The sequence below is a fragment of the Oryctolagus cuniculus genome, chromosome 3, assembly GCF_051225735.1.
Source record: "Oryctolagus cuniculus isolate XC-2025 breed Fujian yellow rabbit chromosome 3, ASM5122573v1, whole genome shotgun sequence".
NCBI lineage: Eukaryota > Metazoa > Chordata > Mammalia > Lagomorpha > Leporidae > Oryctolagus > Oryctolagus cuniculus.
In genome coordinates, this window is record NC_142869.1 from 21,059,476 (window position 1) to 22,060,000 (window position 1,000,525).

The window sequence follows — 1,000,525 nt, forward strand, 5'->3', positions numbered from 1 at the left end:
AGGGACAGTCTTGCAGGACTGAGGGCTAACCCTGCCGGCTCTGTGCCAGCTCCTGGAAACTGTTAGGACTGAGTCACATTGGAGGGCACCCAGGGGGTATCTGCAGAGAACTGGGGGAGTTGCTTGTTGTGAAAAACTCACACATTTGGTGTTAGGAGTGCTGGGAGTAGAGAAACAGTGTTTCCTTTTAGGAAGGTTCTCTGGGGGCAGACTTGACATGATTTATCCCCATGTTGAGTCTAAAACTTTAGATGATGCTTGGGAGCCCAGCGCTGGGGTGGCAGCCAATTTTCTGGCTCCTCGGGGAGGCTGGAGGAACTGGGGAGACGAGGGTGTAGGAAAAAGGATGAATGACGGCCCGGAGAGAGACAGCAGCGTCACAGATGCTACTGTGTAAACCTATTGCCCAAGGCGCTGTCACCATCTCTGCTCGAGTTGCCTCATTGCTACCTCGGGCTCATGTGGGGATGACTGAGGCTGGCGCTGGGACGTCTTTCTCTTTGCATCATTTGTCGGCTGTTTCCTGCTTAGGAACTCGGAGAGTGATGAGCCAGACACACCCTGCAGCAGAGGCAATACCGTGTAATGGGGAGGCTGGAGGTTCCTGGCAGGTGTCGGAGAGCAGAGAAAGCTCTAGAAATCTGCACAGGCAGCCCCTTGCATCTGGATGTGTTACTGAATGTCAAATCGGGCATGGATACAGTGAAATTCCACAAAGCTTAATCCACTGAAAACGCATCACGGGGGCCAGCGCAGTGGTGCAGTAGGCTAAGCCTCTGCCTGCGGTGCTGCCGTCCCATATAGGCGCCGGTTCACGTCCTGGCTGCTCTGCTTCTGATCCAGCTCTCTGCTATGGCCTGGGAAAGCAGTGGAAGATGGCCCAAGTGCTCGAGCCCCTGCACCCATGTGGGAGACCTGGAGGAAGCTCCTGGCTCCTGGCTTCAGATCTGCCTAGCTCTGGCATTGTACACACTCTCTCTCTCTCTCTCTCGCTCTCGCTCTCGCTCTAACTCTACCTCTCAAATAAAATCTTTCAAAAAATACATCACAGACTTACATGTAAATATAGAACTAGGAAAAATACACATAGGAAGAAATCTTTAGGATTTAGGGTTAGACAATGACTTCTTGGACTTGACACCAAAAATATGACCCACCAAAGGAGAACTCATGAATCATCAAAATAAAAAGAAAATTTTGCTCTGTGAAATAGTCTTTTAAGAGGATGAAAAGGCAAGATTCAGACTTGAAAAAAATATTTGCAAAACACATATCTGACGGAGGACTATTATCTAGAAATGCACAAATCTCTTAAAATCAAATAGTTCAAAAAACTCAGTGAGAAATGGGCAAAAATTGTGAACAGGTATTCCACTAAACAAAATGAATGAATGGCAAATAATCCCATGAAAAGATGTTTATTAATATTAGCCATTAAAAAGATGCAAATTAAAAATTTTTTAAAGATTTATTTATTTATTTGAAAGGCAGAGTTACAGAGAGGTAGAGGCAGAGAGAGAGAAAGGTCTTCCATCTGCTGGTTCATTCCCCAAATGACTGCAATGGCCAGAGCTGTGCTGATCCAAAGCCAGGAGCTAGGAGCTTCTTCTGGGTCTCCCACGCAGGTGCAGGGGCCCAAGGACTTGGGCTGTCTTCTGCTATCCCAGGTCAGAGCAGAGAGCTGGATTAGAAGTGGAGCAGCCAGGACTCAAACCAGTGCCCATTTGGGATGCTGGTGCTGCAGGTGATGGCTTTATCCGCTACGCCACAGCTCTGGTCCTGCAAATTAAAACTGTAACTAGCTTTTGCTATACACTTAGCAGGATGGATAAAATGAAAAAATAGTGACAACATAAAATGTTGGAAGGATGTGGAGAAACTAGATTGGTCATATGCTGTTGGAGGGAATGTAATTAGTACAGCCACTCTGGGCAACAGATTACACATTTCTTTAAAAATTAAACATGGAACTCCCTATGATCTGGTAATTACACACCCAGGCATTTCCACCAGATAAATGATGATTTCTATTCACACAAAATCTGTATACCAATTTTTAAAAAAAGATTTATTCATTTTATTTAAAAGGCAGAGTTAGAAAGAGAGAGAGAGAGAGAGATCCTCTATCCACTGGTTCATCCCCCAAGTGGCCACAACAGCCTGAGTTGGGACAGACTGAAGCCAGAAGCCAAAAGCCTCTTCCAGGTCCGCCATGTGGGTGCAGGGGCCCAAGCACTTGGGCATCCTCCACTGATTTCCAGGTACATCAGCAGGGAGCGAGATCGGAAATGGAGAAGCCAGGACTCGAACAAGTGCCTATGTGGGATGCCGGCATTGCAGGAGGCAGCTTTACCCGCCACACCACAGAGCTGGGCCCTGCACACCAGTTTTGACAGCAGCTTTATTTATAGTGACCCAAACTGGAAACATCGCAGATGTCCTTTGACAGGTGAATGGCCGACCCCGCTGCGGTACAGCCATACCCCAGAGTGCATTCCTGGGCACCTGTCCCAGAGAAGTGAAAACCTATATCTACACAAGAGCCCGCACATGAATGTTTATAGCAGTTCTATTTTGGAATAATCCAGACTTGGAATTATCTCGGCTGGCCATCAGCAGGTGAGTGGCTATACAAACTGCGATACATACCTACCGTGGAGTTTGTGCCGGATCCGAGGGAGGAATCGTCGCTGTCAGCTAGGGGACTGGGGAACCCAGCTGTTCTGTAGGCTCTGAGAAGCCCCAGGTGGCCACCATCTTGTCACGACAGGTGGAGGAGACCCCCCCCAACACGCTGAGGGCTAGCGCCTCCCACTCCTCCTTCGCGAAGGTCAACAGGGAAGACCACAGATGCTGTGCGTTCCCCCAGTTTCCCCCAGGAGACGCTGGGAGAGACAGAAGAACGTGTGTTGCACCTGAGCGAGTGCTGACAGAGGAGCCCCACACACTGATCAAATCTGACAGTCGTTTATTGCCGGCGGTGGAGAGCGGGCTCATGCCCCAAAGAACTCTCGACCCCGAAGCTCAAAGCAACACGGCTTATCAAGGCAAAAACCATAAGGAGGGGAGGGGGTATCCAAGCCAGCTCCCTGCTAATGGGCCTGGGAAGGCAGTGCAAAGTGACCCAAGTGCTTGGGCCCCTGCCTCTCACATGGGAGACCCAGATGGAGTCCCTAGCTTCAGCCTGGCTGAAACCTGGACATTGCAGACATTTGGAGAGTGACCCAGTGGATGAGTGGATGGAAGATTTCTGTCTTCCCCTTTCTCTATGTCTCTACTTTTCAAATAAGAAAAAAGACCACTTTGAATTCAAGTGCAGCTCAATATTAGCTTCAGTATAGAAACTGTAAATATTTTTGTATAGCTGATAAGATTATTTTCTTTTTTTTAAGATTTAGTTATTGGAAAGGCAAAGTGACAGAGAAAGATCTTCCATCTGCTGGTTCACTCCCCGAACAGCCACAACAGCCAGGGCTGGACCAGGCTGAAGCCAAGAGACAGAAACTCCATTTGAGTCTCCCACACAGGTGACAGGAACCCAAGGACTTGGGCCATCACAACTGCTTTCCCAGGTGCATTAGCAGGAAGCTGGATGGGAGGTGGGGCGGCTGAGACTTGAGCCAGCACTCCAGTATGAGAGTCCAGTGTTGCAACTGGTGGCTTAACTCGCTGTGCCTCAATGCTGGCCCTGCTGATAAGATTCTTTGTAGAGAGAATTTTTTTATTATGCAGGTTGGAGTTTTTTGAGGGGCTACAACCTACAGTTCGCTTTTAAAGCTTCTGACACTGAATGGCCCTAAATACTCACCAGGGTCTTTAACTTCTTTAACTTTCTTTAACTCCTTGACTTGTAGATGGGAAGAAAGCAAATTTTTAGGAGCTGGTATCCTTAGGAAAGTTAGGATGTTTCATTTCAAATTTGTAATAAAATTATGAATGTTAAAATAAGTATCCTCCATGGATCACTCTGCACAGCAAAGAGAAGGAATAAACATTGATATACACCACGGCTCAGATGAATCTTCAGGATATTATGCTGTGTGAAAAAAAGCTGGGGTCGGGGCTGGCACTGTGGCGTAGCAGGTAAAAGCCCTGGCCTGCAGTGCCGGCATCCCATATGGGAGCCAGTTCGAGTCCCGGCTGCTCCACTTCCGATCCAGCTCCCTGCTATGCCTGGGAAAGCTGTAGAAGATGGCCCAAGTCCTTGGGCCCCTGAACCCACATGGGAGACCCAGATGAAGCTCCTGACTCCTGGCTTTGGATCAGCACAGCTCTGGCTGTTGAGGCCATTTGGGGAGCGAACCAGCAGATGGAAGATCTCTCTCTCTCTTTGCCTCTCCTTCTCTCTCTGTGTAACTCTGACTTTTAAATAAATAAAAAGTCTTAAAAAAAAAAAAAAGCTGGGGCCAGTGCTGTGGTGCAGCGGGTTAAAGCCAGGGCCTGTAGTGCTGGTGTCACATGTGGGTGCCTGCCCATTAGCAGGGAGCTGTATTGGAAGCTGGGCAGCCAGGGACTCCAGCCGAACTGGTGCCCATAAAACTTTGGGGTTTAGGTGTCTCCGTGATCTGGGGGAGCCAGAGCCTGCAAAGTCCCTAACACTGGGCTCACCCACAATGGACACTTGGGGAGCTGCCGTTGTAACACTGCTGTGACTTCTGTCTTTTTGAACTAATGCAACCAGCATGTGGACTTCGACACAATCCCACTGATTTTCTCAGATGATCCCACTCATGTGTGTGCGTGGGTTGTGGGTGTGCACGTGCACCGCGGGTAGAGGGTTAAGTTCTGTGCAATTTTGTCCTCTGTGGTCTGTGGCTCCACCGCCACGGTCAGGATACTGAGCAGCGCTGACACTGCCAGTCACTCTTTGGTAACCACATCCACCTCCCTCTGCACCCCACCTCACTCACCCCTACCCGTGGGCAACCACTAATCTGAGCTTCATTTCTAAAGGTTTGTCATTGCAAATGTGTTACATGAACGGAACAATGCAGTATGTAGCTTTTGAGAGCGACTCTAAAAACGATTTGTTTATTTATTTGAAAGGCAGAGTTACAGAGAGAGAAGGAGAGAGAGAGAGAGAGAGAGAGAGAGAATCTTCCATCCCCTGGTTCGCTCCTCGAATGGTCACAATGACCAGGACTGGGCCAGGTCTAAGTTGGGAGCCAGGAACTTCTCCAGGTCTCCCACATGGGTGCAGAGACTCAAGGTCCCGTGCCATCCTCCGCTGCTTTCCCAGGTCACAAGCAGAGAGCTGGATCGGAAGTGGGGCAGCCAGGATATGAACCGGCACCCATATGGGATGCCAGCACCACAGGCGAGGCTAAGCCTACTGTGCCACATCACCGGCCCAGACAGTTAATGATTTAAACCCGATGACTGGGGCCAGCTTTGTGGTGCAGTGCTTAAGCCACCACCTGTGACGCCTGCATCCATATGGGTGCCGATTTGTGTCTTGGCTGCTCCATTTCCGATCCAGCTCCATGTTAATGTGCCCGGGAAAGCAGCGGAAGATGACCCAAGTGCTCGGGTCCTTACCATCCATGTGGGAGACCTGGATGAAGCTCCTGGCTCCTGTTGCAGCCATTTGGGGAGTGCAACATTGGATAGAAGATCAATCTCTTTCTCTCCCCGTCTTTTCCTTTCTTCCTGTAACTTTGACTTTCAAATAAATATATCTTAAAAAAAATGTTGCTAAAAGTGTTGATGGGCTTCAAGGCGGGGACTTGATGGACCCATGACCTGTGAGGGGTGGGCCTGGTGGGAGGTGGCTGGTGGGAAGTGCCCTTGGAGGGGAGTTCTCCGGAGATCATGGTAATGTGAGCCGACTCCATCTGCCTCTCTCCCTGCCCGCCCCCCTCCCCACCTTGGCTCACCACGTGGTTGTTCCTCTGCACCTGAGCCCCCACTGCTAGGCTCCACCAAACGCCAGCCAGACTGGTGGGGCTGCCTGACCTTGAACTGCAATCTGCAATAACCTTTTTCCTTCCCAAGAAGGAATACCCTCTTGGGTATTTTAATCAAAACAAAGCAAAGTTGGCTATTATGAACAGGTAAACAAAAATATGGTATATTCCTATAATGGACTATAATTCAATTTTCAAAAAAGAAGAAATTCTGACACATGCTGTAATCTGGATGAAACTTGAATACATCATGCTAACACAGAAGGGATTAAGCTGTGGACAGATGTTACATGCTTCCACTTCTATGAAGTACCCAGCACAGGCAAGTTTATAGACACAGAAAGCAGAACGGTAGGGGCGGACACTGGCACAGTAGGTTAGGCGGCAGCTTGGGATACCTGTATCTCATATCAGAGCACTAGTTCAAATCTCAGCTCCTCCACTTGTGATCCAGCTCCCTGCTAATGCACCCAGGAAGACAGGGGGTGATGGCCCAACTATCTGTGAACCTGCCACCCATGTGAGAGACTCAGATGGAGGTTCAGGTTCCTGGTTTTGGCCTGGGCCAATCCTGGCTGTTGTGGGCATTTGAGGAGTGAGTCAGTAAATGGAGAGCCCTCTCTCTGTCACTCTGCCTTTCAAATAAATCTATTTGAAAGGCAGAGTGACAAAGAGAAGGAGAGATGGAAAGAGCATGATCTTCCATTCTCTGCTTCACTCCCCAGATGGCCACAATGGCTGGGGCTGGGCCAGGGCAAAGCCAGGACCCTGGAACTCCACCTGGGTCTCCCACACAGGGGGCAGGGCCCAAGCCCTTGGGCCATCTTCTGCAGATTTCCTATTAGCGGGACGCTGGATTGGGAGCCCAACACAGCTGGGACCTGAACCACAGCTCATATGGCATTCTGGTGGAGCAAACCATGGCTTAACCCACTGTGCCACAACGCTCGCCCCGTGATGTGGTGGCCACTGGGAGAAACCATGTGACGTATACATGGCATCTTTGAATTATTAACTATTTCTTCTTTTTTAAAAAAAGATTTATTTGAAAGGTAGAGTTATGGAGGGGGATGGAGGGGGGAGGGAGAGACAGAGACAGAGATAGATAGAGAGAGAGATCTTCCATCTTCTGATTCACTCCCCAAATGGCTGCAATGGCCAGGGTTAGGTCAAGCTGAAGCCAGGAGCCTGGAGCTTCTGTCGGGTCTCCCACGTTGGGGCAGGGGTCCAAACCCTTGGGTCATCCTCCACTGCTTTCGCAGGCCACCAGCAGGAAGCTGGATCAGAAGTGGAGCAGCTGGGTCTTGCCTTCCACTCTGAGTTGATGCAGCCAGAAGGCCCTCAGCAGATGCCGTCAGCTCCATGCTGGACTGCCCAGGCTCCAGGACCGTGAGAAATGACGCTTTGGCGTAAGTCCCTGCTCTGGCATTTTGTAATCAGAGCTCCATCTGCAGCATTGAGCCTGTTGATCTGCTCCCAGCAAGGCTTCCTGTGGCAAGAGAAGCCACAGAGGCAGAGGTGGGGTGGGAGGACATGCGGGCCCTTGCCAGCCCACTTCCAGGCTCTCTCTGTCTCGGGGACAGCAGGAGGTGCTTTGGCTGGGCTCCTGCACGCTGCACCATCTTGTCCTGGGCCCCTTGGGTAGCTCAGAGGTTTAATGCTTGGTCTCTACAGGTACTGGTTCCTCCTGAAGCATCTTCAGCATTCTTTGCCTGTGTCACCTCCTCCAGGAAGCCTTCCTTGTGTTTCCCAGGCCAGACTCCTCTGCCCCTCAGCACAGCACTGTCCCCCTCTATCCAGGCGAAGCTGCTGCTGGTGAGTGCGCAGTAGGAACGAAGCGGTGTCTGGCTGCCTGGAGAGGGGAAAGACGGTGAAATGAAGTCTACTCCGGATGGACAGGCGCAGGAAGATGCCTCTTCTTGGTGCTGGCTCTGTCTTGAGGGTGGATGAGCACAGGAGCCAGCCTCCCTGGCTCCAAATCCTGGCACCACCACGAGCCAGCACGTGGCCTTGGGCCTTAGCCTGAATAGAAAAACAGAGCCCAAGCCGCAGGGCATGCAGGGACCACAGGGTTGCTCTCACCACGATTTACTTCCCTCTGCTTCCCTGTCTGCCCGGACTGTCACACCTGCTGTGCGCGCCCTAGGATTGCAGGTGTAGGTTCCTCTCTTAGGACTTCCCACCCTGTACTTACACATTCAGCCATGGCATTGTTCATGCATTTATCCAAGAGATGCAGAGAGACAGCAGGACAGACAGTCCCATCTGCTGCTTCACTTCCTAAAGGTCTGTAATGGCCCCGGCCACATGGGACCTGAAGCCAGGAGCCAGGAACTCAATCTGGGTCTCCCACGTGGGTGGCAGGGCCCCAAGCATCTGACTCATCCCCTCCCTGGGTCTGCCGGAAGGTGGAATCGGAAGTCAGAGCTGGGAGTGGAACCCAGATCTCGGATTTGGGACTCTGGCCGACTTAACCTCCGGGCCAATGCCTAATCCCATGCATGAAATTATTGAGTGATGCATTTAAAAAAAAAGATTTATTTCTGTATTTGAGAAGCAAAGTTACAGACAGAGAGAGGGAGAGACGGAGAGAGAGGTCTTCCATCTGCTGGTTCACTCCCCAAATGGCCACAACGGCAGGAGCTGGGCCAATCAGAAGCTCCGAGAAATGCATTTTTTTTTAGAAAACCTTTTTACTCACTTATTCTTTTAACACTTTCATTTTTTTTTTCACTTTATTTAGAAAGCAGAGAGACAGAGATGGAGAGATCTTTCATCCACTGGTTCATTCCTCCAAAGCCCACAGCAACCAGGGCTGACCCAGGCTGAAGCCCGGATTCAGGGACTCGAAGCAGGTTTCCCACGTAGCTGTCAGGGAATCCAGTACTCGAGCCACTACCTGCCACCTCCCAGCATGCGCGTTAGCAGGAAGCTGGTTTGGAAGTGGAGCCGAGACTCGAACCTGGCACTCTGCTCTGGGATGTGGGTGTCCCAGCTGGCCTCTTAACCATTGTGCCAAATATGAGAATTATTTAAAAGGCAGAGAGACACACAGATCTATCTGATGGTTCACTCGCCAAATGCCTGCAAAAGTCAGGGCTGGGCCAGGCTGAAGCCGGGAGCCAGGAACTCCACCCAGGTCTCCCTGGTGTACGGCAGGGACCCAGATACGTGAGCCATCACCGGCAGCCTCCCAGGGCCTGCACAAGGAAGAGGGTAAAGTCGAAACCAGGTACTCGGATATGAGAAGCAGGCAGCTTAACTGGCGTGGTAACCACCAGGCCAAACGCCTGTCCAGAGAACTGCGTCTTTTGGTACCACGGAGCAGCAGGCCAGGGTCACAGCTCTGGGGGGAGACATGATTAAATTCTAAAAAGGAGCCAGTTTTGAATGAAGGTCCCAGCGAAGGCAGGGAAGGTGGCCAGGCTCCTCCTTCCTGGGTCATTTGATGCAAGGACGCTAACCCCGGGAAGCCCCTCGGGGCATGGATGTTGTCACCTGCCCCTCTCCTCCCCCTCTGCAGAGAATCTGGACCAAAAGAGGCTCTTAGGATCTCTCCGGAAATGTTCTGGGTGCATGAGTTGGGTCAGCTTAGGTTTGAGTTCTCCAAAGATGGAGACCGCACCAGGGCTCAGGGGGTGCACGGATCCTGCTCCGCCCACCTGACAGTGACTGATTGCCCCGTCTCCTGCCTCTCCTGCCCTGTGGCGCTCTCGCCTCCCACTCTCCTGCTTCTCCGCATGCCTTGCTCATGGCCTCTGCACCTGCTGTTCCCTCTGCTTGCCTTGCTTGTCCTGCCGTTCTCCAGAGTTCCTGATCGTTTAGGTCTCGGCTCAACTGAGATCCTAGGGAGGCCTTCTCTGAAGTCCCCACCCCACCCCCTCTGGCCCCGCAGCCTCGGTCTTCCATCTTTCCTGTCAGCGTCAGAGGTGTTGTGCAGGAAATGGTGACTGCACACTTCCCCAGTACCTGTAAGCTGCACAGTGACCGGGCTCAGAATAATCCTGGCGCACACGAGGAGCCTGCTATCTGTCGGCTGCCAGAGTGAATGAGAATTTACCAGGGGCCAGCGCTGTGGCGTAGTGGGTAGGGCCACCATCTGTGGCACCGGCATCCCATACAGGAGCTGGTTCGTGTCCCGGCTGCTCCACTTCTGATCCAACTCCCTACCAATGCTCCTGGGAAAGCAGTGGAAGATGGCCCAAGTGCTTGGGCCCCTGCACCCACGTGGGAGACCAGCAAGAAGCTCCTGGCTTTGGCCTGGCCCAGCTCTGGCCATTGTGGCCATTTGGGGGAATGAACAAGTGGACGGAAGATAATCTCTCTCTCTGTAACCCTGCCTTTCAAATAAAAATTTAACCTATTGAGTTGTGCCTTCCAATGTAGTAGTTGCTAGCCACATGTGGCTATTTAAATCTAAGATATGGAGTAGGAGATGGGATAGTTTGCAGATGGCAGAGAGGTTATGGGGGGGAACCACTATAATCCTAAAGTTGTACTTTTGTTTTTTTTTTTGTTGTTGTTTTTAAAGATTTATTTATTTATTTGCAAGTCAGAGTTACACAGAGAGAGGAGAGGCAGAGAGAGAGAGAGGTTTTCCATCTTCTGGTTCGCTCCCCAGTTGGCTGCAACGGCCAGAGCTGCGCCGATCTGAAGCCAGGAGCCAGGAGCATCTTCCGGGTCTCCCAGGCAGGTGCAGAGGTCCAAGGACTAGGGCCATCTTCTACTGCTTTTCCAGGCCATAGCAGAGAGCGGGATTCGAAGTGGAGCAGCTGGGTCTTGAACCAGCGCCCATATGGGATGCTGGCGCTTCAGGCCACGGCGTTAACCAACACTGTGCCACAGCGCCGGCCCCTAAAGTTGTACTTTTGAAATTTATATTTATTAAATAAAAGTTTTCTTAAAAAATAAATAAATCTAAGACAACTAAAATGAAATAGAACTCCAATACTCCAATTCCTCAGTCTGGTCCACCATACTTTTTTTTTTTTTTTTTAAGATTTATTTATTTATTTGAAAGGCAGAGCTACAGAGAGGCAGAGAGAGAGGTCTTCCATCTGCTGGTTCACTCCCTAAGTGGCTGCAATGGCCAGAGCTGGGCTGATCTGAAGCCAGGAGTCAGGAGTTTCTTCTGGGTCTTCCACACGGGTACAGGGGCTCAAGCACATAGGCCGTCTTCTACTGCTTTCCCAGGAGCATTAGCAGGGAGCTGGATCGGAAGTGGAGCAGCCGGGACTAGAACGCTCCCATATCGAATGCCAGCACTGCAGGCGGTGGCTTTACCCGCTACACCACAGCACTGGCCTCTTACCACACCTTAGGTGCTCAGTGCCCACACATGTGGGTGCCTACCATACTGGACATCACAGATGTCAAATTCCCATCACCGCAGCTGGACACTGCTGCTCCAGACCATGAGCCTGGGTCACAGCCTCCACTTCTTTCCTTGCTTGCGACATTGCCTCTGCCAGGAATTCTTTATCTGACCCTTAGTAAAAATCTTATCCACATTGAATTTGGCAATCTGGTAACATAACACAAAAGTCTTTTTTTTTTTTTTTTTCCCAAAGGCAGAGTGGACAGTGAGAGAGAGAAAGAGTCAGAGAGAAAGGTCTTCCTTTTTCTGTTGGTTCACCCCCAATGGCTGCTCCAGCAGCGCACTGTGGCCAGCGCACAGCGCTGATCCGAAACCAGGAGCCAGGCGCTTCTCCTGGTCTCCCATGCATGTGCAGGGCCCAAGGACTTGGGCCATCCTCCACTGCACTCCTGGGCCACAGCAGAGAGCTAGACTGGAAGAGGAGCAACCGGGATAGAATCCGGCGCCCCGAACGGGACTAGAACCCGGTGTGCTGGCGCCACAAGGCAGAGGATTAGCCTAGTGAGCCATGGCGCCGGCCACACAAAAGTCTTTAAATCAATTTAACAATCCCCCTTGTCAGAATGAATCCCTGATGAAATAGTGGTTGATAGATGCCAAGATTCAGCCACAAGGATGTTCAATGTATCCATTGCTCCTAACAAGGGAGATTGGTTAAGTTAATGTACAGTCATGAAAAATGGAAGACTGTGTAATGATATGGAAATATTTTAAAACATTGTTAGATAAACACAGCCAGTTACCCGTAGAAGAAGTTACTAAATACAGAGAACTGGGGTGAACTCTAGGGAACCTAGGGTCTAGGGTCTGGAAACTTTCCAGAATGTAACAGAGAATGCAATCAGCAGCCACGGAGGAGCAGCGAGCCTTTCATTTCTGCTAAGAACTAAGGCTTCCTGGAGCTGTAAAGACCAAGGCGATCCACAGAGAAGCGTTTGACAAAGCACCCGCTGGACCACCCCACCGCTTCCTGGCTCAGGGCGGGGTGGCCCAGGGAGGTGGCCCCAGCGCTAACGCTGGCTGCCTCCAGGCAGGGAGACCGACAGACTTCGCTTCCTTCTCTTGCTTTACCTCGCTTTTCTGAGTTTTCTCTAATACGCGCTTCTCTTTGAAATAGGGAGGGGACAACAGGAAAAATTTAAAACTTGCTCTGCATCACCCTTGCGGGCATCCGCGCCTGGGTCCCTTCGCGCACGCGCGCACGGCTCCTCCCGGGTCCCGGTGGAGGGATGGGGGAGGAGGAGGGCGCCCTCTACTCTTTGGGACTGAGCCCGCATCCAGCCCGGTGGAAACAGCCGCTGTCCTGAACGGATCGACTCGAACCAGGAGCCCCTGGAGGTCCGCAATGTTTGGGGGGGGGGGTTCCTGTTTGTGGGAGAGACAGAGCATGAGAGTTGGAGACTTGGGAGACACCCGAGGTGAAGGGCAAGGCCCATGGTGGTCCACGTCCCCTCTCCCACAGCCCCCATCCCGTCATGGGTTCTTTTTTGGGGAGCTGGGAGTGAGGACACCTCGGCATGGCCGCCGGCTTCGCTAGCTGCCGACTGTGTCTCTATACCTTTCTGGGACTCTATTTTCCTATCTATAAAATGGGGATAATGATGACACAAGCGTCTGGAAAGAAAGGCTGTTCCTATTGTTAGCCCAAGACAAGAGCCGCCCCCGCCTAGTCCGCCCCCGCGCCGCCGGCGCCGGGCTCGGGGTCCAGCGAGCGGAAGGGGCTGGGCCGGTGCGAGGAGCGGAAGGCGGGCCCGGGCGGGCGGTGCGGGTCGAAGGGGCCGAAGAACTCGGCGGCGAAGGTGACCACGTCGCGGGGCTGGCGCAGCAGCAGGAAGAGCAGGAAGTCGGAGAGCAGCGCCCGGGCGTCGGGGTGCTGCCGCAGGTAGGCGCTGTGGCTGGTCCGCAGCTCCTCCTGCGGGGGCAGGCCGGGCCTGAGCCCTGGGTGGGCCCACCAGCCCCCCACCCCGAGACAGGTCGGGAGCGGTGCACTTGGTGGCCTCCCGGGGCCAGTGGAGACCCCGGGCTGGCGGCGGCCGCTGCTCACCTTGCGGTGCAGGAACTTGGAGTGGAGCTGCAAGTCGTCCTCCCACACCAGGGGCTTCTTTTCGAACACGGGCGGAGGCTCGATTTCGTCTGGGTGGGGAGGGGGGAGGCTGGGTGTTCCCCACCGCAGAGCCTTCCTTCTGGTCCATGGGGGCATCCGAGGACAGGCCCAGCAGAGGGCCTCTTGCCCTCCCGCTGGGGCCAAGGTCCTGGGAAAAGTCAGCCCCGCCTCCGGGAAAGCCCCACCCCCCCAGCCTCTCCCACGGGTGCCTTTCGCTCACCCTCCTCCCTCAAGATGGGCATCTTGGTGATGATGCAGCAGCCGGCGGAGCCGATCTGGACTCTCTTGGCCAAATGCCTGGGGGCAACACACGGAAGCATCCTCCTGGGCGCATGCTGGGACCGAGCTGTGCCCTCCCCGGCTGGGCTGCGGCTGCACCGCTGGGGCTTGTAGCTCTCTTTGGGGAGGTTATTAAAGCTAAATGAGGTCATGTGGGCAGGGCATTCGAGAGGATTGATGTCTGCATTTAATCAGAGGTCCTGGAGCTGGCTGCGGAAGGCGTGTGTGGCCCCAGTGAGGAGGCGGCCACTGGGGAGCTGTGGCCTGCAACCAGCCCTGCTGGCGTCTTGCCCTTGGCCTTGCGCCCTCCAAAACCGGGAGGACATTCATTTGGGTCGTTTCAGTGGTCCAGTCTGTGGAGTTTTGTTATGGAAGCCTGAGCAGCTTCGTATAGCACCGAGACCTCCTGAGCCCGGGCCTGGGGGCCTCTGTGTACTGCTGCCTCCCTCTCTTGTCTTTGCAGTTCCTGGTATTCATTCTGGGCCCCTAGATAACGGTCCAAGGCTTGCCTTAGGCCTTTGCTTTTTTTTTTTTTTCTTAAAAACTCAGACTGGGGCCAGGGCTGTGGCACAGAGGGTGAAAACCCTGGCCTGTTGCATTTCTGATCCAGCTCCCTGCTAATGAGCCTGAGAAAGCAGCGGAAGATGGCCCAGGGGCATTTCTGATCCAGCTCCCTGCTAATGAGCCTGAGAAAGCAGCGGAAGATGGCCCAGGGGCTTGGGACCCTGCACCCGTGTGGGAGACCCAGAGGAAGCTCCTGGCTCCTGGCTCCTGGCTTCGGATCGGCCCAGCTCTGGCCATTGCAGCCATTTGGGGAGTGAACCAGCAGATGAAAGACCTCTTTCTGTCTACCTCTCTCTGAAACTCTTTCCTTCCTTCCTTCCTTCCTTCCTTCCTTCCTTCCTTCCTTCCTTCCTTCCTTCTTTCCTTCTTTCCTTCTTTCCTTCTTTCCTTCCTGATTTATTTATTTATTTGAAAGGCAGAGTTACAGAGAGGCAGAGAGGCAGAGAGAGGTCTTCCATCCGCTGGTTCACTCCCCAGATGGCTGCAATGGCCAGAGCTGTGCCAATCTGAAGCCAGGAGCCAAGAGCTTCTTCCGGGTCTCCCACGTGGGCACAGGCCCCCAAGGCCTTGGGCCATCTTCTGCTGTTTTCCCAGGCCATAGCAGAGAGCTGGATTGGAAATGGAGCAGCCAGGGCTAGAACCTGTGTCCATATGGATGCCAGCACTGCAGGTGGCGGCTTCACCCGCTACACCACAGCGCCGGCCCCAACTCTTTCAAATAAATGAAGTAAATCTTAAAAAAGAAAAGAAGAACTCCAGCCCTCTTGATGTGTGAGCAGTAAACCATCCCGGACGCCGGTGTTCCACCCAGCAGCTGAGGTGCCTGCATCCCCATCCGGATGCTGGGTCGGGATCTCCGCTCAGGTTTGCTACTGCAGCCTCCTCCTAATGGGACCCCTGGGGGGCAGCCAGCGATGGCTCATTTTGGGTTCCACATGGGGGGAGACCTCCATTGCGTTCCCAGGCAGGAACCAGGGATTGGGAACTCTGTCTCAGTGTCTCTCAAATTAAAAGCAAACACTGCACACGACTCCTGGTGCCTCCTGCTGTGAGGCGCTCAGAGTAGAAGCATGCTAAGCTGTGAAATCAGGAAAGCCAGCAACAACAGGACTTTGTTCCCAGAGTGGTGACCAGCTCGGTGCCTCTTCTGAAATTTCAAGAAACAGATTGCTCTCCCTCACCCACAGGCGCGCACGCTTAGGTGCCAGGGCGCTGCAGGTGCCAACTGGGCAGGGTGCCAGGGTCATGTGGATGTTGGTCAGTCTCCCCCCAAACACCGTGGCATTGGCCTTGGCTCAGCCAGCCAGGGCCGCCTGGTGAGAAAGGGTTGGGAGACGTGGTGAGGAAACGAGGGTGAGTGAGCGAGTGAAGAGAGGGCGAACTGTGTGGATCAAGCCCGGGGGATGCTCGGATCTTAATGGTGACCCTTCCTGGCGGCCTCCCTAGAAATAGCCAGGCCCTTCCCCACTGCTCCACTGAGTACCTGCTGCTGTGCCAGGCACTCCCTCCCAGGCTCCCCCCCCTCATCAGAGCTCACCCATCGGAGAACATGTAGAACTGCCAGGACATGGGGATGCCCTCTTCCGAGTGCACCGTTTGCTCCACAATGAACGCGGGGGCCTGCTGCCGGCCCACCTGGATCGTCTGGAAGCCGAGGGCTTGCTGGCCCCGGCCGAGGGGGAGGGAGACGGCGTGAGATGAAAGCCCTCCCCGTCTCCCCCACCCCACCCCTTCCTCCTCCTCCTCCTCACGCTTCTTGTTCACCACTGGTTAGCAGCCTGTGGCTGCTCAGACCCACAGGAGCCACAAGATTCGAGCTGCACCCCCCAGCTGCGTTGGGGACCCCCTCATGGGGGGGTCATCTTCTGAGTGCTTCTAGTTGGTAGATTCCATTACGGGGGGCGGGGACTAGGGTGGGGTGGGGGTCTGTCCCAGGAAATGGGCTGTTGGGGGGAAGCTGTTGGGCAGCAAGGCTCAGAGGGGTGGGACTAGCTTGGGCTTTGTGACGCCTCTGGCTTGGGCTGCCCTTAGCAGGCTGCCTTGTCGTGAAAGCTTAGCCCTCATTGAGGCTGCAGCCCAGCAGAAAGTCTGGGAGAAGATGGGGGCGGGTGGCCCGGGCTTGTTGGTGTTAAACACATGGCTGGCTGCCCCTTGTGTCATGAAAACAAGACTAGAATGTCATCCACAGGGCTGGTCAGCGCCAGAGAAATTAGCCCCAAGGTGTCTTACTGGAAAAGGCATATGTTCAGAGATGCAGCCCCGAAATCACATAGTCTGAGAAGTCCTAGGCTTGCGGGCTGTGAAGTTTTCCCCCCAAACAAAGGAAAACTGGAATACCCTTTAGGGTTGGGAAATAATAAGAGAATACTGAGGCCGGCTCTGCGGCTCAATAGGCTAATCCTTCGCCTGCGGCACCAGCACACCGGGTTCTAGTCCCGGTTGGGGTGCCAGATTCTGTCCCGGTTGCCCCTCTTCCAGGCCAGCAATCTGCTGTGGCCTGGGAGTGCAGTGGAGGATGGCCCAAGTGCTTGGGCCCTGCACCCCAGGGGAGACCAGGAGAAACACCTGGCTCCTGGCTTCGGATCAGCGTGGTGCGCCGGCCGCAGTGGCCATTGGGAGGTGAACCAATGCAAAAGGAAGACCTTTCTCTTTGTCTCTCTCTCTCTCTGTCCACTCTGCATGTCAAAAAAAAAAAAAAAAAAAAAAAAAAAGGCGAGAATACTGAAGTGGATTGGAGATGTTGCACTTCCTGATGTTAAAGAGTGATGTCTTGGGGTTGGTGTTGTGGGGTGGCAGATTAAACCTCTGTCTGTGATGCCAGCATCCCATAAGGGCACAGGTTTAAAACCCGGCTGCTCATTTCTGATCCAGCTCCCTGCTAATGCACCTGGGAAAGCAGTAGAAGATGGCCCAAGTGCTTGGACCCCTGCACCCTCATGGGAGACCCGGATGAAGCTGCTGGCTTGTGGCTTCAGCCTGGCCCAGCCCCGGCCATTGTAACCATTTGGAGAACGAACCAGCAGATGGAAGACCTCTCTCTCTCTCTGTCTTTAACTCTTTCAAATAAATATTTTTTTTTTTTTGACAGGCAGAGTGGACAGTGAGAGAGAGAGACAGAGAGAAAGGTCTTCCTTTGCCGTTGGTTCACCCTCCAATGGCCACCGCTGCAGCCGGCGCACCGCGCTGATCCGATGGCAGGAGCCAGGATCCAGGTGCTTTTCCTGGTCTCCCATGGGGTGCAGGGCCCAAGCACCTGGGCCATCCTCCACTGCACTCCCTGGCCATAGCAGAGAGCTGGCCTGGAAGAGGGGCAACCGGGACAGAATCCGGCGCCCCGACCGGGACTAGAACCCGGTGTGCCGGCGCCGCAAGGTGGAGGATTAGCCTATTGAGCCACGGCGCCGGCCCAAATAAATATTTTTTAAAGTGATGTCACTTTGAAAACAACCTGCTGCTATGTTTGTGTTTTCTGGACTTTTGTGCAGAGAAGGATTGCTTCCCACTCACTCGCTCCACCCACCCTATGCCTAATCAGCTGACAGATTCCACTGTTGGTTGCTCCTGCCTGTGGAAGGCTCACTCCCCCCCGGCCCCTCCCCCACCGCACAGATGTCTTGTTTCTCTCGCAGCCCGAGCACCCATGCAGGGACACCACTCACGTAGGTGGAATAGCAGAGTTTGCCTTCGGTGTCTAAGGCCAGGAAGCGGGCATTGCTGGGCACGTTCTGCCGCCGTGCCATCGCCCGCAACAGCACCAGGTTGGCGGCCTCGCAGACGAAGCCCTCGATTGAGGCCCAGGGGAAAATGGTCACCCCCGACTTCACTTCCTGTTGAGGACAGTCTGGGTCAGGGAGGGTGGCCCTGGTGGAGTCCCCACTCCAGCTGCTGGCCCGCCACCGCCTGGCGCCTGCCAGTGGCTCTCGGGGGATGTGGCTGCCACCCTCACCTCACCCTCCTTGACACTTCTGGTCATGGTCAGCTGCTCCTCCTGCTTCAGCAAGTTGGTCGTTCGCTCCATGGGGAGGATGAGGTACTACGGTCAGAGCAGGCAGGGGATGATCAGAGACTCCTTGGACACCCCAGGGGCCACCTGTCCATGTCCTTTACAAATGGACAAAAAGGGAACCAACCCCTGCCCCGAACCTTCCACACAAGTCAGACTCGTGTGGTGTGGGATTTAAACAGCAATGCGTTTGCACACACACGTGTGAAAGAGGGGAGTGGCCTCTTTGTCTTTTCCTCTCGGGAAAGGGTCTCAGGCACCAGTGGTTTTCACATTCTAGAAGTTAGTGAACTGGCCAGGGCTTGGTGTGAGGGGGCACAGAGCTGGAGGGTTTGGGGGCCAGGTGGTGAGAGGCCCTTGGGCTTGGCCACAGGCCAGCCTGCATGGACCCTGAGGAGCCATGGGCTCTCCTGTTGGAGGAGCTCCAGTAGGCCGTGGACAGTGTGTGTGCATGGGAGAGCCATCAGTGCACCGTGGCCGCCAGTATCCCATGTGTGTGCTTCCCTGTGTGTGCAGCAGGGGTTGCCGGGTAAGTGTGGGCAGAGTTGGGGTGATAGTCCACTGGGGCACCTGGGTCAGGGGTGGGAGCTCCAGGAGGTACCTTGATGAACTCGTGGCTGTGCTGTTCCACGGGCTCCAGTTTCCACGAGAGATAGCCTGGGTGCGGAGAGACGGGCACCGGTGACCCAGGAGACGTGGGGCTGAGGCAGGAGGGAGCAAGGGCGGCTGGAGCTCAGCGGGAGGGCTAGGCGCCAAGCTGCTCTGGTCTGGGTCTGCGCCTGTGGCGGCCCCTCCGTCCCCACCCCCCACCCCGTCCTGGGGATGGAGTGCGGAGAGCAGAGGCGGCTCCTGCAGGCGGCGGCAGTCTACCCAGGAGGGAGTTTCCGCAGAGCATCTTGTCCAGGAAGCCGTGGCTGGAGGCGTGCACCAGGATGCAGTTGGACAGGATCCCCTGCTGGTCTTTGTACCTCCCTCTCTGCACCTCAATGGTCAGCTCTCCCTGCGGCTCCCCCGTGTCCGAGACCATGGCCAGAGTCTCCGAGAAGAGCAGCAGCTGCAGCTCCTCCAGCCCTGGGGGCGAGGGGCAGGGTGGGGGGAGATCACGCCCCTGCTACTGGGCCTCGATCCTGGGACCCCCTCCCTTCCAGTAACCCCCTCCCCCAGGTCCCTGGGGTTTTCCCTTGAAGATGTCCACAAAGAAGCCTCAACTTGTTCTGAGTCCCAGGAGAAAAAAGCTGAGCACGATGGGACTGGCCTGGGCTTTCTTTCTCCCCCACCCAAGGGTGCCCCCTGCCCCGTGCCCACCGAGAGAGTTGAGGAAGTTGATGGCCTCGGCATTGGCCTGTGGCAGGGGCGGCCCCTCCTGGCCGGCAAGCCTGTACTCCTTGGTTCTGACGCCTGCAGAGGGAGGAGAGGCTGAGATGGAAACCCCTGGGAGGCGCAGAGCCAGGTGCGGCATGGGCACCCTAGTCCTGGCCCCTGGCCCCAGGAGGATTCTGCTCCTCTAGGACGACCCCCAGGTGGACTGTGACGGAGAGGAGCCCCTGTTTCCAGCCCCAGCAGCCCCCTTACCACCTGTGAGGAGAGCTTTGGAGGACATGCTGTCAGCAGCGACCCAGTCTGTGGTCGGCAGTCTCCATGGCAACCGGGAGCCAGCTACCGCCTCTTAAAGGGGCATCAACCCGCTTCCCTACACCCAGGGCTGGGAGGAAGTTGACAGTGCAGGTCCTGAAACTCAGTTTGAGCCTGAGATGTTGTCCAGCAGAGGGAGCGCTTGCCTGCCTTGTGAGAGGCAGGCCCCCTTTTTTTATTTTTTATTTTTTATTTTTTATTTTTTGACAGGCAGAGTGGACAGTGAGAGAGAGAGACAGAGAGAAAGGTCTTCCTTTTGCCGTTGGTTCACCCTCCAATGGCCTCCGCGGCTGGCGTGCTGAGGCCGGCACACCACGCTGATCTGAGGGCAGGAGCCAGGTACTTATCCTGGTCTCCCATGGGGTGCAGGGCCCAAGTACTTGGTCATCCTCCACTGCACTCCCTGGCCACAGCAGAGAGCTGGCCTGGAAGAGGGGCAACCGGGACAGAATCCGGCGCCCCGACCGGGACTAGAACCCGGGCTGCCAGCTCCGCTAGGCAGAGGATTAGCCTAGTGAGCCGCGGCGCCGGCCCCAGAATGGATCCTTAGAGTGAGGGAGTCCCACTGTCACCACCATGGTGGGAATGTGATGTGCCCTCAGTAGAAACTGGACTTCGAATTTGGATCTTTTCCTGGGCTGATTACACGTAGTACCGTCCTCTTTCCCGACGCTGGGCGAGTGGACAGCGTCCCTGGTGTTGCTGAGCTGTGATGGTTGGCTGGCTGGGTGTATTTGATGCATTTTCGGCTTCCAATGTTTTTCACTGGTGATGGGTTTGCCTGAGGACACGACCCTATGATAAGTTAAGGTGCACTGTACGTGTAACAATAATGGTGACAACAGGCCGGCGCCGCAGCTCACTAGGCTAATCCTTCGCCTGCGGCGCCGGCACCCCGGGTTCTAGTCCCCGTTGGGGAGCCAGATTCTGTCCTGATTGCTCCTCTCCCAATCCAGCTCTCTTCTGTGGCCTGGGAAGGCAGTGGAGGATGGCCCGGGTCTTTGTGCCCTGCACCCGCATGAGAGACCAGGAGGAAGCACCTGGCTCCTGGCTTCGGATCGGCGCAGTGCGCCAGCCGTAGCGACCATTTTGGGGGTGAACCAACTGAAGACCTTTCTCTCTCTCTCTCTCTAACTCTGCCTGTCAAAAAAATTTTAAGAAATGATGACAACAGTGATGATCACAGCAAATTCTCACCCACCCTTACTCTTGTTGAGCACTGTTCTAAAGGGCTTTATATCATTAGCTCATTTACCTTCAGACTGTCTGAAGTTCGTCCTTTTAAGGTTTATGTATTTACATGTTTGAAAGGAAGAATTACCGAGAGAAGGAGAGACAATAAGAGAAAGAGAGAGAGAGAGAGAGAGAGAGAGAGAGAGATGCAGGCGCTGTGGCGCAGCAGGTTAAAGCCGCAGCCTGCAGCGCGGGCATCCCACATGGGCGCTGGTTCGAGTCCTGGCTGCTCCACTTCCGATCAAGCTCTCTGCTATGGCCTGGGAAAGCAGTGGAAGATGGCCCAGGTCCTTCTTGGGTCCATGCACTTGCGTGGGAGACCTGGAAGAAGCTGCTGGCTCCTGGCTCCTGGCTCCTGGCTCCTGACTTCAGATCCGCTCAGCTCTGGCCATTGTGGTCATTTAGGGAGTAAACCAGCAGATGGGAGACCTTGTTCTTCCTCTCTGCCTCTACCTCTCTCTGTGACACTGTCTTTTTTTTTTTTTTTTTTTGACAGGCAGAGTGGACAGTGAGAGAGAGAGACAGAGAGAAAGGTCTTCCTTTGCCGTTGGTTCACCCTCCAATGGCCGCCGCGGCCAGCGTGCTGCAGCCAGCACACCACGCTGATCCGATGGCAGGAGCCAGGAGCCAGGTGCTTTTCCTGGTCTCCCATGGGGTGCAGGGCCCAAGCACCTGGGCCATCCTCCACTGCACTCCCTGGCCACAGCAGAGGGCTGGCCTGGAAGAGGGGCAACCGGGACAGAATCCGGCGCCCCAACCGGGACTAGAACCCGGTGTGCCGGCGCCGCTAGGCGGAGGATTAGCCTAGTGAGCCGCGGCGCCGGCCTACACTGTCTTTCAAATAAATAAAATAAATCTAAAAAAGAGAGACGAGAGAGAATGTGTAAGAGTGTGTCAGGGTGTGTGTATAAGTGTGTCAGGGTGTGTGTGTGTCAGGGGTGTGCATATGTGTCAGGGTGTGTTCACTTCCTAGACTGGAATCTCTCCCTCTTTAACTGTCTTTCACATAAATAAACATATACATTTATACATTAAAAATGTATAAATAAAAAACCAAAGTCTCTGTGGGTTGGGCGTTGAAAGACAGAGAGAGGTCTCTGAGCTGCCGGTTTACTCCCCAAATGCCTGCAACATCTGGAGCTGGAACTGAGCTGGGCCAGGCTGAAGCCAGCAGCCTGGAACTCAATCTGGGTGGGTATCAGGGACCGAGGCACTGAGCCCTCACCTGCTGCCTCCGAGGGTGTGCATTTGTGAGAAGCTGGGCTCAGGGCTGAGCCAGGTCCCCAGAGGTGGGACTCAGGCATTCCCAAGTGGCAGCTTAAGCACACGACCAAATGTACACCCCTGAAGCACTTTATGAACAAGAAAAATGAGGCACAGAGAGGTTAAATATTTTCCCAAGGCCACACAGCTGATAACCGGCCTCAGGACTCAGCCTAAGGCGGTCTGGCTCCACAGCCTGGGAGAATTGAGAGGAAAAGGAATGAATAAAGGAGACATTGACTGCTGCATGTGATTGGAGACACAGGTTTGACAATGGAATGCAGAGATGGGCAACCCCAAGCTGTGGCTGCCTCAGCCCCACCGTGTGAGTAGTAGGGAGACCAGGACAAAGTGGCCATAAAAGCCTCAGGGTCATGGAGTCATAAGCAAAGCCTTGGCGTGCAACCAAGGCGTCCCCCGCCCTGCACACTCACAGCACTCGGGGAGGTAATCGCTACATGGCTTCTTATTAGGTAATCATCTTTCATCTTCTAAAGACTTTAAGTCTTTAAAAAAAATTTTTTTATGTTCTCGTTCTGCTTAACAATCCCAGTAAGACTTTAACTAAAAACTACAGGTGTAAATCAATTATCCAGCCGCTCATTTTAAATTAGAATCTCAAGACTTATGTTCTAAGCCCTCTCATGTGCAAAACGATTTTAAGCATTTTAAGAACTTGAAATGTCAAAAATGAACATTGCGGCACACTCGCAAAATACCTGGATTCTCTTACGCACTGCCACGTGCCGCCATCCATCCAGGCGGAAACCAGGACCCGTAAGCTCCGTCTGGATCTCCTCTGGGAGTGGCAGGCACCCAAGCACTTGAGCCACCACCTGCTGCTTCCCAGGTGCATTAGCGGGAAGCTGAATTGGAAACGGAGCTGGGACTCGAACCTGGAACTCTGAAACCAGCCCGGAGCCTGGTCTCTGACGGGCTGGACACTACTGAGTGTGCCGTTCAGCCCTTCCAGCCGCTCTAGAACGAAGTGCAGTGGTGCTGAATCCCGTCAGAGGCAGAACCTGAATTTGCACCCAGATGTCCTGGAGTAAGTCCTCCTTCATTCGCTCCCTTGGTCCCACATTGTCCCACATTTGGCCTGAGGGGGCTTGGGGACTGTGAAGACTGGGTTCCCGCCTGCTTTCACGAGGCTCCGTCTGCGGCTGGCACTGTGGCACAGCCGGGTAAGCCTGTGATGCTTGCATCGATATGGGCAGCAGTTCAGGTCTCTGCCGGGGCCCCTGCGCCCACGTGGGAGACCCGGATGAAGCGCCTGGCGAAGTCATCTGATGACTGGAATCTCTCTTTAACTGCCCCTTCTTCTCTCCTCCCCTCCCCTCCCCTCCCCTCCCCTCCCCTCTCCTCTCCTCTCCTTTTCTTTTTGACAGGCAGAGTGGACAGAGAGATGAAGGTCTTCCTTTACCGTTGGTTCACCCTCCAATGGCCGCGGCCAGCGCACCGCGCTGATCCGACGCCAGGTACTTATCCTGGTCGCACCCAACAACACACATGACACACACATCCCCGACACACACCTTACACACATATGACACACATATCCTGACATACACCCTGCCAAATACACGACAGGCAGAGTGGATAGTGAGAGAGAGAGAGAGAGACAGAGAGAAAGGTCTTCCTTTTGCCGTTGGTTCACCCTCCCATGGCCGCGGCGCACCGCGCTGATCCGATGGCAGGAGCCAGGTGCTTCTCCTGGCCTCCCATGCATGTGCAGGGCCCAAGGACTTGGGCCATCCTCCACTGCACTCCCTGGCCACAGCAGAGAGCTGGCCTGGAAGAGGGGCAACCGGGACAGAATCCGGCGCCCCGACCGGGACTAGAACCCGGTGTGCTGGCGCCGCGGAGGATTAGCCAGACTCTCTGGCACTCTTAAGGCCGCCTACTTAGCCCTCCCCACTTTGTCCTTTTCTGCCCCAAGGAGAACTAGCCCGCGATCTGGGGGAAAATGCTGCTTATTTTTGGAGCTCTGTGTTAATAAAACACCGGGGAGGCCACGCGTCCCCCTCCGTTTCCTCCGTGTGATTGATCACAGCGCAGAAATCAGCCGCAGGGCTTCTCAAAGTGACCGCGTGAGCTTTTTTGCACTGAGCCTGCTGAGAGCCTCCATGGAGCGCCGTCACCGACAAACCTTTACGGTTTTGCTGTCTTGTATCATTTCTGGTACAGACCCACCCCGAAAAACGGGCCCCTTCCGCCCGCCATGGCTTAATGGGTAGGCACACTGCCCGTCCAAGCGTGGTCATATGACCAGGTCTCTCCAGTCAGAGAAGCCCATTCCCCCGTCACCTATGATTGGTCCGGGGTTGGGCACGTGACGCAAGCTGGACCAATGACGCTTAATTCCCGGAACTATTGGCGGTTCCGCTAGGTTGGGTGAACTAGAAGGCGTCATGTTTCTACTGCAGGGAGGCAATGTGACAGAGGCTGATGGCAGCCCGGAGCAAAGCAGAGCTGAGTGCGGATCCCCTTGGAATCCCTGCTTTCAGGCACACCTGATCCTCACACCCAACAACACACCCCTGACACGCACCCCGAGGCCGTCGTGCAGAACCCCACCTGACGGGTTCGTGAGCACATCAGCTCTCCTTTTGGCTTAAGCTACCCTGTCCTTTTTCTTCCAATTTTTATCTATTTATATGGAAAGCAGAGAGACAGGGACAGCTCCTCCGTCCACCGGTTCACTCTCTAAATGCCAGCAGCAGGCAAGGCTCGGCCAGGCTGAAGCCAGGACCCCAGAACTCAATGTGGGTCTCCCACACGGGCGTCAGGGACCCAAGTACATGAGCATCGCCTGCTGCCTATCAGTGTGAGCATGAGCAGGGGCTGGAATGGGAACTGGAGCTGGGACTTGAACTTGAAATGGAAGGCGGGGATCCCAGGCAGTGTCTTAACCTGGACACCAAACGTCCATCCACGTTTAAGCTACTTTGTGTGGAGCATTTTCACTTGCACCCAGAAAGGTCCTTTTTAAAAACAATGGATTCATTTATTTGAAAGGCAGAGTGAGAGAGGGAGAGAAATCTTCCATGTATTTGTTCATTCCCCAGATGGCAGCAACAGCTGGGCCAGGTCCAAGCCAGGAGCCATGAGCACCATTTGGGTCAGGAACCCAAGCACCTGAGCCATCACCCACTGCTTCCCAGGTACAGTAGCAGGGAGCTGGATGGGAAGTGGTGTAGCCGGGGCTCCAACCAGGCCCTGTGATTCTGGATGCAGCTGTCCCCAGGGGCAGCGCCACCTGCTGGACTGCAACACCCACTGCCCTGAAAAAGGTTCTGACTCATTCAGAGTTGCTCTCACCACTGCAAGGAGAGCAAACAGGTCAGGGGAACGACCCGCCCAAGGCCACTTGGCTGCTGAATGCTAGCATGAGGATTGGCACCCTGGTCAGTGACACCTGCCATCCTGCCAGCCGAGAACCTGCAGCCTTCGCTTGCTGGATGTGAGTGGTCAGTGCCAGCTCCAGCAGGGGCTCCGCTCATGAGGCAGGAGGATGGCCAAGTGGGAGGATCACCCACCAGCCCTCGAGGATTGTCTCCAAGTGCCCCTCAAAGCCAGGCCTACTCAGTGGCTGGCTTAGCTCAGGGCCTGGCCCTGGGCTGCACCCACCAGAGACAGCTGGGAACAGACCCATTTCACAGCGCACAGAGCCACTCTTCTTCAGGAACACAGCCCCACCCTCTGGGTCCTCACTCAGGACAGCTGAGGCTGCTGCCAATGTCCCTGGATGAGGGGGCCTAGGACAGGGGCTGGACTGTGGCCAGGGGTGGAAAACTGTGCCCTGGGCTGAGCACCATAAAGTGTGCTGCTGAACCGGCTCTGCAGGTCTCCAGCCACACCAGGGCCAGCTTCAGGGGTTTTGCCATGGCCAAGTGTCTCTGTTGTATATTCCTATTTCACTGATTTCCTTTAGGGACTGGCACTGTGGCTCGGCGGGTTAACTTGCTGCCCAGGACATCTGTATCCCGTATCAGAGTGCTGATTTGCGTGCCGGGTACTCTGCTTCCCATCTATCTTCCTGCTAATGTGCCTGGAAAGCAGATGATGGCTCAAGTACTTGAGTCACTGCCCCCATATGGGAGACCCAGATGGAGCTCCTGACTCTTGGCTTCAGACTGGCCCAGCCCTGGCTGTTGCTGCCATTTGAGAAGTGGGCCAGGAAATGCAAGATCTTTTCTTCTGTCTCTCCTCTGTCACTCTGCCTTTCAAATACATAACTCTTAAAAAACAAAACAAAACAAAAACAAGCCACTAGGGGCTGACATTGTGGTGTAGCGGGTTAAGCTACCGCCTGCAATGCCAGCATCCCAGATGGGCACTGGTTTGAGTCCTGGCTGCTCCATTTCCGATCCAGCTCCTGCGAATGTGCCTGGGAAAACAGGGGGAAATGGCCCAAGTGCTTGGGCCCCTGTCATCCATGTTAGAGACCTGCATGAAGCTCCTGGCTCCTGGCTTCAGTCTGGCCCAGCCCTGGCCATTGCAGCCATTTGGGGGAGTGAACCAGTGGGTGGAAGATTCTCTCTCTCTCTCTCTCTCTCTGTTTTGCTTTAACTCTACTTTTCAAATACATAAATTTTTTTAAAGAGACTCGAGATGTCGAGTTTTTTTTTTTTGAAGATTTATTTATTTATTTGAAAGTCAGAGTTACACAGAGAGAGAGAGAGAGAGAGAGAGAGAGAGGTCTTCCATCCATTGGTTCACTCCCCAATTGGCCACAACAACTGGAGCTGTGCTGATCCAAAGCCAGGAGCCAGGTGCTTCTTCTGGGTCTCCCACGTGGGTGCAGGGGCCCAAGGACTTGGGCCATCTTCTACTGCTTTCCCAGGCCATAGCAGAGAGCTGGACCAGAAGTGGAGCAGCTGGGTCTTGAACCGGCGCCCATGTGGAATGCCAGCACTGCAGGTGCTTTACCCACTAAGCCACAGCACTGGCCCCAAAATCTTTTTTTAAAAAAACCACTTTAATCACTTTCATGAACTAAAATTGTAATTTGTTAAAACCATTGACCTTGAAGATAAATACAATGCAAACAAAATGGTACTGTTAATGTTTAACTGGGGACAACTGCCCAAGATGTGGCCCTGGAGTCTAGTACTTTCCTTGGTTGGTTGTTCCCTGCCCCCCTTTTTGAATTTGAATTTGAGAATGAGAAAGAGAGAGAGAGAGAAAGAGAGAGAGAGAGAAAGGGAGTCAGGGAGCTCTTATCTGCTGGTTCCCTCTCCCAGTGCCCACCATGACCAGGGCTGGGCTTGGCTGAGCTCATGCTGGGGCCTGGGAACTCAGTCCAGATCTGCCCTGTGGGTGGCAGGAACCCAATCACTTGAGCCATCATCTGCTGCCTCCCAGGGTGCACATGGGCAGGCAGCTGGCAGGAACACAGGCGGGTATCAAGCCCAGGCGCCCCAGGGTTGAACACCAGAATTATTCACTAGGCTGCACACCTCCCTCACTCTTTTTAGAGGCATTAAAGACAGGCTAGCACCAAGGCCAAGGCCATGCCCTTGACATGCTGTTATTCACTGCTGGGCTGTGATGGCTACAAACACCGCCTGGGGCCAGGGGCACGGCCGGTGCCTCTGAAGCTTTGGAAAACACTGAGGTTGGCAGACCGTAAACCCTGACCTGAACACACACACACACACACACACACACACACACACACATACGGGCTGTGGAAGGCACCCTGGGATACTCAGGTCGATTTTATGACCAAAGCTTTCTAAGTCATGCTAACTCCAAGTCGTGGGGCAAACAGTGAGACGGTGCAGGGCCACAGTAAAGACCATCTGCCGAGCGACCAGGCCTTGGTGAAATCATTCATTCAACATTTATTGAGCGCCTACTGTGTGCCAGGCACCGTGCTAGGCGCAGAAACAGAGAGATGCATAAGATACAGTCCATGCCCTTAAGGATTCACAGTCTAGAAGGGGAGACAAACATGTAAACAAGTGAAATACGGGGTGCCAGGTGCCAGGGCAGAAGCATTTACAAAGTGCGGAGGTAGCCTGGGGGAGGGAAGGGTTTTGGGGGCTGCCTTCCCGGGCGGGGGGTGGTCTTCGAGGGGCTGGTGAGAGATGAGTAGTTGTGCCAGGCAGCCAAGGCCGGCGAAGCGAGGGAAGGCATTCCAGTCTGAAGGGCAGCGTGAGCGAAGGCACGGAGGCAGAGGTGCGTGTCGCGGGGGCTCTTACTCGTCTGGAGGTATTGCTATAGGGGGTGCCAGGGCCGTGGCTGTAGAGGGTGGCAGAGGCCAGACGGTGAGGGGGCATCTCGGAGCGTGGCCACAGGGAAGCAGAGCCGGAGGAAGCCTTCGAGCCGGGAAGAGACGGCTCTCGGCTGACTCTGAGGGCCTGCCTGCCTCACTGCGTCCCAACGATCCCGGGCCCCGCGACCAGGGGAGGCCGAGCCCGAGGCGCAGCGAGCAGCGGAGGTGCCCAGGCCGGAGCCCCGGAAGCTGCCGCTCCCTGGGCTCCCGGCTCCAGGCCCGCCCGTTTCCAGCCCCGCCCCCAGTCAGCCCGCACGGGGCTGACGAGCCAATGGGAACCCACATGGGCGTGTCCTTGGCACATGGCGAAGGTAGAGGCTGAAAAATAAACCTTTATTAGCTCCCGGGGCCGAGGGGCTGGGGGTGGGGGTGGGGGTGTGGGGGGGTGAGACCAAGGAAGGCGGGCGGCAGCTCCTAGACTAAGGGTCAGGGGGAGAAGCTGCAGCGGCCCTGGCCCTCCGTGGCTCTCCGCCTCGGGGAAGGAGGGCAGGGGCGGAGGCCAGCAGCGGGCAGGACCCGGCCAGGCATGCAGGGAGAGTCTGTGGGTTCCGTGTCCTGCGCGGCTCCACAAGCCCGGGGCCTGAGGCTTCCTTGGCAAACAGGAGACCCCACCCTCGGCTGCTGGGGAGCCACGGCGGCAGCGACAGGCAGGGCAGCCAGACCTGCGGCCAGCCGATTCGGTGTTCTGTTCGCGGAATGGCTCTCAGAAACGCTTTGGCAGGGAGGTGGGGCGGGGGGACAGGGGAGGGCCTGGGGCCCAGGAAACCTGAGTCTGGCTGCCCTGAAGGACACTCTCCCACACCTGAGGCCACCTGGGGGGCTGGATTTCCTCCCCGACTCCAGACCCTGGCTTCCGGGGCCTCCATGAGGCCAGGGAGGGAGGAGTGGGAGGGGCCCTCCTGGCTGGTAGGGTCTGGAGATGTCCTGAGGCCCCCCTTCCCTCACAGCCCTGTCCCTCCCCTGCCCCTGGCCAGCGTGGGGAATTCTGTCCACAGGGGGCCCGATGCAGGGGTGGAGTTAGCCAGGAGGGAGAGCGGGTGAGGTGCAGGTGATGGGCGGCTCCCACCATGAGGTGGGCTGGGCTGCGGGGGCCGGGGCATCACTTGCTCTTGTGCGTGTCTTTCAGCCGGCGGAGCTCCTCCAGGAGCTGGGCCCGGGAGCAGCCGTCGTCCCCGGTGGGGCCGGGGCCTGGCCCTAGAGCCTCCTGCAGTGCCAGGCAGTGGGTCCGCAGGAACGGGTTGTAGGAGCGCTCCTCTCCCAGGGTGGACGGGCACTGCGGGCGCGAGAGGCACTGGGTTGGGGGTGGGGGAGGGCTGTCCCCGCCACCGCCCTGCCTGGGGGCCTGGTCAGTGCCCCGCGGCCGACCCCAGCCCGCACCGTGCTCCTGCGCTCCATCCGCTGCCTCTGCACCCACTGCATCTTCCTCTCGCGGGCCAAGTTCTCGGGCTCCACCACGCCGGCAAAGCCCAGATTCTCCTCGGCGTACTCGTGACCTAGCGCGTGCCGGCGGGGGAGGGAGGTTGACCGGGGTGTGGGGGGTGGGGAGTCAGTCCGCCCAGCTTCCGGCCCCGCCCTGGGGGTGCCCTGGGCACTTCCAGGAGAACCGCAGGCAGCCGGAGCTGCTTCCCCGTCTGTGGGCACAGGCCAGCCGGGAGCGAGGGGGCAGGGCAGAAGCCCCCTCGGTCACTGCGGCTTCAGGTTAAGTCACCGCACCTCTCTGAGCCGCATCTTTCTCACAGGGCAAGTGGAGAAAACTGTAACCCCCTGGAGGCGGAGGTCATGGCTACTTTCTTCCTGCCTGCAGCACAGCCTGGTGCGCCCAAAGCCCTTGTCAAATAAATGAGTGAAGATGCTTTCTGAGGGTTAGCTACCTGGGGGGGGGGGGGGGTCCTGTGATCTCCAGGGCAACGGGCACAGGCAGAAGTCACTGACCCGCTGGTCCCCAGACAAGCCAAGGCTGTTCTGGGCTCCGGGCTCTGGCTCAGCACAGTCAGATCCCATCCTGGGACCCGTGGGGCTGGCATGGGTTCTGGAGGGCTGAGGGCTGGCGGGCAGGGCACAGTGGCAGGCGTGAGAAAAGAGGCGCTAGGCTGCAGCTCTGCCCTCACCCCTCGAGGTGGGGCCCAGGAGTCACCCTGTGGCTGGGACTGGGGTCCACCTGGTCCCTAGGGGCATGAGGGGTCCAGGCGGGGGGGGGGGGTGCCTCACCAGGCCACAGCAAGGTGTCATCCTCCAGCCCCAGCACAGTGTCCAGAGAGCTCAGCATGGTCTCTGCGGTGCCCTCAAAGGTCCGTCCTGGGGGAGTGGGTGGGGTTGGGGAACCAGGGCGACACAGCATGAGGTCCACGGGGCTGGAGGCCAGCTTGCCTGCTCTGGCCCCTGCCACGCCCACCCCCAGGCATCTGCCCTCTTCTCCCCAACCGGGAACTGGGCCCAGTTGGCCATCCCCAGCCAAGCCCACAGGAGTCCAACACTTCCCAGCCGAGTCTCGCCAATCGCTGGGTCAGACAGCCAGGCTCTCTGCACTGGCCGTGTGCACTCTGAGCTCCCTACTCAGTCTGGGATCCTGTCATCGTGTGCAGCCACCAGGGCACTCTTGAGGACGTGAGCCCCCACGCAGGGGGGGGCACTTACCACAGCCAGAGAGGAAGAGCAGGTCCCCCGAGAAGAGGCACGAGGGACCCTCATAGGGCTCCCCATCCAGCAGGTAGACCAGATGGCCTTGTGTGTGGCCAGGGGTGGCCAGGGCCCGGATCTGCAGCCGTCCCACACTGACCACATCTTGATGACATAGGGGACTGGGGAGCAAAGCAGTAGGGGAGAGGAGGGGCTGGGTGATCACAGGAGGTCGCTTCCTTCCCACACGGAAGACACCCCAGTGCCCAGGGTCTCAGATGCAAACCCTCCCTCTTCCTCTTTTGGGGACCACAGCTGGGTCATGTGGGGAGCAAGTGGTGCCAATCTTCCTGTGGGCTTGAACCTGCCCTCTAGGGCCAGCAAGGGCATCAGCAAAGACCCTGCTGCTGCTGACACCGTGACACACACTGACACACACACACCCAGAGGCTGCGGGGGAGGGGAGAGGGAGGGGCTGCCCCATCCCGGCCAGCCTCAGGCACTCACTGGGTGAGGTAGGGAATGCCGTCATCCGGGCTCCCATATACCCGACAGTCCTGGTGCCGCCGGCTGAGGTCACGATTCCCTCCACTGTGGTCCCTGCAGGACAGCAGAGACGGGCAGGGGGCTTCATGGGGCAGTGGCCCTGGGGCTTCCCTCTTCCCCACAGCACATCCAGGCCTTTGAGCCAGGGGCCCTGGGACTGGGCCAGGCTGTCCACACCTCTAGGACCTTGTTCAAGTCTGCCCAGACCCTCACCCCCTCACCTTACCACACCACCCCAACACTCTTCGCATGGCCAACGCTGCCCTGGGCCATCATCTTTAGTCCCCCAAGCGGATCTGGCCACACTGTGCCTGGGCTCCCCCCTGCCCTGTACCACTGCCACCTGTCACTTACAGACCTTTATGCAGGGGCTCTCTCCCTTCATGGAAGAGACCAAGTTTGCCTATGCCCAGTAGGCATCTAATAAATGCCCATGGGACGAAATGATGGGTGAGGGACCTGCTTTTGTCTAGCGCATCAGACACCTGAGAAGTGACAGGGTGGGAGATCCGCCCCTGAAGTGGGTGCCACCCATCCTGAATTCCTGACCCCAGCCCAGGGGGCCCAGCCTGGTCAAGCGTGGTCCAGAGAGGATGTTCTGCACCCAGACCGCCTCCTCAGTCCCTTACCAGTGCTTATGGGTGCAGAGAATGGCGACCAAGGTGACACCCTCCTTCTCAATGGCAGCCTGGGGAGAGAGGTGCCCTGAGAATGGTGGTGGGATACAGAGGAAGAGGGGCTGGGTGCTGCTGGAGAGGAGGGGAGGGGAGTGCTGGGAAAGGAGGCGGGGCCTGTGAGAGAGGGTGGAGAGCAGAGAGGAGGGATCCGCACAGAGAAATGAAGAATGGGAGGAAACCCAGAGAGACCCCGATACTGACTGAGGGGGGACAGTGCCCGGCAACGCACTGGACTCCTGGTACTGCACGGGCACCCCTGCCCAGTGGCCCCGCCCCTAGACCTGTCTCCCCCCATGCAGCCACATCCTAGACACTTTTCCCTGTGCGTGCACGCGCGTGAGAGTGTCAGGGGTGGGCATACATGCACACAAGATGGGGGCACATTCTGTGAGCAGAGGGGTCGGGGACAGCCCCTCCTCTCTAGCAAGGAGAGGCCCCCAGGCCCCCCCGCTCCGCTCACCTGCACAGCGCGAGGGTCTGAAGGGTCCACAGCCACAGCCAGCCGGGCCTGGGTGTCGATGATGAGGTAGCTGTAGTTGTCCGACAGGACGGGGATGGGAAGCACCTTCACTCCTGGGGGCAGACACGGGCTGGGTGCCCAGTCGGCGGGGTACGGAGGGGGAGGAGGCAGGGAGGGTGGGGGGTGCCGGCCAGGGGCGGCCAGAGCTCACCGTTGAAGAGGCGGGGCTGGGTTTTGGAGTGGCCTTTGGGGTAGCGATTCCGAGCCCTGCGCAGCTGCTGCCGGTAGAAGAGGTACCCGAGCCAGGTGCGGGTGTACAGGCTGTACCTGGAGGGCGAGGGTCTGGGGTCAGCCCCTCCCCTGGGCACCCCGGGCCCCTCTGTGCGGCCTGCGGGCTCCACATCTCCACTCCCTTGGTCTCCCCAAGTCAGTGCAACTCCATCGTCACTTATGGGGCGCCTCCTGTTTGCCCGGCTGGGTACTTTGGTCAAGGTAAAGAAAGAGACTGACGCCGGCGCCGCGGCTCACTAGGCTAATCCTCCGCCTAGCGGCGCCAGCACACCGGGTTCTAGTCCCGGTCGGGGCGCCAGATTCTGTCCCGGTTGCCCCTCTTCCAGGCCAGCTCTCTGCTGTGGCCCGGGAGTGCAGTGGAGGATGGCCCAGGTGCTTGGGCCCTGCACCCCATGGGAGACCAGGAAAAGCACCTGGCTCCTGGCTCCTGCCATCGGATCAGCGCGGTGCGCCGGCCGCAGCGCACCGGCCGCGGCGGCCATTGGAGGGTGAACCAACGGCAAAGGAAGACCTTTCTCTCTGTCTCTCTCTCTCACTGTCCACTCTGCCTATCAAAAAAAAAAAAAAAAAAGAGACTGACACACTCGGAGCCAGGGGAGCCGTGAACTGAAGAATTCACAGGAGAGACTCACCCAGGCAGGAGTTTAATCTAGCCCAGGGCTGGGTCCCTGATGAACACTACCAGGAATAGGGAGGAGTCAGGAGGCTGACCTGAGGGAGGAAAAAATCTTCAAGGGCAGTGGCGGGGCCCCGTGTTGTGGTGCCACTTGCTAAGCCAGAGTCCCTATCAGAGTGCTGGTTTGAGTCCCAGCTGCTCCACTTCCAATCCAGCTCCCTGCTAATGCACTTGGGAAAGCAGCAGAAGATGGTCCAAGTGCTTGGGCCCTGCCATGCACATGGGAGACCTGGATAGAGTTCCTGGCTCCTGGCTTTGGCCTGGCCCTGCCCAGGCTATTGCAGCCATTTGGGGAGTGGACCAGTCGATGGATGTGCTTTCTCTCCCTCTCTGTAACTCCGCCTTTCAAGTAAATAAATAAATCTTAAAACAAAAGCAACAGAAGGGTAGTGGTGGTCAAACGTTTACCTGCATCATAATTGGCTGAGCGACCAGATAAAGAGCAGGTGTCTGGTCCTATCCCCAGAGTTTCCAGGAGGTCTGGGGCGGGGCCTGGGAACTGACATTTCCAGCAACTCCTGGGTGCTGCAGGGACCACAACTGTGAGAGCCACTGAGGTAGAGGAAACAGCAGCAGGCAGGGGTCCAGATGCAGCATTCAGGGCTTGTTTGGGGAAACTAGAAACTTCTGTCCATGGCGCTGGCGCTATGGCATAGTGGGTAAAGCTGCCACCTACAGTGCCGGCATCCCACTGGGTGCCAGTTTGAGTCCTGGCTGTTCCACTTCCGATCCAGCTCTCTGCTGGCCTGAGAAAGCAGCAGAGGATGGCCCAAGTCCTTGGGCCCCTGCACCCACATGGAAGACCTGAAAGAAGCTCCTGGCTCCCTGCTTCGGATCAGGACAGCTCTGGCCATTTCAGCCATCTGGGGAGTGAACCAGTGGATGGAAGACACCCCCCGCCGTAATTCTGCCAGTCAAATAAATAAAACAAACCTTAAAAAAAGAAAGAAAGAAAGTTCTGTCCAGCTGCTTGGTGGGAAAAGCAAGAGAGGCAAGGGTGGGTGGGCTGTCGACACGCCTCTCCCCTCCTGTCGTCATTCTAGGCCATCTCAGGCTACCTGGTGCTAGCACAAAGGGGGCACAGGATCAGGATGAGGACACAGAAGGCCAGGACACAGAGCTGGCTTCCCAGATGTGCAGCCACCCAGGTCCCCTGATCAGAAGCTCCCACACTGAGCGTCGCCATCCTGAAATTCGGTGTGGTTTCAGCCTGGGACTTGCGCTGTGCAGGCGGAGTCTGATGGGATGATGGAGCACACACCTGGGCGGACAGCCACACAAGGGTGTGCTCTGTCACTCGCTGCCCACGCACAGACAGCGTTGGTGATGCCCCCGAGCACAGAACTCTGGGGACCCCCTATGCGTGGGAATTCAACAAGACTCAACACGAATACGACGTGGGGAGACATCTGTGACTCGGGGGAGGGCGGTGTGGCTGACCCAGGAGACCAAGCTTTCCAACTCAAACTTCCAACAAGTTCCAGCTGGCATTTGCTTCACAGTTAAGCTGCTTGGACTCCCACATCCCATATTGGACTGCCTGGTTCTCCTTCTTCCTTCTCCTTTTTTTTTTTTTTTTTTTAGGAATTATTTTATTTATTTGAAAGACATGGTTACAGAGAGAGGTAGAGACAGAGACACAGAGAGAGGTCTTCCATTCCTCTGGTTCACTTCCCAAATGACTGCAACAGCCAGAGCTGTGCCGATCCAAAGCCAGGAGCCAGGAGCTTCTTCTGGGTCTCCCACATGGGTGCAGGGGCCCAAGGACTTGGGCCATCTTCTGCTTTCCCAGGCCATAGCAGAGAGCTGGATCGGAAATGGAGCAGCCAGGACTCAAACTGGTACCCATGTGGGATGCCAGCGCCGCAGGCTGGGGCTTTAACCCACTGCGCCACAGCACAGGCCTCTCCTTTTTCTTTCTCCTCCTCCTCCTCTAACTCCTTCCCCTCCCCCTCATTCTCCTTCTTCCCTTTTAAGATTTGTTTCATTTATTGAAAAGCAGAGTGACAGAGAGGGAGAGATAGAAGGGAAAGATCTTCTATTTGCTGGTTCACTCCCCAACTGGCCACAAAAGCCGGGGCTGGGCCAGGCCAAATCCAGGAGCCTGGAACTCCACCTGTCTCTCCCATGTAGGTGGCAGGGGCCCAGTTACTTTGACTGTTACCTACTGCCTTTCCAGGTCCATTAGCAGCGAGCTGGATTGGAAGGGGAGCAGCCAGGGCTCTAACCAGTGCTCTGATATGGAATGCCCATGTTTCAGGCAGCAGCTGAACCCACTGCTCAATGCTAGCCCCGAAGTGTCCGGTTCAACTCCCAATCCAGCTTCTTGCTAATAAGTGATGGCTGAAGTACTTGGGTCCTTGCCACCCACATGGGACACCTGTACTGAGGTCCGGGCTCCTGGCTTCAGCATGGCCCAGCAGGCATTTGAGAAGTGAACCAATGGATGTGAGATCTCTGTCTGCCTTTCAAATAAAATTAAAATAGATAAAAATGTTGGCTTGGTGCAGCCTTTCCACTGTCCTATAGGAACCCAACCCACAGCCACGTGCAAGCTGAGAAATATGAATTATGCCGTTCCAGTGAGTACATGTGAGCGAAGTGTTCTTACATTTGCATTTAAAACTGGCACTGCACGATATGAAAAAGAACGATGAAATTCCTGCTGCTAATTTACATTTTTAATTTTTCTTCACTTAGCAAACTACAAGCAGCCTGACAAGTCGGAATTTCACATTACACCAGACCCTACCAATCACACAGCCAGCCAGCCAGCTCAGCACCCGAGAGGCCTCTCGGGAAAGGGACCTGAGGCTGGGGCGGCCGGGGTGAGGGAGTGGTCAGAGCTGAGGACTGTAGCCCAGGCTGGTCAGGCCAGGAGGGATCCTGGCTGTTCAAGACCCAGACAGAAAAGAGGAGGTGGGGTGCATGGGTGCTGGTTGGGGCAGGGCAGGGGCAGGGAGGGAGCAGGTTGGCCTGTGAAGAGTAACTCTAGGGGGAGCTCTGTGGCACAGTGGGTAAGGCTATGGCAAGGGGCAGGCATTGTGGTGCAGATGGTTAAGCCCTCAGAATGTTGGTCCCAGTCCCAGGTACTTTGCATCTGATCCATTCCCTGAGCAAGTCCTTAGCAGGCCAGGCAGAGACTCGGTGACTTGGTGGCTGCCCCCGGCACGCCCACCCTACCGGAGAGGAAAACTGACGAGCTTGCGCGACTTCCCTGAAGGCGCCCCAGCGAGGACCCTCCCTCTGCCTGGGCTGGGGACAGGGCCCAGCTCAGGTGGGCCACGCATGCATGCACCTGCTGCCCGAGCACCAAGCGCCCGAGGGCCTGGCGCTGAGCTGGTGCAGGGTCCCCACAGGTGGGAGCCCGGGGTGTCTGCAGCCATGGTGGGAGTGCCTCCCTGCCACCACAGCTTCTCCTGAGCACACCCTCACCTGGAACGCTCTTCCCCCTGCTGCTCTAGATGCTGCTGCTGCACCAAGCCCCTCCTCCAAGAAGCCTTCCTTGACCATCTGAGCATCTCTGCTCCCACCCTGGCACCATCTGGAGTTTCTACCACACGGCAGCACAACGAACACCTGGCGCCCTGGGCCCACCGCCGGAGTAGGATGAGCGAAGGGAGGCGCGTGCAGCTTCAGAAAGGCCCGTGCACAGCGAAGGGGCAAAGGCGGCAGAGGGCCCGGGCTGACTGCACGCTAAGCCGGCGCTGAACGTGGGAAGGATATTTGTAGACCTCATTTGCCTCTCAATACAACACGCCCGGGAGGGCACAGTCACTTTGGTGGTGTTTGTGCCAAAAATGCATGGTTCGTTTGGCAGGAAACGTCCTACGAAGCCAGGCTGAGAGACTCAACAAAACACTGGCCAGGACTCTCCCAAGGGGTCCTCGGCACAGACTGCACGAGCTTAGATGCCACGTGGGGTTCTGAACTGGGTCCTGCATGTAGAAGAGGAGATGGGGGGGCACCCAGCAGAAGCTGGGAGGGGCTGGGAGTAGCTGCTGGCAGGCACTGGTGTTCATCCTTTGGTTTGGACAACCGAGCCTCAGCCAGGAAAGATGCTCGCGCTCCTGGGGGCGGGGCGAGGGCTCCATGAGAACTCTCTGTGCGCTTTTGACAAGTCTGGAATGATCTCAAGATGAGAGCTTAAAAAATAGAATGAGAGGCTGTTGCTGTGGCGTAGTAGGTAAAGCTTCCGCCTATAACGCCAGCATCCCATATGGGCGCCGGTTTGAGTCCCAGCTGCTCCATTTCCGATCCAGCTCTCTGCTATGGCCTGGGAAAGCAGTAGAGGACGGCCCAAGTGCTTGGGTCCCTGCGCCCACATGGGAGATCCAGAAGAAGCTCCTGGCTCCTGATCAGCTCAGCTTTGGCCATTGTGGCCCTTTGTGGGGTGAACCAGAGGATGGAAAACCTCTTTCTCCACCTGCCTCTGCCTCTCTGTAACTCTGCCTTTTAAATAAATAAATATATCTTTAAAAAATAAGATAAAATGAAATAAAATCTCCCTTTCCTCTGTGTCTGCTACGAACGTGCACCTGTGCCCAAGTCCACATCGTGCCTCCATGTCTTCCCACAAGAGAACAATCTAGCAACTCGTAGGCCTTTCCGGATGAGGCTGCTCTGGGACTCTGGCCTGCAGGGCGGCGTGGGAGGAAGCGGCACAAGAGGAGAGCAAAGGCAAAGCAACGGTCAGTTCTGGTGTGTACGAGGTGTTTAGCGACTGCGGGTTCCAGGAGTGGCCGGGAGGCCCTGGAGCCTCCAGGCAGGGCGAGAGGAGCAGGGGCCAGGCCACGGCGCAGGCCCTGGTAACGCAGGGAGGCACGCAGCCCGACTTCCTTTTCTAAAGGCTCGGCGGGCATCAGGGAGAGGCAGCAAGAGCAGAGGCGGCTGGAGGGACAGGGTCAGGGTGGGGGACGGCAGAGGTCAAGAGCGGTGGCTGGGCACGGAGAGGACCCAAGACCTGTGCCGGCCTGGATGTGGGGCGGGGAGTGGGGGAGGTGTGGCCGTGTTGGCTTGAGGTCCTGGCTGATGGGCAGAGCAGGGGGCAGGGGAAGGCAGGGCTGAGGTGGGGAGGGAAGGTGTGAGGGGTCCTAGGACCCGATGATGCTGGGACACGGTCCCCACGCCTCCCTGACAACAACTACCACACATCTGCCTGCACCATTGGCCTTGGCCACATCACCTTCCTCCTGCCCCCTCTCTGGGAAAGGCCCTGCCATCCCGCCACCCAGGACACAGAGTGCAACCCCACTTAGCTCTCTCCCTGGTGCACACGACGCAAACAGGATCTCTCTCAACTGCGCCTCCCACTCCCTCCCTGCACGCTGGCTCCCCCCCGCCCCCGAAACGGGCTAAGGAGCTTCTTTCCCCCAGCTCCCGGCTTCCAACCCAAACAGCAAACCATTGGCAAAAACCCGCAGTCCCTAAAGCACTTCATGGAACTGAATCCTGCTCCTGCTCAAGAGCCTTCAGTGGCTCCCTACTGCCTCAGAGAGCACGTCCAACTCCCGACCAGACCCCCTGGGACTGAGACCACAGACTGCCTCCTCCAGTCCTGCACAGTGAAAACCTTGTGCTCCCCGCAGGGCAACAGCCGAGACCCCTAACTGTGCACCAGCAGCAGTACAAACAACGGGCCGTACTCAGACCTGGAAAACCACACAGCCAAGAAAACAAATGATGTAGAGCAATGGCCGTCAACCAAGTTCAAGGACACGGTCGAGAAAACCATCTGAGCGTATTTGCTAAAAAGGCCAAAGGGCAAACTCATCACACGTCCCATGTAGGGGGTCTGGACACGCACAGGACAAAAATGAAGGCAGGGTTAAGCCACTGCTGCAGTGCCGGCCTCCCACACCCCAGGGCTGGTTGGAGTCCCGGCTGCTCTGCTTCCAATCCAGCTCCCTGCTAATGCGCCTGGGGAAAGCAGCAGCAGAGGATGGCCCAAGGGCTCAAGTCTCTGACAGTCCCGTGGGAGACCCGGCCTGAGTTCCTGGTTTGGCCTGGCCCAGCCCCTGCGGTCATGTGGGGAGTGGATGGAAGCTCTCTCTCTCTCCTTCAAATACATAAAATAAATCTTAACAACAACAACAACAAAATAATGAAAGCAGCTGAGGGACAATCCAGCCTTCCACGCTGGGGTAATATTTTATTTCTTAAGCCACTACGGCTGGTGCTGCGCCAATCTGAAGCCAGGAGCCAGGTGCTTCCTCCTGGTCTCCCATGGGGTGCAGGGCCCAAGCCCTTGGGCCATCCTCCACTGCACTCTTGGGCCACAGCAGAGAGCTGGACTGGAAGAGGAGCAACCGGGACTAGAACCCGGGGCCCATATGGAATGCCGGTGCCACAGGCAGAGGATTAACCAAGTGAGCCACGCGCTGGCCCTGGAATAACTTATTTCAATAGCACTCTCCTTGCTCAGGGCCTCCCAGCCTGGTATACCTCCCCACCCCCACCCTCTCTGCTTATGGGGATCCTGGCCACCTGTCAGGGCTCAGCTCACACCCAGCTCCCTCCACTCAACCTGTGTTCCTGGGCCACCCCACCCCCCACAGGAGCTGGCCCCTGGGAGAGGCTGCATCTCTCCGCACAGGGCAGGTAGACTCTCCCATGTGCTCCTTGGTGCAGGCTTGGGGGGTGGGGGACCAAGGCACATAGGTGGAAAAGCGACCCCACATAGGAAGTGGATCCCAGGCCATACCAGCCTGGTGCATCCTGGGAAGTCCAGTGGGGGTGTCTTGTGCAATCTAAGCCCCCTCCCCCCATCCTGTCCCCTCCTGCCCCACGGACCCTGCAGACCTGGGTCAGCAGGATGCTCAGCCAAGCAGGTCACCCACACCCAAGGTCACAGGTATGGCCGTGTCCCTGGGGCACCAAGTTCAACGGTCCAGTCCTGTGGTCTGTAAGCCAGGGCCTCGGGCCAGGAAGAACAGGTGGAAAGCAGCCTGCACAGGGGGTCTGCAGCCTGGGGCTGCCCATCCTTGCTCTGCCCTGCACAGGCTACCTGGCCTCGCTGGGGTCCGTGGCCCGGTCTCCACTAACAATCACCATCACCATTCCCACGCCTTTTGCCCCTCCCCACCGGTGTTCCCTCCATCCTACAGACAGGAAACAGAGCCAGAGGGGGAAGGGCCGTGTCAGGGTCCCAGAGGAGGGGGCAGGCAGAGATTCAACCCCAGCAGCCTGGTGCTGGCGCCCATATTCCTTACCGCTAAAAGCCTCCCCAACCCCAAATGAGGGGGTAGGCTGAGACGAGCAGGCCGGAGCTATTCTGGGCCCCGCTCAGCTCCCTTGAGGGCCTTTTCTGAGCAAACTGCTACGTCAGGGTGGCTCAGCGGGCCCCAGGGACCCACTGTGTGGTCCTGGCGCTTGGTTGCCAGACCCCTTTAAGAACCTGGTGGCCACTCTCAAGCCTCTCCCTGGGGCCTCATTACACATGTAGAACTTTGCAGACAGCCGCACGGGGCAGCAGGGACCCCCTGGGCTCGGGAGAGACCCCTGACCCAGAATCTCATCAGACTCGGTGCGAACTAGGTGGCACATTTAGGTTTGCATGAGCTGGCAGTCCCTGCAAGCCCACGGAGTAACGGAGTAACGTCACCTTCCTACTTGTCAACAAAACGCCCCCTTTCCCGGCAGGCACCTGCTCTACCTGGGACCTAAGGGGGGAAGGGGCATGAAAGCGTGGCTGTTCAGCTCCACGTGGCACTTGTGGTGTGGTCATAAAAGTCCCAGGGGGCTTCACAGACGTGGAGGCACCCCCACACACACACACCGTTAAAGAGCCAACAACAGGGAGAGTGCGCTTGCTCTCCTTCACATCAAATCAGGGCGGGTGGTGCGACACAGGTGCTCTCTCTCTTTCTCCCCTCCCCCACCCCCTCTCTGGCCCACCGCAGTGGGGCAGCCCGCATTCACGTGTGGATGTGTGCTTTCTCTCTCACTTGTTAAATAAACCCTCTTCCTTTTTTTTTTTTTTTTTTTTTTTTGACAGGCAGAGTGGACAGTGAGAGAGAGACAGAGAGAAAGGTCTTCCTTTTGCCATTGGTTCACCCTCCAATGGCCGCCGCGGCTGGCGCACTGCGGCTGGAGCACTGCGCCGATCCGATGGCAGGAGCCAGGTGCTTCTCCTGGTCTCCCATGGGGTGCAGGGCCCAAGTACTTGGGCCATCCTCCACTGCACTCCCTGGCCACAGCAGAGAGCTGGCCTGGAAGAGGGGCAACCGGGACAGAATCCGGCGCCCCGACCGGGATTAGAACCCGGTGTGCAGGCGCCGAAAGGCAAAGGATTAGCCTAGTGAGCCGCGGCACCGGCCTACCCTCTTCCTATCTGTGCACCCCACAAGAGCCTGCAGTAAAATTAATACGCCCCTGCCCGCATCCAGTCCTGACCCCGACTGCTAGACAGGCACCTGGTCGCAGGGTCGCAGGGTCGTGGTCTGGAGCTGGAAGGAGAGGATTTAGGAAAAAGGAAAGGCCCAGGGAAGGGAAAATGCGATGGTGAAGGAGCCCCGGGAGGAAGCTGTGTCCTCTTGTCATCGTCCTCACCCCACGGGGATGGGGCCACTGCCCACGCCACGGCCCCTGGTGTCTTGAGCCTTTCCTGGATACGCAGCCCCTTGGCTGCTGCTGCGGGGGCCAGAGGCAGAAGCTCACTCCCCGAGCCTCAGTTTGCCTTAATGTAGAACTGAGTGTTCTTGGTTCTGAAAGAGCAGCAGGCCTGACACCCCAGGGCCCGAGGCAGGCCCACTCTGCCCAGGGTGCCCGGGCCTGCGGCAGACTGGGACCCAAGGACACCGCTTCTCAAAGGGGCCTCGTGCCACCTGCTTCACAGGACCTGGGGGAGGGGCGCAGCGAGGCTCCAATCTTCTCCTCTCCCTCCCCCTTCCCAGCTTCTGATTCAGCGGTTCTGTGGCCAGGAACTCGAAAACAAAAAGAAAGTTTCTGAATTGGTCCTCTGGGACCCCAGGGGAGACACAGAGAAGCACTTGGCAAGGTGGGGCCGGGTTGGGGAGTAGCCGGCCTGGGTGAGCAGCAGGTGGCCCAGGGCTGCAGGCACAGCGCCAGCCCCGGTGTGGGCTCACTGGGCCAGAGCGTGCTTGCTCTGGTGTCACTCTGAGCGCCTGTGTGGGACAGCTGTGGAGAGTGAGCGGGGCCCCTCCCCCTCCCCCTGGCACGCAGTGGAAAATACACAATGAAGCTCTTCTTCCGTCTCCCCCTCCGCGGGCAGTTTCGCCATCCTGGGCAGCGCCGCAGGCAGGCTGGGGACAGGACCAGAAATGGTGGTAGGGGCGGCGCTCTGCACCCTGCAGAAGGACCTGGAAAGCCCCTTTAGTCTGGGTCACGTCCCTCTGTCCTCCCTAAGTAGCCTGGGACCTGGTGTGGTTCCAGACTGCACTGTGACAAAGCAGGCAAGCCCAGCCCGTGAGACCTCTGGTCTGCCCGTGTCTGCTGGGCCCCCTGCCGCACCCTCTCAGCTCTCTGAGGGCCACAAAGAGGCTGCTGGGGGCTCGGGGTGCACGGAGAGGCAGCAAGCGCCGGCGGCCTCTCCACTGGGCCAGGGCAGCCTCCTGCTTTGCTTCAGTTCTGCTTCGGGTTGTGTCTTTCCACTCTCCCCCTTCTCTCCCTCCTCCCAGCCTCAGGCCCCTGTAGTGTGGTCCTGCTCCCTGGGCCAGGCCAGTGGCAGTGCAGCCACGAGTCTGACCCGTGAGTGGCTGACTCCAGAACAAGCCAGAATACACACTGAAAGCTCTAGTAAGGGAAACGCAGCCAGGGGTCAATCTGGAGGGGGCAGGGATGAACTTGAACTTGAACTGAGGAGGCAGAGCAGGCCTCAGGGAGGACTCTGGGCCAGGCCTCAAAGACACACTGAAATCTACGGCCATCAGGTGAAGCCTCTGGTGAGAGCCACAGACAGGCTGTGACTGTCGTGGTGTGTGCCTGAGGCCAGGTGGGCCAGGTGGAAGGTGGCAAAAGCTGGGGTGGGGACCCAGCAGGCCACAGGGAGCCTTCAAGCCCTTCTGTGACTGGACTTGGCCTTGGGGAGGGGGAAGGAAACCGCTGCAGGGGTGTGGGCAGAGACCCCAGGGTCTCTGAACCTGAACCTGGGGGCACAGGGGCGGAGGGGAGCTGTCATTTTAGGAGGCCGGGTGGGAGCGGTGGATAAGGTGAGTGCTGATTTGGCATGAACACAATCTGAGCAGTAGAGGTGTGGGGAGGGAGGCGGGGGAGGGGGGAGGTGGGGGGGGTCTGCCAGGTCTGACAGAACACCCCCCCACTGTGGGAGGGAAGGGGGGGATGGAATGAGGCAGGTCCTGGTGTGTGGGGGGGAGGGGCAGCACAAAGGCCTGGTGAGGGGTGTGGCCTCATTATGTAGGCAGCTTGGGTTGTTGGGGAAGGGGACACCTGCTCACCTGCTCCGCCATACTTGGGAGCCCAACCGGGTGGCAGAGAGGAGGCTGGGCCAGTGGTGCGAGCAGGGAGGCCGAGAGGCTGCGGGTGCTTGGGCCGCAGCACTCCACGGTCCCCAGGGCCTGCAGCAAGGAAAAGGCCCTGCTCCCCTCTCGCCAGCTGGGTCACTGTCACCCAGGGCCCGGCTCACCGCCTGCTCCTGGCCTTCCCCCAGGCCATTAGCAGGGGCTCACTCGGGCCAGGGCTCCTGCCGCCCTAGAGTTCCAGCCAGCGGGCTGCACGGGCCACAGACAGGGGGTTTCCACCAGCAGAACCAGAGCAGGAAAGGACCATCTGGGGACAGCTGGCTTCACGTGAGTGGGGGGGGGGCACGCCTGGGAATGCGGGTTTGGTCACGGAGGGAGGGAGCTGATGTCAGCTGGGCCTGTCCATCCCCAAAGGCTGGCTGCCAGCCACCTTCTCAGCACTGCGAATGCTCCCAGCCGGCTCACCTGCCCTCCAGATAGGCTTTTCCCAGTGCCCTTAACTACCAAGAGGAAGGCGAAAGGTGAAGTGGGAAACTGAGGCACGCAGCAGGGGGCACCCATGGCAGAGCCCACACTCCTGATTCCTCGGGCCTGCCCTGCTCCTCCCTGGGGCTCCAGGGGTCCCACTTCCGGCCCCGGGTATAGCTGCTCACCTGCGTCTGTCCCCTACTCCCGGACAACAGCGTCCAGATCCTGCCAGGATCTCACAGTGCCAACCCAGGGTGGGACGCAAGGAGGCACGGAAGGAAACTCACAAAGCACTCGGCCCACGCCATGGGCCCTGGCTCCCGCCCACCCCAGACGGCAGCATCTGCGAGCGATAACATCTCCTGAGTCAGCTCTGTGCAATTCCATTTGCTCTCACAGGAGCCCTAGGAAACAGGCACCATTACCGTGCCCATTTCACAGATGGGAACAACCGAGGCACACAAAATTATCTGTAAGGTCACGCAGGTACCACGTCACAAAGCTATGACTCCAAGGCAGATCTGTCCCAGGTCACATGCCATGTGCTGTTTCCCGGAGTGCCCAGTGAATTCCTGTGACCTCAGGTTACCCTCATCCACCCTCCATTGTGCCCAGCCATTCCCCTCCAGAAACAATTGTGCTACCTCGAGGAAAGCCTTTAAGAAAATGAGCAAGCCAAGGCCGCTCATGAATGATCCCATGAGCAATACTCCCCTTGCATTGTTTAGGATTTCCATCTGCTTCCCGGCCCCCAAAAGAATCCCCATTTGCTGCCCTGCAGCCACACCTTCAGGCTGGAGGGTGTCCTGTGCTCTCCCTCCCCATGACGTCCTGTTCCACCCAGTCCCCCTCCCTCCATCCTTCCTGCAGGCGCTGGGGGCTCCCACACAGCATCCACACCTGCCCATCTCCCCCTACAGTTTCCTGCCTGCATCTCCCCTCCCGCCCAGCAGCCAGCAGCCTCTTCCCCAGGGACCTTACTGATTGTTTCTCAGACCTGGGAGGGATGGGGGGGGGGGGTTGGAATTCTGATTCCAGGCACTCCCTTCTGCTCTGCAAATGTGGGGGCTGAGCCCCAGGCCACCCTGAAACCCAGGCACGGGGAAGCCCAGGCAAACACTGGGACCTGCAGGAAGCACGGAGAATCCTGAGTTTGGTCTAGGAACACCCAGGCCTTCACATTCCAGCACGGTGATTCGCGGCCTTCTGATCTCAGAGTTCTGATTTCAGTTCTGGGTGGAAATCCCTATTTTTCACTTCCTCAGGCAGTTGGCATGACTTCACACTTAGCAATTCTGGAAACTAGGAGTAGATTTAAAAATCCTTCCCCAAACAAAGCTGCAAAACATCCACAAACTTTGGGGCAAGAATGTCTTTTTTAAACCCCCAATATTGGGCTGGTGCTGTGGTACAGCAGGTTAAAGCCCCGGTCTGCAGCACTGGCATCCCATATGGGCACCGGTTTGAGTCCCAGCTGCTTCACTTCCGATCCAGCTCTCTGCTATGGCCTGGAAAATCGGTAGAAGATGGTCCAAGTCCTTGGTCACCTGCACTTGCGTGGGAGACCCAGAGGAAGCTCCTGGCTCCTGGTTTTGGATCGGCCCACCTCCAGCCATTGTGGCCATCTGGGGAGTGAACCAGCAGATGGAAGACCTCTCTCTCTTTCTGCCTCTGCCTCTCTGCTTTTCAAATAAACAAATCTTAAAAAACAAATATGAAGATACTCAAATGTTTGGAAATCTTACTATTTTCAGGGCAGTGGTTCACTTGTGGGAGCGTCCTGTAGAGTGGAACTGAGCTCTGGGAAAGCAGAGACGTGAAGGCCCCCAGAGACCACAGGACACTCTCTATCATAGATGGGGTGTGAGTGGAGACCCAGGCTGAAACCCCTGGGAGCTGTGGGGTGGTCTAGGGAGGAGGGGGTGAGTTGCACAAGCCTTCTGGGAAGCTCAGAAAATCCCCAGGCTCAGGCCTTCTCTGCCTGCCAGGCTGCCACAGTTCCCATCCCGACATCTCTGTCCCTCCACGCGGGCTCGAGGTCCTGTCCCACGGCCTCACCGGGAGCAGGAGGGGGCCAGCGGCCCTGGGGAGCTGACTTCTGGCTCCTTCGCTCCTTCCTCGCCGCTGTTTCCGTGCCAGAACAGGGCTGGGTACTACCTGGCCTGGGCCCAGGAAGGAAGGGACAGAGGGCGAGGGGTGGGGGTGGGGGAGGGGGAGGAGGAGGAGGGTCCGACGAAGGCAGACCGTTGGCGGTGAGGCTGAGTCACTCGGATCAAATTTCACAGCCTGGGGCTTCCACACCAACCCGGGACACCCTGGTATTCGGGGTTGGGGCTCTGGTTTAGGACGGAAGGCCCGCCGCAGGAGGGCGAGGAGTTGGAACAAGGACACGGGGGAGGAGAGCGCGGTTTCAGATTCCAGTTAGGCTACCTTCCGCACCTGCTAGCGGGGCCGGGGTCTGCGGACCTCAGCGCCGGACGGCCCGGGCGCCTGCACTAAATCCCCTTTCCCAGTTCCCTTATCTGGCGCTTTCCTCCCTCGCCGCTCGGGACCGCCTCCCCTAACCTCCTTCCCCAGCGCACCCCAATGTCTCAGCCCCCCAACTCCCTCAGCCCCCCCCCCCAGCTCAGTGGCTTCTCCAATCCGTCTCCCGGCCCCTCTTCTTTGGTTCTAGACCCTTTCGCTCAAGCGCTGTCCAGACTAGTCCAAGCGCTGTCCGCACCCCGGAGCCCGCCCCGTGCCCTCTCCCGGCGCGCCCGCCTCTCCGAGCCCGCAGCCTCCGCAGCCCGCACTAACCCGATTCGGAAGAGCAGCCGCTGGCTGCGCGTCATGAGCAGGCCGCGGAGGCCCAGCCGCGCTCGGCAGCTGCGGGGGCTCACAAGCAGGACGCAGGCGACGAGGAGCAGCGCGCAGCCAACGACCCACAGCCACGGCTCAGGCCAGCCCCGCCAGGCCATGCTGGGGGCCGGCGCCCGCAGCCGCCGGGGGCGGGGCTGGGCGTTGCTAGGCGACGCCCCGGCCCGGGCCCCACGCGGGGAATCCGCAGGGTGGGGGCCGGGTTCCGCGCGTCTGCCAGTAGAGGGGCGATCGGGGCGCTCCGGCCACGCCCCGCCGGGGGCCTGGCGCTCGGACCCGCCCCTCGCCGCCCGCTGCAGGGCTCGCGCCCCAAGGCCACCCGCCCCCAAACCTGGGGGCGGGGCGGGAGCCGGCCTGGGACCTGCTCTAATCCCAGCTCTAATCCCAGCCACCGTCGCCGGAGCCCTGGGAGGGCCAGCGGCTCACAGCCCTGCGCGGGGCTCTGAGAGAGGCGGGGTGGGGAGGAGGGTGGCCCTCTGGCGGGAAACCTTAGACTCCCAAACATTCAGCGGGAAGGAAGCTGAGAGATCGTCTTAGGTCAGTTACCGTGTATTCATTGACTAAATGACTTTTCTTGCTCCTCCCACGTGGCAGCCTCGGTGCCAGGTCTGAGAAGGCACTGGTCAGACAGGAAGGAGCCTGCAGTCTAGAATCTAGTGGGCAGATGAACCGAATGAGCAAGCACAGGTAATTGGGAGGATGCGTATATACTTAGGTGCACCACACACACGTGCACAAGGGGTCTTCAGAAAGTTCATGGAAAATATACATATACTGTGGGAAAAGACTGCACTTAGTTTCTTTTCTTTCTTTCTTTTTTTTTGACAGGCAGAGTGGACAGTGAGAGAGAGAGACAGAGAGAAAAGTCTTCCTTTGCTGTTGGTTCACCCTCCAATGGCCGCCGCAGCTGGTACACTGCGCTGATCTGATGGCAGGAGCCAGGTGCTTCTCCTGGTCTCCCATGGGGTGCAGGGCCCAAGCACCTGGGCCATCCTCCACTGCACTCCCGGGCCACAGCAGAGAGCTGGACTAGAAGAGGAGCAACCGGGACAGAATCCGGCGCCTCGACCGGGACTAGAACCCGGTGTGCTGGCGCCGCAGGCAGAGGATTAGCCTATTGAGCCGCGGCGCCGGCCAGTCTGCACGTAGTTTCAAAAACGTTTTTTCATGAAAATGAGCATCTTTTTCCACAGATGTTCTGCAGTCCCCTCACGCATGTGTGATGGGTGACAAATGGTGGTGCTACAGAGGATGCATACTGGGGGACACAGACACAGGACACGGAGCGGACCAGCCTGGGGGGGCTCCCAGAGCAGGTGACACCTAAACTGTGTCCCAAAGGAGAAGAAGAGGCCACAGAGGCTCAGGGATGGCAACTTGGACAAGGTTCAGCAGCCGTGGTGGCAGAGCTGGGGCCAGGGCCAAGGTACCTCCAATTAGCCCAGTGATTCCACATCACTGTCCCACCCCGCTACTGCTGTCTTCCTCATGGGTTCCAGAAGCTGTGAAGGTCAGCGGGGGTGGCCGTGGACGTGAGGACAGGCACACAGGAGCCAGGGCTGGGCTCCTCTGGCTCCAGCCCCAGCCCTGGCCCAGCACAGGAAGGAAGGGAATGCTGCCAGCAGTCAAGTTCACTGTGGCTCCCGCTGGGAGACGATGTTTGGGAGGGAAGCAGGTGAGGCAACACTCCTGTTTGCTTCCCTGCTTCCTGTGATCTGGCCTGAACTGCCCCCCACCCCACCCCCACCCCAGCCCCAGCTCCAGCCCCATTAACACAATTTCAGTCTCCTTCTGAGATACATGGAGTAGATCGTCTGGGCCCCCATAGCTATAGGACCATTATATACAAGGCATTGGAGGCCTCAACCCTCCTGCTCCTCCTCTCCCCCTGAAAAGAGCTAAGGGGCCAGCGCCGTGGCTCACTAGGCTAATCCTCCGCCTTGCGGTGCCAGCACACCGGGTTCTAGTCCCAGTCGGGGTGCTGGATTCTGTCCCGGTTGCCCCTCTTCCAGGCCAGCTCTCTGCTGTGGCCAGGGAGTGCAGTGGAGGATGGCCCAAGTGCTTGGGCCCTGCACCCCATGGGAGACCAGGAGAAGCACCTGGCTCCTGGCTTCGGATCAGCGCAGTGTGCCAGCTGCGGCGGCCATTGGAGGGTGAACCAACGGCAAAGGAAGACCTTTCTCTCTGTCTCTCTCTTTCACTGTCCACTCTGCCTGTCATAAAAATAAAATAAAATAAAATAAAAATAAAATAAAGAGCCAAGGAATGAGATAAATTCTCCCAGGCTGACTTGGAATTCCAGCATCTCCTCCTGAATTTCATCCAGAAAACCCAGACAGATAGGGAGTTTCTCTTCCACCGGTGCATCTGAGTAGAAGGTCGAGGGCTGGAGCCTAAGGCCTGCCTCCTCCCTGCCTCCTCGCTTGCATTCAGCTTCTCCTCTGTGCCTGGCTCTAAGGGGCTGGAGCTGCAGAGCACATGGAGTGGGACTGGCACCCTGATTTGCACAAGGCCCCTGCAGGACGGGGCGGGTTGTGTCTGGAGGCGTGAAGACTGACGGAGCACCACCCAAAGTCAGCGTGGACGCACCTGTCTGCAGCTAAGGCTGCGCCAGGCATTGCAGAGACAAAGAAAGCCAGCCTGCCATCTCAAGTGGGAAATGCAGGCTCAGGCATGAGCCTCGGGACACCAGATGACTGATTCCAAGTCTCACGCCCCACCAGTTAGTAACAAGATGCTAATAAACCCAAGATGCATTGTGCGAAATATACGGAGCCAGGGCGGGGCTGAGGATAAGGGGGGGGGGCGGGTGTTTTAGGGCACTGCTGCAGGCTCAGAGCCACCCTGCTTCCCTATCCCGGACTGTTTGCTACGGAAGACTGGCCACATCTGCTCCACGTGGCTTTAGTTTTACCTCCTCTCGCTCCAGGATCTTCGTCCCAGCCAGACTGATGCCCGACCTTTCACCCTTTTCCCACACTCTGTAAGCTGTCACAGGCAGCTTCTCAGCCCTGCCTGAACCTGTCCTGCTCTCTCATACCCCTCCCCCGCCCCAGCCTCTGCTCACAGGGCCTTTCATCCTTCCCGCTCCAAAGATTCCCGGGGGTGCTCACTCCAGGAAGGCCCTTTGGAATCTTCCCACCCATGTCCCCTTTGGTGCCTACACCTGTCATTCACTGTGATACCCACGCCATGTATCTTTCATTTGTGTCTAGCTCAGATTCTAAAGTCTCAATACTTCCCTGTCTTATGAAGACATTTTTGACTCCAGTCTGGCAAGATACTTGCTAAATATGCACAAATGTTCTTTGAAATGTCAAATTCCTAACAGAGCCCACAAGGCCCCTGCTCAACAGGATGGAGGCTCTCTCTCCAACCCCTTCAGGTGCCATTCTTTGCAGTCACCATGGAGCAGCCACAATGCGCCTCAGTGTGCTAAGCTCATTCCCACCTCAGGGCCTTTGCTCATGCTCCCTGCACTTGGAATGGCCCTACCTTCCCACACCCCAGGAGTTGAGAAACTGTGACACACACAAGTGTGAAAACTCACCACGTTGTATGCTAAAGACTTTTGTGCAGGGGCTGGCTTTGTGCACGCTGGTGACGCCAGCATCTCCTATCAGAGTGTCTGTTTGAGACCAGGCCACTGTGTACTTCCTGTCCAGCTTCCTGCTAATGCCCTTGGGAAGGGAGTGCATAATGGTCCAAATACTTGGGACCCTGCCACCCATGTGGGAGACCCAGATGGAGTTCCTGGCTCCTGGCCTTGGCCTGGCCCAGCCCGGGGTGGCTGTTGCGACCATTTGAAGAGTGAACCAGTGAATGGAAGATCTCTCTTTTTGTCTCTCTTTCTCACCTTTTTTTTTTTGACAGGCAGAGTGGACAGTGAGAGAGAGACAGAGACAGAGAGAAAGGTCTTCCTTTTGCCATTGGTTCACCCTCCAATGGCCGCCACGGCTGGCGCACCGCGCTGATCTGAAGCCAGGAGCCAGGTGCTTCTCCTGGTCTCCCATGGGGTGCAGGGCCCAAGCACTTGGGCCATCCTCCACTGCACTCCTGGGCCACATCAGAGAGCTGGCCTGGAAGAGGGGCAACCGGGACAGAATCCGGCGCCCCGACTGGGACTATAACCCGGTGTGCCGGTGCTGCTAGGTGGAGGATTAGCCTAGTGAGCCCGCGGCACCGGCCTCTCTCTCACCTCTTGCCACACCCACCTCATCATCTCTCTGGCATTCTGCCTTTCAAATAAATAACAATCTTTTTTTAAAAAACACATTTGTGCATTCACTGAATGTAAGTTATGCATCACATTAAGGAGAACAGCTGTCGTCCTGGAAGCCCTCACTCACCACCCAGCGCCCTCTGCCTGCTTCCTGCCCTTCCCAAGCTCACGGGGTTGTGTGACGCCTGCCTGTGACCCCCGCTGGGAGGCAGGGAGGGCCTCCTTGCAGCCCCGCCTTCCCAGCACTGCAGAGAATGTGTGGCCCAGAGCGGGCATTCAGTGAAGTGCTGAACGAAAGGGAATGATAGGAACCAGGAACGCACAGCGTGGGTGACCAGTTAGCTAGGGCCACAGAGCAAGACCAGGGCCCTCTTGCTGTGGTCAGTGGGCAGCACTCAGGAGGGAGTCAGAGCCGATCAGAGATTCCCACATTCCCCAAGTGGTAGCCGGTACTGCGCGACTGATGTCTTTGGAGAGACCGATTAGCAAGCGGAGCCAGTGGACTGGGGGTCCTGCAGGTCTTCCCGGGGTGTGGTGGCTGCAGAGCTTCACTCACAAAGGGTCAGCCCCTTCCCAGCTCCGGGAAGGCAGGTGGAGGTCCCTGTGTCTGCCCCTCGTCCCACCTGCCAGTCTGGGCTGCCTGTCCCAGGTGTCTGAACCTCACCCTCCCAGCTGCCCCGGGGAGCACCGAGGGTCCACCTTCATCTTCGCATCATGGCTCTAGCTGGATGCCTGGCGCTCGGTGGGCAGCCAGGAACTCACTGGCGTTCATGATGATGATGGTGATGGATGATGACAATGATGACGACGACAACACAGTCACCAAAGAGCTGAGATGCTGTTTGAATGTGAGAAAAAAAAAAAAAAAAAAGACATCTTGTTGGACCGGGGTGGAGAAGTCAGTTCAGTTTAGGAAACTTGCAACCAAATGCAGAAGTGGGGGCTGGGATAATGCAGGCCCTGTGCAGCCCAGCCCACTGCCCTCAGTCCAGCCCTGCAGCTGCTGCTGGCACACAAAGCTCGCTCCGCCGGGGACTCCCCTCTGAGCCTTCGGGCTACACCACAGAACCCTGGTTTGGTAGGAGCAAGTCTTTCCACGTACTCTGTTTCCTCACTGCTCCTGCCTTGCCCTGCCCTGACTGAACGGGACCCCTTCTTCTATTCCTTCCGCGCCTTCTGCAGGGGAAACTTGCAGTCTCCGGCCTCGTCACATGTGCAGGTTAGCAAAGGATGAGCTGGCCTGGTCCAGGTCAAGGCCACTGCCTTTCCTGCCTGGCCCCCCCCCATCAGTCCCCACCCCCCACCCCTGACCCAGTCCAGTCTCTCTGAGGAGTTGGATCCCTGCTTTTAGTCTCCTTGCCTGATTCCTGGCCACCAGCTAATTCCTACAAGCCTGGCTCATTCAACAGTTTTTTGTTTGTTTGTTTTAAAAAAAGATTTTTATTTATTTACTTAGTTGAGAGGTAGAGTTACAGACAGAGAGATGGAGAGACAGAGCGAAAGGTCTTCTGTCCGCTGCTTTGCTCCCCACAGCACTGGCTCCTCACTCAACTTCTTAGCGCAGCAGTTCTCAAACTTGAGCGAGTCTGAGAAGGACTCGGGGGATTTATAAAATACGGACTCTGGGGGCCGGTTCTGTGGCGTAGCTGCTTAAACTGCCTTCTGCGGTGCCGGCATCCCACGTGCACACTGGTTCTAGTGCCGGCTGCTCCACTTCCAATCCAGCTCCCTGCTAATGCACCTGGGAAAGCAGTAGAAGATGGCCCAACTGCTTGGGCCCAGAGGAAGCTCCTGGCTCCTGGCTCCTAGCTTTGGCCTGGTTCAGCCCCAGCTCTTGCAACCATCTGGAGAGTGAACCAGCAGGTGGAAGATCTCTCTCTCTCTCTCTCTGTAAATCTGAATTTCCAATAAATAAGTACATTTTAAAGAGAAACGCAGGCTCTGGGGCCCTCCCCCAGAGAGCCAGACTCAGAGCTGGCTGGGGCCTGAGAACCTGCATTTTGCCTGGCTGATCCTGAGCTCTGCCTTGCCCGTTCCTGGACCCAGTCCCAAGGCCTTCACTGCACCCCAGCGGCCTGCTGAGCCCCTGGACGCCCTTGGGAGTTCTCCGCCTCTGCAAGCCTCTGTCCGGGCTCCTCGCCTCCCCAGTACTCATGGTCCTGCATCCACAGCCCCTTCAGCCAGTGGCTGGCTTCCAGCCCCCCAGCCCTCTGTGCTCAGCTTTCTCCCCTCCCAGTCACGACTTGGGTTCCACCCCTGAAATCAGCCCCCAGCCGCCAGCCTCCAGACCTGCCTGGACGGAGCCGCCAATGCAGCTTCTCCGCTCCCCGCTCAGAGAACTGCCGTCCTGCGGGAGCCAGGCCTTCCTGGGACCCCAGGGCAACACCAGCGCTTGGCGGGACTTGCGATGTGTGCAGGTCTCCTCTCAGTGTCCAGAGCTGGTATTCCAAACCTCGGGCCCCATTTGCTTTCGGCAGATATCCTCCTTAGAGCACACTGTCTCTGTGGCCACTCGCGCCTCTACGGATTACGCTGCTTGCACAGGGAGCCCTGTGAGCCTGTCCTGGTCCTGTCTCCCGGCCGCCGCTTTCCCTCACACTGGGAGCAAACCCGAGCATCCCACTGCCTCACAGACTTCCTGCACCTCTTCTGCCTGTGTCATAGCACAACCCGGTTTCCTTCAAGGCCATCATGCACAGAGGTGTGGGCGACTGCATTTCAGTTCTCAGCTCTTTCCCCAGGAACATGCCCGCCGGCACGTGAAAGGTTTCCCCACACCATCGCTGCAGGGCTCCGTCTTGGTGGACATGATATAAGCAGAGGCCGTGGTGCTGTTGTGGGTGGATGTGGGCCGTGTCCATGTCTTTCACTGTGACAGCGTCCCTCTGTTAGGTGGGCCTGCGTCAAAAGACACAAGGAACTGACCTGGATTCCACTCTCATCTTAGGAGCTGGGCCAGCCCAGCGGAGCCCAGCTTAGGTAGGCTGAAAACCCAGGCTTCAACAGCTGGGGCTGGGTCAGGCCAAACAAAGCCAGGATCCAGGAACTGCATCCGGGTCTCCCACATGGGTGGTATAGGCCCAACCACTTGGGCCATCATCTGCTGCTTTCCCAGGCTCATTAGCAGGAAGCTGGATCAGAAGCACAGAGTAGCCAGGACTCTGTGGCCCCTGTACCCACATGGGAGACCTGGAAGAAGCTCCTGGCTCCTAGCTTCAGACTGGCCCAGCTTTGGTCATTGCTGCCATTTGGGGAATGAACCAGCAGATGGAAGACCTCTTTGTCTCTCTCGCTCTCCCTCTAACTCTGCCTTTCAAATGAATACATCCATCTTTAAAAAAAAAAAAAAAAAAAGTTGAGCAGCTGGGTCTTGGACTGGAGCTTCTTAACCCACTATGCCGCAGAGTCGGTGCTGTGGTGTAGCAGGTTAAGCCTTTGCCTGTAGTGCCAGCATCCCATAAGGGTGCCAGTTCACCAGGTTATGAACAACCTGGCTGCTCTACTTCCAATCCAGCTCCCTGCTAATGTGCCTGAGAAAGCAGCAGAGGATGGCCTAAGTGCTTGGGCCCCTGCACCCACGTGGGATAACTGTAAGAAGCTCCTGGCTCCTAACTTTGGCCAGGCCCAGCTCTGGCCATGCGCCCATTTGGAAGGTGAACCAGCAAATGGAAGCACGCTCTCTCTTTCTTTCTCTCTCTTTCTCTGTGTGTGTGTGTGTCCTCCTCTCTGTAACTCTGCCTTTCAAATAAATCTTAAAAAACAAAAACCAAAAAAACCTGCTGTGCCACAACACTGGCCTCAAGCAAACAAATCTTTTTTTTCTTTTTGACGGGCAGAGTGGACAGTGAGAGAGAGAGAGAGAGAGAGAGAGAGAGAGAGAGAAAGGTCTTCCTTTTGCCGTTGGTTCACCCTCCAATGGCCACCGTGGCCAGCGCGCTGCGGCCAACGCACCGCGCTGATCCGAAGCCAGGAGCCAGGTGCTTCTCCTGGTCTCCCATGGGGTGCAGGGCCCAAGCACTTGGGCCATCCTCCACTGCACTCCTGGGCCATAGCAGAGAGCTGGCCTGGAAGAGGGGCAACTGGGACAGAATCCGGCGCCCCGAATGGGACTAGAACCCGGTGTGCCGGCGCCACAAGGCGGAGGATTAGCCTAGTGAGCCGCGGCGCCGGCCCAAGCAAACAAATCTTTAAAAAAAAGAAAGAAAAAGAATTGTGGCAATGTTAATTTCCTGGTTTTCATACTAATACTGTAGTTGAGTAAGATGTGAACCTCTGGGGAAGCTAGATGACATGTATGTATGGGACCTCCTTTTTGTTTTTGCAAGTATTTTGTAAACTGAAATTATTTCAAATTAAGTTTTTCTCTTTTTTTAAATATAACACGCACATAGAGCTGTGTTCCTGTGTTAATAAAAGTTGCTTTAAAAAAAAAAACAACATAGATGTGGTTGATTACTAACCATTCTCTACCCCCTCCCCTTTCCTGGTTGACCCCCGCTTCACCCACTCTCCTCTGAACAGTGGTAGCCTCCAAGTGAGCCCCTCCCCAGCCCTGCTGGGTGGACTTGGATTGGTCCAGGCTAACTGGGGCACTCACCGCCCAGCCAAGCTATAGGTCAGACCCGGAATGTGATGTAACCCTTGCCATCAGATAATAATAGCAAATATTTATATAACACGAGCCATGTGCCAGGAACTGTTCTAAGAGCTTTCCATGGATTAACCCTCAATGCCCACAATGAACCCATGAACCGGCTACGATCCCAATTCTTGCACAGCTAAAAACACCCAGACCAAGTGGATGTCTCCGGGTGATGCGGCTGTGAGCAGGTGAGGGGTCTGGGCTGGGGGCTTCCAGGGAGCCTTCCTTCTTATTCTTGTTTTTTTCCTAAAGATTTTTTAAAATTTATTTATTTGAAAGGCAGAGTTACAGAGAGAGAGAGACAGAGAGAGAGAGAGAGAGAGAGAAAGAGAGAAATTGTCCATCCACTAGTTCACTCTGTTAAATGGCCGCAAAGGCCAGAGCTGAGCTGATCTGAAGCTGGGATCCAGGAGCTTACTCTGGGTCTCCCATGCAGGTGCAGGGCCCAAGGACTTGGGCCATCCTCCACTGCTTTCCCAGGCCATAGCAGAGAGCTGGACCGGAAGTGGAGCAGCAGGGACACAAACTGGCACCCCTATGGGATGCCAGCACTACAGGCAGTGGCTTTTACCTGCTATGCCACAGCCCCCGGAACCTGTATTCTTGAAGCATAACTGAGCCCCTGCCCTGGGCTGGTTATGTGAGAATATAATTGTCTCCTTTGGAAAAAAAAAGATTTATGGATATATTTGAACAGCAGAGCAACACAGCAAAAGGGATAAACAGAGAGAGGGAGAGGGGGAGGGGGAGGGGGAGGGGGAAGGAGAGGGGGAGGGGAGAGAGAGAGAGAGAGAGAGAGAGATCTTCCATCCACTGATTCACTCCTCAAACGACCCCAACAGCCAGGTCTGGACCAGGCCCGGCTGTTGCAGCCATCTGGGGAGTGCAGAAGCACATGGAAGATCTCTCTCTCTCTGTCTCTCTCAGTAACTCAGTCTCTCCACTAAATACAACAAATCTTTAGACAAATATTTTCTGACCTTGTACAATGATAATGCCTTGCTACTTTTTATTTCATTGATCATGACTTTATTAAGAGAGAAAGTAGGGCCTCCTTGCTATCTCTACTTCCGCCTTGCATCTGTTCTCAGGCCTGGGCTCCTGCCTCCACCGTGCCATCCTAATTGGCCCTGCCCCTCCGCAGGTCTGGTCTGAGTGTCCAGTCCTTGTTACTGACGCTCTGGGCGGCAGCTGTGACGAGGGACTATGCCATTGGGCCCTCTGCCTCCCCTGTGCCAGCCTCCTCGGCCACTCAGCCCCCCTCTGGAGCTGCAAACCACCATGCCCAGCTTCCTGCTGGTCCCCCTAACTTGGGTTCCCGGGCCTCCTCAGATTGATTTGTCCAAAGATGATGTCATCATCCTCATGGCTCCCCCCAACTCCCCAGCTCCTTCAGGGCCCTCCATCTTAGCAAACGGCACCACCCTTCTGGTTGTCCACACATGGCATGGACAAGAGTCCTGGCTCCAACACCAAGCTCTGCCACTCCCTAGCTGTGTGACCGTGGGCAGGTCAGTCACCCGCCCTGAGCCCCAGTCTCCTCATCTGCCAGTCCAGACGAGGAGAGGCCCTGCCTTGGCGGGTGTTTCGCAAGGACCCAAGGCGATCACGCGCGCTCTGCGGGCCCTGCACCCTGCCCGGCGTACAGATGTCCGAGAAATGCTGACTCGAAAATAAACCAATGTCTTCCTTTTCCCACACATCCCGCTGACCCCCTTCTCCTGTGACATCACCATCTTCATCTTTCCTGAGTGGGTTTCCTCTCCCCCAGCGCTGTTCTCCTGGCGTGCTTTTTACAGCTCTCTAGCCCCCTCCCCTGCACCCTGGCCACAGCCTTCCCTGTCCGGGAAGCCCCTCCCACTCACCCCCGAGGCTCCGTTGCTGAAGGCGCGGCAGGAGCCCCCTGTTGGCTGTGGACAAACCTGCAGACTGCAGCCCCTTACCATCTAGCCCTGGCTTCCTCCGCTTCTATCCCTGTTAGGAGGCCTCCTCGCCGCTCCCATGGGCCCAGAGAGGGCCAGGTTCTCACTGGCTGCCTGGGCACCTGCTGCTGCCCCTCTCTGGAAGCCGCCTCTCCCCACTGCCAGCTCCCCAGCGAACCCCAGACTCACTACTTACTAACCCTGGGACCACGGGCAAGTCGTTGATCTCTGCCCTGGGCCTCTGTGTGCTCCTCTGGCAGATGAGGTCATGACAGTCCCTGGCTCCTAGGGCTGTGGACGAATGAGGCAAAGCTCTGAGGACAGTGCCTGGGGCGCAGGAAGAACTCAACCCACGTCAGAGATCGCCCTGTCAGCAGCACGGATGACCCGGGGGCAGGGGTTTTGCCCGCTTTCTTCCCAGCGGCATTCTGAGTCCTTCCATCATGTTGTAAGGGCACAGCCGTCCTGGGAGCCTGTTTGTCCACTGAACCAGCCCTAGCTCCCAGGGGCCGTGTCCTCTGGGCACAAACTTCTCTGTCCTCATCCTCATGAGGCTGCGGGGTGGATCCTGGTGCTTCCGCACTTTGAGTTCCTTCTCCTCTCCTGCAGCATCAACATCTGGCCCTGGCAGGTGCCTGGCTAACTGTATCGCGAGTGAGTACAGCAGGCAACCTTCCCTCCCGCTGCCTGTGGCCCTTACCCTAGCCCAGGCCCCTGGCTCATGCAGAGTGCCTCCAGCCCCCATCCACCTTACAGAGTTCACGCGAAAGCCTTTGGAAGTCCAGCTCTGCACTGGGCGTCTGCCTGCTCAAAGCCAGTGCCAGGGCTGGTGCTGTGACGTGGTGGGTAAAGCCACCGCCTGCAGTGCCGGCATCCCATATGGGCGCCGGTTCTAGTCCTGGCTGCTCCACTTCTGATCCTGCTCTCTGCTACGGCCTGGGAAAGCAGTGGAGGATGGCCCAAGTGCTTGGGCTCCTGCACCCACATAGGAGACCTGAAAGAAGCTCCTGGCTCCGGGCTTCAGATGGGTGCAGCTCTTGGCCGTTGCAGCCATCTGGGGGGTGTGTGTGTGTGAGGGGGATGAACCAGCGGATGTAAGATCTCTCTCTCTCTCTCTTCCTCTGCTCTCTGTAAGTCTGCCTTTCAAATAAATAAATCTTTTTTTTTTTTTAAAGCCATTGTCTACACAGCCGGATCCCGGCACCTCACGGAGCACCAGGGGCCCAGCCCGGGTTCCTCGTGTTTCGAGCTCCCACTGCTGCCTCCTCCAGGCTCCCCTTATCCCAGCCTGTGCTGCCCCACCCAGAGAAATCCTCCCCAAGAGACCAGGGACGTTCTGGCCCCCACACCCCCAGGGGCTGTCACACCCAGGAGGGCAGGAACTAATTAGGGCCAGAGTTCTGGGGCCTCCAGCAGCTGTCCAAGGGGAGGGCCAGGGACCAAGTTCAGTCCCCAGGCAGCTGATGTGCCCTTGACTACAGCTCCTTAAAGCTAAAAATAAATCCGGCCTCCTCTGGGAATCCTTTCTCTCGTGGCCACAGTTATTGGCATCCCCTGGAGACTACTCTGTGGCCAGGCCCTGGAGGGAAGCCGAGTCGCAGTCACACAGACACAGGGTTGCAAAGCAGCTGCTTCCCTACTCCGGACCATCTGAAGCCACAAGGTGACACCCCGGGGTGTCCTACAGGCTTTGGTCTCTTGCTCACGCCCAGCACCCAGCACCTTGCTGCACACGTGGCGGAATAAAGTGGCCCGAGGAAGAGGAGGAAGGCCAACAGCGACAGATGCAGAGCCATCCGCCAGGTGGCAGGTGCGCGGAAGCCGTTGCCTGGCTTGCCCGGCGGCCGGGACGGCTCCGTAAGGAAGGCACTGGCTCCACAGGCCAGGTGACTGATCTGGCCAAGGGGACTTAAGTGACAGCATCTGAATCCAGCCCTAACCCCAACCCCAAAACCTGCGCCTTTCCCACCTACAGTAAGCTGCCAGCCGGGGCACAGTCTGCCAGGAGACACTCAAACTGGTACTCGCAGGAGAGTTGCAGGGTTCGAAGGACCCCAAGAGTTCCCCCCACCCAGTGTCTGCTGGGGCCACATTCCAAAACTCCCAGCGGACACGTGACGGTTCTGAGCCCTGAACCTACTGTGTGTTTTCCCTATACTTCACATACCTAGGATAAAGCTTAATTTGTAGTCAGGCACAGTAAGAGATTGACAGAACACATGTAACAATATGCTGTACCGAAAGCTGTTTGAAACTTAAGAGTTGGTTATTTCTGGAATTTTCCACTGAATGCTTTTGGACCGAGGTTGACTGCAGGTCACTGAAACGGGAGAGGTGGGCACTGGCAGCAGTCGGCTGTGTCCCTCACCCGCCCAGCACATGGCTGCCCCTCGTAAATACTCGCCCAACAAATGTCAGAGGTCTTGGGTCTGCATCCCAGCTGAGCTGCTCCTATGAGCCTGAGCAAGACAGTGTCCAGCCCTGAGCTCGGTCACTTTCTTCAATGAGCTGTTTTTAAAAAGCAGAGAATTTATAACATCTGAAAACGGGGAGAGAATAGACCCCCATTGCTTGGCTGTAACACGGACCGATCCCTAGGTCCTGGTCTCTTTATCTGTATGCAAGGGGGATTACAGTGACTTTCAAACTTTAAAAATGTATTTATGGGGGCTGGTGCTGTGGTGTAGCAGGTATCGCCGTTGCCTGTGGTGCCGGCATCCCATTTGGGCACCAGTTCAAGATCCAGCTGCACCATTTCTGATCCAGCCCTCTGCTATGGCCTGGGAAAACAGTAGAAGATGGCCCAAGTCCTTGGGCCCCTGCATCCTTGTGGAAGACCCGGATGAAGCTCCTGGCTCCTGGCTTCAGACTGGCCCAGCACCAGCCATTGCAGCCATCTGGGGAGTGAACCAGCAGATGGAAGACCTCTCTCTCTGCCTCTGCCTCTCTGTAACTCTGCCTTTTAAATAAATAGATAGATATTTAAAAATATATTTATTTGTATTTGAAAAATCAGAGGTGAGAGAGATTTTCCATCTGCTGTTCACTGCCCAGATGCCTGGCTTTGATCTGGCCCGGTCCTGGCCGTTGTGGCCATTTGGGGAATGAACCAGTGCATGCAAGATCTCTCTTGTCACTCTGCCTAATTTTAAATAAATGCATCCTAAAACAGACAAACAGCTGGGCCAGGCTGAAGCCAGGAGCCAGGAACTCTGTCTGGGTCTCCCTCATGGGTGGCAGGAGCTGGGGCACTTGAACCATCCTCTGGTGCCTCCCAGGGTGCACATTAGCAGGAAGCTGGGTCAGTGGAACCCGCACCTCTGACACAGGATGCGGGTGTCCCAAGGAGCAACTTCACACACTGTGCCGCAATACCTGTTCTGATTTTCTTTCAAACTTTTTCACCATGGACCATAAGAAGAAAACATAGTTTACATTGAGACCTATGCATAATAAACCTAGAACCCCGTGTCACGAGGCAATACTCATGCCTATATCTTCATTTGTTGGCCTATGTTTTTTAAATGCCGGTTATGATCTACTCACTGATTTCACAGAGTTGAATGATCTTCCACGCCGGTGTCTGTAAATTGTTAGGCGTCTTTTTTTTTGACAACCAGTAATAGCCATATCCTGCCCCCTAATGGTCATGTCTGGAAACTGTGCCATGCTCTTACCTAGCTCCGCAATTTTGGGGCTTGTTGGAAGAAAATGAAATTCAGTTAAAAGTATTGAGCGCAGGGACCATGTGGCATAGCGGGTAAAGCCACTGCCTGCAGTTCCGGCATCCCATTTGGGCGCCGGTTCGAGTCCCGGCTGCTCCACTTCCTATCCAGCTCTCTGTTAGTGGCCTGGGAAGGCAGTAGAAGATGGCCCAAGTCCACGAGCCCCCTGCACCCACGTGGGAGACCTGGAAGAAGCTCCTGACTCCTGGCTTCAGACTGGCCTAGCCCTGGCTGTTGTGGCCATCTTGGGGAATGAACCAACGGAAGGAAGACCTCTCTCTCTGTCTCTGCCTCTGCCTCTCTGTAGCTCTGCCTTTCAAATATATAAATAAATCATAAAAAAAAAAGTATTGAGTGCAGACCCTCGGTTAGGTATGTGGGGAATGAGACCCAGGATGAATTAGCACCCAGACCTTGATGCCCGGAGTTTCCCTCTTACTGATGACACGGTCACTACAGATCTGTAATGTTTTACGGTAGCCACTGAGTCAGCTGTGGCCTCAGCAGCTGACGTGTGGGTAGTGCAGCTTGCGCTGGCCAATGTGCCGTGTTCTTGCTGAAGATGAACCGCAGCACCAGTGCCCATTCTTCCCTGTCAGCCTTGACTGGGAACTTCTGCAATGGGACAGAAAGTACAACTAAGCTTTAAATTTTCTCTAATCTAATTCATTCACATTTTCCAAAAAAGATTTATTTACTACTTAAGAGGTACATGAGCGAGAGAGAGATTGAGCTCTTAACCTGCTGAGCCAGAATGCCAGAACCTAATTCAGTTAAATATAAAACCAATACTTACTTCAGTTATTGGAAAACACTCAAGTATGTTCATTTTATAAAATGTTTTAGGTTTGATTTAAATACAGATCAAGTATTTCTTTTTGAAAAATTATTCATTTCATTTGAAAGGCAAAGTTACAGAGAGAGAGAAGGAGAGATAGAGACAGAGACAGAGAGAGAGAGAGAGAGAGAAAGCTGGAGCCAGGAGAGTCCTCTGGGTCTCCCACGTGGGTGCAGGGGCCCAAGCACTTCCTCTGCCTCTCCAGGCACATTAGCCGGGAGCTGGATCAGCAGTAGAGCAGCTGGAATTGAACCAGCATCCATTTGAGATGCCAGCACCGCAGGCGGAGGCTTAACCCTCTATGCTACAGCACTGGCCCCACAGATCAAATATTTCTGATGAAAAGTTAATATCCTACTTGTGATGTATTGTGTTAAATATGCACCAGATTTAAAAGGCTTACTGTCAAAAAAAAAAAAATCCAGGGTGGGAGTTTGGTGCCATGGTTAAGATGCTGCCTGGATGCCCACACCCCCTATCACAACATACGGGTTTGAGTCTCAGCTCTGCTTCTAATCTAGCTTCCTGCTAAATGCATACTCCAGGAGGTAGCAGGTAATGGTTCAAGTGCTCGGCTACACATGTGGGAAACCCAGATGGCATTCCTGGCTCCTTGCTTTGGTGTGGCCCAGCTCTGGCTGTTATAGGCATTTGGGGAATGACTCAATGGACAGAAGATCTCTTTCTTTCTCTCTCTTTCTCTCTTTGTCTCTTTCTCTGTTGCTGTGCCCTTCAAATAAATAAAAGTAAAAAAAACATTTTTTAAAAAGCCAGTAATAATATGTTACAGTAATATTTTTGGATGTATTGGGTTGAATAAAGCTATTATTAAAATTAATACACTGGTGTCTTTTTTTATTTTTAAAAATGGTTACTAGAGAATTTAGAGTTATGTGCGTGGCTCATGCCACGTGTCTGTGACTCTCACAAGGCTGGTGTTTCTAATGTGGTCCCTCCTTCCAGCCTCTCCCACACTGCTCGTCCCGCGAATGTTTGAGGGAGAGGGAGGAAGCTGCTGGGGTGAGGGTAGGGGTGTGGACTAGGAGCTAAGCTCTGGACACGCTCAGGGTGTGGTCCTCCGAGCTCAGGATCTCAGCCGCCTGAAGCAGATCCCCAACTGGTTTGCTTGCACATTAAAGTATGAAAAGCCCAAGTGCAGATATGGGTGGTTGTTCTCTGATTGCTTTTCTTTACTCAGTGACACAGGAAGCAAGGTCAAAGTTGAGAATAAGCGGTGAGCATTTGGCACTGGGGGTAAGACATCGCCTTGGTCACGTGCACCCTGCATCAGAGTGCCTGGGTTCGAGTCCTGGCTCCTCCGTTTCTGATTCAGCTCCCTGAATGCACACCCCGGGAGGCAGCAGGTAGCTGGGGCCCTGCCACCCAGGTGAGAGACCCAGATTGAATTCTGGGCTCCTGCCTGTGGTCTGGCCCAGCTCTGTGTGTTGCAGACATTTGGGGAGTGAACTGGAGGATCGAAGATCTCTCTTTGTGTAGCTAGTGAGCAGAGAGGACCTAAAGACGGACACCACCCAAGCCATGTGCACTGCCCAAATCCCATCACCTTCCAGGCCGCCTCACCCCACTCCCCATCTCGCTTCCCGCCAGGCACCAGGCACCCTGACACCAAGCCTTGGCTCCTTTGAACATTCAGTCTGGCCCTGCCCCAGGCACCACCCCCTGTCCTATGAAAAGAAGAACAACTTCTCTCCTGAGGTTGCTGCCCTCACACCTGGGTGTGGACTGTGCGTTGCCTTTCAGTAAAACCCTACTCTCCCGCTCACCTCTTCCCAGAGCTGGGAGGGGCTCTGGGATCCCTGCCGAGAGGCGGGGAAGCAAGGGCCGGCCCCGGTGTGGCCACTGGGCTCCTTCTGCGGCTCGGGCGGGTTCCTCTCACAGAACCTACTTCCATTCCTGCTGGGGCAGCGCCATTCTCAACACCGCCACGTGCCACCTGCAATGCCTCTCCCTTGTAGGACTTCATAGGAGGAAACACGCTTGGAGCTGCTGTTCAGAAAAGAGGGACTTCAGGCCCTTCAGCCCTTCTAGTGGCGAAGCTGGGACGAGCCCCTCACGCCTGGACACCCATGCTCAGTCACTGCTTCCCCTCCCCATTTCTGTAGGAAGAGTGCGGCACCTCGCTGGTGCGGAGAGCTCAGGCTTGGGGGGAGGGGGTTGAGTCCTACCAGCTGACCTCCCCCCTCCCCCACACATCCGCCCCTCGTGCCTGCCTGCCTCCTCGCTGCCACCACCGCACCTCACAGCCCGAGATGCCCCTCAGTCCCAGATGTGGGGTCAGAGCTGGGCTGAGATGGCTGGGGATGAAAGAGACTTTGTCCCTGACCTCCAGGCTGCGTTAAATGCCTCAATTCACTAAATACAGAAAAGGCAAGTTGTTTGACAAAGTTAGTCATAAACACAGAGATCTCACTTGGGTCCGGAAGCCCTTAAAGCTGGGCCATCAGATAGCAACGGCAGGAATTTGTGGAGCCCCAGGGCTGAGCCAGAGCAGCAGGCAGACTGTTCCCTGGAGCCCACCCCTCCCTGCCTCCCCCACCTCCTCCCCTCCAGCACCACACTTTAGCTTTTCCACTCCTAGAATACCCTCACCTTCCCTCAAATACAGGTGCCCAGTTAAAGGTCAATTTCGAAGTATTTCAGGGACCGGCAATGTGGCACAGCAGGTTGTGACACCACTTGCGACGCTGGCATCCCACGCCTGTTAGGGTCCTGGCTGCTCCACTTCTTCGGGTTTTTTTTTTGTTTGTTTGTTTTTTGTTTTTTTTTTTTTTTTTTTTTGACAGGCAGTGGACAGTGAGAGAGAGAGAGACAGAGAGAGAAAGGTCTTCCTTTGCCATTGGTTCACCCTCCAATGGCCGCCGCGGCTGGCGCGCTGCGGCCGGCGCACCGCGCTGATCCGATGGCAGGAGCCAGGATCCAGGTGCTTTTCCTGGTCTCCCATGGGGTGCAGGGCCCAAGCACCTGGGCCATCCTCCACTGCACTCCCTGGCCACAGCAGAGAGCTGGCCTGGAAGAGGGGCAACCGGGACAGAATCCGGCGCCCCAACCGGGACTAGAACCCGGTGTGCCGGCGCCGCAAGGTGGAGGACTAGCCTATTGAGCCATGGCGCCGGCTCTGCTCCACTTCTGATCTAGTTTCCTGCTAATGTGCCTGGGAAGACAACAGGAGCTGGTGCTAGCACCCAGGTCCTGCTGCCCACCTGGGAGACCCAGATAGAGTTCCAGGCTCCCCGCTTTGCCTGGCCCAGCCTTAGCTCTTATGGCCAGTTGGGGAGGGAACCAGCAGAGGAAAGATGGCTCTCTCTCTCTCTCTCCATCTCTCCCTCAGTGTTGATCTGCCTTTCAAAACAAAAACTAAATTAATCTTTATAAAACCCAAAGTGTTCCAAATATCGTATGGGACATACTAATAGCAAATAGCTATTCCTGACGCTCCCCCACCCCGCCGGCTCAGGGCTCCTTTTTCTGGAAGGTCCGACGCTCAGGACTACAAGGATCTGGCCCCTTCCTGGCTCCCTTACACTGTGAGTCACTCTAGGGCCAGGGCTGTGCCTGGCAGCTTTGTCAGCTCTGCCGGGATTCTAATTAACAACCTGCTAAGGGCCCCACAGGTAAGGCCTTGCTCGTTTAGAGAGAGCCCTTGGGAGCTACACTGGGTCCCTGTGCCTGGTGCTTCTGGTGTTATTTTTGGTTCCATAGCCACGCCAGGGACTCGGGCTCTGCATGCGGTGTGCCTGTGTGTGCCCTCCACCGGCTCCCCAGCAGGGGGCTGGATGCAAGGCCTGGTGACTGCCAGCTGGAACAGAGATCTCCTTGGAGACCTGGTAGCTGTAGAAATTGGGTGCGCTTTCTGGGAAAGGGGTCTGCCGGGGCCTGGATGTTGGTGTGTCCCCCCAAAGTCCTATGCTGAATGGGACCCATGCCCTTATGAAAGGGGCCTGTGGGAGCTGGCTGGCTCCTTCCTCTGCCTTGTGAGGATGCTACCCGCTGGGAAGCAGAGACGGCCGTCTCCAGACAAGGAACTGCAGTACCTGCATTTTGGACTCTGAGCCACAAATCTCTGTTTATAAATTACCCAGCCTAAGGGCATCTTGTTCTCACAGCCGGGAGGCCTAGGACATGTCCCAAGCTCCGGGAGCGTGGGAGGGACCACGCAGATGCGGCCCAGTCACCGGGGCGCTGTTCCTCCAGCAATGGGGGGGATGCATGAGGTGCGCAGAGCAGGAGGCCCGGTGAGCCCCTGCAGGAGCTGAGACTACACCGAAGGGTGAGGGAGCTGGGGGGAGCCCAGCACAGCGCCACCCACGGGCCCCTTACATAACTCCCACCTACCCTACTCAAATTCTACCTGTGTATGGTAGAGGGCGATTCAGAAAACCTCTAATTTTAATTGGTCTGAAAAATGTATCCAAGCAGGGACTTTGCTAACTACACTCACTGGGAACCGTGTCACTTTCACTTATTCCTACTATACAAATTCCCAGGTCAGTCCGCGGGCTCCGCCCTCCTACATCTTGCTCTGTGGAAGAGCCGGGCTGGCCGTCGGAGACGATCAAGTCCAAGCGCCCAGGGATGGGTTTGGTACCAGCCGGTGTCCAGGCTGAGTTGCAGGACTGCCATCCTGTCCAGCTGTGCCTTGTTAAGACAATCCCTGCACATCCGACGAGGGAAAGTGTCAACAGGCTGTGGGAGCCGCCTGACGGTGGTGCTGATCTGAGGCTATTAGTGGGAGATAAACACTTTCAACACCACTGGCCTAGCAGAAAGAACGTGGACTTTGGAACCACACAGAGTTGGGCAAGCCCGCTGATGGTTTACTTCTGGGAACCCGTTTCCCCAGCTAAACGGCTTCATTCTTCACTGGGTGGCTACGAGGGCTGTGCCCTTGGGCGCGAAGCCCCCAGCCCAGTGTGGTGCACTAGCGTCTAACAGTGCAGGACCTCTGACACCTGCTGTTCTGGCTGAGCACAGCCATGTGGGGCATCAGGACATGTGAGGGGATCCCATAGCACTACATGGCTGGGAGGGACTGTGGCACAGGATTCTTGAGCCTGGGCTCAAGTCCCAGCTCCACATCCGATCAGCATCCTGTTGTCGCTTGCCTTTCAAATAAACAGACCCTTTGTTAACAAAATCATATATTACACTTTTGTTAAGTAAAAATAAAAGCATAAAACTTGCCACACACTATGCCCTGCTCTAGAAAACAAGTAAAATAGGCATTATCGGCAAAGCAAGACCAGAGCAAGCCCTTCCCCCCGCAGGGGCGGTGACAGACGTTATTTTCTTTCCTAACTTCACTGTTTTCTCAATTTCCAACAGCGTCCAGTATTCCCTTCAAATCGCGAAGGAACCACCCACCACTGTCAGCGCCCCCTAGCGGCGACCCGAGGCCCCGCCCCAGCGAGGGCCGGCGCGACGGGGCGGGGCGCGCAGCCCCAGCCCAGCCCAGCCCGGGTCGGCCCCAGCAGGACTCGCAACACCCGGAGCCCCAGAACGCACCGTCGGGAGCTGCGCAGGCACGTCTCGGGGTCCCTGTGGGCGGAGGTGGGGCGCGGGCCGGTGGGGATCGGGCAGGGCCCCGGGCCGGGGCCCCCAAACTTTCTCTGACCGCGGGGCCGGCCTGCTCCGGCCGAGGGAGCCGGCGCCAGAATGGGGCACTGTGGCCCTGGCCGTTGAAGTTTTCCCCTTGCCTGGGCCGGGCGGGCGTGGGCACCGGCCAGGTCAGCCTCGGGAGCCCAGCGGCGCGTTGTGGGCACCCGGAAGCGGGCCGGGGTCCGGGGGTGTCCTCGTGCCCCCGTCTTCCTGGCTCCAGCGGCTGGTCTGTCGCCAGGCGGGGCCAGCCCCAGGGAGGCCAGCTGTGAGTGGGATGAGGGCTGTCGTGGCCCTTCGCCTGGGGCCTGGCATAACCCCAGGTTGCCCTGGGAGCCCTGGAGCAGGTGCGGTGTTGACAGGTGAATGAGCATGGAAGTGGTGGGCGAGGGCGTCCCAGCTGGAAGTCGGGGGCAGTCTGGGGGGCGGCCGGGAAGTGGCCACCCCGGCCGGTTCTGCGTGCAGCCTGCCCCTCAGGCTGGTTCAGAAGCTTTGGGGCAGTACCCCTGAGTCAGAGTGAAAACAAGACCGGAATGGGGAAGAGGAAAGGGAAAGGGAAAGGCAGGGGGAGGATTCGGGAAGTTTTCCCCCTCTGAGGGAGAAGCAGAGAAAGCTCCCGGGAGGCGGGGCCCCGCCATTTCGTGTCCTGAGGGGTCTCCTCTCTTCTCACTCCCTTGTGGCTTCCATGGGGGACCTGGGGCTTGAGCCATGCGTCCTGGACACGTTGGAGTGGGGCGCTGGGAAGCAGGGGCCGAGCCCGGTGTCACAGAAGGGCCCTCAGGTGTCTGGTTCTCTGGGGCCCTGAAATATTCATCCCACAGCTGAGCTTTGGTTTCAAAGCTGGTGCCTTTGGCCTGGCCAGTGGTGGCAGGGTAGCCAGGCGCGGGCTGCTTTGTCTGGGGCAGTGGGGGAGCCGTACTCCTAGCCTCCTGCCTGCTCTCCCTGCCTCCCCAGCCCTGAGCTTGGGGAGTGGCGTGGCGACTGTGTCCTGGCTTTGATTGTCTTCCTGGGCCATGAACTCAGGGCCTCATTTGTAAAAATGGGCACGTCAGAGAGGTAATGAAGGGTTGTGTGCGGACCCTGATGTCATGAGCTAGGGTAATAGCCACCTTGGCTCGGCTTCCTGCCCTGGGAGCGAGGGCCTCAACACCTCCAATCCCCTTGGGCCTGGCGGAGCAAACACAAGCCCCAGCGAAGGGACACACACCCGTGGACACCCGGAGTGCAGGGCCGGAGAACGGACGCTCCGCCCGCTCCCTGGGCGAGGTGCTGACGGCGGGCCTAACCATGACCGGGCCTGCTGGATGGTCTGTTCGGAAGTGTACACCGAATGACCGTGGCAGTCTGTCGACCCTAAGATTCTGGAATATTCTAGGCCAACACCTGCGCCTTGTATTGAAGTAGAAGAGATGGCCAGGGGTTCCCAGGCCACAGCAGCAGGTCACCAGAGGGTGCTCAGTACATTGGTGGGGAAGGAAGGTAATGAGTCGTCCCCTTGTGTATAATGATCTGTGCTTTTCCCGTGACACGGAGGTGGTGTTAGGGGGTCCGCTTCCCGGTTCTGTGCCAGCTGAGATCTCTGTCTCTTGGCAGTGGCTCCCACCATGGAGGTTAGAGTGGCCGCTTTTGGGAAACACCCCTGCAGAGGATCCCGGTTCTGAGCTGGCCCTGAGGGAGAGGGGCATGGCTGGCGCTCCCAGTGACCCTGAGGAGCAGGCTGGGTTTGTGAAAAGCACAGTTTTGAGACAGGGCGAGTGGGGACATGAATTATTCTCAAGGTTGGGTCTATCTGTGAAACAGGTGCTTTGGGTCCGTCTCCCACGGGCTATTAATAGGTGTGCTTTGATAAAAGGCTTTCAGGCTTACAGAAGGTTGAAAGGACGCTGGGCCAGACGAAGCTGGGCAGGCTGGGTTAGTGCGGGACTTGTCTGAGGCTTAATAGGCCCTTGTGCCTTGTGAATTTCCAGGAAGGGGACTCCTCTCCCTGCCCTCATCCAGTGATGCCTTCTAGGAAGTGTCCGGCGAGGTGATTCTCTCTCTACTCTCTGGTTCCGGTAAAGCAGTCTCCTTCCCCCATGTGGGCTGAGACAGCGAAGGGAAGCTGGGGGCTGCCTGCCTGCATTCCCTCCGCTCGTTAAGGAGCCCAGGCCTCCTGACCTGCCCCGCACTCACTTTTCTCCAGTGTTAAACCGTTTCCCGCAGGCCCTGGGGTAAGTGAGCGCCAGGAGGCTGTAGGGTCCATGCTGGGGGCAGACTGGAGGCGAGGGAGTCAGGGCCACCCACAACATGCCATGCGCGTGTGCCTCTGCCTCCGCAGATGTACCCCCGACCAGCGGCCTCTCTGGGAGGCATGTCACTCTGCCCTGAGACTTTCTCTTCTTTAGGCTCTCCATTCACAATCAAAGGTTGGCAGGGGCTGACCATGTGGCTCAAGCCACCGCCTGGGACCCTCCCGTATCCCAGTGCCAGTTGCAGTCCCAGCTGCTCCACTTATGCTCCAGCTCCCTTCTGATGTGCCTAGGAAGGCAGCAGATGATGGCCCAAGAGCCTGGGCCCCTGCCACCCCCGTGGGAGACCAGCATGGAGTTCTTGGCTCCCGGCTTTGGCCTGGCCGAGACCTGGCTGTTGCAGCCATCTGGGGAGTGAACCAGCAGATGGAAGGGCTCTCTGTCTCTCCCTCTCTTTGTCACTCAAGCCTTTCAAGTGGATAAATAGGTCTTTTTAAAGAAAGAACCAGAGCTAAGCAGAGTGGGAGTGGACACTATCTTCCGGTTCAGGACGCTCGTCTTGCGGATGTGGAGACTGAGTCCAGAGGCGAGGAGGGGCCCGTCTGACTCACGCAGGCCCTGACCCAGGGTGCAGGCTTCACGTGGACTTTTCACTGGGAAGAGGAATCAACACCACACTCGCGAGCTCCCTGGCGTTTTGATCTTTCTGCTCTGGCTGCAGGCGGTTGGCCCACTCACTCAGGTGGCTGTGGGGGGATGGGGGCCAGGATACCTCCCTGCGAGGAGTAGGGCCACCTTAGTTGCTCCTGACCCAGGCTTAGTAAGTACCTTTCCACGCCTGCCACCTGCAGTGGTGTGCGGTGAGTTGTTAAGTCTCTGGCGTTCCTTCCTCTGCCTCACTTCCTGCCTGTGTGGAGGGTGTGGCGGGCTCTTCCAGCCCCTGCAGTGCCTTCCTCTCTCCTTATCTGCACTCCCAGGCTATCCTGACCACTGACATGCCCCGGGCTCCTGGGAGGCAGCCCTGGTGACACAGTTCTGCCCCCAGACACAAGGGCCACGCAGTGGGGGTGGGGAGAGGCCAGAGCCGGCTTTTTGTCTCTGGGGACCGTGGGTCCCAAGAGAGTGGGCCTGGCCAAAGAGGGGGGGTTGGGAGGGGTGCCGGGACCAGGGAGTCGGGGGAAGGCAGCAGTGGGCTGCAGTGGGCTGGCAGCTGACGCACCTGGGTGCCCTGGGTGCGGGAGTGGGTGTGTGTGCTTGCGTCTGCCTGAGTCCTCACAGTGGGCGGGGCCAGGAGGGAAGTTCCAAACCCATGACCAGGAAGGCCACTCCTGGGCCGCAGCGATCGCCTGGTCTCTCAGCTGACCACATGACTTCTAAAGTCCACTCCAACTCTGGGATTCTGCTTTTTAGACTCCCTTGGCCTGGCCAGGCCGATAGAAGTTGCTTCTGGGCCCCCTCGGTCCAGAACTAGGCCTGGGGATCTGCCCAGACACGCCTGGGTGTGTCTCTATCCCTCTGCCCTGTGGCTCTAGATTGGTGATTGGCTGGGGTGAGAGGGGTGGGGGGGTGGGGGAGGCAGACGAAGAGGAGGGAAGGAGACCTGGGCCTGCAGGGTGGGGCTTCCTGAGACGCACCCTCTGAGCCACTCTTTCCATTCTGCTCCAGGCAGCCCTTCCTGGCAGGGAGGAGGGGGGAGGGCAGGCTGCCGGGACCAGTCAGCTGCTCCTTTCTGTCCCTCCCTCCAAAGCACACGCCCTCTTCTTGTAACCCCAGGAGCTCAGGCCTCCTCACTGCAGATTCCAGGGTCTCAACCCTTCCTGTGGCCCTGGGAGAGGCCAAGCCTGGGCCTCCGTGGCCTGGGAGCAGGGTGTCTGCACTGAGCTGCCCCAGGGCCACACTGCTTCCCCAACTCTGTATCTAAAAACTCAGGCCAGCAGCCGGCCTGCTTTTTGGGCCCAGCCACTTGTGCTGCTGCCACGGCTGGGTCTCGGGTCCTGCGGGATAAAGGGGAGGCTCTGGTTCCCTCCTGGTGGGGGCTGAGTCCCTGAGAGGGAGGAGCAGGCTGAGATCTGCTCCGTGCCAGGATGGGGCAGAGTCTGGGCCTCAGGCCTGGTAAGGGGCAGAGGAATGTTCTGCTGATCCGGGCTACCTGCAGCCACAGGAGGCGCACTCCCGGGGCTGGCGCTTGTGCACGTGGAAGCTGAGTGCCTCCCGTATTTTAGGAAGATTCAGGCTTCCAGTGGGGAACCTTAAAGGACCTTTTTATTCCCTGGAGACTGAGCTCATGCAGCAGCTGCCAGTAGAACCCAGAATCCTGATTTCCATGCTTGGGGCACTGCCCGCCCCCCCATGCCTTTTGTTTGCCTTTGTTCCTGTAGACGCGGGGAGGAAATCTTTCCCCTGCTCCCCAGGCAGAGACGGGCCCCACACCTCACCCTAGCTGAGGCCTCGATGAGGTCAAAGTGGCCAGGGTCCTCCTGCAGGTTGGACAGGAGCCTCTGGGAGCTCCTGTGTCTGCCCGACACTCTCAGAGGTGAGTGTGGGCAGGCCGGCGGCTCCCGGCACTGGCACTCACACGAGGGGTCTCCTTGGGCCCAGGCGCTACAGCAGGCAGCAGGAGCTCACCCTGGTGTTGGACTGTCTGCTTGCCAAAGTGGAGGGTGGACTTGCCCTGGGGGAGCGTTTCCTTTCAGCTCTGACCTTATCAAGCGCTGTCCCCTTTCTCCTCATCTTCCTTCACAGGGTGGGGGGCCCACGATGGATGCCCCCACCTGCTGGTGAGCCCGAGGGGACCCAAGCTGGGAAGTCCCGGAAGACAGGGTGTACAAATGAGGGACTCAGAGCCTGGCTCAGGGATTAGTCTTGGAACCCAAGCCTCGACTTCATCACTCCCCAGCTAGGTGACGAGGCCCAGTGACTTCTTTCTTGTAAGCCTCCATTTCTCCACTCGGGAATGGGAGGAATCCTGCAGGGCTTCTGTAAGGGTCTAATGAGGCCACAACTGAAAGTAGTCAGCAGTGGTCAGGCAGCATTGGACCTGCTCGCTGTGCATTTTTCCACTTAACTCTACTGTTAGCATTAAACCCATTGTCCAGATAAAGAGACTGAGGCGTGGTGAGGTGAAGCGGTCAGAGGTGGTTTTTGGAGTGGACGGGCTGCTGGCTGAGGTCCCTGGCAGGCAGGTCTACCAGTGATTCCCTGACAGCAGGGCGTGGCGGAGGATGGGAGGAAGGGCATCTGTGAGTCAGGAGCCCACAGAGCTGGGCCAGAACCCTGGCGGCCCCTCCGAGGCCGGCCCTCACTGCCTGGGTCATGCTGTGCCCTGCGGCTGTGGCAGCCCCTCGGCCAGAAAAGGGACCTGTTTGCCCTGCTTGGCTGCGGGGAGGGGAGGTCAGCCGCTGGCAGGGCTGTGCTCCTCGCCTGAGCTCAGAGCTCATCTGCTCCCCCCCGCCCCACACTGCGTTCTGCACAGGTGCTCACGGAGGAGCTGCTGGGTCAGGAAATGGTGACATCATGGTTTGGTGGCACAGCTGGGGCTCCTGACCACAGGGCCCTTCCTGCTGGTGCCTGTGGGCTGTGTCCCGCCAGCCATCTGCATACTGCACCCCATGGACCTGGGTGTTGGATGGTGGCAGTAGCACTGGACACCCCACTCCCAAGGTGACCTCCCTGTAACCCCCACCCTAAACTGGATGCCATTCTTTTTGTGGAGTCAAGAGGGTGCTTCTGAAGGGGGCGGGAAGAAGGGCGCAGGTGGAAGAAGCCTCTTGCCCTAGGGAGGGTCCTTTCCCTCTTTGCTTTGCTTTTTTGTTCTAGCCCATTAAGGGAACTCATGATGCCAGTACACGGTCATTTTCCTGCCCCTATGAGCCCCAGACATCTGAGCCAGGCCTGCACTCTGTGTTATAAACCCCAGCACTCCTGCTGGGCCCTTCGCTGCCCTCCTGTACCCACATTGCTGTGGGGTCCCACTGCACCTGCCCTCACCATCAGAAAGGCCTTCCTTCCTTCCTACCTGACGCCTACGTGCTCTGCTTCTGCCCTGTCCACATCGGGGACACGAGCACAGCTTTCTCTCGGAGCAGCCCATTGAGCCCTGGCCTGTTATTCGATCTGCGGCCATCCTAAGAGAGGAGATGAGACAGCCCTTTATCTGGTCCCTGAGCTGCCCACGGTGCCCTAAAAAGAGAGCCAGGTTCTGAGGCTGTCTGCTGACTTGGATCTGGGGGGGTGTGTCCTCTGGGGTATGCACTAGGGAGGGGAGGCGTCTACCAGGGACACAGGGACCTCCCTAGCTCTTCCCAGGCCCTGAGGGCACTTCCAGGGCAGAGGAGGCAGTGAGAGCTCGTGGGGGGGGGGGGAGCGCGCGCAGCAGCTCCGGCCTGGTCGTGGTGGTGGTGGGGGTGCTCCGGCCTGGTCCTGCTGCTAACCAGCTAGCTCTGAAGCTGCAGGTCACGCCTGTCCTCATCAGAAGGAGCATCTGGGGCCGTGGGGCCCTGAGCCCCCCCAGCTCTGTTTCCAGGGTCCCCTCTGCCTGGTTCCTCGGCCCTCCCCAGCCGTGGGGCTCTCCCTGCTGTGCAGAAGGTACTGGATCTTCCGCCCTGACACCACAGCCCTTTCCTCCCTCCTGAGGGGGAGACAGGGAGAAAGCACAGCGATGCGAGACCCTGGGTTTGACACAGGAGTCTCCAGGGCTCCTGCGCTCACCATCCACTCTGACAAGGCCAGGGATGACAGCAGCATGGCCGCAGGCTGCCCCGAGCCTAGCTGACGTGCCACAGCTGTGACCTGACGGAGCCAGAAAGGCCTGTGTCCGGCCTGCCCCGTGTACAGTGCCCCAAGCACGCGGCCCAGGCCTCCCAGGCGTCCCCTGGGCCGCCGGCCCCTTCCTTCTGCCACTGCGGCCGGCTTGTTTTCCTCCTCCTCTCTGAGCCCTGGCTCCGCGCCAGCTCTGGCTCGCAGGCCTGGCGTCCCTGCCAGCTGCTGCAGGCGCTGGGCTGACCCCTTAAAGGGTCCCGGCTGGCCCTGTGACTCACCCGCAGGCTCTGCAGGTCATCAGCCTCGTCGCTGGTTCTGCCATGGAGCCACCGACATGGCAGGGGTTCCAGGCTGCCTGTGCCTCGTCTCTCCCTCCACCGGGGCTCAGTGGCTCCTCTGGGCACCTGACTAATCCCTGGTCCCTGCTCTCCTATGGCCAGGAAGCTGCACGGGAGAGAGAGCCTGGGGGAAGGTGGCTGTGGGCAGCGAATGACACGTGGTGATCTACGGAGCAGAGGGTCTTGGCTCCATGGCTGGGCAGGGCGGTAGGGTGGCTGAGCCAGCCGCGGCCTGGCCCTTGTACTCATGACTGCTTCTCTCCGTTTCAGGTCTCAGAGCTGAGGTTCCCTCAGGCCCTGAGTGGCCATGTCCAACCCCAGTGCCCCCCCTCCGTATGAGGACCGCAACCCCCTGTACCCCGGCCCTCCGCCTGTTGGGGGCTATGGACAGCCGTCAGTCCTGCCGGGTGGGTACCCCGCCTACCCGCAGCCAGGCTACGGTCACCCTGCTGGCTACCCGCAGCCTATGCCCCCCATCCATCCGATGCCTATGAACTACGGTGAGTCCTGCCGGGTCGGAGGGAAGCCACTGGGAGGGGCGGCACGAGGGGTGGGCGGAGCGGCCTCCTCTGCCTCCTTCTGCTCTCCCCCTCCCCCTCCCACCCCCTCTGCATCTCCCCTGTGTGGCTCTCTCCTTTGTCTCCTGTCCTTGCTACCTCCTGACCCGACCTTTGCCCTCAGCACCTGGCGTCCCCCGTCACTCACTGGCTCCTACACTCAGCAAGGAGACTGAGTCCCCTGGTCCCAGACAAGAATGCACACACCAGAGGAGGTGGCAGGGAAAAGCCTTGCAATTGGTCACCTAAGGGGACCCTTTCTCTTCCCAGCAAGGCTGCCACCCACCCAGACTCCGTGCCTTCTTGGGAAGTGCCTTGTAGGCCAAAGCACTTTAAAAAAAAATATCCTTCGTGCTAAACCCCAAGCACTCATCCTTTAAGGTCCAGTCTGATTGTTGCAAACATCAGAAGTCTGGTAAACCTCACGGCAGGCAAATGCGGCATCGGGTCAGAAATGAGAGGCAACGAGAACGTAGTGAGATGCTTTTCCTGGGGGGCTCGCCCCTGGGTTTCAAAGTGGTTTCCAGAAAGGCATTCAAGGACTACCCGAGGCCCCAGGAGCAAGCGCAGGGCCACTGTCACCCAGACACGTGTGTGCGGTACTCCCACATTCATGGCTGCCCATGCCTCTGACACGCCTGCTGCCTATGACACCTGCTGTGGCGCGCCGTCCCCACCCGCCTCCCCTCCATACACGCGCACTGTGCTCTCCTCCTTTTCTCTGGCCTCCCTCCCTGAGCGCCCTGCTGTGACACAGGCAGCCCCACTCCTGCCTGGCTTCCTCACCAGATTGTGGCATGCGCTGGGCACGCAGGAGCCCCCCGCAGATGCACACGGCGGGAATGGCACACACCTCAGCCCCTAGGGCGGGGCCTGGCTTGGGAGAGGTTTCTGCCTCTCTCTCTGGCTTTCTCGGCTGGTCCTACCTGAGCCTTTGTTTGAGAGTGTCAGGGAGGCTTTGGGACTGAGGCTGCAGCTCCCAGGCCCTCAGGTGGTCACGTGTGATCTGCCCCCAGGCCCAGGCCACAGCTACGAGGGCGAGGAGAGAGCAGTGAGTGACAGCTTCGGGCCTGGAGAGTGGGATGACCGGAAGGTCAGGCACAGCTTCATCAGAAAGGTGAGCTCTGGGCTGCAAGGGGCCCTCAGGCTGGGGGGGGGAAAGGGGGCACAGGCTCCTGGACTCGCAGCGTCCTGAATATAAGAAGGGTCTTCACAAATTTCCGAGGGGCCTGCACTGTGGCTCAGGTCTGGCTGCCGCTCGCCACGCTGGTACCCCGTGTAGGAGTGCCGGTGGGGTCCCAGCTGCTTCCTACTAACACATCTGGAAAGGCAGCAGATGATGGCCCAGTTACCTGCGGAGATCCTGGCTTCTGGCTTTGGCCTGACTGTAGCATCTGGGGAGTGAACCAGAAGACAGAAGCTGTCTCCCTCCTTCTCTGTTGCTTTGCCTTTAAATAAATACATTCTCTTAAAAAATGTTCATGGAAAATGCATGTAGTGAAGAAACTATGCATGGATTTCAAAAATGTTCTGCACCAACATGAACTTAGCCTGGTGCAGTTTTGAAGTCCCTTGCGCCCTGGCCTGGAGCCCTGCCTGCTCCTCTGACCCTTGTTTCCCTTCTTCCATCTGTTCCTCTCTCCCTTGACCTTGCTGTGGGAGGGAGATTCAGTCTGGGGACATCTCCGGGGTGGCTCTGCCCACGCATCCTGCTGTCGCGGGCCATTGCTTCCCATTAGACCACAGGCGCCGGGGGGTCAATACGGTCACACTGGCTTGAACCCGCCTTTCCCAGGTCACATGTGCACAGCACCCTGCTCAGCCCAGACAGGCACAGCACGTGTCACTCTGGAGCGCCTGCGTGCAGAGCCACACGCAGCAGCGCAGCAGCGGCCAGGCAGGGCGAGTCAGGAGTAATGGGAGGCGGGCGGGGGCCTGGGGCAGGAGTCACAGGAGGCCCGGCAGGTGCCCAGAGCAGGCGAGTGCACCTCTGTCAGGGCAGCTCCATCAAAAGGGAAAGCGGCCCCCTCCCATCACGGGTCCCGTGGTCTCTGGGCTGGCTGCTGCTGCCTGGGGAGAAGCCCACCCTGCTGTCTGTGTTGTAGGTCTACACCATCATCTCCGTGCAGCTGCTCATCACCGTGGCCATCATCGCCATCTTCACCTTTGTGTGAGTCTCTAGCCTGGCTGGCCCACTCTCGCCTGCTCTGGGCACCTGCGGGCCTCCTCTGACTCTTCTCTCTCCCCCTGCCCCGCTGCACAGGGAACCGGTTGGCAAGTTTGTGCGGAAAAACGTGGCTGTGTACTACGTGTCCTAGTGAGTGTGGGCTGCCCTCTGCAGGGGTCACGGGGAGTCCTGAGCCAGCTCTGGCGGCTTCTGGCTGTGCTCAGGGCAGGGGAGTGTGGGCGCTGGGTGCCCAGAGGAGGAAGCAGAATCACAGAGCGGGGGTGGGGGCCCTGGAGGCAACAGTAGACCATGCAGTCCCCTTCTGCACCGGTCTGCTGCGGCCTCCCTCAGCCTCCCTTGAGGCCCAAGCGCCTGTTTCAGAGCCGCTTAGCGCCCTGCCTGGCCAAAACCTTTCCCGTGCTCCCTACTGAGCGGCTTGCTTGCAGACCTCCAGGGGCCGTCTGGGCCCCAGCGCTGTGGGCTGCCGAGTGCCACCAGGCTGGGCTGGGAGGGGCCTGCGGGTGGCTCTGACCTGCAGACGACGTCCCCATCTCTGTCTCCCCAGTGCTGTCTTCATCGTCACTTACCTGACCCTTGCCTGCTGCCAGGGTCCCAGGTGAGTCCCAGACTCAGAGAATGAGAAGGGATGGCTGGGGGTGGCACAGGGGCCAAGTATTTTGGAAAGAAAGGGATTGCTTATAGCAGCTGAATGGAGACTTGGAAGAAATGATGATAAGGGTGGCGCTGGTGGCGGCAGCTATGGTTCCTGCAAGTACATGGTACTGCGTGTGTGGCGGGGGGACCCTCTAGCTGTCAGTCTCACAGGGACCCTGCACGGTATGGAGCTTTTCAGCTGCAGTCACGCAGGTAGTCAGGGAGAGCTGCTCAGGCCCATCCCCTGGCACCTGTCCCCGTGCGGGGCACCCGAGCAGGGACAAAGACTTCAGCGGCCTCCCCTCCCTGGGGTGGGGGCCTGCTCCTCCCTGGCTGGGCCCAGACACCCACAGCGTTTGTCCTTCCCTCAGACGCCGCTTCCCATGGAACATCATCCTGCTGACCCTCTTTGTGAGTCTGTGGGGCCCTTGCTGGGGAAGGACGTCCCGCCCGTGTCCCCCACCTCACCCCGACTGGCCACTCTTAGTGTCACCTGCGGCTGCTGTCACACCTCCCCTGCCCCGGGCGCCAGGGCACTTGCATTCTGCCTGAGCATCTCCCTCTTGTCTCTCTTTCTCTTAGACGTTTGCTATGGGCTTCATGACGGGCACCATTTCCAGGTACGTCAGGGACAACCCATGATGCTCCTGGGAAGGCTGTGTCACGGGGCAGTGGGCGGGTCCTGGCTGCCAGTCACCTGCACGGGTCGGGTCTGGCCAGGATCCTTGGAGAAGGACTGTGAAGTTATTCATACTCTTGTCACTCCTTCCCCCCAAGTATGTATCAGACCAAGGCTGTCATCCTCGCCATGATCATCACTGCCGTGGTGTCCATTTCGGTCACCATCTTCTGCTTTCAGACCAAGGTGAGGCCACGGAGGCCCTGCAGGGCCACTGCACCCTCCTGCTCATGCACACCTGGCCCCCTGGGCTTCGCACTGGAGTAGGCCCCTCCACAGCAGGGATTTCCTTCAGAGACCTGTCGGCACCTGCATAACGGCTTCCTGTGTCCCCTAGGAGGCGACACTAGGGTCCCCTGGCAGGGTGGGGCCTGCCTGGCTGGGCTGCGAGCCGTGATGGTCATCTGAGAGGTGTTCCTTCTCCCTTCCTGGCAGGTGGACTTCACGTCATGCACAGGCCTCTTCTGTGTCCTGGGCATCGTGCTCATGGTGACTGGCATTGTCACCGGCATCGTGCTGTACTTCAAATACGTGAGTGTCCCGGGGGAGCAGTGGTCACAAACCCTGTGCTCGCAGACTCTGTGCGGCAGGGTGCAGGCTCTGCCTTCTGGAACCTTCTGACTGGCTGACAGCACTGATGGGGAGAGCCCATCCTTTTGGGTTAGGGTATATAGAACCCCTCCTTGGGGACACAGCACCCGGAGCCTCTGAGAGACCACGCAGTTCCTACAGGAAGTAGTGGAGCAGATCTGAAGCTGAGACCAGCCTCTTGGGGCAGACTGGGAGAGGAACTGCAGGTGAAAGGAGGACCGCTCTGCTGAGGCTGGCCACAGACAGGAAGGCCACGGTGCTGGGGGAGGAGGAGCTCTTACCCAGCGCATGCCGGGTCTGCCTCTCCAGAATGATTGCCCGGCTGCCTTCTTTGGCCCAGGGGTATCGTGGACACTCATGTACCTTGAACTGTGGTTCTAGATGGCCACTGTGGGATGGCGTCTGCTTTCTCTGCCAATCTTATCACCGTTCTTCCTTGTTCCCAGGACCTAGAAAAGCGGCTCCTTTCAGGGAGAACCAGCTTCCTGGCTCCTCCTACGCTGAGGCCTGCCCGCGGGTGGGGGGCTGACCCTAAGGGCCCGCCCCCTCACGTGTTACCAAGCTTCCTAATGCTGCCTGTCCCCTCCGCCTAGATTTACTGGCTGCACATGGTCTACGCTGCTTTGGGGGCCATTTGTTTCACCCTGGTGAGTATGTCCCTGCCCCTCCTCCCCCGCAGGAGGCAGAGGCAGGGGGTGGAGAGGAGGAACTGAGAGTGGAGCAAGAATTTCAGCTGCGTGGGAGGCAGGGGGAGCCCATGGCTGGTCTCTCCCCCCACCCCCCCAGCATCACAAGGCCCCCCTGACTTTCCGGGGCTGCCTGCTAGCTTGTGTTCACACTGCGGGCTCCTAGAACGCTCTGCAGGCCAGGTTACAGATGACGTGTGCGTCTCCTTGTCTGGGCGGCGAGCCCCTGGCTGCTGGTGAATGTGTCCCCTGAGCACCCTGCATGCCTAGGCTGCCAGGTTCTCACAGGGCCTCCCTGTCGCCGCAGTTCCTGGCTTACGACACGCAGCTGGTCCTGGGCAACAGGAAGCACACCATCAGCCCCGAAGACTACATCACAGGCGCCCTGCAGATCTACACGGACATCATCTACATCTTCACCTTCGTGCTGCAGCTGATGGGGGACCGCAACTGACGGAGCCCACCTGCCCCCACCTGAGCCTGGGCTCCGGCCCCTGGCCCCTCTCCTGCCCCTGTTTCCGTCCTGTCCCGGCTGTGGCTGTGTAGGTGCCTGGTGGGGCTGGAGGAGCTAGGGACTGACTCTTGTCCTGGGTGGGCACGGTGTTTCCTCCCTCCCCCGGCACAGGGCACTGTACTCTTCCTAACAACGAGGGTTGGAGGGCAGGCGAGAAGGTGGAAGTGGTCCCTTCCCCCTCTGCTGCAGGCTTCTAGGCCAGGGAGCCAGAGCTTTGGCTGCAGTACCCTGAGCGAGTAGGCCGTTAGTCTGTACTCCACTGCCTTGGCACTTCTTAGCTTAGGAAGCTTGATGAGATGGTGCCTAAGGAGCCGCCTGAGTGACAGGCACAGCTTGTTTGGGTTAGTGGTGGGGAGGAAGCAGACAGCGAGCAAAGTAAGTACAGAGGCCAGAGCAGAGCAGCGGCGACCCCAGACTCCTCCTGGCGTGTGCCCAGGGTGAGGAGAGCAGGCGTCTGCAGCCAGCGGCTCTCCATTCTCCGAGGCTTCCGACCCCCGGTGCTTCCGCGATCTCCGCTCAGGCCACCGGGAGCAGCAGCTGGGGTGCTCCGGAAGGTCATGACGTGACCAGGTCAGAACCAGGCTGAACTGAGACTGGGGCGGGGGCCACGAAGCTGCCGTGGGGTGCTGTGCCCTGTCTGAGGTCCTGAGGCTCGGTGCTCTTCCCTCTGCTAACCCAGGAAGGGCCCTACGAGGAGGGCGACGTCCTCTCTAACTCCTGCTGGGGGACTCCCCCACGCCCACGCCTCCAGCCAGCCGCTGCTTTCTCTAACGCCAGTGCCTCCAGTGGGAAAGGGGGGCCCAAGGATAATTAGGACTTCTCCATTAAGTACTTGACCCTACGACTATCACACAGAGGGACACAACTAGAGACGTAATAAAGTTTTATGTTCAGAAGTTACACCCGGGGTGGCCCTGGCTTCCTTCACCTGAAGACGCTGGCTCTGGGAGTGGAGGGTCTGGCTCTGCCCGAGGCACCTGCTTCCGACCTCTGTGTTCTGCCTGGGTCTCTCCCACAACCAAATTCGCTTTACCACAGCCCTTCCGGGGGACGGCTGTGGTGGGCTGTTAAGGTGGAGTGCAAACCCGCAGCCTGGAGGGAACCTCAGGGCCGTAAGGCTCGGCTCCCTCCGCGTCACGGGCCCTCTCAGCTGCTCTCCTCCCCACAAAGCTGTGCGGGCACGTGTGGTGTGCTGACGGGGGCGGGATGGACCGTGCTTAGGTTCAGAAGCCCTGTCTTAGAAATCACCAGCCCACCTCGCTCAGAGGAAACTGAGGCCCAGAGAGCTGTCCTGACTCAGCCAAGGTGCTTGCTTGTCTCCACGCCCTGAATGCCTTCTTGAGTCTCCTGACTGTTTGTCTCAAGGCTGCGTGGAACCCCACCCTCCTGGCCGGCAGCTTGAGGGCTTGGTCCCCAGGGTGGGAGCCCTGGCTTGTTGCACTTAATCCCAGGGCTGCCTCGCTGCCAGCCGGGCACACTGAGCTCTTGGGTGAGGGAGCGGAGTAACCAGCCCCACCCTCGGCCCCTCCCCTCCCGAGAGAGTCACAAACCCAGGCCTGGTTCCTTTCCACTCACTTTATTTGCCTTTGGCTGCCTCCCAGGTGGGGCTGGCAGCAGCCTGGGCTTCAGGCGCCCTCTGGCGGACCTCAGAGGCAACGCAGGACCTGGCAGTCAATTCAGTCTAGGGGAGAGGGGCGGGGCTCCTCAGGTCTGCACCGGGGACCCAGCTTCGGGGGCCCGGGCGTGCTGGGAGGAGGCCCTGAACCTCTGGCTCTCATACTCGCCCGTGTTGGACGCCCGCATGTTCTGCCGAGCCTTCATCTGCTTCAAACGGTCCTTGTCCACTTCCCGCTTGGTGAGGATGAAGAGGAGGATACCACAGGGGAAGCCGATGGCCCTAGGGTGGGGAGATGTGCACGGGGTTGGGGCGGGGGCCGAGCCGGAGCAGCGGAGCGGGGATCGCTACAGCTTCATGGGTTCACGAATGCTGCGATACCTCTTGTGTCTGCTGTCCTCTGCGTGGGGAGCCAGAGGGACCCACGCGAGTCAGACCCTGCACTGCCCTGCGGCAAACCCCACCACAGCTCTGCGCCGCTTCCTGGCCAAGTTCACTGTCCTGGGCCAGTGCCTGGGTCTCTGCCCACCTGCTGCCTGTTTCCCCCAGAGCCCCAGCCCTCACGCCTGCCACAGTGCCCGTGCGTGGTTCTCTGGCCAGCCCAGCCTGCTTCCCTCTCCACGTCTTCCACATCCTCTCCCTGACTGCCCCCTCCATCCGAGAGGCACTGGGTGTGGAGCAAAGAGCACCGAGTCACGAGACCTGCTGAGAAGCCCAGCTCTGAGCCTCAGTTGCCCCCTCTGTGAAACGGGCCCGTGACACTGCGGAAGGCCTAAGCCTTACGTGCTAAAGTCCCGGCACACCTCAGGTGCTGGGAGAGAACAGCCCCTTCCTCTTTAATGCTCGTCGATGACAGGCGTTAAGGTCAGGGTCAGAGCCATCCAGCAATGCACAGAACACCTCTCAGCTACCGCACAGTGAACAGAGCCTCCGTGAAGCTCAGGTAACTCCTTATCGGAACTTGGGCCGCACCCGAGTCTGCAAAGGGAGAATCGGCCGGGGACCCAAATCTGCATCGGGGCAGCTCAGCCGACTCCACAGAGTCCACTGCCCCCCACCCCCCACCCCGGTCCACATCCTTTGCCACGTGCCCTGCCCCACTCCTCCCAGGTCCCAGCGCTGGAACCCAGCAGTCTGTTTCCACAACTTGGGATTCAGCTCATCAGCTGAAACTCGAACAGGCTTCTGGGTGCTGCCCGCCCCTGGACAGCACTCCCCCGCGGTGGGCGCAGGGGCAGGTCACTCACCAGGCCAGTCCCACAGCTTTCATGGGGTTCTTGCCCCTCTTTCTGGGGATGTACTCCAGCTCAGCCTCGTCCTTGCACTCCGGGGAGCTCTGGCTTTGCAGGGCTCTGCTCCTGTTCTGGGCAGCCTTGTTAGCTGTGGCTCCTGCGAGAATCCCTGTGGACGGACGGAGGTCGGGAAGGTGGGTCAGCGGGTGAGGAGAAAGCAAGGGGCGGGGGTGGGGTACGGCAGGGGAGGAGTGGTTGAGATCTGAGGAAGGGGAGTGACCACAGTCCGCAGGAACGAGTGCTAGGCGCATCCAAGGGGAACTGGGAAAATCGCCACTGAGGTGGCACCTTTGGAAGCCACTTCCACGTCACTGCGGGCTCGTCACCCCGGTGCCGGGAGAGCAGGCTTCGCCGTTCATCTCAGACGGCGGGATGGGAGAGACCGCAGTGGGGCTCACGCGAGACTCAAGGAGGAAATCCGGGGAAAGGTTTCAACACTGCGGAACGTTAGCCCTGGAAGCGAGCTGCAGGGGACCCTGCTGCATCCCCTCATTTTACAGGAGAAACGGACGCCCTGGAGACCGGCTGCTTCGCCCAAGGTCAAACTGCTAAATATCCGGGGCTAGAACCCAAGCCTCCAGGAGCCCAGGGCTCTTCCCTCTGCACTGCGGTGAGTGTGAGACACCTGGAGCGCGGGAGTCTACAAGGCTTCCTCGGGGCTCCCTCGCAGCAAGACCCCAGCGGTGTCATGTAAGCCGAAGGCAGGGGGATGGACTGAGTGACCTCCACAGAGCATCTCTTCTCCCCCAGACTCTAAGGTCCTGCAGAGAGGTGTGGGCAGGATTCCACAGCCCTGACCTGCCGCCACGTCGGGCGGGATGTGAAGGAAAAGGGATTTCCTGCGGCCCTTCCCTCCCCGGGGTCCCTCTCCTCTCCTTACCCCGAAGGACGCGGGCGTTCCTCGCCCCCCGGCCCTTCAGCGCCGTAGCCGCTACCACCGCCGCCATGTTCAAGTCCCACCCCCCCTTCACCGCGCTCCCCGCCGGGAATTGTAGTTTGCGTAAGGGGCCTCCCCCGCGCCTTCCGTCTCGCCTACAGACCAGAAACTACACATCCCAGAAGCTCGAGGAGCGAACCAGGGAGAACTACTATTCCCAGGAGGCTCCGGGGGCGCGCACGCTCGCTTGTTTCCCTCCTGTCGGGGGCGGAGTCAGAGAGGGCGGAGTTTGGGTTTTCTCCGCCACGCCCCGGCCCCTTCTCCCAACCCTACCCTATGATTGGTGGGCCAGCCAGCCAACTCCAGCCGCTACTGGTGGAGCGGCCGTCGCTCTTCCTGCTGGGGCGTTGCCTTCGCCTACTTCCTCCCGGGAGGAGGGGCTCGAGTTCCGCGTCGTCGCGCAGAGCTGACTCTGGGAGGCGTTTGGGCCCAGAGAAGTGGATCGGCCGCTTGCTCCGCATGGAGTCCGAATCGGAGAGCGGGGCTGCCGCTGACACCCCTCCGCTGGAGACCCTAAGCTTCCATGGTGATGAAGAGATTATCGAGGTGGTAGAACTGGATCCTGGTCCGCCGGACCCTGGTGAGAACCGCCACTCCGCAGGCCGTGGGACAGGAGGCGCTCACCCCTGGCCTCCGACCCCAGCTTCCCCACTCCTCTCCCTGCCCTGCGGGTCATTCCTGCCGACATCCCGCTGCCTGCCTCCTCGCGCACCCCCCGACTTAGTTCTCAGGCCTGGCCGGGGTGGGGGTTCCCTGACGCCTCCCCTGGCCCTTCCCCTCACACACCCCCTTCCCATCATGCCCTCGGGTTGCTTTCCCACTCGGTCGCCGGCCAGCCCCTGGTCCTCAGACGTCGCCCCCGGTTCTGCACGCCCCCTCCACGCTGCGCTTCTCAGCAGTCCGTGACCCCCGCCGTACCCCTGGGCCGCCCGAGCCGCCCCAGCCTCAGGCCTCCCCGTCCTCTTCCCTTCTCCCCAAAGCAGATGACCTGGCCCAGGAGATGGAAGATGTGGACTTTGAGGAGGAGGAAGAGGAGGAAGAGGGCAACGAGGAGGGCTGGGTGCTGGAGCCCCAGGAGGGGGTGGTCGGCAGCATGGAGGGCCCGGACGACAGCGAGGTCACCTTTGCGCTGCACTCAGGTAGCCCCCGAGGAGGGCTTTTGAGTGTTTGCGGCTGCCGGGGTCAGACCTTAGGGGACACGGAAGTGGGCAGGGACGCGCAGGTGTGGGTTGGAGTCATGGCCCAGTGGACGTGCGTGGTCCTTACAGGTGTCTCTTCCCCGGTTTAAATCCTGCTGCTGCTGCTTAACCAGTTTACTACCTTTATTGATCTTTCTGGGTCTGAGTTTTCATTAAAAGAAAAAAAAAAAGAAGGCAGTTGGCCTAACGGTTCAGAGGCTGCTTGGGGCACCCACGTCCCGAATCCGAGTGCCTGGGCTGAGTCCTGGCTCCATTCCTCACTCCAGCTTCTGCTGCGCAGCCCGGGAGGCAGCAGGTGGTGGCCCAAGCGGTGGGGTCCCTGCCTCCCACCTGGGAGACCCAGACTGAGTTCCTGGCTCCTGGCTTCCGGCTGGCCTAGCCCTGGCCATTTTGGCCATCTGAGGAGATGGGAGTTCTCTTCTATCGCTCTGCCTCTCAGAGTAATTAAAAGGAAAGAAAAATTGAAGTTATCTCTAATAAAAATAGTCAGTGTCAGTTAGAAGTCATTTATCCCCCAAAACTTAGCTTTTGAGCTACCTGATATCGTCTCATGGAATGCCAGCTCTTAGTAAGAAGCCAGAAACATGATGGCTTCCCCGCTCTGTTGGTGCTCAGCCCGGTGGCCTCCCACGCTAAGAACTAACCCTGCACGGGTCCCACCTTGCACATGGCACACGGCCCCCCGCTCTGGCCGGCTGGTGAGGGGAGCAGCACCTAGGGCAGGGCACCTTTCCTAACAAGCTGATGCTCGGATTGGACGAGAACTTGGATGCACCTGTCACTTCCGGAGGGAGGATGTGTTGGGGGGGCGGGGAACAGGGTGGGTTTCCTGAGGTTTTGAAGGACAGGACCCTAGGTGACAGCACTGTCCCCTTCCTCCTGGAACTCATTCTCGGCACAGCATCCGTGTTCTGTGTGAGCCTGGATCCCAAGACCAACACGTTGGCCGTGACGGGGGGCGAAGACGACAAGGCGTTTGTATGGCGGCTCAGCGACGGGGAGCTGCTGTTTGAGTGCGCAGGTGAGGGGCCGGGCTGGCGCCCTCTTGTGTTACGCCGGCTCTGCAGTGGGCACAGAGCAGGGAGACCCTCAGTGTCCGAGGCCGTGCGGGGGCCTGAGGAGCTGCACTGGCAGAGGAGGCCCATGCTCCGCTGGTTGGGTGGGGGGCCAGCAGCGTTTCTCCTGGGGAGCCCTGGGGCAGCAGTGAGTTCGGTCACCTGTCTTGCTCCTCTAGCTGAGCCTTGGCGGGGGCCAGGCACCTGGGTGCGGTGCCCCCAGCACGAGGTCCCCCATTTTCCTCTCTTGCAGGCCACAAAGACTCGGTGACTTGTGCTGGTTTCAGCCATGACTCTACCCTCGTGGCCACAGGCGACATGAGTGGCCTCTTGAAAGTGTGGCAGGTGGACACCAAGGAAGAGGTCTGGTCCTTTGAAGCAGGAGACCTGGAGGTGAGACGCTCAGAGTGGGATTTGCTGGGGGGTGAGGGGTTTGGGAGGGGCAAGAGGCTGGGGGGCCGGCCAGGCCCGAGGTGCAGCAAGGATGTCTCTGCCTGTTACCGGGCAACCCCCCCCCCCCCCCCGCAGCAGGGACACTTTGGGTGGGGCTCCTGGGACAGAGTCCAAGGTGGAAGGGGGTGAGGGGCCTCGCCACAGACCCTCCCTCTCTCTCTGCCCAGTGGATGGAGTGGCACCCCCGGGCCCCTGTCCTCCTCGCGGGCACGGCTGACGGCAACACCTGGATGTGGAAGGTCCCCAGCGGGGACTGCAAGACCTTCCAGGGCCCCAACTGCCCCGCCACCTGCGGCCGAGTCCTCCCCGACGGTGAGAGCCGCTGCCTGCGTCCCCTTGCCCCTGTGTGGAGGTGGGGTCTGCGTGGTGCCCCTCCCCACTCTGAGGCTCCAGGGCGGACGGCAGCTCCTCCCTGCCCTGACTCCCTGGGCGGGGTCTGCACCCTCACTGTCTTCCCCTCCCCCTGGCCTGCCCCATCTGGGCTCACCGCGGTCGGCTGTGTATGTGCCCGTGGCCTTCAGGGAAGAGAGCCGTGGTGGGCTATGAAGATGGCACCATCAGGATCTGGGACCTGAAGCAGGGCAGCCCCATCCACGTACTGAAAGGTACCAGCGGGGCCGCGGGTGTTACCTGGGCCGTGGCTGGGAGGGCGCTGAGAAGCGGGGGGCGGGACTCACAGGACGAAGTCTGACCCGCCTCCCCTGCTCCGTCCTAGGGACTGAGGGTCACCAGGGCCCTCTGACCTGTGTGGCCACCAATCAGGATGGCAGCCTGATCCTGACCGGCTCTGTGGACTGCCAGGCCAAGTTGGTCAGTGCCACCACTGGCAAGGTGAGGGCGCCTGGAGCCTTCGCCCTGAGCTCTTGGCCCTGCCTCGTCCCCTCCACCCTCCCCCAGGCCTCGCTCACCCTCTCCTCTCACGGACAGGTGGTGGGCGTCTTCAGACCTGAGACCGTGGCCTCTCAGCCCAGCCTGGGGGAGGGGGAGGAGAGCGAGTCCAACTCGGTGGAGTCCCTGGGCTTCTGCAGCGTGTGAGTGTGAACGGGGACAGAGGCACTGGGGGCGGGGCCTGCGCTGATGGCCCGGCGTGAGCCTTCCTGATGCCCTCTCTTGCCCAGGATGCCCCTGGCCGCGGTTGGCTACCTGGACGGGACCTTGGCCATCTATGACCTGTCCACACAGACCCTCAGGCACCAGTGTCAGCACCAGGTAGGGCAGTTGGAGCTGGGTTCCCCGTGGGTGCCTCTGCCCCAGCCCCGGCTCCTGCAGGGCCCTTGTCTGCGGCTGACCCGCACCCTTGGGGCAGTCGGGTATCGTGCAGCTGCTGTGGGAGGCGGGCACCGCCGTGGTGTACACCTGCAGCCTGGACGGCATCGTGCGCCTCTGGGACGCCCGGACCGGCCGCCTGCTCACCGATTACCGGGGCCACGCAGCTGAGATCCTGGACTTCGCCCTCAGCAAGTAAGAGAGGTGGACGTGGGCCACAGCCTCTGTGCTAGCTGCTGTAGCACGCTGGGGACGCGGGGTCGCTCCTTGGGGTGTTGGAGGGGCTCCCGATGGGAAGCCTGGGGCACAGCAGCGCTGGGAAGGCTGACGGTTCGAGCCCCACCCCCATGGGTGCCCGGGCCCTCCCCACCCTCGCATGTCAGTCACAGGGCCGGGGTGTGGGGGGTGCTGAGACAGGCGGCTCCCACGCCTGGGCCTCTCCTCCCCGGGCCCCTTGCTGGAGGTGTGGCTGCATCAGTGCAGCCCCAGGTGTTGGGGGACCGGGAGGAGCCCACCCAGGCCCCGGGATGGGGGCTTGAGGCCGGACTCTGGGTCCCCCAGCCCCTTCAGCCCCGTGCTTTCTGTCCACAGAGATGCCTCCCTGGTGGTGACCACGTCGGGAGACCACAAAGCGAAAGTATTTTGTGTCCAGAGGCCTGACCGCTAACGGCTGCAGCTTCTGGCTTCGTGTCACCAGCAGGGGTGGCAGGTGCGGAGGGCAGCGGCGAGGGCCTGGGACTGCTTCCCGGCCCCTCGGGCTGGCCTGCCCCTCTGTCCCCTCCTTCCCTCTAGACCCCACCCCGGGCACCCCCTCGCCTGGCACAGACCCAGCGGCCCTGGGCGTGTGGGGGCGGCCTCTTTCTCTCACGCGTTTGCTGGTGTGAGGCACGGGTGCGTGTTTGTATGCGGGGGGTTGGGGGAGGTGTTGGAGGTTCCCGTTCTTTCCCCCCCCCGAGGCTGGGGGTGGAAAGGAGGAAGAGATACTAGCTACAGATTTTAAAAATGTAAATAAAATATACTTCCCAGAGGCGGCGTCTGTGGAGTTTGGGGTGGTGGGGCGTGCGGAGGAAGTGGTAAAGGCCACGGCGGGGTGAGGCGGCCTGGAACCCGCTCCCGCGTGCACGGAGCGGGAATCTCCCTCGGTGCGCGCTCGTCTCCAGGTTCTTTCCGTGACTCGGCCACGTGCCCCTCCCTCCCTGCCACAGGGAATGAGGTCATGGCCAGCAGAGCCGGCGGGTGGCGTCGGAGAAGTGGGCACTAGCAGCGAGGGGCTTGGTGGCCAAGCTGGTGCTTCTGGTGGGAGGCGGCAGAGGCCCCTCAGTTCAAGTCCACGTCCACGCTGCTTTGGCTGCTGGTGTGGTAGGCAGTGCTGGGGCCAGGGCTAGCCTGGGAGCCTCTCCCCCGCAGCCCCCGCAGCCACCTCCGGGCGGCCGCCCTCCAGGGCGCTGTGTAGCGGTGATCACCCAGCCCCATGGCCACGGGCACGGCCGCCGCGCTGGCACTGCCCAGGGAGAGGAGAGACAGCAGAGTTCCGGGCCCTAGAGGTGGGCGCTGCTCATAGGCCAGGACCGACAGGAACAGCGTGGCCACATAGGGCCCCCAGCACAGCCCAAAGAGCAGCGTGGCTCCAGCCTGCGCCCGCGCCTGCCTCCAGGTAAGGGCCCGGGCCAGGGCGGAGGGCGCGTCGCGGCACACGGCCCGCTCCAGCCGGCGGATGTCCTGCAGCTGGCGGTGGGCGGCCAGCAGCACGTGAGCCGAGAGAAGGGCCGCGGCCCCCACGGCCGGCAGCAGGAGCCCGTAGACTTCGAGGTAGAGGTAGGGCGCTGGGAAGACGGTCTGGGAGCTGCAGTTGGCCTCAGGGCCCCAGTGGTTCCAGCCCAGGGCCGGCAGGCTGGCAAAGAGCAGGGGGCCGGTCCAGGTGAGGAGCAGGGCCAGCCGGATGCTCCCCGGAGGCTGGAGTGGCCGCAGCACCGCCACATAGCGCTCCCCGTGCACCAGCAGGAGGTTGGCGAGCAGGGAGAGGAAGGAGAAGTTGGGAGCCAAGTAGACGAGCAGGCAGGACCAATAGCCCCGGTGGCTCTGGCTCCAGAGCCCTGGCAGAGTGGGCAGTGCCAGCCCCGTAAGCAGCCCGGCCAGCAACAGGCTCAGGAAGAAGCAGCCGGCCGGTGGGCTGCGAAGGCGGCGGTCGCAGGCGATGCCCAGCGCCAGGAGCAGGTTGGCTGCGATGATGAGGCTCGCCAGGGCCAGTGACAGCTCCAGGGCGCCCCTGGGGATGGGGCCAGGCACCTCCCCGGTGCTGTTGGGTGTCATCTCAGGCCTTGGGATGGCAGAGGCCTGGAGCAGCGGCTGGCGTGCCTGGGTGAAGGATGGAGACACGTCCAGAGTTAGGCGGGGGCTGCAGCTCCCTGGCCTGGTGGGCTCTGCATTGCCCAAGGTGCTGGCCCATGCCCTGTAGCCCTATCCCGTGTGCTGGTCCACACACACAGATGTTTTTTCAACAGCGGCCAGAGGGAATGTGCATCAAATACCCTATTTTGGGTCTTTTAGAAAAACTGGGTCTGGCAGCATGCACACATTCTCTAAGCTGAGCGGTGGCGGCTGTCTCTGGGTGGGGGCAGCTCACCCCGGTCCCCAGCAGGCCAACTTTGCCCGTTTCTGCTTGGGACAGTGGTGTTTAGACTACAAGGTCAGCCCGGCCAGCCCCAAAGCGCTATGTGCATCCCCGCCTCCCTGTGGCAAAGTTGCCATGAGAGCTGAGAGAGGACAGGGCCGGCTGGGGTGGAGCGATCCAGCCAGCCTTCAAGAGAGCCTCTCCCCTGGGCCAGGTGTGGGGCACAGTGGGGTGTCCTGTCCCCTGCACCCCTCCCCCATCCACCCTTGTAAAGCTGGTCACAGCTCAGTGAGCAGGCTTCCAGGTCGGACTTCCAGCCCATAAACTCGACTCGGCTGTGCCCCACCAGCAACAGCCTTTCCTGGGAGCTGGGGAGGAGAGGGAGGGCAGCGGGAGGGGACGCTTGGTGGTGAGCGTGGAGATGCCAGCTGGTGTCTCGGAGAGAACCCCCCCCCCAACCTGGGGGCTGTGCCTGAACCCCGAGGACGGGAGGGAGGAGCTGGTGGCTCCTCTGTCGTGTGGTCCTTGCCCTCTGTCCCTGTCCTGCTTCTCCCTCGGCTCCCTGGTCTGGCGCCTCTGCGTTCCCGTTGCCACCACCGCATTCTGGGAACAGAGGGAGGGGGTCCTGGGTCCTGTGGGATCTCCTGCTCCTGTCAGTAGGGGAGCACCTGCTGTTGCTGGGATTAAAGTCCACGGGGAAAGGATCCCGGCTCCCCCGGCTCCGCCGCTGCTCCTCAGGTCAGAGCAGCAGGGCCCGGGCCCCCAGAGGTGCGCCCTTTCCTTCCAAGGGCCCTGAGCTGCTGCGCCCTCCCCTGCCCTCGCCTGTTTCCTCTTCTTCAGCCGCCCCCAGCATTCTTCGCGTGGGACAGCTTTCCTTCTGCGGCTCCCCGGGTTTCTGTTTCTCTTCCTCCCTGCACCGTCAACTTTATTAAACCCTGTGAGGCCCAGGGGCCATCACCCCAAACCTGGGCTGAGCTGGAGCTCCCGGCCCTACCCCAGAGCGGGGGCCCCACACCTCACCTCCATCTCCACCTCCCCCGGGCAGCAGGAAAGGCAGGGATCAGTTGCTCTCCCACTCCAGGTGTGGCTGCCCCGAGGGGGTTGTCAGCGCCAGCTGCCCACCCTGAAGGCCTGCGGGCTTGGGTCATGCAGGGGCTTCTACAGGATCTGGGTTGAGGTCTACAGCTGTGGTCCAGGGGGTGGGTCCAGGGGTCTGGGGATGGGAGTGACTACTCACATGGCTGTCGGGGACAGGTGGTGCGCGCTCAGCCTGGGCCTTCCTCGCAGTGTCAGGGAGTCACTGCATCTGGCCCTGCAGGGCTTCAGACCATGTCTGGTGTCCTGGCTGGCCAGCGTGTGGTGCCTCTGCTCTGTGGGGACGGCAGGGGCCAGGCCAGCCTGCCTCGGCTCCCAGAGGGGCGGAGGAGCTAAGGCTGGTGGGGCTTAGCCCTGGCTCCGCCCCTGGGGGGGTGGGACCTCGCACATCCCGAGTTGCTGCAACTGGGAGGCCTCTTCCCTCGCCCCAGTGGCCCCTCCTTGTGCTGGGCCCCCCCTTCCCCAGCACTGGTCACATGGTGCCAACCAGGTGGTGGTCCCTGTACGGTGGGTTGCCCCAGCTTGGAGCCCTGTCGCCTGCTGTTGCCCAGCTTTAGTGAGACAGGCGTTAGTTCATGCATAATGATCTGGTCTGCTCCTCCTGTTTCCAGCCTTAGCTAATATATTTACATTTATGAGCCTTAAGCCCCTGGAGTGGCCCGCTGACAGCACATCAGCTCTGTGCTCCTGCCACCTGCTGAGGGGAGTGTGTGGCACCCTGGATGCTGGTCAGTGATGGCGGCAGTGGAGGGCAGGGGGTGTGTTGGGGCCTTAGCATCCGCCCTTCATCTCACCCCGTGGTGGGGGAAAGCCTATGGGGCAAGCCTTACTTCCCCAAATTGGAGGTCCCTCCACACTTTTCTCAACTACTTTCTGAGGTCAAGTTCTGGGCTGTGAGGTACAAATGGCTCTGGGGATGTGGCTTTAAGCAATCCACTGCTGGGCCTCAGTCTTCCCGCCACCTGGCCCTGTAAAATGGGTGTCAGACCATCTCTCAGGATGGCTGTGGGAAGCACCTTGGCTCGCATACAGAACAGCACACACCTGGTGCTTGGCACTTGGTCAGCAAGTGCCTCGTCCATGGCGGTTAGGGCCCACGAGCCAGCACTGCCATCAGTTAGCTGGGATCCTGTTTTTTAAACCATGTGACTTGGGCAAATGACTAGTTTTCTTGTCTGTTTCCTGATCTATAAAATGGGGCTCACAACTGTATTCAACTATTGTGAGATTTAACGAGATGTGTGATCAGAATGTGGCCCACAAACACTCGGTGAGCTATTAACATTAGCATTTCCGCTCTTGTCTGCACCTGTGCCCTGCACTTCAGAACGCCTCTGAGGACTTCTGGCACAGTGGGCTAAGCTGCTGCTTGAGACGTCTGCACCCCATATCAGAGGGCCTGGGTTCAAGTCCCAGCTACTCCCCTTCCAACCCAGCTTCCTGTTAATGCACCCGGGAGGCGGCAGACTATGCCACAAGTGCTTGGGTTTGGGAGGCCCAAAGGCAGCTCCAGGGTCCTAACTTTGGCCCGGCCCAGCCCTGGTTATTGCAGGCATTTGGAGAGTGAACCATTGGATGGAAGACTTCTGTCTCTTGCCCTTTCAACATTAAAACAAACACAAAACCTCAAAAAAATCCAAAAATCTCCACAAAGGAGCCGGTGTGGTGGTGCAGCAGGTTAAGCTGCTGTCTGTGAGGCCAGCATCCCATGTGGCAGTGCCCTGGCTGCTTCACGTCTGCTCCAGCTCCCTGCTAATACACCTGGGAAAGAGTGGAATGGGCCCCTGCACCTGCGTGGGAGACCCAGATGGAGTTCCAGGGTCCTGGATCCAGCCTGGTCCAGCCCCAGTCATCATGACCATTGAGATCTCCCCCTCTCTCCCTCTGCCTTTCAAATACATAATTAAAACAAAGAAAAAAACCCCAACAAACCCTGCGATGAGAAAGGCACATAGGGAGCCTAGGAGCAGTGCTGGAGACCGACACTTCTGCTCTGCAGGGAGGGAAGTGGGTTCAGGCTGTGAGAGGCAGGTTTGCGGCATGGAAGCCCAAGGCACGGTGCCCTGGTTCCCACCTCTGTCAAGCGCGGCTTTAGGATGAGGGGAGGGGCCCAGCTACCCACAACCTTCAGGCTGGAAGCAGGAGGGAAGCGGCTGGACCTGCAGGTGAGACCTGACACTTCCTGGCCGCAGAGCCCAAGTACACAGGGCAAGAGGACTTCTGTACTCTGGGGACCCTGGGCCCACGGCCTCTCCGTCCAGGTCTCCCACGTGGGTGGTGGGGCTCAGGTGTTAAAGGAAGGGAGAGGAAAACTGCCGGCCTCGCACCCACCCCCCAGGGAGGACGCCAACACCCAGCGCGCGGCCTCGGGCCCACACTGTCTGCTGGGGCAGAGGGCAGAGCTCAGTCTGGGGTCTGGACACAAGTGGGGATGGGCCCCTCGGATAGGGGCCTGCAGCAATAAACAGGCCTCTTCCCGGCAGGATCCGGGAGGTCTGCGTTTCTTCTTTGCTGCTCTGTCTAAACACTGTGTGCGGGCTGACACGAGCAGCGGGGCAGCTCAGGAGGGTGGGAGCCGGGGAGCGGGGCTCTGTCCTCCATCAGCCCTGCTGCCGCTTCTCCAGCTCGTCTGACTCCACTGGGCTCCGCACTCAGGTACTGGACCTGACTCATCCCGACGTCTCCCCTTTGCCCGTGGGGGGCTCTGGTGCGTGTTCAGACGCCCCACCAGCCGGCCCTGCGCCAGGGTGACTGGTCTATGCTCTGGCAGAGAAGGCTCCCCACCTCCTCTGTCCACTTCTGTCCCCCCTTGGAAATCTGTGTCTGCCCCGATGCACAGCCTGGGAGCCCATGATCCTGCGCCAGTGCAGGCAGTGTGCCTGGGGCTTCCCAGACCCTGGCTGGCTCCCTGAGTGGGGGGACAACACTCTGCTCCCCTGGAATGCAAGAGATGAGCCCCCCCTCCCCGGCACAGTCCTGTGACAGTGGCCAGGATCCTGAACTGTGTCCTTCCTGTTGGTCTCCGGGTCACACACTGAGCCACAAGATGCGCAGTGCTCCTGGCAACCCCCGGAAGGGGGCAGCACTGCGTGAACGCTCTATCACCCTGGAGTAGACCCGGGCTGAGTCAGGACAACTCAGGGCTGAGCAAGCAGAATGGCAACTGCACCGGCTCCCAGGAGGCGGCCAAGGCAGCAGCTGGGCCTGCTTCCTTTTCCTTGTTTCAATTCCCTGCCCCCTCCCCTCCACTTCCTGTTGCAATCTTACTGCCTTTCCTGCCCAGCGCCTAGCTCTTGGCTTGTCCAGCTCCTCCTCCATCTACACCTGCAGCTCTCCACCCACCACCATCCCAAGCATCTTGGGGGCGGCCTGGAAACCCACAAGACAGAATGGGGCCTGGCTCACTCTGGACCTCGCCTCTCCCATAGTCACTTCTGATCCCTTGAATGTGCTAAGGGGACTCACGTTAGCCACTACAGATGCCTAGGGTGACAGGCACTTGTTTCCTCTGAGAAACCTGTGGGTAGATGCTATGTGTTCAGCTACAGAGGAGGCTATCAGGGGTGGGATGAAGCCATCTGGGGTCACACAGCTCTTCAGTAGCGGTACCTGGTTTCAGCGGAAGTCTCTGACTCCTTGCCTCTACTGCTTCCACCCATCCTTGGACAGGCCCCTGGTTGGGCCCTCAACGCAGGGGAGCCAACGAGCAGTAAGACCAGCTCACATGCCTCAGTGTGTGTGACCTCCCGACTGAAGGTAGGGGTGAGGATCTCTGAGCTGGCCCACGCTACGTGCAGGTGTGTCCTGGCAGCAGGTGAGGAAGGAGGGAGGGTGGATGGCGGCTGATGCCCGAGCCGATCTAACGCCGACAGTGGTCTGGAGTCAGATACATCGGGGCATACCGCCCTTTGCTTTCTAAGCAGTCTTGGTTTGGCCAGCAACAGTACTTCGCAGAGCTCTGATCCCCTCTGTGCTCAAGAGGGTACAGCGTGTTTCAACTTCCCAAGCAGCTACGTTTTGATGTTACCAAAAAAGCAAAAACTGCTTCTGGTCAAAATTACCCACAAACTCCCAAGGGGACAGAAAACACACGGCAGCTCTTTGTCTCAACACCTGGCTTAGCTAGGTTCTCCCACCAGACATAAGGGAGCATGGGTACCCCACGTGGCCAACCGCAAACCAACACCCTGGGCTTTCTGGGAGTCCATTTCAATGAAGTAAACCAAAGTCTGGTGACAGAACAGCTTGTGGCTTCCAAACTTCCTGACTGTGACAGTAAAAAGACATCTCTACCATCCAGTCCTGGTGCGCTGATGGAACTAAAACTTGTTTCCAAACCAACATCTACCCCTTCATAGGTGTCCTGCGCTCTCATCTACGAAAACGCACAGAAACCACCACACACACAAAGGACAAAGGTGGGTGGACGATGCCAGCGTCGCAACCCTGGAGTGGGACTGTGCACTGTGGTGACACAGGTGCTCCCACAGGAAGAAAGTTTACACAGGGTCTCTGCAGTCTTTCTGACGACCACCTGTGAATCCACGGTTACTTCAAGATCAAAAGTTGAGCAATTGGAATCGCTGGTTGTGATGCAGTCCAGTGAATGCACACTGCAGTACTGGTTCTTGGACCAGCATGAAACACACTGCCCTGGATGGCGAAAACGAAAAAGTAGTAAGGCAGACGCTATTTGATGTTTCTCTTTCAAATAAGGACAAACGTTAGGGCAGCTTTCAGACCATTTCAGGCGCCCCTGACATTCTCCCAGCGCTACCTCTTTTCCACCAAGCAAATTCTCTGAACCAATTCGATTTCTGGGGCCAGAGTCCCGCGGGCGAGAGCGCTCTGCAGGGTGCTGCTTTTCCCAGAGTTCTGTGGAGGGCCGGGCTTGCAGCTGCTGTGTGAGAAAGGGAGACTGGCCGGTCTGTTGGCGTCAGATCCACACCTGATACCCTTCAATATCCCACAGAACCATGCTAATGGGACACGTTTTGGGAAGTACTGGAAAGCACTTTAATTTGCCAACCACCGCCTGTCCAGGTAGCAAATGGCTGTTTACAGCTTGCTAGCTCGTTCTTCTCTCCTGCAGGGCAGTGAGGCTCTAGACCTGATGAGCTCCTGACCCTGAACTCCAGCTCAGGTTTGCAGGTTCAAGTGCAGCGCAGTCTATTTGTCTTTCCTCCCCTCTCTTTTGGACTCAGAGTCCAGAAACCCAGCAAATTCTCACATAAGATAGAAAGATTTTCTTTATTAATGACCCCAACCGTATTTCTTTAGATACAGGAGTTTTGAACTCAAACACTTAGGAGAAAACAAGTTAAGATTGCATTATCCTGCAACTCATTACCAGTAACATATTGCAAAGCGGAAGAGCTTGGAAAAGAGGGTTGAAGGGAGGGGAGTGAGGGAAGGAAGATAAAAGAAAAGGAATTAAGTTGATCAAGTGGAATTCTTTTTTTCCTTTTTTTTTTTTTTAATTCTTGGGAACTATGAAGTCCTTGCAAGCACAGCTCGTTTCTGCAGATTATTTTCCAAACGTGTACAAAATGGAACCAAAACAGAGAATCCCTTAAGAACCTGAAGAGGTGCAACATTAAAAGCTACGATTATCCAGTAGCAAGTGTTCCAGCCTTCAGTCGCCAGCCGCTTCCTCCTCCTGTTCCCAAGAGTTAGCGGGATGAAAACGTCTTCCCCCTTGAAAAGGAGAGTAAGAGTGAAGGCTGGTTTCCGGCTGACCTTTCCTTCCACTAGGGATGGGACCCCAATGACACCGAACAGGAGGTGGAAAGGGCTCGGTGCCTTAGGCAGAGACCCTGGGGCCACAGGCGAGGCTGATCCGGCTTTCACAGACCAGCTTCACGGCCTCTTCCTGCTGACCAGATGCCCTGAGCACCAGGCCCCGTCTCCCAGAAGGAATGAACTGTATCAGTAAGACGGGAGAACCGCATGTCCATTCTGGATGGCGTGGGTGTCCCTGAGTTCCGACTGGACTGGGTTCAACCGTCTTCCTAGTATCTACCAGTCAGCTCGGGCTCCTCCTATGCAGCCTATACCTTTTAGGGCCCCCACAGAGCAGTTCCTGAACCTTCTACCACTGCAATCCTCACAAGCTCCAGGTGGAGGGGGCATTTAGTCTAGCAGTTGGGATGCTCACGTCCCGCACACTGCCTGGTTTGATTCCTGGGTTGACTTCTGCTTTCTGACAAAGCAGACGCTGAGAGACAGCAGTGATGGCTCAGGTAGTTAGGTTCTTGTCACCCTGGGCAGGAGGAGACCTGGATTGTGCTCCAGCTGCTGGCTTAGCCTTGGCCCAACTCTGGCTGTTGTAGGCACCTGAGTGAGCCAGCAGACACACAGCAGCTCTCTCTGCAATACGTAATCAACACAAAGGTCAGCGGCCTTCTGTTGTCCACACTGGCCACACTGGCCCAGGGAACAGTTGCTGGTTTTCTAGGCTGCAGTTGTATCCCATTGCACCTCGTATTTCCGACGGAGGACCAGCTGGTTCCCAGAGCCAGGCTGGTAACTGGTAGCTATGGGTACTTATTAAAGCCGCCTGGAAGTGAGAGCTGAGAACTGAGGGGAATCAGAGCAAAAATAAGGGCATGCCATTCTGCCTGCCCTGGAAGTCTCCCTTGCCCCCAAAGGAAACGCTTGGATTATGCTGCCCGCAGATGAAGAGCTTCCGAGGGTTCCACAGTGGGCAGAGCGCTGACGAGTGCTGACCTAGGCTTAGCTTCTGCTCCAGGGCCCTGGGTCTCCCAGTTTCACCAGGTCCATGCTCCTGCAGACTCCTCTTGTTCTGGTGTTGGAGTCCTAGCTTGTCTAGCCCGGGACCGACATCTATCCCCTGTAAGTAACATGATCTGACCTCCAGGGTGGGTGCCGCTGTTTGCCTCCCTCCTCCTCTTTCCTCTCTGGTTATACAGGCTGCCCAGGTCAAGTTTCCCCCAGGCTATACTGAGCTGTTGGTTCACCGCCTAGGCTCTCCCAGGCCCTGGAATCAGTATGAAAGTGGCTGCCTTCTACTCGAGGCCACCAAAATGGTGCCTAGCAAGAAAAGCACTCCCGTAGGAGCAGGCGGGGAAAGGGGACCTACACATGCCAGGCTGGAGAGAAGGTTCTGGAGGGGCAGCAGGAGTAGGCGGCCCAGGGCGCACCCCCTCGCCTCCCACCCTGGTCCCGGCTTTGGCCATGTTAGGAGATGCCAAGAAGCTGCGGAGGAGGAAGGAAGCTGCCGTGTGTCACATGGCGTGTGGACAGCTCCCTCGGCAGAGGCTCTATCTACCGGCTGATTGCCGTTCCCAAGGCTCTGCGGGGCGGGCACAGAGCTAATACGGAGAAAGGCCTTCGCCTAAAGAAGTCACGGTGACTCCACCTGCTGGGCACAAACGTCTCATGTTTCTGGGGCTGAAAACCCTGACCTACTGCTCAGGTACTCTGCCAGAGCCCTCTCTCCACCTTTCGAAAGGCAGTGGAAACGAGCCTGGTGGAAGAGGCTTCTGGGCCAGGAGAGAGGGCTTGGGCTGTGAGGGGTGCTTTGCTGATCACAAAAGCAAAATAACTTCCACGGGCACAAAAGCAAGGAGGTTTAAGTGCCACTACCGTAGATAAGGAGAGCAGGGCTGTGAATGTCACTACGAGGAGACCACGACATGGCCCTGTTCCCAGAGACTGACCCCTCTGGGCCGCTGGCCATGCTGGCCCCCTGCTTATACAGCCGCACAGTTTACAGCTCTGCCTGTCCTGGGCAGCGCTCCTCGCGTCGCCCCTCCTCTCTGTGTTGATTACCTTCCGGCTGAGCAGCAGGCCAGGAAGAACACTCAGGGGCTGCTGTTCCAGGCCTACTGACTAAGGGACCGAAAGCAACTTCCTCCATTTCTCCAGGAAGACCACGAGGACAAGACTGATCTCTCCACTCGGGCCTAAAGACAAGCTTTTCCTAGAAAAATGAAGCCTCTGTTGTTTTCCTGGCTGACTTTCTCACAGCGCAAAAAGAAGTGGAAACAAGGAAACCCATTCCGGCCAGCAATAGTGAAAACCTGACTCTCCCATCTCCAGTCTGTCCGGGAGCCGTAGCCTCCAGGTACCCACCACCCAGACACCAGCAGGACCAGGCCTCTGACACCCACTATTCACTTCTTGGTGAGCACAGGAGGGGGAGGTGGTCCTGCCCGACTCACGTGATTGTTTTCATTTCTTTCTTCTCAGCATCTGGGCGCGCACGGTTCAGCACCTTGAGGAAGTCAGACGTTTTTGCCCGCATACGTGTGTGAATATAGGCCTGGGAGCAAACACAACAGATACTGAAGCCCAGCCCTGTTCTGAACTGTGTAGCTAAGATTCTTGACTTCAAGGACAACTTCTGCTCTCTGCTCTGGCAGGCAAAGCCCTGGGTCACAGGAACTAAGCCCCTGGTGCCCCCTCACCTTAGAGCACTTGATGTGGTAGTGCAGGTAGTCCCGGAACGTGTGGATCAGGTTGATGGTGTTATCTCGGGCACTGGCGTTGGTGTGGCGAGGGAACAGCACTGGGGGGAGGGGTGACACACAGACAAGGCGTCAGGGTCAGGGTGGGGCCAAACAGTAGCCGCAAGTCAACTGCAGTGTTTCCCTGCTTAGCCACAATCTACCTGTTGCAGTACTCCCAGGCTCTGTCCAGGGCTTTTGCTTGACGCAAGAAGGGATAAGCAGCACAACCAGGGGAGGCACCAATGAGCACAGAGGGGCTCATGGGAGAGAAAAGGCCTGAGCCGCATGTTCATTTTGGGTCTAGATTCTGTGGTGCGTGTACTACAGTGTCTTCCCCGTCTGCCAGCCACCAGGGACGCTCACGGTTTACCCTAGGAGCCAGGGTCCTCACTGAAGTACAGAGAACAGATTCCAGAGGGTATCCCACACCAGGGAAGGAGGACGCAGGGCTTCTTGGCAGGCCAGCTGGTGCTCTGGCTGGTGCCGAGCAGGGCTGCCCACAGGCCCGTGCCGTCACAGCGCAGTCCTCCTCCCCTGTGGCCTCTGGAATGCTCTGCACCTCTGCACTGCTCTGCTCACTGGTCTCACTAACAGCACGCGCCCGAGCCTGTGAGGTTCTGCTGAACTGAAAAGGAAGGCCTCCTAAGAAAGGGTGGCGCTCCTGTGTCACTCTGCCCTGGCCAGCAGAAACCTGCATTTCAAAGAATCTGAGATGCAAGTGACGGGAAGTTTACCGCGACTTCCCGGACCAGAGAGAGAATGCTGCAAGTTACACCGCGACACACCATGAACTGCAAGATGCACCCCAACCTCAAAGATAAAACTATGGAATAAAACCCCAAAAGAGTAAAGATTAAACACAGCATCAAGTCACTCAATCCAACAGACATGCACCCCTGGAGCACTGAGGTGAATTAAGCACAGCTCCCCCAAGGGAGACATTTCCCTGGCATTAGGTGCCGAGTGGGAGTGAGCTATTCTCCCCGGCTGTCAGCTCCAATGATCAGCTCACGAGGCCAAAGCAACCGGAGGAGAGGCTTGAGTCCTTGCCGCGGAGAAGTGGGACAGTGAATCATGGCTGGAGCTCGGGCTTACAAACCAAAAACCAAGAAATGCCAAGTGACAGAGAATTCTCATGCAGCTGCTCAGCAATGCTGACGTGGCACCACCCCAGCTCTCGACATCAGAGGTTACCCTTTTTCCCCTTGAGATTTAAAAACAGAGAAAGGAAGTGATTATCGTACGAAAGCAGGGCCTCATGACATGCTCCTGCAGCGGCAGCAATGGCATGGGACAAGTTGAAGTTGGCATGCCTGCTTCTGCCCACCATCCAACGCTAACCAAGGCTCTGCTCAGATCTAGCCATCCTGCAGGGTGAACTCATTAGAGCCGCTCACCGAAGGTGATGTAGCCGATGTTGTCGCCCACAGCAGCATCCGTGTCTTTCAGCTCCAGAGGAGGTTCCCTGTGGCTAAAGAGGACCTGGGGGGCTGTGTGACTGGCTCTGCGTCCTTCTTTGAACTCCTGCCAAGAGGAAAACAAAACAAAACAAAGACAGCAAGAAGTGAGGCTCGTGTAAAATGAATGGCAACCTATGCGATGGGGTTTGTCTAAGGTGTGACCTTTAATGGTCCTTGGGACAAGCAACAGCTAAAAATGAGCCACACCAAACCAGAAATATGACAAGTGCTGGCTGGGATCAGTGCACTTCAGAATCAAAAGGGAGAGATTACCAAGTATTGAACAAGTCACATCTTCAAATATGGTGGCAAGCATTGTTAATCCTTTTCCTTTTCTCTTATTTTGGACCAACACAGGTTAACAAATTCTAGGTGAGACCAAATAGACGACAAATTATAGAGCACTACTTTGATATATGTACTGTTGCTTTGTTTATTGGTGTCTTTTGATTTAATCTGAAAAGCAGCTACATGTTCCGGGACATCTTTGCACCACCAGGGTGACTGGCATGCAGGTTGTGGCTCAGGTCCGAGCGCCTTGCATCTGCGCACATGAGGCCCTTCCCCCGTTCCCCACTGCTCCCCTTGCTCCCACCACCACTTCTTCCAGTTCCTCCAGTGCCATGCTTTCTCGCGCTGGGCCTCAGGCCCTTGCACAAATCTTCCTTCACTGAGGAATCTGAGACCCTGTTAACTGTTCAGAATTCGTCAATCAAAACTCTAGGAGTGAATTTAAGACCTTCCTGGGAGCAGAGGGGAGCCAGAGAAGCCAAGCTGTCTTGGTTTTCCAGAGGGAGACCGTGTGCCCTTAGAAATAAAGTCTGGTTTTCCATTCGGGTTCTATTCTATACAAGAGCTCATGACCCCTTATGAAATGTATCCTCAACCAACTACAGAACTGTGAGTGAGGATGTCAAAATATCATCTCCAAATGCAGCCTTTTCCATTCCTCTGCAAATAGACAGATGATACAAGGCGCTCCTCTTGCCACCCAGACTTGCAAGAACAGAACTAGATCTTCCAGCAATGTCAGTTCTATAAGATGATTCAAATTTATCAAGTGGGCCTTCCAGAGGAAGGCACAAATGTGGAACGCAGGCATTTCCAAGGTCTCAGCTGAAGGAGTACTGCACACGTGCCTGTGCAGCCAATTTGCTCCTACTGCTGCTCAAATGTGCCACTTCTATTAACACCACCTTCCTCTAGCACTCGGGGGCCAGGGCTGCTCTGCTGAAATGCCATATCTTCTAGAAACGTCTACTCTGATACATTCCCATTCATTAGCGAATCTAGCTTCCTCACCAGGTTGAGTTCCTCAAGCAAAGAACCCTACTTTGCTCCCTTTCTATCCATTCTTCTGTCCTTCAAGCACATGGCTCGGGGGTGGGGGTGAAGAAAGCTTCTAGCTGACTCAGGATCACCACATGGTAAAGGGACAAGCAGTGACTATATTTCCATTTGCAGGCAGAAAGAATACACACTAATTAGTAAGCCCTTGTGAATTAGTGGTAAAGGAAAGAGACAGCACCCAGGACCTTCCTGTTTTAAATTCTGCATGGCCCAGAGCTAACACCACTAGGCTTCTGCTGTTTGGTGGAAGAAAAATGACCACAAATTGGCACAGCCTAGCTCCTTTTGAAAGACAATTTGATCCCCAAAGGAACAATATCTGGGGAGGAAGAGGGGAGTCAAGATTATCCTAAAAGGAGATTTCTAAAGCAAAGCTTCCAAAATGGCCTTTCTCTAGGAAGCATGTTTTACAAATAAAAAGAGGTCAGGAAGTTTTCTGCCCACTATCTGTTTTCCTCTTTAGCCTTAGCAGGTCACACAGAGCAAATACTTGTGTGCATTTTCACGTGTATGGCAGCACCTCCAGGGGCCAAGTCACAGGACAGCAGTGCATATCAGACTCAACAGCATGCTTCCGTTTGGGGCTCTTTATATAATCTGAAGTCTGCTTCTCTTCAGTGTACTCTCTTAAGCACTTAAATATGAAACTGGAAAAATATTAGGAAAACATAGGTAATTTCTTTTATAACCCTGGAGTATGAAGGGTTTTTTCTTTTTTCTTTTTTCTTTTTTTTTGACAGGCAGAGTGGACAGTGAGAGAGAGAGACAGAGAGAAAGGTCTTCCTTTGCCGTTGGTTCACCCTCCAATGGCCGCCGCGGCTGGCGCACCGTGCTGATCCGATGGCAGGAGCCAGGTGCTTCTCCTGGTCTCCCATGGGGTGCAGGGCCCAAGCACTTGGGCCATCCTCCACTGCACTCCCGGGCCACAGCAGAGAGCTGGCCTGGAAGAGGGGCAACCGGGACAGAATCCAGCGCCCCGACCGGGACTAGAACCCGGTGTGCCAGCGCCTCAAGGCGGAGGATTAGCCTAGTGAGCCGTGGCGCCAGCAGGAAGGGTTTTCTATGACTCAAAATCTAGGAGCCATAAAAAACAGATCAATCTAATTATATAAGAAACTTCTGCATGGGAAAACCCCTCACAAAACGCAGCACAACAACTGGGAAAAATATTTGCAACTCTAATCACAGATGAAGGGCCAATCTCCTAAGTATATAAAGAAACAGAGGAAATCAATGACTCAATAGAAATATGGATAAAGGGCATAGAGACATGTCACAGGAAAACAAATGGCCTTCAGCATAAAAAAGATGTTCTGAGCTCACTCTTAGGAGGATGTAGATACCATTTCAGTAGCAACACAAACATGTGACCACACACTCTCGCCCATGGCAGGTGGGAGAGAGAAAATGACAGCCCCCGGGGAAACGCTTGGCCACATCTACAACTGCAGACTGACTCCGTGTTCCCAGTTCAGGAAGATACTATAGCCTTCACAACGACATCTTCAAACTGCCCAAGAGTCAGAATGCTTGTCCCTGAACACTAAGAAACCAGTGGTTTCCGCTTAACTATTGTCAGTTACTTCATTACTGGCCTGACTTTAAGATCTAATACGAAAAGAGCCCTAGTTCATCTTACTCTAACCTCCAAAAGCATAACTCCACCAGACTTTCCCTGGTACTTGGCTGGTCTGCCACCAAGACAACACCTCAATGCCAACAGCAGGACACCCATGTGGGTGGAGAGTGGAAACTCTGTCTCTCCTCGAAATGCATCAAGTATCCTTCAGTGTGCCTGACAAGCGAAGAGACAGGCCCACTGCCGTCATCAGGGTGGACGCACGCACTGGCAGGGGCAGCCCACAATGGCCTGGCAGGCAGTTTAGCATCCAGGAGGAATTTCAGTGTCCCCAGGTGGCGGGTTTCTCTGAAACGTCCATTGTCCTTCCTTCTAGAAAGGCTAAGATTCTAGGCCCAGGAAAACGCAGATAATTTAAACTGGGGAGAAAACCCAGCAAAACTCAGTTTTCTATGGTCATTTCAAACACACTGCCCCAGACTGTGAATTTGTAAGGGTGGCAGCGCAGCTGGTTTCCCAAGCCAGCCTCTTCACAATCCTAGACATCACACGACCTGCACAGCACAGGACAGTCACTAACTGGAGATACTGACAGTGCAAAGATGCTTTATCCTGCCTATTAGGTAAGTGCCCTGCCACATGTATCTTAAGAGGGGAGTGTAAATTCACACACAGAAAAAGAATATACAAAATCCTCCCAAGGAACAAATCTGCTGTAAACTCCTAGATAAGGGCTTTTTAAAGTATAAAAGTAAATTAAGATGTTTCCTGGAATAAAATGGAACAAGACTCGTAAAAACCAGCCAAGTCTAAAAATATACTTTGTAACTTTTAAAATTAGTTCTTGAATCTGGATTTAGCCCAATTTCTGAGCTACTGCATTTAATTCCCTTGTCAATTCTGCATAAAAATACATGAAATGTCTGTCTAGAGGCTTGCTTCTAGGACTCAAGATACATGTGTACAGTTAACGCACACACCACACTTCCATGAAGTAGAGTACTATCAGATGCTGATAAGTCAGTATTTCAATTTTTCTGCCCAGGAGCTCCCAAACTCGAATTTCTGATTAATAAGCCAAAATAGAAAGTCACTGGAGATGGATCAAACTGAGGAGATCCCGTTTGAAGATATCCCTAGCCACTTAGAAGGCTACACATAAAGTATCCTCACTATATTAGGCTTAGCTTTCTTTCAACTCGATTTGGCAAAAAAGTTTGTCTCAGAATTTTAAAATCTCACTTCCCTGCCAAGGAAAAGAAATGAATATATTTAAGATAAAAAAAAATGTAATCACTGTACTAGATTTTGAATGCTATCCCATCCCAGCAGAAACCAGCCTGGTTATCATCAGCCCAGTGAGCTCAAGTCCTAGAGCCAGCAACTGGCTAACAGACATGACAAAGCCACCAATGGGTCTATGACTTGAGTGCGACAAATCCAATTATAAAATGTCTTGCTAAACTCTTTTTTTTTTAAATAAAACTTTCCTATACTTTTGACTTCTTAAAATTTATTATTTCATTTGAAAGAGAAAAACACACTGGTTTACTTCCCAAACGCCTGCAATGGCCAGCACTGGGACAGGTATAAGCCAGGATCCTGGGACTCAAGCCAGGTCTCCCATGTGGAGCCATCATTGCCACCCCTAGGTTGTGCAACAGCAGGAAGCCAGAATTGGAAGTGGAGCCAGGACCTGAACCCACACACTCCAATATGAGACGTGGGTGACCCAAGTGGCTTTTTTTTTTTTTTTAAGAGATTTATTTATTTGAAAGAGAGAGCAAGAGAGAGAAACTTCCATCTGCTGGATCTGCTGGGTCACTCCCCAGGTGGCTGCAATGGCCAAGACTGAGCCAGGCTGAAGCCAGGAAGCCAGGTGTCTCCCATGTGAGTGCCACAGGCCTGGAGATTTGCACATTCTCTGCTGTTTTTCCCAGGCTATTAGCAGGGACCTAGATTGGAAGTGGAGCAGCCGGGACATAGACCAGCACCCACATGGAATGCTGGCATCATAGGCAGAAGCGTTACCCACTATGTCATTAGCCAGTCCCCCTAGTGGCATCTCAATCACTGCATCAAATGTCTGTCCAAGCTCACTTCTCTCTTAAGTAGGTTAGAATCTTCTGAAGGAGTTACTTTATGACTCATTCAAACTCTAGCCAAGTCTCCCTTTGTCAGTAATTTGATAATTCCACCTATTAATGTATTATCCATTACTCAGAGAATTTGCTATACACCATATTGAAGATTCTAGAACTGAATCAAACCAAGAGCAGACCTTACTAAAAAACAAGATAGGAAACTTGACCAAGCTTCAGATCAAAGACCCTATGGGAGGAAATATACTTACTATTCAGTATTAGCATTTTTAAGAGTAAACGTATCCTTTAGTCATATCCTGCAGAAGACCAGAATCACTAAGAAAAAATCCAACATTCAGTGGATCTGGTGTGGCTTGTTCACTAAATCAACAAGTTCCAACATCAACAGAGCTGCTGGTGTTCTTCCCATGCTTCTGATGTTTTCTAGTACAAAGGCATAAATTACCCACAAGATGTTCACTCCATACCTGCATGAACACCTTTCCAATGACCACGTCATCGTCATCCTTAAACACGGTGCTGAAGACTACGGTGACTCTGTCCTTTTTAGACTCAACATACCTAGGGGGAACGAAACCCGTGAGAGTATGTACAGAACCACAATGGGCTTTTGTCAGTAACTTGATCTGTAAGTGAAGAGGGTGCCCAAACTCATAGGTTTCTCAATTCACAGGACAAAAGCCATGCCAAGTGAGGCTCATATTCATGGCCAAGATAGTGCAATAGATGCACGTCTTAAGACAAACAGGAAATGGGAATTACCAGAAGTAGATTCTATTAATTGGTACAAATGACACGGAATCTAGAGTTAGTGATTTTACTTTTCATATACTATGAGACACAGTATGCAGATAATTTAAGAGTTGCAATAATACAGAAACCATGGCCACCCTGTACCTCCTGAGTATCTGGGTGATACTGTTGAAGAGGCTGGCATCCCATATGGGTGCTGGTTTGAGCCCTATTAAAAGGCATGCACTTTATGTATCTGAGAGGGAGAGAGATCTCATCTTTTTTGCTCACCCCTTGAATAACTGCCAGGGTTGAAGTCAGGGACTGGGAACGCCATACAGGTCTCTCATGTGGGTGGCAGGACCCAGTTACTTGGGTCTGTATTAGCAAGAAGCTGGAGCAGGAGCTTGGATGGGAAACCGAGCCCAAGTACTCCAATGTGTGCACCTCAACCCCCAGGGGAAATGCCTGTCCTTGACTAAGCCACATTTCTTTTAGCAAGTGCCACCCTGGTGACAGCCACAGCAAGGCTTCAGGGCCAAGCTATACTCACATGGTCTCATCATCCCTATAATGGATAACTGCCCTGTTCTCGCCTTCTTTTCCTTCTTCTTGGAACTGGAAGTATTTCTCAAAGACAGAGGCAAAACAGTTCCGCTTCAACATGCCAGCTTGATGTACAATGGAATCCTTGGATGCAGGCAGATTCTCAAGGTCATATAGCAAAGAGACATTATATCCTAGAACAGGAGAAAAGATGAATAAGGGAACAGTTATGCTAAAAAGAAAAGCTTACTGATCTCTCCCAAGTAAGCAGGCTAGAGGCATCTTAAACCGTTCGGGTTCTAATGGCATTTTACTTTGTCTCGGAGCCTGCATTTTTAACCCAGGTAGAACACTGTCCATTTCTACCTACCTCATAGGATACAATGAGGTGAAATAACACCCACAAACATTCTCAAGTACCCTGGTACATCACCTCTAGCTATAAAATGAGTCACGTCTTTTCTCTTAGGTTAGTGCCAACGTGGTCAGCAGCAGGGAGGGTAGAAAAACCTAAATATCTATGCATATATGTGAGTATATCTTTCCAACCGGCTTTTATTTGTAGACAATGCAACTTTTTCAAGAACATTTAAAAAAAAGATTTATTTATTTTGAAAGGCAGAGTTATATAGAGAGAAGCGGAGAGGTCTTCCATCCACCAGTCCACTCACCAAAATGGCCACAATGGCCGGGGCTGGGCCAGGCAGAAGCCAGGAGCCTCTTCCAGGTCTACCACATGGGAGCAGGGCCCCAAGGATTTGGTCATCTTCTGCTGCTTTCTTAGAGCACATTGGAAGTGGAGCTGTCAGGACTTGAGCTGGCACTCATACGGGATGCTGGTGCTGCAAGCAGTGGCTTAACCCACTGTGCCACAGTGCCAGCCCCAAGGACTTTTTTTTCGTAAAACATTTTACTTCATTTAATCTCTACAATAATTCTTTGAAGAAGGTAAGCCAGATAAGGTTATTCTCATTACAGAGAGAAAAAGAGGTTCAATAATGTGGCATGAAATACAGGTGTGGCCCACTCTACTATGAACTAAACAGAAGTGAGTCCAAATTGTGACCCTGGAAAACTGCCCAACCTCTGTAATTCCCTCTTCTATTACAAAAGGTGGGGGGAGTGGTGGTGTGGTGGCCTAGTGGGTAAAGCTGCCCCTGTGGTGCTGGCATCCCATATGGGCACCGGTTCCAGTTCTGGCTGCTCCACTTCCGATCCAGCTCTCTGCTATAGCTTGGGAAAGCAGAAGATGGCTCAAGTGCTTGGGCCCCTGTACCGGCATGGGAGACCCGGAAGAAGCTCCTGGCTGCTGTCTTCGGATCAGCATGGCTCCAGTTGGGTAGATGGGAGGCTGTTGCAAGCATGATCAGAATATACCAAGTGCCTAGAACACTTGGGCCACTGACACAAGACCTGGGGCTGGAATACCTGATTCTAAAATCAAATAATTAGTAAATACCAAAGAACTGATGGAGTAATTTTACCAGAAATGTGTGGCTCTCACACTTTCAAACACTTCAAACCTTTATACCATATTATTATTTTTTTAAAATTTATTTGACAGATAGAGTTAGACAGTGAGAGAGACAGAGAAAAAGGTTTTCCTTCCATCGGTTCACCCCCCCAAATGGCTGCTACAGCCGGAACTACGCCGATGCGAAGCCAGGAGCCAGGTGCTTCCTCCTGGTCTCCCATGTGGGTGCAGAGGCCCAAGCACTTGGGCCATCCTCCACTGCACTCCTGGGCCACAGCAGAGAGCTGGACTGGAAGAGGAGCAACCGGGACTGGAACCCGGTGCCCATATAGGATGCTGGCACCACAGGCGGAGGATTAACCAAGTGAGCCAAGGCGCCGGCCCCACCATATTACTATTTTATTTTTTTCCCAATACATTCCTGAGGCCTGTGTTTTTTGTTGATGTACCCTTTTTGAGAGCATAGGCTTCTAAATCCTTGTTGTAAACAATGCTTACCGATTTTCTGACACCCTAATATTATTAATATAAATCACCACTCCATTTTAGGTACCTGAAAACATGATGTGCAAACAGACTATCAGAAGGTTAGATTAAAAAATAAAATTTAGACTCAAGGTTTGTTAATTTTTTTAAAAAAAGATTTATTTATTTGAAGGGCAGAGTTACAGAGAGATCTTCCATCTGCTGGTTCATGGCTGCAAAAGCCAGTGCTGGGCCAGGCTGAAGCCAGGAACTTCATCCAGGTCTCCCATGTGGGTGCAGGGGCCCAAGGACTTGGGCCATCTTCTGCTGCTTCCCCAGGCACATTAGCAGGGAGCTGGATCAGAAGTGGAGCATCCAGGACTTGAAACGGTGACATATGGAATGCTGGCATCGCAGGTGGCATAGCTTAACCTGCTATGCCACAATACTGGCCTCAAGGTTTGCTAATTATAAGAAGCCAAATAAAACTTTGGCTAAAGTTAGAATTCTAAAGTGATCTTGAGGACAGAGGAGAGTGAAAATCCAGATCTGTTGAGTTTGCCAAATCTATCTAGATAAACCAATTAATGGAGAGGCTATTTTCACACCCTGCACTGTATGAACATGGTGCAGAGGGTCTGTGTTGAAGCAGGAAGTGGAAGAAGAGAGAGGCCAAGGGACAGAACCACGAAATGGTTAGGATCTCTGATGTGACACGCACGCCAAAGAATTCTGACAGATCTTTCTGTTCCAGATGTTTCTTTATTTCTCTTTTCCAAACACCTTGGTTTGTCTTTTTTTTTTTTTCTGACAGGCAGAGTGGACTGTGAGAGAGAGAGACAGAGAGAAAGGTCTTCCTTTTGCCGTTGGTTCACCCTCCAATGGCTGCCGCGGCCAGTGAACTGCGCTGATCTAATGGCAGGAGTCAGGTACTTCTCCTGGTCTCCCATGGGGTGTAGGGCCCAAGCACTTAGGCCATCCTCCACTGCAGTCCCTGGCCACAGCAGAGAGCTGGCCTGGAAGAGGGGCAACCGGGACAGAATCCGGCGCCCCGACCGGGACTAGAACCCAGTGTGCCGGCGCTGCAAGGCGGAGGATTAGCCTAGTGAGCCACGGCGCCGGCCTTGATTTGTCTTAAAGTGTCATTTTTACCTTGTTTTCATTTCTAAAACACACTAGTTCCATTAATTTGGGGATTAATATATTTCAGTATTTTTATGAAATGCTGTCAAAGTTTCCACTCACAAATACTCCCGGAAACACGCAGCACAACAAAGGTAGCTTTCTTTGGTAGATGTTTTGTTTCCAGAAGCAAAAATATAGGAGACATGAAGGTATTGTAAGGTGATGAGGAGGTATCATGTTATAAAAATATCAAAAGAAAAAAAAATGGTGAGAGGAACAAATAAGTTAACAAAAGTAAGTGCTACGGAAAGTGACAGAAACAGAGAGAGAGAGGAGAGGGAGAGGGAAAAGAGAGAGTGACCTTCCTTCTTAGAACAGTTTACTCATCAAGGCACCAAAGTAACAGTATCTTAGCAATAACCACATTCAAATGGTCTTCCTGTGTGGGTCTCACTTTGGGGTCCAGCTAAGTGCCTCAGAATCTGAGACATTCCACTGAATCCTGGGTGAAAATCATGTTCAGTTTTTCCACTTTAAACATCTCTTACAACAATATAGCTTGACCATCGCACTCAGCAATGCCACGGTGCCTTTTAATCTCCTGCTAGACGAATGGATTAAAGAGGGGGCTATGGGTTTCGGCACCAAAAAAGAGGGGGCTGGCACTTTAGACTTGAGACTTGACAATATGAGAACAGTATTGCGAAGATTCCTTTTCCTGCTCTGAATCTGCAGGTATAGAAGAAGGTGTTACTAGGGGCTAGGGTGGGAATTAATGTTGCTGTCTTCTCAGAGGTATTTTAATCACCAAAAGCAAACAAAGGTGGCCTTTGGCTGAGAGATTAAGGAAGAATTAATTGGCCCTATCAAGTAAATGTTAAAAATGTGATAATATAAACTCTGCACACCCTACTGTGCACCACACTAGACAGACCAAAGCCCTTAAAAGCTATTTTTATGAAAGCAGTTGAATTGGAAACTGGACTCATGCAGAAATATTTATAAAATGAATAATATTTAAACAAAATCCTTAGGCTAAAGAAAGCACAACACAAACAAGGCATGTTTCTTTCCAGGTCATTCTCAGTTGCTCAGATTACTACGTACCTGATTCTGGATTCACCAAGAAACTCCCGTACACCCTTTTTAATAACTAGAAAAAAAAAACCCAAAATATGTTAATCCAAAGGCCATTACATCTCATTATTTAAAAAAAAAAAAGATTATTGAGTGGCTGGCGCTGTGGTGTAGAGGGTTAGGCCTCCGCCTGTGGTGCCTGCATCCCATGTGGGCACTGGTTTGAGTCCCAGCTGCTCTACTTCTGGTCCAGCTCTCTGCTAATGTGTCTGGGAGAGCAGTGGAGGAGGCTCCTGGCTCCTGGTTCTGTTCTGGCCTGGCCTTAGCTGTTGAGGCTGTGTGGAGTATGAACTAGCGGATGGAGGATTTCTTTCTGTCTTTCTCTTCATTTCTGATTTTCAAATTAAAAAAAAAAGATTTATTCAGAAAGGCAGAGTGACATACAAGGAAAAAGAGAGACAGCAAGTGAGCAAGCGTGCGCATGCTTCCATCTGCTGGCTACTCCTTACATGGCCACAATGGCCAGCCAGGCCTGGGCCAGCTGGAGTCTGGAGCCAGAACTCCATCTGGGTCCCCCATTGTGGGTCACAGAGTTTCAAGTACTTGAGTCATCATCCATGAATTTCCAGGCAAGTGAGCAGGAAGCCGGATTGGAAATGGAGTGGCCAGGACTTGAATGAGTGCTCTGATATGGGATCCAGGTGTCCCAGTGGTGGTTCAACCCATCCCACCAAAATGTCCGCTCACTCTGATTTCATCATTTTAAAGCATTGAATGTGCTAAGCTCTTCTTAGGACACCATTCTGTCTGACTTTTATTTGGTGGGTGGGAAAGTAGAGACAGAAGGGGAGGCAGATTTATCTACGTCACTGCATAGGCTGCTCACAGAACTGAGGTTAAATTTAAAAAGTCAGTTTTGGATTTATCATTTAATCAAAGCCCATCCTGTACTCTTCCAGCTATTAATGCTAGTATGTCTATAGAAGGTCGTAAACTCTATATGGGTCTTGCTGCTGCCTCTTTTCTAGCTTTTAGAAGTAAATGACAAACAAGAGTCCCTTTTACAACTCTCTATTTTTTTCTCTGCCAGAATGACTGCTTCACCCAGGGCAAACTGCTTTTAGACTGACAAAGTTTAAAAAACAAACTTTTGGTGTTGGCAGCATGGCAGAGCAGGTTGAGCCTCTGCCTATAATGCCATTATCCCATGTGAGCACTGGTTCAAGTCCCAGCTGCTCCACTTCCAATCCACCAAAAGATGGTCCAAGTGCTTAAGCCCCTGCCACCGACATGTGGGAGACCCGATGGAATTCCAGGCTTCTGGCTTTGGCCTGGCTCAGACCCAGTTTGGCGATCTGAAGAGCAAATCAGCAGATGAAGATCTTTCTCTGTAGCTATGCCTTTCCAATAAATAATCTTAAGAAGAAAAATAAAGAAAGAAAAGAATCTTTGAGGGGCAGAGAGAGAAATCAACAGAGTTCTCATCTACAGGTTCACTGTCAAAATGCTGGCCGACAGTCAGTGTTGGGCTGCAGCTGGGACCTGAGTCCACATTTCTCGTATGTATGGCAGGAACTGAACCACCTGAGCCATCAGCAGGAAGCTAGAGTCTAGAGTTGGAGCCAGGAATCAAACCCAGGCACTTCTGTGGGATGTGGGCAGCTAAACCCCAAGGCTAACTATCCACTCCTGACTTAAATACTGTAGGGGACACATTAAGCAGCAGAAGGCAGCTATTTGGGGACAGAAACAAAGTAAACATTAAAGTCATTAACAATCGGATAAGCTTATTGGCATACAGTAGTCTTTATACATTTAAGAGGCAAAACAGACATGGCTTAATACTAACCCTCGCTAGAAACTATTCAATAGGGAGAGATGTCATTGCCACTCCACAATAAGGTAAAACTGATATCCACATCCTAAAACTCAGTGGTCTAACAGGCTGCAGAGAGCCAGTCAACTTCTAACCCTATCGCCACAGAGACACTAATAATAGTAATTTTTGGGACATGTCCTGCTGGACACATAAAGCATATTTAAACTACAACAAATTACCAGGTTAAAATGTACAGACTTCAGTTTGAATTGTAAGTAAGTGTTAAACATTTTGCTTTAAAGACTTCCGTTGGGCGGAGAAAAGTACTGTGAACCCGAGTGGCCTCAGAATCGAGATTCACATGGTCAGGATGTGTCTGCTATGTGCTCAGGGTCCACAGCACCGCTGCATGCAGACACAATAACTATGTCAAGGAATCTCTTTTTCCCTCATTTACTTGAAAGGCAGAGAGAGAGAGAGTCAGATAGACATTACTGCCCCCACGTGCCTATTACAGCTGGGGCTGGGGCTGGGCCAGGCCAAAGCCAGGAGCCTGAACTCCATCTGGGTTCCCCGCAAGGGTGGCAGGGACCCCAACACTTGAGCCATCACTTGCTGCCTCCCAGGTGCATTAGCAGGGAGCTGGATGGGAAACAGAATAGCTGGGACTCAACCCAGCACCCCAATAAGGGTGTGAGTGTCCCAAGTAGTGCTTACCTGCTGTACCACCACGTCTAGCCCATGTTTATTTTTAATGTATTCTTTACATAGCTTTTAAAAACAAACCAGGAATAAGCCAAATATTTTATGTCCTATTTGAAAAGATTACCCAATGATGGGACTTTTTTTTCTCTTGTTAAGTGTGGCCTGTAAATAGCCCATCGGACAATCATTTCTTACTATCCCACATGCTTATTTAACCACTTTCCAACAGCTGGAAGGAATCCCCAGCCTGTGAAACATGGGTAACAGTGTGGCCCTCAATGTGTGAATCAGTGATCATGCTAGTTTAAAGGCAAAAGAGAACCAATGCCCCTGTAGTTCCTACTTGGTGTCATACAGCCACTGGGAGCTCTCTTACAGAAGAGGAACTGAAGGGAGGGAGGGGGTCAGGTCAGAGTTGGTTGCTGACACAGAGATCTGACCTTTAGGTATCCCAGATACCACTTCTCCTAAAGGGTCTGGGGGGAAAGAGTAGCATGCACATACCACGAGTTTTACCAGCAGGCTATCTCCGAGCTACAATTCTGTACTGCACGTACTTAGAGGAGGAAGAAACCAAATGTAGCAGAAACCACAGCCCCTAACATTTTATTTAATTCCAAACTTACCCAACAAATATTCTAAACTCTATGAAGTATTTAGAGTCAAATTCAAACCAAGTTCAAGTCCTTTGCTCTCTTCCCTTGGCAAAACCAGATGTTTCCTTATTACTTCGCTTGCACTTTTCATGGTGATTCATTTTCTAATTTGTGCCCCTTCTCCCAACCTGACTTCAGGAGCTGGGTGGAGGCAGCCCACCACTGGTCACTCTCAGACCTTCCCACAGTAACAGCAGAGGTGGTTCTGACCAAGGGCCCCTGACAAAGGAAGGAGCTTCCTGTGGTTATCACAGGCTGGTCACTGTTTAACCGAGCCAGGGAGCCCTTCACTGTGCACTCTGTTCCAATGCTGTTACTCCACCCACCAGAGCAGGTGGGGCTGGTTCTTTGACCCTTGTTAGGGCTGCAAGAACAGCAAGGTGCTCTGGAGGTCCACTGTTAAGAAATCTACCTCAACCCTGCCTTTCCTTCCAGGATTATTATTATTGTGCCCAGATCTTTGTAGTGAGGGCTATCTGGGGAGAATGATTACACAACTGTCAGTTGTCTGCTCAAATGTTTAACACTTTTTTTTTTAAACACTTTTTTTAGGTAGTTATTTCACAGCTACTCCAAAGCAGGGCTGCCTTAGGAGCCACTTGCTTTGTCTTGTTTTATCTGGTAAAAGAAGAGTCAGCCACTATTGTTTATATAAAATTCTTCATGACATTTCTGAAGAACTAGGTCTTCCTCTTGAAGCTTTTCTCTTTCAGGTGGTAAAATAACCAGGATCCAAATTCCCTAAAAACGTTTCTTCTTTCCTTGAATTTGTGGGGCAAACCAAACACATTTGAATAACTAAGGGAAGTGATTTCCTATGGCTCCGTTCTGTTTAGTGAAGACTACCTTTAGAACCAAAAAACCCATCAAGCTTTTCATCATATTCTTCACAAACAGGCTTTTATTACACAGATTTTAAATAATTTCAAAATCTGCTACTCTTTTCAGAAAGAAAATGGCTGTATCTTCATTCAATAGATTAAGGAGAACTTCATTTGTTAAAACTAAGATATCTGAAAACTGATTCAGGAACTGAGTCATACTTCCTGCTCTGAGACCCAACCACAATGTGCACACACTGGTGTAACAGCATTTTCTTTTTTCCATAAATGGCCCTCGCCAGAGCAAATACAGTTCAACAGGAACTAAACCTGCTACTTTAGCTACCCAAAGGATCCAATGAATGGGCATGGACATTACTGCTGTCTCCAATGGCTGTGGCATGGAAGAGCAGGCCAGCTCTAAAGACCATTAACTAAAAAATTTAGAGGGTAGTTATTTGTGCCTTTATTTCCAGAATGAGAAACTAAGACTATAAAATTTAAACAGGCCAAAGTTATACACCTGCTTTGATAATGTTACAATAGTAGTAAAGAACCTCTCTCATTCTTGTGATAGATATTTTTGTATTGGTCAAAGAAAAGCATTCTTTGCTGTGTTTTTGGGGAACAAAAGCTATTTTCATTTTCATTGCCTTATAAAACCTAGGTAGCACATGTAATTTGAAAAAAGGCAAATCATTTTAAGATTTGGATAAAGTTATTAAGCTTCAGTTAGAGAACATCTTTTCTATAAGCTAAAAAGCAAGTAAACGAAGAGCCCGAGCCTCTCCGGGAAACGAACTCCGGAGTGCTGGCTTGATGAGCATGCTGTACCACGCAGCCAGTGCCCGCTGGGGCGGCTTAAGGCCCCAGGTCTCCTGTACATGGCAAGCTGCCGACAAACATAAGGAGGAAACAAGGGTTCCAAGTACAACGATGTTGAACTTACCTCGTCAGCACCATGTGCCTGAAGTTCTTTGTAGAATTTCAAAGAAATACTGACCATCACCTTTGTTTTGTCTCCATTAGGATTTGAAATATGATAGAGGACTCCATCAAAATCTGTGAGAAAGCACAGAACACTGAGTAAGCTCGGAATGGGGATAATTTCTCAAAGCGCCGCCTAGGTGCAGGTCACAAGAAAGACCCCTTAAAAAAAGGCACATCAAATAAAATGGTACTTATTTTAAACCCGTGTAGGGAGAGGGCCCTGTGACATGGCGGTTAATCCTCTGCCAGCAGCGCCGGCATCGCATATGGGCGCCAGTTCTAGTCCCAGCTGCTCCTCTTCCAGTCCAGCCCTCTGCTATGGCCTGGGAAAGCAGTAGAAGATGGCCCAAGTCCTTGGGCCCCTGCACTCACGTGGGAGACCAGGAAGAAGCTCCTGGCTTCAGATCAGTGCAGCTCCGGCCATTGTGGCCATCTGGGGAGTGAACCAATGGAAGAAGACCTTTCTGTCTCCTCCTCTCACTGCCTGTAACTCTCAAATAAATTAAATAAAATCTTCAAAAAAAAAAAAAAAAAAAAAAGCCATGTGGGAAGATGGCAGAAACACTGCACTGCCGACCAGCTATTCTTACCTTTATCACAGTTCAGTGGTCAATGTTTAAAATTTTAAAATTTAAAAGTGATAAGTGATGCATTTCAAACACGTATCAAATTAGGAAGAACAGTGTAACAACCTCTAATCCCTTTCAGAAAGCTTCAGCAATTAGTAACAGGGTCAGATATGGACCATGATCGCCATGATTAGTTTTTGATTCATTTGGAAACAAATTCTACACATCACACCACATCAACCATGAATACCTTGGATCTCAGAATGTTAACTTCAGAGGATTAAAAAGGAGGTCATTTCAAAACATAACCAAAATACCACTATTATGCTTTAATTTTTTTTAAAAAAAGTATCAAATATCTACTTAAATATTTTCTATTTTCCCTCCCTAATTTTTCATTTTATTTCTTTATTTTTATTTGAGAGGCAGAGACAGAGAGAGAGGCTGGCAGACAGCCCCAATCTGCTAGCTCACTCCTCAAATGTGTGCAAAGGCCAGGGCTGGGCCAGAATGAAGCCATGAGCTAGGAACTCAATTCAAATCTCCCACATGGGTGGCAGGGACCCAACTGCTTGAGCCATCACCTGCTGCATCCCAGGGTGTGTATTAGCAGGAAGATGGAACTGGCCCCTCTGAAAAAAAAACTTTTTTGACAGGCAGAGTTAGACAGTTGAGAGAGAGAGAGACAGAGAAAAAGGCCTTCCTTTTCCATTGGTTCACCCTCCAAATGGCTGCCATGGGCAGCGCGTTGCGCCGATCTGAAGCCAGGAGCCAAGTGCTTTTCCTGGTCTCTCACGCGGGTGCAGGGCCCAAGCACCTGGGCCATCATCCACTGCCTTCCCAGGCCACAGCAAAGAGCTGGACTGGAAGAGGAGCAGCCAGGACAGAATCTGGTGCCCCAACTGGGACTAGAACCTGGGGTGCTGGCGCCGCAGGTAGAGGATTAGCCAAGTGAGCCGTGGCGCTGGCCTCCTCTGAAATTTTTTAAACACTGTCATCCATCTTATTTGAATTAGGTTCCAACTAAGATCCACATAATACACACAATATGGTTATCATTTAAGGCCTCTTCTAATTGACAGGCCACCCCTCATTTTGGGTTCCCTATGCAACACACAGAAGACTGACTCAGCCTATAAAATTCCTGAAACTAGGGGGTGAGTGCCATCACATTAGGGAGCTGACATGAGAGGCAGAGGGAGATCTGGCATGGTGAGTTAGGTGGGTCTGGGATGGTATCTGGCCTCTAAGCCACGGCACTTCAGAGCTGCAAAAGTCGCCCATGATCATCTGATCAAGTATTCTCCTTTTATAGAGCGGGGCTGTGCAGGGCGGGGTGGGGGGGAGGAGGAAGTGGGGGCTGAATAATCCCTCAAACTTCACAGAGCAAGTGTCTACCATCAACACGCAATTCCTCACAGGAAATGGAAAGCAAGAAAGCAGTGACATCTCTCAGACTCTCTGAACAGGTCTTCAGCACGCTCATGTCTCCCACTCTTCTAGCGCTAGGTAAACGAGGATGATGTCTACTTGAAGATAATAATGTAATTATTTCCAACTTTTTAAAAACCTTACTTTGGCAGCTAGCACTGTGGTGCAGTGGATTAAGCCGTGGCCTGTGACTCCAGTATCCCATAAGGGCGCCAGTTCAAGTCCTGGCTGTACCACTTCTGATCCAGCTCCCTTCTAACATGCCTGAGAAAGAGGCAGAAGATGCCACCCACCTGGGAGACCCGAATGCAGTTCCTGGCTCCTGGCCCAGCCCCAAGCTTTGCAGCCATTTGGGAACTGAAATCTGTAGATGGAAGATCTCTCTCCCTCTCTGTAACTCTGCCTTTTAAATAAGTCAATACATTTAAGTAAAAAAAAAAGAAAAAAAAGAAAAGGGAGATCAAGGAGACCTCTTGGGCCTTAAAAAACAAAAATGAAAACCTTACTTTATACTACAAAATTAAACTCAAACTTCGAAGATATCAGCAGGTAACTTAAATAGTTTACTCAACTCCAAAGTCAGTCATCAATGGATTAACATGAAATAGTTATCTGAGATAAAGACCTCACATAGGCAGTACTCAAAATGTCAGTTTATTTTAGGAACAATTTCATTTTCCATTTTTTATACTGCGCCCTCTGAACAGGGTTGAAACAAAGACACTTACCTGCAAAGGTTACTTCTACTGCTTCTGGTTTGTTTCTGTAAAACAAACAAACAAACAAAGGCCCTCAGTTGAGCTAATGGTTGCTGCTTGCCTTCAAGAGGGCTTGGAAAGACTCCAGGGCTTCACTTAAGGTCTGGCCACTCTTTATAAATTTTAGGCTTACTGCTGATGAGAGTACACAATTCACTTTCTCGTGGCCCTGAGCTACTGGACTTGCTTAAAGTGAGAGATAAAAAAGGAAGGACAGCTATAGCTTTTGGTTTTCGCTTGCTGGCGAATCTCTTGCCTTGGCTGGCACTCACTTTCAATTCTGAATTCCTAAGAACATGACATATGCATCTGTACAAGTGAGCCCCAAAATGACATCTTTTGGTCAATGCCTGACAGGCCCTACGAGTGAACCTAGCAGAAAAAGGCCTAAGTATAAAGCAGAATAGTTTTAACTTGTTCAAGTGAAAAGACGATTCAGGATGATAAAGCCAAACAGCAAGTCCAACTCTGCTTCAAAGGCTAACTAACAGCAGTTCTCCTACATGTCTTTCTCTCCTGCTTTACAGGAACAGATCATTCACCACGCTCCCTTGAAAGCCCGCTACCTCCTTCTGTTTTGTTTTTAAACTCCAGCTCTGCGTTCATATGGAAGTGCAGCACAAAACAGCACTGTGAAATCACTGAGAAGAGACAACACATTTGTTTTTCAACTTCAGCCTTTTCATCAGGCTTAGGTTTGGGGATAAAGTACCATCCTCACACCTTTGTCGTCTCACCTACCCATCTATAAAACGGGAGAACACACTGAACCTGTCGACCTCATAAAACTGCTACAGATAAAATAAAGGAACAGGCATGAAAGAACTCACACTGGAAGGCAATGACTGCGTAGCACTTTCTGTCCAATTAATTTCCAGCTTAGCCTGTACATGGGCTTGGATAAATATGCTGCCTTACTACCTAGAAAGCAGGACAGTGACTCTACCTACAAAAAATAATGGTGAATTAACCAGCAGTGAACAGTTACTTTGTGTCTTTTCCCCTTCTCAAAGCCAATGGCAGGAAACACAAGGAAGACTACAGCCTTGCCTATTAGCTACATATAAGTCAAATGATTCCACTCTGATGGGTGGCGGACATATACACATTTTCACAATTATTTTTGCCTATCTCGCTCAAGATCTCTCAAGCAAGTCATATCTATCATGCCATCTCTGCTCCTTCACCTGTGAAAGAAACCAAGCCTGTGTTACTCGCCAGAGTTGTTGGGAGAGCAATATACGAAACAGTTTATGACTGCAAAGATGCTGATGCGGAAACTAAGCAACATTTTGCCAGGAAACTGGATTCTATTATACACATGTTGGCCTCACTGAAAATCAACCTATACACATCACATACAAAGTTCCACCCTGGATCTTCAAAGCTGTCCATCTGTGACTTAGGAAAAAGCACACTGGGTGTCTCTAAGAGGGGAAGCATCATGTGGGTTTATGGACAAACACTGGGCTCAGAATATGAGTACCAGAGGAGAATTTAAAACGCTTCCAAGCTTTCATTTTGAAACTATACCAGGAAACAAAGGCAATGCATAGCCAGCAACCAGTCTTTACCTCTAGGAAACAAGAGCAAAGAAATATTAAGAGGATGCTTAAGAGGAAGAAGCACCAAGCTACATTTTTCTGGGGGAAACCCTACTGAACCCACAAGAAAAGCAGTTGATAGAAATCCATATTGCATTACTCAACAGACGTTTTTACAAACCCTTAGGACTGAGTTTCTAAGTTCCACTTCATCAACAGACCTGAGAAAAGCCAACTACAAATAAATAACCTTAGATTCCAAACATTTTGATTCTGAAAGTCTGCATTTCTCTAGGCATAAAATACCCCGAGCACACAGACCCCTAGTGGGAAACATCCTTAAGATCCACCCTAAGTGATTAGGAATATTTGTTAAATCACTGCTATTAATATTCTATGGCTACACAAAAGGGTTAAAGGAGAGACAAAGGCTGTCGAGCATAGCATTAGGCTAAAGGGAATTTCATGAAAAGTCCTCAGAGTTAGAGGTGCAAGAACTCTGTGCCCCAACAAGGACACTGCTGAGGGTGAAACACACCCACCAGGAGTTTGCTCTGTACTTCTATATGTGTCCAAAATCCGGGAGAGAGAGAGGTCAAACCAGTCTGGAGGAAAATGTAGCATTTAACAGGCCACAAAGATAAATGTTATTTATTGCCCTGCCAGCTGCTAGCGTTGCAATTACTGGGGGTGAATTTAATCAAAGAGCAGGTTCTTCAGAGCTGACCACTCAACCCAAGTGCTGTCACTTCCTGGCTACGTGACCACAGGCAATGCTACTCAAATGTCACCGAGCCTCAGGTTTCTCTTCCATAAAATGGGTCTAAAACACCGAACTCATGTGGCTACTGTGAAAACTGACTGAGATGACATTATGTACGGCCAAGTGTCCCAACAGGTGTCTCAAGACAGTTAAGACAAGCTGAGATAATGATCACCACAGCCTTTAGGGAAATCACTGGCAGGATCTGTGGGCGAGGGCATTTACCACAAACATGGTCACATTCTGTGCAGGCCTGGAGATAAACAAGGCTAGGAACCACAGCAATTCATACACACAGTAGTTATTCAATGTCCATCTCCTCTCCAACCATCAACAGTCCCAGTTTTCTTAACTGTAACTGAGATCTGCTATCTGTCACACAGGCACATTTTGAAAATAATTGGAACTGAGCTGAAGTGTGTAGGACAGTTCATGGCTCAGAGAAGGTGATCAGTGCTAGTCCTCTCCCTCCTCCAGAGGAGACCAACTGTGAAGTTATGGTCAGGAGAGGCTTGGGGATTGTGGTAACTCCCAGAATCAGGAACTGGTTAGTGGGAGTATAAAGAGAAATAAGACTCCTAGTAGCGTCAGACTGTTGTAACGTCTGGAATCCTAGAACAAGCCAGCTGGATGGTCCTCAGGGCTACTGACTGAACAGCCTGAGACACTAAAACACTGTCAATTCATTCAGATGGATCTCAAGGGCTATTTTTAAATCTCTTAGAAAAATTTTTCTTCTATCCTTTTTCTGAAGAAGCTTCTGGAATGTCAATAATTAGTCAGTAAAAGACTCCTGGCAACTGCATTATCTAATCTTCTTTCTCATTAAGGAGTTTGGAGTTTTTTAACTCCTGAATGCATTCTGGGATCCAATTACCCACCTGGACACGTATGTTCCTCTTCTAGCTGTCCCTTGCATGTCCTGAAGTGGAGGAACTACTGACTTCTGCTCACTATAAACATTTCTGATCACCCTCCTCTACATCCTCTCTAAGGTTCCCAACACTCTCTCTGAGCAAAGCCCACAAACACAAACCAGATTAGATTAGAGGCAGCCCCAACTTTCTGATATGCCTATCTCAAAATACAAAAATACAGACAGCAAGGATCTCAAAGCCGACTCACGCAAGGTCAGAAGAACTCTAAGCTCCTAGAGAAACCAAGAATCACTCTACCTGATTTCATTCATTCCTTCAAGAACGTTTACTGAGCTGACTATACTCGTACACACAATGGAGACGCGGGGAAACGACAGTGACTTTTACAGACCTAGGCCTGAGAAATCATCACTGCTGGAGCACAGCTCTGGGGCGGCAGGCCCACAGTGGTCCCAAGGAGGCCAGTAATGACCTGTAAAAAGGTCAAGCAAATCTTGGCGAGGCAGGCACTAAATTCCACTTTTTCTAAATGCTTAAACAATGCCCTAATTCTGAATCACTTCAAACCAGTCTGCCTCTCTGAGGACATATGCAGTGTATTTGAGAACGAGAACAAGGTATCAGCAAGATTTAATTTATTCCTTTCTCAAATTTCTCCGCCCACAGCCTTCGCCCACCCAACTGGCACTGCTTGCTTACTGAACTTCACTCCCCCTCACCGAGCCACGGCTCCCTACAATATGCACAGGCCGTGGCAAGGAGCCAGCACGCACTTCCAATCAACAGCAACTAGCATCTGACAGCAGTTCTTCAAGTTTGGACTCCAGGCTCGCCTAAGGTGACAGGCTTTGCTTGGAGGCTGAAAAGGCTCCTGGTGTACACACAGTAATAAAAGAAATTATTTTGCCGGATTATTTCTGCTTTAATTGGGGGTCTGGGTAAGAATTACCAAATGAAAGGGCACTGCTGTTGCAAAGACCTGTGCAGGAGGTTATTTGCAGTGTTGGGTATCGCTTTTTAATCAGTCACATTCCTGGTGTGAAGGCTGTTGGGAAGATAATTTACCAATAATTATTCCTTTGTGAGGATGCATACACAGATAGTTCCAATAAGCCACTTCCCAGGAGTGTGGTAGGAAAAAGCAAAAAGCAGTTTGTTTGGAATGACTCTTGGATTTGTCAGAAGTGCCTCCAAATTAAAAGGTGATTGTGACCAAATGCGCTCTTAGAGAGTCTGGATGGCAGAGCTGCTCCACCCAGACGGCCGCTTAGACCTGCAGTCGGATGTCACGGGCAGGGACTCAGGCGGAGGAGCCACAGGCTTCATTTCAGAACGGTCCTCCTCCACAGGCGCATCAGTGCGACTGCATTCTCAAGTGTATACCACAGAACTACTTTAAAGGCCATCTCGTGCTTTCATTTCCAGAAGCCGGGAGCCCGGTGCTGCCCAGAACTTTCTGCAATAATGGAAACATGCTACATCTGCCTAGTCCAAATTCAACAGCTACTGGGCACACGTGGCAACTGAGCATTCGAAACGGGGCTGCTGTGTAAGAACTCAGTTTGATTTCACCGTCATTTGTATTTCCACACAACCAGCCACATGTAGCTAGTGGCTATCACACGGGATGTGGCAGGGTTGGAAGACGAACTATAGACAAGCCTTCTCCCGGCTGCAACTTCCCCAACTGGTTTCTTCTGAGAAGCATAAAAAACAGGTGGAACAGACCTCTTTCAGCAGGTTCCCACAATGGCAAAGCCTTTTAAATCCCCCACGGCTCTCCTCCAAGCTATTACCTTTCTTTAATGTCTGCACCTCTTAGCTCTGTTGCTAATGTGCTCTCTTAGAAAGACCTCCCGCCGCATCAGTTGCTGCCTGGTGCTGAGCGCTGGTAGAATCCCATGTGTTCATGATGGTCGCCCCCGCCACCCTGGGCTGAGCTCGTGGGCAGCACCCTGACAAACACAGCTTCGTTGCTGCCTCCTCTTACGGGTGCCTGGGAACACACTCTGCTGCACCGTGTTCTGCTGGCGTTGTACTTGCAACCCCAGGAATGCCCGACCTCCTAGGCATGAGTATCACAGAGTATCTCGGCCTCTTTTCAAAAGATTCAACGAAACTTTCCACAGAATGGTCTGGGCTCTTGTATTGAAAGCCAGATCTCAAAGGGGAGATGGGCTGGAATAAAAGCCAACCCCAACCCTTGCCCCCATACAACCTCACCACCAATGTCTGTCTATTAAAAAAGTCCTGCAAGCTCTAATCTATGCCTTCCAAATTGAGGGCCATTTTAATCCCTCTGAAATGATTAACTGCTATTTTGAAAATAATTATAAGAAAGAACTGAAGTTCTGAATGGGCCACACATTTTGGAATCACAGGTTATTAATACACAAATAGATGTGAAAGTACTCTTACACTAAAAGGCATGTTTCTACTTGCAGACACACAGCCATTTATCTTGCAGATCAGCTCATAACCACCCAGGTCTCATTCCTGGCCAGTCTGGACTTGAGAATGCATTGAGATCAGTTGTGAAAATGCAGAAGTGAAGTCAACTTCCTCCTATGTGCAGTGCACTGCTCAGAAAAAGCACAGAGCAATCACCCAAAATGAGATCCCGGACTGAGTCACTTGAGTATTTAAAATGCAAAGAACTGGTAAGAGGGGCTGAGAGTAAGAACTGAGTTAACCTGAAATATCAGCAACTGCAGGCAGGCCCTGGCAGGAAACCGTTCAGCTCACTGTATGCACTGCTTCCAAGGAAAGTAGTTCGTGTTCTTACAAAAAAGAGATGGGAACCACAATCCATTCAATTTAAGCAGTGAGCCAGTACTCAAAAAACAAACAAAAAAAAAAACAAAAAACAAACAAACAAAAAACCTCCCAAGTCACAAGTTCATTATGACCACTTAAATTTCCCTTCCACCAATCCTGTCCCATCTGTGGCTCTCCAAGCATTTACTTTCCTATTACTGGTTCCCAGTTCACCAAAAAGAGTTTGTACTTATTTCCTCAACTGTGCAACCAAGATGTGAAGCCCCATCGTCCCGGATGCGGAAATGAGGCAAAGGGACTGACCACAGGCCACCAAAAATTCGAAGCTAGAATTCAAGTCCTTGGCTCATGTTTTAAAGGTGCTCTGGGGGAGGCGGCTGATCGTCTTCCACTGATTCTGCTCTCTGACAGTGAAGGCTGCCTTGGAAATCAAAGCCCGTCTTTCACAGACAACGGTAAAAAAGAGGTTATCTAAGAACTTCATAGATTCTGGAAGCAGTGAAGTGTGTAACCGGCCAAGGATTGCCACAGAAGAAATCACAGCCCAGGGGTCTTGTATGAGAATTTAAAAGGCCAACAGGCAGATAAAGGCTGCGGGGTGTGCGGGGTGCAGGCTGCAGAGAGAGCCCGACACTCTTGGAAGAGATAAGGAAAGGGTGTGGGTGCAGGACTATTAGCTGTGCTTGAGACATGTGTAACAGAACGGTCCCTGTCGCTCGCAGGAGGGTTCGGGAAGGGAAGCTAGGGAGATGGCTGCAAGGCTGGGTCTGCTTTCCGTCCCCCCTCGGGCTCCCTTTAGGGGTGGGGGCGGGATGGAGAACGCCGGTGGCGATCTAGGCTTGCATCTTCTTCCCTCCTCCAGTCCTGGGAATTCCTGAAAACTCCTTCCAGCCCAGTCGCAAACCGGCTCTCTCCGGGTTCAGAACAATGACGGGGACACGGAGGGCAGTGGGCTCCTCGGGCTCCAGTTCCGGCCCGAGCTGCCCTCACGTCCCACAGGTCCCCTGGCCCTCGGCACGCACACTCCGGTCCACTCGCAGCTTCCGCATCCCTCCTCCGAGCCTCACCCCACGCATCCCTGCCCCTCACCCGCCGCGCCCAATCGCCTCCCACGTCTCTCCGCCGGGGCAGCCCCTACACACTGCCAGGCCTCCCAACTCCCTCCGCCAGGCCCGGGGGGGAAGCTGGACAGCACCGGGGACTAGCGGGGGTCAACTCTGCCTTCCACGCCGCCCCAAACCCCAGCCCCGGGGCGCGCGCTCACCCGGCGGCCGCGTTCTCGAACTTGAGAGCGAGCGTCTCCTCGATGATGCGGTTGTTCACCTCCAGCAGGATCATGGCGGCGGCTGCCCCGGACAGGGGAAGGAGAAACAAGGGCGGGTCAGGGTGGGTAAAGGAGGAAAGGACGCAGGGAGCGGCCCTGTGCCCCCTGAGAAGGGGGGCTGGGTGGGGTAGGTGACGGGAGAAGGGGAGAGGGGAGAGGGGCCGGGGTGGAGAGAAGGGGAGGACGCGCGCCGGCCCGCGCACGCACGGACTGTGGAGACACCCACCCACCCGACAGACCTGGCCCCAGAAGCCTCAACCCGCCTGCCGAGCCGCCGCCGCCACCGCTGCCGCCTCACCGACAAGCCCGGTCCCCGCCCAGCCCCCGGCTCTAGCCGGCCACTTCCGCTCTCACACCCACTTCCGCTCGCCGCCCGGACGCGCGGCCCCGCGGCGCCATTTCCGCTCCGGCTCCCTCGTGCACGCGCACGCAGGCGCGCCCGGGGTGGGGCGAGGCGGTCACACTTGCGCATGCGCAAGGCCTCCTACCGCTTTACTTTCCCACTGAAGCGCCCCACCCCCGCCCCATCAAGTCTCCGCGAGCCACCGAGCGGTCCTTCCCGGAACTTGCCTCCCGCTTGTCCCAGAGTTCCAAATCCACTCTTCCGGTTCTGTCATGTCAGGGGTCCTGCAAGAAGCTCGCTCTTATCTCGCGGCAGGATTCTTTGCTGTCGGCCTGTGCGTCGTGGAGGCTCCTCCTCATTCCAGACGGGTGGCAGTCCGTCGCACCATCGTGCGTTCATTTCCCCAACAGATGGTGGGCTCTTGTCCTGAGCCGCGAATGCGGAAGTGAACACGGTAGACAGGGTCCTGCCCTCGTGGAGCTTATACTGTGGTAAAGGAAACACAATGAACAAATGATCAGTTATGTTGTTTAAAGGCACCGAAGGAAAGGGATGCATAGTCACCTCGGTTAACAGGCAGTTCAGATGGGCCTCCCTGGACCCCTGTGCTGCCTCCATTTCCGTGCCAGGGGCTGCCCCTGGATGCGCAGAACATAATTTTCTCTGCCTCCAACCCTCACCTTTCAGTGCCCCCGCGGGAGACATAGCTCCTACTCATCTGCCTGCGGAATCTGAACTGATCCTTACACCACGTCTGCACCTTCTGCCTGTGTGCCTTGATTTGCATTTGTCCTCCTCCAGAGGAAGTGTAACAAGCTTAGTTGAGTCCCTTCTACATCAATGGTTTTTTTCAGTTATGTGCTGGTGCGGGGTGGGGTGAGTGGGGTGGGGTAGGGACGGGACTGGATCCAAAAAATGAGCAAAGATCCAGCCTTTATCGTCAAGGGGTAGACAGCTTTTAAAAATAGATTTCTTTTTACAGATTTGTTTATTAATTTGAAAGACAGTTTGAGAGAGAGAGATTTTCCATCTGCTTGTTCACTCCCCAAATGGCCACAACAGCGAGGGCTGGGCCAGGCTGAAGCCAGGTGCCAGGAGCTTCATCTGGGTCTCCCACGAGGGTGCAGGGGTCCAAGGACTTGGGCCATCTTCTGCTTTTTCCCCAGGAACATTAGCAGGGAGCTGGATGGACAGCGGAGCAGATGGGACTTGAACCAGTGCCCGTATGGGATACTGGTGTCTCAAACTGTGGCTTTACCCTCTTCTCACTATACCACAATGCTGGTCTCTAAAAATAGATTTTTTTTACGTACAGGCCTTGGATAAACTTCAGGGTACTGTAGATGCCATCCTCCGTCTATATGCTGCTGTTTCAACATTAAGTTCTGTTGAGCTAAAATAATTCATACAAATAGTTTAAAAATATGAGGGGACTCCAAAAAATTCATGGAAAAGTGAAATTAAAAAATAAATTTATTTTTGTGCAAAAATATTAAAATCCATGCATGGCATATCCATAAGCTTTGGGAAGACCCCTCATATGTATACCTACAATACTATAAAGTTTGTAATGGAAAAATAATTCTCACCCACTCTTCAGAAGCAATATTCGCAACTCTTTTTTAAAAATTTATTTTCACTTTAATTGAGAGAGAAAAAGAGAGAGGGATCGTCCATCTGCAGGTTTACTCCCCAAACGCCTGCACAAGGCAGAACTGGGTCAGGTGGAATCCGAGGGCCTGGGTCTCCCACGCCAGCGGTAGGGACCCAAGTACTCAAGCCCTTATCTGCGACCACCCAGGATGCACATTGGCAGGAAGCTGGGTCTCAACTGTTTTAATACTCCTCCTGATAATTACCTTCATATTTCTAAATAAATGTTCATACCACGATTTGTTGATTTGTGAATTTAAGCATTATCTGTTGGCTTCCTTGCCATATCGCTTCTGTCACGTGGTTATATAGCAATTTTTGGTTAAGCCAATAGTCAGTGTTTAAGTTATGATGCATGTAAATATTCTTTATTGATGAGCCCAGAACTGCACTCCAATACAGCTCTTCATTTTTCTTAGGATTCCTTAGTTCCTTTTCCTCTCATTTGTCTGGTTTTCTCTATCTTTGAAGTTGGCTCCTGTACCCTACCTAGTATGCTAAGATTCTGTCAGATAGTCTAGTAATGATATTTACTAAAACAGGTAAGTTTCATTTTTCTCCAGGATCTTTGTTCTAGAGCCTTCCTTTCTGTGTTTTCAGGTTGGGCTGGCTGCTCCCTAGACCCTGTGTACGGTGGTCCTGCTGGCCTTTTCTTTCCTTACCGTTCTGGGCCACTCTTGCCCATTTCCCAGATCCTGTGTCTTCCCTTTCTTGGTTTGCTTCCTCGTTTTGATTAAGCATCTCCTCTAGTAACCTCCTAAGAAAGGGACACAGGGGATATGCTGTTAGAATCGTTGTAGATTTGGGGGCCGGTGGTGTAGTAGGCAAAGCCTCTGCCTGTGGCGCTGGCAACCCTTATGCATGCCAATTCTAGTCCTGGCTGCTCCTCTTCTGATCCAGCTATCTGCTGTGGCCTGGGAAAGCAGTGAAGATGGCCCAAGTGCTTGGGACCCTGCACCTGTATGGAAGACCCAGAAGAAGCTCCTGGCTCCAGGCTTTGGATCCACCCAATTCCAGCCATTGTGGCCACTTGAGGAGTGAACCAGTGGATGGAAGACTTCTCTCTCTGTCTCTCTCTCTGTAACTCTGCCTCTCAGATAAATAAATAATATCTTTAAAAAATCATTGCATATTTGAAAAAGTCTTCAATCTGTTCTGATCCCTGATTTGTAGTTACATTGCAAGTTTCCAGTTGTCTTCCTTTGTCATTTTCAAAGTATTGAGGCAAGAGGGGGCTAAGGGTTTACTAAGGAAGCCGAGAAAAGCAAATTTCAAAACTTTTGTAGTTTATCTGTTTCTCTTAGTTTCCGTCTCCCTTATCCATGGCCTTGAGGCAGGAGACAGAAAAAAAAAAAAAAAAGAGCTAATTGGAAAAGCTGAGAAAGAAAACTGCAAGCTTTAAAAACCTTCCCTAAGAAGCTGAATATAGATACGATAGTGGCCAGATGGCCTGCACACCAGGTAACTTTGAAATCACGTGAAGGGTCTCTCACCCGAGACCAGCTCCTATAAAATCACTGCCCCAATTATCTTAGGGGCCTCAAGTCTCAGCCTCAGTCTTGTCTGATTCTTGGCCTGCTTCTACTCCCTTAAGAAGTGTACTTTCAGGTCTGGCGTTGTGGCCTAGCAAATACAGCCGCAGCCCGTGATGCCAACATTCCATATGGGTGCCAGTTTGTGTCCTGGCTGCTCCACTTCCAATCCAGCTGCCTGCTGCTGGCCTGGGAAAAGTGGCAGAGGATGGCCCGAGTGCGTGGGTCCCTGCCACCCATGCAGGAGACCTGTACAAGCCTCCTGACTTCGGCCTGGCCCAGCCCTGGCCATTGTGGCCGTTTGGGGAGTGAGCCAGCAGATCAAAAATTTCTCTCTCTGTGTCTCCCTCTCTCTCTGTAACTGACTTTCAAATAATGAATGGATGTAAAATATATTTCCTTTTCCTATAATAAACTGTTGCTGTTATACTTATTATCTGTGTGACCTTCATTTAATTTGTTGTCTGAGGCTGAAAACAACCTGTACTTGGTCCTTACGTTCCTACTCTCAACCCTCACAGCAGTGTTACTGCGTTTGCTTCAGCCTTCCAGGGTTGCTACTTAAGAAGTCTGGTTCCTGTTTGTGTTCCTGATCCTTTGTGTGCTACTTTTCTCCCATCACGGGGAGCATTCAATGTTTTCTCTAGCCTACGGCAGGATGGTTTATGAAGGCATGACTTGCTGTGACACTTTCTTAGCTTTTTGTACTGAGTCCTCGTTCAAAATGAAAACATCTACCTAGGTGCGGGTGCTGTAGTGCAGTGGGTAAGCCACCGCCTGCAGTGCTAGCATCCCATATGGGCACCAGTTCAAGACCCGGCTGCTCCATTTCTGATCCAGCTCTCTGCTATGGCCTGGGAAGGCAGTGGAAGATGGCCCAGGTGTTTGGGCCCCTGCACCTGTGTGGGAGACTGGGAGGAGGCTCCTGGTTCCTGGCTTCGGATTGGTGCAGCTCTGGCCGATGCAGCCATCTGGGGAGTAAACCAGAGGATGGAAGACCTCTCTCTCTTTCTCTGCCTCTCCCTCTCTCTGTGTGGCTCTGACTTTCAAGTAAATAAATAAATCTTTAAAAGATAAAAAAAGAAAACGTACTTAAGTTCTAGAAGGAATTTAGTGATTTCATTGATTTCCTCTTTTTGTTTTCTTTCTGTAATACATTATATGGAAATTAGACTTTCTTGATCATTTAATTTTCTATTTTCTATTTTTTTTGTTTGGTTTTTATTGTTAACTGTGGCGTAAGTATACACAACATGAAATGTCTCAGCTTCTTTATTTTTTTTTAAGATTTATTTATTTATTTATTTGAAAGGCAGAGTTACAATGAGGCAGAGACAGAAAGAGATCTTCCATCTGCTGGTTCACTCCCCAGATGGCCGCAGTGGCTGGAGTGGGGCTGATCTGAAGCCAGGAGCTTCTTTCAGGTCTCCCATGCGGGTGTAGAGGTACAACGACTTGGGCCGTCTTCTACTGCTTTCACAGTCGTAGCAGGGAGCTGGATCAGAAGAGGAGCAGACAGGTCTCGAACTGGCGCCCATATGGGATGCCAGTGCCACAGGCGGAGGCTTAGCCCACTATGCCACAGCAGTGGCCCTCTCAGCTACTTTTATGTACACAGATCAGTAATGTTAAGTGCATTCATACTGTATAATGCAAACAACAAGAATGCAATTCTTTTCATCTTGCAAAGCTGAAACGCTAAATTCGTTGTTTGCTTGTAGTTTTGTTGTGTTGTTATTCTATTTTTCTGGGATATTTCTTTGCCATCATCTTCAATCACTTTATTTTTTTTAAAAAGATATTTATTTATTTATTTATTTGAGAGGTAGAGTTACAGACAGTGAGATGGAGAGACACAGAGAAAGGTCTTCCTTCCGTTGGTTCACTCCCCAAATGGCTGCAATGACCGGAGCTGCGTCGATCTGAAGCCAGGAGCCAGATGCTTCCTCCTGGTCTCCCATGTGGGTGCAGGAGCCCAAGGACTTGAGCCATCTTCCACTGCTTTCCCAGGCTGCAGCAGAGAGCTGGATTAGAAGAGGAGCATCCGGGACTAGAACCGGCGCTCATATGAGATGCTGGCGCAGCTGGCGGAGGATTAACCTACTGTGCCACAGGGCTGGCCCCTTCAATCACTTTAAATTTCAGTTTTGTTTTTAATTTCTCAACCTTCGGGGCTGGTGCTAAGGCATAGAAGGTTAAGCCTCCATCAACAGTGCTGACATCCCATTTGGCTTCCAGTTCAAGTCCTGGCTGCTCCACTTCCGATCTAGCTCCCTGCTGGTGCATCTGGGAAAACAGTAGACAACAGCCCAAATACTTGGGCTGCTACATCCACATGGGATGTCTGGATGAAGCTCCTAGCTTTGGCCTGGTCCAGTCCTGGCTGTTGTGGCTATTTGGGGAGTGAACTAGTGGATGGAAGATTCTCTCTCTCTCTCTCTCTCTCTCTCTCTCTCTCTCTCTCTCCCCCTTTCAAATAAATAAATAAAATAAAAACCCAGAAGAATGAGACTAAAAAGTCTGAGTGGAGACTGAGTGTGTGGGCAAGAAGAGTTGACCAGCGCCTTGCTTCTCAAAAAGACCAGCCAGTGGTGGCGTCATCTGGCAGCCTGCTGGGTGTGCAGAGCCTCAGGACTCTCAGGCCACGCTGAGAATATGCACTGAATGAGACCGCCAGGGGAAGCCAACGCACATTCCGTTCTGGGAAGCACTGCAGTAATGGGGGGGGGGGCACTGGGTGGCACACAGGTGTGCCAGGTGGCAAACACCCTCAGCTGTGTTCAGGCCCCATGACCCCACCTGTGAATGCTCCAGGATAGGCTGTGCAGAGAACACTTAGCGTCTCAGCCCAGTGCCCCCACGGGTCTCCAGTGGTGGAGATGGATGAAGCATGGGTGTGATGGGTGGAGGGAGAGGGGCAGTCATTTGTCAGTGTGGGGAGCTAGAATACTAAAGACTTTTTATGCAGATTTTCAACCAAACCTCCCCTTTGCTTGTTTTTGGTTTATTTAATTTTCTGATAAATAGATTAAGTATCTTTGTTCCTACCACCCAGCTTTCTTGAAGCTCAACATTTTATAAATAAACTCGCTTCAGATCTTTATTTATTTTCATTTTATTTGAATGGCAGAGAGACAGAAAGTGAGAGATCTTCCATCCACCGGACATTCCCAGACGCCCTCCAGGCTGAAGCCAGTAGACGACAACTCAGTCTGAGTCTCCCACTTGGGTGGCAGAGACCAATGTACTTGAGCCATCGTCTGCTGCCTCCTAGGGTGCACATTAGCAGGAAGCTGGAATGGGAGGTAGAACAGGGACTTAAACTCACGCATCCGGATATGCGACACCTGCATCCTAAGCTGTGTCTTACTCCTGGGCCAAATCCCTGTCGCACTTCAGATCTTTTTTTTTTTTTTTTTTTTACTTTTATTTAATGAATATAAATTTCCAAAGTACGGCTTATGGATTACAATGGCTTCTCCCCCATAACGTCCCTCCCACCCGCAACCCTCCCCTCTCCCACTCCCTCTCCCCTTCCATTCACATCAAGATTCATTTTCGATTCTCTTTATATACAGAAGATCAGTTTAGTATACATTAAGTAAAGATTTCAACAGTTTGCTCCCACACTGAAACATAAAGTGAAAAATAATAGATGATTTTTTTAAATGATGATGAAATCAGATCAGACCTATTGTCATGTTTAATCCCAGCGAGAGTCAAGTTGGGAATTGCTAATTTCTTCTTCTTTTTTTTTTTTTAACAGAAGATCAGTTTAGTATACATTAAGTAAAGATTTCAACAGTTTGCACCCCCATAGAAACATAAAGTGAAATATACTGTTTGAGTACTCGTTATAGCACCAAGTCTCAATGTACAGCACATTAAGGACAGAGATCCTACATGAGGAGTAAGTGCACAGTGACTCCTGTTGTTGACTTTACAAATTGACACTCCTGTTTATGGCATCAGTAATCTCCCTATGCACCAGTCATGAGTTTCCAAGGCTATGGAAGCCCCTTGAGTTCTCCGACTCTTATCTTGTTTAGACAAGGTCATAGTCAAAGTGGAGGTTCTCTCCTCCCTTCAGAGAAAGATACCTCCTTCTTTGAAGACCTGTTCTTTCCACTGGGATCTCACTCACAGAGATCTTCAGATCTTTTTTAAAAAAAGAAATGCAGGCTGGCGCAGTGGCTCAATAGGCTAATCCTCTGCCTTGCGGCGCCAGCACCCCAGGTTCTAGTCCCAGTCAGGGCGCTGGATTCTGTCCCGGTTGCCCCTCTTCCAGGCCAGCTCTCTGCTGTGGCCAGGGAGTGCAGTGGAGGATGGCCCAAGTGCTTGGGCCCTGCACCCGCATGGGAGACCAGGAGAAGCACCTGGCTCCTGGCTTAGGATTAGCACGATGCGCCGGCTGCGGTGGCCATTTGAGGGTGAACCAACGGAAAAAGGAAGACCTTTCTCTCTGTCTCTCTCTCTCACTGTCCACTCTGCCTGTCAAAAAAAAAAAAAAAAAAAAGAAAGAAATGCTGTTGAAACCTCCCATGAACCCCACCCTGTGACATTCCTTTCTCTCTCTCTCTTTCCCTCCCTCTGAAAGATAACCATCACCCTCATTGGCTGTTTATCCTTCCCTGTCTCTACACTTTTACTACCTATGGGTGTGCCCATAAGTAATGTATAGCACATTTCGCAAGGCTTCAAGCTTTTCTTTGATAGTGCCTTACGATTTCTCCTTTTGAAACACATTTCTTTTACTCAACAGTATGTGTTTCAGATTTGCCCATGTTGTCTCATGCAGTTATTTCAACATATTTCAACGTTTCCAGGGCAGGAGTATACAGTGTGACTACGAAGGCATTTATCGACTCTTCTGTGTTTTTGCTATTACAGGTAATCTAACAGAATTTTTGCCATTACAAACAATGATGCTTTGAATATTCTTGCACATACTTTGTGTAGGTATGGTGGTTTCTTTAGGGTATGCCCCTAGGAATTTGACTGCTGAGATGGGAGCCAGAGATATCTTCAATTTGGTTAGATGTTGCAATTTGCTCTCCCAAGTGGTTGGATCAATTTATACTCCCACTTGTCATGTAAGGGAGTTCTCATTGTTCCTTGTTCTTGCTAGCATTGCTTTGAAATGCATGGATATCAAAAAGTAGCTGATTGTTTTTCAAATAAGAAATAGCCCTGGGGCTGTGTTGTGGCTGGTTAAGCCCCACTTGTGATGCCAGCATCCCATATTGAAGTGCTGGTTCAAGTCCCTGCTACTCTGCTTACCATCCAGCTTCCCTGCTAACACACCTGGGGAGGCAGTGGAGGATGCCCAAGTGTTCGGGCCCTGGTCATCCACGTGTGAGACCTGGATGGGGTTCCCAGCTTCTGGCTTTGACCTGGTCCAGACTTACGCTGTTGCAGACATTTGGGGAACAAATCAGTGGATGAAAGATCGATTTCTCTCTGCCTCTCTCTCCCTCTCACCTCCCTGGAAATTCTGTCTTAAATAAATAAATGAATAAATCTTAAAACACAAGCGCAAAAAAAGAAATAGCCACGTAGATAAAGAAGCACGCATGAAGGTATGACACCCTCCAGAAAGCAACATCAGACCAATCACTGGCAGGGAGAACTGAGACAGAGACACAGTAATAGCTAAGGTCTGTGACTCCTGTGCTAGGTGCTGCTCGAGGTGTCATCCTGCTGCATCCTGGGACAGCCGTGCTGTAGGTCCTTTTAGTTCACTTAGCAGGCGATGAGAGCAGGTCCTGAGAGGCTGGAGAATTACCCGGAGCCATGCCCGTGGCCAGGGGTGAGCTGGGATCTGGATACCAGGTGTCTGTCATGCTCTTAGCCACTGTGTACTACTGGGACCCAGGACTGAACTGGTTACTTCTGTATTTTTTTTTTTTTTTTGACAGGCAGAGTGGACAGTGAGAGAGAGAGACAGAGAGAAAGGTCTTCCTTTTTCCGTTGGTTCACCCTCCAATGGCCGCCGCGGCTGGTGCGCTGCGACCGGCGCACCGCGCTGATCCGATGGCAGGAGCCAGGTACTTATCCTGGTCTCCCGTGGGGTGCAGAGCCCAAGCACTTGGGCCATCCTCCACTGCACTCCCTGGCCACAGCAGAGAGCTGGCCTGGAAGAGGGGCAACCGGGACAGAATCCGGTGCCCCGACCAGGACTAGAACTGGGTGTGCCGGCGCTGCAAGGCAGAGGATTAGCCTAGTGAGCTGCGGCGCCGGCCCTGTATTTTGGTTTTAAGGGTGATAAAATCAGAGGGGGAAGGGGCTGGCACTGTAGCACAGATGGTTAAAGCCCTGGCCTGAAGTGTTGGCATCTCATATGGGTGCCGGTTCGAGTCCCGACTGCTCCTCTTCTGATCCAGCTCTCTGCTATGGCCTGGGAAAGCAGTAGAGGATGGCCCAAGTCCTTGGGCCCCTGCATCCACATGCGAGACCCAGAAGCCGCTCCTTGCTAGGGTCCTGGCTTCGATCGGCGCAGCTCCGGCTGTTGTGGCCATCTGGGGAGTGAACCAGAGGATGGAAGACCTCTCTCTCTGTCTCTACCTCTCTCTGTAACTCTGTCTTTCAAATAAATAAAATAAATCTTTAAAAAAATCAGAGGGGAAAATTGGACCCATTATTATTCATTTCAAAACAATGCAACAAGTTCTTGCTTGATTAAACCTTTGTTCTGCTGAACCATGAGGGTCAACACAGGGAAAAGAACTGTTGTAACACAGTTGGATAAAAGCCACATACTATCCTGAAGATAGAGCGGCTGGAAGTGACTTTGGGGCTGAGTGTCTATCTGGCTATCCGCCATTTAGGCCTCCAGGTCAACCCCCTATTCTCCTTCTCCCCTGTATCATCTGAGCCCCTTACACTGAGGTGCGTGATGCCCAGTAGGGAGCCTCAGCAGGAGGAGGAGGAGAGAGGGCGATCAGGTGTTTAATTCCCTACTTCCTTCTTCCTATGAGATTGTCTCTGACTGGTTGATTCCATTAACCAAAGGTCCCAGCTGCTACCTTGGGGGCAACCTGCACACCCACCTCCTTCCTTCCTCCTTGCTCCTGCTCCTCGACTCTTGGGGTGAGTCCTGTGTTACCACGTTCTCTTGTGGTTTTCCTGTATCCACGCTTTTGGAAGAAATCCTTTGTAAATATACGCTCTTTGAAATGCCCCACCTTGAGAGTGCCACCTGCTGCCTGTGGGGTCAATATGAACCCGGGGGAGGGCGGAGTGACGGACGCCAAGGAAGATGGCGGAGCAGGATGCTCCAGGAGTCAGTTCTTGCGGAAGGCACTATCGAGCTGGCAAAAGCCATCAGAGTCAACTCTTTGGAGCCGTAGAGTCTGGTGGGACACTTGCAGCGTGCAGCGGCGAGCTCAGAGCAGAAGGAGCTGGAGAACTCCTCCCCAGAGCGGGCAGCTTTGGGGATGCTGGGCTATCCCTGGTGTGGCTTGCTGATGTGAGGGTGAGTCACAGGGACCTTGTCCTCCAAGCCAGGACTGTGGGTTTTGATCTGCGTTGCACTTTGCTTAGGGTCACCACTGAGGCTGGCCCTTGTCTCAACGCCTGTGAGCTGGGCCCCTGTGGCTCCTCAAAGGTGGAAGGAACTTAAAGAGACAGAGGAGATATTTTCTTGTCTTTTCTAATCTTTTTGCATTTAAGGAACCTTGTCAGGCCACTGGCTGCAGAGATAACAACACAGACTTCAGTGACTGGGCCACAGCTGCTGCCTCCTTGAACACACACAAGCAGGAAGCTGACTCAGAACCAGATCTGAGACTCGAACCCAGGCACTCCAGTACGGGATGCAGACATCCCAAATAACATCTTATTCTTTTCATTTCTTCTTTTTCCAAGATTTACTTATTTATTTGCGAGGAAGAGTTACAGTCAGAGAGAGGGAGAGACAGAGAGAGAATTCTTCCATTCACTGGGTCACTCCCCAAATGGCCACAATGGCTGGAGCTGGGCTGATCTGAAGCCAGGAGCCAGGAACTTCTTCCATGTGGGTCCAGGGGCCCAGGCACTGGGGTCATCTTCCACTGCTTTCCCAGGCCATCAGCAGGGAGTTGGATCAGAAGTGGAGCAGCCAGGACTTGAACTGGCACCCATATGGGATGCTGGCACCACAGACAGAGGCTTAACCAACTATGCCACAGCACTGCCCCCCCAACCACTTAACCACTTAACCACTTAACCATTCTACCAAAGGCCTATTGCTCACCAGCAGATTTGACCAGAAAAGAATCAGTGAACTTGAAGATAAGGCAATTAAAATTATACAATTTGAAGAACAGAAAGGAAAAAAAAAAAGAAACAGAGCCTATTAGACATATGGGACACCATTAAGCACACCAAAACACACATTATGGGAGTTACAGAAAGAGAAGAGAGGGAAAAGGGAAGAAAAGCTAGTTGAAGAAATAATGACCTGTGGCGCAATGGTTTAAAGCCCCAGCCTGCAGTGCGGGCATCCCATATGGGCTCTGATTCGAGTCCCGGCTGCTCCTCTTTTGATCCAGCTCTCTGTTGTGTCCTGGAAAGCAGTAGAAGATGGCTCAAATCCTTGGGTCCTTGCACTCAAGTGAGAGACCCAGAAGAAATCCTGGCTCCTGGCTTCAGATCAGCTCAGCTCTAACCGTTGCAGTCATTTGGGGAATGGAAAACCTCTCTCTCTGGCTCTACCTCTCTCTTTAACTCTGTCTTTCAAATAAATAAAATAAATCTTAAAAAAAAGAAAGAAATAATGACCATAAACTTCCCAAGTCTTATGAAATACATGAATATACAAATTCAGTATGTTCAACAAGCTTAAAGCAGGATGAACTTACAGGTTGACATTGAGACACATCAATCTACTTATTATTATTCTATTAGTTTTATTATTTAGGAGGGAGGGAGAGGGTAAAGGAGAGGAGGACGAGGCAGAGGAGGATGAGTAGAGAGAGGGAGGGAGGGAGAGAGAGAGAGAGAGAGAGAGAGAGTTCTCATTCACTGTTTTACTTCCTAACCCTGGCCCCTGGAGGTAGTAACTTAGTCCAGTTCTCCTGTATGAGTGGCAGGAAACTGACTACTGGAGCCCTCACCTGCTGCCTGTCTGTGTCTGTTTGCCTTTCAAATAAAATGAAAATAAATAACTTTTTAAGAAAAGAAGGAGAGGTTGGAGCCAGCATTGTGGTGCAGCAGGTTAAACTGCCACCTGCAGCACCGGCATCCCATACGGGAGTCAATTCAGTTCGGGTCCCTGCTGCTCCACTTCCAGTCCAGCTCTCTGCTACAGCCTGGGAAAGCAGCAGCAGATGGCCCATGTCCCTGGGCTTCTGCCACCCATGTGGGAGACCCAGAAGAGGCTCCTGGCTTCTGGCTTTGGCCTGGCCCAGCCCCGGTCATTGCGGCTATCTGGGGAGTAAACCAGCGGATGGGAGACCTCACTTTCTCTCTCTCTCCTCTCTCTATAACTCTGACTTTCAAATAAATAAATAAATCTTTTTTATTATTTTTAAATAAATATTTTATTAAATATTTTATTCATTTATTTGAGAGGCAGAAATAAAGGCACAGAGAGAGAGAGAGCAGAGACAGAGACAAAGATCTTCTATCTACGGTTCACTCCCCAAATGGCCACAATGGCCAGAGCTGGGCCAATCTGAAGCCAGGAGCCAGAAACTTATTCCAGGTCTCCTATGCGGGTGCAGGAGCCCAAGCACTTGGGCCATCTTCCACTGCTTTCCCAAGCCATAGCAGAGAGCTGGATCAGAAGAGGAGCAGCTGGGACCCAAACTGGCCCCCATATGGGATGCCAGCACTGCAGGTGGAGATTTAACCTACTATACCACAACGTCAGCCCATTAACCCAAATATCTATGGCCAAACGATTCTTGACAAGAGTGCCACTTAATGGGGAGAAGGAAGAGTGACACAAAAATTATGGTGGGAAACTGGATGATCACATGCCAAGGAATGAGGTCAGACCCTCCTACATACATACATACGAATATCCATACCTACACGCATACCCTCCACATACGAACAGTGATTCACACTGGATCGGCAGCCTAAATGTCAATGTGAACACTATAAAGCTGTTAGAAGAAAACATAGGAGTTCATCTTCAGGACTGCAGGTTTGGCCCCAAGAACATGAATAATAAAACAAACAAGGTAAGTTGTTCTTCATCAAAATAAACAACTTGGGATAGGCACGGACTGTCCTTCCAAACCTGGCATGAATCAGCCACGAGAGAACTGCCATGGAGCTGCCAGCGGAAAGTCTGACTCTGAATCGTGCCATGGGATTTTAAAGCTTTAAGTGGCTTAATGCACCTCCCAAGAAGTTCTCTGCTTTGGAAAATCATGCCTGTCGAACCTGTCATTTGGGCACAAGGAGAGAGACACATCCTTTTTACTAGTATCGATCCATTTTCTCCTCATCTCTGCTGAATGAATGTTGCACTGAGGAATGCCAAATTATTGGCTTACCTGGGGTGCCCTCACGTCTTGGTCCAATTCTGAAAGGAGGGGGAAAGCGCAGAGGGGACGTTAGGAGTCCTTTCGATTTGTCTGGATAGGAGATGCTGACAGTTTGAGTGGTGCCTGTATGGGATGCCGGTGCTGCAGGCTGTGGCTTTACCCGCTACGCCACAGCGCTGATACTCCTGCTTGAGTCTTATACAACATCATGTTATAAGGGTGGCATCCTGATACCCTTGCTGTCTACGGTACCTTATTCTAGAGCCAATGTCCATTGCCTTGACCATAGGCTACCAATTACCAGCAAGTCACAGGTTCTGCCTAAAGGGGAGGGGATTCTACAAAGGCACCACTCACTGCACGTTGGGGGGTATCTCTTTACCGAGTGTCTTCTGTGGCTGGATAAGGGACAGTGAAGCACCAGTTAGAACATTCAGGTTTCTGGCTGGAGCCATGGGTGGAAGTTGTCGTAATCACTGAGGCGGAGAAGCCGGGGGAGCAGGTGGCTGGCGGGAAGACCGAGAGCCCGGTTCCTGACAAGTTGAGCAGCTCGGGGCATGAGCCGTGCCTCTCGTGTTCTTCACTCTGCGCCCAGTGCTTCCTGGAGTTGCTGCCACACAGTGGGTCCTCCTGTACTTGCTGACACATAGTAGGTCCTCAGCAGAGTGAATAAACAAATGAGATTTGTGAGACTTCAGAGAGACTGATGATGCCTGTATTTCCTGGAGCCTAGTAGTAAGGTGCTGACTGGTCAGACATTTTTATTTTTTAAATAAAGATTTTTTTTTTCTGTACATCCTCTAGTCTCATTTTATTTTTTATTTGAGAGGCAGAGGGATGGAAAAAGAGAGGGAGGGAGAGAGGGAGGAAGAGAGGGAGGGAGGGGGGAGAGAGAGAGAGCGAGCGAGAGAAAGAGAGCTCCCATCTCCTGGTTGCCCACAAAGGCCAAGATTGGGCCAGGCTGAAACCAGGAGTCTGGGACGCAATCTAGGTCTCCCATGTGGTGGCCGGACCCCAGCTAACAGACATCGCTGCTGCCCCCAGGGCTCGTATTAGTGGGAAGCTGGAGCCAGGAGCTGGAGCCGGGGCTGAGCACGCACTGGGGAAGCTGCTGGTGTTTGTGCGGTGATGAACACTGGCTCGGATGAGATGGCATAGGGAGGGAGCTAAGGCCTCAGCACTGAGTGCTGGGACCCCCAACCCTGAGCAGTTAGGCTGGAGAGGAAACTGGCGGAGGGCCCCAAGAAAGGACAGACCGAGGAGTGTGCCGAGGGGGTCGGCTGAGAGGCTGAGGCAGTGCTGGGGGGGGGGTCCCCGGGGGAGAGCAGGTTTTGGTGGACAGGTAGATGTCCACAGCCATCTCCATGGGCTGAGGAAGAGGAGGGTGAGCAGACAGTTCTTTCTAGAAGTCTGGCTGTCGGGGAGAGGATTGAGTGACAGCTGGAGAGAGCTGAGCCGTCCACAACGGAGACGCCCAGGGTTCTAAGCCTGCAGCAGGTGCTGGCCACCGGGCCTGGGTCAGCCCCCTCGGTCAGAGGGTGGGCAGCGCCTTCTCTGCCGAGATCTCTCTGTTGTGCTTTTATTAAACTCAGACTGACATTTCTGTAGGAATGTTTAAAAGGCATCCATTTTTTAAGCTTTTTTATTTATTTGAAAGAGTGACAGAGAGAGAAAGGGGGGAGAGAGGAGGAGGAGGAGGTGAGAGATAGAGATAGAGATGGGGCGGGGGAGAGAGAGAAAGATCTTCCATCTGTTCATTCACTCCCCCAGATGGCTGCAATGGCCAGGGCTGAGCCAGGTCAGAGTCAGGAGCTAGGAGCTTCTTCTGGGCGGCAGGGGCCCAAGCACTTGGATCACCTGCTGCTGCGTTTCCAGGCCATTAGCAGGGAGAGGGATTGGAAGGGGAGCAGCCAGGACTTGAACCAGTGACCATATGTGATGCTGGCGCCCCAAGTGGCAGCTTTCCCTGCTATACCACGACACAGGTTCCCTGCGTCAGCTTGGACAAGAGGCTCTGATGCCTCTTTCCCCCTCCTCTTCCTCTCCTCCTCCCCCTTCCTCCTCACAATTCTGTCCAGAATTTCCTTCCTTCTTCTCCTCCCCCCCCCCCCCCTTATTTCACTTCATTCAGCGTCGGGAAGCCTGGAGCAGTGGGCACTGCTGATCAGGAGACTGCAAGAGAGACGGAGAGGCTGCAGATCAAGTAAGGCCATGTGCGGCTCCTCAGAACATGGGAGGTGGCCGGGCACGCACGGCGGGACTGACTCCAGGGTGCTTGAGGGACAGACTCCTTTGTGGCAGGCAGGTGTGTGAGGGCCCAGGGGCGGAACTGGGTAGGGGTTGGGAAGTGGAGAGAGGCTCCCAGAACTCTGGTTGTCTGTTGTGTTCGCCCAACACTCGAGACTTCACCATCCACGCCATAAACTGTTGATATCTGTTGAATAGAAGAATACACTCATAAACCCTTTAATGGACAGTATGAGTAGATTATTTCTTCCTTGTTTTTTTCCAAATGAAATCCTTATTGATCTTTGTTATCGTACAACTAACACATGCTCCTTTTAAAAGGTTTAAGTAACATAGAAAATATCTCTTAAAAGTCTATCTCACCAAGGTCCCCTTGTTAATGGCAAATGTCTATCTTACTAGTGGGTTATATATTAAACAGAAGACGATCACCTTCTACATGGGAGGTGCGAGCTGTTTTCTCACTTTAGCATCATATGCTTTGTGTCAATACGTAAAGATCTTTCTTATCTGTTCTGACACCTGTCTACTCTCCATAACACATCCAGATCTCATAAATTTATTTAACCCAAACCCTACTGATGAGCATTTAGCTTATTTTTTAAAAAAGATTTATTTGAAAAGCAGAGTTAGAGAGAGAGAGAATCTTCCATCTGCTTGTTCACTCCCCAAATAGCCACAACCGCCAGGGCCAGGTCAGGCTGAAGCCAGGAGCCAAGGACTAGGGCCACCCCCCACTGCTTTTCCAAGAGATTTGGCAGGGAGCTGGATCTGAAATGGAGCAGCCAGGACTCTAACCAGTGCCCATATGGGATGCCAGCCCCCCCTGCAGGCCATGGCTTTAACAGCTGTGCCACAGCGCTGATCCCATGTAGTTTATCTCTAACTTCCACTCCTGCATCGAGGGGGGCTGGGTTAAGGACTTGGGGCGCTCTCATCATGCTGTGGTCCTGCCAGGGAGGATGGACAGGAATCGGAGGGAGCGTACCTGGCGGTGGTGTCAGCCACCTCGGCCCCAAGCTTGGCCCTGCAGAGAGAAGCAGAGATGCAGACCAGATGGCCCCCGAGAGAGAGGCAGGCCTTCCCTCCAAACCCTGAGGGACAACTGTACTTCACTGCCCACTCTTGCAGGCTGGCCGGGGTGCCTGTTCTATCATTTCCATCAAGGCGCCTTCTCCTGGGAGCTCCTGGGAGTTTCTGTTCTCAGAGTTTCAGATACATCTTAAAGCGGCTTTCTCATTTGCTGTTGCTGTTACGCTTACTTTGCAAAGGAAAGAAGGAGAGGTGAAGCCTCCCAAGTTCAAGTAGGCAGCATAGGCAATTAGTCTACTCCCCAGGCATCTCTGTGTCTTTAAATGGAAAGTGTTCCTTAAATAGCGTCAGGGAGCCAAAGGGGATAGCTCTGTAAGAGGTTAGGTTTCCCCCGGGGCTGTCACTGTCCCCCGTTGGCTCCGTCCCTCGAGAAGCCAGGAGGCAGCTTGCTTCTGCTGTGCATCTTGTTTTGGATGTCTAGGAAATGTTTAGCTTTCTGCTGCTCTATTCCCACACTTGGTGCCTGTAATTTATTGTCCTGGTTACAACCTGACATGATTGAAAAATGTGAGACATTCAAGCCCCAGATCTGCACGAGAGAAAACAAGTGCATTTGGGAGCTGTGGTCCTGCTCCCTTCTCACGCCATGGTCTCTCCCTGGGTGACCCCAGCTGGCCATTGGCTCAGGCACCACAGAGGCAGTGCTGGCTCTCTGTACTGAGAGCCGCATTCCCGATCCAGCAGAAAACACTCTCCTCTCCCTAATGTGCTGTTTCTTACAAGGACTGGGTCCTCAACTCCCTTACAACCATCTTTGTAGCCGTGCCAGTGAATTGTTTTTCTTTTTTCCTTAAAGATTTATTTTTATTTATTTGAAATACAGAGTTACAGAGAGAGGTAGAGACAGAGAGAGAAGTCCTCCATCTGCTGGTTTACTCCCCAGATGGCCTCAACGGCCAGAGCTGCACTGATCTGAAGCCAGGAGCCAGGAGCTTCTTCTGGGTCTCCAATGTGGTTATAGGAACCCAAGAACTTGAGCCATGTTCCACTGCTTTCCCAGGCGCATTAGCACAGAGCTGGATTGGAAGAGGAGCAGCTGGGACTTGAACCGGCGCCCATATGGGATGCCAGCGCTGCAGGCCATGGCTGAACCCTCTGTGCCACAGCGCCAGCCCCCTGCCAGCAAGTCTTCACCCTGGCCTGCATCCGCTCCCCATATCATGCAGATTTCTACTTCTAAAGGGCACAGCAATGCGTCCTCTGCTTTGTCCCCAAGTGTCTCCGTCCAGGGCTCCCGTCCCTTTGCAGAGGCTGCCAGGCGAGACTGCTCCGCACGGTGTTTTCTCGGCTGGGGGAACACGAGGGGGTGTCTGTGAACAGATTCCCAGTCCTCCCTGGACTTTGATTCACAGCAGGGCCCTGGAGCCCGTGTACTTAACAGCATGTGCCAGTTCTGAGCAGAGGACAGTGTGTGTGCCCAGCAGGTCTCTCCCTGGCAGTCTAGTCCTACTCGTTGCAGAAGGATCTTCCTAAAATGGGCCAGTGCTTGCTTAACTGTAGCACAAAACCGAGACTTTAGATCATGGCAAGCAAGGAGGGCTTTGGTCCTTACTCCCTGCACAGCCTCATGGCCTGCTTTCCCTGGGGTCTGATATTCAAGCCTCCTGTTAACTTGGAGGGTCCGTTGTCTTTCCCTGCTCAGTGCCTTTGCAAATGTCATTCTTTCTGCAAGGGCAGGCCTCCTTCTCCACTTCCACCTGGAAAACTCCTATTCATTCTGCAACACCCACATCAAGCGCTTCTTCTTCGGGAAGCTTTTTCCCAGCCCTGTAGCTTGAACCTATGTTTATTGCTGCGGTCACTTCATTGGCTCCTCCTGGAGCGGAGAGCACACAGGTGCACCTGGCATTTGTCATAGTAGGTGCTAATTGAACACGATGAAGACGGCTTTTCCTGCGTGAGAGGCAATTTAGTGAGAGTGAATTAGTGAATTAGTTTCTCACTGTGAAAACCGGTTCTCACTTTACCTGTTCATGATTCACTGCGAATTTAAGCATTTATCTGGTGCCCACGGTGTGTTGTCCCCACTGCACTTCATCCTATGGATTTGGAAACAGGTTCCCGATTTGTCCAAGATCAGGAAGCCGGTAAGTAGAGGTGGGATGGGCACCGTGTCCTCACTCTGCCTCGCCCAGAGATCAGGACTACGCAGTGTGTGTCTGGGGTAAAGCACCCCTCTTCCAAGGGGCACAAAAAATGCAGAGGAAGAAAACGGCCCGGGCATGAGGCAGCGAGGAGTGGTGGGGAGTGCGGTCCACTGGAGGGTGCATATCCTCTGTAGAGGAGCTGGCCAACTGAATGCTGGCCGAGCTCCCCCCTGATATTTTATTGTGAAAAATTTCAAACATAAACAAAATTGAAGGAATTCTGCCGTGGACATCTGTGTGTCCCCTGCATCTCTCTCATACCTAGCCATCTAGCCATCCCTATATTCATTAACTCATTTTCTTTTTTGGATGCTTTTTCTTCTTCTTCTTTTTTTTTTAAAGATTTTATTTATCTAAAAAGATTTTATTTATCTGAAAGTCAGGATCACAGAGAGAGAGCGGGGTCTTCCATCTGCTGGTTCACTCCCCAAATGGCAGCAACAGCTGGGGCTGGGCCAGGCCAAAGCCAGGAGCCAGGAGCTTCATCTGGGTCTCCCACATGAATGCAGGGGCCCAAGCACTTGGACCATCTTCCACTGCTTTCCCAGGCACATTAGCAGAGAGCTGGAGCTGAAGTGGAGCAGTCGGGACTCAAACAAGCACCCATATGGGATGCCGGCACTGTAGGCCATGGCTTAACCCACTGAGCCACAGCGCTGCCCCTGGATGCTTTTTTCAAGGTAAATTGCAAACTGGAAAACATCATACTTAGTGAAATAAGCCAGTCCCAAAGGGACAAATACCCTCTGTTCTCCCTGAGCTGTGATAACTAATGGAGCACCTAAAGGTAATCTATAAAAGTGAAATTGACACTTTGAGAAGCAGTGACTGTGAACAGACCTTGCCTCGACTGTTGAGGAACAGATTTTCTTCTATACTGTTTGTTGAACTCTACTTAACATAGAGCTAATCATATGTGTATAAAGTTAATTGAAAATAAATCTTAGTAAAAAATAAGAATGGAAATAGTAGAGGGAGGGCAAAGAGGGGTGGGAGGGCAGGTACAGCAGAAAAATCATGTGAGAAACCAAGTTCCTAGGGTTGCAATTATGAAATGTATGGGGGCCGGCCCTGTGGTGTAGCAGGTAAGGCCAATGCCTGAAGTGCCAGCATCCCATATGGGCACGGGTTCGAGTCTTGGCTGCTCCACTTCCAATCCAGATCTCTGCTATGGCCTGGGAAAGCAGTAGAAGATGGCCCAAGTCCTTGGGCCCCTGCACCTGTGTGGGAGAACCGCAAGAAGCTCCTGGCTCCTGGCTTTGGATTGGTGCAGCTCCGGCTGTTGTGGTCAATTGGGGAGTGAACCAGTGGATGGAAGACCTCTCTCTCTGCCTCTCCTTCTCTCTCTGTGTAACTATTTCAAATAAATAAATCTTTAAAAATGTATGAAGTTTGTATCCTTTAAATAAAAGGTTTCAGGGGATATATATACATACATACATTCATATATATATATAAAGTAAATTGCAAACAGCAGCATATTAAATACAATAGTATATACACAATTACATTAAATAAATGTTATATAAATGCATTAGCATATATGTCATCAACTAAAGTTTTTCTTTTGATGTAAAATTTTCATATAATGGTGCACACAAATCTTTTAAAATTTGATTTTTTAATTTTTATTCTATTTGAAAGACAGACACATGCTCATGCATGTACACACACGCACAAGACAGAGACCTTCCATCTGCGGGTTCACTCCCCAGAGGCCTGCAACAGTTGGGGCTGGGCCAAACCCAAGCCGGGAACTGGGAGCTCAATCAAGGTCTCCCACATGGTGGCAGGGGCTCAAGTCCTTCAGCCATCGCCTGCTGCCTCCTGGGGTCCCCCTCAGCAGGAAGCTGGAATCAGAAGTGCAGCCAAAGCCCATGGCGAGAGCCTCGGATGATCACTGACGTCATAAAAAAGAGTGTTAATTTTTAAAGGAACCACAGTAGTCACTGTGCACTTGCTCCCCAGGTAGGACCTCTGTCCCTATTGAATTGTAATATGAGAATCGACTACAAATTCTCTCCCCAAGCTGTAATCTATATGTTGTGTGTGTGCATGGGTGCAAATTGTTGAAGTCTATGCTTAGCATGGAGTAGTCCTCTGTATATAAAGTCATACTAAAAAGGAACCACAATGAAGAAGGGGATGGGAAAGAGAGAGGGAGGTGGGATGAGAGCTGGGGGTGGGTATCGGGGAAAGAAAGTTGTATCTATGTAAAAATGCATTCATTAAATAAAACTAAAAAAAAAAAGTGCAGCCAAGGCTCCAACCTGGCACTCTGATAAGGTATGTGGGCATCCCAAGTGGGGTCTTGGCTACTGCATGAAATACCAGCCCTGTGTGTTCTAATGTCTCCGGATAGAATTTTTAGGAATTCTAAAATGGTTGATCAGAGAGTAGCAGTATGTTCAGTTTTATAAGAAGCTGATAGATCTGTCACCGAAGTGATTGGACAATTTCACCTTCCCACCAACAGAGTGTGAGGGTTCCAGTGTTTCACATCCCCACCAGCTCTCTTTTGCTCTCTCTTTAAAAGATTTATTTTATTTATTTGCAAGACAGAGATAGAAAAAGACCTTCCATGTGCTGATTCATTCAGCAAATGGCTGCAATGGCTGAGGCTGGGCCAGGCTGAAGTCGGGGGCTGGGAGCTCCATCTGGGTCTCCCACATGGGTGGCAGGTGTCCAAGCGCCTGGGCTGCTTCTGCTGCTCTCCCAGGCACGTTAGCAGGGAGCTGGATCAGAAGCAGAGCAGCCGGGCCTCAACCTGGCAGCATTGCAGGTGGCTGCCTTCCCAGCCGCAATGCCATCCCCACCAGCTCCCGACAGTACCGTTCCTTTTTTATTTTTAGTCATTCTGGTATTTCCACTGTGGTTTTAATTTGCGTTTCCATGATGACTGTACATTGAGTACTTTTTCATAGATATGTTGGCCACTTACGTATCTTCTTTTGTGAAGTGTTAATATCTTTTGTCTACTTTTTTGGATTGTTCATCTTTTATTATTTTGATTATGGTTGGAGTTCTTTATATATCCTGAATGCCAGTTCTTTGTCAGATACATGTTTTGCAATTATTTCCTCCCAGGCTGTAGTTTTCTATTTCTTTTCATAATGGTGTCCTTTTTTTGATTTTAAGATTTATTTGAAAGGAAGAGAGAGGGAGAGACAGAGGGGAAGAGGAGAAGCGAGAGATCTTCCATCTGCTGCCTCACTTCCCAAATGGCCACAACAGCCGGGCTGGGCCAGGTGGAAGCCAGGAGCCTGGAACTCCATCCAGGTCTCTCCTAGGGGTGCCAGGGGCCTAAGTACTTGAGCCTCTGCCTGCTGCCTCCCTGGGTGCACATTAGTAGGAGACCAGAGTCAAGAGTCAGGAGTGGAGCTTGTGTTCAAGCCACTGTGTTTGATGGAGGCTTACCCACTAGGCCAAACATCTGCCCCCAAAGTTCTTATTATATTGAATTGAGATGATGTGGGGTGGTGCGGGTAGAGAGAGACAGACTTTCCATCTGCTGCTTTGCTTCCCAAATGACCACAGAAGTCAGGGCTGGAGTAGGCTAAAGCCCGGAGCTAGGAACTCCATCCAGGTCACCCACGTGAGTGGCAGGGCCCCAAGTACTCGGGCCATCATGGCAGCCTCCTGGAGCTGGATGGGCAGTGCTAAGTGGCTGGGACTTGAACCAGGCGCTCTGCTGTGGCGTGTGAGCGTCCCAAGTGGCAGCTTAACTCTCTGTACCACAACACCTGCAGGTCTTATTCTGAAGGGAGGAGAAGGGGAGCGTTCGCAGGGCAAGGGGGCGGATTTCCATCATCAGTGCAAGCCACGGGGAATTCACTGCTAGGGTGAAATTGGAGCCCACGGGGTGAGGTTTCTTTGGAGCCTAGGAGTGCGGGGTACTTTTGTGGCGCTATTTGGAGCTGCACTTAGAATCAGCGAGGGCAGAGCGGGCTACGTGGGAGCCGAGCAGAGGCTGGGAGGCCCTGGCTCTTAGGGCAGGGACTGAGCAGGGAGGCGGCTGGACAGCCCAGCGAGCCCCAAGTGAGCCAATCTGGATGCAGAGTCGGGAGCCGAGGGAGAGAAAAGGACAGGTGTGCACGCTCGGAGAGATGCGTCTTGGACCTGGCTGCCAGCCCCCCCGGCTCTCTGGGGGGAAGTCGAGGCAGAGCAGCAGAGACCACCACCTGCCGATGCCGCAGCAAGCTGATGCCAGCAAGCAGCCTTCTCAGCTGTGCCCGGCCTGCCCAGCACCCCGCTTATCATGGCACTTTTTGCATTTTCTTTTCTTTCTTTTTTTTTTTTAAGATTTTTATTTTTATTTACTTGAAAGTCAGAGTTACACAGAGAGAGAAGGAGAGGCAGAGAGAGAGAGAGAGGTCTTCCATCTGCTGGTTCACTCCCCGGATGGCCGAAATGACCGGAGCTGTACTGATCTGGTGCCAGGAGGCAGGAGCTTCTTCTAGGTCTCCATGCGGGTGCAGGGGCCCAAGCACTTGGGCCATCTTCTACTGCTTTCCCAGGCCACAGCAGAGAGCTGGATCGGAAGTGGAGCAGCCAGGACTTGAGCCAGCACCCATATGAGATGCCTGCACTCACTGTGCCACAGCGCCGACCCCTCAACATCTAAGATGTGTGATGGGAGCAATGTCACGTCTCAAAACAGGAAACAAAATTAGACGCTATTAATGAGAAGTCTTCTTCCCACCTGTCTCCCCTGCATTCCACCTGCGACCTCTCCGCCCCCCAACACCACTTGTGCAGTTCATTTCGATTGCAACCAAGGACCCTACTTTGACAGTCGTGTCTGTGGGACAGAATGTCGACCTCGCTGGCAGGGCCACATCAGGTGGAGCTCGGTATGGTTGCTGGCATGTAAGAGAAAGAAGCCGGCTTGCGAGCCCCTTCCTCCATGAGTAAGTGAGAGGCGCTGTCAGGGCGGGGGATCGTGCTAGATGCGGTGGCTTTCATGGACACGGGGTTTGTGTGCGCCCCCCTTCCTATGCAGAAGCCCTAAGTGCTCCATATGCCCCCGTGTGGTGAGGCCGCTGAGAGATGATTTGAGTTAGATGATGTCAGGAACAGGTGGCCTTTTCTTTTCCTTATTTATTTTATTTATTTGAAAGGCAGTTAAGAGAAAGGCAGACAGACAGACACAGACACAGAGATCTTCCATTTGCTGCTTCACTCTCCAAAAGGCAGTAACAGCCAGGGCTGGGCCAGATTGAAGCCAGGAGCCAGGAGCTTCTTCCAGGTCTCCCACGTGGGTGCAGGGGCCCAAGCACTTGGGCCAGGCGCATTAGCAGGGAGCTGGATCTGAAGTGGAGCAACCAGGACTTAAACCGGCACCATATAGGACACTGTCTCTGCAGACAGATGCATAACCCGCTGTGCCACAACGCCGGCCCCAGGAACGAGTGTCCTTGTAAGAAGAGGAAGAGACCTGAGCTCTCGCTGTGTCTGACACGTGAGGGAGCGTTTCGAAGGCAGAGCTCAGCCGGCTAGGAAGGCGCCTCCCCATGTCCTGATCAGCGGACTCGCAGCCTCCAGAGCTGTGGGAAGTCCACACCTGCTGCTGGAGCCCCTGCGTCTGCGGTGTTTGGTTCCTGCAGTCTGAGCTGGAGGACCAGGCTGTGAGCAGTAAGAAAACTGAGATGTTGGCCAGTGACGCGGCTCACTAGGCTAATCCTCCGCCTGCGGCACTGGTACCCCGGTTCTAGTCCCGGCTGGAATGCCAGATTCTGTCCCGGTTGCTCCTTTTCCAGTCCAGCTCTCTGCTGTGGCCTGGGAGTGCAGTGGAGGATGGCCCAAGTGCTTGGTCCCTGCACCCGCATGGGAGACCAGGAGGAAGCACCTGGCTCCTGGCTTTGGATCGGTGCAGCGTGCCGGCCGTAGCGGCCATTTAGGGGGTGAACCAACAGAATCCTGACTCCACTCTGCTAAAAAAACTCCCTGGGAAGCAGCAGGGGATGGCTCAAGTGCTTGGGCCCCCGTCACCCACATGGGAGACCTGGGTTGAGTTCCTATTTGCAGCCCCATCTGCTGTGGGCATTTGGGAAGTGAATCAGGATGGAAGAACTCTCTCTGCCTTTCGAACAACATAACTGTATAACTGTGTAACATTGCGCTCTGTGTACCTTTCCATCAGTCTGCCCAACTGCGCTGTATTTGAAGTGTTTTCCTCCAAAGGGGCTGAGAACCTGCTGGAGGCAGCGTCCGGAGGCTGGAACAGGGGCTAGGAGGACTGCTAGGTGCCCGGAGCCTGCGACAAGTTGAGCAGCTTGCGACCACGACCGTGTCGGAGTTGATGTCCAAATGCTCAGTTCACACCCTGCTCTCACCTGGCCCGGCTAAGCTCTTACCCGACTTGGTGGGGAGCGCGTGCGTGGAAGGGCCTGCAAACCTTCCAGGGTGGTGGTAGGTGCTAGATGTGGCCGCCTAACCCCACTGGCAAGTGTGCCCTTCTGTGGCCTGGCTAACTGGCTGGATTTGAGGATAATGCTGCCCTCTCCTGGCCAGGCCTTGCAACTGCCTCTCCTGGCCCCTTTCCCCGGGGCTTGATCTCAGGTGCTGTGGGAGCAGCTGGCACTGTTCTCACGGCTCAGTCACCTCCTTCAGCTCCAGCGGCCTTGGCCTTCTCTCCCGTGTTAGTGCCCAGAACGTGGAGAGCAGCGCAGAGCAAGTCACTGGGGGCTCTCCCCGCCTCTAGCGGTGGACTCCATCTTTCTTTGGCGTTTCTTCCTTCAGCATTTGCTGCACCCTCTCCTAGGCACTTGGGTCACGGTGGTGAAAATGTATGAGGATCCTGCCTTGTGAACTCATATTCCCCAGTGGGCAGAGGCCCAGAACAGCAGACTGTGTTGTGGAGAAGCAAATGACAGTGTCAGCAAGTGGTCAGTGCTGGGGCAAAGAAAAATGTTTAACATAGAGCAATAGAAATAGAAAATGTTTAAAAAATACAGTGGGGTAGGGGGTAGCAGGAAGGCTGGGGGAGGCACACGTGTAAATAGACGGATGTGGGCAAAGCTCAGGGAAGGAGGCACTGAGCACACCCTCGGGGGAGGCGAGGGAGTTGTCTGCAGGGCCGTGGAAGCAGGAGCATTGGGGCGGAGCAGCAAAGCCCGGAGGCTGGAGGCCAGTGTGGCTGGAGCCGAGCGGGCACTGCGGGTTGGATGGAGCCTTCTCCCCCTTCATGCATTGAAGCAGAAATTCCCCCCACCCCCTGGACATCAGGAGGTCACCTCTTTGCAATCAGGGCTGTTGTAGGCGTCATTAGTTGGGGGGAATTCACGGAAGGGGTTTGAATGCAGTGAGAATGCATTCAGACGTGGGAACAGATGGGGAAGGGGCTGAGTGCTCAGGGCCCAGTGGGCTGAACTTCAGAGTCCCGTACGGGGAACTCTGAGAGCGGACAGGGAGATGGCCATCAGACGGGTCTTTCTTTCTTTATAAAGCGAAAATGAAGAAATATGGATTTTTTAAAAAAAATTGCAGAAGTAACATTCATTTTATTTATTTATTTTTTGACAGGCAGAGTTAGACAGTGAGAGAGAGAGAGATAGAGAGAAAGATCTTCCTTCCATTGGTTCACCCCCTAAATGGTAGGTACGGCTGGCGCACTGCGCCGATCCAAAGCCAGGAGCCAGGTGCTTCCTCCCAGTCTCCCATGCGGGTGCAGGAGCCCAAGTACCTGGGCCATCCTCCACTGCCTTCCCAGGCCACAGCAGAGAGCTGGATTGGAAGAGGAGCAACCGGGACTAGAACCTGGCGCCCATATGGGATGCCGGCGCCGCAGGCAGAGGATTAACCAAGTGAGCCACGGTGCCGGCCCAGTAACGTTCATTTTAAAGACTGGGTGGGCCGGCGCCACAGCTCACTAGGCTAATCCTCTGCCTTTTGGCGCAGGCACACCAGGTTCTAGTCCCTGTCAGGGCGCCGGATTCTGTCCTGGTTGCCCCTCTTCCAGTCCAGCTCTCTGCTGTGGCCAGGGAGTGCAGTGGAGGATGGCCCAAATACTTGGGCTCTGCACCCCATGGGAGACCAGGATAAGTACCTGGCTCCTGCCATTGGATCAGCGCGGTGCGCCGGCCGCAGCGCGTCAGCCGTGGCGGCCACTGGAGGGTGAACCAACAGCAAAGGAAGACCTTTCTCTCTCACTGTCCACTCTGCCTGTCAAAAAAAAAAAAAAAAAAAAAAAAGACTGGGTGACACCAAATGACATAAGTGAGGAAGCACACACCTCAGTCCCACTCCCCACGGTCACAGCTGACACCAGTGCTGTCTCCCTGCCTACCCCTGCAGGTGCACCCACGCACATTTGTTATACTGTGTTCTAATGTCTATGTTGCTTGTTTATTTTTGTTAGGAAAAGAGTTGCAGATTGGTGCCTCCTCACATGGGGAACCATAAATGTGAGGAAAAGAGGTGCCGAATAGAGAAGAGGCGGTATACGAATTTACAGCCAGATAGAATTTATTCAGAGAAAATAAATCTGTAGAGGTGGGTGACCAGCTGCCCGCGTGCACATTGACGGAACATGTGGCAGAAGACCCTGACCTCCGGGGGCCGGCCCTTTATATTTTAGGAGGGCTAGGGTGGGGTGGGGGCAGGACAGCAGGTGCAGGGGAATTCCTGGAACTGGTCTTTCAGGTGGCCGTGGGGAGCGGGGTATGAAGGCAACAGGGTGTGAGACCCAACTGAGATTCAGGGGCCAGGAATGAATTCCAGAGTTTATCTATCTTTTGGGCAATGAGCGAGAATGGCTAAGGCTTACATCTATTCCATCAATTTCCATTCCCACTTAGCATTCTATTATGCATAGTGTTCCATAGCATTGATTATGACTGTACATTATTACTTTTTTTTTAAAGTTTTATTTGAATGGCAGAGACAGAGACGGAGAGAAAGAGAGAGGTGGACAAAGAGGGAGTCAGGGCTCCCACCTGCTGATTCATTCCCCAGATGCTCTCAGTGACTGGGGCTGGGCCAGGCAGAAGTCAGCAGCTGGGAGCTCAGATCTCCCACGTGGACGGCAGGGACCTGATTACCTGAGCTCAGGGTGTGCATAGCAGGAAGCTGGAGTCAGGAGCCGGAGCTGGGCATGGAACCCGGGTGCTCTGGTGTGGGATGTGGGTGTCCTAACCAGTAGGCTAAATGCCCGAAGTCGTTATTGCTCTTTTTTTTTTTTTTTTTTAAAGATTCACTTATTTGAAAGGCAGAATTACAGAGATAGGGAGGAACAGAGAAAAAAAAAAAAGGAGAGAGAGAGAGAGAGAGAGAGAGAGAGAGAGAGAGAGATCTTCCACCTGCTGGTTCACTCCCCCAAACAGCTACAACAGCTGGGACTGGATCAGACTGAAGCCAGGAGCCTGGAACTCTGTTTGGGTCTCCCACAGGAGTGCAGGGCCCCAAGTACTTGGTTCAACTTCCACTGCTTTCCCAAGTGCATTAGCAGGGAACTGGATTAGAGATGGAGCAGCTGAGAATTGAACTAGCGCTCGTTTGGGGTACTTAATCTGCTGCACCACCATGCTGGCTCCCATTATTGCTTTTAATAGAAGATAATTTTTATTTTATTTTTTTGACAGGCAGAGTTAGACAGTGAGAGAGAGAGACAGAGAGAAAGGTCTTCCTTTTTCCGTTGGTTCACCCCCCAAATGGCTGCTACGGCTGGCGCACTATGCCGATCCGAAGCCAGGAGCCAGGTGCTTCTCCTGGTCTCCCATGCGGGTGCAGGGCCCAAGCACTTGGGCCATCCTCCACTGCACTCCTGGACTACAGCAGAGAGCTGGACTAGAAGAGGAGCAACCGGGACAGAATCTGGCATTCCAGCCGGGACTAGAACCTGGGGTGCCAGCGCCACAGGCAGAGGATTAGCCTAGTGAGCCGCAACACCGGCCAATAGAAGATAATTTCAAAAAATATTTACTTTCTTTGTTCCTGTTATCTATATTTTTATTAAAGATTTATTTATTTATTTGAAAGGCAGAGTTACACAGAGAGAAGGAGAGGCAGAGAGAGAGAGAGAGAGAGAGAGAGAGAGGTCTTCCATCCATTGGTTCACTCTCCAGATGGCTGCAATAGCAGGAGCTATGCCAATCTGAAGCCAGGAGCCAGGAGCCTCCTCTGGGTCTCCCATGCAGGTGCAGGGACCCAAGGACTTGGGCCATCTTCTATGCTTTCCCAGGCCATAGCAGAGAGCTGGATCGGAAGTGGAGCAACCGGGACTAGAACAGGCGCCCCTATGGGATGTTGGTGCTGCAGGCGGTGGCCTTACCCACTATACCACAGCGCTGGCCCCAACAGAAGATAATTTATATAAATATTTTTTGGAAGGCAATGGACTATCACCAGTTTTATAAACGACTCTGTGATAAATGTTTTTCTCCTCCCTCCCTCCCTCCCTCCCTTCCTCCCTCCCTCCCTTCTTTCCTCTCTTTCCTTCCTTCCTTCTCCTCACGTTGAGGGTGTACAGGATTAAGGGGGAGGGTCTGTGTTTTTTAGTGCATTTGATACACATTCCTTTAACAGGACCGTGGGGGTGGGGGTGGAATCATATATGATGATGGCCAAAAGTGAGTGTGGATGTGCAGTCTTCCAGACACTGCGCTAAGCACTTTCCACGTCCTAACTCTCCCATCTTCAGGACAACGCTATGAGCCAGGTCCCACTTTGATTCCCATTTTACAGATGAGAAAAGTGAGGCACAGAGCGAGCATCTACGCTGCCCGGTGGGGAGCTGGGATTTGTACTTGGGTGATGCGGTTCTGGAGCCCGGGCTCTTCTCCTGCTTCCTCCTCCCAGCAGCTCCGGGAGGCAAGTACACTCAGCGCCATTCCTGTCGATAAGGCTGTGCTGATACACGTGAAGAAACTTGTCCAAGGACACAGCTGACAAGGAGTTGGCTCCAAAGCAAGGATTGCTAGGGCCTTCGTGAGGATCCCGAATGCATGCAGGAGCGAGGCTCAGAGGAGTCCACGCACCTGCTTTTCCAGGTGCTTCTCTGGCTCCCATGGGGGACTTGGCCCTGAGGGGTGGGATGGGGTCTGTGCCCACAGCCTGGACCCTGTGACTCACTTCCTCCTGTCTTCTCCTCCTACGTCTCTTTTGGTTTCCAGAACCCTCCTAGCTGGGCATCGCGTTGGTGGCAGGAACCAGACAACTCAACCTGAATTTGTCTTAACAACAAAGAGAGTTCCTGCTCTCGAGCTGGTTAATGGCACAGAAGGAAGACGGCAGCTGGGCATGATCTGTCTGGGACCCTGGGCTCTGCTTCTCTGTGCATTGCTCAGCTCTGCCTTCTGCGTGTGTGTTGGTTTCTGTCCTTGGACGGGCGTTGTCACCTGCGGTAGCAAGATGGGTGCCGGCTGCAGCAAGACTACATCCTGCTCTCCAGTGAAACCCTGTTTCTTACCACGATGTCAAAGATTCTTCTTCGCTCCTGTTGTCTGGATCCCCACTCCTCGGCCACCTAAGCTGTCCCTGTTGTCATCACCAGGCACATCCCTTTCACTTCCTGGTCCCTCTGGGCCTTGTTGAAATAGCCCTGGATGGTGAACTCACTTCACTGAGGGCTTAGAAAAAGCAGAAGGAAATCATTCACAAAGAAGGACTCGGAGCTGGGCATGTGATGTCGGGTTGGGGTTCTTGGTCCCTGTCTGCCTCCACAGGCCACCTGCGGGAGCTTCCTGTCCAGTGAGTGCTGCCCTCTTGTGGCCAAGACCATCTCTCCCATGGCCGCGGCTCGCCCTGGAGCACCTTCTGCGTGTGCGTGGTGGGGTTTATAGCCTAGGCGCCAGGCACTGTCTTTCCGCCTGTGTCCCCGGTCCCTGCTTTCAGCCTTAGGAGCAGCCCTAGATGGCTCATCGAGGGGAAGGAGTCCTCTCTTCCAGGATTGTCCCATTTTCTAGTCCTTTCTAGTCTGGGCGTCTGGTCAGTGAAAGTCAAGTGCGAGGAGCTCCCTGCCAACCGCGTCCTGACATTTCCTGCTACCGCTGATAAACAAAAAGGCAACGCAGGGACAGCACGAAACTTAAACAACATGCTTTCCAGCGGCACAGCTGTGGGCACCTGTGGCGTGGGAAAGCCGGCACTTCGGTAGAGCCGGGATTCACACTTGCAGTAACTTCCAACCATGGAAGGGTGTCCAGGAAAGAGGTTCACCAGGCAGACCAGCCCAGCTCCTTGGAGGGGCTGCTCCCAGACAGACCTGAAGTATGGGTGTGCGACTGAAGGCGAGAGGCCCTGGACGTGGTGGGAGTCCATGCTCCGTGAAGGCCCCGAGCTCGGTCCACTGTCATCCCGCGCCGGCCATTGCTATATGCTGGCTCTAGTCCTTGGTGGGGGACGCAGGGTTGAATCAGAGAGGGTCCTCGCTCCACAGCAGTTCACGTGCCGGGGAAGAAGGCCGACTCGTGAATGCATGGTTACAGTAAAACAGAGTCCCCGTTTGGAAGGAAACGTGAGTTAAAAGTGGCAGTGGAGTAGAGATGGGGTGCCACCAGCTTCCCCTAGAGACCTTGCTTCACTGCAGAGAGCCGGGGGGCCTTGGTGCTGGCCCACCTCCTCCTGGCCGCTGAGTGCCCAGCTCTCACGTCTCTCTGCCCTCCAGCCAGCCTCAGTCCTGGAGGGCACCTGAGTCAGCTGATTGCTGGCAGCGGTTGTGCAAAAGCATGGCTGGCAGTGGAAGGGACTGATTTCCTTCCTCCTCCCCACCAGCCCACCCCAAAGAGCCCACAGAAGAAGTAAAAATCCCCACCATGGCCGGCGCCGCGGCTCACTAGGCTAATCCTCCGCCTTGCGGTGCAGGCACACCAGGTTCTAGTCCTGGTTTGGGCGCCAGATTCTGTCCCGGTTGCCCCTCTTCCAGGCCAGCTCTCTGCTGTGGCCAGGGAGTGCAGTGGAGGATGGCCCAAGTACTTGGGCCCTGCACCCCATGGGAGACCAGGAGAAGCACCTGGCTCCTGCCTTCGGATTAGTGTGGTGTGCCGGCCGCAGCACGCTGGCCGCGGCGGCCATTGGAGGGTGAACCAACGGTAAAGGACGACCTTTCTCTGTCTCTCTCTCTCATTGTCCACTCTGCCTGTCAAAAAAAAAAAAAAAAAAAAAATCCCCACCAACCTGCCCCGAGTCCCTCCTCCCCACGCCTTCCCGCACATGACTGTCCAAGTGCCTCTTAGAAGTCAGATCCTTTCCCCCTTCAGTCTGGCCAAGCAAGGGGGAAACTTGCAAAGGTGACCTCCGAGGGAAATGGGACAGAAGCCAAGGGAAGCGCGTAGAAGAATAGGAAGAGGAGAGAAAGGCTCGTCTCCCGAGCTGCACCTTCCTACCGGGGCTCGGGAGCCCCTGACCCGCTGGAGCCCCAGACTTCATCTGCTCCTCCCCAAACATGGATGTGGGTGGGGCTCAGCGGGGAGGTGTGGTCTGAAGTAGTTTCTCTATTTCCCTTTATTCGTAAGTTCTCCCTAACCGTGAGCTCATTCTGGTCTCTGGGCCGCAGGCGCCTACGGCTGGACACACCTGGCAGTGCCTCAGGTGGGAAGCCCCGTGTGATAGCCACGATGTTCCTTGGGAGAGGGAGGCTCGAATCGGCTCTGTTTTAGGGCACGCGTTCGCTTCTGCACGACCCGAGGATTTCTGCTGAACCGGCTTCTCTCTTGCTCCTTCCTGGTCACGAATTCAGCTCCGATCTTAAGGTAAGGACACAGTCTCTCCATCCCCTGCCCTCCCACCTCTTCCTTGAGTGGACCAGAGGTTGACGATCCCCCAGCTTGGTGTTCGTCACCGAAGACTTTGTCTTCTGTGAAAATGCAAAGATTGGCAGGGAGAGAACATGGAGAGAACATGCTAGAGTCGGTGGACCTGAGTGACGTTCTCCTGGGAACTCAGACCTGGAGGGAAATTAGAGGGTAACTCCTCTGTCTTCCTGAGCGTACAGACGAGAAAGCAGAAGTCAGGCGCGCAGCTCCTGGTCGTCAGCTGCGGGGAGAATGGAGGCTGGAGGCAGGCGCCCTGCTTTCCTGGCGTGTAGTTTTCTGACTGTTCTCTGGAGATCTCTGGGGGCTGGGGGTGGGGTTGGGGGGCTCTTCAGAGGCTGTGCAGTGAGCAGCATCCCTCCCCTCACAGCTGCTCAGCTTTGATTGGCTTCCCATGTTTGGCTTTTGAGAACATTCAACACAGTGTTTCACAAAGAAAATGTGATGATTCTGTGGGTGCTTAGTGAGGGGGCACTTCAGTGACCAAGACCAAGATGGAGAGTAGCCCCTCAAATGCTTAAAATTCTTCTAACAGAGAACCCAAGAGTTTACTGTCCATTTACAGACAAAGCGTAACAGGCAGATGGTTCTCAGCTTAAGAGTTTTTGACTTTGTGATGGTGCAAAAATGTATCCACACAATCATTCTGCAGTAAAGCAATGAAACAGTCAATACCTTATTCTTTAGTTTCGATTTGTTTTATTTTATTCGAAAGGCAGAGTTACAGAGAGGGAGACAGAGCTCTTCCACCTGCTGGTTCACCCCGCACAGGGCCACAACAGCCAGGCTGGGCCTGGCTTTCCCAGGCACGTTAGCAGGAAGCTGGATTGGAAGTAGAGCAGCTGGGACTTGAACTGGTGCCAGTATGGGGTGCCAGTGTTGCAGGTGGAGACTTAACTCATTACACCACAACCCCATCCCCTCTAAAGTTTGTTGCTATCACTCCCTTCCCCCAGTAGATTTTAAAGAGGATAAACAAGAATCAAGGAGAAGATAGGAGAAATAAGATAGAAAGTGACATGAGTGGGGTGTTGCGGAATTGTGGTGTAGCGGGTAAAGCTTCTGCCTGTGATGCCGATGGCCGTATGCACATCAATTTGTGTCCCGGCTGCTCCTCTTCCAATGCAGCTCCCTGAGTGGCCTGGGAAAGCGGCAGAAAGATGGCCCAAGTGTTTGGGCCCCTGCCGCCCACATGCAAGACCTGGATGAAGCTCTTGGTTCCTGGTTTTGGCCTGGCCCAGTGCTGGCACTTGTGGCTATTTGGGGAGTGAACCAGCAGATGGAAGATCTCTCTCTCTCTCTGTGTCTCTCCCTTTCTCTCTGGAACTCTGCCTTTCAGATAAAAAAAATATTAAAAAAAGAAAGAAGAGGACATATGGGAACAGATTTGTCTCCTTTCACTTTGCTTAACTGCTCCTCCTCCGAATGTTTAAGGCCAACTGGTCCTCCCCTCTGCATGTGCAGAGGCTGAACCTGGGGGATGTTACAGACGGGGCAGAGACAGAGCTGTGGGTTGAGCTGACACAGTGGTAGGGCCAAGAGAGGGGACAGGACTTTTCCATGTTGAGTGTTGTATCCTGGCTCATACTCAGGCCTGGCTTTGAAGATTGGTGATGCTAGGAAGCCACCCTCACAAGGAACCCAGGTTGAAGGTCAAGGGGGTGGGCTCTGGTTGCTGAACCAGCCAAGAAGTAAAGGAGATGCCAAAACCGTTCTTCCACCCTCGATGAGACTGACTTGACTCTGAATTACTAAATCCTGTTTCTTCCCTTCTAACCTTTTGACTAGGTGAAACTGTGGCCGTAATGGAAGTAAACGTATGGAATATGACTGATCTGTGGACGTGGTTTGAGGATGAGTTTGCAAATGCTACTGGTATGCCTCCTGTAGAAAAAGATTATAGCCCCTGTCTGGTAGTCACCCAGACACTTAACAAATATGTTGTGGTCGTCATCTATGCCCTGGTCTTCCTGCTGAGCCTGCTGGGCAACTCCCTGGTGATGCTGGTCATACTGTACAGCCGGAGCAACCGTTCGGTCACCGACGTCTACCTGCTGAACCTGGCCATGGCCGACCTGCTTTTTGCCCTGACCATGCCTATCTGGGCCGTCTCCAAGGAAAAAGGCTGGATTTTCGGCACGCCCCTGTGCAAGGTGGTCTCGCTTGTGAAGGAAGTCAACTTCTACAGTGGAATCCTGCTCCTGGCCTGCATCAGTGTGGACCGCTACCTGGCCATTGTCCATGCTACTCGCACACTGACCCAGAAGCGCCACTTGGTCAAGTTCATATGTCTGGGCATCTGGGCGCTGTCTCTGATTTTGTCCCTGCCCTTCTTCCTCTTCCGCCAAGTCTTTTCTCCAAACAATTCCAGCCCGGTCTGCTATGAGGACCTGGGTCACAACACAGCGAAATGGCGCATGGTGCTGCGGATCCTGCCACACACTTTCGGCTTCATCCTGCCGCTGCTGGTCATGCTGTTTTGCTATGGGTTCACCCTGCGCACGCTGTTCCAGGCCCACATGGGGCAGAAGCACCGGGCCATGCGGGTCATCTTCGCCGTCGTGCTCATCTTCCTTCTCTGCTGGCTGCCCTACAACCTGGTCCTGCTCGCAGACACCCTCATGAGGACCCACGTGATCCAGGAGACGTGTCAGCGTCGCAATGACATTGACCGGGCCCTGGACGCCACCGAGATTCTGGGCTTCCTGCACAGCTGCCTCAACCCCATCATCTACGCCTTCATTGGCCAAAACTTTCGCAATGGATTCCTCAAGATGCTTGCGGCCCGCGGCCTTATTAGCAAGGAGTTCCTGACACGACATCGGGTCACCTCTTATACTTCTTCCTCTACCAACGTGCCTTCAAATCTCTAAAGCCATCTGTGAAAGACTGCCTCCCCCTGATGATGGAAGAATAAGCACAGCTTCGGGGTTGTGTAGGGTGGTCTGGCTCTGGCTTCGTGCTGTCTGCATTTGGGAGGGGGGTTATGGAGTGTGGGGAGTCCAGGACTGGTGTCTTCAGGGTCCAAGCCAAACCTCTGAGGACTTGTGGAGGTGCCTCCAAGGCCTGACCCTCACCCCCGCTGTGCAGAGGAAGCAACATTGTATTTGTTGAGCTCTTGCATCTTCCACCTGCCCACTGGGCAGCTGGCACAGCCATTCATTGAATTAAAGCACCAGGACTGAAACTGTTTCTTCTCGTAGCACGTGGTCCCACCAGCTTGGTTGGAACCTCTGTGTCTCCCTAATCTGAGCTCACGGAGCTCTGTTCCTTCTGCAAGTATGTTGCAATGTCTTCTGGGGACATTGAGGCAGGTGCTGTGGGAACATAAAGCCTCCAGGTGGCCTTGTGATGGAGCTGGACATCACATTTCTCCCTTGGGTTTGGTGGGTGAACGAAGTCGGGCGGGGTGGGGTGGGGGAGTTGAGAATCCAGACCTGTTGTCATAGGGGACCCTTTGTCCCCACGAGCAGCACCACAGGCAGGCCACTGATGTGCTGAGTGCATGCCAAGCCACGTGGGCTACTGGATTAGCAGCTTTTCTCCTGACTCTTGGAACTTCCAGTGTGACGTGGGACATTCTCAAAGCTTACAGACCCACATAGAGTTGTCGATCAGCCAGACCGCCCAATATGTCTAATAAAACTTCTGTGCCACGTTTGTCCCTGTGAATGTATCTCGGACGTGACCGAGAGGAAAATGCGTGTGTGGTATTGCTTGCTGGTCGTCCCTGGGTTGATGGACAGTGTTCCCGGGGGCCTTAGTTCCTCTTAGATCTGCAGCTAGCGGATCTAAGCTAGCTCATCCCCATGCCCCAGGCTGAGGAGGACCCCTTGTTCCGGAAGGAGAAGGAAACACACAGTCTCAGCTTGACCTGCACGTGGACACGGCTTTGTGCTCCGCCCCTCCCCGAGTGCTCACAAGGACCCGTAGTGGTTTCTTTGCTTTGCCTGGGTGAGGACAGGAGTCCTGTTCACTTTATATCCCCAGTGTTGGACATGCTCCCTGGAGCCCATTAAATGCTAAGTAAATATTTATTGAATGAATGAACGGAAGCTCCAAAGACCCAAACTCATTCGCACAGCATCTGTTCAAAGCGGCTTCTTATCTGTACTCTCCCCTTTGCCCTTCTGCCACCCTCGGCAACAACACATTTCCCTCCTGGAGTTTGTCTTCCTGGTTTATAGTGGTTGCATTTGTAGCTGTGTAAAAATGTTGCAAGCCAGCGCTGGGGACGTCAGCGTTGTTTGCATTGCTAATGGTAGGAAATGCACTCAAATCAGCTTACGCAAAACTGAGGCTGGATTGCTTAAGGCGGGAAGTGTCAGGGACGGTGTGACCTTGACAATGGGGTGAATAAGGTGGAAGGTTAGACCACGATGGATGTCAAGCATAGGCAGAGACCCAGAAACAGGGAGAGGCTGCAGCTGGGGTGATGGAGATTCAGGGATGTGTGGGGGGGGGTTGGGACTGCGTGTGAGTGAGGTGTGAGGTGGGGTGTGGGGTGAGTGGGTGTGGGGTGATTAGGTGTGGGGTGGGGTGAGTCTCAGGGAGCAGGTGGTCAGAAATTGGGGATGGGTGAGTAGCTACAAGACTGAAGCAAAAAGATATCATGGGTTGGGTCACCATTCTTGACCCGGGCTTGGTGTAAGAGGACCCACATGATCGAGGGTGGCTCCCCAGCCTGTCTTGCTGAGGCTGACAAAGGAGTTAGACTCAGGCCCTCAGTGATGGATCGGACTCAGGCAGGAAAGAATGCTGGGAGCGTGCAGGGGAGGAAGGCTGAGAACTAGGTCCTCTGCTGCTCCTGGTCTTGTCCCCTCCTCCTGCTGCCTTACACCGCCTACACGTCCTCCTACACCGCCTCAATGTCCTTCTCCCCTCTCCTCTGGGCGCTGCTGCGAAGACAGTGCCACCAGGAGCTTCAGTAAGTAAATAAAGATGCACACTGGGGTTTGGGGGAATACAAATGACTACTAAACCTATGCAAAGATGCCCAGCTTAACTAATCACTTGGGAAATGGAAATCAAACAGCAATAACATAGCTTCCAAGGGTTTCCAACAGGAGAGGGATGGAGAACTCCTTTCAAATAAATGCAATGTTTTTCAATTAGATATATTAATGTGCCATGTGATTCTCTGGGTATGACTCAAGACATGGATGATTTGGATTTGAGGTTTTCTTTTCTTTCTTTCTTTTCTTTTTTCTTTTCTTTTTTTTTTTTTTTTTTTTTGACAGGGAGAGTGGACAGTGAGAGAGAGAGAGAGAGAGACAGAGAGAAAGGTCTTCCTTTACCGTTGGTTCACCCTCCAATGGCCACTGCGGCTGGCGAACCACACTGATCCGAAGCCAGGAGCCAGGTGCTTCTCCTGGTCTCCCATGTGGTGCAGGGCCCAAGCACTTGGGCCATCCTCCACTGCACTCCTGGGCCACAGCAGAGAGCTGGCCTGGAAGAGGGGCAACCGGGACAGAACCCAGTGCTCCAACCGGGACTAGAACCCGGGGTGCCAGCACCGCAAGCGGAGGATTAGCCTATTGAGCCACAGCGCCGGCCTCTTTCCTTTTCTTTGTTCCTTTTTTTTTTTTAAAGATTTATTTATTTTATTTGAAAGGCAGAGTTACAGAGAGGCAGAGGCAGAGAGAGAGAGAGGTCTTCCATCTGTTGGTTCACTCCCCAGATGGCTACAATGGCTGGGACTACTTTGACCCGAAGCCAGGAGTCAGGAGCTTCTTTTGGGTCTCCCATGCTGGTGCAGGGGCCCAAGGACTTGGGCAATCTTCCGCTGCTTTCCCAGGTCATAGCAGAGAGCTGGACTGGAAGTGGAGCAACTAGGACATGAACCAATGCCCATATGGGATGCCAGCACTGCAGGCAGCGGCTTGACCCTCTACGCCACATCACCAGTCCCTAGATTTGAGTTTTTAAAAATGCTGGGACTTCAGTGTTTTAATTAGCATGGTAGCCGGCGCCGCGGCTCACTAGGCTAATCCTCCGCCTAGCGGCGCCGGCACACCGGGTTCTAGTCCCGGTCGGGGCGCTGGATTCTGTCCCGGTTGCCCCTCTTCCAGGCCAGCCCTCTGCTGTGGCCAGGGAGTGCAGTGGAGGATGGCCCAGGTGCTTGGGCCCTGCACCCCATGGGAGACCAGGAAAAGCACCTGGCTCCTGGCTCCTGCCATCGGATCAGCGCGGTGCGCCGGCCGCAGCGCGCCGGCCGCGGCGGCCATTGGAGGGTGAACCAATGGCAAAGGAAGACCTTTCTCTCTGTCTCTCTCTCTCACTGTCCACTCTGCCTGTCAAAAAAAAAAAAAAAAAAAAATTAGCATGGTATATCGAAATATCAAAAACTGGGACACAAAGAGAGAGTCAGAGACAAGGAAAGATCTTCCAGCTGCTGGTTCACTCCCCAAATGCCAACAACAACCAGGGCAGTGTCAGGCCAAAGCCAGGAGCTCAGATCTCGGTCTGGGTCTCCCACATGGGTGGCAGGGACCCAAGCACTTGAGCCATCATCTGCTGCTTCCCATTAGCAGGAAGTTGGATTGGAAAAGGAGCCAGGACTTGAATCAGTCCTCTGCTAGGGGATGCAGGCCTCCCAAGTGGAGACTTCACCACCCAGCCAGACGCCCACCCCCAAAACTGGTGTTTCAGTCACTCGACATTATGAGGGTTAGACGGCTGCTCAAAACCAGAGAGTTGGATTGCCCCAGGGAGGAGCCCAGTGTCCAGAATGAGATTGGGGTTAGGGGTATAGTGCCCATCAGGCTGAGTGGTGCGGTGGGAGGGACAGGAATTGGGATTGAATGTACGTCCTACACAATGCTTGCTTTCCCAGGTGCACTGTTAGGGAGCTGGAAAGGCAGAGGGGCAGCCTGGACTCTGGTGCTCTGACATGGGTGCCAGCATTGCAGGCAGTGACTTAGCCCACTGTGCCGCAACACTAGCCCCTCATCTTTCTTTTTATCAGAGTATGCTTATGCATGTTGCTGAAAAAGTGAAATGACTTTGTAGAGCTTATGATAAAACAAAAACAAAACTAAACAAAACAAAACAAAAACACAGAACCACAGCAGCCTTCCCGTCCCGATCCCTGCAGTGGAAGGCAGCAACCTTCTAGCAGCCTGGCTGTCTGCTCGTGGGCCGCGTGGTTCTGAATATCTCACTTGTTCTGCTGGCTCTCGGTTTTCCCCAAGATTTAAGCACCATCTGTTGACTTTCTATTTTGGTACTTGAGGAAGTGATGCCCTCTTAACCTCCCTTGCTTTCTTCCTGGTCCAAGCAACACAGATGCTGCCTTTCCCGTCTCCCCAGGATGCAGGCTTTTGTTAAAATGACTATGTGAGAGGCCGGCACCACAGCTCACTAGGCTAATCCTCCGCCTGTGGAGCCAGCACCCCAGGTTCTAGTCCCGGTTGGGGCACCGGATTCTGTCCCGGTTGCCCCTCTTCCAGTCCAGCTCTCTGCTGTGGCCCGGGAAGGCAGTGGAGGATGGCCCAAGTGCTTGGGCCCTGCACCCACATGGGAGACCAGGAGGAAGCACCTGGCTCCTGGCTTCGGATCGGCGCAGCGAGCCAGCCGCAACATGCTGGCTGCAGCTGTCATTGGGGGGTGAAGCAACGGCAAAAGGAAGACCTTTCTCTCTGTCTCTCTCTCTCTCTCTCTCTCACTGTCTAACTCTGCCTGTCAAAAAAACAAAAATGACTATGTGAGAAATGATTCGCGGTTGGGTTCGGTGCTTACATGTCTGTCCTCCCTGGACTCAATGGTAGGATTTTCCATGCACTTCTCACTACGTCAGTGCCAACGTGTCCCTTGGTCCACGCACAATCTGTGGACCATTCTTCCTTGGAGACCTCACCCCTGGAGCCCTTCACCGTCTCATTCCTACCCAGACGGGCTCCTCTCCAGGCCTGTTGCTTTCTTCTGAATCACCTGGCTACAATTCCAGGTGCATTTTAGACTCTGCCCATCAGTTTGTACAAAACAGCTAAATGGGATTTGGGTATGGATCTATGCTGACTCCCTAGATCAATTTGTAGGAAATTTATACCGTATTACTTAGTCTTCCAGGCCACGGGCATGGTATCCTTCTCTACTGATTTAGATGTTCTTTATTTTTTCTAAAGAATGTCATGTGGTTTTTAGTACATAGATCTTGTAACTATTTTGGTAAATTTATCTGCGTCTTATGATTTCTTAAAAAAGATTTATTTGTTTGAAAGGCAGAATTAAAGAGAGAGAGAGAGAGGGAAAGACAGAAAGAGAGAGGAAGAGGTCTTCTATCCACTGATTCAGTCTCCAGATGGCCACAAAGCCAGGAGACTGGAACTCCATCCAGGTCTCTCACATGGTGACAGGAGCCCAAGCACCTGGGCTATCTCCTGCTGCCTTCCAAGGAGCATTAGCAGGGAGATGGACTGGAAGTGGAGCAGACAGAGACTTGAACTTGTACCCATATGGGATGCATATGGTACATATGCATCTGGTGTTAACAGACAGCAGCTTAACCCATTGTGCTACAACAGTGGCTCCATTTTATTTATTTATTTATTTTTAAAGATTTATTTATTTATTTGAGAGGAAGAGTTACAGACAGAGAGAGGGAGAGACAGAGAGAGAGGTCTTCCATCTCCCCAAATAGCCGCAACAGCTGAAGCTGGACTGAGCTGAAGCCAGGAGCCAGGAGCTTCTTCTGGGCCTCCCACATGGGGGCCCAAGCACTTGGGCCATCTTCTGCATTAGCGAGGAGCTGAATTGGAAGTGGAGCAGCCGGGACTTGAACTGGTAGCCATGTGGGGTGCTGCTCTGCAGACAGTGGCTTAACCTACTACACCACAGCGCCGGTCCCCATTCTATGGCTTTTTAAATTTTTTTTAAAAAGAAGTACTACTTGTAATGGTGGTTAAATCTTTTTCATTTTTCAGTATGTTAATAATATATAAAAACATAATTGTGCTGTGCATATTAACTTCATGTTCTGGAGTCTTAGTAAATTCACTGTTAGTTCCACAGTTTTTATGGAAAAGATTCTTTTGGGTTTATATGCGCACAATTATGAATTTGAGAAGGAAGACAGCTTTCTTCTTCCTTTTCTTCGTGCCCTTCGCTTCTTTTTCTCACCTGAGTTCCCTGGCTCGGACCCCCAGTACGATGTTGAGTGCGGGCGGAGAGAGGGGACGTCTTACCTTGTGGCTGGTCTTGGGGCAAGTTCTCAGTCTTTTTTTTATTATGTATATATATTTATTTGAAAGAGAGTTACAGAGAGAGGGGGAGACAGAGAGAGAGGTCTTCCATCCACTGGTTCACTCCCCAGATGGCCGCAGCGGCTGGAACTGTGCTAATCCGAAGCCAGGAGCCAGGAGCTTCCTCCAGGTCTCCCACGTGGGTGCAGGGGCCCAAGGACTTGGGCCATCTTCTACTACTTTCCCAGGCCATAGCAGAGAGCTGGTTTGGAAGAGGAACAGTCAGGACTAGAACTGGTGCTCATATGGGACGTTGGCGCCGCAGGCCAGGGCTTTAACCCGCTGCGCCACAGCGCTGGCCCCAAGTTCTCAGTCTTTGTTAACCATGATGCTGGCTACAGATTTTCCACGGAGACCCTTTGTCAGGTTGAGGATGTGCCGCTCCACTGCCAGCTTGCTGAGTGGTTTTAACCTGTAATCATGAGCGGGAGTTCATCATTCTTCCTTCCTTCCTTCCTTCCTTCCTTCCTTCCTTCCTTCCTTCCTTCCTTCCTTCCTTCCTTCCTTCCTTCCTTCCTTCCTTCCTTCCTTCCTTCCTTCCTTCCTTCCTTCCTTCCTTCCTTCCTTCCTTCCTTCCTTCCTTTCTTTCTTTCTTTCTTTCTTTCTTTCTTTCTTTCTTTCTTTCTTTCTTTCTTTCTTTCTTTTCTCTCTCTCTTCCTTTCTTTCTAGGAAGCAGGCTCTGGAGCCAGACAGCCTGGCTTAGGAATCCCAGTCCCGCCACTTAGAGGGTTTGTGACTTAGGATGGGGGACTTAAGTTCTCTGCATCACTTTGTATAACGTGGATAGGAGTAGTGCTCAGCTAATTCCTATGAGGATTAAGTTAAATGAGCACAGACATACACATGCACACACACACACACACACACGCATATGCACATGTGACACATGGGAGAATGCCTAGCATATATCAGGTCCTATATAACATTAGCTATCATTGTTCTTTTAGTTTATTCCTTTATTTTGCTGGATTACTGGGTTTTGCTGAGAACAAATATATAGCAGGTGACATTTTGAGATCTTGGGCTTCCAAAAATGCCTTTCTTGCTTGATGTATTATGGCTGAGTATTTTTTATTTTTTTATTTTTGACAGGCAGAGTGGACAGTGAGAGAGAGAGACAGAGAGAAAGGTCTTCCTTTTGCTGTTGGTTCACCCTCCAATGGCCGCCGCAGCCAGCGTGTGTACCGCGCTGATCTGAAGGCAGGAGCCAGGTACTTCTCCTGGTCTCCCATGGGATGCAGGGCCCAAGCACTTGGGCCATCCTCCACTGCACTCCCGGGCCATAGCAGAGAGCTGGCCTGGAAGAGGGGCAACCGGGACAGAATCCGGCGCCCCGACCGGGACTAGAACCCCATGTGCCGGCGCCGCTAGGTGGAGGATTAGTCTAGTGAGCCGCGGCGCCGGCCATGGCTGAGTATTGACGGAAATTCATTTTATCTCAGAATTTTGCAGGTTCCTCTGCAAATAATTAAAAATAAAAAAAATAAAAATGATTTATGTATTAGAAAGGCAGAGAGAGGGAGAGAAGGAGAGAGGAAGAGAGGGAGAGAGGGGGGGGGGGAGAGAGAAAGGATTGTTCATCAACTGGCTCATTCCCCAGATGGCCACAGTAGCCAGGTCTGGGGCTGGCTGAAGCCAGCAGACAGGAAGTCCATCCAGACCTCCCCTAGGGTGGCAGGGGCCAAAGTACTTGGACTTCCACTGCCTTCCCAGATGCAGTAGCAGGAAGTGGGATTCGAATCAGAGTGCCTGGGACTTGAACTGGCACTCTGATACAGATGCAGGCTTTGCAAATAGTGGCTTAACCCATTGAGACACAGCACCCTGCTCTTGTGGGTTTGTCTGGACTTATTCTAGCATCCTGTATTGCTGTTGAGGGTCCTGATGCTATTCTAATTCTTGATCTGTGGTATGTGACTGAATTTCCTTTTAGGATCTTCTCTTTAGTTTTAGAATGCATCTTGATGCACCTCAGTGCATCGGGGTGGGGGGTCTTTTCTCATTTTCTGTGCTGGGCACCTGGCAAATCTTTTTAATCTTGACACGCAGGTGTAATCTTCTGGTATTATTTCTTTCTTGCTTGCCCACACTTCATTGTCTCCCTTCTCTTTTTTCTCGAATTCACTTTATTTGGCTATGAAACCGACGGTGATAGCCTTATCACTTGTGGCCTGCTTTTCAGTATCGTCCTCTTTCCACTTTTCAGAAAGTGGCCCTTGACGGTGCCTCCTGGCCTCTTTACTGGAATTTAAAATTCTTGTTACTGGGGCCAATGTTGTGGTATAGTAGGTTAGGCTGCCCCCTGTGACCCCAACATCCCATATGATCATCAGTTTGAGTCCTGGCTGCTCCACTTCTGATCCAGCTCTCTGCTCTGGTCTAGGAAAGCAGCAGAAGGTGGCCCAAGTTCTTGGGCCCCTGCACCCACATGGAACACTTGGAAGCTCTTGGCTCCTGGCTTCAGCCTGGTCCAGCCCTGGCCATTATGGTCATTTGGGGAGTGAACCAGAGATGGAAGACTTTTGTCTCTCTCTGTCTCTGTTTCTCCCTCTCTCTCTGTAACTCTGCCTTTCAAATAAATAAAATTAAAAGAAATCTTGTTATATTTTAAATTTCCAATAAACATGTTTCTGTTCTCCGAAATTTCCTTTTGTAGTACACCATTCTTGCCTTACAAACACAATAGTTTTTCTTAGCTGCTTGAAGACATCATAATTTTTGTAAAGATTTATTTGGAACTTAAGTTGTTGTCTCCATATCTTTTCTTCTGATCCAATATAGCAGTTATCACTTTTCCATATACTTTCTGGCTTCCATAAAAAAAAAATCTGTGGGGCTGGCGTTGTGGCATAGTTGTGGCTCTAAACCAGGAGCCAGGAGCTTCTTCCAGGTCTCCCACACTGGTGCAGGGGTCCAAGAACTTGAGTCATCTTCTGCTGCTTTCCCAGGCCACAGCAGAGAGCTGGATCAGAATTGGAGCAGCCAGGACTTGAACTGATGCCCGTATGGGATGTTGGCACTGCAGGCTGCGGCTTTACCCACTATGCCACAGCGTCGACCTCTTTCTTTAATTTTTGCAGAGACATACTTCAACCCACTCTGTAATCACAGGCTTAATGAAGCACTAACCACACTATTCATTAAATAAAACCCAGAAAGACCACAGTTCTACATGAGTATAAACAAGAGTTTAAAAAAACGAATCAAATCAAAAGATGTCCATCTCATTCCTATACATTTTTTGTGTTCTATATTGACTCCCACATATCAGAGGAAATATATATTTGTTTTTTTTGGGACTGAAACTAAGCATAATCATTTCAAATTGCATCCATTTTGTTGCAAAAGACAGGATTTCATTCCTTTTTATGAATGAGTAGTATTTTATAGTATATATGTGTGTGTATATATATTCCATATTTTCTTTATCCAGTCATTAATTGATGGACATCTGGGTTGATTCCTTACCTTAGCTATTGTGAATTGAGCTGCAATAAATATGAGGGTACAGATAACTCTTTCACCTGCTGATTTCATTTTGTTTGGGTAAATTCCTAGGAGTAGTGTGGCTGGGTCATATTATCTTGCATAACAGTTATATAGTTTAAATTCCCACCAACAGTGTATTCGGGTAACTTTTCCCCCCACACCCTCACCAGAATTTATTATTTTTTGAGTTCTGTATGAGAGCCACTCTAACTGGCATAAGGTGAACCTCATTGTGGTTTTTATTTGCGTTTCCCAGATGGTTAGTGATCCTGAACATTAGTTCATATGTCTGTTGGCCATTTGTATTTCATTCTTTGAAAGATGCCTGTTCTGGGGCAGCGCTGTGGCGCAGTAGGTTAATCCTCCACCTGTGCCGCCTGCATCCATATGGGCGCCCGTTTGAGTCCCGGCTGCTCCTCTTCCAATCCAGCTCTCTGCTATGGCTTGGGAAAGCAGTAGGAGATGGCCCAAGTCCTTGGGCCCTTGCACCCATATGGGAGATAGGGAAGAAGCACCTGGCTCCTGGCTTTGGATCTGTGCAGCTCCGGCCGTTGCGGCCATTGGGGAGTGAACCAATCAATGGACGGAAGACCTTTCTCTCTGTTTCTCCCTCTCACTGTCTGTAACTCTGTCAAATAAATAAATAAAATATTTGAAAAAAAAAAAAAAAGAAAAATGCCTGTTCAAGTCCTTTGCCCATTTCTTAACTGGATTGTTTGTTGTTGTTGAGTTTCTTGAGCTCTTTATAGATCCCGAGTATTAATCCTTTATCAGTTGCATAGTTTGGAAATATTTTCTTCCATTCTGTTTGTTGTATCTTCACTTTGTTGAGTGATTCCTTTGCAGTACAAGAGCTTTTCAGCTTGATGTAATCCCATTTGAGGAAAAGACTTCTTGGAAAAGGCCCCAATTTTCTTTTTTGATATAAAATTCCTCTGGATTTTAAAAAGACCTATTTCAGGGTTGACGTTGTGGTGCAGCGGGTTAAGCTGCCACTTTGCAACGCCAGCATCCCATCTGGGTGCTGGTTTGAGTCCTGGTTGCTCCACTTCACATCCAGCTGTCTGCTATTGTGCTTGGGAAGGCAGCTGAAGTGCTTGGGCCCCTGCCACCCACATGAGAGACCTGGATGGGGTTCCAGGCTCCTGGCTTCTGCCTGGCCCAGCCCCTACCCTTTCGGCCATTTGGGGAGTGAACCATGGGATAGAAGATCTCTTTCTCGCTTTCTGTTGCTCTCCCTCTTTCTTTCTGTCTCTCCCTTTTTCTCTGTAGCTCTACCTTTCAAATAAATAATAAATAAATCTTAAAAAACCATACTTACATTAATTGCATTCAGATTGTTCTGTTAACTTTGGTTCCTCAGGTGTGTATTCCCCTCTTTGTGTCAGCTGGCTGTGAATTATGGCTTTTTAATTTTTTTTGCAATGCTTGATTGTGAATTCATCTTTTGAAGAAATTCTTCTTTTTCTCCTGGCCGTCTTGCAGTGCCTTGGATTACACAGGGGCAGTGTCTGATCCTGGGTTTCCACACCACTCCAACTGGCAGAACTGGGGCCTCATCACTTGCTCCTTAAGCTCGGGATGCTGGGTGTACCTCAGGGGGCCCCCTTCCCCCCATGGCCCAGGGCAGGCAGCTCACCTGGGGGTCATACCTCAGAGCTGGCAGGTGTTTTCTGTCCTTATTCAAGGGCAGGCCAGCTCTTTCCTGGTTCCCGACTTCTTGCAAGAAATCTAATCGCAGTCCCTGCTGTATACGGGGCCTGCTGAATCTCTGCTGGTGTTGCTATTCACACCCTTAAGGCCGCCTCTTCCAGAATTTCTCTGAACTTCTGCAGCTTCAACTTCTGTTTCCTGGTAAATCTACACGTCTCCACGTTCCCTCTTCATTTCTGGCCCTTAGAGATTTGCCTCTCTCTCTCTCTGTCTTGCCTTTGACCTTAGAGATTTATTTATTTATTATTTTTAAAAAAGATTTATTTATTTGAAAGTCAGAATTATAGAGAGAGAGAGAGGAGAGAAGAGAGAAGACAGACAAGAGAGAGAAAGAGAGAAGGAGGAGAGAGAGAGAGAGAGAGGGAGAGAGAGAGAGAGAGAGAGAAATCTTCTATCTGAAGTGGAGAGAGAAATCTTCTATCTGAAGTGGAGCCCATAAGGGATGCTGGTGTTACAGGCAGTGGCTTTACCTGTTATGCCACAATGCCGGCCCCTAGAGAGTTCATTCTTAAGAAAGCGTTTCTAGGTGCAATGTGTGTCTGCACACATGTGTGTTGGTGAAGTGTTACTTCCCATGTCTCCCTAGCCCATCGTCATGACTGGAAATCAATAAGACTCCCAAAGGCACACACATGAAAAACCAAAGGTTCCCTTCTTGTTCTTTATTTCTTTCCTTAAAGATAAGCACTGGTAAAACTTTCTCTCAGGGAGTTTGAGATGTCGACCTGGAGGATACGGGCCAGATTTCTGGAAAACGCAGCATGCATGTGTGCACACGTCTGTGTGTGGTGGGGGTGAATGACCTCACTTTATCTCATAACTAATCAACCCTTCTTTTGTCCAGGCTCCAATCAGTGGGCTGGAAGCAGTAAGGATCTGGAAGGTAAGAGGGGAGGGGCCCCTGAAGAAATCCAGTCATTTCTGCAACGGGAAGGAATTGGGTTGCCCAACAGGAACGTGAGCGGCCACATCCGTTCCCTTTCCCCTGGTTCCCATTTGGTAAACAGCAAAGCTGTCTTCCTGAAAGAGCTGGCTCTGCTCCAGCTTTGCAGGCGTGGAGGTGCCACTCAGCCAGGGCAGGCCTAAGGGCTATCAGTGCAGGGCTCCCCGCTCTGCCAGCATCCTCCAGCACGGCTCTCAGCTGCCGTGCGGACCCCTCTCAGCGTGTCCCACCCCTGAGCTCACCATCTGGTCATGTGATAAATGCCCTTGGCCTCCACCTTTTTGCTAGTCCCTTAAGACAAAGTCAGGGGGCTGGCACTGTGGCATAGTGGGTAAAGCCATTGCCTGCAGTGTCAGCATCCCATATGGGCGCTGGTTCTAGTTCTAGCCGCTCCACTTCTGATCCAATTCCCTGCTATGGCCTGGGAAAGCAGTGGAAGACGGCCCAAGTCCTTGAGACCCTGCACCTGTGGGAGACCTGGAAGCAACTCCTGGCTTTGGATCAGCATAGCTTCAGTCGTTGCGGCCAGCTGGGGAGTGAACCAACAGATGGAAGATCTCTCTCTCTCCCTCCCTCCCTCTGTAACTCTGTCTTTCAAATAAATGAATAAATCTTATCATAAATGAATAAATCTTAAAAAACAAAAACAAAGAAATCATGTACTACAGAGATGACACGTAGGGGTCAAATGAAACTTACGCACGCAAGTCATGAGGCTTCCTGTAGGGTGGCTGGGACGGAGCAATCTGTCTGAGGGTCCTTGTGTACCACGAGCTGGACCGGAAGATTTAGAAAAATGTTTCTAATTCATTAAAAGAGAAAGAAAAGATAGACTCAGCAGCCTTGTCACTTGAATATTCACTTGGACTTCCTGAACTTTGGTTTTCTCTTCCAGGAAATGAGGTCTGATTAGGTTCGTTTCCTCCTACATCTATGAAGGTGAAATACTGGGAATCTGAGAGTCCACTAAGGCGCCAGCACTGCACTGCAGCAGGTGCAGCTGTCACTCGTGCCACCGGCATCTCATCCTGAGGTGTTGGTTGGAATCCTGGCTGCTCCACTTCCTGGCCAGCTTCCTGCTAAGGTGCCTGGGAAAGCAGCAGAAGATGGCTCAAGTACCTGGGCCTGTGGTACTCATGTGGGGGACCAGGATGGAGTTCTTGGCACCCGGCTCCAGCCTGACCCAGACCTGGCCATGGTAGCTATTTGGGGAGTGCATCAGTGGATGGAAGATTCTCTCTGGCACTCTGCCTTTCAAATCACTCACTCATGCACTCAATCTAAAAAGAAGAGTCCACTGAGCTGTACAGTGGGAGTGTGGCTCTGTGTGCAGGTGACAGGAGATGTCACCTCTACGCAGACCTTGGTGCTGAGGCCTTAGCTGCTTTGGGGAGGCCAGTCCTCAGGCTACTTAGAAGGTCTGGCAGCAGGAGTTCCGGGGAGGCCTCCCCTCACCCCCTCCCCCTGCCCACACCTCCCTCACTGGTGCCGGAGCCCCTGGTTATTTGGGGGTGGGCAGTCCCCAGACACGGGGCCAATGCTACCGGCCTGGAGGAAGAGCTTGCTGTCAGCCGTCAGGTGTGGACGGAGAATGTGTTTTGGAAATGATCTCTTGCACAGAGGATTCTCTTCTGAACCCCCAAGGTCATGAACCAACTGGCACTCCACAGTCCAGCGTCAGCTTAGCCTCACGAGACCAGCTGTGCCGGGGCTCGCACGGCCATGCTTTGCATTTAGGAAGAGCCTCGTGGACTAACACTGGGCTGCTAGGGAGGTTTTACAAGAAGAAAGAGAGAGAGAGAAAGAGAGAGAGAGAGAGAGAGAGAGAGAGAAAGCGAGAGAGGCCACACAGGATTCCCAAGGGACAAAGAACTGCTGACAGGGACCCAAAGATGAGCTTCTTCCACCCCAATTTCATGAAACTGCCACTTTGAACCCTGCATTCTATTTTAGATTTTTTGCTTTATTTATCTGAAGAGTTATGGAGAGAGATCTTCCATCTGCTGCTTCACCCCCCAAGTGGCCAGAAGGGCTAGGGCTGGGCCAGGCTGAAGTTAGGAGCCAGGAACTCCATCTGGGTCTCTCACAGGGGTGGCAGGGCCCAAGTGCTTGGGCCATCTCCTACTGCTTTCCCAGGTGCATCAGCAGGGAGCTGAATCAGAAGTGGTGCAGCTGGGGGACGCACACCATGCCCACAATGCCAAAACACCAGCCCCCTGACTCCTGGGATGCTGAGCAAGTAACTTAACTTCTCTCAACCTCCGTCTCCTTCGAGGGATGGTGGCATGGCATCAAGGTTCGAGGACACATGTTCCAGGCTCTTGGGCGGGACTCGAGCCTTCCCGAATGGCAGACTTTGATTACTGTAGCAGAGAAGCTTTGAAAAGGTGAGTCAGTTAAGGGATGGAGGCAAATCTTACTGCAAAGGCAGTGCTGGCTCATGACATCACTGGGCCGGGGAGCCAACTTGTGTTGGGACACACTCATATCACGTCCGAAGGCACTGGGCTGCTTTGAGATGAAGAGACACAGAAGCGGAAGGGGATTAGGGGTCTTCCCTCATGTTCCTGACCATCCGTTTTTCCCTCTCCTCCTGGGTCACTCCCATGTGCACGGAAGCCTGGTCTAAGCTCCCACCTCCCAAACCCTGCCCTTGACCCCGTGCTGCACCAAGTGTGGTCCCGTTTCACGGGTCCCAATGCTCAGAGGTGCTTCAAGCTCCGGAATAGAGATGAGTGACATCCAGCAGAGACGTGGAAGCCTGGCATTCCTGGAAGGGGTGAAAGGTCAAAGGCCCTTTGGGGATGAGCTCATCCCTAGCTCATCTCTAGAGTAAAGCACTCAGCCTACAGAGCAGATGACTTGGGGCTGGGGTGGGGCGGGGGAAGTGTGGTGCTGTCTGAGAGCAGCCCTGGCCTGGGCACTGTTGCCTGAGTGGTAGGGAGATGGGGCTGGGGTAAGAGAGGGAAAAAACTGAGAAATTAAAAGTTGTTGTTTATGGGCCTGTGCTGTGGCATGGTGGGTTAAGCTGCCTCCTATGACACCGGCATCCCATGTGGGCATTGGATTGACTGCTGGATGCTCCACTTCCTATCCAGCTCCCCGCTAATGGCCTGGGAAAAGCAGCAGAACATGGCCCAAGAGTTTGGGCCCCTGACACCCATGTGGGAGACCGGATGAAGCTGCTGGCTCCTGGCTTCGGTCTGGCCTAGGCGTGGCTGTTGAGGCCATGTGGGGAGTGAATCAGCAGATGTAAGATCTCCCTTTCTCTGTAACTCTGACTTTCAAATAAATAAATAACTCCTAAGATAGATAGAGCTGGGGTCAGCACTGTGGTGTGGTGAGTAAAGCTGCCGCCTGCAGTGCCAGCATCCCATATGGTTGCTGATTTGGGTCCCAGCTGTTCCACTTCCAATCCAGCTCTCTGCTATGGCCTGGGAGGGCAGTGGAAGATGTCCCAAGTCCTTAGGCCCCTGCACCTACATGGGAGACCTGGAAGAGGCTTTGGGCTCCTGGCTTAGGATCCGCCCAGCTCTTGCCATTGTAGCCATCTGGAGAGTGAACTAGCAGATGGAAGACCCCTCTCTGTCTCTCTGCCTCAGCTTCTGTAACTCTGCCTTTCAAATAAATAAATAAATAAATAAATAAATCTTAAAAAAAATAGAGCTCCCATTTGCTGGTTCACTCCCCACCTGTCCACAGTGACTGGGCTGGGCCCAAAGCCCAGACCCAGGAACTCATCCAAGCCTCCCACCTGGGTGGCAGGGGCCCAGTGATGTGAGCCATTCCTGCTGCCTCCCAAATCTGGGGTCAGGAGCCAGAGCTGGGCATGGAACCCAGGCCCTCTGGTGTGGGATGTGGGTGTTTAAAATGCTAGGATAAGAGCCTGCCCCCACAGCTGGGAGACTTCGATGGTGCAAGCAGCACACTCCCTCAGGGGAACCTGAGCTTGTTCCGTTGCAGGTGGTGAGGGCTGGAGGCCCAGGCGGTCCAGGGGGTGCAGCGGGGGTGGGTCGGAGGGGGCAGAGGATGCCAGCAAGGTTCCCGGAGGTGCTGAGTCACAGACTTGCTCACTGCGTGTTGGAGTACAGACTGTAAACAAGGAACGAACCAAAGCAGAAACAAGGCATAAAACAGCCCCGGAGGAGGCCGCCGCGCTCATTTTTGTTTATTTCCTCCCATTTTTTCAGAGCCGCTTTTAGCTTCCTTGCAAAATGGAGTTGAAATCTTTGAGCATTTTTCAATCACATCTCTTTTTTAATGCTACCAGGTCACCGTATCATGGGTCGCCGTGTCTTGGCAGCGCGGTGTAGATTCTTAGCATTTTCGCTTCATAGAATGCAATTTCCATGCTATGACATGTTTCGCTTTTCCTTGCCTGTTGTTTTCTTCCTACTTTGTAATTTTCTCAGACTTCCTTCTGGCCTCTTGTGGTTTCTGTCACTTTCCTCTCTAGCTCCGGACCCGGGGACTCTGGCTCTTTCTCTCCCCTACTTATCTTGCCCCACTTAAGTGAGGCTCTGTGCGGGTGGTCGGGAACAATTTGACTTCTTGCCTACCCCTGTACGCGCTGTCCTCTCCTCGCCCTGCCCGCCCCCGGATGGCCAGGCACAGGTGGCCTTCTGTCCCCTCTGAGCAGGTGGCGTCCCTGCCCGTGCCTGACCCAGCTGCACCTCCTCTGCTGTGCTGAACTGCCCCTGCTTTCCTGCCCTTCTCATCCCACTGTGGTGCCCGTCTCTCTGAGTCTCCCAGCGCCTTCCCTGAAGTCTGTGCACACGCCATTTCCAGACAACACTTGCTTTGGTAGCATTTGATACTATCCATTTCCTAAAAAAAAATGCTGAGCAGCTGTATGCCTGGCCTGTTGCATGGCTGAAGGAAACGGCAGGTGCAAAATGCTCACAAACCCTTGCCTTCCAGAGCCTGCATTCACATTTCTGTTCTTATTTTTAAAATCAGAGATAATCAGAGCCATCATATAAAAGCGAGGAACTTTATTGCATAGAATATTATGTTGTATAAATATTGGAGAATTCAGATGATAAGCTAAAAAGGACAACAGTTACCATTCCTGGGCTGGGGGTTTGGTCTAGCAGTGAAGACCCCTGTGTACCTCTTGGGAGTGCCCGCGTTTGATTCCTGGGTCCAGCTCTTGACTTCGGCTTCCTGTTAGTGCAGACCCTGGGAGGCAGCAGCGATGGCTCAAGTAATTGGATTCCTACCACCCACACGGGTGGAGTTCCCAGTTTCAGACTTCGGTCCTGGCTGTGTGGCAGCTGGGGAGTGAACCAGTGGTTGGAAGTTCTGCCTGTCTGTGTCTATGCCTCATAACCCCGTCATCCCACTCTGAGACAACTACTGTCAAAAAACTAGTTGCACACCTTTCTGTACCTTTTTCTCTGTATATTGAAAGGAGCCAAGAGCCACCATAAAAAAAAAAAATGGGGCTCTTGAGACAAACTGTTCCAGAGACGGCCTTGGAAAATGGGGAGTAAACCGGTTCACAGAGAAAGCAGTCAGCTACTGACCGGAGATACGCAGAACACCTGCCTTGTAGATAAGCCCCCCTTCCTTCCTCTTGCTCAAGGTTAACTAAGAAAGTTACAAGGCATGTAGCAACCTACTCCTGTCTCCTAGAAACCCCCTCCCCTAATGTATCCCTTTGACCTAGTACTTTTCCACCGACATTAGCACTTCAGACTGCCATAAAAGGCCCGCTACTGAAAATTATCCAATGAACTTATGCCAGTCTTTAATATGTTAATTCTGTGGTTTTGCCTTATAAAAGCTGTAGAAGATAGCTGCTCGGGGCTCCTCTCACTTGCTTGCTGCTTGCAGCAGTAGGGGGCCCATTTGTACAAATGAAATAAATTACCTCCTGTTCTATTGCATCGTTTGGTCCGGAGTCTGTGTTTCTGGGGTCGTCACAAGAGGACACCGCTTTTGGGGTCCAACAATATAACACCCCCCCTTTTTTTAATCAAAGTGAGAATCTGGTATTTTATACCCTGATTTCTTTTTCTCCCGATACAATCTCTGTTTTACTATAATGCCATATGACATTCCTCAGAAAGTGTGGTATTCAAAAATTGTCTTTAAAAAGGACAGAAAGGGTTATAAGCAAGACAGCTCAAATTCACAATGGTAGTTGATGCCTCCAGAATGTGAGTGATGATACTTTTTGAAAAAAATGAAGTCAGTGCCTATAAACCCTATTAAGACTGAGCAAATCCACAGTTGATTATGTATGGTTGCATACTTCTTTTTTTTAAAGATTTATTTATTTATTTGAAAGTCAGAGTTACACAGAGAGAGAAGGAGAGGCAGAGAGAGAGAGGTCTTCCATCTGCTGGTTCACTACCCAGATGACTGCAACAGCTGGAGCTTTGTCGATCTGAAGCCAGGACCCAGGAGCTTCTTTTGGATCTCCCACACAGGTGCAAGGGCCCATGGGCTTGGGTCATCTTCCACTGCTTTCCCAGGCCATAGCAGAGAGCTGGATTGGAAGTGGAGCAGCCGGGACTTGAACTGGTGCCCATCTGGGATGCCAGCTCTGCAGGCTGGGGCTTTACCTGCTACACCATAGTGCTGGCCCCAGCTGTATACTTTATTTATTTATTGACAGGCAGAGTGGACAGTGAGAGAGAGAGAGACAGAGAGAAAGGTCTTCCTTTACCGTTGGTTCACCCTCCAATGGCCGCTGCGGCTGGCACACCGCACTGATCCGAAGCCAGGAGCCAGGTGCTTCTCCTGGTCTCCCATGCGGGTGCAGGGCCCAAGGACCTGGGCCATCCTCCACTGCCCTCCCGGGCCACAGCAGAGAGCTGGACTGGAAGAGGGGCAACTGGGACAGAATCCGGCACCCCAACCGGGACTAGAACCTGGTGTTCCGGCGCCGCAGGTGGAGGATTAGCCTAGTGAGCTGTGGCCATGCTGGCCCCCAGTTGTATACTTCTATTACCCATTGAGTTAGTCCATTTTCTGTTGCTGTAACAGAACACCTGACCCTGAGTGGCTGGTAAGAAGAGAGGTTGATTTAGCTCATAGTTTTGGAGGCTTAAAGTCCAAGGTCGGGTGGCTCTATCTGTGAGGTCTCTGGTGAGGGCCCTCTGGCTACGTCACAACACGGCAGGTGACGTCATGGTAGAAACACTGGCACAAGAAGACACATGATGAGAAGAGAAGAGAGGTTCAGGAGCTTGTCTCACTCTTCCTATAATAACTTTGGTGGGAGTGAACAGATTCCCAGGAATTGCGTGAATCCCTTCTGGGGGCGGGGCTCCCAAGGACCTTAGCATCTGCCACTAGGCCCCACCTCTTAAAGGTCCCATCACCTCAACACCACCACATCGGGGCCCAAGTTTCCAGCACATAACCCTTTGGGGACACATTTGACCAAACCGTGGCACCCATTGTGCTGAAGATGAACTGAGCTGAGGGGCAATGCTTTCCCCTAGTGGCCCTCGAGGACACTGGTCTCCTGCTCTGACTCTGCCAGAATTGAGAGCAATCCTTGCAACTTTTCCCATGCCTCCCTTTCACTCTGCTAAGGTTGGAGAAGACATACCTACTTACCGGGAATCTTTCTTTGTGCTCATGAATATTCATCTACAGTCTCGCCTACAGCAGCACAGGATCTCATTGTCTGGATGGACCATATATCATCTCAACACTCTACTCTTGGGCCGGCACCGCAGCTCACTTGGCTAATCCTCCACCTGTGGCGCTGGCACACCAGGTTCTAGTCCCGGTCAGGGCTCTGGATTCTGTCCTGGTTGCTCCTCTTCCAGTCCAGCTCTCTGCTGTGGCCCAGGAAGGCAGTGGAGGATGGCCCAAGTGCTTGGGCCCTGCACCTGCACGGGAGACCAGGAGAAGCACCTGGCTCCTGGCTTTGGATCAGCGCAGCGTGCCGGCCGTGGCGGCCATTTTGGGGGTGAACCAATGGCAAAAGGAAGACCTTTCTCTCTGTCTGTCTCTCTCTCTCACTGTCTAACTCTGCCTGTCAACAACAACAACAACAACAAAAATCTGAACATTGAATAGAGGCAATGAAATCAGGCTTAAATTCACTGGATGAGTTTGTGATTAAAAAAAAAACACCTCTACTCTTATAAACAATGCTGCAGTGAACATCTTGTACCTCAAACTTGTGATAGGAACTAAAACCTCAGTCATTTTAATAGAACAAATACTTAGAAGTAGAATCTAGGTGAGAGGCTACACATTTTAGGTTTTGGATACATATTACCAAATTCATTTATCCAGTGATAAATATTTTTTGAATTTGATGGGAGGGGAGAGAGAGAGAAAGAAAGAGAGAGAGAGAGAGAGCGAGCTCTCATCTGCTGCTCTGCTTCCAGGTGCCTGCAATGGCTGAGCTAAAGGTAGGAGCTGGGAACCCCATGCAGCTCTCTCCTGTGGGGACAAGAACCCAATCACTTGAGCCATCACTGCTGCCTCCCAGAGTCTGTATCAGCAGGAAGCTGGAGTCAGGAACAGAAGGTGGGCATTGGACCTGGGCATTCTGGTACACGACATGGATGTCTTAACCGCTAGGCTAAACACCTGCCCCACTGAACAGATATTTAATTACCATTAGTTTTCTGTCCCTGCTGTAGGTGCTGCCATCACACAGCAGTGGTCCAAGCAGATACGAACCTTGTCTTTCTCCGGAGATTGTGTTCTGGCACTAGCAAGCACAGGAGCCTCAGTCTGGTATCGGGTGGTGAGCAATGATGTGAACAAAGAATGGCAAAGGAGGGGTGGCCAGTGGGACACCTAGATGAAGGGGGGTTGGGCATAGAGAGAGCTTCCTTGGTAAGGTGACATCTGAGCCGAGACCCAAAGGAAGTGAAATGCGTAAGAGAAGATCACTCCTGGCAGCGGCAACAGCAAGTGCACAGGCTCTGAGGCAGGGCTGTTCTTGGCCTGTTTCAGAATGGGAAGGCGCCCGTTTCGCAGGAGTGCCTTGGGGCAGGGAGGTTTGTGGGGGGTGGGATTAGAGAGGCAGCTCTGGGCCAGCTCAGGTAGGGCCCCCAGGCTAGGAGTAGGGGGCTAAGAGCAGGGTTTTCATCAACCCAGCTGCCCCGTGGACAATGCAGGACACAGTGGTGGCAGAGAGACCAGCGAGGAAGTATTTCAGCCGTTCTGGTAGAGAGAGGACGGTGCTGTGCACCAGGGTGATGATGGAGGAGAGGTTGACCAGCAGCAGATCCGCACGCCACCAGCCGTATGCGGCTGCTGGTTGCTCTTGTGTGCCTCTCTTCCTCCTTCAGCATCTGTCTTCCCAGGGCCCCGCCGGCTCCTGCATCTTTGGCTTTCTTTGGCAGAGGGTCTCTTTTTCCTCCCTTCTGCCCTTTCTCTTTCCTCCAGTGTCCCTGGGTGGCGTCATCTACTCCACTCCTGCTACCCCGAGGAGAGTGAACTCCACGTGTGTGTTCCTGAGCTCCTGGAGCTCGACTTCCCAGTGCACGCCTATTGTGTCCTCACCACGAGTCAGAGAGGAAGCCGGCCCCTCTCCCCCGGAGCCTGCCTGCTTTAAGCCACTTGTCCAAGCACAGGTTGAAAAATCCCCTTTTTTTTAATTCCCTTTTTTTTTTTTTATTTGGCAGGTAGAGTTATAGACAGTGAGAAAGGTCTTCCTTCCATTGGTTCACTCCCCCAATGGCCACCATGGCCGGCGCTGCGCTGATCCAAAGCCAGGAGCCGGGTGCTTCCTCCCGGTCTCCCATGCGAGTGCAGGGACCCAAGCACTTGGGCCATCCTCCACTGCCTTCCTGGGCCACAGCAGAGAGCTGGACTGGAAGAGGAGCAACCGGGACTTGTACCTGGCACCCCAACCAGGACTAGAACCCGGGGTGCTGGCACCGCAGGTGGAGGATCCGCCAAGTGAACCACGGTGCCCGCCGAAGAACCCCTTTTTCGTCTTCCCATTTCTCATTGTCCTATCCCCTGTCCAGCTGGTAGCTAAGTCCCATTGGTCCTCCCTAAAGGTCTCTTAAGCTCATATCCTCATCTCCACGCTCACTGTCCTGGCTTTGTCCATACCCTCACCCTTTCATCTACGGCCTCCTAATTGGAGGCTGCCTTGCACCTCTACCAGCTTTGGGACTCACACACCAGCTCAGGGAGGCATCTGATGGCACTACTCCACTGCCCAAGCTCTCCCAGGGCCATGTCACCTGTGGAATGAAGTCCAAATGTCTTAGCACAGCACTCAAGATCAAACTAAACCTGTGTGGTTTGACCTTATCTGATGCCCCAGGCTGATATCTGATGCCCCAGGCTGGTGTGCTGTCTGATGCCCCAGGCTGCTGTCTGATGCCCCAGGCTGCTGTCTGATGCCCCAGGCTGGTGTCCTGTCCATCTCATCCCTGTGTGTAGCATGGACTTTGCTTTGGTCACCTGGGTTCCTTCATTTCGCCTACTACATCATGCTGCCTGCTTTAGCCTGGATTTCTTCTTCTCCTTTTTAATGCAAATCATTCTTTTCAGTATTAAAAAAAGATTTAATTTATTTGAGAGGCAGAGTGACAGAGAGGGAAAAGCAGAGTGAGAGATCTTCCCCCTGCTGGTACACTTCCCAAATGTCCAAGCTGAAGCCAGGGGCCAGGAGTTCCATCCTGGTCTTCCACGTTGGTGTCAGGGACGTAAGGACTCCGGCCATCGCCTGCTGTCCTCCAGGCACATTAGCAGGTGGCTGGATGGCCAGCGAAGGAGCTGGGACTGCAAGTAGCTCTCCAACATGGGACGGGTGCATCCCAAGTGGCTGCTTAGCTCCCTGCACCACAACACGCTCCCCAGTTTAGATTTCTTTCGTTGTAACTGACAAAAACCTTCTTTGAAGAAGTTGAGGACAAAAGGGAGGTTTAGCAGAAGGATCTAAGGAAGTATGGTGGATTCCAGGGGTCACGAGATTCCAAGAGAGACCAGAACCAGGGGCAGGCTGCTGGCTCCCTTCCCAGGTTCTCTCTCCCTGGGGTCACTGATTCTACATCTCTTTCATTTAGCAGGTCCTTTGCACTCCCCTTTCTAGGCATGACAGCTTCTTCTGCTTTTTTTTTATTATTTTTTTTTTTTATTTTTTTGACAGGCAGAGTGGACAGTGAGAGAGAGAGACAGAGAGAAAGGTCTTCCTTTGCCGTTGGTTCACCCTCCAATGGCCGCCGCGGCCGGCGCGCTGCGGCCGGCGCACCGCGCTGATCCGATGGCAGGAGCCAGGAGCCAGGTGCTTTTCCTGGTCTCCCATGGGGTGCAGGGCCCAAGCACCTGGGCCATCCTCCACTGCACTCCCTGGCCACAGCAGAGAGCTGGCCTGGAAGAGGGGCAACCGGGATAGAATCCGGCGCCCCGACCGGGACTAGCACCCGGTGTGCCGGCGCCGCTAGGCGGAGGATTAGCCTAGTGAGCCGCGGCGCCGGCTTTTCTTCTGCTTTTTTTCTTTCTTCTTTCACTTCCTGAGTTTACAATTTTAAAAAAAGATTTATTTATATATTTGAATAGCAGAGTTACAGAGAGAGAAAGGAAGAGACAGAGAGAGAGAGAGGTCTTCCATCCGCTGGTTCACTCCCTAAATGGCTGCAACAGCCAGAGCCGGGTTGATCCGAAGCCAGGAGCCAGGAGCTTCTTCTAGGTATCCCATGTGGGTGCAGGGGCCCAAACAATTGGGCAATCCTCCACTGCTTTCCCAGGTGCATCGACAGGGAGCTGGATTGGAAGGGGAGCAGCCAGGACTTGAACTGGTGCCCATATGGGATACTGGTGCTGCAGGCGGCTGCTTAACCTGCTATGCCACAGCACTGGCTCCTCTGTTCACAATTGAAAAGCACAGGTAGCAGCTCAGTGTCCAGTTTCTGGGAAAGCATCTCTGTTTGGGCCAGCTATGGCTGGGGAGGGAACACCAGGCAGGACAAACACAGCTTGGAGAAGGGAGGTATGGATGAAAGCCCCCAAACAGTCTCTAAACTTGCTGTGCTGAGACTTTGCACACTCTATGCCCTGTCCTTGGATGTCCTTCCTTGCATCTTCATCTGGCTGAATCCAGCCATCCCTCAAGAGTTAGACCACCCTGAAGGCTCCACAGAGCCGCCCCACATGCTCCCATAAAGCTCTGGTGTGGCTTCTTCCAGCACAACACAGCTGCGTCATGTGGGAGATTTCCTGTCTGTCTGTCCATCAGATAGCAAGATCCTGAGAGGTAGACGCTCTGTGTGGGAGTCAGGGAAGACCCAGGCCTGGAATAGGGGTGGATTCAACTATTTTGTTTTGCCTTGGATCGAAAATGCCACAGCAGGGACTCAAACTGGCACCCACGTGGGATGCGGGCGCTGCAGGGCGGCTTAACCTACTACAACACAGTGCCGGCTCCAGACCCAACTTGTAAGTGAAGGAACTGAAGAGGACGTTGGTGTGCACCTACCACATGTCGGTGATTTTCCAGGCAAGATTCAGGCACATGATGGGGAAAGAAAAAAATACCCCGGCTGGCTAATTCCATTGGCCATGTGTTCCTGGCTCTTTATCAGAGTCCCTGGAATATCTACCCTCTTTAAGGGCTGTGCAATTGAAGAGTAGCTTTCTGCAAGTTTACGGGGCTTCCTGGGTGAAAACTGGCTAATCTAGCTTATTAGGTGTGCGAATAAATGAACAGCTCAAAGTGGGGGAGATAAGATTTTAGAACAGGTTTTAAAATGTCACTGCTTTATATGACAGGCAAGTTGATGATGCCCGTGGCATTTTGTATTAACACTACAGCTAGCCGGGCATTTGAACTTTAGATCAACATTTCTACACATAAAGCTTAACTCCGCTTACCATATCTGTGAAGCTGGGACAAAGTTAAAGATTTGGGAGTGGGGTTTTGTCCAGATGTTAAGGCTGCTTGGAATGCCGCATCCCATATAGGACTGTCTGGGTTCGAGTCTCAGCTCTGCTTTTTTTTTTTTTTTTTTTTTTTTTTTTTTTTTTTTTTGACAGGCAGAGTGGACAGTGAGAGAGAGAGACAGAGAGAAAGGTCTTCCTTTTGCCGTTGGTTCACCCTCCAATGGCCGCCGCGGCCGGCGCGCTGCGGCCGGCGCACCGCGCTGATCCGATGGCAGGAGCCAGGAGCCAGGTGCTTTTCCTGGTCTCCCATGGGGTGCAGGGCCCAAGCACCTGGGCCATCCTCCACTGCACTCCCTGGCCACAGCAGAGGGCTGGCCTGGAAGAGGGGCAACCGGGACAGAATCCGGCGCCCCGACCGGGACTAGAACCCGGTGTGCCGGCGCCGCAAGGTGGAGGATTAGCCTAGTGAGCCGCGGCGCCGGCCTCAGCTCTGCTTTTGCTTCCAGCTTCTTGCATGCTCATTCTGGGAGGCAGCAGGTGATGACTGGAGTACCTGGGTCGCTGTGACCCTTGTGGCAGTCCGAGACTGAGCTCCAGACTCTTGCCTTCAGCCTGGCCCAGCCCCAGCTGTTGCAGGCATTTCAAGAGTGAAGCAGTAGGGGCCGGCACTGTGGCACAGCGGGTTAAAGTGCCGGCATTCCATATGGGTGCTGGTTCGAGTCCCGGCTGCTCCTCTTCCAATCCAGCCCTCTGCTATGGCCTGGGAAAGCAGTGGAGGATGGCCCAAGTCCTTGGGCCCCTGAACCAGTGTGGGAGACCCTGAGGAAGCTCCTGGCTTCAGATTGGTGCAGCTCCGGCCGTTGTGGCCATCTGGGGAGTGAACCAGCAGATGGAAGACCTCTCTCTCTGTCTCTACCTCTCTCTGTAACTCTGTCTTTAAAATAAATAAAATAAATCTTAAAAAAAAGAGTGAAGCAGTAGATGAGAGGGCACTCTTTATGTTTCTGCCTTTCAAGTAAATATTTACAGAATCTCATTTCTTTTAAAAATATTAAGGATTTAGAGAAATATTCACAGCTAACACCCATTTTGATTTACCTTGCTCTAAGTGTTGGTCTAAGTATGTTAATTGATTAGCTCATTCGAACTTTTTTTTTAAAAAGAATTATTTTATTTATATGAAAGAAAGAGTTAGAGAGAGAGGTAGAGACAGAGACACAGAGAGAGGTCTTCTATCTGCTGGTTCACTCCCCAAATATCTAAAACTGCCGGAGCTGAACTGATCTGAAGCCAGGAGCCGGGAGCTTCTTCCAGGCCTCCCACATGGGAGCAGGGGCCCAAGGACCTGGGCCATTCTCTGCTCCTTTCCCAGATGAATTAGCAGGGAGCTGGATTGGAAGTGGAGCAGCCAGGATTCGAACCAGCGATCATATGGGATGCCGGCACTGCAGGTTGGAGCTTTAACCCTGGCCCCTTATCTCATTCAATCTTTAAAACCAACCGATGAGGCTGGTTCTGTAGTCACTCTATTTTCTACAGCAGGAAACTGAGGCAGCACCAGGGCCCAGGGCCTGCACCTTTGATCCCTCTGCTAGACCACTTCAAGGTACATTTTGGTGTTTTTTTTTTTTTCATCCAAATCCTATTTCTTAATTGTTGCTATTTCAACTATGCTTTCCCCCTCATGCTTTAGTAGAATTTTTTCTTTTAACACATCCTCTGTGTTTATGTTTTTGGGTAAAAAAAGAAACTTCTCTTGGTGTGTGTAATGCATCTTGCACTGAGCGCTGTTGCAAGCAGCTCTCATTCTGCCAATGTTTACCACCAAACCAGCTCCAAATGCCTACCAGCCTGGGGCTGGTGCTACGGCAGAGTGGGTAAAGCTGTGATGCTGGCATCCTGTGTGGGCTTCAGTTCAATCTTGGCTGCTCCACTTCTGATCCAGCTCCCTGCTAATGGGCTGGAAAAACAGTGGAAGATGGCCCAAGGACTTGGGCCCCTGCCACTCATGTGGAAGACCCGGAAGAAGCTCCTCCTGGCTTCAGCTTGGCCCCACCCTGGCTGTGGCAGCTGTATGGGGAGTGAACCAGTGGATGGGAGACCTCTCTTTCCCACCCTCTATCACTCTGCCTTTCAAATAAATAAATAAATATTTATAAAAATAGAACACAAAAACCCAAACAACAACAACAACAACAAATGTCTATAGAGGGGAGTGAGGGAAGTGTGGTTGTCTTTTTGGAACTGTACCTATGCAATGCATAAAATCTGTTCTCTTTATATTAATAAAAATTTTTAAAAATCCCAAAGACCAACGGCAAAGGAAGACCTTTCTCTCTGTCTCTCTCTCTCACTGTCCACTCTGCCTGTCAAAAAAAAAAAAAAAAAAATCCCAAAGACCTCTTCAGAGATTGCAAAAAAAAAAAAAAAAAAAAAATGTCTACAGGCCTTGCAAGGTGTATAGGAATTCATGAACCAATGAAGGGTTAGGACTGCCCTCTGCCCTCGGGTCTCTATTCCTGGGTGGTCTTTCCCCCTGAATTGTTCTCTAGAGGGTTTGCAAGAAAAAGTTCATGGGTGCAATTGTATGAACTGGACTCCCCAGAGAGCTGAAAGGAGGCTCTTGGCATAGAGAAGAAGCGATGAGTGGGGAACCAGGAGACCAGGGTCCAGCACCCTTGGTAAGTGCCCGCCTGCCCTGGGCTTCAAGTCGCTCACCTGTGAAAAGGGGAAGTCACAAGTCACCCGAGAAGCTGACCTTCAAGCTCCCTTCCGCTCGGCCATTCTAGATTCAGGGCCAGCACTCACACCAGTGGAGAGTGCAGAGGACCAGATCTCTTGAATGGTACCCAACAGCAGGATCTCCCAGGAATCAGAGGGATGCCCCACAACCGTGACTCTGCTCCCTGGGGGCTGAGATGGCATTGGGACCCCCGGAGCTTTGCAGAAGCTGCCTGGCAGCCATGTTTCCACGTTGTTGGAATTGGGTTAGATCCTTGCGTAGAAGTGGAGCTGGCTGGCTGTGGGGGTGGGTTTTGGGGGGCAGTGGAGGCATCCGAGTACCTTGGTCAGCTGTGCAGTCTAATGCAGTGCTGCAGAGGCCTCTGGGAGTGCTAGCCTGAATTCTAGGCCCCTCGTGGGAACCGAGCTGTTAGCCCTGCCTCTGATTCTGCTTGGCACAGGGCCGGGTTGACGGGAAGCTGGCCTCTCTGGTCACAAGCAGGGGAACACCTCTGACCTCAGGCTTTGCAAGCGTCTGTTGAGAAATCGGCGGTGTGGTCGTCTTCTCCGGGAAGGTGTCTCTGAAGTGGCTGCGGGAGGGGCCTTGAGTGGGGGCCGAGATCTCTGCCCCACCCTCCCACTCTCACTGCTGCTCTGTCCTGGGCAGATGGAATGACCACAGGAGGCTCCAAGGCAAGGCCACCTTCCTTTTGGTTAGGGTCAGCAAGAGCTAAGGGTCTTGGGACCGGAAGTGGACACGGAGTGGGATACAGACCCATAGGGAAAGGATCGGTCTCACAAGAAATTCCAGACCCCAGAGAGCCTCTTCCACCTCTGGTTAGGGTAACTCTGCTTCCTCTGTTTCTGCATCTGTGGGTTTTAAACTTGAATGGTGATCAGAGTCATCTGGGTTCCTGGTTCCCAGGATGCACCCTCAGCTCTACAGATTCAGTAGAATGGGGGCCGTTGAGCTGGGTGGTGAGTTGGATATCTCCCATTCATTCCTCTAGGTCCACTCTCTGCCTTTCTCTCCTGTGCTGGGTGAGGTTGGCCAATATGGACTTCCTCCGTGTTAACAGTTACTGCGTGGGGCTGGTGCTGTGGTGCAGTAGGTAATTCTCTGTCTGCGGTGCCAGCATCCCATATGGGCACTGGTTCAAGTCCTGGCAGCTCCTCTTTTGATCCAGCTCTCTGCTATGGCCTGGGAAAGCAGCGGAGGATGGCCCAAGTCCTCGGGCCCCTGAACCAGTGTGGGAAACCCTGATGAAGCTCCTGGCTTCTGGCTTTGGATCAGCCCAGCTCCTGCTGTTGTGGCCATTTGGGTAGTGAGACCAGTGGATAGAAGACCTCTCTCTGTCTCTTTCTCTCATTGTCTGTAACTCTACCTGTCAAATAAATAAATAAAATCTTGAAAGAAAAATTAGCGCCCACAGTTTTGTATTGTTTCTGTGTATGTGATCAAGGTAGGGTCTTCCCCAAACTGAAGGAGCTGGGGCCTGCCTGTGGGTGGGGCTGCCAGGCCAGCCTGAGAGTTGGCTCCCTGCAGGCAAGGACCCTGTGCTTTGAAGATCGCCTAGATCTGAGGTTCTTCCTCTCAACAGTATCGGTCTTCTTTTTTAAACTTCATTTCCTGGTAACGTTGCTCTCTGAAAAATGGCATCTTATCTAATCTGAGTTAAGCAGTAAGCGGGTTTGTTAACAGTAGACCAAAAGCAGCCAGGCAATGTTGGAGGCCTCCGGACAGTGCTTCTACATGTGCTCTGTGTTCGAAATGGGTCGTTTGCTTAACAGGTAGATTTACGGGCCAGGGTCCTGACAGGAACCAGGGGCACAGTCTGGCGGGGCAAGGGGCTTGATCAAACTCGGTAGGAGCAGAATAAAGGGACCCTTAACAAAGGGGGGGGGGAGTCTGGGGATAATGCCCCAGGGCCACTAAGAGCTGGGAGCTGTTACCATCCCCAGAAGGCACAGGGCAGGGTAAGGGAGCCCTTATAGGATCTCAGAGAGAAGGCGACAGGATGGGAGCTGCCACCCTAGCAACCAGCAGGGACAGAGGTGAGGGGCAAGTGCCCTGGTTTGATCATTTTCCTGCTGGTGTTCTTTCTACATACATTTTTATTGCTTTACTTTCATTTTGTTTGAAAGGCAGAGAGGCAGATGGAGAGAGATCTTCCATCTACTAGTTTACTCTTTTTTTTTTTTTTAAAGATTTTTATTTATCTCAGAGGTAAAGTTACAGAGAAGAAGGTCTTTCCCAAATGGCTGCAATGGCTGGAGCTGGGCTGATCCAAAGCCAGGATCCAGGAGCTTCTTCTGGGTCTCCCACATGGGTGCCAGGGCCCTAGGATTTGGCCATCTTCTACTGCTGTCCCAGGCCATCAGCAGAGAGCTGGACCAGAAGTGGAGCAGCAGGGATGTGAACTGAGGCCCACATGGGATGCTGGTGCTGCAGGCAGAGGCTTAGCCTACCGCACCACTACGCCGGCCTCCTACTGTCTCCTTAAAGGCTGCACCTAGTCACTCTTCTTCCCACGGTAAATGATGATATTTTCCTACTTGGCAACTTCTGATCCCCTAAACACAGGACATAAAATCCTGCACTGGACAGACACTTGACAGTGGCTCCTCAAAGTGACCCAACTTGTCCCTACTCCTGATCACTTTCTCCTGATTTTTTTCCTTTTATTTCGATGATTAAAACATGTTTATGGTGTGTAATCATATTGCGGGTTACAGGGAGCGTATTCCAGTTTAGAGGATGCTAAGGTGATGGCCGCAGGGTGCACCCTCTGGGGTAGGGAGGAGAACCTTGTCAGTGCCTGCAGAAGCCCTCATGCTCCTGGGTGGAGCCCCTCCCTCTCTGGCCGACAGTCAACACTGTTTTCCTTAGCGTTCGCACCCATCTGTGTGGAGGCTTGGTGTTGAGTCAACTTAGCTAGGCTGGACCCGTGTTTTCCCCAGTGCTCTCCTTTTCATACTTCTGGTCTAGCAGAGCCCTGTTACAGGAGATCCAAATGGTGGAAGGGGAGCGGCAGCTGTGTGTTTGCTCAGCGCCAGCAGGTGAACCAGCTGCAAGGCGCCAGCCGCTACTGCACACTGTTGCTTTGTGGCTGGCTCTTCTTGTTGGTCCAGGCCAATGGCTGGGCTGCAGGCTCTCCAGTGTGTATTTACCTTAGTGATGGAGGGCACCAGCATCTCCGGCAGGTCACTGCATACTGAACTTGGCCTAATGCGGGTGTTAGCCTGTCCTCGTAGGTTCCTGCTTGGCCTTGCTATTCCCCACTTATGTCTGTCTTTCCTTCCAGGCAGTCTGTCCTGCCAGCTTCAGGTCTCGGCACCGAAAGCAAAGCTAGTAGCCCGGTGCAGTCTGCTGCACCAGCTCGCACAGTTGCATAGGGGAAAGACCCTGCCCCAAATCCCTGCTTCTCGGGGTTCTGCTCGGCTTGAACCCTGACTGTTATGGCATCTGTCCTCAACAGAGGGGTCAGTTTGTTTTTGAGTTTTGTGTTGGTCTCTTTTACGGTCCTGCCTGCAGTCTGAGCTTGCTCCCGTGGCCAAGCGCAGCTGATCCTTAACCTCTGTTGGGAGGATTGAGACCCCAAACCCTGAGTTCCAGGCACTGATGAGTCCAGGTGTAGAAAAAGTGAACCAAGGGTGGGCATGTGGCCTAGGGGCTGAGCTGCCAGTTAAGGTGTCCATGTCTCACAGTGGGGCACCTGGGCTCAATACCTCGCTCTCATCCTGATTCCCAGGCTCCTGCTACTGCAGACCCTGGGAGGCAGCCATGATGGCTCAAGTCATTGGGTCCCTGCCACCCACTGGGATATCTAGATTGTGTTCACACTCCTGACTTCAGCCCAGCCCAATCCTGGCTATTGAAGGCATTTGGGGGAATGAACCAGTGTGTGGGAGCTCTGTCTGTCTCTCAAACTGATAATTTTTTTTTTTTTTTAAGAGAAAATGTAGACTTGTTCTACTCTTGCAAGTGCAATGTTCTGAGCAGGTCATGCATGTCATTTCTCACCTTTCAGCCCAGTGCTTGAAATGTCACCATGGGGCGGGGCGGGGCGGGGTTCATGCAATGAGTCCATTGTGACCTGTCCCCTGGGGGTGCTTCTTAGTCTCCTGCAGAGACTGGGGGTCATGATGGGGAGAGATGTCATGCACTCAGGGGGAGAGGGTGTAAGAGGCAGGTGCTGTTGGTGTTAGCTGAGGAGCACACGTGGCTCAGGAAGCCAGAGGGGCCTGTTCACACCGAGCAGGCGGATCTAGGCAGAGAGGTGCGGGACGCTGAGACCATGGGACTCAGGCCTGGAACCACAGGGGGAAGAGAGAAATCGCTACTTCAAAGGCAGGCCCTGGGTTTGCCCTGTCTGGGTGATAGCTTGGTTAGTAAATTATGTCAAGATTGTTCTTGTGAGAAAGGGCAAGTCAGAGACGGGGCGGGGGGGGGGGGATTAGAAGAGACAGGGATAAATATTAACAGAGTTCACCTACTGCAATTCAGTCTGGCTCATTTCTCCTGGGCTCACTGCATGCTCTGGTTTTCCTTAGAGAACCGCTGCCCCCAGGCCCTGCTGGAGGAGCAAAGAGCAGAGTCCCAGAACAAGGGTGAGACTGCCTTGGCCTCCTCTCTCTGAGAGCCATCCCCTCAAGGGAGCCACTTGCTCCATCTGCCTTGCCCAGGCGAGCAGCTCCCGTCCCGCTCTTGGGCAAATACCCATCTCCCGGTGTCCCTCCTGCTAAATCCCGAGTGTAGCTCAGCGCCTGGTGCAGAATGAGCGTGCAGCCAGGGCTTACGGTTGCTGAATCACTCCTGTTTGCTAAATGCAGAAGGAGAGGCAGGTTCATGGGTTACGGGTGGAAATCACCTGCTCGCCAGCCCGTGTGCAGGGTTTCACCCCCGCCTCCCTGCCTCCTTGCCATCTCTTTGGCTTAGTGGTCAGATTGTTGCTACCATTAAGGGGATTATTAGGTAACCATGGAAGTCCAAACACTCTTGCTTTCTTACTTATTTTTTGTTTTTAAAAATTTGTTGTTTTGACTTGTTGAATATTAGGATTAGTGGCGATATTTTTAAGCCTGTGAATATCGAATGGATTAAAGTTATGTCCTTGCAAAAACTGATGAAGAGAGGGGAGGGAGGAGGGGGGTTGGAGGGTAACAGGCGAGTGAGGGAGGTGTGGTTGTCTTCTTGGAACTGTACCTATGGTGAATGCATGAGCTGTTCTCTCTATATTAATAAAAAAGTGAAATTATACTTTCTGGTGAAAAAATAGATTTATTTATTTGAAAGGCCAGAGAGAGAGAGAGAGAAAGAAAAAGGTCTCTCTCTCTCTCTCTTTAAGATTTTATTTATTATTTGAGAGGTAGAGTTAGAGAGAGAGGTCTTCCATCTGCTGGTTCACTCCCCAAATGGCCGCAATGACCGGAGCTGGGCTGATCTGAAGCCAGGAGCCAGGAACTTCTTCCAGGTCTCCCATGTGGGTGCAGGGGCCCAGCACTTGTGTCATCTTCCACTGCTTTCCCAGGCCATAGCAGAGAGCTAGATCGGAAGAGGGGCAACTGGGACATGAACTGGTGCCCATGGAGGCTTAGCCTACTACGCCACAGTGCTGGCCAAGAGAAAGATCTGTTATCCCCTGGTTCATTCCCCAAATAGCCACAATAGCCAGGTCTGGGCCAAGCCAAATCCAGGAGCCAGGAACTCCATCCCGGTCTCCCACATGGGTAGAAGAGGCTCAGGTCCATCTTCTGTTGCCTTCCCAGGGAACTGGAAAGGAAGTGGAGCTGCCAGGACTCAAACTGGCACTCTGATGTGGGAGACTCGAAGCACACGAGGCAGCCTCACCCGCTGCGCCGCAACGCTGGCCCCTTTCCTACTTTCTTAGCTGGCTGCTCAGAGCTGGGGCCCTTGTGAAAAAGACCCTTCAGAGACAAGCCCTACGAACACGACCTTGGTTAAGATAAGCCTCTTTTTTTTTTTTTTTAGATTTATTTATTTGAAAGTCAGAGTTATACAGAGAGAGAGAGAGAGAGAGAGAGAGGTATTCCATCCACTGTTTCACCCCCCAATTGGCCACAACGGCTGGAACGGCACTGGTCCGAAGAAAGGAGCCAGGAGCTTCTTCCAGGTCTCCAAGGTGGGATCTTGGACCATCTTCCACTGCTTTCCAGGCCATAGCAGGAAGCTGTATTGGAAGTGGAGCTGCCGGGACTCCCATATGGGATGCTGCATTGCAGGTGGCAGCTCCATCCGCTACGCCACAGCCCCGGCCCCAAGCCTCTTTTTAATATTTGTTTATTTATTTGAAAGAGCTACAGAGAGAGAGAGAGAGAGAGAGAGAGAGAGAGAGAGAGAGAATCTTCTATCTGCTGTTTCACTCCTCAACAACAGCCAGGGACAGGTCAAAGCCAGGAGCAGTATCTGAGTGGGTACAGTGGCCCAAGTACTTGGACCATTTCTGCTTTCCCAGAAGCATTAGCAGGCAGCTGGATTGGAAGAGAGCAACCAGGACTCGAATTGGCACTCTTATAGGATGCTGGCATCACAGGCGATGGCTTAATCCACTGTGCCACAACACAGGCTCCCAGACCTCTGTTTTAACGGTCACTATATCCTAACTCCCTGGGACCACTGGCACTCAATAAATACTGGTGAAGAAATGATCCAAATCCTTTGCTTTCTCTGAATTCCCTATTAGAAATCATTTTTCCAGGGGTGAGCATTTGGCTTAGTGGTTAACATGCCAGCGGGGACACCAGCATTCCATATTGTAGTGCCTGGATTTGAGTCTCCGCTCAGCTTCGGATTCCAGCTTCCTGCTAATGCAGACCTTGGGGGGCAGCAGGTGGTGGCCCAATCACTTGGGTGCTGCTATCCACATGGAAGACTCAGCTTGAGTTCCAGGCCCCTGGCTTTGGCCCTGCCCTGCCCTGGCTGTTGCAGGCATTTGGGAGCTGATGGGAACATTTTCTCTCTCCTCTCTCGAATAAATCATTTTCCCATTCTGCACTAAGTGCTCTCTTGTCAAGCCCCAAACAATGGGGTGTGTGCTGTAGGTGGAGGAGAGGACAGAGTAGGGGGATTGACAGCAGGAGCTGCTGCATGAGCCAAGGAGAGCTCTTTGCCTTTGTGCTACCCAGGCCGGCTGGCTGCTGACCACACGCAGTCCTCGGTGCCTTCTGAGTCCTATCTCTGCTCCTGTCCGGTCTCTGTGGGCCCAGAAGCTAGCAAAAGGATTTGCCAGGGACTTCAAAAGTTCGTGTGGTGATGGATTTCCAAGAGAATGCTCGTGGGAGTCAGTAGCAATGACTGAAGTGCTTGGGGCCTTGCCACCCAGGTGGGAGATGTGGATCACATTTGGGGCTCCTGGCTTCAGCCTGGCCCAGCCGTGGTTGTTGTGGGCATTTAGGGAGTGAAAAAGGGATTCAGAGTTGCCTGACTTGGTTCACAGAAGCAGAATCATGAAATATTTGTTTCTCATATCTGGTTTATGTCACATAACATAATGTTTTCAAGGTTCATCCATGATATAAGGCATATTTCTTTTTTTTCCTAAGGTTGATTAAGTTACCATTGTGTGTATGTACTGCATTGTGTTTATTTTATTATTATTTTTTATTTATTTTGACAGGTAGAGTTATAGACAGTGAGAGAGAGAGAGACGGAGAGAAAGGTCTTCCTTCCGTTGGCTCACTCCCCAGATGGCTGCTACGGCCGGTGCTGTGCTGATCTGAAGCCAGGAGCCAGGTGCCTCCTCCTGGTCCCCCATGCAGGTGCAGGGCCCAAGCACTTGGGCCATTCTCCATTGCCTTCCTGGGCCACAGCAGAGAGCTAGACTGGAAGAGCAGCAACTGGGACTAGAACCCAGGGCCCACATGGGGTGCTGGCGCCTCAGGCGGAGGATTAGCCAAGTAAGCCATGGCGCCGGCCCCTTATTTTATTATTTTTTAATGATTTATTTATTTGGGTATTCATGTGGGTAACAGCCACCCAAATGCTTGGGCCACCACTTGCTGCCTCCCAGGGTCTGCATTAGCAGGAAGCTGGATTTATTTATTTGAAAGACAGGGTTACAGAGAGAGAGAGAGAGACAGAGAAAGACAGAGAGACAGAGAGAGACTGAGAGACAGAGAGGGAAAGAGATCTTCCACCTGCTGGTTCACTCCCCAAATTGCCACAGTGGCCAGGGCTGCGCCAGGTTGAAGCCAGGAGCTTCATTTGGGTCTCCATCTTCTGCTATTTTCCCAGGTGCATTAGCAGGGAGCTGGATTGGAAGGGAACAGCTGGGACTGGAACCTGCACCCACGTGGGATGCGAGCATCACAGGCAGTGACTTAACCTGTTATACCACAGCACTGGCCCCCACATTGTGCTTATCTATCCATTCACTGATGAACATCTGTCTCTCGATTAAATAAAGTCAATGAAAAGAGAAGTAAGCAGAGAATGTGCATTGTCCACGAGCCTTTGGAAGGCTCCTTATGTTTCTTGCAAAGACCTTCGTCCATGACCTCTGCTCACCCTGGCCTGGCCTCTCTGTACCAGTTTGGATGCTGTTGGCTGGAGGTAATGAAATAAATGCCCAGCTAACAGTGGTTGATGCAAAAAGACATTTAATGATCTCACCTTACAAGAAATGATAGGTAAGTGTTTCCAGCACTGGCTCAGTGGTTAAAGTTTTTAAAATTACACTGCAAGATGATCATCTTAACCATATTTAAGTGCACCGCTTTGTGACATTAAGTACTGTCACATCATCGTATAGCTATCGCTGCTGTCCGCCTCCAGAGCTTCGTCACCAATCTGAAATCCTGTGCCCATCACAGGAGACCTCCGCACACCCCCGAGCTCCGCTGTTCCACTTCCGTCTCTGTGACTGTTCCAGGCACTGCACAGGAGCATAATCATAAAATATTTGCCCTTCCTATCTGGTTTGTGTCAGATAATAACATTTTCTTTTCTAAAAAGATTTATTTATTTATTTTGACACTCGAGTTACAGAGAGAGAAGAGACAGATACACACAAAGAGAGAGAGAGACATCTTCCATCTGCTGGTTCACTCCCCAGGTGACTGCAATGGCCAGGGTTGGGCCAGGCCAAAGCCAGGAACCTGGAGCTTCTTCTGGGTCTCCCACATGGGTGCAGGGGCCGAAGCACTTGGTCCATCTTCTGCTGTTTTTCCCAGGCCATTAGCAGGGAGCTGGACTGGCAGTGGAGCAGCCGGGACACCAACCGGTGCTATTAGGGGATGCTGGTGTCGCAGGAAGTGGTTTTACCCACTTCACCACCACGCTGGCCACACATAATGATGTTTTCAAAGTTCATCTGTGATGTAACGCCTGCTCACTCTTTTTAAGGCTGTTGCGCACATGCAGCACATCGTGTGTACCTGTCCCTTCCCTGATGGACGTCTGGCTTGTTTCTACCTTTTCACTACTGGGAATAACGCTGCCGTGAACACTGCCACGCAAAAATCTCTTCCAGCCCTTGCTTTCTGCTATTTCGTGCACACATCTGCAAGTGGGATTATGGGATCACGTAGTCATTCTGCTCCATGTTTTGAGGCAAATTCCCATGCTCTTGTCCAGAGTGGCCGCACCATCTCACACTTCTACCACCAACACTAAGGGTTCCAGTTCCTCCACGTCCTGCTGGCCCTGGCTCTCTCACTCGCTCGCTCCCTCAGTCCTTTCTCGCCCTCTGATAACAGCCATCCCATGGACGTGAAGTGGTAGCTCACTGTGGGTTTGATTTGTTCTTCTCAGCAGGGGGTTTTGGGGTCAGTGGTAGAATGAGAAGATTCCCGTAGTTGGCAGAGTAATTATGGGAAGTGGCAGGGGCCGGGTCAGGCTTTCTAAGCTGTGCACTGGGGGCCTGCTGAGGAAGTGGCCGCCGCTCTTTTCTATAGCCACAGTGAGGGCTGTGTTGACTCCGGGACCAGGATATGAGGCTTGGGATGAGATGTGCAAGGGAGGGAGGAAGCCCGAGAGACTGCAGCCCACATAGGCGTCTTAGAGGGTGGTAGAGGTGTTCCCTGAAGACGAGGCGACAAAGGAAGGCCTGCTCTCCTTGGCCAGGAACTCCTTGCTGATCAGGCCGTGGGCCGCCAGGATCTTGAGCAGGCCATAGCGAAACTTTTGGCCAATGAAGGCGTAGATGATGGGGTTGAGGCAGCTGTGCAGGAAGCCCAGAATCTCGGTGGCGTCCAGGGCCCGGTCAATGTCATTGCGGCGCTCACACGTCTCCTGGATCACGTGGGTCCTCATGAGGGTGTCTGTGAGCAGAACCAGGTTGTAGGGCAGCCAACAGAGAAGGAAGATGAGCACGACGGCGAAGATGACCCGCATGGCCCGGTGCTTCTGCCCCATGTGGGCCTGGAACAGCGTGCGCAGGGTGAACCCATAGCAAAACAGCATGACCAGCAGCGGCAGGATGAAGCCGAAAGTCTGAGGCAGGATCCGCAGCACCATGCGCCATTTCGCAGTGCTGTTCCCCATGTCCTCATAGCAGACCGGGCTGGAATTGGGTGGGAAGATGGCATTACGGAACAGTAAGATGGGCAGAGACAGGATCAAAGACACTCCCCACATGCTTAAGCATATGAACTTGACCAAGTGGCGCTTCTGGATCATCGTGCGTGTGGCATGGACGATGGCCAGGTAGCGGTCCACACTGATGCAGGCCAGGAGCAGGATTCCGCTGTAGAAGTTGACTTCCTTCACAAGCGAGACCACCTTACACAGGGGCGTGCCGAAAGTCCAGCCGTGCACCTTGGAGGCGGCCCAGATGGGCAAGGTGGTGGCAAAGAGCAGGTCGGCGATGGCCAGGTTCAGCAGGTAGACGTCGGTGACCGAGCAGGTGCTCCGGCTGTACAGGATGACCAGCATCACCAGGGAGTTGCCCAGCAGGCTCAGCAGGAAGACCAGGATATAGGTGATGAGCACAACATAGCTGTTGGTTTCCAGAGATTCTGACCGGCACGGAGCAGAGTCTAGCAGGGTAGGGGGTAGGTCAGTGCTGTAACTGTAATTGCTGAAATCGCCGAAAAAATCTTCATAGCTGTAATTCTCCCAGGTAAACTCTTGCATTTCTGAGATAGTCTTAAATCCTGGAGTGGAGAAGAGAGATGAGGGTTACTACACACGAAGAGCTCCCTCACTCCTGCGCACACACCTGAGAGACGGGGCAGGAGGGAAGTGTCTTTGTGTTGGCCGGCATATTACACAGGAGCGATTTTCACTTCTACCATGTAAGTGGTGGGGTCTCTAAGGTTAAGTGACACATTTAGTGATCCATTGCACGTTTTATGAAAAGACTATATCATTCCCTTCAATGTCAGAGAGAGAGCGAGTTTCTGAACAATTTCTATGGCATTGTCGCAACTTCTCTTTGGATAATCCCTAGAGAACCCTTGTATGGGATCCCTGAATGGTGAGCGTCTTTGGATGCTGCGGCTGGATTTCGTGTTTAGATACAGACACGCTGTTCAGTTCCTAATCTGGGGTCCAAGCAGGCCATCCAATTGGGTTGTACTCCAAGAAAAAGATCCAGGCTGGACTGTAAACCTCAGGGGTGAATCCTTGTCTCCTGCTTTCTGGAAGATAGTTTAAAAGAAGTGCCCTGGGGGGGAAAAAACCAGTTTGTGCTGCGGCAGCAGGAAGTTGCAGTGGGCTCAAGCCAGAAGAAACATCAGCCGGCTGACAGGGACAGAAGGAGGCCTGATGCGGGCCTGTTTGTGTGGTCTGATAAGCAGGTGGCTGGCTGATTCTCCTAGCGTGTGTAATGGATTATTTTGGGAGACTGGGGCCACTACATTCTGCTGCAGGGGGGTGAGCAGAGAAAGCCAGTGTGCACCCAGGCTAAGGGGTGGGGCAGCAGGAAGTGTGGTGGCTTTCCTGTCCTGGTGGGGACCCTTCCTGCCTTGCTTATGTGCGCCTTCCTCTGTCCCTGCAGGCTTAGTCTACCTCTGTGGGTTCTGCTCTTGCTACTCCAGTAGCTGAAATTCTGCTTCTGGGTACAGGGGCGGTGACAGCTACTCTGAACTGTTAGCCCAGTTTTCCAAAGAAGAAGCAAAACACCCCGGCTACCAGATCAGCTTCTTCTTCAGGACCCCATCATGTCATTTCTTGGTATTTCAGTCCTCCCGGGCTCTACCCCACCCTGCGTGAAACCCAGTATGAGAGAAGAGACAGGCGGCGTGGGAGGGAGGAGTCAGTACTGTGGTGCAGTGGGAAAAGCAACTGCCTGTAATGCCAGCATCCCTTGTGGGCGCCGGTTTGCATCCCGGCTGCTCTATTTCTGATCCAGCTCCCTGCTAATGTGCCTGGGAAAGCAGCAGAAGATGGCCCAAGTACTTAGGTCCCTGCCATCCAAGTGGGAGCCCAGATGAAACTCCTGGCTCTTGGCTTCAGCCTGGCTCAGCTCTGGGCCTTCCAGCCACTTGGGGAGTGAATCAGAGGATGGAAGATCTCTCTCTCTCTCACTTTCAAATAAATAAATAAATAAATAAATAAATAAATAAATAAATAAATCGTATAAAAAAGAGGATGGGCAGTGACACTGTTAATGAAGACGCAGAGAAATCAGAATCTTCTGCGTGTGCTGCTGGTTGGAATGTGAAATGGCTCAGCTGCTTCGGAGAATGGCCTAGCAGTTGCTTGAAAGGTAGAAGATGGGGTCACCATGGGACTCAGCAATTCTCATCCCAGGGATACAACTGAGAGAACTGAAACTGTATGGCCACAGGGCTGGCATCATGCTGCAGTGGGTTAAGCCACCGCCTGTGACACTGGCAGCCCATGTGGGAGCATAGGTTTGAGCCCCAGCTGCTCCACTTCCTATCCAGCAGCGGAAGATGGCTTAAGTGCTTGGGCCCTTGTACTCACATGGGAGACCCAGATGGAGTTCCTGGCTTCAACCTGGCACACCCCTGGCCTCTGTGGCCTTCTGGGGAGTCAATCAGTGGATGGAGGACCTCTTTCCCTCTCTCTCTCTCTCTCTCTCTCTGTCACTCTGCCTTTCAAATAAATAAAATAAATCCTAAGAAAAGACTGTGTCTTTACAAAGTTTTTTTTTTTTTTAACGAAAATGTATGTCTGCACAGAAACTTGTACGTGAATGGACCACAGCCTTCTTCACAACAGTCCCTAAGCAGAAAGAACCCAAATACCCATCAGCCGATGAGTGGATGACCACAGTCAGGTTCGCAGATACACTGGAGTATTACTCAGCCCTAAGAAGGAAGGAAGTATGGTACACACAGTCAGGTTCGCAGATACCCTGGAATATTACTCAGCCCTAAGAAGGAAGTACTGATACGTGATGCACACAGATGAACCTTGAAACTGACATTCTAAAAGAAAGAAAAGGCTCCATCCTGTGTGATTCCACATCTGTGAAATAATCAGAACAGGCCAACTGGTAGAGACAGACGGTAGATGAATAGTTGCCAGGGACTGGGGGTGGGGGTGGGAAGAGGAATGTTAACAAGTACAGAGTTTCTTTTTTTGGGTGATGAAAGCATTCTGGAATCAGTGGCAGTGACTATACAACTACTAAAAATCACAGGATTATATACTTTAAATGAGTGGAGTGTAAATTATATCTCAATCAAAAAAAGATTAACCAGAGTGCACAACCTTGCAAAGCAAACATAAGTATTCCAACAACAACCCAAGGAGCCCTAGGAAGGCTTTCTCTTTAGCAGAGGGTAATCTCAGTTACTGTCAATCATACATAGAAAGAAAAAGGTTGAATGGGATTAAGAGAACCTAGAAACACAATGCCCTTTCCTGTGAGTGATGGACTCGTTAGCATTCCCCTTCCTGGGAAGGGTTTCCTTTCCTACCTTAGTGGCCAGCCAGACTGCCTCCCAGCACCCTGCTGTCACAGATGGAGAAGATTCCATCCGTTGGTGAACCTAGGAAATGTGATGACCAGGGCGAGGCCCCATCTGGCCAGGAAGATGAGGAGGGAGTGGGAGAAGCAGGTGGAACAGCTGGCTTGCCCAGTGTGGTTGGCAAGGCCAGAAAAAAGTCTCTGGCTCTGCAGTCCCACGGCCAAGAGCACTTTGCTCGGAGGCCCAGGGTTCTGTCCAATCGAGTGACGTCACCTCTGACAGCACTTGACCAGAGCTGCTCTTAAGGGAACAGATGACCTGTGGGAAGCTCCGCCTTTGAGAGTGGGTACAGAACATGGCAGGTGCAGGGAGCGGACAGAACCACGAGTCCCTGAGTGACAGCAGGGAGAAGGCCTGGCTGGGGCAGCTGCAGAAGTGGTCCCACCAGAAAAGACAACAGCAGCAGAGTGGGAGCCACAGGAAGTCCTAATTTTGGATAATCCCGTGTGCAGCTGTGCTGCGAGGGGCGGGGTGGGGTGGAGGAGCTTGATGTTCTACAGGGAGACTGTGCGAGTCAGGACACAAGGTAACGCACTCAGAAAAGAGAACCGGGCTGGGGGCAGAGATTCCTGTGGCTGGTGTTTGCTTTTTAATTTGCCAACCCCTAGACAGCTTGGGTTGGTGATTCAAGGGACAAATGAAGGGAAGGGACGGTGACACAGGTGAGGGCTGTGCAGTACCCTGCCTCGAAGGTAACGTGACCTCCCTCGTCACTACACACAGGTGCGGATTAGTCCCGTTTGCTCGTGAGAACGCTGAGGCCAATACCGGCTCAGCCAGCAGCCCATGAGCACAAAAGCCTGGGAGTGGGTCAGCCAGGATTCCAGCAAGACGTCCACAACTCGACTTGTGTTATTTTCTGTGCATAGCCCTCTTTCTCAAAAAAATAAAGACACCTTGCATAGTAAATACATTTATTCGTAAGCTAAGTGCCCGAGCTATCGGTAAGTCAGCCTACGTGCAGATTCTGCACCTGCTCTGGTCACTTCTCCAGAAGTAAAGAAACAAGCCTCGCAGGGATGATAAACCAAACGCCCTTGACCTGGATGGCACCTGTGCCCCCTGCCCCCGGTCCCCTTCTCAGTTGCCCGAGTGGGGGCATCCCTGGTTGAGCAGAAATGCTGGCCTTTTTACAACTCAGGGCAGTTAACAGGCTCCACAAGTGGGTGGAATTCTAACAGCTTACCCCAAACTGCTAGGCGCCAGCATGGGGCTTGTTTACCAGGTCCCAAGCGTTTTAGGCAATCTTGTAACAACAACAAATGCAAATCATTTGAATGCAATCCTGGTATTTATAATCAACAGACATTTAGGGTGCGTAGGGAAGGAAGAGCCAGCCGTGGCTGGCCCATCCTCAGAGCCGACTCCAGCCAAAGCAAGGGGGCTGGCAGGGCCCAGGGGAGCCCTAGGCCCCGGCTACCCTGAATGGCTGCTGGAGAGGGTTGTGGGAAGGAGGCAAAGTCTCCCTTTGGGGTTAAGGAGGCCTAAGGTGAGAGAATGAAGGGACCCAGGAGTGTGGGCAGGCCCACAGAAGGGCAAGAGGATCAGGAGTTCACACTGGGAAGGGACAAGAGGGGTTTTCCTCCCATTTCACAGATGCAGAAGCTGATAGCCAAAGAAAGTGGTTTGCCCAGGACTACACTGCATTCTCTTATCTTTGCCCTGTTTCCCCAGCCCCACCTCAGCCCCGCGGCATTGCTGCTTGCTCCTCTGCAGGTCCGGGGGTGGGGTGGGGGGGCACATGGAGACCAAGTCCGGCAGCATTCCTGCCCGCACCGTGAGCCTCTCGTTTCCCTCCTTGGAAATCCTTAAAGCCTCGCGACTGTCCCCTCTGTCCCTTCATACCGTGCCCTCTGGGACCCCCAGCCCTGGGGAGGCCCCTGCCTCCCCATTCCACCATATGCTCTGACCATGCCCCCTCTTTGGGCATTTCGCCCAGTTTACTTGCCTGGCATTGGATCTGAGGACCCTAACACTGTAGCAGCCCCCACTGTTGGAGCCAACACCCCTTGGAGCCAAGACCCTTTCCTCCGGAAAGAAAGTCTTTTGTTCAAAGTAAAAATCCCCTGCCCCCGCCCCACCAAGTTCAAATACACTTTTGACAACAGAGTCAAATGACACTGAGAATGTCTTTTGCGACCCTGGCTAGCAGTTACAAATGAAAGGTAAACAGAGGTGGAGCCGTGAACACTGATGTCCTGCTCCCACCTGACCCCTTACCCAGTGGACAGTGCCTCAGTCCCCTCTGCTAGCCCTTGTCAGGCCTCTTGCTCCATGCGTCCCAAGGCCTAGGAAGTTCTCAAAGCCCACAGCAGACTCATTCAAGCAGATGACCCCAAAGAAAGAGTCTGATGGCAACTGTTGGTCACCTCTCTCCTCCCCACACTGGGGAAGAAAGCAATGACACCTGGCCAAATGAAAGTCGGCACTTTCTGGGTGAGGAAATGAAGCTTGCAAGAGGTTAAGCAACCTACCTAGGGTGACACAGCTGGACTGGGGCTTTAGAAGTTTTTAGAAACAGTTTGCAGTCTTCTCTCCAACCCTCTGTTCTGCCCACCAGAAACAGAGGCAGGAGCCCAGCCTCAGGTTTCTGCACTGGGCAAGGTGGGGGTGGGGTGGGGGTGCCCCCCCCCCCCCCGCCAGATCCCAAGGCTGTTGAGAGGGGAGCCAGATTTGGCATTACCCAACCCACCCACTTCTCAGTGTCCGTCAAGGTGAATTCGTTTCGGCAGAGCCCAGGTACGTGGTTGAGTGAAGGAAAAAACTGGCGGCTCCACCTGGATCTGCTGTTGATGGCCAGGTGAGCTTGGACAAGTCACGTCCCCGAGGGCGTCCGCACCCTTCTTTGGTGACTGTCCCACCCAGCATGGGAGCTACTAGCCATAAGCAGCCATTTAAATGGCAATTAATTAAAAGAAATCAAAAAGCCAGGTGCTCAGTCATACCAGCTCCATTTCAGGTGCTCAGTAGCCACAGGTGTCCAGAGGTGCCACATTGGGTGTGCAGACACAGAAGCTGTCCATGGTGGCCAGAGGGTCCCGAGGCACCATGGTCTAGGTGGTTATCTCTAGCTCTAAGCTTCTGCAGTCCCTCACCCAAGTTGGCTATGGCTGCTGAGTCCCTTCCAACACACACCTCCCCGGCTGCCATAAGAATGAGGCTCACTTACCTGCTGTTGCTGCGACAGCCACTGCCTGTGAGCGGGCTGGCCACCGACACCTCCCTGTGACTCAAGGCTCGGTAGCTGTCTGGGCTGTTGGACAGGAAAAAAGTGAAGCAGCCTGGATGGGGAAACTGCTGAGCCAGGCGGCCCCGGGGGAGGTGTTCCCACCCCTCCAGGAACCATGAGGTCTGTCCTGGGACTCTGCACACCGGCCCCGGGGCCTGCGGGGGGTTAGCCCTGGGGATGCTCACGCCTTCCTCCCTAACGGCTTCTGGAGGAGCCTGCCAGTCTGATGGAGGAGGTTTTCCGAGTCCACCTTGTGCATCCTGAACCTGCAGTGCCTTTTGTAATAAGGAAGAGGCACCCAGCCCCTCCCACACCCCACTGCCCATAGTCTTGTCTGAACTTGGAGACACAGTTCCTTCTTCCCTCCCTCCCTCCCTCCCTCCCTCCCTCCCCCTCCCTTCCAGGACCAGCACCAGGGCTGTCCTTGCTTCTGTCCCTGGGGACCCTTTGTGTATGGAGCGGGGGCTCACTGCCTCGGTCGTCCTTGAGGAGCCTCGCAACTGTCCCCTCTGTCCCTCAGCTACCTTCCCCTTCCGCGCCCGAACTTGCCAATGTCTTCCTCTGTCCCAGGACCCCCTCAGCTCCCCACTCTGCTAGCTTCTCCTTTTCACAGGCAGGCTTATTTAAAACATGGTTAACAGTCACTCTCTACTTTTCTCCCCTCCTGCTCACTGTTCCACAAATACTGCAACCGGCTTCCTTCCTACAGCGTGTGGCAGACAGCTGTTGCCAAGTTCACCAATGACCTCTGGGTTGCTAAACCCAGGATGCAGTCCTCCCAAATCAAACGACTTTAACGTTATAAAAAGGGATGTACATATTGCAAAGGATACAAGCAGCGCAAAAACATAGAAAGTAAAACTGGAAGCTTGCCTTCCTTCTTCTGCACACTCATATCTCTCTCTAGAAGAGGGGTCACTGGGGGCAGGCACTGTGGCATAGTAGGTTAAGCCTCTGCCTGCAGTGCTGGCATCCCCCATATGGGCACCGTTTCAAGTCCTGGCTACTCTATTTCTGATCCAGCTCCCTGCTAATGGTCTGGGAAAGCAGTAGAAGATGGCCCAAATGCTTGGGTCCCTGTACCCACATGGGAGACTTGGAAGAAACTCCTGGCTTTGGATCACTCCAGCTCCAGCCATTGTGGCCATTTGGGGAGTGAACCAGCGGATGGAAGATCTCTCTCTCTCTCTCTCTCTCTCTCTCTCTATAACTCTGCCTCTCAAATAAAAAAAAAAAAAAAAGAAAAATAAAGGAGAAAGAAAAAGGAGAAGAAAAGAGTTGACTGCTGCCAACAGCCTAGTGTGTACATCTTTCCATGCTTTTCCCCATGCAAACCCAAGCCTACGTTTTCCTTCCATTTTTTTCCTTAGTAAAAAAAAGATGTTTTACTAATTACACCGTCCTGTGCTTTGGCAGTGTGTTGTGGCCCCGTTCTTGGTCAGTACCTCTGGCTCCATGTTGTTATTTTCAGTGACTCCGTGTGGCCGTATGGTAATTTCTTTGATGGTTAGCTCATGCATAAACATGAAGTGCTTATCTGCAGTATTCTTGGAGTCAGTGTCCGGGAACTTGGACCAGCGTTTCTGTGCCCTCAGGGTTATCTCGCTGGGTGGTGTCTATGGACAGTTCAGTTTTGATAAGTACTGCTAAGTCGCTCTGCAAAAAGACTGTGCCAGGTTCCTCTACCGTCATCAGTTCATGAAAGGGCCTGGCATCCTCTGGATGCACCACAAACATCGTAAGTGACCAGTTTCCTCCCCATCAGGTAGCAGGAAGCAATATCCATTGTCTGGTTTGTTATTTCTTTAACTGTTGGTGAGAATGAGTATCTTTTCCCATAGCTTCCCTGGGGCACTGGATTTCTGTGTTGTTGATTTGCAGTCAATCTGTCCACAATTTGGGAGTATTGCATTTTTTATGAGTCTCTTTGAATTGTTATTTTATTTTGGTTCAAGTGACATATCATAATTTCTCCAACAGTCTTATGCTTAATTTTCAGTTTCCTTAACTCAATTTTATAAATCCAATTCTTTATGGTCAACTGACTTACTGTTAGTTTTAATAAACAGGCTATTTTCTTCTTAAAAAGTATTGACATCTTTTAGAATGTAACTTACAAAATTGAAACATCTTAAAGCATTTTTACTCTTCAAACATTGAACTACATGCATTTTATAATTTTGTTAGAAATTTTGGCAAGATTTACAAATAACTTTTACAGTATATCATTAGTACTACCCAACCCATTGAGGTCCAAATACTTTCCATTATTCATTGGAGCAGCTCTGGTATCTTCAGATATATTTCTTTATGTACAGTGATAGAAATAATTCAAAGATAATAAATTGGTCATTCTCCCTAGAGTGTGTTATAAAGACAAGGCAAAATGTTTTCCAGGCACCTATGAAAGGATGCTTGTTAATCAATGATCATAAAACATTCAATATAATTACCTTTAACTAATGAGTAATCTGTTTATATTACTAATATTATCACTTGTAGCACATTTAAAAATTTATTTTTATCTAAAAGGCATGAAGTAGACAGGCATACAGGTTAAAATTGATTAGGTTTGTGAGCTGGAAGACCACACTTTTGCCACGCCCCTGTGTGACCTCATGCCCTACCTGATACCCTCACCACGCCCCTGTGTGACATCATGCTCTACCTGATACCCTCACCACGCCCCTGTGTGACATCATGCTCTACCTGACCATACCTGAGCACCCACCTGCCACTGCTATCCCAGGCCACAGCAGAGAGCTGGACTGGAAGAGGAGTAACCGGAACTAGAACCTGGTGCCCATATGGGATGTCGGCGCCGCAGGCGGAGGATTAACCAAGTGAGCCACGGCACTAGTCCCGAGTATTACATTTTGAATATTGGTTGATTATATTTTGCTAGCCTGCAATATGTTTTTTTAAGATTTATTTACTTATTTGAAAGGCAAAGTTACAGAGAAGGAAAGGCAGAGGGAGAGAGAGAGAGAGAGAGAGAGAGAGGGATTTTCCATCTGCTGGTTCACTCCCCAAATGGTCGCAATGGCCAGGGTTGGGCCAGGCCAAAGCAAGCAGACAGCTTTATCCAGGTCTCCCATGTGGGTGCAGGGGCCCAAGGACTAAAGTGGAGCAGCTGAGATTCAAACTGGCACCCATATGGGATGCCAGCACTGTAGGAGGTGGATTTACCTGCTATGCTACAGTGCCATCCCCCTTTTTTTGTTTTTTAAAGATTTATTTGAAAGGCGGAGGTGGGGGGGAGATTTCCCATCTGTCGGTTCGCTCCTTAAATGGCCACAATGTCTAGGTGGAAATAAAGCAGCCAGAAGCTTTTTCCAGGTCTCCCATGTGGGTACAGGGGCCCAAGCACTTGGGACATTCCCTACTGTTTTCCTGGGCACTTTAGTAGGGAGTTGGATGGGAAGCGGAGCAGCCAGGACTCAGACCAACACCCATATGGAAAGCCAGCGGCTTTATCCACTATGCCACGGCACCGGTTCCCTGCTGTATGCTTTTTAACTTTATGGGGAAAAGGTGATTATTCAAGTCTTTTTAAACCAAGATTTTCTTTAAAAGGATTTATTTATTTACTTGAGAGGCATAGTTACACACAGAGAGAGGGAGAGACAGAGAGAGAGAAGGGTCTTCCAACTGCTGGTTCACTCCCTAAATGGCCACAATGGTTGGAGATGTGTTGATCCAAAGCCAGGAGCCAGGAGCTTCTTTTGGGTCTCCCATGGGGGTGTAGGGGCCCAAGTACTTGGGCCATCTTCCAGAGGCACATTAGCAGAGAGTTTGATTGGAAATGGAGCAACTGGGACTTGGACTGGTGTCATATGGGATGCCAGTGCCGCAGAGATTCTTAACCTACTATGCCACAGCACTGGCCCCAAAACAAGATTTTTAAATCAAAAATTTTAATGGGCATACAAAAATTTTGCAAGTTTATGGAGTGCAATATAATGTTTCAGCATTTGGCAATGTATAGTCAGCAACTGTATTTGTATCTTCAGATATTTAATGATTTTTTTTTTTTTGACAGGCAGAGTGGACAGTGAGAGAGAGAGAGAAAGGTGCTTCTCCTGGTCTCCCATGCGGGTGCAGGGCCCAAGGACTTGGGCCATCCTCCACTGCACTCCCTGGCCATAGCAGAGAGCTGGCCTGGAAGAGGGGCAACTGGGACAGAATCCGGCGCCCCGACCGGGACTAGAACCTGGTATGCCGGTGCCACAAGGCAGAGGATTAGCCTATTGAGCCACGGCGCCAGTCCTTATGATTTGTTATGGTGAGAAATCCCAAAATCCCATCTTGTCGTTGTTTGTTTTTTAAGAGAGAAATAAGGGAGCTGGCGTTGTGGCCTAGTTGTTTGAGCCACCACCTATGACACTAGCATCCCATATGGGAGCTTGTTCGACTCCCAGCTGCTCTGCTTCTAATCCAGCTCCCTGCTAAAGTGCCTGGGAAAGCAGTGGAGGATGGTCCAAGTGCTTGGGTCCCTGTACCCACATGGGAGACACAGATGAAATTCCAGGCTCCTGGCTTCAATCCCACCCACTTCAATATTTAAAAAATGACAAATTCTACATGACTTGACAAAAAAAATATGCAGTACATTAGTGTTCTTTATAAGAACCTGCCAGTGCAATAGAAACCCAGAACATATTCCTTTTTTTAAAAAATGTATTTATTTATTTGAAAAGCAGAGTTAGAGACAGAGGAAGAGAGAGAGAGAGAGAGAGAGAGAGAGAGAGAGAGAGAGATCCATCTTCCATCTGCTTGTTCACTCCCCAAATGATGGCAATGGCTGGGCCTGGGCCAGGCTGAAGTCAGGAGCTTAAATCTCCATCTAGGTTTCCCACGTGCACTTGGGCATCTTCCACTGCCTTCCCAGGGGCATTAGCAAGGACTGGATGGGACGTGGAACAGCTGGGACTAGGACTTGCACAGGCAGAGGCTTAACCTGCTGCACTACAACGCCCGCCCCGGAACCCCAGAACTTCTTAGTTCTCTGTAGCTGTAATCTGGTTCCTGGCAATCAACCGTCCCCATCTCTCCCTCGCCAGCCTCTGGTAGCCACTGATAGACCTTTAAGCTCTACCTTATCTTGCTTGATCGCTCGATCGAGTCCCACGGCTCCATTCTCTCCTACTTCCTCGTTCTTGCTCCATTGCTCAATCCAGCTGTTCTCCAGGGCTCTCCCTTGGTCCTCTTCACGTCTCACTCCTGCTCTCTGTGAGGTGAGACCCTGTCTCCATGGCTTCAGTTCCCACCCAATGTGTGCAGTGTCTCCCCTATCTGTCGTTCCCAATCAGGTCCTCCCTTAAGCTCCAAACTCTGACACACAAAGATCAACCAGCCCAGGCCCTGCAGATACTGCAGACCCACTGTGGGCCTGGCGTTGTGGCGCAGGGGTGAAGCTGCTGCCTGTGATGCCGGCATCCCATACTGGCAAAGGTTTGAGTCCCGGCTGCAGCAGTTCCAATACAGCTCCCCACTAGCGTGTCTGGGAAAGCAGTGGAAGCCAGCCCCAGCAACTGGACCTATCCCACCCACGTGGGAGACCAGGAACCAGGCTCATGGCTTCCTCCTGGCCCAGCCTGGATCACTGCAGTCATTTGAGGAGTGAACCTGAAGATGGAAAATCTCTCCCTCTCTCTGTAACTCTGCCTTTCAAATAAATAAAAATAAATCTGAAAAAAAGAAAAAATAATCCAGCCCCCTGTCCTCCCAGGAGCGGGTCCCTGTGCTCTGCCTGAGCCAGACCATGCCTCACGCCGCCTTGCTCTTCCTCCCTGAGCCTCATCCTCGGCGATCTGTGTCTTCCCTGCCGTTTGCCCAGGAGTGTTAGGTGACGCTTCATTCTCTCTCGCCTAAACAGCGGCGATGCCTGTGCTGCGGCAGGTGTGGGTTTTGGAGCCGGGCTGTCTGGGTGAGGACATTAACATCAACTATAAGCAGCCTGCCGGGTCCCACTCACTAGCTGTGGGCCTGGGGCTGGTGATTCAGTCTCTCTGGGTCTCAGTTCCATCACCTGGAAGATGGGAATCACGGGAAGACCTCCTGCACGGGGCTGTGTGTGGATGGAAAAGTCTGTGTCTACGCAGCCCTTGGGACCCTGCCGCTCACCGTTAGCTCCTCCTCCTCGGCCCCGTCAAGCCAACCCCCACTCTGCTTCCAGAATGATCTTCCTAAGCTGAATCTGATCCCCATCTTCTCCTCTTAAAACCCTCCAAAGACCCTTCTTGGCCTCAGATAAAGAAAGTCCTCAACTGTCCTTAGGGGCACCTGTGCTCCTCCACCTGGCTGCCCCTGGCACCACTTCAGGCCATGCCCCCAGCCCCCTGATCCACCCCCTGGCAGCCATTTTCAGGGCCCAGCAGAAGAACTGGTGTCCTCTGAGGATCTTGGTGTGCATCTCCCTTTGTCTTGTGCTGTGTTTTTTTTTTTTCTTTTTAAAGATTTATTTATTTATTTGAAAGTCAGAATTGCACAGAGAGAGGAGAGGCAGAGAGAGAGAGAGAGAGACAGAGAGACAGAGAGATAGAGAGAGACAGAGAGAGAGAGAGAGAGAGAAGTCTTCTATCCACTGGTTTACTCCCCAGCTGGCCGTAACGGCTGGAGCTGAGCCAATCCAAAGCCAGGAGACCTAGAGGAGGCCTCCCATGCTGGGGTAGGGGCCCAGGGACTTAGGCTATCTTCTATTGCTTTTCCAGGCTATAGCAGCGAGCTAGATCGGAAGTGGAGCAGCCAAGTCTCAAACTGGCACCCATATGGGATGCTGGCACTGCCGGTAGCGGCTTAACCCGCTATGCCACTGTGCTGGCCCCTGTGCTATGATTTCAGCATGAGTTAGCTCCTGAACCCACACAGGCCTTTAATTCCCAAAGTCCTAAGTTACAGGTGCTAAGAGGGTGCAGACTTAACGCAATCCCTGTGTTGGTGGGTGGGGCCTCTTGAGGAGGGTGACTGAGTTGAGTTGTTAGGGTGGAACCCCCACGATGAAATCCTGGCAGCCTTAGAGATGATGCAGATGTGGCCAGATGTGCAGGCACTCTCGCCACGTGAGGCCCTGTGTGCCCTGGGAACTCTGCTTCTTCATTGACATGCCGTCTGCCATGGCCATCTGCCGCCCTCGCCAGAGGCCAGCCCATTGGGGCTGCCTGAACTTGGACTTGGACCTCCGAAAGTGAGTGCCTGATAAACCTCTCTTTCCTCCATAAGTAGCTTGTCTGGGGCTTTTCATTGTAGTGCTAAAGCTGACCCCCCTGGCTCTGGCCAGTTCGTCCTTTCCAGGCAGAAGTAGCCCACGGTTTGTCACCAGCCCCGTGTTTGGCTGCTTCCTGCCCCCACTGTAAGGCTCCCGAGAGCAGGGCTCTTTCTCTCTGCCCACCCTGCTGAACTGCAGCGTCTGGTGTATCACAAGCACTTCACACAACTTTCTGAACACTGAAGAACTGAAAAAATTGGGGGAAAGTGATGTATCCCACTGACATCTAATTGAAAGAAATACATGAAGTTTTTTAAAAAAGATTTTTATTTATTTATTTGATAGAGTTACAGAGAGAGAGAGAGAGAGAGAGAGAGAGAGAGAGAGAGAGAGAGGTCTTCCTTCCGCTGGTTCACTCCCCAAATGGCCACTATGGCCAGTGCTGTGCTGATCCGAAGCCAGGAGCCAGGTGCTTCCTCCTGGTCTCCCATGCAGGTGCAGGGCCCAAGCACTTGGGCCATCCTCCACTGCCTTCCCGGGCCACAGCACAGAGCTGGACTGGAAGAGGAGCAACTAGGACTAGAACCCGTTGCCCATACGGGATGCTGGCACTGCAAGGCAGAGGATTAACCAAGTAAGCCACGGCACCGGGCCCAAAATACATGAAGTTTTAAAAAAGATTCATTTATTTATGTGAGAGGTAGAGTTAGAGAGAGAGAGAGAGAGAGAGAGAGCGAGCGAGCGAGCAAGAGAGAGGTTTTTCATTTACTGGTTCACTCTCCAAATAGCCACAATAGCTGGAGCTGGGCCAATCTGAAGCCAAGAGCCAGGAGCTTCTTCCAGGTCTCCCAGATAGGTGCAAGGGCCCAAGGGCTTGGGCCATCCTTTACTGCTTTCTCAGGCCATAAGCAGAGAGCTGGGTTGGAAGAGAAGCCAGGACATGAACCAGTGTCCCTGTGGGATGCCAGCACTGCAGGCGGAGGTTTAGCCTACTACACCACAGCACCGGCCCTGAAATACATAGCTTTTTTGCCCAAACACCCCAGGACACGTGCAGCCTATGAATGCAAGTGAAAGTCACATGGGTGGCAACAAGCACCCAGCACAGGTTCAGGCTCCATGTGCTCCTCTGGGCTTTTAGCCCTGCAGGGTGCTCCCCAGGGAGCTGGGAGTCCCCCAGTGGCATCCCCTCCCTGCTCCTCCGGACGTGTGCCCTAGACTCTTGGCTGAAGGCTGGGAGCCCTGCCAGCACCAGGTTCGAGGTGCGACTCCAAATTAGAGGGTCCTCAAAGACCACTGAACTTTTTGTGGGTTCCTTGTAGAGCTTTCTGGTTCTCTGTTGGACGGGGCGGTCGGGGGGACTTCAGGGGCAGTGTTGAGCTTGAGTCTGGCCCCTGGATTTGCCCTTCCTTTCTCCAAACAGGAGAAAATGGTCAAGGTCCCTCACTCTCAGTCCCTGATTTCCTGCTAAGGAGTTCTCTTCAAGGGGCACCTTGTTCCTCTTTGAAAAGAGGCTTCCAGGGGCTGGCATTGTGGTGTGACAGGTAAAGCTGTTGCCTGCAGCGCCAGCATCCCCTATGGGCACCGGTTCAAGTCCCAACTGCTCCACTTCCCATCCAGCTCCCTGCTAATGCATCTGGGAAAGCAGCAAAAGATGGCCCAAGTCCTTGGGTCCCTGCCATCCATGTGGGAGACCTGGATGAAGCTCCTCCTGGCTCCTGGCCTCAGCCTGGCCCAGCCAAATCCCAGCCATTGTGGCCATTTGGGAAGTGAACCAGCAGACGGAAGATCTTTCTTTCCCTCTCTTTCTTCTCTCCGTCTAACTCTGCCTTTCAAATAAATAAAAATAAATCTTTAAAAAAAATAAAAAACGGAAAGAGAAGAGGCTTCGGCTAGCCACCTCCCTGCCCTAGCTCCGATCAGTGTAAGGCCAGGCAGGTCTGACCTCTGTGCCTGCACTGCCTCTGGAAAATTATTCCTTCTGTCCTGAGGAGAGTGTGGGCGAGTGTGACCTCCCAGGGGCTCCAGGAAACCCCGTCTTGTCTTTCCACACCTTGTTCACGTGCTGGCGAAGAAGAAGTTCTCCGTTCTCCAGGGCAGAACTGCTGTTGTGAAACTCTTGCTCCATGCAAAGGCAACAGGCAGCAACTCTGGGCAGCCTTGACCCTACAGGCGGTCCCCCGGCCCTGGTCGGAGCCACAAGATTGCCCAACTACTGCGGAGCTGCACGTGTAAGGCCAGGCGGGCGGCGGGGAGCAGTGCGCATGCGTGGCCCGGCGGGCGGCGGGGAGCAGTGCGCACGCGTGTAAGGGGCACAGCAGGCCGGGCTTGGCCGTAGCCACTCTGTCCCACACTGGGGGACCCAGGCCTTTTCTGAAACAGTGTTCTCAGAAGTGCCACAGCTAGGGGCCCAGGGGATGATCTAGAATCTGTGTCATCTTTCTGGACAGTGCAGAGGAAATGGTCTTATACCACGATCAGCTCACCCACTGTCTATCGTGAGTGAGCACTGCACATGAGCACTGCACAGAGTCCCGAAACTCAGCTGCTCACTGATGGCCTGGGAGTGATGATCCCCCAGAGCTGCTGGAGGGAAAGGAAAGAGAGGTCCAAGCCCCGGGCCTCGCCTCCTCTCCTGCCCACCCAGGCCAGAGGCCTGGGAGCCGCTGGCACTCTCCCACGCAGGCAGTGGGAGCGAACAGCGTGTGGCCTGCTTGGGAAGCACAGGGGGTCCTCTGGTTCCGTGTTCCACGTCCTAGGATTCAATCAAGGGTGGGCTGAGAATGCTCAAAAGACCTCGCATCCACGCTGAGGTTTTCTCATTGTTCTCTAAGCACCGCGGTGCTAACCGCGGCTTCCGGTGTCACGCCTAACCTAGAGGCGATGCGGAGAGCGTGGGAGGACTCAGTGGGTTACATGCCAGCTCAGTCCTGCGCCAGCTCCACGCGGAAATTGGAGGGGTGAGCGCAGTTTGACAGTTTTTTTTCTTTTCAAGATTTATTTATTTATTTGAAAGGCAGAATTACAGAGAGAAGGAGAGACAGAGAGGCAGAGAGAGAGAGAGAGAGGTCTTCCATCCGCTGGTTCACTCCCCAATTGGCTGCAATGGCCAGAGCTGTGCGGATCCGAAACCAGGAGCCAGGAGCTTCTTCCAGGTCTCCCATGCAGGTGCAGGGACCCTGGGACTCAGGCTATCTTCTACTGCTTTCCCAGGCCATAGCAGAGAGCTGGATTGGAAGTAGAGCATCCGGGACTCGAACCGGTGGCCATTTAGGATGCCAGCACTGCAGGCGGCGGCTTTACCCACTATACCACAATGCCAGCCCTTGGCAGTTTCTTTACTTAGAAGAGTTTTATTCCCCATGTAGGACCTCTGTCCTTAATGTGTTGTACTATGAGAATTAACACTAAAACTAGTCTTCAAACAGTACTTTATACTTTGTGTGTCTGGTGGGTGCAAACTGTTGAAATCTTTACTTAGTATAGAACTGATCTTCTGTATAAAAAAATAATTAAAAATGAATCTTAATGAAGAATGGGATGGGAGAGAGAGTAGGAGATGGGATGGTTTGTGGGTGGGAGGGTGGTTATGGGGAAGAACCACTATAATCCAAAAGTTGGACTTTCGAAAATTTTATTTAGTAAATAAAAGTTTTCTATTAGAAAAATTAAAAAAATAAGAAAAAGAAAAAAGTTTTATTTATTTATATTTACTTGAAAGGTGGGGCTGGGGCAATCTTTCACCTGCTGGTTCACTCCCTACATGCCCACAACAGTCAGGATTGGGCCAGGCCAAAGCCAGAAGCCAGGAGCTCCATCTGGGTTTCCCACCTGGGTGACAGAGACCCAAGAAATTGAACCATCACCTGCTACCTCCCAAGGCGCACATCAGCAGGAAGCTGGATGGAGGTGGAGGCGGAGTTTAATCCCAGGCACTCTGATATGGGGTGTTGGGGTCCCAAGCAGCAGTTTAATCCATTGCACTCCAATACCTGCCCCATTGGTTTCCTAAAAGTGAAGCGTGTTGGGGCCAGTGTTGTGGCATAACAGGTTGAGCTGCGGCTTGCAACACTGGCCATATGGGCACCGATTTGAGTCCTGGCTGCTCCACTTCTGATCCAGCTCCCTGCCAATGCACTTGTGAAAGCAGCGGAAGATGTCCAAACTCTTTGGGCCTTTACATCCACATGGGAGACCTGGAAGAGGCTCCTGATTCCTGGCTTCAGCCACTGCAACCATTTGGGAAGTGACGCAGCAGATGGAAGATCTCTGTCTCTGTCTCTCCCTCTCTTTCTTTGTAACTTTGACTTTCAAAATAAATAAACAAATCTTCAAAAAGAGAAATGAAGCGTGCACCTACACATGACCCATTTTATCCCAGGTATTTCCTCAAGAGAAGTGAAAGTGTGTCTCTAGACAGAGAATTGTCCACTGATGCCCCTGGGAGCCGTATTTGCAGTACCCCCAAATTAGACATCGCCCAAATGTCCAGCAACAGGTGAGTATATAAACCCATCGTGGAATACTACTTGGCACTGAAAAGGAACTGCTGAGGGATGAAACTCAAAAGCACCATGCTGCTGAAAGACAGCAGAGTGGAGGCTGGATGACTCCACGGAGACGAAACGCTAGAGAAGGCACCATCATTCCTGGTGACAGATCACTGGTCGCCTGGGTACAGCAGGAGGAACCCCTGGTGGGGTGGTTACCGGGGGCACAGGGTAGCTTTGGGGCCAAGGGATGTGTATGTTACTCTGAATGTGGCGATGGCAACATGGCCCATTGAAGAGTTAAAGCTCAGCCAACCGAAAGATTGAAGTGAGGTTTATTGTACGTCAGCCAAACTGCAATAAAGCCGTTGAAAACATAACGCAACGCAACGCAACACACGACAACACAACACAGCCCCTGCAGCGGATTCCAGACAGGCAGCTACGGAAGAGCCCAGGGTCGTGCAGACTTGGGGCTTTCCTGAGCGCTTATGAATGGGCTCCGCGGTGTGGGGAAGCAGGGTGAGTTGCTGGGTGATGTCAGGGCTGCCCTGGGTCCTACTCCCACGCATGGGTTTGCTGAGCCCAAAGGGACCTTAGGGATGGAGCCCTGAGGGCTGAGGGCCCTGCCCTGCCCAGGTCCCTGGCTCACCGTCTCCGAGCAGCCGGCCTGGCTTCCCCTATCGCAGGCTGTCGTCTGTCTGTGGAAGGGCTGCCTGAGCATGACAGCTTCCAGAAGGCAGGGCTGGCCACGTCAGAGGGCTGGGAAGAGCCGCGGCAGGGAGTGGCCAGGTGGGCTGGGCAGTGGGGTCGAGGGCCAGGCCTGGCTGGCCTGGGTCAGGGGACTTGGGCTTCCGCTCCCTGGGCACAGAGTGGGCAGCAGCGCTCTCTCCTCCTGTAATCCGCGGAGCAGGCGTGGCAAACCAGGCCTCCACAGAGCCTGCGGGCAGAGGCGGGGGCACCCAGGCGTGTGCTGGGGCTCTGTCCATACGAGAAGCCCACCCGCCCATCTCATTCATCCCATCTTCCAGGACCCCATTCCTCAGCTGGCCCCTTCCCATGGCTCTCGCTCCTGGCACTGCTGAGTGCTGGATGCCAGGTGGGGTGAGAGCACTCCCGGCTCCACGCGTCCCTCCCTCCCTCCCTTCCCAGGTACCTGCACGGGTACCGCCGAGACAGGCGGCCAAAGATCTTGCTGCAGCCCACACAGCATCCTGGGGCCACCGCTGACAGGTGCTGGAGCTTCTGCCACAGGAGGTCCTTTTCTCTGATGGGTGGAGGTGGTGGGAGACCCACGCGCCACAGGGACAGAAGGTAGCAGGATGCAAAGATCCCAGAGGGAGGGACAGAAAGAGACACAGGGACACAGAGGTGAAAAGAGGAACAAGGACAGTGAGACAGAAGGCAGAGATACAGAGGGACAGAGAGAGAAGAGAGAGGAAGTTGGAGAATGGGAGAGGGAGGCAGAGAGACACATAGACAGGTAGATAGAAAAATGTAGAGTGAGAGACACAGAGAAAAAGATGCAGCAGGGAGAGAGAGAGAGAGAGAGAGAAGGGAGAGGAGAGGGAGAGGGAGAGGGTGAGGGATGAGGAGGGGCAGGGGGAGGGAGAGGGTGAGGGAGGGGGAGGAGGAGGGGAGGGGGAGGGGAGGGAGAGGGGGAGAGGGAGAGAGGCAGTGAGGGCCAGTATTGTGGTACAGTAAATTAAGGCACCACCTGTGGCACCAGCATCCCAGCTGCTCCACTTTGGATCCAGTTTCTTCCCTGCTAAGGTGCTTAGGAAAGTAGCAGAAAATGGCCTGGGTGCCTGGGACCACGTGGGAGACCCAGATGAGTTCCTGACTCCTGGCTCCTGGCTTCTGCCTGGCCTGGCCCCAGCCATTGCAGCCATTTGGAGAGTGAACCAATGGATGGAAAATCTCTCTTTCTTTCTCTCTCTCTCTCTGTCACTCTGCCTTTCAAATAAATAAATAAATCTTAAAAAAAAGAGGCAGTGAGACACACACACACGAGATGGGTCATTCTCTAGTCTTTGGGGAAGCTGGATGGCACCACACAACACGCTCCTGCCCAGCAGAACCGTGCACTGGGTCCAGGACACTGCTCGATCCCCCCTTCTCTGAGGAGGCTCCCTGGTCTGCTCGATGCCCCCTGCTCTGAGGAGGCTCCCCAGTCACAGAAGCCCCTGGGCAGTTCTCGTGCAGGACCCCCTTCTCGCACATGATGCCTTAGTGTCTTGATCTGCTGTTTGTGCCGATTTAGGATCACGCCCTTGCAAATCTGTGTTCATTGTTTTCTAAAGGGTGTGTGGGAGTATGTGTTTGAAATTTTCATTGAAGTCATGCATGTACCTGATTTAAAAATCAAATAGTACAGGAAAGCTCTGTCAAAAGGTAAGATCCTCCCAACGTCTTCCTATTTCCAGGGGCAAAGTGCTTCTTGCATCTTTTTGCAAGGCCTCCTTGCTATTGCTTCCATATTTAAGTAATAAGCTCTCGATTATTCAACAGGAAGTTAGTTGAGGATGTGCTTATTCAACAGAGAATATTTCCAGAGAGCACATTCCTTTGCCATCAGAGGACACGGCTTATTCATTGTCATTCTCACGATGCCTCCTCTGACCTTGCAGTGTAGTTAATTGTTTTAGGTCCTTTGTTGATCATCATTATATTTTTACAAAATATACTCATGCTTTTATTTCTAGTTCTATTAATTATGCATAGGATCTTACAGCTCCCATTTTATATCAGGATGCTGGACCCCTTCCCTTCAGCTGTGGTCATCTATTCCTGCAGTATCCCGCATAGCAGCCCTAGCCACACCTGCACATGACCAGTGCCCACTACAATGTTTAGTACACATATAGAACATCTCTGCCTTCACAGAACATTCCACTGGGTTCTCTTCTATACATAATGTGCTAAGCTGGTAGCATTCAGTTCAGTTTCTATAATTATGATTGTCTTCCGTGCTTCGTCTTCAGCCACCCATGAACAGTATTTACGTATGTATGTACGTGTATATCCACACAACCACTGCTCCCCAAAGAGGCTAAGATGTGTTCTGTATCATTTCTTAGAAGGCTCATGTTTTTCTAGATGTTTCTAATTGCCCTTCTTTGTGTCCTGCATTGACTTTCACACATTATCCCCCCCCCCCATTCATCAAATCAGGTGTTCTCTTAGACCCTCTCCCTGGAGCCCTTCCCCCAGAGCCCCTCGACTTCCCCTGCGTCTAGACTGCGGGATGCCTGTGCTTGCTGCCCGCTTCTCATCCCGGGAATTCCCTTTCTTCTCTCCTTGGTTAGAACGATGTTTTCCTGCATTCCACATCTTCTCCTTTTTTTGGCTTACTTCCTTGTTTCTCTGGAGCACATCCTCAACTAACTTCCTGACAAAGTCTGTGTGGGAGGTGCCTGTTTGGAAACCTGTCTTTCCTCCACCACCTTCCCCATTTAATTCACAGTCTGGAGGGACACAGATTCCTAGGGTAAAAGCCAGCTTCTCTCAGCACTTGAAAAGCGTAATGTCACGGACTCCTAACATGCATTGGGTTCTATCTCTTTAACGGGTGACCTGTCTTGTATACTAGATACTTTAGGACAGTCTCCTTATCTTTGTTTTTCTCACATTTCACAATGGTGGAGCTAAGCGTGGGTTTTATTTGTCTTGTTTTGCTTTTCATTTATTGTGCTGCACAGTCAGTGAAACCTTTAAACATCTGTGTCCTGCAGAGCTGGGAATTCTCTCATAGTTGTGTGTTGTATTTTATTTGATAATCTCCATTTTATTTTCTGCTCTTTGGGGAGAACGTTTGTCCATTGGAGAGATTACTGGAACTCCCAGACACAACCTTTCTGTCTCTAATTATTCTTTCAAGCCTCCCATTCCCTGTGCTTTTTAGCTCTGCTTTCTGAGAAGTTGTCTCATCTTTCCCTCCCAATCCTTTTTAGCGATCTCTAAAATAATACAACAATTGTATTTTTCATTTCCAAGTTTTAGATCATTGCTTTTCTCAGCATCTTGTGTCCTGGGATGGATCTTTTAAAATTTGTTTGCCTTTATCTCTCTCCTTTACTTCTAAACTCTCTCCAAATGTCAGGGGATCTTGGGTTGCCATTTCAGGCTTAAGAGAGAAGCAGTAAAAGCTGGCTGGAATTCCAACTATCCATCTGGGATGGCTGACCTGTGGCTTCTGCTAAGGGGACTGGTCAGGGAGCTGCTGGCCACACCGGATCCCCAAACGCCAGGACAAATTGGTCTTCTCCCTGGGACGTCTAAATGTCTCTGCAGAAGGACCTTCGATTGCTTGCTTGGGAGATTGGCCACTGCCTGCGGCTGTTCTACAGGTGTGGAGGCAGGGGGTGCCCACTGCTCTTTCTAATGACTTTCTCCCTCCTCTGCCTCCTGCGCCTCTTGCCACTCGTGTCCTGGGCTCTCTGCTTCCTGGAGCTCTAATTTGAGCTTCATGCAGTATCTACTTCATCTGTTTTTCAGCTTCCAGAAATTACCTGAAAGCTCTCACCTGTGGTTGGCTCTTCTCCTTTTCTCTAGGTTGTAAGTTTTATTCTTTTACAATCATTTTAATGAGGTCTCAGGAAGAACAGATGAGGTGTGGTCAGAAGTCAACCTTAGCAGCTTCTTCCTTCTCCCTCCCTCCTTCTCTCTCTTTCTTTCCCTCTTCCCTCCCCCTCCCCTTCTACTCTGCTTTCCCCTTCCCTCCCCTTCCTTCCCCCCTCCCCTCTCCCTCCCATCCCCCCTCTTCTCCCCTTCTCCTCTCCTCTTCCCTCCCCCTCCCCTTCATTTCCCCCTCCCCTCTCCCTCCCACTCCCCCTCTCTCCTCCCCTTCTCCTCTCCCCTCTCCTCTCTCCTCCCCTCTTCCTCCCTTCCTCTCCCCCTCCCCTCCCCTGTCTCCTCTGTCTCCCTTTAACAGCCACACGCATGTTTTGTGTTATTTTATCGTTAGCTACGTGGATTCGTGAGCGAATCATGCTCCTCCCTTCTTGCGAGCTCGGGGCTCCTCAGGGCTCCTTGGGGGCTCCTAGGAGGGCTGCAGCCCTTCAGGTTCTGGCTTGTTCTTTGAGCTCTCCTTTTTCTCACTTTTTTAGCATGCAGGTTTTGTGTAAGAGATTCAGTTCTAGGTGACCGCTCAGCAAACTTCTGATTGTCTCATATTCTGGGGACCCCAGTCCCCTGGGCCACAGGAAGGGAGGCCGTCTCCCCCGCAGACTGCAGGCAGCGGCTCCGGGAACTCAGGGATGGGCAGCTGACCCAGGTGGGGCCCGCAAGCCCGGGGTTCTAAGGAAGTCCTGTGGGCAGGCAGCTGTAGCCCACGAAATGACCTCTCGGCTAACCCTGGTGTCTTTTTTCTCCTTTCTCAATTCTTTCTCCACCCACAGCTTCCTTTCTGTTCATGTAACCGTAGGAGGTACGTGAGCGGTGGCAGTGAGTTGGGGTGGGGCTGTGCATCACCGTCACAGAGCCCCAGGTAATCTATGCGCTGTGTGTCCTTGGTGACCAGGTCAGCGCCTCTGGCCCGCAGTTTCCTCATTGCAAAGTGGGACTCCAGCAGGAGGTAATAGCTGTTCAGTAGTTGCTGGTGGAGCAGGATTGTCATGCCGTGGCCTGGGCCTCCCTTCCCCTCCCCGCTGGCCCCTGCCCCGTGCCTGTCCTTACTGAATCAGCTCCAACACCCGCTTCTTCATGGCCCGGACCAGGTCCCGCTGCCCGCCAAGCTCATCTTCATACAGCGCAGCCCTCCGCCCGGCCTCCTGCTCCCGCTGCTCCAGCTCCGCCTGCAGCCGGTGTCTCTCTTCCTGACTCCTGGGCGCAGAACGAGACGGGTCTCAGGGAGGAGCCCGGCACTTGGCACGGATGCAGGCTGGGCCTCTGCCTGACAAGGAGCCCCTGCAGATGCACCACACAGTCACGTCACACACTCGCACTCACACACTGACACATGCACACACTCACACACTCACACATTCACACATACACTCACACACACATCACACACTCACACACACACTCACATTCACATCACACACTCACACACACATTCACCCTCACACACACTCACACAATACACTCACACACTCACATCACACACACACACATCACACACTCACACACACACTCACATTCACATCACACACGCACACACACATTCACCCTCACACACATACACTCACACACTCACATCACACACTCACACACACTCACATTCACATCACACACTCACACACATTCACACTCACACACATACACTCACACACACTCTCACACACAGCTCACGCATGCTCTCACACCCAACCTCACATTCACACACACATCCCACATTCTCACACACACACTCACACACACAACACACACACAACTCAACGCTTTCACACTCACACCTCACATTCACACATACTCACACACATCTCACATTCATACACACACTCACACATTCACACATACTCACACACATCTCACATTCATACACACACTCACACAACTCACAGTGCTCTCACACCTCACATTCACATACACACACTCACAACTCATACATGCTGTCACACTCACACACACATCCCACATTCTCACACACACTCACACACATTCACACATACACACTCTGCACACACACCCCACATTCACATAACACAACATAAAACACACACATAAACCACACACAGAATGCATGCAGATATACAATGAGTAGCACGGCACACAGATAATACAGTATACACACAACACACAACACACCCAGTGCACATATCACACACCAAACCGCGCATGTGTGTCGTCTGACACCTGTGCAAACATTCAGAGAATGTTTCTTTAGAGGAGGCAAGCCGAGATCTCCAGTTTTCCACTTTTCTTTCATTTAAAAAGTGTTTATTACAGCGAGAGCGAGAAATGAGACACCCTGATAACTGGTTCACTCTCCAAATGCCTACAACTGCCCGAGCGAAGCCCGAAGCTGGCAGCCGGGAACTCAGTGCAGGTCCCCCAGGTGGGCGGCAGGAACCCCGGGACGGGAGCTGTCACAAGTCCCTTTCAGGGCCTGCCTGAGCAGGAAGCTGGTGCAGGGGGCAGAGCCAGGAACAGAACCCGGCGCTCTGGCATGGGACACGGCCATCCTCCCTCCCTCCCTGCCCCCTCCTTTCCTTCCTCCTTCCCTCTCTCCATCCCTCCTTCCCTCCCTTCTCTCTTTCATATTTCCATTTTAAAATGCACTTTTCCAGAAAGGACTGCTCACCATCACTGCAGCTCCCTAGAGAGAAGGTGGATGCCTGGGAACCAAGGCGACAGGGGCTCTGCCCAGCTGGAAACAATTGCATGTGAGGAGGGGCAGTGCAGGATTTGGGCTGATTTCTTGCTTTAAAATATTTTAAAAATTGTACTTCATTGTCTTTACAATTTTAAAAAAAGTAATATTACAAATACGGCTTTCCTCAGTTTGTTTCAGTTCTGGGCTTGGAACCTCCTCGGCTCCATTGTTGCCTATTCTTTTTGTCTTTCGTGGTTTTTCTAGAAGATTCCAAGAAAAGTCCTAGACGGGAACTCAACAGGCCACAGCCCCAGGTCCCAGCCTGTCATTCAGAGGCTCGGTCAGGAGGGCGCCATGATGGCGGGTGGCTCTGGGGAGGGCCCAGGCTCTCAGCGGGTGTGCGTGCTTGTGTGTGTGTGACACAGACTTGAGCATGTTGGCGGGGAGAGGCTTGGGGGGGGGGCTAGGCAGTGTGTTGAGAGCTTCATTTCTCAAACTCTGCCATTTAGTGTGTGGCAGGAAGACAGCTGGGTGGGCCACGAAATGCAACCAACCACAGCCAGCCACTGACATTCCGCAACGGCCAGGCCCTGCAACCTTAAGAAAGTGTTGGGGTGGTCGGGTGGGATTGGGGTCGTGTTTTGACTCTTAATGAACCCTCTCGTCTCGGGTCTTCTGCTTTCTTAGCTTGAAGCCCCACGAGCCAGCCTACTTGCCCGGTGATCCTGAGTCCTTATGTGACCTCTGCGGGGTGTGTGTGTGTGTGTGTGTGTCTCTGTCTGTGTGTATGTGTCTGTGTGTGTGTCTTTGGGCTGGAAGGGAGCACTCATTAAGCACCTACTATGTGCCAGTGGCCGTTTCAGATGCCAGGAAGAGAGCAGCGGCCACAGCCCTCGTGTCGCTGGTGGTGCACTGGGGCACTGGTCAGAGCCAGCGCCAGACCGTTAGGCTCATGGAACTCAGGGTCCTGCTGGGTGAGCGAGGAGCGGAGACAGTTGGGAGAGGGTCTCGGGGGAGGTGCTCAGGCGAAGCAGACCGCAAAGGGACGAGTGCATGCTAGGGGCTGCTGGGTAGAAAGAGCCTGGCTTGTCTGAGGAACTGAAAGACGGCTAGAGACTGCGGGAGGGGCAGAGCAGGAGAGGAGGTGGGGTGGGGTTGGGGTGGGGGTGGGCCGGGCCTGATCTGTCCCCCAGCAGCCCCAGGAGGGGTGTCATGGAAAGCCACTGAAGTGTTTTAAGCTGGGGGGAGGGGGGACAGATACTGCTGGTGCGGGAGGGAATGTGGATAGAATGCACATTTATTTAGCACCTACTGTGTGCCAGGCACTGAACCTAGTTCTCTAGCCTTGTTTCACTTAATTTCCACAATGTAATGAGGCAGGTCGTATGAGCTTCATTATGTGATGGACAAATAGAGGCTCAGAGAGGGTCACGCTGCTTGCTAAGTGGCAGGATGAGGAATCTGGACACAGGCCTGTCCAGCTATAGACTCTGTTTGCCATCCCACACTTTCTTCCACGCAGGACCGTGGTCCCCCGTGACCCCTGGCACCAGTTCCTGGTGGGACAGGTGAGTCCTGGCAGCTCCTGGAGGGCTCAGAGGAGCTCAGTGCTGCTGTGCAGGGGGTGGAGGAGACGCAATGTCTGCCCAGTTCCCGAGCTTAGGCCCGGCCTAATCGCCTTTGCTTGAGGTCTTAGCAGAGGCAGCAGAAATGCACCTGCTTGGGGAGCGGCCCCCACAGAGCTCCTGAGTTGGAAAGAAGGCCCTTAGGGGCCCTTTGTCTGCTTACGCAAATCAGGAACCCGCAGCCCAGAGGGGAGGCCACTGCCCCCACCCCCGGGAGGGGGTTGGCACAGTCAGAAAGCCGTAGAGTGGGTATCAGGATCTCAATGCCAAGGCCACTTTCACAGTCCTTGCAGGCCTGGCCTGGGGCCTGCTGTGGTTCACCTCTGGGTCTGGCCTGGGCTCGGTGCATGGTGGCTTCCCCCACCCCCACTATGTTCTCCACGCCATGGCCAGAGCGAGCCCCTTAAGAACCAAGGTCCGACAAGGAGACTCCAGGTCCAAATTCTGCTCCAGACCCTTGCTCTGGCTGTTCCCTCTGCCTAGAATACCCTTCTGCCCTCTATCCAAATGGCTGGCTCCTCCCTTCCTCCAGGTGTCCACCTCAGAGAGGCCCTCCCTGACTTTTTGAAAACCTGGCTGGTGCAGTAGTTTAAGCCCCACCTGTGATGCCGGCATCCCATATGGGCCCCTGTTCAAGTCCCGGCTGCTCCACTTCTGATCCAGCTCCCTGCTAATGCACCCAGGGAAGCAGTGGAAGACGGCCCAAGTGCTTGGGCCCCTGCACCCATGTGGAAGACCCAGAAGAAGCTCCTGGCTCCTGGCTTTGGATCAGCGCAGCTCTGGCCATCTCTCTGCCCCTCTGTAACTCTGCCTTTCAAATAAATAAGTCAATTTTAGAAAAAAAAAAAAAACATCACGCCCAACAGGAGCCATTCCCTATCCCAGCTTTCTCCTCTCTCCTTCCAGTTTACTGCAGGCTGGCCATCCGCGTGTTTCACATGCTTGTTGAACCTGCAGGCCGCCTGCCTCCCTAGAACGGAAGCTGCACAGGGCAGGCGTTCTGTCTGCAAAACTATTTCCTGTCCACCCAGCAAGCCTGGCTCCCAGTGTTTCCAAAGTAACTGAATGACAGACACCAGGGCCCCCAGTCACAGGGAGCAGCCTGGCCAGGAATTCTCCACGGAGCCTCCCTGCTTCTCCCCCAGCCTGCCTGGATCCCACAGAAGGCTCTTGGGTGGACAGGGCCCCCGCGCTCACTGAGGGCTGCATCACTGGAATCGTTGATGACCCAAGTGGCAGGCGCAGCTGAGTGTTAAGTGGGAAGAGCCCGGGGGAGCGTTCCGGGTTGGCTGCGGGGCTCCTGGGCCTCTCTTGTGCAGCTAAGCCATCAGCAGAGTCCGCAGTGATTCAGCCTGACTCACAGCCCCCACCCTGGGCTCTACTGGGGGACGCACGGGGGGGCCTTTAGGCTCCACAGCAGGTGCCAGCCATGTGGGAGAGGATCAGAGACAGGTGGGCCGACTGGGGCACAGAGACTGAGTCAGACCAAGGAGGATCTGTGCACAGCGGGGGCATTGAGAAAAGTAAATTAGGAAGCAGAGCCTGAGGCATCGAGAAACTAAAGGGGAAAGACAGACAGACAGACAGACAGCAAGCCTGGGGCCCAGTGTGGTAACGAGAACATGAAGGTGCCGGGTGGTGATTCGCTGAGCGGGAGACACAGAGACAGTGGAATGTAGACAGCCCTCACGTCTCCGGGTTCTGCATGCCCAGATTCAACCAACTGCAATCGAGAATGTTCGGGAAAAAATAATAGCTTGCATACTATACAAGCGCTGATTCCCGCCCCCCTTCTCATAATTCCCTAAACAATATAGAGGAACAGCTATGTACATGGCACTTACTTTGTTTTAGGTATGATAAGTAACCTCGAGGTGATGTAAAGCATGCTTGGGCGGGCGTGCGGGTTGGCGGCTAAGACACCGGTTTAGACACCTGCTTTCCCTGCTGGAGTGCTCAGGTTGGGGCCCCAGCTCTGCTCCTGCTTCCAGCTTCCTGCCACTGCACACCCTGGGAGCCAGCAGGTCTAGTACCAGGTCCCTGCTGCCCACGTGGGGAGACCTGGCCCAAGCTCAGCCATTGGGGGAGTGAATCAGTGGATGCGAGATCTCTGCCCGCCTGCCTATGTGTCTCCCTGCCTCTCAAAATAACTAATAATTAAAAAATGAAGTGCATGGGGGGGTGTGCCCAGGGAATAGCAAATACTATGGTGATTTCGGTAAGAAACTTGAACATCTGCGCGGGGCCTGGAACGGAACCCCTCCCGCTAGCGAGAGAAGTCTGTGCAGGCACTCCCGGTGCTGGCTGAGGGGTAGGAGCTAAGCCATTGGCTCTGCAGCCCCCTGCAGGGTGCAGCTCTCTACTCTGCTGCCAGCTGACACTGGTGACCTGCCTCGGGTTCCTCATCTGTAAAATGCAGGTTCTCATACGGTGGTTACAAGGAAGCACCCACAGCAGTGTCCGGGACACAGTGGCCACTCAGGAAGCCAGGGCCACGTTCACAATCATCAGGAGGGTGGGGGACAGACTGTGCCACAGGGAGCAAGGGGACGGAGACAGAGTAAAAGAGGGAGAGAGAACGAGATGGTGCGGGGCATGGGGGGTAGGAGGAATGGGTGGAAAGGACAGAGAAGAAACAGGGGGTAGAAAGGGAGTGGGGTGCAGGGGGGAGGGAAGGTGAGAGGGAGGCAGGTGCAGGACCCCTCCTGGGGCTGCTGGGAGCCCCTTGTGATCAAGATCAATGCCCCTCAGGCCTCAGCATCCACAGCTGTACCCAGCCCGGGGCCTCCAAAAGCCTTGCCCGCGGCCCAGGGAGCATCAGGCAGCCGTTGCCAAGGTTACCTGTGCAGCTGCTCCCGAAGTGCCCGCAGCTCCCCCTCCCGCTCCTTTAGCAGCTGCTCCTGGCACCGGGCCTGCTCCTGGGCCTGTTGGAGTCCATGTCTGAGGCTCTGGGGGGCGGGAGGAAGACCAGGGTAAACTGAGGGGGGGAGCCAGAGACCCCAGGTCCAGGGCTGACTGGCCAGACCTCCCTTGCAGGCAGGGCAGGACTGGTGCAGCGCTGGGAGCTGGGATGCCTGGTTCTGTCCCAGGCCTGGCCTCGGATAAGCCTGAGGCCACCCCTTCTTCCTTCACTGAAGGATGGGGAGTCCGAAGCTCACGGAGCTTGGAGACGCTGCTGGGGAGGGCTTGGTAAGCTCTTGGGCTGCCTTTGGGAGAAGCATCCACAACCAGAATGACTCAGAGGGGTTTGTAACAGTAGGACTTAGACACTGGGAAGATACCTGCAGGGAATATGGACCCTGAAGAACTGTGGGGAAAGGATCTCAAACTCAAATGCCTACAGGGGCTCAGCAGGAGGTACTGACAGAGTGTGAGGCAATAGGGAGAGGTGGGGACTGCGGTGAACTGAAGAATGCCGGGCTTTGAAAAGGCATCCCCAAATAGTAAGCACATGCAGGACGGCAGAAATTGATCTGTGGGTCCCCAGGCCACCACTGCAGACTCCCCACTTGTGGGCCAAGTGACAGAGGGGAAGGCAGACAGGTACGGAGCTCAAGTTGCTCTCACCTTGACCACAGCCTGCAGGGACTTGTCTGCTTGCTCCTCCCTCCGGGCCACACTGGTCACTCCTGTTTGCTCTGGCTGCTTCTCCGTGGTGGGGTCTTCCTCTGTTCCCAGGGTCTCCCTGACAACACCAGGCCCTCCCCACTTCTGCCTGCTCTCTGATGTTGCTTCCCGAGTCCCCTGTGTGGCTTTCTGACCCTCCGCACCTGGCAGAACCCCTCTACCCTCAGCCTGTCCCTGGCTGCTGGCTGCTGACGTCTCCAGGGAGACCCCTGTCCTTGGGGCTCCCTCCCCCTGCTCTGGCCGAAGTTCCTCTCCCTCTGGCTCCCACGTGCTGTGGGGGCAGCCGAGGCTGCTGGCATCTTCTCTCTTTTCCAAAAAGGGGGAAAGATGCCCATGTTGTTGGGGTCTCAAGGGTCCAGCCAATGGGGCATCCCTGGTGGCATTTCTCAGACAGCTGGTGTGACTGGAGTGTGGCTCCTCCAGTGGGACTCCTTTGGGGTCTCCAGGCGTGTCTGGGATCTGCAGAGAAGCCCCCATGCCTGTCACCCCTCTCAGCACCCACACTCCTGCCTCCCGTGCCCTCCCACTTCTCAGCAGCCCGGGAGCCTGAGTTTCAGCCCCCTGGGGATGTAAGCTCCCAGCTGTGACCTCTCCACACCCTCTCCCCCTTGCCTGCAGCCCACCGCCATCTCCCTCCTCCACCTGCGTCTTCCACATTGGCCTGATTCTCCCCGTTCATTCTCGGCCCTGAACTTGACTTCACGTTTCCGTTTTCTCACCTGCAAAGTGGGGATGACACAGCTTGGTTTATAGGGCTGCGATGAGGGTGCAGACGGGCCGACCGTCCCCTGCTCCCTGCTCGTGGGTCTCTCTGTTCGTTTCTCTATCATTGCTCTTTGCATGTGTTGCAGGGAGCGGTCTCCCCACACAGACCTTGAACTCCTGCAGGCCAGAGCCTCAGTCCCAGCAGTATCTGTGCCTGGAAGCTGGCGGGGTGCAGCGTGGAGCTCGTGGGGGTGCTGATAGCCACAGGCAGCCAGGCAAGAGCACGTGGCCAGGGGCCTCGCTCTGTGCTGCTCATGAGTTGGCTCAGTTCACACCCATGACCACTCTGAGGCAGGCCAAGGAACCTGCCCAAAGGCCGTGCTTAGAGAGGGGTGGAGCTGGATTTGATCCAGAAAATTTGGCTCTTTAGTCACTCCCCAAACAGAGCCAGACAGCACGGCGGGAGGGGGGGGAGGGGGGGAGGGGCGGGGCTCAGCAGGGGCTGTCTCCCTCATCTGCTTGCAGTCCCCCTCCCCGGTACCTCCCCCTCCCTGGGGCCCCAGTGCCCCCACAGATGCTCCCCCTACCCCCAACCCCCCAGGAACGTGAGCTCTCGGCTCCCCAGTGGCTCCCAGGCCCCTGGTGCACATGGGGGTGTTCCTCTGTCTGTCCTATTGGGCCAGTGCTCCCTGTACACTCAGCCTGGGTCCCAAGCAGTCAGGGGAAGGAGCCACTCAGAGAGAAGGCAGAGCAGAGGCACCTCTTTGTGCGAATTCTTGGCTTTCCTGGGTCTTCTTCCCTGGGTCCGATGGGAATCGGAGCAGCGTGATCTGAAAGTGGAAGAGGCAGGAAGACCCTGGGCCCCTCGCCAGCAGTGGGCTAGTACACCCCATCTTTCTAACTGCCCACTCAGCCCACCACCCTCTGGCCCCTCATGCATCCTGCTCTCCATCCTTCCACCTGTCAGTCCCTCATCCATGCATTCCATCCCGGCTCCCCACCCTCCATTCTTCCTTGCAACTCTCGCTCCAATCATCCAGCAAATTCCCGGTGACTGTTTGCTGCAGCATCACGGATGGCAGCAGGTCACATGGTGGAAGCAGAGGACCCGAGCTCCAGAAGCAGAAGAGAGAGAGACGCAGGTGGGGCTGGAGGCTGGGCGCTTGGGGCTCGCCTGGGCTGCAGGACAGCAGCAGGAGCAGGCAGTGGAAAGAGGCTTCTCCCCACGCTGCACCACTCACTCTGAGAACATGGGCCAGGCCCCATCCAGGTCCGGCCGCTGCAGGTCCAAGTCGAAGGTCACCCCGTTGAGAGCATAGAGAGAGTCCAGGATGTTTTCCTGGAGTTCAGGGCACAGCAGAGGGCTCCGAGGGCCATACCATTCCCTGTGTTAGCGAGGACCGGCACCCTTGACCTTTGACCTGCTATTGCCATCTCCCCCCACCTCCCCAGAGTCAGCCTCACTGCACACCATGATGGACTTGCTCCCTGGTAGGGCTGGGGTCCTTATGGAGCAGGAGGCAGCACCATGATGCTTCCAGGGCTCCCCCTGCCCTGTCTATCCTGATTTCTCTTCCAGATTCCTTCCCATCATGCTCAGCGTTAAGCCACCCAGTCAGGGTGGAAGAGGACTCTTTCATGAAGGAGGGCACAGGGGCTCAGGTGGCACCCACAGGAAGATGTCCCTGCCCCCTGACCTGGTGAGTTCTGGGCTCAGGAGGCAGAGCTGCAGGGACTCGGCCAGCTGTCCGTGGGCCAGGCAGAAGCGGATGAAGGCACGGCCTTTTCCCAGTGAGCTCTTCAACTGCAGGTGCACGGGGCAAAGGAGGGAGAGGGAGAGGATGAGGGGGCTCTGCCATTGCGGAGGGAGAAGACAGGAGCGGGGCTTGTAGGCGGTGGGAAGAAGGCGAGGCTGGAGGGGTGCTGAGAGCAAGGCCAGCGGGAGCTGAGACCAGCTGGGGCCTCGGGTAGGTTGTTATTCCCCCACCCAGCCATGTCCAACAGGAGCCGGGCGGTGGCGCCCTGTCATGCTCCCGAAGCCGGCCTTCCTGCCCCTGCCCCTGGATACCTTGTTCTGTGAGCCAACGAAGCAAACCGCCTCCGTGTCACCTCGCTGCCGCCGCAGGGCAGTGCAGAGGAAGTCCCAGTAGTCCTTGCGAGGCCCCAGGAAGCTCTTCTGCTCTTTCTGGTCAAACTGGGACCAAGAAGAGGGGAAGGGGAGTGTGAGGGAGCTTCCCTCTAGGAGCCACCTTGCGTTCCAGCACGTGGCGCTCACCTGAGCTAGGGGAAGGGGCGAGTGCACACAGACCCAGCTTCCTGTCCTGGCTCTGCCCTCACTGGGTAACTGGGAGCAACCTGCTCGGCCTGGCTGAGCCTCAGAGTTCTCACCCATTCATCCACGCATTGAGCACTTACTATGTGCCAAGGCCTGTTCTAAGCTCGGAGAGGGGGAGGTTACAGCAGTGACAAAACTGACCCCCAGGAGGCCAAGGGACAAACTGACCTTATCCCCACCTTGATAGGAGAGACAGAAGGAGCAGACCAAGTGAATAAAACATCAGTGTGTTAGATAGTGTTGACTGCAATGGAGAAAACAAAACGGGGAAAAGCATAGCATGTGGGACGCATATGTGTGTGTACACAGTGTGTTGAAAATGTAGATTAGGGGCCGGCACTATGGCTCAATGGGTTAAGCTACCACCTATGGTGGGGGCATCCCATATGGGCATCAGTTCAATTCCTGGCTGCTCTGCTTCCAATCCAGCTCCCTGCTAATGCATGTGGGAAAGCAACCGAAGACGGCTCAAGTGTTTGAGCCCCTACTAGCCACATGGGAGACCTGGCTCCTGGCTTCAGCTTGGTCCAGCCCTGACCCTCCTGGCCATTTGCAGAGTGAACTAGCAGAGGGAAGGTCTCTCTCTGTCTCTCCCTTTCTCTCTGTAACTCTACTTTTCAAATAAATATTAAAAAAAGAGAAAATTTAGATTACGATAGCCAGAGAAAGCCTGTAGACCTGAAGAGAATGAGAAAGTGGGTCATGCAAATTTGGGGGGTGGGTAACAGGTGCAAAGGCCCTGCGGCAGGCACATGCCTGGTGTATTTGAGGAAGATCCAGGAGGCCAGGGGAGCTGCAGTGCAGTAGATGAGGGGCAGCGTGGCAAGGGGTGAAGTTAGAGAAGTAGGAGGGGTGTCCATGTGGGGGGGAAGGTCACCAAGCACCTCCAAGTCTTAGAATGAGGCTTAAATAAGGTGGGTCACAGAAATAGCAAAGCCTGTCATATAGAAAGTGCTCAATAAAAGCTACTGCTAGTTATGATTCAGGCTCCACTCTGCAGCATGAAGGCCACCCCACTTCCCAGGCTGCAAGGACAACCGGTGGGAATGAGCTTAGGTGTCAGGAAGGCCTTGTTGCCTCGGAGGGAGGTGAGGCGTGCAGTCAACCTTCCCTCTGCACCCGGGACAGCTCTCCTGTTATCTGGGCCTGGGGATGGGGCTGGGGAGGGAGCAGAGGGCCCCACCTGTAGCAGCAGCTCCAGGCAGCCGCAGAGTCTGTGCAGCTCAGCACTGGCATCGGTCACGGGCCCCTGGCTGTCCCCGTAGGCCTGGAGGATGGCAGAGACGGCAGCTGTGGGGAGGAAGGCACACGTCAACCATCAGGCAGTGAGGCCCGTGAGGGAGAAGCTCCCAGAAAGCCTCTCAGCACACACTCACCTTAAAAAAAGATTTATTTACTTATTTGAAAAGCAGATTGAAAGGCAGAGATACAGAAAGAGAGCGAGAGAGAATCTTTCATCCACTGCTTTACTCCCCACATGGCCACAACAGCCAGAGCTGGGCCAAGCTGAAGCCAGAGACCAGGAGCTTCTTCCGGGTCTCCCATATGGGTGCAGGGGCCCAAGCTCTTGGGCTACCTTCCACTGCTTTCCCAGGCCACTAGCAGGAGCTGGATCAGAAGTGGAGGAGCCGGGACTCGAACCGGTGCTCATATGCCGGCACTGCAGGCAGAGGCTTAGCCTTCCACACCACAGCGCCAGCCCCCACACACTCACCTTTCAGGTCCCTGGTCACCTTGAGGACGCTCCCTTCTTCTGCCATGGTACCTGGAAACATTAGGATTCCCACGTCTGCCCAGGAAGGACCCTCTGGGCTCTGTCTCTTTATACAAGGAGGCATCAGGGCCCAGAGGAGGAACGTGACTTATCTAGGGTCACAGGGTGAGCTTGCTGGTGGGGTGGAAACCCCAGCTCTTTCCTGGGGCCGCCGTGTGAAGAGGATGGTGTGGCCTCCATGGGTGGAGCTGTTGCTGGGAGCCTGGCTTCCCTGGCTCATTCGATGCCCACAGTAACCCTATGAGATTAGTAACCTCATTCTACACAGGAGAAATGGGCAAGGCAAGGGTGGCTTTGTAGCTGACGTCACAAGGCTGTCAGGGGCGGAGTCAGAACTGGCAGTCAGGTGTATGTACCTACAGGGCTGCGATGTCGGCTCTGGGTTGGGGGGTGGAGTTCAGGAGGGTGCTGGACCACCGAGTGCCCTCAGCCTTGGTGCAGCAGGCACCATCTAGAGACACACACTCATTCTTCCCTCGTTCCCAGCTGAGTGGAAAATGTGTGTTCTTTGAACGAGGGAAGCAGAAGTAAAGCGAGGCTCCGTGGCCTGGACGGGGCCCTGGGCTGGGTGTGGGGTGGGGCAGGGGCCTGGCATTAAGCCTGCCCTCCTCCCAGGGGAACCTCAGCTTCATCCCCTCCTGGGCAGCAGCTGGTGGGCTTGTCCCGAGATCCTGGAGACAGGGGACAAGGTGGGAGTGGGAAGCCCAGAGTCTCACCCCTAGGCAGCAGCTGCTGGAATTTGGGGGAGAGGGGAAGGCGGAGGCCATGGGGGTGGTATTGGAGTGCAGGGAGCAGGAGGTGGGAGTCAAGACACCTGGGTCTGTGTCCTGGCCTGGGCACCTGCTCACTGTGCGTCCTTGGCAAGTCTCACTTTTCTTGGGCCTCAGTCTATCTGTAGACCAAGGGGTTGGACCCAGAGTCTGCAGCCCCCTCTAACTCAGAGTCCTCAGCTGCAGGGACCCTCTCCTGCCCCCACTCCCTCTCCTCCCTCTCCAGTGCCCCCTCTGCATCCTGCCCCTGGCATCTACCCCTTTCCCAGCCATCCCTGAGACCCAGGGCTGTCCCGCCACTCACCTGGCAAGCGTGGCAAGCATGTGAGGCCGGAGCTGGAACCGTCCTAGCGACTGGCATGTCCCCACATTTGCTGCCCAGGAGGTGACTCAACTCTGCCCAGAGAGGGCGGGGCAGAGGCTCCTGGGAGGGGACCAGGCACCAGGGCAGATCTGCGTGAGCGTGTGTGTGTGTGTGTGTGTGTGTGTGAGAGAGAGAGAGAGAGAGAGAGAAAGAGAGAGAGAGAGCTGTTCCCCAAAGGCAGATCGCCAGGGTCTGTGTAGGGGGCACCGGCTCCTCCTCCAAGGTGGCGGCCATGCTTGCAGCTCTGACAGGTTCCTTCCCCTTTTTCATTACTTGCTCTTGAGTTTCTTCCCGCTCACCACCAGGTGGCACAAAGAGGCTGGGGAGCTGCCCCCCTGATGCCTGGGCCATTCTCCACTGTCACTAGGTGCCAGCGAGTGCAGCTGGGGCCGGGGGACGAGGGTCCCGCTGTGTGCCCCCTCCCCCTTTCCACTGCAGCTTGCAGAGGGGTCCCCGTGAGCGCAGGTCACCAGTTTCCTTCGTGCAGGCCTGGGGCCCACTCGTGCAGGATCCGAAGTGAACCCCCTAGTGAGCTGCTGTGTGCAGCAAGGGGCCAGGGAACAGGGGCGGGTGAGCCGTGGTGCCCCCGCTCTGGCTCTGCTCTGTCCTCTTGAGGCTGGGGTGTTTCTCAGCCGGGAACCCGTTTTCCTAGACTGGGCTACTCCAGGAGCTAGGGCTGAGGACAGAGGCGCTGAGCAGGCACCTGCAAGACCCGCACACACGACCCGCGCGCGTCGACGCCCGAGCCTGGCCCTCCCTGCCTCTGCTCCCTGCCTGTCGCCCCGCGCAGAGGCTCCGGCCCAGCTCTGCCGCCCGTGTCCCCGTCTGCCCGTCTCCGACTCTAGTTCTCCCCTTATCTGTTCCCCGCCACTCCCGTCGCGCCGTCCGTCTCCTTCTCGCCCCGCTAACTCTGCCCGCGCGCAGCCAGCCCGGACCCCGGGGCCCTGCCGCCGCCCCTCCCCGCGGCCCCGGTCTCCCTCCGTCACTGGCTGACTCCCCGCGCCGGTGTCACCGCCCCTCGCCAGGCCCCCGCACTCCCCAGCTTCCTGGGAGCGCCCGGACTCTGGCAGGGGCCGGGCCGGGGGCGTCGCCGCTCCGCTCCGGACGTGGCGGGTGCGCTGGGCCGAGTCGTCGCCAAGGCTGGGGGCGGGCCGGCTCCCGGGGCACCCACGTCCCCGCCCCCGGCCCGCCGGACGCCTGGCCCGATGGGCTGCACCGTGAGCTTGGTGTGCTGCGAGGCGCTGGAGCCCGGGCCCACCGGTGGCCCCCAGTCCTCGGGGAGCCCCGCGGCCCCTGTGCGGGCCGAGCGCGGGGGACCCGGGGCGTCCGTACGCGCCGAGAGGAGCCGGCCGCTGCTTCAGGTAGAGCGCAGCGGGAGCGGGTTGGGGGAGGACGCCCAGAGTAGAGGAGCCAGGAGCTGGCAGAGCCCTGCTCACCTGAGACAGGTAAGGAGCTGAGCCAGGAAAGTGCGGGTCAGGCTCGGGAAGCAAGCAGCCAGCCCGGGTTGGAGCAGGACCAGGCGAGGGCGCAGCGTTGGTCTCCTGTGCCCTTGGGAGGAGGGTGGTGTGGGACCTGACCCCTAGACAGGCACGGGCCAGGTGCGGGTGAGGTACCAGCTAGAGTGGGCAGGGCTGGAGTGCTGGGGCCAGGTCTGGAAACCTGTTTCCGGTGAGCTGGTTGGTGGGTGGGGGCGCTGGGGCTATCCTCCTTGACCTGGTCCTATGGCCAGGAGGGAAGGGGCCTTGGGAGCCACGGAGGACCCTCACCCCTGCATTCTCTCTCCTGAGATGTCTTGAGTGTGAGCTGGGAGGCAGGTTTTTGTTCTGGAGGAGAGGTCCCGGGGGGCCTGGAATGGGTCTGGATATGGGAATTCCTGGGGGAGAGGAAGGAGTAAGAGGTACCTGGGGGCCACAGGACTGGTTAACTGTACTGGGGGCTCCCTGCCCACCTCCCTGTTGGGGGCTGGGAAGGTGGCAGCCTCCACAGGCTTATTGTCCATGCTGTGGTCTGGATCATGCTGGGGGCTTACCTTCGTCCACCTGAGGCTCACAGAGGAGGGGCTGGCTCCACCTGCACCCTGTGGCTGCTTCCCAACTCCCTCCTTGCCCGGCTGGGCCTCAAGGGTCTGGGTACCAGCACACTTCACACAGCTTGCAGCAAAGTAGAAGTAAAATATGTTTATTTGCAGCATTTTCTGAAATCCACGCAGAGTATGTGTGTGTGTGTGTGTGTGTGTTGGGGGGGCTCTTCAGAAAGTTCATGGGAAAGGCATATTATGAAAAAAGCTACATAGATGTCAATCTTTGTCACCAAAACAAACTTATCTTTTAATTGCACTTTCCCATGAAGTCCGTGTATGTGTGTGTGTGTGTGTGTGTGTGTGGTGTGTTTGTGTGCCCAGGCCCGAGTGACCCCTGTGCCCTGCGTGACTGGCTGTCTCCCCAGGGCACAGACTGTGGCATGTCTGAGGTTCTATTCTGCAGTGCCAGGTGGGGGCAGGGCACTTGTAACCTGCACACCCGTCCTTGGCCAGCTCTGGCACCAGCCAGCACCCAGAGGGACAAGGTGAGGGGGGTAGTTGTAGCCCGAGCCCTCTTGGTGGCTGGTGTCCTAGGTGCGATTCTGATGGGGCCGTGGGTATATGGGTTGGGCATCCCAGACCACTGCCACTTAGTCCAGAGAATGGGGGTGACCTGGTGGCCCCTCAGAGTCATTGGGATGCCTCCCACTCCTCAGAGCCGCATGACCTGCCCTCCGTCCTGGCAGGTTGGCAGGGAACAGTGGTGGTGGGGGCTGGGGAGAGGCTGCGGCGTCTCTCCCTTATCTGTTGTATCTCAGGTCCTTCTAAGCCACATTTGTTCAATCTCAGTTTTCCCTCTGGGAGCTTGAGGTCCTGGTACCTGGGGGTTGGTGCAGAGAACCCTGGGAGGGGCGTCAGACCTCCAGGCACCGAGATTTGGTTGCCTGGCTCCTGCCCACGGGCTTGGCAGAACTTCTGCTGGCTCGGGCCATGCAGTTCCTTGTTTGCTCTCCTGCTTCTCCGACCTGCCTGAGCCTTCTTTGCTGTCCAGTGTGAGACCTCAGGACTGTCTCTGCTGACCCCTCTGTGTCCCTGACCCCAGCCCCCTGCAGCCAGCTTCGACATGGCTGAGTGGCTGTTGGGCTTGTGGAGGTGTGCAGGACAGGGTGGGGAGGCAGGGACCAGGAGCACTGGAAGTGGGTGATCCAGGAGAGGGGAGCAGGAGGGGGAGGGGTGTGTGTGTGACAGCGGCAGGGACAGGGATGGGGACGGGTGTCTGTCTGCATTCGGATGAGCTGGTTTTGAGTGGCTCTTTGAGAGAGTCTGGCGCTCGCCTGTGACTCACTCCTTCCTTTATCGGCGCAGATAAACCTCCAGCCCAGTCCACGTGCCCTGGCTCCGGCTCCCGGGGGACGCTGCTGCTGGCGGCAGTGCTCTGGCCTCCCCAGACCCCCATTCGCTGTGGTGGGCTGGCTGGGGTCACAGCAGGGGCAGTGGCCTCTCACCTGACCCTCACTGCAGGTGGCTGATACCAGTCCTTGGAGGGGTGGGATGGGGTGGGAGATAAACATCTCTTGGGCTCTCATCCCCCTCTGGGAGCCAGGGCTTAGCAGCTCCCCAGGCGTCTGGGCCAGCAGCCAGGGCACTGTCCCCCACCAGTCATGCTGCAGACACTGCCACTCCTGCCATGGCCCCTCGGGCTGCCTCCTGCCTCATTGGCCTGTTGCCCTCTGCCCCGGCCCTGCTGCCCACCTCCTCTCCCCCCACCCAGAACCCCTGCTGCCCAGACCATGCCTGTAGGCTACCTATCTACCCCGTGCCACTCTCTTCCCTGGCATGAGTCGGCAGCTCCCTCCTCTCTGCTTCGAGGAGGGCTGGCTGCTGCAATGGATTCTCAGAGTGGAGCTGTGGCCCCTGTGCCTTTAAGGTGGCCTTCTCTGGGTCCCCTGCTTGCCCCGTGCTCTGAGCACTCCCCTGGCCCCACGTGCCAGGCTCAGGAGGAAGGAGGGTGGGGCTTGGCACCCCTCTGGTGCATTCCCGCCAAGCCTTCTCTGACCTGGGCGCCAAGGGCCTGGAGGGCACCTCTGGGTGCCAGCTTTGCCTCTTCGCGCTCTGCTGTATCCCAGAACAAGTAGCTGCTTGTCAGGTGGTGGCGGGAGCAGAGGGGAGGAGATTCCAGGCTGCTTCTGTCCTGTCCTATGCCCCTGACGGAAGTTCTGGGTCTGACCTAACTCCGCCTGTGGGTAGAGTTACTGCTGCTTCCTCTCTGGTTGTGTGGAATCGTAGAGCTCTGAGCTGGAAATGTTCTACTTAGTGCCTTTTGGGATCACAGTGCCCTACGGGAATCTGATGAGAGCCATGGATGCTCTTGCTGGGCTATGTGCACGCACACGTGTGCACACGCACACACCATGCAAACATATCATGCACCCCGTCAAGTCTACCTCCTGCATCTCACAGATGAGCACACTGAGTGAGTGGCAGAGTCAGGACCACATCCCAGATGTCCTATCCTCAGACAAGTGGGATTTTCTTCCTAGATGCAACTTTCACTCTTCCCAGAAGCTGCTACCCAGTCATCTGTTAAACAGTGGCTCAAGCCGTTCTGAGCACTCACTATGAGTTAGGCACTGAGTTATTAGGTGGGCCAGGGCACAAAGCTGAGAGCCCCTGTTCTTGTTCTTTCCGGGGCAGGGAGGGGGTGTCAATGGACATCGACCCGGAGAGAGATGCACCAGGTGGCAAATGGGTCATTGTCTTACTGAGAACTGTACAAGGGAGGAAAAGCAAAGGCTGCCCTGGGGGACGATCCCAGAGGGACTTAGATGGGAAGGTGGGGGCAGTGGCGTTCGCGAGAGGAGCAGAGGTGGCAGCATTCTGGGAGGTGGGAACGGCATACAGGGATGGGTGGAGCAGAGTTGGGAGCCCTCGCAGAACTGATAAAAGCCTTCCTCTGGCTGCTCATGGCTCGGCATGAGTCCTCCATGCACGCTATGTGTGTCTGGGTTGGAAGTGGAGCGAGGCAAAGCCAGGAGAGCTGGGGGAGGTGGCCTCGGTCCTCTGGGTGAAAGGCGATGGTGTTTGGGGGAAGAGGTGGCTGGCAGCGTTTGGGCAGAGAGAGGCCAGGACTGATTCAGGGACAGGCTTGGGGGTGGGGAGTGGCTCTGCTCATCTACAAACATGGTGGCAAAGAAGTGGACCCCAGGAATGCCTCCACTTCCGCCCAGGGAGGCATTTCACAACGAGAGAGAAGTGTGCACGCTGTTCTAGCAGCTGACACACCTGGGACCCATGGACCCAGCGCTCAGGGTCAAGGTAGAGAGACTTCCCCGGCTTTGTCTACTCCTTTCCAGTCATCCCTTCTGCCGAGGGTGTTGATGACCCCGTCGTGCACACAGCCCGGCTCTGCCTGTTGGAGGGTGTCTCTGTACACTGCACGGCCGCAGCTGGTACTTCTTCTCATCCATGGAGCGCCCTGCCTGCCTTCTTCGCTGCACCTGCCATGGTCGTAGGTGTCTCTGTGTTGGTGTGTAGTTGTAGACTGCTCCCTCTTGTGCCTGTGCACGGGCTGTGGGTCCTTTCTGGGTGGGGCTGCTGTCACTAGCACTGCTGTGAGCGTTTCCGCCCAGGTCTTTGGTTCAATTGTCTGTTCCAGTGGCCGTTGGGTGTCTGCTTCCCTCCATTTTGCTGGCTGAGTTGCCCGAGCATCTGCAGACTGGGAGGACTTGACCTGGGAAGGGAGCACCTTTAGGTCTCTTCATGGAGGGGACGAGAAATCCTCTGGGGAAGGCCAGAAGGTACTGCCCCTTTGCAGCCATCTTTCTCTTCCTGCCTGCTCTCCTCTGCCCCCAGCGAGGGACTTGGGAGAGGAAGAGGAAGAGGCTCTGGGGGCTGCCCTGGAGGGGGGTGGGGGCCAGCTGAGGGCAGGCCTGGCTCCCTGCTAGGGGCAGGCAGGTGTGAGGCTGAGGCTAGGGACGCTCCCTCTATTTTCTTCCTCTTTCCAGGAGGGCGTGGAGCCAGCCACTGCCTCCTTGCTTGATGTATGAACATGTCAAGGGCCGATGCCAAGGGCAGGCATGCTAAGGCAGCCCCCAGAGTGGGAAGTAGAGGCTGCCATCAGCAGAGAGGCCAAGTGGTGGGGCAGAAAGGGGACCCAGGTGGAGCCAAGGGTCTGATCCTCTTGCTGACTGCACCAGCTCTGAGCCTGGAAGTTACTGACATCTGCTCCAGTGCTCATGGCCAGCTCACCCCACTCACTAGGGAAGGATTAGAGGCACTGGGTGGAGCTCTTCTGGCTGGGAAACAGTGGTCTCCCCTCCTCCTGGGGGCTCCCCCAGGCCTGAGCACCCATGGTCACGCAGCGGGAGGGCAGGTGTGAGGATGGGAGCTAGCCTGAGACCCACGGGGTCAAGCTCAGGCCCAGTTGGAGGTCACAGGGAAGGTATTCAGGGTTAGACAAAGTCAACCGATGACGGGTGTTTCAAGGTTTGAAGGGAGGGAGAAGGGGTGGGGGTGCAGTCACTGGAGCCTGCAGCAGGTGGCCTCGGGCCTTTGCCAGGTGCTCTGGGCATTCCTGCCGGGGCTCCCTCAATCCTATTTTGCCCCGTTCCTCCTGCCACAGAAGGGAGTCGAGGATGGCGCAGCAGGTCCACAGATGCAGTCCTGAGTCTGATCCACCCCACAGTCTGTTCTTCCTCGGGCCCTGGTGCCGAGTTGCCTCTGCTGTCCATGGAGCTCCTCCACCCACCTGGGTCTGCTCCCCCGCCGGCTCCTCTGCCTCCCCTTCCCCGCCCCGTCCAGTCCTCCCCTTATCTGCCCTCTTCTCTTCTACTCTGGGGCTGCTCACCTTTCCTCTCTCCCACCTGTCCACCCTGCTGCCCAGCCACCTTGTCCCAGGTGCCCTGGACCACGCACCGTTTCTCTGTTGTGCCTCAGTCTGTTTTGTGCTGCTGTAGCTGGACAGCGAGGCTGGAGAATTTGTAATGAACAGAAATTTCTATCTCATGGTTCTGGAGGTTGGGAAGTGCAAGATGGAGGGGCTGGCATCTGGGGAGAGAGCAAGGAAGAGAGAGAGAGAGAGAGAGAGAGAGAGAGAGGAGAAGGGGGGCTGAATACTTGATAATGAACTTATTCCCAAGATGCGACATTGATCCATTGATAGGATCCATGCTCTCTCAACCTGCCACCTCTCATGAGGCCCCACATTGGGGATCATGAACTTGGGGGAGCAGCCCCACAGAGGAGGCAGAGTCAAGTGCATCATCCTGAGATGGGGTGCCAAGTGCTCAGACCCTGTGGGAGCTGCCACCTGGCTCTGGGGCAGCCTGGGCTGCACTCACAGAAGTGACGTTTTGAAAAGGGTCCTTGAAGATGAGTAGGCGTTTGCACCAGGGCCCTTGACATGTTCAGCGCTGAGGAGGCTGGGTTGTCTGAGTCAGGCCCGGAGGCCCACAACACAGCAGGTGCAGTGGTTACACATGGGGGCTGAGTGGGGCAGGGGTGGGGAGAGGCGGGATCTGGAGCTGGGAAAGGGCCTTGCCCTTGCACTGGACACCGAGACTTACTGTGCATGGGCCCTGGGGAGCCACTGGCAGGCGCTACCTGGTGAGGGGGTGCTACATTTTACATCGTCCCTGGCAGGGGGTAGGGAAAGGACGGAGGGTGGGCATGGATGACTGGAGCCAGCTGATGGGACTTCCTCACATGGCTGGGCCATGTGGGGGTGTGCGTGTGTGTGTAGTGCCAGCCATAAAGCCCCCCCTTGCCTGTGCCCCCTGGAGCTGCTTTCCCTTCCTTGTCCCTGACTGTCCCTCTCCCGTGCCCCTCACCCCTCAACACTGTGGCTCCTTTCACCTGCTGCCCAGCCCAGGCGGCCCTCCCATGCAGGTTGGGCAGAGGATAGGCCTGGCCTGGTTGGGACCCTGAGACACAGGCTAGGCCTGTGAGTTGAGGAATGAAGGGGTGAGTGGGGATGGGCTTTGGGGAGCAGAGAAGGCTGGGTGCTGCGAGGAGCCTGGTGCAGAGTTCCTGGCTGAGCACCCCGGTGGGCAGGGTAGGTGGAGGTGCGCCAGGGGTGTCTGGCCAAGTTTGTGAGAGTAGGTGGGTGGGAAAGTGCTCTGTGGCCATCTTTTCCTTCCTCTTAGGCTTTCTTTGGCCCAACACCCCCAGTGGCTCTTGCCCTGGGGGGTGGCGCTGCTTCCTCTTGTACAATCAGGATTTTGGGGCTCTCTTTTCTACCCTCTTTCTCTCTGCCAGGAGGGCTGTGTCTCTGTCTCTTTCTGTGTGTGTGTCTTGCCCTGGCCTCGGGAGCCTCGAGTCCTCTTTTCCACCTTCTTGTGGGAGGCAGTGAGGGAGGGCACCTGTAGTCTAGGCGAGGCAGGCTGGGCCTTGGGAGTTACACTGAGTTAACCTCTGGGCTTTTCCACCCGAGGGCTGTGCATTGATGAGCTTATTGTGTAGCCTCTCTGTGCCTTGGTTTCCTCCACTGCCCCAGGTGCATCCTGTTCCGTGCGGAGCATACTGATAGCACTTAAGAGAGGATGGCTCTGTTATTGTTATTGAGTGATTGCATTAGTCCAAGTCCACTGAGAAATCGCACGAGAGCAAATGTGCAAAGATTTCATTAGGAGAAATCCTGCATTGAAAGAGAGGAGCCAGGGGCAGGTGTTTGGTGTGGTGGTTAAGTTGCCACCTGGGATGCTGGTATCCCACATGCGAGTGCCTGGGTTCAGGTCCTGGCTACTCGGTTTCCAATCCAGCTTACTAGGAATGTGCAGCCTGCAAGGCAGCAGGTGATGGCTCAGGTATTTAGGTACCTGCCACCCACAAGGGGTGCCCGGAAGGAGTTCCAGGCTCCTGGCTTTGGCCTGGCCCAGCCCTGACTGTTGTGGGCATTTGGGGAGTGAATCAGTGGATGGAAGATCTCTCTGTCTCTCTCTCTCTGCCTCTCTCTGTACCTTTCAAAACAAAATTAAAATGAATTTTTTTTTTTTGAAAAAGAAAGGATGGATCCCGGGTAGGCTTTGGAACCCCAGACTGCAAGGAGAGAGGGAGGGAGGATTGGGGGAAGCATCCTGTGAAGCCCCCGCTCCTGCCCCAGGAGAGTTCAGTAAAGGTGCAGTTGCTGACCAGGAAGTCCTGGGTCTCCCAGGACTTTGGGTGGCACTGAACTAGGCCAGCAGTGGAGAGCGGCTGCAGGCAGCCTGGCCTCAACTAACACAGTGGGGGATTCCACAGCTCACAGCTGGGGCCTTTGTCGCTCCTGCTCCCTTGCAGCAGGTGCGTTCTTGTAGCTGCTTCAGGACCCTGAGACCTGGGGAGGGCGGGGCCTTAGGCTCAGGTGTTGAGAGGAGTTGGGAATGACCCAGGCCCAGGCTGCCATGCTCCCTTTGGGCCTGGGGCTCCTGGCTGCAGGCTGGCTCCTGCTGTTGAGTGAGTATCCTTGATGGAGAGCCTCTCACCCCAAAGTTCACGCTGCGGGAGGAGGGGCAACCTGGCACCATCCCAACTCTAACCTTGGGTGTCCTCTGGGCTGGCTCGGGTTGGCTGGAGCCTGGTGCAGGGAGCTGCCAAGCTGCAGCGCCATTAGGGGAATGAAGTTGGAGCAGGCGCGAGTATTTCTGGGCGCTGGGGTGAGGTCATCCGTGGGAGGCCAGAGCAGGCTCAGCCTAGCCAGGCTGTCCCCTGCTGCCATTACCCTCGTGGCTGCAGCAGCCAGCCCATTGCATGAGATGTGTGAAGGGGCACCCAGACGGCCTCTTGAACCCTGGCCACTCAATATGCTAAGCAGGGCTAATTTATTCCCTTGCCTTTTAATGGAACTGCTGCAAAGCCGGCAGGGGGCGGGGCGAGGGACAGGGGGACAGTTTCTCTGTGTTTTTCCTGCCTTCTTCCGTGGGACCCCTTGGCTCCCAGGCTGACTTCGTGCCTTCTCTGCAGGGTTTTGGCTCAGCAGGGAAGCTGTGTGGCCCAAGAGATAGGAAATAGAAACGCGATGAATCCCTCCTCCTTGCTGTCTAGCTGGGGGTCCTGGGCAGACTGCTCAGTGTGTCCTGTCCGAGTGTCAGCGTCCTTCCCTGACTCAGGGAGGCTGGAGCCCACCTCCCCAGGTTGTTGTGAGAGCCAGCCTCCAGTGTGTGCCACGCGGCCCTGGTTCCCATCTCCTTTCTGCCTTTTGCCACACTCTGCAGTCTGGAGTCCTGAGGTCGGCTGGGGATGGAGGAGGGAGGAGGCTGTTCTGGGAGAGCCTCCCTGGGGTCCAGGTTCTGGGGGGTGAGGGATGGAGACAGAGGAGCTCACTGCCTTGTGGCAACAGAACAAGTAAGGGTTTGGGGTGAAAAAGCCCAGAACCAGGGGTCAGGCTGATCTGGTTTCAGATCTGGGCTCTACCACTGATGGAGCTTGGGAGCCTCAGTCTCCTTATCTGCGAAGTGGGAACGCTCAGCACCGGCCTTGCAGGGTTAGGTGTTAGTAAGATGGCAAAGGTGTTCCTTGTTCCCGGCACATAGTAGGTGCTCAGTAGACATCAATTTCCTTCTCTCCATGGCTGGCACTTTTGAGGTCATCTGGTTGACCCCGCCACTTCACTTGGCAAATGGGGCTGGGAACGGAGGAGAGCCCCGGGCAGGGGGGTCTCTGCCTGGGCAGGCAGGTCAGAGGTCAGCTATGGTAACACATGCCTCATAGGGCACTTGCAGCAGCCCCGCAAGAGCGAGCGACAAGGCCTTGCTGCCCTGGTGCACGGATGAGAGGTGGGGCCCAGGCCACGGCTGCCCATGGTCTCCCCGTTGTCAGGGCAGAGTTGGGACGAGAGCCAGGGCTGGGAGTCCCAGCCCTCTGCACCTCACCCATCCTCTTGCTCAGCAGGGCAGGCCCCTCAGCCTGGATCTCTCAGTGGATGAGGGGCCCCTGGGGAGTGAGAGGTCATTGTCCTTCCTTTGGGACCACCACTGCAGCCAGGCCTGGGTCTCTCCTCCCAGCTAGGTCTGAGACCGGGGGAAGAACAGGGTGGTGAGTGACAATCACCTTCTCTGTGGGCTGGAGGGTGTAAGCCGGGGGCCCCCTCACTTTCTTGCGTCTGGCAGGTTGCCCCTTTGCCCACCTCCCCCAGGAAGCAACTGCTGGCCCCAGATTTCTCTCCCACTCCTCTGAGAGCCTGAGTCCCATCCCCCAGCCCCTCCTCCTGCCCCCTGCGCTCTCTGGCTGCCTGGGGCTGTGAGAACCGCCCCCACCCTGCTTCCCAGACCCACTGCCTGGGCGCCTCCGGGGTCTCCCCTCTCTCCCTCCCCCATTTCTCTCCCCTCTGGGGGCCACCAGCCCTTTGTGAGGCTCTTTGTGTGGATCTGAGCTCCCAAGGCCAGACAAGGGGACAAAGGGACACCCCTCTCCCCTTGTATTGTCCTCTTTCCTCCCAGGAGGCCGTGTGTGTGTGTGTGTGTGTGTGTGTGTATGCACGTGTGTGCTCACGTGTGCATGCGTGTGTGTTTTATAGGAAACCCAGGGGCAGGGAGGAGACTTGACAGGACTCAGGGATGCCAGGAGTGGGTGGGGCAGCGGCCAGCCCCCGACTCTCCAGCCCCACTGGATGCCAGTTGCTGTCACTTCACCACCACCGCCACCGCTCCCTGGTTCTGCCCTGCCCGTCCTCTCCCTCGCTGACCACCCCTGTGGGGAGCAACTGGGAGCAACTCGGACTAGACTAAGTTACTGGAATTAAGACTTATTCTATGCATCTGCTCTCCCACAATATGGCGCTGGGAGAGGAGGAAACAGCTTCTACACAGCTGCCTCCAGTTCAACCAATAAACTGTAGGACCTGCTCCTGATTGGAGGAGAGCAGTGTACTCGGCGTGTGGGTAGCAGAGTTGGGATTGGTGGAAGAGGACTATAAAGGAGGAGAGAGACGGCATGCACCAGGAACATCTATCTGAAGGAACACCTGTGCAGCCCCCGAGAGAGCCGGCCGGCGGTGTGCCGCTCCCCCGCGGAAGTGGGGAAAGTGGCAGGGGGAACCGCCCTTCCACGGAGGTGGAAGGAACGGTAGCCAACCCGGGAAGAACCAGCAGCAAATCTGGGGAGGGCCGAGCAGACAAAAGAACAGCGCAGGGTCCTGTGTTGTTCCTCCGCGAAGAGGGGGAGCGACACACCCCTACACACAGGCCTGTCCCTCCTGGCATCTGCCCTCCATGGCACCCAGGAGAGAGCAGACATGTCCCCATCTCTGCCCCTCAGGGCCAGCTCCAGGGTGGCCCCTGCGTCCTCTGCCCTCAGTGTTCCAGCCCTACCTGCCTTCTGCCTCTTGGCCCTGGGCCCCCCGTTCCCCCCCTCTGCCCCTACTCTTCAGACCCCCTCCGCCTGTCATGCTGTCTCCCAAACCCTCAACCTCAGCAGTGGCTCCCCGTCCCTGGCCAGCCCGATGACCCTACGGTCCAGAATAACCCGAGTCGCCGGCTGCCCGCTGGGCCTGGCTAAAAATAGCCGCAGGCGGGGTGTGCTTCCAGGGCAGGCAGGGGCAGAGGCAGGGTCCAGCCCACAAGGGCCCTCATGGTCCCCCCAGGCGACATGTTCTGCTGGGGCCTTGCTGCACCCCTCTGTGGGTGCAAGCCTGGAAGGAGGGCTGTGAGCTGCAGCGACTCCTGGGAGGGAACAGGCGGGTGACACTTGGGCAGCCAGCGAGTGCCGGGGTCAACCCAGGACCCTGCCGGTAAGTGCAAGCCCACCCCAGGCGACTGCAGGCAGAGACGCACCAGGCCTCAGCGGCCTCCCTGCTTGCAGGCTGGGTGAAGGTGCAGCTATGGCTGCTCTAGGCTTTGGGCAATGACTCAATGTCTGGGAGCCCCGACTGTCCTCCTCCTGGGGCTACTCTTTGGCCATCTCTGCTGGGTCTGTGGGTGGCAGGAGTCCCGAGGGACCTTCTAGAGGCTGGCAGAGCCCCACCCCCTTCAAGCTTAGCCCCTGGCGCCTCTGCCTCTCCATGTCTGGTTGTCCACATGGTAGCTAAGCCCTCCATCAGGCGCTCCGAGAGCTTCTAGAGGGGAGGGCCTGGTGTCTGGCGGGGGCGGTGAGGAGGGGGTGAAAGGGCGGGGATGAGCTGGTGCCATGCACGTGTTCTGTCGGGGCTCTGCTGGGGACTTGTGGCTCCCCTGCTTCTAAGCCACGTGCTGTTTCTCTGTGTGTGCTTGTCCTTTATCAGTCTGTTCCTATTTCATGCATGCACGTTCTCCTCTTTGGGGATACGAATGATTCTTTTCCTTGCACCTTCTCACTGCGTTGCACCTGCTTCTGGTAAGTCGCGTCCGGGCTCTGTCTCTTGTCTCATGCACTTTCCTCAAAGGCCTGGGAGGCTGAGTGTCTGCTCACGTAGACGGTGAAGGGCAGAGTCCTGGCCCCTGGGCGCTGGTCGGGCTGCTGTGTGCAGGGAACTGCTGTTGGCATCTCTGGGTCTCTCCTCTTGGGCTGTGGCTCCCCAGAGAGGTCTGCTGTCTTCTCTGCTCGGGGCAGGATCGGGCCTGGCTGCCAGCCACACTCGCTTCCCTTTCAGTCCCCACTCCCAGCTGTGCCTGGTGTCCCCGAGTCTCCAGCCGCATGTGACTCACCTTCTGGTGAGCACCCCTTTACATCCACCTGTCTTCCTGTCTGGGGTTCACTTTCACCCTCACGCCCAAAGGTCTGAGCCATGGCAGGGGAGGGGGGCATCTCTGCTGCGGATCTGCTGCCTCTTGGTCTCCCCCAAACCCCAGTTCAGGGTTTGGCTTTCCCAGACTTGCAGTTACCACGCTGCCATGGCTCCCTGGCTCCTAGCATCTGACTGTTGTCAGGGCCAGCAATCAAAACAGCCAGCAAGCGAGCGGGCAGGCTGGAGGCCCCTTTCCTGGCTGAATCGAGGGGGCCCGTGGAGCTCCTGGGGAGGGGCTGGAGGGTTGAGATGGCAGGGAGGGGGGTGCCACGGCTGCTTACACTTTGACAACTGCCCCCTGAACATCTGCTCCGACGGTGATTCCCCACCCTCCCCCCCTTTTCCTTCCAGGATTTGAGCTTTAATTAAAAACAAACAAACCCAAACAGCCACTACTTTGAGTAGGGTTTCAAGAGGGCGCCCAGGTACACATGTGTTGGCGCCTGGGCTCAGGGCCCCTCACCTGCGAAACAGCTGGGTGGTGTAGAGACTGAGGCTGGGGGACCCAGGCGGAGGCCCCTCCCATTCTCTTCTTCATACACCTGCTGTCTTAGCTGTGGCCTTGAGGATGATAGTGAGGTGTGAAGCCAGCTTGCAAACAGCAGGAGGGCGGGCAGTGGGGTCAGGTTTTAGGAAGCACTTCCCAGTCTGCCAGGCCAGCAGGAACCCTCACTGGTCTGGGCTGGAGATCTGCGGGGAGGCAGAGGGCTGGTTGGGATGACCCCGTGGGCCCTGACTTGACCCCATGATTGCTGATGAACTGATTTCCCTTTGCCCAGTTCCTGCCTCTTCACATCAACAGAAAGCTGCTGTGTTCTGTGGAGCTTAAGGATCAAGACCTCTGCAGAAGGGAAGAAGTTTGGGGTGGGCGGAGCAAAAGCATGAGGGGATGTAGAGGCCCAGGAAGAGAGTGGTATGGGGAGAGGTCCCAGGAGGCCTCCAGGGAGCTGGGGGTCCGTGCAGGGGGCCAATTGACAAGGGACTCCCTGCAAGGTTTCCCTGCAGGCACAGGCACTAGGGGCCAGAAAACGGCCAGGAAACTCCTTCAGCGGCTGCTTGCCCTGTCCTGGGGACACCCAGCTCTCCTGGTGCCGCTCCAGGCTGCAGAAGCACGTGTTGTCCCAGAGGCGTGTGTGTGTGTGTGTGTGTGGCCTCTTTTGTCCCTAAATACAAAGTGGCCATCCCCTTTCTATCCAAGTTGCAAATACAGGAACCATAGCGGGGTTCTGTCAGCTCCAGGTGGGCTTCACCCTGTCTCCAGTCTGCCCCCACCTCGCACCCACAGCCTGTTCACCCACAGACGGGCACTGGAGAAAGGGCACAGCCCAGTGCTGGTCAGAGCCAGGTCCAGGTGGCAGTGGATGTCTGGATGAGAAGTAGCCTCATCGTCCAGAAAAAGCTAAGAGGGCTCTAGGTGGTAGGGAACCGTTTTGGGGCTGGGCTGAGTGAGGTTGGAGATCTGGGGACTGGGGGAGCAGGGGCAGCCTGCTTTTCAGCAAAGGTGAGTGAGGACTTCTGATACTGAGATTTTTACACCAAACGATGGGAAACTGAAGACCCCAGTGCCACGTGGGGTTTGGAAGAGGGGTGTGGGGAGCGGTATGGTGAAAACAGAAGCCTCTCTGGCAGTCTGACGCCTCATTGGAAGTTCTGCCTATTGCATAACTTAAGTATTTCTGGCTTTAGTCCTGGCCCATGTGTCTTCAGTGTGCATCCTCCTGCCTGTACCCCTGTTCCATCTCCCCTCTGGCCTGCTCCCAGCACCTCCTAACAAAGCTGTTTTGGTTTCGTCTTGCTGGGACACCTGGCTCTTCTTCTTCAGTGTGCATGCCCTGGACAGCGGCGTGAACTGTGTGTTCCAGACAGGGAGCTCTGGCCGCAGGCTCTGGCAGGGAGTGTCTGTCTGGTGGGTGTGGGGTGGGCAGCACGCAGTGGCAGAGGCACACAGGGCTGTGGGTGAGCTTGCCCAGGATGCCCCTGCAGGCTCCAGGATCTTGAGGCTCCTGGAGGCATCTGATGAGATGAGTCAGATCTGGGGCCAGGCACGTGCACATCCAGTTTAATCCTTCCAGCCGCCCTGGGAGCAGGAGCCTTGTCTCCCCTTCACACCAAGGCGGCAGGGGCTCCCCGTAGGGAAGTCACCTTGCTGAGGTCACAGAGCTCACAGGTGTCCGGCCAGGACTGGGGCTCTGTCTCTTTGGGAGGTGAGGATGGGACATGGAAGTGATGCGTCTCATACATTTTCTCCTGGCGTGCTTGTAACTGCTCTGAGGGGTAAGAGAGCCAAGTACAGCAGAGCCCATTTCCCAGATGCAGACACTGAGGCTCCTGGAGGGGCTCTGCCCGACTCGCCCATCCACAGGGCCTCGCAGGGATGGGGCCGTGTCATGGACCTCCTCTCGGCTCTGCCTGGGCCTGGGCCCATCCTGCCTGACAGGGGATGTGACAGAAGCCAGGCTCAGGTGCATCACAGACAGGGTCTGGGACCTGTGTGGTGGGGAGAAGAGGAAGCCAAATTGTGCCACTGAGGTGGGGGGAGTGGGCGGGAGCCTGGTGGTCCCAGGATGGCCTCCAGCCCTGATTTGAGGAGAGATGGGGATTTCATTCCCAGAGGATGCAGGGGCCGGCCAGGGTGATTGAGGAGTCTCCTCTCCTGGCTTCTGTGGACTGCGAAGGACTCTGGGTAGACTGGAGGCCCCACAGGAGCTTGTTCCAGACGTGACCCCCCTGACCCAGCTGGGGCTGGCTCCTAGCAGGGTGTCAAGTGCAGGGAGGCCCTTGGTCCAGGGCACGCAGCTCCCTGCCCACAGAGGCTGCAGCTGGGCCCTTGGGGTGTATCAGCTCAGACTCCCTTCTGGGTTGGTCCCACCGGTGGCCTGGGTCTGGAGAGGCAGGGGGTCCCGGAGGGCCCTGGGCCTGCTTGCTTCTGGGGTGAGGGGATGAGGCCATGTCTATTTGTTCCGTGCCTCAGTTTCCTGATGGCTGTGTCCTGTGCTTTCTGTCTTCTTTCTTCTACTCCTTTCCTCTCTGGAGGCTGCTCCTGCTCTGCCTCCATGGGCTGCCGCTCTTGACACAATGGTCAGGAGCCTGCCACCTTCCTCCCGGTCCCCTCCTCCCTCTGCCTCCTGCCTTTGGCTTTGCTGCTCCCCTTCATTCCACCCGCAGCCCCGCCCACCTGGGATGGTTCCTGTTGGAGCGCCGTTTCCTTCTCTCGTCCTCATGTCAGTCCTCATGTCAGATGCACACGGCATCTGTCTCGGTGACCTGGACTGGAGAGTCCTGGGGTCCGGCTTGTGGGAGCCCCTCCTCTCCCTATAGAAGCGACAAACCCAGAAGTGAGCTCTGGGAGGGAGCTCAATGGGATGGCTGTGCTGGAGGCCAGGAGGGGATGAAGGGAGGTGGTCGGGTGGAGAATAGGACAAGAGGATGGATCAGGAGTTGGGTGTGTGTGTGGGAGTGTTGGTGGGACCTGATCAGCTGCCCACGCAGTCTCTCCCTCCAGGTCTCTGGCTGTCACTGTCACTCTCTGTCCCCTTCTGTGTCTTCTTGGGTCCTGGGACAAGGAGCTCTGGCCAGCTGTCCTCCTGGGTGCCTCTCACACCCATCACCCGCTGCCCAGCCAGGGGCAGCCAGCCACTGGCTGCTTCCCAAGGAGGCGATGGTAATTGTGTTAACCAGGGCTAATGCATTGGGCTTCCTAGGCCCGCCCTCCCCCTGCCCCTCAGCCTCCTTCCTCCCACCAGCCCTCCCTCTCCATTCATCTGCCTCCCTCTCTTAGTTCCATCAGAGTCAATTAGACAGTCCCCGCTCTAATCTCATTGTGGGAGACTGGGCTTGGACCCAGCGGCCCAGCTCCACATATGCGAGGCCCTGCAGAGTGCACGGCCTGGGGCAGGGGGTTGACCTGGATGACCTCGGGGCCCCCAGTTGTCCAGCAGGGAGTCCAGTCCTGGGGCTCCCCAGAGGATCCACTGTCACTGCAGGCTGGAGGCCCACCCCGCCCCCGCCGTCTATGGTGTCAGCTGCTGGGTGGTGATGGAAGCCACTTGGATAGAGGCCCAGAGGACCACAGCCTGGAGAACAGCGCGGGTAGGGGTGGGGGTGGGGGGCCTGCATAATGAGCTGGTGGGGTCTGAAGGCATTTATTGTGCAGGGGAGAGTGACCAGGAGAGGCAGAGTAAGAGGAAATGGCCTGGAATCTGAGAGGAGAGAAGGGAGGTTAGGTATCAAGAGGGACTTCCTGCTTGTCAGGAATCAGAGACCTGGGTTAGTGGTGGTGGAGGGGAGAGAGACTGTAGGGCTGGCCTCCTCAGGATACCACTGGGAGGAGGAATATCCCTCCCCTCCCTCCTCCCTCCCCCCACTTCCCCCCTCCCCACCCCTCTGCTCTTCTGGCTGCAGTGCTGTGCTATGGGGCAGCATTGAGCCAGGAACCGAAGACCTCCTGGCAGCTCCCGCACTGTGGCTTTGTGGCTGTGGGACCCCTGGCTTCACGCTGGGCCTCAGTGTCCAGTGTAAAACAGGCAGGGGAAGGGGTTGGGCCTCTTGCAGGTTTCCCTGGCATCACTGGTGGATGTTGGGGAGCTGTTTTGGGGCAAAGGAGAGGGGGTCCTGTGTCGGGGGTGGGTAGAGTGGAGGTGCATAAAGACCCCACTGTCCTGGCTGCAGCAGCTCGGGGAGCCCCTACTGGCCTGAAATCCAGGCGGTGGGAGAGACCCAGTGGATTGGGAAACAGGAATGGCCCCATACCCCCTTCCTTCCTCTTTTTAAAAATAAGTTTATTTACTCATTTTTATTTATTTGAAAGGGAGAGAGAGAGGTGGGGAGGGGGAGAAAGAGAGAGAGATTGATTTTCTGTTCCCTGGTTCTCTTCCCAAATACCCACAGCTAGGGCTGGGCCAGATCAAAGCCAGGGGCCTGGAACGCCACCTGGGTCTCCAACTGGAGGCTGGAATCTAGCAGGGCCAGGGCTGGAACCCAGGCACTGTGATATGGGATGTAGGCTTCCCAAGCGGGTTTTTTTCTTTTCTCACTGTGCCAAATGCCTGTCCCTTTTCCTTCTATTATTCTTGCCACCAGCCAACCTGCCCACCCAGTAACTCACATTCCTGGCCCACATGCCAGGCACCATGCTTGCTGCTGGAGATGCAGCCGTGAATGCCTGGCACACCTTCTAGAGCTGGCATTGTGGGAGGGAAGGGCTTGGGGCAGTGAAGAGGTGAGCACTTTTACCAACAAGAGACACTGCTAAGTGCTATGAAGAAATGAATATGCCAGTGGCACTCAGAGACAGAGGGGGCTGGCGGGAGCCGAAGGGCCTGAATGAGCGGTCAGAGGAGGCCTCCTCCCAGGAGCCACTGCACAGGCGCCCAGATGAGACCGGGGTGGGGGTGGGGGGGCGAGCCTTGGCTCTGCAGGAACTCCTGCTCGGTTTACATGGAGAGAGGGCTCAGGGCTTGGGTGCAAATTCTGCACCTGGTCTATGGCTGGGCAGTTCACCTGTGAGTGAAATCTGTTCCTGGTACATGGAGAGGGTGGAGGGAGCTGATTGGCAAAGGGGGACCCTTGGGAAAGCCCCCTAGGGGGCCACAGGAGGGACCACAGTGGCTGGGAGGGCGGGGAAAGTCAGCCTCTCTTGTCGTGAGAAAGTGCAGGTGGGGGTGGGGTGGGGACCTGCTGAGCTGCCCCCTTCTGAGAAAGGAGAAAGGCTGGGAGGGCCCAGGGGAGCGGCAAGCGGTCTCTGTGCCCCTCTCCCCAGGTGTGAAGGCGAGATCTGGAGCCTCTGATCAGATGCCCGGGTGATGCCTCCCTAACAGGAGCCGCCTTTGTCCCCCTGCAGACGAAGCCAGCCGGGGGCACTGTGGCTCTGAGGGCCTGGGACAGACAGAGGAGGCTCTGTGCCAGCGCTGAGCCAGTCGGGCCCCTCCACGGGCTGTCCCAGCGGGCCCGTGGGCCGCCACCTGCTCTCTTGCTTCCCTACACCTGTGCTGCAGCCTCTGGGAAGTTTCACGTTTTGTTCCCTCCGCTTCTCTGGGGAGGAGCCTCCTGGCCCTGGCTCAGGGAAGAATTAGGGACGAGGGCCCAGAGCAGCCCCCTGTCTGCAGATGTAGCCTCCATTGCACCTGGCTCTCGGCTCTGGAACCCGCTCCCTGGCCTGCACTCGGAATCGAAGTGCCTGGGACATTCTTTCTCTTTCCACCCCTGCCAGACTGGCGGCACAGCCTGCTTGCCAGTGTGGACTCTGTAGCAGGGGAGGGGAGGAGGAGCAGGAGGTGGCAGGGCTGGGAGACAGGCCTGAGGGCTATGGCATGGACAAGCGGGCCCCAGAGGATCAGATGACCCCGCCGGTCACCCAGATGGTGACCAGTGCTTCAGAAGCTCCACTGGGGATGGGCGGGGGTGGTGGCAGGCATTGTGACTCAGTGTGTTAAGCCACCGCTTGGAAGGCCTGCATCCCAGCTTCCTGCTAATTCGATCCTGGGTGGCTCAAGTGGTTGAGTACCTGCCACTCATGTGCAAGCTCCCGATGGAGCTCAGGCTTCAGGCTTTGGCCTGGCCCAGCTCTGCATGTTGTGGGCATTTGGGGAGCCGATGGAAGATCCGCTGGGCACCCACACAGGGGGCTGTAGAGAGATCTCTACTCGGGGTCTGACCCTGCCCAGGTGCACCCAGTCCTCCCCCACTCTGTGCTGTAGCCTCTAACAAGGTGCTGCCGTTATCCGAGCATCTGTGTCTGGTCCACTCCCAGCGGCCTTGTGTCCTGTCCCTGATGCTCACAGAGGAGATGGGAGGCAGGAGAGGGGTCCGGTCCCGGCCATGGCTCGATGCAGTTTCTGGTGCTTTGAGGGGCTTCAGGCTGAGAGCAGATCTTTGGGGTTTGGTACTTCTCCCCACTTTCTCATACCCTCACATGAGTTTTTGGTAAAACAGGAAGCAAGGAGGGCCCTTGCTAGAATCTTCTAGGAGATTCTGGAGTGGCTTCGGGATCCTGTACTGTTATCCCCAGGATTCTGACCTCTCCTGGAGGGCAGGATTACTTTGACCTTCAGGAGCTGGCACGGAGCTACCTGGGCTGTGTGTGTGTGTGTGGGGGGGGGGTGGAGCTGGGACGCACTCCAGGGCGTCAGCCTCAGAGGCTTCCCTTCCTGGTCACAGGGTCACGGTTTAGACACCTGCTGGGCAGTGGCTGGAAATGAAGGACTCTGCCTCTGAGCCCCTTCCTGGGATCTTCACATAGTGACAGGTGGGCTCCAGTCCTCACTTGCTCGCCCCGCCTCCCCTCTGTGCTGCGCCAGGTGCCGAGAAGACTTCAGATCCTCTTAAGGGCGAGCCATGGTGCTGTGCCCTCCTGGTCTAGGCAGGGGCACACTTGGGCCGAGCCTGTCTGGAGGGCTTCTTCTTTTTTTTTTATTTTGACAGGTAGAGTTATAGACAGTGAGAGAGAGAGACAGAGAGAAAGGTCTTCCTTCCATTGGTTCACCCCCCAAATGGCCGCTACGGCCAGAGCTACGTTGATCCGAAGCCAGGAGCCAGGTGCTTCTCCTGGTCTCCCATGGGGTGCAGCGGCCCAAGCACTTGGCCCATCCTCCACTGCACTCCCTGGCCACAGCAGAGAGCTGGACTGGAAGAGGAGCAGCTGGGACTAGAACCTGGTGCCCATATGGGATGCCGGCGGCGCAGGTGGAGGATTAACCAAGTGAGCCACGGCACCGGCCCCAGGAGGGCTTCTTCTATTTTCCAAATGCAACTGGTGCTTCTTTCCATTAAACTTGTTCCACGGACCCCATTTCCTCCTGTCTCAGCTTCACCATTCCCTCTGGGATCAGGATGGGGAGGCTAAGGAGAGTGAAGCCCCCAACCAAAGGAGGAAGGCCCCCTTTGTGGGCCTGGGCCGGGGGCTCAGCAGGGCCCAGGCTGGATGGGTGGGCTCACTGCAGTGGGGACCTCATGCTTTCTCTCTACCTGGTTCCCTGATGCCCCCTCCAGCTTCCCCCTGCAGCTCTGGAGGTGGTAGGGGTGGGGGTGATTGGGGTCTTTCTTGCTTGGGGACTATTAGGAGCTGCAGAGCTCCAATGTCTGTCTTTCCCCATCTCTATCCACACCCCAGTAGGAACCTCTTCTTGCTACCTATGCTCCTGCCTAGTCTCCCCAAAGTGCTGGGCCCCACTGTCTCTTCTGGAGCTGCTGGGGGCTTGGGGCTGGGCTAGAGGCCAGCGTGGGGCAGCTCTCAGGTCCTCAGCTCCTGGGAAGAAGGCCCTGGTTGAGGCAGGGAAGGAGGCAGACAAGGAGACAGCAGCACTAGGTCCTGACTTGGTGGTGCCCGGGGCAGGCAGGCCCAGGAGTGCAGGCAGTGGGGATGGTGGAGGAGACACCCGGCCTGTTGCTGCTGGGAGGCCCAGCTGCAGCTCCTCATGTCTCTTCTCTCTCTCTCTCTCTCTCTCTCAGCTTTGCTGGCTGTCCTCCCAGCTTCTCTGCAGCGCTGAACAGGGGCGAGCCTGTCGCTGCTGCCCCTGCGGTTCTCAGTCTCCCTGTGGTCTCCTCCCTCCGCCCCTCCCCCTTCTCTCTGTCTCTGTCCCACTGTCTCCACAGTCCGGTGCCTTGGCCTCTTCGCTCCTCTCTTCCCTTCTCCTAGTTCCGGGGCCCCCATAGGATGACCCCAAACAGTATTCCTGAGAGAATTCCCATCTTCTGTCCAGCGGAGCAGCGCAGAGGCAGGCACCAGGCATGGTTGGGCGGCCACGAGGGGACAGGGCAGCCGGCGAAAGGCGAGAGGGAAGCGTCGGGATCCCTGAGCGCGAGGGCCCTTCCAACCTGTTGGGGCGTCCTCGCTCCCCAAACTGGCTGGAGAGAGCCCAGGGCCCAGGGTGTGGCTAGGTGCGAGGTTGGCGGGGACAGCCTGTGTCCCCGCGGGAGGCCCGGCTCAGGGAAGCCGGCGGCCTCCGTGAGTTAATGACATTATGTCCTGGGGAGCGCTGTGAGGCTGGGCGTGCGTTCTGGAGGGGCTCGGCGCACACGCACACTCGCACATTGACTGCAGCGCGGAGCACAACGCTGCCTCCACCCGCGCCCCGCCGCTGCTCCGGGGTAGCAGGTGGACGCCGCGCGCCTGGCACCGCCCCCGCGGGTCCCGACCCGCCCCTCCGGCGCGGCTCCCCGGGCCTGCGGAGCTGCCGGGGAGCCGCGCCCGCCCCTCTCCAGCTCGCCACTCTAGGGAGGGCGTCCCCTGGCTGAGCGCGCCCGGCCGCCGCCCGCCCCCGCGGGGGGATTCCCGGGACCTGGACCGCTGCCCGCGCCGCGCCGCACCGCCGGCCCCCAGCCCCGCTCCGCCCGCGAGAGGGGGCGGGGCCCGCGGCCGTCTCCTCAGGGAGTGCGGGGCCGGGAGACCCAGCGGGCAGGGTGTTCGCCTTCCTCCTTGCCCGCCTCAAACCCGCGCCCGGGAGCCGCTGGTCCCGGCGTTCCCACCTTCGCGCCCCGGGAGCGGCTCTCGGGGTCGCCATGACTCGGCTGAGCTGGTGCTTCTCTTGCTTGGTGCGATGGGGCAAGTACCTCTTCTCGTGCCTCCTGCCCCTGCGCTTCTGCTTCCGCCGCCAGGTAACCTTCCCGCGCGTCTGGGCCACCCCGCCCTCCGTCTCTCGGCTCCCAGCCCTAATTAGGGACTCTTCGCCTCTGGGCGGCTGTGAGCCCGGCTCTTAGCAGGGTCTGGGAACTCCTTGGGAGGCCCCCTGCATCGGGGCGGGGGAGGGGAAGACTTAGCCGCCCCTCCCCCAGCGCGCACCCTTGGGCGTCTTGGGCTGGGGTCGGGACCCCCGCGGAGCGCGCCAGAGTCTGTGGGAGGGCACTGGAGGCTTGGACGCGAGAGAGCATTTCTGGGAGTTTGACGCGTCTCTCAGATTTCTGTGGGAAGACAATGTCGGTTCCTGGAAATGTCCACCCCCCGCCCCCCCCCGCCCCTAACCCCAGAAGTCCCAGACTGAAGACAGGGAGGTGACAAAGTGAGAAGGATCGGGAGAGCCAAGCGGCCGAGAGACGGGAGGAAGCGGTTCCCACCTGTCTGGGGTATGCGGGCGGGACCCCCAGGAGGAAGAGGCAGCCGGGTCTGCGGGGGAGGAGGGGCCTGGCGGGTCCCGCAGTGCTGTGAGTGGGCGTGTCCTGCGTGCGCATCTTTCTCCCTGGGGTCCTCCCAGAGCGGGTCCGGGGTGGGGATGGGGGTGGGAGCGGGACTCTTGGGCGAGAGGGTGGGGGAGGGGCACTGCCACAGAGAAGGGAACTGGAAACCCTTCAAGTCCTCCCCTGGAGGGGCAGGGAGCACCCTAAGGGCAGGTCCTAGAGCCTGCAGGAGCTCCCCCAAGGGAAGGATCCCAGGAACGGGGCTTCTGGTTCCCCACTCCCCCGGGGAAAGAAAGTGGCTGTGGGGGGTGCGGCCAGCCTGGTTGGGGGAGGAAGGCCGGCCATGGAGCCAGCCTGCCCAGCTTGCAGCTGTGGCTCTACCACTTGCTACCTGTGGACCTTGGCAAGTTGCTTAGTTTTCCAACCTGTACAATGGGGGTGATGGACATGTGTACATCCCTGAACTGCAGCAAGGGCTAACTGAAGTAATGCACTGAACGGGTTTGACAAGGTACCTGCCCCATGGACCATCAGGGCTGTTGTCGTTAGTGTCCCTGTCCAGCTGGGATCTGCCGTGGTGCAGAGCTTCTGGCGGGTCAGGGACGGAGAGATTGCTCCCATATCCATGCTTCCCATCCCAGTACCTGGGAAGGACCCTCCCACTCCATCCAGAGCTTGAATTTCCAGCTCTTTCTGCCAGGGGCTGCTTCTGAGCCTCAGTTTCCCCCCCTGCCGTTCCGCAGTGGGGAAAGGTGCCAGCAAGCTTGGGCTCCCATCACCCGGGGTAAGCTTTGCAGTCTTCCAGCAAAATGCATCGTGCCCAGGGATTGGCTGGGAGGCAGGTACCGCAGCTGCGGGTCGTGCAGGGCTGGCGCCCGGCTGCATTCCAGCGGGCTCTGAGTTCAGATGCTGTGGAGTCCGGAGTTTCCGATTTGGGAAAAGGCAGCCTGCTGTGGGAAATGGCCAGCGAGGACCAGGTCAGTTGGACCCCAGGCCACTTAGCAATTCCCACTCCCCCTTTGCTGAGAGGAGGTTGGTGGAACTGGCTCACCGCACCGTCCACCTCCTCCTGGGCCATGATTTGAGCTGGGGCTGGGGGTGCAGGGTTGGAGGAGCAGCTGCAGCTGCCTCCCTCCAGCCTTTGAGGGCTCTGAGTCAGGCAGGAAATTAGAGCTGGGGACGAGATCAAGATCATGGAGTTGAGCTCTGGGAAGGCTCTTAATAAAAATTGTTGGGATCGGGCCCAGACACTGTCCCCACCTAGGGCACTTGATGGAGGGGAGGGAGGGTAGGGGTGGTCTCTCCTGTGTCAGCTGGGAAAACTGAGGTTCCCTCTCTGGGAGCACTCAGAATTCTGGAATGCAAGGGGTGACTTCAGTCTTGTACTGGAGAGGTGGTGGGTGTGGAGCCGGGCTTCCCCTTGGCCGTGTGGTGCCTGGGTGGGCGTTAGGAGCATAATGCCCTATGCTCCGGCTAGTGTGGCTCATGCCAGGGCTCGGAGAGTGGGGCACGGATGGGACTTGAGCCCCCACACCCACGCTTTTCCTGCACCCCTGTGGACATCCTGCATGGTGACACACAGAGGCTGTGCTAAGGGTCTGAGCAGCCCACAACTCGAAGGCTGAGGATGGCCGTGGGTCAGGGCAGAGGGAGGTGGCATAGCTTACCAAAAGCGAGGCCCAAGGGGCAGCAGGGGCCAGACCCTGTCGCGCCCAGATCTCTTCTTGCTGGCCCTTCTGGAGCCCCTGTGGAGCTCATCCTGACCCACGTGGCAGCACTGTCCGTGGCTTCCCTCTCTGTGTGTTCCCACTGCCCTCCACCAAGCCAGATCTGACCAGGACAGCTGAACTGCTTCCTAGAGCCGCAGCACAAGTCCTTGGACAAGGAGCGAGAGGACAGCTAACATGCCTGCACAACTGGGGCGCGTGATCCCTCATGCCTGGGGGGCTGACTGTGTGGCTACGGGAGCAGCAAGAATGTTCTCGACCCCTGGGAGATGAGGAGTCTCATGCCCTGGGTTCCATTCTCTGCCACATTAGCTGTGTGGGTCTAGGGAGAGCTGCTGACCCTCTCTGTGCCTGTGTTTCTGCATCTGTAAGATAAGGAGTGGTAGGAGGCTTAAAGGTGACACCACAAAGTTCAGGGCTGGCTTAGTACCGATCGGTCTTGGGTTAGGGGGCAGAAAGGTGCAGAGCCAGGAGCCGAGGACTTTGGTACCAGGTTCCTGTGTCTCATGCGTTGGGATCTATGGCCGGGTGTTGGGAAGGGATCCAAGAGGCTCTGTATCTCCTTGCACTGGGAGGTGCAGTGCAGCCCCAGGGTAGCAGAGTTGCAGGGGAAAGCTGAGAGCCGACCCTGGCCTTTCTGTGATGGCTTAGCAGGGTGCATAGGAAAAAGATCTGGGGCCTGGGAGCCACACAACTGGAGCTGTGCACCTGCCTGGCTCTCTGGCTATGGCAGGCCCCACTGATTCCGCTGACCAATGTGTGGTTCTCCAAGGGGCTGGTGGAGGTGACAGATGTCCTAAGGACCAACCCCTCCTGGGGAGATGTTTAATGTGGTTTCATTGAAAAAAGCCGCCTCTCTATGAAGCTTTTCATGTTTTGTGAAAATATGTTGTATGTTCTGTAAAAATGTAGATTTGTGACTTGTCATGCCAGATCAGAAGAGTTGGCACTGTGGGCTGTTGTTGCAGCCACGGGGGCTGGAGCCAAGCCCCGTGTATCCCTGCAGCTGGGGCCTGCCCTGCCCAGGTTCCTGTGGCTCTGCTGCCTGCTGCTCCCACCCCCAACCCCAATGCCTGTCTGGCCCCTGGAGGTGCTTGCTGTGAGTCCTGGCCTAGCTGAGCTCCAAGGTCTTTCCAGCTGTGACAGTCTGTGACCTTAGATGCTGTGACCAGTAGTCCAGTAGTGACACAGGCAAGGCTCAGTGCCATCGTGGGAGATGGGCTAGACCACAGGAAGAACATTTTGATAGACAGGGTCAAAGAATAAAAAGAACAAATGATGGGGCCGGTGCCGTGTTGCACTAGGTTAATCCTCCACCTGCGGCGCTGGCATCCATATGGGCGCCGGTTTGTGTCCTGGCTGCTCCTCTTCCAGTCCAGCTGTCTGCTGTGGCCTGGGAAAGAAGTAGAAGATGGCCCAAGTGCTTGGGCCCCTGCACCCGCATGGGAGACCAGGAAGAAGCACCTGGTTCCTGGCTTTGGATTGGCGCAGCTCCAGCCATTGTGGCCACTTGGGGAGTGAACCAATGGAAGGAAGACCTTTCTCTCTGTCTTTCTCTCTTATTGTCTATAACTCTACCTGTCAAATAAATTAAAAAGAAAAAAAGAACAAATAAGCGGAGCTGGGGAAGCGGGGCCTGGGGAACTTGTGGCGTCCCAGCAGGTTGAGCTGGAAGGGCCATGGGAGACAATCAGCCTGGCCATTCTGCAGGTGGGAAAACTGGGGCCCACAGAGGGACATGTCGGGCTGGGGCCCCAGAGGCTCTTGGCCCTCCCTCACCCTTCTACTTAGCTCAGCCAGCCTCCAGCCCGGAGTCTGCACCAAAGGTGGCAGACCTGCCTCTGTTTCTTCAGCTGGCTGCTGAGCAGGGGGCTGGAGGAGGAGCCAGGGAGGTCGCTGCCAGCAGGGGGCAGGGCAGGGATGAAACATGAACTCTGCAGGGCTGGCTGGGGAGTGGGGCGGCATGGCACAGGGACTGGTGGTTGGGTCCCAAGGCTTCTGGCATGGGGCATGGCATTGTAGAGCACCCGGCCAGTGCATCCCTGATCTGCTGTGTGTGAGACCCGGGGCTGGGCACAGGACCCATCGATGGGTGGATGCTTTCATTCATCCTTTAACCATGTCTGGCACCTGCTGTGTTCCACACTGTGGTGGGAGAGGAGAGATCAGGCTGTGACGGAGGAGCAATGGGTCCTGAAACAGGGTCATTACTTGTAATTAGAGACACTGCAGGTGGCAGGGCTTAACATTCACAAGCAAGGATGGTGGTTAGGGAGCAGGAAGGACAGGAGAGATTAGGATACCCAGAGACCTCTGCAGACTTGGCAGAGAGAGCTGGGGACATCCTCCAAGGGGACCCTCAGCACCAGAGTGCTTGGCTTATTTTTTGAGTTCTAGCCGAAGGGACTGGGGTGGCAGCAGGCCTGGGGGTCGCGTGGGAGGCCAGACAAGTTGGTGTCCCTGTGACTTGGTCTTTGGCCTGTTTTCCAGCCTTTCTGAGATGCTCCAAGGTGATTTCCCAGAATTCTCAAGACAGCTGGCAGGAGGCACATCTAGGGTGATGCCAGCAGCATAGGGCTGGGGGTAGGGGGCGGGCAATGGGTGGGAGAGGGTGCTGGGATGTCTAGGGCATAGCCAGTCAATCTCTCAGGTCCATTAGGGGCTGGTGGGCCCAGCAGGACTGGTGACAGTGCCCAGGAGGGTGGGCTCAGGGACTCTCCAAGGGGGCTGCTTGGAAACCCTTCCCCCAGCTTGCCCTGCATTCCAGCCGGCAGAGACAACGTCCCCAGGGGTGGCTGTCGGCCGGCTCTGTGTGGCTGGGCTGTCAGGTGACCGTAGCAGGTGTAGATGGGGTGGCTGGTGGCAGCAGGACTTTGGCAGGAGATGCAGGCTGGGGGCAGCCCCTTTCCTAGCTCTGTAGCCTGCAGAAGACTTGAAGGAGTATAGAGGGGTGGCCCTGATTGCGGCTCTAACTCCTTTGCCGGAACAGAGACTCTAAACCTAGGCACCTGCTGGAGGGAGGACCTGAATTAGACACCTCACTTTAGTGTCCCTCCCTCAACTACTCAGAACCACCCAATATAATAGGAGGTCAATGCCTTGTGCAGTGCGCAACCTGCATGTCTGGATGTGGTGGGCTTTTCTCAGCTGAAGAGTGAGTGGTTCCCTCTCATTCCAAATGTTCCCAGGAAGATGCCTTTTGGGAGGCTGGTTGTGTTGGTTGCTCTGTATGTGGTGCTAACAGTAGCGCATCAAGGGCATGGCCTTGGGTGGGTGTGGGGAAGGAGGCAGGGGACGTGCACAGCACACTTGTGTCTGCGTGCACAGGAGCTGAGTTCCTTAGTGCCAGAGAATGGGCTGCAAGTGGCTACTCTGGGCAGAGCTCTGTCCTCAGCATCGTGTGTGTTTGTGGGAGCTGGACTCTGTGTGTGTGTGTGTGTGTGTGTGTGTGTGTGTGTCTGTCCACAAAAGGGTGTGGGACTGTGCCTGCTCCAGTCCCTGGACATCTCCAAAGAGCAGTGGTGATTCACCGCTTCCACCCACCGTCACTTGGTCCAGCCACGGCCAGAGCTCAGAGGAGAGGTTTATTTGGGGGGTTGTGGGGGTGGGGTGGATCCAGACCATGAGGACTGGGGAGAGATTTTGCTGGGTCCCTCTGCAGTGTTCCCCGGGAGTCCATGTGAGTTCTGCTCTCCTTCTCTGTCCCACTCTCTGGATGTCTAGCTGGCAAAGGTGGGGAGGGGGCGGGCAGGGCTGGGGGCAGGGGCCACTGTGGGGAAGAAGAAGGCCAGTGGAACGGTGGGCGGTGAGAACTGGGCCAGGGAGGGTGGGGGGGGAGGAGGAGGAGGAGGAAGTGGGGAAATGCAAACCAAATGTTGGCTCAGGGTACAGTCAAGAAAAACAGACTCTCGCGGGAGCCTGGAGCAGGCTCCCTTTCAGAAGGGCAGGAAGGGCTGGGACAGATGTTTGGAGGAGAGAAAGAAAGAAGGGGGAAAAAAAAAGAAAAAAATTGGAAAGAAACATGCAGCCTGGGGGCAGGGCTGTTCCTGCACTGTCCCAGGCCTGGTTTCCCAGTGTTAAGGCCTGTCCTGGGCTCGGAGCTTGGCTGTGGGATCCAGGATCTGTCCCAGCTGCGTGTGCGCAAATGAGTGTGTGTTCCAAGGCCAGGAGCTGGGATCCTGGGTCGGTCTGTCTGTCCATCAAGGTGTTGCAGGGTTCTGGATGGGGTTTGCTGGGGGTGGGGTCTGCAGTGAGGAGAGCAGAGCCCAGGCCTGCCAGCCCTAGCGTGGGAGAAGCTGGGCAGCCTGGGTGGGTTGTCAGGAGCGGGCGGTGGGGGGGGGAGGGGGGAGGGGGGACCGCCTCAGGGAGTCCCTCTGCCCTGTTGCCTTCATGCCTCCTGCAAAGCTGGGTTTCTGACCCCCAGCGCCACCAGTGGAGCCTGGGAGGAGGGAGGAGAGAGAGAGGAGGCTGGGACTAGGGGGTGGAGTGGGGGGAGGAGGAGGCAACGGCGGGAGGGAGGGTGAGCGGAGGCCTGCAGATGCTGGCTGAGCACAGCAGCAGCGGGGCGGCGACTCGGCGCTCCCTTCTGCTTGCTCGGTGGGCGCTGGGAGCTCTCCTTTGGCAGGCCCTGGGCGTGGCCGAGGGACGGCGCCCATTGAAGATGACGTGGATCTGTCTGTCCTGCATGCTCTGGGTAGGTCCGGCTGCTTTAGGGTGGGAGTTGCATCCCCCCCCTCCAACATCCTTTGCTGAGAGCCAGGGGTGGGGGGAGTGTGGTGGTGAAGCTATGGACCCTGTGGCCTCTGCCCTGCAGAAGGACTGACTGCCCGAGGGCCTTCCCTGTCCAGGGGCCCAGCCCTGGCCCTGTGGGTCAGCCGCCCCATCCCCCAGCAACTGTGTCCAGGAACCATCAAGTAGAAGGAAGTCTCTGGGAAGCTTGGGTTTTTCAGAGCTTCTCCTGCTACGTCTCCCTGCCTAAGTGGGGTGAAAATCCTGCAGCCCCCAAGTGGCTCAGCCCAGGAGTTTGAGAAGGGGCAGTGGTGGGGCCAGGGCACAGGAAGCTGAAACCCAGAGCATGAATTCTGCAGAAGCTGGGAGGGGACAGAATTCTCAGATCCCACCACTGTTGCCCCTTCTAGACCCCACGTCGGCCTCTCCCCACGGCCATCACCCCCTCCACAGCCCTCCTGTCCTGACCAGGACCTTCCCCCGACACTCAGAAGGCAGTCATGGCCAGCTCTGTCCCCTATCCCCCACCCCAGGTCCCAGAAGGTGTGTTTTGGGGCGAGAGGACCTGGGATACAGGCAGGCAGGGTCTAGGGGCCACATGGTAAGGCTCCTGGGAAGGGGGGGATGGGAGAGCACTGAGTGGCACCAGAGGGGTGGGGGCAGGGCCAGGAGGAGACCCCTGCTCAAGGGGCTCCTGCGGGGTCTGGGCTGGGCAGAGGCATGCACAGGGGTCAGGAGGGCGAGGAAGTCATCCTGGCTGAGGGTGATGTCGGGCTCCGAGAGTGATGGCTGGTCGGGGGGAGGGGGCTCTGGGCCCGGGATCCAGATGTGGCCTTTCCTGCCCCTTGCCCCATCTGGCTAGTCCTCGGGAGATCCCTCTAGGTCCAGGCAAGCCCAGGCTGGGAACAGTTGGCGGAAATCAGAGGGGGACAGCCAGGTGTAGTTTGGGAGTTGGGGGTGGGTGGGTGGAGTGTCTGGATGGGGACACGGATAGGTCTGAATAACAGTGTGGAGGGGCCTGTGTCCCACACAGTGGATACCTCAGCGATGGCTGGGCTCATGTGGATGTGTGTGAAGCAGGCGCCCTGGCCAAGTTCATCTCTGTGCCGAGGGTAGAGGGGCTAGCAAGGGAGGCCTGCAGCAGCAAGGGCAACAGTTAGACCGCCAGGGAGACCGGCTCTGCTGTGCACAGAGGCCGTTCAGTGGAGGCCCCTCCGGCTGAACTTGCATGAGCTGTGGTTTCCCCAGGGTTGCAATGAGGAAAGAAAGGGGATCGCAGAGGGGTAGGCACGAGATTCTGTGTCCAGTGCCAGTGGCCATGGCTGGCATGTAGAAGGTGCCCTTCTGGAGTCAGAGAGGTGCCAGCAGGTGTGGGCACTGCCTCCCTGGGTCTCCTCAAGACCAGAAGGGGCTGTGCCATCCACCCTCACTCCTTTCCTTCTGCAAGCCGGCCTGGCTGGCTGTCCCCAGGCCGGGCCGGAGCCCGGGGAGTGAAGGCTGCACAGTCCTGGCCGTGCTGGTCCTTGTCCCCCACCCCCGTTGCTTGAGACTATTGGGCTGCCAGCTCCCTTCCTCCTCCTGGTGGGCCTTGGCTGGGCCGGAGTGTATGTGTGTTTGTGTCAGGGCGCAGTGGGGGTGGGTGGTGCCAATCACAGAGACGGTGGAGGCGCTGGAGTCCTTGCCATGGAGTGTCTGGTGCTGGAAAGTGTATGGCAGGCACCAACGCTGACCACACAGTTCCCTTCTTGAGCCTCAGTGGCCTGATCTGTACAGTGGGGAGAACACACACACTTGCATGGCTGGGATGAGGCTAGAGGCAGTGTGTGTCTGTGGATTGGGTTCCTAGGCATACAGTAGGTGCTCAGTAAGTGCTGGCTCTTTCTCCACTCCACAATCTCCTGCTTGGTGTATGGGATCCCCTGTTTCCTGGGCTTGAGAGTGAGGAGGGTCTCTCTGGGAAGGGAGTCCCAGGACAGGGTGCCCCTCTCTGGCTGTGTCCATCCTGACTGCCCAGGGATTCTGCCTGGCTTTTCTGGGACTAAGAACTGTCTGGGTCTGTGGCCTCAGGGAGGTAAACTGAGGCACGGCCAGGAAGAGCTGGCTCTTGTGCTCCTGGAGAGAGTGTATTTGCGTTCACTGCTCCCTCTGTGGGGAGAGTGGCAGAGGCTTGGAAGAAGTGATGTATCGTGTGGTGCATTAAAGTTCCTTTATTAATTAGCTCCAGGGGTGGAGCTGTACACTAGGCAGAGCTTGCTTTTCTCATCAGATGATCCCACTTGCTGTTCCATATTCAAGTGTGCTTTATTGAGAGAAGAATTACACGCCTATTAGTTAGAGGCTTTTTGGTGGTGCCCGGTGGAATTAAGCTGCAGGCTCTCCGCTGGGGACGCTTGCCCTATTCTCAGGAACTGGGACAGGCTCTGTAGGGTGCGACTGGCAGAGCCCCGGGCCAGGCAAAGCCGCCGGCTGGTCACTCGGCTTTTCTGGACCCCACACAATCTTGGACACTGGGCACTGAAGCCACTTCCAGCTGCAGACAGTGATGCGTGCGTTCTGTTTCCTGCCCAGCTCTCAGCACACACTTCGGTCAGAAGTGTGAACTTTATGTGCAGTTCCTGCCACGTGGACCGGATCTGACCCTGGGGTCCCCAGTTCCCTCTCTCTGCAGCCTCCTGCCTGGGGGGTTGGAGCTAGGCTGAGCTGCCTGAGATGGAACAGGGTGTGAAAGAAAACCTTCCTTATGTTGCAAAATGTTTCAAAATGCCTCTGGGAGACGCAAAGTTGCAGAGAAAGGTGGCACGCTTGTCTGCAGGGTGGAGAGGAAGTGCTCCATGCTTTCATTCTGGCTCCGCCCCTTGGAGGCTGTGTGACAGGCAGCCAGCAGCTTTACCTCTCTGTGCCTTGGTTTCCTTGCCTATGCAAAGGGTTGTTAGGGTTTACAAGAGCTAACACACACAGGCATTTAGGAAGTGTCTTGCATGCAGTAAGGGTTCAGTCAATGTTAGCCATTCTACAAGATAGGGTGGCACATTTGCAAGGCAACCCAGCCAGTCAGAGGCGGGACTGGAGCCCCATCCCATCTAAGGCTCTCTGTTCTGCCAGTGCTCCATGGTGGGGCAGGCAGCATAAATGACAGTGGGGTCCTAAGAATGGTGGGAAGAGGGCCCATGCTGTGGCACAGTGGGTTAAGCTGCTGCTTGTGATGCCGGCATCCCCTATCGGGACATGGGGTTCGAGTCCTGGCTGCTTCACTTCTGATTCAGCTCCCTGCTAATGTGCCTGGGAATGCAGCGGAGGATGGCCCAAGTGCGTGGGGCCCTGCTGTCCATGTGGGAGACCCGGATGGAGTTCCAGGCTCCTGGCTTCAACCTGGCCCAGCCCCGGCCATTGTGGTCATTTGGGGCATGAACCAGGGGATGGAAGATCTGTCTCTCTGTTTCTCCCTCTATGGTTCCAAGACCCCCGGAATGGGCAGGTCTTCTCCTGCAGGGTCAATGTGGCCTCCGGTGCGTTCTGGCTCTGCACTGGCTAGCTCTGTGGGCCCAGAGGTTACCTGGCTCTCTGGGCATCACCTGTGTTCATTTCTGCGACTCACACGGTTTCATGTGAACCTTGCTGTGATTCCATGATGTTAGGAAGGGCTTAGGAGTCCCAGATCACAGAGCAGGAGAAGGGGGTCCACGGAGGGAAGTGGCCCTCCTGAGGTCGCCTGACCACTGGGCTCAGTGTTCCCAAGGTAGGGAAGGGGGTGGGGGGCAGAGCAAGAGGGCTCTGGGTTGAAGTAGCCCAGGGACAGGAAGTACTGTGACAGTGACACTGTCCTGTCATTCAGCCACCTGGGGACCCCAGCCACCCACCTGTCCCTCTATTTCACAATTATGCAGGGCCTGCCTTCTCCAGGGAGCTTGTAGATCTGAGACCAAGCAATTACAGGGAGGCTTGGTGCCACCAAGAGAGAACTTGGGGGGCACTAAAAGGGGGACCCCACCTGGCTTGGTAGGGAGAGGAGGTGTCAGGATAGACCCCTCCCAAGGCAGGGGTAGTTTTAAGATAGAGCTAAAGTGGAGCTAAGAACTCAGAAATCCAAGTGAGTATACTTGAGGGTGATGAGACACGGGTCACCGGCCAGGAGAGGACCCTTTGGACAGATGGGCTGGCCAGGCTGCTGGGACTGCCAAGGCCTCCTGAGCTGATGGGCACCCCGCCAGCCCTGGGCATAGGGGCAGTGGTGTGGGCCTTGGAGCCCTGGGGTGGAGCTCGGCTCCATCCTGCCGCACCTGCACAGCCCTGGGCTGGTCTCTCAGCCTCATCCTGGGACACATGGCATCGTGAGGATTACTGAGGGCTCTGTGTCAGTCTTGCCTCCTGGCACTCAGCATCTATGTCTTAGAGCCCTCCCAGCTCAGGACCTTGGGCTTGATGCTGCCTTAGGAGGATGGGGAGAGAGAGTAGGAGAGGGGGGCAGAGAGAGAAAGATGCTGATCGTCCAGATCAGAAAACTGAAGGCTGCTGGGTTGAACTTGGCTCTCGCTGATGTGAAGCCAGGAGCCACGAGCTTCTTCCAGGTCTCCCACTGGGGTAGCAGCAAGCATGCTGCAGTTGTAAGTGGTGGTCATCTGGTACACCTGCACAGAGCATCCCGGCATGGGGGTGGGCAGGCCCATCACAGAGGTATCTGGCTGTCCCACAGGGAGGCGGTCACCAGGAGGCAGTGGTGTGAGGCTGACATCTGGGAGGACTGCATTAAGGAGCTCGGGGACAGGGCATGTAGAACTGGCACCTGTGTCCAGGTGACCGAGCCCTGGCTTCTGGCATGAGAAAATTCAACTTGGATTTAAAATAGGTGCAAGGCACCTGTCATGGGAATTCACTCCAGGAGCTCAAAGAAAGAGCAGGGGAAGGGAAGCACAGGAAACTGAGGCTCTATCCCCCTCCCTGAGGTTAGCCCGAGTAGAATCACAAGGAAAGGACTGGACGAAACCAAACGGAGGGGCACTCTGCAGAGCACCTCCCTGGGCACCTGGGAGAGCACCAATGTCGGGAGACAGGCAGGAAGGCAGGTAATGAGTGTGGACTGAGACAGCCCTTGGCTGAGTGTCGCATGGGCTCCCACGGCTTCCTGGATCTGACAGGGCAACACACCGATCCGGATCCCGCGATGCTGAGAGTCACTGGGGCGGGAGGGGAGGCGAGTGCGCAAGTGTAGGGCAGGTGACGCGGTGCCCTGGTGTGAGTTCCTGGAGGGCGATGCCTGTGCTGTGCTGGTGGCGAGGACAGAGCGTGGGCGTTTGGCTGCTTGACGCGCCTGGGTTTGAATCCCGGCTCTGACTCATGACTCCAGTGTCCTGCTGCTGCAGACCCTAGGAGGCAGCAGTAAAGGCTCAAGTGATGGGGGTCTTTTTTTTTAAACTTGTAATTTATTTATTTTAAGATTTATTTATTTATTTGAAAGTCAGAGTTGCACAGAGAGAGGAGAGGCAGAGAGAGGGAGAGAGAGAGAGAGAGAGAGAGAGAGAGGTCTTCCATCTGCTGGTTCACTCCCCAATTGGCTGCAATGGACAGCGCTGCACCGATCTGAAGCCATGAGCTTCTTCTGGGTCTCCCACACAGGTGCAGGGGCCCAAGGACTTGGACCATCTTCTACTGCTTTCCCAGGCCATAGCAGGGAGCTGGATAGGAAATGGAGCAGCCGGGTCTTGAACGGGTGCCCGTATGGGATGCGGGCACTGCAGGCCAAGACATTAACTCGCTGCACCACAGTGCCGGCCCTAGTCATGCCACTCTTGCATGCAGGAGACCTGGACTGAGTTCCCAGCGCCAGCTTCAGCCCAGTGCTTGTGAACACTGGGGAGTGCACCAGCGGATAGAAGCTCTCTCTGTCTCTTCCTCAAGTAAATAAATAGAGAGGGTGCAAAGTGGCAGAGTGTGAACAAATGGTGTGTCCAGGTAAGGGACATAGGCCTGTTGGTCTTTTCTGAAGCTTTAAACTTTTCGGAATATAACATGAAGACAGATGGGGAGATGGAGCTTGGCCGTGGTCAGGGGGTATCTGGGAAGAGCCCCGAGGAGACCAGGCTTGAATGTGACCATCAAGGAGGCCCAGAAACTGGACAAGCCGTGAGGCAGGAGAGCTGTGGGGTAGGGAGGGGCTGAAACTAGCAGGTGCACGGGTGCCGAGCCAGGCTGCTTCCCCGCTGGCTTGAGGGAAGCAGCTTTATCCTGCACACTCGGGGAGCCATGGGTGCCCTTTGGGGTGTGGGCGTGTCCTGGACCCCACAGAGCTGTGGCTGGGTCTCCAGGAGGCTGTTGCAACAGCCCCAATAGAGCAGAAGCCAAGGGACTGACATGCAGGGGGGGATGATTCACCGGAGAGAGTGAGGAGGCAAAATGCACAGGACCTGGAAGTGCCGGGGGCGGTGGGGGCGTGGCTTGAGTTTTCCACTCCGGGAGACCAAGAACAGAGGGAGGCCGTCGACTGTGGGCTGGCGGGAGAGGAGCCTGTGGTACGTGATGGTGAGGTGGGGGGGGGGCTGCTTGGCTCTGAGGGACCTGTGGGGACCCCAGAAACCAGCCTGCAGCTCCACTGGGGGTCCACAGCTTCCCCGTAGAAATAACGTCCAGCACCTGCTGGCCTTCCAGCCGGAGGTGACGGATGTTGAGGAGTGGGTGGCTGGGAGGCAGAGGGGGAGGGTGGCTCTGGCTGGCCAGGGCTGTCCTAGGCCCTTTCCCGGCCGCATTGCTCCCTGGCTGTTGGACTTCTGGCCTCTCCCCTCTTCACCCAGGGCCAGGCCTGGTTGACCACAGGGAGCCTTGTGAGGGGTGGGAAGGGAGGGGGGCAGAGCTGGGGAGGAGTTTGGCAGCTAGGGGGTCCCTGGGGCCGTCGCCTCCTCTCATCTCCCCTGCCACATTGCTGCTCTGCCCCCGCGGGGCAGGGAGGGGCCGGTGAGCAGCCTTTCCCACCCCACGGCCAAGTCCTCTTGCCAAGGCTGTCCCGAGCCAGATGTGCCGCACCCTCTGGCTGGGCCGCCTTGGCGGGAGGCGCAGCTGCACAGAGCCAGGGGAGGGCCCGGAGCACCCCTGCTGCTGGGTGGGCTTGTCACAGGGGTAGGACCCTGGCGTGGGGGGAAGAATGGCCCCTGGGCAGGGATCCCTTCCCTTGTTCTGGGGGCTGCAGACACCAGGCAGCTCCTGGCTGTGGCCAGGCCGCCTCTGCCCCTGCGTCCTGCCAGCAAGGGAAAGGCAGAGCCTGGGGCTGCCTGCTGCTTGTCAGGGAAGCTGTTAACCTTCAGGGGCCCTTGGCAGGTCCTGGGGCTCACTTCCCTCCCCTTGGTGCACCTGCGGAGCAGCCCCCGGGAGTGGGGCTGACATCTTGCTTTGTTATTTATTTTCCCCCTTGGCTCAGATTTTAGATTATTGAGAGGTCTTGCCCACTGGGGCTGGTTCCGCCCCCTGGTGGCATCTGTCCACTGGTTTTTGTTTTTTTGCTGAAGTACCTTCCCACGTGGCGTCTCTGGTCCGTTATAGTGGTGGCCCCTGCAGACACTTGAAAATAGGAGCCCAATGCACCCTGCGCCCTGGACTTCCTCTGTCGTCCTTGGGGACAGTCAAACCTATGGGGTGACACACGCTTCGCAGCAGGCCAAGCCTGGCCAGCAGTGCTGGTGTCCTGCCTCCCTGCAGCTGGCAGGGGGGGAGGTGGTGGGGAGAGGCAGGCTGGCGGAGGGTGCCAGGGTAGGACAAGGATAGTTCACTTTAGGGTTTCCTGGCTGTGTCCCCAGGGCAGCCCTGAGCTGAACTCCAAGCTCCCTCCTCTCCCCTCCTCGGCCCTGCCCTGATATGCCCATGCCAGAGGTGGGTGGGAAGGCTGCCAGCCAGGGCCAGAGGTGAGGATAAGAGGGCAGGTGACCGCAGAACGGAGGGGACTTATCAGCCCCTCCTATGGGATTGGGGCCCAGTGCTGGGCAGTCTCCCAGTGCCTTCTATCCACCCCCAGCTGATTGCTCAGAACTCTGCTCTCTCATCAGGAGCCCGGGGCTGGACTACTGGGTTTTCCCATAAGAGCCACCAGGGGGCGCTGCTGTGCTCCTGACAGTCTCCTGGCCCTGTGCAGGGTCTCTGCTCTCTGCCTCTCTCCCTCTCCTCTGGGCTTTTCTATCTGCCCCACCCCGCCTTCTCTGTTTTGTGGACTTTGAAACGACGTCTGATTTCAGAAAGGTTGAAAGCACAACCAAAGGGCTTCTCATTTTCTCCCAATAATTTGAGCGTAAATTGTTGCCCCAACACCCCCCCAACCTCACAAGGGCTTCCGCTACCTCAGCCGGCACAGCCGTTGAACCTGCTGCGGCCCTCTGAGCCTCACGGGCATCCCAAAGGCTCAGAAACAGGCGCTGTGTCCGCCAGCCTGGCTTTCAGTCTTGGTCGTGCTGGCGGGCTCTGGTTTATCCTTGACCTTCATGAGGTGTCTGGGGCCAGGGCCCCCGCCCCCAGCACAGCCGCCACTCGCTCCAGTACCCGTGACCATGACTTTGACCCTTGATAGGAGTGAGTCTGCCAGGAACAGTGACTTTGGGTTCTGTGAGTATGACACGGGGAGGTGATTTGAGGCGGTGTGTGAGTATCTCATTCCTCATCAAACTTTTGATGGGTTAGGTTACTTTTTTTTTTTTTTAAGATTTGTTTACTTTATTTGAAAGGCAGAATTACAGAGAGACAGAGGCACAGAGAGAGAGAGAGAGAAAGATCTTCCATCCACTGATTCGCTCCCCAAATGGTCGCAACTGCTGGAACTGAGTCGATCCGAAGTCTCCCATGCAGGTGCAGGGGTCCAAGCACCTGGGCCATCTTTGCTTTCCCAGGCCATAGCAGAGAGTGGGATCAGAGAGCTGGAGCAGCCAGCACTTGAACCAGTGCCCATACGGGATGCCAGCGGCTTTACCTGATACATCATAGTGTCGGGCCCTTTCTACCTTTTCTGCACTTTCTTTCCCCCCAGCCCCCTCCCCCCCACCCCGCCAATCCCCCTCTGCCTCTCTGGTTTTTCTCTGCCTTTCTCTGTCTCTGTCTTCCTCTGCCCTCCTGTCTCTGCCTCTGTTGCACGCATCTGTTTTCCCTCTCTGTTTCTGTCTGAAGAGGGGGTCCCAGACCTGGGGGGACTGTGGCCCCTGCCACTCTGCTCCCAGTCAGCCCCCCGCCCCCTCGGAGCCCGGAGGCCCTGGAGCAGGTGTACAGAGGGAGACTTGGGAGGGTGGAGTCCCCTTTCCCAGCCCCGCGGTGTCTGTGATGTGCCCATGTGTGTGTGTAAGAGGAGTGTCAGGACCACCTGTGCCTGGGAGGCGGGGAAGAGGAGGCCGCTGGTTCTGGGTCCTGCGGGTTCTGGGCCCTCAGCCAGGGCTGGGAGCCGAATCCGGGCAGACAGCAGGGTGAGTACCTGGGCAGGGAGTTGTAGCTTCCCTGGGAGAGTCCTCTGTACAGGGGAGCCCCCGCCAGCAGGTGCCCCACTGTGCCAACAGTGTCTGCACAGGTCTTTGTGTGACTTAGCGTGTGTGCCTATGCGTGGTTATGGAGGACGGATCATCGGAGCTGGAGGGGGTGGTGCTGTCTGGATGGGAAACTGTGGTAGGGGTGGTGCCTGGCCCAGAGACTCCTGCCAGCCAGACGCAGAGGTCAGCTTGGGCTGGCAGCCTGCCCAGCTTCTCAGGACACTGATTCCTGTTGGAGCGCCTGGTTTAAGTCCTGGCTCCTCTGCTTCCAGGCCAGCCTCCTGCGCATGTGCACCCTGGGAGGCAGCAGGTGACGGCTCAAGTACTTGGGTCTCTGCCACCCACATGGGAGACCTGGATGGATTTCCGGGCTCCTGGGTTTGTTCTGACCCAGCTCTGGCTGTTGCAGGCATTTGGAGGAGTGACCCGGCAGATAGAATCCCTCTCTTCTTTCTCTTCCTCTCTCTCGAGTAAAAATGAAAACAGGGCCAGTGCTATGGTACAGTGAGCTAAGCTGCCTCCTGTGATGCTGGTATCCCATATTGGAGTGCTGGTTCAAGACCCACTTCCTCCACTTCTGATCTAGCTCCCTGCTATGCACCTGAGAAGGCAGCAGAGGATGGCCAAGTCCTTGGGCCCCTACCACCCATGTGGGAAACCCAGATAGAGATCCGGGCTTCTGGCCTTGGCCTGAACCAGCCCTGGGCATTGCGGTTAGTTGAGGAGTGGACCAGTGGATGGAAGATCTGCCCCCCAAACCTGTTCTGCCTTACAAACAAATAGATAAAATCATTAAAAAATGAAAGCTGGGGCCGGCGCCGTGGCTTACTTGGTTAATCCTCCATCTGCGGTGCCGGCATCCCATATGGGCACTGAGTTCTAGTCCCGGTTGCTCCTCTTCCAGTCCAGCTGTCTGCTGTGGCCCGGGAGGGCAGTGGGGGGTGGCCCAAGTGCTTGGGCCCCTGCACCCGCATGGGAGACCAGGAAGAAACACATGGCTCCTGGCTTTGGATCGGCGCAGCGCCAGCCGTAGTGGCAATTTGGGGAGTGAACCAGTGGAAGGAAGACCTTTCTCTCTGTCTCCCTGTCTCTCTCTCTCTCTCTCTCTCTCTCTCTCTCTCTCTCACTGTCTATAACTCTATCTGTCAAATAATTTTAAAAAAAGAAAGCCAACAAAGCATTTTTAATAGGACACTAACAGTTTTATAATGCAAAGGAGAGAAAGTAAAAATAAAGTTGTATTGAGCAACAGCTTTGAAATGAGTGCACTTCATGGTGTGCAGCTCCAGTAATAATAAGATGCGGTTGGGAGCCACAGAGGGGTGTTAGATCCCCACGCTCTGGGGTCTTCACTTTCCTCTTGACCCTGCCCGCTGACCCCAGCAAAGGCTGGGAGTCTGGGCTGGGCCCCTGCAGCCCTCACACCTTCCTCTCTCCCAGAGCCCCTGTTCCTCCCTTGGGTGTGTGAAGGAGCCCGCTTCTGCTCCACCACCCCAATGCTGCCCCGGGACACCAGCGGCCTTCGCCTGGGTCTGACCCCTGTGCCTCTCCCTACACAGCCAGAGGACCTGGAGACCCCCAAGACACACCACTTCAAGGTGAAGACCTTCAAGAAGGTGAAGCCCTGTGGCATCTGCCGGCAGGCCATCACGCGGGAGGGCTGCACCTGCAAAGGTGAGTAGTGGGCTGAGGGGGAGGGGCGGCCGGCCCAGGCAGGGGTGGTTGGTATAGGGAAGGCGTCTGGACGGCAGGCAGGGGGTGTGGTTTGTGTGTGGCTGGCACGTGGAAGCTGTGTGAAGGGTTTGTGGAGGCCACGTGGTTGACAGGAGGAGATCATGCGGTGTGGGTAGTATTGGTGTGTGGAAGGGCTGTGTGTGTGGTATGTAGAAGATGTGTAGGATGTAGAAGGCATGTGGGTGGCATGAGGAAGGCATTCATTGGGTAGCATGTAGAAGGTGTGTAGAAGTGTGTAGGAGGCATGTGGGTAGCATGTACAGAGTGTGTGGAAAGTGTGTGGGTGGCATGGGGAAGGTGTGTTGGTGGTGTGTGGAAAGCGTGTGGGTGCTGTGAGTGACATGTAAAAAGCAGGTGGAAGGTATGTGGGTGGTGTGTAGAAGGTTCGTGAGTAGCATGTACAAAGTGTAGTAGAAGGGGTGTGGGTGGCGTGTGGAAGGCGTGTGCCTGGCACCTCCAGGGGTGGCAGATCAGGGTGACTTTCGGGGCTCCCGGGTCAGAGTTCAAGGGAACCTGCTGCCTCCTCTTCCTGACTGTTCTGCGTGCAGCCTGGAGCTTGGCTGTCGCCATTGTCAGGGAGTCAGGGTCCTGTCCCAGCCCACGCAGTGGAATTGGCAGGAGGCCCTGCCCCCAATCTGTGCCCATGCCACCCCCCAGCAGGCTGCATCAGCAGACCCCTCCCCACTTCACTCCTCTTCCCCACCCATTGCAGGGCTGAGGACACCTGTGCCACTGGGCTTCTTAGCCACTGCCCCTCCCTCTCCATTCAGCCTCTGGGGGACTCAAGAGTGCACGTCTGGTTGTGTCCCTTCCCCGTGGAAGCCTTTGGGGACCACTCTCCAGCCAAGACAATGCACCCTTCTGCCCCAGGAGGCTGCCAGGCCCAGTGGGGGCCGTCCCTGCCCCTTGTCCCCCACTCCACACTCAAACCAGACACGCCCTGCAGTCCCAGACCAGGCCAGTGTGCAGGGGAGTACCTGGTGGGCGGAACTCACTCTCTGGTTCTGTCCACCTGCTGCGCTGTTGGCGGGGCAGGGCATCGAGGGCTGGCTGAGTACCAGGCGCTGCCATGTGCTCTCTCATCCAGTGCTCATGGCATCCAGAAGGGGCTGGTGTTGTCCCAGTTCTGCACCCAGGGAAACTGAGACAGAGAGCGCTCAGTGTCTTGCCAATGCACACAGCTGGCTGGGTTGGGGTGGGGTTTTCAGGGAGTGTGCTCCAGGCAGTGGGCAAGGCCTTTCTGCTGGGTGCTGGCGGTGTTCGAGTGAGTGAGAGAATGTGTGTATGGAGGGTAGTCCAGGCTAGGCCTGCAGTGGACGGAAGGCAGACATCTGGCCAATTTAGGAGGCCAACAGGAACTTTTGCAGTGCCCAAACCAACCACATGGTGTCACCCTCGTCCCAAGAGGTCCCACTGGGACTTGCTGGTGGCTTAGGGTAGGAGCCTTAGGGTGGCAGAAGAGGAAGTGCTGAGGGTGGGGTTAGGCATTTTGTTTGTATAGCAACTCCCCACCCGGCCTGAGCCCTGAGGCTGCAAGAGCTAGCCTCTGGCTCTCTGCCTCCAGTTCCTCCCCCTCACCCCAGGGACCCCCAGCGCTGCTGTGATAGGAGGCAGCCTGAGGATGGAGACAAAAGTCCAGAGGACCCTCACACAGGGTGACCTGGGTGCCTCTGGCTGTAGTCTCCCTTGGCTCCCATATTCTGTGGCCTGAGGGCTCAGGTGGATCAGGGGGCCCTATGTGAGTGGCAGGCTCCCAGGTGAGCCGAGATGGCCCCAGTTTCACCCGGATCCCAACCTGGCCCAGCCAGTGAGAACCAGAGGGGAGGGTGGGTGGCCAGGCTGGTTTGGCAGCTCTGGCTGCACGCAAGTGGAGGGCGGGGAGTTGGTTGGAAAGGAAAGTAAAGTCAGGGCTATATTCTGAAGATACCACCAGGTGTCAGGATTGGGCCATGGAAGGCTCAGAGACGAGGCCCAGTGAGGGAGGAGGGACGATTCTTACACACCCTAAGCAGAAGGCTTGGGGCAGGGCCGGGGGCCACTGGGCTCACTTGTGGGAGATGCAGGAGTGGACTAACTCTCTGTGCCATGAGGTGACTAGACCCCCACATCCATCTGTCCATCCGTTTATCCATCCATGCAGTCCTTCCATCCCATCTATCCATCTGTCCACCACCCATACATGCAACCCATCCCATCGATCCATTCGTCCATACATCCACCCACCCATAGATGCAATCCTTCCCATCCCCACCCACTCATGCAATATTCACCCAACAGCCATCATCCCTCCCTCCATCCCTCCATGCGATACATATATACTATCATCCCATTCATCCCTTTCATTCATTCACTCACCCCATCCTTCCTTCTTCCCTCCCTCCGTATAATCATCACATCCATTCACCCCTTCCAGTCCCTTCTTCCCTCCCACACCCATCCACCCATCTGTCCCATCCATAGTCAACAGACACAGTTGGATAGCTTGTTTTCTGGCCGAGAGGCGAGGGTGGATGAAACTGCAGCCTGTGTTCTACTCACTGGCTCCCCTTGGCCTCTGGGTCTTGGCCCCCACATAGCGGGCCTGCACACTGGAGGGTGCAGTGGGCAGCCTGCAGTATCAAGGCCTTGAGGTCACAGTCTCCGCAGGACTTGCAACATGGAGGGAGCTTGTGCAGCGGGTGGGGAGGACACCTGGAGAGCCTGGGATGCTTGGCAGCCCGGCAGCCCAGCCCTGTCCTCGCATCTTTCTTCTGTCCCCTCCCCCCCCATCCTGCATTTCACCTCTAGTGTCACAGGGCTGCAGTGGGAGGGGAGGGAGATCGGGAACCCAGGCCTAGTCCTGGCCTCGCAAAGAGGAAACGAGGCGGACCTGGAGCTAAGGTGGCACGCTATGTGCAGGTGCAGCAGGAGTGCAGGTGAGGGCTTCCGGCAGGCCCTGGTGAGTCGTTGGCTCCTCCCAGCCTGCTGTCTGTCAGGTGGGACGGGTTAACATGAGGCCCCCGTCAGGCTGAGGCTCCGCATGTGACTGTAAGTGGGGGCTGATGTTAGGGACCAGGGCTCCCTTTGAAGTTCAGAGATGGGTGTGACAGCCGAAGGAGAAGGGGCACCAGTCCTTGGTCAGTGGCCCGGGCTCTCTTTCTGGCCACTCCTGGGCGGTCACTCACAGCTTCGGTCTCAGTTTCCCTGTTGGTAGGTGGGGGTGGGCACAAGTGCTCCCCGAGGTGCAGGCAGTGGGAGGACCTGGTGGCTGTGAAGCCCGGGGCCCCTCTGCCCGTGGGGGCTGCCACTTCACCTCTTCCATACACCCGTGCACCCAGCTGGCACTTGTGAGCCGAGCTGTTGTCTGCACCGGATGCTGTGCCAAGTCCTGGTACCCAGAGCCAGCCCCAGACCTGGACAGACATACAGTCAGTCAATCATGGGACACGGTGGCAAGGCTGACACAGAAGGGTTTGCGAAAGGCTGTCTGACTCTGCAGAGATTTCCTTGTTAATGTTAGCAAGGAGGGCGTGTGCAGACTGGGTCTTGAGGGATGTGTAGGAGCTCCTCAGGCCCACAGGTCCCCAGAGCAGTATTCTAGGGGAGTCCCATGAGCACTTGGGGCCCTAGAGGGAGGCCTGGTGGACTCTGAGCTTTGCCCAAGGGCCGTGGCCTCCCAGTAGGATGAAATCCCAGAGAAGAATCCAGAATGCCAGCTCAGGAGCCCTGGGCTGCTGTCTGGGCCTGGTCTGAGGTCCAGACTTGGGCCACTTCCTCATCCATTGCCTCTGGCCCTCCTACAATGCGGGGAGCGGTCACTTGCGGTTTCTGTAGGGCAGGATGCCTCTGGGAAGACAATGCAGCCTGCAACGGGACGAGCCTTCCCAGAAGCCCTCACTGCATGGATTTGGGGGAGACTTGTTCCAGGGACCTCTTTCCCCCATCACCTCCCGGGGACCCCAGCTTCTGCCCTGTTGTCTAAGTTCCTCCTCGGGCCATCGGAGGCAGTGCGTAGGATGGAAGACTCTGGGTTCCTGGCCCTGGCTTGACACTGTCTGACTGTGTGGCCAGCGTGAGACCCTCTGGGGCGCTCTGATGATGATCAGGCACTCTGAGCCATACCTGAAGGAGCAGGAAGATTCTTGGGGGTGATCTAGGGGCCCCAGAGGGCAGGACAGAGGTAAAATCCAAGGGAAGGCTCAGGGGCCACGGGTCTGCAACTCACGCCCACTTGCACGGGAATAAGCCTGGGTTTTGGAGTTAATGTCAGGGTGGTCTTGCACCTGGCTGAGGTGGCCTGGGCTCACGCCCCAGCTCTGCTGCTAGCTAGCGAGAACTTGGGTGGATTGTTCACCTCTCCTGTGTGTGTGTGTGTGTTTAAAGATTTGATTTGTTCTTTTGAAAGGCAGAGCTGCAGAAAGAGAGGGAGAGGCAGAGAGATCTTCCATCCACTGGTTCAGCTGAGCCAGGCTGGAGCCAGGAGCCAGGAGCTTTCGTGCTTGGCAGAGGCCCAAATACCTGGGCCATCCTCCACTGCTTTCCCAGGTGCATTAGCAGGGAGCTGGATCAGAAGTGGAGCAACACCTGGGACATGAAGCGGCACCCTCGTGGGATGTCGACATTACAAGGAGCAACTTTACCCACTATACCACAGCGCTGGCCCCTGCTTCACCTAAGCCTAAATTTTCTCACCTTTAAATGAGACAAATATAGGGGCGACGTTTTGGTGTAGAAAGTTGAGCCTCTGCCTGTGATGCCAGCATCCCATATGCGTGCAAGTTTGAGTTCTGGCTGCTCCACTTCTGATCCTGCTTCCTGCTAGTGCCTGGGAAAGCAATAGATGGCTCAAGTGCTTGGGCCCCTGCACCCATGTGGGAGATCAGATGAAACTCCTGGCTCCAGGCTTCAGCCTGGCCACGGTGATGAGCAGGGCAGGGCGAGCGTTGAGGGGCCCAGGGAGCAGATGGGCAGCTGGGGCTGTCACTTCTTCCCTGGCCAGGCCAGGCGTGCCAGTGGTTATCACTGGGGTCAGGTGCACGCTGAGGCTATGTGCTCATTTTCCGACCCAAGTCCAGGAGGAAAAGGCCATTTAGATCCCAACAATGTCAGCTTCCTGTGTTCCCGAGAGGCAGGAAGCCACCCCAGGCCAGAGCACCGGCAGCCCAGCAGAGGCGGGAGCCAGGGCCAAGGACTGGGCTTGCAGTGCAGTGCTGGCCCCTTGGCAGGTAAACTAAGGCCCCTCCTCACTGGGGGGGGGGGGCACTGTGGTGGAGACAGGCCCCCGCAGGCAGGTTCCCTGGGAGCTGGGAGGCCCCTACCCGCTCAGCTAATCCTGAGATGTGTCAATCAGGAGGACTCAGGGTCTGAGAGATGTCAATGGCAGGGAGGCTGGGGCTGCCCAGCCCAGGGAGAAATGACGCCCAGGCCGGGCTGCAAACCACAGGCTGGGCTCTGCCCCGGCAGCATCTGGCGCACTCAGGTTAGAGCCCAGCATCCCCGTCCCGTCTCGGGGAGGGGGGAGGCAGGAAGAGGTGGGCGGCGACTCTGATGGGCAGCAGTGTCTTGGTCTGTAGGTGCTGCTGTAAGAAAAATAGCAAAGCTGGGCAGTTTACAGACAACAGGATCTTCCTGCTCACGGCTCCAGAGGCTGGAGGTCCAAGGGCCGGGTGCCAGCAGATCTGGGGGCTGTTGGAACCCCGGTCCCTGCTCCCGCGGTGGCCCCTTGCTGCCATGGTCCCTGATGGAGAGGGACTCTGAGTGTGCACCTGGGGCACTCCCTCATCCATCCGCGAGGGTGGAGCCCCCCGAGCCCCTGCTGAAGCCCCGCCTCAAACTCACACCATCGTCCTGGGTCTTGGGGTTCGGGCAGGACGTGGGTAGGCAAAGCCCGGCAGCGGGCCGGCTGGGGTCTTGCCCGGGCTCTCTCGGCTGCAGGAGGACCTAGAGGCCTGGTGTTCCAGGGGTCGCAGATGCAAGGGGTGAGGAGGGCAGATGAGTTGGTGGGTACCCCAGCACCGGAGCCATCTGGAGAGAGCGTCTCTGTCCAGTGCCCTTCCACGAGGAAAAGAGGGTGTGAATGAAGGCAATGGTGCGGGCCCAGCTCAGCTCTCAGAGCAGGGGCCAGGGCCCCAGAGAGACGGGCGATGGCTAGCTTCAGGCCACACAGCTGTGTGACAGCGGTTGGGACTTGTACCCAGCTTTCCTGCCCAGGAGACACCTTGAGGACGAAGGCGATGGGGATCCTGCTGATAGCAGCCAATCCTTAAAAAGAGCCAAGTAACAAAACACTTACTTCTCCTGACACCCTTGCGAGACCCATTACCACCCCATTATACAGGTGAGGAAATGGAGGCTCAGAGGAGTTAAGAAGCTGGCCCAGATCACACAGCGAGTGCACGGGCTCTCTCGGAACTGCAAGCCAGGCCACACGCAGCCAGGGGGTGAGTGGGGAGGTAAATGGCCAAACCCGTGGTGCATGAATGGAGGCTCAATCAACTCCCTCCCCCTCGCACCCCTGCCCGTACCAGGCCTGATCACTGCTGGGGTCGGCATCACAGCAGGGGCTGGAGTGGAAGAGCTGGCCTCACCCCTCCTTACCTGCGTCTGTCTCGTGACCCTCAGTCTTGGGTGCTGAGATGTGGGAGAGTCCTTCCAAGTTGAAGCTTATTCTGCATTTACTGAGCCCCGTCTGTCTGTCCTGTCCCCCCCATGTTAAGGGGAGGGACAGGATGGGACAGGGTGGGAGGCTGTGGCATTGAACTTGAGAATCTTCATTTCTGCTGTTAAGCAGCTGGGAGTAGGGATGGTAGGGGTGGGTGGGTGGGGGAAAGAACAGAACACAGAGGACAGGGAGCGTGCAGGTTTCTCTCTGGGTGTCTGAAGCCCTGGGGACGCCATCCTGGTGGCTCCACGTGGCCTAATGACCAAGTCCAACATAGCTACTTCTTCAAAGGCCCCTCCTCTAAACCCTGACTGAGGGTTGCCCTCTCGCTTCTTAGTACCATTTGTTTATGACCTTGGGGTTTAAGCTCCTGCCTGAATTCAGGAGCCAAGTCATATTCAAACCATAGCAGGAGCTCCACTAGACAGGAAGCACTGTCCCATGGACGGAAGAAGACCTGAGACAGGTGACTTCCAGTGACAAGGGGGCTCCTGGCGAGGCCTCAGCTGGAGGGCCTCCTGGGGGCAGGTGCTCCTGAGGTGTGAAACTGGCCACAGCTTCCCTCCACTTGTGTTTGGTGTGCCGCCCAGCTTTTGGCTCTCAGGCTGGGGGTGGGGTGGGGGGCTCTTCCCCTGCCTCTAGCTGTACGGCTGCCAGGACACGCACTCTGCATTCCGGCGTGCAGGGAACCCTCCGCACGCTGCAGCACGCTTGCCCAGTGATCGTTGCACCCGCCCTGCCCTTGAGGGCATCTGCGAGTGTCTGCCCACGGGGCGACGTGCAGGGCTGTGCCCTGTGGGGTCATGCAGGCCATGCTCTCCGCCAAGGGAGCCACCCCGCCAGAGAACTGCCATCAGCCAGTGTTTGGCTTCCTTGGGCCCAGGGCTGCTGTGCCTGGACATAGGGCACCCTCTGGCCATTCCCCCAAAGATACCTCGCTGGCCCTGCTGTGTGTGCATGGGGCTGATCTGTCCAGAAGGTACACTACCCGCTAATTTGCTCAAAGATGCTGTATTGGTCCATGAGCCTGAAGCTGATCTAGCTGTCGCTGCTGGGATATGGAGAGACTGAGACAGGCCTATGCCCTCCCATGTGACATGGTGTTCACAGGAAGTGAACTGCGCCAGCATGGAAATAAGAGGGAGGGGGACCTGGTGTAATTTGGGTGGGTCAGGGACAGCCTCTTTAAGTAGTTGCTTTCAGTGAATTCCAGAAGGATAAGAGGAATTCCACCTGGGGGACAATGGAGTGTTCCAGGCAGTGGAAGCAGCAAGTGCAAAGGACCTGGGGTAGGAAAGTGCTTGTTGCCTCCTGGGTCCTGCCAGGGCGTGGAGTGTGCTGGGAGAAGATGGAGTCATGGCTGCCCCTGTGCCCCTGGTGTCCAGATGGGGAGGGAAGGCCCAGCATGGACATTTAGGGATGCCTTTGAATATGTGTGTGATGGTGGGGTTGGGGGGGTTAAGGCTGAGAGTAGGGTGGGGATAATAAATGGGGCACAGATAAACTCCAGGGGAGATCTGCAGTCAAGTTCAAGTTGGCAAATGTTTATTAAACCTCTGCTGTGTATCAGGCACTGAGAGGAGTCGGGGGGAGAGAGAGAGAGAACAAGCTATCTTCCGCAAGGGAAGGCTCCTCAAGTTGGAGGCAGTGGCCCAGGGAGGCCTTCCAAGCTCAGGCCACATGCACATTCCATGGCCGGGGAGGCCGCTGGGGCCAGGGCAGGAGCACCTGCTGGAAGGGGAGAGGGAGGCAGGAGGGCTGGACGGACAGCTAAGACCTGGGTGTGTCCTGGTGTGGCCAGGGCTGGAGAAGGCCCAGGGCTGGGCTGGGCGGCTGCTGGGGTCAGGAGAGCCTTGCTCAGCACCAGCTGAACCACGGGACTCTGAGTCCTGAAGGAAGAAGGTCCCAGGCCAAGATCAGAGGTCACTGCCCCAGGTCAAGTCCTAGACTTCACCCAGTTTGCCTCCCAGCCCCTCCCCTCCCCCTCCTGACCTGCCGAGCCCCAGGCAAACCAAGGGCCTGGGTGTGGGTCACCCTGGAGCCTTCCCGGCTACTCTGTGCTTGGTTTGTGTCTCAGCCTCCCCCGTGGGATGTGCAGGCTCAGGCTGGGGTGGGCGGGGTACACAGAGAAGAGAGAAGGGAGCAGCTGGCCATGGCCCTGGGCTGTGGCTGCTAAGAACTTGGGGAGAGAGAGCCTGGCTGCGCTGCCTTCCCCAGTCCACGTCTCTAACCCTGCACTGGAGGGTCAGCCAGAAGGTCCTGAGTGGCTAGCAAGACGCAAGGTAGTGTAGAAACCCCCTCAGGAAGAGCCCCCGGACCCCACCGGTGGGACAGATTCCTCCGTGGAGTCCTGGGCCCCCTGGGGGGTGGGGCGGCAGGGCCAGGGACATTCCAAGCTTTGGGAACCTGATAGGAAATTTGATTCCAGCTTCTAGTAGTGGGAGGAGGGAGCGAGTCTCTGTGTGTGTGTGTGTATGTGTGCATGCGTGATTCTGTGTGCATGTGTGTGTGTGCACGTGTTTCGACTAAGGCACATGAGGTTTGTGTGCAGATCTGAGCTGGGCTGAACGGTGAGGGTAGGTGTCCCCAGCTGTGTGCGTGAGGCTCTGCAAAGCATGCATGGGTGGGAGTGGCTCCAGGCCAGTGTGCACGGGAGTGTGTGTGTGAGTGCAAGCTCGTGCATGGGCCCTCTCCTGCACCCTGATTGGGTCTGTGTGTCTGACCGGGTTCGCGGGTGTCTGCCTGCCTGGTGTGTAAGGGGAGAGGCCCCTGATTCTTGGGCGGGGCTGGCATGGGGCCTGGGTCCCGGCTACTTCTGCCCCTGGCAGGGATCCAACCTAGGAGCCCGCGCCCTCTTGTCCCCTGCCCCTCCCGCTTTCTCGCGCCCGCAGGGGCTCTGGTTTCGGGGGGCCGGGCGCCTCGCCGCCCGCAGGCCCGCAGGCCCTCAGGCCCAGTCGGCCGCTCCCCGCCCCTCCCTCCGCGTCCCTCCTTCCCTCCGAGCGCGGGTTGCGGGCGCGGTGGGAGGAGATTTCGCCGGAGTTTCCATTTCATAGCTCGCGGCTAAAACTTTCTTTCTGTGTCTCGCCCTCCTGCAGTCTGCAGCTTCTCCTGTCATCGGAAATGCCAGGCCAAGGTAGGGGCGGCGGGCCGGCGGGCGGGCAGGCGCGGGGCGCCGGCGGGGTGGGGGCGGCGCCCGGGTCGTCCCTCCTCCTCCTCTCTTTGTTTATGCAAAGCGCCGGGGCCTGGGAGCGGGCGCGGGTCAAGGTGAAGGCTGGGGCGGGGGTGGGGGGCGGGTGGGGGTGGGCGGCGGAGGCGGCTGGCGGGATCGGGCTCCAGGGAGGGGTCTTTTGCGTGTCGCCTCCAGTTCTCTAGAGGGTGTGTGTGTGTGTGTGTGAGGTGGGGTGTATTTCAGTTACCTCACAGCGGCGGCACAGCCCTAGCTGACACCATGGGGCGCCCCTAGTAAAACCTCAGGGCCCCCAGAGCTGGAGCAAGGCCGCTGGGGGTGGGCTGTGGGGACGAGATGGGCTCAGTATCTGGAACCCTCTGAACCACGTCACATCCCACAGCATCGCCCCGCCCCTCCCTGAGCCTCAGTTTCCCCGTCTGCACTTTCTGGCTGCTCTTGGAGGAAGAGAGGAAACTGGGGCAAGCAGCCTGGAGTCATGGCTGGGGCCTGGACGCAGGGGAACCAGTCAACCTCTTGGAGTCTGGGGAAGGGCGGGGAGACCCTGGAGGGTGCTGAGTTTGGGAAGGAAATTTTGTGTGGAGACATGGACTCCGCTCTGCCCGCGGACCTTGCCCTGTGTGTGCGCCACCGTCTCCCACCACTGCCTCTGCACCCTGCTTTTGCCTTTCAGCCTTGAACATTGAGGAAGGAGGCCAGTGAATGGGAGGAGGGGGAGGGAGGCTGCTTCAGCAAGAAGCGCGGAGCAGCCAGGGCCCTGTACCCCATGCACCTTGCGCTCTGCTGCTTGCCTGCTGATGGGTGGCCTTGGGAATGCATGCACCCTGTCTCGTCCTTCTGGTTATGGAGAGGAGAAGCCTGCCTCATGATAGGAGGATTCAGTGAGATACGGGGATGATGTGCCCAGTGCAGTGCCTGGCACACAGTAGGTGCTCAGGAACCCACTGAGCTATCAGCTGGTGGCTCCACGGGCCAGCACTGCTTTGGAGAATGGGTGCTGATGGAGCGGGCAGGTCTGGGCAGGATCTTGCTTAAGTCACACACACACACCTGGCTGGAAGGGCGTCTCCCCACTGGTAACTGCTCGCCTAGCAGAGGTGCAGGGGGCCCGGCCTGCAGCAGGTGCATCTGTGGGGGAGTTTTTGGCTCTTTTCTTGTCTTGTCCAAGCCTTTCCTTCTGATGGGGAGCCAGTTTCTGCTCCTCCCTCCCCGCTTGCTTCATTCAGAGCACAGTTCCCACCTCCAGCCCCAGAGCCTTCCCATTTTCTTGTTCCTCTGCCTCCCTGGGCCAGAGTCTCTTTAGTAACAGGGGAACATTGGTGCTGCAGGCCATTTCACATGCATGGTCAGATTTTATTCTTTTAGTTCCATGAGAGGGTAAGACAGGGGCCAAAAGGGGGAGACAGAGGCTCCGGAGGTCCCCAGGAACTCACAGTAGAGTTCCTCACCTACTCGCTGCCCCTGGGCCTTTGCACGTCTCATGACTCCTCATTGCCTGTTGGTAGACATTTCTCCATCTTCACCTGCCCCTCCTCCTTTTGGCATTCCGTCTCTCAAACTTACTGGCAGCAAAGAGTGTGAGCAGGGGGAATGAGTGGCTCAGAGGGATGTGACGGAAGATTGTGGTGGTGACAGGAGGGTGGGCCGGTGGGAGGTCCCACTCACCTGTGCTGCGGCTCTGAGTGCAGCAGGCTGAGCAGTCCCTGCTCTGCCCAGCCACAGAGCCCCCCGGAGGCGGGGAGGGTGCGCTGGCTGGGCAGTGGCTAGGTAGACAGAAGGGGCTGTGTATAGAGTTTTCCTCTGTAGGAAACGTGACCCACCGGTGGTGGCGTGCACTCCACCCAGCGGCAAGTCTCTCCTTGCAGCCACAGCTCTTACCACAGCCCTGCCCTTTCCGCCTGCCGGGAACAGCAGCAGGAGCCCCAGGGCACACAGCAGGGCCCTGTACTCGGAGTTTATAACCAGTTCAACTCGGAGGTCATCTCGTCCACATCTCCGTTTATTCATCAAACAAGTGTTCTTTGAGCCGTTCCAATGTGCCAGCCACTGTTCTAAGGGAATAAGACAGAGAAGGCCTTTGGCCTCATGGGACTCACATGCTAACAGGGGAGAGAGACAATGAACAGGCAGACGGTTCTGCAAGAAATGAGCTGGAGCAACGTGTTGGAGAGCACCCGGCTAGGGTAGCCCGGAACACTGCCTGGGGAAGTGTGGTGGGACCCAAGGGCTGTCACATGGTGATGTGAGTGATGGGAAGTGCAAAGGCCCTGGGGTGGGATGAACTTGTCATGCTTGAAAGAAGACTGGAGCTGGAGAGTGGTTAGCACTGGAAAGTTCTGGAAAGTTTTTCTTTTTTAAAGATTAATTTATTAATTTGAAAGACAGAGAGAGAGAGAGAGAGAGAGAGACATATCTTCCATCTGTTGGTTTACTGCCCAAATGGCTGCAATGGTTGGGCCTGGGCCAGGCAGAAGCCAGGAGCTTCTTCTGGGTCTCCCACATGTGTGCGAGGGTCCAAGCACTTGGGCCATCTTCTACCGCTTTCCCAGGTACATTAGCAGGGAGCTGGATCGGAAGTGGAGCAGCCGGGATGTGAACCAGCACTCACATGGGATGCCAGTGTCGCAGGCTGTGGCTTAACCTGCTGCTCCACAGTGCCGGCCCCAGCACTGGGAAGTTTTGAGCATTGGACACAAGCTGTGATTTCTACTCTGTCATTCAGCAGGCACGAGACTGGGAGCAGGACCTGGGCCCGAGAGGCTGTGAGAGACAGGCTGGTGTCTTAGCTCACGGTGCCCACGGAAAAGGCAGCGGGAAGAGGCCAGATACGGGATGTACCCCGAGGCAGAGGCCTGAGTCTTGCTGATGCATCCGCTGCTGGGTGTGACAGTACAGGCCAGCGGAGCCAGTGGTTCTATTTCCTGAGATGCATGAAGTGTGCGAGAAACTTCAAAGGCTGGGCTTTGCCTGGTCTCCTTTCACAGTTCTTCTCCCACACACCGGGGTCTTCTTGCTGATGTCGTCTTCTCCATTTCAGCCCACTCTGGCCGTCTCTCTGCTGGGGACCCTTTTCTCTGCCAAGGGCCACTGGGATTTTTGTAAATCATTCGCAGGCCATACGAAGTTATCAACCTACAAATTAGCCTGCTATATAGATTGAATTTCAACTCTGCCTGTGATTGCCTTGGCAGGGTCAGACCCAATGATTTCATGGCCTGTGGGCTGGACATTCCCCATCCCTGTCTGCATGGGCAGCTGCTCCTTCATGTCTGGCCATACCACCCTCCAGAGTGTTCTCTCAGCATCAGCTCCCAGCCCTGAGAGGGGGCTGTACAATTTATAGTAGTCATGTGATGTACAAATCTCTCTTCCCATCCCGCTGCAGTAGCTTAAAGCAGCGACACACAGTATCTCCTACAGTTTCGGGGGTCAGGGCCTTGAGTGTGGCTGAGCTGGCTGGTTCCGGCCAGGGTTCAAACACGGGATGCAGTCAAGATGTTGGCAAGGTCTGTGGTCCTTGGAAGGCCTCCCTGGGGCTGGAGGATCCTCATCCAAAGTGCCTGGCATTTCATGTGCCTGGCCCGAGGGGCTGGCTGTTGGCAGCAGTGTGGACCGGGACATTCAGCTGCTTGAGTTTCCTGCCAGCATGGCGGCTGGTTCCTTCGGACGAGTTACTCATCAGAATGCCAGGGGGCGTTTCTATCCTAGCCTCCTAAGATACACTCTGGGAGTCTCGCCACACCCTACTGGCTACACAGTTGTGCCTATTCAGTGTCAAGGGAGCCCACGGAGACGAGATGCAGCCATCTTGCTGGCCATTTTGAAGGCCGGCTGCCACAGATGCTGAGAGAGAGGGTGGAGTGGACCTGGCTCCTGCGAGGCCAGGGCCTGGCAGGCAGGGTGGTGATGGAGCCTGCAGATGTGCCCGGGTTTGAGCATCGCTCTGCTGCCTTCCAGCTGTGTGAGCTGGGCTGTAGAGCATGAGTACACGTGGGCACAGGGGAGGCACCTTTCTCCTTTCTTGAAACGACAGGCGACCATTGGAAAGGAGCCCAGAAAGTCTGCACCCAGCTCTTTGTCACTTGGATCTGCTTGAGAGAAAATGCTGTGTGTGAGGGAGGGGGAGGGGGAGGGGGAGGGGGAGGGGGGCCTGCATACGGGTCAGTGGCACAGAGAAGGGGCCATCAGGGGCTGTGTGACACCCGGGCTCCTAGAACAGCGCGGGGCCCATGGTAGGGGTGCTGATAAAGGAATAAAGAGTGGGATGCAGAGTGCTGAGAAATGAATGGGGGTGGGGGGGGGCACGGCGAGTGGGAAAGCAGCAGCAGCCCAACCACTTGTTAGTTCCCCTCCAAACCCCCTCCTGCCTCCTGATGTGGACGGTGCTCCGAAGAATAATTCCCGGGATGTTCATTTTCCTAAGTGGGGCATAACTCACCTGCCATCTCATACAGTAACTCACACGTACCGCTTGATAGATGTGTGTGCATCTGGGGGCTGCCTCACGATCTAGAATGCTCCCAGCATCCCAGAGGCAGCCTCGTGAGTACCCCCAGAGGTCACTGTTCTCCTCCTTGCATCAGCAGAGATGACTTCTTCCCACCCTTGACCTTCATGCAAATCAAAGCACATCATATTATTTGCCTTTGCGTCCGGCTTACTTCTCTCAGCGTCAAGTCTGGGAAGGCTGGTCCATGTCTTGAGGGTTGCAGTGGTCCTTACTTTTTTTTTTATTGCTATGTTGTATTCCATTATGGGAATAAGCCATAATTTATTTATCTATCCCACTGTTGAGTGCCATTTGGCTTTCCTCCGTGATTCTGGTCCTACCCTGGGGTACATGGGTGGGGAGAAGAGATCAGGAGAAGTGAGGGGAGGGGCAGATCCGGGCACTAGGACCTCAGTGTGGGTGATGGAAACTCCACTCTCCAGATCTTGCCCAGGAACCTCCTCTGGGAGCCAGTTGAAGCCTCCCTGAGTCCCCACCCCTGTTCCTTTGGGTCCTTATCTGTCCCCGCTCGATTCTCTCCTGCTGAGGGCTGAAAAGGAAGGTCCCGGGATTTCCCTTCCACTTTCCTTTTGCCCAGGCCTGGTGCGTGCGTGCACGTCCCCTGCGTGTGACCCCACAACCTCTGATGGCCTGCATTGATGTCTGCATCATTTGAAGTAAGCTTGTGATTGCAGAGTGGGCCTCCATCCCGCCCCGTGGCACACATGGGCAGTGCAGTGAGCACTGAATCCCAGGTCCTTTTTTTTTTTTTTTAAGATTTTATTTATTTATTTGAGATAAAGTTACAGAGGCGTAGACAGAGAGAAAGGTCTTCCATCTGCTGGTTCACTCCCCAAATAGCCACAATGGCTGGAGCTTGGCCAATCTGAAGCCAGGAGCCAGGAGCTTCTTCTGGGTCTCCCATGCAGGTGCAGGGGCCCAAGCACTTGGGCCATCCTCCACTGCTTTCTCAGGCCACAGCAGAGAGCTGGATCGGAAGTGAAGCGGCCGGTACTCGAATTGATGCCCATATGGGACCGGAGCCGAAGGCAGAGGCTTAGCCTACTAAGCCACGGCGCCGGCCCTATTCCAGGTCTATGTGAGACACCTTTTCTCCAGGGGTGCCTGGTTCTCATCTGGTTTTAGGTGAACTGTCCCAGCTGACACCTGCAGCTCCTTCCAGTAAAACGCCTTCCTCTGTGAAGAGTTATGGGAAGGGACCCGGCCGCGCTCGGGCGGGCTGCTCTTTCTCGATGCCAGGCTTCCTCCTTTAGCTCTCTCTGACCCTCTTTCCGGGCACATCCCTGCCCTGGCGCCACCTGGGTTGGGAGGAGGAAGCTGCAGCCACGACTTGGTCTCCTTTCCTGTACCACAGAGGCTTACGTGGCATCCTTTAAGCTTGAATGGAGAGGAAATCCCACGATGAAGCCCCACCTTTCAGTTGTGTTACGCATCGCCCCTCCTGCTAGGTGCGTAAACACGCCTGCAACCTGCCTTTACAGTGGGCCTTGAGGCTTATACTCTCCTGCTACCGGAGTGACCAAGTAGGGCCAGGTTCATGGCCCCAGGTCCGTCATGGTACTGAGTCTGGTGAAGCGTGTTAGCCCCTTGGCCTCAGACAGACTGTTGAGTTTAAATCCCTGGCTATGTCAATAACTCGCTTGGGCAAGTTACTACACCTCTCTGAGACCCGGTGTCCTTATTAGTAAAAGTAGGACCTGTCCGGTTGGGCATTTTTGAGTTGTAACCCTGCTAAAAGGCCATGCTCAAAATTGAATGGTTGGGGCCAGCACTGTGGCATAGTGGGTAAAGCCACCGCCTGCAGTGCCAGCATCCCGTATGGGCACCAGTTCAAGTCCCAGCTGCCTCCGTTCTGATCCAGCTCCTTGCTAGTGGCCTGGGAAAGCAGCAGATGATGGACCAAGGACCTGGATTCCCTGCCACCCACATGGGAGACCTGGAAGAAGCTCCTGACTTTGGCCTGGCCCAGCACTTGCCATTGCGGCCATCTAGGGAGTGAACCAGCAGATGGAAGATCTCTCTCTCTCTCTCCCTCCTTCTCTCTGTAACTCTGACCTTAAGAATAAATTAATAAATCTTGGCCAGCGCCGCAGCTCAGTAGGCTAATCCTCCACCTGCGGCACTGGCACCCCAAGTTCTAGTCCCAGTTGGGGCGCTGGATTCTGTCCCAGTTGCCCCTCTTCCAGTCCAGCTGTCTGCTGTAGCCCAGGAAGGCAGTGGAGAATGGCCCAAGTCCTTGGGCCCTGCACCCACATGGGAGACCAGGAGAAGCACCTGGCTCCTGGCTTCGGATTAGTGCGGTGGGCTGGCTGCAGCGCGCCGGCCATAGCGGCCATTGGAGGGTGAACAAAGGTAAAAGGAAGACCTTTCTCCCTGTCTCTCTCTCTCTCCCTGTCCACTCTGCCTGTCAAAAAAATAATAATAAATTAATAAATCTTTAAAAACATTAATAAGTCAAAAAATTGGTAATATTGCTTTACTGTTCTTGATTCCACCTACTTTCTCCTGCCTCTTAAAAGCGGTGTGTTTAGGGGGGTGACAGAGGCTGTCATGATTTGCTGGGGCGATAGTGTCAGGACTCGCTGCTTGTATATGTTGCCTGCTCCCCTCCATCTCCATCATCAAGGAATGTGGGATTGCTTCTGTTCTGTGCCTGCCTCTTGACACCTGAGAGCCAGCCCGGTGGGTTCGGCTCTTGTCTGTACATTGCAGTCACCTGGGAGCTTTAACAAAACCCCACTGATGCCTGGTCCTGCTCCTCTGAGATTCTGATTTAATTGGTGTGGGGCATCAGGTCACCGCGTGGGGAGTTTTGAAAGTGGTCACCGATGGCGGGGCCGTCAGAGGGCCCAGCGGCTCAGGAGATGACCAAGTTCAACGTGCACTTGCGTTCATTCACTTGTGTGAGCCAGGAATTCCACTCTGAGATATTTACTCAAGAGAACTAGGAACATGGCTACAAAATGCCCTTAACAAATAGGTGTAGACGCTTCACTCCCAGGAGCCCCGGACTGCAAGGAACCCGGCTGTTCAGCCACAGGTGAGTGGACACGCAGTGATACAACAGTGCAGTGAATCTCAGAACTGCTGTGCCGAGTGACAGCAGCACAGCCCCCAAAAGGGTGCATCCTGGATGATTCCTTTTTTGTGGAATTCTAGAAAAGGCAAAACTCTAGTGGCGAAGAGTGGATCCGTTGTTCCCAGAAGCTGGGGGTGGGTAGCCTGGCTGCAGAGGGCTTGAGGGAGCTTGTGGGGGTGGCAGTGTTCTGTGTCTGATGGCTGATGATGGATGGCCCACGTGTGTCCACCTGTCAGAACCCATTGAACTGCATTCTCAGATGTGACACATTTCATTGTGTGAGCATTCTAGCTGGATCTTAAGAAAGTTTCTTTAAATCAAAGTTTCCCGAGTGAATCTTCTTTGCGGCAAGTTTGAGGACCCCTGGTCTGTAGCTTCTTCAGGCTCACCTCTGCCCTTATTATTTTGGTCAGCAGTGAGTGTAGTACGGTTTCCTCAGTACCCCATGTCTGGGGTTGAGGGCCTCTCCTTATCCCCTCTTATAACAAGTTTATTGATGCATAATTCATATACCATCTAATTCACCATTTAAAAATTAATTTTATTTATTTGAAAGGTGAGGGTGGGAGGGAAGGGAGATTGAGTGAGACAGCAGGAGTGGACACTCCCATCAGCTGTTTCACTCCCCAAATGCCTGCAACAGCCAGGGCTGGGCCGGGCCAAAGTCAGGAGCCACGAACTCAGCGTGGGCTCCCAGCCACTTGAGCCATCACCTGCTGTCTCCCAAGGTGTGCGTTAGCAGGAAGCTGGCTTCAGGAGTGGGGCTGGCACTCAAATGCAGCCACTCCAATATGGGATGCAAGCGTCCCCAGCAGTTTTTTTTTTTTTTTTTTTTTTTTTACAGGCAGAGTGGACAGTGAGAGAGAGAGACAGAGAGAAAGGTCTTCCTTTTTCCGTTGGTTCACCCTCCAATGGCCGCCTCGGCCGGCGCGCTGCGGCCGGCACATTGCACTGATCTGAAGGCAGGAGCCAGGTGCTTCTCCTGGTCTCCCATGCGGGTGTAGGGCCCAAGCACTTGGTCCATCCTCCACTGCACTCCCTGGCCACAGCAGAGAGCTGGCCTGGAAGAGAGGCAACCGGGACAGAATCCAGCACCCCGACCTGGACTAGAACCCGGTGTGCTGGCGCCGCAAGGCGGAGGATTAGCCTAGTGAGCCGCGGCGCCGGCCCCCCAGCAGTCTTAACGGCTGCCTCTAATCCATTCATTTAAAGCATGCAGTTCAGTGGTTTTCTTTTTTCTTTTTTCTTTTTTTTTTTTTTTTGTATATTCACAGAGTTGTGCAACCTAAACTCTATGCACGTCAGCTGCCACCCCTCGATTCCTCTGTCCCCCTCCCTGCCCCACCTCCAGCCCTAAACAACCGCTCATCTGCTTTCTGTCCCTATGTATTTGCCTATTTTGAGAATTTCTTACAAATGGAGTCGTGAGTGGATTCTTTCACTGACAGAATGTTTTCAGGGTACAGCTATGTGACAGCTCCACTCTACTCCGCTACTACTGCATCATCGGAGTCCACCCCATGCTCTCTGCTCCTCATTCAATTTCCGCTTTTTGGTCTTAGGAATCATGCGGCCATTAGCAGTCCCGTGCAGTCCTTGTGGGGCCATAGACTCTCATTTCTCTTGGGTGTAGACCTAAGAGTAGAGTTGTAGGTGTGATGGCCAGTGTGGGATCAGCATTTTGTGGCGCTTCTGGACTGTTCTCTAGAGTAGCTCGTGGGGCTTTCCAGGGCTTCTGTAACAGGGTTCCACGAGCTGGGTGGCTGACAAGAGCAGAAACCGATGGTCCCAGGTTGGAGGCCAGAGCAAGGTGTCGGCAGGCTCATGCTTCCTCGGAAACCGTGGGGGAGTCATGCCCCGCCCTTCCAGAGGCTGGGGGCCTGCTGGCAGTCTCTGGTGTTTCTTGGCTTGCGCCTGCCTCACCGCAAGCCTCCGTGGTCACGCGGCCTTCTCCCAGGCCTTCCTATCTTCCTCTCTGTCTGTGTCCACATTCTTATCAGGATACGTCATACTGGATCAGGGCCCATCCTGATGACCTCATTTTGACTTGATTACCCCTGGGACCCTATTTCCAAATAAGGTCATGGCCCAAGGTTCTGGGGGTGAAGACACCAACGCATCATTTTTGAGGGGTGCAATTGCCCTGTGCCATTGTGGGGTCTCCCCGGCAGTGTGGGCAGGGGTCTGGTTCACCCCATCCTTGGAAGCACACGCCTCCCATCTGACTCTGCTGCCAGTGGCCACTTTGGGGATGTGGACACTATCCGGGTCTGTGTTTCCACCTTTCCCTGCTGACCACTGAAGACGGGTGTCTTTCATGTACGCTGTGGTTGTTTGCGTGTCTGCTTTGGAGAAGTACCTGTTCAAACTGTCCATTTTAAAAAGTGGAGTTGTCTTTTTACGATAACTTGTAGATGTTCTTATATATATAGGCTACAAGTCCCTTAGTCCCTTATTAAAGATAGAGTTTGAGAATTTTTTTTTCAATCTGTGTTTTTTTTCACTTTGAAGCCCCAAAGTTTTAAATTTTGTTGAAGTCCAATCTCCGTATTTTTTCTTTGGTGGCTTTTGCTTTTGGTGTCAAATTTAAGAATTCATTGCCAAGGCCAAGGTTACAAAGATTTCCCCAATGTTTTCTACTGAAAGTTTTCTAGTTTTGGCTGTTATATTTAGGTCTTTCATTCATTTTGAGTTTATTTATCTATACAATGTATTTTATTGAAAGGAAGGGGAGGAGAGAGAGAGGGAGGGAGGGAGACTGAACTCCCCTCTTTGGTTCACTCCTCAAATGCCTGCCACAGCCAGGGCTGACCTGCTCTGGGAACTCCGTCTGGGTCTCCCACTTAGGTAGCCGAGATCCAGCTGCTTCAGCCAAAACTCCTGCATCCCTTGGTGTGCATTAGCAGGAAGCTGGGCTTAGCAACAAGGCTGGGACTGCCACATGGCATGTGGATGTCCCCAGCAGTGTCTTAACAGCCGTGGCGAATGGCTGCGCCGGAGTTTATTTTCATGTGTGGTGGGAGGTCAGATAAATGCTCCGTTTTGCGTGGGGCTCTACAGTGGTTTCAGCACCATTTTGGGGGAAGACGGTTCTATCCCCACTGAATGGTCTTTGTCCCCTTCGTCAGAAATCGGGTGACCACAGATGTACAGATTTGTTCTGTCCCATCGATCTGTGACTACCTAATGCCAGTACTGCACTGTTCTTAATATTGTTGTTTTCTGTTTTGTAATAAGTTTCAAAATTGGCCATTCTGGACCCCTGGAGGGAATTTTACCACCCAGCTGTCCATTTTTATGGCTCTGAGGAGGCCTGGGCTGAATCTGTAAATCATTTGGGGAGCGTTGCCAAATTAACACTTTTCAAAAAAAGATTATTTATTTATTTATTGGAAAAGCAGAGAGACAGAGAGAGAGGGAGAGACATACAGGGCAAGATGTCTTCCATCAAATGGCTGCAATAACCTGGGCTGGGCCAGGCCAAAACCAGGAACCTAGGGACCAGTGCTGTGGTGTGGTGGGTAAAGCCGCTGCCTGCAGTGCCGGCATCCCATGTGGGTACCAGTTTGAGTCCTGGCTGTTCCACTTCTGATCCAGCTCTCTGCTATGGACTGGGACAGCAGTGGAAGATGGCCTAAGTCCTTGGGTCCCTGCACCCATGTGGGAGACCTAGAAGAGGCTACTGGCTTCTGGCTTCGGATCAGTGTAGCTCCAGCTGTTACAGCTAGAGAGAGCCAGCAGATGGAAGATCTCTCTCTTGCTTCCTCTCCTTCTCTCTCTGTATGGATCTGACTTTCAAATAAATAAATAAATAAATAAATAAATCTTAAGAGAAAAAAGGAACCTAGAGCTCTATCCAGGTCTCCCACATAGAGGTCCAAGGACTTTGGCCATCTTTGCTGCCTTCCCAGGCACGTTAGCAGGGAGCAGGATGGGAAGTGGAGCAGCCAGGACTCTAACTGGCAGTCATATCTGCTTAACCTGCTGCACCACAATGCTGGCTCCGTTTAGCTTATTACTAAGTATTTTATTCTATTTGGTGATAGTTTAAATGGAGTTTTAGGATAATTTCATTTTCAAATTATTCATTGCCCTTATGTAGAAATAGTTGATTTTTTGTGTATTGATGGTTTATGTTTTTTTTTTTTTAAAGATTATTTGAGAGGCAGAGTTACACAGAGGAGAGACAGAGAGAGAGGTCTTCATCTACTGATTCACTCCCCAAATGTCTGCAATGGCCAGAGCTGGATTAATCCGAAACCCGGAGCCTGGAGTTTCTTCCAGGTCTCCATGTGAGTGTAGGAGCCCAAGCACTTGGGCCATCTACTACTGCTTTCCCAGGCCATTAGCAGGAAGTTGTATGTGAAGTGGAGCAGCTGGGACTCGAACCGGTTTCCATAAGGGATGGTGGTGCCATAGGCGGAGGCTTAATCTACTATGCTACAGTGCTGGCCCCAATGATTTATCTTGAAAACTTGATGAACTCATTTGTTGGGGCTAATAGTTTTTTTTTTTTTTAGTTTAAAAATGTATTTATTTGAAAGGCAGAGGAGAGAGAGAGAGAGGGAGAAAGAAAGAGAAAGAGAAAGAGAGAGAAAAAGAGATCTTCTATCCGCTAGTTCACTCACCAAATGGCTGTAACAGTCAGGGCTGGTCTGGGCCAGGCTGAAACCAGGAGCCAGGAGCTTCTTCTCCTTCATGGTTGCAGGCCACAAGGACTTGGGCCATCCTCTGTTGCTTTCTCAGGCGTGTTATTGGGGAGCTGGCTCGGAAGTAGAGCAGCTGGTACTGGAACTGGCACCCAAATGGGATGCTAGTGCTGCAGGCGGCAGCTTAACCCATTGCACCATAGCGCCGGCCCCCAGCTAATGTTTTCCAGGATTCTGTGAGATTTCCGCATGCTGTCTGTGAGTGTAGCTTGCTTCTCCTTCCCAACCAGGACGCTGTTCCTTTCATGATTTGCCTGATTGTCTTGACTAGGGCCTCCAGTGCAATGTCCCCTGGAAGAGGCAAGAACAGAACAGAATTTCTTGTCTTGTTCCTGATCTCAGGGAAAAGCATCCAGTCTTGCACCACAGGACATGATGTCAGCTAGGCATTTCTTTGCCTTTTTTTTTAAAGATATACTTAGTGACTTGAAAGGCAGAGTTAACAGAGAGAGACAGAAAGATAGAGATCTTCCCTCTGCTGGTTCATTCTCCAAATGATTGCAACGGCTGGGGGTGGACCAGGCTGAAACCAGGAGCCCGAAACTCCATCCCAGTTTCCCACATGGCCATGGGTGGCAGGGGCCCGAGCACATGGGCCATCTCCCACTGCTTTCTCAGACACGGTAGCAGGAAGGTGGGTCAGGGCAGAGCATCCAGGACTCACTGTTGCTCCACTTAGTTAGGGGATGCCCACATATTGAGCAGTGACCTAACCTGCTGCGCCACATTGCCGGCCCCACGTTGAATATTTTTTTTTAAGTCAGAGTTAGAGAGAGAGAGAGCAAGACACTCACAGAGGGAGAGATCTTCCATCCACTGGTTCACTTCTCAGATGGCCATGATGGCCAGTGCTGAGCCAGGAGCTTTATCCAGTTCTCCCAAGCACTTGGGCCATCTTCTGCTGCTTTCCCAGATGCATTAACAGGGAGCTGGATTAAAAGTGGAGCAGCCAGGACACGAACCAGCACCCATATGAGATGTTGGTATCACAGGTGGCATCTTTACCAGCTATGCCACAGCACCAGCCCTACGTTGAGTGTTTTTAAAAACCATGAAGTACTGTTTGTCAAATGCTTTTAAAATGATCCTGTGATTTTTAAAAAATTCTGTTGATATGGTATATGGCATTGGCTACTTTTCAGTTGTTCAAACCACCTTGCCTTCCTGGGATAAAGTCCCATGTGGTCATGGTGTGTAATTCTTCTCCTTCGCCTTCGCCTTCGCCTTCGCCTTCGCCTTCTCCTTCTCCTTCTCCTTCTCCTTCTCCTTCTCCTTCTCCTTCTCCTTCTCCTTCTCCTTCTCCTTCTCCTTCTCCTTCTCCTTCTCCTTCTCCTTCTCCTTCTCCTTCTCCTTCTCCTTCTCCTTCTCCTTCTCCTTCTCCTTCTCCTTCTCCTTCTCCTCCTCCTCCTCCTCCTCCTCCTCCTCCTCCTCCTCCTTCTCCTCTTCCTTCTCCTTCTCCTTCTTTCTTTTATTTGACAGAGTCATAGACAGTGAGAGAGAGAGACAGAGAGAAAGGTCTTCCTTCCATTGGCTCATCCCTAAATAGCTGCTACAGCCGGTACTGCGCTGATCCGAAGCTAGGAGTCAGGTGCTTCCTCCTGGTCTCCCAAGTGGGTGCGGGAGCCCAAGCACTTGGGCCATCCTCCACTGCCTTCCCTGGCCACAGCAGAGAGCTGGACTGGAAGAGGAGCAACCGGGACTAGAACCTGGAGCCCATATGGGATGCCGGCGCCGCAGGCGGAGGATTAACCAAGTGAGCCATGGTGCCGGCCCCAGTGTGTAATTCTTATTATGAAATATTTCCCGATTCACATTGCTAGTGTTCTGGGGTGGGGAGTCCTACATCTCTGTTTGTAAGTGATGTTGGTGTGCAGCTTTCTGTCTTTATAACTGTCTGGCCCAGCTTGGCCTCACACAATGAATCGGGAAGTGCTGGTGCCCTGTCTCCTTTTGGGGATAGCCTGTGAAGAAGTGATGTTGAGTCTTGAACTGGCTCAGTTTCCCTGTGAGGCCAAGTGGGCCTGGCCTTTCTCCGTGGCTACTTCCTCCATCTTCAATCCAATCTCGTAGTTGATGACAGCTCTCATTCCGATGTTCTGCTGCTCCCAGAGTCAGTTTTGGCCATTCATGTCTAAGAAACGTGTCCATCTCGTTTTAGTTCCTGAATTTACTGGCAAACAGTTGTTCACACTATTCCCTATTCCCCTGAGATCAGTAGTAATGGGCCCTGTCCATGGGCCTGGGGTCACCTGGTGATTTTCCTGCTTCCTCAACTTGGGTGCATTGGGCCCAGGGATCTGCATTTTTTCCGGCCTTCCATTGAGTCTGGTGCTGGGTTCTCTGGCAGCCCCTGAGCCACATGTGTTTGCTCCTGGAGACCCCCCTCACTTCCTCTGGCCTCTGCTATGCCTGGGTGGGGCTGGGGGTCAAGGGTGAGGTGGGCCTTTGGTGGGAGGCCATTCTCTCCCTGCTTTAGAAAGAAGTTGCCAGAACTTGCAACTCTGCCATCTCCACCTCATTTTCCACCAGTTCTCTCTGAAGTAGTCGAGTGCAGGACAAGGGTCCTGGGGTTCCTGCCCCCCCACCCTGGGCAGGGAGGGGCAAGGTGGGGGGTGGGGGAGGAATTGACACTGAGCTGTGACTGGCTTCTCAGTTTCCTGGCATGTGGCTCCCGTGTTTTTCCGTGTTTCTGACTCTGGGGTTATGGAAGTGCGGCGTGGGGTGTCTGCTGCAGAGAGCTTGCAGGAGCCCCGCGGACGTGGGTGGGTTGGGACCCAGAGCAGATGCAGGGCCCTTGGCCATGAGGCTCTGGAGCTGGGGGGAAGGAGAGGCAAATCCTGGGGTCCTGGTGGGACAGGCTGTGCAGTGAGATGGGCCGGAAGGTAGAGAGGCCAGCTGAGGCCCAGCAAGCATGGGTGGTGCTGGTGAAGGCTGTCTGCTGTGGGTGTGGGGGGACCCTGGTAGGGGAGGCCAATAGCGCAAGTTTAGGGGCCTGAGGGGCGGGGTGGGAGGGAGGGGAAGCCTGGTCTGTGCCACTTTTGGATTTTAGTTTGGGCAGTGGTGTGTGTGTGTGTGTGTGTGTGTGTATGGGGGGGCGGGGGTTCTGCAGGGCCTGCTGGTGGTGTGGGCCTGGCAGCCAGGAGGGGCAGCCTCAGACTTAGCCTTAGCTGTTCCCGGAGCTGGACAGGGCGAGAGGTGGCCCAGTGGAGCTGGACCTCGTGGGCCTGGGGCTCAGGTGGCTCCCGACTCTGCCGTCTATACGAGCCTTGGCGTGTCTGGTTTTCTCGTCAGCATAGAAACAGTGGCCTGGCCAGCTTGCTGGTGCCTTGCTGCCCTTGCGAGGTTGGTGTGTGACTTGTAGAAAGTGTAGGTAGACTCTTGGAATGTGGTAGGCTCTTGCTCAATACATAACCCTGATTCTGGTACTCTGGGTCCTAGGACAATAAAACGAAGCGCTCCACAAATCACAAGCCGTAAACACCCCAGAAATCTGCCAGGAAGCAGCTCCCCAGAGTGACCCTGGCCCATCCTCTGTCCCTCACCCCCCTGGCCCCCCCCCCCACTCCTCCGTCTGGAACCACTGCTGGCTCTGGGTCCTCCTCCCTCCTCCCTCCCCCCCCCCCCTTTCTCCCCACTCCTCTGCCTGGAGCCACTGCTGGCCTCCTCCTTCCTCCCTCCCTCGGGTTGAGGGGGTGTGGTTCTGGTCCCTGGCTGATGAGTGACTTGGCCCGTTGTCTCCTGCAGCGGGCAGGTGGTGGGGGGGATGTCAGCGGGGGGCCATTAGGAGGAGAGCAGTGTGTGTCCTGGGGCACACAGTGAGTCACAGATTAACCCCCTGGCCTGTTTCCACTGGCGCTGGCCCGGGGCACCCAAGCGAGGGTATCCTGAGGTGTCTGGGTTCAAACCAGGTTCTGTTCTAGGAAGTGGGGAGGAAGGTCACTCATGGTCACCTCTGCTAAGCTGGCTGTCACCTGCACAGGGCTACTCCCCCCGTGGCGGGGCAGGGGAGGGGGTGCCACCATCCGCATACACCTTCCCGAGGACCCCACCCACCCCATCCTTGCACAGCTGGGACCCATTTAATCTGCTCTTCCCAACAGCATCTTTAAAAAGCTAGGTTTGAGGATGCGGGCTGCGGCACAGAGGAGGAAGTGGGCTCGGATGGCTGAGCAGCATGGTGGGCGGCCAGTGAGGCGGTGGAACCGGGGCTGGTGTGGGAGCCAGGCTCAGCCAGGGCCCCGAGGAGAGGGTCCAAGCCAACCCCCAGCTCTTCTCTGACTCTCAGCAGGCTGCACAGCCTCTTTGTGACTTGAGTAAAAGCCACCAGAATCGCTGTGCCTTGTAGATTATTGCAAGAATTAAATGAATGCATACAAAGTGCTTACATAAACACCAGCAATTACCGTCATCACCGCTCTGTGTGGAGTCTCAGGGCAGAGGCTGCAGAGGGGGTGAGCGGAGGAAGTGAGCACGGGCTGACTGGCCATGTTCTGCTTTACTGAGGCCTCCACAGCCACCAGGGGAGACAGAACGGTCCCCACTGGACTGGGCTATCTCGTGAGGTAGTGAGCTCTCAGCAGCCATCTTGCTTTGTGAGGACTGGAGACAGTTGAGGTCTCTTCTAAGGTCTGGGGGCTGGGGAGTCAGAGCTGATTTGTTTCCTGCCTGCCCTGCATACACAGAGTGGCCTTGGACCCTCTTCTGGTGTGCCTGGGGGTCCTTAGTCCCACTTGCATGTTTTGGGGAAGATTCGGGTAGCCGGACAGCTCAGAGAGGGCTTGTCAGCTCTGGGTGCATGGCAGCCGCCGATTGTGGCAGTCATGGTTAGGGTGGTGGCGCCGTGGTTGTTAGTGCCAGGTACTGAGTCTGGCTGTGTCCAGGTGGTGACCCTGGGTCCCCCGTTCCTGGCGCAGGTCTGTTGGCACACTCCCAGGGTGCTGTGTATTCTTACCCCTCTGCCCTCTGTCTGGTCATCGCAGGTCTGATTCCCTGGGGAGTCCGGGACTTTCCCGGGTTGAACCTCTCTCCCCTAGAAAGGACTCGATTCTTTCCTCTGGCTGTCATTCTGACCCTCAGCCGTGCCCTCCTCGGGAGCCCACATTTCGCTTGGTTTCATGTTTTTCATTTTGTGATGCTGTTAGACTGAGAGAATGGTACGGAGAGTTTCTACGGGTCCGTGACTGAGCTTCTGCTAATGCTGACATCTCATGACTGCTGCACAGGAGCTGGACACAGATCCGATGCTCTCAGCTGACCCACAGGTCGTGGCAGCATTGGGCCAGTTTGCCCCCCCCCCCCCACCTGTTCTGACCTGGGATCTGGCATGTTGTCAGTGGGTTGCTCTCATCACCTCCAGTTGGGACAGCTCCTCGTCCTGTTTCCCAGGACTCGGGCTCTTGGGACAGGGCTGGTCAGTTGCTGTACAGACGGTCCCTCCCTTTGGGTTGGCCTGGTTTTCTATTTTCCATCCCTCCTTCTGCCTGTATTAATTGGGGTTCTGTGGTAAAGATCTGTCCCTTATCTCCCAGGAGTTTATTCAGGTCAGCACTGACACCTAGGCATCTATTTTATTTATAGGCTATAGTCCAATATGATCATTATATTCCTCTAATCAAATTAACTGAGATGTGGCCAGTGGGAGATCCTGGGGCTGGTGTGACTGTTGCTGTCTCACTTTTCTTAATTACTTGCTATGTCAGCCAGGGTTTGTCAGGGAGGCAGAACCAATGGTGTGTGTGTGTGTGTGTGTGTATTATTGATTGAAATGTTTACATGAGATGTGAGTGGTGGGAGTCGGGGGAGGAAGAGAGAGATCTCCTATTGTCTGATTCATTCCCCAAATGCCCACAAGAGCTGAGGCTGGATCAGGCTGATGTCAGGAGCCAGAATTCAGGATCTCCCACATGGGTGACAGGGACCCAAGTACTTGGGCTGCCCCCTGCTGCCTCCCAGGTGCACCTGTGCAGGAAGCTGGGATGGGGAGCAGAGCCAGGACTTGAAGCCAGGCGCTCTGGTACGGAACGTGGGCATCCCAACAGCATGTTAACTGCTAGGCCAAGTGCTCACCCCAGGAGGTTTCTCCCACTCGCATGGTCATGGGGGCTGGCAAGTGTGGGATGTGTAGGGCAGGCGGGAAACTCAGGCAGCGGCTGAGGCCGTACGTTCTGGAAGTGGAGTTTCTTCCCATCCAGGCCTTGGACTGCTGGGGTGGGTGCACCTGCAGGCTCTCCTTTACCTCTGGTCTCTGGTTGTAGTTCTGAGCACCCCCTCCCCCCTCCGGACACCTGGTGTTTGAATCAGCCCGGGGACTGTCACTTTGCCTGGGGACAGACTGTCCCCCGCATTCTTGTATAGGAAGCAGGGCAGGCGTTTCATGTGGCGGCTGAATCGGGGCCCCTCAGTGCTGATTTGGGTGGCAGCATGGAATTCTGGCTCAGGCCTCTTCCTTTTGCAGACCCGACCTTTGGTTCCTGCCCGCGTGAGCGTCTGGGCAGGCCTCTCCTGTCCCTGTTAAACTGGGGGGGCAGTGTTGTTGTGGTTGGTGGGGGTGTGGCAGGGCATGTCTGTGTGCTTGGCCTCAGGTTCTCCCAGGACTCGCAGGGGACACTGCAGCTCCTCTGGGACACACGGGGGCCTTTCCTTTCTGCCGTCAGCAGCAGCGATTCCTCTCTGGTCTGGTCACTTTGGGACAGGGTGATCAGAAAGGCCAGAGTGCATGAGTGTGAGAGTGTGTATGTGTGAGTGCGTGCATGTGTGTGTATATGTGTATTTGTGAGTGCATGCATGTGTGAGTGTATGTGTGTGAGTGTGTGTGAGTGTGTCAGTACATGTGTGTGAGTGTGTGTGAGTGCATGCATGTGTGTGTTAGTGCATGTTAGTGAATGTGTATAAGTGCACATTAGTGTGTGAAAGTGTGTGAGCCTGTATGTGTGAGTGTATGCGTGTTAATGAGTGAGTGTATGTGTGAGTTTGGGCATATGAGTGTGTATGTGTGTGAGTGTATGCGTGTGTGTTTGAGTGAGTGCATGCATACGTGTGAGTGTGTGTATGTGTGTGAGTATGGATATGAATGTGTGTGATTGCATGTTAGTGTGAGTGCACGAGTATGTATGTGTGAGAGTGTGGGTATGAGTGTGTGTCAGTACATGCATGTGTAAGTGTGTGTGAGTGTGTGACTGTGAGTGAATATGTGAATGTGTGTGATTGTACGTGTGAGTGCGTGTGATTGCATGTGAGAATGTGAGCCTGCGGGTGTGTTTGTGAGTGAGGTGGCCATGGGAAATACCTGGGGATGGAGGGCACCTCCTGGGATTGGAGTCAGCGAGGGGGCCACAGTGGCTGAGCAAAGCTCCCTCCCAGGGCGGAGTTCCCTGAAGCCTATTGGGTGGCTGGGGGGTAGGGATGGAGGGAGAAAGGCCTGGCTCACTGGGATGTGAGTTAAGCCGGGAACCCTAGATGTAGCCAAGGACGTCCCCTGCTGGTAGGCCCTTGGAGCCCCCCCCCCCCCCCCCCCGCCTCCCTGTGTGCTGGCTGTCCCTCTTCTGTCCTTGAGGGGAAAGGGAAGCCCAGGGTGGGTGGAGCTTCCGCAGGGGAGTGGGACCCAGGCAGGCAGTGGGCACCCAGGTGACTTTCTTGGCCTTTGAGGAGGAGCCAAGTTGCAGCCACAGAGGCCTGGCTTGGGGTTAAGTAGGTGCCTTGTGGTGGTGGTGGTGGGGCCCTGTGGGCCGAGGGAGCAGCTGGGACCACTTTCCTGGAGCTCTGTTGCCAGGAGAGGGCTGGGCTACCCTGCCCCCTTGCCGCGTGCATCAGGTGAGGAGTGGAGCCACCCGCTGGCTGGGGGTAGGGGTGGGGCTGCAGTCCCAGCATGCCCTACACCGCCCCTCTCCCCCCACCCCTGCTGCACACCTCTTCTTGCCCTCCCTCCCCAGCTTGCACCCCTGTGAGCCCAGCCTGGGGTTTGCTCATCTGTGAGTGGGGTGAGGAGAGCAGCATCTCGCCGACTGGGTGTCTGCAGCGATCCTGGCAGTGGGTGCCCAGTTCCTGGGCAAGTGGGGAGCCCTGTGGTATGAAGTCGGCACTCCTGCCCCAGCTCACTGGGGAGTTCAGGAGGCACTGATGGGGTCTCCCAGGCTCCTGTGCAGGGTGGCCCTGCGGAGAGCTCCTCCCCTGCCCTGGGCAGCTACCACTCCTCCCCCCTACCTCTCCCCACGCCCCCTCCTCCCCACGTGAGGATGATGATAAACACTCTGCCAGCTCCTCTGAATAGGGCCTGACCTCAGCGGCGCGGCATCTCCCCTCCCCCACCCCCTGCCGCCACCACCGCTGCATTCCTGGCCCCTCTCACCCTCCTGCTGCTCGGAGGCGTCCAGCGGCCTCCCATGTCCTGCAGGCTGCTGCCCACCACGCCACTTCCACTTCCCTTGGTGGCCCAGTCTCATCACAACCTGGGAAGCCCCAGGGCCCCCAGGTGTGGATCTGGGCTGGGCATGTTCCTGATAAGGATGATAATGAGAATGATAGGAGCAGGTGTCATTAGGGTGGCAGTTAGGCGCCAGGGGGTGCTGTGACTGTGAATGAGGCTCCGAGAGGTCAGGCTGCTTGTCCACTGTCGCACAGCTGGCCCCTGGGAGGAGCCGGGACCCCTGGGCTGCTGACTTCCCGGCTCCCTCTCCAGCAAGCCAGGATTCTGGACCCCAGCCCTGCCAGGAGCTGCAAGAATGGGAGGCGAGATGCTTAGGGCTGGGCTCCCTGGGCATCTTGGCTGCCGGAAAGGCCAGAGACCTCCGGGTGTAGACAGTGTGGCTGGAGGCCGTGAGCTGCGTCGTTCAGTCCTCATTTCCTGCTGCTGGGGAGTTAGGGGCCTGGACAGCAGGCAGCGCCTCACCGGGCTCTGTCCCCAGGGCTGTCGCAGGCTGTTCGTGGGCCGTGGATGGGTCCCGTCATTGCGTTCCCCTGGGAGCTTCACAGCTGGGGAATTAACCTCAGTTTCCCCATTTTTATTCATCGGGCACAATTGACTCCCAGCCTGGGCTTTGAGCGGGCGTTCCCGCCTGGAGCTGGCGCGATTCCAGCCCGGAAGCTCCGATGTGTGGTGTGCCGTTCTGATCGAGACTCATCTCCTGTTTCTACCTTCCAGTTCCCCTCCAGGCTAACCTCCAGCCAACCTGCTGCTGTTTTCCCTTCCGTTCTGTGTGACAGCCGCCTGTCCCTCCCACAGGCCACGTCTTCCCTTCCAGCTTCCTCATTGCTTCGCTCTCCTCTTGGAATGTCGATGCCTGTCTGCTTGTGAGGCCCAGAAGGCACAGGCTTGGGTGCTAGAGAGATGCAGGTTCGAGTCCTGGCTCTGGCACCCACTACCCTGGGGCCTTGGAAGATCCTTTCCTGATCACACTTTCCCCATCTGTAAAATGGGCATGGTGGTGTCTACCTTGGGCCACTTGGGGACGGGAGATAATGGGAGTAAAGAGCACGAGTAGAGGCATCCTCCACAGGCAGCAGTGTCGCAGGGGTCCTCTCCCAGCGCACTGTCTGTCCCGGCTGACCAGTCCCTGCTGGCGCGGCCCAGCCCGTGCGAGCAATGCCCCAGGTGCAGCAACCCACACACTTCTTGGGTTCCTTAAAAAACAGGATTCTCTTTTTTTAACCTTTCATGCATTCTAAGTGGGAGAATTTCTGGGCGTGGTCTACGATGGTATACTTAAATTTTTTCTAAACCTATCAAAATTAAAATTGCTGAGCCACGTTGTCCCTAAATCGATTTTGACGGTCACACCTGGGGACACATGGGGCCAGGCGACTCTTTCCCCCTCACTGTTGATTTTGCGTGTGTCAGTGCCTTGTTATGGCACTGCTGTTTTGGTTTTGTCTGTTACCCTCACTCTCTTTTTATTTTTATTTTATTTTTTTTTGGTTTTTACTGGAGTGTTTTTAAAGCAACTCCCAGACATGATATCATTTCACTTCAAATACCCCTGAGTGTAGTGTTACAGATAAGGACTCTTTGACATTGCCATAGAACCGTTATCCAGTTAGCATAATTCACAGTAGTTTCTCAGGATTGGCCGCAGCTCTGTGTTTGGTTTTCCCTGGTGACCTCCACTGATGGAGGCCTGATCAGGCCACTGCACTTGGAGCTCGTGCCCTGCCTGGGCCCCCTGCGTGTCTGAGAGTTGCACCCTCCGACTCGGGCCTGCCTTTCTTCAGCCGTGCGTGGGGCTGGGTGGCCCCTTTTTCCGGTGGGTCCTGACGTTACAGTTTCTATGCTTCTCCCCCACCCGCTCCAGGCACCCAACCAGTGATCTCAGGAGCCCAGTGGCTGGCCCCCTCCGCTTCCCCAGCCTCCTGCCTCTGGCCTTGGCCTGCTAGTTCCAGCAGAGGGACAGTGGGAGGAGAGCGGCACCTTGGGGTGAAGTCAGCAGGGAGGGGGGAGCTCCCTGGGCTTTCTCTCTGGATGCCTCATCCGATAAATATGGTGTCCCTGAGATGTCCATGTAAGGCGGCCGGCTTGCTCAGAGCAGGGCCAGCGGCAGCACAGCCGGCGTGGGGTCACTCTGCTAGCCGGCAGGCTCGGGCTGCTCAGGCGGCGCCGGCGTGGGAACACACCCCCTCTTTCAGCTGTGTGCCCACCATGGCCCCGGCGCCCCGGCCCCCGTGCGCCTTGCTTTCATTGCCAGCCAAGGCCCTGCCCTCTGTGATCCTGCGCAGCTGCTCTGCCCTTCGCTGGCTCCGTGGGGCTGGGAAAGTCACGGCCCTGAATCCCGGCGCTGGCCCCGCTTCCATCCTTTCCCCTTAGTCCTGCTGGCTGCTGTGGCTGGGAAACCCAGTGCGGGGGGCGGTCTCTGCCCCCAGCCCGGAGGTCCTTTGCACCTTTGGGGACGCCACAGCCCTTCTCTGGGTCACAGTGCTCTGGACCCCATCGACTGAGCTGCCTGCTGGAAGGGACTTGTGCACGTGTGCTTGCCTTGTGTGTGCCTGTGTGTGTGCACATGTGTCTGTATGCCTGCCTGTGCATTGTGTGTGTGCCTGAGTGCCTGTGCATGTATTCTTGCGGTTGCGTGTGTGTGTCTGCACGTCTATGGATGTGGGTCCGTGAGCCTGTGTCTTGTGTGTATGTGTCTGTGTGTGTGAGTGTGTGTGTGTGTCTGTGCTTATGCATTGTGTGTGTGTCTTTGTGTCTGTGTCTGTGCCTATGCATTGTGTGTGTGTGTGTATGTGTGTCTTCGTGCCTCTGAGTATGTGTCTGTGCCTATGCATTGTGTGTGTGTGTCTCTGGGCCTTTGTGTTGTGTATGTGCATGTACCTGTGTGTGTGTATGTCTCCATGCCTGTGTGAGTGTGTGTCTCTGTGCCTGTGTGTGTGTGCACACATGCAGACTTTGGAGCTGTGGCCTAGAACAATGCTACAGGGGGAGAAAGAGACTAAGTGAGGGCTGCTGCCTGGATTCACCAAAACCCGTGCAACATCCAGCTGCCACGTCTCCCGCCACTGCCTTCCTTCCCTTAGGTGTCACAGATGCCCTCCCTGCCTTGAGGGCTGTGTCTTTCTCTTCTGTCCCTGCCATCACATCTCAGCATCTGTGTCCCAGCCCAAAAATCCAGAGTCCCTCCCTCCTGACCCCAGGGGTGGGGAGTGCCTTTCTCTGTCTTTATAGCTCTCACGTGTCCCCCAGAGCCCTTGCCACTTCAGGGCTTGGGGGCACACCTCCTCCTGCCCACTGGCCCAGGGGTGCCCCAGACACGCCCTCCCCGAGTGGCTGACGCTGTGTGTTACTGAGAGTCGGAATCCTGAGCCCATGCACCCAGGGGGCGCTGCCCTTGATCTCTGCGTGGCAGGACGCACTGGGAAGAGGATAGGCCGAGGTCAGGGCACTAGCCCTGGCTTAGGAGTCGGAGGACCTGGGTTCAGGTTCTGGGTCTCTTCCTTCCTTGCTGTGCCAGCCCAGGGAGCCTCAGCTCCCTTTGCTGTCACTGGCCATGGTAGGTGATATGAGCAGGCTGTGGTGAGGAGACCAAGCAATAAGGGGCCAGCCCCCCCCATGGGAGGGGCTCCCCGGCCTCCTCGCCAGCCCTGGCTCTGCCCTGCCAATGAACACGGGGGACTGGAGGCGGTGCAGCGTGGAGGGTCAGGGCTGGAGGTGGATGTGGGGAAGGACTGCTTGTAATTCAGCCACTTCTCAGGGCGAATGCAACAGCCTCCTCTCTCCTTCCCTGTGTGGGGTACCTCTGAGGGGGAAACTGAGGCCTGCAGGGGGCTCCAGGGGCCCTGGAGAGAGAGGAGACGAGCAGATTAGCAGGGAGAGTGGCCGGGCCTTGGCCAAGGCGTCTGTGTTGGCGGCGCCGGCCCCTGCGGCTCCTCCAGGCTGGCGCTGCGGGTGGGTGGAATCCACAGGGCTGAGACCCCGAGGCTGGAACGTGCCGAGGATGCTTGGGGCCGCTTATCTGGGGCAGGAATGCGCTGTGGTATTATTAGCTGCAGACTTCTCGCCTTGGAGTAACCCTTAAGGGCCGTGGCCGACACCTGTCCAGCTCTGCCTGCCTGGGCAGCCCATGGGTGCCTGCACGCAGCTGCCCATGGGTGCTGCTTCCAATGTGTCTGTGCCTAGTGCACATGCAGGGGAGTGAGTTCGTGCATGGATCTGTGTGTGTGAAGGTGTACACGCGTGTGTGGGCCAAGTGTCAGCAGAGTGTGGCCATCGGGGCCTGTGTGCATAGGCGTGTGTGTGCGCGTGTGTGTATGTGTATGTCTGTGCCTGTGTGTGTGAGCCTGAGTTTGAGAGTGTGGGCCTCGTGTGTGAGTACCTGTGCGTGCCTGCAGGCCCAAGTATGTGTGTGTGAGAAGCGTGCTAGTGCATTTGTGTTTTCCCCGCAGAGGGCTTTGGGAGCAGGACCCCAGCAGGGTGTGAAGGGGAGTTGGAAGCTGGATGATGAGAAGAGGGGACAGCAGGCACAGGGTCCTGTCGGGTGGCAGGGGCTGCCGAGTCTGGGCTACTCCCTGTGACTGCAGTCTCTTGAGAATCCTGGTAAAGAGCCCTGGCTCCGAGTCCTGCCTCTGTTACTCACCCTCTGTGACCTGGGACAAATGGCTTAATCTCTCTGAGGGTCAGGGGCCTCCATGGTGATAGCAACAGTGCTCACTAGACTTGTTGGGAGAAAGAAAATGCAGTGCCTGGTCTCCCAAGGATGACAGCACTGTCACCATCATTATCAGCCTCCTCCTCCTCTTCATCGCCATGAGGACCCTCTGGCTGCCCTGCACCTGGCCTTGGCATCCCCTTCCTGGCAGGGATCCCTGGGTGGGACCAGGGGGCTCCAGCTCACTTCACTCTTGGCACAGTGATGAGATGGAGGCCGGGAGAGGGCGTGAGGCTGGCCCAGGGTCACCAGCTCCTGGCAGCTCTGGCGTCACCTTGCACTCTCTTCCTGGGGTGGTGGGGCCTTGCTAGGCTGGAGAGGCAAGGAGAGTGTGGCAGGTGTTCTTGTTCAGGTCTGCTGCTGCAGGCAGCCCAGCGCCTTCCTGTCTTAGAGCTGTGATACCCCCCCCCCCCCCCCATTCTAGCTGCTGTCTCTCACATCTCCAGCCTTTGAGCCGAAGCCCAGGAAAGGAATTCAAGGTGGGACAGGACCCACTGCCTGGCTCCCTCACCCAGCCCAAGCCGCTGGAGCCGACCACCTGGCCTTTGGCTTTGCTGCTCGCACCAGGTTGGGCTGTGCCAGCTCCCGCCGTCTGCTCTGGCTCTGGCCCGACAGCCATGGAGCGAATTCCCACGGAGCCCTGGCCCTGCTGGGAGCTGGACGGCCCCTGCCAGCACATCCCACATCCTCTGCGCCGGGGGGCAGCAGATCCAGGGTGTCGCCAGGAGTGTGGAGGTGGAAGCGGGCGCAGCGGCGCCGGGCGCAGTGAGGGGGAAAGAGGGCGGGCCCAGGCAGGTGGAATGTGCCAGGAAGCCGGGGCAGGCTGTGGTCGCCCTGGGTGCCGGCCAGGCAAGACTTGTTTTTCACAACCAGCACCACCAATTACCCGGAAGGAAAAGAAAAAAAACAACAACAACAACAAAAACAACCACTGACTTTTATTATTATTTTTTTAAATCTGCAGTTAATGGACGATTGGCTGTACATTATTAAACAGGCAGCTGGAGTTGCGCCAGGGAGAGTTGCCTGAGCCAGGCGACTCGTAGCCTGAACACCATGTTCTAAGAAAACAGTCACCCAAGGGGGCCCCGCTGAGCAGGCCCCCTGGGGAGGGGCTCCAGCTATTGCCCCTGACTCTGCCCACCCGTTAGCCCCTGCCTTTGCTCTGGTCACTGCATGGAAGACAGGACTGTGCTGTGCCTGGAGCTCGTGTGTCCTTCTCACAGGCCCTAGAGGACCCTCCCCACCCAGGGCCCCTCTGTCCCTCCTCCCGGATGTGAGGAAGGCAGGCGACACTCCTGCCACCATCTCCAGATGGGCCAGGCCAGTGCTGCCTCCTCTCCTGGGCGCTGTTGTGGTGCAGGGGCTTGAGCACTGGAGACCTGCTTCCAGGCCTGATGCCCTGGACTTCTTCCCTCTGGTGACACTGGGACCCCGTGCTTGGCCTCTGGGGACCCCATTTTCTACCTCCCTACAGGGAGAGGGTTGGGTGGATCACCTCTGCTTTCTCTTCTGCATTTTGTGAGCCCCAATTGGGTGACTGTGGGGAGAGGCTGGTGTTGCCCCCAGGTGCCGTGTGGAGGGGTGGCCACCAACCCCACTACCGTCTTTCTGGACAGCACCGCCCCCTCCACTTAGAAGTCCACCAGTGCCAAGGTCAGGTGGCTGAAGAGGAGCTCAGGTCATCCAAGGGGGAGAGCTTGCCAGTGGGTCTGGAGACTGGAGACCACTGTGTTGGTGCATCCTGGGGTCCAGGGCATGCCCAAGGTGGGCTGCTTCCTTCTGTGCAAGGCAGGCTGCTGTGGCGTGTGGATGTGTATGCGTCCTTTTCTTTTCTTCTTTAAAATAATGTATTAATTTGAAAGGCAGAGTTAAAGAGAGAGAGAGGGAGAGACAGAGAGAGAAATCTTCCATCTGCTGGTCACTCCCCAAATGGCCACAATGGCTGAGACTGGGCCAGGCCAAAGCCAGGAGCCAGGAGCTTCTTCAAAGTCTTTGATGTGGGTGGCAGGGGCCCAAGCACTTGGGCCATCTTCTGCTGCTTTTCCCAGGCCATTAGCAGGGAGCTGGATCGGAAGTGGAGCAGCTAGGGCCAGAACCGGCACCTATATGGAATGCTGGAGTTTCAGGTGGTGGCTTTACCTGATATGCCGCAGCACCAGCCCCTGCGTGTGTGCCTTAATGAGCCCTCTCTGAAGCTCCAAGGGACGGTACAGCCCAGCAGTTAGGAGAGCAAATTCGAGGGACCAGGGACCAGTCCAACCACCACGGCCTAGTGGCTGCCATGCTGTTGACTTGGGGCAGGGGACTCTGACTTCACTTCCGGTGTCTGACTTCACTTCCCTCAACTGTACGAGGTGGGGATGCCAGAGCACCAACTCCCAGGGTTGGGGAGGGGGTCAAGGGGTTGTGCACAGACCAGCGCGTACGGGTCCGGCGCATGTGTGTTAGCTGCTGGGATGGAAGCGACTCGTTTCGCGGGCCCTCTGCTCTGTGCCTTCAGCTTGCTCGATGCTGTTTGTGTTTTCATTTCTTCAGTGCTCCCGTCTTCTAGACCAAGTGCTGCTTGAGGGCAGAGGCCCCGTAGGGCCTGTCCCACCGTGGGCACTAAGGAAGCAGGTGTGGAATGAAGGCATGAATGAGTGAGTGAATGAACGCAGGCCAGTTGGAAAACAAACCGATCTAGAGCAAGAACAGCGGAGTACCTGGAGCGTGGAAGGATCCGGAAACAGAGAGCCGGGGTGTGGCCTTTGAAGTCCCCTGTGCTGCAGTTAGATGCAGAGCTGGGGTCACAGTGAACGTCCTTGAACTTCTGTAGAATGGAGTTGGTAGTGTTCCATACCCCTAGGGTTGCTGGGAGGCGTATCATCAGCTGACACCCGCTCAGCTCTGAGGATGAAGTGCCTGGTGCCTTGACAGGTCCAGTGCATTTGAGGGAGGGAGGGGTCCGTTGTGAGTCTGGGGTGGGGTGGTGTCGGCATCTAGGACTGAGGAGGAATGGGGGTGGGGAGCTGACCTTTAGGGAGGTCTGCTCAGAGCAGGTAAGTAACCTGCCTAAGGTCACACAGCCAGGAGGGGCTGGCCAGGCACTGGGGGGAGGGTGGTCCTTGCAGCTCCCAGTTCTGGGGGTCTCCTGTCTGCTCCTGGGTCTCCTAGGGTGGTGCCAGGTCTCTGGCTTCTCGTTCCCCTAGGAGGGAGGGAGGGAGGATGCCCAGTTTCAAGGTGGAGCAGAGGGACTCTGGTTGTCCCTGGGGTGGGACAGTTCCTTCCAGCCCTGAGAGCACCCCACAGAGCGCAGGGCGAGTAGTGTCCTGAGTGGGACAGCAGAGGAATGGGGCTAGAGGTCAAGGGGAGAGGGTGGGAGTGGGGAGGGAGCAAGGGACATAGATGGGCTGCAGAATGAGGAGGAGGAGGAAGATGAAGTCAGTGCAGTGATGGGGGGGGCACGGGCTTGGGGCTGGGCCAGTGGGCAGCTCTGGACTTTGGAGAAGGGCTCCTGAGTAGAGTGTGGGGGGCAGGCCTGGGAGTGGGAGACCAGTTGGCCGGCCAGCAGGAGGGCTTTCCCCGGACATCATGTTCGAGTCAGATGCCAGCCAACCTCCCCCTTTCCCCCAGCCTGCCAGTGGCCTGGCTAAAGGTCCACTCTTGCGGTGTGGCCAGCACGCTCTCCCAGGTCAGCACCCGCAGGCCTGGCCGTCAGGATCTGCCACTTCCCTAGCAGCTGCACCTGCTGCTCCTCCTCTGGGTCATTCAGGGAGGAGTGGGCATGGCTTCCACGCGTGCGTAGCTGAAGGCACAGAGGACAGAGGGTGGGTGTGGGCAGTGGTTTACCCTGCTGATTTGCCCAACACAACTTTCGTCTTTGATGGTATCTGTTGTGTACTTTGTCATCTGAAATAACAATGGGGCCCAATTTCTTTTTTTTTTTTTTTTTTTGTAAGATTTATTTATTTATTTGAAAGAGTTACACTGAGAGAGGAGGAGAGGCAGAGAGAGAGAGAGAGAGAGAGAGGTCTTCCATCCAATGGTTCACTCCCAAATTGGCTGCAATGGCTGGTGCTGCACTGATCTGAAGCCAGGAGCCAGGAGCTTCCTCTGGATCTCCCATGTGGGTGCAGGGGCCCAAGGACTTGGGTCATCTTCCACTGCTTTCTCAGGCCATAGCAGAAAGCTGAATTGGAAGTGGAGCAGCCAAGACTCGAACTGGCCCCAAATGGAATGCCGGCACTGCAGGTGGTGGCTTTACCCACTACGCCATAGCGCCGCCCCTGGGCCCAATTTCTTTAACTGTTCCTTGTGCTTTTATTCAACAAATGTTTATTGGTGTCTACTGCCCTCTTCCTCTGGATACGCAACACCTCTGATGTCTGAGAAGCATGGAGTAGGGTAGAACGCTCATCTCCTTTGGTTTAGACTTAATACCTTTATTGATGCAACCCATCAATATGGGGGACAGCCATTTGACTGTCAGGTAAACTGAGTTTCTGTTGTCACTAAGTGTTAGACCCTTTCCAGGATGTTTGTGACTTTTGAACCATCGGACGTTAGCCGAAGATAAATGCTCTCTTGCTAATTCTGTTTTGGAAGTCAATTTTGAGTTTCAGCTCAGTTTAACACCTTTGCTCTTCCCACCTGTGCTTAGTAAGCCCCCCCCCCCCACCCCCCGTATGCCTTAACCTGTTCCTGGTGAGTATGTTGAAGAAGCCGTGGCAGAGGACGGAGCCTGTAGCAGGTAGGGTGGCTGACACGGCTCCATACCCCTTAGCTTGCTGGCTGGAACACTCAGCCCCTGGTCTTGTCTCCAGGGATTTCATCCCAGGCCCTGTCAGCTCCTCCCTGAGGTCCAGCTCATCTGGGTCTGGGGGGCCCTTTGAGGCCCGTCCTTGTTCTGGGGAGGGGATGTTGTGGGCTCCCTGGGAAGGTCCAGGCTGCAGTTGGGGGCTCTGCGGGGCCACACTCCCGTCTCCGCATGCCCTGGGGGCGGCCCAGGATGGCCGTGCCTGTCAGGGGGACGAGGGGCCTGTCAGGGGGATGAGGGGCCCTCGTGTGGTGAACCAGCACCAGTAGCCACCTTCTGCCCAGGACCAGTGTCTGCCTAGAAATGTGTTCGCAGGGGACCCTAGAGGCCAGCAGATGAGGGGACTGAAGCCAAGAGGGACTGAGACTGGACTCTGGTGTTGCCGGGCATTGGTGGCTGAGTAGGGTGGAACCGGGGCCCAGACTCCCAGTCTGAAGGTCTTGGTGCTGGAGGTGGGGGCAGGACCAGAGGAGGGAGGGGTGCCGGTGTGTGGCTTGGGGCTGGGCTCTTGGCAGGCAGTTTGCCCCATGCTTCCTCTGCGCTGGCCAGCCTCTGCTCTCCTACTGTGGTGCAAATGTGAGTAGGAAGCCGGAATGTGGCCGGCCCAGCACTTCTGTCTCCCCGGGGGCGTGTGCAGCAAAGCGCTGGATACCTGCCCATCTCTGTCAAGTGGAGACGATATGGGTGCACGCGGATGAGTCGCAGCTAGAGGGTGCACAGGTGTGGAGCGGGGAGGGCCCTGCTCCTGGCCTGGATTTCAAGGTTGATGGCAATGGGAGGGAGTCCTCGCAAGTGGGGCTTGAGGAGCATCCTTGGGAGAGGGCTGTGGGCAGAAGGCGGCCGGCGCAGCTCCAATGCACAGACGCTGCCCCTGCCTAGGGAGACTCCAGGGCCTGGCTCCCTGGCTTTGTGGGGCCTGGCAGCACTGGGAGCCCCTTCCCTGGGGGCTTCGTGGGAGGGGACAAGAGCTGTGCCCAACCCTGGGGCCTGAGCGTGTGGGAGATGACTCTCGGGAGGGGTGACTCCAGCAACTCCCTTAGTTACTGTCCCTGTGCCCCAGTTCCCGCATCAGAGGAAGATCTGGCAAGCTCCCCTCCCGCCCCCACTCCCGCTGGAGTTTCCCTCTGGCCCCTGGACATGGGGGCCCGTGCCATGGTGCCCTGCCGAGGGAGCACTGGGGCCCAGAGTGCCTCGTCGTGGGGCGTGTGACACGGGTAGAAGACCTCGATTCAAATTCTGTCTCATCAGCTGCTCTGCGATTTTGCTTCATTGCTCTGAGCCCATCTCTGAGGCTGGGGTGAGAAGGCTGATCAAAATGAAACATAGAACAAACACAGGCCTCTCTGGGCTCACGCCCACCCCTTCCTCTCCCTGGCCACCAAGAGGCGAGGGGAGCATTGATTCCGCACCCTCAGCCTTGACCCCAGCTTTCTCTTGCCATCATCCTGACCCTTTCTTCTCGGCCTCTCCGTGCCCCTTGTCCCGCTCCTGCCACGCCCCCTCCCGTGCCAGGGGAAGTGCCTACCTCAGCACCTGGCCCCTGCACACACGCTTCATCCCCCGCTCGCCTCAATGGCCTCTCTGTCGCTGTGCGCTGCTGCCTGCCACCCCCAGCTCCGTCTCTTTCCTCCTTCAGGATCCCTTTCTGACCCTCGCTTTGTCCTGTTCTCTCGCTGCCGCCTTCCCTACCGTCTGTCTCTGCAGCTCACAAGTGGCCACTGAGTGCCTGCTGGATGCCAGGCACTGCTTGGCCCCTTTGTTGGGTCGTGTAAAACAATTTATTGAGAGGAGAAAGGAGGGAGAAAAAGACAGTGAAGGAGAGAGAGAGAGAGAGAGATAGAGACAGAGAGAGAGAGAGGAGAGAGAGAATGTCCTATGCACACACAGCTGGGGAACCAGGAATTCCACCCAGGTCTCCCACGAGGGTGGGGTGTCAGGGACCCAGCTACCTGAGCCATCCCCATGGCCCCCAGGGTGCACATCAGTAGGAAACTGGATCAGAAGCTGGAACTTGAACCAGGCACTTGGTCATGGGACATAGGCATCCGCCCCCACTTCCTGGGGTCTGTGTCTGACTCTTGCTGTCATCCTCTCTCCCTCCCCCACCTTTCAGCAGCCTGCCCTCCCCCTCCCCCTACTCCACCAGGCTCCAAGGCTGGTCTCACTCAGTTTTATGAGAAAGCCCCAGGTCTACCCCTGGATGGACCAACCACAACTGGAACCAGATGTGCAGGCCTGTCCTTGGGTGTGTGAGGGAAGGGGGAGGGGAAGGGGTCTGAGCTGGCTGAAGTGGGGGGGGGGGGGGAGGCGGGGATGGGTGATGGGAAACCCTGGGAATCCTGAGTCTGTGTGTGTGTGTGAGAGAGAGAGAGAGAGTGAGAGAGCAAGAGAGCGAGAGCGAGAGAGAGAGAGAGAGAGACTGACCCTGGGCCAGGGTCTTGGAAATGAAGAGGGGGCTGCTCTTTTTCTCTGAAGTCCTTTGGCTTCCTGGCTTCCTGTTGCTGTGGTTTCTGGGATGTGCTGAGTTCGTGGTGGCGCTGGAGCAGGCAGGCTGGGGTGGAGGACGCTGAGTGTGACCTCCCAAGGCTTCTTCAGGGCCCCTGGTTGTGCACAGACCTTGGAGAGGTTCTGATGCATCTGAGTTGCATGATTCCTGGGTCCTAGCAGAGGCGGTTCCTCTGCCTGCGATTAACTGGCTTCCAAGATAAAAATCCGTCTATAATTATCTTGGTACAGCCTTGTGCAGTATTACGCATTTAAAATGCCCTCTGTTCAATTATTAATTACCCGTCCATCTCTCTGCGATGCGTTTCTTCAGGCCACATTTATTGAGAATCTACTATGTGTTAAGTTTGTGTTGGGCACTGCACAGAGCAGGAGGGGCCAGAGAAAGAAGGATAGAATCTTTCACTGCTCAACAAGTGGGAGCTACGGAAGCATCCGTGCTGGCCAGACTTCCCAGGCTGCCTTGGGGATGGACATGAGCCATGGGTGTTCAGAGGAGGAGACCACTGTACCAAGAGTGGCGGCTGGAGAAGGAGCCACAGACATTGGCTGTTGGGTTGCTCCCTGACTGCCGATGGGGGGGACGAGGGCATGATGGGGTGAAAAGGGGGAATGCTAAGTTGAGGCTAGAGGGAGAGAAAGATCAAGTCACTCTGATCTGATGACCGAGAGAGAATTTTCTGGAAGCAGCTGGCATTAGGAGCTGTGCAGCAAATGACTTTTCCCTCTACTTTCAAAAACAATCCTGTCTGCTTCGTTGTCTTTGTCATTTATGTTGTGCTCTACACCTTCTTCATCACTTGTTTTCATTATAAAAAGGTTCATACCTAGAGAGAAGTTGAAACAATTTTATGTGGCAAACTGCTTAGATTCTATAATGAACACTGTTACATATTTGCTTTGTCACATTTCCAAACCCAGTACCTCTTCATCCATCCATCCATTATACATCCATCCATCTACCATCATCCATCCATCTACCAATCCATCGTTCATCCCTCTATCATGCATCCATCCACCTATCATCCATCCATCCATCCATCCGTCATCCATCCATCTATCCATCCACCTATCATCCATTCATCCATCCATCCATCCGTCATCCATCCATCCATCCACCTATCATCCATTCATCCATCCATCCATCCGTCATCCATCCATCTATCCATCCATCCATCTATCATCCATCCATCCATCCATCCATCACCCATCTGTCCATCATCCATTCATTTTTTTTTTCCACAGAGGGTTGACACATGCATTTCATGAACTAGAGTTCACATCCAGTCACTTTTGAATACAGAGTCAGGAATGCCCTAACTCAGCCCAGAGAGGAGAGCAGGGATGGCTAGCCCACATTCGACACATAAACACAAACAGGTTCAGAAGTTGCACTCCTGGTTTCCACTCACAGTATGTACTGGAAATATCAAAATGCAGAATCCCCTCTCAAAGTTGCGGGCTGCTGTCCGATGCTAATATGATTGTTATCACCATCATCACCCTACACATCGGTGCTGGCCAGCAGCCCTTTGGCCATTTCTCTGCAGCCAGGTTTCCTCTGCCGGTCCTAGACCTTGTGGCATCCTGTCTCCTTTGTGCCTGCTTCCCCTGCTAGGGCCTCTCCCCTCGGGTCTCCAGGGAGGTGGCTGGGCCAGTGGCTGAAGGAGGGGCAGGCCAGACTTCCCAGGCTGCTGCCGCCCTAGGTGCCTGCGTCCTGCCCTAGTCTGGTGGGAGGCTGTCGGAGCGGGCGCTGCAGGGGTTAAGGAGGCGGAGGCCAGCGGGGTGGGGGGCGGCGGCTGCTGGCTGACTCCGGGAAGGAGGCGGTGCGCTGCCTGCCCGCCCCACTGGCTGGCCAGGAGGGAGCCGGGCCAGCAGCGTCCTCCGCTGCTCAGTTGCTCCCAGCAGTGGCCCTGGGACCAGCTCTGCTTCCCCCCTTGCTCCCTGCCTGGGCACGAGACTCACTCACTGCCTTCGTCTGGACCACCAGCTTCTTACCAGCCATAGCTGCTGCCCCTGCCACTGCCCACTGCTCCTGTCCTTTGAGCCCCTTGGTCCAGACACGCACCCCAGCCAGCGACTCCTGTGCCGGAAAGGTGAGTGAGTGTGTGTGTGTATAGGTGCGGTTGGGCCACTATACCCATGCTGTTAAGACTACCGATCAGGGTGTCAGTGAGGGCAGGTGCACTCAGCCCCGCCTGGTCACATGTCTCTGGGTTAGGCAAGCTCCTGAGGACCAACCTGTCAGTCCCCAGTCCTCGCTGTTCTGTGGTTCTGGCAGGGATGCCTGGGGTGCGGCTGTCCCTGTGCTGACACTCAGCGACCAGTCAGAAGCTGTGTTTGCTGGGGAGGTTGCTGGTGTCAATGGCTGCTTGGGACTGAGGCCAGCCCGCTGGACGAGGGAGGGGGAAGCTTAGGGGGCCTCTTCCACTCCCTGCCTGCTGTGGCCTGGGAGAGAGGACCACATTGAGAACACTCCCCGTTTCCTCCCCTGCTCCTCTCTGGAGCTGCTCTTGGGCAGCTTCTTCCTCCTTTGGGGCTCTCTCTGCTCCCCAAAGACTGACCAGTGCTGCAGGGGTGGGTCTGGTGGGCCTGGGAGAGCCAGAGTTAAAGGTGCTTTCCCACTCTGCTCCCCTGGGGTCCATGTTCCTTTGCCCATGGGCACAGCCTGGCACAAGTGCCCCCTGCCGCCCTCCCCCAACCAGCAGCTCTGGCTCCTTCCTCGCCCCTCTGGGCAGAAATGGCTAATCCAGGTGGTTAATGAACAGACAGGGGCAGCTGCTACCCCCTCCTTCTCCTTCCTCTCTCCCCTGCCTCTGATGCCCGCCTGCTACCCTGTCCCAAGTTGGAGAGTCATTCGGAGCTCACCCCAGTGCCTGCCCCCCCAGTCCCCACCCCCATTCAGGCCACAGGCCAGGACTGCCTGCCCAGATGTCTTTGGGCTGGCCACTGTCCTGGAAGAGGAAACTGGGAGGGGGTGGCTGAGGGGGCATGGAGGAAAGGCTGCTGTGCTGTTGGGCTGGGCTATGGGGTGAGGGCAGGGGACAGGGTGGGTGCTGCTGCTGGAGTGGGGACTGGGGACTGGGGAGCCAGGAGGGAGGGAACAGGAGTGGGAGCTGGGGGCAGCTAACCCTTCCATGTGGCAGAGCAGAGGGTATGTTTTGGGGGCACTCTTTCCCCTTCCCGAAGCTGCCTGGGGTGGGGAGGGGGAACCATCATGCTGACTACTTGGCCTTCGGTGGCTCCTGCCCCGGCCAGCTGGCAGCTACTCCTGTTATCTCCCACCTCAGTCCTCCCCCAGGACCTCAAGGCTTGCTACAGCTGAGAGACCCTGGGCCCCCACGCCTCTGACCAGGGACGGAGGAGGGGTGGGGAGTCAGGTGGGAGAGCTGCAGCTGGAATCGATATCGGGATCCCAGCTTGGGGTTTGCATAGACTCTGCTGCTCATGGAGAGGAGGGGCTGGGGAGCCAGGACTTTGATCTGCAGCTGAGAATTCTTGGGTGGTAGACCAGGCAACCTGGGACCCTCTGCTTGCAAACCTCTAGCCTAGAACTCTTCTGGCTTTGCCTGCCAATCCCCTCTCATCCTGTACTTCTACATACTTCACTTCCCTCAAAGCCCCGCTGTCAGAATCTCCCACGGAGGTGGCCAGGTTCAGCACTGGCTGGGGTGGGGCTGGGCTGAGGGCAGAGGAGCTTGAGGTTCCTGTTTGGGGGCTGTCTTCAGGACACTGACGGACGGTGGCTTCGACTCTGGACCCTTCAGTGGTGTCTTACTTCCCCTGACATAGGAGCAGGGAGCGAGGAGGGCAGACGGGCTTTTGTTGGATTGAAGGAAGGGGACGCCCAGAGGTGGGAGCTCAGCTCAGCCTGCCTTGTAAGGTGGTGAGTTTGCCGTCTTGAGGGGGAGATCAGATGGGCTGGACAGCAGTGTGGAAGAATTCCTGTGCTGGGCTGTGGTTCCAGGGCTGACCCTTAAGGTCTCTGGGGACGCTGAGGGCCTGGGATTCTTGGAGTCGGGGAATTCTCTGACACCGGAATGGGGGAGCAGGAAGCTGTGGCCTCTGGCCCCGGGGCGTGGGCATGGGCGGGACTCACAGGGGCCCCCGACACTTGCCCTTGCACGTGTTCCTACGCCACCATGCACTGCACTGTCTCTGGTGCCTCCCATAGAGTCTGAGAGTCTTCCAATGCCTCAGTGGCACGCTCAGCCCTTGCTTGCTGGTTGGCCTGACAGGGCTGCATGGCACCCTGCAAAACGGGGTGTGTGTGGGGTACCAGAAGCACGCAGATCCCAGCCTGTGTGGGGCACACAGGGCCGGTGTGTAAGCCTAGGGGTGAGGGAAGAGTGCTGCGGCGCTGGACAGTGTGAGCCCCTGCCACATCTGGACTCCCGAGAAGGAGGTGGTGGGCAGGGGGCTGTGCCACGCCCCCAGATGCAGAGAACCAGGCATGGCTCTTGTTTGTCAGTAAGTGGGGTTGTTGGGGTGTCACTAACATGGGGTATACACAAGCCCAGGGCGGTATTCTTGGGGCCTCTCAGGAGGGGTGGGGAGGGAGGAGCAGGGCCCTTCCCTTCTGGCCTCTCAAACCTGTCCGGCTCCAGATGGGCAGACAGAGGTGAGGCAGGGTGGGGGTGGGGTTACAGGTTTCCCAGATCCACCTGCGGAAAAGGCTTGGGGTTCCCGAGATGGAGAGGTCCAGGTGGGCTTCCAGAGTGGGCTGGGGGCTCTGTCCTTCTTCTCCCAGCCAGCCTCCCCCTGCAGATGTCCTGTGACTCTGTGACTCCTTTCCTCCTGGTCACAGCTAGGAGCCTGGGGTCATCCCTGTCAACCCCCTGTGTCTGGTCAGGGCAGCCCCTCCCGCAGTCCTGGCTTTGATGGATGGAAAGTCCTTTCCAGTGTCTCCAGCCTGGGACTACACGAGGCTGCTGAATCAGGCCCCTCTGCTCTGGTTTGAAGGAGACCAGTGATGGTCGGGGGCTGTGTGGGGCAGGAAAGAGACACAGGGTGTGCGCCGAGCTCAGAAAAGCAGGCCAGAAGCTGGGGTGGCCAGCAAAGGCCCTTGCTGTAGGCCATCATAGCTTCTTGGCTTATTTCTGGGTCTGTGAGTCTCTCTGACCCCAGAAGGGGAAACTGAGGCTCAGCTGTGGGGTGTGCAGGGGGGAAGGGAGTAGAGGAGACAGGCAGGAAAGCTCTCCCAGTTCTTGGACCCTGCGAAAAGCAAATCAGAAGCAGGTGTGGCAGTGGGTCTCCACTTTGTCCCCACCTTGGCCTCTGGCTCAGTGGCTTCCTGGCTGGCTCTTAGCTTTCCAGAGCTATTAGGCATGCAGAGGTATGGGTGCAAGCCAGCTGGAACGAGGGTGTGGGGGGTGGCAGGGTTGCCAGCCCTGCAGCCGTGCCCACCTCCCCAGGCATCCCTGCATTATGCAAGGTCACACCCTGCCCACCCTTCCCTCTCTGAGACGATCTGAAGCCCTTTCCCACCCCAAGGAGGCTTGAGACTCCCCAGTGCAGCTGCGCCCCAGGCCCGACAGCCCCAGCTTGGTGACCTTGACCCTCTTCTTACTCTTCTCCACCTGGTTTTCCTCCCCGAGTTGGCTGTTGGAACCAGGGTGGGGTGGGGTGGAGGTGGGCCTGAGCCAGGCCCTGGCGCTGCCTCCTTCAGGGTTCGTCTGGGCTCTGTAATCTGCCTTTTTAGGGCTGCAAGCTTGGAGCTCAGGCCTGGGCGTGGGAGGCAGGAGGGACTGGCCCAAGAGGGTGAGATCCCAGGAGCTGGTTGGGGATGAGAGGGTCCCATGAGTTCCTGGGTGGAGTCCTTGCCTTCTGCCACTGTGGGGGTCCCAGTCATGGGTCCAGTTCCCTGAGGGACCTCTCTGGGCCTTCTCCAGCAGAGAGCGTGGGACCCTTCAGCTTTCTCCAGTCTCACGTGTTTTCTGCTTGCTCAGAGGCCTGCGAGCTGGAGTGTAAGCTCCCTGAGGGCAGGCCTGCCCTCTACCTCCTGTCCCTCCTTGCTGTGCCAGGCTGAGCGCTGCTGGCCATGAATGGACTGCTGGATGGGTGAAGGGTTCTCCACGGGGCCTGGGAGAGGGCTTGGGAGGCGGAGAATGTGAGTCTGCGGCCAGACACCTGGAGTCCGGCTCACTTACTAGCTGTGTGGCCTTGGCAAGGGACGCAACCCCTCTGAGCCTCTGTTTCCTCCCTGTCAGTTGGGATAAGAGTAAGCCCTGCTTCCTAGCAAGGTCAAATGAGTGCATTTCGTTAGAGCACTTTGCACAGTGCCTGGTACTCCTAAGAGCTCACTAAATGCTCATGGTTGTTACTGCTGCTGTTACTGGTGTTCTTCCAAGAGCGCAGAGAGTGGAGGAGGTGGTGGTTGGGGGCCCCGTTTGCCCTTAATGGGTCCTAGCATCAGAGCCCAGTGGAGTCTCTTCCTCTCCCCTCTCCCCTCTCCCCCCTCCCCTCCCCCCTTTCCCCTCTCCCCTCTCTCCTCTCTCTCTCTCCTCTCTTTCCCTCTCCTCTCTCTCCCTCTCTCTCCCCTCTCCCCTCTCTCTTCTCTCTCTCCCCTCTCTCCTCTCTTTCTCTCCCCTCTCTTCTCTCTCTCTCCCCTCTCATTCCCTCTCCTCTCTCTCTCTCTCCTCTCTTTCCCTCTCCTCTCTCTCCTCTCTTTCCCTCTCCCCTCTCTCTCTCCCCTCTCCCCTCTCCCCTCTCCCCTCTCCCCTCTCCCTTCTCCCTTCTCCCTTCTCCCTTCTCTCTTCTCTCTCTCTCTCTCTCTCTCTCTCTCTCTCTTTCTCTCTTTCTCTCTTTCTCTCTTTCTCTCTCTTTCTCTCTCCAGTCAGCTAGGGGCAGGCAGGGAGCAGGGGGGACCTCTGGAGTCCCTGCCTGCCCAGGGCGCCCGTGCAGCTCTCTGTTTATGAAGGACTCTGAGAAAGTGGCCATCACTGTAAACAACATGCATTATTATAAACCAGCCTGAGCCGTTCTTCCTGGATCCTGTCCCATCCCCCAGTGAGAGTCCCTGAGTCGGAGACTCCCAGGCCTGGCCCAAACCTCCAGGTAGGCTGCTCTTGACCAGGGGCTGCACCCACAGGGTGGCAGAGCAGGGCCCCCAAATAACCACTGCAAATTGTTCCGCCCTCTGCATCTCCCTGGAATTCAGCCCACAGCCCTCCTGCTGCAGCTCCGTCCAGTCGCTCGTTGGTAGCGGTGTGGGGAACCATGTCCAGCCCTTCTGTGTGCCGTGGAAGCTGGGAGCTTTGAACCCATGGCGGAGGGGGGAGGGAGAGGGCCCTTGGCTATACTCCCTCTGCATCCAGGCCTCTTCCCCGCTCTGGGGTCCTTTGCTTTCCGGTGCCCCTGACATTCCTCATTAGCAGGGGTCAGCCCTCAAGGCCTGCCAAGCTGCACTCCCCACCCTGCCTGGTTCCCACCCAGAGAGGCTGGGGTTGCTCTGGGTCGGGGGTGAGCGCCATTTCCGGACCCCTGGCCCGCCCAGTTGCAGCTGCAAAAGGCATTAGCTTTTTTTGGAGAAAGAATAGGTTTCAGATTGATGATGATGACAGCTGGGGAGGGTTCTTGAGCCTGGCCCCGCCCCTTCTCGCTTCCCCTCTTCAGCCCCTGCTCACCTCTGCCCCATTGCCAGGCAGTTGCTTACCTAGGCATGGGTCTCACCTTTGACCAGCGACCTTGACCAGAGCTAGGCAATCAGCTGCCCATTATGGGAGCAGTCTGCGGGCTTGGGACTGGGGTAGAGGTGGGGGCACGGGGCAGGGGGCTTCAAGAGAGGCATGAGGGGGGTTCTCTATGCTGGGGTCCTGCTCGCCCAGGACTGTGGGAGAGCCGTGCTCTTCAGTGATGAGCAGATCCGTGTCCAGCCCTGGCTGAGTCCCTGCCCTGCCCCCAGCCTTGGGGTCCTCACCTGGAAAGGATGGGCAGCCATCCTCTCACCGGGGCCTCCCCTGGTCCCCAGCTGCGCAACTTCACCTTGGATTGACCTTGCTTCCCGCCCTGCCCCGCCCCCACCTCTGGCAGTCTCTGGCAGGAAGTCCTGCTGATTAGGGCCCTAATCACCGGCTGAGACTCCCAGAAACAGCAGGTCTGGTGGGGGCCGGCCAGGCTGGGAAGGGGGGCTAGCATGGGGAGAGAAGCTGCCACTCAGGGACGTGAGCGGGGAGGGGGCACTTGATGCCCCTCTGTCGTTGGGGAGGGAGGGGTGCACTGACCTCCAGGGCTATGTCCGTGTGCCCACTGTGTGCCCACTGTGGAGGCTGCGTGGAAGCAGCTGAGTCTGGCTGGGCACACAGGACCTCCTGATTCTTCACTTTAAAAGCCTTTTAGGGCATCCATCTTCTGCCAGGCAGGGTGCCAGGTATGGGGCTGGAGGGGTGCGAGACCGGGACCGGGTTTGTGCAAAGTGCAGTGGCAGTGTCAGGCGGGAAGCAGCTCAGGGCCACGGGCCGAGTGGGAGAAGCTGAGGAAAGCGGTGGCCCTGCGGCTGGGTCTTGCATGTTGAAAAGGAGTTTCGTGAGGGGAACTAAGGCTTCCTGCGAGATGGGGGAAGCCATGCACAGGGCACAGAGGCTTGCATGCAGGGATGCATAAAATAAGGGGTCCAGCTCAGACCACCCGGAGCGTCCCTCCCAGCCTTGCCGTTCACTCCCTGGGTGACACTGGCTTGAGCCTCGGTAGCTGCATCTGTAAGCTGGGTGATAGTCCAACCCCCAGTGCTATGATGGGGCTGAAACAAGATGCTTTGCACACAGCGCTCAGCTCAGCGTCTGGCCAGCTGACAGTGGTGCCTTAAACATGGCTTGTGTGGGAAAGGTGGCTCTGCAGAGATCCCGGAGGTGTGCACGGCTCAGGTGGAGGATTTTCTGGGCCAGGTTTAACAGGGAGCAGCAGAGGGTTTTAGCATAAGAGGAACATGATGAGCTGGTGATTACAGCTGTCCTGGGCAGGGGAGGGCCTGGGGACAGGCCACCAGCCAGGACCTCGATAGGACATAGGTGGCAGATATTTCTAAGACACTGAAGCTTCTTCTGGGGGCGTCTTGGACCATCTGGCCTGAGACACAGTGAGCCTCACTGTTTGTTGAATGAATGAATGAATGAATGAGGAATAGGCACGTTCCCCTAGTCAGGGTGGAGAAGCCTGGCCTGACTCTAAGTGGCCTGGTGGGTGTGGGGACAAGGGCCACCTGTCCAGAGCCAGGAGGAATGTTGAGTGTCTCCAAGGCCAGGTGCCTGGCGCGTCGCAGGTGCTTAGGGACTGTGTGTTGACAAAAGAGTGGGCATTTCAGGAGCTGCACTTCCTGGAGCCAGGACCCACCTTGAGGCGGTCGAGGTGGGAGTCGAGATCTGCTTTGTCTGGGTTTGAATCCCACGTCCACCTGGTGCAGTCGGTATAGCTGTGGACAGCTTCTTTAACCGGAGCTGGGTCTGGCACGCAGGTCGTGCTGTGCGTCCTGCGGTTAGTGTTGTCATCGTCACTATTGCTGGTGCAGGGGCAGAGAGCAGGGCTGGGAGCCGGGGTTTCTTGGCTGAGATGAATGCTGCTGGCCAGGAGCGGATGGGAGAGCCCAAGGGCTAGAGGAGGAGGGAAAGAATCTGCCAGTGGCTCCGCAGCTGCCTCCGCCACCACACATGTGGCTCCTCTGCTGGGCTGCGCTGAGCCGAGCGTGGGAGCCGAGGCAGGAGCCAGGCCTGGATTCCAGGCTGGAGCCCTGGGAGAGCAGGGGTGAGCCGGGGAGGAGTGAGGGCTGGGGAGGAGAGGTGATCCAAGAGGAGGCCAGGACTCTCCCAAGTCCCCAGCTGGGACCCAGGCATCCCACCCATCAGCTCCTGCCAGAGGGCCTGGCCTGTTGGCTCCAGAGCTTCTGGACATCCTGGGGTCCCTACCTCCTGGGCAGACTTTCCTGAGTCAGCAGCCGGCGGCCTGATGCCCCTCCGATGTTAAACCCTGGTTCCTCCCCGGAAGCACCTTGCTCCTGTCTACACCTTCACGCCTTCAGAGCTCCCACCTGCAGCGTGGAGGGCGCGAGAGTGGGTGTTAAGGGCAGGGGTCTGTGTGGTGCAGGGGAGTCGGGCGGCCTGCTAGTCCCCATTGGTGCTGTGTGACTTGGGGCATATCAGTCGCCCTCTCTGGGCTTTGGTTTTGTCATTTGGGAAATGAGAGGTTGGACTGCTGAAATTTTGCCAAGTCCCTGGATCTTTTTAGACAGAGCGGCTCCTGCTTGGTGGGTGGGTGGGGGGGTCTTTGGTGAGCTGTCCAGCATGAAAGTGGGGGACTGAGGATCTAAGGGCATCTCCTGGGAGGCCCGCTGAGATGCCATCAGCTCCGTCCCAGCCCGGGATGGGAAGCTTCTTTGCCCATGACCCCTCCTCCGGGCAGCTCGGTTTCTTGGAATGAGCAGTGGGCAACAGCTGTCAGGGCCGAGCGGGCCAGAATGTCCCGTCTCTGTCCAAGTGACTCAGGTGGGGATGCGCTGGCAGGAAGGGAGGGGGAGGGGCCTGGGCAGATCTGCTGGCCACCCCTCAGCCCGCCCTGGGGAACAGAGTGGGAGGAAGGGATGTGCTAGGGGCGGAGGCGCGGAGGCCGAGTGACTAAGAGTTGTGAGTAACGGCTCGGTCTCTGCTGGGCAGGTGGCTCCGAGACTATGCAGAAATGCTCCCGGAGGCCCCGCCACTGAGTCACTGCACAGCCTGAGCTCCCCAGTCCTTGGCCTTCTTAGGAGCTGGGGCTGCAGGCCAGCAGGGGCGCTTGGCTGTGCGCCCCGCCCCGAGTTTGCCTCTGTTCCCCCTGCATCAGCCCCTCCCACCATCCATGAACTTCAAGTCCCTTAGGCCCCACAGCTGCTTGTCTTGTTTATCGGGTGTCGAGGTGACTTGGCTGCAGTGTAGATTTTGCAGTCTGGCCGTCCCTGCTCAGTCACTCTTAGGTGTGTGACCTTGGCCAATTCACTTGTGCTTGCTACTTCTCAGGGGCCTTGCATGGGCAAAGAAGGGCTTGCTTGTTGTACCTGTCGTTGAAAGGCTGAGCTGGGACAATGTGTCTGGTGTGCATTCCCACTGGAGGGGTTCAAATAGTGTGCTGGACCCACAACCCGGAAGTCCCTTCTCCACACCTCACCCCTGGCGTTCCTACTCCCCCTGCTTCCACCCCATTAAATATTCGGGTCATTTGTCCTCTCAGCTCCACCCTGCATGTACACCTACCCCTCTGTTTCTGACCCCTCCTCCTCAGCTTCCATGGCTGCTTCTTATTTCTTTACCTGAGCTTCCGGAAGGATGGCTAGGAAGGGCCCAGGTGGGACAGGCCAGTCCCAGGGGAATTTGTCACAGCTTCTGTGGGTACTCTGGGAAGAACTTGGAGCTTTGAATGTGTGCTTCCGGGACCCAGGATAGCTCTTGTGCCCCCACCCCCGCCCGCTGGCTTGAGTCCTCCCCTCTCCCCATCTGTACACATGGCAGGCTCCCCACTTCCCGGCCCTGCTGCTCCCCCGCCCTCCCCCCACCCCGGAGCTTCCTGAATTCAGCTGTGCCCAGAGCCAGGCTGACCGCCCCTGCCTGTGGGTGTGTTGGCAGGGCTGGTGTGTTCCTGTCTGGGCGGCTCTGCCTGGGGTGGGGCCTGAGCCCCAGGGAGTGACTTTGCATGTGGGTCTTGTGGGGGACCGGGTGTATGCCTTGGGGTGTTGTGTGCTGTGTGCACATGGTTGTAGCGTCTCTCCCAGCCTGAGGGAGCTGGGTCTTCCACTGTGCCCTGGCCTGCTTCCCCGCCCCCCCCCCCCCCCCGGGTGGTTTCAGATGCTTGCATCTCTGAGGTCCTCCCTAGGAACAAGGAAACGTCCAAGGGGGGTGGATATGCGTCAGATGGGCCCGAACAATGCTGGTGACAGCCAGGCCTCCTCGGGCCTATGCTGCTGGCCTCGCTTCAAGTCTGTGCTGCCGGCTAATTGGGACTGAGAGGGGCTTCCTGCGACTTGGCCACAGATGGGTTTAAAGGAGCAACTTGGAGCTGCTTCCGGGGGCTCCTGGTGTAGCCTTGTCCATCAGAGCAGATGGGGTTCCAGAACTAATTGTGCACAACAGTTAGGCCAGCCCCCTCCTGTGGCCAGTTTTCTACTTGGGTGAATTTTCAGATAAGCGTAGCTTATGCCAGGTAAGCGTGGAAAGCTCAGAGAAAAAGGCAGGTGCTTTCTCACAAGTTATTTGAGAGACAGACAGACAGACAGACAGAGAGCTTCATCTGCTGGTTCACTCCCCGGATGTGCACAGTGGCTGGGGCTGGGCCAGGCTGGCATAGGGAGCAGAGAACCTGAAGAGCGCTGGAGCCGTCACGACTCCTCCCAGGGTCTGCACGAGCAGGAAGCTGGAGTCAGGAGCAGAGAGAGACTCGAACCCGAGCACTCTGGTGCAGGCTGTGGCCTCTGAACCGCTAGGCCAAACACCCACCTGGTGCTTCTGGATGGGGGTCTCTTGCGTGGTGTGGCGTTTGCAGCTCTCGCTGACTCACGGTAGGTGGGCTCTCACCTGCTTCCTCTCGTTCTGTTATTGTGCCTCACTTGCTTCTTCTGTGAAGTGGGGATAAGCAGAGAACTCACTTCACAGGGTTGAGGTGAGGATGATGTGAGCCGAGATGCAGAAGAGACCCAGAGCTGAGCCCGGTGCATGGTACACACCTGGGAGTTGTCCGGGAGGTGCGGCAGGTGCTTGAATAGAAGGGAACGGGCATTTGCCATGCATGCTCTGTGTTCCAGATGTTTCCATCCGTGTCATCTGTCAACTTGGCTTGGCCCTCCTGACCTCTCTGCAGACTGGGCCTCCCTACCTCCTGTTTACTGATGGGGAAACAGGCTCAGGGAAGTTAAATGAAATTGGCAGCTGGGCTGTGGCAAGACCTGAGCCCATGCCCGAGGCCCAGCTCAGTGCCTTTTCTCTCCCCTGCCTCCCATTGTCCTGTCAATGGAGCCCCCTGGCCTCTTGGTGTGTTCAGGAGTCTGGAAATGGGGATCTGTAAGCAGAAGGTGTCAGGGGCTTAGGGGACCGGCTCTGCTGCCTGCTGCTGGGTTAGGGTTCAGTGTGAAGCCGCCTGGAGTCAGGTGAGGAGACGCGTGACCTTTCGGGGCGGGGGGGGGGGCTCAGGGAACAGCAAGGCCGTAGAGAGGCTTTGAGGGTCTGGCGTGTCCTTCTGGGTTTGTGCACCTGGCCCTGGATGTGCCCAGTTTGGGCTGCCTTGTCCCCTCCAAAGCTGTTATCCCATTGGTGATGCCCCAGCCCGTCCATGGCATCCTTGAGGTTGGGAGCTAGGACAGCGAATGCCTCTGGTTTGTAAGGAGCTGAGCCAGGTTTGAGGGTGGCCCCAGCCCCAGGGCGCTGGGTCTCAGGCCTGGCTCAGGCCCCCCTTTCGCTCTGCCAGCCTGACACATCCCAGCGGCGGTTCCTGGGACCGTAGCCTCTGTGGGTTTTCCCACTGCTCTTTGAGGTTTTTTTTTTTTTTTTCCTTTTTTCTTTTCCCATGCATCCTTCCTGCCTTACTGTCCTGACACAACTCAGGGTCAAAGACTTTGGTCCCTTCACATTCTCGTGTAGGGACACATGCCCTCTGTGGGGGCGTGAGGGCACTATGGGTGAGGGCCGCCTCCCCCTGGGGATAATTTCTGGAAAACCAGATGAGTTGGAACCCCAGGGAGATAATAGCTCCGCAGATCCCATCACCATCCGGGCAGTTACGGGCCTGGCAGTACTCTCTGTTTACAGGGCTGGCTCCTGTACCGAGGGACAAGCCTCCCTTCCGGGTGGGCCGTCCTTGCTCCTCTCCGCCTCCCTGGGTGGGAGCACGGCACCCAGCGGGCTTGGTCCACATGTGGACTGTCTGCGAGGGGCCTGTCACCTCCTCGTGGCCCTGGTTCCTGCAGGACCTTGCCCACAGCCCACAGACCTTTCCTTGCGTAGCTTCTTCTAGGAACTTCCTAGAAACTGTGTCCCCGTGCTGCAGTCTGTGCTCCTGTCTGCTGCTGCTCCCGGCCTGGCCAGGGCGGCGGGGGGAAAGGGTGGGGCTTTCCTGCTCTCTGGATGTCAGGAGAAGTCTGCAGCCTGCATTCCAAGCTGTGTGTTCATCCCCGCCACTCATCCCACGGAGGCTGGCTCCCTGGAGTGCTCCAGGCCAAGCCGGTGCCTTCAGAGGGTCTTACCTCCCACTTCCCCTGCTCCTCCATCTCCTTCGTCCCCTGGAAGTGCTCCCTTAACCTTTGTCCTCTGTTCAGAGCCTCTTTTCACGTTTGTGGCAGCCGCCGCTTCCAGGCTGGTCTCCTGGCTTCCAGCCACTGGCCCCAGCTCTGGAGGCATTCCCCTCTGAACATTCGCCCCTCCAGGCCGTGCACAGTGGGAGACGAGTTGTCCCTCTACCTTGAGTTCCCCAGCCAACTGCTTTCCATGAAACCCTTCCTGTGGCCTCGTGGTGGACAAGGACATGTGGTCCTGGGCAGAGCTGAGGTTTTGGGCATCGCTAGAGCGGAACTCTGGTTTCAGTTCTATTATTTACTGATTGAATGCCCTTGGGCTGTGGACGTGACCTCTCGGGGCCTCATTTCCTCATCTGTAAAATGGGTTGATAACCCCTACCTCTGAGTACACAGTGTGGACCAGACGTGGGGCTGAGAGTGGTTTTCTTTGGCCGGAGCCCAGCTTTGAGGTGGGCCCTAAGGCCGGGGTGGCCGTATTAGGGCATTTGGACTTTGTCCCACGGAGCTGGGAGCCGGGTGCCGACGCTGTGCAGAGGAGTGCCATGGTGAGATGTGCATTTTAGAAGCAGCCCTTGGGGGTCAAGTAGGGAAGGGAGTGGAGGGGCAGGGTCAAGGACAAGGGGACCCTGCCACCCAGGGGCCTCTGGGAGCCTGGGAGACACGTTCAAGAGGAGGAGGTGCCAGGCTTGGTAGGAGAGTGGGGAGTGCGGAGGGGAGTAGAGTGGCTGTCAGTGCCTAGCCAGGACCCTCCAGGTGGCTGAGGATGGGCCGGACCATGGGTGTGGGTGCTGCCCAGGGCCCTGCTGCCCTGCTGTAGCTGTCTGGTTCATCACCGCCACCCAGCCTCTCTCGTGCCCCCGGCTGGCTCTCCTGTGCTCTGGAGGCCTGGCACCCGGTGGGTTCGCAGTCCAGCTTCGCCAAGCTCACCTGCCCTGCTCCTTCCTTTGCCCACAGCCAGTCTGGCCCTGCACGCAACCTCACCCCCAAGCAGCTCCATGGGGGTGGGGTGTGCACTGAGCGTGGTCTCTGAGCCAGGCCCCTGGGTCTCAGCTTGGATTCCCTGGGTGCAGATCTTCAGAGAAGATGCTCTGAAGTGGGAGGGGCTCCTAGGTGGGCTGCGTCCCAGGCAGGCTCTGATTGGGACTGGCTTTCGTGGTGGGAGGCACCTATCTCACAGCATGCTCTGTGAGCTCCCTTGCGAACCAGTCGGGGCTGCTGTGACCTCCACACTCCATGGACACACCTTCAAGCCCTTCCTCACCCAGCTGCATGGCTCTTGCGTGGGGGTGGGGGGGAAGGATGAGGGGAGGCTGGGCCGCAGAACTGCATGGAGTGGCTGCTGGTGAGTGACACCCAAGATCGTAGGAGGAGGGAGGGCTGCTGAGCACTGGGGGCTTCTGGTCTGGCTCTGGGGTCCCAAGTGACATGGTCCACGACCACTTAGGGGAGGGGGCTGGCACTGGGGCCCTGGGTTGGTGCGCTGGGACTTCCTGTCTCCTGTGTGTTCTAGGTCCTGAGTCCCAGCCTGTGCTGGGTTTAGGGAAAGGGCCTGGTCCTCTCCCTAGGCCTGCTGCCCCCGGCTCTAGAGGGGGCCTCAGGGCTGGGACACGCTGCTCCTGGCTCCAAGTGTCCCTGGGAACAGGCCCCTTCTTGCCTGCAGGAACTTGATGCACTTCCTTTCGGGGCCTGGCAGAACTCTATATAAGGGAAGGAAACAGCCAAGCAGGCCGGGAGCAGCCCTGCTGTGAGTGAGTGCGCGGCGGGGAGGGCACAGGCCTGGGGTGGAAGTGGAGCCAGGGCAGCGGCCACTCCTCCCCGGGAGCCCTCCTGCCCAGGGCCCAAGGCTGTGCCCTGGAGGCCGGTGTCTTGGAGCCATGCTTGGGCCCTCTCTGGCAGGCCTGGACCTTGTGCCACCACCATCCCCTTGGCATTTTGGCAACTTCTGATCTGTTACACATCCTCTGGTCTGACCAGACACCTGCCTCCTTCCTGGCTTCCGGGCCCACAGCTGGTCCACACGGCTGGACCTCCTTCTCTGGTTCATAGGGGCTGGTCAGGGCCCTCTTGATAGAGCTGTGAACTTGAGATGTGAGCTCCCAGGTGCTGGGCTGTCCACAGGTGAGGGCTCACCTGGCTGTAGGCTTGGAGGCATGGATCTTCATCTGGACTGCTCCTGACCTTTTTGGTGTTGCTGGCATGAGCGAGGCTCGGCAGCTGTCTGCCTCCTGGCTGCAGGTTCCTTGGGCAGAGTCCATGGGTGGATAGCAGGCAGGGTGCGGGCCTGAGGGGTCCGCTTGGATAGCGGGAGGATCCTTCCATGTTCCGGGTCGGGAAGAGAACTGGAGGCTGAGGCTGGGCCTGGGTGTCTGCGTCAGTGGGAGTTTCACTGTCGGGGCAGAGGGGGAGAGTAGGGCCCTAGGTCTCGGGGGCCTGGTGGCCTTTTGTCCTCTGCTCCCTCCTGTTGCTGGTAGTGTTGTTCCTGCTGTCCCAGCCCCAGCACCACTGCCTTGTTTAGCCGTGGAGGCTGCGTTACAAGAGGGAAAGGCAGGTGTGTGAGTTGGGCAGCCCTGGGTGGCAGTCCTGCCACTGTCACTTGGTAGCTGTGCCCGCGGGGTGCTCCTGGAGAGTGAGGGGGTTCACGTGGAAGTTTTTGTACTGCCGTGGCAGATGCTCACTCTTCTACTTCCTGCAAGTTGTTTAGTTGTTTAGCTTCTTGGAAGCCATTTACCCCAGCGCCTTCTCAAGGAAAAGAGAGAACGTGGACACACGGGAACCGCAACATGGTGTATCTGTGCAGTGGAATTGCATTTTGGGAGGAAACTCTGGTACAATCTGGGTGAATCAGGGAAACATGATGCCAGGTGCACCTGTCAGCTGGTGCTGCCCCAGCAAAGTGTGCATGCACACATACATGCATGCATATACACATATATATGCACACAGAATACATAGACATACATGCACACAGATATATACACATGCACACACAAACACATGTGCACATATACACACGCACACACAATATACACACATGCACATACATAATGTGCACACACATACATATATACACACATACACATGCACACATATACACACATACACATGCACACATACACATGCATACAAACACATACATATAAATATACATCCAAACACATACACATACATATATGGATGCAGCACACATAGACAAACATGCACACACATATATATACATGCACACATACACATGCACACACAAACACATGTGCACACATACGCATGCACACATAATACAGCATACACATATACACATACATAACATGCACATACACTTATATATACATACACACGCACGCATATACACACATGCACATATACATATATACACAAACATACACATACATATGTGGATGCAGCGTGCACAACAGATACACACATACATGCACATACATGTGCACACATGCATGTCACACACATACACACATACACATACATACACATAGTTGCATGCAGCATGCATAACATAGATACATACACATACACACATATTCATACATGCTGACAAGACGTGTACACATGCACAGACACATCACACACATACACACATACACATACATATAACACACATACATATAGACACACATATACATATACACATATACATATGCATGTACACAAATGCACACACACACAGGTGTTTTCTCACAGTGCTGGAGGCTGCTAGTCTGCAGTGCTAGTGTCTGTGCCTGCCCTCCTCCCCGTGTCCCTCCTGTGTGTGTCTGTGTCCCGTGGACACTGCCTATGTGAGGCCAGGGCCCACCCCAGTGACTGCATTTCACCTTCATCCCCTCTTCAAAGGGCCCGTCTCCAAACGCAGTGCCATTCTGGGGTGCTAGGGGTTAGGACGTTAACACAGGACTTTGGGGAGACCTCCTTCAGCCCTGTAATTAAAGTGACGTGAACCAGACACAACAGGCGGATAGTATGTGAATCCTTTTATGTGAGGCGTGTGTAGCAGGCAAGTCCGTGGAGATGGGGAACAAGGAGCTGACAGGTTTGTGGGGGGAGGTGGGTGGGGGATCACTGCCTAGCAGGTGTGGGGCTCCTTTGGGAGGCTGTGAAGGTTCTGGGGTGGATAATGGCCATGGTGGTCCAACACTGCAGATGCACTCAAGACCACTGAGTTGTGCATTCAGCGATGGTGAATTCTGTGTTATGGACATTTTACCAAAGGGTCTGTCCAGCAAGAGATAGGGAAAAAGACCGTTGTCCACACAGCCTCACACGGTTCTGGTGTGGGCTGGGGTCCCGGCTGCCTTGGCCAGCCTCATGGGCCAGGTGGGTGTGGGTGTGGAGAGCCCCTCTGGTGGGGGGGCCAGACAAGTTCAGGGGTCTGAGATTTTATGTGACCCAGGCCGAGCTCTTAGGTCTTACTCGGGGCCCTGGTGACGAGAGTGCCACCCAGGTCCTGTCGCTTGCAGGGCAGTGCGCCGACAGGTGCCCGCATTTTTCCCTTTCTCTGTGAAGAACGGGGCTTGGAGAGTACAGACTGAGACTTCTGCCCGAGGCGCTCGGCTCTGGCAAGGTCACGACCTGCGGGAACCTCCACTTCTTCACCTGTGAATGGGAACAAAGCAGGATTGCAGGGTCCCAGAGAGATGCGGCCTCAGACCCCGGTACCTGCTGCGCAGTCGGTCCTTCACGGCCAGGCCTGGGGGGCCGCAGGCGCCTCTCTTGAGCCCAGAGTCACTTTCACTCTTTGAACAGATATGTAGTATGCACCTACTGTGTGCTGTGGAGGGAGGGCCCAGCCTGGGGCCAGGCACACAGTAGGCATGCTTCCTACTGTTGTGGGGCTTGCTTTCTCGTGGGGGAAACAGATTATAGACAAGCACAAATACCTGTAATTACAAATTGTAATTAGATCTCAGAGGGGAGAGCCTTGGGAGCAGGAGAGAGATGGTGTGTGTATGTGTGTGTGTGTGTGTGTGTGTAATGAAGTAGATCCTCGTCCAGGAGGGCCTCTCTGTGGCGGTAACGTTTACACCCAAGCCAGAAAGATGGGGAGGACACAGCTTGGCAGACTCCTGGAGCAGCGGCATTCTGGGCAGTGGGAACACAGCACCTGCAAAGGCCCCGGGGGAGAACAGAACTAGGTGTTTGGACTAAGTGGAGCCCAGCCCTTGTGTGTGGCCTTGGGTCCCGGACGAGGGGACAGGCACAGAGTGAAGGCTGTGAGGAGAGCAGAGGCCGGGTGGTGCAGGGGGCTCCCCACCTGAGCTGGCTGCTGCCTCGTGGTTTCAGGCCTTCCTGTGCTGGGGGAGTCTCCTGGCTGTACTTTCTTGTTTTGTGTCCAGGGTGCTTGGATGCTGGGTGGAGGTGGGGGTTAAGGGGCTGATGAGTGCCAGATAGGGGTCCCGGGGTGGTCCGCCAACACCCTCACGTCCCAGCTTCCACCTTGGAGCCAGACCGCTTCACGGCAGAGCTGGGCCTCAGTGTCTTCATCTGTGAAATGGGCAGAATCACATGAACTGGGTCTGAGCAGAGGTTGAGGAGAGACACAGTGCAGGGCACAAGCGTGCCGTGGCCCTGGTTGTGGCTGGCTGTGTGACAGTGAAGTATTTACGGTGAGTCAGCGTTGCACAGTGCTGGGTTTGCACCTTGGCCCCAGGGGCCGGCTTACTCACCTCTAGTACCTTGGCCACTGCGTCGGCAGGATGGTTGTTGTGGGAATTACGGAACCAGGCCACGCAGGGTGCTGAGAGCAGTGCGTGCTGTAGGGCAGGTGCGAAGGGAGCCTACTCCACTCTGCTACTGGGACCTTCTTGCTGTGCTGTCATTTGGAACGGGGGCCGGGGCATCAGCCCTGGCAGTGTCTGACGTCTTCCCGGGCTGTTCTCGGCACGCCGGGGCTGGCGGGGTTGCCGTAAGCAGGCTTCCCGGGCTGCCTGCCTGGGGCCAAGCCCTGGAACCCTGTGCCACCAGCCACTGCTGACCCCCAGGGCGCGGGGCCAGTGGGCACGGGCTGTGGAGTAGCAAGAAGCCCTGGTGTCCCCTGGCTCGCTCCAGGCTCCTGAGATGGTGGCCGAGGGCCAGGGTGCCTGAGGGAAGGAGACAGCCTTTTAAGGAAGCGTTTCTCTGCTTTAAAAAAAAAAAAAAAAAAAAAAAAGGAGGGAGACAAGAAACACTGAAATGCACTTCAGAGCCCGCGGGCTGCGGCCTGGAGCTGGAACGCACAGCTGTGACCAAGGCGAGGAGGCCTCTGGGGGGCAGCAGGTCCCTGGGGAGGCCCCTGCAAACCCGGCTCTTTCAGGGGTGCCGCTTTCTCAAGATAAGGGACCTGGGCTCAGGACACGTGGGCCTCACTGTGCGCATTGGCTTTGGGGGGTCTGGGAGAGAGTCAGGGGCCACCTGTCCATTGCAGTGCACCTGCGACCCCACCCACACCTCCCCATGCCTGTCCCCATATGAAGTAAAGGGCGAGGATGTCAGGACTCCTCCAGGTCTCTTTGCTGGAGGGGCCCTGTCGTGGCAGATGGCTCAGAGAGGCTGATGCACCGGCTGCCACCCCTTCAGAGTTGGCCTGTGAAATCCCCCAGAGCACGGGACTAGCAGGGGTGGAGGGAGGGTCCAGCCCCGGGGGCTGCAGGGGGCTGTGGGCAGGGTGGTCTTGTCCACTGCCTGGGGAGGCTGCTGCCCTCTGGCCATCCACAGCTTGTGCCCAGACTCCCTCATGCCCAAGAAAGAGTCCCCCCACCCACTCTGTCCCCTCTGTGGGCCCCTTGCCTGGTGTTCGGGTCGGGAACTGCAGCCAAGGTTGAGGACTGGGCTCCAAGAAAAACCTGTCCCGGCTGCAGAAGGCTTGCGCCGAGGCCGTGGTCAATGCCCCTGCTGATTGCCAGGGCCATGGTCTGGCCGCCCCGCCTGCCAGGGGAGTGTTTTCTCAGGGAAGGGAGCCGCTGAACCCACCCTGCCCCGCTCTGTGTGGAGGCTCTAGCTGCCATCTCCTGCTCCCTATCCGAGCGAGATGTGAGGATGATGAACTTGAACTTGAGGAAGGTACTAGTTCACCCGTAGGCGGTGCATTTGCCCCTTGGGCCTGAGCTTTGAAAATGCCCAAGCCTGTGGCCCCCTCTACTGTGGGACTTTCCTGGGCACTGGGGAGCATGCGGCGGGCGCCGACTTCTCCTTTCCTAGTGGGTCTTTGTCACCGCTTTTCAACAGTTTAAGCCGCTTCTATCATGTTGCAGGACACAGGGCAGAGTAGAAACGCTGCCGATTCTTAGCACCGTGCTGTTAGGATGGCCGTGTGCTGACCTGCAGCTGGTCAGCGGCTGCATGGCTTTACGGAGTTCAGCTGCCTCTCGCGCCCCTGCCGCAGGCCCAAGTGTTTTCCCCTCGCCACATCTCTTCTGCCCTCACTACAGGTCTCAGTGTGCCCTATGGGCGAGGGTGTCTCACAAGGGCGTGGGGGGCACGTGCAGCTCCCAGAAGGCTGCAGGGGATGCTAACCTGCCCTTTCTCTGTGTCTCCCACAGGTGGCTGCCCCCTGCATTCCTCCATCCAGCCATGAACTGGTGGTGAGTACCGGCCCCCTCTCCTGTGTCCTGGGCCCTGTCCGCAGCTGTGGCAGCTCGCTTTAGGCCCAAGTGTGTTAGGAGGGGGAGGGTGGACATCCCTGGGCTGAAGCTGGCCCTGAAGGCAGGGAACGAGTCGCAAGGTCCCCCCTGAGGAGCTGCAGGGCCTGCTCATTCCTGTCTTGAGCCTTTAAGACACCCATAAAAGGGCATCTCGTGTGTCTCCAGGCCTGGCCAGGTGCCTGTGGTTCCAGAGCTCTGAGACCAGGGATGCTGTGACATCTCCCTAACCTGGCTGAGGCTGGGTCAGGGGCCCTTGAGCAGGAGGCAGGGGGATGGACCACATGACCCCCAGAGCTGCTCACCTGGGGTGTCTCTTACATGCAGGTGACCCCTGTCCTGCCTCTAAATTCCTGGGCTTACCTCTGCCCTCCTGTTCTCTATCCACTCCCCCCACCCCCGCTCCTCTGCCCCTCCCTCCTCCTCCTGGGGCTGCCAGAGTGGCCTGGACAGGGGCAGGACCCCTGTGAGTTGTGGATTGTGGAGAGGGCCCTGTTCCAGACGGATCCCAGCTGGGCTGCCTGCGAGTGAGGGAGCTTTCTTCCCTGCCTCCCTCCCACTTCCACACTCTCCAGAGGCCTGATGTGCCGCTGTGGTGGGGAAGAGGCTGCCCACCTGCATGCGTGTGCGTGTGTGTGTATGTGCCTGTGCATGTGTGCATACACACATGAGTGTGTGCACACAAATATGTGTATGTTCATGTATGTTATATGCCTGAGTGTGTGTGAATGTGTGCATGTGCGTGTGTGCAGGTTGTAACAGGGAGGAAGCACACTTTAGGCCTCATAGAAGTACCTGTGGGGGTCTTGATGTTAGGGGCAGTCTGTGGCTGGGGCGAAGGTATCATAGGGGCCCAGGTGGTCCTAGGTCCCTTACTTGTCAGCCCAGACCTTGGGTGCTCCACTGGGTCACCCAGTCTCCTTTTGGTCTGACACACACGATCCTGCCCTGGTTCTTTCTGGACCTCAGTTTCTCTCCAAAGTGCCTGGCCCTCCCTCCCTGTTCAGGGTGGTGATGGGAGGGCACAGGAGCGCTCAGGGCTCGCAGACTCCCTCCTGGTATGGGGGGGCCCTTCATGCCTAGGTTCTGCCGGACTGCTGGCCCTCTCTGCAGGGGTGCCCTCGCCCGGCTGCGCTCCTCCAGATGTGCAGTGTCACTCGCACAGAGCCCAGGCGAGGGTCATCCGACCACAGCAGGAGCTGGGCGCAGACTGCAGCCTGGCTGGGAGCTGCCAGTGAGGAATCTGTGGGGCTGCCGAGGACACTGGGGGCGGGAGGGGGGCGTGGAGGGCAGTGGGGAGGGCTGAGCGCCCTCTCTCCTCATTCCAGCGGCACCACCACCCTGTGCTGAGAACACAGAGTCCTTGGCCGCGGCTTGAGGCTGAGGGTCCAGCGTGGAAGGATCACCAGGCAGAAGCCAGGTGTCTGGCCTCTGTCATGAGCGCTGTTTCTGGGCTGCAGAGTCAGGGGCTAGGACACAAGGGACTGGCTTGGCATTCCGGCCGGAGGCTTGGGGTCAGGCTCCACGAGGGACTCCGGCCGGCTCCAGGCTGTAGGGTCTTCATGTCTGTGATGCCCCTGCTTTGCGGCCAGGGGCTGCGATCTTCCAGCAGGCTGTCAGTCACCAGGTGATGGGCAGCGACCTCTCCCTATCTGAGCTTCCCATACGTGCGCTGGAACCCACCTCCGCCTTGGATACCGGCTGTCCGACCCCCCAGGCCTGTGACCCTGAATACATTGTCTGACCTTGCTGGTCCTGGCTTTCCCTTCTTTAGCATGGGAGTTAGCAACAGCACCTACCCCATGCGGTTGTCAGCGAGCAAGGTGACAAGTGTATCTAATTAATCTGCGCTCACAACTCCAGCAACTGCTCACTTCACATGGAGCAAAGGCCGAGGTGTACCCACTGGTCTGCACGGCCCTACACGGGTTGCTGTCTCCCTCCCTCACTGTCACAGCCACTTGACCTTCTTGCTGGGCCTTGCACACACGAGGCTGCCTCTGGGCCTTTGCACTTGCTGTTCCCACCCCTTGGCATGCTCTTCCAACAGATGCCAGCAAGGCTCTTTCTCTGGCCCAGGTCGCTACTCAGGTGTTGGCTCTCCCCCTTCCTCTGCTTGCCCGCCCTCACCACCCTCTGCTGCACTGCATTGCGGTTAGGAACCTTGTTCAGGAGCCCGCCTGCACCAGCTTGTCAGCTCCCCCAGCACAAGGGATTTGTGTCCGTCCGTTGCTGTGTGCTCACAGCCTTGTATGCAGTTGGCACTCTATACATGCTGCTTTGACTGGCCGGGAGACAGGCATGCAGCCCATGCCTGGCACACATTAGGTGCTCAATAAAGACTGCTTCTGCTCCCGTTCCGTGGCTGGCCCAGGATAGTGGCCGCCGATTCTGCCGGTGACACAGGGCTCCAGCAGGCAGCTCCATTGCTGTCCCCAGGGAGTGGGAAAGTGGCCCAGGGGAAAGTGAGAGAGAAAGTCTGGCCCCCCACCCCCTACCCCTGGGAGCAGTCAGCACCTGTTTCCTCACCAGGCGGGGCGGGAGAGGCCGGTGCTTTGAACAGGTTCACAAGAGGCAGGAAAGGGCGGGTCTGTGTTTTTCCTTCCTTGTCCATCCGCTGCCTGCCCTTCAGTCTCTGCCAGGCTGGTCTCGGCCTCCCTGCCCCCTCCCTGTTCGCACACGGTGGGTGTCTGTCCATCTGTTTGCCTGTCATGTTTGCTCCCTCTCAGTCTGGCTCCAGCTCTGGCCTCCTCATTGATCTTGCTCAAATCTTACCGGATCCAGGATTAGGACCCCCCCCCCCCCCCAATCTCTGGACACAGTTTCTGCCCAGCCCCAGGCCCTGCCAGGCAAACACATTTTCCAGCCTGTGCCCGGGCAGCTGGGGCAAGGCAGCTTAATCTTCAACCCATGTTTTCATCTTACTCCAGAGACATTGCCCAAGGCCTTGGGTGGAAGGTTCCTGGGGTCACCGCTCTCCCGTGGGGGTCCCCTGAGAGGGTGATGTGGACAGGGGAGAGGACGATTTTGCCGCAGACACTCTGGGTCCTTGGAAAGAGCTGGAGTGGCTTTTCTCAACTGAAAAGTCAGAGTCAAAGGCATTTCCTGGGGGTCCTGCCCTGTGGGAGGCCCACTGAAGTCAGTCGGTTGCCAGGCCCGTGGAAGCCTGTGCAGCCCGGCACCCAGCAGACCCGGGCTGGGGGAGAAATGGCCCACATGGCTTCTCCTGCGGGGGCTCAGGGTGTCCCTGTGGAATGAACCTGAAGCTTGGGGCAGGGAGTCTGGGTGGGGGAGGGGAGTGGGGACCTGGAGCCGGCAGGTTGATTGTCATGGTGCTGAAGGTAGTATGGTGGTCCCCCCTTTTTCTAAGGTTTCACTCTCTGAGATTTCAGCTACCACCTGAAAATATTAAATGGAAAATTCCAGAAATAAATAATAATTTGTACATTCTAAGTTTTGCTCCGTCCTCAGGAACCTGATGGAATGGCTTGTTCTCCAGCCCCAGATGTGTGCACGCTGTATGCCGTCTGGGCCTGAACGTCATCTGGTTGCCATGGCAACGATCAGAGCTTCTGGTCTTACTTAGTGATGGTCCAGACTGCGAGAGCAGTGATGCTGGCTGTTGGGATGTGTGCACGGAGAAGCTGCCAAGGGCTTCCGTGAGGTGGGGAGGTGCAAGCTCTTGACCTGTGGACAGGGCTTGGTACCTGCCATGTTCACTGTTATGGTCTGACTGTTCCCTGTGGATAAGGGGCCCCACTGTGCCAGCCACAGGGAGAGTTCACCCTTCTCTGGAGCTCTACCTACTGTGCTTTGTTCTCAAAGCTTTGCAAACATAACCTCTGCAGCAAGCAGTGTGCCCCTGTGTCACAGATGAGGAACTGAGGCCAGGCTGGGGTTTTGCCCTGGTAGTCTGGCACCAGGGTCCACCCTCCTAATCACCAGCAGTGGCAAATGCCACTGTCACCAGCATAGCATTTGCAGTTTCCAAAGCCCTCCTGTGGCCCTGGGTGGGTGGAAATCCCCCCAGTCCTGGGTTGATAAAAGGAGCATTCGGTGCAGTGGAACAGGTGGGCTCAGAAGACCCTGGCCACGTGGTCTGGCTCTCGCAGCTGGCAGGGCTGCGTCAGGAGGGTCCCTGGTCTGCTTCCTCCCCAGGCACCCTTGCTGGCTGGTTCTGATGCTGCCAGGTGCCAGGCTGCTTCTGGGATCCTCTTTCTAAATAGCCTTCCTGTTGGCTGGGGGCCTGGGATTTGCGGGAAGGTCTGTCCATCCATGCACACCCAACCATCCTCCCAATAAATATCCCCTACACACCTACTGCATGCTGGCCACTGTCCCATGTGCCTGGGCTGCAGGGGTCTCTTTGGCCAGAGTTGTCAGCATTTCCTGAGTGTGCATGGGCAATGGGTGGGCTGAGAGAAGTTTAGACTCCATCTGTCCCCAGCCCCTGCCCTGTGCCTGTTTATGGACAAGGAAACAGGCCCTGAGGATCTTAAGTGACTCTCTAGGCCCCTCAAAGGCACTGGGCAGCCTCATGAGAGATGAGAAGGGCAGCTGCTCGGGCCTGGCTCTGTCTTCTCGCTCGCTGTCCGTCACAGGGGCTGACAGGCCCCGAACCAGTGCATTTTGTCCCAGGGCACTGAGAGGGCCATGAGTACCCATCTTTGGGAAATCCTGGGAAATGGAGCTTTGCCAGGAGGTGTGCCCCTTAGAGGCTGAGGGGAGAGGCAGACGCTGGGCGTTGAGGTCCCCAGAGGGTCCCCAGCATTGGGGGGGGGCGCACATCCCAATTTGTGCATCCCTTCATGGGCTGCTAGGCTTGGAGAAGGACCATAGGGGGCAGCTGGAGAGGGGCAGTGAGGAGGAGTTGGAAGGCGATTGGACTTCTTTCTGTTGCTTTCCAGGGTAGAACCTGGCGCACAGAGGCTGTCACACAGGGAAGGTGACTGAGTGACCAGGAGAGCTTGCTAGCACCTGGAGTCACCCACCCGGGCTGTCTGAGGCTTCGTGTCCTGTCCGGGGGTACAAGTGCCCCCAATTACTGTTAGGTGCAAAGGCCCAGAGCTGCAGAGAGAGTCCCTACCAGGGAGTAGCCTGGGGACTCAGGGCCACCGAGGTCCCACTCTCCAGCTGGGCTGGGAAGGAACATGGCCCCCAAAGGGGACCCTGAGTGCTGGAGGAGAGAGGGCAAGGTGTTGGAGCTGTCTCCAGCCAGAGGGGCAAGGGCCAGACGATGTAGGCCTTCCAGATGTGCTGGGCACTCCCGTGTGTGGCCACCTGCAGTGGGAGAGGACAATGAGGGGGAAGGGCCCTGTCCCCGGGGCACCTCGTGCTCAGTAAGAATGAGAGTGAGCCACAGTGGGGGACTTAATGAGCGTCCCACTCTGGGCTCCTGATCTGAAGTCCTCCTCTTCGGGTTTAGGGGCGCAAGCCATCCCCATGTGCATGATGGCTACGGACATGTGCCTCCCATTCCCAGTCCAGTGTGGCGTTGGAGCGAGCTGAAGAGAAGAGGGGAGGAAGAGGAAGGGCGTCTGGCAGGCTGCATGGCCGCAGCAGTGGCTGGGTAGGGCCTTGGACGAATTGCTGAGTCTGACAGAGGACAAGGCAAATCCAGGAAATGCTCTTGGCCATGCTGATCTTGCTGGGGGCAGGAGGGCATTGGGCAACCTTGTATTCCCTGGGTCTGAACACACCCTTGGTGGCCCAGGCTGGGGCCGCTGGGCGAGCAGGCATGGGGGCAGCTGCTGCTGTTAGCAGAGCTGAGTGCTGGAGGAGAGAGAGCAAGGTGTTGGAGCCGTCTCCAGCCAGAGCGGCAAGGGCCAGACAATGTAGGCGTCCATGGGCAGGTTGGGGAACTTGAACCTGAAGTGGGGCTAAGCACCAAGAGGCATCATGGGCCCTTGAGTGGAGAAGTGACCTGAAGCAGGGTTTCAGAGCTGGGCTTCTGCTGCAGGCAGCTTGGTGGTGGTGGGGTGGATGATCAGAGAAGGGCAGAGCAGACTGGCCGAGGCTGGTATAGACGCTCAGCGTGGGTTGCTGACCCTGTAGGCAAGGGTGGCTGTGGGGGGTGGGAGGAGGACCATGTCCTGGGGCTGGGCATGACAAGAGGGGGTGTGAGCCATTCCAGCCAGGCCCACTGCCAGGGCTGGTGAGTGTGTGCAAACTGGCTGCAGTGGGGGGTGTTCGCGGCCGCCCGGCCTCAGCCAACATTTGGGTGCTGGGCCTCCCCCGTAGGGGGTGCTGGGGGAAGGGACTGAGGACAGGCGTGGGCCTGCCCAGCCCCTCCCTGGGGGTGCAGGGAGACTCAGGGTAACTTTCCACTGCGTCATGTGGAGCTGGTTCCTTCGTTCTGGTGGCCTTGGCCTGGAGCCACTTAACACTTGCACTTTGGGGTCCTGGGCTCCGGCAGCCGGCTCCCCCTGCCACCCTGGCCTGCCCTGGCCTGCGTCCTCACTGCTCTCCCTCCAGTGCCTGCCCCACTTGCTCTGAGCTCCCACAGGGTGGCCACCCTGCCTGGAAACACCCTTTCCTCGTTTACCCAAAGGGCTCAAAGCTCTCTTTCCAGGGTTCTTGTGGCCACTGAGGGAGGCGATACCCAGGCCCCCAGATCCTCTCTGTGCTGGGCTGCTCCCTCCTGGGTTCCTGTTTTTCCTGCTGGTAGCCAGTCTGCCCTGGGGGCGCCCTGCACCTGCCGTCCACCATGAGTCCTCTGCGTGCCCCGTGAATGCCCCTCCCTGTCCTGCCCTCCTGCCTGTAGCCCTCTCTTCATCTGTGCGTGCTCCTATTTTTGGAACAAGTAAGCTGGGAATAACTTCCTCTGGGTCCTGGGTCTGACGCCTTTCCCAGCCCCTGCCTGGTCCTACCCACCCGCCCCCAGCTCCTTCCCCTCCTGATAGGCAGCCCTCCTGCCGTGACCTCACAGTTCATTGCCATGGAGGTTCATGTGATGTCACGGGTGTTTGGGCCCCCAAAACTGCCTGGATTCCAGGCCTCCCAGGGGGCAAGAGGAGGGAGCGCCGGCGGGTGGACGGGGGAGGGAGGGTGTGAGGAATTTCTGGACGGAATGTTCCTCGAGGCTGAGTATGCACTCTGCACCTCCCCCCTCCCCCCAGCCCCGCACCCCTGCCTTTTCCTTCCTCCCAAACAGCAGCTAGCAGATACTTTTTTTTCCCCAGTCTACCCTCCCTGCAGGCCACCTCCGAGTGGTCCTCCCCGATACCCAGGGTCCACCCTGTGGGGAAGGGTCCATTTTTCGGGGTGGGGGGGTCTGGAAATAGAAAGGATGTGCATCTTCCCTTACCCACCCCGTGATTCACAACCCCTCGGCTTCAGGAAGTTCCTTCTGTTATCTGACCCCAGTCTCTCCCATTGCAGCCATTTCTAGTCTTCCCACGGAAGGGTAGTGAAAGCCCTACCCGCCCCACTGAGGACCGGCCCCGGGGACTGCTGCAGCGAGTCTTGATGCCTCAGGAAGCTTGTTCCCTGCGGGCGGTCAGTTGATGAAGAGGAAGAGGGACTGGCTGAGGAAGAGCACCACCAGGGAGTGGAGGGAGGGTGAATGCGTGAGGGATGTGGTACAAGCAGCAGGTTCAGGTGCCCGGGGTTGCGTGACCTTGGACAAGTTACTTGACCGCTTAGAGCCTCAGTTTACTCACCTCGGAAGTGGGGTGAGGCTGAGTGTGAGGCCCTCATGGTCGGGAAAGCGAAGAGCTGCCCTGGAAATCCGGGGGTCTTAAGTACAAGAGGAAGAGGTGTCCTCGTGTTCATGCCCACGCCGTGAGAAGTCAGCTCCAGGCTGGGCCATGAGTCAGGGAGGCAAGGAAGGCCCTTAGTGGGGTGGGATCTGTAAGGCTGAGCTCCCCGGATTCTGCAGGTGCACTCCAGGACCTACGAGCGGCACCTCCTTGGATTCTGTGCCCCCAGCGCCTCACCCCTGTCCCCATCTCGCCATAGATGCCCAGGTTTGGGACGGTGGAGCGCAGGGGTCCACAAAGGGCAGGGCTTGGCCTTCGAGCAGGGCCAGGTGCAGAGCTTGCTGCCTGCCTGAGGTAGTGGGGCCTGGGCGAGCCCTGCTGGGGCCGGGAGTCGCTGCCTCCGCTGGGGAAAGCCTGCAGGTGGGGCCTTGGGCTGGGCAGGGGTGGGTGTGGCCGGGGAGGCTCTGCTTGGTCCTTCACAGCCGAGTTGCCTGCAGGCTGGCTTCGAGATGAGCCTGACAGTGAGCTGCTCCACCCTGGGAGCCAGCCCCAGCCCTGCCACAGACCTCACCCTGAGGTCGGCCCTCTCTGCACCTCGGCTTCCCTGGCTGTGAGACAGGGGATGGAGGACAGGATGTGTCAGGTCTCACTCGGAGCTCATGTTCTGAGGGGTGGCGTGCAAAGGATGTATGTGAGTCTGTGTGTGTTTGTGTCTCTGTGTCTGTGTCTCTGTGTCTGTATGTGTGTCTCTTTGTATGTGTGAATGTCTCTGTGTGTGTATTTGTGCGTATGTCTCTGCCTGTCTGTGTCTGTGTGTGTGTTTGTGTTGCTGTGTGTGTGTCTGTGTCTCTGTGTCTGTTTGTGCCTGTGTGTGTGTTGCTGTGTGTGTCTCTGTGTGTGTGTTTGTGTCTGTGTATTTGTGTCTGTGTGTGTCTGTGTGTGTCTGTGCCTGTGTGTGTTTGTATGTGTGTCTGTCTTTGTGCTTGTGTGTATATGTGCGTGTATATGTGTGTATGTGTGTCTATGTATATGTGTGTATCTGTGTGTCTATGTCTATGTGCGTGTATCTGTGTGTATATGCATGTATCTGTGTATATGTGTGCATGTTTTTATATGTGTGTGCGCTGTGTATATGTGTGTGAATGTGTGTATATGTGTGTGTCTGTATATGTGCGTGTATATGTGTGTATGTGTGTCTATGTCTATGTGCGTGTATCTGTGTATATGTGTGTGTGCTGTGTATATGTGTGTGTCTATATATGTAAGTGTATCTTATGTGTGTCTATGTATATGCATGTATCTGTGTATCTGTGTGTATGTGTGTGCATGTCTATATGTATGTGTATGTGTGTGTATATGTGTATGTATATGTGTGTGTGTGTGTGTGTGTCTGTCTCTGTGTGTGTGTGGTAGAAAAGCCCTGATAGAAAACTACGCAAAGGTGGAGGTCGAGGGCTTGGACTCTGAGGCCCTGAGGCTGCTGGCTGTGGTGTGCCGGGGAGCGTGGGCAGGTGCCGGGGTGGGTGGCAAGGGTCCTCTCTCGGTGTCTTTACCCCACAGAGTGCCTGAGGGCCTGCAGTGTGCCAGGCTCTGTTCTTGGCTCTGAACTTTCAGGGACAGAGGCAGACGCTAAATGAGCTAAGTAAATAAAATAGAGAGAGTTGGAGAGCCGTGGGTACAAGGAGACACAATTAAAAATAGGTAAATATTGAAACAACCTTGGGGAAGGGGTGAACTGTGTGTGTGCGTGTGTGTGCATGTGTGGGTGTACAGGAGGTTGTAGCTGAAGGCAGGGTGAGGAAGGCCACAGCCCCAGGTGATCAGGAGCTGCTGCTGGCCCCACCTCCCTGCAGGGCCTGGGGCCGGGGAGACCCCGCCCTCCTGCTTCCAGACTTTTTCCTTCCGCATAGTCCCAGGACTGACCGCGATTGAGAAACAAACAGGACTCAGTTCCAGGCAAAGTGGGCTGGGGGGCAGCACGCATGCGAGGCTGTGTGTCCCAGCAGCGTGGGGGGTTTCGGTCTGGACGGGCTCGGGGAGTGTTTGGCTCCTCAGAAAGCATCTGGGCATCTGACCGCTGGCCAGTGTCACTGCGGCTGGACTCCAGCTGGCGTGGGGAAGGGGCACAGAGGGCTCGCTGCTGGAGGGTGCTGGCAGGGAGAGTGAGCGGCTGTCGGCTGACACATTGCTGAGGCCTGGGGCCCCCGGGGGCGGGGCATGCGGAGTGCTAGCCCGAGGGTGGAGGTGGAGGGTAACTCACACTGCCCACACTGCCCCTGCTGCTCCAGGTGCCCTGGTGCTTTTTTTTTTTTGCTTGGGCTCCCTGCATTCCTCTGGCAGTGCAGCGAGGACGTGGTGACCTGCTCGAGGTTGCATGGCCATGCTAGCAGCAGAGAGTGGGTTTGCTGCCCAGGCCTGCAGCCCAGAGGCAGGGGGGCCCCTGTTAGAAACGCACGTCCTCAGCCCCACCACGGGTCTGAGGGACTTAGAAGCTCGGGGGTGGACTGAGACCAGCACATGGTCTCCAGGCTGAGACACTCCGCTGACCACTGGGCTTGTTGGAGTCCTGATCCAGAGGAGGGGGAGGAGGAGGAGGAGGAGGAGGAGGAGGGCTCTTGGGGGCTCCTGTGCAGCCTCGTGGCCAAGGGTGGGGTTGGGCCTGGAGCTCTGGCCTTGGCTCCTTCACCAGGTGGACTCTGCACGTGGAAGGGACCTGTGAGCACCGCCCGGAACTCAGAGAGGAGGCAGGTGCACTGCCCCACCCCAGGTGTCCCTGTGGGATTAGTAGGCAGCTGCGGAGCAGGTGCACCGGGCATGCTCCTTGCCTGGGGCAGGGACCCCCGGCACCTCCCAGTGGGCTCATGGACGTGCTACCCAGGGAGCACGGCTCAGGAGCAGGGACTCTGTGCGGTGAGTGGGGTTGAGGGTGAGGGTCAGGGCTGAGCTGGGAAGGACAGAATGCCACATCATTGCTCCTCCCTCACAGCCACCTCTGACTCCTGGTGCCTGCAGAGAGGACAGTGTGCTTGGGGCTCCGTGCCTCCCCCAACCACCTGTGCCCGGACCCTGTCCTCCTGCCTAGGCCCTGAGCGGCTCAGGAAGTCCTCGACCTGGCTTCCAGGCAGTAGGGGCAGGCGTCCCGGGCCATTTCCAGAGACATCACTGCTGTCTTCCATCCAGCCGGCTTCCTTCCTCCAGCCCCATCTCAGCCCCCTGGTCCTCTGGACGTGGGCAGCTGCCCCTCTGTTGGGGCTGGGGTTTGCTCCTGTGAGACCTCCTCCGACCCAGTCCACGTGTGTCTTTGCAAAGGTGGCTTTCTCAGCCTTCCAGTCGTGCTCAGGTCCTTCTGTGTCCATCAAGGGCCCCATGGTCACTCCGCTGAGTGGCAGGTGCAGCCCTGGAGGCTGTGGCTGGAGGTGGCCCCAGGAGAGGAGGTTTTCCTTCCTGTTCCGGGGACCTAGGGATCCCCTGTTCTCAGGATGCCACTCATAGGAAGCCCTCCTGGTGGTGTGGGCAGAGTGAGGGGCGGGGTCAGGCCCCGGGGACTTGTTGATGGCCTACTGTGCGTAAGTCCTAGCCCTGGCTGTAAGGGAACTTTCCATTGACTTTGCAATAATGTGGCTTTGAGTCTTACTCTGGATGCAGGAGGGATGAACGTTTTCAATATGATGGGACCTCAACAAGTTCATGGACAGCGGGATTAAGATGTTGTGGGGATGAGTGTTTAGCCAAGTGGTTAAGCTTCCAGGGAAGGGGGTAAGATGTCCCCATGCCCTACATTGGAGTGTCTGAGTTTGCTGCCTGGCTCTCGCTCCTGACTCTGGCTTCGTGCCAGTGGGGACCCTGGGAGGCAGTGGTGATGGCTTCAGTAATGCGGTTCCTGTCGCCATGTGGGAGACCTGGATTGAGTTCTTAGCTCCTAGCGTTGGCCTGGCCATTGCAGGCACTGAGGGCGTAAACCAATGGATGAGGGCTAGCTTCTCTCTTTCTGTCTCCGAAATAACCAAAACAAATTTTTAAAAAGATTTATCTATTTATTTGAAAGGCAGTGTTAACAAAGAGAGAGAGGGAGAGACAAAGAGAGGTCTTCCATCTGCTGGTTTGCTTCCCAGATAGCTGCTGGGCCAGGCTGAAGCCCAGAGCCTGAAACTGCACTCAGGTCTCCCACGCGGGTGCAGGGCCCGAGCACTTGGACCATCTTCCGCTGCTTTCCCAGGGGCATTAGCAGGGAGCCTATCTGGGATGCTGGCATTGCAGGCGACAGCTTAACCAGCTGTGCCACAGCGCTGCCCCACCCCACCAACAGCTATTTTTTTTTTTAAGATAACATGCATTTTCCCTGAACTTGTTGAAAATCTCTGATAAAACAGCAGTTGGGAAGATGAGGCATACACTCCCATGATGAGGTTATTCACCCGCAAATTAAATGAGTGGCACAGACAGGGATACTGGCTGGCATTCAGAAGTGGGAGAGGGATCTCCATCTGCCGAGGTGGTTAGGGAGGGCTTCATGGAGGGGGAGAGTCGTCCAGGGAGGAAGAGAGGGGAAGACCAGGATGTGGGAATGCGTGGGGGTGTCCAGGGGCCATGGGTGCAGGGACGGAGCTTGTGTGCATGAAATGAGCTGTGCTAGGACAAGGGGTGCCTCTCAGGAAGGGGCACCTGGAAGGCTCCCGCTCCCCGGCCGCAGGGCTGTTACACAAGGGGTGTGAAGGGTAGGGCCCAGCACGGGGGTCCCATCCTGCTGTCCCTGTGACAGCATGGGATTGTTCCCTTAACTGCTCACACCTATAAAGCGACAAAGCAGTGCCGAGACCTGCAGCCTGGATCCTCGGTGGAGTGAGTGAGGTGAGGCTGCGACAGTGCAAAGGTGCAGCTCACCGGGCGCAGCGCCGGGCACGAGGCCCGGGTGCTGGGGGCAGGCGGCCCAGGGCCTGGAGGCGGGCTCCGTTCCCGGTGGGATTCTGTTTCCTTCTGCAAAGCCAAGTTGGGACCGAATCCTGGGTTGGCGTCGCTGTTCCTGTCTCGGAATTCTGGGTCCTTTGCGGCCCCCCCGCCCCCCGGGGGCCACTGTCCTGAGGCCTCTGCCTGTTTTCTCTCTCCACAGCCCTTCACCACTGACAGTGCTCCGAAGAATGTAGTGGACACGGTGAGTGACAGCCTGGGCCGGGGGGAAGGAGCTGGAAACGGAGGGTGGGGACGTGGAGGATGTGAGATGTGGTTGGGGACAAACTTCTGGAGTTGATTTGGGGCACTGGGGGGAAGTCGTGGTGGGTGCTGGTGGCTCTGGGGGCTGGGCATCCGTCCGTGCCCATGTGCTCTGCAGTGGGCTGCTGAGGCACCAGGCAGGTGGAGAGAGAGAGAGAGAGAGCGAGCGAGCCAGCGAGCGAGCTCAGGGTTGAATGTGGACCTCTTTATTAAATATGTAGAACATGAGAGCAGGCAGAGCCATCCAAGGGGGTCTTTCTGACTTAGTAGAGAGACAGTTTTCTCAAGGCTGTGTAGAGAAGGGGAGGAATGCTGGGGGCTGGGAGAGATTTGGGGCTTCAGGGGGAAACTGAGGCCACCCTCCGAGAAACACATCCTGGCCAGCAGGAAATTGTGAGCTTGGAGGCAGAGGTCTTGGGTTCGGATCCTGACTCTGCCAGGTTTCTAATTGTCTGGCTACAGGTGAGGTGTAGTCCTACCTGTGCCCCAGTTTTATTACCTGCAAAATGGGAATAATAGTGTCTGCCAGAGGAGTGATCTTGGAATGCAAATCAAGGGGTTTGGCTGGCTCTGGGGGGGCCCTTAGTAGACAAACGTTAAACACTGGAGCCCCCTCCTTGGCCTTTCCACCCGCCACCCCCTCGCTCTGCAGCCCTGGGTGGAAGCCCTGGTGCCCTGTGGGTGTTTGCCTGACTGTCTGTCTCTGTCTACAGGGGGAAGGAGCCTCCTGGGGTGGAAACGTGCAGAAAAGTGTTGAGGACGTAAGCACGCGTGGCATCGGGGAGAGGGCCGGGGCCTAGCGGGAGGTGGACACCGTCTCAGACCTGCGTGGTAGTGGAGCTGGGCCTCTGGGCAGCCTGGGAAAGGGCAGAATCCTCTCTGTGGCCTCAAGTCCATGGGCTCTGGAGGAAGCTGGTGCCCCCAGGCTCCTTGAGTTTGCGGTGGTGGTGGGCTGGGGGCTGCCAAGGGACAGGCTCTCTGGACGGAAGGACCAGACTGGGGTGCCTGTGCCGCTCTGAGCCGTGTGTGTGTGCACACGTGTGCTGGGCTGACTGCACCCCAGCAAGGTGGGCTTTACTGGTGGCCCCCGGCCCCCCGTGACTGTGCCCCTGAGCTGGCCCCTCCAGCCTCACCCTGGGGCCTGCGGAGGAGCAGGGAGTGGTTTTGGCGGTTGGCACAGGGGGAGCTGTGGGTGGCACGAGGCCCTATCATCTGACAGCTGCCTGACGCATGGCGGTGGGAGGGCCCTGGAGGGAGGTGCCGGGGGGGGGCACACCCCCCGCCCCACGGCTGCGCCGCCCTGGGGCCCCTGGCACAGCCAGCCCTACAGAGCGGAGGTGGCCTGCAGGCCTGCGAGGAGTATGCCCCTCAAACTGGGGAGGAAGGGCCTCTTCAAGGTAGGTGTGGGTTCCCATGGGCACCGAGTCCATGCACTGGGCAGGGGGCTGTGTGCAGGTCTGTGATGTGCCCGGGGCTGGCGTGCAGGGAGAAACTTAACTTTGCACGTGTGCTTGCTGCAGCGGGGTGAGCCAGCTCTGGGCACACGAAGTGTATACTACGTGTTCAGTGAAGTTTAGCTCCTCTTGGTCCTGTTACGGGGGCTAGGCTGGGTGTTTTTAGATTCTCATGACACCCCCGATGGCAGATGCTGTGACCCCACTTCATAGACAAGGAACCTTGGAGTTTTTAATGACCAAAGTCCCTTTTGGGACTGCTGCTTGGGTCTGGGGTCACCCAGGACCCCCAGCCCTTGGCCCCAGGGACAGGTGGTAGCCCATGAGCCAAGCCTTTTAGCCCACAGTCTGGGCATGCTCAGAAGCCACATCCTGGGGCGGCTGCATCCCCCTGCCTCCCCAGCCTGGGCCGGACGGATCCTGTGAGTTAGAGCTGCAGCAGGAGAGAGGGAAGTTAGACATCACGGAGGACTGTCAGCTGTGAGAGTGTGTACGATCTTGCTCCTGGGGAGCAAGTGGAGGCATTTGGTTGTGATCGGTGTGTGTGTGTGTGTGTGTGTGTGTGTGGTCTGCATATGGGAGGCAGGACAAGGTGAGTTTTGGTCCAGTTCTGGTTAGAGGAGTCCATAAAGTGAGCAGATTCCTCCAAGTCCCCTGTACTGCAGGGGCGAGGGAAGACCCGGCGGGGCGGGAGGGGGGGGGAGAGCAACCTGCTTTGGAAGCCCTGCACTTCTCCCCGGCCTGCTGCTTGCCCTGCGCTTGTTTGTGGAGCTGTTTCCCCGGCTCTGGCCCGAGGCCCGAGACTCACAGGGCAGGAGTGGCTGTTTCCCTCCGGCCGACTTGGTGTGTAGACGAGTTTGTGGACAGTGCGCTGGGGCGCGCTTTGTTTTGGAAAAATCCAGGCTGGTGGGCAGGAAGGGGAGAGGAAGGGGTGTGGTTGCAGAGGGTTGGGGAGGGTGGCCACAGCCCCCAGAGGAGATGAAGGAATGGGGACGGGCCCCTGACGTGGGTCGGTGGCCAGCGTCTGGCTGCCTGGTGTTTCCTTCCACACCCCACTCCCAGCTCTGTTCCCCGGGGACTTGGGCTCAGGAAATGGCTTTTCTTTTGGTCAGCACGGTTGTGTTTGGTCTCTGGACCTCAAAGCAACCAGAACTCTTCCTGCAGCGGCATTGCTGGGTTCAGATCCCACCCAAGGCCCAGGGTTCCCGCTGAAGCTGCAAGGGTGGGCCAGGAGGTAGCAAACAGGACAGAGTCTGAGTGACGATCAGCTCCCACCTGTAGGGGGAACCTGGGCCAAAGCAGTTGGCTGAAACTGCAGCAGGAAGGATGAGGGTTAGATAGCAGGAGGGACTTCCTGGCAGGGAGCAAAGTGAAGACGTTTGTTTGTTGGAAGCTGTGGACTTTCCTTTCGTGCCGTCCTGTCAGTGTGTGCTGGTGATGAGGACCGGGGAGGGTCCTGTTTGGTGCCTGGGGAGCTGTATCAGAAGTTCTATTCTTGGCCCATGTTTTGGGAGGAGCTAGGAGAAGTTCAGAGTCATGGGGTGAAAGGGCTCTGACATATCCCCAGAGAGCGAAAGAATGGGTTTAAAGGCAGGCAGAGAGCTTATTTTTCTCTTAAAAGTAGTTTGTAAAGTCCTCTAGCCATTTTTTCCCAGGGGCTCCAAGTGGTGTAGGCAGGAAGTGTTGTGAGCACTGTGCTATACCCATTTCACAGATGGGAACAGGAGGCCGAGACGCCTCTTCTCCCACTAGGTCTGTCGACGAGAGTCTGTGCAGTAGAAGCCGTCTGAGGTCAGGGACTTCCCCTGCTAGGCTCCCCTGTGCCTCCAACGTGGAGGAGTGACGGTGGTGGCGGCCGTGCGCCGGGGATGCCCGCACCCTCGACTCGCTCCCACACCTTTCCTTCGAAGCCTCCTGAGGCGTGGGGCGGGGTGGGGGAGGCCCCCTGTGTTTTATGGGTGGGTGTGTCGGCTCCCACGCACCCCTCCCCCCCGGCCCTGGGTCCTCGCCCTGTGCTCCTGTGTGTCCTGTCATCTGCACTCTGCCAGCACGGTCACACGCCCCTGCGCTGGACGGAAAACAGGAAGCCCTTCAGGGCCAGGGCAGCCGCGCAGTGATTCACGGGGGTGGGGGGTAGGGGCGGGGTGTGGGGATGACACTCCAGCTGCCGGCTGCCACAGAGGGGTCGCTGTCCAGGGCAGCTTCCCCTTTGCGGCCAGCAGGGGGCACCCGAGCGGTCTTGGACTTTGCCTTCTCCCCACTGGAGGCAGCAGTGGGCAGCCTGTATTGGGGCCAAGTTTCTTATTTATCTTCCCTGGCTTTTTTTGGGGGTGGGGAGGCTGAGGAATGCAGAATGTTGTAACGTTTGCAGGGGGGCGGTGGTGGAGAGAAGGCAGCCAGGTCTCCTGCTCTGCCTGCTGCACCTACCAGCAGCCCTGGGCTCCCCAGATCCCCTGCTGAGCCGGGTCCCCCCCCCCACCCCCTGCTGCCCGCACCCTCCCAGGGCCTGGGACCCGTGGTGCGTGGCTGCACCTCGGGCTTGGCTGGCTACGCGGCAGCTTCCAGTTGTTCGAAGCAGCTGTGGCGGCTTCCTCCACAAGTGGCTGTGGATCAGCAGATGAAGCCCCAGCGGGTATTTATAGCAGGGTGGCCCCGGGCCTTGGAGCAGGGCCCACAGCCTGGGGCGAGTCAGTGCCTCCTCGTCAGAGAGCAGCCCAGGGAGATGGATGGGGTGCGTCTGCGTGCCTCTGGGCGGGTGGTGTTGGCACAGGCCTCCTGACCCCCTCCCCGCCCCGCCTGACTCATGCAAACCCCAGCCTGTGGGGGCCCCCCGAGGAGCTGGGAGGCTCTCCCGCCCGGCAGCCCCACTTGGCTCCTTCCTCCTCCCGCTGCTGAGCTGCTCAGAGTGCAGAGGCAGCCCGGGCACAGGGGCCGCCGGCCACACCACCTTCTCCCTCCTGGGACGGCTGCATGGAGAGTCCTCCCCCGGCAAGGGGCTCTGACCGCAGCTGCAGGTGGGAGCAGGGCTCAGAGCCCACCTGCACGCCCCTCCTCACAGAACCCCTGGAGCCAGGAGGGGACTGACGAGGGTTCATCTTCTTCTTGGGGGCCCGGGGATCAAGCGCCAAGTCAGAGTGTGAGTCCTGCTTGGTTGTCAGCTCTCCAGAGGGACTTGGGGGTGAGTCATCTTGAGCCCCAGTTTCTCCCCTCCTTGGCTCACTGTGGTCTGGTCCTCTCCAGAGGTGGCCGAGACCTGGTGGTTGGGATGGGTTGGTTCCTGGGGGGCACACGGGTGTTTGGAAGGTGTCGGTGGGCGCAGAGGGCCCAGGCTGGACTGGGTGTCGATTTTGCACCCTGCGAGGTGCTGCAGAGGTGGCTGGTAGAAGGGATGCAGGCTTCTGCTGTTCTATGGGGTGAGCATTTGGCTGTGAGCACGACTACATCTGTCGTTACTGAGTGCCGGGCAGAGGGCAGAGTGCTCCCTACACACGGTTGATCTGCATCCTCCCCGCAAGCCTCTGAGGGTCGCCCCATTAGACACTGGGTGGGACAAGTGGCTCCGAGGGGCTGAGTCACTTGCGAGGCAGTGCAGAAGGACCCTGGAACCCAGTCCCTGGGGAGCAAGGGACTCGGACCCTGTGTGTTCTCCCTGCTCCATCCCACTGCGCTGGGGTGTTTGGGTCCCTTGGCCTAATGTTGCACAAGTCGACCACCCAGGGACAGGAGCAGGTGATAGACACTCTGGAAGTGGGCTCCCTGCCTTAGTCCTTGTCTCTGTATGTGATATCCCTAGAGGTTCTCGTCTTGAGCCTTTTGACCGAGAGCTGCTGGGGACGGGGATCCAGGCTCGCACTGTCCCGTTGGTCTCCCTGGCCTCTCTCCCGCATGGTCTGCTTCTCCCCTGCTTGTCCACGGGGGGTGGTGTCCCCATGGCGGGTCCTCAGTGTAGGTGACACCAGCAGGTGGGGCGCCTTGCTGGGTCCTGGCTTTCTTCCTTCTGTCCCTCTGGGGGTGCCTGCAGGCGGGCAGGCTCACGTGGAATTGGCAGTGGTTGTTTTTGGCTTCAGGCAGCTGAGGTGCTAGGGTGGTGGGGCTGGAATGTTGGCAGAGAAAGCAGCAGACAATCTGTGTTTGGCCATGGCCCTGGGTGCTCCCGTGGACAGCTCTCTGCTGCTCTGCTGGCCCTCCCAGTAACACTGCCTCTCTCTCTCTCTCTCTCTCTCTCTCGCTCGCTCAGGGCTCCAGCAGAGTCACTCCAAGTGTCCAGCCCCATCCCCGGCCCAGCAGGTATGTATGGCATATGGGGGCAAAGGGTGAGGGTGCAGGCTGTGGGGTGCTATGGGTGTTCCTGTCAAGTCTTGCCTCTTGGTCCCCAAGAGTGAAGCCACAAAGTCACAGAGAGAGAGAGACAGATGCCACTTGGTAGCAGTTGTGTTTGGAGTTTGAACTCCCAGCCAGACCAGCGTTTGATGGTAGACAGAGCACTGCGTTGTGGAGAAGGTGACTTGTGAGAGGTACACAAGCAGCCACCAAGACTTGGGCTAGAATTCAGGACCAGCTGGCACCAGCTGCCCACAGGTGGGAGGTGGCCCTTGAGATGAACCTGCCTTCCCCTAAAGCAGAGAACAGTTTGGTGGGGTGGAGGGGTGCAGAGTGTAACACCGAAATTGTCCAGCTGGTGGCGCTGGTCTGCCTGTTTGGGAATCAGCCCCAGGAGGGCAGGTGGGTGCCTGGGATGGGCTCCTCCTGGCTCATGCCTGTCACTGCCTTGTCCTATGCACTCCCATGGAACTGTGCGAGTGCTGCTTGCTTGCCTTTCTCTCACAGTCTTGGTGCGAGGACCAGAGGGGTGTTGGAGGGTGGGGTTGGGGGATGGTCCACGTTAGCTGAGGCTCCCTGCCCCAAACCCATTTTCTATGAGGGTTGTCTTTGGTTTCTTGTCCCAGACTGCCTGCCACCTACAGAGCTGTCCCTGGGTAGGCTGTCGCCGCCTGAGTGGCCGGGGCTGGGCACTGATTCTCCGTCCCCGCACCCCAAGCCAGAAAAGCCGCACTGCGTCCTTGGCTGCCGCATCTTCATGCCACATCTAGCTAGACAGATAGGCTCAGAGTAGGCCTGCTGGAGATCTGGATTCTTCTAGCTGCCCGATGGCAGGGGGCTCGGTCTCCCCAGTGCCAGTGAGGCCTCCCCGCCTTTACATACTCTGGGCGTGGGTGTTCTTCCCACTGCCTCTGCAGTCTCAGTTTACCCTGCTGCGGGGAAGGGTGAGTGAAACGAGGCCACGGTCGTGCCCCCGTGGATAGCGGGGAAGCAAGGCATGGGTAGGGACATGTGGGGCTGAGGGGGGTTAGAGATGCTCCTGGAAGTGACAGGCGGGCTGCCCAGGGCCTTCTGGACCCTGCCCCTGCAAGTATAGCTGGGAGAGGTACAGAGATGTGAGCTCCTCTCTCTCCTTCCCCCAGCCCAGGGGGCTCCCATCTCTGCAGGTGACACATGGCTCTGGGGGCCACCCCGCCATGGTGGCGGCCAAGACCCTGTGCCGTCTTGTTTCCTGGGTCGTTAGACCTCAGCAAGGCCAAGAAGTAGCCCTGGCAGGTGGTGGGAGCTGCTGGAGGCAGGGAGGGAGCCAGGGCACAAAGGGCAGCAGCCGCTCTGCCTGCCTCCTGGGAGGGCAGGAATGTGCCTCGTGGTCTGCTTACCTGGAGCCCAGGTGAGCGGATCACCTGAGCCGCCCCCTTCCTTCCCCCAAGAGGCCTCTTGCTCAGTGCACAGCTCTGGTGTTGGGGAAGCAGCAGAAGGCTCAGCTCCTGGATGCTGGAGAGCACCCGACCAGGCTCCCCTTCCTCTTCCCGAGAGAGTCCTTGGATCCTCCCGGACACCTGCCACCCTCCCTCTGGCCAGGCAGCCACAGGGTGAGAGCAGGCAGGGCGAGCACCGAGGCTCCTGGACTGTCTGGCCCTGGCTCTGACTTCTGGAATCACAGGGCCAGGCCAGGACTGCTGGGAACCTACAGTTGCTGGGAACATTAGAGTTGGCATCCTTGAAGCCATCCAAGGTCCTCACCAGCCTCTGCCCCATCTGGCTGCCCCGGCCTTGACCCGGGCTGGCTGCGGGGTCAGGCAGGTTGTGTTGGCAGGTGCAGCTATCTGGGGACTTGCCCTGGGGGGCAGGTTCTGATCCGGACACCCCACTGCCCACTGTCTCCTTAGAAACATGAGCGTGGGCCGGACCATGGAGGACGACTGTGAGCTGGACCTGGTGTACGTCACGGAGAGGATCATCGCCGTGTCCTTCCCCAGCACGGCCAACGAGGAGAACTTCCGGAGCAATCTCCGGGAAGTGGCTCAGATGCTCAAGTCCAAGCATGGAGGCAACTATCTGGTGAGGACGGGACCCCGGCCGCTCTGGCCTTCCACCCGCTCGTCACCTGTTGGCCGCAGGTGGCCTTGCACCTGCTCCTGCATCCTTGCAACCACTTTCTTTGCTCAGCCCTGGGGTCTCCTTCCTTCACTTTCTCTCCAGCCCAGCTCAGTTCTAAGGATCCGGGAGAGAGAGAGAGAGAGAGAGAGAGAGAGAGAGAGAGAGAGAGAGACGTGTACCAGGAGAAGAGATTAACAGAAGCTCGTGTTATTGAGAGTTTTCTGTGAGCCCAGCTCTGTTAAACTGCCAAGCACATAGTTCAGCCCTCGAGACAGCTGTGGGAAGCAAGCACTTGTTAAGGCAAGGTGGCGGGGGTGGGGGTGGGGAGGTAGGTTAACAGCCGGAAGTCACAGGTCGGAAAGGGCTGGAGTTGACCTCTGGGAGGTCTCAGGATGGAGTCATGGCCACGTGTGTCTTTGGGGGCCTGTGTTGCTGGCACAGAGGGCTTGTCCAACATGTAGGTGAGGTGCCAGGTGATAGTGGTTTTCTCCAGTGGAGGAAGGCTGACCTGTTCCTAGCCCAGAGGAAGGCTCCGGTCCATCGTGCAGGGAGGCCCACGTGGGCTGGCCCCAGCTGCAGTGACTTCCTGGGTATGCTCTAACTAATGACCACACGCTTGGTGGCCTCGAGCAACAGGAGTGGGTTCTCTCACAGTTCTGGCTCCTGGGGGAGGGAATCCTACCTTGCTCTTCCCGCTGCTGGTGTCTCCCAGCAACCCTTTGCATCCCATGGCTTACAGCTTTGTCCCTCCCACCCCTGCCTCCGTCATCCCACAGCCTTCCCTCCGCCTGGTTCTCTGCGCCCCTCCTCGTGTTAGGGAGCCACCAGCCAGTGGACTCAGGCCCGTCCTCCATCTGGGGGGTCCTCAAACCGAGATCCTTAACTGCTCGCATCAGCCTCTTCATTTGCTTTTCGTTGTTGAATGAGGATAGCTGAGGGGAGCTTCTTGGGAAAGAACGGGTTGACACCATCTCAGAGTCTGGAGATCACAGATCAGGATGGGGCGGCTCCGTAGTGTGAGGTCTGCTGGGGCTCGTCACCGGGGGTGTGCAGGGGCGGTCACGTGACATCTGCTGGGGGCTGGTCACCGGGGATGTGCAGGGGTGGTCACGTGACGTCTGCTGGGGGCTGGTCACCGTGGGTGTGCAGGGGCGGTCACGTGACGTCTGCTGGGGCCTGGTCACCAGGGTGTGCAGGGGCGGTCATGTGGTGAGCCAGGAAGCACAGAGAGACAACAGCAGGTCAGAGCTGGAGCTCCGATAATCAGCCTTCTTGTGGGAGCCCCCTCCCGGGGAGCACACCCCCAGTGACCTGAACCCCTCCCACCAGGCCCACTTCTCAGATGCCATCAGTAGAGTGAGCTCTGTCACCCGTCAATTAAGACAGCAGCAGTCAAACCTCTGTCCCGTTCCATCCCTATTTCTAAAAGGGGCCGCATTCTGAAGTTCTGAGGGCACATGCACCTCTGGGGGAACATTACGCAGCCCCCTTGGAGGCCTGCCTGTCTCTGTGCGGGAGCAATGGTACTCAGGAAGTCCTGGGTTTAGATTCTGCCTCTGGGCCACTTCACTTCCCCAAACCTTGTGTTCCCCATCTGTAAAATGGGTCTGATGGCACCAGGTACCCTGTGGTTGTTGAGGGAATGAGGCCCACATTAGACATAAGGTCCTCAGCCCAGGTCCTGGCTGCGGTGGAATCTTGCTGAGTGGCAGCTGTGGTCAACAGGATGCTCCTTTATGTCACACGAGTGACCTGGAAGCCATCTCTGAGCCTTCCTGGTGTCAGGAAGGCTCTCTCCACCCTGTCCCTGCAAGATTCTGCCGTCCTCTTTTCTCCCCAGGAGACCATGCAGTGGCCTTTGAGTGTCCACCCAGGCAGTGGGGTGCAGTGGGAGTCACAGACACAGGGTGGGGGGGTACCTATGGGATCGAGGGTCGGAGGGGCCCCACCCAGAACAGTTGGCCCGCTCTGGTTGGGTGGGGGGGAGTCTGACAGTAGAGATGCTACATTTCATGGACAAGGGTCTCAAGTCAGCCTGCAAGCTGGTGGCCAGGGATGGCCAAGTGCCACCGCGCACCACCCCTGGACTCCCTCCCTCCCTCCCACCCTGCCTGCCTCAGCTCAGGACGTGGGCCCCTGGGGCAGAGGCCGAGTGTCTGCCCCCTTCTTCCCAGACAGGCTGCTGTGGGTTCCTGTTTCCGCCAGGGGAGTGGGAGAGAGGCAACAGTGAGCACAGGCAATGCGGGTAGGCTGCCCTGGGGCCCGGGCCCCTGGCTGTGAGAACAGTGACACTCTACCTGCCTGGGCCATGGATCTCTCTCTTTTTTAATTTTTTTTAAAGGTTTATTTATTTATTTGAGAGGAAGAGTTACAGACAGAGAGAGGGAGAGACAGAAAGAGAGGGATCTTCCATCCGCTGGTTCACTCCTCAAATGACCATAACGTCTGGAGCTGGGTCGACCTGAAGCCAGGAGCCAGGAGCTGCTTCTGGGTCTCCCATGCAGGTGCAGGGGCCCAAGCACTTGGGCCATCTTCTACTGCTTTCCCAGGCCATAGCAGAGAGCTGGGTTGGAAGAGGAGCAGCCGGGACATGAACAGGCGCTCCTATGGGATGCCGGCACTGAAGGTGGAGCGCCAGCCCTGGGACCGTGGATCTTTAGAGGGGACTAGAGAAGGCACTGCTGTTCGTCATGTCCCCAGTGTGACCGGTGGCTTCCTCGCCAGGCTTCTCTGTGCCTCTGCTCATGGTCTCATCCTGTCTCTCCCTCCAGCTGTTCAACCTCTCGGAGCGGAGACCGGACATCACCAAGCTCCACGCCAAGGTGAACCGATGGTTGTTTTGGGGTGGGGCGGGGGGTTATCTCCCCGCATGGATGATATGAGGACCCGCCCTGAGGTCCCCACATCTGTCTCGGGCACGGCACAATGGCCATCTGCATGGCCCTTGCAAGTTGGAGGGTCTTCTTGTAGCAGGCGGAGAGCCCTGTGTGTGACGCATGTCTGGGAGGCGGGTCACAGAAGCTGACTTCCTGCCTGAGGCTGCCCTGGGGAGCACGTGGCACCCAGGGGGACGCCGTCATGCCCGAGTTGTGCTTTCTGGATTTCAAACGCTGCTTTGGGCGTCCCTGCCACCAGTTTTACTTTGTTTGCTCGTGGGTTTGTGTCGGGGACTGTGTTGTGGATGTTGGCTCCCAGCTCTTGGATTCTGGTCCCTGGGCAGGCCACAGACCTCTGTGGGCCTCCGTGTGTGCCTGTAAGTGATGTGGCTGTATTAGGTGGTTCTCTCTCTCCCCCCCCCCTTTTTTTTTACAGGCAGAGTGGATAGTGAGAGAGAGAGAGAGACAGACAGAGAGAAAGGTCTTCCTTTTTGCCGTTGGTTCACCCTCCAATGGCCGCCGCACTGATCTGGCAGGAGCCAGATGCTTCTCCTGGTCTCCCATGGGGTGCAGGGCCCAAGCACTTGGGCCATCCTCCACTGCACTTCCGGGCCACAGCAGAGAGCTGGCCTGGAAGAGGGGCAACCAGGAGAGAATCCGGCGCCCCGACCGGGACTAGAACCCGGTGTGCTGGCGCCGCTAGGCGGAGGATTAGCCTATTGAGCTGCGGCGCCGGCCAAGGTGGTTCTCTCTTACTCCAAAGCTCAGCAGGCTTCTCTGAGCCAGCTTCGTTTTTGCACTTCCAGGGTCTGGGAATGAGCTGGGAACCACGGGGGAACCTGAGGGAGTCCTAGGCTCCAGAGCTCGAGGGCTGTTGCTCAGGGCTCCTTGGGACATTTTAAGGTCCGAGTCCTGTGCACCTTGGGCTGATTGTTTCCACGCCTTTATTTTACATGCAGAGAGGGAAGCAGGCTGGAGAGGGGTGTGGCTTGCCCAAGGCCCTGCAGAGTCAGTGCAGAGCTGAGCCCCAGGCCCAGGCTCTGTAGTCCTGGCTGGTGGCCTTTACCTCCCAGTGCGGCTGACGGGGGCCTGCTTCTGGTACTGCTCTCCCAGTCCCGGTACCCGTGGGCCCGCTTGGCTCCCAGGGCTTGCTCTGCTCATTCATGGCTTGGGCCACAGGTACTGGAATTTGGCTGGCCTGACCTGCACACCCCAGCCCTGGAGAAGATCTGCAGCGTCTGCAAGGCCATGGACACCTGGCTCACCGCAGACCCCCACAACGTCGTCGTTCTGCACAACAAGGTCTGGGCAGTGTGTGGGTGTGCGTGCACACGTGTGTGTTCACATGTGTGCATGCATTGCAGGCTTGTATGTGCATATGTGTACCTGCATGCATGTATAGGTGCCGTGTGTGCCTGTGTGTGGACACGTGTGTGTGTGTGTGCGTGTGTGTTGTGTGTTTATGCACACATGCCTAAGTGCATCCTCGGAGAAGTGTGTCTAGCCAGAATCTTTGGATTGTGTCGGTGCACAAGTCTGTGTGTGTTCTTTGCAGAGGGCAATAGCTTCTGTTCCTGCAGGCACCCCCGAGAGCTGGTTCTGGGGCTTGTGTCCCCAGCAGCCCTGGATCAGCTGTTTTCTCTGAGACTCCGCCCCTGCCCTGTGCTCCCTCCCAGCCTCACGCCCCTCTGCAGCCCCTGCCCTCTGCGCCTAGGCTCTGGGGCCATAGATGCGACCTCACCATTAAAGGCTTCTGTGTCTGGGGCTCTTGCAGGGGAACCGGGGCAGGATAGGCGTTGTCATCGCCGCTTACATGCACTACAGCAACATCTCTGCCAGGTAAGAGGGCCGGAGCCGCCCGGCCTCTGAGCACCGCCCCACCCCACGGGGCCGCAGGGTGAGGACAGAGTGCATCGGGGTGATAAGGACGGTGAGGTGCTGGATTCCCCGGAAGAGGAGGGGCCTGTGCCTGGCTCTGAGGGGGACAGAGGGCAGCAGAGAGCAGAGTCCACCCTCCTGCCCGCAGGGGGCGGCTTCAGTGGGCCACTCGCCCTTGCCCAACTGCCTTCTGTCTCCCTGGGTAAACAGGGAGGGAGTCAGTAAGAAGGGTTGGGTCAGTCCAGGCCCACCAAACCCATCTGGAAATTCTGTGCTCCGTCCCCTGTCTCTGGCCAGCAGGACCCTCTTCCTGCCCAGGGCTTGTGGAGCAAGGACAGGAAGGAAGCAGCGGGTGAATCCCGTTCTGCAGTGGTGGTCCCTGAGCTGCCCCTGTGCCGGGCAGGGGTCTAGGAGCCGGGAGACACAGAGACAAGTGCCAGCCTCTGCTCCCGTGCACACGAAGGGAGTAAACGTGGCGATGCATGTGGCCGAGGACACGGGGCTGGGGGAGAACAGCGGGTGGTGAGGCTCTGGGACCTCGAGGAGGAGCCAGGAGCCGTTGTAAGGAGTCCAGTGTTGGGGCTTGTAGCAGAGAATGGACAAAGGCCCCAGGAGGGGTGCGGGGAGCTGGGTGGGGGAGGGCAGGGGAGGAGGGAGGACGAGCTCTGGGGCCCAGAGGCCGCGCTAAGGCCCCGTGGAGTTCGTTCTAAGAGTGATGGAAGCTATTGCCAGGGGAGGGCCACGACCTGTCTTGTTTCAAGGTGATCACTGAGTGGGTGGAGCATCTTGCAGAAGGCTCATGGTGGGTGGGGTGGGGTAGTTTTACTGTTTGGAGAAAGTCAGCCCGCCACATCTTTGCCCAACCATGAGCCCTTCTGTGCACCTACTGTGTGCAAGTGGGGGCTCAGCCCTCTATGGCTGCTCCATCCCCCTGATAACCTTTGAGGAAGAATGTGGTTATCGCCCCCATTTGATAGGTGAGCGGAATGAGGTCCAGGTCCGTGGGGTGGAGTCCCACGCCTCAGGACGCAGGGCTAAGTGCTGGGCTTGGGATGGGCTCACTGCAGAGCCGCCAGGGCTGAGTACGATCCGGCACAGGCCATGCAGATGTGCGGGATCACTCTCTTCCTGCCAGCCCTGCCAGCACGGGGTGGTTTATGGTTTAGGTGCAGCGCTGACTGCAGGGCTCTGCAGGTCTAGGGGAGCAGGACATGTTCTTGCACGTGGAGTCGGCGTCTCACACCTCCCGTCTCTCCCCATAGTGCCGACCAGGCCCTGGACCGGTTTGCAATGAAGCGGTTCTACGAGGACAAGATTGTACCCATTGGTCAGCCATCCCAGAGAAGGTGGGTGTCTGGGGCTTGCCGCCCAGGCGCTCACTGTGCGTGGGGACTGGGCTGTGGACTCACAGTGGGTGGGGTGGCTGTGCTGTGTTCAGATGCCAGCTGGGAGGAGCGAGGGTTCGGGGGTGCATCTGAGAGGCCGGTGTCCCTGCTGCCTGCCCTGGGAAGTCACAGACACAGGGCAAAGAGGCCCCAGCTGTTGGGAGAGTTGAAACATCTTAATCACGTGGTCTGCACACAGTCACAGGGTAGCCCAGGCAGGTGGCAAGGTTGAGGCTCTCTAGCTGTGAGCACTGAGCCCTGTAGAACAGGCCACAGGCCCCTCTTAGGGAGCTGATGGGCCACTGAGGGAGACGGACATGACACAGGTAACAATGCAGAGAAGGCGGCGTCAGAGAGCACTTAGTGCTGGGGCAGAGACAGCAGAGTGGTGCGGAGAGTGGGGGAGGGGAGCACGGATGTGCAGGGTGCAGCACGCCAGGAGGTGACTCTGAGCCCAAGCTGGGGTGATGATGAGCTCCCAGTGACCGTGGAGGGCGTCCCCATTTTCCAGACGAGGAGCCTGAGCACGAGGAGGGGATGTGGCCAGGGCCCTCGGTGAGCAGTGGTGGAGCTGGAGTGGACGGGAAGGCCTAGTAGTGACCCCTGGGCCAGGGCAGTGCCCCCTCTGCACCCACTTGGGGATGGTACAAAATCAAGGACACCTCTGGCAATGGAGCTCTGGAGAGTGGACAACTGGGTGGGCCTGAGGCTGGTTCACACTGATGGGAGGGGCATGGGAGGGAGGGCTGAGTGGACAGAAAGAAGCATCCCTGGGCTGAGGGCAGGACAGAGGGAAGAAGAGGGTAAGTGCAAAGCCCCGGAGGTGAGGGCGTGCTCTTGGCTTTTCTGGCCTCGGGGTCAGGAGCTGCTGTTTGCACTGAGGGTCTTTCCTGGGGCCTCGGTCCCTGGCTTCCCATGGATGGCTGCTGGTCTCTGTCACCCTGAAGGGTAAGGGACACCAGCAGGGGGCGTGTGTGATGATGGCACCGTGTGGTTTGGAGAAGGTGGGACAGTGGTCTCGTCTCTGAAGCTGGTAGCTCTCAGTAGTAGAACTCAGGGATTCCAGGGTGCTCAGTGCGTGTGTAGAGTGTGCAGTGGGCGTGTGTCTGTGTGCACGTGTGCATTATCTGTGTCTGCCAGGCGGCACCTATCTGTCCCTGCACGTGCTTGTGGGTGGGCCGTTCCTCTGTGCCTGGATATGAACGTCAACTGGTTTCCTACGCTCTGGTTGCCGCTCTCCTGCCTTCTTGTCAGTGTTGCTTGCAGGGAATGGAGCAGGCCCAGGAGTGGAGGCTGGGAGGGAAGAGGGAGGGGCCTTGCCTGTAGCTCCCGCATTCATTGTTTCCCACCTCCTGCACTCATTGTCCCCAGCACAAGACACATCCTGGCTTGGGTTGTTGGAGGGGGCCCCATCCAGGCTCAGTGACAGCGGCTCATAGGCCTGGAGAGGGTCCAGGGAGCCCAGGGACAGGAGGAGAGTGTGGCCATGATCAGTGGTCCTGGTCCCACCCTCCGGAGAGAGCGAGCTCCTATTGGCTCCTGTGTAGTCTCAGGATGCCTTCTGATTGGCCACTGAGCCTGGTGTCTCCAGCTGGAAGTGCTGCCCCATCAAGGGCAAAAGGACTGCCTAAGCCCAGCCTTCAGCCCCTCCCTGCCCTCTGGCTCCCAGCTTCGTGTGTTCTTCCTATGTGGCTTTGGAAAGCCTGCGTGGCCCTTTCTGGCTCTCATTTTCCCTCAGGGACAGGAGGTGTTGATCTTTCTTCCTATCAGATCTTAAAAAGAATTGTGTGCTCTTGACCCTAGAGATGGGGACACTTACTGGGAATTAGGTATCTCAAGTGCCCAGCGAAGTCACTGCCATACAGGGATGTTATACACTGTAGCACACCATGAAGAGAATAAAGAACTATAATTAGTAAACTCTTTTTGCTGGACTGTTACATAGTTGTTGGGTCTGGCGGGGGTAGAAGGTGGGCTGTGGATGTAGGTGTTGGCGTGCTTTGGGCTCGGTGTTGAGGGTGTGAGCAGCCTCATGGTTGGGCAGTTTGCCTCTTGCAGCAGTGAGCAGCTAACTGAAGCCTGTCTGGGATGTGGGGAGGAATTTTGGTCCGGTGGGCGATTCTGGGCTGACGCTGAGAGAGGTGTCCATGCTCTCCACCAGGGGGCGCTGGAGATCGCTAAGTGGGATGTTTGCCTTGCCCAAGCTGCAGGGCCGGCCAATACCATGGGCTCCCAGCAGCCAGGGTGGCATGCCTGTGCTGGGGCAGGGACCAGGAGGAGGTGGGGGCGGCCTAGGGCAGCGTTCCTGGAGGAAAGAGCAGGCTGGTTGTGCAGCAGCCCTGGCCTCTGCCTGAAGCCGCCCTCTCCTGGCTGCAGGTATGTGCACTATTTCAGCGGTCTGCTCTCCGGCGCCATCAAAATGAACAACAAGCCCTTGTTTCTGCACCACGTGATCATGCACGGCATCCCCAACTTTGAGTCTAAAGGAGGTACCTGCTCCTGGCCCTCTGCCTTCCTGCCCCTCCCCCTCCCTCCCTCCCCCCTTCCATCTCCTTCTCTTAAATAAAAAAGTTAATTAATTTGAAAAAACAACAACAACAACAACAAAAACAAAAACAGGAGGCAGCCTTGGGTGGTAAAACAGCGTAGGAGCTGCAGAGCCCTCAGGCAGGCACTGGGGCCTGAACTTCGGTGTCTCCTGAACTCTTTGTCCGTTTGCAAAACGGGTGCCTGCTTGCAGGGCCTGCTGGCACGTGGTGTTGGCGTGGCAAGTTCTGGTCAGCACAAAAGGCCTTACAAGTGAAAGTATTTCTTCCCTGTTCTTCTTCCCCTTTCCCCTTCCTGCCTCTCCTCCCTTCCTCTCTCTCTGTCTGCCTCCCCTCCATCCCCCTTCCCCTCTCTCCCTCCTCTTGCCACCATTCCTGCTGTCTCTGCTCACTCCACCCCTCCCCGACAGGATGTCGGCCGTTTCTCCGCATCTACCAGGCCATGCAACCCGTTTACACGTCTGGCATCTAGTAAGTGTGCATGGGACAGAGGGCCCAGGGTGGCCAAGGGCCAGGGCCAAGAACTGGGACAGGGGTGAGGGGCAGAAGGTGGTGAGGTTTCCCAGTGGCCCTGCAACAGGGGGTAGCAGGGAGGGGAGGGCCCTCCCCTCCCCCTCCCCTCCCCCTTACCCCCTCCCCCTTACCCCCTCTGCTGCCCCGGCCCACTTCCAGCAGCCCTCTCTTCTCTGCCCAATTCTCTCCCTTAGCAACATCCCGGGAGACAGCCAGAACAGTATCTGCATCACCATCGAGCCAGGGCTGCTGTTGAAGGGAGACATCTTGGTGAGTGTGGCCCTCTGTCTCCAGCCCTGCTGCTGCCCCTCTCTTCCTGCTCCCCTCCTGCCCCTAGGCCAGCACAGCTGCTCCCGGCAGGCGGCCAGACCTGCAAGACCTTGCAGCTCAAACAGTGCTTGTCTACTCCCCTGCGCTGGAGTTGGACGTCCCCTCCCTGGGCCTCTTTCCTGTTCTGGAAATGCTGCCCCCTCCTGGCTTCTGCTGGCTGCTCAGGACTCCTGTGGTCCTAGCCTCATTCATGCCTGCTGCATGAGATCCCTGCTTCCGACCTAGGTGGGGAAACCCCCCGGGAGGACAGTTTTGTCCCCACAGGTCAAGGCTGGCCTCCAGCTCTCTGCTCTTCTAGAAATTTCCCCAGAGATCCCTGGGTGTTGGTGACTTTTCCCCAGCTGGGTCTGGGGTGAACCTCGGGCCCCTGACTGCCTCCCCCGCCTCCTACCAGCTCAAGTGCTACCACAAGAAGTTCCGCAGCCCAGCCCGGGACGTCATCTTCCGGGTGCAGTTCCACACCTGCGCAATCCACGACCTGGGGGTTGTCTTTGGCAAGGAGGACCTCGACGACGCCTTCAAAGGTGGGGCTGGCAGGGCAGAGCCCAGCTGAAGGGGCCGTGGTGGCTGTGGGGCCCGCCCTTCCCGAGCTGTGTGGTCTGCCAGGGCTCAGGTGTACTCTAGGTGACAGTGGCAGAGCACGGGGAGAGAGTTCCGAGGAGCATGGTCTGGAATGCAAGTTGTCAAGTCAAGTGGAGATAAATGGCTGCCCAGTCCCTGGGCCATCACCCTCTCCTGCTGCTTTCTCTGTGTCTCCTCTTGGTTTTCCCCGTCTGTCCCACGGGTCCTGCTGACTCGCAGTCGTTTTGTCCAACAGTCTCTGGGCGCTCATTTTGTGTAAGGCTCAGTGTTGAGTGCTGGGGAACAATGGAACGCACGGCACGGTGTCTGCCTTGGTGAGCACAGCGATGTTGTAGAGCAGGGAGGCAGAGCTGGCAGGGACGATTCTCTCCCAGGGTGGAGAGCAGGAGACGGGCTGCGACAGCAGGGAGGGAGGTGGGGTGGTCAGGGAGGGGCTTTTGCTTCCTTCATCTAGTTGAGGTTTTATCTATATCTCATTGAAGCTTGAGTCATGCAGATATACACATCCATCCATTCACCCACATACCTACCCTACCCATCCACCCACCCATCTCTCTATCCATCCATTCATCCACACGCACAATCATCCTTCCATATATCCATCCATCCATCCACAAATCAACCATCAATCCATCCATCCAGTCATCCTTACATCCATCCATCCATGTGCACCATCATCCATCCATTCATCTCTCCTTCCACTCATCCACCCACCCATTTATCTATCTACCGATCCATCTACCCATCAGTTTGTCTGTCCACTTATCCCCCGACTCATCCATCCATCCATCCTCCCATTCATCCATCCATACACCTACCCACCCTTCCAGTCATCTGTCCATCCATCCATCCACCCATCCATCCATCACTCATCCATCCATCCTTCCACTCATCCACACACCCATTTATCCATCTACCCATCTATCTACCCATCAATTCGTCTATCCACCTATCCCTTCCACTCATCCACCCATTCTTCCACCCACACTCCTACCTACCCATTCATCCATCCACCCATCCATTAACCCACTCGCTCCCTCCGCCACTCCTCACTGTGTGTCCGTATGTACCAGGCATACCCTGGATACAAGGGGAGGAAGTCATGTCCCAGCTGCAGGGAGCGCAGCGTCATGGAGGAGACACACAGATGTGATTCTATGAAGTGACGGACATGTGCACAGCCATGATGAGTGTCCCACAGAGCAGACACCGTCCTTGCTGTAACTCCTCTTCCCACAGGCAGTGGATAGCGATCTGTGCCCAGACTGAGCTCAGACAGAGAGGCATAGAGTAGGGCCAGGCCTCGGAGGAGGGGCTGGATCCCCTCCGTGGGGTCTGGCAGGACTCAGTGCAGGACAAGGATGCTTCTGTGATGAGTCCTCCTAGCACTGGAGCTAGGAGAGCAAACGGAAGACGATGCTGTAATTGCAGAACAGACTGTGAATGTTATCGGTCTTAAGGGAAAGATAAGAGTAGAGCCAACAAAACAAATAACGGGACTGGGAGAGGTGGAGGGAGGGAGGATCGCAGATTTCCGCTTTGTATGTGGCGGGAGTCAGGAGACACCATCGAAAATGGAAAGATTGATAAATAGAGACTTCTCAGTAGTACTTACAATTTCAAAGATAGTCAACAGAAGAAATAGAAATAGCAACCCAACCAGATTTAAGAAAGAAGGTGGAAATAGTATAAGTGAGACAAGTTACTCGTCTTCGTGGTGGTGCACCAAGGGAGATTGATATCTAGAAAAGACACTTTGAGGCTACCTGAAGAGACTTGGCGCTAAGTGGCCAGTGGGACAAAGCGAAGAGATGGTTTGAAGTGGTTACTGCAGGCAGGGCCAGATTCAATTTCATTGTACACCTGTGATTTCGTGCCTGTGTCTATTAATGTAGCTGTAAATTAACTATTATATTATTAAACAGGTCTGCACATACTGTTGTCTAAAAACTGTATCGGGTGTTTTTTTGGGAATTCATTGCCCATTTTTATTTCCCTTGTGTTTTTTCAGATGATCGGTTTCCAGATTATGGCAAAGTGGAGTTTGTATTTTCTTATGGGCCAGAGAAGATTCAAGGTACACACTGAGTTAGGATCTGTTCTCACACTGCTTCTGTCCATCCTCCCCTGGTCTGTCCTGCAAGAGTAGAGTAGCCCATGTTGGGCAGGAAGGCCAGCCCTAAAGGATCTGGGTGTCAGAGTGGACCCCCAGCTAAACGTGAACCAGTGACTTAATCTTTGGATAAGAGAAGCAGACAGGGAGGCTGTGGGTTGGATAAACAGTTCTGGTTGCCTTAGGTCATCATCCTGTTCTATTCTGAGACCAAGAGGGTCATGGTAGGTGGAGGAAGGGGCTGGGGGCCACTCACGGGCGCTGTAGGGACCTGGATGAGTATTTTTGAGAACTGAGGTGTTGTAACCCAAAGGCCATTTAATAATAGCCTTCAGGCAGCCTGTGTGTGGAGACCAGTTGTCCGTGCGTGCAGGCTGTGGGAGATGGAGTGGGCTCCCTGTGCAGGGAGTCTGGGCAGACCAGGAAGGTGGCACACTCTGCCTGCTTGGCATTCCTGGGGTGCCCACCTTGCATGGAGAGCATTTTGGGGTGCAAGACAGGGTGTGCCCAGGGTGACCTTACCATTGAGGTTGTGCTGTCCAGACATCCTGACCCCTTGCAGCCATTAGGAGCCTGCCTCACCCCCCCAACCCTCCTTGTACTGGCTCCGGCACAGATTCTGTCTCCTGGAACCATCCCAGGGGCTCCAGGGATGCAGAGGAGAGGAGGACAGACCCCCCAGTCAGGGAGCCCTCCCAGTGTCCTCCAGGGTGGACTGTGCATTGCCACCCTTCAGCATGTGTCCCGACTGACCCCCCATGACCTTGTATGAGCCCCATCAAGAATGCAGGAAGCCACACCCCTGGGTTCTCCATCCAGCTTCAGCCCCTGGTCCCACCTGCCCGACACGGGAGAAGGAGACTTCCTGGGGGAGCATCCCTGGGCATGGGGCGGGGCTGTGGGCTTGCTCCGAGTTCCAGCTGCTGACTTCTTGCCCCTCTTCTGCCCACCCTGCACCCCTCCCCTCCCCCCAGGCATGGAGCATCTGGAGAATGGGCCCAGCGTGTCTGTGGACTACAACACCTCCGACCCTCTCATCCGCTGGGATTCCTACGACAACTTCAACACACAGCGAGAGGATGGCATGGAGGGTAGGCGGGGACCAGGGCCTTCCAGCCCCTCCCTCCCCCATCGGCACAGCCCTGGCGCCTGTGGCTTCGGTTCTCTTGATTCACTGGGTCCAGAGGGGATGCAAAGTAGTGAGAGTGTGTAGGTTGGCAGAGGAAGGCGAAGCAGACAAACATGTGGATTTGTGACATGGTGAGGGTAGAGCTGCAGACCGCAGCATAGTGGCCACACGGGGTGGGTGGCACAAGAATGCATTGTCATTGCCAGAGAGCTATCGTGGGTGATGAGTGCTCTGAGACTGGTGGGAGAGGGGTCCTTAGGGGCTGGAGTGGTCTGGGAGGAGAGTGCAAATGAAGGGGCAGCTCCAGCCCCTGCCTTGTTGCACATGTTCGCCGTGGGGTATCCGCAGACTTGCCGCTGGGCTCTGTGAGGTCACAGCACTGGGAACGTGGGTGCAGTCCTCGGGCCAACCAGCTTTCATCAAGGGCCAATGAAAATGTTTGACAGCTGGAAGCGAACTGATCGCCTATGAAATGTGCAAAGAAAGCTGCGGAACTGAAATTAATCCGTGTTTCATTTCACTCCCAAACCCAACATCATGGCCAGTGGTGGGCTGCGCCTCAGGCGGCTCCTGCGAGTTTCGTGCGAGCTGTGGTATTATTTATGTGGCTCCCTGGAGTGAGTGTGATGGGGTGAGGGCGGGGGACTCTGTCCGTGAGCGTGCCCGGCGCCCAGGGCTCTTGAGGCCTGATTTGGTTATAGGACCACAGCACTTTGAGCTGGGAGGACGCTGAGGGTGGTCCCGTCCGTCCCCCCTTCATTGTCAGTGGGGTAACGGAGGACCCCTGCAAGACAGAACCTCCTGCTTTACCCCCGTGACCCAAGACGCGTCCTTTCGGGTTCACCAGCTTAGCCTGTAGCCTCCTTTCAGCCCTGTGCAGCCCGGGGTCCCTGGGCCCTGCGGCAGAGCGGAGCAAGGGAGACCAGGCCTGTGGCCCCCTCCGTGCCCCCTGGGCACCACTCTGTCTCCTGCCTCCTGCACCAGGCACTTGGAATTGGTAACTGTACCCTGACAGTCCTTTAAGCCTTCTCTAGGATGAAAATTCTCCCTGTGACCTTGGAGGTAGCAGAATGAGCCGTGGCATTCAGTCAGGTGGGGCACTGGAGAGTGATGGGTGTCGAACTTGGGGGCTTGGTGACGGCAAGTTCTTTAGGCGCCACATGGCAAAGTTGGTAGCTTGTCCCCAGGCTTGCTGTAGCCCTGCTGCCCCCTGGCTGTGGGGCTGTCAGATTTTCCAACAAGTCTCCTTAGGGCCTATCCCACCCCCATAGGGACAGCTCCTCTGTCTCAGCTGGTTGATGTTGCTATGACGAAATGCCTGAGAGGTTCAGGAGCATAGATAGCACTGATCTTGGCTTCTGGTGAGGGCCTCGTGGCTGTTAGCAGGAGGCAGGGCAGAGGCAGGGGGAGAGAGAGAAGCGAGAGGGTGAGCCAGGGAAATCCTAGCCTCTACCAAGCTGCTAATCCCGTCCTGTGAGACCGAACCCTCTCCTAAGAGATGGGTATGGACCCCTTTTGAAGCTGATGCTCCCAGTAATCTCATCACCTCCCAGTGTGCCCCACTTCTTAAAGGTACCACCCCTGGGTGCTGGTGCACTGGGGACTGAGCTCCCGGCATGGGAACCTTTGGGGGAGAAACCGTAGCATCCCTCAATGCACTCGCTTTCCCCCTGCAGCCCCCCGCCCCCCCCCCCCCCCCCGTGCCTGAGGGGAACGTGGAGGATGCAGTGGTGGATTAGCTGGGAGGCATGGTGGCTGCCGGCCCCCTTGCTCCTCGCTCCTCCCCGTTCTGGGGATGTGTGCGTTTTTACCAAGAGCACTTGGCAACTGGGAGGAATTCCTAATGTCTTCCCGGCTCTCCCTGGGGCAGATTCTGTGTGCTGATAAATGTAAAAACGTTTAGTAAACCAGAAAGCGCCAGGCAAATAGAAGGCAGACAAACGAAGGGCAGGAAGGAGTAGAGGCGGGGAGGATGGGGCTGCGGGCAGGAAGGAGCAGGACGAGGCCAGGAGACGAGAGGAGGGGCTGGCGCCGGAAGCCCTGGACCGTCCTCCTGCCCCCTGGTCCTTCCTCCTCTCCCTTCCGACCCATTCCCCAGGGCAAGAGGGATGGAGCCGGCGAGACCTTTGGGCCAGTTAAAGGTCACCAGGGACAGAGGGGCTCCTGTCTGCGGGCCGAGAAGCTGGCCGTGTGCCTGGAGGGGAGCAGCTCCAGGTTCTCCTCTCCTCTTCCCTGGCCTGGCCTGGCCATGGGCTGGGAGCCGTGCAGTTGGGGTGAGCCTGCTGCCCGCCCCTGGGCTGCATCCCCCATAGGGACCAGAGAGAGAGAGAGAGAGAGAGCGTAGCAGTCTTGCTGGCTGCCTGTGGCACTCCTGGAAGGCTCTAGGTGAAAGCATTTCCTCTGACTGACAGTGATGAGAGGGAAGCGGGAGGCCCGTGTCTGTCTCGCTGGTTGTGGGCAAGTCTCTGTGCCTCAGTTTCCCCACATGCTAGCTGAGACAAGGGCACCTAACCCCCAGGACTGCAGGGGTTTGGGAGTCGGCCTGAGCTCTTGTTCATCTGTAGGAGGGATTGTGGAGGGGGTAGACGGCCTCATGGGGTGTTGTATGCCCTGGCAGGCTGACCCAAGGCGCCGTGGGCAGCGGGTGAGGGTGGGCGCTCCAGAGCCGGGCTGCCTGAGTCCAGATCCCAGATCTTCCTTGGTAGCCGTATGTGCTTGGTGCAGGAAGTGAGCAGTTCTGTTGTCTTAGTGAAGTTGGGACGACGTGGTCACTCACTTAACCTGATTGCCGGTTGTCGTGGCAGTTCAGCACAGCGGCTAAGCATTCGGCCTTTGACAAGATGCCGTTCCTTAGGGCCTCAGTTTGCTGGGCTGTGTAATGGGGATCCATTTGAGCACTCAGACAGAGCCGAGGAGGGGCTGCCCGTGGTGTCTCCTCCTGAGTCTCCAGCCCGTCCGTGGGGACTCTGGTCAGCCTCTCAGGGTTCTGCCGACATGGCTGAGGAAGGTCCTGGAAGTCGCCATGCCCCGGCTGTGGTGCCAAGGCCTTGATGGGCACCATCTCTTCTGAGGCTCACAGGGACCCTGAGAGAGGGCAGTGTGGGGAGACGGGGGCATGGAGGGGCTGAGACCCTGCCCACAGCTGCAGGCTCACTGAGGGCCAGTCTGGGTGTGGAGCTGTAGCGCTAACCACTGTGCCATCTGGAGAGGGTGATGTCGCCAGGGGCCTGTTCTGGGCACCTGCCTGGGTGCCCCTTTTGGGGAGGGGGTTGCTGTATGCCCCTCTTTGACTCTCGCCCCCAGTCCCGGCAGAGCACTGTGAGGGTGAGGAAGGGGCTGGAGGCAGTAGATGGTGCAGGGAATGGAGCACCCTGGTGACCGTGGGCTCCCCTGTGATAGGCAGGTGCGCAGTGGGACTTCAGGGCAGGCAGCAGCTGAACCCCACAGAGGCAGCGTCTCTGCTAGGGAGCCAGCCTCTCCCAACAGGTAGGGGGACACAGTGTCCAAGGTGAGACGGGGCCATTTCTGGAAGGGGCCCACCTCTTGCCTCTTCTGTTTGAGGCCCGCTGCAAGGAGCCGGTGGGAGAGGCCAGGCGAGGCCCTCCAGGGCCCACTGGGGGACTCAGAGGGGGAGGGCAAGTGTCCCTGAGCTGTGGCCTGCATGGTCCTCAGGAACCTGTGTCCCATGTCCGTACTTCTGCCTTGCCCAGCAGTGAGGAGAGACCAGCTCTGGTCCTGGAACTCCTGGTCCGCATGACCATAACTTAACCATGTCTCCACGGTGGCTCTGTGTTTAGCCCTACCCTGCCATCTGCCATGCACCCCCCCCCCCCAATGGTGAGGTTTACTGTGTGGATGCTGGGGCCCAAGAGGGAAGGGACTTGCTAGAGGGACAGGAAAGCCCCCTCCTCACTGTGTATGGAATACATATAGACTCTGGCATAGCTCTGGCCACCCCAGCCCCAGCATGCGGTAGTCGGTGGAGTCGGTGTTGGAATCCAGGTGCGTCTGACTCCTGGTCCCTTTGCATCCGCCGGAGCCCAGCCTACCCCCTCCCCCTCAAACACACACACTGCAGGCGGCTCCTTGGGGATGCTCTTCCAACTCCTCACAGCTTCACGGCCACGGGTCCAGGAGATAGACTGAGGGGAAGAGGGAAAAGGGATAGTTGCAAACCAGAGTCCTGGGGTGGTGATGGCTGCATAGGGACCGTTTGGCTCATTTGTCCTAGACCAGAAGACAGGGGAGTGGTGACAGGCACCTGTGACCAGACAGGGCTCCAGCTGTGGATCGGTGGCCCACAGGGAGCCGAGGTGCACCTGCCACCAGGGGGACTCCCTTCTTTCAGAGCACCCCATGGCCTGGGGGGTGTGTCAGCTCCAGCAGCCTCAGCGCAGCCCACGGACGGGGCAGCATAAACAACAGCACCGCACTCTTGCACAGCTCTGAGGGCTGCAGGTCTGGGATGGCAGTGTCAGCAGATTGATCCCTCCTGAAGCCTCTCCCTGCGGCTGGTCCGTGCCGTCTTTGCCTTCTCCCCTGTCCTCCCACGGTCTTCCCCCATGCCTGTCTGTGCCCTGGTCTCTTCTTAGGAAGACATCGTGGGTCATGCTGGATGACAGCCTGCCCTAGTGACCTCGTGTCACCTTGTCACCTCTGTAAGGCTCTGTGTACCAATACTGTCATGTACCAAGGCTGTGCGTGCAGGCTGCACATTCAGATTTGGGGTGCTGTGGTGGCTGGGGGGCTGGTTTTACTCCTCCCATCCTTGCTTATGTGCAAGCAGATGCCTTGGGCCTGGGGTCCTGACCCCAGAGGAGGCGAGCATCCCCTGTGGGTGGTGGGGAGAGGTCTGCGCCCCCACCAGCCTCCTCCTGGGCGCTGCGCCTGCCTCTCCAGCTTGGTGTGCAGCCTGGCGGCTCTGCATTCTGGCTGACTGCATGGTTTGCGGCTCCAGGAGCCCCATTAGCTCTCTGGCAGGAGTTCTGAAGCCCCATGCCCAGCTCGCAGCTCCCCAGGGGTGGGAGTGGGGCTGCGCTGTGGCCTGGGCTGCCCAGAGCAGGTTCCAGATTCCTCCAGAGTGTTTATTCCAGGGCTCGGCTTCTCAGAAGTAAGCACCGGGACCAGGGCACACAGGATCCTTCTGCCCCTGAGAAGACCAGAGGCTGGCCGGGCCCAAGTCACTCACTGCCCGCCTATTTGCACCTTCCCGATGCCGAGTGGTGTAGGGTTCCATGTGACTAAGAGAGCAGGGCTGTTCTGGGCAGGTGAGGGGCAGACAAGCAGGTTGCCTGGGGCCAAAAGACAGGGAGATGGGAGAACAGCACAAGGCCCACGGGGGGTCCTGCTTGGTCTCCAGGGGCTGCCGACAAGGTGGCTTGGTGTTGGGCCTGAGCCTCAGCCCTTGCCTTCCTCAGGGGGCATGCAGCTCCGTAGGGTGCCTGTCCTCACAATCCCAGCCTGCACCGGGGATCCCAGGTCTGGGCTTGTGCAAGCACTCCCTGGACTTTATTTATTTATTTATTTATTTTTTTGAAGATGGGAGGGGGAGAGGAAAAGAGCTTAGCAAAGAGGAGGGTGAGGAGGAGAGAAAAGTAGGTGAGTGTCATGGAGAGATAGACACACGCACACCACGGCCTGCAAAGCAGGTGACTTGAGAGGTTTATGTATTTGAATGACAGAAGGAGAGAGAGAGAGAGAGAGAGAGAGAGAGAGATCATTTCTCAAATGCTTGCAACAGTCAAGGCTGGGCCAAGCTGAAGCCAGGAAGCAGGTTCTCCATCTTGGCCTCCCAAATGCTTGAGTCGCCCTCCAGTGCCTTCCTGGGGGTTGTAGTAGGCAGCTGGGTGAGAAGTGGAGCAGCTGGGGCTAGGAGCACCGTCTGATACAGGATGCGGGTACCCCAGGCGGTGGCTTCACCCACTGTACCTTGACACCTGCCCCGAGATCTGAGTTCTAGGTGTCCCGCCAGCTCCTTCCCTGGGTGGGTGGGTGGGGGGGGTCATCTTTCCTTATTCCCTGCTGAATGGGCCATGGGAGGACACAGTGTTGCTTTCCACTACTTCCAGCCCCAGTCACCATTTCTTTCAGGGAACTCTTGAGGAGCCAGAATGGGCCTGGGAGCTTCCCCTGAGAGGTCCCAGCTGCCTGTGATAACAAGCCCTGCACCCTCGGTGCCCGTGGCAGGTGCGGGGGAATGGGGGTAGGCATAGTGTGGTTCATGGTGGTTACTCCAGGCTCAGGGTGGCTTCAGCTCATAGCGGCTTCCGTAGTTGCTGCAGCCGTGGGGAGAGGACCTTGCACCTGCATGGAAGGCACCCGCTTTCCTTCTGCTCCCATTTCAGCATCCACGCATGGGGGCTGGGAAGCTGGCCGTGGGCACTGAGACTCGGGGATGTAGACTCAGAAGACCTGGCTCCACGCTCTGATGTTTATAGCTGTGTTGCCTCTCTGCGTCCCAAATGCCTCATCTGTAAAATGGGTACAAGAACAGGATGTTCCTCATAAGATCGCCATTCGAGATTCAATGTGGTGATATATGTGATGTGATAAGTAAAATGTTTGCTATGTGCTGTGCCGGCAGCAATTCGCACCCCCTTTTGTTAGTGGTGTGTTGGAGGAGCGATGATACAGGTGTGGTTTGTACACAAGGCTTCACGTCTCTCCTCTCTGGGGAGCTCTCTACAGCTGGCTCTGTTCTGGGAGCCCCATGCCTGAGAGTCAGGAGATCTGTCTCTGATACCAGATTACTGTGTGACCTGGGAGAAGCTACTTTGCCTCTCTGGTTCTCGGTTTCCTTGGCAGTGACTTGAAGAAGAAACCCTAACAATGATGGTGACACTGGTGATGGCATGTGTGCCTAGCAGGTGCTGGGCTACCGCTGTGTACACTCTCTTGGCTAATCCTCCCCAAACACCTCCAGTGGGTACTATTTTGTGAGACTCTTGGTTTGGACAAATGGATGTGTAGGATCTGATTTTGCCACTTTGCTTTCTTTACCACAGCCTTTCCTTCTGCCCTGTGCTTTAGGGGTGTGACCCCAGGGCAAGGCCCACCCTCTTCTGGTCACTCTCAGACTAGAGAGGTCTGAGACTGAAGGTCCTTTGGTCAGAAACAAATGTGCCCAGTGCCAGTGAACTTGGTGTTTCATTCAGAGTTAGCTCCTCTCTCTTGTTGGCTTCTACCTGTGTGCGTGCGTGTGCGTGCGTGTGTGTGCATGTGTGTTTCCCAGACTTGATGCATTTAGGCTTAGGGAGACAGGAAAGGAGGAACATCCCAGAACATTCTTGCTTGCCTGGCATCACTGAGGGCTGCACGGGCATGTTCTGTGTGGAGATGGAAGCAGACAACGTGACTCGAGTTCTTTGCCAGTGGAAAATTCTGGAAAATTCTGGAGGTGTGGCATGCTGCTTGGGTCTCCCATAGTTCTTTGGGGGGTGCTCTGGAGACACCCCCCCCCCCTGCTGCTCCCTGCAAGTCACGGCTCCCTCTGGCTGCAGCTCTGTGTATGCACACAGCTCTCCCTGCAGCCCAGGCTGCCCTCACTCCCTGCAGCGTCCTGCTGCAGCCTTGTACCCTGCTGGTCTCGTGGGTGGGATCTGAGGCCTGCTGTCCTGCACCTGCTCCACAGGAGATCTTTAGCACTCTGGGTGCTAGCAAAGCTGGCACGGAGGTGACCCTTGTGGCCCGTGCAGCTCCCTTCTCATAGCCAGTGTTCTCTGTGGCTGGCAGAGCCCTGTGGAGTGCTCCAAGCAGACCTGCAGCCTAACAGCATGCTCTCCTGCATGCCTCCTATCATCTCTCCCTTCTTGAACTTTCTACAACCTTGGTGTGGACACATGCACAGGTTAGAGCCACAGAACAGTCCCCAGCCTCCCCCTCCCCCCACCCCTGCCACCTCCAAACATTTAACAGCCAAGTTGATATAGGCTGATGTTGTAGCTTCACCTGTTGAAAGTATTCAATTCATTAGGTTGTAGTATCTTTAGGCTTATACACTTACTACCATGATATTAATTGTGTTTATTTTATTATGATCTTTTTAAAGAGTTATTTATTTGTTTGAAAGGAGAGAGAGAGAGAGAGAGAGAGAGAGAGAGAGAGAGAGAGAGAGAGATTCCATCTGCTGGTTTACTCACTAAATGGCCACAAAGGCCAGGGCTGGGCCAGGCTGAAGCCAGTAGCTTGGAGCTTCATCTGGATCTCCCCTGTGGGTGGCAGAGGCCCAAGCACTTGGACCCTCTTTTGCTGCTTCCCCAGTCTCCTTAGCAGGGAGCTGGATCAGAAGTGGAGCAGCCAGGACTCTGATATGGGATGCAGATTCCCAAGCAGTGGCTTAGCCTGCTGTGCCACGATGCCCGCCCCTGCATAATTTTAGAGCATTTTTATTACTGGCAAAGGAAACCTCTTACCCACTAACAGTGGCTTCTGATTTCTGCCCCCACCCCCAGCCCTGCTCTGCTTTCTGGACTGACCCATCCTAGACACTGCCTGTGCATTGAGCCATCTGATATGTGGCCCTTTGTGTCTGGATTCTTTTGCTTAGCTTAGTGTTTTCAGGGTTCATGTGTGTGGTAGCACGTGTCGGTCCTTACTTCATTTTTGTTGCTGGATGATATTCTGTTGTGTGGTCGTACCACATTTGGTTATCCATCCGTCAGTCAATTGATGAGCATTTGTACTGTTTCTGCTTTTTGGTTCTTGAGAGAAATGCCGCCATGAACATCCATGCGCAGGTCTTTGTGTGGACCTGTGTTTTCTTCTCTCTTGGATGCATAGCTAGGAGTGGAGCCTTGGGTCACGTGGTAGCTCCGTGTCTAATCATTGAGGATTCTCCAAAGTGGCCGCTCCATTTGCACTGCCCCTTGCTACGTGGGAGGTTCCAGTGTGTCCCCATCCTTGTCAGCACTTGCAATGTTCTGTCCGCGGGATTCCAGCTGTCCCAGCGGCATGAAGCAGTAACTCATTGTGGTTTCGATTTCTGTTCCCTGACCGTGATGCTGAAGGTCTTTTCACTGATAATTGGCCAGTATGTATGGTCTTTAGAAGAGTGTCTCTGTCAATCCTGTCTGTTTAAAAAAATTTTTTTTTGGTCTTTTTATTACGGAGTTGTAAGTGCTGTTTATATGATCTGGCAACAAGTCCCTGATTGGCTGATATTTTGTCCTATTCTGTGGGTGGTCTTTTCACTTTTCTTTTCTTTTCTTTTTTTTTTTAAATGGAGAGGCAGAGAAAGAGGAAGAGCTCCCATTCACTGACTGGTCCACTCCCCAAATGCCTGCTCTGGCCTTCGGCTAGGACTGAAGTCAGCAGCCAGGGACCCAGTCTAGATCTCCCCTGTGGTAGCAGGAGCCAGTGACTTGAACTGTCACCTGTAGCCCCCCAGAGTCTGCACCAGAGGGAAATCGGGGTCAGGAGTGGAGCTGTGTCTTGATGTGGGCATGGCAGCTGCTGGACTAACAGCCTAACTCACAGCAAGTCTTGTTCAGGGAAGGATCCTGAATGAGTGATGAAGTGGGGTGCTGGGCCAGGCTCCCCGGCCTTTGGTGATCTTGATGTAGAAGGCCATGTGTTTTAGTCTCCAGTGCTTTAGGCTTTTGAGTCTGATCTCTTTCCAGCCTTAGTCCTGGTGCCTGCACTGGTTGGAGAGCCTGACCCTGTGCACAGCAAAAGAAAAATCCCCAAGTTCTGCCTCCCAGTCGGCACAGCTGTTGGCGTGACCCTCTCTCCCACCTCCCCCATCTGGGTGGGATGGATATGGGGCTGCGGGAAGGAGGCCCTGGGCTCATGAGTGAGGCAGCCGAGCAGCCGGGAACGTGCTGTGGGTGACCCCTGTGGATGGGGCAGTGGGAGAGAATGCGCCGTGTGGAATGTGACATATTTTCTCAGGGTTTGACATTTTTGGATTCTGGACTTTGGCATGAGATATGGGAGGTCCTCCTAGCAGAAGAGGGCAGTATAACATTGCAGGTGGTCCCAAATAATTCGGGGCAAGGGTCCGAGGGTCTCGGAGCAGTATCTGAGCAGAGACTTTAGGGGTAAGTTGCTAAGCATGAGTGCTGAGAGCCTCATGTGTCCTGGGAAGTCCTGACCCGGATGTTGGTCTTGACAGTGGTCTCTGGCTTCCAGGTGGAGAGGGGAAGGGTGGGGAGGGGAGAAATTCCAGATTGCTGCTGAACTCCATCTATCAGATCATAAAGGAGGAAGGGCTTAGAGAGCAGCAAGAGGGGTGAAGGTTAGCCACATACTGGAACTGCCCATCTGAGAGGCTGGATCAGCTGTGGAGACCCGGGCGATGGATCTCAGTGTGGCGTGGCCACCTGGACATGGCTGCAGAGATGTGGATGAGGCGTGGCTGGCTTCTTGAGGAGGATCCCAAGTTCTTTCTCCTCCCCCAGGAGGAGCGTCCACTCCTGACTCGCCAGAACAATTAGAGTGCTGGGAATTCAAGTACAAGGTCACTCTGACCTCGTGAGTGAGGAAGATGCCCCCCCCCCATACATACTAGTATTTGCTGGCCACATGCCTAGCGCTGCACTCTCTCCATCAGGCGTGGCTGTGTTTGTCCTGAGGCCCGGGACCCTGAGCTGGCAGGCAGGGGGCGTGGGCCCTGCCCCTGGAACTCACCGTAAGCCAATACCCTGCTGTGTGATGGTGCCTTTGGCCTCTGTAATCTGCCATGGAGTGCTTGGTGAGGGGCTGCACAGAAACCAGGAGAGATGGCATTGAGAACAGAAGGAATTTTCAAAAAAAGTTTTTGAAATTTATGTATTTGAAAGTCAATGAGAGAGAGAGAGAGAGAGAGAGAGAGAGAGAGAGATCTTCCATCTGCTGGTTCACTCCCCAGATGACTGCAATGACCTGAGCTGGGTCAGGCTGAAGCCAGGAGCCAGGAGCTTCTTCTGGGTCTCCCACACAGGTGCAGGGGCCCAAGCACTTGAGTCATCTTCTACTGCTTTCCCAGGCACATTAGCAGGGAACTGGATTGGAAGTGGAGCAGCCGGGACTCGAATCAGTGCCCATACGGGATGCCAACGCCACAGGCAGTGGCTTTACCCACTATGCTGCAATGCTGGTCCTGGGATTTTCAAACATGAGCGTGGCATAGGGACGTTGCTCGTGTCTGGAAAGTGGAGGAAGAGCAGGGCCGTTAGGTGTGCCCAGCTTTCCTCTGGTAACTGTGGCGCTGCTCCAGGTTCCAGTGGAGGCAGAGGAGGTGCGGGTGTGCCGCGGGGCAGCGCGGGGCCGAGGGAGGGGCTGTTCCCTTGCTGCTGTTGGGGGGGGGGCAAGGGCCTCTGCCCCGCTGGTTTAATTTTCAGCTGTTTGGAGACCCCTTTGCCAGGAGCTTCTGAGAAAAGACAGCACACAAAACCCTGAAGCAGATGGGGCCCGGGCCCGTGGCTTCTGCCCTGGTAGACTTGGCCTTTGGTGGCTGTCCTGCGTGGCCACTCAGCCTGGCCACTGTTCCTCTCCTCGGCCCCAGGTGATACCAGCAGAAGCTCCAGCTGGCACTCAGATGCTGCCTGGGCAGGGGACAGGAGGGTGCGTGGCTCCAGGGCCTGCCCAGCTCTCCGGTCTCCCCATTCATCCCACACCGGCATCCAGCCCTTAGAGGGAAAGGATCTCCTTCTGGATTGTTCCGGGTCATTCCTTGCTGCACCTGTTCAGGCCCTGGACAGGCCCCTCGTGCCTTGGGAGGCTGGGCCATCGCCCTCCCTCTCCCCCTGCACCTGGAGCTGCTGCCCGCAGGCGTGGGCCGAGCCTGTGTGGCTCTTTGGCAATCCTCAGCTCCTTCGCTGATGGTCTGGGCCTGGCTTTGGGGTCGGGCTCTCCCAGCAGCCTTTGAGAGGCCACGTCCTCCCTGGAGCCAGTCCACCTCTGCCTGCTCCCCGTCCTGCCTGCTGCTCCCTGCCGCCCTCTCCCCCCGCACTGGAGCCCCTGCTTTCTGTCCAATGGACAGTGCTGTTTGCGGGAAGAGAGTTCAATGGCTCTGGGGTCTGGCAAGTGATCAGTCCTTCTTCCCTTTTATGATCTCCCTCCCTCGCCTTCCCCAGCTGCTCAAGGATGATTCATCCCCTATAAATCTCTTTCTTTCTACCCTATGCCCCTCTCCCTGGCAAGAGACCATCTAGTGTCCTGCCAAAGTCACTGAGCTCACACAGCTTCAGCCGAAGGCCGCCTGCACCAAGGAGGGAGCACAGGGTCTTAGGCTCAGAAGGGTCTGACCCATATCCCTTGGGAGGCACCGCAGGGGGAGAGAACATGGACTCCGGACTCAGGCTGCCTGGTGTCGGGCCCCAGCCCTGCCTCTTGCCTTCTGTTCACCTTGGATGCATCCCTTAGCCTTTCTGAACCTCAGTGTTGTTATCTGTAAAATGGGGAGAAGGATAAAGCTTGTCTTATGGGGTTCAGAATTACATGAGTTAATCCACAGTGTTTAGCTCAGTGCCTGCTAAGTAGGAAGTTATAGCTTACATAGTCAGCGTTAGCGCTTACTGATACCATTGCCTCGCCGTGGGCGCAACTTCCCCGAGCGTGAGTCGCTGCGCCTTTCATCCCGGCTCTCCAGCGAGGCTCTGAACCAGGTGTGTGTGTCTGTGTGCAAGTTGTCCCTGCCACCATCCAGAGGCCCGGCTCCGTCCCCTGCTGTGTGACTCATGCCCCCTGCTCGGGGCAGGGCCGTTAATCTCCATGGCTCCTGCATCCACACACGTGGCATCGGGATGGCCAGCCTGGGGCTTCTGGCCGCTTGCATTTGAGCAAACGGAATGCAAGAGCATAAGGACGGCGTGCTGACCGGCACAGCCTTGAATCACTCTGTTGGAGAGGAAGAGAGAAAGCCCACACCCTCTGCGCTCTGTGGCGCCCGGACTGTCCTTGGCCCTTGCCTTCATGGGCAGGCAGATATTTGTTGAGTGCCTACTGTGTGCCGGTCACTCACTGTTCAGCACACTGGGGCCGCAACGGTGAATAGAACAAAGATCCCTGCCTTCGGGTTGATGCTGTTCCAGCAGAGGAAGACAGAGGAGAAAAAAACGTGAAGACATTGTAACAAAGTGAATGAGGATGTTACAAGGTGACAGATCTCTGGGGACTAGTAGAGCAAGTAAGGGGGAGTGGCAAGGGGGGTTAAAATTTAAAACAGGGCAGTTAGACTAGACCCTATTGAAAGGGGCACAGATGTGAAAGTGGTGGGGGTGTTCAGCCCAGCAAATGTGGGGGTGGGGAGCATTCAAGGCTACAGGAATAGCATGTGCAAAGGTCCTGAGGCAGGAGCATACCTGAGACATTTGGGAAGCAGCAACCCAAGGGCCAGAGTGCCTGAAATGGAGATTATTTCAGGAGATGAGGTCCCAGGTAATGGGGACCAGATCTTGTGGGGCCTGGCTGCCATTGTAAGGATGCGGTCTTTACTTGGAGCTTTTTTACAGGATGGTATTGTCTGACACTGCCTAGCGGCTCTTTCCAATTTGTCGTGTATCATATCCCACTGTCGTATATACTGGATTTTATTAAGTGGTATTTTTGGAAACTGTAAGTCACAGAGACGCTTAGGTCTGTTCTGACCTTTTTGCTGCTTCCAAAAGCCACATTTTCATCTGTGCAAATGTGTCTAAGACCGATTTCCAGAAGTGGAGTTGCTGGGAGGGAGAAGGTGTGCATATCCGGTGTGGGTAGATGGTGCCAGACTGGGCTCTGAGAGGGCTGCGTCAACTGCCAGTCCCCGCCAGCCACCTGGCAGCAGCCAGGGGGAACCCACGTGCCGCCACCTTCTATCAACACTGCTGTGCAAGGGCTGTCGGGTGCTCAGGACTCCCTTTCATTCCCGTGGCTCTCCCGTGAGCTGAAGGGTCTCGCTCCTATTTCGCAGGTGAAGCGGCAGGCTCGGAGAGGGTAGGTAACGTGCTGTGTGCTTACACAGCGTGGGTAAGCGTGGATGATGTCTTCACAGGCGGGAGGCCTGAGCAAGCCTGCCTCCTGCCCCAGCGGCCTGGCCTTTGACAGCCTCCGCTGGTTCATCCCTGCCTACCGCTGTGCCTCGCAGGACGGTGGCAGGGTGGAGAGCACCCCACCTGTGGTACCTGGAGCCTGCCAAGCCTGGCTTTCCCTCGTGCCGCCTCCCCTCGCCAGCCTGGGGGCTGTGGGCGGGGAGCCTCGCGCCAGTGTCTGCTAGGCAGCTAGCTGCCGGGATTGGGTTTCAGCAGCTTCAGGGATGAAAATAAAGCAGCCTCTTTATTGCCCCGCGTGGCCCTGGGGACCACTGCAGGCTGGCGTGTATTTACAGACTTCCTGTAAGTCCTCGCTCCTGTCCCCACCCTGCGGGCTCCGGGGCTGCTGCAGAAATAGCCCTGGATGCATTTGGAACCTGGAGCCAGGCAAACAGGAGAGGGGAAAGGGGCACACCGAGTCCAAGGGCTCCGGGACCCCAACAGGGCCAGGCTGAGCTGCTTCTCTGAGTTGGATCCTTGAGCACTGAGAGCTGGGCTGGTGACTGTACTCTCCCATTGCACAGCAGGGCAGACTGAGGCCCCTCCAAGCTCAGCCCTCAACTCTTCAGTCTGTTGCTGCCAGACCACACTGCCTCTAGGTCTGTTGGATGCATGGTGGCTGCCTAGAGATACGAGGCCAGGGCCGGAGAAGGGGGGTTTTGGCGGTAGCTGGAGAGGTGGGGGTCCCCAGGGGAAGGCACTCGCCTTCCACAAAATGAGAGCAGGAACAGGTGACAGCATCAGGCCTTCCTGGAGTGAGATCCCTTCCTCCCCAGGTACCTACCTGTCCAGTGGGATGGGTGTCCACAGGTTGTGGATGTGGGAGAACAGGCAACTTCTAGAGGGTTCTGACAAGGCCCTGACACATTCTCTGTGGAAAGGGGACTCAGAGGTCTTGCCCCAGACTCCCTTTTTTCTCGCCACCCCTGTTGTCAGCTCCAGCCCCGTTTGTACCCATTACGCTTTCTTGCATGGATGTGGGGCATCCTGCCCAGATTGCAGACCCATGGACCGCTCCCCGAGTCAGCGGGCTCCACGCTCGTTCAAGCCCTCGGCCACCGAGCTCTCTGGTCTGGGGAGTGGAGCTGTCGTTGGTTGGGCCTGGAGCTGCTGATGAGCCGGTGTTTCTGTCTTTACGGCAGTCAGTGCCTGTGTTGCTTTGATTGCTTTTTAAAATTGTCCACAGCACAGTGTTCTCCGGGGGAGGGCAGTGAGATCAGATTTGGATATGAATGCTCATAGCTTCCCATTTCCCCTCCTCCCTCCCTTCCTCCCTCTCCTGTCTGTGCATTGCTTGAGAACTTTCGAGAACCCCTTGGTGCACCTCATGCAGTACAGGGAGGAAAAGGCCCGGGACTAGCACCCTCCTCCTGCCTTCCATGCAGGCCTAGGCTCCGTGTGTTGCCAGTTCTGTGGGGCAGGGACGGCCACTCCAGCCTCTCCCTGGATGGGCCTGTTTGAGAAACAAAACGGAGACACCCCCCTCCTCCCAAGACCTCTGCCCTGTCTGTGATGGGAGCTGTGTTACAAAACTCTTGGCCCATTTGGGGGCAATTAGGTTTGGCTGCTAAGGGAATGGGCCCGTTCTGGGTCAAGTGCAGAGATGGGCTCGCTCACGTGAATGATGCACCTGCTCTGAGTCAGTGCCCTGAGTGTTTGCGGAAGTGCTTTGGGTCCTGAATGCATCTGCCTGAATGCATACAATCCCAGGGGGCTGCACGGGTGGGGCAGCCCTCACTGGCCACGGGCAGGTGGTTCTGTGTCAGCCTCATGATTTTCTTGCTTCTCTTCATTCCTCTCTGCTGTTGAGTCCTCCAGTCCCTAACCTTTTGCCTCCTCTGTGTCCTTTCTTGTTCCTCCTTCCTCTCTGACAGCATCAGACTGGCGTTGTGATCATGAGCAAGCCACAACCCCCAACCCTCAGCATCTTTCTGAAAAAGATTTATTTATTTGAAAGGCAGAGTGACAGAGAGAGAGGGACAGGCATCTTCCATCTAGTGCTTCACTCCCTAGATGGCTGCAAGGGCTGGGGCTGTCCCAGGCCGAGGGCCAGGAGCTTAGAACTCCATCTGGGTCTCTCATGTGGGTGGCAAGGATCCCAGTACTTGGGTCATCATCTACTGCTTTCCCAGGTACATTAGCAGGGAGCTGGAGCAGAAACAGAGCAGCAGGGACTTGAACCCAGCACTCCCATGTGAGATGCTGTTGTCACAGGTGACGGCTTAACTTGCTGCACCACGCCAGCCTGAGCCTTGGTTTCTTAATCAGGAAGATGGGTATAATGATTTCACTTTAAAAGGCAATTGTTGCAGCCAATGAGAAAACATCCATATGGATCAGTCCCAGAGCCAGTGGCTCCAGTCCCCACTCCCTGACCATTCTCTCCAAGTGAGAACTGCTATTGAGACGGTGCCCAGGCCCTGGGCACGAGGGTGGAGAGGCGGGAGGGCAGTGAGTGGATCTACCTGACTTTTGCATCTGCCTGGGAGTGGGCAGTTCCCTATCTGAGTCATTCTTCTGGCACCAGGCTCCTGTCCTGCTCAGGAATCATGCCCCTGAGCCCAGCCCCATCTGCTGCCTCCTGGGGTGGGGTGTGGAGAGCTGGAGTGCTGGCTTGCAGGGATGCCCGAGGCCAGCCTTGCCCCTCCAGCCCTGAATTCCGGTCAGCTCTGCGTCTCCTTAGAGCCAGAAGTTTTAGAGTTCAACGCTCTTCTCCTCCTCGCTCATTTTGCCTCTCCGGAAGCTGAGGCCCAGGAGGAGGGAATGGCTTGCCCAGGTCTGGCAGGGAGTGGGTGGCCGCATGGGATGGGGATCCAGGGCCCTGGAGTCCGAGTTGCAGCTCTGTCTGTGCCCCAGGCCCTTCCTCCCTCTGTGGAGCTCAGGACTGCCCGGCTGTGCGGGCCGTGCAGGCGGGCTAAGCACTTGCCAGGGGCTGCTTCGTGCATGCTGGATCTTCCCAGTGTCTCCGCCTGCACCCACGAGACACTAGCTGCATGGCTTCCAGATGGGATGACACACATGTCTGCAGACATCGCCACGTATCTCGGGGCCGTCGCCCTGGGTGAGGATGTGCAAGTGCTCCTCGCCACCCCCATTCCTGCCACCTTACCTCCCCCCCCCCCCCCAGCCCGCCAGTGCCTTGCAGGGCATGGAGTGGCCCTTCCCTGGGGACACGCATGCCACTTCCTGCTTCTGTTCTACAGTTGTGCTGCTTGGAAACCAAAACACTCTTGAATCATTTTGTTCCTTAAGAGGCAAAATAAAGAGCCAGGCTAGGAAAGATGCTTCCACCCTTGCCAGTGGAAAGAAGGAACTTGACAGGTATGGCTGAGCCTTGGCCTTGGCGCAGCTGGGAGCCGAGGGAGGCTGAGCTCTCCGTGGGAGTGGGGTGCCCCAGGGCTGCCACGCACCCACTATAGATTGGCCTGCCCGCAGCGCGAGCTGGTAGGGACGGGAGTGTGTGCGAGCCGCCCTTGGAAATGTGTCTTCACCATGCACTTGCCTGCCCATGGTCCACCTTTGCACAGCTCAGCCTGGAGGTATCTCTGGCTCTTCAGGGCTGGGGGGGTTCAGCTTGCCCCCAGAGACCGCACCCTCCAGGTGTCTGACCCAGATCTGGCTGGGGGGTGAAGGGGGGGGGCAACTCCCGTGGGAGCCAGGGGCTGTGGGTGGCGGTCTCAGCTGCAGCGCTGACCGCCTGCTACTGTGGGAAACCAGCTTCTCCTCCCAGAGTGGGATGGATGGAATCAGGTGGGTGGCAGGCTTGGGCCGGATGAACTCAGGACGTCCTCTGGGCTGAACAGATTGCGATCCTAGGAAGTGGCCTGGGCTGGCTGCCCACGGCAGTAGCGGCTCTGGGGTCTGGAAGAATCCTGGGCTCCAGCTGTGTCTCTCGAGCTCTGCATCTGGGGTTTCATGACCCCGCTGCTTGAGGTCGTCTGAGGGTGCAGGAGACACTGCGCCGGCTCTCAAGACGGAACGACACTTCAGCTCTTGAGCTGAGCTTGTCCCAGCCCCGAGTAGGAAAGATTTTCACTCCAGTTGTCTTCTGCAGTTTATTTAAGGGGGAAAAAAAAGCATCTGTCTGTATTTTTTTTGAAGTAGAAAATAAGGGGAAACTGAGCACATCCTTTTTCCGACTGGCTCTGCCAACTTGCCCGTGCCTGGTCCTCAGGGAGTCCTCTGCTGTGCGTGGAAAGGTGCTAAGGTCTTCCCCACCCTGCTGTCTCCTCCCGGTCCTCCGTGTTGATGCCATCTTTGCAGGTGGGGGGGAGGCGGGAGCATTTTCAGGCATGCTGTTGCCAGCAGCAGATGCTGGGACAGCCCCAGACTTTCTTCATTGAATGACACTTGGCTGGACATTGGATATCATAATTCTTTATAAAAATGAATTAATCGGAAAGAGGGAAACACCTACACACATGCATGCATACACACACACACACACACACACACATCTTTCCATACACTGGTTCACTCCCCAAATGCCCACAAACAGCCAGGGCTGGGCTAGGCTAAAGCCTGGAGTCAGAAACTCCATCTAGGTCTCCCACGTGAGTGGCAGGGACCCAAGTACTTGAGCCATCATCTGCTGCTTCCCAGGGCGTGCGTTGGCCGAAAGCTGGAATTGGAAGTGGAGCTGGGACTTGAACCCAGGTCCTCTGATTGATGTGGGATGCAGGTGGCCCACGGGGTGTCTCAGTTGTTACACCAAACACCTGCCATGGTGCTGTGATTTCTGAGCAGTGAAAGGGCAGGCCCAGTGTGTGTTCTGAAGCTTAGCCTTGGGTATGACACAGATGGGTATGACATAGTAGGGTGGGGCAGGGCTAGGGAGGGAGAATGGGAGGCTGCTGGCACAGCGGGGTGTGTATTATACATGTGGCCGCCTCCCTGGCACACCCTGGCACTGCCCGGTGTGCTCAGTGTTAGCCAGGTTCCATCCATCTTCGTACTGCCTGCACTGCCTGAGACCAGAAGTGTTTCGAGTTTTGGATTTTTTGGGGTTCTGGAATATTTACAGGTATGGTTGTGAGGTGTCTTGGGGGTCAGACCCAAGTCTAAATGTGAAATTCACTTTTGTTTTGTATGCACATATACACACAGCCTGCAGGTAATCTGATCCAGTGTTGTGAGTGTGCCTGTGTTTTGACTGCACCCCGTCACATGAGGTCAGGCGTGGACTCCTCCCCTGTGGCATCATGTTGGCACTCAAAAAACTTAAAAACTTTGGATTTGGGAGCATTTGGAGTTCAACCTGTATCAATGTACCCATTTTACAGATGAGAAAATTGAAGTTCAGAAAAAATTAAGTAATTGATTTGGGGTTATGCTAAGCTAGGAGTGGTTGTGTCTGATTCAGACCAGTGTCTCCTTGACCCCTAGGCCTGTGTTCCTCACTAGTGTGTTCCTGGCAGATGCTGTAGTGGCGTGAGTCGTCAGGGCTAGGTACCAAGGTCCCAACTCTGGCTGTGTTGTCAGAAGCGTGGTTTCCAGAAAGTGGAAGGTGGTTGGTTGGCTTGCTGTGCTTCTCACGGGTCAGAGTGCCTCCCAGGCTGCTTCTGGGACCCTGGATCCTGAGCCACACAGCAGTACTGGCAGCAGGTACTCAGTGGGTGAAGGGAAGCAAGGGTGGGGCTGACAGGCTCAGGGACCTGGGGAGACAGGGAGGACCTGCTGCCCACAGTCAGCCGTTCCTGGCCACCCCAATGGGCTCTGTAAAGCTAGCTAATGGAAAAGAACTTACACAGGGCTGAAATCCACCTGTTGGGGTGGGGGACCTTTTTTTCTGCCAAGGGCCATTTGGGTATTTACAGCATCATTCACGGGCCATACAAAATCACCAACTTAGAAATGAGCCTGCTACCGATGTGTTGCGTTTCGAGTTCTGCCTGTGGTTGTCTTGGCAGGAGCAGACCAGGTGATTTCGTGGGCCTTAGATGGCCCATGGGCTGGCTGGATGTTCCCCCGTCCTGTGCAGGCACAGAAAGATGAAACAGGCTTTTGGGGGGAAATACAGCAAGGTCCTCGCGACTGGACTGGAAATGTTTGGGTGCAGCTGAGACCAGCTTTGGCCATCTCACACTCTCCTCTGGGGAGCATTTAGAATTCAGATTCCCAGGCTCCCCCCCACCCCCTACTCTCCAGGACAATTCTGCTTCTGGCCCTGTAGGTCTGGGGTAGGACCAGGGGAGTCTTATACAGCTCATGCAGTCCCTGGATGGTGGCAGAGTGACATTGGATTGGAGCCACTATGTACTGTTTCTTATGAGAATCCAAAGGACATACTTTGCACACCAAGTCTTTGATATCACGAATATTGGTGTGCACCATGGCTTCCTCAGCTTGGAGCCTGAGGCATGGAAGTCCCCCTCTCTCTCAGCCCTCCTCTACCTTTCCAATTTTTGGTGATTTCTCTGAAGTCTCTAGCCCTGTGGGCGTGGGGCAGCCGTCAAGCGTCCAGGGCCATGGGTACCCTTTTGTTCTTCCTCTTGTTTTCCTCCTTTGCTCTCAAAAGGAAGCAGCCAGCAAGTGGTGCTGGCCATGGGGTGGGGCTGAAGGATGAGATGTCTGGTTTCCAGGGGCTCAGGTGCAGAGCTGAGAAACAGGCGGCCTGCACCTCTATCTCGCCAGCCTGTAATACTGGGCCGGCTGCCAAGGCCTGGGCAGGGGGCTGAGGGTGGGAGTGCTGCAGCCTGGGCAAGCTATTTCCGTAGAAGCCTCTGCAAGGAGATACAAGGTCACTGGGATTTGTCACCACCTCCTGTCAGCTCTAAGATTTGGGTTGGGAGATGCAGTTGAAGTGCAATTAAGTCACAAACCGCATGCCGGTGAGTGGGGACATGGTGTCTCCCTGTCCATTGGGGCACACTGGGAGCAGGCTGGGAACGTGAGGGCAGCTGCCTGGTTGGGGCGGCGTGGTCTGCCTCAGACCTGGGTGGCCGGTGGAGGCCGTCCTGAGCTTCGCGAAAGTCATTCTCTCGGCCATTCATGATTTCCACAGATGAGAGCAAGTCGGATGCCAGGAGCCAGTCAACTGGAGGCCTCTCAGGTGGCCTGGGCCAGACACCCACTGGCTTTCTCGAAGCCAGGCCTCACAAAGTGCCGAGGCTGCTGGGCCAGAAGCCAAAGCTTTGCACTGAGAACCCTTCTTGCCTCTCCTCTTCCTGCAAGAGGCCTGCCCCAGGGACATCCTAGCCTCTCTCTCCAGGTCCTGTGCCGGCCCCTGGACGTCCATGGGCTCATGGGTTTTGCTTTGTTTTCCTTTTCCCTTTTCCCAGCCAAGGAAGTGTCCTGGCTGCCAGACTCTGCCCCGTGTGTGTGCGTGTGTGTGTGTGAAGTGGGGAGAGAGAAGAAAAGTTTTCCACCTTCGTGTTCAGCAGCTGGAAAATTGTTGTCATCTGCTCTGCCTTCCATTTGCTGAGAATGGAAAAAAAAATGTGGAAAAATTGCGGAACTAAATCGCAACACCCTCACAGGAGCCCCCTCCTGGTCCACGCTGGCCCTCGTGTCGCTGCTTGGCGGGGCTCAGTCCCATTTGGCTCCCCGCTTGTCCTCTGGCCATTGGGCTGCCATGAGTTTGGGACTGGAGCTGTGCCGGGCGGTGCCGGGCCACCCTGGGACTGGACGGGACTGGGCTGGGCTGGGCTGGGCTGGGGTGGGTTGTCCCTGAGCGAGGCAGCTGACCTGGGGCTGGGGCTGGGCCCGGTGCTTCTCCCCACTGCTGGCTGGAGGGCTCGGAAAGCCGCTGTGATGTCATCCGAGCAGTGCATAGCTGCAGGATGATAAGTGAAGCCCTCGGGACCCAGCTGGCTGAAATTACAGACAGACTTTTATCCCAGTGGCTTCCTACAAGCCAGGGGGAGGCAGTGCGAGCCGGAGAGAGGGAGAGAACAGGAGCGGAGGGAGGAGAGAGAGAGAGAGAGAGTGTGTGTGTGTGTGTGTGCACGCCGGCGCGCACAGGGTGGGCAGGCAGGCGGCACTGGCTCCTCCTACCCCTGACAGTCCGAGGGAGTCTGAGCGGGACACAGCCAGTGCTCCGAGCCGCAGCCATGGAGGAATTATTTGAAACTTGAAGCACACGGAGCAAATCAGAGCCGTTTTCCCCTCCTCATCCTCCCTCTCCGTCTGGAGCGTAAGTGTCTGTAAGCTGTCTCACCTGTGTGTGTCCTTGCCATGGCTCTGTGTTGGGTGGGGGTGAGGCAGGGGCGCCTGTGCGCCCTGGGAGCCGAGAAGGGCGTGTGCCGAGTGGGGTGGGACCGCTGTGTTGCCGTTGGATGTGAGTGTGGCAGAGCTCGCCCGTCCCCTCTTGGAGCACTCCTTGGGACGTGTGTGAACTGCAGATTGCTGGCTTGGTAGGGGAGAGTGGTTCGTGGGCTTTTGTGTGCGTGGGCTGAGGAGTGGGGTGGGCAGCAGCGTGGGCAGCCTCAGTGAGACTCATTTCTGTGGCCGGAGCTGTGGGGGCCCCAGCGCTGACAGCTCCCTGTCAGCCTCCCCATTCACCGCTGGCTCCCGACCTACATTGGCAATGCTCTTGGCAGCCCTCCCCGGGTGCCCAGGCAGGCGCCCTGGCCTGGCAGAGAAGGGCTTGGGCTTGTTGTGGCTTGGGAGCTATTTTTACTGTCCAAGTGTGCCCGGGATATCTGGTGCCCGGATAGGCACGGGCGGGGAGTGGGAGTGCCAGGCTTGGGGGCAGAGCACCGTGCTGGGGAGCTGCAGGCCAGGCTGGGGTCAGCCCTGAGAGTCCGCATTTGTCCTGCAGGCGTGGGCTGGTGAGTGCCGGGCAGGTCACTCACCCTCGGGCCCCGGTCCCTCGGGTCTGAAATACAGACCGCAGTCAGGTTCTCAGCCCTGCTCCCTTTCTTTGGAGGGCATGGCATGAATTCAAGAACGGTGTCTGGGAAAAACACCGTGGGTGCCTGCTAAGGAGGCCCTGGGGACATATCCATCATCGTCACTTGACCAGAGCCCCCACATCATCTCTCCTGAAGTTCTCAGTGTGCAGTCATAGCTGGGGACACTGTCTTCCCCCAGCCCCCTTTTCCAGCCGCTGCAGCCATCTTCACCTTGAAGCTCTGCACTTGGGGCCAGGAGGCTGTTTTGCTCGTCCTTGTGGGTAACCTTGGGTGGTCCCCTGAGCCTGCTGAGCTTCCCTGGGAGCCTGTAAAATGAGGGGTGTGGGGGGGATCCCCTAAGACCCTCAGCTCTAAAAGCCCCCAGCCTTTCCAAAAGTCCTCTTGGCTCAGTGCACCTGCTGGTTCCTGGAAAATGTCAGTTCTGCCGCCCTGGGCAGCCAGGGGCAGGAGTGGCCAGTATGAGGGGTTCCATTTGGGGTCTCCAAACCATTCATGGAAAATGCTATTCTGAGAAAATTGGGTGTAGATTTCAAAATTTCTTGCATCAGAATAAGCTTGTGTTTTAATTTCACTGTTTCCACAAAGTTTTCGAAGTCCCACTGCATTTTGCATTTCACCTTGAGGCTGACTTTGTCCATCTGAAACTCAGAAGCGGGGCCTCATGCCTTGCTCTCTCCTTGCTGGCATGAGTGGAAGCGGGGAGGTGGCCGGGATAAGTCTCCCTGGGTCCACAGAGGCAGGTTTGTGGGCACCATGGGCTAGGTCATTTGTGTAGCGGACAGAGCCACCTGGGAGAGACAGGCTCCCGACGGGAGCCCTGAGGAGGGCCTTGCTCTCTTCTTGGAAGCACAGGGGTCTCTGCTGATGCATGCTATTCGGGGCGGGGGGAAGGACAGGTGTCTCTGCTGCCTCTGTGGGCACACCCCACGTGCACTCAGTCCCCAGGGCTGCTCAGAGGCCGGGTCTCCTCTGTGGGGACCCCTGTTGCAAGCTCGGGAGCTTCTCTTCACTTCCTGGCTTTGCTGATCTTCAGAGACCCCCCAAGGAAGCAGTTCCCTTCTAGAAAATTCCAGAGCTCTCAACAGGCTGTGGGATGGAGGTCGGCACAGGTAGGGACCAGGACTGCCCCTGGAGATCTCTGCCGCCAGTGCCAGGAGACACCAGGTCTGAGGGGCTGTGGGCTGGGGTTCTCTGTGCCCCTTGTGGGCCTCCTCCCCTTGTCACAGTCACCTTGGCAGGTGGTGGGGTGCTCTGGGCAGGGCTGCGTCTCAGCTCCTCCAGCTGGGAAGCTTCCATTCTTCAGCCCCTCCTCTTTCTCCAGGCTGCAGCCCGGCATTCCTCATAGAAGTCCTGGATGACGGAGAGCCCCCCCGCCCCCCACTTGTTGATGAGTGTGTCTTAGCTGGGCTCCTCTCTCATGGTATTATGGCTGAGGGTCTGTCTTTTCGCTTTCCTTTGGGAGAAGCTTAGGATCCACCGAGAACCCCTGATTTTGACTGACAGGACCATATGAAGCTTTCTGGACTACTTAAGCTAATGCAGGCAGTATTTATGGAGCACCTAAGGTGTTCCAGGCACTGTACTGTAATGGGCCATCCTGTACAGCTGTTCAGGTTGCACACTGAGACTCCAAGAGGCACGATTTTCAACAGCCCACATTGAGAATGGCACCAAACCCTTTCCTCCAGGAACACTCAGTGGGGAAGACTGACACGGACACGAATCGTGGCGGTCAGCATCACCGTGCATCGTGACCACGGGGCAGCAGGAACACGGTAGGGGGTTCCCAAGTCCAAAGCATGGCAGGGAAGGGGGTGGGTTAGGAAGGGCTTCCAGAGAAGCCCCAGCTAAGTTTCAAGGAGGAGGATGAGCTTGCCGTGGCAGGTTGGGGGTTCAGGTGCAGAGCGAGGAAGGGCGTTTCAGGAGAGGGAGCAGCAGGTGCTGCGGCACCGAGGAGGGACGCACGTGCAGGGAGAACAGAGGGGAGGGTGTCGGGGTATCCAGGACACAGCAGTTCCGGCTTCAAAGGCTAGCAGGGACCAGGTGACAAAAGCTCTGGCCTGGCCAGCACCGGGGTTGGGCTTTGCTTGTGGTTGATGAGAGCCGCTGGAAAACAGAATGCAGGGAACGGAGAGGGGATGGGTGTGGAGAGCTCTGATGGGCCAGGCTAGCGCAGGTCCCTAGCTCCCGAAACGTGGGACTTAGCAAACCTGCACGCCAGCACTCAGCTCTGCACCAGGCAGGCTCGGAGGCTGGGCTCTGAGTGCTAAAGTGGTTGATGCAAGCTGACCTGGCCATTAAGACGGGGACCATCCTTCTGAGTGATGGGTGTGTCTGGCCATGGGGGTGGGTTATCAAGGTGCATTTCCCCCATGTCTCCTCTCCTGTCTCCTCTGCTGTAGCTTCCCTGGGACTGAGCCTCATCCACAGCTCCCGCGTGTTTACCCTTAACCGCCCAGCCCCAGCCTCTCTCCCTGTGAAACCCCACGCAGCCTGTGGCTCCAGGGGTAACAGCTCCAGAACCCGCCCTCCTGGCTGTCTCTTGGCTCGCCCACTTCCTGCAGGCTCATGACCTTGGGTTCCTCCCTCTGACTTCTATGGGGTTCCGACTCCCTCCTGCTTGGTCCACAGTTGCTTTAAATCGCCTGTGTCCAGAGTGGCACTTCTTGGCACTGCTTTGGTTGTCCTCCGGGTCGGCTGGTCCCCGCGGCTCCCGGGAGTGTGTTTCAATGAGATGTTATTCCGTTACACGTGGACATGGAGGATGTCTTGTTGTGGAGGGCCCATCCCACAGACCTGCACGGCTCACTCGCTGTTCCAGACATCTGCTGGCTGGACGGGGAGGGGTCCCTGCTCCTTGACTCATGCCAGCAGAGGAGATGCCTTTTGTGCCGTCCACCAGCCTGGCACCTTCCATCCCTCGCGGTGGGACTGTCCGTCCTGGCATCCATGTAATCTCAGTGTGCAGATGCTGGTGGCCTGGGGCTGGGCTTCTTGCTATGTTTTTTTTTTTTTTTTCTTTTCTTTCAAGATTTACTCAGTTGAAAGAGCTATATATAGAGAGAGTGAGAGATATCCTCCATCCGCTGGTTCACTCCCTAAATGGCCACAAAGGCCAGGGCTGAGCCAGACCGAAGCCAGGAGTCAGAAGCTTCCTCTGGGTCTTCCACATGAGTGCAGGAGCCCAAGGACTTGGGCCATCTTCTGTGCTTTCCCAGGCCCATTAGCAGGGAGCTGGATCAGAAGTAGAGCAGCCGAAACTCGAACTGGCGCCCACGTGGGGTGCTGGCACTGCAAACAGCAGCTTAACCTGCTGAGCCACAGTGCCAGCCCCTCTTGCCATGCTCTGTACCTGCTGGTAAAATGCTGGTTCTTGGCCCCACTCTGGGCCTAGGGTGAAAATCTTTGGGGACAGGGCCCCGGAATCTGCATTCTTAGTCCCCAGGGATGTGGCTTTTTAATGAACATCAAGATTAGCAAACAGCTGCCCTAAAACCATGTAACTGCAGCATCTCCTGTTTATTTCTTTTTCTTTTTGTTTTTTAAATATTTATTTATTTGAGAGAGTTACAGAGAAAGAGGGAGGCCACAATGGCCAGGACTGGGCCAGGCTGGAGCCAGGAGCCACGAGCTTCATCAGGGTCTCCCATGTGGGTGCAAGGGCCCAAATACCTGGGCCATCTTCTGCTGCTTTCCCCAGGCCATTGGTAGAGAGCTGGATTGGAAGTAGAGTAGCTGAGACACGAACCAGGGGCACGTATGGGATGCTGGCATCGCAGGCAGCAGCTTTACCTGTGGCACCATAGCACCAGCCTCCTATTGTTCTTTTTCAAGGGTAGCCACTGGGTGTGTGTTGACCTCCCTGCATCCTGGGCTTTGTGGGCGCCAGAGGGAGCCTCAAGGAGCGGGTCCACATCCCAGGCAGTTGGGGGTTGTCCTGAGATCCCCCCAACAAAGCATGACTCGCTTATGGCGGGTACAGGTGCTGTGCAGTCATGGCGTGTGCAGCCAAGCTCGGCGTGGAGGTGGGGGCCAGGCCACCCAGCTGCTGTGGGGAGAGTGGGGAGACGTACCCGAGTGGCACCCCGCAGAGACTGTGCACTTTTCAGCTTCCCTGGAGAAATGGGCAGGATATGACCCGTGACGTGGGCCTGGACAGGGGCCTGGGGCTGTCCACCTGGGCCTGAAACCAAGGTTTCACTGCAGTCTCATTCATTGTCCCCAGGCAGCCCCCTCCAGGCAGCCCCCTCCCATTGGGAGGCCCAACTCCTTCTTATGTCTGGTGGCTTGACCTGAGCTGGTCACTGTCTTGGCAGCTGCTGGTGGCCCCTTGGTTAGGTGTCTTAAGATGGCTCCTCTCCCAGCCCCTCCAACCCTCTCCACCCTCCCCCACCTGCTCTCCCTCCTGCCCTTGCTCCGCCTGCCTCTCTCTTTCGTCCTTCCTGCCTTGATAGATTGAAACCCACATTATGTTCCGGGCTCTTGCGGTCCACGGAAATGGCTTATAATGTGGCCATGGAGTTGGAGTTGGGGGAGGGTGGGGCAGGGGTGCCTGCCCTGCAGGCCGTGCCCGGATGCTGGGCTCAGTAGGGCCCTCAGGGGGCCTGACCAGGCCTGGGTGGCCTCTGGTTCTCCCAGTGAAGAAGAGCAGGGCCACTGTGAGGTTGCTGGATGGCCCCACAGCATGGGGTCAGGAGCAGGGGCCCCTTGGGTGGTAGCAAGAACCACTGCTGTTTGGTTTAGGGAACCCAACAGTTTCCACCCCCTCCGTTCTCCCCCTAAGCTGCAGAAGCTCTGGCTGTCGTCACCTCAGGGATGGTTGACACGGGGACCAGAAGAGGTGGCCGGGCCTGGGCCTGCATCTCAGCAGCCATGAGGGGCCCAGGCACAGGGGCAGGGGGGATTCAGAACATGTCTCAGCCAGAGGCCTGTCCAGTCCTGACCAGCCCCTGGCCTGTGAACCACTGTAGCTCTCCGGCCCCGGGCACTGAGGGCAGCTGCTGGCTGAGGTTCCAAAGCCTCAGGGAAACCTGGGGCAGAGAGTGGTTCTGGGGAATTCAGAGCATCGGCCCCTGGGGGTGCAGGGGACGCCGCTGTGCCCGCTCGAGGGTGACATCGCTTGGGCAGCCTGTGGGGTGTGTGTGTGGATCAGCATGTTCCTGTGTTGTGGTCATCTGATGGCTTGCTGTTGGCCACTTCTGTTGGAGTGTTTATTTTTAGAGGCTGCCACTTCTGGCCTAAGGGCTCAGCCTTGGGCATGGTTGCCCATTTATATTTTCTGAAATGTCTGTGGCTTTCAATCTCAGTATTTATTTTGAGGTGTTCCTGTCTTTGATGTGCTTATTCTAGTCTCTGTGTGTGTGTGTGTGTGTGTGTGTGTCTGTGTGTGTGATGAGTTACATAAGAACAACTACATGGTCTTTGAAGGGAATTAGTTCTGATCTCAAATCCTGGCTGCACCAGGGGCATGTGTTTGTAGATGCACTTGCTGGCCTCTCAGCCTCAGTGTATCCATCTGTATAACAGGCACAGAACCGCCTGGCTGCCAGGCATAGGTCTCCTGTGTGGCTGCGGCTGTGGAGGTCCCCATGTCTGCACTGCACTCCCGTTCTGGGTGTTATGGCACCTTGCGAGGGCATGTGTCTGGGCGTTTCTGATGTGGGGGACTTCCGATTGGCGTGTGAGCCTCGGCCGTCTTTGTGTCTGGCTGTGTGTGGCTGCTGGGGTCTGGGCTGGAGCTGCAGCTGCCTTGGGAGGGGATTTCTCCCCTTGCCAACCAGAGGCCTGGACTGGAGTGCGGGGCGGGGTGGGGCTTTTGGGTGTGCGTGCGTGTGTTCTCGTGGTGCTGGGGCCTGAGGCCGGGCTGCTGACTGTATGGGCTGTGGAGTCACAGCGCTTTGCCAGGCGGGGCAAGTTCTTCATTCCTGAGTCAGCCCTTTGGCTCCCAGCCACCCAGCGCTCACTTTTTCCTCTCAGAGAAAGCCGAGCCCCCCGGGGGTCCCTGGAGGGCCTGCAGACAAACAACCCCCTCCTTGATGAGAACCTCTGCCCCTGTGCTGGCCCCACCTCCTGGGTCCTGAGCTCTGACCCAGTGCCCCACCTGGTCTCCCTCATGCAGAGGGAAAGAGAGCCCCTCTGGCACAGGGGGCTGCACTTGGGGTGCTGTGGGGATCTGGCCGCTCATCTGGCGGTCCTGCTCCCCTCTTGGGGTGTGGTGTGGGTGGGGCTCCCTGGTGCTGGGTAGGGGTCCATGAGGAGTGGGCAGTGCTAGGGGAGGAACTAGGAGAGACCTCTGGAAATGCGGTAGTGGGTGGGATGAATGGCATTGTTTGGATGTTTCTAGAAAATTCATGATGCTGAGCCAGAATGCAGCTGTAGAGGCTCAAGTCCTAGACCCGTCTTAAGTCTCCTTATCTGCACCCCTCACCTTGGCCGGAGGGGGGTCCCTTCCTGTGCTCCTGCTTCCCTGTGCTCCGGGAAGCTCCGGGTCTCCACACTCATGCCTCCGTGGGCACTCGAGGCGACGCCTACCTCTCCCGCCTCTCACCCGGGAGGGAAGTCCGGTAATGCCGTGGGTACCGTCACTCGGGAATGAATGTCACCGAGGAGGTCAGGGTTAGGGCTCCCAGCTGTTGACCTTTCCCTCGGTAGTGATCTCGGCACACGACGGTCATCAGCTCATCTCAATTTGAAGTTTGTGTTCCTTGAGTACCGAGGGCTCAGCCTGATTCCATTGTTAGCCCCATTGCACAGGTGAGAAAACTGAGACCCCGAGAGGAATGCACTTTTCTGTGCCCAGCACCCTATGACACTGCTGGGCTTGGAACTGGGGCAGTTTGTCCCTAGAACCCTGTCCTTGCTCAGTCTCAGGTCCTGGAGCCTGGTGCTGGTGAGGGCTCTACCCCTGGGCCTGAGGGAGAGGCCCCACCCTAGGAGCAGGAAAAGAGGTGGTCATCTGTGGGGAGTGGGGGGCCCTCGCTGAGTCTTGGCCTTGCGCTGACCTCTGCTGTCTGTGTCTCCCCCCCGCCGTCTCCCTGCAGAGGTGGTGGGACACATGCAAGGGCCGCTGGACGGGAGCCTGTATGCCAAGGTGAAGAAAAAGGACTCCCTGCACGGCAGCACCGGGGCCATCAATGCCACACGCCCCGTCCTGTCGGCCACCCCCAACCACGTGGAGCACACGCTGTCTGTGAGCAGCGACTCCGGCAACTCCACAGCCTCCACCAAGACCGACAAGACCGATGAGCCCGGGCCTGCGCCCGGGGCCCCCGGCGCACCCGCGACCCTGAGTCCCCAGGAGAAACGGGAGCTCGATCGTCTGCTCAGTGGCTTCGGCTTGGAGCGAGAGAAGCCAGGCGTCATGTACCACATCCAGCAGCTCCGGTCCCGCCCGGCCGGGGGTCCGGCCGCCCCCGCCGCTGGCCGCCACGTGGTCCCGGCCCAGGTCCATGTCAACGGTGGGGCCCTGGCCTCTGAGCGGGAGACGGACATCCTGGACGATGAGCTGCCCAACCAGGACGGGCACAGCGTGGGCAGCATGGGCACACTCTCCTCCCTGGATGGGGTCACCAACACCAGTGAGGGGGGCTACCCGGAGGCCCTGACGCCCCTGACCAACGGCCTGGACAAGCCCTACCCTGGGGAACCTGTGGTCAATGGCGGAGGCTACCCATATGAGTCTGCCAGTCGGGTGGCGCCTGCCCCTGCTGGCCATGCGGCCCCCGTGCGGCCCTCCTACTCCGCCCAGGAGGGGTTCGCCGGCTTCCAGCGGGACGGCCCCCACCCGGCCTGGTCACAGCCGGTGACCACGTCCCACTATGGCCACGACCCTAGCGGTGTGTTCCGCTCTCAGTCCTTTCCGGAAGCCGAGCCCCAGCTTCCCCCAGCTCCAACCCGTGGGGGCAGCAGCCGGGAGGCCGTGCAGAGGGGTCTGAATTCATGGCAGCAGCAGCAGCAGCAGCAGCAGCAGCAGCAGCAGCAGCCTCGCCCACCTGCTCGCCAGCAGGACGGCCTCGTGGCCAGCAGGCCCAGCCCCCAGCCGCCAGCAGAGACCTCCGCCCCCAGCATCCCTGAGTTCCCGAGGGCGGCTTCCCAGCGGGAGATCGAGCAGTCCATCGAAGCACTCAACATGCTCATGCTGGACCTCGAGCCGGCCTCTGCCGCCGCCCCCCTGCACAAGTCCCAGAGCGTCCCTGGGGCCTGGCCGGGGGCTTCTCCACTCTCCTCCCGCCAGTCCCACCCGCTCACCCAGTCCAGGTCTGGCTACATCCCGAGTGGGCGTTCCCTAGGAAGCCCCGAGCCCCTCGCCCAGGCCTCGCTGGAGCCTGTGCCCCCTGGAAGGTCTCACTCCCCTTATGATTATCAGCCGTATGCGGCTGGACCTGGCCAGGGTTTCCGTCCAAAAAGTCCAGCCTCCTCCTCCTCCTCCTCGTCTGCCTTCCTTCCAAACGCCGGTGGCGTCTCCAGACCTCAGCAGCCCCCGGTCTCTCTCCCTGGCCTCACTGGTCAGGCTCAGCTCCCGCCAAAGGAAGCCCCTGCAGACCCCTCGCGAACACCAGAGGAGGAGCCGCTGAACCTGGGCGGGCTGGTGGCCCACCGGGTGGCAGGTAAGAGTCTTGGGCCAGCAGTCCCCAGTCGCCCCTCCTGAGCCCCCTCCTCCCCTCCCTTCTTGGTCTTGGTTGGTCTTTCTGGGGAGAAGCACAAACTCAGCAGGGACCCCCACGGCAGGCGCTGCCTTGGCTTGGGGAAGGGGCTCTCCGAAGCATGCACCCTGCCACCCCTTCCTGCCTTCACTGTGTGGTGGGCATCAAGCCCGGCACTGAGATTCTGACACTGGTGTCTGTCAGGCCCTCCCTTAAGGAGTGTACTGTCTGTACTGGGGACAGGTCCACGGACAGATAAGTCTAACAGATTGTGGGAAAGCATAGCATACCACCTAGGGCAGTCAGGGTAGGCTTCCTGGAGGTGGTGAAGCGCTCAGCCCAGCAGAGCATGGGCCCATCTTTCTGCTGCGAGGAGAGGCAGTGGACCCATCACGGGAGCGGAGGCAGCCTGACCAGGTCCGAGCTGGGGCTGACAGCTGTGGCGCTCCCTCCCTTCCTGCCCCATGCCTCAGCCACGCTGGGTGTGCAAGGCTGTGTGTGCAGTTTGTTGTGGAGAAGCCGGGGTGGGGCAGCGGGGGAGAGACTGTGCAGCCAGGAAGGCCCTGTGCCCAGCCCCTCTGCTGACGGGGTGCTGAGAGCTCCGCGGGGGGACAGGGGGAGCCTGGACAGCTGGCTGTGCCCTCCGCCCTTTTCCTAAATATAAGAGAAGCTGAGTCACCGTGCCAGCTGCAGGCAGGGAGGGGCCGTGGGCTTGGGGAAGCAGCTCGGGGCAGGCCAGCTGGGTGTGGGGCATGGGTGCCCTGCTGCTGGACTCCAGAGCGGGCCCAGCCTGCCCTTCCACCGTTGGTGGCTTGCAGGTGGCAGTAGGAATGTTTGCACCAGGGCAATCGGCAGTCACTGCTGTGCTTCCTCCAACACTGACCACGGCAGGGGGGAGAGGGAAGCAGACTGGGGCGGGGCAGGGGGAGAGGTGGAGAGTGGAGGTGGGGGCCGAGCTGAGGACATGACACTCACTGGTTGCTGCAGCAGCACAGCCCATCTCCCTCTAGGTTTTGTCCAGGGGAGGGGCTGCAGCTACCTGAATTCCTGGGAATCTAACTCTCCTCCCAGTGTTTTACTAAGTGGGGACGGAGGACCAGAGGACAATGGTGCTGTAGCCTGGCACGGGGCAGGGTTCAGGGAATCCTCTTGTCTGCAAGGAGCAGAGGAAATCCCTCACCCTATGGGACCCCTTCCATGTAGCTCTGTGGAGCCGGCACAGGAGGAAGCCACAGCCCTGTGGGCCTGGGGGACTGCCCGCCTTGTAGTGGATCTCCCCTCAGCCTTTTCTTAGCTACCAGCCACTGAGGTCTTGATCATCAGCATCCATCCTGTAGCCTCCCAGGAAGGGGAGGGTATTGTGGGCATAGTGTCCCTATTCTCTTACCCTGTTAACATCTCATCCTGCAGTCAGAAGGAGTGAGATCTTGCAGGGGAGGGGGGTGGGCAGTACGATTTGGTTCCCACGGCTGTGAGCTCACCCTCGGGGTCCATGCACGTCGTGAGCAGACTCTGTGATGTTAGCAGTCTTGCTTGCATAGCGCCCTCCAGGTCCTTATATAGACGCACACGGGCGGGAGCAGTAGGTAGATCAGCTTGGGAGCCAGGGAGGCTGACTTCTAGTTCCACCTCTTTCTGCTCATCCTACTTTCTGCCTCAGGAAGCTGCTGCAAGACGAGCTGTTGAGATGAGTAACTTGGGAGGCCCAGGTCTGCAGGAGGACCTCTGTCTCCTGACGTTCCTCCTTTGTGTGTGCCTTTGGCTCCTTGGCTAGTCTCTGTCCCTCAGTCCCATGTCCCTGGTTCATTCCACTTCCATGCAACCACCCTTCATGTCTCATTTGATTAGACTTCAGAGAAGGTAGGGATGGCAGTTTTCTTAACTTGATGAAGGGTAGGCACCAGAAACCTCTAGCAGATGTCACCCTTTCTTATGCAGGGACAAAATAAGGACGCCTGTTATCACCACTATCATGTAGCATTGAGTTGGAAGTCCTCGCCAGTGTAATAAGACAAGAAAAGGAAATAGGAGTCAGCCGCACAGTCCAAATGAGTTATCTCGTGTTCCTGCTTCTGTGACTGCGCTGATCTTGGGTGACTTCAGAGGTGGAGACCTCAGTGCATGTTGGAAATCAGATACGGATCGTATCCTTAAGGAGTCTAAAGTTCAGTAGGGGGAGAAAGAATGAGAACTTTGCAATGAAGTCATTTGTAATCTGAGAGGCATGGAGAGAGTTCTGGGTGAGAAGTGGGTTGATTGCCATCAGCTGGAGAGGCTGGAGTGTGGTTGGAAGCCCAGCCTTGGCGGGTGGTTGGGTGAAGAGCAGTGAGTGGATTAAGGATGTCATGGAGGCTGTGAGAGGGAGACTCAGAAAAGGTAGCACGGGATCTGTCTGCACGGTCTTAGATACCAAGGACAGAGCCTGAGTTCTAGCCGGCAGCCGTGTGTTTTGGTCAGGGCAATGCGCCCTGCCCAGAGCTGCAGATTAGGTGGGTCTGAGCTGGAAGGTTGCAAGACAGGAGAGGTATTGGGCTGGGAGATGCTAGGAGCTTGATAGGTAGCCTTGCTGAGGGGACCAAATTCAGGGGCTGTCCGTGGGAGTGAAGAAGAAGAAATGGGAGTAGAACCAATGCACTGAGAAATTACAGGGCTGTAGTAGGTGAAGGAGAGGGAGACCTTGAATGTGCTCTGGGGCTGGCTCCATGGATAGGAGCAAAGCAGTGGTTCCTTGGGAGTACCCCATGTGGTAGAAGGTGGAGCGCAGTGCTGGCTAAGTTGCACCTGACATTGCAGTGCAGCTCCAGCTGGAGAGATGTGTGCAAGGCAGGTGAACCCCTGGAACTGGAACTGAAGGAGTGAGACACACCGTGGAGTGGGCGGTCATTGGCACAGGTGAAGGTTAAAGCTCTGGACATGGAGGAGATGAGAACACAGGATGGAATGACCATGAGTGGAAGTGGAGGCTGAGAGTGAGGGGACTGGGAGTGAGTGGTCAGGGTGGTGACTGTGCCATCACAGAGGCCAGCACAGTCCAGGGTCCTGGGAGGTGAGTAGTGTCAGGGTGGTGACTGTGCCATCACAGAAGCCAGCACAGTCCGGGGTCCTGGGAGGTGTTCAGGGTCCTGGAGGCGAGCAGGGTCAGGGTGGAGAGATAGTGAGGTGGGGTCTGAGAGGGTCACTGGGCTGGCCGGCGAGGTGGCCCTGTGGTCTTCAGAGGTGCAATTTCAGTAGTGTGCTGGTGACACGAACCGGATGGGGAGGGGCTGAGGGCAGGTGAGAAGCAGTGAGGAGCCTGGCGGCTCTGGCGAGGGCTTCTGTGATAAGAGGACGGGCAGCTGAAGAGGGCAGGAAGAGGTCGGGAACTTTCTGTAAGGATCCGAGCCACCAGGGTGGTTTTAGGTACAGGAGAGGGAGAGAGAGAAGATCAATGGAAGGGGAGGAAGGAGAGAGAGAGAGAGAAAGAGATTGATAGGACAGGGTCCCCCAGGAGGTTAGAGATAGGCTTGGAGCCCAGGGGCACCTTTTCGGCTCAAGCAGGAGGTGAGCTTCCTCTTCCCGAAATAAGAATGAAGGATGATGGGTAAAGATGTGGGTAAATACTGGTGTCAAGTTTTGAGACTTTTTTTTTTTTTTTTTTTTTTGCATTTCATTATAGAAATAGGAGGTGAGCTCAAGGCGAGTTCACTCATTCATTCAACACGCACTTCCCATCTGGGCTACTTGCTAGTGTGAGCTCTGGGAGAATGGTGGTAAGACAGGTGAAAGTCCTTGCATCCTTGCCCTCATGGCAGAGATGGACACTACACCAGTAAGCACGCGCCTGTGCAGTGTGTCAGGTGGGCGATGAGGCCGAAGAGGACAGGCTGTGAAGTGTGGGGGGAGGGGATGGCTTCACTGAGTGGAGAGGGAAGGCATCATCGGGAGCAGCCAGTGCAAAGGTCCTGGGGCAGGGGTGTGTTTGGTATGGCTAGAGCAGAGTGTGTGAGGGGAGTATAGTGGGGTACGGCATCAGCAAGGTAGCAGAAATGGGTGCCAGCTTGCAGAAGGTTCTGTAGGTGGTCCTAAGAACTTTGGCTGTTGTTTTGTGTGGTGCGAGAAGCCTTAAGAAAGATTTAGGCTGATGAGTGACATCATCTGATTTGTTTTAAAAGGATCGGAGCAGCCAGGGTGGGAGGAGGGAGACCGGGGAGGAGGCCACTGTTAGCGGTCAGGTGGCAGCCGCGGAGATGGGAGCAGTGCTCAGAGTGCGCTTAGAAATTTGGGAGGTGGAACCAACCAGACATGAAGGTGAGAGAGGAGAGAAGCCAGGGATGCCTTTCGGGTTTCCAGCCACCTTAAGGTGCTTAAGGATCTGGGAAGAGGAGGCTTTGGGGAGCCACGAAGTGTGATCGTGGACGGGTTGGGTTTGCGATGGCCACGCAACAGTGGAGAAGCTGGACACATGCACTGGGGGTCTCAGGAGAGAGGCTGGACTCAGACACGAGGGAGCTGTCAGCCCACGGAAGCCACGCAAAGCACGGCCCTGGGTGATGTCGGGTGAGGAGTCAGGACAGGGTGAGTGTTGGCCATGCCTGTGGCCCTTGGGGGTGAAGGCGGGGGCTGGGAGGCATCAGCAAGAGTGAGAGGAAGGACGGCATGGCAGGTGCCCCGAGTGCGTCCCGCAGCTCCATTCTAAGGATTTTTCTGGTGGTGCCCAGCAGCTCTGGGCAGGGCAGCGAAGGGGGAGGGGAGCCCCAGCGAGAGGGTGGCCCAGGTGGCCGTGACCAAACAGCAAAGACCTGAGAGACGCTTGAGGGTCGGGGTGTGACTTTTGGGTTTGCACTGGCAGGGCCCCCACCGGATCAGATGCGGCAAGTGCCCTAGCGGAGGAGCAGGTGTGGGGTTCACAGGACTAGGCCTGTGGGTCCCAGAGCAGCGCCGTATTCCTCCTCTTGGTGCTTAGAGAAGAGGTGGCAGCGGACCCCTGCTCCCCGTCCGCCTGCCATTTGGAGAAGTGAGGCCCTGGACCCACTCTCTCTTCCTGTCAGAGACCCTCCCATCTCCCGCCCGTGTGCGACCAGACCCCAGATCCGGAGCACCGACTAACCGTGATTTTTTTTTCTTTGTTTTTGTTTTGTTTCGTCCTGTTGAATGCCTCGTGCCATGTGTCCTCCGTGTGTCCCGTGTCTGCCTGTCCCCTGTGCCATTGGTGGGGTGCCGCCCCTCCCGCCTGCTGTCTCCTCCCTGCCGGCTCCCCTGGGGTGGGGGTGGGGGTGGGCAGCGTACAACGCCAGGCTGCAGGGCATGGGGCAGAGCGGCAGCTTCTGGCCCCCTCCTCTCCACCGGCTCCGATCTGCCTCCCTCACTGGTGGGTTCCTCCCCCGACCCATCCTTCCTTGGGCCTCTCCGTAGCTCCCAGTTCCTCTTTCCTGCCATCCCCTTGCCTGCCCTGCCCGCCTCCTCTCTCCCCTTTCCCCCTCGCTGCTTCTTTCCCACCCCCCTCTCCTGCTTTTCTGACCGCCCCCTCCTCTCTCTGCACTCACGCTGGCCGTCTCACTGCCTCCCCTCCTCTCGCTCTCCTTTCTGCATGGACACAAGCCTGATGCTTCTAGCCTTGGCCTTGCCTGCTGGGAACAGGGTCTGGCACAACTTCCAGGGCCCCCCACGGAGAGGCAGGCCATGGCTATGAGGGTCTCAGTGAGGGCTCTGGGGAGTCCAGCCCTCTGGCCACTGACCAGGCCACCCAGCTGCAGAGCCAGGTCTCAACAGGAGCCTGGGCATGAGACAGACAGCGGCTCCCCCATCACCTGCTGTTGGGCTGGTTCCTGGGCACACCCTGGGAACGGAGTGCCGCCTCCGGCCCCGGCCCCATCTCATCTGAGCACCCGCGGCTGAGAGGCAGAAGCTCTGGTTTTGGTCCTGGCCCTGCCTGTGACTGCTTCTGTGACTTGAGCTAGTCTTAACTCCTCGGAGCTCGATTTCCCAGTTTGTGAAATGAGAGGTGGCGGCCCTGCCTTGTGTGTCTGCCCGGTGCATTGGCCATCCCCAGACATGCTGGACCCTTTAGCTATGGTCATGTACTTGAGCTGTGGATGGAGCAGTCCTCTGTCATCCATCCCTAGCCTCGTGGACATGTGAGCCTGTGGACTTTTTTTGCCTCCCCCTGCTCTTCTGAGCCTGGAGGCCAGGGGCAGGGCGAAGATGGTGCCATGGCCATGAGCAGCACTGGGAAAAAGGCTCAGGAGTGGTGGGAACTGTGGATTCCCGAAGGCAACTCCTAGAACCCAGGGACCACCTTCTCCCAGTCCATGGCTGGTGGGGAGATGACTCTAGCAGACTGCTCCTCTCCTCCTCCTCTCTTGCCTCCTGCCCTGTCCTCGGCCCAGTGGTGGGGAGTGCAGTGGCCAGCCGGCCCTGGGGATTTGGGCAGGTTTTGGGGTCGTGGGCCTGCCCCGAGGGAGCTGGCATGGCTTGCCCTAGGGCTGCTGGTGTGGTTGCCGCCGTGTGGCTTTCTGGTGCCCTGGCCCAGCAGGTGGCCTTCCACCCGGATGCCCTCGCTGCGGAGCCCCAGGCGTGCAGTTGGACACCCAGCCTGGCCACCTGGAGCTGAGGAACCCAGGCTTTTGGAAATCGGAAGGCTGGAAAGAAGAGCTGGGTCTGCGGGCGTGGAGGTGGCCAGTTTGGGGGTTTTGGGGAGGCCTATGCTGCAGCCTGACCCCGGGAGCTTTGTTCATGTGACCTGGGGGTGGGGAGCAGCAGGGCTGTGCCAAAGAGTTTTGTGTGTTAGGGCTACAGCTCCCAGAATGGCCGGTGTGCATGTGTGCGTGCATGTGTTTGCACACACATGTGTACATATGTGTGTGTGCGGCCTGAAAGGCCTCTTCTTGCCACGGTGCCCCACTCCTTCTCAGTCTCCTCACTCTGCCTGGATGGGAGGGTGGCCTGGACACCCTTGCCCACATCCTGTCTGTCTCCATTGGCTTCCTCTGGCCATGTGTGTCCTGCTGAGGAAGGCAGGGGCTCACTGTGGCCCCACTGAATACCCCAGCAGCTGTCCCAGGGCCCTGCAGCCATTCCTGTGGGGTCCAGGCTGTGCATGTGTGTGTGTGTGTGTGTGTGTGCATGTGAGAGGAGAGAGTGCGCACCTGCCTCTGCCCGTGTGCATGTGCACGTGTGTGTGTGTGTGTGTAGGAGTCACAGAGAGGAGACCTAGTCCGGGGTGGAGGGGTAGGCCTGATTCTATCGTGGCTGGCATCTGGGACGAGAGAGAGGCTGTTCTCTGTCTGGCGCTGGCTGGCTGCTTGTGTCCAGACGTCCCCACTTGGCAGGGGAACAATGGGGCTCTCTTCTCTGCCCTCCGCTGTGCCCCTCTTCCCGCCTATGGAGAGACACAGAGAGCGGGAACATGGCTATCCAGGCACTTGGGGGCTGCTCTGGGCCTGCCAAGGGCGACAACAGTGGGACACTGTGTTAGAAGAATGTGAGTGGCCCTGACTGGCCGCTGGTGCCATGGGGTGCTTCACAGGGGAGGGGCTGGCCCTGTGGGAGTGGAATGTGGGGGTCTTTCCTCTCTGGCAGAGGGAGGCTGTACCCTGCGGCCCCCTAGCTCTGTGATGGTCACTCCCCTGTTTCTGGTCAGCACACCACTGTGCACCTGTGTGCTGGGGATCGGGAGGCAGGTAGATGACCTCCGTGGGCCCAGTCTCGAGTCCTCCAATGTGAGCGAGCTGTGCCTGTGGGCAGCCCTGACTCCTGGGCTGCTGTAACCACCTGGGACCTCTTTGACATAGAGGCTGCTCTGAGCAGGTTGCAGGGGGTGACTCCAGGCTCCCAGGGAAGCAAACCCAGGTCTCCAGTGCAAATGGCAGACCCCCAACAGGGAGCATGCCAGCCCTTGAAAAGGCAACAGGATCTGCCAGCCGGAAGCTGCCAGGCGGGTGAGCCCGGATCCGAGACCCGCCCTGCTGCATTTCTTTGACCTTGGGGCTGAACTCAATGCCAGACCTCGACAGCCTCTCCCCTGTAGACCTCCTTTGTCATGATATTCTTAGAAAATCAGTGGCTACGTCTGTTTTTCTCTGAGATTTTTGCAAAGAACAAAACCACAGCGGCTCTGCTCCAAGCTGCCCAGGAGGCCTGAGTGGTGCAGGGGAGCCAGGGGCTGCTGTGGGGTTGCAGGAGGTTGCCTTGCTCCGCCCTTTCAAAGCCACGGCCTCCTTCCTCCCCTCTGCTATGGTGGTAAGCAGGGCCCTTGGCGGCTGAGGGCCTGGTGGCTGAAAGCAGAGTGGTTTATGGGTGGCAGTGAGGTGTGTGCCCACCCAGGGTTCACTTGGTTGTGCAGCGCTGTGCCAGGTGGGCAGCCGGGCAGGTATAAGGCCGTGTCTCTGAGAGCCTGTGTGTGTGTCCACCCTTAGTCTGGGCTGCGGGAAGCCTGTTGCTTGTGACAGGCACAGAGCCTTCGTGACGGGCACCATTTGTGGCAGCTGTGGACGGTGGGGGATGAGTCACTGGGCTGAGGGTGAATTTTATTTGGCTGAACTGGCACAAGTGGGGGACTGACGGTGTGTGTGTGGGTGTGCGCGTGCGCATGCTCACGCGTGGGCAATGGGGTATGTGTTCAGGGGCACAGCCCCTTGTGGCCTGAGACCTTCGGTAAGTCCTGGTGGGAGTGAAGGCAGGAAAGTTGAAAGTCTTTCCCCTAGAAGATTGTTGGGGCTGGGAGCCCAGTGTTTGGGCTGGGTCTTGGCCCTGGGGACCCAGGAAATGTGTGTTTTCTGGGATTCTGGAAGGCAGCTCAATGAGGCAATGGATTCCGTGCCCAGCCCAGCTGTGGGAAGAGGGAGTGGGCAGGAAGCAGGGTGAGGTTCACACCCCTGGCCTGTGGGAGGGGAAGTACAGAAACGCAGATGGAGCTCTTGACTCCCCTCTGCCTGCCCTTCAGTCGGGGGGGGGGGGGGGTGGGCAGGCAGGACCCTTGACCGTCTTTGGTGGTAGTGGTGATGCAACGGGAGGAGAGGCAAAGGGTCCTGGGATGAGGCAGGCTGGCAAGAGGTCTCAGAATGCTCTGGGGGAAAGGCCCGGGAACCCGAGGGGAAGCCAGAGGACCCCAGAGACCCCCAAGACAAGGCTGAGTCATTTCTTTGTTTCTTCCTGGACACACCATTTGCAAAATGATGCAATTCAGCTCTTTCCAAAAGTTCTTCCCCGGGGCTTGGTGTTGCTGTTGGTTGATGCAGTTGCCTTGGAGACGCGCTCTCCCCTCCAGCTTCCCTCCCTTGTCTGGAAGCTCGGGCCTCTGCCTCTAAGGGCTGGAAGGAGCTGACATCTGTTTCTTGTGTCAGGCCTTTGTGCTCTGGGCCCCAGCCCTGCGTGCAGTAGGGATTCTTGTCAGGTCTGAGCAGATCCCTGCCCTGCAGAGGGAGCCCCGAGTGTGAGCAGAGTTGGGCCCAGGAGGGCAAGGGAGGAGGCGTTGAGAGCTGCTGCCTTCTCTGGGGGGCTCATGCTGATGGTTTCCCGCACGATCTGCCGTTCCTCCCAGGCGTGCAGGCTCGGGAGAAGCAGCCTGCAGAACCCATTGCCCCGCTCCGGAGGCGGGCAGCCAGCGATGGACAGTACGAGAACCAGTCTCCAGAAGCCACATCCCCCCGGAGCCCCGGGGTGCGCTCCCCCGTCCAGTGTGTCTCCCCCGAGCTGGCTCTTACTATCGCTCTCAATCCTGGAGGGCGGCCCAAGGAGGTGAGTCCTGGAGCTGCAGCCTGGGGCCCCAGAGGGCCGTGGAGCCCTCCTTCTGTCTCCAGGAACTTGACCTTCAACTTGGCGCTATCAATAAATATAGGAGTTCTTCCCTCCCTGCATCGCCACCCATGGTCTTTCCTGGGTGTGGAATTTGGACCCCTTCTCTTCCTTAAATAACTTTTATGACCCTTCCCGCATTTCTTACATTAATACTGAAGTTGAAATTCCCTTGATTCCTCGAGAGGCTCCCTTAGTAGGACGGTGAGGATCCTCGGGATGTCGTAGATGGGCATGATCTCTAGACCCCAAACCAGGTCCTATAGACCAACAAAAGGGTTTTGAGTCCTTTTTGGATAAGGGAGATTTCTTAGGAGTTTTACTTTTCCTTCCGGAATGCTTATATTTCTGAGACATTTCAGTAGTTGGAGGCAGAGGGTCCCTAACTTTGGCATGCATGACAACCCCTGGGGAGTTTGTCAGACTTGTAGATTCCCACACCCAGTGCCTGTGACTCGGGAATCCTTGGGGTGGCTCCCAGGAATCTGCATTTAAAAGCTCACCCTGGGAGATTCTGCTGCAGGTGGCCCAGAGGCCACCTGGAAGGAGGTATTGCATTGGCTTAAAGTCCCAGGAATCTGGCCGCTGTGGCCAACTTTTCTCTCCTACCTTCTGGCAAGACCCAGTCTCTTCTCTTTGGCTCTGGAGTGAAATATTTCCAAGGCAGGTGCTCCCAAGCTCTGCCTGGACTTGACCATGGCCCTGCCGCTAGCCATTCCTAACTCTCTCAGCTACAAGGAGTTGTTGGGGCTCTTCCTGCGGCCGCTGCCCTGTGAGAACAGCAGGGAGCCATCGGCCAGGGGTCGTACCTTACTGTCCTCAGGCCCTGGGCATGGGAAGCAGAGACCCCTGCATCTCAGGCTCCCCCACCCTGCTGCCCCCTGTTCTCCTACAGCCCCACCTGCACAGCTACAAGGAGGCCTTCGAGGAGCTGGAGGCATCGTCCCCGACCAGCACACCGCCCAGCGGGGGTAAGAGCACCTGCTAAGCTTGGCTTCCCCCATCCTCTCTTGCCTCTCATCTCCACCCTGGCCCGTGTGAGTGCCCTAGATTTGGGGGTGGGCTGGAGAGGTTGGGAGCTTTCTCCTCTTCATGGGTCATTAACCTCCCCTTCCACCCCACTTCTTTTGCACTGCTCCTGGGCCAGGCTCACACATCTATGGGTCTTAGGATGCAGGCCAGCTGACAAAGGTTCCCATGGAGTTTTCCTGCTTGTTCAGACTGTTGATTTCTAACCCCAAAGATGCCCCATCCCTTGACCTTGACTTTGTTTGGGAGCCCCTTTCTTGTCTGCATCCAGGCACTCTCTTCCATTTCAGGTGTCCCATTTAGCTCCCACCAAGGAAAGAAAGGCCCGGGACCCTTAGGCTGGCCAGAACCCCCCTGTCATGCATCCTTGGCCTCCCAGGCAGAGCTTTTAATCTGCAGCCCCCCATACACTCACCCGAGAGGCCAGTCCCCAATGGGTAGGAGACATGTCCACTCAAAAAATACCCCAATGTCCCGAAGTGGAGGCCGTGTCCCCTTTTATAGCAGAAAAGCCAGGAGGAGGTAGTTGTGGGGGAATGCAGTGATGAAGACACACCAAGCCACGAGGGACACAGGGTCCCAGGGAGGGGCCTGGGCAGTGGAGGAAGAGGAGACTGGGGATGCTGGGGTTAGTTGGGCGGGGCCTGAGCTGTCCATTTGCCCCAGTGATGATGGAGCTGGCTGTACATCCCGGGGGGCACAGGAGGAATGAGACGGCCTGGCCCGGGGACCAGCAGGGCTTGTAACAGTGACCATCGTGGGTGCGTGGGGGGCTGCAGTTGTAACCAATCGGTGGCCCCGGGATACCATGGACAGTCCATAGAATGGCAGTGCCCGGTGGAAAGGGACAGGAGCAGTGCTGTCATTTCAACTTCACAAGTAGCCGTGCTAAAAAGCATGACAGGACATGGGAGATGTTTATTTAAGTAATGTATTTTTTAAAAAGATTTATTTATTTATTTGAAAGTCAGAGTTACAGAGAGAGAGAGGAAGAAAGAGAGAGATCTTCCATCCGCTGGTTCAGCCCCCAAATGACCACAACAGCCAGGCTGGGCCAGGCCGAAGCCATGAACCAGTAGCTTCTTCCGGGTCTCCCACGTGGATGCAGGGGCCCAAGGACTTGGACCATCTTCCACTGCTTTCCCAGGCCATAGCAGAGAGCTGGATCAGAAATGGAGCAGCGGGGACTGAAACTGGTGCCCATATGGGATGCCAGCACTGCAGGTGGAGGCTTAGCCTACTAAGCCACAGTACTGGCCCAATCTATTTTACAACTTTTAAAAAAATGTGAAAAAAATTTTTAATCTAAAATTTAAATTAATTTTAATCAAATTCAAATTAAGTTAATCAAATCAATTTAGATTAAGTTAATTAAATTGATTTACATTAGATTATTTTAAATTAAATTAAAGAGATGTGCTCACTAGGCTAATCCTCCGCCTGCGATGCTGGCACCCCAGGTTCTAGTCCCGGTTGGGGCACTGGATTCTGTCCCGGTTGTTTCTCTTCCAGTCCAGCTCTCTGCTGTGGCCCGAGAAGGCAGTGGAGGATGGCCCAGGTGCTTGGGCCCTGCACCCCATGGGAGACCAGAAGGAAGCACCTGGCTCCTGACTTTGGATCACCACAGTGCACTGGCGGCAGCGCGCCAGCCGTGGCGGCCATTTTGGGGGTGAACCAACGGAAAAGGAAGACCTTTCTCCGTCTCTCTCTCTCTCTCACTGTCTAATTCTGCCTGTCAAAAACAAAACAAAAAAATATGAAAAGGGACTGATGAAATTAATCTATTTTCCTAGAAAGTATTATTTCATCATGTAATCAGTATAAAAGTGAGGTATTTTGTGGGTTTTTTGGTCATGAAATGTGTGTACTTTGCTCACGTCAGTTCAGGTTGGCTACACTACATGCTTGGGACCCACATGAGGCTCACAGCTGCTCTGCTGAGCGGTGCGAGCCGGGAGGAAGCCACTCGAGAGCCAACTCGGTGGCCTTTGATTACTTGATGGACTCTCCTAGGTGTTAACCTTGACCTTCACGCCTGCCCCCATTCGCCATGGGGTCCAGATGGCCAGGGGTTGGACATGAGCCTCTTTGCGGTGGAAGGCATCCAGCCTATGCTGGAGTTGGGTTCTGCTGCCTTCTCTCCCCGCTGCTGGCCAAACACGAGTGCCTCAGGGAGAAGGAGAAGCCGAGGTTTCATCAGTGCACAGGGCTGGGGTCAAGGATAGAAGGCGGAGAAATGCAAGGAATTTTCCCCGAGGAAGCAGCAGGCCGCCCGGCTTCAGTGCCACCCCCTCATCTGTCTCAGCAGAAGGGCCATGCTGCCTGGTACCGGGCAGCTGGAGGCAGGGCAGGGGGAACCGAGAGAGGCCACCACCACTGCTCATCCTCTGGCCCCCTTCCACCTCCTTGCCCAGGTCCCCGTCTCTGCTGTGCCTGTTGGGCATGCACGTGTGGACTTGAGGGCTGGAGCAGCACAGTGGTTATGCCACGGACAGCAGTCTCTAGGCTGGGCTCATGCTTTCGTAATTAATGATGCCCAACCGTCCATTCATTTGATGAATGCTGAGAAGTGTCTGTGAGCAAGGCCCATAATGGGGCATGGGCCGAGTGGAGGCTGTGGAAATGGAAGCTTGGGGTGTGTGTGTGTGTGTGTGTGCACCCCAAGAGAGAAGGGGTGAGAGATGATAGCGGGAAGGCCTAGCTTTATTCTTCTGCATGTGACTTTAGTTTTTTAAACAAAGGTTTATTTTATTTGAAAGGCAGGGTTACAGAAAGAGAGAGAGAGAGAGAGAGAGAGAGAGAGAGAGAGAGAGGGAGCTTAGATCTACTGATTCACTGCCTGAATGGGCACAATGGTTGGGGCTGGGCCAGGCTGAAGCCAAGAACCTAGAACTCCATCTGGGTCTCCCATGTGGATGTCAGAGGCTCAAGCACCTGGGCCACGTGCTGCTGCTTTTCCCAGGCCATTAACAGGGAGCTGGATCGGAAGTGGAGCAGCCGGGACTTGAACAAGTGCCGGTATGGGATGCTGGTATCAGCTTAACTTGCTACATCACAACTGGCCCTAGTTTTCCCAGCACCGTTTATTGAAGAGGCTGTCCTTTCTCCAATATGTGTTCTTGGCGTTTATGCCAGAAATCAGCTGGCTGTAAATGCACCGTTCATTTCTGTGTTCTTAACTCTCTCCCACTGATCCATGCATCTGTTTGCATGCCAGCACCACACTGCTGTGGTTGTGAGAGCTTTGTGGTGTGTTTTAGAGTCAGGCCGTGTGATGCCTCCGAGTTCTGCTACGTTTGTTCGCAGTTGCTTTGTGGCCTCTCATGGTTCCTTGTGAAGTTCAGCCCTGTTTCGTTGTCGTTGGTATTCCGGGCCACTGGTATGCTGAGAGGGAATGCACTGAGTGTGTGATTGCTTTGGGCTGTGTGGGTGTTTACACAGGGGGAAGCCCTGGTCCGTTGCATAGCAGGGGACTATGGCTGCTAGAAGGTAGTGTGTGTTTCAAAACAGAAGAGAAGCTTCTGACTGTTCTTCCCCCAGGAAATGTTAACTGCTCTGATTTGATCATTATACCTGTATGTAAACATCGCACTATACCCCAGACACATGTATCGTTATGGGTGCCAACCAAAGTTAAAATCAAACGTTAGAGAGAGAGAGGGAGGGAGGCAAGGCAGAGACACACAGGCCTGGGCCTGCCCAGACCTGAGCTGTGTGTTTGTGAGAATGTGTCCCCTGTGTTGTGTTTGTCCATGAGGGTGAGGCTGGAGGGCTGGGCCTGTCCCCCATCTGCACCCGTGTGATGTCCCACTCGTCCCACGGGCCCGTGTGCGCACACCTGCACATGCACGGTTAGCTGTGTTGCCTGCATGGCAAGATTGTATTTTGTTGTTCACTTCCTGTGGGTCTCAGTGTCTTTTGGGGGTGTGAAGCAGGATGGCCCAGAGAGGGCCATGGAGCTTCTGTGTGGCTCATGGGGGCCAGGGGTCAGGGCAGGATGGTGGAGGCTGCTGTGCAGGCAAGGAGTTTCCCTGAGTTCCCTGGCAGGAGGCACAGGGCTCGTTTCTGTACTTCTCTGAGGTGTGTTAGGAGACGTGGCAGCTGCCACCGAGACAGCTCGTGACTGGGCATTAAACCACGTCCTTGGCTGATGGGCGAAAGCTGAGGGACAGCCCTCTGTGACCTTGCGTGTTACATGACACTGGTAACCCAGATGGGTGGCCTGGGAGGAGCCCGAGGCAAGCACAGGGAGAGGGTGCCCTTGGCAGGGCATGGCGACTGCTTCTCCTTCCACAGCCCTGACGTGGGGCTGCAGAGGTGCACCCCGAGAGGGTCTTTCCTCCTGGGATTCACATACACGTGGGTCAGGGTGGGCGTGGTCTAGTCTGTGGCTCTTTTCCCTCTGTCCTTTGTGTGGGTTGTGGCTGCAGAGGACCCACTCTCTTCTGTTCTCTTCCAAGTCCACCCAGGTGCATGGTTTTACAGTGTGTGTGTGTGTGTGTGTGTGTGTGTAGGGGATGGGCATGGGAGAAGAGGAGGAAGATGGAATAGTGAGGGGAAGTCGAGGACAGCCCAGGAGCTGCCTGTGTCCCGTGCACCTTGGTGATGGACAGGAACTGGAGTGGGACACAGAGAGCCCAGGAGTAGAGATGATTCTCTCAAGGTTGGGGACAGGGCCAGGACAAGGGTGTCGCTCCCGACTCTTCCCCTGGGTCCTCTCAACTGCTGCACCATGGGCAGAACAGAGGCAGGAGAGGGCAGCAGGAGCTCCGGGGCTGGTCCCTCGTGGGGGTGTGTGCCAGCCGCTGCCCCCACCTGTCTCACGCTCCCATCCTCATCTTCTTCCCGGCACAGTGCGCTCCCCTCCAGGTCTGGCCAAGACGCCCCTGTCTGCTCTGGGCCTGAAACCCCACAACCCTGCGGACATCCTGTTGCACCCCACAGGTGGTGAGTGACTGGCGGGGCTGCAGGAGGTGGGGTGCAGTGGGGGAAGGAGGTCTCTGTGCTCAGAGTCTCACAGCAAAGCACCCAGTGTGGGAGAAGAGGTGGCCATTGGGCTCGGAGCCTGCACTGTGCTTGGGCCTGGGTGGGACCCTCTACAGGACTTGGGAGTGACCGGTCCCTTTGCTGCCTTCCTGCCTGTTGACTTGTGGGGTCAGTGCCACTCCCAGGCTCCTGTGATTCAGAGATTGGGGGCCTGGCTTCAGTGTCCCTGGGGTTGCTCATTCTTTGCTAGCAGCGTGGCTACCCCCCTGTCTCCAGTGTTCAGGCACTTGTGTGCACATGCACACATGTGCACACAGTGCATACACACTTGAGCACACATACACACCTGCACACATTATACATGCACACACGTGCACACACATGAATACGCACCTACACACATGCACTCAGTTGCACACATGCACACATGTGCACACACATGCCCTTTGCCAGGGTCCCACTCGTAGCCCAGCTAGTCCAGGTCTGAGCATCCCCGAGATGTCGAGGCCCGGCCACGGTCAAGCCAGGGGCCCTCCTGGCCTCACTGGGCACTCTGACTCTTGCCTAAGGAACTCTTGGTGCAGCAGCAGCCACCACTGTCTGCTGCCCCCTTGACCCTCTCACCCTCCACTTGGGGTCTCCCTGCTTGTTGAAGGTCCCTGGTGCTCCTGACCTGTCCCCTGGCTCTGCTTGTCCCCTCATCCGCCCTGTGGCACTGGCAGCACTGGACTCTGCTGCTGGGCCCCGGGCTGTCCCCAGCCTCCCCGCAGTAACACAGCCTGCGCCTTCTGGGGAGAGGTTCGTCCTCCACCATGGACGGCCACCCGGGGTCATGCCCTCCAGCATCTCCTCTGCAGGCCCCAACTCCCATCGTGCCTGTGCAAGGAGGGTGTGAGGGGCCCCGGGTCCTCAGTGGTGATTTGGAGCCAACTGGGCCTGGAGTGCTGATCCCTGGAGTCCGGGGCTGTGCTGGGGCTCTTGGGGTCACCTGTACCTTTTTCCCTTAGTCCCCAGGAGGCTGATGCGGCCAGGTAGGAGGGCACTGCATGCACGTGTGACCATGCAACCACACGCCGGGCACAGCCTCCCGCTCAGGAGGGGTCGGCATGACCGGGGCACTGAGTCACCAGCAAGTGGCGGGGGCTGGGGGCTGCCTCTCACCAGCCAGCGCACTCCTGCTTGAGGCTGGGCTTACAGGAGCCCCCACGCCAGGGCTGCGAAAGGTCCAGTCTCCCGAGCACCAGTCCCACGTGTGTCACAGCCCCAGGGTCCCATAGAGAGGGACCTCAGCCCCCCTCCATGGGCTCTTCCCAAGCCTCCCTCCAGCTCCCACTTCCCCCTTTCTCAGCGAAGTCTCTTTCCTGTGAAGCAATCCTTGTTAATCTCTCTCTCTCTCTCTTTCTCCTTGGGCTCTCCTGCCATGTCCATCTCCCGCCCCTCTGTCCTGCCTCTCCTTCCTCCCACCTCTCTTTTCATCTTCCCTCGGAGGAAGATGAAGGCAAAGTGGTGGCCAAGCTCCCGGAAGGTAAGTGCAGGCTGGCGGCGGCCGCTCCGCCCCCGGGTCTGGCGATGGCTGGCCCCTGGCAAGGCTGGCTCAGGACAGCTCCCCTTTCTGACCGGGTCTCAAGTGACCAGACGCATAGCCTTCCTGTCCCCGCGCCCTGGCGATGAGATATCACCCTGGGCAGCACCCGAGTCCCGCCTGGGGAGTTTGCAGCCGCTGGGCACTGGGTCAGGCGCAGCCGGAGTCCAGGCGCCGCTGCCACCTTGTTGACAGAAATGGCGACATCGGCGCCAATCCTGCCAGGTGTGCGGCCACGCACAGAGGGGACAGGAAGGGGCTCGTGTTCCCCATCCCCCATGCGTCTCTGCACAGGGGTCTCAGCCTTTGAACTTGACACTTCCGTGGGGGCGGGAGAGGGAGCTGCCCTGTGCACTGTAGAGTGCCCAGCATTGGAAATGGCCCCAGTGTGGCGGACGTCCCCGAAGGGGACATCGCCCCTCACCCTACCCCGCCCTGCTCTGGTCACAGATTGGTGCCAGCCGGGGTCCCTGGGTGTTGGTGCTGGGCACGAGCATCCGCTTCTCCCCCAGGAGGGATTGTCCCCTCCAGAGCTGACTGTCCGGGTGCCCTGACTTCCCACCTGGGCCCTGCCTTATGTGGCCCCTTCCACCTCGGCTCTACGCTCAGCACCTTGATTTCTGCCCCCAGCACAGGCATGGCCTGTGCCTGGCTGCAGCCACCACCGTCACCCAGGCGAGATGGTTGGAGCACCCCAGAGGCCTTGCCTGAGCCTGAGCTCCATCAGGCTGCCTGGGGTTACTGACCAAGGCAACCCAGTGGGCCGCAGCGTGTTCCGTCTGCCAGCCAAGCCCCTCCCTGCTCCTCCCCAGGTCGGAGGCCAGACTGCTGGCTCCCCCAGCAGGGCAGTGAAGCTGGGAGAGGTGTGTAGAGCAAGCTGAGCCAGCCTTCCTGGCCTTCAGGTGCCGACCACGCAGTGGACTCTCAGCTCTCCTTGTGCCTGGTTGATGCTCTCCAGGGCAAGGGGCACAGGGTATCCCGTGGGTGGACAGGCTCGGCCTCACATGTGGCTCTGAGCTCCCCAGGCCTCCACCTGTCCCAGAGCTGCAGAGTCTGGTGGGGAAGGGTCGCAGGGGGTGACCTGGCACACGGATCCTCATCACAGGTCCCTGGGTGGCTGGGGAGAGGGATCTGCCCACAGGTGCAGTCTGGAGTCCGTAGAACCACACCGGAGATGTGAGTGCCCTTTCTCCTCATCCAGGGGCCATCGCCCTCCCCTCCTCCTCCAGGCAGCCTGCCCTGGGATTCCAGCGTGGGCGTCGGCATTGCTGCCTGGGCAGTGAGGCCGGCCAGGGCCAGGGAGCATGGCTGTGGGCAGCCAGGCCCAGATTTCCCGACTCACACACCACCTCCCGGGTCAGGCGAGAGCACATTTTCTTTTGCTGACATTCAGAAGCTGTGCTTGATTTTCCTGCTGATACTTTGATGGGAAAGTCAGAAAAAAAAATTCATTTTTTCCTGTGAGGGGAAATGATAGAATTATTCAGTGGGAACAAAGAAGAATTTGGGAGGTGTCAGTTGTGTTCAAGGCCTTGTGCTAAATGCTTTATGCACAGTCATCCTTTTCGTCATTGCTTTGTTTACTCAATAAGTGTTCTGTATACCTACTGTGTGCCGTGCACTGTGGCAGGCTGTGGGATATAAGGATAAGCAGTATGTATGAGATGTCTCACAGATCATACATGGGGACAGGGGCTTCAAATGGTCACTCAGAATTAGGCACTGAGTTAAGTACTTTGGAGGGAAGTGACACAGTCGTATGCAAAGATACAGCAAAGAATGGACTTGGGCTGAAGATGAAAGAGGTATGGGGGAGTGACATTAACTTGTTGAAACTGAGATGGAAGGAGAGCATTCTCTGTGAAGGGAGGGTATGTGCAAAGGCCCTGGGTGGAAAGGCGCTGTGTTTTTGATGGCGTGTGCAAAGGCCCTGCAGTGAGAGAGAACAGTGTGCCTTTTCCAGCAAAGTCAGAGTGTGTGGCTTGTAGTGAGGTTAAATGGGCAGGGACCATGTGAGGTCCTTGTCACATCGCCTAATTTAGGTACCACAGGTACATCAAGAGGAAGGCAATAGAGATTCATTTTTATTTAAAGATGTTTTTAATTTATTTGTCAGAGTTACAGAGAGAAAGGGTGAAGCAGAGAGAAGGATCTTCCATCTCCTGGTTCACTCCCCAGACGACTGTAATGAAGCCAGGAGCCTGGAACTCTATCTGGGTCTCTCAAGTGGGTGCAGGGACCCAAGAGCTTGGACCGTCTTCTGCTGCCTTCCCAGGTGCATTAGTGGGGAGCTGGATCAGAAGTGGAGCAGCTGGGACTCAAACTGGTGCCCATATGGGATGCTGGTGTCACAGGCTGTGGCTTAATGCGCCACAATGCTGGCCCCAGGAGCCCAGTTTTGCCAACAAGGAAATGATGTTTGGGAAAGTTTGGTGACTTGTCCAGGCAGGAGCATGGCCACGAGCCTGCATGGGGTGGGCTTCCCCTTTCCCTGTGACTGCACTGGGTACCAGGGCGGGTCCACAGTGACCTGACTGGGTATGGGGAGCCACGAAGGATTAAGAGGACGAAGCCTGCAGCAGCAAGGGTGTGAGGCCCGCGTTGGGCCTGTCTCCCCACCGCAGGGAGCATTCAGGGCAGGTTGAGTGTGGCCCAGGTGGTCCGGACCACACAGAGCTGGGGTAAAGGAAGCCGCTGCACTAGCCATGGCCTCTCTGGGGTCCTCCTCCTCCAAGACGCACGGCGGGAGGTTTCTGAGGCTTCTGGGGTTTCGTGCAATGCATGTTCATTGCACATCTGTATGTATCAGACCCTGTGCTGAGCACTGAGGACAGAGAGGTGAGTGGGGCAGCCTGCGGAGGGGAGATGCCCATAGGTATTTCAGCATCAGGCGCAAGTGCTGAGTCGGGGTGGGATCGGGGCATACGGGCGCTGAGAAGTTTGAAATGACAACCTTTCATCTCCTGGTTCCTGGACTTGGGGGACTTGGGTATTTCTGCCCTTTTCCCTCTCCCACGTGCCTTCTTACTCAGGGTGGGCACCCTTCTCCCTGGACCAAGAGCCTTTTCTAGGAGGCAGAAACTGTGTCTGGGGTAGGGATGCAGAGTGATGGCACCCTGGGGTGGAGACCACAGCACCACTTCTCTCCTGTGCCACAGCCTCTTGGAATGGGTCTGGGACCCTGGAATGTTGTACAGGAAGCGCTCTCCCTAGCCCCACCTCCCTCTGCCTCTGGGTGCACCTGCCCTAGGATTGGAGGGGGCGAGGGAAACCGCAGCAGGGAGGGTGAGGGGAAAAAAGGTGGAGTCAGGAGCAGGTGCCACTGGAGACATAGGATGGCCATGGCGGAGGGGAGGGGGAGAGGCCTGGTTCTGATCCCTGGGACTGGAACTGGCAGGAAGGAGCTAGAGGCCTTTGTTATCAGGCCATCCTAGCCGGGCAGGTGGGCACGCGTACTCCAGTTTCACGGGTGAGCACAGTGAGTCCCAGAAAGGCTGTGGTAAAGGAAAGAAGGGGAGCCCGTGCTGTGAACATGCCCTGGGGTGGCGCGGGGACAGCACGCCCAGGGACAGGCAGACAAAGCAAGCAGCCCAGTGAGAAATCTGCACCTGACAAGTTGGGAGTACTGGCCTGGGCCCCACAGGCTGGGTTGGGTTTCTAACAGATCTGGAGACAAACTCAGGAAATGGGCAACTTCCCAAAGGCCGCTGCTGCTCAGGCTGCGGGTGGTGGAGACTGCCCGGAAGGGCTGCACTCAGCTCCACCCCCTGACTTGGGACTGGAGGGGCAGGGAGGGTGCACCTGCTCCCTGCAGGAGGGCATGGCATGCGAGAGGAGAAGGGAGGTGCGTGGTGGGGTGAGGGCAGGCAGGCAGCCTTCAGCTCGGGCTGTTATGTTTAGACCAGAAGAGTTGTAGGGACTCAAGCTTTGTCTGATGGCAAACAGACCAGATAGGGGTCAGTACCCATGAGCCCTTGGCTCGGCCCAGACTGCCTGTGGGATGGGGTGGTGTGGGCCCTATACCTCAGTTCCCTGTTGGCAGAAGGGGTGCAATGCTTTTTAAAGGGTGCGAGCTGCCTGCCCAGCATGTGGGTCAGGCTCCTGGTGGTAAACCAGCAGCTCATATCTGGGGGGCCATCGAGAATGTGATGGACTTTTTTTTTTTTTTAATTTATTTGTTTGAGACGTGGAGTTACAGGCAGAGAGGGAGAGACAGACAGAAAGGTCTTCATCTGGCCATAGTGGCCAGAGCTGGGCCGATCTGAAGCCAGGAGTCAGGAGCTTACTCTGGGTCTCCCAAGTGGGTGCTCAGGCCCAAGCACTCAGGCCATCTTCCACTGCTTTCCCAGGCCATAGCAGGGAGCTGCATGGGAAGTGGAGCAGCTGGGATTTGAACTGGTGCCCATATGGGATGCTGGTGCCTCAGGCAGAGGCTTAGCCTACTGCACCACAGCGCCAGCCAGCCTCATGAGTGGACTTTTAAAAGGCCTGGCAGATGGAGGAGGAATGGTGGAGGCCACCATGTGCTCCCTAGCAGGGGCAGAGAACCACCCACCCCAGGACTGAAGGAAGCAGGAGAGAGCAGGTGGGGCCACTGGCCAGAGCTGTGGCCTTGGGGAGAGGGATGCAGCCATCAGTCATTCCCCGCCAGTGGCCAAAGGCCAAAGCCATCTGGAGCCACAGGGCCAAGGGGTCTGGGTGACCCAGCAGGCACCTGTGGGCCTCTAGGGGTGCAGGTCAGAGGAGAAAGTGGTCCAGCAAGACCTCCACCAAGGGAAGCCAGTATGGGCCTGCAGGGTGTCATCTGTACCAGTTTTAACTTGAAAGAAACAAACGTATGCTTCCCAGGCTGTGCCCTAGGTGGGGCTGTAGGTGAGGGTCGTGTGGCTGGTAACTTGCAGGACAGACATGCTGGAGGCCTGGTGTATGCCAGACCGGGAACGCAGCTCAGCCAGGTGGGCTCTGGGCACCGTGGGAGGCCCCATTGTTGTCCCTGGGTGGGGGTAGGTAGAAGTGGGTGGTGAGCATTGCAAGGAACTGGTAAGGCTGAGTCTGGCTCCTGGAAGAGCCCAGGGGGCGCTATTGGAGAGAGTGACCCTGGACAAAGTGTGTGGTGTGTGATGGTGGGGGGTCTCTGGCCTTGTGTCAGTCTTATGTGGGTTTCTGTGGGTCAGTGTTCCTCTGAGAGTGCCACTGGGTGTCCCCCCAGGGCAAGGAGCCAGCTCCTCAAGACTGAAGCCATCAGCTCCCAGATGGCTGTCTGTGTGGTGGGCACTGGAGCTCTGGGCCAGATCACCTGGTTCCTGGCAACTTGGTGCTTGCCTTCCTGGGATCTTGCTTTGCTCCCGGATCTTTGCCATTGCTATCACTACAAAGAGCCCGGAGGAGCTGGCTCATGGGCTCTGGGTGCCCCCACAGGCCGGGGTTCCACTCTGGGCCGCCCAGAGCCAGCCTTGTGTATCTGGACACTGGTGTCCACTGCGATAGAGTGTCCAGCTCTGTGTGGGCATGGGCAGTCCCCAGGGAAGCCGAGGGTGTCAGGTGGAAGGGGTGGGCCTGGAGCCCACTGAGCAAGCCTGGATTCTGGGTGTGGGGAGGAGCCTCATTGAACCCTGGCACTCTCCTGAGATCTGAGCGAGGGGGCAGGGCGGGCGGAGAAGGGGATCCTTGAGGGCCCAGGGGCTGGGTGGGAGGGGTGTGGAAGAAAGAAGCAGCTGGAGACGTGCCTGCAGCGAGAGTCCCTGGCGGCCTGTTTCGGGAATGCATGTCTGAGCGTGGGCCTGCTGAATTAAAGTCACAGTGGGGCAGGGCAGGTATGGGGGGCTGGCGCTGGGACAGGTTCCCCTTGCATCCTTTGGGGACATTTCTGAGCTCTGTGTTCCCTGTGGGAGTGGGTGGGGCCCACACTGCACCCCTTGGGGAATGTGCTCAGAGTCTCTACTCTTTGCCTCCCGCAGAGCCCCGGAGCTACGTGGAGTCTGTGGCCCGGACGGCAGTGGCCGGGCCCCGAGCCCAGGACCCTGAGCCCAAGAGCTTCAGCACTCCGTCTGCTCAGGCCTATGGCTCCGAGGCAGCCCTGAGGAACGGGACCCCGGGCGGCTCCTTTGCCTCCCCCAGCCCCCTGTCCACCGGCAGCCCCATCCTCACTGCTGACAGGTGAGCAGGGGTGCGAAGCACGAGGGGCTGGGGTCCAGGTCTGGGGCAGCACAGTGTTAGGGGAAGAGTGGGCCTGTTAGATGCGTCTGGGGTGTCGACAGCAGGAATCAGCCGGGTGGTGCACCTAGGGAACCCCGCGTCAAGGCACGTTGCGAGGGCACCTCTGAGGGCTGAATCTCACGGGGAGCCCCCAGGGTAAGTGAGCTGGGGCTCCCAGGCTGCGCTCTGGCCCACCTGCCCACAGCTGTGCTGGAAAGAGGACAAGATGAGCAATACGTAGTAAATGCTCCCGGGGGCCAGGCACTCCCCTCGGTGTAGTGACCCTCGGCGGTCCACGCTCTCGTTATTCCCGCCCTTGAGCGAGGCAGCCGGAGCGCAGAGGTGAAGGGCTTGTTCCAGGTGCTGCGGCTAAGCAGCCTCTGGAGCCGGATTCACGCCCAAGGCGAGTGGTTGGCAGAGCCCCCTGTGTCTTATCTTCTCCCCAGACCTGCGTCCCAGGGCCTTCCCTTCGCAGGGTGAGCGCCAGCTGGGCCCAAAGCTGACAGATGAGGAACGTGCTTGGAGCACAGAGAAGGGCCACTAGTTCTGGCCAGGGATATGGCCAGGGTTTCTGAGGACAGGCAGGATGCTGGAAGATGAGGAAAGACAGGGGACACTCCTGAAGGCCAGCACGGCCAGGACCGGGCACTGGGGGTGTGGCCAGGTGCCAGGTGCTAGGAGCCTGAGGCCTGCCAGCGAGAATGTCTGGGTGGCTGCACGTCTGGCATCCGTCTGTCTGGGTGCATCTGGGTGCCCAGGGTCGGGCAGCGGAGGCTGGGCAGCCCCTGCTGACAGGCCCCAGGCTCTGCTGGGGTGGTGAGGAAGACCTTAGGACTCAGAGAGGAAAGTTGACGTAGGGAAGGGAGGTTAAGGTCAGCTCCGGCCAGGCCTGGAGTGTCAAGTGAGAAAGAGGACCGGAGCAGCCTGCACTGACCAGAACTCCTGTCAGAAAGGGACACTGAGTCCTGGCCATCCCTTCCTTCCCAAGCCCACCCTGTGTGCAGCCGGGGACACCACAGGCCAGGCCTGCACGCCCTATTGTGGCTCAGGCCCTGAAGCCAAGCTTGCACCCCCTCCCACCCCCGTGCCCCATGCCATCTGGGCCGCACTGCATTGGACATCTGACTGTCCCCTGTTTTCAAGGAAGAGACTTTCCCTGCCTCCACCCCACCAGCCACTGCTGATGTTCCATGAACCCTGGCCTCACTGTTTCTTATCTCATTGCCATGCAAGGCAGCTAGCTCTGTGAGTGGCCAAAGCCAGTGCTTGGCAAGCTGCCCTCACAAAGGCCCAACCCCCCTGATTTGAAACTTCCCCTGTGAGCTGTTTCTTGGCTTGTCTAGAGCCACTCAGAAGTGAAAATCCAGCGTTGGCATTCACAGGGCTGAAGGCTGACAGTGCCCTGGGGCACCTGAGTCAAGGCAGGGGCAGGATCCGGGTGGTTTGATTCCTTTTGCAGCACTGGTCGATTCCAGGGCATTTGGCTTTGCTTTGTGTGACACAGGAGTCTGTTGGTGCAGTGGACAAAATGTGGCTTTGGAGTCAGACGCAGCTGAGTTGGAACCTGGTCCCTCTTGAGCTGTGTGGTCCCGAGTCTACTGCTTCACCTCTGGGTGCCTTGGTTTCTTCTGGCAGTCCCATAACGTGATGCGTTAGGGTGCAGGTGTGGTCCTCGCTGGGAGGCTGCCTTCACTTCGTATCACCCCCTGACCGCTCCACCTGCCGTCTCTCACCAGCACTTCCGTAGGGAGCGTGCCATCAGGGGAGAACGGCGACCAGGGCCGCCGGACACCCACACAGCCTTCGTTGGATCCTGGCTTCCGCTCCGGCAGTCTGATGCAGCATGGCGGGTCCGGCCGGAGAAGTTACCAGAGCTCGTCTCCTCTCCCCGCCGTGGGCAGTGGCTGCAGCCCTGACTACTCACTTCAGCAACTGAGTTCCTCTCCAGAAAGCCAGGCCCGGCCTCAGTTCAGTGTGGCTGGTGTCCACACAGTGCCAGGCAGCCCCCAGGCACGCCACAGGACAGTGGGCACCAACACTCCCCCTAGCCCCGGCTTCGGTCGGCGGGCCATCAACCCCAGCATGGCTGCCCCTGGCAGCCCCAGTTTAAGCCACCGCCAGGTGATGGGTCCATCGGGTCCTGGTTTCCATGGTAACGCAGTCTCCAGCCCCCAGAGCAGTGCAGCAACCACTCCGGGGAGCCCCAGCCTGGGCCGGCACCCTGGGGCCCACCAAGGCCACCTGGCCTCTGGTCTCCATGGCAACACAGTGGGCAGCCCTGGAAGCCCCAGCCTGGGCCGCCACCTGGGGGGGTCTGGATCTGTGGTTCCTGGCAGCCCCAGCTTGGACCGGCACGTAGCCTACGGGGGCTACTGTACCCCTGAAGACGGGAGACCCACGCTGTCCCGGCAGAGCAGTGCCTCTGGCTACCAGGCTCCTGCCACGCCCTCCTTCCCCGTCTCCCCCGCCTACTACCCAGGCCTGAGCAGCCCTGCCACCTCCCCGTCTCCAGACTCTGCAGCCTTCAGGCAAGGGAGCCCAACTCCTGCCCTGCCAGAGAAGCGGAGGATGTCCATGGGCGACCGGGCCGGCAGCCTCCCCAACTATGCCACCATCAATGGGAAGGTGTCGTCCTCGCCCGTGGCCAGTGGCATGTCCAGCCCCAGTGGCAGCAGCACTGTCTCCTTCTCCCACACTCTGCCCGACTTCTCCAAGTACTCCATGCCAGGTGGGTCCACCTCTCCTGCTGGGCGACCGGGTCCCCGTCTCTGTCCTGACACTCGCCTGGCACCTGGCCTTGGGTGCACCACTGACTTCCGGGCCTCGGTTGCTTCGTCTGTATCACAGGAGTGGGAGGCGTGCTCTGGTTGTGGATGATGAGGGCGAGAATCACGGTGGGCACTGGCGTTCCTCTTAGGATCACCATCGCCGTCACAGCCACTCCTGCTTGTGGAGCACGCGCTGTGTGCCAGGCTCTTTGGGCGTGGCTAAGTACTGTCTCGTGTGACCCCCACAGCCACCTGGCGAGCAGGTGCACCTGCCCCATTTTACACACAAGCAAACTGAGGCTTAGAGGCTCTGCTGTCTCTCTGGTGTCACATACTTAATAACCGGCAGAGCTAGGCTTCCAATCCAGGCCCCAAACCCAAGCCTTGCTGGAGTTGTCTTTATCATTCCAAGGGTGATTTTAGCATAACCTTGAAAACATGGCTTCCAAACCCTGTGTATATGCACCTTGCCAGTTGCTGGTGAACACAGCCAGGTGCCTTTTGGCCAAGGCCGAGGGTTGGAGGTTGGTTTTTATGCACATGGCCTCATGGAAGTCCACGCAGGTTTGTATGTTGAATCCCCCCCCCCCCCCCCCGCCAAAACCAGAGCTCAGCATCTTTGCCTCCACCAGAGAAAGCTCGTTATTTTCACACAAGCGTCACACCCTGAGCTGGCCCCCAGCTTCTTCGCCAGACTTCTAACCTGACTGTGTGCAGAGCGGTCCTACAGCCCTGGGCACATGGGATGTTTGTTTCAGATAGCCAGCCAGGCATGGGTCCTAGGCGCCCAGATTCTGCCTAGGTCACTCCCAGGTCCGACCCTGAGCCTGCCAGGCCCGGACACCTAGAGTGACCCCGCACCACCCCTCCCTGCTTCCTGCCGCCCACCGGGGACATCTGGTTCCCAGCCCCTCTCCTTGAAGGATGTGAGACTTCTAGGAGTTGGGATACTTCCTGTTTCCCACCATCTTCCTTGCTTAAAATAGCCTGTGGAGTCAACACAGGAAGGCACATGGGACTGCAGCCGCCTCTGACAGCTCATTAAACAGGAACAGGCGCTGTGGCAGGGGCCTGGGGCTTCAGCTTGCAGCACTTGCATGGCCCAGCTGCCTGGCCCCAGGCCCTCTTCTGCACACAGCTGCCGGGAAGGGGAGCTGACTCCCAGAGACAGACCCCAGGAGCCTCAGGGGGTGTCATCCACAAGCTGAAACTGCGGAGGAGGCTGGGAGGGCCCAGCCTGCCCCCTGGTCCTGCCCCGCTCAGCTTTCCAGCACCTGCGGCACTGGCTGCCCCGCTTGGGAGGGGGACTGATGGCTGGGGAGGCTGCTTTGGGCTCCTGCCATTGTGCACGGGGAAGTCTGAGGACCCCAGCTTTCTGGGTGTTTCCTGGGGCTGGCTGCCTGCACTGAGTCCCCCGCCAGTGTGTTCTGCAGGCTGGACATCTGAAGGCAAGGGCCCAGCAGGAGGGCACGTGGCCCAGTCCTTGTCCATGCTTCTCTGGTTGCCGGCCATGCTCGGTGTCCTCATGGACACATTCCCCCCAGCCCTCCCTCCTCCATGCCTCTTTCTCTCCCCCTCTTCTTCTGAAGACACCAGTGAGCCTGGGTTAGCCCTGCTCTGATTCCCGTCCTCACCTCACTTTGATCCCAGCTGCAGCGACACTGTTTCCAAATAAGGCTACATTCACAGGTATTGGGAGTTAGGACTTCAGCACAGTTCAACCCAGAACACCTTCTCTTCTCCTTTAGACAATAGCCCTGAGACACGGGCCAAGGTGAAGTTTGTCCAGGACACTTCCAAGTACTGGTACAAGCCCGAGATCTCCAGAGAGCAGGGTGAGTGCTGGGGCCTTGGGGACACACGGGGTGGGGTCTTCCCTGGACATGGAGCAGGGACACACCCATGTTGTTTTGCTGTAGCAGACAGCCACACTGGGGGAGCGGGGCTGAGATCCAAGTCAGACAACAAGAGGCACTTCCTGCAGCCAAGTGTGGGAGGGCAGAAGCAAGGGCTGGAAGCATCCTTGGAAGTGGCAAAGCCCCTGGCAGCCCCAGTTTAAGCCACCGCCAGGTGATGGGTCCATCGGGTCCTGGTTTCCATGGTAACGCAGTCTCCAGCCCCCAGAGCAGTGCAGCAACCACTCCGGGGAGCCCCAGCCTGGGCCGGCACCCTGGGGCCCACCAAGGCCACCTGGCCTCTGGTCTCCATGGCAACACAGTGGGCAGCCCTGGAAGCCCCAACCTGGGCTGGCACCTGGGGAGGTCTGGATCCGTGGTTCCTGGCAGCCTTCACTCTCTGTGTCCTCTGGGGAGTTTTGCATTTTAACAAAATTTAAATAAGGAACCCAAAGCTGGGAATGGGAACATGGAGATGAGGTCTGCCCCAGGGTGGCGAGAAGAGCCGTGTAGGGGTGGGGCAGAGGTTGGCACCATAGCCCGGGCTCGAACCTGCTGCTGCCCGGGGCTGTGGAGAGTACTTTGCTGTGACACAGGGACACCTGTCAGGGGCCTGCCTCTTTAACGCTCTTTAACGCAGCGGCCAGGCTGAGTGGTGGCCGCAGGGACTACTGTGTGGCCTGCACAGCCCGAGATATACACTCCCCAGGCAATTACAGAGCTCGCTGGCTTCAGCGAAGGGACTTTAGTGAAGCCAGGCCCACCAACGTCTTGTCTCTTCTCTCCCTGCCCCTCCCAATCCAGCCATCGCTCTTCTCAAGGATCAGGAGCCAGGGGCCTTCATCATCCGCGACAGCCACTCCTTCCGGGGGGCCTATGGGCTGGCCATGAAGGTGTCTTCCCCGCCTCCAGGCATCATGCAACAGAATAAGAAAGGTGAGCTCGGGACTCGGTGGCGCTCACTGGCTCTGTAAGCCGTGGCGAGCTGATGTCACGGCTGTGCAGGAGAGCCAGCCTCGGCCTCCCTGCAGGCTGGGTCTGGGAAGCAAGGTTACTGGGACCCCGAGTTGTGTTTCCTTGAGGGGTGGGGGAGAAGGCGGTGGTGGGCCCTCTCTCCCATGTGGTTCTTGCCGCTTTATCTCCTCGACCCCTTCTGCCCTCCTGGCCAAGTGCTCTCGGGAGGAGGTGGGGGCGGGGTGGGGAGGCGTGCCACCAGAAGTGACCGGGCTTTGTCCCTTGCTCTTCTTCCCAGGGGACATGACCCAAGAGCTGGTGAGGCATTTCCTGATAGAGACCGGCCCCAGAGGAGTGAAGCTCAAGGGATGTCCCAACGAGCCCAACTTTGGTGAGCTGCACCTGCCTGTGTCCTTGTGGGATGGCCGCAGAGAGGCTTTCTTGGCCCTGTCCCGGGCTCCTCCAGGGGCGCGACCCCAAGTTCTTCCCAGCACAGCCTCTGCCGGTCCCTCCTCCAAAGACTGAGCAGAGAAAACTAGGAACCATGCTTCCCTCCCTCTGTGCTGCGGCTCCTTAGCTCTGCCACCTTCCTGTCTGTGTGTGTCCCGCCCAGCCCAGACTGGTTACGGTTGTAATTGTGGTGACAACTCGGGCAGCTGCCTTGGTGACCTCCTGCTATGGGAAAGCCTCTGTTTGGGTCCCGTACGTTGTTTCTGGGTGGTCGGGGTCACGTGAGGCAACCGGGCTCTGAGGACTTAGACTCACCCAGGAGCACATTCACAATAAGTGACTGAGCTGGGACTTGCTCCCACAGTGCCCTGACCCGTCTACAGCAGTGTCCCAATAGCTGGGGGTGGGGGAGGGGAGCTCGGCACAGGGGTTAGGAAGAACTTTCTGTAAAGGGAAACCTTAGGTCACCTTATGACTGCTAAGCGAGCCTTTGGAATCTTTTCCTTTGGGTCCTGCTGAGAAAGAGAGGGGGTGAGCTTGGTTGGTGGGATCCAGAAGCTTCAGGTTATGTGTGTGTGTGTGTGTGTGTGTGGGGTGCAGTGGGGCGTGGCTCCCAGGATCCCTGCTCCTGATGCACTCCTGCCCCGCTCCCTGCAGGATCTCTGTCAGCCCTGGTCTACCAGCACTCCATCATCCCACTGGCTCTGCCCTGCAAGCTGGTCATTCCAAACCGAGGTAGGCACGCGAGGCTCCGACCGGCCAAGCACACCCCTGAGCTGGCCTCTTCAGGTCTCAGCCGTGCCAGCCGCTCCAGAACACCTGCCAGGGTTGGCATCCTCGGGTCATTCTTCCATTTTGGGGAACCTCAGAACCAGCCTCCTTCTCCCCGATCCCCTATTAAAAAAGAAGGAAGAGTTCATTAAAAAGCTTAACTCCGGGAACATTCATAATTGACTTGCCAGATTGTTCTAGAAAGTTCTCTAGAGGCTCCGAGAATTTCACATTAAATCTTCAGAGTAAGCCTCATTCCAGAGGAGCACGACAAGTGGAGGCAGCCCCAGGGGCCTTGTCCTGGGTGAGGGGGCCATCAGTGGGAGGGCCGGGGCAGGCAGGCTGAAGCTGTGGGCATCCAGGGGGATTGGCTGAATGGGGGGGGGGAAGGCATGTGCTCCACGGGGGGTGGGTGGGAGGTGCAGGGCCCACCTGTGCCTGGGGTTTCTGGTCTGTGTAGCTGGGGGGTGGGGCGTGCTAAGCTGGCCAAGAAGATGTGAGCTGCTCCAGGGCGATGTCCCAGCTCTGGAGAGTGGCGATGGGCCTGTAATGCCTCAGTGCAGGCTTCTACCACCCACCCACAAGTACACGGGCACAGTGCAGGGGGAGGTTCGTACTGCTGACGCTGAATGTGAGGCCTGGGAACTGGGTGCCTCCTCCCCACCCTCCCTATTGGGTGATAGGAACCTCGGGTGTGCCCCTAGACTCATGGCCAGGGACTCCATTCTGGTCTTCCTTGGAGCTGCAGAAGTTATAATTTAATAGTACTTGCCAATATCCATTTCACCAAAGTGAGTCATGGAAATATTAATAATTGACCAAAAGTCAACTACATCTTTTTTTTTTTTAATTTAAATTATGCTCCTGTTTTAAAAAGATTTATTTTATTTATTTGAAAGACAGCATTACAGGGGGAGGTAGAGACAGAGAGTTCCTTTTTTTTTGACAGGCAGAGTGGACAGTGAGAGAGACAGAGAGAAAGGTCTTCTTTTTTGCCGTTGGTTCACCCTCCAATGGCCACCGCGGCCAGCGCGCTGTAGCGCTTATCCGAAGGCAGGAGCCAGGTACTTATCCTGGTCTCCCATGGGGTGCAGGGCCCAAGCACTTGGGCCATCCTCCACTGCCCTCCCGGGCCACAGCAGAGAGCTGGCCTGGAAGAGGGGCAATCGGGACAGAATCCAGAGCCCCGACTGGGACTAGAACCTGGTGTGCCGGCGCCGCAAGGCGGAGGATTAGCCTAGTGAGCTGCAGTGCCGGCCCAAGACAGAGAGTTCTTCCACCTGCTGGTTCACTCCCCATTTGGTTGAAATGGCTGGAGCTGAGCTGATCCAAAGCCAGGAGCCAGGAGCTTCTTCCAGGTCTCCCATGTGGGTACAGGGGCCCAAGGACTTGGGCCATCTTCCACTGCTTTCCTAGGCCATAGCAGGGAGCTGGATTGGAAGAGGAGCAGCTGGCACTCAAACTGGCACCCATATGGGAAGCGGGCAATAAGGACCGGGGCTTTAACCCATTGCGCCCACAGTAATGGCCCCAGTCATCCACATTGTACAGAGCATCATTCATGGCATACTCTAGCTGCCTAATCAACTTCTGTTTCTATGGAATTTAGTAAAATAGTTCACCAGAAACTGCTTGATATTTAAATTGTATCAACCATGGCTCTCAATGTGTGGTCCCAGGACCAGCCGCATTAGCCCCTCCCAAGAACTTGTTAAAAAATGCCCCAGACCCACAGAAGCTCAGGGCTGGGCCCAGAAAGCTGTGTTTTTATGAGCCTGCATACCAGAGGGTGAGAAACCCTGCTATAACAGATACTAAATCCCCTCCTGATTTTTCAAAGGTTTAGCTATAGTTGTCAGATAGAAGTTGAATTCTGTGCAGTGCGCAGTGTCTTGATGTCTGCATACATCGTGAAATGGTCAGACCAAAGCTAATTAACAAATGCATGGCTCAGTTCTGAATTCTTCCTATTGAAGTTCTAGTTGTGCTATATTAGAGGTGTAAAGAATTAGGCACTTGTTGATCTACACAAAGACTCATCCGTGCAAAACACCACCACCACCACCATCACCGCCGCCCAGTCACTGCTTGAAGGTTTGCTTTGCCAGACACTGGGCTAAACGGAGTGCATGGAAGATCTCAAGCACTCAGGGATGGGTCGGCTGTCATCATCTCCCTTTTGTAGGGACTTAGCAGGTGCTGGGGGGAGGCTGTGAGCCCGGCTCTGCCTGCCGAAGAGCTCTCGCCCCGTGTGCCAGGTACTTAGAGTCATGCACATTCATACGGAACATGACCCGGCGCCGACTGCCAGGGCCTGTTATGCAAAGCCGAGTCCGTTGCACAGAAGTATTTGTGGAGCTCACCTTAGGCCCAGCCAAGCGCGTGCTGCTTTCCAGCTCCAGGGTTTTAATTACCAGCTGAATTTTTGTCTCAGACCCCACAGATGAATCAAAAGATAGCTCTGGCCCTGCTAACTCAACCTCCGACCTGCTAAAGCAAGGAGCTGGTGAGTGGTCCCCTGACGCTGCACCCCTGCCCAGGCCTTCCTTTCTGCCTTCCTGGCCTGTCCCCTCCTGCAGGTGCAGGCTGGAAGCCTCTCCCAGACCCAGATGTCTCTGGGCAGATCGCATGGCTGGGTGCAGGTGCTTTGGCCCAAGGCTACTTGAACTTGCCTCTGCTCCCTACCCCCTGAGAGCGGGCCTGCATGTGGCCCCACCTGCTCCAGCCCCGTGACTTCTCCTTGGGTCGCTTTCTTCCAGCCTGCAATGTGCTCTTCGTCAACTCTGTGGACATGGAGTCACTCACGGGGCCACAGGCCATCTCCAAAGCCACATCTGAGACGTTGGCTGCTGACCCCACGCCAGCTGCCACCATTGTTCACTTCAAGGTGTCTGCCCAGGGAATCACACTGACTGATAACCAGAGAAAGTAAGATTCTTCCACCTGCTTCTGTTTGGGTCTCCCTCCTGTGATCCAACTTCCCATCCACTGCTCACCCACTTACCATCTGACCTGTTTATTCACACATGTCCATTCTACCTCCATTTACCCTCTCCCATTCACTTGTCCCTCTGCCCACCCATCTATCCATCCATGCACCATCCATCCATGCATCTACCTCTGTCCTTCTACCCTTCCATCCATCCATCCATCCATCCATCCATCCTTCATTCCATCCTTCCATCCATCCATCCATCCACCCATCCACCCATCCATACAGTCACCCACCCATCTATCCATCATCCATCCATCCATCCATCCAGTTACCCACCCATCCATCCATCCATCCAGTTACCCACCCATCCATCCATCCATCCATCCACCCATCCAGTCACCCACCCATCTATCCATCCATCCATCCATCCATGCCTCCTTCCACCCTTTCAATCACCCCCTCTATCCATCCATCCATCCATCCATCCATCCTTCATTCCATCCTTCCATCCATCCATCCAGTCATCCACCCGTCACTCACCCATCCATCATCCACCCTTCCACCCTTCCTTCCTTCCATCCATCATCCATCCACCCATCCATCTAGTCACCCACCCATCTATCCATCATCCATCCACCCATCCACCCATCCATGCCTCCTTCCACCCTTCCAATCACCCCCTCCATTCATCCCATCCATCCATCCATCCATCCACCCTTCCACCCTTCCTTCCATCCATCCACCCATCCACCCATCCATGCCTCCTTCCAATCACCCCCTCTATCCATCCATCCATCTTTCATTCCATCCATCCATCCACTATCCACCCACCCATCCATCCAGTCACCCACCCATCTATCCATCATCCATCCACCCTTCCTTCCATCCATCCATCCATCCACCTATCCATCCTTCCTTCCACCCTTTCAGTCACCCCCCACCCCCTGTCCATCCATCCTTCCACAAGGATTCGCCTGCACTGGCTCTGCAGCTGTGCATACAGCTGGTAAGAGTGCCTACGTCCTGGAGCGGAGCCCTTTCTCTTGGGCTGCCTCCTGACAGTGTGCCCAGCTGCTTCCCTCTCCCTCCAGGCTCCTTTCTTTCCTCATTCCTCAGTACCAATTTCTCCCCTCCTTCCCCAGTCCCTGCACTTGGGACATGTTTCTGGGGCACACCTGTGTGTTGCTCAGGTGCCCGTGGGAGCACATCAGGCCATTTGCTCATCTGCGAGGGGCTGAGCAGCACCGTGGGAAGCAGCCTCGGCTGCAGGTGGAAGGAGGGAAAAAGCACTCATTCTGTCTCTCTGATGTGTGCCACAGGCTCTTCTTCCGACGACACTACCCCCTCAACACTGTCACCTTCTGTGACCTGGATCCACAAGAAAGAAAGTAAGTCCTGGAGCCGCCTGGCCGCCCGCCCAGCTCTATGGTGCTGGGTCTGTGTGTTCCTGGCTCTGCGGGACCATCGGCCTGAGTCTCCCACCGCAGACATGAGACATGAGACATGAGACCCCTCAGGGGCTAACTAGCCACTCCCACCCACTCTTCCATGTCGCTGACCCAAGTCTGCTCCTCCCCACACTGGGGCAGGTGCCTGGGAGGCAGCCACAGTGCTGTCCCCACCTCGCATGCCCCCTGTGCCTGATCTGCACGGGCGACTGTCTGCTGGGGACCAGGGTTTCCTCTGCCTTCCGCCCAGCCAGGTCTGGGCCCCTGGGGAGAAGGTGTGTCACTCACATTGAGCCCTCTTTCTTTCCACAGGTGGATGAAAACGGAGGGAGGCGCCCCTGCTAAGTGAGTGTGGCTTCTTTTTTTTTGCTGCCCAGCTGGCTGGGAGGGGGGCTCCTTGGTGAGGGGAGCAGGGGCAAGTCTGGAACCCGGGCCCAGGCGAGGGAAGGGGGCAGCGAGGACCTTCGGCCCAGGTCCCTCAGTTTGGGAGGTAGAGCTTGATCCCTATCGCAGGGCCAGGGACCCAGGCCATAGTCTGCTCGCCTCCCTACCCTCTCTCAGTCTCGGAACCAGCAGGGGTCCAAGGCAATGGACAGAAAGCAGAGCTGCGTTAGAGACTGGGGCCACGGTTGTTCAGATGGTTCTTTCTGCCCAACTCCTGGCTGCTTTTATCCCCGTTCTGGCCGTATGGTGGGCTTCGTGTGTTGAGAATTCAGAAGGCCTGAATTCTGGACTTTGGTCAAGTCCTCCATCAGTTCAGCACACCCTAAGTGCTTCTGAGGGACTCAGAGACCTCATGGGGGCGCTGACTCCACCCTCCGGGAGCCCATTGGCCCAGCACACAGGACAGGTGGCTCAGGGGTTTGCAGGCTGGGGGCTTCCGGTTGCACCTGCGCTGTTGGGAAGGGAGAATTGCCTGGCAGCCTATGGCAGTTGTTTGTCAGTACAAACCAGGGAGTTCCCAAGCTCACAGAACCAACGCCACGCACAGGAATGCCCTGGGAGCTGAAGGCGACATGTGGCATCCCCATGGCCACACCTAGCTGTGTGTGCTTGCCCCGGTCGCCCCGTGTCTTCACTGGTTGGCTGAGTTATGATTTATACCCTAGAATGCTGCTTTGACCTTTGTAGCTTCCGACTTCATACCAGATTGTTCTAGAAAAAGAGCACCTTTTCTGCGAAAATGAAAACTGGGAGCCAAGGTGGTGCGAGGCTGGGCTGGGGGTGTGCCCCACGGCTGTGCGTGGTGTTGAAGGGAGCGTGTGTCCAGACAGTGGAAACTCGGGGTGGTCTTGGGAAAGGGGGGTTATTTTTATTTTTTAAAGATTTATTTATCCATTCATTTGAAGGAGTAACTAAGAGGGAGAGAGAGAGATAGAGAAAAGGAGAAAAAGATCTTCCATCCATGGTTCACTCCCCAGATGGCCGCAACGGCCAAGGAGCCAGGAGCTTCTTCCAGGTCTCCCATGTGGGTGCAGGGGCCCAAGCACTTGGGCCATCTTCTACTGCTTTCCCAGGTGGAAGAGGAGCAGCCAGGACTCACACCAGCGCCCATATGGGATGCCTGGTGTCACACAAGGCAGGTCCCAGGAAGGTTATTTTTAAATGACTCTTCAAAGACAAGTGCACTTGGGTGGCGGGGGTGGGGGGTGTGGTGGGGGACACGACACTTCGGGGCAGGGGCAGCACAGCACCAGATGCAGAGCCCTGTGGCAGGGCCCTGGGAATCCCCTGGGCAAGCTGATGAATATTTGTTGAATGAAGCCATGGGAGAACTGAGGAGGGGAGTCAGGAGAAGGCTGTAGTGAGGCCCCTCAGTGAACCCCTGAAGTCTGTGGCCTCACCTGTGGTGGGGGCTCCCACAAGGCCATGGGGACGAGGGGGGCCACGACCTTCTTGGGCCTCGTGGGGTCATCAGGGCCTGTAAGCCCCTGCTTCTCTTTGTGTTGCTACATCTCCAGGCGGGGCCAGTACTCACAGATGGGGCAGGAGGCGATGCTTGGTTGCCCCGTGCTGGGAGCCTGGTGACACGCCCTCACTCAGCCCAGAGCACCCATGCCATGGGCCCAGCCAGGCTGTAAGGGGAGGTGCAGGGGCTGCTCCACGGACCCCGGCTTCCCCAGCACCAGGGCACTACCCCAGATCCTGGGCCCTGTCATTCCCCACCCCTGAAACAAAGCATGGAGAACAAAGTTAGAGGAAATGAGGGTTGTGCACACACACGTGTGTGATCTGTACATCGGTGCATGCACGTTGTGTGTGCTACATATGTGTATAGGTGTGAGAAGTGTGTGGTATGTATGTGATGTGTATGTGTATGGAGGTAAAAGGTATGTGTGGTTGTGTGTTGTGGGTATGGGGTGTGTGATTGTTGTGTGTGTGGTTGTGTGTTGTATGGCTGTGTGTCTGGTGGTGTGTGTGGAGTGTGGGGTGTGTGTGTGCTGTGTGGCGGTGTGGGGGTGGATGGGCACTTGCTCACAGAGGCAGGCAGGACCCAGCTCTGCTAATTTTGGCCGTGGTGGTGCAGCCCCGGCGACCGAGGGGTTTCCATGGGTGGCATCTCCAGCTGTCCCGACGACCAAGTCCCTATCCTGCTCTAATTAGCAACAGGCCGCTGGGAGGGGACCTGGGCGCACATTCTGTTCTTTACCCCCGTATTTTTAACTCTGTTTTGCAAGGAGAGGGTGCTTGGTCCCTGGATCCTGGCAAAGATTGGGACAGGTGTAGGGATCCCCTCCCCCCTCTATTCCCAGGGCTCTCGGGCCTTGGAGCCAAGCAGGACTGTGTGTGTGTGTGTGTGTGTGTGTGTGTGTGTGTGGCGGGGGGCTGCCCGTGCCTTTGCCAGGCAGGCAGGCGCCATTTTGTTCCCTTGCTTATTTCTGTGTAAGAACATTCGGGTGGGGTGGAGCTGGGAGGGACCAGAGACGCTTGTCTAGGAATGTCCCTGCTTTATTTCTGGTCTCATCCCCACCCCTTACTGTGCACAGCTTGTCTCTGGCCCTCACAGGGTGGAGGTTCTGTGGGGCGCCTCCCCAACCCCTGACCCCGGGGAAGACTGGGGGTGGGGCGGAGAGGTTGGCCTGGCCAGCTGTGCACCTGCACTGCCTCCAGACCCCTCCCTCCCCCTCCCCCCACAGCTGTCACTCTCCCTGCCCCCTCATATCTGTCACTCTCCCTGCTCCCACAGGCTCTTTGGCTTCGTGGCCCGGAAGCAGGGTAGCAGCACAGACAACGCCTGCCACCTCTTCGCTGAGCTTGACCCCAACCAGCCAGCCTCTGCCATCGTCAACTTCGTCTCCAAGGTCATGCTGAGTGCGGGCCAGAAGAGATGAGCCCCGCCCCTTGCCCAGGGCCAGGGCAGTGGGCTGGGGCGTAGCGGGAGGGGACCGCGAATCCTGACCACCCTTGAATCCAGAAGGAGGACTTTGGGCTGATTTTGGAGAAGGAGAGAAGAAAGTGCATCGTGGGGAGAGGGAAGTGAATTACAGCGGGAGCGGGAAAGAGAGAGAGAGAGAGGAAGAGACTGAGGGGGAGATTCCCCTGGGGAGATGGAAGCCGCCTCCCGGAAGAACCAGGGCCCCCATCTCCCCCCGCCCTGCTTCCCAAGAATGGAGCTTCCCGAGGAGACTGCCGGCCTCCCAGAGAACCCGTGTTGGGGAGTGGAAAAGCTCCGTCTCCCTCACTCAACTGCTCTGCAAGGAGCAATCCAGAGGAGAGCATCATCTTACTTTTCCTGGCCGCCTGTAGGGGGCAGGACTTTCTCACTGGCCCCTATGCTCCCTCTGGTGGGCCTCGGATGTATCACGTGGGCGTCTGCACTGCACCCTCACCTGTTGGCCTAGAGCTGCCTCGAGCGGCTGCAATCAGAATCAGCCCTCCAGGTCTGCACACGAATGTGCGTGCTATCCAAAGAGTAGGGCTGGGGTGACCGGGCAGCGGGGAGGGGACAGAGGCGCCTTTGGCAGGAGCACCCAAGGTGCTCTCTCACCCTGGTCCCCGCGCCTGCACCCTGGTGGCCCTGGGCACCTCCAGTCCCTTCTCCCCTATAGAGGTCACCCTTGCGGTGTCACCCCTGCCTCCCCCAGGAGCTGGAGCGACGCGGAGCCGTGGCCTAGGGGAAGGGACTCGGGAAGAGCCCAGTTGAGCTCTGTGCCGGCTCTTGCTCTCACCGCGAGGTGCCCGCCTGTGCCTGGCACTCTGCCTTAGCGCCCACCGTCGGCCCCGTCCCTGGGTTTCTTGTCCAGAACCAGCCTTATCTCTGACTTGCTTCTCTGCATGATGCCTTGTAGGGGCTGGGGGTCGAGCCCATGTACTCTGCCCAGCCCTGTTGTTGCCCCAGTGTGGGGCTTCATCTTGGACCACCCTCTGCCCAAAGCTCTGCTTGGCCAGGCCCGGGGGGAGGCCTGCACACTCTGTCCTCCCTTTGGGTATCGTTTTGGGGTCTGCCTGCCACAGGCAACCTTCCAGCCAGGCTGCCCAGTGCCCAGTGTCCACCAGTGGACCTGCCTACAACGCCAAAGCCTCGCTGCTCCCCCTCTGCCTTGGTTTCCCCAGCAGAGCCACGCTGCCCCAGGAGCAGAGGGCAGAAGGAGTGCATTTAGACCCAAGGCCCTAGGGTCCACGTGGGCAGTTGTGCAACCCCTGCCCACCACCCAAGGACTTGGAAGCTGGAGTGCAAGTTCACCAGGACTCCGTTCTTAAGCCTGTGGAGTCCCTGAGAGCGAGGCATTGACTGATATATAAATATATATAATATATATGTGAGACATACTGACAGATCTGTAAGCTAATAAAATATAAGAAAAGATTAAAAAAAAAAAAAAAGAATAGGTAAATTGCCCAGAAGTATTTATTGTTCCCCTCCACTGCTTTTTTTTTTTTTTTTTTTTTTTTTTTTTTTTTTTTTTTTGCCTCCCTGGCCATGAATTGATTCCCGTCCCTTTCAATCTGTTAAAGTCATGAGATGTAGGAGGCCTTTCTCCTTGGGGCTGCCAGGATGCTCCTTGCCCTGGCCTTGGCCTGTCCTGGGCTCTGTCCGGGGCCTGGCAGTCAGCTCCCAGGGTACGTGGGGAAGCTGCAGCCTGAGCGAGCCACAGAGTGGCGGAGGCGTGGGTGCACGTGGTGGACGTGGGTGTGTGTGTGTCTTGTATTTCTTCTCCTCCAGGGAGCTGTATCTGTGTGGACAATTGTGTTTCAGGGAGCGGAGAGTGTCTGAAGTCACGGGGCGGGTGGAGTGGGGCCTCCCACTTCCCCAAGAGCGAGGTCCCTCCAAAGTGCTCTTTCTTCTGAGATATTCAACCCAAGTGCCTGGCTTGGCCAGTCCCCTCATTGCATGGTTAACCCCGTTCTCTGCCAAGGCCAGGGCTATTGTAAATATCTTCATCAGCCCCCAGCCAGATGGTCACTCCACACTTGAGGCTGCCCGGCCTCCACACCTGGCCCTCATCCCTGCCTCCCACCTCCCCACCCCACCCCAACAGCCCCTCCACCTCAGCCCTGAGCTGTGCGGGAGGGAGCCAGGTCCATGCTGGGAAGCCCAGGGCCTGGCTTTGCCGGGAGAACCAAGGGGAAGGGGACCCCAGCCTGCAGCAGCCCAGTCCCCCACGTTGGGCCTGACACCATAGCCCCCACGTCACACTCACGGGTGGGCCTGTGGACACACGTGCACGCACATATGGGTACACACGCACCACACAGCACTGCAGTCTCTTGCCAAAGACTTCCTGGAAAAGAAAGCACTTTGTACTCACTGTTGTTACTTTGTGGACGTGTATCCGCTTTTTCCTTCCCCTCCCTCCACCTGTTCGCTGTGTGTTGTTGGGTCTGTTCGTCAGGACAGTGCTCACTGGTCTGGAAAACGGGTTTGCAGGGACCCCAGGCAGGCCGAGGCCCCGCCCAGGCCCCCTCTCCAGCTGTCCAGCAGGCGTCTGAAGCTGGCCCAGGGCCTCTCTGATCTGATGGTCTGGAGGCGGCTGGGGGAAGTGGGCCCAGAGGCCAGCGGCAAGGAGCTGGGCTGTGAACAGTGCCTGGCTCCCTCCGCTAGACGGTGTGTGAGGACAGAGACCTCAAGTCCTCGCCTGGGGCTTCTGACCCTTCTCTCCCCCAGCAGCTGGGAAAGCTGGGACCCTGTCGGGACTTGGGCCCGAGCAATTCCTGGGGGTGGTGGCCCAGTGGCCAGAAGGGGCTCTTGGGACGCAGGAGGGCAGGGCGTCCTTCAGCCCTGTTCTGCTGGGCCTGAGCAGTGCTCCGGGGCTCCCAGGCCACCCAGGGGCACAGAGCATGAACAGCCTCTTTCCTCCTGCTGGGCTGCTGCCCTCTGCCCTGTGCCCCCGTCATCTGCCCCTTGTTTATTTTTTCCCAGCTTCAGAACAGGGGAGATCACAGGGGCAGTGCTCCAGCCATAGGAGGTGGCTGACCCCCAAACCCCACACTTGGGGTCATTGAAGAGGCTGGGGGCAGAGTCCCAGGCCCACTTCCTGCCCCGAGTCCAGGCCCTGCAGCACTGAGACCCTCGTGTCCTTGAGCAGTGGTAACACAGGACGTCTGTGTGTGTGTGTGTGTGTGTGTGCATGTGAATGGGTGTATGTTTTGCTCACATCCCTTTAAGGAACTTGGCAGTGGGGGGTGGTCAGAGATGATGAGCAATGGATGTCAAGGTCAACATCACTCAGTGGAGAGAGGGAGCAGGAAGCGGGGCCCGTGGGGCGGCTGCTGGGTGGAGGCTCAGTGTTGGGCTGGCGAGGACCACCCGTGTGGCGTGGGGCTCGGGCACACGTGTTCCTCCCTGGCCGCTTCGTCCTCAGGAGTCCTCGAAGCTGGAGGACCTGTGGGTTTCCTGACCTCTTCCCCGTGGCGAGTTGTTACGGAAGGAGGTCCCACGCTTGTTTTCTAGCCAGCGTTAGATGGTTTGACAGTCTCTTGTGTATCCACGCTGGGTTTGTGTGCGTGGTGTAGGTGTGTGTGTGTGTGTGTGTGTGTAAGAGAGTACCTGACTGTGCTTGTGTCTCCCCATTCTCTTGCCTCCCTTCTGACACGCCATTCAAAACAAATGTTAAGATTCCTCACCACCCGGCCCCCTGCAGGAAGAACCCGGCTGTATTTATATAGATGGAAATATACTTTATATTTTGTATCATTGTGCCTATAGCCTCTACCACCTTGTATAAACCGCAGCCTGTGCTACCTGTCCCGGGTATGAATGTACGTTCACTGAGGCTGTCCCCACTTCTGTACAGCGGCTCGGTTTCTTTGCGATCCATTGTATGGCTTTATAAAATGATAAAGTTAAAGAAAATCCCGTGCTCGCATCCAGCTGTGTTGTTGTGACTGGGGTCTGCCAGGGGTCTCCAGTGGGCAAAGGGGCCTCTCTCCGAGGCATCAGATCTGTGGTGGGTGACTCACCCCAAACCCTCCAGGGGCTTCCCCACCACCCACGTCTTGGTCTGGTCCCTGCGACTCATTCATCCCGATTCATTCAGCTGCAAAGAAAACTCAGATTCTTTTAACAACAACAACCAAAAAAATGTGTCTGGCCCAAGTGCCAGGAAGGTCTCGGCATGGCTGGATCCCCATGGTGGAATCGGGGATTTTCCCCATCACTTGGTTCAGTCCTGGCTTAATCCTCAGGCCAGCCCTATCCACGAGATGGGGACACCTGCTGCTCCAGGCTTTTGTCCACCTACAGGGCAGCCCCAGTCGATTGAGGGCTCTTTCGTCCCCATGTGCACCCCGGGCACGAGCTAAAGGGCCCAGAGTCAACCTGCCTGGCTTGTCTAACACAGAACCCATCACTCCATCAGGGTCTGGACCACACACCTGCCTCTGGAGCCTTCTGAAGCCGTGGGGACTGACAGGGGGGAGTGAGGAAGGGGAAGCGGAGGCTGTAGTATAGCCCACCCGGATGCCAGGCCCAGGGGTCCTGGGTGAAGTCCTTGGAATTCAGAAGGTTTGGGCATGACGCCTAGGGAGTCGTAACCAGCATGGCGCAGGTGGGCCAGGGATGGGGACTCGGGAGGGCTCAGTGTGGCTGGGAGGGGTCAGCCGATCCGAGCACGTGTTTGTGGGGACCCTCTGCAGCCGGCACGGTGGGTGCCAGGAGACAGCCTTCTCAGACATCTTGGTCGGGACCCCTGTACTTACACCACACCCAACAGTTACGGAGGACCCCCTCCCCACCAAGGGCTTCTGTGCAGGTGGGCTCTTTGCTGTTGTTAAAGATTTATTTATTTTTTGAAAGAGTGGCAGAGAGAGGCAGAGGCAGAAAGAGAGCTCTTCTATCCACTGGTTCACTCCGCAGATAGCCAGGAGGTCAGGGCTGGGCCAAGCTGAGGCTAGGAGTCAGGAACTCCATCTGGGTCTCCCATGTGGGTTCAGGGGTCCAAGGCCTTGGGCCATCCTCTGCTGCTTTCCCGGGTGCATTAGTAGGGAGCTGGATCAGGAGTGAAGCAGCTGGGACTCAAATCAGCACTCTGATACGGGATGCCTGTGTCGCAGGCCACAGATCAACCCGCTAAGCCAACACTGCTCCTCCTTGTGTTTCTAGAAGATTCCATGGCTTCTGCATTCAACCTGTTGTGATGTCACACATGGGCATCTGGGAAACACCACGCTTGTGGGAAAATGAGTGAGAAAGAAAATAATGCCTTAGGATCACTAGGAAAAGAATTCAGGCTTCATAAAAACCCCCAGACAATAGCCTGAAACGCTGTGTAGGAGACCTGGGACACAGACCCTGCTTGCAGTGGAGACGTAGGGTGTGGGATCTCCCAACAAGCCCACGAGGTAGAGGGAGACGTTGCTGGGCCAGGGGACAAGTAAGGAGACACGGGATCCGGCAAACACTTGCTAAGCTAAGCGCCAGGGCTGAGCACTCGGGTGCATGGTCTCAAGCACCTACCTATGAGTCAGGGTCCGGTCCTCATTTACCGGATGAAGAAATCGATGTTCAAAGAGGTTCAGACCTTTGAGCTGGGGTCTGTGGTGGAGCCAGAAGCCCAGGGGCGCTGGGCTTCCCTCTGTGCCCCTCCCAGCTCCTGTCTCTCTCTGCTGGGCATGCAGCCAGCCAGAGTCACACCGTGGGTCAGAGCAGGGGGTGGGGGCTGAGCACACCGCCCCGCCTCCCAGTGGTGTGGCCCAAGGCTGCAGGAGTGAGGGGAGGCTGAGCCTGGTGCAGGGGAGGATCAGCAGAGCAGCAGGCTTGCACCCCGGAGCTGAGCTGGTCCAGCCCGTCTGGGAGGGACTCAGTGGGGGAGGTGGGGTGCCCAGCTGTGCCCTGCACACCCCAAGGAGGAGCAAATGGACTGGGGCTGCAGCGGGAGGGCTGGGTGAGGGAGATGAGCCCTCCTGATGCACCTTGCTATGTAGAAGACCCAGGGGGCCCTGGCAGGCTAGGTGTCACCTGCAGCGTTAGGAAGGGGGAGGAGCCTGGGAGTGGAGGTCGGGGGTTTTTCTCGGTGCCTGGCTGGGCGGGCAGCATGGAAGAGCTGTTCTCAGAGTGGACTCTTCTGCCATATGGGTGTGCAGGGACACGGACACACCACATGCAGGGCCCAGCACGGGAGCCAGGGAGGAGGGCCCAGGGCGAAGAAGCCCTCTGGACTGGCTCAGGTTCCCCACTGCCAGCGACCTTCCCATGCTCTCCTGGGAGTGGGAGAATGCTGCTCCTGGCCCTTGGTGAGTGCAGCCCAAAGCCCAGCCTGGAAGAGACCTTGAAGGCCCCTGCTCCTGCCGTGAGACCTGAAGCGGTGGCCATTTCTCCCTCCAGGGGAACTCACTCCACAGGGGAAAGGCACTGTGGGGGAGGGGCGGGCCCTGAGGATTTGGCCTGGTGTGTCTGGAATCCAATCGTGCATTTCCCTTAGGAAGACCTGGCCTTCCTTCATTAGTGGGAAGAGCTGACCGCCGATGGGGGCACCGCAGTTCTACAGCTCTGACCACAGGTGCACTAATGCCGGTCGGTGTGTGCGCGCGCGCACCGCCTCTCCTCGCAGGTGCACACGACCCAGTCCCAGGGCATGTGCTGTGTCCTTATGTAGGATCCCCTTCCCTGCTCCGTGCAGCCACTGAGGAGCCAGTCGCAGGGTCGTGGGGCCAGGCAGGGGCCGGGAAGGGGATCTGGCTGAGTGACCAGACCACAACAGGGGCGGGAGTGTCCCGTGAGCTCTGCGGGTCAGAGGCAGTGAGGGGCCTGGTGCCCCCTGGCTGTTGGGCGGCCTGGGGAGGCGGGGCTTGGAGAAACGGGGGTGTGGGAGGATGGGGCGCTCTGGAGGGCGGGGCGTTCCCCGGGTGGGCCGGAAGTGGCAGGGATGGAAAGGCCGGAGTTTCCCTTCCCGGAAGTGTCTGACGCCCAGCTGGGGGCTGCAGAAGGCCCTTCGCAGGCTCCGCGCGGCCTGGGTGTGGCTGCAGGTGCCCTTAGGTGGCCTCCCGGTGCAGCCCTGCGACCTGGGACCTGGCAGCCCGGCTGGGGTTGGTGCTGACTTTGCTGGGAACGTTCCCTGGGAAGTGTTTCCCCTCTTCAGGCTCCCCTTCAGTCATCTGTGAAATGGGCTCACGGCAGCCCTCTCCCCTGCCCTGGGGCCGTGTGAGGACCGAGGCCACAGAGTACTCGCCTGGCGCTGTGGGCCCTTCAGAAACTCCTGCTTCCTTTCTCTCTCTGATGCCGCTGGCCGGTTCCTAGGGCCTCCGGGGAGACTTGGCAGCAGAGGGAGTCAAAGCTCCCCAGCGATATCGATCAGCTCGGCTCCAGGTGCCAGACCACAGCCCGCGGGGACGGTGCGCAGCCGCCTCCGCGGCTCCAGCCTCTCTGGGCTTTGAAAGATCACCGCTGGCCATCGACACAGGATGTCCGGCCTCTGGGCCCCTCCGCCATGCTGGGAAAGCAAGGGTCCTGAGGTCGCCAGCCCTCCCTCAGTCCCCCCATCCTGTACCTGCAGATTCTGACCTGGGCAACGCCACCGCCCCTCCCCCAGGGGACCGCGGGGCTGAGATGGCCGCAGCTGGGAGGCCTTGAGGTGCTTGAAGAGGGTGAACACCACCAGCTAGAGAGACCTTGAGAGCCACGGAGACCTCGGGCTGCCTCAGAGTGAGCCAATCAATCAATCAATCAAGGCAATTGCTATTTGCTGGCCACCTGCTGTGGGCGGGCTGAGCGATTGTGACTCCTGTGGCACCAAACGCATCACTGCAGTGCTGCAGGTGCCCTGGGTGGGATGCTGGGGGTCCCAGAGGTGGACGGCGGCATAGTGGGCAGAGAGGAGAGGCCGGTGTTTCAGGCCGCCCAGGCCACGGCCCACGTGCAGGAGGAGGCTGGCGTGTCAAACCCACGGAGCTCCCCAGGCAGAGACCAGTGACGAACCGCACCTGCTGCAGCCTGGCACGCCAGGGTTCCTGATCTGGCTGCGCCTCTCCCGGCTGTGTGGCCTCAGCCGGCCGAGCTTCTGTTTCCGCACCCGTCAACACGGGCCGGGCCGGGCTTCGTGGTGCCTGGTGGAGGGCGGCTGTCCCAGCTGGGAGTGCAAACCCGTCAGGACGGCTTGGAACCGCACCGGGCAGAGTAAGTGCTCAGCAAGCAAGCAGGGGCTTTGCTTGTTGCTTCGGAACTTTTTTCTTCCTTCCCTCCTCGCTGGACGCTGAAGTCCCCAAGAGCAAGGAGCCAGGTGTGTGCTGGAGCCCCAGCTCAGAGGCTGCCACTGGGGAGCCCTGTGGCCACCATCATGGAGGGAGGAGGTGACTGCGAGGTGACCGAGGTCAGTGGTGCCGGGGGAGGCAGGGCTGTGCCGGCGGCACGACGGGCTCGGTGCTGCCAGTGAGGGCAGTGGGAGGGTCTGGAAGTTCTGAATCCAGGAGGCCACAGGCTCCTGTTGGCATTTTGTGGCGGCTCCAGGGCCGGCAGTCTCTGCACCGACTGACCGCACCTGTCAGAGTCGGTTTTCGTGCACTTGTTAAACGCCATCTCATTCATCTAGTGAAACGCTTCCGCGACACAGGTGTGCAGCCAAGGAGGTCCAAGCTTCGCGAGGTCAAGTGCTTTGCTCAAGTTCTCATAGCTGGAAAGTGCTGCAGACATGGATGTACCGTCTCTTTGGCTTGCTATCAGACTACTGTCTGGGTTCTAGAACACAGATTTCCAATGACCAAATACTTAGGTTGCACAGTTCATTTCGCGATCAAGCCAGGTCTCTCCCTTGCATTGCAGCTCTCCCCCACCTCCCGCTGCCCCAGCCAAGTTGTTCAGGGACCCAGCGTCCTTTAGTTTTGTTGCTCCGCCACCCTCAAAATGTGGTCCATCAGGGTTGCCCCAGCTCCTGCCATTACAACTGCATCCCAGTAAGTGGAAAGAGGAAGGAGCAGACATGTCCTCTTCTGGGATCCCACACATTGTTTGCATGGTTTCCACTGCTTCTGCTCCGATGCCGATGGCTCAAAGCAGCTCCTGGGAAAGGTTGCTCTGTGCATGCAGCCATCCTTTCTGGGAACTCATTGCCAAAGGGGAGGGGAGAGGGTGCTGGGAGCCCCTGGAATTTCTGACTCCAACTCCAGTACCAGTGGGGAAGAGAGTGCCTCAGTCACTCCAGGGGCGGGAGGTGAGGACTACACCAGGCTGCTTCCTGGGGCCCCGCTCAGCCAGTGCTGAGGAGGTAGCCAGGCTCTTCCCTGGCCCAGAGGCAGGCGGGCAGGCAGAAGGCGTGGGGGCTGGGAGGGCGGCTGTGCGGCTTTTCAGGGTCATCTCCATGGAGGTGAGCCTGGCCTGTGTCTGTGAGCTGCGCCCCTCAGCAGCAGGGCGCCCCCTGCAGCACCCCCCATCTCAGGCAGAGGGGACAAGGACTGGGGCCACACTGCATCCAGGGGACATCTCAGGGGGCTCCGGGGACACAGGACTTAGGGGTTGGGTGGGCCTGTCTCAGTGCCTTGCCCCACTCTGGGCGGCTGCAAGTATCAGGCACAAAGCATCTGCAGCTTGGAGGAGGAGGAGGCTGGTGGCGGAGACAATGAGTGGAGTCCCAACACCACTGTGCACCTGTGGGCTGTGGAACATCTGGTCACAGGGCTGAGAGGGGCCGCGGGCAGGAGGGGAGGGCAGGGGCTGGTGCCGGGGGGAGGGAGAAGGGCACTGAATTTGACCACAGGAGGTCATTCTGTCTTTTCCTTGGGGACAGGAGTGACGCAGGGTGGAGGGGACCGTGTCTAGCGTGCAGAGGGGGGTGTAGGTTCGGGGTCCGCAGCGGTCGGGCAGGGGGAGGGTGTTCTCTCCGGGTGCCCCCGTTGCCTTCCTGGTCCTACTCTTCCCAGTTCAGCCCCTTCCCCTCCCCTTGGCCCTGTTTTCTGCCCCCTCCCTTCCCCTCTGCTCTGTCCCCACCCCTAAGGAGGCACGGCTCTGGGGCTCTGGCTGCAGCTGTTCGGAGCAGAGGCTGGAGGCCGCTCCTTTTCCAGGGCCTCTAAGGACAGCAGGGGCGAAGCTTGCCCTGGGGAGAGCCAGGGGCGGCGGGGATCCTCCACCCTACCAGGTCCTCCGACGGCTTCCCGCCGCTGTCACGGCCCCCGGGCTCCCTCCAGTGTCCACTTGAGGAACTGCAGCGCATCCCCGCCCCTCGCGAGTGGGCTGCAGGCAAGGGCCTGAAGCCCAGAGTAATTGGGCACTTAGAGGCAGGCTGCTTATTAAAAGCTCCAGGGGAGTGGCGAGGACAGAGACCTGGCGGCCTCAGCGCCATCATCAATCACCCTCCTGGAGAATCGGAGACGGCTCAGACCTCCTCCCCAGCTACACCTGCCTGGGGGTGGGGCAGGAGCCAGCGAGGCCCTGGCGTGGCTCCCTGGGCACACTGGGGATGCCCCTTTCAGCATGTCTGTGCCCACTTGTCCAGCCTTTGGGACAGGTGATGGCTTTGGGTGTCTTCTCCCAGCTGTGTGTGTGGGTCCCTGGTGATCACCCCTGGGGCTGCTGTGGGGCTGCTGCCGCCCTCTGGCGGGGGGGTAGGTGAGCGGTGTTTGGTTCCATGGGACCCTAAAAATGACACGACACCCTGCAGGAGCCAGCGTGCAGAGGTGGGAACAGTCTGAGAACGTGGCATGTGGGCATCTCGCTTCCCTGTGTACTTGCTTAACTTGCCCTGCTCTGAACTTTATTTAGTTGACACACACACACACACACACACACACACAGAGAGAGAGAGAGAGAGAGAGAGAGAGATTCCTTTATTTAGTTGAGAGACAGGAGAGAGGGACACACACACACACATACACACACAGATAAGACAAGTGACAGAGAGAATCCCAATAACTGGTTCACTTCCCACAAGCCAGCATCAACCAGGGCTGGGCTGTCGATGGGAGCTGGGAACTGTCCAGGCCTCCCATGTAGGTGGATCAGATGAGCATGGAAGTGGCAGAGTTGGGATTAGGGCCACATGGGGAGAGAGTTGCTGCTGCCGCTCCTACCTGTGCATGCTACCTCGGTGCTCACACACAGCTTGAAGGAGTGTTTTGTAGTCTTTGTTTTCCAAGTGCCGCTGCCTTGCCCGTGCCATCCCAGGCCAGTCACTTGACCCTCCGTGCCTCAGTGTCCTTGTCTGTAAGACGGCCCGCTAGCAACCAGCTGACGAAGGAGCCATGTGCAGCCCAGTGCCTGTGTACAGCACCAGGAAGGAAGTGGGGTTCATTCATTGATGGCCTGTGACATGCTGGGCCCTGTTTGGGATGCACAGGGTCTCATGGACAAAAGCTCCAAGTGGCAGCCGTTACCACCCCCATTTCACAGATGAGAAAACCAAGGCTCAGAGAAGGCAGGCGACAATTCAGTTTGCAACTGCCGGCATGAGGATTTGAATCTGTGTCTGCTTCCCAAGACTGGGCTTACCCAGAAAGATGCAGGTGGCTGGGGGCTGGGGCAAGGGCAGACAGGAGCTCCAGAGAAGGCGGAAGTCCCTGTGAGGTCAGAGCGGAGGGAGGCAGGGGCCAGGCTTTGCAGAGAGGAGGTAGCTTGGCACTCACGGGATCTGCCCCACCTCAGAGCACCCTCTGCAGGCAGCACCTGGTGCCTCGTCCAAAGGTCCTGTGACAACAAACTGGTGAGGCTGGCACCCTCTCCCAGTGCAGCTGGGAGGCATCCCGGGCCTGGCCAGGGGCTGCACAGGGGAGCAGCACCTCCCAGAGCAGGTGTGGTGTTGGGGAGCCCAGGGTCAACACGGGCCTTCCTGCAAGCCCAGAGCTGGAACAGGTCTGGGCCCTGGAGGGAGACGGGAGCCCCAGGGAGGCCTCCAGGGCTCCAGCCTGTCCGGGTGTAGACCCTGGGTTGGCCACACGTCCCATGGTGTCCAGGGAGGCTGAACACCCCAAGGCAGAGCCCCTGTCTCCTCCCCTTTTTCAACCTTTGCCGGTCTCTGTCCTGGAGGAACGTCCTGGTGGAGGCGTGGGAAGGGAGACAGCGCCCCCTAGTGGCTGTAATAGAGGAAGCATCCGCTGCACCCCTGGGCTGGCTCTGTGGGTGGGAGCTCCTCCTGGGAGGGCCTGGTTCCTCTGGACAGAGTGGGGACCGTAAGGCCTGCAGGTGCAGGGCACGAGTGGGTACCCTGGTGACAGTGGACATCGGTACCTCCCGGTTCGAGCAGAGCTGCAGAATGGGCAGGACACAGCCGTGCCCTCCGTGGCCTGTGCAGGAGACAGACCAGGGACAATGACATCTATTAGGCCTGCGGTGCTGGTGCCGTGGCTGTTCCTCTCTCTTGGGGAGTGTGGTGTGGCGTGGGGGGCCTCGGCCTCTCCCCTCACCCTGCTCAGGAAAGTGAATCAGAAGGCAGGCTGAGCGAGCGGGAGCTGGGGAGGAGACGCCCTGGGAGGGGCCTCTCCCCTGCCAGGCCCTGTCTGGGGCAGGGGCTCCTGGGTTGTGCTGCCCTACTTGTCTCTGGGATGGGCCGGTTTTGTTTTAAGGGAGCAAAGTCTTAAAACCTTGGTCTATGGGCACTGTTATCATTGGAACACATTTCAGCTCCCATGCTCATGCAGACAGTAGAACCCCAGAGTCCTGTGGATTAGGGTGGAGGTCTTGTGCCTGAGCGAGTGCTGACAGAGGAACCCCACGCTGATAACATTTGATGTCCTTTATTGCCGGCGGTGGAGAGCGGGTTCATGCCCTAAAGAAATCTCGGCCCCGAAGCTCAAAGCAACAGGGTTTATCAAGGCAAAATCCACAAGCAGGGGAGGGGGAATACATGCTTGCTAGGGTCAAGCTGACCCAAGGCCCAGGTGAAACTAGCAGCAATTACAGTCTTGACCATAGATAGGCAAGTTACAGTCTTTTTTTTTTTTTTTTTTTTTTTTTTTTTTAAACTTTTATTTAATGCATATAAATTTCCAAAGTACGACTTATGGATTACAATGGCTTTCCCCCCATACCGTCCCTCCCACCCACAACCCTCCCCTTTCCCACTCCCTCTCCCCTTCCATTCACATCAAGATTCATTTTCGATTATCTTAATATACAGAAGATCAGCTTAGTATACATTAAGTATGGATTTCAACAGTTTGCAAGTTACAGTCTTAACATTACTCCAGCTTGAGCCATCCTGCTAGGGATGCTGTGTGCTCTGCCAAGCGGGATGCAGTGGACTGTTGTTGTCTGAGTACTGTTGTTGTCTGAGTACTGTTGTTGTCTGAGTTTTTGACCGTAGTGAGTTTCAGACCAGAGTCTCATGGTGGGGGGTGCTTTCTCAAGATGGAGTCTCGGGTGCTCTCAAATGGAGCCCCAGCTGTCAAGGTGTCACTTTAGAGGCTTGGTCCAAACGGGGTGCCTGAAGCCGAGGCCTTTGGGAAGTGGTTGGCTTGGTGCTGCCCCATGACCCCTGTGTTAGGAGACAGCGCCTCACAGGCAGGTGCAGTGTGTGCTCCCCGTGTCCCTGCTTCCTGGCTCACCGCGTGAACCTGCCCCACCTCCTCCTCCTCAGACACCGGACCCATGGGCTGCCTGACCTGAAGACTGTGAACTCCCTAACCTTAAAGCAAAATAAAAAATAAACCTTGCTTCCCATGTACTTTAGTTAGAGAGAAGAAAAGCTGACAGATACAGTCGCACTTTCCAATCTGTTCAGTCACTGACTTTTTAAATTTTTTAAATCTCTCCGACTTTGGCTTAATATCTCAATTGTTGCTGACCCTGGGTGTGGAGAGGAGATGCTGTCGGTTGGTCGTCAGGCACTGGAGTGATGAGTGTCAACCAGAGGACAGATTTGGCTGCCTGAGGGACACCTGTCCCTTCTGGGGGCAAGGGTGGTGGGTACGATGTTGGCATCTCCCGTAAAGGCTAAGGATGCTAAGAAGACTCTTCAACACACAGGAAAGTGCTCTTAGCAAGGATTGTCTAACCCTGAATGTTGGTACCGCCAAGCTTGATCAACCAAGAGTGTTGGTAGAGATTAAACTAGAAGGGTTGAATCCAGCCTTGCAGGGGTGGGGGTAGGAGCTCAGAGGAGGCTTCTGGAAGGAGGTGATATCTGGCTTGGGTTTTAGAGTTCAGGTTGGGGACAGCCAGGTAGAGGAAGAGCGTCAAGGTTGCCCATGTTGGCAGATACCTGGGCAGTGGGAACAGCATGGGCGAGAGGCTGGAGTATCTGGATGGGCGTCTCCAGGACAGGTTCTGAGCTGGGAGGGTGGGTTGGTGGGGTGGGCAGGGCTGTGCCTGGTCTACTATGGGACATGTTTGTATAAAGTATAAAAAAGCACCATATACCTTCAGAAAAGTGCACACAGCGCTATGGGGCATAAACGCTATTGTGTGTGTGTGTGTGTGTGGTCATGTAAGTTTCCATTTCTCTGGAATAAATGCCAGGACTGCAATTCCTAGAGCCCATGACAGTTGCGTGTTTAGCTTTCATGCCCAACACATCCATGGTTGCTGTGCCATAGGTATGTCAATACTCCAATTTGTCCACACTCTCACCCGTATTAGGTATTGTGATTTCTTACTTTAGCCATCTGTCTGAGAGGTGTAGGGTGCTATCTTATTCTGGTTTTAGCTTGCATTTTCCTAGTGCCTGGTGATATTGAACATCTTCTCACGAGCTTATTTACCATGTCTTCATCCTTTCTGGTGCAGTGTCTATGCCCAGCTCCTCATTAAGAGCTCTTTCTAAGCTCTAAGACTAGTCCTTTGTCAGATATGGGTTGTACCAAGTTCTCCCTGGACCGAGGCTTGTCTTTCATGCTGTTGATAGGGTCTTTCACATCACAAAAGTTTTCTTTTTTAAAAAGATTTACTTATTTATTTGAAAGTGAGAGTTACATAGAAAGAGGAGAGAGAGGCAGAGAGAGGCAGAGAGAGGGAGATCTTCCATCCATTGGTTCACTCTCCAGGTGGCCACAATGGCCAGGCCTGGGCCAAGTTGAAGCCAGGAACCAGGGACTTCTTCCAGGTCTCTCACCTGGGTATCAGGGGCCCAAGCACTTGAGCCATCTTCTGCTGCCTTCCCAGGCCTTTAGCAGGGAGGTGGATCAGAAGTGGAGCAGCCAGGACACGAACTGAACCAGTGCCCATATGGGATACCAGCGTTGCAGGCAGTGGATTTACCTGCTACGCCACAGCATTGGCCCCAGCAAAAGTTTTCAATTTTGATCAAATCCAGTTTACTGGTTTCTTTTTCTTCTGTGGCTCAAACTTTGACTGTCACAGCTGAGCTTTCTTGGTCTAGCTGTAGATCCTGATCAGTTTCTCCATTTTTTTCTAAAAGGTTTATGTTGAACATTCTCTCTGTGATGGCTATGAGTTCATTTTTGTGTAAGGTGTGAGTCTTAGGTTGAAGGTCAGTTTCATTTCATTTTCTTTTGCACAGGGATGTGTACTTGTATCAGTGCCATTTATTGGAGAGGCCATGCTTCTTCTACTGAATCACCTTTGCACCTATGTAAAAATCAGCTGGGTGTTTACGTGGCTCTGTGTGTCAGTCTCTCCTGACTACTCCGGCTGTGTGTGTGTGGGGGATCTTAAAAAGTTTATGGAAAACGCCTTTCATGAAAAAAAAAATCACATACATATTTAAGAATTTTTGCACCAAAATAAACTCATCTGTTAATTCCATTTTTTGGAGGGCACTTCAAGAAAATACATGGAAATGGGATTAAAAGATAAATTTATTTTGGTGCAAAAAAATGGAAATTTGTACATACTCATATAACCTGTGTTGAAATTGGGTGGACTAATTTGTCTTTATTCTTTTTCAAGATTGTTTGAGGTATTCCACTTCCTTAGCCTTTCTGTGTACATGTTAGAATAACCTTGCCTATATCTGCAAGAGAACTTGTTAGGATTTTGATAAGAATTGCATTACACCTACCTGACTTAATCTGAGGAAAACTGACATCTTTATTATGTTGAATCTTCCAAAGCATGAACACAGCCTGTCTCCCCATTTTATTCGTGTCTTTGATTTCTTTCTTCAATATTTTGTAGTTCTCAACATACAACTTCTGTCCATGTTTTATTGGACTCAGGCCGTGGTAATTTTTTTTTTTAGCAATTGTAAAATACTTTTGTATCTCTATAGTTAATTTGTGTGTCCCCGTTTTTGTTGTTAGTGCATGGAAATACTGTTGATTTTGTGTGTGTGTGTGTGTGTGTGTGTGTTTGTCTTGTAATTGGAAATCTTTGCCAAGTTCACTTATGACCACCCACGTCATCCTCTTCAGGAATCTTTGTTTGTTTTGTGGACTCCATGAGATTTTCTTCATGACCAATCATGCCATCTGCAATAGGGACAGTTTTATTTATTATTTTTGAATCTGGGTGCCTTTGATTTCCTCTTCTTGCCTTGTTGCTCTGGGTAAAACTTGCAGAAATTGGTTGAATAAGAACAGTGACAGTGAGCATCCCTGTGCTGCTCCTGAGCGTAGGGTGGAAGCCTGAGTCTTTCGCCATCAAATGTAGCAATGCTGTGAACCACAGGTGCCTTATAGATGCTGTCTGTCAAGCAGAGGAAGCTCCTCTTATTTTAGAGATTTTTCTGAAGGGCTTTCATATTTATCATATATAAATGTTGAATTTTGTCAAAGCTTTTTGTGCATTGACTGATATTATTATGTGGTTTTTCTTCTGTTTTTAAAGGTTTATTTATTTATTTGAGAGTCAGAGTCACAGACATAGTGAGGGAGAGACAGAGAGGTCTTCATCTGATGGTTCACTCCCCTAATGGCAGTAACAGCCTGAGCTGGACTGATCCAAAGCAGGAGCCAGGAGCTTGCTCTGAGTCTCCCACATGGGTTCAGGGGCCCAAGCACTTAGGCCATCTTCCACTGCTTTCCCAGGCCAGCAGCAGAGAGCTGGATCAGAAGAGGAGCAGCTGAGACATGAACAGGTGCCCATATAGGATGCTGGCACCGAAGGCCGAGGCTTAACCTACTACGCCACAACACTGGCCCCGTGGTTTTTCTTGTTTGACTGTAATATAGTGAACTATATTGTTTGATTTATGAATATTGAACCAGCCTTGCATTCCTGAGATAAACCGAACTTGGGTTGCTATACAGTTCTTTTGGTTTTTAAAGATTTATTTATGTATTAGAAAGTCAGAGTTATGGGGGCAGGGAAGAGATCATCCACCCGCTGGCTCACTCCCCAGATGGCTACAATGGCCAGGGCTGAGCCAGGCTGAAGCCAGGAGCCTGGAGCTTCATCTAGGACTCCCATGTGTGTACAGGGTCCAAGGGCTTGGGTCCTGTTCCGCTGCTTTCTCAGATGCATTAGTAGGGAGCTGGATTAGAAGTGGAGTGACCGGGACTTGAACCAGCACCTATATGCAATGGCAACATGGCAGGTGGCAGCTTAACCCATAGTGCCACAACACCAAACCCTGTATAGTTTCTTTTAAGTATTGCTGAATTCTAGTTGCTAGTATTTTGTTAAGGATATTTGCATGTATATTCATGAAGGATATTGGCTTGTGATTTTCTTTTAATGTTGTATGATTTAGGTATCGGAGGACTACTAGCTTCATACACTGGATTGGCAATGTTAGTTTTTTTTTTCTTTTTCAATGTTTACTTTTGTTCTGTTTTCTAGAAAAGATTAGAATTGATGTCAAATCTTTAAACATTTGGCAAAGTTCTGGGTTGGGAGAGTCGAATCCTTTTTCAGAGGTTAAATTATAAATTGACTTTCCTTAGTAGTTTTTGGGCTATCCACATGATCTCTTTCTTAGTGGGTGAGCTGTGGTGGCTTGTTCTCAGCGACTTGGCTCGTGTTACCTACTCTGTTGAATCAGAATGTGTGCTGTTACTCATAATATCTTCTTCTTATCCTTGTGATGTCTGCAGGATCTGAAGTGACATCGCCTGCTTCATTCCAGGTAGTGGTGATTTGTATCTTCTCTGTCAGTCTTGTTACAGTTTTGTCAAGTTTACTGATTTGTTAAAAATATACTTATCTTGGGGCCGGCGCTGTGGCACAGTGGGTGAAGCTGCCACCTGCAGTGCTGGCATCCCATGTGGGCATTGGTTCTAGTCCCGGCTGCTCCATTTCCGGTCCTGCTCTCTGCTGTGGCCTGGGAAAGCAGTGGAGGATGGCCCAAGTCTTTGGGCCCCTGCACCTGCGTGGGAGACCTGGAGGAAGCTCTTGGCTCTTGGCTTCGGATTGACACAGCTCCGGCCGTTGCGGCCAATTGGGGAGTGAACCAGTGCATGAAGACTCTGTCTCTCTCTCTCTCTCTCTCTCTCTGCCTCTCCTTCTCTCTCTGTGTAACTCTTTCAAATAAATAAATAAATCTTTTATATATATATATGTATGTGTGTGTATATATATACACTATAAATATATATTTATAAATACATATAATACATAATATATATTAATATATTATATTATATAAATATATAATATAATATAATATATATTATATAGATATATAATATGATATAATATATAATATATTATATAAAATATATTTATATATATTTATCTGAGGGGCAGAGAGGCAGAAAGAGAGCTTTCCCATCCACTGATTACTCCCCAAATGCCTGTTGCAGCTGGGGCTGGGCCACGGCTGAAGCTGGGAGCCAGGAACTCAATCCAGGTCTCCCACATGGGTGATAGAAACTCCATTACTTGAGTCATCACTGCTACCTCCCAGGGTCCGCATTAGCAGGAAGCTGGAGTCAGGAGCCAGAGGCAGGATTTGAACATAGAATTCTGATATGGGATGTGGGGAATTCTTACTGGTAGGCCAACTGCTCACCCCCATTGATCTTTTTATTCCATTTATTTATTTATTTTTTAAGGATTTATTTTTCTATTTATTGGAAAGGCAGAGCGAGAAAGAGAGTGGGGGAGGGGGAGGAAGGGAGGGAGGGAGGGAGGGGGAGAGGGAGAGAAAGGTCTTCCATCTACTGATTCACTCCCCAAATGGCCACGATGTCCAGGGCTAGCCCAGCCCGAAGCCAGGAGCCAGGAGCTTCTTCCAGGTCTCTCACGTGGGTGCAGGGGCCCAAGCACTTGGGCCATCTTCTACTGCTTTCCCAGGTGCTTACCTCCACCCATATGGGATGCCAGTCCTGCAGGCCAGGGGGTTTAACCTGCTGTGCCACAGCACCAGCCCACCAAGTATTGATTTTTTTAAAGAATTAAATCTTTGGGGGTATGTGATTAGCGTTCTGGTGCAGCTGGTTAAGCTGCCACTTGCAATGCCCAGACCTCACACTGGAGTGCTTGCGTTAGCGTTCCTCCTCTGCTTCCGTTATAGCTTCCTGTGAATTCACACCCCGGAAGGCACCAGATGGTGGTGCAAAGAACTTGGGGTCTTGACACCCGTGATAGACCTGAATGGAGCTCCTGCCTCCTGGCTTTGGCCCATCTCAGCCCTGGCTCTTGTAGGCATTTGGGGAGCAAACCAATGATGCTGGCTCTGCCTTTCAAATAAAATAAACTAAACTGGAAATCTTTGTTTTGTTGATTTTTTTTTTTTTTTGCTGGTTTCTGTTTTCAGTTTCATTGACTTCTGTTTTTATTTCCTTCCGTTTGGTTGCTTGGGGCTTATTGGTCTCTGGGTTTTTGAGGTTGTGGCTTAGATTAGAAATTTGAGATTTGAGATTTTTCCTTTTTCAGTTTTTTTTCTGCTTTCCTGTTGGATTAATTGCACATTTTGGGGGAGGAATTCCATCTGTATTTATCTTTAGCATTTTTAGTACATCTATTTTTTTAAGTGATTGCTGTAGGTATTACCTTATAGATGCATAACTTACCACGATCTGCTGGTGTTAGCAAGTTCAAGTGAAGTGTAGGTAACTTTCCTGTATTTCTGCCCTTTTACCTTTCCCCCTCTAGAATAGAGTTGTTCTCACTTGTTTAAGTAGAATTGTTCTTTCATGTGCATTGACAATCACCTGAGAGAATGGTGTGTGTTTTGCTTCAACAGTAGAAAAGGCAGGAAGAAAAGGAAAATCCATTGTGTTCACCCACATTTTTACTCTTTCTGTTATTTTTCTGCATTCTGGATGTTCCAAGATTCCTTCTTTTACCATAGCCTTTCCGTCTAGACAACTTTCTTAAGCTCTGCTTTTAGAGTAGGTTTCCTGAGGCGAATTCTCTTCATTTTCCTTCATTGGAGAATATCTTAATTTCCTCTTCATTCCCAAAGGATATTTTTATTGCATACAGGCCAACAGTTATTTTCTTCCCACACTTGAAACACGGCGTGCCACTTCTGTCTGGCCTGTGTGGTGCCTATCGGGAAATATGCTGCCATACAAATGGTTTCCCCATGCATATTTTTCTTTGTCCTCACCATTTTGACTATGATGTATCTTGCTGTGGCTATCTCTTTCAGTTTATTATGCTCGGAGTTTGGTTGGCTTCTTGAGTCTGTAGGGTCGTGCTTTTGCCAAATTTAGAAAGTTGTCACCCTTTATTTCTTTCTCTTCTTCTGAAACTCTGCTGACGTGGATGTTAGATCTTTTGTTAGAGTCTCTCAGGTCCCTGGAAGCTCTTTTTTTTTTTTTTTTCAGTGTATTTGCTCCTTGTCATTCAAACTGGGTAATTTCTGTTGTTCTACCTCGCAGTTGACTGATTTTTTTCTCCTCTGTCCCTTCCACTCTCCTGTTGCGCCCAGCTGCTGAGTTTTAGGATTTCAGTTACTGTGTTTTTCAGTTCTAATATTTCCATTTGTTTCTTATTTATATTTTCATCTTTCACATGTTATACATTCTTTTTTTTTTTTTTTTTTTTTTTGACAGGCAGAGTTAGAGAGAGAGAGACAGAAAGAAAGGTCTTCCTTTTCCTGTGGGTTCACCCCTCAAATGGCTGCCATGGCTGGCGTGCTGCACCAATCCAGAGCCCGAAGCCAGGTGCTTCCTCCTGGTCTCCATGTGGGTGCAGGGCCCAAGCACTTGGGCCATCCTCCACTGCCTTCCCAGGCCAAAGCAGAGAGCTGGACTGGAAGAGGAGCAACCGGGACTAGAACTGGGGGAGCCGGTGCCACAGGCGGAGGATTAGCTAAGTGAGCCGCAGCGCCGGCCCGCATGTTATACATTCTTAAATACCCCTTGAAGGATTTTATTAGAACTTCTTGAAAACCTTTGCCAGGTAATTTTAATGTCTCTTTCATCTTGGTGTTGGCATCTGTTGATGATCTTTCTTACTCTGGTTAAGATCTTTCTAATTCTTGGTATGATTTTTGATTGAAACCTGGATATTTTGGGTATTACAATATGAAACTCTCAATACTATTGAAGTTTTATGGTTTAGCTGATCTGTTTTTTTTTTTTCTTCTTGACATGGTTGCTGTGGGGAAAGAGATGACCTTGTCATTAAGTTACTGCCAGGGGGGTGGAAACCCAGGACCTCACATTAGTTTGAAATCTGAAGGGGTGGCTCCTTGTTCCTAGTGGGCAGATTGGGAATTCTGCCTACTCACTGGGACCCTGATGATAGCTCCCAGGCTGGGAGGGGTGGGAGTGTCTCATTGCTCCTCTCTGGTAGGGTTGGGGCTTGCTGTAGAGGTAACAGAAGTTCCATCTCTCCCTCCTGCCTTCTCTGGCACTACTGGGGTGAGGCTGTCTGCTCAGCCCTTGCTGTTGTGGGGGATGGTGGGACCGTACTTGTCCTGCTGTGCTTGGCTGGAATAAAGTCACATGGTCTTAAGGTTCTCTCTATCCGGGCTATCCATTTCCCAGTACTTTCCACAGAGATAGCAGGTGTCTGTAGCAGGTGGGGGATTTTTTTGTCTATGCACATTGTTGTTTCTGAGTTGCTGGCTTCTTCAGCTCCAAGTCTGCAAATGTGAGGCAAAAAGAGAACCAAGGGATCCTACTGCTCTGTCGGTGCTTGGGTTCTGAGACACCTAACTGCTCTGCCTTCCTCTCCACCTCTGAAGAGAGTCATGTATATTCATTCCAGGATTTTTAGCTATAATTGATAGAGAAAAGTGTATATTCTCCATTCTCCAAGAAGCACAAGTGTCTAGCTTAATTTGTACTTTTACAAAATGTACACATCTATTTTTAAAAATTGTCAAAGTTACACAAGCACATGTGGAAGCAATGTACCACTGTAGGAACTGCTATGAAGGGCAACTTACGTAAATCTCAGGGCCCAGGAGCAAATCTAAATACAGGGCCCCTTGTACCTACTGCAGAAAAGAAAAGTGGCATTAAAAGTACTAGAATATAAGCCTTTTTCTCTTTTCCCGTGATTGCTTCCTGACTTGCTATGGTGTCTTATATTTGGTATTCAATATCATTGTAAGAAAAATAAAAAAACTATTAGTGACGCTGTGTTCCTGTTTCTTGATGAACAGCTTTAGGGATTACTCAGCCATTTTCTGCTGTGATAGGTGAGAACTGCTAACTCAGTCTTCTCCCTTCACCTTCCACTTCCTACGGATACACCTGCTTTCACTTATTCTCTCTTATTTTAGAATTTTGTATAAAGAACATTTTTATTTCCTTCTACACAATTTATAAAAATGTATCTTGACTGTCTATTTTACAAGTTGAAGATATTCAGAGTTCTTTCCTTCAATTTTTCTTTTTCTTTTTTATTTATTTTATATTTAGTAAATATAAATTTTCAAAGTACAGTTAATGGATTACAATGGCTCCCCTCCATAATTTCCCTCCCACTCACATCCCTCCCATCTTCCGCTCCCTCTCCCATTCCATTCACATCAAGATTCAATTATCTTTATATACAGAAGATCAATTCAGTATATATTAAGTAAAGATTTCATCAGTTTGCACCCACACATAAACACAAAGTGTAAAATACTGTTTCAGTACTAGTTATAGCATTACTTCACATTGGACAACACATTAAGGACAAATCCCACATGAGAAGTAAGTACACAGTGACTCCTGTTGTTGACTTAACAATTTGACACTCCTGTTTATGGCGTCAGTAATCTCCCTAGGCTCTAGTCATGAGTTGCCAAGGCTATGGAAGCCCTTTGAATTCGCCGACTTCGATCTTATTCTGAGAGGGTCATAGTCAAAGTGGAAGTTCTCTCCTCCCTTCAGAGAAAGGTACCTCCTTCTTTGATGGCCCCGTTCTTTCCACTGGGATCTCACTTGCAGAGATCTTCCATTTAGGTCTTTTTTTTTTTCCTTAGGGTGTCTTGGCTTTCCATGTCTAAAATACTCTCATGGGCTCTTCAGCCATATCCAACTGCCTTAAGGGCTGATTCTGAGGCCAGAGTGCTATTTAGGACATCTGCCATTCTGTGAGTCTACCGTGTATCCTGCTTCCCATGATGGATCGTTCTCTCCCTTTTTGATTCTATCAGCTAGTATTAGCAGACACTAGTCTTGTTTGTGTGATCCCTTTGACTCTTAGACCTATCAGTGTGATCAATTGTGAACTGAAATTGATCACTTGGACTAGTGAGATGGCATTGGTATATTCCACCTTGATGGGATTGTATTGGGATCCCCTGGCATGATTCTAACTCCACCATTTGGGGCAAATCTGATTGAGCATGTCCCAAATTGTACATCTCCTCCCTCTCTTATTCCCACTCTTATATTTAACAGGGATAACTTTTCAGTTAAAATTTAAACACCTAAGAATAATTGTGTGTTAATCACAGAGTTCAACCAGTAGTACTAGAACAAAACAAAGAGAAAATACTAAAATGGATAAAGTATTACATTGTACATCAACAGTCAGGACGAGCTGATCAAGTCACTGTTTCTCATAGTGTCCATTTCACTTCAACAGGTTTCCCCTTTGGTGCTCAGTTAGTTGTCACCAATCAGGGAGAACATATGATATTTGTCCCTTTGGGACTGGGTTAATTCACTCAGCATAATGTTTTCCAGATTCCTCCATCTTGTTGCAAATGACCGGATTTCGTTGTTTTTGAATGTTGTATAGTATTCTATAGAGTATACATGTCCCATAATTTCTTTATCCAGTCTACTGTTGATGGGCACTTGGGTTGGTTCCAGGTCTTAGCTATTGTGAATTGAGCTGCAATAAACATTAATGTGCAGACAGCTTGTTTGTTTGCCAATTTCATTTCCTTTGGGTAAATTCCAAGGAGTGTTATGGCTGGGTTGTATGGTAGGGTTATGTTGAGGTTTCTGAGGAATCTCCAGACTGACTTCCATAGTGGCTTAACCAGTTTGCATTCCCACCAACAGTGGGTTAGTGTCCCTTTTCCCCCACATCCTCGCCAGCATCTATTGTTGGTAGATTTCTGAATGTGAGCCATTCTAACCGGGGTGAGGTGAAACCTCATTGTGGTTTTGATTTGCATTTCCCTGATGGCTAGTGATCTTGAACATTTTTTCATGTGTCTGTTGGCCATTTGGATTTCCTCTTTTGAAAAATGTCTATTGAGGTCCTTGGCCCATCTCTTAAGTGGGTTGTTTGTTTTGATGTTGTGGAGTTTCTTGATTTCTTTGTAGATTCTGGTTATCAACCCTTTCTCTGTTGTGTAGTTTGCAAATATTTTTCTGTTTTACATTCATATGAAAGATTATGTATGTATGTCTGTGTTTATGAAAGAGAGAAGGGGGGGGGGATACAGACAGAGGGAGTGAGGTCCCATCTGCTCGTTCATTCCCTATCCATACACAGCAGCCAGGGCTGGGTTGAGGCAGAAGCTGGGGACTGGAAACACAATCCAGGTCTCCTGCATGGGTAGCAGGAACACAATTCCTTGAGCCATCACTACCGTCTCCCATGGTCTGCACAAACAGGAATCTGGAGTCCAGAGCTGGAGCTGGGACTTGAACCCAGGTACTCTAGTGTGAGATCTGGGTGTCTTAACTTCTAGGCCAAACTCCTACTCCCTTCATTCACATTTTTCTTTTTTTGACAGGCAGAGTGGACAGTGAAAGAGAGACAGAGAGAAAGGTCTTCCTTTTCCATTGGTTCACCCCGCAGTGGCCGCCGCGGCTGGCGCGCTGTGGTTGGTGCACCGTTCTGATCTGAAGCCAGGAGGCAGGTGCCCCTCCTGGTCTCCCATGCAGGTGCAGGGCCCACGGACTTGGGCCATCCTCCACTGCACTCCTGGGCCACAGCAGAGAGCTGGACGGGAAGAGGAGTGACCAGGACAGAATCCGGTGCCCCGACCGGGACTGGAACCCGGTGTGCCGGCGCCACAGGCGGAGGATTAGCCTACTGAGCCGCGCACCGTTCACATTTTTCATGCATGCGTCTACTTCCTGTGTTTGTTAGAGTAATACTAGATGATGGCACAAACATGTTTCAAATACAATAAAATCTTATTGATTGCTCACCAAACAGTACTAGGAGAGTGAATACGTTGGCAGGTCATTCACTGATTTAGCCTGAAGGAAGCCTGATGAATTCAACCACAAATCAGTGTTGTTTCATGGTAATTCAGCTGCCTTTTGGCCAGTTGTGAAAGGTAAGAGGCACAGACAAGTATCTGTGGCAGAGGTTTAAGGGCCAGGCCTGGAGGTGGTCCTTCTCGCTGCACTGTCATTCCTTTGGCTGTAACTCAGTCACGTGGACACACGCAGCCAGGGAGTACTATTGGAAATTGGGGTCTTCTTGGGTCCCCAGGAGACAGAAGGAAACATTTTGGTTAATAACTAGCAGTCTTTGTCACCCTTGTGTTGTCAAATATTTTAGTCTTTATGTTTTATTTATTAGTTTATCAGTAGGTTGATTCTTAAAGCTGCAAGCCAGTATGCAAGGTTTACATCAGGACAAGTGTATGGTCAGGATGTGGTACAAAACAAAGCCCACCCTAGTTTGAAGAGGAAGGCGCTGTGGTCGGGATGTTTGTGTTTCCCAGAATCCATTTGTTGAAACTTAATCGCCAAGGTGATGGTGTGGGGAGGTGGAGCCTTTGGGAGGTTACTAGCTCTTGTGGGTGGAGCCTTGTGAGTGGAATGGGTGCAGTTATAGAGGAAGCACCGGAGTGCTGCCTTCCCTTTCACCATGTGAGGTCATTCTAACTGGGGTGAGGTGAAACCTCGTTGTGGTTTGGATTTGGATTTCCATGATGGCTAGTGAGCTTGAGCATTTTTACAAGTGTCCGTTGGCCATTTGAATTTATTCTCTTGAAAAGTGCCTATTCAAGTCCTTTGTGCATTTTTAAACTGGATTGTTTGTTTCATTTTTGTTTCTTGAGCTCTTTATAGATTCTGGATATCAGTTGTGTAGTTTGCAAATACTTTCTCCCATTCTTCACTTTACTGTGTTCCTTTTGCAATGCAGAAGCTTCTCAGCTTGATATAATCCCATTCATCAATTTTGGCTTTGATTGCCTATGCCTCTGGGGTCTTTTCCAAGAAGTCTTTGCCTATGCAAATATCTTGCAGAGTTTCCCCAATGTCTCTAGTAATTAGATGGTATTGGGTCATAGATTTAGGTCTTTGATCCATTTTGAGTGGATTTTTGTATAAGGTGTAAGGTAGGGATCTAGTTTCATGCCTCTGCATGCAGAGATCCAGTTTTTCCAGAGCTATTTGTTGAAGAGTGTCCTTGCTCCAGGGATTGATTTCAGTTCCTTTGTCAAAAATAAATTGGTTGTAGATGCATGGATTTAATTCTGGAATTTCTGTTCTGTTCCACTGGTCTACATGTCTGTTTTTGTTCCAGTACTAGACTGTTTTGATTATAACTGCCCTGTAGTATGTCTTAAAATCTGGTATTGTGATGCCCCTGGCTTTGTTTTTGTTGTGTAAGATTGCTTTAGCTATTTGGAGTCTCTTGTATCTCTACTGATTTTTTTTTTTTAGATCAGAGAAGAATGTAGTTAGTATTTTGATTGGGATCACATTGAATCTATAAATTGCTTTTGGTAGTATGGACATTTTGATGACATTGATTCTTCCAATCCATGAACATGGAATATTTTTCCATTTGTTATGTTTATTCTATTTCTTTCTTTAATGTATTATAATTTTCATCATAGAGATCTTTGACACCCTTGGCTAAATTTATTCCAAGGTATTAAATTTTTGTTGCTTTTGTGAATGGAATTGATCTTAAAAGTTCTTTCTCAGCCATGTCATTATCTATGTATAAAAGGCTATTTATTTTTGTGTGTTAATTTTATGTCCTGACACTTTATGAAACTTTTAATGAGTTCTAGTAGTCCCTGTGGAGTCTTTTTTCTCCTATATATAGAATCAGGTCATCTTCAAATAGGGATGGTTTGACTTGCTGTTTTCTAATTTGTATCCCTTTGATTTCTTTTTGTTGCCTAATGGCCCTGGCTAAAACTTCCAAGACTATATTGAATAGCAATGGTGAGAGTGGGCATCCTTGTCTGGTTTTGGATTTAGGGAGAATATGTCCAACTTTTTCCCATTCAGTAAGGTGTTGGCTATGGGTTTGTCATAAATTGCCTGGATGATATTGAGGAATGTTCCATCTATACCTAATTTGCTTAAGGTTTCATCATGAAAGTATGTTGTATTTTATTAAATGCTTTCTATTCATCTAATGAGATAATGATGTGGTGTTTGTTTTTCATTTTCTTAATGTGATATATTACATTTTTTGATTTGTGAATGTTGAACCATCCCTGCATACCAGGGATAAATCCTGCTTGGTCTGGATGGATGAATGATCTTTCTGATGTGTTGTTGGATTTGATTAGCTAATATTTTGTTGAGGATTTTTGCATCTATGTTCATCAAGGATATTGGTTTATAGTGCTCTTTCTCTGTTGTATCTTTTTCTGGATTAGGAATTATGGTGATGCTAGCTTCATGGAACGAGTTTGGGGGGATTCCTTCCCTTTCAAGTGTTTTGAATAGCTTGAGGAGAATTGGAATTAGATCTTTGTTAAATGTCTGGTAGAATTCAGCAGTGAAGCCATCCAATCCTGGACTTCCCTTTGTCAGGAGGGTCCTTATTACTAATTCAATCTGTGTTGGTTATTTGTCTGTTTAGGTTTTCTATGTCTTCATGACTCATTCATGGTAGTCCAGGAATCTATCCATTTCTTCCAGATTTCTCAATTTGTTGGCATATAGCTCTTTGTGGTAATTACTTATGATTCTTTTTTATTTCTGTGTTATCTGTTGTTACATTTTTTTTTCATCTCTCATTTCATTGATTTGGGTCTTCTCCCTCCTTTTTCTGGTTAGTTGGGCCAATGATGTATCAATTTTGTTTATTTTTTCAAAAATCCAGCTCTTCATTTTGCTGATCTTTTGTATTTTTTTGGTTTCAATTTTGTTTACTTCTTCTCTAATTTTAATTATTTCTTTCATCCTACTAATTGAGTTGGTTTGTTCTTGCTTTTCTAGGTCCTTGAGGTGCATTGAAAGCTCATTTATTTGGTGCCTTTCCAATTTATTCATGTAGGCACCAATTGCTATAAATTTCCCTCTGCACACTGCTTTTGCTGCATCCCATGTTTTGATATGATGTATTGCTGATTTAATTGCCCCCGCATTTTTTGATTTATCTTTTGATTTCTTCTCTGACCCACTCTTCATTCAGGAGCATCTTGTTCAGTCTCCATGTGATTGCATAAGATCTAGAGATTCTTGAGTTGTTGATTTCTAGCTTCATTATACTGTGAGCAGAGAAGATGTGTGGTATGATTTTGATTTTTTTAAAATTTGCTGAGGCTGGCTTTATGGCCTAGCATGTGGTCTACTCTAGAGAAAGTTCCATACGCTGATGAGAAGAATGTGTATTCTGCAAATGTGGGGTGAAAAGTTCTGTAGGTATCAGTAAGATCCATTTGATCCATGGTGTCAATTAGCTCTATTATTTCTCTTTTTGATTTCTGTCTAGTAGAGCTGTCCACTGATGAAAGTGAGGTGTTAGAGTCCCCCATTACCATTGTATTGTAGTATGTCTCCCTTTAGATCCATTAACATTTGTTTTAAATAGCTAGGGGCCCTGTAATTGGGTGTATATAGATTTATTATAGTCACACCTTCTGTTTTATTGATCCCTTCATTATTACATAATGTCCTTCTTTGTCTCTTTTAACAGTTTTTGTGTTAAAGTCTATTTTGTCTGATATTAAGATGGTTATGCTAGCTCTTTTTTTTCTTTCAGTTAGCATGGAATATCTTTTTCTATCCTTTCACTTTCAGTCTGCATGCATCTTTGTTGGTGAGGTGTGTTTCTTTAGGCAGCAAGTAGATGGGCTTGTTTTTTAATCCATTCAGCCAGTCTGTATCTTTTAATTTAAGGATTTAGGCCATTTGCATTTAAGGTTATTATTTATAAGTAATGACTTGGCCCTGACATTTTCCCATAAATATCCCTATTGTTTACTTGGGATTTCCTTTGTACTTTTACTGGGAGATTTTCTGATTTCACCTTCTTTTATAGTGATGACCTTGTTTCTGTTTCTGTGTGTGGCATATCCTTAACCATCGATTGTAGGTCTGGATGAGTGGTGACAAATTCTTTTTTTTTTTTTCTTTGACAGGCAGAGTTAGACAGAGAGAGAGAGACAGAGAGAAAGGTCTTCCTTCTGTTGGTTCACCCCCCAAATGGCCACTACGGCTGGTGCGCTGTGCTTCCTCCTGGTCTCCCATGCAGGTGCACGGCCCAAGCACTTGGCCCATCCTCGACTGCCCTCCTGGGCCACAGCAGAGAGCTGGACTGGAAGAGGAGCAACCAGGACTAGAACCCAGGGTGCCGGTGCCACAGGTGGAGGATTAGCCTAGTGAGCCATGGTGCTAGCCAGACAAATTCTTTTAATTTCTGTTTGTTTCAGAAGGTCATTTATTTGATCTTCATTTATAAATAAGAGCTTTGCAGGGTACAGTATTCTGGATTGACAGTTTTTTCCTCTTAAGACTTGAACTATATCTCACCATTGTCTCCTAGCCTGTAGGATTTCTGATGAGAAATCATCTGTGGGTCCAATTGGAGATCTTCTGAAAGTAATCTGGCATTTTGCCCGTGCACATTTTAGAATCTTTTCTTTATGCTTTCCTGTGGAGAGTTTGACTACAATGTGTTGTGGTGAAGATCTTTTCTGGTCATGTCTGTTAGGAGTTCTATGTGCTTCCTGTACTTGGGCTTCCCTTGTTTTCCCAAATTAGGGATGTTTTCTGTAATTATTTTATGAAAAAGGCCTTGTAATCCATTTTCTCTTTCCACACATTCAGGAACTCCTAACATCCATATGTTGGGTCATTTGATAGTATGTCATAAATCTCCTACACTCTTTTTAATTTTTTGATTTTCTTTGTTTTTTTTTTTTTTTTTGATCTGACTGAAAAATTTCCAAAATTTGTCTTCCAACTCAGACATTCTTTCTTCTGCTTCACCAAGTCTGTTGTTAAGGCTTCCCACTGCATTTTTAATTTTCTCTATTGAATGCTACATTTCTAATATTTCATTTTGATTTCTCTTTAAAAATCTAAATTTCATGGGAAAAATTTTCATTCATGTCATGTATGGTTTTCTTTAGTTTGTGCATTTGCTTCTGATTGCTTTTGAGTAATCCTACAATCAAATTTTCAATTCCATTTCCATCTTTTTATCAATCTCTTCATATTCATATTCTAATATTGGAATGTTGTCTTCCTTTGGGGGCATCATTATGTCTTCCATATTCTTGTTTCTTGAATTTCTGCATTTGTTTTTAGGCATTTGTGGAGATACTTGTTGGTTTTTTCCTCTGATGGCTTTTATCTTTGAACTATGCTTCTATGACTTAGTGGGATGTTTTCACTTTCAATGAATACCAAGAGGTGGTGCTGGTTGTGGCCAGAGAGCTCTGGTCAGTGCTCCAAGGTGGGGGAAGTATCCAGGGTAACACCCAAGCTGGGCGTGATAGATCTTCTCTTGGAAATAGAAGGGGGTAATGGGTCACCTCTGTTGGTGTGATCACCACCTCACCTCCCCTCCTCCAAGGTGAGCAATGCCCAGGTGTTAGTCCCCAATGGGTTCAACACTCAACCGTGTTGCTGTATGATGAACCACACAAATGATCTGCATAGTCCTCATTCTGAGCACAGTTCTCACTGTGATGACCCACCCCAGGCAACAAAGGGGCTCTGAGCATGTGGAGTTGCACCCAGTGATAGCCCAGTGACCAAGCTACACCCTACATCCTCTCATGTAGCCACCAAGTCCCTGCAGTCTCAGCACACCAGGCTCCCAATCGTCACTGGGTGCAGAGGTTCTGCTCTGCCCTTCCAACCTGTTTGGTCCACAGAGAAGCAGATGTTCCCCGAGCCAGCTCTGCCTAGGTGGCTTGAGCCCCAGAGCCTGTGGTAGGTTGGGAGGCTGCTGGCGCCTCACAATCTTACATGGGTGTCCAGCCTCTTGTCAGTCCTCCCACCCAGGCTCAAAGTCAGTGGTTTCATGGATTTTTCCTTCTGCTAGAATCTCTGGATCACACGTATATACTGGAGCCACTGGCCAAATGTTGCCCTCTCCCCACTGCTGTCACAAGTACTGCTAGGAAGATGGCGTCCTGTTTCAGCCAGTTGCTGTGCACACACAGGGATTCTGCAGTTGCTGCTTATGCCCAAAATGGCACCTACCCTCTCAGCTTGGAGCCGGGCACTGTTGTGAGAAGGATGGGGTGAGAGAAACGTGCTCCTTTTACTTCCACTGGGTCTGTGGGTGCCTTCTAGTCTCTAGGGCTCCAGGCCAGACTCACACCATGCTCTCCCTCTAGCTATATCACCATGGGTTGCTCCAGTCTGATCTCACCTCCATCTCCATGTTGACGCCCTCTCCAACTCTCGGCTGCTGGAGTCATGTAATGTGTCTGTGTTTGTGCTGCGCATCTGCACCTTCCACACAAGTTCATGGCGTTTCCACTGCAGTTGTTCTCTCTCATTCTCCCCTGAGACTGTACTTCCTACACTTTTTTTTTTTACTATTTATCCCTAGCCTTGTGCAGTACATCGTTCCCCATTCTGCCATCTTGCATCTCCTCTTGTATTATTGAACCATGTTACATAAAGTATGGGAATCTTGCAGTAGTATAGATGATGAATTTGTAGTCTTACCTATTTTTATGTTATAGTTATTTGTATTGTAAATCCCTCAAGAGAATTTCATAGCATTTCTTTATTTGTATATATTTGAAAGAAATTAATAGAAAAAATGGACCTTTTCATTTACTCAGTGCAATGATTTGGTGCCTGAACTCATGCAGAATTCCACCCTACAGTCATAAGTTAATGGCACTAAGATGGTAGAAACTTCACCCAGTACCATGTCTAAAGGTGGGGCCCTTGGGAAGGGCCTTGATTGGATTACATCACTGTGTAGAGACCCCTGCTTGGATCCTGGTGGCTCCACAGGGAGAGAGATGTACAGACCAGTGTGCTCTCTGTCTCTCCATGTGATGCTCTTGCTGCCTTAGGATTCTGCTAGCAGGAAGGCCACCACCAGGTGGGGCCCTTAGACTTATCGTGTACAGAACCTCTTTTCTTTATAAAGTTGGCCTGCTTCAGGTATTTTGTTATAGGAATGAAGAGCTAATGAATACACTTGGATATCCATGCTTCCTCCATTTATTCCTAAGGAATAAATATTTTTCCCTCTGTTATCATCTCTCATAAACCGGAAGTGACTTTAGCATTTTTTGCAGTGCATATTTGTGCAACAAATTCACTAGTTTTTCTTTTATCTAGAAATATGTTTTGCGTTCAATTTTGAAATTCATTTTAACAGGTATAGAATTCTGGGCTGGTAGGTGTTTCTTTCAGCACTTTAAATGTGCTGTTCTGTCCTCTGACCTCCATGATGTCTGCAGGAGATGTCTGGTGTCAATCAGGTTGTTGTCACAGTGAATGTTTCATTTTCCTCTGGTTGCTTTCTAAATCTTTTTCTCCAGCTTCATCAGGTTCACCATGATGAAGCCAGCAATGGTTTAATTTTGAACATTTCTGGTTTGGTGTTTGCTGAATTTCTGGAATCTGCATGTTCATGTCTTTTGGCAAATTTGGGAAGGTCTTCTTCTTCAAATACTTTTTCTGTTGCATTCTTTGTCTTCTGTCCTGTGGGAACTTCACTGCTATTAGGCCTTTTGAAACTGTTCTATAAGTCTTTGAGGACCTGCTAATTTTCACTAGTCTCACCCCATCTTCTTCAGATTGGTTGGTTTCTTCAAGTCCATTGACTTCTTCCACCATTATGTGCGTTTTACAAATAAGCCCACCTAGTGAGTTTTTAAAATATTTAAAATTTTGCTTATTTTTGTTTGAAAAGTAGAAACATAGAGACAGATATCTTTTAATCTGCTGATTTACTCTCCAAATGCTTCCAATGCTGAGGCTGGCCCAGGACAAATCTAGGAGCTAGGAATTCAATCTTAGTGTCCCACGTAAATGGGAGAGACCTAAGTGTTTGAGCCATCATCTGCTGCCTTCCTGGGTGTGCATCAGCAGCAATCTGGAACTGGAAGTATGGGACTCAAATCCAGGCACTCTGATATGGGAGGTGGGTGCCCCAAGCCATGGATTAAACCCTGTGTCCAGTGGCTGCCCCAGTACCCATTGAATTTTAAAATTTCAGATACAGAATTTTTCCAATAAAATTTATTTCTGGTTAGTTTTTATTTTTCTTCTGTTTTCCTTTATTTCTGATCTTTTCACATATTTTGAGCAGGTTTCCATTTTATCAACTGAGCATGGTTATAACGGCCACTTCGGGTCCTCATCTGTTCATCCCAGTATCTGGTCCTTCTCAGGACTGACCTCCAGTTTATTGCCTTTCCCCTTCAGAATGGGGTCTGTTTTTTCGCTCTTTTCATGTAACTTACTTGAAATGGTATCCCAGGCATTTTGATTGCTGTGTTGTGGCAGCTCTGGATTTTGTTACGTTGTCCCAAATAGTGTTGATGTTTGGTTTCCTCAAGCATTTAACTTGGAAAAGTCCCAGTCCTCTGTCTTGCTGGGTGTGAGTGGAATTGAGATCTCAGGGCAGACTCCCACTAGTTTGCCCTGAGCACTCTCGTTTCAGGGGAGCCAGAGACTTGGGCAGATTTAGGCACAGATTTTTGGGGTCTTTCTTTGGTTTTATCCTTGCTGGGGATGCTCCTCACTCTCTGGCAGCCCTGGTTTCCCAGAGCTGCTTCTGGCACCTTCTGTGAGAGTGTGGTGTGCTCTTCTAGCAGACTTTGCTGCCCAGAGCCACTGCTGATGGTGGCAGCTACTTGAGAATAAAGTCACAAAGTACGAAGCTCACCTGTGTCTGCCACTTCCTTCTGCCTCTGTTCACTCGTCAGATCCTCCAGGTAGTTGGTTTATTTTTTATTTATATAAGATAATAAGTTTCATGTAATTCATGTATACAGATTTAAGAGGATAATGATACTTCCTGTACTACCCTCCCTCCTGCCCTTGCTCCTACCCTCCCTCCTTCTTCCTTTATTGTTTCTTTTTAATTATTAAAAGATTAATTTTTATTTATCTCAAAGGCAGAGTTACTGATAGGAAGAGAGAGAGAGAGAGAGAGAGAGAGAGAGAGAGATTGATATTGATTTTCCATCTACTGGTTCAATCTCTAAATGGCCGCAATGCCCAGAGCTGGGCTAGACTGGAGCCAGTAGCCAAGAGCTTCATCCGAGTCTCCAACATGGGTGGTAGAAGTCCAAGCTCTTGGACCATCCTCTGCTGCTTTTCCAAGTTCACTAGCAGGGAGCTGGATCATAAGTGGAGCAGCTGGGATTCTACTTGAACCAGCACCCATATGGGCTGGGTGTCACAGGCAGCAGCTTAACCCATTATGCCACAAGGCTGTACTCTCCTTTTAATCTTCACAATGACATCCTTTCAGTTTATTTTATAATTATAATTACAAGCTTAATGCTTCACTAAATAAAGAAATCAAAAGTATTAAGTAGAAAAACCACTGTTCCTTAAGAGTATAGACAAGGGCTGTAAACAGCAATCAAATTTCAAAATACAGATTTCACTCATATACATTACTTTTTGTACTCTGTATATTAGTTACCAAAAATCAGGGAAAACATGATATTTATCATTTTAGGAATGGATTATTTCACTAAGCATAGTGGTTTCCAGTTACATCTATTTTGTTGCAAAAGACTGGGTTTTGTTCTTTTTTATGCTTGAGTAGTATTCCATAGAGTATATATTAAACATTTTCTTTATCTAATCATCAGTTGATGAACATCTGGGTTGATTCCATATCTTAGTTATTGTGAGTTAATGTGCAATAAACATGAGGGTACAGATAACTTTTTCATATGTTGATATAATTTCCTTTGGATAAATTCCCAGGAGTGCGATGGCTGTATTTCATATTTCTGAGATATCTCCATAGTGTCTTCTCAGTAGCTGGGCCAGTTTACATTCCTACCAACAGTGGGTTAGGGTACCTCCCCCCTATACCCTAGCCAGCATTTGTTTGTTGATTTCTGTATGAAAGCCATTCTAATGCGAGTGAGGTGGAACCTCATTGTGATTTTGATTTGCATTTCCATGATGGCTAGTGATCCTGTGCATTTTTTCATGTGTCAATTGGTCATTTGGATTTCCTCTTTTGAAAAATGCCTGTTTAAGTCCTTTGTCCATTTCTTAACTGGGGTTTTCTGTTTGTTTTTGATGGGTTTATTGAGCTCTTTATATATTCTGGAAATTAATCCTTTATCAGTTGCATAGTCTGCAAATAATTTCTCCCATTCTGTTGGTTGCCTCTTCACTTTTCTGGGTGTTTCTTTTGCAGTGCAAAAGATTCTCAATTTAATGTAATCCCATTCATCAATTTTGGCTTTGATTGCCTGTGCCTCTGGGATCTTTTCCAAGAACTCTTTGCCTATGCCAATGTTTTGCAGGATTTCCCCAATGTTCTTTAATAATTTGGTGGTATTGGGTCATAGATTTATGTCTTTGATTCATTTTGAGATTTTAGTTCCTTTGTCAAAGATAAGTTGGTTGTAGATTCATGGGTTGATTTCTGGAGTTTATTTTCTGTTCTATTGGTCTTTTCATCTGTTTTTATACCAGTACAAGACTGTTTTGATTATAACTGCTCTGTAGTGTGTTTTGAAATCTGATATTGTGATGCCCCCAGCTTTGTTTTTGTTGTATAAGATTGTTTTAGCTATTCAGGGTCTCCTGTGTTTCCATATCAATTTCAGCATTGTTTCTTTTACATCTAAGAAGAATGTCCTTGGTATTTTGTTTAGTATCACATTGAATCTGTAGATTGATTTTGGTAGTATGGACATTTTGATGATATTGATTCTTCCAATCCATGAACATAGAAGATTTTCCCATTTTTTGATATCTTCTATTTCTTTTTTAATGTTTTGTAATTCTCATCATAAAGATCTTTGAAATCCTTGGTTAAACTTTTTCCAAGGTATTTGATTTTTTTTTGTAGGTATTGTAAATGGGATTGATCTTAGAAGTTCTTTCTCAGTTGTGGCATTGTCTGTATATACAAAGGCTATTGATTTTTTGTATTGATTTTATATTCTGCTACTTTACCAAACTCTTCTATGAGTTCCAGTAGTCTTTTAGTGGCATCTTTTTGATGCCTTATATATAGAATCATGCCATCTGCAAATAGGGATAGTTTGACTTCTTCCTTCCCAGTTTGTATCTCTTTGATTTCTCTCTCTTGCCTAATGGCTCTGGCTAAAACTTCCAGGATTATATTGAATAACTGTGGTGAGAGCAGGCATCCTTATGTGGTTCTGGATCTTAGTGGTAATGCTTCCAAACTTTTCCCCATTCAATAGGCTGTGGGTTTGTCATAAATAGCTGTGATTGTATTAAAGGATGTTCCTTCTATACCCAATTTGCTTAAAATTTTCATCATGAAAGGGTGTTGTATTTTATCAAATGCTTTCTCTGCTTCTATTGAGATAATCATATGATTTTTGTTCTTCAGTTTCTTAATGTGCTGTATCACATTGATTGATTTACAAATGGTGAAACATTCCTTCATACCTTATCATAGGGATAAATCTCACATGGTTTGGGTGAATGATCTTCTAATGATCAATTGGCTAGTATTTTGTTGAGGATTTTTGCGTCTATGTTCATCAGGGAAACTTGTCTGCACCTGCTCACGCAGCCACACAGCTACAGTGTTTTCACAGTCCCAGCACACTAGATTCCCACAGTCACAAGCATCAAGCCCCCTGTCAGTTTTCCCAGCCATACTCAGGCATCTCCTCTTGTCTGGTTACTGGGTATGCAGATATGAGCTGGTGCAGCTTTTACGAATGTCCAAAATGGCGCCTGCTCTCTCTTGGCTAGTGACAGGATGCAGGTACTGGGTGGTCATCGAGAGAGAAATGTGCCCCCTTTTTTTCCCTCTGGGTTGGCAGGTTCACTGTCCCTCCACAGTGCTCCAAACTGGACTTACACCAAGCTCTCCCCACAGCTTTATCTCCAGTGACTTGACTGCTTGCTGTCTGGTCTCACCTCACTCTCCAAAGTTGGTGCTGCGTCTCTCAGCTGCTGGGGCCTGAGTTGTATGTATCCACAAACTTCATGTGTCCTTCTAATTTGTCCCTGTAATTTGTCCCTCTAATTTGCATGGAATTTCCTCTTTAGTTTTCTCCCTAACCATTATCTGAGATTGTACTCCTTCCCCCCCTTTTTAAACTATCTTCCCTTAGACTAGAGCAGTATGCTTCTTCCCTATTCCACAATCTTGGAATCTTCTCTCTCTCTCTTTTTTTTAAGATTTATTTATTTTATTTGAAATTCAGAGTTACGCAGAGAAGGAGAGGCAGAGAGAGAGAGAGGTCTTCCATCTGTTGGTTCACTCCCTAGATGGCTGCAATGGCTGGAGCTGCGCTGATCTGAAGCCAGGAGCCAGGAGCTTCTTCTGGGCCTCCCATGTGGGAGCAGGGGCCCAAGAATTTGGACCATCTTCTACTGCTTTCCCAGGCTATAGCAGAGAACTGGATCGGAAGTAGAGCAGCCAGGACTTGAACTGGCGCCCATATAGGATGCTGGCACTTCAGGCAGTGGCTTTACCCATTAAGCCACAGCACTGCCCCGTGCTCTCTGTCTTTACATTCTAATATTGAAGTGTTTTTGTGTTCCTTTTGGCATGTCATATTGTCTTCCTTGTTCTTGTTTCTTGTATTTCTACATTTATTTTTAGGCATTTATGGAAACGCTTGTTGGTTTTCTCCTTTGATGGTTTTTACATTTGAAATGTGCCTCTGTGGCTTAGTGGAGTGTCTTCTCCTTCTGTGGATATTCAGAGGTTGTGCAGGGTGGGGCCAGAGAGCTCTGGTCAGTCTTGGATGTGATGCAGAAGTCCAGGGTGACATCCAAGTATGGCATGGTAGGTCTCTGTTATTGTCAGCAGGGGGATCACATCTGCTGGTGTGATCACAGCCTCACCTCTCTGCCAAGGTGGTCAATGCTTGGGGCAAGCCACAGTGGCTATAAACCCCACCCACATAGTTACATGAACTGCACAAAGGATCTGTGCAGTCCTCAGTGTGAGCACGGAACTCCCCGCAATGTTCCACTCCCGGTACTGAGGGAATTCTGAGCCTCTAAATCCAGACACAGCGTTTGCCCAGAGACCCAGCTCCATCCCATGCCATACTGTGCAGTCAGGATTCCCACAGTCATAATGCACAGGGCTCCCACAGTCACAGGGAGAAGGGGATCAGCTCTCATCTGCATGAGCCTGCTCTGCACAAGGAGAGAGCAGACATGTTCCAGAGTCAACTACCTGTTGGTGTTCTGCCTTTGGCAGTTTGAGTGTTCGTGCCTGTGATAGAGTGAGGGGTGGGGAGTGCCTCCCAGGCTTAAGTGGGTGCCCCATCTCCTGCCAGCTCTCCAGACCGGTCTAAAAGACAGCAGAGACCACAGATTTGTCCCTTTGATAAAATCCCCTAATTGCATGCACGTGTGTTCCAGCTGCCGCAGCCTGTATACCCCTTATTTATATGGTGCTTCCTCCCTGCTAGTCGCTGGGAGGCACCCTTGTGGCGGGATGGGAATCAGGCACTGTGCTCTCTCTTCAAGGGGCTCGGTGGGCACCCTGCCCACCAGATTGGATTCAGAGTCAGAGTGGTCCACAAGGTTCTCCCTCTGGCAGTGTTACATGACACCGGCTGCCACAGGCTCCTCTCACCTTACTCTGACAAGATGGCATCTCCTCCAGCCCCTCAGCTGGTGGGAGTTGCTGGTGATGTCTCCTCTTGCTGCTGTGTGTTTGTACTGTCTGCAATGTTCCATGATGTTTCTCTTCTTTCTGTAGAATTACTACTGCAAATTTCTCTACAACTCTCCGCTGGGAATGCAGTTACTCCACTTTTCTTCTGTTGTCTTCCTGTGGTCAAAATCATCACGTCTTTTCCTTATTCAGCCATCTTGGATCCTGATTTATTTTATTTTTAAAGGTTTGTTTGATTTTTTTTTTTTTGAAAGGCAGAGTCACAGAGGGAGAGAGAAGAAAGGTCTTCCATGTGCAACCACCAGGGCTGGAGCACGCCAAAGCCAGGAGCCTGGAATTCCATCCAGGTCTCCGCACATGTGGCAGAATCCAAGTGCTTAGGCCATCATCCACTGCCCTCCCAGGGTCATTAGTAGGAAGGTGGATTGAAAGAGAAGTAGCTGGCACTTTGCCAGGGGTGCTGAAGTCCCAAGTGGTGACTTAACCAGCTGTACCACAACACCCATCCCAGTTGGTTTATTTAAAAAACTTCCCCCAGTTTAGAATTACTATTTATAGAAGGATTAATTTCTTAGTGCTTTATTCCCTTACCAGAAGTGGAAATGTTGGTGTTTTATTTTTAATGTGCTCATAATCTTCGTCAATTTTTCATTTCCAATTTTGGTATCTATATTATGTTTATGTCTATATCTATCTCTGTATCTATATCCATGTCTATGCCACTATCTTTGTCTATATATCCATATTCATATCCATCTATATCTGTATATCAATATTCTTATCTGTATCCAAATCCATATCTGTATCTCTGTCCATATTTATGTTTATATCCATGTCTATGTCTATTGTATCTCTATATCTGTATCCATCCATAGTGAGATTGATATAAAGTTTTCTTGCATGTGTGTGTGTGTGATTTTTATCATGTTTTCTTTTTTTCTCTTTAGGATTTATTATATTTATTTGAAAGACAAAGAGAGGTAGAGAGAGAGAGAGAGGTCTTCCATCTGCTGGTTCACTCCCCAGATGGCCACGACGGCTGGAGCTGCGCAGATCTGAAGCCAGGAACCAGGAGCTTCTTCCAGGTCTCCCATGGGGGTGCGGGGCCCAAGGACTTGAGCCATCTTCTACTGCTTTCCCAGGCCATAGCAGAGAGCTGGATCAGAAGAGGAGCAGCTGGGACTGGAACCGGTGCCCATATGGGATGTCGGCACTTCAGGCCAGGGCTTTAACCCTCTGCACCACAGCACCAGCCTCTTTATCATGTTTTCATACCAATGTTATATAATCTTCATAAAATGAATTTGAAGAATTTCCTTTTTTAAAAAGTTAATTTATTTTTGTTTTATTTCAAAGGCAGAGAGACAGAACGATCGACAAGAGACAGAAATCTTCCATTTGCTGGCTTACTCCTCAACTTTTTATCCTGTATCTTTACGGAATTTATTAGTTTCAACAGCTTTTAATTGGAGTCCTTGGGTTTTTCTATATTTGATCATGTCATCTGCAGATAGTAATGGTTTGAATTTCTCCTTTCCAATTTAGATACCCTTTATTTCTTTCTCTTGCCTAATTATTCTAGCCAGGACCTCTAGTACTATGTTGAATAAAAATAGTGAGTGTGAGCATTTTTGTCTTGTTCCAGATCTTAGAGGAAGCCTTTAGCTTTTCCCCATTCAATATGATGTTAACTCTGGCTTGTAATATATGGCCTTTATTATGTTGAGGTATGTTCCTTCTGTACCTAATTTGGTCTTGAAGAGATGTTGAATTTTATAAAATGTCCTCTCTGCATCTGTGTAAATGATTATATGATATTTTGTCCTTCATTCTGTTGATATAGTGTGTCATATTTATTGATTTCTATGTCTTCAACCATCCTTGCATCCCTGAGATGAATCTTCCTTAATCATGGTGAGTGATCTTTTTAATGTCATGTTGGTTTTGGTTTGCTCGTATTTTGTTGAGAATTTTTGCATTTGTGTTCATCAATGATATTGACCTATAGTTGTATCCTTGTCTGGTTTTGGTATCAAGGTAATGCTGGCATCATAGAATGAATTTGGAGGAATCTCCCTCTTCTGTTCTCTGACATAATTTAAGAAGGTTTGGAGTTAATTCTTTAAATGTTTGGAGGATTCAGTAGTAAAGCCATCTAGCTGGTCCTGGGCTTTTCTTTGTTGGAAGATTTTTAAATTATCGATTCAGTCTTGCTACTTGTTATATCTTTAGGTACTCTATTTCCTTATGATGATCAAATCTGGGTAAGGTATATGTGTCCAAGAATTTCTTCTTTTCTTCTAGTTATCAAATTTGTTGCCATATCATTGTTTATAGTAAGCTCTAACAATCCTTCATTTTTTCTGTGTTGTCAGTGGTAATGTCTCCATTTTCATTTCCAATTGCATGTATTTGAAACTTGTCTCTTTTTTCTTGGTTAGTCTAGCTAAGGATTTATCAATTTTGTTTATCTTTTCAAAGAATTGTTTCATTGATTTTTTTCTTTTTTTTCTTTTTTTTTGGTTTAATTTCTATGTCATTTATTTGTGCTCTGAGTCTCATTTCTTTCCTTCTATCAATTTTGGATTTTATTTTTGTTTTGCTAGTTCCTTGAGGTGAAATGATAACTTTGATATAGGCATTGATTGTTATAAACTTATAAACTTCCATCTAAGTACTGCTTTTGCTATATCCCATAGGTTTTGGTATGTTGTATTCCCATTTTATGTTATTTCAGTAAAATTTTAAGTTTCCTCTTTGATTTCTTACTTGATCCGTTGGTTGTTCAGGAGTAAATTATTTAATTTCCATATATTTGTGGTTTGCATTTTTCTTGTGGATTTCTAGTTTTACTGCTTTGTGGTCAGAAAAGATACTTTTGTGACCTGCTATATGATCTATCCTGGAAAATGTTCCACATGCTGTTGGGGAGAAAGTATTCTGCAGCTGTTGAATGGAAAGCTCTGATGATGTCTTTTGGTCTAATTGACCCAGGGTGCACTTTAACTCTGCTGTTTTTTGGTTGATTTTCTCTCTAGGTGATCTATCCATTTCTGTAAATGGGGTGTTATTATTTTATAGAAGTCTCTCTCTCCCTTTAGTTCTATTAATATTTGCTTTATATATTTGGGTGTTTCATTTTTGGGTGCATATGTGTTTACAAGTGTTATTTCCTGTTACTGGATTGAACCCTTTATCATTATTTGATGACCTTTCTGGTCTCTCTTTACTGCTTTCAATTTAAAATCTATTATCTGATAGAAGTATGGCTATTTGTGATTTGTTTTGGATCCCTTTTGTGTGGAATATCTTGTTCCATCTTTTTACTTTCAGTCTGTGTGTGTCCTTGGAGGTGAAGTGAGAGTCTTGTAAGCAACATGTAGTTGGGTCCAGTTTTTTTACTCCACTTAGTTATTCTTTTAGTTGGAGAGTATAGTCCATTGACATGTCAGGTAATTATTGATTGGGGAGATCTTACTACTGCAATTTTGATACTTGTTTCTTATTTTTTATAGTAGTTCCTTTCTTTCTTTGTCCCTAAATTACAATCTTCATTTGTGGTTATGTGATTTTCTCTAGTGGCATACTTTGATTCCTGGCTTATTATGTTTGGTGAGTCTGTGTATATGTTTTGCTTTGTGGTTACCTTGAGGTTTAAAAAAATTTCTTTTGGCTCGAAAGAAATATTGTGAAATGATACCATTGATTATAAAAATAAGAGAGAAGCAGAACAAAGAGATAAGAAATTGTGATAAGCCACCCTACGGTTGTGCTCCATTTTGTTTTTGATGTTACATTTGACCTGTTTTCATATTGCCAGTCTCAACATTTTAGTGCAGTAATTGCCATTTTAAAGTCTTCACGGTAAAGATATAAATGATTTATTTACCATGTTTGCAATAGTGGGTCATTCTGCATTTGTTGGGATACTCTTACCTTGAGTGTCCTGATATTTTCATTTTACTTTTTAGCATCTCTTTCTTTCCATTTGAAGAGGTCTCTTTAAAATTTCATGTAGCACAGGCCTGATGGTGTTAGTCTCTCATTTTGTTTGTCTCAGAATGCCTTTGTGTCTCTCTCATCTAGAGATAGCTTTGCTGGATCCAGTATTCTTGGCTGGCAAATTTGTTTTCTCCTAATGTAAGTCTCATCCCACTCCTTCCTGGCCCATATGGGTTTTGCTGAGAAGTCCTCAGTCAGGTGAGTTGCGACCCCTTAATGTATTATTTTCTTCCTTTCTCTTGCAACTTTGAGAACCCTTTTTTTGTCTTTTAACATCGGAGAGCTTGAGTATAGTATATGTTGGGGTAGAGTTGGTGGGGTTGAATTGGACTAGTCACCTTTGACCTTCCTATACCCAGATAATTCCATCTTTCTTCAGGTTTGGGAAGTTTTCTGCCATCGTCTCTGTCTTTAAAAATATTTAAAGGGTGGGGGAGAACTTCTATCTGTTGGTTCACTCCCCAAATGATTCTAACAGCTGGAGCTGGGTGAGTCCAAAGCCAGGATCCTGTGGGTCTCCCATGTGGGTGCAGGGGCCCAAGGACTTGGGCCATCCTCTGCAGCTTTCCCTGGCACATTAGTAGGGAGTTGGGTTGGAAGCAGAGCAGCCGGGACTCAAACTGGCACCCATATGGGATGCTGGTGCCGTGGAGCAGCAGTTTAACCTGTTGCACCACAGCACCGGCTGCTAACTACTTCCACCTATCAGATTTCCCTTAGAATATTGGATTATTTTTCTGTGTTCCCTTGAATTTTGTTGAGTTTCCTTAAAACAGCTATTTTGAAATCTTCATCTGAGAATTTAGAAACTTCAGCTACTGGTTTCTGGCACTTTATTTTGGTCTTTAGGTGACACCATGGTTCCACAGAAATTCCTGATGACTGTTAGAATACACTGAAGCATTCGTCTTAGTAGTCTGGTTTCGTTTGTAGTTGTGCTTCCAGAAATTCTAAGCAGTGTTTTGCTGCGGTACTTATCAGCCACCGGTGATGCTGGCTGGGGTATAAGACTGCTCAAGCAAGATCATGGAGCTCTCCCCTCGGCACTGAAGCAGGTCACAGGCTCTGTCTGCAGGCGCTAGCCTGGGGACAGGGACCCTTGGGATCTGCCTGGTCTTGGTTTTTATCATCCTGGCACCGAGTTCCCAAGAGTCTTGTGATTCCTTACTGTCTGCCCAAGGTTGTAGGAGTGGGTATAGAGGCAACTTCTCAGCTACTCACAAGGCCCTGGGTGAGAAACACCAGGGTCTCATGTCACCAAGTCTGTGCAGTCTTGGGGTTACACACCAGGCCCATGAGAGGTTAGTGGTGCTACACACCAAAACTGATGTGTCTCACCAGGGTACAAATCCCCACCTGACAATGGAGCAGTGGAGACTCTGTCCACAGGCAGTGACCTGGCTTCTGTAGCTCTTGTGCAGGTGACTCACACTGGGGTCTCTGTTCACACTGCGGTCTCTGTTCACACTGGGGTCTCTGTTCACACTGGAGTCTCTGTTCACACTGCGGTCTCAGTTCACACTGGGGTCTCTGTTCACACTGCGGTCTCTGTTCACATTGGGGTCTCTGTTCACACTGGAGTCTCTGTTCACACTGCGGTCTCAGTTCACACTGGGGTCTCTGTTCACACTGTGGTCTCTGTTCACACTGGGGTCTCTGTTCATACTGGAGTCTGTTCACACTGCGGTCTCTGTTCACACTGGAGTCTCTGTTCACACTGCGGTCTCAGTTCACACTGGGGTCTCTGTTCACACTGCGGTCTCTGTTCACACTGGGGTCTCTGTTCACACTGCGGTCTCTGTTCACACTGCAGTCTGTTCACACTGGGGTCTCTTCAGGGTGGGAGTTGGCTGCTGTCTAGGCTCTGCCGGTTATATTCTTTATTATTCTCTGTATTCCTCTTTTTTTAATTTTTTTTTTATTTATTTATTTTGACAGGCAGAGTGGACAGTGAGAGAGAGAGACAGAGAGAAAGGTCTTCCTTTTGCTGTTGGTTCACCCTCCAATGGCCGCCGTGGCTGGTGCACTGCGGCCAGCACACTGCGCTGATCTGAAGGCAGGAGCCAGGTGCTTCTCCTGGTCTTCCATGGGGTGCAGGGCCCAAGCACTTGGGCCATCCTCCACTGCACTCCTGGGCCACAGCAGAGAGCTGGCCTGGAAGAGGGGCAACAGGGACAGAATCTGGTGCCCCGACCGGGACTAGAACCCAGTGTGCCGGCGCCGCAGGTGGAGGATTAGCCTATTGAGCCGCGACGCCGGCCTCTGTATTCCTCTTAGTGGATTGAATTTACTCTTGTTCTCTAGTGTGTGTGTGTGTGTGTGTGTGTGTGTGTGTGTGAGAGAGAGAGAGAGAGAGAGAGAGAGAGACTGTCTCCCATCCACTGGTTCACTCCCCAAATGCCCACAACAGCTCAGACTGAGCCTGGCTGAAGCTGGCGGCTAGGAATTAAATCCAGATATGCCTTATCTAAGGTCTGCATTAGGAAGCTAGAGTCAGGTGCTGGAGCCAGCCAGGTATTGAATCCAGGTGGGACGCAGAGGTCTTAACTGTTGTCATAAATGCTAAGTGAGATGCCACCCTTCTAGTTTCTTAATGTGGAAGATGAATGAAATAATTGGCTTGAGACCTATCTTTACTAATATAGCTTTTAGTGCTGTATATTTCTCCCTAAATATAACTTAGTAATCACATATGTTATAATATGTTGTGTTTTCATTTTCATCAGCAAAAAGTGTTTTATAATTTCTCTATTGATTCATTCTTTGACCCATGGATTATTTAGATAAGCAGTATTTAGTTTCGAAATATTTAGGAATTATATTGTTACTCTCTAGTTTTGACTGATTCCATTTTGGTCATAGTAAACACTTTGTATTTCTCAGATCCTTTTAAGACTTACTTTTAGGGGCTCAGAATATGGTCCATCCTGATAAATTTTCTGTGCACAATGTGTTCCATTAGTGAAATCAAATCATGAAATAGAAGTCAGAAATGCATATAAAATACCTAACTTCTCGAACACCATAGCTTAGCCTCCCTTACCTTACATGAGCCCAGAGCACTTATGTTAGCCTACAGGAGGGCAAATGTGAGCCCATTTTGTCTTAAAGCATTGAATATCTCATGTACCTTATTAAGCACTGCACTGAGAGTGAAAACCAGAAGACTCTAGGTTTGCTTTCACACTGCTGTAAAGTCAAAAAATTCTAAGTCAAACCATCAAAAGCTGGGGACTGCATATTTGAAGATTATAAAATAATGCGTGAATGGTGTATTATTTCAAGAAAAAGGTTGAAAAGGTAAGGATGCAAGGCCGGCACTGTGGCGTAGTGGGTAAAGCTGTTGCCTGTAGTGCCGGCATCCCATATGGGTACCAGTTCGAGTCCTGGCTGCTTCACTTCTGATCCAACTCTCTGCTGTAGCCTGGGAAAGCAGTGGAAGATGGCCCAAGTCCTTGGGCCCCTGCACCCGCATGGGAGCCCTGGAAGAGGATCCTGGCTTTGGATTGGCACAGCTCTGGCTGTTGCAGCCATCTGGGGAGTGAACTAGTGGATGGAAGACTTCTCTCTCTCTGCCTCTTTTTCTCTCTCTGTGTAACTCTGACTCTCAAATAAATAAATCTTAAACCAAAACCAAAAACAAAAGTCATATGTTGGAGTTGTAACCGCCAATGCAACTGTATTTGGAGATTGTCAGGTAATCGCGGTTACATGAGGGCCCTGGAGTCTGACAGGATGAGAAGAGGCGGAGGCTCTCAATCTCCCTCCCCTGCCCAGCCTCTGTCTCCCCAGAGGAAGCACAGTGGCCGGCCACAGGGAGGCCTCACCAGAAACCAGCCCTCGGGCACTTTGATCTTGGGCTTCTGGCCCCTACAACTGTGAGCATTTCTGAAGCGAGAGCAGCCCAGCAGGGGTATTTTGTTACAGCAGCTTGAGTAGACCAGTGCGGATGATAAAGGCGTGGATTCCTTCGGAAGAGATAGCAATGTGAATAAACCTAATAATGATAGCTCTTCGAAATCCACGAAGGCAAACATGAAGGGAGCAAGGGGAGGAGCAGGAGTCATGGGTGGGTATTCTGACACTCGTCACTCGCTTGGTGACTGACAGCGCTTTTTATACTCTGCTCTTAGAAGTGGCCACTTCTGCAGAGTTCTGGTTTCTCTGAGTACAGGATGAGACTTAGAAACCCAGGTGTGTGCTCATTGTTGCTGGGGTGTTGCTACTCCAAAGCCTCCTTGGTGGAGGTGGGGAATTTGTGTATATCCATTCAGGCAAACAAATGCACAAGCAAACGACACACACACACACACACACACACACACACACACACACAGTCGGTGGTCATTTTCTCAGTCACTTCAGGCTACTGTAACAGACCAGGTGTCTTCACTAACAGATTGATTTCTTACCGTTCTGGAGGCTGGGGAGCGTGAGCACAGGGTGCAGATTCCTCCTGGTTCCTCCTCTGCTCTTCTCCATGGTCCTCCCAGGAGACAACCTTGAATCTCCCTCTTCTTCCAAGGACACAACTCCCATCGCAGGGGCTCCCTCCTCATGACCTCAAAGACCTTAATCACCTTTCAAAGGCCGCACCTCCCACTACCTTCCCCTTGGGATTAGGGATCCACCCTATGGATTTTGGGAGGGGACAAACAAGGAGTCCCTAATAGCCATATACATACATATTTATATCTCCACTTATTTTCCTGTCTCTATATGGGAGTGTGCACCAGTTCTAACTCCACAGAGCTTATTCTTGTTTTGCCTCCTTCCATATTTCCTGCTTCCATGTGCAATAATAAAAAACCTGGCTCCTGTCATCCTTAGTGTGTTACCTGCTTGTTCTGTCTCCCTCCGTGTAAACAGTGCCCATCACTGCATTCTAGCAGTTTTTATTTTTTTTTTAAAGATTTATTTATTCATTTGAAAGTCAGAGTTACACAGAGAGAGGCAGAAAGGCAGAGGGAGAGGTCTTCCATCTGCTGGTTCATTCCCCAGATGGAAGCAACACCTGGAGCCGTGCCGATCTGAAGCCAGGAGCCAGGAGTTTCTTCCGGGTCTCCCACGCGGGTGCAGGGGCCCAAGGACTTGAGCCATCTTCTTCTGCTTTCCCAGGCCATCGCAGAGAGATGGATTGGAAGTGGAGCAGCCAGGACTTGAAATGGCACCCATATGGGCTGCCAGTGCTGCAGGCGGCAGCTTTACCTGCTGTGCGACAGCGCCAGCCCCAGCTTCTGCTCTTCTGCTCAGGCGCCTTCCTCTCCTTGTGTGGGATGTACTTACGCTAGATGAATATTCACTGCTCACCTGAAATTCCAGTTAAATTGGCCGGCCTGCATTTTATGTTAGCCCTGAGGAGTTGTCACACTTTTCAGTGCTCCTGGCTGGGTCCATGGAGGCCTGCAGGTGACTGTGCTGTGGCTCAGATTCTCTCTCTGCCCAGCGCTGCTGTGTCTCTTCCCAGAACAGGCATTTCTCTCTCCAGTAAACTTCCTGATTGTGACACCAAGGTTCCCCTTTGTTCTTGCCCTGATCCTGACCCCAGACATCCTGATCCCAGAGCAGCTTCCATCCTGGTCCAGGACCTGGAGTCTAAGGAGAACCTGCAGGTCCCGAGAGGGCCCCCATGCCCACCAGGGGGCAGTCTTTGTCCGTGCATGAGCAGGCTCAGCATTGGGAAGGGATGGGTGACAGAGGATCTTGTGATACGTGCGGGAGTGCACGTGCAGGCTGTGCAGGCCAGCACAGCATGTGTAAGACCAGCATGCAAAGTCTCACATGGTGTGCACTCAGGTGCCTGACCCTGGGCAAGTGGCTTCTATCATCCAGATTTATAGCTTTCTCGTTTGTCTGATGAGGGTGTCTTTCCATCTCTGACAGTCTGAGCCTAGAGGCTCAGCACACTGGGTCTCCCCTTTAGAAACCCCTCTGCTCACGTCAAAGAGTTAAGGATTCCAGGCCGTGGATCTGAGGTGGGGCAAGGTGGGAGGAGACCAGGAGGAATGGAGAAGCTTTGTCTTGTGTTTCCCAGAGCACCGCTGAAATTTATTTCCAAACATTTCCACTTTCATGTTGATTTCCACATCCTCTGAGTACTTGAGTCCTAGGCAAAGCCACGAGTGTCCTTGGCTGGTGCATCTCTGCTTGTTAGCTGGAAACCGGGCAGACCACCAATTCTCAGGCCTGGTGGGACTTTCCACTGATTGCGCCTTGTGCAGGGCCAGGAAAAGGAGGTGGGAAAAGAGCTGAGGCTTCAGGGTCAGCCTCACAGGTCAGTTCATGCTGTGGCTCTGAGCCTCCCCGGGGAAGGGGACTTGGTCACTGATATGGAACAGCGGGTGAGTGTGCTTGTCTTCCCGTGGCTGGCAGTGTGGCTCTGTGGCTTGAACCCTGTCCTCCTGGGATTGCTGTTTCCTTGTCAGTAGCAGGGTGCAGCAGTACTCATTCTTCATGATGGTTTTCTTTCTCTCTCTCTCTCTCTTTCTTTCTTTCAATAAAGCTTTTATTTAACAAATAAATATAAATTTCATAGGTACAGCTTTTGATATAATGGTTCTTCCCCCCGTACGCACCCTCCCACCCCCACTCCTGTCCCACTTTCTACTCCCTCTCCTATCCTATTCTTCATTAAGATTCATTTTTAATTATAAACAGAATAGCAACTCTATATTAAGTAAAGATTCCAACAGTTTGTACCCACACAGACACACAAAGTATAAAGTACTGTTTGAAGACTAGTTTTACCGTTAATTCTCATAGTCCAACACATTAAGGACAGAAGTCTTACATGGGGAGCAAGTGCACAGTGACTCTTGTTGTTGATTTAACAATTGACACTCTTATTCATGACATCAGTGATCACCCAAGGCTCTTGTCATGAGCTGCCAAGGCTATGGAAGCCTCTTGAGTTCACAAACTCTGTCATTATTTAGACAGGACTGTGAGCAAAGTGGAAGCTCTCTTCTCCCTTTGGAGAAAGGTACCTCCTTCTTTGATGGCCCCTTCTTTCCACTGGGATCTCCCTCACAGAGATCTTTCATGTAGGCCACTTTTTGCCACAGGTGTTGGCTTTCCATGCCTGAAATGCTCTCATGGGCTTCTTAGCCAGATCTGAATGCCTTAAGGGCTGATTCTGAGGCCAGAGTGCACGATGGTTGTGATACACACAGAGGCTGGCTGTGAAACCACCCGCTTCTGAAACTTCTGAAAAGTTTCCTTTCTTGGGTCAGCACTGCCTCCCCATCAACACTGGCCCTGGCCTTAGCATAGTGGTGGGGACGAGTCTCCTGATCTCCCTTGGCCAGGCCTCTCCAGGATGTCTGACCTCAGGGGATAGCGTGAGTGCAGGTGTTCAGGAGCCTGGATGGTGGGAGGTAGATTTGCTTCATGCAGGGTGTTCTGTCACTCTTGAGATGTTGCGTGCTGTCCACCCCGGTGGGACACAGTGATGTGCTGTCTGTTCTCCTCATGCTTCTGCCTCCACTGCCCCCCAACTCCCATGTGGGTGGCCTATGTCCTGGGGGCCCTGCTGTGGAGGCTGTGGGTTGGGAGGAAAGGAGGCGCTTGCTTTTCTGACTTATCTTTTTCCTGGAAGCTGGAGTTGTTTGAGAGGCAAGTGCCTTTGAGAGCAGTGCTCAGGTAGACTGGACCTGAAAGTGGACTGACTGTGTGATGTATTTGGAGTGGGCTTTGTCTGCTTCTGGTTAGCAATGGGCTCCGGGGGACCATGTGGCTGGGATGGGGGCATGTTTGTGTAGTCAGTAGGGACAAGTGGCTGGTGACCACACAGAACTCTCTTCCCATGATGCTAGAGGGAGACAGGCAGGGCTAGTATCTGGTCAGAGACTGAGACTGAAGTGCCTGCGTCTGAATGGGGCGGGGCTCAGTGGCCATGTGGACTGCTGACAGACAGCACCTGTTACTCTGCCAGGCTGCCCGCTAAGCTCTCCCCGAGGCTCCAGGCCTACAGCAATCAATGGGCCCTGGGCAGGACCACGTCAGCCTTGGACACATTGTTGGAGGGAGTGACAGCTGTGGGAGCCACAGGTCTCAGGAGCTTCTGCCATGCTGGGTGTGGTCCTGAGACTGGGCCTATGTTATCTCATTCAGCCTCTGGGAGGTCATCACTGCATTGTTTCTGTTATGAAACAGAAACAATGAAAACTGAAGAGAAAACTGAAGCCCAGAATGCAGAGCCAGGATGCTAGCCCAGGTGTTTGGGTCCCAGAACCCCTCACTCGAAGCACACACAGTCAGTGACTGATTAACTCAGCGTAGAAATCAATAAGTCGGTCCAATCAGGGAGGATGATGTCCCGCCTTTGACACCTGTCCTTGGCCACCCGTTCCCTCCCTGCTGACCACACCCTCAGATGCTGATTGCCAGGCTGTGGGGTTCAGAGGAGGGGGGTATCCTGGTCTGTCTCTGCTGGGCCTCCTGGGGCCCTCGGTCCTGCCGCTGGACCTGACTCGCCATCTTTTCTGCTGAGAGTGGACAGTGACGTCCTTTCTCATTTTCTTTCCCCAGTGCCATTCTGTTAAGGCCCCGAATCCCTGAGGGGTGAAGTCACATTTTCCATGTCCCCGAAAGCTCGGGAGAGCCAATGAGTATTCTGGTAACCAGAGGCGACTGGGGACAAAGGAAGCTTATAATTTTGTAAACAGAGGCTTGGGAGAGCTCTGCCTGCCATGGGGCAGAGGCGGGATTTGGGAAAATCTGACGGCAGGGGAGGTGTAGGACTGGCCAGCCTCGAGCCTGGCATGTGGCTGGAGCCCTCCTGGGGGCCTAGTCGGGGTGGGGAGTCTGAGTCTTCCATGCCCCTCCTCCAGTTGCTGCCCCCAGGAGTCCCCTGGTGATGTTTGCTGAGCTCTAAGTTGACTGCTGATGCAGCAGGATCTCTGTGCCGGGCATTGACAGCCTGGGGTTCCTGTGCTGTCTCTTCCACCTCAGTTTCTTGATCTGCAAAATGGGATGGGGAAGCATCTACCCCTCCTGTCCCCTGCCCCAGGGGTCTCCCCGCAGCCTGGTAATGGGGCCAGACTCTGTTCTTGCTGCCGGAAGAGTCTGCCTTGTTCATTGTCTTCATTCCAGAGTAAGGGGCTGGTGGCAACTGTCATTTTTCTGGGAACCCTGGAGGCTTCCTGTTGCCCACAGTCTGACAGGTGATCATAGGTAATGTTGAGCACTGGGTGCTAAGTAATGACTCATAAATCTCATTTAACGCTTGCAACAAACATTCAAAGCGGGCACTGATTGTTATTTCCTGTTTATGGGAGAGGAGAAGGCAGGGGCCGGAGCCTGCCCAATGTCCAACTCAGAGCTGTGCATGTCACGGCAGTGAGGCTCTGCACTTCCAGGCCCAGGGGCTCCCAAGTGCTCTGTGCGAGCCTGGACACTCATTGTGGAACTCAAAGGTTCTTGAACACAGCTCCAGAAGCCTGGACTGGGGACCTCGGCTACTAATTAGCTGCTGCCTCACTGTGTAACTGGACCCAGGAAAATCAGGGGGTGGGAGGAGATTGAGAGGGACAGAGAGGTGGGGATAGTGATAGAGAGAAGGAGAGGGAGACACCGAAAGGGACAGACAGAGATGCAGAGACAGACGCAGAAAGATAGACATAGACATGGAGAGAGACACAAGACAAAGAGACACAGACAGACATACTGAGAAAGCCTGAGAGTGAGAGGGAGGGGGGACTGAGACACACACAGAAAGAGAGAGGGAGAGGACAGTGCAGGGGCACAGGCAGGAGAGAACAATGCAGGGTGGCCACCGACCGTGAGGGCAGGTGACGTGAGTGAGGCAGGCCTCCATGGCGGCTGCGGCGGGCCAGGGGCTCCCTGGACGTGTGCTGAGAGTCTCCGGCTGGAGAGAGAGGCATCTCGCGGACCAAACGCGGGCCCACCCGCATGCCCAGGTGGAGCCTGGGAACCCTGCACCTGCCTGGGGGACACATGGCACTTTGAGGCCAAGGACTGCAAGGAGGACCTGGGCCAGAGTTGAGGAGGGCAGGGAGCCCATCCTGCTCACGGACGTCTAAACACACCCCTTCCCCTCCAGCCAAGGCGACAGGACCCCGGCCCAGCCCCTCGTGGAGAGAAGACCTCAAGGCTAGGGGTAGCCAGTGCACAGGGCCGTCCATCCTTGTCTGGGCGGTCATCTTTGGAGGAGCATTCTCTGTCTCCTCTCCATTTCTGGGTGACTCTACAAGGAGCTGCATGGTAGGAAGAGGAAGCAGCTGGCCCTGCCTGAGAGGGGCTCCATGGCCACCTGTCCTGAGACTCCCCTCCCACACCATGGCCTGTCCTGGCCCCCGGCCGCTCTGAGAGGCTCTGAGAGCGTTGGGGATGGAGGAGATGTAAGAGCCTCACCTCCAGGTGGCGTGATCCAGCCCGAGGGCTGTGGTGGGGGTGGAGGTTAGGAATTCCCACACTGGAGTCAGACTGCCTGCCACTCGCCATCTGAGAAAGCCGCACCTGTTTTCTCTGTCTATAAAATGGGGTTCATGGTGGTGCCTCCCCCAAAGGCCTGCTGGGAAAGTGTTTGGAGTGAGTGTAGAAGGAGACCGCTCATGGACGCAGATCTAACGCATCGCCCAGTGCTTTACTGCCTCCGAGCCTCCTCCTGGCAGGATCCCGAGAAGACAGGGCTGCTGGAGTCCCCCTGGGGGATGGGATGAAATCAGACTGCATTCTGGGAAATGCTACCATCTCATATGCTAATCCAAACCTCTTGTTTTTACAGCCCAAAGAGAAGCAGAGGCCCCCACCCCAGCCCTGTCACCAAGCCCTTGGGACCAGCTGTGGCCCAGGAGCAGGCTGACCCTGGCCCCAGGATGGCGTCGTGGGCATCGTGGGGTGGACTCCCCTTGTGTAAATGGCCCTACTGTGGACAGCAGGGCCTGGTGGTGCTCAGCACACATGGGTTTCTGACAGCCCATGCGTGTGGTTGTTGGGGAGGGTCCTTGGGGGCTTAGCTGGCAGCTCTTCCTCCTGGGGGCTGGGCTCTGGGGAAGAGACCACCGTGCAAAGGTGGCGCACATCAAAGTCAGGAGGACCCTGCTGCAGCCTCGAGTCCTTAGACTGGCTTTGAGCCTGGTGACTTTTTCTTTGAATGAAAGCCAAAATAGAACCTCAGTAAAGAGGAAACAAGAAATGGACATAAAGTAGCCTGGTTGAAGCATGCACAGGAGGTCCAAAGAATGCTGGTGTCAGTCCGCCCCACGCTTCTGGGGACAAGGGTGGCACTTGGAGCCTTGTGTGTGGTCCCTCTGCTGGGCTGTAAGGTGCTGTGAGTGTCAGGGCTCCTGTCCTGGGAGGTACTGCTGGGCCCTGTCTGTTGGGGGTCGGGGGTGACTGAGGCCAAAGCGAAGGGGCTGGCCGCACCCTCACTGTGTTCTCTGTGAGGCAGGAGGACCGACCAGCCCCTCAGTGTCCCGCACGCATCCCTGGCCTGCAGGCTGCACTCTGGAAGCTGGCATTTCTCCCTTGCAGGTGCACGTGGTGCTTTGTCTGGGCCCCAACCTCTGGGAGGCCTGCGTGATGTCTGCCCACTCTGGAAAGCGCCTCCGGCCCTGGAGCTGCCCCTCAGCCATGACCTCTGCCCACCGCTGGCCCCCTCTTCTGTTGACCTGCCTAGGTCTTATTACCAAGGTCAGTGGAGCCATCTCCTAACCCTTTCTCCTTCCAGGTCAGCTGGTCTCCTAAAGCCATTGCTCCCTCCTCAGCTTCTGTTTCTGAGCTACAGATCTGAGTGATTTGTGCCTTGGCCACACCGTTTAGTTCCAAACTCTCCTAACCCGGAGAGGAGAGAACTGGGAGGGACGATCCCGTCACACTGCAGTCTGTCTTCCACAGGCGTCAGGTCCCAGCACTGGGAGGTCCCCTCAGATTTCTGCAGCAGCCCTCCCTCATCCTCACCCTGCGTGCTCCACTTGCAGGGTGTACTCTGAGATGGACTGGGTGAGCTAGCCAGGCAGGGTTACAGTCCTGGGAACAGGGTGGCTGGGCGCTAGTAAATGGAGGGCCCTGGGTACAGCGACGTGGCCCAAGAAAGTCCAGATCCTGGCAGGCAGGGTGGGCTAGCACCAGCTGTCCACCCACAGGGAGCTGGGATCTGACGGGTCACTTTGCCTGTGAGGGTGGATGGCTGTCTTTCTGAGTGCATGTGTGGAAGACAGGTGAGGAGGCTGGGTCTTGCTATCCATGCCAGGGCCATGTGACCCTCAGAGGGGTCAGGTCACACAGAAGGGCTCCCTGTGTGAGACAGAAGAGCCAGAATGGCCCATAGCCCTGCAGATCTCAGTCCCTGTCACAACCTCCGAGCTCTCGGGAGGCCTTTGGCTGCCCTGTGACACAGGGGTCCCAAGCACCAATACCTTGGCCCTGGTGGGTTGTGCACCAAGTTCACGTGGGGCGCCTGTTGGGTCCACTTCGGTGGAAGGGGCCAGGTCTTGCTCTGCAGAGCTTGCAGGCTGCAGGGCATCCACGGTCCTGTTTACCATCCCATATGCCCTTTACAGAGTGGATGCCAGCAGCTTGCGGAGGCTGTGGCTCCCACTGGAAAGCCAGGCGCTGGGTCCAGGAAAGTTGATTTTCATCTCCTGAGACGCTTGCTCGGGCCCCAGGCCAAGTTCTGCTGAGGGCTGGCGGCCGACTGGGAAATGTTCAGCTCCCCTGTCATTGTGGACTCCAGCAGCAGCCTCTGGGGACGAGAAAATCTTCGCGGAGAGCAGTGCAGGCTGGCCATGCTGATGAGACAAAACAAAAGGGACTGCTTGCCCTCCCAGGGTGGGGCGGGGTGGGGGGTTGGGTAAAAGCGCTGACTAATGAATCTGATCCAGGAGGAGGAGGGGTGGGCAGCGGCTGTGGCAGCAGGGGAAGGAAGGGCAGTGGGGATGCTGGAGGAGAAGCAGCGCTGCCTTGCAGAACAGCACGGGGCTTGAGCTTGAAAGAAGGCAACAGTGGAACGTCATGCGTTGGGGTTCAAGATGGCAGCACCAAAAGAGTTGGCTCCACTTGGGAGGTGGCGAGGCCTCAGGACAAGCAGAGGAAGTTCTCTGGATTTTGGCTGTGTCTCTGTGGGGCTGTCACCAGAATGCAAACCCACCAGGGCAGGGGTTCCTGTCTGGTTTGTTCTTGCTTTGATCCCGGTGCATGAAACAGAGGCCAGCACAGTTCAGAGTCTCGGGAAATTTTGTTGAATCATAAATCATTAAGGCACGGAGATGTAAGAAAAGGGAGATTCCATCTTAGGGCAAGACCCGAAAGTCTCTTCCAGATCTACCCCAGGGTCCTAGAAATGCTTGATGAAGGAATGTTTGGAGGGTGGGGGAGACATTTTGGTTCGTTCCATTGTAGGAGCAAAGCGGGGTTGGGGGTGAGGACTGAAGATAGAACGTGCTGGGAGCCCTCCTGGCCTGAAGACGGTGATAAAGGCTGTGGCCCAGATGGGTGGATGACGGCCCGGGGAAGGGGCCAGGTGCTCTGAAGGTGGTGCCTTGAGAAGTTCAGGCAGGGCTGCTTGCTCCCAGGTGGTGGGCCTCAGAGCAAGAGCAAGGGCAAGACAAGGACTCTGGACTGTTGGGGCTGGGTCTCAGGCCAGGGGTCCTCAGCAGGAGGGGGGCTCAGTGCTTCGTGGCTACGAGGCTGGCAAAGGAGGCTGCATCCCCAAGGTGGGCGGGAATGCCCTCTGCTTCTCCCTCCAGCTTCCTGCAAGGATTCATGCCAGGCCTTGCTGAGTACATGAGCTGCAGGTGCGTGTGTCGCGATTCTCGTGGTGGGAACAGGAGAGCCTCAGACGCCAGGATGCAGATGGGGTGCGAATGATCACCAGGCATGCCAGCAGCAGGCATGGCAGTGGGCAGGCTTGACCCAACGAAGTCAGCTGTGTGCATGGGAAGGCTGAGGAGGGCGATTGTGGCGCTCATGGGCAACACCAGGGGCCTTCATGTGATGTGAGAAGTAGCTGTCTTCCCTCCGAGACTTGGATTTTTGTGCTGAGCTCAGAAGCAGAGCGCAGTCTTCCCAGGGAGGAAGAGGCCTCTCTGTGTGAAGTGTCCTCAGCCTCGGAGAATGGCTGCGAAGGAGATGAAAGAAGTAACTGGGGGACAGTGGTGGACATAGAGTGGGGGGCCCTTGCACCCTTGCAGGAGGGAGCAGGTAAAGTTGGAGTTTATTCTCATAAAAAGAAAGTGATTTGCCCAGGACCACAAGCAAGCAGGTCAGTAGCACAGCTAGCAAGCCGGGTGCATGCTCTCTCTGCCACTGAGTTGTCCCTGCCTTGGCCTGGACTTAGAAGAGCTGAGGGGAGAAGCAGTCCTAGAGAGGTGGCTGAAGTTGGGTCAAGAGGGAAGCTAAAAAGAGAATGAACATGTTTCAGATCCTGATTTCAAAGAGGCCTGTGGAGGAGAAGGCCAGAGACTTGGACCGCTGGCGAGCAGTCTCCAGGAAGCCAGGCAAATATGAGTCTTTCAGGCATCTGAGAAGGTCACAGAGGAGGCCCATCCATCACTTTCTCAGAGGTGTGGACAGCCCCAGCCGGCCCAGAGCGAGACAGGAAGCCCCCTGTGGAGCTCCCAGAAGCGGCTGGTACCTGTTTCTGTTTATCCAGGCGAGGGCGCTGAGCTGCCCGGCTAAGGAAGATCTTGATGCTCCAGCACCTCTAGGGCACGTGAGGAGTGAGGAGGCAAGCTGTGGAGGGCGGGTCCTTTCTGTCCCTGGACCTGGGAACCCTCACCGTGAGCACCTATGGGAGGAAGAGCATTTCATTATCCATTCCACAAATGCTTGTTGGCAGCTGACCCTGTGCCAGACACTGGGGTGGAAGCTGCGTAAGCACTTGGGAGCCATGGTGGGTGTGGTCTCTGCTGCCATAGAGCTGAGTGTGCGGGGGGAGGGAGAAGGATGAATTGAGTAATCACAGTCTGTGCTGTGTGTTCAGAGGTCAGAGAAGGTTTCCTTGGAAAATATCACGAGCTGAGATTGGAAGGATGATCAGAATTCATCTAGGTGTTTTGTCTAGGCTAGAGAAACAGCGTGAGCAAAGGCGCTGTGGTAGACAGGGGGCAGGAGTGTTCGAAGATGTTCTGAAGAGCAGGAGGAGGGGCCCTTGCAGGCAAGAGCCAGGCTTTATTTTCATTTCTAGAGCAATGGAAGCCTTTGGAGGTCTTTGAGCAGTGGGGATGGAGGGCAGTTGCTGAAGAAGATCAACTATGTGCAGCCAGCACTGTGGCACAGTGGGTTAAGCTGCTGTCTGCAGCACCGGCATCCCCTATGGGTACTGGTTTGAGTCTTGGCTGCTCTGCTTTTGATCTAGCTCCCTGCAAATGTGCCTGGGAAAGCAGCGGAGGAGGGCGCAAGTCCTTGGGCCCTTGCACACAGGTGGGAGATATGGAAGAAGCTCCTGAGTCCTGGCTTCAGTCTGGTTCAGCCCTGGCCATTGCAGCCATTTGGGGGAGTGAACCAGTGCATGGAAGATCTCTGTCTCTCCCTCTCCCCTCCCTCCCCTCCTCTCCCTTCCCCTCCCCTCCCTTCCCCTCCCCTCCCTCCCCTCCTCTCCCTTCCCCTTCCCTCCCCTCCCCTCTCCTCCCCTCCCCTCCCCTCTCCTCCCCTCCCCTCTCCTCTCCTCCCCTCCCCTCCCCTCCCCTCCCCTCCCCTCCCCTCCTCTCCTCTCCCTCTATAACTCTGACTTTCAAATAAATAAATCTTAAAAGGAAGATCAATGTGCTCTTTGTGGGGCCTGTGCTGTAGTGTAGCAGGTAAAGGTGCCACCTGCAATGCCAGCATTCCATATGGGTGTCGGTGTGTGTCCCGGTTGTCCCACTTCTTATCCCACCTGCTAATGCACCTGGGAAAATAGCTTAGGATAGTTCTCTCCCTCTCTCTCTAGCTCTGCCTTTCAAATAAATAAATATTAAAAAACAATGTATACTTTGCCAAGCTCCCTTTGGTTGCTCTGTGGCAACCATAGCTGGGAACAGTGGATTTAAGGAGAATGACAAAAGGGCCATGTAAATCATCTTGGTGAGAGGCACAGAGGAAGAGAGACAAATCCAAGAAACCCAGTAGTAGCAAGCACTTTTTCAGCGTTTATTAGGTGCCAGCCATGGCTTTATGTGGAATGTTCCATCCTTACCACGTGGCAGGTGCTGTCATGGTCATTTAAAGATAGGGAAGTAGGCACAGGAGGTTTTGTAGCTGGAGCCAGGGTTCCATCATGGTCTGCTACTGTGTGGATGGAGTGATGGGAGATGAGAAGCAGAGGACTTGGTGTTCTGTTAGTTTGAGAGAGGAGGTGTCCCGGTCTCCTGACTATCTTCAAGCTTCCATTTACTCCAGTAGGCCCCAGTGGAGGGGGGCTGGGTTTTAGGGAAGAACTCAGAAATCTAGTCTTAGCACGGTGGTTTTAAAATAGATCCACACATTCTCTGATGCTTCTGTCTGAACGAGGTGGAGCTTGATTCTCCTCCCACTATGGCCTGGGTTTAGTAACTCACTCCTAACGCACCCAATAAGGCGATGGTGAAGCCTCAGGCTTCCATCTTGGTTACTCTCCCGCAGATGAGTGGCCATGTTGGGAGAGGTCTGTGCCACAAAGCCACCACCAACCTGCCAGCTCCGTGAGTGGGGTGAGCCATGTCGGAAGTGGGTCCTCCAGCCCCAGTGGACACCTTGACTGCCACCAGAGGAGAGAACTTGACCCAGAACCCACAGCCCTGACACTCTGTCCTAATTAACGTTTGTTGTCTTCCAGCTGTAAGTTTTAGGGTCAGTCACACAGCCATGGACGTGGCATACCAGTGAACAAGCATAGGCGTTGGGCAGGCATTTCATGTGCCTTGGGGTTAAGATTTGGGAGTTGATGGCATTTGGGTGGCGACTGAACCTGTGGGATGACTTGAGGAGACATGGGCGGCCCTCATTCGGCTTTGAGAAGGTCTTTCCTTAGTGGCCCTGTGCAGGAGGACTAAGCCTCCCAGGATACTGGACAGCTTGATGGCTTCCCAATGGCATCCAGCATTGCCTTTGGTCCTGTGCAGGGTCCCAAGGAACAACGGGAAAGTTGATGAGCAGCTGGCCTGCCAGGCTTGTGCTCTGAGCCGTTGGGAATGGCCCGATGTTCTGTTTACCCAGGGCTTCAGTGAGATTCGTGCGAGGAAAGCAAGAATCTGATTCTGCCACACTGGAGACTGCTGACCTAGTGTCGCTCCTGTTTTTGATAGGTGAGACTCAGGCCGGTGAAGTGATTGGCCCGGGGCTGTAGCCTCAACCACAGGGCTCCTGGGGCTCTGGTGAGCATCCTTACTACTGGGAATCTCTGTCTCCAGCACCTGTCCATGGGCCCTGGGTCAATAGAGTTGGGGGCTCCCAGAGGATGAGGTGGGGTCTCTGCTCTTGGTGTTCTGCTTTCCTCTCCAATCAGGCATATGCTGGGGGGACAGCGGCTACTTTCCTGGGGCCCAGATGTCCCCAGGAGGCTGGGGACAAGGGCTCACTCCTGCCTCTGCTAGCCATGTGGCTTACTACCGTGAATGTGTCCTCTGAGCCTCAGTGTCACCATCTGTAGAGTGGGAACAAGGATTGATCCTTGCTCCTGAGGTTGCTGTGAGGGTCACCTGAGGTCATAGAGGCCAGCGGGCTAGTGACCAGCAGAGAGCTGTACAGACTGGAGCAGGCCGGCCACTGCTGGCTGGGGGGATCTCAACTTCTTCAGGCTGCCCCAGTCAGGATGGGGCCCTCAGGGCCCTGGAGACACAGAAACCCCCACGTCTAAATCTTCTGCTAGTGTAAAAACAGGCCAGCTGCTCAGCACTGAAGCTGCCAGACCCGGGACCCCCGCCAGTCGGGATGCTCCCTGCGTCACATTTGCAGTGCAAGTCGCCTCTGGGCTGGTCCGGATTCTCCTGGCTCTACAGTACCCCAGCTCCAGACTCCCACACCACCCCCGCACGGTAACGCCACCCCTCCCCCAGTCAGCCCCCCCCCCCCCATCTTTTGAAATTGCCAGGAAGGGATGTTGGAAGTCACACAGTGTGCAGGGAGACTGAGCAAGGTCCAGGGAGGTGGCGTGGTTTGTCCTCTGCCCACTCACCTGCTTCCGGGGGTTCTGGGAAGCGACACGTCTGATCCCCACTTCGTTGTCCTCTTTGGCCTCCCCCAGCCTGCTCCTCCCTGACCATCGTGTCCACGACCAAGGACCTCGTGGATTTCGCCTGTATTCTGCCCCCGCTGCCCTTAGTGGCTCATTCCCACAGTGCACTTGGACTTAAACCTGGGCCTCAGCTTCTGTGATTTCTCCCCACGGGCTGGCAAAGCCCCTTCCACGTGTGAGATGCCACCGCCCCGCCCTCAGAGGACGGGCAAGGAGCTCACAGCAGGGGAGCCAGCCAGCCCCCCCCCCCCCCCCCCGCTCCCCAGCCTTCCCCTCTCCCCCCCAGGCCTCCAGGCCACCGCTGAGGTTTGGAAGCAGCAGAGAGTTTCCCCCGACCCTGCTTCTCTGTACTTGAATCCGACCGTAAGCGAAAACCCGTGGGGGGTGTTGTGTGTACGTTTCCCTCATTGCACGGGAAATTACTCAGAATGTATAAGGACGTGTTTTCCTTAGGAAACAGACCCTTTACATTTTGGCTTTGTGGTTTCCCAGGCCAGGAGGCCCACAGAAGCCCAGGCTGCCAAGAGCACTGTCCCGCTCAGGAATCCCCCGGCCTCCGGGGTTGCACTCGTCTCCTCTGTGAGCACCGGCCACCCGAGAGCCCCCTTCAGACCCCACAGGGCTTCTGCTCACGTGACCCCATCCCGTCATCAGATTCTCCCTGCTTCTTCACCCCCTAACTCCCTCTGATTTGTGAGGATGTTGAGGCAGACCGGGACTTGGGGATGTTAACCCTCCCCTGTGAGGGCCAGGGGAGTCTCTGTAAGGGTCTCCAGCATAGACTTGATCTATGTTCTTTTTTTTTTTTTAAGTTGTATTTATTTGAAAGGCAGAATTAAATGGAGCGGGGGGTGGCTATCTTTTCTATCCTCTCTTGTTCACTCCCTAAATGGCTGCAATGGCTGCGGCCGGGCCGGGCTGAAGACAGGATCCTGGACCTCCATCCGGTCTTCCACATAGGTGGTAGGGGCCCAAGTACCTGGCCCATCCTCTGCTGCTTTCCCAGGCATATTAGCAGGGAGCTGGATTGGAAGTAGAGCAGCCAGGACTCAAGTCAGCACACATATATGGGTTGCCGGCGACTTAACCACCTGTACCACAAGGCCAGCCCCTTAATCTATGTTCTAATCCCGGCTCTGTCTCTTGCTAGCTGGTGACATGAGAGACTTTTGCACCTCTTGGGCCTTGCTTTCCTCTTCGGTAAGATGGGGGTGTCAGCAGTATTTGGGCAGAAGGCCTCCTGAGGACTAAGGGCATTAGCCTGTGTAGAGTGTTAGGATGCTCTCAGCTGCGCATGTGTCTCGTCCTTGACTGGATTTGTTTCAGTCCTTGCTGGAGTCACCACACATGCTTCATGAGCAAAGCGTACAGAAACAGGAGGGGGTGGCTGTGGCTTCTCTTCTCCCTGCCCCAAGTTGGAGGACCCCAGCCTCTGTCCCTTGGTGTGGCCTTGTTACCCAGAACTCTCTCTGCCCATTCCCCTTCAAAAAGTTGCTTTTCTGTGTGCATACTGTGTTCATACCATGTTACTCCCAAGAGCCCAGTGGTGGAAGGAACCCAAACACCTATCAACAGGTAAAAGGCTAAGCAAAGCTTATTTCCATAGAGCTGTAGTACTTTTTAAAAAAGATTTTATTTATTTATTTGAAAGGCAGAGTTACAGAGAGGCAGAGAAAGAGGTCTTCCATCTGCTGGTTCACTCCCCAACTGGCCGCAATGGCTAGAGTTGTGCCAATTTGAAGCCAGGAGCTTCTTCTGGGTCTCCCACTAGGATGCTGAGGCCCAAGGACTTGGGCCATTTTCCACTGCTTTCCCAGGTCATAGCAGAGAGCTGGATTGGAAATGGAGCAGCCAGGACTCAAACTGGCACCAATATGGGATACTGGCACTGCAGACAGTGGCTTTACCTGCTATGCCACAGCACTGGCCCTGATACCCCTGTCGTGTTATTCTGGCTGAGAAGGGAAGGAGATTCTGACACCTGCCTCAACATGGATGGACACTGAAGATGGTATGCTCAGTGAAGTAAGCCAGATGCCACAGGAGAAATAGTACACAATTCCATGTATATGAAACAGTCAGATTCAGAGTCAGAAAGCAGAACAGTGATTACCAAGGGACTGGGAGGACATTTTTTGGTGAATAAAAGATTTCACTTTGGGGTGATGAAAAAGTGTCTGGAGACGGAGTGAGGGTAAGAAGGATCACCCAGCAAGGTGAGTGTGCTTAGTGTCACTGGGTGGTACATGTGAGGGTGGTTATAGTCAGAGAGTCTATATCATGTATGTTATGCATATATCACAAAGGGCAGAAATAGATCAAGCTATATAAATAATTAAAAAACCCAGCTTCCCTTTTGAGTCCTCTGGTGGGGGTGGGACAATCGCAACAAAATGTTTGTGCCCTGTAGGGTGCATGGAGTCGAATTAGTCTTTAAGGCAAGCTAAATAGACACAGTGCAGCACACTAAAGACTCCCTCTAGTCCTGAGAACTCATTTTTTCAGAGGATTTATTCATTTGAAAGAGTTACAGAGAAGGAGAGGCAGAGGCAGGAAGAGAGATTGTCCCTCTGCTGGTTCACTTCCCAAATGGCTGCAATGGCTGGGGCTGGGCCAGGCTGAAGCCAGAAGCCAGGAGCTCCTTATGAATCTACCCCATGGATGCAGGGGCCCGATGACGTGGGCCATCTTCCATTGCTTTCCCAGGTGCATTAGCAGGGAGCTGGATTGGAAGTGGAGCAGCTGGGACTTGAACTGGTACCCATATGGGATGCTGGCATGGGAGGTGGTGGCTTTACCTGCTAAGCCCACAGTGCCAGTCCCCCCAAGAACTGATTTTTGAGGAGTGCAAGGAGAGTTAGAACGTTTGTGTGGAGCAGGATGATGATGTCCGGGCTGGGCTTTGAAGGGTGAGTAAGAGTTTGCTGTTCAGGCTCACGGGGCAGAGGGAGGACAGCGTGAGGAGTGTGGAGAGAGTTGAGGGACATGGACTCCCCCAGCACGGCTGCACTGCACGAGGGAGGCTGGGGTCGTGGGCCCTGGGGCCCGTCCAGGGCAGTACAGCACAGACACCTCCAAGGATCTGTGGACTGGGCTGATGGCTGAAGTCCAAACCTCTCCTCTGTCCTTGGCTCCAAGGACATGCTGTTCTGGGCTTAAAGGGATACTTTTTTTTTTTAAATGGGGCAATTCCAGGTGCCAGAACAAGCTTATGGGGTGATGTTGAGGAACATCCAAGTCCTGGAATCTCTCTCGCCCGTCTGGGCATCATTGCTGAGTCCTGCCCTGGCAGCCTGCTCCTGGCTCCTCTGTATCTCACCTGGCCTTCCTCCTGCACAGTGCCCTCCTCGGCTAAGCCAACGGCAGGTACCTGGATCTGCGTCACTTGTGTCAAGTCAAGCTCTCACCTTCTTGGGCAGGAGCACGGTGTTAGAGGCCTAAGCTCTGGGCTGGCACTGAGGCTCAATAGGCTAATCCTCTACCTGCGGCGCCGGCACACTGGGTTCTGCCCCGGTCTCTCCTCTTCCAGGCCAGCTCTCTGCTGTGGCCCGGGAGTGCAGTGGAGGATGACCCAAGTGCTTGGGCCCTGCACCCCATGGGAGACCAGGAGAAGCACCTGGCTCCTGGCTTCGGATCAGCGCGGTGTGCCGGCTGCAGCAGCCATTGTGGGGTGAACCAACGGAAAAGGAAGATCTTCTCTCTGTCTCGCTCTCTCTCTATCCACTCTGCCTGTAAAAAAAAAAAAAACCCACACCTTCCTAGAGCTGGGGCCCTACTGCTGCTGTGAGTGTAACCCTCCTGGGGTCCCCTGGTGCTTGACTCACCCACAAGGCAGTACTTGGCATCTATGTAGTCTTAATTAGGCACCACTGGGTGCCAGCAGAGTGACAGACTCTGGGGATAGAGATCCAGGCAGTGCCCTGTCTACAGGGTGCTTTTGTGTTAAAAGTCAGTTCTGAGTGCATGGCCCCGAGCTCAGAGCCTTGCAGCCCTGGTTTTCCTTAATCCTGACAGCAGCTTCTTGCCCTGGGGAAGTGCTGGTGTCTGCTCGAATGGGAAGCAGGGTGGTCCCATAACGAGAGCCTCCATCTTGCGTGGTCCCATGATGAGTCTCCATCTTGCCCACTTGGACAGGAGATTCTTGCCTGGAAGACCTTGTGACATTTGAGTGCCTCCCCTGGGGCCAGCAGGAGACCCTTGGCACCCCTTCCTGCAGCCCCTCATGGTCTCTGTGTTAGCTCAGAGCCCTCAATGGCATTTCTGAAAGAAGTCGTGAGCTGCTCAGTTGCAGAGGCCCTGGGGGGTAGGGGGGAGGCCAGTGCCAACCTGCCAGGTCACCATGCCCCGTGCCCGTAACTCAGCAGTTGGGTGCCTCATTTGTGCTGGGGAGCTGCAGGTTGGATTCAGGCACGGTGCTGGGTCTCCAGGGGTTGCCTGTGTGGAAGCCGCGATCTCCTTCTAGTTCCGAATGCTGGCCTTCTGTTTTTACTCGCTCTGCATCCTGCTAAGTTTCCTTCCCAGGCTAAAAGTTTCCATCTCTGGGCTTGGCCCCAGAGTGAAATTCTTTGGAAACTTTCAGCTGAGTTTACTTAGCTATTGTTGAGCTGGGGGGAAGGTGGGTGACAGAGGAGATGACTTGGTCTTGCTTGTTATTGATTCTTCAAATGTTGGCATGGTGACACCCAGAGCTCCCCTGCGGGCTGCCCAGGGTCCCAGTTGGGATGAGGGGGGCAAGTGGGGTTGTGGAAACAGCTTAAGGCCGGGAGTTGGTGTGGGGTGGTGGCCGCCTGTTGGCTAAGCTGCTTTATCTGTCTGGCTAATTTCTATTTATTTTAAAGAAAGAAGAGTCAGAGAGAGAGAGGGAGAGAGGGATAGAGTGAGAGAGGGAGAGAGGGAGAGGTCTTCCATCTGATGGTTCACTCCCCAGTTGGCTGCAATAGCCGGAGCTGCACCAATCCGAAGCCAGGAGCCAGGAGCGTCTTCCGGGCCTCCCACATGGCTGCAGGGGCCCAAGGACTTGGGCCATCTTATTTATTTATTTATTTGAAAGTTAATCTAGTGACTAGACCACCACTGGGCTCTTGGGAGTAACATGGTATGAACACAGTATGCAAACAGACTAATTTCTAAAGCTAGGTCTTTTGAATGAATTGCTTCTAAGGTTCTTTATACCCAGCCTGATCCTTGCTGATAAATGCCTGAAATCAGGATACAATTTTTGTTTGAAACAAGTCCTATTTCTCTCTGTGTGTCGGCAGCCTTCAGAAGGTTCTAGCTTCTGCAGATAGCTGTGTCTGCCTCCAGATCGTAGTCAGTCACATGGCTGGACCCCAAGCTCTCAGGCTTGGTCTGAGGGCAGCAGGCAGCTGGCCCTGAAGGAAGGAGCTATGGACTGCCTACCCTTCCTCTCCTGTTTGTTTGGTTTTGCTTATGTTCTGTGTCAGGGATGAGCTGCTTGGGACAGGGTATGAAACTTAGAGCCTGAATCTGTACATGTTTGCTTTGGGAAATTAAGAACAAAACATTTAGTTGATTTTGGTCTGATAAATCAATTTTTAGACAGGCTATTGACCTGGATTTAGCGTATGTGTTTATATTTTTAAATATAACATAAAGAGGTTAGACAAATCCAGCAGTTAAGAAAAAAGATTTGCAAAATGGTCTCTGTGAGTTAATGCACATTAAAAGGCTCTTCTGTAGGTGTAACTATAAGATGCAAGTTAAAAAAGTTTATTCATTTTCACTTCTTTGAAAGGCAGAGAGAGAGAGAGAAAGAGAGAGAGAATTTTCCATCTGCTGATTCATTCCCCAAATGCCCAAACAGGGCTCTGCCAAACTGAAGCCAGAAGCTAGGAACTCCATCTGGGTCTGCCATGTGGGTGGCAGGGACTCAGGACTTAAACCGTCATCTTCTGGTTCCCAGATGCATTAGCAGGAAGCTGGATTGGAAGCAGAGACAGAGGCAGGACTCGATCCCGGGCTGTCTGATGTGGGATGTGGGTTTCCCAAGCAGCAGCTTACCTGGCTGCACCACAACACCTGCTCCTAAGGGGCAAGTTTGGTGGATGGGGGTGATGGAGGCAATGCCGGGCTTTTAGATCACCAAGAAGCTCTGCGGTTTGATGTCATTTCTGAGACATGTTCATGGGAGAGAAGGGGCTGTGATGTCCCTCTTCCCTAGAGACTGGAGAGCAAGAATGTCCCCATGTGTCCCTGGGTTTCTCAGCAGTCCTTGCTGGTGGAGGGTTGGAGAAATGACCTGTGCGTGGATCCAGCCGTGTGGCCGAGTGCCCGAGATGACAGATCACCGCACCTCTGGAGTGGGGACCTTTGCATGCTGTCCCCCACTGGGTGGTGGCCCAGCTCCTCACTTCTCTTATCCTTCTTCTCCGATCATGGACTGGAAGTATTGTTTGGATTATTCCAGAAGCCCTAGCCCAGTGCTTTTTACGCTTCCCAGATGAGCTGCTGGGCAGCAGGGAGCTCTGTCCGGCTTCTGCTCTGAGTCGCCTTGTCCCTGAACTCATTGCCATATGTTGTCCTGAGAGTCTTGTCTCCATCTTAACAAACAGGAGTTTTAATGGGCAGATTTGAAGATGTGAGGGACAGACAGAGGACGGGAGATATTTGAGGCTGGGCATTGCCTCTTGTTACTCATGGGTACTTGCCTTTTTTTAAAAAAATATTTTATTTATTTGAAAGGGGAGGACCAACTTGCTGCACCACAGTGTGAGCCCAGGTCTTGCCTTTTGACTGGTCCTAAAATCATCAGTTTCCATGGTGACTGTTAACTGAACAGTATTATGAGTGGGACTCTGTGGGGAGCAGCTCGGACTAGACTAAGTTACTGGAATTAAGACTTATTCTATGCATCTGCTCTCCTCTGTGGGGAGCAGCTCGGACTAGACTGGGTTACTGGAATTAAGACTTATTCTATGCATCTGCTCTCCTACAATATGGCGCTGGGAGAGGAGAAAACAGCTTCTACCCAGCTGCCTCCAGTTCAACCAATAAACTGTAGGACTTGCTCCTGATTGGAGGAGAGCAGCGTACTCGGCGTGTGGGCAGCCGAGTTGGGATTGGCGGAGGAGGACTATAAAGGAGGAGAGAGACGGCATGCACCAGGAACATCTATGGGGAACATCTAAGGGGACCCGTGCAGCCCCCGAGAGAACCGGCCGGCGGTGTGCCGCTCCCCTGCGGAAGTGGGGAATGCGGCCAGGGGGAACTGCCCTTCCACGGAGGTGGAAGGGATAGTAGCCAACCCAGGAAGAACCAGCAGCAAACCCGGGGAGGGCCGAGCAGATGAAAGAACAGCGCAGGGTCCTGTGTTGCTCCTCCATGAAGAGGGGGAGCGACAGGACTCTGTCCTGCACTCCAAGCATTGCTCACATTTGCCAGATAGAGCAAATGGAGTTCTAGCCCAAAGTCACCCCTTTGGTGAGATGCAGGGCACACATGGGCTTCTCTGACTTCAAAGCTTATGCTCTTACCCAATGCTGTGGTTGGAAAGTCAGATGTCCCCCAAAGGCCCATGTGTTAGAGGCTTGGTCCCTCAAGTGCTACTACTATGGGGAGGCCGTGGGACCTTTAGGAGGTGGGACTTAGTGGGAGGTCCTTAGGTCACTGGGGGTGTGCCCTCGGAAGGCTGTTATAAAAGCCTGAGTTGGGCCCAGTCTCTCTGCTTCCTGGCTCACCCACGTGCTCCAGCACCCACAGTGGCCCTGACCGACAGCCAAAGCCTGCACCTGTCGGCCTCCTGGGCTACATAAACTTCCTTTCTTTCTAGAGGTGGACTGCCTCAGGTGTCTCGTCATAGTAATGAAGAGCTGACTCATAGCCCGGTAGACTAAGCCATCTCTGGTGGCCTGTGTCCATGAGCACTTACCAGCGATTCCCAGTATTTACTGGTGCTCCTGGGAGCCACGGCTGGTGCTGAGTGCTTTGTCTGGATTCCACGTTCCCTCTGCTACTGTGGCGCTCACACTTTGCTGGAGTTGCCCAGCACTGAGGGAGTTTCCAGATCTGAGCCGAGGCTTCCCCATGGGGCTGCAGCTCCCAGAAGGTCCTCACTGCCAAGACCACAGGAGAACTTCTACAGGCCCAGGGTGCTTCGGCCTAGTGAGCCTTTTCTCCATAGATGAATGTGAAGACACCCACTTTATGAGTACACTGGGATAAAGGCAAAGGTTGTTCAGGCTGGGTTCATGATTATACATTTTTATCACCATCCTTTTTTTTATTTTAATTTTTAAAGATACAAAAATAGGGCCGGCGCCGCGGCTCACTAGGCTAATCCTCCGCCTTGTGGCGCCGGCACACCGGGTTCTAGTCCCGGTCAGGGCGCCGGATTCTATCCCGGTTGCCCCTCTTCCAGGCCAGCCCTCTGCTGTGGCCAGGGAGTGCAGTGGAGGATGGCCCAGGTGCTTGGGCCCTGCACCCCATGGGAGACCAGGAAAAGCACCTGGCTCCTGGCTCCTGCCATCGGATCAGCGCGGTGCGCCGGCCGCAGCGCGCCAGCCGCGGCGGCCATTAGAGGGTGAACCAACGGCAAAGGAAGACCTTTCTCTCTGTCTCTCTCTCTCTCACTGTCCACTCTGCCTGTCAAAAAAAAAAAAAAAAAAAGATACAAAAATAGCAGCATTTCTGAGAGGCCCTGAAAAGAGCTTAGGCCCTAGGTGCTGTCCCGTGCTCAGTGGGGAGGCCAGCCCCATGAGCTGGAGGCCAGAGGGCAGCCCCGAGAGCCTTGTCCTGATAGTTTCCTGAACCCCACTGTCTGTGCATCACCTGGCCAGCTCCAAGGTTGGGAAAACCAGGAATGCCCCCTCTGCCTCCACCTGATCCACTGTCTCTCCAGATCCCTCCAAGCTTTGCAGACAATGAACACTCCACAGAAGTAACGTCTCTGCACCCTTCCGAGGAGCCTTCAGGTTGCCCCGCCCCCAGCTCTCTGTCACTCTTTCTCTTCATCTTTTGGAAATGGCTGATTTCAGAGCTGCAGTGACTTAGAAAACTCACTCCATTTCTCAGGAAAGTGCCTCTTTGCTTCTCTCAGAGGGAGGCTTGTGGCTTCTGGACTTTGTTCTCTGGTTCTCTGCTCCGTCCCTCCAGGTATTATATCCCACAGCTGTGGTCTTGATAGGGAGGGAGACCCAGCCCCCGGTGGGGAGTAGAAATGGATGTCCCCCCAGTGTATAGCTAAGTATTCAAGACTCATCAATAGGGGCTGGTGTCCTGGTGCAGTGGGTTAAAGCACTGCTGGCATCCCATAGAAGAGCTGGTTTGAGTCTTGGCTGCTCCACCCCAATCCAACTCCTGATAATGCACCTGGGAAGGCAGCAGAAGATGGCTCAAGTGCTTGGGACCCTGCCACCCACGTGGGAGTCCTGGATGGAGTTCCTGGCTCCTGGCTTTGGTCTGGGCCAGCCAAGGCTGCTGTGGCCATTTGGGGAGTTAAACAGAAAATGGGGCATCTCTCTTGGCCTCTGTCTGTCTGTCTGTCTGTCTCTCTCTCTGCCTTTCAAATATGGATAGATGGATGGATAGATAGGTAGATAGTTAGTTAGCTAACTTTAAAACAGAGTACAAGATGGGACTGAGTCTGGTCTCTCCCTCTATTTAAAAAAGACTTATCAACAAAGCTGTCAACCTGTTTCCTGTTTCCTCTTCCCTTGTCAAAATACCATTTCCAAAGCACGTGGCATTTCAGCTTCTCCTGGGGAACATAGCTTCTCACAGAGTTCTGGGCTGGAATACACTGGAGCAAGGACAACTACACGAGACCCTGGTCCACCCTCTGCTCCTCCCACCTCCAGCCCAAACCTGGAGCTTCTGTGTGCCCACGAGAAGTGGCACCTGGCACTGCTCCCTTGAACTTAGACTCGAGTTTTTGTGCTCTTGGGGTGGTTTGTGCCAGTCTTGGAGGAATCCTGGGCAGAGGGCTACACAGGCACCTGAGTGTGGTTAGGAAGGAAGCTCTGAGCCTTGGGCTGGCATCTTCCCCGGGCTCTGAGAAACCATTTCCCTGGGAAGAGCCAGGAGGCCACTGTAAGCCTAGAGTCGAGCATTTAACAAACGGCGAGGGGCAGGGTCTTCTTTGGTCTGGGCGTGGGAGTAGCAGCACTCTGCTGGGCTTTCTCTGCGCTGCCTGCTGTCTGCCTGGCTATTTAGATTTGCTGACTCAGCTTCTCAGGGAGCTGGGTGACTTGAAGGACATGAGCTGCTGCTAAGGCACGTGGCAGCCATGGTCGGGGACTGACGCCCACATCTATGGCAAGGAATAAAGCCTGTTCTGAAAGCCATCTCTGAGCAAACTGAAGTGTTAGGCAGCAAGTTGAAAAAGACAGACTTGTAAGTCTAGGAAGGTGGTTTTCTCCCTGTTGTTGATAGCTATTAGAAAATAGGCAGAGCTGCATCATCAAAGCCCTCTTAGGCCCTTTCTCGTGATGGAGCCACTGCAGTCCCAGCCTGTGAGGGCATGAGTAGCTCCACAGGTTTCACATTAATGCCTCTTGCTGTCGAGAGAAGCACCATGAGTGCTGAGTGGTGAAAACTGTTGCTTTTGAATCCAGAACGGAACTGTTGAGATCAGGGAAGCCCTTAGTCTGTCGTCCTGCTGCTGCAGTCATCGGTCTACATAGAAAGGCTTCCTGCATCTGCCCCCTGCGTGTGTGCAGAGCGGCTGAATCAGCCCCCTGGACAACTCTCCCAGCAGGGCGGTCACTTTCCTGGCTCCTTCACCCATTAACTCGACCCTAATTAACAGGTGTCTGCCATGTGCCTGCCTTCTGCTAGGTGCTTGGAATGCAGTGGTGAATCAGGCAGGTGTGGTCCTTGTCTCACGATGTCTGCAAAACCCAATTTTTTTTTTTTTTTTGGAAAGAGAAAATTCTCGAACTCCTGATGCATCGCTTCACTGCTTTACATTTAAATCCAATGAAGCTTCTTTTCGAAGCCAGGCCTCCCCTTAACCATACTGGAATGCAGATTTCTCCGTCTGCTCTCTGGAGTACAAGAGTCCCTGGGAACAAATCCTCTAAGCTGCTGAAAATCTAACGTTGTCTACAAGTCACTGGTCGGGGAGCAGACTTGGCCACCAACTGGCCATGTCACTTGGGAAAAACGCCGTTTGCGTTCTCTGAGATAGGTCTTCCTAACCTGCACAGCAAGAGAGTGTGCCTACAGGATTTCCAGTCTCTGCTTCCAACCTGACAGTCTATGACAAACACTTTAAAAATAGAACACAGGGGCCAGTGCTGTGGTACAGCAGGATAAGCCTTGTCCTGCAGTGCAGGCATCCCACATGGGCTCCAGTTGGAGTCCTGGCTGCCCCACTTCCGATCCAGCTCCCTGTTCATGTGCCTGGAAAAGCAGCAGAAGGTGGTCAGAGTCCCTGGTCTCCACCCTGGCTTCAGCTTGGTCCAACCCCAGTCCTTTCAGCCATTTGAGGAGTGAACCAGGGGATGGAAGATCTCTCTCTCTGTGTCTCTCCTTCTCTCTGTAACTCCACCTTTCAAATAAATATACACATTTTTTTAAAAAAATAGAACATAAGTAGGTTTTAAGCCCAGGTCCTAAGTGGCTTCACTGTGCTGCCTTGAGGCTCACCTTGCACTGTCGGGCTGCTCTCCGTCAGCTGTCTCAGACGGAAGCTTTCTGTCATTCTGGCACTGCTTGTGCATCTGCAGGCAGGATGGGTGCCACATGCTTAGGGCTTCCACGGCTTCCCGGACCTGTGCGGCCAGAGAACCAAACCCAACACTCTTGCTCTTACATCTGTTTCAGCTTTTGTCATACCGTGGTGAACAATCTGCCCCCCACTGAGGAATCCATTGCTCAAGCATTTACTGAGAAGTTGCTAGTGCCAGGCATTGTTGTAGCTACTGTGGGGAAAATAACACAGGCCTTTGCTGCATAGAGTTTGCATTCTAATGGGGAAAGAGAAGTGCATGGCATATCCATGTGCATGCACACATATGCACATACATGTGCACACACCCTACATAAATGCACACATACAAACATGCACACACACAAATGTGAATGCACACCACACACACAGCATTTGCACACCCAGATACATGTTCATGCATGTACACACACACACCCCATGCCCCATGTACTCTTTGGCCTCCGTGAGTGATGGGTGTTGTCAGGAATAGGGGAAGCAGTTAAGGGGAAGAGAGTGACACAAGGTGCTGCTGGAGCTAGGCTGATCAGAGAAGCCTTTCTCAGAAGCTGCCTTTGGGTACAGACCTGAAAGAAGCAAGGGCGTGAGCAGCTGATATCTGGTGGCGGAGTGAATTGCTGAGAGGGGAAGAGGAGCGAGAGCAGGGGCCCTGAGGTAGGAGCCTGTTGGTTATGCTCCAGTGTGGCCACAGCGAGGCAAGTGAAGGGGAGAATGCTGGGCAGGGAGCCACAGTTCCAGGAGTCAGAATAAGCATGGATTTAAAGTGTGGTAGGGAGTTTGGGGAGGGGGGATTGAAAAATGGGACAAATGATGATCTGATATGGGTTTTTAAAGGTTCATTTGGCTGCTGTGCATGGAAGAGACTGAAATGAAGCAAAGATGGACAAGCAAGGGGCAGTTAGGGAAAGTCATGGGGGACCAATGAGAGATGCTGACGGCTTGGTCCAGGTGGGGCAAGTGGGCAGTGCTGGATTCCGATGTATGAGTGCAGGCATAGACACGGATGGTCCTTGGCACAGAGCAGGTGCTCAGAAGAGGGGAAGAATGAGAGCAGAGGCAGTTGTCGAAGGTTGAAAGAGTGGAGACAGGCGGAGAACAGTTATGTGGCTCCAGCAAACCACTTGGAGGCTCTCTCTGTGTCTCCACACCTGCTTGTTTTGTGTGCCCTTGATGTGTACATCATGTAAATGCCCTGTACTGGTTCAGTCTTCAGTGTTCATCCTGGTGGGCTCCTATCTCTGAATCTATTGTTTGTCCTTAGATGACCCCTTCCGTCCATTGGGATACCCACTCCCCCTGCAGACCTGTTGTCTTGATGTCTGTATAGCCTCAGATCAGCTTGGTCTCTCCTAGAACTCGTGGAGATCACCAACTGCTGCCGTCGTGACCATACCATTGCCTGGGGTCTCTCCCTCATGGTGAGTTCTGGGATCCAACATTGTCTCTATTGCTCCTGTCACGGTGCACCTGGCCTGCCCTGATCCTTGGAGCCTCCTGTCATCCCCATTCTGGTCCCTGGTGAAGCACCACGCAGCAAGGTGTGGCATCTGGCTTCACCAGGGGCTGTCCTGAGATGCTGGGTGAGGCAGCACCAGCAGCGTTGGGGAGATAGTGCCTTGCATGGGCAAAGCTGACCTGTTTGAGATGGGAGGGATCCGGCAGACAGAGTTTCGTCCCCTCCCCCTCCCCCCATCTGGTGGGATGCTCTCAGGCACAGGGAGTATGCTAGGATGTGTGAAGACACCCTGTGTGAATGAGAAACCGGCTGTGAATGGCTTGATAATGCAGTCTGCATATTTGCGTCTCTCATTTTGCAGTATTTGCTGCATTCCTTTCCTTTCCCTCCCTCTCTTTGCCTTGAGATTGCACATCCCAATATACCTTATCACTTCCGAGGTGCCTCAGGCCCCAGTTTCTTAGACACTCTCCCAACTAGCCATGAGGTTCTAGCAAACTGTCAAGTTTTCCCTGGTCCTTTGACCATTGTGGTGGTGATGACCCAAGATAAGCCAACAGGAGGCCTTAGCCAGTGTTTTCTTAATTGCAGTTGGAGAAAAGGAGTGTTTGCTTATGGCACAAACCTGAAGACGTGAGTCTGCAAGCTGCTGGGGACCACTTCTCATGGAATGTAGAGGAAACTCCTCTGGTGGAAGGACGCTGGGCTGGGCGATGCAAAGGCTTCTGGACCCAGGTGCTCCTGGGACCCAGCTGCACTCCTGTCTTTCCCAGAGTTTCCTTCAGTCAGACAACAAGTCCCTCTTCTCTTTGCTGGCTGGCTTGAGTTGGATTCCTGTCATTTGCCGTGTGAGTCAGGGTCTAGACAGAAAACAGAAACCACTTGAGTGTATTACAAGGGACACAGGGAATTGGTTACACAAAGATGGGGGAACTGAGCAACCAAACTAAGAATTAACAGCTGCAAGGACCAGGGGTGTATTAGTTAGCTTTTCCTGTCTATAGCAGAGTATCAGAGGCAGGCTACTGCACTAAGAAGAGAGAGTGACTGTAGTCCACAGCTCTGGAGCCTCTGAGTCCCAACCGCAGGACGCAGGTGGGCTTTGGTGAGAGTCCCCCTTGGCTGTGTCATTTCATGGTGGGAGAATGTGTCTATATCAATCTGTGACTTCCCTTTCCTGACATAGCCCCCAGTGTTCAATCATAGAGCTCCACCCATTGGACCTGGTGCAATCCTAATCACTTCCCAAAGACCTTATCTCTAAACACCATTATTGGATTGTCACCTTATCAGTACTGTGAACTTAGGGCTTTGGGGTTTCAACTCCTGCATGAGTTCAGGAGCAAATAATAAAAGTATGGCAAGGTGGGGAGGTAGCATTAGTAGCACCCAGGTATTGGGACCTAGGGCATGGGGTGAGGCTGCCACTGCCTGGATGCTACTAAGCAGAGAGAGAGGGGTAGAAATGGTGTGGACTTGCTCTACCTTCTGGCTTCCAGCCTTCTGCCCATTGGGCAGAGCTTTCCCACTGCCACTGGGCAAGGCAGCCTGGAAATGTGGTTTTCTGCAAAGTAGAGCGTGGCAGGAAGGAGCCAGAGAGGGGAGCATGAGCAGGGAAGTGACCGACGTGCTGGCCATCTGAGTCAGTTTGTTTTACTGTGTCTGCTTTTGATGCTAAACCCTGGGAGCCAAGACTTCCAGCCTGGACCCCTATCTGCTGCTTGAACACTGTGCCATACCCAGCAAGCTCTTTGCAAAGGACAGGTGATGGCAGCAGTTGGGTCGCCCTTCCCTGAGAAGCCCTGCTCTCTTGGAGGTGTGAACTGATGCTCCCAGTAGTCCACAGGGAGCTGGGTGCACTCAGCTGAGCCACAGAAGAACCAGGATTTCCTGTGGTGAGAGTCTGCTGCTTGGAGCTATCTGTCCATCAAAGGGGGTGTATTTAGAGATCTCTCTGGTATCAATCTACATTTCCTTCCCTGTATTGTCACATCACTCTTGGGAGTCCTGGGATAAGACTGGCCCCTGCTATCAAAAACATATTGCAGGTTTTTAAGGGAAAAAAGGAAAAATACATCTCTGAATGCAAACTGAGTGTGGACTTGGCGGATGCTGGTGATGTGGCAGAGGAGGGGCAGGCACGGGGGTCATGTGAGGGATTTCAGCCTCCGAGTGACCGGAATGACTTTGCTGGAAGTGGGCCAGGCGGTGGGGTTTGAGGTCCAGCGGTGCTCGGCACAGAAGTTCCTGAGACCCTAATGGGGACAATTTGGGGTTTTGCAGATCATCTGAGCTGGGCTCATTTCACATATGTTGGAGGGCACGCGGCTCTCTATACGTCTATATTTTAAAGTAAATAAAAGGTTCTCTGAGCCAACCACATGGTATTGGATGGACTCAGACTCCAGGGCTGAAGCCTCTGCTTTCTGGCTTTCCAGGAGCCTGCGGTGACCATGCTGGGCTCCGAGTCCCGGTTGCTGGGTCAGCTTCTGGCTCCTGCTGATGATTCACAGCAGCTCCAAGGGGGATGGGCAGCTGACCATCCCTGGGCCTCAGTGTGGCCTTTTCATGAAACAGGCGGAGGGCTGCGGCCAATGAGCACTGTGAGAACAGATGAAATCTTTGCGCAGGGCTGGTGCTGTGGTGCAACAGGTTGGGCCACTGCCTATGATGCCGGCATCCCATATCAGGGTTATCACTTGAGTCCTGGCTACTCCACTTCTGATCCATCTGCCTGCTTATGTGCCAAAGAAGGCAGCAGATGATGGCCCGAGTGCTTGGGTTCCTGCCATCCACCTGGGATAATAGCATGGAGTTCCTGGCTCCTGGCGTCAGCCTAGACCAGCCCCAAGTATTGTAGCCATTGAAGTAGTGAACCAACAAATCCAACAGATGGAAGATTCTCTCTCTCTCTCAACACCCTCCTGCCACTTTAAAAATCGTACAGAGTTGCTAACCCCATCCCAGACCTACTAAACCAGAATTACCAAAGGCAGGGCCCGGGAATCTGTATTTAACAAGTTCTCCAGGGGATTCTCTGCAACCAGAGGGCAGAGCACACCCGTGGGCGGAGCCAACAGAGCTGTGGGGGCCTTCTCCCCTTCAGGACCAGGCTTCATGCAGACAGCCAGGCTCTTGGCCTGCCCTGTTTTCTTTCCTTTCTTTCTTTAAAATATTTATTTGTTTATTTGGAAGGCAGAGTTATAGAGAGGCAGAGGCAGAGAGAGAGAGAGGTCTTCCATCTGCTGGTTCACTCCTCAGGTGGCTGCAATGGCCAGAGCTAAGCAGATCCGAAGCCAGGAGACAGATGCTTCTTCCAGGTCTCTCATGTGGGTGCAGAGGCCCAAGGACTTGGGTATCTTCTGCTTTCCTATGGCCATGGCAGAGAGCTGTATTGGAAGTGGAGCAGCCAGAATTCGAACCAGCACCCATATGGGATGCTGGCACTGCAGACAATGGCTTTACCCACTATGCCACAGTGCCAGTGCCCTGCCCTGTTTTCTAAGGGAGCACCATGTCACTGTTGGCCTGCTGGTGCCAGCCTGGGAAAGGAGGCATGGCCAATTGAGCAGCTGGGTCTGAGAGTCCCCAGGACATAGGGGCTGCAGATGGCCAGAGCTGGGTGAACCTGTGTGGACAAGAGGGAAGACAGACAGCGGCTGTCATTGGGAAGAGCTTAGTGGAGTCCCCTGTAGCAAGATCTGGGGAAATGAGAATCACCCCTCCCAGCCTCTGACTTCTCAGACAAGCTTGTCTTCCCGCTAGACAGCAACAACGCCTGACCTCCTTCTTGGTTACTGTGTTTCCAGCACTTTTCTTCCTCCCTAGTTAAGTGATCTTGAGCCAGTCACCTTGAGCCTTACTTTCCACCTCTGCAAAGTGCAGCTGGTCCTGTCTTGTATTTTGTTAGCACGTTTATGGGAATCAAAGTTCACCACTGTCCCTGCAAGAGCTCTGGGACACTACAAAGGTTTCCATCCCACCCATCCTTCAGTGATCGCCGTCTCTGGGGATCCCACCCTTCCATGCCAATCCGGAAATTCTCACCTTGTAGCTCCTCCTCCTCTCAAGGATTACATCACAGCCTCCTTGAAATGGTAAACATTTGCTTCCAGTCTGGGAGCCCTGTGAGGGCAGCGAAAGTGTTTCATTTACTCAGGATGCATCTCCAGTGCCTGCTCATCGCGGATGATTGGCACGTGTGTTTCCCACTGAGCAGTGAAGACTTCAGGCAGAGCATGGCCCTGATGAACCTCCAGTGGCCCGGGCTGCAGAGCTGAACCCACAGAGAGCCCATGCTTGGGTGGGAAAAGCACAAGTTGGACCTATGCATTGCACTTGGGCCTGTGGGAACCCCTGCTTCATTTGGCTCTGTCCGATAGGCAGCACGGTCCTCCCATTTCAGCCAACTCCCCGCCGGCCCCCTCCTACAACCCAGTCCACTGTGATTCGAAGGCAGCAGGCTTGACTTGCATGTCCACTTCAGAAGGCAAACATATAATTTCAGGTTATGTCCGGTGCCATTTGGAAGGAAGCTCAGGTTTCTCTAAGTGGAAACAGCATGCTCTGAAAGTAATTATGGGCCAGGAAGCATGTTCTGGATCGAGAGCTGGTATTTATAAGCAAAGGTTACCCTTCCTGACTGGTGACAGGACAACCTCAGGAGGACATCATTGGTTTTAGTGAACCCCAGTCGTACCTCAGGAGGGCCCACATCACCCCTGACTGGCACCGGATGTGCGCCCGAGTTCCAGATGCCAGTTGGTCTGGATGTTGCTTTCCAAAGCATTCCCAGGACAACACTTTCCTAAGCTAAAACCTCAGGAACAGAACAGGATGGGTCCCTGGCTAGGAATGGTGGGAAATTGGACAATGACTTTTTCTCCGTGGTTTTTGCACCGAGAGGGGATTGACCAGGTGGTTACTGACCAGTTGTGTGCTGGTAAAAGTTTAAGACCAGTTCTTTGGGAAAATGAGACCTGATTAGTAGCAGCTGCTGATTTTTGTAAATACTTTCACCATGACCAATATCAAGCTACAGCGGGATGTCATGGGATGCAGGCTTGGGGGGAGATGTGCGTACTTGACTGCTGAGAACAGATACAAGCCAGCCCCAGCATAGCACCACTTCAAGGGCTGACACCTGTTATCTAGATGGGTGGTACCCACTGTTCACTTGCTATATTGCCAGTGCAGTATAGCATCTATGTCACATCGATAGCTATCCATCGTTACCTGTGTAGGTATGCGCAAAGCTGGCTACATAATTTTCTGGTCCCAGTACAAAATGAAAAATGAGAGTCCCTTATTCACACAGCAAGAAAAATTACAACACTGGAATTATTAAAATATATAGTTTTTCTTTTCTTCATGGTGTTTTAAACTTGCTCTGTATTTAATGTAATTTTAAGGATATGAATAGTTTTTTTTTATTTGACAGGTTGAGTTACAGACAGTGAGAGAGGGAGACAGAGAGAAAGGTCTTCCTTCCATTGGTTCACTCCCCAAATGGCTGCTATGGTCAGCGCTGCGCCAATCCGAAGCCAGGAGCCAGGTGCTTCTTCCTGGTCTCCCATGTGGGTGCAGGGCCCAAGCACTTGGGCCATCCTCCACTGCCTTCCCAGGCTACAGCAGAGAGCTGGACTGGAAGAGGAGCAACCAAGACTAGAACCCAGGGCCCATATAGGATGCTGGCGTCATAGGCGGAGGATTAACCAAGTCAGCCACAGTGCCGGCTGATGAATAGTTTTTTTTTAAAAATGGTTTCATTTGAGAGGTAGAGCGATCTTCCATCTGCTGGTTCACTCCCCAAATGGCTGCAATGACTGGAGCTGGGCAGATCTGAAGCCAGGAGCTAGGGGCTTCTTCCAGGTCTCCCACTTGGTTGCAGGGGCCCAAGTACTTAGGCCATCTTCTGCTGCTTTCCCAGGTCATATCAGAGAGCTGGATTGGAATACGAGCAGCTGGGACATGAACCTGTGTACATGTGGGATGCTGGTGCCGCAGGAGAAGGCTTAGCCTACCATGCCACAGTGCCGGCTCCGAAGTGATCAGTTTTAAAACATATAATATGTAAATATATAATATGTATTGGGGGGAGAGAGATTGGGGTGGGAGACTCCCATCCACTGATTCACTTCCCAAATGCCGGTGATGGCTGAGGCTGGGTCAAAGCTGAGAGCTGGGAACTCCATCCAGGTCTCCCACAAAGGTGGCAGGGACCCAACTACTTAAGCCATCATTGCTGCCATCCTGGGTCTGCATTAGCAGGAAGTTGGAATCAGAGGCCAGAGCCAGGTCCTCTGATGGGAGACACGAACACCCTAACTGGCAACTTAACCACTAGGCCCAATGCCTGCCCAGGAAATAACCATTTTAAAATTTAATTATTGCCATCAACATTAGTGTTCTTTTTGATGTACCATGTCAGTTTTAGATGCATTCTGAATGGCATCACCAATGTTACACACTCATATTTTTTTAAAAAATTTATTTATTTGAAAGGCAGAGTTACAGAGAGGCAGAGGCAGGAGTTGTATAGAGAGGCAGAGGCGGGGGGGGGGGGGAGGGAAAGAGAGAGGTCTTCCACCCTCTGGTTCACTCCCCAGATGGCTGCAATGGCTGGAGTTTCACTGATCCAAAGCCAGGAGCCAGGAGCTTCTTCTGGGTCTCCCACGTGGGCGCAGGGGCCCAAGGACTTGGGTCATCTTCTGTTTTCCCAGGCCAATAGCAAGGAGCTGGATTGGAAGTAGAGCAGCTGGGACTTGAACCGGTGCCCATATGGGATGCCAGCACTGCAGGCAGTGGCCTCATCCACTATGCCACAGCGCCGGCCCCTCACACTCATATTTCATAGCTTATGCAGGACACAGTGGAGACTCTCACAAAAACTAATTCTGCTTTGAATTTCACTTCTTGATATGTACACGTTCTACCCACTCTGCTTTAGCTACAGAAGCAGTGAGAGGGAAAGACTCTCTGGCTTCTCCTTTCCTTCGATGTCATCATACGGGGCATCAGTGCAAGAGAGAAAGGGTTCCTGTTCCCTGAAGCCTCTTCCATTTTCTGTGCTCAAAGCCAGTTCTGGTTTTGAATGGCAAGTGTGGCCTTTTGGGATTGTCAGACATAACACACTCCCCTGTGCTTGCTTTGGGGCCGGCTGAGCTGCTGTGCACTGTGAACGCCTTGGAATTCTGTACTCCCAGGGCATTGCGAAGGCTCTGTCAGTCAGGGTGGCAAAGAAGGGTGAGCACGCCCACTCCTTCATCTCCCTCTGCTCATGTGCAGTCAGTCCAGGGTCCCCCTTCATTTACCAAACACAAAAATATAAAAGCTCATTAAGGATTTCAGGATAGTGACGACAGAGCATCAAATGGAGTACAGGATGCTGGCGAGGGCGGGCACTTGAGTGATTGATTGCACAGTTGTCCACACAGACATCAGGATTTGGGAGAAGCACTGTTTAGGTCTGGGCTTCATTTGCTTGGCCATGACTTGTGCTTGACTACTTATTAAATATTTTTAATAGTCAGCCTTGTCCAGGAATTTTTTTTTCAAGGACCTAGAATACTATTAGAAACGCACTCTCGTCTCTTGCTCTGTGTCTGGTTTGGGTTCTGTGCGAGAGGTATTGTTCTGGTCTACATGTTGTGTCTGCTTCCAAACTCGTGTTGAAATCCTCACCCCTGATGTGATGACACAGAGACGGGACCTGTGGGTGGTGCCACAGGCTCTTGCCAGATGCTGAGTCTGCCTTGGCCTTGGCCTCCCTAGGCTCCATCATGGTGAGAAGTACGTTTCTGTTGTTGCTTCGCAGCCAGCACGCTATATATAGCACCTGTTAGAGCAGCATGGACAGACCGAGACAGTTATCCCAGGGGAGAAGATGAATGGGGCCGGGGCCTGGCCCTGCCCTGTGGAAATACTGAGCTCAGTTGGGCTGGCAGAACTAGCTTGAGTGGACACGAGAAGCAGCATTTTGGGACAAAGCAAGCAAGGAAGTTTAGTGAGAAAGTAACTCAACACCAGTGGTTAGATGTAGAGCTTTATCACACTTCCCTGCAGGACTGGCTCATGCCCCAGATTTCTGTGGGATTCTGACTCAATGTAGGGTGGGCGTGGGGGGAGCCCTAGGAAACTCCTTGTGCTCCTGGGGCAGAAGCTTGTCCTGTCTCTGTGGCAAAGAAAGCAAATTTTGGAAGGAGGGAGAGACCACAGGTCTAGGAGTGTGGGGCCTCAATAAATGTTTGTTAAACAAGTGAGTGAGTCAAGGCACATTACAGAAAGAGGATGCAAGGAGCCTGGGGTCGTTAGGGAGAGGTGTTACAAGAGGTGTGGTTTGAGCTTTCCATCTGGTTCTGTGCTCCCTGCCAGCACCTGTGCATGCTGGGCAGTAGAGGGGCCCAGCTCCTGCTTGTTGCATGAGTGGGGCTTGAGAGAGGCCTCCCTGCCTGCAGAGCTCAAGGGCTCACGGCAAGTTGAGGGCAGAGGAGGTAAGGCGTCAGGTCCCCCATGTACCCCTCACGGGGCCAGAGTCCCCTTCTAGGCATGCTTATTCTGAGTCACCACAGGTCCTGAGCAAGACTGCATGGTAGGAAAACCCAGCCAGGCTGTGTCTGGAAGCTGTCAGGTGAGTGTGAGGAGCACTGGGGTCTGAGGCTGCCGTAGGGCAGAGGAGGGCAGCTCAGTTTTCAGCCCTGCCCTCCCTTCTAAGGTCTCCAGGGCATGTGCTCCCAGCTGCCTCCATCACCTGTTCCTGCAGCTCACCAGGGAAAGTCAGGAGCTAAATCTCCATGGATTTGGCTGTCTGGGGCACAGAAATGTCACCTGGGTCAAATGCCTGCTCCCTTCTCTCCAGCTGGAAGGCTCAGCTCTCTTCTTGGAACTCCCAGAGCCTTTTATCTATGTCTCTGCCACTAAGACACTTTCTGCAGCCAACCTTGTGACCGGCGTGGCTTGTTTGCTTCGGGTAAGCAGGACCTGGGTGATTTATTTCCCAGCACCTTTCTGCACTCCCATGGCAAGTGCTTATTTAGCACTGAGCTGCCCGTGGAAGTGTTGCAAGGTGTGGTAGGGAAACGAGGACTGTACAGGCTGCATCCTTGAGTGTGTAACTCAGGTGCTGGGGTGCACTGCTGGGCTTTGGAGGACTCTCCTGTCCCAGGCTTTCCTTCCTCAGGGTGTCAAGGTGCAGGCATCATCACACTCTCACAGGTGCCCTGGGATGGAGGCCAGGGGTGAGCTTGGGCAAGTCAGGTGTGAGCTGAGCTGTGCTGGCCAGGGGGTTATGGGAAGTCACATCCTGTCCCCAGCCAAACTCCCGATGGGAAGGGGTCCAGTCTTGACAAAGGGCGGACAAGAGACCACAGGAACCGGGGCTCACGCTGAAACCGGAGCTGCTGTGGGGTCCTGCCATGCCGCCGGCGGAGTCCCAGCTTTGTCCTCTGCCAGATGAGGACAGTGTTGAGAAAATAGAAGAAGGATGTAGGGGATTTGGTGGCCTCTGATGTCTGCTTTTAGCATCCACCTGCTCTTTCCTGGCTCCTGTGGTCTCAGGTCTCCCGGGCACTCATTGTACCCACTTCCTCCACAGAGATCCATCTGGAAAACCACCCACAGCCTTCCCTCTTCTCCCTACAATAGTCATAACAGTGTGCAGTTAGTAGGCACCTACTGTGTCCTCTGCCCTTCCTGAGCTCTTCTTATGCATGTAGTCCTCATGGAAACCCAGTGAAGTAGGCATTTATAGCACTTTCTCTCATTGTTGAATGCAGGGGCTGAGACTCAGAGGCCACATGACATGCCTGGGCCACCATCAGGTTGCTGAAGGCTGGGTCTGAATGAAGGTTTGTCTGACACCTGGGCTTATGATCTTAGCCACCATTCCCCACCAGCTTCTTGAGTTACTCCTCGTCTTGACTTCCGGAGGTCCCTGTTGTTGTCTGCTTGGTTAGTTTTCAAGTTGTTTGGAGATAGGGGCCTGGCACTCAATGTGCTGGCTTGAGGCTTTCCTGTAGGGACAAGAACCTGGAATGTTTGAACATCAAGGTGGGAAGAAGTTCCTGGGTCACTCTTGTGAGGTCAGAGCCACCTTTTCCGCTTTTCTCCTGGAGCAGCCTGCCATTCTTGGCTCCTCCTCTCTGAGCCCGCTCCCACTGCGGTGGGGCGTAGGAGGCATGCTCTTTTCCTTGACCAGGGCTCTCGACACAGGTGCTGTCTGAGATGTGTGTGAACTGTCTGCTGGCTTTGGGGACGCTTTGGCTTCCAGACTCATGGACTCTTCTGGCCCCCTCAGTCAGCAGATTCAAACCCTTTCCCAGCTGGGTGAGTAGAACATGGGCCAGCATCCCATAGAGTTGAGGATACTGTAGCCTTGGGGCTCCTATGGCTGGCCTCCCAGGAGAGTTCCCTCTGACACCAGAGAGCTGGCTGGAGGCCGTGACCCTCTACTCACTGTGCTGGGAAGTCATGAGGTCGGCCGTGTGAGCAGCAGGGCCGTCAGCCTGCCACTCAGTCAGATGGCTGAGGACCTGTGTTTCTCAGTGGGCTCCTGCCTTGTAGAACTGGGCAGATCCCTCTACTTGGCCATGCCCCAGAAGCTGGGGATCAGGTGTCTGCTCTCTTGCCTCTCACAGGGTTGCTGTGAGAATACTTGTGAGATAAGAAACACCTGTCGGTGAGTGGAAACTGCTTTAAACATACAAGAACATCCAGAGGGAGTCGTGGATACAGAGTCGGGCAGTGGACCCTGAAGGGGCTATCTGGGGGATGAAACGTCCCGCCAGTGCGAAGTGCAGTTGTCTGTGTGCACTGCTAAGGGCCCCATGCAGGGCAGGTAGGAGCAAGCAGCTCGCCCATGTGTCCTGCTTGCCCCATCGTGCTTTGGTGCTTCCATTGTTGGGGATGAACACTTCCATTTTTAGCCTCAGTAAGGTATTATGCTGGGATAAAAGGCATACTTTATATAGATGATATTTCCCTGCTGGAAATCCACACACATTCTCACTCCCTCCTGGAGATTAATTAAATGACCTTGGAGTGAGTGTGCAGTCAACTGGAGGCCCTGGGAAGTGGTGTGGAGAGAGGGCGGGTGAGCCCTGGGTTACAGTGGGGGCAGGCCAAAGGGCTGTGGTGCCGCCTCCTCCCAGGATCTTTTATTTTATTTTATTTTTAGAAATATTTATTTCTTTGAAAGACAGAGTTACAGAAAGAGAGGGAGGAACAAAGAGGTCTTTCATCTGCTGGTTCATCCCCGAAATGGCCACAAAGGCCGGGGCTGGGCCAGGCTGAAGCCAGAAGCCCAGAGCTTCTTCCAGGTCTCCCAAATGCATGGCAGGGGCTCAAGCAGTTGGCCCATTTTCTGCTGCTTTCCCAGGTGCATTAGCAGGGAGCTGGATCAGAAGTGGAGCAGCCAGGACTCAGACCGGTGCCCATATGGGATGCTGACGTTGCAGGCAGTGGCTTAACCCACTGCACCACAACACCAGCCCCTGCATAGTGTTTTTAAAAGAGCTCATAGGTGTTTCACACTTAAAAATTAAGAGATATTATGCAAAAGCATGGGTTCTCTTAAACATAAAAATAGCTCAGGATACCTTGCATGATTGCCATTTCTGCTGGGGAAGGGTGAGCTGAGGGCTGGCCTCTTCAGATGGAGAGTGAGGGCCTCATATGCCCCCATATTGACATTCTGTCATAGGCCGCTGTAGGCATTGTAGTCTGAGGTCCGTGTTGTCCATGACCAGTTTTCCTGAGGTAGTCCTTGAGAGTAGTATCGGTGCATCAATGATTTCTAACAAAGCACTCCCAGGAGAAACCTGGAAGTGAGGAGGGCCTGAGGGTAAGAGGATGGGCAGAAGTCCAGCAAAAGAGGAATTCCAGGCAAAGGCTCCTAGGGGAGACTTTGAACCTGCAGAGGAACCATGGAACTCAGGCTATGCCTGGCATTTGTCCTAATCAGAGCTAAGGGAACTCAGCTTCAAACTTCTGCACCACTCACTCAGATAGGGCCCCACCACCTGGCAAGGTGAACCAAACAGGAAGGGCCTTAGCACTCCTGGTCCCATGCTTTTTCAGAGGGGGCAGCATGGGCTGTGCAGGAGCATGTGGGGAATCTCCTATGCTGGGATACTACACAGCAATAAAAAAAAAAGAAAGAAATCTTGCTTTTGCAACAAAATGGATACAACTGTACAACTGGAAACTGTGATACTTAGTGAAATAAGCCAGTCCCCAAAAGACAAATACCATATGTTCTCTCTGATCCGTGGTAACTAAGAGTACCTAAAAGGTAATATACAGGACTGAAATTGACACTTTGAGATGCAATAATTTTTTTTCTTTCTTTTTTAAAATTTTTAATTATTTTTTAATTTATTTTTTAAGGAATACAAACTTCATAAGTACAACCTTAGGAATATAGTTATTCTTCCCACCATATCTGCCCTCCTACCCACACTCCCACACCTCCACTTCCTCCCTCTCCCCTTGCCAGTCCCATTCTCCATTAAGATTCATTTTCAATTAATTTTGTACACAGTAGACCAACTCTATACTAAGTAAAGATTTCAACAATTTGCACACACACACAAAACTGAGAACTGATTGTGCAGTTAATTTTCAATATAACTGATTGAGGACAGAGATCCTGCATGGGGAGTTAGTGCACAGTGACTCCTGCCTGTTGTTAATTTAACAATTAATACTCTTGTGTATGATGTGAATGGCCACCTGAGGCTCTTGAAATGAGCTGCCTAGGCTATGGAAGCCTTTTGAGTCCACAGTCTCCATTAGTATTTAGACAAGGCCATAAGCAAAATGGAAGTTCTCTCCTCCCTTTAGAGAAAAGTATATCCTTCTTTGATGGCCACTTCTTTCCACTGGGGTATCTCAGAGATCCTTCATTGTAGAACATTTTTTTGCCACTGTTTTTTGTCTTTCCATGCCTGAAATGCTCCCATGGGTTTTTCAGCCAGACCAGGAAGCCTTAGGGGCTGATTCTGAGGTCAGAGTGATACTTAAAGTGATCGTCATTCAATGAATCTGCTGTGTGGATGAAATGCAATGATTTTTAACAGCTCATGTCTTGACTGTTGAGGAACAGTGTTTTTTTCTTCATACTTTTTGTTGAACTCTTTACTTAGTATAGAATTAATATTATGATCATAAAGTTAACTGAGAATAGATCTTTGCAAAAAACATAAGAATGGAAATAAGAAAGGGAGGGGTAAGAAGTGTGGGAGTATAGGTGGGGAGAATCACCATGTTCCTAAGTTTGTATATATGAAATGCATGAAGTGTATGCCTTAAATAAAAATTTAAAAAGCTTGTGGAAAGGCTGGCGCCGCGGCTCACTAGGCTAATCCTCCACCTAGCGGCGCCGGCACACTGGGTTCTAGTCCCGGTTGGGGCGCCGGATTCTGTCCCGGTTGCCCCTCTTCCAGGCCAGCTCTCTGCTGTGGCCAGGGAGTGCAGTGGAGGATGGCCCAGGTGCTTGGGCCCTGCACCCCATGGGAGACCAGGAAAAGCACCTGGCTCCTGGCTCCTGCCATCAGATCAGCACGGTGCGCCGGCTGCAGCACGCTGGCCGCGGCGGCCATTGGAGGGTGAACCAACGGCAAAAGGAAGACCTTTCTCTCTCTCTCTCACTGTCCACTCTGCCTGTCAAAAAAAAAAAAAAAAAAAGCTTGTGGAAAATAAATAAATAAATATGGGTGAGGGGAAGGGACCAGAATGGGTGCTGTAGCCATGGGAAGGAGGCTGAGATGCCTTCATCCTCATCACATCCCAGCCTCATGTGGGAGCCTCACTGGGAGGAGGCTCAGTTTTGGTCATTGGTGGAGGCTGCAGTTTTACACACCAGGTGATGTGTGTGCAGGGACGTGAGGGGCTTTCAGGAGGACAGAGGTCTCTGCTGATGCCACCTCATGCATTTCCTTACATTCAGGAAGGATCACTCAGATTAAGTATTGTTTTAGTCCTTGGAAATCGCTAGGGGAGGGGTCCTGATAGTCTCAGATTCATTCATTTACTCATTCACCCATATTCACTCACTCATTCCCCCACTCATCATTTATTCACCCGTGGACATTCATGAGTCATGTGCCAGGTCTGAAGAACTACGTGCATGAGGGCACTTGAAGACAATAGGAGAACTGAGTCTCACCAGCTCCCTGCCCTGCTGCTGCTCTCAGGAGGGAGTCAGACATCTACTGTCTTGGCTCACATCCATTCAGTGGCCACAACTGGGGGAGGCAAGCCTGCATTCTTGACTGTGTCCAGGGAGGAGCAACGTTTGTGCCTGAAGACGAGGAGAAGCCCTGAGGTTGAGCACCTTTCCTCTGACTTCCGGAGCCTCCCTCCATTTCCCCTAGCTCTCTAGAGCTTGGACTGCTCCGCGGTAGCTGTAGGCACCCAGGCGGGAAACAAGGCACCTGTTGTTCTTTTTCATGTGTGCCTTGGAGGGGCAAGCAAGGGAAGCAAAGAAGCACAAAGGCCTCCCCAGAGCCTTTGAGATGGGTACGTGAGACACGTCTCCCCTCAGGACTGCCGCAGTAGGCTGGGGCTGCAGAAAGTGAAGAGGAAGCTGTTGGGGGAGGGGGTTGCCCTGATAAATGTCCAGATACAGATGCTGCTGGGAGCTAGGGACCTGCAGGAAAGGGGAAGAGGGCGATGAGGAAAGGAGGAGGGAGAGACCAAAGACAGAGAGGTGAGGGAGGTAGAGAAGGAGGGTAGAGAAGCCATGGGATGGGGATAAAGCTACGGAGAGAAAGAAATCAGGGGAAAGGGGGAAAGAGAGACAGAAGAGAGAGATAGGGTGTGTGTGTGTGAGAGAGAGAGAGAGAGAGAGAGGGAGGGAGGGAGAGGGAGAGAGGGGAGGCTTGGGGGTGGTGGGAGGACTACTGCCCAGGGGGTGCCCTGGTTGGAAATTCTAGGGGTGTTGCGATTCTGGAGTGTGGTAAAACGGCCTCAGGGTCCCAAGAAGCGAAGGGCTCCTGCCAGGCCATAATAACAGCCTCCCACTGGCTCTAACCGGCTCTGGCCTCCCAACTCCCAAGAACACTAAATTCGCACAGGCGCAAAATGTAGCCCTGCTTCAGGCCTCGCAGCCTAATAGCTACCATCCTGTTTGCACCGCGGCCGCAAGCATCATGGGCAATTAAGGAAGTCATCCCTTGCCATTGCAGGCTGCCATTTATGGCTTGGAGTCTGGAGCCCCTCCAGGCACAAATGAGTGGGGGAGGAGTGTTGTTTCCCGGGAGAGGGGCCCCCTGCCACTAGCTGGCAGATCCTAAGGGGAGCCAGACAAAGGCTGCTATGGACTCCCAGAGAGGGAGGAGGAGATGCGGCAGACCAGGGGGTCTGTTTGCCTGGATGGACACATGGACACACAAACTCAGCTTCTCACACTTAGGCTTGCACATGTATGCACACCCATGCAATTCTAAGCACAGTGTTAGAAATGCATTTATGCACACTTGGGCACAACTTCATGCACATGCCGACCTCCATGGGCTCAGACAGGCAGTTGTACCAAGTGTCTGTGTTATGCAGATATGGATTTATGTAAACCCATGCTCCCACACTGGCCGGGACTCTCCCAAATGCAAATGCACGCACAGGGGTGACAGGCGGGAGAAATGCAGGCTCTTTCCTGCACATAGGCACGCACACACGGACACATCTTCATCTTTTAATCCACAAGAAGGCAGCCTCAAAGACCTTTAAATTATGCACACCTGAGACTTCAAACTACTTTCATGGCCAAGAATAAAAATGGATTTGGGGATGGGGGCTGATGGATTTTTCTTCCAGTAGAAGACAGAAGAGAGTTGGAAGAGTGTTTCCCTTTCTTTCTCTGCTTTGAGCCATGGCCAAGAACATTTAGGTGGCTGAAGAATCTTTGCTTGGGTATGGCGTCTTTTCCTTGGGTATGGCCCTTGCTGCTGGCTACTTGACCCTGTCCCCAGCCTGTGCTACGACGTTCAGGCTCTCGGGCAAGGACATTTCAATGGTGCTCACGATCCCGTGACACAGATAGCACACTCCTTGTTCCAGAAAGTGTCTTCTCTTTGCTGGCCTGCCCGGTACGGAGGGGACTGGATTGAGTGACTGGAGGGTTGTGTTGTGTGACTTGGTGATTTTAACCTTCTCATTTTTGAAATGGAGTTTAGAAATGTTTTCATCCTTTTTTGAGGTTTGGGTTTTTTCCTCTCTCTGCCTCCATCACCCCTATTTCCTGCACTGTTATTAAGGAAAGAAAATTGGAGCCCATGTCCCCTTGGAGCCCATCTCCCAGAATAATTGTGCCGTGACACACGGAGAACGCAGAGGAAAAACAGGAAGCCAGGCTGCTAGGGCTCGTTGAAACTGGCAAACGTTGCCACAAAGCCTTTAGCTAGCAAATCCACAGACGGCAGCTGTTTCCCACAACACCACTTCCCTCCGTGTCTGGTTCTGAACTGAGGCTGTGATTGGTCTGATCTGTCTCCTGTGGTGGGGGTGGTGACCTTCCCGCCCAGACCCCAAGACCAAGTTCAGTGCATTTGCCATTCGCTCCACGTGGCACATGCTGGATGCCAGTAGCCTCTGACCACCTTCCCGCTGCTGCAGCCCATGGAGCCAGGGCTCCATTCGAAGCCTGCCAAGGACGTTTGTTTTGGAGGCCTTTTGGCAGTTTAGATTTGGGTCAAAAGTGGCTTCAAGAAGCCCAATTGACTTAAGTATTTTCATTGTACTTTTAGTGCCCTCCTCACCTCAATCTTTCAATTTCTCTTGATTTTCAACAAAATGGGCTGGAAAGATTGGACAGTTGGAGGGCTGGGGCTGTCAGAGTGCCTGGTGAGCAGACAAGAAGCCACCAAAGGATTCTGACCCCGCCTGCAAGTCTTCTCCTGTGGCTCCTGGGTTGGTGCTAAGTGAGACAGAAGAGGCAAAGGGTGCCTTGATGTGTGGGTTGCCTCAAAAGCAGGGGCTCATCTGCAGGAGCACCCCAGAAGCAATGGTAGTCATTTCAACATTTAAAGGGCTGTCCCCATGTTCAAGGAATCAGGATTGTTCTGTATAGCTCCAGAGGGCTTTTACGGGGTGCATCAAAAACTTAGTGACTTAAAAACAACAATCACTGATTTAGCTTGCATTTCTGACAGCCAGCAGTTCAGGCTGGGCTCAGCTGGGCGGGTCTGCAAATTTGGGCCAGGTTTAGCCAGTCCCGCCTGGGGCTTGCTCACGCATCTGCAGTCAGCTGGCAGGTGGGCTGTGGCCCGTGTGGTCTCAGATGGCTGCAGCTGCAGTGACTCAGCTGTGCTCCGTGCATGTGTTCATCCTCCAGCAGCCTATCCTGATCTCGCTCTTATACCTGTGACAAGGTTTAGAGACAGAGCAGAAGCACATGGGGCTCTGTAAGGCCCAGGCTCAGTAATGGCAGGATACCACTTTTGGTCAAGGCAAGCCATGGGATTAGTCTTAGGGCATGGATAGAGAAGGGGGCCATTGTTGGGGGACGGATCTTGATCTGACAATCAAAGCTGTTGCTCTCTCTTTGTCTTTCTCTTTCTTCCTTGCCTTTCTTCTTCTCTCCCCTTCCTCCATTCGTTCTAGATTTGCTTATTTATATTTGAAATGCAGAGTTACAGAGCGAGAGGGAAAGACAGAAAGAGAAAGAGATCTTTCATCTGCTGGTTCACTTCCCAAATGGCCAGACCACAGCTAGAAGCCAGGAGCCAGGAACTCCATCTGGGTTTCACACATGGGTGACTGACAGGAGCCCAAGTACCTGGGCCATCTTCTGCTGCTTCCCCAGGCACATTAGCACCCAGGACTCGAATAGTCCCTCAAGTGGGATGCTGGCATCACAGGCTGCAGCTTAACCTGCTGTGCCACAATGCTGACCACCTCACAGCACTTTCTGAGTTGGGCTGCTCTGGGGTGAGGCAGATGAACTTGCCTGCAGGGGGTCCGCTCTGGAAGAAAGCCCACTGGAGAGGGGATCAGGATGGCCTCTAAAATCCCATACAGTCTCAAGAGTTTATCAACTAGGAGCTTGTTTGCAACAATCCAGAGCTGAAGATTTTCATGATTAGAGAATCAGAAGAATTGAAATAATAATTCCTGATTGCTCCAGTCTTGGTCACAGCTTTTCACCCTTTCCCTCCCAGCCTCCTCTCTTTCCTTTTTAGCAATAATTACAACCCCCCACGCCTCCCTCACCCCTGCACCTGCCCCGTTTCAGCCTTGCCCACTTGGACCTCTGATCATATTCACCTGTCTGTGTGTGCGGAGTTCAGTTGGGTCTAGGGAGCAGAAGAGAAAGTATAAAGCATGCCCCCGAAGGATAAAGTTTGCTGGACTGTGAATGTATATTATGGTTTCTAAAGATTGATGTGTTTTGGAAAAGAAAAAAAAAAAACAAACCCCAGCACGTGCATATTTTTCAAAGAAATGCACATTTGCAGGGAATGGAAAAATGAAGGAAGCCAGCAACCCAAACCAAAGGCGGCTCTAAAGGAGGGCAACGTGAACTTGAGCTGCAGAGTTGGAGCCAGGACAGGAAGTGGGCTTGGCCAGCACGAGGTGCATATGCTGCATGGAAAACCACCCTACAGCCCGTTCCCTGTCTTCCTAATTCCCCTCAGTCTCCAGCCCCTCCTGACCCTGGGAACAATGCAGCTCTGTGCTGACTCCGTGCCTTTTGTGATGCCTGGGAGAGGGCGAAGGGAGAAGCTGGTCGGGCGTCTGCGTGTGTGAATCACTGGCGTCACGTGGCTGGGCCGGCTGCACTGGGGCACACAGGGAGCGTGGCCTGAGCCCACGCTTGGAGGCCGGTCAGCCAGGCGCAGGGCCCTGGCTCTGTTCTGCCTGGTCAGGGACAGGACAGAGGGCAGCTTGGGGGTGGGGGTGGGGGGTGGCGGTGGTGGAGGTCTGGCACAGTGAGGACACTCTCATGGTGTCGTGTGCAAGCTCTGGCCCCACCATATCCTCTGTGTGTGATGCTTGTGGAGTCACAGAATTCCTGGCTGACCCCTTGATTCAGGCGGGACATGTTTCCCTGAGTCCAGGAGCTCTTCCCAGGCCCTGGAATACGGGGGTGTAGAGAGGAGCAGAGAGAATACTGGGAGTTGGGCCAGAGTTGGGGGGCTGCTCTGTTTTTCTGGAATCTTCTAATTTCTAGCTTCGGAATGAGTGGTGAGAGATGCTAGGGCAGGTTCCTCCTAGTGCAGGTTGGCAAGTGTGGGTGTGGGGACGGGAGGAAGACCTTGATCAGGCACCGAGGGAGGGAGGACAGACACAGCAGATAGCTGAGGGTTGGAGTGGTCCCTGTTTCTCTTTCAGCCAGGAGGGGGCTTGCCCTGCAGGAGTCTGTGACCCTGCGCAGTCTGTGTTCCCGGGATCCCTGTACAGCCTAGGTGCCTTCTCCTGGGTGCCCTGCAGAGGGCAGTGTGGCTCTGCGGGCAGGACTTTGCTGCCTCATCAACTTTTCTTTCCACTCCACCGCCCTCCTAATCTTTTAAAAGCAAAGCTGCTTAGACACAACCGGAGCCCTGCTTGAATGACACGGATTTAGCCTGGTGCTCTGGGCCCCCTTAGCTGGGGAGAGCCCCTGAGCCTCAGATCTGTTCAGAGTGCCTTCCTGCCCCCTGCCTTGCTGGCCCCCTACACCCGGCGCAAAGCCTGGGGGACAAGGGCAAAAGGGGGTTGTGCACATCCTGAGTTGTTGCAGTTTTCAAGACGCATACTATCTGCCCCATGAAACCTTTCCAGGAGGTGGAGGGGCTGCTCTGTTTTATAGTTGAGAACTGAGACCCAGAGAGGTGAAGCAAGAGTCTGCAGTGGGCCCACTGGTCTTTTAACCCCAGTGTTCATTGCAGTCCTTTGTGATGCCCCCGGAATCCAGCTGAAATCCTGCATCCACCACTTGGTGCTTCTGTTTTCTCCCAAGTCAGAGTGCAGATGCCTGCAGCCTTCCCCTGGACTCTTGTGCTACTCTCTGGTCAACTGTGCAGTCTCAGGCAAGCCACTCCCCTTCCTGGGACTTGTGAACCCAGCAGGAGGATGAAGGTGTTGGATCAGATGATCTTGACCTCTCGTGGTTGCTCACTGGCGCTCTGTCCTCACTCACAAGTTATCTGGGGGAACGGAACAGTCAAATCTTGCAGGATGGTGGGGTGGTGACTTCGTGTGAGCACTAATGAGGAGCCTGACTCATTTCTTGATAGCTCAGCTGGGTGTCTCCACGTGGTGGGTGCACCCCTGTTCCCCGGGAGAGTCAGCTCGAGCCAGACAAGGGCATCTCTGGTGCTGACAAATGATGTAGATAGACATGGGTGTTAGTGACGGTGACAGTGAACTGGCCTGATGGAGCTCCAACACGTGGAAGCTCCCTGCCAGGCGTGTGTCCCTCCCGGGCCTTCCTCTTCTTGCGCCTTCTCTGGAGCAGCGTTTGAAAGTCGCACAAGCTCTGTTTCTGAACTGGCTGGCTATCTTGGGAGGTCTGCTCTTTGCCAAGAGGTGGGCGTAAGAGAAAGAAGAAGGAAAACTCCCCGAGGGCAGGGTCAAAACTACAAAGTATGCTTGAGAGTTGGAGATGGGGCGGGAGGGGGGGAGGGTTGGAAGGACAGAATGAGACAGATAAAGCCTGAAAGTCAGAAGTTTCCTTTACAGTATCAGCAATCAGCATTCACAGGAAATACATGTGAGGCTCTAGGTACCTCCAAGAGGGTGAAGCCATTTATTTCCTCATGGTACTGATGAAGAAATGGAGGCCTTGAGAAGCTGAGTATCTCATCCACGTCTGCACAGCTCAGCAGAGATAGGATTGGGACTGCAAAGCCCGCACACAGCTTCACTCTGTAGGCTGTTTCATCTCCTGGGACTGGGTTATCTTCCCTCGTCTCTGACCAGCAGTCAGGACAGGTGTGAATGTGTCTACCAGGGAATGGGGGAAGAATCTCTGCTACCCAGACTTTGCCAGAAATCTGGGAGATTACCTGTTTGTCTATTGATCGTCTCTCTGCCTTCCCCTCCACCCGGTATCCCATCAAGCAGGAAGTTGGCTATGATTCCAACATCTGTGTTCATTTTTCTAACAGCCTTGCAGTGCAGGGAGGCTGGTGGAGAATCCTCAAGACGAGGGAGCTGAGGCCTGGCGCAAGTCAGGGGCGTACTCACGGCCCCAGAGCTGGTGGGTGATTGTCCTGGGCAAGGACTTGGGTCCGCTCACTGCTGCTCATGGTGCCCCGTTCATATGACAAGGCTACTGGGGAGAGAGCCTTGGCCAGTGGGACCCAGGGGCGCTGCCTTCCCAGCTGCAGGGGTCTCTGCCTCTGTGTACTTTAAGCTCCTAGGAATTCCCTTTGCCCAGGGACTCAGCCCTGCCCTCTGCCAGAAATAGTCCAGGGGGCTTACTCTCTGGATTTCAGTTCTAATGGTGGTTTGGGTGGGAAAGCACGTGGGATTTGGCTTGCACTTAAGGCCTGGTTGGAGAGGCAGGGGCTTTCCCAAGGAAACCACAGCCATGCACCGTGTCACGGCTGGTTCTAGTGAGAGTGCAAAGTTTTGTGTTGCAAACCAGCACTGCTCACCCAGCCATTGCTGCAGCACAGCTGTCCTGGGCAGCTGGAGACAAGGAGTGCTCATGGCAGGGAGCCCCGGGGGAGGGTTTAATGGCATTTCATGGAGTTTCATACTGCATAGGCATGGGGTGGCTTAGATTTCTGAGAAGCCGTTCCAATCTGTCTGGAGGGCTTAAGGGAAGGCTTTTGTGGAGGCAGGGGCTAGACATAGGATTTTTAGACCTTTTTGTCTGTATCAGTTACCCTGGCCTCCCCCTAGTATTGTTTTGGTGATTAAAAACTGCTATGGTTAAATGCCTGCAATGTAGAATTTCAGTTTACCTTGACAATAACCTCTTCTTAGCTGGTCTCAGCTATTCCCTTCCCTCGGCCCTGCCCTTTCTCTTGTTTCTATTTTTCTAACCCACTTGAACATCTGGGAAATCCCAAGTACATTCCCTGCGTTACAAGCTGCCCTGGCCTGGACTTGGGTTATCAACCGATCTGAGTTTGGCTCTTAGTAGGCCAGCTCCAGCCAGATGAGTGAACACAGGCAACCTCTATGAGCCTCAATTTGCTCCCCTGTCAAATGGGAATGATGGAATCTTAACTCATCTAGGTGTTATGGAGCTCTAATGAGGAACTACATGTTCTTAGAACAGGAGGGGAGTCTCTGAAGCTGTAGGGATGAGGCATTTTGGTGAATGAGGAGAAGAGAATCTATGGACTGCAGGGAGATGAGATTTCTGGTCTTGATTTTAGCCACAAAGTAATTGAGTTCCTGCCATGTGAAGTATGAGACTGTTGGCTAGCAGATGTGGCTTTGGGACATTTGTGGTGACTGCCTGTCCTGGAAAGTGAATTTGACTGCATGGTGAAGATGGCAGTGGGGTGAGCCGGCGGGATTAAGGAGGTACCTGAGAAGGTCCCTGGAGTTGGAGATTTGGTTGACTTAAGCCCACGACAGCAGGATTCATGCAGGCTATTGTGCTATGTGGGATTGTCTGGGAAAGGCCCAGTAGGCTGGAGAATGGAGTGATGTGGCATTTGTCTTTGAGGGAGTTCAGGCAATATTTTGTGAGCTTTTAAAAGAAATTCAAGCAAGTGGGGAGGCCAGGAGATGGAGCCGGATGTTTTACTTGGGCTGCAAGAGGCTTTGGCTAAAAGCAGAGGATTCTGCCAAGTGTTGGGAGAGTGGGCTGCAGGGGAGGTGCACAAGGTGATAGAATCCTACCAACATTTGCTTACGAGAGCTTACCCGTCTCGGAGAACAGCTCACCATGGTTTATTTGTTTAAGTTTTTGCAGTGCTTTGATGTTGCAGCCCTCAAACCAACATACCAGACTCTCCTCAGCCTTGACAAACACTTAGCACCAGATGATCTGTGTCTTGATGTCGTGCTCCCCCACCCCTCAGCCCTATTTCCCAGGCAGATGGGCAGCTGGAAATGCTGTTGAGGCTGCTCTGGATGGGAGCCCCATGGGGTCATCAGGGAGAGCCCTATGGGTACAGCAGGTCAAGGGATGCTTCTGGTGAAGCTCAGGGACCGTCTTTCCTGTCCTCAGCAACATCTGGTGGCCATGAACTTCTCAAAGTCTCTTGGTAGAAAGCTGCTGAGCTGCTGAAGAAAGGCAATTGACTCCTGCCATTTGCATCCTGTGTCCCTGTGTGATCTTGTGGATTTTCTAAGCAACTTACCCTAAGCAAGGTGGACCTGGGATAGGTTTTTCCAGGGAGAAGCAGATCAGGTGTTATTTATTTAGATTTATCTAAAGGGATTGATTTTTCAACACCTCTCGGAAGTCCTATAAGCCTTGGAGTTCATCCCCAATAAGACAAAAACAAGAAATCTTTCTCTTGTGCTCAGAACCCAAAGGGGCCTTGGATGTTGTCACTGTTTTCTTTCTTATCAAGTGCAACAGGAAGAAGTTTGGCCACCTCTGGGCTCTTCTTTGAGCTTTTGCTCAAACTGTACTAGAAGTTACTGTTGCTGTAACCCTGCCAGCAGCGATAGCATCAGTTGGGATTAGATCAGGGTGGGAGGATATAGATTCAAGTTCTAGCTTTGCCACAGAGGTCTGAGCTACAGCTTTTTCGTCTGCAGAGTGGGAAAAATAGCTCAATCCATGTAAACATGTGGTGCTAATGAAAAAGAGATTATTCTTGTGAAATGTGAGAGAAAGGAAATCAGAAATGTCATTTCTCTCATGTGGAGCCCAACATGTCTTTACTGTCTGGGGTTGGGGCTCTGGCTGTCTTGTGAACAGAGTTGCTAATGGGTGGAAAGACCGGGGGTCCCATACTGGGTGAGCTCCCTTTCTCTGGATTCTTGAGTGCTGTTCTTTTGTAGAATGGGCTAATACAATTCTGTGTAAACATATGGAACCTGTCTGTTGGCTGTACATACCACCTGAGGAGCAACATCAAATGCACACGTGGGTGTTAAAGACCAACCAATGGCACAGGTCCTCATACCATGGTACTAATTGGCAAAGGCACAGGAAATTATCTAACCCTATGTCGGTTTCCAATGCTTCCAATGCTGGGATTTTGTTTTTTTTTTTTTTATTTTTTCTGTGTCATTTCTAGTTCTTATTTACTTATGCCAGTGGGCTCTACCCTGTCTCCTTCCTACTCTTCTTTTCTTATTAACTGGCAATGATTAAGGTTGATTTTATCTCACAAGTGCAACAGAAAAAGGAATTCTCATTATTCTTTTTAGAGCAAGTGAAAACAGTTATCAAGACAACTTGGATATAGTTAAGAAATAAAGAAAAGAATGAAAACACTCATAATAATGAGGATGTAGGGGAATAAGCATTTATGGCTTTGGGAAAGTGTAATTTGGTTCAACCCTATTGACATTTCCAGTTATCCCTTGTTATACCTGGGAGATTGGTTCCAGGACCCCCCACGGATGCCAAAACGCAAAAATTCTCATATCCCTTATATAAAATGGTATAGTATCTGTAGACAACCTACTTTATGCTTTAAATCATCTCTAAGTTATTAGCAATACCCAATACATCATAAATGCTATATAAATAGTTATAATACTGTATTGTTCAGGAATAGTGACAAAAATCTGTACAAGTTCAGTACTAGTGCAACCATTATAGGCCCAATTACATTTTTAATCTGTAGTTGGCTAAATATACAGATGCAGGTTCTACAGATAGATGGGTTGACTGTCAAGAATTAATAAGTAGAGGTAGGAGTTTGGCTCAGTAGTTAAGGTGCTGCATGAAATGCCTACATAATATATTGGAACACCTGGCTTGAGTTCTTCCCACTCCACTTCCAATCTGGCTTCTTGATAATGTGCATCCTGGGAAGCAGTAGGTAATGGCTCAAGTGCCTGTGTCCTTGCCACCCATGCAGGAGATCTGGATGGAATTCTGGAATCTTGGCTTCAGCCTGGTCCAGTCCTGGCAGTTGAAGGTATTTGGGTAGTGAACCAGCAGATGAAAGATCTTTATCTGTCTCTTTGCCTTTTAAATAAAGTGAAAATCAAAATCAATAAATATTTTAGAAGAGTTATTTATTTGAAAGTCAGAGAGAGAGAGAGAGATCCTCCATCTGCTGGTTCATTCCCCAGATAGCCTCAATGGCTGGGGCTGGGCCAGGCTGGAGCCAGGAGCCAGGAGCCAGGAGCTTCATCTGGGTCTCTCAAGTGGGTGCTTGGGATATCTTCTGCTGCTTTCCCAGGAGCATTAGCAGGGATCTGGAGTGGAGCAGCTGGGACTTGAACCAGAACCTATATGAGATGCTATCATGGTAGTCGGTGGCTTTATCAGCTACACCACAATGCCTGCCCCCTAAATAAATATAATTTTAAAAATCAATGAATAGTATATGGTAATTTCACAACTAGAAATGTATTTTAAAGAAATTACTAAGCAAATTCATATAGTTCTATATGAAAGAGAGCTTGTTACAATGTTTTTTAATAATGCCAAAAAGTGGAAACATAGTAAATTTTCAAGAATAAGAATTTATTGAATGGATGATGGAATATTCATATGATGACACATTGTTGCAATTTGAAATAGCCAAGATTCCAGAATTCCATCCACATCTCCTACATGGGTGGCAGGGACACAGGTACTTGAGCCATTACCCACTGCTTCCCAGGATGCACATTATCAGGAAGCCAGATTGGAAGTGGAGTGGGAAGGACTCAAGACAGGTGTTCCAATATATTATGTAGGTTAGATTTTGTTGATATAATCAAGAGACAAGAGGATAGCAATGCATGATTCCCTTTTTATAAAAACAAAGCATGAATAACTGCAAAGAAAACAACCTGGATTTATGCACATCCTATGGAAGAGAGAACTAAATGGAAGTTTACAAAAGCTTTTCTATTGAAATTTTCTCCCCAATAAGAGATATTGTTTCCTTAATAAGGAAATCACAATACTGCATTTTCAAGAAAATCATGACTTAACTTAGAATCTCAGTGAATGTTTATCATTCTCTTTCAACTCTACTTGCTTACCAGGACCCTAGAAATGTAAAAACCAAACCAACAAATATTTCTTAATATTATTGATTAATCCCAAGCTGATTGATGTCATATTTGTATCATACTGCTAATGTTGACTACTTTTTTTTTTTTGCTGACTTCTTTTCTACTTTGTTTGGGTTGAAAGAAAGTTGAAGAGGGATTCGTAGTCCTGTTTTCATTTTGCATGGCTGTCCTTTCCAGCAGCAGCTTTGGAGAGGAAACCAACATTGCAACCCCACCAGGGAGACAGCTGTATGCACCCCAGTCAGTCTGGCTGGAAGGAGCCGCTCCTGGAAATTAACCCAAGGGCAGAGCTCCTTTCCTGTCCTCTGGCACCCGCCCAGCTCTGCCACCCCATTTTCTTCCACCTTCCTGACTTTCTTTGAGCCTGTTCCCGGAGGGCTTTTGGAATTGAGTTTAGGGGTTTAACTTGTCCATGATAAATGAGTCAGCAGGAATGGCCTGGAGCTATGAGACACTTCCGTTCTGAGATCTGGAATCTTCTGGACAACCCAAAATACTTGTTTTGGTGGGTGAAGATGTGAGGCCAAGGATGGGATATTTTGGTTTCCGGCTGGGTCAGGCGTATTTGGTAGAGCAAACAGAGTTCTCATGTTAAAAACAGGAAGGTGCCTTGGTGTGGCATTTCCAAGGTGAAAGTAAAGATGGAGCCTTCTCCCCAATTTTCCAGGCTCCGTACTATTGGGTGAACCCAGGATTAGGACACCGGCTAAGATTCTAGATTTCACTGGGGGCTTGATCTGTGGAGGAGATCAGTAGGATGGGGCAGCAGGCTGGGAGGTAGAGGTGAGGAATTTGAAGGAGTGGGGCAAATGAGCAGGACAGCATCAGACAGAGTTAGAGGTCTCAGTCTGAGTCAAATGGCCAAAGAAGGCTGAGTGGGACCACTGTGGAAGGCTGCTGGTGGGGGTTTTCCTGATGCTCAGTGTCCACCTGCCGTACAGAAGAGATGAAGACGGCAGGAAGGAGTTCCTCTCTCTGAAAGTCGTGACGCTCAGATTCTGTCCTATTTTCCCAGTGGTGAGGTAAGCTTCTGAGAGGCTGGGTGTTATGAGTCATGTATTTTAGGACCCCTAGAGTTTTGTTTATGGGGGAGGGCATTTTTGTGTTATGGCAATAGGTTAATCATAATTTGTCAACATCACTGACCCTTCACCAAAGAGTAATGTTTAGAAACTGGCCATGGGTCATTTAGAATTCTACGTTGCACCCAGAGTGCAACAAAGAGCTGATTTGATCAAAGAGATATTCCAGCTCCTCCTTGGATGGTACCATCTTGCATTCAGGCAGGGCCTTTGACTTCTGACTTTGATTTAGCTGCTCTCTTGTTGGATCTGAGAGAGAGGTAAGCATGGATCAGTAGTTGCTATTATCCCTCTATGAACCTCAGTACCACATCTCTGTCCTGGGACTAAGTGTGAGAGACTGGATCTTGTGTTTAAGCAATTTCCTTTATCCTGAAGAATGTGAACATGATCTTCACAAGGGCATACACACATTGCATCTTCCAAGCTAGGAGTCTGAGAAAATTTATATGTGAGAGACTTTAGTGGAGGCAATTTCTCACAAGGGAGTATGTGTGACTGTTCTGTCAGGAGGGGAGAATATTCAGGACTGAAGCCATGGAACATGGCTGTAATTCCAGCCTTCTTCCCCTTCCCCTTCAATCCAGTCTGCTCACAAATATGCTCCCCACTCAGCTGTGTCCTTGCCGTCTTTCTCACCGCTGTGGTCCCACCACCAAGAACAATTCTTGGTACATTTTTGTTATTGAAAAAATATTTAATTTTGCTTCCTCCTGCCCCTGGTGGAGCTGGTGATGGCCTTGACATTGGGAAAGTGGCCCATGGAAGCAACATGGAGAATGGAAAAAAGCTGACTTTGGATCAGACCAGCCTCGGTTGCTAACCAGTTCGTGCTTCTTACTCACAGTAAGACCTTGAGCACATGACTTAGAATATACTTGGAACTTTTGTGGTTGCAGGTGACAGAATCCCAGCTCAAAATGATTTAAACACCAAAGAAAATTTGCTGGATTGTATATTTTAGAACACAAAGGTGGGGTTCACACTGAGCACATCTTATTTGAGGAGGTCAGTGTTCTCACTAACTTGCTTTTTTCAGTTGAGTTTTTGTTTTCTCGTGACTTGGGTAAAAAGTCATCCTTAACAGCCTGCGAGTTTGTTCTCGCATATCTGAGCCTTCTTCCAAATGTTCCCCTATACTTTGCTATTGACTGTTACTTCTCTTCCATCTTGAGGCTATCAGAGGATCCTGCTATGAGCCTAGAGCCATGTCACACACAGAGATGGGATGGCCTTTGATTCTTCCACCATCTTCCCCTCTTCCTTCCCTTCTGTGTACGCAATACATGCTCTTCTACCTGGTTCAACTCCCAGTGACCCGAGAAGAGTGGAGCTTGATTTCTTATGTGGTGATTGGAAACAGAGATGGGGTGGAGAGTTGGGGAAGCAGGAGCTGGCTGATCTGAGAGAAACAGCCCATGCTGTAGGCCAGCTTGCTGGCTGGGGTGATATCTAAGGCTGGGATCTAGAGACAACTCTGTCTCCCATCCAGATTCCCAAAGCAAGAACAAAGTGACCTGGGCCTTGTCTCTCCAAGCCCCCCACGCAAGCAGTTTTCCATCAAGTTTTGTAACGTGAGAACCTCTCTGGAGGCCAAGGCTTTCATGCTTAACTGCAAGTTGTTGAGATGCTGTTTCCAATCTTTTTAGCAAGTGGATGGCTTCTGGATTGACAGCCTTGGAAACTGGACTCCTCTGTTTGTCACACAAACAGGTATTGTCTGTGAGTGGCAAGAGGAGGCAGAACATAGTGTTCGAGGGCAGCTCCTGCTTTTCTATGGTTTGGGGTGGGTGTGGGAGAGAGCCCCAGAGAAATGAATTCTGTAACCTACAATTAATAATGATCATGCAAAATCAGCTCCTGTATTTACTTCTCCTGGTGACATGTGTCTAAAGTCAAGTAGCTGAATAGCAGTCAACCCTGGGACAATTTCAGTTCCAGCCAGTGCATCACCCTGAGGCATGCACTCCAAGCATGAAGTTGATGACGAGCAAAGAACCTGTCCTTGCCCCGGTTCAGAACTTGAGAAAAGTTCATGCACATGAGCCCAGCTCTCACCCGCCTTCCCAGTCATCAGTCTGGAATCTGGTGAAACTAGTGCTGGGGTTTCAAGAGGGTTGTCGTATTTAATTTTTAGAACAACAAGGAAGACAACAACAATAATAAAACTAGTTTACTAAGTGCCTAGTATTTGCCAGAGGCTTTAAATGTATAACCTCTAATCTCCAAAATAACCTTGTGAAGGAGTGTTACTACTCGCATTTTATATAAGAAAAGCCTGGACACTGAGTCTAGGAGATGTCTCTTGGCCAAGTTCTCTGGATTCGGACACAGTGTAGCTGGGACTGAAGTCCACTGTGCTTCTTACAGCGATTCTCTGAGCCGACTCTCACTCTTCCATCTGTGCTGAGACCCAGGATAGATCAGGTCCAGGGAGAGAAGATACCCACTGCTCACTCAGCTCTTGGCATTTCATGGCATGGTTTTTGGCTAGAACCACTGTCCTGGTCTCCCACATGGCTGAGAGAGGAAATGAATTAATTTGTTCTCCAAACCTATGAAAGGTGAGAGTGGTTGGGAAAAGGGATGTGTTGGGAGGTAGAGAATTAGCTGTGTTGGTTCAGAGACTGTTTATAGACATGTCTCAAGATGAGAGCATAGCTTTTTCTTTTCCATGCTCACAGACAATGAAGGTCTGGTTTAGGGAAATCTCTTTACAAATAAAACCCCCAGGTATGAAAAGGTACTGATTTCTCTGACAAAGACTGGTGAATAGGGCCCAGTCATATCCATTCACTGTCTCAGGGCTGTAAGAGAAAACCATCTCAGAAGTGCTTGGTTGCCTTTCTACCCAACACTGGTGGTCCTGTGTTCCCAAAGAGTCTGGAGGAATTCTCTTTCCAGGACCCACTGTGGCCTGGAGGAGTCCAAGAGGCCTGGGAGTCATAGATACTTGAAGTGCAGTGCCAAGAGCTGAGAGACAGCCCTGGAAAGGGATCCAAATCTAGAATCCAGGGCCAGACTCACCATGAGCAAGCAACCTCTCTGATGCTTGCTGCTGGACCACTGCCTCTGGGCCACCATGCAGACCCTCCTGTGAGTGGATCCTGATGTTTGCTCTTTCCAGCACTAGACCGAGATGGCCACTGTCTCCTCAAGTGGCAATGGGAGAGGGATAGATTCAGGGACATCAGAAGCAAATATACTCCTCGGGGCATGTACTCTGTGCCAGGCACTATGCAAGGTGCTTCATCTACATGAAGTTTCTGCAGAGGAAACCCATTCTACCAAGATTCAAAGGAGCTCTGTGACGTGCTCTGGGCCACATAGCAAGTCAGAGTTGGAACCCAAATTCAAAGCTGTCACACTCCAGTTAAAGCCATCTTTCTGGTCATGGTGACCCGTGTCACTGCCCCGTTATTCCTGTTCTTGGAGTACTCTGCAGGCTTCTGAGGGCTAAGTCTCATCATCCCAGAAGCTAAAGAAGAGAACTGGGGAGTGAAACAGTTACAGTGCCCAACAGGTCAGCAGATGAACCTGAAACAGAATGTAGGTGGTCCATTTATTTACTATTTCTTCTCAGAAACTGCTAACAGGTCCAACTGATTGCACAGAAAATATCAACTCAGGGAAGCACATCTGTCAGACTGATAAAGACGTCAGCCATTGAGATATGCATTTGTCTGGTGAGTCAAGTGGTGAGAAATGTGGAAGGTGGGGTCAGGAATTAGAGCAGGGTGCCGTTCACCTTCACAGCCTCACAGAAACCCGGGCTGGACGAGATCTGGAGGGCCGATTTGTCCATCCCCATCACATGCCTCACCAGCAGTTGCCCGGCCCCCTTTGGGATACTCACAAGGGCAGGCGGCTCACTATTTCCAGAGGCTTTGAATTCCATCTCTGGGGATTCTGGCTCCCTGGACACTGGACCAATAGAAGTGGAACTTCAGTGTCCTCAGGCTGAGCTCCTGGCAGTGCAAAGTAGAGCCCTGTGATGGTCAGACATGGTGGGATGTCAAATGGTCTAGATACTTTGGAAAATAGTTTTGTAGTTTCTAATAAGTGTGAATATTCAGTACTAAGTGATCCAGAAAGCCCACTCCTAGATATTTACCCAATGATAACTCATGTCCATGTAAAATCCTATGTGCAAATCCTTCCTTCACAATCATCAAAGACTAGGAACAAATCAAATGTCCATCAACTGGTGAAAGAATAAACAAATTGTGACATATCTATACCACGGACACTGCCAGGACAGTAAGAGATTACTGCTCATATGTGCAACATCATGGATAAATCTCAAATGCCTTATCTCAGTGGAGGGAACCAGGCTCCAAAGACTACATATGTTATGACTTCATGACTTCAACCTTCTGGAAGAGGTGATAAATAGAACACACACACACACACACACACTTTGTATGTGTAGAGAAAGTTTTGTATACCATATATATATATTGTTTGTGGCTGGGGCCTGGGAATTATGGGAGGCGTTGAGTGCAAAGAGGAATAAAAGATGTTTTGGGGTGGTGGAAATGTTTTATATCTTGATTGAAGAATGATTTTACACCTGTATGTCCTTGTGAGAATTTGTTGAATTGTATACCTAAAAAGAGTCATTTTACTGTATGCAAATTATATCTTGATAAATCTGATCTTGCAAAAACATTGAAAAAAGATATGAAGACACAACAGTTGACATTTGATGAATGTCATCTGTGCAGCTGCAGGATTTTGGTCCTCATGGACACGATGGTGAATGGGAGGACTCTCCGCTCTCCCCGACTCAGGAGATCAAGGGCTGCCTGAATGGGTACCTGAACCGCTGCAGCCACTGGCAGCTTGGATCCCTGCTCTTGAGCCAGTAGTTCTGATGTTCTAGTAAGTAGTCCCAGGCCCTGTCTCTGCTTTTGTACTTGGTCTGCAGCCTGCGGCAGAGCCTTTCTGTCCCAGGTGATGATGTGCTCTGTGCTACTCCAGGCTACTTGAAGGTAATCTTTCAGACCAGGACAGAAATGGTTCCCTTTCCTGGGGGGCCTACTCTTCCATGGTTCTCTCTGAAGAAGAACTGTTGGATCCTTAAATATCATGGCTTTTTAAATATTTATACATGGCCCCTTTCTTTGGGTGGGATGCACATGTCACTAGTACCTGGGACTAGAACAGACCAAAGAAGGGCCACTGTCTCATTATTCCCAGAACCAGACCCAGACTCTGTTTTTCTGGCCTCATTGCAGTCTCCTTTGCTTCTCTTGGTTCTACTCAGATACTCCAGATTCATCATGCTTGTTTCTATGCCTTAACCCAAAGTTTGGACATAATTAAAGTTCTTTTCCCAGGGCATTCTAACACCCAATGCAAATCAGTGCTATAAATAAGTTTTGGGGATGGGAAAGCTAGGATAATACCTAACTTGAGATGTTCAGAATAGCTCAATTCTAGTTTTGGTCTAAAATTCTCTTTTACATAATGATTTTTTTTGCTTTCAAGCAGTTTCTATTTATTGTTCCTAATTTTCTCCTCTAGCATGGTGCTGAGTAAATCAGAGGCCTCTTCTAAGTGAGAGGCCTTCAGCTATTTGAGGACAATGATCATGTCTTCCTGGAAGCCTCTAACTAGGCTGCCTTAGCAAGAATGCCATGTCTTTGGAGAGATGGTGTATGGAGTCCTGAATTGAGGTGCAGCCTGCATATGTAAGAAGGCCCAGAGGAAAGAAAGGAGGAGGTGGCACGAGCAGGGACTCCCTCCCACTCCAGGTCAGAGGCAGTGCCCCTCACGCCCTGTATCTTGCTTCTCTCCCTAGGCAGTAACGCCCAATGGCGCCTCTTGGAGTTGCCATGTCATGCCTGAGCAAAGCCTCTTTCTAATCAGAGAATCTGGAGTGGAATTATCCTTCCCAAGAACATTCTCCATGGAGCTGTTGGCTTTTTAAAACGAAATTATTTCTATGCTTTGTCTCCAAAATGGATCGAGCACCTCCTAGGGGTATGGATTTGGGCTGGATTCTGCACGGTGGCTCAGAGGGAGGAAAAGTCCTGGTTTTAGGAAGAAACATCCCAGACACATGGAATAGAGACCCAATAAAGCATAATGAAAGCATAATGCACCCAGGCCCCATGAATGCACACGAGAGTTGGCGCTGTGCACTGCTCTGATTCCCAATCAAGGTTGAAACATAACCCAAACATTGGCAAGTCCGAGGGCCAACTCCCTGCATTTCTGGAATTAGAACTACAGCTCATCTACAGAATTCCCTTTACTCTGTACCACCCGGACGGCCTCTTCTGTCTTGTACTAGATGAGACCCATCCCATCCTGAGCGCAGCTTTGCCATCTGAACGCGGATGGAGACTCTCCTGCCTCCCTCCCACCCAGAAGTCTTTTTGGGGAGGGTTCTGTGTTTATTCCGAAGAAACATTTTTCAGTGAACTCCGGGTGGAGAGTGACACCTGAGGGTCTGCTCAAGTAACAAAAGATGCCACCAAACTGCCTTGCTTGGGGCAAGGAGTGGAGTTTGTGTTGCTTCTGCAAGAGATGGGTGAGGAGAGAACCAAGGAAGAGGTGAGGAGAAGCCAGGAGAGAGAAGAGACCTTGCGGAGATCCTGACTCTTGAGAGGCGGGACATAAGTTGTTACAACCTGGTGGCTGGTGTGAATGGCCTTGGGGGCAAGTGTGCTGGGAAGGGGGCTCTCTGCTGTGCCTGCACTTGAATGGGGAGGACCAGGCTGCATTGGTCAGCAGCTGAGGGAGAAGGAGTTCTGAGCCTGAGTTTGTTTGTTTCTCCATTGAGCTGTTTCTTTTGAGGGCTCTATTTTCCTTGTCTTTGTATTTCCAGTGCCTGGCGTACCCCATCAACGTTTCACCCTCAGTCAATGTTGTTCAGAAGAAATAAGGATGGAAAGATAGATCTGTGTAAACTCTCCTAATTTTGCAAGTAACAAAGGGTCAGAGATAGTTGAGAATTCCTTGGAAACTGTAAAATTCCAATATTGATTTTTTGTGAAGCTTTCTGATTCATGGGAAGAAAAATGCAGTCAGATAAATTCCTTTGAATGTGGTCTTCCTCATCTGGACATGTCTAGCCGGGATGGGTTGGTTGTGCCCAGATGCACCTGCCGCATGAAGCCTCTTTTGTTTTTGTAATTGGGCATCATGGTACATGACTTAAAATTGTGAATGATCAGAATTGAGGAAAGACATTGAAAGTCATTTACGGATAACCTGATTCCTGGACCTTTCTTATGCCACGTAACACTTTCTGCCTTTGCTTCCTTGTTTTATAAAACATCTTTTACTTTAAAATGAGGTCTCTCTGGGCCTGTCAACATAGATGTTTCTTTTACACAGGAATAGAGTGAAGTTAAAAGCATGAAACGTGATTGGCATAAAATCAGTGCTGGAAATCACTTTGTACTTGTTTTAACGTGAAATAAATATTCCAATTTCTAAACACAGAAGCTTCCTAGTAAACCAAAGACTCTTTTGTAAAGCTAGGTATGTTGAGATAGGACGTGAAAAGTGGATCCGAGTCTTGGGGCAGGAGTTGGGAAAAGTCGAATTGTAGGGGTGGAGGGAGAGGGGGTGGGGTGGGGGGCGGTGATGCAGAGATGACTGCTGAGGAGGTGAAAGGTTAAGGTGGAGGTGATCTGGCCAGGGTAGTTGTGCTGTGACAATATCTGAGCATCAGAATGGTGGTTGTGCATGTCATCGAGATGTAACCCTGCCCCCCCTTCCATCACTTGCAAATCTTGAGCTGAATCTTTGAGCAAAGTGATTAGTTTCCCAAGGAATATATAGAAATATTGATAAAGGAATGGGGTCTTCAATGGGGCGTCAGGGTGTTTGAGGAAGCCCATCTGGAGCTTAAGCAGCAGGGAGACTCCAGAAGATATCAGGGTCACACAAGACTTTAATATCATGGGAACTTAACATATGCACATAAACAACACCCCCTTGAAATTCATGTCTTTTATGATAGCAGGTAGAAATAGAGACAAAAGTCATACATAAATGGTCAACTCTCATCAGTTGAGTGCCTTTCATACAGTTTTTGTCTTTCTTTGGCACGAATTTTGATGATGTCATTATTGCCTAAGACATATCACAGACAGCAGTCAAAAGATGACGATCACATCAAACGTGAAGTTGGGGACTTGGGGAAAAATGGCCTTAATGAGACATTATCCCTGCAATATAGCCTGATGAAAAGTTTTCACATTTTCATTGAACACCCAGATAAGAATGACACAAGGGGCAAATGTTGCTGGCTTCTCAGGGAAGTAGGATAGATAACTCGTTTGCTCAGTGGGTAAGATGCATTTTGGGATGCCCTGTGTTCCTTATTGGAGTGCCTGGGTTTGAGTCCCAGCTTGACTATTGATTTGGCTTCCTGCTAATGTGCACCATGGGAGGTAGCAGGTGGTGGCTCATGTGCTTGGGCCCCTGCCACCCATGTGGGAAACCCAGATTGGGTTCCAGGTTCCTGACCTTGGCCTGGCTCAGTCCTGGAAGATGCAGGCGTTTGGGAGAGAGAACCATGGGATGGCAGATTTATGTCTGCCTGTCTCTTTCTCTCTTTGTGTCTCTCTGTCTTTCAAATAAACAAAAATAAATAAATAAGAGTGGAATGTAATATATCCATAAGCCAATCCTGATCCAGGGGCACAGTGCAACTTAGTACTGTGACACTCCCAAGTATTTGAGAAATATTAATGCTATGATATGTCGCTCCCCCTCTTCGCGGAGGAACGACACTAAACCCTGCCTAGGCTTCATATCCGAGTCACGGCACCATTATGTCGCTCCCCCTCTTCGCGGAGGAACGACACTAAACCCTGCCTAGGCTTCATATCCGAGTCACGGCACCATTATGTCGCTCCCCGTCTTCGTGGAGGAACGACACAGGACCCTGCGCTGTTCTTTTGTCTGCTCGGCCCTCCCCGGGTTTGCTGCTGGTTCTTCCCGGGTTGGCTACTGTCCCTTCCACCTCCGTGGAAGGGCGGTTCCCCCTGGCCACTTTCCCCACTTCCGCGGGGGAGCGGCACACCGCCGGCTGGCTCTCTCGGGGGCTGCACAGGTGTTCCTTCAGATAGATGTTCCTGGTGCATGTTGTCTCTCTCCTCCTTTATAGTCCTCTTCCACCAATCCCAACTCTGCTACCCACACGCCGAGTATGCTGCTCTCCTCCAATCAGGAGCAGGTCCTACAGTTTATTGGTTGAACTGGAGGCAGCTGTGTAGAAGCTGCTTCTCCCTTCTCAGCACCATATTGTGGGAGAGCAGATGCATAGAATAAGTCTTAATTCCAGTAACTTAGTCTAGTCCGGGTTGCTCCCACAATGATAATCTACCCACGAGGCAATCTCTACCCAGGTGGCTTTACTTAAAGACCTCTATGGAATATAAAATTTCTCAGGTCTTCTAACGATTAGGTGTGTTACCTTCTGGGTCATAATGCCACCAAGGGTGCCATGTAGCTGACAATTCTAGGTATTCCCTTTGGTACTTTTCCTATATTCATCATAGGTCTCTTCCAAGTCATTCATGCTGTCCTTTCCCTGTTCAACCCAGAGGTTAATGAGAGTGTGGGGTCTAAACCCTTCCCCTGTACAGATAGTGACACAAAGAACCAAATCTCCCAGTGAGGAAGATGGAGGGGTACAGGGCACAATGCCTCCTGGACACTGTGATGATGAAGAAAGGCTGCTGAAGACGGCCACTCTTGCTATAATTCAAGCAATGTGTTTGATCTCAGTGACAACAGATTTCTTCCTATTTCTCACTCATGAAGCCAGTGAGGCCTCCTTGCCATTGTCTGTGTTGGTGACTGTGCCAGGTGCTCTGCCTTTCAAAGAGTTTGTTTAATAGAAGCCAGTACTTTGGGGCTGGTGCTGTGGCACAGCGGGTTAACGCCCTGGCCTGAAGCGCCAGCATCCCATATGGGCACCAGTTTAAGACCTGGCTGCTCCACTTCTGATCCAGCACTCTGCTGTGGCCTGGGAAAGCAGTAGAAGATGGCCCAAGTCCTTGGGCCCCTGCACCCACGTAGGAGACCTGGAAGAAGCTCCTGGCTTCGGATCGGTGCAGTTCCCGGCCATTGCAGCCAAATGGGGAGTGAACCATCGGAAGGAAGACCTCTCCCCACCCCCCTCTGCCTCTTCTCTCTCTGTAACTCTGACTTTCAAATAAATAAATTAATAAAATTAAGCCAGTACTTTGTTTCCAGAGGACTGTCATGAGTGACTCACAAGAGCAGGATTCTTCCCTGAGAAGCCAGCAATCTGATATCCATAGGTATCATATCTAATCTCCATTATTTCCTAACTACCAGCTATTCTGTAGGGGTGGGCATTCATCTCTGACCATTATGTTGGTGCCTTTTGCCTCTTGGTAATAACCAAAGATACCTACAACCAGAGAAAGTGCAGAACTCAGCATGCACATTGCTAGGGATGCAGACTCTCTCCTGCAGTAGGAAATACTGAGGGTAGCACAGCACAGGAAAACCACAGAAGGATGAAGAACCCCCGCACCATCTGTTGAGGAACTCGATCATCTTTGATGTTTCTTTGTGAGTCCTGAGGGTGCTGGGGCTGTCCCAAGACCGGAGCTCTGTAGCTCTCATGCTGGAGAGAACTGAATAATGTTTGCACCAAGTTTCTTTCTCAATTCCTTTTTGATGAATTGTGGTCACTCAGGTTAAGTTCTTTCTTATGTTTCTCATTCTTTCTCTGAGTTCTAAACATTTGTTCTTTAGTCCCCTGGACTTCTCTTTGCCACTAGACCTTCCATAGATCCTGGATCAACAGAGCTGAAAGCGCTTCTGATTTTATGTTCTCTGCATTTTTCAATCCACTGAGCTGCACAGAGCAAATTTTTAGTGTTGTTTTGGCTGTGATTATATAACATGAGTGCTGGTAGATTGAGTTGGGCAGAGGGTCTTAGGCCATAAAATGGTGCAACTCCAAGGTATGAGCCATACATAAGGGCGTGGGGCCCAGGGACTCAGTCCTGGGAGCTTTAGGCAGGACTAGTGGGCCAAGTGCCAATGTCAGCCTGGACACTGTGCTGGTATCTTACAAGCCCATTGGGTTCAGTACTTGCTACTTGTTTTCTATCATATTTCTTTCCACTTATCTCTGTGAGACTGTTTTCTGAGGGTATAACCTGTATTTTTCCTCATTGTGTCCTTACTACATCAGAGTTCCAAATAGATCATTGTTGAGTGACTAAATGATGTCACAGTTTAGGGTTTGTGGCTCTTACGTTGCTGAGAAATATAGCTACTAATTAGAAGACACAAATCTGGAATGAATGGACTTAATAAAGCAAGGGACTTAAATCAGATCAGCAGTTCTGACTGGGGTCACTGGAAATCTTTTCAAGGAATAAGCAAAGTACACAGACAATCCTAGCCTCAGTTTCTGTATCTGTAAAGTCAAGTCAGAACTGAAACAGGAGAATGATAGTATTTACTTACCAGCATTATGAGAACATATATACATATATGTATATATATACACACACACACATATATATATATGCGTATGTATACACACATATACCTCTTAGAACTGCTTCTGATATATAGTAACCACTCAAACTTAGTTATCAATATTATGAGTAATTATCAGAAAAACCAATATATCTATCAATAGATCTGCCAGTATCCATAACATGGTCCCTGCAGACAGGGTTCTCAATACAGCTAATGGTGACGTTTTTGACAGTTACTGACTTTGAAAGGTTCATATAGTGATTTTTTTCACCCTGTCTTCTCAAAAGAAATAAACCAATGCATTACTCTAAAGAGAATTCTTTGAAGCAAGGAGCATGTCTTAATCATTTCATTACCCCACATCTCCAGTGTGGTACAGTATATGACACACACAAATGCTAACTACATGTTTTGAATGAACGACTCCTACTTAGAGAAGAACTTGACACTGGACATTGGTTCAAAAATCATCCAAATCACTGGTGACTTAATATTTGAGAGAACTCTTCGTATTAGGACAGCTCCATTGTTATTGTTCATCCCGTGATCAACAACCCTCCCCACCCTGAAGTCCACTCCAGATTTGGATCTGCTAGCTGTCCCCACAGTGAGGAAGGCGTTAACCTTCAGACCTGTCCTAATTAACAGTCACTCAATCTGGGCTTTGGAGGGATGTCTGATGTAACTCTCATCACCTCCATCAGCAAGCCATGATTAATTTTAAAAGCTGAGCTGATGAGGCTTATCAAGGGACCTTAGCCACTCTGACGCCATGGTTTGGCTTGAAGCCCTTGGCCAAAGACAAGCATGGGTGGGTAGCTTGGCTCTTTCCGGAGCCTGCCTGGCCCACTCTGGCAGTGTGTGTCAGGACAGCAGGAATGCATTGCCTAAGCTAGGAATGTGGCCTCTCTCTGAGGGCTGGCGGAAGAGGGGAATGGAGGGAGGGAGTTCTGATTCTGATGGTGGAAAAGAGAACAGGTTGTTCAGAAGGACGGGTAAACAGTCTTTGGCTCCAGAGTTCTTGCTCTTATCCCCAGTTACTCATAGTCAATATATCTTGGGTACTGTTCTAGGGCAGTGAAAGGGTGGAGCCAAACCAGGAGCAGATGGCAGGGCACATTCCAGACTTCATGTGCCTAGATGCAAACTTGACCTTGGAGTAAGGTGCATATTACTGGGATACCATGACCTCAAAGGAAGCCTCTACTCTTAATTTCCAGAAAGAGATCAATTCATTCCCAGGGATATCTTCAAAGACATCTTCTCCAAGATACACATCCTGATCTGATAGTAGCAAAGACACTAGAAGTCCTGTGTTCTCCCCATTCTAACCTGTCTCCATCCATTAATCTCATTTCTCTTCCTCTGCTGGTTGTTAAATAATTTTAGCACATGGAACATTTTGAATTCGAACAGGTTCACCTCACTGAGTTGGAATTTGAGTTTGGAAGGCAGGGCCTTAGGGCTTTGAAATGTTTTTGAAAGGGCAATGCTGTGTGGAAGTTCCTCTGTTACCAAGTACCCTTCCTGTTGGAGCAAACAAAAGCACCTCACTAGAGTGGCTCACCCCCGACCCCCGGTGATAAAGTGGCTGGTGCAGTGGACTTGAGAGTATGAAAAGCTGTTTTTTGCCCTCTTTGTTTAGCCTTCTGCCATTCCTGGAATATAGTAGGCTTGTTCCTGCATTGGGCCTTCATTTTTGTCTTTGTATGCCTTTTTCCTTCTTGAGAGTCCTGTCCAATGTTGGTTTCTCGACAGGTCTTCCCTGGTCACTGTTTGTGCCAAGGTGTCATGCTTTTAGCCTAGGTGGGAAAGTCAGGTTGCAGGGCTGTGATGTGTTGGATTTCCTGGGAACATATGTTGGAGAGAGAGAGAAAGCCTGGGACCAGACAGGTGAAGAGGTTTTCCCTAGGTCACCCAGCAAGGTTGTGTCAGAGCGAGGAGCAGAACCCAGGTTTCTAGATTCCCATGTTTGAGTTTTTCCCACCTCATCTCACAATGCACAACTTGAGTGTGTGCATGTATGTGTGTGTGTTGTGTGTGTGTGTGTGTGTTTCCTGGCCAGGAGGCCAAGCTATTTCATTGGAGCTTTGACTTCTAGCTTGGAGCTTCCAAAACATGAAAGAAAGGAGCTATGCTCCTCCAGTTGTGCATTTTTTGTCAGTGAGTTCGGGAATCTGCAGTTTAGCCGACCTGTGGGAATGGTGCCTTGCAGCATAGCCCTTCATCAGCAATATCCAGGTCCTGGTCATTGAATGGAGGCAGCATCCGGGCTGAGCATCTGGAGCCCTGCATTAGGGTGGAAGTTCATCAAGTGAAGATGCAGGTAGGATTTAGATCGAAACTAGAAGGGCTGAGGTCACTAAGGTCGAAGGCCCATGGCAGTCCCCAGGCCTCAGGCAGGCCCAGAATCCAGAGTTCCAGCCTGGGATGAGTTTGAGATTTCTAGTTAAGCATCAGGAAATTACAGTGAGATACTAGGATCACACTCTGGATCTGGGAAAAGCATGTCAAACTCTGGTGCAGAGTGCCCTGGGTTTAATCTTGTCCCCCTGTTTCTCCATCTGTGCCTGTCTCTCCCTTGCTTTCTGGCTGGCATTTGAGGCTGCTCTGTAGGCGACGAGGGTCAACAACAGCTGAGCCTGGCTTCTCAGGAAATCCCCACTGCTCTTGCAGAAACTCGGCAATAGGAGAGTCTAAGCAGGTGGTCTCTGCACAAAACACTGAATGTAGCAAAATGCAATGTGATGTGTATGGCAATGCCTTGGAGAGGCTGTTATGGAGTTTGGTCTGCATTTTATCAGTTTCTATCTAGTCGGTGAAATCAGATACCTGTCATAGCCACTCGGTGCCAACTTCCCAGATGGTAAAGAACAAGTCATTGTCCCTTTGACCCAGTGATGCTCTGGGGAGCAGGAATTCCCCGGCTTTCAAAATCTACGACATGCAAGCGACTGGACTTGCAGTTTTCTCTCCTCTACTACTGCTGCTATGTGATGTGATTTCATATGCTTAGCTCAAGACGTTTTGAATTTATCTTAGTATGAAGGAACTTGGAACTCCACAGGGGTCACTAATGAGGGCCGGGGAATCAGTGTCATTGCAATCACCTTGAGAAAGACTACATCGATAGCCCATGCCCTGAGCACCACACAACAGAAACCACAAAATGGACAAAATGCACTTGGCCCCAGGACCCTGGGTGGTAGGGAACATGCAAACTCGTTTTTAAGAGTATGGTAAATGTTTGGAGGTTGAATCCAAACAGGATCCCTCCTTCCCTCTGTGCCAGAGCACCCACAGAAAATAAGACTGTGATAGCCAAAGGGAAAGTACAAAAGCCTGGGAAGGGAGAGAGGCAGTCCTGGCTGAGACACCAGCGCTGCAGACAAAGAAAGAAAAATCAAAACCGTAAAATGGGTGGGCGGAGGACGGGTTGGTCCTTGTTTCCACTGTTCTGTTTCCATCCACAGAATTACTCAATAATTGGATGAAAGGAGTTCTGTCGATGTTATGGACTTGGAATTTTAGGAAAAAATGTGATTAAGACTCCTTGTAAATTTCAACTGGAGCTGTGTGCAGATTCTTCTGGGAGACACGGCAGCCAGTTCCCTGCTGGAGAACTGGGCAGGAGGTCAGAGGGAGGGGTGGTGGCAGTCCCTGCTGCTGGTTGCCAATGTGGATGTGTATTGTGGGGTGGGTTGGCTGGATATTTGCAGCCTGAAGCATTGAACAGCAGAGTTTCACCTCTGCCCAGCCTCTGCTCTAAGTCGTGTGGATTCCGGAGTAGGAGGTGCTGGTGGACAGCAACAAAGAATTCGGGACAGACCTTTCCAGATTTAGAGATCCTTCCTTGGTGGGAAGGGAACGGAACTTAAAGTCCAGCCTGGAGTCACACAAACAAGTACATCTGTGAGACAAGAATCCCAGATGCAGCTATCTGAGCAGTAGGGAGAAAGCTGGAAACAATTAGCACTTAGAAAGACCTGGCGCAGGAGAGAGGACTGCAGATCTGTTCAGTGCTTGCCCTGTGACTTATCACTAGCTGATCCAGGGCTGGGGGCCTAGGGGTGGTGGTGGGACTGGGGCCGAGAGGCAGTAGTTTAGACTGGGAAGCCAGTGCTATTTAGGGCTGCAAACAGATACAGCTACAGGTCATGGGGAAGGGCAGCCAGGGACCTTTTTGCGTATGCTGAGACCGTAGCTGTAAAGAACCTGCAGACCTGAGTTTGTGTCTTTGTCTATGGTAGACGTTGTAAGTCTGAAGAGAAGAGGATCTCATTGTCCAGTGGGAGGTCATTTTAGCGTCAATCTTGAGCTCTTTCTGCTTTGTTCAGGGATAACTATTCAGCTCTGCTGTTAGTCTGCTGAGAATCCAAGGGAAAATGTAGGAAAAAGCCAAATGGACAAGGAGAGATGAGTGTTGCCCAGGTAGAGGCTAAAGAAGTGAGAATTAGGAGGCATCTCACACAATGTCCACAGTAGAGGATGAAGGGTGTAAAGAGGAAGGGAGGAGTGATTTTGGCCTCCATGATTTTCTTGGAGGCTTTATAACAGAATGGGGGTGGGGACTTATGTTAGGTTCAAGATTGACCCCATTGCTTATGGCACCAGCTTGGCCAACATCCCCAGTGGGGCTGGGAAATACCGAGTTGGTGCAAACATCCACAGGTATACTTGTGGAGCATGCTCAAGTTGCTCTCCAGAGAAATCCTGAGTGGTCTTCCAGGATTCTACTTTCCCCTCGTGTCCACAGGGAGCTCACAGATGGATGGGCAGCCTGGGGAAAGGCGGGGTGGGGGAGGAGGCTGACACTATCAGAGGAAGCAGGGAGAACTGATCTCCATCCTGACTGTCTTTTGAGGCCTTGGCTCAAGAAGTATCTCCTTTGAGACCTTTTCTAGCCCCAGGGCCTGTAGAGTTTCCCTGCCATAGCTCTCACAAGTGCTCTGGGGAGTAGTTGCCCTTTGAGAGGTCTGGAGCTTGGCAGGTGTTGCTCTACCCAGAGGACCCTGCTAACGTCCCCAGATGCATTTGCTGGGCTGTGCATCTTTTTTTTATTATTTTTATTTTTTGACAGGCAGAGTGGACAGTGAGAGAGAGAGAGAGACAGAGAGAAAGGTCTTCCTTTGCCGTTGGTTCACCCTCCAATGGCCGCCGCGGCCGGCGCACCGCACTGATCCGATGGCAGGAGTCAGGTGCTTCTCCTGGTCTCCCATGGGGTGCAGGGCCCAAGCACTTGGGCCATTCTCCACTGCACTCCTGGGCCACAGCAGAGAGCTGGCCTGGAAGAGGGGCAACTGGGACAGAATCCGGCGCCCCGACCGGGACTAGAACCCGGTGTGCCGGCGCTGCAAGGCGGAGGATTAGCCTAGTGAGCCACGGTGCCAGCCTGGGCTGCGCATCTTAACTCCAGACCAGCACTGGGCCTGAGCTGGCTGCTGCTTATCACCGGGGATGAGGTTACAGACACAGGTTCTAAGGACCTCCAACCCCAAGATCTTGATTCAGAAAACCACAGGTGGAGCTGGAAAGCAATCTTTTTTTTAAAAAAAAAACTTTTATTTAATAAATTCCCAAAGTACAACTTTTGGATGATAGCAGCTTTTTCCCCCCATAACTTCCTTCCTACCCGCAACCATCCCATCTCCCACTCCCTCTCCCATCCCATTTTTCATCAATTCATTTTCAATTATCTTTAATATTATCTTTCAATTATCTTTATATACAGAAGATCTACTTAGTATTTACTAAATAAAGATGTCAACAGACTGCACCCACACAGACACACAAAGTATAGAGTACTGTTTTAGTAGTAGTTTTACCATTAATTTACATAGTTTAACACATTAAGGACAGAGATCCTACATGGGAAGTAAGTGCACTGTGACTCCTGTTGTTGATTTAACAATTGACACTCCTATTTCTGATGTCAGTAATCATCCAAGGCTCTTGTCATGAGCTGCCAAGGCTATGGAAGCCTCTTGAGTTCACAAACTCCAACCTTATTTAAACAAGGCCATAATCAAAGTGGAAGTTCTCTCCTCCCTTCAGAGAAAGGTACCTCCTTCTTTGATGGCCTATTCTTTCTGCTGGGATCTCACTCAGAGAGATTTTTCATTTAGGTCATTATTTTTTTTTCCAGAGTGTCTTGGCTTTCCACGCCTGAGAAACTCTCATGGGCTTTTTAGCTAGATCTGAATGCCTTAAGGGCTGATTCTGAGGTCAGAGTGCTGTTTAGGACATCAGTCTTTTAAAACAGCTTTCCCGATGGATTTGATGTGCAGTTGGAGTTCGAAACATCTACCATGGGGGTCATTGTTCAGAATTGGGGTTCTTTTGACATAGAACTGATAGTGTTAGCATTGGCAATACTCTAAGATGGTTGTAACGGTAATGGCAGTACATGTCAAATGAATGTGTAAGATTTATATATCATGGAGTAGAATTCAGAGAAGAAAGTATTCATATTGTGGAATGTAACAATTATTCTAGATGGTGACACAGTAGGTAGGTATTGAATTGAAACAGATCTTGACTTTTTTTTTTTCAAAAAAAATTTTTTTTTTTGGACAGGCAGAGTGGACAGTGAGAGAGAGACAGAGAGAAAGGTCTTCCTTTGCCGTTGGTTCACCCTCCAATGGCCGCCGCGGCCGGCGCACTGCGCTGATCCGACGGCAGGAGCCAGGTACTTATCCTGGTCTCCCATGGGGTGCAGGGCCCAAGCACTTGGGCCATCCTCCACTGCCCTCCTGGGCCACAGCAGAGAGCTGGCCTGGAAGAGGGGCAACTGGGACAGAATCCGGCACCCCGACCGGGACTAGAACCCGGTGTGCCGGCGCCGCAAGGCGGAGGATTAGCCTAGTGAGCCGCGGCACCGGCCCAGATCTTGACTTTTAATCTATACTGCCATCTTGGTTTGATCAATTTCCAAAGAACTTTCTCTTAAAGCATAGCCCTGGCCGGCACTGCGGCTCAATAGGCTAATCCTCCGCCTGTGGTGCCAGCACCCCGGGTTCTAGTCTCGGTCGGGGCACTGGCTTTTGTCCCGGTTGCCCCTCTTCTAGTCCAGCTCTCTGTTGTGGTCCAGGAGTGCAGTGGAGGATGGCCCAAGTGCTTGGGCCCTGCACCCCATGGGAGACCAGGAGAAACACCTGGCTCCTGGCTCCTGGCTTTGGATCAGCGTGGTGTGCCGGCTATAGCGCGCCAGCCGCGGCAGCCATTGGAGGGTGAACCAAGGCAAAAGGAAGACCTTTCTCTCTGTCTCTCTCTCTCATTGCCCACTCTGCCTGTCAAAAAAAAAAAAAAAAAAAAAAAACCCAACCAACCAAACAAACAAAACAACAACAAAAAAACCACATAGCCCTGTGCAGCTTGGAAGGGCTTCCTGGGGGGAAGCAAGACTTCACAATTTGCAGGTTTTGTTTGTGTGTACGTATGTGATACAGGATGAGTCTCCAGACATTTGACTGAGATGCCTTTATTTACCCAGCATCTATTATGAGGAGTATTTGTATAAGACAAATGGACAGGGCTACCATCAACATGTGGACAAAATCTGTAGGATCAGGTGATAGGATTAAATCGACAATGGCAGTGAGGAGGCTACTGGCAGAGCTGGAAAGGAGGTTCTCCCCAGTCCTGTCCTCTACCTGCAGAAGGGCGTGTTTGGTCCATTCAGAAAGGCAGGAGTAGGGAGGCTTGGCAGCCTTTGATGCTTCTGCAGATCCCTATAGCGAAAGTTGATTTTGTCAGCTCCTCAGGCGGGTTAGCAAGTCACCAGAACAGCTGCCCCAAAGCCCAAGCTGGAGGCAGTCTTAGCTGCACTGCAGTTGTTTGCTTGATAAATAGAGCGAGCCCCTGGAGAGTGTTGAAAGATAGGGGCGTGGCCAGTGCCTCTGGCTGACAGCACACTCAAAGAGCTGAGAAAACAAGGGCACAAGCTCTAACAATCCTCAGGTTTCGTTTACTCAGGCAAAAAGCAGTGGAGACTATGGGCATGGGCGCAGCCTGATGAATAGATACAGCTGAGCTGGCACAACGTGGCTCGCAGCACCCCCTTTTCCTTAGCAGTAGGCTCTGTGGTCTTTGTCTCCATGCCTACCCGCCCTTCCCTCCTCACTTCAGCCCCCAACTCACAAACATATTCTTGCTGTTGTGAAGACGCATTTTACTTTTTCACATGCACAGTGTTTTTCATAATAGGCATTTTCTGTGAACTTTTTGAAGACTTCTCATATGCAGAGATTTCAAATTGTTTGCACCAAAGTTAACTTAGCTCTCAGTTCCCTTTTTTTCTTTAAAAAAAAAACTTATTTATTTGAAAGGCAGAGTGACAAATATATATATATATATATACACACACACACACACACACAGAGGAAAGGAGGGAGGGAGGGAGGGAGACAGAGAGAGAGAGAAAGAGAGAAAGGAAGAAGCATGCAAGTGAAAGAGGTGTCTTCTATTGGTAGTTCACTCCTGAAGTGACCGCAATGGTCAGCGCTGGGCCAAGGTGAAGCCAGGAGCCAGGAACTCCATCCAGATCATGCATGTGGGTACAGGGGCCCAAGCACTTGGGCCATCTTTGGCTGCTTTCCCAGGCACATTAGCAGGGAGCTGGACTGGAAGCAGAGCAGCTAGGTCTTGAATGCTGGCATCATAGACAGTGGCTTAATCTATTGCACAACAATGCCATCCCCCTGAATTCCGTATTTCAACAAGCTTTTACACAATGATTTTCATGGTTCCCCAATTATTTCATGAAGGAAAATCTTACCTTCTTGAAATGCCAGCTGTGTGTTATGCTGCTGCTTCCTTCCCTTTTCCCTTGTCTTCCCTCACTCCTCCCAGTTCTGAGTTTTATCTTGAGGCTTCATTGATGGTTTCCTACATTCACTAGACTATCTTTGTCATGCACTTGCTATATGTCAGTCACAATATTGGGCTTGAGAGAAACAGAGATAGATGCCATGTGTTTTGTGTTCAGGTTTAGTCTCAGGTTCTAGACAATCAAATGATAAACTGTACTCAGTTTGTTGTGAGCTACTCAATATTGAAATACACAGTTTTAAAAACAGGTAGGCTGAAAAATGTTTGAAAACAGATTTTAAAATCACCAAAAAGAGCAAAATAATGGAGCCATTCAACCTGACCAAGGGAGTTTGCATGTCTCTGTGCACCTCTAGAGCATTCCAGCACTCAAAAGCACTGGTTTCTAAAGACATCAGAAGTCTCCTGCACATTGGTGGTGGCTCAGATGTAGGAAACCCAGAATGCAAGAAAGTGAAGCAAACCTGGCCACCCAGTTCTAGGCACGTATGAGTCTTCTTTGAGTGAAAATTTTCTATAACTCTTCCTGGGCTTGACACATGTCCCAAGTCAAGAAAACTTTGCCTTGTTTCTCTGATCTTTGAGAATAACTTTCTTCCTCTAGGAAGAGTGAAGGAAAAACAGAAGGCAAAAAAGAAATAAAAGAAAATATCAGATTAGCAATCCCTTAATTGTAAGAATGAACACAATCAGCTGGGGAAATGAACATGATTAACAAAGGAGTCTGGTGGTGCAGGTATGTCTTTGATATGTTGTGTTCATGTGTTTTGGGTATATACCAGTAGTGGGATTGCTGAATCATGTGGCAAATCTATTTCTAATTTTTAAAGAAATCTCCATATTATTTTCTGCAGTGGTTGCAATAATTTTCATGTTTATCGCAACACTGTTCACAATAGCCAAAGTATGGAATCAACCAAGGTGTCTTTCATTAGGTAAATGGATAAACAAAATATAGTGTGTTTATATATGTACACATACACAAGCACACATATATGTGTATACACACACACACACAATGAACTATTGTGGAGCTATAAAGAATGAAATTCTATCAGTTGTATCAAAATGGTTGGAAGTGGAGGGCATCCTGTTGAGTGAAATAAGCTGGACACAGAAAGACAAATACTGCGTGTTTCCCCTTATTTGTGGGAACTAAAATTTGAAAGAAAGAAATGCCTGTATGTGTCAGTTTTGCTGAAAATATAGTGTTTTGTCAATGTTTGTTTAAAGTCTTTGTTCAATAAATTGCTAGATATAATATACTACTATAATTTTAAGGATTTGTGACTATTTACTTTATGTGAGTGAAATTGGACATCTTTTCATTTGATTATTGTTTATAGCCCTTGCCTATTTTGCTGCACTGTGGTCTTTTTACTTTTCATTTGTTGACCTTTTTGTTTAGTGGAGCATCATGCCTTTGAGATTAATGTTAAGTATAACTATATTATCTCAAAAATAATAAATAGAACATGAAATTAATAAAAAAAGAGTAGAGTCTGGGCATTTGGAAACAGTAGTTTTTCTCATTGAGCAATGTCCCTGCTTAATGCTGAGAAGCTCAGAGGAGCGTCGTTGTGAGTGGAAGCACATGGCTGTGGAGTAAATTGTTTAATTTGATCTGGGGATGGAATGTACCTTGTGCACCTCCTTTTTCAAGGAACTGACGCATTTACAGTTTGTAATTCGTTTACTTAATATGAAGACAAAACAGATCTTGGCATTTCCAGAAAGTAAAGGATGGCAAAATTTCCACTTATCCCTCCAAGTAGCCCCCACCCCCACTATTGTTATTGAGAATCTGTTCTATATGGGTGGGGTTCCATTAGCTTAGATTTGTGTCTATTTAGCTGTTCTGCATGAAGAGGACTGGCTGTGGGGCAAAGTGGTTGGTTAGATTCTTATCTGGAGAAGTGGCAGACGTGCAGTGCTCACACTTGGTGAACACTGAGTGCTTGCTTTCTTGGTTAAGTGCATATTTTATGGAGCTGATTTTGTAGACCTCTCTCATGTAAGGAGGAGGAGTTTCTGAGCTTATAACTCACACCACTGGACTTGAGGCTTTGAGACTTAAGGAATACACTGGACACAGTTGTGACTATTAAAAAGGATGTGGGGGGCTTATCCCTCAAAATATGGGGAAAAATGGCGTTTGTAAAAAAATTTGACCTGTGGACATTTGCAAGTAATGGACAACACAGTTTGAAGAATTATATAAGCCTTTCTAGTCTCTGAATTGTTTTTAGGTCAAAGATTTTGGTGGGCTATTATTTATTTATTAGGGGACTTTCCCTTTTCTTCCAAAAGGAGGAAATGGATTGAGTCAGAAACAAAAATATTCTTGATGATATCCTTAAGGGATAAATGCATTAGATGACTGCTAGAAATCTATTCTTGGTTTTGTTTCTTTCCTATTTGTTTTATGCAGGTTAAATTCTGGTAGGTCATAATATCTTCTTAAATTTTGTTGTATTGATATGCCCAATAAATTGTCATCACCTTGAACTTGGAAAGTTCACACAAACATTTATGTATCTACATTGTACCAGGCACTGGGAACTAGGGATAGATAAGACCTCATATCCCCTTAGGTGAGTCAAATTGATGACCTATTGACAGAGGCACTGAAGTACAAATTATACAACTGCCCTGCCAGGTGTTCTAACCAAGTATGGCAGTGGGCTTGAGCCAGAGAAAGAACCAGAATGTTTTCAAGGGTGAAGGAGAGTGGTTCTTCTGGATTGAGTTGATCATTCACATCATCATGATCATGGTCATTACCACATATTTCATCTCAACGTTAACTCCATCTTTGCAAGATGGTGGCATAGAAATATAGAAATATGGAAATATAGGAAGGGAGATTCAAGAATCCTCACCATTTGCAGGCATTGCAACTGAAAAAGATGGTCTTGCCATTTTTCATGGGGATGACTGGGGTTATGAGACTCAGCTGGGCAGCCACAGGGGGTAGCGAGACTCTGTAAGATACATGTTCTCCCACCAGGAAGCCTTTAATGCAAACCAAGGAAAACACCCAGAAGTGAAAACAAACAAAAACAGAACATGGTCAATGTCTTGTCTTCTACAGCTTCTCTTGGAGAGCTCTCCTTAGACTCTGTTGTGGTAGGGCCTGGTGTTGAGAGACAGAGGTTATCAGGGCCGTAATTTTGGTATCAAAGATCACTGTCCTTCTTATTGCAAATCACAAAAGAACAGGATTGGGGGTTGCCCCTAAATAGTCCAGTTTTCCTTAGTTGGGGGCCTGCCCTTCCAGAATCTGAGAATTTTTGGATTGTAAGATGAGATACTTTTTATAGAACTGGCTTCCTGGATACGGAGGTCAGTGCTTTCCTTGGCTTTCCTCAATTCCCAGAGCAGAAGGGTCCTTGATGAACAAGTCTCCATTTCCTGAGCCCAGGTGAGGAGTTAATGATGGGGAAGTGGGCTGGGATGAGAAGGGACACCCCCCACCCCCAGTGCTTTCCAGGTGTCTGCTACTCAGGCATAGAGAGGCATTGCTGCTGGTCAGCAAGCTACATTCTCTTCCCCCTTATCCCCTGCTTTGTGCAGCTGAACCCAGCTGGGAATCTTGCCTGAGGCCTCATTCTGAAAGGCTCAGCTGGAAGTGAGGACAAAACATTGTTTAGAGACCCCCAGTGGGCTCTCTAATCTCTCAGTAAGACACAGGGAACCAAAAATGTCATCCAGTATTCAAGGGACCTAAAGGTCATGATTATATATAGGGGCTAATGGCTAATGACCAGTGGCAATGTGCAGAAGCCCCAGAAGCGGAAGTGGCTCACCCAAGGTCACTTGGTGGTGGTGGATGAAGCAAGACCCCCTGTATTGTGAGCTGGATCACCATGCCTCAGTTAGATTTTGAAATTTGCTACTGTTTCTTAAAATCATTTTTCTGGGACCTTGCCCTATCAGCGTGCCTTATCTTGCACTCAAACCAGCTTTTGGCTATGATTTCCTTTCTTCTTGTTAGAATTTGCATTGACTAACAGACTTATTGTTTTAAACAATCTAATTTGGTATGAATTGGTTTTGGGTCTTGAGCAGGGCCTGGGCCCAGGTAAAATTGCGAAATCGTTTTCTTGTTTGTCTCTGTGAGCTGTGTCTTTGGCAGCCCCCACCCACCTTCCTTTCCAGACACATCTTCTCTGGGTTTGCTCTGTGATAGCTGTGCTCCTTGGAAAGCGTTTGACAAATACAATCATTTTGTGTGATTAATCAGTTGCATGTGCATTGTAGCAGCATTTCTAAGACAGTTTTAGCGATCTTCCTACTCCATCCCTTTTCAGTTTGTGCTAGACGTTAGTGGTCTCTAACTAAAATTAGCTGATCATAGACTACTTGGCTATTTTTGTTCCAAATACAGAATTCCAGGTCTCACCATGGAACAAAAGAACAGAATACCTGAATTGGTATTTTAATTTTCTAAAAAAGGATTTATTTATTTACTTGAAAGTCAGAGTTACACAGAAAGAAGAGAAGCAGAAAGAGAGAGAGAGAGAGAGAGAGAGAGAGGTCTTCCATTTGCTGGTTCACTCTACAGTTGGCCACAATGGCTGGAGCTGTGCTGATCTGAAGCTAGGGGCCAGGAGCTTCTTCTGGGTCTCCCATGTGGGTGCAGGAGCCCAAGGACTTGGGCCATTTTCTACTGCTTTCCCAGGCCATAGCAGAGAGCTGGATCGGAAGTGGAGCTGCTGGGGCTCGAACTGGTGCTCATATGGGATGCTGGCACTGCAGGTGGTGGCTTTACTTGCTATGCCACCATGCTGGTCCCAGTATTTGAATTTTTTTAAAAAAATTATTTGAAAGGCAGAGCTAGAGAGAGAAAGAGAAAGAGAAAGAGGAAGAGAGAGAGAGAGAGATCCTCCATCTGCTGGTTCACTCCCCAAATGACCTCAATGGCCAGAGTGGGACCAATCTGAAGCCAGGAGCTTCCTCTGGGTCTCTCATGTTGGTACAGGGGCCCAAGTACTTGGGCTATCTTCTGCTGCTTTCCCAGGGTATTAGGGAGCTGGATGGAAGTAGAATAGCTGGGACTCGAATTGGCACTCATACGGGATGCCTGTACCACAGGATGCTGCTTTACTTGCTATGCCACAGCACCAGCCCCATGAAGTATATTTATTTGTTTGTTTATTTATTTTCCCCCAGAGAAAACTTTTACTTAATGAGTATAAATTTCATAAGTACAATTTTAGGAATATAGTGATTCTTCCCACAATACCCATGTTCCCGCCCCCACCTCCTTCTCCTTTCCCCATTCCCTGTCTCATTCTCCATTAAGATTCATTTTCAATTAACTTTATACACAGAAGACCAACTCTACACTAAGTAAAGATTACAACAGTTTGCATACACACACACAAAAGTGAGAACAAGTTTTACCGTTAATTCTCATAATAAAACTCATTGAGGACAGAGGTCCTGCATGGTAAGTAAGTGCATAGTGACTCCTGTTATTAATTTAACAATTAACACTCTTATGACATCAGTGATCACCTGAGGTTCTCAGCATGAGCTGCCATGGCCATAGAAGCCTTTTGGCCGGCGCCGCGGCTCAATAGGCTAATCCTCCACCTAGTGGCGCCAGCACACAGGGTTCTAGTCCCGGTCGGGGCACCGGACTCTGTCCTGGTTGCCCCTCTTCCAGGCCAGCTCTCTGCTGTGGCCCGGGGAGTGCAGTGGAGGATGGCCCAAGTGCTTGGGCCCTGCACCCCATGGGAGACCAGGAGAAGCACCTGGCTCCTGGCTTTGGATCAGTGCGGTGCGCCGGCTGCAGCGCTGGCTGTGGCGGCCATTGGAGGGTGAACCAACGGCAAAGGAAGACCTTTCTCTCTGTCTCTCTCTCTCTCACTGTCCACTCTGCCTGTCCAAAAAAAAAAAAAAAAAAAAAAAAAAAAGAGAGAAGCCTTTTGAATCCACAATCTCCATCAGTATTTAGACAAGGCCATAAGCAATGTGGAAGTTCTCTCCTCTTTTTAGAGGAAAGTACATCCTTCTTTGATGACCACTTCTTTCCACTAGGGTCTCACTCACAGAGATCCTTCATGTAGGACATTTTTTCTTTGCCACAGTGTCTTGGCTTTCCATGCCTGAAATGCTCTTCATGAATTGTATTTTAAAAAAAGCAAGTCCCCTACGTGGCACTGATGGATGGCCTGGTCTTGCAGGTACAAGACAGCTTTCTGAACATCTCTGGCATCTTGGCAGTGCTTGTTGGAAGGCTGGACCCAGCTGAGACTCCTTGACTGCAGTGCCAGCATGGGGTGATCTCAGGTGGTCATATTTGTTACTTGGAGATCAAGGTATCAAGAGCGAGTGTTCCAGAATATGAAGCGAAAACAGTATAGCCTTTATTGGCGTAACCTTGGCACTCACACAGTGTCACTCCATGGTCAAGGCAGTCATGATCCTTCTGAGATACAGAGAATGGGAACATAGACCCCGATCTCTCAGAGGAAGGGGTGGCAAACAGTTTGCAGTCATGTTTAAAAAAATTACCTTAGGAACTTTCTGTGGGCTGATGTAAATGTTCTATATTTTTATTTGAGTGGTGGTTACATGAGTATAAGCAAAATAATGAGTTACGTAGTTAAGATTTGTGCAGTTTATGTAAAATATGGTACAATTTAAAAAAACTTCAGTGTGCATAACATATTTTTTATTATTTTTACAACTATGTGAGTCAGCAATTATTATCTCATAGATATTTAATTTTATGCAGTAACTTGGTCAACATCAGACAGAGCCAGGGTTCAAACCCAAGTTGTCTGACTTCAGAATGTCTTCTCTTTCCAGTTGCATCCAGTGACAAGGACAAATGGTTGATTCATTTATTCCTCAACTTGTACCTACTGGGAAACCACTCTATGTTATGTACTGGAGTATGAACTGGGAATAAAGAGAAACATACTCATATCCTTGCATTCAAGGGCTCATGGCTTTTAGGGGAAGAGATAGCGATAAAAGTATCTCTCCTACAATGTCATTAGTATTTTATTATGTTGAACACATTTTCTGAGTTCCTAAATTAGGACTCCATGAAATGACTGGTGCCCACGAGTATAAAGGGATAGAATAACTTAGAACTTGTTTTAGAAAACATATGATCACAATAAGGTAGCACATTTACAAAGCTCTCATGGAACCCAGAAGGGGGAGACAGGAATTATTGGATGAGGGTGGAGTCATTGCTCAGGGCCTCCTAAGTGCCCACCACTGTGCTGGGAGCTTTATGTTCATTATCTCTCTAGATCCTGACAGTATCTCCCCCCCCCCCCCCATCAGTGTCATTTGCATTTGGGAAAGTGAAGCTAGGTGAGATCAAGGAATTTTCCTAGGTCATGTTGCCAGTGGCCGCCAGAGTCTGCATCTGATCTTAGCTCTGGTGTTGATTTTGTGGGGTAGGGTTTGGAAGATTCTCGACCTCTTAGCTTCTCCTTTTGACTCCTGGTGACCCGCTGGGGGCTGCATGTGGGCTATGCTTTTGTTTTCCTTTGTGCTGTCAAAATCAGCTTCCTTCCACTGGTGTATTGGGGTGTGGCTTGCACTGCTTTTGCAAGAACTCATGTTAAATTTCTTCCCAACTGAATTCAATGACAGTTGTTTTGGTAGCTTCAAACTGGCTTCAGTAGAAATGTCCATGCCATGGAAATCAGCAAGTGCTACAAATCAAGGATTTTTTTATGTGGAGAGGGATGAGAAAGGCCAACTTTTCCCCAGCATGTGACTATTTCACATCTTCAGAACTAGATCCTGAAAGTCTATGTTATAAGTGTAACCTTTTGCTTCTGCATTTCAGAAATGTGCCTTATCAAGTTAAATTCTTTCCCTGTATATAAATTTAATTTGCTCAAATTTTATTCTTTTAAAAATTTTTTGTTTTGTGTTTTAAATTCTATTTGATTTTTATCATTTATCTTCCTAGTCATTTAATTGCAATTGTGATCAATTTTGTCCAGCTTTGAGCTGACACAACTTTGGCCTTTGACCTTCTTATTGGACCCCACAGGTGAGCTACTACCTTCAGCCCCCACCCCAGCCTTGGGACTGTGGAAAGCCATCAGCTATCTGTCTCTGTGGCTGCCATCCCCCGTCTATCTCTCATGCCTTAGTCTCTCTTTGCTCATGGGCTGCTGGAATTCAGCTCGCTTTGACTAAAGCAAGTGTTAATGTGTGGATCTCTTGAAAACAGCCCGTTCTTCTTTGTCAGCTCCACTGCGTGTCTCAGCATCGTCACTGGCCAGCCTGAAATAGGAGGGCCTTTGCTGGTGGCTCTGAGGGTTGACTCTGGAAAGCGTTGGGGGCTCCATCTAACAATAGAAGACTTGGAAGACCTGCAGTGTTGTGCTGGATTGGGTTGATAGAGACAGGTCAGTGGCCTGACTGCTGGCTGGGAGTGCAGGGAGGTGGGATGGTGAGAGAGGGCAGATGTACTCTGCGTTGCTTATTTCAACGGGTGTGGTGAGGGCTGACTTTCTAGTTTTTCTGGTCACTTGAATTTATGAGCTTCCCCCTGCTTAGGCTGTCTGGGTACCTGAAGAAAGAAAACTGAGAAGCTCTTGAATGTGAGAGTGCTGTATCCACAGCCTAATCCATGATATTGGCGTGGGTTCCTGCCCTTCCTTGACAATTATTGAGTGTTTACTGAATGCTGAGTGCTCTGCCAGAAACTTCAATGGTGCTGTGTCATTTAATTCTGACAACTCACATGAGGAAGCTAAGCCTCAGAGAGATTAAATAATTTTTTCACGGTCACAAAGCAATTAAGTGTGTGAGTCAGAATTTGAACTCAGGATTGCCTGTTTTTAGTCAACTTTTTAAATCCATCTCCTAATCTCTCAGCTATGCTCTCCTGGCTCTCAGGAGGCTGTAACAGTTGAACCATCAGTTAGTAACACCTGTCCATGTGCCAGACTCAGGACCAGGAGTGAGGACGAATGAGACATTTTCTGTCTTTGAGTTCTCAATCTAACGGTAAGACACGATCTGGAACACAAATAACTCTAATCAGGGCATCAGTAGGAGTTTGGGAAGTTGATGTGGAATCAGTAAGTGCATGGTCTCCTGAGTGTGGGAGTGGAGTGAACCGGGGGATACACTTGAAGGGGTGGTGGGAGGTGGGAGTTGAAGCAGGGTCTGGGAAGTACAGGACCAACCTCCCTTCACTGAGCAGAGTCTCTATGTCATGGGAACAGAGAAAGCAGATAAACCACTCTTCACCTTGAGGTCCTTATGACCTGATGGGAGATGGGGTCTGGTGAAATGCCTTGAAGACATCTGCCTGCCTGTCTAGGAAGGAATGATTGGAGCCCCTGCCCTGGGATGGGGTGGGAACAGGGAGCTCTGGCCGGATGCCAGAGGAGTCTGTAGAGAACCAGGAGACCAAGTTCAAGACACAGAGTCAGCAGACCATGCACTGGCTTTGTGACTTTGATTTTTCTCTCCAGAACTTAGTGTCTGAAGTTGTAGGGTGAAAAGCATGACAGAATGGTCTTACAGTGGTTTTGGACTTCTGCGGTTCCATGAGACTGTGTATTATCTCTGAGTCGAAATTCAGCGGGAGATTCTGACCAGATGCGGGGCCCTTGGTTGAGTCTTGGACAGTTGACCCAGCTGTGCTCTTTCACGTGTCAGATTGGCTGTTCTGTGTCATGTGTTCTTCACCCAGGGACTAAGGTTCTTTAACTCCTTCCCTCCTCCACCCACCGGGGAGACAATGTTGAATCTTGGGATGTGACCTGCTCTCTGGAATGTGGTTTTCCTCCTGTTTGGTCTGCCTCCTTTTCCTCAGGTGCAGTGAAGCACACATGAATCTAAACCCACCAGTGAGGACATAGTCAACTATCTGGTTTGTGTTCTTGTTCAAATCATCCTGCCTTCTTACTAATTTTTTGCCTACACCGAGGCTTATCGGCCTGATTTGAGCTCCTTCCACCCTGGGATACCCCCGATTTCTGGAACCTGCAATTCTTTCTTATCCCCTAAGACTTAAGCTACTTATTCTCTGTCTAAACACTTATATTAGAGAATTAATACTTAGTTTGGGTCCTGTTACCAACCAGTTTGGTGGTCTTGGAAATGCCACACCAACTCTGGCTCTCACTTGCAAAATGAGGGTGTAAGACTAAAGTAGTGGAGAGCAAACTATGACTCTGGCGCATTATCTATTTTCATAAATAAGGTTTTATTAGAAGTCGGTCAGGCAGGCCGGCACTGTGGCTCACTTGGCTAATCCTCTGCCTGTGGCACCGGCACCCCGGGTTCTAGTCCCGGTTGCTCCTCTTCCAGTCCAGCTCTCTGCTGTGGCCTGGGAGGGCAGTGGAGGCTGGCTCAAGTGCTTGAGTCCCTGCACCCACATGGGAGACCAGGAGAAAGCACCCGGCTCCTGGCTTTGGGTCGGCACAGTGCAGGCCGTGGCTGCCATTAGGGGAGTGAACCAACGGAAAGAAGACCTTTCTGTCTGTCTCTCCCTCTCGCTGCCTATAACTCTACCTGTCAAATTAAAAAAAAAAAAAGTCGGTCAGGCCGTTTACCTATCATCTGTGGCATCTTTCATAGCACACGGCAGAGTTAAGCCATAATGGCAGACACTTCAGCGCCTTTACAGGCTAGAATCTTTATGGTTGGGCACTTTCAGAAGTTTGTCAAGAGGAGTGCTGTTAAGTTCCCTCTCAGTTTTGACTTTCTTATGGTTTTAAGAGGAGATGAAGTACGATTTCACTTACCTAACACGTTTGAAGTTAACTGGAAGTCTGCATGTGTGAGGTGCTGGGGACATGTCTAGGGATGGGCATCCCTGCTAACACTTAGATTTTGGGCGAACACAGAGATTCCATTTCACGTGAGCATTCATGTTCCTCCCACCTGCAGTGCTCTTCCTTGTTTCACAATTCCAAGCCCATCCTTTATGATTCTCCAGGAATCCCTTCTCGACCTCTGTAGGCCAGGCTGACTGCCTACCACTCTCTCCACTTAGATAAAATCATAGCTACCATTTACCTTATTGGTAATCACACTTATCTCACATTAAAACTGGGTATTTAGTCTTCCCTTCCTCCCTCTCTCCCTCTCTTCCTTTCTTTCTCTCTTCCTTCCTTCCTTCACTGTAAATGATGCCAGGTGCTCTTCTAAGTCTAGGGATTCAAAGTCAATAGATTATGACCTGAGAGGCTCTGAGACTGTAGAACGGAGAATGTTGGAACCCCCTCTACCAGATATGGCAAACATCACTAAGATGTCCAAATTACTGGAGAGTATTGTACAACCAGAATGGACTACTTTTTTTTTTTTTAAGATTTATTTATTTATTTGAAAGTCAGAGGAGAGGTGGGGGCGGTGGGGGGGAGGTCTGCCATCCACTGGTTCACTCCCTAATTGGACACAATGGCCAGAGCTATGCCAATCCAAAGCCAGGAGCCAGGAGCTTCCTCCGAGTCTCCCATTCAGGTTCAGTGGCCCAAGGGCTTGGGCCATCTTCCACTGCTTTCCAGGCCATAGCAGAGAGCTGGATCAGAAGTAGAGCAGTGGGGATTTGAACTGGCGCCCATATGGGATGCTGGCACTGCAGGCAGTAGCTTTACCCGCTACACCACAGTGCCGGCCCCTGGACTTTCTCTTTATTATTCCAACTACTACTGAGGCTGGACTAGCCAGCAGATGGGCAGTGAGATGGAGACAGTCTTGAACTTAGATATGGGGTGCCTGGTCCCAGATCTCACACGTACAAAGGCCCTGCACTGTTTCTCACAACTCTTCTCAGGGAGTGAGACCAAGGGAAGTGCCTCCCTGGATTTGTGGTTTGCGTCTGCTTCTAGAACACATTCCTGGTACCTGATCTACTGAAATTTCCTGCCCCGATGGGCTTGAACCTTCTCTGATTCTCTTCATCCAGGGGTGAGCCACACTGCCATTGTGTACACTTCCACACCGCAAGGATAGCCAAGGAGGCTGTTTATGGGGTCTGAGGTTTGTGCACACAGCTTGCATGAGCAGCCCAGGTGATCACATGTGAATGCATAGGTCTCTAAGTTGTAGGGGAAGCAACCAGGAGAGGGGAGAGAAGATAGGTGAATCATTGGCTAGGGACTGGGAACCTGGCCACTGATGGACTTCTGAATTCAATTTGGCCTTTGAGATTATTTGAAGGGTTCTTTTTATCTTAAAAATAATTTTGTGGAGTTGTAACAATAGAATAGATAAGTCTTTGATATCTTTTGCTGGGCTTCCCCAAACTTTAACATCTTACATCATCATGATACCATTATCAGAAACATTAACACTGTTACAGTACTACGGAGTGAATAACAGAGTGAAAATCATAACTAATGCCTAAGCTAGAATGCCTTCATCTTGAGGAGGGTGATTGATTCATCCTTGCAAAATTGGAGCTGGGGTCCAGCTTCTGTGAGCACACTACCACCCTGGAAAACCAGTGAGTCAAGGGGCTTAGAGGTGCACTCAGGGGTTAGGCAATAGCTCGGTGATATGTTGTCCCCTTTACCTTCTGTGACTCCGTTACTTTCTGGTGAGGGAGCACATAGTGTCCCCCAGGTCTGAGATGTATTTCATGAGTAGCTCCTCTGGTTCCAGAATCACAAAGCTGAGTATTAGATGGCCAGGTTTTAGCATATTAGATGATATGCATATGTACCCACAGGCAAGTTCCCATCTTTTCTTCTTAATTCTCCCATCTCTTCACCTTGTTCTACCTACTGCAGACTGAAGAGCCTTATGCTGGAGTCATGAGGTCCTGGTACTCTGCTCAGAGCTCTCTGACCTTGGCCAAATCACTGCAGCCCTTGGCCTCCTGCCTGACACTTGAGAGGAGACTAAGATCTTAACATCTCTTTCACCTTGATCCTCTCCTCTCCTCTCCTCTCCTCTCCTCTCCTCTCCTCTCCTCTCCTCTTCTCTCTCTCTCTCTCTCTCAAAGATTTTATTTATTTATTTGAGAGGCAGAGTTGTAGACAGAGAGAGGGAGAGACAGAGAGAAAAGTCTTCCATCCACTGGTTCACTCCCCAGATGGCTGACAGCCAAAGCTGAGCCGATCCGAAGCCAGGAGCTTCTTCCAGGTCTCCCACGCAGGTGCAGGGGTCCAAGCACTTGATCATCTTCCGTTGCTTTCTCAGGCCATGGCAGAGAGTTGGATTGGAAGAGGAGCAGCTGGGGCACGAGTCAGTGCCCATATGGGATGCTGGCGCCGCAGGTGGAGGCTTAGCCCACTATGCCATTGGGTCGGCCCTGCCTCTTGCACTCCCGCTTGTTTATGGGGTTTTTATTCTACTCACGGGCCCTCCTCCTTACATTCTTCTCATTGTTCTCTGCCCTCCTGCTCTTAGTTTTTTGCACTTCTCCTTCCCCTTCTCATTCTGTTTCCCTACCTGTTCCCGTGATCTCGGCACCCCATTCCTCTATTTGGACCTCCCCTTTCCCTTTATATTCCTTTCCAACCTGCATTTCCCTCCTACCCAATTCAGTATAACCTCTATTATGGCCCACCAAATGCTTGTGGCAATTATTTAAAATGAGGGGGATTGGAAAGAGGGAATTAAATCATAGTATTGGCAGCTGGCAATTTGCTCCAATCACAGAAAAATGTCCCCGGCTTCCTCGAATATTGAAATATTGATGAAGAACAGATTTCCTCGGCAGTGCGAATTCCCCTCTGTCCAAGCTTGGCAGAGGGACTGCCTTACTTGCTATTATTACAGGCGTTTGGATGGATTCTCTGTTTAGCAAAGTTGGAACATATTTCAATCAACCCCTGTATTGAAGTAAAACTCTTTTTATTTGTAATGAGGGCATATGAAAAAATACATATACATTTCCACTGATTTCTGGCAATCCTGGGAGGCTGCGATCTGGTGATGTCTAGGCAGGAAGGCCTGGGTTTTTCCACTCTGTCTCCATGGGGAGAGTGGTGGAATTTTGATGCTCTCCTTGTCCCCACCCCCTTGTTAGACTTCACTGATTTTAATAAACCTTTTCCTTCCTTTGATTTTGTCTGTGACATAGAATCAGATGGACGTCAGTTGGGCAGGTCTTACAGAGGTCATTTCTCTATCCTCTGCACTCATTGACAAGGGGGCCTGAAGGCAAAGAGGAGAGGTCAGACATGTGCTAAAAAGACACGGATACAGGGATGTGGCTGCTTCATTGTGATTCTGTTCATGCACTGAGAAAATGGGCAATGAGGGGAAGGGACACAGAACCCAGTATGGGAGTTTGGTGGAGAAGCTATAAAGGAGAGAGAGGCAGCTTGATAAGGAGGAACCCTGGGATATTCAGGAAGGGCAGAAGTGATGGCTAATGACAGATTCTTTTTTCTGCCAAGACCTGCTATGCCTTCTGTTAGGGTAGATCCACCTTTTTATTGTCCAGTGACTTTACTCCCTAAACCTCCCCACTTAAGTCTGGATGCAAGATTTTTGGGTCAGAACTGTGGCAGTTATGGTCCTAGAATTCCACAGTTGTCAGAGACCTTAGAAATCACCTAGCCCAGGGGTCTTAACCTGCAGATTCTGAGAGTCCTGAGAATGCCTGGAAATGAAAACGAAGTTGCATGCTTGGCCATTTTCCCAAGGCATGAAAAGAAGGCATAGCTTTTCTAGTGGACATTCCTCAAGGATATCATGGCCCCCAAAATCTTCAAACTACTGGTCTAGTTCCATCTCCACATTGAATATCTTGGGGGAACTGAGGGCCAGGAAGGTGCTTTGGCTTAATTAAGACCTTGGAAAGAGTTATTGCAATTCTTTCCATTTACGGATGATGCAACGAGCTTGGGGAATTCCAATGAATCAGATCCTTTGCCTCAGAGCCAGGCTCTCAGTCCAGAGGTTTGTTTGGGATCTCATCATCTTTCCCTCTGTGCCTCTACTGCTTCCTGTGTCTTCATCCGTAGCATGCCCTGTCAATGGCTGGCTGCCTCAGGTTCCACCATCTGCATCTGAGATTTGATAATCTTAGAAAGATATTGAATGGGGTTCATTTTCATGAGACTGCTGCTTATTGTGATCTCCTTAACACTCAGCATTCCGATCTGCAAACATCTTCCTTTTAGCCTCCTGAGTGGGAACTTTGAAACTTGAGTTCAGTAGTATATAACGTAGCCTCCGTCAGTCTTCACTTACTATACTGGTAAGCCATGCTCAATTTTTTCCAAAGTGAATTCAGATTCAGAATCAGTTGAGTAGAGTAGAGAGGACTTAGCAACAGTTTGGTTGAATGTTTCTGGCTTTTTCACTTCTTACTGTGGACTCTCAGCTCCAGCTCCTCTGATCAGTTTTCTGTTCTTTGAATACCTCATGCTATTCCACATTTTTTTTTTTAACTTTTATTTAATGAATATACGTTTCCAAAGTACGAATAATGGATTACTATGGCTTCCCCCCCATACCGTCCCACCCACATCCCTCCCCTTTCCCACTCCCTCTCCCCTTCCATTCACATCAAGATTCATTTTCGATTATCTTAATATACAGAAGATCAGCTTAGTATACATTAAGTAAGGATTTCAACAGTTTGCTCCCACACAGAAACATAAAGTGAAAAATAATAGATGATTTTTTTTAATGATGATGAAATCAGATCAGACCTATTGTCATGTTTAATCCCAGTGAGAGTCAAGTTGGGAGTTGATAGTTTCTTTTCTTTTCTTTTCTTTTTTTTTTTTTTTTTTTTTTTTTACAGAGGATCAGTTTAGTATGCATTAAGTAAAGATTTCAACAGTTTGCACCCCCATAGAAACACAAAGTGAAATATATTATTTGAGTACTCATTATAGCATTAAATCTCAATGCACAGCACATTAAGGACAGAGATCCTACATGAGGAGTAAGTGCACAGTGACTCCTGTTGTTGACTTTACCAATTGACACTCCTGTCTATGGCATCAGTAATCTCCCTATGCTCCAGTCATGAGTTTCCAAGGCTATGGAAGCCCCTTGAGTTCTCCGACTCTTATCTTGTTTAGACAAGGTCATAGTCAAAGTGGAGGTTCTCTCCTCCCTTCAGAGAAAGGTACCTCCTTCTTTGAAGACCTGTTCTTTCCACTGAGATCTCACTCACAGAGATCTTTTGCCAGAGTGTCTTGGCTTTCCATGCCTGAAATACTCTCATGGGCTTTTCAGGCAGATCTGAATGCCTTTAGGGCTGATTCTGAGGCCAGAGTGCTATTTAGGGCATCTGCCATTCTATGAGTCTGCTGAGTATCTCACTTCCCATGTTGGATCACTCTCCCCTTTATTTATTCTATCGGTTAGTGTTAGCAGGTACTAGACTTGCTTATGTGCTCCCTTTGACTCTTAGTCCTTTCATTATGATCAATTGCGAACTGAAATTGATCACTTGGACTAGTGAGATGGCATTGGTACATGCCACCTTGATGGGATTAAATTGGAGTCCCCTGGTATGTTTCTAACTCTACCATTTGGGGCAAGTCAGCTTGAGCATGTCCCAAATTATATATCTCTTCCCTCTCTTATTCCTACTCTTATGTTTAACAGGGATCACATTTCAGTTAAATTTCAACACTTAAGAATAACTGTGTATTAATTACAGAATTGAATCAGTCATATTAAGTAGAACAGACAAAAAAACTACTAAGAGGGATAATGTATTAAGTTGTTCATTAACAGTCAGGGCTATGCTGATCAAGTCACCGTTTCCCATAGTGTCCCTTTCACTTCAACAAGTTTCCATTTTGGTGTTCAGTCAGTTGTCACCGATCAGGGAGAACATATGGTATTTGTCCCTTTGGGACTGGCTTATTTCACTCAGCATGATGTGTTCCAGATTCCTCCATTTTGTTGCAAATGACTGGATTTCGTTGTTTCTTACTGCAGTATAGTATTCTAAAGAGTACATATCCCATAATTTCTTTATCCAGTCTACCGTTGATGGGCATTTAGGTTGGTTCCAGGTCTTAGCTATTGTGAATTGTGCTGCAATAAACATTAGGCTGCAGACTGCTTTTTTGTTTGCCAATTTAAATTCCTTTGGGTAAATTCCAAGGAGTGGGATGGCTGGGTCGAACGGTAGGGTTATCTTCAGGTTTCTGAGGAATCTCCAGACTGATTTCCATAGTGGCTTAACCAGTTTGCATTCCCACCAACAGTGGGTTAGTGTCCCTTTTTCCCCACATCCTCGCCAGCATCTGTTGTTGGTAGATTTCTGTATGTGAGCCATTCTAACCGGGGTGAGGTGGAACCTCATTGTGGTTTTGATTTGCATTTCTCTGATTGCTAATGACCTTGAACATTTTTTCATGTGCCTGTTGGCCATTTGGATTTCCTCTTTTGAAAAATGTCTATTGAGGTCCTTGGCCCATCTCTTAATTGGGTTGTTGGTTTTGTTTTTGTGGAGTTTCTTGATCTCTTTGTAGATTCTGGTTATTAACCCTTTATCTGTTGCATAGTTTGCAAATATTTTTTCCCATTCTGACGGTTGTCTCTTCACTCTCCTGACTGTTTCTTTTGCAGTACAGAAACTTCTCAATTTGATGCAATCCCAATAGTTAATTTTGGCTTTGACTGCCTGTGCCTCCCGGGTCTTTTCCAGAAACTCTTTGCCTGTGCCAATATCTTGAAGGGTTTCTCCAATGTTCTCTAGTAACTTGATGGTGTCAGGTCGTAGATTTAGGTCTTTAATCCATGTTGAGTGGATTTTTGTGTAAGGTGTGAGGTAGGGGTCTTGCTTCATGATTCTGCACGTGGAAATCCAATTTTCCCAGCACCATTTATTGAATAGACTGTCCTTGCTCCAGGAATTAGTTTTAGATCCTTGATCAAATATAAGTTGGCTGTAGATGTTTGGGTTGATTTCTGGTATTTCAATTCTGTTCCATTGGTCTATCCATCTGTTTCTGTACCAGTACCATGCTGTTTTGATTACAACTGCCCTGTAGTATGTCCTGAAATCTGGTATTGTGATGCCTCCGGCTTTGTTTTTGTTGTACAAGATTGCTTTAGCTATTCGAGGTCTCTTGTGCCTCCATATAAATTTCAGCACCAATTTTTCCAGATCTGAGAAGAAGGTCTTCGGTATCTTGATTGGTATTGCATTGAATCTATAAATTGCTTTTGGGAGAATGGACATTTTGATGATATTGATTCTTCCAATCCATGAGCATGGAAGATTTTTCCATTTCTTGGTATCCTCTTCTATTTCTTTCTTTAAGGTTTTGTAATTTTCATCGTAGAGATCTTTAACGTCCTTGGTTAAGTTTATTCCAAGGTATTTGATTGTTTTTGTAGCTATTGTGAATGGGATTGATCTTAGAAGTTCTTCCTCAGCCATGGCATTGTCTGTGTATACAAAGGCTGTTGATTTTTGTGCATTGATTTTATACCCTGCTACTTTGCCAAACTCTTCTATGAATTCCAATAGTCCCTTGGTAGAGTTCTTTGGGTCCCCTAAATAAAGAATCATGTCATCTGCAAAGAGGGATAGTTTGAGTTCTTCCTTCCCAATTTGTATCCCTTTAATTTCTTTTTCTTGCCTAATAGCTCTGGCTAGAACCTCCAGAACTATATTGAATAGCAGTGGTGAGAGTGGACATCCCTGTCTGGTCCCAGATCTCAGTGGAAATGCTTCCAACTTTTCCCCATTCAATAGGATGTTGGCTGTGGGTTTTTCATAGATTGCTTTGATTGTATTGAGGAATGTTCCTTCCAAACCCAGTTTGCTTAGAGTTTTCATCATGAACGGGTGTTGTATTTTATCAAATGCTTTCTCGGCATCTATTGAGAGAATCATATGGTTTTTCTTCTGCAGTCTGTTAATGTGGTGTATCACATTGATTGTCTTGCGCACATTAAACCATCCCTGCATACCAGGGATAAATCCCACTTGGTCTGGGTGGATGATCTTTCTGATGTGTTGTTGCATTCTATTGGCGAGAATTTTATTGAGGATTTTTGCATCTATGTTCATCAGGGATATTGGTCTGTAATTCTCTTTCAGTGCTGCATCTTTTCCCGGCTTAGGAATTAAGGTGATGCTGGCTTCATAGAAAGAATTTGGGAGGATTCCCTCTTCTTCAATTGTTCTGAATAGTTTGAGAAGAATTGGAGTTAGTTCTTCTTTAAATGTCTGGTAGAATTCAGCAGTGAATCCATCTGGTCCTGGGCTTTTCTTTGTTGGGAGGGCCTTTATTACTGTTTCAATTTCTGTCTCAGTTATGGGTCTGTTTAGGTTTTCGATGTCTTCCTGGTTCAATTTAGGTAGGTTGCATGTGTCCAGGAATCTATCCATTTCTGGTAGGTTTCCCTGTTTGCTGGCATACAAGTCCTTGTAGTAATTTCTGATGATTCTTTTTATTTCTGTGGTGTCTGTTGTTACATTTCCTTTTTCATCTCTGATTTTATTGATTTGGGTCTTTTCTCTTCTTTTTTTAGTTAGTTGGGCCAATGGGGTGTCAATTTTGTTTATTTTTTCAAAAAACCAGCTCCTCGTTTGGCTGATTTTTTGTAATGTTTTTCTTGATTCAATCCTGTTGATTTCTTCTCTGATTTTAATTATTTCTCTTCTCCTACTAGATTTGGGTCTGGTTTGCTGTAGGTTTTCTAGATCCTTGAGGTGAATAGAAAGCTCATCTATTTGGTGCCTTTCCAATTTCTTGATGTAGGCACCTATTGATATAAACTTTCCTCTTAACACTGCTTTTGCTGCGTCCCATAAGTTTTGGTATGTTGTGCTGTTATCCTCATTTACTTCCAGAAAGTTTTTGATTTCTCTTTTGATTTCTTCTATGACCCATTGTTCATTCAGGAGCATGTTGTTCAATCTCCATGTGTTTGCGTATGCTCTAGGGATTCCTGAGTTGTTCATTTCCAACTTCATTCCTTTATGGTCTGAGAAGCTGCATGGTATGATTCTAATTCTTTTGAATTTGCTGAGACTTGCTTTATGGCCTAGTATGTGGTCAATCCTAGAGAAGGTTCCATGTACTGCTGAGAAGAATGTATAATCTTTAGCTGTAGGATTGAAAGTTCTGTATATATCTGTTAGATCCATTTGGGCTATAGTGTCGTTTAAATCTACTGTATCCTTGTTGATCTTCTGTCCTATTGATCTGTCTATTTCTGAGAGTGGAGTATTGAAGTCCCCCAGTACTATTGTATTGGGGTCTAAGTCTCCCTTTAAGTCCGTTAACAAATCTTTTAGATAAACCGGTGCCCTGTAGTTAGGTGCATATACATTGATAATTGTTATATCTTCCTGTTGAATTGATCCCTTAATCATTATGTAGTGTCCCTCTTTGTCTCTCTTAATGGTTTTTGTGGTAAAGTTTATGGTGTCTGATATTAAGATGGCTACGCCTGCTCTTTTTTCATTTCTGTTGGCATGGTATATCTTTTTCCAGCCTTTCACTTTCAGTCTGTATGGATCTTTGTTGGAAAGATGTGTTTCTTGTAAGCAGCAAATAGATGGGTTTTGTTTTTTAACCCAATCAGCCAAACGGTGTCTTTTAACTGGACAGTTCAGGCCATTCACGTTCAATGTGACTAATGATAAGTGGTAACTTTGCCCTGCCATTTGCCAAAGATAAGTTCTAATATATGCTTTGAATTCCCTGTGATCTTTTGCTGTGAGCTTTCCTTCCTTGGTTTCCTTCCTTTACCTTCTTTCATATTGATGACCGTGTTTCTTTGTTTCTGTGTGTAACACATCTTTAAGCATCTTTTGTAGGGCTGGACGAGTGGCAACAAATTCTTTCAATTTCTGTTTGTTATGAAAAGTCTTTATTTCACCTTCATTCACAAATGATAGCTTTGCAGGGTATAATATTCTGGGCTGGCAGTTGTTCTCTCTTAGTACCTGGGCTATATCTTGCCATTCCCTCCTAGCTTGTAGAGTTTCTGATGAGAAGTCAGCTGTGAGTCTGATTGGAGATCCTCTGAGAGTAATCTGACGTTTCTCTCTTGCACATTTTAGGATCTTTTCTTTATGTTTCACTGTGGAGAGTTTAATTACAACGTGTCGTGGTGAGGGTCTCTTTTGGTCGTGTTTATTAGGGGTTCTGTGAGCTTCCTGTACTAGGATTTCTCTGTCCTTCTCCAAACCTGGGAAATTTTCTGCTAATATCTCACTAAAAAGGCCTTCTAATCCTTTCTCCCTCTCCATGCCTTCAGGAACTCCTAGAACCCGAATGTTGGGTTTTTTAATAGTATCCTGAAGATTCCCGACAATATGTTTCAGATTTCTAATTTCCTCTTCTTTTCTTTGGTCTGACTGTATCCTTTCCTGTTCTCTGTCTTCTAAGTCCGAAATTCTCTCTTCTGCTTCTCCCATTCTGTTTGTAAGGCTCTCTATTGTGTTTTTCATTTGATCTATTGAATTCTTCACTTCAGTCACTATCCCAGTTTCCTGTTGTACTAGTTGTTTTGTTTCATTTTGATTCCTCCTTAATATTTCATTTTCACGAGAGAGATTTTCTATCTTGTCCATTAAGGATTTCTGTAGTTCAAGAATTTGTTTTTGAGAACTTCTTAATGTTCTTATCAATTTTTTGAGATCTGCTTCTTGCATTTCTTCTATGTCATCATCCTCATAATCTTGAATTGGGGTGTCTTTTTCATTTGAGGGCTTCATGGTGACTTCCTTGTTTTTATTACCTTGGTTTTTGCGTTTGTTATTTGTCATATTGGAGATATTTGGTTTCTTCACTGTGGTGCTTTTTCTTGTTATACTATGACTCTAGATTAAGTGGACTATCTGTTTTTGATGGAGCCTTAGGGCTTGAGATGGGTGTGGCCTGAGAGCTCTGTTTGGTGTGCCAAAGGTGACACTCCCAGGTTAGGCGTGGTAAACCTCTCTCTCTCTCTCTCTCTCTCTCTCTTTTTTTTTTTTGATTCAACAGGGAAGTTATTCTGCACAGCTCGCGTTCCAGTGCTGGTGTGTTGAGTCTGCCGCTGATGTCCCGAACTGTGGGCTCCCACGCTCTCCACGCAGGTCTGCTCCCCTTCCAGCGCCGATGTGTGGACTCGGAGCCCTGGACTTCCCAAGTCTCCCCGCTGTTGCACTCCCCTTCGAGCACTTGCGCGCAGACCCTGCAGCTTGCGCAGCTCAGTCCCGCGGCTCGGCTTCCACGGCTCAGTCCCGCGGCTTGGTCCTGCGGTTCGGCTTTCGTGCGCGGTGGGCGACCTTGTTCTCCCAGTAGGTCCTCCGATTCACGCCCACTGGATCCAGAAGAGTTTTGTCTGCAATATTTTCCTGGTTCTTTTTTCTGAGGCTACCGTAACTCCCCTTTTATTAAACTAAATTTTCCCGGACTATCGGTGCGCGCCCTCACTATTCCGCCATCTTGGCTCCCGCTATTCCACATTTTTGATGCGAGCTGTTCTTTTGCCTGGAGTCCGCCTCCTGTAGAGGTGCCTCCTTATTTCTTAAGACTTGCCACCAAAGTTGCTGTCCTCTGCAAAGACTCTCCCAGGCAGAACTGGGGGCTCCCTCCTGTCAGTGTGCCTGGTCCAGGGTTTGGTGAGCATTGGTGTATATGTGAATATTGCAGATGGACTGTGAGTTTCTGCGCAGCACTGCAGAGTGGTGATTCCTTTTTAGGGCAGGGAAAGGCGGGAACAGAGTGGGGGTGGTTACAATGACTCTGCAGAGTCTCGGGGATGGAGAACAGTTCTTCAAGTAGCAGTAAACCCACCTGTGAAAGATACTTTGGGACAAGGACCTTTCAAAAGCTCAGTTCTTTCATTGTTTATTTGACAGGCATAGCAGTAGAGGGAAAGGGAGAGAGGTAGAGGGAGGGGAGAGAGAGAGAGAGAGAGTTTTCCATCTACTGGTTTACTCTCCAAATAGCTGCAATGGCCAGGGCTGGGCCAGGCTGAAGCCGAAAGCCAGGAGCTTCATATGGGTCTCCAGTGTGAGGGATAGGAGCCCAACTACTTGAGCCATCATCTGCTGCCTCTCAGGATGCACATTCGCAGGAAACTTGATCAGAAGCAGAATTGGAGGCTGGACTCAAACCCAGGCACTCTGATTTGGGATGCAGGTGTTCCAAGTGGCAGATTAACTTGTTGTACCACAATCCAGTGTCCACTCCAAAAATTTAGTCCTTAAGACTGACTTAGTTTTGCCAAATCAGGCTTTCTTTGCCTTATCTCTAGATTTTAAAATTATTTTAAAATTTATTCTTATTTTTTGACAGAGTTAGACAGTGAGGGAGAGACAGAGAGAAAGGTCTTCCTTCCAATGGTTTGCTCCCCAAATGGCCACTACAGCCGGAGATACACCGATCTGAAGCCAGGAGCCCGGTGCTTCCTCCTGGTCTCCCATGTGGGTGCAGGGACTCAAGCACTTGGGCTATCCTCCACTTCCCAGGCCACAGCAGAGAGCTGGACTGGAAGAGGAGCAACTGGGACTAGAACCCGGCACCCATATGGGATGCCGGCACCACAGGCGGAGGATTAACCAAGTGAGCCATGGCACCAGCCCCAAAATTTATTCTTAACAACTAATAATTGTGTCTATTTATAGGGTACAGTGTGATGTTTTGATATATATATACATTGTGGAAAGAGTGAACCAAGCTAATGAACATATCCATCATGTTATCAACTTTTTTGTGTGGTGAGAATGTTAAAATATCTATTCCTTTTAGCGTTTTGAAATATCCAATATATTGCTATTATGTGGTCACCATGCAGTGCAGTGGATCCCTAAAACTTATCCCTGGAGTCTAACTGGGTGTTTATGCCCTTTTCTCATGTCTGTGCCCAAGGATCTAGTGACACCTTTCTGTGAGGTTGACTTTTGTGGATTCCAGCTGTGTGAAAGGATTTGAGATCCTGATGGGACCATCCAATGCTTGTCTTCAGTGACGCCTGATTTCACTTAGCTCAGTGTCCTCTGCTCCATCTGTGACCTTTATACCCTTTTTGTTTCATTGCTGATCTTCTTGCCTTCCCCCCAAACACTCACTCAAGATACTTCTAAATTTTTTTTCAAATGTTGGGGATGAGCAAAACACAATAAGCACATGAATGTCTCAATTTCTTTCTTTTTTTTTTTTTAAGATGTATTTTTCATTTACTTGAAAGACAGTTACAGAGAGAAGAGGAGGAGGAGGAGGAGAGAAAGAGAGAGAGAGGCAGATAGCGAGAATATATATTTTCCATCCACTGGTTCACTCCCTCAAAATGGCTGTAATGGCTGGGGCTGGGCCAGGCTGAAGCCAAGAGCCAGAAGCTTCTTTGTGTCTCTCACATAGGTATAGGGGCCCAAGCACTTGGGCCATCTTCTGCTGCTTTCCCAGGTGCATTAGCAGGGAGCTGGATTGGAAGTGGAGCAACTGGGAATCGAACCAGGGCCAATATGGGGATGCCAATGTCACAGGCAGAGGATTAACCTACTGTGCCACAACACCAGCCCCTATGGTCCCAATTTCAAATATTCTGTCCCATTGTCACTGCTGGTTGACTCATACCTGATAGATATTGTGTCTCTGTTTCTCATTTGGAATACACGCTAATAAAGCTATTAATGATAATTTTTTTTGGACAGGCAGATTTAGACAGAGAGACAGAGAGAAAGGTCTTCCTTTTTCCGTTGGTTCACCCTCCAAATAGCCGCTACGGCCGGCACACTGCGCCTATCCGAAGCCAGGAGCCAGGTGCTTCCTCCTGGTCTCCCATGGGGTGCAGGGCCCAAGGACTTGGGCCATCCTCCACTGCCTTCCCGGGCCACAGCAGAGAACTGGACTGGAAGAGGAGTGACCGGGACAGAATTCGGCACCCCAACCGAGACTAGAACCCAGGGTTCCAGCACCACAGGCAGAGGATTAGCCAAGTGAGCCGTGATGCCAGTGATAATTTGTTTTCAAGTTAATAATAAAATTAAGCAAATTGCCTGAAGATACATAGATGGTAAATGGCAATGCTGGGACCAGTGCAGACAGTCTGACCCCAATCTCTGCCCTATTTATGAGCACTTTACCCAGCTAGTTCATTGTAGACAATACAGTGTCATTGTCTTCCAGGAGAAGGAATGGAAGAGTTTTTATTGACTAGTGTTTCCACTTCTTGTGCTAATATATTGGACATATGCCATCTCAATCAATTCTTATTTCCTACTGAAAGACACACATATGACCTTCTTTTTACAAATGAAAGAGATGCTGCATGAAATAGCTGCTATGGCCTCACAGCTGGTACAGTAGGTCGTCAGATGTGAAGTGTCTTTCCCAGAGTCTAAGGGTTTCCATCACAAGTGTGAACTGGCTTTTGAGAAGCTGGTGTAAGGAGGGTGCGAATGGGCCACATGTGAGCAGCGAGATCATAGAAAACTTACCTCTCCCCGGAAAAGCACAGCATTTCAGCTCCTGTGACACAGCTGGAAGACAGTGGTTAGGCTGTATCTGCAGCTGAGGCGCCATTGATTCATGCACTTGAGAACAAACAGTCTGCCCTGAGCTTATGTGTTTATGTACAAAGAATCTGAGAGAGTCGCAGGCCAGGCAAGCAGTGGTTACTGATGCATCAAAAATCATCTGTCCCCTTTGTACAGTAAGACACAGAGCTGTCCTATCACGGTGCCCTTTTAGCTTAAGCTACTGTCCAGGTGGTAAATGCCATCTGCAGGGTCATGATTGGATCTACAAGGGGGACAGGAACTCAACTTCTGTGATTTTGGAAAATCTGGTTACTGTATTGTATTCCCTTCTTTTCCTTTTTTTTTTTTTTTTTTTTTTTTTTTTTTTAGATGGGAGAGGAAATAGGCAGGGAAGGCAGAGATAAAGGGAGACTTCCTAATGGGATTTGCAGCTCCAGAGATTTTAGAGCCGAGACTGCTGCCCCCACTTCCAGAGGTTCTGACTCAGTAGATCTGGGGTGGGACCAAGGATTTGCATTTGCAACCATCTCCAGGTTTTGTTGCAGGTTTGGTGGTTTGGGGACTCCACACTGAGAGCCCTTGTTCTAGAGCCATCTCCAGTAAACATTTGGGATGACAGCCTAATTCTAGCCAGAATTTATGTTTTCTCCCAATCTCAATGGGACCTGTGGGGTTACTCCCACCCCCCTTCTTTTATCTGCACACTTGCATTGAACATAGGGTACACCAAGCAAGGTCCTGGCAGGACACAGTATTCATTGCAGATGGTTCTGACAAGAAGACTTTAAAGTGAAGAGGCTGATTATAGAAGTACAGGCAAGATGTTAAAGAAGCAGAAGGAGAAGTTGGGGCATCAGAAATAAGCAACATCAGGAAACTGTTGCCATCCCTAGGGCTGCAGAGGCAAGTGGAGGGAACAGTGTTCATCAGAGCTCCCTGAGGAGCTGGGGTGGTGGAGGCACACGGCCCCTGCCAGGAAGAGGCAGCGCAAGCCACCCTCTTCTGCTTTCCAGTTGCCTCCTGGAGGGTCCCATTGGTCGTATCCTTCTAGGAGCAAGAAAACAATGGGAGAAGTAGTCTTCAGGGGTCAGCCTCCCAGAGCTTAGGAGAGAGCAGAGAATAGATCTGGGGTGTGGTAGGTGACCAGTGGAGAACAGCCAGATCTCAGGGAAGACACTGCTCAGTCGTCTTACTGCGTCCCATCTCTCCACTGGATAGCTTTGCTTCTTCCAGAAGCTTAGTAGGGACCAGCTTGTGTGTGTGTGTGTGTGTGTGTGTGTGTGTGTGAGAGAGAGAGAGAGAGAGAGAGAGATTGTACAAGATGCCTATGTTTATCCTCAGTCTCTGCTTCATCAGCTAGGATCCTGGTCCTGCCTGAAAGGTGTGCTGAGATGTTGGGGCCTCTAGAGAGGCAGTTAGGAAGGCCCTGCCCCTCCCTCCCTCCCAGCTCCTCTGCTCCCCAGGAAGCCTCATTGCCTATTTCCAATAGGAAGGTGATGTCTACCAGCCTCCCCTGGCTTCCAGATGGTCAGGGTGGATTGGCAAAAGGACCTCCGTTGCTGCAGCAGCCTCATGCTCTCTGATGGGAGCATTCAACTCCGGGGTGTTGGGGGTACCATGTGGGATGGTTGGCAGAGGAGAGGACAGAGCGTTTCCAAGCCTTAGGGAACACACAGTGCTTGGCGCCGGCCCAGAAAGACCTCACTTTCCATCTATGGAACAGTAAAAATGAAGTGTCTTAATCCTTAGGAAAGAAAACAAAGAGGGAAGCAGGAGGAAGAGGAGACGTGTTTACATTTGAGAGGTATCCCAGAGCTGCTGGGCAAGGGGCTGTGTTGCTGCTGGCCCTGCTGGCATGAGTTGGGGGTCTCTACTTACCTTTCTGTGGCTGTCAGGATATGCTTCCTGAGCTATGCAAGATCTCTGTGTCCTCGGTAAGTTGATACTTGAGCACGCTGAGGGAAACTGGGCAGGCTGCTGTTGTATAACCTGACATGAAAGCTCGTGTCTGGCAGACAAGCTGGGATGGGGGTGGGGGAGGGCTTTCACGCCCTCAGTACAAGGCAGGTTTCCTAGGTGGGAACTGATGAAGTGGTCTGGGCTTCCCTGGGTCAGTTGAAAGGATCCTTGTCTCACTGAAGCTTCCAGTTCCTTTTTTTGTTTGTTTGAGCTCAAGAACCAACACAAGAACTAGAAGCCAGAGTCTTGGGAGAGATTCCTGAGTTCTGAAAAAGGGGCTCCCATGAATTAGGCTCAGAATTCTAGCTCTGGCTGGAGATAGAGAAACAGATGTCCTGCAGTTCACTGGGTTCCCCACCACGGCTGTTCAATTCCCAAAGCTCTGCCCAGAGACCTGGGCCTCCCCGATCCTACTCTTTGGGCCCTAACTCATCACTTTGAGCTCCACTCATCACCCTGCCATTTTGAGTCTTTCACCTCAACACAGTCTTCTTTCTGCCTCCTTCGATTCAGGAGGCCTGGAAAACATGGAACATCGGGAAAGAAGTCAGGTGTAGGCTGTGCATTTATGATGATGAAGATCTGGAAGGGAAGCAGGTCCTCTGGCTGGAACCCTTGGGAGAGATGGTGTGGGAGTGAGCCTGGCGACATTGGGCAGGGTGGGCAGGGGCTTCTTTCCTAGGTAGGGTGAGTGCCTGGGTTTGTCATGGTGTCCAGGGTCAGCCACTCCTACTGCTCCCCAGCACTGCAGAGCTGGAAGGGCACCTAGAAAGCTCAGAGACAGTGTGCTTTTAGATGAATTGGATCCCCTTCCTTATCCTTGAACCACATGGGCTTTAGCTAAAGTTTCCACTCAGCTACCTCATCTTCTGGAATCTTCTGCCATAGTCTCATGTGTAAGTCTGACCCTGGAGCTGGGGTTATGGTGAGTCTTCTGAGTTGGGTACATAAAGATGTTTTCGCTTTATGCTCAGCTCTAAAGGAGGCCCTCAGACCAGTGGCAGGGCTGAAGGAGCATGGTAGGGGGGCGGGGCATGGGGGTGATCAGGGCTGGAAGAAGAGACTCAAGGCTACTGGAGCAACCATGACAGCTCTGTCTTAGGGCTCATCTGCCAATGTTCATTTACTGTGGTGAAGGGCAACTCATTTTATCTCCTTGTTTCCTACCCTTTGGTTGCAATGTTACACCCAGGTTTGAGGGTGGCTATGAAGTAGGCAGGCATACAGGTTAAAATTGTTAGATTTGTGAACTGTCAGATCATGCCTTTGCCACGTCCCGTGTGACCTCATACCCCTACCTGATGCCTTCGCCACGTCCCTGTGTGGCCTCATTCCCCAACCTGGCCACACCTGGGTGCCCACCAGCCAATCAGGTTAATTAACCACTCCCCTCTGGAGTGGGTTAAAAGCCAGGACATGGTGTGCCTAGCCTGCTCTTCTTCCCTGGCCTCTTGCCAAGACAGGGCTTGCTGTAGCCCCGCGCCTCCAGATGCCCATGGCCTTTGGGCCATGTGCTCCGGCATCCTGGCCTAGATGCTCATCCACATGGCTGGTTCCTGGTGCTTGGTATGAACCCTTATTCACCTCTCTCTCCCAAATAAAGCTCTCACTCTCTTATGCATTTTCTTACTAAATAACAGCTTAAAATGTACCATGCTGCCTCGTTTATCTGTGCTGGTATTTAGAATTCTTCTCTAAATATTAGGCAAGAACCCTCTCGGGCTTATTAATATCAGGGATTTAGTAATAAGCCTGTGGTGAAATCGTAAGGCACCCCAAATTCCAGTAGCACATGTGGCACCCTGGATAGCATTTCTAGGGAACTTTAAGGGGCCACATTTCAGTGTGAATTTTAGGGGGTCTTCTCCGATTTCAGCTAGGGAAAGAAAAGGAAAGTCTTTATGGGAGGCATTTCTCTCCTTTCCTAGTTCAAGTTAGACATTCACTTACTGGGTCTCCCCTCTCCCTCCTTTAAGACTTCTGGGAGGAAAGTGGAAGCAGAGAGTGCCTTTTTGGAGATAATTTGGAAGTGACCTTGACATATAGGAAGGAGTATTACATGTATGATCCACAAGGATGCACACTGTGCTCTGCAGGAGAGAGCAGCTGGAGGCTGTCACAGGATGAAAAGAGTTTTATAGGACCACAAACTCCCAGAACCTGGGTGTGGGAGGGCAGTGACAAGGGCCACCTTGCCTGTGGAACTCTTTCAGCCCATAGATTGCCAGACTTGAATGGTTGCCTAGGAGTGCCCCCTTGCACTTACCTCCATTCTCCCCCCCCCCCCCCGGGCCCCCTCCCTGCCTGCTTCCTTACCCCTCCTGGCTGCTGTGAGCCCCGGGGAACTGCTTGGATCTAGGTGGAAGGAGGCTCTGCTAGTTCAGGTTTCTCAGTGTGGAGCCCTCATCACAGGCCCAGACCTTTCCCTTGCTGGTAGCTGTGGCTTCTCAGTGTCATCATCATAGGGAGTTAGTTTTCCAAAGGAATCTCTGCTCAGATGGCTGGGTGTGGGGAGTCAAAGCTGGGAGGAGCCTGTTGACCTGGTCAATCACATTAAAAGCTGCCCCACTGGCCTTTTGTGGGTCTCTGTAGACTCCTCTTATGAAGAAACCAGGGGCATTTAGGCTGGATATGAAGAGGAGCATTCTACTAATGAGAATTAAAGGCTTAGATCAGAGAGTAACACAAATTGCACACCCCTTCCAACTCAGCGTATTTTCCAAAAATAGTGAAGGAGACCCTTTTGAAAAGACTGGTTTTCCAGGATCAGAGGGGTGGGAGACAGAAGCACTCGAGGCACCTTTCCCTATAGGCTCCCATAAATCAGTTCAGACATGGCTGGGTGTGATGGGAGCCCAGCTGAGCACTCGGGGTAGGGAAGAGCTTAGTTCCTGCTGACCCCATCCTTGAACTTCCCAAGACCCCAGTCCCCAGCCCCCTCCACACGTGGGCCCAGACCCAGATTCGCAGCATGGGTTCTCCCCTGCCCAAGTACTACAGAAACCGGCCTTTGTTCTGTTGCCCACTCCCAGTTTTGTCTGAGAACAAAGAGGAAGTCCAGTGACAAACTGTCCTCTTGCAAAGTAATTAAGCTCACGGCATGGGGGCCAGTACTCCTCAGGGCTGGCCAGCGTGGGAGGGCTGGAGCCTGCAGAGGTCTGCCAGGCGGGACCTGCCAGTTCTCACGTCCCTCCATCCCCTAGTGGAGGTGGTGCTCCCACACGTGGCTGTCCAAACGGTGACGTAGGACGCACAAGGGACTCCTGACGTGTCCTGGATCATGCTGGCACCGGGTACAGAGCGGCGACTTCCTGGCTGCTTTGGTCCCTGGGATGGAGCAGGCTCACCCACACGTGGCAGTGGAGGGTGCTTGAGGAAGGGCTTTGTTCACTCAGAGCCTGTGAATCAGCTCATAAAAGAGAAGGCTGGGCTGCCAAGGGCATGGGTTGGGGGAGGAGGGGAAGAGGGGAATCAATTCATCTTTGTGGAGTTGACAGGGCCAAAACTTCTCTTTCTTCTGAACGGGGAGACCTCAAAATACACATATACATATTTAGAAGTTGGAATTGAGAACCAGGGTGTCTCAGCACCAGGATAAAAAATAGAGGAATGGACTGGACTTCTTTTCTGTGGCTAAGCTTCAGAATGGACTAGGGTGGGTACTGGAGAATCCCAGCTAGAGGCAGGAAAATGAAGTTGGTGGATATGCATGATGCTTGCTGGGAGTCATAGGCCTGAAATGATCTGGAGTGGAGGGTTGTGGTGTCTTGTAGAATCTCTGTTATGAATTGGAAGCATTTTAACAACAAGCAGACAAACAGAACCCACAGAGAAATTATCACAAGGAAGGTGAAGGCTGATTAGAAGGAAGAACATGTTAACAATCTTACAGTGGGATGGGCAGTTTTACTAAGGCAATAAACTTCTTTTCAAACTCATTTATTTGTTTATTTGAGAATGGGAGAAAGAGAGAGAGAGAGAGAGGGAGAGAGAGGGAAAGAGAGAGAGAGAGAGTGAGAGAGTGAGACAGTGTTAGAGTTCCTATCTTCTGGTTCATTCCCCAAATTCCTATAACAGCCGGGGCTGGTCTGGGCCAAAGTTGGGAGCCAGAAACTCAATCCAGGTTTCCCATGGGGGTGGCAAGGAGTCAATTGCTTGAGCCACCACTACTGCCTCCCAGGTTGTGCATTAGCAGAAAACTGGAATCAGGAGCTGGAGCCAAGATTCAAACCCAGGCACTCTGATGTGGGATGCAGGCAGTTTAAGCCAAATGTCCATCCTAAGCTAATTCTGGTTGCAGGAAGTATTTTCATCCAGAGTTTGAATCTGGAATCCTTTGAAGGGCTTTCCCTGCACTGGTAGGGTGGAATCAGTGTCCTCTGGGGCTCCTTTACAGTGCTAAGACACCACATTTCTTATTCTTCTAATTGGAGTAAGACAAGTTTCTGTGCTTAGAGCTATACTTCTTTTTCATGAGAAGATTGCTCTGTTAGGCGAGGGTTTGTTCATTAATTCATTTCCTTGTCCTTTGAATACTTATTAGGTACTAGGCCCAATGATACAAGAATGAAAAGACATAGTGACTTTGTATTGGAGGAGCTGTGTTTGGGGAAGGGAGACAGGGAAATAGGTAAGTTGCAACTCTGCATGGTGAGGGCTGAAAGAGCAGCACTAAGAACTGTGGGTTCTTGGCGGAGGGAATAAAAGGCAGCTCTCCCTGGGGAAACAGGGGCAAGGTTCCCAGAAGAGGGGACTTTTCAGCTGGCACCTCTCTCTCATTCCAATTCCATTTCAACCCAGTTCTCATAGGCTCACTGGGTGTCTTCTGTGTGTAAGGCAAGGAGAATGGGTGTGAACATGTATGCTCTAGAGAGCCATTCAGACGCAAGTTCATGTTTATGCCTTCAGAACTGTGTGCTTTGGGATGGGGTCACACAGGCGAACAAAACCAATTCTAAGGAGCTTCCAGTCTTATAGTAGCCTCTGTTCCTAGGCTGTGTGTTCCCCACTCTGAGTGTCCCCCCTCTCCCCCGTCTAGATCAGAGTCAGGAGATAGGGTAGCCTTCTGGAAGCAGGTGTCAAAGAGCTGCGGTAGGGACTTTGTTTCTGAAGCTCCCCCGTTTTCCTTGTTATGAAGGTGGTATTTCAAGATGTGGCTGTCCAAGTGATGTCCTTGTGGACACAGGGACAAAATGGTCTCATATCTACAGTTTGAAGCATTAGGGGAGGTATGTTTAAGCTAGCCAAAGGCAGGGATGTATTTTGAGGCCTGCTTCTTGACTGGGTGTTGCAAAAGATAGGGGAAGCAAAGGAGTTAGATTCTGTGGTGTTGGCACCATGGAGGTGCTGCTAGTGTATCAGCCAGGGCCAGCAATGAGACAAAATAATTGTGGGTTTTGGTAAATGTAATTTGACTTTAAGAATGCTTAATCAGGGCTTGGACATAAAAAAGAAATACTATGGCACTAGAGAGTAGCAACAGTAGGAAGTACCCCCTTCAGGAGGGCTGGGTTCACAAGAGAAAGAGGTTGGAATTATCAAAATTTAAAAATCTGGAACTGACCTTATGGTGCAGTGGGCTAAGCCATTGCTTGTGGCACAAGCATCCCATATCATAGAACTGGTTCAAGTTCTGGCTGCTCTGCTACTGATCCAGCTTCCTGCCAATGTGCCTTGGAGGGCAGTGGTTGATGGCCCAAGTGCTTGGGACACCCATGTGGGAGACCAGGATGGATTTCCTGACTCCTGGCTCCTGGCTTTGGCCTGGCCTAGACTGGGCTTTTGTGGCCATTTGAGGAGTAAACCAGTAGCTCTCTCCTTGTCTTTCTCCCTCACTCTCTGGCACTCTGCCTTTCAAATAAGTAAACAAACAAATTAAAAAAAACAAAAAACCCTCCAAAGAGAGACTGAAACTCGGGCCTCTGAGGAAGGAGCGCTGGTCTCCTTGAGAGAAAGAGGCTGGTGCTTTGAGTGACAGCTAAGTTGGTTTCTACTGGGACAAAGTGGCATTGGCAGACTGAAGGCTGTGTGCTGTCTGATGGCACCACCAGTAGCAGGCAGGAAGGAGCAGGCTTCCCCTATCTTGCAGCTTCTCTCTGGTGCCCCCTCCTGGAAGAACTTCACATGGCACCAGGGGGCAAAACATTTCGTTTGCGGAGTTTCAGCTCAGGGATGCACAAAACCAAGAACAGAAGGATGGATTTGCAGCTGAGGTCACTGATTTAATAATTGGCTCAGTTAGGCCGCTGAAGAGGTGTCAGTGCAAAAAATTTGCCAAAAGCGATCAGGCTGGGTTCTGAGTTAGTTAAGGTACTACTGGCTATTAAAATAAACACAAGCTCAAAAGTATGAGCCCAAATACATTCTGATATTTTTCTAGCTTCCATAAAGCCTGCTATGGCTTTTGCTGATCTCTGGGTGGCTCTCCTCTAGGCAAAGATTCAGAGATCCAAGTTCTTTCTATTTTATGATTTGGTAGTATCAACCCCTAGCTTCCAAGGTTGCATATCCATCTGCTTCCAGACAGCAAAAGCAGACACACCTTGAAGTGTGTGAGCTCTTTGTGTGCTCTGCCTAGAGATGGCACTTGCACCCACATTTCATTGGCTTGACATTGGCATGTGAACTCCTAACTGCTAAGAGAGGCTTGGAAGTGTGGTTGAGCTGCGTGCTCAGGAAGCCAAGGAAAAAGCAGAGACCATCAGCAGTTATGACACAGGTTCAGCACACCCCACAGGTTAGCCTGTCAGCAGTCCTCTCCTATGATGCTGGCCAGCCTTAGCTCACTCCACAGGTGTATGCATGGAATGACAGCTCGAGTGTGTGGGGAAGATTGAGGAGTAAATGCCCCAGGAAGCAATAATTTGTTCTTTCCTTCAATTAAAATTAGCCTGTGTTCTCATGGTGCTTTGGGTTTCAAAGAAGTTTGCCCTGTTCTGAATCCCAACTCCTGGGAAGAAGATGGTAGAGGGGATAGTAGAGAAGATTCTTTCTACTTTTTTTCTTTTTGTTTTTAATTAATGAAAGATGCTCACTGTTACGGAAAAAACTAAAACAAGAGAATTTTAAAAAATTGAGTATATATGTTGCAAATGTTTCTCCCATTTTGATTGTTCTTTTTTATTTTGTTTATGGTTTCTTTTGCATACAAATGGTCTGAATTTTATTATTATAAACTATATAATTTATTAATATAAACTGTTATAAACTTTCCCTTCCTATTCCAAGGTCATGAACACATTCTTCCATATTTTTCCAATACATTCATGTATATATTGTTAAAGCTTATAAACCATGGTGAATTTATTTTTGTGAATGCCAATGGTACAGAAATCTGATTTTATTTATTTAGTTTAATCAGATGACTAGCTCATTGTGTATCTATTACTGACCAATATGTCCTTTTCAAGTTATTTGAAATGCTACTTTTATCAGATCTTAATTTTCTTTATATACATTATGTATTAGCTTTTGTTGCTGTTGTAACAGATACCCAAATATAGTGGATAAAAACAATACACATTCATCATCTTACAGTTCTGGAGCCACACTCTGAAGTGGCCTCACTTGGCTAAAATCAGGATGTGGCATTCCTTCTGGAAACTGTGGGGGAGAATTCCCTTTCCTTGTCCCGGCTGTCCATGTTCCCCAGTTCATGGTCCCCTTACATCGTTTAAGCAATGGAGACTCAAATCTTTCTCAGGCTGAATCATGCTGAAGTTGACACTCATGGCTTCCTTTCCCTTGGGAAACATCTTGTGATTACATTGGTCCCACTGACATCATCCAGGACCATCTCCCCATCTCAGCCAGGGCCAGATATCCATTCTGTCTCCAACCTTACATCTCCCTTGCCTCGTATTATGGACTGAGTTGTGCCTTCTCCTAATTTATATGTTGAGGTTGTAGCCACAAGTTCTTCAGAAAGTGACTGTCATGGAGTATGGGATGTTTATAGAGGTCATCAAGGTTGAATTGTGTCAAATGGACAAATGGAGACCCTATAAGGAGACACCAGAGATGCGGAAGTACAGAGGAAAGACCTTGTGAAGAAGCAGGAGTAGGTGGCCATCTGCATGCTCACAAGAAAGATCTTAGAGCAAACCAGCTGGGACTGAACCTTGATCTCAGACTCTCAGCCATTAGCAGTATTGAGGTCCCTTTAAAAACTAAGAATAGAACTATCATAGGAGTCAGCATTCTCACTACTGGCTATATATCCAAAGGAAGTGAAATCAGCATATCAAAGAGCTGTCTAGGCTCCCAATAATCAAGTTTTGCAATCACCCAAGGTGTCTAAACAGTTATTGAGCCATAAAAGAATGAAATCCTGTCACTTGCGGCAGTATGAACAGACCTGGAGGACACAATGCTAAGTTAAATAAACTAGATACAGAAAGACAAATATCACATATTCTCTCTAGTATGATGAAGATACAAACATTGGTCTCATAGAAATTGAAAATGGAATAGTGTCACCGGCTGGGAAAAGCAGGAGGGAGGGGACATAGGAAAATTTGGATAATGGTTCACAAAGTACAGTTTCGTAGGAGGAATTAGTTTAAGTGTTCTGTCGCACAGAAGGGTACCTACAATCTACATCAGGTTATTATATTTCAGAATAGCTGGAAAACTTTCCAAACATAGAAATGGCAAGTGTTTGAGAGGATGGAACTGCTAATTACTTGATTAGTTACACATTGTGTATATATGTTGAATAATCATATTCTCCATAAATATGTGCAAATATTTAAAAATTGAAAAATATAAGATAAAAACAAGTTTGAATTGAAATTTTAACCTTGAAAAGGAAAAATTCTGATGTTTAGCTCACCTAGACTATGTTATTTTATAATGGCAGCCCTGGTAAATGAATCCAACAGGTACTAGCATATTCCCAGGGCTCATAGTTTAGGGCAAGGATTCGTCTTTGGGAGGCCATCACTAACTATTACATGTTAGTAGATTTGTGTGTTTTTTATATTCTCTTACATTGATCTAGTCATTTATTCCAAAGATGATATCATATTTTGAAAATTATCAAGGTGTTATAATTATTTAATCTTGTATGGGTAGACTTTCTTGTTCATCATTTTAATTTACTCATTTTTTTCTTGATTATTATGTACCCTTATTCTTCCATATTAGTCTTTGAGTCATTTTGTCCTTTCCTGAAAACTGTGATTGCATTAAATTTATAGGTTAATCTTGGCCAGTTAGCATCTTTACACAAACAATGTTATTCTGTTTAATCATTGCTGTATAACAATTTTTAAAAAATTTAAAAAGATTTATTTATTTGAAAGGCAGAATTACAGAATAGGAGAGGGAAGGGAGGAGAGACAGAGATCTTCCATCTGCTGGTTCACTCCCCAAATGCCACAATGTCTGGGAGTAGACCAGACTGAGAGAAGAGATCTTCCATCTGCTGATTCATTCCCCAAATGGCTTCAATGGCCAGAGCTGGACCGTGCTGAATCCAGGAGCCCAGAGCTTCCTCTGGATCTCCCATGTGGGTACAGGGGCCCCAGAACTTTGGCTATAGTCTGCTGCTTTTCCAGGCACACTAGTAGGAAGCTGGATTGGAAGTGAAACAGCTGCGTCTCTCAACAGTGCCTTTATGGGATGCCTGCATCAAAAGTGGAGGCTTAAGCTGCTACACCAAAATGCTGGCCCCTAAAATTTATTTTTAATTGATACATAATAATTGTACGTATGTATGGGGTAAAGTGTAATGTTTTGATACCAGTATATGATGTTGAATGATCATAATTAATAACCATATCTGTCACTTCAAACATTTATTATTTCTTTGTGGTGAGAACATTTTAAAAGTCTTCTAGCTATTTTGAAACATGAATATGCGCTCATTCATAATGTTCTCATTTATTTGTAGGCTTTTCCCCAGGTGCTTTCTAGTTTTTGTTGATGTTGTGAATAGGGTGGTTCTTCCTCCTTTATAGTAGAAAAACAGAGCTCTGAGGCGGGAAAGGCCTCATCTGAGACCATGGAGAATCAGGGTGCAGGCTCTAAGTAGACATGAGCCTCATCCCAGGGGTCTGTTCTTGGCCACAGGCAGCCTTCAGCCAACTTCCATGAGACCCACAGTGCCAAGTTCTGTTTTGGGTCAGTGCTCGTGTGTTTGGTGGAGCGGCATGGAGCCAGGTTTGGGAAAAGGCTGCCTTGGAGTCAGGGCTGGTTGAGAGGTCATGTAAGGGTTGCTCCTATTCCACAGATGGAATCAATGTAGGGTAGAGAGTGGGCAAGGGAAATTCTGGGGAGCAAGCAAGGGAGCATCTATAGAGTCACTTATTTCTTAACTGTGACTCATTAAGCCAGTATCATTGGGGAAGGAGTATGCACCAATAAAAAGTAGTAACAATTGTTCCTAATTCATAATAAATAAAATCCAACTCCTGCTCATTGAAGAGAAGTAAATAGTCTCAGGGCTCTTCATTAGGATGACAAAAGAGATTAAAGGTGAGAAAAGAGAATGTGTATGTGGCCCAGAGTTATCAAGGTCGAGGAATCCAGAGTGGGGAATAAAAGACTGTCTCAAGTTGCGTAGATCGATCCCTCCAACTGGCTCAGCTGTAGGAGCAGCAGGAGGTGGATGGTTGAGTTTTTCTTGACCATCTACATGACACCTCAGAGTCCCTCTCAAGAGCTGCCCAGTTTGGACTTTCCCAGTCTCCCATGCAACTTTGGGCGGGGTTCATGATCCACTGGCTACACTCAAGGACACAGCATTTATAAATACATTGGGGGACTTTCCAGATCTCTTTCAGTGGCTGTACTTTTGAGGTGGAGAATATCTGAAAATTGGAGAATGTTGCTTATTCCCAAACAAGGGAGTACTTTTCTGAGCTGCCATCTCTGATTGCACCTGAGGATATTGATTTCACAAGCCAGGAATGAGGCATGAGAAAGATGTGCTCTTACTTGAGCAACTTTGTTTCTTAGTCCTAGAATTCCTGGGGCTGGGGTTCCAGGACCATTTATGTTTTAGGGTACAGCCCTTTATCTGCTCCTTTAAGCTGGTGGACTATAAGCCCTAGAAACAATAGAGACCTAAATGTCAATAGTCATAGAAGATGTGTGTGTGGAAGGAAGAAGAGGTACAAGAAAAGGGGATGAAGGCCCTCATTTTTCTAAGAGGCAGATGGGAGACTGTTGCTCCTTCTTGGATACAGAGAAAATGTTTTGTCCATTGATTGGTCCACCCATCCATCCATCTACCCATCCATCCACCCATCCATCCACTCATCCATCCATCCATCCATCCACCCATCCACACTCCATCCATCCATCCATATATTTATGCATGCACTGTCAGGATAGTGTTTGGATGGCATGGAATCATGACATGCCAGGCTGAGAAAGGTTCTTGGCTGAGATAGTCAAGATACAAAAAGTGATTGAGGGACTGATAAAGAGATCTGAGGGGTTGGGGCCTGGCGCCGTGACTCACTTGGTTAATCCTCCACCTGTGGCGCTGGCATCCCATATGGGCACCGGGTTCTAGTCCTGGTTGCTCCTCTGCCAGTCCAGCTCTCTGCTGTGGCCCAGGAAGGCAGTGGAGGATGGCCCAAGTGCTTGGGCCCTTGCACCCACGTGGGAGACCAGGAGGAAGCACCTGAGCCAGCCATAGCGGCCATTTTGGGGGTGAACCAACGGAAGGAAGACCTTTCTCCCTCTCTCTCTCCCTCTCTTTCTCTCTCTCTCTCTCTAACTCTACCTGTCAAATAAATTTTAAAAAAATCTTAAAAAAAAAAAAAGATCTGAGGGACAAAGTCCTGATGTGTCTTTTCCTAGGAGTTAAATGTGTCTCTTTTCCATTTGGCAAACTGAACCAGCTTTTGGCCATAGCTGAAATGGGATTAGACAAAAATGGGAAAGATTCACTATTGGCTGAAAGCCTGAAGAACAAGATATCTGATGTGATGTGTACACTGGACTTGTGTGGGAAATGGTTAGTTTAATATTTGCTGGGTACACTCTCCTCATTTTTACCCCTTCTTCCAACCCAAGGGGGTCCTGTCCTTCCTAGAAGAACCACCAGAAAGGAAGCAAAAGGGCTGTGGCAGTGCATGGTATCTTTTCCATGTTTTTGTCCACCCTAAGAAATTCAGCAGTCTGGCAGGTAGGTTAGGTTTTAATGTTGAGGAGAGGACTTGGAATGTGGAGAGACAAAGGGAAGGAAACATGAGGAGTGGTGGTCTTTAGTGAGCAGTTGCCTGCATAAATCTCCATGTTGAGGCCCCCCAGAGTGCAGTGCTGGCTCCCACCCTCCTGAGGATTACGGCAGAGGGCACCCACACCTGCTCCCCAGCTGGGTGACCCGGGTCCTCCAGCTCTCTGAGCTTCAGTTTCTTCAACTGGAAGACAAGAATGATGATAATATCACATGACACGTTGGATTGTTTTTGAGGGATGCATACAATAATCATGTGAGAGTTATTCTGTTGAATGGCAGTCTCTGGTTAATCTGAATAATAAGAATTTTTCCAACGTACCTTGCATTGTCTTTGAATGCCAGCACACATGAACCCTTTTCCAAAATCCTCTGGGGTGTTCTATCTGCAGGGGCTACTGTCCAGGAGAAAAAGGATGACCTGAACCCTTTGGCATGTACAAGTGAAGCTGAGTTCTCAGCACATGAGTCAGGGATAGAGCATTGTGCCTTTCTGGGAATGCATGTGTGTCCCAATTTTAGATTTCATGACCTTGTGCTGGCTTTTAAAGTATAACTTGTGGGGCCGGTGCTGTGGTGCAGTGGGTTAACGCCCTGGTCTGAAGTGTCTGCATCCCATATGGGCGCCAGTTCCAGGCCTGGCTGCTCCACTTCCGATCCAGCTCTTTGCTAAGGCCTGGGATGGCAGTAGAAGATGGCCCAAGTCCTTGGGCCCCTGCACCCATGTGGGAGACCCCGAAGAAGCTCCTGGTTCCTGGCTTCGGACTGGCGCAGCTCCAGCTGTTGTGGGAGTGAACCATCGGATGGAAGACCTCTCTCTCTCTCTGCCTCTCCTCTCTCTGTGTAACTCTGACTTTCAAGTAAAATAAATCAATCTTTACAAAAAAAAAAAAAAGAACAAAGCAGAAAACAGAACAACAACAACAAATGTATAACTTGTGTTATCATGTCTAGTTGAACTTATTTTTTTAAACAGAGATATTTATTTAAAGCAGCAAAATTGGTATGTACAGGCATTTATTTCTTTTCTAGTTTTTTTTTTGATTTTTAAAATTCATCTCCCATATATAAAGGAGAACATGCTCTTTTACTATATAAATTTCAAGAAAATTTTCTTTGAATATTTATTTATTTGAAAGACAGAGTTACAGAGACAGAGACCGAGAGAGAGAGGTCTTCTATCTGCTGGTTCACTCCCCAGATGGCCATGATGGTGGGTCTGGGTCAGGCCAAAGCCGAGCCAGGAGCCAGGAGCTTCTTCCAAGTCTCCCATGTGGGTGCAAGGGTCCAAGCACTTGGGCCATCTTCTGCTGCTTTTCCCCGGTGTGTTAGCAAGCAGTTGGATTGGAAGTAGAGCAGCTGGGACATGAATTGATGCCCACAGGGATTCTGGCATCGAAGGCAGTGGCTTTACCCACTACAACACAATATTTTTAGAAAGATTTTTTTTATTAATATGAAGATAACAGATGTCATGTATTTCATAGACACAATTCTAAGAAGATAACTCTACTTGCCTCCCTTCCTTCCTCCCTCAAATTGCCTTCCTTCTTTCATTTTTTCCCCCCTTCACTTAAAAAAATCACAGTTGGATAAGTAAAACATTAGCTTCAAATGGCTGTGGTCTGAGAGAGTGGGGAAGAAGCATGGCCCCAGGTTGAACCTAGGGAGACTGCGAGCAGCAGACTCCTTAAGTTTCTGGAAATATGGCCGGCACTTGCCACTTGACCCTTCTCTGGGATAAAAGCCCTGCTGTTTGTCAGTTTCTGGCACAGTGCTTCTTCCTTGCCCTAGGGAGAAGCCACCATTCATTGATTTCAGGAAGGGGGGATGCTGCAGGGGCCACGGCTGGGAGCCTGTCCGATCGTCCAGACAGCAGGGACACTGGAGAGGCAGCATGGAGGGTGCACGCCGCGTGCGTTTTTCCTGGGACTCTGCGTCTGGGGTAATGATGGATGTGAAGACGTCCTGTTTAGTTTTAGTTTTTCCTGTTCAGCAGCTGATAATCTCCCCCTATGTTGAAGGCATGGGTTCAGTTAATGCTGGGGCTTTTTGCCTGTTAAACTGTTACAACGCAGAACGACAACCCCTGTGCTGGTTAAGGATATTTATTTCAAGCCCTAAATCAATTTTGAGCCCCCCTTCTCTTTTCCCCTCCTGGTGCACCCCATCCCCTTTGGAACTTGGGAAAATCCAATTTCCTTCCTGCCTTAATCTCTCTCCAGTTTTGCACAGACTCTGCTCTGCCTGCACCTGCTCCTTCCAGCTGTGAGATTCCTTTTGGTAAAATACTTTGTGTCCTGCCAAGTTGTCGATGGACAAGACCCCCATGGCCGCTTCCTGGCGCTCTTAATGAACACAGTTGTTCTGTTTTCCAGGTCCCCGGGAGCTCCCCCATTCAATCTAGGAGCCAGCAGTGGATTCCGCTGTTAGAGTAAAACCTCTGCCCGGGGCCTCCAAACGCCTGCTCTTGAATGAGGAAAAAATTTGAAATCCAGCACTCCCTATGCTGGTACTAAGTGCTTTGAGCATTATAGCTCCAACTCCTATATCACAGGAATGGTCAGGCTAAGTGAGAGAGCTTGCAGACCTGCCATCTCCCCAGGCCCGGGGCTAAACCCTCATTATTAATGACAGCAATCACCACCCAGAATTCAAGTCATAAATAATAAGTGTCTTTCAGCAGTCACAAAAATGGCTGCAAACATTCATCATCTGCACACCTCTTGAAATAGCCATGGGAATAAGCACAGAACTATTATGGCCAATCTCTATCTCTGTTCCAATGCTAGCACTTAGTTTTATTTAAAAAAGAAATGTCCAGAGCAGTACAAACTTTAGAAGGTAGAAACATTCCACAAAAAAATTAGTTCTCTGATGGAAGAAGTTTGGAAAACTGTTTATTATATACAAACAAAGTTAAGTGGATTTTTTTCCTAGAAAGACCTCTCTGAGTCTTCAATATACTAATATACATTGGGAATCTCCAAGAGTGGTAAATTGTGTTTTCCAAAAGTAGTTGACCTTAACCTTTCTCCCCTTCTGGCATAACCTGTCTATCTTGCAGAACACTATTCAGTGGTGTGTTGGACGTATTTAACAACTGGCTCTCCAGGTGGGAATAAAGGGCAAAGGGCCATAGTTAGTGCTTGTGGATTCTCGTGCTGTGAATATGCTCTCCATAACCAATTTCAAGCTACCAACTTGAAGTCACTGCACAGAGTTGGGGAGATGTGGCCGTAATCAGATCTCTGAGCTGCAGGAGGCTGGTGTGAGCTGGCTCAGGGTGGCTCAGCACTCCACTGTGACAAACCATTGAGGAAAAGCTGTTCTTCCTTGCGCTCCTCTTGTTTCCACTGAGAACAGGGAAGAAATGAAAGCCAATGGATATGAATGGTGTTGGACTTCATAGTAAAACAATAATAGAATATGGTAGGTGGCCGGCCCCGTGGCTCACTAGGCTAATCCTCCGCCTTGCAGCGCCGGCACACCAGGTTCTAGTCCCGGTCGGGGCACCGGATTCTGTCCCAGTTGCCCCTCTTCCAGGCCAGCTCTCTGCTGTGGCCAGGGAGTGCAGTGGAGGATGGCCCAAGTACTTGGGCCCTGCACCCCATGGGAGAACAGGATAAGTACCTGGCTCCTGCCATCGGATCAGCACGGTGCGCCAGCCGCAGCGCACTGGTCGCGGCGGCCACTGGAGGGTGAACCAAGAGCAAAAGGAAAACCTTTCTCTCTGTTTCTCTCTCTCACTGTCCACTCTGCCTGTCAGAAAAAAAAAAATATGACAGGAAATTCTCAGTGCTTGGAATCCTTGCTCACTCGTCTAAGTAATGATCCAGTGAAGTTTCTCTGTCTACGACCGATTTATGATGGGGGTTGGGGTCTGGTGATGATTCCTGGCCCTCTCAACTGGCAGAAGAGATGGCAGAGCTGTCCTGACTTTTCTCCCACTTTACTGGCTTCTTGTCTGCACAAGGGCAGATGCCCCAGTGTCTATGCACTATCTGGACAGCTCTGTAATCTCAGAACAACCTTCCTGACCACCTATCCTGGAGGTCCTTGAGCAGCTCTCTTTGGCCCTAACCTGTGCGCACTGGACGCATTTATTCACGTAGGTCATCTGATAACACAGAGCGGAAAACTTAGATTTGTATTTCATTAGCATTTGACATGGTAGAACACTTTCTTCTTTTATTGTTTAGTTATTTTCTTCTCCTGGACTCCAACATAACACTTCCTCCTGCTTCTCCTCTTACCTTTGGCCACTTCTGCCCTTGCTAAATGCTTGGATTCTTTTTGTTTCCCTTCTTTCCCCACCCCCCTCCTCTTCCCTTCCTTCCTTTCTTTTTTCTTCTTTAATTTTTGCAATAACATACTTCCAATTTTCTTTATAATCAAAGGCTTAAGGTACCACTAACCCAAATGTTCCACAAGTAAGAAGTAGAAAGCCACTGTTCCATAGGAATATAGACAGGGACTGTAAACAATGATCAAATAATAAGATGTCAGTTTCATTCTTATACATTTTTTATTCTATATTAACTATCACACATCAGAGAAAACACATGGGATTTATCATTTTGGGACCTCCCTTCCCTGCCTTCCTCTGTTTCCACCTCTCTCTCCCTTCCCTTTGCCTTCTCTCTAGATGATCTAATCTATTCTCATGGATTTCAATGTCACTGTTATTATGATGACTTTAAGTTTTATCTTTTAAAAGCAGGACTCTCCCAGGAGCATTAGACTTGTGGAAGCAGAAGTCTACTTGGTACCTCCATCTGGATGTCCTACAAGTTTCTCCGCCTCAACTTGTGTGACAAGGACCTCGATGTTCCTCGTGCCTCCCCCCATCTCTCCCTCCGCCTTCCTTATCTCAATAACTTACATTTCCTTCCATCCAGCTGCAGAAGCCTGAAGGCCAGAATCATTTATTTATTTATTTTTTTATTTAGTAAATATAAATTTCCAAAGTACAGTTTATGGATTACAATGGCTTCCCCACCCCCCCATAATTTCCCTCCCACTTGCACCCCTCCCATCTCCTGCTCCCTCTCCCATTCCATTCACATCAAGATTCATTTTCAATTATCTTTATATACAGAAGATCGATTTAGTATATATTAAGTAAAGATTTCATCAGTTTGCACCCACACAGAAACACAAAGTGTAAAATACTGTTTCAATACTAGTTATAGCATTACTTCACGTTGGACAACACACTAAGGACAGATCCCACATGAGAAGTAAGTAAACAGTGACTCCTGTTGTTGACTTAACAAATTGACACTCTTGTTTATGGCATCAGTAATCTCCCTAGGCTCTAGTCATGAGTTGCCAAGGCTATGGAAGCCTTTTGAGTTCGCCGACTTCGATCTTATTCCAACAGTGTCATAGTCAAAGTGGAGGTTCTCTCCTCCCTTCAGAGAAAGGTACCTCCTTCTTTGATGACCTGTTCTTTTCACTGGGATCTCACTTGCAGAGATCTTTCATTTAGGTCTTCTTCTTATTTTTTTTTTACAGAATCATTTTTGACTCGACTTTCGTTCTTAGCTTGCCTTGCCAATCTATCAATCTTGAATGAATTGATTTCATTCTACCACCTTGTTTTATCCCTGAGGGTGGTACCTTCTGCTACACCCAAACTTGGCAATGGTCTGTTGGGGCCATAATCTACTGCTTTACCTACAAAGAAGGAAGATCTAGGAGAGGGGCCTCAGCTCAATTACTCTTCATTAAATTTTCTTTTGCTCATTCTCCAGACCAACAGGACCCCAAGAAACACGAAGGGTCTTTCTTATTCAAAAGATTCCACATTGACGTGTCCTTATTCAGTGTATCTAAGCCCCACCTACTTCGCGTTTCCTTGTATTCAGTCATTATCCTGTGTCCTTTGCTATTCCATGACAAACTCCATTACCAAACATAGATGAGTGGCTCAGTGTTACGACGTACCTTGAGAAAATTCAGAAAAATCAAGTCAATTCCTCAGTGAGAATTGGTTTATTCTTTCTTTTATGGTTTTTGGTTTCTAGGGTACATTTGATTTCCTGTATATATAAATCAAAATACCCTCATCTCACCTGTGGGAAGCAGAGACTTTCAAGTAATTTTTTATCATTTATTGTTTATTTTTTTGACAGGCAGAGTGGACAGTGAGAGAGACAGAGAGAAAGGTCTTCCTTTTTCCATTGGTCCACCCCCCAATGACCACTGCGGCTGGCGCGCTGCTGCGGCGCACCGCGCTGATCTGAAGCCAGGAGCCAGGTGCCTCTCCTGGTCTCCCATGTGGGTGCAGGGCCCAAGCACCTGGGCCTCCTCCACTGCACTCCTGGGCTACAGCAGAGAGCTGGACTGGAAGAGGAATGACCGGGTCAGAATCTGGCGCCCTGACAGGGACTAGAACCCAGAGTGCCGGCACCGCAGGCAGAGGATTAGCCTATTGAGCCGTGGAGCTGGCTTTTATTTTTTTTTTTTTTAATCATTTTTAAGATAGAGGAACTGATGTCCAGGTTGTGACTGCATGAAGTGAAGTTCAAACAGGCAATGGCGTGGTCCTGTGGTTCTTTGGCTCCATTTCCATTAGAAGTAGATAAAGACCAAAGTGTCCCCAAGAACACTGCTGAATTGATCACTGGGCACAAGGAAAGACAGATCCTGGTTCTGAGGGGCCTCATACATGGACTACTGGGGTCCCTGTGTAAGAAAAAGAATACAGAATTTCATGCAGAAGGGAACAGTTAAGTTAGAATGAGAAAATAATCACAAAAAATGATATTAAATGCTTTTGAAGTATCACAAACATAATAGAATCCAGAAAATTATATTCATGCTTTTGTTAATTAATTAATGGACAATTGTATAATGATTCTTCCTATATTTTTTGTCTACATACTCTTTTATTGCTTTTTTGTATGTTAATAATTTGGTAAGATTTTCTATAGTGAGAACAATGATAATTCAGCCTTTCTTTTATATTGATTGGAATTTGCTTTTTTTTTCAAAACTATTTGTTACTTAATATGTTTTCTGTCAGTTTTATATCTTGTTGTTGGCAATGTCATGAATTTTTAGGATTATCAAACCCTTTGGGAAAACCTCAATCACTTGTCTTTTATATGTGAGCTGTAATATTTAAGGCATTTCAAGTTTTCTCTCATTTTTGAGATTTAAAATTTTAATTGTCATAAATACATACAACATAAAATTTACCATCTTAACCATTGTTGCATACAGTTCAGTAGCATTAAATCCATGTACATTGTTGAGTTCAAATCCCTGGAACTCTTTTCGTCTTGTAAAACTCTAAACTCTACAGCCATTAAAGAACTTCCCAGTTGTCTTCCCACCCCATTCATGGTAACTACCATTCTACCTTAGGTCTCCTGGAATGTGACAATCCTAGAAATTTCACACAGGTGGGATCATGCGGTGTTTGCTTGTCAGTAATTGGCTTATTTCATAGCCGGATGTCCTCAAGGTTCATCCACATTGTACCATGTGTCAGAATTACTTTTCCTTTCCTTTAAATAATAATATTTCAGTGTATGTGGAAGTATATGTCTTATTTTGTTACCGATTCATTTATCAATGGACACATAGGTTGCGGCCAGCTTTTGGTATAGTGAATAATGCTGCTTGAACGTGGGTGTACAAATACCTCTCCAAGACCTTGCTTTCCATTCTTTTGAGTACGTTCCCAGAAGTGGAGGGCCCTGCTCATGTTTATTTAAAATGTTTGAGGAACTACCACAGTGTTTCCTAGAGGCTATACCACTTTGCATTCCCAACTGTGCATAACTCCCAATTTCTCCACATCCTTGCCAATGTCTGTTGCCTGCCTGCCTTCCTTCCCTGTTCCCTCCCTCCCTCCTTCCTTTTCTTCCTCTCTCTCTCTCTCTCTGCTCCCTTTTCTCTATTTCTCATTTGGGTGGTACTATTCTAACAGGAGTGAGGCAGTACCTCCTTGTGGTTTGGACTTGTTTTTCCTGAATGATTAATGCCATTGAACATTCATGTGCTTATTAACCATTTGCAAATCATCTTTGGAGAAACAGCTATTGAAGGTCTTTGCTGATATTTTAATCAATTCAGTTTTTTGGTTGTTGTTGATCAAATTTCTTGAACAGTGACTAATTTTCAGTGCCCCTTGAATTGATTTCATTCATTCATCAATTTGCTCTCCATGGCCTTGTAGTGGCATATTGTATTGTTATTTTTTTACCACCAGTACAATCAGTTGGAAATTAAGCTCTTTCCTCCAGTGTCTTTATTATACACCTTTCTTCTCTTTTTAAATTGAACTGCCAGAGGTGGGCATTGTGGTGCAATGAGTTAAGCTGCCCCTTGACACCTGCATTCTGTATCAGAGAGCAGATTCGAGTCCCAGCTGCTTTGCTTATGATCCAGCTTCCCTCTAGTGCTTCCTAGGAGGAAGAAGATGATGGCCCAAGTGCTTGGGCCCCTGCCACCTATGTGGGTGAGAGACCCAGATGGAGTTCTGGAATTCTAGCTTTGACCTGACCTAGCCTTGGCTATTGTGGGCATCTGGGGAGTGAGCCAGTGGGTGGAAGATTCCTCCCTTCTCTCTCTCTCTCCCTCCCCCTCTCCCTCCCTGTGTTTCTCCTTCTCTCTCTGTAAGCCTACCTTTAAATAAATAAATAAACAAAAAACAAACAACTGCTTCTAGAATAACTTTTTTTTAAAATTACAATTTACTTGTTGGTGTCAGAGTTATCACTTTTGATTTTATGTAGAAATCTCTGAAAACCACTTTCTATGTGTGGCATGTTTATCCTTGTATACTTTGAGTTACCAAGCATATTTCTGGTAAGAGAACGATTCCATTTTGCCTCAATATTGATGAAAATTGAATCCTGCATTTATAGTTCTTTGTTTCCATGACTGAACAAGTTTCCACATAACTAGCTCCTGGCTTCTTATATTTTAAAGCTTGGCTTTTCTTCAGTATGCAGATACATTTATGCCACAATTGGCCCTCTGGTCTGACACCTTTTATGCTGTGACACTGGATGAGTCAGTCCAGTGGGCAGTAGGACTATTTCTGGAAGTCATTATGACAATGGGAATGCTAGAAGTATAAACAGAAGTCACTGATCCATGTAAATATGTGCCACTGAGCCCGGATGAAATGTACCCTAGATGCAACTCTCTCTTAGCTACCCCATGCCCCAGACACAAATACCCCCTGAACACAAGGGACTAGAGGGAAGTCGGAGTGCAAACAGACAGTGGTCTTTATGCTTTAAGGTTGAAATATTCTTTTGCAAATTTTTCAAGAAAAGGTCTGCCATGTACCAGTGTTGTTGGGACTCTTTCTGGGCTTTGGACCTGGGCTGTGCAAGCGAGGACTCCTGCAGCCTTCAGTTCACCAGCTTCAGGGTGAGTGCATCTGCGTGGGTGAGCAGAGTCCCGATCTTCAGGAAGGGTGAGGTGAGGAGTGTGAGGAAGGACCCAGGACGTTTGCTAACCTCCCCAGGCTTCTGCAATCACACACCACATGTTCAATATTCCTGGAATGTCCCTTCTTGGCTGGGGACCATGGACTTCCTGGTAAGATGACAGCAAGCTGTGATATTTTTATTTTACTATCCCGCCAGTCTTCACCTGCAAGAAATGTCCCCTTAATTGCTTCAGCATGGACCCCAGCTGACATTCTCCATTCCTAAGGGTCTCCCAGTCCCAACCTCACAGTAAACTCAAGACATCCAAATGATGCTGCCAGACATGGCAGCTGGAAGCCAGACATCACGGCCGATTTGAGCAATTAGCTGAGCTCCCATCCTGGGCTGGCCTCATTAGGGGAGTCCAGATGTCCACGCTGGAGCTGCCTCCCATCCCTGGGGTGGGCTGTCTCCCAGGTGAGGGCCAAACTGGCGTCTGTGGGAGGCGTGTCAGAGCCCAGAGAGTCCTTCCTAATTTTCAGGGCTGCTAATTGAAGTTGAGTGAGAATCGCAGAGGTGCCGGCCATTGCTGTCTGGTCCCGAAGGCTCTCTGGTTTCCCGTGCATAATCGCCGTCTGCACACAGCTCAGCCCATCTGGGGCAAGCACAGCTGCCACGGCTCAGTCGATTGTGAAGGGTGTTCAGGCACAGTCATGCTGTTCCTCTGCTGCTCAGCTCCCACCGTGACTAAATGGTAACATCTGGAAAAGGGCAGGGCAGGGCGAGGGCAAGGAGGAGGAGGAGGGCGGGAGAGGATTAAACCTGCTCCATCTTTATGGGAAGATTTTCTCTGATAATGTGAGCCTTTTCTTTCCCATGTAGTGGGAGGTGGGGAAGGAGAATCTCATCTGACAACAAACTGACAGAGGGGCCAGACAGAGATACCAGCTGTTGTTAGGGCCTGCAATGCTGTCCACTTAGGGAGTTCATTTGCCTCCTAGGCTATGTGAATGGAGTTTGGGGTACACAGCATGTATGGTCAGAGTGCACTACCCCCACCTCAACGTCTGCCAGCTTGACACAAACTGGACCATGGGATTGTCTTAGTTTATTCCTAGGTTGACCCTGAGATAAGATTTTGGGCACAAGTAATGGGAAAAAGAGCCGAGAAAAGAAAAGAAGAAAGCTGTGAGTGGATTGTGTTTGGGGCAACTGATCCTGCCATGTATCTTAGACTAAGGTGTGCCCTAGGGCAAGAGACTGCCAATGTTAAATGGGGGCATGTTCTAGGTATATAGTGGCAAGTTGGTTACCCTAGTTGTGGGTGTGACTAAGATTACGGCTGCAGGTGCCTGGCTCTATCAGTTCCCTGAGTGTGTAGACCATACCTGCCTTAAATTGAGTTGTCCCACTAGGGACACTTGTGGGTGAGGGCTGCTCCCACAGGTGTTCATTCTCTGACGGTTCTGACCTACCCAGTAATGAGGCAAGCATACTCCAACAGCCAGAGGGAGAACAAGATGGGAATCCAAATATGACTGCCATACAGATCCTGTCTTTCCCTGAATGTAAGTGGAAGGAAATTTTAAAGGTGGCCATTGTTCCCCTTTGAATGTGTCTTTTCACCCTGCGTTCTCAGTACACCATGAATCGCCATTCCCATCCCATCTAGGTTCTTCTGCTCTTGTCTCCTTGCACTCTTGGGAAGGCTGCCTCTTAGGGGAAGGATATGACTATAGGTGTGGTGGTAGGAGGCAACTGGTAGCTCTGTCTTTTTGAACTGGGTGGGCAGAAGAGCCAGCATTGATCCCTGCATAGGCTGCACACAGGAGGATTTCTCTTCATGACTGCAACTCAGCTTTTGCATAGTCTGGTCATTGCAGGCTGGGGTGGATTGGACCTTACTGTAGGCAGAGCAGTGGTCCACAAAGATGCCCGCATCGGAATCTCTAGACCTGTGTGTTTAGTCACACAACAGAGGGGGGTTAAGTTTGCTAGTCAGCCTGACCTTAAAACAGGGAGATGACCCTGGCTGAGGTGGGCCTGATGTAATCATAAGGATCCTTAAAAGTAGACGTTAGAGACAGAAGAGGAAAGTCAGAGTTGGAGACGTGCTTCTGGTAGAGTAGCTGAGGAGATGCAGGGTTGCTGGCTTTGAAGATGAAGGAAAGGGGTGGCCAGCCAGTGAGTGGGGGTGGTCTGTAGAAGTGAGAAAAAGCAGGGAAATGGATCCTTCCCCAGAGCCTCCAGAAAGGAGTGCAGCCCCTGTTGACACCTTGGTTTTGGATCGATGACACCAGTGTTGGACTTGCAACGAGAAGTAGAATTATAAATCTGTGTTGTTTTAAGCCACTCAGGTTGTGATGATTTGTTACAACAGTGCATGGAGGACCTGGCCCTCTCAAAAACAGTTTTTGCTCCATTTTACTCACTTGCACTTCCAAGTCAGATTTCACTGAAACTTAGAGTTCCAGAGCTACCGATCTGAAAGCCAATGAACTGGGTCACCGCAGTCCTTGTCTTTGTAGGGCTGCCAGCCTGGTGGGGGACACCGAGAATGCAGAAAATTGTGTATGGGGGCTACAGAGGAGGTAATGCCTGACCCTCACGAGAGGAACTACAGCTCTGGCAGTGGAGCCCAGCCTTCAAGTTTTCAGCTTGGTTTGATGCAGGGGGATGATGCTATTCAGCCTCTCAGGAGGGCCCAGGGCTTGTTTGTTGAATGCACTTGATTCAAGTTGAACTTGGGAGTGGGCTCTTAGATTCTGTTCCATTTCCACCTATACCTTGAAGAAGGCCCACCCTGATTTTATCCAAGAAGGGTTGTCAATGGTGCACCCTTAGGGGCTTTCAGGAGCAGCAGAGCCTGCCGGTATGCCGCACTTGTCTCTGACAAAGCTGGGTCTCTCCACACATCAGTCACATAATCCCCAAAGCCCTTTCCAGACAGGGTCTGAATTAGCTTGCTTGTTGAGTCCACATATCATTGGTCTCAGTGCCTCCTCGGCTCCAGCATGTTATATGCATGTCCACTAGAGCAATCCTCATGTTATACTGTGGCTTGTGTTCTTTTTATCTGACTGTTAGACTATGGACAGCTGGAAGGCCCAACCGTGTCTTATTTAATTTTGTAGAATGACAGCCCTGAAGGCTTGACATACTCTAGGAGCTCAGTAGATGCAGCTGAATCAATTAATGCATGCGCCTTTACCCCGATGTGCTCTTCAATGTGTGTTTCCTTCCTCGGCAATGCAAAGGTAGGAGTTATTACTTCTGATGGACAGTGGGATGCTTCATGGAGCATGTGACTGTTGAGCTGGTGGCTTAGTGAGGAGTTACAGCACAGGGGTAGCAGAGGTATCGAAGGTGAGAAGAAACAGCACAGGCCCAAGTGCAGAACACCTTTGGGAACTGCCGACCAGATTGGCATGGCTGTGGCCCTGAGTGCGAAGCTATGTGAAACAAGAACAGAGTTTAGGGTTAGAGGTTTGCTAGATCACGAAGGGCTCTCCATGAAGGGTCAGGGGTTTGGAATTAATTCTTCAGCTGATGGAGGGACCACAGAAGGGTTGGGGGAAAAAGGAGGTTTTATAAAGATTTAGATATTTTGTAGTTTTTTTTCTCCCAAGGCTAATGAGCCTGAGTTATTGATCTCTTAGGCCTTTCCCAAATGGTTATAAATAACTTTCCTGGGGGATGTTTTAAGGTGTGACCCTGGTCAGGGCCCTAGGGAAGTCTCTGAGCTGTCTCCAACAGGCTGAAACTCAGGCTTGTGACTTTTCCTTTGAGACATAGGCCTGGGGGGCTGTCCTGCCCTGTGGGGCTCTGGCCTGGTATCTCTATTAGAATAAGTGAGAGGTCTCCTGGCCTGCAGGGGATGTTAATTATCCATCCACATGCAGCCTTTTGAGTCCAAGCGGTGATGAATTGCATCCGAGCTCTGTGCAGCACATCATCATTTGGATCAGGGGTGCAATCTCTGTGCCCCGCGTGACATTTCTTGAGAGTAATTCACAGTGTGTTCCAGGCAGCTGCCAGGAAGGATGCTGGGAACCTTGTGCAGTTAGGGCTGTGTTCTCCCCCAGTCACTGCAGTGCCCCTGCAAAGAGGCTTCTTAATCCCAGGAGTCTGGACCGTAAGCCCACATCCAAGTCTTCCTTCTCTTCATTTCCTGGCTCTGACCTTGCATCCTGCAGGTGAGAAAGGAGCCTGATCCTTCTGCTGGCTCAGGGCAGCCTGTCTTACTCATAGGACGAGTAAAGCCCACGGCTGCTGGTGAGGGCTTGGCTGAGAGAGGGTGGCCTGCTGGTTTGTGGCCAGAGTGGAGCCTTAGAGAGGTCAGGCAGGCCAAGAGGAATTTGTGGGTTCTTACAGATGAGGATGAAAGACTGAGACCACTTGTCTGTGCTTACAAAAAAAAAAAAAAAAAAAAAAAAAAACATGTGGGGCAGCAGAGTCTGTGCCCAGTTTGGATGGGCTTCCAGCATTCCCTAAATCTTTCCCACTTGTCTTGACCTTCCTTCTCTCAAGAGTTGGTATGGACTTGGACAAACTTGATCATCAGGCATTCACTAAGGGGTTGGGATATCAAGGGGAGACTTTCTCTCAGAGACTTTTCTTAGTCCCAGGGCATGAGGGCACATGGCAGTTTAGCAGCTTCGTGGAGCTCATGTCTCCTGGGCTAAGGTGCATACAAACATGCATACATGATAGATAGTGTGCACAGATTTTTTGTTGATGAAACACCCTGAGAGGTGTGGGTCTATCCTGTCTTGTTTGCCATCAAATCATAGACAACAGAGTCCTTGAAGCCCGGAAGAGAAGGCACTAGGACAGAGACCACTTTGCTCTGTCCTGGCCCAATGTATGGACTCTGTGAGACACTGAAAAGGGGTGCTCCTTCAAAGCACCACTTGGGAGTTTCAGGCTAGGGACTGTGTTGAGAGGAGGCTGGCTTGGCAGAAGGCTATTCTGTCTGGCCGTATTTTTCCAAAAACCTGAGATGAGAGGCTCTTCTGAAAGCCAGTTTTGCAGGAGGACAGGAAGTCAGAACTGACACTGGAACAGCTCTCCCCCGAACACGCCTTCACTCTGAGCTATCACTTTCACTGGCTGGGGAGCACCTTCCATGCTTGGCTTGTTCTCGGAACACCGCGTGCTGAGTTTGTGTATCTGGGCTTTGCAGATCGGGCAGGCTTTCCAGATCACTGGGATCTGAGGGACTCTTTGGACCCTGCAGATCTTTCCCGTCAGCGGGGGTATGGGCTACCCACAGTGTGCCACTGTCTTCCCCATACCCTGCTGAGCTAAGGGAGAAATTACATTAAAACATGAAGTGCATAGATGTACTCCCCTCTTTTAGGGTTAGAGTCTCGGGTGCTGGCCTGGTTTCCAGGAGAACCTCCAGGTCCCTGAGTGTTGAAAGGGAGACACGTTCTGCTTAGTTAGGCCAGGGAGGAATTGAGTTCAAAATGCCTCTTACTTCTCCTCTCCTCTCCTCTTTGTGCTACATTCCAACAGTTATTCCTTCTAATTAAAGTGTTAAATCAGGTTAGTTATCTGGCTGTGATGGGAGGACTCTGAATGCAGATTGTCTTCCATATTTCCTCCTTTTAGGCTGTTAGCATGAGTTTTCCATTTAAGTGTTGTCCACTCCCTGCCTTTGAAGAAGAAGAAACACAGACATTAAAAAAAAAAGAATTAAAAAAAATCTCCACTCTCCAGTTTTTACTCCATTGCTGACAACACTGGCTCCCTAGGCATCGGTGGGTACACATGAGTACCCCAGAGACCCACAGATAAACTTCGTCCAGAACGACTTGGCTGAGTTGCCCTAGACTTTGCCCTGGGAAGATTCATTGCTAACTCAGCCCCTAACTCATGCTGTGGTCCTGGGCAAACAAGTTGAGTTCTCTGGACTCTGTCTCTTCCAGGGTGAAGCAAGGGGACTGGTTTTGGTGGTTTCTGAAGACCCTTCCCTTCTGGACATGCCCAGCTCCATGCTCATCCTGCCCCTCCCTTGAGCCTTCCCCCAGCATGCTCTGCTGCTCTCACAGGCAGGCTTGCTAACACATGGATTTATGTGAGGCACTGACTTCCCCCTGCAGCTCATTTCCGCTGCTTATTACCAGAGGGACGGGATTCATTAGCCTGCTTTGCTTACTGAAGCCTTCACTCCTCAGATTTTATGTAGTGATGGCAGCTTTAACCCCTAGGGCTAACAGCAGCAACATTTCTGGTTGCACTTTATTAATCCTAGGACTGAAAAGTGAGGACTGGAGGGTGGGGAGGAGAACAGAATGCCTCGAACCTTCAATAACTGCGGGTCCCAGTTGCATTGGGGGCATGTGTGGGAATACACAGGCCAGGAAAGTGAGCTGTGGTTACTCCTTCTGCTGGGACATGAAGAGTTAGGTTGACAGTGGTTGTTAGTGGTGCTGGGGGATAGCTGTACCTTGAGGGAAGGAAGTGGGAGAATCATGAAGAAAAACCATTCTAGGGATGAAGGAGAGTAGAAAGAAGGGAGTGGGCTTTGCTTCTAGTTAGTTCTTGGTGGTTAACCTCTGCCTTTATTCCAGAGTCCTGTAAGAGAGTAGACTGAGGAGTCAGAAGAGCAAGGTTGACTCTACACAGCTCTGGTCTTTGGAAGAAGGACTCAGTGACTATGGAACTTGAAGTTGGAAGAATGGAGAGCCTTTGTCCTGGGGACTGGTACTTCTGGAATGTTGGCCACATGAGTAACCATGGAAACTGTGTATTTTGGGTAGCATCAATTCCATGAGGTGTTCAAGATAAAAGTGTTGTGTGCCAGTGAACTCTGACAATGCTGCAAACTCTTTCTCTTGGAAAGTAACAGTATCACTGCTATGGTAATGTCTCTGAGAGCCTATGGGGTAGAGGAACAATTTAATTTTATTTATTTAACTTTGAGGCACCCAATTGGATTTGAGAACAAAAATCATTTAATTTTTGGAATGTCTACTAACCTTATACAACTAGTGCTCTATTAATCAGACTTTGTGCAATGCTACCCCTGGGTGACTCCTGCTGGTGGAAACTATTGGCTTGGGTCTGCTTTGCTGCAGAGTTGCAGCTCAGAGTGCACATGAATGTGATTTAACTTCTCTTTAGATTCTGAGAAATGCACATATATAGATTTATATTTTACTTTTGGTGAATCAACCAAGGACATCCCAAAACTCCAAACTGAAGCCATAAACCAAAAATAAGTGAAATGAAGCTACAGTGAATATAATTGGTGTAACAACTGAAGAAATAGACCACACTACATCCATTTGGGAGATAACAGGATTTGAGGAGGGGGAAAATACAGATGCTAAGTGGGTAGAGGGAGAAGCCTGCCTAAATTAATTCCTCCAGAGGAGGACATACGCATACATACATTCACACAGAGGGAGGGTGGGAGAAAGAGGAGGGAGGGAAGGAGGAAGGGAGGGAGGGAGGGAGGGAGAGGGAGAGGGGCCATAATGAAAGCTGTCTTAGGCTGGCTTCTTGGAAGCAGAGAGCCTGTTAACCTGCTAACATTTTATGGAAAAGTGTGACCCCGGGGCATCAACAGTAGGGAACAGCAAGATGAGGTAGGGAAGGAGGGGAAGCAAATACAGAGGGGTGTATTCCCCGTTGACCAGTCTTTCAAGAAGATCCACATTGAGCTGTTTGGTCCCAGGGGCAATTTTCAGAGACACTGTAAGGAAGAGTCTTGGAATGTCTTGGAACAGTGCTTTGGAGGAGTAGAGAGGAAGAAGACTTCAGCTGCAGGATGGTTCCATATTTTAGGTTAGCATTTTGGGCAGCTGCTGGGAAAGCCCGAGCATCCATGAGTTCACACGGGTGGGATCTGGGTGCCCGAGTTGCTGAGGCACACACCTCACGGTCATGCTGGAGGCCACATCCTGACCCAGCTCGTGCTCCGTGGGGAGGTTGAGCTGTCTGCTGGTTTGAGGAGATGAGGTGATGGTGTTGGCTGCCTTCCAGAGTCTCCACAGAACAAGCCGTCAAGGTCCAGAGGCAGATGGGAGCAAGTGTATCTGGAGAGAAGACAGAGTGATCCTGGTGGAAGGACCATCTAGAGAAACAGTAAAGGAGAGAATCCATCTGTGGGAATGCAGTACATTTTTTCTTCTAGGGCCAGACCTTGAGACCTAAGCATGATGGAGAAGTCTGGCCAGGTGGTCAGAAAGCCAGCCTGCTGACAGTTGTCTTGTGAGGATGTGCAACTGAGGATGGGCATGGCCTCTTTTATGCTTTCTCATCATCTGGGAGCCATTCTTGTCTGGCCTTGGAGATGGAAATCTGTGTTTTGGGGGTTGGTTTTGCCTGTTCTTGCACTCAGCCTGTGACAAGTTTATTTTGGTTCAACTTTGGATCATCTACCCCAGAGACCCTGCCTCCTTTGTGTGGAAACCTTCCTCCTCTCTGTGGGCTCCAGCCTGACACTTGGCAGGCCTGGCTCAGTTGGGAGGCCATCTAGAATTACATGTTCACAGGGGCTCACAAAGATTGTTTTCCTTAAGCTTCTCAAATGTTTTTGCAAAAGAAAAACAAAAGACAAAGTAAAACAATCCCCTGCCTTGGGCAGAAACCCAGAGTGGTTTCTGAGTCTCTGGTCCACAGGCTGTTTGTACCCTGCCTCTCAGAGGTAGATCACCCAGCAAGGTGCTTTAGATCCATGGGGACAAAGTGAGGCTGAGTGGGGATCGGAAGCTGGGGACTGGGCGAGACATCCCTGATTTGGATCCTGACTTTAATCTCAGGTTGCCACTTTCAACATAATAAGTTGCTAGCAGGGTCAGAATAGTTACATAACTTTCCCAAGTTCATGCTGCAAGATCTTGGGTTCAAATGCAGGAATGCCTGAATCCAACATCTGTTTGAGTCTCCCCCTTACCTTGTGGGGTAGATCTGCCCTTCAGAGCTCTTAGGCTTGGCAAGGAATGATGTTCCAAGGCTCTCCTAGGGCCTTCAGTTCTCTGCAGACTGATACCTGTCCTTGGAGGTGAACACTATTAAGATAAACTTGGAATCTGGGGCACTTGGACATAACTCAAGGCTTTCCACACTGTTCTCTTCATGTTCCCTTCAAGGACAGGTTCTCGTGTACTCCCAGAGGCCCTTGTTAGGAATGGGTTTGCTTTTGACATGGCTGAGTGTTTGATCCGTCTGAGCATGTTCACAGCTGCAGCTGCCCACTGCAGAGGTCATTGTGGCCATTCTTTAGGTTCTGGGTGAGGTGGCTCCTAAAGGAAGACCGTAGCAAGAGGAAAGGCTCTTGCCTGCTTTTGTTCTGGTTAATACTTTGGAGATTCATTGAAGTACTGTTTATTAATGCATTTGGCTATAAGTAGAATGCATGAAAGTGTTACTTTAATTATTATTTTTTTGACAGGTAGAGTGGACAGTGAGAGAGAGAGGCAGAGAGAAAGGTCTTCTTTACCGTTGGTTCACCCTCCAATGGCCACTGCAGCCGGCACACCATGCTGATCTGAAGCCAGGAGCCAGGTGCTTCCTCCTGGTCTCCCATGTGGGTGCAGGGCCCAAGGACTTGGGCCATCCTCCACTGCACTCCCGGGCCACAGCAGAGAGCTGGACTGGCAGAGGGGCAACTGGGACAGAATCCGGTGCCCTGACTGGGACTAGAACCCAGGGTGCCGGTGCTGCAGGCACAGGATTAGCCTAGTGAGCCGCGGTGCCGGCTGTGTTACTTTAATTGTGACTTTACTTTCGAGGCATGTGTGCGTTGCTTGACAATTTGGGCTATTTTTTAGCATAACCATTATTTCTTTTCAGAGGCATAATATTCTAGACCCAGAGTTCTCTACAGAAGGCCTTTACCCCCTAAATGTGTAACAATTATGCTAGATATTTCATGTATGTCCCTTTTATTTCTAAAGCACAGGGGTATTCTTCTTCTTTATCAAGGCCATTATAACTTCCCTTTGGAAAATTAGTAAAATATTCAACAAGAAAACACTGGAGCTGAGAAGGATCTTTGAAAATATGTGGTGATCTTCAAATGTGTTACATGCAAACTGGGGCTCCATGAAGAAGTTTCATGAATACCACAAACATTGATTTTATTCACATTTCATTATAAAAACATGCAAACTATTTTGAATGCTCTAATTAAAGCATGTTAAATTCATTTCAGAACTTCAGAAAGTTAACCGGTGTTGCTAGGTGGTTGGGGTAGTATTAATTTCTGTGAAAAGATACACAGTGGGTCAAATACAGTAATAGAAGAAAGCTAAAATGTGGAGTCTGCAAGCAGAGATGTGGGCACCAAGACTCTTTCCAGCTGTGGCTCTGCCATCTTTCCCTGGGGACTTCGGATTTCTCTGTGTTCCTTTGCACTGAGCTGGCAGAAGTACAGTAGGCAGGGAAGGCTGTGTGTTAGAAGAAGCACATCCTTCCTCTTCCATGCTAGTTAAAAATCTGCACATGGCCTCAGTAACTGGGACGAGTTCTGGGAAATGTAGTCTAACTTCCTGGGCAGAAGGAGCTGGGATGGAAAAGAAGGGGGGGTGGTAATGGGCAAGGAAAGGAAGAGGGAAATGGAAGAGGAAGGGGAAGGAGTAGGGGGGTGACGAACAAGAGGAGGAGGAGAAGACATGGGTTTGGTAAAGAACTCACCAGTCCTTGCATTGTCAGCTCATCTTTTTTAGGCACATTGTTGAAAACCTGACCGGTTGAGCTGAGAGGTAACCATTCTTAGACCATTTAACTGTATGAGTCTGAATTTTGAGACTGTGTGATTAAATTTAACTCAAGGTGTCAGCTCTGGGTCTGATATTTTTGTTTTCATGAAAATAACTTTATTAGTCTTATTGTTCATATAAATATCAAGCAAACATTTTACATTTGACTGTAAGAACTGTTTTATGCTAACAAAATGGTACTTTCTACTCCATAAATTATGAAACTCTGCTAAAAATCCTTGAAGAATCTGATTAGTAATCAGGAGCAATGTCTTTATTTATAGGAACGAAGGCCCAGAGAGAAAGGCTGCTTGCCCAAGGTCGCACATTGATAAAAAAACAACTGGTATTTGTGCTTCGACTTCTAGTTCTTAGTCCAGTGCTTTTTCTGCTATTTCAACTTGTTCCAGGGCTTCATGGCCCTCATAACTTGGATGCCTTCAACCTGTTTTTATTGTCTCGGTCTTCAAGGGAGAGGGCAGCTGAAGACAGAGGGTTGTTAATTCTGCCCTGAGATGCAATATCTTGCAATTTTGGGTCCAGTTGCTTCATGAATCAAAATTCAAAGCATTTGTGGGGCATTTATTATTTGCTGACCATTGTGCTGGGAGCTGAGGGTGCAATAGTGTTAAGGGCATCTCTCCAGGAGGATGGTACAGTCTAGAAGAGAAGAGAGGGAATAAATAATGAAATAGAAGTAGAGAGGAATACATTTGTGAATAGGTACAGTGTAGGAAACACACAAGTGACTGAAATAGGGGAATACTGGGTGAGGTGAGCTCGTTCAGATGGAAGAATCAGGTGGCAGTGGACTCCTTGGGCTGATCCTGGGTACATTCGAGGGCTGACTGTGTTAATGAACTATGACCCTAGCAGGAATGGCTTCGTTCCTCCCTGAGCATCACCAGTGAGCTCCTGGGTCTGGGAGTGCAGGTCCTATGCGTTTTGTGTGGTAGCAGCCGCATAAAACTGTTAGAGGCTGCAGAATGTGTACAGAGGTTAAAATAAGTACAAATAATTAAAAAATGAAAGTGAGTCAAGATTCCTCTAACAACTAAAAAAGAAGAGAATTTTCCCTCCTGACTGATGAAGAGGCTAAGCAGAATATCAAAGATATATAGCTTTCCTATTCTTTTTGAAAGGGATAGATAGGTTGGGGAATTTTTAAAAATTAAACATTCAGTGACATATTTGCTGGTGGCTTTCCCTTCTTTCTGAGTTTTGATGGCTATAATCTGCTCTGGAATCTTCCCACATAGGTAAAAATGAAGACCAAGGAGGCAGTCATGCATGGAGTGTGTATTGAAGTGGACATAGAGTGCAGAGCATGGGACAAGGGGTATATGAATGAGGTGTGTGTTGGGCTAGGTGTCTAGCAGGGCACATGGAGGTTACTCCCATTTTGGCAGCTAGGGGGTGCAGTGCTGTGAGCTTCAGGAGCACCTGATTCACCTCCCTAGTTTTCTGTTCAACAAGACTGAGACCAGAGAGGGGAAGCAGTGTGCTCAGGGGTGCACAGTGGATCAGTGACAGAAGCCAAGACTGGAACCCCAGGATTCCCATTCTCACATCAATTTGTTCCAGAAGTCCAGAGGCTCTTCCATTGAGAAGTCCTAGAGTAGGGCTTAGTCTCAAATGAAACAAAATTATATTCCAATTGAGAAGGCCTTACCTTCCATCTTCTTTGGGGGCTGAGTGTGATATGGCTCACATGATAAAGGGATAGGGATTGAAAGTACAGCCCAGTGTGACCACATAGCCTCGTGGATGCAGAATACTCTGAGATCAGATGGGAGAAAAGTGATAGAGGGCAATTGTTTTTCACCATCTCAAGTTGAAATTGTGCCCCTGCTGAAACCCATATATGTCCCCATTACTTTATGGGTGCAATGATACTTTATTTAATTTAGCAAGATTTTCTCTTTTTTCCCTTTCCTCTTCTCAAAATATTTGGATAAGTTTATATAAAGAAGCTGTGAGGACAAGGAATCTAGTATAATTTTCTGAGCTCTTGGAGGGTTTATGTCATGTTTCCTTTTACTCGATACATTCTCCTGGCTTTAGGTGTCCTTGACATGTGGCTGAATCCCAAGTCCACATCCCTGTGGTGAGTATCCCCCCACTTGGATACCTACCTTCACCTCATTGTCCCACAGAAAAATGTTGAACTCAACATCTTTTCCCTGTTTTGGGCTGAGTTCTCCAGAGAGCAGACAGAGGCTGAGACCAAGACTCCTGTACTGAATTTGTCCCAGTTCTCAGAGAAATAGAAACACTAGAAGTGTGTGTGTGTGTGTGTGTGTGTGTGTGTGTGTGTGGTGGGTATAAATATGTATAAGGAGAATTTTATCTTAAGGAGTTGCCTCCATGATTACAGACTGGAAAGTCCTGAATCTGTGGGAGTGAGCAGCAGCTTGGAGCTGCAGGAAGGGTTGATGTTGCGGATGGAGTGTGACTGCTGTCGCCTGCTGCAGAATTCCCTTTTGCTTGGGGAATGTCAGTCTTTTGTTATGGGTGGCCCTTCAGTTGCGTACTCACGGAGGGCAATCTGCTCTACTTGAAGCTCATGTTAACCTCATGGAAACATCCAGAACAGCGTTTGATTATGGATCTAGGTACTGTGGCCTAGCCTCGGTGATGAATAAAATTGACCATCAAGTGTGTGAATAGCATGTTCGGGAAAATGATCCCAAGGAGGAGTAAGGGAAACAGAGAAACAAGAAAGGAGAGCATGAGATCACCACAGAGGTGAATGACCTACCCAGATGCCCAGCCAGGGGACCTGTGTTTTTCTCTCCCAGTCGCCCCCTGGTGCTACCCCGCGCACATCTGGGTTGTGCATATGTGAAACCAGTGTCTCCCTCAGGCACACTGGTAACCACAGACCAGGGTCACCGTAGGCAAGTGCTCAGGCTGGGGCTTAGCCAGGTCTTCTCTGTTCACAGTGAGTGGCATTGGCAGTGAAAGCCATGGTGAGGCACAGCTGAGAGGCTGGGGAAGGTGGCCAAGAGGTGGCAGGTACCTTCTCCCAGTAGCATTTTCCTCCCTGAAATCCTTTGTTGTGGGGCCTGAAACTGCATCATTCTTGCCCCCAAGCCTTGGAATCTTTGTAGATTCCTCTGTTTCCTTCCCCGTTCACATCCAAGTCAGATCAGTTGCTTCCACTTTTTCTCTTGTTAGTATGTCTTATGTGTGTGTGTCTCCTTTGCAACTCTGGTGCTGTCTGCCTCCCATCTAGTCCTCATCAACTCTTCTCTAGGTTCTTGAAATAATTCTTCAACTGGTCTCCCTGCCTCTGGCCTTGGACATCAGCCCTAGTAACATCTACACAATGTGTGCCTGACCATGTAGTGTTTCTTGTTTAAAATCCCTTTTACAGCTCTGAAGTCTGAAGAATACATTTCTCCCAGCTCCTGGGATTGGCACACAAGTCCTCTGATGCCCCACCTCTATGCTGTCCCACTGTCTCTTGCTCCTTGGTGCTCTGTTCCTTCAGGGGGGACAGCTTGGCGGCTACTCAGGTTAATGTGCTTTTTTTGATAGGCAGAGTTAGACAGAGAGAGAGAGACAGAGAGAAAGGTCTTCCTTTCATTGGTTCACCCCCCAAAATGGTCACTATGGCTGGCACGCAGTGCCAATCCAAAGCCAGGAGCCAGGTGCTTCCTCCTGGTCTCCCACGTGGGTGCAGGGGCCCAAGCACTTGGGCCATCCTCCACTGCCTTCCCAGGCCACAGCAGAGAGCTGGACTGGAAGAGGAGCAACCGGTGCTCCAACCAGGACACAAACCCAAAGTGCCAGCTGCCAGCACCACAGGGGAGGATTAGCTTAGTGAGCCTCGGCACCGGCCAATGTGCTGCTTCCTGCTCTGATGCCTTTGAGCATGCTATACCCTCTCCCTGGAATGCCCTGCCCCTCTTCAAGTTCACGTAGTAAACATCTATTGTCCCAAGACTAAGTTCATGTGTCACCTTTTTTTTTATTTAAATATTTATTTGAAAGGCAGAGTTACTGAAAAGCAGAGGCAGAGAGAAAGAAGTCTTGCATCTACTAGTTCACTCCCCAGATGGCCACAATGTCTGAAGCTGTGCTGATCCTAAGCCAGGAGCCAGGAGCTTCTTGCAGGTCTCCCATGTGGGTGCAGGGGCCCAAGAACTTGGACCATCTTCCATTGCTTTCCCAGGCTGTAGCAGAGAACTGGATGGAAAGTGAAGCAGCTGGGACTTGAATCAGCACCAATACGGGATGCTGGCAAGGCAGGTGGTGGCTCTACCCACTATGCCACAGTGCTGGCCCCACATGTTATCTTTTAAAATGATGTTTCCAGAGCCTTTCAGATGGAGAATGGACCACCTCTTCTTTGGTACCCTTCCTGCATCCTTTCAGACATCTTTCTTGGGTCTGTATCACACTTAATTGCACTCACTGTTAATGTGTCTGTGTTTCTCAAACGCACAGGAAGTGCCTTGACACCAGGGTCCCATCCAGGTCATGTCTTTGTATCCACATCATGTAAGGATTAGCCTGACACAAAATAGGTGCTCAATCAGACGGTTACAGGGGAGGTTCCGTGCTGAAACGGCTGATGCAGGAGGCTGTCTAGGACCCTGAGATCCTGATGTGGGAGGCTGGGAGATGAGCACATTACATCTTCCGGCAAGGCTGAAGCACAGGTGAGGGCCTGGCGTATCTGGATTGTGTTAGGGACAGACCTGCCCAGTGCAGGGGGATGGATTCTTCCACCCCTGTGGAGCCCCTTTCTCCTGCAGTGTGAGCCCTGAGATGCCCAGCATCTGGAGGTCTTGCCAGGGGAGGTTACGTGTTGGCCCATCTCCCAAAGAGCCAGTGCTTGTAGGTCCTGAGAATTTGTTTCCTAATCTCTGCTTACAGGACTCAGAGAGCCTGGAATTCTCATGAAAGGAGCCTTTGTCTGATATGGGAATGGCTTTGGAGCTAATCTCTCCTTGGATGCATTTTAATTCACTTTAATGACTCTGCCTCCTGTCAGGCTTTTCTTCTGCGAGGGGGGTTTGTTAAAGAGATTAGAAGGAGCGAACATGAGCCCCCCCAATCTAGCCTTCCCCAGAGGGAGCTGGGGCAGGGAAAACTGTGTTCTGCAGAATGTATTAGGATGCTCTGGGGGTGAGAGACGGAGCAGAGCCAGAGCAGGGAAGCTATATATCTAAGAAACACACTCAGGGCTAAACACCCTGCATGTGCCACGCCAGGCACGTTCAGCCTGCTGTATCCGCCCCCTCCCAAGTGGTGGAGGTCGAAGCAGACAAGACAGGATGATGTCATCCCTAGGCCACTGTCCTTTCTCTTGTATCTCTCCCTACCGCTCCTCCAGTTTTGTATAAACACAGCTGTTTGTGAGGAATGCTGGCTTGGGAAACCATAAACCGTCTGCATTAATGACCTTTCCTCCCCACCGCACACCCCTTCCTACTGAATGTGGGAGACTGGGATGCTTTCAGTCCAGCAGACTCATTGTCCTCGTGGCTGCCCCCCCAGGCCTTTTGGTTTTCTAGTTGGGGCTGTGGGGACTGGATTCCAGGACTGTGCAAAGCCCAGCAGGCTGTGGCCAGAAGTTCATCAGCACTCTGGTTGCAGGGGACACTCATGACCACCTGTGGAAGAGCCTGGGGGAAGCAGAGAGGGGAGGAGGGCTTCTCTGCTCCAGGCGAGGGGGTGCTTGGAGGAGACTGGAGGGCAGAAAGAATCCACAGTGGCTGCAGGTGCTCCTGGATCTGTCGACTTGGCCTCAGAGCTGCCCACTTCAGGGAAACCAGAGGAACAAGGGGCCACTGTGGGCTTTGGGCTCCCCCTTAGTGTTGAGCTATTGAAGAGAGAGAGTTAGAATAACTCCACCCTCGTCACAACAGCCCAGCCCCACTGCCAGAGCATGCACAGCCATGACTTGGGACCAAGCGCCTTCATCCTTCCAAACATTAGGGGGCAACTCAGGGGAGAAATGAAGCCTGAATTCCTTCAGTCCAGCTTCTTTTGAAATCCAGCAGCCCTGCGGCCACAATCTGTTAGTAGTGGTTTCCTGCTTCCAGATGGCGACCTCTGGGCCTTGGAGGTTAGGATGGATTTCATTCAAGCTACTGAACTTGGCATTTTGGCTGGGAACTTGCTTCCTGGCCCTGTATCCCCTCCCAGGCTACTAATCCTCTCTTAGTACCCACTCGCTCACATGGTTTTGTGGTCACAGCTGCAAAGGAGGAGTAACAAGTGCTTCCCAGGCCTCTCTTCCCAAAGACCAGGCACCATAGCAAGGGGCCCAGAGCAGTCGTCATTGTATAATGAATAGGGGGCTGTGCTGGAGAAACAGGGATGTGTGGAGAGCCTGCAGTCTTCTGACATCTCCTGTTGGGTTGTCACAGGGAGAGAAGACAAGCCTTCATCCACTTCTCTATGTTACGCGGAAATCATAAAAACATGGCATTAGGCTACTGGTTGCCTCTCTTGCCTATATTTTTCTGAGGAAAATATAGTCTTCTTACACTTACTGGCTACTTGCCATGTGTTGGGCAGGATGTTAGAGGTCTGCGTCTGTTCCAGTGTTGTCCTTGCCACAACACAGTGTTGTTGGGCGGTGCTATTTTATGGTTAACAGCAAAGAAACCAAGACAAAAGTTTAAGAAACTCTATCTGAGTCGAGTGTTTGGCCTAGCAGTTAAGATGCTTGTATCCCTTGTCTGAGTGCCTGGGTTTGATACCCTGCTCTGGATCTTGCTTGCAGCTTTCTGGGAGGCAGTGGTGATGGCTCAAGTAGGTGGGTTCCTGCCTCCCACATGGAAGACCTAGATTGGGTTCTTGGGTCACAGCTTCAGCCCTGGCTCAGCCCCAGCCATTGTGGGCACTTGGGGAATGAGCCAGTGGATGGGAGCACTTTTTCTCTCTCCTTTCTTTCTCTTTCTCTCTTGAATATAGATATAAAAAAGGAAACTACCCATCGGGTTAATGGGATGGAGTCAGGATTCATATCAGTTTGCATTTTAATATCCATACCTCCCAGGAATTCAGAAGAGAAGCAGTAAGGGTAATCAGAACTGACAGAGTGCTTCCCAGGCACTCAGAAGAGGGGTGCAGTCAGACAGAGGGGGCAACTGTCAAGCTGAAGTGGTTTCAAGGATCCAAAATCACATCCCTCACCTCTGTAGATATTCTCTGTATAGGCTGAAATTGGACATTACAGAGCTATTCCTTTGAGTTAAACCTTGCCCACTGCCCCTTCCACCCCTGTCTTGCTCTGTTTCTGAATGCAAATATTTTTGGGAGAGGAAGTCATTTAGCTATTAAAACACTCTATTTAAAAAACCCTTCATTTTCTCTATAAATGTTTTACTTTAAGTTAATTGTGTTCCTTGTAAAGTAGTACTTAACAAGCAGTTCACATCAGAATAAATGTCTGGAAGGGGATCTCTTAAGGAAGTTGAGGAGTGTTAATCTTTGACATTTATTGTAAGTGCATTTTTAGTAATTCCTAGACATTGATAAAAATCTGTTAGCAGAAAAAGATCTCTTTTTTTTTTTTGTAAGCAGTAGAAAATTTCACTCTCTGATCCCAAAGAAAAGATATGCTTGGTGTTAACTTTCTGACATAATTTACATAATTGTAATCTCAGGATTCTGCTTCAAAGAAGGCGCTAGGAAGATATGTTGCACTGAAGCTTCAAATATAATATGGGTTTATATTTGTAAAAGCACTCAGAAAAACCCTAGCGTTAAGTGAGCGGAAGCTATCATTATTTCTCCCAGGAATTCCAAGGAAGGAAGAGAGTTGGCAGCAGTGGACGGGGCGGGGTGGGTGGGGAGTGATCTTCTAGGACAATGTTTTTCGAATATCTTCTGTAGACCTCTGAGCCTTGAGTTGTTAATGGCTTCTGTGTTTTCTGGTTCAATGTACTTGAGAAACACTGGGTTAAACAATGTAAAGCATGTTTCCTTACCATTGAAACTATCAGAACTTGTAATATATAACTATGGGTGGTCATTCTCCCAGGGGGTGGACACTGTAGTACAAGGGGTTTCCAAAACATATTTGACCACTACAGAATCTTTTTTAGAGAGGGTGGAGGGGAACTTGGGGATTGGTGTGGCATTTCATGAGATCAATATTCCCTGGAACACAGTTGGAAAAATAAAACCCCCATCAATAACCATATTGGCTCTAAGACTCTAGATGCTAACATGAAGTTTAAGAAAAGCAGGGATTTTGATTCCTGGTGAAGGAGACAGAGAGGTGTAGATTTACAGATGGACATGCAAATTCATATCGAAGACTGAGTATGAGGACTTGAAAATGAAGATACTTTGACTTGGCCATATTAGGTGCTTTTCATCTTTAAGATCTGCCAAGGTCCCAAAGTTTGATAGAGTTTGTGTGGAAGAGACAAGCATTGGGTAGTAAAAAGACCAGTCATCCTCCCTGATAGCCTAGGGCCAGCCTTCAGGTCTGGCTACCCTCCAAGCCATTCTAGTCACTGCTGTGAATCTTGGCATGTCTTTGGTTTTGTCACATTCCAAGGTACAGAGAGTTCAGTGCAACCTCTTCTGTCTGGCCCTGCAGTTATGACATTGTGGTTCAGGTTGTCTGCCTTCAAATCCTAGCTTCACCACTTACAAGGAACCCAAGCTTGGGCAAATTATTGAACTTCTCCATGACTCAGTTTACTCCATCTGTAACGCAGGAGTGGTAACCTCTCTTGATTAGAAATCATGAGGACCAAATGAAGGCCACCTGCCAAATATTAAGAACTCCAGGCAATCTTAACTATTGTTTTAATGATTAAGGAAAATTTACTGCACCTCTCTCCATCTTTGTTTCATGTCACAACTTCCACTTAGAATGCCTTACCTATCCCCATCTTTACCTGCCCTAAACGCAGCAAGATACACCTCAGTTCTACTCACTCTATTAGTACTTACTGGGTCCTTCCAATTTTCCCTCTAAATCCCCAACATGCAGCTTTGATTTCTGTGCAATTTGTTTCATCATTGGGAAGATTTCCAATTCATCTTTGACTTCCTGGTACCCAATATGATACTTCCATCGACTGGGTCTTCACTAAGGGTCGGCTGAACTGTTAAATTTCAGAGCCTTCTGCTGAGATAGACATTCCTTGAGAGAGATTATCCCTTAAGTACTTATCTGTATGCACATCCCTAAACATTGGTAATTTAGTACAGATTAGTGAAAATGGAGCCTCAGACAGGCTAGGCATAGAGGTTGTAGAACACAGAGAAGGGGATTGAGCGTGTTCAGTGCTTACATGTTTTAGATCATTGTTTCCAAGAGCTTCCCAAATGAAAATATTCTGTCCCACTTTTCCTATTGTCCACTGTGTATCTGGATTTTCACTTGCTTTTTGTATGGTTAGAGAGAGTAGAAGAAACTCGGAGACAACTCCTGCCTGCAGCCACAAGTTCACTAGTATGGCTTCAAGGCTATAGGTCTCTGTAGCTGCCACCTCATTTCCCTTTTTCATGTTGCAGATAGTCTGAGGACCTGCCTTGCTGAGCACTGTGCTGGAGTGTGGGAGACAGGGACTTGGCAAGTCAGACCTGATCTCTTGCCCTTAAGAAGCAGCTTGCAGTCTGATGGAGGCTACAATCAAATAAATAAAATATGCAATCGCCAACACCAATCCATCTTTGATACACAGTAGACATGTCATCAGTGTTAATTTATTGATGGGTGACTGGATAAAAGAACAAAGACAATTCTTGCTGCAGGCTTTCCCTGCAGCAGGCAGAGCTGCTTTGCTATGTTGGGTCTCATAGATCCAGGAAGTCCATTCACAGAGGTGAGACCTGAAGTTTGACCACCATCAGGGCCAGGCAAAGATTGCTTTAGAAATCCTATCTGATACATGTACTGTTTCTCTTTCTGGGGGAAGAGAGCCGCCTTACTTTCTCTTTTTTTTTCAGCCTTTGAAATGGTGCATAACCCTGACACGTGACATGCCCACTGTCATCTCTCATAGAGCTCTCTGAACTCTTTGCAGAAGCCATGAGCTACTCCTAGCACACTTGCCACCATTGGTATGTCAGTGGCTTCAGTGTAGGCCCAGTAGGGCACATCCTGGTATTCTCAGGACTAAGACACAGCAAGTGATTGCTGGGGGAGTGAGAAAATGTCCTGCTTGATGCCTTTAAACAGAGGCTCAGCTATTACCTCCCAGCTCCTTGTGTGTCTGAAATCCAGACCCTGTTAACAACCCCTTTGCCCTGACCCTGACTTGAACTTTAGTCTGCTAAGCTGAAAAGAGAGAAGGACATGGAATGGGAAGAGGGGCAGACATTTCCCTGGCTCCATTGGCCATTCCACCCCCCTTGCCCACACATTCCAAGGCAGGTCAGGAGCCAGGTGGAGCTGGCTGTCATACCTCCAACCCCAACAAGCAGGCAGGAAGGCCTGGGCCGGAACTTCTGCAGCCCATGGAATTTTTGGGCAAGGTCACAGTGTGACCTACAGCTGAACTGCTGAGGCCAGGTCTCATATCCTAGCAGCTGCTCCCTGGGTGGGAGACTCTGGGAGGAAGAAAGACCACGTGGAAGACACAACCCCCAGAGCACCTGGGCAGACTGCTTTTCTTCAGTTTAGAGTCATTTCTGCAGAGCTGCATTGTTTTTTCCAGCTGGAGAGAGCTGTGGAAAGAGGTCCCCCAAATCTGAGAATACTGAGACTAGAGATGAAGCTCAGGAGAAGATCAGGAATGGGAAGTCACCCCCTTCCTGTGATCCCTGGAGAGAGTGGGGCGATGAGAAGAGGGGAGGGGAGGAGAGGGAGAGAAGAAGAAAAGGGAGAGAGAAGCACCAGGAAATATTTCCATGATATTCACCTGTATGCATATGAGACAAGTGATGATGCTTCATGATTCTGGATAAACCCTGGAGCAGGTAGAGCCCCACAGAACTGCTGAAGACACTGAGGCCAGGCAGAAGCCACTTGGCTCTCATCTTAAATTCCAAGAGTCCCATGAATTCCTTTCTAGGAGAAGTGAGAGAATGCATGGTCTGAAGTAACTTAGGTAATTCTCTCTTCCACCCTCCTTGTTTTTCAGCTCAAGCCTCTGAATGTAGTCATGTTTTGTCCCAAGGTGCTGTAGTTTGAATGCATCTCCCAGAAAGCATGTGTTGGTAATGTAATTCCTGATGCCACAGTGTTGGGAGATGGACCCTAATTAATGCCATTATCGTGGGGGCAGGTTTGCTGCTGCTGGAGTGAGATCTCTATAGAAGGAAGAGCTTGGCCCTTTCTGGCTCTCTCTTGCCCTTTTTCCATCCACCATGGGATGACACAGCAAGAAGACCATCTCTAGATGCTGGTTCCTTGATCTTGATTGACTTCCCAACTTTCAAAACGTGGGGAATAAATTTCTCTTCTTTATAAATTACCTAGTTTGTGGAGTTTTGATATAGCAGCACACAAGACAAAACAGTATTGGAGGTGGAGTCCTGGCAGTCCAGGAAGAGTGATTGAGAGGAGGAGGTCCATGGTGCCATTTTGCTTGCTCTCTCATTCCCTACTTGGTGGCCAATGTCTTCTCTGTGAAGCAGGGATTGCTGCTGCCATGTTGTGGTGGAGAAGTTGGTGGTACTGAGAAGCAGGAGGCTCATAAATGCAACCTGCTATCCCCTTCCTACTCAGGAATGCTCCCGTCCTCAGAACCTGGTCCAGTCTTTAAGTGGCAGAAATTCTCAGGCAGAGGCCGGTGCTGCGGCTCACTAGGCTAATCCTCCGCCTAGCGGCGCCGGCACACCGGGTTCTAGTCCCGGTCGGGGCGCCGGATTCTGTCCCGGTTGCACCTCTTCCAGGCCAGCTCTCTGCTGTGGCCAGGGAGTGCAGTGGAGGATGGCCCAGGTGCTTGGGCCCTGCACCCGCATGGGAGACCAGGAAAAGCACCTGGCTCCTGGCTCCTGCCATCGGATCAGCGCGGTGCGCCGGCTGCAGCGCGCCGACCATGGCGGCCATTGGGGGGTGAACCAACGGCAAAGGAAGACCTTTCTCTCTCTCTCTCTCTCTCACTGTCCACTCTGCCTGTCAAAAAAAAAAAAAAAAAAAAGAAAAAAAGAAATTCTCAGGCAGGGACAGAGTGGTTTGCTGAGTTCTGGAGCTGTTTTGGACCTTGGCATGGAATTCACAGCTTCGAAGGTAACAAGGACTGGCAGAGGATACACCAAGTTGAGGCCTCCTAGGAAAGAGAAAGGGCTGAAAGATGCCTGATAGATACTCAAGAGCCCGCCTCACCTAGCAACTAAGCATCCCATAGAGGGTTGTCAGTACCTGTGTGCCTCCTGGGTAGATTTTTTTTTGACAGGCAGAGTGGACAGTGAGAGAGAGAGAGACAGAGAGAAAGGTCTTCCTTTTTGCCGTTGGTTCACCCTCCAATGGCTGCCACGGCCAGCGTGCTGCGGCCGGCGCATCGCACTGATCCGAAGGCAGGAGCCAGGTGCTTCTCCTGGTCTCCCATGGGGTGTAGAGCCCAAGCACTTTGGCTATCCTCCACTGCACTCCCAGGCCACAGCAGAGAGCTGGCCTGGAAGAGGGGCAACCGGGACAGAATCTGGTGCCCCAACTGGGACTAGAACCTGGTGTGCCGGAGCCGCAAGGCGGAGGATTAGCCTATTGAGCCACGGCGCCGGCCATCCTGGGTAGATTTGACATCGAGGCCATTGCCCTTCTCCAGCCTCAGCTGACATGTGATTGCCTTTGTCTGTTCCCTTCCCTCTGGCCCCTCAAATTGTGATAAGGTTGCAGGATAGGTTTTGCTTCACACCCAAGGCATGAGCTATAGAAATTTTTGCAGGAAGTGACTGCATGATGCCATCTTCCTCTGAAGCAATCCAAATAACTGGATTCGTTCAGAAAGGTTAAACCCCTGGCTTAAGGTCCTGCACTGCTGTTGAATGTCAGCCCCTGTGCTAGAAACAGGTCTTTCCGCTAGACAGGGAGAATGTCAGTGTAGTGGAAATGATGTCAACCCTTTGTGGGTGGGGCTATGTGTAAAGTAGGCAAATTTTACCCTTAGGCAAGTCCCTCTATTTCTTTAGACCATGGTTTACGAACTAATATAGTAAAGGAATCTTATTATAAGATACTGAAACACCTTCCAATTCTAAGAACCCATGAATAGCTTTAGATCATGAGTCTCTTCCAAGAACCTGACAACACTTGTTCTATTAGATCATTTAACTACAGATTACTTGTTTAAATAGTTTCCCAGGAGTGACCCAGAACATCCTACATAATAAACCAGTTGTTAAATCATAAACAATATGGACAGGATTCATCATCATTGTGCTTCTCAGCTGAACATCCCTGGGGCCCTCTGGTTGCTTGGACACTCTGCTTCATGGAGTGCTGTCAGGGATTCCCTGTGTGGGTGACCACTTTTCCAAGAATCAGAAAACAGACTGTAACAAACACTAGAGATGTGGAAAAAATGTGCTCCTTTGTTGGATGCAGTAGGACTATGAAGAATCAAAGACATTTGTGTGATTATTTTTCAACCTCCTGTCTTCATGTTCCTGTGCACCAATCCCACACTCCATTACTATCATGCTGTCAGCTTATGGATCACAATTCCCACTTAACTACTTGTTTAGAGTATTGTGTTTCCTGGAGTTGTTCACAGGAAATCTTGAAGCCTTCAGATTCTTTTTTTATTTTATTTATTTATTTGACAGGTAGATTTATAGACAGTGAGAGAGAGAGACAGAGAGAAAGGTCTTCCTTCCATTGGTTCACTTTCCAAATGGCTGCTATGGCCGGTGCTATGTTGATCCGAAGTCAAGAGCCAGGTGCTTCTTCCTGGTCTTCCATGCAGGTGCAGGGGCCCAAGCACTTGGGCCATCCTCCACTGCCCTCCCGGGCCACAGCAGAGAGCTGGCCTGTCAGAAGAGCAGCCGGGACTAGAACCTGGCGCCCATATGGGATGCTGGTGCCACAGGCGGAGGATTAACCAAGTGAGCCACGGCACCAGTCCCTGAAGCCTTCAGATTCAAAGGAATATATAAGGGAATATGTAAATAAACTTTACATCCCTTATAGGGCATTTCTATTGTCTTTTTTTTTTTTTCCCAGCAGTTTCACCTGAGAACTCTTGTCCTGAGTCTCTTTGGGGAAGTGCCAATCACTATAATGTTGATCAGACTTGAGTCATGGGAGCATCCAGGAGAACAGTGGAATTAGACACACCCAGCCACGGACCTGAGTATGTAGTAGGGCAGTGATCCTCCGAAGGACATTTACAAATGGAGGAGGTGACTGTGTATCCCACTGTGACAGCCCAGCAGACAAGGAGTTCCTGTCAGGACGATCTTTCAGAGCCTGTGGTATAACCACAGGAATGTAGCCACATGCCTGTGTGGGACCAACCTGCTGCTCTGCTTTCTGAGACGAGAGACCTCTGGAAAGGTGTCTATGGCGAGGTGGGGTAGGAGTGCCGGGAAGGCCTGGGGAACTGAGCTAGGGAGGCGATACCTATGTTGAACTGAGTTTAGGCTGTGTATATGGAAATACCCACTGCAGCTTGAGTCATTTTCACATTGAGAGCTCAGGAAGGCGGAAGAGGACCCAGCAGGAGCCAAGATCTGCAAATAAAACTGCCATCAGGTGAACTATGTCCTAGTGCTGTCCTAATGAGAGAGTGTGGCGCTGTGGTCAAGCTGGCCTCCAGGGCACTGTGGGGCTCTGAATTTGCCGATCCCTGCTGTTCGCTTTACCATGGCATATGTTGGCCTATGCAGGCTGACAGTGTGCCCCAGCAGGTCTCCACGATACTTATAGAGGCTGTCCTCCTTCTGAGCCCTCCTGGTAGCATGGCTACCTGTCCTCAGTGCTACGTACTTCACAGTGCAGGAACACCGGGGTGCTGCCCACACTGGGTCTCCCCTGTGGACATAGGAGACCCTCTCAGAGAAATCTGAGACCACCTGTCACCTGTGGGCCTCTCTAGATGGGACAGTGGAGATGGCTCCATCCCTTAATTTCCAAGAGAAGCTCAGAGACTCTTGCCTTTTCCCAGTTAGAAGGTCAGGGGACCTATCAATACCCAGAGCTTGAGTCACAACCCATTGATGGACACAGAGCCTGGGTCAGGTGGCCAGAGGGGAAGCAGTAACTAGACTTCATGAAGGCCACACAGTTAGTTTCTTAGCTTTTTGGTAGACTGAGGGCACCAGAACCTAGAACTTCACGTGTCAGTCATTTTTTTCCCCTGTTATTCCATCTCTTTATTGATGTTCTCTGAGTGAAGGGAACAGGCAAAACAAGATGGTGATAGTACAATGAGCGTGGGCTACCTGCTGTGCATGATTTTAGGTTACGTGAGTATTCCTCCAGTGTTTCCTTGTCATTCATAGAGTGAGAACATAGTCATAGGTCATGACTGCAGTTTGTTGCTTCTCTTTAACCTTGTTCCCTGGAGGCTGCTAAATAGAGCTGCAGAGGAGGCATATCCTGGGTCACAAGTCATGTTCTGGCAGTACTGAGGTGGGAGGCAGTGTCCATGCAGGCATTTGATTCTAGAACACTACAGAGAGGGCATTGTTTAGACTCCTTGGAGGTGGTCTGCATTCAGTCTATGGAGGTTTGTCTCTTCGAGAGCCGTCCCACAGTGAAAGGGGCTATGCATGCCACTGGAAGTAGTTGAGCAGAGGCTGAAGGGCCAGCAGACAGGGAAAATGCGGAGGAAATACCTTGTAACTGTGAGCTCTAAGTTCTCAGCGGAATCAAACTCCTCTGAGCCCATGATCTACTGTGGTGCTCTGCTGCTGTCCTTTCACTGTGGTCCTGGTCTGACTTGGACGCTATGGCTGAAGTCCAGGAAGGGCAGACACCAGGCTAGACCAGGAAATACCTTGCAGAGGCTGTGCACCTGCTGGGCCCTCCTCCCAGGTCTCCATCACCACCACTCGGATTAATCTCCAGGATGATAAGCATTCCCCATCCTTCTGACACCCACTTCTCTGTGTGGCTTTCTCCATTGCTCACTGCCCAAGTCCACAGTGTTATTCATTTTATTTTTACCCTCAGAGGAGACACATGTGAAGAGAAAGAGTACTTGATTTCCTCTCCTCTATAATGGGAAAAGGAGGAGATAGTTTGGAGTATCTTTTGCAGCTTAGACATTCTGGGGTCTGTTCAGCCAGCCCCACTGAGGCAGTTCCTCATTTGCCATTATGTATGCAGCTTGGTCCATGTCATTCAACAAGTCACAGTGTTCAATGCATCTTCCTGACTGGTGGCTCTTGGAGCAGGTAGGAGCCCCTGCATGATGCTATAGTTTTGTGACTTCTCCTGGGGTCTTCTGGAGTTCCACATCTTCATGGCTGTCCTGCTTCTACCCACATCCTTCTCCCTTCCCTTCCTGAGTTCCAGATCCCCGAGCAACAATGACACCTCAGCCCTCCTTGGTGGCAATGTGGTGTGGGAGATACACATACAGACACAGACTGAGCACATGCAAGGCAGACAGTATCGTAAGGCAAAGAGAGATGAACAGAAAGACCCATAAGTAGAGAGACAGGAGAGATTGGGTAAGAGTATTGGAAACGAAGAGTGGAGAGGTGAAAACGGAGGATAGAGAAGCAAGATTTGAGCTCTGGAGTCATAAGTCCAGGTCCTATTTCTTTTTTTTTTTTTAAAGATTTATTTATTTATTTGAATTACGAGAGAGAGAGAGAAACCTTCCATCCACAGGTTCACTCCCCAAATGGCTGCAACAACCAGGGCTGAGCCAGATCGAAGGCAGCAGCCAGAAGCTGCATCCGAGTCTCCCATGTGAGTGGCAGGGGCCCAAACACTTGGGGCATCTTTTGTTGATTATCCCAGGCTTTTAGCAGGGAGCCGGATTGAAAGTGGAAGAGCCAAGATATGAACCAGCACTCATATTGGATGCCGGAGTTGCAGGCCATGGCTTTACCCACTATGCTAAAATGTTGGCCCCCAGGCCAGCCACTGTGAGTCACTCTGATCCTCATTTTCTCATCTGTAAAATGTGCATTGTTTATTTAATCTAATAAATATTCATTAATTTCCACTTTTTAGGTAACTGGGATACTTCATTGAACAAAATAATTTTTAAAAATCGTGCTTTCTTGTGAGTGGAGATCGCAAATAAAAATTAATGTAGTGAGGCTGGCTCTGTGGCGTAGCAGGTAAAGCTGCCACCTGCAGTGCCGGCATCACCTATGGGTGCCAGTTCGAGTCCCAGCTGCTCCATTTCCGATCCAGCTCTCTGTTATGGCCTGGGAAAGCAGTAAAGGATGGCCCATGTCCTTGGGCCCCTGAACCCACATGGGAGACCTGGAAGAAGCTCCTGGCTTCGGATGGGTGCAGCTCTGGCCCTTGCGGCCATCTGGGGAGTGAACCAGCGGATGCTCGCTCACTCTCGCTCTCTCTCTCTCTGCCTCTGACTGTGACTCTGCCTTTCAACTAAATAAATAAATAAATAAATCTTCAAAAAATATAGAAAACGAAGGATTTGGTAGATTAGAAGGAAGATGCTATAGGATGTTCGTCTGGGTTGGTAGCAAATTAGGGTTGAACTTTGAGGAGTTTGTTGGAGGAAGTGCCTGTGTAGGGGAATATAGATGATGCTGGAGAAGGCTCCAGGAGCCACAATATGGCCTTGCAGATGGGACTCTGAGTGACGAGAGAGGGAGTGAAGTTTGGCTGGAGGCACACTTATTTATTTGTCAAAGCCATCAAGGAGTCTCCATGGCAAGCATGGACATCAATGGTCTCACATGTTCTTGACATACTCAGTCATTGGTTGGAGACAGCCATAGATCGTATGGTATAATTTAATGCAGAATTTCAGAGTGACAGCTTGGACACTTGGCCAACTCTGCTGCCTGGAGTTGGAGGCCTGCAGGTTGCATTCCCATGGCTGCTACAAATGAGAAAAGAAAACCCCAAAGAATAGAGCAAGGGAGGCTGGGGAGTGCTGGGAGGTGGGCAGATTATGACTTTAATAGGGTGGCTGATAGCTGAGCAGAGATTTGGAGGAGGTCATGGAGAGTCATGCAATTGTCATCACCATCATTGTTGTTGCCATCACCGTGCTGCCAGACTTGTAGGAGTGTTGTGAGGATGATGTGAGTTCCTGCAGAGGAAAGCATTTGATGGTGGTATAGACTTCACTGCCAGAGGACAAACAAACAACAAAGCCATTTGTCCTGGCATCCTGGGCTGACATGTTCCCAAGAAAGGAGATGCTGGCCTCTGTCCCACATCATGTTCGTCTCTTCTGCTGGGAAGGAGCAGCCTGGAGGACCTTGCAACTATCGGGAAAGTGAGGCATCCTGTTTCCAGAGCACACCATTCCCAGGGATCCAGAAATCTCTGAAAGGCCAAAACAAATAGCTGCCAAGGTCCCCAGAGGATGGAATCTTATTTTCAGTTCAACAATGGGATATAAAACAAAATCTTCTTTTTCTCAGACAACCAGATAAATTTGTCATTCTCTTTGACAACTAGAATTAACAATAGCTCCTGATAAGAGATCACTTTTGTCTCTCTGGCATCCTGGCAAAAAGTTTCACTGGGAGAGTCCAAGGGCAAGAAGGAAGGAGTTGGTAGTCTCCAAAGATCTGCTTGCTGTGTGCCAGCCTCTGTGCTGGGTGCAGTAACTCACTTAATTTTCATGCATACCTGACTGTCCAGTCCATTTTACAAAAATGGGAAACTAAGATGAGGGCCACAGAACTCCATAGTTGCTAAGTGCAGCACGAGGATCCAAACCCAGGCATGTGTGTTTCAAGGTCGTCTTTCTTCTCTTGCTCCTTTCCACACTGATTTTATTGCTCCATCTTACTCATTCATGTCTCATTATACCTCTTGGAGCTGTATTTTAATTACTTGTCTGAGGGCCTGTGTTCCCTGCCCCCCCCCCCCCATTCCTTGGCTACATACTGCATACCCATTAAAGAAACATGAGTGAAACCCTACTACTCATCTGTGGTTGACTAATGCATGAGCAGGGTCACTCTTCAGGCAAGCTTTCAAGTTGGGTGATAGATGGTCAAGCCATGTCATACCACCTGTCTTTAAGTTCTGGGTGAGGGGATGGCCACGCACTTTGGGATTCTTTGGACTGGGGTTCTCAAGTAAGTCTCCACATTGATATCGCCAGAGGGAGAGGGTTAAGTTACAGATTCCCAGGTCTTGCCATTGCAAATTCTGAGTTGATAGGTTCAAAATAGGCCCAAGAGTCTGCATTTTCATAAGTGTCATGCTTACAAGCCAATGTTCTTACTCTATAAGAACATGCAGCCAGGTGGGTACCAGTTTACTTGGTAACATTGCCAAAGGAAATGATCACTGCCCTCCCTCTTGTCTCCTGGAAAAGAGATAGGGACCAGTGACTCTATTGACAGCTGAGAAATGCCCAGCTATGTCCTCTCCCATTCAGGGCAAGGACCTGAATCAGAGTAGAGGAGAATTTGAAGTTCTGGCAGAGAGGGAGGGGTCACACACATATTTTATGCTTTCAATCTCCCACTGCCTGCTCAAAAATGCCTCTAAAATCTCTTAGATAAAAGTGAGTGAGCATGCCCAGAACTTGATCCTGTCCTGGAGATGGACTGTGTTAGGTGGTAGAAACCTCAGAGACCTTGCCATCCTGCTCCTCTGGTTGGCTGGCGGACTGGAAAGTGCAGGTTTATGGTTCCATGGCTACCCCCAGATATGCTGCGCATGTCTCCTGATGCCCATGTCAGGCCTCACACCCCACTTTAGCTCATTAAGGTCTCACTAGTATGTCATGGATATGTTCTGCTCTCATGCTCAGCTTCTGTCCAGACCTGCTAATGCTCTCTGAGGACATACATGGATGCATGCTGGGCCTGGCAGGAAGACCTTGAGGTGTTTGCACCCCCAGAGCCCAGATCCTCAGTGTGAAACAAGGCACTGCCCGCTGCTACAGCAAAAGGGCCCCTGATGCTGCCCTTATCTCTAGACCCCTCCTGCTCTTCTCCCCCTCTCTGCTTCTCGTTAATGGGTGGGAACCCATCCCCCTTGTTTGTAGGGTAGGAACCCATCCCCCATGTTCGTAGGGTGGGAACCCATCCCCCATGTTTGTAGTTTCCCAAGGCTAGGTGTATGTGATGTGACTTCAGATGGCACTGGGTGAATATTTTAATAGTAATGTGTTGTCCAATGTGAAGTAATGTTATAACTAGTACTGAAACAGTATTTTACACTTTGTGTTTCTATGTGGGTGCAAACTGATGAAATCTTTGCTTAATATATACTAAATCGATCTTCTGTATATAAAGATAATTGAAAATGAATCTTGATGTGAATGGAATGGGAGAGGGAGTGAGAGATGGGAGGGGTGCGAGTGGGAGGGAGGTTATGGGGGGGCGAGCCATTGTAATCCATAAACTGTACTTTGGAAATTTATATTTACTAAATAAAAGTTTAAAAAAAAAGACAAATAGTTAGCATCTATTACTCACCATATGCCAGGCCTCACAGGACTCTGGATGTATTAGCTCACTAAACTCTCACAAGAATCTCATGAACTGCATGCTAGTGTAATCTTCATTTCATTTATTTTATCCGCCCCCCCATACATACTTTCCATTGAAAAACACGAGACATAGTACTACTCAGAAAAGTTTGCAAAGTCCTGGAGCCAGTGCATTGTGGAGATACGTTTCACACCCAAGATTACTGAGCCTGGGTACTGTATATGTCCCAGTGAGATTTTTATGTCAGTGTAAATTAGAGAATCAAAATAAATCAAAATGCCAATTGAGAGAAAATGACTCCAGCTCCAGCTTCTTGAATCTTGGCTATGAGAAAGGAAATTTCTAAAAGGGGAGGAGCTTGAAAACAAGAGTCCAAATGACTCCCCCAACATTCAGCTGTGAGTTAATGGCCAAACTGGAGCTGGAATCCCGTTTGCCTGACACCTGCCACATATCTGTTGCTTTTCCTCTGCAAGCTCATTTACTTAGATTTGATTGACATCAAATTTGTCATAAATGATTTTTTTTTTTTGACAGGCAGAGTGGACAGTGAGAGAGAGACAGAGAGAAAGGTCTTCCTTTTGCTGTTGGTTCACCCTCCAATGGACGCCGTGGCCGGCGCGCTGCAGCCGGCGCACTGCAGCCGGCACATCGCACAGATTCGAAGCCAGGAGCCAGGTGCTTTTCCTGGTCTCCCATGCGGGTGCAGGGCCCAAGCACTTGGGCCATCCTCCACTGCACTCCCAGGCCACAGCAGAGAGCTGGCCTGGAAGAGGGGCAACCGGGACAGAATCTGGCGCCCTGACCGGGACTAGAACCTGGTGTGCTGGCACCACAAGGCAGAGGATTAGCCTATTGAGCCACGGCGCCAGCCCAAATTTGTCATAAATGATTTAAGATTCATGCAAATCATTTGGAACCAGGCATATGCTATAGTTTTCTGCCTATGAGAACATTTTTTTAAAATTTTTTATTTAGTAAATATAAATTTCCAAAGTACAGTTTATGGATTACAATGGCTTCTCCACCCCCCCATAATTTCCCTCCCACTCACACCCCTCCCATCTCCCGCTCCCTCTCCCATTCCATTCACATCAAGATTCATTTTCAATTATCTTTATATACAGAAGATCGATTTAGTATATATTAAGTAAAGATTTCATCAGTTTGCACCCACACAGAAACACAAAGTGTAAAATACTGTTTCAGTACTAGTTATAGCATTACTTCACATTGGACAACACACTAAGGACAGATCCCACATGAGAAGTAAGTACACAGTGACTCCTGTTGTTGACTTAACAATTTGACACTCTTGTTTATGGCGTCAGTAATCTCCCTATGAGAACCTTTATAACTGATTTCCCAGCTGCTGGTTGGCCTGCTGGTTAGGATGCCAGCCAAGATGCCTATGTCCCGCATTGCAGGGTTGGATATGTGGCTCTGGCTCCTGACTCCAGCTTTCTGCTAATGCAGACTTTGGATTGATTGATCTAGATGGGTCTCTGCTACTCGTGTGGGAGATCTGGATTGAATTAGTGGCTCCTGGACTCAGCCCAACACAGTTCTGGCTGTTGGGACATTTGAGGAGCGAACCACTGATTGGGGAGGTCTCTCTCTCTCTCTAAATATCTCGGTGTTTCTGTCTCCCTCCATCTCTTTCTTCCTGCCTCTCAAGTAGGTAAAAAAAATTGATTTGCCAAAGGCATTTGACCAAGGATACAGTTCTGAATCTGCTGCGCCCCCCTCGGAGCCTTCGTTTAAATATTCTAATCAAGACACAGCTGAGCTGGAAAGCACCATGACAAGTAATCTTTAAGCAGAGAGCCCTTCTTCTCCCATCCATCACTTTTCGTTCCCAAGGCCTCTACTCCCTAAAGAGGCTGCTCATCCATTCTTTCTTCCCTTTCTTCAGCTCCATTCCTAGCTCAGCAGCATAGACCACTAGGCCACTCCTTACAGCTCTTGTCTCAAACTCGTCTCTGCTTCTCTAGGACCTGTCATCTCAGGTTCCTAACAGGCCCCTTGGCATACCTACAGCTTCATCCTGTGCCCTCAGTGGCTGATAGCCAAGATATATGATACCTTAGCAACTTTGCTTATGATGCTGCAAGCTTTCTGAGTCATGATCTACCTTCCCTTTGCAATGTCTCACTTACAGATTTGATGGCCACTGATAACACATTATTGACCCAATTGAGTTCACACTGAAGGCATATTTCTTTCCCTTCCCCCAATTTTATTTTCTGTTCTCCCCAATTCAGCTATTCCAAGCAAGAAGTTCCATTTCCCATTCCCCAGGAAGTCCCCAAGTAAGGTTTATTTTTCAATGGGGATGGGAGAAGTTGTATATTATTCTTTTTCAGAATAATGACAAGAGAAGAAAAAGAACCAAAAAAAAAAAAAAAAGCCCTGAAACAAATCAAAACAGGAAAATCCACCCTTGAAGGAGGAGGTGGAGAGGAAGGCCAGCACCCACCACATTCCGAGGCTCCTTCAGCCCCTGCCTTGTGCTTTTATGTATTTATGTGTTATTAGAGATTTCGCCACAAATAAATGAGGAGGAGAAGCTGGACGGTGCTGACAATTGTGGTGGGAAGTCACTGCTGCCTGACGAAGGCCCTGTCTAAAAATACCCAGCCAGGACCTCACTGTTTCCATAAACAGATGGACACCACGGGCCTGGCGGAGGGGCAGAGGCAGTGGGAGGAAATTGTATCTGACAATGATAACAATCTGGCATCTCCCAGAGCTTCACATCCTGGAGAGTCCAGCGAGCTGTCCAGATCGCCACTTGTGCAAATGTGGCGGCTGTAAATAGAATTCTCCCAGGTTCCAAGAGAGGCTGCACTCTTGGGGGTCCATGGAGTAGCTCTCCTGGCCCCACTCCCCAGTGGTGTCCATGGAGGGGGTGCAGACGAGGTGTGGAAGCTGCTGGAGGGGTGGAGGAGATGAAGTTGTGACCCTAGGGGACTCCAAGGCTGCTTGCAGTCCTAGCTGCAGGCCAAGGCAGATGACATCTGTTTGTGTGCCTGCCCATGTGACTTGCAGGAAGTCTTGCCTAATCTCTTTGGATCTAGGCTCCTAGATTTGTAACAAGGGATGGACGTGATTCCAGAACGAGTGTGTTCATTTCCCAGAGACACCCATTAAGAGGGACAATAACCACCACACAATGGGGTCAAGTGGAGAAAGGACCACACATGGACGCTCTGGGGCAGACCAGTATGTTGAAGGACTCTCATGGGAAAGGATGTGGTTTGTTATGCACAGTTGCAGAGAGCAGAAAGAGAATCACGAGGGGAAGGTACAAAAGTCAGTCCTTCTATTCCCCAGGAGAATGGTTGCCTTAGAATTAGAGTTGCCTGGATGGAACAAGGGCATCAGGAGTTTCTTGTCATTTAGGCAGAGCAACACAGGCTGGGGAATCATGGCCAGATCCTTATGAGAGCTTATTCCTTCCTTTGTGAGATTTGCCTCCAGGATGATTGAAGAAACACTGCACAATCAAGGGAGAAATCATATTGGAGAGAGGCCATAGATACTGGCGTTAGGAAGATGAGGGTTGGACCCTCAATATTCTATAAGTGTGCGACAGACAGGTGGTTCACTGGTGGTGAGTCACAGATACCCACAGTCTCTTTCCTGGATCAGGCAAAGTGTGGTCGTGATGGGGTTGTGGCTGAAGGTACAGGTTTTACAATAGGCATTCCTGGGTTTGAGGCTTGCCTCACTCAGTGGCTGTGCATCTACATGCATGTTACTTAATCTCTCTGAACCATCATTTCTTCATTCAAAATAGGGTCAATGAGAATTTCAATGTCAAAAGTTATTGGGAAGAGTAATTGAGTTACTACACAGGAATTTAATGCTGGATAATTTCTGTGTACCTCTCCAGATCTGTTCACTACCCTTCTCCACTCTGCTTCCTGCCCTGGAGCCCACTTCCACGGGCCAAGTCCATGCATTCTTATGCCCCCAGTTTCCCACTGTCCTGGCTACTGGGGCAGGGGGTGCAGCAAGAGATCAGAAGTGGGAAGGAAAGTGACCTGGGTGTTTGTCCTCCTGGCTCCTCTCTGTGGGGCTGCCAGGGTCAGAGCTTCTGTCAGAGGGTCCTCTACACATTCTCACTGGGTCTGATAACAGCTAACTTGCATTTGCCCTTCAAAGCCCTGGGCTGGAAATGGAGCCCCACTGTCCTTTGCTACTTTCGTGCCCTCTGCCCATGCCCTAACCTCTAATAATTCCAAGTTATTGTGACTTTCATTCCCCATAGGGCCTTATGGCTACAGAGTGACTACCACACAATAAACATTGAACTTATCCCTTCAGTAAATAATAACCAAGTGCCCACGCCCACAGCGTTCTGGGGACTACTCTACCTAGTTCTCTGATGAACAAAATGAAGATTCCTTGGCTCTTGGCTCCTGGCTTCGGATCGGCACAGTGCCGGCTGTAGCGGCCATTTTGGGGGGTGAACCAATGGAAAAAGGAAGACCTTTCTCTCTGTCTCTCTCTCACTATCTAACTCTGCCTGTCCAAAACAAAACAAAACAAAACAAAACAAAACAAAAAAACAAAAATGAAGATCCCTGTCCTCTCGCAGTGTTCCTCCTGGTGGTGTCCTTGCTGATACTACTGACCACCTGTTGTGTGGCAGATACTGTTAAATGTGCTCTGTAGGTATTAACTCTCACAGTCTTAACAAAACCTTATGATGTCGAGACTATTGTCACCATGTGAGAGATGAGAAACCACATGGATTACCTTGAGCTGCTTCCCAAGCTAGTAAACAACAGAGCCAAAATTCACATAATGAATGTCAAAATAATTTGAAGAGTAAACATCAACTAGTAATAAGATAGTAAAAAGGGGTCTTTTTATTAACTCTGCAGCAGTCATTATGCTTGGTCTTTCCTGTGACTTGCCTTGCCTGATTCTTACAGTGAACCTATAAGGTTGATGCTACTATGAGGATTCTGACTTATAGATAGAGACCCTGAGGCTTTTCTGACCACCTGCTTAAAATTCGCAGGCCCCTCTACACTGTCATTCCATTTTCTTCTTTTTATTTATTTTGTTTTCCAGATAATTTATCACCATCAGGTATGTTTCATGTTTTTTTTCTACTATTTTATTTATTGTCTGTCTCCTTCCCAGGAATGAAGTCACTGGGAGGGTGGACTTTTGCCTTTTTTTTTTTTTTTTTTTGAGACACACATGCACACACACATTCAGAGAGTGTGTGTGTGTGTGTGAGAGAGAGAGAGAGAGAGAAAGAAAGATCCCATCAGCTGGTTCACTCGGGGCTGGCTATGGCCATAGCTGGAAGCTGGGGCCAAAGCCATGTTTCCCATATGGATGGCAGGAACCCAGTTATTTGGGTCATGGTCTGTTTTTAGCAGAAAGCTGGAATCAGGAGACCAGAGCCAGGTCTTGAACCCAGGTGCTCTGATATGGGATGGGACATGGGTTTCTTTTTCTTTTTTAGATTTTATTTATTTGAGAGGTAGAGTAACAGACAGAGGGAAAGACAGAGAGAAAGATCTTCTACCTGCTGATTTACTCCTCAAATGACTACAATGGTGCCAATCCAAAGCCAGGAGCCAGGAGCTTTTCCTGGGTCTCTCATGTGGTTGCAGGGGCCCAGGCACTTGAGCCATCTTCCACTGCTTTCCCAGGCCATAATCAGAAAGCTGAATGGGAAGAGGAGCAGCTGAGACATGTACTGGTGCCCATATGGGATGCCGGCGCCACAGGGGGAGGCCTAGCCTACTGCACCACAGTGCTGGCCCCGTGACATGGGTTTCTTAATCAGCATTTTAACTGTTAGGCCCTCAGCCCATCCCAGCATGAGGCTTTATTTAACAAGAACCAGGACTCCCCCTCTCATTATTCCACAGCACACATTTCAGCTATGGTTCCATTTTCCCTTTGTTTAATTTCAGTTCACATATTTCAGGTATTTTTGTCGTTGTGATGATTATTTGTGCAGTGCTAACAGAGATCTTAGCACCACAGCAGATAAAGAGATTATGTAGTAGGTGACTTCCACTGCCACCATCTCATTTTGTCCTAGAAGATTCTGTAAGCCATATGTTTTCCCAAAGGGAAGAGCGAGCATATACTGCTTACAATAGGATCAGATTCTGAGCCTCCACCTCAGGTCTACTGAATTGCAAGCTGAATGTGCACCAGTTCTCTTAGTTTAGCAAGTTCCCCAGGAGGTTCTTAGGACCAGTGATTTTTGAGACATCCTGTCATGGGAAACTTATTGAAAGAAAAAGAAAAACAAGGGAATACGTAGGATGTAAGCATGGTGTCTGCTCTCTGGCACCTGTCAGGCAAGCTCACAGAGAGAAGTAGTAAGGAAGATTTTGTGAAAAATAATAGGGACCATCAATCTTTGATGTAAGACAGTAATAAGTGGAACAGTAGTGACAAAGCTATTCCTGATAGTGTTTGGTTCTAGATGTCAAGCCATATTAAAGAAAGGGGTGTATGTTAGCGAGGTCTTGTAATAAAACCTTTTAAGCATTCTTTCTAAATTAATGGTAGTTTCCACTGTGTATTGAGTGCGTGCCATGGCCTGAATATTTTTTAAGTGCTCACATGTATCGGGGTGATTTAATACCGACTACTGCCCCAGATGTCTGTAGTGATAACATCCCATTTTTCAGATGAAGAAACTGAAGCAGAAGTAAGTTGCTGTGATTGGGCGAAGGTGCATTTGTTAAAGTGCCTTTGCACTGTTAAACCCAGCATTCATTCAAGAAACTCTGAGTTACCTTCTACGTGCTGGGCTCTTTTATAGTGACTAAGGACATACAGATGTAAAGATGAGGTTCTAGGTCTTAAGAAACTCATAGTCTGGAGTTGGAAGATGGCCAACCCAATTGCATTTATTTCTTGATTTCAGGTGCAGACAAATTTTGACACACTGGATCACTGAGTGGGGCCTTTGAGCTTGCAGTGCAGGTACTGGGGAAGCATGCCAGTTCAGTGGGAAAGAGTTGAGATCAGGGAAAAATGGAAAGGGGAACCAAAGAGCCAGCTTTAAGGTGTGGTAAAAACAAAAACGAAAACAAAACTTAGGTAAGAATGACAAGGACTTGAATTCATAGTAGGGGGCTGAGGATAGAGAATAAATGAAATCGAGTGATTTAGGAAGAAGGATCAACAGCTCTTGGAGACTGATTTGATAGTGGGAGCTAATGAGAAAAGAAGAACATAGGCTGATTCTTTAATTTTTAGGATTGAAAGATGGAAAACGTGGTAATGCTAATGTTAATGTAGAGAATATAGGATTAGGGGGGTTTTAAGGAGGAATAAAGGATTCCTATGGAGACTTGTTGCATTTTAAGGGCCAAGAAATTTGAGTAGGGAACACAGGAAGGAGATCAGGGTTGGTGATACATAAATAAGCTTCACTTTTTATTATGGAAAAAGTTTTTGCTATCTGATGGTTCTACTTGAAATTTTTGTGGACCCTCCTCGCTTATCCCACCCACTCTCAATTGGAGAAAAATTTTTATTTTTAAAGGAAATATTTGTACTTTCCTAGCTGATGAAGAACATATGTATCAGGTAAAAACGTTACTCAATTCAGATGTTTAGAAATGCAACTTGAGTTTTTCCAGTGTTGAACCTAACCACCGTTTTTTGCTGACAGTTTAAAATTTTATTCTTGCTCCTTAAAGTGCCTTACCCACTTCCAGTTTAAAACTTGGTTGATTCTTGATTAATCCTTGTGATACGGAGCTCAGTTTTCCAAGGTTTTTCTTTTTCCTTTTTCTTTTCTTCTACTCTGGCGGCATCTAAAGAGAGAGGTCAGGTTCTATAGTATCACAGTGGTAGACAGACTAATAATGCCTAAATATATGCATTTACTCCTAGTTTGGGACAGTAAATTTTGATTTTTTTTTATGTATCTTTACTCGTATTTTCCTCCTTTAGTTTCAAGGAGGGGGTGGTTTATAAGTGACAAGATATAGATCTTGTCTTTTTATTAAAAGAGATTTATTGTATTTATTTGAAAGGCTGTATGACAGAGCAAGAGTGACAGCGTGTGTGTGAGAGATCTTCTAGCTGGTTCACTCCCCAAATGGCCAGAGAAGCCAGGGCTTGGCCCAGGCCAAAGCCAGGAGCCAGCAGCCAGCAGCCAGCAGCCAGGAGCCAGGAGCCAGGAGCCAGGAGCCAGGAGCCAGGAGCCAGGAACTCTATCCTAGTCTTTCCCACATGGGGGCCGGGGCCTAAATACTTGGGTCATCTTCTGCTGCTTTCCCAGGTACATTAGCAGGGAGCTGGATCAAAAGTGGAGCAGCTGGGACTCAAACCAGCACTCTGATATGAAATGCCAGCATTGTAAGAGGTGGCTTAGCCTGTTGGCCCATGACACTGGCCCCGTAAGTCTTGTCTTTATCATGGCTCATGGGCTTTGGGGACAGACTGAGTTCAAACCCAATTCTGTCACTTCCCAGCTGGGTGACTTTGGGTAAGTTATTTAGTCTCTTTGTGCCTCACTTTCCTTTTCTGTAAAATGGGGGTAACAACAGGACCCATCTTGTAGTCTTTGTGGGAATTAAATGAATCTACCTATGTAAAGTACCTAGAATGGTGCTTAGTATATAACAACTTGTAAATTTTGTAAATTCCTTGCCTTGTGCAAAGGTGGAATATGGAAGCTACATTGAAATCAAAGACTGTCTGTCTTTTGTGGAAGCCTAAACCTACCAAGGCATTTTGGGAAGGAAAGAGACAGGAGGCAAATGCCTTAGAGCAAGGCAGGGTGAGGACATTCCCAGGGCTGGGTTGGAGAGTGTCTGGGTGGTATCTGGAGGAGGCTAGCCTTGGAAGGAATGGCATTCTGGGGCCCAAGGCAGCTGGACTTGAAGCACAGTGACGACTGGACTCAAGGCGTTGTATAAGATGGCTTAGGTGACATCCTAAGTGCTCAGTTGATGCATTGCCCGTGATCAGAGGAGCTGCTTCAGTGTTGGCAGAATTCTGGGCTGCTGACTTCTGGGCAGTGGAAGCTGATTGCCCCACTGGGCTGATCATGAGGTACAAGTAGCCTTAAAGCAATGAGAACCGAGGCCACTGCTTGCCAGTTTTAGGTAGGTGCATAGAAAGGAAAGTGCTCTTCCTCCCTTCTCCTCCCATAGGAGCCAGAAGCAGAGCAGAGTCCTTGGTGTCTGAGTTTAACCAGGACCTCCCAGGGCAGCAGCCAGGCAGGAAGAGTTAGCCCCATTCCCCTCCACGTCCCTCTGAGCTCTCCCGGAGACGCACCGCCGCTCTGCGTTTCACTTCCTGTCCTGCTCTTAACTGCTCCCCAGTGCAGCTGCTCCACAGCTGGTGGCCCTCTAGTCACCTCCCGCCCCCTCCCCCCACTTCCCTGTTGAAGGGGGCTTGGGGAGAGTCAGAAGGTGCTACATCAATGTAAGACATTTCCTCTCCTGCCCCCCACCCCCAGCAGTGCAGCTCAGCTGTGTCCTCTGGCGCCCACAAAATCAAACACCTGCCTTGCAGATGTTTGCACCCACAGGCCGGCAAAGCTGACTGCAGCAAGACCCTAAGAACAGAGACAGGTATTTAGGAGGGGGCAGCGTTACATGGAATTCTTGGCCTGAAAAAGACTTGGAGCGGTTGTCTTTTCCATTTCTCTGCCTCCAGGAAGCATGAAGCTAAACAATTGCATTCTTTCTGCTTTAAAGACATCTAATGGAAGAGTCCACAAGTTCACTTGGGCTCATTGCCAGAGGATTTTCTTTATGACCAACCATATTTCTTTCTAATTTTAAGGGAGGTAGGGTTATACCCTGCAAAACTTACATATAATAACCATTCTTCCTTTTCCCCCTAGGCCTGTGTTCAAATCCAGGCCTATCCACATACTAGTGATGACTTGTCTGAATTCTCATGTTTCAGTTTTGTTCTCTTTAAAAGTTGGATAGTAGCACCTGTCTAGAAGATTTTTGTGGACTAAATGGATAATGCAAACCTAGTGCAGTTGCTGGCTCAGAGTAAGCCCCAAGCAAGTCACTGTTATTATCTTGTTATTATCAGGGGTAGCTTGTTTCTTAATTATGGAAATATATAAAAAAAAACAGCTGTCCAGCTTTAATTACCTTCAGCCTTCTGGGTGCCTGCTGATCCAAGTGTGCAAGGCAAGGCGATCCACTAGCACCTTTTCTTTAGTCCAAAGTTGTTCAGGTTGTGCTTGTGCTCCAAGTGTATCAGAATTACTGAGGACACTTGTTAAAGCTGCAGAATCCTATGCCCTACCACACCTATTAATTCAGAATCTGTTGGCTGGGCTGGGGAGTTAGCATTTTGGCAAGTGCCTGAAATAATTATTATTACCCTGAAGTCTGAGAGCTATGTCTTAAGGTATGTTAGTAAGCTCAGGTGGCTTATAGGTTAAAGGAGGGCTGCCACCTGGTGCTCCCTGCTACACAGAGAAGGAACTTTGCCTTGTGTCCTTTTGTTCTTCCCAAGAGCTGGCAGTCAGCTGGTGCTCACCTTCCTAGAACCACAGGGGCACAGAATCTCAGCATTTCAAACAACCTCAAAAGTCACCTCACCCAATTTATCAACAAACACAAGAATCCCTTTGGTGGAAACCTAAAGAGTTGGCTGTGGGCTCCCCTGGGGGCTGGGAGAGGTGAGATGAAAGGGCAGGAGCCCAGGAGCAGAGAAGCAGGGAAACAGAGGCTTGACCATGGCCTGGGGCAGCAGGCAGTATTTGTGGGATGCTGGTTGCATGGAGAGCCCAGCACTGAGTACAGTGGGGAGATGCACAGGGAGGAGTAGATGGAGCTTGTAGCATCCCAGCACTTGGATGAAAACTGAATCAGTCAGTTATCTCAGATGACCAGATACTGGATGCCAGAGTTTTGAGAAGTTTGGAGTCACACTGGAGGACGGAGTAGGGAGCCAGTGAAAAAATGGAAATATGCGGGAAGAAAGAGGAGAAAAGAAAACCCAACAGATACAGGCCAGTGTTGGTTATGGAGTCACTTATGGATGACAAATCCTAGGTACACCAAGAGTGACCAATATAACTGCTCCCCTGAAGGGGCAGCATAATAGCATAACGTCTGGGGAGAGAACTTGGAACAAGATTCAAATCTGGACTCAACACTTAGTAGCTCGAGGAACTCCCTTCCTCCCTCCCTCCCTCCCTCCCTCCCTCCCTCCCTCCCTCTCTCTCTCTTTCCTTCCCTTCCTCCCTCCCTTCCTTCCTTCCTTCCTTCCTTCCTTCCTTCCTTCCTTCCTTCCTTCCTTCCTTCCTTCCTTCCTTCCTTCCTTTCTCTCTCTCTCTCTCTCTCTCTCTCTCTCTCTCTCTCTCTCTCTCTCTCCACTACCATGATGGCAGCAATGGCAATAGTAGCCTTCAGGAGCCTAAAACTCTGAAGAAGGTTAAGTTTTTCTTCATTCAGAGAAGCTGTGGTTCCAAGAAACTGAGTAAACTTCTAATGAATTATCTCCTCTTTCTGTTCTCTTACTGCTTGGCTGGAACCTTGGCATAATTGTGAGAAATGGGTAGGGACCTCAGGTAGTTAAATCCCCAGCTTTCTGGTCAGAGGATTGGAAAAAGGTGATTCAGAGATCCAGACAGTGCATCTGAAATAGTGGAGGAGTTTGAGAAGGTGCCCCCTTCAAGTGATTTATGAATTCATGGGCTATACCTCATGATCTGTGTATGTATGAACTTGACCTTAGATGGCTTAGATGGGCTTTGAGAACTGAACTATGGGGTATACCACCACCCAGGTTCCAGATATGCCACTGTGGGTATATATGCATGCCAGATGCAAGTAGTGCTACAAAGGTCATGAAATTGGACTGCCACTGAAACCAGAGCCCACAAGTTGGAACTTATGACCTGAAACCAGTTGGGTTACTTGCTTGATCAAATAAAAAATGTTCAGTAAGGATTTAGATATGACTCAGAATCTCTTAAAACAATGTCTAGGATACAAATAAATAGAAAAATCTCAGCCTATACTGAAAAAGACAGCACCCGTCAATGCCTAGTTAACACTGACAAAAGGTTAAAGTTAAAATGGCTCTAATTGGAAATTTATATTTATACAAGGTCTCCAGAACTTGAAGACAGATCCATAGAAATTATGCAATGTGAATAACAAAGAGGAAAAAAATTTGAATATCGAGACTGGACCTCAGAGACCTATGGGTTATTGGAGCCCCAGGAGAAAGGAGAGTATGAGGCTAAAAAAATTGGCTGAAAAGTTTCCCAAGCTGGTGAAAGACGGGAAGCTACAGATTCAAGAAGCTCAGTGAACCTGAAATCACATATAGGCAAAGCTGTTAACACCCAGATATAATGAAACTGCTGAAAACTAAAGGCAGAAAAATCTTGAGAACAGCCACAGACAAGTGACCTGTAGGGGACCAGCAGTTCTGGGGAGTGGTTCTAGTGATGGTTCTTGTGACTATGGGTTTCTCAGTAAGAACCGTGGAGCCAGCATTAATTGGAACAACTGTTTTAAGTGGGGAAAGGAGAGGACTGTGCACCTAAAATTTGATGTCTAGTGACAGTGCTCTTCAGGAATACAGGTGAGAGTGTCTGTTACCAGGAGAACTGCTCTAAAAGAATGCTGAAGGGAAGCCTTCAGACCAACAGGAGATGAGACCATTAGGAAAACTGGAACATCAGGAGTGAAGAAAGGGATCAGAAATCACAAATATTTAAGTAAATTTAACAGACTATTCTTCTGTTAAGTTCTGTAAATATAACGTAATCTGATGGGGATTTAATGTATATAGATATAATATACAAGGTAACTGTGATATAGAATGGGGGAGAATAAATGGGCCTAAATGATGGTGGGGTTTCTACATTCCACTTGGAGTGGTAAAACATTGAACCAAATCGACAGACTGAGAAGGTTAGGTATGTATACTGTAATTCCAAGAGCAGCCCCCAAAAGCCTGTGCAAAGAGGGTAAACCCTAAAAGCAATAGACATGAAAAATGTCCAAATAGTCCCAAAGAGGGCAGTAAGGGGAAAGAAAAATAGGAACAAAAGGGACAAAAAAAAAAAAACAGAGGAAACAAATAAAAAACAAAGAGTAAAATTAAAAGCCTAAGTCCAGGCAGATCAACAATTAGGTTACAAAATGCTTACTTCAAATGATATACAGTCGCATGCCACATAATGATGCTCAGATAACATGCTGTAGGTACGATGGTGGTTCACAAGACCATAATGGAGCAGAATTCCTTTCACCTAATGACACTGCAGCTGTCCTCACATCATAAACTCAAGTGTTTGTGGTGATACTGAAGTCAACCTACCCAGTACATGTATGAACATATAGCACACACAATGTGTACAGTATATAGCACTTGATTATAATTATATATGAGTATGTACTAATATATCTATTTACTATACTATAATCATTATTTTGTAGTACTTTTTTTTTTTTTTTACAAAGTACTATTAAACAGTGTGCTGTTACCCTGGTCCTGGCCTCATGAATCTGAGGTTTATCATGTCTCTTGATTGTATCAGGAGGTCATACTGAGTAATTGATCTAGGCCAGCTGCTTTGTGTAAGTGTACTCTATGATAGTCACACAATGGTGAGTTTGCCTAGTGACACATTATTCAGGATATATCCCCATCATTAAACAATGCTTGACTGTGCATTTGAAAGGAGTATATTAAAGCAAAAGGACAGAAGAGGGCTTACCGGATGAATATGAGCCTTAGGAAAGCTGGAGCAGCTGTATTAATATGAGAGAAAGTAGATGCCACACAAATACAACAATTAAGGATGGGGCCAGTGTTGTGGTGTTGCAGGTAAAGCTATTGCCTGCAATGCTGACATCCCATATGGGCACCTGCTCATGTCCCAGCTGTTCCACTTTCAATCCAGCTCCTTGCTAATAGCCTGAGAAATGCACCTGGGCTGAAAAAAATCCTGGGCCCTGCTACCCATGATGGAAACTTGGGTGGAGCTCCTGGCTCCTGGCTTCAGCCTGGCTCAACCTTGCCCTTTGCAGCCATCTAGGGAGTGAACCAGCAGATGAAAGGTTTCACTCTCTGTCTCTCCCTTTCTCTCTGTAACTCTAACTTTCAAATAAATAAATAACTCTTTTAAAAAAAATCAGGGATAAAGAAGGGTGTAATGCATTATCTAATGACAAGAGTCAAATCGCAAAGAAAGCACACCTATCCTAGATAACACTGTCTGTAACAGCAGAACTCCAAAATGCATGGAGGAAAAACCGTCAACTCAGTGAGACATAGACAAATCCTCAATTGTAGTTGGAGACTTTAAACACTGTCTCTTTGTAATTGATAGAACTAGGAGACACTCAGCAAGGACATAGAGCAGAACACCACCATCAACCAGCTGGACACAGTTGCTTCTGAAAGAGCACTCCGCAGAGTGACAGTGGCACGCATCGTCTTTTCAAGCACACATGGACCGTATCCTGAGTCATGAAATAAGCCCTCACAGCTTTATTTTATTTTTTTAAAGACTATCTATTTGAATGTCAGAGTTACGGTGACAGAGGGAGAGACAGACAGAAAGAGGGGAGAGATTTTCCATCTGTTGATTCACTCCCCAAATGGCCTCAATGACCAGGGCTGGACCAGGCCAAAGCCAGGAGCCAGGAGCTTCATCTGGGTCTCCCACGTGGGTGCAGGGGGCCAAGCATTTGGGCCATCCTCTGCTGCCATCCTTTGCTGGCATATTAGTAGGGTGCTGGATGGGAAGTGGAGCAGCTGGGACTTAAACCAACACCCATATGGATGCCAGCACCACAGACTGCAGCTTACCCCCCTGTATACAGTACTGGCCCCAGCCTTCACAGATTTTCAAAGATTGAAATCACACAAAGTATGTTCTTTGATCATAATGTAATCAAATTAGATACTAAAAAAGTTTCCAGAGCAGAGGAGAAAAAGTGAAGAACTTTGTGGCTGTGGGCCAAGTGAAGATGTCTTAGATACAGTTTCAAAGCATGGTGAAGAAAAGAACATGCTGATAAATTAGGCTTTGTCGAAACTGAAAATGCCTTCTCCTTAAGACACTAGTAAGAGAATGACAAGTCAAACCACAGACTGGGAGAAGATATTTTCAAAGCATTTATCTGATAAAGGACTTGTGTACAGAATATATATAAAGAACTCTCAAAACTCAGTGATAGATAAAGTACAAATATGCCAAGAATCTGACCAGACACTTCACAGAAGAAGATGTGCAAATGGAAAATAAACATGTGAGAATATGCTCAACATTATCAGTCACTGGAGGAATGCAAATTAAAACCACAGTGAATTAAGACCACAAAGAGTACACTCCCATGAGAACGGCTAACATTAGGAGAGACTGAGGACAGTCAGGAGGTTAGCACAGCCCTGAGTGGGGGAGTGATCAGGTATGATCAGATTAGAGTGGACCCACGATTCTAATTCTCTCCTGGCTCCGTGGTTTGCTTGAGGTGGGCTGCATTCTGATCCATAAAATCTTATATTTTCATCAGGGCCAACAGTGCTTTATTTTGAGATGATTGCTTTCATCTCTAAGAAGCTCCCTAGACTCTTAAGAAATAGACAATGCAGGACCCTTGCATGTTTGCTTCAAGAACCACATCATGTTCTTCTTATAGGAACTAACAGTCTTCTCCCTTCTTCTTTTTTTTTTTTTTTTTTTTTTGACAGGCAGAGTGGACAGTGAGAGAGAGAGAGAGACAGAGAGAAAGGTCTTCCTTTGCCGTTGGTTCACCCTCCAATGGCCGCCGCGGCCGGCGGGCTGTGGCCGGCGCACTGTGCCTATCCGAAGGCAGGAGCCAGGTGCTTCTCCTGGTCTCCCATGGGGTGCAGGGCCCAAGCACTTGGGCCATCCTCCACTGCACTCCCTGGCCACAGCAGAGAGCTGGCCTGGAAGAGGGGCAACCGGGACAGAATCCGGCGCCCCAACCGGGACTAGAACCCAGTGTGCCGGCGCCGCAAGGTGGAGGATTAGCCTATTGAGCTGTGGTGCTGGCCTCTCCTCCCTTCTTTTTGGCCCAGCCCTGTCCATCCCAGACCTACCTCCTAAAGGAGTTCATTCCTAGTTTGCATATACAGACTCACTCTTACATCTTATTTTCAATTCTGGAACCTTATATAAAAGTCCCAAATCTTGGTGGTGTTTGGAATTTTGGGATTTTTTTTTCTGCTTTGACTTCCTTTTAGGCTGCATCTAGTATCTCCAAGTACAATTTCAAGTACTTACACAGTAATTACCCCCTAAGATGGTGCATGAGAAAAAATTGCATGCAGAGTTAAAGCCCAAAGCTATGAAGGAAACAGTTGAAGAGTGTCTACACAGTACATTTATTCATTCAATAGATATGGAGTACTTTCCTTATTCCTACCATTGTTAAGTTTTGTAATAAAATATAGAGGAGCCTACATTCTAGCCAATAAGACATAATAACCAAACCAGTAACTAGATAATATGTCAAATGATAAAAACTATTATGAAGACAGTGAGAGTAGGGGAAGGGTGACAGTGACAAGTGTAAGAGAATTGGGGTTGTAAGAAATACATCTCTGATTAGATCACATTTGAACATAGACTTGAACGAAGTGATAGGGGGAGGTGGAGAGCAATTCAAGAGATAAGAATTTCAAGGAAATGGAACAGAAGGTGGGGGGTCCTGGCTAGAGTGTTTTTGTAACACAGCAAGGAACTGAGAGTGATAAGAAACAGGCTTGGTTTGGACAGGAAAGAGACCCTAATGAAGATACCACTTAAGGAAATGAAGTCAGGATAGTAAGTTTTTAGAAACAGAGGGAGAGGGACAGGGAGAGGAAAAGGGAGAGAGAGAGAGAGAGAGAGAGAGAGAGAGAGAGAGATCTAGATCTAGATCCCATCCTTTGGTTCACTCCATACCCAAACACCTGCAAAGGCTGGGCTGGACCAGAAATGGAGCTGGGAATTCAATCTAGATCTCTTGTGTGGGTGCAGGAACCCAATGACTTGAGCCATCACCACTGCCTCCCAGGATCTGCATGCGCAGGAAGCCGGAGTCAGGTGCCAGAGCCAAGTATCAAACTCAGGTCCTCTAATGCAGAGCACAAATGAATGTCTTCACTGGTAGTCTAAGCACCTGCCCCAAGGATAGTACATCATTAAAGGACAAAACAAAAGAAAGCAACAACAACAAAAAAACATGGAGTGTCAAGGCACTCAGAGATGAGCAATAGCAGTGAGGTGTCACCATCTGCTCGGCTAGGAGACAAGGTGTGGGAGGAAGACTTTTTTTTTTTTTATAGGAACTGTGCTAGGGGAGGGTCAGAACCATGCTAAAGTGGTCAGGGAGGATATCCCTGCCATCCTCTCCTCCTGCCCTCTGATCAACTAGAGCCATCCAGTAGCCACGAACCCCCCTGGAAATGGTGCCTTCAGGACCAGCCACCCAAGGCACAGGGCAGAAAGGCAGAGATGGGACTGGGATGGGGGACAATGATCAGAGTTGATTTAGCACTGAGAATGAGAGGATGAATGGCTACTTGGCATAAAAAGAGAACGAACAAATAATTTTTAGTTCAGAGGCATTCATTCAAACTGTCAAACCAGAGCTTCCAGCTAAAAGGCAGTGCTTGTGGGTCTGTTGGTGCACAGCCTGGATGGGTGGTCCTTGCAGGGGAGGCTGAGCAGTCCGTGACAGTGCAGTGGCTATGTGTGTGGTCATTAGAATCAGCTTCCTGTCCTGTCTTGACTTTCTAATGGGTAGTAGGGGGTTCTGTTGTGCCATTTTCTGTTTTCCTCCAATTCTTATTATACAATTAGACATGGATTTTCTTCTGTTGAGGTTGCTTTCCTATACACTCAGTTAATGTTAAGGGATTGATTGAAATTTATTCTTGACATTGACAGAGGACCAGAGCCCTTGCAAGGATGAGACTTTTGAGACTCCAAAGTTCTACTCCACGACAGAAGCATGGAAAGGGTGCTTTGTACAAGCCCCCATTCACCCAGAGAGGTGATAGCTCTCTGAACAGTCCAATTCCCAACCAAGATTTTGCCTGACACTCCCTCCAAATACAGCATCTCCTCAAAGCATGTTGTAGAGTGGGAAGAGACTTCCTTGGTGACTGGTTCCCAGGGTCTCTAGAGGGACACCCTGGCAGGTGTCCAGAGAGCCTCTGGCTTCAGACCTGGGGGCCAGCACATCCTGCAGATACTAGGCAGCTCACCTCCCTCTTGGCCTGGTACCCAGCAGCTTGGAGTGGTCATGGAGGGAATGAGGTCTCATTGGACCATGAAGTTTGGGGGGACTGGAACAACAGGAAGGGTGAGAGAGCAGAAACAGGAAAGATGAGGACTGGAACCCTTTCCAAGACTTCCCCTACCTCAAGAAAGAAAAGAGATGGCTTTCTTGTAAGGGAAGGTGGGTCAGGGTTGCCATGGATAGCCAGATAGCCAACAGGAAGTTCTTGGGTCCTAGGCAGACAGTTTGTTAACACAATAGTGCTCATGGAGGCAATGATCTGCCATTTAATATTTAAATGCTTATAAAATTGAAAAAGTCAAATTGGTTAACTGCTTTGATGTTAGTTCCACTTGGATAATCTCTCTTTGTAACAATCCCATGGGAATGGTTTGGCATATTCTGGAACAGATTATCTCTTGGGATTTGGTGAGCTGGGCTGGTGTGTGGAGAGTGAGTGGAAAGCTTTCGTCTTTGTTTATTCTTGCAACTTATTACAAGAGAGGTAAGATGCTGGTGGCAGGTTTCTAAGAAACCCCACATTCAGCTGTGCTTTCCTTTAACCATGGTTTAGGGCTTCTGGAAGGAATCCCACAGTGACCAAATGAAGAAAAGAAATTCTGAATCATTTATTCTTTCACAAGAACTTCCTGTCTCTCCAGTACAATCTATTCAATCCTCAGTGGAAACCTCTAAATTTCAGGCACTTCTGATGTGAAGTGGAGCTGATCATATTGCCACACTGGATGGTTGTTGGGAATTGATAAAAAATTAGCAACAGAGGGTTCTTCATTAATGTTTACCAGACAAGAACACGTGGAAGTCAGGTCCTGTGGCAGAACCTTTCTAGGGGAGACAGACATGGGGAACCATAAGGAAGGAAATAAGTAAGATTCTTGGCATGAGCTCAGACTCCTAATTTTTTTTTTTTTGTCTTTTCAAAAAGTGAATTAGATGTCAAGGCTAGAATAAACAGCTAGAATAAAAGGGGATAAAAATGACCAGAAAGACCAATGGCAGAAGATCTGCTAGAGAAAATCAGGTGCGCAGTTCTCTGAAATGATGGATAAAGAGTGACCAGCAAGTTAGTTGTGGATTTTGCACATCCCCAAACACTGGGGCCAAGAGAGCTTTCATTTCAAATGAGCCATTTCGTTTTATGTGTTTGTCCGGATGATATTTTATTTCATCATCAATTGTGGAGAAATGTCTCAGATGGCCCAAATGTGCTATAATAGTAAGGGATATATACCGATATGCATGTTAAGTTTTATGTTAGGAGCTTGATAGTAAGAAAGAAAAGAGCAGCAGACGAGTTCTCCATGATTTGAAATCTTTTTGAATTGATGCTTTATTGTATTTAATGTTTTACTTGAGCATTTCCCAGACATCTGCTAAAATGGAAAGAATAGTATCAAGAGCCCTCAAATACCCATTCCAGCAATCACCAATTCATGCTCACTTTGTTTCTTTTGTGTCACTTCCTCTCCCATCCCATATTATTATTATTATTTTTAAAAGATTTATTTATTTATTTGAAGTCAGAGACAGAGAGATCTTCCATCCATTGGTTCATTTCCCAGATGACTGCAAAGGCCAGGGCTGAGCCAGATCAAAGCCAGGAACCAGGAGCTTCATCTGGGTCTCCCATGTAGGTTGTGCGGATCTAAACACTTACACCATATTCATTAAATAAAAGTTAAAAAAAATCATATTGCAAAGAATAGAGTTCTTTTGCTTTAATTTAAGATTTGAAATAATTACACACTCACAAAATTTGCAGAAGCTGTAGAGATGTCTTATATACCCATCACTCAGGTTCCCCCAATGGTAACATTATATGTAGCTGGAGTACATTACCCAAACCAAGAAATTGGCATTGACACAAGGTAATGAACAAAGCTACAGATCTTGAGATTTCGCTGCTCTTCACATGCACTTATCTTTCCTGTATATCCTTGTGTATAATTCTATGACCTTTTAACCCATGCATGGTTCATATAACCCCTGTCCCTACTGAGGAATTCTTCACGCTGGTCACACCCTGCAATAGTCACACACTTGCCTGCCTCTTCTTTAAGCCCTGGGAACCTCTGATCACTTCTACATTTCTACACTGTGTTTTTTAAAAATGGTATGCAAATAGAATCACAAAACATGTGACCTCTGTAGTTTTAATGGCTTTTTAAACAAGTTTCCATATGATCCAAGAATATGGAAATACACATTGTAGAAAAATGCCAACCTACCAACTTTGAACAAGTTGATGCTTATTGATTCAGTACGTAAACCTTTGCTGAGGCTCTATGATGACGTGCTGGTAACTTAATAGGGGATACAAACTCATGCTCTCTTGTGGTAGTGGCTGTGATTTGCTTGGTAAGGTCAGGGTAGTGTCTGCAAGTCATAAAACCATTAGTTCTTTCAGGAAGGGGATGTTAGGTTTGGCATAGGGTTTAGTCTTTCCTCCCTTTTCTTCCCATGTCTGGGATCTTCTGACTCCACCCATAAAATCAAGTTGTTTTAATTATTTTGGGCTTCTCCAACAAAATGCCATAAACTGGATGGGTTATAAACAATAGCAATTTATTCCTTCCATTCTGGAGGCTGGGAAGTGCAAGATCAAGGCACCAGCAGAGTTGGTGTTTGGGAAGAGCTTCCTTTTTGGCATCGTAGATGAAGCTGTCTCACTGTGTCTTCATATGAGGGTAGGGACTGGCTGATCTCTGTGGTCTCTTTAAAAGGGAACCAAGCCCAGTCATGACGACTCTGCTCTCATGACCTGATCATCTCCCAGTGGCTCCACCTCCTAATGCATCACCTTGGAAGGTAGGATTTCAATCTATGAATTTGGGCAGACAAAAGCACTAAGTGTGCCTTGCAAGTTCTATACCGTTCTTTAGAAGCAAAACAGAAGTGATTTCAATCTATCCTGGAATCATGGGATTCAGATTTTCCTTATTCTGGTCTCCTCACTTGGAATTTGCGCTCTAGTTCTTATAACTGAACCCCTACCTTGCGTACAAGCAAGAATTCACTTTGGACTCCATTCCTGACAAGTAGATTTCTAGTACTTGGTTACAACTGAGTGATTTGATTTGTGACCACATCCCTTTAGGGTTGTGCCATTGTTTTTCTCTTCCAGCCTAGAATCCCAGAGCTCCCTTGCCTGTCTGCCCCAGCCTCGTCTGTTTTGCTACCTAACCGAGTTAGTCTTGCTTGCTCCTGAATTTCTGGTGATCATTATCCAGTCTGCCAGTTGACTGTCAACCCTCATGTCCCACATCTCCCTGAGCTGTCACCTATGTCCTCATGCTTTTCCTCTGCATACCAAATGCTTCCTGTCAGATTGTACTTAATTCACATGCAGTTCTGTCAGACCCTCTCTCTAAACATAGAAGAGTATAATTTCCAGGTTTCAGTGCTCTGATATGCTTCATACTACATGATTAGGTCTTGGTCTACTATGTACAAAGATATGATATGGTGACATGATTATTTTGTTCTTCACAAGTACGTTTCCATGAACAAAGCCCACAAGAAGAGGGAACCAGGTCAAATCAGTTTCTCCCTGACTAGCAGTGGCATGGTGCAGAGAAAGAGGCAAGAATCCTGCTGGTGCAATGAAGACCATCTGGAGGACAAAAAGACAGGCTCTATCTCAACCTACTAGCTGGTGATTTTGGAAGAACACACCCTCTCTGGAGCCACAATGTGCTCATCTATAGAATGAGGAAACTGGTCTCAAGACGCTCCCTAATTTAGTCTCTGGATTTGACACTTTATTTTTTTAGCAGTGAGCATGCTATCCAAATTTAATGAAAAGAGTGCACATTATAGACCTGGCAGGCATCTCAGGGAAGGACTGAGCACCCAGTCCAGTCTATGTTCAGGCTAGGGTTTTTATGGTCATGGGTGTGAGCCCTCTGTTTCTTCTCCCCTCTACTCTTCCTGGGATGTTGCTGGGTGGAGGGCTTCCTGGGTGTGGAATTCCTGAAATCCCTCCCAGAACTTCCTCAGCACAGTGGTAATGGGTCTGATAGCCCCCTTGGGTTACCCTAAATAAACCCCAGGAGAAGTCTGGAACCCATCCAAAAAGGTTATCAAGCAAGGACAAGACTTCTGATGTGAAATGTTGGTCTGCTTCCGAGGTTCGCTTCTGCATTTCTTCCCTCATTCAACCCACAAAAATTTCCATTTTTGTTTTACAGGTCTACAGCCCCTCATACATATGTAGGATAATGCCTGCTTTGCTACCTAACACCCATACCCCCACCCTGAGAGAAGTAACCCATGACATTATGGGGGTAGAAAGGGTGAAGGTCTGTCTTCTATATCTTCTTTAAGCTGTCATACGGGTGTAGAGCTGGTTACAGGTATTCTGCTCTTGATGTCTGTCCTGTGGTGTTTGGAGATGGCCTGGGAAAAGATTGTCCTGTGTGGTCCAGAGAGCTGGTCATTTCATCCAGTGGGGTAGGCTGGAAGCCCTGTCTCATGGCCATCTGGAGCTGGACAGCATTTATTCTGTTAGAGACAAAGCGAACAAGTGCAGTGAAGACACATGGTCCAAAGAGAATTAGTAAGAGAGTATGGAGGCCAGCACCATGGCTCAATAGGCTAATCCTCTGCCTGCGGCGCTGGCACACCGGGTTCCAGTCCCGGTCAGGGCACTGGATTCTGTCCTGGTTGCCCCTCTTCCAGGCCAGCTCTCTGCTGTGGCCCGGGAAGGCAGTGGAGGATGACCCAAGTGCTTGGGCCTTGCATGGAGACCAGGAGAAGCATCTGGCTCCTGCCTTTGGATCAGCACGGTGCGCTGGCCCCAGTGTGCCGGCTGCGGCGGCCATTGGGGGGTGAACCAAAGGCAAAGGAAGACCTTTCTCTCTGTCTCTCTCTCTCACTGTCCACTCTGCCTATCAAAAAAAAAAAAAAAAAAAAGAGTATGGAAGAGTATGGAAGATATAGGGTCGAAGAGAGACAACAGTCAGGATTTTCCTGACCCACCCTGCTCATAACTTATACTTCCACCATCCAGATATCTGCAGTTCCCTTCCTGTTACATTAGACCAGGCTACAATGATTTTTTTTACTATACTTATGAGACCTTACATTTTCATTCTGAAGCCAGATTTGCCAAAACTGTAAGTCTGAGTAGGTCACTTCATTCAAAACTTTTTAATGCATATACCTCTCCCTCGTCTTCACCCCTGCCGTTGACTCTAGGGTGAACTCTAAGCTTGTAACGTGCTCAGGAGGAGCTTCCCTTGCCTGTCTGCCCCAGCCTCATCATCACAGGCTGCACTTCAGTCTCTCTAAAATTGTTTCAGTTCCTTAAAGACTCTGCCTGCCCAGGACAACTCATTGTTTTAAACTCCTGTCTTCCCTGTAAGGACATGATATTGTGTCCTTGCTGCTATATTTCCTACACTTGTCACAGCACATGGCAAAATTACTATTTATTTCAAGAATGAATAAATTGGATTAATCAGGGCTATTCATCCATTTGTTTTTATTTTTTATTCATGTATCCATCGCCCAACAAACAAATATGGTGGTTTTACTTGTGAGGGCATATTTTGATGCAACAGAAAATCCAAGCCTGGGAAGACTTTCAGCTACCCCTGCACGCAGGGATTTAAAGAAGATTGTCATTTCTTTCTGTGTCTGTACCCACCTCTTAATACTACTTCTCGCTGGTGCTGTGGTGCAGCTTGTTAATCCTCTGCCTGCAGTGCCAGCATCCCATATGGGTGCCAGTTCTAGTTCCAGCTGTTCCTCTTCCAATCCAGCCCTCTGCTATGGCCTAGAAAAGCAGTAGAAGATGGCTCAAGTTCTTGAGCCCCTGCACCTGTGTGGGAGACTGGGAAGAAGCTCCTGGCTTTGGATCAGCACAGCTCTGGCTGTTGTGGCCATCTGGGGAGTGAACCAACGGAAGGAAGGCCTTTCTTTCTGTTTCTCCCTCTCACTGTCTGTAACTCTACCTCTGAAATAAATAAATAAAATCTTTTTAAAAAAATACCACTTCTCTCCTTCTGTGAGCCTTTGTTCTCTCCTACAGGAGATAGATTTCCCCTCTTTCAGTCCTAGAATTTACTTCCTTCCTGATCCACTCCTCCAAAGGCAAAGAACTCCAACTTCAAATGGAAAAAATCTCAGGGGTGGATTTTAACTGACCTACTTGAGTCCCATATGCACAGCTGGGACAGTTGCTCTGGCCAGGGAGATCCTATGATCCATGTCCTGTGATCCATGGCGTCCAGTCCAGTGCACAGCCCTGTGGCTAGGTTGAGGGTGGCCTAATGCAGAGACAGCATAGCATAGGGTTAGGAGCACGAGCTCTGAACCTAGATAACCTGGGTTCAGACTCCAGCTCTGCCACTTATGGAGTGAACTTTAGCAAATTACTTAATTTTTTCTGTGCCTCAGTTTCCTCATCTGTAGTGTGGAGATACTAATAGTACTTTTCTCTCAGGGTTATTATGAGAGTTAAATGAGCTATCATTATTGTAAATCACATAAAATAAAATAATGTAAATGACTTGCGCTTCCCAAAAAAATAATCACTTTATTCATGTTTATAAAGCATCTATCAGCACAAGGCACTGTTATTAGGGATTGAGATGCACCAGAGAAAAAGACAAAATGTCTTCCATTATTACATGCCAAAGTGCTACACAGAGTGCAGGTGGCATGGGCTATACCCTTCAAGAGCCTGTCACAGGGTGCCTGCCTTATGATGTACCACATGTGGCGAGATAGACAGGTCTGAGCCTTAAGCCCACCTGATTATTTTCAAGCACTCTCTGTCAGTTGTATTTGCCTCTTAATGAAAAAAACTTGCTCATGGTTTAGACACTTTTCTTAGGGCTTTTTTTTTTTTTTTTTGGACAGGCAGAGTTATAGACAGAGAGACAGAGAGAAAGGTCCTCCTTGCGTTGGTTCACCCCCACAAATGGCCGCTATGGCCGGCACTATGCCGATCCGAAGCCAGGAGCCAAGTGTTTGCTTCCTTCTGGTCTCCCATGCAGGTGCAGGGCCCAAGCACCTGGGCCATCCTCCACTGCACTCCCGGGCCACAGCAGAGAGCTGGCCTGGAAGAGGGGCAGCTGGGACTAGAACCTGGTGCCCATATGGGATGCCGGCACCGCAGGCAGAGGATTAACCAAGTGAGCCACAGCGCAGGCCTCTTAGGGCTTTTAATAATGACTCTGTTCTTGGTTTTAGATCCTGTGATTTTAGATCCCGTGAGTTTAAATTGCTTGTTAGATTTGTTTTCTCCGGACTTAAAAAATAAAATTCTAGGTGGCCATGCACCTGAAACCTCAGATGGAGGTAGGGGTGTTCTTAGGGTTTATGAGGGCGATGTAGGCTCTTTGTGACCCAGTCTCAGCAATAGGGGAAATTCAACTATAAACAGAATGGGATATTCTTTGAGGAAAAAAAATTCTTCGTGTTTTTTCCCCCTGGGGCCAGTGTGAATGAGGATGAATGAGGGTTAGGTGTCAGGAGATTGTGGGTTTGCTAGAACTGGAATTCAAAGGACGCTATTTCTGTCAATTGGGACTGAAAGGGACTTTTACTCACCTACAAAAGATAGCATTTTCTTCAGTAACATCTATGGAAAGGAGAAATGTGTTTTTTAATTTTTGTAACAGTATTCTAGTATTAGTAAATTTGTAATAGAATTCTATCTGGAATACCTCTAAATTATAAGTTGGAGCAGAAACAAGTTATTTTGCCAAGTGTTACTGACTGACTGTTTTACTTAAGCTTTACAATAAATGTATCTTACAAGATCTTTGTCGCCTAACAAGTCTTGATTTTTATTTTGATGGGAGGGGGTGGCCATAGAACATGCTGTATCATGACACACTTGACGTGTGATCAAAATTGTACCTGAACAATATTATTCCTTAGTCAGATTATATATTTTTTTCTTCCTGTCTCCTCCTATTGTATACAGGATTAGGGGAATAATTTGTGGCCACTGGGAGGAATCCACTAGATTTGTTTCTCCCATGCAATAAGAAACGATGTCAGCTTTGTCCACCTCTGTCTCACCAGAAACTGAAGTTGATAACAGCTAATTTTTATTGCACACATATTATATGCTGGGTACCTTGCTAAGCAGTCTCCTTAATAACTGTATAACAGACATTCAGTTGTTTCTTCCATCAGTCAGGGGAGGAGCCTGTGTGTTGCTTCCTTCCCCAGATTGTGTCATTGACAGGTGGTACGGCCAGATTTGAACTCAGGAAGTCTGAGGAGAGAGCCTGAGCTCAAGCCATTGTGCTAGGCAGCCTGGTGCAGCACTAACCAATGGGCAAAAGTTCAACTTTTGTTGAATAAATAAGTTGGAGGGTGGTTGATCTAGGACTCAGATATTAAATGGCTGTCCACTGGATCTTCATCTGCTGAACTGACCAGGACAGACCTCCAGCCTCAGAAAGGTGGCTCCATGGCATGCACAGTATTTGTCCATGACAAGTGAAAGAAGCAGGGAGATGTGGATGCCCTGACTGCCCCATAGGCCTGAGAAGAGCTGGGGTCTGGGACTCTACATGTGCTCCCTATACCTCCTGCTTTGTTCTAATACAGGCCCAGGGACAGAGATGATGAAGGTATTCTTTGTCTGCCTTTGGAGGTTGGGGCATGGATGGAGTTCCCAGGAATCATTTGGAATTTGTTCTTTTCACCTGGATGTGATCCTTCTCTTTAACTAGCAAAGTACATGCTTTGTATCACAGCTTTGCCTTGTATGCTGCTGGTTTGGACTATTGTGTTTTTCTTCAAGGGTAGTCTCTGGCTTAAATAAATAAAATTAATTAATATTCGTGTTATATATTTTAAAAATAAACTTTTTATTTTAGTATAGTTTCAAATGTATAGTAGCTAAAATAGTACAGAGACTTCCTGTATACCCCATAGAGTTTCCTCTTTGTTGACATCATGTATTAATATGGCATATTTGTCACAACTAATGAATTAATATTTGATAGGCTAACTAAACTCTATAATTTGATTTTATAATTAATATAATTTATAATATAATATAATTCAGATTTTATTTATTTATTTTTTACTAGTATTCTTTTTCTGTTCAAGGAGCTTATCCCTAGAATAATACATTTAGTTGTGTCCTTAGACTCCTCTTGATAGCCTTTTCTTGATTTTTAGTGACCAGGAGTTCTGGTCAAGTATTTTGTAGAATGTGCCCCAATTTGAGTTTCACTTCTGTCTTTGTGTTGGGAGGCTGGCATTAGGGGGTTTTGAGAGGAGGTGAAGCATCATTGTCAGCGCTTGGTATCAAGAGCATATGCTGTGGACCTGATGTACTACTCACGATGGTGGCTTTGGTCACCTGGCTGAGGTCATGTTTTCCAGGTTTCTTTGCACTGTAAAGTCACTTTAGTTTTTCTCCTCTTTCTATGTTGTAATCTTCGTAAGCAGATAACTAAGGATAGCCCACAATTACTGTAAATTATCTGGCATTCTTCCACATGGGATATGCGGGCTTTCTATTTATTTATTCATTCATTTGAGCCAGTGTGGATTCACGGATGCTGACTTTGAGTTATATAACCCAATGCTACATTAATTTGTTCTTCAAATTGCTCTTGTTTTTGTTATTGGGAGTTCTTTCAGTTGGTTCCTGAAAGAACTATGATTTTGTTTTTTGAGCACTCCATTACTGTCTGGCACTAAAAGTTACTTCTGGTTCATCTTGTATTTTCATTGTCTCAGCCTCAGAACCAGCTGTTTCTCCAGGGAGTTTTGATTTCTTTTATTGGAACCAAGGTCTGGGTGCCAGGTATGTTTGTTTCTACTGAAGTGTCAGTGCTTCTAGGTCTTCTCAGTGGTGTCAGAGCCAGGAAATACACGTGTGTAAACTGATCCATGCATACAAACATATGTATAGTGACTATGATATTTAGTCCTCAGTGTCTATATAGAGCTAAACATAAGGTCCCACTGATGTCTCTGAGTTTAATCCGGTACCACATGATACTTTGTGACCTAGTACTCTCCTCATGTGTATCGGTGAAAAACCTGGCTCCACTAGCTACCGCCCACTTACTTGTTTGTGCAATCCTGGTATTCCAGTTGTAGAATTGTTAACCTGTACCACCATGGAAACCAACTTTATCAGCTGGAGTACAGCACAGTGTGTGTGTGTAGATCTATTATACATATTCTAATGTCAGTAGGCTTCTCCTGCCTTCCAAGAATCATTCCTCCCACTGCTAGACATCTAATGGCTCTTTTGTGATATGCTTTTGATGTGAATATACTTAGTGCACTGTACACTTAAACATACTTAAAATGATAACTTTTATATCTTTTACCACATTAAAATATTGTTTTGTCTTTCTCCAAATGTCCCAGTGAAATTCATTTCCAAACCTGGTTAGTTATCAAAATCAAGGTCTTCATAGTATCAACCATTTTAAGAAACTTTTTTTTCCTGCATTTTAACGAGTTTCCCAGGTGACTGGTGATTGTACTAACGTACTTTTTCTTTGAAGGAAAGAAAATTTGCAAGTAGGAGTCCCTGGGATCTCCAGCTGCATTGCCAGGGCCCTCTGGCAGCTGCCACTGGTGCTGATTGTCTCACCTGGAGGATGAGCAGAGATGTGGCCTTCTCCACAGGCTGGCCTGAGGACCTCAACCAAGCCTTGCTCCTCATCAGCATCCCAGCCCTCCTGCAGGCCTGGCTTAGCAGCTCCAGCCTGGAGCTGCCTGGGCATCTCCCACAAGGCTGTGCTGAGTTGCAAACCGTTCAGAGCTCTGCCTCCTCCACCTTTGGCATGATCCAAGCATGTCAGAGTTACCACATGAAAGAAAACTGCTTGTTTCTGAGTGGGTTGCCAATTGGATAACCAGGCATCATCTTCCCAGCCCATAATAACCCTCCCTTAAAACCCATTATTACATTTCCCAGTCTACAGAGCAGGCGTTTGTTGCACTGAGGACTGATAGATGGGGATCCTGCATAGGTCCCCGGCCTCTTGCCTGTGGCCACCTTCTTTGACATCTTGGAGGGCAGTAGCCTCCCTGGCAGTGAGAGGGCTTTTCTACCAAAGCCTGACCTGACCTGTGTAATTGGATGCTCGGGCCAGACCCTATTTCATGGCTGAGTCACCAGAGGAGGTGCAGTTACTCAGTCCTGGCACATCTTGAAACTGTCTGCCAATCCATTCCTTGGTGGTGAGAGCTTGTGTCTATGATGTCTACTTCCTTTGTTTCTATGTGAATTGGTGAATTACCCCTTTGACTGTTGGAAGTCCTTTTATATTCTACTTTGTGCCTCTGAGTGCAGGGTAGGTGAAGGAAAGATATTTTTATGGTGCAAACATTTTTTGAAATCCATGTGTAGTATTTTTCATAATATTCATTTTGTTGAATTTTGTGAAGACCCCTCATGTGGGTGGACTTCAATCTTTTGCACCAAAAAATTGCCTCTTAATTCCATTTTCCACAAACTTTTTGAAGTAACTTTATATAATCTAAATAGTTGACATATATGACCTCATGTATGTGAAGGCATGTAAGAAAAATGGTGGATACATCTTTGTGTTCTTATCTTGCAAATGTTAAGATAGCCATGCGAGGTACTTGGGGGCAGAAGATAGGTTAGCCATTCACCTAGCTCAAAGATGTTGGAAAAGTCATGAATCCTCTGATTTTTTTCTTTGAAAATATAATTTTCAGAAGACTAATGAAAAAACTAAGAAAATCACTATGAAGGCATTTTATAAACTGTGACCCATGAGGTCAATGTGGTGTTATTAAACTGGGAATTAGATAATATGTAATATCACTTTTACCTTCTAATGTGTTCTGAAGTTGTCTCAATCCTTCCCTCCCCTATGTAATTGCTTGGAGTAGTTTCTATTCGCCACTCACAGTATGAATCTCCCCAATCCTACCACAACCTGTAGAATTCTATCTGTCTCCACAGCTACACCTCAGCTTCATTTCCCTCTGAAGTCCACCTTATCAGCTGCTGCTCCCCAGAACTCAGTAATGCACCACACCATTCTAGTAAGCTGCCAGTTAAAAAAGATTTGTTAATATATTTGAAAGGCAGGATGAAAGTGAGAGTGAGAACAAGAAAGAGAGAGACAAAGAAAGAATATCTTTCACCCACTGGTTCACTCCCCAAATGGCTACAACAGCCAAGGCTGGGACAGGCAGAAGCCAAGAGCCCAGAACTCCATCCAGGTCTCCTACCTGGGTTTCAGGGGTCCAAGCACATGGGTATCAGGGGCTCAAGCACTTAGGCTATCTTATACTGCCTTCTCAAGTACATTAGCAGGAAGCTGGATCTGAAGTGGAGCATCTGGGACTCAAACCAGCACTCTGAGGTGCAATGTAATGTGGCAAGTAAGTGGTGGTTTAAGCCACTGCACCACAACACCAGCCCCCTCTGTACTTCTTAATCCCTTCTTTATGGGCATTTTGCCAGTGTCCAAATTGCAAGTCTCTGCACAGATGGGCTCATAGACATCAGCAGCTGCAGGCTGAACAACTGAATGGCGGGGAGGCAGAGAAGAGAGGGGAGAATTGAGACAATTGAGACAATGCAGGTCATCCTTGTTGGAATTCTGCTCTGTGACCAGGAAACAGAAAATGGGCTTCCAGTGTCTTTCTCTGATTAGGTCCACAAACACAAGTCAGGCTACTTCTTTTGGTGTTAAGTTAGCTTCTCCACCTCTGTGGGAATCGCAGGCCCCAGAGGACTTGCAGCTAACTGGATCTTGGTGACAAATGTGGCATCTCTTGGAGGGATTTTTAGGGATCAGTTTGTCTCTGCCCCATATTAACCTCCTGTGCTGCCTTGAGAACCTGCCCCTGTATAAGTCACACTGCACTGCTGTCCAGTACGAATTCCTGACTCCCACCTGGTCAGCCTTTTCTCCTGAGCTCCAGACCCTTAAATTCCACTGTGACAGACTCAATCGACTCAGCTAAAAATAATTTTACCTCCAGCTTGCACTCCCAGTCTTGGACTTCCTGTGTCCTTTATTGGTACATTCTGGAAAATATCGAAACCTTCTTTTCAAGAACTGCTTTTATTCACACATAATAACTGTACATATTTATGGGATCTGATATGATGTCTTGATGTATGTGTACATTGTGTAATCATCGAATCAGGGTACTTGGCATCTCCATCACTTGAAGAATTTATTGTTTCTTTGTGGCGAGAACATTCAGGATCTTCTACCCTAGCGATTTTGAAATGTTCAATACATTATTATTGAGCACTGAGCACAGTCAGGTTACCAGGTGGTTGAACAGGAAGTACTCCCGGCATCTAACTGTAATATTGTCCCTGCCAAGCAACCTCTCCTCATCTCCCCCTCTCAAGACCCTCCCCAGCCTTTGACCAACATAACTCTACTGTCATCTTCTACAAGATCAACATTTTAGAGTCCACAGTTGAGTGAAATCATATGGTATTTATCTTTTACACTTTGATCTTTTCAATCTCAATGCATCTTTTCAGGACTAGTGATTTCTCTTCTGAGTTCTGATAGCAGTTTTCCAAGAGGTCTCCTCCCTCAGCGCCTACCCCCTTTCATCCTCCCTCATATCCGGCCAGAAATATCTCTCTAGAGAGCAGAACTAAGCCTATCACTCCTTTAATCAGAAAACTTTCTTGACTTGGCATTGAAGACAAATTGAAATCCCCAGCCCTCAACTCATTCCTTCAACAGAATGACACCTTCCCATTTTTTGCCAAGGTTTTGCTCACCCTGTGAGCTTGGAATATACCTCCCTTTCCTCTTTCTATCATAGCTGTTGGGACCCTCTGCAAGGCCACCTTGGATTCCTTGGGTGCAGAGTTAAAGGCTTCCATCAAGGTTCTTACTGCAAGTTGTTTACGTTCTTGTGACTTAGCACCAGCCAGCTACTGATCACTGGGCAAGAGTTCGTCATCCCTACAAGTTGGAGTGATGTCTTCCTTCACCTCTCCCAGAGATCAGCCCAGTGATTTGTCCACAGAGAGCTTCCCACAACTGTTTTCTATTGAAGTGAATTTGTTTGGGGTGTCATGGGACTGAACGATGTTCAAGTTGCAGGTGTGGCTCTTTTGAAAAGATCTTTTCGATCCATATCTGGTTCCAAGGCAGCCTGGGTTCTAGGAAGAGCAGATCTTGTCTCTCGTTGGCTGTGGTGTGTGCCACCAACATGTCCTCTCTGGAGTCTGTTGCTCAGGATTAACTGAATCCATAGCTTACACCCCTTGAAGCCAAGACACTGAGGACTTAGATAAACATAGTGCAGGGATGTTGTGTGCAATGCCCAGAGTCACACAGCACATCACCAGGGAGGAATAGACAAGCCCTATGACTCTCTCCTTACAGCAGATCTCAGAAAACAAAAGATGACTTTACAAATAATCTGTATTCTGTCCTCTGATGGCCATTGTCTCTTCTCTGCCCAACCACTCCTGTGCTTTAGGGATAAGGAATACAACATTTAACTTCTTAAGAAATCTGGACACAAGTGATTACTTCCGCACACAAACTTTCTTCAGATTGTCATGATTCTCTTACTTCTCAGTCCTTCCTTCTCGATACTCATGGCTGGCAGCTCTTCCTCTGCCCACCACTGAGCCATTGGTGTTCCTGGCATTCACTTGTGTTACTCCTTTACCCATTTCTGTAGCTTCAGTTTACATCTCCGTGCTGAGGACTCCTATGTGTCTGATCCCGATCCAGACCTTCTTTTTTTTTTTTTACAATTTGCTTTTACTTTTATTTCTTTTTTTTTTTTTAAAACTTTTATTTAATGCATATAAATTTCCAAAGTACGACTTATGGATTACAATGGCTTTCCCCCCGTACCGTCCCTCCCACCCACAACCCTCCCCTTTCCCACTCCCTCTCCCCTTCCATTCACATCAAGATTCATTTTCGATTATCTTAATATACAGAAGATCAGCTTAGTATACATTAGTATGGATTTCAACAGTTTGCTCCCACACAGAAACATAAAGTGAAAAATAATAGATGATTTTTTAAAATGATGATGAAATCAGAGCAGACCTATTGTCATGTTTAATCCCAGTGAGAGTCAAGTTGGGAATTGATAATTTCTTTTTTTTTTTTTTTTTTTTTTTTTTTTTACAGAGGATCAGTTTAGTATGCATTAAGTAAGGATTTCAACAGTTTGCACCCCCATAGAAACACCAAGTGAAATATATTGTTTGAGTACTCGTTATAGCATTAAATCTCAATGTACAGCACATTAAGGATAGAGATCCTACATGAGGAGTAAGTGCACAGTGACTCCTGTTGTTGACTTTACCAATTGACACTCCTGTCTATGGCATCAGTAATCTCCCTATGCTCCAGTCATGAGTTTCCAAGGCTATGGAAGCCCTCTGAGTTCTCTGATTCTTATCTTGTTTAGACAAGCTCATAGTCAAAGTGGAGGTTCTCTCCTCCCTTCAGAGAAAGGTACCTCCTTCTTTGATGGCCTGTTCTTTCCACTGGGATCTCACTCGCAGAGATCTTTTGCCAGAGTGTCTTGGCTTTCCATGCCTGAAATACTCTCATGAGCTTTTCAGCCAGCTCCGAATGCCTTTAAGGCTGATTCTGAGGCCAGAGTGCTATTTAGGACATCTGCCATTCTATGAGTCTGCTGAGATTCTCACTTCCCATGTTGCCGATCCAGACCTTCTAATTCCTGCCTTCCCAGATCTATAAAACACCTCCAATTCTACAATCTGTTTTGGCTTAACTCCCATCTCCACTAAGGTGAAGAAGTGGCACTTGTTTCCAGTTTACAGATGACAGTGTGGAGACTTGGAGTCAAAGGGCAGATTCAAAAGCCCATAGTGAGGCAGCCACACTGGCAGGACCAGGACCTGGGCTTCTTGTTCTGTGTACAGGGCTCTGTTCCCTTAGGTGTGACACAGACTTGTGCTTCCTCAGGGCCAGGTATGGAGCTCCACCACTGTCCCAAACAAAATATCTTAGAATGGGCCACTGTCCCTTCTGACAAGATGAAGAGCTCTCCGTACCTGTTCCCTCTCCTCTGTCCTCATAAAAGTCTGTTCTTGACCTTTCTCTTGCCATGTGGATTCTATTTACCCAGGAGATGTTCAAGTCGATTGTCACATCTGTCTTCTTGCTCTCTCCTCCTAGATTCCTCCTAGGCTCGCCAGCAAGGGCTGGAGGATGTGCAGAGTTAGTGCTGGTGGTGTTTGCTGTGTGTGTTAATGTGAGGGCCCTGGATAGCTCTTAGACATCTAGCCACAGAAATGATGGTGGGCTTTCATTTTCTAGGCATCTCAACAGTCATTCTTGAGGTCTGAGGTCAGCCTTGCTCCTTCTCCCCTCTCCTGATGGGAGGAGGTCTAGGTGACTTGCCCTCCTGATCAGCTTTACCCAAGGGGAAGCACTTCTTCCTTCTGTGTCCCCAGCTGCTACTTGGCTAGATTTTGGAGCCAGATCTGAATGGGACTCTCTGTGTTCTCGTTGCCTCTTCCCTGTTGCGTAGAGCCCTGGGCGTGGGCAGGGAGGGGCATGAACCTGTCCCAGCACCGCCTCAGCGCTGTGGAATGTTCTGCATGCTCAGCCTGGGTGAACTGATGGCCTCTCCTGTGTGAGGCTCGGCTGAGTAGCTCATGTGTTTCCTTCAACTTCTCCTTGCTCTCCTGCTGGCCTGGTGATGCTGTACTCACAGAGTTGTCCAAGTGGTCCTAAGAGTTAGGTGATGGGTTCAGTTCTTCATTTCCCAGGTGAGGAAGTGGAGGCCATAACCAGTGAAGGGGCCCGCTCAGGGCCACACGTGCAGTGGATCACAGAGTGAGATTTCAGGTGTTTGGCCTCTGGTGTGCTGTCATTTTCTCAGGGGTGTAATTGTACAGGGATGCGATGATAGGAAGTCAGCATAAGAAGACTGTATGTGGAATTCAGAGGTTGTCTCTTCAGTCCTTTAGCAGAAAACTGAAACTGATGGTTCCCATCTGGAGGTTCCAAGACCTGTCAAGGATTCAGCAGAACTCCATGTTCTTATCTGTGCGGGGGAAGGAAGAGAGACGGGGAAGAAAGATGCTTTTCCCTTGGATGTAGGGGATACCCTGGGTCACTGCTTCCATGGGCCAGTCAGCATTGCCCCACTGAGTTCCAGTTCCTGAGCTGGCAGACTGAGCAGAAGGTTTGTTCTATACTCCAGGGAACTTGTGGTTTTATTGAGGAATCATAGAAATAAAAGTGGCTGAAGATTCGAGTTGGTTTTTTCCTCCCAATCAGATGAGGATACAGTTGCTATTAAAATGGGATGAGGTATCTTTGAGAGGGCAAACTCTGCTAGAAAGTAATCTACCTCCCAGACAGTGCTCAGCACTAATGCTGAGTACAGCACTGACACATCCCCCCTCTCTCTAGTGGTGTCCTTTCTCAGGAAGCGAAATACTTAGGAGAAACAAAGACCTAGAAGAGGATGGATGGAGGCCTATTGGGGGAAGGCTGAGCCTATAGGAAAAGAGATTGAACTTGGAATGGGGGAGGATGACAGGTAGCTAATGCTAGTGTAACAAATGCGAATTGCTCTTCAAAACTTGAGATAGGCAATGGGAATTGTCTTTATCCTTGAACAAGGTTTATTCTTTTTTTTAAGATTGATTTTATTTATTTGGGAGACATAGTTATAGAGAGGGGGGTGGGGAGAGAGAGAGAGAGAGAGAGAGAGAGAGGTCTTCCATCCACTCTTCCATTCCCCAAATGGCCACAATGGCTGGACCTATGCTGATCTGAAGCCAGGAGCCAGGAGCTTCTTTTGGGTCTCCCACATGGATATAGGGGCCCAAGCACTTGGACCATCTTCTACTGTTTTTCCAGGCCATAGCAGAGAGCTGGATTGGAAGTGGAGCGGCCAGGACTCGAACTGGTGCTCATATGGGATGCTGGCACTGTGGGTCGTGGCTTAACTCCCTATACCATGACACCATCCTCAAGATTTATTCTTGTAATAAAATTTTGGACATCCAATCAAATCCATGCCAAAGCCCCAGTTCCTAGGATGGGTACAAAGTTGATTTTTTGTGCTTCCCCTCCCTTTTTTAGTTTGCTTGGAAGTATGAGAAAAACCTCTGGTCAGCAGTCTTTCAGGAAGTATTCTGAATATGCCCACTAGACAGACCTGCATTGTCAATTTTAAAAAGATTTGTTTATTTGCAATGTAGAGTGATGAGAATGAGAGGGCGGTGGATATTTTCCATCTTGTGATTCACTCCCCAAATAGCCACAAAGGCTGAGGCTGGATCAGGCCAAAGACCTGGAACCCCTCTTGGGTCTCCCACATGGGTACCAGGAACCCAAGCAGAAGGTCTATCATCTGGGGACTTCTTTTTCTCCTCTTGTTCCTTCCCCTTTCCCCTCCTTTTTCCTCAGTATCCCTCCTGCAGCTCCTCAATCAACTCTTCCTCTTGTATTCTCCATGTCTTTCCTCTGCAGTCTGCCTACATCTTTTCATTTCCCTACTCCCCTGCAATACACCAAAAAGTGCTGAATGTCACGCAAACTTCCAAACACAAATACCTAGGGACCCTTCCTTGACCCTTGGTGGGGAGAATGTGAAGTAAAACTTTTTCAATTGAATTCATTCTGCAAAAAGATGGGAGACCAGGTTTCAGTCAAGATCTTCACATCTCACTGGACTGCTCGAAGCTTCTCATAAACACACAATAGGATGAGGGTTGTAGATCTAGATCCTCCATTATTGTAGAGAGACACCCAACTCATCAGGGTTGCAAAGGAGGGGCAACAGGCAAGGAAACGGGAGTGGAGGGTACTCCTGGCTCTGTTTCTCTGCTAGATCCATTAATTTACATCACTAACTGTATTAGCTTGGGCTGTGATAGCAAAATACCACAAAGTAGATGACTTAACAGATATTCACATTTTCTTGGTTCTGGAGGGAAGAAGTTAATGACAAGGTATTGGTAGGGTTGTTTTTTTTTTTTTTTTTTTTTTTGGAGGCTGCTGATGGCTGCCTGTCTTGCTATGTTTTCCTCCATGCTTATGATGCATATATTCCAACTTCTCCTGTAAGGACACAGCAGTCAGACTGGACAAAGGCACCCTGCAGACCCCGTCTTAACTCAGTAACCTCCTTACAGACCATATCTACATTCACATTGGATGTATCAGGGGTTAAAACTCCAACTTATGGACTTTGCTGGGAGAGGCACAATTCAGCCTATAACTAAGTGACCCAAATTCTCGTATCAGTGAATTCCATTTCCCAACTCAAGGAAGTGGTGGCTCAAAGGTACCTTGTGGTTCTTTGACAATTTTCTGGGCTTTAGATGCCTGGACACAGCTTTAGTATTCATCTGATGAACCTTATTATTCCTATTCATGGACTTGATATTGAGTACATGTTAAAAATCTTACTATATAATTGGCCTTCTATTTTAATCACTGTAATTCTTCATAGGATTGTGTTAGCATTAAATTCAAATTTGTTTGGAAATTACTGAAGAAGGTGGTCTGCGAGCTCCAATACTGGGCAGCTTAGAAGTCTAAAAAGGGGACCAGCATTATGGTATAGAAGAGTAAGCCACTACCACCTGCAGGGCTGGCATCTCATATAGATGCCAGTTTGAGTCCTGGTTGCTCTATTTCCCATCAAGCTCCCTGACAATGCTCCTGAGAAAGCAGAAGATAACTGAAGTCCTTGGGTCCCTGCCACCCACTTGGGAGACCTGGAGGAAGCTCCTGGCTCCTTGCTTTGGCCTAGCCCATCCCTGGCCATTGTGGCTATTTGTGAAAGTGAACCAGTGGATGGAAGATCTCTCTCCACGCCTTCATCTCTCCTTCTGTCTCTGTATCTATGCCTTCCCAAGAAATAAAAACAGCTCTTTAAAAAAAGAGTCTAAACAGCCCTCCGTATGCTGATCTCAAAAACAACTAAAAGACCCACAGCAGGTCTTAACATGGACCTGCCTCCCTCAGCCTTCTCACATCATGCAAGGTAGAAAGAGAGGAGTGATGAAGCCAGCGGCTGGACTGCTCCCATCCCAGGGATTCAAGGTTGGTGAGATAATGTCTGTGGAAGAGCTCTGTAGGGAAATCTTCCCGGCAATACAAGCCCTGCTCTTGTTATTTCTGGGCCTCCTGGAGCAGCCCAGGTAGCTGGCCCTTTCATCTTAGTGGGCAGTGGATGCTGTACAGAACTCCTTTCTCGCAGAGTGAAGGGTTTTCTTTAAAGAAATTATTAGTAGGTATTTTAAAACCTTTCCAGTGACTCATTTTTCTTTGAAATACTAACCTGGGGTTGTCTCCTTCATAGTGATGATAGCAATTTATTTCCTAATGACAGCCAGGCCAATTAGCGCAAGCCCTATGCCCAGAACTTAAAAAAAAAAAAAGTCTCTGAAGTCTCTTTCAGCTCTCATGTGTCCTGAAATTCCATCACCAGAGTTTTTCCTCCCAACGCCCTTAGTTTGGGGTTTCCATAGTAGGGGAAGGATCAGGGGGAGGGGCCAGAGGAGAGCTTGTGCAGGTGGAGTTTGGAACTCTCCTGAGAATGGAACTTTTGTCATCTAGCAGACAGGAGGAGATCTTCCTATGCCACCTCAGTCAAAGCTCCATCCACAGAGAGAATGGGTGGGGCTTTTGTTATGGAAGTTCCCAGTGTTTCTTGTCAGTGGGATGCTGGAAAGGATATGTGGCTTACTGATGACACATGGTGACTGTACTTGCGTAACATAAAACCGCAGCGATTTTCCTTTTCAGAGCCCATACATCTTTCCTTCCTTTTCTTTTACCAATTTGTTTCTCACTTCAGCTTCTATGGGATACATAGGCAAAGCTTGTTATCCAAGATTCAGGATGAGAGTAATAGAAGATGTATTAGAAGTTAGCTGTGTATAATCCTCTCTTTTCACAGATGGGAAACTAGGGTCCAGTGAGTAGTCAGGGGACTTTCAAGAGATCATACAGGTGGGTTTTGGTGGAACTGAGATTAAACCAAAAGTCTCCTGACTTCTTTGTCTTGTCCATCCCATAGCTTCTGATAGCAAGAGTTGGTTGTATTTACAGTAACATGAGCCAGACCATGACCTTGATAACATACTTAAATTTAAGGCTAAGTTAAAATATACAATATTGTGCATCCAAACTCCCTATTTCTGTCTTTGATGGCAATAAAGAATGCTGTGAACAGTATTTCCATTTGGCTACAACTGAGGGAGGCATCTCTTTCTACAGGCGTATTTGTCATTGTGATTCCCTTCCTTTAAGTTTGCCCTTTCGCTGCAAATGTCAACAGTACAGGACCCAGGAGGCTAAGGAAAACTCAATCTTAAGTCTTTGGCCAAATGTTCCATGTCCAAAAGGACATGCTGAGCTATTTGGTGAGTAGGAGATTAGCCTGTGTTGTTCAGCCAAGAGAACCGAGCACTGAGAACACTGGGGTGGAGCTTCATTTCGTGAAGTTTGCACCCAAAGGTAATCTCGTGCCACCTTCACATTTATCTCTAACAGTTTTGTTTATCCAGGCCCTGGCCTGTGAAGTACTCAGCTTGAACAGGTTTCTCATACTTACTCATAAATAAGTAAACCCCAATTTTCTGGAATGCAGAATGGAAATAAATAACATGTCTTAGCAATGCTAAGGATAATTAAGAGGAATAAAATATGTGTTGCATGTACAGCATTGGGCACATGGTAAACGATCTGTGTCTGATTTTTTAAAAAAATTTTTTTTATTTAAAAGGCAGAGTAATAGGCAGGGAGAGACAGGATTTTTCATCTGCTGGTTCATTCCCCAAGTGTCTGCAAAGGACTTAGCCAGGCTTAATACATTGTGCCATGATGATGCCTTCCTTATGAGAATAACTTCTGTGGTTATAATTTTTTGACAATTCAGGGAAAACTTGCCTTATACCTTTTATCTTTGTTGTTTAAAAATCTTATTTATTTGAAAGACATGCAAGCACAAACATGTACATATACACACACAGAAATCTGCTATTTGCTTGTTCAATGCTTTAAGACTCAAAACAACCAAGGGTGGGCCAGTTGAAGCCAGGAGCTAGAAAACTCAATCTGAGTCACCCATATGAGTGGCAGGGACTCAAGTACATAAGCCGTCACCTGCTGTCTTCCAAGGTAGACATTAGCAGGGAGCTGGAATTGGGAGCAAAGCCAGAACTTGAACCGAGGCACTTTGAATATGATGCAGGTGTTCCAAGTGGTGTCTTTAACTGCTAGGCCAAATGCTTGCCCCCTAAATCCTTTTAAAGGATTAACCCACGATCCATCTCTCAGGCTTGATGGCAGATGAGTTGGGGGTGGCAGGTGGAAACTGATTCTCTGTTCTGTGCCTTTCTTTCTAACGTCTGTGAGCCGGCATTCTAGGGCCTTCCCCTGCGTCATTTGTCTGCACTTTCTCATGTGAAGGACTGCCAGGTTTATCGTCTCTCAGATAGACAAGGACACCTGGCCAATCTCTCCCTCTCTCTTCATGGCCAAGTCAGAAGAAATCCGAATGGAGGGGGGACAGCTCACCACCCTCCCTGCTTGTAAATGAGAGCAGCTCTCTTGCCTCACCCGGGGCGAAGTTATTCTGAGGCTATAAAAAGATCCCTGTCCACTTCAAAGAGCTTTTTATCAGCTCATCCATACAGATCCTGTTCAACTCTTCTCATTTTCAAAGGCAGAACAAAACCCCTTGGCTGAACCCCAGTTAGGCTCTTACTTTGCTTAAAATATCTTTAACTTCAATTAAACTGATCCCTCTTGGCTCCCTTTAGCAAATAGGTTGTCTTTGCAGAGTTCCCTGACACTCTCCCGCCTGTCGCTCCTGCCCTAGTCAGTGACATGTCACTCCCATCTACAGGCAGAGCTGGGCAGAGTTGAGCCATGTGGCTCATGCCAGGTCATGAAGCTGCTGGACCTTTTGAACCTACTCTTGTGTCAGTACATTCCCAGTTCTGGGCCACTTTTCTGGGAGAAAGGAAGTGATCTAATCCTTAGCTTGGAAATTAATAGCTGGGGTTTTAGTAGCCGTAGCTTAGAAATTAGTAGACCCATTGTATGAATTTGGTTGAATCTGGATTTAATTTTTCTATCGATAAAATGAGAAAGGTACATAGGGTCATCTCTAAGGACCTGTGCAAATGATCGGTTTGCTGAAATTGCCTATTTCTAGGTCTGTGTGCCCGATAGTGTATTCATGTTTCTTGGATTGCACTTGGTGAATGACCGAGTCCAGTACACCTTTCCGTCATATCCAGTTGTGCCCACCTGTGCCAGACGTGACTTCTGTACCTGTTTAGCTTTGCTCAGCTCCACTGTTTCCCAAACACTTAGCTGTTCGCTCTGCCAGGAGGACAAGCTCCAGGTGATGCAGCACAGTTCTGCTACAGGAGGCTGCTGCACTAAGTCCTGAACTCCCTGGTTTCCCCACATCTACCAGGTTGGGCGCAGCCTCGCCTTTCTGGTTGAAGGACCTACCTTTCCCAGTGACCTTTCAAAGGCTCAGACAACATAACTTGGTAGAATAATGGAGATAACTCCTCCCTTGGTAGATTTGACCAATGTGAGTGAGGAAATAGGAGTGTATCTGCAGATAAATTCTTGCTTTTTTCTTCTCCCCAGAGGTCTACATTTTCTGTGCTACATATGCTGAGATGTCCAGTGTGATAGAGTGAGCTCTAGGGCTCTTTTGAAGTGTGTAAATATGTGGCCAGCTTGGTAAGACACCACTTCTGCCTCTCATGCTCTTTTTCACTTATTCTTGCTGTTCTGGGCTTGCACTTCCCAGTAAAGTCTTTACACTTAAGCCTCTTCTCATGTCCTCTTTCCTGTAGAATGCGTGTTAAGATGCCATCCATCTAAATCACCCGACCTTAAATCTACTCATTCTTATACGTTCATAGAAAGTCAGAACTAGAGAAAATAATGCTATCCTACCACCTTTTTTTTTTTTTTAAAGATAATGAAGTGAGGTTGAGATAAAAAAAAAAAGTGACCTGGCCAAAGTCAGTGACTGCATGACTGCTAGAATGCAGGCTTTTAATGTGTGTGCATTGAGATTTAATGCTATAACGAGTACTCAAACAATATATTTCACTTTGTGTTTCTATGGGGGTGCAAACTGTTGAAATCTTTACTTAATGCATACTAAACTGATCCTCTGTAAAAAAAAAAAAAAAAAAGAAAAGAAAAGAAATTATCAACTCCCAACTTGACTCTCACTGGGATTAAACATGACAATAGGTCTGATCTGATTTCATCATCATTTAAAAAAAATCATCTATTATTTTTCACTTTATGTTTCCTCGTGGGAGCAAACTGTTGAAATCCTTACTTAATGTATACTAAGCTGATCTTCTGTATATTAAGATAACTGAAAATGAATCTTGATGTGAATGGAAGGGGAGAGGGAGTGGGAAAGGGGAGGGTTGTGGGTGGGAGGGACGGTATGGGGGGGAAGCCATTGTAATCCATAAATCGTACTTTGGAAATTTATATTCATTAAATAAAAGTTAAAAAAAAAATTCCTACTGCCATGTAGGCAGAGGAGCCCAAGAACCAAATTTTCTTCCCCTGCCTATTGGTAGTGGCTTCAGTAAGGGAAATCTTGTCCCGGGGGGGGGGGGCAGTGTGGGGGTAGCAGTATCACAGTGTAACTTCTCATTCTTAGCTGGTCCCTGGATGATTTGTCAATTATGTAGGGCAATGTGGGCAAACCCAGAACAAAAGATATTTTGTACAAGGAGGATCCAGCTGCTTTTGATCAGGAAACAGAGACACCATCCCGGATGGCAGTAAGCGTCTGGGAAGCTGCCCTACACAGGAGCTCCAGGAGCAAGGCAAGCAGGACGGGATCTTCTCTGGCTCATTTGGACTTAGCTGCTACCCTGGTTAAAAACTGGGCCTGCACAAGTCTTTAGAAGGGGCTTTTGGAGCTAACAGTGGGTCTTTGTGTACAGCACCATCTGAGCGCCCTCCTCTTTTCCCAGGGATGAGACTATCGATTGTTGGTGTGGGGGTTTATCCACATGACCACCGTCTGTTTCTAGGATAGGAGAAGCAAGGAGAACAAGGAGCTCTTAGAAACACAGAATGGAAGAATGGAAAGGGACTTGTGATTCATGTAGTTAACCCATTTCACTTGATGCAGATGAAGAAACCAAAGACCCAAAGGTCATGTGACCTACCCGGGGTCAGGCAGCTGATAGGGACAGTTCTGGATTCTGAAATTGCTTAATTTTATAATTGAGAAAAGGAATTTAGAAAAAAAGCATGTTTTACAGAAGGCTGAGTAGGGCAAGAATCAGAGAGTAGGCACTTTCTTGTCCTTTTTTACTCCCCAATCTCAGAACTGAAATGAAAGATACATTCCTCTGCATCTTCTCCACAGATACTCATCCTCATTAAGAAATCTTAGAGGCCGGTGCCACGGCTCAATAGGCTAATCCTCCGCCTGCGGCACCGGCACACCGGGTTCTAGTCCCAGTCAGGGCGCTGGATTCTGTCCCAGTTGCCCCTCTTCCAGTCCAGCTCTCTGCTGTGGCCCGGGAGTGCAGTGGAGGATGGCCCAAGTCCTTGGGCCCTGCACCCGCATGGGAGACCAGGAGAAGCACCTGGCTCCTGGCTTCAGATCAGCGTGGTGTGCCGGCTGCAGTGTGCCGGCTGCAGTGGCCATTGCGGGGTGAACCAACAGAAAAGGAAGACCTTTCTCTCTGTCTCTCTCTCTCTCACTGTCCACTCTGCCTGTCCAAAAAAAAAAAAAAAAAAAAAAAAATCTTAGAAAGTTCTGTGGTCCCAAATACCGCAACTCTTCCACCCCCTCCTGGTTGTTTCCTGAGCCATGGTGAGAAAAACCAATAATGCAAGGAAGTGCCAGGGTGAGGCTGCAAAGTGGACAGAGGATGTGAACCAGCAGGCACGGCGGAGTTACCAACCGGGAACCAGGGTGAGCCACGTGGTTCTTCTGAGTCTCTGATTCCTTCTCTGTAGTTTTGGCATAGGAGTGCCTGCTGCATGGGTGGGGGAGAGGAATAGGTGAGACAGAGAGCATGTCTGCAAGTATTAATTTGGGAGAAGCCAAGCAGGACAATTTGAGGAAGTACAGTCAAGATTCAGATAATTCAAGGAGGTTTCACTCCAACACTCTTTACAATGGTATGGGCCGAGTTTAGAGAAATCGCACAGAAAAAGCAATGCCCAGCATTAGTAACAGGCAGGTGTAAGGATGAGGTAGACCTGCTGCAGCACCAGGCCAAAAGGGTCAGGAGAGGGAGTGGTCACCAGAATTTCATGAGGAGAATTGATGGTCTGTGGAGAGGGTTTTGGGTAGGAGCCATTGACCTTCGGTTGGAGGAGTTATCCTACCCAAGGTGACCTTACAGAGAAGAAGCCAGAGAAACAAGTATCCCAACTTCATTCTCCTCCCTCCCTCTGATCTTCTTCCAGGGCCTCGTTGGCCAAACCCAAGTGGGAGTTGGAGGGATGGGAGCCTGCTTGTGCAATCCACACAGGCTGGCCTCCCAGAGCAGAAATCAGGGTGGGGAAATGCAGAGTGGATCTGGAAGGGCGTTGAAGATATCTGCATAGAACACGCTTGCTATACTGTGAACTAATTAACCTGGTGTAGGGGGTTCTATGCTGTGCCGCTCAGAACCACCACAGTGGAAGTTTGTATCCCCTTACAAGCTACCAATGTTGTTTGCATCACTAGCAGTTGAGCCCCTCTCCAGAACCTGCTCTTGCCCTTTAGGGCTTTTTCCAACAATACCATGCTTCCTCTCCAGGCACAATCCATGTTGTATTTTTTGCTAATTTCCTGTAATTTGCTCTCTCCCTGGAGAATGGCTATAAATACTAGCTCTGCTCTTGTGGGAGGCTCCAAGGGAGGTGAGGGTGGATGCCTACAGTGTGTTTTTCACGAGATACTTTTTTTTCTTTTTGACAGAGTTAGACAGTGAGAGGGAGAGACAGAGGGAAAGGTCTTCCTTTTTCCGTTGGTTTACCCCCCAAGTGGCTGCTATGGCTGGTGCGTTGCAGCCGGCCCGCTGTGCTGATCCGAAGCCAGGAGCCAGGTGCTTTCTCCTGGTCTCCCATGCAGGTGCAGGGCCCAAGGACTTGGGCCATCCTCCACTGCACTCCTGGGCCACAGCAGAGAGCTGGACTGGAAGAAGGGCAACCGGGACAGAATCCAGTGCTCCAACCGGGACTAGAACCCGGTGTGCCGGCGCCACAGGCGGAGGATTAGCCTAGTGAGCCGCGGTGCCAGCCATGCAATACTTCTTTATTCTGGCAGACTACCAAGACTAATGACACATCGGACCAGGAGTCCTACCTGTAACCAGTTGGCTCTCCCAAATAAACTTGTTTGTATGGGCACATACTCTTGTGGCTCGTCTGACCTGTGTCTGGTTTATTTTTACCAAGTCAGCCACTCTCTAGGAGAGTCCTGATTGGGAGGAGAGTTAGATTGGAACGTGCCAGTCAGGTGAGATGCACATGAAAGGATGGAGGCAATTCATCACTTAAAGATCCTAGAGAGGAGCGGGCAGGGCACCTGTGGGAGACTGTGGCAAAGGTGATTAAGTTCTTTTCCTGGTATGAAAAAGGTAAATCTATACGAACAAATGGATCCTGAGGCAACATAAAATTATGAGAATTCACTACAGTCTACACTTATGAATGATCTATACAGGTGTATAAGGATCTGGTCTTACCAAATTCTAGGCGACTCAGAGGGACCATCACAGCTGCAGAACACCCTACAGGATGCACAGAGGCCTTTGCTGCACCTGCACTGTGGCTGAACTCCTCCTTCTGCCCGAGAATGTTCCCATCATTGAAGATCTTCAGTTCTGAGTCTGCTTCCTGGGGAACCTGACCTGGGATGCGTAGTAACGTGCCCTTGTTATTGAGCAACTGTTGTAAGCCCAGCTTTGCACTTCAGCTATGTCTGTGGAGTTTGTTCTGGTTGCACCTGGGGCATCCCGATGAATGAGTGAAATGAGTGCTGAAATCCATTCTGTACACTGCTTCAAGGCTGTTTTCCCTGGTGTGGGACTACCTTTTCCTAATTTACACAACGTTTTTGAATGGTCTCTTACATCCCTGGCTTTAGGCATTTTATTTTCAATGAAGTGTCCCCAGGGATGAGAAAGAAAGAAAAAAAACAGCATGTCTGGGATGAAATTGCAACATCCTCTATAAAAGTAAGAACAGGCTGTTTCTTCTTGTAGCTATAAGAAGATAGTATTGAGGGCTGGACAAACCTCCTCCATCGGCCCCAAGGTGTTTTGCTTCTTTCTCACTGCTGGTCTTGTGCATTGCAGTGTGTCCAATTAGGAAGTAACTTCCAGTAGAGGTGGACCTTGCAACTAATTCTAAATATAATTCTCTTGCTCCAAAGATTGCTTTCTTTTCCTTGAAACTGAAGTCAGTTCTACCTTTCCGTGGGCATTTCTAAGAACATGTTAAGTCATCTCATCATGTCTCTCATCATGTAAGCAGATGAACTTGGGGAGGGAAGTGACCTTCTCCAGACCTTAACGCTCTCCTATGGCAGACTACAGGTCAGTGACCTGACCCGCTTCCCCCAATCCGGTGTTCCTTCTATGAAACTCTCCCGTATTCAGCCTCACAGAAGCACTTGTGTACTGTCGGGATGATCAAGACCTGTCCGGGGAGGGCAGCTGGGGAAGGCCACAGCAGTTTCCCCATCAGGCCCAGCTTATCTTCCTCCTGAGGATCCTAGGAGAGCACTGGCAGGGGGCGTGCTTTCTTCCTTCCTTGGCTCTGTGCAAACCATTGTGCTCCCAGGCCAGGTTCTGCGGAGACCACAGGGAGCAGACAGAGCTATGCCTTTGATGTAACTCCAGAGAGAGGCCACTCTCCTTGACCGGTGGCTGGGGTTCTATTTTATGTAGACATTTCCCATCTTTCCTTTTCTTAAAACATCCCTGCAGGAGATAAAGTATTGTACATTTGTAGCTTTGGCTTGCCAAGAACATCCCACTAGCTTATCTCATAAATCCCACCAAGCCTTCCTCCCGCAGCAAGTCATGGCCAGACCTGCCAGGCCTGGGGCCGACAGGACTCACTGATGGGTAAGCCTGTGGCCATTGGTAGAGCACTCTGCACTTGTGGGAGTTTCGTCTCCTGGTCCTTCCTGCCTCTGAACTTTGAGTCACAGCATTCCCACAGTCAGCTATTATTTCCAGAGAAAATTTATATTTATTCTCCCTCTCCTCACCCCACCCACCAGTTCATCCTGGTTTTTTATTCAAATTTACATTAAAACACTGCTCTTTCTAGGCACTGATGCAGAAGTCGAGGCCAGGCTCATGCTTCACTCAAATCATAGTACTTAACATTTACAGATGAAATCTTGTCCTTTTAGTGAACCACATGGCTTGGACATTTTCTCCATAGCTAGCTGGGTGTCCTAGCTGGTCTTAGAGAGGGATGGGAATTCTGGGGCCAGAACAGGTGGGAAGGCAGAGGGGCTGTTCTGTCTTCACTCTCTACTTTCTCTTCTGCTGAAGTGGGACACCTTTTGAGGTTGGCTCTGGTCTTACCTAGAGGCAAGTTCAACTAATACATTCTGTTTCTCTGATCCCAAAATATTTTCGTTGGATGCTTTTCTGGGTCTGCCTCTCCCGGTGTCATTCCTTGTGCTGTCTGTCCAGCTTGCTTCCCTCGTTATTCTCTATGGTAGGAGGCTCACTTCCTTCCCCATGTTGTCCTTCCCTCTGCCCTTCTCTCCTCTGTCTTCTAATCTTACAGATTACAAAACAGCAGGAATGCCAACAGGGATTATTAGAGTTTCTCTGCAGGTCAAGCCAAACACTCATGACAGGAGAAGAATCTGAGGCCTGGAGGGGTGAACTGTGTTGCCTATCAATCCAAGTAGCAGATGCCAAAACTCCAAATAAACCCTGCAACTCCTTACTCTCTAACCAGCGACCTTTCTCTATATCAGCCTGTTGGTTTTCTTTTCTTTTTGCCCTTAGGAACTAGCCCCTGACAGTTATTTGTTTTGCTCAGACTTCTGTCTTAGCTCTCTTTAGCTTCTGCTTCTATCACAATCTGCATGGCTCTAGAGGTGGGAGAGAATGGGGAAAATCCAAGAACTCAAGCCTGGAAAGCTATGGTGACTGAATTCAGAGCTTAGTTCTGACGCCAAGTTCCATTTCTGTTATGAGATATCATGGGTGTGGGTCCTGGTCTGCTTCAGACAACTAGGAAGCTGAGCAGTGATGAAATCGCCTTATCTGCCTGGGGCTTGGTGGGATGAATGCGGAGAAAATTCCTTGAGTAATGGATAAAATGGGCATGCTGTTCTTTTCTGAGCCACCCAAGGAACATGTAATTGGAACCCGTTCTCTTGGAAAGGGTGGGGAGATGGGTAGCAAATCAGAGATTTCCAAGTAGCCAGAGGAATCGTGATTCAGTTTCTCTGCAGCAAAGAAAGACCTGCCTTGTCCTTCCCTCTTTCTTCTCAAAAAACAACTTCTAAGTTCTGAGTATTCTTGTGCAGCAGGGTTTGTGCTCCTTCTAGGGAAGCTGACAGTGTTGAAGGGGAGAAAGAGAGCTAGAGCTAGAGCTAGAGATGATAGAAGTAGAGAATTCATCAAGCACACAGGAGGCCAGTTGTAGATGGTTCACTTTTAGTGACCCTGTGAAGAATAAGCTCCTCATAAGGTCAGTAGCTTCAATGAGGTAAGAACCAGTGACCTCTGAGAAAAGTTGGTTTTGGGGTTTCCTGTGTCTTGCCCTAGGTCCTGCCCACTGCAGGGCATTTCACTCCAGGCATTGAATGCCACATTCCCTGGGCATGAGGGCCCCAACAAGTCTTTCAGAGATCATTGTCTCTGGGAATGTGGCAGGCTATTGAGGGTCCTTTATTTTAGAGCAACCCCAGCAAACAGACAAATTCTCCAAAAGGCAAAGTAATTCCATCAGTGTGTGGGAACTTGACCCAGTCAATCTTGGAGTCTGCACAAGATAATGGGAAAATCATGGCTTTGGAGCCACACAAACCTGCATGGGAATCCCAGATTTCTTTCTTATAATTGCTTACTATCTTTGTGACCGTGGACAAGTTATACAAGTCTCAGTTTCCTCCTCTGTGAGATGGGGCCAATGACACTGATCTCTCTGTGCTGTGGAGAGCAATCAATAGGATTGTGGTTGCCTGACCTCCTGTCTGCTTCCCTGCCCACACCCCGAAGTTTCTCAGGAAATTTTAATTTCTACTCCTTAATGTTCCTCCTTCATTCAACTCTGCTTCAGCTCATCTACTGAAGCCACCTTCAGAGACAACTTAGTTGGAATCCAGCAAACTGGAACCCTCTTGGAACTTTGTTTCTTGCCTCTGCTTTTCAGAAGAGTGAAGTAAAAATAAAGTAAAACCGGATCACAACATCGAAGGGCCGTTCTGGAGCCACAAGGAGTTAGGTAAGGACTTGACTTGCCTATGTCTGCCCCAGGTCCTTTTCTCTGCCTCAGGTAAACTTGGCCAGCCTCTTCTGTGTGGACCTGGATTCTCTGTCATCTCCTCTTGAGCTCTGTAACTCCCTCACTCTAACTTCTAGACAGCAAGGGGTTCAGACGTCCCCTGAAAGCTACTTAATTATTAAAAAAAAGGACAGAAATATTTGGTAGAGTTTAGTTAATTGTCCTGAACAAAATTGCAAAGTACAGTCAAGCATTTTAGAGATGATTTATAAAATGTTGACCCAAGTTAACCATCCTAGAGGACCCCCAAGCACAACTTTAGTAATATTACCTGCAGGTAGAATTTTCTAGAGGCTATTTTGTGCTAACCTGATAAAATTTTTGTGCTCTTGGAACTTACAAGATAATCAAACTGGTAAAATACATACCCCCTCTTGACATTCATTCTCTCCAAATCTCTCACACAGTCTACCTTGTTACTTTGCTCTGCCTTCCCTCTCTTTCTTCCAGCTCGGCTGACTTCCTTTTAGTTCTTCAAATCAGGCTCCTCTCTCTTGTCTCACATCCTGGAATGCCCTCCTCTAATTGCCCCAGATACTCTGATTTATCCTTGAGATCTCAGCCTGATGTCCCTTCCCCCAGAAGGTTCCCCAAATCCTTCACTCTCAGGCTCTTCTGTTACAGACCCTCACTGCCAGCTGTCCGTTTAGCTCTTGCCACAATTATGATCAAATCACTCACCACGTGATCAGTTATTTAATGTCCATTTCCCTTCTTGAACTTCTCCACGAGGGAAGTGCTTGTCTTAGTCATCCTGGTAACCTCAGTATACAACAAAGCACTTGGCCATTGCAAGTGCTTAGTGTATATTTATTGTACAAATGAATGAATGTGAAAGGTTGGATTTCACTGCAGGAGCCAAATTATCACATCAGACAGCAATACCAGGCCCCAGGCAATGCCTGATATATTGTCTGAGCAGTGGGAAGGATGATGAACGCTGAGGGTTCAGAGATGTGGCGGCTACTGTAAATTGGGAAGATGTCCTGGCTACAGATCATAAGCGGGAGTGGGCCCTCTCATTCCTCTCACATTCCAACTCATCAGGGTTCAAATCTACAGACAACGTGCCCAGATTCTTAGGATGTTTCCACAGGCCGGAATACCAGTGGGAGCAAGCACTGCCACTGTGGTGCTAAGTTTATCCAGCAGCAGATGCTGTGGTTTATTGGCTGGGATTTGTTGATCTTTGATCATGCTAGGTCATAGGACACTTTCCAGCGGCTGTTTTCTAGTATATTCCTGGGGTCATACTTCTGCAGCAGTGCTAATCTTCCTACTAACTCACAGTGGAGTGCTAGCAGTTGTCATGCCATCTTAGCAACACTGCCCTTCTGGAATAATCCATGCTACCCAGGGGAGTACCCCTTTCAATACTCCCCAGCTCACTGGGAGATGAACTGTGAGCATTTCTAGCCACTGTGGGAAGAACAGGGACCAACAGGGGTCAGGAAAGTATCAGGGCAGATATGACCCCTGTTTGCAAAAAAGACAACCAATGATGAGGTAGAGCATCTGAGAAATTCTAGAAGAGCCCTTTGTTCTCACCATATACTTACAGTATACTTGGGTACTATGTCACCATGGACTATGGATATTACATTTTTTCATGCTAGCGGCTCCTTCCTATCTTTGTGAAAACTAGCATGATGACTTTTGTATATTCTCTTTTAAGTGGAAGTTCAATTGTCATACAAACTGCACATGTTTAAAAGTATAAATTTGTAAGTTGTGACATTTGTATGTATTCACGAAACCATTCCTGCAATCAAGGCAGTCCACACACCCTTCATCCTCAGAAATTCCGTCACCTTCCATCCTCTCGAGCACCTACCCACAAGCACTCATTGAACTGCTTTCATCACTATGAATGCATTCTCGTGTTTTAAAGAATTTTACATGTATAGAATTTCACACTGGTCCTCTTTGGTCTCTGACTTCTTTTACTCAGGATTATTTTCTTTGATGTTCATTCAGTGTTGTTTACATCAATATCAATGGCTCATTCCTTTTTTGCTAGTAGTAGTCCATTATAAAGGTGTAACATGATTTGTTTATTTTTTTCATCTCCCAATGGACATTTGAGTTTCTTCCAGTTTGGGACTATTACATATAAAGCTGCTATGAACATTTGTGGTATAAATATTTGTAGGGATATATGATTTAATTAACCTTTGGTAAATATTTAAGGGCAAAATTGCTGGGTTGTGTATCTAATTTCTGAAGATATTGCCAAATTGACCTCCAAAATGATTTTATTCTTTTGCATTTCTAATAGCAATGCATGAGCACTCCAGTTTCTCTACATCCTAACCAACACTTGATATGCTCAATTTTCAATTTTAACCATTCAAATGGGTATGTAGTAGTGTCTCATTTTGGTTTTGGTTTGCATTTTATAAAGACTACTGATTTTAAGTGTATTTTCTTCTATCTATTAGCCATCTGTGTGTCTTCATTATTGAAATGTGTTTCACATTTTCTTCTCATTAAATGTTTTTATTTCTTTTCTTGTTATTGACTTTAGAGACTTCTTTTTTTTCAACACTTAAGAATAATTGTGTATTAATTACAGAGTTCAACCAATAGAACAAAAAGAATATTAAAAGGGATAGAGTATTAAGTTGTTCATCAACAGTCAGGGCAAGGGCTGATCAAGTCACCGTTTCTCATAGTGTCCATTTCACTTCAACAGGTTTCTTTTTGGTGCTTGGTTAGTTGTCACTGATCAGGGAGAACATATGGTATTTGTCCCTTTGGGACTGGCTTATTTCACTCAGCATGATGTTTTCCAGATTCCTCCATTTTGTTGCAAATGACCGGATTTCATTGTTTTTGACTGCTGTATAGTATTTTATAGAGTACATATCCCATAATTTCTTTATCCAGTCTACTGTTGATGGGCATTTAGGTTGATTCCAGGCCTTAGCTATTGTGAATTGAGCTGCAATAAAAATTAAGGTGCAGACAGCTTTTTTGTTTGCCAATTTAATTTCCTTTGGGTAAATTCCAAGGAGTGGGATGGCTGGGTTGTATGGTAGGGTTATATTCAGGTTTCTGAGGAATCTCCAGACTGACTTCCATAGTGGCTTAACCAGTTTGCATTCCCACCAACAGTGGGTTAGTGTCCCTTTTCCCCCACATCCTCTCCAGCATCTGTTGTTGGTAGATTTCTGAATGTGAGCCATTCTAACCAGGGTGAAGTGAAACCTCATTGTGGTTTTGATTTGCATTTCTCTGATTGCTGGTGATCTTGAACATTTTTTCATGTGTCTGTTGACCCTTTGGATTTCCTCTTTTGAAAAATGTCTATTGAGGTCCTTGGCCCATCTCTTAATTGGGTTGTTTGTTTTGTTTCTGTGGAGTTTCTTGATCTCTTTGTATCTTCTGGTTATCAACCCTTTATCTGTTGCATAGTTTGCAAATATTTTTTTCCCATTCTGTCGGTTGCCTCTTCACTTTCCTGACTGATTCTTTTGCAGTACAGAAACTTCTCAATTTGATGCAATCCCAATAGTTAATTTTGGCTTTGACTGCCTGTGCCACCGGGGTCTTTTCCAAGAAGTCTTTGCTGGTGCCAATATCTTGCAGGGTTTCTCTAATGTTCTCTAATAATTTGATGGTGTCGGGTCATAGATTTAAGTCTTTAATCCATGTTGAGTGGATTTTTGTGTAAGGTGAAAGGTAGGGGTCTTGCTTCATGCTTCTGCACATGGAAATCCAATTTTCCCAGCACCATTTGTTGAATAGACTGTCCTTGCTCCAGGAAATGGTTTTAGATCCTTGATCAAATATAAGTTGGCTATAGATGTTTGGGTTGATTTCTGGTATTTCTATTCTGTTCCATTGGTCTATCCATCTGTTTCTGTACCAGTACCATGCTGTTTTTATTATAACTGCCCTGTAGTATGTCCTGAAGTCTGGTATTGTGATTCCCCTGGCTTTGTTTTTGTTGTGCAAGATTGCTTTAGCTATTCGAGGTCTCCTGTGTCTCCATATGAGTTTCAACATCATTTTTTCTAGATCTGAGAAGAATGTCTTTGGTATTTTGATTGGTATCACATTGAATCTATAAATTGCTTTTGGGAGAATGGACATTTTGATGATATTGATTCTTCCAATTCATGAGCATGGAAGATTTTTCCATTTTTTGGTATCCTCTTCTATTTGTTTCTTTAAGATTTTGTAATTCTCATCATAGAGATCTTTAACGTCCTTGGTTAAGTTTATTCCAAGGTATTTGATTGTTTTTGTGGCTATTGTGAATGGGATTCATCTTAGCAGTTCTTTCTCAACCATGGCATTGCCTGTATATACAAAGGCTGTTGATTTTTGTGCATTGATTTTATATCCTACTACTTTGCCAAACTCTTCTATGAGTTCCAATAGTCTCTTAGTAGAGTTCTTTGGATCCCCTAAGTAAAGAATCATATCATCTGCAAAGAGGGATAGTTTGACTTCTTCCTTCCCAATTTGTATCCCTTTAATTTCTTTTTCTTGCCTGATGGCTCTCGCTAAAACTTCCAGAATTAGAGACTTCTTTATATAGGTTTCATATAACTCCTTTATCACAAATATGACTTGAAATAATTTTTTCCCAGAATAGGGCTTGTCTTTACATTCTCTTATTCTTGTGTTTTAAATTATCAAAACTTTTAAGTTTAATGAAGTATAATGTATCACTTTTTTTTCTTGTAAGAATCAAGCTTCTGGTGTTATATCTAGAAATCGTTATAAAACCCAAGGTCACAAGTGCTTTGCCGTATATTTTCTTCTAAAGTTTTGTCATTTTATGCTTTATATTCTGGTCTATGATCCAGTTTAATTTTGTAAATGTTATAAGGTATGAATCAAAGTGGTTTTTGCATAGTGATATGCAACTGCATCAGGACCATTTACTGAAAGGTTGTATTTCCTCTACTAAATTGTTTTGATACCTCATCAAAGTCAGTTGTGTATGCAAAGTAGGTCTGTGTCTATACTTTTCAGTTTCCTTTACTTGTGGGTCTCTTTTTATGCCACCAGCAGACTGTACTGACTACTGCAACATTGTAAGTGTTAGATCTCCAGATTTATTTTCCTTTACAAATTTCCCTGAAATAAACAAGTCTTGTATTTCCATATGAATTTTAAAATAATATTATAGGCTTGCGCCGCAGCTCACTAGGCTAATTCTCCACCTGTGGCACCAGCACCCCAGGTTCTAGTCCTGATCGGAGCACCGGTTCTGTCCCAGTTGCTCCTCTTCCAGTCCAGCTCTCTGCTAAGGCCCAGGAGTACAGTGGAGGATGGCCCAAGTGCTTGGGCCCTGCACCCGCATGGGAGACCAGGAAGAAGCACGTGGCTCCTGGCTTCAGACCGGCGCAGCACGCCGGCTGCAATGTGCCGGCCGTAGCGGCCACTCTGGAGGGTGAACCAACAGAAAAAGGAAGACCTCTCTCTCTTTCTCTCTCTCTCTCTCTCACTGTCTAACTCTGCCTGCCCAAAAAATATTATAAATTTCCACAAAAACCCTGTTGGGATATTGATTGGGAGGGCATTGACTCATTGATTGTACAAGCTAATTTAGGGGAAAATTAAAATCTGTTTTAGTCAGGGTTCTCCAGAGAAGCAGAACTGATAGCTGTGTGTATGTGTGTGTGTGTGTGTGTGTGTGTGTGTGTGTGAGAGAGAGAGAGAGAGAGAGAGACAGACAGACAGACAGACACAGAACTGGCTGTGTGATCATGGGGACTGGCGAGTCCAGGACCACTCTCGGAGTGCTGCTGGCGTAAAGCTCAGGCTGATGGAAGAAGACCAGTGTCCCAGCTCACATAGCCAAGCAGCAGTTTGCCCTCCTACAGCAGCCGTGATACAACTCTACTGTTCTATTCAGGCCTAAGACATTGTGGATGAGGACTGTCCACATTAGAAGGGATCTGCTTGAGGCCAGCGCTGTGGTGCAGTGGGTTGATGCCCTGGCCTGAAGCGCCGGCATCCCATATGGGCACCGGTTCAAGACCCAGTTGCTCCTCTACTGATTCCGCTCACTGCTATGGCCTGGGAAAGCAGTGGAGGATGTCCCAAGTCCTTGGGCCCCTGCACCCATGTGGGAGCCCTGGAGGAAGCTCCTGGCTCCTGGCTTTGGATCGGCACAGCTCTGGAATTGTGGCCAATTGGGGAGTGAACTAGTGGATGGAAGACCTCTCTCTCTCTGCTTTTCCTTTTCTCTGTGTAATTATGACTCTCAAATAAGTAAATAAAAAAGAAGGGATCTGCTTAACTCAGTTACTGATTTAAATATTCCTCCCAACATATCCTCAAGGACATACCTGGAGTAATGTTTAACCAAACATCTGGTACCCATGGCTCAATCCAGTTGATTCTAAAGTTACCTGTCAGAATGTCTTCCGACTCTTGAATAAGGTGCATAGCTCCATTTATTTGTAGTTTTAAATACTTCTTTTCCCAGCATTTTGCAGTTTTCACTATGTAGGAATGGCACTATTTTGTCAGACTTATTTCTAAGTGTTATATATATTTGAAAGAGTTACAGAGGGAGAGAGGCAGAGAGTCAGAGAGATCTATCTTGTCCACTGAGTCACCTTCCAAATGGTTACAACAGCCAGGGCTTGACCAGGCCAAAGCCAGGGGCCAGGAACTCCACCTTGGCCTCCCACATGGGTAATAGGGGCCAAATATTTCAGCCACCATCCACTGCCTTCCCATGTACATTAACAAGATGCTGGATCAGAAGTGGAGCAGCTGGGACTAGAACCAGCACTTTGAAATGGAATGCCCATGTCTCAAGTTCTGCCTTAACTGGCTACACTACCATACCGGCCTCTCAGTGTTTTGTATTTTTGATACTATTATGAATGATAGTGTTTCTTGATTGTACTGTTGATTCATTGCTAGTACAAATGAATGCAATTTTATATACTGATCTTGCCCTCTGCAGCCCTGCTAAACTCACTTATTAGTTCTACCGTCTCTTTTTCTGTGTGTAGATTTCAGGGGATTTTTCTGAACAAAGGAGCACATTGTCTCAAACAACAACTGCTTTTTATTTCTTCCTTGGCAATATGCACAGATACAATATGCATGCTTTTAATTTCTTTTTCTATATTTATTGCATGGGCTACAGCCTCCAATGAAATGCTGAAATACTGAGAGTGAACATTTTGTTTTGTTTCTGATCTTGGGTGCAAGCTTTAATCTTTCATCATTAAGTAACATCTTAATCTTGTTTTGATACTAGGGCAATGCTAGCCTTATTAAAGGAATTGCAAAATATTCCCCTCTTTTCAAATTTCTGCAAGGAATTGAGTACATTTGATATTGTTTCTAACTTAAGTGTTTGGTGTATTTCACTACGAAAGCCACCTATGCTTGAAATTTTGTTTATGGGAAACTTTTAATCAAAAAAGCTTTTAATCACAAATATAAAAATTTTATTTTATATAAAAAGAGTAATTCAGGTTACCTGTTTCTTCTTCGATGAACTTTGATAGGTTCTGTCTTTTGAAGAATTTGTTCATTTTGTGTAATTTATCAAAATCATTGGATTATATTCTATATCCCTGGAATCTGAAATAATGGCAGCTACCTCAACTGTATTATTTTAAAAATTTTAATGCTTTTCTTAATTGGAAGGGCAGACACACAGGGGGAGAGAGAGAGAGAAAGAGAGAGAGGTAGGGGAGGGAGGGAGGCAGAAGGGGGAGAGGGAGAGAGGGAGAGAGAAAAGGGAAGGGGAGAGGGAAGGAGAGTGAGAGAGGGAGAAAGTGCTTTGTACACATGCTAGTTCTCTCCCAAATATTTACAACAGCAAGGGCTGGGCAAGGCCAAAGACAGGAGCCAAGAACTCCACCAAGCTTTTTTTTTTAAACTTTATTTAATAAATATAAATTTCCAAAGTACAGCTTTTGGATTACAGTGGCTTTTTTCTCCCCATAACTTCCCTCCCACCTGCAACACTCCCATCTCCTGCCCCCTCTCTGATTCTATTCACATCAAGATTAATTTTCAATTCTCTTTATATACAGAAGATTAATTTAGTATATATTAAGTAAAGATTTCAACAGTTTGCACCCACACAGAAACACAAAGTGTAAAGTACTGTTTGAGTACTAGTTATAGCATTAATTCACATTGTACAACACATTAAGGACAGAGATCCTACACGGGGAGTAAGTGCACAGTGACTCCAGTTGTTGACTTAACAATTGACACTCTTGTTTATGGTGTCAGTAATCACCTAGGCTCTTGTCATGAGTTGCCAAGGCTATGAAAGCCTTTTGAGTTCTCCAACTCTCTGATCTTATTTAGACAAGGTCATAGTCAAAGTGGAAGTTCTCTCCTCCCTTCAGAGAAAGGTACCTCCTTCTTTGATGGCCTGTTGTTTCCACTGGGATCTCACTCGCAGAGATCTTTCATTTAGGTGTTGTTTGTTGTTGTTGTTGTTGTTGTTTTTTTGTCAGAGTGTCTTGGCTTTCCATGTCTAAAATACTCTCATGGGCTCTTCAGCCAGATCTGAATGCCTTAAGGGCTGATTCTGAGGCCAGAGTGCTGAGTCTGCTGTGTATCCTGCTTCCCATGTTATATTGTTCTCTCCTTTTTTTTATTCTATCAGTTAGTATTAGCAGACACTAGTCTTGTTTATGTGATCCCTTTGACTCTTAGTCCTATCAGTGTGATCAATTGTGAACTGAAACTGATCACTTTGGCTAGTGAGATGGCATTGGTACATGCTACCTTGATGGGATTGTATTGGAATCCCCTGGCACATTTCTAACTCCACCATTTGGGGCAAGTCCAATTGAGCGTGTCCCAAATTGTACATCTCCTCCCTCTCTTATTCCCACTCTTATATTTAAGAGGGATCACTTTTCAGTTAAATTTCAACACCTAAGAATAATTGTGTGTTTATTAAAGAGTTCAACCAATAGTGTTAAGTAGAACAACAACAACAAAAAAATACAAAGAGACAGGAGCTGTGGGGAGCAACTCAGACTAGACTAAGTTACTGGAATTAAGACTTATTCTATGCATCTGCTTTCCCACAATATGGCGCTGAGAAGGGAAACAGCTTCTACACAGCTGCCTCCAGTTCAACCAATAAACTGTAGGACCTGCTCCTGATTGGAGGAGAGCAGCGTACTCGGCGTGTGGGTAGCAGAGTTGGGATTGGCGGAAGAGGACTATAAAGGAGGAGAGAGACAACATGCACCAGGAACATCTAAGGGGAACATCTGAGGGAACACCTGTGCAGCCCCCGAGAGAGCCGGCTGGCGGTGTGCCGCTCCCCTGCGGAAGTGGGGAATGTGGCAGGGGGAACCGCCCTTCCACGGAGGTGGAAGGGACAGTAGCCAACCCGGGAAGAACCAGCAGCAAACCCGGGGAGGGCCGAGCAAACCAAAGAACAGCGCAGGGTCCTGTGTCGTTCCTCCACGAAGAGGGGGAGCGACAAGGAGCCAAGAACTCAACCCAGCTTTCCCTCATGGGTGCCATCATTGGTGCCTCCCAGTGAGTGCATTTATAGAAAGCTGTAATCAAAAATGGAACCAGAACTTGAACCCAGGCACTTAACATGGATGCAGGCATCCCAAGCATTGTCCTAGCTGCTGCTCCAAATGTCTGTCCCTGTGTTATTTATATATGTATGTATATATATGTGTGTGTGTGTGTGTGTGTGTGTGTGTATAAAATGGTATATATCTTTTTTCCAGGCAAATCTGACTAGATGGTTATGTATTTTATTGATTCTGTTGAAGAACCATCTTTTGGTTTCATTATTTTTTTCTCTATTGTTCTGTTTTGAACTTCATTGATTTCTATTCTTTATTATTTTCCTTCTACTTACTTTGGGCTTAATTTATTATTTTTTTCTAGTTTCTTAAGGTAAAGTCTGAAGTCATCAATCTTTTTTTTTCTTTTTTTATGACAGGAAGAGTTAGATAGTGAGAGAGAGAGAGACAGAGAGAAAGGTCTTCCTTTTTCCGTTTGTTCACCTCCCAAGTGGCCGCCACGGCTGGCGTGTTTTGGCCAGTGCGCTGCGCTGATCCGAAGCCAGGAGCCAAGCATTTCCCCCTTCCCTACAATATAAGAATTTAATGCTTATACTTTGGAATTCTACAAGTTTTGAGACGTGTTTTCATTTTTTGTTTAGTTCAACCTACTTTCTAGTTTCTTCTGATTTATTCTTTGATCTATGAATTGTCTAGAAGCAAGCAATTGTTTCCAAGTATTTCACAAATTTCCAGATATTTTTGTTACTGATTTCTTATTTAATTCTATTGTGTTCAGATAATATACTTGGAAGTCTTGATTCCTTTATTTACTGTGACTTGTTTTGTGAGCCAGAAATTGATCTATCTGTAAACACGCTATGTGCACTTTAGAAGAATGTATATTGTGCTACTCTTGAATAGCAGAATATTCTAAACACTTCAGTTAGGTCAATTGAATTGATACTGTTGTTCAAGTCCACTATATCCTTCCTGATTTTCTCTGTGTGTGTGTGTGCATGTGTGTGTTTAAAAATATTTATTGATTTGAAAGTTAGAGCTACACAGAGAAAGGGACATACACACACACACACACACAAACACAGGTCTTCCATCTGCTTGTTCACTACTCCCTAGGGTGTGCTTGTCTCATTAACTATCAATATTGCAGTATCAGATCTCCAGCAATAATTCTGAATTTATATATTTCTCCTTGTGGTTTGATCTATCTATCTATCTATCTATCTATCTATCTATCTATCTATACACACACTAGAGATAACTTTTTAGGATTGTTATAGCCTCTAGGTTAATTGTCCTTTTTATCTTTATGAAATAAAATTCTTTATCCCCACTGAAATATATTTGCACTGAAATATACGTTGTCTGAGATAGTAAAAGAACATCTCCAGTTTTTTTTTTATGCCTGATATTAGCATAGCTTAGTTCTTCCTATTTTTACTTTTAATCTGTCTTTTTTTATTTTTTTGACAGGCAGAGTGGACAGTGAGAGAGAGAGACAGAGAGAAAGGTCTTTCTTTGCTGTTGGTTCACCCTCCAATGGCCGCCGTGGCCGGCGCGCTGCAGCCAGCTTACCGTGCTGATCCGATGGCAGGAGCCAGGTAGTTCTCCTGGTCTCCCATGGGGTGCAGGGCCCAAGGACTTGGGCCATCCTCCACTGCACTCCCGGGCCACAGCAGAGAGCTGGCCTGGAAGAGGGGCAACCGGGACAGAATCCGGCGCCCCGACCGGGACTAGAACCCGGTGTGCTGGCACTGCAAGGCGGAGGATTAGCCTAGTGAGCTGCGGCGCTGGCCTAATCTGTCTTTATATTTAATATATTTCCTGTTGACAGCAAATAGTTAGGCCTTGCTTTTCTATTTAGTCTGAAAATATCTGGCTTTATTACAGTGTTTACAATCATTATATTGAATGTGTTAATTATAATGCCTAGTTTAAGCCAATCATTTGTTCTAATTTTTCTCTTTCCTAATTTTCTATCTTCTTCTGGGTTAATCAAGCAATTGTTTTAAATATTTATTTTTTATTTATTTGAAATGCAAAGTTAGAGAGAAAGAGAGAGAAAGAGGGAGAAAGAGAACTTCAATTTTGCATCTACTGGTTCACCCCCACAATGTCCACAATGGCCAAGGCTGGGCAAAGCCGAAGCCAGGAGCCCAGAGCTTCTTCTGGGTCTACCATGTGGGTGCAGAGGCCCAAGGACTTGAGCCATCCTCTGCTGCTATCCCAGGTGCATTAGACAGGGAGCTATATTAAAAGTAGAGCAGCTGGGTCTTGAACCAGAGCCCGTATGGGGTGCTGGCATTGCAGGCTATGCCACAATGCTGCCTCCAATCAAACAATGTTTGATACTGTTTTGCCTCTTTCCTCACTTGTACATGTAATTTGTTGTTCCGTTGATTTAGTGAGTGTTTCATAGGTTATGACATATACTTTTAATATACGATAGTCTACCTTGAAGTGACAAAATTCTGGTTCATTTATAGCCATAGTTGTCAAGTGTGCAGTTTTGCCTCCCATGAGACATTAGGTAGTATCTTGAGAAATTTGTGGTTGTCACTGTTTGGATAGTGTGATTGACATCTATTGAGAGTAGAGGACAGGGGTGGTTCTAAACAGCCCACAAACCACAGGACAGCCACCAAAGAATTACCCATCCCAAATGTCAGCCACACTGATGTTGAAAAACTCCGACTCACTGTAAAACTTTTCTAATAGTATATTCCACTTTCTCTCTAATAGGTTACTTGATTGTTATGGGCATACATTTTACTTTTACACATATAAGGAGCCTTCAGAAAGTTCATGGAAATGCATAATATGCAAAATGATGCATGGATCTAATTTTCTGCACCAAAATAAACATATTTTAATTTAATTTTTTTCACAAGCTTTATGAAGTCTCTTCATGTTACAAGCCACATGAAACATTTATTATTCTAGGTTATCTTTTAAGTAAAGTTAAGTAGCAAGGAAAACTCTTATGTATTTACCCATGTAGTTACCACATTTTAGTGATTTTCATTCTTTTGTGTAGACTCATATTTCCATCTGGTATACTTTGCCTTTGGCTTGAAGGACTTCTTTCCTTTTTTAAGCAGGATGGTTCTGCTTGTGATGATTTCTCTCAACTGTTGTATTAAAAAACATTCCTTTATTTCACCTTTGTTTCTAACAAAATTGCTTGAAAGAGACAGAGAGAACAGATTGAGAGAGAGAGTCTCCCATCTGCTGGTTCACACCTCAACTGCCTGCCACCACCAGAGTTGGTACAAGCCAAAGCCAGGATCCCAGAACCCCATGTGAGTCTCCCGTGCAGCAGAAGTCCCACTACTTGAGCTATTCCCAGCTTTCTCCCAGGGCGCCCATTGCCAGGAATCTAGAATAAGTAGTGGAGGTAAGACTTGGACCCAGGCACTTCAACGTGGGGTGTGAACAGGTCAGGTGACATCTTAACTGATATGCCCACCTTCTCTTGCCACCCCCCCGGCTTTGTTTTAGAAAGATACTTTTACTCAGTGTAGGGATTTAGGTTTATTTATTTTAAAAATATAGGTAGCGGCCGGCGCCGCGGCTCACTAGGCTAATCCTCCGCCTTGCGGCGCCGGCACACCGGGTTCTAGTCCCGGTTGGGGTGCCAGATTCTGTCCCGGTTGCCCCTCTTCCAGGCCAGCTCTCTGCTGTGGCCAGGGAGTGCAGTGGAGGATGGCCCAGGTGCTTGGGCCCTGCACCCCATGGGAGACCAGGAAAAGCACCTGGCTCCTGGCTCCTGCCATTGGATCAGCGCGGTGCGCAGGCCACAGCGCGCTGGCTGCGGCGGCCATTGGAGGGTGAACCAACAGAAAACGAAGACCTTTCTCTCTGTCTCTCTCTCTCACTGTCCACTCTGCCTGTCAAAAAAAAAAAAAATAGGTAGCTCCAAGTTATAATGCTTCAACCATAATTTTTCAATTTTGTGATAGTGTGAAAGTGACATACATCTAGTAGAAACCATTCTTTGAATTTAGATCTTTTTGTAGGCTAGTGACCAGTACTTTGTCCAGTACTTTCCTGTGATGCTGGGTGATGACAGTGAGTGGCAGTTCCCAGCCATGCAATCATGATAGAAAACAACTGGTATTTTTCACTGTATGGTGGTGCTAAGCTATGGATTTTTTTTTTAACTTTTATTTAGTAAATATAAATTTCCAAAGTACAGCTTTTGGATTACAATGGCTTTTTCTCCCCAGTAACTTCCCTCCCACCCGCACCCCTCCCATCTCCCGCTCCCTCTCCCATTCCATTTGCATCAAGATTCATTTTCAATTATCTATATACAGAAGATCAATTTAGTATATATTAAGTAAAGATTTCATCAGTTTGCACCCACACAGAACATAAAGTGTAAAATACTGTTTCAGTACTAGTTATAGCATTACTTCACATTGGACAACACATTAAGGACAGATCCCACATGAGAAGTAAGTACACAGTGACTCCTGTTGTTGACTTAACAATTTGACACTCTTGTTTGTGGTGTCAGAAATCTCCCTAGGCTCTAGTCATGAGTTGCCAAGGCTATGGAAGCCTTTTGAGTTCGCCGACTTCGATCTTATTTAAACAAGATCATAGTCAAAGTGGAAGTTCTCTTCTCCCTTCAGAGAAAGGTACCTCCTTCTTTGATGGCCCATTCTTTCTACTGGGATCTCACTCGCAGAGATCTTTCATTTAGGTGGTTGTTTTTTTTTTTTTTTTTTTTTTTTTTTTTTTTTTTTTTTTTTTTTGCCACAGTGTCTTGGCTTTCCATGCCTAAAATACTCTCATGGGCTCTTCAGCCAGATCTGAATGCCTTAAGGGCTGATTCCGAGGCCAGAGTTAAGCTATGGATTTTAATAAGCTAAGTGTGTTAAATATATTTTAAACATTTTATTTATTTACTTGCAAGGTAGAGTTACAGATGGTGAGAGGGAGAGACAGAGGGAAAGGTCTTCCATCTGTTGGTTTACTTCCCCATATGACCACAACAGCCGGAACTGCGCCTATCTGAAGCCAGGAGCCAGGAGCTTCTTTTAGGTCTTCCACATGGGTGCAGGGTCCAAGGACTTGGCCATCTTCTACTGCTTTTCCAGGCCATAGCAGAGAGCTAGATTGGAAGAGGAGCAACCAGGACTAGAACTGGCACCCATATGGGATGCCAGCACTGCAGGCGGAAGATTAACTGATTGTGCCACAGCTCCAGCCCCTAAATACATTTTAGATTTAATATTTTTCAACTTATAATGGGTTTCCCAGGATGTAACCCCATTTTATATCAAGGAGCATTTGTTCTTTAAAGATGGTGTCCACTGTCAGATTTATTATCAGAGCTCTTCTGATAAGAAATCTACTGTAATTCTTCATACCCTTGGTTAAACATCTTATCTCTCTCTTTTTAATATTTTCTCATTCTTCTTGTATTTGATATTGGTTGGGATTCTTTTATTTTTTCATCAAACTTGTGAAAATTTTGACCATTTTTTTAGATAGCTTTTTCTCCTCTTCCCGTTCTTCCAATTACTTGAATTAGCCACTTAAATTTATCCCTTAACACACTGATGCTCTTTTCATTTTTCAAAAAATTACTTTTCCTCTGTGTTTCATTTTGGGTGGTTACTAAAGCCCTGACTTCAAGTTCACTAATCTATGTTTTGTAATATTGAATCTTCCATTTATCCCACTCAGTATATTTTCCAGCTCAGACATTGTGCTTTTAATATATGCAAATATGACTTAGGTCTATCTATCATAAATACTCTTACTTAAGTTGTGAATACATGGAAGAAAATTACCATGTCTTGTAATAATGTTGCCTGCTATTTCTAATGTCTGCATTAGTTCTGGATTGCTGTTGATTGATTGTTGCCCTTTATTACGAGTCATTGATTTATTTCTTTGCTGCATATAACCATACCAGACATTTACCTTTTGATTATTGAATAGTTTTGTAACCTTAGAAATAATCTTAAATGTTGTTCTGAAACCATTACATTATTTGTAAACAGGTTCTTCTCGTTCTTTTTTTTTTTTTTTTGACAGGCAGAGTGGATAGTAAGAGAGACAGAGAGAAAGGTCTTCCTTTGCCGTTGGTTCATTCTCCAATGGCCGCCATGGCTGGCAAGCTGTGGCCGGTGCACTGCGCTGATCCGAAGGCAGGAGCCAGGTACTTCTCCTGGTCTCCCATGGGGTGCAGGGCCCAAGTACTTGGGCCATCCTCCATTGCACTCCCGGGCCATAGCAGAGCTGGCCTGGAAGAGGGGCAACCGGGACAGAATCTGGCGCCCCGACCGAACTAGAACCCAATGTGCCGGCGCCGCTAGGTAGAGGATTAGCCTATTGAGCTGCGGTGCCGGCCCTCAGTTCTGCTTTTAAGATGTGGTTGGATCAGATTTGAATTTATTCTGTGGCTACTATTATCTCAATACTGAAGCAAGTCCCTTCCGGTACTCCACTCAATGCCTTATCAATTATGATCTGTCCAGTCAGGCTGGTGGGAAAAGGCAGTATCCCCAGCACTGTCCTTTTGGGTGATTTTTCCATGGGTTAGTTTCCACATACACTCGTGTACCATCATTAATCTGCAGAATACTTGACAAGGACCCTCCATTGATCTCTTCCTGACTTTTCTGTTTGTGCAGGTGTCTCCTCTCTTATACTCTGTTTTGTTTGTTTTTCTCTGTATATAATTTCTGCTTTCATCTCTTCTCTGTTAAACTTAGATCCCTGAGGGCAGAGATCACATTGGTTTGTTTAAATCTGTATTTTTACATATTGGTGTGTGTGGATAGATAGAAAAATGGATAGAAAGATGTATAGATAGATGATAGACAAATGAGGGTACTTCAAAAAGTTCACAGAAAATGGAATGAAAAGATATTTGGTGCAAAGATTTTGAAAGTCATCAATATTAGGGAACTTAAAAAGGTCATGAAAATTATATATCATGAAAATTTATGCATGTATTTCTAAATTTTTACACCAATATAAACATTTTCTAATTCTATTTTTTTTTTTTTGACAGGCAGAGTGGACAGTGAGAGAGAGAGACAGAGAGAAAGGTCTTCCTTTTGCCGTTGGTTCACCCTCCAATGGCCGCCGCGGCCAGCGCGCTGCGGCCGGCACACCGCGCTGATCCGAAGGCAGGAGCCAGGTGCTTCTCCTGGTCTCCCATGGGGTGCAGGGCCCAAGGACTTGGGCCATCCTCCACTGCACTCCCTGGCCACAGCAGAGAGCTGGCCTGGAAGAGGGGCAACTGGGACAGAATCCGGTGCCCCGACCGGGACTAGAACCCGGTGTGCCGGCGCCGCAAGGCGGAGGATTAGCTTAGTGAGCCGCGGCGCCGGCCAAATTCTATTTTCTATTAACATTTTGGAATATCCTTGTAGATAAAGATATTTGAATGATGTATTAAAGGAATCTGTTAATGCTGAGAGTTAAGTAGTTATTATTTACATTGTCTTACAGATTTTAAAAATATTTGTTAAAAAATAAAAAATACTCTACCATTTGGGGCAAGTCAGCTTGAGCATGTCCCAAATTATATATCTCTTCCCTCTCTTATTCCTACTCTTATGTTTAACAGGGATCACATTTCAGTTAAATTTCAACACTTAAGAATAACTGTGTATTAATTACAGAATTAAATCAGTCATATTAAGTAGAACAGACAAAAAAACTACTAAGAGGGATAATGTATTAAGTTGTTCATTAACAGTCAGGGCTATGCTGATCAAGTCACCGTTTCCCATAGTGTCCCTTTCACTTCAACAAGTTTCCTTTTTGGTGTTCAGTCAGTTGTCACCGATCAGGGAGAACATATGGTATTTGTCCCTTTGGGACTGGCTTATTTCACTCAGCATGATGTGTTCCAGATTCCTCCATTTTGTTGCAAATGACTGGATTTCATTGTTTCTTACTGCAGTATAGTATTCTAAAGAGTACATATCCCATAATTTCTTTATCCAGTCTACCGTTGATGGGCATTTAGGTTGGTTCCAGGTCTTAGCTATTGTGAATTGTGCTGCAATAAACATTAGGCTGCAGACCGCATTTTTGTTTGCCAATTTAAATTCCTTTGGGTAAATTCCAAGGAGTGGGATGGCTGGGTCGAACGGTAGGGTTATCTTCAGGTTTCTGAGGAATCTCCAGACTGATTTCCATAGTGGCTTGACCAGTTTGCATTCCCACCAACAGTGGGTTAGTGTCCCTTTTTCCCCACATCCTCGCCAGCATCTGTTGTTGGTAGATTTCTGAATGTGAGCCATTCTAACCGGGGTGAGGTGGAACCTCATTGTGGTTTTGATTTGCATTTCTCTGATTGCTAATGACCTTGAACATTTTTTCATGTGCCTGTTGGCCATTTGGATTTCCTCTTTTGAAAAATGTCTATTGAGGTCCTTGGCCCATCTCTTAATTGGGTTGTTGGTTTTGTTTTTGTGGAGTTTCTTGATCTCTTTGTAGATTCTGGTTATTAACCCTTTATCTGTTGCATAGTTTGCAAATATTTTTTCCCATTCTGACGGTTGTCTCTTCACTCTCCTGACTGTTTCTTTTGCAGTACAGAAACTTCTCAATTTGATGCAATCCCAATAGTTAATTTTGGCTTTGACTGCCTGTGCCTCCCGGGTCTTTTCCAGAAACTCTTTGCCTGTGCCAATATCTTGAAGGGTTTCTCCAATGTTCTCTAGTAACTTGATGGTGTCAAGGTGGCATGTACCAATGCCATCTCACTAGTCCAAGTGATCAATTTCAGTTCGCAATTGATCATAATGAAAGGACTAAGAGTCAAAGGGAGCACATAAGCAAGTCTAGTACCTGCTAACACTAACCGATAGAATAAATAAAGGGGAGAGTGATCCAACATGGGAAGTGAGATACTCAGCAGACTCATAGAATGGCAGATGCCCTAAATAGCACTCTGGCCTCAGAATCAGCCCTAAAGGCATTCAGATCTGGCTGAAAAGCCCATGAGAGTATTTCAGGCATGGAAAGCCAAGACACTCTGGCAAAAGATCTCTGTGAGTGAGATCTCAGTGGAAAGAACAGGTCTTCAAAGAAGGAGGTACCTTTCTCTGAAGGGAGGAGAGAACCTCCACTTTGACTATGACCTTGTCTAAACAAGATAAGAGTCGGAGAACTCAAGGGGCTTCCATAGCCTTGGAAACTCATGACTGGAGCATAGGGAGATTACTGATGCCATAGACAGGAGTGTCAATTGGTAAAGTCAACAACAGGAGTCACTGTGCACTTACTCCTCATGTAGGATCTCTGTCCTTAATGTGCTGTGCATTGAGATTTAATGCTATAACGAGTACTCAAATAATATATTTCACTTTGTGTTTCTATGGGGGTGCAAACTGTTGAAATCTTTACTTAATGCATACTAAACTGATCCTCTGTAAAAAAAAAAAAAAAAAAAAAGAAAAGAAAAGAAAAGAAAAGAAAAGAAACTATCAACTCCCAACTTGACTCTCACTGGGATTAAACATGACAATAGGTCTGATCTGATTTCATCATCATTAAAAAAAATCATCTATTATTTTTCACTTTATGTTTCCTCGTGGGAGCAAACTGTTGAAATCCTTACTTAATGTATACTAAGCTGATCTTCTGTATATTAAGATAATCGAAAATGAATCTTGATGTGAATGGAAGGGGAGAGGGAGTGGGAAAGGGGAGGGTTGTGGGTGGGAGGGACGGTATGGGGGGGAAGCCATAGTAATCCATTATTCGTACTTTGGAAACGTATATTCATTAAATAAAAGTTAAAAAAAATAAATAAAAAATAAAAAATACTCAAAATCCCCCTTCACAGCAATATGCAACATCGAGTACTCAGATTGGTGGGTTAGGGTTTAGCTTTTTCTTGTCCCTTTTGTTTCAGGTTATTCTGTTTCTGTATTTGTGGGAGCAAGGCTTTAGAATTCCCCTCACTGGCAAAGGATTGTATTTCTACAGATTGATTTATTATTATTATTACTTATTGTTATGATCTGACACATAATTCATATATATTCTTCAGTCACCTTCCATTAATGTTAACACTGTACATTCCATGATACAGTTATCAAGATTAAGAAATTAACATCAACATAGCAATAGCAAATAAACTACAGACTTTATTTAAGTGTCATTAATTTTTGTCACTAACGCCCTTTGTATCTTTTCTATTATCCAGTCCGGGACACCAGCTTGCATTTAGTTAGCATGTCTCTTTTGTCTCTTTTAATTTGCTGCAGGTTCTTAGACTCCCTCTTTTTCACGACTTAGAAATTTTGAAGAGTACTGACCAGGTATCTTTGTAGAGTGACTCTTAATTAGGGTTTGTCTGATGTTTTCTCACAGTTAGGGTTATGGATTGGGGGAAGAATCCCACAGAGTTGAAATGGACTCTTCATCATGTCACATTATTATCTACATGGTATCAATGTGACTTATTGTGGTGACACTAATCTCTATCCCTTTGTCAAGATATTATCTGGGATCAATAATTTACCATTACTGTAACCTGTTAGAAAAGAATCACAATGGGTACTTAAGGGGAAGGGAATGAAACTCACCTCCTGGAGGAGCATCAGAGAATTTGTGAACATATGTTAAATCCACCACGTTGATTAATAAATATTTTGAAGGTTATGTCTTGAGCTGATATAAATATATTGATTCATCACAACACTTTCACACTAATTTTGCCATTCATCCAGGATCTTGCCTGTGGTGACTATTGCAATAGCGTGAATGGTGACTTTCTACTTTACTGATTCCTTCTAAATTTACTACTTGGAAGTTTTCTGTTAGTAACATTTGTTCCCTGTCCCTCATTTAATGACTCAATAATGTTTTTATAGCATATGAACTTCTGGATATTTATTTTACTCTTTGGATTTTAATCATATGTGATAATTACCTATTTTATTCCAGTTTTGATAAATGGGAGCATTTCCATGTTGACTCCTGTGTCCTTTTGCAATGCCTCGCATTCATTGTTTTTCAGTGCATTGCACAATATTCTGGACAGAGTTCCACTTTGTTTTTTTTTTTTAACTTTTATTTTGTAAATATAAATTTCCAAAGTACAGTTTATGGATTACAATGGCTCCCCCCCATAACTTCGCTCCCTCTCGCACTCCTCACATCTCCTGCTCCCTCTCCCATTCCATTCGCATCAAGATTCATTTTCAGTTATCTTTATATACAGAAGATCAATTTAGTATATATTAAGTAAAGATTTCATCAGTTTGCACCCACACAGAACATAAAGTGTAAAATACTGTTTCAGTACTAGTTATAGCATTACTTCACATTGGACAACACATTAAGGACAGAGATCCCACATGAGAAGTAAGTACACAGTGACTCCTGTTGTTGACTTAACAATTTGACACTCTTGTTTATGGCGTCAGTAATCTCCCTAGGCTCTAGTCATGAGCTGCCAAGGCTATGGAAGCCTTTTGAGTTCGCCGACTTCGATCTTATTTAAACAAGATCATAGTCAAAGTGGAAGTTCTCGTCTCCCTTCAGAGAAAGGTACCTCCTTCTTTGATGGCCCATTCTTTCTACTGGGATCTCACTCGCAGAGATCTTTCATTTAGGTGGTTTTTTTTTTTTTTTTGCCACAGTGTCTTGGCTTTCCATGCCTAAAATACTCTCTTAGGCTCTTCAGCCAGATCTGAATGCCTTAAGGGCTGATTCTGAGGCCAGAGTGCTTTTTAGGACATCTGCCATTCTATGAGTCTGCTGTGTATCCTGCTTCCCATGTTATATTGTTCTCTCCTTTTTTTATTCTATCAGTTAGTATCAGCAGACACTAGTCTTGTTTGTGTGATCCCTTTGACTCTTAGACCTATCAGTGTGATCAATTGTGAACTGAAATTGATCACTTGGACTAGGGAGATGGCATTGGTACATGCCACCTTGATGGGATTGTATTGGAATCCCCTGGCACGTATCTAACTCCACCATTTGGGGCAAGTCCAATTGAGCATGTCCCAAATTATACATCTCCTCCCTCTCTTATTCCCACTCTTATATTTAAGAGGGATCACTTTTCAGTTAAATTTCAACACCTAAGAATAATTGTGTGTTAATTACAGAGTTCAACCAATAGTATTAACTAGAACAAAAAACTAATAAAAGGGATAAAGTATTAAATTGTACATCAACAATCAGGACAAGGGCTGATCAAGTCACTGTTTCTTATAGTGTCCATTTCACTTCAACAGGTTTCCACTTTGTTTATGATAGCTCAGATACTTTATACATCAGATGACTTGTCCAGCCATTATTTCATGTATCTCTAAAATAGATTGCCATGAAAGACTGGGTCTTGAACATAAATGATGCCCAGGAAATACTTTGGCTGTCTGAATTTAACTTATATATGTAAGTGAGCACAGATTTCAGTTTTCTACTCTGTTAGCTCCAAATTCCCAATGCCAGTTCTTATTTTCCCTTTTCATTCACATCCACAGAATAAAGTCTGCTCTCTGTTGCATGTTGACACAGCTCTGAAGTTAACTGGTTTTCATTGTACCTTTTGGGAAGGGTAGGTGGTGGTAGAATTTTCAGGCAAGGATAAAGAATGAGGGTTTATCTTGCAGAAATTGTCAATTGTTCTATAATCTACATATATGAAATTGAAAATAATAGAGAGATATAGTTTGGATCATGAGTCTCAGTGGTTTTCTAAAAAGGAAGTAGAACCAAGCAGAGAAAAACTGTTGTTGTTTTTTTGTTTTTGTTTTTTTTTTTTATTTTTTTAAACTTTTATTTAATGAATATAAATTTCCAAAGTACAGCTTATGGATTACAATGGCTCCCCTGCCACAACGTCCCTCCTACCCACAACCCTCCCCTTTCCCACTCCCTCTCCCCTTCCATTCACATCAAGATTCATTTTCAATTCTCTTTATATACAGAAGATCAGTTTAGCATACATTAAGTAAAGATTTCAACAGTTTGCTCCCACACAGAAACATAAAGTGAAAAATACTGTTTGAGTACTAGTTATAGCATTAAATCTCAATGTACAGCACACTAAGGACAAAGATCCTACATGAGGAGTAAGTACACAGTGACTCCTGTTGTTGACTTAACAAATTGACACTCTTGTTTATGGCCTCAGTAATCACTCAAAGTGAACCAAGAAATGTGTTCTTATAGCTCACACATAACTTGAAATATATGAGCCACAGGTGGTCAGAAAAAGGCATTTGAATCTTATATGAGATACAACGAGCTGGCTGGGAAAGTTCCAAAGGATATAAATTGTTCAGGTAAATGAATCTGAAATTCTGTCCCACCATATCCAGCTCTACAGTCCACAAAGGATCAACAGAATGAAGCTGAAGAGCACTGGAGGCCACGGCAGGTAGCTGACTTAGGAGAGGAAGAGGCCTTATTTCTTCTCTGCTTGAGTTTAAATTGTCATTTGTAGAAAAAGGCAGTTGAGGAGGGGATGCTGGATGTACTGACAAGTCCTGTGTATACATGCATATGAAAAAAAATGTGGCTCAATAAACATGGACTATAAATAACCAACATAGCAGAGGGGTCCATGGCTGGAGTTGCAGAGTCATGGCAAAGAAGGGAGGAAATGGATAGGGATTTGGTAAGCTGTAAGGCAGAAGGTAATGCCTCTATGGTATGAATGGGATCATTAAGAATCCCAGATCCCCTGGTAGTTCTCCTCCCACTCTGCTCCATATATGTGCCAACCAACAAGGACATCCAATGGGGTCTAATCAATACCAAATTCACTATTGGGTTTAGAAAAGCTAGTGGGGAAAAAAAAAATCAAACAACTCAATAACCCAGAAAAAGTGAGGTGAGAACACATAAAACACAGGATAAAATACACGGTATATCCCCAAAAAACTAGAAAGTAGGATTTTGGATGTTTTTGCTAGAAATAAATGCTAAATATTTGCAGAAAGAAATATATTTACCTGGATTAGAAATTATACAATGTGTACACATTCCAGAACATCACATGGTACCCAATAAAAATGTACAGTTTTAAATGTCTACTGATGTTTTTAAATTAAAAATAAAAAAAAAATCCCAGGTCAAAGTGGTAAAGAGTGGGGGAAAGGAGAGATCCCACTTCCTGGGCTTGCTTGAGAGACCAAGTGTCAGGCTGTGCTTGACTGGGTCACAAATCACTGCTTGGTGGCTGCATTCAAAGATGTGAAGAGTGTCAGCTCAGTGTCTGCTGTCTGGTTTATTTTGCCTGAGACCTACCTCAATCTCCATTCCCTCTGCGTTCTGCTTTGAACTTTTCTTTGCTCTCCAATCAGACACCTTTCAGATTCAGCCTCCCTTGAGTCTTCCCAGACTTCCAGATGCATTTTACTTCTAGGACTTCTCAGGTGTTGGTCTGTGAGGCTGACCATGTGCTCCTGGGTATGCTATGGATTATAGGCATGGCTCTTAGACTGCAAACTCTGGTGTGTGGGAAATGTTAAAATTTGAATCAGCATAGCCACATCTCTGATCCCTCATCCTTTCCGGTTGTTGGGAAACTTGCTGGTATCTGATTGTGCCCCAGACCTCAGGGTCACAGAGTATTATGAGCACATTTACTTGGGGGAGGCCTTTCTTATCATGATGATCCACACTGGTCAGGGCTGCCTCATGGTGTTACTTCAAGTTCAGTCGCTCTGCTTATTTGTGACACACTGAGAATATGGAGACTTAAAAATTATTTGAGAGAGTGAGGAAAGGGAGAGGGGAGAGAGAGCTCTCCCGTTTGTTGGTTCACTTTCCGTGTGCTTACCATGGCTGAGGCTGAATCTGAAGCTGAGAATCAAGAACTCAATCTGAGTCTCTCACATGGGCAGCAGGAATACAATTACTTGAGTCATCATTGCTATCACTTCTGCCTCCTAAGGTCTGCATTGACGGGATTCTGGAGTTAGGAGCTGGGGCCAGGAATTGAACCCAGGTACTCCAATATGGCATGCATTGCTTCCAAGAATATAGAGAATTTTGAGGGTGGATACCCATTGCATCTGAACTAAATCTCCTGGGTATACGCACATTGCTGTTCCCCTACAAGTTGTTCCCACTGCACCCTGAACAGTGCTGCAAGAAGCAAGGGAGAGGGTCTTATTCATTGAGGGAGCTAGAATGATTAGTTTGGCCAATATTGGCTTTGTTTAGAGAGAGGCTGAAACTGAAAGCCAGTTTCTTTTGTTTTTATATAAGTCACTGCGGGTAGAAATATTATGGACTTCAGTAGTTGTCTGAAGTTAGGAGAAAAAACTTTGTCTCCTTGAGGAAAAAATGTTGACATTGAAAGCTTACCATTTGCCAAGGTTGGACAATGTTATCCCACTGAATTATCTAACATTTTTAGAGGAAGATAGAAACCCTCACATTTTACAGTTGCAGAGGAGGAAATAGAAACTCAGGGTAAGGAACTAGCTTGAGAGAAAAAAATAGTTAAGTATGGAAAAGTGAAGTGATTTCTCAATGCTGAGAGACAACTTGTTGTTTCTCTTGACTCAGAATCCAAGATGTATTTTCCCATGTTACTAGGGACTGTCTACCATCACTACCAATTTTACAAAAAGGATTATTCCCTGACAATTTTCTTTCTTTGGGGAGCAGTACACATTTAGGTTGCCAGACTATTTGTCCTTTTATGGTGACATCTGTAAAAGCTTTTTAATATTTGGAAGGTCAGCTGTTAGCACAGGTCTAAATCCTTTCACCTAAGAGATGCTTTTGTTACTGCTTTCAGGTATAATTCATGTAAGAAAAGCCAACTTTTGAATTCTAGATTGCTGCAATTGTCATTGAGTTTTACCTCCTATATCTCCTTGAATTCTCTTCTCAAAGCAACATGGTTAATATGTATTTTTATGAAGATACAATTTATCTCTACATGCAGAATGATCCTTATGTTTGGGTGGGAATCCTGCAGTGTCCACAATTACTTTAGTTGAGTTAGGTCATTTTCCAGTATATGTCTGTCCTCAAAGTGGCTTATGGCTAAATCAACGCAGACAGATGCATGGCCTCATTCAACTCCAAAGTCTCCAGAGGAAGAAATGCTTGGATTACTTAAGCTTTTCTTCTTCTGCTCCATCACAGTTCTTTATCTTTAGTATGATTTTCTACCTGTGCAACCTCCATCCTGCCTGCTGATTTCAGCAGTTTTCCCTCTTGACACATCTTCAGAAAAGCTACAGACCAGCTGGCTTCCTCCCTGCATAAAATAACCCCTCTGAGATTTGACCACTGTTATTCATTTCCTTACCTTTAGTGTGAGACATTTTGCTGGACATTGTGGAAGGTCTGCCAGATGCAGCTTTTAATAAAATAATCATAAGCTGGAATAAGGCCATCAGATAGGAGATGACCTTGTTTGGAACCAAAGCATCATCCGGGTCATAAAATTCAAGGATAGACCCCATCTGGAGGGGTGCATGCTGGTGGTTGGAGAGCCACTTTTTTTTCTTTTGACAAAGTAGTGTTTTATTCAAATCAATGTGGTCAGAACCATTAGTCAATGGCAAGTTATGGGCACTGTTTAGATTGATTCTCAAAAACTAAAGGGAATTGGTTTAGACATGAAGAAATCAGAATGAGAACAGAAGACGTAAGAGGCATCACAATTTGTATCATTGTTCTTGTAACATCCATGATTCAATCATCTTGAACCATTTATTGAGTGCCTTCCAGCACTGTCCTGGGCACCAAGGCTACAGAGAGGACAAGAAAGAAGTCATTATTCTTAAAGTAGACATCAATTTCCCTAAAAAAACTTGTTCCTCACAATCCCTTCTCTTTAAGAACTTTTAGACCAAGATAGAAACACATACAAATTCATACAAAGAAGGAAGAAAATAGAAAAGATATAAAAACATAATCCTTGAAGGAATCTGGACTGGAATAATAGACTCCTAATTAGAGAGTACTTGAGGCAATGCGAGTAAAAAGACCTGTGGTCTTGCTGTGTTTAAGGAAAAGCAAGGGCAGTATGCCAGGAGCAAGCCCGCAAGGGGGAATAGAAGGATACAAGGTCAGAGAGAGCCAGAGCCCAGGCTGTAGAGGGCCTTCCAGACCAAGGTAGTTTAGGAACCTTTAGAAACAACACCCAGGAAGAGGCTGGGGATGCTTGGAGTCTCTGATTGCAGGGCTTTGGAGAAAGCACAGACTTTGAAGTCAGGCTGCTTGGAGTTTAAATCCAAGACTGTCCTGTACTGTGTTCTGGACAAGTTAAACCATCTCTCTGAACTTTGACTTTTCTATCATTAAATTTGGGACAAGAAACTTCAGAAAGTGGTTTTGACCATTAGAAAGGAAAAGTGAACATTGGACAGTGGAGTGGAGCGCTGCAGGCTCGGCATACATGCGTCATTTGTGTTCCCTGCTCCTAGGCAGTGGGAGACTCCGAACACCCACAGAAGCCCTGTGCGAAGACTTTACTGTTTCCACTTCCTGGTTATGGAAACTACACAGTTAAGGATTAGCGGCAAGAAATCGCTAATGAGTCATTGAATTAGTGTTCAAGTTCAGGCTCCTCTGACTCCTGCAGCTTTCCTTTTTTGCTCTAACTTGCAAATCCTAAGGCTGAAGTTCTTAGGGGCTGGTAGACCTCAGCGTCAGCAGCAATTTGGAGGTGGACTAGTCAAAGTAGAAACAAAAAGTGTGGACTTCTATTCTTTCACTGGTACTGGGCTTATGCAGTGGTCAGGGTCTTTTCTGGACTGGTGTCAGGGGAGGAAATGTCAGGGTGGAGTGCGAGGCAAGTGAGGGAATCTTATTGGATGCTTAATGGGAGTATGTAGAGGCACATTTTCTGGGCGTTTTAGACTCTAAATGTCCAAAGCAGGAGACTGGACCAATATGCTCTCCCGGGATTCTAGAAACCTGAGCATGTGGCTGACTGGACCAGAAATATCAGGCTTGAGTGTGACCATTGACTTGTCAGTGCTTGCTCAAAATCCAGAGCCCTTCAACTTGCATGTTCTTAGGCCCACAAAAATCCCAAACTGCTTGTGTGTCTGTTTCATCCCTTAGTTGGTGAGATATGGAGAAAAGAAGATTATAATGTTAATTTTCAGAAGCCATTGGGGAGTTACAGAAGTAGGAGAAGAAGAGGTAAAATATGGGTTTGGGACTACAGTTACCTCCTATCCAGAGGGAGAAATCTTGGGGCTATGTCAAGCTGAGTCTCACAGGAGGAGATTCAAACAGGATGACATCCTGTAACTATCACCCAGAAAGTTTTGAGTTGGATTTTGTGATGCTACAAAAAGACACACATGGTGTCTGCTCAAATTTAGGAGGTTCTAGGATCTGTTTTGGGGTTTCAGGTGCTATAGGGATTTTCATAGCAAAAAATGCCCTAATCTGAGGGGGAAGATTATAAGCAATGTGGCACCCAGGGTCACATGTTTCTTATAAAGAGCAGACGAGATCATGGTTAAAGCTTAGCTCTAGTCTTGCCATATATAAGCTCACTACATGGCAAGAAGAAGGGGATGAGTAAATTCTTTAATAAGGCAGGGCATTAGTTTGTGCTTATGGCCTCAAACTGTTGTATTCCTATCTCCTCTATTCACATCTCTTAAAAATGTTACTCTTTAGGCTACCTGGAAATAGAGAAGATCCTTTTAGGGTAGACTGTGTTGTGGGAAGTGAAGAAAGAATGGGGGATGGTATTAATCATAACAGTGTGATTTTATGATGCTATTTTTAAATGTGTTATTAATCAAATACATACAAAGCATTAGGTTCCTTACCTATGATCCCATTTAACTGCCAAGATGTAACAGTCTGCTTGCTTTGAACAAGTGAGAGGAACTGAATCTCAAGTAGGTTTCACATGCTGGCCATGGCAGTGGCAGATTTGGAGCTGCTGTTCCTAGCCTGTCTGATTCAGGAGCCCAGGGCAGGAGGATACAGCGAGGGAGCAGGCCATAGAGGGGTTGGGTGGAGCATGGCAGGTGCGTTGGTCATTGCTATAAGCCCTGGCATACAAAGATCCTGAGCACCTGCAGATCAGCACTGTATATCACTCAGGGGGAACCATTTGGAAAGTCTGTGATGCACCCCTGAATTCCTTTCAAATCGACTTTCTCCAGCTATGTTGGGTGGATCACTCACATCCCTCATTCACATTGGGCTGTTTTGGACACAGCAGGAAAGGAAAGAATACAAAGGCTCCGATAGGAAAATTAATGATACAGGTTCTTTTTAAGGGAGAAAATGGGGGAGGTTAACTACTTTAGACAACCTAACACATTGTTTTTAAAAAATACATGCTTGGGGGCTTGAGTTTTATTTTAACCACAGCATGTTTCACAGGGCTCTCACAGCTGATGTAGTAGCAGGGAATAACTTAGCAGCCCTAGAACAAAGTTATGCAGTGTGGTGGGGGGAGTTTCTCTATTTCCTTGTTTTCAGTTCCAGAAGAATCAAACCTTCTGTGTAGGTTGCCTGACATAGGCCGTGGCCTTGTCAGTGGCTCCTTAATTAACAAAGAGCTTTTTATTTATCCAGAGCAAAGCTTTTCTTACCTCCTTTCTCTACCCGCTAAGCCATCCATGCAAATCAGCACGTACCAGGACCTCAAAGAAATCCAACAGTGGACTTAAAAGAATCCATGAAGCTAGCCAAAGGGGAGTTTAATAAGCTTGGTCTCTCCTTTTCTTCTTCTGGGATTCAATTTTTTTTTACAAGAGTCTCAATGTGTTTACTGCAGTAAACATCTCTTTGGGACTCTAGGAGTCCAAAGAGATGGAGGGCAGTCAGGAAGTTGGGGATGGTAAGGGGGGCACTGGGCAGGTGACAAGAAGTATGGCTTGGACCGCAGCCAGAGATTGGACGATTCAGAATGTCCATAGCCTCATGCTCATGGCAAAACTTGGCATGACCACAGCCTGATATATAGGCTTGCCATTTTTTTCCTTTTTGTCTATATGGCTTTAACCCCTGATCAGTGATGACGGGCTCTTAGGTTATCAACCCGTGGGGAGTAGCCCCCACTCCTGGCAGCAGCCCTGAAGCTGGCTGGAGAACTTAACAGTGTAGCTGGCAGCCTCTATACATTCCAAGGAGAGAAGAGGGCCTATCTTCTCTGGAGAGATAGTGAATTGAGAGTGGTGCCAGGTTTTCTGTGATCTTTGACTCTCAGCAGAGTTACTGGGGAGGGAACCAGCTAGAAAGACATAACGAAGATTGCCCCAGTAATCCCCTCTCTCCCAGAGAAAAGGCAAACAGACGAGTGCTCTGTATAGAAAAAATAGTTCCCAGGGCTCTTGGGCCTCTGTGTTTGGGGATCTTGTCTGAAAGCTTCTGTTAGCACACCACTAAGGCATTCAGTGTAGAGGGAGAAAACCTGGAACTTCCTGGCTGTCAGCATGACGAGACACCAGAAGTCCATCCACCCAATTTCCAGCAGGGACAGAGACACTTACCGCTCATTCATTACTGTGGTGCTCCATGTGCGTCAGAGCCGTGGGGCTAATTCTGCTCAATGGCTATGATCAGAAATCATCTGTGCCATGTTGGAACCCAGGCATTGAAAAGCCGCTGTGCCACCACCACCTCTCTTTACGCTGCTGGGACAGTCATGAAAGGCTTTTGTGGAGATGGGGAGGTGACTGGCCCTCGAGTCATCAATAGGAGGAGAACCTATACTGTAGCCACACTGGATTTTGAGTGAGTAGAAGTAAAACTTGTATTGTGCTTAGACACTGAGCTTCAAAGTCTGCCCAAGCCTACCACTAGCAATAATTATCATTGTTAATGAGATGGGGTAAGGCTGCTTGATTCTAGGCACAATCTTCTGGCATGCAAATGCTTTCCAGAATGGGCTGATTAAACCCATCCCTGCCTAGTCATACAGAGCACGTGCATTTATTTTACGAAGCTCTTTTTTTTTTTTTTTTTGGAAGCCTTGAATATCAATAAGCCTCAGAGAACATTTCTGGCTGGTGGAGATCTCTGCAGTTTCACAGTCAAAAAGAATGTTCAAATGTCCAAACAACTCTTTCTGATGCCAGTCCACCAACATTCTGGCTGCCCCAGCTACAAAAACATAGATGTGATGGCATCGATTCATTGCACAAATATGTGTTGGGTGCCTGCAAAGGTCCTGCTGTGTGCTAGGATACAATGGAATTTGGCCTGCTCCAGGGCCCTGCCCCATCCTTGCACGAGGGTGATTATATAACATGATGGAAGGCGCCGTGCCCAGGAGCTGAGCTAGGTGCTGACACGTAGCAATGATTCCCTCCCAGCTTCCCAAGAACACCATCAGGTAAGAATTCCCTCTGCTTTTTCTTACAGATAAGAAGCTGACTGCCAGAGATCCTGCAGGTCATAAAGCTAGAAATCACAGAACATTTTCAGCTCTCTGATGTCACAGCTTGTGTGCCCTTTGCACTGTATGTGACTGATTCCTTCCCACATTGGTCATGATGAGATTCTCAGGATGTTCTCTCTGTGGTCAGCTTTGCTCAGTAAGCAGGGGCCTTTCTTGCTGGTCACAGACCTGCTGGTTGAAATTGACAGGACAAGAGAAGACATTTGCTAAGAATCGTGCAGGGGATGCTTGTTTCTATTATTTTAAGATCCATTTTATTTATTTGAAAGGCATAGTGACACACACACACACACACACACACACACACACAGAGAGAGAGAGAGAGAGAGAGTTACAGAGGTATCTTCCATCCCCTGGTTCACTCCCCAAATGGCTGTAATGGCTGATGGGGGCTGGGCCCAGCAGAAGCCAGAAGCTTGGAACTCCATCAGGTCTCCCATGGCAGGGTCCATGTATATGGGCCATCTTCTGCTGCCTTCTCAGGGAGCTGGATTAGAAGTGGGTCATCTGGGGACTTGAACTGGCACTCTGATATAGGTTGCCAGATCTGCAGGTGCCGGCTTGACCTCTGCACCCCAATACCAGGAATGCTTGTTTCTGTGCATTATGGATATGCACCTCCCACATGCTCACATAGGACAGGATTTGGAGGAAATCTGGCCTGGTCCCTTGACTAGTTCTGAAACATGTACACCTTCTTGTCCTGATCACTCTTCCCCTTGTGGTGGACTGCTATGGAGAACACACATGCTGCACATATCTGTAGATGGCCATTTTCATGGTCTTCCCCAAATTGTCTGGCAGGGAGATTCCGTTCTTCATTCTAAGCACATTTCCTTTGATTTGGAGTTCAGTAAAGAAGGAGAGCAGCTATGAATTAATTCATCAAAGGGGTGCTGTAAAACAGGCCTGTGACCCTGGTGTGAAGTGTTCATAATTATAATGACTGGATCAGGGATGGGGAGAAAGGTGGGAATTACAAGAACTTGTCTGAAGTCAAAATGCTTCTCTCAATTTGGAATTTAAGAGAAAGGAACAGGCCCAAGATGCAGGCTAAGGAGTCATCTTGTTGCAGAGCCAAAGAAACTGCCAACTCAGTGAAACGTTGCCTTTGATGCCTTTGCTCCAGGGACTTTCTCCCTAATGGAGGGTAATTAATTATCATCATCCACTCTTACTCAGTAATAATCTTTTACAGGCACTTGGGCATTCCACATGCATGCCATTGTCTAAAATCTGGGCTGGAGGGAAGGCTTCTTGGGTGGATGAAAACTGCCTCCCTGGAGAGCCTCTGCCTTGGGGCTCATCCTCCCAGGACCCCGTGACTCACTGGCTGTGTGCAGCTTTGGGGGTTGGACATTGTTGGCAAGGCCCGTGGATACCCAGATCCACACGTGATGCAGGATGACCTCAGTGAGTGGGACAGAGGATCCAGCTCTTCCCCAGGGGGTGAAAGAACACTGGAAGATCCCTGGTTGGTTAGTGAAGAATAGGTTATGAAGTGCCAACCTCACTGTGTGTCTAGTCTGCTCAACCCAAACGATATCAGGCAATTCATTTAACTGTCAGTTGCAGCTCTCCAAGCAGAGCTGGGTATAAAAGGTGTCTATCGTCTCCATTGCCTCCCTCCCTCCCTCCCATTCTTCCTTTCTTTTTTTTTTTTTTAAAGATTTATTTATTTGAAAGTCAGACTTCCACAGAGAGAGAGGTCTTCCATCTGATGGTTCACTCTCCAATTGACCACAATGGCCGGTGCTGTGCCGATATGAAGCCAGGAACCAGGAGCCTCCTCCGGGTCTCCCACTTGGGTGCAGGGGCCCAGGCACTTGGGCCATCTTCTACTGCTTTCCCAGGCCATAGCAGAGAGCTGGATGGGAATTGGAGCAGCCGGGTCTCAAACCGGCACCCACATGGGATGCTGGCGCTTCAGGCCAGGGTGTTAACCCACTGCGCCACAGCACCAGTCCCCTTCCTTTCTTTCTAACTCTTGACCTCATTCACTCAGCTGTTTCTATAAATGACTGAGCTCATACGACTGAAAGGAACAGAACTCTCAAGCAGAATAACTATCAGCTATTAAGGTTGACTTCACAATGATTACATGCCTTGAACCAGTGTTGTAGCTACTTGTCCTGCTGGCTGCAGCTTTTTCTCTGGCCATTGTTTAGGCTGACATCGTTCTGTCTTGGGAAAGTGGGTAGTACGAAGGGAAACAGGAGCGAGGGAACTCATGTTTAGGGAATGTTTTAATTCAGCACTTCCACTGCATGATTTTACTTAAACCTTGCTACAACTGAGATTGTACTATTCATTCGACAGATGGAGAGAGTGAGACTTGGAGAAGTTATGAGACATTAACTTAAGAGAACTTAAGCAAGACCCCGTGTCAGTGGAATCAAGAGGGCTCTGTCAAGTTTGCAAAATCACCTGTAAGGAGCAAAATAAGGACAAGAGCAGAAAGGGAAGGAAGCCGGGTTGTTCATCCCTGTGCTTTTCTTCTGTCTTACTGAATCACATGCTCTCGTTCTAGCCTCAGATGAAGCCCATCCTGAGAGATCAGAAATGGTAAGATGGGGGTGCTGACCTTTTCCAATCCCACCCAACATTCTTGATTGCAACACTCCCTTTCCCTGACCTCCACCGTATCAGCTGGTGCTCACCTCCCTGTCCAGGGCTGGACACACTCCTCCCACTTCCCTGCTGTCGCCCCACCCAGAGCTCGTCTCAAGCTTCTGGTGACAGGGACATCGGAGGAGTGTGGGCTGCCAGGCTGCATCAGGTACATGAGACCCATCTGGAAACAAAAATGCAGCGGTCTGCCCTGCCTGGTTTTTCTGAATCATGGAGAAGATGAAACTCCAGAGATAAAGTTCCTTCCCTTTGCCTCTCATTGGCTCTTGCTGACGGGGCCTCCCCACTTTAGTTTTTGAAGGGAGGGAGGAGCCTTTGGTATGGCAGTGCTGAGGCTGCAGCCTCCTGGTTTTCTGCAGGGCAACCTCGTAGGGTGCCCATTTCTGGACCACATCTCTCTCTCTCTTTTACTTTCCATCTCTCTCTTCTACCTCCTCCCTCTTGGCCACTCAAGACTTTCTACCCCCTGAGTATGACAAGGGAAACAGTAACCAAAGAGTCAGTATAGAAGAGAAAGAGGACACTTTAATTCTAAAAAATTATCTCTCTTTCAGCTTCTGTGAGGGTTGATGTGAGATCATAGGTGTGGGGTTTGTATTTATGTGAGTGTGTGGGGATTATGCATAAGAGAATGGGGGGAGAGAGAGAGAGAGAGAGAGAGAGAGAGAGAGAGAGAGAATGTTTCAGAAATCATACATCAGAAAGAACTTTCCGCCTGCCATGTGTGCAGCTAGAGGTAGTGATAGAAGAAAATCAGAGGGGCTTTTTTTTTTTTTTTTTGACAGGCAGAGGGGACAGTGAGAGAGAGAGACAGAGAGAAAGGTCTTCCTTTGCCGTTGGTTCACCCTCCAATGGCCGCCGCGGCTAGCGTGCTGTGGCCGGCGCACCGTGCTGATCCGAAGGCAGGAGCCAGGTGCTTATCCTGGTCTCCCATGGGGTGCAGGACCCAAGCACATGGGCCATCCTCCACTGCCCTCCCGGGCCACATCAGAGAGCTGGCCTGGAAGAGGGGCAACCGGGACAGAATCCGGCACCCTGACCGGGACTAGAACCCGTGTGCTGGCACCGCAAGGCGGAGGATTAGCCTAGTGAGCCACAGCACCGGCCCAGAGGGGCAATTTTAAAAGAGGTGTCGGTGCAGGAGAGAGCTCAGAGGATAAGGACGTACTCAGAGGCAGCTTCTGCACCAGGTGGCCCAACGTGAGATAAAATAGGATGTGGGGACCCAGGCCTGGAAGGTATCATCTGGAGCAGAGCACATTCTGGACCTGGCTTCATTGTCATCCCAGCAGGGGAGTGGTCTTGGTTTCCAGACTGTGGGGCAGTCCATATGCTTCTTTGTTTCTTCCTAAACACAGCTACTGGCTGAACAAAACTCTTTAAATTTACATCATTTTTAACCTGCAACATCCAGATAGCTTAGTGGTTATCTCAATCCCCCTCTCCCAAAATGCTTTTATGCAGACTCGTCCACACCCAACTCCCAAAAATAGCAAAGTCACTGCCTTTCATTATGATTTCAAAATTCTGAGCTAGTAAGCAAGGGTTGAACACTTCAGACCTTGATTCATTCATGGCTCATTGATTGCTTCTTCCTTCTAAAATGAACTAAATGGAAAGTACTGAGATAGAGAGAACATGAGTATTTGGTCAAAGGCATCCTCTTCCCCATCCCTACTGAGTGCAGAGGGAGAGGGAGATGGTGGTGGCTCGGGTACCACCGACCCCTACTCAGAAGGAGCTCATAGAGCCCTGCAGGTGACCACAGGTGTCGCCCAGATTTGGAATCACCTCCCTTAGTCCAGTTCTTTCATTTTCTAGCTGATGGGGCCAGGACTCATTAACCATGAAATAAGACTTGTCTAATACAGGTGCTCCTAGTCACATATGGCTATTTAAATTGAAACCGTCTGGAATTACAAGTTGAGTTCCTCTGTGGCACTACCCACATTTCAAAATGCTCAGCAGTGAGATATGCCTGGTGGCGACTGCATCAGACCAGGCAGAGCGAGCGCATTTCTGTCATTGCATGAGGTAGCTGTGGGTAGTGTTGTTATGGAGTCACACAGTCAGCCAGTTCTGGAGTAAACCCTAGGCTGGAGCACTTCTGTTAATCAGGCCCAGAACTCTCCCAGGGAGGCTGCTGTGAGTTAGGACGCTCTGCAGAGGCTCAAGAGGGCATCTCACCCACAGAGCCTGCCTCTTCCTTATGTGTGTATACTCTAGTCTGGTTGACTCAGGGTCTGCTGGAAGAAGCTGAGGGCTTGGGCAGACAGGAGCAGGGATAAGTGGCCCAGGGTTAAGGAGGTCCCAGGAGAAAAATTTCTTTGACTGAACCATGGAGAGGGTCAGCTTCAGGGTGGGGAGGTGCCCCCTTCCAGGAGAGAGAGGCTCCCCACACGTCCCTTGCAACAGAGATAGCTGCACAATCAAGACTCTTGGCTGAATTTCTGGTCTGACAGAGGAGCCTTCATCCCCCTCAGCTTGGCAGCTCTGTCATTGCTTTGCATCTTGGATCGGGGTGGGCAGCACTGGCTTCCCTCCCTTCGCAGAGCTCTGGGAGCTGCCAGACGCCAGCACTCTCCCTCCTCGCTGGGCAGGCACTGCTGCACTCTTATCAGCCATTAGCACCCACCCCAATCTATTGCCAGGCATCACCAAGGCCTCCCTGGCCTGGTGCCCACTCGGCAGCAGAGTGGCAGAGCCTCGAGTCCTGGCTTCTGGCCCCAGCTCTGCCCCTGACCCTCCGTGTATCTTTGGCCACATTGGTTCTTCTCTTTCAGTTTCAATTTCTCATCTGCCAAATGAAGGTGGCGTGGTTAAGTCAGTGCTTCTCCAACTTTAATGTGCATGCAAGCCTTCCAGAAATCTTGCTATAGAGCAGATTGCAATTTTGTAGGTCTGAGTAGGGCCTGAGAGTGTGCCCTTCCAATAAGCTTCCACTGGACATGGTGGGGAAAATTCAATGCTGTTCTGTGGAGTTTCTGTGGGGCTACAAGTGTCCTGTGTTTGTGCGCTACAACATGGTAGCCACTGGCCACTACTGACAACTGAGCACTTGAAATGTAGCTAGTCAGTCCAAGGGACTGATTTTTAAATTCTATATAAATTTCATTAATTTCAATTTCAATGTGTGGGAAATGATTATGACGTTGGACATTGCCGTGTTGGGTGGCATGGACTAGCTAATCTCTAAGATCTGCCACTGATGAGCTGTGTGAATTCAGACAGGTCACTCAACTCTCTGAACCTGAGCTTTCCCATTGGTGAAGAAATATGGGGCTACTTGTCCTTGTACAACAGGGTTGCTGTTGGGGGTGAGCTGGGGTGGTAAGTTATAGAATAATGTGCAGGCTGTACAGATGTGTTAAATACTGATGCCATTGTTAATATTATAATACAGCAGAGTGGCCGGCGCCGTGGCTCAATAGGCTAATCCTCCACCTGCGGCGCTGGCACACCGGGTTCTAGTCCTGGTTGGGGCACCCGATTCTGTCCCAGTTGCCCCTCTTCTAGGCCAGCTCTCTGATGTGGCCCGGGAGGGCAGTGGAGGATGGCCCAGGTGCTTGGGCCCTGCACCCCATGAGAGACCAGAAGTACTTGGCTCCTGCCATCGGATCAACGCGGTGCGCCGGCCACAGCGCGCCGGCCGCAGCGGCCATTGGAGGGTGAACCAATGGCAAAGGAAGACCTTTCTCTCTGTCTCTCTCTCTCACTGTCCACTCTGCCTGTCAAAAAAAAAAAAAATACAGCAGAGTGATGGAAGGAAAAGGGCACTGGAGTCAGACAAACTGGATCCAAACTCCAATTCCAGTACTTTCTAGCTTCAGTCTTCAGCTTTCTCTGAACCTCCACTTTTTCAGGTTTAAATTATGAATGACAGTAACTCTTTCAGAAAACTTCTGAGGGAGATAAATGTGCTACAGGTTAAAAAATGGACAAAGTAGGTGCCTGGTTAATATTAACACAGTACGGTAGAGCCATGCTGGGTGGCTGGGCTTCAAAACCTGGATGTAGCCTGCACTAGCTGTGTGTTCTTGGGCTCCCTTTGCCTCCGTTCCTCATCTTCCAAATGAATATCATAGTACTTACCATAGGAAGTTCAGTTACTAATTTTGCTATTCAGGAAATGTCACTTGAGCTCTGTCTTTATGTTTGCTGTGCCAGGTGCTTGGGACAGTAGCAGTAGGGTTAGGGTTAGTAGCAGGTGAATACAGATATGTCCCTTCTTCCTGAGGTCAGTGAAGCCCACTGTGGGCTCATCAAACATCACGTGGGACAGAGTATGCTGGACTGCAAGAGCTTGTCTGTGGGAGGCCAGGGAGGCCACCCTAGGAGGAGGCATCACACAAGAAGGAACCTGTGTTTTCCAGCTGGGAGTGAGAAAGGGGGGTGCATGGAACAGCATGGACTCAGGATACGAATATTTGAGTTTTCTACTCATAGAGTTGTCCAAGAGCAAAGGGAACATATACAAATGCTCTGAGGGGCTCAGTAATGCTGTCTCCTGATCCCTTTCCCCTTGAGCTGTGAGCAGCCCCTCACTTCTGTCTCTGCACGCGAACCTCTTTGTGTCAGCCCAGATGTCCTGAATAGGGAACAATTCCTGGATGTACCGATTCATCAGCAAATTCAGATGTGCCAAATTATACAGCATCAGAAACGCACCAGTTGGTGGATATTTTGCTCGTTCTCTAGATGAACACTAGTACATGCCCACTTAACAGGGAGAATGAGATCTGAGCTGGTTCTCTCGCCAGCAGAAGCAACAGAATGACCGAGTGGTTGTTGGTCTGTGTGTAGCTCTCTTGAGCTTCTCTGGCATTTGTAGTCTGTATGGATGTTTTGTCACCACACACACCACACATACACACGCACACACACACATGCACTGAGAGCTTAGTGGTTTTGATGAAAGAAAGCATGGGGTTTCCTTCACATACTAGGACTTTGGGGTCTAGAATTTGTGTACCCAATTGGATCTATTGTAATATGTGACTAGTTTACTTAGCCACTTTGCTAGAAACTTTTGAGCAAGTTTAATAGGAATGTCTCATTTTTGTTACTAGAATGTGACATAAGGAAATGTATTTTATCACTTGTAGTAAAATCTCAGCATTTTCTGAGGTAACTTTTCAATTTAGGTTAATATTTAAGTGGAAGTGTTTTGACTGATGGCTACTGCTGATTTTCTCTGTATGATTTGGAGTAACAATTTTAATTTAATCTAATTTGAAACTGATTTACTTTTTTCAAATTTAAATGTAAACTTTTGATTTTCTTTATATTGAAGATTTACTTTAATTTTAATTTTAAATTCTGATATGTTTCCAATGCTTTGGAATATAAATATAGAAGTTAATTTAAATATTGAATTGCCAGGAATCCATAATTAAGGCAGATATGCTGTTGGAAGAACTGGCAAACACTACTGAAAAGGGCTTAGCATTTAAAAAATGGAAAATGACATTTAAACACAATAGAAACAGAAATGGCTATAGAGAGTCCCATTACTTGCAAAATGTTGATGCATAGCATTCAGTAAAGAGCAATTCGAGTCTACTGACTCTATAGATATCGATGGAAAAAGCATCTATCTTTTGCATCAAAGATGGAATTGTCCTCTACAATTAGCTAAACCACTAGAAGTCCTTCCTCCTTCTGTAAATATCAGTTTTGCTTTTGCACCAATCTTGCATGTTTGTGTTCTGTTCTGTTGCCAGCTATCAGTCAGTCAGTCTACTGCGGTTTTGTGTTCTAGAGAGCAGTAGCCCCATTTATAGATGTAATACGTTGCATCTGCTGTCTCCACATTGGTTCTTCCTTGGCTAGCGGGGAAATCCGTTTCTGAGCGTACTCAAATCCTTCCCAGTGCCCATGTTACCGACACTGCCTCCCCTAGGCCTTCTGGAAAACTGATGAGAAGTTGATGTGCATTTCCAATTAACTTTAAATTACAATGAAAATCAATTAGCTTTAAAAAGCACTCAAAGTAGAATTGTAAATAACATTAATTTAAAATTCAGTTCCAGTTCAAAATGAGTTAGAAGAAAATTCCCAGTTAAAAATTAGACTATGCCAATGAAATTTCCACTAGAGGCAGGAAGTCAAGTGGATAAATATTGCCATTAAACATCACCATACAAATTTGGTAAACTTGGTGAATTGGTCATTTGGCAGATTGATCTTTCTAAGAACCGTTTTCCTGGGAATTAACTTTCTGCAAACTGGCTTTTCAGGGAATTAGCTTTCAGAAATTGGGCATTCGTTGAAACAATTTTCACTGAACTGGCAGATTCTACCCATGATCACCCCCTCCTTTTCAGTGTTCTAGAATGTCTTCTCCCCCCACCAAGCTTCTGTGAGTCCCTGGCTAGTCCAGCTACCCAGTTGTGCAGACAGTACTTAATGGCTAAGTTGTTAGGAAGCAGAGGCAAAATTCATGTCATTTCTTTGAGGCCTTTGCCATGCCAGAAACTAAAGGTTTCATTCATTTTTTAATTAAAAAATTTATGAAAGACAGAAAGTTCCTCCATCTGCTGGTTCACTCCCCAAATACCCACACCAGCTAGGGCTTGGCCAGTGCTGAAGCCAAGAACCAGGAATTCAGTGCAGGTTTCCCATGTGGATGACAGGAACTCAATTGCTGGAAGGATCACATGCTACCTCCCAGGGTGCACACTTAGCGGGGAGCTGGAATCAGGAGTAGAGCCGGAACCCAAACTCATGTGCTCTGATACGGGATGCAGGCGTCTTAGCTCCTAGGCTAACTCCCAATCCCATGAATAAGGGTTGGAAAGAGTCCCAGTGATGCGAGTATTGCATTCTTGTCTCCTTCCTGCCTCTGCTTTGAGAAACTCTGGAAGACAGAATTGACTCTCATCTACGCCACAGAAGGGAAAAGAAGAGTTTGAAGAGATCCGAAACTCATCTAGCTCAGGGTTTCTTTCTTTTATAAATGATTTATTTATTTAGTTTCAGAGAGGCAGAGGCAGAAAGAGAGAGAGAGAGAGAGAGAGAGAGAGAGAGGTCTTCCAACCGATGGTTCACTTCCCAAACAGCCAGTCAGTGCTGGGCCAATCTGAAGCCAAGAGCCAGGAACTTCTTCCAGGTCTCCCAAGTGAGTGCAGAGGCCCAAGGACTGGGGCCATCTTCCACTGCTTTCCCAGGCCATAGCAGAGAGCTGGATCAGAAGTGGAGCATCTGGGGCTTGAACCCACACCCACATGGGATGCTGGCCCAGCAGGTAGTGGTTTTACTCGCTACACCACAGCACTGGCCCCTAGTCCAGGGTTTCTAAACCTCAGCCTGTTGGCATTAAGGACTATATAATTCCTTATTGTGAGTAACTGTCTTACAGCACTTCTGGCTGCGCTCTGCAATCCATGACAATCTGAAGTGTCTCCAGACATTGTCATACGTCCCCTGAGGGGCAAAATTATCCCTAGTTGAGAACCATGGACCCATTCTCCCACATAATCTAGAACTTTCCTTTATATACCACATATCCTTTGACTGTTGTAGGAGCCTGGGAGGTCAGTTTTCTGTTTTGATTTTCCTGGGAAGCACTCACATTGGTGTTAACATGAAGATTTTGGATTTTGAAGCACATTGCCATGGATCAGATCCTGCAGTCACTCTTTGGTCTGACCTTGGGCAAACCTCTGAACCCTTTTCATCCTATTTCATGAAACTCCCTAATCCTTATTTCACAGGTTTATTAGCAGGACGAACCCATCATGGGTGTAGAACGTTTAATGCTTTCATTTGCTGGATAACTGTATTCATTCTATTGAGCCCAGGTTCTCCATCTCTACACATGATCTTAGCCAAAAGGCTGAGAAATGATAGACTCCCATCTCTAACTCGCCTCCGTTGCTTGCACACCCCGATGCCGTGCAGACTGCCTGGCCTCTGGATCTCCCAATAGATCAGAATTTGGCCCCTGTCCCATCCTCATGTTTTCTCAGTGGACAAAACTCCCCAAACTTGGTTCCTCCTCAGACACTTGAGAAGCAGCAACACATCGCAGTTTAGGGAGGTTAATGATTAGGTCTGCATAAAGCTGGGTATAAACAAGGCTGGCTGATGGTGGGGAGCGGAGACACGTGGAGGCCTGGCCAGGAAGGCTGCCACGGTCACAGCAGAAAGGCTGGATGCTCACCAGCTGGTGCCTAGGGGAAGTGGCAGATGAATGACCTAAAAAGAAACCAACCCCCAAGAGCAGACCTTTCTACAATGACACCCTGGAGTTGGGCACCCTGAGGCCGCACGGCCCTTAGCCTCTCTTTCCAGCTGCCCATTTGCAATGAGCTCCTGACACTTTCCAGGAAGTATAAATGAGACAGGAACCCTGGAGGCCAGTGATCTGAGAAGCCATCTGACCCCTCAGACCATCCAGCATCTGCTGAATCTTTTAAAAAAGACTGCTGGTGTCTGGGAGCCAGCAGACTCCTCCTCTTTGTGGCAGCCAAGGGCTAGGCTCACCTCCTATGCCTCCACATGTGAGCTGGACTTGACAAAGCTCTTGTCAATTGTATGCCAGCAAATAGAGGCCTCAGGGACGGTCCCTTTGTGTTGGAGGAAGAAGTGTGAGTCACAGCACTGGTGCCACAGAGCTCTCCCTGTTGGGAGTGGCAGGCCCCGCAGGGTGGCCGGGGACATACGAAATCCCTGCAGTTGATTTTGATATATTTGAGAACATTTTCTTCAATGCCAGGGCTGGCTCTTGTTTGCCCTTGGATAGTAGAGGGGGAAATTGGACTGACATGATTCTCGGTTGAGACAGTGATCTCTGAGAGCCTGACTAGAAACAGACTGCGATGGATATCGTTGAAACTTGCACACAAGGCAGTCCTGCCTGCCGTTTCCTGGGGTAGGAGGGTCTCTTCGCCAAGGAGATTAGACCAGATTGTTTAAACATGGGGCTCCTGCGTCTGCCCTAAGGCTTGGTGCAATTTTCTCTTAGACAGTCTCTTGATTTACGACTCTAAATCACATGGAGCATGACTGTGACTCACCAGTGCCCATCCTCCCCGAGGCTTTGGAGATAAGGGCTCCACAATGGGAGGCTGCTGTGAGCCCAGGGAAGGGGAGCAGGATTCTGTTTCATAGGTTTATGAAAAAACATTGAACTGCTTTTTTGGGTATCTCTGGGGGGCTTGCAAAATGTGAGGTGGAGAAGAAAGACGTTGCTGAGGTCTCTTCTCCTCTGTGCTGCGAGTTGGGGGAGGGTGAAAGGGGGATATGCCTGTTCAAGTCTGCTCACCAGGGATGGTCTCTCCTCTCTGTGGAAGATCTTTGCTGTACTGGTCCCTCCCGAAACCAATCTTGATCCTTCCTTCTAGAAGCTTCAAGTCTTTGGCTGAAAGAGTGTCCACCTGAGTTCTCTAGTTCAGATTCCTGCTTGATCTGTGGGCTCTATTCAAACTTTCTGCCAAGGAGCACTGGGTTTCCATGGTCTTCAGATGTTGTCAGCTTTGATCTCATAACCTGGAAGTCAGAAAGCTAAGGTGGCCAGTCCTATGTGGCCATTTTAGTTTAAGGAACTGAGGACTAGAGAAGCGTGTGTCTTACCTGCAAGTGTACATCGGTGCATGTCAGAGTCTGCACAAGTTTTTCCTCCTGGTCCTGGGCCACTTCCGAGAATCCCAGAATTCTCCACAGTTCTACTGAACTCCAAACTTGTGTTGGATGTGGATGCATAATTTCTCTTGAGGTTTTCATTTTTCTTTCTTCTTATCCACAGTTATGGTGATAATGAGCCATGGGAAATAGTTTCATCTCTTCTATCTTCTTTTCTTTAATAAGATTCATTGAGATATTAATTATTAATAGTGTGCCTCTGAATTATTCAGTGTTTATTGGCTTATGCACTCCATGATGATCACTGAATATTTGTTGTGTTCCCTGCATGTGCCAGGGATGGTGCTGAGGGTTCTGTGTGTATGGTCACATTGCAGCCTCTGAGTCTTCCTGAAGAGTGGCTACTCTTTGTGTCTGCAGTTTGCAAAGTCATAGAGACTTGGAGAAGTGATCTTATGGCTCAAGTTCACGCAGTTAGACTTGGGCATGTCATGTTTCTTCCCGGTACTTGAGTTGATGATTTGAACCATTATCTTGTACTAGCTCTGTCTCCTGTAGTTCAAACTAACTCTGAGGTCGTGAATGGACTAAAGTACTTCCACAAGCTGATGGTTTGAAGAAGTGGTTTAAGATATTATGGCTTGTACAGATAACTCCTCTTCCTACAGGAGACTTTCTGCTGTCTCAATCCTATGTAGAATTTAGCAAACCTAACTTGAACTGAGCCATTCAATATTTCTTTTTTTATTTTTATTTATTTGTTTGAGAGGTAGAGCTACAGACAGAGAGAGGGAAAAACAGAGAGAAAGGTCTTCCATCTGCTGGTTCACTCCTGAAATGGCTACAATGGCTGGAGCTAGGCAGATACAAAGCTAGGAGCCAGGAGCTTCGTCTGGGTATCCCAGGTGGGTACAGGGACTTTCTCAGGCCAAAGCAGAGAGCTGCTTTGAAAGAGGGCAGCCAGGACATGAACTGGCACCCATATGGGATGCTGGTTCTGCAGGTGGAGACTTTACTCGCTACGCCACAGCACCGGCCCCAGCATTTCTATTTTCTTTTTCCTTTTTTATTTGACATATAGAGTTAGACAGTGAAAGAGAGACAGAGAGAAAGGTCTTCCTTCCGTTGGTTCACTCCTCAAATGGCTGCTATAGCCGGCGCTGTGCAGATCTGAAGCCAGGAGCCAGGTGCTTCCTCCTGGTCTCTCATACGGGTGCAGGGGCCCAAGCACCTCGGCCATCCTCCACTGCCTTCCCGGGACACAGCAGAGAGCTGGACTGGAAGAGGAGCAACCAGGACTAGAACCTAGCACCACAGGCAGAGGATTAACCAAGTGAGCCACCGCGCCAGCCCCTTCTTTTTCTTTCTTTTCTTTTTTTTTTTTTTTTAAATATTTGTTTATTTGAAAGGCAGAATTACAGAGAGACAGAGGCAGAGAGGGAGGGTGGTAGAGAGGCCTTCCATCCACTGGTTCACTCCCCCAAATGGCCGCAAAGTCTGGAGCTGGGCTGATCTGAAGCCAGGAGCAAGGAGCCAGCAGCCAGGAGCTTCTTCTGGGTCTCCCATGCAGGCTCAAGGGACTAAGGACTTGGGCCATCTTCCACTGTTTTCCCTGGGCATATCAGAGAGCTGGATCTGAAGTGGAGCAGCTGGAACTAGAACCAGGGCCCATATGGGATGCTGGCACTGCAGGCGCAGCTTTACCTGCTACACCACAGTGCTGGCCCCTTCAACATCATTTCTTTAAAAAAAAAATTTACTTATTAGAAACAGAGAGATGGAGGGGGAGAGGGAAGGAAAGAAAGAGTAAAGGAGGAAAGAGAGGGTGAGGAGAAGGGGAGACGTAGGGAGACGGGGAGGAGGAGAGGGAGAGGGAGGTAGATTACCATGCTTTTCATTTACTGTTTCATTTCCCAAATGCCTGCAAATCCTGAGGCTAGGCCAGGTTGAAGCCAGGAGCAAGTAACTCCATCTGGTTTCCCGTGTGGGTGGCAGGGACCCAACTACTTGAACCATCACCTGCTTCCATCTGGGATGTGCATTATCAGGAAGACAGAATCAGGAGCAGAGCCGGGACTTGAGCCCAGGCACTCCAATATGGGATGCAGGCAACCAAAATGGCATCATAATGTCTATGCCAAATGCCCGCTCTCGTCAGCGTTTCTTTAAGACAAAGAAACATTTGGGGTCACACGAAGCTCCAAGAACAATTCACTACAAGGTTAGACGAGACACATGCCACTTCCAAAGGTGAAATAATTTTTGTCATTTTTATCTTCTACTATAAAAGGCACTTTAAAAAGCTGTACATTTCAATGCATCAAATATCACTAGGCTTGTGGTACACAAGGACTATTCTGGATTCCAAACTGGAAGACATCAGAGAATAACCAGGGCCCAAAAGGTAGTCCACGGCCATGGGAAGTGTGACACTCCACACGTTTCCTTTTGTGCTCCAGGGACATCTCAGTCCATCTTCCTATTTGCACATTTCTTTGCAAGCCAACTCCATCACTCACTGCCTCCTAGAATATTGTCTCCAAAGATCCTGATACACCCAGGCCTCCTCTGGGACTCTAAACAACATCGCCTTCTCTGTGCAAGGCTGCCTGGGTCTTTCTGGTTTCCTCAGTGACTGAGTTCTTTTCCCAGCTTGTTAATCACACTTGACTCATCCCACTTGGTACTGACAGACCTTAGCTTAGCTGGGTTTTGAAATGGGAAGCCAATGAATTATTCTAAGCAGGAGAATTAAAAAGGTCAGATTCAAGTCTGGATGTTGCTCTGTTTCCCTACACAAAGCTGATGCTAGCAGAGAGTTGGAAAGCGTTAGGAAGAGCCTTCTTGACCTCTGCGGTGAATCTGGATTGCAGGAGACATGGAAAGTAGGTGAGGCAACTACAATACGTACAGTTCCTGGTTGGCAATGCAAGTCGGTTCTTTTTTTTGCCTTTGGTTTCCCAGTCCTTTATGGGTGTCTTCCAGCTCAATGCATCTTCCTCCTTTCTCCAGAATTCTGTTAGTGTGTGTGTGTGTGTGTGTGTGTTTGGGTTTGTGCTGACCTGCCATTGTTGTCACCACTGCAGCCAGTATTTCGGATGCAGATGCTGAGAGATAGAAAGGCAACATGTGACAGTTGGGCCTGGCTTTGAAATAGTGCTGGAGACTAGATGCTGATAAAGGAAGTCTATCTCTGTTTGGCTTCCTCAGTGTCAAAGTTACAGGAACTGGTGACTAGGTGACAGAGCGGGCAGCTTTACCTCTTGACCTCAGCAATTTAAAGCTCAGGAGCATCTCACCCTACCCACTCAATACTGGTGTCTGCTTCTGATGAGCAGGGGCATTGCCAGGATGACCTCTGGAGGGCTCTTCTGGGGTGAATCATCTGTGATATTGTCTGTTTGGCCACTATGGGTGGGGACTGAGTATCATTAGTTTAGCCACATGAAATTGAGAACACTGCATAAATTCACATTATTGAGCAAGAGTGGTTATGGTGACCTTGTATGTTTCCACATTTACCCTTGCAATTCCCCCAATGCTTCCTTATTTTGGATTATTTACAATTGTGTTGTCCTCTGGGAGTGCAGAAATTTCACAGAGTGGGAGCTGGTCTTGAATCAGGACCCTGTACCCAGAGGAGTACAGCGAAGGGGAGGAATTGGGGGCAGTTGGTTTTTCGCTGGACTTGGTAAGTACTGAGTGTCAGGGAGGGAACATTTTGACCTTGTAAAAGAAACCCAACACAGACACGTGGCAGCTCCCAGCTGAGCCCCCATCCCCTAGAGGGCTGCAAATTGAATTAACAGAGAACTCAATTCTCTTTAAACCAGCCTGGGAAGCAACTTTATGCGTCCGTGTTGCCAAGACTCAGTTACCAGGAGTTGTTTTCTTTGTGGTGCCGAGGCCTGAGTTATAAGATGCAAGTTTATTTCCCTTGAGTGCAAAACACAGAGAAAGCAGCCAAGAATGGAAGGACGAATGGAAGAGTCCAATGCTTATTGAAGTATGAATCAGAACATGAGCTCTCCCAAGAAGAGAGAAAACTGGCATCTAAAGAGGTTAAATGACTTGGCCAAAGCCACCGTGGCCATTAGTGGCCCCACTGGCCAGAAATCCAGGGGACCTGCCTCCCGTGAGTCTCTGTCACTCATCATAGATGTCAGTGTTCTTACATTCAAAGCAGTTTTAATAGTTTCTTGAGTTAACAAAGAATTCTGGACACTAAGAGTGTGGACTAACTGGTTCAACTCCAGAATCTGTGTATGAAAAAGAGGAAAAAGTTATGGGGACTCTGATATAACTAAGACACAGATAACCCACTTACAGATGTGTGTGCCTGCATGAGGGATAGTCAGGATACCTGGGCTCCAGAGGCTTGAAAGCCCTAGTTCTAGGAATTGAATGGAAAAGCTTGGTCATCCCAGTTTTTCTGGTCATCCCACTATCTGGAGGAGAGGTGGCCACTGGGCAGGTGTTTGAGGCTTTGTTAGTGCAGGGGAATAAAGACAGGATGTTCCACCAAACAAATGTGAATCTCAAAATTCAGAAGCTACCACAGCCCCTCCCCCACAAAATGTGCCCTCAATGAAAGGAACTGCAGTTTCCTATGCGACCAGAAGAGGGTGCTCTTGAACCAGCAAAAGTTGTCAGCCACCTAAAGACCTAACTGTTCACTTATACACACAAACATTTAAAAATGGACAGAAAATGGCAGATGGCATCCATACCAGGCTACTACCTAAACCACCACCACCACCACCAAAACAGGAGAATCAAAACATCACAGCAGATGAAAGTGCTCTGACCAAAATCAGACACGAAACAGAAGAAAACTTTAACACCCAAGGGAAAGCAAACACCCTAGAGCAAGCACTTGAAAATATGAAATAAAAATCTTAAATCAGAAGTTATAAGGTTTAAAGCATAAATAGACCAAAAAAAAAAAAACCCTAGGAAAATGTGAAATCAGCATCAATTGCAGTCATTGAGGCAATGGGAAGAGAAGACAAACTCACTTTAAAAACAAAGGCTGAATTACAAAGCAACCACAGGACAACAGATTCGACTGAAAATATGAGACTTTGAGAAAAGTCATGAAACATGTCAGCAGTGTAGGAATAAAATGATGTCTGAATTAAAAAGAAAAAGTTCAAGCAGCAAATAATTGATAGAAGCGAGCCTCAGAACAACCTGAACAAAATCTTCAATGGAAAATAACTGGAAGTTAGAACCATCAGCTAAGAGCGATTGCTAAAATGGAAAGAAGGCTCATGCCTGCGTCTGCGAAGCACCCACAGTGTGCCTGGGACAATACTCCTGGAATAGTGAGTGCATCTAAGACATATCAGAAAAATACTAACTCTTAAAACTAGAGAAAACAATCTCTCTAGGTCACCACACAAAGTGTCCAAATCACTACATAGGGAATAAAATCAGAATTCTCATGTTAATTGGAAAACATTGCAGTCACATTTTCAAGAAACTAAAGGAAGTATTGTACAGATAATTGCTATTGAGAGGAGTTAATCTCTAAGTCTCACAACTTTAAAGTAGACAAAACAGTAAGTAGCAGGGTACATGGAAAAAGAACCAAGGAAATTATAATAGATGTTAGTAAAAAGGTAAGCACTAGAGTGAAAATGCTAACTTTCCAAAATGACAAAAGAAGGGCTGGCGCTGTGGTGCAGCAGGTTAATGCCCTGGCCTGAAGCACTGGCATCCTATATGGGCGTCAGTTCTAGTCCCAGCTGCTCTTCTTTTGATCCAGCTCTCTGCTATGGCCTGGGATAGCAGTAGAAGATGGCCCAAGTCCTTGAGTCCCTGCACCCGCGTGGGAGACCTGGAGGAAGCTCCTGGCTCTTGGCTTTGGATCAGTGCAGCTCTGGCAGTTGTGGCCAACTGCAGACTGAACCAGCGGATGGAAGACCTCTCTCTGTGTCTCTGCCTCTCTCTGTAACTCGGTCTGTCAAATAAATAAAACAAATCTTAAAAATAAAAAGAAATGTAAAGTGGAGCAAAGGAGGAAACCACACTGAAAAGGAAACACATATTTAGTCAATTTTGCACAAATATGAGTGGCGAGCAAGCATATCAATTATGTTTATATTATGATTTATTAATAAAGTTACTAATAAATTACATAATTTCCCATTCAAAATATTTTCATATCAAGGGACACAGCAGTACTCAAATTTATGAGGCATGAGAGACACATCTCTTATAAAACTGTTTAGGAAGGCTAAGAATAAAAGGATTAACAAAGATTCCAATCAAATGGAAATGATAAAACAAATGGACATAAAAGTGTAATCAACACAATCAATAAGGTAGGTGTAATAAATATATACCAACACTCAAATTTTGAGAATATAAAGAGCACGTGTCTTTGTAAGCACCAACAAAATGTTCACAAGAATTCACCATGTGTTAGGTCACTGTGTCAGTTGTTTCCGGCTTGCAGAGCAATAAAACAGAATCAGAGAATTGGTGGCTTACAAACACCAGTCACTCCTTTCTTCAATTTCTGTAAGCTGAGTGGTGCAAGATCACGGTTCTGGAAGATTCAGTGTTTGGCGAGGGCCCTCTTCTGGATTCCTACTATGTCCTCACATGGTGACAGGGACTAACTGGCTTGCTGGGGTTTCCTAAAGGCACTGGTCCTTCATGAGGGTGTAGCCCTGAGGATCTCATCATCCCCTAAGGCCTCACCCCCAAATACCATCACCATGGGGACTTCAACACGTGTATCTAATGGGGACATAAGCATTTAGTCTATTGCAACCACAAGAAAGTCTTTTGTAAGGTCTATGAAGTAGAAATTAATGTGAGACATTGAAAAAAAGAGGTTCTTCACCTGGAAATTAACAACAGTAAAAGTTTTCTACTAAACAATTATTGAGTGAAAAGGTATATATAAACTGAAACTGCAGAATTTCTAAAAATAAAAGAATGAATAAATGCACATCAGAATTTATGAGACACAGTTGAAATGGTGATCTATTGTGGGGAGCAACTGAGACTAGACTAAATTACTGGAACTAGGACTAATTCTATGCATCTGCTCTCTCACAATATGGCGCTGAGAGAGAGCAAACAACTTCTACGCAGCTGCCTCGCCAATTTGTCTAACAAGTGGCAGGAGCTGATCCTGCTCCTGATTGGAGGAGAGCAGCGTGCTCGGCGTGTGGGCAGCGGAGCATGGATTGGTGGAAGAGGACTATAAAGGAGGAGAGAGACAATATACACCGGGAAACATTTGAGGAACATCTGAGCAGCCCCTGAGAGAGCCGGCCGGCGGTGTGCCGCTCCTCCGCGGAGGCGGGGGGCCGGCAGCTAACCCGGGATGGCGTTGTTCCTCCGTGAGTGAGGGAACGGCAGCTAACCCGGGAAGGGGCCGGGCAAAGAGAACAGCGCAGGGTCCAGTGTCGTTCCTCCGCGAATGGGGGAGCGACAATCTATTTTGTTTTCTGGAGATCAACATGTTGATTCTAACGTCACATAGAAAAATAAATAGGACACCCTGTACAGGAGAAAGAGGAAAGAAACAGAATAAGTCCACCAGCTATGAAAACGTACTGTAGCTGCTCTCTGGTTAATGTGGTGGGGTACTGGATCACGAAGAGAGAGGTCAGAGGAATGGAAGTCCAGAAATAGGCTTGGTGTGCAGGAAAAGATGGACTTGCGGTAGTCATTTGGAAAAAGATAAAACCAGATCCACACCTCACACCACACACCACGGTGATCTCTGAAAGGGTGGGATGTGCTCCCAGTCTCCAGTAACAATGTAATATAGACGGAGAAGTGTTGATTTCTGATGTGCTTCGTACACAGTGTATACAAGTATGGGAATGTTGCTCTGGACCCCATAGATATGTACAAATACTGCTAATCGAACAGGTTGTTTGAAAGGTTCAGATGTAGAAATGAAGAAACACAAAAGAAGCCATTTCAAGGCTAGAAGAAAACATAGAAGATCTTTCTTGTAAATTGAATGTAGGAAAACTTTTGAAATGTGACTCAAAATACACTTGCAATAAAAGACTGATAAATTTGACTACATGAAATTATGAAAGAGTTGCATGTCAAAAAATAAGCAAAATCAAAGAATAAGTAGTTACTGGAAGAAAATTTTTTGCCACATATGTCAGGGAAATGGCTTTCTCATTAATATTTAAAGCATTTTTTAAACTTGAGGGAAAGACCAAAAATCACTAGTTTTCTCAGAAGTACAGGAAATGGCCCTTAAAGAGATGAAAAGCTGCAATCACAATATAAATTATACAAATTAGAATTATAATTTTTCACAGATTGGGAAAAATTTGCTAGTTTAGCAACATTATTTTAAAGTTTTTTTAAAAAAAGATGTGTTTTATTTATTTGAGGGGCACAGTCACTGAGAGAGAGAGAGAGATAAAGTGATCTTCCATCCTCTGGTTCACTCCCCAAATGGGCACAATGGCTAGGGCTGTCCTAGACCAAAGCCAGGAGCCAGGAGCTTCCTCCTGGTCTCCCATGTGAATTCAGGGGGCCAAGCACTTGGGCCATCTTCTGCTACTTTCCCCAAGTGCATTAGCAGGGAGCTGGATTGGAAGTGGAGTGGATGGGACTTAGGGCCCATATGAGATGCTGGCATTGCAGGCAGTGGCTATACCCACTACACTGTGACGCCAGCCCCCTTAAGTTTATTTTTAAAAGTTGACTTATTTTTATTTATTTGAAAGAGACATTAATAGATAGATGATAGATAGATGGAAGGGTGTATCTTCCATCAGCTGGTTCATTCCCAAATGTCCATAACAGCTGGAGCTCATCCAGGCTGAAGTTAGGCACTAGGCACTCCACTGGGGTCTCCCACGGAGGTGGCAGGGACCAAAGTACTTCAGTCATCTGCTGCTGCCTCCTAGGGTGTGCTAGAGCAGGAGGTTGGATAGCAAGCAAAAGTGGGACTCAGCCTTACGCATTCTGATATGGGCTGTGGCGTCCAGCTTCTGGCTTAACTTGCTATGCCTGATGCTTACTCTCACACACCATTTGACAAAGCTATGGGGAGTCAGCTGTGTTAGTTTGCTAGGGCTGCCATAAGAAAATACAAATAAGGTGGCTTAAATAATGGACATATGTGTCTCATTGTTCTGGAGATCACAAGTCCATGATTAACTTAATTATCTCTTTAAAGCCCCATCTCCAAATATAGTTTGAGGTGGATACTGGGAGATAGGGCTACAACATATGGATTTTCAGGGGACACAATTTAATTAATAATACAAGCATATACATTTTCAAAGACATAATGGTATAATTTATTTGAAGCAAAATATGCTAATATCTAAAAAATTATATGTGTGGTGTTTACCTTCTGACCCAGTAGTCTGACTCCCATAAATTCACCTGATGCTAACTCTCAAAAGCAAACAAAATCAAAGCAAATAAAATACCTGTACATAAAGATTATTCATCGGATCATGAGTTGTAGGAATAAAATGATAGAAAGAACCTGCATACACATAAAGTATTGATTGAATAAGCTATGGTACACATACGTATTGGAGTAATTCTTCAACTACAAAAAAGAATGGGGAAGCCCTCTCTCTATTCATTGTTTAGGGTTATTTCCAGGAATTGTTTTTTTGAAGTTGTATTTATTTGAAAGGGGAGGGAGGAGGAGGGGAGGGGGGAGGGAGAGGGGGAGGGGTTGGACACGGAGAGGGAGAGGGAGAGGGGGAGAGGGGAGAAAGAAATCTCCTGTTGATTGGCTCACTTCCCAAATGTCTACAAAAGCTGAAGCTGGGCCAGGCCAAAGTCAAGAGCCAGGAACTCAATCCGGATCTTCCAGTTGGAGGTCAGAGATTCAAGTATCTGAGCCATTGCTTATCACTTCCCAGAGTGCTCCTTAGCAGGAAGCTGGATTTGGGAGTAGAGCTAAGGCTTGAACCAGGTGCTCCAAGATGGGATGTGGACATCTCCAGTGGCATCTTCATTGCTGCATCGAGTGCTTGTCTCCTCAGATATGTTTTCAGTTAAAAAAAAATTCCATATTCTACCTTTGCATGGAAAAAAGGAAGGAAAATAAGGAAGAGGACACACATACTTATTTTTTGTAAAAATAAACAAGAGAAGAAATCAGAAGCTAATGAAATGGTTGCCAGCATCATGGGTAGGCTTGAGGACAGAGTGTAGGGAATGAGGATGGAGCAAAGCTTTCTGAATGTTCCTTTTTTATAGTTTTGGCTTTTAAACCATGGTACAGTTACATGTATTCAAAAAATGAAAGTAAGCAAGGACAGACTCCCCCAGTTTGAAAGAGAAACAAATATGTTGTATTTATTATGCAACCAGTGGACAACGTCGCCATGTGAAGAGTGGAAGAACGCACTCAACTAATGTCAATTAACTTCAAAGACAGTGTCCTAACGGCATACACTCAGTGGAATAGGACCTCAGGGTTAAAAAGAACTGCAAAGAAATTCGGATTTCCTTTGTAGATTTGTTATTGGTTGTGGACCTGGTGTGGTTATTCCCACACTACCTTGGGTACATTGTAGGATAGAGAAATGAGTCAATACTGGATGTTGTCGGCCACCATGAGAGAAGGTAGTTACGAATATGGAATGGGAGATAAAGATTTCTCTATTTGGGATCTGAAAGTATCAGAATGGACTTAGAATTTAAACACTTAAATTTCTTGGATCTGCTCAATTAAAGAAATCCCAGGTATAAGGAAAGAAAAGTAGAATTTTGGGGACAATATTTATTGCCCTAGAAAATAAGAAAGTGTTTACAAACTAACAGAGATATAACAAAGAAACACAGGAGCCAGACAGGAAGAATTTCTATCAACCACATTAAGGACAAATTGAGCAGCAAAAAGAATAGTGGCTGCTATGCCTTTCAGCACACTAAATTAAAAATTAATAATATTAAAGAGCAAACAAAATAAAATCTAGTGGGAGGGTAAAGAAGAGTTCTTTGCAGGACAATGTGAGCAGAATACAGAGAGAATAACAGAATTAGAAAATCAATGTTTTGTCACCATGGATGTAATGATTGATTCAGGCAAATGTCAACAATGGATACTAAAATTATTTGGTGAAAGTTGTTGATTGATGAGATAGTAACACAGTTTTAAATGTTAGCTTCATAAGTAAGTTACTAATTGCATAAGATAAAGTATTTCTATATTGGAAAAATCTGTTGGACACTATAATAAGAAACAACTTAACCCATAATGGATAATGTGATATTATTTGTTTCCTGATGTGATGCACTAGGAAAGATTCAACAAAACTTATGATGTATTCTTGCTGAGTATGTTTAATCAAAAGTTGAATATACAGCCATTTTGGAAAACTGTATGGAGGTTTCCTAAAAAATTAAAAATAGAACTATTACATGATCCAACATTATCCTACTGGAAATAACATCCTATTGAAGAGACATCTGCACTCCCAGATTCGTTGCAGCCTTTTCACAGTGGCCAAGGTAGGGAATCAACCTAGTGTCCAAGAGGTAAATGGATAAAGAAAATGTGTGTGTGTGTGTGTGTGTGTGTGTACTGTTTAGCCTTAGGGAATCTTCTCATTTGTAATAACACAGATAAATCTGGAGGACATTATATTATGTGAAATATAAAATAAATTCTGAATGATTCCCTTACATGTGGAATCTAAAAAGTTGGATTCATAAAACTGGACACAAGGATGGTGGTGGAGGGTGGTGGGGAGACGTTGGTTGAATGTACAATGTTTCAGTTGGAAAGAGGGAACAAGTTCCAGAGATGTAGTGCGATATGGTGACTATCGATAACAACATTGCATTCTTGAATCCCGAGAGAGTTGATTTTTAAGTGTTTTCACTTCAATAAATAAGTATGTGAGGTAACACATATGTTAATTAGCTCAATTTGGCCTTTCTGTAACATATACATATCTCAAAGCAACATCTCGCACATGATAAATACATAGAAATTTTGTTTTCTAAATAAATAAATACAAACCCAAATTCATGGGACTACCTATAAAAGAGCTGGCCTGAGAGTTGCACAAATCTCACTCTCATGAAAAGAAAAAACAACAAAAAGAGTGAAGGAATTGTTAATGAAGAATAATGGAACATGAGAAATAAGTGTAACTTGTGATATTAGATTTGATTTTAAAAACTTATAAAAGACATCACTGTTATAATTGAGAAAGCTTGCATATTTATTGTATGTTAGATACTATTATAGCATTGGTATTAAATTTTTGAGAATGGTAATGATATTGTGGGTATGTAAGAAAATGTCCTTCTTGGGTGCTATGTAATGAAACATTTGGAAATTAATGATCACGATGTCTGTGACCCATAGCTATGAAAACAATCATCCCTAGACAAGCCTTGTCCAGGCTTGTGGGTGTCTTAGTTCATTTTCTGTTGCTATAACAAAACACCTGAGACTTTGCAATACATAAAAAACAGGTTTAAACTATGTATCTTGCAGATCTAGAGACTGGGGAATCCAAGCCTGGGTGGCGTCAGGTGACAGCCTCTTGCTGCATCAAAACGTGGCCATGTCCTCACAGACAGAGGCAGGATGCTGGTTTGGGTTTGTCTTCCTCGTCTTGCAAAGCCACTAAAGCCACCTTGAGGACTGCACCCTTCTGACCTCATCTAATCCCGATCTGCTCCTACAAGCACCAAATGCCATCAACATTTGACCTTGAGGATTAAGCTCCTGACACATAAACTTTTGGGGGACACATTTAAATCCTGGCAATGGAGCTCGCTATTTCAGCCCAGAAGAACATGAGAAACCCCGAGAGGGTTTTTCATGGAGAATGTCGTTAAGTTAACGAGCCCATGAAACTGCTGGCACAAATTCTTGTGCCATAAATGTCCTTAGAAAACTTTGAAGATTCATATGCTAGTAAAGAAACCTCAGGGATCAACAAAACTGTTAGGGCTATTGCTCTCATTATTTTCAGCATAATTTCAAAGAGTCAGTCTTTTGCCTAAAACTATTCATTTCATTTTTTATTTGTCCATTTAGTCAACTCCTCTTCCCTATGCATCCACTGTACATTTACTTCAGGCCTAAAATGTTGCCTGATGCTAAAACATGACCCATCTCTGCTTCCAATTGTGTTGGGACAGAGATGATTAAACAGCCATTAAATATAATGCTGTGGGATCCCAGAGGTAGAGCAAGCAACCGTAGCGTGGCCAATCTCAGAGGGTTGCAGAGAGGATCTGATGTGGTACCCTGTAATTTTCCTTCATGGCACTTATTTAAAATTGTGGTTATGGAGTGATTTAAGAGATTATTGAGTTGGCATTCATCTCCCCACTAGACATTGAACACTGTGAGGACACAGGTCAGGCCTGTTTTGTTCAGTGTTGCTATCTAACATGGTGCATAGAATATTGTATTCTCAGTAAGGATTTATTGGGTAAGCAACTGAATTATTTCAGACCTGAAGGATGAATATTTCATCAGATTAATAAGCAACACTGGAGCTTTTATACGCAGAGGTAATGGTACATGCAAAAGCAATTCGGTATGACCAGGCAGGAAATGTTTAGAAAGTGGAGAATTGTGCGTAGGGTATATGAAGGCCAGTGAAGAGCTACAAAGGAGTGCTTACATCATGGGGAGACTTTAGATGCCTCCTAAAGAGACTGGCACTTCTGAGGCAGTGAGGAGTTGGGGCAGGTTTATGCAGATGAGTAGTATCATCAAATTGGTTTCTTTCAAGGATGGCAGAAACAGAGAACACCTTGGAAAAGGAGGAAGTGATAGTCAAGAGGATATTTAGAAGTATGAAAAAGGATGATGAGCAGTGAGTGAATTGAAAATCTATGCCTCTTAAATATCTCCAAAGTGTAAATAGGGTTGAAGGTCATTGGAAAATGAGAGGAGAGAGGACCTAAAGATAATGTTGAGTGTGGTGTCTAATTTGAATGAATGGATGGGTGATGGTGCCATTCACTAATATAGAGAAAAGTGTTTTGATTAGTTGTTAAATATTTGTGGGGAAATCTTAATCACACCATTGGAAAGGTTTGCGTACAACTCAAGTGTCTATTTAGAGCCGGTGCCGCAGCTCCCTAGGCTAACCCTTTGCCTGCGGCGCCAGTACCCTGGGTTCTAGTCCTGGTCAGGGTGCCGGATTCTGTCCTTGTTGCTCCTCTTCCAGTCCAGCTCTCTGCTGTGGCCTGGGAAGGCAGTGGAGGATGGCCCAAGTGCTCAGGCCCTGCACCTGCATGGGAGACCAGGAGGAAGCACCTGGCTCCTGGCTTTGGATCAGCGCAGTGCACCGGCCGTAGCGGCCATCTGGGTGGTGAACCAACGAAAAAGGAAGACCTTTATCTCTCTGTCTTTCTCTCTCACTGTCTAACTCTGCCTGTCAAAAAAAAAAAAAGTCTACTTAGAGACAAAAATCCCAAGTTGTATAGCCACAGGTAGAGAGGTAACAATTGAAATCAGTGAGAAATGTCCTAGGAGTAGAGAATGAGATGGCAATGCAGATGAGAATCCTATTGTCATCTATCCATCTTCCATAGCAGATCATTCCAGAGCATCCTATCTGCAAGCAACATGGCTTTAGCATCAGGTGGAGCCATAAGGGTCCCATCAGGAACAGAATTCCCTGAATGTGGCTTGTGACTTCAACGAAGGAACAACTTCTAGTGGTATCAAAGGGTTAAGGAAATGAAGAAGTTGAGGCACCCAGAGAATTGCAGAAGTGGGATGTCGTTACCACTTGTAGACCAAAGCTCAAGAAGAAGAAATCATGTTACTGGAACCTGGTCAGAATAGCAGTTGTGAAGGGAGACTCAACTAGTGGGATATTTAGTCTCAGAGAATATGCCTGGATCGAGAGCCAGCTGAATGATAAGTAAGTGATGGGAGAAGTAGCCCAACCTCTCCCTCTCCTCATATATTAAAAAATGAGATATAATTCATACCACCAAAAATTCAACATTTTAGTCTATTCCCAAGGTTGTACAACCCATCACCATGGTCTGATTTCAGAACTTTCTCACCCCCCAAAGAAGCCTTAAACCAATTAGTTGTCACTGCTCATTGTCTCCTTCCCCCAGCTCCATCAATTACTAATCTACTTTCTATTGCTATGGATTTGCCTATTTTGAGTATTTTATATAAATGGATCACACAACTTGTGGCTTTTTGTGTCCTTCTCCTTTGAAAAAGCACAATGTTTTCAAGTTCATCCATGTAGTAGTATGTATTAGAACTTCATTCCTTTCAAGGGTAAACAGTATCCCATTGTATGGCTATACCACACTTGTTTATCCAATCTTGGTGAGTATTTGCTATGTTCCTGATTAATCCTCTGCTTTCTTGGGACCTCGTGGTCATCCAAGGCCTTCTCAGGTCTTTTGTGAGCGTAGGCACAGCTCTCTGCATAGATGTAGCCGACTAGACTTCCAGGAGTATGTAACAGCTTTTCCAGGGCCCTGTGGACATCTCACTGTTTAGCTTCTACTTTTAAGCTTTTTGATTGGTCTATTTTCCCCAACTGTTATATACTGCCCCAGGCGGTATCTATGTCAAAATACATGCAGGTGAATTTTTTTTTGACAAACGTCTGACATCTCAGGAGGTTTTTAGCACTGCAAGTTCTGAGAGAGAGGTGGAACTTTGATGTGGTCTGCAAATCTATCATGTTCCAGAAAACAATCACCAAGGTACCACTTATCCAAGCCCTTTAATCTACCTGTGCGGCTAAAAGCCCATTGCCTACAATCCCTACCCTCAATGCAGCAGGTGTGTGTGACAATGTTCACCACTGAGGTAGTGGGATTCTGCTAGTCAATGTATATAGTGTGACTGGAGTAAGGCTTCTGAGTGGGTTCTTTGTTGTTCTGAATCTGTGACTAAGCAGTAAGGTGAAGATCCTGCTTGATGAAACCTGGGGATGCTGTCTAGAACTCTCACTGTGTCCCTGGATCACCCAACCACATTCATTCTGCTCCTACTGTATATATCGCTGCAAGAAGCATCATGAAGAAAATGGGCTCCAGGAATAGTTGCAGAAGAAAGAGAAGTTACTATCTTGTGTGTGTGTGTGTGTGTGTGTGTGTGTGTAATATTAGTTATACCAGTATAAATTGGTGCTTGGCAGGATTTGATCCTTTCATGGTCTCCCAGGAAAAACGTGAAATTTCCCCTTTTGCGAAGTCTCATCTCTTGCCATTTTTGACTTTCATTTGGCATCCTGACTTCCTGGAATCTCAAAAATTAGTGCCCATTGAAACTTGATTTCCTAGAAAACCATGCTCCAAACTCACCCCTCATTCCTTCTAGCTGTTAAAGTCTGCCTGTCTCATGTTGCTGTCATATCAGAAAGCGAGGCTATACACTAATATATGCTAAGATGATAACCAATGAATGGGATTATTGTGAATCCTTCTAGAAAATGTGTTTGACTTTCCATAGGAACTTACAATGTTTAAATCGAAAGAGCAGCCAATGAAAATTCCAGGAAAAACAGCCAGGTTTTCAGGATGGATACTGCACACGTACCATCTGTGATCTTCCACTCTGTGCTGTGTTTATACCAGACACTTGCACTTCATAGTCCATTCAATCTTTATGACAGCCCTGTGAAGGGGGTATTATTTTCTCTATTTTATAGACAATAAGCCTTGCTCTTCATAAAGGTTTAGTAGTAAAAGGAATTGCTGTGATCTGAACCCAGGTACTTGATTTCAAAGCCTCACATAGCTCATCTTTCACAGCCTCCCTGGCTAGGAGCCATTCAGGATGAATGACTCACGTCAGGGATGACATGGTGGGAACGCTTGTCCTTGACTTCTCTGCCCCATTTTATTTCTAGTCAGATAGGTACTTTCTTCCAAGTCAGGGATTTCTTCCTTTTTTATCCACTCTCTTGATGTCAACTTATCTTCCCCCACCCCCAATTTGAGCTGAATTGACAAGAGAAGCCTCAGACCCTTAGATGGCCTAAATTGCTCGGGGACCACAGAGAAACAGTGAAAGCTTCCATGTCACTGGAAATTGTATTTTCAAGATTATCTGAATTAGTGAGTGATTAATAGCCAGGTAGCCTGGAGTATGGTTCTGGGTGAATGAAGGAACATAAATAACACAATGGTCTCATTAGAAAGGTAGGAGAACAACCTTACACCTTTCCTTCTCCATATGTTATGGGGGAGGGGGCAAGAGGAAAGGTATAGTGTGGGGGAAATATGAGCTTTGGAAGTAATGTTTATGTGTTCTTATTTTTGTATTTTTTTAAAAGATTGATTGATTTATTTGAAAGGCAGAGTTAGATTGATCTTTCAGCCCCTGATCTACTCCTCTATTGGCTACAACAGCTGCAGCTGGCCAATCCAAAGCCAGGAGCTAGGAACCTCGTCTGGATCTCCCACATGGGTGCAGGGGGCCAATTACTTGGGCCATCTTCCACAGCTTTCCTAGGCACATTACCAGGGAGCTGGATTGAAAGTGGAGCAGCTGGGACTTGAACCAGCTCAGGACACTGGGCTGGGAATATGGTAGGCACAAATCAGGAACTTCTAAGCTCTGGCTTGTGCTGCATGGAAAACAGCTAGCTCCTGATTGCCTGTGAACAGGTTTTCTGTGAACAGGTCAGGACTACCCAGCTTATTCTCCTGTTTATCCAGTTGGGCAAGAAACCAGGGACAGGTGGGTTAGAAATAAATTATTCTCTGCCTCTGTCTCCCACATGTTGGTGAGAATCAGGCCCAGGCAGAGAGGGATTAAATGTTTGGATTTGCCTATGATTGTTAGAGAGAAATCAAAAGCCAAATTTGGATAATAATTGCTCATGTATTAGTTACCATTCTTTCATCTTCTGCTGATTGATGTAGGTAATTGAGGTGGCCATTTGTGATCTGCATGTTCACCTTAGGTCTTAAGTAGTCTACAGATACTTATGTATACCTCCGGGTGAACATAAGGATTGTGTGAACTTATGTCATATTTTGTAGGGTCCTATAATCTGTGCCATCACTGTCTAGGTTATACTACTTTCTTTGCCTTTAAAGACACCGATTGGCTGATTGGGTTAAGGAACAAAACCCATCTATTTGCTGCTTACAAGAAACACATCTTTCCAACAAAGATCCATACAGACTGAAAGTGAAAGGCTGGAAAAAGATATACCATGCCAACAGAAATGAAAAAAGAGCGGGCGTAGCCACCTTAATATCGGACAACATAAACTTTACCACAAAAACTGTTAGGAGAGACAAAGAGGGGCACTATATAATGATTAAGGGATCAATTCAACAGGAAGATATAACGATTATCAATGTATATGCACCTTGTACATGGGAAGTGAGATACTCAGCAGACTCATAGAATGGCGGATGTCCTAAATAGCACTCTGGCCTCAGAATCAGCCCTAAAGGCACTCGGATCTGGCTGAAAAGCCCATGAGAGTATTTCAGGCATGGAAAGCCAAGACATTCTGGCAAAAAGATCTCTGTGAGTGAGATCCCAGTGGAAAGAACAGGTCTTCAAAGAGGGAGGTGCCTTTCTCTGAAGGGAGGAGAGAACCTCCACTTTGACTATGACCGTGTCTAAACAAGATAAGAGTAGGAGAACTCAAGGGGCTTCCATAGCCTTGGAAACTCATGACTGGTGCATAGGGAGATTACTGATGCCATAAACAGGAGTGTCAATTTGTAAAGTCAACAACAGGAGTCACTGTGCACTTACTCCTCATGTAGGATCTCTGTCCTTAATGTGCTGTACACTGAGGCTTAATGCTATAACGAGTACTCAAACAGTATATTTCACTTGGTGTTTCTATGGGGGTGCAAACGATTGAAATCTTTACTTAATGTACACTAAACTGATCTTCTGTTAAAAAAAAAAAAAGAAAGAAAGAAATTATCAATTCCCAACTTGACTCTCACTGGGATTAAACATGACAATAGGTCTGATCTGATTTCATCATCATTTAAAAAAAATCATCTATTATTTTTCACTTTATGTTTCTGTGTGGGAGCAAACTGTTGAAATCCTTACTTAATGTATACTAAGCTGATCTTCTGTATATTAAGATAATCGAAAATGAATCTTGATGTGAATGGAAGGGGAGAGGGAGTGGGAAAGGGGAGGGTTGTGGGTGGGAGGGACGGTATGGGGGGGAAGCCATTGTAACCCATGAGTCGTACTTTGGAAATTTATATTCATTAAATAAAAGATTAAAAAAAATGTATATGCACCTAATTACAGGGCACCGGTTTATTTAAAAGATTTGTTAAGGGACTTAAAGAGATTCTTTTTCCTGATATTTTTCTTTCTATATTTCCCTACCACTCTTTACAATTGAATGGTATCTCCTATATATTTAGACTGAAACAGAGGGAGGGAGAGGATCTTACCCCTGGTAAGGATATTGACACCCAGTGCCAGGGACCCATACGGCACTCAGCACAGATTTGGAGCTGGATTTCAGTCCATATTTGTTGACTTTTCACAAAACCGTGGCCCCTGGACCTCAGGTTATTGGCAAGGATTAAATATAAGGCATGGCAATGTTTCTGAACAAAATTAGACTTTGTTGGTTATGGTGAAATCTGAGGGTAGAATTGAACTCCCATCTCGCTCCCCTGACTAAAGCCACTAAAAATAGTTCCTCACTGTGGTTTCTGAGATTCAAAGGAAAGACAGAGCCAAGTGGTTTATTACACAAGCATCAAAAGGCTCAGGGGCATCCAATGTCTCCCATCAGTTTGGATTCTGATGGGTTAAATATAAGTGAACCAGGAATAAAAAGATTAAATTTCCTCTCCAAATACACATGAGTTTTAAAGGAAGGGGAAGAAAAGGTGCATGGGGGGCACCATGTATTTATTTGCCAAACCCCACAATTTAAAAAATAGTTCAAGATATTTCAGTAAACCCAGCCCACTGCCCTATCCCCACCCCCAACCCCTATCTCTGGAAGTGATTCTCTACATATGCATGCTGATAAGTTCACAGAGTAATGCCCAATCTTCTGCTGTCCAAGTTTTAGGTCTTCTAGTCTCTAATAAATATTATTCTGAACTCCCAGATGGTCTGCTGGTATAATTTTGGGGGTCTTTCCTCCAAAACATGTTACAAAGCCTTCCTCGACCCATGTAACCTCACCTAATGCCTGCTCAAGAAGGAAATTTTGTATTTCTCAAGGAGCAATGTCTCAAATGGTTGGGTCAGAAGCATTTACTTTACCTCTTGTTTACATTTGGTATAATATTAATGACTATTTATTTGAGGTGAGGCCTACTAATGGTGACTATATAGCTCAACTTTTCTGGAATCTAAGTAAGTTAAATTAGAGAAGCTGAATACAGAGAAAGAGAAGAGAACAAGATTATAAGACAGGAGACTGCTTTAGACATCTGGAGATGAGGCAATGGAGAACTGAGCTAGAGAGAAGATGAAATTCTAAGACAATTTTGCTGGGTGTACAAGTGCTATGGCAGCCAGATGGCCATGAATGGTTCCACCATCCTCATTTGTTGTGTCCATTTTGGGTGGTGAAAAGAAAGGATGGGGATTTGTGGTTCCTTTTTGCAGGTGAATTGTCTTAGGTTCAACTTGGTGTACTGTGAGCAACCCATTGGTCACATACAGATCTACTGTGGTCATTCTTGTCCATCCCATGTGGTGGTGGCATGGTTAAGATATGGAGCAGATGTGGAGGGGGAATGAAGGGAGGAAAGCTTATTACAAGCTCGCTGCCAAGCAGACTGAGGTGCCAGTGCTGGAGTTGGAGAAAGGAGGTGAGGCGATGACAGGCAAAGATGATGTCTTGAAGAACAGTATTGGCACTGGAGATTTCATGTGGAGCTGTACACATGTTGGTGCTAGTTTAAAGGTTGTAATTGAAATCGTATACATAGATGAAACTATCCTAAATCCTTATTCCACTTCCTAAGAAATGTATGACTCTCTTGCCATGACTAGGGCACTGCAGATAAAATCTCAGCAAGCTAAAATTTTATGGTCACTCCTGTCCTTAATTTCCTGCCTCCCCTGGAATCTTACTTCCCTCTTTTAATCTAGGTTTTCCCTTATCTTCCATCTACTCACTGAAACATGAGTTATGCTTCTTTTTTAGTTTTAGCAATGATAAAACATTCATATTGGGCTTTCTTCTCCTTGAAATTGCCATAAATCCTCTAAGTATATGAGTGAGGTATTTCTGTGTTGCTAATATTCTGATGTAAATTTTACTCTACAAGACAAAGACTCAACCACAGCTCTAAGGGGACAACTGAAATAAGATCACATTCAGTTCCTTGGTGATCTGCTGTCTTCTTCGCAGGTCTTTCTCCACATAGAGGGCAGATGGGAGGGGTTGCCATTGTTCAAGTCACAGAAATGAAAGCAGGTGGATCTGGATTGGATCTGACGGATGCTGTGGTTAATGGGCAAAGTGAGACTACTTGGAGAAATTAGAGGATATGAGAGAAAAGAGAGAACTAGAAAAGAGAAAGAGGGAGGTTAGGATGGAGTAACTTGTAAGAAGGGAAATGACACCAAGATGGCAAGTGTTGTGACCGATAGGAGGAGAGAAATGGGACTCACAGGTCTTCAGTGGATATACAGTGGCTGCCCAGTTGAGACGTTGTTTGTCAGTGAATGGGGGGTCAGAGCTGGCCTGTGACAAGTGAACATGCCTCAAACTCAGAGATAGAGAGTGGCTGCTGCCAACCTCTGCATTCTGCATGACACAATCGGTAATAGCTTTGTGAAGCAGAGAATGATTCTAAACTACCAGTTTGGGAAGAAGACAAGGTAACAGGAATAATACACGCAGTTATAAATGTGTTCAGAATTAAGAAAAAAAAGACAAGGACTTGGTGGCCCATTTGGGATAGAAAATGAAATTAAGGTCCCCAAAGATCCCAAATAGATATTCCACAGTCAAAGGACAAAAACAAAGCAGTCACGGAGCCCCCAGAGTGCACTGGAAGCTGCACTAGGAGCTCTCACATGTGACGTTTTATCTTAGGCTAAAAAAGTCTGTAAGAAAAGTTTTATGGTTGTTTTTTCCAATTCACAACTGAGGGTCTGAAAGAACAGGACTTACCTGTGATACCCCAGACCATGAGTATCAGAGCTAGACCTGGAATGTGGAATTTATAACTCCAAGCTCAGTGTTTCCCTACCACACAATGGGTTTTGTGTGAAGGACAATTCTGTACTGTTGAAGAAAAATGAATTTTTCAAGAATAGAGAGAACCAAGAGATGACACCTGATCATCGCTTAAGCAGCAGTGCTGCTGATTCCCTTTGGACCATTGTTCCTGAGTTGTTTTTGTTTTGTTGTTGTTGTTGGTTCTGATGGTGTCCAGCTCTGAAGCCACAGACAAATCATGCAGCAGCTGAAGTCTCAGTTTCCTTCTGCAGAATGGCCTTCTGACATTCATGACTGCCCCAAACTCTGGGCTGTTTTCATCTGCCAACTTTGGGTTTGTAGTGTTTCAGAGGGGACAGATCCAAAGGATGGACTTGTCCCTGGGATAACGGGATACTGAGTAAGTCAGGAAAGCCTGCATCTGATTTCATTATTCCTTACTGCCTCCTCCATCCTCCAAACTCCTACTATGGATCCATACTCAGTAGCCCTCATGGTCACTCACCAGTTGGCTAATCTGCTAATAGGGAATTCCAATCTGTCTTTCACCTTGGAGCTTTTGCTGTTTGATAGTTGACTCTAATAAAATGCCAGTTTCTCTACTGTGTTTAACAATGGAATTGAGGAATCAGAAAAGGACCTCCAAGACCAAACCTAAATCTGTATTGGAAGTGGAAGACGAAGCCCACTACCTACTGGGAGCCCTTGTAACTGGGCAGTGGGGTGGAATCTGTCTTCACTGTGCCATCTGCTGTTCCTTGTGACCACTCAGCCTCATCTGCTGGGGCTTCTGCTCTTGGCCCGTCACTTGTGCAGTCAGGCGGACTAGTTCCAGATCATGATTGTGCTACTTGGCATTGGCGTGATTTCTGAAAATTACTTTCCCTCTTTCAACCTTAGTTTTCTCATCCATCAAATGGGACTTGTTTTAAGTTTCTGTCAAATGATTTTGTAAATTACACAGCACTGAGCTGCCCTGTGTGAGGTATACAAGGGGAATGGGTAAGGACACAGAATCTGGGCCGGATACCCCTGAGCATGGCCTCTTTGTTTTTTTAGCTAAGTGACTGTTGGCAGTTACATTATCCTCCAGTGTCTCAGTCTCTTCATTGTCAAAGAACAAAGGCACTGAGTAGCTCCTGCAGTCTGGCCCTCTGACACTCATATCTGCCAAGGTGAAATGTGTTAAAAAAAAAAATAAAGTGGTTAGAACAGTGCCTGTACCTCATAGATGTAAAAGTGTTTGTTCTTGGAATTATGATGATGGAGTTTGAATCTGCAAAAACAAATGTATGTTAGAAAAGCTGGCTGTCAGTTCTCACTCGGGTGTAGCCTACACACAACCTGCTACAGGCAAATGCACTTGCTTGTTCCATTTCTATGCTGTAAGATAAAACAAACACTGACCAAGTGACTTGAGGTCTCTTATATGCCAGCGGAGGCACTGTGAGTGAGTCATAGTTGTGAGAGCCAGAGTTGTCACCACCCCCACTCCTCGCTGCATAGGAGCCTCTGAGAGGGAGGCTGCTGGCATTTCTGCCACACTCTGAGTTTGCTGCTTGCCTCCCAAGAGCACCCAGGTCAATTTAAATTATGCTCAGCAGCAGGTACACAGCTCTAAGGGCATGTGTAAGCCGCCTGCTGAGCAGTGAGACATCTGAGCTGGGAGAACATGGATAAATTCTGCAAGCCAATAGCTTTGAGGCACCAACAACTCCCAGAAAGACTATGGCCTGAGGCACAGAGACCCCAGGGAGCCAAATAACCAAATTGCTCATCAATATGAGAGCAGGGGGCAGGAGGCAGAAGAAATCACAGTTAAACAAGTAAAGATTCCCTGCTGACCTCATGTTGTTCCAAAGGACTAGGCGGCGCTGTGGGCTTCCTGCAAAGTGAGTATGGTGGGCCTTGTGCAGGTGTGCACGCACACGCATGTGCACGTTCACGCTATAATGACCTCTGAGGAAAACTCCTCCGCCATTCTTCCCATCCTCACTGTTGGAGCAATTAGGTAGGACTTGGGCTGAATGATTCATGCTTCAATAAATTCAATTTCAACAAAACATAATTATGGTGAGTCACCTAATCGCAGCTGTAATCACGGCCCACCCCTCCAGAAGTCAAAACAGTTGAGGACATTCAGCAAGAGCGTCTGGTCCCTCCTTGCGACTGAAGCCTCCATCTTTTGCCAAGCAGCCATATTTGGGACTCCAGTTCCTTTCTAGCCTTTTAAATTACTGAAAATTTATAGATATACACAGAGATGCAATGAGTGCTCCACCCTTGGATGCACCAAGCAGCATAAAAATAAGCATTGTAAATATGGTTGAAATCCTCTGGATCCAGCTCTGATCCCATTTACCTATTTGTCGGTAGAGACAACAGAATTTGATTTTGGTCTTCATCATTCCAGCCTTTATAATTCTACTCTCCCTCTCTGTATCCTTAAGATTGTATAATGTTGTTTTCATATATTAAACGAATCATACCATTTGTGTGTGCTTCTGCCATTCAGCTTCTTTGCTTAGCTATTCAAGATTTAATTATGCTGAACCTGTGTCTTTAGTTTTATCATATTAGCTTTTGTTTACAAGTCCACATATGAACAGATAAAATCACTGTGCTCCTAAATCTGTATATATGGAGTAATTGAAATTTGCTCTGCTTCTATAAATAAAAAATTATAAATAAACATGTTTTTAATCTATTTTCTTCTTTTTGGATATTTATTTTTCCCAATATTTTCTACTACAAACAATGCTTTCGTGAGCATTTTTATACAAATTTCCTGTGCACACGTGAAGTTTCCTGGGCATGTGAGAGTACTTCAAAGAGTTTGTGGAAACATGGAATTAAAAGATGCTTATTTTAGGCAAACTTTTTTAAAATCCATGCATAGTTTTTTCATAATATACATAGTTATAACTTTTTGAAGAACCTTCATATGCATGGATTTCAAAATTTTTTGCATCAAAACTAAACTTATCTTTTTCATTTTTTACAAACTACAAAGCAGGACTTTTTCTGGGTTACTAGATATCTGCCTTGTCACCTTTACTAGATGTTACCAAATTGCCTTATAGAGTGTTTGTACCAATTTACACATCTGTCATAAGTTCATGAGTTCCTTTTGTTCTTGCCTTCCCACTAATAGTGTAAAAGTTTTAATTTTTGCCTACCTGATATGAAATATTTTCTCATGTGGTTTTAGAACGTTTTTATTTTCATTTTATTTGAAAGACACACAGAAGGAGGGAAGGAGGAAGAAAGGGCAAGAGAGAGAGTGAAAGAGATGGAGAGAGAGATTCCATTTGTTGAGTCAAATGTCAGCTATAGCCAGAGCTGGGCCAGGCCAAAGCCATGTCCCAGAGGTTCAATCCTTGTGGGTCTCCCATGTCTCCCAGTTGGGTGGCAGGGACTCAAGTACTTGTGCGATCCTCTACTGCCTCTCAGGAGCCCATGAGCAGGAAGCTGGATCAGAAGTGGAGTAGCTGGGGATACAATCAGACACTCCTGGGGCTGGCATTGAGGCATAGCTGGCAAAACTGCTGCCTGCAACACTGGCATCTGGTGCCCGATTTTGAGACTGGCTGTTCCACTTCCAATCCAGCTTCCTGCTAATGTGCCTGGGAAAGCAGCAGAGGACAAGTCCTTGTGCCCTTGCAACCACATGGAGATCCAGAAAACCAGAAGATGCTCCAGGCTCCTGGCATCGGCCTGGCCCAGCCCTAGCCTTTGTGGCCATTTAGGGAGTGAACTAGCAGACAGAAGTTCTCTCTGGATCTCTCTCTCTCTCTCTCTCTCTCTCCCTTTCTTTCTGTAACTCTGCATTTCAAAGGAAGGAAGGGAGGAAGGGAGGAAGGGAGGAAGGGAGGATCAGGCACTCCTATATGGGCTGCAGACATCTCAAGTGCTGGCTTTTAAAAAATTATTTTATTTATTTTTATTTGACATAGACAGTGAGAGAGAGACACAGAGAGAAGGGTCATCCTTCCGTTGGTTCACTCCCCTAATGGCCGCCACGGCCAGTGCTGCGCCCATTCGAAGCCAGGAGCCAGGTGCTTTCCTCCAGTCTCCCATGCAGGTGCAGGGACCAAGCACTTGGGCCATCCTCCACTGCCTTCTTGGGCCACAGCAGAGAGCTGGACTGGAAGAGGAGCAACTGGGACTAGTACCTGGCGCCCCAACTGGGACTAGAACCCGGGATGCTGGTGCCGCAGGCAGAGGATTAGCCAAGTGAGCCATGGCGCTGGCCTCAAGTGCTGGCGTAATCACGAGTCAAATGCCTGGCCCTCTCCTGCAGCTGTAATTTACGCTTTCCTAGTTACTCCTTAGATCAAGCATCTTCTCAGGGGATTAGGAACCGTAACAAGTTCCATCTTTTGTGAATTACCTTCTTCATATTTGCCACTTCTCTATTTTTTGTGGGGAGAAAGGTTTTGATAATATATTCAATCTTATGTCAAATAGAGGAATTCAGATTTTATGTTTCTGTGTCAATATTAATAAGTTGCACTTTTCACAATATGTATTTCTTTTACCTAAGTTTTGAAATAGAACGATATAAAGGCATGCCAATATTTACTTAATTTTAGAGTTCATGGGGTTTTTGATAATAACCCAGTTTTTATTCCTGACATTAAATATTTTTTAATTTTGGGGTAATTTTGTCTTTGACCCATATGTTATTTATAAGTATGTCATTTAATTTCCAAATAACTGGATTTTTCTATATATGTTATTATTGAGTAATTTTTTTTGCGATCATAAGACAAACTACATGGTTTTAGTTATTTTGAACTTAGTGACATGTGTTTCCTGGCCCAGTGTAGAGTCTGTCTTGGGGAATGGGCTGTGTAAGCTTTAATAGAATGCATATTTTGTACTTGCTGGATGTAGAAGTCACCAGTGTTGATTAGATTGAGATGGTTGATAGTCCTTTATGTTTTACTTATATTCTTTCTGGTTCTATTTGTTGTTGAGAGAGGAGAACTAAAATCTATGATTGTGGAATTACCAATTTTTCCCTAATCCTACAAAGTGTAGATTCATAAGGCTCTGTCATTAGACAAAACACATTTGTAATTATTGTCTTCCAGGCAAATAATTTTTATCTGATAGTAATAAGGTCATTCCAATCTTATTATTGTTTGCATGGTGTATCTTTATATTCATCGATTTTTTCCGAATTATATGAATCTTTATATTTATTTTTATTTATTTTTATTTTTTTTTAATTTTTTTTTTATTTTTTGACAGGCAGAGTGGACAGTGAGAGAGAGAGACAGAGAGAAAGGTCTTCCTTTTGCCGTTGGTTCACCCTCCAATGGCCGCCGCGGCTGGCGCGCTGCGGCCGGCGCACCGCGCTGATCCGATGGCAGGAGCCAGGAGCCAGGTGCTTTTCCTGGTCTCCCGTGGGGTGCAGGGCCCAAGCACCTGGGCCATTCTCCACTGCACTCCCTGGCCACAGCAGAGGGCTGGCCTGGAAGAGGGGCAACCGGGACAGAATCCGGCGCCCCGACCGGGACTAGAACCCGGTGTGCCGGCGCCGCTAGGCGGAGGATTAGCCTAGTGAGCCGCGGCGCCGGCCATTTCTTTATATTTAAACTTTGTCTCATGTAGGCAACATACTTGAATCTTGCTTTTTTATTTACTTTGACAATCTCTCCTTTTTAATGCTTAGGCTATTAACATTTAATGCAATTACCTATATGGTTGAAGTTAAGCCTACTTTTTTATTATGTAACTATTTTTATTATGTAACTATTGCTTTTTTATTATGTAACTATTTTTATTATGTAACTATTGCTTTTCCTGCCTTATTTTGGCATATTTGAATATTTTTAGTATTTTATTTTAATTTATATTGACTTAAAGCTACATATTATAGTGTATATTTTGATAGTTGTTATATCTGTCTATCACCTATGTATATCATCATCATCTATTTTACCTTCATAGCCTTCTAAGGGTTAATATTATCACTCATGCAAGGCCAAACTCCAAGCCTGTAGGTTCCCTTACATTACAGCGACCATCTTCTGTATTAGTTGTCATATGTATAACATTTCAGCACACTAAAATCCTCACAATATCAAAGCATTTAGCACTAGCAGTTATAGCTATTTTAAAGAGCTTAAGAGGAAAGAAAGTGATGTTTTGTTTCACTCGGATGTGATGGTTTTGGTTGTGTCAACTTGGCTGGGCTGAGCTACCGTTCCCGTTACTCAGTCACATGCTGATCTACCTGCACTGTGAAGGAATTCCTGTGTGGATCAAGTCCCCAGTGGTTACTGTTTGACTTTAAATTTGTCAAAATGGAGATTCTCCTGTGTGAGGCTTACACTTTCTCTGAGCTCAGAGGTTCCAAAGCCATGGGAGTTTCAGCCCATTCATTCCTCCCCTTTTGCTTATGTGCCCTAGCAGAAACCACAGTCACATATAAGCCAATAGTTTTTGTAATAATCCTCCCTCTTTCTCTTTCTGCCTCTATCTCTGTGTGCACACACATAGTACTTCATGAAGTTCATGGAAAGATGGAATTAAAACTAAAATTTATTTTGATGAAAAACATTTTGAAATCCATGTGCAGATTTTTTATAATATGAATTTCCATGAACTTTCTGAAAATCCCTAGGGTATACAATATCAAAATATTTTTTGTGCTAAAATAAACTTACCTTTCAATTCCATTTTTGCATGAACCTTTTGGAGTATCCTCATATAAATATTACTTTTCTGGTGAAATCATGGCTTATGTGACAGAAATTTATAATTTTCGTCACTGTTATTTCCTGAAAATGCAAATTTTACTCTAGAATCTTGTTCTTTCAGCCTAAAAATATTCCTTCAGCACTCTTTTTCTGTGTGTGTGTGATGCAGTACTGCTAACAATGAATGCTTAAATTTTATTTCTCCAGAAGTATTTTTGTTTTACCTTCATTCCTAAAGAACATTTTTGCTAGGCATAAAGTTCTGGGTTGATAGCTTTTCTTTCTATTTTCAGCACTTCAAAGTTGTTGTTCTACTGTCTTCCCACCTCCTTGGTTCCTGATGAGAACCCACTGCCATGTGAACTGTTTTCTTGTACATAATACATCATTTCTCTTAACTGCTTTAAAGACTTTTTTCTACATTAATAGTTTCCAGCAGTTTTATTACATTGTGTCTAGGCTTTCTTTGAATTTATCAAATTTATGGCTGAGGTTTGCTGAGCCCTTGAATTTGTGTTTCACCAAATTTGAGAAACTTTTTGATTATTATTTCATCAAAAATTCTTTTCCCCTTCATATTGTTCTGCTTTTCTTTTAGGACTCCAATTATATGCATATTAGATCTTTTGCTAATTGTTTTTCTCTTATTAATTTTTGGATTCCTGTATATATTCTGAAGCTAATCTTTGGGTAGTTATATCTTTGTGAATTTCTTCTGCTAGCCCATTGCTTATACTTCTCAATTTTAAATAATACTGTTTGTTGTATATAAGTTTTATACTTATTTTAATGTAGATGATTTCACCAATCCTCTTTAAAGTTGTTGCTTTTTATATTTTTCTGTGCCATGGTTTTAAAAAGTACTTCCCTGCTTTATGATTTTTAAGGATATGGTATGATTCCATCTAAAAGTTTTTAGGTTTTATTTTCTTTCTTTTTTTAGAGATAGAGTTAGTGAGAGAGAGAGAGACAGAGAGAAAGGTCTTCCTTCTGTTGGTTCACCCCCCAGATGGCTGCTACTGCCAGAGCTGAGCCGATTCAAAGCCAGGAGCCAGGTGCTTCCTCCTGGTCTCCCATGCAGGTGCAGGGACCAAGCACTTGGGCCATCCTCCACTGCCTTCCCGGGCCACAGCAGAGAGCTGGACTGGAAGAGGAGCAACCGGGACTAGAACCCGGCACCCATATGGGATTTTGGCGCCACAGGCGGAGGATTAACCAAGTGAGCAAGCCACGGCGCCAGCCCAAGGTTTTATTTTCAATCTATGTATTTAATCAACATTAAATACAATTTTCTATAAAGGATGATACAGAAATCTAACTAGAAAGATCTTTTTGCATATTAGCAACTGATTATCTCAGCACATTTCTTCCCACTGATCTGCAGTGTCATCCCTGTTTTATATCTGTGCTTTCTGAAATGAGGTCCCTTTTGTTTATTTCTAAAACGTTTCAACAGCAACAGAAGACAGAAATTCTCCATCTAACAAACCTTCCAAACATCCTGTCAAGACCAAGATGGAAAACCAGCCAGCAGTGTATGATTTTATTAATGCCACTGGGCACTGGATATGGGCCCCTCCATATGTTTTCTCCTCTTATTTCTGTTCTCCGTAAGGAGCAAGTTTGAGACAGGAAGGTGGGAAGTCAACTGGTAAAAGTAGTCTCCCTGCTGGTGAGGTCTGGAGGGAAAGGATGGTAACCAATTTGTTTTGTAACCCATAAAGGCCACCAGGCTTATTAAAAACAAGTTGGCCATGAGAAAGATCTCTTGGCTACGTCTTTTCGTAAAACTTTCTAACTTGTAAAATCTACTCCCTACATGAACACCAAGCATGGGTATCTGTTTGGTGGAAATGGAGTGACTCAGACTTCCTTACACTCTAACTAAATCCAACAGCCTGGAGCTCAAGTCATGTCTGTGTCTTAGGAAGGACTTTCTCCCTGGCCCTTATTGGCTGGAAGGGAAGAACTGCAGCGAGGAAATCCAAAGACCCCTTTGTTCACTGAACCCTACCCTGAGACATATTAACAGCCAGAAACCATTTAAAGGGTTGGTCTAGCCTTACTGACACAATTGGTGGTCTTGCCTGATGCACATGGTCCTTCCGCTGCTGTTGAGCACAGATAATTAGCCTATTCTGAACCTGAGCACATCGTTGATAGGCAGTGATGAGGCACTTTGAGGCTGCAAATGGCTGCCTTGCTGTTGAACCCATGTTTTGTTGTAGTGAGAGAGTTAACAGTTTTAATTCTAGCCACTGGTAACCCCCCGCTTCAGAGTCTCAAAGACTGTTCTATATTGCATTGAAATAGTGCCAAAGGACTAATATGAGAAATTTTCTGAGAAATATACTATTCAACTTTTATTATTGTCAAATTGAACTCTGGTTTTAACAGACTTTTGTAAACGTAAGCTTAGATCTAAATGCTTTTTTCTTTTTAATTTTCTTGGTAGACAGACTTCCCCCATTCCTTCATAGTCTGTATCAGTCCCCTATTTGTCTGCTCTGGACTGGACTTGACTACAGAGTTCAATATGGGCACATTGCCCTGTGCCCACCACCCAATTAAAAGCACTGAGATTCACCTCTCAAGCAACGCACACTCACCTTTCAGTGTGAGAGTAGACCTGGTTCCCACTAAATCTTTCCTTTGCTACAAGGTTACCTATTAAAAGTTCATGGGAAATACATATTATTAAAAAACTGAATAAATTTGAAAACATTTTTTGCCTCAAAATAAACATTTTTTAATTCTGGGTTTTTTTTTTCCATGAACTTAAAAGCATTTAAAAAATTAAGAGTGAGAGAGAGAGAGAGAAATTCCCATGGCTGGTGGTGGGCCAGGGTTGGAGCCAGGAGCTGGCAATACAATCGAGATCCCCTAAGTGTGTGGCAGGAACCTAATTACTTGAGCTGTCAGCATTCCCTCCCATGGTCTACACTGATAGGAAGCTACAATCACGCCTGAACTGGGAATCAAACCCAGGTACTCAATGTGGGGTGCTAGTGTCTTAGTTACTAGGCTAAGTGCCTGCTCCTTCACAAACTTTTGAAGTGCCTTTGTGTTTACTGGCTGTCAACTAATCATCTTTCTTTATGCTCCACAGAGGAAACCTCTATCAACAGACTGCTCAGCTGACCCAAGAACCGCAGAAAATTACAGACTTAGGAAAATGGTAAGTTTTGAGTTTGATTATGTCACCTCCTCACTAGCCACTGCCCCAGGTCAGCATAGGTGGTTAGCATAGAAAATCCCTGGACCAGGAGGAGGGAGTCCTGGGTTCTAGTTCTTTCCACTCCTCAGTAGGTCATCCTAATCAGATTGTTTTTCTGGTTCTCAGGTTTCATGTCAGCAAATGTTAAGGGCTCGCAAACTTGGATGTTGATAGGAGCTAGTCATTTAGGGCAGATGGACTAAGCAGAACTTGAATTCTGTGACAGACTGGGGAATTTCTTTTCCCTTGCAATCCCCACCTACAAAGTAGCACCCAACTCTGAGAGCTCACATGGGAATAGGGGTTGTCCTGTTTCCAGATTTTTTTTTTGAGTTTTCTAGAAATGTCAACCTTATGGTTTTCTGAGTAGGAGCTATCTCAATTCCTAAATATTGGCAGCTAATGCAAAAATTCAAAAACTAAACTTTCTGTGGCCTTAGTCAAATATGTCTCAATCTCTGGGTCAGCAGTGGTAACTTCCAGACTAAATGGTATTTAGAGCCTCTTCCAGTTCTGAAATGTTATACTTTAATTATCCAAATTGCCCGAATTGAAGAAAGAATTGGTGTTTAAATATGAGGAAGATTTTCCTGGCATCCAGTTTTTATATTTTGAAACAGGTGACCCAAGGGGGATTGTGAAATGTTCTTCAAGTGATTTTGAAGAATAGGAGACACCTCCTTCTGTCTGTGATTAGTTAGCAATGGTTGCCAGGAGGCGGATGTCCTCCTGCAATGCTTCTAGTTGGGATGTTGTGCAAATGGTTTTTTATGAGTTGTGTTTCAAATGCCCTCAGATTCGTTTGAGGAAAGAAGGAGGTAGTAGCTTAATTTCTAATTCCCAAGACCCTTCCCTACTCAATTCCTGGAACCATCCTAAGGGACTCTGTAAACTGAAATTTGAAGTTATAGTTTGTAGCTTCCCCTCTAAGGTTTGGATTAGGTTTCATAACTTGGAACTGGAATCAGGGCAGCAGTTGGAGTGTGGATGAAAATGTCTATAGCTCTGGTTGTCAGCATCTAATGAAAACCAGAGAGGGTAATAAATAAAGGTGGAGATGAGTGATGGCAAAGATAAGGGTCTTTTAACCTCACTTCATTTTCACTATAATTCTCTCCTTAAGAAAATGGATCACGATGACCCTGATGCATTTTCTTATGGATTAAAAACACCTAAGAAACCCACAAACATCTTTTATTCAGTCTGTGTGCTCAAGTCTAGAGTCAGCAGTTCAGCCTACTGACTGTGTCAGGATAAATACCAGGTCTCTTATTCCAAAGCAACCACAGCAAAGTAAACACAACACCACCCTTAGAAAGAGACAGAAGGTAGAGGCAAGACAGCAAGATAGAACACAGATGTGTTTGGTTAATAAGGAAACCTATTTCAACAATGCAGTGCATATTAATGGAGAAAAGGGAGGTGGGACAAAGCCCAGGGAAGAAAGCCCGACAAAGGATCTACTTCATGTATAAATGAATAACAAGTGCTTTTGGTGGCTAACTAGGAAGAGAGGGCTGTCTGAGATCACATTGTTCCCTAACACCGCTGCTGCCACCAAAATTCTAAGAGCCAAACTGTATACCTGATAAGATGGGTGAGGGACAGGAACATCTAATTAGATACCATACGTGGTCGCCACGTGTGTTTTTGCCTCTATGACATTAGTTCTCCCTTGTGTAACAGCAAATTGAATTTCCTGTGGGGAACCACTTTTCCAATGTTTCATGTGGTTTTGGTGGGCCTCTCAATCAACTGGGAACATGACCAAAGGCTGACCTTAAATAGGGGCAAGACCTTCTCCAAGACCTTCTCTTTGAGAATTTGAGTTTAATAGGAGTGACACCAAGGGAAGTCCAAACATTACCCTCACTGAGGCTATTGGTTTGTCCCCTCATGCTATGCTGGGTCCTGTTCTTGTTTGAGTTCGACAGTTTATCTTTTTCTGTGACCCACAGTACTATTCTGTAGCTTTAAAATGGATTCTACTTTATGTCTAAGTTAGCCAGAATCACTTCTGTTACTTTCAACCCAAGAACTCTAAAAGCAGGTATCAAATATCTTCCCTGTTATCTCAACAGCTGAATGCTGATGTTCTTATAGAAAAATTTTTAGAATTAGTGAGTGGGGTGAGGCTATTATACACAAATTAAATAAACAATATCCATTGCATCATTTTATAGCACAACAATTAAAAATAAAAAATTACACCATTTTTATTAGAATCAAAACATTAAAACTTTAAAGTGAATGTATAAAATCTCTAAACAGATATCTAGAAAAATTATTAAAATAAATTTTCAAAGATCTAAATAAGGAGGTCTTAAGCCCCTAAATCTGAGAGTGGCAATGGATTTGTGAAATAGAAGCTCAGAGTTGATGATGGTACAATAAGTTCATCTTTTTTGTAGATAAGGAAAACAAGACTAAAAAGATAAAACAACCTATTTAAGTTAGCCTAGAAGGACCTCAAGTAACTGCTATTACCACTAAGTCACAGGAATTCCCCACTAGTGGCGCTAGACCCCTGTTCCATGTCTCCTAGATTCAATGGTTATACAATGAGGCCTATAGTTGCCTTCTTTCTTCCCATCTTTCCTGAATATTCTAGCACCCATGGAAGATTAACAGGCTGGGCTTATTATCTATGAGATTCTCTGCCTAAATTCGGCATGCAAATCCTTGCTGATTTCCAGGGTTGGTTCTCTGCCATCCTTCTGACTCTTTGAAAGTCCCAAGTCCTCGCTGGGAGAATCACTCATTACTCATAGCTCAAGGGACCACATTCAAAGAAGAGGCATCTTTTCAGTACGTTTTTCCAGTGTCTGGTCACAGACACTGTACAGCCTCCAGCTCTGTTCTGCTGGAATTACCAGACATTAGTAACCAAGCTCAGACTAAGAACCAGGGAATTTCTCCCCCACTCCCCTACCCTTGATTTTCCCTCTGCTGATTTTTCCTCTCTTCCATGGGTTATTTTTTCCAACTTGGGAGACAAGCAGAATGTGTACCCCAGGTAAAGTGAGGAGGGAAGGAGGAGGAGCTATGGCACAGAAACATCACAAGAGCGCTTTGTGCTCAGGGCACATTATTCCTGGAATCCAATCAAGTGCCCCAAACCCAACCAAGCCTTTCAGACAGCACAGAAGCCAGTCATGCAGGCCTCTTGGGCTCTGCTTTTTTTTTAAAGCTTTATAGGGTACACTGAATTATTTGGTTGGGTCTTTTCAACCGTGTGACATTTGGGTTTTCAATGGCACAAATGGAGTTGATCATTAATTATTTGGACGCTTTAATTAAAAAAAAACTCACTGTGGATTTATGAGGGTCTGCTGGGGGGCAAGGACAAGGAGCCCTTTAGCGATTCTCTCATTTGAATGAGAGTGACGGTTGTGAAGGTCTAGAAAGGGAGGCTATAGAATCATCTTCCAGGAAGGTCTTAAACCCAACTTTGGGTTTATTTGACGGAGGAGGGGCTTACAATGAAGAAAATGGAAAGGAACACAAGAGAACAGAATTCTGGGACCTGCCAAACGCACTGGGGGGCCAGGGCATTTAATAAAAATCAATGGTTTAGCAGGGAGCCATCAGGAGGTCCTGAATCAATACCTTTCACATCAAAACTGGTAAGTCCTCCCAGTTGGGCTGGGGGAGGGAATGGTTTCTGAAATGTTTGATTAACTGAACTAGAGAGGTTCTCCAGGGAGGAGCATTTGTGAGTGGAATGCTGAATGTGCAGGATGGCGGGATCGATGTCTTCCCGTTCAGAGCAGTGACAGAGTGAAGGAGTAACATCCTCTCTCTTCTTTTCCGGGGCATATTTTACAACCTCAGCCTTCTTCTGTAGCAGGGATGTGTGTCTCTCTCCAGGCACGTACACTTTCCACTTCCTGAAATCCTGACGCAGCTCTCACGCTCCCAGATACTCTCAGTCCTGGGTGCCTCTCCACAAAGTTGAATCTCAACAAGTGCTGTTGCATAGGGCTGGGCCGCCTGGGAGAAGAAGCAAGCTCTTCTCTGGAGACACCAGAATTCCCGTCCATTCAGCCTCTTGAATCCGGGAACCTCAGGGAAAAGATTCCACACATTAAAAAAGAATACTGATGAAAATTGTGTATCTTTGACATCAAAATGCAGTCATGATGTATGCCACAAAGAAGCATAATGATTTGTGCACCCATCTTTGCCAATTTCCCCACTTGATTTTTTTTTTAAAAGCTTTGCCTATAGTTGGAGCAATTCAATATGAGAAATAAAAATAATATGAAAACGTAAATGTGCCTGGTGCTCTTCTCTTTTGGAGGAGTTGTTCCTCTGATGCCAGTAACTAAACAGTATTATTTGTTCCATTTTGCAAAGGCAAGCAACTGAGTCTGGAGGAACTCAATCAACATGCCAGAAGTCATAAAATGTTAGTGGTCTAAAAAGAAATTTCTCATGAGAGACTGTATGATTTTATCCATGCAGTAGCAGTGCTGGGCTCTCTGGATAGTGCAAGAGGAAGAAGTCCAGAGTGCTTACAAGTGGCTTGCTTGTTCTTTCTTACAGCCACTTAGCTGCAAATTTGGCCATTTGCATCCAATTTAGAGATGAGGAAAATGAAATGTATCTACATTTTTGTAGCAAGTCCACCTGGTGGCGTTTTCTTTGTTCAAACTTAAGGGCCAGAGAGGTCGTGGAAAACCAGAAGATTAGCCTAACTCCAGTTATTTGACAATAAAATAATGAATTACAGACTAGAAAGCATGATAGAAAGGGCTCACTTGACATGAAAGCAAAACCAAACTTCCCTGTCTCTTCTCAGCCCAGGAGATCAGATTGGGAGGAAAGTGGCTAGGGAGAAAGAATCCAAAGCTTAGGGGAAAGAAGTGGATCACTGTTCTTATCCCAGCAGGTGGAAAGGGGCATGGGTCATTATCTTGGGGATTTGTGTGCTCCCCAGGAGTGGTCTATCCATCTCTACCAGTCAGGGAAAGCACATGGACATCACCAGTAGGTTTTAATATCTAAAGGCACAGTGACACGGTCTGTCAAATGTGTTCAAGACAGTGTTCTCCACAGAGGGAAGAAAGGGTTTCTCTTTGCAAGGTGCAGCCATGGTCCCCAATGAGAGAAGCTACATATTTTGGGTTGCACTGCCCAGGTTGAAGATCCTTACCACTTTTCATTCCAAGGTATTTAGGTAATAGCTAGTTTCACACCTGTATTTGTACTTAAACTCAAGATGCTACATTATAATACAGTTTTGTCATCGTGTTTATAACCTAGGGCTTATAGGTTTAACAGATTCTCTCTGGTGACAGAAGAGAAGACATGCCGTGGAAGTGGCATTTATTGGGAACCAAACTCTCAAGGAGAGCTGCTGCATCTTGATGTCCCTCTACCTGGAACCCACTTTGCTCTACTCTGTCTGGTAGACTCTTAATCTTCTTTCCTACCTTACCTCAGTGTGTAGGTTCTTCAGAGGTTCTTTCCTGTATCACCCTGTGTAAAGTAGTTCTTCATGTAAGGTCATTGGAAACATCCTATATGTTTTCTTCGTGGCCTTTATCTCATGAGAAAATCATTACACACTCTGTTAAGTGGTTTAACACTTCTTTCCTCCACTGGATACAAAGACCCTTGAGGAGATGGATCATGTTGGCTAAGTTCAACACAGAATTCTTTTCTTTTTTAATTTATTTATTTGACAGGTGGAGTTACAGACAGTAAGAGAGAGAGAGAGAGAGAGAGAGAGAGAGACAGAAAGAAATGTCTTCCATCTGATGGTTCACCCCCCTAAATGGCCGCTACGGCTACAGCTATGTCGATCTGAAGCCAGGAGCCAGGTGCCTCTTCCTGGTCTCCCACGCAGGTACAGGGGCCCAAGCACCCGGGCCATTCTTCACTGACCTCCTGGGCCATAGCAGAGAACTGGACTGGAAGAGGAGCAACTGGGACTAGAACCCGGTGCCCATATGGGATGCCAGCGCCGCAGGCGGAGGATTAACCTAGGGTGCCACGGCACTGGCCCCTCAACACAGAATTCTAATGCCAACCAGTATTGATTGGGTGAATGAACAAATGGATGAATGAATGGCCTTCTCAGGAAACCCCAGTTTTAGACTAGATTCTACCACTATACACCTAAGTGGCCTTGGGTTTTCTTTCTTTACATGTTAAGTGTGCATTTACTTAGTGGAAGTCTGCTTTTTAGAGTTATGTTATTAACATATAAATCCAATAATGGGAACAATCACATCATGAGAAAACAAAATATCAATGTAGTAAATTTACAGTGAAAATATATAAATGCAAATAGACAATTATCACAAGTGTGTAATACTGTGTATAGGGAAAAAAAGTGCATCTCACATTAATAATATGCAGGTAGTAGAGCCATGTTTTTTTCTTTATTTTTTTATTTCTAAATGTTTTAAATGAAGTCTATTATTATAAAACATTTCTTAATTTTAAATCCCAAAGCACTTTTTGGGGAGATAACATAATTTCAGTTTATATTATAGTCAAATCTTAGTGCTGTATTCAATAAAGAGTTCAAGGAATGAAAAACAGACCATAGTTGAGCAGAAAAACAGGCAAGGGCTATAAACAATAATCAGATGAAAAGATGTTCTGATTCACTCATATAAAGTAAATTTTAAAAGTCACAGAATCAGGCTGGTGCCGCAGCTCACCTGGCTAATCCTCTGCCTGCGGTGCTGGCACCCCGGGTTCTAGTCCCAGTTGGGGCACCGGATTCTGTCCCTGTTGCTCCTCTTCCAGTCCAGCTTTCTGCTGTGGCCCAGAAAGGCAGTGGAGGATGGCCCAAGTGCTTGGGCCCTGCACCCACATGGGAGACCTGGAGGAAGCACCTGGCTTCTGGCTTTGGATCAGTGCAGTGCGCAGGCCGCAGAGCACCGGCTGTAGCGGCCATTTGGGGGGTGAACCAACAGAAAAAGAAGACCTTTCTGTCTCCGTCCCCCCCCCCTCACTGTCTAACTCTGACTGTCTAAAAAAAAAGTCACAAAATCAGTAAACCATAGTAGAATGTAATCCTTAACAATTTGATAAAGATTTAAAACAGTGTTGGAGACAACACTATTTGCAGCCAAACTGATACACACAGGCATTCCTTTTTTTATTATTGTTTTCCCTGGCTTTTCTGAGGCTCCCTTTCTCACAGGTTAAACCATTCTTTTGGAATGGGTGATCTGGGAGGCTCCTTGTAATAGCACCACTCTGACCCATGGTAATCCCTCATGGTTAGGCCCTTCTTTGGTAGCTGCCTTAGCTCTTCAACTCACTCTCAGATAAATTCAACTCTATAACACATGAGTGGCAAGGAGATCTTTGTTGATTCCATACTTCTCTTGTGGAACACTGCAACTTGCAACTCTTCACACTTCACTTTCCAAATTTCTGTTTGACATTTGATATTCTATTGTTTCCCTTTTTGGATCTCAACTTCGTCCATTCTCTCATGGGTCTCTCTCTACCCTCTATCATCTCCAGATGTTCCCTATTTTATTTAGCTCAAAAAAGCACTTTCCCAAATACCCTTCTCTGCTGTTGCCCAGGTATCAGTGAGTTCGCTCTATCAGAGCAGGTTCATTGTCTTTTTCCAAATCCACATTAAATGACATCACAATGGGAGCTTGAAATCACCCATGCTGGGAGTGTTTACATCATGGAAATGGGCAGATGGTATACGCTCTAATCTTTGTCTCTTAGAGAACCAATTATTAAGCATTTATTAGTGCATCATTATTTAAAGTCTTTCTCCAGCCAGGTTATGACCTAGTTTAGGAAGTCAGTTGATCTAGTAGATCCTTCATCATTAAATATCACTAAGCAGAGGGGTAGGCACTGAGAAAAGCACATATAAAATTTTAAGTGTTTAATTCAGTTTCCATCAGGAAAATAGAACCTATGTCAAGTAAGGCAGGGGAGGAATCTTTATATGAAACACTTGCTCCAAAATTGTGGCTAGAGTTAATAGGGCAAAGAGATGAGGCCAGGTCTGGGTTATCAGAAAGCCACAACTCACTCTAGGGTGGGTGTGTCTATGACAGCAGGCTGCATTATCAATATTTAGAACTGGGACTATAGAGGCAGAGGCTTCAGGGTAGAAAGGGAGCCCTAGAAGAGACTAGGCTGCTGCCGCTGTTTTTCCAAATGGAGTATGAAATGGGGGAATACCTGGGATTTTTCTTTCCTCCAATGTCCTGCTGAGGCCACCCAATGACCAAACCGGCAGGGGTCAGCTGTATGATGCAGGACAGGTCTGAGCAAGGACCAGCAATGAATCTGACAACAAACAGTGAGTTACCATCCTAATAACTGACAATTTTACTGAAGAGACATCCAGTATCTTCAAGGCAAATGTCAGTCACATTGATGTCCTGGAATCCCCGCTAATTAAACCTTTTCTATTATTCTAAATAATTTCTTGAGTCTGGCTCCCAAATCTGTTCTACAGTGGTGATTGATTAAGTTCTGAAAATATAAGATGCTGACCATTCTGCTATAGCTTTATGAGGTCAATCCCAAGAACCAGGGGTCATCATGGTTTGCAGAAACCTGAGCACTTTCCCACCTTGTATTCATGGGCATAGATAATGACCAGAGGTATTAATTGCTTTTCCTGTCCTGCCTCGCCTTATCTGAGAGGCACCACTGCAGCTGCTGAGATTACAAAGGTGTCTCAGAAATACTGTCAAGGAGTGAACTGTGTGGATGGGAAGTACACATGGGTACTGCAGGAGTCACAGATTAAAACTAAAGGAATACGGTGCAGTGTCCTGGGCTGTTTCCACTTAGGCTGGCTACAGGGGCTGATTAGGGCAATTAGGGTTTCTAGAAGCTTCAGGATCTTGCTGGCACTTGGATGCTTTTGGAGTTAATCCTGTTTTTACTCAGTTAAGGCTCATCTCCCCCTGAGGATATGGCCACATGTGCCTCTCAGTAAATAATCGCACTTCCCCACTTGCCACTCTGCTTCTCTTCCTGCAGGGGATAATTTTAGCATTTTGTGTCCTGCATCGTCAGAGACTAGTAAGTCTAGTGTCTCGTTCACTCAGTAAATGACAGAAGATATTTTCTTAGTCTGGATGGGAATCTCATTTTAGGCCTGGATGTGACAGGTCCTAGTGATGTGTTAGGGAATTGTGTCTATGCTATGATGTATTCCCAGCAACACACTCTATTGTGACTCTATTCCATCATTACCATCTGCCAAAGAATGCCAGAATAATTCAGCATTTCCAGTCCACTCAGATCTTTGGTCTATGTCCTCCTGTGAGCAAGGCACAGCAAGAAATGAGGGAGTACAAGTGAGAACCTGAAAATGAGAGGATGTGGAAGGCATGTGATGAGAGTTCTGGAACAGGAGAGGAGGGGAGCAAGGGAGAGGCAGAGATAGATAGGTGGAGAAGAGAGATGGCAATCGAGGTGGAGGTGGAGGTGGAGGGAGACTTTTCTCCAGCTCCTAGTAGCAGCAGCGGTGAATACTGGTGAGAGGGGAAATGGAAAGACATATTTTTAGAGAGGTGTCTATCTATTCTGGGGAAAACTCTTGTGCTTTTTTGTATTATTAACTTAGAGAAAAACTTATGTAATTCAATTTCATGATTTGGGGATGCTTTGACTCATGGTGGGGGAGTTCCTGAGACCCAACTCTATTCAATGTATTTGTTGAATTTTCTGATGTTCAAATCAGGAGTGGGCATGAGCTCCAGCAGCAGGAGATGTGTGCAGTGATGGATGGGCCCTGGAAGCCGGTGGTGCAGGGAGATCTGCAGCTCACACATGATGGGTGGCTTCTTCTCCACATGCACTTGAGCGGGCCACTCACTGCCTGGTGGCCTCAGCTTCCACATTTGCATGCAGAGGACACTCCCGGCCAACTACACAGCTTTGTGGCAAGGTTCACATGAGCCCAGTCAAGTGATGACTTCTTCTTATAAACTGGTGTCTGTTTCAACCATGCAAGGAAATATGATTTCAGTGTCATTTCTCAGTAGGGTTCAGTTGCCTCCCACAAAACAAAGGTCAGCTTACAAGCACCACACTCATAGATGGAATGGTCCCAACTTTTATTTTCAGATTTTCCTTGGACTAAATTGGAAACAAAATCCTCATTGCTTATAAGTATAAATTGCTAAAAGGTATGTCTAACTTAGAAACATCTACAAAACTACAACTCAATTTAAATTGTCAAGAGCATAGAGGAAGAAGGCTTAATAGTTTTTCCAGAGGAACTATGTGACCCAAGCCTTGCCAGTTACTGCTTTGAAGGGCTGCATGAACTAAAATGAAGCCTTCGTGCTCCAACTTTCCTATTTTTATTTATTTTATTTAAAGTAGGGAAAGGACAGGGGTGGGGGTGGAGGTAGAGAGAGAGATTGGAGGGGTGGAGGTAGATCACGAGCTTTTATCTGCTGGTTCACTTCTCAAGTTCCCTCAATAGCCAAGATTGGCCCAGGCCAAAGGCAGAAGCCATGAACTCCATCTGGGTCTCCCACATGGATGGCAGGGATCCAAGTACTTGAGTCATAATTTGTTGCTTCCTAGGGTGCCCATTAGTAGGAAGCTGGATTTAGAAGTGGAGCAGCTGGGAATCAAACTCAAGCACCTTAATATGGAATGCAGGCATCCTAAGCAATGTCTTACCTCCTGTGCCAAATGCCTGCCCCTTTAATCCTTCTTGCTTGAACTCTCACTAGCCTTTCTTTTCTCCATTGCTCCTTCCTAATGCATCTGGAATATGGGTCCCTCTTTCTCTATAAAGTAGGTTTTTCCAGGACAATGTTATTCTTAAAATAGACCATTGGGACGTTAGTGGTGAGATAAAGGTCTCCAGGAAGTCTCGTATTCCATTTACTTTTCCTTTATTCTATTGATTGGATTAATATTGAAGTCCCATGGCATCTTATTAAAATGCATATATTACTGTATCCCCAACCAGAATCCAGTAACCCAAGTAATGATGAGATCTCATTGTTTCGTGTGGACTATCTGTTGTAATCTTTTTCCACTAATGGTTTAGGGGCCTGGGTATGGAAACCAAGAAGATAGGAAGTGTCTGGATCTGGCCACAGAGCAGAGCAAAGAGAAGTGTGTGTGTATGTGTGTGTGTGTGTGTGTGTATGTTAGGTTCAAGTCTGAGGTTCACGGAGCCCTATGCTACTCCAGTTGAAAGGGGCCTTAGACAGTTAGTCTGATTTTGTTATGGGAAATCAGGGACCCAAGAGGGGAGCAGACTTGATCAAAGGCACAGGTGAGTAAAGCGCACTAACACTACTCATCTTTGCTCAGTTTGCTCAGACTCCATAAGGAGTCCCTAAATGTTCCTACATAGTGACTTTTCCAGGATAAAGTGGGTTCCCTCATCTTAGAAAATTAGGATAGATGATGGCCATTTCAGTTTTGCAAAAAGAAAGAAAGCATTACACATTTGCACCTCAAGTAGTGAAGCAAAGTCAAGGCAAGTCAGTGTTCTAGCTAATAAATTTTTGAAACAAGGAATAGTAATTTTTCTTTCATAGGAAGCATAGGAAACACACAAGGATGCTTGGATTTTTATCTCAAGATGGAAAATATTTTTTCTTCCTTTTTTACTTCTGTAACATACAGAAAAAGAGATGAAGAGAGTTCCCGTCTGCTTGCTGGTTCACTCCTCAATTGTCCTCAAGGCCTGGGGATGGGCTAGGAGCTGGGAATTTAATCCAGACCTCCCACATGGGTGGTGGGAACCCAAGTACTTGCCTCCTAGAATCTGTATTCACAGATAAATTTAATAAGAGCCAAAGCAAGGAGTTGAAACCAGGTGCTTTGATGGGCTGGGGGAGATTTAACTGCTAGGCTAAAAACCTGCCCCTGGATGATAATTTGTATTACACATCTTCTTTGGCTCCTGTCTCCCATATTTTTGCCTGTAGAGTTCTTGCACTAGGTAGGTAGCCCCAAATCTTTGCAAAGTAGGAAAACATTCACTTTTTACATTTGTGGAGTATGAGGCAAGGTGAGGGCAGAATATGCAGGAGATTGACTGCTAGTCAATGGGTTCCCTGCATATCTTATTATAGGACTTTGCAGACAGATGGGCAAATTTGGGGACCATTTAGTCCTCTTTCCAAGGGCTCAATGGAACAGGAGCTGGGTGTCTTTGGAGCATAAGTTGTCCCATGTAAGCATATTACCATGGAGCAGCATGGAGACTTGGAATGAACTTGTAATCCCTTTGTCCTCTGGGGGAGATTGTCAATGTACTTTTTTCAACACTTTCAAACTCCCAATTGTTTATAGTAACTGGAGATGGCAGAACCTGGCTGAAGTAGGAAGGCTGAGCTTTATCTAACCTCTAATTTAGTTCCCCTCTCAAGTTTGTCCAAGTTCCTGAAACGCCTTTCTCCTGTAAGTTAAACCGTTGTTTGTCAGGGAAAATATAAATTAAGAGCTCTGTTTTCTGAGTTACAGGGAAACTGGGGTTAGGGAAACAGATTCTTGTTATGCTCCCCAAATCTGCAATATAATATAGAAACTGGAATCAGTGAGGGATTTAGACTTGATGGATTCTAGAGGAATCCAAAACTCAAGGAATGTGGGAGTTATGTGAAGCCAGAAGCCCAGCCTAAGTCTGAGTCATCAGAGCTCTTAATAATCAGGTCGGAAATTCCATGGCATTATTGAAAGGGGCAAGTCTTTTTCCCTTCAGACAAAATGGATTCTGGAACAATGCATATTCTCTAATTGGACTGTCAGATGGACAAGCCAAAGACCATGCCCAGACCAATAACAGCAATGCCATGGCCATACCCATGTTTACTGCAGAAAGGGAGCTAAAAGTCTAGTACTATGTGAGCTGTCCAATTATGGATCTCTGGATTGTATGATTTGGAAGACACACAATTAAGAACTAACTCTGGCCAAAACTGAGTTTGCAAAACTGATGTGGAACCAATGAGAAGCAAACCGCCTTCAATTTATCTGCAGGGCTAGAAATGATGATTACAACATTAAGCTGTTACAGTGAGACAAGAAGAACCAAAAGTCATTTTCTTTCATGGACACTTACAAGGCACTAAATTGCATGTTTTAGCTCCTCCCCAGTCTGATGACCATCAAACCAGTGTTTCCCATGCATCTTTATAATGTTTCCCTCCATAGACTTCATGAAACATTAAAGATAGATGATAAACAAAGCCTATTACAAAGTATGGACAACTTGAGAACTCAACCCTATCCAGTTAAATTATTAGAAGCTGCCACAAGTAAATAGTTAATTCAAGTAAGTCCTCCTAGGTTAGTGTAGACAGAGATCTTCCATCTGTTGGTTTACTCCCCAGGTAGCCACAACGGTCAACACTGGTCCAGGATAAAGCCAGGAGCCAGGAGCTTCATCTCGGTTGCCCCTGTGGGTGGCAGGGGCCCAAACACTTCTGCCATCTTTTTCTGCTTTACCCTGCCATTAGCAGAGAGCTGTATTGGAGGTAGAGCAGCAGCCAGGACTCAAACTGGCACCCAGAAGGAATGCCAGCATCTCAGGTGTCGGCTTTGCCCACTATGCCAGAACACTGGCAAAGACCACCACTATTTTAAAAAGGCACTCTGGGAATCTACTTCCAAATCCACTGAATCAGAGTTTCTGGGGGTGTGTCCCAGGAAGCTGCATTTTAAACAAAGTACTATCATGGATCAGATGGATGGTATGCCTTGCACACATACACACACACACAAACACACATAGAAATACAGGAGTTGCTATTGTGATTACCAAAAACAAGTCATATTCAAGGGGTGCTGAATTTATAAACATTTGAGTTTTGATGCACCCTCAATCAATAGACATTAACCATAAGATAGTAATTTATGAAATTTATTGGTTTTTAGAATAGTTGAAGAAGTTGAGAGACATACTACAAAACAGACAAGTATTCAAGGTGCAAATCACTAGTAGAATCTTTCTGGAACCATAGATGATGTCAGCTTGACAGACACTTAATTGGGGGCCTCCTAGGTGCTGAGCATCGAGCTCTCCAGAATCATGACATGGACTGGACTCCAGTGCAGGTCTTCTGACTGCAGGTTCAGCTTTATAATTACAATTATATTCTGGAACAGATGAGAGCAGACATGGTATGGTTTTACAGGTGGGTTCTGGGAAGGAAGCTGAGAAAGGACTCTAGCAAAAGATGCAGATCTTGACTCATTTTGTGTTGACACTGAGACATTATACAAAGCTGCTTCTGCCCGTGGGTATAAAATACCGGTGACCCAGCTGCCATCCTCATGGTACAGTTTGACCTGTTGTTCTGCACATGAAGGCAGGAGTCATGGATTGTGTTGGAACTAATGGGGTGAGAAGAAGACTGGGGCTGCCAGGAGTGGTTAGCTTGAGTGATCCGAGGCCTGGAAGATGATGATTAGAGATGAGGTGGAAATTGGCACCTCGTTGGGTTGTGAGGCTGCTCTCCTTTCTGGGTGCCAAATTGCAAGACTAGCAACATCGGGATGGGACTTGGTCTCTGGAAAACTGGTGACTCCTTAGTATCACAATAGCACCACACCCTCCTCCCTTTGCTCTTGGTGTTGGTCACCCAGCCTGTGCACACTACCTTCTTCTACTCCCCTTGGACAACGACGTGGCCTGACCCCTGAAGTGGAGGACTAGGAAGTGTCGACAGACCGTCCTCCTGAGGTTGCTTGAAGCTGACTGTTTTTGGTCCTGCCTTCAAAGGCTTGCTTGGGACAGTCTTTCCAACACTATTACTTCTATTCCAGCTTACTGGATATGTAGATATCTCCCAGGTTTGCCAGCAACAATCTCAGAGAAATGAAATGAAGACTAGATATTGCTCTAATTGTTTTCTAAGAGCTAAATATGACGGTTTTCTGTAGTCATTGTGGCAAGGCTAGCAGAATATGAACCCCCATCTCTTTCTTGTACATTTATAAACATAGTTCAAGACTTTGAAGATATTGCTGTTCCCCTGCAATAATTTCCTCTGTCTTTCCCCAGCACCTATATCTGCATGATTACACACACACACACACACACACACACACCCCTCCTTTTTAATCCAGTGCAGTGTTCCCTGGGAACTATTCAGGAAGTGCCAGAGAATAGAAACAAAAGTGTATTTATGATTTTGGTCTTTAAATCCCACAACCTTGGGGAGATGGCTAGGACTTAAAAGAAAGGGGAAAATGCCTGGAGGAACCATCCTAGAAACTATTTGCCCAGGCAGAAGGGGGAAAGAAAGAAATGAGAAAGTGATGAGATTTTGCCTGTGGTGTGTACTGGCAAGAGAGGCTCTGCTTCCTATGCAGAACCCAAGGTAGGAAATGCCTGTGCTGCGAGCCTCAGCAGACGCTGCCTCATTCAGATGTCCCTGCCTAAGCCAGGAGCACACAAAGCAGAATGAGAACTACGACAGCAGACCCTGCTGAGGAAGCCCTTGGGCCTGCACAGGCAGATGGCAGGATCCAAGGACAGCCCAGCAGCAATGGACAGATGCTGCTGATGGCCAGGTGCTCAAAGAACATCTCAGTGGACACTCTCGTGGGCAGACAGTCTGAAGTAAGTCCTGCTGGCCTTGAATCCTCTGTGAGCACCCAAACCTCAGGGAATGTGATGGATTATTGAATGAATCAAGTTTAAGTACATTAGAATAGCATCTCAAACTATACATTTAGTTATTAGCACTTTTTTCTCCATTACTCCCATGACTTTTAAAGAGGTGTATTTTCTGTGCATCCTAGTGGTGGTCTACAAGCTGGCACTTGTACAAGAAAGGCCACTGAGTCCTGGAGAGCTGCTTTTCACTTAGCACAGCCATCTTTTTTGGACATCTGTAATGGCACAGGAGCTCGTCCTGGTCATAGACTTGACTTGTGGGCACTTGGGAGCCTGAAGTCCTTTGTTACTGCAGCAGACTTTAGAGTGATGGCCAAAGAAAGTGCATATTAATGTTCCCTGAGCCACAATATTCTTTCTTGAATCTACATTATTCCAGAAAATGTGAGTTCAGGACAGATGAGAAAGACAGAGAGAAATGTAATATCTGAATATTTCTGGTGTCATTCATTTTGAAGTAAAATACTCAGGGCATAAAATGGCACTTACTTTAATCCTTTTGTCTTTAATTTGATATGTTCTAAAAAACAATTTCAAAGGTGGGGAGGGATAATCAATTTGTGTTATTATAGGGTATTCATCCTCCTGAGAAATCTAGGAAGTGTCTTACAGATTTCAAAGTCTTCTTAACCTTTTCTGACATTTAAAAGCAAACAGAAACTCAGCCAGATTAATGTGAGCTGAAAACAACGGTCAAGTTGATGTCCAACTGGAAAGAGCCTGGCCCCTCTAAATTCCTTTCCTTTTACACATTCTGCATTATGAACTGGTGCCACCTAACCCTGATGTGTCCATCTGAAAGCCACATACACACACACACACACTATGTGTGCACTATGTGTATGTGCAAAAATTTCTGGATTGTCATAGTTAAAATGAGCCCAAGGAAAACTGTCCATAGCACATGGCCCAGATACTATTTTATACCTTTCTCTATCATTAAGGTTTTAAGTGTGGAATTCAAAACTGGGAGGATTTGAGCTGAGCTGTGGGGAAACTTACTGCTGAGCATGGACTGGACTCTCTCTTGCTCTCATTGATTCTCACTCTCTCTCCTCCCTCCCTTTCTCTTTAACAAGTTAGCAGCATGTGGCTTGCCCTTGTTCCAGCAGCGATTATTAAAATAAAAAACACCGTTGGCCATAAACACAAGTGAAAATTGAAACACGCTCATGAAAGTTTATTATTTTTCGCTTCAATAACTTCACCCTATGTGGAGAACTTTACTTGCCTCAGGAGGTCTTTGGGTTAGGTAATGAAAAAGTACAGGGGTGGGCGATCCCAAATGATTAGGGTTGTGGGGCAGCTGGGGGTGGTGGTGTGCATCTTGGCCTTGAGCCTGCAGAGTTGCTGGAGCGTGCAGGCTTACACACACTGGAGGTGCACTTCTGCGCTGTCTCTCTCCTTGGGACTGCCCTGCCTCTAGCGTTATGTTAAGGGAGCTGGGGGCATTGAGCTGGTTTTAAGCCAATTTGTGCCTCTGTTGGTATTCTGGCCCCATATTCAAGTCATATGGCAGAATCTATAGACTTCCTGGAGTTTTGCTTTGACTTGAGGCACTTTTAGCCCTTGACTAAGACCTTCCACACTTCCAAACTCAAAGCGAAGAAGGGAAAGAGTGGAAGGGCAGTTGCTGAGGGGACAATGAAGACACAGTGGGGGAAGAGGAACAGAGGCTTAAGATCAAACAGGGGAGGTCTAATGGAAATAGTTTACTTCCAAGAGGAAAGGACTATGTTATTTGAAAATGCTCTTTATTTAAAGAGTAAGAAGAAAAATATTTGAAATACAAGGGGGAGGCCTTGCTTTATGTGAGAGAGAAATAAATTTCTATCCCATTGAAGTGACAGTTATTTTAGTTATTGAGTTTTTTTTTTTTTTTTGTATTCATGTATGTGTCACTTGCAGTCAGACCTGGTGACAATTATATGCTCGTTCTAGGTTGTAAGATCAGAGATGAAGCACAAGGGCTAGAGATTAGCCTTCCAGGACCAGGGTGAAAACTCTGCTGTCTGATGTTCCTGGTGACTGAGACTCCCTAAAGCTCATCACAATACCATCCCTGGGCGATGAGGACGAAGACCACATTCCAGGGATGGTGCCATGTGAGCTCTAGGGAGGTAGAGAAAAGGATGACAAAGAAGCCCAATGAGCATGCCCATCCATCTCCCAAGGAAGACTCCAAGGGCTTGAGTTTATATGACACTTGAGTTTCTATCCCATCCATAGGAAGTCAGTCTTTTGTTCACATTTATTGCATAGGAGACTAGAAAATTTAATTTTATTATGAGTAGCAATAGACCCAGCTACAAATTTTATTATTATGGAATAAAGCAAGGAAATATATTGGTGGGAAGGGAGTAACCTTTGCCCCAGCTCTTACCTGCCTTATTGGCCTGTGTGGTTTAACCTGTGTGTTCCTTGTGTTGTCCCATGAATCCATGTCCTCACAGGGAGTCCATGCTTATCATTGCCTTATTTATTTTATCCCTGTGACTTTTTTTCCATGTCTTTCCTCTATGCTTTCATACAAATTCTTGTTCTTTATCCCATCAAAATCTTCTGTGAATCAAGTTGACACAAAAACTGCAAAATCCTAAATGTCATACTCAGAATTCACTCCAAACTAAAATGAAGAGGAAGAGATCAAGTCTGTTAACCCTTACTGCAGCTTTATCACAAAATGTAAAAGGATCTTAGTACCAGTGTGTAAGCAGTTTTTCACAGCTCATTTTGTACCCATCAATATGGGACACACTCAACCAACTTTCCAAAGCCTTACTGGGTATGGCATGGGGTCAGAACCTTCTTAAGATTCCGTCTGGTTCAGGGATGCTGTTCTGTCCCGTGAGGTGCAGCGTGGTTTCAGTCCCTTTTTCTGAGTGGGATGACTCACATCCCATCACATCTTCCTTTTGCTCGCTTGCTTTCTCTTTGCTCTCTTTCTCTGCTCCATGTGAGATGTTTCTGGATGCCTCCCTTCACAGTATAATTAAATCCAGTAGGCCTTCCAGTTGACCTCATAAGAGTGAGTTAAGCCCATTTATTAAATATGAAATTATCCCAAACGCTCAGGACACAGCTTTCCCAGGGGGCTGTGGAGGCGGATCATAAGCTAAGAGCCTCCTGCCAGAGTTGCTGAAGGGAAGTCAGATGTGGTGCCTTGTCTGATAAGCAGCATCTTCCATGGGTTGAGCTTGGCCTTAGGTGGTGGTGCTGATTCTTAGTCCTCCCTAAAAATCTTCCATCATCTCCATGGCCCACTTCTCTTTCCATTCAAGGCTTTGCTCTTAAGTTGGGCAGTAAGGAAAAGCAAGTGCATGTCCTGGTGTGTTCATACTTTTTATTAACTCTCCAGTTTAATTGGAGACATGGAACAGAGCTGAGTTAAATAATTCATAGGTATCCAAAGGCATCACTTGTATGATTAAGTCACGGAGCTGGGTTTCTTCTCACCAGCATCCATGATTCTCTAGATTTTAAGAGGGAAATAGAGAGTATCAAGGACTCAAGGCAATCAGTTATGCTGGGGAAGTAGAAGGCAAAGAGCTTGATGCACGCATTGGGCATGTAGTGCATGAGACAGCCATGGGCTATATCAGAGACAAGGCTTGGTATTTGTAGTCAACATCCATTACGCTAATTTTTTAATATCTGAAGAGGTGAAAGGACTTCTGCTCCAGGAGGGAACGGTGTTGGAGGAATACTTCTGGTTCCTTCCCCCAAAATCCTAACCTGATATCCATCCTGAAACAAGCAGACAGAATGATTGATGTCATTGATGAAATCATGGCCAATTCACTGGTTTGGTAACCCCTCACCCTTTTCTTTATAATAACCAGCTCATAATTTTCTCTTCCTTCTCTACTTAATTATTGGCCCTCATGTCTGAATTGTGAAAGTGGAGGTGGAAAGGGTTATAAAAAATAGTTTCTCATAGATCTTTCTGAAGTAAACCAGAACTCATATATTTGGGTGTAAAGGAATAAAGGTAAAGCTTACTTTGAATCTCATCTGAGTTCTGTTTTCAATTTCTTAGAAACCTGGGGTGTGGTGTGGGGAAAAGGCATGGCATTAAGGGGCTCTATGCATGGCTTCTCCCTGTCCCGAATCATCTTTGGGGTTCTTGTTGAGTGTTTATTCTAAAATTCTGACATTCTAAATTGCATCTACAAGTATGAAACATAGTAAGGGAAAAAGCTAGAATCAGGATAGGTGACTTCCCAATGAGAAAATCTTGTGTAACAAAGAGGTGAAATGCAAAAATGCAGACAAGAAATGTGTTGAAGAAGTCAAGTATAGATTATTTTGAGGAATAAAAAACATATGTAATACCAAGCACATGGTAAATATTAGGTGAGTTTGGATGTTACTTTGCCAACGCCCCCACCACTACTACCACCATCATGCTGAACACAGAATTCCTAGATGTAGGCTCAGGGCTGACAAAATTAAGGGCTTATCATTCTCAGAGGGAAATTACAGATATAGTGAAAAGGTTCTGGACTGAGAAGTGACATTTTTGTATTCTAGTCCAGCCGTGGGTGGCCCTTGGCAGTTCTTCCCTCTCTGAGTCTTAGTTTACATAGTTATAAAATGAGGGGTTTGGTTTTCAGTGGCTTCCAAATGCTTGTCTGGAGACCAAGGCTGGTTTGGCCACATGAGACATACCTGGGAGCTTATTACAAGTGCAGATTTCCTGTTCCCATCCCACCAGAGATTCTGTTTTTATGGGCCTGGGATGGTTGGGGAGCCCGTGCTTGAATCCATGCGTGCTTTGCTCTGCAGACACTGGCTGATCTCTGGGATACAACTACAGATTGGGCCTCACAGCCCCAGGTTATCACTGAGGCCTTAGCTCTAAAAGGCTCTAGTTGTGTTCCAATCATGTGTGAAGGGCTGGAAGCAAGAAACCACTTGAAATGCTAGTGAAGGGATAGCAGTTAGTTGGGAGAAGCTTAGTGAAGCATTATCTTTTACCGTTTTATTCATTCAAAAACTAGGAATTTTGTTCCAAATGTGTAACAGTTCTCATGTCTGCAGTAGACCAGGGCTTTTCAGTGAGTCAGACTGACCCATTCTTCTCTATCCTGAGACAGGGAGCCAGGCTCCCAGGAAAAGAACTGTCCCAGATAAGCAGAAGAAATCTGCTTTCAAAGCTCGTTTCCGTTGAGCCAAATGCTTGTTTATGAACCAGAGTCTTTGGTGGCTAAGAGCAGAAAGAGAATCCATCTTGTCACTCAAAGGTGGGGTGAGGCTGTTCTCAGATCGTCTCATCTCTGAATCTCTTTCCTGGGCAAACAAGATGGCTTTATCCCACTGTTATCCCACAGTGCTTCTATCTTTAATCCAAAGAATGAAACAGAAAGACACAAACAAAACAAAAAAAATGGTTCCTTCCACCATATAAACTGGAACCTCTTTCATCCGTTGAATGACATGGTTTCTCGCTTCTTCCCTTCACCATGGGGACAGGGTGGAGCCCACATTCCCTCAAGGAGCCCAAGGTCATGACATTCATGGTGAACAAGCTGCAGTCTCTAGAATGCATTTCCAATTAACACACACAAAGCGTTTCCTACTGTCTCTTAAATTATGGTTCTATATTTATCGCTGCCAGCACATCCCTCCCTCTCTCCCCAGCTCCCCCCACCCATGATCCTTGCTCCCCCTGTAATCACTTGCAGAAGTGTTTCCATTCTTCTTTCTTCCATTTTCGGAACCAATTTTGTTATAAGAAGAATGTAATTGTTGCTAACATTTTGATTTCCCTGTTTAGTGAGATTTACATGACACTGAGGTTTTGTGATATAATTCCTCATTTGCTTCCAAGTTTTCTGTTGATGGGCGTTTAATCTGTGCAGAATTTCATTATCATCTGATTTACTATGGCCTCAACATAAGGAAAGGCTTTCTAAGTGCCAACTTTCCCCCTCTTCCTCTCTCTCTCCCTTCCCATTAAACACCCACCCACCCACACAGGTATACACACAAGCCCGCTTTCTTTTTCTCCTCTTTTCTCTTTTTCTCCTATGTCTACCCTTTCTATCTCTCTCTCCCTCTCCTTCTGCCCCTTCATGACCCCACCTCATATTCTCTCCATCTCCTCTTGAGTTTCAGTGCCCATATTTGATGGATGGACATCTTGGCCTCATCTTCTTCCTCATCCCAGTTCACTCCTGTAAGAGCCCTTCTGGGCACAGTTTTCACAGAACACTCTTTGGGGAATGAGAGAACATATTCTGATGGACGAGTTTTATTGGAGATACACACAATGGCTTCACAAGTCCCCTTGACTCAAAGACTGTGATTCACAGAGACCTGGTCCTGAATCCTCTGACAGATGAAGACATACTTCCCCTTTCTAAGAGGCCAGAATCAGGACAATCTGCAGGATGTCAGCTTTGCAAAATTGTTACTCAATGAGATAGATAGAAGGATGATAGATAGGTAGGTAGGTAGGTAGATAGAATTCATGAGATGAGCAGTGGGATTCTTCCTGACCCTCTTATTGTCATCTCCTTGTAAATGATTCAGATTCTTGGAAGGCAAATGTGCACATGTGGTGAGTCTCTTTTTTCACAGAGGTGGAGAATTCACCTCCTTAGTGCCACCTTGATGCAAATGTTTTGCTGTCCTTGTGTGTTTCAGGTCACTTTTCTCTTTTTATCAGTTCCACTAATATCCCTTCCCCCATCTTTTTTCATGACCTCTCCTCTTCATTTGAACTCCCCTGCCTCATGTCTTTTCCTCCGCCCCTCTACTTAGGTAATGTCTCTACCTCCTCACTTGTCAAAACTGTCCATTGTATGTGGCTTAAATAGTTATATCCTCAGAGTCCTGTTTTTTTTTTTTTTTTTGGGGGGGGGGGGACGAAAGGCTAATATGATGCATTGGGCCGGCGCCGCGGCTCAATAGGCTAATCCTCCGCCTAGCGGCGCCGGCACACCGGGTTCTAGTCCCGGTCGGGGCGCCGGATTCTGTCCCGGTTGCCCCTCTTCCAGGCCAGCCCTCTGCTGTGGCCAGGGAGTGCAGTGGAGGATGGCCCAGGTGCTTGGGCCCTGCACCCCATGGGAGACCAGGAAAAGCACCTGGCTCCTGGCTCCTGCCATCGGATCAGCGCGGTGCGCCGGCCGCAGCGCGCCGGCCGCGGCGGCCATTGGAGGGTGAACCAACGGCAAAGGAAGACCTTTCTCTCTGTCTCTCTCTCTCACTGTCCACTCTGCCTGTCAAAAAAAATAAATAAATAAATAAAAAATAAATAATATGATGCATTTTCATATTTTAATCAAAGTAGACAGGAGATACTCTGCCTTTGTCCTGAAGAAGAATGCAGAATGCCATATGGCAGGAAATACAGGCACTTAGAAAGCTTACCAAAAATATGAATAGGGGACAGCCTGTGGCATAGTGGATAAAGCTGCCACCTGCAGTGCCGGAATCCCATACGGATGCTGGTTCAAGTCTAGGCTCCTCCACTTCCAATCCAGCTCTGTGCAATGACCTGGAAAAGCAGAGCATGATGGCCCAAGTGCTTGGGCTCCTGCACCCACATGGGAGACCTGGAGGAATCTCCTGGCTCCTGGCTTTGAACTGGCACAGCTCCAGCGTTGCGGCCAATTGGAGAGTGACCCAGAAGATGGAAGACTCCCTCTGCCTCTCCTTCTCTCTGTGTGTAGCTCTGACTTTCAAACAAATAATAAATCTTTAAAAAAAGAAAATATGAATCGTCTCAGAGCACTTAGAGTCCCTCAAGTTATCTCTTGCCTTATTGATCCTGGAAGGAAAAGATCACTCCTGTGTCCATAAATCTCCAATAAATAGCCAGAGAAAGTGAAAGCCATCCAGCATCCCTCAGTCAATGACCGTATTAGAAACCACATTGCCATAGTTCTCTTTTGCTTTTTTAGAAGCTTAAGATGATTACTCCATCCTTGTTTGCTGAAAGTTGGTGAGCACTTGCTCTCTTCTTTCTTTATTCAAGGGCTTGCTAATTGCTTGAATTGCTGTTCTGATAAACTTAATTGATTCTCAGCTTCAGGAACATGTGACGTGGTTGAACTCATTTTGTTTTTGATTCTTGAGATGCCAATGTCTTAAGCTACAGAATCTGGGTCAACCTGGATGATTCAGAAATTCCAGAAACCAAGAGAATTATAAATGGTATTCCTCCACTGGATTTTTTTTTTGATTGGCCCAAGGCAACCCTTATGTTTACATCCTGACTCAGGGTCTGTCCAGTAATTAATTCAGATGAATTCCCAAAATCAGCTTTGAAAACTGACCTGCTGTGCAGTTGTTCTGTAATATGTCTGCAAATTATCTTATTATCTTATTTAATGGTATTTAATCAGAAGTTAGAGCCTAATTCCTCTCCCTTTGAAGATGGGCCAGGCTTTCTGACTGCTATCACACATAGAGTGTGATATAGATTTTGCTGTGTGACTTCCAGGGCTGGGTCATACGAAACATTTTGGTTTGAGCCTGGATGTCTCTCAGGAGAGCTCCTGGGGATCCAGGCTGCATGTTTCTGGGTAGACACATGAAGAGAACTCCTGTTGTAGGGTGGCATGCTTCCATGGGTTGATCTCACAGAATAAGTGAGCTTACCTGTTCCTATCAATCATTAGCTTTGCAATTGCACTGGTCACATTGGGAATCACTTTTCTTGATTGTAAAATGGCTGGATTGAGCTAGCTAATCATTTGATCCCTTCTAGTTCAGCTTGTATGTCCCCCTCCAGCGTTTGTTTTGGCTTCAACAGTGAGTTTGTGTTCATGAAATTCAGCTGTGAATGACTGATGATGGCTTTGTGTCACGTGACCCCTCTTTATAAGAATCAAGTGGTGGCTTTCAGTGTCTTCCAGTGGAATGAGTGATGAGGGTGGCTCAGGCACGGTAACAGGCTTAGGGAATGGCTGTGTCTAAGCTGGATCAGAGGAGTTAACCCTGATCTGTGTGCTTCCGGATATTAGGACAGACTTCCGTCTTACTTACATGTAGCCAGGGATAGGAGAATTGAAGGGATCCCTATCTAGCCATGGGAGACTGATGCCCTGACATCTTGAGCTAGGAATGACGGTGAGGACCTAGAAAGTGGGTAATGGTCCTCTTTCTCATGATAATGTGGGTATCTGAGATCTCCCGGAATTCTGGACTTGTTCTTGGTCCCATTCAATCTTGGAGCCTGAGTCATTTGCTTCTCCTGCCTATAGAAGCCAGAGAGAACTTGTCACCTAGCAAGGAAACAACTCAGAGAAGAAATCCTGTTCAGAGAGCAGTTGCTTCTTAGTTTCTCCTGAGAAACAATGAATTGGCTCAAAGAGAGGGGTAGCAGGCCAAAGCATGTTGTGAAACCAGAAGCAAAAGGAGAATGAAAATTAGGATGGAAAAAATAATAAAAAGCATTGGAACTCTTAATAAAAGGCCAAACCAACAGTGGTAATTCTGAAAAGAGTAGGATTTGATCACACAGCTTCATAAGGGATTTGGATCTGAGCATAAAACACCAGCCACACCCGCTCTTCTCTTCCTCAGTTTACCCAGGTAGAAGACCATGCATTGGTGGGTACTGCCTGGGCACTTCTGGTCCCACCTTGAGTCTGGGTTCCTTTTCTCATGATGACACTGAGGCTATGGCTAGAATTAGCTTACTGGTCCTGGAAGGTCAGATTCTTAGCCCCTTTTAGAGATTTCCCTTAGGGCAGCTTGATCTCCCAGTTTTTCTGAACTTGAATGTTCTTGCCAACTCCAGGCACACTGTGTCTCTTCTGTGGCGCCTTCTCTGAGACTTCCATCCACTAGGGTATCTGAGTTCTCCACCTCCTTCTAACATGCCATTGTTCTGTGCACATCAGTTTTCCATGAGTCATTTTTTAATTATCAATTTTATTAGAAAGAAGGGGGCATTATTAAATAATAGGAAGAGTCAACACATAGTCATGTTTGAAAAAGTTCAAAAACCTGTGTGTGTATGTGTGTGTGTGTGTGTGTGTGTGTGTGTTTGGTTGCATACATATAAAGGAACAGAATATCTTTGGAAGGAGACACAAGGAACTGGTCACATTATTTGTCTCCTTAGAGCAGTGTTGTGTGGATGCTGGAAAGGGGATGGAGACAGATGCCTTTCCTTATCTGCCCTTCTATTTCTTTCTAGTGCTAAACCATGGAAATGCATTCTCTAATAAACTGATTAAAACCTCACAAAGATATACAATGAGGTAACTGATATTCTTTGTATTTGTGTGTGTCTGCATGCATGTATGAATGCTTCCAGGGGTATTTTATAGACATATAGATATATACAGAAAGACAGAATATATGGGGCTTGGCACAGGTGTGAGAAATCTGCTTGTACACATATGGTAGCATATTGTGGTCACCACTTTGCATCTTCAGGGTTTTTTTTTAAAGATTTATTTTATTCATTTGAAAGAGAGAGTTACAGAGAGAAGTAGAGACAGAGTTCTTCCATCTACTGGTTCACTCCCCAAATGCCTGCAACGGCTGGATCTGGGCTGATCCCAAGCCAGGAGCCAGGAGTTTCTTCCATGTCTCTCACATAGGTGCAAGGGCCTAAGGACTTGGGCCATACTCTGCTGCTTTCCCATGCCATAGCAGAGATCTGGATTAGAAGTGTAGCAGCTGGTGCAGACCTGAGGTCGCTCTGCTTATGACGTATGTCCAAGATGGCGCCTGCTCTTTGTCTTGCTCACCTTTGAGAGGTGAGTGGAGAGAGAGAAACCCGTGTCCGTATCGGTCACTTTTTTTTTCTTTTCTCTCTCTCTCTCTTCTAGTTAGCCTGGTGAACTTTTCCCCCCAGGGTCGTTCCCTCTAGTCTCCTCTCTCCGCTTGCCTGCCAGTGTCTCGGGCTATTGAGGTTCGGCTCACCTCGCGTTCCAGCGCTGGTGTGTTGAGTCTGCCGCTGGTGTCCCGAACTGTGGGCTCCCACGCTCTCCACGCAGGTCCACTGTGAATCACGCGTTCTGGAAGAGTTTCTTCTGCTGTTTCCTCCCCTACTCTTCCTTGAACCTGCAGTATCTCCACTTTTATTAAACTGTCTCTCCCTGGACTGTCAGTGTGCTCCCTTCCTATTCCACCACTGGTCCTCATATGGGACGCTGTCGCTGCAGTCTGGAGCTTTAACCCACTGCACCACAGCGCCAGCCCCTGTACCTTCAGGTTTTTAAAAGATTTATTTTACAATCTATTTTGGAGATCAGTTATTGTCATCACACTTGGAGTTAATTCAGTCATAAAATAATTGTATTTTTTATTCAATGGAAGTATCATTATTTTACTTGTTAACCATTGACTTTCAGGTTATTTTCTTGCTCAAGTCACAGTAAATTACATGGGTGGTCCTTTTTTCTTTTTTTTAAAATTATTTATTTATTTATTTATTTATTTATTTATTTTTATTTGACAGATAGAGTTAGACAGTGAGAGAGAGAGACAGAAAGAAAGGTCTTCCCTCCGTTGGTTCACTCCCCAAATGGCTGCAACGGCTGTAGCTGCTCTGATCTGAAGCCAGGAGCCAGGTGCTTCCTCCTGGTCTCCCGTGCGAGTGCAGGGGCCCAAGCACTTGGGCCATCCTCCACTGCACTCCCGGGCCACAGCAGAGAGCTGGATTGGAAGAAGAGCAACCGGGACTAGAACCTAGTGCCCATATGGGATGCAGGTGCCGCAGGCGGAGGATTAACCAAGTGAGCCATGGCGCCGGCCCATGATTTTTAAATTAATTAATTAATTATTTTTTAGGAATATAAATTTCATAAATACAATTTTAGGAGCATAGTTATTTTTCCTACCATTACTGCCCTCCCACCCACACTCCCACCCTTCCTCCTCCTCTCATTCCCCTTCCCAGTCCCATTCTCCATTAAGATTCATCTTCAATTAACTTTGTACAAAGAACACTCTATACTAAGTAATGATTTAATGATTTCAACAATTTGCACACACACACACAAATTGTTTGAGAACTAGTTTTACTGTTAACTCTCATAATACAACTCACTGAAGACAGAGGTCCTGCACAGGGAGTTCGTACACAGTGACTCCTGAGAAGTTCACCTGAGAAGTCTCAATTTAACAATTAACATTTTTATGTATGATGTCACTGACCACCTGAGGCTCTTGACATGAGCTGCCAAGGCTATGGAAGCCTTTTGAATCCACAAACTCATGGATGATCCTTGTGTAGTCCTCACCCATAAACTCTTGGAGGACCAGGCACATGGCTTTTCCTCCCTTTGTATCTCTCCAAAACCACCAGCAGAGTCAGGAGGTATGACAAGACTCCATCACTGGTAAGGAAAAATACCCACTTACAGGCAGACCCCAGGGTTCTTCTACATGATTCCTTGAAGTGGAATTTTCGCAGAATCAAGACCTTGGTAGAAGTAAGAGTTCTAAGCTGCAGAGAGGAAGAGAATGGCCAAGTGGATGAGCAGGTGAAAATGAGTGCTTGGAACGCATCAGGGGAAGGAAGGAGGTAGCAAGCACCTCATGCTCACTTCTTTCTTTGCCTCAGTTCGGGGAGAGGTTTGCATGCTGAGTCTGGAATTGGGAACTTGGATGAGTTTTGTGCTGTGGTTAGGAGATTTGAGGTGAGGGTAGTTAAAATAGTTGAAATGTAATTTTGTTGGTGAAATAACTTGCAAAAGGCACTTAGCTAATATATAACTGGTCTTGAAACTCTGTGCTTACCACACCCAGTGTCGGCTTTGAGCGGGTTCGAGTGCAGTGCTCAGAGGCCATTTGAGCTGGACATAGGACAGCTGCTCACAGAGCTGTGACCACAGCATGGGAAGGTTGCAGCAGGGTCATCTGGGGAGATTCAAATTGTGGCCCCCGCCTCACCCTATTCTCACAGCTCCCCTCCTTCTATGAAGAATCTCCAGGGTCTCCAATATGCTGAGCCTTTTACTAATGGGCATCTGACTGTTTCCTAGGGACTTCAGAGAGAAGAGAGTGCTATTATAGAGACCTGACTGGTGTCCTGATGGGTCCTATAACTTAACAGTTCTCTTAGGGCTTGCTTTATACTCACAGTGTTGCGTGACTCCTTCATTTTGATGCTATCCCTTCTCTGTGTCTTGGCTTTTGCAGTCTCCTTCACCTCCAACGCCTTTTTCTTGGGCTCTGATATGTGTTTTTTGAAACTTTCTCTGTTCTCCCTTCCTATTCTTCAGAAACAATGATGGTAATTCAAGTAGTGCTTGGGCCAAAGGCCCTTGGGAGTCCAAATGGCAAGACTGGGTTTCAATCCAGATGCGTTTCTTCGGTTTCCAGGACCACCTTTCTTGCATTGATTTCATGGTATCCCTACTTGCAACTCCCAAACCATGGCCCTAGGCTCTTCCTCATAAAAGAAGTGTGGTGGAGGATTGTCTCATGTCTGAGTGCTGGTGTCTGTGTGCAGTTCCCACACTGTGTGCAGTCTCACACTGCTGTGCCTCATATCCAGGTGGCAGGGACACACCTGTCAGGCTGAGCCTCTGTGCAGGGTTCTCCTCCTCATTATAGTACACCCCCAACATCTGTTCTTGGATGTGCATCCCACTGCTCCTGTTTCTTCCTGCTCCAGCCGCTGCCATGCATGCAAACCTAAAACCTGGTCTTCATGTTCAAGGACATTCTCCTTACCCCAGTCCTTAACACTCACTTCCTGTCTCTTATGAAATACTCTTCATTTTTGGGGGACCCACATAAACTACCATATCTCCATGAAGGCTTTTCATGGAGGGAGAAATGCATGCAACAGCAATGCAGAATGTGGAGAGTAAAATGTTTCCTAAGCCAATATCACTCCTCAGAAGTAAACATTTAGAACTGTTCCTATATTTAGAGCTTCTGCTTTTTAACCCCATATACGTGAATAGCATGATTTTACCTCTACTTAAAAAAGTCTTTTAACTGTAAACAGCATCTTTTAAAAATATTTTATTTATTTATTTGAGAGGTAGAGCTATGACAGAGGGGAGGAGACACAGAGACAGGTCTTCCATCTGCTGGTTCACTCCCCCCAGTGGCTGCAACGGCTGGAGCTGAGCTGATCCAAAGCCAGGAGCCAGGGGCTTCTTCCGAATCACCCATGTGAGTGCAGGGCACCAAGCACTTGGCCTTTCTTGCAATGCTCTTGCAGGCTGTAAGCAGAGAGCTGGATCAGGAGAGGAGCATCTGGGACATGAAGTGGTGCCCATAAAGGATGCCAGTGCCACAGGCAGAAGCTTAGCCTACCGCACACATGCTGGCCCCAAGAGCATCTTTGATGCTACTCTAGATGAAAAAATTAGAGTAGCTTATTCCAAGTCCTCCCTCCATTTATTACTTTAAGCAATATATTAAAATCTCTATTTCTCCATTGAAAAAATAGAAATCATCTTCATTTCTCCAGTATTTAAGACTGGACTCGTGTCAATCAGTTCCCTGTACTTTTTCTCTGACCAATTCCACTTTCCAGTCTTTTTCAAGTGTACCATCCTTGAAATGTAAAAATCTATAGTATTTACACACTGTTTTGTAACCTTGAAGTCTTTTCAATAGTTATACAAATATTGAAAACCAATAGAGTATTTGCAAAATACTCTTTATTGAAGACCTGGTAGTGTATTTGGACCTACAGAGAAACAGTAGAGGTTGTATGTTACCACTTAAAAGAAAGCACTTCAAAGGGCAAGATCAAATAGATGCTCCTTTTAGACTCCATTAATTATTCAAAATTATGCCACAGATGATGAAAAGAAGGGAGGACCACAGGAAAGAATCCCGCGTTATCTCTAGGATGGATAACTACAGTGGAAAAAGTGGCCACCCAAAGGCCACCCATGCTTTCTTTTTAAGGAACTGTGGGAAAAAGAGTGAAATCAGAGGAGGTGATGGAGCAGTGGATAGGAACAAGACTTAAGAAAGGTTCAAGGTATCTAGATATAATGGGCTTTGAAGGTGGGAAACATCTCTGTCTCTCTTTGAGCCGTTCACCTGAGAAGTCTCAAGCTGGCAGTATTAGCTTCAGACATAGAAATGATGGTGTTCCATGTCTGGGAGAAGGAAGCTTTTGATCTTGTTCTCCCAGAGGTTCAAACTGTGTGGCACAGGCAAGATGCAGGCCTGAGGATGGGAAGACAGCAAAGAGGCTGAACAGGAACTCATGCGATAGGAGACGACTTCTGGAGCAGAATAAAGAGGCTTTATAGCTGTGGAAGAGATCACCTGGGCTAGAGCCTTAGAACATCCCACACAGCAGCACCATCCACAGTGACAGTGGGAGTGCAGGTAGGGCCGTATTGACCAGGAAGGGCTACGGGGCTGTAGCCAAACCAAAGAGGAGACTGGAACATGAATTGATCCAGCTAAGATCCTCAATGGCCAATGTCAGGAAATAGGTCAGAATACATATTTCCAAACAGTCCTACTATGAAGTGTTGATTAATAAGGATCCAGAGGGCACCATGTGGATATAAGAACCTTGACTCTCCTAACAGCTTTGAGGATATAATAAGGCATCCTTATATGCCCAGAAATCATACTGGGAAAGGAAAAGGGATGAGAGAAAAATGAAGTTTGGAATCTGAGCATTTTATCTAAAAGCATTATTTAAATTATTGAATTTGAAGGAAGTTATCCAATTGGGTTGGGCTTTGTTTTTTCTTCTGCTGGCATTTGTGGGCATCTGGGGGAGGATCAGATTGGTTATAGAGATGCAAGGAAGCTACATTTTCTCTGCACATCGGGTGTAGTATGATTCTACAACCCCAAGAGTTCTGGACTGTAATTAGATATCATTTTTTGGTAACTACTCAGAGTAGAAATATCTGGTAAACACTCTCTGGCCTAAGAAGGCCTGTACTGTCCTATAAAAATTTCGGGATTATTCACAGTCATGGGAGACAGGGAGGGGCTGTATCAGTGAAATTTCTCACAATAATTCAGAAATCTCTTTTTTGCTGAGTGTTGACCATCAACCAAAATTTCCAGTCGCTCAGAGCTGGCCAGATGCTCTGATATGAACCATATCTCTTTATGGTTCCCTTCAAGAAGTGAAGAAGCTGTAAAATAACCAAACGCGATCTTAACTGCCTCTGGTTGCTGGGATTGGCGTGGGAGTGGGAGTGGAGAATGGAGGTTGGGGGCTGGGGCTGGATGAGTCCCAGTGTCACTCTAGTGTGACCCCGGGGTTTACTTCAGGGTGTCTGTGACAGTCCTCAGAGCTCTTCAGTGACTAACTTTCCAGTGTACCTAGAAAAAAACAAACAAAACAAAAAACCAAGCTCTCTGGCTGCCTAGCCTCTGCCTTCCTTTCTGATCTTATTGTGTCACTGTCCCGTGCCTCACTTACCACATGTTCTGTTTTATGTTAACCCAGTTAAGCAATTTTGTTTGTTATATACTTCTTAGAAAACGCTAAACTCTTTTTCTGTCCGGAAAAGCCATAAGCCAGGCTGTGTTCTTCTCAAAATCTTCCTCACTCACTCCTTTCCGTAGCTATCTCCTTGTCATCCTCAGTGGCTCAATTTAAGCATCTCTGTCTTGGAAAGAGCCTTCTAATCTTCCGTGACCTTCTGTGACTCTGTCAGCATTGTTAGCTGCCATGACACCCTAATGTTGACTTGCTAGGAGCTGATCACAAGTTGTGATGCCGTCTGTCTTTATGGCTTTGCTCCTGTGTTGCCTTCTGCAACTGGATCAAAGCCTCTAAGGATCGTGCCTATTGCTGATTATTGTGTCTCCAGGAACTAGCGCAGCACGGAGCTCGTAGATCATTACTGGGTGAATGAAGTGGAAGGCACTATTTAATGCTCAGAGCTTGGTTCAGACACACAGTGGCCAGAAGGGGGCGGGGGGACAAATCACCCACGTGGGCTACAGACTGGAGTCTGTGTCTTGGCTGTCCCCCAGGGAGATGGATAAAATGAGGTGAATTGTCATGAACCTCACAACAGGAGAGGGAGGGTTAAATCTAGGGAGAGAAAAAGAAAATACAAATGAAATGTGCTCAGAGCAAAACAGATGTTTCACCTCAAATCCACTTCGTTTCCATGAGAAAAAGAGAGAGCAGGAGAGCTGGGGGAGATGATAATGATCATTTGCCTGGACTTTCCTTCCCCTGAGCTGCCCAGTCACTGGCGACCTGGGACTTTTGGCTCCCTCCTCCCCTTGACCTCCTTCTGCCTCACCACGTGAGTCATGGCCAAAGTATTTGCGAAGAAGTGCTAGCAAGCAGCAGAGGGGAGGGGGCTGGAGGAAAACCGGAGAGAGGCTCTGAAGCTCTTCCGATGGTTGTTTTCCAGGACCCGCAGGGAAGTGATGTGCTCAGATGCTGGGCCCCTGGCTGGGGGGCCCATTAAGATAAAGACAAACATTAGGAGTGGTAAAAGGTGCCCAACGCACCGGGGCCATGGGGAAGGAGGAAGCCCAACTCCTGAGGCAGGGAAGAGTCAAGGTGCTGGCCTTTCACAAGCTGATTCATTATCAGCAGGGGAGGATGTAATGGAAGGTCGCTCTGGAATGTCACACAGAACCTCTCTGACACCACTGCTCATACTCAACACTCAGAAAATAGACACACTTACTGTGTGCCGGGCCGTGTTCTTGTCATTGAGAGTCTTCAGTGAAAAACAGCGAAGCCCAGGGCCAGCGCTATGGCGTAGTGGATAAAGCTGCCACCTGCAGTGCCAGCATCCCATATGGGCGTCGGTTCAAGTCTCAGCTGCTCCGCTTCCAATTCAATTCTCTGCTTATCCTGGGAAAGCAGTGGAGGATGGCCCAAGTCCTTGGGTCCCTGCACCCATGTGGGAGACCTGGAAGAAGCGCTTGGCTCCTGGCTTCAAATTGGCACAGCTCCAGCCGTTGAGGCTATTTGGGGAGTAACCAGTGTATGGAAGACCGCCCCCCCCCCCCCCCGCCTCTCTGTAACTCTGCCTTTCAAATAAATTAATAAAATCTTAACAAAATAAAAAGCAAAGCCCATAACACATGGGGCATATATTCACTGGGCTATTTCTGTGGGTTCATGGAATTTCTAGCCTTTGTCCTTATATTTGGGGGATACTTCAATGCTGAGAGTAAAGCTATCATGCTGATGGTCTCTTGGGGCTGTTAAGAAAGAATCAAAGTCTAGATGAACAATTATTAATTTTCTGTTTGTGCTCACTGCACATCAAGGCCACACACCAGGCGTTTGCACCTCCCGAACCTCTTCCTCTAATATTGTAACCACTTTGTCCTCTAATATTGTAACCACACTTGTCGTCTTTGGCTCTCATTTCCTCGTGGGAGTTATTCTTCTGACATCATCACATTTGTTTTATCCTCCGAGTAGTTTTGCTGATGACCACTCAACCAACTCAACTGTACCTCTTTCCTACTCAGCACAGACTCTGGATTACAGCAGCTCAGTTTATTGTTAGAAGAGACAAACAACCTGCTTGTAGCTCAAGCTGCTGCTGCTTATAATTTCTGTTACTTGCAGCCAAATGCTTTCCTAACTGATGTGCGATCTTCTTGGTCCACTTGATTTCTATGTTGCTGTGCTGTGGCCGCTACAAGTTCCCATGCATTTCCTCTAATTATAGACCTTCCACATTTTATGAGGCTGCCGGAGCTGGAAGAGCCCTTAGAAATCAACATCCAGTCTCCTAATTTTATATACGGAGAAAGTAAAACCCACAAAGGGAAAGTAATGTGGGAGTTAGTGGGACAACCAGGCTGGGAGCCCAGGAATCTTGGAAATTAGTCCAACATTCAGTGCCAGCCATCTTCCCAGCTCCTTGACTTGAAATAATAATAAAGGTTAAGGGGGTGAGGAGAATGTCTGATCTGCTTGCTGTGGCCTTTGTGGACATACACTGAGCACAGCCATGTGTCTGAGAGCCCTGGCCATTTCTCTCTGCATCTCTACATCACTCTCCTGCAGACAGAGTTAGCCTTGCTCAGTGCCCCAGACCAGCCGTCAGGCAGGAGCTCAGGGGCCACACTGGTAGAGACTTTGTGGGCACAAATTAATTACCTGCAGGAGTCGCACACAGGAAACACGCGGTTTATTGGCTGCGGTTTCTTTGTCCCTCTCTCCCTAACCTTGACTTTGGTTGAGCCCTCATTGAAACATTTAATATCCTGCTTCCATTTCCTCTGTTTCTCTCTCCCATCTTGTGCCACAGCTCTTTTTCTGAATGCAGAACATCTTGTAAACGCCTGTCTTAGAAATCCCAGTGCCAGATTCGGTCACTGTCTCTGCTTCTTCCTGTGTGGGGCAGGCTTGCCTTCTGTTTTCCCCTTGTTGCCCTCTCCAGATTCAGCACAAACCCCAGCCCCTCAGAACTTTACTCCCCACCTGTGCTGCCTGTCTTTTTGTAGCCTGCCACTTTTCCTTGCTTGGTCTGGGTGTTATATTTTCTCCATGGTATTTAGCAGCAGTTAACGATCATATTTGGAGGCTTGTTTAGTTTCCATTTTTCTGAACAGAATGGCAGGCATTCCTTCTGGCACAGGGGCATCCATTCTTGTTTCCCACTCCCAAACGTGAGCATGTCTTGAGACAGACTTTGAAAAATCTTTTGTTGAAGTAAAGTGGACTGAAAATGGGCTGTGGAGATGAGCGTCTTGTACATCTTGAGTATACTATGGTCTAGCTATGCTGTGGGTATCAGGCAGCCCTGAAACACATGGACAAGCTCTCCTGAGGCTCTCACTAGTGGGATTTGTCCCCAGCACTCTTCCCTGCAGACTTGATACAGCACTGAGTGATCCATTGACATCCAATTGAGCCCCTTGATATCCATTCCAGCCCCGGATGGGAGATCTCCCTTGAAAGCTCTGAGATGCATGCCTTCTTTTGCATGCTGCTAGTCCTACCTCCACCTGACCCCACCTGAGCTCCCCTGAGAAAGTATTTCTCTTTCATCCCTTAATCTACCTGGACTGGAGACTCTCTGGTGCTGGAGGAGTTCCCTTGATCCTCCTTACTTGAGGGGAGGGACCATGCTGTGTAGGCACCTGTGTAGGTGGATTTCCAACATGGTGCCCTGTTGCATTCATTCCTGTCTCCCCAGCTTGAACTTCAAGGGCTGCCTCTACCCGCAGACTGGTTTCACTGTGTACCTGCTTCCTGTTCCCATTATTTGGGGACCCTTCTAAAATATTCCCTGGTCCTGTCTTCATGCACCTACCCCCAGAAAATTGATTTACCTGTTTGCCATCACCTATAGAGCTCTACAGCTGCCTCCCCTTACTCCAGTTTTCCTCTTCATGGGCAAATCATCACTCAAAACTTCTTTCTGCAAGAGGACTTTCCTGATTCACTCTCTCTGATTCACCCTAGTTGACTACCTCCAGCCACTCTGCCCCCTGCCAGTGGATCTATCTGTCTGCACAGAGCTACTGCAATAGGCTCTGGATGTAGCTGGATATAAGTAGGTCCCCACTTAACCTCCGTATTTGGTGGAATTCCTTTCCGGGTAAGAAACTAACTTCTCAGAGTCTGAATGGGCAATCTATTTCCTCCCTCCCTCCCTCCCTCCCTTTCTCCTTCCTCCTTCCTCCTTCCTCCTTCCTCCTTCCCTTTCTCCCTCCCTCCCTCCCTTTCTCCTCCCCCCCCCCCCTTCCGTTCATTTTCAGTACCTTTCTCTTTTGGGCCTGTACAAATTAAAAGTAGAAATTAGAAGACAATGAATGAGCAACCTCCATGACCCCAAATTTATTCTTCATTGTTCTTGTCACTTCCCATCCCGGTATCCTTTCCATAGCCCTGTGACTGACAAGGCGAAACAGAGAAATGAAACTTGAGTTCATCAGAAACTCTTCTTGTTAAGACAAATCAGCAGAACATGGCAGGAGTGAGCAGGAAGTGGCAGAGGGATTCTCTGCCCTCCAGGATCTTAGAGTTTATTGAGGAGAAGAGGAATCAGCAAGCAGACATACAGGAAAACACATAAAGGAGGTTGAAGAGATGGCTTGGAAACCTGGAATCTTGGCTCTTGGGTCTTTGTTTCACCCACCATTGACTCTCCTGGCAACTGTCTAGGAATATTTCAGTGTCACTTGGGTAGAGCTCTGAGAATGAATCAAACGTCTCCTTTCATAGACCCACCAAACTGGCCGAGAGCTGTGATGGTCATTCTGTCCATTCCTTACCCCTAGGCCAGACCACATCAATTCAGCCTGCCCAGTCAGGGGTATCTCCTGTTTCCAAACCTCACCGGAGACGGATTTTACCCAGCTTTCTGTCTGCTTTTCCTGCCCTGGTGGTTTTGAGCCTTAGTAATGAATGGCTGGGACGGCTGCATTCCTTGGATGGCCTCTTAGCCATGCATATTTGTCAAGCACTCCTGGGCAGGGAACTCAAGATCCAGAGGCAAAGGCCTGTGTGGGGCTGCCCAGCCATACTCAGCTTTTTCCATTGGGCCTCTCAACTGCATTCTGCCTGTGTTCCGAGGTGAGGAAGTGGTTCCCATTTGCAAGGAGATGAATACTGGTGTTTGACTTATTGCTGTATGAGAGCCCAGAAGCCCTGGCAGAGAAAACGCCTCTTTAATTCGGAAAAAAAAAAGACTTTGAATTCCACCTGCCTCCTCAGTCTTCAGCACCTTTTCCTCTTCCACCCTACTTTTCTCTCCTCACCTCCTTGTGGGATTGTAGCCTGCCAAGTCAGGCCTCACTGATAGCCTCGTCTCTGCTTGGGGTCCCACAGTCTTAGTGTCCTGCTGGATGGAATGTTGTCAGCTAATGCTGCACAGAGCTGCAGACCAAGGCTCTACATTGAAGAGAAAGGGATCTTTTGGGGGAAGGAGTCACATCAAGTGAACAATGTTGATCATTTAAAGTTTAAATATTTAAAGTACCTAAAACCAGATGCCTCTGTCAAATTTTCTCTATGTCTTTGTTATGGAAAATTCCATTCATTCCAGATCACTTTATATACTTGAAAGGCAGAGTTATAGAGAGAGAAGGAGAGGCAGAGAGAGAAAGAGAGAGAATGAATTTATCTTTCACCTGCTAGTTCACTCCTTAGATAACTACAATGACCAGGGCTGGGCCAGCCTTAAGCCAGGAGACAGACTTCATCCAGGCTTCCCACATGGGTGCAGGGGCTCAAGCACTTGGGCCATCTTCTGCTGCTTTCTCAGGCCACACCAGAGAGCTGGATTGGGAATAGAGCAGCCAGGACTCAAACTAGTGCCCATATGGGATGCCAACATTGCAGTCATCTTAACCCATTATGCTACAGCGCCGACTTTCATATCACTTCATATTCTGAAGAGTACTTTACAGACTGCTGGTCAACCATGTGGCCACTGATGGCAGATCGAAGTCATTGCCATCACATATGCCATTTCATCTGCTTGGATAGGCTGCACACCTGCACCCCTCTCCCGTCTCCCACAGCTCTGGCCATCACTGGCCTGGCTCCCTGGATGCCTTCAGGTCCTTCATGGGATACAACTTCTTCATCTCAGGTGGCTGCTCCTCCTTCAGGCTGCTGATGCAGTCCCATGAGAGGGGCCTGGGGGAAAGTGGTCACTGGAAACCAATAGGAAAGGGCTGTAAGAAAGGGATACCTCCATGAAGTTAGGACGGATTAGAATGTTTGTGTTGGACTTATGATTCAGCAGGACACCAGTAACTTATTAGAAAAAAAAAAAAAAACAAAAGAAGCAAAAACTGTACACACATCAGTCACTATTTAAAATACCGTCATAAACTGTAATATCAAAAATATAGCTACTGGGCCTGCGCCGCGGCTCAATAGGATAATCCTCTGCCTGTGGCGCTGGCACACCGGGTTCCAGTCCCAGTCGGGGCACTGGATTCTGTCCCGGTTGCCCCTCTTCCAGTCCAGCTCTCTGCTGTGGCCCCGGGAGTACAGTGGAGGATGGCCCAAGTCCTTGGGCCCTGCACCTACCTGGGAGACCAGGAGAAGCACCTGGCTCCTGGCTTTGGATCAGCACGGTGCACTAGCCAGAGCGCGCTGGCCATAGCGGCCATTGGAGGGTGAACCAACAGTAAAAGGAAGACCTTTCTCCCTGTCTTTCTCTCTCATTGACCACTCTGCAAGAGGATATGAGGATTCATTTTACATGTCAATTTGTGCCACGAAGTGCCGAGATATTTGGTTAAAATTTATTCTGGATGTTTCTTTGTGGGTATTTTTGGACGAACTTAACCTTTTAGATTATTAATTAATTGATTACTTATATTTGAAAGCAGAGTGAGCATACAAAAGAGAGAGGGAGAGAGCGAGAGAGAAAGAGAATTCTCCCATCTGTTGCTTCACTTTCCAAATGCCTACAACAGTCAGAGCTGGGCCAAGTTTAAGTTGAAAACCAGGAACTCAATGGAGTTGTCTCACATGGGTGGCAGGGACCCACATACTTGAGCTGTCACCTGTTGCTTCCAGGGTGTGCTGCAGCAGGAAGCTGCAATTGGGAGTGGGGCCAGGACTGCAACCCAGGCATTCAGATATGGGATACAGGTATCCTAAGTGGCTTCTTAACTGCTGTGCCAAGCACCCACCCAAAGATGAGCATTTTAATCACAGAGTGAAGCAGATTGCACTCTCATGGGAATGGGCCTCGTGGAACGAGTGAAAGGCCCGCCTTTTCTCAAGAAGGCATTCTGTGGCAGATACCTTCAGATGCTCTGAACATCAGCTCTCCTGGGTCTGGAGCCCGCTAACCCTCACTGCAGATTTGGACTTCCCTGTGTACATATTATGTGAGATATCTCCATATAATAAATCTCCTTTTATGTATGTACATATTTCATTTGTTCTGTTCTCTGGAGAATTCTGATTATTAAAATGGGAAAATAAGACACAAGAATATTGTCGCTCCCCGTCTTCGTGGAGGAACGACACAGGACCCTGCGCTGTTCTTTCGTCTGCTCGGCCCTTCCCGGGTTTGCTGCTAGTTCTTCCCGGGTTGGCTACCAACCCTTCCACCTCTGTGGAAGGGCGGTTCCCCCTGCCACATTCCCCACTTCCGCGGGGGAGCGGCACACCGCCGGCCGGCTCTCTCAGGGGCTGCACAGGTGTTCCTTCAGATAGATGTTCCCCTTAGATGTTCCTGGTGCATGCCGTCTCTCTCCTCCTTTATAGTCCTCCTCCGCCAATCCCAACTCGGCTGCCCACACACGGAGTACGCCACTCTCCTCCAATCAGGAGCAGGATCAGCTCCTGGAGGTCAGCACTCAAATTGGCAAGAGGCAGCTGCGTAGAAGCTGTTTTCTGCTCTCCCAGCGCCATATTGTGGGAGAGCAGATGCACAGAATAAGTCCTAATTCCAGTAACTTAGTCTAGTCCGAGTTGCTCCCCACAGAATATAAACAGTATACAGAGAAATTATATACTTATATATACATATATAAATAAATATACAAATATGTGTTAGACAGTTTAGAGGCATGGGAAATGGGTTGAGAGGTTCAAACATGCATCTGATTGGGGCCCCAGGAGGGAAAATACAAAGAATGATATAACTTTCCAGGGTTAAATTTATGAATCCTTAGGTTGTAAATTCACATAAATATTAGTGGAATAGATAAAAATAAGCCCACATATATTTATGCTATAGTGAACTGTGATGAAGCTATAGAACATGAATAAAATAGAAATATTGAGAAGCCAGCACTGCAGCCCCTTAATATCTCTACTGTAGGCTAAGCCCCAGACTGCAGTGCTGGCATCGCATATGGGCTCTGGTTCAAGTCCCAGATGCTCCTCTTCTGACCCAGCTCCCTGCTATGGCCTGGGAAAGCAGTAGAAGATGACCCAAGTGCCTGGGCCTCTGCACCCGTGTGGGAGACCCGAAGAAGCTCCTGGCTCCTAGCTTTAGACCAGCCCAGCTCCAGCCTTTGTCGCCATTTGGGGACTGAACCAGAGGATGGAAGACCTTTCTCTCTGTCCATCTCTCCCTCTCTCTGACTGTAACTCTACCTCTCAAATAAATAACCAATACCTTTAAAAAATATTAAAAGGTAGCAGAAGAAAAAGACATCAATTATATTGATAAAGAATTTTCTTCAAACATGTTAGATCACCTCATACAAATTAGTTATTTTCATAGCACCAAGGGAAAATAAAAGTCAATCTAGAATAAAAGTCATACCCAGCACAAACATTATTCACTTGTGAGGGCTGAAAAAGAACACACTCAGTTACATAAAGACCAAGGGAATTTACTACTCATGGGCCTTTGTATTTAGTTTAAAAAGGAGAAAAATGGAATTGGAGGTAACAATTAGAAGCAAGACAGAAATACTTATAAATTATTTCTCAGAGTACATTATTTATTAGCTGGTAAAAATAAACTTTGAATGAGAGAGAATGGAGCTGTAAGTCCAGACAATAACACTGAAGAATGTTGGTGACAAGAATGATCCGTAAAGTCGTTCACACACACTAAAATCCTTGTTATGTTAAGAGGATGCTAGAGCTTACAAAACTTTCATATATGTATAGTATTTAAGCATTCATGAGTAGCTGCTAAAATAAAATAAATAAGGACCAGCAGTTGGAGTTAGGCGTTGCCTGAAATGCCGGTGTCTCATGACCCCATGTGCAGTGCCCGGTTCCTGCGCTGACTCCTCTGCTTTCAGTCCTGCTTCCTGCTAATGCACACACCGGGAGGCAGCAGGTGGCAGCTCAAGTGCTTGGGTCCCTGCCTCCCACCTGAGAGATCCAGATTGAGTTCTAGCTCCTGGCTTTGCCTTGGCTCAACCCTGGCTGTTGCAGACCTTTGAAGAGTGAGCCAGCAGATGGAATCTCTCTCTCTCTCTCTCTCCCTCTCTGCATTTCAAATAAAGTGAAAAATAAATAAATACAACTTTAAACTAGAATACAATTTAGTTTCTAAACCAGAAGCCAAATAGAGGAAATATGGTGGAAATGGTCATCTAAGAGAAGTCATAGAAGGAGAAAGAAATAGGGTTTCTAAAAGAGGTATGAAAAGATAAAATGCAAAATAAGCAAAAATAAACACTGGTCTTTTAAAAAAAGCAAATAGCGAAATCTTAGAGTATGATATATTTTAGCTTTAAAGTTACCAAATACACACCACAATAGTAAATGATTTGCATAAAATGCACTAAAAATATAAAAGCTTGTGCAGGTGGAATAAAAATCTCTAGGAGAGGAGTTACTGAAAAGGAGAAGGAATGAAGGAAGGATGGTTCAGATGTATCATTTAGGCTTTATTTTCTAAAAGGGCTGAAACATATATGATAATATTAACATTAAAAATGTCCATGGTGCTGCATGTGTGTTTCTTTTATTGTTCTCCAGGATTTTCTATGCGTTAGAAATATCCCAAGATTTTTAAAAAGAAAAAAGAAAGCAGTAGAATACTGTGGTTGCAGATTCAGGATTAAAACCATAAGGATTCACTGCAGTAGGGGATTTTACCAGTCCTAGGCAAGTCCTGGAAAGGATTCTCTAGAACACAGCCAGGTAGATGGGGCTGAGGCGGTGAATGAAGGAACTATATACCCATGGACGCTTTGCCTTGCAATTTGAAGAGCTAGGAAGATAAGGCAAGCAGGTTATAAGGAAAACCAAGGTTGAGCTCTAGAGTAAGATGAGGCACGGAGATGGGTTTGGACCAAGGGAGAGCCAGTAAGAGGCTCTTCAGTCCTCTCCATCTGTACCAGGCTGACGTGAACCAACTCGAGGTGACTGTGTAGAAGTTTTAGCCAGTATGTATTCCTTTTATGATCATGTATTACTGTGCCTTCTTATTGTTAGCCACTACTGAATGCTTAACCTTTGTTATCCCACTCCACCACCTTTAGCCCATGAGCACAGCTTTTATTGGCTCACTATTTCAGCAACGGGCAGTAAATAGAGTGACTGGGGTCACGGGCTCCCTAGAGTTACATCCCTGCTTTGGTCCTCCCCAGCACTGTGCTGATGGCAGCCCCCTTACCTTCTCTTCGCTTCCATATCCTCATTTTTGAAGTGGGGACAATAGAAGTATCTCCCTACCAGCATTGTTGTGCAGGTTAAATGTGTTGATACAGGCAAAGTCTTAAAAGACGGGTGGGCATGATACAGGCTAAGTCATCATATGCAGTGACTATTATATATTATCACTATATGTGTTTACTTTTACTAAACAATGGTTGCTTTTGCTTTTACTTAACAGTGGTTGCTATAATTTATCACAATTTTAGATGAGAAAATGAGGATCCAGAAAGAGAAAGTAACTTACTAGTTCATGGTAGAGCTGGGCCTTAAATGCAGATTTGACAAACTTTAAAGTCAAATATGTAATTGCCACATTTTTTCTGCCTTCCCAGGAGACAGCAGAAATATAGAAACATCAGAAAAACGGGGCCCATCAGAATTACTAGAGAGAGGTAGGGTGAATCGGGGATACAGAGACACAAGCTTTATGGCAGAAGTCTTTCTAGAGTTTTCCTTGCTTGGTAGACCCAGTTAGTCATCTACCCCTCTCCTTTTTAACGGTCAGTTGACTAAGTTTGTTCAGTGATACAGAAGCTGGAGCTCCATCTTCAAGCCCAGAAACTTCTTCATGATTCATCTGAGTTAATGATGGTGCCTGTTCTTCCCAGGGATGGTGTTGGGTCTGGGTGTGTTATGTAACCCTGGCTGAAAGGATGTGGGAGAAGGTCTCTCGATGGGATGTCTGTGGAAGATGGGTTCACATGGGAAGAGATGAGCTCTCTTTCCTGCTGCGCACTGTGGTGTCTGTGTTTCTGGCTTCTATTGCAAAATGCCATCAACTAGAGGCTCATAAACAACAGGAATTTATTTCTCACAGTTTTGGAGTCCTTGTTTGGTTCACTGCTTCCTCCCATGGTGGAGGGGACAAGGCGGTTCTTTGAGGCCCCCTTTTTCCCCCCACAAGGGTGTTAATCCCATATATGAGGACTTTGCCCTAATGACCTAATAACCTCCCAATGGCCTTGTCTCTTATCATCATGCTGGGGTCTAGGTTTCAAGATATAAATGGATTGGGGGTGCACAAACATTCAGACCATAACCATGGCTAAGACTGATGTCCACTTTTACCAGTAGGTTAGCTAGCCTGGGGATGAGCCCACACAGTGAGGATGGTTGAACTGAGAGAGGAAACGCATATGGGCCTTGTTGATGTTGGTGAGCTCTGATTAACCCGTCTTGGACCTGCCCCACCCATGGACTTATGCTGTGGGAGAGAAAGCGTTTTCTTAGTTGTTCAAGCCTGCTGGGGTGTACGGCTCAGTTACTTGCCACCCCAAGCACCCAAACCATTTCAAGGACCAAATCTTGCTATCAGGGTAAGAGGAAGAAATAGTGGCATTGAAGCCTAAGCTTTGTGCATCCAAAGAAGTTGCTGATCTGTGGTTTTTCTGCTGGGAATTAGGAGTAAATTGTGGCAGCAGAACTTGGTGGGCCATTTCACACTGGAAAAGGCCATTCTATGAACTGGGTCAGTTGCTGCTAGAGAGGCAGTGTTCCCCTGGTGCACTAAACTCAGGAGCTCCTGTAACAACCAAACTAGCAGGAATCCAGAGGGAGATGGCAAAGCTCCTGGAGCTTCTCCCTACTCAGATTAGATGCACAAAGGTAATAAAAACCACCCAAAAGAAATGGTAAAAAGAGACCTCGGGAAGTGCCTCCAAGAGAGTGAAAAAGAGAGAGAACAGAAGGAACCCGTGGAAAGAAAATCTTCCAGACCAAATGATGGTCCAAAAATAATGAGACCAAAGTTCAAAGAAGTAATTGAAACCAAAGAAGGCAGGCAGAGCCTTGCCAGCAGGGGCGGGCCCACTCTGCAGGGAGCAGGCGAGCTGCAGGGCTGGGCTGAGCAGAGTTCAGGTTAGGACAGTCCCTGGGTCAGAGGGAACTGAGGAGTGCAGTGGCTGCCCAGGTCAACGACGGGGGCAGCACTCGGTGGCATGCCTTCTCACCCACGCCAAAGTGGTCTCCTACCCCCATCAGGGGGTCCTTGCTGCCATGGAAGCAGAGAGACCTCAGACCAGGCAAAAGAAGGAAACCTTCCCTGCCTAGAGCCAAACTCCTTCTAGTCCCTGTTTTAGATTTCATCACAGCAGAGGATTGCAGGACCATCCCATAGCCAGGAAGGACGTGTTCTAAGCTCTTTACCCACCTGCTGCGTTTGTGGACTCAGGCTCTGACTGATACTATAGTCCTAGTGATTGACCAGCAGCTCAAGTCTGAACATACACCTGACTTGCATGTGTTCTGCATGGGGATATGTGTGTGCACCATTTACATATATTTTTCAAAAGCCTTCCCTTTTCTACTTAATACATCCCCTCTTCCAACCAAAATCTATCTTCTATCATAGCTTTTTAAGCCATAACCTAGATTTAAAACAAGATGTTTTCCCCAAAACTGAGCGTTTAAAAAGGTACTGCAGTGAACATGGAGAAATTAAAGCTCTGCGTAAAAAGCCCTAGGAAGCTCTCTTGCATATGCTTCCCTCAATTGTAATCACTGACATTTATTCTTCTAAAAATATTTATTTATTTATTTGAAAGGTAGAGTTACAGAGAGACAGAGGCAGAGAGGTCTTCTATCCACTGGTTCACTCCCCAGATGGCTGCAACAGCCAGAGGTGTGCAGATCTGAAGCCAGGAGCCAGGAGATTTTTCTGGGTCTTCCACACAGGTGCAGGGGCCCAAGGACTTGGGCCATCTTCTATTGCTTTCCCAGGACATAGCAGAGAGCTGGATCAGAAGTGGAGCAGCCAGGTCTCGAACCAGCGCCCATATGGGATGCCGGCGCTTTAAGCCAGGGTATTAAACTGATGTGCCATAGTGCCAGCCGAAATTTGTTCTTATGATAGAGAACAAAATGCAACCGTGTTTCCTGGTCATCAATTGAATCAGTCTGCACTCAAATATGCAAATAGAATGGAGCTTTCAGCTTTAGAGATTTTCTATGGCTGACCTAATATGAGCCTCAAATCACTGGCTAGGGAGCAGCAACCTTGTTAGTTAATGAGATCTCATTTCTTCCAGTTAAATAACATTTACTACAAAGAGACTCTGAGTTTTTAGAGGCTCCTCCTTTGTATGTACCTCTCCCAAATGCACCTGGAGGTGGAGGGGGACTGAAGAGGCTTGTGCTGGGAGAAAAGGAGGGGACCTGAGCCAACACTGTCCCATGGATTCCCATGGTCTCCACTGAGGACTGGGTGGTGTATTCTGGTCCTTGGATCCCGACCTCTGGTCTCCAGTGGCCTTTGGGGACAATGAGGCTGCTTCTTAACCCAGGGCCCCCCAGCACCTCCTTGGTTTCTCCCTGGAGAACTTGTGAATTTCGGAGTCCTCTGCTCACGACCAATGGGCATGGAATATGTACCTGATGGTTGCTTTTCTCCTCTGCTGCCAAGCTGTTGCTTAGGCCATGCTGACGAAGGCTTTGTGTGGTGCTCTTCACTGAGGCCCACAGTCTCCTCCCAGCTGCACTGGGGGAAAAATTCGGGTCACCTCCTCCCATGTTCTCAGATTCCCTCCACCCTACCTGGACATTTCCATAGCGCCTCCTTCTGGTGTGCTGCCCCCTCCCAGCCCCAGGATGGGGAGATAAGATGTGAGTGTACCCTCCCTGCCTGCTGCTGCCTGTCTCTGCTTCCCCCAGTTGCTGCCCATCCCCCAGGACACACAGCTTCCGGTCCCCTCTGGGCAGCACCGTGTGTATAGAGCATTCGTCCACTCTCTTCCCAGCCAAGATGTTCTTTGCCCTTCCCTATTTCCTGGCACATAGAGGCAAACAGCGTGAAAGAAATGAAAAGGTGCTTTCAGACACACATTAACATAACATTTGAGGAATCTTTCTAAATAATACATAGCAATTACATTCAGAGCCCTGTATGCAGAAGGAGCTTAATAAAGACTCCCTCTGGCTGAGGGAAGGAAGGTGTCTTGACAGCACAGGAGTAACATCTCCAGTGTTTCTGCAAGTTTCCTCTCTCTCTGCTCTGCGGGAATGTGTCCCTCGTGGTTCTTCTGGGTGTCCCTAGGAGCAGTAGCACTATGGGTTAATTTCTAGTCACCACATGAGCAGAGAGATACAACAGAGATGTCCCTAGGAAAGCTCTGGCCCCATTCTTTAAAATTCAGAAATATCAAGAGAAGAGTATGATAAACACACACATCTCCTACTCATATTTTATTATCATTGAAAAAGATTCTGACATATAAAAGCCTTACTTATTAATGGGATACCATGTGATCTTTCAATACATGGATACCTTGTGCAAGGCTGCATTTGGGGTAAACATATCTGTCTCCTCAGACAGTTATTATTTCTTTATGAAGAAAACATTCAAAGTTTGGTAGTTTTTACTCATTTTTAGAAAAATATGCAACCAATTATTTTATTTTATTTTATTATTATTTTTTTTTTTTTTGTTTTCTTTTTTTTAAACTTTTATTTAATGAATATAAATTTCCAAAGTACAGCTTATGGATTACAATCGCTCCCCCCCCCCATAACGTCCCTCCTACCCGTAACCCTCCCCTTTCCCACTCCCTCTCCCCTTCCATTGACATCATGATTCATTTTCGATTCTCTTTATATACAGAAGATCAGTTTAGCATACATTAAGTAAAGATTTCAACAGTTTGCTCCCACACAGAAACATAAAGTGAAAAATACTGTTTGAGTACTAGTTATAGCATTAAATCTCAATGTACAGCACACTAAGGACAAAGATCCTACATGAGGAGTAAGTGCACAGTGACTCCTGTTGTTGACTTAACAAATTGACACTCTTGTTTATGGCCTCAGTAATCACCCTAGGCTCTTGTCATGAGCTGCCAAGGCTATGGAAGCCCCCTGAGTTCACTGACTCTGATCATATTTAGACAAGGCCACGGTCAAAGTGGAAGTTCTCTCCTCCCTTCAGAGAAAGTGCAACCAATTATTTTAAATGTTTACTTTTTGTCACATAGGCTTCAGATGATAGATAATTTATATATACATAATCTTACTGTGAACATTGAAAATATTTTTTTCTTATTCCCCCTCCTAGCATGGGCCCCTTCTCTTCAGAGATAATTAATACCAATAATTTGGTGTTTATCATTCTACCACATTTCTCTTAGATAACAGATAGTGTTTTTTTGCATGTTTAAAGGAATTTCTCTAAATTAGCTTATAGTGTATGAATTGGTTTGCAAGCATCTTTTCGGTCAATACTGTTTTTAAAATTTATCTTTTTTTATGCACATAGACCCAATTCATTCATTTTGAACTGCTTTAAAGTACTGTGTTCAATTTGTGACTATATCACATCTATTTATTCTCCACTGAAAACATATTCAGATTAAAAAATGATTTTTAGTGAAAACAGCTGTTGGCTCAACCTAAATGATTTAATTTCAGGCCAACATTGGTCAGAAGACATTTTTGCATGTGAAGTAGCCAAACCTTCCATTTGACAAGTGAGCTCCTATCAATCAGTGGAGATCTGAATATCCACACGTACCCCAAAGAGTTACAGATGTTGTGTCCCTGGGCCTCTCTCTGACTCAGTTCCCTCATCTGAAAAATGGGTTTATCATTGACTCCTTGGACTGTTCTGAGGGCTTATGGATGGCTGTAATGGAACGTGCACCCAGTGCCCATTAGATAGGAAGCCTTCTGTCAACATCTGACATCTGTGGCCGTTATAGTCCTGTTATAGTCCAGAACCCAGGCCCCCGCTTACACAGCCAAATTTATTTCAGAGACACTCTTTGCCTCTGTTATCACTGTTGGTAAGATCCTGTCTTGGAGTTTATGATCTGTGAACACACAGGTTCATACCCTGGGGGTAGAGTAGTAGGCTACGGTGTTAAGAGGTGGGCTAACAACGCCCAGAGTTCTCCGGACACAGGCTGCTCTTAGCCAACAGCTGGGCTCTGGCTCTCCAGAGCTTGTCTTGCAAGGCCTGCCTGGGCCTGCTGTAGTGAGCTGCTTGCAGGAGCACAGCTCAGAGCCCTTGCTATAGGCCCATTCTTTGCTCAGGTCTGGCCAATCAGAGCTCTGTTGCTACGCTGTCCCTTGCGTGCAAAACCTCTCTTTCCAACTCTGGTCCCAGCCAGCACACAGTCTGCAGACATCTCCTTGCTGGTTTTGTTTGGATTCTTTTTTAAAAGTACCTGGCACAAACTTTCCTTCTTGTTGCTCTCCTATTCTTCCGTTCTCCCCCCACCCAAAGCCTAACTACACAGAAACACAGACACTACACAAATTCATGCAGAAATCAAATTCAAAATCATTAAAACAGAAATCGGGGCACAGACAGGACATGATCTTCAATCAAGCCCTAATTCTCTAATCATCAATGTTTAAAAAAAAAGCTGCTCTGTAGGATTTTGGGGGATCCCAATTAAAAGGTGGGACCATTTTGAACATTTCTGAGAGATGATAAGGTTTCAGATATTCTGTGCCTCCTCCCCTACTAGTCCACCTCTGCCAAGGGCCCAGCTGCAAAGCTAGTGGGACAAGACCTGAGTGATGTGCACTGGGAACCTACAGGCTCTCTGGCCTTCTCATCCACGGCAGAACATTCACATGTGGCCTGCTCATCTTCTCTTCTTCTGCTCTCTCAGACGAGGGCAAAGACAAAAGCAGTAAGAGTAGGTTCTTGAGGGTGCCTGCCTGCAGCTTGGGCTCCAGCTCCTGGTAATTCCAGGGAAGGCACACAGGAGGAGGGAAATAAGTGGACGAAGGGCAAAGTCCTACTGGGGCAAGAAGGCATGAGGGGCAAGAGCTTTGGTTATCGAAGACCAGGAGAAATATCTGAATTAAAAAATATTTTTTGTTTGCTGAAGAAACAGAGATGGACAAAGCTTCCTTCCATTTATTGGTTCACTCCCCAAATGCCTGCAATGGCCAGGACTGGGCCAGGCAGAAGCCAGGAGCCAGAAACTCAGTCTGGGTCTCCCAGGTGGGTGGCAGGAACCCAGGAACCTTAACCCCTCATTGCTGCCTCCCAGGGTCTGCATTAGCAGGAAGTTGGAGTCAGGTTTAACCCAGGGACTCTGATATGGGGTATGGGTATCTTAACCACTAGGCCAAAAACCTGTCTGGAAAATCAGGATTTTAATAAATGACCTTAACCTATATAATTAGGCTTCTGGAAATGTTAAGGTAGAAATATGAGTCACAGTTGGAATACCTGAGCAGCCCCTGGCAATTTTAACTCAGTATTACTCTGGTACTAAAAAAGCTCTATGACTTTTTAAGCATCATGTTTCTAACTCATACTCTTAATTCTTGGACAGTTTCATAAGAACATATATAAATAAATAAATTTCATGAGAACATATATAAACCAAAAAGTGCTATTTAAATAAGAGCTCATTTTTTTCTAAGTCACAATGGTATGAATACGTTGTGGTGGGAAAATAAATGTTCTAGAACCCTGGCTGAAGCTAGCCTTTAAACTTATTGCTAAAAGAAAAGGGGAATTAGGCATAAATCCAGACATCCTTGCTTCAAGAGGGATTTCTTCAGGGATCTGATCCTCTTTATCCATTCCTTAACCGTTCCTTCTCCTCTCCATTACTAGATCACGTTTGTGTGGTGGACATGTGAAAGTTTTGAAACAGGGACATAAAGGATAATTAAAGTACCTGGTGACGTTTATTTCTGAGGGACATAGCTTAAACACACACATGAAACATGAGCTATAGCCATAAAATCCAGAGTTTCAAATAAGCAAGCATTAGAGAAATAGTAATTTCCATATCTTAAAGTTTTACAACTTCCCCCACCCCAAATAAAAATAATTCTTTTAGGAATTCATATCTCATGTGGCAAAGAAACATTTTTCTGATGTTAGAAAATCCCTTAAGTTTCATCACAATGTTTTCTTTGTTTAAATTCAAGCAAACTTAGTACTTCTGATTTGAAAAGGGAAAAGTAATAAAATTCATTTTTTGTAAAAATCGTACCTATCTATCTACAAGGGAACTTCAAAAAGTTTTTGGAAAAATAGATTAAGGAATAATGCAGATTTTCCACAAATTTTTGAAGCCCTTTGCATTTACATCAAGAGATGACAGAAATGCTTCTTACCTAAGAATGATGAAGCTTATCTAATGATGAAAAAATCGGTGTTTATTTAATCCTTTTTGTGCTTTTCAGTTTTGTATTTATTTAAAACAGACTTGTGTATATTGTGTTCTACAAATATAACACTTTTATTTTTTCTTATTTTATTATCTCAATTTTCATTAGCATGATGAGAACAGATTTAATGCATTTCATAGATACAATTTTGTTAACCAAAGTTCCCTCCAGAAATTAAGCAATATCTTGAGAAGAAATTGAGCATCAGCTACTTTGCTCTGTAGATTTCATCACGAGGGCTTCTCTGTGTGTATGTGTGTGTGTAGTGTTAGTAGTAGGGTCTTGGTGCATCTGTTCATGTGAGACAATGTGATATCCAAGTTCAATGGAATGAAAACCAAAGGGGGCAGAAGTAATAAGAGGAAAAACAAGAGCCAGGAAAACTGGCTGTGACTCAGCAAAAATGCACTGTGAAGTTTTCAGAAAGCTTAGTGTTCCAGACATTACAAAGTTGCCCATCCCCTTGTTTATGAATAGAATGCTCAAATTTAAGTAGGTTCCCTAGCCTGGGCTGGGTACACTTTGAGAAGTGGGTAGGAAGGAGGGTGGGGAGAGTGTGCCAGCACGGCTGTCCTCCCAGGGTGAGGAGGGGGTGAGTGGGGTGTCCATCAGGGTGCATGCAGGAAGCAACATCCTGTCTAGTTGGATTGAACCAGGAGAGGCCAGAGGCCTGGAGGTGCCTCTTAACAGCCAGCACTTCTCAGAAACACAGCGGAAGTCTCCCAGACAAAGCAGACAGGCTGGCATCCCTTCCTTGGGAGTCAGCGGAGGGGAAGGAGTGAGGCAAACCGAGCCAGCATACCAGGGACAGTGGTGAAATCTCGGGAATCTGGGGGGTCTGCCAGTCGTGGCTCTGCAGCAGCTTGGGCAGCAGCCCTCGATTCTTGTACCTGGAGAACTGGCAGGCACCTGGCTGCCAGACCACAAAGGGACATGCCCGCCCCCAAATCTGCCAGCTCCTGTCAGATTCTGTGCCTGTCTGGCCCTTCTGCACGGGGCCTGGGACCCTTCAGGGGTCCATTTTTGTGCCCGTCATCCTATGTTACCTTTGCTCTGCCCTGCCTCTTCTTGCTGCCTTCCCAGATGCTTTGCTTCACCCATCAGTTGGTGTTCCTATCGAGTACAACCAAGTGCTCGATTCAGAACTGAAAACCAGCTCTAGCAAGGACTCACAGCCACTGTCCTTCTTCTTACACCTCAATTGCTCATAACTCACAAAAAAGAAAAAAAAAACACACACAAACAGAAAATCAACAAAAAACAGAAGGGAGATTTCCTGGCATGGGGCTGAGGGCACAGCAGGAGGTTGTAGCCATGCAAACTATGCTCCATGGCCAGAGAGTCTTGGGTCATGACCAGTGGGGTGAGTGGCTGTTGGCAATGCCAGAGGGTTGATGTGCTAAAATTCACTCTTACTGGTAGTTCTTAGCTGTAATGTAATTTCACAGATGGAAAATCTGTGTTAAACTGTAAATTGTAAGTAAAACAAAGAAATGGGACAGATATCATCTCAATTATTTGATACCACAAAACCTTTCCAAATGATATGTGAAGTGGCTTAGCTGAGATAAGTATCCAGTGAGTTATTGTGAAGGGAAGCCAGCCAGGCAGACCCCGTTGTCTTCTACTCTGTCTCAGTCACTCTAACGTTTCCTACTTCATTGTCTGAGTTTGGGATGTAAAGTAGGGGGAAACACATTGGGTTGAATCGCACCTACGATGCAAAGTAGAAATCCATGTGATGCTTCTTTGTCCCAGGGCTCAAGACAGCTGACCTGCTTGTTTTGGGCCCATCTCCTCTTCAGGACCAGTTTCCCTTTCCTATACATGAAATATCCACCTTGCCCATCCATATCTCTCAGTAGCAATTTAGTGGCTACTCTAGTTGACTAGTTTTGCTGCATCACAGTGTGGGTATCCTGGCACACAAAGAGCAGGTTAACTAACACAAATCTACAAAAAACATAAAGAATATCTAAGGGTGATGGAGGTAGTATCTTCAGGATGGCAGGGCTTACCTCCAGGCTCTGTCATCTTCCCCCGACATCCCAGACACAGAGAGTCCACTCATGTACTGTGAAAGCAAAGGTATCATCCAGTCCTTGATCACCACCTGAGTAAACCCCTAACAGGTGCTGTCTTCTCACTTCAGATGGATTTGGTCAGGACAAGCAACTCCAAAGCCTTACCCAAATTCCTTGCTGACATCACCACATTTTACTCTGCAGGATTATATAAAATTAGCTAGATTCCTTCTTCATATGTTCCAGGTCCCTGACCAAGGATTCAAATTTTGATTAGATGCCACTCCTCTCTATTCAATTTCATTTGATATGTGATTATGTCCTGAAATGTACAGTGTCCTGTAGAGGGAAGAAGGGGTTTCAGAAAGGGAGATTCAGATGGAATCCTGTTGCACACTTTGGATCGAATCAGTGCAGGAGTCATGGAGATGAACTGCTGTCCTCTAAGCCAGATGAACAAATCCATCTGTTCACGATTCCCATGTCAGTGCTGTTCAAACTTTCACTATTCCTCTCTTGTCATGGCTTTACTAAATTGAGGTGATAAATATGATTTGTGCTCCCAATTCATCAATGTGGAGAGACAAACCTTAGAGGTTGGACTACAGACAAGACCCCAAGTGGCTCAGGGGTGGAAATAGAGTAAACATACAGCTTTTCCAGCCTCTGGCTCCTTGGCCTCACTGCCCTACAAGGAGGTGTCCTTGGAAACCATGGGCATCTCTTTGTGAGACAAACATGGGTCTATCTTGGTCTAGTACTCTTGAAGAAAGCAGAATCTAAAAAGACATTTCCTCTGTCTTGCCAGATGGCTTCAGGATAAAATTCTTCCCCAAATCAAGTGTTAGAGTGCAGTCACTTGTTTGGGGGAAGGCAAGAAGTAACATGGAGAAATATTTAATCCTCTTTCTTCTCTGAGACGGCCCATCCAAGCATGACCTGCCAAAGAAGACATGATTGTTGCGATGAAATCAGGAAGACTGGTCCCTGGCACAGAGAACTCTGGGGAAGTCCTACCAGCCCTTGGCAGTTCACAGGCCTGAGGTTCCAGACTGGACTCTCATTTTCCATACCTCCCGAGGAGCTGGCCGGGCAAGGCATGGAATACAGTGAAGCCTGATGGACAGCATCCAATTCATCTGGGAACCCACAGTGGAAAACTATGGGGGCGATGTGTTGGGACAGCTCTGCCTTCTTTAGATCAATGCACACTTACGTGCTTTTCTGTAATTTTTGTGCAACATTTCATTTTGAAAAAAAAAAAAATGAACAGGTAGGATTAAGAATGGCTACTCCTTCTTAAAATGCTTTAAAGAAGCCAGAACTTGGGGAAGCCAAGACTGATGAGGGTGGGGGCAATTAGAGAAATCGTTTCCCAAGAGAAGCATGAAGGAGCAGATGTTCAACTTCAAACTCTGTAATAAACAATTTGGCATTTTGTGCTTGAGTTTTGTGAAATAATTAGCTTTAGGATCTGTGAATGCATTTTAGGACATGCATAGGACACCAAACATGGAGAAGGTAAGAAATGAACAAAATATGACTTCTTAACCTGTATGGAATGCTAAAAATATTAAGTTGGTTTTTGATCAAAGGGTACTGAATTGCTGATTAATCTAGAACACATTCAGTTACTTTTTTTTTAGAAAAAGATTTATTTTATTTATCTGAAAGAGTCACACACACACACACACACAGAGAGAGAGAGAGAGAGAGAGAGAGAGGGAGAGGCAGAGAGAGAGGTCCTCCATCCACCAGTTCACTTCCCAACTGGCCTCAATGGCTGGAGCCACATTGATCCAAAGCCAGGAACCAGGAGCCTCCTCTGGGTCTCTCACGTGGGTGCAGAGGCCCAAGGACTTGGGCCATCCTCCACTGCTTTCCCAGGCCATAGCAGGGAGCCAGATTGGAAGTCGAACAGCTGGGACACAAACTGGCGGCCATATGGTGCCCCACATTCAGTTACTTTTAAAATGAACACACACACACACACACACACACACTCCAAATAAGTGCCAAATTCTCCCAGGAATCTTCCGTCCAATGTGGCACTTTCCTCTGCTGAGAATGGCCCAGCTGTTCTCTACCTGCCTACGTTGAGTTAAACTTGGGATAGGACGTTAGAATAGACTGAAGTCCTGTGACTTGCCCCAATCCTTAGATGAAAGAGCAGAGGCTCTCAGAAGACATAGCTGCAATTGCTTCCCCTGTGGTCTTTCAGATTCTTGTATCTTCCGCCTCAGTGGGTTTGCAGTACCTAAGATGACTGATTTTCAATAGAAATCTCATAAATCATAGAAGACTTTCAGTGGCTCCCCAGTCTTAACCTGACCAAGTGAGCTTAAGTCTATTCCACACTTCCAGCCTTGTCTGCCACTTTCTTCCTGTGTGTACCCAACTTACAGTGAAAAGGAATGCATGGGACTCCCAAAGAAGTCAATATTCTTTCTCTGCTTTGTGCTTTTCCTCCTGAAATTACTGTCACCTACAATATTTTATATTAATTATAAACTTTAAAAATCATATTCAATGTTCCTAAAGTTGTATTTATGAAATACATGAAGTTTGTATTCCTTAAATTAAAGGTTTCTGGGGAAAATATATAAAAAATCAAAGAAAATGAAACAAAATAAATAAAAATCATATTCAGACCTGGGCATTTGGCACAGTGGTTAAAATGTTGCTTGGGATGCCCACATTCCATATAACAGTGCCTAGATTCAGGTCCTGGCTCCACTCCCTTTTTTTTTTTTTTTTTTTTGACAGGCAGAGTGGACACTGAAAGAGAGAGACAGAGAGAAAGGTCTTCCTTTGCCGTTGGTTCACCCTCCAATGGCCGCTGCTGCAGCCGGCGCACTGCGCCTATCCGAAGGCAGGAGTGCTTATCCTGGTCTCCCATGGGGTGCCGGGCCCAAGCACTTGGGCCATCCTCCACTGCACTCCCTAGCCACAGCAGAGAGCTGGCCTGGAAGAGGAACAACCGGGACAGAATCTGGTGCCCCGACCGGGACTGGAACCCAGTGTGCCGGCACCGCAAGGCGGAGGATTAGCCGCTGGCTCCACTTCCAATTCCAGCTTCCTGCTAATATGCACCCTGGGAGGTAGCAGGTGGTGGCTGTGTTCTTTGGTTCCTGCCACCATGTAGGAGGCCTGGATTGAGTTCCAGGTTCATGGCTTTGCCCTGGCTTAGGCTGTTGCAATTATTTGAGAAGTGAATGAGTGTTTGGAAGAACTTTATCTCTGTCTCTTTGAAATAAATAAAAAAATTTAAAAATCATATCCACCTTTCATAATCTGTTCCTCTTTCCTTTCCTTTCCAACTTTTTGTCCATTTCCTTGATCCCCAGTAGTACTGTGCTGTTGTTTTTCATTGGGGTGCTTCGCCTTTGCTTACTTGTTGGCTCCAAGACCTAACACAAAGCCTTGCCCATCTATTTGTTCAGGAAATGTTTCTTACATGGAGATCCCCATAAACCCCCAACTCTTGATGACAGGACCAAGTTTAGAACTCAGATTCCTTTTACTTTCGCATTGTTCTTACTCCTATACCCCTTTAACTTGTGGGGATTATTTGAAGTCCTTACCCATTTGTCCCATTGTCCATGTTACACCTTTTCTTGGTTTAAGACAAGACTTTTCTCTGGAAGTGTGTTTTGGTTTCTAGCTGAGTTGAGAACCTTGCCGCCTGATTACCATAGACACTCTGCTGAATTCTAAGAGAAGCCAAGCCTTTGAAAACATGGAGACTTCCATTTGGATGCTTGTTTCAAGTGCCTTTTCTTGCTCTTGCCTTCTATTTGTGTTGTCACTTCCTCTCATCTTTTGCAAAGCTCCATTTAAGTTTGTGAAGCAGGAGGTGGTTGTGATCCAATAGATATAGACACATCTGCACCCCAGGCTCTCGGGGTAGGATGTCAAAAGTGGGGAGGATGGAGAATTTGGGAAACCTCTGAGTGGAGGCTCATCCTTAGAGGCATCCACTGTGGGTTATATCTGGGAACCCTGAGTCTGCATCAGGAGCTTCCTACTGGGATATCTAGGAGGCAAGACAGGGCAAGTTGGTGGAGCATTTCCTGTCTCATCACGAACAGGAAGGGTTGGAAGTCTCTGGAGTCTTGCTAAGCACACAGGGCTCAGAATCTGGAGTGAGCTGAGTGAGCTGCCCTCGGCTCCCACACTTCCTGCTCCAAGTCCTCCTCCACCCCTGCAGCCACACCTCAGTCTCCCCAGTTCCATCTTCTCAGTGCCTCTCAAGCACCCATATTCCTTAGGTTTTGTGTTTCCTCCTTGTTTACAAATTCTTTCTCAAAGACCTCATCTACTTCCAAAGCTTTGATTGTCATTTGCATTTTGCTTTCTCTCAAATCTGAACATTTTCCCTGAGCTTGAGGTCTACTCCATTATTGGATACTTCAACTGAATTTGCCTAATAAATAAGAACAGTCTCACACGCTCAACCTGTTCCCTCTCTGGTGCCTCTCATCTTAACAAACGATATCAAGATGAACTCAGACTCAGATGCCAGAAATCTGGGACACTGTAGAGTCCATCCTTATTGTAGATGTTCTTAATATTCAGTCAATATTATTATTATTTTTTAAAGATTTATTTTATTTATTTGAAGGGCAGAGTTAGAGAGGTAGAGGGAGAAAGAGAGGCAAGGGGAGGTCTTTCATCCACTGGTTTACTCCCCAAATGGCTGCAATGGCCAGGGATGGGCCAGGCCAAAGCCAGGAGCCAGGAGCTTCATCCTGGTCTCCCAAGTGGATTCAAGGGCCCAAGGAGTTGGGCCATCTTCTGCTGCTTTCCCAGGCACATTAGCAGGGAGTTGGATTGGAAGCGCAGCTGCTGAGACTCAAACTGGTGCTCATTTGGGATGCTGGTGTTGCAGGCAGTGGCTTTACCTGCTACTCCACAATGCTGGTCATTTAGTCAATATTATTGGTCACAGTTTCTAAAAATCAGTTGAAGCCATCACCTTGATTGTGTCCTTGCCTGTTTTTTCCATTCTTCAGACCCATTCATTTCTGTGTGCACCTGTAGTGATAGCCCCCACCATGTGATGTGAGGGAATTCTGTAACCTCTCTGTACTACTTCTTCATCAACAACAGGAGGGCACCAGACTACACCTATGCAGCCTTCTCCAGTTCTGACATTCTTTAATTTCCCAGCTTGCACGTATCACAGGGGAAAAGTTGAGTTTTCTGTCCTTTCACTCATTCCTCACCTCCCAATAACATTTTTCATTCCTCCCCCTCTTCCACTTTGCTAAAAGAGCTTTTGATTGAAAGTAGCAGCCCTAGGACCCAAACATTTAGCAAAGATTGGATTTCCCAGACATTCCTGAGGGAGACAGTCCTGTGTCATGTCCTTTCCTTCTGCTGTCACATCAGAGAAGGGAGTCGCCTGGAGGCAGGGCTTAAACAGAGTGCCTGTTGTTTTCACCTTTATCGTCCCTGCTGGTGCTTTGAGGTGCTGCTCCGTGGCTCTACAGAGGCAGACAGATGGAAAGTTTGAAGACATTTTCTGTAAAAACTAATTCGAGGGCAAATAGCAACTCCTTGTTCGCACTTCACCTCCAATGCAGTCTCTCCCTCCAGCAGGTTAACCTGGCTTACTGTGGGGACACCTAAGTCTTCGTGTTTTCCTGAAGACCAAAGCACTTTTAGTTGTAATGTAGACCCTTCACTGGACATAACCGGGTGATGTGGCACACCTGCTGAGAACGGGGGCACTCACTGTGGTCCTTAAAATAACACTGGTGTCTCCAGGTTTTCTTAGCTCTGCACTGGTAGAGTAATCTGAGACCTCTAATCTTCCGTACTTTGAATTTGGCATTTTGCCTCCTATTATCTGTAAAGTTGTTTTTCCATATCTCCCATCACTTTTCTCTATTCTACAAAGATACAGAGAAAGGGCCTTTTCTCTTTCATACATTCCCCACCTTCTAAAGTCTACAGGCTACTAGAAAGGGAGAGAGAAATGAAGTGCACCTAATGCTGATACTTGTTGAAATTTCTGATAAGAAGCTGGCAAAGACTCTTCTAGGGATCTTAAGGCATCTCGAACTTAACAAATTAGAGGACCCTGAATAGGCATATGAAATTATCTCTATTCTCGGCCCCACCCTGCCATTTTGCAGGTATGGAAAATATGGCTTTCAGCAAATTAGTGGTTGATACAAAGACTCTGGGCTCCCAATCCAGTGCACTTTCCATTCCCATCTGCTTCCTAATTGCATGAGGATTTCCTTATTCTGCAGAGCCAAGGAGCTTCAACATTTAGCTCTAGAAATGCTGCTAAATCCTGAATCAGCAAGAGTGGATGAGCAGGGCAGCATCCAAGGTCTTTCGTTCCTAAACCCAGGTGTGATGCTGTATCAAACCCTGGATACAGACTGCCTCAGCACTTTCAGATTTTGTCTTTATTAATAGGAGAGGAAATATAGGACTATCAGATACATCCCACCCATGTACTGATTCTTTCTGTGTTAGGAGCAGAGAAGGAGTAGAGCTTGCTTTGGATCTGGGAGAGTGGAAGAGGCCTCAATTCCTCTAAAGTGAAATACGTTTAAATATGTTAGATCAGGAATCAAAATACCTACTTCCAATCTCGGTTTTGCTCATATAGTTTGTAACCTCACCCATATATTCATCTAGTTATGAAACAAAATAACCACTGAACTACTAATGCCTAGTGCTACTCAGTGTGCTTATTCATGTGGAATAATGCAATATTCCTCTTTTCATGGGTTTTCCATTATCATTGGGGAAGAAATAATTGACACAGAAATGTATGATATAATCATATCAAAGTTATGAAAAATAAAACTTAATAAGGCTAGGCAATGTGTTTGTGTGGATATAAGTGATGGTTCTTTAAAACAAATGGACCCACACATCATTTCGCCCTCCCTTCAATAGGTGAAGCCTGATTCCTCTCCCTTTGAGTGTGGCCTGGGCTTGGTGACTTCTTTGAACAACTAGAATAGGGTAGAAGTGATGGTTGTGTAATGTTGGGGGTGGGATAATAGGGTACCCCTGTCTTCCTTCTCTCTTTCTTGGATTGCTTTCTCTGGGGGAAGTTAGCTATCATGAAGGTACTCAAGCAGTTCATCAGGGAGCTTATGTGACAACAAATAGAGAGGCCTCCCATCAGCAGCCATGTCAAGGAAGCCATGTAGGAAATAGATTCAACAGCCTCAGTCAAATGTTTAAATAACTACAGCTCCTGCCGGTGTCCTGCTTGCAGCTGGGAGGTCCTGGATGAGGTCCTGCAGGTAAGCTGACCTTGGATTCCTGACCTACAGAAGCTGTGAGATTAAAAAAAAAAAAAAAAAAAAAAAAACCCTATAGCTTTCTGTAGCTTTCTGGAGATAGTTTGTGATATAGTGGTAGGTAATTTATCCATGTGATAAGGAAGCTCTTTTTTAGAGGGTAATAGCTGGGTAAGGCTTGGACCAAAAAGAGGAAATGACCCAAGTTAAAATATGTGCCAAGATGGGGTAGGCTTATGTCATAGTGGTTAAAATACTGCTTGGGAAGTGGGCATTGTGTTGCAGTGGGCTAAGCCTCCACATGTGACACCCACATCTTATTTCAGAGTGCCAGTTCGAGTCCAGGCTCTGCTTTTGATCCAGCTTCCTGTTGATGGGGCTAGAAAAGGAGGGGATTATGACCCAAGTACCTCGATTCCTGCCACCCATGTAGAAGACCCAGATGGAGTTCCTGGCTCCTAACTTTGGCCTAGCCAAGCCATGGAATTGTGCGACCAGATGGAAAATGCACTCCCCCACTCCTTTTCTAAATAAAATAAATAGATCTTAAAAAGAAAAGATACTGCTTGGTTGGGAAACCTACATCCCGTATTGGGTACTCTGGGTTTGAGTTCTGGCTCCACTGCTGATTCCGCTTTCCTATGACTGCAGATCCTGGGAGGCGGTGAGTGATAGCTCCAGTAGTTGGGCTCGCCAATCCATGTGTGGGAGACCTAGATTAGTTCCCAATTCCACTTTCAGCCTGGCTTAGTGCTGGCTGTTGTAGCCATTTGGGAGAGTGCACCAGTAGATGGGAAATGGACTTTTGCCTGTCAGTCAGTCTCTCTGCCTTTCAAGTAAATGAAGAATTTTAAAAAAGATACATGTGAAGAGTATTTAAAACAGAGGAAGTAGATATGGTAAAGTATTTATGCTAAGAACAAGCTTGGCATTTTTAAGGAAAATTGCTAAAAATGACTTGGAAATGGGCAAGAGAATATTGAGTATCCTTTCAGCAGAGAACTGGCATTGTGTAGGGGATCCTCTGGCTACTACTTGATTATATTGAGGTGTTTCACTTTCACTGAATTTCCCTTGTCTAAATTAATCAACTTGTAGAAAGCTGATAGCAATGCAAGTTATCTTTCTTTGGGAAATATGATGGATTTTGTCCTGTGGAGATAATGTCTGAATTCTACCTTGTAAAAAGGTGGTGGCCTCAAAGAACACATTTTAAGTAGTTTTATTGAAATGTAATTCTTACACAATGCATTGATTGAAAGTTTGCAGTACATTCATAGTATATGCGTATATGCAAAGAGCACTGCAATCTAATGTCAGTTTTGCTCCCCTCCCCCAAGCAGGGAAACCGTACACTTATTTAATAGCTACTTTCTGTTCTTTCCCATTATCCGTGTCCCCACCCATGCAAGACCTAGGCAACAACTGATCTACTTTCTGTCTTTGTAGAGGTGCCTATTCTGAAAATTTTGTATAAATGTAGTCATGCAATATATGCTTTTAAAAGATGTATTTCTTTTGTTTAGTATAATGTTTTCCAAGATTCATCCATGTTGTAGTAAGTGTCAATATTGTGTTCTTTACTGACAGATACTGATTATATGGGTATGGATTTTGTTTATCCATTTGGGTTATTTCTAATTTTTGGAGAGTGAGTCATGTTTCTATTAATATTTATGTTCAAGTTTATGTGTGAATATATGTTTTCATTTCTCTTGATTCTATACCTAGAAGCAGAATTGTGGGTCCTGTGGTAGGTCCATGTCTACTATTTTGAAGCACTGTCAAACTCTTCTCCAAGGTGGCTGCACCATTTTACATTCCCTTCCCTTCTGCAATTTCTCCACATCATTGCCAATCCTTGTCATTGTCCATCATTTTAACTATGAACATTTTACTGGGTATGAGGTGGTGTCTCTTGTGGTTTTGATTTGCATTTACTTAATGAAGAATGATATTGCACATCTTGCATGCACTTGTTGGCCATCTAAATATATCTCTTGGGCCACTGTCTACTGAATTCCATTGTTAATGCTTGTTTGCTTTTTATTATTGAGTTTTAAAACTTTATATGTATTCTAGACAAAAGTCTACTATTAAATACATGAACTTGCGCTGCTTTCTTTCATATGAGGGTCATCTTTTCACTTTCTTCCTGGTATTATCAGAATAAAATTTTTAAAATTTTAAATATAATTTGCATATTTTGTTTTTTTGTCACTTGATCCTTTGGTATTATAGCAAAGAAACAGTTGCTTGATAGAGAGCCACAGATATTTATTCCTGTGTTTTCTTCTAAGAATTTTAGCATTTTAGTGCATTTAATTAGATCTATTTAGGTCCATTTTGAGTGAATGTGTTGTATGTTGTGTGGTAGATGTCCAGATACATTTTTATGCTTCTGGATACCCAATTACTCTTCCCTTATTTGTTAAAAACAGAATTCTTTCTCCCATTGAATTATCTTTTGCAACGTGCTAAACATCAACCAATTATAAATGTATGAATTTATTTATGGACTCAATTCTATTTCATTGATTTGTATGTCTATTCTTGTATAAGTACTGTTTTATCTTGATTACCATAACTTTGTAGGAAGTTGTGAAATGGAGAAGTGTGAGATCTCCAACTTGGTTCTTATTTTTCAATATTGTTATAGTTTTTCTAGGCCTCTTGCAATTCTATATGGATTTGATTGTCAGCTTACCAGTAACTGCAAAGTGGTAGCTGAGGTATTCAACAATTTATTGTAAGGACTTATTGCTATAAACTTCCCTGTTAATACTGCTTTTGCTGTATCCCATAGGTTTTGATATGTTGTATTTTCATTTTCATTATTTCAAGAAAGTTTTTTATTTTCTTTTTAATTTCTTCAGTGACCCATTTTGATCATTTATTCAGTAGCATGTTGTTTAATTTCCAAGTATTGCTGAATGTTCTGTTGTTGTTCTTGTTGGTGATTTCTAGTTTTACTCCTTTATGATCTGGGGAGATACATGGTATGATTTCAATCTCTTCATATTTGTTGAGACTTGATTTGTGGCTTAATATGTGGTCTATCCTAGGAAATATTCCATGTGCTGTGTTCTGTGGCTGTTGGATGAAATATCTTGTAAATGTCTATTAGGTCCATTTGCTCCACAGTATATTTAAGCTCCAATGTATCTTTACTGTTTTTTGTCGGGTGATCTGTCCATTGAAGAGAATATGTTGTTGAAGTCACCCTCTATTATAATATTGCCTCTTGAAGACTTAGAAAAACAAGAACAAACCAAACTCAAAGTTAGTAGGAGGAGAGAAATAATAAGAATCAAGGAAGAAATACATGCAAATAAAACTACAAAATACAAAAAATCAATATAACAACACGTTGGGTTTTTAAGAAGATAAACAAAATAGATAAGTCTCTATCCATACTAACAAAGAGAAAAAACTCAAATAAGTAAAATTAGAGATGAAAAAGGAGACGTTACAACTGAAACTACTATGAAGAACTATATGCTAATAACCGGAAAACCTCTAAGAAGTGGATAAATCCTTGGATTCTTGTAACCTACCAAAATTAAATCCGGCAGATACAGACAATCTAAATAGGCCCGTAACAAGCAATGAAGTTGAAGCAGTAATCAAAATTTTCCGTGGGCCGGCACCGTTGCTCACTAGGCTAATCCTCCGCCTTGCGGCACCGGCACACCGGGTTCTAGTCCTGGTTGGGGCGCCGGATTCTCTCCCGGTTGCCCCTCTTCCAGGCCAGCTCTCTGCTGTGGCTAGGGAGTGCAGTGGAGGATGGCTCAAGTGCTTGGGCCCTGCACCTCTCGGGAGACCAGGATATGTACCTGGCTCCTGCCATCGGATCAGCGCTGTGCGCCGGCCACAGCGTGCTGGCCGTGGTGGCCATTGGAGGGTGAACCAACGGCAAAGGAAGACCTTTCTCTCTCTCTCTCTCTCACCGTCCACTCTGCCTGTCAAAAAAAAAAAAAAAAAGTTTTCCATTGGGGCCAGTACTGCGGCATAGCAAGTAAAGCTGCTGCCTGCAGTGCTGGCATCCCATATGAACACCGGTTTGAGATCTAGCTGCTCCATTTCCAATCTAGCTGTCTGCTATGACCTGGGAAAGCAGTAGAAGATGGCTCAAATCCTTGGGCCTTTGCACCCGCATGAGAGACAAAGAAGCAGCTCCAGGCTCCTGGCTTCAGATTGGCCCAGCTCCAGCCATTGCAGCCATTTGGGGAGTGAACCAGCGGATTGAAGATTTCTCTCTCTCTGCCTCCCTGTAACTCTGCCTTTCAAATAAATAAATGAATCTTAAAAAAAGTTTTCCATCCATGAAAAGTTCAGAACCTGATGACTTTACTACTGAATTTCATAAAGCATTCAAGGGAAGTAACTCCAGTACTCTTCAGACTATCCAAAAATATTAAACAGGATGGAGCTCAAACTATTTTTATGAGGCCAGCATTTCTTTTGTTCCAAAACCAAAGACATGATACAAAAAGAAAACTATAGGCCTATATCCTTAATGAACATAGATGCAAAGATTCTCTATAAAATATTAATTGAATCCAAAATCACATAAAAATCATATATCCCAATCAAATGGTATTTATTCCAGAAATTCAAGGGTGCTTCAACATTTGCAAATCAGTAAATGCCATAAATCACATCAATAGAATGAAGAACAAAAACCATATGGTCATCTCAATGGATGCAGAGAAAGCATGTGGTACGATTCAACACCCCTTCATGAAACAACTCTTCAGAAATCGGGTATGGAAGAAACATTCCTGAAAATTGTTAAAGCTATATGTGACAAAACAACAACCAGTATCATACTGAATAGGGAAAAGCTGAAAGCATTTCCTCTCAGATCTGGACCAAGGTAAGGATGTTCACTTTCACCACTCTTATTCAATATAACGCTGGAAATTTTAGCAAGAGCAGTTAGGGAGAAGAAAGAAATAAACGGCATCAAAACTGGGAAAGATGAAGTCAAATTATTCTTGTTTGCAGATGACAGGATGTTGTATGTGGCAAAACCTAAAATGTCCATCAAAAAGCTATTAGAATTGATAAACCAATTCAGTAAAGTTGCAGGCTACAAAATAAACATCCACAAAAGGTAGCTTTTTTGTATGCTAATGACAAATTCACAGAAAGAGAAATGAAGAAAGAAATCCCATTCACAATAGCCACAAAAACTTATCAAATATTTAGGAATAAATTTAACCAAAGAAGTGAAAATAAATTTAACCAAAGGACATCATTAAACAATGATGAAAGAAGTCATCAAGGACAAAAGTAGAGATATTCATTGCTTATGGATCAGAAGAATCATTATCATTAAAATGTCTATACTACCTAAAGCAATCTACAGATTCAATGCAATCCCTATCAAAATATCAATGACGTTCTTTACAGAATTAGGAAAAGCAATCCTAACTTCTATATGGAATCACAAAAGACTCAGAATAACCAAAAGGATCCTGAAGAAGAAAAATCAAGCTGAAGGCATCACAACATCTGACTTCATAGCATACTACAAAGCTGTAGTAATTAAATCAGCATGGTACTGGCTTAAAAACCAATATATAGTTCAACGAAACAGAATATAGAGCCCAGATATTAATCCACATGCATATAGCCAACTGTTTTTTGACAAAAGTGCTCAGACCATATATTGAAGTAAGAACAATCTCTTCAATCAATGGTGAGCGTAAAAGTGGATGTAGAAGAATAAAATTAGATCCGTACCTCTCACCATACACAAAAATCAACTCAAGAAAGATGGACCAAAAAGACCTAAATGTAAGACCTTAACTATGAAGTTACTAGTATAAAATATAGAGAAAACACTCCAAGACCCCCAAAACACAAGTAACAAAAACAAACAAAAAAAAACCAAATTGACTATATCAAACTCAGACACTTTTGCATAGTAAAAAAATTATCAACAGGCTGAAGAGATATCCAACAAAATGAGAAAACATGTTTGCAAACCACCTATCTGGCAAAGGATTAACATACTGAGTGTATCAGCAACTTAAAAAAAACTCATCAACAAAAATTTAAGCAATCCAGTTGAGAAACAGGCAAAATACTTTAAAAGTTCTCCAAAGAAGAAATGCAAATGGCCAACAAATATGTGAAAAAAGGCTCAACATCAGTAGCCATCAGAGAAGTGCAAAGCAAAGCCACAATGAGATATCACCTCACCTGTCAGAATGGTTAAAGTTCAAAGCACACAGAGAAACACATGCTGGTGAAGATGTAGACAAAGTGGAACACTTACAGACTGTTCATTGACATTGAAGAGAATGTAAATTAGTGCAGCCACTGTGGAAAATGGTGTGGAGATTTCTTAAAAAACAAACAAACATAAAACTGAAAACAGACTTGCCAAGCAGCATCTTAAGCACTGTGGGAAATGTCCACCCCAGTAGCTGGTATTTTGATATGGAGAGTTTGTATCTGTAGATCGAACTGGGAGCATACTCACTTTAACAATGTTAAGTCATCCTATCCAGGAATATGCTGTGTCCTACTTATTTAGATCTTTTATATTTTCTTTCAATTATATTTTGTAAGTTTATGTACATCTTTTACTAAGTCTATTCCTAAGCATATTTATTCTTTTTAATATTATTGTAAACAAAATTTATCTTGTTTTCAAAATTTTCACAGCCACTATATAGTAATTCAAATGATTTTTCATCTTGATCTTCTATTTTGCAAACTTGCTTGCTTGTATCCTTATGACTTTTAATAATTTTAGCAGATTCCTTAAGAGTTTCTCTATAGAAAATTATGACATTTGCAAATAGACATAGTTTTGATTTTTCCTTCTGAATCTGTATGACTATGTTTCTTTTTTTTCTGCCCAATTCCCTGGCAAAATCCTTCAATATAATGTTGAACAAAATTTTAACAATGAACATGCCTGTCTTAATTTTAATTTTATGTAGAGAAAATTTTCAGTCTTGTGTAGTTAAGTATGATGTTGGCTGTGGATTTTCAGTCAACAGTCTTTACCAAATTAAGAAAGTTCTTTCCTAGTCCTAGTTTGTTGAGTGTTCTTATCATAAAAAGGTGTTTTATTTTTGTTGATTTTTTTTCCGTCTCAGTTGAGATGACTAGATGGTTTAGTCTTTAATTTATTAATATGGTGTAAGACACAAAGTGGTTTTCAGATGTTAAAGTAACTTTGCATTTCTGAGATAAGTCCAACTTGGTTTAGGTATGTAATCCTTTTCATCCATTGGTTAATTTAGTTTGTAAGTGTTGTGCTGAGTATTTGTGTGTCTCTATTCGTAAGAGATATTGGTCTGTCATCTTATTTTCTTGTGATGTCTTTGTTTATGTAGGCTCAGTAATGCTGGCCTCACATAACAAGTTGGAAATGTTCCCTACTATTTTTGTACTCTTGTATTTTAAAAGAGTTGGTTTTTATTTTTCTTTATTTGGTAAATTTTATATTCACTAATTAAACTGTTTCAGTTGCTATCATTATATTCTTTTTTTCTATATCTCATGAGTAAGTTTCCTTTATAGGAGTTATTTTAATAAGTTACCTAATTCATGAATATGTAGCTGTTCATACTATTGTCTTATAAATCTTTTTATTTTAGTAAGGTTAGTAGTGATGTCCCTTCCTTCTTTCCTGAATTTAGTAGTTTGATTCTTCATTGTTTCCTTAGGAAATTCAATAGAACTTGTCAATTTTATTTTTCTAAACATTCTATTTTATTGGCTTACAAGATATTAGCCCGTTTTGCACTCATTAGCAGGTTTAATTCAATATTTCTGTCAGCCTCTATCTCCACATATCTCTGTTCTTCAAATTCTCTTTTGAACTGATCTTAACAGATAACTCCTTAATTAATAAGTTCTCTCATTAATTAATAAGCTGAATTTGTGTTTTCATGAGAGTAACATTTTTAAACTTTTGCAAATCATGCTTCCTCAGGAAGGATGCCAACAGGCAGGGTTGAAGGATGGAAAAAAGGTGAAATGGAAGAGAAAGGACAGATCACAGAAGACACTGTAGGACACACAGAAGAGACTGGTGTCACTCTGGGTGAGGGCAGCGCTGTCGGCATCACCTTAGACGGGTCCTTGCCTTAGAGGGACTGCAGCCACTGTAATATTCTTCCTCACAGGATGACTATGAGAATGGAAGGGGATTATGGAATTTAACATATGCATAGTTATTGTTTCCACTCAGTTTTCAACACTAATGACTTGCCTCAAATTATTGTTTTCGTATTCTTATCTGCTGGCAGATTCCTAACGGAAGATGTGGAGAATTCCAGGGGGCTGAGTCCTGGATTCTGAGAAAGGTGGTTTTTTTCCCCAGAAAATGTTGGGGATTTGTGGGTATAGGGCCCTCAGGGAGGAAAACTCCCAGGAAATAGTTTGACCACAAAATCTTGAGTATTTGAGGTAATGGAAACCTAAATTAGTCTGCTCCCAAGCCTTTTAAGGGGGTTTAGTGTATCAGCCATGACCTTGTTACAGGGAGCTATAAAGTACGTTCTTCAAAGAGTTTCCTTTCTTCCCCTGTCTCTCCTTTCAATTAAGAGTAGAAGGTCCCCAAGAAAAGACTCGTATAAACACAAGGGTAAAATTAAGATAAATGCATTCCTTTTCCTTAGGAAATTTTCCATTATGAATGAATTGCTGTCTATGCCTTAGTCAACAAGGTCAAGTGCTGGCTCTTTAGGGAAGATCCACTTTTCCAGAGCTGAGGCTGGGGACTGGGACAGAGGACCTTATAAGGCCCTAGGGCTTCAGAGAGAAAACTGTTCTCCAGGAAAAGCAAGCCAGTGGTCATTGTTGAGACCTCCCAAGAGGTTGCTGCTCGTTGGAGGTCTCAGAGCTGATGATAGACTCTATGTGATTGCTTTGGAGCCTGCCGTTAGTGCCCCTATGAAACCGACCTGGTCGTTTACAGCTGTAGCTATGAGGACAGAGAACACTCATAACTGATTTGATTATCCTGCTCATTCCACGTGGGCACAAGGCTTGTTTCTCCATTTGCACTAGAGTGAGCCAGTGTCCAGGTACTGTGACTGGAAAGTCCCCGTGGAAGATTGGTATCAGTAAACCTGGGGCCTGGGCCTGTCTCTTTCCCTGAATGAAGCTCAGAGAGCACCCTTGGTGTGTGCTCACTCCCTTGACTAACTCAACAGCTCAACAATAAGAATCAGAACATGTGTCTGAGTGCTGTAGAGATTCCTGAGTATCTTTAAATTTTTGCTTGATTTTTCTAATCCTTCTTCTGTGGCTTTTCAGAGGGTTTCGTCTTGCAAAGTTAGTAAGCCCCTGTGAAGCAGAATAAGAAATTACATCATCTTAGGAATCTTACTCAGTTTTATTTATGCCATACTATTGGTTTTGAAATCGGGTAGGATAGAAAAAAACTAGAGAACATAGGATTTCTGGTATCTAGGAATGTCAAGCCCATAGGATGTACCAGAGTGAAATCTTACACGATGGGAAAACATCATGCTCCTGGATGTGAGGAACCTAGAAAAAGTACGTAAGTCTTTCTTTCCAGCTGAGCTCATTGGGTGCCAGTGCAGAGATGCTGGCCTGCCAGGTGTAAGGTGAAGCACAGGTGGACAAGAGAAAAATAAGGAAAATAAGGAAACATAGGAGAGGCATAGCTGGACAAGGAAAAATAAGGAAAGGCAGGTGAGGGTTATTTCTGTACAAGTTTTCAGGATCTTTGGCTGTCAGAGAGACCATCCTCCATTGGGCTACACTGTCACCAAGAAGTGAATGGAATCTTAGACTCATGGTTGAGACTGCTTGGCCACTGTTGTCTTTAAGTTTAATGGGAGTGGATTACCATGACATGCACATGATTAAAGTGAAAACAAAAATGAGGACAGGAAAGAAAAAAGAAAATTGTTCTATCAAGATGGGCTAGCCTTCTGTCAACACATCTTAATCTCTTTGTTTCATCTTTAAAATAAACACTTTTGTACCCCTTGATATCCTTCTCATTAAATCTTAAACACTGTAAATCATTCTTGAATGCAGCTGCAGTCTTATACCAGATTTGTTTAAGATATTCCTTTCCCCTGACACTGAACCCTTTCTTGGAGTCTAACTTCTTAGAAACTTGTCTATTTCCCTGAAACTTTTGGCTATATTTCCACAGCAATAATCTCTCAAAAATCTTCAAATATTTGGCAGGGGTAATCTAGAAGGAGTCCAGTGATGGGCAAAACTGGAGAGGCACGAGTAAACTTTCTCAGAACCTGTGGTTTTCAAGTAAGCAGTCCAGGAAGGCAAAACACGAGAAGCTAGCCTCCTGTCCTCCCCCACCACCATGGCTGCTCCTGGCCTTTCCTATGCGCTTCCCCACTTACCTCCTCCATCAATAAGAATGTGGCGCTGAAACAACTGCCCAGTGGCGGTACTGAGATGTCACAGGACTACGCAATATCTCTAGTTCCTCAAGGGTTAATGAACTCTGTCCCAGATGAAAACAGGTTGCATTCAAGTCCTTCTCCCCCTCAGCAGAGCTTCTGGATCCTGGCCAAGAAATGCCTTCTCTCCCTTTGCTGCTCAGTGTTTGGGGCAGGCTATGATACAGTGGGTTGAGCTGGGGGGAGTGGGCAGTGGTAGGAACTGGAGACTATTCCTGGCCAGTGGTGCCTCTTACATGTGAAGCTGCTTGGTCTGGGAAGGTACAAAGAATTCCTGTAAGTAAACTGGTTCTGAAAATCCTCACCATGACAGTGGGTGTGTAAGACCTGCAACTCAGGAGACCTGGAGAGGGAGGTGCGTAATGGCATGGAAGACTTAGGAGCGCTGCTGATGACTGGATTCCTCTCCTAAGGATGAAACAGGTGACCTCAAGGACACACTGCAGAAGGAGTTTCCTCTGATGTGAGTTAATAAGAAAAGCAGTTATAAAATCATCGAGTTAAACAGAAAATTGAAAACATAATTGGAAATAAAGCCTGGTCTTAAAGAATATGTAAAAAAAGGGGTGAGGTGGACGCATATAGTAGGGACCCATGTGAGAAGGAAGTGGACAAAGGCTTCACCTCACTCTATTTTTTTTTAAAAAAGATTTATTTATTTTACTTGAAAGTCAGAGTTATACAGAGAGAGGAGAGGCAGAGAGATAGACATATATAGAGAGAGGTCTTCCAACCGATGGTTCACTCCCCAGTTGGCCACAATGGCCAGAGCTGCGCCGATCTGAAGCTAGGAGCCAGGAGCTTCCTCTGGGTCTCCCATGCGGGGGCAGGGGCCCAAGGACTTGGACCATCCTCCGCTGCTTTCCCAGGCCATAGCAGAGAGCTGGACAGGAGGTGGAGCAGCCTGGTCTTGAACTGACACCCGTATGGGATGCCAGCGCCTCAGGCCAGGGTGTTAATCTGCTGCACCACAGCACCGGCCCCCTCACTCCATTTTTTCACCTCACTCTGGGCAGCAGCAGCTCTCAGAGTTTTTAGATTTGCTGGAAAGAGTAAAGAGGAGTTGAGTGAGTCAGGACATAGGACCAGGCTATGTTCTTAGGAAACCTGTCTTTAGAGGTTTCCAGTCATGCATAGTATTTTAAGTAGGAGTAAGAATTTTTGTCTGTTGTGTGTGTCCCTTCTGGACGGTATTTGTCCCAGTTCCAGCTGAAAGCATCAAGATGGAACTTGATAGTTGTATCATGCAGTGCCTGTGCTGTCAGTGCATGGGCCTAGCAACTCCTCAGTTCCAACTGACAGCTCTGAAGGCTGTTCTGTGGTTATTAGTGGTAGTGAGGGGAGGGAGTTGTCCAAAGAGATGTCAGTTATCCAGGAGATGTCAAATAATATTACACAGTACCTGAATGCACACCAGAGCAGGTACGGATTCTGGCCAAGTGTTTCACTAAAACATTCTTTCTGAATCCTATCGGCTTGTAGGACAGAACCCTGACTATTCTGACAGGTTGTTATATCTTTTTCAGGGAGTCTGGTTCTTTTTAACTCAACATAATTATTTTGAGATTCATCTCTGTTATGGACTATAGCAGTACTAAAAGGAATGGTCCTTTAAAAACATGCTGAGTAGAATAGCATTACAGTGCAGGACATGCCACATCTTGTTTAACTATTCACCTGTCAGAAGCTATGCAGGTCATTTACAGTTTAGGAGAATTATAAATCAAGCTGTTCTAACCATCTACTTACAGGTGTGTGTGTGTGTGTGTGTGTGTGTGTGTGTAGTTGTTACTTCATCTGGAGGTAGGATTACAGGGATGTATGATAAGTGTACGTGTGTATGGTTAACTTTTCTTTATTTAAGGTAAACACATTTCATGTATTTCATATATACAGATTTAAGAATGTGGTGATATTTCTCACCCTACCCTCCCTCCTGCCCATGTTCCCACCCTTACTTTTGCTCCTTTATTCCCTCTCTTAATTTTTACAGTGATCTACTTTCAGTTTAATTTATACTCATAAGATTAACCATACACTAAGTAAAGAGTTCATCAAATAGTGAGGAGAAAAAAAGCCCACTGTTGCTCAACAGTGGAGATAAGTGCTGTAAACGATCATTGAATCTCAAAATGTCAATTTCACTCCTATACATTACATTTTTGGTATTCTATTAGTTACAACAGATCAGGGGAAACATATAATATTTGAATTTTTGGGACTGGCATTTTTCACTAAGTATAATGGTTTCCAGTTGCATCCATTTTGTTGCAAAAGACAGGATTTCATTCTTTTTTCTGGAAGAATAATATTCCATACTGTGTATATATACCACAATTTATTTATCCAGTCATCAGTTGATGGACATCTGGGTTGATTCCATATCACAACTATTGTGAATTGAACTGCAATAAATGTGAGGGTACAGATAACTCTTTCATATGATAATTTCATTTCCTATGGGTGAATTCCCAGGAGTTGGATTGCTGGGTCATATGGTAGATCTATTTTCAGTTTTCTAAGGTATCTCCATACTGTGTATGTTTAACTTGTTAAGAAACTGCTGAACTAGTTTCCAAAGTGGCTGTGCCTATCAGTCATGTGAGAGTCAGTTGTCCCATGTCCTTGGAAACACTTGATATGAGTCATTGCATTAGATGTTAGCCATTCCAGAACATCTGTGGTGGTACCTCATTGTAGTTTATTTGCATTTCCCCAGTTACTGCTCACCTGGAGCATCTTTTCCTCTGCTAATTATTCCTTTTCTTTAGTGAGTGCCTGTTCTAATTTCTTGCCCATTTTTATTGAATTATTTGCTTTCCTATTTTTGAATTTTGAAAGTTATTTATAAATTCTGGATTCAACTCCTTCATTAGACATATGCGTATCGTTTGCAAATATTTCCTCCCAGGCTGTTTTTTATATATATATATATATCTGTACTGTGATATTTGAATACCAGCCATTTTCAATTTTGATGATGTTCAATGAATGAGTGATCTCCTTTTATTGATTATGTTTTAGGTGTAGTACCTAAGAAATCACATCATAATCCATTTGTAAATATCTTTTTCCTATTTTGTACTCTGGAAATTTTATAGTTTAGATTTTATATTTTATGATCCATTTTTCATTCATTTTTTACTATCATGTGAGAAATAGATTGAAGATCATTCTTTGATAAATGAATATTCAAGTGTTCCAACACTACTATCCTGAGCAATATCTTTGTATCCTAGTAAAAAAAACAAGTTGTCCTTATTGGTGTGAATCTATTTTTAGACTCTTTCTTAATAGTCTCTCAAAATTTTCTTATATTGATGTGTAATTTTCTTTACCTAAGATGTCTCTTGAAAATTTAAAAATTTATTTTCTTTTTTTTTGTTGTTGATAGAATCTCCCATCTGTTGATTCGTTCCCCCAAATATCTGAAACAGAACTGGGTGTGGCTGAAGTCAGGAGCCTGGAACGCAATCTGGGTGTTTCACATGGTGGCAGAGACCACTTATTTAACCACCACCTGCTGTCTTCCCGGGTGCAAGCACACTAGCAGAGAGCTGGATTGGAAGCTGAGTAGCTAGGATTCAAACTACACACTCTGCTGTGGAATGTGGGACTCTCTAGCCACAGCTTAAGCACTGTGCCACATGGTCTCCCCTCTACAGTATTTCATAAGATTTGTTTTGCCAGAGTGAATTTATTTAAGAAAAATAAATTTACAGAGGTGGGTGGCAAGCTGGCAGCATGCACACAGACTGAACACGTGACAGAGGGCACAGTCCTCCAGGAGGCTGGGCCTTATATATTTTAGGGTGGTCCAAGGGTTTGGAGAGGGGGTGAGGGCAGTAGTTGAAGGTGAAATTCTCCATCCAGGTTTTAAGGCATACCCAGAAGCTTTCAAATCCTGGAAAGAATTACAGGGGGTGTTGAAGGGGAACAATACAGGGCATGGGGCTGAGCTGGTCTTTTGAAAAAAGGCAGGGGTAAGGGATAAAATGGGATTTTATCTACTTTCAGGTAAGAATCTAAAATGTCTGAGGCTTATGTCCTTGTTCCATCAATCAGGTAATGCTGGCCTTTTAGAAAAAGTTGGAAAATATTCATATGTTTTCAACCTTCTGGAGTGTTTATGTAGAATTGATATTATATCTATCTAAAATATAATTTACTAGTGAAAGCATCTAAACCTGGAATTTTTTTTGTGGGAAGACTTTTAACAACAAAGTCAATATTCTTTAATAGATATAAAGTTATTCATGTTTCTTTCTTTTTCAGTGAGCTTTGGTGGTTTCTGTCTTTCAAGAAATTTGTCCTTGTCATATAGGTTGTCAAATTTTTCACATAAAGTTGCACAAATTTCCCTGCTAAGCTTTCCATATTTGTAGATCTGTAGTGGAGCCTTCTCTCATTTCCAATATTGGCAATTTATGTCTCTTCCCTTCTTTATCTCTGATTTTCCTGATCAATAGGATTAGAGGTTGATCAATTTCATTGATTTTTTAAGGAATCATTGTTTCTTTATTTTTCTGTTGTTTTGTTCACCTATTTATAGCATTGGATATCTTCCATATTTTTGTATTGTTTTATTATTTATCACTATTTAAGCTCTTTCTCTTTCACTTTTTAAAATTTATTTCACTCTTCTTTTTTTCATTTTCCTAAGGCAAAACCTGAAATAATTGCTTTGACACTATTTTTTTTTTCATCTAGGCACTTGGAGCTATATATTTCTTCTTAAGTACTATGTTAATCCCACATCACAAATTTTGACTTTTATTGGGTTCAAAACACTTTCTAATTTCTCTTTTGAGTTCCTCTTTGATCACCTGGTAATGATTAAGATTTGGTAATGTGATAATTAGTATTATGTAAACAAACAAAGCAATAAAAAAGGGCATAATAGGACATTGTCTTTGTTTCTAAAAAATGTTGTTGACTTTCTTTCTTTCTTTTTGAAAGGCAGAGACTGAGAGAGTAGAGAGAGATCTTCCATTTACTAGTTCCTTCTCAAATTGCCTGCCACAGCCAGGGCTGGGCCAGGCCAAGGCCAGGAGCCCCAGCCCAGTCCAGATTTCCCATGTGCATCGCAGGGACCCAAGTATTTGTACTTTCACTGCCTCCCAAGGTGTGCATCAGCAGGAAGCTGGATTGCAAGTGGAGCTGGGACTCGAACCAGGCACTGTGATATGGGATGCGAATGATTAAGCGGTGTCTTAACCACTGCTCCAAATGCCCACCCTGGGGACTGTCTTTAGATGAAGCGATATGGGGAGTTCTCTTGAAGAAGCTGATATTCCATCCAAGACCAGAGCATGAAAGGGATTGGTTACATAAAGAACTGATGCAAGGGTATTCTATACGTAGGAACAGGACTGGGAAGTAATCTGAGGAGAGGAAAGAGGTGAAAGTAAATGTGTCCTAAGTTTCATCCTGAAAGCATGCTGCTTCCAAATTCTGTCAAGCACAGGAATAAGCCATGGCTGAGGACCATATGCTCTCCATATTTGGCCTGGCATCAACTCTTCTTAGAGTCAGGGTAAGGGGTCACATGACCCTGGGAGAAGATCTACCACCCCAGGAATTCTATTCCTGTTAGGTTGTGGAGAAATTGTTCTGTCATTGTAATGTGCTGCATTACATCCTTTGCAAATTAAATTCTCCATCCTTGAACATCTGCCATGGGTGATCACAGGATTATTATTTTTTCTTTCTTTAAGATGTTTCTTTTTTTGGACTTTAAAGACACTGTCCAGATTGACCTCAAGTAACTGATTCACATGAAAAAATGTGCTTGCCTTTCCTCTGCCCTCGCCTCCCTGAATGGATTTCTTTGGTCCTTGGTGACAAGATTAAAGTGATAAATTATGAACACAATCTGATGCCATCCATTTTCAACTTTATTCTTTTTCACCACAAAGGGCCTGTGATGGAAGAGTGCTCCGGTCAACCACAGCTGGCTCCAGGACCCCAGCGAGTTAGTAAACATCTGTCAGGCTCAGGCTGAAGACGTGCCTGCCTTGCATTGTTTTCTCCAAGCTGCCTCACTAAGGAATCATTCTCTTTATCTCTGCAAATATTTTCCTGGACTTTCTCTCTCCTTTGGTTCCTGCAAGCTTTCATCAGCTCTTCCAATCCTGTCCTCAAGTGAGTGATTTACACTTGTATATTTCTTGCATGTCAGTCTTGGGAAATTCTAGAAAACATTCTATCTTTCCCCGGGTGATAAAGGCCCGGTCTCTGGCCTTAGATCATCACTTTGCCTTCGTGTGTAAGATCAGGGAGAACTCAGCTGTCCCCTGGCAGGGGAGTTACAGTTTGTCCATTCCTTTGAACAAACCAAGAAGTGTGGAAGATGGGCTCAGATACCTCACAATGAATGTAGGTCCCAGGTGGTACCATTTCAAGGAGAGAACAAAGAATTCTGTCCCATGTGACTTTCTCTCCTTAAGTGCATGGTGATTTGGTCCTCTTCTTGTGTACACATTTCCAGGAAAGGAGTGGCCAAAGATTCTTCTGGTTGTGTTTCTCTTTCCTCAATTCCCTCAGTCTGGAAATCCTTTCTGATAGATGAGTGAAGGAACAATTCTCACCCCTCCCCCACATTTCCACTTTGGCAGGTAGAGGAGGAAGATGATACTGCACCTTCTCTCTCCTCCTGCTTTTTTTGCTGACTTGACTTAAGGTGGTCTGACTTTTCACTGAACCACATTTCATAGTGGTTGGAGTAGCCATCCACAGTTCACACATTGCATTGTTGTTTGGCATTCATTAGGTGAGCTGCAGGCTCATGGTCTTGGTGCTTCTCACAATGAGCTCTATACAGTAAACCTTGTGAGCAAGGTCTGGGTGGGGAGAATGAGGAAAGGATCCAACTTTTTCTGTTGTCCAGTATGACAGGGTATGGGGTAGCTACCTTGCAGGTAGTGAGGCAGGTGACTCACAGAGCAGCTGTCCAAACAGGTGGATCCCAATGGGAGGAAGAGGAAGCTCCATTAAGCTTAAGGTTTTGAGTCTTATTTTCTGACAGTTTTCTGTCAGCTGTATTTTTGGAATTAGTTTATATATTTCCATTAATAAATTGGTTGGTCCTTTGGTCCCCATTTGCACCTTGATTCGAATCGAACAGGGACTCAGAGAAAGAGACTCTAGTCCCTCTTCCAGCCTCCATCTGAAATTTCTATGTTAAATGTAGCCTTTCAAAAATGAGAGTGATTTTAAAGCTTTGCTATTTGATTGTCTCCCAGTGCTGCAAAGATGCCTGTTGTATGTGTTACTTACCTGAGTTTCCATTCTGTAAAATTCAGGAGCATCAGGTCGAAGCATCCAAAGAAATGACGACTCAGAGAGGGCAGCAGCCTTGCTGAGATTCACAGACACATTGTCCAGCCCCTTCTCTGCACATCTTCTCTATGGTGTTGAGTTGGCACTACATCTTAACATCTCATCTCCTTGATGATGAGGAAGGAAGACACGGCAAAAAAGAGGGCAAATTGCCTCTACTTCTGAATGCCTGTAAACCACCCTGTTGACTACTTGGAGTTCTGTACCCCAAAAGGTACACAATAGTCTCAGAAATGAATTAAGTCCTTTAGACCTTCGAGAAATTGGAGTATTCTGCCAGCTACATCATCTGCCAGTGTTGATGATCCAATTCTTTTCCTCATTTGTGCTTTAACACCAATGATATGAACTCTGCAGATGGAATGGTGATTCTAGTCACATGCAGAAAGCCTTGGATGTGTTTAATTTCCTGCCACACTCTGTGACAAAGAACTAATTTCATGTCTTATGATCAAATAACTGTAACTTTGCAGGAGCACAGTGTGTTGGAATAGGGACACTCAGGGTCCTTGTGTGGCTTGGGACATTGCCAAGGCAGCAATGGGGTCTGAATGTTTTTATTTTATTCCTGCCTTATTGCTGTGCCTAATTCTCCCATTTCAAAATGTCATGGAGTAGGCTGGTGTCATTTGTTTTCATAAATTAATGTCTATGGCAATTTATGGCCAGATGGACCCTGAGAAATAAGAGCCGTGTGTGTGTGTGTGTGTGTGCGCGTGTATGTGTGTTGGAAGGTCTAAAGAAAAGCAGTGGGCAATGGGCAGGGTGAACTTTTGCACTTAGTGCTTCATTCTGTGGAGAGAGCAAATACTTGTGAAAAATCATGTTTTATAACAGCTGGGCACAAAGGACCCCTTATTCAGATTCATTTTTGCCACTGCCTCTTATTCCTCTAGCAACTAGAAAAAATGTAAATATCCTGAATTCTTCTCACTGGGAAGCCCTGTGCAATAGAGAGCAGATTTCACTCTGCTGGGAAATCGGAGGTCCAGAATCTGAATTTTCTGGCGACAGTGCCTCAGCCAGCTGAGGTGAGGGCTGTGGTGCACACTGGGTCATGGCACAGGAAGACTGGGCCCAGCACGTGCATCTCTCCTTTTTGCTACTCCTTCATGGATCAATGAGAAGAACTGGGTCACTGGGAGAAACAGAGAAAAGGGAAAACTATTTAAAACACAGCAGAGAATTTGATGATTCTCTGATTCTAAGAAACCGTGGCTGCTGGGAAGCTGAAATCAGAGGTGGGCTTGGCAGCAGCCAAAGAAAAGACTGCCTGGCCCCTGTGAGCATCCAGGGCCCACGTGTGGCAGGATGCACCTCCTCCTGCTAGGGCCCTGCCTTGGGGCACGCAGAAGGCAAGACTGGACAAGAGCCATTTCCTGAGCCATGTTAACAGAGTTTTGTGATTTGGGCAAGCCACACAGATTTCTGATTAATTTCTTTCCTAGGTAAAACAAAATGTTTATTTTTCACTTTATGTTTGTGCGGGAGCAAACTGTTGAAATCTTTACTTAATGTATGCTAAACTGATCTTTTGTATATAAAGAGAATCGAAAATGAATCCTCATGTGAATGGAAGGGGAGAGGGAGTGGGAAAGGGGAGGGATGCAGGTGGGAGAGACGATATGGGGGAGGAAGCCATTGTAATCCATAAGCCGTACTTTGGAAATTTATATTCATTAAATAAAAGTTAAAAAAAATTAATTTTAATTTAAAAAACAATAAATAAAATGGATGGAAAAAAAAAACAAAATGTGAAGAGAGGACAATCTCTAGAGTCCCCTCCATTTCTTTCTTTCTTTCTTTCTTTTCTTTTTTTTTTTTTTTTTTTTGAGACAGGCAGAGTGGACAGTGAGAGAGAGAGAGACAGAGAGAAAGGTCTTCCTTTGCCGTTGGTTCACCCTCCAATGGCCGCTGCGGCCAGTGTGCTGCGGCCTGCACACCGCACTGATCCGATGGCAGGAGAAAGGTACTTATCCTGGTCTCCCATGGGGTGCAGGATCCAAGCACTTGGGCCATCCTCCACTGCACTCCCGGGCCACAGCAGAGAGCTGGCCTGGAAGAGGGGTGACCGGGACAGAATCCGGCGCCCCGGCCGGGACTAGAACCTGGTGTGCCGGTGCCGCAAGGTGGAGGATTAGCCTAGTGAGCCGCGGCGCTGGCCTACCCTCCATTTCTAATATTCTTTTTGATGATATTCTTTGATTTATGAAATATTGGGATAGGAGTTATTATTTTACCCTCTTATTCAAGCAGTTGGCATATAAATTCCTTTTCTTTTTTCCCAAAGATATCTTTTATATAATGTGTACAAATTTCATAAGTACAACTTTAGGAATATAGTGATTCTTCCCACCATCCCCACCCTCCCATCCCCACTCCCACCCCACCTCCTCCTCCCACTCCCATTCCCAGTCCTACTCTCCTTTAAGATTAATTTTCAATTAACTGTATACACAGAAGACCAACTGTATACTAAGTAAAGATTTCAACAATTTACACACACATGCACAAAAAATAACTGAGAACAATGTTTACAGTTAATTCTCATAAGGCAACACGTTGAAGACAGAGGCTCTGCATGGGAAGTAAGTGCACAGTGACTCCTGTTAATTTAACAATTAACACTCTTACGTATGATGTCAGTAATTACCTGAGGCTCTTGATATGAGCCGCCAAGGCTGTGGAAGCCTTTTAAATCCACAACCTCCATCAGTATTTAGACAAGGCCATAAGCAAAGTGAAAGTTCTCTCCTCCCTTCAGAAAAAAGTATGTCCTTCTTTGATGGACCCTTCTTTCCACTTGGGTCTCTTGCAGAGATCCTTCATGTAGGGCATATTTTTGCCACAGTATCTTGGCTTTCTATGCCTGAAATGTTATCGTGCGCTTTTCAGCTAGGTCAGTATGCCTTAAGGGCTAATTCTGAGGTCAGAGTGCTGTTTAAAGTGATTGTCTTTAAATGCGTCTGCTGTGTGGACTGCTTCCCATTTTGGAATATTCTCTCCTTTTTAATTCTATCTATTATTATTACCAGACACTTGATCTTATTTTTATGATCCCTTTAATGCTTAATTCTATCTATATGATCACTTTAACACTTAATATGGTTATTTTAACATTTAAGAAGGCATTTTTACCTCCCAGTTTAATAGGATTTGGGGTCCCATGGCAAGTTTTTAAACTATACCCTTAGAAGTAAGTCCTTAGGAATGTATGCAGAACTATACAGCTTGCAGCCCTTTTTTTGACTGTCAAGGAACAGTTTTTTTTTTCTCTTCTACATACTCTTTTTTGAACTCTTTATTTAACATAGAGTTAATCATCTGTGTATAAAGTCAATTGAAAATAGATCTCAGTAAAAAAAAAATAAGAGTGGGAATAAGAGAGGGAGAAAGAACTTTGTAAATTCCTTTCAATAGACACATAGCTATCTAATAATCTTTACCCATCCAATGTTTTTTGCTGTATTTTTGCAGCCGCTTAGGATTTGGAAAAACATTTTCATTTATTTAAAATACTATGAGCTGGGGCTGGAGCTGTGGCATAGCAGCTAAAGCTGCCGCCTGCAGTGCCAGCATCCCATATGTGTGCTGGTTCCACTTCCGATCCAGCTCTCTGCTATGGCCTGGGGAAGCAGTAGAAGGTGGCATAAGTCCTTGGGCCCCTGCAGGCCCTGGACTGAGGAGACCTGGAAGAAACTCCTGGCTCCTGGCTTTGGATGGGCACAGCTCTGGCCGTTGTGGCCAGTTGGGGAGTGAACCATCAGATGGAAGACCTCTCTCTCTCTCTGTCTCTCTTTCTCTCTGTGTAACTCTGACTTTCAAATAAATAAATAAATCTTTAAAAAAATACTATGAGTTAGATAATTGAGGAACTATGACTTGCCCCAGGCCTCATAACTGGACTGAGATTTGAACTCAGTTCCCTAGGAATATCACTTCTCAGGAGGCCATGCAAATGATTTTTGAGCATATATTGGATGCAAAATACTTTGCTGAGAAACAGAGATGCTGCCATGACAGGACAATTGTGTCCTTAGTTGTTTGTGTCTAGTAGGCTGAAACAATACTTAATTCATTTTTAAGGATTTAGTTATTTATTTAAAAGGCAGAGTTACAGTGGGAGAAGGAGTGAAAGAGAGAGAGAAAGAGAGAGAGAATCTTCCATCCACTGGTTCACTACACAGACGACCGCAACAGCCAAGGCTTGGCTCGGTCCCTGGAACGAGGAGCTTCATCCAGGTCTCCCACGTGTGTGCAGAGACCCAAGCACTGGGGCCGTCTTCTGTTGCTTTCCCAGACTATGAGCAGGGAGCTGGATCAGAAGTGGAGCAGCCAGGACTTTAACCAGCACCCATATCAGATGCCAGCCTTGCAGGCAGAGGCTTAACCTGCTGTGCCGCAACAATGTTGGCCACAGAGCAATATTTATACTAATAAGTGTGGAGTGTGTGATGAGAGGAGATGGGGGATCTATAACTGAAGAGTGATCAATGAATAGAGATCAGTGAGACCTTCCTGGAGAAATGGCATTTAATTTTAGTAGTATAAAGTCACTTTAGTCGGGCCAAAAGGGAGTTAAGAAAGAATGTTCCAGGCAGAGGCAATTGCAAACTCTTTGGATTAAGATAGGATTTTCCAAATACCATGTGTATGGGTTGGAGGAAATAAGGTAAGGAGAAGGAATAGAGGTGCCCAAGATAAACAGCAGGCAACCAGCAAGTTATTTCCCACTGTGTTTACATATAAACAAATCATTGAGATGGAAGCTTTCTCTTGTATATTTGTAGTTACCTCACATCAAATTGGGACGTTTTGGCTAGTTTACTAAAATACTAAATTAATATGTCTAGCATGCAGTCCACGAAACTATGAATGCTAGCCTAACCATATCCTCCTTATATGGACAGAGCCTACAACAGATACTCCCATCCCTAGGGGCCTGTTGGGTACATGCCTTGTGACCCCAGCACCCTGCAGACATCTGCTGGACCGTGGAGATATCCAGACAGTCACAGTTACAAAGGATGGCCTAGGGAAAGTACTGCCTCCCCGGAGTGCATCAGATGGGATAATGACCAAAGGGAGTCAATCTGAGTGTTTGTAGGTTAGAGAGAGGAGAGAGAGGGAGGGAGGGAGGGAGAGAGAGAGAGAGAGAAAGGAGAGAGAGAGTGCAATGGGAGGGCCTAGAGATGCTAGGGCTTCAGGAAGAATAGGAGCCAATAGAAGAAAGGATAAGGAGAGTGGCAGAAGCTAGAGAAACAAGTGTGGGCAAGGAGCTGCTGTGTGGGGTGGTAGGCAGGGGGTGGGGCTGCTTCTACCTTCGCAGCCACAGAAAGAAGTGGAATTGTGGAGAGGGGAGAGTGACTGGGAAGCAATGGCTACAAAGCTGGAAAGCTACAGAGCGCCAGTGGGGCGGTGGTGCAGAGGGGATTTGTGCACTGCTGCCGGGCGTGTCGCCAGCAACAGGCTTTCTGGCAGGCAGTCTGATGCAACTTAGTTGAATTAAGATGGTCCCTACATATATTTCCCAAGACCATCTCACTGAGGTCCAGGAGGGGACGTGTCTGAGGATGTTCATTATAGTGTTGTTGTGGTGACAGGCAGTTGGCGGCACTCTGGCACTCCATCCTGCGGATTAGAGGGGCAGCATATGGTGAGTATACATCATGGAGAACAAGCAACAGTGGGGACGAACAGCCTGGACGGACATCTAACAGCATGGGTGAATGTATAAGCAGTGTTGGTTAAAAAAAAAAAAAAGTAAGAAACCATAAGAGATACGGAACAAAGCACCCTTTTAAAATACATGTCTTAAAAAAATCCATGCGTTCTGAGAACACATATAACCCAAAAGATATATGTCAAGCACAAATGAGAGTGATTGCCTAAGAGGCAGAGGAAGAAAGGCACAGGGTGAAAGGAAAGGGATAACAGGAAAGAAATAAGCAGACAAGATAAATGATGGGCCACGGCCTGAAGAGTATAATTCACTCAACCTTCTGTAGCCAACAAAAGGAAGAAAGGGGGAGTAAAGGATTCTGATTCTGCAGACAAACAGATGAATGATTTGACTGTATAGCAAGTTATAAGTGCAATAGCTTCAAAGGTGAAGAATGATTTTCTGGGTCTGTGAGGCCCAGCCACGTATCAATGATTTCCTGGATTTCTTTGCATGTCATATGTCTTTGCAATAATTAGCCTTTACCACCTGAGGTCAGCAGAAGGGGTCTCCATTCTCTAAGACCTTAGGATACCTAATAAAAAGGTGGTATAGTGGGCTGTATAAGGCGAATCAAGCTACTTTTATCCAAAGTCTTTATATGTAAAATGTCACTTAATCTTAACAACAAATGTATATATAGCTACAATTATTGTCCTTATTTTACAAAGGAGGAAATGGAAACACAGAGAAACTAAGCCACATACCCCAAATCATTCAGCTAGTAGGTGGCAAGTTGGGGTTCAAACCCAGCAGTTTGATTCCACAGCCTGTGGTTATAATAATAACACAACATTCAAAGATATTCTTGAGTAAATTCCATAAAACACCTGGCTGGTTTTGCCTCATGTCAGGCCTGACTAATTTCTCAAAATCCTTAGGCTTTTGATTTACAAACCCAGGTAGAGTTAATTAGTAGCACCTAAACTGACAGCAGAATAAATAGATTTAGAGAAAGGAAATCTTATCTCTGTGGCATGACATTGATTTCCAAACTGTGATCTTCCTATGCCATTAATGAGACTTAACACCAAGAATGCCAGATTTGAATTCAATAATTCTTCCTCTCCCAGGCTGCGAGGTCTTGGGCGAGTCATCAAGCATAGCCTTGGCTGCCTGAGTTGGAACTTTGAGGCTGGAGCTCCAGGATCTGTTGTTACAGGGATCCAAGGAGATGATACATTGTAAAGAACTGTGAACACTGCACAGCCTGTGTGTGGGTAATTGGTCCACACCATTTGAGGCAATCTTTCCAGCTCTTCTCATCCCACACTGTGCCTTTTGTTTCATTGCAACATGGCCGAGGAGAGCCTTGGCATCCTGTTTGAGCTTCAACCTGGAAGCGGGTTGGAGTCACTGCCGCTTCCATGGTGCTGCTGCGCCCAGTCATAGACGTACATGGTGAATAAATTTGGTCTCAGTGTTGACTGTTTTCTTACTCTGCATGGGGTGGCTTGGCCCTTCTGGGTCTGTTTCCAATTTTCTTGACAATTGGAGTGTCTTGGGACTATATTTTCTCGCCCTTACTCATTCAGTCCATGCCATGTTTCTGTTGTTGAAAATTGTGCCCTTCCCAAAAAAAACAAAATTTCTCTGCCAACCCATCCCCCAGCTGCCTTGCCATTCCATGACCTGAGTTCTGCTTCCTTGGAAGTTGGTTGTTTTTTTTTTTTTACAGGCAAAGTGGACAAGGTCTTCCTTTGCCGTTGGTTCACCCTCCAATGGCCGCCACGGCCAGCGCGCTGTGGCCAGCGCACTGCGCTGATCCGATGGCAGGAGCCAGGTACTTATCCTGGTCTCCCGTGGGGTGCAGGGCCCAAGGACTTGGGCCATCCTCCACTGCACTCCCTGGCCACAGCAGAGAGCTGGCCTGGAAGAGGGGCAACCGGGACAGAATCCGGCGCCCCGACCGGGACTAGAACCCGGTATGCCGGCGCCACAAGGCAAAGGATTAGCCTAGTGAGCCGTGGCGCCGGCATCCTTGGAAGTTCTTTAAAATTAGGTTTGTCTCTTATGAAGTACCCCATCATAACTTTTGCTACAGTTATGTACGTACTTGTCTTGTTCCCTGTTTACAGTATGACCTTTTCTTTTGTCATGCTTACTGTTTGAGTTCCTTAAGAGTGAGTTCTTGCATGTTTTACCTTTGTGCCTTCCTGCCCCTGGTGTTTGCCACATAGTGGGCACATGAAAGAACCTGCAGAAGCACAGGACCTGACTGTGTGTTCCAGCTTGAGCTGGCAAGAGCACTGGGATCCTCCAGGTACACATCCATCCTTCAGGGTACCCAAACTTTATAATATGGAGACTTTTGATAAGTTGTACATCCTCTTGGTGTAGAGAAAGCTCCAGGAGCCAACAGCATCTGTTACCAGTCTGCAGGCTCATTATTGCTTCAAGAATGTTCATGAATATATCACTCTTTGATGCTATTCTCAGGCATGGCACTTTCAATTCCTTCCATTCATTACTTATGAATCTATTTAGGAAACATTTATCAGCATATCTCCATTCTCTTGCATTTGAATGAGGACCTGGGATCAAGAAGGGTAAAGCATGTCTCTTGACCTTGAGAAGCCATATTCCAAAGCGAAACATGGGGATTGCAAAATGTAAAAGAGAATGGTAGAAATAAATGCTTTATTTATTACTTACAAGGATAGCAACCCATGGGAGTGGAGCAGAGTAGAGTCAGGTGCCTTCAACTCAAATCCAAGTTCTAAGACTTGCTAGATAGCATGTCCTTTCTTAGTAAGTGTCAGTTTCCTCAACTGTAATAATATTTACCTTATATTGCTATAAGGGATTAAATGAAATAATGCATGAAAAGTATTTGCCCAGCACATGGCCCCTCAGAACACTTATGTCAACTGTGGCCATTGTTTCCTATGATTTCCTTCTTCTTATCTGTAAAATGTGGATGGTAATTGCACTCACTTTATGGTGAGGATCAGATTATGTAATGCAGGTGCCTGACATAAGCACTTGACAACCATTCCTATTTTGTATAAAGTAAAAAAAAAGTTGGAGGGGGGCAAATAAGAATGTAGAGGTGTGATACAGTAAAGTCTTCAACTTACTTTGAAATGCATCCCCCCCCCCAAAAAAAAAGAGATGGGCTACATGAACAATAGTGTGGAGAGAGAGGTAGTAGAGGAAGCAAACAAAGCAAAACCTTAACTGTAGCATTCAGGTGCCAAGTAAGTGGGTGTTCACTGCATCACTCTTCCAATTCTTGTGTGATAGTGAAATGTTGAGAGTAAAAAGCAGTGACTGCATGTTAGCATGGCCTTTGAAGTCAAATCTGGGTGAGGAAAAGGCATGGAGGGTCTGGAGACCTAGAGCAATCTGCCCCTGGCTGCTCTTCTTTGCCTTGTAAGAGAAGAGCAAGTGCCAAATCTCAGAAACATGGTGGGAGCATCTCGTGGGGATGGTGAGATGAAGGTACTTGAAAGGGGGGCAGAGGTGGTGGAGACAAGGAGCTCAGAAACTCTAGTTCAAATCCCAGTTGTGTATTTCGTAACCTGGGAAAAGTTGTTTAAGTCTTTTCTCTTTTTCTTTATCTGCACAAAGGAGACACAATTCTCTGCCTTATAAGGTTGTTTTCAGTGTTAGATGAGCTAATACCATCATCATTGTTATCAGTGTCTTAGGAAATCTCACGTCCTGGCACTGTTGTTTTCTCCATGGCTCTGCCTAACCTGTTGTCGAATGGGAGGCTCTGGAAAGGCTCAGCTGGAGGAGGGAGACACAGTGGGAGGAAGGGTCATAGTGGATAAAGTTGGGGGAAGAGACGAGTGGGAATGTGGGCGCCCAGGCAATCGTCTACTCAGGTACCAGTCTGAGAAACATAGAAGCCAAAGCCGATTGCTTACTCGGTGTCATGCATGTGGCTTCTGATGTTATTTTTAAAATGCTGGTGAAATTATTTTCCTGCTGTAATTTCTTTGCAAGCTCTTCATCAACCTGGGCAGAACATGTGACTGGCAGGGAGCCAGCGTCATCCCCTGACCCCTGCCTCCTCATGACTCAGCACAGATCAGACACTTTAATAGCCTCTAATTCTGAGTTCCAGCTTGCCCCAGAGTGAAAGCCTGCCTCCCCCTCTCCACTTTCGCCCACCTTCACAAACCACCCCGCCTCCTTCCAATTCATCAGCTAGTAAATTCTGAGTTGAACTTGGAGCCAGAGTTTCATTTATTTTTGGCAAACGATCAACTTCTTCCAAGAAAAGAAAAGAAAAGGAGGGGTGGTGGTGGTGTGTATGGAGGGGAAAGTTTAAAAAAAGCCACAGCTAAGCATAAAGAGCTCATGGAAACAGTCCCACAACATTAAGTAACTCAGTTTAGAGGGGGAAGTGCTGTTTGATGCAGTAAATGTGAGTGCATTTGAAATGGAGTTTGCAATGATCTGAATATGCAGCTGAGGTTACTGAGCAAGCACGATAGTCTCCTGGTTTGAAGGGGTTGTGAGGTTGCCAAGACATTGGGACTTCAGAACTGGAGAGAGGGTGTGGAGGCAATTATGGCATCCATGCTTGTTCTTATTGTGTAGTCACTGTGTGACTTTACATGTGTGGATGGCAGGAGACCTGTTGATCTAAGATTGCCTTTGTGGCTCTACCAGTCCTTTGAAGAGCAAGGGACACTTCTCGCAATGCAAAGCACCCCAAGTTGCAGAAAAAGACACACAAATAGCTCAACTCCATTTGTAATAGAAGAATGCAAAGCTGAATCATTGGAATGGGGAAAATTTAAGTTTGATAATAGCCATCACCTTGGGAAATTACTCTTTAAGTTTGATAATACTCCCTGATGGAAATATTGTGAAAAAAAGTTTACTCTTTTACATTGCAGGTAGTAATGTGATATCATTATCTTTCAAGAAGGAACTTTGACAATTATCTTTCTCCACCTTCATGTATTCACTTCCCCTTCCTTCCACATAACAGACTCCTGTAGGCAATCACTCCTCTTACATGTTATGTATATTTTTTTCTAAAATACTTGTTTTATTTATTTGAGAGGCAGAGTTCAGAGAAAGAGGGAGATCCTCCATCTGCTGGTTTACTCTCTAAATGGCTGTGATGGCTAGTGCTGGGTCAGGCTGAACCCAAGAGCCTGGAACTTCATCTGGGTTTTCCATGTGGATGGCTGGGGCCCACATACTTGGGCCATTTTCCATTGCTTTCCCAGGCACATTAGCAGGGAGCGGGATCAGAAGTGGAGCAGCTGGGACTTGCCCCACTGTTCATCTGGGATGCTGCCATCACAGGTGGCAGTTTAACCCTACTACACAACAGTGCTGACTCCTAATGTCTATCTTTCTCATGTGTTTTTCTAAGTTATGAGATACTGCTTTATGTGGATGTATTTTAAATGGCATTATAGTATACATCTTTCTTCACTCAGTACTTTTTATTTTTTTTATTTATTTGACAGGTAGAGTTATAGACAGTGAAAGAGAGAGACAGAGAGAAAGGTCTTCCCTCCACTGGTTCACTCCTCAAATGGCTGCCACGGCTGGCTCTGCGCCAATCTGAAGCCAGGAGCCAGGTGCATCTTCCTCATCTCCCATGCGGGATCAGGGGCTCAGGCACCCGGGCCATCCTCCACTGCCCTCCCTGGCCACAGCAGAGAGCTGAACTGGAAGAGGAGCAATTGGGACTAGAACCCGGTGCCCATATGGGATGCTGATGCCACAGGCGGAGGATTGACCAAGTGAGCCACAGCACTAGCCCCCACTTAGTACTATATTTACAATATTATTATGCCCATGTTTAACTGGCTGCACAGAATCCCATGGTGTGTATCCGCCAAGGTTTACACATCCATACCCCAGTGATGGGCTCCTACTTGCCACAAACTTCTCACCTGTGCTCCAAATAAAAACAAAATATAATTACAAATCCTTCCCAAATCTGCAATGGATGTTCTTGTACAAGTCCCTTTATGAAAATGTATGGCCATTTATTTGCTATATTTATATCCGTATCTGCATCTGTGCCCATATATATGTACCTAGATCTATCTGTGTCTATTTAGAGTAGAGTGACTAGATCATAGTATATGAGTGCATTTAATTGGATCAACTAAGGCATCAATTTAACAATATTTCCTCAAATTAAGATTACACATACTCATTAACTTAGCACTGCCAATAATGTGTGCTATAGATATAATTCCATATATCTTCCAAGCCAGACATATAAGAGAATTTGCAGAAACAGTGTCTGTATTAGCTAAGCCCTGAGAAGTACTGGAGAGTCTTATGAGGGTATTCGTAGGTGTGTCTCTAAGATGAGTTACTGTGTAGAGAGGGAGAGAGCATAGTTGCTGGGGAGAAAATTCGTGTGTCTAGTCACACCACCACGGGCTGTGTACCTTGCACAGACTCATAACTTCTTCTTGTCTCAGTTTTCTTAATGGCATCATACAGATCATGTCATATGTTTGTGTTACTCAGCATCCTAGCAGGAAACAAGCTGCACACTTGAATTGAGTCATTTTTAAAAAGATTTATTCTATTTATTTGAAAGAGTTACATAGAGAGGTTGTCCATCTGCTGGTTCACTCCCCAGATGACTCCAATGGCCAGAGCTGAGCTGATCCAAAGCCAGGAGTTTCTTCTGGGTCTCCCATGCACTTGCAGGGGCCCAAGGACTTGGGCCATCTTCTACTGCTTTCCCAGGCCATAGCAGAGAGCTGGGTTGGAAGTGGAGCAGCTGGGGCTCGAACCGATGCCCATATGGGACGACGCTGGTGCTGGAGGCTGGGGCTTTAACCCACTGTGCTACAGCTCTGGCCCCTTAAATTGTCATTAAGGGGAGTTTAAGAAAAAGGACTCTTGGTAAAGGAGTCCATAAGGGCTTTGTGAGAATGCAAGTCATAAATGTATACAAAATGCTTAGAAGAATGGGTGGCACATCCACCCTTCCACAGGAGAGCAAGAGTCTGTGCAGACTAATTCAAGAAGATATGGCTCGTGGACAGCAGAAGATTCATTCTCAGCAGAAAAATGCCAAGAAGCAAGCTGGACAAAAGAAGAAACAAGGACATGACAAAAAGGCTGCTGCCAAAGCTGCCTTAATATACACCTGCACTGTCTGCAGGACACAAATGCCAGGCCCTAAGACCTTCAAGCAGCACTTTGAGAGCAAACATCCTAAGACTCCGCTTCCTCCAGAATTGGCTGATGTTCAGGCATAAAGTTGTTTACAGGCAAATTTGTGACACCTCTGACTCTTCTTCTGTCTCAGACCCTAGGTAACAAACCTGCAGCTGCTTTTCTAACAAACTGTTGATCAGCAAAAATACAGGGGCTACAAAAACACTCATTTTTATGCTGTTCCCTTTTGAGCTTCATGCAAAGACAATTCTGTGTAAATGTACAGTTGACTCTGATTTGGAAATCTGGAAATCAGTCCATCCTTGTTATAAAAATTTTTTTACAATTGTAATTATATTGATGTTCATATTGTGTAAAATAACTCATTTAATAAAGTAGTAATTTGATTTTACAACATCAAAAAAAAAGAATGGGTGGCACATAATAAGTGCTTCACAATTATGAGTCTTTTATCAGTCTTTTATCAATATTAGTATTAATTGCATGTGAAAATCATTGAAATAGGTCCAGTGTGCAGTGTACTTGGAACACTAATTTAGACACCCACAAAGAAGGAAGACGGAAGCTGCTCAGTGAAAGGAGTACACGTCCCTTTCTAGAAAAGAGGGTCTGAGGGCAAGATGGGGTCGGTAGGGACTTTCACTTTTTATTTTCCACCTTCTACTCTAGTGTTTGTACTTTCTCATCATGTGATTGTGTGATTTTAACTTTCATTGTTGCGGGTACCATTAAGTGCTAGTTGGGTGGTAGGCACATGGGATATGGCTTCCCACTTTATTATTCTCTGACATGGTTTACATGTTTGTTAATTTATGAGTAAAATACCTATTGGGAATCACAGTATGTTCTGAGTATTACAATTAGCCTAAAGCAGTATTTTTGAGAATGCAAAACCTCTGATATGCTCATTATTTATAGCTAAAATATCATCTTGGTCTCACACACTCCTTCCCTTTCCTAGTTCTATCCTGGGATAAATGACCTCCAACAACCTTAAGTAGTCATAAGGGACCTTAAGTCCACCAAGCATTTCTTGCTGAATGGAAGAGATATGTCATTGCAGATATAGAGATATATTACCTATATGGACAGAAATACCTGTGTAGATACAGACAGGGGAAAAAAGACATTGATATAAACATATTATTGGTTTCCTCTGGTTTTATGGATATGCATATGTGGATTTTATGGATCTATGCAACTACATACATATTTTTCAACATCAAACAAGTTATAAAGAGTAAGGGATTGGGCTCTAAAATTACATTGCCTAGACTGGAATTCTAACTCCACACTTACCTGCTAGTAAGTGTGGACAAATTACCTGGCTGACCTAAACCTTGACTTTCCCACTTCCAGAATGGCAGTCAGTACCTATCTCATAGGTGCTTTGGAGGATTAAATGGAATTGGCATGACCACATTATAATGATCACTGTGATTGCAGTTATGTAGTTTTCTCAAAGTAAAAATTGAAATATGCTATGCCCAATGAAGAATTCTGTTTTATTCCAACTCAGTCTCTCTAACTCATCCATCAACTGAGAGGTGGATAGAATAGGTGGCAGTGGGTATCTTTTGGCATGAAGATTTAGGAGTTTGCTTTTTGTTACTTCTGAATACCCAAGAGGAGCTTCTTGGGAAAGAAAAGGCTCATTTCAGCCCACAATTTCAGGTTACAGGATTGGTTGTTCTCATAGTTTGGTATCCATGGAGGCTGCTTATTGCAGGTGCGCATGCAGAATCACATTGTGAGCCAGGAAGGAGAGAGAAACTGTGAAGTATTCATCAGAAATAATCAAAGCTCTCACGAGATATACCCTTTAGGGGCACACCCCTGTCACTCCCCGTCTTCGTGGAGGAACGACACAGGACCCTGCGCTGTTCTTTTGTCTGCTCGGCCCTCCCTGGGTTTGCTGCTGGTTCTTCCCGGGTTGGCTACCGACCCTTCCACCTCCGTGGAAGGGCGGTTCTCCCTGCCACATTCCCCACTTCCGCGGGGGAGCGGCACACCGCCAGCCAGCTCTCTCGGGGGCTGCACAGGTGTTCCCCTTAGATGTTCCTGGTGCATGCCGTCTCTCTCCTCCTTTATAGTCCTCCTCCGCCAATCCCAACTCGGCTGCCCACACGCCGAGTACGCTGCTCTCCTCCAATCAGGAGCAGGATCAGCTCCTGGAGGTCATCACTCAAGTTGGCAAGAGGCAGCTGCGCAGAAGCTGTTTTCTCCTCTCCCAGCGCCATATTGTGGGAGAGCAGATGCATAGAATAAGTCTTAATTCCAGTAACTTAGTCCAGTCCAGGTTGCTCCCCACAGATCCCCCTTTCTTTTTATTTTTTGGCGTTGATATGCGCCTGTCTTCGGTGTCCCGTGGCACACACTCTGCTCTGCTTGCTAGAGTTGCCCACAGGTGCTTACAAGTCCTATCAATCAGGCAAACCGAATCCGGGTCCTCTCTTCGCCATGTTGTGAGGAGGTTTTTAGGCGCTGATGCGTGCCTGAGTTCGGTGCCCTGCAGCGCATGCTCTGCTCTGCTAGAACTGCCTGCAGGTGCTTACAAGCCCTATCAATCAGGCAAACCGAATCCAACCCTTCTCATTGCCGTATTGTGGGGAGACTTATTGGTGTTGATTCGTGCCTATCTTCGGTGACCTGCAGCTCATACTCTGGTCGAGCTGCCTGCTGGTGCTTACTGCCTTACTAATCAGGCAGACCGAATCCAAGCCTTCTCATTACGGTATTGTGGGGAGACTTATTGATGTTAATTCGTGCCTGTCTTCGGTGACCTGCGGCACATAAGCTGCTAGCCGCCCACAGGTGCTCACCACCTCCCTAATCAGGCAGACCGAATCCAAGCTCTCTCATTGCCATGTTGAGGGGAGGCTTTATTTTTCTCTATTTCTCTATCTCTGGGCATTCCTATCTCTCCTATTTTACTTCTATCTACCAGCATTCCTATTTCTCTCATTTTACTTCTAAACTTCTGTTTCTCTTATCCCTGCGGCTTCCTGGCGCCCGCCCCGAGGCTGCTTCTTGGCGCCTCGCCCCACGGCAGCTTCACGGCTCTGCGCGGCTTCCTGGCGCCTCGCCCCGCCGGCGCCCACACCATGGCCTCGCACTAGCCCAGCGTTCCCTATCTACTTGTGCCCTGCACACTCTCTCTGCGTGCGGCAGCCTCTGCGAGTCACACAGCCCCAGCTCACGTTTCCGCCACTAGCATTCAATCCAAGTTCCCCGGGCTAACCTGGCGAATTCAACCCAGCTCATGCGTCTGCGCCTTTCGGTCTGGCTTCCCATCCTTTGCTCCCTGGGCTAATCTGACGGATTCCAACCTGGCGGCCCACGTCTCTGCCTCTGGTTCCAGATTTTCGCCTTTTGCCCCCCGGGCTGACTTAAAGAATTCCAAACTGGCTTACGTTTCCGCCTCGGCCTGCACTCGCGGCTTCATCCTCCCTAACATTTTTCTCTACCTGGTATGTTTCCCTAACTTTTCTTCCAACAATATTCCTCTCTCATTTCTCCTGGCCTCTCCCCACAGTCCGTATCCGAGTCTGTTTGTTCTAGCTTTCACTTTCGCTTTCAATCTCCTAGCTTCCCCGCCATAGTCCGCATCCTAGTCTAAGTTTCTTCTTGCTTTCACTTTAACTCCTAACTTCTTTCCCACAGTCCATATCCGAGTCTATGCCTAGGCTTTCAATAGCTTCTTCCGGCACCTTTTCCGTCCGGCTTTCCCCTAGGCTCTTTGCTAGTCTCTCTCTCCAGTATTTTCCACTTCTTCCCGTTTCTTCCCTCCCAAGTTTCCTATCCGAGTCACGGCACCATTATGTCGCTCCCCGTCTTCGTGGAGGAACGACACAGGACCCTGCGCTGTTCTTTTGTCTGCTCGGCCCTCCCTGGGTTTGCTGCTGGTTCTTCCCAGGTTGGCTACCGACCCTTCCACCTCCTTGGAAGGGCGGTTCTCCCTGCCACATTCCCCACTTCCGCGGGGGAGCGGCACACCGCCAGCCGGCTCTCTCGGGGGCTGCACAGGTGTTCCCCTTAGATGTTCCTGGTGCATGCCGTCTCTCTCCTCCTTTATAGTCCTCCTCCGCCAATCCCAACTCGGCTGCCCACACGCCGAGTACGCTGCTCTCCTCCAATCAGGAGCAGGATCAGCTCCTGGAGGTCATCACTCAAGTTGGCAAGAGGCAGCTGCGCAGAAGCTGTTTTCTCCTCTCCCAGCGCCATATTGTGGGAGAGCAGATGCATAGAATAAGTCTTAATTCCAGTAACTTAGTCCAGTCCAGGTTGCTCCCCACAACCTCAAAGACCCAAAGGCCTCTCACTATCCCCACCTCTTAGAGGCCATCATTAAATCAAGTCTCCACGCTTAATCAACTATCAACATGAGGACATTAGTTTGTACACCTGCATGAGTTTGGGGGAGACAAACCCTGCTGTACTCTTAACATAGACCCACAGAATGCCAAACTCTGAGCTCAACTCTTCTAGCTTTTGCTTTCTTGTTTAGGCTAATGGGAACGTGGTGCCCATGGAAATTCAGTGGCCCCTGCAATCTCATAAGGCAAAGGCTATAAGACCAAATTTCTTCTCCTACAACATTAAAAAATATTTAAATATTTAGAACCTTATCTGTGCATGAACATTGATGACTATTCATTAAAGAGGGGAGTAGTGGTATCCAAAAGGATTCCTCTGGGTAGAAGAGCTGTAAAAGACCATCCAATCTATGGCTCTTCTTCATGCTCCTCTCCTGCTATGGCACTTGCCCAGAGGCCAGATACCAGGAGCAGGGGAAGCTTCCAGTGTGAAGCCTGGGACAGACTTGTGCAGGCCATGGCTATAGCCTCGATGCTGTTACCTGTGTTGCTCCATGCAAAGAAACAAATGCTCCTCCTTGTGGTAGAAGCCCAGCTCTTCAACCCAAATGTCATGTGGATTCTTTGGAACTGGAGCCACTATTTCTTGTCACTCTCTTCAAGTCTTGCTGCCCCTAAAAATTGGCAATTTTACAAGCCTCTGAGCTGGACAGCCAGCTCCACCCCTCAAAAGGGAGTTCTGCTCTGGTGTGGTCCCCAGTAGGGAGGAGGTGTCATCTGAACCAGTGTCACCATCGCAATGATCACAGAGACTTGGGGAGACCAAAGGCCCTGGGCATCGGCTCAAGCCAAGTGAGTTAAAAAGAAAAAGTCTTATCCTTGAGAATCTGGCATGTTTTTATTTAGTTTTGAAAATATCTAATTGTTAGAACTCAAATAAAGTAGTAAATTTCTCATCCTACAAGTGTTTAATTGGAGACTGGAAAACCACTTGACACAAATATTGTAGAAGAGTTAGGTGATTTCAAATGCCCTCATTCTGTGGCAAGACCCTAACTTTTCCTTTACCCACCGAAGGGGTGAGAAAAGAAGACTAAGAGGAATTATTGTCAGAGTTCCCATATTAAAAACTGTTTTTGTGGAGCAAAACCAATGTAGAGGACAAAAGAAAAAAACATTGAGAGTTTGGGAACTGGCCAGGATATATCCACCAACTGAGTGGATTCTGTGTTAGTCATCTCTGCTTTGGCAGTTCCTGTTCCCTCATCTATCCCATGAGAGGTGGAGTCAGGGCTTCTCAAAGTGTCCTTATGTTGGGAACTACTGTTGAAAGCTCTAGTTGGTCAGAAAATAGTGTTCACATGTCCATATGAACATATAGCAGGTCCATGGTGTGGGAGTAAATCCCTGAGCACTTCCCAGGACAAGTTCTTGTTGTTCCCTTAATTTTCCTGGCTAAGAAAAGGTATTTTGGGGGACTGAATTGGGAGTCCTTTGCCTGCAACACTGCTCAGGTGTTGGCTATGGAAGCCTAGCATTGTCTCAGATGTTCTCAGCTTATGCCTTGAGCCAGAATAAAGGAGTTCATGTTTGAAATTCCAGGGAGCCCTGCTTCTTCAAAGCAGGAAGGTGCTTCTGCATGTATCCATGCTGTGGCTGTCATAACAGAGTACAACATACCGGGGTCCTCAAGCAACAGAAAGGTATTGTCTCACAGTCCTGGGAACTGGAAGTCAAGATGTCTGCAAGATTGGTTCCTTCTGAGGGCTCTGAAAGAAGGCTGTATACCAAGTCTCCTTGGCTTGTAGATGTCTATCTTATGTATATTTGGGCACTGTCTTCCCTCTCTGCATGTCCTGTGTCCATGTTTCCTTTTTTTTTTATAAGGATGCCAATTACAATGGGTTAGAAACCATCTTAATCACTTCATTCTAACCTGTCTCTCTAATAACCCCATTTCAAAATACGATCATATTAGGAAGTTCTGGAAGTTAGAACATCAACATATGGGTTTTTAGGGAGATGCAATTCACCCTTTAACACCACTCATACCACCACACCCACTCCACTGGGTCATGTCCCAGTTGGCAGGATGGGTAATTGGTAGTGAGTCATGAAAATGATCATGTACTCTTTTATGTTCATATATCACATTTGGTTCCATTACCCCTTATGTCTTTAAACTAATGTTTGTTCCTTATATGACTATTTCTTGGATTTAGTTGGTAGCATGCATGTGACAGGTGAGGGAAGAGACAGGTAGACACATACACACACACACAAACAGAAACAGAGAGAGAGAGAGAGAGAGAGAGAGAGAGAGGTTTTCACACTTTTTGTTTCTTTTCTCAGAGCTTCTCCTTAGTAGAGAAGTACGGCATTTACCTGTGGGATTCATGTGCGTCTAGTTTCTATATATATATATATATATATATATATATATATATATATAACAAGCCTTGAGTTCTTGTCTCAGAGTTCCTCTTAGGAAAATCTTGATATATGAACAGGAAAGCTATGGCTTTCACATCCACACCAATAGGGAAATATCTTGGTGTAAGTCAAGTCTCATCTCAGTAATTACCACATCAGCCATTTATGTTGGGTTGGGTACGAACTCCCTACCATAATAACTGTCATCTCCAATCTGGCCTCAAATGACCCACTTTGCAGTTGGGTTCCTCCTGGCACCTCAGAGAGAGTGGGAGGAGTGAAGTCCCTGAGGAACTGTCTTCTGTGTGCTCTCAGTCCTCAAAGGCTGGGGCCACTGGACGTGGTGATGCTGAAGATGGAGAGGGGGCCTGACCACTGCATCCCCAACAGCCCATCATCAGGCCCCTGCTCCCAGTGTGCTTTTCACTTTCTTTTGGGGCTAGCTGCAAAGTTTAATCCATGATCTGGTTTACTCTGAACATGGCCAAATATTTAGACTAACTGAAAAATAAATATTTTAGATCTGCAGTACCTAAGCTTGTTCCTCCAGCTTCATGTTTGCAAGGTTTTACACAGCACACATGAGGAAGCAGGTACAGGCCATTTTGAAGAAGCAAGAGGCTAAGAGCACAATTCCCATCTTCAGTGACTCAGCGGATGAAGACCAAGACCTTAACTCCTGTCACCTAACTTCCAGTGAAGAGCCCATTCCGGCAGACTACCCACTGCCCAACATGGCCCGACTCTATCAAGCTGTTGGTTGGGCATTCTGAACACAGTCATGTACAACACCCAATATCTACTTCTTAGATCTTTCGACCATGAAAATGCTGGGCCTTCCTCACACTACTGTAGGGAAAGTCTAACTAGGGATTGCTGATTCATAACAACACGGGCTTTACCTGCCAGCTATAAACAAGCAAGCAAAATAAGCAAATAGGAGACAGCCAAACTGAGGGAAAGAGAAGGTCAAGAAAACTCCAGATTTTGTCTGCTTTGAGAATCCTTAAAAGTATGAACTTTATCGCCCACTCATTTCAGAGAGCTAACCGTTATAATAGGACACATTTATTGAGAATAGTGAAGGTACTTTAAAAAGTTCACAGAAAAATGGAATTAAAAAAGGTCTATTTTATTGCAAAAACTTAAAATTCTTGCATAGTTTTTTCATAATACACATTTTCCATTATAAGATTCTTCATATGATATGCTAGGTATTATGCTATGTGCTTACATATTTTCTCATTAAATCTTTACAAAACTCTCTGAGCTAGGAAGCTAGAAACAATTGTTTTTAAGAAACAATTTTTAAGAATGATGAGAATCTAATGAATGAGTGCAGGTAAAAGTGTTTAGAAATTATGAAGTGCTGTAAGGATAGAAGTATTCAATGAATTCTGTTTTATTAAATGACCCTTGAAATTCCTTTAAGAACAGAGTGAAATAATAGATATTTAAAAGATATGTAATTCTGTCCCATAATATGTCACAAAAAATTACCCAGAGAAGTTACATCAGTCTTGTTAGAGGGGAATGGGAATGTGTGCAATTTGCTTGGAAACCATCATAATCTAAATCTTCCTTCAATAACCATGCAGGTGCTCAGGTCAAAAAAGGTTGCCGACCTACCAAAATGTATATGTTTTAAACTCCTAGCTATGATGGAAAAGAAGCCAACTTCTTCATTGCCTTTTGCGTGTTCATTAGTGGGATATAGAATTTCCAAGGTTTGACCTCTGCTGGCCTCTAATATCAGATCAGTAGAATGGGTATAGTATGTTACATGTTTATACGAGTGTATTAAATGAGATGATGCATTTGAAAAACACCTATCAAAGTGTTGACATCCAGGAAGTAATAAAAATAATAATTAAACACCCACTGTTTAAGGCTGGTTGGGAAATGAAGACTCAGAGCTGGTAGGGCTTGCTCAGGGTGACACATTCTATAAAACGGGTGGTGTTAGGAAGTGAGTATAGAGGCAGAGAAGCTGGTGAAGTATAAATGCCTTTTGGGCAAGATTCCTGTGTGTTCTTATTCATACAATGCCACCCACCTTGTTGTTGAATCACTTATTCTTTGTTGGCAGTTAGCTTTTCTGGAGTGTGGAGGCATATAAAGGCATTTGTGTGATGACAGTGCAGAGTGTACTTTAAAAAAAAATAAATTACCAGCACAATTTGAACTCAAGGAGCCAGAACTAAAGCTGACAGGCACTGGAGCAGCTATCATGGTGAACACCCCAGGTAAATAGTTTGAGGATGTATAGCTGCACTGTTGAAGAGGGGCTTCTATTCAGACAGACCTCCACATTTATGGGCAAATTCCTGAGCTTCTCTGAGCTTCAGGTTCAAGAATTAGACATGGTAATCGATTTAAAGCATTTGACCACTATATAATAGATATTCCATATGATGTCTATGTTATTACTTTAGTTGCATCTATATTATTATTTTCAAACCACTCTTATATACACTATCCCAAATTATCTCATTTGATAGTGGGGTAAACAGAATAGGAACAAGAAATGAAGGTTCTCAGATGAATTCATTAATGAACATGCTTGGCCCTAAAATATCCAGCTCTGTGTTCTAGTTCTGATTCTGACAACGCTTATGTCGATCAGTCATTGGTGAGTCCTCTGCTATCTGATGGGATTGGACTAAACCATCTTCAGTTGCTGTCATTGAAAGATTACACGATCACATGTATTCCAGCAGTGAGAATTAAATTTTCCCATATTTAGAAGTTGGGGGTGTGAGGGCAGAGGGGTGGAGGGGAATAGGTGGGATCATGTGGCTCCATTGAGTCATACATTCTTTCCCAAGACTGGCTGATGGGTTCTGAAAAGCAGATCATCTCCAGCACTAAATCGTGAGTTGTGGAGGCAGAGCCCCAGATGAAGGCATTCTTGGCTGTTTCCCATGGGCTGACTGCCCTGCACGAGGTCCTTGGGAGGGCTGGCAGCATCAAGATAAAGGAAATACACTGAAAGCTGAAGCTTGATAGATTTGGGGACTGCTGGTGCTTGTGCTCTTCTTGTTGGCTACAGTTTGTAATGCCTAAGTCTTCTAGGCCCTCTCTACCTAGTTGTGGTCTGAGACCCCTGGAAGTCTCCTGAGATTCAGTTGCTGTATTGAAATTGGGTGACAGAGGAGTTGGCAATTTTGCTCCACACTGCCACTATACTCAGAGCTTTGGATTCCAGTTCCAGAATCTGTCTCAGCCTCAGCAGTGTAACCATAGATGAGAGAGAGAGGGTGCGGAGCGGGAGAAAGTGATACACCACAAAGGGGTAGCATTTGAAGGATCGCCTAGGACACCCTAGCCTGTTGACTGGACCCTGTTTTCCCATTACCCCTTCTGTTCTCTGAAAGGGTGGCTTGTCTTCCCCACTGCAGGCTCAGTGTCGACACTCAGATATCTTGGACATGACAGATGACAATGAGCCAAGGCAGGGAAGTCCACGTGGTCTTCATCTGAAAGCCCAGCATCTTCCCTTCTTGAGTGGAGGAGTTGAAAGTCCATGCTGCCTTCACAGGCACACTGAAACATCACCGTGGTCAGTTCCATCATAGCATGTTAACTTGTCTATTCTGTGTACTCAACTGCTTAGTCTGCTGTGTGTCTGTTTGATTGTTTTAAGACAATGTGTTGTGCCTCAAATAAATTTTGTCAACATCAAGGACCCTGTCCATCAGGGCTGGTCTCTGTAACTTGGGGTTGTTCCATTAGTCAGTATCCTCTCTACCTATTTAGCAGTGGTTATTGCTCCAAAAATATTCCTTTCTGTAGGGTGGACATAATAGAAAGGCCAAATCTAACTTTAGGGGCTCTGAAAAGCTTTTCTTCTTTGCTACATAATGATCTGTGATTTTCTCCCAGAAATCTCAACCTTTAGAAATTATTTTCTTAAACTTAAGGCTTTGTTCCCTGGAAACAGGCTAGACAAGCTAGACAAGAACAGAAAAGGAAGCACATTAATGCTTATCTTTTGGTTGTACTTTCATGAGGATGAGCATCAGCTTTTATAGAAAATTAATTTTGCCAGGGAAAGGCTAAGATGGTTTGGCTGAGTTGGCAGAGAGGAGTGCATGGAGGGATGAGAGGGGTAGGAAGTGGAGTCCCTTTTAAGGAGAGGTCTGGAGCACAGAAAATAGGTGCAGTGATGCCAAAGGGAAGGTTTTGGTGTTTTTCATAATACTGAGAAAAAGCTATCCTTATGGTGAGGAGCTGGGAACACTGAGCTGCAATATGTTCCCTTTAGCTTATTCATCATTAAAGGGCAAAGCCATAACTCTTAAGACACTGTAAAATTAATGCATGTTGAATATTTCATTCAACAAACCATACATGTCCTAGTGCAAATATGTTCATCTGTTCAATTCAAATTCTTTTATATGAAGTTTCTAAAATAGTGAAAACTGTGGAATCAAAGGACGGAACGGTGGTCCCCAGGCTAGGGAGGTGCAGCAAAATAAGTTACTAACTGATGGGCATAACGTTGCGGTTGAGCAAAATGAGATCGCATAGGAGTAGCTCATAGTCTTCTTCCCAAAGCGTGAATTTGAAGAGTGCATGGCAACTTAGGTACTCCTTGAATCAATGGCCAAGAGAGTACAAAAACATTTATCTAGCAACTTCTTTGTGTGGACTGTGGTACCCAAAATGAGCCCTATACAAAGACGGAAAGAAAACACGCTGTTTCGTGAACTTACTTCCAGTGAGAGGCATCGCACTGTACCTTATTATAGGGCCTCATAATAATTTCTCTGTTTCTACCTATAAGCAATTAGGAGTAAGTATACAAGCTCTAGGATTCTGCTGTACAGCATAATATCTATTGTCAACAATACTGTATTATACACTCAGAAATGTGTTCAAGGTACAATTCTAGGAAAGTGTTTAAGTACAATAAATTTTTTTTAAAACATTTGCCACTGCCTCTTGGAAATTTTCCTGGAAATCCTCTATTTCAGCTCCTTTCAAGCCGTTGTAATATCCACAGTAGCCTGTGTATGTCTCTTATTTCCCTTATCATGTTTTACTTAAATCTTTGAGTTACACATCTGCATTTGCCACTAATATGTAAGCTAAAGACTGTGCCTGATTTTTTTTTAATTTTATTTGAAAGTCAGAATTACAGAGAGAGAGAGAGACAAAGAGAGACAGAGAGAGAGAGAGAGAGAGAGAGAGAGAGAGAGAGTGAAATTGTTCTTTCATTTGCTAATTCACTACCTAGATGGCTGCAATGGCCAGAGCTGGGCGAGGCCAGACCAAGGCCAGGATCCAGGAGCCAAGTACTTCTTCCTGGTCTCCCAGTTGGGTGGCAGGGGCCCAAACACGGGCCATCTTCTACTTCTCCTAGCCATTAGCAGGAAGCTGGATCAGAAGTGGAGCACCTGGATGAACTGGCACCCATATGGGATGCAGGTGTTGTGGCATGCTATTTTATATCTGGGATTCAATAAATGATATTTCCATAAATATTTGTCAGCTTGCTACTGGCTCTTTGTGTTGATTATGATGAGAGTGTGGATAACTGTGGATGAGTATGCATTGTGTTGTATATATGTGTTAGACAAAAGTAAAAAAAAAAGTAGCAGCTTATTTTGCCTTTGGGGTCTTTAAAATCATATGTGAATATGAAAAATATGTGAAATATAGGTAGTGATAGCAAATGCTTCTATATGTTTGATACACATAATAGTGAGGTCAATTGGAGTATAGTAATGCATTGTTTTTAACTTGAGTGTTGGTTATGAGTACAACCAAATGACCAAAAACTCATTTATCTCTGCATTTATATGTATTTCTTTGAGGGTATACTGTATTTCAATAAAATTTTTTTAAAAAAGCTAGAATAATAGACTAAAAACAAAAATAATGTCAGAAATCAATAATAAATGCCAGCATTTCCTGAACTTGTCCCCAAACTTGACTGATGCACCCTTTAGTGTCATCTTTATTGACTGTGTGGTTTGATACTGTCACCACCACTGAAATGTTTAGTTTTCAAAAGCAATAATAAAAACCGGATTCTCTTGTAGTTAATTGTAGGGAATTGCTAAACAGAGGGTTTGTGGTATTGACTGCAGCCACCACACTGATTTCTGTAGACAGGATGATAGATCTGGAGATTAAGTTCTTTCTTCCTTTGCATTCAGGTCCTGTATGATCTAAGGAGTTTCACCTCAGAGTTTCCTGCTCCTCCAAACAGGGAGAAGACTCGCTTAATTTTTCCAAAAGTCTTTGCAAGACAAAGCAAAACAGAAAAAAAAGATTGCCAAATGAATTTAAATGACCACCAGGCCCAGCACCCAGCACACAGAAATTGCTTAATTGGCTAATGTGTCAGAAATCTCAACGAGAAGAGGGAGATTTTCAATGGCTCTGCCCAACCTGACTGGTAGAAGCCTCCTCAACTCGCAAAATACCCTTGTCATTTCTCCTGGCAGCCTTCCCCATGTTGTTTGTTTGCAATGACATGACCCGCTGGCGCCTGGAGACAGGGCAGGACTGCAAAGGCTCTGGAATTCACACAACTCATCGCCCTTCCCCACCTCCACAGAGCTTTGTCCTCCAGCTCTGTCTCCGGGGGCCCTCAGATCAGATTGCTTGCTCCAGGTGCCAGAGAGACACTTTTCTGTTTGTTCTCCCACCCAGACTGCCCTCAACTTGTCCTCCGAAATGGGGGGTGGCAAGTGACAGAGGCTGTTTGAAACAAATCTTTCTCCTTCTTCCTTTCTTCCCTTTGCCCTACCAAACCGCTAAAACATTTTGGCTCCTTTCCATCACTTGGGGTTTGTGTTGGAGATTTGAGTCTGTTGTTCACTGTAAATAACCCAGAAGTGAGGGTAAGGGATGATGTCATCACAGGTGAGTAGGAAGGAATGCATGGAGCTGCTTGCACTGTTGATGGGGCCTCTCTTTTGACCTTCGTTCATGTATCTGCTGCTCCCCTAATGTTTCCGCTCTAGCCTGGTGCCTTGGTACTGCCCATTGTCCACTGCCAGCAGATTTTAGACCCTTTCATGCCCCCAGACAGTTGGAAACAATTCCTGGTGTTGACTTTGTGTACTTTTTCCTAAACTACGACTTTTTCAATAAGATACTTTATTTAAGATTTATTTATATTATTTATTTATTTATGAGAGAGAGAGAAGAGAAAGATCTTCTGTCTGCTGGTTCACTCCCCACATGGCTGCAATAGCCAATGCTGGGCCAGCTAAAGCTAGGATACAGGAGCTTCTTTCAGGTCTTCCATGTGGGAGCAGGAGCACAAGTACCTGGACCATCTTCAGCTGCCTTTTCCAGGCCATTTGCAGGGAGCTGGATCCAAAGTGGAGCAGTGAGGCAAGAACCGGCACCCATTTGGAATGACAACATTGCAGGTGATGGCTTAACCCACTGCGCCACAAGCTGGCCCTAGGATATTCTATTTTTGAAGAGGGCATCTATTGCTCTTGAAGACGGCAGAATTTCTATATGATGGAGGAAATTTTACATTGCAAGTTGATAGAAACCCAGTTCAAACTGGCTTAAGTAAAAAAAGAAAGGCGATGCCTCACATAGCTGAGAAGTCCAGTGGGTGTGGATGAATGTAGGGGTTCAAAAATTGTAACCAAGACCCAGTCTGCCTTCTCCTCAGGTTGCCAGATTTAATAAGGAAAAACATAGGAGATCTAGAATTTCTTATAAACAAGGAATGTTTTTTCCAGTGTGAGCATGTCCCATACTGTTTCATGTAGTTTATCTGGCTGACTATACCTGCTACCATGTGTCAGCTTTCCTCCTCTTGTGTTGGGATTACTCTCAGACAGGCACCGGGCATGAAGAGACAGAATGGCTGTTATGAGCCCTAGAGTCACAGTTCAAGGCTTTAGGAATCTTGGAAGAACAGTCCCTCTTTCCCAAGATTCTAGCAAAAATCCTACAGTTGTAGTTCAGTAATCCAGCTTGGTCTTTGTGGCCATGTCATAAGTAAACACTCTGTCCAAGAGGGTTAATCTCTGGGCAGGGCTGGGTCACATGCCTGCCTCTATAACTGGCATATAGATTGAGCCTTATTATTATTGGGCTGCAGATTAAGAGGGAATGTTTTTCAGAGGAAAACCAGAGGGATAAAACTGGGAGAAGAGAGAGGGATGCTGTCCAAATATTGACCCCATGGTTCAGTCTTCCAAGATTAGAGTCCCTGGAGGTCCTCATATCACACCTTGGCTGCTTAGAGGCTAGAATGCTTCAATTGGAAAAGTAGCCCATGGCTTTGCTCTCAGAAGTCAATTCGAAGAGTGGATGGCAACTCAGGTAGACCTGGAATCAATGGTCAAGATAGTGCAGTAATATTTATATAGTAACTTCTTTGTGTACCCCATTGGGTACTTAGTATGTGTCCTACAGAGAGAGAGAGAGAGAGAGCGAGAGAGAGAGAGAGAGAGAGAGACATGTCAGATGTCTGTGAACTTACTTCTAGTGAGAGACATTACACTGTATCTTATTATAGAGCCTCATAATATTTTCTTTGTTTCTACCTATAAGTAATTATGATCACACAAAGAAGTGATAAATTATTCCCAGGTGCAACATTTTGAATGCTGAATGTCTCCCAAAGGCTCATGTGCTAAAGGCTTGTCCCAGATTGATACTATTGGTAAGTGGTGGAACTTTAGAAGTCAAGGCCTGGTGGGAGGTCCTTAAGTCATTGATAACATACTCTCGTAAGGTAGTTCTTGTAAGAGGGATGTTATGGAAGTCTGAGTTTGGCCCCATCCATGCTTTTTCTTTTGTTTCCTTGTCCTCAATACACTCCTTCTTTTACACTCTTTGTACCATGTGCCTTTGCAAGAGCCTATGACATGCCATTTGGTTTTTCCAGCCTTCAAAACTGTGAAATCAGTAAATCCCTTTCTCCTTTATGAAGTAGCCTGCCTCGGGTATTTTATTATAGTAACAAAAAACTGACAAAGGCACAAGATAAGTCTTGCTGGAGGAGATGCATTTGAACTGAACCTTGAAATAGAGTATATACAGACAAATACAGAATAAAGAAAAAGAAAGACATAAAATAAGAGAATTAGAATCGGCAAACCCATCAACTTCAGGTCACTTCTACCCACACTTGACAGTTCTATCCTTCAGAATACGCCCTTGCCTTCACTCAGGGCCAGAGAGATGTTAGGAAATCCTAGGAGAATGAATAATCAGATCCTCTGGCCACTCCTTCAAATATTCATTCACAGTTAAAGTGAGGACTGTGTGATATAGGAGTGGCGGAAAAGGGAAGGGGATCCCAGATAGGGCCACTGAGCCCCTTTTCTAGTGTCCTTGGCATTTCTATTCTGGCCTCAGACTTGGATGTTCACTTAACAAATAAAATCACATTGAGTCATCTTCCTTAGTTATCTGAGGTCCAGGGTTACTTGGGCTGAACCCTTGGAAGAAGGAGGGTCTCATCTCCTTGTCCCTAGATGCCTTAATAGTCCCCTTAGACATTTGCAGTACTCTTTCTGAGTGTAAATCTAGTCTGTTCTGTTTTCTCCATCGGCTATTTCGTTTTCCTGGTGACACTTAGCATGATGGCCCACCTTTTGCTCCAACCAGACACCACTACAGAGAATCAAAGATTGCAATGTGCTTTGCCTCCTCTTGTCCATGGCTCCCTGAGTGTTTTTTCAGTGATTTGAGTATATACCACTGGAACATTAGTCAAAGACCACTCAGAGTGTGAGGTGTTCTCCTGGAGTGACCACAGAGGCCACAGTAGAGGCTGGAACATGAATAGTGCTCTATTTCATCTACATGATCAGCGAAGCGACCCTGGAAATCCAGAATAATAATAGAGAGACCAATGTTCACTTGCTGACACCTGCTGAGGACTGCCATCTACAAGGCTGGATGGCAGTTTGGTAGGAAGATGGGGATGCAGTACTTGAGCCCACAGTTCTTCCTGTCACAGGCTGTGCTGATCCTCAGCCCGAAGCTTTTCACGGCGTGCTTCCTGCTAACATCTGGCCTATCAGGATTCTCTGTCACAAAGAACTCTGGGTTGAGTTTTGCTCAGAGAAAGTGTTATTTCAGATTTGATTCTTTGGGGGTATTTTTTTTTAAGACAAATACCTGTAAATTATAGTGAGGATGCCCTGATGAAATGAACTGGGATATGTGATTCTAGAAAGAAGATGGTAATGGAGAAACACTATCTAGAAAAAATAAATAACTATTTGATCCATTGAAGGGGTAAGTCATACTTTTGAATAAGTGATTGCAAATGGAATTTAACTACCCAGGGCAAAAATAACACAATAGAATAATAGATCTGAATGATCTTATTTCCCATTCCTGCTCCCATGTGAAATTATGTCTATCCTCCAGTTGGAAAATTGGCTTTTGTTGTCTTCTTGGACAAAGCTCTATTTTGTTGTTCAGCCATCATTAAGTTGATCTGTGTGGACAAAGTCAAGGTCTTCCCCGCCAACCAGCCCTCTCCTCCCGTGAGTATGTGTTCATTTGTGCCCATGGCCTTCCCACTCATGTGAACATCATTCCTCTTATTTGTGCATCTCCTCCTCCAGACTGAGTTCCTCCTTTATGTCTCTCAAACACTGAGAGCCAAAAACAACAGCTGGGCCTCAAGTTTGCCTTTTATTTATTCTAGTCTCTCATGAAAGGCACTGCTTTCTTGGTATTTGAAAAAAAAAAAAAGAGTTCTCATAGAGGAAACTTACTGCATATTGTAAAGCCAGTCTCAAAAGACCATGTACTGCATGATTCTTATTATTTGACACTCTGGGAAGGGCAGTGAAAAGATCAGTGATGGTCAGGAGCCAGCAAGGAATGCAAGGTGAATGGGCAGAGCACAGAGAACTTTAGGGCAGTGAAACCGTTGTCTATTGAGCCACAATGGTGGAGGAATGATAGTATATGTGTGCCCAAACTCATAGACCTGTACAGTAATACAAAGATGAAGCCAAATGTAAACTGTGGATGTTGGCCCATCATAGAGTATCAATGTTGGTGCATCAATTGTAATGAATGTCTCATGCAAGTGCAAATATGTTGAAAAATACAGGAAACTGGGTGGCATTGTGGCATAGTAGGTTAACCCCTGCTTGGGATGCCTGCATCCCATATCAGAAGTCCTGGGTTGCATCTTGACTGCTCCACCTCCAGTCTACATTCCTGCTGATACAATTCTGGGAGGCAGCAGGTGATGGCTGAAGTTCCAGGCTCCTGGCTTTGGCCTGGTGTAATCCTGGCTGTTATAGGAATTTGGGGAGTGGCCAGTGAATGGAAGATTCTCTCTCTCTCTCTTTTTTCTCTCTATCTCTCCCTTTGTTGCTCTCCCTTCTAATAATAAAAATAAACACCTTTTTAAAAATAGGAGAAACTGTATCTACATGTGAGGGGAAGGAAGAATCTGGAAACTGTACTTTCTGTTGAATTTTTTTATCAACTTTAAAACAGCTACTCTAAGAGTCCTTTCAGCCTAAGTTTTTTTTTTTTTTCCTGTTTTCCCTATTTCTAACTTTTCCTTAAGGAAAATTTGAGTTGGAAGTGACTTAACTTTGCTGAGGGTTAAATTTAGACCTCCAGATACTCCTTCATCCTTAGCTTTTCAAAATATGCCGTTAAAACAAAGCACAAGCTTATTGTTTCTGTGCTAATCAGAAAATGGTTGACACCTGTTCACTTACACCATGAAGGTGAGTCTCAGGCACACTTCAGGTTGACAAGATGTCCTTGTTGCCTTCAATTCTGTGCTTTTATATCCTACAGTTAAGGTCATTTTCTTCCCACATCTTCTCAGTGACCTGCTCTGGGTCCCTAGGCAATTTATGCAATATACTGCTGATTAGAAATCTTGCACATCACTTTAAAAAGGTCTTCCTCTCTTGACCCAGTTGGGGAGAGCCTTCTTCCCACCCCTCACTGACCCCCTTGACCATCCATCCATAGATGTTCCATCATAGCTGCCTTCAGAACCCACTGGGGTTAACTTAAGAGTGTGGCTGATTATCTTAGAGACCTTGATCACACATATCTGAGATGATCCATGAAGACTCTCCAGATATTTATTTAATAAGCGCAGCAAACCCAAACAAAGAGCTGTGTGGTTACAAAAAGAATTTTAAACAAAGTCCTTGAGCAGTATTCGACCCATGTCTTCTATAAACAGCTCCCCTCCCCCATTGGCACATCTTGCTGGTAATTCTGCAGGAGCCAGAGTTATATGTATTGGACCAATGAAATCAAAGAGAACTGCACTGCCTCAAAATAGAGCCAACAGCCAGGAACCCCAGTAATGGAGGCTACAGACAGATCTCCTGGCAGGACCATTTTAGGTGTTAGAATCCTTCTCCTCCTTTGGCCCCAAAGGTGGGATTCTGAGACAGAAGAGAGAAGGAAGACTGTTGGGCCCAGGGCATGTCGGATGCTACCTTAGGCAGTTTGTACAAGCCAGCCTGTTGAACCTGTGGAGATGGGGTGATTAGGACCCCTTAGTTCTCAGGCAGGGCAAGAGATGGGCAGGGAGGGAGAGCAGTAGTCCACTGTGAAGTGGCAGGGTCTCCTTTCTAGAGTTGGTGCTACCCAGTGGTAACACAACACAAGACACAACAGTGAGCCACATGTATCATTTTGAATTTTCTAGTGTTCACATTAAAAATGTAAAGAATCAAATGAAATTAGTGTTAATGTATTTCATTTTGCCCAATGCTAGTCTATCAAACACTTTATCATTTGCACATGCAATTAATATAAATTTGTTAATGAGATTTTTTTCCTTTTACTGTGTTGTTGTGTACAGAACCTACAGAATTGGTGTACATTTTGCCTTCCAGACCGCCTCAATTCAGACTGTTCATTCTAGATTGCCTGCTATTTTCCTTGGATCCAGTTGCACCCCTCAAGGTCTGTTTTTCCCTGGTCCTTCACGGAGTGGTGTTTTAACATAATGCCCTTGACTGTTGGCAGAGAACACGCTGCATGAAATGTCACAGCCTCTTCTGTAGGGAGGGAGGTTTAGTGACTGTCACAGGATCACATTCTGCTCCCCACAGCTTCACATCATTTAAATGAAATATTGTGTTATTGTTCTTTCAAAATGGCATGCCTTCTTCTTTATCATAATGAGTATTTCATAACTGATTCTATGTTTTGTTTTGAATTGGCTACCAGGAGGCTCAGTGCCAAATTAGATTCAATCATAACTTAAGGATATACTTGTAATTTAAGGGAGGATTATATAATGATAGGTTTTGTGAAATGTCCTTGACTCCATAAGTATACATCATGTGTTCACAGCAGAGTTTTATTTCTGTTAATTGTTTGTAACTATTTTTCTTCCCTGGACACAATGTACTCTGTTTAATTTAATATGTGAACAGCCCTCATTATTCTGCTGTTAGGTTAGGAGATATTATTTGGGTAATTTTTAAAATTTTAATTTATTTTTGAGTCAATCTTTCTTGCCAAACTGAGATTTCAGAATTTAGTAAACCACAGAATACTCTTATCTCTTTCCTTTGTGTGATATAAAAAAAATAAAGACAAGGGAGAATAACATTTTTCCAGAAGATAGCAAGCAAAAGAGCTTCCTTCCCTCTGTAGAAATGACACATGGGTATAGCTCTTTCTCTTTCACCTCACTTCTGCTCTATTTTAAAGAGGCCTGTGTCTTCAGTCTTTTTCAGGGGCCCTATCGGAGACGTTGCCATGGTTAATGGTGTGTGCTGCTTCCTCTCTGAAAGGCATTTCCATTTAAGTCTAGCAGATGAGAAGAATCTGGGATGTCTTTCAAGTCTATGGGGTAATCTGTGTCATTCCTTCATTTTATAGATGAAGAAACCACAACCATGTCCATCCATAGGGGTAATGACATTTGTAAAGGAGTCACCTCTCAGTTACAAAAAATAGGGGCATTAATGGGCCTTCAAATGGGATGGGAGCCACTTGTCCATCTCAGAGATGTGGGAATTCATGAGATGTATTCTTGTATCTAGACTCCAAATTGCATTCATTTGGACTTGTTTAATTTTCAATTCCTCATTGGTACCACCCTACCAACACAAACCCAAGCAAGATTTGAAGAGCTGTTATTTCTAAAATCTGTTAAGTTGTTAGTTTAACTATCTTTTCTGTGATGACTCGAACCACCATCTGGAGTTGAAGTGCTATCTCACACATATGTGACGGCGGAGAAAGAGAGAGAAAGTTAGGGCACTAAGCTCTGAGATATGTGACAAAAACGATAGCATACATATTCTTCTAAATGCCCAGGCATGTGCTAATTACAAACCAAGAGTCATGCTTGATTCTCAGCTGTATCTTACTGTTATTCCAGAGTTCCATCCTGTCATCATTCCTAAGTCTCTGTCTCCAAAATCTCGATCATCTCCCTCCCCTCCCCCACTCTCCATTATCATAGGGGTGATGTTCTATCTAAATTCTTGGAGTGGCTTGGTTCCACTATCCCCATTCTTCACAGAGCAGGCAGCATAAGCTCTTGAACCCAAGTCAGATTAGGTTACCTTCCTGTTTAAAGCGCTTCAGTGCAGTTCAAATTGGATAAAATTAAAAAAAAAATTAACTGCTCCCCCAATCCATTCCTCACTCCCTCAAACTAAGCTATGATCATTGTTAATAGGTATGATTCTTTCTCATGCTTTTTTAATTTGCCTGTAAAGTTGTTCACATGTTATGTATTCTTCTATAATTTTGTCTTGCCAGTTGAATATTTTTTCATGTTAATAAAAAAGAATTATCTATTGTTCTATGGCTATACAACTATGTATATTTTAAAATAGTTACTGATAGTGCTTTATATTTTTAAGTTTTAATGAGCAGCATTGTGATACATTTATTTGGAGTAAAATCATAGAGATAGAATTATTGAATCAAACTATATGTACACTAACTGTTGTACTTTTTGCCAAAGTGCCTTCCAGAAAAGTTTTTACAATATACACTCTTGCTAATATTGTGAGAATGGTTTTCACCTAAATGTATTCATTAGTTAACTTTATTGCACCCTTAAGAGGCAATTTTGTTTCCTAATTTTTTTCTTCTCATTTTATTTTGTGCTACTCTCTGTATTGTTGGCCTTAAAAATAATTTCATATATTGTCTCAAAATAAAACCTAGATATCAAATAAAACTTAAATATAAAAAAAATACAAATTCTTGAGCTGGCTTGTGAAGGTTAGCCCCTTCCCACTTTTGTAACCTCTTTTTAACCTACTCCTCTCTTTGCCAGAAAAGCTCCTGTCACACCAGGTACCTTTTACCAGCTCTGTTACATTGTCTGTGATCAACTTGTACTGTGCTTCTGTATAAACAGTGCCCCGAAAATGTTAACTGGATGTGCTGATTACTTTCCTGTTCCTATTCATTGCTCTCATAAAGAATTCATACTCCAGGAATGACCTCAAAAAGTGCTTTCAAATATCAGCTTCTAAATCTGCATTAGAACATATATATTAACGAGTATAAGCAATGTTACAAATAATTTTTGTAGCCGGTGCCATGGCTCACTAGGCTAATCCTCTGCCTGCGGTGCCAGCACCCCAGGTTCTAGTCCCAATTGGGGCACCGATTCTGTTCTGGTTGCTCCTCTTCCAGTCCAGCTCTCTGCTGTGGTCCAGGAAAGGCAGTGGAGGATGTCCCAAGTGCTTGGGCCCTGCACCCGCATGGGAGACCAAGAGGAAGCACCTGGCTCCTGGCTTCAGATAGGCGCAGCGTGCCGGCCATAGCAGCCACTTGTGGGGTGAACCAACAGAAAAAGGAAGACCTTTCTCTCTGTCTCTCTCACTAATTCTGCCTGTCAAAAAAAAAAAAAAACAAATAATTTTTGTATAAATTTTAATTAGCACCTCTGCTTTTGCATCAAGCATAGGAACCTTGCAGCATAGCAACCCAGAGCTTTCTGAGTGGTCACCTTGGTCAAGAACTCCATTTGACCTTGTGTATCTCCACTCAGAGGAAGATGCTGACAGCAAGTCCTGCTGTCAGAATATTCCTCTCTCTGGCTTGGAGTTCACATTTCAGATAGATGTTTGTGAGGAACCCTGAAGGATAGAACAGGTTGCATTACTATGTTTTCATGTGTTCTCCAATGAATGTTTGGGTATCTCTTGGAATTTGGTCTGAGACTGGCTTCCACTGCAGTTTGTGTGTGGAAGAGGACCTGTTGCAGTTGATTTCTCAACAATGTTGCAGTGGATTCGTTTCTGAGAGGAGGAGTGTGGTGGAGGCAAGAGGTGTGGAGTCACCACACAGACCCCAGGAGTCGGGTGAAAGCGGGCTTGAGGCAAGCAGCCCACAGACACATTTATTTCAGTTGGTACATCTTATATAGCCAAGACCAGCCAATCTGGTCAAGGAGTGGTCTATGCCCCATCCAGTCACAGCCTGTTGCCAGGCAGGCTCCGTTGCCAGGTGGGATTCAAAGCCATTCCTGAGTAAATGACGCTCGCTTGCCAGCGGCCACCTTGGCATGGCCTTCTCATTCCACCACAAGGACCCATGTGGCCGACCTGACTGCATAAGAAATACGATGGTGATTGATATCCAGATTGATCTTAGGTGAGGTCTCGCCACCCTCAAAGAGGCAGAGCTGGTTAACACTGCAGGACTACTCCAGTATGTTTCCCTTTGTGTAAGAGGTTCTTACTCTCTCTTGCCCTTGATGGTCATTTTCTGATTTAGCAAGTTCGAACCAAATTCCAGTGTTTGGGAGTGACCTGGTTGACCACTTTTACAAGAGCTCTCCAATTCCTCTCTGCTCATCTCCTGATCTACTCTGAGTCAAGGGAATTGGCCAGATTTGGTCAGTGGGAGAAGGGCTAAATGCAGGACAGCTCTCAGTTGACACCTCAGTTCTGGCTCTCATGGTTCTAGCACAGTGTTCCAATTTCTGCTTGTAGGACCACCTCTTCCCATTGCCCCTTCAATGTTGAGAGTGCTAGTAGGCCTTCTATTACTAATGTCTAACTGGTCTCATTGCCGTCTACTATTTCTATCATGTGTACAACCAATTCCTTATGTTCTATCCCCTCTGGTTATAAGAACTGAATGGCTTCTTTTTTATTTTTTTTATTTAATAAATGTGAATTTACAAAGTGCAACTTTTGTATTGTTGTGGCTCCCCCCCCAACCTCCCTCCCTCCCGCGGCCCTCCCCTCTCCCACTCCCTCTCCCATCCTGCCCTTCATCGAGTTTCATTTTCAATTACCCTGAATGGCTTCTGTTTCTTGATTGGGACCTTGTTTTCCTATACCCTGTTATAGTGGATTATGTCACTCTGCTTTGGTGTTTTTCCCCCATAGCTCCTTTCACAAGTTATAATTATTTATTTATCTGTTTACTAACATCTATTTCCTATATCCAAGATAGAGAGCCTAGCTATTTTGAGTCACCTTTATTTCTTCAGTATGTTCAGAGTTCTAGGTGTTCAGTAATAACATATGAAGGGAGCAAACATGTGTAGTGCTTGGGTCTTTTACCCTTGGATCCATGACCCATCCAAGGATCACGTGGATGGACTTGAGGAGAGAAACTTTTTGAAACTGAATACAAGTGTGTGTATAAATTTGGGTACAAGTGTTTCTCTTCTTCTTGTCAAGAGTCCCTAATTTCATTAGTCTCTGCATTCTGATACCCTAGAAAGTTGAGACAGTATACCTGACAGGAGATTGCCACATGCGCAATGATTAGCAAGAGTTTTACAATATTAATATTAGTAAAAGCAGTTGGGGAGCTGGCACCGCGGCTCACTAGGCTAATCCTCTGCTTTGCGGTGCCGACACACCGGGTTATAGTCCCGGTCGGGGCGCCGGATTCTGTCCCGGTTGCCCCTCTTCCAGGCCAGCTCTCTGCTGTGGCCCGGGAGTGCAGTGGAGGATGGACAAAGTGCTTGGGCCCTGCACCCCATGGGAGACCAGGATAAGCACCTGGCTCCTGCCATCGAATCAGCACGGTGTGCCGGCTGCAGCGCGCCGGCCGCAGTGGCCATTGGAGGGTGAACCAACGGCAAAGGAAGACCTTTCTCTGTCTCTCTCTCTCACTGTCCACTCTGCCTGTCAAAAAATAAAAAATAAAAATAAAAAAAAATTAAAAAAAGCAGTTGGGGACACAGAGGAAGAAATGAGTCCCTCATTCCAATTGCTCAAGCCAAAAGTCAGATGTCATCCTTGACATCTCATTTTCTCTTATTCTTCACACCCAATCCATCAGCAATTATATCAGCTGGCCCCACCTTCAGAACTCATCCAGAACTTGACCTTTACTACTATTATTTCTTCTGTTAGTACATGGGTGTAAGTGGCAGATTTCAACTGCTGGGTTAAAGAAACTTAAACTAGACAGAGACTGGAGTTAGCTAGTGCTGTTCCAGGGTAAGTTTTTGACATATCAGGGGGAATGCAACAGGTGATGGTTTAGGGGAACAAGAATTGATGGGGATTTGAGTAAGATTTGAAAGAACACTCACACACATATACACACATAAGTATATACCTATACAAACATTATATATATATATATATATATATATATATAGAGAGAGAGAGAGAGAGAGAGAGAGAGAGAGAATGAGAATGTGCCAAGCATAACAAGTGCTTACTAGGGAGTTCCAGGTCATCCAATAACTCTTTTTCAACCTCTCCCATCTGTCATCCTGAAATGCTGGTGCAATTGACTTCAAGGAACACAGTCAACTTTTGTTTTTGGAGACTGCAGGATAAATATTACAGATTTGGAACTGTTTGGCTTAAGACTTCAAAGCATTGAATAAAGCTGCTGGATGATTTGGAAGCCACCTGGCAGGAAATTTAACTTTTGCAGTTTTGGGTATTTTTCCCTTCCCATCCCTTAATTCCTACCTACCCCTCTCTATCCACCCCAACATCAAATTAGCAATTTGGATGCCATAGATGTAGTTTAGACATGGGCACAAGCCAAGGTCACGAGGCTCAGTGTATAAGGAGTCAATGCCAGCTTTATTTTAGATGGAATTTCCAAGGCCAGAGAGGCAGAGGAAGGGAAAATTTGGATTTCCTGGTTCTGGCTTTTCTCTCCTCTCTCTGTGTGTGTCTCTCTCACTCACACACACACACATACATACGAACATACACACACAATACCCTTTTCTACTTTTAATTTCCTGCTTCTGGAAAGAATGATGTGACAACATTCTGGCTCTCTCCCATGTAGATTCAGACCTCCTTCTTTGGTCTCCCTTCCCATGAATGCACTGACTTGGTACTCAAGAAGGTAACATTAGGGAATAGCCAGCATGGAATCCACAAGTAAAACTGATAAAGAAACCAGAATAGTGTACAAAAGTGAAGCAAAAGCTTTTGAAATGCAAACCTACTCTCAAAGGTTGGGCAGGATTAATAAATGCAATAAACTGTGAGAAATCAAATCAGACAAATATGTGGTGATTACACTTATCAGAATTGAATACACATGACTCGGATTCATGACTTTGCTAATTATAATCCTGATTTTCAATGTTGTTACTAAGTTCAAGACTTTCCTCTGGATCATTACCTGTAGCAAGACTAGCTATTTACCTACCTTCTATACCATTATATGCAACTATCTATATCTATATCAAACTATCTAGTTACCTAATTATATCTAGATCTAGAAATACTAGGGGACCTTAAAATAGAAAAATAGAAAAATGAAAAACTGGCAAAATAGATTTAAAAGGAAGCACACATTTTCAATGAGCTTTTTGAAGGCTTTCATTTCTAGTCTATTTCTGTAGTCCTTCATTGTGGTCTAGGCACATTCTACACGCGTGAACCTTGATATGCTTCTCACTCAGCCTAAATTTTTGTCTTCTAAACGTTTAAAATCTGTTCTTTATGGAGCTGAGCATTGTACTGCAGTACTTTAAAACATCATCCCCATAAAAATATAGCTCATACGAAAAACTAAAACAAAAGCAAACAAGAAGTTTAGCGATGCTTTTTACTGAGTTTTACGCAGCCCCTCCTTTTGCTTGCTGTGAACGTTGTATTTGAATCAGTCTCTCTTTAAGCCTTTGGACTTAGGAACATGAACCCTTCACTCACCAAGCATGGCTGAGCATCTGCTGTGCACCATAAATGGTAGCTGTTATATACTGTGTAGTTCCTGTCATAAAGTAGATGAAGCACCTGGCACATAATTAGATGCAGTAAACATTCATTTCCTTTCAAAAATCCAGTATTAGAAAAACAGATAGGGGGTGAGAGGCATGATGGGAAGAATGTGTTCCAGGAGACAGGGGTTTGGCCCCGATGACCTATCCATGACCCTCTTAGCTTTGAATATGTAGCTGTCTAAGCAGATGCAGGGGCTGCTCTGTGCTATGTGAGTCTTTGGTTATGATTCTGCTGAGCCCCCCACCCTGCCCAAGAGAGACCCACAAAGCAACACTCTTCATTCTGGAAAAATTGCATCCTTGCCAAAGTCAGAAAGCTGCTCTGTGCCACCCTGTTTCCTGTTGGCCCCAAATACGCTTCTTCAATCCAAATGTAGTTGCAGTGTGCTCCAAGTCTGACTGAGGCTAGAGGGGATTTCATGAAATCCCTTGGCTGGTTTCCTCTGATTTGAAAGAAATGTGCATGTGTGTGCATACACACATATACACATGCACACACACATGTATCACTCTTATAACACACATACACACACATGTATCACTCTTATCAGGGTCCTAGGAAGTGAAAAGTCCACTTCAGTAGATGCCAGGTTCAGAAATTCTCATAAATGTTGCAAGCCCTCAGAAGCCCTGAGCTTTCTCCATTGGTATAATGGCCTGAATGTGCTACCTTGCTGCAGTCCATTGAACAGGTCGTTAGGGCAGCTGAAAACTCATCTTAAACAAGTACCTTGAACCTTAAAGCCAAACACCATGGCTGCACTCCTGGAACCAGGTCTGTTTTCCTAGAATATTTGGTTACAACATTTAAAAATGAACAATCTCATTATCAGCAGTGTTTCTGAGAACCACGCATTCTTTCAGAAAATGCCAGCTCTCCAGGGCTGGCAAGAGCTGCTGAGTAGACACATTCTCTCGCTTGCCACCCCCTCCCTGAAACATCAGCCAGCCAAACCCAACAGCCCAGCTTAGTAAAAATGAATACCAGGACTCCATTTCTATTGAGAACCTGGAGTATTAAGTGACAGGAGGGAAGGCGTAGGGTCTTCTTGTCTCATTCCTCATTAGTCCTTAAAAGTAGGAGAGACTATTATACTCATGCCAAATCAGTATTACTTTTCTAGAGATAATGCTGGATTAGAACCTGGGTTTTATTTCTTGACTTTAGCATGAGCCAGCTGTGTAATCTTCAACAAATACAGAAAGTTTCCTAGCCTTAATTTCTTTATCTGTGAAGTAGTGATAATTACTGTAAAGATCAAATTTAAAAATACATGATAAGTAGCTTTCTTATTAAGAAGCCTTCAATATTTAAAAAGATTTACCTTATTTATCTTAATTTGATCTTCCTTTATTTCATATATCCATGTTTAAGTATCTTAGCTCAGACTGCTAGAACAAGATACCATATCTGAATGGTTTAAGCAAGAGGCATTATTTCTAGCAGCTCTGGGATATGGAAGTCTGGGATCATAGTGCCAGCATGGCTGGGTTCTGGAAAGCACTCTCTTCCTGGATATGGTCACACGGTCAAGCACAAATAGAGATGGAGCAAGCTCTCTCCTGACTTCTTAGAAGGATTGAGTCCCATTGTACGTACTATTCTAATGATCTAATTACCTCTCAGAGACCCATCTCCAAAAAACTATTTCTCTGGGGATGAGGGTTTCAGCACATGAATTCTCAGGGGACACAAACATAGAGTAGTACCTATGTGATCCCTCTCCTACTAGATTGTGAAGCCTTAAGTTTTAGGTGCACAAAAACTAGTTTGAAATAAGTTCAAAGCACTATTCTTGGCATAAGAACAGGCAGACATAAAATAAATGTGTAAAAGAATGATGAAATTGTGTTATTAATCATCTTTAAGAATGTAGGGGTCTGTCTAATACATTCTTTTTTTTTTTTTTTTTTTGACAGGCAGAGTGGACAGTGAGAGAGACAGAGAAAGGTCTTCCTTTTCCGTTGGTTCACCCCCCAATGGCCGCTGTGGCCGGTGCGCTGTGGCCAGCGCACTGTGGTGATCCGGAGTCAGGAGCCAGGTGCTTCTCCTGGTCTCCCATGGGGTGCAGGGCCCAAGCACTTGGGCCATCCTCCACTGCACTCCCTGGCCACTGCAGAGAGCTGGCCTGGAAGAGGGGCAACCGGGACAGAATCCAGTGCCCCGACCGGGACTAGAACCCTGTGTGCCGGCACCACAGGTGGAGGATTAGCCTATTGAGCTGCGGCGCTGGCCCTAATACATTCTTTAAATAATTCCAGTACATCTGTAGCTGTACATAGATGTAGACTTGTAAGTGTGTGTGCATATGTGTGTATACATGTTTGTGCTTGTGTATTGTGTGGCTTCTTTATCTGCAAAAGGTATCTGCTTCCAGAAGACTCAGGTGTCAAGAGTTCCTTCTATCTGAGGTAGCTCAATGGCTCACAGAGTAGAATATTCACGGAGAGATACCTGCCTTTGAAAGAAAGTCTTGCTCCTTGGTAGCAGTACCTTGAGTGCACACAATCTCTGTGTTTCAGACACAGCATCTGTAAGTTGGACCAGTGCCTACCTCACCAGGTTGTGGTGATGGTGGAATGAAGTAGCATAATCAAAATGTACGTCTTCTTGCCAGGCTCTTGCTACTCACTGAACACAAGTTCAACATCTTACTGATGTGACAAGTTGGGGAGGAGGCAGGAAGGGAGTGAGAGACAATTGGCAGAGGTGCCAGGTAACAGGAGTGAAAGGGAAGGGTGAAAGGGAAGGTCCTTTGATGGTCCTGAGAATACAGTCTGGCCCCAAGCTACCAGAGGATCAAGCCAGAGTTTGAGGCAGTCATTTCCTCATTCCAGTAAGAAACATATGGTTACCCCCAACTGGCCTTTCAGAAGACTCATTTGGGGCTGGCGCTGTGGCGCAGTGGATTAACACCCTGGCCTGAAGCGCCAACATCCCATGTGGGCGCAGGTTCGAGACCCGGCTGCTCCACTTCCCATCCAGCTCTCTGCTATGGCCTGGGAAAGCAGTAAAAGATGGCCCAAGTGCTTGGGCCCTGGTGCCCACGTGGGAGACTTGGAAGAAGCTCCTGGCTCCCAGCTTCAGATCAGCTCAGCTCTGGCCGTGTGGCCAATTGGGGAGTGAACCATCATATGGAAGAGCTCTTCTCTTTCTCTGCCTCTCCTCTCTCTATGTACCTCTGACTTTCAAATAAATAAATAAATCTTAAAAAAAAGAAGACTTACAAGAGCCTAGGATGATTACTGATGCCATAAACAAGAGTGTCAATTTGTTAAGTCAACAATAGGAGTCACTGTGCACTTACTCCTCATGTAGGATCTTTGTCCTTAGTGTGCTGTACATTGAGATTTAATGCTATAACTAGTACTCACACAGTATTTTTCACTTTATGTTTCTGTGTGGCAGCAAACTGTTGAAATCTTTACTTAAAGTATGCTAAACTGATCTGTATATAAAGAGAATCGAAAATGAATCTTGATGTGAATGGAAGGGGAGAGGGAGTGGGAAAGGGAATGGTTGCGGGTGGGAGGGACGTTATGGTGGGGAAGCCATTGTAATCTATAAGCTGTACTTTGGAAATTTATATTCATTAAATAAAAGTTTAAAAAAAAAAAAGAAAGCAGGCCGGCGCCGCGGCTCACTAGGCTAATCCTCCGCCTTGCAGCGCCGGCACACCGGGTTCTAGTCCCGGTCGGAGCGCCAGATTCTGTCCCGGTCGCCCCTCTTCCAGGCCAGCTCTCTGCTGTGGCCTGGGAGTGCAGTGGAGGATGGCCCAAGTGCTTGGGCCCTGCACCCCATGGGAGACCAGGAGAAGCACCTCCTGGCTCCTGCCATCGGATCAGCGCGGTGCGCCAGCCGTGGCGGCCATTGGAGGGTGAACCAACGGCAAAAGGAAGACCTTTCTCTCTGTCTCTCTCTCTCACTGTCCACTCTGCCTGTCAAAAAATAAAAAATAAAAATAAAAATAAATAAAAAAATTAAAAAAAAAGAAAGCAAGGACTAAAAAAAAAAGAAGACTCATTCAAGATCATCAGTGGATTTTTCTAAGGAAACAACTGAGATTCAGTCTTTGGGCAAGTAATGAAATGAGAAATCAGGAATGGAAACACCTTATGAAGATCTCTTTCTCTACCCTCTCCTTATGTGATATCATGATGACAGTGTTAAGCACCGCTTGTGAAATGATGACTGCCTAATTTATATCATCTTCTGGACATGACTTCCAAATGCTAGACTTATCAATGCAACTGCTTCTTTTGTATTTCTTCTTGTATATCATATATCTTGTATATCATTTCTTCTTGTGTATATATATATATATACATATATATGTGTGTGTGTACACACACATATATTGTGTCTTTTTTTAAAAAAGTACAGAAGTCAGTTTCTAGTCTTCCTCCTTCTATTCCTGCATAACCATCTCTTAAAATCCCTTGGCTCTTGTGATTGGTTCCATGCATTATTACACAACATTTTTATGGCATTCACTAACAGAGCAATATATCAGGCTCCAGGAACTGTGCAAAGTATTGGGAAAATAGAATAAAATAAGACATAATCCAGTCCTCAGGGGGCTCACTAAGTAGTGAGGGAAACAGCACACTGTCATGAAAGTATTTATTCACGCCTCAATGTTGGTAGAACACGAAAGGGAGAGAGATGTCTCCACAGAGGGGTACTGAAGAGATGACACTTTGTGTTTCCTCTTGAAGGTGAGGAGGAGGTTACTATTTGTGTGTATTATGGCATGATTGTCCCTGGTTAGTTAGTCTCTAGCTGTTTGAGAGTGCTGTACTCACCCATTCCATACACAGTTATGGCCACAAGACTTGTATCAGCATATAGAACATGAGCAGAAATGATGCAGGCTCTTTCTGTGTAGAAGATTCAAAAGGCATCACCACGTTATGTTGCTCTTTGCCCTCTTTTGCAAGAATAGTATGTTTTAGGGAGAGATTTTCCTCCAGCCTGGATCTCAGAATGGAGAACCATGAAAAAGAACAGCAGCCAACATAAAGGTCAGTGAGAAATAAAACTTTGCCATTGTAAGCCACTGAGATTTTTGGGTAGTTTATTGCTGGTTTTAAGTGAATAGAGCTGACTAATACAAATATTGGTACCAGAAATGGAATGCAATAGAAAACCTGCGATGTGTGACACTGACATTCAGGTTAAGTGTTAGGCAGCAAGAAAACCTATTGGTAACTCATGCTAGTCAAAGGAGAAACATTTGGTAGAACTGTTTTAGGGTAGCTTGGAAGGCAGATTATGTACCTGTGCATAAGTTAGATATGTTAAAATTTTATTTTACAAATTACCACAGGACTGAGTGTTATACAAAAGTAAGCATTGATTTCTTGCTGGAGCTCAGGTGATCCAAACTGGGCTTGACTGGGCTTGGTGCCATCTGTACATTGAGTTTGGGTGTATTCCATGAATTTCTCAAACTCTTCAGATAAGTGGATAACAATGTTATTATGCTGTTGCTATAACAAAATATCCAAATCTGGTCACTTATAGAGAAAAGAGGTTTGCTCAGCTCACAGTTTGGGGGTCCAATGTCCATGACTGAATGTTCTTATTGGTTCAATTTCTAGGGAGGGTGTCATATAGGGAAAGATCATTGTGGGAGGGTGTATGACAGAGGTCACATGGTAGGATAGGAAACCTGAGAATGAAAAAGGACCAGTCTTGCTTTTTTTTATAACAACCAGGTTCACAGAAGCCAACTTGGGTAACATGAGAACTACATCAATTCCTTTTAAGGGCAGAACCCCCAATAATATATTTAGCTTCCACTCTGCTCTGCCTCTTAATGTTCCATCATGGCTCAACAATATCACAGGAGGGACCAAGCTTCTGACATATGAGCCTTTGAGTGACACCCTCAAGCCAAGCCAGACGCAGACCGTAGCAGTGAGGGCTCTTCTTCCTGAAATAAAAAGAGGTGAATACACTCTCCCATGGAGCAGGAAGGGAGGCATCAGATATTTGCTGGACCATAATACAATCTACCATATTACCTAATGAATCTGTGGCTTTTGATGGATCAATAGAAAAGAGCACTGAAATTGTAGTCATGTGTGCTAGCTTTTAGTTGTAGCCCAACACTTGGTAGATGCTTACCTTGAGCAAACCACAATTTTTCCCCAGTTTCCCCAGCTCAGACAGGAGTAAATAGCCCAGGGGAATGTTATTCTTTTGTTCTGCCACTCATGCCCCCTGGATGATCCCTATGTGTGTTTCTCTTCCATTGAACTTTAATTATGTGTGCTTGTGCACAGATACATGTGTAGCATGATCATATTCATATAAATGAAGAGAACCTTGTGCTCACCACAATCTCCCTTAGGGCCCTGATAAATCATTCTGTATGGAGGGTGAAATACCAAGGAAAAAGGCCCTAAAAGATGGTTTTCAAATTCTCCCTGTAATAGTAGGATCAGATTTGCTTTGCACCTTGGCAGCAGGAGGAATCAAAGGTAAAAAGAATTGTCCAACATTTAAATCTTTAGTAGAACTGACCAAAAATAAGATGTTAGGCATGACAATATTGTTCCCTAAAAAATGTGTGAAGTGGTGGCCTTTCTGGTTTGGGTTGGTATGGTGTGAAGCTGGAAAAGTGCTTAGCTGAAGGGGAACCAGAAGAGAAGAATATGAATATATAAGCCCCAAGGAAACAGGGTGTTACATAGGGATTTGGGGGGCTTAGGGGAGTTTGAATGAAGTTCCCCTAAATCTGATTAGTGCTACCCCAAATCTAGGTCCTAGAGCCCCTCCCCATAGTCCAGAACCCTGCATAGCCTCTTTCTGGCTCTTCTTTAAGGTGTCCCTCCTCATGGGGCAAGGAGCTTGTGTATACAGGGAATAAGCATTCTGCAACCTGTGCCCTCTTGGGCTCATGGGACCCTGGAATCTCCTGCCCAAGGATTCCCATTCTTGTTCTCTAGGTTTGCACAAGACTCTTGCGTAGGTCCATTCTCTGAAAGGTGGACCACTCCACAGGTGTGTACACTTTGGGAACAGAGAGTGGCCAAGGAGCTTTGTTTGCTTGGATATGGATAGAAGTTGGGTGTCTGAACCCTAAGATGTCCACATTCATGTATGTGATGATACTAATGTAGCCTAGAGTTAGAAGAGAAAGGGCTTGGGACAAAAGCCTCCACTGGCTGTTACCCCCAGCTTGCAATCTTAGAGGAAGCCCTAAATCTGGAGGGAAGGGAGGTCCCAGCCAACATCCATGTAGTATAATTTGAGAGAAACTAGAGTGTCCTGGTTGTAATACCAGGAAAAATGGGAAAGCCTGCCTGTCCTGATAATTAACCACGAGCCTCTTTCCTAACTGGTACAGTAATGGGGCAACAAGAAAAATCCAGTTACAGTTTGAATGTTCAAAAGCTCATTCATCTGCATTATGGTCCAGTAAGAAAAACATGCCAGGCATGGCCACCTGTAATGTGAAATAGGAAAGACTTGGTTCTCATACAAGGGAATCATTGCTCCATTCGGAATGCCAGCAATGTTCTCTCCTTGGAAAGTTTATAGAGCTTATATCCTGCCTGTTTGCCTTTAATAAAGAAATAATATTTTTAAGTAACCTTTCTTTTAATGGTCTTTTGCTTCTTTAAACATCCTGGGCACCATAAAATCTCCTGGGCTTGACTGTTCTGGCAGGGGTGTGCCTAGTTTACTTGAGTTTGGGGTTGTCCCTGGCTTGTGGGGCTACAGCTGGGCGCATGAGAAGATCCCAGGCATCACTGCTTGTTTATTTGTGTTCATTGTCTATCTACATTCTGCCTGCTGCTTGGCTGAGTAAACTCAATGCTGTCTTTCTTCTGTATTTCCTTTTCTTTGTCTGAAGAGACTTAAGCTCCCTGCCATGTGTCTGCATTCACACAGGATTGTGTGTTCCCAGTACCCCCTCATCATTTTCCCCTAGGAGTCCTCTCATGTGCTACAGAGAGGAAGGGGGCTTGAACTTGGAACTGCGTGGCTGAGTTGCAAATGTGAAGCCCTTTGCTTCCTAACTGGGTGATGTTTGTTGATGTAATTAAAATACTCCTTTTAAAAAGAGTTAGGTGTTCATTTATCCCTAAAAAATACTTACCCAGGCCTGCAGTGTGTTGGGCAGCAGAAGAGGTACAAGAATACAATGAAGCACTAGATAAACAGAGAGTGAACAATTGAGTGACAAGAGACTTATTAAGGAGACTTATTAACACCTTGCTTCCATCCCAGGCAAGTTGTGAGGGCTAAATGTACAAAATCTAACTGTGCTTTATATTGCGGTCTATAGATACAAGCAGTTGTTGGAGAATAAGAGAGAGTGCCAACCAAAAAAAAAAAATAGTTTCTCTCAACCTTATTTTTGGGTTTTACATGTAATTGGTGTGCAATAACGTTCTGAATTCAATTTATCAACCTTTCAGTATTGATAATGGTCATTTGTATTCTGTAATCTCACCTACAACATCCTTTAAAAATAAATGCAGGAGTGAAGTCAAGTTATGTGATTTTCAATAGAGTTTGCTCTGATGATTTGAAAATGGGATCCCCCTGGGGTATTGCAAAACTGGGCTTGATATCAGCCTTTGAATAAGCAGATGGTCTTTCACGTTCAGAGAAGAGGAAGGCAACAGGAGACATCCCAGTTTAACAATGGAGGTTATTGTACACTGGTGTTACCAAGGGTCAAATGTTAAAAATCAGAATAATCTGAAAACAAATCATAACTTAGAAAAAGGAAATTTTCCATCCCTAAAAACTCCTTGAGCCATTGATTGGAGTTACAAATACTGCTGTTATCTCAGCAGCAATGCATTAAGACCATATGTAAAGATAGAATTATTGTCTAAGCAAGATATGAAAATAAGAAGCAAAGAGCAAGTCAGTGGGGTACATCATAGACTGCTTCTGCTGTTTCCACCCACACTAAAAAATACTCAGAACTGTAGGAGGCTCAGATCCTGTTCACCCTTTCATTTGCTCATTTATTCAACAAATATTTATTGAGCACCTGCTGTGTGTTGGGAATGCAAAAGGAAGCAAAACCTGGCACAGTCCCTGCCTTCATTTGTGTTAGTGAAGGGCATGGAAATTCACAGAATAACCACACAAACTCATCTACGGGAGTGACAGTGATGATGCTCTAAGGAGGGGAGTATGATACCATGAGAAGCTACAATGAAGAGAGTTGATTTCCTGAGGGAAAACAAAGATGTCCTGAGGAGGTGGTGTTGGATCTCTCCTATGGTCATTTTTCTTTCTCTGTCTCTTCTACTTTATTCTTCAATCTTTTAGGGACCTTTGTGATTGCATTGGGTCCATCTGGATAATCTGGGATAATCTTCCCATTTCAATATTCTCAATTTAACTGCATCTACAGAGTCTCATTTGTTGTCTAATGTCACATAGTCACAGGTTTTAAGGTTTAAAGTGTGGACATCTCTGGGGCGTGATTATTCTGCCCACGACACCAGGGCATGAACATTTAAACCAGAGGAGGAACTGAAAAGCGCATGATATATGAAAAGACATTTTCAGCTTTAATTGACCGGAGATCGTATCTCAATGACATTCAGGCTCAGCCAAAAAAAGTGGACGGAAGGGCAGTTGCCTGATCAGGAGTAGTGCTAAGTAAATAAGAGGCAGAGCCTGAAACTTAATGCCTGAATGAAATGTGTACAGTCTATAAGGCAGTTCCACCCTAAAGGCAAATAAAATGCTCACTAATCCAAGGGATTTTCAAATTGATTTGAAAATACATGGATTCTGGCACCATGCCTTGCTAGTCATACTTATAACAGGGCTTCCCGTGACAGTCCTGGGACATTGTTTCTTTAAATGCATCACTCTTGCCCTTGGAAGGAGTCTGGTTTCCTACTCACTTGGAGATTCCAAGTATGCACTGTTTATTAGCATCATCATCCACCCCCTCACACACACCTCTTCCCAGAAGTATCTAAATTGATTTAATCATATTTTGAGTTTCCCTAGTACAATTTTCCCAGTTCCAATTTTTCCAGTTGGCTTTTATAGTAATATTTTTCTTCCTTTCTCATCTTCCCCAGGCATAAAACATAACCACCACCTCTCTGGTATGGGGCACTTACTAGGAAAACTCAAGGGAGCTGTAGTGACACAACTCAAGGAATGGTAGTGAGCAGAGTTTCAACCCACATCTCCAGTGTCCATAATGCTAAGTGGACAGTTGCTGTTGGCAGTGCTTTGCAGGTATTGACCCAAGGCCTTGCTAGTAAGGCCACCTTCCCTCCCACTGTACCACCCACAGAGAGCTCAAGTCCTCTCCAATTCTACTCAGGAGAATACCTCCTAAGGAGTCAGTGCTATGTGAAGGAGAGGTAACACAGAGGATCTGATGAATAGACTGTAGCTTTTCTGGAAGTCTTCCCAAGCCTTGCAAGCAAAGACATTGCAAACAAAGGCAACAAAGGAACGGGCAGGGGTTTAAATCTTTGCAGCCAGGATCTTTCTAAATTGACCATGGAACAAAATATCTAATATTTTTCTATAAAAGAAAGTTTCCTCTTTATACCTTTGGGGTTTCCATATATTAACATTAACTCTTTTATTTTGTTGAAAGAAAGAAAATGTTAAAATATGAATAAGAACTGAAATCCTCTCAGCATTTGCTTCAGAATTTATAGATGTTGGAGGATGTTACTGATCCTTCTCTTTGTGACCTATTTTCAGATTATGGTAGAGAGAATCTTCCTATTTTCCAGACCTATGAGAGACAGCTAATTACAGTTCTAGCTCATGAGAGATGGAGTGAAGACTGAGATAGCGTATGCAAAGCACTCAAAGGATGCCCAACACAGTAAGTTTAACTGTGAGGCAGGACGATGATGGTGATGATGATGATGGTCATGATGATGGTGTTGCTGATGATAGGGATATTAATGGTGCTGATGATGGTGATGGAGGTGATGGTTGGTGATGGTAAAAATTAGCCCCTCGAATTTCTAACTTTCCTTAAAGTTTGAATATCAAGCTTTAAGAAAATGACAACACTTAGAAAAATTTCTGATCCTTTTTTCCAACTTCACTCTATTGCTGAAATTATAGCAATTTATGCTGCTTCTTCTTCAAAAAACAACATTTTTCTTGAGTTTAGATTTGATTCTTTGCCTTTTGGGTTTTGTTCTCTGTCAGTGACTTCCCCAGTGATGACTGGCTGCTATGGGGATGTTGTGTGTCACTTTTGCTGTTCAAGGAAACTCTCAGGGGATTTAAATAATTCTAGATTTTTTAGTACTTTAGATCCTACCACATCCTCTGCCTCCAAGCACCCTGTGTCACTCTTCCAAAATGTGAACTCTTTAAAAAAAAGTGGAGTAATTCTAGCTTAAATCATTGGGTCATACATTTTCCTTCTCCTCGCAGGCTGTACAATTCAGAGTAGGCTGTGAGGATGATCTGCTGGAATGTTCTCTTGCCTTCTAAATAATCAAGTTGGCTAGAGACAAAACAGCATCTCAGATTTTCCTGAAGCTCTTTTTATGAGTTTTCTGCTGTTTCATGCTTTGTATCCCCAAAGCCCTTTCCTATGTCCCCCAGAGAACCTAAATGCTCATTTATGACTCACAAGAAAAAGCAGAAAAATAACTCTAAAAAGATGGTTCATTGTTGATGCATCCCTTGACAACAGGTTCCCCAGCTCCCCCTCTTCACAGCCCATAAACTACTCTGTAAAAATTAAAAAGCATGAATTTATAGGGCTCAAGAGAATGTAGTAGGTGAAGACCCATCTCCACCCACCAGGCCAAGCATACTGATGAAGCAGGGAAATGAGAGCTTGCCAGTTTTTGGCCAATAAAATATCTCCCCTGACTTTCTATACCCTTGCCTTCTCTTTCCCATGTAAAACTAAGCGGGGACACTAATGATGGGGAAAAATCAGCAAAGCAACAAAACTAAGCATAATACCCAGAATGCCCTGGACTTTGGGTGTGCTTTGGGGTCATAATGGCCTCTCTTCTGGGATCCTTACTCCTTTTCAGATTCCTTGCTCATCCTGCATGCCGCAACATCCCCTGATTTTCCATTTCAGAGAAACTAGGGTGGTCACCAGCAAAGACTGTTGCCAAAATTGTTTCAGTAAAAGCCTCGTTGTCCTGTGGAAACTGGGAAAACTAGGTGAACTCTGAAAGGTGGTGGATGAGACGTGAGGCAGGTGTAGGGGATGGGATGGGGCTGTGTTTGCTTTGTGACTTGGACAGGCCACCTTACGGTCTCTGAGCCTCAGATTCCTCAGCCCTGGGAGAAGAGTTGGGCTGGAAAGCACCTTGAGATTTTTTTGTCTGATATCCTCTGGTTAGTAAGCAAGTCTAGGACTGAGGGAGGGCCTTTCAGAAAAAGCAATGAGGGCCTGAAGCTATGAAGGTCTGATCCCGTGGCTCAATCTTCTGAGTAGCCACTGTTCCTTCCATCTTACCTGCATCCTGTCTAACTCTGGCAAGATTGCACTGACATGTTGATGTGGCTGGGAACCTTTCCAATAATCTGAAAGTGAAGGGGGGAGAATAATATTATGAAGCTATCAAATCGTGGGAAAGATGGGGTTCTGATAATGTGCCTTGGTTGTTTGTTGGGGGATAAAAAGTCATTTTCTGTAACTTAAGTAGGCAGCCTGATACTGGCCCCCAACAAACTTCCGAAGGAGGTAATGACTTTAAATTATCATCAGTTTGTGCTTTATTGTATATATAGAACAGTTTGGGTCCTTTTATTTTGTGCTTTTTAACAAAAATACCTGAAACTGAGTAATTTATTTAAAAATAAATATATTTCTTACGGAGCCACAGCCTGGGAAGCCCAAGAGTAAGAAGCCAGGAGGCTGTGAAGGTGGTCTCTACAGCTAAGATGGTCCCTAGTTGCTCTGCCCTCCAAAGAGGAAGAATAGTATATGCTTCCATGGCAGAAGGCAGAAGGGCAAATGGGCTAAACACTGCATGAACTTCATTTTATAGAGGCCTTAAACCCATTCATAAAATAGGAACCCTCATGGTCTAATCACCTTACAAACATTCTTCAGCTTGATATAATTAGGCTCTCATTAAGTTTCAACACCAAGATTTTGAAGGGGACACATTTAAACCATATAGCAAAGGCTGAGGTTGGAGGGAATACAGATAAGTTACTATTTGAGGAACAAATTTCTGCAGACCTATTGTCAACAACCTAGACAGGGAAGAAACAGGTATGGTATCCCTTAGATTAGAATCAGTGGAGGCTTTAGAAAGCTCTAGCTAAGCTGTTGGGTGGACTTGAGTTGGAACTGAGAGCTGAATGTTCAAGTTTCATCCATCCCATGGTGTAGAGTAGGGTTTGTTCTAAGTGGACTTTTCAGAGAAAAGGAATGTCACAGCAGCTCCTCCTATCAGCACTGGGATGTACAGACTCCAGGGTGCCCACTGGAAGAGAATACTTGAACTAGAAGATAGGCTAGTTTCCTATCTTACCTGTTATCCATACTTTCCTATATTATCCATTCTTATGTTGGAATGGATAATCTCTCAGACCCACAAAGAGAAGAAGTACTTCTGAGGCCACACTCTGTGTAGTTGACAAGAACCCATATCCAAGTTCATTTATGCATTTGCCAGTGGAAATTTTAAAAATCTTTTCATTTGAACATAGTGACAGACAGAAAGGGACACACACACACACACACACAGAGATTTTTACCATTAACTGGTTCACCCCCACAATGTTGCAATAGCCTTGGCTAAGCCAGGCCAAATCCAAGAGCTGGGAACTCCATCAAGCTGTCCCACATGGGTGGCAAGGATCCAAGTACACTGGCTATTATCCGCTGTTTCACAGGTGCATTAAAAGGAAGGTGTTTGGGAAGTGGAAGTGGGACTTCATCTCAGGCACTCTCCTGTGGAATAGGGCATCCCAAGCAGCTGAACCCACTGCATGGCACTGCATGAATGTGCCATGTTCTGGCCTGTATATTCAGTCTCTTGACAACCCTGCACAACTGTCCTCCCAATGGGTCATGGCAAGTTTCCTATAGAATGCATATAATTAGTAAAGCCATATAGTTCCTTCCTTGCCAAACCTTCTTCCTTTTGTCAAGGGAAAAAAAGCACAGATGATAGATGTTTTCAATATGGAATGAGAATAGTGATCATGGGTTTTTGATGAGGCCTCTTTAAGTAATCTATAAATACTCCCCAAACAGGCTGAACTGCTGCACCCTGACCCTTCTTTGTTAACAAAGAATTCTGTAGGGGCTTGTCAGGGAGTAGGGGTTTTAGAGCCGGGAGGACACACTCAGGTGATGTACAATTCTGAGCCTTAGAGAAAGTAGCTTTGCTCTAATGCCTGGCAAATGAAAACTGCTCTATAAATAATATTTATTTCCCGTCTGGTTCAGTCTTGAGTTTGGTGGTTATATATTTTCTTCTTCTTACTCAATTTCCTTTTTGCTTGTATATGATTTCCCCATCCAAAATGGCCCTTTGAGGTTGCAATTTATACATGGATGCATATGTAAGTCTGTCAAGGGGAGGGTGTTCTGACTTTGTTATTTAGGGTAGATGAGGCTGGATGAGGTCAGCTGGATTTTTGAGAGTTCAGGTCAAGGCCCTCCAGCTGGCAGGGAGCAGTCACATCCTCCAGGACTACCAGCCAAGTGCATGCTCTTCTGAAACTCACTGAGCTGAAGATAAACATGGAGCCCATAATAGCATTTTTCACTTGATCTCCTTTATTTCATGTTCCGCACTTCAAATTCCTTTGCTCCACTCCTGTATTCTTCTGGATCTTTCAGAACAAACATGTAAGGAGGGAAAAAAAAAAACCCTGCCCTCTCCCTCCACCCTTCTCATCCTTTTTCAGTGACTCACTTCAACTGGGACAATTAATCTTAATCAGGATGAAATGACAGCAGAAAGAAGACATCCACAGTGAGGGACTGGGTTGCCAAAATCTGGTGAGGCAACCAGCTTCTTCCTCTAGGCCACAGTGAGGATGATGTGGAACAATTTGGCTGTTTTAAAAATAGCATTTTGCAAAATTAGAGCTGCCTGAATTCTGGAGGATGGGCAGCAGGCGGAGGTTGTATAACGCCTGTGCTAACCACCGAGTGTGAGCCGGCAATTTCAATGGTGTTGGCTGGAAGGTGATACAGGCCACCAGGCACCAAGGATCAACTCCACCTTCTCTGGGGGAGATTGAGGACAAATAATTCCACGTGTTTATGCTGTGTTTTTCTCCACAGAACTCAGAGCTTCCGTATGTGCACCGTTAACCATTATCCTCATTTTCTGACAGGTGCAATTACTCATCTCCTCTCCTCTCCTCATCTCCTGTTTTGTTTTTCTCTGCATGGGTCACACTTTCCAATAGTGACAACTACACGTGGAACCCTAGAAAGGCTTTGGTCAACAGTGTTCTTATTGCAGACAGGCTCAGCAAGTCCTGGAATGACCAGGAGGAACTCCTTCATCACCTTATGGCTGTGGTCTCATCTTTTCATTTGCAGTTAACTGATGAGTTCTCATTAGGAGGACAACTGGTATTACTCTCTTGAGGTCCAAGAACTTCAGGGACATAGTCCAAAATGCACAGTCCTCCTTCCAAATGCAGGGCTGACAGGGAACTGGAGCATTTAGCTGCCTTATTATGAGTCAATAATGTTTCAGTTTCTTCCACAGGTGCCTTTGTTAAAAATTGCCCTGACAGAGACCAGTGGATACCTCCCCTCTGTTGAGGACATGCCACTTTTGGCCTGGAAATAAACATGTTTTCAGGGCTACACAATGCACCATGATGCAAGAGAAACTTTATTAGAGGTAGTGGGGTAGGTGGTCGTACAAGGGACTTCCAGTTCATCAAAGCTGAATTCTTTCCTGAAGGAAAGACAGTCTCCTTTCTTCCTAGCATGCTTCATTTGGAACCATCCCAGTCCTACCTCCTGCCATTCTAATAAGGTCTTTCTCCCAGTGACTCTTCAGCCTCATGCTGAGTTTGTCTTTCTCCTCTGCACACAGGGTGAAACGTACTAGGCCATCAGCTGCTTCATACTCAAGGGATGTCACTCTGGTTATCTTCCCTTTGGTCTGCTCCCCGGTGCCTTGCTGCCTTCTTTTCTAGATGAAGAGTCTGACCTAATTATTACCCTACCATCATACATCTTACTGTATTGGGATATGATAGGGTCCTGGGTCTTTGGCTTGAGAACAAAAGTCATAATGTAAGAACAAACTTGCCTCTTAGCCCTCCAGAATGGGTGTGCCAGTCTGCGTCGTCAGGTCCCTACTAACATTACATTTTCTGAAGTCTATTGTAATTCATTCACTCTATTGGATTTTATTGAACGCCAGCACCATGCCAGGAGCTGGTTTGAGAGATCATAGCACAGCGATGAGAAATAGAGTCTGTGAACCATACCTAAGTAGACTAGTCGGTGGGAGCAAGACACATGCTTAAGAAAGTGTGAGCCAGCGCTGCGGCTCACTAGGCTAATCCTCCACCTTGTGGTGCTGGCACACCGGGTTCTAGTCCCGGTCAGGGCACCAGATTCTGTCCCGGTTGCCCCTCTTCCAGGCCAGCTCTCTGCTGTGGCCAGGGAGTGCAGTAGAGGATGGCCCAAGTGCTTGGGCCCTGCACCCCATGGGAGACCAGGATAAGTACCTGGCTCCTGCCTTCGGATCAGCGCAGTGCGCTGGCTGCAGCGCGCCGGCCGCGGAGGCCATTGGAGGGTGAACTAACAGCAAAAAAAGGAAGACCTTTCTCTCTGTCTCTCTCCCTCACGTTCCACTCTGCCTGTCAAAAAAAAAAAGTGTGAGAGCAAATAAAAAGTGATAGTTTTCTCTGCTATTGAAAACAGAGTCAAATGCAAAAACTATCATTGCTGCTTCTTTACAGTGGACTGCACACTCAGAAAGGCAGGAAGGAGGAGAAAAGGAGATGAGGAAGGAAAGGGAAGAAACAATTGCATAGGGTGTTTACTGAGTTATATACCACATAGCATCCAATGTAACAATTGTTCTTAAAGAAATACTTTCCCGGCTGGCGCCGTGGCTCACTAGGCTAGTCCTCCATATGCAGCACCCGGCACCCCGGGTTCTAGTCCCAGTTGGGGAGCCAGATTCTGTCCCAGTTGCTCCTCTTCCAGTCCAGCTCTCTGCTGTGACCCGGGAAGGCAGTGGAGGATGGCCCAAATGCTTGGGCCCTGCACCTGCATGAGAGACCAGGAGGAAACACCTGGCTCCTGGCTTTGGATCTGTGTAGCACCGGCCGTAGCAGCCATTTGGGGGGTGAACCAACAGAAGGAAGACCTTTCTTTCTGTCTCTCTCTCACTGTCTAACTATGCCTGTCAAAAAAAAAAAAGAAAGAAAGAAAGAAAGAAAGAAAGAAAGAAAGAAAGAAAGAAAGAAAGAAAGAAAGAAAGAAAGAAAGAAAGACTTTCCTAGCAGGGCCCAGGAAAGTATATGGTGAGCAGGGGAAGGAGACCACAGAAATTATTCACTAGCCACTGCATCCACTGGTGAAAGTTTCCATCTGGGGAGCACTGATTCCCCCGAACATGTGTGTGTGCTCACTGAGATCCAGGTATTGGACCTGATGCCTCATGCCTCAGTAGTAACAGTTATGTCAAGACGGGAGACCAAAGGTTTGGAGCACATGCATGAAGCAAGGACTGACAGGTTGTGCCCCTGAGCAGTTGGCTGGAGTTGACCCAGGGCTTCTAGACTCATTGTCACCTGGGGTTGACACCAAGAGGGTCTGGAAGAATACAGAAGGGGAACTTGATCCAGTTAGCTTAAGCCAGGACCAGATAAAGTGCCTTGGGGGTTCAGAGACGGAAACATGCTCTCAGACGTGGAGTTGAGGACAGGGAACTGAGGGAGGCCTTTTGGGAAAGGCACATCCTTACTGGGATCTTGCAGGATGGAATGTCGGCTCTGTGGAATGGAGAGGACATCCCATCTAGGACAATCTGTGCTTGAGGTACATACAGGACACTTCCGAGGGCACGTGGAGAATAGTGCAAGGTTGGTCTGGCTGAGGGATGGGGAGGTAAAGGATATTGGGGGATAAGGCTGAAAATGTAGACAGGGTCAGCTGGGAGAGCCAGGAGGAATTTTGATTGGAATCTTTCAGCACAATGGGGCACAGTTTGCACTATAGCAATAAAAGTTTTAATTCAGGCATTTCAGTCTTCTTCTTCATGAGTTCTGTTTTGTATAGTCAGACACGTGCACATAAGAGAGTTTTGAATATTATAAACAAAACATTTAAAATCCTTGTGTGCTATGTTTTTCATTTTTTTCAGATGAATAAATTGAGGATTTAAAAAAGCTGAATACTTAACAATCTTGCTTTTACTGGTTCTTGTATTTCTAGAGCTCCAGGGAACGTGGCTTGGGTGTGGACTGCAGCAGGTGCTCAGAGAGTATGTCCAGGACTTTGCCCACTCTATCTCTCTACCGCTATCCTCCTGTTCTGACTTTAGTCTCAGACAAGAGTCTCTTTTGTGATAACAAGATCATAGTTGCCCCAGGCTTCCATCTTCCCTGCTTAGAAAGTTCCAAAATATCAAGTGGGAGATAGAATGTTACATAAAAAGAGGGATTTTGACTAGAAGGTGTACAAATGGAAAAACAAGTTGCCACTCCTAGAATCAGGGTTGTATTGGCTCCACTGGGGTTGGAGCTAGAGCTTAGCAGGGCTATCTATTGCTTGGAGATGGTGATGAAGAGCACATGGGTGGGGAACAGCCTTCGCTGTTGTTTGTCTCTGCTTTAGAGTCCTCTGAGACAAGGGAACTTTGATTCCTGCCACATCACATGGAAAGAAGTCTTGCCTGAGGCTTTCAGAAAGGGGATCATGACTTTGCCCTATGTGCAGTGATAGGCTTTCAATCTGCCCAGCCATTCCTCTGTTAGAGAACTGAAGTTTTCACTCAGTGTATTCCATGAGGGTTCTAGGTTCACTCTTGGAGTGCTGAGAGGGAGGACTGGCCCCTGTATCAAAGGTACAGACTTAAAAAAATCCCCCCGAGCATGAATGATGGCACTCAGAATCTGAGCTTTTTGTTCCTTTCTTTCTTCTACTTGAATTAACATGAAGTCAAAACCAGATCTTCAAGCAGAGTTGGCTGCCACATAATTTAGACATGTTTGCATAACATTCCAAAAATAATTCAATAAGAATGGGTTTTTCTTGGAATTTATCACTGCCTGGCAAATTAGAGCCCAAACACAACAAGTTTGTGCTAAAAAGGCATGAGCCTCGGCAAATGGAAATGACAGTGTCAGAGAGAAAGGAAACCCAAGCAAGCCAGTCAACTTTCATTATCCATGATGGGGAGAAGCAGAAATAGAAAACATGAGGCAAGAGCAGGGACAAACATGGCCTGAGCCTCAGACTCCCCACTCTCCGCAGGACTCAACAACAGCCGAGAGGCCGAGGTGGTGAGAGGAGAGCATCTTAGGGCTCACAGAACTCTCTCATGCTGTAGTTTTCCACCTCTTCAGCCAAAGTGGTTTTTTTATTTATTTTTTTCATTGGATTTATTTGAGAGAATCCACAGGTATGGTCAAGAAAATAATAAGCTAACATAAATGTACAGGAGCAAGAAATAGTGGTTTAGAATGACAGGGACAAGGCAATAAACCTGAATTGGAAGACCAGGGCATGGTTTCAGGCTCTACTATTTTTGCTGAATGACCAGAGACAAGTTCAGAAATTTCTGTGAAGTTCAGTTCTTTTGCCTTTAGAACGGAGGAGAACAATAACTAGATCCCAGTCTGGGTAGAACACTTCACATTTGCACAGCATTTTCAAATCCACAGTGTAGACAGCAGACCCCAGGCCTACTGAAGCCCTTTTGTGGACATTGGGTATTGCTGCTGCTAGGCTAGAAATGAAAGTTCTTGTAGGGGGCAGAATTATGTACTTGGATCACCTGCCTATGACTCAGAGACCTTTGGATTCTTCTGCATTTTGGGCTGCAGTGACTGTGAACTTTGTGGGCAAAGCTAAGCCTCCTCTACCTTAAATGTTGGTGCCCCTATGTTTTTGTGCCTCTCACTTTTGCCCATCTGCTGGTTGTCTCATGTATGTCCATGGCTATGTATTGCTTTCATAAGTGTGTGGCCCTGAAATCTCTATCTGTAGCCTAGACATCTCTTCTGACCTCTGCTGTCTACTCAGGCACTTAGACATCTGGCAGCCCCTCCACTGCACCTGCTGTTGTCTGAAACTGGGTTTTCCACCTTCTCTTCTCTGCCAGGGTCTCAGTTCTGGTTTCTATAACAAAGTGCCATAAACGGGGGTGCTTCCAAGAGCAAATATTTCTTTCCTATGGTTCTGCAGGCTGAGAACTCCAGGATCAAGGTGTTGGCTGTTGGCAGATTGTGTGTCTAGTGAGTACCCCTTCCTGGCTGCCTTCTTGCTATCCCCTCCCACAGTTGGAGAAAGCAAGTTCTGTCTACTTCTCTTCTTTTAAGGGCCCTAACTCCATGGTGGTGATGGTGGGGCTCTAGGCTCCTGACTTCAAGCAACATAATTACTTGCCAAGGACCTCACTGCCTAATAACATCACCTTGGGAGTTAGGGCTTTGTTACAGCAATTTGGGGGAGGCAATGGGGGGACAGACATTCAGTCCATAGTAGATAGCGGGTGATTTCATCATCAATCCAAGTGCTTCAGTCAGGCACTCAGCAGTCGTCATCCCTGACCCCACCCCACCTATCTTTCGTCATATATTTCAAATCTATCATGATCACTCTGGCTTCTAAAATCTACTTGGGGCTGGTATTGCAGCATAGCAGGTAAAGCCACCACCTGTAATGACGGCATCCCATATGGGAGCCAGTTCGAGTCCAGGCTGCTCCACTTCTGATCCAACTCTATATTAATGCTCCACTTCTTATCCAACTCCCCGCTAATGGCCTGGGAAAAGCAGAGAAAGATGGTCCAAGTGTTTGGACCCTTGCACCCACATGGGAGACCTAGATAAATTTCCTGGGTGCTGGCTTTGGCCTAGCCTAGTGCTAGCAGTTGTGGCCAACTGGGGAGTGAACTAGTGGAGGATGAAAGATCTCTGTCGGTTGCTCCCTCTCTGTCTGACTTTCAAATAAATAAATCTTTTCTGAAAAATAAAATGTCTGCTATGTGTGTACATTTCTGTGTTCATATCATGATCTCTGTTCTTCTGTTTTTCAGGGCTATGGCCGCAGTCACCAAATTGTTCTCCCTATTTCTAGTTTTGGCCCCTTTCCGTCCCTTCTCCCTAATGCAGCCAGAATGATATTTCTAACAAAAAAAATCTGGACATGTCTCTCTTTTGTTTCACACCCTCGTTGGCATCCCCTTGACCTCAGAACAAACTAATTTCTTTAACATGACTTTAGAACATCATCTCCTCAGCCTGCCCCATCCCTGCCTGGTATCTTACATACCTTGTAGTCTATAGGATTCAGAGAGTTGAATATTCATGTAAGATATGCTTATTAGAACAACCCCCACTGTAGGTTCACCAGGCTTTCATCCACCCTTTATATCTCGGTTAACCTGTACTTCCTATAGGAAACCTGGCTGGATTCCCACTCTGTACCTCCAGATAGAGACATTGCCTAGCTCCATACTTAGAAGTAACAGCAAATTCTTCTCTTTTACCTGATTGTCTTTTATATAGAGAGGACAGACTCACCAGTTCTGAACAAGACAAAAGAAGCTTCATGTCATCTCTGGTCTCTGCTGGACCCTTTGAGAAGGAAGTGGGAGGACCCTGATACATGGGAAAAGGAAAAGCAGAACTCCATGCAGAATGAGCCACTGAAGTGGGAGGGTCACCTGGTATCCCAGCATCTCCAGGTCACCAGAGGTCTTAGGTTTACCTTGTCTGGTTGGAAAAAGCTCAGCAGGTTCACCATCAGCTGTAACTGCAATGATACATGTGAGCATATGTTCTCCTCAGGCAAGAGGAGGTATCCCTCTTGGATGCCGAACTCTTCCAGAGTAGCTTTGATTCATGAGCAAAGTCACCATTTACAGATAGCTGTAATTGTTCTCAAATGCCATGTTGCCAGAAGTTAATCCATTAACAAATTCAAAGAGAGAGTTTTGGCATAAGTTCAAGCCACTGCACTTTACCTGAGATATACCATCTTCTTCTTTATAGCTGGAGGCAATAGTTTCATTGCAGGGTGGCCTTTTTCCTGGACGAATGTACCCCTCCCAGGTAGAATTAGAAGCACCTTCCTGTCCTGGGGTCCCACATACCTCTGGACCTCTCCTTCATATCTTTAACTGTTCCTCTTGGTGGCTTATTTAATGCCTCTTATCTCATTAGACCCTAAATTCTGTAAGGGTAGGGACCCCCATATGACTTTTTCAATGGTGTATTTCTACTTTCTGAGACAAAATATGCAATCAGCAAAGGATGGTTGGAGAAATACTTATTCTTTTGCTGCTGCTCCAGACACTTGTGTGAATGAGAAAGGGCTCTGTGAGCACATGACTTTTTCTCAATTGGATTTATTCACTGTCTTTTTTCAAGTTAGTATTTGCCAGGCCAGCCACCATCTCCTTGGGTTAAGAGTATCAAATAGAAGCTTGTCATTTTATAAGCCACAAAAAGGGAGAAGGGGGGAATGAGTAGAGATGAGGAGCCCATAAATCTAAGACAGCCTTGTGTGTGAGGTCAGAGTAGCTAACAGCATGTCAGCAGCCACTTGCTCAGTTTCGCCCCTGTAATCTCAGATTGCACTAGTGGTTAGGCTGATGGAACATGTTTCAGATCCAAAGAGTTCATGTCAGTGAGGCCCTGGTGGTCTTGATGAATAGCCTCCATTGTGAGAAGTGCTATAGCACTCCCCAGTCTGCGTATAAATCTTGTCTTCTCTCTCTGATCCATGCTACCCTTCCCACTCCACAAACTATTAGGAAGACATTCAATAAATCATCCCGGAAGAAGTAGAACGTAGGAGAAGCACCTCTTCCATAATCACCTGAGCCAAGGGCAGGGTGAACTGAAGACTCTAGTCTCTTTCGGGAAATTCACATCTAGGTCACACGTGTGGGCGGCAATGTTCCTGGGCAGTGTAGGTGACCCCACCTTGACTAGGTCAGCTAGATGATTGGAGAAGTCACGCATGGGCATTCACATATGGCACCCTAAGCAGCTCCAAGATAGACTGGCGTTTGGGGGCTGGGGGAGGGGAAGGGCCGAAGTGAACCGTGGTATACCTTAAACTCCTAGCTCTGGATTGATGAACCAAAGTTTGAGTCCTAGCGGAATCACAGTCCAACAACATGATCTCAGAAAGTTTCTCAATCCTTATGAGCTTCAATTTCTCCTGTGAAACAGGAAAATACTTTCATTTAAGTCAAGAGTAATTGGGAATATTAAGTAAACTGATGCAAGAAAAAGGACTTAGCATAATACATACCTAAATAATACCTAAAAAGTCCTCAATAAAAACCAAGTATTACTAATACCATCCTTATAAATTCCTGGTAAATCATGTAAATGAAGCACAATTAAGTGAAAATAAATATCAAGACATTTATAAAAATGTTAGAGGTAGATATGGCTTCAAGGAACTTTCCTGGTTTTGCAGGATACCTGAGGTTATACTCAGGGAATACTATTACTTTATCTTTATTATTTTGGAATTGTAACCACTGACAACATCCTTCATCTATCTGTGTGGCTATCTATTCATCCACCTATCCCTCTGCCATTATCTATCTGTACTCTTTATATTTGTTCATGTAGAAAGAATGATGTCTTATTATTATCATATATACTGCCTTCAATGATACCAGAATCAAACCCTAGAGTTCAGAATTTCTGTTCTTTTATCTATTACTGTTTATGCTTATACTCATGGTTCATAATGAAAATTTAAAGCACATAATTTGGATTGCTTCCCACATGCCACGTCCAGTCCTCACCCTGAAAGGTAGATGTGACCACTTCATTCTACAGCCAAGAAACTGGAAGATGGGAGAAGTAAACTGAAGACTCAAATGTCATAGTGATGGGAGTCTTCTATTAGGTGGAGAGGTTGGGTGTTTGAAATGCCTAACAATGCCCTGGCAACCTTGCGTTCTGGCAAGAGAAGAGAGGATGAATGCAACAGAAGGCAAGGATCTTTGCCAAGCTGTCCACTGATGTATCCCAAACATCTAGAACAGCACCTGGCACAGAACAGTTGGTTCATAAATATTTATTGAATAATGCTGAATGAATACACAAATGGATATTAAACATAGTAACAAGTCACTTGAAATGTTCTTTTTAAATTTTAAAGATCATAATAGACTTTCACATTACACTTTGCCTTCATTAGCATATTGTACTAATCAGTAACTTTTATCGTTTTTAATGTTTGTAGAAGTGAGAAAATTGGTAAAAACCAAAGGGCATAAAAACCATTCCTTGGAGATAATAATGGTTTCATATTTCCAATCTAGAAATCTCTCCATTCATGTATTTTTGTTGTACTAACACATGTGATTCTCAAAATCATCCCCAAATTTCTGATGTTCAGCATTCTCTCTCTCTCTCTGTCTCTCTCTCCTTCTCTCTCTCTCCCTCCCTTCCTCTCTCTCACTCTTCCTCTCTCCCTCCCCCCTCTCTCCCTCCTTCCCTCTCTCTCTCTCCCTCCCTCTCTTCCTCCCCTCCTCCCTTCTCTCTCCCTCCCTCTCTCCCTCCCCTCCTCCCCTCTCTTTCCCCTCCCCTCTCTCTCTTTCCCCCTCCTTCTTCTCTCTCTCTCTCCTTCTCCCTCCCTCCCTCCCTTCCTTCTCTTTTCTCTATTGGAACATTCATTCATTGTATGATTTATATAATGTCCTACGTGAAGAGAACATTAAATCTCCAATTTACTGCTATTTATTCTCTAGCTCACCATTTTTAGCAGGGTGCTTGACATATCTGCCTTGATATTTTTCTTACTGATTAGAAATAGAACGAATTATCTTTTCTTCTCCTAATATGGCTGTTCAAATACATCACTATTTTCTTAAGACTCTTGTCCAGAAACCTGTGTCATTCATGTCTTCACTCTCCTTGGCTCAGGACATCCCATTAGGTATTCCCAGATTGGTCAGATTCCATCACTACAACTGAATACCTGACATGGGCTACATGGAAAGCAGGTTTATTTCAGCTCATGGTTTTGGAGGTTCACACTCTGAGATTAGTAGTCCCAATGGTTCAGCCATCTGGCGAGGTTGAAGAATGGCAGTGGTGGAGTGTGAGGATAAAGCACCACATGGGAAGTCAGGGAGGAGAAAGAGCAGCTGGACCTGGGAGAGTGTGCCCTAGTGATCTAAGGACCTGCTAGGCTCCTAAATACTAAGATTGATTCAAGTTCCCAACATTTTAGTGCCCTTAACTCAGGGCTCAGGGGTTTAGCCACCCATATGAGCTCTGAAGCTAAATCTGGTCAAACCATAGTACATACATTCCCATTTCAGCCCCCCTTTTCTCCTTCTGAGACCACCTCAGTTACTTCTATTTTATATAATGTGATCAGGTCAATCACCTTGGATCATAGTTCCATCCATGCTCTCCAAAGTTTTCCACTGCCCATCATTTCATAAAGCCTAAAAAATAATGGAACACTTCAGCTTGACAATCCAGATCCTCATTCTCTGACCTGAACTTTTTAACTAACTTTTTCCAACTTGTCTGTGTTTACAATGTTTCTGAACACATTGAAATTTTCAAGATTGCTCAAATCCCTGAATGCTGTTCCCTCTGCTAGGATACTTATTTTTTGATCCTCTTCCTTCAAATTTATGAGTAGGGATAGGAAAAGGAGGTAGAGAATGCCAATTTTGCCTTCATGGAGCCTTCCCAGATACCCAGTGCAGGGGTTACTCTTCTTCTGAGTTCCATAAACCTCCACACTTATCAGGTGTCCCATGTCATGTCCAAAGATCTAACATCAGTACAGGAGAAAATACTGTGTCTGGCAGACTAACTGTGAACCTTTTAAGATCTGAAGCTGGTAAATATTGAAGAGGAATCAAAGACCAGGCACAGTACCTTGCATTTTGTGGCAGGATATTTATTTTTATTCTTGTCTCCCCCCCCCCCCCACTTTGTTACTTCTTGAAGGTGGTCTTTGGGAAGACATATAGATGTTAACATAATATTGCATCAAAACTATTCTATATGAGGCAAGATTTATCAACCTAAGAAAAAGCTCTAATTGGGGCTAGACTGGAGGCAAGGATAGGAACATGATGTTCAAAAGAAAAACCAAGAGGTTCTATGAGAAACAATGATACTCCATGGTGAAATCTGGTGACAGTCATGTCATCAATTTAATTTACAACAGTAGGCACTGGTCAAAGTTGCTTCCCCAAAAGGAGGGAAAGTGCATGCTGATAGGTTATTTCTCCTGTAATGAGCTGTATGCTTTGGGCAGCATCAAAGAGTCACCTGCAAGATACAGCTGGATCAAGGATTTTTCTCTTTGCTTTGAATTGTTTAAAAGTTTCTTTATGTAAAAAGTCACATAAATAGTATATTTTTAAAGATTTAAAGATTTACTTTTTAAAAGAAATAGTATTTTATTTATTTAAAACATAAAGAGGGAGGGAGGAAAAGAGGGAGGGAGAGAGAGAGAGTGAGAGAGAGAGACAAAGAAAGTGCTCTAGTTCTGATCCACTGGTTCACACTTAAAATGCCCTCAAAATCTGGGGCTGGGCCAGGCCAGGAGCTGGGGATTTAATAGGGGTTTCCTATGTGCAAAGCTTGAACTATTTGAACCATTACCAGCTACCTCCCAGGGTCTGTATTAGTGGGAAGCTTGAATCAGGAGTGGAACTCAGACTTGAACCCAGGTGCTCTGATTTGGAATGTGGGTGTCCCAAGTGGCATCTTAATCATGGTTCCAAACACCTACCCCTATTTTTCTAAAATAACAAAAAATCCAGACGTCAGCATAGCAGGGGTGGTGCAATAACCCTGAAGTCCAAGTTACTACTAACTTGGACCCCATAAGTTCCTTTTTCTGTGTGTGATGAAAACACTTTAGTTCTATTCCCAGTATATATCAAGTGTTCAGTCAGTCTTAATAACTACAGCCCCATGCTGTATATTTTGTCTCTAGAACTTATTCATCCTACATAACTGCAACTTTTACTTTGTAACCAACATCCTTGCTCTTTGATTCTATAAATTTTATTTGTTTAGTCCATATATATGAGACTATGCAGTATTTTCATTTTTGTGTCTGGCTTATTAGCTAATTGTTCTTTAGGTTTATCCACTTTGTGACACATGGAAGGATATTTTATTCTTTTTAAGGCTGGATAATATTCATATATGCATATGTATTTCTCACAATGTATTTTTTTTTACGAAGATTTATTTATTTACTTGAAAGTCAGAATTACCCAGAGAGAGAAAGGAGAGGCAGAGAGTGAGAGGTCTTCTATCCACTGGTTCACTCCCCAGATGGCTGCAACGGCTGGAGCTGTGCTAATCTGAAGCCAGGAGCCAGGAGCTTCTTCTGGGTCTCCTATGTGGGTGCAGGGGTCCAAGGACTTGGGCCATCCTTTACTGCTTTCCCAGGCCATAGCAGAGAGCTGGATAGGAAGTGGAGCAGCTGGGACCTGAACCCACCCCTATATGGGATCCTGGCACTGTAGGCGGTGGCTTTACCCGCTAAGCCACAGCACCAGCACCTCTCACAATGTCTTTATACATTCATATGTCCATGGACACCTACAGAGTTTCCATATCTTGGTTATTGTGATTAATGTTGCAATGAACTTGGCTCTAATTATTTTAATTTTGGAGACCTTACAGGACCCACCCTTATTACAGTGAAAAGCTGTAGGTAATAAAGGCATACTCTATTAAGAAATCTGAGAACCCTATGCCTTAATCTGCTTTCTGTTGCTATAACTGATAGCACAGACTGAGTAAGGCATAGGAGAAGAGGTTTATTTTGACTCACAGTTCTGGTTCAGTGTTGAGGGATCACATCTGGTCATGGCCTTCCTCCTGGCAGAGTCCCAGTGTGATGAGGGCATCTCATGGGGAGAGACAGAGAGCAGCTGGGAGACCTAGCCAAGCAGCTTTCGTAGTAGACCCACTCTTGAGATAACCCATTAACCCGTTAACCTGTTAATCACATGAATAGATTAATCCACTCATGAAAGCAGAGTGTAATCACCTCTTAAAAGTCCCACCTCTTAATATCTCATAATGAGGATTAAGTTTGACCATGAGTTTTACAGGGGGCAAACCATATTCAACCCATAGCTGTTTGTGTGTGGGACTAAGAAATATTTTAACAAGCAGAGAAGGTATTATTTGGGCTTTAATTTTGGTAGTCTTTAAGAATGTTGGCCTTTAATTTCTTTGGATTATAGCTAAAGAGGGATTTTAATTTTGGTCTTTAATTGCTCCCTGGGAGTTTAATATCAGGAGAGAGATCAAATTCAAGTCTGAGTCACTCTTATCCTGCTGACATCGTATTTTAGGCTTCTTACTTTTATTTGGATTTGTATAACTTCAGATGAATTATATTGGGCATGTTGACTGGTGACACTTTGAGATGGGGTAGAGTAAGGAATGGTTTCAAGCCTAGGGTATTTAATTAATGTACCATTTTAACCTGCTTTAGAGTACTCCAAATCGAAACTTTGACTCTCCACCATGGTTTAAGTAGTGTACATAATGGAACAGCAGTTGATAAGGGAAGAGATACTTTACTACATCAGTGAGAGTCAGATAGCTTGTGAGAAACCAAGGGAAAAGTTAGCCCCTGGTGGACTACTACTACCTAATAGTTTAAGAAAATAAAATCTTGAGTATATTGGAGGAGTTAGTCGCCACTCTTCGTGTTTGCATGAGAGCATTTCTCCTGTCCTATCTGGAAAGAAACAGTAGGGAAGAGACCACATCCCTTTGTCCACCACAACTGAAGTGATTGTGTGACTGAGTTTCAAGACTTAGAATTCATGACTCAGTCCCCTCTGAATTGTCTTTTCTTTGCTCCTGCCTTTGCCTTTTCTTCTTTTTTTATTTAATGAATGCATTTTTACATAGATACAACTTTAGAAATACAGTGGTTCTTTCCCCCATGCCCCCCCAACCCCTCTCTCTTCCTGCCTCCCATTCCCTCTCCCATCTCCTTCATTATGGATAATTTTTAGTATGACTTTATATATAGAGGGCCATCTCTATGCTAATCATAGATTTCAACAATTTGCCCCAACGCCCACACACAACATATAGAGTGCAGTGTGGGGAGAGAATTTGCAGTAGATTCTCATATTGCAATTCAATAGGGACAGAGGTCCTACCTGGGGAGCAAGTGCATAGTGACTACTGTTGTTCCTTTAACAATTAACACTCTTTTTTTATGATGTCAGTGATCATCCAAGACTCTTGTCGTGGGCTGCCAGGGCCATGGAGGCCTTTTGTGACCATAGACTCCATCGTTATTTGGACACGGCCTTCAGCAAAGTGGATGTTCTCCTCTCCCTTCAGAGAAGAGTGTCTCCTTCTTTGATGACCCTTCCTTTCCTCTGAGGTCTCGCAGAGACCCTCCATGTAGGATTTTTTTTTTCCCACAGAGTCTTGTCTTCTTTACTGAGCTCATTTGGTTTTGCCTATTTCCTGGAGGCTGTCCAGAGAACTTTCTCCTTCCTGAGTATCAGGGCTCATGAAAGAGTGAGAGTGTATAAGGATAAGATAATTCTCCACTGAGAATTCAGAAACACTCTTGTGGTTGTGATCCCGAGCCATACTACCCTAAATAGCTTTATTTGCCATCAAGCTAACATTTTGATCTTTCCGCCATCTGACTCCTGTGTCTAAGTTTCCATTGTTCCAAAGTTGAGGTAGTGGTAGTGGTGGGAGAGATGAGATTACTTATCACCTCTAAGTTCCAACCAAATATTAGTAAGAAAACTGTTTTTCAGTTAAATAGAAGATTCCCTATGAAGGGGCTGACAAGCCATTCTTCAAGGGCAAAGCCAGGGCTGTAGGGGACAGGTGAAATCAAGAAAAAAATTAAGGAATCCTTAGGGGCAGGAAGGATTGGGAAGGCCCATGGAGGGTGAAGATTCTGGGCTGATAGGTAACTCAGTGAAAAAAGCAGTGAAATGTATTATAATATAGTCTGGAGTAAATTGTTGTTTCTGAATGTTTAATAACATTTTATTTCTCATAATATAGGACCATCACAGCTCCCCAAGTGCAGAATGCCAAAGATATGCATATATAGGAGGCATTTAAGAATGATCTGTTGAATATACTAAATGCTGGTGAAGAGTTCTGTCTCACAGACTTAATATGAAATCTAGCACAGTAAAGGGTTGCATTGAAGAAAACAAGGCAAAACCAAAATCCTAACTTTCCAATTTAAATAAATATTATAAGCAGGGCTCACATAGCACTTTGCAGAAATAAACAAGGGGTAGTTGGAGGTACTCTAACAGGAGATGTTTGGAAAGAATGAAAAAAAATATTCATATATATATTTATTTATATATATAAACTATGATATGCATTTAAATCTTTAAAAAAACTGTTTCATCAACATTTTAAACTAAGCATGAGGATAGTATCCTAGACTGACCCTAGGTGAGATTGCACATAGAGGAAAATTCAAAGTATTTCCTCCATGCTAAATGGAAAATTGTAAGGGTCAGGAATGCCAGGTTAAAAGACAAAAAAGAGGAAAAATCTAATCAGGAAATGTGAAAGTTGAGATTTAGTGAATTAACTCATCCTGATGACTCATCCCAGATGTATTAAGTTTTCACATTTAACAGCCTCTCCATTGAAAATACTAAATACCATCTGTCTCTTGCAGATGAGTTAATGTTACTCTTAAAGCCTTAAAGTTCACATTTCCTAATTCTTTGTTTGGAAATAAATAACCTTTATGTTGCAGTGGCATGGTCTTGGGAATGTAATTTCTTGGCCCAACTGGGAGGAATAAATAAAAAAAAAAAAAATCCAAAACAGAGCTCTTGGGTTGTGAAATGTTCTGTGGGTCAAAGAAGTTTGGTTCTGGGTATAAGCCGCTTCAACTGAATTTGTCCCTGGGCTTCTTTCTTAGGATTATATTACTCGCCTGTTTAGCCAAATCTCAATTCTTCATTATAGTTGAACCCACATGCTAAGCTGAAATGGGAAATACCTGTCGGGCCCAATCATGATTCTGGGAAACCACTACCAAAGGGCCAAATCGTAGCCCTTCCATTTATTCCTATCCCCTTTCCTCAATAACACTTTTTTTTTAGAGTAGAAAAATACTATTTGGTTTGCGCAAGAGTTTGACCTTGCACATTTTAGGCCCATCAAGTAGGAACTGGGAAGAGAAGGCCTAGCAGCAATCTTAATACAGATATAAGAAGGATCATGATGGATAATAAAAGGGAGAAAGGATGGCTATGCTTTGGGGACCTCAGGAACAAAACCGTGTACACAGTTAGACCATGAACATAGCAAGGATGTAGACTGGATCCCATCCCAAGGTTTGCTTCCAGTTGGAGCCTCGTCTCTAAATTGCCTGTGACTCTGGGCAAGGAACAGGACTCAGTTCTCTCTTCCTTAAGTGATGAGATAGGACCATGTTGCTTTTACAACAGTGCATAGATTGCAGAAATGCAGAATGCATGAATAAAAAAGTTAATTTTGGAGCAAATATTCATGTTAAGTGGTTAGTGTGGTTGTAGCCCCAAGATAAATACTTTGAGGTCAGTTAGTGTTTTGTTTTGACCCAAGCTCTCTGTATTGGAATTCTTAGCATTCCAAGGCTCCCCAAATTGGGCCCTAATGTGTCTTTCCAATTTCTGCTGTCACTTCTTTCTTGCACAGGGGCTTTTCTTTCTTTGCGAATGTTGATATATTTCTTCCTTTCCTTGGTTCATGTTGTTCTCTCTACTATTCTTTGCCTTCTACCTCTGCTTACCAATATCCTACTTCAAATTCCAATCATGAATGCGTGTTTCAGTATGTCCTTCCTCATATTACCCCAATTATCCCTTTCTAACAGTTTAATATGACTTATCTTCCCCTAACTCAGGGCTTCTTAACCTCAACACAATTGACATTTTGGGCCAAATATTTTTTTTTCAGGGGACTTGAGTTGTGGCTATCTTGTTCATTGTAGGATGTTTAGCACCATTTCTGGTCTTTACCCACTAGATACCAACAGTACTCCTTCTCTCCCAAGGAATAGCAATTGAAAATGTCTTCAGAGATTGGCAGTTATCCCCTGGTATGGCAAAATCACCTTCCATGCCACTCACAGTAAGAATGGGTTCAAAGCCAGCAGACCTGAATTTAAAACCTGGCTCTTTGACTTCTCGCTCTGTAACCTTGAAGCAATTATTTAATGTCCCTGAAATTTGCTTCCTCATGTACAATATGAGAATAATCTATTCTGGCTGGCAGACTTGTGGGGATTATGTGAGTTTTAGGAGTGGTGTAGACTTGTCTGGGATTGTTCCTAGGAAGGTCACACCAGAAGCCAGTTGCAGTGGCTCAAGGAGCCTTTGAGAGAGAATTACTCCTCCAGAAAGCACTTGGACACATATCAATAACAAGAGCAACATCAACACTGACAACACACTCACATAGAGGTTACTACTATTCATCCTTCTGTGCTGCAAGCACATTATATAAAGTGCTCTTGCAAAAGGTAATGGCTGGATAGTCAGGAGTGATTCTGAGAACACTTTGGTGATTCATAGTCATTCAATGTCTGGCACAGCCCCAGTCATCCATGACTGCATTGTTGGGAGCAAAAGAACTGTGACTGATGCTTATAGAACCATTTCTACACTATGTTATTTGTCACCTGTGTCACTGCTGTGGGATCCCTCCCTTCTCCCCTTGCAAATGGGATGGAGTTATCCTCCCCTACTTCACCCAACTGTCTGATGTATTGTGGGAGCAGGAGGGCTCAAGTGGAGAGGGCTGATGAGCCATGCTCAAGGAGTAGTAGTGCCCAGAAACAGCACAGTTGGTGTTGAAGCCCTTGTAACTTTTGTGCCCTGTGGAGCAGCAGGACAGGCAGATGTGTGCAGACTGGGCAGCAGTGGTGAGCCGCAGTGTACAGCAGAAGCAGCACTGCCTTGCCTAGGGGTACTCTGGTGTGGTGGCTCAAAGTCCTGAGGTCTGTGAAATGTACTCCAAGGACCCTCAGAACGATGCAGGGGTCTGGTCAGCAGCAGGGGACCTGCATTCTCACAAGGGAAAAACAGTGCTGCTTACAGGATATGAGTTATTATAAGTATTATGCACTGCTAAGATGTATGTATTTAGTCCTATTTTTTGAATTGAGAAAATTGGTTTAAGCCCTAGTATTGTTAGTTTTCTTACTCTTGCTTTTATAAGTGGAACTCTTCTGGAGCAGTTCAAGTCCCCCATCATCTTCACTTACCCAGAGGGCCAATCAAGCCGGGAGGGATTTTGCTCATTATTTCTACTGGGCTGATGTAACCCTAGCAATTGGTTGCCAATTAAGTCTATGGGAAAAAAATCACAGCTATGGAAATTTTCATTAACTTATCGTACTAGATAGCTCCTGTGGAGCTTTTAACTTTCTAACCTTCCATGTAAAGATGATATCAACAATGACATTGTAACTCATGTACACACCTGTACTAAAAAAGCCGTCCTGGGGGTGGCACCATGGCTCACTTGATTAATCTTCTGCCTGCGGCACCAGCATCCCATATGGGCTCTGGGTTCTAGTCCAGGTTGCTCCTCTTCCAGTCCAGCTCTCTGCTGTGGCCCGGGAGGGCGGTGGAGGATGGCCCAAGTGCTTGGGCCCTGCACCCACATGGGAGACCAGGAAGAAGCACCTGGCTCCTGGTTTTGGATTGGCGCAGCACCAGCCTTGTGGCCACTGGGGGGTGAACCAATGGAAGGAAGACCTGTCTCTCTCTCACTATCTGTATCTCTACCTGTCAAATAAATTAAAAAAAAAAAAAAAAGCCCTCCTGTGGCCTATGTTCTTCACAGTATTGGTGAGGGGATTTGGAAAATGTTACTGTATGCTCAGCCATAGTCTTCTAAAAGGTATGCCTTTTAACTGAGTAGACTGGCTCAAGTTTATTCAATACAGTTTATGCATCATGTGATTGCTATTGCTGCAACTGGCCAGGTATTTCTGGTTTTCTACTTTCTGGATACATGTTGGAATTGCATTTCTTTCTGCCCTTCTGATAGGGGTGGTACCATGTGACTAGTATTGGCCAATGAATATTAATTATAACAGATGAGTTTCACTTCCAGGCTGTATTTTCATTACTGTAGAAAAATATCTACAGCAGGCTACCTTTGTGATGAAAGGAAGTTCATTTTGTCTCGTGGTTTGGCGACACAGAGTCCAAGCGTAGGCTGGCCTCACTGGTCTGGCCCCTGGTGAAAATGTTCTGACTGGCAGAGTCCATCACATGCACTGATAGAGTAGCACATCACCGGATAGAAGAAAAGAACACAAATGTCTTTCTGTGTCTATGTCTAAGCCACAATGATGCAATCATAGAACCTCCTCCCTACAACCTAATCCAATCCAGTCACTTCCCAGAGACCCTGCCTTTAAATGCTACAATTGGATTTAATTTCTACCTTCTTGGTACAATTAATGTAAGACTTGGGGTGCTAAACCCTCATAAAAATTCATGTGCTAAATATTCAAACGACAGCACCGGCTAAGGATTTTGTGGTTGGTATAAAACAGTGAGAGCTATCTTTCCCTATGCTATGGTGATAGCAATGCTCCAGACAGTGTCTGCCTCATTGGCCTTCCTCTTGTCGTGAGGATAATAACAGGACAGAACTTGTAGCCAAGCCATGAAGGATATGTTTCATAAACAAGCAATAAATCCTCATTGTTTTAGGCTTCTGATGTTTGGGGAGGACAGGGCTCTTCTGGAAGCACAATCCTGCCCATACTGAATCACAAATGCCAGAACTTTTGACCCAGTCTCCTTTCTCTCATGCCAGTGGAAGCCCAGGACAACTCCAAATTCTGCAAGACGTAATTCGGAATCCTTAGACTTCTTCCATATACTTCTAATTTCCACTGACCACACTGAAGCTGCCTAGATATTAGAGGGTCTGGAAAATCTTCTATTCTCAGCATATGTTTACCCTAATATAGTCACATGTGAGAAAGCATATGTTTAAAGATGACAGGGACTCTGGAGCACATTCAGACCACTGATATGGGGAACCTTGCATTATATCTCAATTTGCATAATGATACCTTACTAGGATACGGTGATTTTTATTTACTTCAAGGCACTGTCACATAAATTATCCCACTTGATGTGCTGGTAGTTTTAATCTGGCTGGTTTGGTTTTCATTACAAAGGGAAAGGTCACAGCCAGTTGGTGGCAAAGAGGTAGAATCCTTCCAGATCTTTGTTTTAACTTGATGTGGTTCCAAGCCCATGCTACAATACAGGGCGCTGGGCAAAGATGCCAGGCAGGCAACCCAGGGCCCTCTGAGGGATCACTGTGTCACCATACTTGGAGATGGCTGGTGACACATGCTTATCAGAAAGCTGACCTCTAGCCCTATCCTTCAAACCAGGTTGGTAGTTCAATTTGATCTCTTATGGCATTCATGACCAAAACGACAATATCCATACTTTTGCCACTAAACTGAAGTGGTCACTGGAGATACCTATAGTACTAGACTTTAGGGTTATTCTGGTCCAGGGTTTTTCCAAGTACAGATCCACTTGTCACAAGAGCATTTTCCTCTCGCTTTGTCATCCTCCTTTCCTAATTCATTCCACTGCTCAGTCACTGCTCCTTTTCCTGTCTCTGTCTTTGTCTTCACTCCTGTCATCCACATTATGGAATACAAATAGTTTTCTAAGTCCCAGCATGATTTTATTCTTTTTAGAATGATTTATTTATTACTTTATAAGGCTGAGTTAGAGAGAGAGAGAGAGAGAGAGAGAGAGAGAGAGAGAAACTTCCATCTGTTGGTTCATTTCCCAAATGCCCAAGGGCCACAATGGCCAGGGCTGGGCCAGGCTGTAGCCAGGAGCTTGGTGCTTCTTTTGGGTCTCTCATGTGGGTGAAAGATCCAAAGTACTTGAGCCATCTTCTGCTGCTTTCCCAGGCATATCAGCAGGGAGCTGGATTGGAAGTGGAGCAGCCCGAACTCAAACAGCTGCCCATATGGGATGTTGGCATCACAGGCAGCTGCTTAACTCACTATGCCAGAGTGCTGCCCCCCTCCCCAGCATTATTTTAAACATGGGTGGTTGAGCCAGGTGCCCAATTAGCATGTTGTCCCTTTCATAAGATTCTTGACAGTGATCTGGCCTCTGTTTCAGTGCCCTGTGCTTCTTGATTCCTAATTGATAGCTTTAGTAATGATATAGTTTTTCACTTTTTATTATTAGTGAGATAAGCAAACAGGCTACTCTGCCTGAGAATCTCTAATTGACTCGGACATCTCCAACTCCTAGCTAATGATTTTCACTGACTTTTAGAACCCACAAAGCCTCAGAGTCCGAAATAGCCTTAAGGACTTTGAGTGTAAAATTTGAGTTTGAATAAACTAATGTGAAGTGGGGCCCACATCAAGTGTGGTATGTAGGAGAGTTCTCCTACACACATTGTGGAAACCCTACTGGAGAGATGGTTGGCAGTTGCTCTCTGAAGCTCTCTGCTTCCTCCAAGACAGTGCTTTTGGATGGCCTGTGACCTCCACGCACTCCCAGCAGGCTGACCTGCTCACTGGCCCTGCCCTCTCCTTTACCTACAACTTTCCCAAAACTCCCTCTGTATCATCTCCCCTGGCTTCTCTCTTCTATCAGAATGACCCGTATTCTTGCCTTTACTTCCCATCCAACCTCACAACATACTAAAATCTTACCAACATGAAAGCAAGAACCAAATGTGACATTTTTTTTTCTGTATAAATCCTCCTCTTTCCCCCCAGCACAGTGCCTTGTATTCAAAATGGCTTTGTACTTCCTGAAAAATGAGAGTACTATTTATGACCTAATTCAAAGGTGAGGTCACTCACAATAGGAGTTGCACACAAAAGAAGCAAGTCCAGCCAGCACCCTTATGACTAAAGACCACAGCTCAAGAATCAGCCTGGATGGAAATGTTCCGGAAAAAAGGTGAAGTCATGTGATGGAAGAGGCAAAACGGATGGCTGAGTGGGTGAGGAGGAGGAAGTCACTGCAGGAACTTTGCTGAAGCTCTGAAGTTCTTTATTTGCCAACAAATTGGTTAAAAACAAGAATAAAACAGAACTCCCATGCTCAGGTCTACATCTGATCCATTACCCATGTAGGCAGTCCCACCAGGCTGGAGGCCAGGAGGCCCATGCTGTGTCTTCTGGTGTCCCCTTGTAGAGCATGGCAAACAAAGACCCATGTGTAAGCTGATTCCCCCCATTCCCAAGGGGCATTCCCCTGGCTCTGGATACAGCCAGGGAGAGCAGCAGTGCAGCAAGTAGGAGAATCAGTCAGTATGGCCCTGGTCTGCAGGATGTCCTCAGGATGGGTTTGGTGTTGGTGTAACTGTCTGGACAGTCAGGGCAGCTCCCAGGCCTGCTGTGCCCTGCCAGCTGCTGATTTCCAGGGAAACACCCCTGAGCCACCTGCTAACAGGAAGTGGCTGTGAAACTGTCAACATCCCTGCCTACTGCCATTTTGTTACTGAAGGTTTTCTCTTTTCATAATTGCCTGGTTCAATATTTCTTTGATTGTGAGGGACGTGGGGTGGTGGGGATGAAGATATTTTGCCTGATGGTGGGAGGATGGGTTGAGTGTGTGCACATCCACTGCCTCCAACCCACAGGTGCCTCATCTAGCTTCACCGCCTCTCATCCTCCAATGCAGGAAGTTCTAAACCCTCAAATACCACATTACGATCCATGGCCTAATGGTATCACTCTGGCTGATGGCAAAATTCACCCAAAAGGGAAATCTTTGAGTAGTTCAAGACAGTTCTGGGCATGCAGGGACTACTCAGCAATATTTGTGAATGGACCCGTTATACAACTTCATTACCTGGAATTAATAGAATTCTATAAGTCTCACTCCACTGTGGCAGGAAAATGAATCCCAAGGGTTTATAACTAAATTGAGAGAGATGATGGCAGTCCATTGTTTTATGTATTTCTATCTGTGCATATAAACAAGCATGGAAACTTATGCTGTTAAACAGATGCACACAATCTCAATAAAGTGCCTGATGATTTTTGTCTTAAGCACTTAAATCTTTTTGTCTGACCCCTGTGTGGGTGACAGATGTTTAATGTAAGCACATATTAATAAGAACTAACATTTATTGAGAACTTACTATGCACTGGACATGTCCCAAGCCTTTACATGTTTAATTCATTTAACTCTCACAACAAATGTGTACTTATCCCTGTGGTAGCGAGAAGAATGACAAAGGGAAGCTGAGCAATGGATACTGGCTTTTTTTGAGTGAAGGGCCTTCCTCTGAATCCAGACAGCCTGCATTCTGAGCTCATGCTTGTAATTACTGAGCTGTATAAGAAAAATACATACATTCCTGCTTATGCTGCCTTGATCCATTTCAAACTGATATGAGAAAATTGATTGTATTTCTTTGTGACTTGGGGGAAGACTTGTTCTTAGCTTGTGCTTTCTGACATGTGGTGTTAAGAAGCATAGGGCTAATGCTGGCTCCAGTGTGGAGCTATGGTTTGGTAGCTTCTATCTATGCATGCAGAGAACATGCTCAGAAAGAAAGAGTGCACTGATTCAAGATGAAATGAGACTCACATGCTGCTGTTGGGAGAAGATTAAATGTGCTCCCGACGAAAGAGTAGCCAGGACCATAATTAATGAAGAAATAATCACTCTGGGGCTTAAGTGAGACCTACTTCTTTGATTACAAGTGCAACTATTTGACCAGAGTTGGCAGAACGTTTGGGCCTATTCTGAATATCAGTGACACGGTTTCATCTTTGTGTTGTTGTTATGCTTGGTCAATTTATCTGTCATTTCCAGAGAACTTCTTAGGTTTTCTTTTTCCAGTCTTTGTGCTTTCAATTGGTCTTAATCATCAGCAACGTGCTGACTCAGCTTTTCATCTGAATTTATTCAGCTGGTGCAAATTTTCCGTGACTGGGTTGCATTTACATTTTTATCACTGTCTCACTGTCTCTTAAACTGGAATAATTTATCATGTTCTTTCCAGCCCCTCCTGCCCCCAACCCCTGAATCCCATCAGTTTACTGAATCAGAGTGTAATTTTTGCTTTTATAATCAAACTTACTTTGGCTGTGCCTGCCTTCTCTCATGGATTTCTGACACCCTCTTTTCTGTCAGGGGAAACTTTGGGACAAACATTTTTTTGTCATAACAATTTAGCTTAGATTTGTCGCAGATTTCTTAGTATGGAGTCCTTGTTGAAACATGTGGATTCTATAAAAAATTAACTGGCTGTAAAATTAAGGATTTCTGGTTAGGAGTTTGAAGTGTTCCTTATAAATGTGTACTCTCCATCTATCTATCTTTATTGAAGAGATCAAAAAGTGACAGTAAACTCCAAGGAGATAATCTCTGCATTGGGGATTCCTTCTTTCAATAATTTCAGTGTTCCAGTGTGAAAATAATAGTTCTGATATAACTAACAAATTGTGGTCATGGAAAGAAATTCTTTCACTCATGCCAATTAACTAAGACATTATTGCTTAGATATACACATGCATGCTCAGACATACACTGGTGTATCAGACCTGAATGAAATTAGTTCATCCCTCTGTCAGTTAAGAAAAGACAGGAATGAACAAACACATGCCCATGCATGGACACAGCTCAAGCTGAAGCATTGTAGTGCATGATATTAGAGAGCTACAAATGTTTCCTTAAATTGCAAAACATGCTACCTTATTACCTTATTAAAAGATTCACCTTGGGTTCCATTAGAATGTAAGCTCTTTTTCATATTTAAAATAGATTTTGAATTACAAAAACCATGAAAATCACTAAGTCTCTTCCAGGGACCTGCTTTAGGGTTAGGGTCATTGAAATTTATGACCCTAGGAATGATAGTAAAATATTCAACTAAAAATTACTGGGTGTGTTTCCTTCCCATTCCCAGGCTACAACTTGCCTGGATCTGAAACCTACTGCACATTGGATTGTAGAGAGTTTAATTTCCTAGCTCCAGTGGGTTCCCAGATGGGAAATGAATTTTTTTTTTCTGGGGGAGATCAATAAATAGCCAACAATAGTGTGATAGCTCTGACTTTAATATGTCAGCTTGGCTAGGCTGTGGTGCCTCGTTGTTTGGTCAAACACTCATCTGGATGTCACTGGGAAGATGTTTGTAGATGTGATTAATATTTAAATCAGTAGATTTTGATTAAGGCAGTTTCCTTGACTCAAATAATGAGGTTGGGCCTCATCCAATCAGTTGGAGGTTGTAAGGATAAAGACTGAGGTTTCTGGAAGAAGAAGGAATTCTGTATCTTAGTTGCAATATAGAAACTGCCTCAGTTTCTGGCCTTCTCTCCTACTACAGATTTCAGACTTGCCAGTGCCCACAACTGTGTAAGCAATTCTCTGTCTTCCCTCTACCCCCGATTGTTGGTTCTGTTTCTCTGGAGAACCTTAGCTGATGAGAATGGCAATAGATTTTCTACTCAGTTTCCCCACAGAAATGGCACCTTTCATCCAAAAAACCAATCTGGCGTTTCTCACCCCAATACCCTCTGTCATTCCTTCTAATGAAAGCAGTGGTGTACTTTTCTGTTGTCAGATCCAAAGTCCAATTTGTAGCAGTAGATTTTTAATGGGAAAGTGTGAGATCTCTGTCATTTCCTTGGACAGATGTCAACTCTGAACAACCCTGCACTTGGCTTACAAACAATCTCTCCCAAGAAGCCCTCTCTTACTTTCCCAGGGCTATGTTTTGCTCCCCTTGCCTCTGGTCCCATAAAACTCTCTGCCAATGTCGTTATCACTGTTTAGGTGTTGTTGTATAAATATGTATACTTGTATCTCTCTCACTTATCTGAACTTTTGAATTAAATTTATTTTTTATGTTGTTGATGGATACAGTAGGACTTTCCCAAAGTATGTGTGCTTATGTATGGCCAATGAGTGAATGAATGGAAGGATGACTGGATTTTAATGGCTCCATGTGATTTCTAGAAGTAACCCTAGGGTAGATTGCAAAGAGCATGGACATTGGACATCAATGACTTAGTCTTTGTTCCTGGCCTTTCATTTTTCTAACCTTGGTGAATTCTCTCAATCACGTTGGCATTCCTGTCCTAATCTGTACAATGGAAATCATAGATTACACCTGCTTCATTGTATTATTATAAAGATTAAATGATACAAATGTTTAAGATATTCCAGACATTGAGGGGTATAATTGTCCATTCCCACCTCCTATCTCACTAAGGATTTGTTCCAACAAGTTTTCTAAACTTGACTCCTCAGTACAAGCCTGGGCTCTGGCTGCTTCCTCAGTTCCCATATCTTCTTTTACTTGCTGGGAGGAGGACATGTGCATATTGGACCCTGACTCAGTGTAGGCTCAAGGTAATTTCTCACTTCTGGGGCTCTCTTGTTTGGACTCATCAACTCATGGTGGGCAGTGTCTGATTGTCGAGGCAGAGAAATTATTTTGTTTACCCTCAGGGATCCTCTAGATTAGTGATTCTCTACAGGGCTGATTTTGTTCCCCAGGGTGTATTTGGTAATGTCTGAAGATAATTTTGATGCCATAATTGGGGTGGGTGAAATGCCATTGGGATTAGTAGAGGCCAGCAGTTCTGTTAAACATCCTCCAATGCACAGAATGTCCCTAGACAACAAAGAATTGTGAGAGCCAACACGTCAGTAGCTCTAGGGCTGAGAAATCATGCACTAAGAGATGGTAGACACTTCTATCTTCAATCCACAAAGGAGGGAAAAAATTAGTCATGACTATATATCAAAACAAATATAGTTACGTTTCCATGAAGAGTTCAAATGAGGGACTGGGCAATGGTGGAAATTTATTAGCATTATCTGGCCTTTTTGGATATAAAAGAGTGAATGTATTAACACTTGTCACATCTTTTAGTTTTATTAACAGAGGAAGATGCTCAGCAGCTGTGGCTAAAAGTGCCATCTCTGCACTCAGACTTCCGTGGCTCTGCCACCTGCCAGCTGCATGATGTTGCATAAGTTACCTGACCTCTCTGTGCTTTGACCTCACTGTGGAATGGAAATTGCACCCACCTCTTAGAATTGTCATAAGAAAAGGTGATATAAAAAAGGAAGCAGCTGCCTTTAACAACCCTGGATCTGCAATTTTCTAGCTAAGTAACCCTGAGAAAGTAAATTAACATCTTTAGGATGCAAGTGAAGCACCTACAAGTTGGAAATACTAATGTTATATTTCACAGAGTTGTTACAAGCATTGCATGGCAGCATATACAGAAAGTGACATTGTACTTGGTTTTGAACTGCCAGTAAATGGTAGTAAGCTTTTGTTCCCTGAGTTGCTGCTTTGTAGGATTGGAAAGGAGAATTAAGTGAATTGCTCACTGGGTGAAAGGTGTGGCTCAGTCTAGGGGACTCAGTGGTTGGCTGTGGTTGCCACTGTCTGGACTTGGCATCCTGCCTTCTGGGTGCAATATAGGGAAGAGAGTCCTCCGTAGATAAGGAGATGCAATCAAATGAAAGCAACTCCAGCACAGTATTATCTTAAAGGTCTAAGGAGAAACATAGGGTATGGAAAAGATAATTCCTTCTCCCATTCCCATCACCAGCAATACACTCCTATTCCATTATTTTTCATGATACTCTGAAAGTCAAGAGTGGGAGATTTGCTTAGGAACAGTCCACATGGGGGGTGTTTTGGGAAAGAGAACTTTCACTCAGCAATGCTAACTTCTAGTTAAACCTTTGGAGCCATGATTCTGTCATTGATGAGGCTGAGTAACATTTCCCTTGGGCTTCTGGATAAGCTCTGAGCTGCAGCTAAGGAGGTCGTGTGAACCGTGCCTAGTTGGTTGGCATGAAGAGCAGTGGCCAACCAATCTGTCCCTAGGTTTAGGCTTGCCTAAGGCAATTATAGGCAAATTAAAGTATAATTTTGTAGATAAATGAGATCAGGACTACATGCACTTGCCTGGTAACTCTTGACTAATAAGACCTACTCTGTATTGAGGCAGAAGATGGATGGGGTGAGCTCCAGAATTTTATTTTCGTAAGGGATTACCACCAGCGCTCATCATAATTCACAGTCATGCCTTACGTTATGTTTGGGATATGTAAAAACTGTGGGATGGTGAAAATTAATCAGAAATCATCTAAAGTGCTTGAAAGAAATGGAGATGTTAGAAATAGGCCCCAGTGCACAAATTACACCATCCATATCCCATACAAAAATCCTGTTCATTTCATTTGGACCTCTCAAACAAAACAAAGCAAACAGGAAGAGCCTATAAAAAGATCACACATATTTAAAAAATACCCAAATAGAACACAAAAGTGAAAGAGAAAATTGTCAAAATTAATGCTAAATGTATTCTAGACACAAATTAACAGACTATTATTGGACTTGAAATATATATGAATAATTACCCACAATGAACACAAAAAGATGAGGTAATTTGGAAAGTTTGTTAAGAAATATGAAGATATTCAGAAGAAATTCTAATAGGGGAATATGGAGAGCAAACATATGGGTCTTATGGGGTTATGAAGGTCTGGAAAGAGAGAATGGGCTAGAAGGCATATTTAGTGAAATAATTACAGAAAACTTCCCCAATTTGGAGAAACAAAGGGATGTCCAAGTTCAGGAAGCACATAGAAGTCCAAATATACATGACTAGAAAAGATTCTCCATGACACATTTTAGTCAAACTTTCAACAGTAAAACAAAGAAAAGATTCTAAAATGTGCACGAGAGAAATGCGATTACTTTCAGAGGATCTCCAATTAGATTCACAGTGAACTTCTCATAAGAAACCCTACAGGTTAATAGAGAATGGAAGATATATTCCAAATCTTAGGAGAAAAAAACTGTCAACCCAGAATACTATACCCTGCAAAGCTCTCATTTATGAATGAAGGTGAAATAAAGACCTTCTAAGAAACAGAAATTGAAAGAATTTGTCACCAGTCATCCAGCCTTACAAAGATACTTAAGGACATGCTACACACAGAAACACAGAAACATGGTCATCACTATAAAAGAAGGGAAAGGCAGAAAATCTCCCAGTAAAAGTACAAAGGAAATCCAAAGTAACCAATAGGAATATTTATGGAAAAATTGCAGGGCCAGGCTGTTACTTATCAATAGTCTCCTTGAATGTAAATGACCTCAACTCTCCAGTTAAAAGATACAGACTGGCTGAATGGATTAAAAAACAAGATCCTGGGGCCAGCACGGTGGCATAGCCACTAAAGCCACCACCTGCAGTGCCGGCATCCCATATAGGCACCAATTTGAGTCTCGGCTTCTCCACTTCTGATCCAGCTGTCTGCTATGGCCTGGGAAAGCAGTGGAAGATGGCCAAAGTCCGTGGGCCCCTGCACTCATGTGAGAGACCTGGAAGAAGCTCCTAGCTTTGGATCAGTGCAGCTCTAGCCCTTGCAGCCAATTGGGAGTGAACCAGTGGATGGAAGACCTGTGTGTGTGTGTGTGTGTGTGTGTGTGTGTGTGTGTCTGCCTTTCCTTCTCTCTCTGTGTAACTCTGACTTTCAAATAAATAAATAAATCTTAAAAAAAAAGACCCATCTATTTGCTGCCTACAAGAAACACACCTTACCAACAAAGATACATGCAGATCGAAAGTGAAAGGATGAAAAAAGATATTACATGCTAACAGAAACCAAAAAGAGTTTGTGTAGCCATCCTAATATCAAACAAAATAGACTTTAATACAAAAACTGTTAAAAGAGACCAGGAAGGGCAACATGTAGTGATTAAGGGATCATTTCAACAGGAAGATATGACTATAATAAACATATATGTACCCAATTACAGGGCATTTGGCTATTTAAAAGAAACGTTAATGGATGTAAAGTGAGACATAGACTTCAATACAATAGTAATGGGGGATTCAATACCCCACTTCCAGCAAAGGACAGATCAACTAGACAGAAAATCAACTAATCAGTTAATCAGTTAATCAACACTATAGAGCAAATGGACCTAACAGAAATCTACAGAACTTTTCACCCTATCATTGCAGAATGCACAGTCTTCTCACCAGTGCATGGAACTTTCTCTAGGTTAGGCCAGGCCATAAAGCAAGTCTCAGCAAATTCAAAAAATTGAAATCATACCATGCATCTTCTCTGAGCACATTAGAATGAAGCTAGAAATCACCAATTCAAGAATCCCTAGATCATGTCAAACACATGGAACCTGAAAAACATTCTCCTGAATGAACAATGGGTCACAGAAGAAATCAAAAGAGAAACAAAAAAATTCTGGAAACAAATACATACAATACATTATATCAAAATGTATGGGATACATGAAAACCAGTGTTAAGAGGGAAGTTCATAGCAATTGGTGCCTCCACGAAAAAATTGGAAAGACACCAAATAAATGAGCTATCAATGCACCTCAAGGATCTAGAAAAACAACAATAAACCATACCCCAAATAAATAATTAAAATTAGGGATGAAATAAACAGAAATGAAACAAACAAAAACAAAAAAAACAAAGGATCACTGAAATGAAGAGCTGTTTTTTTTTTGAAAAAATAAACAAAATTGATATACCATTGGCCCAACTAATCAACAAAAAGAGGGAGATGATCCAAATCAATAAAATAAGAGATGAAAAAGGAAATGTAACAAGAGATACCACAGAAATAAAAAGGATCATCAGAAGTTACTACAAAGAGCTATATGCCAATAAACCGGGAAATCTAGAAAGAATGGATAGATTCCTGAACACATACAATATACCAAAATTGAGTAATGAATACATAGAAAACCTAAACAGAACAACAACCAAGATGGAAGTTAAATCAGAAATAAAGATCCTCCCAACAAAGAAAAGCTCGGGATCGGATGGCTTCACTGCTTCACTTCTACCAGATGTTTAAAGAACTAATTTCAATTCTTGTCAAGCTATTGAAAACAAATGAAAGGAAGGGGATCCTCCTAAACTCCTCTATGAAACCTGCATCACCTTAATTTCTAAATCAGAAAAAAAGTACAACAGAGAAAGAGAACTATAGACCAATGTCCCTGAAGAACACAGATGCAAAAATGCTCAAAAAATATTAGGTAATTGAATCCAACAACACAAGAAAGATTATTCATCCAAACCATGTGGGATTTATCTGCTGTGTGCAGGGTGGTTCAACATTCACAAATCAATAACTGTGAGACATCACATTAACAAACTGAAGAACAAAAACCATATGGTCATCTCAATAGATGCAGAGAAAGCATTGGATAAAACACAACATCATTTCATGATGAAAACCTTAAGCAAATTGGGTATAGAAGGAACACTCCTCAGCACAATCAAAGCAATTTATGACAAACCCATGGCCAGCATTCTTGAATGAGAAAATGTTGGAAGCATTCCCCCTAAGATCCAGAACCAGACAAAGATGTCCACTCTCACCACTGACTGATATTTAATATAGTCCTGGAACTTTCAGCCAGAGACATTAGGCAAGAAAAATAAATCAATGGGATATAAATCTGGAAGCAGAAAGTCAAACTACTGCTATCTGAAGATGACATGATTCTATATATAGGGGATCCAAAAGGCTCATGAAAGAGTTTGGTAATGTGGCAGGTTATAAAGTTAACAGACAAATATCAATAGCCTTTGTAAACACAGATAATGCCATGGCTGAGAAAGAATTTTTAAGATCAATCCCATTCACAATAGCTCCAAAAGAAATTGAATACTTTGGAATAAATTTAGTGAAGGATGTCAATGAACTCTACAATGAAAATTAAAAACCAATAAATAAAAATAGAAGAAGACATAAAAAAATGGAAAAAATCTGCCATGTTCATGGAGTGGAAGAAAGAATATCATCAAAATGTTCATATTACCAAAAGCAATTTACAGATTCAATGTGATCCCAACCAAAATATGAACAACATTCTTCTCAGATCTAGAAAAAACACAAGAGATCCCAAATAACTAAAACAATCTTATAAAACAAAAACAAAGCCATAGGCATCACAATACCAGATTTCAAGACATACCACAGGGCAGGTATAATCAAAACAATGTGGTACTGGCACAAAAACAGACCAGTGGAACCAAATAGAAACTCCAGAAATCAATCCGCACATCTACAACCAACTTATTTTTGACAAAGGAGCTAAAATCATTCCCAGGAGCAAGGACAGTCTCTTCAACAAATGGTGCCGGGAAAACTGGATCTGTTTGCAAAAGTATCAAACTGGACCCCTACTTTACATGTTACACAAAAATCCACTCAAAATGGATCAAAGACTTACATCTGTGACCCAATATCATCAAATTACCAAAGAACACTGGGGAAAGCCTGCAAGACATTGGCATAAGCAATGACTTCTTAGAAAAAAACCCAGAAGCACATGCAATCAAAACCAAAATTGACAAATGGGATTACATACACTGAGAAGCTTCTATACTACAAAAGTGACACTCAGAAAAGTGAAGAGGCAACTGACAGGGAGAAAATACTTCGTAAAGTATGAAAGTGATAAAGAATTAATATCCAGATGCTATAAAGAGTTCAAGAAATTCAACAACAACAAAACCAACAATGCAGTTAAAAAATGGGCAAAGGACTTGACTAGACATTTTTCAAGAAAGGAAAGTCAAATGGCCAATAGACACTTGAAAAAAATGCTCAGGATCACTAGCCATCATGGAAAAAGCAAATCAAAATGATAGTGAGGTTTCACCTCAGTCCAGTTAGAATGGCTGTCATACAGAAATCAACAAACAACAAATGCTGGTGATGATGTGGGGGATAAAGGTACCCTGGACCACCATTAGTGGGCATGTAAACTGGCTCAACCACTGTGGAAGACAGTATGGAGATAGCACAGAAATCTGAATATAGACCTACCATATGACTCAGCAATCCCACTCTTAGGAATTTAGCCAAACCAAAAGAAATCAGCATATCAAACAGTTATCTGTACCCCCATGTTCACTGCAGCACAATTCACAATAACTAAGATATGGAATCAACCCAGATGTCTATCAACTGTTGACTGGATGAAGAAATTATGGTTTATATACACTATGGAGTATTACTCAGCTGTAAAAAAAAAGTGAAATCCTGTCTTTTGCAACAAAATGGATGCAGCTGGAAACCATTATACTTAGTGATATAAACCAGTCCCCAAAAGTCAGATACTATATGTTTCCCTGATCTGAGGTAATAGAGTACTTAAATGTAATGTATTGGAGTGAAATGGACATTTTGAGATTTAATAATTTTTTTTTTCACAGGCAGAGTGGACAGTGAGAGAGAAAGAGACAGAAACAAAGGTCTTCCTTTTCCGTTGGTTCACCCCTCAGTGGCCGCTGTGGCCGGCGCACTGCGGCTGGCACACCACACTCATCTGAAGCCAGGAGCCAGGTGCTTCCCCATGCGGGCGCAGGGCCCAAGGACCTGGGCCATCCTCCACTGCACTCCCGGGCCATAGCAGAGAGCTGGACTGGAAGAGGAGCAACCAGGACGGAATCCGGCGCTCCCACCAGGACTAGAACCTGGTGTGCCAGTGCCGCAGGCAGAGGATCAGCCTATTCAGCCATGGCACCTGCCGAGATTTAACAATTGTTTACAGCCCTCGTCTCTTCTGTTGAGGAACAGTTTTTTTTTTTCATACTATTTATTGAACTCTTTTATTTACTGTAGGGTTAACTTTATGATCACAAGTAAACTGAAGGTAGATCTTGTGAAAATTAAGAATGGGAATGGGAGAGGGAGTTGGAAGAAGCATTGGAACGAGGGTGGGAGAGAGTAGAGTGGGAAATATTACAACATTCCTAAGTCTGTATATATGAAATTCATGAAATTTGTATAACCTAAGTAAAATTTTTATAAAAATAAAAAACATTTGAAATAGGAGTATAACTACAGACATAAAAGAAGTATGCAAAAGATAAGAATAACATGATAATCTTTGTAGCAATGGACTTGAAAACTTGGATAAAATGAACAAATCCTTCCTCCAAATAATTTATCACAATCAGCTCAAGAAGAGGTAGAAAGCTTGAGGAGTTCTATAAAATTAAGTTGTAAAAGTCACATTATTTTACAAGTAAGTTTTGCAAGGCATAAATTAAAACAATTAGCAATGAATAGAGTGTGCATTCTAAGCAATAAGAACAGATGTAAATCAAAAAAATCTATGTGGCTGGCATTGTGGCACAGCTATTTAAGCCACTGCTTATGAAGCTAGTATCACATATCCGAGTGCAGAGTACAGGTTTGAGTCCCAGTGCTCTGCTTCCAATCCAGCTCTCTGCTAATGCTCCTGAGAAAGCAGCAGCAGATGGCCCAAGTGGTTGGCCACCTGTCACCTGTGAGGGAGATCTGTGTGGAGTCCAGGCTCCTAGCTTCTCTCTTTTTTTAAGATTTATATATTTATTTAAAAGTCAGAATTACACAGAGAGAGGAGAGGCAGAGAGAGAGAGAGAGAGAGAGGTCTTCCATCCGATGGCTCACTCCCCAGATGACCACAATGGCTGGAGCTGCGCTGATCTGAAGCCAGGAGCTGAGCTTCTTCCAGAACTCCCACATGGGTGCAGGGGCTCAAGGACCTGGACCATCTTCTACTGCCTTCCCAGGCCATAGCAGAGAGCAGGATTGGAAGAGGAGCAGCTGGGACTAGAACTGGCACCCATATGGGATGCTGACGCTACAGGCAAGGGCCTTAACCTGCTGCGCAACAGCACCGGTCCCTGGGCTCCCAGCTTCTACCTGACCCAGATGTGACTTGCAGCCCTTGGTGAGTGAACCAGTGGGCATAAGATTCTCTCTCTCTCTCTCTCCTCTCTCCTCTGTTTCTCTCTCTCTCTCTCTCTCTGTCACATTGCCTTTCAAATAAACAAAATAAATATTAAAAGCAAAATGTGGAAACAGGAATGCCAATGCATACTGATTATCAGTCCTAGTTTTTCAAAACTTTCAAGAAAATAATCATCCTAATAATTGGAAAACATTTTTAGTGGGTATGAGAAATTCACTGCTTGAATATTTGGTTATTTATCCAACCAATTATCTATTAACAAATATTTAATTCATTTAACATGTTTTTTTTTTAATGTTTAAACTTTTATTTAGTGAATATAAATTTCCAAAGTACAGTTTATGGATTACAATGGCTTTTTCCCCCCCATAATTTCCCTCCCACCTGCAACCCTCCCATATCCCACTCCCTCTCCCATTCCATTCACATCAAGATTCATTTTCAATTATCTTTATATACAGAAGATCGATTTGGTATATATTAAGTAAAGATTTCATCAGTTCGCACCCACACAGAAACACAAAGTGTAAAATACTGTTTGAGTACTAGTTATAGTATTAATTCACATTGGACAACACATTAAGGACAGAGATCCTATATGAGGAGTTAGTACACAGTGACTCCTGTTGTTGACTTAACAAATAGACACTCTTGTTTATGGTGACAGTAATCTCCCTAGGCTCTATCATGAGTTGCCAAGGCTATGGAAACATTTTGAGTTCACTGACTCTGATCTTATTTAGACAAGGTCATAGTCAAAGTGGACGTTCTCTCCTCCCTTCAGAGAAAGGTACCTCCTTCTTTGATGGCCCCTTTTTTCTACTGGGATCTCACTCACAGAGATCTTTCATTTAGGTCTTCTTCTTTTTTTTTCCAGAGTGTCTTGGCTTTCCATGCCTAAAATACTCTCATGGGCTCTTCAGCCATATCCGAATGTCTTCAGGGCTAATTCTGAGGCCAGAGTGCTATTTAGGACATCTGCCATTCTATGAGTCTGCTGTGTATCTCACTTTCCATGTTGGATCGTTCTCTCCCTTTTTTATTCTATCAGTTAGTATCAGCAGACACTAGTCTTGTTTGTGTGATCCCTTTGACTCTTAGACCTATCAGTGTGATCAATTGTGAACTGAAATTGATCACTTGGACTAGGGAGATGGCATTGGTACATGCAACCTTAATGGGATTGTATTGGAATCCCCTGGCATGTTTCTAACTCCACCATTTGGGGCAAGTCCAATTGAGCATGTCCCAAATTACATGTTTTAATATTATAAATAACATTGCAATGTTTTTTGTAGAGGCACAACTCTTTGCATATTTGCTTTTTTCAGAAGATCATCCTAACATTTTGCATTTCTGCATAAAAATACGTGCAGCAAGACAAAAAATAAATGGTGACAAAGACATGGAGAAAAGGGAAAGTCAATGCACTTTTGGTGGGAATGCAAATTAATACAGCCATGATGGAGAACAATAGAAAGGTTCTCAAAAAACTAAGAACAGATCTACCATATAACCTAGCTATCCTACTTTGGGGTATATATGCAAGGGGAGTAAAATCACCTTTTTTTTCTTTAGTAAATATAAATTTCCAAAGTACAGTTAATGGATTACAATGGCTCCCCCTCCATAATTTCCCTCCCACCCGCAACCCTCCCATCTCCCACTCCCTCTCCCATTCCATTCACATCAAGATTCATTTTCAATTATCTTTATATACAGAAGATTGATTTAGTATATATTAAGTAAAGATTTTATCAGTTTGCACCCACACAGAAACACAAAGTGTGAAATACTGTTTCAGTAATAGTTATAGCATTGCTTCACATTGGACAACATATTAAGGACAGATCCCACATGAGAAGTAAGTACACAGTGACTACTGTTGTTGACTTAACAATTTAACACTCTTCTTTATGGCGTCAGTAATCTCCCTAGGCTCTAGTCATGAGTTGCCAAGGCTATGGAAGCCTTTTGAGTTCGCCGACTTCAATCTTATTCCAACAGGGTCATAGTCAAAGTGGACGTTCTCTCCTCCCTTCAGAGAAAGGTACCTCCTTCTTTGATGGCCCCTTTTTTTCCACTGGGATCTCACTCACAGAGATATTTCATTTAGGTCTTCTTCTTTTTTTTCCAGAGTGTCTTGGCTTTCCATTCCTGAAATACTCTCATGGGCTCTTCAGCCATATTCTAATGCCTTCAGGGCTGATTCTGAGGCCAGAGTGCTATTTAGGACATCTGCCATTCTATGAGTCTACTGTGTATCCCGCTTCCCATGATGGATCGTTCTCTCCATTTTTTATTCTATCAGTTAGTATTAGCAGACACTAGTCTTGTTTGTATGATCCCTTTGACTCTTAGACAAATCACCTTTTAAAGAGATATTGCGCTGTAATGTTCATTGCAGCATTATTCACAATAGCCAAGATATGGAGTCAATCTGCAAGTTCATCTATGGATGAGCAGATAAGGAAAAAAATACACACATATACCATGGAATAGTATTCTGCCATAACATTGAAATCCTGACTTTTGCAGTAAAATGGATAGAACTGGTGGTCATTATGTTAAGTGGAATAAGCCAAGTAGAGAGAGAAACACTATATCCACATGTGTTCTTTCAAATGTGCTAATCAAAAAAATAGATGATGTTAACTAAGAATTGTGATTACTAAAGGCTGAGAAAAGTGCAGTGATAGGAAACAGAGACAGAGATTGGATAATGGGTACCAAAACAAGGTCAGATGGAAGTAGTATGTTCTAATATTCCACAGCACAGTAGGAAAACATTTTCAGAGATTATAGAAAGAGCAAAGTTTTCTCCTCATTTCACTCTGTGAGGTCAATATCATCTTGATTCCTAAGTTAGACATGGACAGACATGAAAATGAACATGATAGTTACAAAATTTTTCAAACAAAAAATTAACAAAGTATGTGGAAAGATATATAAAACCATGAAACACTATAATAAAATTAGTTTAATTCCAGGAAATGAGAGTAGTTTCATAGTAGACATTTAGAAATATAAATTACCACATGAACTGAGCATAAGAAAAATATATAACCATCCTAAAAGATGCCAAAAAACATGTGCTGAAATTTGACACATATGTCAAAGATTTAAACCTATTTTTATACATGTATATATCTTATATATTCATTTATGTATGGATGTATATGTGATTATATGTTATATAAATATTCTAATATAATTTTAAAGTATAAGTACATATAATTTTATATATAATATATACTTATATAAACACATAAATTCAGATTTAAATTATGTAAAATATACTTAAATGTGTAAATATACATGTATACTGTTATTTATGAGTAGAGATATATATTATTATATCATTACATAACTGTACACATGAGTAGATAATAGGACAAGTTCAATTACTGTATGCTTTTATTTTGGGAGTGTCTAGGCTATTCACTGCCTTTTGATCTTCCATATCAAGTTTAGTATAACCTTGTCAAGATTCTAAAACATCATTTAGAACTTTCTTAATGGAATTAAACTGAATATGGAAATCACTTTGGAAAAAAATTACACCCTTATGACATTTAGTTTCTCCATTCATTTAGATGAAATTTTTTTTGGTAAAAATGGAAAATATAAAAAATGTTTTATTTTCCCTATCCTTGAAATAGTGAAAAATTTCTTAAATAAGACACAAAGAGCATTCCACAAAAAGAAATGATTAATACATTTGACTATGATAAAAATTAAAGATTGTCTTTGTTAAAGATATAAGTTAAAAACATAATGGAGCATTTTTTTGCAATGTTATAACTTTATTTGACAATCAGCAGTTAGTTCTCATCCACACTGATTGTAGATTTTTAAAAGTGGTGACAGGTACATAGACGACCGAAGTCCAGAGCTTGTTTGGTGAGTCTTCATCCTCGTGCTGTTGTCTGGGCAGTCTCAAGCGGATGTGTATGGGACATTCCTCATCCTTTGGCTCAGACAGATTTGTTAAGCCGGGTGACAATGCACACATCTGGATTCCACATCTCCTTCATGGAAAATTTCCCAATCTCTATGAGTCCCCAGTGGGCGGTCTTCTTGAAGCAGAGTCCATGGAGGCACTTGTGAATGTGGATGGGTCACCACTTCCTTTACGGCAGAACGTCCCTGCTTCTTGCCTCCCATCTTTATAGGAGCCATCCTCCAGGGTCCAACTTGGACAGGAAGAGTGGGAAGGGATTGAGAAAATACTTCGTTAACAGAAGAATTAACAAAATTTCAGCCCCTGAATTTAAAAAGAACTTATACAAACATATCACAAAAGTATAAACAATAGAAAAGTAGGCAAATGATTTAAACCAGCATCTCATAGAAGTGGAGATATAAATATCAAATAAACACATGAAATGTTTAGTGTTATTAATATTCATAAAAATACAAAATGGGATCAAAATGAGATAAGCTTTTATAGCTCCTAAATTGGCAAAATAAAAAATCTCATTGATGAAGGAGTAGGTTAAAGGGAATCCATAAATTGCTAATAAGAGTCTGAATGAGTAAAGCTATTTTGGAAAACAATTTGTCATTCTTTACAAAGTTGAGTATTTCATACCCAAAGAGTCATGATTTTACTTGTAGGTGTATGTCCAAGAGAAATCCATGCATATGTGTACCAGGAGACATGTAAGAATGTTCACAGCACTGTAATGCATAATAGTAGAAAATGGAAATACCTTCAGTGTATGTTGATAAAAATGGATATTTATTTGTTCCATCTGTGTACAATGGAATAGTCTGAGTGGAAATGATTGATGTATAGCTCTAAGAAACAGCAGAAATCAATCCCAAAAACATAATGTTCTGTGGAAAAAACAAATTGCAGAGAACTTTGTGGTATGTTACGCCATTTTTATACTATTCAGAAGTTAGCAAAAGTACATAAATTTTTTTCATCAATGTGTGCAAAATAAAATTTTAAAAAAAGAAAAGTTATATCAACTGAGTAATTAATTATCACTAGGAAGTAGGAAGATGGAGATCATGGTTTAAACAGAGGTCTGGAATTGAAATGTGAACACACAAATTCATTTTATCAAAGCACTTCACCACTTGGCATACCTTATTTGGAATGCATCAGACATATAAGAGCTCCTCACAAATTTAATAAAAATTCACACTATAAAAGAAAGCCATACATGGTTTTCAACATTTTTTCCATCAAAGTAAGCTTATTTATGTATATTTAAAGATGTATTTATTTATTTGAGAGGCAGAGCTACAGAGAGAGAGAAGAGAGACAGAATGAGAGATTCTTAGCCTGCTGGTTCACTCCCCAAATGGCCACAAGGACCTGGGCTGGGATAAGCTAAAACCAGGAACCAGGAGCTTCTTCCAGGTCTCCAATATGGGTGGTAGGGGTGCGGGGACTTGGGCTATCTTCTGCTGGTGTCTCAGGCACATTAGTAGGGAGTTAGATTGCATGCGGAGCACCTGGGACTTGAAAAGACACCCATATGGAATGGGATGCTGGTGCTGCAGGCGGCGGCTTAATCTGCTGCACCCAGCACCAGCTCCTTAACTTATATTTTAATTCCAATTCTCCGTAAAATTTTTGAAATACCCTTTTATGTAGTTTTGTATATAAAGAAATATTGTAAGTGATATTCCTGATAGCTGAAATTGTAAGGAGTCCTATGTCTTACTAAGAGAGGAATGACTCGTTGTTGAAATTAAATAGATTAAATTTTAATGTAGTTTTCTGGACGGAAGAATGTTCCACATATTTAGAATCACAGACAACTCCAGTAATCTGAAACACATTATTAAGATAATAGCTCCTTAAAATTCCAGAGTAGATCAAGGAGCACACACTGTAGGTGACTTCCCAGTTACCCACACCTTCATATGATTTCTTTGAGCATGAGGAAAGCCTTGACTTCATCAATAGAATAAAGCAGTCATTGGGTTTTCACCCTGTGATTAGGTTATGTCATTTGGTCAAGGTTGTGGGATGTGAATCCCCTGATGATGTTTCATGGTACAAGGCTTTGATTTAGCTAACTGGGGAGAGACGTTCTCCTGCTGACCACCAAGAAGCACAAAGCCATGCTGTCAAGTGCCTGTGGAAGTGTCGAGTGGCAGGAACTGCATGCCTGGAAGGACCTGGGGCCTCAATCACGCTGACTCCAGGCAAGGACTTATGCCAAAACCCTGAACAAACTTGGTAGTGATTTCTTTCCCAGTCAAGTGTTTGGTTGAAAAGGCAGCCTGGTTAATACCTAATTTGCATCCTGAGCAGAGGTTCAGAGAGACTGTGCTAGAGCTCTTGACTCATAGCAAATGTGAGATAAGAAACGTATATTGGTTTATAACTGCTGGATACGGGGTAATGTGTTATGCAGCAATAGGTAACTAATACTTGGATGTGTCCATTTGTCTTTGTTTTCCTGTAATAGAGCACTACTTAACTCAGAGACTGCAGTGCAAGTGTTAATATTTTTGTGGATGAACAGATGACTCTTCCCACAGATGTTGGCTAGATGTTCCTGGCAACAGAGGGAGACTCCTGTCTTGAGAAGTCAGTAGGGAGGAAGCTGGATCCATGTAATACCATAGGGTGGCCTGCAGGGGAGAAGAAACATCTGGATCAGGGCTATTTTTCAGCCCTAATACCTGGGGAAACATTTCCCAAAGAGTAAAGACAGATTTACCAAAAAACTAATGAACATATGCTTCCAGATTCCTCACTTGCACTTCCTCCAGAGCCCAGGAAAGGATCTAAACATTTTGTATATATTTTGCAATTTTGGAAATTTCTGTAAGACGGGGCCCCGGCATACCCCATAAATTAGAGGCTTGACAAAACCTAGATCCACATCAAGATGTTGATAGAGAACAGAGTGCAGGGGTTACCTGTAGAATATCTACTATGATGTTTGCAAACTAGAGGTGTTATGTAGTACTTAAATTGAATTGCTTAATTCATAGAGTGTCACAGTGTAAGATGTAAGTATTTATTCATTGATACATTCATGCTTAAGATGAATTAATGGTTATGGACAATTGTTTATAAGTAGAGTGTGTAATTTTTACTCATTGGCTTGTATACTTTTGTTGGTGTGGTTAAACCCTCTCTATCAATAAGCTATGTGAAATACTCATGGTTTCCTGTTAGGCTTTTGTCCTGTGGTTTCCTTGGGCTTGGTAATTCTTCTAGGAATGCAGTATAGAACTGGGGACTTAAACTATATCATCCACTGATAGCCTGTCCAGGTTCAGGATCATTTTATGATTTTTTCAAGTTTTTCCTCAATGGATAAATTTTTATGGTGGGCTTATTGGTATAATTTTATGACTAGGACCAGTTCAAGTAAAAGCCAGAGAAGAAATCTGAGTCATGAAACTAGACAGAATTGTTAATAATGTTTTACTTGGTCCATAGTATTATGGTAAGCTTCTCCCCATATGTTTTTTGATGGACTATTTGGTGCCTACTATTTTGCCAGGCCTTTGCATCCTGGAGGGTGGAGATTCTTTTGATGGTCCTTATAAATACTCTTGGAAGTGATACCCAATTAAAGCCATAATTACTTGACAATAATTTAATGAAAACATGTGAGTAATATTGATTCCATGAAAGCCATCCATCTGTCATTCCCTCCATCTTCCCCTTCAGTCTGGAAGGACTGGAAAAAAAAAGACATATCTACATAAAATCTCCAATGTTCTTTTTCTTTCAATTTTTAAAATTTATGTAAAGGGAACAAATATCATGTATTTCATATATACATGCTTTAGAACATAATGATACTTCCTACCCTGCCCTCACTCCTTCCTTCCTCCCAGCCCCCTCCTCCTTCCTTTCCTTTTTTTCATTTAATTTTTAAAATGACATGCTTTCAATTTACTTTATAGTCAGAGGCTTAACCCTCCATAAAATAAAGAATTAAACAAATAGGAAGTAGAAAAACTACTGTCCCTTAGGAATTTAGACAAGAGCTATAAACAATAATCAAATCTCAAAATATCATTTTAATCACATACATTGTATTTTTTACCCTGTATATTAGCTACCACAAATTTTAGAAAACATATGATATTTGTCATTTTGGGGACTGGCTTATTTCACCAAGCATAATGGTTTCCAATTGCATCCATTTTGTTGCAGAAGACAGGATTTGACCATTTGCTCACTCACTGTTCTCTGCTGTCTCAGGTATGGAAATGTCACTAAACTTTAATTTCTGGGGAATGAATCCATACAATAGCCACATTTCCTCATTTTTTTTCTGGAGCCTCTGACCCCTGCCTTGCTACTCCTTTGAGCTTCTCAATTGCTGTATGGACTATTTAAGGCCTTGGAGACTGAACTTTGGCCTGCCATACTCAAGGTCAACTTCAAACTTTATCTTTGTTGAAACTACCAGAACCTTCTTACTAGTGTATCTTGTAGGCACCTGGACTTCAGTTCTCAGTGTCCAAGGCTATACACTTATTTCTTTTCTTTTCTCTTTTTTCCACAGGTAGAGTTATAGACGGTGAGAGAGAGAGACAGAGAGAAAGGCCTTCCTTCCGTTGGTTCACTCCCCAAATGGCTGCTACGGCCAGAGCTACGCCGATCCAAAGCCAGGAGCCAGGTGCTTCTTCCTGGTCTCCCATGTGGGTGCAGGGACCCAAGCACTTGGGCCATCCTCCACTGCCGTCCTGGGGCCACAGCAGAGAGCTGGACTGGAAGAGGAGCAGCCAGGACTAGAACCTGGTGCCCATATGAGATGCCGGTGCCGCAGGTGGAGGATTAACCAAGTGAGCCACAGCACCGGCCCCGACTATACACTTATTTCATGTATGCTATTCAGCCACTACTGGCATTCCTATAATACAAATTAATATGTACCATTGACATATGGGGAAATGAAGCAGGTTTAACATGGAGTAATGGGAGGAAATAAGAAAAGCCCCCTGTGTGGCTGCTGTGTAAGTACAAGGATATTTTCAACTGTGTTTGAATAGATTTTTTAAAAAATTAATTGTCCCCAGGGCTTTCTCCCCAAGCAGTTCACCACAGAAGCTTGTTGCCAACTGGCAGTTGCTCTTTGTCCACCTCACAAACAAGCATCCCCAGCGGGTGAGAGCTCTGCTGACATCAGCAGTGCCCAGGCTCCATCAGACTTACTCTAAGTGCATGGATGTCACCATGTCCTCTCAACTGTCATTACACATTTTTAATGTCCAGAGACACTGAGGTTCCAGTCACTGCTTTTGTCATTGTCGCTCCCCGTCTTCGTGGAGGAACGACACAGGACCCTGCGCTGTTCTTTCGCCTGCTCGGCCCTCCCCGGGTTTGCTGCTGGTTCTTCCCGGGTTGGCTACCATCCCTTCCACCTCCGTGGAAGGGCGGTTCCCCCTGGCCACCTTCCCCACTTCCGCAGGGGAGCGGCACACCGCCGGCCGGCTCTCTCAGGGGCTGCACAGGTGTTCCTTCAGATAGATGTTCCTGGTGCATGTTGTCTCTCTCCTCCTTTATAGTCCTCTTCCTCCAATCCCAACTCTGCTACCCACACGCCGAGCACGCTGCTCTCCTCCAATCAGGAGCAGGATCAGCTCCTGGAGGTCATCACTCAAGTTGGCAAGAGGCAGCTGCGTAGAAGCTGTTTCCTCCTCTCCCAGCGCCATATTGTGGGAGAGCAGATGCATAGAATAAGTCTTAATTCCAGTAACTTAGTCTAGTCCGAGTTAATTCCAGTAACTTAGTCTAGTCCGAGTTGCTCCCCACAGTCATGCTCTAGATTTTGGGTGGAAGGTTCTATCTTACTTTTACATCCCCTTATTATTCATAGGACTCAAGGGTTCTCAGATACCTGCATCACCCTTCTGTGGGAACATCCTCTCTTGCTGCAGCACCGACTCTCCAGAGTATACGCTGATGCTCATAAAGTCTCAGATGCTTCACTTTGCTGCCCCATCAGCATCTACGTGGCCTGTATCAGAAATCACGGCAGTGACTCATATTATTTTTGGCATCATTCCCACCACACTTGTGCCCGCCCTGAGCCTCGTGATCTCAGGACTTCATCTGGCTCATTTCATCAGAGCCTCATCTGTTCTCAGCTTTTTCAGAGCCTGTAGGCCAATAGGGTGATTTCTAAAAATGCCACTGTGCCTGAGTGTCTGGGATGGCTGCTGCATTTGCTTCGTTGGAAGAGGCTGAAAAGCTCAATACAACTACAAGTTTGACATTGCCAAGTCTCCTCACCCCAAATCTGTTAATGCACCCTAGAGCTGAAAGTCATAGGCCACAACTGCTCCACGTTCAGTAGATAAACAAACCATAAATAACTCTGTGGGCACGTCGTAAATGTGGGGCCAACGTGTCTCTTCCAGCCCGTTCGTCTCTAAAGACTACAAGAGTAATGCAAACAAGCCTTCCTCCTTCCCAGGGACCTTAGGCAAAGTGAGGAGATCAAAACTGAAACCAGAAGTTCTCTTATGGTTGGAGTGCGGCAGGAGGCCTTCATCTTTGCTAAACCCAAAGCAAGAGGAAAGGGACTGGTATAACTGAAGAAGGGAAAACTGTAGATCAGGGGAAGAAGCAAAAGAATGAGGAAGACTAATGTAATGTCTGTCTGCCTGTCTCTCTCTCAAAACACCTAAAAAAATCTTCCCTATATTTATACTCATGTATACACACACACACACACACACACACACACAACTTAGAAACTTTTATCCCTATTTGCAAAAAGAAAGCTGTGACCAACCAGGTCTGGTTAAGGCTACTGGCAAGCTGAAATTGGCCTGCAAATATGTTATTCTTAGTCTACACAGGTTATAGTATTGTTCACATGAAATGCTGTTAGAAATTGTGTATACTCAGGGCCAGCATTGTGGCATAGCAGGTTAAGCCACCACCTGCAATGCTAGCATCCCATATGGGAGCGAGTCCTGGCTGCTCCGCTTCTGATCCAGCTTCCTGAAAGAAGTTCCTGGCTCCTGGCTTTGACCTTGCGTAGACCCTGTCGTTGTGGCCATCTGGGGAATGAACTAGAAGATGGAAGAGCTCTGTCTCCCTTTCTCTCTCTGTAACTGCACCTTTCAAATAAATCTTAAAAATAGAAAGTCTGTGTATTCTGTGGCCTGCTATAGTTCCTACCACTCCCTTAGGTCACATCAGACCCTCTTCTCAGTGTCTGCTAGCCTCTGTAGCAGGACTTCTCAACCCAGTACTGATATTCTGTGTAGTGAAACTTGTTTGGTGCAGTGTAAGGTGCTTAGCAGCATCCATGGCTTCAACTCACCAGATTCCAGTAGCAATCCCATTCATTCTCCATAAACAGAAGTTTCCTGAGGACAGAGAGGTAAAGTGGTTTACCCAAAGTCCCATAGCTATTAATGCTAGTAGCAGGAGCTGTTCTATACTTTTATGCTCATAGCAGAGTGTTCTTTCTTTTTATTTGCTTAATGTCCAGGAATGCAAAGGCATTTTTAGGATTTATTTGATTTATTTGAAAGGCACAGTTACAGAGAGAGAGAGGGAAAGAAAGATCTTCCATCTCTGGATCACTCCACAAATGGCTGTAACGGCTGGTGCTGGGCCAGGCCAGGCCAAGGCCAAGAGCTCAGAGCTTCTTCCAGATTTCTCATGTGGGTGCAAGGGCCCAACTTCTTCTGCTTTCCCAGGTGCATTAACAAGGAGCTGGATGGGAAGTGGAGCAGCCAGGACTTGAACTGGCATGCATTGCATGGTATGCTGGCATTGCAGGCGGTGGTTTAACCCATTATGCCACAACACTGGCCCCAGCATAGTGTTCTTTCTTCCACAGTATGAGGGTAAATCCCAGAACTGCCTGTTTCTCCATTATAAGAAAAATTTCCTGAGGGTCATAAGCATCATTTTCAAGAGTCAGGTCACTTGTCTCTTTTAATAGATGGTTTGTAGTACATAATTTTGAGGTGGAGAAACCTATCTCTGAATTCAGTTTCTCTACTTATTATTTGAGAGCAGTAGTAGCATATGATATGAGGTCATTTTTCACAAGTACAGTCAGAATGTAGTTGAGGCTGGTATTATCTGGTTGGTTGATAACTATGACTTACTGGTTGTTAGGCAGTTTGAGCATTACCCTACCTATCTTATGGGGTTGTTGTGATGATTAAGTAGGACAGTTCAAGTGCGATGAGGTTGTAAACTCTCAGTAGATGTTAGCTAGTATTTTGTTGTCCAAAGTCATACTCAGGTAAAAAAAGGAAGCCCCACCTCCCATCTGACCTTTTATCTTACCCCACTCCCCCCCTCACCTGTCCTAACCACAGTGGTACATTCTTGTTTCTCTGTGCTGGCAATTTGAGCTCATTCTTGCTTCAGAGCTTGTTTACTACCTGCCCCCTCTGGCTGAAGTACTGTTACCCACACCTATATTCTTTTCATTATGCAGATTTCTGTCCAAAGGTCACATGTCCAGGGAGTTCCTTCCTGGCTGCCTACTGTTAATGAGAACCTACTTATTAAATTCTGCATAATTTTGTACCATCTGGATTAGTATTTTTTTTGTGTGTTGTTTTATTATTGTCTTTTCTCTTAGTCAAAAGAGGAACTTTGTCCTATTTGCACTGTAACCCCAACATTCCATCATGTCATGGTAGAAACAGAGAGCCTAGCATGCAGCCTAAGTGTTTTGCTAAATAAGTAAATGAATGAATTAACAAATCAGGAACTAAATCAATGAATGACATACAATAAATCCTAGTGGAGAATAAATTAAGAAGGAACCCTGGTGCTAATTCCAAGAACAATGCTCTTTCTATCCCATTACATTTAATACTACCTAGAAGGAGGTAAATTAAAATTCTTAGACAAAATGATTGATTGATTCACTTACTGATTCATTTATTCATTCCTTGATTTGTTTATTCATTTAGATATTTATTCACTCTTTGATTTGTTCATTCATTCCTTTACAAAACATGTACTTTGTTCATTAATTCATTTAGCAAACATTATTTATTAGTTGGCTTTTCATCACTACAGCTAAATACCTGACACAGGCTATTCGTGAAGGAAATAAGTTGGTTTTGAGTTACAGATTTGGAAATTCACAATCTGAAACTGAGTGTCCCCATTGGTCTGGCATCTGATATGGGCAGTGGGTGCTGGAAGAATAAAGAGGAAATATTACATGGTGAGCTAGGAAATAGGGAGAGACATGGAGCATACTGATATTCCATGTTGATATGGTCTCCCTTAACAAAGCCATCATGATTTGGTCATGTGCAATCTACCTTAGTAATGTAATTATTTCATGAAACCTCTACCTTCAGACACCACAATTGGTCTATGTTTCTACCTCTAATTCATGAACTATTAACATAAGATTTGAGAGACGAAGCCCTTTAATACAAAGGCTTTTGGAGAGCACATGCAAACTAATATTCAGAGTAGCCTATTGGGAATCTGACTCATCCATACAGAAAAACTCAAGGAGTATTGAATTTCAATTTCGATTGCTTTTCATTATCAGATGCAACTAAGGGGCTCTCAGCTATAAAGGAACACATATGCATTTCTCCAAAGTCATTAAAAGCACTGATTTTGTAAAGCTCACATAAATCTTGCACCATGTGCCAAGCGCCATCTAGACACTATAGATTTCAAATGGATGAAATCCTGTTCCTAGACCCATTGGTTGTGCACCTCCCAATATTTCTGTTGTATTCCTATTGTCTTAGTCTATTGCTCATTACCTCTGCTAGGACTATTGCAGAAAGCATATAGATTGGACTACCAGAAAGCACATAGATTGGTTTCTTATAGATCAAGACAAAATTTCACTCCAACAAGCCCCAGGAATATAGTCTACTGGCTTTTGTTTGTTTTTATTTAACTATGACCAAATCTAATTCTTAGGGTTACCCTCTTTTTCAAGACTATCTGTGAACCAGCACACAGCCATCTCAACTCTTCTTCCTTTCACTATTTTTTTTTTTTGGACAGGCAGAGTTAGACAATGAGAGAGAGACAGAGAGAAAGGTCTTCCTTCCGTTGGTTCACTCCCTATGCTGCGCGATCCGAAGCCAGGAGCCAGGTGCTTCCTCCTAGTCTCCCATGCGGGTGCAGGGCACAAGCACTTGGGCCATCCTGCACTGCCTTCCTGGGCCACAGCAAAGAGCTGGACTGGAAGAGGAGCAACCAGGACAGAACTGGTGCCCCAACGGGGATTAGAACCTGGAGTGCCGGCACCACAGGCGGAGGATTAGCCTAGTGAGCCTCAGCACCGGCCACCTTTCACTATTTTTTAAAAGGACATACATTGTGCCCATTGTAAGGATTTTAAATCAAAATATTGTGTTGTAGATAGTCAGGAGTAATGTAATTAGTGAACACAGACAATTTTATGGATGTCTCTGGGTCTTGATTTACTCTACTAAGCGGTGCTTTATGGTCTTTTGTTTTGGAAATCAATCTGGTTAGCTTTCTCTACTGGGTGCTAAACAGAGCAGTTTCAATTTTAGGTTAACAGGGGGTTCTTCTTGTAAGACTCTCAGCCTTTCTTCGAGCTCACATTCCAATTAGCTCACCAAATAGTGTTCCTGGAGCTATGATCTGACTATGCTTAAAGAGCAAGTGGCCATTCTCTTTCCTTTCCCAGAAATTCTTCCCCTACCATGTGTCTGCTATTCAGTAATTTTACCATCCACCTGCCAATTGCAATCCCTGAATATTTTGTCTCTCCTGCTTATCTCCAAGGGCCTCTGCCTGCTCAACTCACTCAAATGCTGGAGGACAATTTTACCAAGTTCCAAATGAATACGTGTGGAAAAGGACAGCTCAGTGGAGTGTCCAGCCTTTGCATATGAAGGGCACATTGCCTTTTGGGTCCATAAACACCAGGATGGTTGGATGCCTGAGTGGAAATTCAACCTCAGAGCAAACCTCATTATAGGTGCTCAATTTGCCAGCTACATGCATGAGCACCCTTCCCTCTACATAAGATTTTATAGCCAGTTCTTCTTGCTTCACACCTTTGGTGCACACTATTAACAAAGTTTATCAAGTAAATCACAAAATTCAAGGGTTTCAGAGTACTTTGCAATGTAAGTGCTAACGCAGCATTCTGGCTGTGAATGGTCAATCCAGGGATCATTACATGACTTCAGTATTTCTAAATCTTGATACTGGTCCAATATATTCTTTTGTAAAGAGTGCATTTGTTGAGGCTCAATGAAAATATTGAAAGTTCTTGAGACTTCAAAGTAACCTAGGTCTTCTACTTTTATTCCTGCCTGCTTATTGGTAGCCTTCAACTCCCCAGGCTTGTTTTGGGGTTCTTTCCAGAATTCCTAGTTCACCTGTAGATCTTTAGAGTGAAGTCACTACTTAGCTTCTGTCATTCTCGCTCCGGCTCTTGTTTCCCTGATCAGTGTCTTCAAAACCATCCAGGTGAATCTTAATCCTACCATCAGTAAGGTTAACCTCCATTTTAATGCCAGTGTTTATGCCAAGAGACTATCACCTAAAGTTGTTGGTTAAGGAGTGTGCTATTGTCTAGGCTAAGTTAGGACAATGACAGGTACCTTGGTTCTCAGTCACATATTTCCTTATAAATAGCACTCACAGAGCCCTTTGAAGTGGTAGAAGTGTTTTTAGATTTTGCCTCTAACCTTAATAACTATGATCCAGGAGGCCAGATAGGACTCTAAACACCACCTTTTGTTCTTTTTCACCACCAAATGTTCAAATATACTTCAACCTTCCTCTTTATTTAATTTCATTTTTATTTAGTTAGTTTGTATTTATCTGAAAGGCAGAGACAAAAAGAGAGATGGAAAGACAGGCATACACACTTATGTGCTCACACACACATACACACACAGATATACCTCCCATATGCTGATTCACTCTTCAAATGCTTGCAATAACTGGGGCTGGGATAGCCTGAAGTCAGGAGCTGGGACCTCATTCCAGGTCTCTCACATGGGTGATAGGGACACAAGTACTAGGGCCTTAACTTGCTGCCCCCCAGGGTGCATATTAACAGAAAATAGGAATCAGAAAGGAAGTCAGAACTCCAGTCTAAGCACTCAGAGATATAAGATGGAGGCATCCCAAGTAGCATATTAACTATTGTTCCCTCACTCATCCCTTTTCAATTGAAAACAAAACCCCTCATACTTGTCAATATCAGCCGCACCCAAACTCCCCTGAATTTCATTTAAGCATGACCAGAATCATCTGAACTATGTGAGGACAATGTTCAGACATCTTTATCTTTATGAGATAGAACCGAAAAGACCAATCAGGGTCACCATCAGCTGTCCAGGTAGGATGCTTTTGTCTATACCTTCCTACAATAGTGATGCTCTTTTGCTCTTCCATCCCTGCCTGAAATCCTAATTTCCTGGGATTATACTCAACTCATGGCCCAATCCCATGGAGTATTAAAGGTGGATCTTGTGTGTCTTGGATCTCATGAGCAAGAGTGTGCAGATGGGCATCTACACAACCCTGTCTTTTAATGGCGACTGGGCAGATGGGAAGACCCTCTCTCTTCAGGGTCAGGTCCTATTCTGTTGTTGATCTTTTATCCAGCATTGAGATAATCAAAGGAGGTCAAACTGGCCTGTTGCTTAATAAAGAAAGGAGGCCGTATGGGACTCCAGAATGCCTCACTCCAGCAGAAAGCATATTGCAACCCCATATGTACACAGTGTTCTCAGTTTAAATTCTTTCACAACAAGAATGGATGTCAGTTTTTTCAAGTGGCCTCCTTCCCTTCCCCTCTAACATTCATCTGACATTGTGGGTTTGCATTCTTTGTCCACAGTGTTCTCACAGTTCTTCATGATCAAGTTCAAGGTCGATGAAACACGATGTACCACTCACATATGTCACTTTCAACAAGATGTACATTTTTTGATGCTAAGCATAGAAATCTTTAACTCTTGATCTTATGCCTGGTTCTGTGCCTCCAGTTTGGTAGATGTCCCGCAATGGCACTATTTCCCAATTGTGTTAGAAAACATGATTTTTTGAAGTGAATATGATAAGTTAGCTTATTAGGAGTCTTTCATGTCATTTTTATTAAAACTTATTGTATACAAATTCATAAATATAACAGCACAAAAGAAATCAACATCCAACTTTCAAATAACATACCAATTCTTTTCCCTAAAATTCTGCATGGATTACTAACTTTTTATCATAAAAATCTGCTTGGAAGGGATGATCTCTATTTATTGTCCATAAAAGTCGAGATTTTAATGATACCAGGAGCCTTAAATAATCCTGATTTTCACTTTTTCTAGGTCCCCTTTTTTGGCTGTAATTATGATTTTCAAAAATATAAACTCTTCAGGGTTTTTGAGATGAAGACACTGACACTGACATTGTGGAGGGCTTGTGAGCTATAAAAATCACTCTTAATAACTTGATCCTATAAAATATCTTCAGTGAGGTGTGCAGCATGGGCTATATCTAATTCAGCTGGGGCTGAACAAAATAAGCCAACTTAAACAGTTATTTTTATTCATTTGTGCATTTACTTATTTTTCACTTTTCTTTAAAAATAATTTATATGAAGAGATCTAATTTAGATTTAGTTCATGAGCTAAAGACCTGTGAATTTATTTAATCCCAAAGTAGTAATGTCATGGGGAACTCACTGTGCAGGGAACACTGAGGGTGGAGTCAGGGATGCAACAGGACAATTCAGGACTTGGAACCTTTATTGTTTGTGGGAAGTTTGAAGGGTCCAGGGATACTGTGTTAGCTTGGGAAGTAAGATGAGGAAGTACATCTGAGAAATGCTCACCAGTGATCAGAAATGTGTAACTTTCAGAAGGGCTTTCACTGGAAGCAGGTTGCACTACCTTTAAAAAATATTTTATTTGAGAGTTAGAGTTACATGCAGAGAGAGGGAGAGACAGAGAGAAAGGTCTTCCATCTGCTAGTGCACCACTTAAATGTCCACAATGGCTAGAGCTGAGCTGCTCCGAAGCCAGGAGCTAGGGGCTTCCGGGTCTCCCTAAAGGGTACAGAGGCCCAAGTACTTGGGCCATCTTCCACTGCCTGCCCGGGCCATTAACAGAGAGCTGGATAGAAAGAGGAGCAGCCAGGACACAAACCAGGGCCCATATGGATGCCAGCACGGCAGGAAGAGGCTCAGCCCACTACACCACAGTGCTAGCCCCTACGCTGCACTGCTTTTTAAGACTGAACCAGAGTGGATTCACAAAAATGACAGTGAGGCAAATTCTCATTCCATAAAAGGAACAATTTCTTAACAAAGATTGCCAGCAGAACACACAGTATCTTGTGAGCCAGCAAACTCCTCATCACCAGTGAGTCTCCGAGAGGGGCTCTTCAGCTGCCTGTACATATGTTGTACAAAGAGTTTGTTCTTTCTGATCCTCCAGGCCCTGGGCCAGGGTGCAGTTAAAGCCTGAGGGTAAATCAGCCTGCATGGCGCCTGTTACTGGGATGCCAGACGTAGGAGGACCTGTACCAAGAAAACGGATACAAGCAGTAAAACAAGGAGTGATGCAGAAGGACCAAGAGCCAGGTGTATCATAAATGGATCATCAAACCAGAAGGGCAGAACAGATGGGAAAGAGGGTGAATATAGCAGGGAGAAGCCGAGATGAATGAGGTTTGATTTCATGAACTCCATTCATCGCTGTGGCATTCTGATAGCAACTAACTTGTCTTTATTCATTGAACAAAGTGTGTTGCTTTTAACTGGGGGGTCTATTGGGACCGGTGCTCTGGTGCACTGGATCAAACAACCATCTGTGATGCTGGCATCCCATATGAGCACTGGTTTGAGTTCCAGCCACTCCACTTCTGATGCAGCTCCCTGTTAATGCACCCAGGAAAGCAGCAGCAGAAGACCCAAGTGCTTAAGCCCTTGCCACCCAAGTGGGAGACCCAGATGGAGTTCTTGGCTCTTGCCTTTGGACTGGCCCAGCCCCTGCCAGGCATTTGGGGAGTGAACCAGTGGATGGAAGATCTCTCTCCCTCTCTCAGTCTTTCATTCTCTGTAACTCTGCCTTTTAAATAAAAAAAAGCACTTTAGGGCCAGCGCTGTGGTGCAGTGGGTTAATACCCTGGCCTGCAGTGCCTGCATCCCATAGGGGCTCTGATTTGAGACCTGGCTGCTCCACTTCCAATCCAGCTCTCTGCAATGGCCTGGGAAAGCAGTAGAAGATGACCCAAGTCCTTAGGGCCCTGCACCCATGTGGGAGACCCGGAAGAAGCTCCTGGCTGATGGCTTCGGATCGACACAGCTCCGGCCAATTGGGGAGTGAACCATCGATGGAAGACCTCTCTTTCTCTCTCTCTCTGCCTCTCATCTCTGTGTAACTCAACTTTCAAATAAATAAATAAATCTTCTAAAAAATAAAATAAAATATCTTTAAAAATAAAAGAAGTAAAGTGGACATCCATACATGACATATGCCTGATTCAGTAGGAGGTTAGGTTTCTAATTCTGACGTGATCTAAGCCTACAGGTAAATATTCTCTTTTGCTTGACCGTCTTATTTTTATCCATCTCATTGTCATCAGTGGGGTTGCTATGAATAAACATGGCTTCATCCATACCCCTCCGCTTCTTGTATTTTCTAGAAAGTGAGCAATAGGTTAAAAGGTCCCGGGAGAGAACGATCCATCACGGGAAGCGGGATACACAGTAGACTCATAGAATGGCAGATGTCCTAAATAGCACTCTGGCCTCAGAATCAACCCTTAAGGCATTCGGATATGTCTGAAGAGCCCATGAGAGTATTTTAGGCATGGAAAGCCAAGACACTCTGGGAAAAAAAAAAAATCTAAATGGAAGATCTCTGTGAGTGAGATCCCAGTGGAAAAAACGGGGCCATCAAAGAAGGAGGTACCTTTCTCTAAAGGGAGGAGAGAATTTCCACTTTGACTATGACCCTGTCGGAATAAGATCGAAGTCGGTGAACTCAAAAGGCTTCCATAGACTTGGCAACTCATGACTAGAGCCTAGGGGGATTACTGACGTCATAAACAAGAGTGTCAAATTGTTAAGTCAACAACAGTAGTCACTGTGTACTTACTTCTCATGTGGGATCTGTCCTTAATGTGTTGTCCAATGTGAAGCAATGCTATAACTAGTACTGAAACAGTATTTTACACTTTGTGTTTCTGTGTGGGTGCAAACTGATGAAATCTTTACTTACTATATACTAAATCGATCTTCTGTATATAAAGATAATTGAAAATGAATCTTGATGTGAATGGAATGGGAAAGGGAGCCGGAGATGGGAGGGGTGTGAGTGGGAGGGAAATCATGGGGGGGGGGAAGCCATTGTAATCCATTAACTGTACTTTGAAAATTTATATTTACTAAATAACAAAATTAAAAAAGAACTGAAAAAAAGGTCAATTTCTAAGTTCTTTATTTATTTGCTACTCTGAATTAGGAAAAATTGGCTGACTTCCCTGGTGTTTAGATTCCCTATTTATTAAGAAAAGGACCTGAAAAAAGAGAAGCTAACTCTGAAGTACCAGGAATAGACAGTAATTTGTTAATTGTCCTCTGCCAATTGCATATATTTTCTCTTACCTAAGAATCATATTCCATGGCACACATTAGCTCATCGTTTTTTCTTGGCCTCCAAGTATATTTCCTTGGTTCCTAATCGATGTTGCTGGTTGGTGAATACAACGGAAATACTTCTCCAGCTGTACCAGTGCTAGATGTCATGGGACTATGGAAGATGGAGGTCAAAGCAAAACAGGAGATGGCACAAAATTTTCTACATAAGGAAAATGTTTTTAAAGACCATTTTTAAAGACATTCAAATTATGGTTCTTTTGCATGTGGAGTCAGAGATGATGCAGATATATTAGTGGTTTACTCAGTGATCATAGGGTCCAGGAGAATGGACAAGAAAGGTGAATTGGGAAAAAGGGAAAGTTGATCCATGGTTGGTTGCATCATTGAGTTGGTCACTAACAAGGGTAACTACTCACTTGCCCTATTAGACTATCTCAGAAGTTTTATCAATTGTACTTACAAATGATTGCCTAAGAAGACAAAAAGACATCAGACCATTAGTTTCCATTTCCAATTAACCAGGGATTACTGCATAAGTGTTAGTCCTCTGTCCACCGGGGCTATGCATGAGAAGTGCTGTGGGATTACCACAGGCATCTTTCCCACCCTGGGACATCAGGGAGCCTCAGGCATGAAGTGAGAAGCTGAGGAGCTCACAGGTGATCTATGGCTGAGACTTGCTGACATCTTCAGGGAACTGCCATAGCCATGGGGGTAGGGGAAGAGTGACAGGATTTATAGTACTGCAACAAAGAGTTGTTGAGTATGCTCTAGTAATACATGTTTCTCTAGATTTCAACCTTCAGGGTATGCATATATGGTGACCACAGATTCACTGCCTCTTCCTGAAACCTGCAATATGGTAACTCCAGCAGATGATTCCATGCCTTCTTGGATAATTCTGATCAGCTCTCATGTGTTCATTGGAAGCCCCATCACTGTTTCTCCTGGGGACTGCTGATCCCTTTGGATGTTATCACCTCTGCTGGCACTACTTCTTCTCCTGCAATTAATTGCTGGCTCTGCCCTTGGATGCCAGGCTGCATTTAAGATCCTTGTTTGGTGCTGGTGTTGTGGCATGGTAGGTTAAGCCTTTGCCTGCAGGGCCGGCATCCCATATGGGCACCGGTTCATGTCCCGGTTGTTCCTCTTCCAATTAAGCTCTCTGCTGTGGCCTGGGAAAGCTGTGGAGGATGGCCCAAGTGCTTGGGCCCATGCACCTACATGGGAGACCTGGAAGAAGCTCCTGGCTCCTGGATTCAGATCAGCCCAGCTCCAGCCACTCCAGTCATTTGAGAAGTGTATGAGTGGATGGATGACCTCTCTGTCTCTGTCTCTCCCTCCTCAATCTGTCTGTAACTCTACCTCTCAAATCAGTAAGTAAAATATTTTTTTAAAAAAATCCTTGTTCCCCCTGCAATTTCAAGGCTGGGTTATTTGGCCAGGCATCTTGTTCCAACTCATCCATTTTGATGAGTTCTTTCTTAGGATATGTTTTAGTCCCTCCTGGAAATAGGCACTTGGTGAGCACAGCTTAATTTAATGTTGGGACTAAACCTAGATAAATATTATTTTCAACACCTATTAGACACATAAAATAAATATTGTTAGGAATGGTGGAGAATGGGAGGGAAGGAGGCTGGGGGGGAGAGAGAGAGAAAGAGAGAGAAAGAGAGAATTGGCTCTTGAGGCTGAAGCCAGGAGCCAAGAACTCAATCCCAATCTCCCACCAAGGGCACAGGAACCCAACCACTTGAGTCTTCACCCACTCCCTCCCAGGGTGTACATTAGCAGGAAGCTGGAGTTGGTAGTGGTGTCATATATTAAACCAAGGAACTTGGATTTAGGATATGGTCTTAACTGGTAGGCCAAATGTCCACCCCAAGAAAGAATCTTGATGTTCAACTAGAAGATGAAAGTAATGTGTATTGTAAGTCTCCTATATCTCCTTTATACTAATAACTATGGCCACATAATGTTACTAGGTGTACGCAAAAGAATTGTCATGGAAAAATGGTGGATTATGCCGGATTAGATTCTTAAAGTTATCCCTATGCTACCCCAGCTTGATGCCATTGCACTTGAATCTTTAACATTTTCCAGATAAGGAGTTTCAATGACTTTCATTATTTATCTAATGCTGTTAGATTATTGTGTTCATTATTTAGAATTCTTTGGAAGTTATTACCCTAAAACCTCATGCTAAAGCCTAAACTTATTTCCTAAAGAAAACTAAGAAAATGGAGAGAATCTGTTATGTGCTATCGACCCTGTGGACTTACTAAATGTGCTTTTACCAGTTAACTGGGTGGTTGCTATTCTCTGCATCTCAACTGCTAATATTTTGGAAAGCTAGGGGTCAGTTGCTACTAACACATTCCTTCCTAAATTGATTCCAGGAGCTGATCCCAGTGCTAATAGAAAATAGAAGAAAAAAACATTTACCAGCATTTTAACTTGAACATGCTTCTCTGGGCACTGTCCTGTTCTTCATTTAAAGTGCTCCAGGAAGTGAGTTCTTTATATGGTCTATTTTCAAAGAAATCCAAACCCTTTTTGAGGATTGAGACAGCTCACCTCCCCATACTCTTTGTTGGAGGATGTAAGTGAGACAGAGACAAGGACAAAGGCAGGGAGCCATGAAGAAGCACCTTCAGGGTCAGGAAGAAGCAGTTGTGAAAAGGGTGACAGGATGCAGAATATTGGAGGATGAGATCAAGTTCCCAAGTAAGCTCCTTTCCTGTTTCTTTGTAAAAACACTGAGTTTAGCTCAGCCAATTTTGTGTGTTAATCATGGTTGATGAACCTGTAGACACTGACAGAAAGGGACCTCCTGAGGTCATTTATGGCTTGGTATCTCCCAACATAACCCACCTTGAGACACTTTACATAAACACAGAAGATAGGGGGTAGAATTAGAGGCTATAAAAGGGACATCTAAAAATTTGTGGAAAATGGAATTGAAAGAAAAATTAATTTTTGTGCAAAAATGAAATTCTTGCATAGCTTTTTCGTAATATACACTTTGAATGAACTTCTCTTGAAGATCCCCTTAAATGAATGGATTTCAAGTGCTCTCATACAATACTAATAGCTGACATTTATTTTGCACTTACTATATGACAGGCTCTTGCTTGTCTGATCTTTTAATCCTATTACACTTGTCCGGGCCCATCCAACTGCAAGTGATAGAAACTTAAGCTAGTTTAAACATATTCCTGGCTTTGAATTTATATATGTCCCAACTTCCAGATGCACATGATTCATGTGATGTCAATCGGTCTTGGTCTCCTTCCCTAGATTTAGCTTCCCCTGGGTCCTTTTCTGAAAGCTCTCACTTGGTGGCAAATTGGACACTATTTTCATGGGAAAGAAGGATTATTACTTTGCATGGTTCTGACAAATTTCCAGAACACCATCTCATCTGTTGTGATTAGATCCCTGAACCCATCAATGGCCATATGCATGGCATTCTGTGGGCTAGGCCTGAGACCCATGCCAGTCCCTGGAGCTGGGAAAGGAAAGAGGTGGTGGTGAAGTGAGCCGTCTTAACCACAAGGGCTAAGGGACAGAGGGCTGCTTCCCACAGCAATGTGCAATAGCAGAAGAAAAGGAAATGGATGCTAGCCCTTGTTCACTTTGCCTAAGGTGGAAGACCAAGTGTTCAAGAATCCATTTCCTATAGGGTACTGCTTTGTGGTTGGCCAAAAGAGGAACCTGTAGGAGACTGGAGAGGTGCATGTTGAGAGAAACACTGCTTACTTGAGGTTGTCATGGTTGGACAGAGTGATAGGTGGACACAGCATTTCCCAGCTTGGTCTCTGTTTGTCCAGCTTGTCTTGCAGGTTACCAGCAGCAACCAGGCTACCACTATTCCCCTAGCCAACGACACAGGACTCCCATGGCTTCCAGAATTCATCTCCTGAGGTGTCCCCTCATGGGTCTCTCTGCTGGAGCTCTGTGTGTTTGGTTTCTCCAATTCCTCTGGAAGCTCTGACATGTCCAGTTTCACCACTGACTCAGGCAGACACTGCTTGGTGACCCATCCTCTAGTCCTCTGGTATGCTCCATCATGCCTCAGCTCCTCCTACATTTGTGCAAGATCTAATTCCAAATGAAATTCTTCTTTCCGTAATGTTTACAGTGGCTCTGTTTTCCTGATGGAATCCTAGTGACACACTGGACAAGTCAAAATGACTTTCAGGACATGGATTATTCTCATTTTATATATGAGAAAACAAAACTAAGGATCAGAGTAGTTGCATTTTTTCCCCAGAGTCTCAGTGACTAAATAAGAGGCCTGGGATTTAAAGCCATGATTTAAACCCAGGCCTGGCTGACCCCAAAGCTCCAGCTCTTAGCTCCCAACCAACTGTCAGGCCACATACTTTTTCTTGTTTGTTTGCTTCTGAATCATAGCAGATTCCACTCTGGCCTTTTAAGGGCCATAGGTACACAGTGAAGCAGATTCCTTTGGTCTTATGAGAAGAACATAAAATAAACAAATATAACAAGAAGGAAAGAGACTAGAGATTTGAGTAAACCAGTAATGAAAGAGAACAAATGAGCAGGCATATATCACCGGTTAAGAGTTGTGAAAAGGAAACGGGGTCCCTCATTGCCGGAATGATGCTTGGTGTATGCCTTTGGGATTGTGCATCCTTTTGGGGCCTGATTCTTGCATTGCTAACTCTAGGAAGGATTGTGTCTAGAACTCTGCTGTGACCACCCTGCCAACCGTCACACACTTCTGTCCTTGTATCCATTGTACTTCTTACATAACCCATTCTTATTTACTTCTAGTATGGCTAATCAAACATGTACCTTCTGCTGATTTGGGATTTAAAAATTGAGACAAGGCAGTGAGCCTCATCCCCTAGACATGCAAAGAAAGCCTGGCATCTTTGCAGGGTTTTCTTGAAAGCACTCCAAGTCTCTATAAGAATGGATCGAATGACTTCCTCAAATAATGCTTCAATCAATTATCATTGGGAGATTTGAATAGGAGGAGAAGGAAATTCAAGTGTACAGATTAAAGAGATAGTTTTAATAAGAGAGTTGTAAAGTGAACAAGTGAGTGAATGAAGTGCATTGGGAGATGTTGAACCCTTCTACCAGGTATGCTGTGTGAGAACCTAAGTTCCATGACTAGCAGAAAACTGTGAGTAGGCAGAGACTTTGTCCATGGTGTGCTTTTCCCCTAAAGTTGCTCAATAACAATGCATGCTGAGTGCAGGAGAAAGCAGAGAGGCTTGGCTCTCATGGACACAAAGAAAGTAAGAATAAGTAGAGAGGGTGTAAGCAATACTGAGTAGATAGAGTGTTCTCTGCAGTATTGTTCAGCCTTGACAGAATCACGTAGTAAAATAGCAAAGGGGAGAACTAGAACGTCTCATCCCGATTCCCAGGCTTTGGCTAACTCAGCAGGACCCCAGGAATTCCACTCCTCCTTCTCTTCTCGGAGTCTCAGTTTTCCTCTTCAATGAAATGGGGTTGAATGAGGTGGTCCCTGAGAACCACTGAGCTGTGTGGGGAAATGCAGAGAAACGCAGCATCTGTGTGAATGTTGGTGGTGGCTTGAGAATGTGGGAGGAAGGACAAAGCACTTGTGAATCAGCTCCCTTCTGTTGTCTTCATCCTGTGCACCATTTTCCTCTGCTCTTTGCCCTCCAGGTCAGGGCCTCTTTCTCTGGCTTCTGCTTTCCCATGGTTTGTACACATTCTGCCTGGCAGGTTCGCTAAGGAGCAGCCTGGAAGGGTCATCTCTGGGAAGAGCAGATGAGGACAGAGGGGCACGGACCTCTACATGCTGCAATGCTGTGCCAGTCTGGAGTCAGAGGACAATTCGTGTCCCAGCAGAGTAAGGAGGTGTCAGAGAGAGCCATGTCGACTGCACACCCTGGGTCCCTTTGGACTCCAACCAGCACTGGAAATTTTCACGAATGCCAGCTTCACTCGCCACTTGACAGGAAAAGCTGAGCCTCGAGCCATCTTTCCTTCAGCAGTTCCAGTTTGTTTTTCCAGTTAACCACCAGGACCACCTGCTCTTGGGCCTGCAGGTCTAAATTGATGGTCTTGTTAAATATCCAAAGGCTCACACTTGCATACATGTACGTGAGTGAAATCACGTGATCACAAACACCCACACTCGTCCACAGGCCAAAACACATTTGTGTACTTCCTGTCCTTGCCCTCAAAATAAATATCTGGCTTTGGAATTTTAAAAGAACCAAGAAAACTCCAAGGCAGAGTTCTTTGCAGTATACACACCTAAACTCAAGCCCCTCCACATCTTATTTCATCACTGTCATGATTGTAGTGTAGACCAAATTCACTAACTGGTGATAGGCTTATTCTGGCCTTTTGGATTTCATTTTTCAAGAATTTCCAGGGGACCCAGTCATGGAATGAAATCCCCTGGTGGATTTAGAAAGGTATGTAGAAGTAATGCTTTCTGCATTATGCTCTCTTTTATTTGTGGTCATCAGTAATGATAAATATAAAAATCAGTGATAAGTAGGGGGAGGTGTAGAAGGAACACTGCCCTGAGATTCCCAAGTCCCTACTCAAGTCCTTATCCCCAGCTTCATGGTCTTCAACAGTACAGGTAATCCCTCAGTCCTCCAGTTACATCCTTGGTAAGACCAGGGTAACACAATGTACCTGAAAGTACGTGACATTGGAAAGAAATATTACAAGTGAAAGTGTCTAGCCCAAGTGGATATTCAATAGTTTTGAGTGAACAGTGATCAGTCCCCACTCATTGCGTTGGTTAACCTGAGGTTTTCGAAGCCTTAATGAACCATATTTTTCCCACTGGGGACTGCTGATGACTATTGTTCAGGATGACATCTGTGAGGCTTTGCAAGATTTTCTTGTGTGCCCTGAATAACCAAATAAAGCTGAAACCATGTGGTTTTTATGTTACAGGGGTTTCTGGTTTTCAAGAAATTAGCATACAATAAAATAATTTACGGTTGAGGCAATGCTCAGATTTCAGATAACAAATGCAGCCAATTAACCAGAATAATCCAGTCTTACTGACAATCATTTCCATGTAAGGAACCACACCTGCCAAACTCAGAAAAACAGATCCTTTGTGATTTTTCCTGGAGCTCTTGCAGTGAGGATCTGCCAGAGGGGAAGGAAATGAATGCCCTTTTCAGTTCTCTAATTCCTGAGACCATATTCATCAGGATATTGAACATTCCCTGAAGAGGCAGGCTTCTCCTCCTCTTCGACTCTGGTCATTTGTTCCCCCAGAGGCTATTTAATGAGACATGACTGCATTCAGTTTTCTCTGAGACACCAACTGGGCTTTTCCTCAATGCCCAACCACGTTTGTAGCCCTGGTTCTGCAGCCTCTTATTTAAATTGATAATTCAAAAATGTCTTGAGAGGATGTCGTCCTGGCTCGCGGGGTTTCTGACTCTGCAGCCAACAAGGCACTTTATGGCTGCTTCTTTGCCCTTTGTGCCACATGGCTCCTGTGTGGGATGAGGCCCTGACCTGGACAGACCTCAAGTTGCCTGGAAGAATGTGTGTGTGGCTTCCTCACGGTGTGAGGACAGTTAACAACCGGAGAAATTGGGGTTGCTCTCCCCTTCTAAGTCAGCAAAAGGAGATAAGCCTGTTTATCGACTTCTCCCTGCTTCTTCCCTGCATCCACTTTGGAAGACATAGAGTTCTCATCCATCAGAGCTAGGTCTGGTTAGGAATCGTCAAAGAGTGATGCCTGAGTTGCTGGGAGGCATGGAGAGATATTTTCCAAAGAAGTTCTTGAGTCTTTGCAGGTACAGGGGCAGGAAATGTTATCCTTACTGCAATTAAAAAAATATTTTTTGAGTTACTATGAACAGACCCTCCTCTAATCAATATGCATTTAGTCCAACTTACCCAGAAAATAATGGTTTACCTAAAATTTTAAAATGATCAAGTCCTCTGTTTATGAAATAATATGCTACTATATTAGATTAATTTGTAAATAATTACAAACAAGTTTATATAGTCAGGCATCCCTACAAAACTGAGAGCTGGAAACTCGATCCAAGTCTCCTACGCTACCTGCTGCCTGACAGGGTGTGCAGCAACAGGAAGATAGATTCAGGAGTGGAGCTGAGACTTGAACTCTAGCACTCCAATATGGCATCCAGAGGTTTTAACCAGTGCCTAATTGCTAGGCCCAAAGCCTGATACTGAATTTATGCACTTTAAAAAGCATCAAATATTCCCACTCTTATATTTAACAGAGGGAGGAGATGTACAATTTGGGACATGCTCAATCTGATTTGCCCCAAACGGTATAGTTAGAAACGGGCCAGGGGATTCCAATTCAATCCCATCAAGGTGGCATGTACCAATGCCATCCCACTAGTCCAAGTGATCAGTTTCAGTTCACAATTGATCATAATGATAGGCCTAAGAGTCAAAGAGATCACACAACAAGACTAGTGTCTGCTGATACTAACTGATAGAATTAAGAAGGAGAGAATGATACAACATGGGAAGCAGGATACACAGCAGACTCATAGAATGGCAGATGTCCTAAACAACACTCTGGCCTCAGAATTAGCCCTTAAGGCATTCGGATCTGGCTGAAGAGCCCATGAGAGTATCCCAGTGGAAAGAATGGGCCGTCAAAGAAGGAGGTTCCTTTCTCTGAAGGGAGGAGAGAACTTCCACTTTGACTATGACCTTGTCTAAATAAGATCAGAATTGGCGAACTCAAAATGCTTCCATAGCCTTGACAACTCATGACTAGAGCCTAGGGTGATTACTGACGCCATAAACAAGAGTGTCAATTTGTTAAGTCAACAACAGGAGTCACTGTTCACTTACTCCTCAGGTAAGATCTCTGTCCTTAATGTGTTGTACAATGTGAATTAATGCTATAACTAGTACTCAAGAAATATTTTACATTTTATGTTCAGTGTGGGTGCAAACTGTTGAAATCTTTGCTTAGTTTATACTAAATTGATCTTCTGTATATAAAGATAATTGAAAATGAATCGATGCTAATGGAATGGGAGAGGGAGTGGGAGATGGGAGGGAAGTTATGGGGGGGGGAGTCATTGTAATCCATAAACTGTACTTTGGAAATTTATATTTATTAAATAAAAATTTAAAAGAAAAAAAAGCATCAAATAGGGGTGAGAGTTTGGTGCAGCAAATAAAGATGCCTCTTGGGGTGCCTGCATCCCATATCACAGTGCCCCATTCAAATTCCAGTCCCATCACTTTTGTTCCAGATTCTTGCTAATGTGTACCCTAGGAAGCAGCAGGTAATGGCTCAAATGGTTAGGTCCCTGCCATCTATATGGAAGACCTGCATTGAGTTCTAAGCTCCTGGCTTCAGCATGGCCCAGTCCTGGATGTTGTGAGCATTTGGGGAGTGAACAATTATGGAAGATCAATCTCTCTCTCTCTCTTTCTCTGAAATAAAATGAAAACATTACAATCCATCATAAGCAAATGTAAAATGACATATTCAATTAGTATTTATCCAGTTTTTTTTTTTTTTTTTTTGACAGGCAGAGTGGACAGTGAGAGAGAGAGACAGAGAGAAAGGTCTTCCTTTGCCATTGGTTCACCCTCCAATGGCCGCCACGGCCAGCATGCTGCGGCCGGCGCACCGCGCCTATCTGAAGGCAGGAGCCAGGTACTTATCCTGGTCTCCCAAGGGGTGCAGGGCCCAAGCACTTGGGCCATCCTCCACTGCCCTCCCTGGCCACAGCAGAGAGCTGGCCTGGAAGAGGGGCAACCGGGACAGAATCCGGTGCCCCGACCGGGACTAGAACCCGGTGTGCCGGCGCCGCAAGGTGGAGGATTAGCCTACTGAGCCGCGTGCCGGCCATCTAGTTTTTTTGATAACAAGTAAATATCTATTCAATAGCTAACATGAACTGAAAGATTAATTTTCTTTTTAGTAAAAGATTTATTTATTTGAAAAACAGAGTTACAAGGCTGGCGCCATGGCTCAATAGGCTAATCCTCCGCCTTGTGGCGCCAGCACATCGGGTTCTAGTCCCGGTCGGGGCGCCGGATTCTGTCCTGGTTGCCCCTCTTCCAGGCCAGCTCTCTGCCGTGGCCCGGGAGTACAGTGGAGGATGGCCCAAGTGCTTGGGCCCTGCACCCCATGGGAGACCAGGAGAAGCACCTGGCTCCTGCCTTTGGATCAGCATGGTGCACCGGCCATGGTGGCCATTGGAGGGTGAACCAACGGCAAATGGAAGACCTTTCTCTCTGTCTCTCTCTCTTACTGTCCACTCTGCCTGTCAAAATAAATAAATAAATAAATAAACAAACAAACAAAAAAACCAGAGTTACAGAGAAAGCCAGGGAGAGACAGAGAGAGAGAGATCTTCCATTTGCTGGTTTACTTCCCAGATGGCCGTAACAGCCAGGGCTGGGCCAGGCCAAAGCCATTAGCCAGGAGCTTAATCCAGGTCTCCTACATAGGTGGCAGGGACCCAAACACTTGGGCTATTCTCTGCTGCTCTCCCAGACCATTAGCAGGGGACTAAAACAGAAGTGGAGCAGCCAGGCCATGATCCAGTGCCCAAAATGGATGCCAGTGTCACAAGTGGTGGCTCTACCTGCTATTGCCACAATACCAACCCCAGTTTTACTACTAATACCTTGCAGGAAAATCTCTCTAGAACTATAAAACAACTTGCAACTTGTTGGAATTTTTGATCTTTATTTGATTTAAAACAAGTAACATACATGGTGTAATCTATGTAATACAAACTCTTATATAGTATTTTTCTTATTGTATCTGCCATTCTGAATGTACCTTAAAACTACTGTAAAAATAAATGTTTGGTAAAAGTATCTGACAAATTACAGATTATATCTGAGAGCTCTACATTGGACTGTGGCTTGGTCTGTCTTATTTTTAGCTTATAATTTGACTAAGTGAAATCATCTTTAGATAAACAAATTGTAGGTGCTGATGTAATAGAGACCAGGAAGTAACTTGAGATTCTATACACTGATAATCAGCTTTGTTATCACAAATCAGAGACGATCTCAACAGTAAGATCCAGTTCAAAAACAAAATTATTATCATTGGCCAACCTTCCAGATTTCAACTGATTTTTATCAATCTGCTCTAAATTAAAGAGTAAATTATTTAACTACAGCTATTTCAACCAGCTAGATTCCCCAGGAGTGTGGACACTCTGTATCAGACATTTAATAGGAGCAGTGTTAAGGTTTTCATTATGCCTTTTTTTTTAACAGACAGGTTGAGCAACTGGAATATTTTCAACACTAAATAATGTTGGCACAAGCTTCATAATGGAGCACTTTGAAAAATCAACTGAAGCCTTTTGTGTGCCGGAATATGCCCACAGTGCCTATTGTGGAGGCCACTGGTTTGCAGAGGGCAGGCAACATGTCTGGGGGATGCTACTGAACTTCACTTTTCCATTAAGACTTGGTGCTTATGGATCTATTCTCAAAAACTTCTGCAAACACAAACTGTTCAGCATTCATCAGGGAATACAACTTTGAACTGTCTGCTATTCAATGTCTTCAAAAGCTTGGCTGACAAGGCAGAGTTTGAATCCTAGGTTTGGTTCCGTTTTTCTTGTCTGAAACAGTGAGCATTCTCTGGCTTTCTTGGTTGTTTGTTTAGTTCATCAGAATTATGTCATTTTGGTTTTTTAACTTCAAGAAACTCAGGAGCACATTTGAACTCTTTTATGTTTATGCTGGGCTTCGTGGCCGATATATTTGTTTTTATTTTTTTCCTTTTCATGATCTAGATTTTCTACTTTGCTCTCCATTTTCCTTTGTTCTTAGTTATTTTGATTTCCTTGCTTATATTTTTGTGTAAGCTGCCCCATATCCTTTTGAATATGGGAAAACATATTAATTAGCCTCATGGCCAGTACTAAATATATCCATAAACTAAATGTAAATTTCCTTGAATCTCTTTTATTATCTCTTTATATCTCTGTGGTCCCAGTCAGTTTTGACCACTTCAAATGGCACAGTTTTCTGTTTATCCTAATCCTAACTCTAGTAGAAAATACACAGAAATTCCTCTTTGGAATGATCAAGAAGTTCTACAGTTTTTGCAAGCTTCTAGCTCTCAACAATTCTTCTTTTGCTTTTTCTGCCAAAATGTGTTGTATGGGCCCTATGGTTCCTAGATTGCTTGTAACTGAAATATAACTTAGCCTAATTCTATTTTTTAAATATTTATTTATTTGAAAGAGTTACAGAGAGTGAAAGAGATAGAGATAGAGATAAAGATAGAGACAGAGGCAGAGACAGAGAGAGAGAAATCTTCCATTCACTGGTTTACTTCCCAGAGGGCTACAAAAGCTAGGGCTGGGCCAGGCCAAAGCCAGGAACCAGGAGCAAGAGCTTCTTCTGGGTCCCCTATAGGTGCAGGGGCCCAAGCATATCAACCATCTTTTGCTGCTTTTCCCAGGCTATTAGCAGGGAGCTGGATCAGAAATGGAGCAGCCAGGACATGAACTGGCACCTATGTGAGATGCCAGTGTTGGAGATGGTGGCTTAACCTACTATGCCATAATGCTGGCCTCAGCCTAATTCTATTAACAGTCAAAACATTCATACTAATCACGTTATTCCCAGGATAGAAGTGGTAAACTGAAATAGAGAGTTGAGGCTAATCAAGTTCCTAGGCATAAAGGTCTCTCTTGATAACCTCAGAAGAATGGTAAAAGAAGGCAAAGCTCTAGAACCTATGAGCCTCTCACCCCGTGAGGATCTGTAAGATGAAGACTCTGCAGATAGAGCAGGAAGGATAAAGTATCAGGAGAATTGAAGATGCTGTTTAGGTTGAAGCATTTCCATTATAAAATCTGGGACATAAGTGATCCTTGGAAGCCAGGTATCAAAATAAATATGTGGAAAAGCCTTCCATTTTTGTGCAAGGTTCAACTGCAGAGTGAAGGGGGGAGTCTCACAGTGGTCTAGCAGAGGACCCTAGGAGCGCCCTTCCCATGAGGCATCTGCTGTGGCAGCAATGGGAGGTACTTTCTTTCAAAGATTCATGGGCATCACTTGACCGTGAGGAGACTGAAGTAGAATAGGACTTACTTCTGAGCATCAGTGAGATGCCATCAGTGCCTCACAGAAAGCTAGTTGTGGAGGCTTTGAGAAGAGGCTCTTGTCTGGGATCAACACTGGGGGTGGAGTCAGAGCAATGTCACATTGGAAGGTAACCAGTATCCTTTTTTCCAGGGTTCTGGACAATCAACACATACACAAGGACCTGAGTCAATAGAGATCAAGACGGTAGCATTGTTATCCAGATGGCCGTTGGAAAACATATTAGTGGAAGGCAAAAACTGGGATTCCTCCTAGTTACTCTTGGAATGATACTGATTGGCCTCCAGTGTGATATACCCTCCCCTGCTTTCCTACCTAGGCACTGGTGGAAAGGCAAAGAAAGAAAGCAAAAAGCAATTCACTTCTCTCCTTGACTTGGAGGTGTGGCCAGTGCAAAATAAGCCTACCACAGACCAGGAAAGCATACAAGAGACAGTTTCTTTTGAAGCAAATCCATCTTATCAAGTAGTATGAGAAGCATGGCCCAGCAGTAATTAGGCTCTCATCAATTAGATACATCACTTCTTTAAAGCAGGCTAGTAAGAGATGGAAGGGGTCCTTAAGAGGGACAAAATTTCCTTTTGCCATGGGTCAAGGCTGTCATTTGCTTGGAAAAAGAGAAAAGACTTATTCCATGTCTGAGCACACTGGCTAGTTTAACCTGGTAATGATGCATAGACAAAGCAAGTCTTGTACATAAATTACTTACAGGCAAGTCTTTGGAGGCAGTGGTTATAGGATCCAGGATCCAGTGGCTGGCCTAATTGTGAACAATGGCCCAAGGGTGCCACAGTATAATCTTCTATGATCAAGATCACGGTAGTTAAAACTGCAGTGTTTGACATGAGCTCTGCACCTGTTGCTCCTTTCTTAAGTTTCACCTTTTCAGAGTCTGAATGAATCAGCCCTTGTGATGTAACTCTGAGTCATCAACACAGCTGTCTAATGAAGGTGGCTCTTCAACACCAGTTACCCTATATGACTGACAATGGATAAAAGTCTTCTGAGGTCACTTTGTAAATGGAAATGATATAGGCAGGCAGATAGGATAAAATGGATTAGATGTGTGAGCTGGAAAACCATGCCTTAAACATGTGGATAAAAGACCTGGAACACAGTGTGCCTGGCCCATTTTCCCTTTTTTCCCCTTAATGACCTTGATCCCCTCATTGTCCCATTCTTTTGGGGCCCTTCGGGCCACCCGTTCTCTCTATCTTTGCTTTGCTACCTGTGCTAAGTTGCTTGAAGCTGCTCTTAACCAAACACTTGTTGCATGTGGCTCCTGGCTTGCTCTATTTGGTATGGCCCCAACTTAATTTCTGGACTTTTCTTTCTCGCTTAGATAGAGCCCTCACCCTCCTATGCATTTCTCTCACTAAATAAAAAGCTTAAAAAAAAAACTTATCATGATGCCTGGTCTATTTGAGCCAGAATTCAGAATTCTCTGAATTCGTGGCAAGAGCCCACACCCTTATTGATATGAGAAACATTGATAAGCAGATTGGTTTCAGAAATACACAAAAGCATAAATATTACAGGGAGTGTGGATTGGGATGAGGCTATATGTACAATAAAGAATATTTGCGAGGAATATGTGGGAACCTTCTAAAAGCCACCCAGTCTGTCAGTGAATTTGCATTTAATGCTCCCATATATCATGTAACAAAGTCCTATTGAGAAGCTTGTACCCTAGAGTTGATTCAAATATAATAAACTGACACTGTAATACTAGGCTGCCAGAAAGAGCTAGATAGCCATTCAAAATTCTACCCCCCCAAAACAGTAAAATTATCCTCTTTCAGGATTACTCCCAGATGAGCACCACCAGATACTGTAGATCTATGAATGATAAGAAGGCCCATTGAATCTCCTTATTAGTAGAAAGGACACCACCAGATACTGTAGCTCTATGAATGATAAGAATGGCCCATTGAATCTTCTCATTAGAAGGATGGATACCACTAGATACTGTAGATCTATGAATGATAAGAATGGCCCATTGAATCTCCTTATTAGGAAGGACATCACCAGATACTGTAGCTCTATGAATTATAAGAATGGCCCATTGAATCTCCTCATTAGAAGGATGGATACCACTAGATACTGAAAGATCTATGAATGATAAGAAGGCCCATTGAATCTCCTTATTAGTAGGAAGGACACCACCAGATACTGTAGCTCTATGAATGATAAGAATGGCCCATTGAATCTCCTTATTAGAAGGATGGATACCACTAGATACTGAAAGATCTATGAATGATAAGAAGGCCCATTGAATCTCCTTGTTAGTAGGAAGGACACCACCAGATACTGTAGCTCTATGAATGATAAGAATGGTCCACTGAATCTCCTTATTAGTAGATGGACACCACCAGATACTGTAGCTCTATGAATGATAAGAATGGCCCATTGAATCTCCTTATTAGTAGATGGACACCACCAGATACTGTAGATCTATGAATGATAAGAATGGCCCATTGACTCTCCTTATTAGAAGGTAGGAATGCAGCAGGGGGAGAGGAATGGCATGGAAGGATCAGCCGAAAGAAGGTGTGGGGCAGATGCCACAGAAAACAGACATTAATTAATTCCTCTTTTCAGAGCAGTGATTTTATCCTAGAGATAGTATAGGGCCAGAAGAAATCTTGAAACAGGGCCCTGAGTGGAGGGGGGATCACTCTGTTGGTTGTGTGAGGGGAGCTCTGGCCAGCAAGGAGAATTCCATAGGGATCCAAGTAAAAACCTTTAGGTATCTTATATAAATATACTCCATTCTCTTAAATGATACACTACAATTGTATGGACACCAAGCCCATCACTTGTTAAAAAATTAACAACAATCAGTCCAGCCCATTAACAGGAGTCACTGTGCACTTACTCCTCATGTAGAATCTTTGGCCTTAGTGTGCTGTACATTGAGATTTAATGCTATAACTAGTACTCAAACAGTATTTTTCACTTTATGTTTCTGTGTGGGAGCAAACTGTTGAAATCTTTACTTAATGTATGCTAAACTGATCTTCTGTATATAAAGAGAATCGAAAATGAATCTTGATGTGAATGGAAGGGGAGAGGGAGTGGGAAAGGGGATGGTTGCGGGTGGGAGGGACATTATGGGGGGGAAGCCATTGTAATCTATAAGCTGTACTTTGGAAATTTATATTCATTAAATAAAAGTTTAAAAAAAGGAAAAAAAAATTAACAACAATCAGTCCATTGTTTTGTGTGTTTGAAACCCAAGATAATCTTGGCTAAAATGGACCAGATATATATATGGTGGTTATTCTCATGGGTTGGTTTTGTCTATTGCTTGTATTTATTTTTTACCTGCATTGGTTTAGTTTAGTTTTATCTCATTTGATGCTGGTGTGCAGTATCAGAGACCATTTCTCTGTAGTCCACTCCCTCTTCACATGCAATCTGTCTTGCTGAGGCCTGTCCCAAGCTGCCCATACAGGCCTCAGTGCCCTGTTTCTGCACCTCATAGAAACTGTCTGCTCTTGAGGAAAGCAGATCATTAACATTGTCCTGAGCACATTTGCCTTTCAGGAAGATTAATGGAGTTCCATGTGCCGCAGATAAGCTTGTCTGGGAGGAGCAGGCAAGAGCTAAGCTGTGTCAACATGGCCTAAGGGCAGGAGAGAACCCAATTGATTACTCAGATAATCTCCACCCACCTCCCTTTTCCCTTCTCCCATTTTCAATTCTAATTCAATCTGAAGTCTGTATAGTACATAAACGCAGAGATAGATAGATACACATTTATGATGTGACTGCTTAAAGTGTTAAGGCACATGAGATGCTAAAAGGTACCCAGAAATGCAGCAACTTGGAGAAAATTGGATTTCCCATGGAAAGCACACCGTGGAGTTGTCATGGATCCTGAGGACAGGCCACACTGGAGGAAGGGGTGCAGGTGCAAACCCTCAGTGTGAGACAGCCAAGGGGCTTTCTTGAGTGCTAATGACTGCTAAAATTCCTTTCCAAGGAGGATGAATCTGTTGACAGTGTAATTCATTTCCCCAAGAGAGGTACAAGAAATTATTTTTCAAGGTCAGAGGCAAAAAACCTCCATCAATGGCCACCTTCCTCCATTCTCTCCACACCTAGCAAGGACTATCATCCTTGAATATATTAGAAAATAAGCATTTAAGGGAGGGCACCAAAGTTGTCGGCTTCCAGGGGTATCTGTATTGAACTGCACCTCCAGTGTCTTTTCATGCAGGAGGCCTTCTTGCTCTGAAGTGGATGAGGACAGCTTCCAGACACATCTGCTTTCACCTTGCCCATGGTAATGGTCTCTGCAGAGATATCTGGGATTCAAAACTCCCTCTCCCCCAGGAAGCCTCCAGTTCTGACTTTGCAAAAGTTTTTTCTCAACCTTTCTCTTGTGGCTTCTCCTTATTTCAAGGGTATCTCTGTTAAAATGACCTAGAGATATCTCGCTTCAGGGAGATTTCTGGCTAAGTCTGATGTAATAAAAATGAGGATAACCATTTGCCAGCTGTGTGACCCTCGAGAAGTCCTGAAACTCTTGAGGCTCCATGTTCTCTTTCATAAATGCATTACTTATCTAAATTGTCAAATGTAAATCTGTCAGTTACTCAGCCTTGCCGGATTATTATAGAGCATTGATAATGTCAACATATTAAATAGGTGTTAGCTATTGTTAATACTACTACCACTACACAGTTTTAATCAAAACAGCATGGTACTGGTACAGAAACAGATGGATAGACAAATGGAACAGAATAGAAACACCAGAAATCAATCCAAACATCTACAGCCAACTTATATTTGATCAAGGATCTAAAACCAATTCCTGGAACAAGGACAGTCTATTCAACAAATGGCTCTGGGAAAACTGGATTTTCACATGCAGAAGCATGAAGCAAGACCCCTACCTTACACCTTACACAAAAATCCACTCAACATGGATTAAAGACCTAAATCTACAACCCAACACCATCAAATTATTAAAGAACATTGGAGAAACCCAGCAGGATATAGACACAGGCAAAGATTTCTTGGAAAAGACCCCAGAGACACACACAGTCAAAGCACAAAAACATTAACAATTGGGATTACATCAAATTGAGAAGTTTCTGTACTGCAAAAGAAACAGGGAAGTGAAGAGGCAACTGACAGAATGGGAAAAATTTGCAAACTATGCGACAGATAAAGGATTAATAACCAGAATCTACAAAGAGATCAAGAAACTCCACAGCAACAAAACAAACAACCCACTTAAGAGATTGGCCAAGAACCTAAATAGACATTTTTCAAAAGAGGAAATCCAAAAGGCCAACAGACACATGAAAAAATGTTCAGGATCACTAGCCATCAGGGAACCACAATGAGATTTCACTTCACCCTGGTTAGAATGGCTTACATACAGAAATCAACTAACAACAGATGCTGGTGAGGGTGGATATGGGGAAAAAGGGACACTAACCCACTGTTGGAGGGAATGCAAACTAGTAAAGCCACTATGGAAGACAGTTTGGAGATTCCTCAGAAACCTGAATATAGCCCTACCATTCAATCCAGCTATCCCATTCCTTGGAATTTACCCAAAGGAAATTAAATTGGCTAATAAAAAAGCTGTCTGCACCTTAATGTTTATTGCAGCTCAATTCACAATAGCTAAGACATGGAATCAACCTAAATGGCCATCAACAGAAGACTGGATAAAGAAATTAAGGGATATGTACTCTATAGAATACGATACAGCAGTTAAAAGAAATGAAATCTGGTCATTTGCAACGAAATGGAGGAATCTGGAAAACATCATGCTGAGTGAAATAAGCCAGTTACAAAGGGACAAATATCATATGTTCTCCCTGATCCGTGACAACTAACTGAGCACCTAAAAGGAAACCTGTAGAAGTGAAATGGACACTATGAGAAACAATGACTTGATCAGCCCTTGTCCTGTCAAGGAACAACTTACTATGTTATTCATTTTAGTATTTTTTGTTATACTTAATACCATTGGTTGAACTCTTTAATTAACACACAATTATTCTTAGGTGTTTAAATTTAACTGAAAAGTGATCCCTGTTAAATATAAGAGTGGGAATAAGAGAGGGAGGAGATGTACAGTTCAGCACATGCTCACTCGGACTTACCCCTAATGGTAGAGCTACAAACGTGCCAGGGGATTTCCAATCAATCCCATCAAGGTGGCATGTACCAATGCCATCCTACTAGTCAAAGTGATCAGTTTCAATACATAATTGATCATTATGATAGGATTAAGTGTCAAAGGGATCACATAAACAAGCCTAGTGTCTGCTAATATTAACTGGTAGAACTAAAAAGGAGAGAATGATCCAACATTGGAAGCGGGATACACTGCAGACTCATAGAATGGCAGATGCCCTAAACAGCACTCGGGCCTCAGAATCATCCCTTAGGACATTCAGATCTGGCTAAAAAGCCCATGAGAGTATTTCAGGCATGGAAAGCCAAGAAACTATGGCAAAAAAAAAAAAAAATGACCTAAAGAAAAGATCTTGGTGAGTGAGATCCCATCAGAAAGCATGGGCCATCAAAGAAGGAAGTAACTTTCTCTGAAGGGAGGAGAGAACTTCCACTTTGATTATGGCCTTGTCTAAGTAAGGTCAGAGTTTGTAAACTTAACAGGCTTCCATAGCCTTGGCAACTCATTACAAGAGCCTAGGGGGATTACTGACGTCATAAATAAGAGTGCCAATTGTTAAATCAACAACGGGAGTCACTGTGCACTTACTCCACATGTAGGTTCTCTGTCCATAATGTGTTGTACTATGCAAATTAATGGTAAAACTAGTACTCAAACAGTATTTTACTCTTTGTGTATCTGTGTGGGTGCAAACTGTTGAAATATTTACTTAGTATATACTAAGTTGATCTTTTCTATATAAAGATAATTGAAAATGACTCTTGATGAAGAATGGGATGGGAGAATGAGTGGGAGATGGGATGGTTGCTGGTGGGAGGGAGTTTATGGAGGGAAAAGCTGCTATAATCTAAAAGTTTTACTTTTGAAATATATATTTATTAAATAAAAGTTTAAAAAAATAAAAAATACTACTGCTACTACAAATATTGATGATAATGAAGGAAAGAGCAATAAATTTGCTGGTATTAAGGAAATTCTCAAACTAGCACAGGACAATGACTACTAGTGTAGGTGTACATTTTTATACAATTTTCCATCAAAAAATTATTTCAACCAATTCACATTATGGTACCTGGGAAAGAAAATGATAAACCAGATGATAGAATTCGGCATTAATGTAGAAGAGGAACTTTATTTAAGATGAACTTGCAGTGGAACAAAGTGTCTATCTCCTTTAAGCCTCATAGCTTGAATGGTTGCTATGGTTTGAAAGTTTGTGTCCCTCTCAAAACTCATATTTTCCCAGTGATGGTTTTGGAGACAGAGGCCTGTGGAAGATAATTAGGTCATGAAGAGAGGACCCTCATAATGAGATGTGTGCCATTATAAGGAGAAACTTGAGAGAACAGATTGCTTTCTCTGCTCTCTGCCATCTGAAGATGTGACAAGAGAGCTGGTCAGCAGCAAAGCAGGAAGCGAGTCTTTGCCAGTCCCAGTATCTACTGACACCTTGATCTTGGACTTCCAACCTCCAGATCTGTGAGAAATGAACATGTGTGTCTGAGTCATTCACTCCATGCCAACTTGTTCGAGTAGCCCAGATGGACTAAGATGGCAGCCCTGTGCTATAAAATGCCACGCAGCCAGGTATTTGGGCTGGTCTTAAAAACAGCAGCATGGAAGCCTCACAGAATCCCTTTCTCCCACTCCTCCTTCCCCATTCTTTGTCGCAGATGAATGTTCTTCTGGGGTCCAGGTGCGCCTGGAAGTTGGATGTGGGTGATGTGCTTCCTCTTTCTCTCCAGGAAGCCATAGACACCTGAAGGTATGGGAGGGAGGGATTGAGTATTGTCTTCTCTCAAATATAATGGGCGCCATCAGAGGACAGAAAAATGAGGCTCCAGAAGAAGAACTTGCTTCAAGGGAAGGGGCAGTTTAGACTTACTAACTTGGATCTACATCGCAGGTAAATCATTAAAAGGAGGTAGTGAGGGACCGGTGCTGTGGCTCACTGGGCTAATCTTCCGCCTGAGGCGCCGGCATCCCATATGGGCACCGGGTTCTAGTCCCAGCTGCTCCTTTTCCAGTCCAGCTCTCTGCTGTGGCCCAGGAGGGCAGTGGAGGATGGCCCAAGTGCTTGGGTGCCTGTACTCATGTGGGGGGCCAAGAGGAAGCACCTGGATCCTGGCTTCGGATCGACGTAGTTCAGGCCATGGCGGCTATTTGGGGGGTGAACCAACGGAAGGAAGACCTTTCTCTCTGTTTCTCTCTCTCACTGTCTGTAACTCTACCTCTCAAATAAGAAATAAAATCTTTTTTTAAAAAAAGGAGGTAGTGAGAAACAGACATGAGGTACCATCTAAGGTGGAAGTTGCCCAGATCCAAATAATGTGTCCTTTGGGCAAAGTGATACAGTTACATCAGTATACATCAGTCACATTTTGATGTTCAAGCAGTGATGTGAAACACAGAGGGGGCATGTTCTGTCTCATTGCACCAGGCCTGTGGAAGGGAAAGAAGGCTGGATTCGCCATGTCAGGTTCACCATCATTTGACATGATGTATCTGCCAGAAACCCCTGGAAGATCACCTGAAAAACTGATATTCAGGTCTCTGTTTCAGTCTTGTCTTGAAGGGAGTATCTGGTTCTTTCTTTGCTTATTGGATATGGGACAGGATTGACTCATATCCATGGCATATTTTCTGGAATGTTAGGGAAAAGGAATCCTGTAAAGAGCTTGGAATTCCAACTAATAAAGAAGATAGTTTCAGAGCATTCTTGTCTTGGGCATAAGTATGCACGTGATGTAATTACTACATGCTGTTTGAAAAAGTCTGGGACATGGGGTGATCAACTATCCTAGGACTGAGGGTTTTGTGGGATGCAAAACATTTCATCTGAAGACTGAGAAAAAACAACTGCAATATAGCATCTCTCTCTCAATGCATACACATAGATCAAGGTACAACAGTAAAAGTAAGCAGACCACATACCTAACTATGCAATACTCATGTCAGTCAGGTAAAGTTCATCCCACTCTTCAATGTGTTTTGTCGTGGATCCTATATGTGAATAGGTTTTGAGAAGATACTCACCCAGATTCTCAAGTAGTTTGGTCCAGAGGACTCACCTGCACAAAGAGATGGACATCTTGTGAGCTGACTTTGAAAAAGATGGATGCCAAGCAGCAAAGAACAGAATACCTTTTGCAAGGGTTGCCAGCCCCTGGAATGGGCCTCCCTGCCAACACACTATACCTTTTTCTCCTCTCACCAGGATGTGTGGCAGAGTGGATTCTGTCCAAAAAGGAGAAAACAGAGACCCCTAAAGAAACAGGTTTCCATTCAGGCAAATGAATGTGTTTTTAGATTTTCTACATTGCCCCATTCAGAAGCTCTCCAAGAAGAGGGCTGCTTCTCACCCTTGTGGAAGCCATCATAATGAAGGTTTAATGCAGGACCTAAAAAAAAACCCTTCCATTTCCAAGTTGAACAGTTTGTCTTGTAGGAGGGATTTTGTTTTCTTTTCATGCTGGACCTAAATTTGGCATCCTATGGAAGTTTTATTGCGTAGCCTTACCTGAGAGCTCAGCCAAATCTCCTAATTCAGGAATGGCAGCTGGGGAAAGTTGAATGAATGGGTTATTTTTTCCCTTTTCTTTCCTTCCCTTAACTCCATATGTTTCTCAATTTCTGGCTCATAAATTTAATTAAATAAATATTTTTAAATATAGAAGATGGAGAATGTGAGAACTTGATAAATATGAAACAAGCTTCTAAATCTATGAACATGGCATTTGTGGGCTTATGCTCTGCATTTAAAGAGAGCTGTAATGCAAAGCCTTTGTAAGGATGATGAATTAGGATTTTTCTGGAAGAGAAGAAAAGTTTTATGTCTAAACATGAGAATAGAGAAACCATGGAATATGGATAGTCCTGGGAGATAACACTTACTGTAAACTAGCAAATGTGTTTGTAGGATTGGGGCTATTCATATAATCTTCAAGTATTTGTTATATTAGCTTTAGGGGAAGGAGAATTAAGCAAGCAGGCAATGAAATTTTACTTGGAATTGTACAGATTCATGTATGGGCTCCAACAGCAGTGGCAAAGCACCAGTAATGAAACTTTAGCTTATTTTGGAGATGACTAAGACAACACTTAGGGCAATGTCTCAAAGTATACCCAAGAAGGGGAAAAGGCTGGTGCTCTGATTTTATGCTAAAGAAAGAGCCATCCAAAGTGTTTTTTGACTGCTTAGTTTCAAGCTAAATAATCAAAGTCACAATAGTTATTGTGCTATGGAGTGAGGAGTCTTTTCCCAGAGGCATAGATGGGCTAGCAACTCTGAAACCACTCTGAATTCTAGAGTGAGCACATAAGTAAATGTATTCTAGATAATTTTTTCAGAAAATGTAGTTAAAAGCAAGGTAAGGAGAAAAGATAAACTGAATTCAGTAGATATGGATTGGAATTGGAGCCTCTGGCATTTATTACAAAGATAGACGTAGAGAAGGAGCAGTGTCTATGTATATACATGTAGAGATATATAGATATAGTTATGTATGGGTGTGTGCTCTTCTTTTCTCTAGCTTTGTTCTCTTAGAGGGCCTAAAAGCAATGAACTCCAGTGGCAGCAAGCATACCTGGTGTTCAGATCTTGGTTTCTAAATATTGCTCTCTGTTAAAAGGAATCAGGGATCCTCCAAGAAATGGCTCATTCTGTGACTTGGGGTGGGGGTTGGGAGGTAGGCAGAAAATAAAAGATGAGCCAGGAAAATCATTTTGTTTACCAAAGTAAGAATATGCCCTGGGGCTAGTGCTGTGGCTCAGTGAGTTAAAGCCCCAGCCTGAAGCAGTGGCATCCCATATGGGCAATGGTTCTAGTCCTGGCTGTTCCTCTTCTGATCCATCTCTCTGCTATGGCCTGGGAAAGCAGTAGAGGATGACCCAAATCTTTGGGCCCCTGAACCTATGTGGGAGACCTGGAAAAAGCTCATGGATCCTAACTTCAGATTGGCTCAGCTCCAGCCATTACAAACATTTGGGGAGTGAATCAGTGAATGGAAGACCTCTCTCTTTCTCTGTCTCCACCTCTCTGTGTAACTCTGTCTTTCAAATAAATAAAAATTAAAAAAAAAAGAGAGAAAAGAATATGCCCAAAGAATGATTAAAATATGTCAAAAGGACACGGAATTCAGCTTGTGGGAGCTTGCCTTGGCTAACCTTAGAATCATTTGGACAACAATATAAATCATGATTGTAAAAGATCACAGCTGGGTCCGGCACCGGGGCATAGTGGGTAAAGCTGCTGCCTGCAGTGCCAGCATCCCATCGGGGTGTCAGTTCTAGTCTTGGCTGCTCCACTTCCAATCCAACTCTCTGCTATGGCCTGGGAAAGCAGTGGAAGATGGCCCAATTCCTTGGGCCCCTGCACCTGCGTGGGAGACCCCAAGGGAGCTCCTGGCTTCTGGCTGCTGATCGGCCGTTGTGGCCAACTGGGGAGTGAACCAGTGGATGGAAGACCTTTCTCTCTCTCTCTCTCTCTCTCTCTCTCTCTCTCTCTCTGCCTCTCATTCTCTCTCATGTAACTCTGACTTTCAAGTAAATAAATAAATCTTTAAAAAAAAAATAAAACAGTAGTCCACTGATTTAACTAAATGAGGAGATAGGAAAGCTCTTCATTCATGAGAATCCATTCATGAGAAATCCAACCAAAAATGTAGAAGGGATACTGAAATTGGGAAATCACCACTTGACAACAGGCAGCATGAGGAGCATGTCTATAGAAGCAAGCGCTTTCAAACTCATTTCTAGGGTCTCCCTGAGCTTGTTGAGTGGTCTTTCAGAGGAAAAGTATCTGGGTCTCACAGCACTGATTATATAAATCTAGATAGAGGCACACCTCATGATTTAATAAGACTGTGTCAAAAGCCTATCTTTTAGAATGATATGGTGGGTATGGAATATGGTTTCTTTCCTGCCAAGGATGCTGGTGACTTCACTCCATGTTCACACTAATCTCTGAAACTGAAGACAGGCAGAAGAGCTCCTCTACAACTTAGCCAAGTTCATTGGCTTGGGGGGACACTGCTCTACTCTGAGGCAGCAAAGTACATCATCACACCTCCTACAGAACTTGAGCACTGTAGAAAAGAAGCAATAAATATTTGTTGAATGAATGGATGAACAGATGGATGGGTAAAGCCAGGAATAAGTGTTACATTCGCCACAAAGAGACTTAAAAAGGAAAAAGGCCCTGTTTCAAGAAGATTGCAATCTAATTTTACTCCCGTAGTAAATTTTCTCTTTTGGAATCTGAAGGAATTTCTGTTTTGCATCTCTGTTCTTCAATTCTGTCTTCTCTTGCATTTATGAATGACAGAGAGCATTCTCTGAAATGTAACCTGAAGTTGAACATCATGTTGCTGTGTTATTACTTGCACTTGAGATTCTGAATGACTCCACGTGGATATGCTGGGGACCCAGAGTAGCTGGAGAATCGAGGAGACAGGCACACACAGTACACAAGCACAGGTACACCAACAACACAAAAATACACCTAACTAGAAACTGCTGTGCAGAGCTATTTAGCAAAAGTTTGAGTAGCTGGAACCATCAGAATCTGGTGGGAATGAGTTCAGATTCCCCCCATGAGCCCTTCCTAAGGCTTTGCAGGAGGCAGGAACAAGGGCTGGGGAGTGGAGAAATGGAATGACTCGTGCTGTCCTTAGCATCTCCGTCCCTGCTGCTTTTTACTTCTGCTCACCCTTGCAAGGTTACACACTTTTATTTATGTAACATGTGGGCACAAGCAGCCAGGAGCACTCTGGGGGTATTAACCAAGAAGAAATAGAAATCAGATTTGACTAAAGGAGAAAGAAGCCTCAGACATCTGCACAGGAACGGGAAGGATATTACATGCTAATTTACCTGGTTTCTGTCCTGCTCCGGAAGTCTGTGGATAAATGGAAAATTTATAATGCATGGAGAGTTGAGAGAGAGAGCTTGCAGTGTTCAGTTCTGAGTTCTTGTCCCGAGTATGTTTCTGCTCTCCCTGAATCCTTCCTTTTCAAAGGAACCTGGCCTATGGCCAAAAAGCACCTGCTGTCACCCCCATATCATGTCTCTCATCTGAAGGTGAGAAATTTAGCTTTTAGGTACAATGGTCACTTCTAGGGAGCAATGCTTTGTAGAATCATAGATTGCTAGAACTTGACAGTTCTTACATACCATATATTGCAAGCCTCTCATTACACAGAGGGGGAAGCTGAATTACAGAAAGAGGAGAGAATTTTCCCAAGGTCTCAGAAAGACTATGTAGAATTGGTACTGTGAACAAGATCCAAAAATCCCAATCCAAAAGCTCTTTAAAAAGATTAGGTGGTGCACATCACCTTGCTGTCTTACATACTTTCTTTCTGAGTTGTCACACTTTATTTGTCACTCAAAATCACTCAGTTTCATTCCTCACCTTAGTCACTTGAAACATCTGAGCCAAATCCAGTTCCTGTGCAGCTGCTACAGGAAGCAATACCTATTTTGTCCAATTGTCTCAGTGTTGCCAAGAGTCTCTGGATTCAACAAAAGGAATTCCAGTGAAGCTTGGAACAATGGTGGCATTGTTGAAAGACGCATGTCATTCCCATAGTGCATGGTGTGCATTCCGGCAGTTTGAGTTTGCAGTATGAATATTGGCTGTGGAGCAGGGTGAATTCAAACCAGATGCTTACTGCATGCTTCATGGGATTCCATGAGATAATATTATATGAAGTACTTAGTATAGTTTTCTGCTTTAAAATCACCACTATTCACTTAACATCCTGTGATGCTTTTGTATCACTTCTGTTTCTAGAATTAGTCTAAGGCAATATTTTGGTAACCTTTAACAGGGTGCATGGGAGCTTGTCCTCTCTTGCTGCCTTTGCATTCTCTGCTCTTCAAGCCAAGTGACAAAATTTGGGCTAGCCTAATGGAGATATTTGACTGGATTCCATGTCCCCTACAACCCTGATTGAGGTTAGTCAGTGTGTGCTAGGCTGTGTGAGTGGGACTATCCCTCTTGGATCATCTGGTCCTGAGCTGACCCCCTAGCTAATTTCAGATATATAAGTAAGCATGAGAAATACCCACCGGGCTAGACCAGAAGAACTGGTCAGCTGACCCAAAAGAATTTTGAGTTAAATAAATGAATATTGATTAAAGCTATCAGTTTTTGAGGTAGTTTTTATGCAGTTAAAACTAACTGATGCAGTGTTCCCACATAATCATGCTCCAAGTGAATGAGAGGTGAGATGGGTAGAGAAGAGGCCAAGAATCCTCTTTATTAGAACTCTTTTTACAGAAGAGAGAATGGCTTTGCATGGAGTATATCCCCACTGTCTTCCTTGACCTCTCCTTCATGGCCAAGAGTTCAATTTGTGACCCCAGCAAGGAGACTGCTGCGTGGGTGTGGTGGGGAATCAGGATATGAACTGGACTCATTAACACCATGCTCTGTGCGGCTGAGCCAATCAGCTTGTTTCTATCTTGGAAATTTTTACCACCCGCTGTCTCCCAGACTAGTGCACCGCACCCATCAGTCTTCGAAACAAAGATGCATGCAGCACGTAGTGGAAATGCCAGGCAATGAAACTGGCAGAAGCTTGCTCCTCACCACTCTGAGTTGAGGTTCGATGAAGGCAGAAATGCCATGTTGGAGTCACAGGTGCCGGGAAGTCCTCCACCTCATCCTGCAGACACTCTTCCTCTCCATTCCAGTCCTTTCTGGGAAAAGTGTTCTTAATCCTGTTTTTATTCCTACCTATCTTCTTTATCTCAATCCCAGGCCATATCAGGTGCTAATTTCACCAGAATTTACTACTTCAAAGAAAAAGATCTTGTGATTTGAAAATGTCAGTAAAATCCTTTAATCCCTTTCTTTTTATTAGCATGTTTGGGTAAAAGGGAACTTAAAGTTATGTTTCCAGAAAGGTCAGTTTCCATGGTTTTGATTCATTGTTCTGTATCCCACCTTCTTCTGCCCCTGTGGCTCATGAGATCTGCAGCTCCTGGACTCTTAAAGGAAATGATGTGCATCAGGGAGGTGGGTTTGGAAATTCTTCCAGGTTCAAGCTTTCTGCCCTAACATTCTGGTGCTGCTCTGGCTAACAACTGCTCTTTTGGGCTTTATTGGCTTCAGTTTTCCAACATGATTTTTTTTAAGATGTATTTTTTTTGAAAGGCAGAATTACAGACAGGAAAAAGAAAAGGAGTTGAGAGAGAGAGAGATAGAATCTTCTATCCACTAGTTCACTCCCTAAAGAGAGGTCTTGCATCTGCTGGTTCACTCCCCAAAAGGCTGCAACAGCCAGAGATGGGTTAATCCCAGCATAATCTGGGAGCTTCTTCCAGGTCTCCCATGCAGATGCAGGGACCCAAAGACTTGGGCCATCTTTTAGGGCTTTTCTAGGCCATAGCAGAGAGAACTGGATAGGAAGTGGCAACATATGGGATGCTGGCACTGCAGGCGGCAGTTTTACCTGATGCTATACAGCATTGGACCCCAACCTACTTTTTTTTTTTTTTTTTTGGACAGGCAGAGTTAGTGAGAGAGACAGAGAGAAAGGTTTTCCTTTATCCGTTGGTTCACCCCTCATGTGGCCACTATGGCCGGTGCGCTGCGGCCAATGCTGCACCGGTCTGAAGCCAGGAGCCAGGTGCTTCCTTCTGGTCTCCCATGCGGGTGCAGGGCCCAAGCACTTGAGCCATCCTCCACTGCACTCCCGGGCCACGGCAGAGAGCTGGAGTGGAAGAGGAGCAACTGGGACAGAACCGGTACCCCGACCGGGACTAGAACCTGGGGTGCCAGTGCCACATGTGGAGGATTAGCCGTGGCACCGGCCCCAACCTGCTTTTAACCTCTGGTTTACTCTCTGGTTTTAGCACTTCCCCATAGGTCAGATAAGAACCAAAATCTTATCACTGATGTTTACATTTCTTTTTTTCAAGATTTATTTATTTATGAAAACAGAGTTACAGAGCAAGAGAAGAGACTTAAAGAGAGTTATTCCATGCACTGGTTCACTCCCAAAATGACCACAATGACTGGGGCTGGGCCAGGATGAAGCCAGCAGCCTGGAGCTTCTTCTGATTCTTCCATTTTGGTGCAGGATCCCAAATACTTGGGCCATCTTCCACTGCTTTCCCGTGTACATTAGCAGAGAGCTGGATCTGAAGTGGAGAAGACAGACCTTGAACCAGCACCCATATAGGATGCCAGCACTGCTGGATGTGGCTTAACCCATTGTACCACAGTGTCAACCCCCTAATGTTTATATTCCTATCATTATATTATCTTTGCTTTAAGCCAGAGGCCAAAAATCTTTTTCTATAAAGGGCTAGAGAGTAAATATTGTAGCCTCAACAGACCATATATAGTTTCTGTTGTATATTCTTCTTTATTATCTCTCTCCTTTTCTCAACATTTAAAAATACAGACATCATTCCTTGCTTGAGAAATGGGCATAAACAAGTGTGGGCTGTGTTTGGCCTGTGGGCCATGGTTGATGATCTGTCCTTTAAGTTTAGGTGAAGTCTGTTATGAAAACTCAAATATCCCTGGAAATGGTAAGGGAGGAACCAGCAAGTCATAGTCTCTTTCATTCTGGCTGGATGGTTCAAGTTTTGGGGGATGGGAAGATGAGGATTCTTCAGGTCAATTGAGTTGTACCGTCAACAGGAAGAAGGCAAGTCCTGGGCACCTTGGGCAAGGAGGAGGAAAGAAGGTGGCACTGAATCAAAGTGTTCCACCCTGTGTGCATGGTTACGGCCTGGGATAATAGTCAAAGTACTTAACAATGGATAAGGCCTGGTCATTGACCAAATCAAGAGGATGCCAGCATCAGGGACTGGAGGTTACTGTTGCACCAGGCATCTAATGCTTTTGTTGCCAGATCATGGGGAGGTCCAGACTCAAGCTGGAGATGGGCTGTGAAGGGAGAGACTACTTATGGTAAGACCTAAAATTCCATGTATTTCCTTTGCAGCACTGAGCTCCCCAGGGGCCCCAAAGCCTTCCTGTGCATTCACTCGCTATTTCTAAAAATGCCCACTCCTAGCAGGAAAGTCTCCTCACTTGGCTATTTCCCATATAGATGGACCAATTACTCATTACTTGATGCACATTACCTGACGGACTTTAGTTCCCTGCCAACCCACAAAAGTATTCAAATGCAGCAGTTCCTTCCTTCTGTGGGGACTGGAGCCTCCTCAGCCTCTTGTTGTTACTCCAGTGTCTGCCTACACTAGTCCCTACCCTATTCTTAAGTGCAATCTCCATGCGTTTCTGCAAAGCAGGAGGGAACCTTCTCTATGGGCCATGAGTCTATGTGGCTAGTAACCTGTGGTCAATGCCATCTGTCCAGTGTTGGGTGTGGTGTATTTATCTATCTCTTACCATTTAAGGTAGGGGGTCTCTCCCTCAAAAATGAGATGAACAGGAAGTGATCAGATAGGGGATCACTCCAGATCCTTGGGTCAGTGATTACCAAGCAGCAAACAAGCAGTTTAGCATTTTAACAATTAGTTAATCTGAACAACTGGTATGGTCATGGTGTAATTTGGAGTCCCCACCATCCCTTTGCTCTAGATTTCTCTTATTGGACAAACTCAGTCTAGACTTAGGGAGCCTGTGCTAATCTCAGCACTTTGGCAGTGGCCTGGACATAATGGACTAAGGAGGCTACTATACTTTGTTTAAAAGTGTACTGTTCTAGACATCTCAGCAAGGAAGAAATGACCAGGCTCTCAACCCACTGGGACTACAGTTCTTGCATTATTGGGAATCAGAGGAAATAGCAAATAAGTGGTGAGAAAGGTCATCATGAAATTTTAGGATCAGAAATGAACTGGCGAGTATTCTAGTGCAGTCCCTCCATTATGCAACCTAGATCAGTGGGGCCCAGGGAAGGGGAAGTGATTTGCTTAAGGTCATACTGGGGAGGAGATGCTAGAAAGAAAAGCATCAAACAGAAAGCAAGAAGGGAGAGGGAAGGTATGAAAGAGCATGATGGGGGAGGTTGTTGTATGTGGTTTAAGGTTGCCTGAGAATGTGGAAGTGAAATCAGAGCTCCTCAAAAGCAAACTTGTTAATTGCTTGACTTCTAACTTCACCCAGAGTAATTGCTTCCATGAAAACGGATGGAAATTGCAAATAAAACACATTGATATCATTTTCATAATTAATTTTCAGATGTACTCATATTAATTTGCCTGGCACTTCTGCCTGTTCTGTAGGAAAGATGGCTGCAACTCTTTGGTTTATTAACACTCCAACATTCTGCATCCTGTGACTTTTCCAAGGCCCACAGAAGAAAGATTCTGACTCTAGGTCTTTCAACAGGCTAGCATTCTCTATCAAGAAGGGGAAACTCAATTCCTGCAGAAGGGATCTCTCTTTTAGATCATCACGTTACTCTGTTTTATAGTGAAACTTGCATGCTTTTTTATTTTAACTGAAAGAGGGTGCTGGCTTGCAAGTGAAGGCAGGCACTGTGGAGAATTGAAAGATGTGGTGCCTGTCCCAGGCGTTGACACCAGCCAGCTGTGTGACCTGGGACAAGTCATGCCTTTGGCTGTAAAACAGGAAGTCTGCACCAGATGATGTCAGTGGGTCATCCAGCTCTGCCATCCGGAGGTTATGATGTGCAGTTGGGGCTTGACCTGGTGCTGATTTTCCCTCACACTCAGATGGCGAATGGGACGTGAGCTCACAGGGAGGAGCTCTCTTGCTAAGACACATCAGAATACAGAATAGTCTCACATCCTCCCAGAAAGTTGAAGTGGGTGACCAGGATGAATTGTGAATGATTTTTCTACAGGATTGTCCAAATTATAGATTACTTAAAACCTGCAGAATATCAAATGTTTAATTATACACCATATAGGAAAATTTGGGTGCAACAGTGCTACTTCTCTGCTCCCTGTGGAAAAGTATGCTGGGGACATTTCACTGACAAGCCTTTGGAAATATCTATCAAAAGGACAAACCTGTATCCCTCTGACCTGCATTGCAGTGGAATGAGTGTTTATGCCAACCTCCTCTCCCCATCAAATTCATATGTTAAAATCCTAACCCCTATGGTGATGGAATCAGGAAGTGGGGATTTGGGGACATTAGGTTATGAAGAAGAGCCCTAATAAATGGAAGTGGTAGCCTTCCAAAAGAGATCCCAGAGAGACCTTTATCTCTTCTGTCCCTTGAGGTACCATGAGAAGGTGCCATCTACAAACCAGAAAGCAGGTTTTCCCAAGACACCTAATCTGTCAGGGCCTTGACCTTGGCCTTTGCAGCCTTCAGAATTATGAGAAAATAAAATCCTGTTGTTTATCAGTTACTCAGTTTATTGTATTTTGTTATAACAACTCAAATGGATTAAGATACCCAAAGTTATCTAATATAATATCCACATGCATAACATGTCACTCAAAGCTGTATTGATTGTAACACTGAACACAACTTATGTGTTCATTAAGAGACTGGTTAGCCAAATGACTATCCACCAACAAATCCCTTAGCTGTATTTTTTAAAAGATTTATTTACTTATTTATCTGAAGGGCAGATACGCACACATACATACACATAGAGGGAGAGACAGAGAGAGATCTTCCATCTGCTGGTTTACTCCCCAAATGGCCGCAATGGCTGGAGCTGGGCCATTGCTAGGAGCCAGGAGCTTCTTCTGGTCTCCCACCGTGGGTACAGGGTCCCAAGTACTTGGGACATCCTCTGCTGCTCACCCGGGCACATTAATGGGGAGCTGGATTGGAAGTGGAGCAGCCAGAACTCAAACTGGTGCCCACATGGGATGTCATTGTGGCAGGCAGCAGCTTTACCTACTATACCACAATGCCAGCCCCTATTAGCTGTAAATTAAACAAGGGATATTTTAATAAAATGGGGATGATTTCTAAAAAGAATTTTAAATGAAAAAAAAACACAAAGTGCAAAATAATAGTATGTTCAAAAAAAAAAAAAACACCATGATGGGGTTATGTCAAAGGGTCATTGAAGTCCACTAAAAGAGCTTAGCATAGCCCACACTGAAGTTATTTGAGCAACAAAATAACAAAGCACTAAATTATATCCACTACCAAAATTCATAAGGTTGAAGCCTTAACCTCCAATATGACTATAGCTGTAGCCTGGGTCTTCAAGAGTTAATCAAGGCTAAATGAAGTCATAGCAGGGTCTTGATCCCACAGGATTATTGTCCTAAGAAGACAGGAGAGAGACCCTTCTCTGTTTCTGCCACGTGAGGACACCATGAGCAGGCCGTTGACCAGCCAGGAAGAGAGCATGCGACAGCAACTAAATGGCCAGCACCTTGACCTTGAGCCTCACAGCTTCCAGGGTGGTGAGAACATACATTTCTGTGGTCTATGATGTTTTATAATGGCAACTGAGGCAGATGAAGACGGATTATAACACAAAGTATAAAATAAGTGCTACAAATAAATGAAAGGTTGAGCAAATGGGAAGAGAAAGTCAAATATCTTGTGCAAAGAAATCCCAATTATTTCATGCAGATACTCAAAGGGAGAGAGAGCATAAATTGCACTGCTTAGGTGCAGGCTGTGTATAGTGACTTCCTTCTAAGAAGTACAGTATATAAAATAGAGAAAAACAGCTTTACAGTGGGAAAACCTGACCACACCTTCAGTCAGGTGATCACGGTTAACATCAAGGAGTAAGTCACTTTGACAGAGTGTACCTTTGATATGGAAATGGACGCTTATTTTTGAGGTCTTCTTCCCCAAACCCACAACTCTGTGAGAAAAACATCAGAGAAATCTCAAATGAGGGACATTCTGCAAAACACCTGACCAGTATTCCTCAGAATTGTGAAGGTCATCCAAAACAAGGCAAGTCTGAGAAACTGACAGCCAAGAAGAGCCTGGGGAAGTGCAGTGACTGAATATGATGTGGTCTCCTAAATGGGATCCTGCAACTTGAAAAAGACATTAGGTGAGGCCAGCGTTGGGGTGAAGTAGGCTAATCCTCTGCCTGCATTGCCAGCATCCTATATGGGTGCTGGTTTGTGTCCCAGCTGCCCCTCTTCCTATCCAGCTTATGGCTTGGGAAAGCAGTGGAAGATGGCCTAAGTGCTTGGGCCTCTGCACACGCAAGGGAGACCCAGAAGAAGGTTCTGGGTCCTGGCTTTGGATCAACCCAATAACTGGCCATTGTGGCTATTTGGGGAGTGAACAGCAGATGGAAGACCTTTCTCTCTCCTCTCTGTAACTCTGCCTCTCAAATAAATAAATAAATAAATCTTATAAATCTTAAAAAAAAAAGAAAAAGACATTAGGTAAAAACTAAGCAAATTTGAATAAGATATGAGTTTTATTAACCACAGTGTACCAACACTGGCTCATTAATTGTGACAAATGCACCTTACTAACATTAAGATGTTATTCGTAGGGGAGACTGTGTGGGAGGTTGGGGAACTCTCTGTACTACCTTTGCAATTTTTCCATAAATCTGAAACTATTATAAAAACAAAACTTTACTGAAAAAATAGCAGTGCAGAGCAATAGGTTTTGTATATTCCCTTTTGTATTGTTGAATATTTTTCTGTGGGAATATATCATCTATTTAAAAACTCAATATTAAAAATAATAAATATCCCAATGAGAGCCATCCCCTAGAGTGGCCAAGGGGAGAAGGAATGACCCTGGAGGAGCCCTATTAAGTAGGTGTTGTGAAACTGATTTTGTGATCCTCCAGGTGGATTAAGGTGGTTCACGCCAACGAAATTCAACACTGGGAGACTGTCTGCCAGGAGAGGCGGCAGAGCTGCGGAGACTTTATGCGGAGACTTTATGCGATCAGGACCTACCTGCCTCAGCATCTGGAGGAGGGAGTTGGGGCCACATGGGAAGCAGCAAGGTGAGATTTAAAACAACCAGGCTAGGTCAGTGCAGCTGGTCCAGAGGTCCCTGCTGGCTTCCAAGCTTCCTGCCCCTCCTGTCCCCAGGAGGTGATGTGACAAGAGTGTTAACTGGACAGAATGCAGGAAAAGAAACTGCCTCAGATCTTTGCTCCAGGCTTCACAGGGCTCCAGGAGGCGCTGAGGGAGTTTCATTTGTATATTGTCTCATAGACACAGAACTCGTTTTTATTCCTTTGGTATGACAATTCATTGCTTTGTACTCATTTTTCCAACCTTTTCTGTGCTCTAGCCCAGATGCCTTGGTTTGGAGAACTCAGTAGACAAAGTCATATTTCTCCCACCATCCACACCATATATTTGGGCCCTGATTAATTAAGTACTCAACTCCATCTGTGCACCTTCCCGTAGTGTTCTCCAGAGACAGGGAAGTGTAAGTCTTGTGCCCTGCA

General features: G+C 49.7%; 12 protein-coding genes and 2 long non-coding RNA genes across 85 annotated transcripts; 7 read left to right on the forward strand and 7 right to left on the reverse strand.

Moving 5' to 3' along the window:
• Positions 1-6,924: 6,924 nt before the first annotated feature.
• Positions 6,925-20,127, reverse strand: CATIP (ciliogenesis associated TTC17 interacting protein). Of its 8 annotated transcripts, none has more exons than XM_089329864.1 (10): positions 19,809-20,054; positions 19,539-19,631; positions 19,104-19,304; positions 18,835-18,890; positions 18,177-18,263; positions 17,890-18,057; positions 13,608-13,684; positions 13,328-13,416; positions 12,429-13,195; positions 6,925-7,754 (listed from the first exon to the last, which is right to left on the reverse strand). In XM_089329864.1, exons 1-10 carry the CDS (start codon positions 19,831-19,833, stop codon positions 7,605-7,607), a joined length of 1,713 nt encoding a protein of 570 aa, XP_089185990.1. In that variant the 5' UTR covers positions 19,834-20,054; the 3' UTR covers positions 6,925-7,604. The 8 variants fall into 8 exon arrangements, with proteins under 8 accessions (XP_089185990.1, XP_089185989.1, XP_089185994.1 ...); XM_089329863.1 differs by having other exon boundaries at positions 19,806-20,048; XM_070070206.2 differs by lacking the exon at positions 12,429-13,195 and adding an exon at positions 15,768-15,892 and having other exon boundaries at positions 7,552-7,758; positions 19,806-20,002.
• An 8,059-nt stretch (positions 20,128-28,186) lies between these two features.
• Positions 28,187-580,276, reverse strand: PNKD (PNKD metallo-beta-lactamase domain containing). 6 transcript variants are annotated; one of them, XM_070070208.2, is made up of 11 exons: positions 580,268-580,276; positions 85,595-85,672; positions 84,670-84,823; positions 33,155-33,270; positions 32,944-33,056; positions 32,436-32,494; positions 31,768-31,860; positions 31,279-31,442; positions 30,853-30,939; positions 30,022-30,137; positions 28,187-29,917 (listed from the first exon to the last, which is right to left on the reverse strand). In XM_070070208.2, the coding sequence occupies exons 2-11, from the start codon at positions 85,659-85,661 to the stop codon at positions 29,744-29,746; spliced, it is 1,143 nt and encodes a 380-aa protein (XP_069926309.1). In that variant the 5' UTR covers positions 85,662-85,672; positions 580,268-580,276; the 3' UTR covers positions 28,187-29,743. The 6 variants fall into 6 exon arrangements, with proteins under 6 accessions (XP_069926309.1, XP_069926311.1, XP_089186016.1 ...); XM_070070210.2 differs by lacking the exon at positions 580,268-580,276 and adding an exon at positions 52,560-52,733 and having other exon boundaries at positions 85,595-85,678; XM_089329890.1 differs by lacking the exons at positions 84,670-84,823; positions 85,595-85,672; positions 580,268-580,276 and adding exons at positions 52,560-52,733; positions 58,660-58,753.
• TMBIM1 (transmembrane BAX inhibitor motif containing 1) lies at positions 68,494-82,707 on the forward strand. Of its 4 annotated transcripts, none has more exons than XM_089329895.1 (12): positions 68,494-70,661; positions 76,230-76,459; positions 77,533-77,633; positions 78,622-78,686; positions 78,780-78,833; positions 79,249-79,299; positions 79,709-79,748; positions 79,920-79,957; positions 80,115-80,202; positions 80,452-80,547; positions 81,201-81,254; positions 81,601-82,707. In XM_089329895.1, the coding sequence occupies exons 2-12, from the start codon at positions 76,267-76,269 to the stop codon at positions 81,745-81,747; spliced, it is 927 nt and encodes a 308-aa protein (XP_089186021.1). In that variant the 5' UTR covers positions 68,494-70,661; positions 76,230-76,266; the 3' UTR covers positions 81,748-82,707. The 4 variants fall into 4 exon arrangements, with proteins under 4 accessions (XP_089186021.1, XP_089186020.1, XP_008257351.1 ...); XM_089329894.1 differs by having other exon boundaries at positions 68,494-68,590; XM_008259129.5 differs by having other exon boundaries at positions 68,494-68,562.
• LOC149127281 (uncharacterized) lies at positions 83,711-85,672 on the forward strand. The gene is made up of 2 exons (XR_016231903.1): positions 83,711-84,365; positions 85,215-85,672. It is a non-coding gene; the product is annotated as an uncharacterized LOC149127281 (long non-coding RNA).
• Positions 86,060-90,651, forward strand: AAMP (angio associated migratory cell protein). Of its 2 annotated transcripts, none has more exons than XM_008259128.5 (11): positions 86,060-86,231; positions 86,632-86,790; positions 87,752-87,871; positions 88,159-88,298; positions 88,526-88,670; positions 88,880-88,963; positions 89,074-89,189; positions 89,286-89,389; positions 89,477-89,567; positions 89,665-89,819; positions 90,216-90,651. In XM_008259128.5, exons 1-11 carry the CDS (start codon positions 86,111-86,113, stop codon positions 90,289-90,291), a joined length of 1,311 nt encoding a protein of 436 aa, XP_008257350.2. In that variant the 5' UTR covers positions 86,060-86,110; the 3' UTR covers positions 90,292-90,651. The 2 variants fall into 2 exon arrangements, with proteins under 2 accessions (XP_008257350.2, XP_002712519.3); XM_002712473.6 differs by having other exon boundaries at positions 86,635-86,790.
• GPBAR1 (G protein-coupled bile acid receptor 1) lies at positions 90,351-93,672 on the reverse strand. Of its 3 annotated transcripts, none has more exons than XM_008258922.5 (2): positions 93,473-93,672; positions 90,351-91,979 (listed from the first exon to the last, which is right to left on the reverse strand). In XM_008258922.5, the coding sequence occupies exon 2, from the start codon at positions 91,932-91,934 to the stop codon at positions 90,942-90,944; it is 993 nt and encodes a 330-aa protein (XP_008257144.3). In that variant the 5' UTR covers positions 91,935-91,979; positions 93,473-93,672; the 3' UTR covers positions 90,351-90,941.
• On the reverse strand, positions 98,562-129,185 carry ARPC2 (actin related protein 2/3 complex subunit 2). 2 transcript variants are annotated; one of them, XM_089329893.1, is made up of 11 exons: positions 129,114-129,185; positions 128,694-128,775; positions 121,437-121,471; positions 118,668-118,780; positions 113,748-113,793; positions 109,584-109,770; positions 108,766-108,859; positions 103,202-103,328; positions 101,763-101,863; positions 101,517-101,617; positions 98,562-99,027 (listed from the first exon to the last, which is right to left on the reverse strand). In XM_089329893.1, exons 2-11 carry the CDS (start codon positions 128,765-128,767, stop codon positions 99,003-99,005), a joined length of 903 nt encoding a protein of 300 aa, XP_089186019.1. In that variant the 5' UTR covers positions 128,768-128,775; positions 129,114-129,185; the 3' UTR covers positions 98,562-99,002. The 2 variants fall into 2 exon arrangements, with proteins under 2 accessions (XP_089186019.1, XP_002712518.1); XM_002712472.6 differs by lacking the exon at positions 129,114-129,185 and adding an exon at positions 128,993-129,055.
• Positions 161,674-165,653, forward strand: CXCR1 (C-X-C motif chemokine receptor 1). 2 transcript variants are annotated; one of them, XM_017342635.4, is made up of 2 exons: positions 161,674-161,933; positions 163,782-165,653. In XM_017342635.4, exon 2 carries the CDS (start codon positions 163,799-163,801, stop codon positions 164,864-164,866), a length of 1,068 nt encoding a protein of 355 aa, XP_017198124.1. In that variant the 5' UTR covers positions 161,674-161,933; positions 163,782-163,798; the 3' UTR covers positions 164,867-165,653. The 2 variants fall into 2 exon arrangements, with proteins under 2 accessions (XP_017198124.1, NP_001164553.1); NM_001171082.1 differs by lacking the exon at positions 161,674-161,933 and having other exon boundaries at positions 163,786-165,017.
• Positions 201,881-210,038, reverse strand: CXCR2 (C-X-C motif chemokine receptor 2). 2 transcript variants are annotated; one of them, XM_051848016.3, is made up of 2 exons: positions 209,049-209,246; positions 201,881-204,038 (listed from the first exon to the last, which is right to left on the reverse strand). In XM_051848016.3, exon 2 carries the CDS (start codon positions 204,016-204,018, stop codon positions 202,942-202,944), a length of 1,077 nt encoding a protein of 358 aa, XP_051703976.3. In that variant the 5' UTR covers positions 204,019-204,038; positions 209,049-209,246; the 3' UTR covers positions 201,881-202,941.
• Positions 222,089-240,287, reverse strand: RUFY4 (RUN and FYVE domain containing 4). Of its 2 annotated transcripts, XM_070070221.2 has the most exons (12): positions 240,153-240,287; positions 239,019-239,069; positions 238,488-238,594; positions 237,038-237,163; positions 236,667-236,773; positions 236,211-236,354; positions 235,730-235,799; positions 234,205-234,723; positions 233,479-233,585; positions 227,431-227,577; positions 222,911-223,021; positions 222,093-222,694 (listed from the first exon to the last, which is right to left on the reverse strand). In XM_070070221.2, exons 2-12 carry the CDS (start codon positions 239,062-239,064, stop codon positions 222,592-222,594), a joined length of 1,587 nt encoding a protein of 528 aa, XP_069926322.2. In that variant the 5' UTR covers positions 239,065-239,069; positions 240,153-240,287; the 3' UTR covers positions 222,093-222,591. The 2 variants fall into 2 exon arrangements, with proteins under 2 accessions (XP_089186015.1, XP_069926322.2); XM_089329889.1 differs by lacking the exons at positions 235,730-235,799; positions 236,211-236,354; positions 236,667-236,773; ... (2 more) ...; positions 239,019-239,069; positions 240,153-240,287 and adding an exon at positions 234,984-235,421 and having other exon boundaries at positions 222,089-222,694.
• On the forward strand, positions 241,403-453,797 carry TNS1 (tensin 1). 35 transcript variants are annotated; one of them, XM_070070213.2, is made up of 36 exons: positions 241,403-241,657; positions 281,507-281,621; positions 291,417-291,454; positions 345,999-346,040; positions 358,905-358,946; positions 359,719-359,766; positions 364,697-364,746; positions 366,669-366,840; positions 369,651-369,701; positions 370,935-371,057; positions 371,530-371,594; positions 372,896-372,979; positions 375,395-375,507; positions 375,975-376,035; positions 376,272-376,347; positions 376,802-376,931; positions 379,001-379,066; positions 380,077-380,193; positions 410,115-411,680; positions 416,977-417,063; positions 421,234-421,430; positions 422,383-422,458; positions 427,371-427,463; positions 428,510-428,533; positions 428,995-429,027; positions 435,042-435,240; positions 437,016-438,007; positions 439,796-439,882; positions 440,747-440,878; positions 441,195-441,287; positions 442,004-442,081; positions 444,552-444,623; positions 444,877-445,045; positions 446,372-446,440; positions 446,813-446,845; positions 449,688-453,797. In XM_070070213.2, the coding sequence occupies exons 1-36, from the start codon at positions 241,418-241,420 to the stop codon at positions 449,830-449,832; spliced, it is 5,778 nt and encodes a 1,925-aa protein (XP_069926314.2). In that variant the 5' UTR covers positions 241,403-241,417; the 3' UTR covers positions 449,833-453,797. The 35 variants fall into 35 exon arrangements, with proteins under 35 accessions (XP_069926314.2, XP_089185996.1, XP_051704147.3 ...); XM_089329870.1 differs by having other exon boundaries at positions 241,403-241,573; XM_089329877.1 differs by lacking the exon at positions 241,403-241,657 and adding an exon at positions 252,724-252,934.
• LOC149127282 (uncharacterized) lies at positions 457,443-878,720 on the forward strand. Of its 16 annotated transcripts, none has more exons than XR_016231897.1 (5): positions 457,443-458,051; positions 487,257-487,347; positions 504,519-504,677; positions 623,873-623,995; positions 627,317-627,553. XR_016231897.1 is itself a non-coding variant. In XM_089329896.1 (4 exons), the coding sequence occupies exons 1-4, from the start codon at positions 458,212-458,214 to the stop codon at positions 524,956-524,958; spliced, it is 303 nt and encodes a 100-aa protein (XP_089186022.1). In that variant the 5' UTR covers positions 458,058-458,211; the 3' UTR covers positions 524,959-526,619. The 16 variants fall into 16 exon arrangements, 1 of the variants encoding a protein (XP_089186022.1); XR_016231890.1 differs by lacking the exons at positions 457,443-458,051; positions 487,257-487,347; positions 504,519-504,677 and adding exons at positions 616,529-616,580; positions 620,635-620,736; positions 621,281-621,492; XR_016231898.1 differs by lacking the exons at positions 457,443-458,051; positions 487,257-487,347; positions 504,519-504,677 and adding exons at positions 616,531-616,580; positions 620,640-620,736; positions 621,281-621,492.
• Positions 671,514-702,341, reverse strand: LOC138849157 (uncharacterized). The gene is made up of 3 exons (XR_011387569.2): positions 702,121-702,341; positions 697,910-699,148; positions 671,514-674,715 (listed from the first exon to the last, which is right to left on the reverse strand). It is a non-coding gene; the product is annotated as an uncharacterized LOC138849157 (long non-coding RNA).
• On the forward strand, positions 867,310-867,903 carry LOC100349399 (transcriptional regulator ZNF706). The gene has a single exon (XM_017343106.4). It carries the CDS (start codon positions 867,343-867,345, stop codon positions 867,571-867,573), a length of 231 nt encoding a protein of 76 aa, XP_017198595.3. The 5' UTR covers positions 867,310-867,342; the 3' UTR covers positions 867,574-867,903.
• Positions 878,721-1,000,525: the final 121,805 nt, after the last annotated feature.

Bases quoted from the DNA above. Each gene is read 5' to 3' on its own strand.
- AAMP (XM_008259128.5), top strand. From the start codon at position 86,111: ATGGAGTCCGAATCGGAGAGCGGGGCTGCCGCTGACACCCCTCCGCTG. The intron at 89,568-89,664 runs GTAGGGCAGTTG...CCCTTGGGGCAG, and splicing joins GGCACCAGTGTCAGCACCAG to TCGGGTATCGTGCAGCTGCT. The intron at 89,820-90,215 runs GTAAGAGAGGTG...TTCTGTCCACAG, and splicing joins CTGGACTTCGCCCTCAGCAA to AGATGCCTCCCTGGTGGTGA.
- TNS1 (XM_070070213.2), top strand. From the start codon at position 241,418: ATGGGCTGCACCGTGAGCTTGGTGTGCTGCGAGGCGCTGGAGCCCGGG. The intron at 417,064-421,233 runs GTGGGTTCCTCC...CGTTCCTCCCAG, and splicing joins CCGATCTGCCTCCCTCACTG to GCGTGCAGGCTCGGGAGAAG. The intron at 422,459-427,370 runs GTAAGAGCACCT...TTCCCGGCACAG, and splicing joins CAGCACACCGCCCAGCGGGG to TGCGCTCCCCTCCAGGTCTG.
- LOC100349399 (XM_017343106.4), top strand. From the start codon at position 867,343: ATGGCTCGTGGACAGCAGAAGATTCATTCTCAGCAGAAAAATGCCAAG.
- CATIP (XM_089329863.1), bottom strand. From the start codon at position 19,833: ATGTCCTCCAAAGCTCTCCTCACAGGTG. The intron at 19,632-19,805 runs GTAAGGGGGCTG...CTCCCTCTGCAG, and splicing joins CAAAGCTCTCCTCACAGGTG to GCGTCAGAACCAAGGAGTAC. The intron at 13,417-13,607 runs GTGAGCGAAAGG...CTCCCCACCCAG, and splicing joins GCCCATCTTGAGGGAGGAGG to ACGAAATCGAGCCTCCGCCC.
- TMBIM1 (XM_089329895.1), top strand. From the start codon at position 76,267: ATGTCCAACCCCAGTGCCCCCCCTCCGTATGAGGACCGCAACCCCCTG. The intron at 80,203-80,451 runs GTGAGGCCACGG...CCTTCCTGGCAG, and splicing joins TCTTCTGCTTTCAGACCAAG to GTGGACTTCACGTCATGCAC. The intron at 80,548-81,200 runs GTGAGTGTCCCG...CCCTCCGCCTAG, and splicing joins TCGTGCTGTACTTCAAATAC to ATTTACTGGCTGCACATGGT.
- CXCR2 (XM_051848016.3), bottom strand. From the start codon at position 204,018: ATGCAAGAGTTTACCTGGGAGAATTACAGCTATGAAGATTTTTTCGGC.
- ARPC2 (XM_089329893.1), bottom strand. From the start codon at position 128,767: ATGATCCTGCTGGAGGTGAACAACCGCATCATCGAGGAGACGCTCGCT. The intron at 101,864-103,201 runs GTGAGCGGCTCT...CCCTCCCCCCAG, and splicing joins CATCGGCTACATCACCTTCG to TGCTGTTCCCTCGCCACACC. The intron at 101,618-101,762 runs GTGAGGGGGCAC...GTTTGCTCCCAG, and splicing joins ACCACATCAAGTGCTCTAAG to GCCTATATTCACACACGTAT.
- LOC149127282 (XM_089329896.1), top strand. From the start codon at position 458,212: ATGGAGGGAGGAGGTGACTGCGAGGTGACCGAG. The intron at 504,678-524,218 runs GTCAGTGGAGCC...GGTCTCTCCTAG, and splicing joins GCCTAGGTCTTATTACCAAG to AACTCGTGGAGATCACCAAC. The intron at 524,284-524,912 runs GTGAGTTCTGGG...TCTTAATTGCAG, and splicing joins CCTGGGGTCTCTCCCTCATG to TTGGAGAAAAGGAGTGTTTG.
- CXCR1 (XM_017342635.4), top strand. From the start codon at position 163,799: ATGGAAGTAAACGTATGGAATATGACTGATCTGTGGACGTGGTTTGAG.
- RUFY4 (XM_070070221.2), bottom strand. From the start codon at position 239,064: ATGGCAGAAGAAGGGAGCGTCCTCAAGGTGACCAGGGACCTGAAAG. The intron at 238,595-239,018 runs GTGAGTGTGTGG...TCCTCCCCACAG, and splicing joins GGTGACCAGGGACCTGAAAG to CTGCCGTCTCTGCCATCCTC. The intron at 223,022-227,430 runs GTAAGGACAGGC...TCCACCCATCAG, and splicing joins CGGGTGTTGGAGCTGATTCA to AGAAAAGGACCTCCTGTGGC.
- PNKD (XM_070070208.2), bottom strand. From the start codon at position 85,661: ATGGCGGCGGTGGTAGCGGCTACGGCGCTGAAGGGCCGGGGGGCGAGG. The intron at 30,940-31,278 runs GTAAGTGCCCCC...CCACTCCCCCAG, and splicing joins GCTCTTCCTCTCTGGCTGTG to GACGGACCTTTGAGGGCACC. The intron at 30,138-30,852 runs GTGAGGCACCCC...GGCACGCGCTAG, and splicing joins TGACACCTTGCTGTGGCCTG to GTCACGAGTACGCCGAGGAG.